At 46.0% G+C, this 1,153,433-nt stretch overlaps 4 protein-coding genes across 17 annotated transcripts; 3 read left to right on the top strand and 1 right to left on the bottom strand.

Annotated features, from left to right (window-relative positions):
• Positions 1 to 167,115: 167,115 nt before the first annotated feature.
• Positions 167,116 to 200,588, top strand: AKAP14 (A-kinase anchoring protein 14). The gene is made up of 5 exons (XM_086918539.1): positions 167,116 to 167,272; positions 167,364 to 167,455; positions 169,296 to 169,475; positions 191,813 to 191,865; positions 198,162 to 200,588. Exons 1-5 carry the CDS (start codon positions 167,122 to 167,124, stop codon positions 198,244 to 198,246), a joined length of 561 nt encoding a protein of 186 aa, XP_086774665.1. The 5' UTR covers positions 167,116 to 167,121; the 3' UTR covers positions 198,247 to 200,588.
• A 258,843-nt stretch (positions 200,589 to 459,431) lies between these two features.
• On the bottom strand, positions 459,432 to 696,867 carry NKAP (NFKB activating protein). Its single transcript, XM_086918538.1, has 9 exons — positions 696,369 to 696,867; positions 660,794 to 660,874; positions 627,247 to 627,320; positions 556,899 to 557,009; positions 539,480 to 539,525; positions 536,602 to 536,717; positions 504,663 to 504,741; positions 461,131 to 461,280; positions 459,432 to 460,257 (listed from the first exon to the last, which is right to left on the bottom strand). Exons 1-9 carry the CDS (start codon positions 696,668 to 696,670, stop codon positions 460,083 to 460,085), a joined length of 1,134 nt encoding a protein of 377 aa, XP_086774664.1. The 5' UTR covers positions 696,671 to 696,867; the 3' UTR covers positions 459,432 to 460,082.
• A 7-nt stretch (positions 696,868 to 696,874) lies between these two features.
• Positions 696,875 to 1,065,457, top strand: LOC147718587 (transcriptional regulator Kaiso-like). Of its 14 annotated transcripts, XM_086918534.1 has the most exons (4): positions 703,477 to 703,605; positions 966,587 to 966,678; positions 1,040,963 to 1,041,049; positions 1,063,042 to 1,065,457. In XM_086918534.1, exon 4 carries the CDS (start codon positions 1,063,044 to 1,063,046, stop codon positions 1,065,018 to 1,065,020), a length of 1,977 nt encoding a protein of 658 aa, XP_086774660.1. In that variant the 5' UTR covers positions 703,477 to 703,605; positions 966,587 to 966,678; positions 1,040,963 to 1,041,049; positions 1,063,042 to 1,063,043; the 3' UTR covers positions 1,065,021 to 1,065,457. The 14 variants fall into 14 exon arrangements, with proteins under 14 accessions (XP_086774655.1, XP_086774658.1, XP_086774656.1 ...); XM_086918529.1 differs by lacking the exons at positions 703,477 to 703,605; positions 966,587 to 966,678; positions 1,040,963 to 1,041,049; positions 1,063,042 to 1,065,457 and adding exons at positions 696,875 to 696,986; positions 778,208 to 778,281; positions 871,002 to 874,457; XM_086918530.1 differs by lacking the exons at positions 703,477 to 703,605; positions 966,587 to 966,678; positions 1,040,963 to 1,041,049; positions 1,063,042 to 1,065,457 and adding exons at positions 696,917 to 696,986; positions 778,176 to 778,281; positions 871,002 to 874,457.
• Positions 703,758 to 893,051, top strand: LOC147718588 (transcriptional regulator Kaiso-like). The gene is made up of 2 exons (XM_086918537.1): positions 703,758 to 703,875; positions 889,377 to 893,051. Exon 2 carries the CDS (start codon positions 889,379 to 889,381, stop codon positions 891,971 to 891,973), a length of 2,595 nt encoding a protein of 864 aa, XP_086774663.1. The 5' UTR covers positions 703,758 to 703,875; positions 889,377 to 889,378; the 3' UTR covers positions 891,974 to 893,051.
• Positions 1,065,458 to 1,153,433: the final 87,976 nt, after the last annotated feature.

Raw genomic sequence — 1,153,433 nt, 5'->3', positions numbered from 1 at the left:
GAGAAATCCATTCACTCACCAATACACTCATGCACACAGTCAACCGCCCATACAGCTGTTTCCACATGCACTTTTGAACCCATACATCTAGTGAATCAACTGCTCACACATCTATGCACAGAGTCACACACCTCACAGCCACCCACACACACACTCAGTCTCCCATACAAATACTTGGGCAACCAATCAGTAACCCAAATAGTTACTTATATAGCTACTGATCAACACAAGCAGCAGTTTACAGAACAACAGACACAATGATGCACAAATTAAGAGAGTTTAGTCACTAACCCATGCACTCAGTGAGACACATTTAATCACTCACTCATACAGTCAGTCATGCACCTACTGAATCCTTCATCCAGACACTTATCCATCCACTCATTCTTCAATATGTAAGACATATTTTACCTTTACAGAAACATACATCATGGTGTTTCATGAGAGTTGATCATCAAAAGTGATGCCCAGATTACGAGCTGTTTTTGATGGAACGGGGAGCTTACCCATTTGTGTGGGCCAATGTTGGGGGCCCCACAGAGTAGTGTTCTTGCCAAATAAGAGAAGCTCTGTTTCCCCCCCATTCAGCTTAAGTTTGTTTTCGTGCATCCACTTGGCGATGTTACTAAGGCCGACACAGAGGGAAGAAGGGGTGGACTGGGAACCGGTTGAGAAAGAGTAGATGATCTGTGTATCATCGGCGTATGAGTAGATGGTTAACCCTGCTTGTTCCGCAATGTAGGCCAGAGAGCTGACATACAGATTGAAAAGTAAGGGGCTTAGGATGGAGCCCTGGGGAACACCATGGGCCGATTTATAGGTTTGAGAAAAAGAGGAGGGGGAGAAGACTTGGAAAGTACGGTCTGAAAGAAAACTAATGAGCCAGTTGAGGGCTGGGCCGGTGATGAAAGATGATCTGTGTCATCAGTGATGTCATTTGAGATGTCATCAGTGATGTCATCAGTGATGTCACTGACCATGTCATGAATGATGTAATATGTGACATATGTGACATCATCTGCAGTGGATTGCGGGTGTGCGATATATAGTTAGTGCAACTAACTATATATGCGAATTTCAATGGTTTTGTGTGAGTAAAATAAGGTTTTGTAAATGCTAATTCCTAACTATATATGGTCTATAACCCATGGTTTTTTCAGTGAATTTTCAAGGTTTTGTAAATGCTAATTCCTAACTATATATGGTCTATAACCTATGGTTTTTTCAGTGAATATATATATATATATATATTACCTACTGGCGGTCGCCAGTAGGTATATATAGTTAGGATTTTTTCCCTATGGGATTTTTGAAAATTCTATGTCTAATAACTTTGGCGTTTGTGGACGGAATTGGCTGAAATTTTCTGGAAAATGGCACATTTTGTTTCTGAGCAGCCCCTGAAAATTTGGGGGGGGGTTCGTCAAGGGGGGGCCGAGAAAAAAGGGGGGTCCCAAAACACGTTTTTCCCATGTTAATTTCCATGGGGCGGTTGGCCTCACTTTTAGCTCGAACGGCTGAATGGATTTGCACGAAACTTGGCAAAATTGTAGGGACTGTTAGCCCGATGTGCCTTTGCTAGGTCTCAATATATGTGCTCCAGTGGATTTTGAGAAATTACCGTTCAAAAAAAGATATATATCTGTAACAGCTCTCCGGGCAGCGCTCCGGTTCGCGTACTTTTCGCGTAACGGAGCTTTGCGAAGCTAAGCTGATTGGCTCTCTGGTGTCTGTCAACATTCTAAACAGTCCGGAGCGGCCGCCATCTTGTCTCTCGGTAGGATCGAGAGACAAGAGGAGGCCAAAACAAAGGGGGAAATTACCATAAGGGGGCATAGTAGATCCTAGTTGACCCCCTAGGTTTTATGTGGAGGTTTTAAAAGGGCCCAGCAGGGCAAAAAAAATTTAAAAAATTTTTTTTTTGCGTGGGGAGCGCCCGGTTCGCGAACCGGAAAGCGTTCTGGGCAGCGTACTATAAGGAAAAAAGAATGATAGACTTTTCAAATACTGTATGTTAATTGATTGTTGGTTTTGTTGATTATTTTTTAATTTCTTTATTTTTTAATCAATTTTTTATTATTGTGATTGTGTTTCATAATTTAATAAACTTTCTAACATTTCACTGTCAGAAATGTCATTATTTTCATTGAACATAGTTTGTAGTCTCTGAGGGTGTAAAATGTCAATTGAGCTAACGGAAAGCTTCCCGGTTCACGAACCAGGAGCGAACCAAAAAAATATTTTTTAATAAATTAATCATAAACATATAAAATATAATTTGGGATATAAAGAAAAAGAAATTTTACAGCTACAGATATTAGCTTTTAAAAAACCATTGAAATTCACTGACAAAACCATAGGTTATAGACCTTATATAGTTAGGAATTAGCATTTACAAAACCATATTTTACTCACGCAAAACCATTGAAATGTCATATATAGTTAGTTGCCCTAACTATATATCGCGCACCCGCAATCCACTGCTGATGATGTCACATATTACATCATTCATGACATGGTCTGTGACATCACTGATGACATCACTGATGACATCTTAAATGACATCACTGATGACATCTCATTTGACATTACTGATCACATCACTGATAACATCATTCATGTGATAATACGATGAACCTCTTCAGACTCTAATATAACCTTAGATACACTCAGTGTAAACAGACACTCACAGACTGTCACTCATCCATGGAGTTATTCACACGCCTAGTCAATCATGCAAAGAATCAATCACACCTCCATTTCCTCAACTATACAGTTATACAGACCTTACTTATTCAAACATATACTAACACATATTTACTCTCTTATACAATCCCTGATACAAGCTCACAATGATATATACATTATGCACAGTTATTTATATATGTCAACTCTCACATGTACTGTGTTTTACATATGTACTTACTTTGACATGTAGCACTGAGATATCCATTCACTCACCAATACAGTCATGCACACAGTCAACCGCCCATACAGCTGTTTCCACATGCACTTTTGAACCCATACATCTAGTGAATCAACTGCTCACACATCTATGCACAGAGTCATACACCTCCCAGCCACCCACACACACACTCAGTCTCCCATACAAATACTTGGGCAACCAATCAATAACCCATTTAGTTACTCATATAGCTACTGATCAACACATGCAGCAGTTTACAGAACAACAGACATAATGATGCACAAATTAAGACAGTTTAGTCACTAACCTATGCACTCAGTGAGACACATTTAATCACTCACTCATACAGTCAGTCATGCACCTACTAAATCCTTCATCCAGACACTTATACATCCACTCATTCTTCAATATGTAAGACATATTTTAACTTTACAGAAACATACAGTCAATGGGTGTTGTCATCAGTGATGTCATTTGAGATGTCATCAGTGATGTCATCAGTGATGTCACTGACCATGTCATGAATGATGTAATATGTGACATCATCAGCAGTGGATTGCGGGTGCCCGATATATAGTTAGGGCAACTAACTATATATGAAATTTCAATGGTTTTGTGTGAGTAAAATATGGTTTTGTAAATGCTAATTCCTAACTACATATGGTCTATAACCTATGGTTTTTTCAGTGAATATATATATATATATATATATATATATATATATATATATATATATATATATATATATATATATATATATATATATATGCTCCAAATCTCCCGATCCTGAAAGAAATTACCTCACTCAGGGGGACCTCTGCAAAACTTTATTCGGCAGCAAAGGAAAAAAAACATTTCGCCATAGAGCCTTCTTCAGTGTTTCAAAAAAATTCAACTGAAACAAAGGGAACGGGGAAATGTTATGTTTCTGGCAGAGGGTGGTCGGAGGGTGGAAGCTGCTACGGACCTAACGCAACAAGGAGTCCCTAAACATAATATACCAACAGCTGCAGCGCAAAGAAACTATAGTTGGTCGGTGCTGCTTCTGATAAAAGCAGTAGGGAGGCCGGAAATCGTAAATAAGCCAATTGCAAGCAGCAGGCAAGCAGCAGGCGGGATTACCCTCACTATAAGGATTACTAGATGTCTCTGCGAGACAGCGCATGCATGCTGCCTACGCGAGACCTAAAAAGGGCACAACTATCCCAGAATAATAACTAGAGAGTAGACACAGACATGACAAAAAAGGCAATAACGTTCAGATACAGAACTTTCATTCACACCACCCAAAAGGAATTATAAACCTTGAAAGAACAGTGGATAATGAGGGTTGGTACCCCAAGGAGGTAGCGCTGAGACCACGATTCCACATTCTACAACTTCAAATCTTTCGAACTACATATCACAGATATGAGACCAGGGTCCACATGTATAGGTTTGGCTGGAGCTGCCCCTTCATCAAGACATTCTGTGAACGAGTTTTAGCAAACATTTACAGGGTTTGGGGAGTGATCATAGAAACCCAGCTATGTTTTGCTAGGAATATGAGGAGAACAACATATAAATGAATATCAGAAATGATTTACTAACCCAGGCCTAGTGGTTGCAAAAAGAAACATAAACCAAACAATGAGGCAGTGGAGTTTGTCCAACAACCACAAAATGGAAACGGGTCATGGGTTGAAATATGGCCATAGAGAGGGTGAGCAGAGAAGCTTTAAGGCATGGGCAAAGTAGATGCTGGCCCAGGGGCCCAACCCTTCAAGGGCCCCATTAATAGAGCAAGCTCTCTCCTGCAGAGAGTCTTGCCCTGATGACCATGACTAATTATTCAACACTTTCCTTTAATTTATTTTCCATGTGGGTAGTCTGTGAGAGTCTATTACAGACATTTTTCATAAAAATATTGTGTTGATGGTTCCGAACACGGCCCCCAAAATATGTTTGGGCAAGGGTCTCCAAAATTCTTAAGATGCCCCTGGTTGGGAGAGCATATCCAATAAAGTTTGAAAAAATATGGGCGCTCGAATGAAAAGTCAAGAGTGGATATAAAGAACTGGTTTGAACAGAACGTGGAGTTGGAACTATTCAAAAAATGTTGTTGATCCAAATCAGGAGAAGATCTATTGGACTGACGAACATCAGAGGTCTATTATTATTATTATTATTATTATATTTAAGCTTATAAAGCTCACAGCTACCCGGAGGTTTCCCGGCGCTAGAGACCAAAAGTGAGGGGGAAAGCAGATTGAAAGCTGAAGCAGCATTATTGGTTGAATAACCAGGTCTTGACTTCTCTACGAAATTTAAGATAACAGGGTTCCTTGCAAAGAGATGATGGAAGAGAGTTCCAGAGGGATGGGGCCAGGACGGAGAAGGAGCGACCACCCATCCTGGCTCTCTTAACTCTAGGAACTTGAAACCTGTGCTGATTAGAAGATCGAAGGGTGCGGGCAGGGCTTTATCGATGCACTAAAGTACTAAGGTATGGTGGGGCCTGGCCCGTGTTTATCCTTTGCATGTAGCAGAGGGCCTTAAATTTCGTGCGGCTTTCAATGCGTAACCAGTGCAATTTACGAAGTGAGTTAGAAGTGGGGGATGTATTAGGTAGTTTGCAGAGCAGCCGAGCCACCATGTTTTGGACAGTCTGTAGTTTACGGGTTACCTCTTTGCACGCCCCCAGGAGAAGAATATTGCCGTAGTCCAGTCTAGAAGTGATTAAGGCCTGGACTACGGTTTTCTGGGTTTCCTGAGGGAGCATCCCGATGATCTTACGAAGCCACTTGATGATGGTGATGCATGTGGAGGAGATTTTTACTACATGGTGTTTCATGGAGAGTTGATCATCAAAAGTGATGCCCAGATTACGAGCTGTTTTTGATGGAACGGGGAGCTTACCCATTTGTGTGGGCCAATGTTGGGGGCCCCACAGAGTAGTGTTCTTGCCAAATAAGAGAAGCTCTGTTTCCCCCCCATTCAGCTTAAGTTTGTTTTCGTGCATCCACTTGGCGATGTTACTAAGGCCGACACAGAGGGAAGAAGGGGTGGACTGGGAACCGGTTGAGAGAGAGTAGATGATCTGTGTATCATGGGCGTATGAGTAGATGGTTAACCCTGCTTGTTCCGCAATGTAGGCCAGAGAGCTGACATACAGATTGAAAAGTAAGGGGCTTAGGACGGAGCCCTGGGGAACACCATGCGCCGATTTATAGGTTTGAGAAACAGAGGAGGGGAAGAAGACTTGGAAAGTACGGTCTGAAAGAAAACTAATGAGCCAGTTGAGGGCTGGGCTGGTGATGAAAGATGATCTAAGGGCATTAATGGGGATGGGGTGGGAGACCGTGTCAAAAGCGGCACTCAAGTCGAGTAAAATGAGTGCCACGGTCACCCCCTCATCCACTCGGCAACGAATAGTTTCTGAGACCCCCAACAGGGTGGATTCTGTTGAGAAGCCGGATTTGAAGCCAGACTGAGATGGATGGAGGATCTTATTGGATTCAACATGCCGGGTGAGTTGTGTGATAATGTGTTTTTCTAGTATTTTTGAGAGAACAGGGAGGAGAGAAATGGGGCGGAAATTGGATTGGTTGTTGAAGTCAGCATTAGCCTTTTTTAATAGTGGCTTGATCATGGCATGTTTCCAAGCGGAGGGGACCTTGGCTTCTCTGAGGGAGGAATTAAGTAGATCCAGAATAATATTAAGAGAGGGGGTGTCCAGAATTTTTAACATTTGAGGGGGAAGTGGATCCAGTAGAGAGCCAGATTTGATGTTATTGATAATGTTGATGAGTGTAGAGCTGTTGAGAAGGTTCCAAGTACTAATTTGCTGGGCGGGTGGAATATGAATTTCCTCAAGTGTTCAGGTTCAGGAGAGATCACAGAAACAGGCCTGTTAGGGGGGCTATTCAGTTGCAGGGATGTAGAGAGTTTGTCCGCAGAAGCCTCAGGGACACATAGGGTGGCCGGATCAAGTAATTTTGGGGAAGGGGAGGGGGAAATCGGCTTATCAAAATCAACATAAATGGCGTCAATTTTGGAGATAAAAAATTCAGCCAGGGAATTGCATTGTGAGGCGCCTAGGCAGGGTGCTTTTGGCTGACATGCTGCTCCTGATAATTCTTGTACAGCCTTAAAGAGTGCCTTGGGGCGATTTTGTGCCTCAAGTATGGTAGTATTGACATATTCTCTTTTGGCAGTTCTGCAGAGTATATGGTAGTTATTTAAGGCGGTCTTGTATATTTGCTTAGAGCCTGTATCGCAGTGTATGCGCCTCTTGCGTTTTTACATAAGGTTTTTTCTTTTTTCAATGCATCTGTGAACCAGGGCCGGGGGGGTGATGCTGGTTGTGCTTTTTCTTTTGCTGGGGTAGACATACATTAACAGCTTCAGTTAGCCAGGTGTTAGCTAGGGACTCCGCTTTAATGTTGGTGACTTCAGTAAGGGGTATGGTATTCTCAAGATAAGCGTTAAGTTTTGTAGGGTCCAGATTATTCCATTTTCTGAAAGGCCTAAGTTCAGTGAGGGTCGAGGGAAGGTTGGACAGACAGCTAATAGTGACAGAAAAAGTCACCAAGTAGTGGTCTGACCATAGGATGGGTAGAGATGGGCTGCACACAATGGATTCAAGATTGGAGAGGATGGCATCAAGAAGATTCCCAGCTTGGTGGGTGGGGCCAGAATTGTGTAAAATGATATTAAGAGCTGCTAGGTCCTGAAAAAGATTGGAGGTAATCGAGCAAGATGGGTCATTAAAGTGCAAATTTAGGTTACCGATGATCGTGAAATTCGTGGAGTCCTGAAGTAGAGAAGCAATAAGCTCGGGAAGGACAGTGGCCCACGAGCTGGCAGAGCCAGGCGAGCGATAGATGAGCATCCCAGAAAAGGTAAAATTAGGGGATAGCAGAAGTTTAAAATAACCTGCTTCACTGTTCGGTATGTCAAAGTCCTCCCATTTACAAGAATATAGTCTGTTGAAAATTATGGCGATGCCGCCACCCTCTTTCCCCACTCTGTTTTTTCCTATATACGTGTAGTTGTCGGGGAGGGCGGATGCAATGTCAGGGCCAGAGTGATCTTTAAGCCATGTTTCACTAAGAAATAGAGCCGTTGGTTGGATAGAGATAAGAAGATCAAAGATGTCTCTCTTGTGTTTCCCGAGAGACCTACAATTTAGGCTAATAAACGAAAAAACTTGTGGGGGCTTTGTGTGTGTAGGCCGAAGTTGAGAGGGAGGGAAATTACAGGTCGCTATATTTGTTAAAGAGGGAAGGAAGGAAAGGGAAAGGTTGCAATTAGAGCAGGTGATGGGGGCCAGATGACAATTCAGGGGCAGACTGTGTGAACAGTGTGCTGGTCTGAAGCTAAGGAGGACATCTCTAGATTAGGTGATGGAAGAATCAAGAGATGAAATATCAGGGGTCATGGCCCCTGGTCCCGGCCCATCGCGGACGGGCGCAGACAGGCTTGCCTTAGGCGCGCCTTTGGTGCGCAAACGGCGTGCCCGCTGCGCGTCCTGAAGATACACATTTTTATATGTGCAGGAGGACGGCTAGGTGGGGCGTGGCCGTGAAGAGGGGCGTGGCCTGCAGGCTCGCCAGTGATGGCGGCGGGGTGTTTGGCTTGGATAGTAATCCTGTGCCAGCGCTAAATCCGCTGCACGGTGCAAGACAGGGGCGTGGTATGGCCCCGAACAAGGTACAGAGAGGAGATCAGGTAGGTTATAAAACAACACACTCAATTTTTAAAAAATCACTAAATGAACGTACTCACAGCTTTCCGCCTCAGGAGAATGGTATCTGAGCGGTGCTATTAGTCAGCGTCGTTTAAATAGTATGGGCGGCGGGCGTGGCCTCGAAGAGGGGCGTGGCCTGCGGGCTCGCCGGTGATGGCGGCGGGTTGTTTGGCTTGGATAGTAATCCCGTGTCAGCGCTAAATTCGCTGCACGGTGCAAGACAGGAGCGTGGTATGGCCCCGAACGAGGTACAGAGAGGCGATCAGGTAGGTTATATAACAACACTAGCAGGAAGAAAACATTATTCAAAATAATTCATTTTGAATTTAGGCTCCTTTTTGATGTTCTACTACCTCGCACATATTACAGACTGTACTATTACAATACAATGCTGTAACTTAAACAACGGAATCTGAATGGGAGTTCTAACCTTAATCATAAAAGTATTAGAATAGGTTTTAACAAAAAAAAACATTTAAACGCAGAACGACATCAACAAGCCTCACAAGTAAAGAGTACTTTCCAATTGGAATTAGAAATCGTCTGGTTTGACTGTTGAGTTCATTAAAATCCAATATCTGGAAGGGCATTTCCCTCCTTTCTCAGTCAAATGCAATAGTATCCACCCCCTTCCCCGCCCCCGCGACACATTCCTTGGAGTGGTGAATGGTTGGTCATCATCCACTGGAAAGGTCACAGTAGAACGAAACTGGTAGTAGTCGCACCTCCCTTGAGAATGTTTACAGCGGAGAGAGCACATCTTTCAATTTTCTGTCAATATTGCACATAAGCGTTTTATGGCTCATCTATATTGTGCATGTATGTTTTGTGGCTGATGCTCATCAAACCCACAGTACGTGCTCCAGCAAGGGGACCACATGGACGGGGTGAGGGTGCTGGCCCGTAGTCAAGTCACTGGTGTCTTAGCCGATGATGGAAGATTGGGCTTGGTACCCGGCCCTCCTATGGATTACACAACTTCAACTGCTCAACCCCTTTCCATCTCCAAGGGTGTCCCCTTGGAATCCCCAATCCGGTGTCCAGGAAGTGCTTACCTTCTGAGGTAGAAACAGTCCCTCCAGCCATCTCCACCTGTCTTCACCGCTCCCCAGCTCGCATGGTCTCCACCCAGACTCACGAATCCAAGAGTTTCCGTAAAGTGGCCACCTGCCCATCAGCAGGTTGTTGATGGGGGAGGGAAAATGCTTCTACCAGGCATACGCAATGCCAATAGTAGCCCAGAGTCTATCGGTACACATGGAAGTAAGCCAGCACTTCAAGGCGGCTCCAGCTGCCATCCATACCCATGACTGCTGGAACCAGTTCCCCCAGGGCCGGTAAGGGAATTCCAGGAGACGCTCTTCTTGGAAAGACCCAATTCATGGGTAGACCTCAGAAAGAAATGCACAAATGACAGGACTGGTATATAACCATGTCTAACAGTCTTTTATTTTGTGACCTGCCGACATTGAATGGGAGGGCGCCTTCAATGTTAAGGTACTGAAAGAGTCCTAAGCATGATGCTAACCAGCCCTCCCCACCCCTCCCCCTGCATGCCAGGAAGAAAGGCAATCCGATTCCTTGTGTCCCTGTGCCCAGCTTTGTTGGTGAAAATGCTGCCAGCCGAGAAGGTCAGTGGCCGGTTTTTCAACTGAATGTTCTTCCTGTTGACTTCTGTGATGGTGGATTCATACACTTTGGCTGAGAATCATCCGCCTCCCTTTGTTTTGGATGTGGCACATTTCTCTCTATCAACTTGGTCGAAGAGTAAAATCTGCCATAAAGGTGGAGGGAATTTCTGTCTGCCAAGCACTGTTTCAGGTCCTTAGTCCTCTCACGCCATAACACCTCCATTAAAGATGGTGCAGTGATGGCTCTTGTCACTTTCCAGATCACAGAAGCATGGATGTCAATTCACCAAAATGCCTGGGGTAGCGGAAGTGACATTGCATGCCATTTGACAATTACTTTCCCTCACACACACATGCTTACACAACTATATAAACATTCACACATACATTGTCTCTCACACAAACAAACTCTCACCCACAAGCACACACGCAACATACATTGACTAGCATTTTTGCTTACATCAGCTGACAGGGAGAGTCATATTACAGTTAATTGTACTTCGGTTTTTTATTACAATAATAGTGAATAATACGATATGATTCTCTATTAGTGTAATAATAAATTGAGAGAAAGCAAGGAAAGTGGATCCTCTTCTTGCGTCCAGAAGGACAACTGCCCCTGTGTTCATGTCACTGATTTTGCCACCTATGAGGCTAAGGGTTGCAAAGGGAGTGCCAGGGGTGGCGTCCATGCACAGAAGCGTGCCTTCCATCCGGCCATTACACTTGGACACTACCACTCAATTATAGAATGTCTGTGCATGGCACATGGCTGCATTCAAGATGACTGGCTCTGACATCAGTGGCAGTAAACATGAGACCATGCTCTTTGCTACAGCCTGGACGGGAACCACCCATTTGCCCGGCAGAACGAACTGGGTCAGTCGCAGCGCAAGTGACCAAGTCATTTATGGCTTGATTTAGTGTTTGGCGGTGGGTACTCTGTCACAAATGTGACGTATATCCGGTCCACCTCATTACAAGTCCTTCAGTATATAATGCACTCGTAATAAGATGGCAGGATGTACCTGTCTGACAAACTCTAAATCAATCCCTTAATCCGTAGATTATGTCCAAAAAGTATCTTTATTTTAATGAACAGGTAAACAGACTGGTAATAACACAAATGTCAATCGTGGTAGCAAGCAGGAGCACATGCTGCCCTGGCTTGTCCTTTCATACCCCTGTTACTACCCTGGCTATCCTTGGTAACATGGGACATGATTGAAGTGGGAGGAACGAAAGTATATTTGGCTTTAGGGGTACTGGTATATTAGTTTCAACTTCATGCCCATCCCTTACAGAAGAGAGAGAAGGCCGTCAATACTCAGTAGTCATCATTTCCGCTACCATTGGCATTTTGGTCAATCGCCATCCAGGCGTAAGGCACCAACCTTTCCTTCAAAATAAGCTCTTTGGTATTCTTCTATTTTGGCATTCATGGGCTCAGATGCCCTGATGCGGGCTCTAGCTCTTTCCTATATTAATTACACCACAGAAGTCTATACATCCCTTCCAGACAAGACCATTGAAGCGAGTACAACATGTCCAGGGCAGGCTCTCCGCACTGGGTCGGTTCAAAACACATGATCAAGTCTCTGTCACATGAGGACAGTGGACTTTGGTGCCAAGTTCAGCAGCAGGGTTTAGGGTCACATGTTTGAAGCACAAGGCATTCTGGGCAAATGGCCCAAAATGTTTAATTAAACTGGCACTGGAATATATTACAAAGACTAAATTGCTTCCTATTGGCAGAGTTTACTGGAGCCATCACAGCAAAACTGGTTTGGTTGCTACAAACTTGCTGTAAGCAGACCAGAAGAGTAATCTCTCGGTAGAACTGCTATTCATCCACAAATGTACTAGTTCCTAAAGTGTCATTGAGTTGTACGAGGGTACAACGCAGGTAAAGGCATCGCCTGCCTTTTTTTTTTTTTTTTTTTTTTTTGGTGTTCAAACTGCTTTATTGATGAGAGTACATAAGGATACACAGCTTGAGGCGCCTACAACCCGGAGGCCGGCAGCAATAGTGGAGCAACATTACACAGCCTAGTAGCCGGCATCCCGGGGGCCCGGCGGCACATCACAGGGATAAAGCTTTTCACAACGCCGTCCGGCGGGGCAGGCCAAGGAAGGATGTGCTGCAGTCGAACAGGTTTTGTGTGAGCAAGAAGAGCATCTCACTCCTATTTTCCGTAACGAGTAGAACAAGAACCAAGAAATAAGGAGAAAGAAAAAAAAAAAAAGAAAAGAAAAAGAGAAAACCCCAACTTCTCAACGAGGTTACGTGTGTGCGGTGGTGCATTACCGTGCGACAACAATGTATGGTAGTGGTGTAGTGTGGTGGCTCTGCTAGGCGCCAGTGCGCGGGGCGGTGAATGTCCCAGGCTCAAGGATCTAAGTCAGTGGTAGTCCGTGGGGCGACAGTGCAGAGCTGCCAGTGGTATGCAGGACAGCACTCTCCGGATGGAGGGGGGGACATCCTGTAGCTCGTCTGAGGGGAAAGATAGTCGCAGGAAGGGGAGGCGAGGGGGGCAGTACCGTGGAGGCTAGTGCCACACATTCCATGAGGAGACTGCAGGGGCATAGGGGTCCCTCAAGTGGAGGAGAACAGCATGTGTCTTCCATAGCCAGGCATCAATAAGGTGATCAAAAGTGTTAATGTGATTGGGAAGCGATGAGCTCATCGCCCGACATTGTATCATCGTCCGAGCGTTTGAGCAGGTAGTGTACCAGCGGGTCCCAAACGTTCCTAGGTCTACTCGTGAGAGGCAATAATTCAGAAAAGGTGTTGTGCTGATCCTGGCAATATGTTAGGTCGGTTAGCCAATCTTTGAACTTGGGCGCTCTGCCTCTGCTCCAGCGGCAAGCGACACGTCGCTTGGCTAGGAGGAATGCTATATCGACGAATTTTCTGCATTCCTTAGATATGTGCTTTGTGTATCCAAGGATGGCCACCAGAGGGTCTGCAGGAATACCCTCATCCACCATCTGCACAACAGCCTCGATGACCTGTCGCCAGTAGTCAGCAACCTGGGGGCAGGACCATGCTAAGTGGAGAAAGTCAGCGTGTTCTGCGCGACATCGTTCACAGCGGTCACTATCGGCCAGCCCGAATCTGTATTTCCGGACCAGTGTGTAGTAGACCCTCTGCAGGTATTTATAATGTATTATTTTCAACCTGCAGCTGGCAGAGATGCGGGAAGTCAATGTACAGCAGTATTTCCATTGGTCGTCCGAGACCTCTGTGTCAAGTTCCGCTGACCAGTGCAGTCTGGCAGCAGAGACCGGTAGGGGAGCAGCTCCGCGACATTGGCGGTAGAGCCCAGAGACCAAATGGGCCCCATCTTGTGATTCTAGGAGGTGGTGTAGCGGTGGTAAGGTCACAGGTTCAGCAGGGTAATCCGGAAGGATGTCCCGCATCCCCGCGCGCAAACGAATATAGTAAAATAGCTCAAGGGGCGTGTGGGCTTGCGATTTGAAGAAAAGATCCGCTGTTTTGAAAAGTCCGTTGTGGAACAGGTCACCCCAAAAGGTGATATGAAGTCTGCTACAGAGCTGACGAAACCCTATTTCCGATAGCAAGGCAAGTTTTGGGTGATAGGCCAGAGGAAGTTTAGGAGAGTAGGGCAGCGCGCAGAGGAGCCGCCGGGCGATTCGTCGCCACGCGTCTAGGGTGCAGGAGATCGAGGTATTCGCTGTAGAGATGGAATTCTCGGGACAATGTATCAGACCGTTCAATGGGAGTGGGTGTGCTATCCAATCTTCCACTGCTATGTGAGGCATGAAGGGGGTAGGAGCCATCCAGTGGTAGGCAAAATGCGCCTGTGCGCACAGGTAGTACGCCTCGAAATCAGGGATGTCGAAGGCGCCTTGGTCGTAGGGAAGGGTCAACGTGGACCACTTTAGCCGGGGAGATTTGCCACCCCAAAAGAGTCTGCGCAGTTCGGCGCGGAGCGTCCTGAAGAAGAAAGCTCCTGGGTAATAGGGGATATTTAGGAAAAAGTACAGAAAGCGGGGCAATATCACCATCTTTATGAGGGAGGCTCTGCCAGCCATGGAGAGTGGCATCGTGATCCATCTGTCGACGGAGGCGGCCAATTTGGTTATGGCCACTCCATAATTGGAGCGAAGTGTCTCATCTTTATCCCGTGCCACACGGATCCCCAAGTAGCGAAGATCATCTTGGCACCACACCAGCGGGTAATCTAGTGGGAAAGCACTCACCGCATCAGTAAGGGGAAAAAATTGTGATTTGGACCAGTTAATATGAACACCTGATAGTCCACCGAAAAGGACGAATTCACGGAGTAGGGGGTTAAGGTGTAGCTCCGGGTACTTGACATATAGTGTGATGTCATCCGCATAAAGGGACACATCGATTTGCCGCTGCAAGCATTGAATCGCTCCCTCTCGGTGTAATTGGCGCAGGCGGCATCCTAGTGGTTCGACCGCAATAGCAAACAATAGGGGTGAGAGCGGGCACCCCTGGCGGGTGCCTCTTGTGAGACTGATAGGTGACGATAGCTTCCCATTGATCAGTACTCTCGCCGTGGGGTCCGTGTAGAGGAGGCGCACCCAGGCCAAGAACAGTTTAGGGAACCCCATGCGTCCCAGGTCCGAGAAGAGGTAGGGCCACTCGACAGAGTCAAACGCCTTGGTGGCGTCAAGGAAAACAGCCGCCACTGGGACATCAGGGTGAACCGAGCGAAGCAGAGAAAAAAGGGTGCGTAGATTATGGGAAGTGGATCTGCCTGCTACGAAGCCAGATTGGTCGGGCAGGACGATTCTAGTCATTAGCAGTGAGAGTCTCGTGGCGAGAACTTTGGCAAGGATCTTCACATCACAATTTAGAAGGGAGAGTGGACGGTAAGAGTCACATGAAGTAGGGTCCTTGCCAGGTTTCAGAAGGGAGGTGATAACCACTTCGCGCATAGATCGGGGTAACCTTCCATCAGCTAACGATTCAGTGAAGACTTCGTTAAGCACGGGTGCCATAATATCAATATAAGCTTTGTAGAATTCGGCTGGGATGCCATCGAGCCTTGGGGCCTTCCCATTCTGTAGGGACATAATGGCCTCGCGAACTTCCTCGAGTTCAAAAGGCGCCGCCAGGAACTCCCTATCGCCATCACTGAGCCAGCACAGTGCTACGTCGTTCATATAGTCAGCGTATGGAGCATCCGCTTCTGCCTTGGAGGTATATAGTGTTGAGTAGTGCGTCGTGAATGTAGTCAGTATCTCATCCGATTCTCTAGTGACAGTGCCAGTCTCATCAGTAAGCTCTAATATGGTGTTGTGTTCTCGTGGCGTGCGCGTGAGTGAGGCTAGCACCTTACCAGCCCTATCCCCCTCACAGTATTTCCGGGCCACCCAGTGTTTGCCCCGGTATTTCGCCTCCCTGGCAGCCTCCTCCTCATACTTGGATAGTGTGTCCCTAAAGGTCATCTGTAGGTGTGGGTCATCACTTGCCACCATTTGGAGCTCTAGTGTTCGCAGCTCACTTTCCAATGTGGTAATGGTACGTAGAATATCCCGCAGGACCCCGTGGCTCTTAGAAATGCAGAAGCCCCTAATAGTGACTTTGAAAGCCTCCCATATGTGTTCCACTGACTCTACTGAGCCCTTGTTTCTAGGGAAGAAATCCTTGATCTCCTCACCCAACTCCGTGCGAAAAAGCTCATCAAGGAGCGTATCTGGGCTCAGCCTCCACTGCGGTCTTGGATTATCCCACCCAGGAGTACGGAACTGTAGTCTAACAGGGCTGTGATCTGAATAGGTTCTAGGCAAATGGTCGACCTCCAACAGTTCCCTAGTGACGTCCCGGGTTACCAAAAAATAATCCAAGCGCGCCCAGGTCCCGGTGTGATGTGTAAAGTGCGTGCCCTCCCGCCCGTGGGGATGTAGCTGTCGCCAGGCGTCGAACAGCCCACCCTCTTCCACCACTCCCTCCGAAACCTCTCTAGCTCGGGGCTTGTAAGAGTTAACACCATCTGCCCTATTTAGTGAGGGCACCAGGGCCAGATTAAAATCACCTCCCCAAATGACATGTCTCGCCCCGATGGAAACAATTTTGCCCCACAGTGTGGAAAAAAAAACAGGTGAGTCAATATTCGGCGCATACATTGAGACAAATAGATAGGTGTCATGTCCCACTCTCCCCCACAACAAAACATATCTCCCCTCTTTGTCCGCCACCTCCCCCATGTGAAGGAAAGGTACACCACGGGCGACAAGAATCGCCACACCTCTGGCATAAGACGAATAGGAGGAAAAAGCGCGGGTACCCGCCCATTTCAGTCCAAACGGGGCGTTCCTGCGCACGGGCATGTGTGTCTCTTGTAGCAGAGCTACTTGTACATGATGTCTATTCAAGTAGGCGATAACATTCCTGCATTTCCGAGCATCGTTCAACCCCGAACATTCCATGAAAGACATGTTAATCGCGCAGTCGAGTTCACAACAGCCATGAGCACATCGATAGTAAAGAATAAGGCGCCCAATCGGGCCAAAGCATGGAGTCACATCCGCACCAGAAGCGCCAAGCCCCACACCACACCAGTATATGTATACACAGTTCATGCAATGGTAACCTCATGAAGTCCAATCCCCCCCCACCCACCCCAGCATCCCAAACATGCCAGCAGCCACGAAATCCCCAAAAACTTCCCCCCCTCATCCCCCTCCCCCCCAACTTCAGAGTGGCAAATAGCCAAACATACAATAGATCAGCGGGGAATACCCAACAAGGGATCATCTGAAGGTGCGCGCTGCCACTATACGGCCCGTAGCTCCAGTCTGTACCGCCCTTGGTGGAGGCTAGGGCCGAGAGAGCGGTCCTTGGTATACGTTACCACGGGGGTGCGATGTCCAGTAAGTCCGATTTTCGTGATTCTGCCCATCTCCCAAATGGTGAATCAGCGCCGACCAGCAAGTAAGTACATTGTTGTCTTAGGTCGAAGGTCATAAAGGCAATTAATCCTCTTGGCGTTCAGGAGGCAAGTCATCATTCTCTAGGTCGTTCTCAGGTGCCTGGTCGTCTCTGCGTGCTCTCCGGATAGATTTAAAGTAATCCTCGGCTTTCTGCGGGTTGGTGAAGAAGCGTTGTTTGCCCTGGTGAGTAATCCTCAGCTTTGCCGGATACAAAAGTGCATAGTCTATCTGGGCTTCCCGCAGTTTCTTTTTTATTGGAAGGAATTTGCGCCTCTCATCCTGAACCATCGGTGTAAAATCAGGATAGATGGAAAAGGTGATGCCTTCATACCTCAGCGATCTCTGTGTCAGGGCTGCTCGAAGGGCCGTGTCGCGGTCTCGGTAATTCAGAAGTCGAGCGATTATGGGTCTCGGTGGCAGGCCAGGCTGGGGCATAGGCGCCAGTGATCGATGAGCCCTCTCCACTATGAACTGGGATGAGAAGGCTTCCTCCCCGATAGAGCCCTTGAGCAATTTCTCCACATAGAGTTCCATTCTGCCTGTGGCAGTGGATTCCGGCACATTGGTAATGCGAATGTTGTTGCGGCGGCTTCGCGCTTCCAAGTCCTCATTCTTTGCCGCAATTATGCGGAGGAGGTTATCCATTCTCGCCAACTGCGTCGCGTGGGTCGCGGCGGCGTCGGTGTTGTCGGAGATTCTTTGTTCCGCAGTTGTAAGGCGTTCCTCATGGCGGTCCACTTTATGGACCAAGGCGTCCAGCCGGGCCGTGACGCCATCCACCTTCTCCACCACGGTAGCGAATCCCTGCCGCATTTCCTGTAGCAGGTTTGTAATGTCCGCAGCAGGGGCATCAGGTGGGGCAGGCTGCGGGGGTGTCTCGCTGGGACCCGGGCGCATCTGCGTCGATGTGTTGCCCTTGCGAGAGCTATCAAAGCTCAGTTTGGGCTGACGAGTGTCAGGACGCCCCATGGCGGTGCCTCCAAGCAGGTGAGGGTCCAGATAGTGTGGCAAAGGTAGTAGTAGCCAAGCGGGCGACCAGCAGCCAGTTGCACGCCAGGAGTGCCTCAGGACCGGAGCTCAGCAGCGACACATAGAACGTGCAGTGTCACCAGTAGCGCCACGCGGTCAGCAACCGTACGATGGTAGCAGCCGCCCGCCTCGCCCCCAGCAGCAGCCCCAGGTACCTGTCAGGTAACGTTTGCGTCGAAGCACCAGTCCTTGTGTCAAGCCTCCGGATCAACTCCAGGGAGCACGCCTCACCAGCCGTTATCAGGTGCGATGCAGCCCACCAGGTAGCACCGTGGAGGAAGGGCAGTCAGGCCTCTCGACTGCAGTCGTCTGCGCTGCCAATTCTGGAGGATTTGTGGCGCCCTTTGGGCAAGGAGCGCTGTCAGTGGCGAGGGGACTCCACGCAATCGTAGCAGCCCCGTCTCCTGGTCGCTGAAGCCGGCGGTCGAGGCTGGCGGGTAGCGTCACGCAGCCCCGGGTCCGTGGCGACACTGGGGACAGGCACGGCCGCCAGCAAGGCCGAGGCAGCAGACGTCCCGGTGGAAGCAGGTCGCACGCCGTGCCGGTAAAGCCGCGCCTGGGAGGAGACCAAACGTAGGATAGTAGGTGCCGCTCACCCTCTCGACCTACACAGTGTTCCGGCTCGGAGGGGTGAGGCAGGCAAGGGGATTGTGCGGCCTGGTTGCCTCGTGGCGGGCCCCGGGGTCGCGTAGCTGCAGTGGCCGGGCTCCCTCCCCAGTGAGCTCCAGGGCAGGTGTCGGGCAATCTTCGGGAGCTCGTATCTCCGGCTCCGAGCCTCGCAGCCGCCCCAAACTTTGACCGAGTGCAGGGAGCACTCTCGTGATGCAGGAACCGGGCTTCTGGGGGTAACACGGCACCCCGTGGCAGCGGATCAGTGTAGGATCAATGTCCAAGGAGCGGGAGCTGCAGGTCTAGGCAGCCATTCCGCAAGCGCGCCCTCTAGCCAGGCATCGCCTGCCTTTACCATGTATTTTATACTATGTATGTTTTTACCACGAACATGCTTTTACAAGGCATGTCATTACCACGCATTGTTTTTTTATATGAAAACAATGTATTTGTGGGGGAGGTCTCCCACACCCCACTACGTACCTTAAATGCGTGGTGAAGGCATGCGTTGTAAAGACATGAACTTGGTAAAAGTATGTGTTCTAAAAAATGCGTAGTAAAGGCACAACGAGGTAAAAACCTCATTGTAAAAGGTGTTTTCCGTATCATTGTACTGTCCCTTTTTTTTCCCGTAATTTTTTATTTTTTATTGAAAAAATATATATATTTACATGGAGCATTAAAGTTTGCAACTGTTTTTCTAGCAAACCTTTAAGACTGTTTTTTTTTTGAGTTGTGATTTAGCATGTTAAGGGCCTCATTTAGAGTTGGCCAGTAACTGATAATCCTCCTCTTCCTGTGGAAATGCACATTTAGAGATGACCAATAGAGAATCCTGCAGTTTTTGGAGAGGATGGAAACTTCAAAGCAGAATTTCAACCACCATGGAGACAGTATGGATATGGGTTTGGAATTCAGTGTTTTTTCATTTTCTTCGGGCATCTGTTGATTTCCCATTACCAATGAACGGCACCCGGCCAAATCTCTAAGAGGAATATTTAGCGTTTCTGGGTTTCAGTTATAGCTAACAAAAAACTGCTAAAGGGAATAAAAAGCTACTTTTTAGGAGGAACTGGGAAACACTAGCCTGTGCTTCCCAAACCTTTTAGACGCATGACTAACTTTTTAGAACAACAAACATTCGTGTCCGTCCAGCCTTAATGAGCATCAGGCGGGCGACTTTTTTATGAAACAAAAGTATCGTGTGGCAGTGTACTTATCATTTACAGGCCGCACAACTTCTGTTAAACGGTCACTAAATTTGCACAAACATACAGTATTACTGATAAACTTATATTTCACACAAATGATAATGTGTGGAAATCGGGTTTCAGTGATTATCTCTTGTGCATCACCAAGTAAAGTGCCATAATTTGTTTTAATCTTATTAAATCACACTTGTGAATTACTAACACATTGCTTAATTTTTTCTTTCCTAACTGTTGTATCTGTACAGCTAATTTATAGGTATTTGCATGTTGTTTTGTGCTACAGAAAATGATATCCTACAGCCTCTCCTTTCACTTTCCTTTCACACTCTCTGTATCACAAGAAGACTGTCACATAATTCTCTTTACGTTTCTTTCTCTGACTGCCAAGTGAGAGGAGTATATAAACTTAATTTCCCGTGTTAAAATATAGGCACCTTAATCATATGGCATAACCTGACATTTAAACTCTTTCTTTCATGCCCAGCAAATGTGACCAGATAAATTCAAAATCTGAAGCCATCTTTATTTACTGCTTGGACTTCCGTGACCCACAGTTTGGGTCACGAAACACTCTATATTACATTTTGTTACATAGTTACTGCTTTAGTGCCCTCTGGTGTCAAAGCAGTATATTTGCAGACTCATCATCATCATAAACTTTGTTCGACTGAAATTTCAGGCATGAAAGCACGGAGCCTAAGATACAGTAAACATATCTAAAATAGTCATACAAATACAGTATACAGAAATAAAGACAGAAAACTCCCCCACAAATTCAAAGAGCATATCTTCATAGTTAATAATCAATATAGCCACATCTCTTTCTTTTAGCTGTGGCACATTTGGTCAAACTAATCATGGCAAAACAAGTGTGTGGGGTGTCCCGTTTTTGCAGCAGGTTTAATGCTTTGCTATATTGTCCACAATTCCCTCCACTGAGAACAGGGACCAGGAAATGCATTCTATGAGAAGAGTACAGACTTCAGAAGAGCGTAAAGTGCAGAGCTGGCTTTGTTCGAGACTGGGGCACAGGAACAATGAGGGAGATTAGGAAACCAGGAACCCTGACAAGGGAATGCTGCAAGGAATTGAGTTACATTAAAGCGAAACCTAGTGAGATAAAACCTATACACTCCATTTTGGATTAGTGACAAATAAAACAACAACCCCAATGAGGATTTGGTGGGAAAATAGTTTAAAGCTGTCTGAGAATGATAACACGCTCTGCCGGCCAGCCTTTCCAGTTGTAATACCGCTTTTTCACCAGTACTTTGATACCACTCGTGATAGAGTCTGGATTTATATAGAACCCCTCAATCTTAAAAATGGATTTAACATATTCCAGCCACGGTCTGTCTAAACGGAGGTAATAAGAATAGCTTGTGAGAATCGTAGAGTCTACTTCGAAGCACTTTTCTATGATGATTGCTCCATCTATGATCCCTCGAGCCATGGTCAGCTAGTTAATATGTTCTTTTGACCACCCACTAAGTCTCTGGGCCCATTGGATTCCTCAGAGCTACTTCCACGCCTTCTCTGGGAGCATGACTCTTCATATGGCCTGCGTTTACTGTTCCCTGCACATTGCAATGCACTTGCTAGCAGGGTCAAAGCTGAACTATGAGCACTGTATCAGTCCAAGTCAAGAGGCACCAGCATCATGTCATCCTCCCATCTTGAGAGTGACAGGGCTTTGCTTTCTGAAAGCTTTGGTATCAAGATCACTGTGGCGACAATCACTCTTTTTTAATGTCCATGATTCGGCGGTGTGCCTAACACTCCTGTTCTTTGCTTTCACATTGTGATGGTCTGAAAAGCACATTTATAGGAGCTACATCCCCCTTGTATCCTAGAGACCACGTCTTCAGCATCAGCTGTTCTTTGCTTCTGCTCTTCAATCCTTGCAGCAGTAATCCCAACATCTTTCTGATTGATCAGGTAATTTCTGTGCATGAGCTCGGTCAATCTTAACCTCGGCATAGTGGCCTGGTCTCTCTTCCCGGTATGCTTGAATGAGTTGAAATGCCTCATAAAGCATGGGTACTCAAGTATTAATGTTAGTATTTGAAGTGCTGGAATCATCTCTTGCTATTGCCCATTCGCTTGCTCCAACATGCTGAACAGCAGGAGGCCCTGATGACTCAAAGATGCTGCATCACTTGAAGACAGCTCTGCTTGTTTGCTTGGATCCTGGTTATGATCTTTGGGGGTTTTGGGACCTCTAAATGCCACACTAGGCTCTATGATTCAGGCTCTTTGACTCTGACCTTCTTCTACTTGAAGGGATTTATTACACAGAGCAGGTTTTAGTTTGTTTAGGCACCACCTGTCTAGTACTCCAATTTTGCTCCTCGCCGCCTGGTTTCCTGTTGTGTAGTTGTAAAGGTTGCGCAGATGAAGTGGCACATAAAGTATCTTCGATAACCCAACTATTATTCGGGGTTTCTTCTGTGCCTCTGTATTATCACCCTGTATGGACGTTTTGGGTTCTCGATCAACAGCTTTGATGGATGTTGTCATTTGTTTGGCTTTTTGGCCAGGCAGGGAGGTTTCTGTTACAGGCTTAATTCATGGTACTCAGTGGATTTGCTGTACCAGATAGCAACTCCATGATGAAAAACACTAGTGTTATTTGCATTCTTATTGTTTGGTAAATGCACAGGTCCTATTTCTATTTCTATTTTAAACATTTATAGAGCGCGACCGCTGCCCCAGCCAAGGGGCGTCCCGGCGCTAGCAACAGAAAACAGCAGCAATGATACGGACAAAGGTCTACACAGTGGGAAAGAGAAAAGTTTTAACAGCTTTCCTAAAATCAGTGAGATTGTTAAGGCCACGAATATGGCGGGGCAGAGAGTTCCAAAGAATCGCCGCTCTATAACGGAAAGAACGGCCTCCAGCTTGAGTTTTCCTGACTCGAGGGACCCGCAGCATCTGTTGGCCCATGGAGCAAAGCTGGCGGGGAGGAACATAGAAGGAAAGCAGATCTGTCAGTGCGCTAGGGGATCCCAGCTTCAGAATTATAAAAGCTATACAGAGGGCTTTACACTCGATCCTTTGCACACGGGCAGCCAGTGGAGGCAGCGAATACTGTCAGACACTGAGCAGACTCCACGCAAGCCCAAAAGAGCTCTCACTGCGGCATTCTGAACTCTTTGTAACCTTGGTATTTCTGCCTTGTTTACCCCCAAGTACAGAGAGTTCACATAGTCAAGCCTAGAGATAATTAATGCTTGAATAATGAACTGTCTGGTCGGAGCATCAAAAAAGCCTAGAATAGGTCTCAGCCCACGCAGTAGGCCGAAACAGGTGCCCGCTACCTTCTTTGTTTGTGTCTGGAAACTGTGCAAGGAGTCCATCCAAACCCCCAAGTTCTTTACCACCTGTTTTGGAGGGGGGGGGGACCTAGATTCCTGGGCTACCAGTGCTCATTCCACAACCCATGATCCCTTCCCACAAGCAGCACCCTCGACTTACTAGCATTCAGCTGGAGGCAATTGGCTGTCATCCAGCCGGCAACTGCCGCAAACTCACCTTGGAACTTAGCGGCGTGGGCTCAAAGATGAACCCTGTGGTACTCTGTGCTTGATGGGAAAGGTCGATGAAACAAAAAGGGAGAGCAATCACCCGATAGGACCTATCTGAAAGAAATGACGCTAGCCACTACAAAGCGAAGCCACTGATGCCTGCCTCTTTCAGCCGGTGCAGCAAGATAACATGGGACACAGTATTAAACCCGGCACTGAGGTCTAAAAGGATCAGTGCCGACATCTGTCCTGCGTCCAATGCTGCCCAGAGATGTTCCTGTACCGCCAAAAGCGCTGACTCAGTACCATGACCAGCACGAAACCCGTTTTGCGAAGGGTTGAGTATATTACTACTGGTCAGGTGGTCAGAAAGAATGGAGTTAATAAATGTTTCCACAATGTTTGCTATCCAGGGGAGCAGGGAGATTGGCCTGAAATTCTCCGAATTTTTGACATCCAGGGAAGGTTTTTTAAGCAACGACAGTACCCTGGCTTGTTTCCATGCTGTAGGTACAATTGCCAGACTGAGTGGTGTGTTGATCACTTGACCAAAAAAGGGAGAGATGGTAGGTAAAATTCTCCTGAATTGGTCAGGTTTCAAAGGATCGCCCGGTGAACCTGATTTAATTTTTTGCGCAAGGAGCAAATAGCAAATAGCTGGTCCTGCTCAATCTGCGGAAAAACCTCTAAGGTGTTCAATGTCCCATTACTAGGTATTTCAGGGCAGTCCAGAACAGTTGTGAAAAACCCTTTATAGATGTCTTCTATCTTCTAAAAAGATAGAAGATATCTATAAAGGCTTTCCCACAACTGTTCTATGGGCCAGCAATGTTTCCATACTGATTGACTTCGACCGACTCAGTCAAAGGAGTTATTGCAGTTATAACACCTTTAGTGATAGGGTGCTGGTTGATAGGTACAGTACACTGCTAGCTGAATTATCAGGGATTAATGAGGGTATCAAGACCATGCAGCCGTCCTTTCGTTGAAATATGTGGCTACAATCTTCCGAGCGATTCTAAAGGTTCTCAGGGTTCTCAGACCCTGAGAGTGAACTACAGCTGACGGCAGCGTGAGAGGTACCGGAAGGCACATTGCTGCAGTTCATGGTGGCACTTGTGGCCATCTGTACGTGCCCTAGCTTTCAAATAAACACAAAATCCCATAGGCAAGGCACAACATTGTAAAATAAACTTCATTCACAGTGTGAACTGCACAGACAAATAACCCAAGGCTTCCTGCAGGTCATTACGTAGTTTGACTACCGCAGCTGGTTCTTTATACAGAAGTAGAGCTTGCCGTCACCAAAGGCTGCAGAGCAACCAGTAAGCACATCAAGCAGACTTCTCCTCTATGACCAAATCCATCATGAACGGAACAAGAATAGGCACTGACAGCACATTTGTTAGCACTGTCATTTTTCGGTATCTCACGACAAAGAATACAGTGGTGTGACACAGACTTGGAATGAGAAAGCAACAAGGAGCCATCTCATGCCCCAAGTAGAAAATCTTCATTCAGTCGATTTTGATATGTCTGTAGGATAGAGCAGCAGGAAGGTGTGTTAAAAGCTCAACATTAAACTTTTATGTGCCACATTCAAATCTTAATGAGAAGCAAACCCATCCCTTCCATGAACATCCAGCCTATGGTGCGGGACTGGAATGCTGAAAAGAGCAGCGTGACTACTGGAAAATGAGACACTGAAGGAGGTGAGGCAAATATTGAAAGTTACTTGTGAGACTAATCTCAAGGAGAATGCACAGAGAAGGGAATCAGGAGCATGAAAGAGGGGAGGAAGAATAAACAATCAATGAGAGGAGGGAAGAAAGAAAAGCCAAATTCATCTTCAGCACTGAAAAACAACATTCTCTTGATTTTTTACAAAGCAAGGAATAGTACATACTGATACCCACTGACTTACAATTTTGAAAAACATTTAAAAGAAACTCTGAAAAATATCACCAGAATTCACAACAAATAAAAAATAGAAAAAATGGAAGCTCAAAAATGTTCATGGTCCTGTTAGAAAGCCTATTAGAATGTTATGCGGTGTTCAGATGTTGCACGAAAGAGAACTCTGGTTTTCGCACAGTTACTTTCACATTTGAGTCGTAGCTTTTTGTTATTTGCAACTGTTCATCCCTATAAGGCATGCCACCTTAAATGGATGTACCATTTACCTGTTTATTTTATAGGTCTAGTGGAAATGGAGCCTTCATAGCTGAACTCGTAAAACATGGTGAAGATACCTCTGAAATCACAGAAAACACATGGCTGCACACTGGGAGTCTAGTGAGATGAGAAGTGGTTCAATGCAGGAGTCCTCCACAGAGTTCATCTGCACCTGGGGACAAGGGCTAACTCTGTCACCCATAAAGATGATATTGTTTACTAATGTGAGTGGTATTGGAGGTTTCCCCACATGAATCGCGGAGCGAGATGCAGCGTTACAGGTCCTCCCTGCCACTAAAGGCCATCACCATTGTCTTGTTGGTGGTCATTTCTAGCCCTTCTTATCCATGCTTCAACAATTGGTGTGTTGTCAGTGCCATGCACATGGGCTTAAGAGTGCTTGTTAAGAAAACAGTGCTGGACCTACAACGTTTGCCAAGAGGCCATTACCTACTGGCACTGTTGGCATCACCCACTCCCACCCTTGGTATAGGCGTTTTGCATGCTTTTTGTACTAGGCAACTGTTAAGATTGTAATCTGAGCCAAATAAGATTAAAAGTTGGTCTTTATTGTAGCACAACAGCAACAACCCTCATGGACCAGGATCCAACTCCAACTGTCCCGAGTGAGGTTCTATCCAGAACACCAAACATAAGAATCTAGAATGACACAGTGTCTCAAGGATGACATAAGCAAAAAGGCATAGTAACATTCATTGGAAGATTTGCCATAACACAACTCCCTTACTACATAAAAGAAAAATAATATCATGAATAATTAGAAAAAAGAAGAGTAAAAACATCAGAAACAAGATGAATAATACGAAATAAAGAAAAACATTGTATTGAAAATAGCAATCACACTATTAATCATTTTGTTAAAATACAATCAATGATAGATGGATCTCAGCGAGAATACATCACAAAATCTTTATGCCACACTGGTTCCCAAGCCAAATATTGAACGCTGGTACACCCTACTTTTTTACCAACAGATGGACCTTACCCCTCTTTCCTGATCGGCTCATGGGGCATTGACTCCTAGATATTCCAGTATGTATCCCATATATATCAATATGTACAGTTCTCTTTATTTATAGCTTACCATTAGAATGTACAGATCTTCACGACAGAGTGTGTGTTTTATGCTTTGTGTTTGTTGTGTGTTGTGGTGTGTTTTTCCCCCTTTTTTTCATACAGGTCACAGAACCTGAGTGTGCCTTACAGCATTAAGATACGCTTATCATGTATAGTCACCGTTAAGGTCAGCAAGCATTTTCCTTTTACAGGTGACAGATATACGCGCATTGGGAAGCGCGCTGAAAGTAATTACGTGCCCTCTCCTTTATCTTTCAGGCCCACGTACCAGTAATACTGTTAGGGCTTTAATCGTAATTTAATCTCATACCACATAGGTATTGATATTTTCATTTTTCACTTGTATATAAACAGAGCACATAGTGATGACAATATTAGTGAGTGACAGAGGGATCTGACCCCGTCCTGACGAAGAGGCATGAGTCTCGAAACATGGTGACACCATCAGGGGAATTAGCTCATTGCCAAGCTTTATATTCTCCGTTACACCTATTTTAACAGTACCAGCCTATGGCTAATAAATAATTTTTGTTCATCATAAGGCCAGGTATTTTTTAAACATCACTTTTTCTATCACTCCTGACCCTACTGACACTCACTCCAATACACTTCACATAGCACTTACAATATCTAAGTGCTACTGCGTAGTCGCTAGTCGAAGCACGCCCGTCCTGCAGCGGGGCGGGAAGACCCCGATGATGAAGCAAGGGACATTTTGGTGTTTGAGGGGTATTTTAACAAAGACTGTATGTGCCTATTACACTCTGGCTGACAGTAAAACTTCCTAGAGGTGGATCTTTTTGTTTGTATAAACCATTGACTAGAGGAGGGTGCATCCACCTTAGTGCAGTCTAAGCACTACCTCTTCACTCCCTCTTTTGATTTTCTAGTAACTCAATAGGTATTTCAACAGGGGAAATGGGTGTTGAGAAAGTTTTCTTAGACTTATCATTGTTAGCACACTCAAAGCAATCCTTCACAACACATTCAACCTGATGGTCCATGCCAGGCCACCAGTACCACTGACGAAGTCTAGTTTTAGTTTTATTTTGGCCCAAATGACCCTCATGTGGCAAATTTATCATTTTAGACCTTAAACTAGAAGGAGGAATCAAACTTTTCCTCTTAAAATCTTGTCTTCCACAATACACAATTCATTCTTCACACAGAAATAATCTTCCAAAGATGGAGCTAATTTGTTCCTTTCTGGCCACCCTTTCACATTGAAAGTTTCTAGAGCTAAATCATTCACACAAGAATCATTCCATTCTTTATTCTCCAAAGCAGACTCACAGACGCAATTTATGTTGAGAGAATTTGTAGCGACTTCATCTGAATGGATTGACAATCTAGACATACAATCTGCCATACAATTTTTTAAACCTTGTACATACTCAACAATGAAATTACAATCAGACAAACCATCTAACCAACGAGAAATTCTTGGAGAAAGATTGTCTAATTATCTGGAAGTAAAAATTCTTGAAAGCGGCTTATGGTCCGATCTTACAATGAACGGTATACCCCATAAAAAAAATTTGAAATGGAGTATGCCCCAAAATACAGCCAATGCCTCCCTCTCAACCACGGAGTACCTCTCTTCAGCCCCCGTGAAAGCACGTGATGCAAAAGCAATAACTTTAAATTCTCCACTAACCATTTGAGATAGTACAGCTCCCAATCCACACAAACTTCCATCAGTGGTCAAAATTGTTTTTTTATTTACATCAAAATTCTCCAAAGTTGGCATTTTTGCAATACTCTTTCTCACATTTTCAAATGCCATATCACAATCACCAGTCCAAACAAACAGTGAACCTTTCTTCAATAAGAACCTCAAAGGCTGAGAAATGGATGCGTAATTTTGTATAAATTTCGAACAAAATTCCGCGAGTCCGAGAAATGAGCGCACTTGATCCTTATTAGTAGGTTTAGGTGCCTCTATTATACTTTTTGCCAACTCAAACTTTGGACTTCCACCCTCTCCAGAAATTGTATGTCCGAGATATGTCACAGATGTTACTTTGAACTTACATTTTTCTTTCTTTATGACCAAGCCAGCAGACTTCAACCTTTCTAACACTTGCCACAAAATACCATCATGTTCCTCAAAATCCTTGCCATAAACCAAAATATCATCTTGGATAAACAAAACTTTAACTAGTCCATGTAACTCTTGCTTCATTATCCTCTGAAAGCATGCTGCAGCGGTAGCAAGTCCAAAAGGCATCCTTTTAAACTGAAATGCTCCAATGAGGGTGGCAAACGATGTTAAGTGTCTGGACTCTGGGTGTAACATAACCTGGTGGTAAGCGGAGGACAAATCCATGACACTAAAAATGTTTGCATCTTTAATAAGGGTAAGTGTTTCATTTATGTTCGGTAGAGGTTGACTATCCACCCAAATGAATTTGTTTAAGCCTCTCAAATCAGCACACAACCGAATCTCTTTCCCACCATCCGTAGGTGCCAAAACTACCGGAGCCAACCACTCTGAGCTCTCAATCTCTTCAATTACCCCTTTCCCCTTAAGTTTTTCAATCTCACATCTCAGTGGTTCCATCATCATGTTCAGAACCTTCCTCACTTTGGCTACAAAAGGCACCACACCTACTTTATAAATAATTTGATATTCATCTCCTCTATTATTGGCAAAACTTTGTTTACTGTGTATAACACCATGACTACTAGAGGTAGTAGGAGCAAAACAGCACAGCGTGCAGCACAGATCATTGGCCCAATTGATCATTATATCAATAGGGCAAATGAGGCAATTGACCAAGGCATAATCCTTTTAGAATGCAGGGTATCACAAGATTCAGCCCAGGCCAAACGGTCATCGCTGGGTTCCCTAGCCGCAGCTAGGACACCTACTCAATTACGGGAAACCGGCCCACTATTGGAAGTACATGTAGAAACCCACACTGTACCAAGTGTGGTCGATTTGTCGGCATCCCTGGAGTTCTCGGACTCGCAATTGTCCATGATGTTAGAAAAAACCCCTGTTCTCTTTGCGAGCCCGAGGCGGGAGGATCCCGACTGAGACCCAGACCGGGGAATGAGGGAGGGCGCCATTCCTAAACAAAAGAAACAAAAGAAACTGCTTAAAGCGAAACAAACTAAGAAACATCTTCACCATAAAGAAACATCCACCAACCAGGCAACTGGACAAGATAGTTCAATGCAGAGAGAGTTAACTACTATACCAACAGAAATAATAAATCTCTCCATGAAAACAGCGAATCTCAGTGTAACTAGTAACACGGGAGGAGGGTGCAAGGTTTGCGGGGTAAATAACCAATAACTAATTAGATTAGGTGAACTTGTCAAAACTTACATGCAACCCATTGAATTGAGCCTTATAAAGATCGAAAAGCAGATAGCTGCTTTGAACGCAACTTCTAATACTTCGAAGGGGCTGGGGCTGGGGCTGGCGCAAACAGGGGGGCAAACAGGGGGGCAAAAAGTGAACAGCAAAACCTCTAAGGTAGGGGTGCAAGCCACAAAAGACGTTACTGAAGCAACAATTGCAAAACTGAAGCCCCCTCCTGTAGCGGCGAAGAAGGTCCCTGAGACAATAAAAACTCCAGTCCCCCTAACACACTGAAGTCTGTCCCTGCTAAACCATCAGGGGCATAACATACTAACACTAGGAATAGGGGGAGGGGTGGGCACCCAATACACTTACCACCAGAAGCAAGCCCTTACGTGGTAATTATGACTGGGGTCCCCGAACTGAGTCCCAACGTGGAGGAACCAGGTTGGTCTTTAAAAAATAAGGTACTGTACTGGTTATCTACCAACAGACCGTTGCCACCGCACTTTGCTAGCAGAGTCTCAAAGGTCCGCAGGGTCCCCTGGATAGGTAAGGAGTCGAAAAGAATCCCGGGGGACTGCGTTATAGTCAATTTTGATGACCCACACACAGTTGAGCACATCTGTTCCTGGGGTGTGCCGGTAACGAATGATAGGATAGACACAAAAAGACTCTCCTTCTTCTATCCCCCAACACCCCGTTATAACGAAGGCCCAGAATGGAACTGGACCCTAGTAGGAAACTGGGATAGGAGAAGGGAATGGGTCGACTGGGCAGGAACCGGAGGTAGAGACATTGCTCCTCCTGTTGGTTGGAGAGGCATACCAGTCGCAAACAGATTTAACTGCTTAGAAATGGTGGATTGACCACCATCGTGTACTGGTCAGGGCAGCTTGAGCCCATTATTTCTTGGGTCCAAATCCCCACAACCACCTTTTAGCTCCCAGAGATCCTCCTCAAACATCGTAACCCCCGACAGGATGATGGAATCAAAATAATAACACCCAATTCCTCCATAGAAATAACAGAAGATTTATTAGACACTTTAGCTGCTAAAAATGAGACACCTGGTAGTGTGGGGGAGGTGGCCATCCCATGATCATCAGAAGCAGGTTTGGTCTATGATAGTTCTATAATCCCTGACGAACCCCCCAGAATACAACTAAATGTTCCGGTGCCAGAATTGTATCCCTTGATAGGTACAAAAGCTCCCAACGTTCCCCTAGAAATTAATGACTCGTCAAACTCCATTCTAACCCTCTCTGTTCTATTTTGGAACGTTGCCAGTCTCCGCTCCAAGATAGATCTCCAAGCATGGTTAGATATAGTTAGTGTACACCAGATAGTATGCCTGCAGGAAACTTGGGCCATCGAGCCTATACACCTCCTAGGTTTTAAAACATATCACGTCCCAGCTAGCTCTAGAACTCTTGGTAGACCTAAGGGAGGTCTCGCAGTATATACCGCAAACAATTTACCGCCTATGGATATAACTGTTCTTCTGTCTGGCGAGAATTATCAAATCTTAAGGGCTTCATTTAATAAATGCATGACGTACTTTCTGGTTAACTTTTATAACAACCTTCAGTCAACTGAATGTGTTAGAATTTTAATTGAAATTACATCTTTTTTAAATCAACAGCGGAATAAGTATATTTCCTCTACCTTCTATGTGATTTGGGGGGGGATTTTAATATTTCATTATGTAAAAATTATAAGAATGGCACCTGTGGTCTTCAGGATGAAAATGAATGTTCCCTGACACACTTTACGCATACGAAGTTAGGTAACTGCCTAAATGAGTGTCTATTTTCATTAGAGATGGACTTTGCGAACGATCTTGTAGATCCCCCCGCTGATTTTTTGCCAACGTTCCATGGTAGGGGTCTGTCAAGTGTCATCGATTACAGTCTATGTTCCCAGATTATAAAGGGTCAACTGGTAACTTTTAAAACAGGCTCAGATATTAGCAGCGACCATTTTCCTAACAGTGTTACCCTGTCAAATAAAAATGTTTCATCTCAACTAATTAGGCCAAGTTTACTGAACCAACAATCGTTGTCCATGGACAAAGTAAACGGCTTTTCTGAAAAATGGTCTAAAATAGACCCAGCAGCAATTACTAGCAAAGTGGTATCCAGAGCCCTTCCATGGATGAATAACTGCTTAGCATTAGACTCCCCACCCCAGCTCATTATAACAATTTTTTTGGAAATCATTAGAATCATACGGGAGGAGCTGTTTCGTAATCAAAAGCCCAGAAAGTCGGAAGCCAAAGGCTGGTTTAATTCAAACTGCTGTAAAGCCCTAACTGACCTAAAAACAGCTCTTCACGACCCAGTCAGAGACCGAGCTGAAATCACTAAACTAAGAAAGGTTTATAAACTGGCACAGCATAACCGTAGGAATGAAATCAAGAAGAACTTGTGAGCCCATATACATGAGAGATGTCTATGCAAAGACAGTTCTCTGTTCTGGCGTACGGTAAAATCACTCTTTCTGGTAGATGCTTCATCTGCACAACATCTCGATGTTGCAGTGATGGCTGATGAGTGGGTAGCCCACTTTTCAAAGATATTTGGCGGTCCCCCCGAGGATACTAACAACGAGGTTCACGTGGCAGGTGACCGTCCCGGGGACCAGATATTTCCTATCGACCTTCTCTTCGATCATAAGGAGGTCATTAACGCGTTGTCATCCTCCAAAACTGGCAAGGCCCCTGGCCCAGATGGAGTTCCACTAGATATCTTCGTACACAGCCTGGAACTCTGGTCACCTCTTGTCACTCAGGTTATGGCAGCAGTCACAAAAATAGGTCTAATAGATTCCTGGTCCACTTCCATCTTGCTCCCAATTTTCAAGAAGGGCAAACGTAACAATCCTGCGTGTTACAGGCCCATCTCCTTCCTGGATTCCCTGGGAAAAGTTGCTGGTCGGCTGATCTTGGAACGTCTCCAGGATTGGGCGTCTACGAATAACATCTTGACAGATCGCCAATATGGTTTCCAGGAGGGACTTGGTACTGTGGAGCAGGCATTGAACCTAGCCCTTTTGATCGGTAAATATGTGGGGGCTAAAAGTGGTAACCTGTATTTAGTCTATGTAGACCTCAGCGCAGCGTTTGACTGTGTCATTCACTCAAGGCTGTGGTCTATTCTCTGTAAATTGGGGGTAGATCCACCGCTTATACAATTCCTTCGTGAACTTTACTCAGACGCTACTGCATGCGTTAGATACGGGATTGGCGGTGAACTATCTCCATCATTTGCCGTTAATAAAGGCGTTAGATAGGGCTGTGTCCTGGCTTCCTTCTTATTTAATCTATATACTAACGGGCTGGAAGCGGCCATGCTCGAAGGGAGCCAGGATCTACCATCCATTAACCATCGCCCTATTCCCGCTTTATTATACGCGGATGACTCCGTAATTTTAGCCAGAACCCTAAATCAGCTACAAAAACAGCTAAAAAAATACTGTCAATTTATGCTCTCTTTAGGCCTAAAAGTGAATAAAAATAAAACCTATGATATGCAGATCGGTCCCAGGGCAAAGAAACCTAAACCAGTTTTTATCGATAAAGTTAGGTTGGAACGGGGGCGCTAGAGGGCGCCGGACAAGATGGCCGCACTTGCGTGAGGCTCTGTCAGGACCACGTAAAATTCGTTCATTTATCCTACATTCTCTGAAACCTGAACCCTGTAATCGGGCTGAGGGGGCCCCGCTGACATCGGGGGCCCGCTGCGTAGCTTTTGTCCGGATTCCGAGGCTGACCGGAGCGCACTTGGGAACAGAGTGCTGCGAGACGGGAGATTGCTGACTGCACTGCCCGCGCCTCGTGGAACGGGACTACCGCTGCTGGCCAACTTGGGCGCCCGCTAGATCCTGCGGCCTCCGCCCGGCGAAGGAGAGGGCTGATTCCAGCGGTATCGGGGCGGAGACGACGTTGTCCTGCGAAGTGTCCCCTGTGAGGCGCCGGAGATTAGAGCGGCCTGGACCCGGCCCCGCCGGAGCTGGTGAGTGGGGCGGGGTGCTAGGCAAGCCCGGGGCTGCGGTGGTGGCGCTGGGCCTGCCGGGGCCGCGCCGCGCGAGCCGACTCTGGTGGGGGCAGGGAGAGGGGCTCGGCGGGGAGACAAGGCGGGGAGACGGAGACACTGTTAGCAGCGCCTATGCCCTAGCTGATGACTGCGTGCTGATCTGCCTGCTGTTGCACTGCAACCACTGGAGGACATGTTGGCAGTCTAAACGTCAGCGGCATCCCGCCAAACTGCTAATTCACCCCGTGGCTTTGTGGCTGTCAGAACCCGAGTGGAATGCAGTGACTGAGAGCTGGAGGTGTCTGCTTGCTGGGGGGGCCTTGCCGAACACAGCCTTACCAACTGGCTTACCCCGTGGCATCGGGGGAGGGGAGCGTAGAGGCAGTCCGGGATCGATTAGGGGTGCTGCTTCTTGGCCTTGGCGGCGCTGCAGACAGGTGCACAGTAGAGCGCTGAGACTGCGAGGGACGCCCGGCTATTGCATCGGACCCACTGGGCTGGCCTAGACGGACGAGTCAGATCTGCTGAATTGTGTATTTGGCTGTGCTGGGTGAGCTGCCGTCATGGGCCGAACGGAGAGGAACCAGCCAAAGCTTACCTTTGAGGCAAAAAAGACTGCGCTTATGAACTCCCAGTCCCCGGATGACACTGATCGGGAGGGGGCTGTGGGGGGCGCCCCGAATCTAGAAGCCACGTTAGTAGCTATGCAGAAGACCCTACAATCCATCGAGGGCACCATGGAATCGGTCAATCACCGGCTCGACCAAATGGCGACGCAGTTTGACCGCCAAAACGAGAGAATGGGGGAAGTGGAGCAGAGGGTGTCTGCCACGGAGGACGGGTTGGCCACCGTATCGACTAAAGTGTTCAGCATGGAAAGGGTGCTGGCGGTCATACAGGCGAAGAACGAGGAGTTGGAAGGGAGGTCCAGAAGGAACAACGTAAGGGTCACGGGCCTGCCGGAATCCACGAACGTGGGACGCATGGAGGACTATATGGAGAGGATGCTCATTGACATATTTGGAGCCGAACAACTTTCTAAGGTCTTCATAGTTGAGCGCGCCCATCGCTCGCTGGCCAAACGGCCACCGCCTGGGGCGCCGCCGCGGCCGATAGTAGCCAGAATTCTGAACTACAGGGACAGGGACACAATTCTTCGACTTGCGAGGGAGAAGGGCACCATTGAATATCAAGGCAATAGGCTTGAGTTCTACCCAGACTTCACCATGGCGGTGCAAACAGCCCGTAAAGAATTTGCCCCGGTGAAACAACTGCTGAGAACTAATGAGGTTGTGTACGCCATGTTGTACCCTGCGCGTCTACGGATAGGGCCACCGGCGGATAACAAGATTTTTTCTTCCCCCAAGGCAGCAATGGACTACGCCAAAAAATTGAAAAAACGCGCCAAAGAGCCGGACGGGAGACATGTGGCGGAGGATGAGGGGCAGGACGAGGCCGCGTAGGCTGTTCTGACTGTTTACCTACGACGTGAGCGCTGCTGCGGTGCGCCCTGCGGACTACTCCCCATCGACCTCTCATTCGCTTTCTCTTTAACGAGCTGAGGAGTTCACTGAGGCTGCTGTTACTTGAGAGTGAGAACATGGATATTGTGGAGGGGGGGGGAAGACGGAGGGTGACATCCCTATATCTGCTGTCGACTTACGTTTGGCTGACTCTATGCCCAGCACACACGATTGAAAGGTGGTGAGCTCTGGGGGGCTCGTACTGGGACTGCCCTATGGATGCCAGGGCTCTCGGCTGAACCTCTGGCGCTCTTGGTCGTGGGCACATCCGGGGCTCTCTTAGAAATGTATTATAAAATGTTGGCACAATATTGAGTGCTTGATCACGAGATCAGGGTTGTGAGGTTGGAGATGTTCTGATTGAGAGTGGTCCACGCTCCCGTCACCTCTTGGCGGGAGAAGTGTGCCGCTACGCCCCCGATAAGGGAGATCCCCACACACTGTTGTTTGAAATGTTGGGGGTTGTGCAATGTTGGGTTTCGGGATGGCTTCGGCTAATTGGGTGCGCTGAAGTGGGTGGTGGGATGGGGGAAGGGGGTTTGAGGGCTGTTGGGGGATTGTTTACTGTCCTGGTCTGGGATGTGGGGTATGTGGTGCTGATACCATACGCTCGACTCCTCCGGTTGAGGGTCCGTTTATTCTACAAAGTTGCTCATGTCGCATATGGTTGGTGGGGTGCAGGGGTGAGCTGTCTGGGATGGGCAAGGTGGCGGTTTTATTGGCGCTTGGGAGGCTTACAAAATGTGAGTTATGGACAGGGGGGGTAGGGTCACATGCATAACGTGGAATGTGCGGGGTCTTAATAGGCCACAAAAGACGAGACAAATGCTTGCATTTTTGAATCGACATGGCGCTCAGGTGGTGTTTCTTCAGGAAACGCATCTTCAGGGCAGGGCGGCTGAAATGGTGGGCAGACAGTGGGCGGGGGTGCGACTGGCCACTAAGTACTCTTCCTATGCTCGGGGGGTGATGATTTTGATCAAGAGAAATTTACCCTTTGAAGTGGTGCACGAGGAAATTGACCAGGAGGGAAGGTTTATTATTGTGCAGGGCAAGTTGTGTGGTATGCTGGTTACTTTACTCAATGTGTACGGTCCAAATATTGACGATCCTGATTTCTATGTAATGCTCTGGAACAAACTTTACTTGCTTGCACCGTCAGCTATCCTATGCGGGGGAGATTGGAATGTCACGCTCGATTTAGTGCTGGACAAGAAACAAGACAGGCCTGTTGTGCGCAAGAGGGCGGCGGAAGCGGTGTGCGAGGGTATGAATGGGCTGCAACTGCTGGATGTGTGGAGACTACGTAATCCAACTGTGCGAGTGGGTACTTGCTACACTTCAGCGCACGATACATGGTCGAGACTGGACTTCTGGCTGGCGACTAGGGATGTGTGTGGTTGGGTGGTGGATGCTGCTCACTTACCTCGCACTATTTCGGATCACGCCCCTGCCACACTGGTATTGCAGATTCCAACACATGCCCCGGCCCCTTTCACTTGGAGACTCTCTCCGGGGATACTGACTGACCAAGTGCTTTCCGAGCGCCTGGGACAGATCGTGGAGGAGTTCTTTGTTAATAATGTGGGGTCTGTTGATGATATAAGCACGGTGTGGGAGGCCTTCAAGGTGACGGTGAGAGGTGCATGTATAGGCTTGAAATCAGGGGTGCTCACGTCTATCAGGGACTCCATGTCCAGGCTGGAAAGGGAGTTACTGTCCCTCGAGAGACAGTTGGAAGAGGGCGTACAGGGCACGACACTTGCAGACATCAGAGTGAAGGTCACTGAATACAATGAATTGGCGGAGCAAGAGGTGAAATTCTTGGCTAAGCATGCTACTGCTAGATACTATGGCGAAGGGGGACGGCCAGGAAAGGGACTGGCGGATCGCATCAGGGAGCCGTGGGCACGCCACTGCACGGTGCAAGAGATTGAGGATCAGGGGGAAGTGGTGACCACCACTGAGGGCATCTTAGCCTGCTTCTCGAAGCATTATGCGCAACTTTATGAGCGGAGGGGCACGGCTGATGAGGAGGAGGTGGACCGATATCTGGAGGGAGTTGCCTTGGTATGGCTTTCCAAAGGTCAGCAAGAATTCCTAATGCACCATATTACGGAAGCTGAATTCAGGGACGCCATTGCGGCACTTCCGAATGGGAAGGCGGCAGGCACGGATGGTCTGCCCTCCGAATTTTATAAAAAATATGCGGATATCCTGATTCCTCAGCTGGCGCAGGTCTTGGAAGAGGCGTTTGAGCGCGGACGGCTTCCGGCGTCCATGAGAGAGGCACTTTTAGTGGCGCTGCCTAAACCTGGAAAACCGCCAAATAAATGTGATTCATATCGCCCCCTCTCACTTATGAATACTGATGTCAAAATTATTGCCAAAGTGTTGGCTACGAGACTACGTCTACTCTTGCCAGTCATGGTCCTACCGGACCAATCAGGTTTCATTCCTCTCAGGTCCACGACGCATAATCTGCGGACACTTTTCGCTGTATTGCACCTACTCAAGCCAGATCTCCCTGCGGCTGCAGTCATGCTTGACGCGGCCAAGGCCTTTGATTCGGTGGCATGGAAATATATGCTGACTGTCTTACACCGAATGGGGGTGCCTTTTTTCTTCACTTCCCCAATCGCTCTATTGTACACCGCGCCGACTGCAAGAGTCAGGGTCAATGGGCATGTCTCCTCGTCATTCCCGATCCAGAGGGGAACAAGGCAAGGGTGTCCTCTATCCCCACTATTGTTTGCCATCATGATGGAACCTTTGGCCTGTATTCTGCGGCAGAGGTACTCGGAGGCAGCGTTGAAGTTCCCCCTCAGGTCTCTGGCTGTGTCGATGTATGCGGACGACATGGTCCTTTATGTCAGAGATCCGTCGCTTCATCTTGAAAATATACTTCGCGAATTTATTAGGTTTGGTCGACACTCCGGGTTGACTATAAACTGGGACAAATCGGTGATACTCCCACTCACGGATGCGACCAGCCGGGTTCCGCTGGAGTTCCCTCTGGAGTGGGCGACGGACTCGGTTCGCTATCTGGGCATTTGGGTACATAGGGACTGCCAGGAAGTTATAAGGGCTAACTATGGAGTAGCCATCTCTAAGCTGGAGGATCAGGTGGCGAGATGGACTCGGCTCCCTCTGACACTTGCTGATCGTACTTCTTTGATTAAAATGGTGGTGCTGCCGAAATTTCTTTATCTCTTTGTGAATGTCCCGGTCTCGCTGACATCGCACTTTTTCGCACGGCTGAAGTCCCTTTTGATCTCGCTCACCTGGGCTGGCAAGAAACCGCGTGTGACTTGGGATGTCATGATTAAACCGCATGCACTGGGTGGGTTCGCCCTACCGGACATGAAGCTTTATTACCTATGCGCGCAAGCTCAATTTGCTAGTTACTGGATCACTGCTCCGCCATACACCCCACATGTGGCGCTTGAGGCTAGTGCAGTCTTGCCGTATCCGCTAAGGGCGATGATAACCAACAAACATTCAGTATTCGAGAAGGGGGAGATCGATACGGTACGGCGCACGGCGTCCGCTTGGGAGGACCTTGGTAGGCGGGCTGCCAGATTGCCGTTATATGCTCCGGCTATGCCGCTACTATACCACTCGGATATATCAGTGTCCAGTGAAAACGGGGGCTTGCAGGTTTTGAGGCAGGCTGGAGTTCAGACCATGGGGGATCTTTTCCCGGGGACCTCCTTTCTCTCTTTACAGGCCATGACGGCAGGCTCCACTAATTCAGCTATGACTACTTTTGTGTACGCCCGCTTGAGGGCAGCAGTGCGAGATTTGTTTCCAACGTATCCGGCGGAGCCATTAACGCTTGGGGCATTACAGCTGCTCTACACAGCCAAAGATAGAACTAAACTGCTCTCCAGACTTTATAAGGCTGCGCAGGAGGATGAAGGAGGGGGGGCGGTCTTGGCCAGGGCGCGCTGGGATAAGAGCTTGCCAGAACCTCTGAGTGATGGAGAATGGGAGGAATGCTGTAACATGACTGGGGGATGTGTGATCAACGGCAACTTTCGCCTCCTGCACTTTAAATTTCTGCACCAATGGTATTACACGCCGGTCCAGCTGGTTAGATATGGGCTCCGGGCCAGTGCCCAATGTGTCCGTTGTGGAGCTGACGATGCTGATTTTATACACATGGCCTGGGGTTGTCCGCGAGTGTATGATTTTTGGAAGGAGGTGACTGAGAGACTGACTGACATGATCTCCAGCGAGGTTAAACTGGACGTGCGTCTCTGCCTGTTGGGCATTGCCTCTGGGGTAACTGCTCAATCGAGACGACTTGTGGTCCTGGCTCTGCAGTTGGCTAAGAGGAGGATCGCTATTGGATGGGGGGGAAGGAGGGCGCCTAATGTACAGATGTGGCTGAAGGACATGGCCTACTGCAGAGACCAACTGCAATGCTATTATGAGGGGCTGCCAGAGAAATCCCGTCCGCGGGATGTATGGGAGCCGTTTACGCTATACGTGCTGTCTCTGGATGATTCTGATAGCGAAAGGAGTGTGATAGTAAATTTGTCGGGGGGGGCCAGGAGACTGCGTGAATGCGGCCTCAATATGTGTGGGGCATCTTTACTAAGCGGGGTGTGTGACTACTGTTGCCCTCTGGGACACTTGCACCTGCTCTGGGAGGAGATGAGACTGTGCTACCCTTTGCTGTTCTGTACTACTGTGGGTGCTGTAAGAGACACTGAGGGGTGATGCCAAACTCGTTCATACACCTTCTATACCCTGCTGAACCGGCTGCCATACGGTTCATACACTTGCTAGATTTGAAGTCTTCATCAGGACCAGGATAGAGGGGGTTGGGAGGGAGTTGGGGCTAGTTGACGGTTGACTTTGGTTTTGTTAAAAATGGAAAAAGACCGAGATCACATAAGGGCACACGGCCGGAATTGATAGGGTACATTGGACATTGCTTCTGTAACATTTGTGGTGCCTACATGGGCATAGAGTACACTGCATATGGGTTTGAAATGGAGAGATGTATTGCTTGCCCTGCCTAATATGTGGTGCTCTGATTGTGGCCGGCCCTATAAGTGGGTTGTAGGCACACCGCTGTGTAAATGTGATAATGTGCAATAAAGGTCTACCAAAAAAAAAAAAAAAAAAAAAAGTTAGGTTGGAACGCACCAGGGAATATCCCTACCTAGGAATTTTTGTGGACGATAAATAAAGCTGGAAACAAGCCCTGGTCAGTAAAAAGTTACTTTTTCAGAGAGCGACCTCAGCTCTAGTTTCCTTCTCGAGGAAATTGGGTAAGCCTCCCCCAGTGGAGTTGCTAAAAATCTATCACGCAAAGTGTCATAGCGTAGCAACTACGGTGCAGGGGTTTGGGGTTACCCTGCAAACGGTTGAGAATGGGTTTCTAAAATACTTATTGGTAGTACCTCAAAGTGCTCCAACATACGGTTGCAACGTCGAGCTGGGTACAGATTATTTGTTAGATATTATTAGATGCCAGCCGATCTTGTTGTGGCACCGTATCTGGACCAAAACACAATGCCATCTAACCGGCTCACAGATAACCGATTGTTTGGCCTTGGCATACTGGTGTAAAATCCCATGGCTCCTGTACGTCTCCAAATTCCTTAAAGACTTGGACTGTACTTCCTATTTTTTAGAACCTTCCACGATGATAGACATCACCAGGAAAGACTTGAAAAAACTATGCTTAACCCATCTTAGGGAACTACGTCTTTCTCAAGAAATAAGCAAACCCTCAAACGTACAGATCCTATCAGTCCAGACTGCTTTGGGTATTCAACCATACCTAACATTCCATATAACTACTTATGAAAAATATGTATTGACTAGGTTCCGATTTAATTCTTTCTTTCGCCTAGTTACATTTCCAAAAGAGCAGGATTAGTCACTTAATCCAACGAAATGCCCTTGTGACGGCGGATCACTGAAATAATATCGAGGGACAAAATATCGACTTGCCAAAATATCGTGGACAAAATATCGACAGTCAAAATATCGAGTTTGTATCTACAAACAGGTAAGTACAAAAATATCGAGTACAAAATATCGTTAACAATAATATAGATGTAAAAAATATCGACTTTATTAAAAACAGTGTTAAATTAAATTAATATTAAATTTTAATTACTAAAATATACTTAAAACGACTTAAATTAAATTATAATAATTAAATAATAAATGAAAATAATAAAAATAATTTTTTACAATCTTATTTGTTGACCCTGAACCCTAAAAATACCCCTTTACCCAAAAACCCAAAACTGACCCTGAACCCTAAAAATACCCCTTTACCCAAAAACCCAAAACTGACCCTGAACCCTAAAAATACCCCTTTACCCAAAAACTGAAAACTGACCCTGAACCCTAAAAATGCCCCTTTACCCAAAAACTGAAAACTGACCCTGAACCCTAAAAAAAACCCTTTACCCATGAACTGAAAACTGACCCTGAACCCTAAAAATACCCCTTTACCCATGAACTGAAAACTGACCCTGAACCCTAAAAATACCCCTTTACCCATGAACTGAAAACTGACCCTGAACCCTAAAAATACCCCTTTACCCATGAACTGAAAACTGACCCTGAACCCTAAATATACCCCTTTACCCTAAAACTGAAAACTGACCCTGAACCCTAAAAATGCCCCTTTACCCCAAAAACTGAAAACTGACCCAGAACCCTAAAAATGCTCCTTTACCCAAAATTTATCAATATTATTTAATTACCAATTAATTATTAATTAACAATAACAATAAAGTAAATATATTAGAACATTAGCTGTAATTATTTTAATAATTAATATTATTTTTTCCAAATTAATTACTTAAAAATAACACAAAATTATATATATTAAAAATGTACTCTAATTAATGTAATTAAGTAATTACAAAGAATTAATTAACAATTATTTACTAATTTAAAATATGTTCAAAATTATATTAATTAATTAACTAATTAATATTAATTAATTATCAATTAATTATTAATTAAAAATATTAACAAACATATATTAATTAATTAATTATTATTAAATTACTTCCCACCCTATTCCCCTATAAACCCACAACCCGCTACAGAATTACATTACGCAATTATTATAAAAACAAAATTCATTTAATAAAATATTTTATAACATTAATACACACTATTCACACATATTATTACATAAAAATACACTATAAATTATTATATATTATTAAAAAATCGATATTTTTGCTATCTATATTTTATACAGTCGATATTACTTCACTTACCTGAAAAACGATATTTTTGTAGTCGATATTATGTCCAGTCGATATTTTGTCCAGTCTATATTTAAAACTCGATATTATGTCCAGTCGATATTTTGGAGTCGATATTTTGTCTCTATACCGTGACGGCATATCATCTCAGTCTACGATGCATGTAATATTGTTCTGTAGATACTATGAGCTCCCTCGCAAGTGCTGGATTATTCCCTTACTGCGAAAAATGGGCCTGAGAACATGTCGGCCCGCTTATCAGGCTCTGCAGTTTTTGGATTCTCAATATACTGCTAAGTGCGTAGCTTGTTTTCTAAAATCATGTTTAAAAATTCGCTGTAATTTCTGAGTGATCCAGCTTACTCCATTTCTTGTTTAGTATGCCAATGAACTATTGTTAGCAATGGATTTAAACGAGAATTGTTTTTAATGTATTTAGACACTGTGAATATTTTATATGTATTGTAGTGTTTTATCTTTGCACTTTTTATGGTTTCTCTAAGATGTAACCGAATAAAAGTTTTATGATGATGATGATGATGATATTCAAAATTCCATAACAACCCAAGAATTTTACTGAATACTGTGGGAAATTCAGTGGCAATGTCCAAAGGAAATTGTTCTTTACTCAACAACAAACCTTTCTGAGGAGAATTAGGATTAAGAGTTATTCCCATATCCCTCTGGTGTCTCCAACCAAGGAGATTATCAGCCCTCTTGGCTATGTAAACTTTGCCAACAGTCTCACAATCAAAAACACTGGATTTTCTTCACACAATAACCCAAAACTTCAATCCTTACACCTCCATAACCTACCGGATTGATATCTGATGGAAGCAATTCATTATTCTCACACCCAAATGTAGTGTCCCAATTCTTATCCCCAATCATAGTAAAAGGTGAGCCGGAGTCTACTAATACAATTACTTTTTTTCCACCAATAAGATCTCACATTCAGGCATGTCAATGGGATCTACATCTACACTTCCATCTTCACGTATACTTGACACAACTTTTGTATCATCTAGTAATTGATTTACATTTTTTTGTCTGTAGGCACGACACACTTGAGCATAATGACCCTTCTTGCCACAATTTTTACAAAATGCAAATCTGGCAAAACATCCTGGACTGTTAGTCTAATATCCTTCACTACCACATCTGAAACATTTAAGATTTGAAGATGTATTAGTAGTTGGAGTGTATTTTTTCGTTTCAAATCTTTTGTCTGTATCCTTATTTACTGAAGTGGAAACTTTCTCACTCGCTCTGCCATTCTGTTTTTCAATTTTATTAACAGTTTCTTCAGTAGACCCATTTCCATTAATTGTAGCATCTTTACTCTTTTCATCATGCATTTCTCGCACCCACATACTCGTGTTCTCCATGCCTTCAATGATAGCAACAGCATCCTTTAGGTTAGGGTTCTTACTTAACAATTTTTCCTGGACTTTAACATTGTTAGTACACCTAACAATCTGATCCCTGATTAAGGAATCAGTTAAATGTTCAAACTCACACATGCGTGATAAAGTTTTAAGGGAAGCTACATAACTAGAAATCTTTTCAGACTTTCCTTGGACCCTAGAGAAAAATTTGTGTCTTTCTAAAACTACATTTATGTGTGTTCCAAAATGTCTTTCCAACATCAACACTGACATATCATAAACGTTACCAGGTTCACCAGCATCATTTCCAATATCAATTTCATCTAGACTTTCATAAATACATCTTCCCTCAATACCCAAATTGTGTAATAAAATTGCTTGCTCACGAATGGACGAAAATTTCTCACCTCTAATAGCAATGAGGTAAGAGTCAAAAATCACTTTTCACCTTTTCCACGGTAGAACAGGCTCACCTTTTTCAGATAGAAAATGAGGAGGTTCAGACGAAGTTGACATGTCGGAGTGTTAGTCCTGTAAAAAGAATAACAAAATTGGAACCAAATATTCCTACAAAAGAAAATGCTTGGTAATGCTTAAAGAAAAGAAAACGAAGGTAACTAATGCTTAAACATAAGTTGAGAGTCCAAAGTTCGTAAAAGTATGCGAATCACTGTAAATGTAGTTTCAAAACTCAGTGTCCGCAATAAGTGTGCGAATCACTGAAAACACCCGCACTGTATATTTCTGTTGACATCAAAGTGTGTGCATCACTGCGTGCACCTTCTTGAAATAAGCATTGACAAGGGATTTGTAGATTAGCTCCACTCAATAAACAAAATGAATTATCACTGGCGTTTGTCACAATGATATGACTGAAAGTAAGAAGGTTCTTCAGAACTGTAACGTGAGGAGTATACCATCCGGACAACTGTAAATGTAATGAACTTGACGGATGATCAATATTGCTGCATAGGCAATGTAAGCGTTTTTTTTTTTAAAGCTGTAAGTCAATCACAGTCAGTTGTATTGGTAACAATGAGAGAAAAAAAAATATATATATATATGTATATCTTGCACCTGTTGCGATGATAATGTCAATTTCAGCAGAATCGGATTATCGCGTCCACAACAACATTTTCAGCCGATTGAATCAAAATGGCTAACAGCATAACACTTCATACGTTTTAGGCGTGCCCCGACTAGAATGATTGCTAAGATGGTGACAGTCTAGTGGCTCAACTCCCATGAATCATCGGGAGAAACCGTTGAGTCTACACCACATCATCGTTCTTCAGTCAGATGGGCAGCAAACACAATAACACTCTTGGAACCATGGTCATACGTCACGAAACAACTACAATCCACAAAAAAAATGAATGTACTTGCCAATGGACATTTCTTCTCATAAACGAAAAGTCTTCATAGTCTCAAAGATGAAAGCCAAGTGACGATAAGTAAATTTACCGAATATGCATAGGTTTGTTTCTAAATGTAAATATCGTGTAGGGTTGCTCTATTTTTCTTTTCAGGACCTCGTCGCCAATGTTAAGATTGTAATCTGAGCCAAATAAGATTAAAAATTGGTCTTTATTGTAGCACAACAGCAACAACCCTCACGGACCAGGATCCAACTCCAACTGTCCCGAGTGAGGTTCTATCCAGAACACTAAACATAAGAATCTAGAATGACACAGCGTCACAAGGATGACATAAGCAAAAAGGCATAGTAACATTCATTGGAAGATTAGCCATAACAGCAACGAGGGCTATCTACAGACACGCCTTACAACTCCTGCAGGCACCAAAACTGAGCTACGGTTGTTCTCCAACCTGGAGGGATGCATCTTATTCCACAAATCCAATATGGTCCTTTTTCCAGCCCTTTTTTATCTTTTCTTTTCACTTCCCCTTTTGCTGTCTATCATTTACTGTTTCCCATCTGTACTCCTGCATTCCTATATCACTCTATTCTACCCATCTATGTTGTTCTTGTCACTTATGTCTACAGCCTGATCTGTTGAGCTTTGCTAGGATCCCATCAATTCTATCTGTGATGTCACTTGGTGAGTATTTACGGGGATTTGGCATAAAGCTGCACCACACCAAAGTAAAAGGGCAGGAATGCACCGTAATTATACCTGCATTCCTGTCCTTTCTTCCTGTTCTGGCGCCAACACAGGCACCCTTGCACATGGTCACCAGGATTCATTTTTGTGCAGGAAGGGGCACCTTCCCACCAGAAACAATCCTGCATTAATACGGTGCTTTCCTGCCCTGGCACTTTGGCGTTGTTCAGCTCTACACCACAGCCCCGTTAATAAGGGCCATGGTGTAGTTCTTACCACAGAACTGGCCACAAGCTTAAAGAAGGACACCATGCCATGCAAAGGGGAGACCCGTTTCTTTATTCCGGTTACTTCGATTTTAGTCAAAAACCTTGACAGATGCAGCCCGTGCTGACAGGAGAACAGCCTGTGCCGAGAAGTTGCTGCATAGTACCGAAGCTTGGTACTGGCGGTGAGTTCAATCTTGGATTGGACCATGTTGTTTACGTCATCACTCGCACGCTTTGAGGCCACAGATATACAGTGCTCCGTCTTTTGCCTAATGAAAAGCATGTGCGTTCCAAATTGAGGGGCATATTATTAGCGTTAAAATTATCGCCGGTTTAGCGGCAGCCGCTAAAGCGGCGATAATGGACTTGATAATATGCCATTGAGAATTCCAATAGAAGCCAATGTTCACACCACAACATGGACTTCTATTGGAATTCTCAAGGGCATATTTTCAAGCCCATTATCTCTGCTTTAGCAGCAATTTTCTGCCGCTAAACCGGCGATCATTTTTAAGGTAGTTCTTGATAATATGGCCCTCAGTATTTAAAAAACACACAGCTACACTTCTGAGAGCTCTCAAACAGTGTTATCAAACAGCGCCACCTTGTGTAAAAAATGACTACCTGCCTCACAGAATGCTTCCAATTTAAATTAATTTGGTTGTGCCATAAAACAACTAGAATTTAGATACAGAAAGAAGATTTATGCAGTAATGGAACGCTAGAATATTTATTAACAAAAACAAGAAATTGGAGAGAGTGAAGTTGATTATGCTGCAGTTTTAAGAAGACTAGCAGCACCATGTCAATTAAAAAAAGAAACTATGACTAGATATTAAGAGATCAAGTTTTGATGAGGAAAATAATAAAACAAATCCAAGAAAGGTTATGGGCTACTTGGGCTACTTTGACCCTAATGCAATTTTGAGTGTAGGTGCAGAGGGAAAAAAAGTAAGCCTTCTCAAATCCAAAATTGTAGTTGGCAGGAAAAGGCTGGAGTATATGGTGGATTCTTGTGCCTGTTTCACTAGTGTGGGTCAGGTTGTGTTTAGCATTCTTGGGGAAAAAGGAAGTTGCTATTCACTGGCATATTGCCTGGAGGTTACACAAGGATCAAATTAAGCATTATTTGTTAATGTTGGTGTGATCTGTGACTGGGGGTGAATGTTTTGCCATTGTGCAACATTCCGTCCATCATCTTGTGTTATTTTGCTGTTCACCTTATGTGGAAAGTGTATGCCCAGACGTGGGTCCCGTGCTCACTACGCCACTGGAGTCAAGCTATCCTGGCTGAAGACGGCTGATAGTCAGAAACCGGTCCTAGGATGCTTGATTCCGGTCCAGGGAAGACATGGCTTGGCAGTTCGTTCTGGACTGTTCCCATGAGGCACAGGGTCAAGACTGATTTGCATATGCCCATGTCTGAACTGGGGTGGCTTGGTGAGCAAAATAACGATGGATTAAACCCAGATCTGTGACTGGGGTGAATGTTTTGCCATTGTGCAACATTCCGTCCATCATCTTGTGTGTTTTTGCATAAAAAATTGATTTACATTTCTTGCCCAGAGTTTCAATAATTTTAAAAAGATATAATTTTGGTAAGCGCAGACAAGCTGGTTATGAAACTGTGGGAAAATACGTTACTGAGTTAAGCAAGCTAGCAACAACATGTACATTTGGTCCTCTTGTTGACGAGAGGATCGGAGATCAATTTCTTATTAAGTTGCAGTATTGAGAAAGGTTGTGAGGAGTTATGGATTAAAGATGTATGTGAGTTAAATAAAGCTTTCATAGTAGCAAAATGGATTGTACATATGATGAAGTGTATCTTGGAGCTGAAACAGGGTGAGTCTAAGGATGCAGAAAAAGAGGCAGTAATGATAGTGAGGAAGATGAAGAAACAAAGGAATGATGTTAAAGGGAAAACTTTCAAAGGACAGTGTTTCAGATGAGGCCGGTTTGTTCACATGGCCAATTACAAAGACTGTCCTGCTAATAGCTCAAACTGTAATAAGTGTGAGAGGAAGGGACATTTTGCTAAGTGTTGTAGGAGTGTGAGTGTGGGAAAGAAAAACATGAAAGACGTGCAGGAGGTACATGATAAGATATGTGATGAAATTAATCTTCAGGTTGAGGGAAGGAGTGGAGGTAATCCAGTTGCGTACTATAATTTCAAAGAGCATTTATGCAAGGTTGTTTGATGGGAGTGTGAGTCTAGAACCCTTTGATGTTAGTCCTGGAGGGCATGGGGGCAAACCCATAGAAATTATTGGGTATTTTAACTGAAAAATGTATTTCTCATTGAGGGAAAGGTTTATGTGGCTATGGAGGGAGACTCAATTTTAAGTTGTCCACATCAAAAAGAGTTAGATGTTATGTTAGATCCTAATTCTCTGCCACAGGTACAAATTAAACGAATAGAAAGTGCCCAACTGGATTTTGATGGCATGCAGCCTTAAGTGTTTAAAGAACAGTAAGGTTGATTGAAAAGAATTGTCATGAAATAAGGAGCCACACCCTTTTCAGCAAAAGGGCTTAGATTGCCAATGGCTGTTCAAGATGAAGTGCGGAAGGAGCTGGATAAATTGTGCAATGCAGGAGTCATCCCGCATGTCGAAGCCACAGAGTGGTTGTCTTCTATTGTTGTGACTAGAAAACCAAATGGATAAGTTCATTTGTGTATTGATTTTCAAACATCAATCAAAGAGGTAGTGGTGGATAAGTTTCCATTGCCAAATATTACAGAAATGTTGACCACTCTAGAAAGAGCAAAATTATTTAGAACATTTGGTCTCGCATCGGTGTATCATCAATATCCTGAATATCAGAATTATACTGAATTCATCACTCCTATTGCAGCCTTTAGGTTTCTGAGAATGCCATTCGATTTGGTTCTACGGTTCTTCAGTGTTTCAGAGAGGAATGTATGACCTCCTGAATAGTATTCAGGTCATTTTGTTTTATTAGAATGATGTACTGATTTATAGGTCAGACTGGAAGGAAGAAAATGAAAGGGTTTGAAAAGTTTTGGATATTTTTAAGGATAATGGGTTAACTTTAAGTCTGAAGAAGTGTTGTTTTTGTTGATGGGAGATTTCATATTTGGATCATGAATTCAAGGTCCAATTGGTCTGCCCAAAAAAAAGGTCTGCTAAAAGTCAAAAGTTAGAAGCACCTATTTGTAAAGAAGAGGTTCTTTCCATTTTGGAAATGATTAAGTACTATGGCCTATTTGTGGAGAATATGGCAGAAAAACATTCTATCCGAGAATTGACCAGGAAAAGGACTTCATTTAATTGCTCCCAGGAATGTGAGTGAATTTAAATTTATAAAACATATTTCCAAAATGCTCCAAGTTTAAAGGCTTTCATACCATGGCAAGAATGTGTGTTGATCACTGACACAAGTAAGAAAGGTTTGGGAGCTGTGTTGGTGCAAACAATGAATGGTGAAGAAAAAACGATTGCATTTGCGTCTAGGTGTCTGAAGGGTGCTGAATTAAACTATTCAGTGATTGAGAAAGAAGCTTTGGCTGTCAAATGGGCCATTGGTAAATGTAAGTTGTTTCTTTGGGGAAGAAAGTTTGTTGTTAAAACTGAACACATGACTTTGGTAGCGATTCTTTCTACGAAAGCTTTGGTAATGTTTCTGTGCAAATTCATAAGTGGGTGATTTGCTTAAGGAATTTACTTTGCTTTACTTGCCTGGTTGTGATAACAAGACAGCAGACTGTTTGTCTTGTTTAATATCTCTAGACTGGGAAGTGTGTGAGGAAGAGCTTGATATGGATGAAGAATGGGTTGGAGTATGTGTAATTACAGTGGGTGATATTGAGTAGGAAGAGTTGTTCTGGACCGTTTGATGAGTTTGTTGACATCTGAAGGTAAAAGTGAAGATACATTCTCAGAGACTTGGAGGTCTTCCAAGTTAATAAGATGTTAGTTATCTGAAAAGTATAGTTTACTGTTCAGGAGATTCAGATTGGTGACTCCTTTGAATCTGAGGGAGAGACTAATTGGTTTGGCACATTTGGGTCATCCCGGTGTTGTGAAGAGTAAAGAGAGAATTAGATCAGATTTCTGGTGGCAAAGTTTACATTTGCAGTTTGAGCGAGTGACCAGGGAGTGTAGCAAGTGTACTTATGGTTTTAGGTAAACAGCCACCTATGCCATTGCAATATATTGCATCATATTTGGTGGTACCCCTAAAAAGGGTGACAGATACTCCTTATTTATTGGTTTTAACAGATTTGAACTCCAAATGGCCAGTAGTGCAAGCAGTTAGTGACATAACTACCAAGGGTATCATCAGGTTTTTGATTCTGTGTTTGAGAATGAGGGTCTACCAGGAACTCTACCAACTGATAATGGGCTTCAACTCTATTAACGTGAAATGGAAGAGTTTCTGAAAATGTCTGGAACTATACACATAAAAAGTTCACTTTATCACCCTGAGTCCAATAGTGCTGGAAAGAGGTTCAATAGAACCATTAAAGAGGCTATAGAACTGGCCAAAGCAGGCAGGAGGACTAGGTTGGAGGAAAGAGTTACATGATAATCCGTTTACAGGAAACTTTCCCTTTTAACTATTTAGAGGGAGAATACCAAATTGTAAGTTGGTTCCTTCTTGGGTGAGTTAGAGGAAGGGATTGAGTGATCGGTCTGATTAATCTTGGAAGGAAATATATCTGAAAAAGGTGAAAGGAGAAAGATGAGTTTTGATGAGAGGAAAAGAGTGTGTGAAACAAGGGTGGAAGTAGGTGATTGAGTTAAAGAGCGTGCTCAAACAGGAGTGATGCCATTTTTGATATGTTCAGCTCCACTCAAGGTAATTAAACTTTCTAGGAATGCTGTTAAAACAGCAGATGGGAACATGTGAAACTTAAACCATGTTGCTTTGCTAACAGGGAAGCATGATGTATTATGTAGAGATGATCCCAGAAAGGAAACAAGAAATTGTCTGATCTTGCTACTCAATAAGATGTGAGTATTCAAAAATCATCCAGAATCAAGAGGTTAACTAAGTACCTTGGAGATTTTATTTGTGATTGATCTCAGAATTCTACATTGTTATTCTTTGGTTTTATTTTGTGACATTGTTTTTTAGATTAAATGTTTTATTTTAGATAATAATTTTATATTTATTTTAATGTTATTTTTATCTAGAGGGAAGATTTGTGGTATCACATACTTTCTCTTGGCCAGTGATATAAAATGTAGAATGCGGTGGTGTTAACTAGCCAAGGGATTCAACGAGAGGCAGTTGAAGGTTGTGGATCAGGCGTTTAGAGCGCCAACCTACTGAGCAGTCATTACAGTATCTGCAACATCACATTTGTGTTCACACAGGGATTTGGAAAGTACAAAGTGTCTGAGCACAGGATAATACTTAATAAAGATGAGGTACCTGTTAGACATCAAGCGAGAAATGTTCCTCTGTCATATAGGGGAAAGTTGAAAGATTCTTGAAGGATTTGTGCTCAAATTATGTCATTAAGCCAAATGAATCATCTCCGTGGGTCACCCTAATATTAATTTTACTCAAAGGTTTAGGAGAGTTTAAGCTGTGTGTGGACCTTCACAGTCTAAACCATAGGCCTTCAAACTGTGGGGCAACATCCCTTCAGGGGGGGGGCGCGCACTTCACCCCACCACTTCACCTTCTATTGTGTCTTCCAGGGTCGAGTTGTGTATCTCAGCCCGGGTTGCTGAAGCTCCAGCTGCTGGGGGCTCGGCTGAGTGTCTGGAATCGCAGGTCTTTAAAGGTCAGTGGCGCAACAATTTCCAGGTGGGGGGGGGGGCTAACTCTTCCAGCAATAGGCAGAGTGGAGCTGCAGGGGCTCTAAGAAGGGGTAAAATAACAACAAAGCCTCGTTAACGCGTAAATTGTCTTTTAAAGACCTGTGAAGTACTCGGGTGCTGCTGGCAGCTCCAAAACTGTCTGTGTGCGCCCCCGCGAAGTTGTCTCAGCCCAGGCTGACACACACAAATGGGGGTAGTGGGGGGGGTGGGGGTTATAAATAACATAGAATGTCTTCATTTGTGATGTGATGTTTCAATCTTTGTTCCCTTTAATTATGTCACAGATTATTCAGGCAGCCTAAGAACACAATCAAAAATGCTTTCTGTTTATTTTTGCTGTTCCAAGTATGCACACATAAGTGCTGAAAATAGGCTTTAGGGGACTGCTTACTTTTGTACTGTCTGGGACATCAATATAATGAGCTGTCAACCCTAATCACAAGACTGGAAGTTTGTTGCAGGAGGAGTACAATATTTATTTCCTCCACCCTCGATCCCTGGACCCTGAATAATGGCATAAAAGCAATAGTTTAACTTCTATCTGAAATCCTATGCCAGGCCTCAATAACATGTTGAGTAACTTCAACTGTGTCAGGGAATGCACCCGGCATTCAAATAACTCACAGCTCATTCTTGCCCTTCACTTTCACACTCACCCTGCACTCACAAGGATCACAATGTTCTCACATTGATCACTATGCACTCAACCCACCCGCTCACCCTGCACTCACAGTGACCACACTACATTTATGCCACTGACCATGAACTTGCACCGTTCTCCCTCCACATACCCTGCGGTCACATGAGCACACCGCACACTCTGCACTCACAGTGATCACTCCGCACTCACAATGCTCTTGCGTTGTTTACCCTGTACCTCACCCTGCAGTCACACAAGCACACTACTAACCCTGCTCATGCAACACTTCACTCACCTGTCCTTCTCACGTGAGCAATCAGTGTTAGCCCCCCCCCGAAGTTCGGGTCTAGTTGCGCCCCATGTTGCTTCCCACGTCAGAAGTAAGTTTCACTGCAAGGAATTTACAATGGTTGTATCCTTCCTGAAGATTCCATTCTCTGGCAGATAAGAGTGAAGAGCTTTTTGTATTATTTTTTTAAAGCCTCGCTCCTTTCCCCTTCGTCCCACTACTAGTGGGAACGTTGGATGTTTCAAGGAGGAGCGGATTTGGCATTAATGCCATAGGTGCTGACTTTGGTTCTGGGGATAGGGTTCGAGTCCTGGTATCGGCTCAACATCTTGTGATCCTGGGCAAAATCCCTTAATTTACCAGTGACCTACGAAAAATGAATTTGACCTTGATTAAAGTTTCTGGTGCTTGTTTAACATGTTCCAATCCCTTGAGCTGAGTCCACATGCCTAATATAACAAATATTGTGAAGTATGCCTACCATCTGTCCTCACTTCTTTCGAAGACCAAATGTAAATGTTTTCTTGTGCAGCTATTTCTGAAGCTTTGGAAGGTGATCTCCTTTATAAGCCATCTATGCTAACAAATTGACTCTTGATGCTGCTAGAGAATAAAGATGTATATATCCTCTTGAATCACTTGTATCACATGTGTATGATGTGAATGTCCCCTAGGCCTTCTTGGAAAACTGTGGCTGGCCTCCTACTGACATGGCAACATCTGGCCATACTCCACATAATCATGGATTTTTCAATTGTGTCAGAAAGCATGTTTTGTGGAACTTCTTTCTCTGATATCTTGTTTAGTGGCAAGGATGTGCCACAACAGCCAGAGCTGATGACTGTGAGCCTGGAAACCAGGTTCAATTCTTGATGTCTGCGCAACATACTGTGATTCTGGGCAAATCACTTAATCTCCCTGTGCTTACAAAAAATGAATGTGTGGTTGTGTAATGTAAAAGATGCTCCTGTAAAGCGCTCCAATTCCTTTGGGTCATGTTCACGCTATATAAAACTGCAAAACATATATTACAAAATTTTGTGAACACTCCCGTTTCCAGGCACTGCTCAAGACTGGAAGTGGGGCACAACCTAAGGATACAGAAGTAAGAACCCACCCACACATTGTCTCTGTGGAGAAAAACATGCAGTCCCACACCTGTGTTTTGGGAGTGTTTTTGCTAATCTATCCTAAATGTTATGTTTTATGTGAAATATAAAGCACCAATGTAATTTTTTGTGATAAATTTTTTCTTGGAGACTTTTCATTTGAACTTTAGAATAAGCACATGCACTACAAAAACTTCAGTTTACTAAACACTCTTACTTTACTTAATATTATTTGCCCCATACGACCTGGGCTCTGCAGGAGGGAATGGCCATCAATGATGCAGAGTACCAGCTTCCAGAACTCTTTTGTCAGGTGATGGTGGCGGTGGTGGAGGGGTGGGGTGAGGCTCGATGTGTAAAAAGGTTTAGATTGGGGGCTCGGCCGACAAAAGTTTGAAGACTTCTGGTCTAAACTATACCATTTGGATAGATCGTCATCCCTTACCAAACCTATATGAACTTATTTCTACTCTAGATTGAGCAGTGATAACTTTGGATCTTGACAGTGCTACTCACCTGGTGATGTTGGAAAACAATTGTGCTATCGCATTTCATGATGGCATCCTGGTATTTGATAATGATTTAGGTCAATATGGCTTCAGATTAAGGAATATTCTACAAGCTTTGTAAGATAACAGATTGTTTGTGAAGCTGAAGTAGTGTTGTTTCAGGAGTGACAAGGTGAAATATTTAGGGCACACAATGTCTAATCAGGAAATCAGACTGAAAGACTAACAAATTAAGGCCATTTTAGAAGCTCAGGATCCAGTGACAAAAGAACAGTTGGTGTCTATTTATGGTCTTGCTGAGTTTTACACAAAATTTGTGGACAACTATTTCTCAAAAGTTGAACTGATAAGGTAATTATTGAAAAAAGGTAAATAATTTGTCTTGGGCAATCCCCAAAGGAAAGCATTTGCTTTACAAAAACATGACAATGTTCAAGCTCCACTTCTGAAACAATTTGTAGCGGGAAAATTTACTGTAGTTGCAGTTGATACAAGTGATAAAGTTCTGGGAGTGGTGATACAGCAAACAAATGGATGTTGTTAGAAATTGGGTTACTGGCTGACTGGAGTATGAGCCAAGCAGCAACTACAATCCTATCCAAAGTAAGGCACAAGCACGCCCTATATTAACCTGAGCTCACCCTCTGGTAGCTTGGCACTGAGCAACCAGGCTTATCTTTAGAGGCAATGTGTAAGGTATTTGATAAACACTTCAAACAGTAAAACAGTGGAAACACCCCACACCAGATTAGAAACATAAAGCTTAGTTTAATTAACAAAATATGACTAAAACTATTTTTTGCAAATCTTGAAAGATGTGGGATTCAACACAAAGAAATTGTTGCGGGGCTTCCTGAAGCTAATGGGCAAGTAGAATGTTTTGATTGCATAATAATTAAATAATCTATCCAATTTGCAGTCAGTGGAGGAACGATTTGGAGGAAAGCTTTACAAGCAACCTTGCTTGCATATAGAATAACTCCAAATTTTGTAACAGGGCTTTCCCCATTTGAGCTGCTAGGGGGTCACAACCCAGGATCGATATTAGTCCTCTGGCGGCTAAAGAAGAAAAGTTTAATTTCTAAATACAGGGAATCTATACACAAGATGGTCTATAGTGGGTTCAGCAAGTACAAGGGGAAATGTTGTATAGTCTTAGGCTCGAAAGAGGTAAACTCTCAACTAGAGTACCATGGGTTGACAATATGTGCATGTGAAACCTCCAGGACAACGAGTAGGATTGACTGGACCATGGTCAAAGCCTGTTGTGAAAATTATTGAGAAACTCTGTGGCACGATGAGAGTAGAGGGTGGAGCAGTTTTGAATTTGAAAAGAGTTTCAACATGTGGAGCCCTTGGGTTTGATTTACCCCTAGAAGGACATATAGGATAGATTCACATGCTGAATTTATTGTATGTGGGATTGTCTAAGCAATCTGATGATAGTCAAGACTGTGATAAATGAATCTATGGGTGAATCTTCCCACCCTGCCGATGGTTCAAGACTCCAAATATTGGTAGATGGAACTACAGTAAGACGGAGTCTTAGGAATACAGTTGTTCCTAAAATGTTTATTGACTTTATATTGCATTAATTCTGTATATTTTTCCACATGTTTATTGTTTATTTATACTATAATCACATATGTTGTGTTGCATAGTATTCGTTCTTCAGTTTTGTACTTTTTTTTGTGTTATCTATGTGTTATGGTTTTGTTTAAAAGGGGGAAGGTGTGTAGTGCTGGTGGCATAGAATGTAATGCTTGATCTATGGAATGTTAGAGAGTGAAAGTTATAGAACATTAGGGGCAGGTAGAGAAAGAAAGATGTGACCAGCAGGGTTTTGCTAACCAGCATAGTAGTATTCAGTAACCTGCATTTTTGGAATTAATCTATTTGGACAAATGACGTGGTGTAGTTCTTACCTACAACAGTATTCTTAATGTTTCTATTGATTTGGGATTTAGAATACTTTCTGATTATGTACTCTGCATTTATGTCATCATGGAATTTGACAATTATCATGTAGTGTCTGATTTTTGAGATTTGAAATAAAACCCTTTCCTTTTTTTCTCATCTGTACTTCGATTATTGAGTGGTCCCAGTTACTTATTTATTAATTTGCTAATTTCTGTTTGACCTGATGTTGAGGCGGGTGTTATTTAACACCAGATCAAGGGTGCTAGAGTGGAACCACCAGAGGTAAACTTTGGGTCAATCTAAAACTTTAAGGTGCATTAAAATATGGGGTCAAGGTTTCTGCTCCCACAAATTTGATAGCAGAGGATGGTTGCATAAGGGCATTCATCTTTTTGGGGGGACCGTTAGAGTTGTTTCCAAACTTTTCCTGGTTCTTAATGCCCAGTCTAAGGGAAAAATAAGTGGTTTTGGAACTTTGCCAAGTGTTACGATGCTGGAGACTCCCAAGAACTGACTTGTTGAGCATTCCTGAATGATATGGAGTGTAAACGTGAATAGGGTGAATTAATTTGTGAGTGTGCATTGGAATATGTGTTTGTGAAGTGGATGTTTGTTGTTTGTGTGAGTTGTTTGGTTGTTCAAGGTTTATTGTGGGTTCATTTGGTGGATTGCTTACTGTTTTGCTAATGTATTATTCTTGTTTGTAAATGCATTTGAATATTCTATTGGTTTTTGTTTGGTTAATGGATTTGTTGAAATCCAAGATCTATAGATAAATTGGTCTAACTTGTTTCATAAGGTGGTGTACATAGATAGGAAATCTAAACTAACAAGTCCTTTCTTTTCAGGTTGAGTGTTTAACCTGGGTTAGTGTAGATTTTACTTGAGGGCATGGGAGTTCGTTTACCAACTAGAGTGGACTGCCACTTGATGGACATTTATCTAGTGTGTAGTGTGGTTTTACAAGGCTTTCAGCTTCCTGTTTACAACTAGACATTTTTGTTTCTTATATCCGATTTTTACAGTTTGTGATTAAATTGTTTTACATTATTACTGGTTTCCTTTCTAGTATCAACAGACTAGGGTTTATTGATTTATTTGGTTTAAAAGTGTTTTTCCAATTGTTTTCCTGTTCACGAAAACCGAACATTGATTGGTTGCTTATCCAGGGAGCCACATTAGGATTGGTGAAACATCACCACAACGCTGTGCTCAGACTTGCTGGTTGCTGAAAAAGCTGTGCTGTGATAGATTGAACTTTGATTGAACTGCTCTTTGATAGGTTCTTTCTCGCTATTGTGTGGTGATTAATTTATTTGATGTTTGTAACTTATTTTAAGTCTGGCTTGTTTGAAAATAATGAGAAATTTGTCAGTAAAACCAAAGTTTACAGTGGTACCTAGAGATGGTTAGAAATTATCAGCAGAAGGAATGCCAGCCTACGAGATGATGAAGGAAATTGGGTACTATACATGCAATTTCAGAATGGCATAAATATACTGCTCATGGTGAACTTTTACAATTATCATTAGAAGGCAATTTTAACACTAGCAGTCTAAATTTCTTTAGACAAACAATGTATGATACGAAATGAAATCGATGCCCAGACCTACAGTTTGAGGCACTTATTAAATGGGATGGCATGGAGACAGAAAAAGTGGGAAAGAGGGTGATCAAGCAGGTGTAAAATTCACTTAAACATCGGCTGGAAAGCAAAATAGACCAGCAAGAAAAAAGTTGGAGCGAGGATATGATTGAATATGTAAAAACATTCAATACTATAATTTATGAGAATGATGAAAAAGATAACACAAATAAAAGAGTGAAGCAGACAGATGATTCGGATGAGAAGAATCATATTATAAATTAACTTTTGAATTCCAGATCTCCTCCGCACACAGCCAGGGCAACAGGGACTAATGATATTGGACCACGAGTAGAGCAGGCACTGGGAGAGATAGCATTATTCAGCAAGCCCTAAAGGAATGGGGCCAAGTACACCTACAGAGACCACCATAACACCAGTTCCTGGTACAAGTAGAGATGCTCCACCTGATGTGCAGGTTCAGTCTGGAACACATACTAACCAATCTGTCGTAAATATTTAATTTACCATCTTAATTTCTATGCAGGTAAGTACTTAATCAATAATAACTCAATCGGAAAGAAAGAAAACAGAGTCCGTGGTGTTAGAGTTCTTAGGGGTTTTATTCCTTAAAAAGGAATCGTTCCGGAACTGGATATCATGTTCCTGCAACCACACAGGGTTCAGGAAGGGATAGAGCAATGTTTTATTGACAGTACATAGCTTATATACTTAATTTACATCATAGAAAGCAATATAGTAGGCGTAACAGCTGAGAGAAGACAAGATAACAGCATCCACGTGTTACTAGTACGTAATCAGAAGGCGTGGACTAGGCGTAACTGGAGGTGTGCTCTAGAAACGTCACAGGTAGGTGTCACATGTGGGTGGCACTTAAACAGAAATGTTGCAATGTCAGCAGAAATCGGAGGCTTGGATGCGCGCGCAGCTGCATGACGTGTGATTGGCGTGAAACTGGAGGGTGCAGGGGGCTTGACATTTACACTGACGGAAAGAGACAGAAGTCTGGCATGTCAGATCAACTTGTGCTTCTATCATATCTGATATCTGATGTTTTAGGGACTGAGCTATCTGGGCGGAAAGGTCTTTGGGGCAGAAGCTATTCTATACTGACTGTGAGTGCGTGTATAAGCGCCTGAGTGTCTGCATGAGAAGCGTGGGGGCATGGGCCTTCCATGGGAGCATGGTAACAGAGGCTATGAATTACTTGCACGGAGACAGGCCGGCCCTTCGGCTCTGCAGCTGGGGAATGTTTACTGAAACTAGTAGGCAGGAATGTATTTTCGGGGAGCGGAACAGATAACTCGAAGGTTGTAGTCAGTCTTGGCAGGCAGCAGGCTAAGCTAAGCGTGGTGGGCCGCGCTGGAAGTAAGGCAGAGTTCACAGGTACGGGGGCAGCCTGGGCAGCCTGGGCTGAGGCTTTCAGAGTCAGAAGGAAGAAAGAGGCTCGATGGCAGAAATTCAGGGCCTACTTTGCCAGAGCTGAAAAACATGTAAGGTACACTACAAAAAGACGTTGGCACAGCATACTTGGGAACGGACTATTCAACCCATTGAGGGTGGGTCTGAAAGAGGACATGTTGACGTTGGACGCAAATGTATTTGCGTCTTCATAGCTGGCACAGGAGGGAAGTTACATGCACTTTAACTCGTACATGGGGACGGTGGGGTACACGGTAGGGAACATAACTTGACCAAAAATTTATATTTCCTCATTCCCTCCTTGTTCCCTACGGACCCTTCATGATATATCGATCATCATGAATTGATCAGTCTGTTCTTGTAACATAATTTGTTCGTCTCTCTTCCGTTGTCTGTTTGAGAGAAAACTGGAATGTTCAATGCACGATGTGGCACACAGTCCACATATCACCGGCCCACACTGTAGGCACAGGCAGCAACTGAATACTATGACAAGGCCAACTCCTAGGAAGGATAGGATCTTCCATCCCCAAGCGGACAATGTTGTCCAGAACCAACCGGACCAAGTCCAGGTGCCTGGATTCTGATGTATTAAACTTGCAATTTTGTGAAGACGTGTAATAGCTTTGTATACAGATGGCGCGTTTTCTGGAATGAAAACACAGCAACTTGACCCGATGACCTTACAAGCTCCACCTCTATCTGCCAAGATGACGTCAATAACAAGACGATTCTGAAGGACAACAACCCGCATGGCAGATTGCTCCTCTGTTAGGTTACCTAAGGCGGAGGCAGTTTCATGTACTACAGCTTCAAGGGTTCTAGTTAATCTACGTATTAATTTACTGTTTTGGACGGGGCCTAAAAAGAAAAAGAATCCTTTATTAAAATCGGTGTATTGTTCCCATGCCGTTTCTGTATAGTCGACAAGCGGGAGATCTCTTCGGAGTCTATTCTTTACTAGAGTTGTGTTTCTGTGATAATCAGGAGGGGCTAGAAAAACAGGTGGCAGAAGGAATGCAATATAACAGGTACCATCCCAATCTGGAGGTAAACGTATGTATGCGGTATGACCACAAACAAAATAAGAATGACGGGTAGCTTTAAAGGATGATTTACCATGATCACTGAATTCGACCACAGTAGTACATTTACTATGACCTAAGTGTACTGAACCTTTCTTCCTGACACATAATTCACCAGTGACTGGTAATCCTGACATAGCGGGCAGAACTGGTGCAGCTTCGGATTCAACAGTAAGAATCATAAGGTTAATTGTGTAATTACTTAATCCATATACTTCATTTTCTAGATCAGTTCCTATTCTAATGGGGAGTCCCTCCTTATCAGGGTAACAGACGTCGAGCAGGACTAAGTTCAGGTTTCCCCAAACCCAGCTCCCGTCGAAAACAGCAATATCAGGATTTAAGGAATTAATTATTTTAAACCATGCACCACAGGAGCCGTTGTGAGTGAACGGGTACGGAAAGAGGGGCAGAGCTCCCTTGTAATTCTGGTAGGGAGGGAGTCGGCCACATATCCAGCAGTTTGTAGCGTTATTAGTCTGATGGGAGTGATGTAGCATACTAATGAATGTGTTGTTGCGCAGCGCAAGTCTGTAAGAAAATTCATGTGGAGGTAACTCACTAAAGGAATGTTCAGCAGAAACATTGTAAGCAGATTGTTCACGCTTGAAAATAGGGCAATAGATTGGAAGAAGTATACTTGCAACAATAATCAGAATACTTAGAAAAAACATAATTAATAATGTCACTATACAGTGACTACGCAGTGCTTTGCAGTATGTACGTTTCTTGAATTTTCTCTCTCTCTCTCTATCTCGATCTAGGGGATACATGTCAGAAACTATTTAACCGATTCACCTAGGGGAGGACTTAAACAATTAAACTGTCTGACTTGCTAGATCGAAGCTTTAGTCGATACTCCTCTTGGGGAGTTCTCTCTCGTTTGGGTATTTTAAAGTCACTAGGTTTAATACAGTCTTTGGTGGGGGTGGGCGAGTCAGGATCTGGTTTCAGTTCATTGCATAGTTTAATATGACTCGTATGGACCCACCCCTTTCTGCCCTCCAACTTCACTGCGGTCCTCGTAGTAAGAAGGACGGTCTTCGGCGCTTTCCAGCGGGGCTCCAGCGGGCTTTTCCTGTCAAAATTCCTCACTAGGACCATGTCGCCAGGACGGACATCATGCGGCTTTACATCAGTGTTGTCAGGAAAGGCTGCGGCAACCTGTGAACGACATGATTGGAGTGCAGACATCAAGGAGGCAAGGTAATCTGTCAACATGTTACAATCAACATCGGTAATTTTCTTAGGAATGGGCGTCCCCCACATATTCGGTGGTCTGCCAAAGACCACTTCGTACGGGGATAGTCCTGATCTCGAATGTGCAACCATTCTCATATAGAACAGTGCAACTGGCAGGGCGACTATCCAGTCGACCCCTTTCTCCTGGCATATTTTGGCAAGGCGGATCTTAAGTGTCTGGTTATGCCTCTCTACAAGGCCTGCGGCTTCGGGATGTCGGACACAATGGAATTTCCACTGATATCCTAGCAAAAGGGAGACATGCTTCATGAGTTCGGATGAGAACGGCTGTCCGTTATCTGAGTACACGACACGAGGCAGGCCGTATCGTGGGAAGAATTCTCGAACCAGCTGCTTGGCAGTGGTCGGGGCAGTGTAATCTGAGACTGGGTATGCTTCGGTCCAACGAGAAAGTGCACAAACAACTACGAGGACATATTTGAATCCTCGACAACGGTCCATCTGGATATAATCCATCTGGAGGACTTCAAAAGGGTGATCGGGGGGATGAAATCCACCTTGCTCTACAGGGATGCTTTTACCTGGATTGAACTGACAACAGATCATGCAAGTACGCACTTTCTGTTTTGCTGCTGCTCGTAAGTGTTTGTTGTACCAGAGATTCTGTAAACTGTCTAACATGGCTTTTTCTCCTAGATGTGCAGGACTATGTGCTGTATTTATCATGATTTGAACCATTGAGTCGGGGAGGAACCATGTAGGTTTTCCCTTTGTGACCCATCCTTGATCTGTCTGGATCCCTCCTAGTTCAGTCCATTTCTTTATTTCATCTGAAGTGGCATGTGTCTGAATATCGATTACGTCTAGGGTGGGATCCCTGACTGACATACACTGAGTTGGTACTATTGTCTTTGTCACATCAGTAGTCTGGGTGTGAGTCAATGCTGTATGTTTTGCTGTCTGGTCTGCCAGGTCGTTACCCTGGGAAACAGAATCTGTAACCTTAGTATGTGCTTTACACTTCATGACTGATATGCCCGAGGGCAAATGTATTGCCTCTAATAGTGCTTGAATGAGGGGACCGTGTTGGATCTTGGCACCATGAGAGGTCAAAAAACCTCTTTCTTGCCATAGCATGCCGAAGTCGTGTACGACTCCGAACGCATAGCGGGAATCAGTGTATATGTTAACATTTCTGTTCTTGGCTAGAATACAAGCTCGGGTCAGAGCGATGAGCTCCGCCGCTTGAGCAGACAATGTGTCAATACGGTGTGTTTCTTTAACTTCAGTTTCAGTGGTCACTGCATACGCGGCCACTAATTCTCCTGTACTTGTTCTCATGCATGAACCGTCCACATAAAGTGTCAGGTCTGGATTTGTCAGTGGAACATCTGTTAGGTCTCGTCGAGGTTTTGTTACTGTATTAATGATCTCTATGCAATCATGCGGTGTTGGATCTGTCATAATTGCAGGTAACAATGTTGCGGGGTTCAGAATGCTACAGCGTCGGATTTCTATGTGTGGCTGGAATAGTGTCAATTCATAACCTGTCAGTCGTGCTATAGTCAAGTGTTGAGTCTGGGTTCTGTTTAAAAGAACCTCTACAGAATGTGGAACTTGAACTGTTAATGGATGTCCTAAAACAATTGAATCGCTCTGTCTGATTGCTAATGCTGTTGCTGCTACTGACTTCAAGCACGCAGGGAGTGCCTGGGCTACTGAATCCAATGTGCTTGAAAAATAAGCGCAAGGCTTATGTGAACCTGCTTGGTCTTGAGTGAGGACAGACAGTGCTGTACCCTCACGTTCTGTAACAAAAAGTGTAAAAGGTTTGCTGTAACATGGTGTCGCTAGAACTGGTGCTTGGCATAATGCTTTCTTTAATTCCTCAAAGGCTTGTGTATGTTCCTGAGTCCAGGGAAGGACAGTCGAAGTCGCTGCCTCCTGTGTTGTTAACTGAATGAGTGGTTTGGCTAGAAATGCATACTGAGGAATCCATTGTCTGCAGTACGAGGTGAGGCCTATGAAGGCCCGCACTTCCTTTTGTGTCTGGGGTTGTGGCATATTTACAATTAACTGAATGCGATCGGGAGTGAGCTGTCTCCCCACTTTGGACAGCAAGTGACCCAAGTACACAACTTGCTGAACACAGAATTGTAGCTTCGAAGGAGACACCTTGTGTCCCTTGTCGGCCAGAAAGTGTAAAACTGTCAGTGATGCTTGTTCACATTCGGGCTCACTTCGTGCGGTGATCAGCAGATCATCGACGTATTGCAGTAAAGCGGTGTTAACTGGCATTGTGATACAATCAAGTTGTCTTTTCAGTGCTTGGCTATAGATGCTGGGGCTTTCTGTGAATCCTTAAGGTGCGCGTGAAAATTTGAAACTTCGTCCATTTAAACTGAATCCGAAGAGATATTGGCTCTCTGGATCAATAGGTACGCTGAAGAAGGCGTTCTTGAGGTCAATTACAGTAAAGAACGTCGCTTCTGAATCAATAGCAGTCAATAAGGATGAGATGTCGGGAACCACAGGGTACTGTGGAATAATGCATTTATTCAGTTCTCTTAGATCAATCACCAGCCGATATACTGGCGGTGCATTGGGATCAGTACGTTTAAGAATCGGAATGATGGGTGAATTACAGATATTGGAGTCGGTCTCTACGACCACTCCCTGGGTAATGAGCTCTTCAATGATTTCCAGTAAAGCCACTACAGCATCGGGTGGTAACTTGTATTGTCTGATTCTGGGTAAAACTACACCTTGTTTGAGTGTAACACGGTATGGGGTAATGTGCATACAACCTACATCAGTTGGGCCTTTTGCCCACAGGTGATCTGGTACATTTTTCAATCTGACATCAAACTCACGTAACATATAATGACCCTTGAAATCCCGCAGAAAAAGTCTGACTCCCTCCGGGGAACAGCATATTATAGCTCCTAGAGCCTTCAATGTCTTAATTCCTAACAGATTTTCTGGACATGATTTCGTAAGTAACAAGTCTGTAACACGTGATAATGGACCCACAGCCAGGGGAACTGGTTCTGATACCTCATTTACAATGGGCTGTCCTGAAAAACCAAGGGAAACATTCTGTGAGCCTGAGAGGGGTGCCCCTGGAACTTCATCATGACTGATTGTGGTGCGACTTGCCCCTGTGTCAATTAAAAACTTTCTGTCTTTTCCCAATACTTGACTATGTACATAAGGACCCTCTTGATCTACAGGAATCTCAATAAGAGGCAAGCCACCCTCCCTCTCTAGGCTGTTTCATGTATATCGTGGATAATCGGGGTAAGCGGACTGGGCATACTGGTACATCTGTTGTGAAACTTGCTGAGTTGCGGCAATGGGCTGCGGCTGTGATACCGCTACTGTCTGTGCTGCAGGTGATGAAGCATGCATAGGCTGTGTATTCTGCATGGGCTGTATATTCTGTGAAGACTGATGCTGGTTATGGTCTTGTCTAGGCGGATGCGGTCTTTCTTTAGTTTTACCTGTTGCTATGTTATGTTTCAGAACTGGGCATTCGTGTACATAGTGACCTGGCTGCTTGCAATAATTGCATGTCCCTTTAACGGGAGCTGCGGTGTGACCTGTCTGGGTCGTACCCTTTCTGTGGCCGTCGGTTGGGACCGATTGGGCTACTAGCATTTTCATTTTCGTGTCTTTCATACGTTTCTGTTCCTGATCCTGCTCTTCTCTAATTCTGTTTTGATGGTATTGTAACATTTGTAACATCTGTGATGGCGTATTGGCTTGCCATGTACTCTCGACCTTGTATACACGGTTTTTAACTGCTAACAGGGAATTCTCGACTAACTTTGATACAAAAAGATGCGGGTACGACTCACTACTTGGTTTAAGACCACTATTAATAATGAAACATTTCTCGAATCTTGAATAGAAGTCACTAGTATCTTCGTCGGGTTTCTGTTTACAGGCTGAGATTGCATCCCAGTCTTCCTTTCTAGTTGTCAATAATCTTGGCAGAACCTGTACTATCAGACCTGGTAATGCTTTAGTTTTCTCCCCAAGGCCTACCCCTGGGACACGTTTGTTCTCTTCGTCTTCTATTTCTGCCCATACAATCTTTTTCTCTCCCACCTCCCATTCTTTTTCTTTTAGTTTCTCGTAGATGCCCGTGGGCAGCAGTACCTTTAACATTTTCGTGATATCTTCGTACGTATAATCCCCCATCAGTAACATGTCTTTAAGCTCTCTATGAAAACCTGCAGGGTCTTTATCATGGCACGGTACTAGTTTCTTCATTTCTAGCAGTTCTAACTTAGTCAGAGGCGTGTGTACATACACTCGTTTCAAGTTATGATCGTCACCCATAACTGGATGCACTTCTCGTAAGGGGTTCTGACTTTCAATGCCATGCCGACGTTCTATATGATACATTTTTCTTTCTGGGGGCGGGGCGGGAACATATTCGGAGCTTATGAAAGTGTCATATCTATGGCGTTGTTCTAGAATTATTTGAATTAATTTGGTACTTAAACCTCTCCATCTGTCCATGAGTAGTTCTTCTAATGTTTCGTGTAGGGGACCTGGATCAGAATGTTGATTTCTGTATTTCGTAAGGAGGTGCTGAATCATGTATGAACCTGCTAATTTCTGCTCGTCTGGGGGAAAGGTTCAGGAATGTCTGTGCTACGGTGTCATCATTATATATATCCGGATTGTCAGTCCATAATATGGCTGACCGGGCTAGTTCTTGTTCATCCATAGAATTGAGTACATGGTACCCTACTCGGTCTCGAAGCCTTTTATCAGTCTCCTGGAACTGATGTTCAGCAGAATTCGGGTTTGTTAAGGCAGAGAGAAAAACTCTCTTGCTTTCTGGACGAATGCCTTTCCTAAGGTAAGTTCCCTTACCTACATACGCTATAGTGTCTGTAGTCTTTTCTGGTTCTTCAGGTTCTTCTTCCCCCTCGGAGGAAGCCTTTTCTTTCTCTTCTTTGTGTAGGTCTATCACTGCTTTCCTTATTTTCCTATACATACTGGCTATGCAAGTCCCCTTGTCGTGTTTTCCTTCAGATATATTTTGACCCCACTTGCTGAGGGCATCTAATTCACTCTGATCTGTCTCGGGCCTGTCTCGTTCTCTTATTAGGCAATTTATGAAAAAACGTAGTATCTGTCCTTGAACGTCAACTTTCTGATGCTCCATGGCATCCTTAATACTGTCGGGGTCTTTCCCAGTCTGAATAAACTGATATATTCTATCTAAGTACTCTTTCATTCCTGAAAACATCAGCAGGAAATCAGTAGCAGATCGTAACCGTAGTGATGCCATTATCATTCTATCGTCTTTGCCGGGTACTGGATCATATCTGCAAACTGTAAGTTGTCCTTTGAGTATGTCGAGACGGGGTGATTTGAACGTGAAGGGACTCTGCAAGTCCCCGAGCTGTAACCTGCATGTTAATGGCGGGGTCCGGAGACCCCCCATCGCACCTCCTGAGGCGGAAGCTTGGACATTATCTCTCTGTGGAGTCTGTATCTGTACTTGAATTTGTCCTTTAGTAGGGTCAGGTAGACGTGGCTTCAGTATATTAACTTTAGGTGTGGGAAGTGGTGGAGGTGGGGGAACAGGGGGGATCTGTTGTGGTACTGGCGGAATATGATCTTGGGGCGGGTTACCACCCCCGTCCCTGTCGTTAGGCAGGGTGCGGACAGGCAGATTGGTGTAAGCGGGTGCTACATCCTCTAGATAGGAATTCAAGAATATGTCTTTAGTTGTCCTGTGAGTTACTTTAGTTGGAACCAATGGTGACGGCAGATTTTTCGGTATTTCTGAAATGGCCTCAGGCGAACCCTCGGCCGCGAGATACATACCGTTTACGAGGTTATTTCGTGCACGGTCTATTTGCTCTGATTTTACTCGGATCCCCTCAGTAATTAATTCGTTTTCTTGGGCTTTATCTGATTCTTTAAGTCTGTCCTCTCTACGTAGTTCCTTTTCAGTACGCTTATGTGATTCCTTACGCCAAAACTCTATGGCGTCTTTCTGAGATTGTCTGGCTTTCTTTTTCCATAATGCTTCTTCTACCTTCATGATGCACTCGGCATCCCATGTTCCAGTAACTGGCCATCTGTGTCTCTCGTCTAGATGCTTAGTATAATCGGCCCATAAATCTAGATACACTATGGCATCTATGCCATGCTTGTGGTACATAAAATTTCCAGGAGTGTCCCTAGGGGGGATAGGAATTTCTTCCTCTAGTATCCCTTTCCTAGTTCCTATCTGCTTTAACTTGTTGAAAAACGGCATCCTGTTTACTTAGTACTGAACGCTCAATCCTTGCTACTTAATACTGGATACAGCTAGTTATACAAGAACACAATAATGCACATTAAAAACAGTCACACTCATACCACGACATTAATCACATAAAAAAAGACATTTGCGACATATATGACTACCCCCTATATCGGATGTACTGCTAAACAGTACAGATACACTGCTGAGAACAGTGCAAGAACTTGAATCATCGGATATACTGCTAAACAGTACAGATACACTGTCTAAAACAGTGCAGACCGGACTTGTGTACCCAAACCCGTCTAGATACGTCCCAGCAATGGTACTCACCGGGAAGCACGGAAAACAGAAGGCCTCGGAAAACTCGACTGGACTGGACTGGACCGGACTCGACTCGACTCGACACGTGGATACTTCGGAAAACTGGTGGGCCTCTTGACACCTCGGACCTTGCTTCTTTCGGCTAGGCTCTGGTCGGGATCCTCCGCACTCCTCACCGCCTCGTCTGGGTACTGATCGCAATCTTCGTCACCTCCGTGGGCCAGAGGGAGATACAGGAAATCCTGCCGGTACGCGTAGTTTCCTTCTAACTGATGGCAGGGGACAGAGCTTGCAACGCACCAACCGGCGCGTGAGGTGGGGGAGGGGTCCCTGTTCGGGCGCCAAAATGTCGTAAATATTTAATTTACCATCTTAATTTCTATGCAGGTAAGTACTTAATCAATAATAACTCAATCGGAAAGAAAGAAAACAGAGTCCGTGGTGTTAGAGTTCTTAGGGGTTTTATTCCTTAAAAAGGAATCGTTCCGGAACTGGATATCATGTTCCTGCAACCACACAGGGTTCAGGAAGGGATAGAGCAATGTTTTATTGACAGTACATAGCTTATATACTTAATTTACATCATAGAAAGCAATATAGTAGGCGTAACAGCTGAGAGAAGACAAGATAACAGCATCCACGTGTTACTAGTACGTAATCAGAAGGCGTGGACTAGGCGTAACTGGAGGTGTGCTCTAGAAACGTCACAGGTAGGTGTCACATGTGGGTGGCACTTAAACAGAAATGTTGCAATGTCAGCAGAAATCGGAGGCTTGGATGCGCGCGCAGCTGCATGACGTGTGATTGGCGTGAAACTGGAGGGTGCAGGGGGCTTGACATTTACACTGACGGAAAGAGACAGAAGTCTGGCATGTCAGATCAACTTGTGCTTCTATCATATCTGATATCTGATGTTTTAGGGACTGAGCTATCTGGGCGGAAAGGTCTTTGGGGCAGAAGCTATTCTATACTGACTGTGAGTGCGTGTATAAGCGCCTGAGTGTCTGCATGAGAAGCGTGGGGGCATGGGCCTTCCATGGGAGCATGGTAACAGAGGCTATGAATTACTTGCACGGAGACAGGCCGGCCCTTCGGCTCTGCAGCTGGGGAATGTTTACTGAAACTAGTAGGCAGGAATGTATTTTCGGGGAGCGGAACAGATAACTTGAAGGTTGTAGTCAGTCTTGGCAGGCAGCAGGCTAAGCTAAGCGTGGTGGGCCGCGCTGGAAGTAAGGCAGAGTTCACAGGTACGGGGGCAGCCTGGGCAGCCTGGGCTGAGGCTTTCAGAGTCAGAAGGAAGAAAGAGGCTCGATGGCAGAAATTCAGGGCCTACTTTGCCAGAGCTGAAAAACATGTAAGGTACACTACAAAAAGACGTTGGCACAGCATACTTGGGAACGGACTATTCAACCCATTCAGGGTGGGTCTGAAAGAGGACATGTTAACGTTGGACGCAAATGTATTTGCGTCTTCATAGCTGGCACAGGAGGGAAGTTACATGCACTTTAACTCGTACATGGGGACGGGGGGGTACACGGTAGGGAACATAACTTGACCAAAAATTTATATTTCCTCAAATCAATCAGGGCTTTGTAGAGCGCACTACTCTCCCGTGAGGGTCTCAAGGTGCCGGTGGTGGGGTGTGTGCAGCTCTATAGATATCATTCGAAGAGCCCGGTCTTGAGGTCCTTCCTGAATTGGTGCAGTGTCATGCTCCATCAGAGGTGAAGGGGGAGTTTGTTCCAGATTTTGGTTGTGAGGTAGGAGAAGGATCTTCCACCTGCTGTGGTCCTGTAAAAATAAGGGACGGTGGCTAGGACAAGGTCGGCTGAGCAGAGGTTTCTTGTGGGGTCGTGGAAGGAGATTCCGTCATTGAGTTATTGGGTTCAGGTGTTGTGGAGGGCTTTGTAGGAATGTGCGAGCAGCTTGAAAGTTATCCTTTTTTTGATGGGGAGCCAGTGGAGATCGCAGAGGTGTTGGGTGATTTGGATGTGCCATGAGATGTTGAGGATGAGTCTGGCTGCAGCGTTCTGGACTGTCTGAAGTTTGCGGAGGAGTTTTTTGTTTTCCAGCTTGGAGGGCGTTTCCATGGTCCCGTCTGATGGTGATGAGTGCGTGAAAGATGGTTTTCATGGAGTCGGGGGATCGACTTGAACGTCTTGCGAAGTGTGCATAGGGTGTTAAAGCATGCGGAAGATACGACGTTCATCTGGCGATTCATGGTGAGTGAAGAGTCGAGTATGATGCCGAGTGTGCATGTCTGGTTCGTTGGGGTGGGTGGGTTTCTGAGGGCGAGGGCCACCAGGTGTTGTCCCATGCAGAGGGGTTAGAGCCGAGGATGAGGACTTCTGTTTTCTCCGAGTTGAGCTTCAGGCAGCTGTTCTTCATCCAGGTCGCAACAGCTTTCATCCCTTCTTGGAAGTTGCACCTAGTGATGGCGGGTTCCTTGGTGAGGGAGAGTATGAGCTGAGTGTCATCGGCATAGGAGACGATGTTGAGTCCATGGTTTCTGACGATGCTTGCGAGGGGGGCCATGTAGACAGTGAAGAGTTTGGGGCTGAGGGAGGAGCCTTGTGGTACTCTGCATTTGATCTCTGTCGGTTCTGAGAGGAAGGGCTGGAGTCTTATTCCCTGTGTTCTTCCTGAGAGGAAAGATCGTATCCAGTATAAGGCTTTTCCTTGGATGCCAGCGTCATGGAGCCTGGTGACTAGTGTTCGGTGGGATACGTTGTCAAAGGCTGCTGATAGGCACAGGAGGATGAGGGCTGCCATATGGCCTTGGTTGGGGAGGGCACGGATGTCGTCAGTGGCGGTGGGGAGGGCGGTCTTGGTGCTTTGGCTGCTGCAGAATCCAGATTGAGAGGTGTCTAGGATGTTGTTGGTTGCTATGAAGTGTGCTAGCTAGGTGTTGACAGCCTTTTCAATGGCTTTGGCAGCAAAAGGAAGCAGCGAGATGGGCCTGAAGTTCTTGAGGTCCGTAGGGTCTGCAGAGGGCTTCTTTAGGAGGGGGTTGACTTTGGCACGCTTCCAGTTGTCGGGGAAAGAAGCTGTGTTGAGAGAGCAGTTGATAGTTTGATGTAGTTCGGGTGCGATGTGGAAGATATGTGGTGGGTAGGGGTCAGAAGGTGCTCTAGAGTGGATGTTCTTCATAGTCTTTAAGGTGTCTTCTGTGGTGGATGGGATCCAGGTGAGAAGGGTCTGTTGGGTGGCATCATTGGAGTGGGAGTTGTGGCAGTGCAGTGATCTTGGTTGTCAAAGTTGTCGTAGAGCATCAAAGACAGTGGTGGTTGAAGAAGCTCCTAAAGAAATTAACACTAGTATTCTTAAAATGTAATTTGATAAAATGTTACATGGCAATATTTATCTGAATAGATTATTCACCTATAATTACGATGAAATTAGATATTTGATTATAGAAGCAGCCTGATGTGAGAGCAAAGAACATGGTACATTAGAATAGCTAGCTGATGAATTAGATATTGACATCAGCAGAATGAAAAATGTAAAACAAACTTATAAAATGGATTTGACACAGGATGAAATTTGAGAAATTAGATTAGTAACTTTGAGAGCTCACATTAAAGATTTGATTGAGAAAACCAGAGATTTGAGTGATTTGAAGCAATATCGAGAGAGATGGAAAAAAGGGATGATAAGTAGAAAGAACTCAAAAGGAACAGAAGGTAAATTTAGAAGTGAGTGATTCAGAAGCTAGAACAGTTTTGGAGTTTCCTTTGAGAGACGTTCATGGAGGGAATTTAGTGCATGGGCCTGGGTCAATAGCTGATTTATGTATTTTTATAGATAATTTCCTAAATTTGTGTGGAGAACCTGCAAAGTGGTATTTGGTAGTACATATGTTGACAAACATTTCTCAGGTGTTGTGGACTGATTTAAATTCACTTTTTAAGATTGCGGTTCCCAGAGATCAATGGGCAGAGTGTTAAGCTGTGGTATGGTGGCTAACACAGGAACCTGCTAGAATGCCACCAAATAATGTTCCAGGTGTAGTGATAGCTGATAAATATAAGGCAGTGATTGAACATTTTAAGACATGAGTTCCGGAAAAGAATATACATTGGGTAAAGATTTAGAGAATTTTACAAGATCCAAAAGAATCAGTGAGTGTTCAAAAAGCATAGCTGAATTAATAACCCCGAGAAATATCCTGTGAGCAGATTAGTGTCAGCTTAATGACACGAGTAAGGTCGGATATCTGTAATCCCATTCAACAGAGTAAATTGTGTTGGCAGACGAAAGGCAAAGATGATATCTTGAAACTGGTGACACATAGTAGTGACTATTTTGATGCGAAACAGAAAAGACTCAAGGAGAAGTTGATGATTGCTTTGACAAAACAATATGAGAAAGGGTCCATAAATCAAATGAATACTAATACGGATTTTCAACATTGAAGAAATGGAATTAATCAAATACAAGTGCGAATGTGAAATGGAGTGATAAAGTGAGGTGGTGGGAGAGGAATGATTAACATGAACGTTAAAATACTGAAAAAAGAACAAAGATTGTCACTTCATTTCAAAGATCGAGCATTGGAAGAGGGATTGCCGGCAGAATCCTAATAGGATTCATAGGTAAGGTGTTTCCACCAAATGCAGAGAAATGTGAGGATCCCAGATAGGCAGAATTTAAAGCAACACGTGAAAGTCAGAAATAATTTTTAGTATCAATGCCCTCTGCTCCGGTGATGTAGGAAAGCAGAATGTCTTATAATATAGGGTATAAATAGAACCTATTGATTCTGAAAGATTAGTTGGCAGGGAGTAGTTCACAATGGCGTCTCCTGGGGGTGAAGGAGGATTGCATGCTTGGATCAGACCTAGAGGTACATCATAGAATTAGATATTGACATCAGCAAACATAAAAGAGATACCGATTGAATTGCCTGATCAGACTTTATTTGATGATGGTTCTTTTCTGAGAGATGAATATGGTGCATTGAAATATGCCTATGCAGTACGCACTGGTTTTGAAACTTTAGAAGCAGCTTCTATGCTGAATGCAGCTTCCACACACGTTGCGGAGTTGTTTGCCTTGATAAGAGCTTGTTACTTGTAAGAAAATTTAGATGTGATGATTTACACAGACAGCCAATATTGATTTGGGTGTGTGCATGATTTTGGGCACTCTTATTACTAAGAGGCTTTGTGACATCTACAGGGGCATCAATAATAATAGTGCTTACATTATGGATTTATTGAAATCCATGTTAAAAGCAAGAGAAACTGTTGAACATAAGGCTAGAAAGGTTAAGTCACACTTGGCAATAAATATGCTGATCAGATGGCAAAATAGTGTGCATTACAAGATGAGACAGTTATTCAAGAAAATGAGACTGATGAAAATTCAAGAGTAAATATAATTCATAATGCAGAAGAAAATGTAGCCTGTTTTTTATGAGCTCTGTTCAGACTTTGTTGAATGAACTGAGAGATATTCAGGCAGATGTTCCAGATGATGAAACAGAGAGATGGGAGTGATTGGTTATAAAACAACATGACCGAGATGTGTATGTGAATGCAGAAAGCAAATGTATTTTACCGGACTCCATGCTGTTTCTCATGTGTAGTTACTTGCACTGAAAATCACACATCGGTATGGACAGTTTAGTAATTATATTTAAAAAGTACTGCAAAAATATATAATCCGGGAGCGTTGCTGAAGATATTTGTATGAAATGTCTGAATTGTAGTTAAAGACACTAGAGCTATAATGAATCCCACTGGAAAATTGGAGGGCCCATTTATGAGACTTCAAGCAGGCTTCATTGAGATGCCTCATTGGTGGGAAGTGGGTTATTAGTAGTGGCAAAGTATAACTGCCACTCGCAATAAGGCCACTAATACAATATTGGGCTCAGTACAAATCTTATAAAATAATTCCCATGCCCACCCCTTGGTAGCTTGGCTGCGAGCAGGCAGGTTTAACTTCAAAGACAGATATGTAAAGCATTTAAAAACACCAATTCAGTAAATAATTAAGGCACAACACACAATAACAATCCGACATCAATTTATAAAAATAGAACATATTTCTATCTTTTAAATGACACCACTATGAAAATAATCCAATGTGGGGAATTTTAGATATGATTTTTTAAAGATTTAGCACTATATAGCTTATATAAACCTATAGCTCCTATTGGGCCATCTGGTTGCTCTAGACTGAGACAAAGTCAAAGTTTCAGGCCGACCGTGATGGAGCCCTGTGCGGCTACCCTTTACGGTAGATCTCGGTCAAAGTTTGTACCTTCTGACTTAGAAACTTTTCTGGAGCTTGTCTTCCCAGGGTCCCTTGAAGCCAGTCCGGATTCAGTGAGGGTTCGTCCAACTTGCCTTGCAAAGTGCTCCCGGTCAAACTTGTGGAAGTCCGACCTCCAGAGCTTTCCAGCAGGATGAACCAAGGATCCAGGCCGGCTCTCGGTTAAAGGTGGGCGGATCCTATGTTCAGACTTAGAAACTTTTACGGAGCTTTTTCTTGCAAGGTCCCTTACTGCCCTTCACAAGGACGAATTTGGTGAGGGTTCGCCGGCTTGGGTTTCAGCCTACTCCCAGTCAAACTCTGGAGGTTGGACCTCTGGAGCTTTTCAGCTGGATGAACCTGGACGGCAGGCTGGCTCACTATTGAGGGTCACAGGCTTGGCTTACCAAGTCAAGTTGGAACACTTATGGAGCTTTTTTCCAAAGTTGCTCCAAACTTCTCCAAACTTCTGAAACCTCTTACTGAACTTCCCCAAAAGGGTTCTAAGGTATCCAAAACTTACTCCGAGGGTCTGGAATCTCCAAGATGGTCCTTGAAAGTTTTGGACATCAGTTCCCACAATCCACTTGGACAAAACCCTTACAAATTCACTAGTAGTCAAAGTCAAAAAGGCTTTATTTCGATAAAAAAATGATCATAAAAGCAACACATAAATCACAATAAAACAATTTATAAAATCAGAAAAGCATATGTAAGACGTTTTTACAAATTTACAAAGCAGTTCATTAAGCAATCAATTTTTAAAAAAGAATTAAACAGTCAATTTTAGCCTTTTGGTTCGGATGGACCAAGCCCATGATAACAATTTGGCTAGGACACAAGCATAAGTGGCACGGCTATCAGACATTAATATCCTAATTGCAGTCACATGACTCTTGGTACCCAACTGCCGGCATAAATTTTTGAGCCAAACCCTCCTTGGTATCGCATACTCTCTGCACTCAAACATAAAATGTGCCAATGACTCTGGTTTAGCTAAACACGCTGGGCAAAGCTCTGTCGTTTGTGCACGGGATTTCCAACTCGAAGTAAAGGAATAAAGGGGAAGGGTTCCTGCTCTAAATTTAAAGTATAAAGCCCTATCAAAGGGTTTTTCAATAGTGTCAAGGTACACTTCCCGTTTAGGTTGATCTTTAAACTTCAAGAAATCCTCCGTAAGTCTGCCCATAGAGGTACTAGTATTTCTTTGTGTGGAGATCCAGTCCCAATAAAGTTTCTTGAGGGTTGACTTCGGAGGTGAAGTTCTATTTGTCCACGCTTCATTTAGGCCCAGATTAACTAACAGCGACTTCATGTCTCTCAGCCATTTAATTTTATGCCACCCTGGTAGTGACATGATTTCTGCAAGGCCTTGGGCATATTTGCTGAGTTCCTCCACCCGCCACAGACACGCCCATAGCAAAAGTGGACGAAATTTTGCGAGGTCATCAATTGGGCAACAGCCTAAGTCGAGCATTAGCGGGACCGTGGGAGTGCCCTGCGGTAGAGACATAATCGCTCTACAAAATTTCATCTCAGATCTTGCTAGAGCATCGGAAATGGATGACTCCCAGAGTTCGGCCCCATAGAGAGCAGAACTGACACCCTTGGCCGAATAGATCTCTAGGACTGTAGCTATTGGTCTTATTATACAGGAGCGTTGTTCTTTCAAAAGAGCTCCTGTTATTCTCTTATGGGTTAGGAGCATTTTGTCCAAGTGTGGTGTCCATTCCATTTTATGTGAAAGGCGTATCCCAAGATAGTCAAAAACTTCAACCCTCTCCAGGAGTTCAGCATTCAGGATAGGAGAGCGGACTGGTTTTTTGGGAGGATTCAGTACAAGATATTTTGTTTTACTTGTGTTGATTACCAGGCCTCGGTTTGCGCAGAAGGATTGAAAGTTATTTAGGAGCCTTTGGAGGCCTATTGGGGTTTTAGATATTAAAAGCGTATCATCCGCGAAGAGGAGGGTTGGTATACGTTCACCAACCAGGGATGGTTCATCTGAGGGATGTTTCCGGAGATGCTCAACCACCCCATTGATGTAAAGGGAGAAAAGGGTGGGAGCTAACACACATCCCTGGCGGACCCCTCTCTCAACCGGGATACTATTAGTTTTTCCCCCCCCTGGGCCCCACCTAATCTGGGCAAAACTATTTTCGTGCAACCTAACAAGTGATACAAGCAAGTAGTGCGGCAACCCCATATCGGCCAATACGCTCCATAAGGTCTCCCTAGGTACAAGGTCAAAGGCAGTCTTTAAATCGATGAACGCGAGATAAAGACTGCCCTTGCCTATGACCACAACTTTCCAATAGACCATCATGAGCCTAAAGGCTTGCTCGATTGTCCCAGTTCCCACTCTAAAGCCCGCCTGGTAGTCAGTAAGGATTTTGTTTTCTTCCACCCAGTTTAGAATTCTTACCAGTAGGACCTTGCCGACTACTTTTTGGCTGATGTCTAACAGGCTAATGGGCCTATAATTTGACGGGTCTTCTCTGGGGCCTTTTTTATAAATAGGGACCACCTCCGCCCCTTTCCACGAGGAGGGGACAGGGGCGCCCCTACAGATAGCAACGAGTAGGGAATGGATCAGTTCTCCCCACTTTGAAGTATCTGATCTTAAGAGGTCACCAGGGATACCGTCCGGGCCAGCCGCTTTTTAGGGAATAATAGTGCCTATTGCATATTCGACCTCCTTAATGGTAAAGTTGAAGTCGCTAGGCTGGATGTTCCAGATTGGAGGGAACAATGATGGGACCACAACCCCCCCTTGAGGGTCGCTCATCAGCGGTTGATCAGCTTGGCGGGTGTAGAGTTTTGAGAAATGTTTAACCCACGCCAGGCTTGGGATATTACAGGTTATTAAATCGCTATCAGGCCTATTACGAGCTCTAAAGGTATCCCAAAAACATTTTGAATCTTTCTTAGAGCTAGCTTCTTTAAGGATAGACCAGTAGGCCTCTTCCCAATCCTTTTTTGCTAGCCCCAATATTCTCTTATGTTCTTTCCTGGCTAGCTGTATTAGGGGTTGAGATTTGCCCTTAACGGCCTCAATTAGCCGAGACTTAGCTTTCCTACATGCTACTGTATACCAGTCATGCATTCCCTTGGTTTTATTCTGGGACATAATCTTCCCTGCATTACCCTTTACCCAAAAGACTTCCCCAATAGCCTTGACAGCAGCTTCAAAAATGGGTGTTGCCCTGTCCGCTGCCGTGGCTAAATCGATGGTATCAAATTCTGTTTGTGAGGCCACAAGTACCACCTCTATACTAGAAAGTTTGTCAGGGTTACTAGCAACTTTGTTCCACTTTAGGCGCCTTCCACAGGAGGAGACAATGACATTGTGCAAGCATTTGGAAGGTGCTGACAAAGCTTCATTAGACCAGGGATTCGTGATAGTTAGGGAAAGCGAGTTATGGTCGCTCTCAACAGTCGGTATGACTGTCATATCTTCGACCCTGCTCCAAAGCCCCAGGTCCAACAGGATGTAGTCAATCCTCGAGGTGTGACCAACCCTGTTGAACGTCGGGGTGCCCATCCGGTCGGAAGATGTACGGCCATTGGTGGCTCTTAGCCCAAACTCTAGAGTCAGTGCATTTAACTGCACTGCACTGCGGGTCCAGCGCTTAATCGGAGGAATGGAAAGTGAAGGGATACCCCATCTGCTGTCTTCTTCACCCAGGTCAGGGATGCCATCCAGGGGAAGTGGCTCATAGGTGCAATTAAAATCACCTGCTACTAGGGTATAGTCAGCTTCTTTACAATCCCTAAGTTGCACCTCAAGATCAGATATTACAGGTGAGATGCACCCATTTTTTGTACCTCTAGCATAAACAGAGCTAGAGTCGAACCTCTACAGGGATTGCATAGTAAAATGCCTAAGATGTCTGGATTATTTATCTGCTTAGATGTTATTCGGCAGTTCAGGGAGATGCTTACCCAAGTAATAAGGCCCCCCGAGGGACGCCCCTTCCCATGGGTGGGTTTCTCTGCTGGGACAAAAAAGGTGACAAACCCAACCCGGTGAAGTGGTTCTGTACTCCAGGTCTCTTGAAACATACAGATCTTATGTGCTTCAACCAGGTCACTCCACTCAGGCAGACCCAATTTGATGCCCGCAAGGTTCCAACTAAGGATTTTTATTTTATCCTTAGTGGTTGCTCCTCTAGTACCGTCGGTGTCTCTAAAGCTAAGGGGTTCTATACATTCCCTCTCTAGAACATAAGATGGTGACTTAATCAGGCTAGTGGCTGCCACAGTTGGAGAATTACGGCATAACGGATAAGATGTGCCTGGAGAGCCCTCCTCCTCGCCCCTATTGGTGGCAAAATGCATGGGGAAAGCTTCATCAGAATTAAGTCAGTCTACCTCTTCCAACGCACTGAATCTATTCCAGTGGGCAAACTGAGATACAAAGGGGTCAAAAGGAGGAGGTGGACCTTGCCATGGTTGCTGCCACTGATGGATAGTATGTTGTGGAGCATGTGAATACCCTCTATTTATTGGGAAGCTGAATCGAGGGGGGTATTGTCTTGGGGGCATGGGTAGAAAGTGGGACAAGGGAAGTGGGTGAATTTGAGTAGCCGGCCCACTACTAGGTGTATTGCATATATAATTCACTACCCCTGTATCCCTAAAGTTGATAGTTATAACATCTCCTGCTATGGTCTTAGTATTTCTACCCACCCAATCTCCTCTTCTAACTGCGTGTATTTCGCCACACATGTTAATGGGTAGTGGTTTGTGCAGGTGGAGCCACTGGGCACATTTGTTTTTTAATTCAACAAGGGTTTCTCTTCTACCCTCCTTCAGTGGTGGCACACCCGTCAGTACAACCACAAAGGGTGAGACTTCCGGCGGTAAGTTAATTTACTTAAAACGAGCCGGCCTTGTTTTTGGATCTTGAGTCTTATTTGGGGAAGTAGTTACTGTCAAATTGGTGGCTGAACTTTTAGAACCCTTTGCAGATTGATTGGGCACTTTTTTAGAACCTGAAGGTGTTTGGGGCTTTGTAATAAGGTCTACACCACTAGGAGTTGGTAAAGGCGCAGCAGCTTTTTCCCCCCTTTGAGGCAAATGTTGCGTTGCTACTCCTGGTTTATCGGGTAAAGTTTTAGCTTTTGCGGTAACATCTTTTGGTAGGTTGCTATTGATGTTATTTACCAGGGGCGCTTCTTTTGTTTTCCCTTGTATCTGTGTGGACACATTTCCACTTGCCTTATTAGTCCATTTAGTGTTGATTAAAGATGTTAGTCTATCAATGTTGGACATTAAGGGCTTGATTTGAGCCGATATTGTAGCTTCAAGATCCGATTTTAGATCTGCTACCATATTTTCAACCCAACAAGGTATGCCTGATGCTGAATTTGGGGCTGGTGACACAAGATTATGATTCCTGGTGTTAGTTTTAGGTTTTTTCTTGGTCTTAGGTAGATTCCTTGGTTCTGGCAATACAGGAATTCCTCCTTCCCCTGATCCTCGAGGACGTTTATCTGTGGTAGACTCTGGCCTTACGAGTGTTTGGCAAGCTTCAAGGTCTGGAGTGGCCTCTAGGTCAACAAATGATGAATCAGACTCTAGTTGGGACACTGATAAGTCTACTGAGTTTGGTACTGTGAGTGTCCCAGCAACAGACTGAGGTAAAGGAAGGGAACGATTAGTTAAAGTTTGCTGGGCAGGTGAGATTGCAGTTGTTAAAGGGCCCAAGGACGAGCGTTTAGCGTTCATAAGGTCCAAAGATACTCTTCGTTCCAGTAAAGAGATACTGTGATCAATTGTCTCGTTAACCCGGGAAATACCAGCAGCGAGGCCGCAGAGGAGGTGAGAGTGGCGTTTAAACTTCTACTAAGCCATGCTAACATAACAATGTGTGCAACCCAGGCCTCAGCCCACACTACACTACCAACCCTGGTGTGGTCTCTGATCTGCTGTAGGCAGCCTGCCACCACCAGACATGTTTCTGGACCTCTGGGTAGAGAGCCCCTGCTCTCTGGGACCAGAAATAATGCACATCCTTGGCAGAGGTGTCACACCTCATACCTCAGCATAGGCCTGGGATTGAAGAGGGAAGCTTCTAAGGCCTGCCGCCTTTGTAATGCAACCTCCAGCCTCTGCTGCTGGCAGCAGATGGCAGCCCTTGGTTTACACACCTACTTTGGGTGGGAAAACCAGCGGGAAAAAATCAAAAGAATAGCAGGTATGCCCATCTCTGCCAACACCACCACTAAAGTGGTGGAGGTGAGCTTAAGCACAACTTTCCATCCCCACTATATTGAAGATGGGGAGACCCGTCTAACCAGGGCTAGGTCTATGCCCCCCTCCCTTAGGAGGGTAGCAAAATAGAGGGTGTAGTCACCCCAAGTAAGGTGCCAATTGGCCCTACCTGCTACTCCCCTAAAACGCCTCCTAAATTTAGTAATTAGGTGGCTCTCCAAGACCAAGAAACTAGATCTGTGATGACCCAAGAAGAAAGAAGACGACCCTGCAGAGAAGACTGAAGACCAGGACTGCCTTGACCCCAGCCCTACTACCTGTCTCCAGCTTCTGCGAATCTGCAACCTGTCTTGCAGCCAGTGACCTCAAAAACCCCTGGGAGGACTGCTGCCTTCGAAAAAGGGTCTAATCTTCCATGGACAGCGGACCTGTCCAAGAAGAAACAAGCTCCAAGGACCCCTGGATCGAGGCAGATCTGTGTCTCCTGCCCACTCTGCACCTGACGCCCATGGCCCGAGAAGGAGTAGCTAAATTGTGAAGTAAAGTCTCTCTGGCTTTCCTGACCTCGTTTCCAGCGTTAGCCGACCTCTCCTGTCCTCCATGTTGGCTCTGACGTCCAAAGGCTCCCCTGCACCCAAAGCCCCCGGGTCTTGGTGAGCTGAACCAACAGTGCCCCTTTACCCTCCTACATCTCTATTTACCTCTGATGTCATTGGTCTTCCTCCTACAAACTCCGGTGTCACGCCTGCAGCCTCTTTGCCGAAAACCGAACCCCTATTGAAAAGCATTGGACGCCCGAAGTTGAAATTACATCCTGCACCCGGCCTCCCCTGTGCCGCTGGTGGTGTATGTTTGGTGCTGCTTTGTGGCCCCCATGCTCAACCTAGCCCCAAAAGCCTGGCCCCTGCAACCAATCTACTTACCTACAAGCAGTGGGGCACAGGGGACCCCCGTCTCTATTGGAAAGCATTGGGTTAAACTCCGAATTTGACCTCTGCACTCGGCTGCCCCTGTGCTGCTGGTGTTGCAGTTCTGGTACTTACCTGCCCCCTGACCCTTGCGGACGTTTGGCTCCAAAGACTGGGATTGTAAGTGTTGTACTTACGGTTTAACTGTGATATTGTTTTACTCATAGGATAACATCAGACTGAGTTGAAAAGTTTCGATTTTTCAAAATGAAAAGTATTTTTCATTATAAACTTACTTATCTTATTATGAAGATCTTGGTCTTAAAATAAAATACAAAGTATATATTTTTTTAATTGTTCTAGATTTCCTTCTTGAGTCGTGTGTCCATTATTGATCACTGCTGTGCAATAAATGTCTTACACTCCTCTGCGTTAGGCCTAAGGCTGCTCACCCACACTACCATTAACTTTGGGTTTTACGTTAAGCCCTGTACACTTCTGGGGAACCCCTGGACTCTGTGCATGGTATTACCCCATACCCCATAGTGGCAATATCACATACAGAGCTAGCTTCCTATACTGGGCATTTGGAGACTACCCTAAAGCATTACACAGCACCAACACATTTTTGGGATGGGACTTTAAGATTACCTGAGTACCAACAGAACCTTTAGCCACATCCTCTTCTGGCTCAGCAGGTGGACTTATACTGTAAACAGTGTTAGATAACTCAATTAGGATGCTGGCCAGAACAGCCGGAAGAGACAATGATGAAGCCAGCTCAGGACTATCCATAGCTGACACACTCTCAAATCTCAGTTTTTCACCTTTCGTTTCAGGATACATCCCCATTCCTTTTCATGTTACCTGGAGGCCCTTTTGGATTACACTCTACACATTGCTCATCCTTCAATAGATCGAGAGCATCCATTGATATAGCTGAAGGTGTTACAAAATCAGTTGATTTTAGCCCTTTCTTAAAAATTGGAAAACCCTTGACTACCACGGGCTTTGATGATACCTCTCACTTGGGCTCCTCAAATAATGATTTTAGGCAGTATACCTGCTCATTCATTGACTTGTGGTTGCTGAAGACTGACATACTTGAGGAACCTTCTACCATACCGGGTTTACTCACTTGAATAGCAACGTCTCTGAACTCACATTTGGGGGCCGATTATGATGTTGGTTGCATTGGCCTCTGACCGACATCATAGTGGAATTTATACAGACCAATCTCTAGTCAGCCGTTATGACCGCCTAATCACAATGCGACCACACATGGTGCGGTCACATACTCACATTTCCCTATGGAAGCTTGTGCTACGGCCGGCAAAGGGCCATAGCACAAGCTTCCATAGGGAAATGGGAGGCTGTGCTCATCCCTGCACCGCGTGGCAGGCATCTCAGGGAGCCTACGACATGGTGCAAAGATTAACAGGGGGCCCCATAGGTGCCGCCTTGACCCCAACCAAAGACCGCAAGGAGAAAGGGGCACTGCTAGGGGCCCCCTAACCTGCTTTCCGACAGCATTTCCATGTCGGAAAGCCTGTGGGAAACCAAGCATTGTAATTCAAACTGCGTTTAAGGTCAAAAGGAGAGCCAGTAAAGAGTTTTTACTACCCACCGGGTCTTCAGCTGCTGACCCTCAACTACCAGACTAGATGAGTGCCAAAGTACCGCGGTGCTAAGCGGAGGTGAAAGAGGAGGCCACTGAGCAATGTTGCCTTCCCCCAACTATAAGTCCCAGCCCCCGGGCATTTGCTCACAACCAAGCCAGCCCCAAAAGACTAGGGGGTGCCACTGCATCAAAAGTCACCAAAGTCACCAGAAGACACCAGAAATCTCCAAATCTCCACGCAGATTCAGCTACAGAAGAGACTTACCACTCCTCCACACCTAACGGAGTCTACCTAGCACCTGCATCTGCAGGCATCCGGCATCTGAAAGCTGATTCACGGCTGCCACTGCCTCTGCGGCTCCAGGCACAGTGAACCAGGCAATCAGGAATCCTTTGGGCATGACCTTGATTTCCTCCTGGCTGCCCATCCTCTCTTGAAGAGATGAAGTCTCCTTCTTCGCCACTTTTCCCTCGCTTGTCTGCTCATCTCAGAGCTCAGCTCAGCAAACAGCAGTACCTGGCTACAGCCTTTGACTCTGCCAGCAGGAAATCACGTTCTAATATAACTTCACAACTCCTGTGAACTGCTGTCAATATGAGTACAGTTACAGGCCTTAATCTGAAGGTGGGATATAAACTGTAGAAGAATCACCTTAAATGAGAAAAAGAGCTTGCTTAACAGTAGAAAAAAACTAGAATGAATGGCAAAGGCTTACGAACACATTAAAAAATTGCTCCACAAAGACTGATGAACCTTAGAATATTTTTATTTATTGAATGTATCCTTCGAATTGCAAAGATTAACTTTTGATTTTTGTTTTGAATATTGTTTTAACAAAATAAGAAAAGAAGAAAAATCTTATCGTTTTAAAGAAAAATATGTGTTTATTTTGTTTCCCTTTTGAATAGTAGAATCTTTCTTTATTCATTTAGAAGATGGAGTACAGCACATGTCAAATTATAAGGATAATGTTAATATTGATGATACTATTAGCTTAGTTGGGCTGATGATATGCTTAGGCTTTCTGATGGAATGTGTTTCAAAGACAATGGATTAATAAATAATGAAAATATAATAGATCATAATAGTTTAAAATGTTACTCTGAAGTGATAGATGAATTCATAGACATAACAAAGATTGAAAATTGTTATATACGTACTTTGCTTCCTACTTTTGTTGACAAAGTAGACCTATTCGCAACTTCATTTATCAACTGCTCTTTTTTGTAGTGTGTTTATAACTCTATTCAATAAGGATAACTCGCTTTTCTCCCATTTGACTAATTTTAATGTCTCACATGAATATCTTCCGATAAAGCAGGACAAATCTAACATTAAGTATCCTAAGTATTTGAGAGTTGGTGCACAACCAAAGTTTGAAACTAAAATTACTAATGGTAAATATGCATATATGTAATCTCAATAAAGAGGAAGGAGGAAGAATTGTAAATGAATAGTTAAAGGAGGGAGCAGTAAGATTTTAAAAGGCCAAATCTGCATCCTAAATTGAGAATGGAACAAGGAAGAAATGGTGAATTTAGTTTGGCCTGAAGAAGAACTTTAGGTGGAGATAAAGTAGAAAAGGTAGGAGAGAGCGAGAGTGAAAAGTAATATGAATTTATTTTTGATATTCTATTGGGAGAATAATCAGTCTTGAGAGGGAGGAATGAAATTGGTGGGAAGAATGTTTATTTGTCTAGAAATTGGGTTGTATCATGTTACTTGGCTTTAGTGTTTCCTAGAATCTATCATGTTAGTGAGATTGATGATACAATAGGCTTAAAAAGACCTAAGAGGCATGTTGGTTCAGTAGTTCTAGTTATATTAGGTGATATTACTTCTTCAGTAGAAAATGCACTGAATGATGTGAGGATTAGCCGTGTTTCAACTTTGGTAGATAGGATGGCAGTAGATATATCCAGAGCATTTACAAAGGTTAATGAAGAGATGTTTGCAATTAGAGCTATGGTTACCCGGAATGCATTCTTGTAGCAGAGGAAGGAGTCTGCAAGGTAATTAAACGCATGTGCCAGATAATAGGAGAATAATAGAGTATTATGTCACTAACATACCAAATAATGTAATTAACTCACTTGCAGAAACTGGATTAAGGGAAAATGTAGGTAACTGGTTTAGTAATCTAGGAAAGGGTTAGTGAATGGTTGGGTGAAGTGAGAGGTGACACGTTTCAGATTATTTTGAGACTCATAATAATGATAATGGATTGTGTTATGATTCTATTTCTTTTGATAAATGTTAGTAAGTGTTTATTTTTTTTTTAAACCGTTACTTATCAGTTTCCTGTTAACCACCTTTGCAGCGTTATTAACAGTAATCACATTATACAGTAAGCAAACAAAGGAATTGTATCATACAGAGTTAAAAGCGTACCCATTTCCCATTAGTCTTGTATATAGTGCTGTACAGCAGGGCAGATTGGGCATATCGCTGCTACCACTCTAGAAACCCTGCACAGCAGAGGTCTATTCGTCTGAGTCAGTACTAACATACTAACGGCCACATGCATCATCCCGGCCTTTTGCGAATTCCAAATTGCGAAAAATAGGGAATCGCAATTTGGAATTCGCAAAATGGGATGCATGTATATTTTCGCAAAATATATGCGATTCTGTAAAAATCGCAATTTTTACCGAATCGCAAATATTATGCGAATTCCAAAGTGCGAATTCGCAATTCCCATTGATTCCTATGGGCCAAAAGGCCCATAGGGATCAATGGGAAGGCTTTAACAAATTGCGATTTTCTTTTTGAAAATCGCAATTTGTTAATGCATTCCAAGGGTGCAGAGGGGGGTCCAAAGGACCCCCACCCTGCACCCCAGAAATGTAATTTGAAGTGCATGTTTCACACACACATGTCCTAAGGACATGTGTGTCTGAAACATGAAAGTTTAAAAAATGCATTTTTGAGCATTTTCAAAACTTTTCGCAAATTACCACGAGGTTCAACCTCGTGGTAATTTGCACCTCCTAATTGCTAATTTGCAATTAGAAAAACAATCATGCATTGCTTTTAAGGAATCGCAAATTTGCGATTCCTTAAAAGCAATCGCATTATTGGAAATCGCTAAAAATAGCGAATTTCACAAAAATGCTTGATGCATCCCAAAAACTTATTTAGGAAGTGCAAACGCCCAAATTTACCGATTCGCACCGTTTGCACTTCCTAAATAGGTTGATGCATGTGGGGGTAAGTATATAATTATAATGCTCTCCCTGCCCAGTCTTTCCTCCGGTTCCCCTCGCTGCCCCCGTGTCTCAGCCCGGTTTTCCCTTCTATTCCCCTCGCTGTCGCCGTGTCTCTGCCCGGTTTTCCCTTCTGCCTCTGTTCTTAGCTGCCCCTGTATTTCTGTGTTCTGTATTTTGCCTCTGTGCCACTCATTTTTCCTGTATTTCTGTGCCCTTTTGACTTCTGTGCTACTAGTTTTCCCTCGTTTTTATACCCCTTTTGCCTTCTGTTCCACTTGTTTTTTGTGCCCGTCTGCCTTCTGTGGCACTCGTTTTTTTCCCTCGTTTTTGTTGCTCTTTTGCCTTCTGTTCCACTCGTTTTTTGTGCCCTTCTGCCCTCTGTTCCCTTCTTTTGCTTGTGCCCTTCTGCCCTCTGTGCCACTCGTTTTTCCCTCGTTTTTGTGCCCCTTTTGCCTTCTGTTCCACTCGTTTTTTGGTCCCTTTCGCCCTCTGTTCCATTCGTTTTTTGTACCCTTCTGACCTCTGTGCCACTCGTTTTTCCCTTGTTTTGTGCCCCTTTTGCCTTCTGTTCCACTCGTTTTTATGCCCTTCTGCCCTCTGTTCCACTCGTTTTTTTGTGCCCTTCTGCCCTCTATGCCACTTGTTTTTCACTCGTTTCTGTGCCACTTTTGCCTTCTGTTCCACTCGTTTTTTGTGCCCTTTTGCCTTTTTGTCCAACTCCTTTTTTCCCTCGATTTTGTGCCCCTTTTTCCTTCTGTTACCTTTGTTGTCCCTCACCGCCCTCGCCGCTGCGTCCTCACCACCCCTAACGGCCCACTGCCCATTCGCTGTCCCCGCATCCCGCCTCTCAGCTGCTCCTTCCTCCCACCTCCCCATATATGATGGCCGCTGCGCAGCCGCACCGCTGGCACGCCAAAGGCGTGCCTAAGTCAAGCCCGTCTGCGCCCGTTCGTGCCAGGACCTCGCCCAGCGCCAGAACCCCTGGCACACTCTCAACTCTGGAAGGAGTCACACCTGCTTCAAGGCCGCCCCGAAACTCGCACATGGTCCCTTCACCTTCTGGAACTGCAGCTACACCAGCCTCAGAGACGACGAACCACCCACCAAGAAAGGCCCCAACCACCTCCGATGCATACTACTGAACACCCGATCCGCATGCAAGCATGTCATCGAGATCTGGGACCTGCTCGACACAACATCCCCGGACGTCGCCTTCCTGACAGAGACTTGGTTTAACGACTCCTCCGCACCCGACATCGCCATAGCCATCCTAAACGGCTACAATATCACCCGCAGAGATCGCACCAACGGAGTAGGAGGAGTAATCGCCATCATCCACAAGAACAGCATCAGGGTCTCGAATTGCACTGACGACGCGCTCAGCACTGCCAAACACATGCATTTGCAGATCCACACAGACCCTAACTCCACCCTCAGAGGCACCCTCGTCTACCGACCCCCGGACCCTGCCGCCAGTTCAGCGACTCCATCGCTGTCTTGATCAGCATGCACGCCGTGACCTCCACCGACTACATCCTCCTCGGAGACCTGAACTTTCACCTTGAGAACAACAACGGCAACAACGCCACAACCCTGATAGATAACCTCGCCAACCTCAGACTGAAGCAACTCGTCACAATGCCCAACCACTCCGCCGGCCACACGCTCAATACCGTCTTCTCCTCAAGCCTGCACGTCTTCATCAGCCACACCACCGAACTCCTCTGGACCCACCACCGCTGCATTCACTTCGCCTTCCAGAAGCCCACCACACACCACCACACCCAAGAGATCCCCCGCAGCGGCTGGAGCAAAATTACTGAAGACCAACTACATGCAAACCTCGCTCTCAGCCCACCCACTAAACCCTCCAACACCGACTACACTGCCCACAGCCTCAGACGCTGGATCGAGGACTGTGCCAACACCCTCACCCCGCTGAAGAAACCCCCCACAGAGACACCAGCAAGAGGGCCACGCCAGAACTCCAAGCCTCCAAGCAAGCCTGCCGGAAACTAGAAAAGAAATGGCACAGTGAGCAAACTTCGGGCAGCCACGTAGCACACTAGGACACCATCCACAAGGGAAACAACACTTACAACGCAACTTTTACAACGCACTACCTTTACAACGAAACTTTTAGAATGCAACATCCATTACAACGCATGCCATTACAACGCAACCATTACAACGCATGTCACTGCAACGCATACCACTACAACGCATGTCATTAAAGCGCAGTCATTACAACGCATACCATTACAATGCATACCTACACTATCCAACACTTACCCTACTGTTGCACCCCCTGGAGTTAGAATAGTAATTTTTACCCTTACACTATCCAATACTTACCCTACTGTTGCACCCCCTGGAGTTAGAATAGTAATTTTTACCCCTACACTATCCAACACTTACCCTACATTTGCACCCCCTTGAGTTAGAATAGTAATTTTTACCCCTACACTATCCAATACTTACCCTACTGTTGCACCCCCTGGAGTTAGAATAGTAATTTCTACCCGTACACTATCCAACACTTACCCTACTGTTGCACCCCCTGGAATTAGAATGGTAATTTTTACCCCTACACAATCCAATACTTACCATACATGCAATGTAATGGTATGCGTTGTAATGGTATGCGTGGTAAATGTAGTATGCGTTGTAGTGGAATGCGTTGTAAAGGTAGTTTCAAAGAATTCGTTGTAATGGAATGCGTTGTAATGGAATGTGTTGTAATGGAATGCGTTGTAATGGATGTTGCGGTGTAAAAAATGCATTGTAAAGGTATGCCTTGTAACGACATACATCCCATCCACAACCACCACCACCTCATCAGGGCGGCCAAGAGGACCTCCTTCAAAGACCACCTCAACAACAATGCACACAATAGCAACGAGCTCTTCAACATTGTGAAGGAACTCTCCAACACCAACGACATCCCGCCATCACAAGCCCTGTGCGACTCCCTCGCCACCTTCTTCCACCACAAGATAGCAAACATCCTCAACAGCTTCAACACCCAGACAGGCCTAACAGACAGCAACACAACAGACCCTCCGCACACCATCGACCACGACCCCCTGCTAGCCTGGGCCAGTGTGAGCATTGATGACACCGTCAAGACCATGCGCACAATCCGCTCTGGCTCTCCGTCAGATCCATTCCCGCACCACATCTTCAACAGGGCAAGCAGCTCCATCGCACCTCACATGCGCAATGTCATCAATCTCTCCCTGGAGACCGCAACCTTCCCAGAGATCTGAAAACACGCTGAGATCAACGCCCTACTCAAAAAACCTAAGGCAGATCCAAGAGACCTCAAAAACTTCCGGCCCATCTCTCTGCTCCCCTTCCAGGCCAAGGTCATCGAGAAAATCGTCAACAGACAGCTAACCCGATACCTCAAAGAAAACAGAATCCTGGATCTTTCCCAGTCAGGGTTCCGCAGCAACCACAGCACCGAGACTGCCCTCATCGCCGTAACCAATGACATCAGGACCCTGCTGGACAACGGCGAGACCACAGCACTCATCCTCCTAGACCTCTCTGCCGCCTTCGACACCATCTGCCATCGCACACTACGCGCACGTCTCCACGCCGCTGGGATCCGAGACCACCTCCTTCCTCTCCGGCAGAACCCAGAGCGTCCGCCTCACCCCATTCCGTTCCAAAGCCTCCGAGATCATCTGCAGCGTACCTCATGGATCCTCCCTCAGCCCGACGCTGTTCAACTTTCACATGTCCCCGCTGGCACATGTAGCCAGACAGCACGACCTCAACATAATCTCCTATGCTGATGAGACTCAGCTGATCCTCTCCCTCACCAAGGACCCCATCACCTCCAAAGCCAACCTCCATGAATAAATGAAGGCAGTCGCCGACTGGATGAAGACCAGCCGTCTGAAGTTGAACTCGGACAAGACGGAGATCCTCATCCTCGGCTCCAACCCTTCAGCCTGGGACGACTTCTGGTGGCCGACAGCACTGGGGGCAGCCCCGACACCCACCGACCACGCACGCAACCTGGGAATCATTCTCAACTCAACGCTCTCAATGACCAAGCAAGTCAACGCCATCTCCTCCTCCTGCTTCAACACCCTCTGCATGCTCTGCAAGATCTACAGATGGATCCCGACAGATACAAGGAAGACAGTCACCCAGGCCCTCGTCAGCAGCAGACTCGACTATGGAAACGCTCTCTACGCAGGAGCCCCAACCAATCTCATCAAACGACTACAACGCATACAAAACGCCTCAGCATGACTGATCCTCGACGTACCTCGCCACGACCACATCACCCCCCACCTGAGAAACCTGCACTTGCTCCTTGTCAACAAGTGGATATCCTTCAAGCTCCTCACCCACGCACACAAGGCACTCCACAAGACCGGCCCAGCCTACCTCAACAGACAGCTCTCCTTCTACATCCCCATCCGCCAGCTACGCTCCGCCGACCTCTCACTCGCCACCGTCCCACGCATCCAAAGAACAACCACCGGTGGGAGGTCCGTCTCCCACCTTGCCGCCAAGACATGGAACACCCTCCCACTGAGCCTACGACAGACCCAAGACCTGCTGACCTTCAGGAGGATACTCAAGACCTGGCTGTTCGATCAGTAGCGCCACCCTCCCTCCCCTAGCGCCTTGAGACCCTCGCGGGTATGTAGCGCGCTTTACAAATGATTGAATGATTGAGTGTCAGGATTCCTGCCACAACTCACCCATCTTGACTATCACAATATTCCAGCATGACTCATATCATTCCTCCCCACACTTATGAATGAACAAACGTCTTGTACCCTGACTTTTGACTGTATTACATGCTGTTGGTAATAGCTAGCTGCAGCTGGTATTCCCCAGTTTGTTTAAAAAAGCTTAATAGCTTTTACAAATATTTTACCATGCTGTCAGGTCCCAGCGGGTGGTGGAGAGTTCGGCACCTAGAGTTCGCCTTAAGATTAAAATAGGTTCCAATTACACCCTTTCTGTCGGTCTTTGGAGACAACTTGTAGCGCAATCCAGATGTACAGAGACATTTCCTGATTGTGCCACTGACTAGTTGCTTTAACGCTCTAGTCTTCCGTGGCGGCCATTTTGTGCGCTCGAGCCTTTCGCTCTGCGCACTTCAACGGTCTAATTCCTGTGTGTAAGACGCTTCTGTGATAGCGCGTCTTTTCGAAGTATTTTCAGTCAGTTGTTCTAAGGCTAGAACTTCCTCGTCCCTCAGCATTCACTAGCGCTAGTCCATCAAGACTGTGTAGCGCGTTTTCGTTCCTGTTCCTGATTTGTTCCCTCAGCAGTTGCGCTGTTTCTGGCCTCCGCTCCTGGTAGGACTTCTCCTCGTTCTGTCAAAGTCTACTAGAGTGAGGTAAGAGGCCAGCGCTTTTCACGTTTTGAAGCCAATTTGTTCCTATGAACCTTCATAGCGAGTGTTCCTTACACTTCGCCTCAGCAGTTGAAGTCTATTCCGTTGCACCTATAAACTCTTGTATTTAAATGGCAAACTACCTGTGAAAGACTTTGAACTACAGTAGAGAAAGACGTTGTTCTACCTGAGAGAAAGACTTATCCTTCGTGAGCTAGAGATTCATTGTGGAGTATTCCAGCGGCTTAGACCTTCATCCTTCCTGCACCTTTGATGACAGCAAGTATAGTAGTGTATAGTCTGATATGCATATTGATATACAGTATTATACCAACTGAGAATTAGCAGCAGTGGTTATACTCCAAAATCTGTAGAATTCAACTCCGGGACTGGATTAATATACTACTCGTCTGAACTTCCAAGTCCCAGACCAACATAAAAATCTACATAGAGAGAGGCTCATGTCCACACTCATTCAGGTACTTGAAAGTAGAGAACTAGAGTGAGAGTTAGGAGAAGGTGCCAGCATTAGTGGGGAACTGTAGTAATGTTTTGCTTACTTTTACAGGAGACGATCTTCCTGAACGAAGAGTAGGAGATATATGTGTGGCAGTCTCTCTGTTTGTTATCCACTTCCCCTTTCCCTTTCATTCCTGGGCTCAGAGTTCTCTGGGTGCAGGGGTGTAGGGGAGTTGGGAATTTATCATCATTAGCAAGAACCTTCTGGTCATCTGCTTCCACGGAGTCAAAAGGAACTCAGGTACGCTCTCTGACAGATTGAAGTGCCTTTTACAACTCTCTCCGTCTGGGCAGCATGGCTGAAGGTTTAGATGTGAAGGCGTTGGCAACTATTCTAGAGGATTTGCAAAAGCAGCTTAGTGAAACCAGGGAAGAGGTTAGGAAGTCCAATCAGGAGGCTAGTTACCTCAGGCAGCGGGTAGAAGAACTTTCTGTGAGTCCCAGTCCAAATTTCGGAGGGCTTAAGGCTCCAACCTTTGCTCCTACCTCTTCGACATCATCTGCGTTAACTACGCAAGTTGTCCATGCTATGTCCCCTACCATTCCTTTGGCCCCACCCGAAAGATTTCAAGGGGATCCGCATAAGGCTCAAATTTTTTTGACCCAGTGTTCCCTGCATTTCCTCAGCAACCCCATTTTATTTAAAGAGGATCAGTCCAAAGTGGCGTTTGTGCTGTCCTATCTTAGTGGAGATGCTGCAGCGTGGTCATTGCCTCTGGTCTCCTCTAATGATCCAGTGTTGTATAAATTTGAAGACTTCAAGGCCGAGTTTCTTCGAATCTTTGATCGTCGTACAATTTCTCAGACCACAGATAACGAGCTTTTGGATCTGAAACAGGGAAACAGAGAACTAGTTGATTATTTGGCACAATACAACAAGCTAATTGTGGAAACGAATTGGCCTGCAGAAAAAAGAGCGGCAATTTTCTATAGAAGCCTTCGAGATGAGTTAAAGGATGGGTTGTCCCAAATTCCTAGAAGACCTACTGATGTCTCAGAGTTAATCGACTTGGTCCTCCAAATAGATCAAAGGCAAGCGGAACGTCGGAGTGAGAAACGAAGAGATGTCAAGCCCTTTCCACCACGTTTTGATCGAGTTCGTTCTGAGCCTGTTAAGAATAGTGAAGTTCATTCCAGTGAGGAACCCATGCAGATTGGAGCGGTTCGTGGCCCTTTGTCTCAGGAGGAGAGAGAAAAGCGGCGCCTAGGAAAATTATGCATGTATTGTGGTCAGCCAGGTCACTTTGTCAAAGACTGCCCGAAGAAACCAAAGACCAATTCATGGGTAAAAGACAAGCTCCACCAGTAGACGGAGTTGCACTGGTGGGAGCAGCCCCTGAGACAACTCCCAAGACTCAGCTACTAGCAAATGAAGGTCAGGCGGTGGCTCCACATTTGCTCTTGTCTTGTACAGTATGGTTCGGTAAGGGTCGGAAGGAAAAGGTGTCTATAATGTTGGATTCCGGAGCCACTGGAAACTTTTGTGATCTTCAATTTGCCAAAATGGTGGGAATCCAGTTTGAGAAGAAACTTAAGCCAGAACCAGTGCGAGCAGTGGATGGAACTGAGTTATCGTCAGGCCCAATAGTTTTTGACACTGAGGTTATTACCGTCATTGGTCCAGAGGAACATCGGAGTTTTATTAGTTTTAACCTCATTGATGCCCCACAGTTTCAAATGATTTTGGGGCTTCCCTGGCTCTCTGAGCATAACCCAAGGATAGATTGGGCAAAACGTACAGTTGAAATGACCTCTGAATATTGTACAGAACATTGTTTTCATGCATCAACAGAGGTTTCACCGACGACTATGTCTGCTCATCTGGCAAATCAAATGCCCATGGTTTGTGTGGTGGAAGCTCCAGAAATTCCTGAAGTCTAGCTTGACCTGAAGGAGGTCTTCAACGAAAAAGAAGCCAAAAAATTACCGCCCCATCGGGAATATGATTGTCGTATCGAATTGGAGCCTGGTGCCACGTTACCTTGTAGCCGCATTTATGCACTTTCGGAACCTGAAAACCAGCATCTTAAAGAATATATTGAACAAAATTTAGAGAGTGGTTTCATCCGACCCTCTCAGTCGCCAGTTTCTTCCCCCCTCTTTTTTATTCCTAAGAAGGATGGGACCCTGAGAACCTGCATAGACTATCGTGCGTTAAACTTGGTCACCAAAAAGAACCGATATCCTCTGCCTCTCATTTCGGAACTCCTAGATCAAGTTAAGAGTGCGAGAATCTACACCAAACTGGATTTGAGAGGAGCGTATCATTTGGTGCGAATGGCAGAGGGGGAGGAATGGAAGACAGCCTTTCGCACACGATTGGGTCTGTTTGAGTATCAGGTCATGCCTTTTGGGTTATGCAACGCTCCAGCAGCCTTCCAGCATTTTGTAAATGACTTTTTAAGAGAGTTTTTGGATCGTTTTGCCGTTGTCTATATAGATGACATCCTCATTTTTTCAAACAACATGGAAGAACATGTTCAACACGTTCGTGTCATTTTAGAACGCCTGCTTAAGAATCAGCTGTATGTGAAATTGGAGAAATGTGTATTTCATTCGGCCAAGGTGGAATTTTTAGGTTTTATACTTTCTCCCGAAGGTGTCAACATGGATCATTCAAAACTGGAAGCCATCAGGTCCTGGCCTGCTCCCCGCTCCATCAAGGAAATACAGAGTTTTTTGGGATTCGCCAATTTTTATCGGCGATTTATTCAGAACTTCTCTGAAAAAGTCAGACCAATTACTCGGCTTCTAAAGAAAGAAGAGCGTTTTGTCTGGGGAAAAGAACCTGAAGAGGCCTTTCAACAGTTAAAGGAAGCCTTTGTATCTGCACCCATTTTGCAACACCCTGATTTGAAAGAACCTTTTTTTTGTGGAAGCTGACGCTTCCAATTTTGCAATTGGAGGCATTCTATCTCAACGACAGAAAAAGACAGGACAATTACATCCTGTAGCCTATCATTCTAGGAAGCTTACAGCTGCAGAAATAAATTATCCCATTTCTGACAAAGAACTTTTGGCTGTCAAAGAAGCTTTTAAGGTTTGGAGGCATTATCTGCTCGGAGCTCAACATGTCATCACAGTGTTCACAGATCATCGCAATTTGCAGTTCTTAAAGTCAGTCAGAACACTCTCCCCTCGTCAGTTGAGATGGTCCCTTTTCTTCGCAGACTATGACTTTGTTTTGACTTACAAACCTGGATCGGCTAATGGAAAAGCTGACGCCCTTTCTCGGCTGAGTCTGGGAGATGTGACGGACAAGAAGGAAGAAGGCTACATCATTCCTCAGAATAAGATTGTAGCAGCTATTGTAGAGGATGAGCTGGAAAAGCGGGTTCGGGAAGCCTTCCAAGGAAAATAATTCACTGATTGGGTTTCCGAAGGTCCAGAAAGAGAACTAAGGGATGGGAAACCATACTTTCAAGGGAAACTGTTTGTTCCAGTTGAAGAATTACAGTCATTAATCATTCAGCAGTTTCATGATCATCCATTGGCTGGTCATAAAGGAGCAGTCAAGACATTGGAACTGGTGAAGAGGATGTATTTTTGGCCAGGCATGGAAGCACAGGTTAGGCAGCACATCGCCACTTGTGAACAGTGTATAAAAGGGAAGAGTTCTAGACAGCCACCCCAAGGGTTACTTAGGCCTTTGCCCGTAGCACCCTCTCCTTGGCATACCATTTCCATGGATTTTATTGTAGATCTACCCTCTAGTCAGGGCTATTCAGTAATTTGGGTGGTGGTTGACCAGTTCACAAAAATGAGTCACTTTGTTCCCTTAAAGAGTCTTCCGACCGCTTCTCAATTAGCAGACCTGTTGGTTCAACATATTGTGCGGCTGCACGGAATCCCTAAGATTGTGATCTCTGATCGAGGATCCCAGTTTGTCTCTCGATTTTGGAGATCTTTCTTGAGAGGTTTGGGGGTGGATTCTCGTTTCCATCCAGAGACGGATGGACAGACGGAGAGGGTGAACCAAGATTTGGAGCAGTACCTTTGCTTGTATTTGATGGATCAAGAGGGAGAATGGCCCTCTCTATTGAGTACTGCGGAGTTTGCTTACAATAATTCAGTCCATTCTGCCACGGGTTACTCCCCATTTTTCCTTAATTCAGGTAGACATCCGAATATGTTAGTGGGTAGAGTGGAAGTAGACGTCCCTGCAGCAGAAGAGGTAATCCAAGATTTACATAAGGCCTTTCAGTCAGCATCGGAAAATCTTGTTAAGGCAAAACAGAACTATAAGAAGCAAGCAGACAAGAAGCAAAGGGAGAGTCCAGAATTTGAGGCAGGGGATTTGGTTTGGGTTTCCACTCGCTATATGCGGTTGAAGGGGAACAGAAAATTTCAGCCTCGGTATGTGGGTCCCTATCCAGTGGTGGACATGGTCAATCCTGTTAGTTTTAGGTTGGCTCTTCCCAAATCTATGAAAATTCATCCCACTTTCCATGTTTCCTTGATCAAACGTAATCCTCCAAAATTTCAACGTTCACATCCCCCTGCTCCAGTGCAAGTCCAATCTGCAGAGGAGTTTGAGGTTAAGAGAATTTTGGACTCCAAATTGAGAAGAAACACTTTGTTCTATCTGGTAGATTGGAAGGGTTTCGGTCCTGAAGATCGATCATGGGAACCAAGCAAGAATGTTCACGCCCCGCGGCTGGTAGCTGAGTTTCACAAGACATATCCTCAAAAGCCTAGAGAGGGGGCTTTAGTGGGGGGTACTGTCAGGTCCCAGTGGGTGGTGGAGAGTTCGGCACCTAGAGTTCGCCTTAAGATTAAAATAGGTTCCAATTACACCCTTTCTGTCGGTCTTTGGAGACAACTTGTAGCGCAATCCAGATGTACAGAGACATTTCCTGATTGTGCCACTGACTAGTTGCTTTAACGCTCTAGTCTTCCGTGGCGGCCATTTTGTGCGCTCGAGCCTTTCGCTCTGCGCACTTCAACGGTCTAATTCCTGTGTGTAAGACGCTTCTGTGATAGCGCGTCTTTTCGAAGTATTTTCAGTCAGTTGTTCTAAGGCTAGAACTTCCTCGTCCCTCAGCATTCACTAGCGCTAGTCCATCAAGACTGTGTAGCGCGTTTTCGTTCCTGTTCCTGATTTGTTCCCTCAGCAGTTGCGCTGTTTCTGGCCTCCGCTCCTGGTAGGACTTCTCCTCGTTCTGTCAAAGTCTACTAGAGTGAGGTAAGAGGCCAGCGCTTTTCACGTTTTGAAGCCAATTTGTTCCTATGAACCTTCATAGCGAGTGTTCCTTACACTTCGCCTCAGCAGTTGAAGTCTATTCCGTTGCACCTATAAACTCTTGTATTTAAATGGCAAACTACCTGTGAAAGACTTTGAACTACAGTAGAGAAAGACGTTGTTCTACCTGAGAGAAAGACTTATCCTTCGTGAGCTAGAGATTCATTGTGGAGTATTCCAGTGGCTTAGACCTTCATCCTTCCTGCACCTTTGATGACAGCAAGTATAGTAGTGTATAGTCTGATATGCATATTGATATACAGTATTATACCAACTGAGAATTAGCAGCAGTGGTTATACTCCAAAATCTGTAGAATTCAACTCCGGGACTGGATTAATATACTACTCATCTGAACTTCCAAGTCCCAGACCAACATAAAAATCTACATAGAGAGAGGCTCATGTCCACACTCATTCAGGTACTTGAAAGTAGAGAACTAGAGTGAGAGTTAGGAGAAGGTGCCAGCATTAGTGGGGAACTGTAGTAATGTTTTGCTTACTTTTACAGGAGACGATCTTCCTGAACGAAGAGTAGGAGATATATGTGTGGCAGTCTCTCTGTTTGTTATCCACTTCCCCTTTCCCTTTCATTCCTGGGCTCAGAGTTCTCTGGGTGCAGGGGTGTAGGGGAGTTGGGAATTTATCATCATTAGCAAGAACCTTCTGGTCATCTGCTTCCACTGAGTCAAAAGGAACTCAGGTACGCTCTCTGACACATGCATATGAAAGGTCAGGTTTCAGGCACCACGGAAACATATAGAAAATCCACTAGAATAAGCATCAAGCAATCGGCATAGACGACCTCAACGTGAATCTTCCAGAAGACAGCCTTCGTCACATTAATCCCCTGTACCTGTTCCTTGCTAAAAGCAATTAGAATGCAAGCTTTGTGAACATTGTAAAACACCTTCTAGAAGACAGCCTCATCAAATTAATCATCTGCACCTGTTCCTTACTATAAGCAATTAGAGTGTGACCTTTATGAACATTCTAAAGCACCTTCTAAAAGGCAGCCACATCTAGTTAATTATCTGCACCTGCTCCTTGTTACAAACAATTAGAAAATGACCTTCATGATTTAAAGGCCGCCAACACTCCTTGCCCCTACTTGGTCTCTTTACCTGCCACTTACCTGTTTCCCAGATTCCAGGACTCGGTCTTGTCAGCTCCTTTGATACTCCCACTTTGACCTCATTGCAAATAACATCCCGCATTTGTACTGCACCTGGATAGAAAAAAGAATGAGAAGAAAAGGAGAGATGCATTAACAGACTTGATTTTACTACGCGCTGAGCTCAGTCGCAACATTAGCTGCAAGCCAAGGTTGTTTGTTCAACTTGTACATACTGTTGTCAGGGCTCTTCCAGAAAGGACTTGGGTGAAGCTAACCTGTCTGAATTTGCTTGTGGGTTGTACCCTAAAATCATACTTACTACAGTTTCGAGAACTGATGAAGTTGCCGCTACAGACAATCTAAATGAAAATAAAACTACAACTACAACTAAAGGTTGGTTGAGGTTTGAAAACCTTTTGTGAGGTGATACCTTAAGGGATAGAGTTAATATTAGACTAAATCCTTATTATTTGTTTGTTTAGAGGTAACATATTTGTTGGTATGATTCATCAGACTGGTATGAATGCATGCTGCAATGTTGCTGTTGAGTAGACAAGCCACAGCATATTTGACTCTACACGCTTTCTCCCTCCCTACCCACATCCCCTTGGGATTTGCCACCAAAGCAGTGTCTCCTCCAGTAAACCGAGGTAACGTCTCTGGAGGACGCAGGAACTCGCATCCCCACCCCATTGGAATCATCTTGGATCCATCTAGGTGATTTATGACAAGGAGAAAGGGATCTATGGAAATTGAGCTGGAATGTTTAATGGAAAATATTTATAAACCGATGAAGATGGCAGAGGAGAATTCTAGGAAGCAACTAAAGGCAATGTCAATGTCAACTAACTAACTGATTTTCAATTTATAAACATTTCTTAATTTAGGTTTAGCGATTGTAGAATACTCAGTGGGAAGTTTGCAAAAGTTTCTTAAATACACAATTTTGGATGGCAAATATTATTATTAATGATTTTAATGATTAATTCCAGTTGTGAACGCTCAATTAATGACCTAGCACTTAAAACGAGAGTGAATAGGCATTTAGAAGTGTGTTTAATAATGAGATATAGTTATGCAAAATTTTCAAGGAACCTCCTTTTTAATTAATTTTGTTGCTGTTCTGATGTGTGCTTATCCTGCTCCTGCTCATTCTCCCTCTCAAAGTTCCTTGAATGTCATCTCTCCTCACAGTCTCTGCAGTCTTTGAGAAACATCAGACATTCTAACGTAAATGATTAATTTTCTAAATGTTAATATATTATGAAAGGACTTTTCTTCATATTCCCACTGCAGTAGCTGCTGGGGTCCTACGTAGAAAGGGGGTTAGCAGCAGTACCTTAGAATTTGTGACGTGTTAATTTGTAATTGATTAATGTTGTACTATCTGCAATCATGCCATCCTGAAAAAGGCATTTTATCATTTAGCATGCTTTGATTATGTATAAAAAACCCTGGATTTGCAGGGGAGCCAGAGACTTTTCCACTTCTACTAGAGATACTGACCATTTTTGCTTGTAGTTCTGACAATAATATAACAGAGATTCTGTCCGTATTCGTATTGATTTTGCTGTTAATTTGGGATTTAGAATAATTTTGATTCCTGATTAGGTACTCCGCATTTATGTTTTCATGGCATTTGACAATTTGTGCGAACTTACATTTTTTGGAGTGTTTCCTCTGTGTTTTTGCTTTCTGACCTCCCGGTTTTGATTCCATTTTTGCTGGTTTAGTGTCTCTGCGCACTTTCTGACTGCTGTTCAAATTTAAAGTGCAAGTGCTCCTATTGTAAATTGTATTATGGATTGGTGTTTCCATGCTGGGCATATTTGATTTACTGTTAAGTCCCTAGTAAAGTGCACTGATAGTGCCAGGGCCTGTAAATCAAATGCTGCTTGTGGGCCTGCAGCACTGATTTTGCAACCCACATAAGCAGACTTTCAAAGGGTTCTCAGACCAGCCACTGCAGTGCCTGCACACAGTTTTTACTGCCATGTCGACTTGGCAAGTGCACCCACATGCAAGCCCTAACCTTCCCTTTTATAACATGTGGGTCACCCATAAGGTAAGCCCAAGGTACCCCTATGGCAGTGGTTCCCAAACGTATTCAACCTGTGGCTCCCTTGACCCGATTGGCAGTTGGCCGTGGCTACCCATCATGTCACTTTTGTTTTTTACCGGTGGGAGGATCTAAGCCAGACCTCGGGAGTAATTTCCAATTTTCGCCCTGAGGTTAATTGGGATGAAGGCGATGGTGTAACTTTTAGTTACCTGTATTTCTTTCATCCCTCTGTCACATTCCTCGTCCCAGAAATAAAACACATGTGGCCCAGTCTGGGGTGATAGAACAGCGTGCAATCCTTGAATTCCAGTTACATCTCGGTTTATATTTCCCACTTGCTTACAGCAAGTGAAAATGTGAGCAGAAACACAATTTGTTTCATTGTTTTTTACTCAACAATCAGTAAAAATGGTAATTGTGCAGAGGTAATTAATCCAAAAATAAAATAGAAATAACCACGCCAGACCACTCAGAATAAGCTCCAAAATCATTATCCCAAGTTCAAGGGGAGCTTTTCAGAATCAGACAAAAGTGGAGAAAATGTAAGCACGTCCAGTGGTTTCATGACACTACATTTTCTCTAGGTGAAATAGAACTTCAGCTTTAAGAAATGGCTTCAGAGCAGTGGAAGAACCAGTTCCAGATAAATAAGTGGTGCATGTCTTATCTCACATTTCAACAGCCAGGCCAACAATATATTCTACATATATTATTTTTTCCTGTAATTGGGGCCCATCTAGATATTTGTTGTTGCCAAATAATACTCGTCCTGACATCGCCTCAGTGTGTGATTTGTAGATAAGGTTTGAAAATACTCATTTTATTTAGAAGGCTTAACTCTTGTTACTAACTATGACACAAAAAGCTGCACCAAAGATAAAGAAAACGTTTTTTAAAAAAACATCTGAGAAGTTTTTTTTTAGTTCATGCTTGCATTGCAAAGCAATGGATGAGCGATGGACGCCTGATGACCCCTTTTATATACGCAGCTGAGAACTTTAACAATGACACTTGTCGGGGCGTGGCCAACAGCATGGCCAGCTAAGACGTGTTCCCTCGTAGCTCCGGACGATCTGCAATGAATCCGACTTCAAACTGATGCCCCAAAGCCCCATATCGACACTAAAAGGAGCATTAGCCCGCTGTACTTCCTTGTGGACTGGAACCATCCAGCTGCGTGACAAAAATCGGCTGAAAACGGCGGACCGAAGACAGAAATGAACCTGGCCGCAAGAACAAAGATTGCGGCGGCGCACTGATCGGACAGAATTTGCCCGGAGAAGGGAGAGCTGATCGGGCCGCTACAGGGGCGAGGGGACAGCCGCTGAGTACCTGGGATCATCACCCTCCGCCTGGGACGACTCCTGGTGGCCCCCGACCCTGGGCACCGCCCCCAAACCTACAGACCACACACGCAACCTGGGCTTCATCCTGGACTCCTCCCTGTCAATGACCAGACAAGTCAACGCCGTTTCTTCCTCGTGCTTCAACACCCTGCGCATACTCCGTAAGATCTTCAGATGGATCCCCACTGAAACCAGGAAGACCGTCACCCAGGCACTCGTCACCAGCCGACTGGACTACGGAAACCACAGCCAAACTCCAGAGAAGACTCCAACGAATCCAGAACGCCTACACACGACTCATCCTGGACATCCCCCGACACAGCCACATCACCGGACACCGGAGAGAACTGCACTGGCTCCCCGTCAACAAAAGAATCACGTTCAGACTCCTCACCCACGCACACAAGGCTCTACACGACCTGGGACCCAAGTACCTCAACAACCGAATGACTTTCTACACGCCCACGCGCCAGCTGCGATCTACCAGCCACGCACTCGCCACCGTACCTCGCATCCGCAGAACCACCGCCGGAGGAAGATCCTTCTCCTACCTGGCAGCCAAGACCTGGAACTCCCTCCCCACTCACCTTCGACACACCCAAGACCATCTCTCCTTCAGGAAGCAACTCAAGACCTGGCTGTTCGAGTAGTAACACACCCCTTCCCACAGCGCCTTGAGACCCTCCCGGGTGAGTAGCGCGCTTTATAAATGCCGTGATTGATTGATTGATACCTGAAGCCACCTACAAGACCCTCGCTGCAGTGTGGAAGTGGCCCGTGCCTCTAAGTGTGACGCTCCTGGGACCAGAGGCATTCCGCAGCGGACTCCGACCGGGACCCCTACACCCCCTCCTGGAGGGCGACGTGGATGCCGGATTGTACCCGGCCGCACTGCGGAAGCAGGACAAGTGGAGAAAGCACCCGCTGGGAGGAGAGGACCTCGCCCGCAACGTCCGGTGCGGCGCTCCCCAGACGCTAAGGTATCGCCGGCAACCGGGAGGCGGGAGGAGTGTTCGAGCCCATACGCAACGGGCGTCTGGCCTGCAAACGCTCACTCGGTGACTGTGGGGCCCTGCAGGGAGGCCCCGAGGAGCTTATGAATATTGGCGGCCTGAGTAGGCCTGTTGCCCGGCCTCTGCACTGCTGTGTTGGCTCCCCACCCCCTCCCAATTCGGACATCGGAACTGGAGCCTGGAGGTGGGGCAGAGAGGGTTGCGGGGACCTGGGCCTCGCTGTGGCCTGCTGCTTAGGACTTAAGTCTCAATGAGGGCCACTCTCTAAGGGCCGGAGGTGGAGGCCTGGCCTGCAAGAACTCAGAGGTGGCGGCGACTGAGAGGCGCCCTACCAAACAGGCTCTTAAGCCACATCTGCCGCTTTGCACTGCAGGACCGGTAAGAAGGGGCCAGACGAGGTGAAGAAGAGGCACGCTCTAGCGAGAATTTACACGTCCCCACGGCGCTCCACCTGAATGTACCGAGGTGAGGATATATGCCATATTGTTCAGACTCTGTAGAAGACAGAAAGACGAGCCGTGGACTACGAGCTGAGACCGGGCTACAGGGCGAGGCACAGAACGAGACCAAGGGCACGAGATACAAAATACAAGACCCAAGACCGCGGACTTACAGCGCAGGTAGAGGGAGGTGTCGGTTCCACGAGGGAGTCGCTGCCTGGCATCGCCAGCCATGGGGAAGAAAGATACGCTCTCCAAAACTGCCAAACAGGGCCCCATGGATAACTTCGCTGCGCCACGGCCGACCACTGAGGCCGCGCCCACGACAACCGGCGTGCGTTCAGACACTGACCTGTTGATGGCGGCCAATCAAGCGTCCAGGGCTGACATTCAGGAATCCCGGGCAGCATTGGAGGTTAAAATTGGCGAAGTTGGGTCGGAGGTGACGCTGCTGAGGCAAGATTTCCGGAAGTTGACGGACCGGGTGACTACGGCGGAGACGCGAATAGGGGAGCCGGAAGACTCGATCTCCACACTGAGGAAGGATATGGCGGAGCTCCAGGCCTCACATCGTCAGTTGCTGTGGAAGGTTGACGATGCAGAAAACAGGGCGAGACGCAACAACCTGCGCTTTGTTGGCTTTAGAGAGGGAATTGAAGGGACGGACATGGTGGCCTTTCTCCACTCTTGGTTGACGACAACCTTCCCGGCGGCGCAGTTCTCGACCTGCTTCATCATCGAAAGGGCCCATAGGGCCCTATTGGCAAGACCACCAGAGGGGGCGAGACCCAGACCCGTCATTACACGCTTCCTCAACTTCGCAGACCGAGACCTGATACTGCGAGAATCCAGAAAGCTGGGGGAAATCCGCATGGAAAACACGACTATTATGAACTTCCCTGACTACAGCCAGGAAGAACAAAAGCAACGCCGTTCCTTCGACGCAGTCAAAGCAAAGCTGAGAGACATGAACATTACATATATGCTTCTTTTTCCGGCGAAGCTGAAGGTGATCTATAAAGACAAAGCGCACTTCTTCAACCATCCGGAAGATGCCTGGCAATAGCTGGAGGAACGACCCATATTCCACAGACAGGAGAACAATAGAGGGGGCGGGTCGGACAGGCCGACTCCTCACAGACCACAATGGGAACGGCCGAAGGCCCAGCGACAAAGGCACAAAGAAATAGGAGACAGACGCAGACTACGCGCCCAGGTGAGCAGACGAAAAGGACAATCGGCATCACCCTGAGGGAGAGGCGCAACGGGATCTAGATTCAGTGGTCTAGAAAGAACAGCCCGCTCGGATGGAGAAGAGAGAGAAGACTCGGAAGCCCGCTCATCGGGAGAAGAAGAGGGAGGAGCACACTACGTCCATCCACTGGAAAAGGCGATCCGGGATTTAGAGCGAGACGCTTCGGGACATACGACGGACCCCCGTCAGGACACGCAGGACTCGCATTCTTGAACAAGGGCAGCTTGGGCAGCCGAGATTGCAGCTCGTCGTTAAGAGGACACGCAAGTTGTTACACCCTCCTTATACCTATTGGTTTCTATTAGTTACAGACTCTTTTTGTACGCATTTTTTGCCTTTGACTCTTAAGACTGTTTAATGGGGAATGTACTACATGTTCTGCATTGAGTTGGATAGAGTAGGTTAAAAGGGAGGGGGACCTCTGGGAGGGCGACAGACCCTCTCCTACTGACAGTTCTGCCTTGCAGAGGGATGGGACTGAAAGGGGAGGGAGGTGGGGTGGAGGGAAGAGGAGGAGTTCAGTTATGTTGAATCAACAGGTTGGGAACAGCACAAGGAGGGAGGGCGAGGGAGTTGGGGGGAGTTGGGAGGGAGGGTGGAGAGAGGCACTCAAAATGAGTGACACACTCATCTGTCGGGCAGACACACGTGCGAGGCAACACATTCCATCACAAATAGTCAGAGGCTACCAAACACTACATAGCCCATCACGTCGACCGTTGCCTTCTGTCCCACACCGAACACCTTCACAGGAGATCCAGGTCTTCCACTTACTCACCATCAATATGACTATGGGGAATCATGAGAGAGAAGCTGACCATGAGAGGGGCATTAAGGTGATGACCTGGAATGTTAATGGCCTGGGCTGCAAGATAAAAAGAGGCTTGGTAAACAACTACATCAGGAGGTCTGGGGCGGCTGTGGTACTCCTTCAGGAAACACACCTACAGGGCGCCTTCCTGGCAAGAGGACAGTACTAAGTTTCGGCACACGCTGGGTTTTCCTCGGGTTCTAGAGGGGCGGCAATACTCATAAAAAAAAATCCACCAATGAGAGTGACACAAGTCTGGACTGATAGACAGGGCACCTATGTAGGTGTGCGAGGGACATGGAGAAGAAGGGAATACACACTCATATCAGCCTATGCCCTGCCTAAACTGCAGGCAGACACTATGAAAGTGGTATCAGACATCATTCTCAATACATCGGACACGATCCAAATCCTTGGGGGGGGCTTTAATGATGTAATGAGTCCTACTGCAGACCGGACAGGGGAGCGAGGTAGACCCCAAACTATGACCCCACTAGCTAAATCCATTGAGACACTGGGCCTTCTGGATGTGTGGCGGTGGCTGAACCCAGACACACAGGCGTTTTCCTTCTTCTCTGGAGCACACGCTTGGGTCTGCAATGTTATGTTATGTTATGTTATGTTATTTATATTTTTATAGCGCGCAGCTGCCCCAGCAAAGGGGCGTCCTGGCGCTTTGACAGACGCTATAACATAACACACAATAAAAGAAAAGGAAATTAACCCGACACAGGAAACAGGAAAGTTTTAATCGCCTGCCTGAAGGCGAGCAAATCTTCAAGAGCTCGGATGTGTACCGGGAGCGAATTCCATAAACCTGCCGCTAGCACCCTAAAGGAGCGGCCACCCATTCTGCTCAGCTTAAAGCGTGGACAGACAGCCAGATGAAGCCCCTCCGATCTCAAGGATCTCGAAGGAGTATAGGGCGTGAGTAGGTTGGCAAGTGCCGGCGGCGAAGAAGATTTCAAAATTTTAAAGGCCAGACACAGCGCCTTGAACTTGATTCGCTGTCTGACCGGGAGCCAATGTAAGGCCGTGATGGTACCAGACACTGAGCAATGTCTGGGGAGGCCCGCAATGGCCCGTGCCGCGGCGTTTTGTACCCTTTGGAGCCTAGAGGCCTCCGCTTGATTCACCCCTAACAACAGTGAGCTGCCGTAGTCCAGCCGAGATAGTATTGAGGCCTGGACCACAAGCTGTCTGGTAGGGGGATCAAAGTACTTTAAAACCGGCCTTGTACCCCGCAGAATGCCATAGCACGTGGCAGCCACCTTCTTGGTGTGGTCCCTGAAGGTGAGCGCAGAGTCCAACCCGATTCCTAAATTTCTCACTCCAGCAGCTGGAATAGGAGTGACACCTAACTCTAATGGCCACCACTGGTTACCCCATAGCTCAGCGTGCTTCCCTAGTACCAACACCTCCGTTTTGGTGGCATTCAACTGAAGGCAGTTGGTGCGAAGCCAGCTTGCTACTGCCACGAGACCCGCACGGAATCTGGGGGCCTCCACCTCAGGGTCTCCACTAAGTGTCACCGCTAGCTGTGTGTCGTCCGCATATGAGGCCATCGTAAGACCCCACTGTTTGACGACACCAGCCAACGGTTTCACATAGAGGTTGAACATTGTAGGGCTCAACGAGGATCCCTGTGGTACCCCCAGCTCCAGGGGATAGGTGGCGGATTGGCCAGGTGGTATAGCCACTTTAAAGGAACGATCCGCCAGAAAAGACCGAAACCACTGGAGAGCGACATCCGTCACTCCCGCCTCCTGTAAGCGTTGGATCAGTATATGGTGGGACACAGTATCGAAGGCAGCGCTTAGATCTAATAGTAAAAGCGCTGCAGTATGACCTGAGTCCAATACCTGGCGAAGATGTTCCGTGATGTAGAGTAATGCCGTCTCGGTACTGTGTCCCGACCGGAAGCCGTTCTGACTGGGATCCAAAATCTGGTTGCGAGCCAGATGCTCAGACAGAACAGAGTTGACGTGGGCTTCTGTTACTTTAGCAATCCAAGGCAACAGGGAAATAGGTCGATAATTTTCTGGCAACCAGGGGTCAGAGTTGGCTATTTTTAGTATAGGAGTGACCACTGCCTGTTTCCATGCCGTGGGTACCGTTCCACAAGACAATGACATATTGATGAGATTCAATATGGGGTCACGGCACAGCGGGGAAAGTGTGTTGATGAAGGCTGGCTTTAACGGGTCCGCAGGAGAACCTGACTTGACCCTGAGGCTGAACCTGTCAAAGGCCTCAATCGACAATTCAGGTAACATAGCCAGGGACTCATAACCCATCGTATCAGGGACAGTAACCTCTCGATCCTGGTGGAGTGTGTCAAACCCTTGGTAGATTTTTTCCACTTTCTCCACAAAAAAGGAGGCCAATTTATCACAGTGGGAATCTGTGCAAATCACCTCTGAGGAGGATCTATTTTTCATAAGGTCCTTCAGTACCTTGAAGATCAGTTTTGATGGATTGGGGCTGGTAGCAAATTCGTGAGCATAAAATGCGGCTCGTGTTCTGCAAATAGCTCTATGGTAGAGCTTCAGCTCAGTAAAATACCGAGTTTTCAGAGCAGGGTCATAGGATCTTCTCCATTCCCTCTCTGTTTTTCGGCAAGATTTTTTCAATTTTGCGAGAGACTCATTATACCAAGGACTGGGTGTTTTTGTCCGGCCTTTCGACCACCGCAGAGGTATAAGAGAATCCAGGGCATCGGTGATCCAAGCGCAGAACTGTTGGTAACCTTGTTCCACATTAATAATAGTGCTCAGAGGTTTCTGCTCCAGTATACTGTAGAACTCTTCAAGCGTAAGCTTGTGCCAAAGCCTTTTAAGGATAGGCCTGTCCATAGATATAAAAGGCTTATCATGGACCGGACAGAAGGCTTCTACTAGCAGATGATCAGTCCACCCCATCAGCCTCGGATCTGACAACCTTAACCCGTCAAGTGTGGAAAAGAAGGGGTCAAGAATATGGCCCCCTGAATGATGATAAGATAGCTGACGCGTTTGCCGACTGCTATGAAAATCTATACAAGGCCCGCGAAGAGGAAGTCCGAGTGGCTCTGACCAAACTTCGCACAGGGAAGGCCGCGGGTCCCAACAGCTTTCCTGCGGAACTCTTTAAGAACATGGCCGACCTCCTGACTCGACATTTACTGGGCTTGTTCCAGGATGCTGAAGAAGAGGGACAGTTCCCTCCGGATATCAGACAGGCCACGATTGTCCCGATTCACAAACCAGGGAAACCGACAGAGGACTGTGCCTCATACCGTCCCATTTCCCTACTGAATGTAGAGGCCAAGATCTATGCCACCATACTGGCTCTACGCATGAGAAGGGTCATCCCAGGCCTGATACATATGGATCAGACAGGGTTCATTCCCGAAAGGGCTACCAAATATAATCTAAGGAGGACACATAATTGGCTGCAGGTGATAAAAGACAGAACAGAGCCACATTGGTTCATGTCCCTGGAAGCAGAAAAAGCGTTCGATGCTGTTCATTGGCCCTTCTTAGAGGGAGTACTAGAACAAATGGGTTTTGGACCAAAATACAGAAGAAAAATTAGTCTCCTCTATGCAGGCCCTGGTGCCCGGGTAAGGGGCAATGGGGTGATGTCGAGGACTTTTCCCATACAGCGGGGAACCCGACAGGGATGCCCCTTGTCACTCCTGCTAATCGCCCTGACGATTGAGCTGATGGCCTCCGCGGTCAGACAAAACGAGAGGATCACGGGGTTCCGCATAAGCCAAGCAGACACACAAGATGAAAAATTGTCCCTCTACACCGATGACGTCCTTCTCTATGTCACGCAGCCGGAAAACACAATACCGGCGCTGTTTGATGAACTGGCAAGGTATAGCGTGAGGTCAGGATACCAGATTAACTGGCACAAATCGATGTTCTATGACCCCCAAGGGCGTAAGGACTGGCCTCAATTGCCGCAAAATCTACAGATGACCGAAGAAGGCTTTCAATACCTGGGGATATTTGTCACTACTGACAGACGCCTCATATGATCGTAATATTGCTCGTGTCATACGTGGCCTCAAAACCGACGCTAATAGGTGGCAGTCGCTCCCTTTGACAATACTTGGTAGGGCAGCGATGTTCAAAATGATCTCCCTCCCAAAATTTCTCTACGCCTTCCAAAACGAATACTTCCCAGTACCACCCAAGACCTTTCGGGACATACACGCGGAGCTCGGTCATTCCTATGGTTGGGGAAGCACCCTAGAGTCGCACTGGCAATGCTGCAGAGACACCAATATGACGGGGGGATCTCACTCCCTGACCTAGAGACCTACTATTGGGCAGAGCACATGGCCCCCATTAATGATTGGCTCCACGCACCTGCCACTCACCCCACATATGCCCCTGAAAGGCACCAAATGGGTACACACTCAAGCCTACACTACATATATGGTGGGAAGGGTCAGGCTAGATTACTGACAGCCACAAAAAATACACTGGGGGCATGGAACAGAGCCACGAATGTCACCGGGTGGGCTCGCAGGGCTACGAAGCAAACACCACTATGGGAGTGCTCCTGGCTCAAAGAACTTGGCAAATTGAGAGGGTTCCAGGGATGGGACGACATAGGCATCTATACCCTAGGGGATGTCATCAAAAGTGGAGCACTAAAACCCTTTGCCTCACTACAGATCGAATTTGGGCTACACCGCTCTCAGTTCTTTAAATACATACAACTAAGACATGCTTACCAGGCGGAGGGGGCACTGCGGGAGCCGCTCCCCGAGTACGCACCGCTGGAAGGCCGTCTACTGCAGGAAAAGATCGCGGGGAAAGCGGTCTCCCTGACCTACAAAACTATTATGAATAATAGACTGAATACACTAGCGGGCCTTCGAAACAAATGGGAGCAAGAAGTGGGGGAGATGGATGAGGTAGATTGGGGGGGGTACTGATGCACCCCAGAGAAGTAGCAATCAAGTCACGCCTACGCCTAATCCAGTTTAAGATCTTACACAGAGTATATTATGACAGAGTAAGGCTCTGTAAAATGGGAAGGGTGTCGGACCCCAGCTGCTTACGATGCAGACATGAGAACGGGACTTTCTTACACATAATATGGTCATGCCCAAACATACAGGCCTATTGGAGTGTGATCACCACGGAAATGAGTAAAATATTGGAGATAGACATACCACTTGATCCGAAGCTTGTCCTGCTGGGAATGACCAATGACATAGATCTGGCCCGCCCACTGCTAATCTTTCTGGTGCTGGCCTTGGTAGTAGCTAAGAGAGACATAGCTAGGAAGTGGGGAGCGCCTGACACGCCATAGCTTGGGGAATGGAGGAGGAGACTGGACGTCTACATGGCGGCGGAGAGGGTCACATATAAAGCGAGAGGTTGTCCGAGGAAATTTCGTAAAGTATGGAGTAAATGGAGACGTTATCATGGTCTGGACGGGGGTCTTTGAAGGGACCAAAGCAAACACGAGCTGGCCAGAAGGGGTGGGGAAAGTTACACAAATCAAGAAGGTGGGTCGGAACTACAGGGAGAATTGTTATGGGTGAACATTCGGACTAAGATGATGGGACTTTGCACTTTGACGAAAGAGGAAGGGATGTGGGGTTGGGGACACGGGGTTACTGCCTGACGATGACATGCATGTTCTATGTACTACCTTGTGATAAAACAATAAAAACGTTTTTTAAAAATAAAAATAAAACAATGCCACTTGTCGCACAGCCTCCATCACCTATCCGCTCTCTTTGGCACAACACCACATAGGCCGCCTGGTGTGCACCTGTTCATGTGCAACGGCTAACTTTTGCCAAGTGTGGAAACTTCCTCAGCGCAAGCTATCGTCCCACATCGTGCGCAGTGCCACTAGCGACTCATAACGGTGCTCCGGGGTGCCGCGGCACACAGTTTGGGAGCCACTGCCCTATGGGCAGGGTGTGGTGTATTTGAAAGGTAGGACATGTACTGGTGTGTGTGACATGTCTTGATAGTGAAATACAGTATATTTTGTTTTTCACTATTGAAAGGCTGTTTGTCCCTTAGGATAGAATGAGAAGTACTGGGTAACACTTTGAGAGTATATCTTCCCATTGAGAAATGGAGTTTAGTATGCCTGAACTCAGAATGTAGAAATGCATCTTTTAGTAAATATGATTTTTATGTTCTGTGTTTGAAAATACCACTTTTAGAAAGTAGGTATTTTCTTGCTCAGCCATCCTGTGTGCCTCTGCTGGGCTGTGGATTGCCTGTCTGGCTTTGGAGTAACAGGGGCACCACACTCCTCACCGCCTCGCGACACTCTGCATCCCTGATCTCACCGACCACATCGCTGCATGCTGACCTCGACACCCTTGACTGCAATGTGGATTGGGTGCACTGCTCATAAGTCGCACAACATGCCGCCCCGTCCCACATCACAGTTTGGCCAACCGAAGCCAGCTCCCATCAACCGGCAGTGGCGCTTCCATCGTGACCTGTCAGCACGTCAATGAGCACTGCCCAGCTTTGCACCGTAGCCCTAGTCTCCCCGATGCCGCTAGATAAATGTCACCAAGCCGCAACCTGAGGGAACCGCACTCCACACCGCCTTGCTTCACTCCGTCGCCCTGGCCTCATCGACAACGACTCTGCATGCTGACATCGACACCCTTGGCTGAACTGTGGATTGAGGCACTGCTCGTAAGTCACACGCCAACCAACGCCAGCTCTCATCAACCAGCACTGCCACTTGCACTGTGACCTGTCAGCACCAAAAAGTGCACCAAGCCACTTCGCATTGCAACCCTGGTCTCACCAATGCTGCCAGATGACTATTATCAAGCCGCTACCCGCACCACTACGCTGCACATTGCAACCACGACGGTTGCCGCCACCGGCTTGCACCAACGTGATCGGCCGCAACCTAAGATACGGTTTACAAGTCTGCTGACACTGATGCCGAACTGTTGGATTCCATTGCTTTCAGCACAGCAGTAGCCCCGGACAGAGCTGCCAGCTTTAAGGCACTGCATTTGAAAGTAATTCTTGAAAGTGAAGATTTTTGCCTGACTGCTCGTGCGAAGCTACTAAGGGTATGAGCAGGAGTTGTTTTAGAAGTGTATCCCCCTTATCCTGACTAGAAGGAAGGGTCCCTATTTGGACAAAGGTACCTACCTCTGCCAACTAGAGAATCCCATTTCTAGAACTTAGATGCTGAGTGTTCCCGGTTACTTATTTATCACTCTGTTAATTTGTTTGACCTGATGTTGAAGTTGGTGTTTTCAAATCAAGAACAAGCGTGATGGAGTGGAACTGCCAGCAAAAACAGTTTAGCGAATGAAGAGGACTAAAGCGGGAGGGGTTTTGGAAGGAAGTTCCATGGAAAAAGCAGAACAATAAATAAGGCTCCTACAGGTTTCTTCCTTCTGCAAATCGGTACTAATGAGCTAGGCCCACACCAGTTGAGGTTCAGGGGGAGGGTGGGGTGGGAGGGCAGGGAGACCTATTATTGATGCAAGGGGAATCTGACCTTCGAGGGCTGCGTGAGTTGATGTTTGAGTTGTGTAATTGATCTTCTTTTCCCCAAATAGGATGAGGAAAAGCGAATTTTGCTCCCAAAGGGCGCTTACTCCAGAGGACGAGATGGTTAGCGAGGGGAAATCAAGTAATAATAGCGGTACATGTTAGTGTTTCCTGTTTGAGCTTACGGACAGGTTGTTTGTTGAGACCAGGGGATGGGGAAATAAAGAAAAAGCAGATGCTAGATCTTCTGGCCGAGCAGAGATCATTGCTTCCTTTTGCTATTACCAGGTTTGAGCACTTTCTAGCAAGCGCCGCCCGGCCTCCGGGATGTGGGCTCATCGGTTGTGTGATGATTGCTTAACGGTATATATGTGGCATTTGTGAGTGGCGGGAATGTCAGAACAAACAACTGTATGTTTTCTAACCCAGCAATAAAAACACCGTTTAAAAAAAAAATGGAGTGGAGCTGCCAGAGGTAAACTTTGGGTAATCTTAAATTTTGGGGTGCATTCAAATTTGGGGTTGAGGGTTCTTCTCTCAGAGTGGTCTACCCTGGTTTGCCTGCATGGATGGTTTGCCCCTCTCAGTCAGTGCATTTTCAACTTTTAACAATCTGCAAGTACACCGTTTTGTAATCTCAAAAAATATGGGTTTATTGTGACTACCTTCTCTGGCCATTAACTTAAGGGTTAATTAAAAAAGTAATAGGAGCTAAACATGTATATTGAATGTTAAGGGCAAGCACAGTTGCCAGTTCGTGGCTCAGCCTCCCAATAAAAGTATTATGATGATAGATGCTGTTTCCTGAGTGTGGGTGCCAACCAGAGGCGCAACTAGAGCAAACCTTCGGGGGGGGGGGGGGGGGGGGGGGGGGGGTCGGGCGGAGGGGCAGGCTACTAAAAATTTCGAGGGGGCTGATTTTCCAGCATTATGCAGGGTGAACATGCAGGGGCTCTAAGAAGGGGTGATGGAAACACAACAGAACCTGGTTAGCAAGTAAATGGCCTTCTAAAGACCTGTGAAGTACCCGGGTGCGGCTGTGTATGTGCCCGATGAGCTGCCTCAGCCGGGCTGACACACACGACGGGGGGGGGGGGGGTAGTATGGGGGGGGGGTCGCGGGGGGAGCTGTGTAAATGTCTATTATACCACCTCTCCAATTCTGCCTCAGCACTGGGGCGCAATAGGTTTGCCACAATTTCGGAGGATATTATATTTTTGTTTCATTTTGTTGTTTTGCAAATGTACTCAGCCGTGAAATCATGCAAGATTAAATCACCATATTTTGGCAAATACGTTTTCGTGAATGGACAGCCCGGTAAAAACGAGCAAATAGATGAGAAAAGTGAACATGCACCTTACAAGAAGGAGACAGCGCCGAAGCACCCCCCCCCCCCCTCCCCCCCCACGTGTTACATGAAGTGTTCAAGTGCTCACTGGCCCGCCCACAGCCAGCCCAGCTCCCACGTCTCGTCAGTCAGGTTGCCATAGCAGCGTTACTGCTGTGCATTATATCAGTCGCTGCGAAGTTAGCGTTATTATACAAAACAAGCAGCAGCCTAATGTTGCTAATTCTTTCATTTGTGCTTTTTGCACATTGTTTCCTCCGGCAGAAATAATTGCCTTTCCCTCTCAGAGCCAGAGCTCGATATGACATTGACCTCTCTCAAGGCTATCTTCCCGGGGCTTACACTGCCCTGCTCAGCCCGGTCATTGGCTTTCCCCGGATCACCGAGTCCAAACCGCAGCGCTTCTTATTGGTGGAGACGCATGTCGTCTTAGTTACGAGTGTGTTCAAACATTCTTCTTAGCACTTCTGAAGAGAAAGTAAGTGACAGACAACTGAAGAGAGGGACCCAAAACCAGAAAATATTGAAACCAGGTAGGTATTTTGCATGTTTTTGCATTTTAAATATTCTCTCGTGTTCCCTGGTTTGCTGTGGGCATGCAGTCAAAGAAGTAATACACTGCGAGAAGTTCAATTAAATAATTTAAAAGAAGGAAATGTAAGAAATAATTTAACTGAAGGCTAAAAAATGTTATCGTCACGAAAACGATTTTTCGGTGAAGGACATAACAGACATAAAACGTGTTTTTTATATGACTATTGATAATGCAGTGCTGTTGAAAGTGAGCCCACAATTCTATCGATGCCCAGGCTGCTGGCGCAAACCGCCTCTTAGTTCCCATTCTGAATAGTTACCAAAATAAAGAGACGGGCGCTGGGAGCAGGAATCAAGAACAGAGTTTATTTCTCATGAGGAGAGCATGTCATTTCGGACACGAAACACAGTGTCTTTCGGGAGGTGCTCTAACAAGTGAGCGTGAGACTCCGGCTTTTATACATTTGCAGAACATTTGATGATACAATCAGGTCAATGTGTCGCAAAAGGGAAACATTCCTATAATCCTCGTGATGATCCTATTCCACATACATTCACAATGGGGACCCTTGACCTGCTGATAAGAGGGGAGGGCAATCATGCAGCTGAGTGTGCCGTGGGATGTGTGCGCCTGATCATGGCCCAGGGGGTGGGGTGGCTAGGCATACAATAAGGGCAGTAAATGGTATCTCCTGGCTTAGGCGATGGCCTCGGACATGTGTGGTCAGCCGGACTCGGGGGAAGGGGTCATCAAAGGAGTGGTATTCAGGCCTGCGTGGACAATCGAGCGTGGAGGGAGGGCTCGTCAATAGAGGGGCATTCATGGAAGGGAAGGAGGTGCTGGTCAGGCGCGGCCGTGACTCGCAAGGACAGGGCTTTGCGGGAGAAGAGGGTTTATGACTTGTTCATGTGAGGAGAAGGAGGGGGGACGGGGTGCGTGCAGGACCAGAGCCGCGCAGAGAGGGAGAGAGAGAGAGAGAGATCTTACGACCTGTACATGGGGGAACAGGGGCAGCCAGATACAACTGGGGGGGGCCATGTCAGCTGAGGCGAAGGATGCTTCTTCGAGAGGGGAATGGAGAAGACCTGGGTCAAGCAGGAGGGTTACCTTTCACATCAGGGTCGCGCAAAGGGAGCGGGTTTCATGGCCTATACATGAGAGAGGGGGGTGCAAGATACGCGCAGGAGGGAAGCTGGGGAGTCTAATGGGTAAAAAGGGCCATGGTGCCTAGAATGGCCGTGCATATACACAGGGGTACGGGTTCTTACTGGCAGGGTGATATAGTCAATAATTTACAGTATCCATGGTGCCCACAGGGAGAGGAGTGGGAGAAGAAGTGAAATGAATGCTGTCTATGTACATCGAATTTGTCAGATTTCACAGTCGCCCCTTTTTACATAGCAGCAATCATTTTTACAGCTGATGACATTACGGGCAGGCAAACATCGATGACGAATTAGCACTTTGTCGATACTAACATGTGGCGTACAATCATAGACAGTTAAGGTGAAGGGAAGAATGCAGTACATACGAAATTACATTTTCGGTGTGTTCCTAACAGTTAAACGCATTACATAGCACAAGGCCTTCTGACTTAAAAAATGTGACCAATGAACAGTTTTGACCAGGCAGTTGAGAGCGGAATTCAGTTCAATGCACAGTATTTCTTCGTCACAGTGTCTTTTTATCAGCGAGCCATCACTGGTAGGCTCTAATCCGGGTACTTTCGGTGGCGCTGTTGAGCACCGGCGATGGAGCTACGGGTCCAGCTCGGTTCCATCCTCACGCGTTGCAGGGTGCGGTCAGTCCTCTGCTGTTAGACCACAGTCCTGTTCCCTAAACAGTCCGTTTGGTGGCGCCTTATGCTCGGCACCTATAGTTCTATGGCAACACCCTATTCCCATATGAATGCAGTTCTTTCCTTTGGCAAAAGGTGACGTGGGAAGGTGGGTGAATGTTGTTCAAACAGTCAATGGGAGAAAGAGTGAGCGGAGTTGGGTCAGAGTTCCTGGGACACACAAAAGGGACCAAGGGAGCAAAGGATGACAAGCAGGCAGGCCCATCAATCGGGCCCAAAGAAGGGGGACGGAGACTCCAGGCACACGTGGGTTAGCAGACGGAGGGCTTCAGGGCAGCCCGTCATTTTTCATTTTCCACGTCGAAAGTGCTGTCTCGTCCGTATCTTGTCGCTCTGCAGCTCCACCTTCGGTCGAGGTCACACGTGTCCCAAGATCTGTAGCCAGGCTGTATGTCACATCCGACCCATCTCCTCCGGTGATCGTGAATCTTTGAATGGGTACAAGACAATGTTTTAGAGAAATGGCAGAAGAAGATATCTACGCATGTGAATTCCTCCCTCAATTTTTCGCATTTGAGTCCTTATGGTCATTGGTCACAGTCAGAGGTCTATTACCAAGCAGTGCATGTGTCAGCATTCCTACTGAATTTATGGCAGGTATATTCATTGGCCCATTTATGATTCAAGTAAGGACAAGATAATATTTCCATCAACTGTGCATTACATCATTTTCAACATTAGCGCAGCATTTCCCTTCAGAACTGGCTAACATTTTCAGACAGGGCGGGGGTGCTATCGTCAAGTATCGGGCAAAACAAGATATCCTCAAGGGTCAGCAGCTACCCATGGTCATTATGTTTATACCGGGGACAACGGAAGCGGTTCTATCAAAAATGGGGCGGGGATGCTTCAGGCGCTTGCGCTTGGGTGCAAAGGGGTGGGGCAATCTGGGTATTGGGTGTCAATCTAGACGTTGGCGTTCGTCTCTGAAGAACAGACATAGGATGCCATTGACATACAGTTCCCCTAGAAATGGCCTGATTTGGGGGACTTTAGTCGTCTTACCTGTCCTTTCCTTATTAGCCAATTCAAGTTCATTCATTTTGCAGAAAGGAGAGGCAGTAACATGGCAAGATACAGTCATTTTAGTTTTGGTCAATTTCGCTGAACACCTTCGTGTTCAAATACGTATCAAATCGGAGTGGTGCCGGTGGGGCACAATTTTACCAAATGAGCGAGGAAAAAATAGGGAGACTCTCATAGAGAGTGAGAGTCGTCCGCAATCTAAACGAGCCATTCGGTACACGTATGACATGTAAGGAGAGACAGAGAGAGATAGAGAAAGAGACAAAAAGGAGCGGAGTGAGAGAGACGTGTACGAAAATAGGTCATTTAGTGCGCTCACAACACAGAACGGCAAAGGTCAGGTGACCTATAGATACAGACAGAGGGGAGACACAAATTCGTACGTTACATACACACAGACTCAGACAGGGAAGACGGCACATATATTACGCATATACAAGACATCCACGACGAGACAGGAAACAATTGTTAGTCTACAAGATCTGTTTTATATTTTCTACATATCGTTACTATCCTATTTATCTACGTGCTTAGCTCGTCCTGCCCTTCCCCCCTTTCCTTCTTGTTTGTCACGCCTGTGAGCGTTCCCAATTACCAATACTCACACCTCCGTTGGCTGATCGGAAATTAACCTGGTCATGCTAGTTACCCATGGTTGGATCTTAAACCATTTTTCTGTTCCCTCCTTTGGTGGGAAGTTCTCCAGGCTGAGGCAACGGCAAGTATTGATCGGGAAAACAGTCGGACAGCTTGGCTATATCTGTAAGAGTGTGAGAAAGGGAGTAGTGCATTTTGAACATCGGCGACATTTCTAACTTCCTAGACGGGTGGCGCCGTGGCAACCCTTACTCGTACGATTTTCTTTGTCCTTTCCCTACCTATTCAAACGTCCGGTTACATTATTTAATACGTCCTTTCTAGTCAAAATTTTGTTCGTCATTCAGTACCTGTCCAGTTTCTATGTCAGTCCATCCTCTCAGTCGCTATGTCCTAAGGAAGAACAGTCATGTTAAGTCTACGTCTTTTCTTTTAAGAACCTATCGTTATAACGACTTCACACATATTCCCTCTTTTCCTTTTTCGTCGGTGGTCTGACCGTCGCTCTTCCACACTTCAGCCGACGTTCCGACGTGACCTGCAGAAGGGAGGGAAAAGAAGGGGTGGGGGTGGCAGCATTCAAAGTACATCAGCATGTAGTAGCCCGAAAATGTTTTTACTTACCACATACTCGACCCATCTTCACGTACCGCCTTTCTTTACCATCTCGGCGTTTAAGCCCAGATGGTCCAGAGAGGTCAGACAGATAATCGTTGACGATCTGTGCGACATGAGCTACTTGGTCGTAACCTCTTTTGATCGGGTACAAGGGTGGCGGCCAGGTGGCATTTCTGTGGTGTCGTTTCAGGGCTTCTAAAGCACCTTTCCGGCTGCCTGTCACACATAGTGTGGCTGCTAAATATCGGGTCCTTTTTAACCTTTAGCCTTCATCATACTTTCTCGTTGCTCATAGTAGTAATTCATTCAAAACTCATTAATGCAATCCGCTACAATGATGCTTTCGTTTCCAAAATACCTTTAATAAAAGAGGGTTGACACATAAATACAGGCCTACAACCCGGTGGGCTAGCCACGGAGCAGATTGGAACTGTGCATGGGAAGAACGAAGCTGGTGGCAGTTCATTGTACAAAAGTGCGGCAGTGCAATAAAATCATATTAAACTCTCCTACAGAGCAAGCATGATGCATGTCAGTAATTCATCTTAAATACGTTCATAAATACATCGTCCAATGATCATTCATTTATACCAATTCATTTCCCAACTCATAAACAGTACCCACCCTTAAGTCAATTCATTGTTCAAGCACATACTCAATACCCTTCATATTTACTTCCATTATCCAAACGTTATATATATCTTGGTGCAAAAAGCTTGCGCGATCAGGGTGCAACAAAGTTCATTAAAAACGTCACATTTTGCGTCGGCGCCATTTTGGGTGGGGTCAGGCGAGTTCTAGCATAGTCAGAGTGTCTCTAGTCTCGCAAGGTTGGCCCAGAACTTTCCATTGGCAGTTCAGAAAGTCTCGTGCAATGTGGTTAACAGTCTAACAATATGGACCATGAGTCAAAGAGTGGGAAGGGCGGCAACAATTTTCCTACCGGGTCATTCTGGTGTTCCTCCGGAACTGAACAAGCCTGTGCCGTGGCGGTATCTTAGCCATTTCTGATCCAAGTCTGGTGCCGGCAGGAGCAGCACCGATGTCGAGGTTCCCAGTGAAGGGGGCGGGGGCACCCATGCAGAGGGTCGGGGGCCCCCCGGCTCTTATAGAATCTTCAAGGTCGAGGAGAGGCGATATGGAGCGTGTGCCCGTCCTGGGCAGAGGACCTCTTTTTGATGTTGACCCTTAAGCGAAGAGCGTTGGGGTGTCGCTGGAAGTCTCCACCTGGAGGGAGGTGGGGGAGGGCCGTTCGCGGCACCTCCCCCTTCCAGCGACCCTGCGCCGTTCCCCGGCTCCATAGTTTTCGACATCGGCCATGCCAGCCATTGATGATGGGGGGGGGGGTGGTCGGCGGCTGAGGCAAGACAGCCCCCCCCCTTCCCTCGGCGACATGTGGCGGGACTACCTTCGACTCTCCAGGGAGCGTGGAATGTGGCAGGACTGCCTATACCTATGAAGGCAGGCGGTGAATTTGGCATGTGGCGGGACTATCTGATTTGCCGCCGTTCTTGCCTTGGCTTCGGCTCTGGACCAGCAGACGATGGCATGCGGCGAATTTGAAATGTGGCGGGACTACTTGATTCGCTGTCGTTTCGCCTTGGCTCCGGCCCTCAACAGGAGCCGGATCGGGTGAGAGAGAGGGGTGGTCGGCGGCCGAGGCAAGACAGCCCCCTCTCTCCCCGCGGCCTGCAGGGCGGCAGAAGGGAGAAGACGGAGAGGTCCTTGTCATCCTTTTTGGACCGCCTGCCCAACATCGTCTCCTTCTGACCGTGGGCAGGCGAGTCCCTCGTGCCTTCAGGCCTCGCCTTCCGGATGGGCGTAACCGCGGGCCTGTTGCACTTCGGGAGCTTCCGGAATGGGGGTAGGTACCTATTGAGTTGTTTCTATTTCATGTGACCGTTATTTGGGCGTGGTGGGCAATGAGGCAGACATGTTGGGAACAGGAACAGGCAGTGAAGCCTAGCTACCTCGTGGCTATGTTCTGATGTCGAATCCTTTCGCCTTTTTACATTTCTTATTACGAACTACTTCTAATGTTTCTTATTTTTGGTGAAGTCAAAAGCTCATCAGGGGGTTACTGACTTAGCCTGATTTCTTTTTATTTTTCTTTCTCTTCCTTAGCGTGTTTCGAGCTAAAGCTTTTTGTTAGTAGGGAACGGTGATCACTTCATATTTTTATGTGTCCTTTTCACTAGGGGGGTACATCTGGACGGACCAGACGAGTCCCCTCCAATAAATGGTCCGGGGTGGAACGAGATTATCGATCAAAAGGGGAACATATATTCCTTCATTAGGGTATCATCCTGGACAGACCGAGCGATGTACTTCCACTTACTAGGGTAGCCTCCTGGACGGACCAGTCGGTCTATTTCTACTAAATGGCCCATGAGTAGAGAGCATATGTCCTCCATAAGAGTAGTCTCCTGGGCGGACCATGCGAGCTACCCCACAATAACCAACCAGTGGGGAGTGGGTAGGACTGACGAATTCACAAAGGGGCATAACCTACCCTTTTCTACTTGCAAAGACTAGACAGAGTGTTTCTATTTTACGTTGTTTGCAAATAGAAAATACCTCAAACGAAACAATTCCTGGAACAACAATGTCCAGGCAACCAACCAATCAGTGGGGAGAAAAACAGGCATGACGGATTACAACGGGGACAAATGTCTGCATTACCTGCCCTTCGCTATCCATAAAGGGAACAGAATATTCCTATTCATCTCTGTTTGTGGACAGGGAAGATCTCAAAGAGCAACAATCGATTATTAATCGACTTCAAACAATTCAGTGGGGAGAAAAGTAGGCATGACGAATTACAATGGGGACAAAAAAGTCTGCATTACCTACCCTTCTCTATCTGCAAAGAGGGACGACGTTCCTATTCGCCGCTGTTTGTAAACAGAGAATGTCTCGTTCTCAACAAGAGAACCAATATGTCAAGTAGCCTTCAAGGCTAAATGAACCGATACCAATAATGCCAGTATACAAATACCGACTTTCAACAAAAATGCCAGTATACAAATACCGACTTTCAATACAAACAATCAATCAATCAGGTGGATAGAGCCACCTTACCAATCAGATGTAAAAACACCCTACTTAATCTTACCCGGACCGGACCATACGGACAGCTCTTCGACTCCCTCCTCCAGCGCCCGATCGTTCTCTTACTCCATGTAGCATTCCTGTGGGATTCCAGTCAGGACAATAGGTCACTCAAGAGAGGTCCGTTCAGAATTGGTGAAGTTCTGTCGATCGGCAGCCGGGCGAGGGCCCTCTCAAGGCAGGCATACCCCGATCATTTTAGACGTTCACTTTTTCGTCTGGATCTCTCTTACCGAACCCTATGTCACTGATGGACCCCGCGTTGGGACGCCAATTGTTGAAAGTGAGCCCACAATTCTATCGATGCCCAGGCTGCTGGCGCAAACCGCCTCTTAGTTCCCATTCTGAATAGTTACCAAAATAAAGAGACGGGCGCTGGGAGCAGGAATCAAGAACAGAGTTTATTTCTCATGAGGAGAGCATGTCATTTCGGACACGAAACACAGTGTCTTTCGGGAGGTGCTCTAACAAGTGAGCGTGAGACTCCGGCTTTTATACATTTGCAGAACATTTGATGATACAATCAGGTCAATGTGTCGCAAAAGGGAAACATTCCTATAATCCTCGTGATGATCCTATTCCACATACATTCACAATGGGGACCCTTGACCTGCTGATAAGAGGGGAGGGCAATCATGCAGCTGAGTGTGCCGTGGGATGTGTGCGCCTGATCATGGCCCAGGGGGTGGGGTGGCTAGGCATACAATAAGGGCAGTAAATGGTATCTCCTGGCTTAGGCGATGGCCTCGGACATGTGTGGTCAGCCGGACTCGGGGGAAGGGGTCATCAAAGGAGTGGTATTCAGGCCTGCGTGGACAATCGAGCGTGGAGGGAGGGCTCGTCAATAGAGGGGCATTCATGGAAGGGAAGGAGGTGCTGGTCAGGCGCGGCCGTGACTCGCAAGGACAGGGCTTTGCGGGAGAAGAGGGTTTATGACTTGTTCATGTGAGGAGAAGGAGGGGGGACGGGGTGCGTGCAGGACCAGAGCCGCGCAGAGAGGGAGAGAGAGAGAGAGAGATCTTACGACCTGTACATGGGGGAACAGGGGCAGCCAGATACAACTGGGGGGGGCCATGTCAGCTGAGGCGAAGGATGCTTCTTCGAGAGGGGAATGGAGAAGACCTGGGTCAAGCAGGAGGGTTACCTTTCACATCAGGGTCGCGCAAAGGGAGCGGGTTTCATGGCCTATACATGAGAGAGGGGGGTGCAAGATACGCGCAGGAGGGAAGCTGGGGAGTCTAATGGGTAAAAAGGGCCATGGTGCCTAGAATGGCCGTGCATATACACAGGGGTACGGGTTCTTACTGGCAGGGTGATATAGTCAATAATTTACAGTATCCATGGTGCCCACAGGGAGAGGAGTGGGAGAAGAAGTGAAATGAATGCTGTCTATGTACATCGAATTTGTCAGATTTCACAGTGCTGCTCTTTCTAATTGCTATAAATAACGTGGCTTTATCACCCGATGTATTGGTAGCCAGTTTGCCATCCTCAGAAGAGTGGCCTGCTAAGCCTGGATAGGAAATCATATCTGCAGATCAGAGTATGTTTCAGCTGCAAGTTTTGAATTCACTGAGTGGAGCCATCATGTTGACTACATGGTGAAGCAGACCATGGCTGGTACTGTCACAACACCTTGCTAGGCAGCTGCTTAGGGAGTCCACCACCTATGAAGGTATACAACCCCAGGGCCGCCAATAACCATGAAATATGGCAACTTTGATGACACTTGGCAGCAAATCATCACTTTGTCTTGGGTACACAAAGTTCATGCACCGGTTCTGACGGAGACTCTGCAGCACTTGGTGCATTAGTGCAGGTTTAAGTGCTACATAAATATACAACACAACTCTAATATCACTAATAACAAGAGTTCCAATTGACTAGTTACAATATGTTACTCCTATATTCTGCTGCTGACCTCCTACAGAGGACATACCAGGGAATCCACAAGGAGCCCATAAGTACATACAACAGAAGCGAGCTCCCAGCAGCGTCAGGGCAAAGTCATTCACCAAAACAAATACCATCCAACACCGCTTCATAACCTATATGAGTTAAGGAAAGGAAAAAACAAGAATCGGGAATAAAAAACATGTTACAACTTTCATTACTGCTTTCAAAAACTAGTATGGAAAAAAGCTTTGCAATTCACTGACATATGCAAACCTTAAATAGACAATGCAGTTGATAAAAAATAAGAATAGACATGCATGACAAACACTGATCATATAACAAAAGACCTGTAACAAAGTGAATTTAAAGCCAATATAAATATAAATATTCACAAAAACTTCATGAAATAGTCATAAAGAGTTGACGTTTCGGTTCTCTCTTTCGTGTCATCAGGACCCTCATCAGGACATGTGTGAGCTCCTAATCATTTATTCCTCAAAGCTCATTGAAACGGTTGATTTTCATCAAGGAAAAGTAAATCATATCTACACATGAATCCAAACAGTTCTAATCACCATAGACTTTACCCAGCCGAATTATCAAGGCATGCAAGCTTGCTTATACAGGCGCCCTCGATTAGCATTGCTGATGAGAGGAACGCTACCTCATCATGAGGTAAACACTCTAGTTATTTTTCCAAGATTGACAGCTCACTTTTGTCCAAGTGGTATTTTGCCCTAGGCAAATCCTACAGTTACATGGTGGAGTTTGTTTGTGAATGGGAGACTCTCTCAAAGTGCTCTAACTCCTCTATGAGTGGGGTTTCATTTGTATTGTATTTGATAGTATGAGAAGAGATGCTTGTGGACACTGATACCTGAAAAAGACTCACAGTCAATCCCTGACCGTAAAAGGTTGCTTTATTTGAGGTAGAAAAGGACCTTACAGAACATAATATGCATCTGTGTCTCATTTAGCCAATTGAGTTTGCTCCTAAATCAATATATCCAAATTGTAACTACCTCCTACTCCCTGATCATCTTCCCATTAAGACTGCACAGGTCCCCTCAAACTCTGGCTATTGAATCTACTAAATGCTGCTCCTGTTTTCTTTGACTATTATTTTCGTCTTGTAGCGCACCATTCTTTAGATCCTGGAATGGCTTGGAGGAAGACTGCATTTCCACTTGCTGCAGTTTTTTTCTGAAGAGTGTACCATCCAATCGGACAATGGGTACAAGGCTCATCCCCTGGCCATCCCCAAAAGCTCAGGACGCCTAGGTATGGCTGTGCCTCATCCCACCATTGCTCCATTAGCTCCCCCTCCCTCTCCCTGGCCAGTTCACAGCCGGAACCCATCTCTTCTTCCACATCACACTTCCCAACCTCTTGGCTTTCTGGTCTTCCTGTCTTCCGTTTTCTACTTCCTACCAATGCTATCCATCTTACCACCCTCCTTATGGTTCGAAGCCCCTTCTATATGCCACCTACACTCTATTGACTTTTGCTCCCTCACCAATCAGATATGGATTATGGATATGGAATGAATAACCCAACCCTCATCAAACTGGCTGTACTAGTGGGAGGCATACAGGGGCTCAAAGACCAGTCGTCTATATGTATGATTATCAGTACACACAATAGCCTCACATACTTAATTGATACATATCTTCTCAGGCAAGCAGTTTCTCAGGAGGCAAATTACTAATCTGCACTTGAGGAAGCACAGAGGGATTTCTGAGTATAAATCTGCTTAGGACCACCAATCTATACACTAATGTATTCATTCAGCAAAACAAAGACTGACCGCAGTGGGTATAACACACTAAAAGACCCAGCCTGCTGACACTGAAAACATTGCGAAAGAGCTAATTCTGGGGAGAGAGGTGATGCTTCCTCGGTGACAACCCCTGATATTTTATCCCTCCTCTCCTACCTTTCCCAGTCCCCCCCTGGTATCTTCCCTTCCTCGCCATCTATCTCCTTCTTCTGCTCTATCACTGTTATGTCCCACTGTTCGACCTAATCGGCCTATGGATTTAGGTAAGAGTATTTGTTCCTGGATAAATAAATAAAAAGATCTGAACCATAAAACATCAATGGGTCAGCAAAATATTTAAATTCTAACATTTTTAATATAATATTCCATCAACATAAGGTTTCTCAGATTTGTGGTCTTAGATTTTCGCTGTTACTCTCAAACACTGTAAACTTATTTCACTCTCCTTTGGTCTGCAGAACTCTCCGATAACCCTCTTCACCTCAAGACACCTCTTAAAATAACGTGTTTCTCTGTTCTGTATTTCTAAAGTCTCAAAGGCAAATTTACCAACCTCAAAAAGATGAAACTATGACTTCGCCTAGTTGAGATTCAAGTTCATGAACAGATCACAAAACGTCTTGTCTTTTGATCTCACTGTATCTTCTCTCTCCCTTTCTCTCTCTCTCTCAAAGTCTACTTCTTCTCTTCTTAGTTCTCTCATTCTTCATCTCAATTTCTCTCTGCCTCACTTACTCTCATTCTTTCCATTTATCTCCTTCACATTAGCTTGCTCCCCCCCCCTTGTCCGTGCCTTCTCCCTTTTCTCCACCCTCCCATTGTCTGTGTGTTCTCCCCCCTCCCTCTTGTTGTCCGTGCCTTCTCGCCCCGCCCTCCCTCCCTTTGTCTGTGATGCCTACCATTTGCAATGCAATAGGTCTTGCGTAAATGCAAGACCTATTGCATTGCAAATGCTTGTTTAAGCAGGGCGTCAGATTGGCAATTGCCCCGGTTCTTTCCCTTCCTCCCCCATCGGCGGTGGCACTATGGCTTTCATTAGAAAAGCTTTCCAGCGTAAACTGCATGTTGTGTACTTGCGACTGATACCACGTCGCTGACCTTATGATCTTCTGCTCCACCACACAAGAAATAAAACAATCTTGAAGGAGCGAGAGGGACACTTCACCCCCACCCTGGTGCAAGGCTTCAGCTGCGACTCGTGGTGGCCAGAAAGCGTTTGTCGAATCTCCCCTGCTCTTCTCCTTTAAGGTTCATCAACTAGAAACGTAGCCAGGGGAGGGGGTTACACTCTTCACACAAAAGGAATCACATGTTGTGTAAAACATTTGCACAGTGTCACAGGGTTAATACAAGTGGCATGGTGTTGGGCATGCAACGCTAATAGACATCGACCCATCGAGAGGGCACAGGACATTGAAGGAGACGAGCACGAGAAACTGGCTGATGCAGTACATATGACAAGCAGGTCGCTACTACACGCTATACATGCCAATGTGGAACTCTTTGAGCACGGAACATACAACACGCTAGGAGACGTGGATATGCCAAGGTGAAATCCTTCAAACACAGAGCTCACTTAGACAGTGGAGACATGCGTGCCAATGTGAAGCTATTTGGGCAGTCCTTCACATACCAGAAGACAAGTGCACATCAATGTGAAACAATCTGGGCACAGGACGTACTGCACACACAAGGCGACATACATATTAACAAGAAACATATTGCAGGGGATGTGCATTACAATGAAAAACTATTTGGGCACAGAAGAATTAGAAGAAACGTGTGCATGTCATTGTGAAGTTATCTAGGCACAGTTCATTTTACACCTGCTAGAAGACATGTACATGGCAATAAGAAATGTTCTGGGAAAAGTACACCTTTCACATCTTTTTTTAAAAAAAATATTTTTTTATTTAATGCGATTTTATATAGCGCGAACATTACCCGAAGGTGTCAGAGCGCTTTACATAAGAACCAGTACCGATACATAAGGACTTAGGATTACATGCATTACATAAAAGATACAAACAGAAAAAATTGCAAATGTACAAGTTATGAAGTCACACAAGGAAGAGATATTCAAGGAAGGGATACAAATGGATATACTCTAAGAGACATATAGGAATGGTAGATAGTACAAAGGTCTACTTTATATACTAGTGATTAGAGTTATCTCTATATACATAGGGAAAGGATATGAATGGATATACTCTAAGAGTCACATAGGAATGGTAGATAGTACACAGGTCTACTGCATATACTAGTGATTAGAGTTATCTCTATATACATATATATACAAATAGTAGATTTTCTCAGGTCAAGACCCAAAAAACCAGGAGAGCAGAGTTCCATTAAGCAGGGTCGGAGGGGGGACACAGTCACAACATCAAAGGGAGGTTGGGAGGGATACAAGGGTATGGAGAAAAGGCAAATCAGAAAAAGGAAGAAACATTTAAGGATCGTCAAGGGGGAGACGAGGGAAAAGGGGAAAGGACGAGGAATGGACAAGATGGCGGGTCAGGGTCCAGAGAAAGCGGCCGAGAACAGCAGCAAAATGGCGGGCAGGGCAATAGAAAAAATTTAAAGAAGTCCATGCGAGTGAACCAGTGAGTATGAATTAGAGTGCCAGGAGAACTCCGGGGGGAAGGGGGTGGGGGGCGGTGGGGTACATAGTTCAGAGCTCAAAGTCAGGAAGGGAGAGGAGGCGTGTAGTCTCGGTCCACTGGAGTAACTTCGAAGACAATCAGCCGGTCATGCCTCATACAAGTGCATGTAAATGAGAAACTATCTGGGTACAGAACATACAGAGTTTACCTATGTGTATGTAAATGAAAAATGATGATGTTGCAATACTTACAACACTCAATAGAAGACAGCGTCTTGTCAACATGGTACTTTCTGGGCACAGTACACATTATCTCAGTAGGAAAGATGTGTATGCCCATGTAAATCTATATGCGCACAGCATACTCAGTGCCTTGTGTGTCAATGTAAAACTATCTGGGTACAACACACAGTGCCTTGTGTGTGAATACAGTGCTGTGTGTGTGAAAGTAAAACTATCTGGGCACAATACACAGTGCCTTGACTGTGAATACAGTGCCTTGTGTGTGTGAATACAGTGCCCTGTGTGTGAAAATAAAACTATCTGGGCACAACACACAGTGCCTTGTGTGTGAATACAGTGCCTTGTATGTGAAATTAAAACTATCTGGGCACAACACACACAGTGCCTTGTGTGTGAATGTAAAACATTCTGCTCGCGGTACGCAGAGCACTCACTAGGAAAGCTGTGTGTGTCAACATAACATTTTCTTGTCACAGATCATACAGATTTCTCCAGAGAAGACATGTGAATGTAAAACTGTCTAGACACAGAGCATACCGAGGTCTCTAGGAAAGACGTGCATGGCAATGTAAACATATCTGAGTGCAGTGCATATAGGGCTGTGTGAGTTAATGTAAACCTATCCGGACTCTGTACACACAGGGATCACTGGGAAAGGTGTGTGTGCCAATGTAAAACTATTTGTGTACAGTGAGTGAGTACATGGTTCACTAGGGATGACATGTGCCCGCCATGCATACAGTGTTGTGTGTGTCAATACAAAAATATCCAGGGGTAGTACATGCAGTGCTCGCTAGTAAGCAAGCATGGAAATGACAAATATTTGTGCAAAGTACAACACAAACTAGAAAAAGCATTTGCAATGCAATAGGTCTCATGTTTTCGAAACTTTGACCTATTGGTATTGTAAATGACAATGCCTTTTATTTATCTGTTGTTTTTAAACAAAGAAATAAAAGGCATTGTCATTTACAATGCCAATAGCTAAAAATCTAACAATTACTAGACCTATTGCATTGCAAATGCTTGTTTTTCTACTTGTCCCTCCAGTTTCTTTCTCTCCAGCGAGTGGAAACAGAGAGGTGGGTGCAGGGTAGATAAGAGGAAAAACACTGATCTGAGGAGCTTGAGGTTCCGTGACAATTGTAAGTGGTGCTTTCGACTCGCACGAATATGGTCGAGTCTGGTATCTATGAACCGCAAATGACGAGTTTAGTAAGTGTGCGCAGTTTCGCTGTGCTAACTAACTCTGTTCGTTTGTTACGTGGGTTTTTCATCTGTACCCACGGGTTCCATCTTAGATACGGCATCCATTTTGTCTCTTGCCCTCAAGTAGCCAGCGAACGGACGCTGTCCGCTTCGCGACCCTGGGACTCCCAAGATATTTGCGGAAGACACATGTTCTTTGTAAGTGTCTTTATGACGAGGGGGATGCTACTGTAAGGCAGATGGCGCCGCTCGAGGCTCATCTTGCCGCACGGGCTTATTGTCTCAGCCGTGCATCTCATTAGGCACGTCCCTTTGATGCCTGTATCTCGTGTTTCCCGTTACCTCCTTTTTTTACACCCTTTCCAATCTCCCCACTGTCTCCGTCTTCCTCTGCACCTGCCTTCATTCCTATTTCGATCTACTTTACTGCCGATTGGAATTTGCTAATGGTGGGAATATGGTTTTTACAGTTGGGAACCGCCAAATGTTTCCGCACTCATGTTCCGGACCTCATGTGTTTTAAAGTGACCAAAGCGACCCCTCTGGGGGTTAATTGTGGGAACTGGGTTATAAACTTTTGTGTTCAATGTTACCCTATGGGTAAAAACTGTATAAAAGGAGCGATTCCACAGAACCAATTTGAAGCAGTCTCCCCAAGTTGCACGCTGTGTACTTGTCGTGATCTCTGTGTTCCCTGCAGCAAATAAACCTTGAATCTTTGACGTCAGAGGAAGTGTCCCGTGTCTCTGTGACTTGTACGCCGGAGCAGGTTACCCACGAAGGTTTTAGGTGTTGTGCCCTGGCACCGCTGGGTCCAAAAGAACCCAGTCCTTCAAGCTAACAAATAAAATAAATGCAGTCATCATAGGCAAGATGCCCCCCCCTCGCTCCTGAACCCCCTGTGCCACTGCACTGGCTGCACCACTGATACGCCCCTGATTGTGTACCTTCCAATGAGTCTGATCAGAGTCTGTTCCTGGAGGAAGCTGCAAACCTTCTGCTTCCCTAGTCAGCTCATCCCTTCTCAGAGGCTGTACCCTGTGGGGAATGCTCTCTCAGGGGACCCCAACCCCATACTTTTTCCGAGCCTGGCTCTGACTGAAGAGAAACAATGTAACTTGTTACTTTTTATCTCTTCAGCCCTCGGTCACGGGAAGAACTCAGAGCAAGCTGCATACTGCAGCTGCGTTAGAGCAAACCTCTCGGAGATGTTTAAAGAAGAGCTGAGGGGGCCCCCTTTCATGTACTGAAGACTGGGTCCCCCACACTGCTGGGCTGCTGGGGTGTTTGTTACACCCCTGTGTCTAGAATCATATGATGCTGAACTGAATTGCCGCCAGCGCCGGGGATCGAACCGCGAGCCCTGTGCTCTGGAATCAGCAACTCTGCCTTGTCCCTTTCAGAGATGGAACTGGAAAAGGGGCATGCTAATAGACTCTATTTGCAAATCCCAGAGCTTTATGTCTCAAGAGGTGATTCTGTGCTTTTTCTAACCAGAAGTACTGTGGCTAAATACCAATGTACCATGACAGGTTCTTCATTTGCCCTTCGTCAAGTGCCCAAGCTTACTACGTAGCCCAATAGACTCAAGTCAGGTCAAGTCAAGTGATTTATATAGAGCGCTACATACCCAGAGGGTCTCAAGGCGCTTGAGGAAGGGTGGGGAATTACTTGTCGAATATCCAGGTTTTAAGTTGCTTTCTGAATGTTAGGTGGTTCTGAGTGAGGCGAAGGTGAGTGGGAAGTGAGTTCCAGGTTTTAGCAGCCAGGTAGGAGAAGGATCTGCCTCCCATGGTGGTTTTGTTGATGCGAGGTACAGTTGCAAGGGCTTGGTTGGAGGATCGTAGCTGGCGGAAGGGAGTGTAGAAGGAAAGTCGTGAGTTGAGGCATTCGGGTCCAAGTTCGTAGAGTGCTTTGTGTGCATGGGTTAGGAGGCGGAAAGTAATCCTCTTGTTAACGGGGAGCCAGTGGAGGTTTTTCAGGTGTCCAGAGATGTGGTCTTTACGCGGGATGTCTAGTATGAGTCTGGCTGAGGCGTTCTGGATGCGTTGGAGTTTTTTCTGGAGTTTTGCGGTGGTACCGGCGTATAGGGTGTTTCCGTAGTCTAGGCGGCTCGTGACCAGTGAGTGGGTGACCGTTTTTCTAGTTTCGGTGGGGATCCAGCGAAATGTTTTTTTGAGCATGCGAAGAATATTGAAGCAAGATGATGAGACGGCGTTGACTTGTCTGTTCATAGAGAGTGAGGAGTCCAGGATGACACCTAAGTTCCGTGCGTGGTCTGTCGGGATGGGTGCTTTTCCAAGGGCCTCTGGCCACCAAGAGTCATCCCAGGCGGAGGGGGAGGTACCTAGGATAAGGACTTCAGTTTTGTCTGAGTTCAGTTTTAGACGGCTGTGCTTCATCCACTCGGCTACTTCTTTCATTCCTTCATGTAAGTTGGTTTTGGCTGTGTTAGGGTCTTTGGTGAGTGATAATATCAGTTGAGTGTCATCAGCGTAGGAGATGATGTTGAGGTTGTATTGGCGTGCGATGGCCGCGAGGGGGCTCATGTATACGTTGAAGAGGGTGGGGCTGAGTGAAGATCCTTGTGGCACGCCGCAGATGACTTCGGTAGCTTCTGATTTGAATGGTGGGAGGCGGACTCTCTGAGTTCTTACGGCAAGGAACGAGGTGATCCATTCCAGTGCTTTTCCTTGGATTCCGATGTTTCTGAGGCGTTGTATTAAGGTGCTATGACAAACTGTGTCAAAGGCTGCGGAGAGGTCGAGGAGGATGAGGGCGACTGTGTCTCCATTGTCAAGCAGAGTTCGAATGTCGTCTGTAGCTGCGATGAGTGCGGTCTCAGTGCTGTGTTTGGCATGGAAGCCGGACTGTGAGGAGTCGAGGGATTTGTTGGTTTCGAGGAAGGCGGCGAGCTGGTTGTTGACAGCTTTCTCGATGACTTTGGCCGGGAATGGAAGAGCGAGATGGGGCGGTAGTTTTTGAGTTCGGTGGGGTCAGCTGTGGGTTTCTTCAGAAGGGCGCTGAGTTCGGCATGTTTCCAACTTTCCGGGAAGGTGGCGGAGTTGAGGGAGCAGTTGATGACGTCTCGGAGGTGCGGTGCTATAATGGAGTCTGCTTTGTTGAAGATGTGGTGAGGGCATGGGTCAGTGGGGGATCCTGAGTGGATAGAGTTCATCAGGCGGATGGTGTCCTCAGTGGAGATTGGGTTCCAGTCATTGAGGATGTTCAAGGGGGGTGGGGGTCCTGCAGAGGGTTGGGCCTCTTCTTAAATCTGGCCTCTTCTTAAATCTGTTGATTTCATATTCTGCAAGCCTACAGAAGGCTACATATGTACTCGTGGATTGCTGGCAATCGCCCAGACTCCTGATGCCTTTTCTTAATCTCCTCCTGGGGTGTTTCATTGAAATTCAGATTTTCACTAGTTTGATGGTTTTGCATACTCTTCTTCCCATCTCTATGGTCCCTCCTGAGAACTTACACAGATGGTTAAATCATCAAATGTCTAACCACCTTAATAAGCCGTAGCCATAAGTCAGACCAAATTCAAGACAAACTTTATCCAATCTGACCAACACCCGTCTATAGCTAAAGTGAAAAACATTGACATGATCCAAACCAAAATTGAAATGATATTTTATTGCTTGTACAGTCTCATCTTTTAAAATAGTAATTGCAATCTCCTAACTAATTTCTTATAAACATTATAACTCAAAGTCTGAGAAGTTATGAACACTTTATGAGGTGAACTATCAGGTATAGACCTCCTAATCGTGCACTCCTGTTAGAGGCATGCAGCTGACAGAAAGGAACAGAGACGCATGATCCTGAGAAGAAAATTCATGTAAGGGAGGCTAGTGACATGCATTGACATGCCACCCCAAGATCTGTGGAGACCACAGAAGAAGCCTGAGAGGTTCAGGCGCATGACATGGCTACCTGCTTCTTCTGGCTTCCATGAGGGTCTTGACGCATCATCAATGGAGGACCCAAAGATGGAAATTTGTGGGTGTTTTGAAAACTGACTGTGGGGCATCATCGAGGACAGTGAACTGATGGACCCACCAGTGCAGACGTTATTTTCTTTTATGTCTGCATATACTTGCCCTCCATAGGCGCGTCTGACTCTTTAGACATCAGACCTTGTGGCCATTCTCAGTTTTGCTTTAATGAACGCTATTGACAACAAGTGTTCTTGGCTGGAGTATTGGAGGTGGAATTTTGTAGGAATCATTTGCAAAGTAAAAGAGGCGGAGACTGGGTATAAGGAAGTGCTGCAGCTGGTCTCAGTCAATAAAATAAGAAGAAGCTTACGTTTGCGGTAAAGGGATTATTTTATGGAGATAACATCCCAACCTTTTGTAAAAAGAATCATCAGTTTCTTAAACTAGAAGCAGCAATTTCCATATTATGTTTTTATTTTATTTTTGTTTTATTTTTTGGAAGTTTGAAGTACGTTTCTTCCCCTTCCCTGTTCTAGTTGTTCAATGGGAAGGCAGCTGGTGCTTCAAACCTGCAGCAACAGGACCCACCCTTGTCTTATTTTTCCCCACATGACGGTAGGCAACGTTGCAAAGATATTGGCAGCTTAAGGCATACGGATTTTCATGTTAAAATCAGGATTTTCGCTCCAAAATTCTGTTATTTCGAAAGCAAAAGCTTAAGAACTAGCAATAAAAGCAGTTTTCATGTTAAAAGTGTGTAAAACAAATCACAACACACAGGATAGTCGATAAAGTGTTAAATGCAAAATATCCAGCGAGCAATCAAAATGAGTGCTTGGTAATTGCCATTTCAAGAGATCAGAGCTTCACCCTTGATCGGTTGCAGCATGTAATGTTAAAATACATGCATTAAAAAAAGTTTATACATTTGGTCTCCATGCAAGTGAATAGGAGCAAGACTGCATAATAAAATAGAAAGTCAGAGATAAAGATTAATGAGCAGGGGTCAGGATCTTCTTGTGGGAAGGAAGTTTATAAGTCCTTAACAGTGTGTTACAAGCAGCACTCACTGGAGCTGACTGCACTGTTTTCCAAAATCCTCTTTTTTGTGCCAACCTCAGAACGAGGCTGCACTCTACTAACGCAGTTCACTAATGTGCAGTGTGCAGTATAGAGTCACATAGCCGCAGTACATTTAAATTGCATGTAAATGAGCAAGAATACTAAGATTTGAGTGGTATTCAAGCTGATACAAAAACATCATAGCAAGTGATTAGTAAAATGTAGTAGTGCATGTCAAGGCACACAGGAATGTTAGCATTCCCATTTTAAAGTAATACTGTTTCTATTTTATAACTTATCCATGATAGTTCCTCACCGTGTTATTACTAGAGAAGTAAGTATATCTCGTACAGTATTTTGATAATAATCAGGTAATAATAGTACCAGTATGCATTCACCCAATATGACCTCACATGAATTCGTTTAACACAAACAATCTCACCTATCTGATCACTTGTTGGTTCACAATAATGAAAGTTAGAATTTGATTGATATTAGACTTTCCACATTATAAACAAACTCATGGGGCAGACTACTCGTCTGGTTCCATGGAATTGAACATGTTCCAGCTAACAGCAGAAATGGAGACAGAGAGCTCACCCAAAGGCAAAAAAAAGCTACGTGGATTTGTAGATTACAAGCTATTTAACATGGACACAACACCGATAGCGAATTCCACTATTTCCTGAACTGATTAGACAGCATTACGAACTACATTAGGACAGTTAAAACATCTTTAGCTATACTTGAAATTATAACTTAACTTAAGTTATATTCTATGTCAGCATCCTGAAAGGCCTGCTACTGTCAGTTTGGCATGTGCTGTTTCTATTGAGCCTTTTGTTTTTCAGGTATTGAAAAGTAGTTGTTTTTGGAACAGCCCAACCACAGCCAAAGTAACTATGCTGTAGACAGATACACAGATGCCAGCCTCTTCTGAAACGTTTTGAATGTGCAACATTATGCGCTGCTCAGCCTCGGTGTTGCACCTATTCAAGATGTTGAGGGCCGCCCTCTCCTGAACATTATGGACTACTGCCACCTTCTGGAGCCTTTAGGAACATGCACGCTCTGTAACCTACTGTCTGTTCTCCTTGGGAAGGATCCACAAACTTAGAACGTTAAGGATGGCGAATTGATCAATTTATCTATAAAGCTTGATGTAAAAATATAGTCCTAAAAAAACAGACAGCCATATTGAAAAGGAAAATAATGTAGACTGCAACAATATTATCATTACAATTTGGAACCCTTTGGGTGCACTAAAACAGTCACTTAGATAACAGTACCTAAACTAATAATAAATGTAAAATTCCAAAATCTCAGCCCAAAACACTTCTACGGGATTGCGGGAGTAATTAGACATAAGTGTCTGATAGGTAGTTTATTTGCATGTCAAAAGGTTGATTAGAAGATTTTATAGTATGTCAGAAAATTTGCATTTACATTTTTTTACTACTAACTGCATAGCACGGCACTCCGGTGCTCATGGCGAGCTCCGCTCGTCATGAGCCGTGGAACGCTCGCATGCGGGGATAATTCCCCTGCTGGGATGAGCGTTCCACGGGAACGGGTGCAGCTGTGACAAGCTCGGCTCGTCATGAGCACCGGAGCGTCGTGCCTGAGCACCGGGGCGCTGTACGCGCCACCCCCCAGCACAGCGGGGGATTACCCCCTGCAGCGAAGGGGTTAAGAGGTCTACTTAATGCTTTCTAATGGAATTACATAAAAGCATATCACTTTTATAAAGTTACATAGCTTTATACAAGAGAAGAACACTTTAGATTTAGCTAAGAGACACTATCAGGCCTTTATATAAAATAGTAACTTGTTTTTACGCAGCATTGTCGAGATTCTGCCACTTTTTAATGCCGTAAATAACTGGTGTAACTAAATCGCTGCATACATAGTTCTCAGCTTACCAACCTAGGAAGGATAACATGTTAAGTTACCCTTGCATTCTACTCCTGACCTGCAGATCACACAGATGTCAAAAGAAAGTGTTCACCTCAAAAGTGTGCCCTTTATATTTTCTCTGCTACCTGTGTGTTGTATTGTCATTGCTAAGGCACTCTTTCATTGTATGTGCTCCTGGGTTGTGTTGTGGTTACTGGTGCTTGCACTGTGTTAAACATAACGTTTCCCAGGGCTTAATGTTTTCTCTCTAATTATCGCCATGATTGGAAAGGTGCACAATGGGAGACTTGCTGAAGTACTTCCTGGGTAATTGAGTGCTGGTAGTATGGGTAATAATAACGCCAGTTAGATACAGTGCTTAGAAACAGTGTAGACATAAACAAACATGTTTTAATGATAGGTCACGGCTGTTCTCCGCAGAAAGTAAAACAATGTCAACAACAAAAAATATGAGGCCTCCAGAGACACCTTTGGTTGCGGAGCTGTGTTACATTAACAAACGTCAGAGAATTGTAAAGGTAGCACGCTCTTCAGGCAGCCATAGAGCTGCACTCAGTTTACACCAATAGGAAGGATGGAAGGCTGAGTTGCCTCTATCATATTCGAACCCAATAACTAGACACTGATGCATGAATCAAAGGTTCAACTCACTGAGCCATGTATTGGTTTCTGATATTTTCTACTGGCACAAGTTAACAAGTGCACACAATATACAACATTAGAATTTGATGTCGCGATTGTGCCTCGTGCCGACAGGTACAGAACAGGTAAACAATATTAGGACTGGGAAGTGAACTCCACTCCTTTCGCGGAGTGTACGGAGTTCTGAAAAACACATAGAGCTACGGGGCATATTTACAAGGAAATTGGTGGAGAGAGGAACTAGCCTTCCTGGCTTAACGCCTCACTCCGCCACTTCAAAAATGCAGGGCTGCCCCATATTTACACGATTACGATGCAACCCTGCATTTCCCACTGTGCTGGCACTACACTTAGCAGGCTGGCACCAATGCAGGCACTCTTGCACCAAGTAGTGTGGCTCACTGGTTAGAGGCGGCAGACCCGAGAGCAGAGGACGGCCCGGGACCAGGGTTCGATTCCCGGCGCGGCAAGTTTCTGGACCAGGGTCAGCGGACTCGATAATTCTCTCACCTCGGTGCCCACTCTGATCAGCGATCACACTCGGCAACTCGGGGCATTAGCTTGCCTCATCTTCACTAACGGCCCCACCAGACCGCCGGGGATGCCTGGTCTCACACTGGAGATACCCATTAAGGGACCATCTCTCAGGGAAGCCAGGAAGGGTTTCGCAGCAGTCGAAGCGCCTTGGGACCCTACGGGTAAGTAGTGCGCTATATAAATGCCTATACATTTACATTTACATTTACATCGTGCAAGGGTGTCTGCATGCAGAGGAAGATTGTTTATGTACAGGAAGGTCCCCCGTCCTGCACATAATCAATCTTGAAATGCTGTTTTGTAACTTCTACGTGTGCTGGTTTGTACCTTCTTCGTGTGCTGCATAATGCAGCACACATAGAAGTTGCAAAGCGTCAGTTTTAAGAAATGATGGTTTGTGTACAGGAAGGGGGACCTTTCTGTCCATAAACAATCATTGGCCTTTTGCTGTTTTCATGTGTGCTACATACGCAGCACACATGAAAACAGCAAAAACGAGGAGAAATGAAGCAGAGTAAGACCAGGTTTTCCCTGGTGTTAATTTTGGAGCGGCACCATATTCACGCCACCCTTGTACATAGGGGCAGCATCAGAATCAATGGATGTTGCATTGGAACACCCACAGCAATACCCAATTGCCCTCCCCTTTCACGCTAAGCATAGTGTGAAACGGGGCCTTATTTACAAGGCAGTGTTAAGCCACGTTAAGTGGCTTAACGCTGCCTTGTAAATAAGGCGAATCCCCTGTCACCACTGGAACTACATATTGTGTATATATATATATTTATTTATTTTACCTAGTGAGGGTCGCCAGTAGGTGGTTATAGTTAAGACCATGTTTCCATTTAAGAAGCATTTTTGACTTGCCTATATCTTGACGAATCTTCACTACATTTTACAAAAAAGTGTCATAGTGAGTCTTGTGCATGGAAAGTTTTGGGGTGATCCATCAAGCGGGGGCTGAGAAAAAGGGAGGGGTCAAAAACAGTATTTTTCCATTGATAATTTCCATAGGGATTTTGAACATGACTACTGCCCAAACCGCTGGATGGAATGACTCCATACTTGGCAGAAAGCTAGCTCTTGGTCCAGAAAGAGTAAACCCATTCAGTAGTTTTGGAGAATAAAAAAAAATGCAGATCTAGGGACGCGGATCCTCTGAGGATCCAACAGCTCCCATGCTAAAATCTGATTGGCTGCCAACACTTCAAGCGGAAAGTGTTGGCAGCCATCTTAGGACTCAGCTTTAGTCAAGTCCCAATAAAAAAGTTGAAAAAAGAGAAGTGAGCAGGGTAGGAATACATGACCTTAGGTCTCTTGGAGGGGTCCCGCAGGGACCCCGCCTTGGGCAAAAAGCATTTGTTTTTGGACGCGAGTCGCGCTGCTTCTCCCTGCTTCCACAGAAAAATCAAATAAAAGAAAGAAACATGGGCTCTCACGCTTCTCTCCTAATTAACCCCCGAGTGAGCCAGGTCCCAGGGGCATACGGCCTAACACAAAATTAAAGGAGGGGAGCACACAGAGCCACCCTTCTTGGGCATTTGTATGCCACGGGGACCACCACCTCCCGGGGCTGATGGTAAATAAATCGTGGGGCCTCGCGTACCTCACCGTGCCCGAGGAACGCAACCTCCCTAGGTCTATTTTCTTCATAATGGATGGCCTCAAGAGACGGGCCCTGGGAAACACCTGCCTAGGACTAAATTCTATTCTTAAAATAGGAAGGGGACCGTGTGGTCCCCCTTCTCGGCCGTTCTTGGTCCCCGGGACCACCACCTCCTTGGGGGAAGCCCTACTAATCAACCGAGAGGGGCCGCGTGCCCCCCTCATGGAGCCAAAAATTGTCCTGGAGACTGCCACCACCCAGGGCCGGTTCCTGCTATATGCTGGGGTACCCACCCCCAAGACATAGCTGTTACCTGTGACTTGGCGGAAGCTCTAACCGCCCCCACCAAGGCACAGCAAACAAGAGCAGTTAAATGCTCTCAAGCGAGCAGGGAAACAGATGAAAGGATTGCTTTCACACGCATGGGGCTGCATATTTAGAAGCTGCCTGTGTGTGAAAGCAATGCTGGCACCTATGGGTGATAAGGAGCTGGAAGGGACCGTGGGGGCCTTTAAGGCTCCCAGTGGTCCCATAGCACACTGGGTACCCTGGGGACACCCAGTACAAATGGCCAGGTTCCCTGTTTAATGAAGGCTGCGCTTCATTCTCTCTCTCTCATGTATGTATATATATATATATATATATATATATATATATATATATATATATATATATATATATATATATATATATATATATATATATATATCACCAAAACCATCTTCCATGAAGAAGAAATCAGCCGCACACCAGCAACGTAGCTTGCATTTATATTTATTTAAACCGGCGGTAGTCCTGACATGTTTCGCTCTGTCGTGAGCTTTCTCAAAGGTACGCCGTTTGACTTCTGTTGTTGTGGCACCACACTGCTTTTTGCTTCAAATGTAGATTTGTCCCCGCCTTCCATTGGCGCGCTGTGTCTTATGGTCTTTGTGGTCCACATGTTAATTTTTTTGCAACCCTCCATTGGGTAATGTTTAGAAGTCTGTTGTCCCGGTTATAACAAATGCAAAGTTCGTTGCGCCCTAAGCAGCCCATTTTCGAGGCTGACTCGAGGTCCATACCAAAGAAAGTCTTTGGCGCTCACCAGCCTTCCCTTACTCGCTCCCACGAAAACAACACCTTGGTTCACAGGCGGGAAGGCAACGGCGCTCTGTCTGGAGGTGCGTCGCTGCGGCGGAACCACACCGATTATATCACCAAAACCATCTTCCATGAAGAAGAAATCAGCCGCACACCAGCAACGTAGCTTGCATTTATATTTATTTAAACCGGCGGTAGTCCTGACATGTTTCGCTCTGTCGTGAGCTTTCTCAAAGGTACGCCGTTTGACTTCTGTTGTTGTGGCACCACACTGCTTTTTGCTTCAAATGTAGATGTATATATAGGAATTCACAATCCTGAGGTGCCAGTAACAGCGCACGGACACAGACCAGGTACAGACCACAAGACGAGGAGTTAAAGGTGAATGAAGTGCTTTATTCCATCGATGGGGACGGCAACATGACGCGTTTCGTCCGGGAAACCCGGACTTGATCACATCGAATATATATAATCAGCGTGCTTGCCTGCCGGTCCCCTTTCTGCTCGAAGAAGGCAATTGCAGACCCAAATCTTTTCAAGTGATGTTTATTTTGCTATCACCTTGTCGCCATGACGCGTTTTGGCCAGAACAAATGTCCTTGATCACATGACATATATATATCAACAACAACTTTATTCTTCACTTAAGAAACCAGACACTGACACTGCAAGGAAAGTCCACTGCACATTTTATTTTCTGCTATAACGCTTTTCAGCAGTTCCTACTGGCTTGGTCATACACTGGGTGCCATTACTTTCACCATATAACGGAACATATGATTTGTGAGTATCATAGACATGGTAAAAACACTCTATGCACAAAATTATTACAACACAGTCTTTTTTCTTTTTTCAAACTTAATCTTCTTAATCTTAATCTTCTCTTACTATTGATTTCTTTCACCATTTAATTCTAAATATAATGTGCTTGTGCTGTGCAATACCTCAATTTACTACAACTATAAATTAAAATGACCTAATCAAATGGGTGTAAAGTGCTGTGCAATAGTGATAACTTTGATATATATATATATATATATATATATATATATATATATATTGTCGCTCCAAGGTTGTCCACCTTTGAGTAGCACACGAGCAGCAGCTTGATTTATGTGTAGGTGAGGACGGGGATCCGCTTGTAGATTCCGCTTGTAGATGCCGCTCCGTAATGGATCTGCCTGACGCGTTTCGATGCTCCATATGCTTCTCTTCAGGGGCTTTAACGGAAGCGGTGTGCGCAACCGCTAACCCACTTCTCCATTTTCCATATGACACACCCACCAATGGGAGGCTCAAATGAGACTGTGTATTATGGGAAGTGTGTTGCGGAAAGCACACAATCAATTTGAGAAGCCTCGGCTGAAAGTTACCGCTTTTATTCAGAGGAGGAGCAGTAAAGCAAACAAACAAATGTCTCTTTTAAAATAAAATCCCAAAGCGTTTCGAACAACAAAGTGTTTGCTTTACTGCTCCTCACCTGAATAAAAGCGGTAACTTTCAGCCGAGGCCCCTCAAATTGGTGCTCCTATTGGTGGATATTTCGCGGCCGTGCCGGTCGTGAGGAAGCCCGCCGCCTACCTTTGGCGGATCCAGCGCTTGGGAAATCCCGAGCATTACAGGAGCTGAAAGGCAATGCAGGAGAGGCTGAACGACGCAGTTTGGCGCACATACCGATGGATTCTTTACCCACTGGGGTTGGTTAATGTGGACAATCTGACTAAATATGGCGTCACCCACAAGGGAAAACTATGGGGAACTCCAGGCTCCAGCATGCAAATGGGCACTCACGTACGGAGGCGGAGCACTGCATACGTATCAAGGTGTTCCTCATTAACGGGCTGCCATTCTCAGTTTCCAAATACCCGTGAGAAAGAACACTTCGTTGTTCGAAACGTGTTGGGATTTTATTTTAAAAGAGACATTTGTTTGTTTGCTTTACTGCTCCTCACCTGAATAAAAGCGGTAACTTTCAGCCTAGGCTCCTCAAATTGGTGCTCCTATTGATGGATATTTTGCAGCCGTGCCGGTCGCGAGGAAGCCCGCCGCCTACCTTTGGCGGATCACCGCTTGGAAAATCCCGAGCATTACAGGAGCTGGAAGGCAATGCACAAAAGGCTGAACGACGCAGTTTGTTTCCTACAGGAGAAGATGGATGGTATAATGATCAATCTGTGCAGCTTAAGACTATCAGTCAACAAGATTCATATTCAAAACTTATTACCTGTTCACCCACATTTACAGTTTTGTAATAAATATTGTTCTCTATACAGTATAAGGTAGTCTTTTCAACTTTATTAACACCCACAAACTCTTGCCATATTTTCTGACTTTTTGTTACTACAACATTAACTAGAATGACTACTGCCTAATTTCCCTCTTCCACTCCAGCAATAGTTTCAATATTTTTCTTAAAATCCAAAGGTAAGAACACCACTCTTCCTTCAAACCTCTTTGCAAGTCTGTTGGTGGCAGTTTCCCTGTTTTAGGCTCCATCCGAATTATGGTTTGAAAAGAATAAACAAATTGAATTAGAACAGACTCATATGTATTCAATTCTTCCAGTTCCTCAGGAATAGCTACTAATTCTAAGTTATTATTTACTGTTCTAAAAGGCATTTTGTTCTCTTCTAATTTGTTGTAACAATATACGTTGATCACTACCTAACTCAAATTGACCTTTCACCAACAAGTAAAGTGCAAATTCTACCCACTTACCATTGTTCTCCTTTTCACTTTTCAAATACACACCAACATTCCTACTTTGACTTTTATGAGTACGTCGACAACAAACACAAACATATTTTTGAATTTCAGACCACACTACATTAAACTTTCCAATTTCGTGTTCAAACTGATCAGTGCTAATCACTTTCCCATCTTCTACAACATCTTTATTTGTCAAACTTTCACTTTCTATGAACTGTTCCTCTGAACCAAAATTTCGCATTTCAATATCATCACACTTTTTTTAAACAACTAATAAAGAAGCATATAAAACACTTGTTCTAAGTTAACTAAAAATAATGCAGGACTTTTTACATAGTACACTTTCCTCACAAACGTCCGCATTTCTGAATGATGTACTGCTAACATCCTCAACTAATGAAAAACATTTTTACAAACTTTTCTTCAAAGACAAGCCAGATAATGCCCATACTTCTCAGTATATTTTCTTACATTACATGGATCTAGTCCTTGTAACAGCTTAACCTTCTGCTTAATACTTTCTCTTCAAAATCACAATGAATAACTTCTGTTTTAAATTGAAAACACTATCCACTATTCTTTCAATACGCTGCTTCTCTATGAATTGAAACAATTTACTTTTATATTTGCAGCATGCTTTCATTAAATTCTGAATCACTCTAGATCGAAAAAGTCTCTGACGAATTTCATAAAACACCTTTTGGCTCCGAAAAACATATACTATTTCTTTATAATGTTTCCTTTTCCTGATATTTGAAATTGAACTCTGCTTCACCTTACTTGAAAAATTCTCCTTTTTCCTCTTGTGTGATCTTTTTTTCATTAAATGTTTGTATTTTTTTTTCACAAACTATCTTGTACTTATAGTAGAACAAACTGTTTCTGTATTACTTCCATTTTTTTTCTAATTGAAGATTTTGCATTTTGCTGAAATATATATTGTTCTTTTCTTTTCTTTTTTTTTCACTTCTTGGCATTTCCCAATTTTAATCCAAACGAAATAATTTTCTGAAAAACAAAAAATATATCCAATTGTTTTTCACATTTGTTCACTATGTTAAATAATAACATAGAATTACAAAACTTCCACACCCAGTGCTGCAATGTGATGGAGCACGACAGAGGAGCACTAGGATGAAAAGTAGTGCCATAGAACATACAGCAAGTTTGTATTCAATTATTTACATACACCTTTACAATTTATATGTAACTGCACTACCTCATACTTTTCACCTCTCCGCGGCACGCGGCATCCCACCACCCCACAGCACACTCTCTGCGACCCACCGCAGACACTTTTAAAATAGTATTTAAAAATGTTTTAATCTATGTACTTAGGATGATATTATCAACCAAACAGCACACACATAAATTACCATTTTTACCTACAGTTTTATCTACAACTTCCCAAACATAACACTGCACCCTGGGCTTTAAGTGGGGGTGGGGTGTCTGTGGGGGTCTGAGCACCAGCACTTTATTTTTGGGGGCCTCGAAACAGGTCTTTTTGGGGGTCTATTTTCAGGCCTCGCAAACCTCATCCGTTTTTTTTTCTTTATTGCACTGCAGTGAGACTGTGAGAGCATGCACAATACTCACTACTTAGCAGTGCAAACATCATGCCAGGTGACCCGCATTGTAGGAGAAGGGAAATCCTTTAAAAAGACGCTTTTCCTCTCAGAATTTCCCTTCTCTTTTTGCAAAGCAGGAGCAACATCATCGTGGGGTAATTACCAAACAGACCACCATGCGCGCAACGCCCATTGCACCGGACTCTCTCGGACAGCTTCCCGGGCGCACACACAGAGCCGAACCAGAGTACTTCACAGGTCTTCAAAACATAATTTTTTTGTAAAGAAGAGTGTTCTTTTTCACCCTTTTTTACAGCCCCTACATCCCCACTCTGCCTATTACTGAAAGAATTAGGCTCCCTCGAAATTTTGCTCTGGTTGCGCCTCTGGAAACGACTACAAGCAGGCAACTCCAGCACGAACCTACTCTAACCTTACACACTCTCTTGTTTTAGTGCTACGAAAACACACGCTTTGCCTGGCTCACTTAGTTCTCACACCCCCTCTTTAATATGAACATAAAAGCTTTCCAATTACTTTTATATTCCTATACTGTGCTTCACATGGAAATATAGAACTCAAGGTTCTCACCACCCCAAATTAGCTCTCTAGTATACTTTCTCAAATGTAAGCAGTACAGGTATTCAGTATCTGTCAGTCACGGCCACTTTAAAACAATGTACCTATATACAACTCGACAAAACGTTATATTTCTAAATGAACCTCTTACACTTAAAAGCTCCTTTACATTTCTTTCGGTAGATGCACCCTATCTGGGTGTTAGATTATAACATACATACACTGAGTACCTCTCTGAGCATCAGTGACATGCTCCCTATTCTGGTCACATCCTTGAACACTTTCAAGTATTATCACTAGTTTTCTAAAATTGAACGCGTTCTTTTGCGCCACACGCAGCACTTAAGTGGTGCGCAATTAAACACAGGATGATTTTTCCATCCTTTTAATCCTACAAAACTTTTGCAATTTACAGTTGAGTCCACCCTAAACATCGGGTACTCTACGTCTAAATTAACAAGTGGGCGGTGGTTTGCTGTTTAAGAATTAATCCCGCTTCTGAGCACTAGTTACATGCCCCATCATGATTCTTGGGCAGATTTATCTATGAGCACGTCCGAGTATGACTACTGGTATTTACGAACTGAACGTGTCTCTTTTGCGCCACATGTACAATCAATACTGTGGGCATTTATAGATAGGGTAACTCTTTCCTGCCTCTACTCTTTTTACGTCTTTATGCTTTATAAAGTTGTGAGCATTCAAAGCACTGGGAACTCCACCCAGTGTTCTAGTCTTTCCTAAGCTTCACGTAATGACGTCAGACGCTACTGCAGCTTTCCGCGTCTCATGTGACCCGGAGCAGGATTCTTCTAGGGATCCTACACCGACTTCCACAACATTCGGACCAAGACGAGACCCATTAGGTATACGGCGGGACGTTGCCGTACTTGGTAGTAAGTGGCCAGCGCGTAGCGAGGAACAAACACTTTACTCCCAGCCGGCTAAATATTTACTGGCGAACGTGCGGCTTGAGGTTTTACTATCCTTATTTTCCTTTAGGAGTTTCCAGGCATGTCCCACGTCTTGTGATCATGATGCAAGTAGCATCATCACTCTAAGTAAGCCGTTTTTCTCCCTTTTGCCACTTTTTTAAAAGCTGTTTGTAAACCCATATATCGGTGTGCTGTGCCTGTCCAGCAGCGCACCGTTCATCGGGCTAGGGCCACTAGGCTCAACCAACACTGTAGATTTTACATCACACCCCGTACCAAGGCACTACTAGTGATCGGAACTTGAATCTCTAGTTGCTTGGGGCACTAACTAAGGTTGCCAGAGAATTTTGAGGCCGCCTTTTCATGCGTGAATGTTTATTTTGAACTATTCACCCCACAATCAGAAAGCATGGTGTGGTTGTGTGGGATCAACTCACTCCACAGGCAGAATGCATGGTGTGGTTTTGTTGAATCACCTGAGCACTAATGGTTTTCAGGTCAGTTAAATCACCTCTCTCAGGGAACACACTATGATGATCATTAAGCCACCAATTGGAAAAACACAGACATTTTGAACTGTCTAAAGTATATATGTGTTGTGTTGTTATTTCTTTTCCAGGCTACAACTGATCTCGGAAAAGCCGCGTGATCGATGTGGTGAAATCGTGAGTTTTACCACCCCATTGGACCATAGGTTAGGCTTAGTGAGCATATACCGCCATGGCCCTAGTTTAGGTCCTCATGAAAGCTTTGCAGAATTTGCACATGAAAGCAGAAACATGTTGACCAGTATACACGTTTTTATTTGAATCGGATCCATCTGGCTACATTTATCAGCTAGGTATAGATCCGTCACCAGCTTTTAATAGTAACCAAATCACCTTGAATAAAGTGGTTTATAGGTAGCATTTGGCGACTTTTTAATCTTGCACTGACCCCTCACACAAACAACCCGCTCCGCTGCAGTTGAAGGCATCGTAGCACACCAGGGAGGTACTCGGCCTCCTAGGTGGGGACCCTATGATGAAGCATGTCACTGACTAGGTCGGTGAGTGAGGTTCCTTAAAACAAGCATATGTGTGTCCCACTTAGGATTTTTTTCAGATAACCACTCTTTCGTTGGTTTTGTGCCTTTGTTTAAAACACCACCAGAGAAGGGTGGTGAAGTATGCTCCACAAAGATCAACTCAAAGCTTTGTAATTCTTAATAAAAAAAATCTGCCTGTCAATGCTTTTCGCAAGCCTTTTTGACCCCTTAAGAGGATGGGTGTATGAGTGTAATACCTAGTATTTAGGTTTGGGGCAGACGATGCACGGAAATAAGAACGTATAGTTGAATAAAGGGCGAATGGATGCATGGCCAAATGCATCAATGCATAAATACATAGATGGATGTATCATTGTATGGATGAATGGAAGAATGAATGAATCGGGGATCAGTACTTACGATAGACGGGTGTGCTGATAGATGCTTAGGATTGGTTCTGGGACAGATGTATCTCTGGATATATAGGTGTATGACAGCATGAATGGCAAAGTGCTTACAATAGGCAAGTGTGCTCATAGATGCTAAAGATAAGAGCAGGAACACACGTATTTATGTATATAAGTAGGAATGTATGCATCAATTAAAGGATGGTTGGATGGCGCAGTGCTTAGGATGGATGGGTGCTGCCCTTTAATTGGGCCGGGTCTGAGGACCGGCACTTATTTTCAGGGAGCCTCCAAACGGGTCTCTAACGGGCTCTATTTTCGGCCCTCGCCAAGATAATCAAATTTGTTTTTTATTGCACTGCAGTGAGAGCATGCACATCGATGTAGGCATGCTTATTACGCTCACTACTGAGAACTGGAGACATCACGCTAGGTTACCCACGTTGTAGAAGGAAGGGAAATCCTTTAAAGAATGTTTTTTTTCAGAATGTAGGATGATTGGAGAGGATTTTCTAAAGCACACAATGATACTTATCTTGATTTAGACCACGGCCCAACTTGCATAGCCCACACCCCTTTAGGAGCTTTACCCCCCTTTTAGAGCACACCCACTTTTTTCTCCCACTTAGAACCCTAACCACAACATAGTAACAAAGAAACAGTGTAAGCTTCCATTGAAATCTACAATGGCACCAGGTTTAATAATTTTCCATCAACGCTATCAGCCTTCTACCACAGTGCAAGAGTGTCTATCAGCACGAAGATTCCTTATCCACAGAAATGTTGTGTAATTTGTGTAGCTGTCTGCTGGAACACTCCTCACCAAAAGGTATTAAAACATTGTAATTTGCCATAAAAACATATACCATACCATAAAGCGATTCATAAATGGGCATTGCACCACCCTCTTCCCCATCCTTTCTTAACCTTACAAAATCAAAGAAAGAGCCACACCAAACCTATTAGGCACACTATAGCAATACAGGAACTTAATTTCAATAAAGGTCTTCCGGAACGCTCATGAGCAAAGCGTATTAAAACATGCAAATTTGCGGGTAAAACATATACCATGCCATAGTGCACTTTATAAGTGCTCCCAGTGGTACTACATCACCTTCAGTAGCTTAATATCTATATGTTGCTAAATTCTGTGTTTCAATCAGCAACATAACCACCTCCTCCACACCCACATCCGCCCTTACTTAACCGTACGAAATCAAACAGAAACCCCCACCATTCCCAGTCGCACCACTATACCCATACACAGGCTTAATTTTAACAGGTGTGTGCCAGAACACTCATCGACAAAAAGTATTCAAACATGCAAATTTGCTGGAAAAACATAAACCATCCCATAGCACGGTTAATAAATGGACCCAGTGGCACTACATTACATTTACTAGCTACACATCTCCACGTTACAAATATCCGTGTTATAATCAGCAACATACCCACCCCCTACACCCCCCTTGCTTAACCTTATGAAATCAAACAACGAGCCACTGCACTCCTGTTAGCGCCACTATAGCCATACATAGACTTAATGTCAACAGGTGTTTGCTGATGAGGAACGCTCATCAGCAAAATCTATTAAAACCTGCAATTTTGCAGCTCGGACAAACACCATATCACAAGACGATTTATAAATAGTCACAGTACCATTACACCACAGCCGCACCCGCCCTTACTTATCATTACGCAATAAAAGAAAAATCCCCACCATACGTAGAAACGCCACTTTAGCCATACAGAGGCTTAATTTCAATAGATATCTCCCGAAACGCTCATCAGCAAAACGTATTAAAACATGCATGTGAGAGCGAGGGCTTGATAAACAGGCGTGGAGGCTGCAAAATAGGTTTGAAAGTAGGTTTATTGATATTGGAGGGATGAGGAAGGGGATGGGGATTGAGAATTTCTTCTTCTTCAGAGTCCTACCGAGATAAGTCAGAGGATCCAGAGGTCTGTGATGTTGTTCTCTTGCCTTCTAGGTCATCTGGACCGGGTTGGTTATTCCGGAGGCTCATAGAAGAAGGGAAAATAGACAGAGGGGAGTCGTCAGAATAGAGTTCTTTTAAATCAAAATGAATACCGTCACCACACCCTTGTTTGTCAGGATATGTCAGTGGCAAGTGGTCTTACAAAAGAGCATGAGACGGGTCGTGCAATTTAAAGTGCCTATGAGGGAATATTGGTGTATATCTTCGAACAGTGAATGCCCAATGAACATAGATAGAATAAAGTGCCAACACTAGTATACTTCGCAAAACAGCGTGGTACAAAACAGCCTTTCCAATTTAGCTTAACCCGGTGTGCTTTCCACCCACTATACTCTCACCCGCCCTACCCTTAGTGTCCCCGAGTCAGTTAACTCACCGACCCCGCCGTAACTCTCTTCCGAGTTACGGACGCCTTCCAGCCTCCTCCGGACACCACCAGTCCTCCGACCAGTTCTCCTCTTCAGGGTTGTCAGGGCCGCAGTTCCAGTTATCGGGTCCCGCGTCTTCTCTATCGGGTCCCGCGTCTTCTCTATCGGGTCCCGCGTCTTCTCTCTCGGGTCCCGCGTCTTCTCTCTCGGGTCCCGCGTCTTCTCTCTCGGGTCCAGCGTCTTCTCTCTCGGGTCCCGCGTCTTCTCTCGTCCTCGCCGTATTCACGTCTCTCCTCCTCTCTCTCCAGACCTGCCCTTGCGCGCAGGTTATTGGTTCTCGCCTCTCACTTCCGGGGCATGGAGGTTGGACTTCCGGGGTATGCGAGCAAACGCCAGTCCCCTGTGAAGATACATGAGAGTCATGCAGGGGTAATAGTCTTCGTGATATGTCGTGACACCATGAACGTCCCTGCAAGTTTCGGGTAAGTGCGGGATCCTCCTCACAATGCAAATTTGCGGTAAACACATACCATGCCATAGGGCGCATTATAGGTGCTCCCAGTGGTACTACATCACCTTTAGTAGCTCTACATCTGCACCTTACTATATTCTGTGTTTCAATCAGCAACATAACCACCTCCCCCACAGCCACCCCCTGCCCTTGGCTAACCGTACAAAATCAAACAGAAACCCTCACCATTGCTAGTAGCGCCACTATACCCATACACAGTGTACATTTTAAAAGGTGTCTGCCGGAACCCTTATGAGCAAAAACTATTCAAACATGCAAATTGGCGGGTAATACATAAACCATCCCATAGCACGGTCTATAAATGGGCCCAGTGAAACTACATTACCTTTGCTAACTACACATGCCCACGTTACAAATGTCAGTCTTATAATCAGCAACATACGCACCTCGAACACACCCACCCATGCCCTTGCTTAACCTTACGAAATCAAACAACAAGCCCCAGCACTCCTGCTACCGCCACTATAACCATACCTAGACTAAATGTCAACAGGTGTCCGCCGGAACGCTCATTAACAAAAGCTATTAAACCTTCAATTTTGCAACTCAAACATACACCATACCATAACACAGTTTATAAATAGTCACAGTACCACTACACCACCTCAACACCCGCCCTTGCTTAACTTTACGCAATAAAACAAAGAGCCCAAGCAAAAGTAGAAGCAAAACTATAGCTATACAGAGGCTTAATTTCAACAGGTGTCTCCCAAAACGCTCATCAGCAAAACATATTAAAACATGCAAATTTGCGACTAAAACATATCCCATGCCATAGGGCGCTTTATAAGTGCTCCCAGTGGCACTATATTTAGTAGCTCAACATATGCACGGAACTATATTCTGTGTTTCAATCAGCAACATAACCACCTCCCCAAAACACACACCCCTGCCCTTGGTTAACCGTACGAAATCAAACAGAAACCCCCACCATTCCCAGTAGCGCCACTATACCCACATACGACGTTAATTTAATACGTTTCTGCCGGAACACTTATCAGCAAAAAGTATTCAAACATGCAAATTGGAGGGGAAAACATAAACCATCCCATAGCACTGTTTATAAATGGGCCCAGTCAAACTACACCACCTTTACTAGCTAGACATCTATATGTTACGAAAGTAGTTTAAAAACTCTGTAGAGTGTATAGCACAGGACGGGAAGAGTAAACAAAGTTCTAATTCCCAAACTTTTGCTATACTGTCACTTTACTGTATCTATATTAAAGACATTAAATGGAATGAATAAATTGACGAGTGTCTCAAAAGGAATAGTGAAACTCAGCATCTGTAAAATCCGGACCACTTCAACACCTACATATATACAGCACAGGACACAGCCTAATAAATAGTATCACTTAAATTCACATATATTTCTCTAATGTAAACAAAGTCATACAGAAAATATACCGCACATTTTCATTTCTTTCTGATTTCTCACACATGTATAAAACTTCTCTTCTAAAGAAGCACTGCCCAACCACTACTATTCCATAAGAACAGGCAGTTCATTTTGAATTTTCCATACGAAAAGCTACTTAGTATTCCGCCCCACATACAGGTCACAAGTTCAACCTATTTTATCACCACACTTTCTGGAACATTCTACGACACCTGCGGTTAAAAAATCATCATTTTTTTTTCTAACCTTACGATATACTTTTGCAACATTTTTTCGAACATTTAACGGCACATGCAGATTAAAAGTTCACAAAAGGGGTCAGTAGTTCATCAGCTTTATCCCCAACTCCAGCAGCACCTCAGCTTACACCCCCAGCGCCATCAGACCCATAGGAGTCAGTGCTTTTCACTTTTCAAATACCAAATTCATTTCATACACACAATTTTACCTTCGCACTCCCAATATAACACCTCCTAAGCACCATACACAAGTTACAATGTTCGAAACAAAAGTTCCTCCGAGTAGGTATAACTACATGCTGACACTACTTGGACAGATGTGGCACAGCAGCCAGAGCACATGACCACATCATATGATACACAGTTTGGGATCGCTCTTTCATCCCCGAGTCCTACAGCACCTCACCTTAGCAGCATACGACTCTAGACACTACCTCACATATTGTCCGTACCCCAAGACTTTCAGACCAGTACGAGTCAGTAGTTTGTCCTAGTAGTTATAAACACATGCTGACACTACTTCCACAGTTGTAGTGCAGCGGCCACAGCACATGACTTCACAGCATAAGACACACAATTTGGGCTCACCCTTTAAACCCCGAGTCCCACACCAGCTCACCTTAGCAGCATCAGACTCTAGGCAATACCTCATTTAATTTTCGTAGCCTAGCACGTTCACACCAGTAGGTATGAGTAGTTTGCTTCACACCCCCTGTATAGCACACCCTAATCACCCCACAGAGGTTACAATGCTCCTACCCTCCTCTTTCCTACTTTTTTCACCTTTTTTCCCCTTACTCGCTTCAACGGAATCACAAAATGGCAGCCAACACTTCCTAGTTCCGTGAGACTCTAGACAATACCTCACATATTTTCCGTACCCAGGACTTTCACACCGGTACGGGTCAGTAGTTGATCTTAGTACGTATAAACATATGATGACACTACTTCCACAAGTGTAGTGCAGCGGCCATGGCGCATGACTTTACAGCATAAGATACAGAGTTTGGGCTCACGCTTTAATCCCCGAATCCCAAACCACCTCAACTTACCAGCATCAGACTCTACGCAATACCTCACTTAATTTCCGTAGCCCACCACTTTCACACTGCTAGGGGTGAATAGTTTGCTTCGCACCCCCTCTATAGCACACCCTAAACACCCCACAGTGTTTACAGTGCTCCTACCCTCCTCTTTCCCACATTTCTTGCCCTTTTTTCCCCTTACTTGCTTCAACGGAATCACAAAATGGCAGCCAACACTTCCTAGTTGCAACCGCTCGCAGCCAATCAGCAGCAAGCTCGTGATCGTAACGTCTCAGCCAATCAGATGGCAGAATTCCCAAATATCAATTTCTGTAAATTTCGATATTTCTCAAACACTACTGAACGGATTTACACCAAATAAACAAAAGCGTGCTTTCTAGACTAAGACCCTTCTCCCTGCCAAATTTGGGCTAATTCCATTCACCTGTTCGACCTGTGGCCTTGTCTAAAGTTTCCTATGGAAATTAACATGGAGAAACGCGTTGTGGAACCCCCCTTTTTTCTTGGCCCCCCCTTGATAAATCACCCCTTAATTTTCAACATAGGAGCTGATATCAACAAAGAATTTGTTTTGAAAATTTTCCGAAGATTCGTTAATCAACGCCAAACTTATTGGGAATAGAATGTTGCGATTTTCCTATGGTAACTAGGTCCTAACCATAACTACCTACTGGCGACCGCCGGTAGGTAAAATATATATCTAGATAGATAGATAGATAGATAGATAGATAGATAGATAGATAGATACAGATGACTCAAATTGTGTAAATGTCATTTTGATATGCACCCTATGCACTAATACGTTGGTTGAAAAAAATCACCAATTGCAGGGGTTCGCAGAATGAGCTTCATAATGGTTATTACTTAGGCAAGTCCCTATTTATGACCCTCTGAGGTTGGCTACCAATACAGGGACATGGTCTTGCAAGGAACAGCAGGCCTCAATCACTGCTTTCACATTTCCAAACAGAAAACATATTATTAAGGCAGCTTTTGTTCCTTTAAGGCAGTGCTTTCCAAACTGTGCATCGCGACACAGTAGTGTGTCGCCTTCCATTTGTGGGTGTGTCGCGCAAATGCTCTTTTGGGCTGAAAGTATTCAGTGACGCAGACACAGTACAGCTGAATAGCCGGAGGAGGAAGGAGAAGTGAAAAGCGAGCGTGTGGCCTTGTTTATTTTGCTACACAGTGACGAGGAACTGCCTCTGCACCCCATCCCAGGCGCTCAGTTAGGGAAATTTCCGAAATTGATAAAACACTGTTGGCATCCCCCTCTACTTTTCTCCTCTTTCGCTTCATCCGCTCGCTCTCTCCCATCGTTTCTTTTTCCCTCTTCTCATTCTGTTGTCTAAACATATGACCAAGTTCATGGAGTGATCGCCGCTGGCCGGAGGCAGTCATTACAGGGGCCATTTGGGCAGTGTGTGGTCAGGGTGGCTCAGAACACCAGCCCTCAGTGGGGGGCAAGATTCAGTGTGTGAAGCAGGGCATACGGACATTAAAGGCAGCCCCCCTGTGTGCTGCGATAGCTCTACACAGGACATCAGGCCTGGCTGTGCCGGGGGTTGGGGGGACATGCCTTGAAAGACCAGTGGTGTTTTCTACTTCATGAACCCTCAGGGGGGCTTTTTACCTCACGAAAGGACGGCCCACTGCTAAAGATATCCCATTGTCACGTTAAGCGAGAGGGCGGCGGACCCCAAGGGGCCCCGGGCCGTCTTGGAAACTGAAATCAAGATAGCAGGTTACAGGGAGGCCGACCTTCGCCCTCTACTTACCCACTCTCAGCTTTAGGCCTGGAAAGGGATGTGAAAGGCGCTATATTAATAACAATAGATGCGTTTCAGCTTTTAATGCAAAATGCCCCCCCCAACGCCCAGGGGTATTTAGCTGCTAATTGGCAAATGTCATGTGTGGCATCTTCCAGGAAAATCTGCCTTAGTTACCAAGAGAACTTTGCACGCTGGTATTTCCAAGCCCTTGCCACTGCAATGCATTTACTTTGAGGCTTTTGTAAAGCGCTGCAGATCATAGCTTTGGAGCCTCAGAGCGCTAATAGAACAATAGAAACTAGAAATTCTACAATTCAAAGTCCCATGTTAAAAAACTTCAACCATATTTATGATGGTTTTGCATCGCCCTTGCTTCACGCAAGGTAGCACAAGGGTGACGCAATACCTAAAATGACATTTACCAAACAACACAAAGCCAACTTGCATGGCCCTGTGTGGCTTTGGAATTGTGGAGTAACCCAAGCCAGCGCAGGTCGCTGCTTTGCGTTACCCTGCCCTAGGGAGGTATTCCATGGGTGGATGTGTGGGTGTTCCTGCGCACCCATGGATTTTGGCGCATTTCCAGATTTACCTTTAGTGGTGGACCTGGGAATTTGTCAAAATGCTGCACCTCCCAGCGGAGGTGTAACCAGGAGAAATATGTTTATTTCTCCTTCTTTTTTCCTCTTTCTACGTAGAACCGCCTGCCCTGTATGGAAATAGGGAGATGTAGCTGCTGGAGTCCCTTCTGCGACGTTAGAGAGTTGACAGCAAGTCTTTCAAGTCGGGTCATGTCTGCTACCCTCATAATTCCTGATCCATAATTTCAGATTTAAATAGTTTTGAAAGCAAAATATCTGATTTTCTACATCTATCGATCCTTTAATTTTGAGGACATGAGTATAATATGTCTAGATGTGGAGTACGATACAGGGATAATCAAGAAAAACTGAAATATAATAAGTACTGAGAACTCCCTAATTAGCAGGATAACTCCTCTTAGGTGGTTCGGGCTCGCGCGCTGAGCGGGCTCGCATTACTGTGTCCCTAAAAGAAGATTACCAAAAAAGGTGTGTCACCAACATGAAAAGTTTGGAAAGCTGTGCTTTAAGGAATCAGCACTGCTTAAAAAATCAAAATCCATTTAAGAAGAAATGGGGGGGGGGCTCTGCCTGAGGACACCCAGCAGAAATAGAATTTCAAAAGGAGAAGCATATAGCTTTCCCTTTGCAAGTGAGTTAGCACCCTCTTTGAGGAATTTGCTAACTTTTGCTTTCTTTTTTTTAGACCACATGTGCGGCCTCAAACTATTGATACATTTCATTGCCTGTCTGAAATAGGAGGGGCCCTGCTTTCATGTGCCCGTCCAAATATGCAATTCAGAAAAGAGTTTCTGAACCCATTTTCTGTTTTGCAAAAAGGGGTTAGTACATTGAGAAATATAATTTTGCAGTCACAAGGCCTTTTATTTTCTGTAATTGTAGAGTTTGCGACTGAAAAATGCTTTCCTAAATCTGGCCCTAGGTGTGTTAATCCACTTGCTACAAATAAATAAATCAAGTCCCAAAGTTCACAGATTTGCTTGGCGGAGGTCCAGCCTAGGAAAGTAAGAGGGATATTTACAACAAAATATCAGAGTGCGGTGTTACCCCAAAATTGGTAATGCAGACATTTTTAACATGCTGGGATGCGCCGTATTTATAAAAATACGGTGCACCCTGTGTTTAACCTAGCACTGGCGCTAATAAAGATGCCTTGCGCCATATTGCACAGGTGCCTGTGCTGCAAGGTCAATTGTCTAAGTGCAGGAAGGGACACCTTCCTGCACATGAACAATCTTGAAAGGCGATTTGCGCTGTCTATGTGTGCTGTAGAATGCAGCGCACATGGAAAGAGCAAAAAACAAGGAGAAATTAATTAATTCTCCTCGTATCACCAGCCTAAAAAAAGGTATTCCCTGGTCTTAGTTTTTGCCGCTGCCCCAGCCTTGTAAATATGGCGCAGCATCAAAAAGCAATGGGTGTTGCAATGGAACGCCCACCACAACACCCATAGCACACTCCTTTCACACTAAGTGAAGAGTGAAAAGGGACCTTATTTACAAGGCGGCGTAAATCCATGTTAAGAGGCTTAATGCAGCTATGTAAATAAAAAGAAGGAGATATCGCCACCAGAACATCACTTCTAGTGATGTTCTGGTGGCGATATCCCCTAGTAAATATGCCCCCAAGTGTTCCCCTGACCTGGAATCATCTGGTATCTCAAAGGCTGTCTAAAGAGATCCGTCCCCCTTAAGAGAAGACATTTACTAAAGCTGTTTAACCCATTTAGAAAACACTGTTGCTTTATGCCCACAATCTTCTCTTCAATATAGTGTGTAACTGAATTTTTAAAATTATTTCCTCAACCGTTTATGTTTCACTATTTTTTTTTTTTTATGGCAGGCTTTTACAGATTTAAAATAGTGTGAAATAATTGGCTTGTCGTGAGTGCGCCCTTGGTTTTGCCTGGGCTGCTGCTTTCAGTGCTCACACAAACATGGCGCCCGTGCAGCGGGGCAGCATTGTGATCTCACCGGGCCTGGCTGCCTCAGGGGCTGGCGCGAGGACGGTGCTGCATTTAACAATATCTGTTCCCGCGCCTCCTTTGCTTGTCAGGAGCAGTGCGCTAAGCGTTTTCATTGGGTTATTGGGAACAGACTTCAGAGCTGGGAAGCGCAGGCCTTCAGAATGTGAGTATTCCCTTGCCCGGACTTTTCAAGGTTAAGCTTTTCTATCCATTATCTAATTGCCCTTGCTAACTTAAAGGCCACTGTACATATAGTTGAACCTTTGAGATTGTCTGGTGAGGTTCACAATGACTGCCACATAAACTGCGTTAAGGATCGTTGTTATGCCGCACATTTCCCAGGTACTAGCTTCAAAACAGAATCCAGCAGGTTTTTCATCCACAATTTTCAGCAGAAATTATCTGGAACAATTTGTGCAAGGGTCAGTGAGAAATATGTACACATCTTGAAATTCCGATTCAGGTGCAAAACACCACTTGCACCCGTGTCTACCTAAAGGGCCATGCGTTGTGGTCTTTGGCGAGTTCCTTTACTAACCTACACCTTAATTAAAAACGTCTCGGGGCATTTCCGTGAGACAGGTGGGCTCAGCTATATATTTCAATGGGTTTCATGTTTGGCTCACAGCAGAGGCGCAACTAGAGTCAAATTGGGGGGGGGGGGGGGGGAGGGGGATGGGGGGTTCGCTAAGAAAAAATGTGGGGGGGGGGCTGAATCTTTAGGCAATCGGCAGAGTGGAACTGCAGGGGCTCTTGGAAGGGGTAAAACAACAACAAAGCCCGATTAACATGCACAAGGTCTTTTAAAAGACCTTTTAAGTGCTCGGGTGCGGCTATGAGTGGGCCCGGGAAGTATCTTAAGCTGCCACAAACAACGGGGAGGGTGGGGTGAAGCCCTTTGAGGCCAATGGGTGTTGCGCGCCTGGCTCACAGCACCCATTGTGATGGGGATGGCGTGGGGGGGGAAACCTGACACCGTGACATCCTTTCGCACACTGTTCTTATTTGTACCGAACCATCCATTGGCATTTAAAGCAATGGTAGCAGCCACTGATATGGGAACCAAAGCTCACCTAGATGAATGCGCAAGATTTGTTGATTGGGACAAGAAGTTTTATTTTCTCTCCCCTTTGCTTTTTGTTTTTTGGATAGACAAGTTTATGTTATATTATGTTGGTTTGCAGAAAACATTGTCTAGGTCTGTAATCAAAACTCTTTGAAGCGTGGAGAATGTATTTGTCAGTGTTCACTAACAGAAATGATTGTATACATACTAGCATTATGTTGTTATACTCTGCATTATGATACCGTGGGTGGCTTTACAAATATGGATACGATCTGTTATGTTATTAACATATTGTACAATTAGTGCTAACGCTGTATGTACCATAAATGTGCTTACCGATATTTGAAAATAATAAAACAGGTTTAAACAAAAAAGATGCATCATTTACAGGTATTCATGTATTTATTTATGCTCTTCACGTCTTGTTGATCAGGAAATGTTGAGCTACATCAAAAAAGTAGCCCAAAAACATTTGGTATTTAATACTTTACTGGAATAATGTGGATGGAATAGGCCTTTCTCTTTTTGTATAAGGTGATCATGTCTCAACCTACAATGGGCTTCAAATGAGAATTATGGAGAACTAAATGAATACTGAATTAGACAATGCTCGGAGAGAGAAAGTGTGTACTCAGGTCAAAAGAACTTTGGCTAATGCTACATTTTGTTACAATACAGTTTCTTTCATAGAACACACATGACTCCTGTTTGCTATTTCGAATTTAGGACCCAGTCGTGGAATGTCAGACGCATCTGATCGAAAGATACAAGAAAAATATATGTGGCACTATTCCAGAACCACAAAAGTATAACAATTGCTTGGGCGGCATGTATTTGTAATTTTCAATGTATATTGAATTTGTAAACAATTGCTGTTGTGCTCACTCTAAATCAGACAAACAGCGCCACAAAGTGGCAGACTGTAATAAGTGCAGGTTTTGACAATAAGTGCTGGCGCCAGCTTTGAAACCACTGTCTCAAATTAAGCGCTGCTTATTGATGCTCCTGCAGAAAAACACCCCTAATCATGTAATATGTTGCTTCATGCTGTGCTGTTCTGATACCTGCACAGTGAAGGTTTGTAATAACATATTTATGATGCCTAATGCTGGTGTACTCTTTTCAGTTCGGAGAGTGGTAGTATAGAGAGAGGAAAAGGTCAGGTACTGTTATTTGGCAATGTACATTATTATAATTATGAACTATAAAGATACATAGGGGTGTTAGACAGTGGTGCATATTAGCTCCCCTGCTGTTCATTCTATATATTATTAATTTGAGTCCGGTTTTATGCGCAGCCAGTAAAGGTATTCCCTGGGCAGGTCCTAAATTCATTCCTGCACTCCTTTATTGAGATGATGCAGTGTTACTAGCGAGGACGGCAATAGGGCTACAGTGTCCACTTAACTCTTTTGTAGACTTTATGGCACCATTAGACTTAAATAACAACCTTGTTACGTTACACACAATGATCATGGGCCCAGAAACAAGAAACTGATAACTCAATATGGGGAGGGTCAAGAAACTACAAGGGTTATCTCTTTTTAATGAAAAGGGCACCTGTTCCCCACAAAGAGAAATGCTAAGTCAAGAGCTACTGTTGCAGTTCTTGACTTTGCTAAAAAGTTGGGACCCAAACCAATTCAAGCCATGTTAAACGTTTACACTGCAAAGTGTATCGCCATCACCTGTTATGGGTCGGATACAAGGATTCAAGGGACCCCCAAATAGTGGAGAATACATTTAAGAGAAATCTGTTTTCTGTCCCTCAATCCTACATTGTCATTCAAGAACTGGGGGTAGGATATGTCTCTGACCTGGTGGCATTGGCTCCATTATTGCATGGAGATCGATGTGGACTAATCCAGAAGTTGAATTTTTATCATAAAATGGCCCAAAAATGCCTGTTCTTGGAGAGGGCGAATAGTATTCCTTGGCTCTGCTATATTAATACTCTAGCAGAGAAACAGGGGCACCCTGATCTGTTTGAATCCCCAAAAGAGTTAGTAAAACGAGATTTGATCTGTGCCAAAAAACAATATTTGTCTATCGTGAATGCTGAAAGATAAGCACAGGAGCTTCTTAAACTTACTGTAGGGACCCATATCTTATTAACAACATCACCACTACTAGTGCCATACCTATCTGTAATTATGATTCCCTACCATCACTTCCTTCTAACGAGGTTCCAATTACATCTCTTACTTTATTTGCTTGTTGAACCCTAAGAATCGGTACAAAAGGGGGTGGTGATGGACGGAGCATCTGAATCAATCAAACACTCACACCCAGTCAAAAGATCTGGGTTTAATCCATCACCGTTCTTTAGCCCACTCTGCCACCCCAGTTCAGACATGGCTATATGCAAATCAGTCTGACCCTGTGCCTCATGGGAACAGTCCAGCCCGAACTGCCAAGCCATGTCTTCCCTGGACCGGAAACAAGCTTCAGAGGACCGTTTTCTGGCATTCCAGCCATCTTCAGCCTGGCTTGCTTGAATCCAGTGGCAAAGTGAGCAAGGGACTCACGTCTGAGCATACCCTGCCACACTTATGGTGGCCAAAAGCGGTACAAAAGGGGGTGGTTATGGACGGAGCATCTGAATCAATCAAACACTCACACCCAGTCAAAAGATCTAGGTTTAATCCATCACTGTTCTTTAGCCCACTCTGCCACCCCAGTTCAGACATGGCTATATGGGGAACCCTAAGAATGGCAAAAGGTTGATAAATTGCGCCCTTGCCCCTGTGATAATTTCTCTACCCAGGACACATTGCATTTTATGATGTTCTGTGATCACTACTGCTCTTTCCGCCAACGTTTTATGTTACCATTATTAAAAGATAAAGGCTCCCTTTAAGTAAGACCGGCGTTAATTTATCTCCAGATGTTAACCAGTCCTCTTGGAAAGTTTTAGTATTGAAAATGTTTAGTTGCAGCTATTAGGAAGAAGGAGAGATGGGCTGTATACCATTCAGAAAAATAGGTTTTATGTTTTCTTATGTGTTTTTTATGATGTATATCTACCAATGAGATTTTAAGAATGATTATTTGTGTAGGATGATTTTATGTCTAGCCTTGATTTTATTTTATGTACTTTTGTGGTTTTAACTAACCGAATAAAGTATTTTGACTGACTGATTGACCAATTATGAGCCTCTATCAAGACTTTGAAAAGAAAAAAATATAACTTCTGGAAGTACGTTCTGAAGAAAATATATTTTGTAAGATTCCATCTGATCACTTCTTAACAAAGTAACATCATTTCACCTCTTATCAATAGGTTCCCACATCCACCCCCTTTTCTCTGTAACTCCTTTACTTACCAGGCAATTGTAGACATTCATTCATATTATTCTCAAGTAAAAGTATGAATCAATCGTAGTTTGGAAATCTTTAATTTTGCACACATCTACCCCTCCTCCTTACATTCTCCTTCTCCTCTGCTGTCATCTGGTTCATTTTATACATGTGTAAAATTGTGGGAATTCGCTTTTGTGAATTCAACGTGATTTTGTGAAAACATTGAAACTTAATGACATTTCCAAACGTTTTCAATGAATCATATAAGAGAAAGAATGGACAAAAACAGGCTTCTCGAGAAAAAGAATGCAAACAGACTTTGGAGTCAGTAATCTACAGCAAACATCTTAAAAATAATATTTGACTTGTTTTGTTCAGAAAATGCAAATCAACATTTTAGTGTCAATTTGAGTTTTTGTAGGATAATTTCATTAGTGGAATAATTGGACAAAAAACTATAATTTCACAATTGCATGAATGATACAATTATTATTTTGCCAGTTCCATAGATATTGGGCCCAATTCACAGAACTAACTTAAGACAAAATCCTAAACTTACTACCATTTTGGTATTCACAGAAGGAACTTACTCATTTCGGTATTCACAGAAGGCACTTACTCATTTCGGTATTCACAGAAGTTAGGAGTCTCAACTTTAGGACTCCTAAATGCCTTCTGTGAATACTGAAAGTCTTAAAGTTAGGATTTTTCTCAGTTTAGGAGTCCTAAAGTTAGGAGTCCTAACTTTAGGACTACTAAATACTTTCTGTGAATACCGAAAGTCTTAAAGTTAGCATTTTTCTTAGTTTAGGAGTCCTAAAGTTAGCAGTTACTACTCCTAAACTGAGAAAAATCCTAACTTTAAGACTTTCAATATTCACAGAAGGCATTTAGGAGTTCTAAAGTTAGGACTCCTAACTTTACTACTCCTAAACTGAAAAAAATCCTAACTTTAAGACTTTTGGTATTCACAGAAGGCATTTAGGTGTCCTAACGTTAGGACTCCTAACTTCTGTGAATACCGAAATGAGTAAGTGCCTTCTGTGAATACCAAAATGGTAGTAAGTTTAGGATTTTGTCTTAAGTTAGTTCTGTGAATCGGGCCCGAAATTCCTAATTGCTCAATTGCAGAAAGCACACATTTAGTAATTTTGACAAATTCACTGGCAAAATTAGTTTTGTGCATCTTTACTAGAATGCATCTCCTTGTGTGTAGTTTTACTTCTAAAATGCATTTTTCCAACTTTTAGAGTGTTAACAAAATTAAAAGAGGGCAAATGGAGCATATTTTTGCTTAATAACATGGCATTCAATGTCCAGTCGAACACTGTGATTGCATGGAGAGAGTCCAAATATTACTCTCCAGTACCAGTTCAACCTTTAGCTTACAAGAGTGGGCTCCAACTCCACACTAAATCTTCTTCCACTTGTGATAGATCTTTGCCACCATGTTTGAATAGAAGCTACATCAAATCAGGTTAATAAACATCATAATTAACAGTTTCAGTTTTGTGAATGAGAGTTTTAAATTGGTTTGAAAACCTTTAATCTCTGTAAGCAATTCGTTTTTTTGGTCTTTTTATGCAATTAGTAAGTCAGTTAAATCTGTTTACAGAAATTTTCAAAGAAAAATATGGTTAGAATTATCAATATTACAATTTAACAAGCGTGTTTTATAAAGGAACTAGTCCATATTCTTACTAGATAGAATCAAACAGGGACGGTTACTCCACTTTGGCGGAGGAGATTCGCCTCACTGATTTCACCGGTGTGAGAAGCAGAAACAAAATGGTAATAATGTTCCTTTATTACCACTTTATGTTTGGTTGCAGGCGGGGCTGCTCCGCGAGCAGCCAGGGCGGGGGGGAGGAGTGGTGTGCCCACTCTTGAGGGCGGAATGACTGTTTCGTTGGCCCTCTTTGTGGTAGTGAGCCTCAGCAAGGCCTACCAGTGCTAGAAGTATTCCCTTCTCTGCACAGAGTCCTCAGACCAATAGGAAGAAGTTGGCACAGAAACTGAAATAGAAAAGACAGAGTTTATTAAACGTCACGAGGTGGAACTACATTCACACAGCACCCTTCGGCAATGTATGAAGTAGCACACTGACTGGAAGGAGCTTGGTCCTTTTATACCCACACAGGGGCTCAAATGAAGGCCGTACAAGTACAAAATGCCGATTTTAAATACATGCAAGGTCATAAAGTGAGTGTGCTGGCAACAAGTGGGAGGGGCTGACAGTTAGCTAATTCTGGTGGACACATCCTGACAGTTACAAGTTGGGGACAGCTTTAAGCTCAGCTGAGCATGTGCGAAGCAGAAGAGGCTAAATATATCTCGTCTCTAGGCAGATTTCAAGAGCAGTTAACAGGAAGGTAGGACAGAGCACATGGTGAGCACATGGCAAACAAAATGGCTGCCAGAAATACAAAGTGGATTCCACACAACAGACAAGATAGTCTCTAAATACAAGATATCTTCTGTTAATGATTAACCTAATCGCTGCTAAATTACAACATCTTGGGCCACCCAAACCAGTCACGTGCACTCTGCCCTTTCTCCATGCAGGCTGCAATGCAGCCTGAATGGAGAACATGGCCTCGCCTTAATCCCCTGGCTGGGCGGCGTCCCCAACAATCACAAAGCTGCCATTTCAGTGTTGTGATTGGCTATGGGGAGGGAGCCTAACTGCCCGCTTCCTGTTCCTGCCGGAGGCAGGAGGGCAGGAGCCGAGAAGTCATGAGATCTAGCTGGCAGAATGGTAAGCCATTTTTTTTTTAATTATTAAATTAACCCCCCTCCTCATGTGACACCCCTCCGCTCCCCCACCCACCCACGAGACATGCCGGCTGCTACTTTAATCAAAAGCTAATTGAACTCATAAAGAGTTCAGGAAAAGAGTGAGATCAAAGGAGCATCAAGTTAGAAATCATTTTAAGTAGTAGAATTCCTCATAAAGACCAGTTTATGAAACTCAGCCATATCTCAATCGCCAAAAAGCATCAGTAACAGTTGCAGTAGAAAACTGTACAGGAATAACCCTCAACGAGGAAATAGGGAAAACAGATGAAGCAGTAACTACACGCGTCAGGATAGAAACATAAAGTTAGCTTCACCTCCAAATTGACAGGCAACAGTACTAGCTGTCAGATGTAGCTTGCGGCAAAACACGGATCTTATCAAGGAAAAGCTCTATGTGCAGGGGAAAGGGAGAGCCTCTCTCTGAATCTAACTAGAACCATGCACTAAAATAAAAAGGCAAGAAAATATGCAGGCAACAATGTGGTGCATCAGGTCACTCCAGTCCAACGAGAAGACATCTTTCGATGGTGAGGTGGTTCATTCTTCCTATCCCACGGAAAACATACGGAGTCACCAGTCTACTATCAAATGTGTAACAGACATCACTAAACATTTGTATAGCTGGAAACGTCTGACCTTGGTTCCCAGGTAAGTTTATTGCAATGTCAGTTCTACCATTTATTCAGTATTTCACTGAGTAAGAAAGAGCTTCACTAGACGCAGAAACATCTACTTGCAGATTTCTAGTTAAGTAATGGCTTTCGTATTTCTTATAAGTAAGCATCTTTGTTAAAATGTATGATTCTCTATTCAGTATTATGTAAACAACAGGTAGATACCAAGCTTGGTATATCTAAAATATGAAGTTTAAGAAAGGAATGCTTGGAACATTCTGCAGCTATGACCAAATCTAAGCAAGTCATATTAAGGTCAAGCTGTCAAATATATTTGAGCATAGTTCAGCAATTACTAAAGCCTCTGTGCGTTAAAGGAAAATCTAACAACAGTCTACCAGTCTACCAGTGAGTATGGGTGCCTTGTGCAATTTTCACATTTCGACTACATGCCATTTTAAAGTGGATTTTCATGTTAACCGCATCGCTGCTGCGGTGATTTTTGCGCTGTGCGAATGTTTTCCCTTTTCCGCGTTACATGACGAGCTCAGCTCGTCATCAGCACACGCCACCCGTGGCTGATGACGAGCTGAGCTCTTCATCAGCGTCGAAGGGGTTAATACCCAGGCAAATTATCATTTTTGTTAATACATTTTTATACAAATGTTCTAGCTCTATCAACTGTAACGTAGACAGAATTGATCAATGTAATCAAAGTTCATCCTTTATTAAAATATTCATACATTGTTCTCGACAGCTAAAAAAAATGGAAGAGGACGATGCGATGATGTTGGCAATCAATGAAAAGGCAGGCATGATAGTCGAAACTGCCATACGAAATGCACTAGAATACCTACACAATTTGGAATTGCAACAGAAAATGGCATTGGAAGTACCGCCACTTTGTCGAGCAAAAGGTATTGAGATAGTTGTCATGTTGGATGAGTGCATATTCAAAATCTTTGTCCTAATTTCTGCTGCAAAGATGTATTTGTGTATTCTTTTCAGAACAGAGCTATGTGATCAGGAACATTAAGTGGACCTCTTGTGAAGACTTCACAGTTAATAAAGGAATTAAGCAAATTGAAGACTACATCAGTGTAAGCTAAGAGACCAACTATTTACCGTCGTCTCCAATAAAGTTTACGTTGCTAACCAACCAGGATGTGCAGACATCATTGTAGTTCTTGTAGTTATAAAAGAATCTAACTAACAGACCACACAACAAGGGAGGTATTTTCTGAATTATAAATTCAATTAAATTTGTAATCTCGTCCTATGGGCAACAAATGGATGAAAACAAGGTCAATAAGAGCACATTTAATGAATGAGAAAAATATTTATGATTTATATATTACAAATCTCACTTTGTGTATTGCACAACAAGGGGCTTATTCACAAGTCCCTTGCAACACTGGTGCGTATCTTTTTATATGGGAAAAAGTAATGCACCAGTGGCACAAGGGGCTTGTAAATAAGCCCCTAAGGGCCAGATGTTGGAGGCCATTTACCGGCCGGTAACGGCCGATTTCGGCTGTTACCGACCGGTAAATGGGTTTTTGGGATGTAGGGGGCCAATTTTACCGATTCGGTAAATTTACCGAATCGGTAAATTTACCGAATCGGTAAGATACCGAATCGGTATTTTTACCTATTCGGTAACTCCTAGATGTAGGTGGGACTCTTCTGAGTCCCAAAGGCCTTTCAGAATCGGTATTTTACCACCCAATCCAATTGGGTGGTAAAATACCGAATCCAGGTGTGCATGCACATGTGTGCATGCACACCTATGCCATGTGACAGACAGACATGCCCTTAGGGCATGTCTGTGTGCCACATGGCACACATGCCTGTATTTGGGGTGCTAGAGGGTGTCAAAGTGACACCCTGTGCACCCTTGCTGGAATCGGTATTTACCGAATCGGTAAATACAGATTCGGTAATGCCCATTGATTCCTATGGGCTTCAATGCCCATAGGAATCAATGGGCATTACCAAATCGGTATTTACAGAATCGGTAAATACCGAATCTTAACGATTCGGTATTTACCGATTCTGTAATACCTGCATCCCCCTCCTCTATTTTACCACTTCTTAAATACCGAATCGGTAAAATTCGGTATTTAAGAAGTGGTAAAATAAAATTATCTACATCTAACCCCTAAGTGTTTTAAAGACCTATATGTTGCAGGGTTGATGTCATAGCCATAAACTATTTGCCGTATTGTTCAGATATGACAGCATTATACTGCAATGTGGTTTCCATCCAGTGAGATGACTAGACTCAGTGGGATTTCTTTGACGTTAGCTTATCCTTTAATCACATCTTTGTTTAATCAACCTTCTCTTCAGCGCCTAGATACCCTTTCAGGTTATTAGCCGCGCTCTATAAATCCTGTTTTCATTCACTGTTTCAAAAGTAACCGACACTTAAACTTTCCAGTTGCAATCAGGGCTCACTGTTAGCTGAGGTTGAATACAGCAGCTTCAAAAACCTTTCACCTCTAAAAATAGAATATGTTTTTAACAAAACAACACATTTGTACTAAACCACCTGTTGAATTACATACATTTCGCTCCTTTAATTAAAGTCAGCCAAACAATATCACTAGATCATTTACGGTTGTCAATTTCCCTGTCTGAAAGAAAACACGTTTCCCATGCTAACTGAACTAGAAGAAACATGTAACATAAAAGTACATAACTGGGATTCTGGTGAAATTTACAATGCAATTGGTCTTAGATCTTGTGTAATATGTCACCAGACCATCTCATGGTACTGTTGGACCACAGTAGCCAGAGAGTCAGTATCACACAGTATTGCTTCTGATGTCCCCAAGATGTACCATACAGTTTGAAAATGTGAGAGTCTTCAACGAAGAAATAAAGGTAGGACCGCGTCTCGGGTCATTGTTATTACTCTCTCTTTGTGTTGAGCAGACCTGGGAGGTCCATGAAAGTTGGCTTCACTGCACCGACTTTTTGCGAGAGGAGGAGCTGGAGTTCTGCAAGAGGTACCATTACAAAACGAGGTGGAGTTTGCCAACCTGTCGGAAACCCATTCCCCGAGCAATAGCGTGTGTCTATTTCCTCATCGAGATCTCCAAAATAAAACCATGTGTGAGTAGTTCAGAATACTTTTCTATTTTCTACGGGGTATAGCACAGTCTTCATCGATGGGATTAGATGAATGCAAGAGAGCTGTAAATGGGAATTATGGTAAATGATTAAATCCAAGGTGTGTATTTGCATAATTTCTGCAAAAATAATGTTCCTTTGTGCCTCCGACGTCTCCCCAATACTAGTAATTTTAACAGGATGGGCATAATTTACTTCATTAGAGCGTATCATTGATTCTATTTATTCTTTCTTTACTAGGACGGTGGTAAAATTGGGAAGCGTGTAGTCCATAAATTCAAAAATTTAGCAGAAGGGGGAAATATAAGTAGGTGATATGGGATGTGTATGTGTGTGTGTCTTTGTCTTCCTGCATGTAAATTTGATTCAGACTTTAATCTTAGCTTGACCAGGGCATAACCTATTGTTCAGATATGGGCAATTCTGTGATCAAGCAAGCCTTGTGAAATGGTTAAAAAGGCCTTTCTTTGTGACTAAATGGGCTGGTTTAGAGAGCCTTTTATCACAAGTCTGTGAGGCGCAATCTTCTTGTGGTAGATCTTCAGTCGGAGGGAGTCTACATGTTGTATCTAGATTCACTGACGGGCCTTGTGTGACTTGGGATGGCCACAAGGTTAGTGGAATTGCTCTGCAGTCCTGCCTTACATGTATAAGCAAGGAGAACGCCTGTGCATATTATGTCCTCGTGCTCCAAGATAGTGGATCAAGTTGGTGGAAGATCAAGCCTAGATTGCAATTACAGTCAGTGCAATTAGGGCCAAGAAACCACTGGTGAACGTTCGCTTCATTAAGCATTTTTAACATAACATTGGTTTCAGTGACCGAATAATTTGCCTAGTTATACAGATGTTTGTGACTCAGAACCTTTCATCAGTCTCTGTACTAGATGATGAGCGGTCTCATTTGCCAAGCTATCCTGGTTCCTCTGCAAGTGACTCAAAAGCTTAAAATTGCCACCTAATGCTAGTAGCTGTTCAGCAACTTCCAGGGCTTACAGACGTTTTCCTGATGAGTTGGCTCATGTTATGTTTTTTAGGTCGAGGACCGAAGGCTGGCTTGCCAGCCGGAAGTCGGAGAATTAATGATCTTCAGTACGGCAGTTTAACCCACCTCTCTCCTCTGTCTCTCCTCCATTGGCTGGCGCCCTAAACCGGAGGCCAGCCATTGGAGGAGAGAGGCGTCCCTCGAAAGAAGCTCCGTCTCTTTCGGATTCGGGGGCGTGTTGGCTATGTTCTTCCAACTTTTAAGCCCCGCCCCTTTTGGGGACGGCCAAACACGCCCCCGAATCCGAAATTTGCGGAGCTTTGAGGCAGCCATTTCTGCCCGACCACCGCTGCCGCTGGAAGTAGTCCCGGCGTGGGGATCCCCCCCCATCGGGTGCTCACCCCGCTGTATATTTAAATTAAAGAGGGAGCCTACCCCTCATCAGCCCCGCATTACCGCCGCAGCCCAGGACACCCGAAAATCACTGCTGCCAGCCCGGGGATCCTCTGAGAGGCGCTGTGCCCGCCTCCAAACTCCAGGGCCACGCTGCAATTGGTTACCGTAGCCGTGACCCGGAGGTACAGTGGGCAGGCAGGAAGTGGACGGGAGGTCTCCCCGTGCTCCTGCCCAGCAAGGAGAAGAAGCCCGTCCCCAGCCGCCGCCGACCGGAGAAGCCCAGCAGCCCTGCCCGCGGCAGAGAGGAGCCACCACCTCCCCAAAACAGCCCGTGAGTGCCTTTTTTCTTGTTTCTATCGTCCTGTGTAAAACCACCCCAGCCAAACCGGTGCCCCTGTCAAGCGTCCCGTGTGTGCAGAAATATTGAAGGAGAATGTTGTATGACTGACCCTGTTTAAAAAAATCAGGAGGGGCGTATGTAGGAAAGGAAGTTGTGTGGAAGCAAGTCTCTAAACAACGTGGCATCGTTTAAGATCAGAAATACACTGGTGCAGTTTGCTTTTGCTTCCGCGGCTGGGATGCCTCCGTGCATTCCTGCCGGCTTGGGAAGCCTCTGTGTTGTGGTCTGTGATGTCCACGCGTTGCTGCTTGTTTACTGCCGGAGTCTGATGCCTGCATATGATTCCTGTGTGCTCTCTCCGCATGTTGTGTGCACTAATGCCTGTGGCTCTGTGCTAAGCTCCTAGGGCTGCCTGCACACCGTTGCCCCTGCTTTTAATGTCACTGTGTGGGGGCAGCCTAGTTGATGCTTCTTTGCTATTGCATGCGATATCTTGGTTGTCTTGTTTCCCTACTAGTGATTGATGTGTGTTCGTGCCTGCCTGCACGGATCTACTTTTCGGCATTTTTCATGACGGGAGTCCATATCTAGGCAACAAAGTACCCTGTGCTGACGAGAGAAACGCACGGTGCGCACAGGGTGCATAGTTCTACTTTTTGGCTCATCTGCCACAGACCCAGCCCCACACACCCTTTACTGGCCCTCCGTTTTTGTGCGCATCCTACCCTCAGATTATGCTATGCTTCTTTGAACAGTGTTATATCCATTCCCAGCAGCAGGCGTCCACATGAATCTGTGGCTCAGTTAAGCATTGCTCTCGAATTTCCTTGTGGCTTTGCAAATGGAAACACAAACACTCTACAGTTTTTTTGTGATGTGCTTTTCATGCATAAAAATCCTTATCACTGGTCACGTTTTACTGTACTACGTCTAGGACAAGTTTGCTTGACAAGCCCTGTAAACCTGACCATTTACACCCACGTTGTGTCGCGCAAGAGGACGTTGTTTTGCTCCTTGGTGATTTCAAAAACCACAATTTGATAGTTGTGTTAATCAGTAAATTTGTCAAATTCGATCATTTTTTGCACTTTTTTAAAACGACATTGCAACACTGGAACTGTTCAACCAATAGAGTGATGGCAAGAATTTCAGATTACAAATCTGTCCACGCCTGCTGTTCACCTAGGCCAAATTTTAGTAAAGAAACGCCATCTTTAGTGTGGGGAGTCTAAGGGGAATGTCTTGTCTTGTCATCACAAGCCTCTTTTTGACTCATGTGCGTCTCCTAAACAAGTGGGTTGTTATTACCCGTGTTTATATTACACTAATGTGACATCATTTAGGCTTTACTTTAATCTGTTGCTTTTTAATTATTCTGTGCGTTATCGTGTTAGTGATACACTTTTTACGAAAAGATAAAAGTTCATGTGGGAATACATGTTCTCTGCTTTTCAAGACAGTGTCCTACGATAGTTTAGGTATCTTTAAATCCCAAAAATCCACATGTAAGATAAGTATTCCAAATGTATTGTTTATTTGCATTCCATATTGTAGTTACTTCACAACGTGGAAAATTCTTTTCAACATAAGTTATTCCATATGCTCCCTTTAACCACTGTCTGCACCCTTTAACCACTGTCTGCACCCTTTAACCACTGTCTGCTTCCCTTCACCAGTGTCTGTTGCCCTTTAACCAGTGTCTGTTCCCCTTTAACCAGTGTCTGTTCCTCTTCACCAGTGTCTGTTCCCCTTCACTGTCGCATAGTGTCCACCCCTCCACAATATCTGTCCTAACAGCAGTTCTCTTTCCCTCATACCAGTCTCTATCCCCCTACATGTCCCTCCCTGTACATCTGTCGTCACCTACTGAAGTGTCTGTTTGTGTCTGTTCCCCTTCACCAGTGTCTGCTGCTTAGTGTCTACCCCTCCCCCAATATCTGCCCTAACACCAGTATCTGTCCCTCATACCAGTACTATCCCCATACATGTCCCTCCCCATACATCCGTCGCTACCTACACTTGTGTCTGGCTCCTGTCGCCAGTGTCTGTTCCACTTCACCAGTGTCTGTCACTTAGTGTCCACCCCTCTCCCAGTATCTGTCCCTTATACCAGTGTCTATCTCCATACATGCCCCTCCCTTACATCCGTCGCCACCTACACTTGTTTATGTCTTGCACCACCAGTGCCCATCCTCACCACTGAGGTCTGCCCCAACACCATGTCCGTCCTTACACCAGTAAGAGTCTGCCCGTCTCCCTACGCTGGCACCAGTCCCTCAGCAACAGTGTTTGTCCTCAAATGTTGCAGTTTCTTTCTCAGCAAGGAGGGAGCACATATTTGCAGACTGTAGACATGTTAATAAGTCAGCAACTGTCTGGGAACCACTAGGAATCCATTTCAGAAAGGGGCCAATGCCACCAGGAAGGCAACATTTTCCCTCTACATCCCTCCACCAGGCATGCCCTCCACAAACATTTAGGAGCAGTTAGAAGTGTGAGTGCATGGAAAGGAATGTGGGATCTGCCCCTTACGGACAACAACTGCTGGAGTCGGTATCAAAGGGTCGCCTCTTCCCCGCTTTCCAAGAAGCAGACTCAGTTATAGGTGAGACTCTATGTGTGTGTGTGGCTCTGTGTGTGTGGGTGGCTTTGTGTGAGTGTGTGTGTGTGTAGCTCTGTGTGGATAGCTTTTTTTGTAGGTGGCTCTATGTGTAGGTGGCTCTGTGTTTGTGTGTGTGTGTGGCTTTGTGTGTGTGGCTCTGTGTGGGTGTAAATGCAATAGGTCATGCATTTTCAAGCGATGAAGCTATTGGCATTGTAAATGACAATGCCATTTATTTAACGATTAAGGTATTGGCAATGTAAATGACAATGCCATTTATTTATGATAAAAAAAACATGAGCAATGCCAATAGCTCTACCTTTAATAATGCCGAGACCATTGCATTGTAAATGCTTGTTTCTAGATGTATTTGTCCTTCTAGTGAGCGCAGCACACACTCAATGGAATCTGCATGTCATTCTGGACACGTTTGCTAATATTTCATATAATTTCCTGGCTGTGTATTGTTTTCGGATTGTCCTTGATAAATTTTGCTTCTTAGTGGTCTGACCTTATGCTTTAGAACGTAGTGTATTCTGAGAAAGTGGCTTTTTGTAGTCATTCAAAGCAAAAACAAAATTGATGAAAGGAACTGATGATAGCCTGCAGAGTTGCCAGGGAGCAGGTTAGATGTTCCACATCGAGGGATGAGCAGTAGGCTAGGCATTGAAAGTCAGGAATTGACACATTTGTCTTGTGGCTTGAAGCAGCAGATACATGAAATGGGGGAAATATGCAGACAGTAGTGGCTCGAGAATCAAGCCTAAATTTAGGACCGGGACAGCGCCTCAGAGGAAACTGCTCGCTTTACAAACGCATTGTTTTGTAAGAGGACGGGAAGCTGGAGGAAAAAGAATAGACGCTGGATGTAGAAGTGACTCATGGGGGGAAGGGACTGAGGAATAGGAGATAGTGCCATTAACTGAGTACTTATGAAAGAGGCTTGAGGAATGCATTTGCGAACCCTCAGCAGAGAAATGACAGGAGAGATCAAAGGAGGGGGTGAAATAATCCATAATTTTAAGAAGATTTGCTCACAGAGAAATTCTATGTGAGTAAATCAATATACAAGTGCTGAATTGTATTTTTTTAAATTAAAAATGCAGATTTGTCCTTATAAATGAAAGTATTGGAACACTTAAGTGAGCCCACAGAGAAACATAGTTTCTTTGGAGAGAGCACAGTGAAAACCAGGCTGTTTTGGGCAGAGAGAACTGGAGTGGAGATAGGGGACTGGGTAGTTAGATAGCTAGTTAAAGAGGTCAGTGAGTTAGATGCAAAGAATAAAGAGAAGACTTCTCTCTTGGACAAGAGGAGGGGGAAATCTTAAAAACTACAGACAAAGCAGATGGAAGGAATTAAAAAGAGTATTGCTTTGGCAGGCATCATGATTAACTTATTCAAGGAAAAAGCAAAGAGATCAGGAGTAGAGAAGGGAGTTAAAAAGAGGACAAGGCTAAGGCAGGGAGGAATACTGATATAGGTGCCAGAGAGGAATGGGAGACAGTATAATACCGTTTGTCATTTGTGGAAGTTAACAAGAAGAGACTGTCAACGCAGTCAAGGAGAAACATGAAACAGGACTCAGAGGATTGAGAGAAAGGAGCCAGTTGAAAAGGGAAGAGAGAATGTGAGTCCTGACATTGTTCTGGGAGTACAAAAATGGGATATCTATACAGCATTATTATACCGATTCAGGAGGACACCGGGCAATAGAGGCTACGAGGCCTCAACCATGGCGGGTGAGGTCTTTTGCCTCTGAAGTCGCAGGATATGGCTCTGCAGACTTGGTCTAGTACAAGTCCTTCAATACTTGACTCAAAGTGGCTGCTATGGTGAGCAGCCACTGGTTTCTCAGGGAGGGAGTGTGCTGGGTGCTCAAGCTCAGCACTCAACAAGCATACATCAGTGTATTAATTGCCCAACCCAGTGCTTGACTGTCAGTGAGAAAAGTGCTTTAATGCTAACTAGAACTACATACAACACACAAACATTTATATGATGCAGTTTAGTGTCCTGGCACTAGAGTATGCTGGCGCCTCTCTGCAGTATGGATCCGCTCCCCCGTTATGGAATTGGTGTTTTTTTCCCTTGGGTAATAATTAGTAATAGTCGGCTCAGGTGCTGATTACTCCCAATACTCTTACAATGTCAATCTGTCTTTGCTTTAGTCACAGTTTCTCATCCATAAAAGTCCTTAAGTCCATGGATCAGCTCTGATCCTCTTTGACTCAACCAAAGCTCTACATCTGAGGTCTGGTACAAGCCACTGGCTTGTCTCGGCCTGCTCTGGTCATGAAGGTAAGGATGAGGCTGCTCTGGGCTCTTGATGACTGCTCAAGAAGCGCTGGTTCACTGCTGGTCCGGTGGTGCGCAATGCTACCCCGCGCTGGCTAGTTAGGTCTAGGTCAGTGCGGGCGGATTTATAACGCTTGGATTAAGTCTCACCATTTGACTGGGAGACCACATCAGGTCATGGCATGGTCTCAGGTTGGAACATTAAAGTACAGTGGGGTAACCATGTATTCCTCAGAACCTGGGTATTGTTTAGCATATAAGAACAGTTGGTTCTGTAGGAGCAAAGAGCACATTCTTTTATAAACATTCGCTTTAGTTGCTGTATACGTAAGGTACAAATCTCTTTTCAAAAGGAACTTTTCTTGGTATATTCAAACACTTTTGAAGGCTATTTTTTGAGTTCAAAGTGAAAGTGATTTATGAGTTCCGAGTGTATATGGTAGAAGATTGGATATCCTCTGCTGTCCACCGGACTTTGGATTCAGTAAAGGCTATATATCAATCGTCCACGTTTCAACCCTTGCAAAACGTGTTTACTACAGAACATCAATATGGGCCTTCATCAGGACTAGGTGAAAAGCCGCCTGTCTAATAAAATATATAATTTAATATTAGACCTCATGTGCTGGTAAAATGAAAGACATATAGATTCATGCGAGGCTCACCTGGAGTCGCATGGTGCCTTGAATAAGGTGTTTGCCAAATCAAAATTACTGTAGGCCCGGAAACCTCCTGTGTCAAAGATACATGGCTAAGGCGAACTTTTCAAGGTAGTCCTCAGTAGACAGTGACTCCTGTAAAAAATCCATATTCCATCCACACAAATATATGTATATGTATGTATATATATATATATATATACATACATACATATACATATATATATACATATATATATATATATATATATATATATATATATATATATATATATATATATATATATATATATATATATATATATATATATATATATATATATATATATATATATATATATATATATATATATATATAGTACCTCCTCTATTCAGAAGTAAACCAGGACGCCCGGAGTTTGTTTGCGAAATTTGTTCAGCAGAGTGAAAAAGTGCGACGCGTTTCGCCGATAAGGCAAGCCTTATAGGCGAAACGCGGCGTACTTTTTCACTCTGCTGAATACATTTCGCAAACAAACTCCGGGCGTCCTGGTTTACTTCTGAATAGAGGAGGTAATTGGGGTCGAAAATTCAAGGCCAGTCGGTGGCCTATCTGGGACCGTTCCGTGACAGCCCAAGGTGCGCAAACCGGCACAGGAGCAAACCTGGCTACCAATCGAAGCACGCTGCCGCTTCAAAACTACTTGTCTCACACACAAAGCTCTACACACTGGCAAACCAGACTACCTTGCATCAAAACTCACAAAAGCAGGGCAAAAAAGAAATCTAAGAAGGTACAACACATTTCTTCTCATTGTCCCTTGGAACACGGCGACCGGGAACACACAGAGGAGGGATACCGATTGACAGTTCGAGAATCTACTGAGGAATCGAACTACGAACCAGGCTTAACTATTTATTTTGGATCCCCTCCCGGTACAGTCAGACACGTACACGTGTCAAGTCTGATTTTGGTACTGACGAGCCACACTGGGCTTGAGAATTTATCTAAGAAGACCCACTTTCTCTCCAAACCCGGAGTAAGGGTTTTTTCTTCAATTAACTTTATTGAACACTCGGCAACGCATACACAGGATACTTCCTTCAGTATCATTCACTTTTCGCATCGACCCACAGATGTTTGGGTCTCCCCACCAGCCCCGAAGAGTCGTGTTGACTCCACTTTTTGAACACGACGAAACACGTGTCAGCTGAATGTGGATCCAATAAACATCTTTTGAAAAGGAATTGAAACACAAAGATCTGCTTTTGTTCGCTACCTACTTGTTATTACTGTTTACAATTTAAATTGTTTGTTTTACACTGTTATGTGGTTGCGAGAGCATTGCTTCTTATAATCTAGGCTCAGGTATTTGCCAAGTCACAATTACTGTGTTGTCCAGAGAGCTCCTGGGTCACCGATAAACTGCTATGCACTTGTTTTAAGGCAGTTCTCAGTGGATAGTGACTCCTGTAAAATACGAAATATATATATATCAATAGCCATTTGCAAGAATTGGTGGGCAATCTGCTTATAGCCTAACTAGTTATTAAAACTCATCTTCCACTGGTTAAAGCACAATTAAAATGCCCAACTCGTTCAGACAACAAAACAGCCATTGACTCTTGCTTTCTGAATAACTACTGTGTGCACAGCACAAGAATCCCCGTAGAGAAAAAAGAAGCAGGGTGTGACTGTGGGCTTGCCTTCCACTGTCTACCTCTGATTGGAGTCTGGGTATGATCTTTGACTCTTTTCCCACTGTACTCCTCTTCGTGTTTCAGATCTTTGCTCTTTCTTGCCCCTGCCAGCTATGAAATATCTGAAAATGTTTTCAAACCCCCCGATTTTCCGTGCTGCTAAGATCCTCATGTCTTCCTATGTCACCTCTGACCTACATTCCATTTTCCTCAAGGTAGGACGTATCATCAACATTTTGGCACCTGCATAGCCTGCTTTTAACCCGTTGATCGCGGCGCGAATTCTGCCGCGGTGCTGGTGAAATAATGGGTGGGCAGGGTTCGGACGGCCCCCAGCCGTCCTCCGCACACTCCCACTGTGACATCAGACCGCCGGGGTCCGTCCGAGGCATGGAAGGGGTTAATTCTTCTCTTCATCTTCACTTTTATTTATTTATTTAATTAGAGAGTTTTATATAGCGCTGGGTATCAGAGTACTTTACAGCATTGTAATACATACAGTACGATTGTAATGTCAAGAGTGCAATCATTATCTATTGATAAGAGTATATTACCATTGTAGTGATGTGTGTCGAATAAATTCAAAGACCTCGGGATAGATATGCATATACCGTGGTAGTTTTACAGTGTACGTTAGAAGTTATTTCTCAGAGGGTTAAGGTGCTGATTTAGGGGGAATTATTTTAATTGTCTTGTGAGGCTCACGAAGGAGGGGTATCTTCTGATATGTACTGGGAGCGTGTTCCATATTTTGGGTGCATTGCCAGAGAAAGAGCAAGAGAGGGCTTCTTGTTTATGTTTTTAAGGGACAATGAGAAGAAATGTGTTGTACCTTCTTAGATTTCTTTTTTGCCCTGCTTTTGTAAGTTTTGATGCAAGGTAGTCTGGTTTGCCAGTGTGTAGAGCTTTGTGTGTGAGACAAGTAGTTTTGATTGGTAGCCACTTTAGATTTTTCAGTGAAGGATACATGTGATCATATCTATTTGCTCCAATGACCATCCATGCCGCTGCATTTAGAGTAACTCTTCAGGGGGCTAAGTAGGCTTTTGGCGCGCCTGTGAGGGTTGCTTTCCGGTAGTCCTGTCTGGATAGAACCAGTGTTTGCGTGATGACTTTTAGGTCATTTGGTGGGAGAAAGGTCTTAATTTTGTTGAGGAGTTTTAAGTTATAGAAGGTGCCCATCACTGTAGACCTTATGTGTGTGTTCATGTTCAAATTTGAGTCCAGGAAGATCTCCAAAGATTTGGCAGAGTCCGGCAGAGTCACTTTGCAGTCTAGAGCATTCAGGTTATTTAGCCATTCTTGGGTCTGCGAAAATTTGCCGTGGTTGGACAAAGCTAGAACTTCTATATTTTCTTGGTTGAGTTTTAGGTGGTGGTGCGAAAGCCAGTTTTGGACTATTATGAGCGTGGCATTAAGCCGGTGTATGTCGCGCAAAGAGGATATTTCCAGCTATAGCTGGGTGTTTGTCCCTGCTTGTGGCAGTCAGGCACAATTACAATCCTGTAGCACAGGGAGCTGTTTATTATTTTGGTCCATAAAAACTACTTCTGTATCTTTATTTCTGGATGTCTAGTGAGTATTGCTTTCTTAGTAAATGTTGTATACTGTTCTGAAGCAAATTGAGGCCATAATTCCCAGTCTCCACAGGTTCAAACGAGGGTCACTTATAAGCCATTTGTATGATAGAAGGTCCTAAATGCACACAAACCCAGAAACTCAGAAGGAGTATTTTCCCTCATGTTCCCAATAATATGCAAGTTACAGAGTCTGCTTTGGAACAATGACTACAACCCTGAATCATCCCGCATATTGATGCACTATAGTTTGTACATTGTTTTGCCTTCAGTTGCTGCTAGTGTGTGAGTGTGGGCTTTCTGTATCCTGCAGCATCATTGTGCAGGAATTGTCTGAGGGGGGCACAGACTTAGGTGAGCAGCACCGGATTTGAATAGGTGAATGTGTTTGATGACTGTTACCTTGGACTGGTGGCTGTGGACTGCAAAGACTACAAGAGCTTCCCTTCGATCTTGTGACATACTCTGGGGCTTGATTGGTTAGTCGAGTCAGCCCAGGGATCTTGTTTTGCACTGGAGAAATATGGTGAGAGCCACGCCTCCCATTGTGAATACCATGTCCAATGTGCCACGGGGCAAGGGTCTATGCGCACCCACCCCCAGACTTATGTTGTACCCAGAGAGGGCCTCTCCTCTGCTACTCTTGTCCTGGATGAATAAGGTACCATCTGACTGTACATGTTCTTACCTGCTGACAGGTAACACTGAGCTAGGTTCACTTCATGTCCACTAGAGTGTAAAATTCTTCAAAGTCAATGAAAATCAAACAGTTTATTGTCAGCAGGAAATTCCTACAAGAGGAAATAATTTTGTTTTGATCATAATAAAACTGTAGTCAATAGAATTTGTCTTAAGATTAATAATCTTCTTCATCAACAAACCAACATTTTCATTGAGTGTCCACCATGTTACTTTTTACAATGCATTTGATGCATGCAGCTCTTCACAAGGAGCAAATTCAGAATGATTCCTCCAGATCAAACACAACATCCAAATGAGAATAAGCAAACATTGCATTTGCCAAAGCAAAAGAGTAAGAATGTGTAACATGTTTATATCATAGTACAGAAATAAGAACTTCTTGTTTAACCAATGTTCTAGCATCTGTTTGCTTTGTTCCTAACCATTAGCTGGTCTCAATGTGTCTCAAACAACTGAGATTACCACCACATCCTCTCCATGGAAGTCAAATGGCACCACAATTGAAACAGTAGCCTTTATAATGCTTCAGTTGTTCGCATTGTGTTTTTTTAAAAGTCTTTTATCACTAAAAACAGGGATGTAATCATGTCATTCATTCAACCCCTTTGGCAACCAAATGCTATATTATTTTTCTATCCAGAAAGCCTCCCCTTAAATAACTTGTTTGTATGGTCAGCCCAATGTGTATTGCATGAAAAGACTTCTAGAGCATTCTGTTGCATCTTGAGGAATTGTGTGCATGTATGAAACAGGGATTTTGTGGCAGTAAACACACACTTTCTGCCTGGTTTTAATCCAACTTGGACTGAATTGTGCTGGGTTCCTGCTAACTAGGTTCCCAGTACCAGTGTTCTCAACCTTAGTCCCTATGAGCACCTTAGGGTACCCCAACTCAAGGAACTCTGTAAGGCATGGAAACTTGCCATGGGACCTAAACCCACAAACTCTCATCTGCAGCAGTTGCTGGCAGAAAACGACAAGGCCCTGGTGATTAAAAGTTCCCCCACTGGGGAAAATGATGAAGACCTAGAGGTGTGTGATGTTTACACCGACTCCACCCATACTCCATCAGAAAGGTGGTACTCCCAGTAGTGTCCCAGAAGAGAATGACACTGAAGATGTGGATCTTCAGAAACTGGACAAGAGTATAGCAATAGAGGCTAAACTCCTGGCCATAGAAAAGGAAAGAACTGAGCTTGGCCTAGGACCCATCTCTGGTAGCAGCTAAATAATAAATAGGAAAGAAGGGTTTGACCATAAAATCCCCAAAGGAATTGTCTCAAAATATTCAGATGTTGATGACATCACCAAAGGTCTACAGCCTTTGAGAGGGCCTGTAAAAAGAGACAGCTGAGCAAGAAGTATTGCATCTCTCTTCTTTGGGAGCTGTTCTCAGGAAAGTGTAGGGATAGGCTCCTGACACTGTAAGAGACATATGCTGAGTCTTATGACCTCATGAAGGTTACCCTGATTGAGGGCTTTGGACTCACCACTGAGGAATACCGGATCAGGTTCAGGTAAACCACTGAGGAATACCGGATCAGGTTCAGGTAAACCCTGTGTCAGTTCTGGGCAGATTTTGTAGACTTTTCTGTAAAAACACTACGTGGTTGGTTAAAAGGTAGCAATGTGCATGATTATGATGAGTTTGATAATTTAATGAATAAAGAACATTTGTTAAGTAATTGTGTTCATGAGAAGTTGCATCAATACCTGGTGGACCTGGGGCCACCCTCTCCCCAAGAGATGGGGAAGAAGGCTGATCATTGGGTAAACATCTATCCATGGAGGGGGTGGCCAAAAGAAAGGGGTTGCTAAGCCATCCCTTCCCACCCAAGACAAAAGGTGGACAAACTAAAGATAAAGAACAGGAGTCCTTTGTAGCCCCCCCAAAAACCTCGCAAAACAAAAGTGGGTACCAGGGTAAGACCTGGGACCCGAAGAAGGCTTGGTGCCCTAACTGTAAACAGCCAAGGACCCTTCTTGTCCTAAAAACAAACCCACTAGTGTACCTCCAGAGATTGCAAGTGTAGATTTTCAGAGTGATTCCTCAGAAATGGAAGTCTGTCTAGCTTTCAACTGGAAAGTAGGAACAAATGGTGAGTTGGGGATTCCAGAGGAAAGGAAACACTTCCACCACCTGTGTCGGTCACACTGTTGTGCATGCCAGGTTGGTACTCTGAAACCAGTAAATCCCAGGTGAGACTAAAAGAGCACTTTGAGATTGCATAGCAAGCGCCTGCCCACTCATAAGGGAACCCCTGGACTCTTTACCCAGTATATTAGGTTCTTGATATAGCACCTAAAAAAAATCACAAAATATGGACGGAGAGTTGAAACTTTTAAAACACTCACCCCTAGTCACAGATCTGGGTTTAATCCATCATTATTGTGCTCACTACTTCACCCCAGTCATATGCAAATTAGTCTCAAACCTGGCTTAGCAGTTCGGGCTGAACTGTTCCCATGGGCAGCAGGGTCAAAACTGATTTGCATATGGCTGGATCTAAACTGGGGTGACATGATGAGCAAAAGAATGATGGATTTAACTCATATCTTTTGACGAATGTTTGGTTTGTACAGCATTCCGTCTACTATTTGTTTACATGTATATCGCATAAAGAGCCAGCTTCCTACAGTGGGATTTCAAAAAAATATTTTGTCAAGAAAGAGTTGATGTTACAGTTAACAGTCTATCTAAGCGGCTGCACAATATCTCTAGGGATCTGGTCAGCAGCACATCCAAAGAAACAATGGTATCCTCGGACAGTTCAATACATTTCTCTGAAAGAAATAATTACATTCTTCCTCACGAGAGTTTTACCAAAAACAAGATTACAAAAATAGTCATAAAACATGAAGGGCTCAGGTCAACTGTTAGGGCAGTAAAAGATCTATGTTCCATACATGAGTTCATATGAATTACACGTATGTCATATATGTCAAAACCAGAAGAAAGGTATTTGTACATACAATCAGTTTTGTACAAAAAGCAAATAGGTGCTCCAGAAGTGATGAGCGCCTATATAGCCTATACCTAAGAACAATTATGGCTGCTTGCCATTTGTCTTGCTATTGATTGGAAGGCTTCCTGCAGCACCTATTTACACTGCCTTGTGGTCCAGGCAGTAATTGACTACAGTCTTTCATGGTTACATTCGGCTGCTAAGGATTGTAGGGCACGTCTCTCGCCACCTTCCGCATTGTGTATGCGGTGTCTCTGTAACACCGTGTACAACCAAGTAATCTCTAAGGTAATACTGAAATGCTACGGAGATTACGATCTGTAACAATTTTTTTATTACTCTATTCTTTAGTCAGAATTCTGAAATACATATATTTTATTATAATCTATGGATTTTTTCCAAATGGAATATGTAAGAAATCTTTTTTAGCATTTGCAGACTGTTTGCATCAAGGTAGTGTGGGCTGAGGAACAGCCTAATGTTGGTTAAGATATTATGGAGAAAGCATATAAGCCTAGTGGACCTTCAGTACTAGAGCTTCAAATGTACTATTTAATAGTGCAGTGCCATACAATTTGGATAGCAGTATGGACTGGCATCTCCCCTAGGCATGGTAAGTGTCATAATAGGGGAGGTGTGTGTACTCAATACTAAAGAAAACAATAGTTGGATCATGGTTGGGTGGGCACGGAAGAAATATGGGCAAGTAAATTGGATTCTTCTCCATTCGCCTGGTGAATTCTCTTCCATATTCACCCGTAGACAGTGTTCCTGGGTACCATTTGCTTTAAACTGCTAGAAGTATTCAAACAAGTCAATAGTTTGAGAATGGACTTTTCCTGTACCTTGAGGAAATGAAGATTAGTGTTGAAATGGTCTTGTGGACCTAGTTCAAGCATAAACATGAGTTGAACTTGATTCAGTTGTAATTTCCAAGAAAGGTTTTACCATTTTAAATTTTAGATAAGGCACTTAGTATAAAAGGTGAGATGAATGTACTGTCAGCCCTGAACATTCTACAATAGGAGCCAGGAAAGAGCTGCCACTGTGAAGAGCTGTTCATGATGGGGGAAGTAGCTACCACAACCCTAATGGTTGATTAATTGCCAAGCTCCTCATGAATCTAAAAAGAAAGAGAAATGCTTACTACTGAAATATAAAGCGCACTAAAGCAGACGTCTTCAGTCACCAACTTGACCAAGCAAGAAATCGACCAAAAAAACTCTTTGAATTAATCAAAACCTCAACATCCACAAGACCTAACTCATCCACAACCCACATGTGAAGAATTCTCTACCTTCTTTAATCTAAAGACTGAGAACATCTCCTCAATGATCTAATTGTGCATCACAAGTGCAGCACAACAAATCCCTAAAAGTTTGTTTTAAAAAACGACGTGGTATGGTCATCCTTTTACACCTACTCTGAAGACGCTATAGGCAAGTTTCTCCGTGCCCTGAAGCCTGCTAATCACCTCACCGACACTCTCCCTGCAAATGTGGGTAAAGAACTTACCCCATTGCTTCTTCCTCTCTGGATCAAAATCATCAACAGTTCACTCCTACAAGGTTGCATCCCTGACTCCCTTAAGGTGGGGCAGGTCTCTTCCATCCTTAAGAAACCCACAACTGACCCCACGGACCTAAACAACTACCGCCCTATCTCCAATACTCCCACCCTGGCCAAATTTCTGGAAAAATGTGTTCACCACCAACTGACAAAACATATTAATCGCTTCAACCTTCTCAACAAACACCAGTCCAGCTTCTGAGCAGATCACAGCACGGAAAACAGCCATGACACACATCATTGAGGATGCTCTACAAATACTTGACCAAAATGGAACATATCTTCTTATCCTACTAGACCTCTCATCCTCCTTCGATACGGTCAAACACAAGAAATGAAATGAAATGAAAAAGGGTTTTATTGAGCGCTACAGCTGCCCTGAGGCGTCCAGGCGCTAGGACTAGAACAGTGCCTTCAAGAGAGACAGACCAAGAAGGTCTGATTAGTTAAAAACAAAGGTCTTGAGCTGTTTACGAAAGCTCAACAGGTTGGAATTGGTTGGAAGTGCGTTCCATAGTTTAGAGGCATTATAGGCAAAAGATTGACCTCCTGCTCTAGCTCTCTGAATCCTGGGGACTTTAGCCAGAAAGGCACTTGAGGAACGAAGTGTTTTGTTGGGCTGGTAGGGTGAAATGAGGGAGTGACTGATTTCTGGGCCAGATTTCCAATATGCTTGGTGAGCAATACACATAGATTTAAACTTAACTCTCTCCCTAATGGGAAGCCAGTGCAAAGCTCTTAAACCAGGCTTTATTGAGGTTCTACGAGAAATTCCAAGCAGTGTGCGAGCTGCACAGTTTTGAGTCCGTTGGAGTTTTTGCAGACTATACTCTGGCGCCCCAAGGTACAAGGCATTACTGAAATCAAGGCGAGATTGAATTAAGCCTTGTGTCACTATCTGCTTGGCCTCAAAGGGAAGAAGTGGAAGAATTCTTTTTATCATCCTAAGGAGGCCAAAGCAGGTCGCTGACACCTTAGTAGCCTGTGTGTTGAAGGTCAATGATTTGTCCAACCACACCCCCAGACTTTTGATGTTATCTCTGGGAGTGGGAGCTGCGCCCATGCTCAAAGGCCATAACAGCTCCAGGGTGGAAGGGGCTGATGGGCCCAGGAGCATAAGCTCAGTTATATCGTCATTGAGCTTCAAACAGGACTTTGTCATCCAGCGCTTAACCTGTTCCAGGCATGTTGTTAAATTGGACTGTGGTTGGAGGCCATTCTTTTGCACAAGGGAGACCACTAGCTGGGTGTCGTCCCCATAGGTAATGATGTTAATACCATGCGGACGAACTATACCAGCCAGCGGTCTCATATATGCATTAAAGAGCGTGGGGCTCAATGAAGAGCCCTGCGGCACTCCACAGCCCAGAGGCTTGCTTGACGAGACAGATATGCCATCAAAGACCTGGAAGGTTCAATCACTTAAAAAGGACTTGAACCAAGCCCGGGCTTCTCCTGATATTCCTAGGTCAAAGAGGCGGTTTAGAAGGATTTTATGGTTTACCGTGTCAAAGGCGGCGCTCAGATCAAGGAGGATCACTGCCACTGATCCTCCCTGATCCAAGATCCGCCTCGCTTCCTCTGTCACAGCCAGCAAGGCAGTCTCCGTCCCATGTTTGGGGCGGAAGCCTGTCTGGGAAACATCAAGCAGATGGTTACGCTCGAGAAACTGAGTTAAAATTTTTTTAATGTGTTTCTCGAGGATCTTGGTTACCCAGGGAAGCAGTGAGATCCGACGGTAGTTGTTAGAATTGCCCGGGTCGAGAGCGGGTTTCTTCAACAATGCCCGTACCATGGCATGCTTCCAGGCCGGTGGCACCCTCCCATTTGTTATGGAGGAGTTCAACAACTCCATAAGTGTGGGAAGGATGGCTTTATTGGCCAGAACCAACGTGCCTGGGGGAGCAGGATCGCATGGGGAACCAGATTTTATTTAATGTATTGGGGGCTCGAGTATTTGAGGGTTCAGCAGAGGGAAATGATCTAAATTGTTTTGAGGGGAGACTTCTGTTTCTATGGGTCAGGTCTTTGAATGGTTAGTTCTATAGCTGGATCCGGAAAGGATAGATAGATTGTATTTACTTTATGAAAGAAAAAGTTAGCCAATTCATTACATCGGGTGAGTGGATTGTAATTGCCCGCCGAGGGGGGTGGAAGCCTGGTCAGAGTTTTTACTATCTGGTATATCTCTTTAGGCTTGGACTTGGCCAGCATTATCTTTTCATTGTAGTACGCCGATTGTGTGGTTTTTATTTCGGATTTGTAACTCCTAATGGCTTCTCTATAAATGACTTTATCCGTGGTGTCGTAAGTCATGTGCCACTTTCTCTCTAATCTCTTACATAGACATTTTTTGTCCCCGAGCTCTTCTGAATACCAGGGCGGTGTTTTTTGCTGCCTTTTTGAACCAGAAGTACGGAAGGGAAGTGTGGAGTCCAAGGAGTTAGTGATCCAGTTATTATATAAGTTATTGTTAGCGATGGGGTCACAGGAAAGTGAAGGTCTGGTAGTATTTATTTATTTATTTATTTATTTATTTATTTATTTATTTATTTATTTATATCATTTATAGAGTGCGCTGCAACCCTACGGGCATTCTGGCGCTTTGGAGAAGGTGCGACTAAGAAGTGAGCAGCAAGGGGCAGGATGGGGGAATGGCATATTGCTCCTAGGGTGGTTATACTTTAGGGAAGAGCCAGGTCTTGACCTTTTTTGCGGAAAGGCAGCAGTTCACTGGTTTTCCTAATCGCAATTGGAAGGCTATTCCAGAGGTGGGCTGCTGCTATGCTAAAGGCTCTGCCACCCAGGGTTGCTTTAGTAGTGAGGATATTAGTCCAGTTATCTACACGAAGTTTAGACTAATTTCGTGTTTTACATGGGATAGGAATGAGCGATGGAGATTTATAAGTGGTCCAGGTAAAAGGGATCAAGAAGTGATCTGTCCAGGGGAGAGGACTAATAGTGCTAGAGTGTTAGATCTGTTGAACCACAGAATGGGCCTATCTGGATTAGTGCTTAACTGGTTTACCTCCTTTCTACAAAACCGCCCCAAAAATTCAAGGTCAACAACACCCTATCTAAACCCGTTCCAGTTACGGTACGAGTACCACAAAGGTCCTCGCTTTCCCCAACACTTTTTAACTTTTTCATGGAACCACTCACCGATCTGCTACAAGCGTCCAACGCGCAATTCCACATGTACGCTGACGATACCAAACTCTACCTTAAGATCAACACTCTTGAAGACATTAATTTGCTTAACACTACCCTTAAGACCACCCAAACATGGCTGGCAGAGAATCACCTCAAATTGAATGCTTCAAAAACTGAATTCCTCCTAATTGCCCCACCTGCCAAAGTCCCCATAATGCATGATTGGATCAAACACCTTACAGCACTCAACGTTCAACCAACCATTGTGGACTCAGTGAAATCATTGGGTAGAACACTTGATTGCAACCTCAATATGCAGAAACACATTAGTAACGCAACAAAGGGAGCAAACTTTCAGATGAATACACTGATGAAGCTGAAACCCTTCCTACCTGCCAATGACTTCAAGATGGCGGTTCAAGCTCTAGTTCTACCTCGCTATGCGGTCTTCCCAAAGCTACTACGGCTCCCCTAAGAGCCTCTACTAATGCAGCAGCGAGGCTCATCACTGGCTCAAAAAGAAGGGCCCACATCTCCCCGGACCTTAAATCTCTAAACTGGCTGCCATTTGAGGCCAGAATTCACCTGAAAATAGCATGCATGATGCATAAGGCCATACATCACAATGCACCCAGCTATCTCACACAGAAACTCACAATATCCGGTGGGATAAGATCCACAAGAAGTGCGGAAACCCTCCTACTGAAGCCACAAAGATTTGTAAAGAAAAAAACATACAAACGATCCTTCTCAGGAATGACGCCCAGGATATGGAATGCCCTTCCCCCGGAAACAAGACTGAAACCCCTCCACTGCATTTTTCAAATTGGGAGTAAAGGGCATTCTTATGGCAAAATTCACTTAAACACAGACCTATGATTCCATGAGATACATGGTATCAAACTAGTCAACCTAATCAATCTATTTGCCGTTACCTTGTCTCTTCAGTTCGCTCTTGTTTTGCACCTTATTGCTCTGCTTTTTGTTGGCTCAATGATGTTATTCTTATTTGACTTACTTATCTTTACTGTATTACCATCACTCACCAGGTCGCTCCTGTTCTGCTTCTTACTGCCTTGCTCTATGTTTGCCCTATTGAGTTATGTATACTTCACTGACCTATCTTGTATGTATGTTATTAATATCCCCATGTACTGTAAAGCGCTCTGTTACCCGCAAGGGTCTTGTCTGCGCTCTATAAATCTCTAAAATAAATAAATATAACCCTCCTCTAAGTGCAGGCGTACACCAGTATACTTCAAATATCTGTATCAGGTGTACCACACGCCCAGGTCATTGCAGATCTTGTTTCAGAGTAATCTGATAGATGTGGGGTAGAAGAGACAAATTTCATCACCTTGCTTAATTTTGCCCTTCCATGGGAGTTTATGGAGAAAGTGATGCAGAGGAATCCAATGGCAAGTGTGACTATTTCTTAACTAAGAGCAGGATTGCTCCGTGTAGTCAGCCCCGGCTCCTCAGCTAAGGTGGAGGAGCATTGCCCCACTTTTATAAGAGCTATGAAGAGGAAAAATAAAATGATAATAACAGAACGTTATTATCATTTTGTTTTTAGTATTGCACCAGCAGTTGCAGGTTAGGTTGGTGGGGCGGGGCTCCCATTACCCAGAGTGAGGAGGAGTGGTTGCTGCTCCACCTATAGTATGCATGACGGTTTGGCCGTCTGGGGCCGGCCAAACCGTCATGCACACTTTGCATGTTCTCCATCGGCTGTATTGTACAGCCTGGGTGGAGAACATACCCAGTTTCCCAATACTGATCTGAGCGCTCTGATTGGCTGTGGGAGTCTGGATGCCTGGGCGCTTCCTGTTCCTGCGTTGGAGAAGACCGGCGATCAGCAGGTAAAAAAAAAAATTCTGACTCCCCAACTGCCACCATTCCCTACCAGACGCCACGGTGTGTAAATGAAGAAATTCGATTCTCGGGCAAAGAACTGGTTGTTCAACTTAAGTGCACTGAATTTAAAGAAAATACATTTCATCTCACATACCCAGTGCATTTGTTTCCTAACTATTATTTCCTTCTTATTGTTACTTACCTATTGTTTACTACCTTTTGTTTCCTACCTATTGTTACCTAACTATTATTTCCTAACTATTGTTTCCTACCCATTGTTTTTCACCTATTCTCTCCTAATTATTGTTCCCTATCCGTTGTTTCTTAACTATTGTTTCTTACCTATTGCTTCCTAACTACTGTTTTCTAACTATTATTTCCTAACTATTTTTTCCTACCCATTGTTTCCTAAAAAATATTTTCTAACTATTGTTTCCTACCTATTGTTTCCTACCCATGGTTTCCTACCTGTTAAAAAAAGTCTCATTTAGTGTAGTGGATGGTGGAAATGATTGTGCTGTAGCGGAGCTTACCTAGGTGGTCCTGGTCAGTGCTTTTAAGGGGTAGGTGGGAGTCAGAGGTGCGGATGGTTAATTTAGGAAATGAAAAAAAGGTACCAACAATACATCCTTAATAATACTTAACTGTATTCGTTTATAAAAATACAACTAAAAAAAAAGAAATCAAAAGAAATTGTTGGATTTATTGGTGCAATTTTTACATAAAGGGCTACATGCTTCAAGCTAAATATTGGTTGCAAACGGGCCGATTCACAGAATTGGGCCCCTTTGCGACAGGTATTTTGCCATTTTGGATGCATCAATCCAAAAGCAAATTGCAAAATAGGTAATCACAAATTTTGCGATTACCTATTTTGCGAACGCAGTTAGGGAAGGTCAAATTGCGATTCCCTCAATGTGATGCATTATGCATCCACAAAATGTGTTTTTGCAATTTAGAATTGCAAATTACCATCAACTTCAAGTTGATGGTAATTTGCAATTCCTTTGAAAAATGCAAAAACAAATGCATTTTTCAAAGTGCATTGTGGTGCATACACATGCCCTTAGGGCATGTGTGTGCACCACATGTGCATACATTACTTTTCTGGGTTGCATCAGGGTGGCCCTTTGGCCCCCTTGCTCCCTTGAAATTGCATGCACAATTTGCGAGTACCTATTTGGTACTCGCAAATTGTAAATGGAATCCCATTCATTCCTATGGATCTCTAGGCCCATAGGAGTAAAGGGGAAGCCTTAATAGCGAATTGCAATTTGCGATTTCGCTATTAAGAAATATGTATGAATCAGGTTTTTTTTACGAAACCAACATGCATAGGTAATTGCGACTCCTTAATAGCAATTCCTTCATAATCGCTATTAGGACTCTCAATCCCTACCTTTGATGCATGTGCCCCAAAATTAATTTAAAAAAAAAGAAAAATGTTCAGGAGTTCCCCTCCATTTCAACACAATGTAATGTTACTTTTACTTTAATTGTCTCAAATTTAAACTCTTTCATTTTGATCTTTTTCAGGCATTCCCAGTCGAGGTTTTCTTCTTCCTGGAATCAAATAGACTGGAACACAGGTACTTTTGAGCCCACTTTATCATGCTAAGAATTTGTTACTACTACGATCCAAGATGTAACCCCAAAAACATAACTTCCTTTGCAGGTCAAATACAATAGTTTTCCATAATACTAATGCTGTAATACTATGGCTGGACTGGGAGCAGTCTGGGTGCAGCTGAGACCAGGGTGTGAGAAAAGACTTGGACAGTCAGAAATGGGATTTGATCCAAACTGGCAGAGGAAGCACAGTTTGCCCAGTAGTTGGCAGAATGAGAGGGCACAGTGGAAGTGGATGCACTAAATAAGAAGAAAGGAGAGAGGGGGGCATATGCTGGGTCTAGGGGGGAATTTTATGGTAGGGTTTTTAACAACTCTAGCTTATCTTCTCACCTACTGCTTCCGGTACTGCTTTGACGGGTATTTACAAAAGCTCAGACAGTTTCTTTGCATCCAATGACATCATAATCACAAATATTGTTTAATGATGACCAAACACTTCAGCCGTGATTGGAAAAAAGCGGTCAATTCTGAATACCTTCAATCTGTTCTCAAAGTGGAACCTCCACCTGTCCATTAGATCTCCACTGAAGGATCTTTGAAGACGTACATTGTCTCTGAATGTAGTCAACTCTCAGACATGCCATGTGCCCCTGGCATGAAATAGAAAAAGCCTTACTGAAAATGTGGTCTACTGTAGATGATCGAGACCAACTCAACCAGGCACGGATACTGATACGTCATTAGTAGCATCATTGTCCTTGGGTTCGAAAAGAAGGTAATTTTCAGTAGTATATGAGATCATGCTGGAAGACTCTTGAATGCCCCATTTGGCTTGAGGTACACGTGGTCTGTCATAGTGGGGACAGAATTGAATACGAGTAATTGGACACAGTCTGTTGTATGTATTGTAAGTCAAGAAATGTGCCCATTGGAATTCATTCAATTTAATTGCCTCCATCAAAGAAAAAAGGGGGCCATTTAGATGGAGTGAAACATTTGGCTTACATTCGAGCATAGATGCTCATTGTCATACAGCGAAGGCAGACTTTATACATATGGTCAGGAGGTGCGCTGATCTAATCATTTTGGGACGCGTTTATATCAGGTATATGACTACAAATGCCTCCAAAGTGCCAAAATCACTTGAAGACAACTTGCTAGGACTGGTGAAAACCCCAAATCAACAAATCAAAAGTGCTTTTTTGCTAATCTAGCTTTGTTGTTAGCAGAACTCAGAGTAGCATTTGCATGATTGTGGCCTAGGAGGCTCCTGTGTTGGACTTTGATAACCAATCAGACTTGAAGCCTCCATGAATAGGTGAGCGACATGCATACAGAGGACGATGTATGAAGCATGACAACACTAGTGGTCCACTCATCATCATCATCATTAAACTTTATTTTATTTTTTATAAAATCGTAAAGGTGTACATCTTATCAAACAGCAGCAGTATATCAAAAAGGCATACATCAGTTAAAAATGCATCAAATAGAAATTTTGAAAAAAGCTTATATCAGTACATAATAACAGATAATTAAAAATAGGAAAAAAACTATAATTACCTTCATTTTCGTAGGAGAATTGGTTCCTCAAATTCTAGTAATTAATAGCTTACAGACAACACCAGAAAGAAAGCATTATATAAAAAAGCACAATTCAGGGTTTGCTAGCAACTGTAAGAAGAGGTATGCAGGTCTAATTTGTCTGAAGTGTTCAGAAATCCGAAAATCCCTGATATACGTATGTCAAAGATTGGAAAATGTATGGCAAACAAGAAATACATACATAGTTTTTTCAATCGCGATGTTTATGCCAGACACCCTTCAGAAACACAAGCTGGTGAAAAATGTACAACCTAGAGAATTTCAGAAGGCAACATTGCCTATTCTGCATGTTCAAAAGTAGGCAGGGCTCTATCCCATTGACCGATTTAACCAGGACATACATGCACATGGCCTGCTTTGTTAAAGCATAATTCTCCCATTCAGCAGCCACCCTTTGGGAGAAAGCCCAAAGCAACATCACTTTTCACTATGTCCCTGGGGTTGGTAAATAGACTTGGTCACCCTAATTCATAAAAGGATTTTTTAACGTATTGTTGCCATGGGATTTGGTCTACATTATCTAAAAGCAAACAGTCCTGGAGCATGACCCTATATTAAAATGTAAATCATCCTTATGCCATTCAGAACACCACAGTAAAAGCAAACGAGCTGCAATAAAGGACCTGCCCAATTCTTCATGAAAAATGCCAGGGGGAGTTCCTTGACCAATGGCCAGTAAGTTTCTCAAAAACGTATTTTCTATCACCTGTACATGGTCAATATTAGCATACCCCCAGATTTCACCGCCAAAGGTGGCCATCAGGATGTATTTAGCCTTGTTTACAGCTAATAGAAGTTTGGGGGGCTTATGCCCAATGCGTCTACCATAATCGTTTAGCCCTGAGATGGCTCTTTGTAAAATCCCTCCATTTTTCGTGAGTAAAGGTTTCCAGCTGAGACCTGAATTGAGTTACAGACCCAGATAAGAAATGTTTTCCAACCTGACCCTGTGCTGAGCCATTACAAGATTGTGTGTTCTTAGGGCCTGCCGCCGTAAAATGTGATTTCTTAAAATGTGTGGATAAGTCCAAGCTATTCATAAAATTGATAAATGTATCTAAAAGTCATTGGAGGCTTCTAGTTGTACAAGCAATTACAACTGCATCGTTGGCATATAAAAGTACTGGAATAACCCTTTAACCAACCTGTAGGACATCGGAACCAATATCAATGAGCACCTCCTCTAGCCAATTTATGTACGTGATAAATAAAAAAGGGGATTGTTCCCTGTTACAAGGTGTGAAGCTCGTAATGAATATATGATGCTACACCTGATGATATTGCTATTTACTGGGTGTGGTATTACTTTCCCAAATACAGGCGTAATCATAATGATGCCCTCAGTGGTCCACTCATTTATAATGCATACAATCGCACACCACCTTCACTGAAGACTGGAGTGGTTGCAGTGGAAAAGTGGTGAACTTAGCAGATGGATAAAGGGTTTCCTATTGCAGGAAGTTAACTGGAGAAGATGATGTTGAATAACAACCCAAGTTGCTCCAGGGGAAGAGGATAGGGGCACAAGGTAATCTCTGAGGTACAAATGATGGCTTGGAGGCAGGGTGTGCAGTACACATAATGCATTAGTTTTCAATGTTACTATACATGAATTAAGAATGTGCTGGGAAATACTTGCTGTTGAGCACCCATAACTCCAAACACATAATCATGTTTATTGTGCAGATAGGATCCATCCAATCTTTGAACAGGAGATGACCCCCACCCCTCCTATTTTTGATACTGAATCTATTCTTCCTAGCTTTCAGCTTCCTAGTCAATAGGCCCATGGACATATTCCCTTTTAAAGACCTGTCGATAAGTAAAATACTAACTTGTCCTTTCATTCCCATCATTTCCCTGAACAATACATAAGTCTGAGGCCCTACATGTCTATTTTCCTCCAAAACCATTTGGACCAGTGGCCATCCCCTCTCAGCTGTCGACACAATGGAGACGAGCCTTACCCTGCGAACCACCTTCATCCCATCCAATACTTTTGTCATCATATTCTCCAGAGTGCTTTTGAGCTTGTTTGTTTCTTTATTTAGCAGCGATAGTATTTCAATCAAAAACATTTTACCCACCCAACGTTGATGATACATAGAGCTAAAGGAGAGAGGCGGCTGACATAAAATGCACATGGCAGTTAGGTAAAGATACATTTCAACACTATTTGGGTGAAGACAAACAAATAAGGCTTCTTGCATTTCAACAATTACTTAGGCATACAGGAGTGAGATATACATATTTAAATTATGGTGGGGTTAGAAGTCACTTGCAGACTTTGAGTTGCAAGAAGATGACCTTTCTTTGTCATATGGAACTCTGGGGGAGAATTGGTAGTAGAGAGTCAAGCCGACCCAGGCGGTGGAAACAGGGTACTTTGTCAGTGACTGGAAGGTTCTAGTAAATGGGTTCTGTTAGGTGTGTAGCAAGACAGAATGTTGGAGAGGTATTTAGAAGTATGGAATTTATTGGCTGAAAATGTGTCTATATAAAGTTCTGTTTTAGAGATAGAGCCAGCCAATCTGGTGGTGCTTTGATGATGTGTAAGTATGGCTAAATAGACTGAACAAGGTTCTGTGGCAAAGTTTATGACCAGGTAGAGTGATGCAAAGGGTTATTTGATTAGGCCCACGAGTAAACTGTTACAGTAGTGAAGCTCGCAGATTACTATTGAGTTAGAGGGTTTTTTCTGGGTTGAAAGGGATGCAAGGGCAGAGCTGGATGTCTTTCTCGCTGTGGTTCTTTGTTGTGTATATAGGATTACATTTCCATGTTGTGACTGAAGAGAACCACAAGGTTTCTGAAAGATGAACTACATGTCAGATTATCAGGGATAAAGTAATATTACCACATTCAAGGAGGTGGGTGCTGATGAGGCCGTACTATAATGGACCTCGATTTTTTAGGAGTTTAGCGTGAGTGATTGTAGAACCACCTAGAGGCTGATAGCAGTGAGAGAGTCCAAAAGACGAAAGGCGTTGGAATGAAAGTAGGAAAGGTGACAAAGATGTGTGTGATGTGTTAGTAGAGTTGAGGTATAGTGGGATGTGGGAGGGTAGAGATAGAGCAAAGCGTGGTGTGGATCGGATGTCTCCAATAGTGGGGCTTTCAATGATGCATATTTGGCAAAGTCATTAGCTGACAGGGCAAAGAGAAAATTACTGATTGTGTGTGTAGGTCAATGGTGAGGATGGGTTTTTGAAAAGGATGAAAGAAGCAGATTTGGCATGGTTGAGTCCTTGTTTGCACACTTCCAGGTTTATGATGGATTTGTTCTTGCCCCGTTCCTTTGTGAATTATGCCTTCATTTTGGTCTTAAGCACATAGATGTTACATGATTTGGAATCTGTGGGAGTGGAATAGAACTTGCATATTGGATACTGTCTTTTACAGACTTGCTGCAGTGTTATTGAATAGCTCAGGTGGTGCATTGTTCTATTAGCTGGAGGAGGTTGTGCTGGGAGAAAGGTAACTAACGTGTATAATGTCGGGATCAGATGTGAAGAGAGTGATCGTGGGTTTAAAGTAATGACATGTGTGGGTTATTTGTATGTTCATCACCACCTCCTTTTCTGAATCGTTTTTGGCCACTATAGGTGTGGCAGGGTATACTCAGACATGAGTCCCTTGCTCACTGCACCATCAGGATTCAAGCAAGCCGGGCCGACGACGGCTGAAATGCCAGAAACCGGTCCCCGGAAGCTTGTCTCCTTTCTGGTGAAGAATTGGTTTGATAGTTTAGTCTGCCCTGTTCCCATGATGCACTGGGCCAGGGACAGACTGATTTGCATATAGCCAGGTTCTGAGCTGGGATGGTGCAGTGAGCGAAATAACGGTGATGGATCAAGCCCTGATCTTTGGACTGGGTAAGAGTGGTCTGCTTAATTCAGACACTCTGTTCATCACCACCCCCTTTTCTGAATCGTTATTAGTATAAGGTCATTTGCCCTCCCTGTGCGATGCGCTGATCTAAGGTGTTTATTGATTAACTAAGAATCAGAATGAAATTGTGAAAAGAGGGTATGTTGCAGGTAATTTTAGCAAGTTGAAGCCTTAGAGAAAGCTGACTGGAGCTTGGAGTGGGAGCGTGTGCCTAAAAACAGTCAAGTTTATTCTTTTGAGAGCCAAATATCTTTTAATTACTATCCTACTCTCTGCCCTCTTAGATACAGCCTACAGGATGATTTGCCGTGTCTTCGTCTAACCCTAGGCGTGGTAACCCTGAGATCAAACATTGTCACCACGGGGCATGCTCAGAAATTAACTTAGGACCCCATCTAAGCCTTCTTAACCCAACCTGCCAAATTAATTAATACCAATGTATTGTCAATTCTTGGAAAGAATTGACAAATGTGCGAAAAGAAGCTATAGTCACGTTCACATTCCATGCATCTACCGGTTCCAGGTCAGTAATGCCATCCCTACGATCCAGAGACAGGACCTTTGAGGTAGCCCCTAAAACAATTCAATGCTTCACTTTCCCTATAGAAAAACACATGATACTGTAGAAATACATCATGCCTCTGATTCCAGCTGTTACTCCACCAACCATTTCATTCAATCCAAGTTTATCTTCTTATGATCACAAATATTAATCTCCTTATTTGATTCATGATAACAATAGCTCGTTGAAGTTACAGACTTTATTTAAAATCCATATGTTTTCCCACTTAACTGTATCATTATTGTTCTTTCACAGACCCGGAAAAACTCGATTCAGAGAAAAATGGCTCAAAGACATTATAGAAAGCAAAAACATCTTGATGGAAAGTATTTTTTTCTAGGTCGCTGTCCATTGCAAAGAATGAGGCGTGGAGAGGCAGGCATTGGAAACGCATGAATACTCAGTGTGAGCACAGCACCAGGAGAAAATTTGTACCACTGACCATGATGTTTGATACATGTCTCTTACAGGACTGTTTTCCAGTATCTCCATTGATATTGCAACATTGGCTCATTGACACCTACTTTCAGCAGTTCTTGCATTTCTCCAAAGTTAGCATCAAACAGGAGAGGGTGGTGTGTCTAAAACAAAGTCAGTGTTTTAGCAAATAAGTTTCTGAGAAATTGTTGATAGAGACCATCTGACTAGTGTAGCATTACTTGAAAATGTATGTTGGCGCTCAATGCAAAATGTGTTTTTAACACCTATGTTCCACTTCAACTTCACAGAGTTATGATCAATGAACATTTGTACTGGTAAATACAACGTGTAGGTTTGTGGGTAGTGTTAGAAGGATGCCCTAAAGATGGGCAGACATGACAAAGGTGGTGAACACCCACTAAGTCCTAACTTTGTAGACATTCACAAACTAAAAAGATATTAGCACTCAAAACCTATGCTTAGGCCCTCATTCTAATTGGGCAGGAATTTGTGAGTTTGTGACCGAAGGGATTATTATATGTGCAGTTTCACTACTCCCTTTTCAAACAACAAGTTTTCTAGGTGAAACCTACAACATTTGTGCAGGGAGCGTTACCAGCTTTTGAGTTTTGCAGTGTGGAATGTGAAAAACGTAATATGTTGGGGTTATCCCCCATTACGAGGTGTTAATCTCAAAATGAAGAGATGATGCTAACCCAGTGGTATTGGTATTACTGGGAGTATTAGCTTCCTTAATACAGGCGTAATCATAATGATGCCCACAGTGTCATAAGTACTGGTGTATGTGTGGGAGTTTGCTGTGAAAACATCCAAGCATCTATTTATCTGAATGGAGTGGAAAAGAAACAAAAAAAATGGCATGCTAATGCACAGTCAACAGTACATACTGCTGCACATAGCACTCCTTCAGGTAATGTGCCTTCAGGTAATGTGCCAGAGTGAGTGTACAGCCGTAGGAGGTGGCCTGGAAGTCTAGAGCATGCATCAATCTCTATATGTAGTCCGCTCCTTGAGTGATGGGGCCTGGTTGTGAATCCCATAAAGGTCTTTAATCTTCACATTTACACACATTATACAAGGAATCCTATGATATGTATATTTACTTTTTCTTATTACGATTCTTCAATAAAAAGACATTTAGTTTTCTCTCAAATAAGTTTTGTAGACTTATAGGATGTCCTACCCTACAGAATACCAAAGAGCTCAATCAAAGCAGGGGGTTTTCTTCCACCTGCTATTCCACTGACGAGTGCCAATAATGATTCTTGATATTGCTTTGAGAGTTTCCTAAATAACTTTTACAACAGCTGGAAACATGTATCCATGAGATACAACACTGGTTGCTTGTGGTTGCATCCATCACCTCCTTGTATTGAATTAGTACCATAGTTCTATTATTTTTGTAAATATTTTTAAAGCATAAGACCAAAGAGAGTCATTTAGAGTCTAATTTTCCTCATCCCTACTACATCATCTCGTAAAATGCTTCTGGTCAGGTCTTCGTTCAAGTCATATTTATCAAAGCTGAGGCCTCAAACTGATCAGAATAGGTAGAGAAATAGGCATTTTGGACTCAACTCCCTCTTAAGATGGTGCTTTCATCTGCTATGAAGGCTCATCTCTTCCCTGATGCGAAATACAAGGAAGTTCCTTCCATGGTAAGAAGATTCCTCCAGGAGCAGTCCAGATCAATTTATTGGAAGTGTTGAGAACATGGTCCTCTTAAGATAGTCATCAATTAATCCAAGCTCTCATGCAGCTTCTGAAGAGTGTAATCTTACTACTTCTACCTTTAATTCCAGATGTCTTCTATCTTTATATCTAAATAACTTCCAAATGTGTATTTTAACCACTTTGCTTTTCCTTCAATATTAATGTTTTTATTCTTATGTAAGTTGTTTCACTTTGCCAATTATATTTTTTGTTTACATCTAACAACTATGTTAATTTAATTCATAAGAGTATCCATTTTGTTGAAAATCATGTTATAACCCTGAGTAAAAAATCAATTTTCAGTGGGAAAACAGAATTGTCAATTGAATAAAGTTTCCTTTTTGTTCTGAAATGTTTGTTACACCATTTCTCAGTGTTGCAATCAGAGGAGGCACTGTGTGCGCATCCACCTTGTAGAAGTAGTCCTTCTCTACTGAGCCGTCCTGTATGTAAATATGCCATGCCATCTGCGATCCTCTTGCCTCTGGATTTTGTTGTGCAATAAATCGTGATTCAGTGCCTTCCTTCATACAGTTGTTTTCTTGACTGAACGGTGTTCACATTGCTTCCACCATCATGAATTAATCCTTCTATATGCAGTAGCGTCATACATGTGGTTTTACTGGCAAATGACATCTACCTCATGTAATAATTATTTTGCATCCATTCATATTTCCATTGAAAATTAAATTCCGCAATGAATAAGAATTTCTTGCCTCTATTTTCATTGCATTTAGTTTGAGTCATCTCATGTGACCGGATGTATGTCGTTACAACGCATACTTTTATAACGCATACCTTTACAACACATTTTTACACCGCAACATCCATTACAACGCATGCCATTACAACACATGCCATTACAACAAATTCTTTGAAACTACCTTTACAACGCATTCCACTACAACACATCCTACATTTATAACGTATAACATTACATTGCATGTATGGTAAGTATTGCATAGTGTAGGGGTAAAAATTACTATTCTAACTCCAGGGGGTGCAGCAGTAGGGTAAGTGTTGGATAGTGTTGGGGTAAAAATTACTATTCTAACTCCAGAGGTTGCAACCGTAGGGTAAGTATTGGATAGTGTAGGGGTAAAAATTACTATTCTAACTCCAGGGAGTGCAACAGTAGGGTAAGTGTTGGATAGTGTAGGAATGCGTTGTAATGGTATGCGTTGTAATGACTGCGTTGTAATGACATGCATTGTAGTGGTATGCGTTGTAGTGACATGCGTTGTGATGGTTGCGTTGTAATGGTATGCGTTGTAATGGATGTTGCGTTGTAAAAGTTTAGTTGTAAAGGTAGTGCGTTGTAAAAGTTGTGTTGTAAGTGTTGTTTCCCCATGTGACCTATTGGAAAAGGAAGGTCATATATATGGTACTCCAGGAGCACCTTGGTGTCAGTCAGGGGTATATGGCTCATATGTCACACATTTAGTTTAAATAATTATGCTCTGCAATGTGCTAATCAAGCTCGCATGAATGTATTTGCAGTATTTTGTCTGAAACGATGACTGTTTCATTTTACATTAGCTCTTTCTTGATTTGAAGGAGTTTGTAGGTGGTTGAAAATTATGTGTCTCGTTTATTGTTTAAAAGACTCCAATCTCTTAGAACAAAAATAATTGAAAGGGCATCAGGCCACTTTCTGTTAATTGTCTTTGTTAAGAGTTTTTAACAGAATGAGATTATGTTATAAAAGTCAAGCACAGAAGGTGAAGGGCAGGGAGGATACTTCACCCCATGCGACATTGAGACAGGCCATGCAGATTCAGATCTCTGGTTCATATTGGAGGAAGCTGGGATGAGAGGCACTTAGCCCTTGTTCACTAAGTTATCAATGTAGTCGGCCTCATGATACAAGAACAGTAGGTCTTGCTATTCTATTAAACATATAACTTCATTGTTCAGCCAGGTGTTTTCCATCTGTTGTGAATATTGTGTTTTTTTTATCTTGGGCATTTCCCTGCTTGAGGGATATGTGCTAAGCAGTTAATCAAAATGCTGAACACACATGATTCATGTGACAGACATTTGGTTTATATTATCATGTTTAACAGTGTAATATAAGGGATAAAGTACCCCCTGATGTACATAATAAGGATATTGCAAGTCACAGAGGAACGAGGCTTAAGGTTGAGTTCCTTTATAAGGTTATGGAACTCCGAGGTTACTTGCAATATCCTTTGCATGTAGGACAGGGAGTACCTTATCTCATATAATACATGGTCACACCATCACCTTTCTTACGTACCACTTAAACTGGGTGCATAGCTGGTTCAAATTAAGAATAAAAATAAAACCTCTAGTGCATAATTAACCACATCAACAAACTGGAACGTCCTCCCGAGGCACATTCGCACTGAACCATCCCTCCTCAAATTTCGAAAGCTTCTCAAATTTTTCTCTTCCCTAAAATTCTTTAAAAACTTCTGTTCTGTTTAGAGCTTCTGTTATTTGTCAGGCAGCGCTGGGACGCTTACGGGCAGCCATGCGCTTTAGAAATCCAATTTCATTTTCATTCATTTTTTCATTAATTCAACAACCTGCTAGTTTTTTCGTTGCAAACATATATTAAAAACTGTATAATACAAGTCAGTTTTATTTAAAAAGGTGCACTAGCTCGAATGTGTAGAAACATGCAGAAAGATTCTAGCTTTTCTTTATCTAAGGAGTGCAAAAAAAAAATAAACATGTTCTCTCTGCTTGTCAGTGTAAGCTAAAAACAGAGCAGAAGAAAGAAAAACAATGTTTATTTTCTTTTAAACTTCTGCTTCAGTTGTGCTCCATGACCTGGCCGGCCTTTCACCTTGGCTCTGGAATCGGACATTGTGATGTCAGAACTCAACTGTAAAAATGACAATACTCGAGTTCTGACATTTTTTCTTAATAATCGGCGACTGAGTGCGTCACAAGTCACTGATTATAAATAAATTAGAGACTGACATTTATACAGGGATGACAGAATCCCATGTATCATAATAAAATCTAAAGTGAATACATTTGCAATGTTTTTATCAAAATGCTGACTGCTTCCTTTTCACATTAGCTTGCTATTGATTTCAGAGAGTTTCTATTAGGTTGCCAACTACATGGCTTGCTTTTGTTGATATTCAAAAGCACACTATATAGAATTAAATATATTAAAAAGGTATCGGCCCACTTTCTGTCAGTTGTTTCCACAGAGAGATATTGAAAACAATGAGAATATGTTATAAAAGTTGACCACATAAAGTGAAGGGCATATGGAAGTCTTTACGCCAGACGACACTGGTACAAGTTGTACATCATATCTCCAATTCCTGTTTAAGGCTACCAGAATGGAGGAATTTAGCCTTTGTACCCTGATTTCTCAGTGCAGCCAGACTCAATAAAAAGAGTATATCCTTTTCATCTAGTTGTCCCAGCAGAATACCTGGATGTACATTATGATGGCAACATTGTACCATAAAGGTATCCATTTAGGTCAGTACCAGCTTTCCTACTTCCATGTAGAAGTGCTTTGCAAATTGTTTCCTTCAGTGCAGTATTAAGGATTTTTGGGCCCTTCTACAAGGCACGTTTTGAGTCTTCCTGTTTGTAATAACCTTACATTTAAAACCAATTTACAGCCAACTCAAGTTCTCATGATGCTAAACAATGCTGAAATATAAATTACATGTTTAGAAACAGCATAGAAAAACGACAAAAGCTTTTTTAAATGTATAAGTAACAAAAAAAGTCAAGTGTAAAACATATCAGAAAATATGAAATACAGAAAACACAGACCGCAATTTAGTTACTAACTTCATCAATGTAGCTTTTCAGATCAGCCAGCCACTCTGCAAGTCATCGCTGTATAGCAAGCTAAGCTGTAATCACCAAGAGGAGTCTCCCAAACCAGTGGCGAAACGAAAGTTGATGGGGCCCCCTGCAGGGTACAAGGAGGGGGCCCCGCTCCAGATTTAATCTGGAACTCTCAGGTCAAAGTACTGTGCAGAGGGGGTCCCCTGCTGCCCAGGTGCCCCCCTGCACCACAGGGGCTGCAGGTTCCTGTGTTACCCCACTGCAATGGTGTAGTATGTAGAGCAGTGGTGAAATTATAGCATGGTTATTGGTTTGAGTCACTGAGTGGAGGCCTCATCTACTTGTGTAAAGCTCTGCTTTTATACGCCCAGTCCTTTGCGCTAATATCCCGCGTGGTGTGTCAGTGAGCCAGAGTAATGAAGGCCAGTTTGATCCGTTTTGGGTGTCCTTGGCCAGGCCCTTCACAAAATGAAAGAGAGGACTCTGTTCCTAGACAGTGAATGTGTATTTCTCACCATCCTGTAGGTAGAGAGTGGAGCCCTAGATATTGAACGTCGCGGGGAGAAGACAGGGCTCCTTTTGGAGTTCTATTAGGCCTTTTGGTTGGCAAGGAGCTACAAGGAGTAGTCTTTCTGAATATTTCCATTTGGTGAATGATAGTGGTGAGGCGTGCAACTGCAGACTCTATTGTCAAGGAGAGAAACCTTTAAGTAAGGCCTGTCTGTTGGACCAAGTCACATAGGGTAGCCTGGCCTAGGGTAAGACAGTCAGATCCTAGAAGCAAAAGTGTAAAGTTTGCGCTCCACCCCGTAGTAACTCAGTGTTCATCCATGCAAAAACGACACCACACCAGATTTAGAAAAATACGGTCTGCTTTATAAAAAGTCTTTGTTAGATTTACGGCTTCTTAGCAGATTTCAGTACATTAAATATCTTCACATTACATTATTAGTTTGTGCCAAGTTCTGTATGTTATTAACAATACTTTCTCCCAAATGAAAGAAGCTGGTCGATAAACTCTGTAATTTAAGCAAGCATTCCACAACTCTACAATTCTAGATCAAGTATCAGCATTTGACAAGCTCCTTTACAATAAGGCAAAGCCGTACATTACCCCTGTAGCTTCATGGACATGTCACACAATATGCACAGGATTACAGCTCAATTTCAATAATGTCACCCACTGTCTCGATGCAAACAGCTGGGGCCTAAGTGAAAACAAACAGGTAATTATTTTAACTGAATAAGGCTTTCTTAACTTGCCCCAGACCCCACATTAGGCTATGAGGGTCTCCTTGACGAGCACTGAACGTTCTGGGTCAGGTGCAGCCCCCACACCCTTACTTATACCCAGTTCGGCCCCTTTTTGTGGTTTCTGGTACTGTGCAATTAAACTGCATTTAGCCTCGTTTGAACAGGAGAACCCGATCTCATGGGGTAATGTTATTGCCTCCACCCATCACGCGGATACCGTTCTGCAACTTAGGGAGTAGTTCACAGTCAACAACCGTTGCTCCGTCACAATCCCAGAGACGCTCCTCACCTCCCTCCAGTTATGAGGCCCCGGCTTACTTGTATGGAGTTAGTTGACTGGGCAAGCTCAGACTGTCGCCGGTACTCGGGGACACAACAGCGCCTTCTGCCACTCCTTTTCTTGGTGCGCCTCTGTCCCTGGCTGAGCCGATTCACCCTCAGAATCTGCGCCGAAAGCAGACACTGCCACCCAGTGCACTCCTCGGAGACCCGCACCTCTGGGCCTGCGCAGTAATCGACGCCGCTGCACTACTCCCAGCTCTCTCACACAGGCTGCTGGGCCTGCGCAGTAATCGACGCCGCTGCACTTCTCCTGGCGTTCTCACACAGGCTGCTCCTTCCTCGCTGTCTCCTTATGCCGGCGGTTCCGCCTCCCATGTCCAGCCTCCTCCGACGCTGCTCCGCTTCCTCCGACGCCACTCAAACCTCTGTCAACACACAGAGGGAATCTGCGCCGGATAGGGCGCCTTCACCCCAGGGATGACAGCTGGCCTCACCAGATCCACGCGCGGTGAGTCCTTGATGAAGGGAACGGCTAGCTTCTCATAGGCAATATGGGGGGTGAGCTAAGCTCCACAGTTTCTAGGAGAGACCCTTCAGAGTTAGGTTTCTTCACCCTTTCAATAGCGACTCATCACAGAGGACCCAGGGCCTTTGGAATATCTCGGGGGTCGTTTAAGAAGTTTAGGTGTGGATTACCATGGCAGGGTTTGGTCAACACCAGTGGGGACAGGTCAGTACAGGAGATCAGCCGGCCCACAGGTCAATCCCTCTCCTAGTAAAGCGCTGTCGTCCTCCTCAGAGTCGCCTCCCTCCTCACCAGTTCCACTCTGTGCACTCACTGGTCACCTCTAAAATGGCTGCCTCGCATTCCGCCTTATATAGGCTCCCTTCCAAAGGTCCAGCAGGGTCCAGAAGGTTCTGGAAGGTCCCTATTCTAACATATGGTTCTTTCTCCTAAGGTGGCAGTTATGGCAGTTACTGTCCACCATTTTGTGGTTCTTGTAGGTTTTTAGTCAGAAAAGGCACCTAGGCCTCAGGAAAAAGGACTATGAGGGTAAAAGAGCATCTAACCCCTAGGTCAATACCACAAAAATCCAGTGGACATAAAAAGATAACAAGGTTTGAGGGGCAAAAAGGGGACAAAATAAATAATTAATTAGGAGGGACTACCCAAAGGGCAGACAGGTCTAACACTGTCCATTAGTCGTTCCCTGATTTCTTCTTGATTTGGACTGATGATGAAAGCCAGGTGCAGAAACCTCACACCTCTTTGTGCGTCAATTGTTGGTGATCCGCGTTGGAGAGTACCCTGCTGTAAGAGGCCTCACTCTACACAAAGGCTGCATATGGAGAACAGCCTGGAAAGGACAATTGAAAGGAAAACCATCCTAACTGCTTCTATTGTCAGCAGTAGATTTACGACCCATGACTGCTAGTTGTTTATAAAAAAATGTGGGGCCTCACTTGTTCCAGTTCAAAGTTCCCTATGACCAAGGAAGGGAATGGTTTTCAGAGTATGCAGACAGGTGCTGTGCAACTAGTGCTGGTGTCTGCCTGACAGCTACTCTCCCAGAGATGATGGGACATCATCTTGTCAGGATCTCTTGCTGGAGTAGCTGTGCACTCGTCCTAAAATACCTGTAAGCCTGCCTGCCAGCTCAGAGAGGAACGGAGCCTTCTTACCTTGCAGGAAGGGAGACTGTCAAGAAAGGAGGAGGTGCATTGCATCCCCCAATAGCTTTGTGCATCCAGAAAAACAGCCTGCTGGAGAGTGCTTCTGGAGGAACCAGGCATCCAAGGGCCTGAAAGACTCTCCAGACAGATCCAAGCGTGAACCGCAACTCTGAGACAACACAACCTGCCAAGTTATTTGCCAAGTTAGTTTGAAACTGCAGAAGTTGTGTACTGCCAAATTTCTGATCAACCCATGTGACGGCTGTAACCCCTGACTGTCAGAAGGCCCTACTGCGCTGAACGTTTGAGGTCACCCGTTAGTGATGTGGGCCAATCTGCAGTACCCAAGGCTCAAGACGCTTGCTATCACTCTAGTTGGGACCAAGCTAAACCAGGACTGCTCAAGGCAGAGAAGGCCTGAGTTTAGCCTCCCGGTGTGCTGTCACTCTTTGGAGCTCGCAGACCTGCCCGAGGTGCTGAGATGGTCCAGCAAGCCCTTAACACAACAAACTGAGAAACTCCAGTGAGCCGGTAAGACCTGAAAGACTTAATACACATACTGTTTGGGGTTTGTAATCTGCACCTGTGCCTGATTCACACCTCTCCTGTTTTTTCACTTAGAACTAGAGGGGTGAGCCTTGCAGAATGTAATAAACAGAGAGCTCTGGTGAAAGAGGACATGCAGGTTATTCCCTCCACATGGAAAATTTACAAATAAAAAAGAACTTTAAAAAATGTCAGTTATGAAATCAGTTTTAGTCCTAAAAGTTGGTGATATTGACTGGTGCTTATTTAAAAAATTTCTCAATTAGATATTTTTCAACCAGTGAGTTTATATTTCATTATTTTTTCAATGCTATGTTCGAGTTGTGTTAAAGATGCATTAAATTGCAGGGGCGTGGCAAGCCAGACTGCGAGATGGCCGCCATTTGAGCGAGCTCCGCCGGCCATGGGAGAAAATCCTTTTATAATCCTGTAAGCCGGAAGCTTTGGAGTCCAAAAGTCAGCGCCCGTGCATCCTGCTCACCTGGTGCGTGGGGCGAGGGGGTTCCGGATTCCCAGCGTTGCCCTCCTAGGGACATTGAGACCGGTCCTGCTTCACTCTGGCCATCCCCCCTGCTGGCGGCCGGAACTGGGAGCACTCTTCCACCGCGGGGTCGTGAAATAAAGCCCGCGGTCGAGCGGGCCATCGGTTGATCCAGGAGCGAGACCCCGGAGAAGTGCCCCGTCGAGCTGCCGTGACACAAAAAAAAGGACTGAGCTGCCCTCCAGGAGAGTGATCGGGGAGGCGCTCGCGGTCCCGCTGCAGGTGCGGCTTGGAAGGGACAGCGGACCGCGGATGTGAACAAAGACCAGAGGCGCCATACCAGACACTGTGGTGCGACTCAGACGCAGGGTCCGGCATGCGGGGGACCGCGGACGGCTTCTGAGGCACACTGAGCTCCGGTAAGGAGATACGACATTTTACTCCTGGCTGGGCGGCAAGAATCACCCCCACATTCAAGGTCGCGGGCGGGGGCTGGAGGTTCCACGAGGTGCATGCAATATATAGTCACGGTGGGCAGCACGGGTCAGTGACGCTAATACAAGACTGCACCCAGAGGACTCACTTTTGCCCTCGGAGGTTACTCGGAGTGCGGGAGTGAAGTTTCACAGCGCACAAGCCCGCCTTGAGTGTCCCTACATAAGCGTGATACCAGTACAGCCGCCATCTTGCCAGCCAGATCTCATTAGCCGCTCCGGCCGCCATTTCCACGCTACTTCCACAGTCGGAGAGCTGATCCCGGCGGTAGGGGGGCGGGCAGGATATCGAAAACTGAATTTGCAACGCTTGGGCCCCCCTTGTTTTTCTTGGATTTGCCTGCGGGCAGCAGTGTTATTCCATTTATAATACCGCCTATACACTGGTGGAGTTGTGTTGTGAGAGAACGCGCAGGTCTCTGAAGCACGCAAAACTTAGTGGAGCCATTTTTTTGTATTCTGTCGAAGGCCTTGGTGTGTGATCGGCCTGCGGTGAGCCACGGCCTGGAAGCCGCCCCGATCATATAAGAAGATACAACTGCCAATCCCCAACTGTGGCACTGCCAGGTGTGCTGGTACTCCTCTTTCCTAGAGGCCGGTGTTCTCGGAGTGGGTCGCCCTGATACCCTGCCCGCTTGAACTAGTGGCCCTGGTCTCAGAGCCGAGAAGCGCTACCTAAAGCTCGGGGGGGGGCTTGGCCTGGAGGCGCCCGACCCAGAGTACACCATGGGGAAAAACGACACTAGACAGGCGAAAATAACATTTGACAACGCTCGCCCTGCGAAGCCCAAGGGCTCATCTACGGTAGAGGTTGGAGCTGCTGGGGGAGAGGAGGTTACGGCTGATCGGGAGGAGGACCCACGTTAATGCTGAATGTGCGCTCCAGTTTACGAAATATTGATGCGAAACTAAACACACTGACCACCCAACTCAATCAGGTTAAAACACAGGTCTCTACACATGAAACCAGACTTGATGGGCCAGAAAATAGACACACTGAATGCATAGAATTTCAGCGAGACACGAAGGAACAACTCCTTCACATGGACAAGCTGCTAATGGTCATCAAGGCAAAGAATGATGATTTGGAGGCACGTTCTCGAAGGAACAAACTCCGGATTACAGGTATTCCGGAGACGACAAACATAGGAAAGATGGAGACTTATGTGACCGACCTGCTGCATGAACTTTTGACCCGAATTTATCTCCAGTGTTCGTGGTGGAACGAGCACACAGGGCTCTGGGCCCGAAGCCGCTGGTGAGCGGCACGCCGCGGCCAATCCTTGCTAAATTACTCAATTATCAAGACAGGGATCTAATTCTGAAACTAGCGCGTGAAAAAGGTCAAATAACTCACAAGGGTAACAGTATCTCTTTCTACCCAGACTTCACGCCGATGGTACAGGCCGCAGGGAGGGAGTTTCTGCCCGCTAAGAGGCTGTTACTGCAAGCACAAGTTCCATACGCGCTCTTATACCCAGCCAAACTTAAGGTGACACACGATGGGTCAGCAAATTTCTTCACAGGCGCCCAATCGGCCCTTAAGTTTGCTAAACACATTTGCGGTAAACAAAAGAAGACTCCACGCGTTCAGCAGGGTCAAGAAGAAGATCGTCTCAGTGATCATGACTAAACTGTCATTTTGATAATACTTGTTTCTGGGGGGATTGTTCAACTGTCATCCGGGGGGGAAGAGGAGGGGGTGTCTATGTCTGCCACACGACAATTCTGTGTTCCTGGGTGAGGATGACTGGGTGCCCTGTGGGATGCTGGGCTGAGACCGGGCGTATCGGGGTAAACATGATTTTACAACATCTTAAGAGTATAATGGGCGCTGGCCGAGACTACCAGAGCTGCATTCGACTTCCCCATGGCCACCCTGTGCGAACAGGGGTGTTTGTCTGGGGATCCTCGCCCACAAAGAGTGTTTTTCCCAATGTTTAACTGGTCTCACGCTGTGCGTGGTTACCGGGGGATATCACACAACCTGATTGGGGAGTTGGAGTGGGAGGGGGGAGGGAGGGATTTGTTGGGGGTTTGTTATGGCATAGGTCGCTACACTCTATGGTCTCGACAGGTCCACTCCACGAGCCGTCTGGCCCTCCCTACGGAAGGCTAATAGCGCTGCTAAAGGAGTATCCATGGGTGCGAATAAAGATGTGATTAAGATCCTAACGTGGAACATAAGGGGTGTGAATCTGATCTTATCTTATCTTAAAGGGGTTTTATATAGCGCTCTGTCACCATAAGTTTCCTGGCGCTGATTGGGTGCTGAGAGGTGTGGAGGAGGGGAACTAGCCAGACTGTGTGAAAAGACTGGTCTTCAGGAGTTTTCTGAATTCCAGAAGGGAGTTGGAAGATTTGAGTGAAAGGGACAGCGGGTTCCAGAGTTTGGGAGCCAAATGCGCAAATCTGCAGCCACCAAATTTTTTGAGCTTGATTGGGGGTGCAGCTAAGAGTTGGCGATGAAAGGACCGTAAGTTGCGTACTGGACAGTAGGGAGTGATTAAAGATTTAAGGAAGGCAGGAGAAGTTCCAAACACAGCTTTGAATGTCAGGCAGCCGATCTTAAACGCAGCCCTCTGCTCAACCGGCAGCCAATGGAGTTTGCAGGAGTAGTGGTTTCGCAGACTGCCATTTCGAGGTTTTATAGGCCAGTCTCGCCGCCTGGTTCTGCACAATTTGGAGCCTGTGGAGAAGATATTTGGGTAGGCCATGATACATAGAGTTAGAAAAATCCAGGCGGGAGAGCACCAGGGCAATCAGAACTTGTATCAGGGCCTCAGGAGTGAGGAGATGGGAGACTTTCCTGATTTTTCTTAGCTGAAACATGCAAGATGACACAACAGCACCCACCTGAGGCTTGAGGGAGAGCTCAGAATCAATGATGACCCCGAGACTCTTTGCTGACTTTTCCGGAACAGGCGGGGAGTCAAGCTCCACCAGCCAGAACTGTGGGCCCCAAAGAATGGGGCTGTTACCCGGGAGGATTAGCTCTGTTTTCCCCGGGTTCAGCTTGAGCTGGTTAAGGTTCATCAATTGCTGGATGTGTAACATAGCCGCTTGACAGTCGAGTGCTGCATTAGGAGTGTTGAGGGGAAAAATAATTTGCAAGTCATCTGCATAGTTGAAGACGGTGATGTCCCACCTCTTCAAAGAATGGATGAGCGGTTGGAGATAAAGATTGAAGAGCAGGGGGGACAAAGATGATCCATGGGGCACTCCGCAGGTGAATGATGGCAGAAAGGCAAGGTTGATGCATGCTTATTTACAGAGACATAAGATAGATATCTGCCTACTACAGGAAACCCATCTCAACTTGAAACCGTCAGCAAAACTGAAGCATAGCAGGTGGAGTGAAGTCTACTCCGCAATTTACTCAAACTACGCGAGAGGGGTGGCAATTCCCTATACGCCTTGGGCTGGACTGGAGGGAATGTCTAACATATGCTGATCCAGAAGGGAGGTATATCATGGCTCATGGGAAGTTGTGTGACAAACCAGTAGTACTAGTCAATGTATATGGCCCGAATACAGATGCACCAGAATTCTTCAGGGACGTTTGGGCTTGTGTGGATGCGACAAGCTGTTCTACAATCATTTGAGGGGGGATTTTAATGTGGTACTGAGTGCTAGATCACAAAGGGACATCTAGACAGTTGCACCCCCACGCCTGCCAAGCTCTCCGGGATGTTATGCTAGAAGGGAACCTGATTGATATCTGGAGAGTGCGCCACCCAGGTACCGAGAGGACACATGCATTTCCAGTCAACACGCGGACTGGTCTAGGCTAGAGTTCTGGCTGACATCCTCTGATATTGCCACTTGGACTACAGAGGTTAGGCACCTTGCCAGGTCACTGTCGGATCATGCACCATGCCTCCTTGAGTTGGCTCCCCGAGCGCAATCACGCGGGCATTTAGCGGGAGACTCCCTCCACAACCCTGATGGACGAAGCATTTAAAGAGGAGATTAGAAATGACATAATAGAATACTTCGCTATAAACACAGGCTCGGTATCCACAGACTCAGCGCTCTGGGAGGCATTTAAGGTAGTAATCCGAGGGCAATGTATAGCGCGACAGGCGGGCGTATTGAAGGCCATTAGAGGCACGTTAAACGCACTAGAGGGGCAAATAAAAGAACTCAAACGCACGTTCTGCACTGCTCCTGGCCCCGGGACTGCAGTGGCAATTAAAGAGAAGTTGTTGGAATTTGCGGAGGAGGCACAGAGCAAGTTAAATTTTTTGGGTAAACAGACAGAAGCTAGAAGATACGGTGAAGGGGATAGGCCGGGTCATACACTGGCAGGCCTCATTAGGAAAGCAAGAACCACTCCCTTTATACACATGATCAACAACGCTGCCGGCGTTGCCATTACAGGGCAAGAGGCGATACTAAACAAATTTACGGCATTTTATTCGAATCTCTACACTAACACACAACCAGAGACTACAGAGCATTTAGAAGATTTCCTAGACTCCATAGCACATGTGTGGTTTAATGACACACATCGCAAATATATGGAAATCCCAGTGACGGTAGAAGATATCCGAAAAGTGATAAATGGCCTGCCTCTAAACAAAGCCCCCTGGCCCGACGGCCTCATGACAGCGTACTACAAAGGCTACTCTGAGGAACTGGTGCTGCGACTGCACGCAGTATATGCGGAATCGCTGGAGACAGGTGTCCTACCGGCGTCAATGAGAGAAGCATTGATAATGACATTGCTTAAGCCGGACAAAGATGAACGTTCTCTTGATCCCAATAGGCCACTGTCCTTAATAAATGTTGACGTCAAAATTTACGCTAAACTCGCAGCTGAACGTCTTCAGCCCCTCCTACCGATAGTGGCCCTTCTGGACCAATCGGGGTTCATACCAGGCCGTTCTACATTTCACAACCTTAGAACGCTGTTTTCAGTGTTGCACTATCTCCATTCATCGGTGCACGCGGCTGCCATCCTCTTGGATGCCACAAAGGCGTTTGATTCCCTCGAGTGGCCATATATGTTCCGAATATTGGAACGCATGGGCTTTAGCCAGTTATTTATTGCCCAGATACAGCTGCTCTACATCAGCCCCACGGCGTGAGTGCGGGTGAACGGCATGCTATCTGAACCGTTCGGGGTAACACGAGGCACGAGGCAAGGTTGCCCCTTATCTCCCCTACTCTTTGCTATTGCGATGGAGCCTCTTGCAGCAAGAGTACAGCAACACCACACTGCCAGAGGGATTGGGTTCAGCTCCCGCAGCTTGCTGATATCTATATACGCAGACGACGTCACTCTCTACATCTTGAACCCCTCAGATAATTTAGACCCCTTGCTGAGAGAATTTGTTAAATTTGGCGGGCTGTCGGGTATATCGATCAATTGGTCCAAATCTGTGATTTTCCCCCTGACGGACGGCACCCCAGAGGTACGGTCAGAGTTTCCTTTGCGATGGACGGCTGACGAGGTCAAATACCTTGGGATCTGGCTCAGCCGAAATCTTCAAGATACTTGGACTTCAAATTTTGGTCGAGCGGTGGATTGGCTGGAAAGTAAAGTGGCCATTTGGTCCAAACTACCACTATCCATCACAGGGAAGGTGGCCCTGTCCAAAATGGTGATCCTGCCAAAATGTTTATATTTATTTGTGAACATCCCAATTCCGCTAACCAAACAATTTTTCCATTGCTTCCGCTCCCATTTACTCTCTCTGGTGTGGGCGGGGGGGCAGGCTCGAGTTTCTTGGGCCCTGTTGACCTTGCCCTTGCGGCAGGGCGGGTTGGGAGCTCCAGATATGCACCTGTATGCCTTATGTGCACAAGCTCAATTTCTGCACTTCTGGACATATCCCACAATATCTTAACCGCATGTTGCAGTAGAGCAGGACTCGTTTGCACCCTTGCCCATGACGGTAGCTCTCGATCAGAAGAACACTAGACCTACTACTGATGTTGACTCTGCTAACAATCTGCGTTGGGCATGGCGTGAACTGCAAAAGCGTGCTAAACTCCCTCTCCTTTATGAGCCTGCCATACCCTTAAAAAACAACCCGATGCTGGCCTGCTTGGAAAATCGTGGAGGCCAGGTCACGCTGGGAGACACCCAACTCTGCACATTCGCTGATCTATACCCAGATGGTATATTCCGGGGCCCACAGGCGGAAGTGGAAGAGCAGGTGATCCCATTTAAGGAGATATTTGCATATCATCAGCTGAAGGCAGCATGTAGATCTCTATGGGAGGGATTCCGGACGCACCTCCCACGCTGAATGCTCTACAAAATATACTTGCCCGTGCCTCCCCAAAGAAATTGGTGACAAGACTTTACAATGAAATGCAAGACCAATCTCCGATAGTGAGGCCAAAGTCTATGCTACTATGGAATGTTATCTCTATCAGGGTTTCGTAGTGCCGCCTTTAATTTAGAGAGAGCTTTACGACATTGCGAGTTAAACCAGCCCTTTCTAGGGGATTTTTTGCACTTTAGATTGCGAAGCAGCTCCTCTATAATAATTGTGGTGATTTCAGTAAAACTAGTTAAGATCAATTGTGGGGGGCTCTCTATTGCTAAACAATTGTTTACCCATGGTAGTGCTCTCTTTATCACTTTGCTGGTAAGTACTACCGGGTCTATTTTAGCCCATTTCACAGAAAAACCATTTAACTTATCCATACTCAAAAATTGTTGTTTAAGTAGGGTTGGTAAGTTGGGTTTAGGCGGAACATTCTTAACTTGCACTGCCACACTATTAGGAAAGTGGTCACTGCTCGTATCAGAACCTGTTTGAAAATCTACCAATATCCCTTCATGTTCTGGGAAGACAAGATATAATCAATAACACTAGACAGGCCCCTACCATGGAACGTTGGCACAAAATCGACAGGGGGTCGGTCAGGTCGTTTGCAAAATCCAACTCTAAAGAGAAAAGACAATCGTTCAAGCAGTTGCCACTATACATGTGTGAGAAGTAGGACATAGAGAACCCATTTTCATCAGTAAGACCACAATTACCATTTTTATAGTTATTGCACAATGTAATGTTAAAATCCCCTCCCCATAGAACCCTCAGGGGGGAGGAAGGGTGTTGGTTCCGCTGTTCAGTTAAAAAATAGGATATTTCATTTAGAGTTTTAACACAGTCGAGTGAAGATAGGTTATTATAAAAATTTACCAGGAAAAACATCATACAATTATTCACTGTTATTTTTAGAATTTGATAGTTCTCCTCAGTCTTTAATTCAACTAGGTCCATACTTGGTAAAATATTTGATACATAAACTACTAAGCCTCCCTTAGATTTACCAGACGTGCTAGGGCTTGCAGGAACAAAAAGGGTTTTGTATCCTAGATGATGGATAGGCGTGGTCAGCCAAGTTTCCTGCAGGCAGACTATCTAGTGTACATTAATTGTTTCTAACCACGAATGCTGATTAGTTTTAGTGCGTAAGCCCGCTACATTCCAGAATAAAATAGAGAAACTTAAGCATATGGTTGGTAAGCTTAGTGTTTCATGAGGTGCCAACATATCTGTTTGGGTGGGTACTTCAGGTGGCAAAGGGTTGCAGGCTGTTCTGCTGGGGCCAACAGAATTATGGGGGTTAACTTGGTTCAAACCTTATGTTGGAAAATCGGCTACTGAGTTGGGTGTGCATACTTGGTTGGTGCGGACTGTAGGGAATTCCATGGTCTTATTTATCGTGTTAGGAGTTGGAGCATCTGAACTGGGATTTGAATCAGTTAGTCATTCAATATCATCTAACCCCGACAAAATACTATATCTATTCAAAGTGGGAATCAAAGGGGGATGAGTAGTTGGTCTTTGAATGAATCTACGTTCGTAAGAATTTGAGTTATGCCATTGTGGAGGGTAGAAGAAACCCAGGGGCAGAATATTGATCCCATGATAATCTAGGAAATCATTTGCTCCTGCTCTCAGTATTTCCCTAACCAGGAGGGGAGAGGCAAAGGAGAGAATAATATTGTCCCCGCCAAGTGCGGTGTCTCTACACCCTAGGCGTTTTACGTGCCTCACCATTTTGAATTCCTGGAAGAGGAACTTAGTTAATCCTACTCTGGATGCTAACCAATGTAGGGATTTATTTTTTAACGAGATCTGATTTTCCCCTTCAGGATTTGACAGTTGAGGAACGTTTGCCAGTACTATCGTGAATGTCGTAGCTTCTGGGGGTAGATGTAAGTGGTCGTTGCTAGGAGCGGAATAACACACTCCAGTGGGGCCAGCTGCCATATCTGGTTTATGAACAGTGAATTGGTTACTGACAGGAATTTTAGGGCGCACAGTTTGTTCGGACCAGACTGGTTCAAAGGAATGAGGGGGAGCGGGGATGATTAGAGGTAGACCAGCGGGAGGTGCCCCACTAGTCGGATTTGACCTAGCACATGGGTTAGCAGCAGGGACGGTGGAATTGGAAAAAGTTGTTGAAACCGAGTTGCTACTTAAAGCTGTGCTATCCCTTGAGTGTTTGGTATTATTGTCTTTTATAGGGGCTTCGATTTGGGTTAGTCTGCTAGTTAATTGATCAAATCTAACCCTTACAAAAAGATCCAATCGTTCTACGCAGGCAACCAATACCTGCAACTCCTTCTGGAGGTTTGAGGAGGAATTTATTTGTGGTTTACGCTGTACACCAGAGGGTTTAAGTTTAGGTTTGGGGGATTAATTTACAGCTCGTGTGGATTTTAAATGGGGACGGACACGAACTGGAGTGGCATCTGGAGCTATAGTGGTGGCTGGGTGTGGGGTTTTTGATCTTTTGGTGGGGGGTTGAGAGTCAGAATCATTTTCCAAACTTATTATTTTACCAGAATCGTGAGAGACACATCCATTCACTAGAGAAGCTGAGGGTAATCCTAAATTGACATCGTTCTTATCGTTTGGGATTAGGGATTAGTTATAACTTAGTCTAGTGTTTGTGCCCTCTATTGATTCTTCAACCGAAAAAATTTGTTTGTCTATCGCCCCAACTGCCCCTGTCAGGTATGTGAGGAGGGACTGTTGGGATGAAGTAGTAGTTGCCTCCTGGCCTTTTACGTATTTTGGGCTCAAATGTTTCCTTTTCCCCATATCTAAAGATCAACCAAAATGGGTGGTTGGTTCAACGCTAAAGAATAACAGTAGCAGATAGTCTCAGGCTCGCTCCCAGCAGGAACCATGCACGGCAGATTTAAACGGTACCACAATACAAATAGCCAAAAATATCTGGTTTATAAGGGAATTAGGTGGGCACTATGTCACTAGTTGACAAAATTTTACCAGCGTCCCTGGCCCAGTCCAGTCTCTTCAGGCCTCTGAGGGCCACAGAGGGCCCGCCCTTTGCCCAGGCTTCGCCCGGCGTCCCGCGACGCTGAAGAGGCGCGCTTTATGTAGCGCCTCCGGGACCGGAAGATGGCGGTGGCGGCTCCTGCCGCAATGCCCCACGGGATTTGTAGTTCTCCACTCGGCGGCCGCTGGTGGTTAGAGCGGCGGTGGTAGAGATGCAAGCTGGAGTGTGGCATGGCCAGAAAGCAGGTGATGCAGGAATCAGGTAGGGCTCGGATCTCGTTTCCCCAGCAGTTTAGTATTGGAACACACCGGCTCCACCGGAGAGGCGCGCTTTATGTTGCGCCTCTGGGACCGGAAGATGGCGGTGGCGGCTCCTGCCGCAATGCCCCACAGGATTTGTAGTTCTCCACTCGGCGGCCGCTGGTGGTTAGAGCGGCGGTGGGAGAGATGCAAGCTGGAGTGTGGGCTGGCCAGAAAGCGGGTGATGCAGGAATCAGGTAGGGCTCGGATCTCGTTTCCCCAGCAGTTTAGTATTGGAACACACCGGCTCCACCGGAGAGGCGCGCTTTATGTAGCGCCTCCGGGACCGGAAGATGGCGGTGGCGGCTCCTGCCGCAATGCCCCATGGGATTTGTAGTTCTCCACTCGGCGGCCGCTGGTGGTTAGAGCGGCGGTGGGAGAGATGCAAGCTGGAGTGTGGGCTGGCCAGAAAGCGGGTGATGCAGGAATCAGGTAGGGTTCGGATCTCGTTTCCCCAGCAGTTTAGTATTGGAACACACCGGCTCCACCGGAGAGGCACGCTTTATGTAGCGCCTCCGGGACCGGAAGACGGCGGTGGCGGCTCCTGCCGCAATGCCCCACGGGATTTGTGGTTCTCCACTCAGCGGCCGCTGGTGGTTAGAGCGGCGGCGGGAGAGATGCAAGCTGGAGTGTGGGCTGGCCAGAAAGCGGGTGATGCAGGAATCAGGTGGGGCTTGGATCTAGTTTCCCCAGCAGTTTAGTATTGGAACACCTCTTTGGAAACTATCCATTGTAGTTTGATTTTTACTTTGTTTCCTAAGTCACTGTTTGGTGATTGTCCTGAGCTGATTTCTTTGGCTGCGGTTTATTTTATGTTACTCCTACTTACTGCTCACTACCTGTCCTGATGTAAGAATCCAGTTGTGTTGGAAGATACATTTTGTTCCTTTTTTAAATATTTTTAAGAAGAAAACTTACTTTGATTTGTTATTTGTAGTTGATCAATCAATCAGTGGTTTATAGAGCGCACTACTCACCCATGAGGGTCTCAAGGCACTAGGGGATGGGAGCAGATCCGGGTCAGTCAAAGAGCCAGGTCTTAGGGTCTTTCCTGAACGTGTGGAGGGTGTATGTTTTTTTTTTTTTTTTAATTTTTGAAAACCTTTATTTAGCACTGTTCATAAGACAATTACGGGCCTACAACCATCCGGCCGGCCTCGACACTTCTTAAGCTTGGTAGCAAAGTATACGTCCACTCGGTAGCACGTCAGTACGTAGAAGCATACAACATGTGTTACATTAAATCCACGTGCACCAAGTGTCAGGAGATAGTAAGGTTAATTTTAAAATAATTTTTTATATAAGGAGATACAGAAGCTAGAACGGATCAGTGTACAGAACATGCATCCAAGTGATAAATGGGCAACGTCAATCAGGAGATTCCACTAACAGTAAACATATCTAAAATGGCGGCACAAAACTAGAATCACAGGATGATGAAACGTAGCGAGGTGTGTCCCCCAGCCGCTACCCTCCTAACACCAGTCCCACCCACTGACCCAGGAAAAAGCACGTAAGAAAGAAGAACAGAAAAAGAGAAAAAGAAGGCCCATAGAAACAAAAAACGAACCGAGGAAGACCCCCCACCCTACACGCATGCCGAGGCTATGGCCTACCCCCCCTAGCAGTGTGTCTGTCGCCCCAAAAAGAGAACCCGAAATGTAGAAACAAGTAAAGAAAGAAAGAAAAAGTCCATAAAATCACGTTTGAACGTAGGGAGAGAGAGAAGAATACACTACCCTTCTACTCCCAGGAAAAGGAAAAGCGGGGAGGAGCCCACCCAACAACCGAACTCCCGGTCTCCCTCGCCGTCAGTGTAACCTGCGCCATGCACAACACAGTGTCGAAAAACTGTAAACCCGGTAGTCCAGAATCAGTAACACCCAGTACCTCAGCCCAGCCCAAGTTCTCCCCCCAGCAGCAGAAACAGACATCAGGAGTAATCGACAGTGACATGCAGCAGAAAAACAGGACATTAAAGACAACTCAGCCAGCGTTATAAAATGCGTTTCAGTCCAGGTCCCCGCCAGCCGATCCAACCAAAGCGACAACAGGCAATCCATCAACCCTGTCCGGACCGGCAGAATTTCTCCAGGCCTGTCCATTGTTGCGAGCCACCTTCAACCAGGACAAAGAAGCAAGATGGCCGCTTACGAGGAAAGGGAACAATGAAGACCCCTTGTGCCGCAGGGTCTCCAACACAGTAGTAACATAACACAGGGGTTCCAGTGCTAGATGCAGCGAGGGGGGCTTTTGACAAGGAAAGTGAACAGCCGGGCCACGACAGATAGCTTGTAGGCAAAGTCATAGCATCCGAAGGAGAGGGTGCCTCTGCAACTGTAGCATCATCGAAGGGTAAACACACTACATTGTAGCCAGGAGAACACCTCACCACCGTCTCTTCATTCAGCAACATTGTATCCCCTCCAGGATGAAACAGGGGCGGCGGGGGATCATCCAGCCGGGATCGCCCCGTGTCAGACATTGCCTCGTCGATTTTCCGGATCAGTGCCCGGGCAGAGCTCCGCATCACCGCTTTCAAGTCCACGAGGGCGGCCAGGATATCGCCGCAGGTCGGGTCACTCCGTTGCAAAAGCCGATCCGCACTATCCCGCAGCTCCCTCGATACAGCCATCGGCACAGGGACATATGGGCCTACAGGCACTGTAGACCCGGGATCAGCCAGCGTCTCGGCAAGAAGAACAGGCGCCATGTCCATCTCTGCAGCAAGCAATTAGTGGCGAAACGGGGGTGACCACGGTAGCCTCAGAAGCAATGGTGCAGCCGCCGGGGAAACGCCGTTTACAACTCGGAGGCGGCACAGGGTGAGAGCACTCCTCGTATCCTGTGAACACCGGCCGTCCACAGCAGGAAAGACGCACCAAAATGGAGTCCGCTTGTTTCTCTTCGGAGTGGCAGAGGAGAGCTACTCGTGGGGGGCTGCAGCGTCGTCCACGCCACCATCAGCGCGAGAGGGAGTCCGACCCGAATGGAAGGGTCCGACTCCGGTCGACCGGGCAGCGCTCTACCCCTCTGTGGCCGTCAGCGTCACCCCAGCTCGTCTCCCCGTCCACGACCCTCGGCGTCCAGCGGCGGCCATCAACGCAGGGTCCAGGGGAAGCACCGGAGGTCGGAGAAAACACAGAGTCTGCCGCCAAATCAGCCGTTAAAGGTACCAGGAGAACGCCAGTCACTTCAGCGCCAGTATTTCACGGTGGTAGGACGGCGCAGGTCAGGATAAATGATCAGGATTGCTAAAAGAAGCCAGACGGCTTACGGAGCCGGGAGCTCAACGTCTGTCCCCGTCCGCCATCTTGGCTCCTCAACTGGAGGGTGTATGTTGATGGATGTCTGTATGTTCCTTGATGTGTTCAATGAATTTCTTTTTATAGATGTTTTTCTGAAATTTAAAATGAATATATTCATATATATATGATCAAGTCCGGGTTTCCCGGACGAAACGCGTCATGTTGCCGTCCCCATTGATGGAATAAAGCACACCATTCATCTCTAATTCCTTGCTTTGTGGTCTGTACCTGGTTTGTGTCCGTTCGTTGTTCTCGGCACTTCAGGGCTGTGAATTCTTATATATATATATATATATATATATATATATATATATATATATATATATATATATATATATATATATATATATATATATATATATATATATATATATATATATATATATATTCACTGAATAAAACCCTAGGTTTCACACCAGTTATAGTTAGGTGGAAATTTTCCTCGCATAAAACCATTGAAATTCCCACGTTATAGTTAGTTGGACTCACTATAACTTGCGCGTGCAATGCACTACTGATGATGTCACATATTACATCACTCATGACATGGTCAGTGACATCACACATGACATCACTGATGACATCTAAAATGACATTACTGATGACAACATCCTTGTGACAAAGTGGCAGACCTCCTATCAGCATAAAATAACCTTTGACACACACATTCAAAAATAGAAACTAACATTTTCTTAAAAAAGGAGAAACCAATACCAATTACAACAACTTATTAGGTAATTCCAACATCTACATACACATCCACTCATTCACCAACAGTTCTATATAGTCACTCATGCATGTACTTACTCATCATATGTACTCATACACCTATACATCCTGTTACACACTAATACTCATCCATATAGTTACTCACGCACAAATTCACACATGCAAATAAACTATCAAAAAACCATTTACTTGATTATACTTCTATATACACACCACTACACATACTTCTACTGAAATGGAAACATATTTACTCTCTTAAACAATCAATTATAAAAACACATACTCACTAACCCACCCATACACACAATCATCCACCCATACAGTCTTGCACACATGCTGTCTTCAAAATACATACAAATAGCGAGTCACTCGTTCATTCATCTGTGCTCTAAGTAATATCCCCCACCGAACCATACAGAAACTGATACTGATACTGAAATAAACAACTAATAACCCATATACACACTCATGTAGCTACTCACCAACCGATGCAGCCACTTATACACAAAGTGAGACACAGATACAGATATTTAAATATTTAAACATTACTCACTAATATATGTATTCACTAAGATACATTTAATAAGTCAGTTAACCAATCAATTTTACACAAAAAATCAACCTTTAGATATACATATATTAAAAATATTGATTTTTCAGAAAGATACACATTCACTGGATGATGTCATCAGTGATGTCATTTGAGAAGTCATCAGTGATGTCATGAGTGATGTCACTGACCATGTCATGAGTGATGTAATATGTGACGTCATCAGCAGTGCATTGTTATTGTTATAGTGAGTCCAACTAACTAGAACGTGGGAATTTCAATGGTTTTATGCGAGTAAAATTTCCACCTAACTATAACTGGCGTAAAACCTATGGTTTTTTCAGTGAATTTAATAGGTTTTTTAAATGCTAATTCCTAACTATAACTGGTGTGAAACCTATGGTTTTTTCAGTGAATATATATATATATATATATATATATATATATATATATATATATATATATATATATATATATATATATATATATATATATAAATATACAATTTCTATGGCAAAATGAAACCCCTCATTTTGTTCCTTTTCAAATTAAATGTATTAAGTGTTACCACTTTATTCCAATCAAGATGACTTCAGGTGTGCCATACTTTTGTCATAAGTAAGACTGTTAGCGTTCTAGTTGTTCTTTGGGCTACATCTGGCTGATATTTGGGCTACATTTGGGCTCTTTTGTCTCTGGTGGCCATCTTGGGAGACTGCATATCAGAATTTTTTTAATGAAATATAAGAGGATTTGAGAAGTCACTCAAAATGTGCCCTAATTTTTCTTTCTTCCGCACTGATCATAATTTCTATGGCAAAATGAACCCCCTCATTTTGTTCCTTTGCAAATCAAATGTTTTAAGTGTTAACACTTTATTCCAATCAAGATGCCTTCAGGTGTGCCATACTTTTGTCATAAGTAAGACTGTTAGCGCTCTAGTTGTTCTTTAGAACACTCTGGGACATTCATTGGGCTATAGTTGGGCTACATCTGGCTGATATTTGGGCTACATTTGTTTTTTTTGTCTCTGGTGGCCATCTTTGGACTACATTGGGCTACATTTGGGCTCTAACATATATATAGCCCAATGTAGCCCAATATATATTTTTTCAAAGTTAATTTTCGTAACAACCACTGGAGCACATATCTTGAGACATAGCAAAGGCACATCGGGCTACCAGTCCCTACAATTTTGCCAAGTTTGGTGGAAATCCATTCAGCCGTTCGGGCTAAAAGTGAGGTCGACCGCCCTTTGGAAATTAACATGGGAAAACACGTTTTTGGGACCCCCTTTTATCTCGGCCCCCGCTTGACGAATCCCCCCGAAACTTTCAGGGAAGGACCGGAGCTCCGCAAGGCAAATTTGAGGACATTTGCAGGCAGATTCGTCAACCGGCGCCAAAGTTATTCACAATAGAATTTTGAGATTTTGCATTGAAAAAAATCCTAACTATAACTACCTACTGGTGACTGCCAGTGTGTAATATATATACGGCAGGTGCACGGACCAATTTAGATCTAGACGGGCAGTCAGACAAGGCTGTATCCTGGCTCCCCTACTCTTCACGATCTACATAAATGGCCTGGAAAAATCGTTGGTCAGGGTCGGTGCGGACATCCCTAGTGCAGGAGGAACGGGTATCCCGGTCCTCTTGTACGCGGATGATGCCGTACTCATCGCCCGTACAGGTCTGGGTCTACAGAGGCTGCTGGACAGCTTTGGAAAATTTATGGATGCCCTTGTCACAGGGTTTCCGTTCTCTCACAGAACTGTGCACAGAGACCTAGAACCTGGGTGAGTCAGGGTGACCCACAACTCACCTATGTTTCAGAAATCCCCTTACCAGGCTAGCTACAGTATCTCATCGGAAGTGAATACTCCCCGATGTCTTAGACAATCCAGAACATGAACTTAGAATACCTCAGGTATCGTGGAACACATGAACACTCTTTCGTTATATTATCATTCCAAACCGAAACTGGGAGGCAATGAGAACACGTGCAAGTTTGAAATGTTTATTTTTTCAATGCAACATTCTCAAACGCAGTATCTTGTATAATATCAACATACATATTATAAAAATCAGAGTCAGCAGCATAGTCACTAATCCATAGTAAGCAAATTGTGATAACATATTATGATGCAAAAATCTATAGAATTCTGTATCACCTATATTTCGCGCACCCTAATTAGCATATTATATTATATCTAAGAAGGTCTCATCTGGGCTTTAGCTGGGCGAACCCATACCTCAAATTCTCAGTAGGAGGAGATCACATCAACAGCTACCAGCTCTCAGCATGTCCAGCATCAAGTCTTTTTCTCATTCCCTGTAACTGTATCTTGAACTCACGTAAAGCCCAGAGTTGGCACAAACATTATTTGTGTTATGACTAACGTAGTGCGAGGATCAGGCCTACAGTAACCTTGTGTTAGAGTGTGCAGTTCTCAGTGTGCAGACAGTTGTACCAAGTGTTCCAGGCACGACTGATACCAGTACAATAATATATTATTCTGAAATAAATCACATCTTTCGTCTAGGTTAAAAGCTGAAATAACAATTAGGTGTCGTGTGCAAACCGAAGCAGAAAGAAAATATGGCATTTAAACATTTAATAAGCACATGCTAACTTAACACAATCTATGGAAACGTAATAACCATATGACACCCCCCCCAATGATCCGAGGACGGTCCAAAGACAAATATATAAGCCAATACTCTATGAGAGGCAAGACTTGAAAGCAGAGTTCAATGATATTGAGCCAAGCTAAATGTATGTAATGTATGTAAAATTTAAAAAATACAAAAAAATGTATGAATGCCTATAGTGGCCACACAAAATATAAAAAGTCGAACTTGAGGCCTAACTATAATTAATAGGCCTAGAACATATGAAAAAATCGAATGTTCGTATTGAAACTGGCACCATTCAGAATTACTAAAAAGTCACGTGCCATAATGATGGAAGTATTCAGAGTCATTCCTCGTTGAATGAATATGCAAAATATGTAGCAACAGCTTCCAACATGAAATCACTGTCATCATCCGAAAACAGTTCAGCCATCCAATTAAGCAATGGGAAAGAACATACGTGCTCTTCCAGCACCGAATCCTCTAGCAACATCAGAGGACAACTCAGTGGGTTCTCGAGAACGCTCTGTGCCAGAAAGTCATGCGCCACTGCGAATATGTCCCACTGACCCATTAGTCCATGCATCGCTGCCACAGCCATAACCCTTTCGCCAGAACAGACCAACTCATGAGCCACTACGGGGGACATCAGCTGATCAAAGTCGACGTCAGGAGAAGTCGGTAAACAGAGACACAAATCAATGGCCCAGTCGAAATCACAGCTCAGGCAATGAAACACAGGCTGGACACAGGTGAAATAGGAAAATCTGAAAGATAATCCAATAATAATCAAGCATCCGGTTGCGAAACTGCATCAGTAGGTGCTGTGCGTTTCCTTGCGCAGGATGGGCATCCATGTTTTATGAAATAAAATATCACCAGAACGCCTGCAGCCAAAGCCAGCAAAACAGGAAATCCGCCAAACAGACTAGCGAATATAGAATGAAAGAACGCAGGGATAATACCAAATACTTTTTCAAATGTAGTCACGAGACCACTGCTAACCATTTTAAAAAAATGAGCGAGGCTGGATGTGGAGGAGGCATTAAAGATTTGATGAACCAGCTCGCAAAAATGAAACGGCAAATCAGTACTTAAAAGCGCTTGTACTTCTGTGCGTGTGTTTGCTATGTGAAGGACATAAGTTTCGCGGGCAGAGCTCAGGGCCACCTGTTTTTGAGACAAAAGGGCTCTAATTCAGCTCTCAAGGTTGGTATTCTTGGCCAAATTAAAACTTCTGAATTACCATGCGTGGGTGGATACAACACATTCTTGCAGCAAACGACCCTTTCAGACACGGTAACCACATATGCGATACCAGGCTCTAACCCACAACAAAACTCGTTATTTAAAAGTAAATAACTACCGTTGGACAACAACGTGAACGTGGGAACTATTGCAGGAACTGGTGTCCCTTTCAAAACACAGGCCAAATTAGGTTTGTCCTGATTACAAGAACCATGCAACTGGATGTGTCTGCAAATAAGTGAGCGGTCAGGCGACTGTGTACATTCTTCACCATTCAGATTCACTTCATTCCCCTCCTTAAGGCATCTGTAAGTGTATGGTAAAGACCATGTTTCATGGAGGAAAGCGCTGCCTAATGGTTCATAACGTCCAATGGCTATATATTTCATACAATTTGTAAATTTATACAACGCAAAAGGTAATGTTATAACACCATGAATCAGCCATGTTGCTGCAGTCACCTCAGCCACCGAAAATGGCAGGGATTCTAATTTTTCAATATGTAACATAGAAAATGTAGCATCTCTCATTGACAACATGCGCTGTTTTTCAGTCAAATTAAACGGGGCAAATAATGATGATACGTTCAAAAAAGTCCATGGCACTCGACCAGACTTAAGAGTCTGTAGTGTCCACGCAAACTGCATCACAGAACGCAATTGATTTTGACCATGATATAACACGGACACTTCATCATGTACAATGTCGACAACAGAAGACACAATATTATTTAAAGTGTAAATTCGGGAAGAAAGCGTGTTAATGCTGTTATCAACCACTGCAAGCACTTTTTCCAAATTAGCTTGATCAATAGCCCTTAGGCGTTTAGCAGCCTCAACCTGGTTAACTTTCCAAATTTCATTGTAAATTGCATACAGGAATCGTTTAGATCTACCTTTAGCAGGGCCTTTTATAAAATCGTTTAAATCCACATTATCATGTAATTGAGACAAATGTAGTTTAACTGCAGCTAAAGTAGAATGCTGTAACCAATTTTGACACAGCTTCCCCACAGAATAAGTCGTGACAGAATAGTCTCCTTCAAAACGTGGATCGGGCCTGAGTTTTGTGAATCCCTCAACCAAACCCATAAAACGGCGCTGGCAAGAATCAGCACTCTTTTGCCATACCAGCCAACCCTTGGAATCCAAACTGGAAATGTTAAAGGACGAATTGTGTAAGAGAGTTTGCAACCCTTGAATGGAGGAATCAGTGAAATTACCCGAACCTGTATATTCATTTAAATCTGGGATGGATGGTGTATTTAATTTTTTAGAAGTAGCCAATCCAAAGCATGTTGTCTGGAAAATGGTAGAATTTAAAAACAACATGTGATTTGGGACGAGACATGCACGGTGCAAAGCCTCAGTGCCTTGTACCTGCCAATCTTTGGTACCCCAAACCGATTTAAGGTCAATTGTTCCTTTCCAGAACTCGTAGCCATCTACAGCCAACCTGTCTAAAAAGGACTTCGAATACAGTAATTTTGTATCGGTAAGTCTAACTTTGGAAATGGGCTTTTGTGTCATTTTAAAATAAAATGACTCGGGATTAGACTGATCAAAGTCTGTAAAATAGGTATATTTTTTCAGAAATGTATTGGAACTGCCACTGAATGGAGCAGGACAATGTTCCCATTGTGTATAATTTACAGCAACCCTCCTGGAATTTGTCTTATGTAAAAAATGATTACCATAGTGTTGAAAACAAAACAAATCACCATAATTAACAGAATCTGTATACAGATCCTCAGTATCGAAGGCAGCATAATACTTCAAATCCGAGAATAATGCTTCTACGGCCTGAATATCCAAATCATCAGAACGTATATTTTGTTTAATCACATCTCCCATGTTTACTCTAAGCACATTTGGAACATTAATCACTTCAGTAGGCCCGTGTATCTGAAACCTAACCGCATCTCACACAATCCCATCAAGGACAGGCCAAGCAGTAATGTTAACTGTATTTAAGTTTCGTTTCAGTCTGTGCGCAGAATGTGAAGAAGAAACAGGGGCCAATGTTCCATTAAGGTACCGAATTCCTGTTCTTTCTTTAACGTAGTGACCATCAATCAGGCGGAAAAAATAAAACACAAAACCAATTGACATAAAAAGATAGAATGAAAATAGGATCAACCAAATGTATGTCCAAGGCGGAATTAAAAAATGTTTTTTAAACAACGTGGCATATCTTGCAATGTTTGTGGGTTTCTTTGATGTTTCCGAAACAGAGTCAAAAGAGAATCTGGACTGGCCTGCCAAACGGGTCTGTAAATCAGGCATCGATAAATCAGCAGGATAAGTGTAGTTTAGCTCATCAATGTTAGTATCAGGAATAGTATTTAATAAAGGACTGGATATGGCAGGCATCTCGAGGGACACCTCCTGTTCTGCACCAGATGTAATAGCCAGCACAGAGTGCCTCACCATGGAAGGACAGGATACAGCCGGTGTCATGCTATGAAGAATCGGCCACCCTGTGTGTCTTGACATTGTCAATAGAAATAAATCTGTTTTCCTTACGACCTGGAAGTGGTGGTAAAATGACTGTTCTTGTGCCCTTCACTCCAAGGACTCGAACTGGTGCTCGATATGAGGGACCAAACTCTTTCTTGCTATCGATCTTCTCTCGAACCAGTTCTCCAACTTGGGGTAGCCAGCCAACTACCGGGATCTGCAACGCATCATCCGATGTGGAGGGCAAATGTTCCTTTGCAAGACTGTCTCTGGTCTTTTGTAGATTCTGTAAAACATTGCAATGTTCATCTACGTCAAAGGCCCCGGACTGGGCCTTGTAGTCCGGCCCATCAAGGTCAGGTACATACATCTTGATACCAAAGAGCATTTCGTATGGGGTCCGCCCACCCAGAGACCTTCTAGGGAGATTATTAAGCGCACGCTGCACGCCTATGAGGTGGGCTAGCCAGTTTCTACCAGTACCTATAACTCGGGCTGTCAAAGATTGCTTTAAGTCGCGGTTCATTCGTTCTACTACACTATTGCCCTCAGGCCTGTAGGGACTTGAAAACTTGACTTGGACTCCCAACGAAACCATAGCAGCCTTGTATGCCTTAGAGGCGAAAGCCGGACCCTGGTCCGAATGGAAAGTACCACAGGCAAAAATTCCCACAAAGACACGCAAATCCTTAATGACAGTCCGCGAATCAGCGCTTCGATGCGGCCATACCCATACAAAGCGTGTGCATGAATCAACTGCTACTAAGATGTATTTAAACGCAGTATCAGAAGAAAAAGGACCGCAGTGATCCAAATAAACGCAACCAAGCGGTTTATTAGAGATGTACAACTGTGTCTGAGGCGGACGCGCAGCAGTAGAAGGCTTAATCTGCTGGCAAATGTTACATTGAAGAACATATTCACGCGTCTGTTTGTACAGACCCCGCCACCAGAATCTCTGTTGTAGCTGAGTTACAGTGGCCGAGACGCCCGCATGCGCAGACGCCACACCTTCATGTGCCGCTGTAATCAAAGCAGCTCTGCGATCCGAGTTGGGAACTAAACGCTCGCCAACTTCAGGGATTTTCACATAAGGAACCTTATCGGGACTTAAGTGGTATGTGTATTTAGAAGGGAATCCCGCAGGATATTTACCTCCCTTCTCCGTTGCAGCTACAGCTGCCAAGATGTCATCATCGATTTTGCTTTTGGACCTCGTGACTGCTGCAACTAAGTATTTTGATACCGCTGACTTTGCTGCTTCATCAGCAAGCGAGTTGCCAACAGCGTGGACCCCCACGCGCTGATGACCGAGAGTATGAATCACAAACACGAGTGGCAGCTTCTCTTTAAGTTCCGCCACTCGGACCCAGATAGTTTTATGTTTTATTGTGCTACCTTTGGAGTCACGAAAATCATTCTGAATCCAAAAGAACAAGTTTTCATTGTAAGACTGGACACAGTAGTAAGAATCACTTAAGATTAAAGTCGTCACACTAGGATCTGCGTACTCCAATGCAAGCATCAGAGCACGAAGCTCTGCCAATTGTGCGGTGCAGTCTCCAAGCGTCTGCGTGTGCACGACACTGGACTTGAACTCATCGTTCACCATGGCACCGACCACAATGGCGCAAGCGGAAACGTAGGCATGTTTAGAGCCATGCGCAACCTGCGCCGAACCATCAGTGTAAATGATGCAATGGAAATCCTCCAACGGCCGCATTGCTAATGGAGCAGGATGAACAAACTCATACTGTAAATACTCCTGGGACCGTAAGGTGGCGTCAAAAATAAACGTGACATCCTGGGACGTCAAGGACGCAGCCCATTGAATCCACCGAGGGTGCAAAGCTTTGGAATTAGGTACACTGGCTTTCGTAACCGCCTCTAAGGCAGGGCACGGGGTAACAACCAACATGCGCTTTCCTTGTGACAGGGCACGTTCCTTAAGAATTGCCATCTGCACAGCCGTTAAAACTTTCTCCACAGTGGAAAAACGCAATTCAGCCGAAGTGTACAAGTGTGACTTGTAAGCAATAGGTACTGTATCTCCTTCATTAAAAGCCAGGTACGTGAAACCCACCGCCCCAGGGATAATTCTTATCACCAGGTTGGTCTGGTTATCACGAGTCTGTAAGTATTCAGAAGCGAGCAAATCAGCCTGCAAAGACTGCAGAATGGCCGAATGCTCAGGCAGCCAGCATGATTTGGAAAAAGATGGTTGTATCAAAGCATACAACAGCTTGATACGCTGGGCATATTCCGGAATGTAAGTCCTCCCGAAATTCAGAAAACCCAGAAGAGATTGTAATTTTTTCAGTGATGTCGGAGAGCACAACTGTGCGCATTTCTCCAGGAAATGGGGTGCTAAACCCTTCCCTTCATGGTTAAGCTCGTAACCTAGAAACAACACTGTGTACTCTGCAATGTGCGACTTTGCAAAGTTAAACTTGTAACCCATGTCAGCAAAGTTACAAATTATGCTATTTACTCGACACAGATGCTCCCAAAGATCATCGTCTGTGAGATAAATGTCATCCACATACGAACAAGCAACTGGGTCGAAGCTCTCCAAAAGAGAGACTATGCGCGCGGAAAAAACTCCCGGACTGTTCTTGTAGCCCATTGGGAGTCGTTTAAACATATTTTGCACTCCGGCGCATGTAAAACTGGTCCATTGGGAACTTAGACCATCTAATCTATGTGCATAAAAACCATTGGAAATGTCAAGCGTGGTTTTGAACCGTTTACGCTCAAGACTATTCACTAATGCAGAGCCGTGCGTATTCTGTACTGCACAGTTACGGCAATGCGAGTTCAAATGCCTATAATCCAAAACCAAACGATATGAGCCGTCCGGCTTGTTCACAGTAAAAAGGGGGTTATTCATCGGTAACACACACGTTTCAATTACACCTTGATATTCCAATTGTTCAAGGATAGCTGCGACTGAAGCTTTCGCTTCACGCCGAATGGGATATTGTGGTTGAGGCTGTGGCTGTGACCGTAAAGGAATCTCATGGCTTGGTGACAATTTATCCCAGCCACATTGATTGCGGTACACAGCCGGCGCAAGCGCCAGAGCCCACTCTTCTGCAAAATGCAGCGCCTCCACCCTCGGCACTGTGTGCGCGAAGCTGGGTAGGATTACCTCCTCCCCTCGCGGAGCTGCGAGAACAAAAGGTGGGGGCCAGTCAGCCTCCGAAAGCAAAATGTCATACGTAGACGAGAGATTTTCCCAAAATACCCCTTTTACAGTTCGCTGCATGTCACCTTCAATTAACAGGACAATTTCAAAAAGTCGTTCAGGGGGAGCAACATGCGTATCTGCTGTTTCAATCACAACATAAATGTCAGTCGCTGTCACCTTCAACAGTGGACGGAGGGCCTCTCTCACTATGGTAATCTCTGCTGCGCTGTCTAGCAATGTCAGAGCCCACGTCAGATTCCGAAGCCGCGTTCTCACTATCTTCGGCATAACGATGCGCGGTCAAGGCAGCGACTTTCTTCGTGGCAAACTGAGGTCTCTTGGGCGTAGAGCCTTCCTGCTGATCTCCACTGGAACGCGGGCGGGGCTGACCACGTCCTTGCTGGCCACCCCGGCCCTTGCCGCCCCCTCCACCACCGGTTGACGGAGCCGATGAGTCCTGAAAGGAACGAGGAGAGCGTTGTTCAGAAGCCTGAAACCTCTCAGGCGATTTAATCATCGCGCGGTCGCGCAAATCATAAACACGATCCGACTGCGCAGGCAATGGAGACGCAGGAGCAGAAACCTGTATTTGTTGTTGTTGTTGCTTACCCTGATTCTGCTTTTTAGGCCAATTTTGTTTCTTGGTCTTTTGTTGACCACTAGTTTCCGAAGTCTGACTCTGGGGCTGTTTCTTCTCCTTATCAGGAAAAGTTTTAACCCCTTTGCATTGCGGCCCACCATTTTGTAAGCATTCACAATAATCTTTGCTAACTGTCGGGGTCGGTCGGGCTCGGGAACCAACGCTAACGCGTTAGCAACTTGAAAGTTCACTGCATCCCCCTTGACATTGGCAAGGATCACACCGCAAACCACTTCAAAGGAGCCGCATAGGCGCATGCCTAATTCAACAGCCGCCTCCGGTCCGTGTTCGTCCTGAACACGTTTAAGGACCCCACCTAGATTGGTCACAGACGGGGAGCCATAGTACCTCGAATAAACCGCTGCAAACGTTTTTCCCCAGGTCTCACAGTCAGCAAGGTCAGGAGCCAGATCTTTCGGCAAACTCAGTGTAAGAATCCGGTGCTTATCACCCGGACTCGTATTAGGAAACACAGCCTCCAGCTGGCCGAATTTCTCAGCAAGCCAGAACGGAAAATCGTCCTTTTCTAAGGGCTTTTTACCCATCACGGAATTAACCATGACCGGGTTGATTTTCAGACCAGCATGTTCTGCTCGAAGCTGTGCGCCTCTAGGGGCCGCGTCCTGAACATTACGGCCAATGTAATGAACAAGCGCTCTAATCACTCCCACCGCGACTTCATGAAGTTGCCGCAGTTCAGCTACGTTACAAGCGTTACGTCGAGGGTGTGGAGTAAATCTACCCAAAGCAGGCCAATTAGTGCCCGGAATGGACAAAGGACCTAACCTCGGAGCGGTCAAAGCGTGCGGTAGGGCGCCACCAAACCAAACTCCATGCTGCCAAGCGTCTATAGGTACCTCCAGTGCTCTGTACGGAGCGTACGCCGCCGGTACAACCATAGCAGTGTATGTGTGGAACACACCAGTATTTGCGTCCACCTCTGGAAATGTCACCCACGAATAAAACAGTTCGTACGGGTAAGCATGTTCCGCGCTCACCACCAGAACCACAGCCAAGCCTTCCACAGGAACATCATACAACCGCAAATGGTCACGCACCGCAATGCGACTATGCTGCGGGATGTCCACGGCTTGAGCCATGTTAGCACAGGAATTAGAAAAAACTAATTATACTTTGTAGCACAACTGGGTAGTAATTCAAGGAAACCGTTTTAGATAGATTCAAGCTTGAAAATTACCTATTTCAAAAATAGGTAGGTTTCTCCGACACTGCCGTTTTCCGGAAACGGGAATGTAGGCGTTAAGGTTTGAATGATATACTACTCGAGTGTCATGTTATAAGGCCAACCAACGTATGGGCGCCATGTCGCAGGGTTTCCGTTCTCTCACAGAACTGTGCACAGAGACCTAGAACCTGGGTGAGTCAGGGTGACCCACAACTCACCTATGTTTCAGAAATCCCCTTACCAGGCTAGCTACAGTATCTCATCGGAAGTGAATACTCCCCGATGTCTTAGACAATCCAGAACATGAACTTAGAATACCTCAGGTATCGTGGAACACATGAACACTCTTTCGTTATATTATCATTCCAAACCGAAACTGGGAGGCAATGAGAACACGTGCAAGTTTGAAATGTTTATTTTTTCAATGCAACATTCTCAAACGCAGTATCTTGTATAATATCAACATACATATTATAAAAATCAGAGTCAGCAGCATAGTCACTAATCCATAGTAAGCAAATTGTGATAACATATTATGATGCAAAAATCTATAGAATTCTGTATCACCTATATTTCGCGCACCCTAATTAGCATATTATATTATATCTAAGAAGGTCTCATCTGGGCTTTAGCTGGGCGAACCCATACCTCAAATTCTCAGTAGGAGGAGATCACATCAACAGCTACCAGCTCTCAGCATGTCCAGCATCAAGTCTTTTTCTCATTCCCTGTAACTGTATCTTGAACTCACGTAAAGCCCAGAGTTGGCACAAACATTATTTGTGTTATGACTAACGTAGTGCGAGGATCAGGCCTACAGTAACCTTGTGTTAGAGTGTGCAGTTCTCAGTGTGCAGACAGTTGTACCAAGTGTTCCAGGCACGACTGATACCAGTACAATAATATATTATTCTGAAATAAATCACATCTTTCGTCTAGGTTAAAAGCTGAAATAACAATTAGGTGTCGTGTGCAAACCGAAGCAGAAAGAAAATATGGCGTTTAAACATTTAATAAGCACATGCTAACTTAACACAATCTATGGAAACGTAATAACCATATGACACCCTAGACCTCAAAATTAACAGTAAAAAATCGCATGTTATGATTGCAGGGGCCGGTAGGAAGCCCATGAACGTCAACACTTTTAGATGCCTGGGTGCGGAAGTTTCAAGGGTTCCAGTCTTCACGTACTTGGGGGTCTTATTTGACGAGAAAGGTAATTGGGGTCCCCAGCAGAAGCAGAAAAGCAACATAGTGGCTAGATCCACCACAGGGCTTCTTAATTTTGCTAAAAGACTGGGAGTGAAACCCTTGGAACCCATGCTCAAAATCTATAAGGCTAAGTGCTGTGCAATTGCTTCCTATGGGGCATCGATTTGGGGTTATGCTCATGTGGAAAAAATTCAACTGGTAGAAAATAAGTTTTTTAGATCACTGCTGGCGGTACCTCAGTCATCGTCAACCATGGCAGTACATTATGAACTAGGCATGGGATATATCACAGACCATCTTAAGGCAGCGCCATTGATTTGCTGGGCAAAGACATGGCTGAATGAGGACATTACTCTTAATCATCTCATCCTCAAAGACTGTCTGGCCCTCGACAAGGCACATAGCATCCCATGGCTGGCATACGTTAGAGCGGCGTGTGTCAGGCTGGGACGCCCGGACCTGTTTACCACCCCAGAGGGAATCAAGAAAGAGGATCTGGGATGGATCAAACAGAATTTCCGAATCATGGCTGAGGCAGATAGGGAGGAGACAGAACTCAAAAAATCAGGAGTAAGAAGCATTTATGCTCAGCAGTCCTCGCCCCATATAGAACCCTACCTTAGGATTGTAACAAAGCCATACCATCGCTTCTTGCTGACAAGGCTCAGATTTAACCTGATTCACCTTGTGTTGGGTGATCAACAACATTGGGGTAAGCCATCTGATTCTCCACCATGTTCTTGCGACAACTTCTCGACACAAGACACTCTTCACTTAATTATGTTTTGTGACAAATTTGCGGAGGCACGAAATAAATTCTTGTTGCCCATACTACGAGAAGCGGGTTTCTCGCAGGTGAGGCCTGCACTACTGTATTTGCAATTATTGAACAGTGTGCGGGTCATCTTTAGCGTAGCTAGTTTTCTGGTGGCTGCAGCAAGAGTGAAAAATAAAAGAACTTTACATATGAATTGAATTGAACCACATCCCCATAATCGTGGAACAGAAACTTTTATGCATTTTAAACTGTATTAATAGTGGTTTTTAATTACATCTGGAGATATTTTTGTATTAATTGTTCCCCCATGAACTATGTATTTTGTATATAAATGAATGTATGTACATAGATGCTTGTTTTTGAATGTATACATATATTTTTTATTCTGTATGTATGTATTGTTGCTTCTTTTATGATTTTAATTAATCGAATAAAGAGTTTTTGACTGACTGACTGATATATGTATATATATATGAAAAAAATGCACGCCCCTCCAGTAGGAAAGGAGAAGAGGCCACTCAGGGTAACTTCAGGAGCCGTTTATTGAGGACAGCGAGGCAAGATGCATTTCGGCATTGTAGCCTTCCTCAGTTGCCGCTGCTATCACGTGCTGACTCCACCCACGTTTTGAAAGTGTCCTGAACCACCCTCATTGGAAGGTGAGTAGTTCCGCCCCAAAGTCACATGTTGATTCATCCATAGTGGCTCAGATGAGACTTCAACTCCCAGAAGCCATCACTCCAGGGGAGTAAAACTCGGGGAAGGAACACAATGTACAGGGTCAAAGCGCAGAAATGAAAATGGAGTTTTCACGCTATATATAAAGTCCAACAAACTCCCTCGGGTCCCCTTTACAATCCAAACCCTTATGCAGTGCAGCCGGGTCTTGAGCCGAAAATGCAGTGATTTCGACTCCTCATCACGTCACGAGCTGCCGATGGCAGTAACACCATGACTGACCTTGCATCAGGGGCGGGCAGAAGTAGTTCCGAACTCACGGAGAAACAGACAAAAGCCTTGACAGCTGGTGCCAGCATCACTCCTGCCAATTATTGAATCGGGGCCTCCAGCGCACCTCTGGCTAGTGCGCAAATTGTATGAAAAAACCGCACGCTCCTCCAGTAGGAAAGGAGAAGAGGCCACTCAGGGGAACTTCAGGAGCCGTTTATTGAGGACAGCGGGGCAAGATGCATTTCGGCATTGTAGCCTTCCTCAGTTGCCGCTGCTATCACGTGCTGACTCCACCCACGTTTTGAAAGTGTCCTGAACCACCCTCATTGGAAGGTGAGTAGTTCCGCCCCAAAGTCACATGTTGATTCATCCATAGTGGCTCAGATGAGACTTCAACTCCCAGAAGCCATCACTCCAGGGGAGTAAAACTCGGGGAAGGAACACAATGTACAGGGTCAAAGCGCAGAAATGAAAATGGAGTTTTCACGCTATGAATAAAGTCCAACAAACTCCCTCGGGTCCCCTTTACAATCCAAACCCCTTATGCAGTGCAGCCGGGTATTGAGCCAAAAATGCAGGGATTTCGACTCCTCATCACGTCACGAGCTGCCGCTGGCAGTAACACCATGACTGACCTTGCATCAGGGGCGGGCAGAAGTAGTTCCGAACTCACGGAGAAACAGACGAAAGCCTTGACAGCTGGTGCCAACATCACTCCTGCCAATTATTGAATCGGGGCCTCCAGCGCACCTCTGGCTAGTGCGCAAATTGTATGAAAAAACCGCACGCCCCTCCAGTAGGAAAGGAGAAGAGGCCACTCAGGGGAACTTCAGGAGCCGTTTATTGAGGACAGCGAGGCAAGATGCATTTCGGCATTGTAGCCTTCCTCAGTTGCCGCTGCTATCACGTGCTGACTCCACCCACGTTTTGAAAGTGTCCTGAACCACCCTCATTGGAAGGTGAGTAGTTCCGCCCCAAAGTCACATGTTGATTCATCCATAGTGGCTCAGATGAGACTTCAACTCCCAGAATCCATCACTCCAGGGGAGGAAAACTCGGGGAAGGAACACAATGTACAGGGTCAAAGCGCAGAAATGAAAATGGAGTTTTCACGCTATGAATAAAGTCCAACAAACTCCCTCGGGTCCCCTTTACAATCCAAACCCCTTATGCAGTGCAGCCGCGTCTTGAGCCGAAAATGCAGTGATTTCGACTCCTCATCACGTCACGAGCTGCCGCTGGCAGTAACACCATGACTGACCTTGCATCAGGGGCGGGCAGAAGTAGTTCTGAACTCACGGAGAAACACACGAAAGCCTTGACAGCTGGTGCCAGTATCACTCCTGCCGCTTATTGAAACAGGGCCTCCAGCGCACCTCTGGCTAGTGCGCAAATAGTATGAAAAAAACGCACGCCCCTCCAGTAGGAAAGGAGAAGAGGCCACTCAGGGGAACTTCAGGAGCCGTTTATTGAGGACAGCGGGGCAAGATGCATTTCGGCATTGTAGCCTTCCTCAGTTGCCGCTGCTATCACGTGCTGACTCCACCCACGTTTTGAAAGTGTCCTGAACCACCCTCATTGGAAGGTGAGTAGTTCCGCCCCAAAGTCACATGTTGATTCATCCATAGTGGCTCAGATGAGACTTCAACTCCCAGAAGCCATCACTCCAGGGGAGTAAAACTCGGGGAAGGAACACAATGTACAGGGTCAAAGCGCAGAAATGAAAATGGAGTTTTCACGCTATGAATAAAGTCCAACAAACTCCCTCGGGTCCCCTTTACAATCCAAACCCCTTATGCAGTGCAGCCGGGTATTGATCCAAAAATGCAGGGATTTCGACTCCTCATCACGTCACGAGCTGCCGCTGGCAGTAACACCATGACTGACCTTGCATCAGGGGTGGGCAGAAGTAGTTCCGAACTCACGGAGAAACAGACGAAAGCCTTGACAGCTGGTGCCAGCATCACTCCTGCCAATTATTGAATCGGGGCCTCCAGCGCACCTCTGGCTAGTGCGCAAATTGTATGAAAAAACCGCACGCCCCTCCAGTAGGAAAGGAGAAGAGGCCACTCAGGGGAACTTCAGGAGCCGTTTATTGAGGACAGCGAGGCAAGATGCATTTCGGCATTGTAGCCTTCCTCAGTTGCCGCTGCTATCACGTGCTGACTCCACCCACGTTTTGAAAGTGTCCTGAACCACCCTCATTGGAAGGTGAGTAGTTCCGCCCCAAAGTCACATGTTGATTCATCCATAGTGGCTCAGATGAGACTTCAACTCCCAGAATCCATCACTCCAGGGGAGTAAAACTCGGGGAAGGAACACAATGTACAGGGTCAAAGCGCAGAAATGAAAATGGAGTTTTCACGCTATGAATAAAGTCCAACAAACTCCCTCGGGTCCCCTTTACAATCCAAACCCCTTATGCAGTGCAGCCGCGTCTTGAGCCGAAAATGCAGTGATTTCGACTCCTCATCACGTCACGAGCTGCCGCTGGCAGTAACACCATGACTGACCTTGCATCAGGGGCGGGCAGAAGTAGTTCTGAACTCACGGAGAAACACACGAAAGCCTTGACAGCTGGTGCCAGCATCACTCCTGCCGCTTATTGAATCGGGGCCTCCAGCGCACCTCTGGCTAGTGCGCAAATAGTATGAAAAAAACGCACGCCCCTCCAGTAGGAAAGGAGAAGAGGCCACTCAGGAGAACTTCATATATTCATATATATTCATATATATATATATATATATATATATATATATATATATATATATATATATGAATGAACAAAGCTCTCAGTCACTCCCTCCAATTTCCTCGGACTGGCTAAGTGAAAATAAAGACAGACCACAGGTAAGGTGACAGTATCTTTTTACTGCAGTTTGTAGATGAAAGTCCAAACAGCCATTACGCGTTTCGGGCAAGATTGCCCTTGTTCACATGCAGTTATTCAACAGAACACATCACTTTTTTATGATGCCAAACAGTCCACAAAAGGTCTGCCCACAGTCAAATCATGTGACCTATAAACATAGAAAAAATACTACTATGTATTTAAACAACTTGGAAGTTGAAACCATGCATTAGTATTTTTTTCTTTTTCTTATTATTTTCACAACCCTCCAAGTGTAGCAAAATATTGAATGCAAGTGTTTAAATATTGTAGTCTGCATAAATGCAATTTAAAAAAACATTCTGTTCTGGTTAAATCCATAAACTGATTATCTTAGATCTGTTACAAATTATGATCAAATCTAAAGGTCACTAGTTCTTCTCCGAACTATTAAAGTTAGAAATTCATAGGCGGTAAAGTGCAAAGATTTAGTGCAAGAGAAATTAATTAAGTTACGTGCCTGAACTAAACTGCCCAGTGTGCAAAAAAGCTTTCAATAACAGTGCAAACATTCACGTCTAAAAAAGTGATAAACCCGTTATATAAATATGAATATGAGTATTAAAAAATGCACTAGAGTACTGTCCCCATTAAAATTGGCTTCAGCCATATTCTATTAATAAAAGGCGTATCTAAAACATTTATAAAAACACTCATAATTTCATTATATATAGAAAAAGATTGTGAATAGAAACCTCATCAAATTACAGTTCATGAGATAAAAGTAAAACATTAAATACAAGAGGAGAAGTGGAGGTGATGCATATAAATAATTAAACTATGCAAAAAAAAACGAATAAATACAATTGTTCGTTTGGTTCTAGCGTGGATAACAGGAAACCTGACTATCCAACACTTATATACAAAAAGATATATTGTAAAATACGAGAGATCCATGAAGCAGAAATTCCAGGTGGACAACAGGGAACCTGACTGCCCACCTGGGATAGTCAATGGCAAGGGCAATGTATCTCAATACAAATTACAAATTACCACTTTTTCAAAGAACTAGCAGGGTATGATAAGAATGAACCACACTGGACTCAACAGATAGGTTATTATTCATAATAGAAGCTTTTACAGGAAATTATGAATGTCCTCTGTATTGTTGAGGCCATTCCGCCATTTGCTGTCGAATTATTATTATTATTATTATTATTATTATTGGGACATTTGTAGAGCGCTGCGATTACGCACACCGGCGTGTCCACGCGCTGAAAGTGGGAATAGGCAGATGACAGGGAGCACGGGAAACGACGCGGGCCATTTTTTAGTGTAGAGATAAGTTTTTAATTTTGCACGGAATCTAGCCTCCTCTGGTTCCAAACGCAGGTCCGTTGGCAGTTTGTTCCAGTTGGTTGCCGCTAAGTATCTGAAAGACCTGCCTCCCATGCGGGCCTTCTTAATTCTTGGAATCCTCAGTAGGCCGCCCCCTGTAGATCTAAGCGCACGTGTTGGTATGTACGTCTTGATCAAATTCGTCAGAGGGGCGGGTGCCCTGCCATTCAAAATGCGATGACAGGTGCAGAGGGCTTTATACTCCACTCTTCTCCTCACCGGGAGCCAGTGTAGCTGCTGGAGGGCCGCCTTAGAAGGCTCCCTTTTAGGCAGTCTGAGAATCAGACGTGCTGCCGCATTCTGCAGCACTTGCAGGCGGGCCATGCTTTTTTTGGAGCCCCCAGGTACAGCAGGTTCCCATAGTCCGACCTAGCTGTCACCAGGGCATGAACCAGGGTTTGACGTGCTTCAAGCGGGAGTAAGTCCAGGACCTTTCTCAGCTTCTTCAGAATCCCGAAACAGACTCCCACCACCCGATTAATCTGGGGGCCAAAAGTGAGCCCTACGTCAAACCACACCCCCAAATTGCGCGCCTCTAGGCACGGGGTTGGGGTAGGTCCAAGGCAGGAAGGCCACCATGCCGGCGACCAGGCAGACTGGGCTCTCCCCACCACAAGCACCTCTGTCTTGCTGCCGTTCAGCTTCAAGCAATTGTTGGCCATCCATTCGGCTAGATCTTTCATGCACGAACGGAAGCCATCGGCAGCAAGACAGGGCGCCTGCGATAGGGAGATCACCAGCTGCGTGTCGTCGGCGTAGGAGACCAGTTGGAGGCCATGGCTCTCCACAATCGAGGCAACAGGCGCGACATACATATTAAAGAGGGTTGGGCTCAATGACGAGCCCTGCGATAAACCGAGTTTCCAGCTGTCTCAACAACAAATCCCTATTACCCCCTCTACGGGGTTGGGGGACTGAGGAAATTACAAAGTAAAATAGGCAATTCAAATCCTTGTTGTGTTTAAGAGCAAAATGCCTCGCTACTGGATAGGTCGGGTCATTGTGTAATATGGCTCTTAAATGCTGGAGAATCCTGATGAGCACAGGCGATTTTGTACTGCCTATTTAATTTAGATTACATGTGCACGTCAGGACATATACCGCAAATTCTGTCTTGCAGGTATAATTACCTTTAATTGGAATATCTACAGAATCAAATGGAATATTATAGTGTGTTTTGTTAATTCCGAAATTGGCCCTGCAGTGGGAACATTTTTTGAACCCCGATTTCGGTTGGAGCCAGGAGATTTGTTGTTTAAGTTCGGGGCTACTGGTGTCTAACTCAGCTCCCATATTTTTGGCTCTCCGAAATGTGACCAATGGTTGCCTTGTTTTCTTCATTACTGTAACTTGTAATGAATCTGGGGCATTCATTTGTCATTGCTTCAGTAGAAGCTGCCATCTCACTTTTTTCTTGAATGGCCGTTTCCTTGGACAACAGACACTCTCTAGATTTTAAACTAGCCTTAGCCAAGGCGTCATTAAAGATCTTGTCTGTGTATCCACGTTTTTTCAAACGGACCCTTAATTCTTTAATACATTTTTCAAATTCACTATAAGAACTACAGATTATTTTTAATCTTATTATTTCCCCATAGGGGATGCTGGAGATGGTGTGTCTGGGGTGTAGGCTGGAGGCGTGCAGGGTGGTATTCCCAGCCATGGGTTTTCTAAAAAGTGTGGATTCCAAGCGATTAGCATTGACATACACTTTGACATCCAGAAATTCTATGGATTGTTTGTTGATGTGTGAGGTGAATCTAAGGTTTAAGTTATTTCGGTTTATTTCTTCAATAAAAGAAAGAGCTTCTCTTTCGTCACCTTGCCATAGAATAAAAATGTCATCAATGTATCGAAGATATCGAACAATTTTTTCGAGAACCCAAACCGTAAAGGTAGAATTTAAAACCTTCTCCTCCCACCAGCCCACGTGTAAACACGCGTAGCTGGGGGAGAAGCAGGATCACATGGCTACACCTCTTTGTTGCTTCCACACATCTTTTCCAAACTTAAAGTAATTATTATTGAGGCACCAATCAATTAAATTCAAAATAACTTTGTTGTGTTCATACATTTCTGCCGGTCTTTTATCTAGAAAATATTTAGCAGCTCTTAATCCATCCAAATGCCCTATCTATACTACTATTATAAAGAGAGAACACAAACCTTTGAGCCAGGTAAACTACAAAAGTAATGCACCAATCACTACACACAATACACCATTTGAAAGGGGAGATGTAGCAGAAGGACATAGGCTATAGATGAAAAACAATATACATTTAAAAAAGCAAAAACGCTAAAAGTGGAAAAGTAGTCCCTTGGGGGCATGGTCGAGTGTAAGAATGTGGCCGTGGGCGTCTCAAAGAACAAATGTGGCAGTTTACAAAGCAATGCCAAATGCTAATAACAAACAGCGTCCAAGGTAAAGAACAACACAGATACATATGCCCAGATATAGCGGAAATGCGCTTAATATGCAGACATAGAGCGGAAATGTAATTTAGGACGCACAATAAAAAATAAAAAAAAAGCGGAAATAGAATTTAGGACGCACATTTCTAAACAAAAAAAACATACAGAGGAAATGGCCTTAAAACTCACGAGGTGCGCGAAAACTCACGACGTGCGCGCTATAACAATAAGAAATATACACAAATTGCAAGGAGTTACCCAGACAACATTCAACAGCGGGCGTGACTTGCATCTACGATGACTGTCTTCCATTGACACGCAAAAGACTTCACACAAGGGGCAGGGTTAAACGACAGAACACCAATGGCAACGCTAATAAAGAAATAAACACACGACTTCTGCAAAAACACATCACAAGTCTTCAACCATTAGACAACAACGTCACAGGGGGTAAACAGGAACAAACTAAGGCGCATTTTATTCACGGACAAACGCGAACTGGGGCGAAATCTGCAGACTATCCTCAACGAAGAAAATTATACTTACGAAATAAATATAAACATACAACTGGGAAAATTCACACGAGCAGGGCCAGGACTTGCACACAGAAGAGAGGAAACGATTCGGAAACTAAAACGCGATCGGGTGAAAAATAACCTGACGAACCACCACGCTGAAAAGAATACTTAGCAAGTAAAATAAAAACACAACTAGGCATATTCACAAGAGCAGGGCCAAGACTTACACACAGAATAAAAAAAAAAGGATTAGGAAAGTTTAGACAACACATAGGGCTTGCACACAATTCACAAAAAAAACACAGACAGTTTATTAAAACGAAGACCAAGGAAACAGCCTTACAGAACCAGAACAAAATTAATTCAACAGTGCAAGGGCTTGCAGAGACAATTAACAAAATGAAACAGACAATTTCTTGAAGGCATACCAAACATACAACAAGGAAAAACCCTTCAAGAGCCTCAAATTAATCAATTTAACAGTGCTAGGGATTGGCCAGAAAATTGAAAAAAATAAACAGACACATTATTAAAACGAGGAAACACACTTCAAGAGCCTTCAAAAAATAAATAAATTTATTAAATTGGTCACATTTTTCTATTTGGAACCTCTGCCACTACCAGCCATCTATCTATATCTATATCTATATCTATACTACTATTATAAAGAGAGAACACAAACCTTTGAGCCAGGTAAATTCGGGAACCACAGTGCCAATCCACACACCCGATACATAGTTGAAAATGTCAGGGTGTGCAGATGGACATAGGCTATATAAAATAAAAATTGAATGTAAATTAAAAAATGTAACTTGAAAAAAAAAGTAGTCCCCTGGAAGTAGCGCCAGCCGCGACGTAGCGCTGGCTGCGACGTACCGCTGGCCGCGACGTGCGTGATGACGAGGAGGAGCGGCAGACATGAGCACGGGGAGGAGCGGCAGACAGGCGGGAGGAGCGGAGAGGAGCGGCGGAAATGCGGGGAGGAGCGGTGATGAGCGGCGAGGAGCGGCGGTGAAGTCAGGAGCGCGGGGAGGAGCGGCGGCTCAGGTAAGGCAAAGGGACACGTAAAATGTCGGGCGGCAGGGGGCCGCGGCGGGAGGTGGCTCCGGGACACAGACAATGTCGGGGCGGGCGGGGGCCGGGGCGGGCGGGGGCCTAGGCGGGCGGTTGGCCCTGAAGACTCATTGCCCCCGGACAACGTCGGGGCGGGCTGCTAGTATATATATATATATATATATATATATATATATTGGGATTCACAACTCTGCCACAGAGAAACGGAGACGCACTCTCCTTCCAAGCACATTTTAATTCTGTCAAGCAGCAATCCGGGTAAGAAATAGTCAATGTAGGCCCAAGGCGTTTCAAACATCATTGTCCTTGATCACGGGCCATTTTAAAACACTCTGTGCATGCCGCGCTTTATAGTCCCTCATTAGCATATCTTGCTCATGTGAGCGTCGTGATGCCTTCTGGGACCACGAGTCTGCAGCAGAAATATCACTTTCACAATCATTCTGAAATAGAAAAATATAGTGCTTTAGTCCATAGGCATGTTACGCAGATTGTCTCTGCACTGACAGAATTGCTGAGGATACATCCAGAGGCTCCTTTCCATGCCTCGTGCAGTCGCTACAATCTGCGATGGTGCTGTCTCCCGGCTGGCGACCGAACAAATTGGGATTCACAACTCTGCCACAGAGAAACGGAGACGCACTCTCCTTCCAAGCACATTTTAATTCTGTCAAGCAGCAATCCGGGTAAGAAATAGTCAATGCAGGCCCAACGCGTTTCAAACATCATTGTCCTTGATCACGGGCCATTTTAAAACACTGTGTGCATGCCGCGCTTTATTGTCCCTCATTAGCATATCTTGCTCATGTGAGCGTTGTGATGCCTTCTGGGACCACGAGTCTGCGGCAGAAATATCACTTTCACAATCATTCTGAAATAGAAAAATATAGTGCTTTAGTCCATAGGTATGTTACACAGATTGTCTCTGCACTGACAGAATTGCTGAGGATACATCCAGAGGCTCCTTTCCATGCCTCGTGCAGTCGCTACAATCTGCGATGGTGCTGTCTCCCGGCTGGCGACCGAACAAATTGGGATTCACAACTCTGCCACAGAGAAACGGAGACGCACTCTCCTTCCAAGCACATTTTAATTCTGTCAAGCAGCAATCCGGGTAAGAAATAATCAATGCAGGCCCAACGCGTTTCAAACATCATTGTCCTTGATCACGGGCCATTTTAAAACACTGTGTGTTGACAGAATAAAAATGTGCTTGGAAGGAGAGTGCGTCTCCGTTTCTCTGTGGCAGAGTTGTGAATCCCAATATATATATATCCATCCAAAGACTTTCACCGTACAACTTCCAATTTCAGGAAAAGACAAAAACCTCTCTGTGGCAGAGTTGTGAATCCCAACATATATATATATATATATATATGTGTATATATATATATATATATATATATATATATATATATATATATATATATATATATATATATACATATATATATATATATATATATATATATATATATATATATATATATATATATATATCCATCCAAAGACTTTCACCGTACAACTTCCAATTTCAGGAAAAGACAAAAACCGACCCCGAACTCTGTGCACAAGTTTTTATTACATGCCGTGCACCTCGGCCACGATGCGTTTTGACCTACAAGAGGTCTTGTTCACATAACATGCATGCGGAGTGCCTTCTCATATAAAAAGTGCTAGTGCATTAACTCATGACGTGTCACCTGGTGAATAGACATAGAAGAATGATTTCAAGGTCTGTAACATTGGCATCAGCAAACCAATAAATACATCGACAATGGCATAAATGATTAGATCCTTAAAAACATATAAATATGTTAAAAAGTGAAACGCCAAAAAATTATTCCTTAAAAGACTACAAGGTTATGTGAAATTTTTAGGAAAGGCACAAAATCAGTCTAAAACATATACTAAAAGACACGTTAATACAGCTTGTCAGCTGTAAACATTTTTGTACTCAATCTAATAATGAAAATTGAGCCAGATGTCCTGAAAATATGCCATTGCACAATAGTTTCTCATATGTATATATACAGTACTGATGCACATCAATTTAGCCCTAAGTGGGCACAAATTCTATTCTTCTATTATTACGATGTAGTGTATTGCTAAAAAGTGCCAACCGTTAAAGCCCCCCATGGTTCATTAAGTGCTAAGTGCTACTGATAGAGGACTAAAAAGTATGGAGGCATAAAAGCAAATGTAAAATATTAATCAGTTGATCTTACATAAATATAAAAATAGAGCTGACGACAGATTAAAAAAATCAATCAATTAAAGGCACATAGAAAAATCCTCGCTGGAATTCAGACCAGATGGTGTCTTTGTGTCTAATTCCAGGATATACCTAGTTTCTAATTGCTGTAGACGGGACTCACGTTGCCTGCCCTTCTTAATGGAGGAATCGTATCTACCACATAATATTTGAGATACTCTGGATTTTTACAATGTGTCTCCTTAAAATACCGCACAATGGGGTACGATGTGTCACAGTTGGTGATTGCCCTGATGTGCTGGTGTATCCTCTTGTGGACCTGAAGCTTGGTACTGCCCACATACCGCAGGCCACAGGGACACTCCAGCACATAACCTGCGTATTCCGTAATGCATGTTAACAGCTTAGTTATGGGTACTGTTTCTGTTTTAAAAGGGCTAGCATAATATGTTCCACTGCTGGCAAACCTACATGCTTTGCACCAGGAACATTTCACAAATGCTTTATGGGAGGACAACCAAGTTTTACCTGTTGTGGTCTCTGGACTGCTTTTAACCAACATATTGTTCATGGAGCGTGCTTTTCTGAATAGTAAGTCTGGGTTATTATCCACTCCCTCGATACTGGATCATTCCGCACCAATCCCCAGTTCTTATTAAATATTCTTGGGATACGTTGGTGTTGCCGATTGTATGTCAGAATCATATATGTTACTGAGAATAGTTGGATTAGAGCTATTCTCACATGAATTGGACCTGGGAGACAGTGTGCTTGCCCTCTCAATTTTGGTTGTCTTGTCAATAGCATAGTCTATAGTCTTGATGGAATAGCCCCTAGCAAGAAACCTACCCCAAACTATGTTGTTGGGCCAAATTGCACTCATGCGGGGTGCTGCAGATACGTTTGATACGAAGCATTTCACCATATGGTATGCTTTGGATAAGTTGTCTAGGGTGATGGCTGGTAGCGTGTAATAATGTATTCTCTGCTGTTGGTTTTCTATGCATCCTGAATTCTACTTTACCCTCACATATGAAGACTTCAACATCAAGAAAACATACTCTTTCTTTGCTCAAGTGTGCCGAGAAATGCAGGTTAAGATTGTTACATTTAATCTGTTCTATTAAATGGAGCGCCAGATCTTCAGGGCCCCTCGAAATTAAGAACAGGTCATCACTATAGCTGCACCAATGGAGCATATCACAATATCAGCATGCTTGTTTTTGAGGACTTGCTCCTCCCATAGGCCCATATGTAGACAGGCATAACTAGGGAAGAAGCAAGCCCCAATCGCCACACCTCTGGTCTGCTGATAAACCTGATTCTGAAAGAGGAAGAAAAGTTATTTTCCAAGTAGGTCTCTATCATGTTAACCAACATCTTGCTATGCATATATAAACCCATCGGTCTCTCATTCAAATAATGTTCATTAGCTTTAATTCGGTCTTGGTGTCGTATGCTTGTATACAGTGACGTGACGTCTGAAGTGATCAGAATGCAATTTGAATCCCAAGTCACATCACTCATCTTTCTCAGAAAGTCACTTGTGCCTTATAGGTACGATGGTAAGTCTCTGACATGGTTCTGTAAAAAATAATCAAACATATCTGGAAGTATTTTCCATGAGACTATTACATGCAGTAATGATCGGTCTACCCGGGGGGTTTATCGTGCTTTTATGAATCTTTGGAATGAAGTATATAGCTGGAATTACAGGGTAATCAGTTTTAAGGAATTTGAACTTATCTGAGCTCAAAAGACCCTGCACTTTTCCATGCTAAAGGTTTGGCATAGTAACTATTCTGTGCTTGCCTAACACAATGGATATTACTCCTTTTGTAGCAGTCGTTATCATTTAGTTGGGACAGGGCTTCCTGCATGTACTTTTCCCTTGGCCACAAAACCACATTGCCTCCTTTGTCAGATTGCCGTATGACATTGTCATTGCTTTGCAGCTTCTTTATTAGTTGTCTGTAAGAAGTATTTTTCCGGCAGATGTTGTGCTTGGCCAGTGCAGTAGTTTTATATAATTTTTCCAGTTCAGCTGTAACTTGGTCATGGAAAATGTCCGAATTGTCATGTAACAGTACAGGTTGAAAGGTCAATTTGGGTTTGAAAGGTGTACGTATGGAGTCCCTTCTAATGTCTGGAACCCTCAAAGGTTCACCTCTGTTCTGGTCTTTTTGCTGCTGGTGGAAGTCTAGCAATAAACCAAAGTCTCCTGCAACCAGCCCAGTTGGACTTTGAGTATTTACCCTTGAATGTTCTGCAGGTTCTTTGCTGTGTTTGGACTGTAATAGATGGAATTTGCGCAATTTTAATTTGCGGATGAATTAAAAAACATCCATTCTTGTTTCAGCAGAATTGAAATTGCTTTCGGGACTGTAGGAAAGGCCAAGTGCCAGGATTTGTTTTTCAGCCATGTTCAGGTTAATGTTGGACTGATTGATCACAGGGTTGGATTCTGTGGTGTCACCATGTCCAATTAGTTGCGTTTCCATCTCGCGTTCATTGGTTTTTTGTTTTGCTGTCTTCCGCCTATTGCTGCACCGCAGTCTTTCTCGGCGCTTTTGGTTGTTTCTCTGGTGTTTTGCTTCTTTTGGGCACGTGGACCCAGCGTTTATCGCCGATCTTGGCTCATGCAATCCACTTCTTGGGCCAGAGAAAGTTTGATAAACCCCAAATCCGAACTGGTTCTTGCTTGTTCATTCTCTGATTCACTTTCCGGGGCCGAACTTAATTCAGATGCTGAAGTCAAGGCCGGTGTCATATTGTTTGCATTGGTCTCTTTCATAGGTGGATTACCTTCTTTGTTTTCCCTTTAACAGCATCATATTTTCGTGCAAATGTAACAACTTGGCCAATTTGATAGTCTTCTTTGTCCCTTTAAAATTTGTAAGCGTTTCTCTTTTTAATCATCTCCTTATCCCTGTGTAGGCGTGCCAACATATCATTGCAATACTTTTTTAAAATATCCAATGCGCTGATCTCATTGTTAACCTCATCGATTTGAATTTGTAGTTTGACACAATCACTTTCTGGATATCTGGCAAGTATTTCCACAAGCTTCCGCAAAGATTCTAAATTACAATTGGCCCATTAGGCAAGCATGTTTGGATCTGGGTGCTCATAACTGGGAGCGAGCATTCTCTGTAATCTCCTAGAGATTCTACCAACTTCCAAATAGTGCGATAGGATTTATGGGCCAGATGCAGCAAGCATCCATTTTGCGATTCCTGATTAGCGAAAAATAAGGAATCGCTAATAAGGAATAGCAAAATGGAATGCATCAAGCAATCACTATTAAAATAGCGATTCCTTAGAATTCCTTAATTGCGACTCGCAAATTGCGAGTCGCAATTAATGAATACCTCCCCATTCATTCCTATGGGCCTAGAGGCCCATAGGAATGAATGGGAAGACAATCTCAATTTGCGAATCGCAATTAGCGATTCGCAAATTGAGATTGCGAGTTCAAGGGTGCAGGGGTGTCCAAAGGACACCCTGTTACACCCCTGAATGTGATCTGTGCACATATGTTGCGCACACATATGCTCTTAGGGCATGTGTGTGCGCAACATGAAACTTTGAAAATTGCACAAAAGTGCATTTTTCACAGTTTTCGCAAATTACCATGAAGTTGTACTTCATGGTAATTTGCGTGCCCTATTAGCGAATTCGCTATTTTTGATACTTTCATGCATTGCATTTAAGGAATCTCAATTAGAGATTCCTTAAATGCAAACAATCGCAATTTAGCGAATTCTCTATTTGCGATTTTTGCTTTTGGGATGATGCATCCCAAATGCAAAAATTGCGCTCGCAAAGGGCCAGATTCTGAGAATCTGGCCCTTTTGCGAGCGCATTTCGCTTGATGCATCTGGCCCTATGTTCCCACCACTTAGACTGCTCAGCATGCATCAGTTTTTCTAGTTTCTTAAAGAGCTCCTTTGCATTCGGATGAACTGTTTGAACCACATGTGTTTGCTCTATTGCTGCCGATTCCCCAGCCGGGGAATCAACAAACATATAATTTGCTGCCTCCTCATGACGCCGCAGCACGTCGATAGACATGGCATGTGATTTACGGGCTATATTAGTTCACACAACAATAACCACTTATCAGTGGCAATGTTGAACACACTCCTCGACCGGACTCTCAGAAGGGTCCCTTCCTTACAAATAGTCAATCATTGCTGCGGTCCTCCGACACAGGCTCCACTCTCCTCATAACTTCAGGTAGGGAAATTGACACTGTCCAAGGCTTCCCCAGCTTGCTCCTCGCTGGAGTATCTGTTTCCTTTTCCGACAGACGCCAAAAATGCACTGCTTCCTGCTGCTCGGCCCAAAGATAGAGGAGGGGTCATAATGTTACCGAAGAAGCAACTCTGTATAGTTGATATCTGTAGTGTGTGGGGACTGGGCCTCACACGTGGACACTCGGCACATACAGAAGGACAGCAAACACACTCAGTGCAGGTGAGCCGGAAAGACCCCGAGCGGTCTTCCGCTTGTTTATTATATACCCCGGAGCGAGCCCGCCCCGGGGGTGTGGGGAATGCGTGTCTGAGTTGTTACAAAGTATGTGTGAGGCCGGGTGGCTCTCTACATCCCTCCTTCAATTTAGTTAGTCCTTAGGGTTACTCTCTCGCTATGGTGAGGTTCAGGCAAAGTCTCTTAGTCTCTGGCTCGGACCTGGATTGGGCCTCAGATGGTATCGGAGGCTTCTGCATGCAGGGGAGCCGGCAACCCCAGCCGGGGTCACCTCGCCACTCCGCGCTGGAGACGGGGGGCCTGCCAGGGTGTTCTGGGATGTGTCAGCTTGGCTGGCTCCTTCGTCAGGCCCTCCTCGGCTCGATCGCGGGGCTGAGGCCTCCGCCATGGCCCTTCTTCGTCCTGATTGTCAGCCTCTTCAGATGATCCTTCGATGATGTTTGCGGTAGCGCCATCCGGCTCCCCCGCCTTATTAAAACAGGATATGTTCCGGGTGACTGTCTGACTGCCTTGGCGTGCCGTCACCATGGTTCCTTGAATTCTCTTCACTGTCCATCTCTCCGGTTCATAAGGGGTCCTGAATTTCCACCCCGGATGACGGTCTTGGACCACCACGGTGTCTCCTTCTCTTATTCCCGGTTGTTGGGCATGCCGAGCCGCACTCGCCTTCCGGTTGGTTGTTAGCCTCCGGGACTGAATGGCTTCACTGTCTCTTGTCTCGGGTGTCCAGGTAGGTGCAGTCGGTATATTGCCTCGGGGTGCCTTTTTGAATAGCACGTGCGCTGGAGCACATTTAGTGGTGCTATATGGGGTTTGTCTGTAAGCACTTACAAATTGATCCAGCGTAGCTTCCAGATCATTTCCGCTGTCTACGGCAATCCTGAGGGCTCTGTTGAGGGTTCTCATGAGTCTCTCTACTTCCCCGTTGGCTTGGGGCCATAGCGGTGTGATCTTTCTATGTCGTATTCGGAGGTTTTCCAGGTAAGTTTGAAATTCTCTTCCTTGAAATGGTGGCCCGTTGTCAGATTTTATCTCTTCAGGGAGTCCCATCGTTGCGAAAATATGATCGAGGGCTTTTCTGACTTGAGGGAATGCCACTGACGGGATGACCTCCACCACGGGAAATTTTGAAAACGAGTCTACCACCACGAGCGTGTGTCTGCCATCAGGGATGCTTCCAAAGTCGATGCTCAGGTGAGTCCAAGGGGTTTGAGGTGCGTCTTCCGTGATGATCGGAGCTGGCGCCGGGTCTCCTCCTGTTATGGTGCAGGCGTGGCAGGATCGTACCATTTCATCCACCATGCTGTCTATGGCCGGGAACCAGACCTTGTTTCTTCGCCAGGCTTTGGTCTTGGCCATTCCTTGGTGACCCACGTGGGCGATGGTTAGCATGTGTCGCTGGAGGCTCTCGGGCACTACAATGAGATGACCTCTGAGCACAACCCCCTCATCACCTACGCTCAATTCATTTCGGATTTGCCAGATTTGCTGTTGGGCATGGCTCACTTCCGGTCTTAGGCTCTGGATTCCGTCGAGGAATTGCGTCCAGCGATTTTCTTCGAGGGCATGCTTTACTCGAATTAGTGTCTCATCGGTGGCGGTGGCCTCTCCTATCTCCTGTAGCGTGTCCGGGCAAGCGGCTTGGGACACCATATGGACAAACTCTTCCACCTCTTGTCCATCAGCGAACAGGAGTGCCTTCCTCGTCACATCTGGATGCCGGGACTGATAGTCAGACGGGTTGTGTGCCCCCGGTCGGAATACTAAGTTGAAGTTGTAGCCTTGCAGTTGGACGGCCCAACGCTCAATTCGGGGAGGTGCAAGCCTAGATGATCCTGTGAAGAGGGGCAATAGTGGTTTATGATCCGTCACTATGGTAAACTCCTGCCCGCACAGATACAAATGAAAGTGTTGGCACGCCCACTTTATGGCAAGGGCCTCCCGCTCGATCTGAGCATATCGAGTTTCAGTGTCAGTTAGAGCCTTGCTCGCATATGCAATGGGTTTCCACTCGTCTCCGCCGTACTCTTGCAGCAGCACGGCTCCAAGGCCTCCATGGCTGGCGTCCACAATCAATTCTGTCATTCGGCGTGGATGAAAATATGCCATTACTGCCTTGTCAAGAAGGCTCGCTTTGATGTCCTGGAAGGCCTGATTTCCTAAGCACGTCCATTCCCATTCCTGGTCTTGGCGTGTGAGCGCCCTCAATGGTTCTGCCAGGGCTGCAAGATTGGGGATGAATCGGCCACAGTAGGTGGCCATTCCAAGGAAACTTCGCACCTCAGAGGGATTCCGCGGGGTGCTCGCAGTCCGAATTGCTTCCGCCTTCTTCGGGTCCACTTTTAGCCCTTCTCTTGTGAATGTGTATCCAAAGAAGTCGACAGCTTCTTGGTAGAATGAGCATTTCGACCTGTGCAGGGTCAGTCCGTGTATATCGTCGCTCAGGTTGATTACCCCACTCAACCCCGACAATACCTCCCTTTTCGCGTTCTGGAACACTTCTGCGGCGGACGATATGCCGAAGCTCAGCCTCTTGTATCGTCGGAGCCCGACGTGAGTCAAAAAAGTTGTTATATATCGACTTTCGGGTTCTAGCTCCAGTTGGTGGTACCCCGCGTTGAGGTCCAGCTTGGAGAACCACTTCGCTCCGTTGAGGTCAGCGACGATATCGTCCATCGTCGGGGTGATATGGTGCTCTATCTTCACGGCGGCGTTTGGAAAGTCTCATGTCGACGCACAGTCTGATGGCGCCAGGCTGTTTGGGTTTGGGTGCCACGACAAGCGGCGACACCCAGGGAGTCTGTCCTGACACCTTCTCAATGACTCCGAGATCTTCCAGTCTTTTGAGTTCGGCCTCCACTTGTGGTCGGAGGTTGAACGGCACTCTCCGGTGCCTGAGGGCGACCGGGCGCACGGAGGTGCCGTTGTGTAGCCGCACTTTCTTTCCTTTGAGCTTCCCAAGGCCGCTGAATAGTGCTGGGATCTCCTGTAGCATGCTGTCCGCATGTGATTGATGGACTTTGTTTGCGAAGAACACTAGCCCCAGGTCTTCGGCTGTGTGACAGCTTAGGAGTGTGCCCTTCTTTCCTTCTGTAATGTGGAATCGAGCTTCTGTCGAGTAGTCGCCATTTACGATGGTGGTGCTTATGACCCCTCGCAGTGGCAGTGGGTCAGTGCCTCCATACGTGTAGATACGTGCCTTCGATGGTGCTACGGTAGCCTTGGGTGACATTTGCTCATATTGTGCAGAGTCCATAGCGTTCACCGACGCTCCGGTATCTATGAGTGCTCGCATTTCGGTGCCTTCGACGGAGACAGTGCACATGGGTGGCGGTCTTCTCTTTGTGGACACCCTGCTGACGTATGATATCACGTACACTTCGTTATCATCGTCGTCTTCATAGCGCGGCCTTCTTTCTTGGGCTTGACTATCCGGGGGCAGGTGTTCAGGCTCCATCGACAGTTGTCTGACTCGTTGAGTTAACAATTTGGGTCCATACCCTCCACGTGGTCTTGGGGCGTTTGGCCTGTATCTCCCTCCTTGACATACTGCTGCAAAGTGGTTCAGCCTGCCACACTTTAAGCAGGTTTTTACTTTTGCACTGCATGTTGCTGTCGTCGGGTGGTCTTCACCGCAGTAGGCGCACTGGGTGCCTCGGGATTGCCATTGTCGCGGGCGGTTGGCCTGTGGTCTTCTTTGCAACGCGTCCACCCTTTCTTCCTTGATCGGCGCCATTTTGGATGGTGCCGGCAGTGCCATTGGTGAGCGCTTTGCCATCTCCATTTCATCGGCCCGCGCGTCCGACAGTTCGTGGGACCGGGCGAGGACGAGTATTTCATCTAGGGTGATCCCAGGCTAGCTGAGAATGAGTTTTCTTAACAACTTTGAACGACACCCCAAGATTATTTGGTCTCTTATCTCTTCTCGCGGATTGGCGAATGGGCAGCTACTGGCCAATCGGCGTAGTCTGGCGTAATACATGTCCATTGATTCCGCTTCCGTTTGCCATGCCCTCTTGAACTTAAACTTCTCAAATTAATTGTTCAGTTGGGGGTCGAAATGAGCGTTGAGGGCGTCAACCGCCGCATCATAGTCGTCTTCTCCTCCAGTGTCGGGAAGAGTCTCAAAAAGGTCATTTATTTCAGGGCCTCCATATAGGATGAGGAGGGACCTCTTGACTGTCCCGTCCGTTTCGCGGGTTTCTTTAAAGTATAGGTTGAGTCGACCGAGCCACGCATTCCACCGCGGCGCTGCCGTCGCGGGGTCCGTTGCTTCGCTGAATGGGGGAAGAGGTGTGACTCCTGTGTGCGCGTGGCTGATCATCTGGGGTCTTGTGGCAAGGTTCTGTGCAGGCCCTGCGGGGCCGGGTGGAGCTGGTCCTGTCGCTGCTGCTCCTTGCGCAGCGTCCATCATCGTGTTCCCCTAGGTGAGAGGTGCTGCGGCTCCCCGGGAAGTTATAGGCCAGGTACTGTTTCCACCCACTGTTGGGTCCACCCAAACTCCTCTGAGTGGTGGTCTGCGGGCGTGTGTGGCACCAGATAGGAAGAGCAAGCGTTGGTGTGCGGCTATTCGCATCCAAAATGCGGCAACTGCGCTGCCCTGGAGACACTAGCGCGTGCAGTTCAATAACTGATTGCTGTGGCCAATGCTTTTTGGATTGTGTCCCATGCACGCGATACTCGTGAGGTTTGCCAGTGCTTGATTGCACAGTTGGGTGAGGCAGGCGGGGCTGCAACGGGTCGTCCCACGCCGAGCGAGGAACCGCCGGGCTCGCAGGATGGAGGGCAGAGCCGACGTGCAGCATCGCTCTTCTTCACCCCTCCCCCTTCAGGGGCTGCGCGCTCGTGTTATGCGTGCCGGGGGGGGGTCGCTGGTCCCGAGGGAGGATTGCCGTGGGACGGGCCATGCAGCCCGAATGTGCGCAGTGCGGGCTGGGCCGCTGGCAGATCACTCACCCTCCAGTAGCTCGCACGCGGAGAGTCCCGCCTGCTGAAGGCGCTCCTGCGAAGGAGGAGCGTGGGCGGGTCTCGAGCCGTCGCACGGGCAGGTCGTCGGCCAAAGCGGGTGGGCTCCGCGTAGCTCCCCGGCAGGCGCAGGCAGCGCGCTGACAAGCAGGCCGACACACGAGGCGGGTGGCAGGGCACACGCGGGGTCGGAACCGGCCTCGTCGCCAATGTAGTGTGTGGGGACTGGGACTCACACGTGGACACTCGGCACATACAGAAGGACAGCAAACACACTCAGTGCAGGTGAGCCAGAAAGACCCCGAGCGGTCTTCCGCTTGTTTATTATATACCCCGGAGCGAGCCCGCCCCGGGGATGTGGGGAATGCGTGTCTGAGTTGTTACAAAGTATGTGTGAGGTCGGGTGGCTCTCTACAATATCCAAAGACTTTCGCCACACAACTTCCAATTTCAGGAAAAGACAGAAACGGACCCAGAACTTCATGCACAGGTTTTTATTACAATCCCTGCACGTCCGCCCTGACACATTTCGACCTACAAGAGGTCTTGTAGCGATATCCGACCAGGTTCTCCTGAGTAATCTCCATTTGTCCAGAGTGCACGGTGGACGAGGACGCGCTGAGCACGACCGAACATGGAGCACGAGGGTGTACTGTGTACGAGGGTGCACGGTGAATGAGGGTGCACGGTGAAAGAGGGTGCACTGTGCACGAGGGTGCACGGTGAATGAGGGTACACGGTGAAAGAGGGTGCACTGTGCACGAGGGGACATGGTGAATGGGGTGCACTGAGGTCAAGGGTGCACGGTGAATGGGGTGCACTGAGGTTGTGGGTGCACGGTTCATAAGGGAGGGTGCACTGCGCATGCCGGTGAATGAGTGGACAGTACAAGGAGAGATCTGTGTCTCCTATTCGGGGGGATACCGCCGTCATTCAGCCTACAGACTGCGCCATAGAGGGGACTTCTGCTGTCCGATACCCCAGAGCATGTCTGGCTCGAGTTTCAGGGCAAGTGGAGCAGTGGTGACTGTAACGGAGGGCGATATCTGTGGGGTAAATGGTCAAAATATCGATTCCAAAATATAGACTAACCTAAATATAGACTCCAAAATATAGAATGGACAAAATATCGAATGGACAGAATATAGACATCAAAAATATCGTTTTGAAGGTAAGTAATGTAATATCGATTTTAAAAATATAGACAGTCAAAATATCGAAGTACATAATATAGTTTATTAAAAATATCGAATTTTTAATATCGAATTTTTTAAAGTGTTTTGTATGTTAGTATATGTGTGAAAAGTGTATATATTTTTGTAATTTATTTTAACTAATTAATTTTATGTGTTTTAATTTTTGCGTAATTTAATTCTGTAGCAGGTTGTGTTTTTATAGGGGAATAGGGTGGGAAGTAATTTAATTATAATTAATTAAATATGTTAATTAATTTATTGGTATTTATTTTTAATAAATTGTTAATTAATTTTTATTGATAATAATTAATTTTTAATTGATAATTAATTTTTATTAATTGATTAATTGATAATTATGTGAATTATATTAATTTATTTTCACTAGAGTGGGAATAGTAAAATTTACCCCTATGCTATCCAACGCTTTCCCTACTGTTGCACTCTCTGGAGTTGGAATAGTAATTTTTACCCCTACACTAAGCATGGGCGAATTTTGCAAATCTCGCGTTCGTGAATTTTGCGGATTTGCGAACTCGCAATCCGCAAAATCCGCGAATTCTCGCGAATTTGCGGATTTTTTTTTTTTTGTGTTTGCCACTCTCTGTCACCACTGCCACTCTCTGACTACTCATGCCACCCTCTGGCCCACCCATGCCACCCTCTGTTTCATCACAGCACCCTCTGGTTGTCCAGTTTTACATTATTGTGGCAAAGCAAAGCACACCTTCCCTGCCTCAAGTGACCTGAATTAATTTGGGGCTGATTAATGTGTCACAGAATATTTTTTTAGCTGGCACCTGCTTCCTTAGTGCTTCCTGATTAGTGATCTTTTGCACTTGCTAAGTGCTTTCATTGTTGCAAAATTAGTTACAACACCTGCCCTGCCCCAACTGACAATAATGAATTAGGGGCTGATTAATGGATTTGAACTTCCAGCCTGGCTCCTGCTTGTCTCCTTTAGCTGTAATTCAGGACCTTTGTGGCATATGTGTAACTATTCTGAGGTTCAGAGCAGGGTCACATAATAGTTGCAACTGGCAACTGAACTCTGGAGGGGCCCCTCAGGAAGCACTACAGGAAATGGCTAATAATGATGAGCCTGAACTTTTGAACCTGGTAAGTAGTTTCAGTTTTGCTAAGATCGTATTTCTGCAATTTAGCACTTATTCGCGGGGCGCGAAGTTGTACTGGGAAGCCGCGAACTCACGCGAACAGTGCGAGCAAGCCATAAAATCCGCTGCTCGCGGATTTGCGGATTTTGCGGGAGATTCGCGAATCTCGCGGATTGCGAATTTACCGAAAATCCGCAAAATCCGCGAGCGAAACGGATTTTCCGCCCATGCTTACCCTACACTATCCAATGCTTTCCCTACTGTTGCACTCACTGGAGTGGGAATAGTAATTTTTACCCCTATGCTATCCAACGTTTTCCCTACTGTTGCACTCTCTGGAGTGGGAATAGTAATTTTAACCCCTACGCTATCCAACGCTTTCCCTACTGTTGCACTCTCTGGAGTGGGAATAGTCATTTTTACCCCCACGCTATCCAATGCTTTCCCTACTGTTGCACTCTCTGGAGTGGGAATAGTAATTTTTACCCCTACGCTTTCCAACGCTTTCCCTACTGTTGCCCCGTCTGGAGTGGGAAAAGTAATTTTTACCCCAACGCTATCCAATGTTTTCCCCACTGTTGCACTTACTGGAGTGGGAATAGTAATTTTCACCCCTATGCTATCCAACGTTTTCCCTACTGTTGCACTCTCTGGAGTGGAAATAGTAATTTTTACCCCTACGCTATCCAACGCTTTCCGTACTGTTGCACTCTCTGGAGTGGGAATAGTAATTTTTACCCCTACGCTATCCAACGCATTCCCTACTGTTGCACTCTCTGGAGTGGGAATTGTAATTGTTACCCCTACGCTATCCAACGCTTTCCCTACTGTTGCACTCTCTGGAGTGGGAATAGTCATTTTTACCCCCACGCTATCCAATGCTTTCCCTACTGTTGCACTCTCTGGAGTGTGAATAGTAATTTTTACCCCTACGCTTTCCAACGCTTTCTCTACTGTTGCCCCGTCTGGAGTGGGAAAAGTAATTTTTACCCCTACGCTATCCAATGTTTTCCCTACTTTTGCACTTACTGGAGTGGGAATAGTAATTTTCACCCCTACGCTATCCAACGTTTTCCCTACTGTTGCACTCTCTGGAGTGGAAATAGTAATTTTTACCCCTACGCTATCCAACGCTTTCCCTACTGTTGCACTCTCTGGAGTGGGAATAGTAATTTTTACCCCTACGCTATCCAACGCATTCCCTACTGTTGCACTCTCTGGAGTGGGAATTGTAATTTTTACCCCTACACTATCCAACGCTTTCCCTACTGTTGCACTCTCTGGAGTGGGAATAGTAATTTTTACCCCTACGCTATCCAACGCTTTCCCTACTGTTGCACTCTTTGGACTGGGAATAGTTATTTTTACCCCTACGCTATCCAACACTTTCCCTACTGTTTCACTCTCTGGAGTGGGAATAGTAATTTTTACCCCTACGCTATCCTACGGTAATAATATTGTGTATTTTTTATTAATATTATGTTAATATATATATATGTTTTAACAGATATGATTGTATTTTTTTTTATAAGTTAAATTAGTTATTTATTAATTTTAAGGTAATTTAAGTATTTTTAAGTATATTTTAGCTATTTACTTTTAATATTTTTTTAATTTTACATTATTTTTAAGAAATTCGATATTTTTACAAAGTATATATATAAACGATATTTTGGGTTCGATATTTTGGTACTTACCTGTTTGTAGATAGGAATTCGATATTTTGTCTGTCGATATTTTGGAATCTATATTTTGGGTAGTCTATATTTTGTCCCTCGATATTTAGTCAGTGATCCATCTGTGGACGCTGTGGACAGAGACCGCCATCTTGGCAGCGACGGCAGGGAATTGCCGCAACGGACCGCTCCTGAGGTAATTAGCGTAACAAGCAGCCCTCGCCATAAAATAACCGGAGCACCAGAGGGACCCTGACCTGTGAGGGTCGTCAGGAGGGCATAATCAGCGGAGCGGTGTGTGTCCCGACTTGCGTGCAATTGGGAGCGCACCGGCGGGCCGCGGCGATCCTCTGCGGAGGCGATCTGGGAAGAGAACGCCCATCGGCTGCTGGAACGGAGCGCACACCAGCTGTAGCGGTGAGCCAGACTTGGAGGGCAGTTGCGGGGCGGACCGGGGAACCGGAGTAGTGCCCCCACACAGTGCCTGACTTTAAGATGGCGGGCGGCGGCTGACATCGCAACAAAGGCACCCTTGAGCTGAATACGGATTGAAGCGGAGGCCACACACAGCACAGAGCATCTAGGGAGCCCGCTCCGGTGGTCACCCTGAGGATTGACATAGCACTGCAAGGGGGGACACTGGAGGCTCAAAGGCAGATGACACGAGGTCTGCCTGCTTCCAAGATGGCCGAGACCACACATGATTGTCGCGTTCTAATCTAGGACCCTGATCAATACTGTGACCTTATGCCCCTATATGGCTATAATCCCTTTGTACCCCTATATTGGCATAACCGATCAAATGCAATATTCTGGGGTTGTTGGGGTTCTGTTTCGCTTGCTATTTGGGTTCCATTTTGGGAAGGGCATTGACGCTTTTGCAGCGCCATATTGAGCGTCCTGGTGGGGCGGTTTGCTCCTCACCTGGAGGCCCTATTTAAACCAGTCCTCCTAGCGCAGCGGGATCACGCAGCGGGTCGGCCTTCGCTTTGCCTGAGTCTTGCCAGAGTCCTGCCCGTCTGCGCCCGTCAGCGTCCCGGAGGCGGCGGAGTGGCGGATAGGTTGGCGCTATAGGGCTTTCTGTCACTGATGGGAGGATGGTACACTATTTGTCGCGGGAACTTTGCTCCTTGCAAAAGGTATCCTGCGCCTGTCGGGCAGTTTTTCCCAGACGGTACAGGGGTAAGAGGCAATGCCCGGGATGTGGTTGGACACCCGGGTACGCCCCTGTTGCTTCGTTGCAGAGTGGAGAGGCTAGAGCGAAACATCTCTGCCTGCTTCTAAATACCAGATCTGTGTGCAGGAGATCTTTGACCTCCTTGTTACAGAAAAACCATCATGTCTGATGTTGACAGAAACATGGCTGGGGGAATCGTCCAATCCTGATATTACGACGGCCATTCCACCGGATTATAATATCTTTCGGCAAGATAGACTGAAGGGGAGGGGAGGAGGGGTGGCTCTTGTGGTGAATAAGCGTGTTGCTTGTTCAATCATCCCGATGGAAACTATGGCAGGTTTTGAGTCCCTGGCCTTCTCTATTACCCTGGCTCCCCATCAAGCTCTTAAAGGGTTGCTGGTCTATAGACCCCCTGGACCGACAGGATCCTTCTTTGATGAACTTCAGGCAGCCATGGCAGGGCTAGCTTTGAGAGCTATGCATTGTGTGCTGGCGGGAGATTTCAACTTCCACATGGATGAGGGTGAGGATCCAGATGTGAACAAGTTACTCGACATCACGGCCCCCTCGGTCTTGTGCCTTTTCTCTCTGGCCCCACACACGACAAGGGTCACACTCTGCAACAGGTTTTTTCCACAGCCCCTTTAGAGGATACAGAGCTTGTTCCGGTCCTTTGGTCCGACCACAGGCTGGCCAGGTTCTGTGTACCGGGCAGGGAGAAACTGTCTAGCAATGCGCCTAGACAGCTTGGACCTGCTTCTAGGGCATTCCATCGTGTGACCCCTGAGATGCTAGCTCGGGCTTCTCTTGACCATCCGTGTCCGCTCTCAGGTGACCTTGAGCAGGATGTGGACTCTTTGCAGCTGTGGTTGACGGACAGGCTGAATGATTTAGCCCCTGTGTTGGCGCCCCGGGTTACATCTAAGCGGGTTTCTGCTCCGTGGTTTGCGGAAGCATTGTTTACCTCTCATCGCCAGTGCAAGGTGGCTGAGAGGGCCTGGCGCTCTCAGTGCGACCCGATGGCCAGACTTGCTTATAAGACTGCAATCAAAGCCTATCACTGTGATATCCTTCGCGAGAAAAAGGACTACTTGGCGAGGAGGATAGAGGCAGCCACCAATTCATGCAAGGAGATCTTTACCGTGGTGAGGGAGTTTATAACCCCTAGATCTAATCTCTCTCAAACCGCCCCCTCTGAGTCGTGGGCCTGTGATCTTGCAAAGTTTTTCACGGACAAGATTAAACTGATCCAGGACTCCTTCCCTGGGAGGTCGACTGAAGTACTTCCCAGCAGTGGGGTTGGGTCAGATCCAGAGCCCACCCTGGATTCTGTCTTGTCTGTTTTTCCGCCTATCTCTCCTTCTGCATCACTGGCACTTCTGGCCAACCTTAAATCGGGGTCGCCGTTAGACCCTTGCCCGGCCAAATTTCTGGCGAAGATGGCGAACGTGGTAAACCCATTGGTAATCCACTCTTGAACCTCTCTCTGAGGGAGGGGATGGTCCAGCAGGCTTGGAAGCAGGCAATGGTGATCCCCCTCTTCAAAAAGGTGGCCTTAGACCCCGAGGTGTTGGCCAATTATAGGCCTATCTCGCTCCTTCCAGCGCTGGCTAAGATTACGGAAAAGCACGTGCATAGCGTGCTTTCTGTTTTTTTGGAAACCAACGACCTGCTGCACTCTACTCAATCCGGCTTCCGCCCTAATTTAAGTACCGAGACGGTGCTTTTGGAAGTGTCTGAAGCCATTAAGGAGGCTCTGGATTCTGGAGGCAAGGCCATGCTTGTCATGCTTGATCTGTCGGCGGCCTTTGACACCGTCCCCCATGAGGGGCTCCTCGCCAGACTTTATAACATCGGTCTGAGGGGGACGATGCTCAACTGGTTTACATCTTTCTTAGCCGGCCGTCAACAAACGGTCTGGGTTCCTCCTAGCTCCGCTGAGATGCCGCCATTGGGAGTCGGAGTTCCGCAGGGTTCTGTGTTGAGCCCGACTCTTTTTAACATCTTTATGACCCCTCTGGCAGCACTGGTGGAGTCCTTTGGGGCCCAGATCGTTTCTTACGCTGATGACACCCAGCTCCTCTTCAAGTGTAGGAAAGGTGAGGATTTCGATGGAGAGAGCATTCGGGAATGTCTTGGGGCGGTTTGTGATTGGTTTCAGCAGAACAGCCTTAAATGTAACTCTGACAAGTCGGAGGTGCTGTTCTTTGGCTGTACCATGGACCCTGATTGGCAAGCATGGTGGCCGATTGATATGTTCCCCCCAGCTCGGGCATCCCAGCTGGCAAAAAACCTGGGAGTTAAGATCGATACTGGTCTGACGTTGAGATCTCAGATCCTCGGTCTTATGGGCACATGTTTCGGCATTCTTAAGATGCTCCGGAAGTTTCTCCCTCTGCTCACAGAAGAGCACAGGAAGATTATGGTGCAAGCCTTGATTGGCTCCATATTGGACTACGCCAACGTCCTTTATCTGGGTCTCCCGGATTATCTTGTGCAGCGACTGCAGGTCGTGCAGAATTCGGCTGCACGTGCCATATTTGGCCTTCGCAGGCGAGCCAGAGTGTCCGGCCTTCTGCAGTAGCTCCATTGGCTGCCTATCTGGAAGCAGATAGTTTTTAAGGCACTGATCCTGGCCCATAAGGCGCTCTTTTGCTCGGGAGCAAAATATCTTCAGCGCAGGCTTGTTTTCTATCGCCCGGCCCGAGCTTTGCGTTCTGAATCTTTGTCTGTTGCAGTGGTTCCCCGAGTAAAGAAGGCCCGCATTGGGGGGCGCTCCTTTAGTCTGAGGGCACCACAGCTTTGGAACACTCTGCCACTGGCCTTACGCAGTACTTCGAATCTGCTGTCTTTTAGGAAGGGCCTGAAAACTTGGCTTTTCACCCTCTAGTTATGTTATTCTGCTGTTACTGAATGTTTTCATCTGTTATGTTTTCCTTCTATGAGCTGCCAATATAAAGCGCTGGGACACTCCATTGGAGTAGCCGTGCGCTATAAAAATGAAATTTAACATAACATAACATAACATATTCAGAAAACTCGTCTCTGGCCTCACACGATCAGAGCCACATTTCAGAATCGCTTCCTCTGCAGCTTCCTCTGCAGCTCATTAGAGCAAATGACACAGCAGAAGCCACTATCTAAGATTCCTAGATTACACTCCGAGTTCTTCAACAAGATAAAAACTCAGCAACCTGGGAAAGCCCCGCTTGCTATGTTTTGATTAGTAATAGAACTCTAATGAGCACTAAGAGACGATCACTTCCTAGTGACATCTTTATTGACGTCTTATGTCCAAAAACTTACGTCAAACAAGGCACCTTTCAGGTATAAATATTACCAACGTTGCCTTAAGCAAACGCTGCCATGCTGATACTGATGCTATCGCTGCCTCAATGACATCAGCGAACGATGGTGTGGTGAACATAGGAGCAGAACAGCTGTCCCCTTGCAAAGCCCAGTGTTAGGAAACGGCAGTTAGTCCTGTTTCTGTGACCATGGGCCACCATCACATGACCTGGGCTATGGATATATATTTGTGTCCTACCTCTTTTTCATTGCTCGATATCGCCATTGTTGTGGCCTTCGTATCCGGCTCCTTCGTTTTCTGTGCTTTGCTGAGGAGTTTCCATTGCCCTTTTGCTCCTTTTGCTCCTTTTTGTCTCCAACGGGCTCGTGGGGGATTTCTGTTCGTTTGGTTGCCTTGTCCTTCCCCGCTGTGTTAGAGAGTGAGTTTAGTTCCCCTTCCCTTATTTTTGTGCCATTCCCTTTTTTTCTGTCCCCTCCCTTGTAGTTGCCAGCATTTGTGTAACTTATTTATGGTGTGAGCGGGGGCTCCCGTTCTCACCTTTTGTCTTTTGTCGGCAGCGCGGTGTCTAACGCGCTGTTTGTTTACATCTGGCATTTTTCCCGTAAGCGCCTGTCTACATCGTTCGGCGCGCGGAAGTGACGTTTCTGGTCATTCCGCTACTATTATTGTTTATACAAACGCTGGCGTGTTGGAAGGAGAGTCGCTAGTCTCTTTCTTATCCCTTGCCCTATTTTTCTTATTTAAGGTTTTTTTTTTATTGTAGCTGGTGTTAGCGGAATCCATTTCCAGCTTTTCTTTTTTCCCCTTTTACGGTGCTTAGCTTTGCACCTTCAGTGAATTCAGGACCCTGTGTTCTTTGTGCCCCTGACTGGGTTTTATCTCCTTGGAGTGCCATTATTCTTATTTTTGGAGATACCAGTCCCTACACGAAGCCAAGCCTGCGCTTACCACTGGTAAGGAGGGGGTGTATGTTTTGGTGTTTTGATGGTACATGGTCATGGATATAGAGGTTATATAGTGTTATGTATATTGAGAGATTGTTTTTTCCCTTGTTGACTCCAGGTGCAGAGGCGTGAAGGAGGAAGCCGTGTCCTGACGTTTTACAGGGTGGGAGACTTGGTGTCTCGTGTTATACCACCCTCTTTTCGGGTTCACTGGAATACTCACAGTATAATCCATTTGTGGGTTTTCGGTGGACAAGAGAAGGGGACTGGTGCATGCTACGCTCCTGCAGTGCTTGGGCTGAGCAGGGTCCAACAGAATATCGAGCCCACGTATTTAGCACTGCCTGAGCGAGCATGGACGTGGATGGGAACGCAGTGGGGGATGGCTCAGGAGGTCCTTCAATGCAGGATATCATGGGGGCATTACAGACATTGCAGACACAGGTTCAGGAGTTACAGCAAGAGAACGCTGGGTTGAAACAGGAATTGGTGGCTGTCAGGGCCAGAGAACAGTCACATCAAAGGGGGGCCACTCCCGTTATTCACCCTGCGACCTTCCAGTACAGTGGGGGGGTTGGTCAAGGTACAATGGGAGGTAGTAACTCCAGTAACCCTATTAATGTTACAGTGTCTTCTCCGGTAGCGGTGCCGTTAGCCCCACCTGAGAGATTCACGGGAGATAGTGAGAAATTCGGGATGTTTATGACCCAGTGTCAGTTACATTTCATGTGTAGACCGAGTGCCTTCCCTGACGATTCCGCAAAAGTGGCCTTTACAATATCCTACCTGGCTGGCAATGCGGCTCAATGGGCTATACCTTTGGTGGATAACGATGATCGGGTGTTGTACAATTATAGCGCATTTAAGGAACTGATGCGGGGACTGTTTGCCAAGCATGCATTCATGCAGGCTAGTGACGCTGAACTAATGAAGCTCCGGCAGGGCAGACAGGATTTGTTGTCCTATATTGCTTCTTTTAACAGACTGGTATCCGAGACCCATTGGCCCACTGAAAAGAGAACTTCGATATTTTATCAGGGTCTCTGTGAAGAGCTAAAGGACATCGTATCCCAGGTGGTAGATCCACCAGAAGATTGTGCGGCATTTATAGATCTGGTGGTTAAACTGAACCACAGGGTGTCCGAGAGGCGAGGTGAGCGTAGCAGGTTTCAGGCATCCCGAGGTAGTTACGTAAAGGCGGAGATAAAGGCTGCAGGGGATAACAAGGTGGCACCCGAGCCTATGGAACTGGGCGGGGTACGGGGTCCTTTGGCGCCAGAGGAGAAGAAGAGAAGGAGGGAGAACAATTTGTGCTTATATTGTGGTCAGGGGGGTCATTTTGCTAGGGAATGTCATGTGAAGCCCTCTGGTGCGGGATTCAGCAAAAAGGTGGCTTGTGTTCAGGTAGATCGTAGGGTAAGTGGAGGACATGGTCAACAGTATGAGGTTGTCGGATCTATAGACCAAGCACCGAGACATTTCGTTATCAACGCCCAGTTATTGCTACGGACTCAGGATTGTGTTTCTGTTTCAGTATTGTTGGATTCAGGTGCCACTGGCAATTTTATGGATATCACTATGGCGGAGAAGCTGGGGGTTCCTTGGCAGCTGAAGGAATGACCTGAGCCAGTAAGGGCTATTGATGGTACTGAGCTGACATCGGGGTGTATCACCCGTCGGACTGCACCTTTGGGTCTATCATGTGAGAATGGGCATTCCGAGATGGTGGTCTTCGATTTAATCGATGCCCCTTCATTTGGATTAGTGTTGGGGGTACCATGGCTGCAGAAGCATAATCCTAGGATTGATTGGGTGCAGAGGTTGGTGACGTTAGATTCAGCGCATTGTTTGAAGCATTGTTACGCCGTTGCAGGGGCACAGATCGATCCCTTGGTTTGCGCTGTGATGGATGTGGGATCTGTTCCTCCTCAGTACTTGGCGTTTAAGGACGTCTTTGATAAGACGAATGCTCAGGAACTTCCCCCCAACAGGGCTTATGATTGTAAGATCGACCTGGTACCGGGGGTCTCCTTGCCTCGTAGCCGGGTGTATGCATTGTCAGAACCAGAAAAGAACACTTGAAGGAGTACATCGATGAGATGTTGAGACTTGGGTTCATTCGTCCATCTTCCTCCCCTGTGTCATCTGCTATTTTCTTCATTCCTAAGAAGGAAGGGACCCTCAGGGCATGTGTGGACTATAGGATTTTGAATGCGGCCACAGTGAAGAATAGGTACCCTCTTCCACTCATCTCCGTGTTGTTAGATCAGCTCCGCAGGGCTACCGTATTTACAAAATTGGATTTGCGGGGAGCCTACCACCTAATAAGGATGAGACCCGGGGATGAGTGGAAGACGGCTTTTAGGACCAAGTGTGGTCTGTATGAGTATACTGTAATGCCGTTCGGCTTATGTAATGCGCCGGCGGCATTCCAGTTCTTCATTAATGAGGTGCTTAGTGAATATCTGGACCGCACAGTTATTGTCTATCTAGACGATATTCTTGTGTTTTCTGAAATAAGGACAGAGCATACAGATCATGTACTTCAGATATTGCGGACACTCCAGGAGCACCATCTTTATGCCAAACTAGAGAAATGCCAGTTTGACACCCAAGAGGTAGAGTTTCTTGGTTTCATTATTTCAGCAGAGGGGATACGAATGGATCCAGGGAAGATTCAGGCCATTGTGACCTGGCCTGTGCCTACCTCTGTGAAACAGATCCAGGTGCTCCTGGGTTTCGCCAACTTCTATCGGCGATTCATTACGCATTTTTCTGAGGTAGTGTCACCAATGACTCGTCTGTTGAGGAAGGGTGTTCCTTTTGAGTGGACCAGTGAGACTCAGAAAGCTTTTCGGTCTTTATTGGAGCACTTCACTTCAGCCCCTGTATTGGTGCACCCTGATCCTGCCCTGCCGTTCTTCGTAGAAACCGATGCATCCATGTGTGCTGTGGGTGGGGTGTTATCCCAGCGTGACGAATCTACCGGTCATATGCATCCAATCGCCTTTTTCTCAAAGACATTGTTGCCCGCCGAACGGAATTATACAGTGGCCGAACGAGAATTGTTAGCTGTAAAATTGGCATTCGAGGAATGGCGACACTATTTGTGGGGTGCCAGACACGTTATCACCATCTATACAGACCACAAAAACCTTGAATTCTTCCGTTCCGCTAGGGCATTGACACCTCGTCAGATGCGGTGGGTGTTATTCTTTAATGAATACGATTTTGTCATCACCTACAGGCCAGCGGCCCAACAGGTTAAATCCGATGCCCTTTCTCGGATACATGGTGAACCCAAAGGAGAAGAACCTGTGACGGAGGACAGGGCCATGATAGAGAGTAAGCGGATAGTGGGGGCCATAGGTATGGATGATTTCCCTGGTTTGGTAAAAGAGCGATTGAAGCTTTTTGATCCAGCTCCTTTGTTATCTGTGCCCCAGGTTAGAGTGAAGGAAGGGTTGTTGTATCATGGGGACAGGATGGTAATCCCTCCTTCTTTAAGGGATGAGGTGTTGGAGTGGTGCCATTCATCTGCACTGGTGGCACATCCTGGGATGAAAAAGACAAGAGAACTGTGTGAGCGGTGGTTTTGGTGGGACTCCATGATAAATGACATTCAGGGATATGTTAAGTCATGCCCTGTATGTGCCATCAACAAGCCATCGCACTGTAAGCCCTCAGGGCTTCTGTGCCCTTTGGAGGTACCGCCATCCCCGTGGCATACCATAAGTATGGATTTTGTAACTGAATTGCCATTAGTCCCTGGATATACGGCTATATTGGTGGTGGTGGATTTATTCACTAAAATGGCACATTTCATACCACTCCGCAAAATCCCTACAGCAAAAGAAATGTCGGTGGTCTTTATGTCTTCAGTAGTACGTTTACATGGGTTGCCAGAGGTGATTATATCTGATCGGGGAGCACAATTTGTGTCCCATTTTTGGTCCGAACTATGTCTGGTCCTGAAGACAGAGATACGTTTGTCCTCGGCATACCATCCTCAGTCTGATGGACAGACTGAGCGAACTAATCAGACAATGGAACAGTACCTGAGATGTCTGATTACCTCCTTGTCATGTGATTGGGTGACGGCTCTGCCCATTGCTGAGTTTGCATATAACAACAGCTTACACTCTGCTTTGGGCATGACCCCATTCTATTGTTCACTTGGGTACCACCCTAGGGCGGTAGGCATTCAGCCCACGGGACGCATGCCAGCCATTGATGGGATTTGTAGGCAATTGAGTGATATCTGGGGCTTGGCCCGGGAGAGTCTGGTGGAGGCCAAGGCTGCTATGAAGGCACAAGCGGATAAACATCGGGCCTCAGCTCCCCCATATAAGGTGGGCGATTTGGTGTGGTTGGCATCTCGTAACCTGAGGTTGCAAGGGTCCCGTAAATTGCAACCTAGGTACGTAGGTCCCTTTCCAATAGTCCAGGTCATTAACCCGGTTGCAATGAAGCTTGAGTTGCCACAGGACTATGGGGTACACCCTGTGTTTCATGCCTCATTGCTGAAACCTTACATACCTTCTGCACAGGAGTTGCCCCCACCACCTCCATTGACAATTGATGGTCAGGAGGAATTTGAGGTGTATGCCATCTGCGACTCTAAACGGATTAGGGGTCGTCTCTTTTACTTGATTGACTGGAAGGGATATAAACAGGAGGACAGGACTTGGGAGCCAGCTGGTGGGGTTCATGCCCCTCGACTGGTCCGATTGTTCCATAGGCAGCATCCCTTGAAGCCCCGTCCCGTGGGGAGGGTCGTAGGGGGGGGGGGTACTGTTAGGAAACGGCAGTTAGTCCTGTTTCTGTGACCATGGGCCACCATCACATGACCTGGGCTATGGATATATATTTGTGTCCTACCTCTTTTTCATTGCTCGATATCGCCATTGTTGTGGCCTTCGTATCCGGCTCCTTCGTTTCCTGTGCTTTGCTGAGGAGTTTCCATTGCCCTTTTGCTCCTTTTGCTCCTTTTTGTCTCCCACGGGCTCGTGGGGGATTTCTGTTCGTTTGGTTGCCTTGTCCTTCCCCGCTGTGTTAGAGAGTGAGTTTAGTTCCCCTTCCCTTATTTTTGTGCCATTCCCTTTTTTTCTGTCCCCTCCCTTGTAGTTGCCAGCATTTGTGTAACTTATTTTTGGTGTGAGCGGGGGCTCCAGTTCTCACCTTTTGTCTTTTGTCGGCAGCGCAGTGTCTAACGCGCTGTTTGTTTACTTCTGGCATTTTTCCCGTAAGCGCCTGTCTACATCGTTCGGCGCGCGGAAGTGACGTTTCTGGTCATTTCGCTACTATTATTGTTTATACAAACGCTGGCGTGTTGGAAGGAGAGTCGCTAGTCTCTTTCTTATCCCTTGCCCTATTTTTCTTATTTAAGGGTTTTTTTTTTATTGTAGCTGGTGTTAGCGGAATCCATTTCCAGCTTTTCTTTTTTCCCCTTTTACGGTGCTTAGCTTTGCACCTTCAGTGAATTCAGGACACTGTGTTCTTTGTGCCCCTGACTGGGTTTTATCTCCTTGGAGTGCCATTATTCTTATTTTTGGAGATACCAGTCCCTACACGAAGCCAAGCCTGCGCTTACCACTGGTAAGGAGGGGGTGTATGTTTTGGTGTTTTGATGGTACATGGTCATGGATATAGAGGTTATATAGTGTTATGTATATTGAGAGATTGTTTTTTCCCTTGTTGACTCCAGGTGCAGAGGCGTGAAGGAGGGAGCCGTGTCCTGACGTTTTACAGGGTGGGAGACTTGGTGTCTCGTGTTATACCACCCTCTTTTCGGGTTCACTGGAATACTCACAGTATCATCCATTTGTGGGTTTTCGGTGGACAAGAGAAGGGGACTGGTGCATGCTACGCTCCTGCAGTGCTTGGGCTGAGCAGGGTCCAACACCCAGCAGATACAAGCTGCCCACGGACGCTGCCCCTCCTCCTCTTCCTCGACGCGCTGAGAGAGACGCTGTCTTTTCTCCTGCAGAGAAAATCCAGCTCTGGCGTTTCCAGCCTACTCTTGCGAGTGACTGGGATATCGAGTCCTGGAAGGAGATACAAGACCTCCAACATTCTATTCCAGAGGTATGGTGTTGACTAAACCCTTAGAGAGAATTCTTGAAGCAAACCTTGGCAAAACCAACTTAACTAAAACTGCTACTTACTTACTCCCTCCCAAGTATTAGGCTTAGGTCAGGTACACTGGGGTAGGCGTAGTTAGAAGCACCAGTTGAGTACGTTAGCCTAATGTATATATGAATGTATATATGTTTTATTCATTTTAAACCATTGTACGGCTAAGAAACCATATCAATGCTTTTACAGTATTATTTCGCAATCCTCATTTTACTGTACGCACTTTTTATAATAACTAGTCTTGCAATTGTGGCAATTCATTTCTCTTGCACGAGAAGAAAGACTGTTCAATAAATAATACCTTTTTATTGAAAACGCCCGTCTCTCTATTCTCTGCATATTGGTGAAAGTAATCTGCACAAAACTGACTGAGTAAAATAACTGTCTATTGTTTCACACAACTCTAGAGATTGACTCTTATTCTAAGGAGCAAAGTTGTCATGTTTATGCGGTTGTTGGAAAACTGAATCCCTTCTTGTCTGTACCAGGGAAGCTGATCACTTCCTATTCAGTCAAGAAAGTTTCCAGTGACCTCTGAGCTAGTTGGTAACAAACCCAATTAAGTTTAGGATAGTCAGTGGAGACCTGGAAGATCCGCACTTCTACGTCCATACTACTGTTTATGTTATTCCAATGCGCAGGGCCTATTGGGAAAATAGGAACTACACTACATGGCGCCCAACGTTTGGTAAGGCGATAAAACTAACGCAAGACGTTAGAGTAACTCAGTCGTGCGTTTTTCACACAGACCCCTTTCTCCCGTAAATACTCGAATAGACGTCTGGAGTGGGTGAAAGGTTAAAATCCGCCCGACCTTAGTAGGAAGAGATTCCTATGTAAAGCTCTGGTTTATTCAAAGTTGAAGGATACAGTGTTCCAAAATATTGTGCACCTAATCTTTGTCTCCTTGGAGACCTGCTCTGCAAACCTTGCATTTATACAATGCCAGGAGAAAACAGAACCGCTGCAGCCGCAGTAGATGCGACCCAGCAGGGTCCCGACGGTACTACTGAACCGGGTGCAATAATCATCCTGGCACATTTAAGAAAATCTATAACGTTAAAACTTATAGACAATGGACTGACCACACAAGGTGTCACAGTCGTCTTCGTGATAGAGGCACACGAATATCGGCAGACAGAGGTATTCTATTCATGGATAAAATTTCCAGCGGCAAACGCCGCAACACACGAGTTCCACTACTATATAGTAGGGGATCCACCGGAAGAGTACGCTCCTTTCGAGGAGATTGAAATCCCATTAAAATACCAAGAGCACCTGCTCTGGTTTAAAGGTGCCCTAAAACATAATGATCATATAACCAAGCTCGGTCCACTAGGTAGACCAGGAGCAACGTGGCCGGTTCTAGCCAGCTACACACCACATCCAGACATTGATAAAATGTCAAAAGAAGAACTTTTAGCACAGCTAAAAACATTAATCAAAATACATAGGCAATTAATCCAATATGTAATGCGGACTGCTACAGTCCAAACAGCTGTTAATACACCACAGCTGACCCCTCATCAGGGGAACACTAATAAAATTACATCACAGAACATACAGTCATGTCTTGGTAAAACACCCATAAAACGGGAACAAATTCCTTTCTGGTTAGCGCACAGGATCTTGACCATCTGCCTTCCAATGGGGGTCGCACCACACGTGGAGGACTGTGACACTTGGGGTACAGTCTTTGCTTCCATTTACACAAAAACACATGGTGTTCCGTCAATGGCGGTAATACCAGAAGTGCTAAAACAGATTCAAAATGAACACGGACCGGAACCTGCTTTAACTCTTGGTATGAAATTACTGAAAGACTTCAAGCAGGTCTCGGCTATATTACTAGCCAATATAAAAGGAGAAGCAGCATCTGTGGCGATCCGCCAGAAGTTGAAGGAAACAGATATAACAGATCAACCAATTGAGCTTGCCAGAATCATAGAAAAATGCTATGAAGAATTAGGTAGAGACAGCTTGGGTGGAAAACCAGTAAAGCCCCAACTGCTCGAAAAATCCTGAAAAATTATTTATTAAAAATAATTCAAACACTCCTAAAAAGAGCTGGGATGGAAATAAACAATCCACTCCCAAGGAAAAAGTTTTCCAGTCCAGAGGAAGGTCTCCTCGACGGAGGGAAAGAACTCCGACTCGAGAACACCAGTCTCCCCAGGGGGAGCCCTCTGAGAAAAGATATAACCTTAGAAATAGGGATAATTTGAAGAAGCCTGATAGATATCAAAGTATTGATACACGTCCCTCTCGATCTTTTTCACAGAAATCGGAAAGAAGAGGACGGTCAGACCCAGGAGAGCACACCAAGTCTAAAGACAAGGAACCTGCTCAAAGTAAAAAATCTCAATTTCCAATAAAGAAGGTAGCCAGTATTAGAGTAATCGAACATGCCGAGAATACTGAGGACACAGTTGAAAAACGGGGAGTGGGCACAGACAATGCTAGACAGTGCAGCAGAAATCAGTATAGCCCGCAAGATCCTGATGAGTCATCTGGAGACAGTGGACACAAATGAATATATTCAGGTTGAAACTGCCGACACCAGAGTTAGCGAGCCCCATAAGATATACGAAATAGCATTGCGTATCTAGGGTGATAAGACTAGGAAAATAAGGGGTCTATTTCGGGATAAACTCTCAAAAGGCTATGACATTCTGTTAGCTGAAAAAGATTGGCCCCCAGAGTTTGTCAGGGAGTGCCCCCGTGGCGAAGAAATGATTATGCCTGCCTTCTCGAATCATATTCCGATTCACAAAAAATATACTTATGCAAGGAAATGGGCAGTAGCCCAGGCACCAGCATTATATAAAAATCATGTAGGATAGGATGAGGACTCTCCTCCTCACAAAATCCAGGTAAAAAGTCAACCGACTGCACAAAGGCAGTATCCCATTAAGCAGGAAGCTAAAAAACAAGTCAGGGAGATTTTAGATCAACTTGAATACCAGGGGGTGATTGAAATATGCACCTCTCAAATGAACAATCCTTTGTTTCCTGTCTCCAAACCAGACAATTCATATCGTCTAGTTTTGGACTACAGACACCTTAATGCATGTTGCAAAACATTTGCAGTACAAAATTCGCATAGTGCTGCACTAATGAATAACATAGTTAGGAAAAAATATAAAACGACATTAGACATATCTAATGGTTTCTTTTGTCAAAACATTGCACCAGAAAGCAGATACTTGACTGCTTTCTCAGTAATGGGGGTCTCAGAAAAATTTCTGTAGGCTCCCACAGGGATTCAAGAACAGCCCAGGACTATTCTCAGCCAGAGTAACAGTTACTACAAATATATGATGATGAGGCATTATCTTACATAGATGATATCTATCTCACAGACGACGACTTGGATACTCACTTGAAAAGAGTGAACACCATTATACTTGGGTTCGCAGCAGAGGGTTACAAATTCAACTTTAAAAAGTCTCGAATTGCCCATCTGACAGTATTTTTTTAGGATACGAATTATCAAGTGAAGGGAAAAGCCTAGCGGACAACTTATTAGAGAAGTGCGCTGTACTCCAAGCACCAAAAACGCTGAAGAACTTACAATCGATTCTAGGCTTTCTGAATTTCGGTAGAACTTACATTCTAAATTATGCGGAGAGGGTTAAACCTCTCTACTAAACTAATTAAACCTGATTTTAAACCAATCACTTGGACTCAAAAACACACAGAAATTTTGAGATCACTGCAAACAGACATGTTAGCAAAAACAAAATTAGATACACGTGACAACACACGCAATCTTGCAATCCGAGTCATCCCAGGAAGATGCGGATTCACGTACCTGACCTCTAATGAGGGAGAAAAGGTACCAATTTCAATTAAATCTCACTTGTACACACAAGCGGTAAAAACATTCAGTCCAACAGAAAATACTGTGAAAGCAGTAGAAACTGCATTAGCGAATGAACGAGAACTAGCACATGGCAAAAGGATCAATATCCTCACCGCGGAATCCGCCTTCGAGGCGCTAATCAGCCCAGTAAACCTGCCTACAGTGTCACTGGATCCGAAATGGATACAGTGTGTAAATTCTCTTGGAGCGGAAGATGTGAAATACTATTTCGCCCCGCAATTCGAAAAACTGAATGATTTAGAATATGAAGAAGAATATCCTCTGCCAATCGAACTTCTGCCTCTACCACAGTACGCCTGTATAATCTATACAGATAGATTTGTACAGCATTTTAACGTAGAGAACAAATCCTACGATGCAGCATGCGCGATTGTTAAAGGTCGCTGGCTGTGCGGTAAATTCAGACCGAAAATAACAAAAACTGAATCAGTTAGATACTGTTCGGCTCAGAGAGCTGAAATCAGATCTTTAAAGATGGCGCTTGAAAATGCAGAACGTGAATTCCCGACACTAATCGTGTGCGATTCTCATTTTTGCGTCAACTCTTACAAAAATAAGTTGCAGAGCTGGATTGAAAATGATTACAAAGATGACACAGGTGCCACAATAAAGCATAAAATGCTTTGGAAACAGGTAGCTCTTTTACAGAAAGAACTACAAAAGACTCACGTGATACACACTCTGAGTCATCAACGTGATGGCGTTCACGTTGCAGGGAATTCATTGGCTAATACAGCCACAGCGGAAGCAACTAAACCGGCTTCCGTAGCCACAAAAAAGCGTTCAGAAAAATACCTAGACGAGGAAACCATGCTGGCAGTAAAAGCGTCCGTAAAAGGCGACTGTGCAGCACTATCCATGAACTATCCACTCAATTATGCATACGTAATTGATGCAAACTCCGTTCCTTTTGCTCGAATCCCTGGAGTGGGAGATAGGGTAATTCCAAACATGAACCGGAAAAAGTTATTAATAGCAGACGCACACATGGGTGAAGGTCCTAGGCACAAAAAGATCAAGGAATCTCTGAATGAATAAAAATCAGTATACTGGTGGCCGGGAATGAGCGTGCAACATCAAATATATGTAAAGAACTGTCCCGACTGTGACAGGGATCGCAGTAGTGAACTGGTCCAGTCTGTTGCCCGGCTACCAATTAGAAACAGCGTAATGCTGTCTACATGCCATCCAGCGTCCTATTAATTATTAAAGCTAAACCCACTTAAAAAATGTGGCCCCAGTGCTCGGCTGACGCCAGAACGGTTATAAAATATCTGCGAGTCTTTATCGGCACATACGCAATTGCCATGTTCCATTCTGACCAGGGTCCTGCTTTCAGCTCTCGAGCTTATAAGGAGGCCATGGCCAGCATGGGCGTTGGATTGTGGTATTCTTGTCCGTCACACCCCGAAGGGAACAGTGTGGTAGAAAGAAAAAAACGGGACATAAAGCAATCTATAACAGCGAAGGTATTAGGTTCGGGTGATGGGTGGGTCAAACATTTAATAAGTGTCCAGTTAAGCCTAAACAACTTCCCAAGAAATTCTCTAAAAGGTTTCAGCCCATACAAACTATTGTTCGGAACTAGAATGCGAATTCAGGACTTAGATAGTCAGGTATCAGTGGTAAAAGATAAGAAAACAGACTTTGACATCAAAGATCGTTTGGCTGTTTTACAGGACTTGAATGAAACAAGAAAATCCTTAAGCAACATAAAGTTAAAGCAACAGCCAGCTACCACTGACGAGGCACCACCAGCCCCAGCAAGGCCTGTCTGGATTCCAAAGATTGGGGATCTAGTCAGAGAAAAAATAGCGGTGAAGAAGGAATTTGGGCCTTCTTACAGAAAAGCAGTACCTGTCTTAGCAATCAACGGAACAAGATCAGTAGTACTACTGCCCCTTGCTGGTAAAAAGGAGAACAGAGTTGTATCAATCGACCTGGTAAAACCACAAGCATGTGGCCTATAATCAACAGTAGGCCCAGTGGACTCCCGAGAAACAACAGAATACCCAAACTTGCAACAATCCAAGAGGTTCAAACTGAAAGACTAATCACATTCGATCAGCCTGCAGTGCACAGAGAGGGACTATGCAATAATGCCATGGAACTCGTGCCTCTTGAGACACAGATTGAAACAGTTCGTCAAGAAATACCAGTCTACAATGATGTGGCATCAGAATGTGCTACTGAAAGACAAATTGAAAGAACAATTCCAACAATTGACAGAACTGCCTTTGGCTACTTCATCAACTTCGATAACTTTTCTGAGGATCAAAGCAACCCCGAAGAGATGCCAGAAACAAAAAAGACTTTTAAAGAAAAAGCAACAGAACTCTTTCATCAAATCAAATAAGTATATCTGGATGCACCATTGATTGAGCATTGGATTATTTCAGGGGTATTCATACTCCTACTATGCCTAATCTTAGTTTTAATTTTAGGAAGGTTTATTACAATACAATGGACACAGCAAGTCAGAACATCAACTTAGTCCTCAAACCACACAGATCATCCCACGTGAAGAAAAGAGAACTGTCAACAGTAAATGTCACAAACATTCCAATACCCGGTGGGGTAGTATGGGAGAAAACTGACTATGGAATATATGGTCTGGTCGAAATCCTGAAGTATCCTCATCAATTCAAGGTTTCCTTAAGTGACTTTGTAAAACCTAGTGCATTCTCTGATGATTGGGATTTTGACAGTATTAATAATATGATGTCTGATTTAGTAATGTCAGCTAGATTCACAGATCATGATTATTTACAAGGTTCGTCTAGTTATGAACAGATGTTCTGCTACACACACTATGGTGATCATTACTTGCATAAATCTGCACAACCTAGAAATGTTCTTAAGTATAACCAATGGGAACATTGTGCTACACCACCTAAAAGCAGTTCTAAAACATTCTATGAGAAATTCAAGTACTTCTCAGGGTTTAACACCAGTGATGCAGAAACGTTTTATTACAAACTGTTAGATAAAATAGGATTGAAAACAATGCTGACAAATACTAAATTGATATATTCAGAAGCATTTTATGAAAAAATGATGACATTTGGTTTTGATTATTGGAAAAATAACATTGAAACAAAAACAATCTGGGGTGCAAAAGAGTGGCAGGTACAAGGCCTAGAAGCACTATTTTGAGCCTGCATGATCCCAGAGCAAATCATGTTTTTAAATGAAACTATTCAACAAACAACCTGTCTTGGCCTAGCTAAGATCAAGGACCTTAACAAACCGTCTATTCCAAAGCCAATGACTGATAATGCAACAACAGATATTGAGATAGACGTATCTAAAATTTTACATCTAAACAGAACACATCCTGATTGGAAAAAGTGGTTAATCTGGCCTACTGACACAAACAACTGTCAAGATAGATTCCTGAATAAAACACAGGGGTTAACAATGTCCAGACCAGACCCTAGATACTCCCAGAGACAACATCCAGGGATAGTAACAACATACAGTGTAGGGAAGCTGTGCCTTGAATGGCTAGAATCATCCACACTGGCTGAAATTAAGCAACTCTTGTCTTTACTTAAAGATGGTGCTGATTTGCGCGATTTCATTCTGGGACCTCGCAAACAGCGTCAAAAGCGTTTCATAGCGACCAGCATCTATGCGGTATACAACGAGGCTTGGAAAGTCACACAAATTGAAACAGCTGAAAAAATACGAGAAATTGATCGTATTCATTTGGAAAAATCACTTTCTGTAGTGGACAATGGGTTAATGACTCTGTCCTCCAGAATATATTCGTTGGACAATATTGTATCATCTGCAATAGATATAATAGACAAAGACTTGCTAATGTTACAGCATGGCCAGTCACAATTGCGTTCTATTGTACAGTTAGGCTGGACGCTGCAAAATCTTCGTTCAGGCTATGTGCCTTGGCGTTTAATCAACACAACGTCATTGTTTTCCATCTTTAACCTTACTGATAAACAAATCATCTTGGCACAGAAAGGAGCAGACTATACAATCCTGAGCATCGAAAAACTTGAGAGATTACCTTTGACAATGTCAGAAAGTCCTGTCATTGAATGGATAATACACGGGATTATTACAATTCTGATAACAACTTTCCAATTTAAAAAATGCCTTGAATACATACCTACTGGCCAGTATGAACGATTGGGTAAAGGAACAACATGGAAATTACCATATACTCACTCATGCTATAGTGACAGCAACAAAAATGTATTTCTTAGTGGTGAAAACTGTAAACATTCACTAAGCGGTATACTTTTGTGCCAGGGTATTAATTTACACGGAGCCTGTGAAGGAAATTCTAACAACCTTTCATGCCACCAACATGTCACACCTGCAACGCAGATAGAGCCTTTCTTTATGCAACTCGCAAATGGGAGTTACATTCTAATAACGGATCACAGCTGTTGTGGCCTTTTGCCAGGAAAAGCCTATCTCGTAAGCGTAACATCCATGGTCAAATGCTGTATGCAAGCATTGTTTCCAAACGGCCCTGGAGACACTGAGACTCCCATTTGGCCTCGTTTGAATTTCTCTTCTATACGAATTGATACTTTAAGCAGAATGAAGTCTGACAGACAACAGTGCCCATCACGTCATCAAAAGAGACGTATGACGGCTACGGAGATACATGACCTTTTATCAACAAATTGCCCCGTGCATTTCGCAGAAATGCTTAGCCAACTCCTTAACATGTCTAGTGCCATAGGCATCCCAGGCATATTTAAGACGATTTTTACGGGACTGCTAACACCATTCAAAGCAATTCTAGGAATCATTCCTAATTTTGTCCATTCAGTCTTTGGCGGCATACCCCTTATTTTGGGACTTGTAGCAGGGATTTTATTTTTGACCCTCCTGCTCCGATATGGCAAGCCAAAGCTCAGACATGACTCCGACAGGGATGGAAGAAACGATCCTAGCAGTACGCTACCGGGACCGCATAACTAGAGTCCTTGGATTGGCCAGGCTGAGAGATCTAAACATGATCTGGTTTCTTTCATTCAGACCTATATGGCAAACCTGCATCTTACCTGTGCTTCGATGTATGCTATGCGGAGATGAGTGCGTGTTGGACATCTGTCTTGCACTTCCATCAGCAGTACCAATGGATATCGATACTTTGCTAAGTCCGATAACGGCTCACGCATTGTGTTGTCCCCAGCGGCTACCAATTCTGATGACGGCATTCGTTGAGACTCCTGTGCTACGACTAGGTGGTGACAGTGGAGCGAGAAATAAAAGCGACATCACCCAGGTACGTCCATCTGTGAGCATTGCCGATGCAGACTTTGATGACAGCAATCATTCTCACACCTGCCAAGTTACAGCACTATCGAACTTGGTCGAACTGTCACCTGATTTTGTAGACCAATTTTTTGAGAGCCTGTCTGATATGATGTTCTCCCCTGAACAGAAACAATAATTTTAGAAAAGCATTCCGACACACAGCGTTCCCATGAACTCTGAATTCGGCCTTCAGTTTTGATCAACAAAAACTGCTGAAAAACTTGGAACTCTATTCCCCCGTTCAACAAGAATTTTTTTTTTTTTAATTGAACACTTTTTGAAAATATTTACCTTTTCTGGCATGAAAATTCTTTGCTTAAAGTTGACCTATTCATAAAGAACATAAGCTTCTATTTTTAGGTAAATCTAGAGACATAATAACTTTACATCAGCCTCTAGCACATTTTATAACAAATGCATTTATATGTGATGAAATTATCTCGCCCTTCTTTTCTGTATTAAGAGATATTTCATGTGTAATTTTGTTCGCAAAATCGTTCATTGGTTGCATATGCTATAATTTTGAATGATTTCTATGCTTAAAGACGTACAGTACCGAAATTACCACGTATTTCAGATACGCCATTTCAAATGCATATATGTATTTTGGGGTGGGTAATGTTACACATGTATCTTTTGCTATATAGTTTTAGTAAATTGATGGACATAAATTCGTGGAGTGGGTGTCGCGTTCTAATCTAGGACCCGGATCAATACTGTGACCTTGTGCCCCTATACGGCTATAATCCCTTTGTACCCCTATATTGGCATAACAGATCAAATGCAATATTCAGAAAACTCGTCTCTGGCCTCACACGATCAGAGCCACATTTCAGAATCGCTTCCTCTGCAGCTTCCTCTGCAGCTCATTAGAGCAAATGACACAGCAGAAGCCACTATCTAAGATTCCTAGATTACACTCCGAGTTCTTCAACAAGATAAAAACTCAGCAACCTGGGAAAGCCCCGCTTGCTATGTTTTGATTAGTAATAGAACTCTAATGAGCACTAAGAGACGATCACTTCCTAGTGACATCTTTATTGACGTCTTATGTCCAAAAACTTACGTCAAACAAGGCACCTTTCAGGTATAAATATTACCAACGTTGCCTTAAGCAAACGTTGCCACGCTGATACTGATGCTATCGCTGCCTCAACGACATCAGCGAATGATGGTGTGGTGAACATAGGAGCAGAACAGCTGTCCCCCTGCAAAGTCCAGCAGATACAAGCTGCCCACGGACGCTGCCCCTCCTCCTCTTCCTCGACGCGCTGAGAGAGACGCTGTCTTTTCTCCTGCCGAGAAAATCCAGCTCCGGCGTTTCCAGCCTACTCTTGCGAGTGACTGGGATATCGAGTCCTAGAAGGAGATACAAGGCCTCCAACATTCTATTCCAGAGGTATGGTGTTGACTAAACCCTTCGAAAGAGTTCTTGAAGCAAACCTTGGCAAAACCAACTTAACTAAAACTACTACTTACTTACTCCCTCCCAAGTATTAGGCTTAGGTCAGGTACACTGGGGTAGGCGTAGTTAGAAGCACCAGTTGAGTATGTTAGCCTAATGTATATATGAATGTATATATGTTTTATTCATTTTAAACCATTGTATGGCTAAGAAACCATATCAATGCTTTTACAGTATTATTTCGCAATCCTCATTTTACTGTACGCACTTTTTATAATAACTAGTCTTGCAATTGTGGCAATTCATTTCTCTTGCACGAGAAGAAAGACTGTTCAATAAATAATACCTTTTTATTGAAAACGCCCGTCTCTCTATTCTCTGCATATTGGTGAAAGTAATCTGCACAAAACTGACTGAGTAAAATAACTGTCTATTGTTTCACACGACTCTAGAGATTGACTCTTATTCTAAGGAGCAAAGTTGTCATGTTTATGCGGTTGTTGGAAAACTGAATCCCTTCTTGTCTGTACCAGGGAAGCTGATCACTTCCTATTCAGTCAAGAAAGTTTCCAGTGACCTCTGAGCTAGTTGGTAACAAACCCAATTAAGTTTAGCATAGTCAGTGGAGACCTGGAAGATCCGCATTTCTACGTCCATACTACTGTTTATGTTATTCCAATGTGCAGGGCCTATTGGGAAAATAGGAACTACACTACATGATGAGCTCGATTCCATGTAGCACCAGAGTGCACCTTTACAAGCAGGCATCAGGCCGGACAGGGCACCTTATTTTGACTAGGGGCACTCCTATAAGACACTTTGGAGAATCGTATGACCATAACTACAGCTCCCGGTACGGGAAACACCGAAGGCACTGCAATTGTGGACCACAGTCTCTCATGAACTTCTTTACTTTTCCCTTTGTCCTGCCCGCCATTTTGCTGCTGTTCTCGGCCGTTTTTTTCTCTGGTCCCCGACCCGTCATCTTGTCCATTCCCTCGTCTTTTACCCTTTTCCCTCTTTTCCCCCTTGAGGATCCTCAAATGTTTCTTTCCCTCTCTGTTTTGCCTTTTCTCCATACCCTCGAATCCCTCCCACCCTCCCTTGGTGTTGTGACCACGTCCCCCCTCCGACCCCCCTTAATGGAACTCTGCCTGAGGAAATCTACTATGTATGTATATATGTATATACGGATAACTCTAATCATTAGTATAGGCAGTAGACCTTTGTACCATCTACCATTCCTATGTGACTCTTAGAGTATATCCAGTCATATCCCTTCCCTATGTATATAGAGATAACTCTAATCACTAGTATATGCAGTAGACTGCTGTGCTCTCTACCATTCCTATGTGACTGTTAGAGTATATCCAGTCATATCCCTTCCCTATGTATATAGAGATAACTCTAATCACTAGAATATGCAGTAGACCGTTGTGCTCTCTACCATTCCTATGTGACTCTTAGAGTATATTCATTTGTATCCCTTCCCTATGTATATAGCGATACCTCTAATCACTAGTATATGCAGTAGACCTTTGCACTATCAACCATTCCTATGTGACTCTTAGAGTATATCCAGTCATATCCCTTCCCTATGTATATAGAGATAACTCTAATCACTAATATATGCAGTAGACCGTTGTGCTCTCTACCATTCCTATGTGACTCTTAGAGTATATCCATTTGTATCTCTTCCCTATGTATATAGAGATAACTCTAATCACTAGTATATGCAGTAGACCTTTGTACTATCTGCCATTTCTATGTGACTCTTAGACTATATCCATTTGTATCTCCTCCATGTGTGATTTTACATCTTGTACATTTGCAATTTTTTTCTGGTTGTATCCTTTATGTAACGCATGTAATCCTAAGTCCTTATGTTTTTCAACTGGTTCTTATGTAAAGCGCTCTGACACCTTCGGGTAAAGTTCGCACTATATAAAATTGCATAAATAAATAAATAACGCGCATGCAGAGTGCCTTCTAATATATAAACAGTGCTAGTGCATTAACTCATGACGTGTCACATGGTGAATAGACATAGAAGAATGATTTCAAGATCTGTAACAATGGCATCAGCAAACCAAAAAATGCATCGAAAATGGCATAAATAATTAGATCCTTCAAAACATATAAATATGTTAAAAACTAAAACGCCATAAAATCACACCTTAAAAGACCACAATGTTATGTGAAATTTTATATATCGCCAAACTATTATTTCACAGCACTCCAGAAGTCATGTGGTTTCCAAATAGCTTTTATTAAAGCATAGTTACCACCACCATTACCACCACCAAACGTTTCGACGAAGACATGGTCTTTGTCACGGTTACTTGAGTCCCTCTTCGCTTTCACCCTTTACAGAGTTAGTTTATGTGCCCAGTTCTGATGCATTTTGGGGCTTGTAGTGCACAGTAAGTCACAATTGATAAATTTAGTCCTCATGTTGGTGTTGGCACTATACCCATATTTTCATTAAATAATATAATAAACTAAGTGGTATTAGCGAGCCTTTCATTCTTTTTTTGTTTTTCAATTCCGATTGTAAAAGATTTGTTTTAGCCATTTGTTCACATTTTTGTTTTGTCCATTTCCTCTTGGTTCATTGTGGGTTTAGTACCATTGTAGGAATTGACTCGCATATTGTGTTTATGAACAGTTTATTTGTGGGTCTAGTCCCCTAACGTTTTGGTGCCAATTCAGATCTTCAAACAATTCTAGGTGTACATGTAATTCTTCATCTCCTTTTAGTCCAAAAGGTGTCTTAGGGGTCTATCATGAGCGCACGCTGTTGGTAATTCTATGGCTGATGAAGTGGCCAAATCTGCAGTAGCCCCAGTTACAGTAGCAGCTATTATGAGGGGTTGCATGATTAAACCACTACCATCAAAATCATGAGTGCCTGATTCACGAAGGCTAAAGAACAACAAAAGCCAAAACACTTAGGGGGTTATTATGATAGTGGGCAGGCATCAGTCTGCCTGCCATCAAAACGGTGCTGGGACCAGATGTGCAGCGGTCCCACCAGTGCAATAACGGATGCGGCCGAATCCTGGCCTTTTAACATTGTGGACGGTGCTGCCGGCTGCAGCACCGTCCGCATTGTTAAAAGGCCATGCTAAGCATTTCCCTGCACTTCGTGGCAGGCACCACGTGGTGCCTGCCACCACGCGGTGCCTGCTATGCAGTGCAGGGAAATGCAGGTGGGTACAATGGGAAAAGGACCGCTTTGGGGAACCGTGCCCGACGGATTTTCCATCCGCCGCGGACACACCGGGATTCCCACCACCATCCTAATTTGGCGGTGGGATTTTCCTGTGTGATGGCGGAAGGACCGCCACCACCGGCCCGGCATCCTAATGAGCCCCTAAGTATTTTACCACAACTTACTGAACCACGAAAAATATTCAATTAACATATGAAATGAATCAAGCACTACATTCCAATCACCGCATGATTTAACCACGAAAAAAATTCTAATAATGTAATTAATTTAAAGAACAATTCAAACGAAACTATTATTAGTCTACAATTTTGAAATACGACATCTAATGAACATTTTAAAAAATACCGAAGAACTTACAGAGAAACAGTAAACGACAATAGAGAAACACCGAAATAGAAGTCCATCATAAATTTTTACAATAATGATACTCTAGAATGCTAACTAAAATGGCGAAATATGAAACAAAAAATTAATACAAAGTGCATTATTTAAAGCGTTTATAAAAAAAAAACACCTTCTCACAATAAATAACAATAAAAAATATCGGATCCCAAAACATATTTTCTTTTTTAAAAACAATAAGCTCAATTGAAACATAAACAAGCATTTACAATGCAATGGTCTCGGCATTTTTAAAGGTAGAGCTATTGGCATTGCTCATGACTTTTTTTTAATCATAAATGAATGGCATTGTCATTTACATTGCCAATAGCTTAATCGTTAAATAAATGGCATTGTCATTTACAATGCCAATAGCTTAATCGCTCGCAAATGCATGACCTATTGCATTTACACCCACACATAGCCACACACACAAAGCCACCCACACAGACAGACAGAGCCACCCACACATAGAGCCTCCTACAAAACAAGATTCAGGCACACAAACACACTTATATGGCACAACGGAAAGGAAAGGCGTCCCCTGCAGTGGCCTGGTAAGCAATGACTTGGGCCCGGCACTTTTTTATTTACAAATTAAGCACTGAATTACTAATAGGTTGTGGGTGAAGTGGGATCGGAGAGGAATAAAAACAGTAACTGTAGTGCCTTTTTTAATAGAACACTTAGGAGCATTTTTCTGCATATGAAATATCTGATGTTAGTTAAGCTTAGTAGCTATAATGGCGCTCAATGTACTGACCCCTGTAAACATAGAAGGCTGAACTGATTTTGAGGAGATGTGAACCCGTAACTTTCTTCCTGCCTCTTTTATGACATTATGACCCTGCCTGCCTGCGTCACGAAGTCACGTTGTTCTTGTGTGGTCAGTGTGTCCACGACTGTCTGATGTTGCTTACCTCTGACTGTTGCTGTGAGTCTGCCTTTCCATCTTCCTGTCTTTTCTCTGACTGTGTGACCCTGTCAGCCTCTCACTGAGTCAGATTGTTGTTTTGTCAGCCTGCGTGTCCCATGACTGCCTGAAGTTTCCTGCCTCTGACTGTTGCGGTGTGTCTGATGTTCAAGCTTTCTGTCTCTTTTATGACTGCGCGTGCCTGGCTGGCGCTGAGGCAGATTGTTGTTTTGTGTCTGCCTTTCTGTTTCCCTCCCCTCCTCTTCTATGACACTGTGATCCTGCCTGCCTGTGCCAGAAGTGCAGCGGCAACGTAAAGCGCTACATAAACAACAGGTTAGTTATCTTCCCAGATTGCATCTCCATCATTCCACTAAACTCCGGGGAAATGCTTTCATCCTGGATGGCAGGATGGCTCAGTGAGTTGAACACGTGTCCCCGGCACGTGAGGTGGTCTGTGGATTCCGGCAAGGCTGACTGAGCCTTCCGTCCATCGGGCATTGGGAAATTGAGACATTTTGCATTTACAGTGTTTAAAAACACAGACCCGTTGGTTTAAGCGCTACACAACAAAAGTTGTTATATTAAAAAAGGAAAAATACCCTGGCAGAGCTGAAGAGAGTGTTATAAATTTGACTCACTCCTTATGGTTAATTACAGTTGATGGAGTTAGAGTGACTTCCTATTGCGAGCACTGTTGACACACATCAGTCCCTTTTGGCATCTTCTCTGGAGACTGGGCTGTGGGAGACCCGGGGTGTGAAATGAGGACAAAGTGACCCATAGAGCGCCCAGAATGAGCGCCGGAGGCGCTGTACTGAGCTGCTATATCTTAAACACTCCTGCGCGCGCGGCGCAAACAATGTAGGGTTAAAGAAAAGGAGGAATTCTTTCCTTTTCCTAAAGATATTCAAAGGCCAAGGCTAGGAAAGCTGACTTAAGACCTCATTCTTTTCCAGGCTAATACACACTCTACTCAGAGGAGTGTGTGTCCCCCAGAAGGAACTAAAACACAATCTGTTCAGGGCAATGTGTGTCACAGACTACAGTGTGCCCCACACAAGATACCAGACCTGGGCCCATCCTGTCCAGATCAGTGTTTCTCCAGCAGGCACAAAAATACAGTCTTGCTCAGAGCTATGTGTGTCCCTCAGTAGGTGCAGATACACAGTCAACTCAGAGGAGTGTGTGTCCCCCAGCAGGCACTGAAAAACAGTAGGCAATGAGCTGTCTGTGTCACCAGGAGTCCCTGAGAGACATCTGTGTGTCTCCTCCGGCCCCAGTAGACACAAACGCCCTCTTTATTGTACTTTATAAAAGTAGACTTTACGTTTTTGGTTAAAATAAGACCAAATAAAACCATACATATTCATAAACAACACACGTTTGTAGCTGTTCACTCAGGTAAAACACACCACTTGCACTTTCAACTTATAATAAGCATTTGTAGGAGAGGGTGTGGAGAAGAAGGGCTCGTAGGGTGAGTTTGGTGTGAGACTGCTGAAATGTTTGTGGCTGAGGGGGAGCTCGCTGCAGACCCTCTCCCAGGCCCTAGGCAGTCTTTCCACCTGTGCCCCATTGATGGTGGGTGCCAGTGTTGGGGTGGGGAGGGAGTGTGAGGTGGGAAGGTGTGGGGATAAAGAGCTGGTAAGTTGAGTGACACAGAGTGTGGGGCTGGGGGGATGAGAAACAGAGCAGAACCTCATGACAGAGGGAGAGTTCGGTACAGACTCTCTCACAGGTCAAAGTCTTTCTATCTCTGCCCCATTGAGGGTGATGGGTGCTTGTCTTGGGGCAGGGAAGGGAGGGGAGGATGGAGGGTGTAGGGATGAAGAACTCGTAGGGTGAGTTTGGGGATGAGACTGAGGAGAATCTTGTGGCTGAGGTGGAGCTCGCTGCAGACCCTCTCCAAGGCCTGAGGAATTCTTTCCGTCTGTGCCCCATTGAAGGCGGGTGTTTGCTTTGGGGCTGGGGTCGTGACCGTGTGTCTGCAGAGGGGCTCTTTTGTAAATGTTGTTTCAGGTGGCGGCGCTTGTGGGGGAGATGGGGTTTAATGAGCTCGATCATGCAGCAGACATTGGCATTAACTTTCTTTATTTAAGACGCCGGAGTTGTTTTAAAAAACTGTAATGGGTAAACACATCTCGATCCCTCTCGTCGCCCCCTCCCTGTTACAGCCCCCCTCTCAGGATCTTTTCGGCCGCTTTCATCTTGGGAATTTCAGTGTTTGTATTAAAAGTAGAATGTGCAGATATAGCAAATTTCGCTGAAGCGCGAGTGCTGCCGGGCGAGGGAGCAGGCACTGCGTTAACACAGGCGGCGCTGCACCGGTAGGCGGGCACTACACAGGCAGTGCATGCAGTGCGATGTGAGAGTAGGCACGGTACTGTGCTCCTACGGTGGGTGCTGTACCTAGTGGGCCAGTGCTGCGGTCCGCAATCAGTACAGCACCCTTAGGGTAGGTGCTGTGTTACCACGATACTGCACTCAGATGTTCAACTCAGTGAGTACATACTGTTCTGGCTGAGCAGGCACTGTGCTTATTGCACATGTACTGCCACTCCCCCCCCAGTAGGCACTGTGCTCACTAAACAGTTGTTGCTCTGAGCAAACACAGCACCCATATACACGGGCATTGCATTTGTTGAACACACTCTGCACTGAACTCATAGAGCAAGTCTTTCAGCCGCCATGGTTTTATTCACTGAGAATGTACAAACGCACGTGAATCAAACACAGAGCCACCCCTAATAAACTCAGTATCAAACAACGAAAAGCATACATTTGCAAATGTAAAGAATGCAGTGAGCTTTTTTTCAAGGTGCGTGTTCTAATATTTAGTGGCTATGTCAGAGACCGCATTACACACAACAAGGGCTGTGGGTACCTCGGAAAGAGGAGGGAGGCGTGGGGGGCAGACTCTGAGCTCCGAGAGAAACACGGGGCATGAGAGTGCGCTGGGATCCAGCCCTGGGCAAAACTGTGGCGAAATGAGGGAGAACATCGCCTTAAACATGATGGAGCCGGCCAGCACCGCTGGGACCCGGCATCTGGTTAAGAACTTAGACGAAAGCCTGAATCAGCCACCCCTTTTTGCATTCAAAAAGGAAAACAGCATTGCCAACTATGTAGTGAGAGCGACAACCGTGAGAGAAACTCAACCGTCGATATGACAAATGATGGGTTTAACCCCCATCATAGGGCACCACAAATGTGGTACGTGCCTTTGTTGTGACACCACGATAGAAGGCGCCTTATTCCAACACAAAGGCATTTCGTGGAAACACGATACATTCAGTACCTGTAAGTCTAAGTATGTGATCTATGGGATCCTTTGCCCATGTGGACTCCTATATATTGGGAAGACTAACCAAGAGATCCACCAGAGAATCTCCCAACATAAGTCAAGGATAAAAAACAAAGTAGAGATAGCACCATTGGTCAACCACTGGACTAGACTGTCACTGAAACATCAGATCAGTGATTTGAAATGGACCATCATCTCAAAAGTTGAACGAGATCCACGCGGTGGAGATTGGGACTCTAAATTATCTAAAAGGGAGGCACTCCTCATCGTCAAGTTTGATACAGCCGTTACAGGTCTGAATGAATTATCTGAAATTTACAAACTATAATCGCCCCGCTTTATTTTTCATCAGCCTTCATATTTTCATCCTTCAATTATTAGTTGCATGCCAGCACTTTTCTTAAATTCCTTCATTCTGGATAAACTCAGTAAAGTATGAATGTACACTCCTCTTTACACTTATGGACCGAACGTTCGATTTTGCACACGCCGAGGCACTTTGTATTTCGTCCGATCACCTGGTAAACCCACGCTCCAGTCGCCTTTGGACCAGGTTCTGTTACGCGCCTCCCAGGGGCATGTTTCTTTTGATCTCAGCTTGTTAAACTTGTAGGACCCCGTTGTCCGTGAGCAGACACCGACTGCCCATGCTCAAAGGATTAGTGCTTTCCGAACGCCGACCGGCTACGACGAGGGACTCCGTCCTACCCCGGTAAGCCTCTGTACATGTCGATGTTTCCACGTGTACCCGAGAGGTCCTAGCTGCCCTTTAATAACATTATCCCTCTGATTTTAGCGTGGCTAAAGGCCAATTTCTTCGCCTTCCATTCTTGGGACTTGATACGGCACACCTCCAGCCTTCCCCTCAGACTTGGACACCGGGAACCACTGGTAAGATAATCTGAAATCCTACAATGCCTTGCGCTTTTTCAATACCCCCACAAACGGTCCGAGCACTGAACGTTATGTTCTGCTTCCAGGTTTTCTGCCTCTTCCCTGACATCTTCCGTGTACCTGCCTTGGACACTTTGCCATCGTCGATAGGTAAATCCATCCCCATTTGACGATAATATACATTGCTTAGACAGACCAACGTTCTACTGTTTTCTTTCTCCTACCTTTATAGGAGTCTCCAACACTGCACCAGTTTTTCTTCCTACAACATATGAGGGTAAGCTGTGTGTACTTTTGGTGGATTAGTGTTCGCTAGTGTTCTTGTCCTTTTAAACAGCCCACACATAGGTTTCTGTTTTCTTTCTGTTTTTCAGAACACTTTTGGCCCTCAGGAGAATCCCCCTTGACCCACAGGGATTCGAAATGCGTAGGCCTCTTTCTTTTGGTCTGCCCTTGACATTCAAGTGGTGATTTGTACTGCACCTGTGTTGATTTCCTGTACACAACCCTTATAAAATATATGTCCTTGATAGAAATTACTGTCATGAATCAATCGGAGTGTACTGTTTTATAGAAATTATTGTTGTGATTTTTTTGTTGGATATAGAGCAGACCCCCTTACTTCTCACACTGGTACACTGAACCTTCCAGATTGTGCGGAGTATCTTGTATGAATGTGTGAATGTGAGAGGAATGACTGTGATATGTCTGATTAGTGAAGGTGTGTTTGTGATTTTATCGTGCTGTGTCCGATTCTTCTACATGCATTTGCAATACTTTAATTGAAATGATGTACTAAGCACCATATGTTGCATTTTTTATATATACATGGTTGAATAAACAGCTATTTATTAGCATCACCCAGCTTTGAATTGACTTTCTTCCTTGGATGCTACTTAGTGTATGAAATCACCATATCAGTATTGGCATACTCTGTTGTTATGTTGTCTTATAGGCTCAGCCTTACTGATTATAGCCAGCTCATTTTTGTTACTAGCAGGGATCCAGCCCTGGGCAAAACTGTGGCCAAATGAGGGAGAACATCGCCTTAAACATGATGGAGCCGGCCAGCACCGCTGGGACCCGAGTGCCGACCTGAGAGCGCGAGGCAGAAGTATTCATGCTAATGCATCCATGAGTGGCCATGTGCGCCGTTTAGTTCCGGAGTTCACCACTGGCAGCTTCTGGACTTCCTCGGCAGCGGTCGTCACAAAAGCGGCACCATTTTTGCGATTCGGGGGCGTGTTTTAGCAGTTGAGTGACGGATGACGTCACGGCTTAAAAACTGCAAAAACACACCCCCGAATTGCAAAAAGACGGGGTTTGAACAGAGAGACACCCCTCTCCTCCAATGGCTGGCCTCCGTTTAGGAAGCCAGCCAATGGAGAAGAGGGGCGGGTTCCATCCCCCCTGTAGCCAAACATAAAATCTCGGACTCTGCCCACTGCTTACGCAGTGTGACGCAGGCCGAGACCTAAAAATGGCCAACCACCATTTTGTGACCAGTTCAACTGTGAATAGCACACTTTTATTTTTTTTTATTTCAGTAATTTTTTATTGAAAATAAAAAGCATATTTACATGGTGCAGAGTGAAACACATGGGAGATGAGAAAAAAACTGGAAAAGACGCCCCGGCGGGTGGGAGGGGGGACAAGCATTGTCTCGATTGGCTTGCGGCAGTTTGTCCATGTTCTCATGCTTGCTTCTTCTTCTTCTCTTCAATCCTTCAGGCTTCCCCCATACCACTTACAGACTGACCGATTGTCTTTTCGCTCCCCTGGTGGCGTGGAGAGAGAGGTGTAGAGATATAGAGAGTAAAGAGAGAGAGGAGGCACATTGTGTCGCAGAGTAGGTGATGCGTGTGGTTTATGCAGTGTTGCCTAGTCTGGATGTTCAGGGTGGCTTATGTGAGGACAGGTAGTTGTCTAGCGATAGCCACATTTCGCTTTTCTTCTCTGAGTTTGGTAGGCTGTTGGTTGTTATGGTGTCGGCTCCTCGTAGGAATATGACCCAGTTGAACCAGACTTTAAAAGTGGCCTTCGCTGTGTCTTTCCAGTTGTTCAACACCGTCTTGACCGCCGCTGTGAGCAGGAGGTCAATCAGGTCCCTGTCATTTTCGGATGTTATGGAGGGGTCGGTGTACCCCAGTGCCAGATAGTGATAGTGAAAGTCCAGTGTTAGTGTGGCGCCTGTTACGTCATTGATTAGAGTGTTAATTGAGTCCCAGAATTTCCTGATCTTGGTGCAGTGGAAGAGGAGGTGTGCTAGATCCCCTTTCTGCTTATTGCAGTTCCAGCAGGAGTCGTTCTCTCTGATACCCATGGAGGCTAGGCGGGCTGGGGTCCAGTAGGCCTTGTGTATCAGCCAGAATTTTGTCTGATCTAGTGTTGTTGTCACCTTCCTTCTCGATGTGGAAGACCAGAGGTCAGCCCTTTCCTTCTCACTGAGCTCCCTCCCTGCCACTGCTTCCCAGTGGGTTATAATTTTGTTATTTAGTTTAGAGGTTTTGGGGCACAGGCCTCTGTATATGTGCGCTACTTGGTGTCCTATTATGTTTAGGCTGGTGGCGTATTGTAGTATTGATGGAGTGAGCTTGTTTATGCCCGCTTTGGCGATTGCCACCCTTATTTTAAGGAAGTTATAGAGCTCTGCGCTGTCAAACTTGTGTTGCTCTTTGAGTGTGTCGAAGGCTGTTTGATTTCCTTTATTCTGTAGCTGGCCCACCGTTGTTATGCCGTGTCGGTACCATGTGTGCATGTCTAGTGTGTTGTTCCTGTACTTTATTCTAGGGTTGTGCCAGAGGGACTCTAGTTGGGTTTGTCTGATGCTGGTGTCTAGTAGCTTATCTATTCTTAGTAGGGCCAGTCTTGTGTTCCTTAGGATTGCGTTTTGTTTGATTGCAGGGTGTTTCGTCGCCATGAGCAGTGCTACGGGTTCCATTCCCCCTAGCAATCTCTGCTCTAAAGAGAGCCAGGCCGGGGTGTAGTCACTCTTTGGAGTTAGCCAGTACAAGCCTTGTTTTGCCATGCAGGCTGTTTGAAAGGTTTTGAAATTTGTTATGTTAAGACCTCCTAGTGCCTTGGGGAGTCTGAGTTTCTGAAGGCTGATTCTGGGTTTCTTTCCTCTCCATAGGACACACTGAACAGTCACATTGAGCACTGGTCAGCATCTCATCAGTCAAAAACAATCTAACAGTGCCGTCTACTGGCCTCACAAGGTAAATTTCAACAAAGTACAGTACTACGACAGCATATTTAATCCCTTCGCCGTGGCACGAATTTCGCCGCGGCGCGAGGGGATTGGGGGTGAGCGTGGTGCTACTGTACTCACGGGCAGCGTGTGCTCATGACAGCCACTGTAGCCGACTGAGCATACTCCTTCTTGGTGAGTGTTGCTAGCGTACGTTCTGTGTCACCGAGTGTGTGTTCAAGCGTGCGGTGGCCCCGTTATCTGTTTAATACAACCGCCCGGTGCTACTACTTTGAATGCGTCCCATTCCACGAGTCTGGAGGCGGCGGTCCCGGTGTTGTAAGTAAAATATTTTGGATCGTCTGCGCATGATCGTGTCTAAATACCTGGTCTGTGAGACAGTCTTTCGGGAGGTGCCAAGTGGGTACCGGAGGGTGGGGTGGTCTCCAACGGATACTTAGGATGTGTGTGTCGTGGTCTAAGATCACGCGGCCTAAGTAGTCAGTGTGTTGGACCGTAGGTATTAGTGACGGGGTGCATAAAAACCTGTTGAGCCTGGTCCGCAGATTATGTGGGATGGAGTGGAACGAAAACAACCGACTATGGGGATAGTGCGCTCTCCAAGCGTCTACTAGTGACCAGTGTGTGACCAGTGACGGAATCTTCCGGATCGTGTGTGGGCTGGGGAATGTGGAGGTGGTGGATGGGATCTGTCGAGTGTAACTTCGAGAACAAAGTTGTAGTCTCCCCCCAGTATCCATGGGAGCGTGGCGAATTGGGCGAGCATGCCCGAGAGGGAGTCCCAGTACCTATCCTGCTCAGTATTGGGTGCGTAGATGCTACCTACTAGGACTGGCTGCCCGTCCAGTAGACCCTCCAACAGGACATACCTTCCCTCCTTATCCATTACCCTACATGTCTCCTGAAAGGGGGTGCCGGGGCGAACCCAGATGAGCACGCCGTGCGCAAATGCCGAGTATGATGTGGCGCATATGAGTCCGCGCCAGCGGGATCTTAGTTGGTCTGTCTCTGCTGCTGTAAGATGTGTTTTTTGTAGGAATGCGATTTGGGCTTGTTGCCGCTTAATGTATGCAAAGGCCGTATATCGCTTATGTGGCGTGCGTAAGCCGTGCACGTTCAGGGTGAGTATATTAATGTCTGCGTGCTACATGGGATGGTATGAGAAGGGTGGCCTGCTTGAATACGGGATATATGGGCATGTTTGTGAGCGTGATGGCGCTGCGTGTGGAGATAGCCCCCGTTTGCCTTCCTCCATGTGTGTCATCTGCCCTTATGCTCATGTCTTCTGTGGGGTGTAGGGGATGTGAGAACAGGGTAAACGAAACCAACAACTGAATGGGAAAACTGTCCCAAAACGTGGGGCGCATCGGCAACCTTGATGCGTCCAAACTAGCTCTCCTAGAACCAAGGAGCGAACAGTCAAATCTTGGGGGTGGCAGGCCGGGCCTGCGAGGCAAGTTCCTTCGGGCGTTTGCAGGAGAAGTGGTCATCCATTCGGGGTGTACTGTGTCCATCATGTCGTGACAGGCGTTGTGGGTGGACCCCAGATGGGGTGCCCACCCGCATTGATCCTCCAGCTGATCATGTTGTCAGTTTGCAGTCAGTGATATCGCTATTCGGCAGAGTCAGCGATCAAGGGTGTGACCGGGGGCAGGGTGATGGAATCAGCTGTGAGGTGGGGTGAATTACTGTCCTCATCACTACTTGATGAAAAAAGGTGTGGGATCCCCTCGACGTCTTCCTCCGATTGGGGAGCCCCAAGGTCCGCTCTGGCTTGAAGGGCTCCGCGACGCTCAGGCATAAGCTGCTCTAGGTCCGGGGATTCAACTTCTTGGTGTTTGGTTGGATCTCTCCAGTTCTGTTGTCCCTGCTGTTGCGTTTGCTGTGTGGCTCCCTTCCTATTGCGGGGTGTCTCGTGGTTGCGTTTCTGTGGCTGGGTCGCAGCCGATCCACGCGTGCAGTGGAGATCAGCCCAGTCGCACGCCTCCTCGGCCGTGGAGAAAAAGTGTTTGGAGCCTGCGTGGATTACTCTCAAGCGGGCAGGGAAGAGCAGAGAGTACTGTACGTCATTCTCCCGTAGGCATCGTTTCACCTCCAGGAAGGACGCCCTAAGTTTTTGCACCGCCTTGGCGTAGTCCGGGAAGACCATGACGTGTTGGTTTTCGACCTGCAGAGGGCCCGCACGTCTGGCCGCCCGTAACACTGCGTCACGGTCCTGGAAATGGAGGAATTTTGCTAGTAGGGGGCCAGGGGCGCTGCCGGTTATCCATCTCCCGGTTGGGACCCGGTGGGCCCGTTCCAATGAGAAGAAGGTGGTGCGGTCCTTTGTCGGAGTAAAGGATTTTACCCAAGCCTCAACATATTCGATGGGGTGTGTTCCCTCGACCCCCTCCGGCAATCCTGTTACACTTATGTTGCAGCGCGGAGAGCGTCCTTCCAAATCGCCCACCCGGTCCTCTACCGTGGCCATACGGTCCATGCTACAAAAGGTCCATGGCCGAACGGAGTGTCGATTGCCGGGTCTTCAAAGTGGGTTGTACATCTGCCAGGGTTTTCACTCCCTCTCTGACTTTATCCCCCAGCTTCCACTGGTCGTCGCGGATTAGGTTGATGTCAGTGGTAAGAGAGCCCAGGCGTTCCTCCATAGAGGCCCTGGAGAGTTCAATGGCCGCCAGGACTTTGTCTAGTTTGTCCGATATGGTAGGGTCCGGTAACGGCGAGGGCGTCTTGGTGAGGGTGCTAGTGCGAGGTTGATTTCCGGCGCAGTTTCAGAGTTTCAGGGACCGCCGTCTGTTGTGTGGCTCTTGGCTTCCCATTGGCGATGATCCGGGGTGCAGCGTCCGTGTTCGTCTTCTGCAGGTGCGGAAGTGTGGTCGGGATGTCGCTCCCCTGCGCGGCAGTCGTATGGCTCACTGCCTTTTTGTGGTAGGGGGTGTAGTGCACCCTGAGATCAGCCGCGCCCCAAAGGGGGCCACCCCGCCATGTCGGCAAGTCGTGCTCATCCGGCGGGGCCCACCACACACAGTATATCCTGCGTCAGTCCTCACAGCACACCTGCGCAGGCAAATAGGGCGGGGGATCATCCCTCGAGAGCAGTCTGATGCCAGCCCAACAGGGATATTCAAGTGTGCCTCCGGGAGCACGGCCTGCTGTGGAGTATCCAGGAATGGGGCCGGGTCCTTGCCCAGATCAGTCGACCCTGGCCGCCATCTTAGGTTCAGGCAGAGGCAATTTTGGCGGTCGGTTTGCCAGCAGGTTGCCCGGGCTGTCAAGGGTAACCTGCGGCAAGGGGGTGGAGGGGGGCCCGCGGAAACGACTGCTGGGCACAGCACTCACCCCCAAATGTCTGCTTTCAGGGTCGGGAGTGTTCTTCGCTCCGACGGTGTCCCGGCGTGGGCGCCATGTTGGGGTCAGGCAGGCTCTGATTCCAGCGGCTCCTGTCTATTATCTGTGCCCCCCGGGGGTGGAAACTGATCCACTGGCTCTTCCATGGGGACACGGTGTGTGTCGGGAGGGCTAGGGTCTCCCCTGCCTTCCGCAGCAGCCCGTAGCAGAGTGGTGGTGTACAACGCTCGTCGGCCACTCCGGTTCTCGTGGACGTTACCGGCGGTCCGCCAGCATCAGGTGATATTGCCAAGCGCGATACTCGATGGCAGGGGAGGTCACTGTGTCGCTGAAACCGGCCCCTCACATCCACCGAGCAGCGCAAGTCCGGGCAGGTCGCGGCCGTTCTCCCCCGTCCCTGTCAGTGATGAGTCGCCGCCATCTTGGCCTCGGGTCCGCGGAGCCGGGGCAGTGCTGATTTCTCGCTCCTCTGGCGTGAGGGACCCGGGTTTCTCTGGCGCTCCCGGTGCCGCTGGTGATCTGGTGTCTGGTATGGGGTGTTCTGACCCCAAAAGGACGAAGATGAACGGACTAATGGGCCACCCATATCAGGAGCCTCAGCAAGCAGCAGCCGCCATCGTGGCTCGCTAAGCCACGCCCCTCATAGCTCTCTCTCCTATAGTGTAGTTTTGTTCTGCCGGTAACAAAGTCTTCGAAAAATAGGCGACAGGATGTAACTGACCAGTGTTCTTGTCCCTCTGAGACAGGACTCCCTCTACTGCGTATTGTGAGGCGTCAGCTTCCATAAAATATGGTAGTGCGTTATCAGCATGTTTGATAACTGGTGCAGTGGTGAATTTCTCCTTTATTTTTTGAAAGGCTATTTCTGCTTCTTCTGTCCAAATAAATTGGGCCCCTTTTTTGAGAAGACGAGTTATTGGGGAGATGAGTTCTGAGAAATGATCTATAAACCTTCTATAAAAGTTTGCAAATCCTAGGAAGGATTGTATTTCTTTCACCAAGCTAGGACTAGACCAAATAACTATGGATTTGATCTTTTGTGGATCCATCTTTATACCTTCTGGTGATATCACAAAACCCAAGAAGTCCACTTGGGTGGTGTGAAAGGTACTTTTATCTAACCTGGCATACAAATGATTCTCTTGTAGTTTGTGTAAGATCTTTTTCACATGACTAACATGTTCTTGTTCAGTCTGAGAGTAGATTAATATATCATTGATATATATGACTACAAAGATGTCAAGATACTCTCTAAAGATGTTGTTCACAAAATATTGAAAGGCCGCTGGGGCATTGCAAGGCCCAAACGGCATTACGGATTGCCGTCTTCCACTCATCCCCCTCTTTTATTCAGATAAGATGATAGGCTCCCCGCAAATCGATCTTGGTAAATTTTTTAGCCCCTCGTATTTGATCTAGCAACACCGGTATGAGTGGTAGGGGGTACTTGTTCTTTATCGTACTTTTATTTAATGAGTGATAATCCAAGCATGCCCGTAAACCTCCTTCTCTTTTTGGTATAAAAAAGGAGGGGAGGATACCGGGGATGTGGAAGAACGTATGAACCCTTTCATAGTCATCTCATCCAGATACTGTTTGAGATATTCGGTTTCAGGGGCTGTGAGAGCATACACTCGACTGACCAGTAACTCCGCACCAGGAATGAGATCTATTCGGCAGTCATAGCTACGATGTGGTGGTAGCTTGGTGGCTTCTGTCTGATCAAACACCGCCTAATATTCCTCATAAATGTCAGGTAAACAAGAGGTCGCCGCCACAGAATGGACTGCACAACATAAAGGTGGGATATTTTCACTAGCCTCCTGATAACAGTGTAACAAACAATACTGAGATCTTAAAGTCACTGTTCTAGCTATCCAATCTATCTGTGGATTGTGTATCTGCAGCCACGGAACCCCAAGGATGGTCCCAAAATTGGGAGCATCAATGAGATCGAAAATGATGGACTCAGAATGTCCATTACCACAAACCATAATCATAGCCGGTGTTTGATCAGTGATTAACCCAGACGATAATTCTGTGCCGTCCACTGCTCTTACTGGTTCAGGATGAGCTTTTGGCATGAAAGGGATACCGAGGTTCTTGGCGAGTTGTATGTCCATAATGTTTCCAGTAGTTCCGGAATCTAGGAGGATATCAAGGTTCTTTCTATTTTGTAAAGACACTATGAGAGTGATGGACAACGTGAAATGTTTCGGAATCAAAGGCACACATTTTCGTGCTGTTGAGACCTTACAGGCAACCGTACTTGAAGAAACGGTCTCCTCATTCTTCAAGTGTTCTAGTTTTCCTCTACGTAGGAAATACTTTGACTGCTGGCCACATTCTTTGGAGAAACGTGAGGTCTTACTGGGCATTCTTTGGCATAATGACCCCCTTTACCACAATAAAGACAAAGATTGTTTTTTCGCCGCTTGTCTTTTTCTTCTGTAGATAGGGGTCCTCTTAGTCCTCCAATTTGCATGGGTTCAGACGTATCTTTGGGTTCTTTCTTTTCAGTACGTATCATAAGGTATCGAGGAGAGCTGAGGCGATTTCTTTCTCCCTTGCGTTCATGTATCCAGGGGTCTCCAAACCGGTCCTGGAGGGCCGGATCCATGCCAGATTTTTGGGATATCCCCATTGAGATACATGTAGTAATTTTAAAAATCTGGCTCCAGGACCGGTTTGTAGACCCCTGATGTATCCTATGATCCAATTTACCCGTTAAGTCTATGAATGCCGCACAATATTCTGGCGGATTCACTACTTGAGATAGTAGATCTTTTAATTCATCATTCAGACCCCGGTAAAATAACGAAGTCCTCTTATCCTCAGGCCAATGCGTTTCTGTAATTAACCGATTGAAGGTGGTAATATAGGTTGAAAGATCCTTAGATCCTTGCTTGAGACTTAACAAAGCATTATCACTGGCCTGCATAAACGTATGTTTGGAAAAAATACTTTTCATCTTTTCCTGAAATTCCTGGAAGTTATATAGAAGGGGTCCTTGTTTTCAACCAAGGCCACTGGCCACTCGGCAGCATTGCGGGCTAGATACGAGATCACGAAGGCTACTTTAGCAGCATCATCTGGAAAAGCAGCCGCTTTACATAGATATGTAGTTGACATTGATTCATAAAAATATTGAACTTAGAGCTATCCCCATGAAACCTTTCAGGTAAGCATGGGCGAATTTTGCGAATTTGCAATCCGCGAATTTGCGAATTCGCAATCTGCAAAATTCACGAATTCGCGCGAATTTGCAGATTTTTTATTTATGCCTGTTCGTGGGTGTTCGCAGGTGTTTGCGGGGAACTTTGCGTATTCGCGGGATGCTTTGCGTGTTCGCGGGTTTTTTTTTGCCTGGTTCATCACTGCCACCCTCTCATTTTTTTATGCCCTTCTGCCCTCTGTACCACTTGTTTTTGTGCCTTTCTGCCCTCTGCCCCGCTCTTGTTTGTGCCCTTTTGCCCTCTGCCCCACTGGTTTCTGTGCCCTTCTGCTCTCTGCCTAACTCATGCCCTCTGTCCCACTTTGTGCCCTTCTGCCCTCAGCCATAAGTCAGCTTCAACAGGAAGCACTAATAGATAAAGTATAGCAGGTGCTTGAGTTGAAGGTCAAATTAAGTTACACAGTCATTAAAGACCCCAAGTTTGGGGTGATTAATGATTGTGTAACTGAATTTGAGATTCAACTCTAGCACCTGCTTTACTTTATCTATTAGTGCTTCCTGTTGAAGCTTACTTTTGTAACTATTTTAGAGGCTCTGGCAGCTTGCCAGCGCCATTCTAAAATAGTTACAAAAAGTCAGCTTGAACTTTTGACCCAATCCGTTCCGCTCACGGATTTTGCGGGAAAATCGCGACTCTCGCGGATTGCGAATTTACCAAAAATCCGCAAAATCCGCAAGCAGATCGTATTTTCCGCCCATGCTTACTTTCAGGCATAGCTAAGGGAACAGGGCTAGGGGTATGAACGGTGACCTGGACTGCAGGTAGGTTTTCTCCTCGTGAAGAGGCGGCAGGAGTGTGAGAGGGGACTGTGAAATGGGCTGGTTGAATGTAACTCTTCCTACTCTTAGGGATGATGCTTTTACCTTCTACTGTTTCTAAGGTCTTAAGGGGCACTACTTCTGCTTGTAATCTCTGATTCTCTGCTCTTAATCTTCCTACTTCTGATTGGAGATCTACTAGGGCCATGGCTAATTCTTCTAATGAAGGACTCTGCAGAGTAATGTGTAAGACTGGATCTAAGGGGGCACAGGCACCATCGGGATTCATGTTTGCTCAGGTGGAATGTATTCGTGGGCTTGGTTTTCTGACGAGGATCCAGCAATTCCACCGGAGCGAAGATGAATGCTCGACACACTTCCAGAAAACAACACTTGGAGAACAGTGAATCGTGCTCACAAGTAATTATTCATGAAAAGTGTGGGGAATAGACCATAGAGTGACCACCACTCTTTCCCAGATGATGTTGTAGAGGTATTCTGCAATGAGCTGGTCAAGGATGGCTTGTACTGTAGGGAAAAAAGGAAGTACCACAACATCTATCATACACCCTGTATAGAGACCATCATAAACATTGATATATACCAAAAATCGGGTCTCACTCACCCCAAAGTCCTTGCTGTATCCCCAAAAGAACAACCTCCTCTTGAAGAAGCACAGCAAAAGATGCACCAATGTCCTCAGATGTAGCAACCAGGAGGGAAGGCAGGAGGTGCGGGTAAAGCAGGACCACACTCACTCCGAATAGTAAATGGTGGGAATTCCAGGAGTAAAATGATACACTTCAAAATATAGGAATTAGCTGCTTAACTCTGATTATATAATGGAGGAACCACCAGAGCTAAGAGTAACAGAATTTAAACTGATCATGAAGTGCAGACCAAGTTGTGCCCAGGAGGAATAGTTGGGAAGAAGTAGGACCGTCCGGCTCCAGGGAGAGGGAGTGGAAGGATTAGTTACTTACCTGTAATCCTAGTTCTCTTCCAGGGGTATCCTCATCAAAGTCATAAGCATTAGCATTAGAATATTCCCGCCTACGTGCGGGACCCCGGAAACACTATATTATATGTGCCCCACATATAAATACACATATATATATAAACCATATATATATAAAAACAAGCAATAGCAGCCAAATCACATTAGAGCTGAAATATGCTGTGAAGAATTTCCACCATACATGAATAATAAGCATTAGAAACAGGAGAAAACAACACTAAGTTTGTTTAGGAATTGTTTTAATACTCAGAAAGCAGTAGAAATTCACAGAACTCACTGGAAGCATAGGAAGCTCCCAGGCTGCATTGCAAACACACAGTCTAACCAGACTGAAAAGCTAACCTGTAGCTAAATAACAAAAAACAGACACTGTGCCTTTAAGGCACTCATGACCCCCTGAATCCCATCATGCCTCAGGAGTGGCAGTTAGGCAGTTGTTCTTTTCGTAGACTGAAAACCAAACCCAATAACACTTAGGTCAACAATATCTCCTTACGAACGAGTATCCTTTGCCCGGGGAGGCGGGAGGGTTGCTTATGACTTTGATGAGGATACCCCTGGAAGAGAACTAGGATTACAGGTAAGTAACTAATCCTTCTCTTCCAGGGGATCCTTATCAATAGTCATAAGCATTAGAATAGAATAGCGAGCCTCTCCTCATCTCTGCGGGCAAAGGAAAGAGAAGACAGAAATCTCATCAATAAGCTCGAGTAGACAGAATAGACTACCCAAACAGATTCCTCAAGGAGGCTTGCCCTACTTGAGTGTCAGTCCTGGAATCAGAGTCAAGGCAGTAATGCCTCGTAAAAGTATGCACTGATTTCCAGGTCGCGGCCTTGCATATTTCTGACATGGGAACGTCATGCAAGAAAGCCACCGTAGCCGCCTTCCCTCTAGTGGAATGCGCTTTAGGAGACATCAACAAAGGTTTTCCTGCCAGTTGATAGGCCAGCTTAATGCAAGAAACAATCCACCTGGAGATGGACCTCTTTGCCGCTGGAAAACCAGTTCTCATAGCACCATAGTTCACAAACAGTTGGTCTGTTTTCCTAATCCCTTTAGTCATTTCCAAATAAAACTTCAGCACTCTTTTAAGATCTAATGAGTGAAGTGACCTCTCAGCCGGGGTCGCCGGATTTGGAAAAAAGGAAGGGAGGGAGATAGCCTGATTGATATGAAAATCAGATATTACTTTAGGCAAGAAGGAAGGATGAGCCCTCAGAACCACTCTGTTATGGTGGAATACCGTATAAGGTTCCTTTGCACAGAGTGCCTGTATCTCACTGACCCTGCGTGCAGAGGTAATTGCCACCAAAAAAGCTGCCTTTCAAGATAGATGTTGTAAGGAAGCTTTGTGGATTGGCTCGAAAGGCGGAGACATCAACCTTGATAGAACCAGGTTTAATTCCCACGGAGGAGAAGGATTTCGTACAGGGGGATACACTTTCTTCAATCCCTGGAGGAAATCCTTGACCACTGTAACCTGAAAGAAAGACACCTGGTCAGGCGACTTCCTGTAAGCCACAATAGCTGACAAATGCACCCTAATGGAAGCGTACTTTAAACCAGCTGTTGCGAGTGAAAGGAGGTATGGTAATATGACGTCCTCCTGCCCCTTAATCGGATCCAAATGCTGATCCCTACACCACAAGTAAAACCGTTTCCACTTGAAGGCATAGGATGCTCTCGTGGACGGTCTCTTAGCCTCCTTCAAAATGCTCATACATTCAGGAGGCAGGTTCAAATGTCCGTATTGCAGGACCTCAGGAGCCATGCTGTTAGGTTCAATGATGGGAGGTTGGGATGCATTATCCTCCCGTTCATTTTGCTCAACAGGTCTGGCCTGCAAGGGAGTCGTTTGTGTGGACACACAGACAGATGTAGAAGGTCCGGATACCACCACTGCCGAGGCCAGTCTGGAGCAATTAGGATCATCTCCATGTTCGTCCTGAGGAGCTTGGACACCACTCTCGGGATCAGAGCCAGGGGAGGAAACGCGTACGCGAACATCCCTGTCCAATCCAACAGGAGAGCATTCCCCAGCGTCCCTGGTCTGTGGAACCTGGACGCGAAGGCGTGGCACTTGGTGTTTTCGTCGTCTGCGAACAAGTCTATGGACGGACGCCCCCAGCAACGAAAAAGTTCTTCCACGACCTCTTCGTTTAGCACCCAGTCTGGCTGATCTTCGAAGTGCCTGCTGAGTGCGTCTGCCTTGACGTTCAACTCGCCCGGAAGATGCACCGCCACCACTGTGAGACCTCGAGCGAGGAGCCAATGCCATATTGTTTGAGCCTCTCGAGACAGTGGGCGAGATTTTGTGCCTCCTTGCTTGTTCAGATAGAACATGGTTGTCGTATTGTCTGTCTGAACCAGGACTGAGTTGGATGTGATCGCTGGCAGGAAAGCTTTGAGAGCCAGGAATACCGCTCTGAGTTCCAGCATGTTGATGTGGTATGTCTGCTCCTGTGCAGACCACCGGCCCTGAATCTGAAGCGGGCCCATGTGTGCTCCCCAGCCGTGCAGGGAGGCATCTGTCACGATAGACAGGGATGGGATGGGTTGAAGAAACGGCACTCCCACCATCACATTGTGTCTCCGAGTCCACCATCTGACGGACTCTTTTGTCGCCTGGGAAAGATGGATATGGTCCTCCCAACGACCGTGGCCTGGTCCCACTGATCCTCCAGGGCCTGTTGCAGAGGACGCATTCTCAGCCTGGCGTGTGGGATGAGAAAAATGCAGGACGCCATGGAACCCAGCAGAGACGCCACCTGTCGTGCTGTTGGAGGACGAGACTCCAGTAGAATCCCGCACTTCAGGTTCATGGAAGAAAGTCTCTCCTCCGAAGGAAACGCTCTTCCCACGCTTGTGTCCAGAACGGAGCCTAGGTAGTGGATGGATTGCGTAGGCAGCAGGACTGACTTCTCCAGGTTCACATGGAGGCCGAGTCTGTGAAGCTGTTGCAGGCACAGATGCAGATCTTGTGTTACCCGTCCCGGAGATGGACCCTTCAGGAGCCAGTCGTCCAGATATGGGTAAACGAAGAGACCCTTCTTGTGAAGAAAAGCCGCCACCACCGCCATGCATTTGGTGAAGACTCGTGGTGCGGACTTGAGACCGAAGGGTAACACCTTGTACTGGTAGTGTTTGTGTCCCACGACAAACCTCAGGTACTTTCGATGTTGCTTCGCTTTGAATCTCTCCATCGAGTCCCATAAGGCCCTGTCATACCGACCCAGGAGCGCAGCTGCACTGGAGACTTTAAGAGTGGAAGCAGCAGAGTTGCAGACCTTCCTACCCCAGGAGTCTTGGGTCTTGCTGTCCTTATCTGGCGGGACTGAAGACGAACCAGCAACCGCATGTGTCTTCCTTGCCGCAGCCACGATGACCGAGTCCGCCGGAGGGTCAGACCTCACAAACACCGGGTCAGAAGCCGCAGGTTTGTACTTCTTCGTAATGCGTGCTGGCACTGCTCTGATTGAAGCCGGGGTCAGGAAAACGTCCTTGACCGGATCCAAAATCCCTGGGACCAGTGGCAGTAGAGGTCTGGAGATGGCCTTTTTGTGTAATGTTTCGAAAACGACTGTCGTCGTGACTTGAGGAACAGACATTTCAATGTTTAGTTTAAGCGCACCTCTCTGCAGAACGTCCAGGTACGTGCCAATATCATCCACCGGGGAGGACCTGGACGTTGGACGGTCTGTTAAAGTCGGAGAGTAGTCCCTCTTCGACGACCTGGTAGATGAAGTGGAAGAGGTAGACGGGGTACGTCTATGCCGATGGTGAGAACTGCGTCCCCGCTCCCTCGACTTCCTGGGACGCTCCTCCCGTCTAGGAGAGCGCGACCTGACCCGATCCCTTGGACGATGGTCTCTTCTAGGCGATCGGGACGCCCTGGGCGATCTGGACGGAGACCGCACAGGAGATCTGCCCCGAGGGACAGGGGCCTTCCGGCCGTCCAGTCTAGGGTCTTTTGCAGGCGATCTAGATCTTCCCTGACCGTCCCGTCTGGCTTCCCTTGTAGGCGAGCGGGACCTCCTTGGCGCTCTGGAGGGCAGATCCACAGGCGTTGAGCGCCTGGGAGGGCTACCTTTGTCCATCTCCTCCACCAGGTCCTGGAGAGCTGACCTGTGGCGCGGGCTGGCATATTCCTGCATACGCCTGGTAGCCCCATCGTCTCTCCAATGGTCCAGGGACCGGTACCATCTTGGCGACAGCCTGACGCGTCCCGCAGAAGGGTCCGGCCGACGTTCAGGAGTCCTGTGCACCGGGCTTCTAGATCTGGAATGTGCAGTAGAGGAGCCCGAGGACCGATGAGAAGAATGGTGAGAAGCAGATTCTGTCACCATGATCGTGTCCGAGCGCCTCGACGTCGAACGCTCACTTTTCGCAGCCGACCGCTTCCGAGGGGTCGGGGGATCAAACAACCTCGACCCCGAATGGCCCTGCAAATGTTTATAGTCTCTCGACGTCGAGCGGCGACGAGCAACCGCCGACGGAGTCTTCTGCCTCGACGACGAGCGATGGTGTCTGGTCGTCGACGGGGACCTCAGCCTCGACGCCGAACGTCGCTGATCTGTCGCCGATGGAGGCTTCTCTCTTGAAGCCGAATGGCCTGTCGTCGACGGAGCTATCTGCCTCGACGCCGAACGGCGATGGTCAGTCGCCGACGTAGAGCCATGCCTCGACGTCGGATGCTTGTGCGACGACGGCGGAGGGGTATTGGGCACCCTCGACGCCGAACGCCGCTGCCGCACCGACGGGGACCGCGTCCTCGACGCCGATCGACGAGCACCCGTCGACGGCGGAGGAGTCACCTTCCTCAACGCCGATCGTCGCCTGGTTGACGACGGCGAGGTGACGTCCCTCGACGCCGATCGTCGCCTGGTTGACGACGGCGGAGGGGTAATGGATCTCGACGCCGACCGTCGCCCGGTTGACGGTGGCGGAGTAGCCTTCCTCGACGCCGATCGCCGCCCGGTTGACGACGGCGGAGGCGATTTCGAAGATGCCGCCTTCGATGACGTACCTGGCCTCCCTCTCGACGGCGAGCCCGCCGTCGACGGCAGCTTCCCAGAGGAAAATCCTTCCTGTGGATCTGTTCTCAGCGCCGAGCCCGACGCTGAGGTAGAAGGACGTGAAGACTTCTTCTTTGAAGACGAATGGGCCTTCTTGGAGCCCTTCTTCACTGGAGATCTCCCTCTTGAAGCTCTGTGGGCCAGGCCATAAATCCGAATTCTCTCCCTGTCCTTGAGAGTCCTGCCTGATAGGTTCTCACAATGTGGACAGGTTTCAGGATCATGGTCATCAGGCAGGCAAACAATACAGACCTCGTGGCTGTCTGTCTTGGCCTTCTTGCTGTTGCAAGAGGGACATTTGTCAAAAAGAGATGGCATTTTCGAAGTAAAATGCCCTCCAAAACTGCTCAAAAAAAGCAGTATCTTACTTGACTAGGTGGTAGACGTCGAAGTAAGAGCAAAAAGCTTGAAAAAAGAAGCAATTTTTCTGTAGAAAATCAGAAAATCAGTGGAGCTGTGTAAACCAGGGTCCTTCACTGAAGGAGCCGGAAAGAACAACTGCCTAACTGCCACTCCTGAGGCATGATGGGATTCAGGGGGTCATGAGTGCCTTAAAGGCACAGTGTCAGTTTTTTGTTATTTAGCTACAGGTTAGCTTTTCAGTCTGGTTAGACTGTGTGTTTGCAATGCAGCCTGGGAGCTTCCTATGCTTCCAGTGAGTTCTGTGAATTTCTACTGCTTTCTGAGCATTAAAACAATTCCTAAACAAACTTAGTGTTGTTTTCTCCTGTTTCTAATGCTTATTATTCATGTATGGTGGAAATTCTTCACAGCATATTTCAGCTCTAATGTGATTTGGCTGCTATTGCTTGTTTTTATATATATATGGTTTATATATATATGTGTATTTATATGTGGGGCACATATAATATAGTGTTTCCGGGGTCCCGCACGTAGGCGGGAATATACTAATGCTAATGCTTATGACTATTGATGAGGATCCCCTGGAAGAGAACAGTGCACTACTTCAAGGAGTGAAACGTGTTGTCCGGCCACATGGGGAAGAGCGGAACAACAACGTCCTCACAATGGAAAATGCACGAACCAAAAACTAGCGAGGCGTGTTGTCCGGCTCCGGGGGGAAAGAGCGGAACAACAGTGCCCTCGCGGGAAGAGCCAAAACTCCAAAAAGGCTCTAAAAGAATCAAGGGAAGTGCACTTTAAGACTGCCGAGAGCAGTCCGAAAAAAAAAAATGCCTACAAATCAGCTTGTCGCTTGGCTCCCGGCAGAAGCGACAATAGATGTAGGTCAAACGTACCGTTTTTTTAGAAGGGTCAAGAATGGCAAACGGGAACACACCCGTTACAGTAACGCTAACAAGACAGGAATGAGAGACGCCAGAAGAGGAACCGGGCGCGTAGGGAAAGGGGCGTGGTCAAACCAGGAAACAGTAAATCAAGCAAGGCGTCAGGGTGGATGCAGGCTTTCAGGAGTGTCAGGGAGCATCTTCAATTTACTGCATAGGAAAAGGGCTCTGAGGGGTATTAGGAAACGTCTCTAAATTACAGTTTAGGAAAGGGAAGGGAAACACGATCTCGCAAATATCAAGGATGGTCTCTATGCCACTAAGTCCGTTTCCTAACAATATCAAGTACACAATTATAATCCCCACCCAAGATCATGGGGGTGTTGTGCCATGTGGACAGTTTCTGTAACATCTGATCTAAAAAGGCAACCTGCTCAGTGTTGGGTGCATAAAGTGATGCCAATACTCTCGGCTTACCAACTAGTATCCCCTTAACTAGAACATACCTGCCCTCCTCATCTATTATTGTGTCCACCACTTGGAATGGGGTACCCGGTCTTACCCACTCTAAGACCCCCTGTGCATATGTAGAATATCCTGTTGCATATAATTGCCCCTTCCGGCGCCTGTGGAGGCGTGTAATTTCTGCTTTAGCCAAATGCGTCTCTTGAAGGGCGCTATTTGTATGGGATGACGTTTAAGGTAGGAGTATATAGGATAGTGGCGCGCTGGGCTATGTATACCTCGCACGTTCCATGTGCCTATCCTAATGGGAGCCAGGAGCAGTATGTGTCAGGGGTACAAATGGTTCCGCCCGATCAGAGGTCAGGAGGGGGGACCAGCAGGCTTATAATGATCATCCTAGAGCGCACGCCTTTGTATAGATCCATTCTCCAACATCATACCCTTGTTGATAAAAGATGGCATAATAAACAATTAAACAACACACAATCAAAAATTTCATAAGAGCAAATCTGCAACAGGCAATCGCCCAAGCTTATAATGCAATGGCACACAACTAATGTCCGGGGGAGACTATTGTGCACAGCAATCTAAAAATTAAGTAAAGAAAACTAGGTGACCGCCAAATGTGGCGAAACCCGGCTCTGGCCAGTCACCTGTGAACTGGGGTCGCTGCTTGTTTGCTATATATGATATTCCCATACATTGAAAAGCTAAAAAGAGAAACATGACATTGATTATAAGCCCAGCCCTGCACAATCCCAACTTTGACATGACCACTAAGTACAATTGATGCAATACATTAACAGCATTTAGAGTCATTTATACTTGCATGTCCGGTGGGGCGCACAGCTTTCTGTCTACAAGTGGATGGAGGATTGAATACAGTACAGGAAAATGTTCAAGCAACATTAACGGAGGTCTGCGGAGTAACATGTGGTAGCCCGCAGGAGTCCTGGGAGCCAGGGAGATTGTCTGAGAGTTCCTCATCACTTTGCAGACCTTGCAGATGAGAGTCCGAATCAGATTCCCTTCCCGGTAATCCGCTGATGATTGCCACGGCTTGCACCCCTTCAAGTTGACCGCTCAACATCAACTCTGGTGTGGGGCCAGAGGTTTGAGACGCCGAAGATTGGGATTTCCTTCTCCTTCCCCTACGCCACCACGGTGCAGCCTCGGATTTTGACATTCAAGCACAAAAAATGAGACAGAAATTTCTCAATAGGGGATATCCTCATAGATTAATACGAGACTCGTATAAACGTGCGAGATTTTATGACCGTGACCACCTCCTAAAAAGTAAGATTCCTACAGCCAATGACCAATTGGTATGTATTACCAAACATTCCACTCTTGACAAAACAGTCAGACACATTGTCAATTCTAATTGGCATATCCTCAACTCCAATCCCACCAGTGCCAAACTAGAGAAGCCTATTTTTGCGCATAAGAGAAATAAAAACCTGAAGGATCTCATAGTACATTCGCGTTTTACAAGTATTAATACGCAGTCAGAATTCCCACAGAGATCAATCAGTAATAATTTCCCAGTTAGAGGTACTGTCAAATGCTCATCCTGTAAATCCTGCAGTAACATCATTGAAGGTGAGTCTTTTGAACATAATGGGTGTCGGACTTCTGCTCAAGACATGTGGAATTGTAGGACGATGAACTGTATATATTTCATTTTGTGCCCATGCCAACTTGGCTATGTGGGCGAAACCTCAAGGTCGGTCCAAACCAGGCTCACTGAACACAGGTCTGCTATCCGCACAAATAAACAGCTAGCTCCCTTGGTAAAGCATTTCAACGAAAACCACCATGCTCCAGATGAGTTTAAATGGCGCATTTTGGAGAAAATTAGACTCCCAAACAACAAAGGTGGAGATCTAGTGAGAAAGAAAAGAGAGGTGTTCTGGATTTTCTCCCTGGGAACGTTTAAAAAGGGCCTTAATGCCGAGATTCCCTGGGAGAACGCCATCCTTTAGTACCTGTTAGTAATCTAGTTTCAGTCACCCTAAGAATCCCTATTATCAATGTGATGTGTTTAGAACTGCTACCATGTAAACACGTTATAACTACATTCATCCGGGAAATCTATATCGCTATCGGTAATTGATTTCGTGGTTACCTGTATGTCCTGTACATATCTATTACGTGCGATAACTTTTTTCGATCTGTGTATACTTTGGGGATTGGTAACCTCAAAACATAAATGAATATATATAAGATTTAGTTCAATATTCTCTATATACCATCCTTAGATTAGAAGACATTCCCCTTCAATTCCTAAATGGGTACATAACAATACTCTTCTTAAACGAACCCGAGTTAAAAATTCTTCGTCATTATGTCGGGTTAAGAGATATATATGTATCTTATTATGTCTCCTATATAATATCTCCGATTGACACTAAGTAGGAACATGTCTAATTTACATGGTTATGTAAATATTTCACCGTTATCTTTCTTAAAGATGGACAAGTTTAAAAGATACAAAGAATGTTTCTAATAATATTCTATAGTGCCTTAAAATACCAGGATTAATATTAATCCCTTCATCGATTTATTATTAGACACGTTATTACCGTGAAATAAAGAGCAGACAATCTAGAATAACCAGACGAACCCGAGAATGTTCGGGCGCCATTTTGGATAGGGATAAGTATAACGAACTTCTAAAGTAGTCCTTCGTTAATATCTATGAAGGTTAACGACCACGCTCGCATTTTCGCGCCATAATCTTGGTTTAAATGGGACCTTTACTATCCGGCAGCTATCGGTTTTTTTTCGTGGAGGCGTGGTCCCCACAACACGAGCGTCGGAGCAGCACCATCCTGCTGTCCGCCTGTCGTCTACTTTTCTAAGGTAAGAAACTCCGGTGAACAGGGTGCTTCTCACTATCTCTGTAACTCAGCTTGAGTACAGACTAAGTAGCTAACGTTATTGACCTCCCACCGTCATTCCTTTCTTTAGAGACGGCTGATTCATATTTTACGTGGAGGTCGAATTTATATAACACGAGCGTTGGAACAGCACCACGCTGCTGCCCGCGTATTGTTTTCTAACTTAAGGTAAGAACTCTAGACACTCGCAACTATCATCACCCCAGATTGACTATGTGCACTCGAATTTAATAAATTAACGCGACTGACCCCCTACCGTTACTCTTTTTCATAGAAACGGCTGTCCCATTTTCTATGTGGAGGTCGGACATATATAAAACGAGCGTTGGAACAGCACCACCCTGCTGCTCACGCAGTATTTTTATATTTAAGGTAAGAACCTTGGGTACCTATAGTTATCATCAGTTTAGCTTAATCATGGACCAATATGCCACCTTTATTGATCTCCTATCATGTCGCTTGTTACAGATACTGGTAATTAACCTTATATCCGGAAATCAGACCTATTAAATACGTGAACTGGAGCAGCACCTCCCTGCTGTCCATTCGCTTTTTAATCACCAAAGGTAAGATTGTAGATATCCAATGCACCTTAAATACTCGTCCAACTAATGTAACCCCATGTAGACTGTGGTTTAAACTGATAATGACGCGCATTTATGTGTCTATCCACAGAGACTATCTTTTGATCTCACCCTCCTAGTGCATCTAAGTAGCGAACAAAACCCATTGGATCACTATTCCGGTGCATTTTAATATTCAAGGTAATTCAAATACGGTTTAAATAAGACACTTAGGAGTCCGCGCTGTCACGCAAAATCATGTAACAGAAAAAGTACTTTATATCTAGGCAGGTCACAGTAATTATATAGCTCTTTTAGTAATGTCGACAATAGAGGTTTGTCACACCTGTTTATGCTCTTCTTGTTATTACTGGAGCTATCGACTGTTTTATGTAATAGACATGCGTTACATATTTCATCGTGTCTATTAATTGAAGTAGTGGTTATGATGCCATTCATATGGAAATCAGGTACTTGTATAGCCTGAAAACTCTATAAAGAGAGTTAACGTCCTACTATGTGAGTAATCAAAGATGCTGGCATCTCAAATAATTTCTTTTATCTTGTCACAGATATACCAGACTCTCCATTAATAGTATAGGATTATCCACATGTCTTGTGCGGTTACCTTGACCCATTTAGGTACATCCTGAAGAAACTTTCTTTAGTTTCTTTAATAATCTATTTTTTGTTTTTTTCTCTTATCATTAGAATATTTGTCTACCGGAAAGTAATTGAAACTATAGGGGTTACCACCTTCCATCACTGTTACTGTATGGATAGAGCATCCAATGTTTGTAAGTAATCCTCTATGTACTATAACATGTTTCTATGTCAGTAATCTGTAAGTAATAAGAAAAGATGGTTCAACCTACTGCATATTCTCAACAACTATCAATGGGACGTGAAGATACAATATAACATTTGAAATTCAGCCATTGTATAGCAGTACATCACAATAATAGGCTATCAGCTATATGTGTTTTATGATAAAGGTTGAAACCGGTGATGAAAGATCAATCTAGGAATTGCTATAGTCAGTCAGGTACTATACAATCGACAGAGATATCTTTATGAATCATTGCCACTGCTTAGACAAATCGAGAAGGATGGTTAATGTGATAGTAGGAAATGTCATGTTTAGATATATCGATATATGGAATATATTTTAATAGATATTTTTTCTTTCATATATGCATTTTCAGGATTTATTCTTTGTCTCCTGAAGAAGGCGGTTCGCTGCCGAAACGCGCGTCGAGTTCTTATGTTCTCCTTTTTAATATTTGATGTATTACATGCCTTTTTTATATATTGTTCTCGAATTTTATGTTGTTTTGATTAATTGAACTGTTTGCAATTGAATTATTTTTTACCTTAAGCATATGGGTTGACCTTGTTGTCATACACTATATGTTGTTGTTTTTAAACCAAAATTCATTAAAGATATATATTTTATATAGATAGATTTACATGTTTGATTTTTCCTGCTTGATTGTTGACCCATCCCGATTGTTTACAGTGTACATTAGACGTCCTGGGATTTTTCTCACACTAGTTGTTACCCTGCCCTAGGAGTCTATATACTACCCAGGGGGTCCTTGTTATCTTCACCTGCAGCCTCCGGGAGCGTCTTTCTTCATCCTATTGGCATTGAAGTATAGGATTCTAACCATTCTTCAGCACTGTCCGTGGTATTGAAGAAGTGGGTCTTACCATTCGCAACGACTCTCAACTTCGCCAGAAACAATAGCGAGTATTTGAGATCACATTGTCGCAAGCGCCTCTTCACCGCTAGATATGCTTCTGGACTTGGAATGTGTAGTCTCGGAAGATCATGACTTTATGATTGTCAACTTGGAGGTACTGCAGTTTCTAAGTCTCTTGGAGAATGGTATCCCGATATCTGTAGTTCAATAAACGTATTAGAAACGGCCTCGGGTTTGAAACTGGAGGTCGAGGTTTGGCAGGCACCCTGTGTGCTCTTTCAACAACAAATTGTGGTGATAGGGCCTCCGGCGGAATCAACGTTTGGATCCAGTCCTCGGCATACATCACTGCATTTCTTCCCTCCACTCCATCCGGCAGACCTACGACGTGTACGTTGTTGCTGCGGGCCCTACCTTCGGCATCTTCAACTCTGTCTTCCAAGAATTCCACCCGATTCCATAAGTCACAGATGTTCTTTTCAGCCGGGGCTACTCATGGCGAAACCTCTGCAACATCCCCTTCCGTGGCGGCTGTGCAATCTACGAGTTTTAGATGGTCTGCATGTAATAACGTGAGATCTAGTGCCACCTTGTCTATCTTGCCTTCTAAGGAGGTACAAATTTGATTCATTGTCAGCTGCCAACCCCGCATCGAGCTTGTGCGCCATGGCGTCCTGTGTCTCCGCTCCTGCCATCTTGTCTGCTTGCGCCCGGGTCTGTGTGTGAGAGGCCATCGCCCCCCAGTGCCAACATTCGTTTAGCCCCCTCGTGACATGGAATGGCGGTTAGTGAGCATCAGTCGCCTCTGTAGGATGCCTTGGAGTTCACACTCACCATCCGTGGTAATCGAGTTAATGAATTAACTGGGCTGGGCAGCAGGGGTCTCTACCAGTGCCACCCTCCACTGCACAGCAACAATTGTCATGTGAGTTGTGTCAGATGGGTCCTTTCGGCTCTGAATTCGGTGTCACAGCCTCACCAAAACGAGAGGTGCAGTGCTTAACAGACCCTTATGGACAGCCAGCCTTAAGTATGCAGCAGTGGGGGAATGAACGTGTGTTGCAGCAATTCACACCCAGACAAGAAGTGTATCAGCGAGGTGCAGCCAGTATGGCAGGCCTCAAATAGCTGCGTAGTCTCCCCCAGTTCCTGCTACTACCAACAGACTGTACCTGGTGAACCGCCCCAGCGGAGCCAATCCCTGATGTGTAAGTAGCGTTCGGGCAGTAGTGAGTCTCGCAGTGCCCGAGGCGACGTTCACCAGCTGCAACAAGCTGCGCGCAGACTGCCCCTATGTGTGCAGAGATGCCTCTCCACAGCCTTATTCCGGACAGCACGGCCTGGACGGATGGTCTTGGTCTCTCAATTACAGTGAGGGAGGAGAGGGGGGCAGGCCTAGCGCTGTACCTCACTCTGTGGCAGGGGGGGGGGGGGGGCGGGTCAGCTTTTGGACATAGACGCACTTCGCCTTCACCACAAGGACCCACCGGTGACCTTGAGGCCTTAACCGTGGGTAGCAGTTGCCACACTCCTCCGGCCTCGCCCCTTCCAGTCAGGCCCAATGGGCGGGCCTCATCCTCAGCCTTACTTGAAATCTCACATCGGGTGTCGCCATCTCACACCCGGCAGCCTCGTGTGTGGAGGGGTACTTCATCTGACCCCTGCCTCGCGTTGTCAACTGGGCTGGTTGTGGGCTTTTATCAGCTGCAGGCAATGCACAAGGCAAGAAGGTCCAAAGCTTCCGTTAGCTCCTAGGGGGAGGAGTCAATCCCTGGCCTCGCACAGACTTCTGTGCCCGGCCCCCAAATGTTGTTTCCAGGAAGGTTGGGAGCAGTGGGAATCACCTCTACAGCCCGGGGCAGCAGCTCACCTGCTTCCACCATCAAAGCGCCTCAGGTGAATCATCGACCGCAGCATCACTTCCCACCCCGCAACGGGGGATCAGGTCGGCTGCTAACTACAGGTTCCCCACATCTTCACCGCTTAGTCCTTCAGATGGGCCCAGGGATTTTGTAGCCGATCACAGCCCCCACAGCTCGTCAGCTTGGCGCAGTAATGCCCAGCAGGCGGGTCCGATCCCCGGCCTTGTGTGGAGGCCCGCTGCTGGCGCCTACGTCTCTCTTCTTGTAGCTCTACGGGGAATGAAGTTAGCCACCAGCCCTCTCCGCTGGATATGGTCTGTGCCAATGTTGAGTCAGTGGCGATTATGGGCAGTAGGCAGGGCCAGTCAAATCTGTTACATCCAGCAGGGTCTAGGGTGTGGAGCCAATCCCCTGCCATGCGTGCCTCGCTGCATTCAGCACGTCGAGGTGCGCTAGGTGAGACAGTAGGCCGGGGGGTTCAACACAGTGCTGCACAGTAGCCATCCACTTGCTTTTGTCACCGAGGCATCAGGGCTGTCATAGGAACAGTCTCGTCTGGCAGCGGCCCTCTTAAGCCGGTTGTTGACAGTGTATTTCGGCCAGAGCGGTGAGCCGATGGCAGAGCTCTACAGTGACGGGTCTGGCTCGATTGCTGGGTAAGCCACGCTCCCATCATATAACCCCTCCTAATAGCTGCTACTGTAACTGTGGCTACTGCAGATTTGGACACTTCATCAGCCATAGAATAACCAACTGCGTGCGCTCATGCTCTACTGATGTCCTAGTTTATGATAGACCCCTAAGATTCCTTTTGGACTAAACGGAGATGAAGAATTACATATACACCTATAATTGTTTGAAGATCTGAATTGGCACCAAAACTTTAGGGCACTAGACCCACAAATAAACTGTTCGAAAACACAATATGCGAGTCAAATCCTACAATGGTACTAAACCCACAATGAACCTAGAGGAAATGGACAAAACAAAAATGTGAACAAATGGCTAAAACAAAGTTGCTCAATCAGAATTGAAAAACAAAAAAGAATGAAAGACTCGCTAATACCACTTAGTTTATTATATTATTGAATGAAAATATGGTTATAGTGCTATAACATGTGCAATGGCAAACGGTCTTTAAAAGCGGCCACCTTGACCCAAAGCATTTTATGCTAATTGCGCTACCTTTAGAATCTTGAAAATCATTTAGAATTCAAAAGAACAAATTGTCATTAAAAGACTGTACACAATAAAATGAGTCGCATACAACAAGAATAGTCAACTCAGGATCAGCAAATTCCAGAGTTAAAAGTAAGGCTCGCAGCTGGGCCAATATTGTCGTGCAATTTCCCTGGGTCTGAGTATGAACCACTTAAGACTGAAATTGAGCAGTAGCGGCACCCCCCTCCCCCCAGCGCCTTGAGACCCTACGGGTAAGTAGTGCGCTCTATAAATGTCTTTGATTGATTGATTGATTGAAATTCACCATTCACAATTGTACCTTCTACATTTGCACAGGCCACAGAATAAGCTTGTTTAGAACCAATGGCCAGCTGTGCAGAACCATCAGTGTAAATGGTACATTTATACTGATCAAGAGGAATAACCGAGGAAGAAAGAGGATGAATATGTTCATATTGAATACATTCTTGTGTTTGTAAAGATGGATCAAAAACAAAATTGACATCAGCTGATGTCAAGGAACCCCATTGTATCCATCATGGATGCAGAGCTTTAGAATTAGGTACACTTGCCTTCGTGACTGCCTCTAAGGCAAGCACCGGTGAATAAACAAAAATGCGTTTACCTTGAGTCAGAAGACGTTCCTTCAGAATTGCAATCTGCAAACCCTTTAATATTTTTTCAGTGGAAGAAAAATGCAACTCTTCCATTGTATATTGATGCGATTTATATGCAATGGGAACTGTGTCCCCCTCATTAAAAGTAATGTAAGTGAACCTGATTGCTCCTGGTTCAGTCCGTATGACCAAATTGGTAGTATTCACTCTGGTTTATAAGTATTGAGTTGCAAGCAAATCAGTCTGCAAAGTACAGAGGTGTGCTCCATGAGCCAACTGAAAGATGAAAAGGAAGGATGTATCAAAGCGTGTAGTGGCTTGATACACTGAGAATAATCTGGAATGGAGGTCCTGCCAAAATTCAAGAAACCCAGCATGATTGTATTTTTTTTAGGGTTGATGGAGGTTGCAATTGAGCATACTTCTCCAAGAAGTATGGTGCTAACTCTGTACCCTCAGTCGTCAATCCATAACCAAGAAGAACGGCAAAAAAATGCAATATGAGATTTTGCCTTCCTTTAATTTGTACCCCAAAGCAGCGTAACGCTCGACAATGTGATCCACAAGTGCAAGATGAGGATTTAATTAATCCTCTGCCAGGTAAAGGTCATCGACATATGAAAATTAATCAGGGTCAATTTCATTTAAAATCGACATGATACGTGCCACTAATACCCCAGGGCTATTCTTATACCCCGCAATCTTGCATAGCGCCTTAAATTGGCGAGAGCCCCAAATGCGGTCATTTCACGGCTCTCCGGAACTAATGTGTGACTGAAAAAAACATTTGTGATATCTAAAGTAGTTTTACATTTTTTACGTACAATATTATTAACGAATGCCATACTATGTGTGTTCTGTACCGCAAAGGTACGGACATGACTATTCAAATGTCTGTAATCCAAAACAATGCGATATGAAAAGGTCCAGTTTCAATATCGGAAAAAGAGGGTTATTCATTGACAAGAGACAGGGCTCAATAACCCTGATATTCCAATTGAGTGCGAATGTCACTAACTAGCATCACATTTAATGAGAAATTGCGGTTGGGGCTGCGGGGTAGACCGTAATGGAATAACATGCATAGGAGAATCCTTATGCCAACCCGCATGATTGCAATATAAAGCTGGAGCTAAGGCTAGAGCCCACTTCATAAGCTTGCTTAGTCTCATCAGGAATATACTGTAAAAAAGAATGAAGTTTTACCTCCTCGCCTCGAGGAGAAGCGTGTATAAAAGGGGGAGGCCACTAAACCTCCGGCAGAAACATATAATAGGAAGACGTCAAGGTGTCCCCAAAAAGCTGCATTTATAGTGCGTTTAATATCACCTTCAATCAGAAGGTTTACATGATAAAGTCTGTCTCGGGGAGATACGCAGGTGTCCGCGGTTTCAACAGTTATAAAAGAGTCAGTTGCTTTTGCTTCCACGCCACGCTGTTGAGGAGAGTTATCATACAACGCTTGTCCAGGAGGAGGGTTCTTACCATCTGGGTCATATTTCGCTGTCAAGGCGGCAACTTTTTCATCTGAAAAGGGGCTCGATATGGAGGTGGTTCATCCCGTTTGACTTTCACGTCATACTGGTGCTGCGGGTCTCACCTTTGTTGCGTGGACTCGCCTTGTCTACGATCCTCTTGTCCGACCATGCCAAATTGTTGATTCAACGATTCCTGAAAGGTGTCTTAATTTTAGAGCGATCCCGTAAATCACATATACGTTCAGAAACATCAGGTGGTGGCGAACCAGCACTGTACTTAGGCTTCTGTTGCTGCTTATTTCTGTCCCATGTCTTCTTTGGGAAGACATGCACGACTCAGTTAGGAGGGGGTCTACCCTGAGATTGGGTATATGGTTTGACACCCAAATTATTGCGTCGCAGTGATGTATAAACATCGGCAATAAAAATTGCCAACTGACGCTCCCGATCAACATCTCCGACCGCCGCTAGGCATTGACAAACTTGTAAGCAAAACTGCTTCCTCTTTAATGTTAGAAAGAATCATGTCAGAGACTATGGGAAAAATGCCCCCTAATTTCATCCCCAAATCCAGGGTGGGACCTTCTCCATGTTCATCCTGTGTTAGGACCCTAATTAAATATTCCCAATTTATGCCCTTATGTGGTTATAGCAAATCATATAGGCATAATGGCATAAGAATCATATCAATATTTAGTAATAGCCAATGCAGTCCAAATACGGCAAGGCTACTTCCTTAGACTCCTAGAAAGTACAACGAGTTCTTTAAACAAACTAAACCTCCAGCAACCCGGAAATTCCCCCTGCTTTTGTTTTGATTTGTCCTAGAACTCCTGCGAGTCCTGAAAGAACTGTTAGTACTTAGTCACAGTTCTTAGTGACGTCTAATGTCCAACCTTACGTCAAACACAGCACCTTCCAGGTATAAATATACCAGCATTTGCCTTAAGCAACACACAGTGGTTTGGAGCAGAGCGGCTATCTACTTACCCGAAGCCCAGCTGATGCGAGTGCCGATGGAAGCCGTCCCTCCCATTTGACGCACTGAGAAAGAGGCTGTCTTTTCTCCTGCTGAGAAAATCCAGCTCCAGTGTTTCCAGTCACCCTTGCGGGTTACTGGGAGATCGAGTCCTGAGAACGCGATACAAGACCTCCTTCATTCTAAAACCAAGGTACAGAGCTGATTAGACCCCTAGAGAATTCTTGATTCAGATTCTTGGCAAAACTAACTTAACTTAAACTGCAACTCCCTTACTCCTTCCCACGTACTAGGCTTAGGTTAGGTACACTGGGGTAGGCGTATCTTAGAAGCACCAGTTGAGTATGATTAGTCAACTTTTATCATTGTATATAATTGTATATATTTTATCCGTTTTAAGTATCATATGGCTCAGAAACCATATCAATGCTTTTACAGTAATATTTCATAATACTCCTTTTACTGTACGCACTTTACTTTATGACAAGTATTGCAATTGTGGCAATTCACTTCTCTTGCATGAGAAAGAAGACTGCTCAATAAATAACACCTTTTATTGAAAACGCCTGTCTCTCTATTTCTCTGTACTCTGGTGAAACTAAGCATGCACGATTGACTGAGTGAAATAGCTATCTATTGTTTTCACATGACTCTGGAGATATACTGCTTATTCTGGAGGGAGCAACGTTGTCATGTTTATGCGGTTGTCAGAAGCTAATCCCTTCTTGTCTGATCAGGGAAGTTAACTCCTCCCTGTTCATTCGAGAAAGTTTCTAGTGGCCTCTGAGCTAGCTGGCATACCTAATTAAGTCTAACATATTCAGTAGAGACCTAGTTGACCGGAGTCCTACGTCTAAACTGCCATTTATGTTATTCCAATGCGCAGAGCCTATTGGGAATATAGGAACTACACTACATGGCGCCCAGGGTTTGGTGAGGTGATAATCTAACGCAAGATACTAGAGTAACTCAGTCGTGCTTTTCACACAGACCCCTTTTTCCCGTAAAAACTCCAATAGACGTCTGGAGATGGTGAAAGGTTAATATCCGCCGAAACTCAGTAGGAAGAGATTCCTATGTATTAGTTTTTCGTTTAGTCAACGTTGAAGCATACAGTGTTCCAAAATATTGTGCACCTAATCTTTGTTTCCTCAAAACTTGCTCTGCAAAACTTTCATTAAACAATGTCAAATCACGGCGACAACAACGAAACCGGTGGAGCCGCAGTAGATGCGAATCAACCGGGTGCAGACGTTACAGGGTTTAATGAAGATAATGACCCGGATGCAATAATCATCCCGGTCAATATAAGAAAAACCATAACTATAAAACTTATAGAGAATGGAGTAACATAAAGAGGTGGTACAGTCGTATTTGTGGCAGAGGCACATGAATATCGGCAGACAGAGGTATTCTATTCCTGGATAAATTTCCCGGCAGCACATGTTGTAACACATGAGTTCCACTACTACAAAATAGCGGAATCTCCAGAGGAATACTCTCCTTTCGAGGAAGTTGAAATTCCACTAACATACCAAGAGCACCTGCTCTGGTTTAATGGTGCCCTAAAACATCAAAATCACATTACCAGGCTCGGTCCACTAGGTAGACCAGGAGCCACATGGCCGGTTCTAGCCAGCTACACACCACATCCAGACATTGAAACAATGTCAGACAGAGAACTTTTAGTTCAGTTAAAACAACTAATTTAAATACATAGACAATTGGTCCAATATGTCATGCGGACTTCAACAGTCCAACCTGCAATTAAAATTCCACAAAACACCCCTCAACAGGGGAACACAAATAACATTACACCACAGAATATACAATCATGTCTTGGTAAAACACCCGCAAAACGGGAACAAATTCCATTCTGGTTAGCTCAAAAAATCACTCAAATAGAGGCAGTATTTCCAGATACTTCCCCTCACGAAAAACACAGAATTCTGACTATCAATCAATCAATCAATCAATCAAGCATTTATATAGCGCACTACTCACCCAGAGGGTCTCAAGGCGCTAGGGGAGGGGGGGTCCGCTACTGCTCGAAGAGCCAGGTCTTGAGCTGTTTCCTGCAGGCAAGGTGGTCCTGGGTCAGGCGGAGGTGGGTCGGGAGGGAGTTCCAAGTCTTGGCGGCCAGGTAGGAGAAGGACCTTCCTCCTGTGGTGGCTCTTCGGATGCGGGGGACGGCGGCGAGGGCATGGCCGGTCGATCGAAGCTGGCGTGTGGGAGCGTAGAAGTTGAGGCGGCTGTTGAGGTATCCTGGGCCTTGGTTCTGCAGGGCTTTGTGTGCGTGGGTGAGGAGACGGAAGGTGATTCTCTTGTTGACCGGGAGCCAGTGCAGATCTCTCAGGTGTCCGGAGATGTGGCTGCGACGGGGGATGTCCAGGATGAGTCGTGCTGAGGTGTTCTGAATTCGCTGGAGTCTCTTCTGGAGTTTGGTGGTGGTTCCGGCGTAGAGGGAGTTGCCGTAGTCCAGACGGCTGGTGACGAGGGCCTGGGTGACCGTCTTCCTGGTCTCGGTGGGGATCCACCGGAAGATCTTACGTAGCATGCGCAGGATGTTGAAGCACGACGAGGAGACGGCGTTGACTTGTCTGGTCATGGAGAGGGATGAGTCCAGGATGAAGCCCAGGTTGCGTGCGTGGTCTGTTGGTTTGGGTGCGCTGCCCAGGGCGGGGGCCACCAGGAGTCGTCCCATGCGGAGGGTGAGGATCCCAGGATGAGGACTTCTGTCTTGTCCGAGTTCAATTTCAGGCGGCTTTTCATCATCTACTTGGCTACGTCTGTCATCCCTTCGTGTAGGTTGGCTCTGGCGGTGGCGGGGTCGTTGGTGAGGGAGAGGATAAGCTGGGTGTCATCGGCATAGGAGATGATGTTGAGGTTGTGTTGGCGTGCGATGGCTGGGAGGGGGTTCATGTAGATGTTGAAGAGGGTTGGGCTGAGCGAGGAGCCTTGAGGAACGCCGCAGATGACTTCGGTGGCTTCTGATCTGAACGGGGGGAGGCGGACTCTCTGTGTCCTTCCGCCGAGGAACAAGATGATCCATTCCAGTGCCTTCTCCTGGATTCCGACGTTGCTGAGGTGCTGCACTAGGGTGCGGTGGCAGACAGTGTCGAAGGCTGCGGAGAGGTCTAGGAGGATGAGGGCCGCTGTTTCTCCGTTGTCTAGCAGGGCTCGGATGTCATCGGTGGCTGCGATCAGGGCGGTCTCGGTGCTGTGGTTGGCCCGGAAGCCAGACTGCGAGAGGTCGAGGGATCCGTTCGACTCGAGGAAGGCGGCCAGCTGCTTGTTGACGGTCTTCTCGATGACTTTTGCAGGATACGGGAGCAGCGAGATGGGGCGGTAGTTCTTGAGGTCGGTGGGGTCGGCTGATGGCTTCTTTAGTAGAGCGCTGAGTTCAGCGTGCTTCCAGCTCTCCGGGAAGGTAGCGGTGTCGAAGGAGGTGTTGATGATGTCCCGCAGGTGGGGTGCGATGACAGCGTCGGCCTTGTTGAAGACGTGGTGGGGGCAGGGGTCGGTCGGAGATCCGGAGTGGATGGAGTTCATCGTGCGGACGGTCTCTTCAGTGCTGATCGGGGTCCAGGCGCGGAGGGTGGTGGTGGAAAGCGGTGGTTCAGTCGTGGCGTGCGTCGGTTGAGTGCTGAAGCTGTTGTGTATGTTCGCGATCTTGTTGTGGAAGTAGGAGGCGAGTGAGTTGCAGAGGTCTTGTGAAGGGGTGATGAAGTTGTTTCCGGCGTTGGGGTTGGAGAGCTCTTTAACGATGTTGAAGAGTTCCTTGCTGTTGTGGGCGTTGTTGTCCAGTCGTTCCTTGAAAGCAGTTTTCTTGGTGGCGTGGATCAGTTGGTGGTGTTTTCGGGGGGCGAGTTTGAGGGCAGTCATGTTGTTCGGTGTTGGGTCTCTGCGCCAGGCTTTCTCGAGGGCTCGGCAGTTCTTCTTGGAGCTCTTGAGTTCGTCGGAGAACCATGGGGCTTTCCTGCTGGCGGGTCTGCTAGGCGGGGTCTTCAGAGGGGCGAGGTCGTCTGCGCAGTTGCTGATCCACTTCGCGAGGTTGGTGGCCGCCTGGCTTGGGTTTGTTGCGCTGGTGGGAGGGTTCATGTTCAAGGAAGTCGCAAGCTGGTCGGCTGTGATCTTGTTCCAGCTTCTGCGTGCAACCTGTTGCTGGTGGTGGTGGATCGTGGTCCTTTTGAAGCTGAAGTGGACGAAGCTGTGGTCCTTTCAGTGGAGTCCGGTGGCATGGCTGAAGGAGATGTCCTTGCTGGAGAAGACAGGGTCAAGCATGTGGCCGGCGTAGTAGGTGGGGGTGGTCACCAGTTGCTTGAGTCCGAGGTTGGCGAGGTTGTCCAGCAGGGTGGTGGTGTTGCGGTCGTTGTTGTTCTCCAAGTGGAAGTTGAGGTCCCCGAGGAGGATGTAGTCAGCGGAGAGGAGGGCGTGCGGACTGATGAAGTCGGCGATGTCTTCGCTGAATTGTTTGTGTGGTCCCGGGAGTCTGTAGATGAGGGTGCCTCTGAGGGTGGTCTTGGGGTTGATGTGCATCTGGAAGTGCAGGTGTTCGGCGGGTGCGAGGGTGTCGTCGGTGTTGGTCGTGATGCGGATGGAGTTCCTGTGGATGATGGCGATGCCTCCTCCTGTCTGGTTGACGCGGTCCCTCCGGATGATCTTGTAGCCGTCTGGGATGGCGATTGCGATGTCGGGCGCTGAGGAGGCGTTCATCCAGGTTTCCGCGATGAAGGCGACGTCTGGGGCTGTGGTGTCGAGCAGGTTCCAGATCTCGACGGCGTGTCTGTGGATGGAGAGGGCGTTGATCAGGATGCACTTGAGGTGGTTGCTGCTGGTGCTCGGCTTGGTCGGTGCTGGTGTAGTGCAAGTCCGGATGCAGGTGAACTTGCAGGAGTGGCAGCAGAAGGGTCCGTGGGTGCGTCTCTGTCTCCCAATGGGGATCGCATCACATGTGGAGGACTGTGACACTTGGGGCACAGTCTTTGCTTCTATCTACACTAAAACACATGGTGTTCCGTCTATGGTGGTTATACGAGACGTACTAAGACAGATTCAAAATGAATACGGTCCAGAGCCTGCTTTAACTCTAGGTATGAAATTACTGAAAGACTTTAAGCAGGTCTCGGCTATATTATTAGCCAACATAAAAGGAGAAGCAGCATCTGTGGCGATCCGCCAAAAATTGAAAGAGACGGATATAGCTGAACAACCTTTTGAACTTGCTAGAATAATTGAAAAATCCTATGAAGAATTAGGTAGAGATAGCTTGGGGGGTAAACCAGTAAAACCCCAACTAATTGAAAATCCTGAAAAAACTTAAATTAAAAATAATTTAGTTACTCAAAAGAAGAAGTGGGAGGGTAATAAACAAACCACTCCCAGAGAAAAACAATTTCAGTCCAGAGGAAGGTCTACCCAACGAAGTAATAGATCTCAAGAAGGGGGGGGCAAGTCTCCACAACGGGAGTCCTCTGAAAAAATATACAACCTTAGAAATAGGGACAATTTGAAAAAACCTGAGAGATATCAAGATATTGATACACGTCCCTCTCAATCTTTTCAGACTTCCTCAAAGAAATTGGAAAGAAGAGGACGGTCAGAACATAAAGAAGAGCACGTCAAGTCCAAAGACAAGGAACCTGCTCATCAAAGTTAAAAAAAACTATTTCCCAGAAATAAGGTAGCCAGTATTCAAATAAAACATGCCGAGAATTCTGAGGACACAACTGAAAAACTGAGAGTGGGCCCAGACAATGCTAGACAGCGTAGCAGAAGTGACCATAGTTCGCAAGATCCTGATGAATCTTCTGGAGACAGTGGACACGAATGAATACATTCAAGTGGAAACTGCAGACACCCGAGTTAGCGTGCCCCATAAACTATATGAAATAACATTACATATAGAGGGAGATAAAACTAGGAAAATAAAAGGTCTCTTCTGGGAAAACCTATCTAAAGGTTATGATATCCTTCTAGCAGAAAAGAACTGACCACCAGAGTTTGTCAGGGAGTGCCCACATGGCGAAGAAATGATTATGCCTGCCTTCTCAAATCACATTCCAATTCATAAAAAAATACACATTTGCTAGAAAATGGGCAGTGGCCCAAGCCCCTGCATTATATAAAAATCATGTAGGATGGGATGAGGATTCTCCTCACCATAAAATCCAGTTAAAAAATCAACCTACTGCACAGAGGCAGTATCCTGTTAAGCAAGAAGCTAAAAAACAAGTAAGAGAAATTTTAGATCAACTTGAATATCAGGGGGTGATTGAAACATGCACCTCGCAAATGAACAATCCTTTGTTTCCTGTCTCTAAGCCAGACGATTCATATCGTCTAGTTTTGGACTACAGACACTTAAACTCCTGCTGTAAAACATTTGCAGTACAAAACTCACACAGTGCAGCACTAATGAATAACATCGTGCACAAGAAATATAAAACGACATTAGATATTTCAAATGGTTTCTTCTGTCAAAACATAGCACCTGAAAGCAGATATTTGACCGCTTTCTCCAGCAAGGGGACCCAAAAACAATTTTGTTGTCTCCCACAGGGAGTCAAGAATAGCCCAGGATTATTTTCAGCCAGGGTAACAGAGTTACTACAAATATATGATGATGAGGCATTATCTTATGTCGATGACATCTATCTTACAGATGATGAACTGGAGACTCACTTGAAAAGAGTGAACACCATAATACTTGGGTTCGCATCTGAAGGGTACAAATTTAACTTTAAAAAATCACGAATTGCCCATCTAACTGTCCTATTTTTAGGATATGAATTATAAGGTGAAGGGAAAAGCCTAGCAGACAACTTCTTAGAGAAGTGTGCAGTACTCCAAGCTCCAAAAACACTGAAAAACTTACAATCAATACTAGATTTCCTGAATTTCGGAAGAACATACATTCTAAATTATGCAGCGAGGGTTAAACCTCTCTACGAATTAATAAAACCTGATTTCAAACCAATTAATTGGACTCAAAAACACACAGAAATTTTAAAATCATTACAGGCAGACATGTTAACTAAAACAAAACTGCAAACACACGCAAACGAACGCAACCTTGTAATCCGAGTCATCCCAGGAAGATGCGGATTCACATACGTGACCTATAATGAGGGAGAAACTGTACCAATAGCTTACAAAACGAACTTGTACACACAAGCTGAAATGACATTCAGTTCTACTGAAAAAATTCTAACTGCGGTTCAAACTGCTGTAGCAAAGGAAAGAGTCCTAGCCCAAGGGAAAAGGATATCTGTTTTAACATCAGTATCAGCCCTTGAGGCAGTAACAAGACAAGGCATTCCAAATGCTATAGCTCTAGATCCAAAATGGATACAATGGGAAAATTCTCTTGCTACAGAAGACGTGAAACACGCTTTTGATCCGAAAATGAAAAAACTGGAAAATCTGGAATACGAACATGAATGCCCTCTGTCAATCGAAATTCGAACAGTACACCTGAGATTTGCACAACACTTCGTTGTGGAAAAACAAATTTACAATGCAGCGTGCGCTATTGTTAAAGGTCGCTGGCGCTTAGGTAAATTCAGACCGATGGTCACTAAAACTGAATCACTCAGAAACTGTACAGCTCAGCGAGCTGAAATAAGGTCTTTAAAGATGGCGCTTGAAAATACCGATCGCGAATTCCCGACACTAATAGTGTGCGATTCGCATTACTGCGTCCGGTCTTGCAATATTTCCATGCAGACCTGGATAAAAAACGGTTACAAAGATGAGACAGGTGCCACAATAAAGCATAAAAAGCTATGGGAACAAGTAGTTCTTGTACAGAAAGAACTACAAAAGACTCACATGATACATACGCAGAGTCTTCAACGTGATGGCGTTCACGTTGCAGGGAATTCATTTGCTGACAGAGCCACAGCGGCAGCTGCTCACTCGGCTTCCGTAGCTACAAAAAAGGGTATGAAAAAACAAATAGATGGAGAAATGCTGCTCGCAGTAAAAGCCTCAATGGAAGGCAATTATGCGGCGTTACCTCTAAATTATCCACTCGGAAATACATACATAATTGATGCGAACTCCGTTCCGTTTGCTCAAATCCCTGGAGTGGGGGATAGACTAATTCCAAACACGACCTGGAGAGTCTTATTGATTGAAGAAGCACACATGGGATTGGGTCTGAGGCACCAAGAGATCCTGAAATCTCTAATAGAATTACAATCAAAATACTGGTGGCATGCAAATTTATAACTTTGCAATGAATTGTCAGGACTCCAACAGAGATCGCAGTTGTGAACCGGACCAGAAACCTGCCCACACACCACTATTAGACAGCATCAGGCTATCCATGCGCAGACATCCAGACGGAAAAATGCGATCCCATAATTATTAAGACAAGATTCATTTGGATGTGGCCCCAGCGCTCGGCTGACGCCAAAACTGTTATAAAAGATTTGCGAGTCTTTATCAGCACATACGCAATTTGCGTTCTACATTCTGACCAGGGTCCTGCATTTAGCTCTCGGGCTTACAAGGAGGCCATGGCCAGCATGGGCATTGCATTGCGATATTCTAGTCCATTCCATCCCGAGGGAAATGCGGTAGTGGAGAGAAAAAACCGTGACATAAAGCAATCTATGTCTAAACAAAAATTGTAAAAACAAAAATTGTCGTGTTGTTCCTAAGGAAGAAAAGAAAATGATACAGTCTATGATGCAGATGATTTATGGCAGGGTAACCAGACGGTAGCCCTGGGAATCCATTTTGTTGGATTTAATGCCCTCACACACCCTTTCAGGTGTCATGCTTCATCATTTGGGCCCGCACCTCGTTGGGTCGGCGGTGCAATACCCAACGGGCAACACCTCATAGAGGGGCTCTTTGGCGGAGATCTTTTTCCAACAGCCGTATGGATGAAGTGCGGGTGTGGTGCCAGAACTAAAGGGTAGACGTGATGTGGTGAATTAAAATAAAGCTAGTGGTACCGGGAATACTTTATTCATAAGGGCCACTGCTTTAGTTAAAAACGATTATTCTAGAGGAGAGTGGTGGAAAATAATGTTTCCAGCCATATCAGAGATCCTCCATGGAATGTTAGTGTAGAGGGCCTCAACGTCTAGGGTTATGAGGAAGTCAATAGATTGGGCCTCGTCGTAGTCTTGCAACAGACGTAGCAGATCTGTTGTGTCTTGGATGTAGGAAGGGATTTGCTTCACCAGGGGCTGTAGGAAATGGTCGCAAAATTTGGATAAATGTTCTAGCACAGAGTCAATGCCTGAAACAATGGGTCGACCAGGGACCGGAGTTACCCCTTTATGTATTTCCTTCACTAGGAAATCTGCTTCCTTTTTGCTTAGCCAGCCGTCACATTCCGCTGACTCAACCATACTCACAATGGACATTGTGAGGCGTTCTGTCGGATTCTGTGTGATAGCCTTATAGTATCTTGTGTCGTCAAGTTGTCTTTGACACTATATTTACTATACACTCATAGTCCACAGTATTCATTAGTACAGTTGCACCCCCTTTGTCAGCTTGTTTGATCGTCACAGAGGGGTTATTGGATAATGTGTCTAGAATGTTTCTTTCTTCCCTAGACAGATTGTTATGTGTAGAGAAGTTAGATAAGTTGTTAATATCTCTCAGAACTGCTTGCTCAAAAGTGAGCACCTCACTCGGTACCAGGCCACTGTGGGGTGTAAAGGTGGAAGCGTTATGTAACCCAGAGTCATTGGTAGGTTCTTGTGGTTTGCCATCAAAGAAGGCAATTCAACGGTTTGAAGAAAATTGTCGGTTCTGGGAGTTGGGACAAATCCGAGCCCTTTTAGTAAGACCCTCTCTTGTTCTTTGGTTAACTGTTGTGAGGAGAGGTTGACTACAAGGCTCATTTTTTGTTTGTTTTGCTCCGTGTGTCCATCCCTTGGGGTGTCGTGTCCTCCCATTGCACCCGTTTGTCGGTTGCGGTCCCTCTCTTTCGCCCTCGCCCTCTGCCCCAACCTCTGTCTAAAAAAAGGCCGGTTTCCATGGGGGGCAAATTGAGGGGGTACTGTGGTCCAAATTGTGGTATGGCATGGGGGAATTTAGGATACTGCCACATTGGGTGCCCCGGGAAAGGTATTTGGGGATGGGGTAATGGGTATTGTCCCCGTCTCCCGCCTCTTCCGCCACGTCATTGGCGTGGTTGCCATTCGTCCCCACTAGAACTGCTTTCACTATTGGACCCTCTTCTCGAGGAGTTGTTGCTGGAGTCAGAGAGGTACCCTGTGCCTGACGGAGTGTAGTCATTTTTAAGGTATGGGTACACTTTCTCTTTGTCAAAGCGGTCAATGTCCTTTTGTAATTTGTTGATTTTTTGTTTCATCAGATAATCCTTGTGTTCACTGATCTCCTTATTGATTTCTGCCAGTTTCGTTTTGAAACCTGGGTTAGTGACAGTGTTTTTTTGTGTTGCTTCTAATGCCTGGATCTTTTCTAACAGGGCATCAGCCAGACGCTTGGAGGTGTTTACGGTCAAAATCAATAAATCATGTGTGCACTTCCAGGATATCTGGGACCATTCAACCTTAAATTGACCATCTTCCCAGAATATCCTAGGGAAAATCTTGACAATCAACCCGTTTGGGGCAATTTTAGCTTTGAAATATTCTGCCTTTAACGCACCGTGCAGACTGACTCTTATCCATTCTCTTTTGAGATCGGAGAGTGTTTTCCAGTCAGCTGTGTTGCTACCCGTTGCAGTGTCGTTATCCAAGTTTAAAATAGAGGGAGTTCTGAGAATAGCTCCGGCTTCAGCCTCACCAAAACTTAGTCCCTGCCCTTCCATGTTGAGTGGTGGGGGACCGGTTGGAGGATGTGTTTTAGGAAACCACGCCTGGCTTTATTTGAGCTAGGCAGAGGGAAAGAGTGGGGGACAGAACTAAACTTACCCACCGGTAGAGAAACTCCTATGGGTGTTAGCCGTGCAAAGGATTTGGTAGATAACAAGCATGCCCTCATTTGGGGATCACAGAAGGGGTATGTGTTAACCAGCAAACCTATAGTGTACGAAAAATGTCTATACCGCCGATCACTTCTCTAGCATAACCTCACATTTCTGGACAGTTTTAGAATAACAGGAACCAAATGTGAGCTTAGAGCCACAATCATGTTGTCTAACACTTGTGTATAGGGACACACTATGTTTTAGTAATGCCTTAAAGACACAGCTTTTAGATTAGATTATAATCACCACCAAGTCAATTTGTATATATATACAGGTCACAAGGCACTAAGATTTTTCCTTTACATAGCCTTGTGGTGGAAGAATTCCCTGGAGCTTTACCCGCTGGACACTGTCGTTGTCTGATTGTTTTTAACTTTAGGTGAGTTTTGGAGTAACTGCGAGTTATGAATACCGAATCGGTATTCCAATTGTATTCTAATGTTTTTATATATTTTCACATGCCACTCTCACCGAATTCTCACACGTGAGAGGGCTTGATACTCTTGTGCAATGGTGTTGTGACACGCCTGACTCTCACTGGCATGCAAAATGCACAAGTACTACAGTCACTGATGCACCTGTTACCAATCTGTTTGTGATATGTTCTCCCTCTTCCTCCAACAGGTACTGACAATCACAACTAGAAGAAGGGTAATATAATATTGCTTTTCCCTTCACCCACTAATGTGGTAGCCATATGAGCATATAGACACCACATTCTAGGGTATCAGCGTAGACAGTCTTACAACATTAGATACTTGCTAATAGTCAACTGGGTTCTGAAGAATCGCTAGTCAAATTTTACAGTACCGAGAAACATGTTGACCGGACTATAAAAATTCTAGATGATAGCTGGAAACATTATTTTCCACCACTCTCCTCTAGAATAATCGTTTTTAACTAAAGCAGTGGCCCGTATGAGTAAAGTATTCCCGGTACCACTAGCTTTATTTTAATTCACCACATCACGTCTACCCTTTAGTTCTGGCCCCACACCCGCACTTCATCCATACGGCTGTTGGAAAAAGATCTCCGCCAAAGAGCCCCTCTATGAGGTGTTGCCCGTTGGGTATTGCACCGCCGACCCAACGAGGAGCAGGCCCAAATGATGAAGCATGACACCTGAAAGGGTGTGTGAGGGCATTAAATCCAACAAAATGGATTCCCAGGGCTACTGTCTGGTTACCCTGCCATAAATCAACTGCATCATAGACAGTATCATTTTCTTTTCTTCCTTAGGAACAACACGACAATTTTATTTAGACATATTACTTGGGCACGTCGTGTCTGGACCTTCTACTCTGTTAGAGCAGTAATAGCCCATCACTCCTCTCTCTGATACCATAAAGCAATCTATACCAGTGAGGGTATTAGGTTCGGGTGACGGGTGGGTCAAACATCTAATACGTGTCCAACGTAGTCTTAATAACATGCCAAGAAATTCTCTAGGAGGTATCAGTCCGTACAAACTTTTATTTGGTACTAGAATGATCATCCAGGATTTGGATTGTCAAATTTCAGTGGTGAAACAAAAAAACTTTGATATCAAAGATTGTTTGGCTGTTTTACAGGACTTAGATGAAACAAGAAAAAGTCTGAGTAACAAAAAGCTAAAGCCAACGACCACTGAAGAAAAACCATCTGTCCCAGCAAGACCTGTCTGGATTCCAAAGATTGGGGATCTGGTCAGAGAAAAGCTCGCGGTTAAGAAGGAATTTGGGCCTTCTTACAGAAAAGCAGTACCTGTCTTAGCTGTCAGCGGAACAAGATCAGTTGTACTACTGCCCCTTGCTGGAAAAAAGGAGAACCGAGTTGTATCAATCGACCTGGTGAAACCACAACCATGTGGCCAATAATAAGTAGTAGGCCCAGCGGACTCCCAAGAAATAGCAGAAGACCAAGGGGCATATTATCAAGCCTGTGCGCTAAAATTATCGCCGCTTTATTGGCCGAAAACGGCCGATAAAGCGGCGATAATGGGCTTGATAATATGCTCTGTGGAATTCCAATCGAAGCCCATGTTAGATGTCTTCACGGCGTTCGGGAAAATGGAGGTCTTCGTCACCGATCTACTGCATGAACTATTTGACCCTAACCTGTCGCCTGTGTTCACTGTGGAAAGGGCACACAGGGCTTTGGGTAAGAAACCGCCAGTTGGAGGAACACCAAGACCCATTCTCGAGAAGCTGCTGAACTACCAGGACAGGGATAACATACTCAGACTGGCGAGAGAGAAAGGTAAAATAACCCACAATGGCAATAATCTCTCCTTCTACCCTGATTTCACGCCCCTGGTGCAGGCGGCCAGGAAAGAATTTGTACCGGCGAAACGCCTGCTGCTACAGGCGGGCTTTCCATATTCCCTCCTATACCCCGCAAAACTACGAGTTGTTCATGAGGGGACAGCTAACTATTTTACAGACGCTCGCTCTGCCCTTAAATTTGCAAAGCACATCTGTGGCTCCAAATCAAGAAGTAAGACTATGCCAGATGGGGACACGGAGGCAAGATTGAGTGACAATGACTAAGTGCAAATAGCCCTTCGCGGATGTGAACCTGGTGGAGGAATGATGAATCCGACCCGCATAGATGTCTCCCACTACTGCTAAGAGTATAATGAGAATTGGGAGTAACTTCACACTATGCCCCTACTAGGTGAATCTCCGGTTCCGCAACGGCGAACCTTAAAACTTCCTACATCTTGTGCCTCAGACCTTACCTAAATAGACACAGTCACCCTGTGAAAACGGGGCTGTATGCTCGAGATGCCTTGCCCCCAAGGGGTGTCTCCCACTGTTTACTGGTTTGGATGGTTTTATACCTGTTATTTCATCACAACCTGATTGGGGGGTTGGTGTGGGAGGAGGGAGGATTTGGTGAAAGGGGTGTTTGGCTGAAGGTAGATGCTTCGATACTATGTATTCTATTGCTCCTATCGATGGTCAAAACTTGGTTGGGCTGGATGATGATCACTGTGACTCTTTGATGGGCAAATGGGAGGTATTAGGGTGTTAACTTGGAACATCCGAGGACTACAGGATAATAGAAAGGCAAGACTACTTCATGGATACCTGCAGAGGCATAACATTGACATATGTTTCCTACAGGAGACACATCTGAATGCCTCGCCGTCGCCCAGGCTCAGACAGGCCAGATGGGGCCATGTGCACTCTGCCATCTTTTCAAATTATGCACGAGGTGTGGCGATACTTATTAGGAAAGGCCTTGACTGGAGGGAGCACTCGATGATTTGTGATGAGGAGGGACGCTATGTAGTGTTGCACGGGACCCTCTTTGGGAAGCAGGTGGTGCTTGTGGCAGTATACGGCCCGAATGTAGATGATCCAGAGTTTTTCAGGAAGGTATGGGCCCAGATCACACTAATGCATTGCCCAACGATTACCTGGGGTGGAGATTTTAACGTAGTACTTAATGATGCACTGGATCGCAAAGGCGCCACTAGGCCACCACACCCACATGCAAGCGATGCCCTAAACGATATACTCATAGAGGGTTCACTGATAGACATTTGGAGGGTTCGACATCCCATGAGCAGGGAAGGCACATGCATCTCCAGTCATCACGGAGCCTGGTCTAGACTAGACTTTTGGTTGGTCACCTCAGATATTGCCGCATGGACTGTTAGCGAGGAAGGGATGGCCCGTTCGCTGTCCGACCACTCCCCATGCCTGTTGATATTAAAAATCCCAGATGTACCCACCCGTGCCTTCTCCTGGCGCCTGCCACCACACGCTTTGCTAGATGCTGCCTTCACGGAAGAGATAAGGGCGGATATCGTTAGCTACTTTGACAACAATGTGGGGTCAGTGTCTACGGAGTCGGTACTGTGGGATGCGTTCAAGGCGGTGATCAGAGGGTAATGCATAGCGCGTCAAGCAGGTGTTCTCAAAGCTATTAGGGGTACCCTCAGCGCGTTAGAGAAAGATCTAAAGGACCTTGACAAATCATTTTGTGACAACCCCACACCTGAGCTCGCGACACAGATAAAGGCTATGCTGCTGGAATATACTGAGGAAGCGCAGTGCGAGCTTAAATTCTTGGGGAAGCGTAGATATGGTGAGGGGGATAGGCCCAGCAAGACATTAGCCAGGCTCATATCTGCTACGGCTGCGCCCGCCCACGTGCATACTATCATTAATCCTGAGGGGGAGGTGATTGTAGGCCAAGAGGAGATTCTGTCGACATTCACCACGTTTTACTCAACACTGTATGAATCCACACAGGCGCAAACGCGAGACATGCTAGAATCTTACTTAGACTCCATTGCACTAGTCTGGTTTAACGATGCCCATCGCAAATATATGGACCTTCCGGTGACTGTCCAGGACATCGCTAAGGTTATTAAAGAACTGCCCTTGAATAAAGCCCCAGGCCCTGACGGGCTCACTACAGCCTTTTACAAGGCTTATGTAGAAGAACTAGCACCGAGACTGCATGCCGTCTTTACAGAAATACTGGTTGAGGGGAAGCTGCCAGAGTCCATGAGAGAAGCCCTTATAGTTACTCTTTTAAAGCCAGACAAAGACAGCAAACCCCTAGACTCATACAGGCCCTTGTCTCTCATAAATGTTGATGTAAAGATATATGCGAAAATCATAGCGGATCGCCTTTTGCCACTGCTGCCGATGGTAGCCCTCCCCGACCAGTCGGGATTTATACCGGGCCGCGCAACCTCGCATAACCTACGGACTGTCTTCTCAGTACTACACTACCTCCATCCGAATGTACAGGCAGCAGTGGTATTTTTAGACGCCACTAAGGCTTTTGATTCTCTTAAATGGCCCTATCCCTATTCAGAGTGTTGGAGCGCATGGGGTTCAGCCCAATGTTTATAGCGCTAATTCGCCCACTATACACGGCGACTATGGCGAGGGTGAGAGTGAACGGCCTCATATCTGCCCCGTTTTCTGTTTCCCGAGGCACGAGACAGGGTTGCCCCTTATCCCCGCTCTTGTTTGCCATTGTAATGGAACCATTGGCGGCCAGAATTCGGCAGCACCATGCTGCGCGGGGGATAGGATTTAGCACCCGCAGCCTATTGATTTCATTATACGCTGATGACGTGACACTGTATGTCTCAAAACCGGCTGAAAACTTGAACCCATTGCTTCGCGAATTTGTTAAGTTTGCTGGATTATCAGGCATCTCTATAAATTGGGCCAAATCGGTCATATTTCCACTAACTGATAACACTCTAGAGGTGCAGTCCGAATTTCCTCTGCGGTGGGAGGCGGATGAAGTTAAATATTTAGGGGTGTGGATCAGCCGCAAACTCCAAGACATCTGGACCCTACATTTTGGCAAAGCAATGGCTTGGCTTGAAGGAAAGGTTGCCATATGGACAAAACTGTCGCTATCCCTTACAGGCAGAATTGCCCTAGTGAAGAAGGGGGTTTTGCCGAAGTTCCTCTATCTCTTTGTTAACATTCCGACCCCCTTGACGAAGCACTTTTTCACTTGTCTGCGATCTCATCTACTATCCTTGGTGTGGGCGGGGAGACAGGCAAGGCTATCCTGGGCACTCCTAATGCTGCCATTACGGCAGAGAGGCTTGGGTGCGCCTGACATGCACCAATACGCCTTGTGTTCGCAGGCACAATTTGTGAACTTTTGGGCTTACCCCACTCCCTATCAACCACATGTGGCAGTGGAAATGGACACGGTGGCTCCGCTCCCACTCAGTGTAGCCCTCTATCACAATGCTCCAAGACCGTCACTTGATGTAGATACTGCTAATATGCTACGTTGGGCTTGGCAGGAATTGCGCAAACGGGCGGGTCTTTCTATTCTATACGTGCCAGCGATCCCGCTCGGGCAGAACCCAATGGTGCCGTGCCTAGCCGAGGGTGGAGGAGATATATCCCTGGCGGGTCAGAAATTGCACACATTCGCTGATCTTTACCCTAATGGCAAATTTCACGATATGCAACCGGTGGAGGACGGTCCAGCCCTAACCTTTGCGGACAGGTTCAGGTATCACAAACTGAAATCTTCCTGTAGAGCCTTTGGTGACCGCTTCCCTGAGGTGCCTCCTCCGCTTCAGGCTCTCCAGAGCGTACTAGCCAGGGCCTCCCCGAAAAAGCTGATATCACGCTTGTATAATGCAATTTGCTGATTTGCATATAGCCAGTGTCTAACCCAGGGTGGTGTGGAGTGCAAAAAAAACGATGGATTTAGGCCCAGATCCTTGTACTGGGATGAATGTATGACATTGTTCTACATTCTGTCCATCAACTGTGTTTTTTGCAATTTTCACCCCGAGTGTGCTGGGTATACTCAGACGTGAGTCCCAGGCTCTCCACCCCACTGGAGTCAAGCTATCCAGGCTGATGAAGGCTGATAGCCAGAAACCGGTCCTTGGATGCTTGATTCCGGTCTGGGAAAGACATGGCTTGGTAGTTCCGACTGGACTGTTCCCATGAGGCACAGGGTCAGAGCTGATTTGCATATAGCCAGTGTCTAACCCAGGGTGGTGTGGAGTGCAAAAAAACGATGGATTTAGGCCCAGATCCTTGTACTGGGATGAATGTATGACATTGTTCTACATTCTGTCCATCTACTGTGTTTTTTGCAATCCTTCCTCCATATGGCATGGAGCTGCCCATCCCTCCATAATTATTGGACGGCAATCTTCGATGCCATTAATCAGATCCTTAAGAGCCAACTCCACTGTTGGGACTACTGGGGGGTGGGGGGGTGACAGAGACGGAATCCAAGTGTCGCAAGCTGCATGCCCTCTTGCTGTTATACGCCAAGCGCCAGGTAGCGATCCGCTGGGGGCGCAAAACCCTTCCTAAATTCGCGGATTGGCTATCTGACGTGACTTATGGTCACACCCAACTGGGAGTTGTAGTTCCGTAGTTCGAGGGTCCGTGGTTCGTAGATTCTGAACCCGTGCAATAAAGGTCCTCGGATATAGACGATTTTGGTATCAGCGGACCGCAAATCACGAGTGCGGTGTGTACGAGTGTTTTCGTCATAATCGATCAATGAGAACACTACGTATTCAGGGATTTCGTTTGAACCCTTGGGTTCCATTTTGTGTGCGGCAGCCATTTTGTGTGGTTGCCCTCACATAGGCCGATGACTATGGCCGAACGAGTCCTTGGGACACGTACACCTTAGCTGACTCTTGTGTGACCTGGCCGAACTGATTCCCTTGCCCGAGGCTGACCTCGCGGAGCCAGTTCCTTGTTAAGCAGCTGGTCAGATAAAGATCAAAGAGCAGGACATTGCTGAGTTTATGGTACACGCACACACCCTTCTATCTTGCTTCTGATCTGTTTCTGTTCCTTCCTTTGTGGCTTAATTATTGATTTGGGTTGAGGTCTTTATGATGGGTTTGTCTGGCCTGATCGAACAGGAAAGCTGGAAATTGCTTGGTCATTTCTGGTGGGCTGGACAACGGAAAGTGGGATTGTCGTCATGCGCTACTTTTGAAATGTCATGTTTCCATTGGTCAGTTTGTATGTAATCGATGATAGCCAGGAATGTGATTTTTGGCATAAAAGACCATGCTCCGCTCCTTGAATTTGTGCAGTCTCTAGCGAACCACCCGTGTTGTGCTTCGAAGACCTCTGTTCCTGGTTGCAGCCAATAAACTTTGGTCTTTGACATCATCAAGAAGTGTCCCGTGTCTCTGTTTGCCGAGGCAGGGGAATCCGAAGACATCAGGCATTTTCCCTGGCGCCGCTGGGTTCTAAAACCCGGTTCTTCAGAGTCCATGCCGACTGCCTCTCGCCCTCGAGACATCTGGGAACCGTTCCTCCAGTGGATGCGAGATAGAGTTGTGTCGATGTCTCCTGGGCCTGCTGGCACATCATGAACTGACATGTCTGTTTAAGGGCGGAGCGGTGGGCTGGGCACAAAGATGAGGTTACTACCTATAATGAGCTGCAAATCTTCAAGGTTCTCACATTGACTATAATGCCCATGCTTACATCGCATTTTCTGTCTTGCACATTAGTGACACACCCCCTTGGCCTCTGACAAGCCTACTTGTTTATGTCATGATAACTTGTCATCACGCCGGCCAACTGACCGCTGATAATACGGCCTTCTATGCCCTGTTTCTATTATTCAAATATGTTGTACAGAGTTAATTGTTGGGGCACTGCCGACAGCCTACGATGTTATACTGTTTAAAGAAAAATGCATCCTTGATCTTGTAATTGCAATTGTAAGAACTTAGCTAACTGTGCTGCATGTGTTATATATGTATAATGCAATCTGCTTTGTGTACTTCCATTCTTCAAACAATAAAAAAAAAAAATCTCTGAATTCGGCCTTCAGTTTTTGATAAACAGCACTGCTGAAAACGTTTGGAACTATTTTTTCGCATGAAAGCAAAATTATTTTTTTTCTTCCCCAATTTCCAAAAAATTTACCTTTTTTTTGGCACATGGTACTCCGCTTAAAGTAGAACTATTCTTAAAGAACAGAACTTCTATTTTTAGAGACTCTAGAGACAATATTTTGAAATCAGCCTCTAGTACATTTACAATCTTGTATGAATATGTGATGAAAGGGTCTCGACCTTTTCTTCTGTATTAAGAGCCATTTCATGAATGTAAAATTTCGTGATTCATTCAGTCAACATTGTAAATGAACAAAATTTTATCTGAATGATACCACTGCTTTAAAGCGTACAGTATAATACTCAGTTTCGTGTATCTATACCATTTGAAATGCATTTGATGTATTTTGGGGTGGGCTGGAAAACACATGCATACTTATATGTTTATATATTGCTTAGTATTTAGTAAAGATGGAAATTATACGTGGCGTGGGTGTTGTGAGTGTATCTAGGACCCTAATTAAATATTCCCGATTTATGCCCTTATGTGGTTATAACAAATCATATCCTTATAAAGGCATAAGAATCATATCCATATTTAGTAATAGCCAATGCAGTCCAAATACGGCACGGCTACTTCCTTAGACTCCTAGAAAGTACAACGAGTTCTTTAAACAAACCAAACCTCCAGCAACCCGGAATTCCCCCTGCTTTTGTTTTGATTTGTCCTAGAACTCCTGCGAGTCCTGAAAGAACTGCCAGTTCTTAGTGACAGTTCTTATTGACGTCTTATGTCCAACCTTACGTCAAACACAGCACCTTCCAGGTATAAATATACCAGCATTTGCCTTAAGCAACACACGGTGGTTTGGAGCAGAGCGGCTATCTACTTACCCGAATCCCAGCTGATGCGAGTGCCGAAGGAAGCCGTCCCTCCCATTTGACGCACTGAGAAAGACGCTGTCTTTTCTCCTGCCGAGAAAATCCAGCTCCAGTATTTCCAGTCACCCTTGCGGGTGACTGGGAGATCGAGTCCTGAGAACGAGATAAAAGACCTCCTTCATTCTAAAACCAAGGTACGGAGCTGATTAGACCCTTAAAGAATTCTTGATTCAGATTCTTGGCAAAACTAACTTAACTTAAACTGCAACTCCCTTACTCCTTCCTACGTACTAGGCTTAGGATAGGTACACTGGGGTAGGCGTATCTTAGAAGCACCAGTTGAGTACGTTTAGTCAACTTTTATCATTGTATATAATTGTATATATTATATCCGTTTTAAGTATCATATGGCTCAGAAACCATATCAATGCTTTTACAGTATTATTTCATAATACTCCTTTTACTATACGCATTTTACTTTAAGACAAGTATTGCAATTGTGGCAATTCACTTCTCTTGCATGAGAATGAAGACTGCTCAATAAATAACACCTTTTATTGAAAACGCCCGTCTCTCTATTTCTCTGCACTCTGGTGAAACTAAGCATGCATGATTGACTGAGTGAAATAGCTATCTATTGTTTTCACACAACTCTGCAGATATACTCCTTATTCTGGAGGGAGCAAAGTTGTCATGTTTATGCAGTTGTCAGAAGCTAATCCATTCTTGTGTAATCAGGGAAGTTAACTCCTCCCTGTTCATTCGAGAAAGTTACTAGTGACCTCTGAGCTAGCTGGCATACCTAATTAAGTCTAACATATTCAGTAGAGACCTAGTCGACCTCAGTCCTACGTCTAAACTGCCGTTTATGTTATTCCAATGCGCAGAGCCTATTGGGAATATAGGAACTACACTACACCTGTAGACATTTCAGAACACTCAGTAGAACGTTCATGGAGGGGGGCGGGTGCCAAAACAAAGTGTAAACACTGAGGCAAACACTGTCCCCCAGGTATTGCAGTCCACTAAAGGGGGAATCAGACCACTAGATAAACACATAGGGGCTGATTAGGATGGCGGACGGAAAGCGTCCTGACCGCCAGTGTCACGTGAAATGACCGTCCGACCGCACTGTGGGGAAACCGGCGGTGCAATTAAGATTCCCCTCCAGCAAAACCCGACCGCTGTGGACGGATGCCACCAAAGACCGCCGACCGTGGACGGAACCATAGAAAACCCGTCCGCGGCGGAGGGATGTCACCAAAGACCGCGGACGGAACCATAGAAAAAACCATCCGCCACAGACGGAGTGGCCGCGGTAACAGGCCCAACCACCGACAGTGCAGCGGAGTGACTGGCCGCACAATTAGGATAACACCGCCAGGGCAACGTAAAGAATCACCCTCCAAGACCGTTGAGGAAAATAACATCGACAAATGTAAGTATCAGCGGAAGGGCCAAAGCTAATCCCCCGCGGCGGTCAGACCGCAAAAAAAAATGGCGGCTGCAAGGTACCATGCAATCCAGCAAATCAGGACCCAAACCTACCATGAACACACCCCTCCCCCAATAACCCACATCAAAAACACACCCCCATGGTGGAACACCTGACAGGCAAGGGTCCACACCCACAATATACCTGACTGCAAGATATCATTGGGACACAGCCACAAAGAAGAAAATAAAAGGAGCCCCTCCCATCCCCACAATCCTTTGCATCACAGCAGAACTGAGAGGAAGAGGCACACAGCAGAGCACAGCACCACATACACCAATAGCCACACAACAACCTGCAGATCAACGCACACACCTCACCATCCACCACAACACCATCCCAACAAACCACACACCTGCACCCCCAACACCCTGCACAGCACACACCATGGCCCACAAGAAACAGCCTAAATTCACAGAGAGTTATGTTATGTTATGTTATGTTTTGTTATATTGATTTATTATGCGCACAGATACCCCAGCCAAGGGGCGTCCCGGCGCAGAGACAAGGTAGAACATAACACAACAGGAAACTAAAAACATGAAAGCAGCTAAAACAGGAAGAGTGAGCTGAAAGTCATGGTGGATGAGATTATACATGTAGAACCCAACCTGTTTGGAACCCTTGTACAACAGACCACAATGGCCAACAAAACCAGAATGTGGGAAAGGATAGTCATCAGAGGGAACGCATCAGGGAGCGTGCCACGCACCAAAAGAGACATCCAGAGGCGGTGGCATGACCTTAAGGCAAAGGTGAAGTCAATCAGAGCCAAGAACTGCAAGCGGGCCGAGCGTACTGGCGCCGGGAGTCCCATCCAGCCAATACCATACAGTGAATGGGAGGAGAAGGTGCTTGGAATACTGCACCCGGAGAGCCTTAAAGGAATAGCTATGGGAATGGAGGCTGGTAAGTACAACCTAATGACCACAACCACAATGCACAACGGCTAAGATACTCCACCTAGGCCCCACACCATGCATGTGGAACACACATCCATCCAAACATGTGAATGCCAGGGCCAAAATGCATCCACCATGACCACCCACACACGGAGCAACCACCATTTCCTGGGTCACAAGCAGCCAGCACTACAACTCCCAACAGGCTCCCTTCACCCACAGCTCAGCAAGATGGAGTCCCTCCACCATGTGCTAGCAATGCAACCCCTCTCACCAAACTAACAGGTAGGTAGCCATCTTCACAGGGAGGGGTGTACCTGGTTGAGGGGCCAGCACTACAACTCCAAACAAGGCCCCTTCACCCACAGCTCAGCAAGATGGAGTCCCTCCACCATGTGCTAGCAATGCAACCCCTCTCACCAAACTAACAGGTAGGTAGCCATCTTCACAGGGAGGGGTGTACCTGGTGGAGGGGCCAGCACTACAACTCCCAACAGGCCCCCTTCACCCACAGCTCAGCAAGATGGAGTCCCTCCACCATGTGCTAGCAATGCAACCCCTCTCACCAAACTAACAGGTAGGTAGCCATCTTCCCAGGGAGGGGTGTACCTGGTTGAGGGGCCAGCACTACAACTCCGAACAGGCCCCCTTCACCCACAGCTCAGCAAGATGGAGTCCCTCCACCATGTGCTAGCAATGCAACCCCCTCACCAAACTAACATGTAGGTAGCCATCTTCACGGGAGGGGTGTACATGGTTGAGGGGCCACCACAGTATGATACCTAGCCAAGTGGCGTATGCCACCCTAACCCGTTATGATGCCCTGTACTGTGTACCACAACAATGTGATGAGTCCGTCAATCTTGTGCTGCATGACATGACATCCCAATTGTCACAACAACCAACATGTGCAGTACACATCAATGACTCTCTATCCTTTGTACAAGAGGTGATCGTGAACTGGCAGGAAATGTCAGCAACCGGCAACACCAGGCACCCCTCTCAGACCATGGACTCTCCGGTGCAGATGACCTTGATGCCTCAGATGCTGTGGATGAATCCAGTACACCAGAGTCGCCAGTGCCTTCACGGTCCCAGGACATTGCTGTCACCACCACCTTGACCACAACAACAACAGTGGCCCCTGCCGCCGGGACCTGTACTGCCACTACCACCACCACCACCACTGCAACAAGTCTTCCCTGTGCCACTCTCCCAGACCCATTGGACAATGAAACACCCTCCACATCCCAGGAGAGCAGGGAGAGTTTCCGGGCTAGGACCCAGGTGAGGCAACAGGTCCCGGACAGGAGGGCAGGTGCAAGGGCAGGTGGCCAGCAACACCCACCCAATTGTGGTGCCGAGGCCCTAGATGCCATCAACAGGGTCATGGACGTATATGAGCATGCACAGGCACATGCACGCCAAGACACACTGGAGCACCGGCAGATCTTGAGGTCCATCGACAACAGGATGGCAGAACTGGTGGACATCATGGGGCAGCAAGCAGCGGCTCGGAGGGAGCAGCCTGTAGGCCATATACCACCTCCGCCTCCCCCCAGTGGCCTGCAGGATGTCATTCCACAAACATCCCCTGAAGCCACAGAGAGGGATGTCTCCCCCGAGCAAGCTGCCCCCACAGCAGCCCACCCTCCGGCCAAAATACAGAGGAAACGTCAGAGGAAACAGCCAGGTGAAACCAGTGGCAAAGCACCAGCCAGCCACCAGACGAGGAGCCAGCGTTGACTTCACCATACCCTGAGCCTGTGATTCATTCTGCTGACTATCCTCCCCCACACCGCCAGGCCATCGCATATATCTGTTGTACTTGGTTCCCACAACAATGTGGGTTCTACACGATGTTCTCATCCTTTATGACTTTCAACTTGCTGATCTCCACCCCCCATCTTGTAAATATGCACTCCACCAACACTACTGCCACCATTGTAAATAAACACCCTTGAAATACTCATGTCTGTGTGTGCTCCATGTTTTAATCACAGGGTGTACAATGATGTAAACGTTACCAAGAAGCAATGGGTGTCTGGACTCATAGTGAAAATGAAGCGACCTAGGGAGAACAAGAGAACAACATACACTTGTCAGGAGACTGCATCACAGCCTTCACACCACACCGCACTTCAAGGCTGTGCAATCTATCCACTCCACAATTTCCACCAGTCACAACATACCCATTCTTTTTTTTATTGTTTTTTTTATTTTGAAACAAGACAGCAATTAGGACAAGTCTGTATAGGATTATTACAACAGATATAGAAACATTATGGCGGGTCTCTCGCAATTACATTCAATTCGAAGTCACAGGTGTAAAGCATGACATTATGAACACAGGACTTCATCAATTACACTTCCAAGTAGATACCTTTAGTCTAGTTCCTCATCGTCCCCAGCAGTGCTCGGTGGTTCGCAGATATTCCGCCTGTACGTGTTCCACTCACCCCATATCCTACCCAATTTGCTTGGGCAGCCACGATGGATATATACTGCCTTCTCCCCTACCATTGCCCCATCCATATCTTTACACCACTGATGGAGTGTCGGTGACACTTCAGAGCCCCACAGCCTGACGATATTACGTTTTGCCATCAGCATGCCCAACATCACCCAGTCCTGCTGTCGGTGGTTCAAGTCATTTGGTTCCCACACATTTAGCAAGCATCGCCAAGGCTCTGGCAGCAGGGAGATGCCTATTGTTTGAGAAATCGTACGCATCACTGCCGTCCCAACATACCCATTCTTGAGCCGTGCATGACTACCATGTCCCACACACATTTGCATCCAGCACGGAGCCAACCACAGGCACCAGTCACAACCCACATCCAGACATCATCACCAACCACCCCTCCCGCATACCATGTCAACACTGTACGTTGACACCCACCTTCAAGGGAAGTAGCGCTCAATGAGCTGACGTCTCTGGTCCACACCTTCCTCCTCTCCACTATCATCATCACTGGACATGTGCGGGATAGCATGCGGAGCCACTTGTTGGTCTGCAGGGTCCAGGATCAGGGGGATCCCCTTGCGCAGGGCCAGGTTGAGGAGCACGCAGCAGGCGACCACAATTTTGCAGACCTTTGCGGGTGAGTAAGGCAGGGCCCCTCCGTTTTTTTCCAGGCAGCGGAACCTTGACTTCAGCTGCCCGAATGTGCACTCCACTACCCAACGTGTCTTGCCATGTGCCACATTATATCGCTGTTCGCCTGGGGTAGTGGGATTCCGTACTGGGCTCAACAACCATGGGCGGTTTGGATACGCAGAGTCACCATTGGGAGAGGTGGACAGGCACATCCAACATTACCACTGTGGTGGGGGTCAGCAGGGCACACATACAACACAGTGGTTGACACTTACAACTCACCAACAAGCCACCACGTTCCGGATGCATATTCGCCATCAGTTGGGGCACAATGCTGCTTCGCAGGATGTGGGAGTCATGTGCAGAGCCTGGCACACCACTTGGATGTTGGTGGAGTGGTAATGCTTCCGATTACGATAAATGTGTTCACATGCCTGTGGTGGAACCAGACCAATATGTGTGCCATCAATGGCACCCACCACATGTGGAATCCAACCCAGAGCATAGAAATCAGCCTTCACAGCTGGCAATTCCGCTGCCCCTGGAAAATGGATATATTCATCCTTAAACAGCATCATGGCTACCAGGACATCACGCAGTACCACACTAAACATGGGTTGGGACATCCCCCCTGCTGTACCAATCGTGTGCTGAAAAGTGCCAGTAGCGAAGAAGTGAAGTGCCGCCATCACCTTGGCCGTTGGTGTTATTGCACCGGGATATTCCCTGCGTGGCTGCAGGTGGAGCTCCTGTTGGGCAACCAGGATCTGCAATGTGTGATGGTCCAAGCGGAATCTGTGTATCACCTCATCGGCCACAATGTCCTCCAGCACAGTGTATGGACGGTGCACATTCGGAGCCCTCCTAGGATGGGAGCACATGTCAATTGTAAACACAACACAGCTGTACCAGATTTGTGATCATGACAGACACAGCAACAACAATGACTGACATCACCAGTGATGGTACCACAGACTACATGTGGGTTGGCCCTGGCACACAACAATGGCACACCTGCAGACTTGCCACACATTGACATCCCCACAATGACGTCACAGCCATGTGTATGCACAAAGGCACGTTTCCACATGTAGCACAGACACCCTTGATTGTGCAACATACACCTCATGTGTGGATCTGCATCCCCACAGGCCCCAATCTTTGTGCTGCACCATGCCAATACATAAATACACAGTCCATGAGGTCATGCACCTCTGAATAGACTTGCATAGACTGGACATGGACACATGAGAGGGCAATCCATCAAGCATACATCACACAGCAACAAAATCATAGTGCATCCATCACATCATCACATGTCGTTGCACAGACTCACATGGAACACAATCTGCAGGTCCATGGTAACACTGAACTGTGTAAATGTTAACCAACAACCCATGTCACATGTGAGCCACCACATCACTACATTGTCACAGATGTGCACTGGCCTGGCATGTGCACTCAGCACTGGTCTGGGTGGGTAACTTGCAATGTTTGCACTGCCCTGTTGCATGATCATGGTGGCCAATGGATACCCTTGAACAGCGCCCTCGCCACAGCATGATGTGTTGGCAGGTACCATGTACCTGCTCTGCCACCCATATCCCCTTGCCGACACGGAATGTGTGCCTGACCATGCAGTTATTGGCCTCGCGCTGGCAGTGCACGCCTGCCGCAAATACAAAACTTGCATTCAGCCTCCACAAAGGCGTTTCCCATTGGCTGTTGAATAGGGTGCCATGGCGGGGACACACCGGTGCGGTCATGCGTGCGCTGCCGCTAGGGTGCATCTTTCAAATGCATCCAGTTTCCGGCACCGCGATGGAGGTTCACGCATACAGCGGGGGCGGGGCAGGCTTTCCGCAACATTTAAATCTACATTGTGAAATGGCAATTGGTAGGTTCCTCCGTGCAGATAGCGGTACCCACCACTGTTCCTGGGCGGTGAGTCACCGCCCATGCCCATTCAGTCTAGGGGCCCGCCATGCAGATAGCGGTACCCACCGCCGGTCCCCAGCAGTGAGTCACTGCCCATGCCCATTCAGTCTAGGGGCCCGCCATGCAGATAGCAGTACCCACCGCCGTTCCCCAGCGGTGGGAATGGCGGTGGGTACCGCTGTCTGCATGGCGAGCCCCTAGACTGAATGGGCATGGGCGGAGACTCACTGCTGGGGAACAGCGGTGGGTAGCGCTATCTACATGGAGGGACCTACCAACTGCCATTTCACAATGTAGATTTAAATGTTGCGGAAAGCCTGGCCTGCCCATGCGGTATGCGTGAGCCTCCATCGTGGTGCCAAAAACTGGATGCATTTGAAAGATGCACCCTAGCGGCAGCGCACGCATGACCGCGCCGGTGTGTCCCTGCCATGGCACCCTATTCAACAGCCAATGGGAACCGCCATCGCGGTTGCAAAATGCAAGTTTGAAAATCGCGGAAGGCGTGCACTGGCACCGTGGGGTCAGTCATTGGAGAGTTTTAAATAAGGCAGACCTGAGACACCAATTGCAGCTTCCCTGTACCAATGAAATTACCTCTTGGCCCTATATATGTATGGGAGTGTGCACCACATCTCCACTGCTTCCAGCCACTGCTGCCTGCACCCATCACCTCTACCTGCTGCTGCCTGCTCCCTACAACACCAACTGTTGTTGCTGCAGATCCAGTCTCCAGCCAGTGCTGCCTGCACCCATCACCTCTACCTGCTGCTGCCTGCTCCCTACAACACCCACTGCTGTTGCTGCAGATCCACTGTCCAGCCAGTGCTGCCTGCCCCCATCACCTTTACCTGCTGCTGCCTGCTCCCTACAGAATCATGTGCTACTGTGCCAGTGTCCTGGACACCGTGATGTCAAGGGTTGTGCAGATCCGGTCCCGTCCCTTCACCACTGAGGAGCTAGATGTCCTCGTGGACGAGGTGCTCAACCAGTATGGGAGGCTATACGGGGCCCCTGGAGTGCTGGTAAGTGCAGTGTGATGTAAATGAGGGGGCATGGTGTGCACCACTTACTCTGTGCATCTGCTGTCTGGGCATGCTGGTGGCTGTGTGGTACACAGTTGGGCATGCTGTGTGCATGGTGATGTGATGTGTACCCAGTTCCTCATGATTCGCGGTCCGCACTTTGAGATGGGTGTGGCACACAGTGTCGCAGAGCACATGCCATATGAAGGCTAGTAATTAGTGGGCTGACTCAGGTCTATTGTGTGCATGTGACAATCCGTGGGGGTGGTGTGGGTATTGCATGTCCATGTCCCTCCATGTTGGGGCCATGGCACAGATCCCTTTCCACCAGGGCCATGTCGGTCAGTGGTGTGCATTTTAGGGCAATGTGGGTGTGCTCCAGCCCTGCCTGGACATTGTGGGGTTTGTCTGGTTCACTCACAGGCTGATTTGCTACTATGATATGACATCTGATTCACCCATGGATACCAAGAAGATATGTGTATGCTGGTACATGTGCTGTTCCAAACTCCATATCGGCTATCTAGTCTGTGTGTGTCTCCCATGCCTTTTATGTAAGTCTCATGGCATATTTGCCTACCAGCCATATCTGCTGTTCCACTGCTACGTTTATGTGATTCACATGTACAGTGTGCCTGTGCTGACTGACTAATGTACACTGACATTTCTTCCTCATACCTCCCAAATCCGTAGCTCAAACTTCACAAGCGTAAGGCCATATGGAGAGCCATAGCACACGATGTGCATGCCGTGGGGGTGTGCAACAGGCGACATACACACTGCCACAAGCCGTGGGACGACAACTCCAGGCTCAGCAGGAACATGGCGGAGATGACGCTGGGGGTGATTCCACATGCTGGCTGGTTGGCACACCGTACCATGACCCCACTGATGGCACGCTTCCTAGCAGTGACACATCCTGATCTGGCTGCACGTTGGAGTGAGGAACAGCAGGAATCTGGGGGTGAGTCTACAGTATGGGCTCATTTTCTTAATGTGTGCCCACATAGGTTGCATGTCAGAGCCAGTACTTGACTCTGTGATGTTGGCAGTGTGCCTAATTGCTTGTGAGTGGACGCTGTGTTGTGTGCAGTTGTCATGGTTTTTCTGCAGCATGACATACATTGTGCATTCCTGTGTCTGGCCCTGTACTGGACAATCAGATCTGTGGCCTCATTGCATCACCTGCATATTTGTCCGCATGGATGTGCCATGGATCTTTGACGCACATGTTTCACATGTACAGGTAATTTGTGCTAATGGGGATAGGTGAAGGAGGTTGTGAATGCACAGGCTGGGTACGACATGTTGTTTTGACTTCCAGGTCTGTCCGCCACTTGCCTATGAAGTTTGTGACTCTGGCACTTACATGTGCCCACATCTCTCTCTCTTTAAGCATTGGATGAGGGCAGTGTTAGACAGACAACAGAGGCAGTTGGTGACAATGCATCGTGCTCTGATGTGACACAGGATACGACCGAGACAGATGTGAGCAGCATCGTTGAGGGTGGCAGTGGTGACCATGAGGACTCATGTGTTGAGACACCAACATCCTCGTCATCCGACAGCGGGGGTAAGTCTTCATTGTTAGGTGACACAGGGAGTGGGAAATCAACCCCCTCAACCAGCACACAGCGTACAGGGCCCACACTCCCGCAAACTGCAACAAGTACTGCCCGTGCTCGCCAGAGTCGGAGACACAGAGTGTCCTTTGGTCCAGGCACCGCTGCACCTGACCCTGTGTGCCAAACTGCCCTCAGTGCTGAGGCAGTTGACCTGCTGCGCCAGCTGTGTGTGGGTCAGACTAACATGCTAAATGCATTCCTGGACCACGACAGGAAGTTGGGCCAGGTGGTAGCTTTCATGGAGGGGATGCATGGGGATGTGGCTAGTATACACAGAACTGTCCAGTCCTTGTCCTCGAAAGTGACGGCAGCCATTCAGCTGTCACATGCCCAAAGTTCAGCTTCTGTCCCTGCGTCCACACCACAGGCTGTAACAGAGGAGAGTGACCTCTCCGATCCTGCCTCACACTCTGGATATGGCACACGGAGCCAACACAAGCAGCAGGCAAAGCAACACAGGCCACAGACACCATCCCCTGGGAAAGCTAGAGGGAGCGCAGGGCACGACATAAGCTGCCTCTCATATGAGACACAGAGCATTCAGGCATCCCCATCCATGTCCACTCCCAGGGACAAGGCATCTCCCAAGGACAAGGCACATCCAAAGGACAAGGCATCACCCAGGGGAAAAGTCAACTCCAGGGAAAAGTCGACTCCCAGGGAAAAGGCATCAACCAAGGAAAAGGCATCTTCCAGGGAAAAGGCATCTTCCAGGGAAAAGGCATCTCCCAGGGAGAAGGCATCTCCCAGGGACAAGGCATTTCCCAGGGACAAGGCATCTCCCAGGGAGAAGACATCTCCCAGGGACAAGGCACCTCCCAAGGACAAGGCACTTCTGAAGGAAAAGGCACCTCCCAGGGACAAGGCACCTCACAAGGACAAGGCACATACCAAGGACAAGGCATCCCCCAAGGAAGAGGCACATAGCAAGGACAAGGCCATTCCCAGGGACGAGGCACCTCCCAAGGAAGAGGCACATAGCAAGGATAAGGCACCTCCCAGGGACAAGGCACCTCCCATGGACAAGACATCCCCCAAGGACATACAGCCATCAGCCATGCCTCCCCTGAAGCTGGTGTTGGTGAGGGATCGTAAGGTACATGTCTCAGATGTCGATTCTCCCCATACCTCGACTCCCAACACCACCCCTGTGAATTAGAGAAAGGAGTACAGTGTTGTGGGGTCCCCTGTTACACAGGTGTTTGAGGGCAGAAGGTAGGGCCAGAGCAAGCATTCAGCAGGGTCCAGCACGTCCCCAGAGAGCATACCACCACCAGCACATGATCCACCTTTGATGGGAAGTGTGTCTGTGGAGCCAGCACCACTTCCCAATCCTAGCAAGTCCACACCGACCTCACAGATCCCCAAAAAGCATAGACATACACCGCAAATAACTGAGCCTCATACTGTCTCTCCTGGACAGCTCTCTCCAGCTCCCAGAGCCACCCAGCCTCCTGGACCATACAGCCCAGTGGGTCATCAGTACAGTGATGTCACAACCTCAGCTGTTGCAGTTCACGCTCATTTGTCAGATACTGGCACTGTGTCTGTTGTCCACTCTCAGGTGTCAGATACTAGCACTGTGTCTGTTGTTCGGTCTCCTGTATCAGGTACTGCCACTGTGTCTGTTGTTCACTCACATGTATTAGATACTAGCACTGTGTCTGTAGTTCGCTCCCCTGCATCGGGTACTGACACTGTATCTGTGGTTCACTCTCATGTAGAAGATACTAGCATGGTGTCTGTTGTTCACTCTCCTGTATCAGGTACTGCCACTGTGTATGGAGCTATCTCTCATGTATCAGATGCTAGCGCTGTGTCTGTTGTTCAGTCTCCTATGTCAGGTGCTGCCAGTGTGTCTGCACCTCCGATGGTACACAGTCCACCTGATTCTCTGGTGTGAGTTTCAGTTCACCTCACACACATCTCTTTTACATTGCTGGCTGGACTGTCCATTGTAGGCACCCTGGCGGTGTTGTTGTCCATGGCAGTGTCTATGCACCACATATCCCTGTGCTGCCTCAGATGTACCTGCTCTGTTCTGGCCACTGGCCCTGTTTGAGTTATGATGCAATGTGTCCCTCACTTGTGCTGCCTCAGATGTACCTGCTCTGTTCTGGCCACTGGCCCTGTTTGAGTATAATGCAATGTGCCCCTCACTTGTGCTGCCTCAGATGTACCTGCTCTGTTCTGGCCACTGGCTCTGTGGTAACTGTGCTGCTTCTTGCCCCTTGGTTGTGCAGCTTCTCATGGACATGCTCTGCACTTTCTCATTGCCCTGCCTGGAACTGTGCTGCTTCTTGCCCCTTGGTTGTGCAGCTTCTCATGGACATGCTCTGCACTCTCTCATTGCCCTATCTGGAACTGTGCTGCTTCTTGCCCCTTGGTTGTGCAGCTTCTCATGGACATGCTCTGCAATGTGTACTGGCCACTGGGCTGGCTCCTGGGTACATCAGAGTGCTATCTTTGTGATGTTTAATAAAGGCAGTTACTCATGTTGTGTACTTTGTCAGGGTCCGTGCTTGTTGTGTAATTGCATTGTGGATTTCTTGTGATTTACAACAAGCCCCGTCTACCACGGATTAGTTCACACTGGTGACGCACCTGACAACAAGTGAGGCGAGTTCTGATCATGCCCCCTGCACTGCTCAATATACATATATTACTGGGCCGGCCCAGAAAGAGTAAGGGAGTGACACCTCTGCCATTGATGGGAGGGTGGCAATGAACGCCCATTTACTTGCAGAAAGGACTCTCAGGCACCCACTGGGCCACTGGCGGTCATTTACAAATGCAGAGACCGCCCAAATCGGTCCACCACGGCTGGCCAGAAAAGCAGCCCTCAGCTGGAACTGGACACCGGCTCCTCTGGCATTGTCCTAGTGCCCTCGTTGCCAATCCGACGCTGCTGGTGTGAACAGGTAACAGTGTTCATGCATGCTGTGGCGTGGTATGTGTGTATTGCATGCTTGCGAACCTGCGGCGGCGTCCACGACGGTGCATGACTTGCTGGTAGTGAAGTACGAACAGGGCTGGGAAGGCGTGTAGGGCTGGGTCCATGGCGTCGGGTCTGTGCTGACGTAAATAATTAATTTACTCTCTTAATTTCTATGCAGGTAAGTACTTAATCAATAATAACTCAGATCGGGTGAAAAAAGACAGAGTCCGTGGTGTTAGAGTTCTAAGGGTTTTATTCCTTAAAAAGGAATTGTCATGGCCAAGATATCATGTTCTGACCACCACACAGGGTGTCAGAAGGGATAGATGAGCGCGCTAACATTTTATTAACAGTACATAGCTTATATACTTATTGTACACCATTTAAAACAGTATAGAAGGCGTAACAGCTGAGAGAAGACAAGATAACAATATACACGTGGTACATGTGCGTAATCAAGAGGCGTGAACTAGAGGTGTGTTCTGGAAACGTCACTGATAGGTGTCACAAAGGGGTGGCACTAACCGAAAATGTGGCAATGTCAGCAGAAATCGGAAGCTTGGATGCGCACGCAGCTGCATGACGTGTAATTGGAGGGGTGCAGGGGACTTGACATTTACACTGACGGAAAGAGACAAAAGTCTGGCATGTCAGATCAACTTGTGCTTCTATCATATCTGATATCTGATGTTTAGGAACTAAGCTATCTGGGCAGAAAGGTCTCTAGAGCAGAAGCTATTCTATACTTGCTGCGAGTGCGTGTATAAGCGCCTGAGTGTCTGTATGAGAAGCGTGGGGGCATGGGGCCTTCCATGGAAGCATGGCAACGAAGCTATGAATTACTTGCACAGAGACAGGTCGGCCCTTTAGCCCTGTAGCTGAGGAAGGATGTTTACTGAAGCTAGCAGGCTGGAATGTATTTTCGGGGAGGGAAACAGATAACTCGAAGGTTATAGTCAATCTTGGCAGGCAGCAGGCTGAGCCGAGCGCGAGGGGCCGCGCTGAAAGTAAGTCAGAGTTCACGAGTACAGGGGCTGCCTGAGCAGAGATTTCTCGGAGTCAGAAGCCAGAAAAGAGGCTCGGTGGCAGAGATTCAGGGCCTACTTCAGCCAGAGCTGAAAAACGTAGGAGTACACTACAAAGAGACGTTGGCATAGCATACTTAGGAACGGACCATTCGACCCATTCATGGTGGGTCTGAAAGAGGACATGTTAACGTTGGACGCAAATGTATTTGCGTCTTCATAGCTGACACAGGAGGGAAGTTACATGCACTTTAACTCGTACATGGAGACGGTGGGGTACTCGCTAGGGAACACAACTTGACCATAAAATTTAGATTACCTCATTCCCTCCTTGTTCCCTACGGACCCTTCATGATATATCGATCCTCATAAATCGATCGGTTTGTTCTTGTAACATTATATGTTCATCCTTCTTTCTTTGACTGTTTGAGAGACAACTGGAATGTTTAATGCACGAGGTGGCACACAGTCCACATATCGCTGGCCCACACTGTAGGCACAGGCAGCAGCTGAATACTATAACAAGGCCAATGCCTAGGAAGGATAAGATCTTCCATCCCCAAGCTGTCAACGTTGTCCAGAACCAACCGGACCAAGTCCAGGTGCCTGGATTCTGATGTATCTGATTCGCAATTTTATGCAGACGGGTAATAGCTTCATAAACAGATGGTGCATTTTGTGGGATGAAAACGCAGCAACTTGACCCGATGACCTTACAGGCTCCACCTCTATCTGCCAAGATGACGTCAATAACAAGACGATTTTGAAGGACAACAACCCGCATAGCAGATTGCTCCTCTGTTAAGTTACCTAAGGCGGAGGCAGTTTCATGTACTACTGCTTCAAGTGTTCTAGTTAATCTACGTATTAATTTACTATTTTGGACAGGTCCTAGAAAGAAAAAGAATCCTTTATTGAAATCAGTGTACTGTTCCCATGCCGTTTCTGTGTAGTCGACAAGTGGAATATCTCTTTTGGGTCTATTCGGTACTAGATTCGTATTTCTATGGTAATCTGGGGGTGCTAGAAAAATAGGTGGCAGAAGGAATGCAATGTAACAGGTACCATCCCAATCAGGAGGCAAACGTATGTATGCGGTATGACCACAAACAAAATAGGAGTGACTGATAGCTTTGAAAGACGATTTACCATGATCACTGAATTCGACCACAGTAGTGCATTTACTATGACCTACATGTACTGAACCTTTCTTGCTAACACATAATTCACCTGTGACTGGTAATACTAACATATGGGGCAGAACTGGAGCATCCTCGGATTCTACAGTAAGGATCATAAGGCTAATTGTGTAATTACCTAATCCATATACTTCATTTTCTAGATCAGTTCCTATTCGAGTGGGAAGTCCCTCTTTATCAGGATAACAGACGTTGAGCAGGACTAAGTTCACGTTTCCCCAAACCCAGCCCCCATCGAAAACAGCAATATCAGGATCTAAGGAATTAATTATTTTAAACCATGCCCCACAGGAGCCATTGTGAGTGAACGGGTACGGAAAGAGGGGCAGAGCTCCCTTGTAATTCTGGTAGGGAGGGAGTCGGCCACATATCCAGCAGTCGGTAGCATTATTTGTCTGATGGGAGTGGTGTAACATACTAATGAATGTATTGTTGCGCAGCGCAAGTCTGTAAGAGAGTTCATGTGCAGGAAGTTCACTAAAAGTGTGTTCAGCAGAGACATTGTAAACAGATTGTTCACGCCTGAAAATAGGCCAATATATAGGTAGCAGAATGCTGGCAATAATAATTAGAATACTTAGAAAAAACATTATTAACAACGTCACTATACAGTGACTACGCAGTGATTTACAGTATGTACGTTTCTTTGCTTCTCTCTCTCTCTCTCTATCTCGATCTAGGGGATACATGTCAGAAACTATTTAACCGATTCACCTAGGGGAGGACTTAAACAATTAAACTGTCTGACTTGCTAGATCGGAGTTTCATACGATATAGTTCTTGGGGAGTCTTTTCTCGTTCAGACACTGTAACGTCTTTTCTTTCAACACAGTCTTTGGTGGGGGTGGACGAGTCAGAGTCCTGTTTTAGTCCGTTTTTTAGTTCATTGCAAAGTTTGATGTGACTCGTGTGGACCCACCCCTTTCTCCCCTCTATCTTCACGGCGGTCCTGGTTGTAAGGAGGACGGTCTTCGGAGACTTCCAGCGGGGCTCCAGCGGACTTTTCCGGTCGAAATTCCGGACGAGTACCAGGTCCCCAGGACGGACCTCATGCGCCTTTACATCGGTGTTGTCAGGGAAGGCTGCGGCAACCTGTGAACGACATGATTGGAGTGCAGACATCAAGGAGGCAAGGTAATCTGTCAACATATTGCAATCAACATCAGTTATTTTCTTCGGAATGGGCGTCCCCCACATATTCGGTGGTCTGCCAAAGACCACTTCGTACGGGGATAGCCCTGATCTTGAATGGGCGACCATTCTCATGTAGAATAGTGCCACGGGTAGGGCGACTATCCAGTCGACCCCCTTTTCCTGACAGATCTTTGCAAGGCGGATTTTTAGTGTCTGATTATGCCTTTCTACAAGGCCTGCTGCTTCGGGATGTCGGACACAATGAAACCTCCACTGATATCCTAGCAAAAGGGAAACCTGTTTCATCAACTCGGACGAGAATGGCTGTCCGTTATCTGAATACACGACACGGGGCAAACCGTACCGTGGGAAGAATTCACGAACCAACTGTCGGGCAGTGGTCGGAGCAGTGTAGTCTGGAACTGGGTATGCTTCGGTCCAGCGGGACAGAGCACAAACAACTACAAGGACATATTTAAAACCTCGACAACTGTTCATCTGGATATAATCCATCTGGAGGACTTCAAAAGGGTGATCGGGAGGATGAAAACCACCTTGTTCTACAGGGACGCTTTTACCTGGATTGAACTGACAACAGATCATGCAAGTACGCACTTTCTGTTTTGCTGCTGCTCGTAAGTGTTTGTTGTACCAGAGATTCTGTAAACTGTCTAACATCGCCTTCTCTCCTAGATGTGCCGGGCTATGTGCTGTGTTTATCATGACTTGAACCATTGAGTCAGGGAGAAACCATATAGATTTTTCCTTCGTCATCCAACCTTGATCTGTCTGAATCCCTCCTAGTTCAGTCCATTTCTTTATTTCATCTGGCGTAGCATGTGTCTGAATGTCAATTACGTCTAGGGCGGGATCTCTAACTGCCATACATTTTATCGGTACTATTGTCTTTGTCACATCAGTAATCTGGATGTGAGTCAGTGCTGTATGTTTTGCTGTCTGGTCTGCCAGGTCGTTACCCTGGGAAACGGAATCTGTAACTTTAGTATGTGCCTTACACTTCATGACTGATATGCCCGAGGGCAAATGTATTGCTTCTAACAGCGCTTGAATGAGGGGACCGTGTTGAATCTTGGCCCCATGAGAGGTCAGGAAACCTCGTTCTTGCCAGAGGACTCCGAAGTCGTGTACAACTCCGAATGCATAACGTGAATCAGTGTATATGTTAACATTTCTGTTCTTGGCTAGTATACAAGCTCGGGTCAGAGCGATGAGTTCTGCTGCTTGAGCAGACAGGGTGTCAATACGATGTGTTTCTTTAACTTCAGTTTCAGTGGTCACGGCATATGCGGCCACTAATTCTCCTGTACTTGTTCTCATGCATGAACCGTCCACATAAAGTGTCAGGTCTGGATTTGTCAATGGAACATCTGTTAAATCTCGTCTAGGCTTTGTTACTGCATTAATGATTTCTATACAATCATGTGGGGCTGGATCTGTCACGACTGTTGGTAATAGTGTTGCGGGGTTCAGGATACTGCAGCGTCTGATTTCTATGTGTGGCTGAAATAACGTTAATTCATAACCTGTCAGTCGTGCTATAGTCAAGTGTTGAGTCTGGGTTCTGTTTAACAAAACCTCTACAGAATGTGGTACTTGAACTGTTAACTGATGACCTAAAACAATTGAGTCACTTTGTCTTATTGCTAACGCTGTTGCTGCTACTGACTTTAAGCACGCAGGGAGTGCTTGGGCTACTGAATCCAATGTACTAGAAAAATAAGCACAAGGCTTATGTGAACCTGCTTGATCTTGGGTGAGGACAGACAACGCTGTACCATCACGTTCTGTAACAAAAAGTGTAAACGGTTTGCTGTAACATGGTGTCGCTAAAACTGGTGCTTGACATAAGGCTTTCTTTAAGTCTTCAAAAGCTTGTGTATGTTCCTGAGTCCAAGGGAGGGCAGTCGAAGTCGCTGCCTCCTGTATCGTTAACTGGATGAGTGGCTTGGCTAGAAATGCATACTGGGGAATCCATTGTCTGCAATACGAGGTGAGGCCTATGAAGGCCCGCACTTCCTTTTGTGTCTGGGGTTGTGGCATATTTGCAATTAACTGAATGCGATCGGGAGTGAGCTGTCTCCCCACTTTGGACAGCAAGTGACCCAAGTACACAACTTGCTGAACACAGAATTATAGCTTCGAAGGGGACACCTTGTGTCCCTTGTCGGCCAGGAAGTGTAAAACTGTCAGTGATGCTTTTTCACATTCGGGCTCACTTCGTGCGGTGATCAGCAGATCATCGACGTATTGCAGTAAAGCGGTGTTAACTGGCATTTGAATACAATCTAGTTGTCTTTTCAGTGCTTGACTATAGATGCTGGGGCTTTCTGTGAATCCTTGAGGTGCGCGCGAAAATTTGAAACTGCGTCCATTTAAACTGAATCCGAAGAGATATTGGCTCTCTGGATCAATAGGCACGCTGAAGAAGGCGTTCTTGAGATCAATTACAGTAAAGAACGTTGCTTCTGAATCAATAGCGGTCAATAGAGAGGAGATATCGGGGACCACAGGATACTGTGGAATAATGCATTTATTCAATTCTCGAAGATCAATCACCAGCCGATATACTGGCGGTGCATTGGGATCAGTACGTTTAAGAATCGGAATGATGGGTGAATTACAGATATTGGAGTCGGTCTCGACGACCACTCCTTGGGCAATGAGCTCTTCAATGATTTTCAGTAAAGCCACTACAGCATCGGGTGGTAACTTATATTGTCTGATTCTGGGTAATACAACACCTGCCTTGAGTGTAACGCGGTATGGTGTAATGTGCATACAGCCTACATCAGTTGGGCCTTTTGCCCACAAGTAATCTGGTACATTTTTCAATCTGACATCAAATTCACGCAGAACATAATGACCCTTGAAATCCCGCAGAAAGAGTCTAACTCCCTCCGGGGAACAGCATATTATAGCTCCTAGAGCCTTCAATGTTTTAATTCCTAACAGATTTTCTGGACATGATTTCGTGAGTAACAGGTCTGTAACACGTGATAATGGACCCACAGCCAGGGGAACTGGTTCTGTTACCTCATTTACAATAGGCTGTCCTGAAAAACCCAGGGAAACATTCTGTGAGCCTGAGAGGGGTGCCCCTGGAACTTCATCATGACTTATTGTAGTGCGACTTGCCCCTGTGTCAATTAAAAACTTTCTGTCTTTTCCCAATACTTGACTGTGTACATAAGGACCTTCTTGATCTACAGGAATCTCAATAAGAGGCAAGCCACCTTCCCTCTCTAGGCTGTTTCATGTATATCGGGAATATTCGGGGTACGCGGACTGGGCATACTGGTACATCTGCTGTGAAACTTGCTGAGTTGCGGCAATGGGCTGTGGCTGTGGTACTGCTACGGTCTGTGCTGGTGTCGAGGAAACATGCATAGGCTGTGTACCCTGTGTATTCTGTGAAGACTGATGTTGGTTATGGTCTTGTCTAGGCGGATGCGGTCTTTCTTTAGTTTTACCTGTCGCTATGTTATGTTTCAGAACTGGGCATTCATGTACGTAGTGACCTGGCTGCTTGCAATAATTGCATGTCCCTTTAACGGGAGCTGCAGTGTGACTTGTCTGGGTCGCACCCTTTCTGTGACCATCGGATGGGACCGTCTGAGCTACTAACATTTTCATCTTCGTGTCTTTCATGCGTTTTTGTTCCTGATCTTGTTCTTCTCTGATTCTGTTCTGATGATATTGTAACATTTGTAACATCTGTGATGGCGTATTTGCTTGCCATGTACTCTCGACCTTGTACACTCTATTTTTGACTAACGGTAAGGAATTCTCGACTAACTTTGATACAAAAAGATGCGGGTACGACTCGCTACTTGGCTGGAGGCCACTATTAATAATAAAACATTTCTCGAATCTGGAATAGAAGTCACTAGTATCTTCATCATGTTTCTGTTTACAGGACGATATTGCATCCCAATCCTCCTTTCTTGTTGTCAATAATCTGGGCAGGACCTGTACTATCAAACCTGGTAATGCTTTAGTTTTGTCCCCAAGGCCTAACCCTGGGACCCGTTTCTTTTCTTCTTCCTCTATTTCTGCCCAGGCAATCTTTGTGTCTCCCACCTCCCATTCCTTTTCCTTTAATTTCTCGAATATACCCGTAGGCAATAATACTTTCAACATTTTCATGATATCATCATACGTGTAATCCCCCATTAATAACATGTCTTTAAGCTCTCTATGAAAACCTGCAGGGTCTTTATCATGGCATGGTACTAGTTTCTTCATTTCTAACAGTTCTAATTTAGTCAGAGGCGTGTGTACATACACGCGTTTCAAGGTTTTATCCTCACCCATAACAGGGTGCACTTCTCGTAAGGGGTTCTGACTTTCAATACCACCCCCGCATTGCATGTGGTACATTTTCCTTTCTGGAGGTGGGGCGGGAACATATTCAGAGCTTACAAAGGTATCATATCTGTGTCGTTGTTCTAGAATTATTTGAATTAATTTAGTGCTTAGACCTCTCCATCTATCCATCAGTAGTGCTTCTAGTGTCTCGTGTAAGGGACCTGGATCGGAATAATGTTTTCTGTATTTGATGAGAAGGTGCTGAATCATGTATACACCTGCTAATTTCTGTTCGTCGGGGGAGAGGTTCAGAAATGTCTGCGCTACTGTGCCATCATTGTATATGTCTGCATTTTCGGCCCATGATACAGCTGATCGGGCTAGTTCTTGTTCATCCATAGAATTGAGTACATGGTACCCAACTCGATCTCGAAGCCTTTTATCAGTTTCCTGGAACTGATGCTCAGCAGAATTCGGATTTGTTAAGGCAGAGAAGAAAACTCTCTTGCTCTCCGGACGGATACCCTTCCTAAGGTAAGTTCCCTTACCTACATATGCTATTGTTCCTACATTTCTTTCGGGTTCTTCCTGTTCTTCTTCCTCCTCGGAGGAAGCCTTTTCTTTCTCTTTCTGGTGTACTGCTATCACTGCTTTCCTAATTTTCTTGTACATAGAGTCTATGCAATTCTGTCTGTCATGTCTTCCATCAGCTATATTTTGACCCCACTTGTTCAATGTGTCTAATTCACTCTGATCTGTTCCGGGCCTGTCTCGTTCTCTTATTAGACAATTTATGAAGAATCGTAGTATCAGCGCTTGCATGCCAACTTTCTGTTTCTCCATGGCATCCTTAATACTGTCAGGGTCCTTTCCTGTCTGAACAAACTCATATATTCTGTCTAGACGCTCCTTCATTCCTGCATAGCATAACAAGCTATCAGTAGCAGATCTTAACCGTAATGATGCCAATATCATTAAATCGTCCTTTCCGGGTACTGGATCATATCTGCAAACTGACATGTTTTCCTTTAATGCGTCAAGGCGGGATGAATTAGAGGAGTGGGGAGACCTGTACGTGAGAGGACTCTGCATATCTCTGAGATTGAATCTGTGAGTTGGTGGCGGGGTCTGAGGACCCGCGGTCGTACCTCCTGAAGCGGACGCTTGTGCATTACCTCCCTGTGGAGTCTGTATCTGAACTTGAACTTGTCGTTTAGGTGGATCAGGCAAACGTGGTTTCGGTAGGTCAGTTTTGAGTGCGGGAAGTGGCGGGGCTGGTGGAACAGGGGAAGTCTGTTGCGGTACCGGCGGAACGTGACCTGGGGGTGGAGTGCCACCCCCGTCCCTGTCAGTAGGCAGGGCACGAACAGGCAGATTGGTGTAAGCTGGTGCTACATCTTCTAAGTATGAATTTAGGAATATGTCTTTAGTAGTCTTGTGCATTACTTTAGTTGGAACTAATGGTGACGGCAAATTTTTCGGTATTTCTGAAATGGCGTCAGGTGTACCTTCGGCCAAAAGATACATGTTGTTCACTTGGCTATTTCGGATGCGATCTATTTGTTCTGATTTTACTCGAATTCCTTCAATAACTAATTCGTTTTCTTGGGCCTTTTCTGATTCTTTAAGTCTGTCTTCTCTACGAAGTGCTCTTTCAGCACGTTTATGTGATTCCTTACGCCAAAATTCTATGGCGTCTTTCTGAGATTGTCTAGCTTTCTTTTTCCGTAATGCTTCTTCTACCTTTATGATGCACTCGGCATCCCATGTTCCGTTAACTGGCCATCGGTATCTTTCCTCTAGGTGCTTGGTATAATCGGTCCATAACTCTAGATACAATATGGCGTCTATGCCATGTTTGTTATACATGAAATTACCTGGAGTGTCCCTAGGGGGGATCGGAATTTCTTCCTCTAACATCCCTTTCCTAGTTCCTATCTGTTTTAACTTGTTGAAAAACGGCATTGTGCCTACTTGATACTGAAATGCTCGATCCTTGATACTTAATTCTGAATGTAACTATTTATACAAAAAACACAATAATGCACAAGAAAACAATCACATTCATACCACGACATTAATAACAAAAAACATTTAAAACTTAGACGACTACCCCACTATACTAGATGTACTGCTCAACAGTACAGATACACTGCTGTAACAGTGCAAAAATTCAGAAATTCGGAATACTAGATATACTGCTAAACAGTACAGATACACTGCCTAAAAACAGTGCAGACCGGACTTGCGTACCCAAACCCGTCTAGATACGACCCAGCAATGGTACTCACCGGGAAGCACGGAAACAGAAGGCCTCGGAAAACTCGACTGGACTCGACTCGATACTTCGGAAAACTTCGGAAAACTTCGGGAATTTTCGGAAAACTTCGGAAACCTGGTGGGCCTCTTGACACCTCGGACCTTGCTTCTTTCGGCTAGGCTCTGGTCGGGATCCTCCGCACTCCTCACCGCCTCGTCTGGGCACTGATCGCAGTCTTCGTCACCTCCGTGGGTCAGAGGGAGATGCAGGAAATCCTGCCGGTACGCGTATGTTCCTTCTAACTGATGGCAGGGGACAGAGCTTGCAATGCGCCAACCGGCGCGTGAGGTGGGGGAGGGGTCCCTATTCGGGCGCCAAAATGACGTAAATAATTAATTTACTCTCTTAATTTCTATGCAGGTAAGTACTTAATCAATAATAACTCAGATCGGGTGAAAAAAGACAGAGTCCGTGGTGTTAGAGTTCTAAGGGTTTTATTCCTTAAAAAGGAATTGTCATGGCCAAGATATCATGTTCTGACCACCACACAGGGTGTCAGAAGGGATAGATGAGCGCGCTAACATTTTATTAACAGTACATAGCTTATATACTTATTGTACACCATTTAAAACAGTATAGAAGGCGTAACAGCTGAGAGAAGACAAGATAACAATATACACGTGGTACATGTGCGTAATCAAGAGGCGTGAACTAGAGGTGTGTTCTGGAAACGTCACTGATAGGTGTCACAAAGGGGTGGCACTAACCGAAAATGTGGCAATGTCAGCAGAAATCGGAAGCTTGGATGCGCACGCAGCTGCATGACGTGTAATTGGAGGGGTGCAGGGGACTTGACATTTACACTGACGGAAAGAGACAAAAGTCTGGCATGTCAGATCAACTTGTGCTTCTATCATATCTGATATCTGATGTTTAGGAACTAAGCTATCTGGGCAGAAAGGTCTCTAGAGCAGAAGCTATTCTATACTTGCTGCGAGTGCGTGTATAAGCGCCTGAGTGTCTGTATGAGAAGCGTGGGGGCATGGGGCCTTCCATGGAAGCATGGCAACGAAGCTATGAATTACTTGCACAGAGACAGGTCGGCCCTTTAGCCCTGTAGCTGAGGAAGGATGTTTACTGAAGCTAGCAGGCTGGAATGTATTTTCGGGGAGGGAAACAGATAACTCGAAGGTTATAGTCAATCTTGGCAGGCAGCAGGCTGAGCCGAGCGCGAGGGGCCGCGCTGAAAGTAAGTCAGAGTTCACGAGTACAGGGGCTGCCTGAGCAGAGATTTCTCGGAGTCAGAAGCCAGAAAAGAGGCTCGGTGGCAGAGATTCAGGGCCTACTTCAGCCAGAGCTGAAAAACGTAGGAGTACACTACAAAGAGACGTTGGCATAGCATACTTAGGAACGGACCATTCGACCCATTCATGGTGGGTCTGAAAGAGGACATGTTAACGTTGGACGCAAATGTATTTGCGTCTTCATAGCTGACACAGGAGGGAAGTTACATGCACTTTAACTCGTACATGGAGACGGTGGGGTACTCGCTAGGGAACACAACTTGACCATAAAATTTAGATTACCTCAGTGCGGTGGGTCTCGTGGCACTGCTTTCCCTCTCCGTTGTGGTGCTTCCGCCGTCTATGAGATGGAGGTGTTTCCGCTGCGGTGTTCTGGTTTGTTTCCGACTACGTAATATTGCGGACGGTCGGGACGTCATTCCGCACGGCGGTGAGCCTGGATTGGCTCCGTCCGCCGTGGTGTCTAGTGTGTTCCCACGGCGGTTCACGTTTTTCCGCGGCGGACACTAAATATACCCGGTTCCCCTTCCTAATATGGTGGATGGAAGGCCCGCTGCTGGCGGAAGATGAGGTGCATTTTCCGCCGCCTTCAGCACAGCGGTCATGCATCTGTCCGCCATCCTAATGGACCACATTGTTAGTATGCAGTGTTTCTCCACAAGGCTAGTTTGTGGGAAAACAGCATCAAGCTGTTCAATCTGAGCTATCCAAAATGGAAGGTCCTCACGATTCTGAGGACATTTGCCCATCATTGAATTAATCATAACAGGCTCATCACAAGGCCTCCACCCTGTATCAGTTCTGGGGGCGCAGCTCCAGGCAGAGCTACCAAAAAAGCTTGAGAAATAAATTGGATCACCCGTCTGTACACATGAAAAAATTGATATATAGTAAACATATTTCCACCACATTAGCATTGAGATAATATGATGTGGCGTAAAACTAGCTAACAATGGCCATGTGGCCCCATCAAAGCTTAAGGGTCCCATACAAACAAATGAGATAGGGTGGGGAAGGGCACCATTAAACCAAATCTGGGGCTCCCAGGACGTAAGAGGAACTTCAATTACCGCATAAGGACGAATCACTATTGGAGCCGCAGCAACTGTATAACAATCAAAGAAATTATCATTCGCATACACTGCTGAAATTGTTACCCAGGAATAAAAGGCCTCAAAATAGTAAGCAGGATCCACCTTGACGAAAAAACAATCGGAGTCCCCGCATTGGGGACCCGATGGTTTGTGAAATGCTGTGTAACCACCGCACGGCAAAGCGCCGGAATTGCGATCGGTTGTGCCATTGTATAAAGCAAAAATTAGACAAAACAGTAGCACAAAATGGGTCAAATAACTTTTAGAAGTTGAGCTTTAAAAACCTACAGCAATAGGTGAACCCTACAAACTGAGAAGGCAAATCCCTTCCACCATGGACGTCTCCGAAAACCGGTGAGAGGGTATCATGGACAAGCACAAGCGCTACTCAGGGGTCCTGTGAATAAGAACCAGACCAAACGTTGGCAGCGCCATGTTGCAGGGATTCTGCGAAATCACAGAATTATGCATGGGATTAGGAATGCTTAGTAGACAGGGACTGAGTTACCTTACCACCTTAGTAGCCACAAGCCCGGGAGTAACTAGTTATAGTGTCTCACTTGCCTTCCTACTCACTCACAGAGGAACAATAAATTAGACACCCAAGAACACAACACTCCAAACTCTCTCTGGAATTGCGGTTGCAAGACACACCCTTTCACTCAGGCTCTTGTACTCGTCCACTATAAGATCAGACAGAGACACAAACAAATTTAAAATATTTATTTTAACTAAAGTGTTCTAGTATGCAGTGTGCATGCTACAATCAGTAGGAAAAAACGCCTAACACAAATATTATCAGCATAGAAAGTAGTTTGTAAGTCATAAAAGGAGCTGTCATAATGAATGACCAAATAGCCTAACCTCCCTCCCCTTTTATAGAAGCAAGATGGTTATATATGAGAAGATCTCTGAGTGTAATCAGCAGACCCCGTACCTCAATCTATAGATGGTAGATCTACATCACAGATGCGGTCATGCTCTTCTCCCTGGAAAAGTCCCTCTCCAAGTGTATGCCACCTATCCGTGTACACTCATATGACCAAAGTACATGTTCACAAACAATAGCTGCATCTGCATGTTTTTCTAGGTGCTTGGGCCTGACCAGAACAAAATAACAAGGGGCATTGTTGTTCGGCCTTGTTCACAATGTTAAAAAGTAAATCCCGGGTACGAGCAAAGTGTAAAAAACAACAGTAAGTTCTTATGTGAAAGTTGCAATGTGGCACAAGCAAAAATAAACATTTGCAGAAAATGTGCGCAAAGCAGCAGACAGTCAGCAACGGGCTCATGATAACATAGGGAAGACGACAATGGTCATGTGGGCCACATGACAGTTTCAGGAAGGGCATTAAGGGAGAAATATTCAATGATGCCATTTCAGATGTTGGACACATCTACTGGGTCTTGCAGGAGGTGTGGGGCCAAGCGCCAGGGCAGTAGGTTCCTTGACGGAATGGCTACTACCCTACCATGTCGGCTCTAAGTGTGCATGGTCAGAGATAGAGATGTCCGACAGCTCTATGGTGTCTCTTCCTGCAACCTGACCCCAGAGGAGCTGGAAGAAAGGAGGGAGGAGAGACATTGGAGGCTAGAGATGGCCAAGCTCAGGATGGAGGAGAAGAGACTGGCCATAGGAAAAGAGACTGGCCATGGAGGACAAACTAGCTTTAGAGCATTTGGCTCATAAAAGGAGCTTTAGAGACCTGGAACTGAAGGAAAGACAGGCAGATTCCAGCAACATTGGTGGCAGAATACCTGCACTGTCTGAAGGAGTTGAAATCTGCATTCCCAAGGATCTGGTGCCAAGTTATGTGGTGGGAGATGCCATTCACAAATGGTTTTCTGCCTATGAGATTGCCCTGAGGGTTCACAAGATCCCACACACTTCTTAATTTTGTGGTTGGGGACCAGAAGGACCACCAGTGGTTCAGGGACAGCCAGAAGCTTTCCAACCAATCCTGAGTGGATTTTGTGGACTACTCCAGCAAGGCACTGAATGGTTGGGTGCGGAGCTGTAAGTTGATGACTACAGTGGGTTGTACAGTCTACTTATGACAGAGCTCATGCTGAGTATTTGTTCTACTGAGCTGCGCCGGAACCTATTAGACAGTATGCTAATTGACCCCAGGAAACTTGCTGAGGAGGCGGACCTTTGGACAGGACCAGAGTGTCCAAAAAGGTTATCGGGGGGAGACTCCCACAAGGGTTGTCATGGGTCTCACCTTAGAAAGAGGGGGAGAAAAACTTCAAAATAAGGAGTTCTCAAAGAGCCCCCAAAATAATTCCCAAGGGAGCAGTGGTAACCAGTCCCAGTCTAAGCCTAAAAGGAAGGGGTTCTTTAATAAGAAGACTGGAAGGTTTGCGCCCCATTGCACAGAGTGGTACAAGTATGGGCGCTCAAAGGGTGACTTCAAATGTCCCAAGAGGTCACAGCCCCCACTGGGGCAGGCTTGTGGATTAGTGCTCTGTAGGAGGTAATGCCAGTTAGCTTTGGGGAGCAGACAAAGGTGATTCTATATTCCCTGAGGAATAAGGAAATGGGACCAAAAGCCCATATGACTGCAAATACTTCTAAGTACAGTCATTGGGTCACCATGAATGGGCAACGGGTGGAGGCTCTGAGGGACATCACTACTGTGGCATATCAACTGGTGTCTTCAGCTCAGGTGCTCCCTAACACATTCCAGCAAGTCATTTTCGCTGACAACCATAAGAGTCATCTAGTGGTGGCTCTGGTTCCCTTTGAGTGTGGGGTTCTCAGGTTCTCTAAAAGTAGCTGTGAGCCGTGCTATGCCTGTAGATTGTCTGTTGGGCAACTACCTAGAGCACACTATCTGGAGAAATGCAGAACTCAGGTCACACTTGGAGATGTTGGAATTGCTTGAATGGGTCTGTATGACTGTGAAGGGAGCCACTGGCACCTGGAGCCTGGATCAATGGTGGGGTATGAGAGAGGGGTAAAGGGTGCCAGCCCCTGAAGATATAACCGTAGAGGTTGACAGGGCACTTGAGGAGGATGTGACTAAGTTACCGGGAGAGGACACTGCCACCCTGCGTGATCTGCTTAAGTTTGCTGGTTGGCAAGTTGAGGGTGGGCCTAACCAGAGAGGAATTCTGCAAAGAGAAGATAGAGTGCCTCACTCTAGAGGGTCTAAGGAGTCAAGCTGAGGCCCAGGCATCAGGTGTCATCTCTACAGATCACCTGATCTATTGTGAGAATGACCTCGTATATAGTGAAACTAAGGCTCCTGGATTCGGGCAGCCCATGTGCTAGTGATGCCCTGAGTGTAATAGGACTTCCTACTGGGTTTGGCTCATGACATAGCCCTGGCAGGACACCTTGGGCAAGACACAACATTTGCCTGGCTTGCTGCCCAATTTTATTGGCCTGGATTAAGATAGCCTCAGATGCATTCTGTAGGTCCTGTCCCACCTGCCAGGAGAGTGAGTAGTCAGGGGAAAAGCTGAAGACTCCTTTGACCCCATTACTTAACGCTGACACTCCATTTGAGAGGGTGGGCATTGACTTTGTTGGAACCTTGGACCCCATGAGCGCTTTAGGCAACAGGTTAATTCTGATCTCGAAGGACCACACCACTCGCACTCTGAAAGGATGGGGCATCTGGGTAAGAGCGAAGGCTAAGAGGGAGTTTATTCCAGTGATAAGGGGCTGTTGAGAAAAAGATCTGCCCCATATCTTGAGGTACAGATACAAGGGATCACCAAAAGCGCCTTCCTTGAAGATCTGTTATCTTGAAGGAAGGTAGAGATTTAGTCGAGAAGACAAATAGGCTGGCCAAGACTTGTGAAGTGCTTTGTGTGTCAAGCAAAGATAAAGATGGCACACTTCTTAATAGGCAGTCAATGATGCTTTCTAAGGAGCGGGGAGGACGGTGAGCGAGAGGGAAGATTACAAATTAGCCGAGAGGCAGTGTTCTGGACCACCTGCAGTTTGAACAGCAGGGTGTCATTTACTAAGGACAGCATGGTTTTTCCATAGCCCAGGCAACTGTTGATGAGAGCCTGGATAAGAGTTTTCCTAGCAGTATCTGGAAACCACAGAAGGGCTTCTTTTTAAAGCCTTATGGTAGCGAAGCAGAAGCCACGGGTGGCGCAAACTTGATCTCTCATGGAAAGAGATTGATGCAACCTAACACCAAGCTTTTTACTACCTGCTTAGGTGCAGGAGGCAAGCTGAGTTGAGTGGGCCACCAATCAGCTGAACATATCTCAGCCGCTTTCCTAAAGAGCATGATCTCGATTGTGACGCTGTTTAATTGGAGACAGTGGTTACTCATCCAAACAGCGACTTTTATCAGGCAGTTTGCAAATGTACTCTTCACCTTGTCAGCCTGCATATTTATTTATTTGCGGGTTTGTATATCGCTAGGATAAACTCCCGAAGGAGTATCTCCGCGCTCAGAGACAGCAAACAAGCATAAATAAGGACAATGACAATGGTACCGTACCAGAACGTATAGAACAATTGAGCTTTAAAGTCGTAACTCAGCTAGTTTTGCTTAAACAGAAAGGTTTTCAGCTGCTTTCTAAAGGAGAGATGGTCGGAACACTGTCTCAGTTGGAGGGGAAGACCGTTCCATAAGATAGGACCCACCACCGATAGAGCTTTACCACTCAGTCTAGTCCTGCTGATCTTAGGTACCCTCAGCAGCAACTGTTCGCTTGACCGGAGTGTGCGTGTGGGAACGTATGGAACAAATTTATTAGCCAAATAGGCAGGTCCCAAATCATCTAAACCTTTTATGTATAATGCAGCAGGTCTTGAAATTCACTCTCTGGCGTATGGATAGCCAATGAAGTTTATCCAACAGAGGTTTAGAAGGAGATCTGGGGGGGCCATTGAGGACTAGCCTGGCTGCTGTGTTTTGCACCACTTGCAGTCGGTCTAGTACCTCTTCATTTGCCGATACCAGAAGACCATTACAATAATCAAGTCGGCTGATCACTAGAGCCTGAACCAAAGTTCTTCTAATGGAGTCCGGAAGGAACAGGAATATCTTACGGAGGAGGCCTATCACGTGAAAGCAGGATCCCACCGTGGTGTTTCCATGTTGTTTCATAGTCTGGCTCCAACCGTACCCCAAGGTTCTTGATTATTTGTTTTGGTTCGGGAACTGGACCAAGGTCCAGTGGCCACCAATCAGGGGACCATTGAACCTTAGCCTCACCGAAAAGCATCACCTCAGTCTTACCAAAATTGCACTGAAGAAAGTTGCATAGACACGAACTCCATACAGCAGGCTCCATCAATTCCAGCTTATAGCACCACATAGATGTTAAACAAAGTAGGACTCAGGCACGATCCCTCGGATACTCCCTGGCGTACATGAAGTCCATGTGGGATGAGTTCGGAGTTAAGTTCTCCACACCGATCACCCCCAAACCAATGGTCCTGTAGAAAGGTTCAACAAGACCATGAAAGGCATGATAATGGGCCTACCTGAGTCCATGAGGCATAAGTAGGACGTCCTATTGCCACGCCTTATCTTTGCCTACTGGGAGAAACCACAGAAGGGGGTTTGATTTAACCCCATTGAACTTCTCTATGGCCACCCGGCTAGGGGACCTCTTTGCCTTGTGAGAGAGGGGTGCGGGCAAGCTCCTAGGAAGCCCCCTTGGGATGTGGTCAGCTACATGCTGGCCCTCTGCAACCAGATTCACCGTTTCTTGAAAAAGACAAAAAGTAATCTTGTGGAAGTTATGAAACTCAGATATGACCAGAAGACCACTTTTGTAGAGTTTCAACCTGGCCAGAAAGTGTAGGTTATGGAGCCCAAGCTCACCAAGATCAGTAGGCAGACTCATATGAGGTGAAGAAGTGGAAGGGGGAGTCCACTTATTTAGTGCATTTGGTGGATGTCAAAACCTCTAAAAAATCCTTAAGGGTGCAGCACGTAAACCATTTCAAACCACACTGCGAGAGGTCCAAAATGAGCAAGCTCCTGTTGACAGATGTAGTGGATGATGAGAGACCTTGTCTGCCCAAGAATGGGCAGTGGAGGGTGTCAACCTCTCCCCTACTCTGACCCCAGAATAGCAGGATGTATGTCGCCAGTTACTGAGGAATTTCGCCTTCCTGTTATCCCTCATCCTGGAGTCACACACCTGTGCATTCATGACAAACACTGGAGACAGTCCACCAGTTAAATATAAGACAAGGTGAGGGCTGGTATCATGGAGGAGGCCTTCATAAATCTGGTGTTAGGGGTGATTGAGCCATCCAACAGTCCCTGGTCGAGCCCCGTGATGTTAGTGCCCAAGGCTGCCCCAGCCGGTGCCACTCCAGGTTCTGCATGGACCATAGGTGGCAGCCAAATTTCTCAGTACTTAAGTCACTTTTGTCTATAGTGACTATTTTCACAAAGGGATTGGCATTGGTGCGTTGGCGGAGCGGTTGTCTGGACTCCACTTGTGTCGTTTCCAGGTGCGGCGGCTCTGCGGATTCGTTCAGCACCCTCTGCCTTACTGTGAGAACGTGCCGTGGAGGAGGGGGGGGCTTACGGGTCCAGTCTGGCGGCTGGGGAAGATTCTGGGGTGAGGGATTTGCGGCTGGATCCAGTCTCTACCAAATACATCATTACCGAAGGTATGTAACTTGTTCATTTGAATGATCAGCGGGCTGATTGCATTGAACATTGATCAAGATCCTGTTTTAATATGGGCAACATACCAGTGGGGTAACTGTTTTTTCTGGGTAAAACAGATGTTCTGGCATGTGTGGCGCTCGTAGAATAGCGTTCTGATCCCTATAATTCAAGAGATGTGCTATAATTGGTCATGGTCTAGGTTTTAGCTGAATGCATAAAGGTAGGCACCCTTCGTGCCCATTCTATAACGTAGTGGGTGGAAAGATCCGCAGGTTTCACACTAGTAAGCATGAAGTTCTCAATTAAGTAGTCCATATTGGAGCCTTCTACTTTTCAGAGCAGTCTACCACTCTTCTATTGCTACATTTGGATCTGCCATCTGCGTCTTCTGCCCTGCCATGCACTCGTGTTGTAACTTTCAATCGTCTGACCTCTGACTGCGGCACTTTTATTGCCATGTTATGTTCTTTCACCATAGTTTCGGCATGGTTACTGTAGAAAGCTGGCTCTGTATTTACTATACCAAGGTAAGGTATTGTGTGCACAGAGTCCAGTGAATCCCCAAAGGCTTTCAGAGGCTCAAGTAGATAATACTAAAAGTTTTATTTGGGGTAGTATGGTAGTGTGATCGAGAAATTAGGCTTATCAGAGGGTGGTGCAAGAAATGATAGCACCCACTCAAAGACTGAATCCAGATCAGTTGTTCTGTACAAAAAAGTATTTGGTTATTTTATTTCTAGAACCAAGAAATACTCAGTTGCAGGTAAGTAAGAGTTTTCAAAGCAGTAATACTTTAAAACATGCAGTATGGTATGTTTTGCAAGGCAGGATAAATACTTTACAGTCTTAAAAATGCTTTAGTATTAGTCAGTCAGAAACAGTAGCACTTGGCAATGTGAAAAATAAACAGTTGTATGCAATAGGTAAAACACAATGCAATACTATGGGAGGAAAACAGTGTTGCGTATTCGCAGGTAAGTACTTGACTTAAAATTCCAGTCTTATGGGGTTTTGGCCAACACTGGGCAAGGTTAATTTCATGTAGGTACTGCACCACCAGCAGCACTGGGGCGGCTTGGTGCAGAAGTCACTGGGTCCAATGTAAAGCAATTGAGATTGGGGGCACATCGAAGAGGCACAGTTTGCAGATAAGTACTCGTGGTTTCAGGGCACAGGCCCAGGGGTTTAGGATCAGCACAGGAGGGGGGGCACAAAGCTGCACCACCAGCGACACAGGGGCAGCCGGGTGTCGGGAACAAAAGCAGCTTCAGGCGCCCAATGCAATCTTGGTCTCACAAAGAGGCTACAGGCTCGGACCAGGAGGCTAGCTAAAGGTGACCACCCTGAGAAGGTAACTTTGAGGGCTGGGAGAGGTTGCGGCACCTTTACTCAAGCTCACAAAGGCCGGAGGGCTGAGGATGCAGGAGTACCTTCTGGTGTCGGACCTTCGTGATCGGAGCCGGTCGCGGTCAGGAGGGACCCTTCATGTAGAGGCTGCAGGCAACTTTGTGTGGCCCTGGAGAGGTCAGCCACCAAAGACAAGTTCAGGATCACTGTGGAGACATCGCAGGACAGATGAGCAACTCGAACTTGGGCTGTGGGTGTAGAGTGGGCAGACGTCGCAGATCCACCTTTATTGAGGAGTGGCATCTGGTGTTCTTGGAAGTCGCTAGCCATGGGATAGGAGTCATCTTCTTCGCAGGTTTTAGTAGCGGGAGACAGGCCGGTAGGGCTGGGGTCAAGGCAGTGGGTGTTTTCTTGCTTTGCGGCACTCCGTCCTCTTCATCTGTCTTCTTCTTAGGTAGCAGGACTCTGAGAATCAAGGTTCAGGGGTGCCCCTAAATACTGGATTTATGGGTGTTACGGGTGCTGGCAGCTGGTAGCCAATGGGCTACTTGCCTTTTAGGGTAATTACACCCTTTGTATGTCACGTCCCTTTGGGGAGGCGGCATCCCCTAACCTGATTGGGTAGAATACTTCCCTCCATGATGGGGGATTTCCTAAGGAGGGGTTCACCTTGGTCCAGGTCACCTTAACAATGGTCCTGGCAGAGAGGGGACACACCTCTCCTGACTACTGATTTTCCTGCTGACCTTGCTGCCAAAAGTGGGGCTTGGTCAGGAGAACAGGCCTCTCCACTATCTCGAGAGGCCCCGGTTAGCATATGAAAGGGTAGGGAGACTTTGCGGCTCACCGACCTGAATGCTGTTCCTGCTTGGGGGTAGGTGAGAATTATTCCTGACTCACAAGAGCACCCATCTCAGAGGGTCAGAAACATGTTTGTGTGTGGCAGGCTGGTGCAGACCAGCCAGCTACACACACTAGAGAGTTGGTTGTTTTTCAGGAGGCATCTCTAAGATGCCCTGTGAGTGCATTTTGCAATAAATCTAACACTGGCATGAGTGTTGGTTTATTATGCTGAGGAGTCTGATACCAAACTCCTTAGTAGTCAGTGAAGCCATAATGGAGCTATGGAGTTTGTAATGACAAACTCCCAGCCCATGTACTCGATGTGGCTCCATCGCACTTACAATGGCTGCGAATGGGCACTGCCACTGTAGGGGCACATTGTTTGTGCAGCTATGCACTCACCTGTGGTATAGTGCACCCTGCTGTAGGACTGTGAGGCCTAAAGAGGGGTGACTTTCCTATGCCACAGGAAGTAGTATGTGGGCACGGCGCACAGGGATGTGTGCCATGTCGACTCTTCAGTTTGGTCTTCACTAAAACACACAGTCTGCAATGGCAGTGGGTATGTGTTAGGTGAGAGGTCTCTGAGGGTGACAAAATACGTGCTGCAGCTGTTGGAGACCCTCTCTGGTCACAAGACCTTTGATACCAGTGGTATCTTGTACAAGGGACTTGTATGTGGGCCAATGGTGTGCCAATTGAGGAAACAAAGGTACAGTTTGGGGAAGGGGCACAGGCCCTGGGAACCTGTTTGGCAGGGACGCAGGACACAGTCAGTCAAAGTGCATCAGAAATCTGGCAAAAAGTGGAGGCGTAGTTACTGTAACAGAAACCCATTTTCCTACATTTATCCTAGTTGAGATTGTCTGAATGTCAGCTTGAATAAAGGTGCTGTTCACTGCTGAGTAACTATTTTATGCTCTAGAGCTGAACTCAAAGCGACGCAGCTGAAACCACCTTACATGGATCCACCTATAGACCGTGGAACAAACTCAATTTTGGACACTTAGAAACACAACTAACATCCAGTACAGCTCTAGACACAATACATTTTGTTCAAAAACAATATGAGTGGCTACAGGAAGCTTTTGATATCCTGACACCACTAAAATCCACACAAAAGAATTTTGGAGCACCTTGGAGAAATACATAGATAAAACATCAGATTAGAAAGCTGCAACGTGCCTGGCTCACAACAAAGACCAGTCAAGATAATCTTCGCCTGCAAAAGTTAACAGATTATACAAGTCAGCTATCAAAAAAGGTAAGAAATGATACTATTCAGACAGAATTCAAAATGCTAAACATGCAAATAAAGAATTCTATAAAATTGAATTTCGGAAACCAAATTGCCTAGAAGGAGCTCATCCTGTTACTCAAGATTTCCCAGACAAACTGGTAAATCATTACATAGCCAAAGCAGACACGTTGAACTCCTACTTAAAACAAAGACAAGCACCAGCCCTGACTTTTTTCCAAAACAACAATCCAAGAATACTGTAACCCAGCCTCTTCGTTCCTTCCAACACATTTCACATGATGAATTTATGGACCGGGTCAAAGCAAGAAGGCCTGCCGGCAGCCCTTCTGAGCTGGGTCGACCGCAAACCTTCTAGACAATTCTTCTAACATCTGCTGGCACTCCAGTAAGAAGAATCATAAACAATTCCTTAACTACCAGAATATTTCCAGAACAACTCAAAAAGTCCTACTTATGCTCATTACTGAAGAAAACAAACTTGGACCCGCTGAACCCTGACAACTATAGACCGATTATAAATAGACATTTCCTGGGCAAACTGATAGAAAGAGCAGCATTCGCCCAGATGTCGAAATTAATTGAAGAGAACGCCATACTTTCAGAATTCAAAACAGGATTCTGTCCAGGAAGAGAAACAGAATCTGCCGCCCTTGCCCCCTGGGATGACCTAAAGAACACAGTTGAATGCAACAGGGTTGCTGCCCTACTTCTCTTAGACCTCTCGGCTGCCTTTGACATGGTTGAACATGAAACTCTGATACAAAGACTCTGCAAAACCAGCATAGAGGGGACTGCTCTAGACTGGATCACATCCTACCTTTGCAACAGAACTAATGACATCCATACCCCCCTTCTCATCCATACCGTACTTCACAAAAGCAGGGGTCCCTAAAGGCTCTATCATCTCGCCCATACTTTTCAACATCTACATGAAGTCATTAACAGCAATGGTCAATCATTTTCTCCTCACATGCTATAACTATGCAGATGACAAGCAAATACTCCTTCAACTGGAACGCCCCAAAGACATTGGAAATTCACCAATATTCTGTTGTCTCAAAGCCCTGGATCAATGGATAACGTGGAGCAAACTCAAATTGAATGCTTTCAAAACAAAAATCATCATGTGTGGTGATTGGAAACATTATGACCCGCTCACCACGTGGCCTGATGATCTGGGATTACCGCCTAAATTATCAAGGGAAGTAAGAAATCTCAGAATGACCATGAACTCCAAGCTACCAATGAATGCCCAAGTGACCAAACTAGCAAGATTAACCTTTGTTACTATAAAAACTCTGCAACAGATCTTCCCCATTTGAGATTTCAACACAAGATCCAGGCTACCATCTCCCTTGTTCTGTCCATACTCGATCACGCCACTAGCCTCTACAACGGATCACCTTTAACGACCATGAAAAGACTACATTGGATTCAGAACTCGGCTGCCCCACTACTCTTATATATAAAACTGCAAGACCACATCTCCCCTGCTTTGAAAGCCCTGCATTGTTTACTGGCTGCCAGAAGATCCAAGTTCAAGCTGCTTTGTATCACCCACAAAGCCATACATGGAACAGGAGGGCTCTTCATCAGGAATAAAATCACCAAACACATTCAAAAAATGAACCTCCGCTCCAGAGTGGCACCTTGTCTCAAAATCCCAAAGTACAAGAAGAAAAGCATGGGTGACACATTGTTCTCTGTTCAAGCAGCCAAACTATGGTACTCTTTACCACCCCCCCCCCCAACATAAGATCCACAGATAACCACCTTATGTTCAGAAAACTACTCAAGAATTCCGCACAAAACCACCGTACACAAACAGAAATATACAGCTTATCTCTCTGTATATAAGCATTTATTTGTATTATAGACATGTGCCTATATATGTGTATTGCCTGGTATACACATGTAGAAGAATTGTTTTAAAAAATATAGATATTCACTAGTTCTGCTTAACAAATGTGCATATTACTGATAGTTATATTATTCTGTTTTTAACATGTATATCAGTGACTGCATAAATAAGTAAATCTTTTATCATAACTATTTATCTACAATTGCTTCACTATTGAATTACAAATATACATATAAATAAATATTATTAATTTAAAGTACAACACTTGGAAGCCAGAGTTTATTAAATGCACCTTTGATCTACATATACCACCTTCCTTTATGCATCTATACACCTTCCATGTACTTCTGGATCTATACATTTATTACTTTTCTTCTAATTCAGCATATCCATTACACTACCCTATTTCTCACCCTACATCACTCTCAATATATCCTCTACCTCAACTCTGATTCATCTCAAACCACTTTCTACTACTCTTTCCAATGCACTACCCTATTTCTCACCCTATAACTCTATCGATATATCTTCTACCTCCACTCTCTCATGTCAGACCTGTCAGCCTTAGGGTGGTCTTCCCCCCAAACCTTTTGCCTTCCTCCTCGATTTTAGTGCTGATCTCATCTTTGCAGGCATTAGAGCTCTGTACACCTTACAACTGCAAACCAGTGCTAAAATGCTTGTCTTCTCTCCTCTAAACATGGTAACGGTGGCTTAAACCTAATTGGCGTATTTATTTTACTTGTACATCCTTAGTAAAGCTGCACTACATGTGCACAGGTCCTATATATTAAATGCTACTAGTAGGGCACCAGCACAGATTGTGCAACCCACTTACATAGCCCTTTAAGCAGGTTTGAAGCCTGCCATGGCAGAGCCTGTGTGTTCAGTTTTAAACTGCCATTTCGACCAGGCAAAATAAATCTTTTGCAGGGCGCAAACCTTCCTTTTTGATACGTATGTCATTCCTAGGTTAGGCTCTGGTCATCCCAGAGGGTTTGGTGCAATGTATTTAAAAACTAGGACATGTATTTTTAAGTTTTACGTGCCCTGGTAGTGAAAAACTCTTAATTTCGTTTTCACTACTGCAAGGCCTATCACTCCCATTACAATGGAGTTGCCTTTTTGGATTTTATAAGTGTAATTTCCAAATGGGAAGAGCTAACCAGATCAAGTTTGGTGTCTCTGGAATCACAATTCATAATCCAAACTTATGGTGAAATCATCTTTAAATTGCAATTCTGAAAATGCCACTTTTAGAAAGTTAAAGGAACAAATGCCGGATGGAATGCTAAACGAATCAAACGTTCAACCCAGTCACAGATCTGGGTGTAATCCATTGTTCAGGGTCAAGGCTGAATTAAATATGGCTGGGGTGGCATGGCAAGCAAAAAAATGATGTCTTAAACCCATATCTGTGACTGCAGGTGAATGTTTGATTTGTTCAGGATTCAGTCCATCATTTGTTCTTTTTGCTTTTGTCACCCTAAGTGAAAAGGGTATGGGCAGACGTGGGTCCCATGCTCACTGTGCCACAGAATTAAAACTTGCCTGGCTGATATCGGGTGATACCCCAAAGCCGGCACTGGGATCCTTCTTGCCGGTCCAACAAGAAGACCTGGCTTAGCAGTTCAAGCTGGACTGTTCCTATTGGGAGTAGGATCAATACTGATTTTCATATGACTGGGTCCAAACTGGGTTGGTGTGGTGAGCCAAAAAAAAACAATGGATTAAACCCAGATCTGTGACTGGGTGTAAATGTTTGATTTCAACATTCTGTCCATCATTTGTTCTGCTTACTTTTAGAAAGATGGCATTTTCTTGCCACATCTATTTGGTGCCTGCAGCCTGACTTTGGTCACATGACTGGGCGTAATTGACAGTTGAGCTTTGTGTATTCCTCCTTGACAGCCACATAAAATACAGAGCTTAGGTGTGCCTGGAAGGTCCCTCACTGGCAGGATGGGAGGGAGCAGCTGGGCACAGCCCTGATTACATCTGAATAGGCTGCGTCTTGCCTCCACACAAAGGGTTCAATACCCCCTGTAGCTAGTCTGTAGCCACGGCAGAGAAGCAAGGATGGGATGCATGGGGACCTCAAAAGGAAATCTCCAGAAGCTCCTCTCCTGCTTCAAAGCACCAACTGACCTCAGACATCACCACTTCAGTACAGTTCTGGACCTGGGGATACTCTGCCAGGAAGAAGGACTGCTGTGCTGTTACGAGAACTGCCTCTCTGCCGGACTGCTGTTCTAAAAGAACTCCTGAATCCTGTCCTGCTGTTCAGACCTTCTGCCTGCTACCCTCTTGCCTAGGTGAGGACTGGACCTGCATCTCTTGAACCCAGAACCCAGAGTGATTCCAAGGGCTAGTTGGCTTAACAGACTTCCAACAACCTGCACATGGACTAAGCCATGTGTGAGTCTACCCTGCCAAGTTGTGCCACCCTATTCCTGGACCCTGGAAGTGGGCTTTTACTTCTGAGACTCTCTGATTATTTTGCGATTTTTTTCCCATCTTAGGATGTTGTCAGGAGTTTGACAATTAGAATCTTTTTGATTTACTTGCCTTAACATAGATTTTTTGTTATGCTTTTGTGACTTATTTTCTGAATCTGAGACTTCATAGCAGACTTATGCAATCTTTTGTATAATTCCTATTAATAATTCTGTAATAAATCTATGTTCCACTTTCAAAAAAAGGCCTTAAAAGTCAGGAGTCAAAACAGTTTTGAATTCTCCTCTAAAAAGGAATCTATTAAATATCTTAAGTGCTAAGTAAATGCAAAAACTGGAAAAGAAGAGGTACAATGATTGGGAAAAAAGGGTAAAGATTCACATGACCATTACATCTAAAGACTCAGACAAGTTTTGAACATATCTGAGTCCCTAACTCAGAGACCAAGCCATATCCAAGGTAATATTTCAGCCTCAGAAAAGGTGAAACACAGAATGCCTTTACGTGGGCAAGTCCTCAAGTAATGGTAGGGACCCAATTATTGGCGAGCATCCCAATCAGTCCTTGAACTGTTTAAAGCCATTGAACAATGAACGGGTGCAAATGGCGATTCTTTCAATAAAAAGGTCCAGTCCCCCTGGCCACAACTGCCTGCCAGCAGCCATTTTTATATTACACACCACCAAATGGGAAGCCATTTTAACTACCTTAATCAATCAATGCCTCTCCAGTAAGATTATCCTAGATATCTGGAGAGGGTCCCTGTTGGTGCACAACAAGCATTTGCAATGCATTAGGTCTAGCATTAATTAAGTTTGAGCTATTGGCATTGCTAAATATTGCAACACCAATTGAAACAAAAGTCTATAAATTGTAAGCCAAAAAAATGTGTATTTATTTTTGTAGCAATGGTGGCATGCTGCGCTTTAGATGAATATGTTTAAAAGTAAAGTGCACCATACTGCGATTGCTACAATAGTTCATTGTGGATGCGTTAACAATTGATGTGTGCACTGATGGCTGGTGGTGTGTGTGCCTGTAGAAATTTTGCACTGATGGCTAACGGTGTGTGTGCCTCGTGGAGGTGTGCACTGCCGACTGGTTGTGTGTGTGCCTGGTGGAAGCGTGCACTGACGGCTGGTGGTTGTGTGCCTGGTGAAAGCGTGCACTGACGGCTGGTGGTGTGTGCCTGGTGAAAGCGTGCATTGACGGCTGGTGGTGTGTGTGTGCCTGGTGGAAGCGTGCACTGACGGCTGGTGGTGTGTGTGCCTGGTAAAAGCGTGCACGATGGCTGGTGGTGTGTGTGCCTGGTGAAAGCGTACATTGACGGCTGGTGGTGTGTGTGTGCCTGGTGAAAGCATGCACTGACGGCTGATGGTGTGTCTGTGCCTGGTGAAAGCGTGCACTGATGGCTGGTGGTGTGTGTGCCTGGTGAAAGTGTGCACTGACGTCTGGTGGTGTGTGCCTGGTGAAAGTATGCACTGACGGCTGGTGGAGTTTGTGCCTGGTGAAAGCATGCACTGACGGCTGGTGGTGTTTGTGCCCGGTGAAAGCGTGCACTGATGACTGATTGTGTCTGGTGAAAGAGTGCACTGACGGTGTGGTTGTTTGTGCGGTTGTCTGTGTGGTTGTGTGTGTTGTTGTATGTGTGGTTGTGTGTGTGTGTGTGTGATTGTGTGTGGTTGTGTATGAGTGTGGTTGTATGTGTGGTTGTGTGTGTGGTTGTGTTTGTGGTTGTGTGTTTGTGGTTGTGTGTGTGTGGTTGTGGTTGTGTGTGTGTGGTTGTATGTGTGGTTGTGGTTGTGTGTGTTGTGTTGTGTTTGTGGTTGTGTGTGTGGTTGTGTGTGGTTGTGTGTGTGCCTGTGTAGTTGTGTGTGTGGTTGTGTGTGTGGTTATGTGTGTGTGGTTGTGTGTGTGCTTGTGGTTGTGTGTGGTTGGGTATAGTTGTGTGTGTGTGGTTGTGTGTGTGGTTGTGTGTATGGTTGTGTATGTTGTGGTGGTGTGTGGGTGTGGTTGTGTGTGTGGTTGTGTGTGCTTGTGGATCTGTTTGTTGGGTATGGTTGTGTGCGTTGTTGTGGTTGCGTTTGGTTGTGTGTGTGTGGTTGTGTGTGTGTGGTTGAGTGTGTGTGGTTATGTGTGTGTGTGGTTGTGTGTGTGTGGTTGTGTGTATGTGTGGTTGGATGTGCTTGTGTTTGTGTGTGATTGTGTATGTGATGGTTGTGTGTGTGGTTGGGTATGTTTGTGTGTGTGTGGTTGGGTGTGTTTGTGTGTGTGATTGGGTGTGGTTGGGTGGTTTGTGTGTGGTTGTGTGTGTGGTTGTGTGTGTGGTTGTGTGTGTGTGGCTGTGTGTGTGTAGTTGTGTGTGTTGTGTTTGTGGTTATGTCAATCAATCAATCAATCAGTGACATTTATAGAGCGCGCTACATACCCGTAGGGTCTCAAGGCGCTGGGGGTGGGGGGGGGTGCCGCTACTGCTCGAACAGCCAGGTCTTCAGCTTCTTCCTGAAGGAGAGGTGGTCTTGGGTCAGGCGCAGGTCGGTCGGGAGGGAGTTCCAGGTCTTGGCGGCAAGGTAGGAGAAGGACCTTCCTCCTGTAGTCGCTCTTCGGATGCGGGGGACGGCGGCGAGGGCGTGGTTGGCTGATCGGAGGTGGCGTTTGGGAGCGTAGAAGTTGACTCGGCTGTTGAGGTAGCTCGGGCCTTGGTCGTGTAGGGCTTTGTGTGCGTGGGTGAGGAGGCGGAAGGTGATTCTTTTGTTGACGGGGAGCCAGTGAAGGTCTCTCAGATGTCCGGAGATGTGGCTGGTTCGTGGGATGTCGAGGATGAGTCTGGCTGAGGCGTTCTGGATCCGCTGGAGTCTCTTCTGGAGCTTGGCGGTGGTACCGGCGTAGAGGGCGTTGCCGTAGTCCAGTCGGCTGGTGACGAGGGCCTGGGTGACGGTCTTCCTGGTCTCGGTGGGGATCCACCAGAAGATCTTCCGTAGCATGCGTAGGATGTTGAAGCACGCCGAGGAGACGTTGTTGACTTGCCTGGTCATGGAGAGGGAGGAGTCCAGGATGAAGCCCAGGTTGAGTGCATGGTCTGTTGGTTTGGGTGCGGTGCCCAGGGCGGGAGGCCACCAGGAGTCGTCCCAGGCGGAGGGTGAGGAGCCCAGGATGAGGACCTCCGTCTTGTCCGCGTTCAGTTTCAGGCGGCTGGTCGTCATCCACTCGGCTACCTCTTTCATCCCTTCGTGCAGGTTGGCTCTGGCGGCGGCGGGGTCGTTGGTCAGGGAGAGGATCAGCTGGGTGTCGTCGGCGTAGGAGATTATGTTGAGGTTGTGTTGGCGTGCGATGGCCGCGAGGGGGCTCATGTAGACGTTGAAGAGAGTCGGGCTCAGTGAGGATCCTTGAGGGACGCCGCAGATGACTTTGGTGGCCTCTGACTTGTACGGTGGTAGGCGGACTCTCTGTGTTCTTCCGTCGAGGAAGGAGATGATCCATTCCAGCGCCTTGTCCTGGATTCCGACGTTGCTGAAGCGCTGTACTAGGGTGCTGTGGCAGACAGTGTCGAAAGCCGCGGAGAGGTCTAGGAGGATGAGGGCCGCTGTTTCTCCGCTGTCCATCAGGGCTCTGATGTCATCGGTGGCGGCAATGAGGGCGGTCTCGGTGCTGTGATTGGCTCGGAAGCCGGACTGTGAGGGGTCGAGGGATCCATTCGTCTCGAGGAAGGCGGCCATCTGCTTGTTGACGGTCTTCTCGATGACTTTGGCTGGAAACGGGAGGAGCGAGATGGGGCGGTAATTCTTGAGTTCGGTGGGGTTCGCTGTGGGTTTCTTGAGAAGAGCGCTGAGTTCGGCGTGCTTCCAGCTCTCAGGGAAGGTGGCGGTGTCGAAGGATGTGTTGATGATGTCTCGCAGGTGGGGTAGGATGACAGCGTCAGCCTTGTTGAAGACGTGGTGAGGGCAGGGGTCAGTCGGTGATCCGGAGTGGATGGAGTTCATCGTGCGGATGGTTTCTTCGGTGCTGATTGGGGTCCAGGCGTGGAGGGTGGTGGTGGGGGGTGGTTGTTCGGTCTTGGTGTGCGTTGGTTGGTTGTTGAAGCTGTTGTGTATGTCCGCGATCTTGTTGTGGAAGTATGAAGCGAGGGAGTTGCAGAGGTCTTGCGATGGGGTGATGTCGTTGTTTCCTGCGTTGGGGTTGGATAGCTCTTTCACGATGTTGAAGAGTTCCTTGCAGTTGTGTGCGTTGTTGTCCAGCCGGTCCTTGAAAGCAGTTTTCTTGGCGGCGCGGATCAGCTGGTGGTGCTTCCGGGTGGCCAGCTTGAAGGTGGTCCTGTTGTCCGGTGTAGGTTCCCTTCTCCAGACTTTCTCGAGGGCTCGGCAGTTCTTCTTGGAGCTCTTGAGTTCGTCGGTGAACCACGGGGCTTTCTTGCTGCCGGATCTGCTGGGCGGGGTCCTCAGCGGGGCGAGTTCGTCCGCGCAGTTGCTGATCCACTTTGTGAGGTTGTCGGCAGCCTGGCTAGGGTTCGCTGAGCTGGCGGGAGGGTGCTGGCTCAGGGAAGCGGCGAGCTGGTCTGCTGTGATCTTGTTCCAGCTTCTGCGGGCGGCCTGATGCTGGTGGTGGTGGGTCGTCGTTCTCTTGAAGGTGAAGTGGACGCAGCTGTGGTCCGTCCATTGAAGCTCTGTGGCGTGGCTGAAGTCGATGTCTGTGCTGGAGGAGAAGACTGCGTTGAGTGTGTGTCCGGCGAGGTGGGTGGGGGTGGACACCAGCTGCTTGAGTCCAAGATTGGCGAGGTTGTCGAGCAGGGTGCTGGTGTTGCGGTCGTTGTTGTTCTCCATGTGTGTGTGTGGTTGTATGTGTGGTTGTGTGTGTGTGGTTGTAGTTGTGTTTGTGTGTGGGGTTGGGTGTGTGTGGTTGTGTGTGTTAGAGTGTGTGTTGTGTGTGGGGTTGTGTGTGGTTGTGTGTGGTTGTGTGTGTGGTTGTGTGTTTGTGGTTGTGTTGTTGTAATTTGGCAGCGATTGGATTAGCATTAGCAGAAGCCATCCTGTATTTAGAGGTTATCTTATCTGTTTTGTGGAATCCATTTTGTATTTGTGGCAGCCATCTTGTTTGCCATGTGCTACCACGTGCATGCCATGTGCCTTGTCCTACCTTGCTGTTGTCTGCTCTTGGAATCTGCCTAGAGATAGGTTATATATAGTTTCTTCTGCTTCCCACATGCTCAGTTGAGCTTGCAGCTGTCCATGCAGCTGCTGTTAGTCTGTAACTGTCAAGATGTGTTCACCAGAATTAGCAACTGTTAGCTCCTCCCACTTGTTGACTGTGCATTTTCTGTAAATGTAAATGTAATCTGTAATGTAAATGTAAATGTGTGTGTCTTGTAAAGCGCACTGCTACCCGGAGGCGTCCTGGCGCTATAGACCGCTGGGGAACCCGTCCTGGCTTTCCCTGGGAGATGTTCCCTCCTGGGTATCTCCAAGGTGAAACTAGACATCCCCGGCGTTTGTGGGGGGCCGTTGTGGAGATGAGGCAAGCTAATGCCCAGAGTTGCCGAGTGTGATCCCTGGTTAGAGTAGGCACCGAGGCAAGAATTATCGAGTCCACTGACCCTGGTTCACGACCCTGCCGCGTCGGGAATCGAACCCTGGTCCCAGGCCATCCTCTGCTTCCGGGTCTGCCGCCTCTAACCAGTGAGCCACACCACTCCACTGTATGACCTTACATGCACCTAAAACCTTTTTCTTGTACTTTTACAGCCTTCTTTTTAGCCCCTGTGTGGGTATAAAAGGACCAAGCTCCTTCCATTCAGTGTGCTACTTCATACATTACCAAAGGGTGTTGTGTTAATGTAGTTCCACCTCATGAGGTTTAATAAATCTTGTATTTTCTATTCCAGTTTCTGTGCCAGCTTCTATTCTATGGTCTGAGGACTCTGTGCAGAGAAGGGTGAACCCCTAGCACTGTTAGGCCTTGCTGAGGCCCACCACTACAGTGTGTGGTTGGGTGTGTGTGGTTGTGTGTGTGGGGTTGTGGTTGTATGTGTGGTTGTGGTTGTGTGTGTGGTTGTGTGCATTTGGTTGTGTGCATGTGGTTGTGTGTGTGTGTGGTTGTGTATGTGTGTGGTTCTGGTTGTGTGTGGGTTGTGTGTGGGTGTGTGTGGTTGTGGGTGGGTGTGGTTGTGGGGGGTGTGGTTGTGGTTGTGTTTGTGTGTGTAGGTGTTTGTGTGTGTGTGTGTATGTGTGTGTGGTTGTGTGAGTGGTTGTGTGTGTGGTTGTGTGTGGTTTGTGTGTAGTGTGTTTGTGTGGTTGTGTGTGTGTGTGGTTGTGTGTGTGTTTGTGTGTGTGTGTGTGTGTGTGTGTGTGTGTGTGTGTGTGTGTGTGTGAAGTTGTGTGTGTGAAGTTGTGTGTGTGTATGAAGTTGTGTGCTTGCCTCCAATTCAGCCTGTCACAGGGGAGTTGCAGAGGTTGATGGAGAATACCCCCATATCTGTTTCTCCCCATGTCAGATTCTGCACGTTTTAGGTATTCAGTTTTGTAGGATTGTACATATTTGTTGATGTATTGTGTTTGCTTTTAGCACATTGAGCGTGGCATAATTGATATACGTAGTATTTTTTCCCAACCAGATTTTCAGAACAATTCTCCTGTTTGTGTATTCAGCAGGTTTTACATTGCCTTTGCCTATTTTATGGCAGATTATTTTAGGTGGTCCAAAACACAATACTTTTGTTGGGCTTGCTTTGCTTTAGGTTGTATAAGATAGCTATGTTCCTTAGCATTCATATAGGATAGCTAACTTGTCGTTGTGACAAAGAATTCCTGGGAAGCACACTTTTCGATACCGCCAGTACCTTATTTTTAAAGTGCCGTTCATGATAATAAGTATTACGTGCGGCACTGGAACGATATTAAGTGGGATGAACATTATCGGGGCTCATCTTGGTAAAGATTTTGACTGGAGGCTAAAGGCACAGATCTATTTGGGGTGCGGGGGGGGACTTTCACAGATTAACAGTGCCAGCGGGATATCAACAGGGGAAATAATTATCGAGATTCAGGTAAAGCCCTCAAACCTGGTGAAGTTAAAATGAAAACTCCCCATACAGAGCCTACACTGAAGCGAACTTCCCACCCTTAAAACACACTGGTAAAGGAGGATAGGTTGTGGAAAACTTTGGCAGGCTTGGACGGCTCCGAATGAAAGCCACTTCGAAAGTACATTTTCATATGCTGTGATAGATGGAATGCAAGGCCATTTTGTCATTTTTTTACCCCATAGCACTTAAAGCGCTGGATGGGAGCCTTGGCGTCTATATATTAGCTGGACAAGCAATGGCCGCCTGGCGCGAGAGTCAAATGGCAGCTGTGCACGTGACAGCAAGCTGGTGACCGGCATGTCTGAGAGACATGCCTACTGGCTTTGCTGCAATCCTCTATGTGGCCTGCCCCTTAAAACGCGTGCTCAAGTAGCCCTAGACTCCAGCAGGGCCGTGCACGAGGCAGTGTACCTTGCGGCCAGAGCGCTGGACTGGATCGGTTTCCCCAGACTGGTGGTGGAGGGAGGCAGCTGTGATTCACGGGCGGGTTATCTGCGCCAAACTGCACATGCTGTGCACCTGTTGACTCTGCCTGCGTGTGCACTGAGGTAGAGGGGTTCTCGGCTGTGTGAAGGGTCTGTGTGAATCGACGGAACACCTAATAGGAAGCGGAAGAAATACTGTATATTGATAAATGCTGCCTTTCTCTCGAGATACTGCGTGAAGACATTATCAGGCCTCGGAATTTTTCATTTTCAGCAGTATCGGGAATAATGCACTAGGTGCGTGTCTGGATAAATGACTGCATTTACCTTGCGTCGAAATACTGCTGCAAGTCTTGTTTTGTTGCATTCACACAAGAACCCGCTACGTGATGTGGTGATGTAGTTGTAGCCTCTTGGGTAATAGAGAAGAATCTGAGCGAATCCAAAGAAATGTTATTTCTCTTCTATTTTATGCAATATCTTTGACGCAGGTTTAATGCAATGATCTTGAACATGCAGACATGAGATGGATGAGGGGCTGGAAGAGGTGTGGAAAAACTAGAAAAGGGGGACGAAAGGAATGGGAGAAGTTTGGTGGCAAAGGTGAAAGTAACAAGAAGTGAGACTGCAAGAGGTGGGAGAAAGGAGTTGTGATCACTTTTGCGGCCGCTTTGATGTTCTCAGTGGCCGCGCGGCTCACTGAGAACATCAAAGCGGCGGCGAAAGTGCTCCCAAAGGCTGCAGGCTGACAAATGGTGCGCGCGCCTGGCGCACATGCACTGTACCCAATCCGCCTGCAGCCTTTGGGAGCACTATTAACCCCTTCGCTGCGGGGGTAATTCCCCCGCTGTGCTGGGGGGGAGGGGGGCGCGCACAGTGCCCGCATGCTCATGACGAGCTGAGCTCGTCATGGGCTACAGTGCTCCTGTGCTCATGACGAGCTCAGCTCGTCACAGGTGCATTGGCTCCCGTGGAACGCTCAGCACAGCAGGGGAATTCTCCCCGCACCTGAGCGTTCCACGGCCCATGGCGAGCTGAGCTCGTCATGAGCACCAGAGCACCGTGCCTCAGGACGAGCTCAGCTCATCATGAGCATGCAAGGTGTTAAAAGCCCTTCTAAATATCTTGCATAGCATCGCTTACGCGATAGCTAGGCAAGACCTAAAAAGGGTAACCACAATCTCCCAGCAAATTTTAGGCTCTTGCCACTATTGGATGTAGAAGGGAAATGTTTTGCTAAAATTCTCAATTGAGAGGGGGAAGTTGCGCCAGGCAAGAGCAACTAATTATATTTTTGCAGACAGGATTTCAAAAGGCAGCAGCATTGAGGATAATCTATCTTGCCTCACGACAATGATTGGCGGATCAATGGAAAAAATGCGAAGCTACTATATGCAGCATTCATTGACTTTGCCACTGCCTTCGACAGTGTGGCATGAAACGTCCTGTGGAAGAAATTATAGAAATGGGCATTCATCCAGACCTCTCTAGGGAAATAATTGCTCTTTACACTGACATGTGGATGAAGGTTAGAGCTTCACTAACATGTGCAACTTCAAATAAGATTGTTACTAACAAAGACTTGGAACAAAGTTGTATCCTGGGCCCACTACTGTTCAATCTTTACCTAGCAGACCTGCCTACCACCTTGTCCTCAGTCTCTGCTTTTCCACCTAAATTTGCAGGTCAGAAAGCACTGCAATATGCTGATGACACTGTTCTTTTAGGCCAAACGCAAGTGGGGATGCAAAGATTATTGGATGCACTTGGGCAGTTTTGGCAAGAAAATAGAAGTGAAATAAACATTGCTAAAACCAAGTTGATGATCTAAGGTCGAAAGCTAATTAAAAAGAATTCTGTGGTCTTGAACACTGTGAAGGGTGAGAGATCACAAGGATACAAATACTTTGGGGTATAGGTGAATGAAGGAGGGTGCAAGCTCATCCACCTAAATGCCGTAAAAGCATCTCCTGATCACTAACTGGAGTTTTTCAAAAACTATATAAGAATCTGGCCTGCCCAATTATAAGTACAGTAAGGAGAGTGATCATAAGCAAACTAACGCCCACATTATCTATGGCGCCATTGCACAGCCAAACAAACCTGTCGCTTGTTTGGACAGGGCAAATTTTCCTTTTGCCTTCAAACCCCGGTTTAGTTGAAATTTGAATAGAAATCAATCTCTGAGACAAAATCATATGCTTATAGCTAGATTTCCATCTTACTGGAGCCCACAATGGATCCCTCATATGGCAAGAAATAATGTGAAGGTTCAGTTTGGAACATTCACCTTCAGCAGGTATTACACAATCTGTTGGCGATACATCTGTATAATGCCGCCACCAACCCCCCCCCCCCCCCCCCCTGCCCCCAAATTACTTTCAAGGGCACTTAGCAAGGAGGTGAAAATAAATTCTGCCTTGGCTGATTTAGATGAACTGCGAAAATGCTCACATTGTAGCTGGGTGCGCAAACTTTATGAAACTACATACTTAACTTCATCTCTTTCAAAGAAACACCAGTTGATGCAACTACGATTTGGCCTCTTTCTGTTAAAAGGCTATAGATATGGTAGGCTGAAGAGACTTACTGACTCTGCATGTCATTTATGTAATTTCATACAAGATCATTAATCTACATTGTGTGTATCTGTGGAAAGCTTTCTCTGCGCAGAAAATGTTGGTTAAGGCCAATGTTTAGAATCCTTAACATGCATTCTTGTAATGAAGCTTGGATACCTTCTTAAAGGGAGAATCCATGTTGTAGCGGGAATTCCGTTCTCCTACAGAACTGTGCATAGAGACCTGGAACCTCGGTGAATTAGGATGGCCCAAAACTCACCTCAGTACCCAAAATCCCCTTACCGAGCTAGCTACAGTGTCTCATTGGTCATAACAAACTCCCAATGCTTAGACAGACCAGAACATGAACTTAGAATACCTCGGGTATCGTGGAACACATGAACACTCTTTCGTTATATAATCATCACAAACCAGAACGTGGAGTCAAAGAGGACACGTGCATGTTTGAAATATTTATTTACTAATGCAAGGTTCTCAAACGCAGTATCTTGTATAATACTAGCAAACATATTATAACAAAGTTATCAGCATAGTTATTAGTCCATAAAAGGCGAATGGAGACAGCATACTAAGATGCTGGAATGAATAGAAATTAATAACGTCTAATTCACACCCTCCCTATTTAGCATAGTATTTTATATCTATGAAGGTCTCATTTGGGTTTTAGCAGGGAGGGCCCATACCTCAAAATCTCAGTGGCAGGAGGATCACATCATCTTCCACCAGCTCTCTGCATGCGAAGCATATCAAGTGTGTTTTTGTGCGTTCAGCACAACAATATAAAACTCGCCTAGAGCCAGATTTTGGCAGTAGCATGTGTGTTATGTCTATAGGGGTGCGAAGATCAGACCTTACAACAACACTGGGTTAAGTTATCCGTGTAGCCTTCAGCACTCACTGTGCAGACAGAGTGCAGAACAAAACTGATATCAGAGCAATAACATATTATTTCTCTAGTAAATCACGAAGCTCTTCTGGGTTGAAAGCTAAAACAACAATTATGGGTTGTGTGCAAAAGTGAAGCAAGAATGAAAACGACGTGCAAACATTTAATAAACTCATGCTAACTTAACACAGTATGTAGAAAAGAAGTAGCTAAATGATACCCCCCCAATGATCAGAGCACTGTCAGAAATCATGTAAAGTCAGAACCAGGAAGGGGTTTAACCTGAAAACAGAGTTCAATAATAATGAGCTAATCTATTTTTCAAATGTATATATGAAGGCCTATAGGGGCCAAGCGTAATTGTTCCAACCTTTGAAAATATAAGTCAATAGGTCTGGGACGTATAAAAAATTCTCACACATGAAAAACAAAAGGCACTGTCCAAAAATATAAAAATGCACGTGCCGAAATAAGTAAAAAACTCCAGGGCATCTCACGGTAGAACTGAATATGCAAAATATGCAGCCACAGCCTCCAACATGAAATCACTGTCATCATCCGAAAACAGTTCAGCCATCCAATTAAGTAGTGGGAAGGAACATACGTGCTGCTCCGTCACTGGATCCTATATTAACATCAGAGGACAACTCGGTGGGTTCTCAAGAAAGCTCCTTGCCAAGAACTCATGCGCTGCTGCGATTACATCCCAATGACCCATTAGTCCATGCATCGCTGCCAAGGCCATAATCCTTTTGCCAGAACAAACCAACTCGTGAGCAACTACGGGGCTCATCAGATGATTAAAATCAACGTCAGAAGACACCGTCAAGCAGAGACACAAATCAAGGGTCCAGTGGAAATCGCAGCTCAGGCAATGAAACACAGGCTGGACACATGTGAAATAGGAAAATCGAAACGATAATCCAAACGCCGTGCTTAAAGTCGCAAGCGGCAGGGTGCCATAGTAATCAAGCATCCGGTTGCGCAACAGTGACAGGAGGGGCTCTTCTGCTCCTAATGCAGGATGGGCATCCATTTGTAATAAAACTAAATATCACCAATACGCCCGCAGCTAAAGCCAGCAAGACAGGGAAACCTCCAAACAAACTCGAAAAAATAGAATGAAAGAAAGCAGGGATGACCCCAAATATTTTTTCCAATGAAGTCACGAGACCGCTGCTAACTAATTTAAAAAAGTGAGCAAGGCCGGAAGTGGAGGAGGCATTAAAAAGTTTGATGAACTAGCTCGCTGAAATGTAAAGGTAAATCAGTATTTAAAAGCGCCTGCACTTCTGTGCGTGTGTTAGCTATGTGAAGGATGAATGTTTCTCGGGCCGAACCTCTTTTTGAGACAAAAGGGCTCTTATTCTAGTCATACCATTGAACTCTGCCTTCAAGGTTGGGATGTGCGGCCAGATGGAAACATGCGTAGGGGGGATACAGAACGTTTTTGCAGCACACAACACGTTCCGATACAGTTACCACATAAGCGATACCAACAATTAAACCACAACACTCCTCGTTATTCAACAGCAAATAACTACCATTTGCCAGAAGTGTAAACGTGAGAACAATTGCAGGAACAGGAGTCCCTTTTAACACACAGGCCAGATTAGGCTGTTCCTGGTTACAGGAACCATGTAACTGGATGTGTCTGCATATTAAGGAATGGTCAGGGGACTCAGTGCATTCCTCCCCATTAAGATAAACTTCTTTACCGTCTTTCAGGAAAGGAAGGAAGAGACCATGCCTCATGGAGGAAGGCACCACCTAACGGTTCATAACCTCCTATTGCAACATATCGCATACAACTAGAGAATTTGTACAAGGCGAATGGTAGCGTAATTAATCCGTGGATAAGCCATGTCACATCAGTGGCCTCAGCAACAGAGAACGGTAAAGATTCCAACCTCTCAATGTGTAACATGGAAAATTATGCATCTCGCATTGAAAGCATGTGCTGTTTGTCAGTCAAATTAAACGGGGTAAAGAGGGAGGACACGTTCATGTAATTCCAGGGCACACGGCCAGCCTTAAGAGTCTGCAGAGTCCACGCAAACTGTATTACAGAACGCAATTGATTTTGGCCATGGTATAAAACAGACACCTCATCATTTACAATATCAACCACTGAAGAAACAATGTTATTCAACGTGTATATGCAGGAAAAAAGCATGTTAATACTGTTATCGACAACTGCAAGCACCTTTTCTAAATTAGCTTGATCAATAGCCCTCAGGCGCTTAGCAGCCTCAATTTGTGAAAGCTTCCAGATTTCATTGTAAACAGCATAAATCCAACGTTTAGATCTACCGCTAGCCGGACCTTAATAAAATCATTTAGATCCACATCATCAGTCAGCTTAGATAGATGTAATTTAACAGCAGCTAATGTAGAATGTTGTAACCAATTCTGACATAATTTGCCAACTGAGTATGTTGTAACAGTGTGGTCAGGATCAAAACGTGGATCAGGCCTGACTTGTGTAAAACCTTCAGTTAAACCCATAAAGCGACGCTGGCAATAGTCAGAGCTCCTGTGCCACAGCAGCCAACCCTTCGGATCAAAACTGGATACATTAAAGGATGCATTATGTTGTAATGTTTGCAACTCTCGAATGGAAAACTTAGTGAAATTATCCCAACCGGAATATTCTTCCAAATCAGGGACAGCAGGGGTGTTTAACTTTTTTGAAGTAGCCAATCCAAAGCACGTAGTCTGAGAAATAGTAGAATTCAAAAACAACATGTGATTCGGGATGAGACATGCACGGTGCAAAGCCTCAGTGCCTTGTACCTGCCAACTTTTAGAACCCCAAAATGATTTAAGGTCAATGGTTTCCTTCCATAGCTCGTAGCCTTCTACAGCCAACTTTTCTAGAAAGGACTTCGAATATAATAATTTAGTATCGGTAAGTCGAACTTTGTACATGGGCTTCTGTGTCATCTTAAAATAAAAGAACTCAGGACTCGATTGATTAAAGTTGGTAAAGTAAGTGTACTTCTTCAAAAATGTACTGGAGCTGCCTTGTAATGGTGCAGGGCAATGTTCCCACTGTGTGTAATTTACAGTACCCCTTCTGGAACTTGTTTTATGCAGAAAATGGTTAACAAAATGTTGAAAGCAAAAGAAATCACCATAATTAGCAGACTCTAAATATAAATCTTCAGCATCAAAGGCAGCATAATATTTTAAATCAGAGAATAATGATTCTACGGCCTGAACATTCCAATCATCAGAACGTATGTTTTGTTTTACCACATCCCCCATGTTTACTCTTAGTACATTTGGGACATTAACCACCTCAGTGGGGCCATGAATTTGAAATTTAACTGCATCCCACACAATCCCATCAAGAACTGGCCAAGCTGTGATGTTAACAAAGTTCAAGTCTCTTTTCAGTCTGCTTCAGAATGTGAAGAGGAAAAGGGGGCCAAAGTTCCATTAAGATGCCGAATGCATGTTCTCTCCTCGACATAGTGTCCATTCATGAGACGGAAAAAATAAAACACAAAACCAAATGACATAAAAAGGTATACTGAAAAAAGCATTAGCCAAATATATGTCCAAGGGGGAACCAAAAAATGTTTCTTGAATAAAGAGGCATAAATTGCACAACGTGAGGATTTTTACGAAGTCACTGAAGCAGAGTCAAATGAGAACCTTGAGTCTGTGGCCAAAAGTGTTTCTAAGTCATGCATCGATAAATCAGCAGGATAGGCATAATCGAGGTCATCAATGTTATTAACGGGGAAAGTGTTCACTAAAGGATTGGAAATGACAGGCATCTCGAGGGCCACTTCTGGCTCAGCAGCTGCAGTAATGGCCAAAACAGAATTTCTCACCATCGAAGGACAGGAGACTGCCGGTGTCATGCTATGAAGAATCGGCCACCCTGTGTATCTTGACATTGTCAATTGAGATAAACCTGTTTTCCTTACGACCTGGAAGTGGTGGTAATATGACTGTTCTTGTGCCCTTCACTCCAAGAACTGGGACCGGTGCTCGATAGGAAGGACCAAATTCTTTCTTGTTATCGATCTTCTCTCGAACCAGTTCTCCAACTTTGGGTAGCCAGCCAACTACCGGGATCTGCAACGCATCATCCGACGTGGAGGGCAAATGTTCCTTTGCAAGACTGTCTCTGGTCTTTTGTAGATCCTGTAAAACATTGCAATGTTCATCTACGTCAAAGGCCGTGGCTTGAGCCACGCATGCTAGACCGTCTAGGTCAGGGACATACATCTTGATACCAAAGAGCATTTCGTATGGGGTCCGCCCACCCAGAGACCTTCTAGGGAGATTATTAAGAGCACGCTGCACGCCATTGAGATGGGCCAGCCAGTTTCTGCCAGTGCCTATAACTCGAGCTGTAAAAGATTGCTTTAAGTCACGGTTCATTCGTTCAACTACACTATTACCCTCAGGTCTGTATGGAGACGAAAACTTGACTTGGACCCCCAACGAAACCATAGCATCCTTATACGCCTTAGAGGCGAAAGCCGGACCCTGATCCGAATGGAAGGTACCACAGGCAAAAATCCCTACAAAGACACGCAAATCTCTTATGACAGTCCGTGAATCAGCGCTGCGATGGGGCCATACCCACACAAAGCGTGTGCATGAATCAACTGCTACTAAGATGTACTTATACGCAGTATCAAAAGAAAAAGGACCGCAGTGATCTAAATAAACGCATCCTAGTGGTTTATTAGAAATGTACAACTGTGTCTGAGGCGGACGCGCAGCAGTTGAAGGCTTGATCTGCTGGCAAATGTCACATTGAAGGACATAATCACGCGTCTGTTTGTACAGTCCCCGCCACCAGAACCTTTGTTGTAGCTGAGTTACAGTGGCTGAGACGCCCGCATGCGCAGACGCCACACCTTCATGAGCCGCTGTAATCAAGGTAGCTCTGCGATCCGAGTTGGGAATCAAACGTTCACCAACATCAGGAATTTTCACGTAAGGAACCTTATCGGGACTTAAGTGGTATGTGTTTTTCGAAGGGAACCCTGCAGGATATTTACCTCCCTTCTCAGTGGCAGCAACAGCCGCCAAGATGTCATCATCTATTTTACTTTTGGACCGTGTAACTGCTGCAACTAAATATTTAGATACTGCTGACTTTGCTGCTTCATCAGCAAGCGAATTACTGACAGCGTGGACTCCCACACGCTGATGGCAGAGAGTATGAATCACAAACACAAGTGGCAACTGCTCCTTAAGCTCAGCCACTCGGACCCAGATCATTTTATGTTTTATTGTGCTACCCTTGGAATCACGAAATTCATTCTGAATCCAAAAGAACAAGTTCTCATTGTAAGACTGGACACAGTAGTAAGAATCACTTACCACAAGAGTCGTCACACTAGGATCTGCGTACTCCAATGCAAGCATCAGAGCACGAAGCTCTGCTAATTGTGCAGTGCCGTCTCCAAGTGTCTGCGTGTGCACGACACTGGACTTGAACTCATCGTCCACCATGGCACCGACCACAATGGCGCATGCGAAAACGTAGGCATGTTTAGAGCCATGCGCAACCTGCGCCGAACCATCGGTGTAAATGATGCAATGGAAATCCTCCAGGGGTCGCATTGCTAAAGGAGCTGGATGAACGATTTCATACTCTAAGTACTCCTGCGACCTTAATGTGGCGGCTTATAAAACCGTGGGTCGCAATTGTAAGGGTGTTAAGCCTTTTTCTGTTAAAGATAAAAAGCAGCCCCAGGGACAAACTTCAGAGATGGAAGTTCAGCCCAAGTCCAAAAAACAAAATTGGCCTAAAAAACAGAAACAGGGAAAGCAACCTCAACAACAACAAACACAGGTTTCTCGTCTTGCGTCACCGTTACCTACGCAGTCGGAACGTGTTTATGACTTGCGCGACCGCGCGACGATTAAGACTCCTGATCGATTTCAGGCTTCTGACCAACGCTCTCCTCGTTCCTTTCAGGACTCATCGGCTCTGACGACCGGTGGTGGAGGGGGCGGCAGAGGTCGGGGTGGCCAGCAAGGACGTGACCAGCCCCGCCCGAGGAACGGTGCAGAAAAGCAGGAAGGCTCTACGCCTAGGAGACCACAGTTTGCCAAGAAGAAAGTCGCAGCCTTGACAGTGCATCGATATGCCCCAGATAGTGAGAACGCGGCTTCGGAATCTGACGTGGGCTCTGACCTTGCTGGACAGCGCGGCGGGGATTACCATAGTGAGAGAGGCGCTCCGTCCACTACTGAAGGTGACAGCGACTGAAACTTATGTTGTCATTGAAACAGCTGACACCAGGGTTGCTCCCCCTGATAGACTTTTTGAAATTGTCCTGTTGATAGAAGGTGACATACAACGAACCATAAAAGGGGTATTTTGGGAAAATCTTTCGTCTACATATGACATTTTGCTTTTGGAGGCTAACTGGCCCCCACCTTTAGTGCTCACCGCTCCGCGAGGGGAGGAGGTGATCCTCCCCTGTTTCGCGAACACAGTCTCGAAAGAGGATGCGCTGCATTTTGCAGAAGAGTGGGCTCTAGCTCTGGCGCCGGTTGTGTACCGCAATCAGTGTGGTTGGGATAAATTGTCCCCGAGCCACGAGATTCCTTTGCGGTCTCAGCCGCAGCCTCAACCTCAATATCCTATACGACGTGAAGCGAAAGCTTCCGGCGCGGCAATCCTTGAACAATTGGAATATCAAGGTGTGATTGAAACGTGTGTGTCACCAATGAATAACCCTCTTTTTACTGTAAACAAGCCTGACGGCTCATATCATTTGGTTTTGGATTACCGGCATTTAAACTCGCATTGCCGTAACTGTGCAGTACAGAATACTCACGGCTCTGCCCTAGTGAATAGTCTTGTGCGTAAGAGTTTTAAAACCACGCTTGACATTTCCAATGGTTTTTATGCCCATAGATTGGACGGTCTAAGTTCCCAATGGACCTCCTTTACATGCAGCGGTGTGCATAAAAAGTTTCGGCGTCTCCCTATGGGCTATAAGAATAGTCCTGGGGTTTTTTCCGCCCGCATTGTCTCGCTTTTGGAGAGAATCGACCCAGATGCTTGTTCGTATGTGGATGACATATATCGCACAGACGACGAACTTTGGGAGCATCTGTGTCGAGCCAACAGTATAATTTGTAACTTTGCAGATCTAGATTACAAGTTTAACTTTGCAAAATCACACATTGCAGAGTACACAGTGTTGTTTCTGGGCTACGAGCTCAACAATGAGGGTAAAGGTTTAGCTCCTCACTTTCTGGAGAAATGCGCGCAGTTGCGCTCTCCGACAACGCTGAAGAAATTACAATCTTTACTGGGTTTCTTAAATTTCGGGAGAACATACATTCCGGAATACGCCCAGCGTATCAAGCCACTGTATGCTTTGATACAACCATCTTTTTCCAAATCATGCTTGCTGCCTGAGCATTCAGCTATTCTGCAGTCTTTGCAAGCTGATCTGCTCACTTCTGAATATTTACAGACTCGTGATAACCAGACCAACCTGGTGATAAGAATTATCCCTGGGACGGTAGGTTTCACGTACCTAACTTTTAATGAAGGAGATACAGTACCTATTGCTTACAAGTCACACTTGTACACTTCGGCTGAAATGCGATTTTCCACTGTGGAGAAAGTTTTGACGGCTGTGCAGATGGCTATTCTTAAGGAACGTGCCCTGTCACAGGGAAAGCGCATGTTGGTTGTTACCCCGTGTCCTGCCTTGGAGGCAGTCACAAAAGCTAGTGTACCTAATTCTAAAGCTTTGCACCCTCGGTGGATTCAATGGGCTGCGTCCTTGACATCTCAGGATGTCACGTTTATCTTTGACTCCACGTTCTGGTTTGTGATGATTATATAACAAAAGAGTGTTCATGTGTTCCACGATACCTGAGGTATTCTAAGTTCATGTTCTGGTCTGTCTAAGCATTGGGAGTTTGTTATGACCAATGAGACACTGTAGCTAGCTCGGTAAGGGGATTTTGGGTACTGAGGTGAGTTTTGGGCACAAGTCATAAACATGTTCTGACTGCGTAGGTAACGGAGACGCAGGACGAGAAACCTGTGTTTGTTGTTGTTGAGGTTGCTTTCCCTGTTTCTGTTTTTTAGGCCAATTTTGATTGTTGGACTTGGGCTGAACTTCCGTCTCCGAAGTTTGTCCCTGGGGCTGCTTTTTATCTTTAACAGAAAAGGGCTTAACACCCTTACAATTGTGACCCACGGTTTTATAAGCCGCCACAATAATCTTCGCTAACTGTCGGGGTTTCTCGGCCTCGGGAAGCACCGCCAATGCCTTAGCTACCTGAAAGTTCACTGCATCCCCCTTGACATTAGCAAGGATCAGATCGCAAACTACATCAAAGGTGCCACACAGGCGCATGTTCAACTCGACCGCAGATTCCGGTCCGTGATCATCTTGAACACGTTTAAAGACCGAAGACAGCACGGACATAGACGGGGTGCCGTAGCACCGAGCATAGACCGCCGCAAAAGTCTTACCCCAGGTCTCACAGTCAACAAGCTCAGGGGCCAAATCCTTCGGCAAACTAAGCGTAAGAATCCGGTGTTTTTCACCAGGAGTCATATTAGGAAATACAGCTTCCAGCTGGTCAAATTTCTCGGCAAGCCAGAAAGGAAAATCATCCTTCTCCTGGGGCTTCTTGCCCATAACGGCATTGACCATGACAGGACTGATTTTCAAACCACCCTGCCCTGCCGGAAGCGCCGCACCCCCCGGGGCTCCACCCGGAAGATTACGGCCCATGTAATGCACTAAGGCTCTAATCACGGCAATCGCGACTACATGTAGTCGACGCAGTTCAGCTAGGTTACAATTGCCGTGTAGAGGATGAGGAGTAAATCCAGCCAAAACAGGCCACCTAGCGCCTGGAATGGACAAAGGACCTAACCTCGGAGCGGTTAAAGAATGGGGTAGGGTGCCACCAAACCAAACTCCATGCTGCCAAACATCAATAGGTACCTCCTGTGCTCTGTACGGAGTACACTCATTAGGTACAACCGTGGGAGTGTACGTGTGGAAGACGCTTGAATTCGCATCCACCGCCGGAAACGTCACCCACGAATAAAAGAGTTCGTAAGGGTAAGCATGTTCTGCACTCACCACCATAATCACAGCCAAGCCTTCCAAAGGTACATTGTAAGCCCGCAAATGATCTCGCACCGCAATGCGACTATGCTGCGGAATGTCCACGGCTTGGGCCATGACAGCAGAGGAATTAGAAAAAACAAAGTAAACTTTGTAGCACAACTGGGTAGTAATTCAAGGAAACCGTTTTAGAAAGAATCAAGCTTGAAAAGACCTATTTCAAAAATAGGTAGGTTTTTCAACACCACCGTTTACCAGAAACGTCAGTGAAGGGGTTAAGGATTGAATGATATACTACTCGAGTGTCATGATATAAGGCCAACAACGTATGGGCGCCATGTAGCGGGAATTCCGTTCTCCTACAGAACTGTGCATAGAGACCTGGAACCTCGGTGAATTAGGAAGGCCCAAAACTCACCTCAGTACCCAAAATCCCCTTACCGAGCTAGCTACAGTGTCTCATTGGTCATAACAAACTCCCAATGCTTAGACAGACCAGAACATGAACTTAGAATACCTCAGGTATCGTGGAACACATGAACACTCTTTCATTATATAATCATCACAAACCAGAACGTGGAGTCAAAGAGGACACGTGCATGTTTGAAATATTTATTTACTAATGCAAGGTTCTCAAATGCAGTATCTTGTATAATACTAGCAACCATATTATAAGCAACAAAGTTATCAGCATAGTTATTAGTCCATAAAAGGCGAATGGAGACAGCATACTAAGATGCCGGAATGAATAGAAATTATCTATCTATGAAGGTCTCATTTGAGTTTTAGCAGGGCGGGCGGGCCCATACCTCAAAATCTCAGTGGCAGGAGGATCACATCATCTTCCACCAGATCTCTGCATGCGAATCATATCAAATGTGTTTTTGTGCGTTCAGCACAACAATATAAAACTCGCCTAGAGCCAGATTTTGGCAGCAGCATGTGTGTTATGTCTATAGGGGTGCGAAGATCAGACCTTACAACAACACTGGGTTAAGTTATCCGTGTAGCCTTCAGCACTCACTGTGCAGACAGAGTGCAGAACAAAACTGATATCAGAGCAATAACATAATATTTCTCTAGTAAATCACGAAGCTCTTCTGGGTTGAAAGCTAAAACAACAATTATATGTCGTGTGCAAAAGTGAAGCAAGAATGAAAACGGCGTGCAAACATTTAATAAACTCATGCTAACTTAACACAGTATGTAGAAAAGAAGTAGCTATATGACAATGTAACCAACGTCACGATTTTTGACATTTTTTATGACTGTAACAAGTATTTGGGGCTTTGGGGATCATAATTAACGTATGAATGATTCAGTTAGGATTTGAATTACTGAGTTATTGGTTTTAAAACCTTGATTATTAGTACCCGAGTACCTTCATTCACTTAACTGGTGGATTGGGTTATAATTTTATTATTACAAATTCTGAAGTTAATGACAAAGTAGAAGTGAAAGGTTCAAGCTTACAGTATTCTATAATTAGTTGTTAATGTGTTACTCTGCTTTCAGGTTTACTGCAGAAAAGGTAGACCTAAGTAAGAAAGCGGACTTTATGCACATTACTTAAGGCCTTGAAATGTCCTTTGGGGATTTTTATGGTTGACGTTTCGCACCGATTAGTGTTGAACTTTCATATGTTATCATTTGTAGGCAGATATATGCATGATAATGTTTTAAGTCGATTATATTAATTTTAAAAGTTTTATATAGTGCGAACATGACCCCTGGGGTGTTAAAGTGCTTAATAACTGATCAGGAAAAAGTATGTAGATGGCAGTGATTTTTATTAATTTTGCCCAAAAAAAATCTATCTACCTAGGTTCCCCTATTCTGATCTACAACTGAGTTATTTCAAAATCAAAGTTTTATTTTGACTGTAATTCTGTTAAATTAGTGTTTAATGGCTGGGGAGTATAGTCTTCTATAAGAGAACTGGAGCACTGGAGCCAAATCGCCTAAGGTAAAGACTGGGTCACAAGAATTATTAGGTTTCGGCTCCCATAACTCCATGCCATTTTACTCAACGCACTTCACCTCCACTCTATGCCACTCCACGCTACTCTCCTCTAAATAACATTACTAACTTTTAGCGATGCTAAACAGCAGCCACACTGCTACACAACATGGTTAAAAGACATTAGCAAAGCCAATAAATAGCTCTTGCATCGGCGAGATCTATTGGCTTTGCCAATACTTGTTAATCGCTCTATTGGACCGTGATAATGCCAACTCTGTGGGAAACAGAAGTCTTTAAACTGCTGTTAAAAAAGCCCAAATCTAATTCTGAGAGTCAAACTCATGTTTAATCAACTGCAAAGTCATACAGTCATTAAATCCTTGACATTTGTATTTTTGGTTCACAATTAGGCTTTGCAGTTACCCCCTACAGTATTGCAATGTCTTGGTGAACGGGCACACTATAACTATTTATCCATATACCACACACCATTTTCAAGCTATCATCCACAATTTGAACTAAATATTGTCTTCCTTTTTAAATTTGAAATTTCCAGTATTTACATACCCCATGAGGGAGAGTGGAAGAGCATTCCAAAATTGAATCGAGGAGGAGGCCTTCAACAATACTGAGGATATTGTATTGTAAGCGCTACTGCGCAGTGTGTGCAACCATCCCCACACCCAAGTAGCAAAATCAGTCTCCCATCAAAGAGGGAGGACCGGTATTGTCACAGGATCTTGCGACATTAGTGCCCCCAGTGAGAAAAGTAGGGATTTCTGATAGTTGATCCGAAGGCCAGACACCTCCCCAAACCTGTTTAAGAGATCCAGCAGCAGGGGGAGCGAGTGTCTTGGTGGAGACCAGTAAAGAGTATTATCCGCATTAAGGGACTGAGAGAGATTGGTATCCCCAAGGGCAATTCCCCAGGGCGTCATCTCTCGCCAAATCCAAATGGCCATTGGTTCCAGGACAAGGGCAAAAAGAAGCGGGTCAGGGGCAGCCGTGCTCTGATCCCCCACCAATGGGCCAGCTCCCAAAACATAATTTACCCACTCTCACCCTGGTAACAGAACTTGTATTCAATAACTGCATCTAGGAGCGAAATCAGGGTCCAATCCCCAATAGTGCTTAGCACCTGCATGAGGTACTGCCATTCCACTGTATCAAAGGCTTTGGTCAGATCTATTGAAACAATGGTGAGTTTGTCCTCCCTAACATCTACCTCAGGCAAGAAGTACCTCAGCCTCTGGAGGTTCATTGTGGTGTTACGGCTAGGTATTAACCCGCATTGATTATTGTGGACTAATTGCTGAATGACCAGGCAGAGCCTGAGAGGGAGGACTTAGCAAAGGATTTTCATATTTGTATTAATCATGTGCAGGTTTATAGGATGAGGGATCAGAGCTGGCTGATCCTGGTTTGAGCTTCATGGAGATGTAACACTCCTGCATAGATTCTGGTAGGACCGGAAAGTTAATAGCTTCCATATACACTTCCAGCAGCTGCTGTCTAAGGGAAGGGGAGATAGCCTGATAGAACTCTGCAGGGAGGCCATCGCCGCCAGGCACCTTAACACGGGGAAGCTGCCCGAGTGCCACTCGGATTTCCTCTACAGTGAGATCCGCCACCAAGCCCATGACCGCCTCTTCATCCAACTGAGGCATGGGTCTGAGGTTCAGGAAAGCACTATATGGTCCAGAGCAGGAGGATGAGGACTATGGTAGACACGTTCTAAGTGGGCCTTGAATGCATCAACTATACCACATTGTGTGCCCACATCCCATCTCAAAGAGTCCTTTAGGTTGAGTACAGGGAAGCAGGGAGTCTCCGATCTGAGGAGCCAGGTTAACAAGCACCTGGAAGTGTTGCCGTCCCTGTAGAGGAGCTGGCAGTACGATTTTAGGGTATATTTCTCCAGCCTAACCCTCACCTCTTCCACACGTTTCTGTGCGGCCAGTTCCTCATGCACCGATGTGCCAATCTGCGGCAATTGCTCCACACATGCCAATTTAGCTTCACCTTGCAACAGCTCGATCTGGAGGGTACGCCTCACCCCATATAAGATACCACCGCAACGATCACCTCCTTTATGGCCTCCCATTCAGTCGTGCGCTGCTGGGTGGAGAACCAGTTTACCTCAAAATAATCCACACAATAGGGGACTTAAGCAGATAATGCTGGTCCGGGAGACAGACTGAATGCAGACAATGCAGCCAAATACCCTTTTACAGTGGTCACTGCACACCCACTCTGAGCTAGAGAGAGAAAACTGGAGGACCCCTGATAGTTGGGCTTTTAAAGGGTCCACATTGTTGTCAGCACACCATGAAACAAAATTGTTCAGTCTCCCAGAATACACATTTTGCAGGGGCACGAGCTGACCGAATGATGCCCACCACATCTCAATCGCTGGGCATGAAGGTCTAGGAATTCGAGAGTGGGGAGCAGCACAAACCCCAATGGCTGGGAGTGAAGGTCTGCCCCTCCTCGGCAGTCAGAGCAGTGGAAACAGGGAGAAGTGCAGAAAGTCACCATACCACACTCTGATTGGCCAATCCATGGCAATTAGAAAGACTTGGGTCCGGACTCGGCAAATCTTCAGAACTAGAGGAATAAATGGTATTGGGGGAATAGTGCAGCTGAAAATTCCACCTTCACTGAATCCCATTCCCCAAGGCCCACTCAATGGATACTAGAGGACCTACAAAGGCGGGCACTGAGTATTATCGTACGAGTTACTTACCTTCGGTAACGATGTATCTGGTAGAGACGATTCTAGCCGCAGATTCCTTCACTTAGAATTATACCGTCGTGAGACTGGATCCGGAAACTTTTAGCCACAGCATCCCTGCACGCCGGGGGTGGGACGGCATCACACGACTCTGCCCAGGCATTGTCAGCGTACAGGACATCAGCGAAGTCACAGAAGACTAACCCCGGCGCGCCTACGTCAGTTTTCTTCTGAGAACTTTTCCTCACCACAACGCGGAGCCACCAGATAAAAAACTGTGGGAGCCTGGGAACAGTGTGCGAAGAGCAGAAAAATTGGAAAAGAAATGGTGACGAACAACACCACCAGGAGCAGTGTCAATACTGCAGAACCCAAAGGCAGGGAAAGGAGAAAGAACAGTGCAGAGCCCTGAGCAGCCACCCTGCCAGTACATAGACAGCCTCCCCCCATGCCCCAGAAGCAAAGAACATGCGTAAAAATCATGACACATGTAGCAGGCTGACCACCCCCGTCCCAAACAAGGAAGGGGAGCCAGTCCCAAGACAGACTGGGACAACAAATCTCCCAGCCACCCCAGCATAGAGCGCGACCACCCCCCAAGGAACAAGGACGAGGCATGACCAGATGACCAGAGGGTAGCAGAGAGAAGGGAAGGGAGGAGTGATTGAAGACAATCCCTCCCAACTTGGGAGTAGCCAGGGCAGCGGGGAACCAGAGCACCGGAACCCCATCCTCCAAAGAACCAAGAGGAGGAATGAACCGCAACCAGATGGAGCCACCCGTCAAGAGCAAAGAAGGCACTCACAGGATACACAGCCCCCCCCCCCCGGGGAGGCGAGTACCAAAGACCAACCCAAGGGTCCTCACAGAAAGGGGAGGAAGGGCGGGCCATGAAGGAATCTGCGGCTAGAATCGTCTCTACCAGATACATCGTTACCGAAGGTAAGTAACTCGTACATCTGACAGAGACTACTAGCAGCAGATTCATTCACGTAGAATAGATACCATAGCCATACCCACAGGGAAGGAGGGTCTGCAAAAGGAACCCACCAACCTGAACAGAACAGAGGGTCCCACAGAAGACCAGATCTGCGGACCACGTAGAACCTCGTCCCAACCAGGCAAGGGTAATCCCACGAGCAGAATATCTCCTACCCCCAGGAGATGTAGGAGAGAGAAGGGGCTGAAGAGGGCCGTACACACACAGTAGAGGAACAAAGGGCAAGGCTAGGGAGGCCGAAGCCCCCCATGCCTCTACAAGGCAATATAGCTTCCATCCAATGCCAAGACAGGAAGAGGAGAAGAAGGAGAAGAAGAGGAAGAAGCCTAGAGGGCCCAAGGAAACGAGGGAAAAAAAGGCGAACCCACTCCAAATGGAGGGCAACATGCGAGCTAGAAAGGCGCAGACAGTTATAAGCCACCAGAAGCAAGAACAGCCCAGGGCCCCAGGAAAGCCGGGCAGCCGGCCCCTGACAAGGGAGAACACAAAATCACTCCAGCCCTCAGAACAGGAGCAGGGGAAGGAGGGAATGCCCAGCACACCACTACGAGGACCCGCGCACAGGACCTCAAGAAGCAAAAGCAACATACTCAAACGCCAAGGAGAACAGACACCCGAAGGTGACCAGAACCACTACCCCACATAGGGTACGTTATGTCCCAAGATATGGGAACCCTCTTTGGAAGAACTTCCGCAGCAGAGGAAAAAACTAAAAGAACCACAGGGAAAAAAACGCCCCGTGGAAGGCGTGACAAGCAGCCCAAGCAAAGTAGAAGGCCTAATCTAAGGGCGAAGTCTGTGCAACAACTCCAGCGAAACACACACACATAGGCAACAAAGGGCCATCCAGCAGCCAACAATGCCAAAGTCCCAAGGGAGGACTCAAATGGCCAGAAAACACACTCCACAGCCAGACCGACCGGTCAAAGAAGGCCCAGAACCAGCCCAACTCAGCAGTCACTGAGGAGGAGAAGGCAGAGGAGGGGGACAAGGCAGAGGAGGGGGACAAGGCGGAGGAGGGGGACAAGGCGGAGGAGGAGGACGGAGTCCTGCCAAGAACCTTTGGATGGCGGAGTCAGCCGGGGCATGAAACAACAGGCTGTCATCAAACGGAAGGTCCACCTGAACATTCTCCTGGGACGCTAAGGATCCCAGAGACTCAGCCGAGTCCTACAAACAGGAGGAGGTCCTAGCCAGAACACAAAAGGTGTTAAGGGCCCGCAGGGCAGCGCTGGTCGAGGCGAACATGTTGCGCCCCCAAGAGTCCAGCCAATGGGCCTCCCGGGACTGCGGAGTCAACAGTGGCAGCAGGGAGGGAAATGCAGTCCGCAAAAGCGGACTGGCGGCAGAGGGGTGAAGGGAAAGACACACCGGGTCACAGGGCGCCAGAAGAGAAGATGCTGAGTCACCGCATAGCCTGAGGCAGGACGTCTCCAAGCCCCCGTCAAGGAAGAAAGGAGCAAACCTTCGAAGGGAAGCAAGACTGCCCTTCAACCAAAGCCCTGGTCACCCATGCACAGGATGCCCACAGCCTTGGTCACTGCATGAGCAAAGGCCGCACCCGCCTCCGTAGGGGCCCCGTGGTGGAGAAAGCAGCTCCTCCGTGGGCGACGGCTGCAAACTAAGGCGGCCGTCCTCGAAGCCAAGTGGGACGGGCAAGAGCCAGACCTGGTAGACAGAAGGAGCCGAAGAATGAGGGTCCTGCCACTCTTCCGATGAACACCTTTGCCTCAGGAAAGGCGGGGAGCCGCCCTTCGATGAGGCCGGTGAAAAAGATACCACGTGGCAACCAGTCTCCGGGGAGGACGACACCAAATACAGCCTGCCTCCGCAGCACGACCCCTGCCCGGAACTGTAGAGTCCGCAGCCTGAGGCAGAACGTCGGCACCATCCGATGTCGCCGGACAGGGTTCCTCCAAGTCACACTACATCGTGGACCAGAGTGGAGCCGGAGCCGAACTGGCCCCGGGGTGGCGCCGGAGCGACGCCGACTCGACCCCCGCCGAAGCAGCCGCCTGTGCAGAGGAACGAGAAGGGCCTGGGGACAGACACGAAGCCTTGCGACAGCCGCGGGCCAGAATGTGGTGGAGATCGTCCGGCAACCCATGTGACGACGCCAGGGACAATTCAACCTGCGACTCACCCTCTGAGGCAGCCTCCCGTGGAAACAAGCATTTGCAATGCAATAGGTCTTGCATTAGGAAAGTTTGAGCTATTGGTATTGTAAATGACACATTTTTTATTCATGTGTTGGTTTTGAAAATAAAAATTAATGCCTTTGTCATTTACAATGCCAATAGTTATAACTGTTGCAAATGTGACACCTATAGCATTTGTAATGCAATATGTGTTGTATTTACGTGACTTAGATGTATTGATATTACAAATAACAATGGCTTTTAATTTTTGTTTAATAATTAGTACTTAAATAAAAGTTATTGTAATTTAAAATGGCAATAGCTTAAACTTTTGTAAGTAACATTTGTGAAGATTATGTTCAGTGTATTTTATTGTGACGAAAATCCAAGAACAGAAGTGAAATATTAACATCTTTTTGTGACATTTGTAATAAAGCTTGAAACACTGAGAGAACATATTTGAACTAGTTGTTGTTGAATGATTACACAGATTGATGCTGTGGTGGTGCTGAGTGATGTTGTGGTGGTGACGAGTGATGCTGTAACGTTTAGTGATGCTGTGGTAGCGCATGGTGATGTTGTGGTGCCCCTGAGTGATGCTGTGGTGGTGCTGAGTGATGCTGTGGTGATGCGATAGATAGAGTGCGATAGATAGATAGAGTGAGTGCAATAGAGTGAGGGCGATAGATGGATAGAGGTAGGGTGATAGATAGAGGGAGGGTGATAGATAGAGGGAGGGTGATAGATAGAGGGAGGGAGATAGATAGACAGAGTGAGGGCGATAGATAGATAGAGTGAGGCTGATAGATAGATAGATAGATAGATAGATAGATAGATAGATAGATAGATAGATAGATAGATAGATAGATAGATAGATAGATAGATAGATAGATAGATAGAGCGAGGACAATAAATAGATCGATAGATAGAGTGATGGCGATAGAGTGAGTGAGATAGATAGGCAGATAGAGTAAGGGAGATAGATAGAGTGAGGGCAATAGATATAGTGAGGGCGATATATAGATAGATAGATAGATAGATAGATAGATAGATAGATAGATAGATAGATAGATAGATAGATAGATAGATAGATAAAGTGAGAGCGATAGATAGAGTGAGGGCGATAGAGTGAGGGCGATAGATAGAATGAGGACGATAGATGGATAGATAGATAGATAGTGAGGACAATAGAGTGAGGGCGATAGATAGATTGATAGAGTGAGGGGCGAGAGTTAGATAGATAGTGTAATTATGTGGCGTGTAATTATGTGGCACTGAGTGGTATTTGGAGCGTATGTTGCATGGAGTGCAGTGTATTAATGTGCCATGTAACTGTGGTACTGAGTGGTATTTGGAGTGTATGTTGTATGGAGTGCAGTGTGATTATGTGGCACTGAGTGGTATTTGGAGTGTATGTTGCATTGAGTGCAGTGTTATTATGTGGCGTGTAATTATGTGCCACTGAGTGGTATTTGGAGTGATGTTGCGATGGGCGCAGTGTAATTATGTGGCGTGTAATTATGTGGCCCTGAGTGGTATTTGGAGTATAGTTTGCATTGAGTGCAGTGTAATGATGTGGCGTGTAATTATGTGGCACTGAGTGGTATTTGGAGTGTATGTTGCATTGAGTGCAGTGTAATTATGTAGCATATAATTATGTGGCGCTGAGTGGTATTTGGAGTGTAAGTTGCATTGAGTGCAGTGTAATTATGTGACGTGTAATTATATGGCACTGAGTGGTATTTGGAGTGTATGTTGCGTTGAGTGCAGTGTAATTTTGTAGCATATTATTATGTGGCACTGAGTGGTATTATGAGGAGTGTATGTTGTATTCAGTAGAGTGTAATTGTGTGGCATGTAATTATGTGGCACTGAGTGGTATTGTTTGGAGTGTATGTTACATTGTAATTATGTAGCATATAATTATGTGGCACTGATTGGTATTGTGTTGCATTCAGTAGAGTGTAATTATGTTGTGTGTAATTATGTGAAACTGAGTGGTATTTGAAGTGTATGTTACGTTGAGCGCAGTGTAATTATGTAGCATATAATTATGTGGCACTGAGTGGTATAGTATGGAGTGTATGTTGTATTCGGTAGTGTAATTGTGTGGTGTGTAATTATGTGGTACTGAGTGGTATTGTTTAGAGTGTATGTTGCATTGAGTGCAGTGGAATTATGTAGCATATTATTATGTGGCACCAAGTGGTAGTGTGTGTTGCATTCAGTAGAGTTATGTGGCGTGTAATTATGTGGCACTAAGTGATATTAGGAGTGTATATTGCATTTAGTGCAGTGTAATTATGTGGCACTGAGTGGTATTTGGAGTGTATGTTTCATTGAGTGCAGTGTACTTATGTGGCGTGTAACTATGTGGCACTGAGTGGTATTTGGAGTGTATTTTGCATTGAGTGCAGTGTAATTATGTGGCATTTAATTATGTGGCACTGAGTGGTATTTGGAGTGTATGTTGCATTGAGTGAAGTGTAATTATGTGGCATTTAATTATCTGCACTGAGTGGTATTTGGAGTGTATGTTGCATTGAAAGCAGTGTAATTATGCGGAGTGTAATTATGTGGCTCGTAATGGTATTTGGAGTGTATGTTGCATGGAGTGCAGTGTAATTATGTGGCATGTAATTATGTGGCACTGAGTGATATTTGGAGTGTATATTGTATTGAGTGCAGTGTAATTATGTGGCTTGTAATTATGTGGCCCTGAGTGGTATTTGGAGTGTATGTTGCTTTTAGTGCAGTGTAATTTTGTAGCATATAATTATGTGGCGCTGAGTGGTATTTGGAGTGTAAGTTGCATTGAGTGCAGTGTAATTATGTGACGTGTAATTATATGGCACTGAGTGGTATTTGGAGTGTATGTTGCGTTGAGTGCAGTGTAATTTTGTAGCATATTATTATGTGGCACTGAGTGGTATTATGAGGAGTGTATGTTGTATTCAGTAGAGTGTAATTGTGTGGTGTGTAATTATGTGGCACTGAGTGGTACTGTTTGGAGTTTATGTTACATTGTAATTATGTAGCATATAATTATGTGGCACTGATTGGTATTGTGTTGCATTCAGTAGAGTGTAATTATGTTGTGTGTAATTATGTGGAACTGAGTGGTATTGTTTAGAGTGTATGTTGCATTGAGTGCAGTGTAATTATGTAGCATATTATTATGTGGCACCAAGTGGTATTGTGTGGAGTGTGTGTTGCATTCAGTAGTTATGTGGCGTGTAATTATGTGGCACTGAGTGATATTTGGAGTGTATGTTACGTTGAGCGCAGTGTAATTATGTAGCATATAATTATGTGGCACTGAGGGGAATTGTATGGAGTGTATGTTGTATTCAGTAGTGTAATTGTGTGGTGTGTAATTATGTGGTACTGAGTGGTATTGTTTAGAGTGTATGTTGCATTGAGTGCAGTGTAATTATGTAGCATATTATTATGTGGCACCAAGTGGTATTGTGTGGAGTGTGTGTTGCATTCAGTAGAGTTATGTGGCGTGTAATTATGTGGCACTGAGTGATATTTGGAGTGTATATTGCATTTAGTGCAGTGTAATTATGTGGCACTGAGTGGTATTTGGAGTGTATGTTTCATTGAGTGCAGTGTACTTATGTGGCAGGTAATTATGTGGCACTGAGTGGTATTTGGAGTGTATGTTGCATTGAGTGCAGTGTAATTATGTGGCGTGTAATTTTGTGGCACTGAGTGGTATTTGGAGTGTATGTTGCATTGAGTGGAGTGCAGTTATGTGGCGTGTAACTATGTGGCCCTGAGTGGTATTTGGAGTGTATGTTGCATTGAAAGCAGTGTAATTATGCGGAGTGTAATTATGTGGCTCTTAATGGTATTTGGAGTGTATGTTGCGTTTAGTGCAGTGTAATTTTGTAGCATATAATTATGTTGCACTGAGTGGTATTATGAGGAGTGTATGTTGTATTCAGTAGAGTGTAATTGAGTGGCATGTAATTATGTGGCAATGAGTGGTATTGTTTGGAGTGTATGTTGCATTGTAATTATGTAGCATATAATTATGTGGCATGGAGTGGTATTGTGTAGAGTGTGTGTTGCATTCAGTAGAGTGTAATTATGTTGTGTGTAATTATTTGACACTGAGTGGTATTTGGAGTGTATATTGTGTTGAGCGCAGTGTAATTATGTAGCATATAATTATGTGGCACTGAGTGGTATTGTGTGGAGTGTATGTTGTATTCAGTAGTGTAATTGTGTGGCGTGTAATTATGTAGCACTGAGTGGTATTGTTTGGAGTGTATGTTGCATTGAGTGCAGTGTAATTATGTAGCATACTATGATGTGGCACCAAGTGGTATTGTGTGGAGTGTGTTTTGCATTCAGTAGAGTGTAATTATGTGGCACAGAGTGGTATTTGGAGTGTATGTTGCATTGAGTGCAGTGTAATTATGTGGCGGGTAATTATGTGGCAATAGTGGTATTTGGAGTGTATGCTGCATTGAGTGCAGTGTAATTATGTGGAGTGTAATCATGTGACAATAAATGGTATTTGGAGTGTATGTTGCATTAAGTGCAGTTTAATTATGTGGTGTGTAATTTTGTGGCACTGAGTGGTATTTAGAGTGTATGTTGCATTGAGTGCAGTGTAATTATGAGGCATTTAATTATGTGGCACTGAGTGGTATTTGGAGTGTATGTTGCATTGAGTGAAGTGTAATTATGTGGCTTGTAATTATCTGGCATGGAGTGGTATTTGGAGTGTATGTTGCATTGAAAGCAGTGTAATTATGTGGAGTGTAATTATGTGACAATGAGTGGTATTTGGAGTGTATGTTGCATTGAGTGTAGTTTAATTATGTGGTGTGTAATTATGTGGCACTGAGTGGTTTTTGGAGTGTATGTTGCAATGAGTGCAGTGTAATTATGTGGCTTGTAATTATGTGGCACTGAGTGGTATTACGAGGAGTGTATGTTGCATTCAGTAGAGTGTAAATATGTGCCTTGTAATTATGTGGCACTGAGTGGTATTTGGAGTGTATGTTGCATGGAGTGCAGTGTAATCATCTAGCATGTAATTATGTGGCACTGAGTGATATTTGGAGTGTATATTGTATTTTGTGCAGTGTAATCATGTGGCGTGTAATTATGAGTGATATTTGGAGTGTATATTGCATTGAGGGCAGTGTAATTTTGTGGTGTGTAATTATGTCGCACTGAGTGGTACCTGGAGTGTATGTTGCATTGAGTGCAGTGTAATTAAATGGAGTGTAAATATGTGGCAATGAGTGGTATTTGCAGTTTATGTTGCATTGAGTGCATTGTAATTATGTGCAATTAGTGCACTGAGTGGTATGAGGAGTGTATGTTGTATTCAGTAGAGTGTAATTGTGTGGCATGTAATTATGTGGCACTGAGCTGTATTGTTTGGAGTGTATGTTGCATTGTAATTATGTAGAATATAATTATGTGGTACTTAGTGGTATTGTGTGGAGTGTATGTTGTATTCACTAGTGCAATTGCGTGGCGTGTAATTATGTGGCACTGAGCTGTATTGTTTGGAGTGTATGTTGCATTGTAATTATGTAGAATATAATTATGTGGCACTGAGTGATATTGTGAGGAGTGTGTGTTGCATTCAGTGGAGTGTAATTATGTTGTGTGTAATTATGTGGCACTGAGTGGTATTTGGAGTGTATATTGCGTTGAGCGCAGTGTAAATATGTAGCATATAATTATGTGGCACTGAGTGGTATTGTGTGGAGTGTGTGTTGCATTCAGTAGAGTGGAATCATGTGGCGTGTAATTATGTGGCACTGAGTGGTATTGGAGTGTATGTTGCATGGAGTGTAGTGTAATTATGTGGCGTGTAATTATGTGGCACGGAGTAATATTTGGAGTGTTAATTGCATTTAGTGCTGTGTAATTATGTGGCGTGTAATTATGTGGCACTGAGTGGTATTTGGAGTGTATGTTGCATTGAGTGCAGTGTAATTATGTGGCAATGAGTGGTATTTGGAGTGTATGTTGCATTAAGTGCAGTTTATTTATGTGGTGTGTAATTATGTGGCACTGAGTGGTATTTGGAGTGTATGTTGCATTGAGTGCAGTGTAATTATGCGGCGTGTAATTATGTGGCACTGAGTGGTATTTGGAGTGTATGTTGCATTTAGCGCAATGTCATTTTGGACCATATAATTATGTGGCACTGAGTGCTATTATGAGGAGGGTATGTTGTATTCAGTAGAGTGTAGTTGTGTGGCATGTAATTATGTGGCACTGAGTGGTATTGTTTGGAGTGTATGTTGCATTGTAATTATGTAGCATATAATTATGTGGCACTGAGTGGTATTGTGTGGAGTGTGTTGCATTCCTTAGAGTGTAATTATGTTGTGTGTAATTATGTGGCACTGAGTGGTATTTGGAGTGTAAATTGAGTTGAGCGCAGTGTAATTATGTAGCATATAATTATGTTGCACTGTGAGGTATTTTGTGGAGTGTGTGTTGCATTCAGTAGAGTGTAATTATGTGGCATGTAATTATGTGGCACTGAGTGGTAATTGGAGTGTATCTTGCATGGAGTGCAGTATAATTATGTGGCATGTAATTAAGTGCCTTTGAGTGATATTTGGATGTGTATATTGCATTGAGTGCAGTGTAATTATGTGGCGTGTAATTATGTGGCACTGAGTGGTACCTGGAGTGTATGCTGCGTTGAGCGCAGTGTAATTATGTGGCACTTAGTGGTATTTGCAGTTTATGTTGCATTGAGTGCAATGTAATTATGTGCAATTAGTGCACTGAGTGGTAGTATGAGGAGTGCATGTTGTATTCAGTAGAGTGTAATTGTGTGGCTCATAATTATGTGGCACTGAGTGGTATTGTTTGGAGTGTATGTTGCATTGTAATTATGTAGCATATAATTATGTGGCACTGAGTGGTATGGTGTGGAGGGTATGTTGTTTTAAGTAGTGCAATTGTGTGGCGGGTAATTATGTGGCACTGAGTAGTATTGTTTGGAGTGTTTGTTGCATTGAGTGCAGTGTAATTATGTAGCATATTAGTATGTGGCACTGAGTGGTATTGTGTGGAGTGTGGGTTGGATTCAGTAGAGTGTATTTATGTGGAGTGTAATTATGTGGCACTGAGTGGTATTTGAAGTGTATGTTGTATGGAGTGTAGTGTAATTATGTGGCGTGTAATTATGTGGCACTGAGTGGTATTTGGAGTGTATGTTGCATTGAGTGCAGTGTAATGATGTGGCAATGAGTGGTATTTGGAGTGTATGTTGCTTGAGTGCAGTTTAACTATGTGGCGTGTAATTATGTGGCACTGAGTGGTATTGTTTGGAGTGTATGTTGTATTGTAATTATGTAGCATATAATTATGTGGCACTGAGTGATATTGTGTGGAGTGTGTGTTGCATTCAGTAGAGTGTAATTATGTTGTGTGTAATTATGTGGCACTGAGTGGTATTTGGAGTGTATATTGCGTTGAGCGCAGTGTAAATATGTAGCATATAATTATGTGGCACTGAGTGGTATTGTGTGGAGTGTGTGTTGCATTCAGTAGAGTGTAATTATGTGGCGTGTTATTATGTGGCACTGAGTGGTAATTGGAGTGTATGTTGCATGGAGGGCAGAGTAATTATGTGGCATGTAATTACGTGGCATTGAGGGATATTTGGAGTCTATATTACATTGAGTGCAGTGTAATTATGTGCCATGTTATTATGTGGCACTGAGTGGTACCTGGAGTGTATGTTGCGTTGAGCGCAGTGTAATTATGTGGCGTGTAATTATGTGGCACTTAGTGGTATTTGCAGTTTATGTTGCATTGAGTGCGATGTACTTATGTGCAATTAGTGCACTGAGTGGTATTATGAGGAGTGTATGTTGTATTCAGTAGAGTGTAATTGTGTGGCGTGTAATTATGTGGAACTGATTGGTATTGTTTGGAGTGTATGTTGCATTGTAATTATGTAAAAAACACAGTTGATGGACAGAATGCAGAACAATGTCTTACATTCACCCCAGTACAAAGATCTAGGCCTAAATCCATCGTTTTTTTGCACTCCACACCACCCTAGGTCAGACAATGGATATATGCAAATCAGCCTTGACCCTGTGCCTCATGGGAACAGTCCAGCCCGAACTTCCAAGCCATGTCTTTCCTAGACCGGAATCAAGCATCCAAGACCGGTTTCTGGCTATCAGCCTTCTTCATCCTGGATAGCTTGACTCCAGTGATGTGGAGAGCCTGGGACTCACGTCTGAGCATACCCAGCCCACTCGTGGTGAAAATTGCAAAAAACACAGTTGATGGACAGAATGCAGAACAAGGTCTTACATTCACCCCAGTACAAAGATCTGGGCCTAAATCCATCGTTTTGTTTTGCACTCCACACCACCCTAGGTCAGACAATGGCTATATGCAAATCAGCCTTGACCCTGTGCCTCATGGGAACAGTCCAGCCCGAACTACCAAGCCATGTCTTTCCTAGACCGGAATCAAGCATCCAAGGACCGGCTTCTGGCTATCAGCCTTCTTCAGCCTGGATAGCTTGACTCCAGTGATGTGGAGAGCCTGGGACCCACGTCTGAGCATACCCAGCCCACTCTGGGTGAAAATTGCAAAAAACACAGTTGATGGACAGAATGCAGAACAATGTCTTACATTCATCCCAGTGCAAATATCTGGGCCTAAATCCATCGCTTTTTTGCACTCCACACCACCCTAGGTCAGACAATGGCTATATGCAAATCAGCCTTGACCCTGTGCCTCATGGGAACAGTCCAGCCCGAACTACCAAGCCATGTCTTTCCTAGACCGGAATCAAGCATCCAAGGACTGGTTTCTGGCTATCAGCCTTATTCAGCCTGGATAGCTTGACTCCAGTGATGTGGAGAACCTGGGACTTACGTCTGAGCATACCCAGCCCACTCGGGGTGAAAATTGCAAAAAACACAGTTGATGGACAGATTGCAGAACAATGTCTTACATTCACCCCAGTACAAAGATCTGGGCCTAAATCCATCGTTTTTTTGCACTCCACACCACCCTAGGTCAGACAATGGCTATATGCAAATCAGCCTTGACCCTGTGCCTCATGGGAACAGTACAGCCCAAACTACCAAGCCATGTCTTTCCTAGAACGGAATCAAGCATCCAAGGACCGGTTTCTGGCTATCAGCCTTCTTCAGCCTGGATAGCTTGACTCCAGTGATGTGGAGAGCCTGGGACTCACGTCTGAGCATACCCAGCCCACTGGCACTGAGTGGTATTGTGTGGAGTGTATGTTGTATTCAGTAGTGTAATTGTGTGGCGTGTAATTATGTGGCACTGAGTGGTATTGTTTGGAGTGTATGTTTCATTGAGTGCAGTGTAATTATGTAGCATATTATTATGTGGCACCGAGTGGTATTGTGTGGAGCGTGTGTTGCATTCAGTAGAGTGTAATTATGTGGCATGTAATTATGTGGCACTGAGTGGTATTTGGAGTGTAAGTTGCATGGAGTGCAGTGTAATTATGTGCCGTGTAATTATGTGGCACTGAGTGATATTTGGAGTGTATATTGCATTTAGTGCAGTGTAATTATGTGGCACTGAGTGGTATTTGGAGTGTATGTTGCATTGAGTGCAGTGTAATTATGTGGAGTGTAATTATGTGACAATGAGTGGTATTTGGAGTGTATGTTGCATTGAGTGCAGTTTAATTATGTGGTGTGTAATTATGTGGCACTGAGTGATATTTGAAGTGTATGTTGCGTAGAGCGCAGTGTAAATATGTAGCATATAATTATGTGGCACTGAGTGGTATTTGAAGTGTATGTTGCATTTAGTGCAGTGTAATTATGTGGCCTGTAATTATGTGGCACTGAGTGGTATTTGGAGTGTATGTTGTGTTGTGCGCAGTGTAATTATGTTGCATATAATTATGTGGTGAGTAATTATGTGGCACTGAGTGATATTTGGAATGTATGTTGCTTTGAGCGCAGTGTAAATATGTATCATATAATTATGTGACACTGAGTGGTATTGTGTGGAGTGTATGTTGTATTCAGTAGAGTGTAATTGTGTGTGAGGGTGCAGAGTTGTGAGGGTGCAGTGTGTGAGGTTGCAGAGTGTGTGAGGGTGCAGAGTGTGTGAGGGTGCAGTGTGTGAGGGTGCAGTGCAGCATTAAAAAGTATACTGCTTCTGTGTTTGCGCTCAGACATCACTGTGCATGTCATAATAGTTGTGGTATTTAATATCATAGTGCTGCTATATCAATAAATGCACATCTCTTGCGGTATACTCTATGCACCAATATAGATAGTAAAATTAAAGACCTATAGGTTGCAATGCGTAGTGCGATCTGCACTGTTCGAAGTAAGTACATATAATAATGAGAAAAGATAGTTTTTGAATAAAGTGACCTTGAAGCGCTGATGAAGGATGTACAAAGAGTGTCTACTAATAAATTTGTTACCACGAAGAAACAATAAGGAGCCAGTAAGAAAAAAGGGTAAAATACCGGCAACTAGCAAACACAAGTAAAGCCTTAATAAATTAATGAAGCGCAATAAATAAAAGCGTCTGTAACCGAAAAAAGTACAGGCTCCATTGATTAATACAGTGCAGTCAAGTGATGTCCTCACCCAAAACACGCATAAACATGCACTTCACGAGATAACAGACTCGCCAATAGGAACAAACGGTCTGCCCTAGGCAAGGTGGTGTGACAGGAAACAAGGACTGGGTGAGAAGGGAGGGGGGAATGTCAGCAGGAAGGGAGGGGGTGGCAAAGCACCTGGGGTGTTGCTTGTAAACAACAAGCTCTGGCATTGCGCGGAGGGGGGGAGCGGATTCCTTTGAAGTGTAAACCAGCATGAGTGCGGAGAGAGGCTGACAAATAGTGTGCGATGTGCACACGCTCGCACACATGCACTGTAGGCAATCCGCCTAGAAAAGCCTTTGGGTGCATTTTTTAAAGCCCCTACATAATATCTTGTCAACAAGCATTGCTAAAGCAATGCCTTAAGCGAGACCTAAAAACTGAGCTAGGCGCGCCGGGGCGGGTCTTATGTGACTTTGCTGACGTCATGTACACGGACGACGCCTGGGCGGAGTCGCATGATGCCGCCACGGCGCACAGGGATGCTGTGCCGAAAAGTTTCCGGATCCAGTCTCACGCCTGGGGATAATTCAATGTGAAGGAATCTGGAGCTCGTAGTCTCTATCAGATTGAAGAGGCAAATAAATTTGCCAAGGGGGAAAATGGCCAGACCTACCTCGAGCATAAGACACAACTGGTTAACAGCAGGATAAAGCCAGCTCAAGCTGTCGACTTGGGCATTCAAACACCTTGCCACACAACTGATTAATAACCAAATCCCTTGAAGGTGTGCTCAAGTCCACAGTCTACATGCTTCTCTCTATACACAGGAGTTGAGACCCTACTCTTCCTCGTTTGTTCATGTACCACATTGCAGACTTATTTTCCGTCAAGATGTGGACATACCAACCTTGAATGGATTGGAGGAAGGCCTACCGTGCCAGCTGAATCACCGTTCTAGCAGGTTGATATGAAGCACCGCCTCTTCCAGATACACATACTCTCCATACGTACTCCTCACCCTAGGGCAGATGTCTTCAATCTGTGGGGCATGACCCCCCAAGGGGCCATGGAGTCCTGGGAAAGAGTTTAGCATTTCCAGGCCTCCCTTCTGCCTGGAATCCAAAACATGTGCTTTTCCTTTTGGAAAAGACAAACGCCTGGGACGCTTCCGCTGAAGTTAATTGAGCCTCTTGTGACAGGTCAAACAATCCTTTGTGCCAGTGTGCCTGAATTAAATGCAAATGTGCATTGTGAGTTAATCTCCAAATGTAAAGGGTGCTTGTGAGAGGTTCTGGCTTTAATTGCTGGAATCACTCCAAGCATTATGATGGCAAAGTTTTTTAGTGGTAGTATGACGAGTTAACTGGGCTGTGAAGTGCATGCTTGTAGTTGTATTTCCACAGCGCTTAGTACTCCTGAGGAGGTTATGCAAAAAAAGAATTGTGTTATTTATGGTCTGGTATTACTAAAATCCACATTAGTAGCATGCCCTTCACGACCGGCGTTCTGTGGAGACACGTACCGGATAGAATTCGCTCAACGATTAACCGTACAGATTCCCAACATCGACGTCACATAGGCATTGTCTATTCCCTGATGAAGGGCATGCTACTAATGCCCGAAATGCATTGGACACGTTTATGATAATGCTTGACTACGTAGGCATATAATCATGATGAAAAGTGAATCAAATGGTTAAAAAATAACATCAAGAAAATCAATGAAATAAAAATAAAAATGATCAATGAACTTTGATTGGAAGCTGTTTTCTTCAAATAAGGGAACGCAATACAAGTGAGTGCCATATTAGGGATGGGACCAGAGTTTCTCTGGCCTCACATCACAATCATTTAAATCGACGTCGTTGGACCCTCGACGCCTCCTTATTTGAGCACCACAAAATTGACAAACTAACCAAACAACAATTAAACCAAATCAAATCCGAACTAGCGGTGCATCAACCCAAACATTATTGCATTCTTGCTCTTTCACATTGGCGTTGGGCAGCACAGCAACAAGACTTGCAGCACTGCACTAGGCCAATTCCTCATTAATGGGGCCCTTTCTGTTTAGCCACACCTTTGACCACGTCCCAATACTCACCGACCTTTGGTTTGCTACACAGTTTAATATTACTTTCCCAATGTAAAAATAATTTTCTGTGGTAATTGGGGGCGTTTATGGTTGTCGATAGCTATCAATGATGATGAGTACCAAGTTCTAGAATTTTTTGTCAGGAAGGGGTCCTTATTCCTTACAAAAGGTTTGACGACCTCTGCCCTGGGGTGAATGTGTCTGTTGCTACTGTGGCCAGGGTTGGAGGGGGACTGAAGGGGATCCTTTGGGAAAGGTCCCCCTCATTCCCCTATTAAACCACATAAACAGCAGGTCGAAGACTACAATTGTGTCCAATAGATCTCTTCCATGTTTGAACCAGTGCCTGGGAGTCACAACTTCACAGCCCTCATATACCAACACACATACGCGATCAGGTGAGTACAGGAGGCCAGCAGACCTGGCAGGCATAACACCATCTGGACTGCAACTCTCTCACCTTGCAGGAACGATGGAACCATCTTCCGGATGCCATGAATCCTCTAACAGGAAAGGCACCAAGAAGGGTAGTGTCCAGAAAGAACCTAATGAACAAGAGATGTTGGGAGGTTCCCGGTGAGATTTGGGTCTGTTGGGTCTGGGATTTGGGTCTGTTGACTGAAAAGCCCAAGTCAAACATCAGAGATGCTGCTGACTGCAGATGGAGCATCACCAAATCCAGTGACTGCCTTGAAATCCAGTCATCTAGGCATGGGAAGATTGGACTCACTACTTGACTGTGTTTGTCCTGACCTTGCCCTGACCTGGTTAGGTGGGACTACGACCCCCAGCAGGCTTTGCTTCATCCAGGAGGAGGGGCTTTAAAATCACTCTTCATTCTTGAGACGGTTTGCCCTGACATGCTGGGATGAGACCACATCCCCCAGCAGACTTTGCTTCACCCAGGGGGAGGAAGCCTGCGCTTTAATAGCACTCTTCATTTACTGCAGAATGCGCCTGGGTGGGAGATCGAACTAGAGGAGAGGTGACTCTCAGTACTTTTGAGTTGCCCCAGGTTGCTGGTCAGTATCATCCGGCAGGTCAATCTGTAGGTCTTACCACCACAATTACATCAAGCTCTTCGGGTCCATCTATGAGTCAGGTAGTCAATGAATCTTTTTTGTAATTCTGACACCACACACCAAAGTGACAGTGTACCTCATGCTACAGGAAAGCGCAAAGCGAAACAAGGGGTAATGCCAAACCACAAAGCAGATACAGGCGAAGTATTGGACATAAAGAGCCTGTAGATCCTCTCCCTCTGCAGACTGAGTTGGGCTTGACTAAATCCATTGCTGAGAATGGTGTACCCTCACCTACTGACTGGGATGGTATCTTGAATAGATTCCCGTCATTGGTGCATGCATGTATGTATTTATGTATGTCTCCCTTGATGGATAAGATTTGTTACCTGGAACTTACCAGTAGCCAGTTTATTTAATTGGTAAATGATCTTCCAGGTCAGCAGGTGCCTGTACAACCGAATACTGAGTGTAGCAACATCCCTCCAGTAGTTTTCGCAAGGCTACTGGGTAGTGAAGGGCCCTATCTGGCACCTCGAGCTCCAGGTGATTTGTGTCCTTCAATCTGGTAGTAGGTGGGGCAGGAGGCCCTAGGGGGCAGACTTCAAGCCCAAGGGCTGTGAATAGGTTCACCATGAGGTGGCCTCAGTCTCTCCTACACTTCCCCCTGACTGCTGACCTTATGTAGCGGTTTTAACAGGTCCCCCATCCCCGAGAACTAGTGAAGAATTGTAGGTGCACCTCAAAAATAAAGTTTGTCTGTGGCGGTCCCATCACACAAACTTTACATTCTGCTAGTAAGGAGGGTGGGGTGGGTTGGCCCTTTGCACAAAAACAGCAGAAGGGGCTGTGTGGTAATTCATTGTAGGAGCCCTGGCCTAGCCCAGCAGCTGGTCAAGAGTGGGGTTAGGGCCGGTACAATGAGAGATGACATTAATCGTGTTCTCCTGGGTTTCTTCTACAAACATTTGCAACCAAGGTTTAGGGTGCGTTTCGGGTCCATGATCTCTAGGGTTGTTGTTGGTGATGGGTTCTCAGTCTTGACCTCTAAAAGATTTCTTCCCCTATCACAACTGATGGTATAAACTGATGTCCAATATTGTCTACTAGTAACAGCGATCCTAAGGTCACTGGGCCAGTAGAGGTGTGGAGTGACGCTTGTCCCAAACTACCTCTCAACAAGGCGGTGCTTTTCTCTATTAACCCCCTGTTTTGATATTACCTCTCCTGAAGTGTGTACCCTTTCCCTCAGTTGTGATGGGCCACCCACTCTATCCTATTCAGTCTTTGAGCAGCGAGACTTGGGTGATGCCTCCTCCTTCCTACCTGACCATAACAAGTTTGCTTCTTGGAATGTAGCTGGCTTAGAATCTAAGCTTTCATGCCCCAACTGGGGCTTGTTCATAAACTCATTTGATATTGGTTAGTTCCAAGAGACTTGGTCACTTGTCCCACAACATCATGCAGGGTTTATCAACTTCTCCTTGGATGCTACCATCTTGAGAAAGGGTAGACCCTCTGGGGGAGGGGGACTTGTCAATTTCGATCATGTCCACCCTATTTCGCACGACTAAGGAGATTGAATGTCTGAACTTCCCATATCAGTGTTCCTCTTTCTTTTTCATCTGGTGGGGCACACTACCTATACCATGAGTACTGTAGGCTTGGGGGTAAAGCATGCCGAGATACAAGTAATCTACTCAATTGGTACTCATGTCAGACCTGCCTGTGGATTCTTTTAAAATAGAGGCAGGTGATTTTAATTGTAAAGCAGAGCAATTGTCCATACTTCATGAGGACCCCATTGGTGATGAGGACCAAGCCTGCGCCATCCCTGGTCTTACACTACCTCCTGTTGAGAGATGGTCTGCTGTTGTGTTATAGCTAAATGCGTTTACACTCAGCATTGACCTCTGGGTGTGCAATGGGCAAACTAAATACGACAGGGAGGGGATAGATATGTACCATTGTCTGCAGTGCGCCAGCCTTATTGATGATATACTGTTGGATATTAGTCTATGGTCTATCTTGGTAGATATGGCTGTAATTCCCAGGACAAGATAGTGACCATAACACTCTTGGTTTAACATTGGGAGACCTGCACAACACTCTCCAGAACATCTTACACGAGCACTAGACAAAAGTTTGGTCCCTACCAACAATCAGCGTAGGCTCAAGTGTAGTACTGTGGTTGAATCAGACATAGCCTAGGGAAAAGTGTTTGAGGTTTTGTCCACTGGAATTGTTGCTGAGAATGTGTACCCTGACCATATAGACTCCATGATGAGTCTGTGTGCAATTCACAACTCCATGTTTGCCTGCCTTAGGAACTTATTCCTGGTATAATCTAAGGGTATTCCAAAGAGAAGGAAGCCTTCTGGTACACCAAATCTTGAGGAGAAGATAGATGTGTCCTTTCTGGATCCATTAAAGCTGGCACCGGAGATGCTGTCCAGGCAGCCAGGTCACTCTTCAAAGATACAATTCTCAATGCAAAAAGAATCTGGGAATGCACAAAATGGGACTCGATATTGAGTTCCATTGACAGTAAGGATTACTGTTCCTTTTGGAACATTGTAGTCAATGGTGATTCAGACATGCCTGCCCCATTGGACTGTAATATTTCTGTTGCTGCCTGGGTTGCGCATTTCTCCCAGTTATACTCTGGAGATGTCATCCAAGAACTGTTCCAGGCTACGCCTATCGGCCAGGAGACCTAAGTGGGGAGTAGTAAATCCACTGGTGATGTTAAAGTTGAGTATCCCATTGAAACAGCAACACAATGGGTCCACCATATATCTAGCACAGAGGTCTATAAGGCTTTAGATTGGATCATACCAAACAAAGCTTGGTTGGACAACGTGCTTGGAAATCTTTTCAAGTCTTATAGAGACATTTATGGCACCCCTACTTTTCCCTGTTAAACGCTATATTGAAGGGTGCACCTATGCCCCCACTTGGGCTGGGGCTGACCATCTCAATATTCCAGAAGGGCTGTAAGTCCTTACACTCCATCTACAGACCAATCAGCCTTATTGACCACACGCAAAAGCGGTTCAGTCGTATAATCTTGAATAGGTGGAGTGAGTGGATGACCGACATGAGTGTACTGATGTCATACAAGGTTGTTTCAGGGATCTAATTGGAGCAATCAACCATGTTTTTCGCCTGCAGTTGCTGTACTGGAAATATGTCAATCTGTGGGGAGGCAGACTTTTTGTGGAGGTTTGGTCCACCATTGATCTCGTTCACAGAGAATCCTTGTGTAAAGTGCTGGTGGTGATGGGGTTTCCATCTTTTAAAAGTTATAATTAAATTACATTCTAATAATTATGCCCAGGTTAGATGCAGGCCCCAGGGCGAGTTAACAGATCCTATTCCAGTAAATCTGGGAGTGAAGGAGGTGTGTGTGTTGGCCACAACCCTCTTCCTTATTTACATTAACGTTTTGCGGTCTCACCTCGAGGAAATGTAAGGGTGATGGCCTGTGTCTGCTGGGGTTAAGATCATGGCGCTACTGTTTGCAGAGGATAGCCTTTTTCTATCCAAATCCCATAGGGGGCTCCAGAAACGTCTGGATCATTTTGGGTCCTTCTGCAGGCAGCGGGTGCTGGTGATTAACCATGGCAAGACCAAATACATGGTTTTTAAACCCTGTCCAATATCCCGTTCTTTTTTGAAAATCTTTTTTATTAGCAGGATAAGCAAGAACAAATACAAAAATTCTGTTACAAGTATCAGTTCCGTAGACTGCAGTTCACAGTCGTCAGTGATAATAAAACACATTAAATATTTTCATGGTTTTTTTTTGGCATAGTCCCTACTATTCTCGCGTAAACTCCCCCACCCATCCGTTCCCTCCCCCGGCACTCACACTTAGACATTATAGTTAACCACAGTACGTGGTCCAACCTAGCATATCTAGTTTGCAAACAGTAATCCGCCACAAACCTCCAGAGGACTATATACAATATAAAACATATATGGTCTTCGTACTTTGCACCTGGAACTATTCTTGCCCACCGGTGCGTGGGGTGTCGCTAAGTATAGGGGAAGCTCCACACATTCCGAGCACACCATCCCCCACCCTAACAATCAATAGTTGATGAAGAAGATGCAGTGTCGCCATCACCAGCATCATAGGCCCCCACCATAGCATTCCAATCTAAGAACATTGGAGTCTTCCTGACGCCCCTACGCTCTTCCCGCTGCAGTGTCATATCTTCTGCTGTCCCCCAACGCACTACTTCTGCCCACCACACCTCTGGGTCAGGCGGTCTAGTCGACTTCCATCTCATTGTTATGGTTCGCTTGGCAAGCAGTAAGGCCAGATCAGCAAAACGTGTGGCCTTTTTTTTTCCGTTCAGTGGGTCCCAACCCCAGTAAGCTATACTCCAAGGAAGCGTACGGTCTGGAAGGAGCCAGCCTAAGTAAAGCATCATGGACCGTCTTCCAATAGTACCCCAATTTTGGGCAATACCATAACATATGCAGTAGTCGCGTGTTAGGGAACATTGCGTGCAAACGATGAGGTTTTGGGTACGCCGTGTGCAGAACCATAAGTTGAATGAATTTAAATTTCGGGTTCGTCGACACTTTCTTCAGGAGTTTGAGGATTCGTTCCCATTCCTTGTCCCTGACTGCTCTCCCTATGTCACCTTCCCACTTGTCTCGCAAAGGTTGTAACGAGGTTGCCCTCCCCGTCCTTATACCACTCGTTATCCATCACGTCAGGTGACTGCCTGATCCCATGAGGTACTGCATTGTGAGCAGTGGGTTCGTGGGTGGTTCGTCTCCATTCGGGGCCCATGTCATCGCAATATAGCGTCGCACCCTGGCATGCAAGAGGAACAGTCCTCCCGGGGTATGATGCAAGCCGCGAAAATCCTCGAAAGACATAACACGGCCGTCCGCAAACAGGTCCCCCACGTGCATCACTCCTACATCGTGCCACGCAATGAGTATCTGACAGCGGGCCTGTCCCTATCGGAAGTCCCAAGAGTGGTATCGTGGGAGCACAAGAGGACGCAGGGATCGTGTATCTCACCGCCCTCCCTCAGCAGGTAATCGCGAGTCTAAGCAGGGGTGGCGTCAACCTAGGGATCTCCACCCTCGGCAGCAACAGGGTGTGGATGACCCCCTCGCCCTTTCCGCATCGCCGATTTCGTGCAAATTGCGGCCCGCCAACCAGTAGGCCAGCTACTGCAGTTGACATGCATAGCTATATGCCAGCAAATCTGGGAACCCCATACCGCCCGCCGCAGTAGGAAGCTGTAGTTTAGCCAGACTAATGCATTGCCGTCCCAACCCCCACACTAGTTCCGTAAGCATAGTATTCAACGTCCTAAACATAGATGCAGGGGCCATGAAGGGCAGGTTCGTGGAGTAATAAATAAGACGGGGTAGTACTACCATCTTAGAGATGGCCATCCGGCCCGCCACCGATAATGGCAATGCGGTTCAGAATTGCACCTGCGATTTCAGCGCTGCTATCGCCCTTCCCAGGTTTCCGTCGATCATATCTTTCGCCCCTCTATATACTTGTATCCCCAGGTACCGGAAGGTCGTCTCCGCCATCTGAAAAGTGTGTGGAGGGAAGGTTAACTGGGTAGTCTCCCCGGAGGCGTTGAAGCAGAACCCGTAAGACTTAGGCTTACTAATTGTGAGGCCCGACAATGCCCGGAAGTCCTCAAAGATTCCGGGGATAGGGTCGAGCCCGCCCCTCAGGTAGCGCAGATACAGGATAATGTCGTCCGCATATGCTGACACCACGTGAACTGTCTCAGCTCTCCGTATGCCCCTATGATGTGCCGAAGTCCCAAGCTTACACAACAATGGCTCTAGTGCCAATATAAACAATAGTGGGGATAGCGGGCATCCCTGTCTGGTTCCTTTCGCTATTTCTAGTTGTGTCGAGATGTAACTATTCGTGCGAACCAGAGCTGGTGGGCGGGTGTATAACAGCTGGACCCAGGCGGCATACTCGGGCGGTATCCCAAACTTTGCGAACGTTGCAAACATAAAATCCCACCTAAGGGAATCAAATGCCTGCTTTAGGTCCAGAGAAATACAGCCCTCCGTCTCCACAGGCGCTTGCTCGTGAAGCATGAGTTGGCTGAGCCTCCGCAAGTTCATGGCCGTACTCCTGCCAGGTACGAAACCGCATTGGTCAGGGGGTATTAGTTGCGGGATGTACTGGGCCAGCCTCGTCACAAGGACCTTACACAGTGTTAGAACCGGCTGTCTCTAGTTGGCAGAGGTATACACTTCTGACAAATAGGGACACTCCTTTTCTAGTCAGGGCAAGGGGATCACACCCTTCGATAACCCCTGCTCACCCCCTCGGTAGCTTGGCAGAGCAGTACAGGCTTATCTCAGAGGCTGTGTGTTAAGCAATTATGACCACATACAGTAATAAAGTGAATACACTACAAATGGACACGACACCGTAGTATTATAAAAATAAGTATTTTTATATAAGACTTAGCACAAGACCAAATAACGGCAAAACTGTACACAATCGGAATAAATACGTTCGGGAAGGAAAAAGGATAGTTCAAAGGTAGTTTCTTCTTTAGCACAAATAGTCTTTTAGTAACAAGCAAATCTTCTTCTTGGAAACACAGTTCTTTAGCAACAGGGTAACCCACACGGGGGCTACACGACGTCAAGGCAAAGTTAATCCAAAGGTTCGGCGTCGACCGCGAGGAGCGCTGCGTCAAGCCTGGAGTCACACGGACCCCCAACAACACAGTACCTTTAGGAAAATGAAGCACACGATGATCAGCGGCGTCGAGCAATCCGGCGTCGCGTCTTCGGTGTTCATCAGGCCTCAGCAGGCGTCGTCGATGATGCGGTTGCACAGAGTGAGCAGCGCTCACGGCGTCGAAGGGCACACGGGTGATGCGATCAGCAGCGGTGCAGACACGAGGTCCTCTGGAGCTAGAGCCGTACTCCCACTCACTGGCGTTGCTGCTGGCGTCGGTCGGGCCCACCGTCCGGTCGTCGTGATTGCTGTTCCTTTCAGAGGTGCTGGATTCACACTTCCAGCGAGATAGCACTTTTAGCAGATGAAGTCCTTTAGCCCTGTGACTTCAGCAGGAGACTGGCACTCTTCCAGTCCTTGGAGATTTTCTTAGCAAGCGTGAGAGTACACACACAGTTCCTCTCTCCTGGTTCCTTGGCAAAAATAAAGAAGCACTGCAGGATTCCCCCAACAACAGCACACTGGCAGAAGGGGTAGGCAGTCCTTTAGATCAGCAGGCTTCTTGTCCTTGGTTACAGGGTTCCTTGTCAGAAGTGATCTGATTTCCTAGTTCAGGGGTCCTTCTCTTATACCCCTTTTCGTCTTTGATCCCTTTGTCTATGCCGGGGGTTTCCCAACATCCTGGGTCTGTGGTGGGTGGAGCTAGGCAGTAGCACCTGGCCTATTCATTGAGCCGGGCCGGGTCCTCAGACGCCCCGCAGGAGGTGGAGCCAGCATTGATACCGGCCGGAGCAGAGCTATCGCCCTCCTGGCAGGAGGTGGGGCTAGGATCGTCCATGGCAGGCACAGAGCCATCAGTCGCTTAGCAGGAGGTGGAGCCAGCATTGTATCAGGCAAGGCAGGCTATCAACAACTACTCTCCCCCTACTCTCAACGTAAATGTCCCACTCATCCCACACTGACTCATCCCGACCTCTTGGAGCCACCCAGCTCCCGTCACACACACGCAAGACCAGCAGAGACCAGATATGGTTAGACAAGAAAATAGACACTTTCTAAAAGTGCTATTTTCGAACCCAGAGTCCAAAAACCATCCACACCAACGGATGCGTAATTAAACCCCGAGTTCAGGGATACCAAACTCGACATTGCACCGTGCTCTCCGAGCCAGCTAGGATCATAGCATTAATAATCCCGGCGGCCCATTCTAAGCAATGGAGAGCAGGCTACCTCGCAATAGTGAAGCACGAAGATGGCGGCACTTCACTATCAGGACATGCCAACTTGGTCAGGCTTGTCCTACCTTACGCTTACAACGCACCCTGCCCACGGCCTACCATAGGGGTGACTAACATGAAGGTAAGGGAAGGTTGGGGGCTGGCAAGTAGGTATACCTGCGCAGCCTGCGTGGCAGTACAAGACTGCACGTGGGTCTCGCAATGACCGACCCGTAGACATTCTTTTGCGAGGCCGCTCCTGTGGGTGGCACAACACGTGCTGCAAGCCCACGAGCGGCATTTGCATTTACAAGCCCCGGCACTCCTGGTGCACTAGACTAGGGACTGACAGTAAACCAAATAAGCCAAACATGGATACAATAGACACATCAATTTAACATCGGGAGCACTTGCGCTATGGCACTGATCAGCAGTGACACGGCGCCCAAAGCATATACCAGCAAAACATCGTAAAACAGTAGAGGCAAACAGAAAAAATGGAGGAGAGACTCAAGCCAATGATGTCAGGTCTAACACGTGTCCCCTCCAGCTGAAATGTGGGGAGAACTACCCTTAACCTAGGGAGTCCTCATCACTAAGGCGGAAAAATCTGGACAGACCATCAGCATTGGCGTGATCTGTACCAGGGCGGTGTTCCACCGTAAAGTCCATCCCCTGTAGAGAAATGGACCACCTCAACAGTTTCGGATTTTCACCCCTCATGTGCATCAACCATCTGAGGGGCCTGTGGTCTGTCTGAACCCGGAAGTGAGTCCCAAACAGGTAGGGTCTTAGCTTCTTCAGCGCCCAGACCACAGCAAATGCTTCTCTCTCTATCGCACTCCACCTCGTTTCCCTGGGAAGTAACCTCCTACTGATGAAGGCTACAGGCAAGTCTCGGCCCTCTTCATTTACCTGAGCTAGAACAGCCCCCACGCCATGCTCTGAAGCGTCCGTCTGAACAATGAATTCTTTCGAAAAGTCGGGTGCCTGGAGTATAGGTGCTGTGCACATTGCAGTTTTCAGGGTGTCAAAGGCCGTTTGACAGGCATCAGTCCAGATCACGTTTCGTGGCTGCTTCCTGGAAGTCAGCGAAGTCAAGGGGTGCACAATGTTACCGTAATCCTTGACAAACCTCCTGTAATAACCCATGAGTCCTAAAAAGGCTCTCACCTGCGTTTGGGTTTTGGGCGGCGCCCAAGCCAGGATGGTATCAATCTTGGGTTGCAGGGGGGCAACCTTGCCGCTCCCTACTTGGTGCCCCAAGTACACCACAGAACCCTGCCCAATCTGGCACTTACTGGCTTTGATTGTGAGGCCTGCTCCGCGCAGGGCCAACAACACTTCCTGGAGGTGGCGCAAGTGTTCCTCCCAGCTGGCGCTGAACACTGCGATGTCGTCCAGGTAGGCGGCACTGAAGCCCTCCAGTCCAGCCAAGACCTGGTTGACCAACCTCTGGAAGGTGGCGGGGGCATTCTTCATCCCAAAGGGCATCACCCGGAACTGGTATAGCCCATCTGGTGTGGAGAATGCTGACCTCTCTTTTGCCCCATCAGTCAAGGCGATCTGCCAGTACCCAGACGTTAAATCGAACGTACTAAGGTACCGGGCAGCCCCCAACCGATCGATGAGCTCATCAGCTCTGGGGATGGGGTGCGCGTCAGTCTTCGTGACCGAATTGAGCCCTCGGTAGTCCACGCAGAACCGGAGTTCTGGTGAAGCACCAGGCGCCGCAGCCTTCGGGACCAAGACCACTGGGCTGGCCCAAGGACTGCTAGAGGACTCAATCACCCCTAACGCGAACATTTTGGAGACCTCCTCCTTAATGTACGCTCGGACCTTGTCAGTCACCCTGTAAGCCTTGTGCTTCACAGGAGGGCTGTCTCCGGTGTCAACGTCATGGACACACCAATGCGTGACACCCGGAACCAAGGAAAACAGATCCGGGAATTGTCCCAACAGTTGGCGACAATCCTGTTTCTGTTCAAGGGTCAGTGTGTCAGAGAGGACCACACCATCCACCGACCCGTCTTGCTCTTTAGCGCACAGGAGGTCAGGAAGAGGCTCACTCTCCTCCTCCATTCCATCATCTGTAGCTAGGAGCATGCCCACTTCGGACCTTTCTAAGTGGGGCTTCAAACGGTTGATATGCAGGACCCGCAAGGGGTTCCTGGGAGATTTCAAGTCCACCAAGTAGGTGACATCGCTCTTCTTCTCCACAACCTTAAACGGACCAGTCCACCTGTCCTTGAGCGCACAAGGTTCCACAGGGGACATGACCCACACTTCCTGACCAGGCTGAAGCTCTACCAGAGTGGCATTCCGGTCGTACCAACGCTTCATCTCCTCCTGGCTGGCCTCCAGATTTGCCTGAGCAAGTTCTCTGAAGCGCCGAGTCTGGTTCCGAAAGGCCAGCATGTAGCTGTATACATCCTGGGGAGGTTTCCTGGGAGATTGCTCCCAGCCTTCCTTGACCAGACTCAGAGGTCCTCTTACCGGGTGACCGTATAAGAGCTCAAAGGGGCTGAACCCTAGAGACTTCTGCGGCACCTCACGGTAAGCAAACAACAGGCATGGCAAGAGGACGTCCCATTTCCGCCTCATTGGTTCTTCAAGACCCATAATCATGCCTTTCAGGGTCCGGTTGAATCTCTCAACCAGCCCATTTCCTTGAGGGTGGTAAGGAGTGGTGAACCTGTAGGTTACCCCACACTCCTTCCACAGAGACTTCATATAGTTCGAAATGAAGTTGGTGCCTCGGTCGGACACCACCTCTCTGGGGAACCCCATTCGGGAGAAAACACCCATCAGTGCCCGTCCCACCACGGGGGCCGTCACTGTTCTGAGAGGGATGGCTTCCGGGTACCTTGTGGCATGGTCCACCAAGACCAGGATGAACCTGTTGCCCAGGGCTGTCTTGGGGTCCAGGGGCCCAACAATGTCAATACCCACCCGGTCAAAGGGGGTGCTGACCACTGGAAAAGGTTGGAGGGGAGCCTTCTGCTTCCTTCCGCTTTTCCCACTTGCCTGGCAAGTGCGACAAGTCTTGCAATGGATGTCTACATCCCTACGCATCTGAGGCCAATAAAAATGGGTGACAAGCCTGTCATAGGTCTTGTCCTGCCCCAGATGTCCAGCTAACGGTACGTCATGAGCCAAACCCAGTAGGAAGGCTCTGAAGCGTTGGGGTACCACCAGCACACGGGCTGACCCAGGCTCAGCAGCCTTAGGCTCGCTATACAGGAGGTCGTTCTCCCAGTACACAAAATGTGATCCTGACTGATCACCTGAGGATTGGGCCGAGGCCTGCTGCCTCATGCCCACAAGAGAAGGGCACTCTTTCTGTTCCGCACAGAATTCCTCCCGGGAGGGGCCACCGTCCTGCTGCCAATGGGTCAGCTCGGGCAGATCTCCCAGTTCGGCAATTTGTTCCCCTGTGGGCTCCAGGGCATCCCCCTCAGGGTCTACCTCCTCCTGGACCACAAGAACTACGGGGGCCGGTTTCCCGCGCCTCCTGCCTCTTCCCTTTACAGCTGGGTCCTGGGCCGTACTTTCAGGCTCCGGGACCCCATCAACACCCTTACTCGCTGTCATCGAACGAGTGGTTGCACACACCCACTCTGGCACACCCAACATCTTCAAGTGCGCTGCTCTCTCTACCTTAGCCCAAGGTGAGTCTTCTAAATCATTGCCCAGGAGACAGTCGACAGGCATGGCGGGCCTCACAGCAACCTGAAGAGTACCTGAAACTCCCCCCCATTCAAAGGAAACCTGAGCCACCTCACACTCTTTCTGGGAGTTGTCGGCAGCTATCACGGGGTAGAATGCGTGGGGAACCACCTGCTCTCTGGACACCAAGTGACACTTGACAGCTGTCACACTCGCTCCGGTGTCTCTGAGGGCTTCCACTCTATGGCCATTAATGGTCACCCACTGCCTATATTTACTAGTGTTACTAGGCAGGGGGGGTGGAGGGACCATTTGCATGTCTCCTAGCGAGACCAGGGACATTTCTGCGGGACCCCTCCCACCATGGACAACCATCTCTTCCCCTCCCAAGGCTACACTTGCCAACTGACGAGGGGGTGCACGCGGCGGTGCATTCGAATCCTTTTTGGGACACTGGGGGTCATAAAACCGGTGTCCCACCTGCCCACAACCGTAGCAGGTTAGGGGGCCCCCTATGAACAGGTTTACCCGTCGGGCCCCTGACTTCTTCTCAGGGGGAGGCTGGGAACTTTTCCCTTGGTTCCCTTGGGGATTACTTTGGGGCCCTTTCTGAGACTCCTTCTGTTTTCCCTTGTCCCCCCCACTCTTCTGCTGGGGACCCTGCCCACCTTTGGCTGAGTCTCCCACTGGACCCTTGTGGACCCTGGTACTGACCCAGCGGTCCGCCTCCTCAGCAAGTTTTCTAGGGTTAGATATCTTGCTATCAATCAGGTGCTGGCGCAGCTCTGGAAAACAGTTATTAGACAAGTGCTCCCACGCAAACAGATCATAGAGAGCTTCATAACTTTCCACTTTGCTGCCCTTTACCCAACCATCCATGGCTCTGCAAAAATAAGACACATATTCAACCCATGTCGTACCAGGCAACTTCTTACATTCTCTAAAAGCTTGTCTGTACTGCTCGGGGGTTAAGCCATATCGCAACATTAAAGCATCTTTCATATGAGCATACGACATCCTATCCGCTACAGGCATGTCTAACAGGGTATCTCTTCCCTCATTCACAAAGCGACCCCACAACCCCGCTCCCCAATTCTTCTCAGGGACCTGGTGGGCCAACAATGCTAACTCATATGCTTTAAACCATTGACCAATATCTTCATTCTTATTGTAATCTTTGATCACATCTTTCGGGAAGTAAAACTTACTTTCTGCAGGCTCGGATGGAATGCTGCCACCAGAGGGATTCAACTCTAACTTTTTAGCTTGGATATCCAGCTCCCTCAACCTGGCTTCACGCTCCAAAGCTAACTTCTCTCGTTCAAACTCCAACTTTTTGATCTCTAAATCAGCTTCCCTTCTACCTCTTGCATTCTCTAACTCCAACTGCCCATTTATCTTTAGCCTTGCCATCTCCATGTTGTAAGCTCGCTCCTTCGCCCTTTCTTCTCTTTCTTCAGGGGAAAGACCTTTGGAGGAAACACTGCTTCCGGGAGAGGGCACAGGTCCATTCACTGGCACCTCCTCATCCCCTTCCTCTGTGGGTACCACCACCACATCAGAGGGATTTCTGGACTCCCACCAGGCCTGTAATGCTTTATAAAAATCATCTTTTCTCGAGAGGCCGGTGGTAGGAACTTCAAACTGGTTGCAAAAGTGTTTCAGCTCATCTTTCTTGTATTTCTTTAGCTTACTCCTCTCGAACTCTTCCACAACAACGATAGCAGGGGCAGTGACTCCGTTGTCACTCATGGTTAAAACTGGCAGTGTTCAGAAAATCAAGTTTCAGGAAAGCGGAGAACAAAAATAGAATCCTTCCAAATCAGATTGTGACTGCGTTATGGTCTGCTTTCACTATGTAGCGCACACTAATCACTGTACATGGGTCATAAATGCAAAGTCCAAATCCTCACCGCTGACCCACCAATGTTAGAACCGGCTGTCTCTAGTTGGCAGAGGTATACACTTCTGACAAATAGGGACACTCCTTTTCTAGTCAGGGCAAGGGGATCACACCCTTCGATAACCCCTGCTCACCCCCTCGGTAGCTTGGCAGAGCAGTACAGGCTTATCTCAGAGGCTGTGTGTTAAGCAATTATGACCACATACAGTAATAAAGTGAATACACTACAAAAGGACACGACACCGTAGTATTATAAAAATAAGTATTTTTATATAAGACTTAGCACAAGACCAAATAACGGCAAAACTGTACACAATCGGAATAAATACGTTCGGGAAGGAAAAAGGATAGTTCAAAGGTAGTTTCTTCTTTAGCACAAATAGTCTTTTAGTAACAAGCAAATCTTCTTCTTGGAAACACAGTTCTTTAGCAACAGGGTAACCCACACGGGGGCTACACGACGTCAAGGCAAAGTTAATCCAAAGGTTCGGCGTCGACCGCGAGGAGCGCTGCGTCAAGCCTGGAGTCACACGGACCCCCAACAACACAGTACCTTTAGGAAAATGAAGCACACGATGATCAGCGGCGTCGAGCAATCCGGCGTCGCGTCTTCGGTGTCGATCAGGCCTCAGCAGGCGTCGTCGATGATGCGGTTGCACAGAGTGAGCAGCGCTCACGGCGTCGAAGGGCACACGGGTGATACGATCAGCAGCGGTGCAGACACGAGGTCCTCTGGAGCTAGAGCCGTACTCCCACTCACTGGCGTTGCTGCTGGCGTCGGTCGGGCCCACCGTCCGGTCGTCGTGATTGCTGTTCCTTTCAGAGGTGCTGGATTCACACTTCCAGCGAGATAGCACTTTTAGCAGATGAAGTCCTTTAGCCCTATGACTTCAGCAGGAGACTGGCACTCTTCCAGTCCTTGGAGATTTTCTTAGCAAGCGTGAGAGTACACACACAGTTCCTCTCTCCTGGTTCCTTGGCAAAAATAAAGAAGCACTGCAGGATTCCCCCAACAACAGCACACTGGCAGAAGGGGTAGGCAGTCCTTTAGATCAGCAGGCTTCTTGTCCTTGGTTACAGGGTTCCTTGTCAGAAGTGATCTGATTTCCTAGTTCAGGGGTCCTTCTCTTATACCCCTTTTCGTCTTTGATCCCTTTGTCTATGCCGGGGGTTTCCCAACATCCTGGGTCTGTGGTGGGTGGAGCTAGGCAGTAGCACCTGGCCTATTCATTGAGCCGGGCCGGGTCCTCAGACGCCCCGCAGGAGGTGGAGCCAGCATTGATACCGGCCGGAGCAGAGCTATCGCCCTCCTGGCAGGAGGTGGGGCTAGGATCGTCCATGGCAGGCACAGAGCCATCAGTCGCTTAGCAGGAGGTGGAGCCAGCATTGTATCAGGCAAGGCAGGCTATCAACAACTACTCTCCCCCTACTCTCAACGTAAATGTCCCACTCATCCCACACTGACTCATCCCGACCTCTTGGAGCCACCCAGCTCCCGTCACACACACGCAAGACCAGCAGAGACCAGATATGGTTAGACAAGAAAATAGACACTTTCTAAAAGTGCTATTTTCGAACCAAAAACCATCCACACCAACGGATGCGTAATTAAACCCCGAGTTCAGGGATACCAAACTCGACATTGCACCGTGCTCTCCGAGCCAGCTAGGATCATAGCATTAATAATCCCGGCGGTCCATTCTAAGCAATGGAGAGCAGGCTACCTCGCAATAGTGAAGCACGAAGATGGCGGCACTTCACTATCAGGACATGCCAACTTGGTCAGGCTTGTCCTACCTTACGCTTACAACGCACCCTGCCCACGGCCTACCATAGGGGTGACTAACATGAAGGTAAGGGAAGGTTGGGGGCTGGCAAGTAGGTATACCTGCGCAGCCTGCGTGGCAGTACAAGACTGCACGTGGGTCTCGCAATGACCGACCCGTAGACATTCTTTTGCGAGGCCGCTCCTGTGGGTGGCACAACACGTGCTGCAAGCCCACGAGCGGCATTTGCATTTACAAGCCCCGGCACTCCTGGTGCACTAGACTAGGGACTGACAGTAAACCAAATAAGCCAAACATGGATACAATAGACACATCAATTTAACATCGGGAGCACTTGCGCTATGGCACTGATCAGCAGTGACACAGCGCCCAAAGCATATACCAGCAAAACATCGTAAAACAGTAGAGGCAAACAGAAAAAATGGAGGAGAGACTCAAGCCAATGATGTCAGGTCTAACACACAGTATTTTGTAATCTGTGTTCAGTAAGGACAGAGGCCTATAATTAGCCAGTTGTAAGCCGTCCCTGCCCGGTTTCGGAAGCGATACAATCAACGCCTGTAGGGACGACTGCGGCAGTCCCTGTGACTTCAGCGCTTCTTGGTACACTACATGTAGGTGTGGGGCAAGCAGGTCGATGTAGGCCCCATAGAACTCGTCCGGGAGGCCGTCCGTCCCTAGGGTTTTATTCTGTGGAAGCGCGCGTATGGCCTGACGTATCTCCGCGACTGTGATAGGGCGTGCCAGGTCCTCCCCCTGATGGACCTCTAGCCGTGGTAAGTGGAGCTCCGCCATAAACTCCTCAAACGCCTCTTCTGACAGCTGTCGGTGTGGGCCGTACAGCGTCCCATAATAGTCCCTGAAGGCATTATTGATGTCTATTTGTGTCGTGACTGGCGTCCCTCCCTGGTCAGTGACCTCTAGTATGGGCATATGTACAGGATCATCCCGCACCGGACGAGCCAGTAAAGGCCCGACCTTTCTGCTTGTGCGTGCTGTCTGCATGTGTACTCCCTATAATCCAGCACACGCAGTTCCTCCAGCAGCTCAGCGTGTTGTATGTGCGCCTCTTGTAGCGGCGTGAAGGGTAAATTCGTACCTGCAGCCTCACTTTCCAGCATAACCAGGCGGCCCTCCACCTCCCGGAGCCTCTCTAGAACAGTGTGTCTCATGCCCACCCGCGTGCTCATCGCCTCCCCTCTTAAGAACACCTTAAAGGCGTCCCATTCTATCTGCCGGGAACTAGCCGTACCAGCGTTTATGTTAAAGTAACCAATTCCCACCCTTCCGCCCACTGCGCAAGAGCGTCCGCCTGTCTCCTACTATCAGTGGCCTGTAGTGGCCTGTAGTGGTGGGTGTGACCTGTCTAGTGAAATGTCCAAGACTGCATTGAAATCCCCACCTATGAGCCAATGATAGTTCTACCAGTCTGCCAACACTCCATTAAGGGTAGTTAAAAAGTCAGACTGGCCCGAGTTCGGCGCATAAACACTGCCGATCACAACAGGGGAGCCATCCAACATCCCACGAATGAACACGTATCCACCCTCTGAGTCCAGTCTCTTTTCCACCAGCTTAAAGGGAACAGAGTTTCTGAGCCAAATAGCTGCCCCTCTCGAAAACACAGAAGTAGTAGCATACAACTGCCCCTTCCACTTCTTAAGCAGCTTTACGCTCTCTGCACTGTTCAGATGGGTTTCCTGAAGGCATGCCACCATGACGTGCCTCCGATTAAGTTGTGCCAAAAGTGTATGTCTCTTGTGGATTGACCCCATGCCTCGCACGTTCCAGGTGCATATTTTGTATGTGTTAAGAGTCCCCATTGCGGTCCGTGTCCGGTATTTCCAACAGGCCCCGTACTAGGAAGGTAGTATGCAGTAAATGTAGTGTCCCAAGTGCCATTAAAACGTGTAACCCCCTAACTTCGAGGTCCCCAAGTGAAAAAACCTGAGGCCCAAACATCATCGCCCAACGTGGGCAGCAGTTAAACCGGAACATGACTATGCTTTTGGGGGGGGGTTTGGGGGGGGGGGGGTGGTACCCACTTACACTCGCCCGGGACCTGTTGGTGTTACTACAGTGTGCCCTAAGCCAGTGTGTGTCCCCATTCCCTGTCAGCCCACTCTCGTCCCTGTGCAAATCTCATACATTACCAACCGGAGACTTCTATGGCTACAATCAAAAGTCATTCGCCACTTGGGCAGTCATTTTGGGGAAGAGCTGCAAGCTGGTAGCAGAGCCCAACACCTCTGTGCGGGAGTCCGAGTTGCTGCCCATGTCCGATTTGTCCCTTCCGTCGTGGGCAGCCAGTGCAGCCTCAGTCAGCAGAGCTATCTCCGGTGTCTTCCGTGCTCGATCCGGCGTTTTCCCTCCGCTCGCTGCAGACCCCTTCGCATGCGCGTCCCTCGTGTCAGGCCGCTGCTCCCCTTGGCGCGAAGGTCCTCCACCCTGGCCCTCCTCAAGCGGGTCCTGCGTGTTCAACGGTGTCAGGGCCACCTCTCCATCCATTCTGCCGCCTCTTCAGGCGTGTCAAAGAAATACGATTTGTTGCCATGTATTATTTTGAGGCGGGCCGGGAACAGCAGTGTATACTTCAGGTTTCTGTCCCACAGTTTGCGCTTCACCCCCAGAAATGTCGACCTGGCCTTCTGCACCGCCGGGGTGAAGTCTGGATATATGGAGATGGTTTTATCCTCGTATCTCAGTGGTGCCTTTTCTCTCGCCACTCTCAGCACTGAGTCTCTGTCTTTGTAGTGCAGAAGGCGCGCTATCAACGGTCGCGGTGATGCACCCGGCCTAGGTGGCTTTGCTGGCATTCTGTGCGCCCTCTCCATGTTGTATAACGGGGTAAGATCATGCGGCCCCACGACCTTCTTCAGCCAATCCTCGACAAACTGCGTGGGTTTCCTCCCTTCGCTGCGCTCCGGAATCCCCAAAATTCGCACATTGTTGCGGAGGGCCCGCCCTTCCGCATCGTCCATCCTGTCCCAGAGCAGTTTAAGCTGTTTCTCCATATGCTATATTTTCGTGGAGTGGCCAGTCTGCTGCGGGATCAGGTCGTCCAGTGCGATCTTATGCTCCGTGACCTTTTCGGCTAGCTTGTTGTGGTCTGCCCTAAGGAGCGACAAGGCAGTCGCCATGTTGTCCATACGTGTCTCAAGCGCCTCTCTGGATGCCTTTATTTCGGCCAGTATGAGGTCCAGCTTAGCGTCCTGCGTGCCCTTGCCCGTCGGCGGCACGATCTTAATGTTTGAGGAAGCCAGTGGGTCGTCCGAGCCAGTGGACTGAAGGTCCGCATTTGCGCCCTGGTCTTGCATCTTGGCCCTGTTCCTCCCCATAGCTCGCGTCGTCAGGATGGCGGTGGTGAGGCCCCACTTGCGCTCCCAATACCAGCGCTCACAGTGCGTGTCCTAGAGTGTCACTCACCCACCAATTGCAGTCCCTCCCAATGCTACTTGTACGTGAAAGAGGACAGGTATAGCACAACTCGACAGATCGTGTCTGGTCTAATCGCCTGACCCTGCTAGTGCCACAGTCCAGCGCCTGTTAAGTGTTCCGCGGGCCCCCTAAGCGTGCGACGCTGGGGGTGCAGTGCACAATGGCGGATCTTCCCACCGAAGTCTGTCGTGCCACAATAGCCGGGGAATTGGGTGTTCGCGCCTCTCAGCACTCCAGGGACTGGCGCCACCTTCAAGCAGCAGGCCGATGATCAGCTCTCCACCGCTGGCGTAAACTCCTGCGTCTCCCCAGCCACTCGTCCAGACAGGGCACCGCAGGGAAAGCTCTCAGAGGGCCAAAGTGGATCGCACCTGTTCTTGTTGCACTCCTTATGGCACTACAGCAGTACTCCTCACCGCGTCGGCGCTCTGATATGCCCACTCCTGTCCATGTATCACTCTCGTTACTGGCCGCAGGGAGGGCTGTTCCGATCGCAGCAGGGTAATGGCGGCCGATTTCGTCGAGCCCAAGATGGCACCTCCAGGCACAGGCCCGTCTGCAGCGGCGCATACTCCTCCCGGCCTGACCATACAGCACACTCTCGGGGCCCGCACATACCAGATAGTGTCCCTCGGGGCTCCCGGAACCACTCTCAGCGTCTCCGTAGCTCCCCGGCCAGGCCGCTATCTCCTCGGGCGCCGGTGCGCCGAATATCACGCTCTCACACTCCAATGATATCTCCGGGGCCGGTCTAATGCACCGTGTCGGCGCTTCACACGCCCAGTCCGTGCAGCAAGTTGTGGTACCGGGTGTAGCTTCTGCTAAGTACACCGCCGCGGCAGGATACCGCACAGCTCCGCCGACCTCCGCTCACTCCGTCTCCGGCAGATCTTGCCGAGCCCGGCTCCCCCTCCAACTTTAGGCCGCGGCTCGTGTCTTGGGAGTAGGCCTCTCCGGCGCCGTCCGCTTCACTCGCCCCCGGGGGAAATCCGGCACGCACAGCTCAAGTCTTTCCGCTCGCCTCACCCTCAGTTGTCTCGGGGCTTGAGTGGGTGACCCGTGGGATACGGGGAAGTCAGGATAAATAGCCAATGTTTTCGGGCAGAGGACGGAGCTATCTCAGAACGCGTCCGCCATGCTCGGCTCGTGGCCACGCCCCTCCAATATCCCGTTCTGACCCCACTCTTAACGGAGAAGCTCTGGAGAGAGTTCAGGTGCTTGATTATCTGGAGTTAACACGGACTGAACTTTTTGATTGGTCATCTCATGTTCAGAAGCACAGGCTCAAATCAGAGCAATATTGTGGGGGCCAAACTCAGCTCATTTTGCGTCCAATATCTCCAGCTTTTGAAATCTATAAATGTTAGGCCGCAGGGGCTATTTTGTATGGTTGAGAACTCTGGGGTTTTTTTTTTGTTTTTTTTTATTGAACAAAAGGTGTAATTCCATTAAGATCCAATACATATTCACTTCATACATCATAAAAAAAGATATAAAATTCATAATATGCACTAATTTAGTCAACATTATTCGAGAACGATATAAATACAATCATGGCTCATGGAAAATTCATACTTCTATTATAAAAGCATAGATCAGCTTTAAAAAACTCCTAAATAATGTGATCATAAATCTTAACTTTTTATTAATTCCTCCATTCCTTCAGTGGCGCCCAGATGTTCCTACCAAATTCTTGCACCTTCCTCCCCTTAAATTCATATAAACATGCCTCTAGATTATGCATACCTAACAACCTGGAGAGCCACATATGAAACGTGGGAGCGATGGTATCCTTCCACCCAGCAGAGATAAGGATTCGTAATACCGCTACTGCAATGAACAATAGCGCTTGGGTGTCTCTCCCAACCTTAAGTTTATCATCTGTCCCTGTGAGAACCAAGGTAGGGGATAGGTCGATGTTAATACCTAGCAGCCCCCCCCAAAACAGGGTTATCTCACTGCGTATTAAGGCCAAATTGGGACAATGATAAAACATATGCAATAGGTCTGCCAGACCGGTGTTGCATTTAGGGCATTTATCGTCTTCTCTTAGCCCCCCCATACAATTTTGCCGGGGTATAATAGAGGTTAAACAGAGTCTTATAATGTTGGGCCCTCAAATTTGACGCTCAAAAATACTTTCTTACTTCGAAGTAGGGTTAGGTCTATGTCAACATCAGGGTCCCCCAATTTTTGCACCCATGTGGCCTCTGTTTTCTCCAGATCATCTGGGAGGCCCGGCAGCAAAAGATTGTAAGCTGTACCTATCTTCTTTCCCCCTCTTTTTAAATATTCAACCAATTGACTGTCTGGGGGCAGCAGAATCTTTGGTCTATATGCCAATAGGGTTTGAACAATTTGTCCATATAAAAACCAGTGGCTATCTGGAATCCCATATTTCTGCTGTATTTCACCAAAGCTGAGGATGACATCGCCTGTCATAATATCGCCCAGGCATCTTATCCCATGCTCCCTCCATACAGTACAATACGCGCTTTGGTCCAAATGAGTAAATAGAGTAGATTTCCACAGGTTAGTATTGGTATTTATTTTAGGGATCTTCAAAATTTTGCTAATAGCCTTCCAGGTTCCCCAGACCCCTTCAATGATCTTATACCTTGTCTTCCTATAATACCTTCGATCCACCTCACACTGCAGTAATCCATAGGCCTTCCTCCCTAATAGTAACTCAAAAATAGAGGGAGGGTCTGACTCTCAGTTTGGCCTTCAGATGGTAGGGCATCAGATTGAATCAGTATATTCATTTGCGTGAGGAGGCATACCAGATGATATAATCTGAGGTTCGGCATAGCCAGGCCTCCCCTATCCCACGGTAATGACATGTGGTTGAGCGTCTAATCTTGCCGTACTGCCAAACAAACCTGACAAATGTGGCTTCGATTTTCCTCATCACACCTTCCTCTAACAACAGTGGAATAGCCCTAAACAGGTATAGTAATTTGGGGAACATGGTCATTTTTAAAACATTCACTCTGCCAATCAAAGATAGGTGTAACACGTCTATTCTTTTCAGATCTGTTTCGATTGAATTAATGAGGGGAAGATAGTTCTCTCCAACCATCTTCTCAACTGATGCATTAATTCTAACCCCAAGATATACAGCTGAATCTACAAATCTATAATCAGTCTTCACAATATTTTTAGTACATATAATCTGGGTTTTCCCCTCATTTAACCGATAGCCAGATCGAAGCCCAAATTGATTAGCCAGTTGTACCAGTGCAGGCATTGCTTGGTATGGGTCCGAGGTAGTTATCGCCAGGTCGTCGGCGTAAGCAAGCAGTTTTGTAGTAAAGCCATTAAACACCACGGGGCTAATTTGACGGGAAGCTAACATTTTCTGTTTAAAAGGATCTATATATAAGGAAAACAAGATCGGGGAGCAGGGGCAACCCTGGCGCGTCCCCCTTTTGATCACTATTTTATCCGACCGTTGCCCCATAACCATGACCCGAGCCACCGGGTCAAGGTACATAGCTTTAATTGCCCTCAGGAAGTTGCTACCAAAGCCTCTGCCGGCCAGGATGCCCCAGAGAAAGTCCCAGACAACTTGGTCGAAGGCTTTCTCTGCGTCGAGGAGGATCATGGCCATCTCCCCCCGTGGCACCATGGGCATCAAATAGCGCTATTGCTCTTCTAGTATGTTCTGTAGTGCCTCTCCCAGGTATAAACCCATGCTGCCACGGGGAAACGAGACGGCCAATAATCCCCCCCAACCTGCCAGTACAGACCTTAGAGTATAGTTTTGTATCGGCATTAATTAGCGATATGGGGCGATAAGACCCCAGCAATTCCTTAGGTTTCCCCTTCTTGTGAAAGATAACGATGTTAGTCTCCTTCCAGGACTCCGGTATAATACCTGAGCACAGGATTCCATTAAATAAATCGAGTAGAATTGGGGCGATCTCCTTTTCTAAGCATTTGTAGACTTTGAGGGGGATTCAGTCAGGGCCTGCAGCCTTGCCTGCAGCTAACTCCTGTAGGGCCTTGGTTAATTCCAACATATTTAGGTCTCTATCAAGTTCTTCTCTGCACTGTGCATCTATACCCGGACCACCATCCACATAGCCAGGGCCCTGCTCACCAGTACCACCCTCCTCGTCATACAGCTTTTGATAAAAGTTCTGAAAGACCCTTAAAATATCTTTGGGCTCCGTATACTCCTGTATACGGGAAATTAAGTTCGTAGTCCTCTCTTGCCTTATCTGCGGAGCCAGTGCCCTATTAACCTGTTCCCCTGTTTCATAGCGTCTTGCCTTAGAAACCTGGTACTCGCAGGTTTCCTTCTGTATAACTATTTTCTGAAGATCAGCTTTAATAATTGTTATTCTTTTTAAACTCTCCTGTCCCTCCCGTCCCTGGCCTACATCCTTAATATGCTGTTCTTCAGCTACCACTAACATGTCCATAAGCTTCTCAATCTCTCTCTTATCATCTCTCCTGAACCTAGCAGAGCAGCTTATCGTCTCTCCCCTTAAATAGGCCTTGAAGGTATCCCACACGCCATTCCGAGACGTGCTATATCGGTTAGCATCATAAAACTCACCAGCCCATTTTCTAAGATGTTCCACGAATCTGGTATCTAATAATAATTTTCTCTCAAAAGACCAGCTAGTTTGTTTTCTCTCAATTTTAGGCATTTCACAAAACAACACCAGAGGATTATGGTCCGAGATTGACTTTGGGAGTTTCTTAATGCGAACCTTATTCAACTCTGTGGAGGAGATCAAGAAGTAGTCTAACTTAGTATATCTCAAATTAGGACTAGAAAAATAGGTGTAGCCTGGATCTAAGGGTTCCTTTACTCCCCACACATCCTTGAGGCCATGTGACTTCATAAGAGAATCAAGGGCTAAGGACACTTTAGGTTTCCGCCCAGAATAGTCAGCTGATTTATTCCAATCTACTGATATATTTAAATCCCCAAAAACTATTATGGGCGTTGGCCAATTGGCTAGCTCCCCTCCCAAGACGTCAAAGATTTCAGGATCATCCTGATTTGAGCCGTATATCACACATATGGTATAACCTAAATTGAGTTCTACTATCACCCATCTCCCTGTGCTATCGGCCTTGTGACGCTTGGCTCCCCCTAGAAAGGGTTTAGCTAAGATGGCCACCCCTCTGACTGTTGATGTTTGAGATGAGCAAGCCAAGATTTCAAACCCCCTAAAATTCATCATATTTCTTTTTGCCCAAGGGAGGTGGGTCTCCGGTACACAAAAAATATCAAAGGTATTATATTTAGAAAAATGTCCCACCCTTTGACGCTTTCTCGCATCATTCAGGCCACCTACGTTGGCTGTACAGATTTTAATGCTTGACATGTCTTTGTGTTAAATTTCCCTGACAAGCTTGAATTATTGTTATAATCTTCAAAGAGCCCCCCATTACCCCCTTACCCTCCACCCCCCCTCCCTTTCCCAGCACCCCTGCACCCTTGCTAGTGAGGCGCTCAGACCAGGTCTGTGCGTGTGATGGTCACAGTGAGAGCAGTGAAGCCCTTAATACGATAATCCGAGTCAACATCCTGTTACCCCTTACCATCTTTTGAAAAAACCCATACTCCGAATTCACCTGACCCCACACCAATGCTTCAACAATGCTACAAAAACCAACATATATACGTCCAGTATTGAATGATTCTACTTCCCATAAGAGTCCAAATATTCTCTGGCTTTAATCTCTGAGGCAAAGTACATAGTTCTCCCCTCATTAATGATTTTCAACTGAGCTGGGTTTCCGCTGAAATGGGTCGATCAGAGACTGCAGCGCCTCTCCACTGTTATATGGCAGAAATCCGGGCGGACAAAGAAAGAGATCCCCTCCACGTGCCTCTTAGCATCCGGTCTTGCCTTCTCCGCAATTGCCTGCCTCAGCACAAAGTTGCCCACAAAAATTAGAATAGCTCTAGGTTTGTCACCTTCCTTGGTACCTTTTTTGATTTTAAACTGGGTGCGATGCGCTCTCTGGATCTCTGCTGCCCAGACCCAGCTTGAAAGCTCCAGAAATGCCTGCTCAAATAGTTTAATGATGTAGGCTCTGACATCGGACCCTTCTACTCCTTCGGGTACCCCAAGAATCCGGAGCTTATTCCGTCTGAGCCTGTTCTCAATGTCCTCCAGTTTCCACTGGATGTCTATTACTTGTGCGTTTTGGGCTTCGACCTTATTGACTGCGGCTGTTGCCTCCGCCTTCATAGATACCACTCTATCCTCCGGATTAGTTACCTGATCTCCCAGATTAATACAGGCCTTGGACAACTTTATTAACAGCCCCCTGTATTTTCCTAACACCGGCTTGGGACTTCCGACTGTCCTGCTGGGCTTCCTCCCTGTGGGCCAGAATCTCACTATGAATGATTTCCAAGAGTGACATCTGGGCAGCAACCCCCCCCCTCGGCTCCCCTGCAGAGGCATTGCTGAAGAATGGTCCCAACTAAGCTCGCTTTGGGGGAGCTCGCGCCTTTTTGGTGGTTTAACTGCTGTTACCGGGGAGCCAGGCTCGAAATCGCTTTCTGCGTCAGGGTCTGAAACGATATTGGAGCAAAGATCTTCATCATCATCATCCTCTGACCACTCACCCCCCTACGACACTGGAAAAAAACATTCGCTCTGGACCTTTTCATTCTCTTTTCCCTTATCCGCTTCCACGCGGGCTACCGCGTTCTCCTTTGTAATCTCGCCAGGTTTCTGCCCATCTTGATCTTCTGCCTTATTCACGACTTCGTCCAAACCAACTGGACTCCTTTGAGTGATACAGGCATCTGGTCCAGCATTAATATCCCCTGGCTTACACTTGCCCAGTTTGATATTGCTGATAGTCCTATTCTCCATAGCCTTATTATCCAAGTTGCCTGGGGTGTCAGGCTCAACCATATCAGCTCCTTTCACCATACTTTGTCCTATGGTACTCAGAGGCAAAGGGGGATCAGTCAAATCAGGGAGAATTGAGGTTACATCACCTAGCTCTAGTTCAGCCTCGCCTCCCTCCCCCACTGGTGTTGTAGTTTTTAGCCCCTTCTCTCTGCCAGCCGTAGTGAAGATATCCGCAATTGGGGCTGTGGCTGTAGCCTGCCTCGTTCTAACCGCCATCTGCTTTCTTACCGGGGGGTCTGTACTTTGCCATCAGTGTCTCCCGGCACTGTCTCCACTCCAGCCTTCTTTTTCTTTTCCTTTTCCGCGGCAGATTTTCCTCCTGTATTGACTTTAGGAGCCATTGCACTTCGTCTTTTTTCTGCCCAAAGCCTCCTTGTACTGTACTCTCCTTCGCGTCTTGCTGACTTTGGCCGCCCTGTCTCCGGCGCCGCTCTGCTCCGCAAAGCCCGCGGAGCTTCACCCGCGCCCCGCCCCTTCGCTCTCCGACGGGTGCGGGAACACACAGAGAGAGCAGAGCGGGTCAGCTCCTGAAGCAGCCGTAACGCCGAGTTGCGGCAGGTGTAATTACTCGAGCTTCACTGCTCTGCTGTGTTCGGCCACAACTAGGCGGCCGCCATCTTGCCTCTCCCGCAGAGGAGAAGTTCTAAAATGCACCCCTCGAGAACTCTGGGGTTTTCAAGATACTACAGCTCTTGAGCTAAAAGAAACCAGATTTATGAGACACTAAGTTATCTACCAGCCAGTACCCCACTTTTCCCTCTACGGTTAAAGTATGGTCTTAGAAACATTAATGACATAACTGGGTTAAAACCGTTGTTGTATTGGCAGAAAATATGGGTAGTCCCAGAGGTCATGTCATTTCGTAAGGCCTTAGACGGTGTTTTGGGGCAGCCTGGGGCCTGTAAAATCACCTGGCTTTGGACTAACAAAGATTGACAGGGTCAGAATGTGTATGAGAATCTCTGGCTTTCCCCTGCAGACGCCATCTCAGTCTCAAAACCAGAGTTAAAAGGTGCCTATTAGCGCTATATAGACAACTTAATTCTACATCCTCTTAGGGCTAGATCCCTCATTGCCTCCTTTATGGAGTTCAAATTGATTATTATCTGGAGGAGTTTGTGGATGACATTGAACCCCCCTCCCCCTTGAGAGACTTTATGCATCAAATTTTGCATAGGAACTTTGCCTACCTGCTCCTTCACAACTAAACGGAAACATGACGCTTATAATTCTGACAGGTTCTACCCTTTCTGTCCCCAAGTGGCGAAAGGGCTGTGCATGTTGTACTTTTCTGTTTAACTTACAAGGTATTAGAAGGAAGTAGATTTAACAGTCTGCCGTAACTTGGGTTTTAGAACCTTTAGGACCACGTATTGAATACTAGGGAGGAACACTAGGCAATGTATCTTATTTGCTGTCCCTCAGTTCTTGATGAAGATGTGGAGGCTTAGGCAGAAAAGTATGCCTAGCAGATGCATTGGATTTTATCTTCTGCTGTTATTTTAACATTTTAAATTGCGAGTTTAGTCTGGCATTGTTTTAAATTGTCCTAAATTGGATTTTTATGCTAAGCAATGTGCTAGATTTGTATGAAAGTCTTTATGAATTGAAAAATTAGTATTCAGGATTTTATTGTTTTATTCATTTCTATGCACTGTTTTAACATGTTCTTTTATGGCCATTGTGTTCAAAGAAAAACTATGATGTTGGACTACCCTACCATCTGAGATGAGCTGCAACCACAGCCATCGCCTTGGGTGAAGACTCAAGGTGCCGATGTCAAACCAAATGGAGGAGCTGCAAATTGGTAATGGGTGGAACCCACTACAAAATGCAGGTACATCTGTTGCAACTGCAGGGCTCAGATGTGTAATATGCATCGTACAAGTCGAGAGACACCAAGACACCATCCAGTGCCTTGCTTCCAACACCAACAGGACCTGAGCGAGGGTCAGCATCTTTAATTTCTTCTTCCTGAGGTAGAAGTTCAGGAACCAGAGGATTAGGATAAGATGCAGACTGCATTCTTCGTATGAACAAGGTAGTATTGTGAATAACATCCTTGCCCTATCTCCGACACTGGTACTAACTCGACTGCTCCTTTCAGAGATCACAGATACGTCTTGCTACAAAATCGAAAGATGACCTTCAGACAGGGGGAGCCTGTGGCAAAGGTAGAGTATACCCCATTTCTATTACTTGAATGTGACACTGTTCTCAAGTTATTGTATTCCAGGCTCGTACAAAGGAGCATACCCGACCTCCTACAAGCCTCTGGTGTGCTGTAGAAGCAAACTAGGCCTGCTTTCCATGGAGTGCAGGGGAGGAGACTGAAGACAGGGATCTATGGCTGTATATCAGGCCTTCTTCTGTATTGTTTAAACAGATGTTTTTTTTAAGACTGTTGCACCTGTGTCCGGGTGGACTGGTGTTGGCGGATGCTTAACCCTCTAGAGAAGACTCAAAACGATCTAGCACGTTGCAGAGTTCGCATTATCGCAAAATTAATGGGCACCTTCATAAGGTAAGTTTGTGAGTGTGCCTTGCACATTTGTGGAAAACCCTGATGCGTGAAGCCAAGAATGATGGTGGACTGTACTGGGGACTCCATAGTACAGGTCACAGAGTCTGCAGTGTTGAGATCAAACTGATGAGGCGCAAAGCCGACTTGCCATCTTAGATGACTTCTGAAAAGTGGGATTTAATATCGTTGGTGATCTGGGGATGGACTACGGGATATAGCCCAGCCAAAGTACGAGTATATCTCGCTTCCAGGCAAGTGACATTCGAAGATTTTAATGCCATACTTCAGGCGAAGAAACTCTTATCCGAAGTCTCCAGATGGTTGGATTCCCTGTTTGATGGTGTCATAGAAAAAAGTCCCCGACACTTGCCCTGAACAACAAGAGATCTGGATAATGCAAATGCTACTTACCAGTATGCATCTGTTCTTGGCATGTAGGGCTGCTGACATTCATATCTGTGCATAGATCGCCGCCTAGTGTTGGGTCCGGATGATTGCACATTGTTGTCCTGGAAGAGTCTTCGAAGTATCACGAGATAGGTGGCTCCTCCCCTGGACTACAGTGCGCATGGGCATCGACTCCATCCCCAGATTGTTTTTAGCCATTGCGGCCGAGATGGAGTGAACTTTGTGAGTGATGACCATGGCATGAAATGCATGTAAACACTGCAGCTGCTACAGGCGCCGGGGAGGAGGGCGGGCGATATGAATGTCAGCAGCCCTACATGCCAAGAACAGATGCATACTGGTAAGTAGCATTTTCAGTTCGAGGCATGTGGGCTGCTGAATTCATATCTGTGCATAGAATACATAGCAGTCCCTCCATTAGCGGCGGCCGCCCGTGCCAGCTGCAGCAGTTTGGAAAAGTGTCTTGAGAACAGCTTGCCCTACAGCTGCCTGCTGTTTAGAGTGCACGTCTACACAGTAATGTTTCGTAAATGTATGTGTGGTAGACCATGTGGCTGCTCTACATATGTCCTCTAAGGGAATGTTTCCAAGGAAGGCCATAGAGGCCCCCAACTTTCTGGTGGAGTGGGCTCTTGGTGGAATTGTAAGAGTTCGTTTTGCTTTAGCATAACAGATTTGAATACATTTCACGATCCACCTAGCAATACCAGCCTTGGAAATAGCGTTACCTTTGTGGTGTGACGCAAAGGCAACGAAAAGCTGCTTAGTTTTTCTAAAGTCCTTGGTCCTGTCAATGTAATACATTAGGGTCCTCTTGACGTCAAGGGTGTGGAGCATCCGCTCCGCCAGTGACTCAGGATTTTGAAAAAACACTGGCAACTCAATTGTTTGGTTTATGTGGAATTGAGACACAACCTTGGGTAGAAATTTAGGGTTAGTGCGGAGCACTACCCTGTTAGCATGAACCTGGAAGAATGGCTCTTGGATTGTGAGGGCCTGCAGCTCACTAACTCTCCGTAGCGATGTAATTGCTACTAAGCAAGCCACTTTCCAAGTCAGGAATTGAAGCTCGCAGGAATGTAGTGGCTCAAAGGGAGGACCCATTAGTCTTGTAAGAACCACATTGAGGTTCCATTCTGGAGCTGGAGGGGTCCGTGGTGGAATGACCCTTTTAAGTCCTTCCAGAAAAGCTTTGATAGCAGGCACCTTGAAAAGTGAAAGGTGCTGTCTATTTTGGAGGTATGCGGCCATCGCAGACAGGTGAATGCGGATGGAAGTATATGCCAAATTACACTGGTACAGATGAAACAGGTAACAGATGATGTTCTGAATGGAAGCATCTAGTGGATAGATGTTGTGGTTCGCACAATAAATGACAAACCGCTTCCATTTGGCCGCATAACAGGCTCTAGTAGTGGGCTTCCTTGCCTCCCGAATGATGTCCATGCAATTTGGAGGAAGGTTGAGGTAGCCAAACTCTGGAACCTCAGGAGCCAGATCGCCAGGTTGAGCTGTTGCGGATCTGGGTGCTGAATGTCGCCATGGCTCTGCGTCAGAAGGCTGGGTGTGAGACGAAGCCTTTGATGCGGTACCACGGACAGTTCCAGAAACGTGGTGTACCATGGTTGGCGAGCCCACGTTGGAGCAACCAGGATGAGAGTCATCGAGTGCTGCCTGAGCTTGCGTGCCACCAGCGGTATCAGGGGTGCTGGGGAAAAAGCGTACGCAAATTTGCCTAAAAAGTTCATCCATATCGCATTGCCCTGCGATTGCGGGTGTGGGAACCTGGCGGCGAAGCTTTGGCATTTTGCGTTCTCCCTTGTGGCGAACAGGTCTATCTCTGGATGACCCCAAGCTTGAAAGTACGGCTGGAGTACTGATGGATGTATCTCCCACTCATGCATCTGGTGGCTGTGCCTGCTGAGCAGGTCCGCCATCTGGTTGTCCTTGCCTGGGAGGTGTTCTGCCATGAGGAAGATGTTCCTCTGAATGGCCCACTTCCACATGCTCTGAGCCAGATGAGACAGCTGCGGAGAGTGTGTTCCTCCCTGTTTCTGAATGTAGTACATGGCTGTTATGTTGTCCGTCCGGATCAACACGACCTTGTTGCACAGATGTACTTTGAACGCCTTTAAGGCCATGAAGAGTGCCATCAGTTCCAACACATTGATGTGCATCTTCTTCTGCTGTAGTGTCCATAGTCCCTGCACTGTGTAATGGAGTACATGCGCTCCCCAACCCTGGAGAGAAGCGTCCGTCGTCAGGATAATCTGTGGCACAGGCTCTTGGAACGGTCGTCCCTTGCAAAGGTTTTGTGGATTCCACCAATGCAGAGAGTTGTATGCCCGACTGCTCACCAACACTAGGTCTTTCAACCGCCCATGAGCCTGAGTCCACTGACGTGCCAAGCACTCCTGAAGCGGACGCATATGTAGTCTCGCGTGCGGGACAATGGAGATGCAGGAGGCCATCATGCCTATCAACTGCATGAACACTCTTGCTGGAAGCGAGTGTTGAGGTCTGAATTTTTGGATCAGCGATTGAATGCTGCTGACTCTCACTGAACTTGGCTGTGCTGTGGCCGCCAGAGTGTCTATGGTCGCACCCAGATACTGCCGTATGTGGGCGGGCTGGAGATGGGATTTTGGGTAATTCAGTGAGAATCCCAGATCGTGCAGGAGGTGAATGGTGTGGGACACGTGGTTGGCGCACTGCTGGGCCGACTTCGCCTGAATGAGCCAGTCGTCCAGATAGGGGTAGACGTGGATGTTCTGATGTCTTAGATGCGCCGCCACTGTCGCCAGGCACTTTGTGAAGACCCTGGGCGCCGTGGTGACCGCAAAAGGCAGAACCTTGAGCTGGTAGTGCTGGTTTTGAATGGTGAACCTTAGATATTTTCTGTGTGAAGGATGCAGGGGAATGTGAAAGTATGCATCCTTGAGGTCCAGAGTTGCCAGGAAGTCCCCTTGCTGAAGCAGTGGGAGAACCTGCTGCAGAGTAAGCATATGGAAATGTTCTGACAGAATGTACGAGTTGAGAGGTCTGAGGTCTAGGATGGGCCTGAGGGATCCGTCCTTTTTTGGGATTAGAAAGTACAGGGAGTAAACCCCTGTTCCCCTTTCTTGCAGTGGAACGAGCTCTATTGCCCCTTTTTGCAGCATGACTTGTACTTCCTGCTGCAACAAGTGCAAGTGCTCGCCGGACATAGGACGGTTCTTTGGAGGTATGTTTGGTGGAGTGGAAGTGAGTTCCAGACAATAACCGTATTGGATAAGAGATTTGACCCACCTGTCCGTGGTGATGGACCTCCACACGGGCAGGAACTGCTGGAGTCTCCCCCCGACCGGTGTTGTGTGGTCGGGGGGCAGTGACAAGGCGTCACTGTTTGCTGGCGGTGGAGGACCTGGAGCTGTTATTTCCACGTCCTCTGCCCTTGACGTTGTTGCCACGGTAACCACCTCTACCCTTGTTGGTATATGAGGATTGGGTGTTACTTTTATAGAATTGTGTGGATTGTGACGCCTGACCTCTTGAGGTGCCGCTGTTATTGGAGCGGCGAAAGGAACCACCCTGAAACTGCTGGGACTGTAGGGCACCCATAGATTTAGCAGTGTCAGTGTCCTTTTTCATTTTTTCAAGGGTGGCATCCACTTCTGGCCCAAACAGGTGGTCTGGATTTACTGTTTGGTTTAGGATGGTAGTCTGAATGTCTGGTTTAAAGCCTGATATTCTGAGCCATGCATGCCGGCGCAGCAGAACGCTAGTGTTTATTGCTCGTGAGGCGGTATCAGCCACATCTAGAGCACATTTAATTGAGGCATTGGTGATAAGTTTCCCCTCCTGAATCAACATTTCAGCAGCCTCCTTATACTGATCTGGTAAGTGCTGTAGAAGGGTTTCTAGGGTGTCATAGTGTGCCCTGTCGTAGCGTGCAAGTAGCGCCTGCGTGTTGGATATGCGCCACATATTGGCTTCCTGCGCAGCAATACGTTTCCCTGAAGCCTCAAACACCTTTGATTCCTTGTTTGGGGGAGGAGCATCACCCGTGGTTTGTGAGTTGGCTCGTTTACGTGCTTTGGAGACAACCAAAGAGTCTAGTGGCAACTGTCCCTTGATATACGTTGGATCAGTGGATGCTGCCTTGTATTTCTTGTCAATACGAGGATTGATGACTCTCGCCCGGGTGGGCTCCTTGAAAACCTCTGGCGCATGTTTTAGCACTCCTTTGAGCATTGGCAATGTCTTGACAGTTTTTTCAGCCACTGAAAAAGTGTCAAAAAGAAAATCGACATCCACTGGGTCTGCATGGAGGTCGACGTCATGATTGGCCGCAGCTCTTTCAATTAGAGCGTTGAAGGCTGCAGAGTCTTCTGTTGGGGAAGTTTTTGCAGCAAAAAGCTGCGGCTCGTGTCCCGAATGAGGGTCCTCAGGATCGCCCCCGGCAGACCATGGCTCATTGACCTCTTCTGGGTCTGAGTAAACTGGATAAGCATACTCATCCTCTTCGTCCCCGTCACCCTCTCCAGCGTTTGAATGAGTGGGTGAGAGCTCCAGACCTTGTGGAGATGCAGGCTCCATAGGGGCAGATGCACCCGCAGAGTCCAACTTCTTCTTAAGGGGAATGTGGAAATGCTCCAACACTGGCTCCGGAGTGATCTTCCGTTTAAGGAGAGAGAGCTTGCCTGTGTTGGTGTCGATGATGACCTCTCGACGCTCCTCCGCTGCTAGTGGTTGGTGCCGTGGGTTTGGAACCACCAATGATGCCTTCGGCGTAGAAACCAGCTTCAAGGGCACTCCGGCCCCAGGTTTCGCAGTGAAAGCCTTCGGCGCCGTCCTCGGCGGCAGCGTGAAGTGAATCGGCGCCTGCGCCTTCGCCGGTTTCTGTGGAGGCTTGGGCGGCACAGTGTCCCCTGGCTCGAGCGCCGCGGCCTCTTCCCGAATACGCTGAAGGGACTCCGTGACCTTCTTGGTGAGTGAGGCGGAGGGACGGACCGGCTCGAGCGAGTCCTCCGAGGCCGGATTTGGGTCGGCAACCAAAGCCGCAGTCTTCGGAGCTGACACAGTACCCCCTTTGGCCTTGTCGACTGGGAGCGGTGCAGCCAGAGACTTGGGGTCGTCCTGACGCTTCTTTGGGGCCTTCTGATGGTCACCGACCTTTTTGGCGTCGACGCGACTGTTCAGAGCATCGAGCAACTTCGGCGCCGACGCAGCCGCGTCGGGCGTCTTCGCCTTTGGCTTCGACACCGGAATCTTCGGATCGGCCATCTTGGCGTGGCTCTTGAGCTCGACGGGCATCTTGGATTTCTTCGGCGCCGAGGCCTCCGAAGCCTTCGATCCAACCAGTGCGACTTGCACTTTCGGTTTCGATACGGATGGCGTCGACCCCGATGGTTTCACTTTCGGTTTCTGGACCGGGAGTGGTGCCGCACCAATGTCCGTGGCCGGGCCAGAAGGCGGAGCCGTGGGACGAGTTTTGAGGTCTTGGGTAAGGCCCGAAGGCGATCCCTCGACCTGGGCCTTATAATGTTGGGTGGCCCCGGAGTCAGTGTGAGGAAGCTCCTCCTCTGAGCTATCCTCTACGGTGGCAATGGCCCCGTCGTCGTCCCCTACCTCCTCGACGACTTCCTCGAACTCTTCGTCTTCCGCGTCGTAGTCTTCCTCGCCTTCCGACGCCGGGTTAGAGTCCGAGACATTTTGGATGGTGTCGTCGTCAACATCCCCCTCAAAGATGTTTGCCGGTGGGGGTGCCGAACTCTGGGCCTGCAGTCTTGCGGCCCGACGTAGCTTGAGAGTTTTCTTCGACCGGAACTTGGAGCAGGCCATACACTTGGCCTCGTCGTGGTCCGGCGACAAGCACTTGTTGCACACAGGGTGCACATCGATGTGCGGGTACTTTGAGGCACACACTGGGCACCTCTTAAATGGACTTCGTTCCATGATGAAGTAGTCTGGAGCGTCGTGTAGGCCCGTCCGCGCCGACAGCACGCGGAAGGGCAGCAGTTGATCGGAGCCGATGAATAAACCAACCCGACCGATAGACAATACCGGCGCGAGTCCTAAAGACCTTTTGGTCTCAAGTAAAGAAAGTTAAACAACTATCGATTTCGACAGAGGGAACCGAAACACATCCGAACCCAATGGCGGAAAAAAACAATCTGGGGATGGAGTCGATGCCCATGCGCACTGTAGTCCAGGGGAGGAGCCACCTATCTCGTGATACTTCGAAGACTCTTCCAGGACAACAATGTGCAATCATCCGGACCCAACACTAGGCGGCGATCTATGCACAGATATGAATTCAGCAGCCCACATGCCTCGAACCTAGGCTCTCTGGGGATGGCTGGGAGGACAAAAAGGGTGGGTTTCCAGGTGCAGGACAATAGGTCACCACTAGTCTATTCACTGCCAGTGCTGAAGTAGGCTTCTACCAAGTCGCCAGGACTGGTTCCAATAAGGCATCATGGTAAGGGAGAAAGGGCTCCAGAGCGCTGGGTAAGAGCGGGACCTCTGTAAGGACATCTACAGAGGAAAGTGGCAAGTCTAGCACCTCTTCAGCATCCATCATCACCGTGTAGAAGGCCGTGAATTCTGAGGTGGACGCCCCAATGGGAACTCAGTTTCCACTTCTGGGGAGGTATCCAGGCTGCTGGCTGATAAAATGCCTGCAAATTCATTCATCCGATCAGAGGCTTCCCCCATCCTATACAAGTTGAGGGGATCAAAATCAGAGCCGAAGAGCTTATTACCTTTTTGGCCATAGGATATTGCTTTATTACGTTATACCTCTTCCGCTGTCGTTAGTCATCTCTAATGTATTTGTGCTATGGCATTGGTTCAGCGATATGGGGTAGAGGACAGGGGCCCGAAGCAGCATAGGTGGCACCAAGTCCAGGGTCAGTGATGCCGATGATGGTGGGGGAGGCAGAGTTGTGGCCTCCAAGGCGAAGCGGGCCACAGTGGCAGAGAATCTCTGTGCTGCTGTCAAGAAAGGTTCCTAAAAGATGGTGGGCACCAGAGATGTGGCTCCGAAAGGCATCAGTGGAAGAAGCATGGACATGGGCATGCCATGTGGTCCAAAGGCGTGCCAGAGGGGGCATTGCCCGAAGAAAGATACCGAATATAGAGTTCAGAGACGCTGCTGGATCAGACCCCGGTGCCTGAAAATTCCAGTAACTCAGTATAACCGACAGGGTAGGAGGTGGGATGGATAATCAGACATCACCATTACTAACTGTGGCTCTGGGGATAAAAATCCTGTGGAGTCGAAACGTGCCTAGGAAACTTACCCCTGGAAGGTTTATAGAGCTTCTTAGAATTCTTCGTTTTACTGGAGGACTGGGCGGGAGGTGACCTCAACAGAACCATTAACAATGTCTTCCTCTATTTGTTGCAGGACAGAGCCATGGAGAGTTTTACTTTCTGTTACTTGATTGCTTTGAGGTTCATGCTGAGGCAGGACTTGAGAGTTATGAATCGATCCCAAGCACCAAGAAAAACAGAGTGGGGGTTGGTGATGAACTTTGTCCTTGGCAGACCCAACAACCTGTGAAGCCCGATCCATTCAGGGGAGACATAACTTTACTACTTTGACATTTTTTCCTTGTACCCCAAAAAATTTAATCAGTCTCAGAGAATGAGCTCCGGATCCACGTTGATGGTGTGAAAAAAGAGAATGGATGTTCTTGCACAGGGCCGTGCACTATAAGGCTTTGATGACTTCTCCTGAGATCATTTCCAGCATACATACAAAGCCAGGGCACCCTACCAGCATCATAGAGTTTTAAAGCTTCCTGGATCTAGTCTGACACCTGGGATTAATCAACAGGCGAGTAATCTGTAGGTAGACGTACCCATCTGGAAAAAGAAACCCACTAGACTAAAAAAAATAAATAGCAAATTCTGTAGTAAGCGTCATACTAATGATATGGTACATGCGGTTAGCACAAAATCTCAAGTTAGCCATGCTCCTGGATGGCAAATGACTACCCTCAGTTAAGTCAGATCTTTGCATATCTAAATTCCCATAAAGACAATGATTGAATTTTGGAGCTTCATTGATTTACTTTACTGTGGTCTATGCTTCCATATTTTCCGCTCAGCTCACATAAGTATAATTTTGCTTTACATTTTCTTTCTTTTTATGGTGACAGGAAAAAAAGCTTTAAATAAATAATTTCTTAAAATGTGAACATTTTATCATTTTTCATTTCTCAACAGCTCAGTTACAAATAAAACTAAACGGTGACTGTGGAAAATGTCATATGTCAGGGAGCCAAATCACTATTTCAGATGCTTTATGATATTTTCCTTTCAAAATGTCAGACATGCCAATCTCCTTGCGTATGATTTGCTTACAATATAAAAATTTATCAAGTCCAGCCTTTGCTCTATGTCAAGCAACACGGCTGTTGCTACCACATAAAAATAAAATGGGACTTTCCACATGAAGTTAACAAGTTGGAAAATAGTCGATCCGCAACCGGCAATGGAAAATAACACTTGTTCGGACAAGTTCCCACAACTGAACACTGTACAACAAACACAACCCTTATTTTTCATCTTTTCCCTTTGTCTTCCTGTAAACCATCTCCCTAAAGCTGGAAAGGATTTTGTTTTCTCTCTTCCGCCGCTCTTCCTGGTTGAAGGATGCCAATGCTCTCTTCTCATCTGCACTGTAAATCTGGTTCTCTTTACGCAGACGTACGGCCTCCATTCGTCGATGTCTAAATAGAAATAAGATTTTTTTTCAAGCAATTACTTAATGATATTCAAATTCTTGAAACATTTACGGAGAACACAGGGTAGTCTTTCGTTGAATGGATTGTTTTAGGCACTTTACACTAAGCTCAATGAAGGAATAGGCTTACTTGCCTACAAGATGTAATCACTCACTACCTCTTTCTTAAGACAGCTACATAACCATAAAGGTATAAAGGTATAATAAACATGTAAGTGATTACCATTTCTGTGTCATACATTTTAAGGTGAAATTGTATATTTTCAACAGAAGGCTCGGCAAAGAAAATTAAATCGGATTTGAGCAAATTTTAAAGATGCACAAGGGCTACGGTTTATATGCTTTGTTTTATTGATGATGGATGGTAATGTAAAAGGAAAACCATGAACTCTAAAGGGGCTTGAAAAAGGCCACATGTACTTGCCTTCTCAAAGATTGTATCTTTCCTTTCCTACCTAGAAAAACTGATGTGCATAAGTTTAGGGAACCACACAAAATTCTGACTGTAGCTCTTTTCAGAGTGTAACTTGCATCATGTAAGCTTCTGTATGCTTTATTGTTAGTATCTATTCTAACTAGCCATCTCTTCTTGTGACATACAACACACAGACCTAAGAATTATCAACTATCCTGTCAAATATTGTAAACTAAATCAGTAAACAATGTGGTTTGTTGTTTTGGATGCTTCTTTTTATGCACATTGAGAATTGCAATCCTGTGTGCTAACAATGATGCAGTATCTACAGATATGGAAATGGATAGGATCATGGTACACTTTTTTTACGGCAAGATACAAGCAACAAAGAATCTGTTCACCACACATCCAGCAATGATGAACAGTTTATCCACAATTACCCACCTGCTACCACTCATTACATAGCCAGAGCACTCAAAAGATGCTATCTCTTCACTGGTTAATCCAATTTCTCCTCTGCGAGGGATACGCTTTCCAGCCTTAACATACTCAGCCATAGCTGCACCTTCACCCGGCAACAAGGCATGGCCATAGCTACAAAAAAAGAAAAAGAAAGTTAAAATACATACATTTAGATTTAAACACTTTTATGGATGAGGAAGCTTCTAATTAGAGGCCCCCAAACATGGCAGAGTAAAATCCCAGGATTGCTGGAATGAAAAATTCAAAAGTAGCTGCTAGGGAAATAACATGTTCGTCATTTCATGGAGTTGCTTGATCCCTAGGCTATGCACTATTTTTAGATAGCTACATTCCAAGTGAGTAGCTGTTACTCTCATAGTAGCTCACTGTTTAAAGACAAAAGGTTCCTTTCTGCGCTAACTACAGGGACCCTTGAGTTACACTGTTAGGGGTCTGGTAGGGACAGTTATTAGGCTTAAGACTAGTGTAGATTCACTTACTGTACATTATTTCACTCTGTGTGATTGTGTTTAGAGAAGCCTCACAATTAAAAAATATTTAGGCCTCGATAATTCGGGGAATCTGCATGACTCATGATGTAAACAATGTTGAGGCCACAATCCCCACAACATAACTACTGTCTTCAGATCCTATTTTCTCTGATAGTTCAGCACACCTAGCGACAGGGAATCATCAGATTGGAAATGAAGGGCCCCAAAAAAAAAAAGAAAATGTGAAAAAACCTTCTCCACCTAAGCACCTGCTATCCAGAAGAATCCCCCATATTCATCAGAACTTCCCCCACATTCACCATCAATGCCTCAACCCTCCTCCAATTTAGTAAACAGCTGAATATACACCTCTTTGTGAATACTCCATCACAATGCAAGGACAGTCCACTTTTACTCTTAAAAATGAGCTCTCCCCATCATACATTGATAGCATCTTTCACTTTGACCCTACAATGTGCATTGTTGGCTTCCAGCTAGGCTTGCACTGTACTATATTTTTTCTTTAAATCAATGCTCTTCGCTAGTAATGTTTGGTTAGTAAAGAGTAGCATAACTGCATAGCATAACCAATACATCTAACAAGGGATTCCTTGGCAATTTAGTAAGCTGCGCATTTTTCACCCTCTTGAGGCGGAAGCCGGGAGGTCCTCCATTACTTGTCTTAGAAATTTCTAGTCTCCTGAGCTTTGCCACTGTCTATTTCGCTTGATGTAATAAGCGTTTTTTAGCATTTTACTTTGTGTTGTCACTGCGCTCGATTAAAAAACGTTTTACTCGCCAGATATTTTAGCTCCATCTCACCGCTGCCTGGGCCCACTCTGAGCTGAGCATTGACGCTGAGAGTGTGGTCCCGGGGAGCCGAATCCTCCACAGCGGCCATCTTGGGTGTTGCGAAGCGCTCTGGTGCGCTCTAGCTGCAGATAAAAAGGGCTTCCTCGCTCTCGGCGCCTTAGTAAGCTGCTCATTTTTCACCCTCTTGAGGCGGAAGCCGGGAGGTCCTCCATTACTTGTCTTAGAAATTTCTAGTCTCCTAAGCTTTGCCACTGTCTATTTCGCTGGATGTAATAAGCGTTTTTTAGTATTTTACTTTGTGTTGTCACTGCGCTTGATTAAAAAGCGTTTTACTCGCCAGATATTTTAGCTTCATCTCACCGCTGCCTGGGCCCACTCTCAGCTGAGCATTGACGCTGAGAGTGTGGTCCCGGGGAGCCGAAGCCTCCACAGCGGCCATCTTGGGTGTGACGAAGCGCTCTGGTGCGCTCTAGCTGCAGATAAAAAGGGACGGTCTCCTTCTGCGTAGCGGACGCGCCGGACTCACGCCGGAGTCATGCCAGAGTCCTGCCCGTCTGTGCCAGGACGGGCCCAGGGACCAATTCCCTTGCTATCTCCACGCTTGTCCCACTCACATATTCGCGCTCCACCCTCCTACAATTACGAGACCCTACTATCTCTCCGAACACCTTGTGTAAACACACGTTAAACCCCTCACACAATCAATATCAATGCCGACACTGTCTCTTCCAATTGATTAAGCCGGCGGAGATCAAACAGAAACCGGAGAAGAAGCTCAATATGGAATTACTGAATTGCCATTCCCTGCCTAAACATGCTTTAGAGATCTCACTCCTATTACAGGACTCGGCACTGGATGTATTGTTTCTTACTGAAATTTGGTTAAGGCCCAGCTCAGGCCCACACATTGTCCAGGCTCTGCCTCCGGGCTATTTAATCCAGCACATTGACCGAATAGGGAGTGTAGGAGGAGGGATCGCTATCCTCTATAAGGAACATCTAGTCTGTCGTCTGTTAGGCAGCCCATTACTTGATAGTGAAAATGCCCACTTCTCGATCACCCTGTCTCCTTCAGTCTCCTTTACAGGGCTTTTAGTATACCGCCCACCAGGATCCTTAGGACAATTCCATAGGACACTGTTAGAAACTGTTGTAAACCTTGCCAGTTCTGCCTCTAACTTCACTATATTGGGAGATCTGAACCTCCATTTCGACGATCCGCAAGACACGATAGCTATGGATCTGGCTCAAGATCTTGAGACCTGTGAAATGGTTCAAAAAATTCAAAAAGCCACCCATATAAAAAGACACCTGCTTGACCCTATTTGTTCAAATATTATAGACTTAATCATCACCGATCCAAGCCCCATTCCGTGGTCAGACCATTTTACCATACCTTTCACTTGGAGTGTCCCTCCCCCAGCTCCGACCAATACTTTCTGCAAAGCGCAGACAAGACATTGGTCTAAACTCAATATAAATGAATGGTCAGAAGTATTAAGGACCACTTCACCTCCCACTAACCCTGATATCAATACAGCAAACCCAGAGTTTAACCAGTGGATAGAGGACTCACTGGACATCAGTCTCCCTAGGAAATCTGTAAACCAAAAAAAGAGGATCAATCAATCATCCCTGGTTTAGCCCAGAGCTCCGAAAACTCAAACAGGGATGTAAAAAAGAGGAGAGACAATGGAGAAAAGACTTTGATCCAGAGATAAAAACTAAATACAGGGCCTCCATCAAAGCCTATAAATCTGCTTTAAAGGCAGCCAAAATAGCTTTCTACGCAGAGAAAATCATTGCATCTCCTAATTCATCGAAAGAAATTTTCAGAATTGTCAAGACTCTGCTGAAACCCCCTGACCCCCCCTCTCGCCCCAAACACATCAGGGTCCCGTTGTGAAGAACTTGCACTCTTCTTCCACACTAAAATTCAAAAAATTCTTCCAGGCCTCCCACCCATTACCATCCCCAAATCACTATCGTTAACTAAACCTCCCTTTCAAGTTGCCACTCCTGAACTCTCCTCCTGAACTCTCCTCCTTCACTCCGCTCACCGAGGAATTGCTACCCCCCTCATCAATTCAGTAAAAAGTGGCTCGCCGCTTGACCCTTTTCCAATTAACATCCGGAAATCAGTCCTGCCTATTATCGCTACTTCAGTCACCAATCTGATCAACTCCTCGATTGAAGCAGGCACAGTCCCATGGGACTGGAAAATGGCCGTGGTCAAACCATTGTTAAAAAAAGCTAACCTGGACCCTGGAAACCTATCCAACTATCGTCCCATCTCCCTTGTCCCGGGTATCAGTAAACTGGCAGAAAAATTTGTAAACCGCCAACTGTCTTCATTTTTGGAAGCCTCTAACCTACTTCATCCTTCTCAAACAGGCTTTCGCCCTGGACAAGGGACGGAGACGGCACTTCTTAAGGTGGTTGAAGAGTCGAGGAGGATCCTGGACACAGGCGGCAATGTGGCCATCATCCTCCTGGACCTCAGCGCCGCCTTCGATACGGAAAAACCACTGTATCCTTTTAGCCCGTCTAAAGAAAATCGGAGTCTCGGGAAAAGCCCTTTCATGGCTTGAGTCTTTCCTCCTTGAAAGGTATTTTAAAGTATTTGAAGGGGATTGCCATTCATCACCGATACTCTTCCAGTGTGGGGTACCACAGGGCTCCTCCCTGAGCCCCACACTTTTTAATGTGTATATGTCCCCCTTAGCCTAGATACTGGCTGTAGGAGAGTAGGGTCTGCAATCCTATGATCACCCAGATTTTTTGCTTTTGTTTCACTGGTTTACGACTTTCTCTGGCTGTGGGCCTGCTAATCAGACCCACAGCCTGGCTGTTCTCTTTCTAAATTACGATATGTACCCTAGGTGCATTTACCAATTGGTACTGGGCCACCTTATCAGACCCCGTAACGCAGGGCATAGGTGTACCCAGGGCCGCCAGGGGCTGAAGCATGTATTATGCCACCCCTGGCTGGCCTCCTAAATTTGACACAACTGGCTGCACGACAGCTGGGGCGAAGACGTGTAACCACCCTTCGCTTTAGGTATAGTAGCTCTATATCTAACCATACAATGGACACCCGAGTTCCTATCAGTCACTCCTATGGCAGGCCTTAACAATCCTGAAGGCAGAGTGCGTGGGCTCGTGTGAGCTAGGTTCAGGCCCGAGCCGAGCCCGGTTGCAGCTTGCGGAATCAAGACCCAATGGCTGTTCCATGATAACGCGTACCACATCGGTAACTTCGGTGTCGCGTTATCAAGACATGTCGAGTAAGGTGTCATACGAATCGGGATGCTGCCCTCTCACCAACCCTGGCGACGAGGTTAACATTCCACCCTTCTAGAGGGACACGACATGTACGTAACTGTGAACCCCGGTTAGAGTTAACGAAAGCCTCAGCTCCACAAAATGGATGCTGCCACCACAGACACGAGTCTGACCTCCTGCTGCTGTGAGTCCTTCCAGCGAGGAGCGCTTGGACAAAGGGTTTCCTGTCGAGGGCGCTGTTCGCACCGTCCCAGACAGGGTTTGTGTATTCTGGGTAGGTAGGGCTTTGGCAAGAAGGTGACTGCGGAGTGGCACCCCGGTGCTCACTACGCATCTGCCGGTTAGAACCAGTTCCAGGGGCGACAGCCCTGGCCTGGGGAAAGCCCGGCAGGGGAGAGGGGCGTAACTACCCCCCTTCCTGGTCCCACCCTTAGGGCAGGACCTAGTCATGTACCCACCCCTTTCTTTAGGATAAAGACCGGAGCGGGGACCCTTCCAAATTAGATCATCTTTGAATCAAGAACTACTTTCTACGAAAGGACACTCAAGACTCTTCTCAAGATTTCTCCCTTGTGACTAAGGAGTAGTCACCCTGCATCAGCAGGCACCATCTAAGAACTCTGCGGTTTGCTGCAAGTCCTTCCTCAAGGATCCGACGGCCCAGCTCGACGAGAACCGGCTTCCCTGGCACCTCTGACCTCTACCCACGTCATCAGCTCAGCTGTGATCTGTGGGTGCGACGAGACCTCGAGGGACCGGCCATCATCAGAACCTGCACGCTCTTAAAAACCAGCACGACCATCGAGGTAACTCTCTGGTGAGTGCTCTGGGGTCCGAGAAACCCCGACCCTGAGCCGCTCTAGCACCGAAGTGCAGTCTCCCAGCATCTCCACGATCTGCGTGGGGCCCTTCTGCTCGCTGCTCAGCACGTTGTCTGGTCACTCGCCGCTGGCTTGTGCCCTTCTGTGACGACATCCGAGAATCATCACTGCTGGTCTGGTTGCTCCAGACTGGCCCTTGCTTCCATCTTTGCGAGAAGCACCCCGAACCCTCCTGGTCCACTCAAGACGCCATCTTAGGCCCACCCCGTGGCCCTGAGATCTGCCAAGGCTTGTTGCCCCATCCTGGGCCCAGCGACGCCGACAGCATCATCCTTCGTGGGACAGCTCGCACCTCCACCGTGGTCGCCGACAACGCCTCCTGGTCCGCGAGACTGCAGAGCCTAGCGTCGCCCACTCACCTGGTCGAGGTGACGGCCAACCGGTGCCTTCCTGGTACCCTCTGACTACTGGCTAGTAGTACGAACTTGGTCCCCTCTGCTTTCAGGTTTCATCAAACTCCGATCCAGGCTTGGATCTCTACGAACTATTCAGCACTGGTCGCCGGCCAGCAACTCCTTTCTTCCGGCTCCTGGCTCGTCAGCGAAGACCCCGACGCCTGTAAGACTTGTGCAGCCGCAGCCCTCGTGGCTAGGTAACTCGGCATTTCGGTGCCTGCTTAGCCTCCTTACTCTAGGGTCCCGAGTCCCTCGCTTCCGACTTGCCTGATCGGGTCCGCCCGAGACCTTAACCTTTCCGTGTCCTCGGACACTTGTTTTAAACTGTGCACTTGAAGTATTTGCTAAAGAGATTTGGTTTGTGCTTAGTACCCTGTCCTCATAAAGAGTACAGGGCTGTTGTGATTCTTAATAAATATCCTGTTTATTTTCATAACACTTGTGTGGTGTCCTCTCACTGGGTATTCAAGGGGTACATGTGTGGTAAACAGCTGGCTTAACACGCCCTCTCGAGTCTTTAGCCTTAGACTGCTCGTATCCACGCTACTAGGATAGCTGGTCTATAGGTTGACTTACAACCAAACACCATACGGGTCGTTGGAACGATACATAGCGGTCGCTAGAATAGCGAACGTTGCATATCGGGCCAACTTCTCACATTGGTGAGCAGCGGTTGGGATTTGAGCTTGCTGTTGTTTTGCCACACGTATCCTAAGAATATCTTGTTGAAAGATCGCACAAGTACTGTTAGTACAAATAACCAAAGCTTAGAATACTCTGAGTTCTACTGAACCAGCTGTTGTAGCTCCTCAAGGCTTAGCACACCTTGGCTACAACTCTTAGCAAGGGTACAGTAGGTAAACACGTAGTGTAGGTAAGTGCACCACTTACACCACACTAGAAACAGTATGTCGGACAAAGGAGGAAACTCTGGGTCTCCCCTTGTGTCAGTTGACCCTCCACAGGTCATCCCTTCAGGATATACTGTGCTGAGCTTCAAGGAGTTAAGACGACTGTGTCACTCCAGGAAGATTCAGCAGGGGTCTAACCCCACAACGTCCTTTCTGATTGGTCTCTTGGAGACTTATGATGCCAGAAGAGCTGAGAAACTTTGTAGCTCTTCTAATCCAGAAGGAGACATGCCTCCCCTCGAGGGAACCCGAGACGATCCTGACCTCATCCACCTCGCAACTGAGAACGAAGATGGGGAGGAAGATGAGGATGAGGATCTCTCTGGGGATGAGGCAGATAAGGGACAGGTAGAAGTCGTCAGACTAAGCAGGTCCAACTTAAGCAAACATGATAGCGGTACTGGGGGACCCCTGGGGCCACTATCAGGTCAGCTTAACATTGGGAATGGACGAGCCAGATCTCTGTCAAGAGGCTCTGGCAGATCCCTTCAAACCAATGGCTCTCACAACTCGTCTCAGAGAGGGATGACGTCCCCCCAGAGGAGAGTGTACGAAGCTAAGGAAAGGGCAGCTAATCTAAGGATCGAAAGGGAAGAACTTGCCCTGGCCAAAGAGAGGCTTGCCTTTGCAAGAGAGCAACAGTTAAGTGGGGTAGTCCCCACTGGTGGCAGCAATGTACCTAGTAATAGGGAAAAGAGTTTCGATACGAAACACCTTGGTAAGATAGTGCCCCCCTTTAAACAAGGGGACGACATCCACAAATGGATTACTGCTTTGGAGAGGGCCTGCACTGTGCAGGGTGTTCCCCAGAGTCAGTGGGCAGCTATCTTGTGGCTCTCCTTTGAAGGAAAAGGAAGAGACAAGCTCCTTACCACAAGGGTGGAGGATGCTAACAATTACCAAATCTTGAAAAATACACTCGTTGAAGGGTTCGGCCTAACCACTGAGCAGTACAGGGTGCTGTTCAGGGATACCCAGAAAACGCAGTCTCAAGATTGGTCTGATTTTGTCGATTGTGCCACTAAGGCTTTTGAGGGCTGGTTGCTGGGCAGTAAGGTTACTGATTACGAAGGATTGTATAATTTGATGATGAGAGAACAAATTTTAAACAATTGTCAGAACCAGTTGTTGCATCAGCATCTTGTCGACTCGGATCTGACCTCTCCCCAAGAATTGGGAAAGAAGGCAGACAGATGGGTTCGTACAAGAGTTAAACAGAACCAGGGCCAGAATCAAGGTGGTCAGAAGAAAGCAGACCAGAAGGGTAAAGATTCTAAAGGGGAACAAAGTGACCAGAAGTCTTCGACAGGTCCCCAACAACCCAAAGAGGGTGGGGGTCAGGCTCCCCAAAAGAAGAAAGAAGGCCAATCCAAAAGATGGTGCCAGTACTGTAAAAGTACATCTCACTGGTTTAGTGAGTGCACCAAGAAAGGAGGAGGGCAGACTCCTGCCACTGCAGCCCCTAAGGCACCTGTGCCCCCTAGTACAGTCAGCAGTGGTAGTGCGCCTCCCAAGGGTTTAGTAGGGTTAACCCTGGGTTCTGAGGGGCGTGACAACTTAGTTGGCACACTCACTCAGGCTGTCCTTGTCAGTACAGGGGACGTGGACGTGTCCCCTGACGTAAGCCCCAATTCTTTGGGCAAATACCGACAGACGCCTTTCATAAATGGAAAGATGGCTCAGGCCTATAGGGACACTTGTGCCAGCGTCACCATGGTGACGCCTAACTTTGTGGACCCTGGACAGATCATGCCAGGTACAGAATTCCTGGTGACCAATGCAAGCAATGTCACTACCAATCACAGTATGGCAATTGTAGCTTTCTCCTGGGGAGGGGTAACTGGCCAAAAGAAGGTTGTAGTTAGTCCAGACCTCCCAGTGGATTGTTTGTTGGGCAATGATTTGGAGTCGTCACAATGGTCAGAAGTGGAGCACCGGACTCACATGGAAATGTTAGGTTTGCCAGCACATGTGTTCGCTGTGACTAGGTCACAGGTCAGAAAGTGCCCCACTGAACAGGTGCTGGATCCTGGAACAACGGACCAGACACCTCCCAAGAAAAAGAGCAGTAGGGTTAAGGCTGCGCCTTCCCCCTTGCCCCAGGTCGAGGATCAAGTCTCAGAGGAGGCTGACCTACAGGAATTGCGGGAAACTGAGCCTAGGGAATTCGAACTTGATCAAGTTGAATTCTTGGGTTCAGGGGGACCCTCAAGGGAAGACCTGGGGAAGGACCAGTTAGACTGCCCTTCTCTTGAACCCCTCAGACAGCAGGCTGCTGCTGAGGCTGCTGGGAACGCCACAGGTACCCACAAGGTATACTGGGAAGATGGACTCCTGTACACTGAGTCAAGAGACCCCAAGCCTGGCATGACCAGGAGGCTGGTTGTACCCTTGTCTCAGCGTGGTTTCCTACTTACCTTGGCCCACGAGATTCCCTTAGCAGGTCACTTGGGCCAGACGAAAACGTGGGACAGGCTTGTCTCACACTTTCACTGGCCACACATGAACGAAGATACCAAGGAGTTTTGCCGCTCCTGTGTCACCTGCCAAGCCAGTGGTAAGTCAGGTGGCACGACAAAGGCCCCCCTTATACCAATGCCTGTGGTGGGGGTACCCTTTGAACGGGTGGGGATCGACATCGTCGGTCCCATGGAACCACCTACAGCATCAGGGCACAAGTTTATACTGGTGGTAGTGGATCATGCCACCAGGTATCCTGAAGCTATTCCCCTTAGGACCACTACAGCACCTGTTGTGGCAAGAGCCCTAGTTGGAGTGTTCTCCAGAGTGGGCTTCCCTAAGGAGGTCGTCTCCGACAGAGGTGCAAACTTTATGTCGAGCTACTTAACTGCTATGTGGAAGGAATGTGGTGTTAACTACAAGTTCACTACACCCTATCACCCACAATGCAATGGGCTTGTTGAGAGATTCAACAGGACCCTAAAAGGGATGATTCATGGACTACCGGAAAAGCTTCGGCGTAGATGGGACGTCCTGATCCCCTGCCTCTTGTTCGCCTACAGAGAAGTCCCACAGAAGGGGGTTGGCTACAGCCCTTTTGAACTTTTGTACGGGCATCCTGTAAGGGGACCCCTGTGTTTGGTGAAGGAAGGATGGGAGAGACCTCTCAAAAAGCCTGCAACCAACATAGTGGACTATGTGCTTGGCCTCCGCTCGCGGATGGCTGAATACATGGAAAAGGCATCTGAAAACCTTAAGGCCAGCCAAGAACTCCAAAAAGCTTGGCATGACCAAAAGGCTGTCTTGACTGTTTACCAGCCCGGACAGAAGGTGTGGGTGTTGGAGCCAGTGGCCCCAGCAGCACTCAAGGACAAATGGTCCGGGCCCTACACCATCCTGGAGAAAAAGGGAGAGGTCACCTACCTGGTCGACCTGGGAACTCCCCGGAGCCCCCACAGGGTGCTTCATGTCAACAGGCTTAAAGCATATGTCGACAGGAAGGACATGAGTTTGCTCATGGCCCTAGATGAGGGACAGGAGGAGGAGAGTGACCCTCTCCCCGACCTGCTCACTCAGAATCCTGACGATGGATCGGTAGATGGTGTTGTCTTTTGTGGTAGCCTCTCCGAACATCAACAGAGCGACTGTAAACAGGTTCTTCAGTCGTTCAGACATATGTTTTCTCTGACACCCAGCCAGACCGATTGGTGCACCCATGAGGTTGACACTGGCGACAGCTTGCCCGTTAAGAGTAAAATCTACCGGCAGCCTGATCACGTTAGAGACTGCATCAAGAGTGAAGTGCAGAAAATGTTGGAGCTGGGAGTCATTGAACCCTCGGATAGCCCTTGGGCTAGTCCCGTAGTTCTAGTGCCGAAACCTCACACCCAGGGTGGTAAGAGAGAGATGAGGTTTTGCGTAGACTACAGGGGTCTCAATGCAGTCACTAAGACTGACGCCCACCCAATACCGAGGGCAGACGAGCTTATCGATAGATTGGCCTCGGCCAACTACTTAAGTACGTTTGACCTAACAGCTGGGTATTGGCAAATCAGGTTAGCTGAGGACGCCAAGCCTAAAACCGCATTTTCAACCCCTGGTGGGCATTATCAGTTCGTGGTGATGCCCTTTGGTCTGAAGAATGCACCTGCCACCTTCCAAAGGTTGGTGAATCAAGTCCTTACTGGGCTGGATGACTTCTGTGCGGCGTATCTTGACGATATTGCTGTCTTTAGCTCCACCTGGGAGGATCACCTGGTCCACCTGCGGAAAGCGTTAGAGGCCCTGCAAGCAGCAGGCCTCACTATCAAGGCCACCAAGTGCCAGATAGGGCAGACACAGGTTGTATACCTGGGCCACCTTGTAGGTGGAGGCCAGGTTCAGCCACTGGAGAGCAAGATACAGTCAATCAGGGACTGGGCTCCTCCAACCACCCAGACTCAGGTTCGAGCTTTCTTGGGCCTGACTGGATACTACCGGAAGTTTGTCAGGAACTATGGTTCCATTGTGACACCATTAAACGAACTGACAAGTAAGAAAATGCCAAAAAAGGTTCAGTGGACAGCGAGCTGTCAAAAAGCATTCGATGACCTAAAGCAGGCCATGTGCACGGCGCCTATCCTCAAGAGTCCGGACTACTCCAAACCATTCATTGTCCAAACAGATGCTTCTGAGTTGGGTGTGGGAGCTGTTCTTTCTCAACTGAATTTTGATGGTCAAGACCAGCCCATTGCTTTTATAAGCAGAAGGCTGACCCCTAGAGAGAAGAATTGGTCAGCTATTGAGAGGGAGGCCTTTGCTGTGGTTTGGGCCCTGAAGAAGCTGAGGCCATACTTGTTTGGCACTCACTTCAAGATTCAGACCGACCATAAGCCCCTCTTGTGGCTAAATCAGATGAAGGGTGAAAACCCCAAACTGCTTAGGTGGTCCATTTCCCTACAGGGGATGGACTTTACAGTGGAACATAGACCTGGTACTGATCATGGCAATGCCGATGGGCTCTCCAGATATTTCCACTTAGAACAAGAAGACTCACCTGGTCAAGGTTAGCTTATTGTTCCGACGTTTGGGGGGGGGTCATGTAGGAGAGTAGGGTCTGCAATCCTATGATCACCCAGATTTTTTGCTTTTGTTTCACTGGTTTACGACTTTCTCTGGCTGTGGGCCTGCTAATCAGACCCACAGCCTGGCTGTTCTCTTTCTAAATTACGATATGTACCCTAGGTGCATTTACCAATTGGTACTGGGCCACCTTATCAGACCCCGTAACGCAGGGCATAGGTGTACCCAGGGCCGCCAGGGGCTGAAGCATGTATTATGCCACCCCTGGCTGGCCTCCTAAATTTGACACAACTGGCTGCACGACAGCTGGGGCGAAGACGTGTAACCACCCTTCGCTTTAGGTATAGTAGCTCTATATCTAACCATACAATGGACACCCGAGTTCCTATCAGTCACTCCTATGGCAGGCCTTAACAATCCTGAAGGCAGAGTGCGTGGGCTCGTGTGAGCTAGGTTCAGGCCCGAGCCGAGCCCGGTTGCAGCTTGCGGAATCAAGACCCAATGGCTGTTCCATGATAACGCGTACCACATCGGTAACTTCGGTGTCGCGTTATCAAGACATGTCGAGTAAGGTGTCATACGAATCGGGATGCTGCCCTCTCACCAACCCTGGCGACGAGGTTAACATTCCACCCTTCTAGAGGGACACGACATGTACGTAACTGTGAACCCCGGTTAGAGTTAACGAAAGCCTCAGCTCCACAAAATGGATGCTGCCACCACAGACACGAGTCTGACCTCCTGCTGCTGGGAGTCCTTCCAGCGAGGAGCGCTTGGACAAAGGGTTTCCTGTCGAGGGCGCTGTTCGCACCGTCCCAGACAGGGTTTGTGTATTCTGGGTAGGTAGGGCTTTGGCGAGAAGGTGACTGCGGAGTGGCACCCCGGTGCTCACTACGCATTTGCCGGTTAGAACCAGTTCCAGGGGCGACAGCCCTGGCCTGGGGAAAGCCCGGCAGGGGAGAGGGGCGTAACTACCCCCCTTCCTGGTCCCACCCTTAGGGCAGGACCTAGTCATGTACCCACCCCTTTCTTTAGGATAAAGACCGGAGCGGGGACCCTTCCAAATTAGATCATCTTTGAATCAAGAACTACTTTCTACGAAAGGACACTCAAGACTCTTCTCAAGATTTCTCCCTTGTGACTAAGGAGTAGTCACCCTGCATCAGCAGGCACCATCTAAGAACTCTGCGGTTTGCTGCAAGTCCTTCCTCAAGGATCCGACGGCCCAGCTCGACGAGAACCGGCTTCCCTGGCACCTCTGACCTCTACCCACGTCATCAGCTCAGCTGTGATCTGTGGGTGCGACGAGACCTCGAGGGACCGGCCATCATCAGAACCTGCACGCTCTTAAAAACCAGCACGACCATCGAGGTAACTCTCTGGTGAGTGCTCTGGGGTCCGAGAAACCCCGACCCTGAGCCGCTCTAGCACCGAAGTGCAGTCTCCCAGCATCTCCACGATCTGCGTGGGGCCCTTCTGCTCGCTGCTCAGCACGTTGTCTGGTCACTCGCCGCTGGCTTGTGCCCTTCTGTGACGACATCCGAGAATCATCACTGCTGGTCTGGTTGCTCCAGACTGGCCCTTGCTTCCATCTTTGCGAGAAGCACCCCGGACCCTCCTGGTCCACTCAAGACGCCATCTTAGGCCCACCCCGTGGCCCTGAGATCTGCCAAGGCTTGTTGCCCCATCCTGGGCCCAGCGACGCCGACAGCATCATCCTTCGTGGGACAGCTCGCACCTCCACCGTGGTCGCCGACAACGCCTCCTGGTCCGCGAGACTGCAGAGCCTAGCGTCGCCCACTCACCTGGTCGAGGTGACGGCCAACCGGTGCCTTCCTGGTACCCTCTGACTACTGGCTAGTAGTACGAACTTGGTCCCCTCTGCTTTCAGGTTTCATCAAACTCCGATCCAGGCTTGGATCTCTACGAACTATTCAGCACTGGTCGCCGGCCAGCAACTCCTTTCTTCCGGCTCCTGGCTCGTCAGCGAAGACCCCGACGCCTGTAAGACTTGTGCAGCCGCAGCCCTCGTGGCTAGGTAACTTGGCATTTCGGTGCCTGCTTAGCCTCCTTACTCTAGGGTCCAGAGTCCCTCGCTTCCGACTTGCCTGATCGGGTCCGCCCGAGACCTTAACCTTTCCGTGTCCTCGGACACTTGTTTTAAACTGTGCACTTGAAGTATTTGCTAAAGAGATTTGGTTTGTGCTTAGTACCCTGTCCTCATAAAGAGTACAGGGCTGTTGTGATTCTTAATAAATATCCTGTTTATTTTCATAACACTTGTGTGGTGTCCTCTCACTGGGTATTCAAGGGGTACATGTGTGGTAAACAGCTGGCTTAACACGCCCTCTCGAGTCTTTAGCCTTAGACTGCTCGTATCCACGCTACTAGGATAGCTGGTCTATAGGTTGACTTACAACCAAACACCATAAAGGTCGTTGGAACGATACATAGCGGTCGCTAGAATAGCGAACGTTGCATATCGGGCCAACTTCTCACACTGGCTCCCTATGGAATAGAATTAATCAGCTATGCTGATGACACACATCTCGTGGTCTCTCTGAATCAGGCAGATCTGTCCCACACGAGTTTGAGTGATTGTCTTGAGGAGGTAGCAAAGTGGATGGGCCAGTCCCAGCTCAAACTCAACAACGAGAAGACTGAACTGATGTTACTGGGCAGGAAGGCATCATTCAATTACCCTACGTTATGGCCCCATTCTATGGGCGCTGTCCCAACCCCAAGAAGTTTGATCAAGAGTTTAGTATTCCGGTTAGACGAGGACCTTTCATTCAAAGCACAGGCCAGGAAAACTGCGGCCACCTGCTTCGGCTTGTTAAAATCTATACTCAAAATCCTGCCTCAACTGCCTGACAGAGCCAAAAAGATCCTAGTCCAAGCCATGATTTTATCCAGACTGGACTACGGTAATGCGCTCTATCTGGGAGCCCGGGCCTCTGTGATCTGAAAACTCCAGGTAGTCCAAAACTCAGCAGCTAGACTCCTGACGAGCACCAACCATCACTCCTCAGCCAAGCCAGCGTTAAGATCACTTCATTGGCTACCGATAAAAGAACGGGTACACTTTAAGGCCCTCTGTATTGCCCATAAAAATCTGCAAGGCAAAGGCCCCCCCTATCCTTACTAACCTGATCAAACCATACAAAATGCCCAGAAATCTCCGCTCCAATGATCTTAATCTGGCAGAAGTCAACAGAATCAATAAGGCTTGCTCTGGGGGACGCCTTTTTTCCCATAACACCTCAAAGTTATGGAACTCTATGCCCCTCTCTCTTCGTCAGGAATCCAATCATCTTTCATTCCGCAAGAAAATAAAAACATGGCTTTTCCCCGGAAACTAACTACTAACTGGTTTCCATCTTTCACTTTCAGACCCTGTGTCGTAGCTTAAGCGCTGGGATGCCTCCTGGTAGCCATGCGCTATAAAAAAATCATTTCATTTCATTTCATTGGCTTCATTACCAAGTGGGCAAACTGGAGGAACAAATCGTTGGTGTCTTACGTATTCTTGTCTGACATTTTAAGTCTAAAAATATTTTTCTGCTGCAGACTGCAGGCTAAGAAAAAGCACTGCAAGTCAATAATTTGTTAATGTGAATGGATGAAATAACTTTTGAGACAAAAGTTAGACGAGTATGAAGAAAGACCTTATTGCACTGTACCTATAGGTAAGATTGCTCTATGGCCACTTTAATTGCTCTTGGCTGTGAAGTGTGGTAACTAATGTGCTCTTTAGTGTCAAACATGTAAGGGAAGAGGTATTCATAGGTTCAAAGGGAGGTTGTATTAACCATCTTAGGACTGAATTTAACATTCTAGTAGCAGGTTGAGTGCACAGTGGTGGATCACGTTGTTTTACATTTACCCAAATAGATGCAGACCCTAAATGCACATCTAATAGATGTTGCAAGTAATGAAGGATGTTAGAAGCAAATGGTAGGGAAAGCTAAACTTGATGCCCTTGAGGACGAGGCCCTCATAATGAATGCCCACAATCCCAAATCAGATGGTAACCCGAGCTGATTTGGGATTACAACTGTGTACTAACTGTAGGAAGCTTTAATAAAGTGGCCTAAAAGAAGGTACACTGTGTAAAGAGTACAAGCAACCCTTATTGGTTCACAGAGTTTGTGGTAGTGTGGTCGAGGAGATTAGGCTTATCAGAGGGCAGCTCTAAGCATTTGTTGTACTCAAAGAGGAAACAAATGAGCCACACACAAGAATAAATTAGACCAATTTGGAAAAATAAGTCATATTTTTATATACATTTTGATACCAATAACTTTGCTATCAAGTACTTTTTTTAAATCAGAATTTTTGCAGGTAAGTAAATAGTTCGCTTAAATGCCTCTTCACGCAGCAATGCTTCCCTATGGGAGAAAAGGCATATGTTGCATACAATTATTTGCGCTTGGGTTCTGGGGTCTGCTTCATGACTTAGGGTCATAGGGGGCTAGGGTCCAAAGAACCGGTAATTACTCGTTACCTGTCCTGGGATCTGGGTGCTGTTTAGGTTGGTAGTTGTGAGCGCAATGCCGGAGGAAAGAATAGGAGGCACCTAGAAACAAGCAGCATAGGGGGACTTGGGGATATGTCCGGGAGCTTCCAACTGGGACCTCGAGTCCCAAGGGTCCTGGGAACAACAGGACACAGGTGGTTAGTCGGTATCAGAGCTGGGGCGCTCAGTTGCACTGTGGAAAGGATGACTGGGCTCTGTGCGTCCGAGGGCCTTGTGATTGTCGGTCTTCACCAGTTGAGGGTGCCAAACCAGGACCACTGGGCCACTCTGGAATAAAGTCTCTGTGGTGCTCACGTCCCACAATGGCTTCTCATAAGAGGATACAAGAGGGAAGAGTCTAGAATATTTTTTTTTTTAGTTCATAGCAGTAGGAGGAGGTTTGGAATGAGCACAAGGGAGGTGGAGGGGAAAGAGTCAGAGGTAAGAGTTTAGAAAGGCTTGTTTGGGAGATCCGAATAGAGGTATAAGAATATGCAAGGACGGGTAGAAGAGGGAAGACCCTAGAAAGGGTTATTTTGGCGATCATAGTAGTGGTATGAGGTTTAGGATGAATTAGAGAGGAGGCAGAAGATATAGTGATAAAGGTATAGGGGGAGAAATAGGGTAGTGCATTGGAAAGAGTAGTCAAATGAGGTTTGAGAGGAGTCAGAGTTGAGGGAGAGGCTATATTGAGAGAGTTATAAGGTGAGAAATAGGGTAGTGTATTGGATATGCTGAATTAAAAGAAAAGTATTAAATACATAGATACATTAATACATGGAAGACAAATATATGCATAGAGAAGGTAGTATATGCAGGTTAAATGTGCATTTAATAAACTCCGGCTTTCAAGTATTGTTGTACTTTAAATTAATTTAGATTTTTTTGTAATTCAATAGTCAAGCAATTGTAGATAGTTATGATAAAAGATTTGCTATTTATGAAATCACTTATATACAAGCTAAAAACATAGAATAATGTAACTATCAGTAATATTTACATTTGTTTTGCAGAACTAACAAATATCTATATTTTTATAAATGTTAATATAAACCATAACACATATATGTACATATCTATAGTCCAAATAACTGCTTATATACAGAGGGATATGCTGTAGGTTCTGTTTGCGTATGGTCGTTATGTGGGTAAGAGCCAATTCTTGAGTCGTTTTCTGAAGAGAAGATGGTTATCCGTGGATCTAATGTTGGAGGGTAGAGAGTGGCATAGATTGGCTACTTGAATAGAGAAGGATGTGCCAACCATGGTTATTTTCCTTGTACATCAGGATTTTGAGGCGAGGTGTCACTCTAGAGCAGACGTTCCTTTGTTGGATGTGTTTGATGATTTTATTCCCGATGAAGAGCGGTCCTGTTCCACTTATCGCTTTGTGGGTGATACAAAGCAGCTTGAACGTGGATCTTCTGGCAACGGGAAAAATGCAGGGCTTTCAAGGCAGGGGAGATGTGGTCATGTGGCTTTATATGTAAGAGTAGTCTGGCAGACAAGTTCTGAATCCGTTGTAGTCTTATCATAGTCGTTAAAGGTGATCCGTAGTAGAGGCTATAGGCGTAATCCAGTTTGAACAGAACAAGAGAGATGGTAGCCTGGACCTTGTGAGAAAACCCCAGATGGGGTAAGATTTGTCACAGAGTTTTTATAGTAACAAAGCTTGATCTTGCTAGCTTGTCCACTTGGGCATTCATTGATAGCTTGGAGTCCATGGTCATTCCGAGGTTTCTTACTTCCTTCTATACTTTTTTTTTTTAACTTCTTTTATTGTTTTTTTCTATTACACAATCATTTTGTTCTGCATAAATTACTGTACACATTGTAATAGTATTCGAACAAAACAATCAAAATATCCCTCCCACCCAACCACCCCCCTCTTCCACTGGCTTGAACTAACATTTGTTTACATTATAACAGTTCGCCAATCTTGCAGAGACTACAATGCACATCATGTGGATCATTTACAGAATATTAACATGACAGGAACCAGTTAACAGTGTTGTATCCCTTATGGCGCCTATATCATATAATCACAGTTACAATCTCGTGTTATACAGTCCCCTTTTGTTCCTGAGGATCCTGAGCCACAAATTCCTCTATTATTGCATTCCCTTCTAGCGATATTGGAACCTTTCTCCCCCCTTTCTGCTCTTCTCTCTGCAGTTCAGCTCCTTCTGCCTTCCCCCACCTAACCACCTTATTGTACCAGTCTAGTGATTCGAGCGGTCTGGCTGCCTTCCACCTCATAGTGCTAGTCCTCTTTGCTAATATCATTGCAAGGTTCACAAATCTGCGTGTAGGAGTCCCCCCTCTTTCCTTGAGGACCTAACCCTAGTATGCAACAATCCAATGACCTGATGTTCCCTGTTGGTGCTACTCTATTCACTAGTTCCTGTACGGTCGACCAGTAGTGCAGTAGTCTCAGGCAGTCCTATTGCATGTGTAATAAGCCCGCATTTGGTAAGCTGCAGCAAGGGCAATCCCCTGAAGCTTCTGGAAACATTTTGCTTAGTTTGTGAGGGGTTAGATATGCCCGGTGCACTATCATGAGCTGAATAAATTTAAACTTTGGGTTTCCAGAGATCTTGCATGGGTATTCCACCAGTAACCCCCACTCTTTATCCGTTAATGTGCGCCCAATATCCGTGTCCCATTTATCTTGAGTCGATTGTATTGATACAGGCGTGTGTGTGCGAATAAGCTGATATAACCACTTTGTCAGGTGTCCCCCATTCCCCATCAAATATTACATATGTGTGAACGCTTGGGTCTGAGGTCCTTCTCAACCCTCCCCCCTCCCCCCCCCCCCATGAGCCCACACCATCTTAATGTATCGGGAAATGTGTGCATGCAGTAAAAACAACCTATCTGAAACTCCCGATTCCCGCACTAAGGCAACATGACCCATGAGCATGCCGTCGTGGAAGAGATCACCCACTGTGGAAACTCCTGTCTCTGCCCATATCCCTATATGTCTGATTGTCATCCGTCCTGAGGGAAGTGGAATGCCCAATAGAGGTATATTAGGGGCATACGGCGTCGAGATCTTGGAGTAGCGCGTGGCCCTCTTCCAGTAACTTAGAGCTGTGCATAATACCGGTGATGTCGGCATCAAGACCCTACTGCCTGGTAACAGTAGTATATGTAAGTCCCCACGCTCCCATGCCAAGTGGTCATGGGTATTTCTCTCAGATTGCGGCCTTTTATCCAATATGCTTACCACTGCAACTGGCCTGCATAGCAATAGGCTCTCATGTCCGGGACTCCCATACCTCCCTGTTTTGTGGGAAATTATAGCTTAGCAAGCCCTATCCGCCTACGCCCCGATCCCAATATCAATTCAATCAGCTTCCTGTGATACTTTTGGTGGTGTTCCCAGATCATCAGGCCAGGTGGCGAGGGGATCATCATTTTCCCAATCTCCACACATGAGTATTTCTGTTTTGGGAGCATTCAATTTGTAATGGCTCCACGTCCTCCATCGATTCACGACTCTGAGACAACTTAAAATGGGCTATTTACCAATGTCTTTGGGGCATTCCAGTTGAAGGAGTATTTGCAGGTCATCTGCATAGTTATAGCATGTGAGGTGAAAATGATTGAACAGTGCTGGTAATTAGGTCATGTAGATGTTGAAAAGCATGGGTCAGATGATAGAGCCTTGAGGGACCCCTGCTTTCATAAAGTACGGTTTGGACGTGAAAGGGGGGGCATAGATGACATTGGATCACATCCTACCTTCGCAACAGAACTAGTCTAGAGCAGTCCCCACTATGCTGGCTTCGTAGAGTCTTTGTATCAGAGTGTCATGGGCAACCATGTGAAAGGCAGCCAAGAGTTCCAAGAAAAGTAGCGCAGCAACCCCGTTCCAGTCAACTGTGTTCTTCAGGTCATCCCGTATGGCAACAAGAGCAGATTCGGTGCCTCTTCCTGGATGGAATCCAGTTTGGAAGTCAGAAAATATGGCATTATCTTCAATGAATCGTGACATCTGGGTGAATGCTGCTCTTTCTATCAGTTTGCCCAGGAAAGTTCCATTTGTAATTAGTCTGTAGTAGTAAGGGTTCAGTGGTCCAAATTTGTTTTCTTCATTAATGGGCGTATGTATGACCTTTTGAGTTCTTCTGGAAATATTCCAGTAGTTAAGGAATTGTTGATGATTCTTCTTACTGGTGTGGCAGCAGAGGTTGTTCGAAGAATTCTTTTGAAGGTATGCAGTGGACACGGATCAAAAGGGCAGCCGGCAGGCCTGCTAGCTTTGACCATGTCCATAAATTCATTGCTTCAAATGTGTTGGAAGAAACAAAGAGGCTGGTTTAGAGTATTCTTGGATTGTTGTTTGGGAAAATGGTCGGTGCTGGTGCTTTGCCTTGGTTTTAAATATGAGTCCAACAAGTCTGCTTTGGCCATGTAATGAATTGCCAGTTTGTTGGTGAAATTTGGAGTTATAGTATATGCTCTTTCTAGACAATTTGGTTTACGAAATTTATTGAGAATTTGATAGAATTATTTATTTGTACATTTAGCATTTTTAATTCTGTCAGGATAGTACCTTTTCTGATAGAGGACCTGTATAATAGGTAACGTTTTTGTAGGAGAAGTTTGTCTTGATTGGGGTTTGTTTTGAGCCAGGCACGTTGCAGCTTTCTAATTTGTTGATTTATCTCTTATTTGTGTATTTCTCCAAGGGGCTTGTTTTCTTTTGTTCGGTTGTGTCCTTTTTCAGTGGTACTAGGATATACAAAGCTTCCTGTAGCCACTCAGTTTTTTAAATGGAATGTATTGTGTCTAGAGCTGTACTGGATGTTAGTTATGTTTCTAGATGCTCCAAATTGAGTTTGTTCCATGTCGATAGGTGGATGGACGTAAGGTGGTTTTAGGTGCATCGCTTTGTGTTGTTTTATGTTGGAAAGGAAGCAAATGGTAGTCTAACCATGTGACTGAAGTCATTGTTTGAAAGGTAACTAGTTATGTATTTGCAAAAATGGCATATAGGATGTGTCCAGCGATGTGTGTGGGTTTGTGGACTATCTGATGCAGGTTCGGTGCCTCTAGGCCAGCAATTATTGTTTTCAGATAGAGTATACTGGGTTTGTCAAACCAAATGTTGAGGTCACCCAGAACGAATAGGTCGGAGTGCAGTGCTATCAGGTTTGAAACTGTGTCTAGAGGTGTGTCTGGGAATGTTGCAGTGCTAGTTGGAGGTCTGTAAAGGAGCAGGAAGATACAGGAGGAAGATGGTGTGGGATTGCATCTGGTGAAAAGGGCCCGACAATCTTTTATGCAGACATTGTCTAAATTAGTGATCTGTAATGTTTGTCTGAACACAACAGCAAGGACACCTCCTCTTTTGCCTACACGATTTTGGGTGATAGTTTGATAGCCTAGAGGAACGGCTTCATGCAGGACTGGAGTCATATCATCTCCCAACCATGATTCAGTTAGTCAGTGAGAAGTTTGTAGATGTGATGAACAAGTTACTTACCTTCGGTAACAACGTATCTGGTAGAGACATAGTCTAGCTGCAGATTCCTTAACATTGAATATCCCCAGGCGTCAGGTTGGTCTGGAAAATTTTGCGCAGCAGCACCTCTGTGCTCCGGGGGGCGGCGCCGCACGGCTCTGCCCGGACGTCGTCCATGGACGTGATGTCAGCGGAGGCATATATGCCCCGCCTGGAGCGCCAACATCAGTTTTCGTCATTAGACTTTTCTGCATCAGAACGTGAAGCTATCACAAAAACTGAAAATATGGAAACAGTGTGCAGAAAAAGAAAAAACAAGGTATGGTGAATAAACATCACCATAGAAAGACAGTGCAAAGCACTGTATATTGTAAACCAAGGGAGGGAAAGAACAGAGCAGCACTCTGAGAGGAACCCCCGCAAGTGTAAAGTCCCAACCTCCCATGGAGGCAGAAGAAGATGCAAAGCATCGGCAGGATTGAACCCCTGGTCTGTGTGAGCCTGTGCCACCAGAGGCACAAGACACACCGCACAAGTTACAAGTTGTGTAACGATAGATCTGTAAGAGACATTAGTTAGTGATAGATTTCTTACTTTAGAATATCCCCAGGCATCAGACTGGATCCAGAAAGTTTTGCTTAGCAGTACCCTTGCGCGTCAGTAGGTGGCATCCTGCGGCTCTGCGTCCGTCACTGGCGTAAACAGCGCCGAGATGACGTCACGGAGAGTACCTAGGCGCCACCCATGCGTGCTGACGTCCGTTCTGTACACGACTTTCAGCGCCAGGAACGCAGAGCCATGCAAGATACTGACCATTGGTGCATAAAACTAGGGCCCTGAAACGGATGACCTTAACCCTAGTAATCATTTCGCAGAACGGGGAGGATGGGTGGGGCAGTAAGGAATCTATCACTAACTGATGTCTCTTACAGATAGATCGTTACACAAGTAGTACCCTTGTGCATCTGAAAGAGACATGTTAGTGATAGATTCCTTAATTTAGAATCCATACCCCAGCAATACCAACCCCGGTTGTGGGTCTACGAACAAAATTACACCAGGAAGTCATGGAGAACAGAACGGCAAAAGAAGCAGTCTCTCCCGACCGGACTGTCAAGGCAGTAGTGCTTTGTAAACATGTGCAGCGAGGCCCACGTAGCTGCCTGACAAATGTCCTGCAAGAGAACGCCGCGTCCCAAGGCAGTAGTGGCTGCAGTTACCCTGGTGGTATGGGCACGCAGCCCCACAGGAGGCTCCTTCTTGGCCAAGGAGTAACATGCTTTGATGCACACAACGACCCACCGGGAAATGTTCCAACCTTTCTTGGCGCCCACGTAGCCAACAAATAGCTGATCATCCACCCGGAACTGTTGTGTACGCTGCAGATAGAAAGCAAAACAACAGTTGATGGACAAAATGCAGAACAATGTCATACATTCAGTATAGAGATCTGGGCCTAAATCCATCGTTTTTTTCAACTCCACACCACCCCAGTTCAGACATGGCCATATGCAAATCAGCCTTGACCCTGTGCCTCATGGGAACAGTCCATCCTGAACTGCCAAGCCATGTCTTTCCTGGACCGGAATCAAGCATCCTAAGACCGGTTTCTGGCTATCAACCGTCTTCAGCCAGGATAGCTTGACTCCAGTGGTGTGGAGAGCATGGGACTCACGTCTGAGCATACCCATCCCACTTGGGGTGACAAATGCAAAACAGTTGATGGACAGAATGCAGAATAATTTCATACATTCACCCCAGTACAGAGATCTGGGCCTAAATCCATGGTTTTTTTGCACTCCACACCACCCCAGTTCAGACATGGCCATATGCAAATCAGCATTGACCCTGTGCCTCATGGGAACAGTCCAGTCCGAACTGCCAAGCCATGTCTTTCCTGGACCGGAATTAAGCATCCTAGGACCGGTTTCTGGCTATAAGCTCGATCCCAGGCCGGAACAAAATGATCTGGGAACCGGGTCAAGGGTGGGATAAACAATTCCCAGTGCGGCGCCGGGGCCGGCAACGCCGCACCTTGTGGCGCTGGAGCCAGAGTCAGCGGTGCAGGTTCCTGTGGCGCAGGGGCTGGACCCGATAGTGGAGCCACCAGTGCCAGCAGGATCTGAACGGGTCCGCGGGGCCTGAAGGCATCTGTTCGGGAGTTGCCGATGGACCCGGGTATGGCGGGCAGGCCGGAGGACTCTCCGACTCCAGAGGAGCCGCAGGGGCGAGGCCCCTGTCCCCCCCGTCCGCCTCCGAGGAGCGACGGGGGGATGTTGGAGAACGAACGCGCTTCTTCAACTTCTTTTTATGGCGACGCTTATCGGAATCCGAAGACTTGGAGACCGAGGAGTGATGTCTCCGGTCCCGGGAACGGCCCCTAGAACAGAAGCGGCGACGTGAGGAATGCAGGAACTTCAGCAACTTCCGCCACCGGCCCCGGAAGTCCTTGGGGGCCATGGCACGGGAGTCCCGGGAGTCATGGTCAGCCTCCATGCAGTAGAGGCAAACATCATAGGGGTCCGCTACCGACATGTTACAGCGACAGGTCCCACAGGACTTAAAGCCGGGCATCCCTACATGCACCAAGAGAAAAGTGGGGAGACAAAAGTCTCAAAATAGTGGTCAAAAAGAGACAAAGGTACGTGCTCAATCCGGATCTGCGCTTACTGGCGCGGAAAAAGAAAGAACTGACGTAGGCGTGCATGGGTGGGGCCTAAGTACTCTCTCTGACGTCATCTCGGTGCTGACGACACCAGTCACGGACGCGGAGTCGCAGGACGCCACCTACTGACGCGCAAGGGTACTGCTAAGCAAAACTTTCCAGATCCAGTCTGACGCCTGGGGATATTCTAAAGTAAGGAATCTATCACTAACGTATCTCTTTCAGATATAGAGCTATAGCTACTCGGTGAACCATTACAGCAGCTGGCAGAAAGGCTGCAACCACAAGAAATGTCAGTGAAGGACAACCAGTCCAAAATCCAGGAGCAAGGACAAACTGCCGAAGGCAGCTCTGTCAGAGACTGTAACCCCTAGAGTGCAGGGGAGGCAAGAGACCTCAAGTGGTTGAAGAAGATAGAAGGGAGAATAGACTCACATCGGACAACCCAGGGTGGGGGTTGTAAAGGACACTTCATATGAAAATACCGTCCAATCACAAGAATGGGCAGAGCAAAGCTATGATACCAATTGTAGCCTTGTGAGTCGGAGTGAAGAGGAAACGTCACCCGGCATAGGAATAAAGCCACCCAAAGGAAGGCGAAGGCAAGAAGCCCAACCTAAAAAGTTTGTCGCAGGACAGGGCGGACAGGCAGGCGTTACGGAATATGCGGCTAGACTATGTCTCTACCAGATACATCGTTACTGAATGTAAGTAACTTGTTCATCTGATAGAGACGTTTAGCCGCAGGTTCCTTAACTTAGAATAAGTACCAAAGCCATACCCATAGAGGAGGCGGGACTGCGACTAAACCCCACCAAGGTCCAGAAAGAACCTAGTGGTCAAATAACATGACCAAAGGAGTGTCGTCTACCAAAGAACGAAATACAGTGGGGACAAAATGCGCAGCCAACCACCAGACCCCTGTGCCCTGAGGAGAGCAGGAATCAAGGGAAGGCTAGGGCACCACAGCCATCCAGAATAACACGAAAACCCCCACATGTAGAGGGGATGAGAGAAGAAAAACTCCAAGCCAGAACGCTTGCACCAGAGTGAAAAAAAGCTGAACCTCGAAAGAGGCACGACTGATCCACAGGATCCACGGTGTCGACAAGAAGCCAGGGCTAGCCCAGTTAATTCACTCAAATAGTGTAAAACATTATTGAACCTGCTCCCGTAAAGATACGAAGGCAGCAGGACACTAGCCCCTGACCAGCAAGGGGCGCCATGGAAGAAAAACACACCTAGTAAGAAACTGACATGAAAAGAAAGCGCAGCACATCGTAGGGAGTAGAACTAAACCTTATGACGTGAAAGAACCGCAGGATGTGGCAGTCGACAAAGCCAACCCAAAGGACCAGATAAGTGGTATAGTGGAGAGAACGCGTAGCGCCCCCACGTGTACCACAGAGGAAGAGTACTGCGGAGACCCTTACCAGACAGGTGGAGAGCATTGAAAGAATGCCCATACACAGCCCAAAAGATACTCATACGTGGACAGATTTAACACCAGGGAGCAAGAAAGCAGGAACAGCAGAGATGCGCCCAATAGCAAGAAGCAACAGGCCACACAAACCATGAGGAATAACATGGCACATAACAACCTCAAGAAGATGCTGAAACCCATCCAAACCCAGGCACTCTGGTTCGCTTAAAAGTACCTGCATCTTATACAGAAAGTGGAACTAGTCCACGCTCTAAGCAGCGTCTGCCGTCAGTCCGGAAGAGGGAGCAGTCCTCTCGCAGGACAATTTAGAAGAAAAGACGAGCCTAACAAAGGAGTACTTAGGACCAACTCACTGGTCCTAGACGCCAGGAAGAGCGGAGTACAAGGAGAACCAACTGCACAAGTCCACCACATTCAGAATGCTAGTGGAACGTAGAATTCCCAGCGCGAATGCAGCAGGGATGTGGAGAAAACTGCTGGGAAACAAGCCAAGGGCCAAAACAACCCACAACTGATAAAAAACTCGCCGTAAAGGAAGACCGCAACCAAGAAGAAAAGTCAGCCAGTCAGCAGCGCAGCATAATTACAGAAGCCCTGACAGAAGCCTGAAGATCGCAGAGTCAGTGTTGGACCCAAAAAGGTCTATTCCGTCAAATGGCATGTCCTGGAGGCCCCCAGCATATTATAAGGGAAGCGGCTGTCGCGCAACCAGGCATGATAGCGCAAAGCCATTGACCGTGCAAGACCACGGCCCACAGAGTCTGTGAAATAAAATGAGCCAGTTCCTTGCCATGAAGGACAAGACGGAGCAACTCCGGGCGCAAGTCATCCAGAAGAGAAGAAAGAAAGTTAGCCACGGAATCCCAGAGTGCGGAGGATGCACGTGCAAACACGCATGTAGTGTTTAAAGCACGGATGGCTGCGCTAGAAGAAGCAAAAAGCTGTCTTCCACATGCATCCAGCCACCAGGATTCCCGGGTGGGAGGAAACATAAGCAAAGGGGAGGAGTCCCGTAAACCGAAACACGCCTGAATTACCAGGCCCTGAGCACCAGGATGGAGGGACAGACAGAGTGGATCCCCCGGGGCATGGAGGTGCCTACCGGCAATGGCCCGATCAACCGGTGCTCCGGAAGAGAGCTGTGCCCATGTGCAACGCAGGACTTCAAATAAAGCACCCCAAGGGGTAGCAAGGGTTCCACTGTAATGGGCTCGAGAATGGGGTCTCAAAGATTTTCTTGGATTCTAAGTCCCTGCAGAAGGCACTTAAGGACTACACTAAGGAGCAGCAACGCGCAACATCAGCGAAACAATCGCAGGGAGCAGCAGAGGGTGTCATGGACGAGAATGACTAGAACTATACCACGAGAAAACTTCAGAGTGGAATATCAGGCCGCGGAGGGGTCAGGGGAGGGGGCAGATCAGAGCCCTCCCTTCATTTCTTTATTAGTTTATTCCTGTCGATGTACAGGGTGTGACATTGGCTGGTTGACGCTTAAGGTGCTGCTCTGGACAGCGGCTTGTTCTGGTATGGAATGCTCGCCATACAATTGTATTTTTTAAGCCTGCCCATTATTGGTGGGACATTAAGTTAGCACAATACTGCACACATGCATACATGTATACATGCAATATGGCACTGTGAACAATGCGATTGCTCACTTAATAGTTTGCACTTAAATATATTTAAATCACTAGATGGGTATGCGTTAGCCCCAAGTGGGCCAACTTGTTATCTACCAGCTCAAATGTGATAAGTCCAGCACTGAATCAAGAGGACGCTGGGGACACGGAATCGTAAATGCAGGCTATAAGGCAAATGACTCACTGAACGAATGGCCTAGTCCGACTGCCTGAGAGTGAATTTATATAATAAAGCCTAGGCAGGATCTGTCATAATAGTATTGAAATGGCTGTTGGTTACCATAGTGGGTTACTGGTAGCGTGATGGCGGAGTGGTAACATCTGCCCCTGTGTGTATACCACCAGATGGCATATTGCCATAAGTGTTTGATTTTTGAGGGGGTAGGTGAAACAGTTTGTGCCCAGTTGGGGTTGGTGCAACGTTGGTGGGGGAGGGGGAATGTTGGGAGTTTATGTTTGAGCCGCAGTATAGTAACGCACATAGGAAATTCTCGGACTACTCATATTGGCTGGCATCGGTGGACGTGTCACACCTAGTATCCCTATATCATGGCACAGCAGTACGGACAATCTATTAGATTCTTAACATGGAACGTACGTGGCCTGAATAATCATCGCAAGGTCCACAATGTAATTGCTTATCTTAAACAACACTCAATAGACATAGCTCTGCTGCATGAAACTCACCTGCCCACGGACAGTACAATGTAAACCAATAGGGTGCTCCAGGGACAGGTCCACGCCTCAGGGTTTACTTCACATGCCAGAGGGGTGTTTGCATGGGTTTACCAGAAGACAGGATTCACACTTGATCCGGCAGCAACGGACACAGAAGGGAGGTTTACCATCTCCAGATGTGAGGGGAAGGTACTAGACTTACTGGTAATTAACGTGGATGGTCCTAATTACGACACTCCACACTTCTATCAATCAATGTTCACATCCCCAAGTATCAATGCTATGCTCCCTCTGTTTGTTGGAGGTGATTTTAACACTGGACCGCTCTGGCGGCCCCGAACATCGCACTTCAGCTTCAGCTGCACTTATTGCGGATACCGCAATACGGTTGAACATGGTAGATGTCTGGAGGGCCACTACCCGGAACAAGGGGGGTACATGCATTATTCTGCGCCATATGGTCTCCATACACGGATCAACTATTGGTTTTGTCAACAACACTGTATTCTGAAGTTACTGACTGTAGAGTACACCCAGGCACTCGGTCATATCATGCTCCAGTTCAATTGGTTTTGCGCAGCCCACAAAGGCGACCTGCCCTGTTCACGTGGAGGTTCCCACAATACTCGCTGCTAGATACGGCCTTTAAATCTGATATGGCAGATGTGGGATCTGTAGGGCAGTTCTCCACAGTCTGGGAAACTTTCAAGGTGTATATCAGAGGCATAGCTATATCTAAACATTCTGGGGTGCTGCGCTCAATTAGGACTAGGTTGGATCAGCTGGAGCAATGCCTAACTGAGGTGGAGGAGGCCTGATGTAGTGGTGAGGTAATGGAGGGAGATGGCTAGTTTCAAAAATTGCTGGTGGGATATTAGGAGGCTACTGATAGCGAAGTCCGACACATGGGGAAATATGCGGTAGCCAGAAGCTATGGGGAGAGAGAGCGACCGGGAGCCACGCTAGCAGCGCTGATGAGAAATAGGAGAGAGGTATCCACGATCAAGGCAATACGATTAGATGCTGGTTGATCCCGAAGGCATCGCTAATCAATTCCAACAGTACTACACAAACCTATACAGCTCCCGTTCGCAAGCAGATGACAATGCTAATCGGGACAACCTAGAGCATACCAAATTACCCCGGCTCTCTAATGAACACCATGAGTATTTGAGGCAACCCCTGGAGGCTTGGGAATTGCAAGAGGCACTACGCCATATGGGGTCCGGCAGCGCCCCGGGCCAGGACGGCTCGACAGTAGCTTTCTATAAAGAATTTAAGAATACCCTTATCCCGCATTAAGTAATGCTTTTCGAAGAGCTCTGTGAGTCAGGGGAATTACCTCCTTCCATGAGGGAGGCTATGACAGTTACTATACTTAAACTTGGCAAGTCTCCGGAGGAATGTTTCTCCTTCCGACCGCTATCACTGTTAAACGTTGACACTAAAATATACACCAAGGTACTGGCTAACCGTCTTGCCCACTTTGTACCGAGTCTGGCCAGCACAGAGCAAGTTGGGTTTGTTCCCGGGCGCAACCTGACGTTCAATCTGTGTGGGAAAGTGGCTCTGTATATACTGTTCCCAAATAGGTACAGTGTGCACAGAGTCCACAGACCCCAGAGGTTTGGCAGAGGCTAAAGTTAGATATAAACTTACTCTTTAAAGTGGTAGCTTGGTAGAGCAGTAAGGCAGTATAAGAGAACAGTTTAAAGCATTTGTTGTACACTCTCAGTCAGCAAATGGTCTCACACACAAGAACTGAACTCTAGGCCAATGGTTTTATATCAAAATATATAGTTGTTTTATTTTAGAACCAACAAGGTATCAAAATATACTTTTCTCAATATGAGTTACTTTAGTTAAATACTTTGCAAATAAGCAATAGACTTTTGGAAAGCAATAGTTACAGTTTGTTGCAATAAGTAACACAATTTCAAACCCAATAACACATTGAGCTCAATTGGAATTTCTAAAAGGAGTCAATAGATTACTACCAGGATTACTTTTCTAACTGCAGGACTGGATCCTAGATTCAGTCCTGAGACAGGTACTGTAAACAGTTTAGCAAAATCGGTTAAGTCACAGTAGTGATTTTTAAGTAATATTTTGGTATTTTAAAAGTTGACAGAAGAAATTTCACAAAAAAACAGTCAATGATTTCCTATGGAAGAAATTCACTTAGCAGGTAAGTGGGGTTATGGGTACCCTTTCTAACTAAGGAATGGATCCTACATCCAGGACTGGTACACCACCTGTAAACAGTTGAAGGATTGTGTTTTTGTTATAAAGGCAATTTTTAACAAAGTTTGCAAAAATGATACTTTGCAAATAAGCAATAGACTTTTGGAAGGCAATAGTTATAGTTTGTTGCAATAGGTAACACAATTTCAAACCCAATAACACATTGAGCTCAATGGGAATTTCTAAAAGGAGTCAAATGATTACTTCCAGGATTACTTTTCTAACTGCAGGACTGGATCCTAGATTCAGTCCTGAGACAGGTACTGTAAACAGTTGAGCAAAATCGGTTAAGTCACAGTAGTGATTTTTAAGTAATATTCTAGTATTTTAAAAGTTGACACAGAAGAAATTTCACAAAAAAACAGTCAATGATTTCCTATGGAAGAAATTCACTTAGCAGGTAAGTGAGGTTATGGGTACTCTTTCTAACTCAGGGATGGATCCTAGATCCAGGACTGGTACACCACCTGTAAACAGTTGGAGGATTGTGTTTTTGTTATAAAGGCGATTTTTAACAAAGTTTGCAAAAATGACACTTAGAAAATTTTTCAACAAAAACCAGGCAATGTTATTCTATGGAAGGAATTTCAGACTGCAGGTAAAGTAGGTTTGCGTTACTTTAGTAATCCAGTGCTGGGCTCCTAGGTCCAGCACTGGAACATCTATCTTAAACAGGTAAGTAATTACGTTTTTTTAGTTCGGACGATTTTGAAGGAATATTTGTACTTTGCAAAAATCGACACTTTAAAGAAATTTCACAGAAAAGAAAATTGAGTTAGCGGTAAGTATGGTTGTAATTACTTTTCAAAGTCAGTGCTGGGCACCAAGGGTCAGTGCTGGGCACCAAGATCCAGCTCTGGGGTGTCTCCGGATAGCAGGTGAGTAAGTCGGAATTAGTTGTTCGGTTGATTTTCAACTAATATTTTAAAGTTTCAAAACTCCACACTTAAAAGAATTTTCAAGTGAAACCAGTCCATGTTACCCTTTGGAAGAAAAGTGAGTTATCAGCTTTTGGGTATGTACTCGACTGGCAGAGTTAAGGTTCTGGGCATAGACTCAGGGGTCTCCTAGGGCCAGGTAAGTACAGTTGTTACACCCTCAGCGGCACAGGGGCAGCCGGGTGCAGAGGTAGTTAGGCCCAATGTTATCCTATGTAAGGCAGGGGACCTTGGTTGGTGACTGCTGGCTAGCAGGCCACACGGCTGTGGGAGCTTGGCTTCTAGTCACTTACTCAGGGCAAGTGTGGAAGTGATGTAGGATAGAGGTTGCACTCCCAGGGGCACTCGGGCGGCTGGGTTCAGGGTGCTTTTGAGCCGCCAGGCGCTCAATGTTATTCAACGGAGATCTTGGAAAGTGAACAAAGGCTGCAGGCTCGGGGACGGAGATTCTTCAGGTGCGACCACCACTTTGAGAGGTAAGTTGGGAAGCTGGAGGAGGTGTGGACACAGAGGAGTTGGGCACAGGAGGCCGAGGGGCACCGGGTGCAGGGGTGTCTTTTGGCGTCAGGAAATCTTACTCTCAGCTGGTCGGGTGGGGGGGGGGCTGGTTCTGAGGCTGCAGGCGTCGTCTGGTTCATTGAGGGGGGTCTTTGGGCACTGGACTTTGGGCCCCAGTCGCCGGGGGGACGACCTCGTGGTCTTGATTCACTCCAGCACAGGCCAGGCTTGGCGGGTGCAGATTGTGCAGGGTTCGCAGTTCCAGGCTGATGCCAGGGCTTGTTACTTGCTGCGAGCAGTAACACTGCTCGTGGGAGACCCAGGTAGTCAGAGTCACAAGGCAGTCAGGTCATCCAGGGTTTTTGAGGTTGCTGACCACTGGAGTTGCTGGGGTTTAGCAGGAGCAGGTTCGAGGGTTGACAGACCGGTAGGACTGGGGGCAAATCAGTTGGTGTCTTCCTCTTTTTAGCAGCTGCACAATAGGTCTTCCTGTTCCTTGTTCTTTTTAGTTTTGGAATCTGGATCCAAGGAAGGAAGGTTCAGGGTGCCCTTAAATACTATATTTAGGGGCATTACAGGTAGGGTGAGGGCAGGGACCAATAGGTCCCTGTCCTGGAGTGGGTACACCCCCTAACCTGCTCCTCTCCTATGGGAGGGGGGCAGAAGCCTAGCTGTGAGTGGGTAGGGCTCCCCATCCTCAAGATGGCGGTAGCCCGGAGTCGTGATTTACCTCGCCTCTCCCACCTAAGGGGTGGAGTTGGCACAGGCTGGCATACCCCCTTTCCTGACGTAGGTTTTCCCGCCAGTCTTCCCGCCAGAGTGGGGGTCAGAACTGGTGGGGGCCAGTTGCTGAGTACAGCAAGTGGTCTGGAGAAGCTCACAAAGGTGAAATGCCTTTGGAGCTACCCCTGCCCATCCTGCGGGAGGAGGCTTGGCTCCTCGTCCCAGGATTTGCATTGCTGCAGGCCCAGGAAAGCGGGGGCTCTCCACCCAGGGGTCCAGCAACATATCTGCTGTGTGGCAGCTTAGGCAGCCTCTCAGACAAGACGTGGATTGTAGGTTAGGTGCTCTCTGTACTGCATTTTACATTAAATTCCACACTGGCATCAGCGTGGGTTTAATGTGCTGAGAAGTTTGATATCAAACTTTTCAGTGTAGCCATTATGGTGCTGTGGGGTTCGTAATGACAACCTCCCAGCACCATATACTCTTAATGGCATCACTGCACTTACAGTGCCCAGGAATGGCACTGGGTACTGTAGGGGCACAGGGCTCATGCACCAGTGCCCTCACCTCTGGCATAGGGCACCCAGCTAGAGGGGTGGCTGATGTATGCCAGGGCAGTGGGTTTGTGGGCATGGCACACAGGGGTGTGTGCTATGTCAACTCTTAGTTTAGTTCTGGACTAGGACACTCAACCTGCAAAGGCAGTGTGTGTGTTTCAAGGTACAGGGCCCCTAAGGGTGGCACAATAAGTGCTGCAGCCCTTAGGGGTCTTCTCTGGTCACAATGGCTGGGAAACCTAGGGTACCATTTACCAGGGGCTGACATGTGGCCAGAGATGCTCCGTTCTGAATTGTGATCTATATATTTTGGCCCTTCGTTGCTCCGTTTACTTTGGATTTCACAAATTAATTTCATTTTGTCGAACACAGGAACTTGACACTGATTCTGTGTCATGATGGGTTTTTGACTTGAATAATAGTGACTCAACCGTGAGTGTGTCTTAAATTTACTTTTTTCCACTCTGGGTGTTCATAGTTCGGTAACCACCGACCTTTATTTTGATGGAGCTCTGTCTTTTTTGTACATATATCCAGATAGACGTATCTGTCCTCCATAGACCCCATATCGGCCTGATTTTGCTCACTGATTATCTGTCAGGTGGGTAGTAGAGTGGTGGTAGTGGCTGTCCCCTTTCTCCCAGTAATATTTGCCGCAAGCTGGCTTCACAATATTTTTTTTCTTTCTCTTCAATTTTCCCACACAGTGTTACAATTCCACGGTTGAATTCAGATTGACAAACACAGTCATCTTTACGTTTCTTGCCATTGGACTTGTAATTATCAGTGCGTTTCATCAGGTATTGCCTACTACTAATTTTGGTATGCCCCACCTGTCTTTAATTTGGACTACATTTTTAATAGTCTTCCCTTCCTCCCCTTTATAGTTGAGTACCTCGCATCTTTTTCGTATTTGCGATTATTTCTTCGCCTTCCCAGACCTAGACCGGGTTGGAATTATCACCGGTTTAGGGGTAAGTCCGCGGAGCGGGATTAACCAATCGCAGTGTTTTTTGCTCCGGTTATTTAGAATTTTATCACTAATTAATCTCTACTTTCATTTTACTTCTTCTTTTTTTTATAGATTACCCTTTCCATCTATTACGACTTGGGTATGTGCTTTGCATGCCACTTTCCCAGTATTTAATATTGGTCACTTTTTACTTTTTTTTCATTATGGTAGCACTTGTGTGTGTGGGTGTAATAGTATCTTGATGTCCTTTACACTCTCTTTATACACAAGGGCTCTTCTAGACTGTATTTGTTTTCAGCAATACTCATGGAATTCTTGTTTTGCTTTTAATTCTGATCCCTTGTGTGCTCCTTGTGTACGAATCACCCATTAATGTTGTCATTCACTTGAGCACTGGTGTCGCACCATTCCTATCTGGGGATACAGCATCTCCAAATGTAGGCTTAGCAGTTCCCATTGCATGAACTACCTTTCATGTTTTTCCCTGATGCTGAATCTTGCTTTTTTGCAGCCGTTTATTATGTTATGTTGCGGCATCAATATTGTGTACGTGTGGTTTAGTGAGTGAGCTTCTTTTATTCCTATTCCAGCCCTGAAGGGTCAGAGTTGACTGTACTCTGACAAAACACGCCTCGGCTGGTCTATATGCAAACAAGCATTAAAAGCAACAAGAAAAGACGTGGCGATTTCCTTCTATTTTGTACATAATATGAACATTCCCTGTTTTTGATCTTATTTGTGCATTGGTCCTCGGCTAATATTGTATGGGTTTGGAGTTCAAAACACTAGTTTAGGGGTTATTAGGGTCACCCCTTTCCTGTTCGCACCATTATACCTAGTTTTATGTCGACTTGACAACCGTTCATCTTACTGAGCGCAATTGTTCCCTTTATACTACTTTTGTGGATACTGCATTAATTTAATTAATCCTAATGACATTTACTCTACGCCACCCCCACCCCACACAGTTGGGGTTGTGTCCGTGGCCAGGGGATCTTGTTTGGTATAGCCCCCAGAGGTTTTTGAGCTGACTTCGTGGTGGGACAGGGGGTGGGGGTAGTAGCTCGCTATACAGTTCAGTCTGAGTGTTGCAGTACAACATGTCTTGTAACCACTCCTGTATGGTGGGCGGTGGACTTCGTGCCAAGCGCATTGCTAATCTGCGCTTTGCGATTAAGATACCCATTTCGATCAATCTTCGAATCCCTTTCTTTAATTTTTGGGTACAACCCAACAATGCTATTAGCGGATCAGGAAGGAGAGTGGTCTCAGTGACTGAGACCACTCTGCCGGGCTCGCACTCAGCCATGTCGCGCACCCCATATCGAAATAAGCGCTCTGGAGTGTAAGAAACTCTCTGCAAATGTTTAAAATTAAGTAGTCCGTGTCGACCATTTGGGGACACCTTACGGGTCATCTCACAGCTATACCTTCAAATGTCATCATCTATATTCAGGCCTTGGTCCCTTTGCCACTCTAGTCTGGAATGTGTATAAAAATTGGCGCAATGGTCTTGGGCAGTGCTATAAAAATTAGACACCAACTCAGAGGGGGGTTTCGGCTTTTAGCACAAATGTGAATGGGGTGATCTCAAGGGGTTCAGCCATGCCCTCTCCCACTATCTCACGCAGAGCATGCCTCACTCTATGATAATGAAACTGGACTAATGGGGTGACCGTCGCGCCCCTGTTACTATCTCATCCCACGTACGAGCTTTCCCCGCAGTGAAAAGATCGCCTGCCACAGAGACACCCAGTGACGGCAAATCCTTAAGTGCAGCGTGATCTTTGTGCATAGGGAGCCAAACTCACCATTCCAGAGGGGCCAATGGAGTGTATAAAATATTTCAATCTTGCCTTTTAATCAGATCACGCCATGCATGAACTGTCAAATTTATGGACTCTCGGATGCCTGTGCGTCGATCAAGAGAACCGAATATAGTAGTGGGAAGAGCAAGAAGGGCGACCGCCACCCTCTCGATGTGTAAATGTGGAGGGTCAAACGCATGCGAGCACTGCACAACTCGGTAGTACAAGTCTATTTCGGGGTCTCCCAAGGCCCCCCAAATATTAGGGTAGTGTAAGGACTTTCCACTGCACTCTCTGCTGCTTCCCGGCCCACGACAAATTGATCAAAATAGAAGTAATGTTTTTTTTAAAAAATGCGATGGAAGAACCAAAGGAATATTTTAAAAATAGAAACCGCTGCAATATTACCATTTTTATCATCGAAATCCGCCCGAGGAGTGAGATAGGCAGACGCTTCCATCTTACGACGTCCTCTTCAAGTTTAGTGATTGCCCTACCATAATTTTCTTTAAAATGTATGTCTGGGTCAGTGTGTTTTTGTACACTCAAGTAGCGAACCGGCCCGTGGTACGGGTTAAAGGAATATCTAGCTCAACAGGAGAAGTGGATGGTGTTAACGGGAAAATCATAGACCTAGTCCAGTTGATTTGTAGACCAGAAAGTACCCCAAAACGAACCACTTAACTGAGCACTGGGGACAAGTTAACCTCTAGATTCCAGACATAGAGTAACGTGTCATCCGCATATGTCAACACAATTAAGTGGTAGTCTGTAAATCAGAGACTATAGAATCCGTGATATTACCGGAGAGCACAGGCGAGGGGCTCTGCAACTATGGCAGAGATTTTTACTGGGGCAGCGACCATATCCCCTACACGTATTTGTGCTGTTGGAGAGTTACACAGCACTTCTAATAATTTCAGGAAAACCTCACCAACTCCCATTCTCTTCAGCACTCCCCGCATAAACGGCCATTCCACCGAGTCAGATGCTTTATCAGCGTCTAGAAAATACTGCAGCAGCTTTAACCTCGGGGTTAAGATGCTGTAATACTCCAAAAAAAGTGCACAGATTGTAAGGAAGTGGGTTTCTGTTGCAGTAACCCCCCCCCCCCACTTTTTGCCTGATACCCGATGCACTTTTCCTTGGTGTGTCCTGGGTCCCTGCCAATGAGGTACCCAGGGCCTGTGTCCCTTCTCTAAAAACTGTAGTAAAGCCTAAACCAAATTGGCATCTCTGGCCACACATGTCAGCCCCTGGTAAATGGTACCCTAGGTTTCCCAGCCATTGTGACCAGAGAAGACCCCTAAGGGCTGCAGCACTTATTGTGCCACCCTTAGGGGCCCTGTACCTTGAAACACACACACTGCCTTTGCAGGCTGAGTGTCCTGGTGCAGAACTAAACTAAGAGTCGACATGGCACACATCCCTGTGTGCCATGCCCACAAACCCACTGCCCTGGCATACATCAGCCACCCCTCTAGCTGGGTGCCCTATGCCAGAGGTGTGGGCACAGGCGCATGAGCCCTGTGCCCCTACAGTACCCAGTGCCATTCCTGGGCACTGTAAGTGCAGTGATGCCATTAAGAGTATATGGTGCTGGGAGGTTGTCATTACGAACCCCACAGCACCATAATGGCTACACTGAAAAGTTTGATATCAAACTAACGCCTCGGCTGGTCTATATGCAAACAAGCATTAAAAGCAATAAGAAAAGACGTGGCGATATAATTCTATTTTGTACATAATATGAACATACCCTGTTTTTGATCTTATGTGTGCACAGGTCCTTGGCTATAATTAAATGAATGAAGACGTTTTTCGTCAAGCTGAGTAGTAAGTCTATTGTTTGCACTGTAACATAGAGGTAAGGGAATGTCCCTGTTGTGATCACCTAACATTACCACTACGGCTATTGTTTGGGTAGTCTTTGATTACATATATATGCATGTTGAGGCTCCAAGATCACCTATTGTGTAATAAGACAAGCGTGTATCATAACCTGCAGAAGTGTAACGTGGTTTCTACTTGCTGTATACCCTAATACGTTTTTTTACATTTTTTTTTTAAAACACAAAATTTCTGACCCCCAAGGGCGAGGGCCTTTGCGCTCAGGATGTCAGAAAGAAAGCCTGCTCAGGAAGAGGGTGTTCACATCCCTTTCCATAGGATGACCTGCTAATTAGCATTACAAGGCAGGGGAGCCTCAAAGAAGCCACTCCTTTGAAATAGGAGTCTGGCTTCCCTCACCGGAAAGGAAGCCCACCACCTTTGTCCAGAACGCTTTGACACCTGGACAGGCAGGAAAATTAGCTAGTCAGGAAGGTGTGCCCACCCCCCAGGCTAGTACCACCCCTAAGGTGGGTTACCTGAAGTGGACACAACTTTTCAGAGTTTCCCATCTTGATTATGGCAAACTTAGGGATTCTGGGACAGTGTTATGCCCACTTCCCACAGGAAGTGATCATATACGAGGGGTGTAGCCCATTGGCTATGACTCCTCACTCCCCTTAAAGCCCCTGAATTGAGTATTTGGGGTGGAGGGGCTGATATCAGATATTTAGATTTCATTGGACACAAAAGAAGGAATGGAAGCAGAAGACTGCTGAATAGAGAACCAAGGAGCATTGCTGACTTGGCGCCAACCCCGCCCGCCTGTCTGCTTTGCTCGACCTTCATGTAGCAACTGATTCGTCCTCCTACTGTGCAGACCTCAGGAAACCCAGAGGGCTGCCACTGCTTCACAAATTGCCAAAGGAACTCCCTTGGCGTAGAGGAGCCACTCGCTTGCAGCCACAGGCACCAAAAAAAGCAAGACCCCGTACACAGACCTGCCGTCTAAGGAGTCTGACGCAGCAGCTGCCCAGGAAGAGGTAGCAGTGCTCCTACAGGTCAGATCAGTCTAAGTGTGGAGATGCGAGGACCGATCGTAGCCGCACAGTACCAATCCATGGGGTACTGAACCCCTTACGGCAGCCAAGGCTTATTGTGCCCAGACTGGACACCGACACCAAGGAAGACCAACCTGCACATCAGGGGACTTCAGGGACAGCAGGACCCACTTTGTGAGTGGCCCAGTTGTCTTGCTTGCCCATCCCACAAAAAAAGACAAAAAAGTGAGTCTGACTGCTGCCACCCAACATCTCAAAGCATCTATGCATGCCCCGTGCTCCAGAGCCAGAGTCCAAAGGAGGTGATGGTGACAACAGGGTCCAAATTGGGACTGTATTGTTATCCTATAGAAGGAAGAACAAGTTCTGCAAACAGGTACAATACATGGACTTACAGGACAAATATCCCGGAGGTAAGAGAAGTGTTGGGCAAGGTCCAAGGCAGCACATGCAGTACACCACCAGCGGCATGCAAGCAGCTGGGTGCAAATCAGTGTCGGGAGCCCAATAGGTTTCAATGGGGATCGGTCTCTGTAAAAAGAGGGTGCAGGTTCTGCCTAGGAAGCCAGTCAGGTTGAACCAAGAGGGGGGTTCAAGGCTTGCAATGCTCGGGGACATAGGGACAAATTGGGTTCTCTTCTCCACGGCCGGGAGCGATGGACGCAGCAGTGTCTTTAGGCATCAGATTTCTCTTACAGGGAGCAGTCACTGTTGAGGAGGCCTATGTGCAAAAGTTGCAGACGACATCAGCAGTCTGCGAGGGGCGTGACCACAATGGACTCTAGCTCTGGAGGGCTGGGGAACCTTGTAGGCACCGGTGGTCCACTTCAACTTGGACTGGAGGCAACGGGTGCAGTTGTGGCTTCTGGTGTCGGGCTTAGGCGTTACGGAGGCCTCTGAATCTTCTCCTTTGGAGTTCTTTGGAACAGGTCTGCTATTCACAGGAGGTCTTTTTTCTAAGGCAGGCAGTGCTCCCAAGTTTCCAGGGTCCCAAATGCAGAACAAGTCGATTTTGGCACAATTTTCGACAAGGGATGCAGACAGGCCGGCAGGATCGGTACCAGGTCAGCTGCTTCTTCTCTTCTCTGCTTGTGCAGCTCTTCAATGTCCTCTCTCTACTTAGGTCATCAGGATCTGCTTCTCTGGTAGTAGAGACTCCCAAAAATACAGAATTTAAGGGTTTTAGGGTCGTGTAGGGTAGTAGCGAATGAGCTACTGACCCTTGGGATCACTACGCCCCCTATATGACCACTTAGGAATTCTGGAACAGGGCTATACCCACTTCCCAAGTAGGCCATCTCAAAGATGATTACTTCTAAAAAATCGTTTCCACCTCACAGTAACCCACCTTAGGGGTGTTACTAGTCTGGAGGTGGCACGCCTACCCGACTAGCGAATTTTCCCACCTGTCCAGGTGCCACGAGAGCTCTGGACAGAGGGTGCAGCTTAATCTCCTCTGAGTGGAGCCAGATTTGCATTCCAAAAGCAGCAGCTTCTTTGATCCTTGGCAGCCCAAGGATGATAATGAGCAGGTCACCCTGTGGGAGGGGTGTAACACCCCCTTCAAGTCAAGTAAAGTTGGTGTCAGGAAAAGTCCTAAAATGGTTCACCAACTAACTATCTGACTGCACAACAGCTGTCCAAATTGGTAAAAACATAGCAAATACACAGCCTGTCAAGATGGGTGTCCTGCAGGGCTCCATTTTAAGCCCCACGCTTTTTAATGTCTATATGACACCTTTGGCCAGAGTGATTAGAGCCTTCGGCTTTGAGGTTTTATTCTACGTGCAGACGATAACCAAATCCGAATCACTCGAGGGCCGACCCTAATGAGACAAAACTGTGTTTCAAAAACTGCATGATCGAGGTTGAGAATTGGATGGGTACCAACCATCTGCAGCTCAATGGCAGTAAAACCGAGATCATGCTTTTTGGCAAAGCTGCCGAACATTGGACTCAAGACTGGTGGCCAGCAGATCTTGGTAACGGTCCAACCCCCAAGGAATCAGTGTGGAACCTGGGTTTTCACATGGACAACAAACTATCCATGAAGAAACAAACAAACCATATTGTAGGCACCGGCTTTGGACTTAGGCGCAGCCTGCGCAAAGTGTTTAAGTGGATTCCCGCAGAGGCACGTAAACCTTTAGTCCAGGGTCTAATTATAAAAAGACTAGACTACGGGAATGCGCTCTTACTAGCTATAAATGAGCACCACTTGAAAAGACTACAGGTTCTCCAGAACACTGTAGCGCGGTTGGTTTTGAACCTTCCCCGTAGGTCTCCTTCTGCCCCATGCCTGAAGAGCCTTCATTGGCTCCCTGTTAAAAAGCGAATCCTGTTTAAAACATTATGTCTAGTCCATAAACCTATGTATGGAAATGACCTAAAATATTGTTCCCATAAGCTTACATGGTATGCACCCAGAGGACAACTCAGATCCAGTGCCGAGTCTCTGCTCACTCCTCTTAGAATACAAACCTCCAGAAATGGTGGTCGGGCTTTTTCCATCCTTGCCCCCACCTTCTGTAATAAAATGCCTCTTAATCTGCGCGCTACTTCAGAGCACAGTTGCTTCCGTAAGAAGCTGAAGACATGGCTTTTTGCAAACTAAGCTGTCTACTTCTCGTCAGAGCTGTCTGCAAGCGCCATGAGACTCTTTGGATGTGATATGTGCGCGTTACAAATGCCTTTGACTTGACTAATAAATGCTTAGCACTACCCTCTGATGTGGCTAACTGCTCGCCCACACTACCACAAAAGAGAGCATTTGGGGTGTCATTTCTGCCTCTGTAATTCTTTCGGGGTTTGTCTAGACCCTTTGCACTATATTCCTCTTGTTGAAGCCAGCGTCCAACAAATACCTTAAGCAATTAGAACGTTACCTTCAGTTTCAAATTGTTTATGTGGGGGGCTCTGTCTTACAAAAAACAGAAGTAATTTGCTGAGCAAAAAGTAGCCCTCTTTATCCACATTAACCTTCCCCCCAGGCACTCAGAAGACTTGCATGTCATGGACACATCGGGTGAAGAAAAGGGAACAGTACACACTATTTGTCAAAAACACAAACCGGTTGATTCTCAAATCGAAGAGAAAACAGCACCATGGCCTTCAAGAATCCCTCTCTTAGTCATAACATAAGGCTAGATAAAACTGGGTGGGATGTATGTGACAGCATAAGGTTAAGTGAGACAGTCTTTAGTGTCTGTAGTGGTGGAGGCAAGAGCTGAAATGCTGATCTATGTATTGCAAACATACATACACTATCGGGAAGGTTTTCTATCTTTAATATTATATTCTTTGGGTGCCCTTTTCAGTGCATGCTCGGACATAGCCCTAAAGCAAATTCCTGGGAAATGAATAGATGACCAAAGTTGAGGATCTAGGTTGCCTAACTCTTTGCATATTCGATTGGGAGTCAGTAGGAAGCGGATGATGGCAAAGCACAAACCCATCAAAGGAAATTTTCTTGTGTCATGTGTGTTATATCCTGACAATACCATTACGATATTGAAAGGAAGGCTAGAGGATTAGACCAAGAGCCTTTGGCCATTAAATAACAGATCTTCCATATCAGTAGTAGTATTAGTCAGAAAGGAAAAGATCAGCCTAGGGTACTTGTGCAAATCAAACACAGCCATGCCCCTTAAACCAGTATCTTACCAATTGCACTGCTTCAGTACTATCTCTGGTCATCCTGATACCAGCATGGAACTGCTGGGCGATTACGCAAGAAAATCTTTCATTAGCATATTTGGCAGCTTGAAAGAAAAGAATATGCATTGGCCTACAGAAAGGAACAGGCCACTTCTACATTGAGGTTGTCAAGCAAACTGTATTATTTCAATTCCTTTTTTAAGTCATGGCCGCTGCTGAACAGGAACAGGCCATGCAAAATAAGTCAAACAAATAGACTGACAAATGGGACAGAAGGATTGTTGCCAACTGTATTACCCCTTTTCAATGGAGAAGCAGGGATTGTCTCAAAATTGCCTAGCCAAATTGGAGGAATTTTGCATGCACATGCTAGGGATAACAGTGACTCTATATGCTTTCTGCTTCGGGGAGCACACAGAATTTTTGAGTCTGAGATAGACCAGAATCATCCACCTGCAATGGTAACATGTACTCTGTGTATTAGGTTTCCCACTTAAGCACTCTTTAGCTCTATTTTGGGGGCAAGGAGATGGAGAGGAAGTAAAGCATGTGTGGAAGGGTTTGAGAGCAGGGAGAACAGGTAGCAGTGGGTACGCACCGCATGAGACAATGGCTGAAGCAATATTTCTGGACCAACTGCAGTGTGCTAAGCCTTCCCAGCACCGTACACAGCACCCAACACTAGACCGTGGATGAATATCAGCACAGAGCCCCATGTTGGGCCTTGACAAAACCTCACTAGTGACAACAATAGAGTAGCCAGCAAGGCAGCTGTTGATTGTCCAAGCCTTGGAGAAGATATGTCCACAAAGAACTGATAACAAAAATTAGATCCTGTGAAAAGCATATCTACTTACCTGATGTTTTCTTTGGGCGGAGTAGTTAGAAGCAAAGGAAGGTGCCACTGATTCAGAAACAAAAATACTAAAAATACAATCTGTCGTGAAAGTAAAAGGTTATGACTTAAATTACTTGGATTAAATTATAAATGCTACTTACTCCAAAGGCTTATCCTCTTGAGACTGGTGTATGATTGGTGCTTCCGGTCCAACAACGTCTTCTACTTCCGTATTAATTCCTGCAGCAAAAAAAAATACTATACCAATCATATCTTGAACATTCGAAATGCACTTTTTTGCAACATTAAACTGCGGTGTGGGATCACAAGCTAAGTGATTAGATAGTCGTGGATATCCTCCTGGTGTCTAAAATTCCCATGGGCCTACAAAAACTTCTAAATTGTTTTAAGACTTTTTGTGATGAGAGGGGTTTGGTCATCAACACCACTAAAGCAAAGTTGATGATGTTAAATCCCCACAAATCCTTTAAAGGTAACTTAGTCCTTGATAATGTTCCGCTTGAATGAGTGAGTTCCTTTGATTACCTGGGAATCAAGCTGTCCAAGAGAAGGGTATGGAAGAAACAACTAGAGGGCGTCCTTGAAATTTTCCCAGTTAACTGGGGCCTTGCGACGGGAGCACTGCCTTTCCTACACCAGGCCTGTAGCCCCGTACTTAAGTTGTATAGCTGCAAGGTAGTGAGTAGTGTGCTCTATGGGACAGAATTATGTGGCACTACAAATGTCAACATCCTCTCAATAGAAAACAAGTTCCTTAGGAACCTGGTATCACTTCCACAGAGCACTCCCCTCCTTCCTTTGAAACTTGATATGAGTATCAATGACCAGGCGAGCTTGCGTCCATTGCTCTTCTGGCATAGATTGGTTACAACCCCCGAACTGAAGTCCTATGCTGCCGCTTATACAGAAGTTTCAGCCTTGGACATAAATCATAAAATCGGGTGGTTTAAATACATAAACGCCATCCGGGCAGACATAGGTGTGCCTAAGGAGCTAGAAGGTCATCCGCCCATATACTCCAGGGACACACTAAAATCTCAGTTTTGGGCATGGGTAGAACAGACAAATTTCTTGAAAATACGCCATGGCTCCTTAACTGATGTGTTCACTGATATTAAATCTGTCCGCCGGCTAGAAAAATATCTTGATTTCATAAAAGTGCAGGCAGACAGAAAATTGTATACTCAGTTTAGATACGGCTGCTTACCTATTAATGCCTTTACTAATACTTGGCTGACAAATACATCACAGCATAAGAGCTGTCCCTCCGGTTTACGCCCTAATGAAACAACAGGTCATGTATTCTTTGCCTGTGCTGCCTATGCCAGACCTAGAAGGAATTGGCTAACTCCGGTATGTCGACAACTCGGGACACATGGCCATAAAGATGCCCTATGCATTTTAAAGTATGATGTGAGACCACTTTATGCTTGTGCAACAGCAACATTTCTGGGTCAGTTTTGGGAGATAAGAAGGAGGGCTCTATCTACTCATCCGTTTGGTGCAAATTAAATATATCGAGATCTAAACGATCAGACCAATCGGGCATGTGTTTTGCACTAGCACTTTGGATTTGTAAATAATTGGTTTTCAAACTATTTTAAACTTATTCTTCTACCAGTAGTTTGGGGCATGGGTTTTAAAATGGAAGTTGTTGTGTAGTTGGGTTGTATATTTGTAAAATTGATGTAAAAACAAAGTTACATTGGCACTAGCACTTTAGCTTTGCTTTTGATAGGACAAAGCACTCAAATACTGAAATGTATCTAGCTTGCATCTTTTATGTATTCGTATTTTTGTTCTAAGTTAATTGTGGATGTACATCCGTTTTAAAATTCCAAGAGTCTGTATAGGGAGTATTTTATAGTACATTTTTATCCTGTTTATTGTCATATAAGATTAATGTGCTTACTTCTTTTATGGTACTGTAAAACCGAAATAAAAGACTTTTGATGATTAGATCAAAGAAGAGCTGGAGCTTAGCTCACACTCATCCCTCACAGATGGTCAAACAGAGCTTAAATAGCAACAATAATTAATACGTTTTTGTCTGCAACATATCACCTGGTGAAACTATGGATTAAGATAGGCACTGATTTACTTTACAAAACCATTTTGCTATTACTTTAAGGACATAAGGCCATGAAAGAAATAACAAAACTGTTCTTCTGACTGTGAGCAGTACAAAAAGATAAACCACCTGCCATCCACCATTATCAGAGTTTGGTAATCAAATGCTATTAAGAAAAAGCTGCACTCTAGGATCCTGTACAGCAGACACTCACAATGATGGTTCATGTTTTCTCATTTATTGGCATTATTAGATCAACCGGAAGCATTTTTTGAAAGATTCTAGAATAGAAAAACTCATTACCTCATAGTTCAATATTCAGCTCAAAAAACACTAAACAAGTGAATCACAGCACAGAAACCCAAGGGAGGAAGCATGGCCTTCCAAAGAAAAAAACTGAATATAAGCTTCTTTGTATCAAACCAATAAAAGAAAGCTGTATTGATAGCTTAGGAAATGTATTGGGGCAATATAACCGAGGAAGCAAAACATTTTCTCTTCCTCAATAAACATATGCCAGAACTGGCCCTTTTTGAACATGCTAATTCTTTTTACATTGATAAAAATGCATAACTTAACAAGGCATCTCTACAATGGGGAGACAAATCCCTACAAAAAAGCACCACATGATTCCTATACTTTTTTAAAACATTAATTCAAGATAATTTAACAATGAACTTCACTGTGCTTGACAGCTACAAAGAAGGGATTCCTCTATGCAAGAACACTCATGCAACTGTGTTATTAGGTTCTGATGGAGCAGTCCTCTTAAGTGAGGGTAATTCTCTACCTAACTATTAGGAATTGAATTTGAATTGAATTTGAATTTAAAATTATTTATAAAGCGCACGTTCACCAGCGGTTTCATGGCGCTGCAACTAACAGATATCTGGGCGAGGGAAGCCGAAGCTGAGTTAAAGGAAACAAAACTGCTAATGAACTAATTAAAAGATTTAGTGAACAAATGAGCTTTGAGCGGTTTCCGGAATTGCGGATAAAGAGTTAAGGATCTAAGCTCAAGAGGCAGGGAGTTCCAGAAGAGTGGAGCAAGGGTCGCAAATTTCGATCCTCCCCATTTCTTCCTCCGGAACCGCGGGACTGTTAGAAGGGATTGAGTGGATGAACGCAGTTCCCTGGAGGGAACGTAGGGGATGATCTCAGATGAGATAAAAGCCGGTGCCATGCCCAGTCGTGCTTGGAAGGTGATGGAAGCAAGCTTAAACTGGACACGCGCACAGACAGGGAGCCAATGTAGGGACTTGAGGAGGGGAGTGATGTGGTGAGACTTTGGTAGTTTAGACACCAGGCGCGCCGCCTGGTTTTGGATCTGCTGCAAACGCCTTAAGCTATATGCAGGTATACTTGCATATAAGGCGTTGCGGTAATCCAGGCGGGAGATGACCATTGCCAGGGTGATCAATTTCAGAGCGTAAAAAGAAAAAAAACGGGACACCTTGCGTATAGTGCGCAGTGAAAGAAAGGAAGAAGAAACCACAGAACTAACCTGGGAGTGAAGGGTGAGTTGAGAATTGAGATTAATACCTAATGTTTTTACTGAGGTAGAGGGGACAGGTGGGGAGCCTAGGGAAGGGGGCCAAAACAAGGAAGACCAGGGGATGGATGAACCACCCGTCAACACCAGCTCAGTCTTGTCTGGGTTGAGTTTCAGATGGTTGTGGTTCATCCAGTCCTGGATATGAATCATGATAGATTGGAAGTTAAGAACAGAGGCAGGGGAAGAAGACAGATTAAAGACAAGTTGGAGGTCATCCGCATAATTAAATACGGTGACCTCCATTTGCTGCAGTGAGAAAATAAGAGGGGCGATGTAAAGATTAAACAAAAGAGGTGAAAGGGAGGAGCCTTGGGGGACCCCGCACTGAACTTTCCGAAAGTCCGCAGAAAAATCACCCAGGCGAACTGCCTGGGTGCGGTCCCTCAGGAAGGAGGATAACCATACCAGCGCGGTGCCCCCGATCCCCGCCGCCCTGACACGGGAAAGCAAGATGGTATGATCAACCGTGTCAAAGGCGGCTGAGAGATCGAGGAGAACCAAGGCCTGATGCTGGTTAGTGTCCATTCCCTCCCTGAGGTTGTCGAGGACCGAGAGGACTACGGACTCCGTAGAGTGTGCGGGGCGGAACCCGGCCTGGCGGGGGGCAAGAACCCCGTACTTCTCCACAAAAGAGCTCAGAGCGCAGGTGACATGGCGCTCGAGCACTTTCGCCAGGAAAGGCAGTTGAGAGATGGGGCGAAAATTGGCGGGGACTGAGGGGTCTGCGCCCGGCTTCTTCAGGATGGGAACAATGACTGCTGTTTTGAGTGGATTAGGTACCACGCCCTGGGAGAGAGAACTATTGAGGAGGTGAAGGGGGGGTCTGGACAAGTAGTAAAGATGTGACGGAGAATGTGGGCAGGGCAGGGATTTAACGGGGAGCCGGATTTGACAAGGGGAATTATTGAAGTCAGGGATTCCTTGGTCAAGGAAGGGAGGGTAGTGAGTTGTCCCTTGGGGGGAGGACACTGAGGATCCACAAAAGTAGGAGAGGGGAGAGGGATATTGGCTTTAATGGTGACTATTTTCTGAATGAAGAAATTGTTTAGGGAGTGACAAAGTTCCTGGGAAGGGGTGGGCTTCAGAGTGGTTCTGTCGTAGAATGCCAGGTTGTGTACAATCGAGAAGATTTCCCTCGATTGGTTCTCAGCTGCGAGGATTTTTGAAGAAAAATAGGTTGGTTTAGCCGCCAAGATAACCTTTTTATATTGAGTCAGGATGTTAATGAACTCCAATCGCAGTGAGGGGCAGTAGTTTCTCCTCCAGGCCCGCTCCGCTCGACGTACCGCTAGTTTGGTAGCCTTAAGATCTTCATTAAACCACAGGTTGGCATCCTTCTCCCGCTTTGAGGTGACCCGTTTCAGAGGGGCAATAGAGTCGCAGCCTGAGGAGAGCCACTGTTCAATGGCCGTGACCTGGGAAAGGGTGGATAGACCTTGTAGGGAGGTGGTGAGTAGGGTGGATACATTTTCAGGGTCTACTCGCCCCCAAGCGCGGACCCAGATATTCTTAGGAAGTGGGGGCTTGACCGGAGGGTGTGTGGGAAGGGCAAATGAAATCAAATGATGGTCTGACCACGTACAAGGTGAGATGGATAGGGATTCTACGGGACAGTTCAAGGACCAAATCTGGTCTAGGATATGACCCTTGACATGGGTAGGAGAGTGAATATGAGATATAAAGTTAAGAGATTGAAGGGTGTCTGAAAATTCTTTTGAGGATGGGCATTCTGCGGGGTCTGAGGGCCAAAAATTAAAATCACTCAAGAGCAAAATGGAGGAGTTGTTAACTGTGATTGTGGCCAAAACTTCCAGAAAATCGGGGAGAAACAATAAAGGGGATTGAGGGGGACGATAGGTAAGTATGCAAGTGAGGGGGGGTGTAATAGAAGTGGTACGGATAGCCAGGTACTCCGTAGTGGCAATATCTGGCAAAGAAAGAGTTTGAAAGGGGAGGTCAGTTCGAGCGATGACCGCAACGCCACCCCCAGCTCTACCATTATGGCGATCCGCGCGTAAAGCGTAATATGGGGCTGGGAGAGTGGCCAATAGAACGGGGAGGGAGTCGTCGCCAAACCATGTTTCTGTTAAAAAAAGAAGATCTGGTGCATGAAGGTCCAGCAGCACCGATAGTTCATGCGAGTGGGCTACTGCAGACCGGGTGTTTAAATAGTATACTGAGAGGGTTTTAGAGGTTCCAGGGTTAACATCACCTCCGGAGGGGTGAGGGGGAATGTGTTGAAGGGGAGGGATAGCGGGAGAAGGAGCAGGAGACAGGCCGAGAGAAGAAATGCGGGAACAGGTAGTGGCTGGTAAAGGCCATGGGCCCTGGAGGAAGCGGAGTTGGGCGGGGGAATAGGTAATAAAATGGGCAGAGTGACGTGCCCCTAGCCCCGGACAGCCGCGGACGGGCGCAGATGGGCATGCCTTAGGCGCGCCTTCGACGCGCAATCGTCGCGCCCGCTGCGCCCGTCCGCTGCGCTTCCGGCCCATACACATCGTTTTATAGGGGCGTTTAGAGGGAGAGGAGAAAAGAAAGGGGGCGTGGCCGGCGAAGTGGGCGGAGCTAGCTCGCTCGCTGTTGATGGCGGCAGCGAGGGAGGATTCCCCGTGACAGCGTCAAGATCGGCTGTCTGGGGGTCAAGAGTCAGGCTGGAATCCAAGCTTTAGTGCAGGTAGGTAAAATCACAAAAATACAAATTTTAAAAATACAATTAGCAGCGCTCCCGGCTTTCCGCCTCAGGAGAATGTTAGAGTGGACGCGCTAGTGATCAGCGCGCCCTTTTATCCTGGGAGAAGGGGGCGTGGCCGGCGAAGTGGGCGGAGCTAGCTCGCTTGCTGTTGATGGCGGCAGCGAGGGAGGATTCCCCGTGACAGCGTCAAGATCGGCTGTCTGGGGGTCAAGAGTCAGGCTGGAATCCAAGCTTTAGTGCAGGTAGGTAAAATCACAAAAATACACAAATTTTAAAAATACAATTAGCAGCGCTCCCGGCTTTCCGCCTCAGGAGAATGTTAGAGTGGACGCGCTAGTGATCAGCGCGCCCTTTTAGCCAGGGAGAAGGGGGCGTGGCAGGCGAAGTGGGCGGAGCTAGCTCGCTCGCTGTTGATGGCGGCAGCGAGGGAGGATTCCCCGTGACAGCGTCAAGATCGGCTGTCTGGGGGTCAAGTGTCAGGCTGGAATCCAAGCTTTAGTGCAGGTAGGTAAAATCACAAAAATACACAAATTTTAAAAATACAATTAGCAGCGCTCCCGGCTTTCCGCCTCAGGAGAATGTTAGAGTGTTAAATCTACTGGCTTGCAGCTGGTGCTCATGCCAGGTGTTTGCTGCTACTGGGGTGGTCAAAGCACTAGTGGGTTCATAACAATTCATCCACAGGGAAGTACATGTCAATTTCATATTCATTCACTGCACAGAAGCACTGTATTGACTAACTACCAACTGCTAAGCAATCATATGCAGACACTTTTTTTGCTATAACATTAGCTTTGTCAGACAGCCATAATTGTCTGTAGCAGACTTAAAAAGTACATCCCCTTTGTCATCGAGGAGACATCACAATACATTACAACAAGTAGAGGAGGGAGAAAATTTGCTATACTCGGATTATTAAGTGCAGGATATCAGTTAGGTTTATAACTGAAGAGAAAATCAAATAGAACTACAGTACTGAAGTAATAAGGAAGTACTCTGATGTAGCAAGCAGGTATGCCTGGAAGGATACAGCGTGCTGTCAAATATTTATATAGCGGTTGGAACAGTCGCAGTATGTTATGTTCCTTACCATCATCCATTTCAAGACCATTCTGAAGGCGTATTTTAGATTTTACTAAAGCAGACAAATCAAGAAGGTGAATGTGTCATCCTTTATAGGGTTCTGTGCATCGTTTGAGTAAACCTTCATAATAGCACCCAATGACTGATTGTTGCTACTTTAAAGTGGTCCATTTGAAGACATTCACTTGAGTAATCAGCAAAAAATACTCCGTAATGACAGTAATGAAGTAGTAAGGAATACAAAGAAAAGAGCAGCAAATGGATGTAGGACTAAACTTGCCATAAGGTGCAAATCTCAGTTATAGGCCCTGCATACCATCTAGAGCCCGATTCTTCCTGAGACTGGGAATTGTTTCTTGATCTGAACATAAAAATATGTGGCGAATATGATGTATTAGACAGCTATGTTTTTTAAAGATATTTGGGTATGCTGGTGAGTCCATACGTGGATTACAGGAAGAGATAGACAAAGGGCTAAAATTCCGTCTGTATACGCATGTACCACTGTATGAATTGGTAGTGCATGCCCTGACTGGGCGCAACAGTGCGAGACATATCAACGGAGGGTTTGAGAGAGGATACAGGATTGAGTATATCAAGTCGGGATCTACAAATTAAAATGACACAATCAAATTTCAGATATTTACAATTGTATTACACTTCACACAATTGTAATTTAAGGAACAGAGATTAAAGGACCAAAGTCGGCAGCTCAGCTTCTAGACCATGTGCCTACTCAGTGGACCACATTCCCATCTCTGATAGCAAGAGATATTCCTGTATTAAATTATCTTTCAAGGCTTTGCCGTGAGGTGATCTACAGTGTAAAGAGAACAGGGATTCCCTGTTGAGAGGAGAGGACAGGGGCTTACTATCTAATCCCAAAGTGTTCTATTAGGGTATAGTGTGGTCGAGCATCTTAGGCTTAACGCAGAGGAGTGCAAGGCATTTGCAAATACACACAATAAAAAATAAATGACTTTACAACTCAAGAAGGAGAGGCACACCAATTTATAAAAATAGCAAGTATCTATATATATATATATGTGTTAGCATCAGCGAAAAATCATTCAGGTAAGTATGTTTTCGAAGATAAATTATTTTCACTTTAAAAAATGGACACTGCAATTTATGATTCTGTATTGTTATCCTATGGAAGGAAGAACAAGTTCTGCAAACAGGTACAGTACATGGACTTACAGGACAAATATACCGGAGGTAAGGGGTGTGTTGGGCAAGGTCCAAGGCAGCACATGCAGTACACCACCAGCGGCATGCAAGCAGCTGGGTGCAAATCAGTGTCGGGATGGGGATCGGTCTCTGTAAAAAGAAGGTGCAGGTTCTGCCTAGGAAGCCAGTCAGGTTGAACCAAGATGGGGGTTCATGACTTGCAATGGGACACATTGGGTTCTCTTCTCCACCACCAGGAACAGTCCCTGTTGAGGAGGCCTGTGTGCAAAAGTTGCAGACGACATGAGCAGTCTGCGAGGGGCGTGACCACAATGGACTCTAGCTCTGGAGGGCTGGGGAACCTTGTAGGCGCCGGTGGTCCTCTTCAACTTGGACTAGAGGCAACGGGTGCAGTTGTGGCTTCTGGTGTCGGGCTTAAGCGGTTACAGAGGCCTCTGAATCTTCTCCTTTGGAGTTCTTTGGAACAGGTCCGCTATTCACAGGAGGTCTTTTTTCTAAGGCAGGCAGTGCTCCCAAGTTTCCAGAGTCCCAAATGCAGGACAAGTCGATTTTGGCACAATTTTCGACAAGGGATGCAGACAGGCCGGCAGGATCGGTACCAGGTCAGCTGCTTCTTCTCTTCTCTGCTTGTGCAGCTCTTCAATGTCCTCTCTCTTCTTAGGTCATCAGGATCTGCTTCTCTGGTGGCAGCGACTCCCAAAAATACTGAATTTAAGGGGTTTAGGGTAGTGTAGGGTAGTAGCGAATGAGCTACTGACCCTTGGGGTCACTACGCCCCTATATGACCACTTGGGAAGTGGGTATAGCCTTGTTCCAGAATTCCTAAGTAGGCCATCTCAAAGATGGTTACTTCTGAAAAATCGTTTCCACCTCACAGTAACCCACCTTAGGGGTGTTACTAGTCTGGAGGTGGCACGCCTACCCGACTAGCGAATTTTGCCACCTGTCCAGGTGCCACGAGAGCTCTGGACAGAGGGTGCGGCGTAATCTCCTCTGAGTGGAGCCAGATTTGCATTCCAAAAGCAGCAGCTTCTTTGAAGCTTGGCAGCCCAAGGAGGATAATGAGCAGGTTACCCTGTGGGAGGGGTGTTACACCCCTTTCCCGTACAGGCTTTTTTTCTGTTCTCCTGAAAGCAAAAGGCTCTTCCCCTAGGAGGTCAGAGCAGCATCTCAGGTGGCAGGCTGGCAGAAACCAGTCAGCTAGGACACCAGAGACTGGTAGGTTTTCAGGGGGCACCTCTAAGGTGCCCTCTGGGTGCATGTATTGGCAAATCTGAAACTGGCATCAGTGTGGGTTTGCCAATACGAGATGTTTGATACCAAATACCCCTATTTTCAATGAAGACATCCTGTATCTAGGGAACTCATTTTCACTTGGGTCCAGCACATGTTCTAAAATGGCTTTACTGGTCACTTGTACTAGCACTAATGGAGCTGACCTGCACATGGGCATATCTGCTCATGCATATATGCCATCACATGTATTTCTAAGCAACTTGCTTTAGGGCTGTCAGGCCTGCTGTAGGTGTGGATTACAAGTATCACATGCAGTGGTGGGAGTCTTGGCACACAGGGATGTGGGACATGTCGTGTTGTCACTTTTGTCTGCACCAAGACGCACAGCCTGCAATGGCAGTCTTGTATGTGCTTGGTCAGGGGTCCCTTAGGGTTGCACATTTCGGGAGGAGGTTTTGGTGTAGAGTCCTGCCCTATTGGGAAAACTGGTACTCCAAAAGAAGTGAAGGATCGTGGGGGTAGGTGCTCAGATACAACAGGTCAGAATACCAGACCCTCAGAACCCAATCCAGGGATATCCGGATGATTTGAGCCGGATCCCTCCTGACTTTCTTTAGGACACCGGATAGCAGTCACAGATGGTGAGTCTCTTAAAGGAGAGCTGAATCCAGCAGCAGGCGAAATGCCTGTTGAAGAGAACCAGGAGTCAGAGACTTTAAAGTGTAAAACGCTCAACAGTGAGTGTTCTGAGAAGTGGCGAAAAGAGTTCTTCAAAACTAGCCCCACTGGGTGAGTACATTTTGAGCCACCTCTGGGCCAGATGTCAAGACAGGCTAGATGGCCTCTGCTGAGCATGACCACCTTGGCATTAGGGGACCTTACCAGAAGGTGGACAGTCAAAGAAATTCCCTGAAGGGCAGTGAATCAATTTCCACCACATTTAATACAGCACACGTGAACTCACACACCCTGTTTGCTGTAGTACTACATACCATTTGTGTTGTTTGTCAGAATTTACACTGAGCTCTCAAACTCATACATCCACTTACACTAGAAAAATGGGAGGAGGTCCTAGGATTTTAAATTTCTGATGAAAGAGGACAGAAGGTATGAGCAAGGGCAGCCAAGTCTTCCATATGCTCCCAGCACCCAGCAAACTCAAACGCTACTAACAAGGTCTTATCGAACACCTGCTAGACTGAAGTCAATGGTGGGCAGTTTGGTATCATGATGGAGAGGATGCTAGGAGAAAGGTTCCTATATAATTATGTGGTGGTTATGTTTTATCACAATAGCTTATTCGAAAGAGGTGCTTACGTGGATAACAAATAGGACTAATATCACCCTACTGTTCAATTCAAAGGTACTTCTTCTGGGGGATTGAACAGAAAACAGAATTTACCCACATATATCATCAAAAAGATAACGTCTGAAGCACCTCCTTCTAGCAGCAATAATTACCACTGCACACCTGTGGAAGACCACAGAGCTCCCACAATAATAGTATGGTGGACAAAGTTCTGGAATGTGCATGCCATGAAAAGACCAACAGCCTTAGTAGATGGCACTATAAACACGTGCAAAGAGACATGGTTGCTCTTAAGATTTGTCAAACAAGATAGAAGCAATGGGAGAGGGTTATAGGAGAAGCCAGAGGATACGGTATCAGTCATGGCTGTATGGACTTTCAACCACAACGGACAACCTTGAAAAGTGAGACCTCATGTAGAATGATGATATGAGGAGGTGCAAGAGAAGGAGGGGTACAGGAGGGTACTCATAAGGAATTGGAGACCTGCTGTATAAGAATGATTACCAAGGTACAAATCTGTAATACTGTTTTAATATGTTGAGACGTCTGATGTAAAAATTGTGATGCTGTGAACTTGTGCAAAAGAAACAATTGATGGGCAGAATGCTGGCCAATGCAAACATTCACCCCCAGTTACAAGGATCTGGGTTAAATTAATCATTGTTTTGCTCATCACACCACCCCGGTTTGGACCCGTCCAGCCCGAATTGCCAAGCCACGTCCTCCCTGGACCGGAAACAAGCATCCTGGGACCGGCTTCAGGGTATCACCCTTCATCAGACAGGCTAGCTTAAATCCAGTGGTGGGTATAACAATTGGTCCACATTGACGGTGCTCTACCTGCCATTGTAAATGAAATGAAAATAAAGTTATAAAAAACAATACCTGAAGAGGGATGTCTTTGATGGAAAGGTAGAAAGGCCTTGAGAAGCAGCCGTAGGTCAGTCAGCTCCAAAAGATTGTTGTGGGGCCTCTGCTTCAACGGAGACCAGGAGCCTTGTCCAGGTGGCCTCTCTAGCATAGAATGGACACATTAGTCATTACTGTGAGCTTTGGATGGCGCTGGAAGAAAGGCGTTCCCTAAGTCCGGTTAGAATCTTTCATCTACCATTAAAAGGTCCCAAGCCGCCTCATACGACAAACAGACAAAGTCAGAGATATCCCCACTACTGAACCCACTGAGAGCTGAGGTTCCACTGCAGAGCCTACACATGACAAGAGTGCATAGAGCATCAGAATGCATGAGGCCAACATACCAGAAAGCCTCAGCACCATCTGGCTGGACCACAAGCCTGAGCCTGAAACATCAGGCATATCCTGAATGTCCAGGGACTCACTGATGCGGTGCCAAGGCTTTGAACACCACCATGTCCACAATGGCCCCTATAAAGTGAATGTTCTGCAATGACAAAAGGTGGAATTTCTGCTTGTTGATGGAGAACCCCAGGGGATACAGGAACAAGACAGTCTTCTGCAGGTGGTCCACGACAGACTATGATGAGCTGGTATTCAACAGCCAGTCTTTAAAGTATGGGTATATTTTCACTCAAAATCTAGGAAGATGGGCTGCAACCACCACAATCGCCTTCATAAATACCCAGGAGGCTGAGGTGAGGCTGAAGGGTAGCACAGTGAACATGAAGTGTTCCTTTCCCTCAACGAGGCAGAGGAACCGCCTGCGGGACTATAGAATGGCTAAATGAATGTATTCATCTGCAAGTCCAAGGACTCCATCAAACTTCCAGGATCTGGGCCAGTCAGCGTATTGATCTCTTTCTTTAGAAGGAATGAGTTAAAAAAACGAAGGTCGAAAAATCAGTCTTATCCCACCATCCTTTCTGGGCCCCAAGAAGCACCCTTCCTCCCCCACTCCAGAACTGTCCTTATTGCCCCTTTGTCCAGCAATGTCTGAAGCTCTTTGGAAAGGGGGGCATGTTCTGCTGAGGTTTAAGTGAAAAACAGAAAGAACAACAGGGACGTGGAAGATTTAATCAAAAGGGAAGAGCTTAATTACAATGGAAAACATTCAGAACTCATTGGTACAAAGTACCTGCATGCCAGATGGGCAGGTAAAAGCATATTCTCTCCCCCGTCCGCCCACCTATACATGCTCAATGGCCATGGATGACTGTACGAGAAACAATTTGAGTAGCTTGCCTGTGGATTCCACCATGTCCAAGAAAAAACCTGTGGCACACATCCAGGCGTGATGACCAGTCGCCACACTAGTGCCTACCTACCCAGTCTGTGGTGTTCAGTATGGCACATATAATGTATTTGGATACATCCTAAACATTAAGGACTATTTGTGAGAAGGATTTTCGAAACTTCTTAGGGAGGGCAGGCAAGAGTTCGCTCTCCACATCCCAGAGGGCGAGTTTGCTGCTCAACAGGCATACCGCATTTAGATATTGCATTGCCAAAATGGTGTAGAGGAATACATTGCCAAGCACATCCATGTGCTTCAACACTATTAGGCGGGGCAGTACAGAAGGCATTCAGGTTAACTTTGCTTGCTAAAGTCTGCGCTATAAGATGTTCCAGTGGTCGGTGATTAGTCAAGAAGGTTGGGTCATTCAAAGCGGGCTGTGGTCACTTACCATTGCCATGGACGCAAGCTTTGACCATGCTGCAGTCAAAGTGTCTGTGAGGGCCTCACAGAAAGGTAGCAAATGCTCTGAAGTTAAAGTGCCAAGCTACAATATTTCAGCAACCATATTACCCTTAGTTCCCACAGCATGCAACTCTACACCTCTGCTGCCCAATATACTACCACAGCAAAGGAGGCGCTTTCCTCAGTGTGGCACACCAATAAAGAGTCCAATTCCATCTCTGGTGAGGTGACGCACAAGTTACTTACCTTCGGTAACGATATATCTGTAAGAAACAGTAGTTAGTATTAGGTTCCTTACCTTAGAATACCCAGAGGCGTCAGACTGGATCTGGAAACTTTGCGTAGCAGTACCCATGCGCGTCATTAGGCGTTGTCTCCGGCTCCGCGTCAGTCGTCGGGGGCGCCGGGATGACGTCACCGGAGTACTTAGACGCTGCCCACGCGCGCTGATGTCAGTTCTTATACATAGCTTTTTCCGCACCAGAAACGCAGAGCCATGATAAAAACCAACACTGGTGCCATGGAACTAGGGCCATGAAAGGGGATGACCTTAACCCTAGATATCGGTTCGCAGAACGGGTAGGATGGGTGGGGCGGTAAGGAATCTAATACTAACTACTGTTTCTTACAGATATATCGTTACCGAAGGTAAGTAACTTATGCATCTGAAAGAAACAGGTTAGTATTAGATTCCGTACCTTAGAATAGATACCCCAGCAATATCAACCCTGGTGGTGGGTCTGCGAACCAATGATCACACCAGAAAGTCCTGGAGAACGGAACGGCCGTAAAAGCCATCTTTCCAGACTTGACTGTCCAGGCAGTAGTGTCTTGCGAATGTGTGCAGCGAGGCCCACGTAGCCGCCTGACATGTCTTGCAAGGGGACTCCCCGGCTCAGGGCAGTATTAGCCGCCGTGGCCTGTGTGGAATGAGAATGTAGTCAGAAAGGGAATCCAGGAGAAGAACGCGGCAGAGGTGCAGCTAAACATATGAACAGAACATATCCAGTTCGCGGGTCAAGAAATCGACACTGACATATGCCCGTTCAGAAGAGCGTTTTAGGTACATGGAGATATTCTGCTATTGTTGAATTGACAACAACCCCAAAAAGAGAGGAAAATTTCAGTCTACTTGTATATACAACAAGAGAAAGATCCTTCCACCATGAGAAAGTCCATTTCCCTAAAGGCACAATACAAAACCCAAAGAGGTCAAATACAAGAGGCACCTTGATGACTGTGTCCCCAGGGAACCTTCCAAGACCTAAAGGAAATTCATTAATATAAGTGTAGAAGCCGGTGACCCCAAAGAGACGGCATGTTCTGATGAAGGTGTTACAAGACCAAGTACAATAACACCGAAACGCGTCAACGCATTTTCTGTGGCTAGAATCCACACAAAGTCAAGGAGGTAGCAGATATCCATAAATTATTGATACTGTCTACTGTACCACCAGAATTACAGAAAAGACTAGTGGATCTATATGAGTAGTGGCAAAAAATATCAAGGCCACAACAAGGGGTTTGTGAAAAGGATCCAATTGTTGTTTTGTGTGGAATTACGTTGGTTAACTTCTCCTTTGTCTTATAATTCTGATAACTGTGATACTATGTTTTTTATGTACAATGAATTGTTTTTAATTGTCTTGTGATAAATTTTGCTGTACTTGTCCAAAGGGATGCACTTTGGATTTTTAATTTACTTTTCTGTGATAAGAGATCTTATTTTTACAAAACATTAAAGAGACTGTGAACGTTTACTTCTAGTGTGGAACTACTTATCTAATGTTTTAATTTTACTATAAACTTTCCCGTTAACACCCCTAGTAGGAATGTCTGTAGGAGTGGCTAGAACCCATGCAGTAAACTAAACACATCGATCTCAGTGTACACCCAGGGATTCCCTTTCTGACTACATTGTCATTGTACCCTGTTCCCTGTGGATAGTGGGGTACTCTCTCTTGTGTTTACTGTGTGGAATGAGAACAAAGCCCCACAGGAGGCTCCTTTCGAGGCAAAGAGTAACAAGCCTTGATGCACAAGACGACCCATCGAGAAATGGTTCGTTTGTGCACCGCCCGTCCCTTCTTAGCGCCCACGTAACCAACAAACAGTTGGTCATCCACCGGAACAGGCGTGTGCGATCCAGATAGGAGAGCGCACGTTTTGGGTCCAGATGGTGGAGCCTCTCTTCCTCTTTCGAGGGATCCGGAGGCGGAAAGAAGGTGGGCAAAGTGATGGACTGCCAGATGTGGAAGGCTGTGACTACCTTGGGCAGGAAAGAGGGTTGCGTCCGCAACACAACTTTGTCCGGATGGACTGAAAGGAAAGGAGGCTTAGAAGAAAGGGTCTGGAGCTCACTCACTCTCCTGGCAGAGGTGATGGCAGCCAGGAAAGCAGTCTTCAGAGTAAGGAGGCGAAGAGGACAGTTATGAAGTGGCTCAAAGGGAGCACACATCAGAAAAGTTAGAACAAGGTTCAAGTCCCACTGAGGCATGACAAAAGGAACTGGAGGAAACATATGAGTGATGCCCTTCAAAAACCTATTTACAACTGGGGACTTGAACAAAGAGTGCTGATCAGGGAGCCTCAAGAAGGCGGAAATGGCGGAAAGGTAGCCCTTTAGAGTGCCCAGAGCAGAGCCCTGCTGGGCAAGAGAAAGAAGAAAGAGTAGAACCTCTGAAAGAGGGGAAGAAAGGGGATCCCCAACCTTTGCTGTGCACCATGCCACAGATTTGTTCCACCTGCAGGAGTATACTGATTTTGTGGAGGGACGCCTGGCTGCCAGAATGACATTGCAGACTTCAGGAGGCAAGTCAAATGGCCTCAACTGCTGCCGCTCAATCTCCACCCATGTAAGTGGAGACTGGACAGGTTAGGGTGGAGGACCGTCCCCTGCTGCTGCGACAGAAGGTCCTCCCGAAGGGGCAGACGAATCGGGGGATCGACAGACATGCTGAGTAGCTCGGGATACTAGAACCTCCATGCCCAGTCCGAAGCCACAAGGATGACTTGGGCCCAGTCGCGCCTGATCTTCTTCAGCACTCTGGGCAGAAGTGGTATAGGCGGAAAGGCGTACAACAGACCGCAACTCCACTCTAGATGAAAAGCGTCTCCGAGCGAGTGCCGCCTTGGAAATTCCAACACGCAGAACTGATGACATTGCGCGTTCTCTTCTGTGGCGAATAGATCTAACCAAGGCTCTCCCCACTGCTGAAAGAGGCCTTGCGCCACGTCAGAGTTCAAACTCCATTCGTGATCCATCATGCACCGACGGCTGAGTTTGTCCGCCCTGGCGTTCAGGGAACCTGCCAGGTGTTGAACCACCAGGGTCACGCCCTGATGTTCCAGCCACTGCCAGAGGCGCAGAGCCTCCTGGCATGGGGTCCACGACCCCACCCCGCCCTGTTTGTTGCAGTACCACATGGCGGTGGTGTTGTCCGTGAACACCTGCACTACACTTCCCTGGACAGAGGGGAGGAATGCCTTCAGTGCAAGCCGGATCGCCCGCAGCTCCAGAAGGTTGATATGGAGCCGGGACTCCGCCCTAGACCAGAGGCCTCTGATCTCCGCCTCTCCCATGTGGCCTCCCCAGCCCGCTTCCGTCACAAGTACGTGCTCCGGTTGGGGTCGGGAGAGGAATCTGCCGCTGAGCCAATCGTGGTCTGTGAGCCACCACTGCAACTGTCTTGCAGTGCCCTTCGAGATCAAGATCTGGTCGGACAAGTTGCCCTGATGCTGGGCCCACTGAAACTTCAGGTCCCACTGCAGAGCCCGCATCCGCCACCTGGCATGATGCACCAGAAGGATGCAGAAGGCCATCAGCCCCAAAAGCCGCAGTGCCAAGCTGACCGAGACTCGGGATAACGGCTGAAAGATCGGAATCAGAGCCTGAATATCCCGAACCCGCTGTTCGGGAGGATAAACCCGAAACTGCGCCGAGTCTAGAACCGCTCCGATGAAGAGGAGCTTCTGAGAGGGACACTGGTGTGTCTTCGGCACATTGATGGAGAACCCCAGCAGGTGCAGGAGGTTGGCCGTAGTCTGGAGATGGCCGACCACTGTCTGGGGCGAGCCCGCCTTCAACAACCAGTCGTCGAGGTAGGGGAAGACTGAAACCCCTAACCTGCGCAGATGAGCTGCGACCACCACCTTCACTTTCGTGAACACCCGTGGGGCGCTGGTAAGGCCGAAGGGAAGCACGGTAAACTGAAAGTGCTTGTGGCCTACCATGAACCGCATGTAGCGCAGGTGGGCCGGCAGGACGGGGATGTGGAAATAAGCGTCCTGCAAGTAAAGGCTACCATCCAGTCTCCCGGGTCCAGGGCAGCTAAGACCTGAGCCAGTGTCAGCATCTTGAACCTCTCTTTCCGGAGGAAGCCGTTGACGTTCCGCAGGTCCAAGATAGGGCATAGGCCCCCTTTGCCCTTCTTGGGAACCAGAAAGTAGTGGGAGTAACAACCACACCCTTCTTCTGGCCCAGGAACGCGCTCGATGGCCCCCTTGGCCAAGAGGGCCGTAACTTCCTCTCACATTAGATTCAAGTGATCCCCCGACACGCGGTGGTACTGCGGTGGCATGGCTGGAGGGGTCGCCTCGAAGGGGAGGGAGTAGCCCCTTCGAACGATTTGCAGCACCCACCTGTCCGATGTGATGTTGCGCCAGTGGAGGAAGTGATGGCGAACCCTGCCCCCCACTGGTGTCACGTGGGCCTGAAAGCTCCGACTAGGAGGGCTTTGAGGCGGATGCTGCAGGGGTGGATGTGGACTGGCCTCGCCGCTGTCCCCTTGCACTGCCACGGCGGTTACCAAGTCCGCCACCGCGCTGGATGTTAGTCAGCGGCCCATGGCTGGCAGGACGTGTGGGGGCACCCCTTCCTTGGCCACGAAAGGAGCGAAAGGCAGCAGGTTGCTGGCGCGGGGCCGATAGGCCCAAGGACTTGGCCGTAGCACTTTAGTCCTTAAAGCGCTCAAGCGCACTGTCTGCCTTGTCACCAAAAAGGCAACGGCCATCAAACGGCATGTCCATAAGGGTGCTTTGGACATCAGCGGAAAAGTTGGCAGACCTCAGCCAGGCGGAGCGACGAATCACCACCGTCGTTGCCATTGCTCTACCTAGCGAGTCCGTTGTATCCAGCTCACATCGGATGGAGTACCGTGCCGCATCTCGACCCTCCGCAAGGGCTTGGGCGGGTTTAGTCCGGGCCTCCTCCGGACATTGTGGCAGCACGTCCGCAACCGTGTCCCACAGAGAGTGGGTATAACGGCCCAAGAGGAACGCGGTGTTAACGGACCGCAACCCCAAACTCAGTGAGGAGAACATTTGTTTGCCATACTGTTCGTACCTCTTGGATTCCCGATTGGGGGGAGCCGTCCGGAATGCGGTCTGGGAGTTGGAAGACTGTATGACCAGGATCTTGGGGGTGGGGTGGGTGGACAGGAAGCAAGGGTCGCCCAGAGCCGGGCAGTGCCGTCTGGCCACGTTCCTATCTACAGGGGGACCTGTAGCGGGCCTGGACCAGGTGCCCAAAAGAACGTCAGATAAGGCCTCATTAAACGGCAACAGAGGCTCTGAAGAGCTTGCTTGCGGTTTAAGGACCTCAGTGAGTAGGTTAGTCCTCACGGCCGCGACAGGGAGTTCAAGGGATAAGGCCTTGGCCGCCCGCTTCAACACCACACTATAGGCAGCCCCCTCCTCCGAAGCCACGGTAGGAGGGGAGACAAAACCAGTGTCTGACGAGGTATCCAGACCACTGGCGTCCCCTAGCTCGCCTGCCCAGTCCTGATAAGGCTGGCACTCACATGCCAGATGGTCCTCAGACCCCTCCCAATCTGCCTTGCCACCCATCTCCTGGTACTCAGGGTCAAAAGATGGGGCCGGGTCATAGAAGTAGAAATCTCCCATCGGCGTCGGGAGCGGCGTCGAGCGGCGCCGGACCCAGATCGAGGGGGGGGACCGGGGACGATGTCGTCCTGGGACGGCGCCGGGGGCCAGCGCCGGCGAGGTCGACAGGCGACGACCCGGATCCGGCGGGGCCCTGCGGCGTCGGGACCGAAGTCGCCGAGGGCGCCGGGGGCGAAGTACCCGACAGCGTCGGGGGCGAAGCACCCTGCCGCTTGGGCTCCCAGTCGGGGCCGCTTGGCCTGAAGGCGCCACGGACCTCATGGCCGTGAGGAACGCCTCGATCTCCTCCGGCGTCACGTGCTGCCTAAGGACCGGTGGGTATGGAGCAGGCCGTGACGCCTGGGGGGAGTTGAAAGAGCGATGTTGCCTCTTCGACGTCTTGTGCCTCTTACCTGAGGACTTGGAGCTCGAGGAGTGGTGTCGATCCTCCGAGCCGTGATAACTCCGACCCCAAGACAGGTCCCTCGACCTCCTTCCGGACCGGGACCTCGAACGGCACGGGCCGACTGCTGGAGCTCGAGGCGCTTGCGGGACCGCTCTCGCCTAGCCTTCGAAGTCAAGGCACGACTTGCCATTGTGGTCGGCCCGAGGAAATGAAGACACTGGCGATGGGGGTTGGTAACCGACATCAGTCGGCTGCAGTCGACGCAGGGTTTAAACCCGGGCATCCCTACCGGCACAGTCGGAGTCGTTCGACTTCGAAAAATTATCAAAAACGATCCAAAAAGTTTAGTCAGTCATATTAGCTTTATTCGATTTTGATTTAAAATCATAAAAGCAACAACAATACATAAATGAATACCTTAACATTTCATTACAAAGTTAATATCAGCTATTAAAACAGGATTAAATAAGTATGACGGATCAGCTAATCAATATGAGACATTTCATTATCAAGTGGAACAACTCAAGAAACAAAAAGGGTCATGCATACAGTACCACAAAATAGCTTACGGTTCAGGGGAAGAACATCAGGCAAACCTGTGTCAGCAGTTTACTTATTAATTGCATGCTACCGTGTCAATTAAGCGAGTACTCATAAGTGGCCTCTTTATAGTTGGTTCTCAGAAAATACAGTTTTTAAACAGTGGTTCAAATCTATTAGAGGCTAGGAGGTTAGTGGCGCTAGGTGCACAAGATCCCCTTCCCCAGGAGTAGTATTTCTTTGTCGTTGATCTTAGTAACAGGATGTGTAGGAAGCTCGGGTAGAAGTCGTGCAAGTCCCAAATGCAAATGGGGCCATCTCCTTCTTTGGGCTGGCAAAATCGTAAGTAGGGGACGATGTTCCTATTCTTAAATTTAATTAACACCAGGTCTCCAGAGGTGTCTTTGGGCAGCGTACCTAACCACCCCACCCTCCTGACGCTCAGGATTCCACCATCTAGATCAGGTGGCAAAGGTCTGTTGTTCTGTAGCCAGAAAATAACCTTATTTAGCAGGTCCTGATGTGTTTCGTGTGTTCCCTGGCTAAGTGCAGGGACTCCAGAGAGGACAGTCACATAAGGGGCGGCTTCAGGAGGTAAGTTAATACGTGGCATTCTTTCTGGAACGGCTCTGGACACTGTATGATTTATTAACGCGGGTTTTGATGCTACTTTAGGGCCTGTTGCGGTAGGTGTATTAAGAGGTGGTAATTGAGTTTGGGCATTCTTACGCATAGGTGATTTAAACTTTCCGGGGGTAATGGGAAGATTCGGGCAAATGGGTATTGCCATCTTATTGGTTGGTGGAGAATTCCTTTTAATTATTTTCTCGATGCTGGTCAGCCTGTCCCCCAGGTCGTTAATTTTTATAACCAAAGGTGATATGACAGATAGTAACAGTTGCTCGAACTGAGCCAGTAAAGTCAGTTGGGAGGACATTACAGGGTCATCTATTTTATCCACAGCCATATCCACCATTGATGTGATTGAGATAGAAGGGGATGATATAGGGCTAGTGCACAGTTTTTGGATTTTAGGTTGGTTCTCATTGACATTTTCCCCGTCATGCTTCCTTTTAATATTGGGACCCCGAGGCAGTGCATTGGCTTGAGTTTTGTCGTTATTTAAAGGTAGAGGTAGGTCCCGCGGAGTGCCGTTTAAATTGTCGGAATTACTGCCCATAATAGGAGGAGGGGGGGGGGGTGGATTTGGGGGTGATGCATCCGGGACATACTTGGTGCCACACAGGGCATTGAGCTCCTCCCAGATGGACATGTTTAGTATACAATACGCCAAAAAGCGGCAAGCAGCAGTACAGTGCAAGTCAATAAGGAAAGTGCGTCTCTGTACCTTCTCCTAATGAAAAGTCAGGTGGGGTGGGTCGGCCCGTCCTCTTCTGGCCTCTGAGGGCCGTAAAGGGCCCGCCCTTTGCCCGGGCTTAGCCCCGCGCTTTGACCCGTGCGCGTCCCGCGGGACAGGAACAAGTTCTGTGTAAATAGGACAAGGAGGCGGGACCGGCCGGGGAAGAGTACCAGCTGCAGGTATTGAGAGGGAATGCTGGTACTCGCAGTCCCTGGCCGCCGCACCCGCCGATTCCCCACAACAAAGAAAAGGCAGCAAATATTCTCAAAGTGGGCAGAGTAATCCTCCGGTCCTCCCTCAGGTCCCACGCACGGCAAACCTCGTGCCGAGAGTCAAAAAGTGACTAAGGGTACCATTGTTCCCGGATCGGCGCTTGCTGGCGCGGAAAAATAGGAACTGACGTCAGCGACCGAGGGCGGCGTCTAAGTATTCCGGTGACGTCAACCCGGCGCCCACGACGCCGCCGACAGATGCGGAGCAGCAGGCGACGCCTACCGACGCGCAAGGGTACTGCTACGCAGAAGTTTCCGGATCCAGTCTGACGCCTGGGGGTATTCTAAGGTAAGGAATCTAATACTAACGTGTTTCTTTCATATAAGACCACTAGCATTTTGGAGATTTTAAATGCAGGCCATAATCAATATAGTGAATGCCAACACATTTTCAAACAGTTGCTCATCTGCATCGCCAGCCGAACATTCTGCAAGTATTGCATGCCATATGAATCCGAAGGGAAGGCTCAAATCAAAAATATTGTCGAATTGTCCTGCCAAAACCACTAACTGCGACTTGGTAATCAAGGAACGAAACACTGGCCAAGATCTAGTTGAACTCTTCTCCGGACCAGATATCAGCGAATGGGTCAGATATGGACCTGGCACCTCTCTGGCCAAGGCCGGCCCAGCTGGTACCAGTGTGGCATTCGACAAAGGAGTGGAGGTGTGGCCCTTCCCAGGTGAGGTGTCAATCTGTGCTGCTGAAGGTCCTACCAATTGAAGTAAAAAATGGGGCCTGTACAGATCCATGCGACCTGAAACTGCTCCAGGGGAACACAAAATTGCCTGCAAAAGCTGCAGCACTGCCTTCTTGAAGGAATCTACCTACTGTGGAGTCAAGGATGGCCTGGGAAATCTAGGGCCGGGTCAAGTCATGGAATAGGGTTCAAGACTAGTGGTGTAGTCGGGCTTTTGAGCGCAAAATACACAATTTGTCTCTGGAGTGGGAGAAAGGACTACCTTCTAGACTTCCCGTGTTAGCTCCAAGATTTGTATGTGGACTTCTTCTTAGACATCCCAGATGACGGAGACCTGGTTTGGGACTTGGACCGTGATCAGCCTATTTTCTTGTGCTTGGCAAAATAAAACTTCGCCTCCCACTCCCCGATGACCAGAAGGCCTGTACAGAGCATCCTGATCCAAGACAGAAAGTGACTGCACAACACCAGCCCATCCAGAATAACAGACAGTCGAAGGATTTGATACATCCAAAGTCATGACCACTCTTGGTTCTGTGACAGTCTGTGTGTATTCCAGACTACCATTACGCAGTCTAAGGTCGAGTCTAGTACTCCCTTGTGGCAAGAACCCAGATTGACCTGCATGTATCAACTGGGTCACAGCGAGATGGCTAACGTTTTTGCAAAGGCCCTTATTTAGAAAAACCAACAAAGTTATGGGTCTTCAAGTATCACACCTATGTTTGGGCTTCTCGGCAATATGCATTAATGCTACTGGGCCACAGGAAAGTCATATGGGAGATACTCCTTTCCTGGCATCCTTACTTAAACATCTGTTACAAAGGTGTTGCCACTTTCCCAGAGATTATTTTGGGAGATGGCTTCAGAAACTTCTTTTACTATTAACTTCACCTTCCAAACTATCCCTGCATGTTACTGACAGCAAAGGGGTCAGCAGTTTCTTTACAAACCCTGCAGCTCATGTACATACATCTGAGTCCCTGCTGAGTACAATTTTCCATGTGAACTAAGGACTTCAAACAGACCCTTTTCAATATATGAGAATTAGTGTCCTTAAAAATACATCCAGGGCACATCCTTCAAAACATCTACATGACAATACTCCACCTCATTTTGACCCCAAGCTGTTACCAGAGTATTATAAGTGTTCCCCCTTTTGTGTTCCCCATAAGGGTGCCAACCAGAAGTCATATCAGCATCCTCAACATGAACAAAGATGACAATTCACCCATTGCCAGCAGCTGAGTATATATGCCAAGAACCAACACTTCTAATACCTTCCAGCCCCACACACATGTATTGTAGGCCCTACTGTTGATCGCTTCATTGCACACGGATATGCCTAATAACACTAGAAGCGCCTACTCAATCTAGAGCACCACCTAAGAGAGTATGTTGAAACAGTACACCCAGCCCTCTCTCTCAGTGGCTAGTTATTCTGTGACCCAATAAATGAGTAAACTTTAAAAGTGCAGTAACCGCCCTCCTTCAATTAAGTGACAGCCACATTCAGTATTCTACACCTGACATACAAGATATATATACTATCTAGAATGCATTGTGCACCCCTGTACCACCCAACTCATAACTCACACCCTCAAACCCCAGAGAAGATGCTATCAATTAAGGAAAAGATGTAGAACACCCTGAACACAAAAGGTTCTCGATTTATCTGTTTGGTACTTCACCCTAACAAAGTGTGAGGGGCCAGAGACAGCAGATGCCATCGCTTACCTCAGCAGTGATCTATTCACCTGCTGGGCCATCTCTGTCACCGTCACTGGAAGTAGACATTCTCCCAGTGCTCCAAATACAATTATAATCACTATACAAGCGTCCCTATTCCAAGCAGATCCAGGTTTTCCTGATGTGTGTGAGGCCGCCTCAGGCGAGATAGCTGCGCGCTGTACAAATGTATTTGATTGATTACTTGACATTGTCACACAAGGAAAACTGCCATGCGTTCCCTTGTAGTAGAAAAAACAGAACACAGTGCAGGGGTGTCTTTTGGTGTCTGTTTTTTTCTACCGGCACTGGCCGCGTTCGGGGATCCTCCAGAAAGGGACTGCAGGCATTGGTTGGTGACATCATGTAGGTCATGGATTACCAGATCCCAGGTCAGGATCGCAGGAGAGACCTCCTTGTGGTGTTGGGTCACTCGAACTCGGGCCATGGAAGTCGGGTGCAGACTTGTGGAATTGGCCTGAGCCAGAGTCTGTTGGTGCACAAATCCGGTGCTCACGGAAGACAAAGTCTTTTTTACGGAAGGCAGGGCAGGTCCTCCGGGTTCTGGGGGACTGCTGGCTGCAGGACACACTGGGATTATGCTGGTGCAGGTGGGGGTGGGGTCAGGCCGGTAGAGCTGGGGTCAAGTCAGTTGATGTCCTCCTCTTCTTTCTTTAGCACGGCTATTCGTTCCTTCATCATCTTCTTTCTTGTCTGAGGAGGCAATGATCGGGGTTGCCCCTGAATACTTTTAGGGGCGTTTCAGGTAGGTACAGATTGGGACCAATGGGACCCTTCCTTGGGGTGGATACAACACATATTATGCCACTCTCCAGGGCATAAGCATCACTCTGGTTGGCTCGGTCCCTCCGTCTTTAAGATGGTGGGGACTGAGAGTTGTGCTTCGCCTAAATATCCTACCTATTATCTTGTGTCTTGACGACCGACAAGTTGCTCGGAAATTTTAGACGGCTAACAGAGTTGCAGAGTAAGAGGGAAGATTGCCTCCTGATGAGTGCCTGGAGAAACCAATTTCTCCAAGCACCACTGGGCACTATTCACTGCCGACCACGGGTCGTGGCTGGGCCGCAGCCTTGAGGCCTGCAGCCGTGCTCGGAGGGCGTGGAGGACTTACAGCTGATCCAGTGGTATAGGTGGCTGCTGAGTAGAGTGGTGTGGGCCTTTTGGGTCGCACTGAGGTGGGGTCTGGGGAGGCCCCATCGTGAAGGAGGATACTCAACTTGGAACGGAGCAGCTACCTGGCCCTGAGGTGTTGAGATGGGACACTCCATCTCTGAGGTGAGGCGGCAGCAGACGAGCTGACTGGGGAGAGGCCGTGGACAATACTACGGCATCTCCCATCTGTACTAAGCCATACTTAGTCCCTCACAACCCACTGATTTCATTCGTAGCCAGAAGGCATATTGCCTCATTAAGACCGAGCAATTGAGTCTTTTGGGCCCTACTATAAATAAAGACGACTGAGTTGGCCAAAACAGGGTTATTGGAGAGATGCCTTGCTCCAAGCAGTCTATTTTAACCAGCTACGGAGTGAGTCGATGGCCTGTATTCCTCAACATTGGCACTCTAAGTTCCAACAGTAGCCCGACGCCCCTATCTACGCAGTCTTGGCTCAAGATAGAACACATCAAGGATACTGTCACAATAAATTGCTGCCTCCACAAAGTCTTGTTGAATTAGAGTGCAGGGGAAAGACGGAATCTGTGACTCCCATCATTCTAGTCCTCAGCATATACTGAAACGTTTCGGAACCTGCACAGAATCCACCACCACCCTCCCTACCCCCTCTCCTCCGGCAATAGGAGCCTCTGAATCCGGCTCAGAGAGCAATGACCCTCTCGTGGGCTTGGACCTAAAACAGATACTTGCGGAAAAGCAGCGCAGTTTGACAAATAGTTTGGCGCGGGGGCGGAATGATGCCCTCTCCTTCAGAATTGACAGAATGACGCAGAGGTGTATAAAAACATGGTACGGTTTGATACGGTTGGGAAGAGGGTGTCTGAGGCAGAGAACACATCAAATGCTGTGTCAGTCCCGCACTCCAAAATGGATAAATTGCTCGATACGCTACAAGCCAAAGCAGAAGATTTGGAGGCACGTTCAAGGCGGAACAACGTAAGAATTGTGAGAGTTGCAGAGTCAATCAACATCGACAATATGAAACAATATGTAGAGGAACTCCTAATCGCGCTGCTGGTCAGAGATTTTCATAGTGGAGCGCTCTCATTGCTCTCTTGCCCCTATGCCAGTCCCTGGTGCTCCCCTCCCCCGTCCAGGAACTGCGAGACTCCTGAACTAGAGAGATTGTGACACTGTTCTCTGCAAGGCTAGAGAGTTAAACACACTAAAGATATGAGAGAATGGAGCTGTCCCTTTACCCTGACTTCACGCAGCAAGTACAAAAGGCACTCCATCAATGTATACCTGTAAAAAGGAAGCTCTGATCTCCAACTGGAATACAGCATGATGTATCCTGCCAAGTTACGAATTCTTGTTGTGAGAAGTCACATGTTTTTACCAACTCAAAACAAGTTCTACAGTTCCTTAGAGAAACAGACGGTATTGGTTCTCGGAAGGGCTCCCCTAAATCTGCCTTCAACATGGATGACGAAACATTGGACGCAGAGGATCATTGGAATGTACTTTGTGGCATCCTCTAACCTGGAGACCATCTGATCCTAAGATGGGGATCATGTGACGTCCTAAAACTGTACCCGAATGGTGGGAACAATGCCAGCTGACTCTCCCGATCAGAAAATGGACTGTATTAGTTAATTCGACTGAGGCCTGGCTGAGGTTGTAGACTCTGGTGTCAGGCCTTGGGAGATTGGTAAGATGGTTCCTGCATTATGTTGCACTACACCTCTGCTATTGGATATTGTATCTCAGAGAGGGGAGGTGGGATCTGTTACTCCATAGGACATATAGATCACCACCTGCTGGCATTCAGTTCTACTTTGCGGCTGTGGGGAACAGGAGATGAGGGGAATGCTCGTCTTGGCTCTTAAAGCAACAATAAGCGCATAAATGAAGTACCTTATTGCATTGGAGTCGCTGGGCCAATGGCGGAGATGCTTGCCAGTAACATCCATCCCGTGGGTGCTCCAAAGTGTGTAACACATTTTGTTGTGTGCCTTTTTCCCTTTAGGGGTTCGTTGGGAGGGACAAAGGTGGGGCAAAACCTTGCTATGCTAAGTTTGAGTTTGCACAGCGTGGGGGGCATTCTATTGGAGTTTTTGCACTCAAGTACTTATTGAAAAATTAAAAGTTTGGCTGGCTATTATCGACAATCAAAAATACACAGAGTAGTATGGGTGATATGGAACAAACAGATAGACCGACCTGTCCGCCATAGGGTCAGGCTCCTGACACGGAATGTGAGAGGCCTAGATAATCATAAAAAGGTTTGTTAAGTAGTGGCATACCTTAAGAAACATCATGTAGATCTTGCACTACAATAAATCTGGTAAAAATCTGCAAGAAGTATGCACTGACTGGGATGGTAGGTTCAGAATTGCTCAGTGCTACAAAGAGGGGCTGGAAGTAAGGCGTGTTAGCGTTATTGGTCCCAATTATGATGATCAGCAATTTTACCACACGCTTGGTGCTGGCCTGCTTCAGTGGGTCGACTTACCACAAATCTGGGGGTGGTAGGGTGACTATAATTGTATTTAAGATCTTGCTCGAAATCGTTCTAGGGTGCCTCTCATGCCATCCCTCGGGCTTCCGCGGGGCGGATTGCAAGTACAGATGACCAGTTGGGCCTGCTCGATATATGGAGGCATCGTTTCCCTGATGGTTAAGGGTTTACGCATTATTCTGCTGCCCATGATATTCATACTCGGATTAATTTTTGGTTGGTGTCTAAAAGTTTGGCTTCCTGCGTTAACTGCGATCCGCTCCTAAGAACTACTCAGATCATTCTCCGGTACTGTTAGACCTGGAGCTTCACAACCGGAAGTTCAAATCATTTACTTGGAGATTTCTTCCATATTTCTTACTAGACGCTTCCTTTAAGGCAGACTTAGCACAAGATATAGAGGTTTTTTTTACTAATATTATTGGCATGGTCAATAGCTTTGCAATGGTGTGGGAAGCCTTCAAGGTATTTATAAGAGGTGTAACAATCTCCAAGCATGCAGGAGTACTCCGATCCTTGAGAGATAAGTTGTTGACACTGGAAAGGGAAATAGCACAGCGAGAAATTCAAAACTCAGGTAATACCCAAATACTAAAAGATATCAAGGTGTAACTTGAAAAATACTATGAAAGGCGGACAGTGAAGTTAAAGACTTTGGCAAATATTCAACTGCTAGAGTGTTTGGGCAGGGAGAACGTCCAGGAGCTACCCTGGCAGTCTTAATGCACCCTAAAAGAGAAGGAGTAGTAATTGTGGAAATTCAGGATGAGAAAGGACAACCATTGCCGGACACAGAACACATAGCTGATAGTTCCGTAGCTACTTTGCTCGTCTATTTAGCTCATGTAAACCTCGGGATGAGGAAGCCCTTTCTGACTACCTGGAGCACATAAACATGGCATGACTAACCAAAGAACAAAGAAAACCTTAAGGCCTTCGTTGACCCCGCAGAGATTAGTACAGCTCTTAAGTATATGCGAGTTAGTGGGGCTCCTGGCACCAATGGCCTCTCGGTGACCTTTTGGAAGGCCTACCAATGATTACTTATATCCCATCCGGTCACACTCTATGAGGAAATGGTTGACGTGGACATGATGACTCCTATGAGAAAAGCTCAGATTGTGACCTGGGCAAACAACCAAATAACTGCTCATCTTACAGACCATTGTCACTGTTAAATGTGGACACCAAATTGTTTGCCAAGGTCTTGGCGAATCGACTGGTTACAATTGTGCTGCTGGTGCTTCGCCCGGAACAAGCGGGATTCGTGCCAGGTCGTAGTATAACATATAACCTTAGATACGTTTTTGTTGCTATTCAATGCTTGGACCCAGATGTTAGAGCTGCAGCACTTTTTCTAGACACCGAAAAGGCGTTTGACTCCATAGAGTTGACATTCAAGAGGGCAATGCTTCACCGAACTGGAGTGGGCAAAGTGTTCCTGTGTTTGGTTACGGTGTTAAATACAGCCTCTCTGGCTAAGTTTTGTGTGAGCAACATTGTCGCCTCTCCAATTATGATCACAAGGGGGACCCGACAGAGATGCCCATTGTAACCCTTATCATATGTGTTAGTGGTCTAGCTTTTAGCATGCAACTTGAGAGAGTACCATGGACACAGGGAGTTGCACTTCCCGGACTATGTTTATTTATCTCAGCATATGCAAACGACACGCTGTTGTATGTTTGCTACCCAGAGAGACATCTTACGCCTATACCCAGGGAGGTGGTTTGTTTCGGAGGACTATCATGACTCAGAGGGAAAATGTCAGACTTGTCCCAGTTCTCTCTGACTCCCTCCAGTGGAAGACCGATTCTGTGCGATATCTAGGTATACAAATTCACATAGGACCCAGGTATAGTAATGCTAGAAAACTTTTGGAAAGTGGTCCACAAACTAGAGGAAGATGTGGCTCGCTGGATTAAATTTCCATTATCCTTAGTGTGACAAAAAGACGTTGGCATAGCATACTTAGGAACGGACCACTCAACCCATTCATGGTGGGTCTGAAAGAGGACATGTTGACGTTGGACGCAAATGTATTTGCGTCTTCATAGCTGGTGCAGGAGGGAAGTTACATGCACTTTAACTCGTACATGGAGACGGTGGGGTACTCGCTAGGGAACACAACTTGACCATAAAATTTATATTTCCTCAACAAGATTCTATAGATTTGCACATGAGTCTAGGAGGCCTCACTTGATGAAGACATGCCTGGAATGGCAGCGAGCGTGACAGAGCCATTGATTACAAATATTGGCAATATTGATGCAATAGGATTATGCAGGTTTCCTTGAACTGTACACACCGACTAATTCACTTTAAATATGTAAACAGAGTGTATTATACACTAGAGAGACTTCATCGCTAGGGGTTACACGACAAAGCAGAATGTCAGGCCTGTCATAAGCAAGAAGCAGGTTTCATACACATCGCATGGCACGTCCCAGAGATACTAGATTTTTGGAAATTGGTTTTCTGTGACTTAGGTGCTATAACAGATTTTTCCCTTGAACCTGGCCCGCTGCTTGCCTTATTGGGCTATGATAAAGAGGTTGATAAAAGTGTTAGAAAACTTGTTGCGGTGGGGTTATTGCTTGCCCAGTGCCATGTTGTGATGCGCTGGGCCAGAGGCCCAATACAGACTATGAGGGACTGGCATACAGATATGATGGATTGTAACACAAAGTCTGACACAGAGAGTGAACTGCTCCCGCCCCAGGCTTGGCCTAAGGGTTTTTGGGGCCCAGGCCAAAAGTATTTAGTGTGAAAGGAGGCAGGGAAGTAGAAGGAGAGAACAAAGCTGCTCTGCAACCTTTCAGTAACCTATACCAAATATGTATTGGAAGACGGATTTGTATGCACAAGATACTATTATTAAGTCACTAGAAATGCCAATTATGTATATTTAGTCAATCGACTGTAGTCTCAAACAACCCCTTAGAATTGTATTATTATAAATAACTGTTGTGTTGCTTTTGTGTCACTTCCAACAAAAATTCTGTATCATATTATACCTAGCCAGAATACATGACTGTACTGTTTATTGTTAATAAATAAAATAATAAAAACAATGTAAAAAAAGATTGCCTACCTCCACTGACACAACCTTTCCCAGTCTATGCATCTGCAAACACACATTAAAAATAAAGCATGCATATGTGGATCTTTGTGAATGTGTATTTATATGTGTATGCTACCCATTTATGTGCACCTATGTGGTCTTAGTACTTTTCTGGTGGCGTGTGTATGAGGGGTTAATTTGCATGCCTCATACAGAGTTGGCAGGTGTGAATGATTTCGGTCAATGTTTGTTTTGTGCATGCAGATCTGTGCGAGTGCATGTTGGAATTTGTAAGAATGATAGGTGCTAATTTGTATGTGCCAGATTTAAAGGGAATTACCAAAGTGAATGGTAATAATGTGCGTGTCTGCACATTACCATGATTGAGAGTTGTATAATACTGTGTTTGAACAAAAGGAATAAGATAATAGATATGTTGTCATTGTATGTAGGATGACTGTGTGGCAACTGCTGTTAAGGTGAGCAATAAAATCATTAAGACTACCAGATTTCAGATGTGCTGTGTGTGTCTGAATTAGAATGCCAGGGCTTTAAGTATGGTGCGTGGATATGTTTGAGAGGGAGAGAGGGAGGGAGAGAGGGAGAGAAGAAGAGAGGAAGAGAGGAAGAGAAGAAGAGAGGGACCTATACTTGATTAAATGTCTGACTTTTGCCAATCAGGCCCTGTAAATTTACACCAGCAAACCTACTTGATTTCTCAACCCAGAGGTCTCCACCATGTAGTTCATCATCATCAGACTCTTCACTGCTGGAGTCACTGGACTCTTTCTTAGTCTTCTTGTTTTTCCTTTTCTTTGACTTCTTTCTATGAAGTTAGAAGAAAAGAAATGCGTATTTCTTTACCCATTCATTTTTTTTTAAAAAGCAACAATGGTCACAGAGTAAACTCAAAACAGAAATAGAAACTAAACTTTCACCTACTTGTAATTGTGGTTGCCCATAATGAAAACTGTTTTAATAAGAAGACACAAGCAAGACGAAGCCTGTAAACTAGTACCCTTTATACACTAGTTAAGAAATAGGGCACTGCCAGTTTAAAGGTCTCACTCAAGGAGCCACAATAATTGTCTGCTCAAGGTACAATTCTAAGTTAATTTTAATGTTCTTTGAGACAACTATGACTTTTGATGTATTGGCTGCAGTGCGGATTGTTCATCAGTGAGAATTTCTAAGGCAAAGAGCAACAATTAAAGGCCAAGTCTAAGAATATTACCATTTAGCTAAAAAATAAAATCCAACGTATTACTATTTACAAAAGTAGAAGAATACATCAAATTATCAAACTAAACACAAAGTATATCCTGAAAGACGGGTGGGCCTTTGCATACAGAATCTAAATAGTCTCCGTTAGATACCACAGTCATTGCAGCGATCAAGAATTCAAAATAAGGACTCTACAAATTTTACAATTAGAGTATAGTCCTGGTTCAAAAGTCCAAGAAGGGTAAAACATATGCAATTCAACCGTACAACTAGAATGTGTGCTGAACATATTCTTTAGAAATGTCTATCTTACAGCCAGTAGACTTGGTCAAATACATAAAAAAGTGCTTCAAAAACTCTTCACCCATTGCAAAAATACGAAGGCATCAAACTACAGGCCCCTGCTACTTTTCTATGTGTGTAGTGAAGATGGTGGTGTAACTACTGATAACGCATTTTTTGTGACATAGCCAATGATCGATTCCTCTGGGGGATTAAACTAGAATATGTGGGAGCAAGAACAAGTCTTAGCTTGGCCCTCAGGGACAAGCCATAACCGTTGCTAAAAGTGTGCATTTATTATATATTTTATGCTCTTAAACTAGTCTGTGAACATATTTCTTGGATCCAACGATTATTAAGCCCACAGTCACAAAGTAGTTTTAATAAAATGAAGCCAATCTATCTCAATTATTTGGAAATATCTAATCTCACATTAAAGAATGTATCAACAATTTTAGAAGAGTCTCCCCTTTACCACTGGATATGGGATTTTGACTAAAAGGAGAGTATAAACATAGCTTTAATGTATTTTTTTAAATTATAAAATGGCAAATACACAAAAAGAGTGTATGGTTAATCACTAAACTGAATATGTAAAAAAATACAAGGAAACATTTTTAATTATCTAGATATACAACATACCCTCTTTAAAAGATTTAAGCATCTTCATGAGTTTGAGAAGAGCCATTGAACCTTTTGTGATAGAATAGGACGCATCACATTTAGCAAGTTAAATTCGGAAAAACAACATATCTTGGCATTTACATGGATCTAGTATTAGCCATATTTACTTTTAATGTGTTTTATAACTTAATCTAACTATACATTTTTCAATTCAATATAATACACATTATAATAAATAAATTGTAACCTGATTCAATATAATTAATTGCACTTTTTAAGGTTAGCATTAGGGTTATAGATAAGTAGAATTGAATTACATTTGAATATAAATCATTTTAATTATAGGCAATGGGTGTCACGGTTGCGGGGTTTTGAAGGAATGTGGTTGAAGCAGTGGTCACTTAATAAACATATATAAATTCCAAGTGATGGTGGCTCCAAGTTAGTTTATAGAAGAAATAGTAGGTCTTGGTGATGGAGATCAAAATAGGGCAACCAGAGTACTTTTTGAACCTTCATGTTAACGACCTAACCGCAGCGGTTTTTCCGCCACAATGCGGGTGTTCTAAAGAGTGGGCGGGGCACAGTCAGCCGTTGGCCGACTGCAGCACTAGGGAGGTAGTGCTGCCATCGGCCAATGGCCGACGGCAGCACGCAAGGGGTTAAGCAGAAATAGACTGAGGGTTTGTGTCAAAGCCATGACATTGTGGTTGCTGGAGAGCTATCAGCCTTTAACAGGTAGACTGCATGTGGATTTTCATGCTATGTCGCTATTAGTTTACATAAAACGCAAATGCTTAGAATTTGTTTACCTCTGTTTGTAAGCAAAGTGGAGTGTTTAAATCACTCTTAAATCACAATTTAAAAGTTCCCAAAAGACCTGGAATTATAAGGTCCAGACCAGGATTTAACCTAGCAGTCAGGCGCATTTTTCACTCCCAAAGAGTATATAGTTTTAAAGGTGAAAATGGAGGTCATGTCACCCACAGTCAGGATACTAAGACACTGGCTCACATTTGAAGAGATTAAAGGAGAAAATAAATTGATACTACATTAGGAAAAGAACTTTAAACACACCTATGAATGGGACAAAATAGCTCTTCTGACATTGTACAAAGTTGTTTTAGGAAAAAAAAACGTTGTCAAATATAAAATAACTGAACTGGTATACTGCATTCTCAGCAGAACTCCTTAAGGGACAGGGCTCTGATAGTCCAAAGATTTCAAAACTTATTCTGCGGTTCTTACTAATAGAAAAGAATATTTCTGCAAATGTAATAAAGGACACATGCTCTTTACCTACACCCATCAATACTTTATCCCTCAAGTATTTTACACACAACATAGTTCAACCTGTTTGCATCTACATTCACTGCGACGATTTGGCGCTCTAACTATTCTCATAGTCGTATCCTCTTTACAGGGGAAACAATGAAAGTGTTTTCAGCATAATCTTACTTTCTGTGTTTTTTCTTCTTCTTTGATTTCTTTTTGTCTTCCTCATCTGTAAAAACATGAATAGTCATAAATGCAAGTACTCTGACTGCCTTCTTCAAATATAAACACCACTCATTCCTGCTTGTAACTTCAGTGTTTTTGTTTTCTTTAAACATAAAAAAGCATAAAAGGGATTTGAGTTGGCACACTTCGTTTACTGGTCTGCTTTAGTATCATTCACAGTTTTATTGTGCCTACTGCAGCATATAGCATGAAGGAATGAGTTAGCCCATTTCAGCTATTTGGACTCTTTCACTGTGAGAGATGGCATTTTGCCTGATCACAGGCGCACTCGCATCTTGCCGAAAAAGAACTGAACTTTAGAGCTAATGAGTCAATACTTTAGTTTGCTAATTGTATTATATTGTAAATGCATTTATATAGCGCTTACTAACCCTGATGAGTCAAAGCACTTTTTCGGCGAGTAGCATGCTACTCCGGAGCTCATAAAGGATTAGTGGTGAATTAGTAAAGTGAAATATGAAAGTAATTAGAGTGGTGAATATGTTAGTGTAGTGAAGGCAGGGCCTTACTTGTGCACATTGCTATGTTAGCATAGGCTTATTAGAAGTTTAGAAACCATTTTACCTTTTTGCTGATTTGGCACACAACACTATATGTAACTATTGTTGTAAGTTAGGCTGAGCGAATGGCTTCACTTGAGAATGGCTTGTTTTCAACGTCCCTAGACTTACAGCTCGACCTTAGACTTCACAGTGAGTGCTGAAGCCTCCAAGGTTATCAAAACAATGTTCGGTGTTGTTCGGGCTGATCGACTCATGCACTAGACAGAACATGCAAGCAGCTGCAGCTAGCTGAAATTCTGGCGTCTTTAATATCACACTGCATGCATGATTTAGACACTCTGAAATGAAATGAAAAGTAGTTTTCTATAGCGCAAACTGCCACTCCTAACGGAGTCTCCTGGCGCTGTAAGTAGCAACGGATCAGATATGTAAAATAAACTTAGATAAGCTTTAGGCTGCAAGCATCCGCTATTCCGAATATCCAAGTTTTGAACAATTTCCTAAACTGCCCCTCCTGTTCAACAACTCTGAGTTCCTTAGACATACTATTCCAGGCTTTTGCTCCCAAAACGGTAGCTGATCTTCCGCCTCTAGTGGCTAATTTAAATGCTGGAACCCCGAGCAGATATGCAGTAGTAGATCTCCGTGTTCTTACAGTGGTATGAGGACTGAATCTTGCAGAGAGATATCTTGGGCCCAGGTGACGGTGGGCTCTAAAAGTTGTCAGTAAGAGTTTGAACAGGATTCTCTGAAGGAATCCCTTTTCCAGAGAGACAGAGAGCTATTGCAGATCCTGATGTGATTCACTTCTGCTGATCTTGGAGGTATGGGGTTCGCCTTTCAAGCCTAAGAAACCTTCTATATTTTATAAAACATAGTTCCTAGCTAGGGAGGGTGGCATACTAGGTGCTATATAACTTGTTCCCAACATCATTATAATTGGATTTCTCCTGATCGTATTATTTTTAATCATATTCCTACTTATGTTCTCAAAACTACTGCATCGTAGAGCACGGCGTTAAAATAAATATTTTGAACTTTATCGTGTCTCTTTCTTTATCCATGTTTTGGACTGGTATGAGAATATAACGAAAGAGAGTTCTTAATTCCCACCATTCCTGAGAGTAACCTAAGTAGCATGTTCTGGGTTGTCTAATCATTGGGACCTTTGCTACAGGACGAAGAGCTAATGTGACACTGATGCTAGTTGGTTAGGGGTTCTAGGTAAGGAGGTGAGTTTTTTGGTCCACCACAATTCACTGATGTCCTGGGTCTCTGTGCACAGTTCTGTGTATGAGCAGAATCCCTGCAACATGGCGCACCTAACATAGTGGTCTTATTTTTGGGACACTCGAGTAGTGCTTATAACAGTCCATGACACCCTCACTATTGTTTCCGGTTGACAGTGGTGACGATTTAACCTACCTATAGTTCCATGGGTTCTTTCAAGCTTGATCATTTAAAAAGGTTTTTACTTCAGTTACTACCATTTTTTGCTAGAGTATTTTGCATTGTACTTTTTATCTGCTGTGTCGCTATGGGTGATGTCAGGATTCCTCAACATAGTAGGATGGCCGTCTGCACTCCCTTGCAGACGTACGGCGTCACTGTGGATGGCATGGGGATAGTTTTCGAAGTGAGTGCTGAAGCGGCATACCCGTTTTGAGTTATTCTACTCATGGGTTACCTTTCCCTCAGTAAATGCTGATTCTGGCCTGTTTCACACTTATACTCCCACGGCTGTGCCTCTAAACTACATCCCATATAGGACACTGGAGATTCCAATTTCTGCATGGCAGCATCGAGTTTGGTTTAATGGCGCCCTTTCCCAATCAGTGACAGTGGTTTGGTTGGGCCCCTTGTCCATTCCCGGGGCCACGTGGCCAGTCTTAGCCGGTTACAAGCCGCATCCGCGTCACAACCAAGTCACTACAGATGAGTTGCGTGTGCTTTATACCTCTTTGGTCGTAGTGCACCGGGCTCTAGTGCAATACGTTTCCCGCCACGTCAAGGCAGGGCCGCCTGGCGCTGCGGGGCAACCAGCTGAACCGGCCGGGATGAAAATTAATCCGGTCATGGTTAATTCGGTTATGGGCAAGCGGCCCCAAGATAAGGATGATTTACCTTTTTGGCTTGCTGAGAAATTTGACCAGCTGGAAGCATTATTTCCTAATACAACTCCTGTTGAGAAACACAGGATTCAAACTATTAATTTGCAGAAAGACTTAATACCAGAGGTTGCTGATTGTGAGACCTGAGGTAAGATATTTGGAACGGTCTTTACTAAGTGCTTCGGCACTCCGTCCATGGCTGTCTTACCCTCTGTCATTAAGCATGTCCAGGATGAACACGGGCGGAGGTTGAATTGGGAATGAGATTCGTTGGAGCGTTTGAGGTTGTTTCCGATCTCATCCTTGCTAATGTTAAGGGAGATGCAGTGAACTTCCAAGTGTCTAATGCTTTGCGTGCAGTCCCTTATGCCGATAAACCCCAGCAGTTAAAGAAAATCATTGCGGAGGCTTATAAAACCATTGGCCGCAATAGTTTGGGTGTGAAGCCTTTTGCTAAAATAGCAGAGCAGAAGCAACCTAAGTGGCATCGTCTGATAAAGAGGAGCGCCCCTCTTTTCCAAAGCAGAATTGGAATAAGAATAAAAAACAGGGAAAAAGCAACAGAAACAGGGGTCACGTCCTGCTTCGCCAATACTCGAGTCTACTGAGCGCACATATGATTTGATCAACAGCGCTAGTATTAAGTCACCTGATCGTTTTCAGGTTCCTGATCAACGTTCTCCTCGCTCTTTGTAGGATATATTGGTCTCACCCACCAGTGGAGGAGACCGTGGCAAAGGTCGGGGTTCCCAGCAGAGCATAGAGCAGCCCGCAAGACCGACGGTAAATGCAAGCGAGACGACTCACTGTGTCAAAGACCCCAGTTTCAGAAGAAGAAAGCTGCCGCTTTAACAGCGAGGTATGCCACGGATAGTGAGAACACAGCTTCGGAACCTGACATGGGGGCTGACGCTGTTAGACAGCGCGGCGGAAATTACAGTAGTGCGGGAAGCATGGCGTCCATTTCTGAAGGTGACAGCAACTGACACGTTCGTTACTGTTGAGACAGCTGACACTAGAGTGGCTCTCCACGAAAGACTTTATGAAATAGTCCTTTTAATTGAAGGTGACATACAACGTACTATAAAAGGGGTATTTTGGGAAAATCGAACTACTACCTATGACATTTTGTCAGCAGAGGCTGATTGGCCCCCACCCTTCGTTCTGTCCGCTCCGCAAGGAGAGGAGGTAATCCTCCCTGCTTTCACACACACAGTGCCGAAGGAGCTGGCGCTGAATTATGCAGAAGAGTGGGCTAAGGTGATGGCACCGGCGTTGTACCGTACTCAACGTGGATGTGACAAATTTTACCGCAGACGTGAGATACCATTGCGGTCTATGCCACATCCTCAACCCCAATATCCCATGCGACGTGAAGCGAAAGCTCCAGTGGCAGAAATCCTTGAACAATTGGGATATCAAGGTGTGATTGAACATGGCGGGGGGCTGAGAGCCGGTCGCGGCAGCTCCAGGAGAAACCCGATGGCTGACACTATGGGACGTCCTAGCGGGACCGCGAGAGGCTGAATGCCCTGTACTGCAAGGGTAAGGTTCAGATCTATGCAGCGAAGTGGTAGCGCTTTTTAAAATACTAAACGCTCCCCTTTCCCTTGTTCGAGATAACCGGCATTTAATCGGCATTGACGGCGGCGGCGGCGCTAGGACCTGCGCATCAAGTCGCATGACGCGTGAGGAGGTGTGTTTACAGCGGAATCCAGGAAACCCGGGAGAACGCCGGCGGAGCCTCTGGGTCAAGACACGCTTCGCGCTAGCACAGCAGAGATTTAGAGGGCCAGTCTGCGAGGGATTTTGCTGCACCTCACTTAAAGAGCAGGATGAGTCAGCACAAGCGGTAAGGTGTGGAGTAGGGGGGTTAACATCAACGCCATCTCCAAAGTCAACCCCAAAGTGGGGGTTTATGGAGCTAGTATTGGTAGAGGCCCCGTCAAAGTTGTTAGCGAGGGGGGGGCTTCAAAACTCGAGGACAACCCGAGCACTACAAAACAAAGGCAAACTGTGCTCTCTAAACTTTCGGTGGAACTTCCTCCAGGTGGTTCAGGTCTGAAAACAGAACCCCTTAAAGCCAAACTTTCTCCCCATTATGGAGACGAAAAAATAGATATCAGCGGAGATCTCGGCAGGAGTTGAAAGCAGGAGGAGTTTTAGACTCTGAAGAGAGAGAGCGGCCTATGCCGTTAACCCCATGTAAGGGAAAGAAAAAGGCGACTAGTGTAAAAAAGCTGAAGGGGTCTAACACTGCTCAGCAGTCAGTAAAGAATACTCCTTCCCTTAAAACTTATTTTAAAATCATGGAGCAGTCAACAAGTCCAGCTACACAGTTAGAGCATAGCAGCACTATGTTCCCCTTAAAAAATCGATTTGGTCCCCTGGAGAGTCTGTCTAACGCGGAGGGGGATAAACAGTCAGAACAGTCAGGTGCGTTGGTAGGAGGTGAAGAGGTTGGGGCAATTGTGGCCTTGAATTCAAGACAGGATATGGAGCCACAGCAGGTTCAGTTAAAACATACAAAGCAAATAAGCTCCAGCATACACTCCTCCTCCTTCCCCCCTGCCCCCCTCCCCTCCCATAGTATCCAGGCTCATGATAGTGTGCCAGGCCTACAAGATACCAGACCTAAGATACCCTTTGCGATAGTGGAGCCTCCCTCAAATAGCCTGATAGTTATTCAAGAAGAGAACGCAATTCGAGGCCAGCGCCAAGATCAAGATCCGGACCAAGGCCAGAATCTTACTGTGGTTTCAAGATCAAGATCAGGATCAGGATCAGAAGAACTGTGCGAGTTGGACGGAGATAGGTTGGGGTATCTTTTTCAGTCTTTAAGGGGAGACTTAATGACCAAATTCGAGATCTCAGAAGGTAATCAAAAGGCGATACATGATAGGTTTGACCTACTGGAGTCTAAGTTAGATGATGTTATCTGCCGCACAGGGAAGCTGGAAACAGAAGTAGTGGCCTTAAATAAATCCATACGAGGAAACTCAAAGGACATTGATATTTTGAGCAAAAAATAGATCCCTGGCTACTGATGTGGAGAGACTGGAAACCCAAGCTCGAAGAAATAACCTGAGAATTTTAAAGATCCCATAGGGCGAGGAACTGGATGACATCAAGGGATTTGTTTGCAGGCTTCTAAGGGAGGGGGTCCTAAAAGATTGCCCAGATATAGACCTGGAGGCGGAGATACAAAGGGTACACAGAGACCCTTTCAAGTTGCATGCAGATAGGAAAGCGCCAAGAAAAATATTGGTAAACTTTCAGACCTTCAGTGTCAAAGAGCTGATCCTGGGGAGATGTCTATCTAAGTCAGATCTCCACTATCGGGCAAACCCCTATCTCATTAGATCTGATCTAGGAGCAAGAACAGCACAGCGACAATGGGAGCTAGGCACTAGAATGCCAGAATTGAGATCGCTTGGAGGCCAAGTACAGATGAGATTCCCTGCCCTGTTAAAGATCGTGTGGAGAAATAAAATGTACAGCTTTACACAGTCCGAAGATGTAGATAACTTTTTAGCTCTGATGAGAGAGAATCAAGAGAATTAAGAGAAGCTAGGGTTGTTGAGGTTTGGGCTGCCTTAGTAAAAAAAAAAAGGGGGTGTATATTGAGCACTTAATATAGAAGTTGTTTGAAGCACAGAGTGGTATATAGTGGTATTTGGAGAAAAACCCGAATTTGAGTTATGTGTAGTAAGAACTTACCCTTAAGTGAGTTATGATCAATAACCCGCAGTTAAGGTCATTTGAAATTTGCAATCAGCCAGAGGCATCTCTCCTGGGGCTCCCAACGGCGGTTTCATCGTCAGGTATGTTGGGAGGGTTCCTCTGGGGGGAGGGGGGTTTGGGGCACTGGGTGGAGGGCTTGGGGGGGGGGGGGGGGGAGAGATAAAAAATCCTCATATATGGAAAAAGTTGTCTTACACAAGGTTCTGGATGGGAGGAAAATGAGAGCAGGGTCATGAGTAGGTTAAACAATATTAAAACCCTTTCATGGAATGTCAATGGAATGGGGGAAAGAAGGAAGCAGTCCCGGGTCTGAGTTTTTAAGAAATTCAGAAGCCCACCTTATGCTCCTTCAGGAAACGCATCTCGAGGCAAATGCCTGTAGTGCACTTTTTGGAAAATTGAGATGGGTGCAGGAAATTGTATGTTCTAGACAGATGGGAACAACTAGGGGGGTCACAATAATTATTCGGGCGAATAGAGGGATAAGCTTGAAAAAATTTGAAACCGATCAGACAGGAAGATGGTTGGTGGCAGCTTTATCCATTTACAATATCCCTTATACGTTTGCAGTCTAGTACGGTCCCAATGATGATAACCCTGGTCCTCTATTTAAGTTAGCGGCAGTTCTACTTGGGACCCCGGGCCCGGTGATTTTGGGGGGTGACTTCAACCTGGTTTTCGACCATATTCTAGATAGAACCTCCAAAGCCAAGTATCATGCTCCCACCAAGTCACTCTCTACTTTAGGTTGTATGATGAAAGACTTTAACTTGATTGATGTATGGAGGACTAAATATGGTTCCACCAGGGGATTCACATTCTACACCAAAAAGTACAAACATTACTCAAGGATAGACCACTTTCTAGTGGATCAACACCTTCTTTCAGACATCAGTTCTGTCTCATTTACACCCGCGGGGATTTCAGACCACGCTGTTGTGGAATTGGTCCTCCTATTAAGTTTGAGCCCCTTAAACACCAGATGGACATTGGAAAGGACATTGTTACTTGATGACCAGGTCAAAAGAGAAGTGAGAGAAAAGACCAATTAATTTTTTATAATCAATATCGGCTCCTCTACCCCTCAGGGTGTCTGGGAAACTTACAAGGCTTTCTTGAGAGGAGTTTTGAGTTCTTTAATGGCTCATAAAAGGAAGACTGTAAAAAACAAAAGGCGGGAAGAATTAGAGGCTATAACTAGAAAAGACTGAGTTACAAGGAGCAATTTCTTCAAATAGAGAGAGGATCCCGGTGTTAGAGAAGGAGCTTTCGGACCTACAGCTTCAACTTAAAATTAGAGATGAAAAAATTATAAAAGAAAAATGGGAGACCAGCAAACTAAAGAATTTTGAATATTGAGAAAAATGCGGGGCTCTTTTAGCGTGGAAATCCAGAGAAGAAAGAAATAGGAACAACATTAAAGTCCTAATTCAGAGAGAGACAGGGGTTTTAAATGCGGAAGATGGAGAGATCAGAGAGGAAGCCAGGAGGTTTATGCAAAGCCTTCACACAGAGGATAAGAATCCAGAGTTAGAGGAGGTCCAGACCTGGCTGACCCGGAGAAATCTACCCCAAATTTCTGACATAGATAGGAGGTATTTAGAAAGTGAGATTATGGAAGGGGAAGTAATAAATCAATTGAAGAAAATGAAACGAGGTAAAGCAGCTGGTTCGGAGGGGCTACCGACCGAGGTTTACTTAGATCACACAGAACTGGTACCGGTCCTCACTACACTTTTCAACTTTCTATTGATCCGGAGTTATAGTATTCCCCCCTCATGGGCTAAAGCCACAATAACTCTTATTGCAAAACCCAACAAAGACGTAAAGAAAATTGAATCATATAGGCCAATTTCCCTTCTCAATTCAGACATGAAGCTATACTCCGGGATTTTAGCCACAAGACTTGCCAAAATAATAAAATCCATAATTCACTCAGATTAAAGGGGTTTTATCCCGGGAAGGCAATTGAACGAATTAACCTTTCAGGTGATTGGAGCTATGGACTATGCTGAGGATAAAGGCCTTCCGTTAGCCTTGGTCGCGATAGACGCGGCTAAGGCTTTCGATCAGGTAAAATGGAAATATTTATGGGCCACTATGGTTGGGTTTGGGTTCCCTCCAATTTTTATAGAGGGTATTAAATCATTATACCAAAACCCACGAGCAAAAGTCTTGGTCAACGGGGCGTTATCTGATTGTTTTAACATTTCCTGTGGAACTCGGCAGGGTTGCCCCCCGTCCTTTTTTATTTGACATTTATATGGAACCTTTTGTTTCTGGTATCAGAGAGGACAATGTAATTCAACCCTTCAGAATAGCAAATATGGAGCTAAAAACTGCCCTATACGCAGATGACCTTTTATATACCTCCTACCATATAGAAGCTATACCTAGGCTATTCTTTTTAGCTGAGGAATTTGGAAGGATATCCGGTTATCAGATCAATAGGGAGAAGACAGAGATCATGGGGTGGAACAATATTACTCCTATTCAGGGTGTGAAACTAAAAATGAGATATTTGGAAATTTATTTAACTCAAGAATTAAAGAATATCCCAAAAATTAGTTGGCAGACTGTAGAGAAAGACATCACTAAAACACTAACGAGATGACGTAACCTGCCACTAAACATATATGGACAAGTTAACCTTATTAAAATGTCCATACTTCCTAAGTTGACTTTTTTATATAATTCCATCCCTTTATCTTTTCCGTTGAAAGAAATTGCGAATCTCCAGGGCAAGTTTGGTTCTTTTATCTGGGTCTGTAGATCACCCAGGATAGCCTGGAAAAAACTAAGGAGGGGTTTAAATATCGGGGGCTTGGCCCTACCAGACTTATTATTGTACTGCCACGCCTTCCATTTTAAAAACTTCAGATTACTTGTTAACTTATTAGACTCATCTTCACAGGGCCGTTTATTTCAGGCTTTTTTACATGATTTGCCACTGGGCCAAGAGTTTTTCTTATTTAAGTTTGGCGACCAGAAATTTTTTAAGAAAGTCCGTCTTAAGATTTTGCAGACTGCACTGAGAAATTGGGGGTTTATCCGGAAAGCCTTGGGAATTCCATACTACCACTCTTATACTCCGATCTGGGATTCTCCGGGCACAACAGTATGTCTTCAGGACCAGTTATCCCTGCCTCTGAAAACAGCTGGAGTCCAGAAATGGGGTGATCTATGGGTGGATTCAGGTCTTATGGATTGGAACTCTCTAGTGTCACTCACAAATGGGTCATTGACAAGATTTAAATTCTATCAATTATCTGCATGGTGGTCAAGCCAGGCATTACAGCGGGAAAAAGACACTGGAATCCTTGACTCAATTTGCAGGGGGAGAGGTTGGAACCGAGAAGTATCACTTTGGTATAAACTGCTAACAGAGACAAAAGGAATGCTAGATCATGAGTTGGTAAGCCTCTGGGGTAACATTATAGCTGATTACCCTGAAGAAATTAGTAAGATATGGACTGATTCCTTCACCTTGTCCCAGAGATTAATAAAACCGGCCAACTTAAGGAGGAATCATCTGTTTACGACCTATCGGGTGTATTGGACTCCGGCCAAATTGTACAAGATAACACAGGAGAACTATTGTTGTCCCCGCTGCAAACTCCTAGCAGCAAACGACATGCATATATTCCTAGAGTGCCCTGAGATCCAGGAGTATTGGAAGGCGATAATTGGCTTTCTGGGTGAGGTCTTATCAACTACTATCTCTTGTTCTCCTAGGCTAGTATTCTTTGGCCTACCATGTGGGTATAATATTAATAATTTTTCCTCACAATTCATATTTTACGTGGTAGTTATAGCTAGGAGGGAGATATGTAAAGAGTGGAAGTGAGCAGCCCCCCCCGATTTGCTGACTGTTTAAAAAACATTATGGAAGTTTGTAAGATGGACATGGCTGGTCGAGCTGAAAGCTCTGAGAACGTATGGTCTAAACTAGAGGCCTGGTCAAAAAAGTAAACTGTCCGATGATTATGCCAGAGGTTTGTGTCGGTCCTGTCCTCCCCTAGCCTGAGGCATTCCATCAAGAGGCAGGGGAATTGGATAAGGAAACAACCCACCTCAGGGAGATCTCTGGTCGCTGTATATTGATTCCAGGGCGGTATCATGAATGTCAATATAGAAGGCATCAGAGAGACCCATCTAGAGCATATAACATCTGGTGGCATATATGAGGACAAAAAAAACCAAAAAAAAACAAAAGGTGTGATTGAAACGTGTGTGTCTCCGATGAATAATCCTTTTTTTACTGTGACTAAGCCTGATGGCTCGTATCGTTTGGTATCGGATTACCAACACTTGAACTCTCATTGTCGGACCTGCGCAGTACAGAATACTCACAGTTCTGCCCTTGTGGATAGTCTTGTGAGTAAGCGTTTTATAACCACACTTGACATATCCAATGGCTTTTTTAGCCATAACCTGTCCTCTCTTAGTAGTCAATGGACAGCTTTCACCTGTGGCGGTAAACAAAAACAGTTCAGAAGGTTAGCTATGGGCAATAAGAACAGTCCAGGCGCCTTTGCCGCCGCCCGCATAGTCTCTCTTTTACAATTGCAGAGTACACAGTGTTGTTCCTGGGCTATGAGCTAAACAATGAAGGTCGAGGTTTAGCATCCCACTTCTTGGAGAAAAGCACTCTGGCAACTCTGAAAAAACTACAATCTCTGCTGGGTTTTTTGAACTTCGGGCGTACCTACATACCCGAATATGCCCAGCGTATCAAACGGCATTATGACTTGGTACAACCTACTTTTACCAAACCTCGCTGTCTGCCTTAACATTCTGCAATTTGGCGATCTTTGCAGTCTGATCTTCTTGAATCTAAATTCTTACTGACTCGTGACAACCATACAAACCTGGTGATAAGAATCGTGCCAGGCGCAGTTGGTATCACGTACCTGACTTTTAATGAGGGTGACACAGTCCCTATGGCTTACAAGTCACACTTGTACACCTCGGCTGAAATGCGGTTTTCCACTGTGGAAAAAGTTTTGACTGCAGTGCAGATGGCGATTCTGAAAGAACGGGCACTGTCGCAGGGGAAATGCATGTTGGTTGTTATACCGTATCTTGCCTTGGAGGCAGTGATGAAAGCCAGTGTACCGAATTCAAAAGCTTTGCACCCGAGGTGAATACAATGGGCCACGTCTTTGACATCTCCGGATGTCACGTTCATCTTTGACTCCTCTTTGCAGACACAAGAGTATTTGCAGTATGAATTCGTTCATCCTGCTCCTCTGACCATGCGCCCGCTGGAGGACTTCCATTGTATCATATACACTGACTGATCGGCGCATCCGGCTAGGGATTCAAAACATGCTTATTCTGCAGCCTGCAATAGTGATTGGTACTATGGTGAATGGAGAGTTCAAGTCCGATGTCGTGCATACACAGACATTAGGGGACTGTACTGCCCAATTGGCAGAGCTATGTGCTCTGGTGCTTGCACTGGAGAACACAGTCCCTTGTGTGACTACTCTTATTGTGAGTGACTCTTACTACTGTGTTCAGTCTTACAATGACAATCTGTTCTTTTGGACTCAGAATGACTATCGCAATTCCAAAGGTAGCACGATGAAGCACAAAATGCTTTGGGTTCGAGTGGCTGAGCTTAAATAACGGCTCCCACGATGTTGGTAACTGTCTTCCTGATGAAACAGCGAAGGCCGCAGCTGCGGCATACTTAGTAGCAGCAGTTACATGTTCCAAAAGTAAGATTGATGATGACTGACATCTTGGCAGCTATAGCTGTTAACAGAGAAGGGAGGTAATTACCCTAGAGGTTTCCCTTCTAAATACTTTTATCTTTTAAGTACTGATAAAGTTCCCTATGTGAGAATTAACGACGTTGATGACAGGTTGATTCCCAGCGTGGACCGCAGGCGAGCAGCTCATGAGGGTATGGCCTCGGCTCACGCCGGCGTGTCAGCTACTATATCTCTCTTACAACAGCGTCCCTGGTGGTGTGGATTGTACAGACGAACACATGATTATGTCCTTCATTGTGACATATGCCAGCAGATTAAAACTTCAACTGCTGAGCGTCCGCCCCAGACACAGTTGTACATATCTAACCACTTGGGTGTGTCTATTTAGATTACTGCGGTCCTTTCTCCTCAGATACGGCGTATAAATACATCTTAGTTGCAGTTGATTCGTGCACACGCTTTGTTTGGGTGTGGCCACAAAGGAGTACTAATGCTCGAACTGCCATCAGGGATTTGCGGGAATTTTCGCATGCGGTATCTTTCACTCGGACCAGGGTCCAGCGTTTGCCTCGAAGGCGTACATAATGCCATGGGTTCATTGGGGTCCAAGTCAAATTTTCGTCTCCATACCGGCCTGAGGGCAATTCAGTTGTGGGCTCAAGGATTTCTATACCCTTTCTAATTGAACCTGCCTTTTAGAAAGCATCAATTACATACTGTAGGAAGCTGGCTCTGCATATACTATACCAAAGTAAGGTATAGTGAGCACAGAGTCGAGCGGATACTCAGAGGCTTTACAGAGGCTAAATAGATAATACGAATGATCTCTTTTGTGGTAGTGTGGGCATAGTTCGGTTTATCAGAGTGATGTGTTAAGCATTTGTTGTACACACTCAGGCAAGATATGAGGCCCACACTGAATGACTAAATCCGGGACTAAATGTTTTGTAAAAATATTACTTTTTGTATGCTTATTACTTAGAACTAAAGATACTTTGTTGCAGTAAAATGTGTTTTACAATATCACAGTTTTTCAAGCAGTTCCATGTTAACCTACGGAAGGAAAACAATGTTGTAATTGCACAGGAAAGTACACAACTTACAATTCCAGTCTTTGGGTTTTAGGACCAATACTGGGCAAGGGCCAAACAAATTTAGAGACTGCACCACCAGCGACACTGAGGCGGCCGGGTGCATAGGTCAAATTCGGTAACTAGGGCCCAATGTTAGTTAATGGAAACTGGGGGCACGTAAAGAGGTGCCGGTTGCAGGTAGGTAAAATCGGAGTTGGGGGTCAATCGCCAAGGCTTAGAATCAGCACTGGGGCACAAGAGAGCACTAAACACAAACCCTCAGTGGCACAGAGGCGGCCGGGTGCAGAGTTCCAACACAGCGTTGGGCGCTAATGCAAAGGAATGGAGCCTGAAGATTTCGAACACAGGCTGCAGACTCTGACTAGGAAGCTGGGCAAAGGGAACCAGTGGCTCTGGAGGCATGTTTGAATGTTGAGGGACACCTGGGGGCACCATCGGTCGAGCTCCTAAATGCCTGAGGGCTGCGGGTGCAGGGGGGTCATTTGAGGTAGGAATATCCTTACCAGAGCCGGTCACGGTTAGGGGACCTTTCGTGCTGAGGCTGCAGGCGTCGTCCTGGAGTCCAGGAGAGGTTACTCTGTTGTGGACTCTAGCTCAGGACCGCTGGGTAACCTTTTTGAGACTGGTGGGCCACTTCGACTTGGGCCGGAGGCGTCGGGTGCAGAAGTGAACCCGGAGGTCGGGTTGTGCGGTTCAGCAGGACACTAGAGCTCTTCTTGTTAGTTTCTTTGTGGACAGGGCCGCTGTCCTCGGGATTTTTTGGTTTTTAGGGAAGACAAGCAGTCCTCCCAGGGTTGTGAAGGTCGCTGGGCGATGGGCCAGCAGGACGAGTCGCTTTTCGGGGAGGTTTCTTTGAGGGCTGCAGACAGGCCAGTAGGGCTGGGGCCAAGTAAGTTGCTGTCTGGAGTTTTCACTACTGGTATGGCTCTTCGGTCCTTCTTTAGGTTGCGAGGAATCTGAATTTCTCGATTCAGGGGTGCACCTAAAGTACTAAACTTTAGGGGCGTTACAGGTAGTAGTTAATGGACCGCTTACCTTTAGGGTGACTACACCCTCTAGGTGCTGCATTTATCAATTAATCCAACACTAGCATCAGTATGGGCTCATTAATCTGAGATGTTTGGTACCAAACATCTTGGTATTTGGTGAAGCCATCATGGAGCTGTGGAACTCGTAATGACAAGCTCCTAGCCCATACACTCGGTATGGCTTGCCTCTGCACTTATAAATTTTAAGAATGGACTTAGACACTATAGGGGCATATCTGCTCATGCGGTTTCACCCTCACCAGACGTATAGTGCACTCGGCCTCAGGGCTATAAGACCTGCTGTAGAGATGATTTGCCCATGCCTCTGGCAGTGCTGGTAGACCTGGCTCTCAGGGATGTGTGCCAGGCCGACTCTTCACTTTTAGTGGCACCAAAAATGCAGGCTGTAGTAGCAGTGTTCATGTGTTTGGGGAGGGGTCCCTTAGGGTGGCATAATGCATGCTACAGCCCTTAGAGACCCTCTCCGGTCACAATGACCTTGGTACCACTGGTACCTTTTACACTGGACTTATATGTGGGCCAAAGGTGTACCAATTGTGTAATCAATGGTACAGTTTAGAGAAAAGAACACAGGTACTGGGGCCTGGTTAGCAGGGACGCAGTACACAGTCAAAGATGCATCAGATACCAGGCAGAAATTGTGTTTGGGAGGCGTACTGCAACAAGACCCAATTTTCCACATACTATTAAAATTATATATGTGATGGCTACTTTTTTAAAAATGTAAAACTGCATTGCAAGTGTAAGCGTGCTACTTTTATGCATTTCGTTTTTCTTCTCTTTTTGTGGCATATGCTTGCAAAACTAACATACATCAGGCCACAATGTTTGGATTTGCTAACGCTTTTTTTATAAGTGAACAATGAGACAGTATAGAGGTATGAATCCTCTAGGACACTAGATTTATTCATACACCCAATGACTATTCAGAGATCTGATTCAAAGTCCAAGGCATTGGTGATGTGTGGCTCTTAAGATGGAAACACAAAGTTACTAATCAGGCACAAACAGTCATGATCTAACTTTACAGATAGAAATAATTAACATGTTCATTGCCTTCTTCTCCATGATAAAATAATTACTTTTATATTTTTCCGGGTAAAATCTTCCAAATATAACTTAATTTATTTGCACTCATGGCTAAAGAAAGACACTTCTTACTGGTTTCAACAAGACACAGTCCAACTTTTAACTAATGGATAGATCATAAACAATATTTGTGAACATCCAACAGTAGGACAACCGTAGTCAACTGAAACCTTACAAGAAGGTGACTAATATTTACAAATGTATTACCCCAAACTTGGCAAAACAAAGGGACTTAGCAATGCCACGAAACTCTTGAAAAGCGTTAGACATAGTTTTACAAATATCTGTTTGTAAGACTAGAGTTGCACTGATATTACTGAACACTAAAAGGCAGATATAGGAGTGTAATGCCCTGCTTTAAATATCAAATTTTCTCACAAAATTATCTGACGCTTTTGTTTAACTGTGCAAAGCAAATTAAAAGTTATTATTTCAGCCAGGCTTCATACAAGAACAAAGAACAAACATAACTTTAGTGTGTGTTGCAACCAAAATGCCATGCTCTTGCCAGTTAACAGAAAAGAAATATCATATACCCCATTGCACAGACCAGCCAAACTAGATTTGTTCACCCACTCGAGTTGGTAGGAGGACTAATAAAAAAAGCATTGCAAAGGGTTTCGGAGGCTACATGCAAAATCATACTATTTAAGCCTTTCCACACATCTCAGTATTCCTTGTAATCTAAGAAGACTACTAAATTCTGAATGCATTCACAAAATATACACAGGACAATCTCAGAATCTCACCAGATCGTATTTAGAGAGACATGTCTGTCTTAAGCAAGGAACTGTTTGAGCTTTACACAAGCTAAAACAAACATTGCTAGCATCATTTACCAATTAAGCAGCAGTTCCAGGCATGGGAGGCACGGCTTAACTATTCAGATACTGGATACCAGATGCTTATAATTGACTTGGGCAACACAAAGCCAATAGTAATTTGGGTTAATGACATTTTGTAGACTGAACGGCCCTCAAACATGACCAACTGATACATATGTGTCCAAGTACACACATGCCCTACTTGCAGACATGCTGCTCAAGGTTTTCTTTTTTCTGGTAGTCTACTACTTATGTGCATACCAACATCATCACTACGGAGCCCTAAAGGCAAGGACTACTTCATTGACAATTTGTCCCAGGTATGTGGAACTCTATAATTTAATGATATAAGATTTTTGCTGAGTTTCATCGCATCTTTGTGCCTACTGTCCAACGTTAAGTAACTTGTACAAGTTAACAGAAACAGGAAATGCTAATGCTGGGAATTCATTTTTTTTTAAATCACAGGTTAGAATAAAAATGAAGAAAAGTTGTTGATCGAGAGCCATAATTTACAGTACTTGTGGAATTATGGTGTTAAAAAAAGCATTCTTAGATAAGGCATACTTTTAGTAGATTACAGGTTTTGAAAACACGATTTACTTGCAGACTATCGGACATTTTGCACAAAGATATATAAATACCAAACATCCATGCTACTTACCAGGGCAAATGGAATTATGTGGCAGGGTTGAGTAAAATATGCTGCAAGGATAGACAAATTATGGGGTACAATGTGGCATATTTTGTAATCTTATTACTTTATTATTTCGACCTTTTGTAAACATGCTAACACGGTCTGTGCATTTGTTACACCTCATTAGTACCAGTTTAACATCCAAATCTAGCAATAAGCAACAGAAAGGTGGCGAGTTGAGTTTTGCAGAGGGCCGTTCACAGCGCGGCAACACGAGTTGCTGTATTTTTAGTAACTTTTGAACCATTTGAGCTAGAAACCTTTTTATGTTAAAATCAGAAGATTATGCAGCAGATGATGGATTATGTGGCAAATGCGGCAAAGGTATATTGCGGCCAAGGTATATTTATGCAAAAATCAAAGCTGATGCACAATCTCTAAATTGCAGTGGCCCAGGTACTTAAACACCCAAATACGTTTTGCATTTGGATACAAGTGAGACTATATTGTTGCAAATCCTTCTCACTGAAACAATGGCAAAATAGTAAAATATGCATGATTTCAAATTTGTAGTTTTCGTACCGCTAGAGTCGTTTTCAGATTCACTGTCACTATTTTCAGAATTCTTTTTACGCTTCTTTTTTGAGCCTTTTCTCTTCTTTTTCTTTTTCTTCTTTTTCTTCTTTCGCTCTTCTAAAGAGACATTAAAAATGATCATGTTACTAACAAACAAATCTGACATTATCTAGTATTATTTACTTTATTTTGGCCGATGGCCATAAAAGTAATACAATTAAAATATTAACACTTTTACAAAGGAAGCACAACACAATGTCAGCTAAAAATAATATAGAAATACCATGCCTAAAATATTCTTCGAAGTATCCACTCTTGGCCTAAGGACGCAAACCAGATGTACACACACACTTGACCATAGAAAAGAGTCTAGTGTGGTAAGTCATGCCTAAAAGTACAGTGTATACATGTCACGTTGAAATGAATGAGTTTGTAAGAGCATCAGACCAGAATAATAACCTTTAACAAGCAGGTACTGTAATAAAGTGCATTACTGGACACGTACATACTATATTTAAAATCTAAAACATACAGATGTATCCATTATAAAAACCAAGGTAGCATAGATACAAAATTACAACTGAGGTTTCAGGGTTTTACCCTGTCTCACAGGATAGCCTCGCTAAATAAAGTGCATGTTCTCCGGCTTACGTTATCATTAAAAAATACACGTTCTAAAGGTAGTAATACCATGATACACAACAAGGGGGATGGGGGATTTGCATTAGGCAGAGGAGTCGTAATTAGGAATCCTATGAAATAATCAGTCATTTGACCCATGACCATATGTTAGGGACATTTGTCCTCCCAAAGCTCCCAATAGATGGCATTCCGTTTCTTATTTGTGGAGGATGGAATACTTACAGGAGACAACCAATACTCCTGCAGATTCATAGAGTATAAGGAGTGTTTTACATAGTCAAAGCAGCGTAACAAAACTGTTTTCCAGTATTTTTTGGAGACATCTCTTAGGCCCTCCCTATATTCTGCCAGCTCAGTCGCTGACCAAATCTGTAGCCAATACAAGATGGGTTTCAAATGCACTAGGGGTGCAATGGAACGTAAACCTAAATCATGTTTAAGAATATGTGGCATACTTTGGGGCAATTTAAGGGCTGTTCTTAGAAATAAAAATTCTGCCACGTCCAAGGCTTTTAGACTAACATATCACCAAAGTTCTGCTCCATATGTTGCAGCAGCTTCTGCTTTAGCCCTCCAAACCTAAAGAATAGGGGAAAATGGATGAAACATTTATTGTATTGTAATTGCATTTATATAGCGCTTTCTACAACGGAGGAGGCGTCAAAGCTCTTTTTCGTTGAGCAGCACGCTTCTCCGGAACCCAAAAAGATTAGTGGTGAATTACTAAGGTGAAATATGAAAATAATTTGAGTGGTGGATATGTTAGTCTGTTATTTGGATTGAGAAGGATAGAGGAGGTATAGAAGAGGGAATGGTTTGCATTATACAGAGCTTGCTACCCCATATGAGGTGTTGAAGCTTTTTTGGGTGAATAGCACGCGACTCCAGAACCAAACAAGCATTTACAATGCAACAGGTCTCGCATTATTAATGTTTGAGCTATTAACATTGTAAATGACAATGCCTTTTATTCATTTGTTTTTAAAACCTGCAATCGGTGCATAAACACGCACTTTGAACTTATAGTCCTTGCTTACGATGAGCAAGGCTGGCAGTAAAAGAAACTACCAGCCTTGCTTCTCATAAGCATGGGCTATAAGTACAAAGTGCTTGTTTACGCACCAATGCAAATGAATAAAAGGCATTGTCATTTACAATGCCAATAGCTCAAACTTTATTAATGCGAGACCTACTGCATTGCAAATGCTTGTTGCCCTTTGCCCAGGAATCCTTTGTACTGGAAAGTAAAACACCCTTTGCAGACTTTGCGAGGGTTTGCATGACTTTGCAGCGGTGCAACGCCTTAGTAAGTCTAGACTCAAATGGCAAGTGAAGCGCATGCAAACAAGGGTGCACGCGGGGTTTCGAATGCGTAACCTACGAGTGGTCTAAGCTTTATGTGAAAATACAGTGCTGTGCAGCACAGCTTACTCTCCTGGGATTGTTTTTACACAGAGGTTTGGAATGGGCACACATGCCAACTCATACGGTGCCACCATGTGACACACGGTATAGGCTCCTTTCACACGGTCACCGAGTGAGGAGCCGATTTCACATGAGGGACACACAATTAGCTGGACCCCCCGGCAGAGAGCAGGTTTCCAGGTAATTGTTTGGAGGTTTAGCAGTGCAGATGTACATGAGAGGTGTGAGACTCCCATCCCCCATATGGCTGGGCGTACGGGCCAGTACTGAGAGGGGTCTTTGGACAGAAAGAGGCCACAGCCAATGGAGCACAAGGGGGCAGGCGCACAGGTGGGGAGTGCTCAGGCCAAAGCTGTGGGGGTGGGGCTGATACACCTGGGGTGGTGGCACAGGCCAGGACTGTGGGAGGGGCTTAGTACAGATATGTGGCGTAAGTCACTACTGTGCCAGGAGGCGGACATGCATCGAGTAGGGTAACAGATCAGTACTTTGTGGGTGGTCTGTGGGACAGACAAGGCAGTACTGTGGGTGGGAGTGGGTGAAAGCCCATGGGATGGCGCACAGACAAGTACTGTGTGGGAAGTCTTTCAACAGATGTAGCACAGGTCAGTGCTGTGAGAGTGGAACTGGAACACACTCGAATTGGGGGGTCCAGGCCAGTACTGCGGCAGGGGGCTTTGAACATCATTGAAGGAACATGCCAACCCTGTGGGAGCTGTACTCTCGAACCCACATATAGTGTGGGCGCTGGTACTTATTGTAGGTGGGGCTGGACACACAAGGGCGGGAGCATAGGCCAGTACTGTGGGGCGGTGCTCGAACGCACATAAAGTGGGGGTACCAGTACTTATTGTAGGTGGGGCTGGACACACAGGGGGAGCGGCACAGGCCTGTGGGAGGCTGCTCCTTGGATACACATGGTGTTGGATTGAGCCGTCCCCCCTCCCTCCTCAGGCTCTGCCCCCCCCCTCTTGCAGCCTCACCAGTGCCAGCCTCACCCCTCTCTCAGAGCCGGCTGGTGCCCTAGCGCCCAGAAGCCATGAGCCGGGGGTGGGCTGTACCGGGGGCAGCCTGCTTCTTCCAGGCCCTTTGGAGGAGGGAGAACAGCAGGATCGAGTACGGGGCAGAGCAGGCCCGCCCGCCCCCAGCAGCTCCCGGGAGAGTCGGGGGGGGAGCTCCGGACCATGGTGTGCGCTCTGCGCTGTAAGTACAGGGGGGTGGAGCGACGCGGCCGGGGGAGAGGGGGAACACTGTGAGTACAGGGGGGGGAGCGAGGCAGCAGGGGGGAGGGGTGAACACTGCGAGAGAGCGTGTTTAAGTGTCTTTTGCATGCCATTCTTGATTTACATGTAACAGTTTAATTAACAGGACACATCTTTTATCTATACCAAAAAGTATTAACTAATGCCTGTGCACTTGGGATAGTGACCACGTGATCTGTACTTTAGCTTGTTCATATTTCTAGGTTAATTTAAGTGATTTTGCTACGTGAACTAATACCATTTGTCCAGCCTCTCCGTTCTTGGGTAGCAAAGATCGAATACAAGGTGTAGAAAAAGGCCGACAACTAAATCAGAAATAGCTATCTGGACTAAGCTTGGCTCGGGGCTTCTCTAGCTCGCCTATATGTAGGAGGGGTGCTTTGTTGACAGATGTGAGTCAATATTATATTTCATACTTCCATGTGCATTATGCAAGGCCATTGGAATTATGTGATTCTGAGGATTTGCCACATTTCCCAATTAATCCATCATCAGCTGCACAATCTTCAGATTTTAACAAAAAAATGTGTTTCGAGCTCAATCGGATCTAAAGTTATTAAAATATGGCAACAAGTGTTGCTGCACAGCGGAATCCCTTTGAAAAGGTTGACTGGTCATCTTTCAATTGTATATTACTACATTTGGTCTTTAAACTGGTATTAATGAGATAAAATGTTTGCCCAAACCAGGTGTTAAAAAACATAAAAACACGAAAATGTGCTGCACTATGCTGCATAATTTTCATTTTCTTCAAGCATAATTTAGCCAACCCGGTCACATAATTTGGTCCACCTCTCGCGCATAATTCAAGTGTCCCTGGAAACTACGATGGGGCCGGATTTTTCTGGAGAAAAAAAAAACTAGAAATAGGCTTGGTCCATTACCAGCAGGTGCTGCTGTTACTCAACTGTCTTTCTTTTTTTGGAGCTCTAAATGATGACGAGCTGGTCCTTTTGGAAGCCGACGTTCTCACCTGCTAATTACATACATATCTTTGCAGCAGAAACATGAACTTTCTAAGGTGTGCTAGTACTACTTCTTGGGTTTGCTGCTGGGGCTCAGATCGGCCCTGACCTCACTGCTTACATTTAGGTTTAAAGCATTTTATTAGAACACAAAGAAACATGGGGAAGGGAAATAGGAGGGCAAGTTTACATACAGTACAAAAAGCGGTATGTTGCATCAGTTCTGGAGGAAAATAGGGAGGCCGGTAGTCCCGGAGGGGAACAAGGCATATGTAATAAGGCAATAAGGCAGTGCGAATAACCCTCCAATAGTCCCCAACCCCCCCAATCAAAGCTAAGCCTGAGTAGCGTCCCGCAACACAGTGAAAACAGCCCAGTCCCTCCAAGCCCCCCGTCCCTAAAAAAATGAAAAGGAAGAAAACAATACCCCAACATCCCCGTCCATTAGCCCGCGATAAAAGCATTCACCCCAGCCACCTACCCCTAACCCCAAATCCCCTCTGATCCCACCCCTCTCAATCCGCTGGAGCCGCCGGCGGCGTCAGCCGAAGAAGGCGTAGGTACCGCGGACATGTAAGCTCGCGGAATTCCGTGGACAGCAGTGCCAAGAAAGGGTGCCAGAGCTCCTCGAACTGATCTACATTTCCAGCCACTGTAAGCGACATCTTCTCCATACCCAGTACCTGCCAGAGTCTATGTAACCAGCCAGTGATAGAGGGGGCAGTGGGTGTGCGCCAGTGTACAAGAATATTTTGAACCGCTGAGCCTAGCGCAATAGCAATCTGCCTACCCCTGCGGGACTTCAGCGGGTACATCAAATCATTGGGAAGGCCTAGCAAGACATATGCCGGGAAGCGCGGGAGTTCTACCTCGAAGTGCTTGTCCACCTCATCTAAGACCTCCTTCCAATAAGCAGACAGTATCGGGCACGCCCAGAGGATGTGCGATAGAGTGCCCTCCTGTCCGCAGCCTCGCCAGCAACCCTTGTCGGTGAGTTTGTGCATTTCGTAGAGCCTCTCCGGGGTGTAGTACCAGTAGGTAGACACCTTAGTAAAGGTCTCCGTCAGCCCAGTGTGGTACACAGAGTGCCTCGCCCGATATGCGATCCTGTCCCACTCCTTGTGGCTCAGGGTTCTGCCCAACTCCCTGTGCCAGCGCTCTCTCCCCGGGTTGTGATAATGAAACGGCGGGGGTTGGAGAAATTTATATAGATCGGTGATAAGCTTGGCGTCCGAAGTCCGGGTCACCAGCCACCGCTCGTAGGGCGTGATTTGACGGGCAGCGACGTCGCGCACTGGGGGTTGGAGAGCCCAATGGCGGACCTGCATATACCGCAGTCTGTCCCCCTCCGTCAGACCAAACTCCTGTCGGAGCTGTTGGAAAGGGAGCACGCCCTCCGGACCATAAATCTGAAAAAGCGCCCTGCAGCCCGCACTCACCCAGTGGGAAAAAGCTCCCAATTCTAGGCCCGGAGTAAAGTCCGGGTTGCCGACAATGGGTGTAAACGGTGATGGGAAAGTAGTCAGCTCGCGGAGCTCACAAACCGCATCCCACACTCGTAGTGGGACCCGGGTGACGAAGGAGGCGTAGAGATTGGCCGGGCGGTGTGCGCGCCGCAGGAATGGAACCTCTTGAAGGGTGCGACCCGCAACTGCCTGATCTTGAAAGAGCCAGTGCTTGTCCGATTCCCACCTGCTCCATTCCACCAAATACCGGAGTTGCGCCGCCTGAAAATACTTCCGGAGGTCCGGAACACCGAGACCCCCCGCCTCCGGGGCAAGCGTGGAGAGAACCCTCTTCATCCGAGGTTTACGGCCCTGCCACACGAAACGGGAGATGTCAGCCTGCGCTTGCTGTATCCAACCTACAGGGGGCTGGAGAGGTAGAGCGCGAAAAAGATACAAGATCTGAGGCAGTACCGTCATCTTCACCGCTGCGATACGGCCCAGCCACGAGAGCAGGCCCTTGCCCCATCGGCCGAGTTCCTCCTTGATCTTCCTGCTAAGGGAAGAATAGTTGGCCGTGACCATTTCCGGCAGCGTAGGCGCAAGCAGGATCCCCAGGTACGGCACCGTGGAGGAGGACCACTGCATAGGAAAGAGGCGCTGGAGGTCCCGCCTGGTGTCCGCGGAGAGTGACACATCCAGGGCAGCCGATTTAGACATGTTCATTTTGAAGCCGGCCACACGAGCAAAGGCGTCCAGTTCCTGGACGCAGGCTGGGAGCGACCGCCTGGGGTCATCCAGGGTCAGCAGGACATCGTCCGCATATAGGCTGACAATAGGAGTATACTGACCCATCTTAACCCCAATAGCGTCCGGATTGTCGCGAATCCTCTGGGCGAATGGCTCCATATAGAGGGCGAACAAGAGCGGTGAGAGGGGGCATCCCGGTCTCGTGCCACGCTCAATGGCAAAGCTACTAGAGCTGTGTCTGTTGACGCGCACTGATGCCGACGGTCTCTTATAACAATTGAAGACCATGGTGCGGAACTTCTTGCCGATCCCCAGTTTCCCGAGAACCAGCTCAAGGTACGGCCAATGAACCCTATCAAAGGCCTTCTCCGCATCGACCGACAGCAACATCCGCTCCCCCGGGACGCGTGAGGCCTTTTCTAACACGTGCGTCACCCTCTTGGTATTGTCGACTGTCTGCCTACCGGGCACAAAACCAGCCTGGTCCGCCTCCACCAGGCCCGGCAGGTGCAGTCCAAGTCTGGCCGCCAAGATCCCTGTGTAGAGTTTGAGGTCCACATTCAGAAGCGAAATGGGCCGGTATGAACCACACAGGGTCCGATCCTTCCCAGGTTTCGGGATAACCGACACCGTCGCCGAGAGAAGGTCCGGCGGGATGGCCCCCGGCTCAGAGAAGGAGTTGAACAAGCGAGCCAGGATAGGCGCCACAGTGGAGCAGAAGGTCTTGTAAAACAAGGCCGTGTAGCCATCCGGGCCCGGGGCCTTGCCGTGCTTCAACCGTGCGATAGCGGAGATGACCTCCTCCACATGGATGTCTCTCTCCAGGTGGTCCGCCTGGGCGGGCTCCAGAGACGGGAGGGTCACGGACTCCAGATAGGCCTCAGCTTCTCCCGGTGGGGAGGGTTCCGCGGCGTAGAGCGCCTCGTAAAAGCTACGGAAAGAATCCGCCACATCCGCGTCACCGGAAACCGGGACCCCATCTGCGCCCACCAGCTCCTTCACCACGTTGCGTTGCTGCGCAGCCCTGAGCCGATGGGCCAAGAGCCTGCCGCATCTGTCACCGCCTGTATAGAAGGCATGTTTCAAGCGCAACGCCGCGTATTCCGCCCGGTCCAGATCCAGTGCAGAGAGGAGTTTCCTCGCCGCTTTCAGCTGCCTCCAGACTCGAGGAGCCCCCGTTCGGCGGTGAACCTGCTCAAGTTCCCTGACTTGCGCCGTCAGTTCATCCCTCTTACATTGCCGCTCTCTGTTCTCCGCCGAGGAAATGGAAATAAATTCCCCCCTGAGGACCGCCTTCAAGGCTGCCCACTGCGTCGCTAGAGACGTGTCGGAGTTACTATTGTGGACCAGGTATTCCTGAATGACTTCCCCCACTCGCTTCACCACCGACTTCTTATGGAGGAGCGTATCCCGAAGCCGCCACATCCCTCTGGAGGGGGGGGGGCTGCCGGCCAAGTAAAAACCCCGGAAACCGGTGCGTGATCGGACAGGGACAAGACCCCGATGTCTGCCGCCGTGGCGGCCGAGCAAAGCGGCCCGCTCACCAAGAGATAGTCTAGCCGCGAATAAGTGCGGTGCGCGTGAGAGAAATATGAATAGTCCCTATCGGTGGGGTGCAACGTGCGCCAGAGGTCATGCAGATCCATCTCTGCAATCCGGTCTTGCACCGCTCGAGAAAGCTCCCCCGTCTGCGGGAAGCGTTGGGCAGACCTATCCAAGGTTGAGTCGAAGACCATATTTAGGTCTCCCCCCAAGACAACATGGCGATCGGGCGAGGCAGTGACGTCCACTAACACAGATTCCAGGAAACGATCCTGGTGGTCATTCGGGCTGTAAACGGAGCCAACCGTGAAGGCGATGCCTCCAAGCCGCATGCGATACACTAGGAGCCTCCCCTTCTGCTCGGCATACTTGTACAACACCTCGCCCCGGAAGGAGCTGGCTAAAAGAATGGCTACACCCGCAGTCTTGGTCGCCGCCGATGAGAAGAATTGGGTGGGGAACTTGGCAGAGCGCAGCCTATGCCAATCCTTGGAAAGTAAATGAGTTTCCTGCAAAAGGCAAATGTCCGCCTGCGTCCCCTCTAGTAGGGAAAGGATCGCCCTGCGCTTCACAGGGTTATTCAGACCCTTAACATTAAGGGTCACCACTTTCAAGGACGGCATCGCTCCAAGGGGGTCGAGGTGCTGTGCAGAAAGCGAGGGATCAGCGGGGGGCGCGCGGGGCAGGGGCGCAGGGAAGGCCAAAGCCGGCCTCGCATGTGTATGAACAATATCGGACGGGACCCCACCAACAATAACCCAACTCCTAAGCCCTCCCAGAACCAACCCATGGCAACTAGCCAAAACCATAAACAAAGAAAAACACCCCATTGTCTCAGTCCAGCCCGAGCGGGCGAGTCTGCAGAAAACAATCAAGTGGACGTTCAGCGCCTCACCTCCAACCGCTCCCCCCCAGCCCCAACCCAGCATCGTAGAGGCTAAGAATCTCTCCCCCCGGAGTGAAGTTAGGCCGTCATGGCCACGCCGTTGGTTTCAGGCAAGTTCCTGGCCGCCGTTCTCAGGGCCTCCGCCATATCCGCCCTGATGGTAGGGGAATCAGGGCGACTCGCAGTCGCCGGTGATTGGCGTCTCCTCGATCGTCGCCGACTCCGTCGCTCGGGGCGCCTCCACGCGGGTGTCGCGCCTTCTTCTTCCGTGGCTGTGAGTCCCAGCACCCCGCAGACGTCCTGGAGGGAGCGCAGCTGATGTAACACCCCATTCCATCGGAAGATGAGACGGAAGGGGTGACCCCAAGAGTAGGCCGTCTCATGTTCCCGCAGAAAGTCCGTAGCGATACGGAAGGACCTACGCTTCTGCAGCGTGATGGCGGACAGGTCCTGGTAGAGCGCCACGGGCCGCTCTCTGAAAGTCAAAGGCTGCTTCCTGCGGGCCTCCGTCATAATGCGCTCCTTCAGGGGGAAGTCCGGCAGGAACGCCAGAATATCAGGTGGGGGTGCCGACGACTGGCGCTGACGACCCACTCTGTGCGCCCTGTCTATGCGGATCGGAAAATCCGTGTCTTCTCCCAAAATGTCTCGAAACAGGTCCTGCAGATAGGCCACCAGGTCTGCTCCCTCATCTGCGGATGGGACGCCCCGCACCCGGATATTGTTCCGCCTGGACCTGTTCTCGAGGTCCTCAGAGTGGGCCTGGAGCTCGACACATTGCTCCCGTAGGCGTAGGACGTCCTGCTGTAGATGGACGATCTCCTCATCGCGGCGCTGGGCCGCCGTTTCCACCGTGTCAACACGTTCGCCCAGGCCCTCGACCTCTCTGCGCACTTCACGGACCTCGCTGGCCACCTCGGTTTTGAGCGTCTGGAATTCCTCTTTGAGGGAGCTGAATAAGTCCTCCATGAAGGACCTCTTGACCGGTGGCTCGCCTCCAGTGGCGTCTGCCGAGGCCCGAGAGGACCCCGGGGACGATTGTGTCCTGTCCCGCAGTTGCTGGGCCCTGCTCAGCATGTCCGGCAGAGTGCGGTCTCCTCTTCTCGCGCCTCCTCTCCCAGTCATCTTGGCCACCGCCGTGGGCAAAGCTCAGAGCGGGCCGCCGTAGATGTGCCCAGCCGCTCGTGGGTACCAGATGTGAAGGCCCCGCCGGAGACAAGGGTGATGCGTCACAGGCAACAAAATGGCGGCACAGGCCAGGGCGAGACGATCCTCGTGCCAACCAGGGCGGCGAATAGGGCCAAAGCCAGGGTCCTTCAGTAGTTCACTTGTGGGGAGGGTGGTGCCGGAGTCAGGGCGAAAGGAGGCACCCGTTCGACAAGGGCGCGGGCCAGGGTCGTCCGTTCCGGCTCCTCAGTGACAAGATGGCGGAAGGGCGGATCCCGGAAAGTCGGCCCAGGCCGACATGACCGTAGGGGACCCTCGGGCTGCAATGGGCCAGGAAAGTTCCAAACCAGTATCCCACAGTTGTACCGGCGGGAGCATCCAGGTCGGCCGCCGCTCAAACACCTCCGTCTCCTGCCTCCAGGTTCGGGATCCACATGGCATCATACACCGACATCCGTGGCAAGGGGGCAGAGCGCCAGCGCGGGTCCAGGGTCCGCTGTCCAGCGATGACTCTGGTCACGCAGGCTCCGGCCGGGAAGCCCCTATATTCCGAGGAGCGCACCGGGCCCGTTCTCTCGAGAAGACCAGCTTTCAGCACTCGGCCCAGCCGAGGCGCTCGGACAGCGCCGCAATACGCTCCGCCTCCAGGCTCCTCTCCGTGGTCCGATCCAGGCCCTTCCCGGTGGTCCGATCTTTGAATAAACTTTTCGGGCACTTCCACCAGGGCGATAGATGTCAAAATGATATCAAAATGTGCCCCAGGAACTCCGGCACAGTACTCTCGCCCGCAGAGCAGCCGCGGGGGGAGAGAGGCGCAGGAATCGGGGCTCGAGCTGAGCTGGGCCGGAGGAGCTACGGGAGGAAGCGTCCGCTCACCCCGCCATCTTGGCCACGCCCCCACTGCTTACATTTAATTTAAAATACGTAGCCAGGCGAACTTTCATCCTCGAGTCGCCATGCCTCCGTGCCTGGGAAAAGTTGAGCTAATCGAATCGGTTACCTCCTCTCGCAGTTCTTTGACTAACCTTTGGCCCGCGTCCCGGAAGGCGCCTTTCCCGGAAAGCCTTCCTTGCTGTCAACGGGAGCCTGGGGCGGAGTCTGACTCTTGTCAAGCCTGTGTCTCTGAACAGCCAGTTGGACTGGCGCAGAAACCGCCACACATCTGTTCCGTCTGTGCTTGGGTGTAAAGACAACATTCACCATACAACTCCGACACAATGACACCACCATCGGCTGTGGAGACATCTGCGTCACGAACACTTCAGGCAAAGAAAGCATCAAAGGGCTTTCCTAGAGCCCCGTAAAATTATTATTTACCATGTAGGCGTTCTGTTTCCTCTAACAAAAAGGCCAGTTTGATGGCCGCTTGAGCAGGATGGGGAGACGGATTAATGCAACAACATTAATGTACCACATGCCCCGATGACGCACATAAACACTAATTAACCCAGTGTAGAGAACACCCCAGAGCCATTTAAGCATGCCTCATATACACTAAAACCAATTCAGACTACCTCTTGCAGACACCTTGATGACCATTATGTAGGGCTAAACGAAAAGGAAAACTTTCAAAAGCGTTTCACTCTGGTTTGAATCACCGTATTTTCCTGCTTGTTAACCATAATTTTAAAATCAGCAAAATAAATACCAAACTGTAAAGCAACTTCTTAAGTGTAACTCAAACAACAAGTGGAGAAAGGACAATGGAGAAGGTAGACAATCAAAACGTGCACAATTTCAGCCTAAAAAATTACAAAGGCCCGCTGAAGTGAAAAAACAAACAAGGAAGATAGCTGCAGATTGAAATCGTACTTTCGAAGCTGCAAAGCCACAATAAATAAGCAAACAAATCCCCGGCCCTCACTTACCACATGCCGTCTACCTCCTTGGACACAGAAACGCTGGAGCACGTACACGCAAAGCAAGTCGGCCTGGAGTGCGCCTCGGAAGAGACGCCGGAGGGCAGGAGCGTGACGCCGTGAGCGTGCACGTTGGCGTTCACAGTGCTGAATCGGCTCGTGCACAGGCCAGTAGCCGCTCGTTCACAGCTCTATCTCCCTTGGCAGTTAGCACAATGACTATAGAAGTCGCGCTGGCGGGAGCGCTTCGCGCTCCAACGCCAGCTCGACCTAAAAAGGACTAATGGTAAATTAGTCTAAGGAACTATGAAATTAAATTGAGCGTGTGGACATGTTAGTCTGTTATTTGGATTGAAAAGGATAGTTGAGGGATGGAAGAGGGAATGGTTTGCATTATGCAGTGCTTGCTAACCCTGATGAGGTGTTGAAGTACTTTATATATGGGGGGTGCAGTCACCCCAGGGGCAAGTAGCTCATTGACTACTACCTACACTCCCCTAAATTCTGTATTTAGGGGTCCCCCTGACCCTAGGGATTCACATTGGTCTACCTGGCCTGGAAACAGAGGGACGACAAAGAAGAGCTGAAGACGTGAGAACAAAGATCCTGTACCGAAACTGGCACCAAATTCTGCCTGTCTGTTTGCACCGCAACAATCACAAAGACAGACTCTTCTAGAAGCTGAACAACCTCCCCAAACCCTTGGCGGACTGTCCAGGGCTTCAACACCATGCAGCATCGCCTTCGAGGTAGAGGAGCCACTCCCCTGCATCTGCAGGCACCGGCCACACTTATCCGGTACTCCGTTTTGCTGGCCACTGTCCACCCACAGAGCATCTTGCCAAGATGAGGTCACTGTGGTTCTAGAAGGTCAGCCTAGTCTCTCCAGCGAGTTTCGAGACACTAAACCCTCCGGGAGCCTTTAAGTACCAATAACCTGGGTACTAGAACATTTGCCGCAACCAAGGCTTGTTGGGTATATAGGCCGGAAACCATCAAAGCCAAAGTCAACCTGCAGACGAGGGATTCCAGGAGCAATGAGGTCTACTCTAAGAGTGGCCCTTCTGTTCTGTTTTCTTCCCCTCTCCAGGTCACCCAAGTAAAATGAGAGCCTCCAACACAAGCAACCCACCAGACAAAACACCTCTGCATCCGAGCCCCACAGCCTGAGTTCACGTAAACTGACTGTGCCCCCTTGCCCCAGAGCCCCTCAAGAGCTGTGCCGCCCGCACCCCCCACCCCACCGGGTTCTGATGGACTTGTACCCAAGTGCCCACTTATAGCCTTTCTTTTACATCTTTCCTGCCTGAGACTTTATGCGTAGCGCTCAAAAAGTTACCAACGCAAGCAGCACCTCTGCACCGGGACTCACCAGGGCAGGTAAACTCAAACTGCTGGTGGGATTTTGGACCTTGGCCCCTAAGCACCTTAAGCCCCAAAAGGCACCCTCAAAATACGCTTGCAAGTATATGTATGCAGTGTATGTTTCTCCCATAGGATAACATTATTGCATCCGAGCTCATGCCTCAAATACCAATATTTTAGGATTTTTCTATCTTACTGTAAAAATCATATCCCTGAAAGTATCTCTCTCCTAATAATCACACCCTGCATGGCCTCCAGGCATACTTATGGTTTGCTGATCATGTGATGTATACCTCGGACCTGTATTGTTGAATTGTTCACTTGAGTTCTTTCTTCTACTCTACTGTGGGCATGTGTCACAACCACACCCTACAAAACCTTTCTCGTGGAGTGATCCATCACTGCAAGGAACCAGCTGTTTTATGTTCAATGAAACTATTTGATGCTCATCACTGTGAGACTTCACGATACAGTACTGTGCTAGACGGCTTTCTTTATTATTTGTGCCCCGATTTGTGTATTCTTGTGATTAGCAAACAAAAATTTCAATAAAAAGATTTATAACAAAAAAAACTAGGAAGCCATTTCCACGGACAAGTAGATTGTAACTATTGTCTGCCACAATCACTGTATTGACTAAATACAAAAGTTGTTATTTACTCTTAACCCTTTACTTTTCCCCCTCTACCATCTTTGCTCCTTGAACGTGTTTTCTATGTTATTCTTGTGCTCTAGTAATGGATGTCTTTTTGTAATAATGTCTTTCTCCATGATATGTTTTTGCTCTAGAAAATTATGTAACTATGTAACACTATTTTGTTGTAACCACTTCCTTATGTAATGCGCTCTGACACCTTCGGGTCTAGCCAGCGCTATATAAAACTCTTCAAATTAAATAAATAATAAAATCATATAAAATTTGGTGTAATTATTCTTAATTTGTCTCAGATTTCTTTTTGAGTGTGTGTCTCATTTATTGACTTTGTGTGTACAACAAATGCTCAACACTCTCCTCTGATAAGCCTAAGCTGCTCGACCAAACTACCACAAATAGAGCCCTTGGATTATTAAAGCAAGCCACTGTAAACCAATAAGGGCCATCTGGATTTTTTGAATTGTGTACCCCTGCAGAGGTACACTACAAAGAAACCCAGCTTCCTTACAGAGCTCAAAAAGATGTTTGCAGTCGAACGGGAGGGCTAACAAGATCTGCTGAACTTGAGGTTTAAAACCGGATACCTTTAACCAGGCAGATCGCCTGAGAAGCAGGCTTGAACTGATGCCTCTAGCTGCTGTATCAGCTGCATCAAGTGCACAACATACAGTTGTGTTCAATATTAGTTTGTCCTCTGAGGCATTTTGGTATGCCTTTCTTTATACTCCTCTGGGAGATGCTGGAGAAAGTCTTCCATCTCATCTCAGCAGGCCCTATTGTAGTGTGACAAGAGACCAATGGAGTTTGCAATACTCCAATGGTTGGCTGATTGGACTGCCACTCTCTTTTTCCACAGCGTTTATCCTTTTGCGTTCTCCAATCGGTGGGGGCACCTCACCAGATGTTTGAGAGTTTGCCCATTTATGGGCTGTGGCCACCACTAGGAAGTCAGGTAAAAGCTGGCCCTTGGTATATGTAGGGTCGCCTGGAAAAGGTGTATACTTTTATCCACCTTGGTGGTAATAACCCTAGATATAACGGAGTCATTGAAAATTTCCTGTGTATGTCTGAGCAAGCCCTTGAGCACTGAAAAGAATTGGGTTGCGCATTGGGTGGATGAGAGGGTCTCAAACAGGAAGTCGTCTTCTAGCGACTCAGAGTGTGAAGTGGCACATTGTGAAAAGTGGCTGCCCTACTTATAAGGTCATGATAAGTAGTGGTGTCGTCAGGAGGGGAAGGTTTTGATGAGTAAAGAGCTGGATCTGTTTTTTCATGTGGGTCTGTATCATATGACCCTAATCATCTTGAGGTTGTATTGAAAATTGATCCCAATCACCATGATGTGCGACTCCATACGAGATCCAGAGCTATCTGGAAAGAAGTTGCCTTCATCTGCAACAGATTGGTGTGCTTTACCGCGAATTCGGGATCCTCCAAACCAAAGCGGTCCAGTGGATCATCAACATTTACACTCTTCTAGCCCTTTGATCTCTCAGTTTGTGTGTTTAGATCGACATGACGTTATATTGATATTAAATTGTCTTAGGTAACTAAATATTTTATGGTATTTTTCTCTGGCATCAGCACAGATGGGAGTAGGGCAGTCATTAACCTACCTTGATGTTTAGGTCTGGCTTGACAGTATGGTCTTGCTTGCAAATTTTAAGACGGTTGTTGCCCTATGCTTAAGTATAAAAGTACTTTTGGTAACCTGGGGACCCTACATATTGGCACTAGAGAGGCAAATGCCAAGATAATCAAAATCTAGCACTTTCTCGAACTCTCCCCTTCCAACATTGATATTCTGAAGCCTCTATGAGGGTGGACTGCCATAAATGTTGTCTTAAACACGTTAACTGCCAATCCGTGATCTAGGCAGAATATATTAAACTTAATCAAATGTGTCTCTAGGCCCTTGGGGGGTTTTGATACTAAAAGTATCATCCGCAAATTGTAGGGTGGGTATTTTGGTTACCACTAGGTACCAGGAAATCCTTATCACAGCCCAAGAGGTAATCGATGCAGTCATTTATAAACAGGAACAAAATGAGGGAAACAACGAATCCTAGCCAGACTCCTTTTTCAACCTTGATGGGGCTGGTATCTTCCACATTAGTACCCCAACTTACTTGTGCAAAAGTATCACGGTGGAGCCAAACACGCACTTTGAGTAGTGGGCGGGGAAGCCCTAGGTAACCTGAGATGCACCGACTGATCTCTAGGGACCATGCTGAATGCCAGCTTGAGGTCAACAAAAGTGGCGTGGAAGCTACCTCTTTTTATGTCTACTTCTTTCCACCTTATTAACTGAAATCTAAAAACTTGACTGAATGCTAATTTTAAGACAAAATCCAGCCTGAAACCGTGTTAACATTTTATTTTTATTGGTCCAGGTGCTGAGTTGATCTAATAAAAACGCATTATCTATTAAAAACGTAATAATGTTTTTTTGCCTAGAGTCAATAAGACTAATTAGGTAGTAGTTGGCTGGGTCGGACTTTGGACCTTTTCTTAAGTATAGGAATAAGCTCAGCTCATTTCCAAGAAGCTGGGATCTCACCTCCTGATAAGATGGCATTAAAAACACGTGTGAGGTAAGGTGCCCAAATTACTAGTTCGAACTTGGAGAGATCCGCCGGTATTCAATCTAGCCCAGGTGACTTTCCTGCCTTCTGAAATCTAATGGTTGTAGTGACTTCTGCAACTGAGAATGACTATCCATCTTTATCAATAGCTGGTTTAAAAGGAGTCTTGCAGCATACAGGGTGCAGCATGAACCCAGTAAAAATAAGGGTTCGTACTAGGCAGAGGGAAACTACTAGAAAAGGATTTAAAATGGTTCACCCAATCTAGAAAAGAATGTACGAGTCTGGCTTCATCCTATTTGTCTTGGTGCCATGTGCTATTATATGCCAGAAAGCTGCCTGGTTCCCAGAGAGGTTTGCAGACAGAACATCACTCCAAATTACTGTGTCCAAAGTTGATTTAGCTCGTTTTAATGCTGGTTTGTAGTCTACTCTAGCTTGATTTGATTTGGAAATGTATATACCACTCGAATGCCCAAGGGCGTCTAAGCGCTGCAACAGCGGAATCGGCCAATACTAAGTGAAGGAAGGATTTTGTTTAAGAAAAGCCAAGTTTTCAGCGCTTTTCTAAAGGAAAGCAGAGTTGGACAGTTTTTAATGGCTAGAGGGAGCAAGTTCCACATTTTTGCAGTGTTCAAGATAAAACTGCTTCCTCCCTAGCAAGCTTTCCTAAATTTGGGTATCTGAAGAAGTTTACTGTGTGCTGAGAATAGTGTTCTACAAGGATGGTACCATCAAAAATGTTGTTTCAGGAACTCGGGCCCTGTTCCGTGAACAGCTTTATATGCCAAGCATAGAGATTTAAACTCTGTTCTTCTTTGAACCGGGAGCCAATGAAGAGCTTTCCGGCCATGAGAAACAGACTGGTACTTAGGAATGTTCAATAGCAGTCTAGCAGCAGCAATTTGTACTCGCTGAAGTTTCAGCAAGTGCGGTTTCTGAATGCCCAAATAAAGGGCATTTTCATAGTCCCAGTCTGGACATTGCTAAGCTTGTCACTAGTATTTTTACTGCATCTGGGGAAATAAATGGTCTTACTTTCCAGATTAATTTCAGTGTTAAATGAACCTGAGAGGCGATTTTATTAATTTGGAGGTGAAAGGTGAGTCTGTCATCAAAAATCAATCAAGAGTATTTGTAAAGCGCGCTACTCACCCGCTAGGGTCTCAAGCGCTGTGGGTGGGTGGGGGGGGGGCTGCTACTGCTCGAAAAGCCAGGTCTTGAGTTGCTTCCTGAAGGAGAGATGGTCCTGGGTGAGTCGTAGGTGGGTGGGGAGGGTGTTCCAGGTCTTGGCCGCCAGGTAGGTGAAGGATCTTCCTCTGGTGGTGGTTCTGCGGATCCGAGGGACGGTGGCGATGGCGAGGCTGGCGGAGCGGAGCTGGCGGGTTGGCGTGTAGAACGTGAGGCGGTTGTTGAGGTATTCGGGGCACAAGTCGTGGAGAGCCTTGTGTGCGTCGGTGAGGGGTCTGAACGTGATCCTTTTGCTGACTGGGTGCCAGTGCAGGTCCCTCAGGTGGGCGGGCATGTGGCTGTGTCAGGGGATGTCCAAGACGAGTCGTGCTGAGGCGTTCTGGATGTGCTGGAGTCTTTTCTGTAGTTTGGCGGTGGTCCCAGCGTAGAGGGCGTTCCTGTAGTCCAGACGGCTGGTGACGAGGGTCTGGGTGACCGTTTTCCTGGCTCCAGTGGGGATCCAGCGGAAGATCTTATGGAGCATGCGGAGAGTGTTGAGTCAGGAGGAGGTAACGGCGTTAACTTGCTTGGCCATCGTGAGGGAGGAGTCAAGGATGAAGCCCAGGTTGCGTGCGTGGTCCGTGGGCTTGGGTGGGGGGCCACCAGGAGTCGTCCCAGACGGAGATGGATGGGTCGAGGATGAGGAATTCCGTCTTGTCTGAGTTCAGTTTCAGGCGGCTGAGCTTCATCCAGTCTGCGATGTCTTTCATTCCGTCCTGGAAGATGGCTCTGGCGGAGGTGGGGTCGTTAGTGAGGGAGAGGATCAGTTGGGTATCGTCGGCGTAGGAGATGATGTTGAGGTTGTGCTTGCATGCGATGGCTGCAAGGGGGCTCATGTAGACGTTGAAGAGGGTGGGGCTGAGCGAGGAGCCTTGAGGTACGCCGCAGATTATCTTGGTGGCTTCTGCGAGGAAGAGTGGGAGACGGACTCTTTGGGTTCTGTCGGAGAGGAAGGAGGTGATCCATTCCAGGGCCTTTCCTTGGATCCCGGCGTGGCGGAGTGGGTTGTCAGGGTGCGGTGGCAGACCGTGTTGAACGCAGCTGGAAGGTCGAGCAAGATGAGGGCGGCGGTTTCTCCGTTGTCCAGCAGGGCCCGGATGTCGTCGGTGGCCGCGATGAGGGTGGTCTCGGTGCTGTGGTTCGCTCGGAATCCGGACTGCGATGGGTCGAGGGAGCCGTTCATCTCCAGGAAGGCTGTCAGCTGTTTGTTGATGTTTTTCTCGATGACAATTGCAGGGAAGGGGAGGAGCGAGATGGGGCAGACGTTCTTGAGGTCTGAGGGGTCTGCGTTGGATTTCTTCAGGAGGGCGCTGATCTCTGCGTGCTTCCAGCTCTCCGGGAAGGTGGCGGATATGAAGGAGTTGTTGATGATGTCCCGAAGTTTGGGTGCGATGATGGAGTCGGCTTTGTTGAAGATGTGGTGTGAGCAGGGATCGGCTGGGGAGCCCGAGTGGATGGTGTTCATCGTGTGAGTGGTATCTTCCGTGCTGATCTGAGTCCAGGCGCACATGGTGGTGGTGGGGGGTGTAGGTTCGGTGGTGGGGGTACGTGTTCTGAGTGCCGAAGCTGTCTTGTATGTCAAAGATCTTACGGTGAAAAAAGGTAGCCAGAGAGTTGCAGAGGTCTTGAGAAGGCGTGATGTCGTTGTTGCTGGTGTTGGGGTTGGAGAGCTCTTTCACGACGTTGAAGAGTTCCTTGCTGTTGTGGGTGTTGTCCAGTCATTCTCTGAAGGATGACCTTTTGGTGGTGCGGATCAGCTGGTGGTGTTTGCGGGTGGTGTTCTTGAGGGCTGTCATGTCCGTTGACTGGTTGTGGCGCCAGGCTTTCTCGAGGTCATGGCAGGATTTCTTGGAGTCTTTGAGATCGTTGGTGAACCACGCGGCTTTCTTGCTGTTGAGGTTGCTGGGAGGGTTTTGCAGTGGAGCAAGGGTGTCGGCGCAGTCGCGTGGTGTTGGTGGGAGGGTTAAGGCGCAAGGAGGTGGTGAGTTGGTCTGTGGTGATCTTGCTCCAGCATCTTCGGGGGGTTTGTTGAGGGGGGTGGTGGGTCGTTGTTTTCCTGAAGTTGAAGTGTACGCAGCTGTGGTCGGTCCAGTGGAGCTCGGTGGTGTGGCTGAAGGAGATGTGGTTGCTGGAGGAGAAGACAGGGTCGAGCGTGTGGCCAGCGTAATGGGTGGAGGTGTTGACCAGTTGCTTGAATCCGAGGTTGGCGAGGTTGTCTAGTAGGGCTGTGGTCTTGTTGTCCTGGTCGTTTTCCAGGTGGAAATTGAGGTCTCCTAGGAGGATGTAGTTGGGGGAGGCGAGGGCGAGTGGGCTGATGAAGTCTGCGATGGCCTCGCTGAAGTGGGAGCGTGGTTCCGGGGGTCTGTAGATGAGGGTTCCACTGAGGGTGGTCTTGGGGTCGGTGTGAACCTGGAAGTGCAGGTGCTCTGCAGTGGCGAGGGTGTCGTCGGTGTTGGTCGTGATGCGGATAGTGTTTCTGTGGGCGATGGCGATGCCTGCTCCAGTCTGGTTGACGCGGTCCCTCCGGATGATCTTGTAGCCGTCCGGGATGGCAATGGTGATGTCGGGGGCTGAGGAGGCGTTCATCCAGGTTTCCGTGAAGAAGGCGACGTCTAGTGCCGTTTTGTCCAGGAGGTCCCATAGTTCGACGGCGTGCCTGTGGATGGAGCTGGTGTTGAGCAGGATGCACTTGAGGTGGTTGTTGTTGGCGGCTGTTTTGGCTGGCGCGGTGCCGGACAGAGAGTAGGTGAAGTAGCAGGCGTGGCAGGTGAAGGCTCCGTGGGTGCGTTTCGGGGTGGCTTGGTAGCAGGCTGGATGTCGGCCGGTGTTGAGTGCGTGGAGGGTGGCGGCGTCGTAGCTCAGTCGGGTTGGCTGGCTCTGGCGGGGTCCAGGGGTTCTGGCGCTGGGCGTGGTCCAGGCGTAGACGGGCTTGCCTTTGGCGCACCTTCGGCGCGCAATCGGCGTGGCCGCTGCGCGTATTCGCGGTCCCCGCCATTTATGGCGAAGTGGAAGGGAGGAGCAGCTGGGAGCGGGGCGGCAAATGGGGAGACAGGAGAATGGGGCGGGGCCACAGGAGAGCAGCGGCGGGGAGCAGAGGGGGGGGGGTTGGAAAGAGCGGGAAAGCGGAGCTGGGGAGAGCGAGGGTAAGCCTGAGCAGGCCTGGAGAGCGAGGGCAAGCCTGGGGAGCGAGGGCAAGCCTGGAGAGGAGGGGCCCTAAGGAGAGGTGGCAGCAAGAGGGCCAAGCAGCCCGCGGCAGCAGACTCCGGGCACACGGGGGCCGTGCGGTAGTAGAGTGACTGGGTCAAGGGTCACAGCTCACTGCCGCGCGGTCCCCGCCATTTATGGCCAAGTGGGAGGGAGGAGCAGCTGAGAGGCGGGAGCGGGGCGGCGAATGGGGAGCGGGAGACAGGAGAAGGGGGCGGGCCGCAGGAGAGCAGCGGCAGGGAGCAGAGGGGGAGGGTTGGAAAGAGCGGGAAAGCGGCGCAGGGGAGAGCGAGGGCAAGCCTGGAGAGCGAGGGCAAGCCTGGGTAGCGAGGGCAAGCCTGGGGAGCAGGGGCCCTAAGGAGAGGCGGCAGCAAGAGGGCCAAGCAGGCAGCGGCAGCAGAATCCGGGCACACGGGGGCCGTGCGGTAGTAGAGTGACCGGGTCAAGGGTCACCAAAATGATGCCCAGGTTCTTAACCTTGTGCACTGGAGTAGGAAGAATTCCTAAATCCAGAGACCACCAGTTCTGTGACCAGAAAGAGGTATTCGATCCCATCAGCAGAACCTCTGTTTTACTTCTATTGAGCTTTAGGCAGATGGAGCTCATTCACTGGTCTACGTGGACATACATTGGTTAAAGCGAGCAGCAGTATCCTCCAGATTGCTCGAGATGGACACCACAATCTGGGTATCGTCTGCGCAAGAGACCAATGAAAAGCCAAACTGCCTGATGACATCAGCTAAGGGGGTCACATACATATTGAACAAAGTAAGACTCAACGATGAGCCCTGTGTTCTGAGCAGAAGTCTCAAATTTGAACAAATTGTAGCCTGTTATTTAAGTAGGATTTAATCAGGCTCACGGCTGACTTCTTAACTCCCAGTTTTTGTAACCTTTTAATAAGAATACCGTGGTTCGCGGTGTCATAGGCCATCAATAGATCCAATAGGATCAAAGCAGCCCCTGAATCCAACGTGGTACGGAGTTCCTCTGCTGCCATTACCAGGGCAGTCTCCGTACCGTGTCCTTGACAGAAACCGTATTGTGTAGGATACAGAAGGTCTTCGGAGGACACATATGCAGCGAGTTGGGAATTTATGATCCTCTCCAGAACCTTAGCTGGAAAAGAAAGCCGTGCCATAGGTCTAGAATTGTTAAGTAGCTAGGATCCAGATTCAGTTTTTTTAATAGGGGAAGAATCAAGGCCTTTTTCCATGGCTCTGTAAAGATACTAGCACTGATGATCTTTTTAAACAGTAGGCTAAGTTGCTCACTAATATCATCAGTTGCCAGTTGTTATACTTTTGGGGGGTATGGATCTAATGGTGATCCGGATTTAACTGTTCTTTGAGAGAAATCTGTTCTGCATTGGGTGGCACAAAGGAGTCCGGACCGTGACCAGGACGTATAGGGGAGATAGTGTGGGGGGGGGGGGGGGGGTAGGATCTACTAAAGGGTACCAACCCTTTCCTGAAAAGGAATCGAAGATAGCCTGTACTTTTTCCCTAAAGAAACCTGCAAGTGAGTTGCAGACGCTACACTGGTATCCTCTATTAATGGAGCAGGGAGGGTAACTAATTCCTTTAGGGTTGAGAAAAGTATTTTACTTGAGTTTCTTGATTTTCTCAGTGAAGTAGAGGCTTTTCTTATCTAGGATAATTTTTTTGTATATCCTCAGAGATTGTGTATCTAAACATTTTTTAGCCTCCGTTTAGTTTTTTCTCCAGCATCTCTCTGCTTGTCTGCAGAGTTGCTTTTGGTTGCGTAGCGTGTCGCAGAACCCAGGTTTCCGACTTTTTCATACGTCTACTGATAATATTTTTTTCTGGAGCTAAAGTGTTTACTGCTGCTTTCACCCAAGTTGTCAAGTTATTAGTTGCAGAATTTATTTCAAACTTTAAATTCGGAGGAGGCTAATGCTAGATGCATTTGCTGAGGGCAAATGTTTTTCCAATTTCTTCCTTTGAATGTCCTGCGGGTGGAGTGAGGGTGTGGTACAAGGTGGTAAGAGGTAAGTGTGAATAAAACTGCCTTATGATCGGACCATGAGATTGGCAGAAATTCCTGTACTTCCAGTTGAGGATTGAACGTGAAGCTGACTTTATGGCGTGCGGAAACCCTCTTTCAAGAGCACTAAGGGGATTGCTCTTTGCTGACCTACAATCCCTTTCATACCATCTAGGGTCTGCCTTTTGGAGGAGGATCTTATGTGGGGGAGGTTTAGTAAAGAAACTCATTTTCAGTTTCTTGAACCATTTGAGAGGCGCATCCATAATGAAGTCAGGTGCTACCTTAAAGATAGTCATGTAGGACAATACGGGAACCAGATCTTAATCTAGTAAGGCATACTTGGACTCATTGTCCGTGATGTTCTTCTACTTAATTCTCCTGATATTATTACCGACCGGAAGGACATTTCGAGGCAGTTGAGGATTCCTACGCCCCCCTTCGCCATTTCCACAGAGGGAGAGGCGCAGAGGAAGTGGACACTCTCATATCTAGACAGGACTTCCAGATCAATGAGATTTCCCCAAAATTGGACTTCTAGTAAAAAGTAATCAATATGGTTGTGATTGATATTCCTTTTAAAGGTAGTTCTACTGTTACAAGCCCTCAAACAGCAGCTGATCCAAAGATCCAGCATTTGCAAGGCAACCCGTGGGAGCAAGGTTAATATTGGGCTTGAAATTTGAGAGGTACCCCAGTATTTATCATCCTCTCCTGCTACTTCGTTATAGAGTGCGAATGGTTCAGAGCAAACATTAGAATTCACTGCCACAATCACAATTGCTACTTTTCGTGAAAAGGTGGAAATGTAATCAAACGAAGGAGGACATGGGAATCAGCTGATTTAGAAACACTTCTACAGTAAACATTAAAAAGACAGATTTTTGATTTGTTAGGGAGGTGGAGATCTTGAAGCCAAGCAGATCTGAACAAATGATATTTAATTGTCTAGCATGGTACCCCAAAAAATCTTAACCCACGTTAGCAACCCACCAGATGGTCTACCTGATTTAGAATTACATGCTCCCAAGTTTCTTGTAACTTGATAATGTCAGCTGTTTCTATGTATTCCCCCCAGTCCTCTTGAAAAAGCTTAATAGTCAGCCCTGAAATATTCACAGAAATCATGGTCAGGTTATTGGTATGTGTGGGGAGGATTTCTGCGGGGACCCTGTGTGCTGGTCTCGGCCGGCAGCTACACCCCTGTAGGAAGCTGGCTGTGTATATACTATACCAAAGTAAAGTATAGTGTGCAGAATCCAGTGGATCCCCAAAGGGAGACAGAAGTAAAAGTAGACAATACCAACCTTACTCTCTATTTGTGGTAGTGTGGGCGAGCAGTAAAGCTTGGGTAGTATTTATTGTACACACTCAGCCAAGAAATGGTTTCACACACAAAGACTGAACTCAGACCAATTTGTTTTGTGTAAAAATATTATTTATTTGTATTTAATTTCTAGAATCAAGCCAGGCCTGGTACAGGTAAGTCTAATAGTACTTTGTAAGAATAATGCAGTGGAATACAGTTTGAATGCAGTTTGCAATTGGATTGGTTACAGTTAAGCCACTTGTTCATAACCAGTTGAAATTACTTTTTAAGTTACTATTAAAATTACTTTTTAAGTTACTTTACAGATTACTTTTCTTACTCAGTGTGTTATACCTAGATGATGAAGACCATTGATGTCGCTCGGTGCAAACCACCTCTAATTCACCTTAAGATTAGCTATTAAATAACGAGGCAGGCGCTGGGAAGCGGACAACAGGTTTATTACTCCGGAGGAGAACACGTCACTTCAGACATCGGGACATCGTCAGGAGGTGCTCCAACTGCATCTCTGTGGCTCGGTCTTTTATACACATTTTGCGTCAGTTTATTGAATGGTCAAACATCCTTGGAATCCCCGCCTCAGGCTAGTTCCCACACAAACCCAGCAGCAATCATCCCCCCCCTCCCCACCCAGATCTAACGAATAGTTTCTTACCTGTCGGTGTAGTTTTGCAGCTTGAAGATCTTTCTGGATTCACTATGCTGTGCATTATTCCGCGATCTGGTGGTTGGGTCCGGATTCGTAGTCTTTTTTCTCTTTTTTTTGTAGCCCAGGTGGGCGTCGACGTCCCACCATTTGGTGCACCTTCGTGACGTCGGCACGCTTCCTGCGGAAGCTCCCACCCTTGGGCGCCATCTTCGGATTCTTTTTTCTTTTCTCCTTTGTGGTGAATCCATGGCTATGTGTATTAAACTTTCCTTCAACGTAAACTTCTTCACGTATATATGTCTTTGTTAAACGTTCCTATCTTGCTCCATGTCCTTCCACCTTCTCCAGCCTCATCTTTCTGGCGGAGGTGGGTGGGTTCGCTAGTGAATCCAGAAAGATCTTCAAGCTGCAAAACTACACCGACAGGTAAGAAACTATTCGTTTTGCAGCGTGAATCTTTCTGGATTCACTATGCTGTGCATAGATTTCGTAGCGGTTTTGTCACTCATGTGGCGGCTGGGTGGAAGATGAGCGTTGGTTGTTAAAGATATGTTGAAGCACCACTCTTTGGCCCACTTGTGCTTCCTTGTTCATCTGCACATCTACGCAATAGTGTTTAGTGAAAGTGCGCACTGGAGCCCATGTTGCCGCCAGGCATATGTCTTGGATGGGCGTGTTTGCCAGGAAGGCGATCGTAGCCCCTTTCTTTCTGGTTGAGTGGGCTCGTGGCCCCTCCGTGAGCTCTTCACCAGCTTGCATGTGGCAGAGCTGTATTGTTTTGGCAATCCATCTTGCTATGGTGTTCTTAGTCACTGGTCTACCCATGAGACTCCTTGCAAAGGACACAAAGAATTGTTTTGTCTTCCTGTGTTCTTTCTATATAGTGCATTACTGCCCGCCTTGCATCCAGAGTGTGGAGCGCCCTCTCCGCGTTTGACGTGGGCTTCTGGAAGAAGCTAGGGATCTGGATACTTTGGTTCATGTGGAATTTAGATACTACCTTGGGCATGAAATGCGGGTCTGTCCTCATCACGACCCTGTCACTGTGTATTTGTATGTACGGTTCTTGCAGCGTCAAAGCTTGTAGCTCGCTCACTCTGCGTAGCGATGTTATTGCTACTAGAAAGGCTGTCTTCATTGTCAGCATTTGTAGTGACGCTTTATGGATGGGTTCGAACGGTGGCTTCATGAGTTCCGTCAGTACCACGTTCAAGTTCCATGCCGGCGGCGGCATCCTCTTGGGTGGCGCTATTCTCTTCGCTCCTTCCAAGAACCTTTTCACTACTCTGGAAGTGAAGAAACTTCTCCCTATATCTCCACTTGTGTATGCCACAATCGCTGCCAGGTGAACCCTCAGCGAGGACGAGCTTAGTTTGGCTTTGATCAGGTGCGTGAGGTATCGGAGTACTGTAGACTCTCTAGTCAGTTTTCTCTCCAGGTTGTTCCTATGGCACCACTGCGTGAACCTCTTCCATTTCTCCCCATAGCACTTCCGCGTGCTGGGTCTCCTTGCTTCTCTCAGCACCCGAAATGTGCTCTCTGGTAGTTTTAGATGTGCGAACTCTAAGTCCTCAGGAGCCACGCTGACAGGCAGAGGCTTTCTGGTTCTGGGTGTAGAACTTGTCCCCCTTCCATGGAGAGAAGGTCTCTTCTTTTTGGGAACTTGTGTGCTCTGCCTTGCGACATCTCCATAATCTGAGAGTACCAAGTCTGCCTCGCCCATTGGGGAGCCACTAGGATGAGAGTCATGTTGCTCGACCTGCACTTGTTCAGGACTCTGGGGATCAGTGGCGTCGGTGGAAAAGCGTAGGCAAATTTCTTTGACCAGCTTATCCATAGGGCATTCCCATGGGACATTGGTTCCTGTTCCCTCGATGCAAAGTGTTGGCATTTTGCATTCTGGCGTGTTGCAAACAGGTCTATTGTTGGTGTGCCCCACCTCCTGAACAGGTTCTCTGTCTCTTGGTTGTTCAGTTCCCATTCGTGGGACACCGATGCTTGCCTGCTGAGCCAATCCGCTTCCACATTGTCCTTCCCTGGCAGGTGTATGGCAAGCAGGATTGTATCCTGAGTGGGATCGCCCATCTCCATATTTCTTGAGCTAAGCTCGACAGAGGGAATGACTGAGTCCCCCCTTGCTTGTTGATGTAAAACATCGTTGTGGTGTTGTCTGTCTGTATCATCACCCTTTTGTTGTAAAGGTGCTTCTGGAAGGCCTTGAGGGCTAGCAACACTGTTTTCAGTTCCAGGTAGTTGATGTGCTTGACCGCATCTCCTGGGTTCCACAGACCCCTCACTCTGAGCCTGTTCATATGTGCGCCCCATCCTTTCTGGGATGCGTCTGTGGTGATGGTCACAGTTGGGTCCGGTGGCGTTAGAGGCTTCCCCATCGTTATATTCTCCTTCGTCCACCATTTCATCTCCTCCTGCACATTGTGCGTAACAACCACTAGATCTTCCCAACTTCCTTCTGCTTGTGACCATTGCTGTTGCAGCCACTCCTGTAGTGGTCTCATTTTTAGCCGAACATTGGGGACCAGGTGGATGCATGACGCCATCATCCCCAAGATCTTGCTCACCGTCCTCACTGTCAGAACTTGCCCCTTCTGGTAGTGACGTTTCTCCCTCAGCAGGCTGAGTGTTCTCTTCTCGCTGGGTGTCACTCTGCATTCAACCGTGTTGATCAGGGCTCCCAGGAAGATTTTCACTTGTTCTGGGTCCATGGAGCACTTCCTCCAGTGGATGGAGAAGCCCAGGTTCGTTGTGTGCGTTCTTGTGACCTGTTCTGCGTGGGCTTTACATCTTGTGTAAGAGCCTGCTTTCACGAGCCAGTCGTCCAGGTAGGGGTACACGTGTATACCCTCCCTTCGTAGGTGTGCGGCCACCGCCGCGAGGCATTTGGTAAAGACCCTTGGCGCTGACTTGAGCCCGAAAGCCAGGGTTGTGAACTGGTAGTGGTCTTTGTTCACCTTGAATCTTAACATGTATTTGTGTTTCCTGTTCATGGGGATGTGCAGGTATGCGTCTTTTAGGTCTATCGTGGACAAGTAGTCCCCGGGCCTTATTTGTGGGATGACCTCTTGCAGGGAAGTCATCTTGAACTTTTGAGTTTTTACGTAGGTGTTCAGGAAGCGTAGGTCCAAGATGGGTCTTAGGCTTTCGTCCGCCTTTGGTACTAGGAAGTAGTTTGAGTACACCCCCTTGTTCTGTTCTCTGTGAGGGACTTGTTCTATGGCCTCTTTGAGGAGCAGTTCTTGAGCTTCCTCTTGGAGCAACTGCAGTTCTTTGCCCTTGTGACCCCTTCTCTTTGGCTTTCTGCTTGGTGGATATTTTTCCAACTCTATGCAGTATCCGTGCTGTATAATGTTTAGTATCCAATTGTCTGTGGTTATTTTTCTCCATTCGTGTAGAAAAAATCTCAACCTTCCCCCTACTGGTGTTGTGTGTTCTCTTGAGCCGTGTCCGTGTGAGCCTCCCCTTGGCTGTTGGTGCTCTCCACCCTGAGGCTTTGGGTGGGTGAGCGCCTCCTTCTTCACGGAGTCACTTCTGGGGGGGTTGATCACCACCTCTCCGTCTCTGGCCCCGTCCGTTTCCTCTCCCTCGAAAGGACTGGCCCCTATTCTGGGAGTTCCAATTCTGCCTCTGTTGACCCTGGTGCCATTGGTTGTCACTCTGTTGACCATGGTGGTGCGACTGTTGCGAATGTGATTGCTGGTTACCCCCTCTACCATTTGGTCTCCTTGTGGGGGTGCCTCTCCACATCCCCCTGAATTGTAGGGCTCCCATCGATTTGGCTGTCTCATTGTCCTTCTTCAGCTGAGCCAGTTTGTCATCTACTGATGCCCCGAACAACGTCTCCCCGTTGAAGGGGGTGTTCAGGATGTTATTTTGCACTTCTGCCTTGAAGCCTGATATTCTGAGCCAGGCTTGTCTTCTCTCAGTGATGCCTATGGCCATCAGCCTGCTAGATGTTTCTGCCCCATCTAGGGCTGTCTTCAGGCATGCGTTTGCTATGTCCTTTCCCCCCTCCACGAGGTGGGCTGCCCTCTGCCTGTACTCCTCAGGCATGTGTTTCAGCAACTGGCTCATCTCATCCCAGTGCTGATATTGGTGTCTATTTAGGAGTGCATTGGAGTTTGCCATCCTCCAATGCATAGCGGCATTTCTTTCAATTTTCTTTCCAGTGAGGTCCATCCTCCTGCTTTCCTTATCAGGTGGTGGCCCCGATGTGGTTGGCACGTTGGCCCTTCTTCTGGCTGTTGCCGCGATTATGGAGTCAGCTGCCACGGTGCCCTGGATATAAGGGGGGTCCTCGGAGGAGAACTTGTATTTCTTCTCCGTCCTCGGGGTCACTGACCTGCATGTGGCCGGTTCCTTGAAGGGTTCAGTCCCTTGGGCCGTGACGCTCTTCAGCATGGGCAGGAAGCTGCTTTTCGTCTGTGAGGGGAGCAAAGTCTCTAGCAGGAAGTCAGCTTTTGTCTGTTCCTCCTCCAACTTCACATTGTAGACTGCTGCAGCCTTCTTAACGACCTCATAGTAAGCCCCAATGTCGTCTGGCGGCGAAGGCCTCGAAGGGTATGTCTCCACAGGTTCCTCGGGGTCATCGGCCTCGAGATCCTGCCATTCTTCCTCTAGCGACGCCGAGGATTCTGAGTAGTAGCTCTCGCGGAGGTAATCTCCTTCCGAGCGGTAGAAATCCTCCTCTTCTCCCTCATCTGCGGGGTTTGGAGTTTTCGGCGGCTCCTCGGCTTCGAAGTCCTCCTGCACCTCTACCTCTTCGGCGGTCGCAGCGGTCTTCGAGGGAGTCGAGTGGGTCTTCGAGGGAATCGTATAGTTCTTCATTGTTTCCTCGAAGGCTCTCTTCCTCTGGAGCATACTCTCCATTTCGGCCTCGAGCCTTCTTCTCTTTTTCTCCATCTCTGCCGCTTGCTCGGCGTCGAGCTTTTCGGCAGGTCTCTTCGACGGTACCTTCGACGTCGAGGCCGTTCTGAGCGTCTTCTCGCTCGAGGGTCCCTTCTCGAGGGCCTGCTTCGACGACCTTTGCTTTTCGCTGTTCTTTGCCATCTGGGAGTCCTTTTTGAAGGATCCGCTGGGCCTTTCGGAGGATGCGGCTTCGGACGTCGAAACTTTCGTCGCTGGCGCTCCTTTTGAGGACTTAGCCTCTGCTTTTCGGGGTTCTCCCTCAGGCTTTTTCGGCCCTGTCTGGGTTTTCGGGGTCGTAGACTCTCCTACCTTTTTTGAAGGTCTCACATCGGTCTCTACGACCGTGAAGTCATCTGGTCCCTCGGCGATGTTCTCCTCTTCGTCGGAGGAGGCACCCAGCTGGTAGAGGCTCGGCGCGGTCTCTTTCCCTTGCATCGTGTGGTGGGCCACCCTCTGTCTCTCTCGAACTCTCAGAGTCTTCGGCGTGAAGACTGAACAGGCGTTGCAATCCTCGCTGGAGTGGTCGATCGGCAGGCAGAGGTTGCAGACCGGATGCTGGTCCTTCTGCGCGTACTTGTGGTGGCAATTACGGCAGAACTTGATGGGGTGTTGTCCATGTGCTCGCTCAGGGGGCCCCCTGCGCGCGCTTTCTCCTTGGCCGTCGAGTACCACGAGGATTTTTCCTCTTCCTTCGTTCTGGCTCTAGGAGGTCTTCTCCGACTTCCCTTGGTCCTTTTTCCTCAAAAACTTGGTGTATTTCCTTCTCTTCTCCTGAAACTTCTCCGGAGCTTCATGCGACGATCCAGACCCAACGGCGGAAAAAAGAATCTGAAGATGGCGCCCAAGGGTGGGAGCTTCCGCAGGAAGCGTGCCGACGTCATGAAGGTGCACCAAATGGTGGGACGTCAACGCCCACCTGGGCTATAAAAAAAAAAAAAAAAAAAAAAAAACCACAAAAAGAAAAAAAAGACTACGAATCCGGACCCAACCACCAGATCGCGGAATAATGCACAGCATAGTGAATCCAGAAAGATTCACGCTGCAAAACAGATGATCGCTATCTCGCAGCTGGACATTCCAACAGGATCTAAAAGTATGTGGGATCGGTCTGATCTAAGGGATCGTGCCTTTGATTAAAACAAGCCCCTTTGTTGGTGAAACAAGCCCTGCCGTGTGTGGGTAATAAACAATGTCCACAGGGGTCGGTTAGTGCCTGGGACCGGATTTAGTGGCCAGGTGAAGGGAAGGAGGTTATAAAAGGGGCTTGCCCGTGCGTGGAGGATGAAAGGACTAGCGGGTTGGGTGCGGGAAGTGACTCCGGGGCATTGTCATGCTGACAAGGTTTTACGACCCCAGTACATGTGTTCAGGCTTAGTCAGAGCACAGGGGAATGATCGCGAGGTCGGGTGACACACAGGTGACCAGCAGTGTACGAAATGGCCGTGATATCTAAGATGGTTGCCGCTTACGCACACGCAGAGGCCCTCAAAGCAAGATGGCGCCGGCAATGTTCATCGTTTTTACTTCTACAGTCGCCCCTTTGAACATATCCTAGCCAGCTTGTCAGTTCACTTCAATGTCCATAATGTCCTGTATCTCTGTCATACATGAGTTTCATTTTTTCGAATCGAGTGTCCACAGTCTTAGGGAAGCAAAGAGTTCAGACAAAGAGAACACAAGGGCGGTATACAGTGTATCCCCAAACAGCAGCCACATATTGCAAAGATTGGAACCAAGAGGATCATCATTATTTTCCAACCCCATTCTTTCAAAATGCATCAAAACCAGCTTCCAAGTGTCCAAGTCTCTGTTTCCTGATGGATTTCTGATGCCAGCCTGTGGAGGTGTTCAATTGCCTTGTAAACAGAAGGTGAGTTGTCAGGGACATACGTACAGCAACTGGCTCCGATGATGCAGCATGCTCCTCCTCGATCCGCTAGTACCACATCTAGAACAATGCGGTTCTGTAAAGCCACCAGGTGGACCGCCTGAAGCTCAGCTGCGTTGTTGGTGAGGATGCCAGCAGTGACGTTCAGGGCGGTTTCAACTGCTTGAGTTAGGTGCCGGATGGCTCGGCTGTTTGCCATCGGACCCCATAGTGGGATGAGTCCTTTCGCTGCATCGAGGAACTGTGATGCGGCAGAGTCTGCTTGTTCAGTGTCTTTGGAGCAGCTTTCTCTGTGGTGGTCTGCAGGTGCTGTGTAGGTTGGAGGCAGAACAAAGGCGATGTAGCATGTGCCCTCCCAGCCTTTTGGGAGCCAGGTGTAAGCTTTGGTACCACAGATGAAGTACATGTTGGGTGATGTCACAAACGTGGGGGGGCCGGCAGTGTTCAGAGTCCTCGTGATTTGACAAGTGCTTTGACCCACGATCTTAGTCCCGTGGCCTTCGATGCAGACAAGGCCTGAGACGTTCACCACAGATAGGGCCACTGTCAGAGTTGCAGCAGTTCTTTTCTTTAGGTAGGAAAAGGTAGGTATGGCTGGGTTGTTGAACACTTGCATTTCAACTCGTTCTTTGGCGGGGATGTTCATTGAAAAAGTTGCATTTGAAGTGAGGGGGCAAAAAGGAGCGGCCGTTCTTCCTGTTTCGTTCAGCCAGAACTCGTTGTAGAATTGCTTAATTGTCCCATCGGATGAGGCATTGTCTTTGTAGCTCTCTTGCAGGAGTATTAACCAGGCGAGGTAAGATCCATGAACAGAAAAGGGTGAAGGGATGAAAGGAATGGAATGTTCAGTGGCATGAGGTAGCAACCCGCAGATCCAACAGCTTGTGGCATTTTCGGCAAGATTGTGCTGGTGCAATAACTGTACGAAAGAATTATTCCAGAATTCTTTGCGTCGTTCTCGGAGGCGTGTTGACAGTGATACCATATAGTGTTCTTTCTTGGTGGTGGGTTGCATGGTGGGTGACATTGTCCTGTAAGCGGGAGCACTCTCTTCAACGATCCAAACTGTGACCATTAGCAAGAGGAAGGTGAGAGATGCTGCCACAAGTGTGATTGCCTTTGTGCTGTGCAACTTGGCAATTTTGGAGTCTTTGCTGTGGTTCTTCGGTCGTCCGGGTTCTTCCATCATCTTCAAGAGGCTCGCCGACTGGCAGGTCCACATACTTTCGTCGAACGTTTCTCCTGGTAGCATTTATAGTGTTAGGTACCGATCTGAGACTTTTGACTCAGTTAGTGGCCTGCTTGTCGGAGCACCCTCCTTTCGTCAATTTCAAGTTGTACCCTTTCTTGGATGGTACCGAGGGGTCGGGAAACTCTGCCAGTTCAAGTGTCTCTGTCTGTGGGTAGCAACTCAGGGCTGGTCGATCTTTCGTCAGGAGCTCTTCTTGGACGTTTACTTCTTCACAGGTTGTCAGTGTCGGGGAGATTTTCTTACAGTGGTGTGCATGAAGCCAGTTTCTTTTTCCTTCCACTCGAAGTGCAGTTCGAGAGGTGATCAAGAGTTGCCAGGGGCCCGTCCACCTGGGTTCCAGACTCTTCGTCCTCTGAAAATTTTGCGTCAGCATGAAGTCTCCAGGCTTGATATCATGTCCTGGGCCCCTGGATACGTCTGGTACAGCTTGCTGCACCTGTTGGTGGATAAGTGTTAGTTCGTTCGTCAATTTGTACAAATAGTCAGACATTAGTATGTCTGGGACATCAATAATGGATGTTGGTTTCGATGCCGCCCAAATGTTCATAGGCCTGCCGAAGACTACTTCGTAAGGGGTCAGTCGGTGTTTGGTTGGGGTGGAGCGCATTGATAGCAATGCCAGTGGGAGGGCGTCGGGCCATTTCAACCCAGTTGTGGCGACTATTTTTGCTAGCTTCAGTTTTAGCGTGGCATTGTGTCTTTCTACCAGGCCCGCTGACTGGGGTGGAAAACGGCGTGGAACTTTTGCTTTACCCCCAACCCTTTCAGTATATTTTGTATTACTTCTGCTACGAAGTGGGGGCCATTGTCGCTCCATAAAATTCTACAAAGCCCATATCGGGGGAAGAACTCCTTCAGTAATACCTTCGCAGTAGCTAAGGCGGTGTTGTAACGGGTGGGGTAGGCCTCCACCCATTTGCTAAAGGCGCACACGATCACTAGAACGTATTTTAGACCATGGCACCTCTCTAGCTGGATGTAATCCATCTGGAGGACTTCGAAGGGGTGATCAGGGACTCCAAACCCTCCCTGTGGTACTACGGTCCCTGTCCCTGGGTTGTGTTGCAGGCATACTATGCATTGCTGTACTAGGCGCTTTGCCGATTACTGTTATCTTGCTGTTATGCCATACTCTGGTGATCAGTTCGGTCATGGGGGAAGATCCTATGTGTGCTGGTAAATGTGCCATGGTCAATATGGAGGATCAGATAGACATTAGGTAGCAGCCATTTGTTTCTGTCTTTTGTCCTCCAGCAGCCTTCCTCGTCTCTTAGTCCCACCCAAGCCCATTCAGTCAGGCTGTGGCTCGGGCAGTAATGTTGGCTAGTGCATTTCCCTGCCCAATGAGATCTGTCACTTTATGTGCTTGGCATTTAATTACTGCTAGCGGCTTGGGGAGAAGGACTGCTTCTGTCAATGCGGAGACTAGATCTCCATGTAGGATGGGTGTGCCGTGTGAAGTCAGGAACCCTCTTTCTCTCCACAGGAGTCCAAAATGGTTAACCACCCCGAAGGCGTACTAGCTATTGGTGTATATGTTTACTGTCGTACCAGCTATTAAAATACATGCTCGTGTGAGGGCAATGAGCTCTGCTGCTTGGGCGGATAGTTGGGCAATGCGGGCTGTCTCTAGGATGGTTCGGGCTTTGGTGTCAGCATATGCGGCTGAGGTGGTGCCATCGGGGATTTTGATGCACGAGCCGTCTACCCATAGTTCCCCATCTGGTTCTGAAAAGGCAGTGTCTCTGAGATCCACTCTACTCTTTGTTTGTTCGTCAGTGAGGGGCACACAATAGTGCAGTGGAGTCACACTAGGGTAATTTTCGGGTAGGGGTAGCAATGTGGCTGGATTGAGAGTGGTGCATCGCTTCAAAGTGATGTGTGGCGCCAGCAGGGTCAACTCGTATCCTGTCAGCCGTGCGCTAGTCAAGTGTTGGGTTTTGGTCTGGTTCAGTAGTGTGTCGATTGCATGGGGCACAAACACAGTGATTGGTTTGGAGAGCACTATTCCTTCGCTCTGGCGTATGGATACTGCTGCAGCTTCCACAGCGCGCAAGCACGCTGGCAACGCTCTAGCTACTGGGTCGCAGAGAAATATGCACAAGGGCGATGTTTGTGACCAATTGATTGTGCTAAGACGAAAGGGAAGGATGTGCATTGAAGGGGCGTGGCCACGGCGGCAAGCGAAATGGCCGCCTTGCCATGAAGCTCCTCCAGGCGGGCTTCCAGCGGCAGCGAGCGGGATGTGATCCGCTACCTATTCCACCCCCAGCTACACCGGGCCGTCTCCTGATGCCCACCGGACCACCTGGGCGCCGTTTCCACGCCGCGGTAGCAGCCTAAAGCGGAGTACTCGGCGGATGGGATTCGAGGCCTCTGGACCTCGGCGCCATCTTCCCTTCTGCGCTGGTGCGCCGCGTGAGTGCGGCTCGGCCCTTGGCGGCTGTGCTTCCTTTCCCCGCTGGGCTCACGTAGACATTGCCCTGACTGCGCAGCTTCCGTTTTTCTGGGGCGCTTGGCTCCCGGCGTGCGGCAGCGGTCTTTGGCCCGGGAGTGGGACCTGGGACCTGGGACCTGGGACCTGGGACCTGGATTGCGGGCCCGTACGGGTGGTGGCTGTGGGGCTTGGCTGGGGGCGGTGGGGGTGGGGCACGAGGCTGCTGGGGACTTGGCGGCGATCTCCGGCGATACGCAGCAGCCCCGCCTCCTGCTATCTGGCTCAGAGCCTGTGCCTCTCCGCTTCCCTCCGGCGCTGACGCCGTGAGAGGGTTGCTCCCTGCCAGACAACTCTGGGTGTGACGCGGACCCCATAACACTGAAGGGCCCGTTTCAGGATTACTGTGCTGGTTGTTCCCGACCGCCATTTCAAGACCTCGCTCACACTGTTTGGGTCCTGCCTTCAGCGCTCACTCACCGCCGGGTCTGCCCACACTCTGGTGGCCTCGGTGGTGTGGCTACCATCTAGCTCACTGATTCCTGCCCTCTGACTTCGCTATGGTTGCTGCGACTGCGGAATTTCCACGAGACCTTGGAGATGGGGAAAAGGGATCCTTCCCAAAGGAAGCTCAGCTTCGACGAAACACCCCTCCTCACGCTGACCCCCCCGCCTGGTGTGGCTTCTGGTTCTCACGGGACTACCGGACGGTGGTGACGCAGCGTCAATGATAGCCGCCATGATGGGGGAAATGCGCGCTGGCTTCAAGGCGCTTGATACTCACTTTGACAGCCTGGAGAAGAAGCTGTCGGACATTGGATCCACGGTGCAGGCCCATGACCGCCGCCTCGACTCAGCTGAGTCCAGAATATCGGATGTGGAGGACGGGTCCTCTAAAACGTTGAATCGGCTGGAACGTGTTGAGAAAATTCTTAAAGATGTGGCCATTAAGAATGAGGACTTGGAAGCGCATAGCCGGAGGAATATTATTCGTATCCTTGGTGTGGTGGAGACGACTGCCACTGGCCGGTTCGATACTTTTGTAGAATGCCTCCTCATTGAACTGTTCGGGAAAGACACATTCACGGCTGGCTTTGTAGTGGCAACAAGGGGTGGTGAGGGACAGAGTCTCTGAATTAAGCAGAAAGCTCTCACCCAGTCAAGAGATCCGGGCTAGATCCAACACCGTTTTTTAGCTCACTGCACCATCCCAGTTTCAGAACCTGGCTGTATGCAAATTAGTCTGTTCCTGTCCCAGTGCATGATGGGAACAGGGCAAACCCAACTACAAAAGCCAATTCTTACACTGGGAAGGAAACAAGCTCCCGGGGACCGGTTTCTGGCATTACAGCCGTCTTCGGCCCGGTTTGCTTGAATCCTGATGGTGCAATGAGCAAGGGACTTTGGACTGGGTAAGAGTGGTCTGCTTAATTCAGACAATCTGTTCATCACCACCCCCTTTTCTGAATCATTTTTGTCCACCATAAGCGTGGAAGGGTATACTCAGATGTGAGTCCCTTGCTCATTGCACCATCAGGATTCAAGCAAGCCGGGCCGAAGACGGCTGAAATGCCAGAAACCGGTCCCCGGAAGCTTGTTTCCTTCCCAGTATAAGAATTGGCTTGGTAGTTTGGTCTGCCCTGTTCCCATGATGCACTGGGCCAGGGTCAGACTAATTTGCATATAGCAAAGTTCTGAGCTGGGATGGTGCAGTGAGCTAAAAAACGGTGATGGATCAAGCCCTGATCTTTGGACTGGGTAAGAGTGGTCTGCTTAATTCAGACACTCTGTTCATCACCACCCCCTTTTCTGAATCATTTTTGTCCACCATAAGCGTGGAAGGGTATACTCAGATGTGAGTCCCTTGCTCATTGCACCATCAGGATTCAAGCAAGCCGGGCCGAAGACGGCTGAAATGCCAGAAACCGGTCCCCGGAAGCTTGTTTCCTTCCCAGTATAAGAATTGGCTTGGTAATTTGGTCTGCCCTGTTCCCATGATGCACTGGGCCAGGGTCAGACTAATTTGCATATAGCCAAGTTCTGAGCTGGGATGGTGCAGTGAGCTAAAAAACGGTGATGGATCAAGCCCTGATCTTTGGACTGGGTAAGAGTGGTCTGCTTAATTCAGACACTCTGTTCATCACCACCCCCTTTTCTGAATCATTGGCTTTGTAGTGGAGCGGGCGCATAGATCGTTAGGGCCCAGGCCTCGTACGGGGCAACTGCCCCGTCCCATTATTGCCAGGATTATGAATTTTCGTGACCGTGACGCCGCGCTCCAAGCTGCACGCGAAATGGGTGAGGTGCTGTGGCAGGGGAGCAAGCTATCCTTCTTTCCGGACTACACGCTCATGGTGCAAGAGGTGCGACGGAAATTCACCAGTGTCAAAGCCGCTCTTCGCAATCTTGGCCTGAAATACAGCATGCTCTACCCGGCACGACTGAAAGTTGACGTGAACGGCCAGTTCCGCATCTTTGACTCTCCAGCTGAGGCCCAGGATTTCTGTCATGACTACAAAAAGCGACCGGGCTCGGCTCCCGGCCTAACTCTCCACCTCACTCCGACACGCAGGCTAGTGCGGACTTGTTCACTGAAACAGGCCAGGGCTGATCTTCTGATGATACTATGTGCATGATCCTTATCTGTGGTGGATGACGGTTTGACTTTGCTGGGTTTAACTATAAGCCAGACTCTCGTATGTTGCGCTGCTGGGTTGCCCGCATGGGGGTGGCGTTGCTTCCCCCTATGGCGAATGCCTGTTTGTTCCGAATTTCTTGGGGTTTGTTACCTTTAAGTTTGCAGCTATGTTAGACTACTATGTATGATTGGCTGTTGGTGTTCTGCACTGCTGTTCAGAATTTGCTTGGGTTCTGCCTCTCTGGGGATGTTGGGAGGCTGAGTGGTGGGTGGGGGACGGGTTGTATGTTTTCTTTGTGGTACATTTTATTCTTTTTGTTTGATTGCGAGACTTATGGTATTGGCTTGCTTGACGACCACTCATTGCTTACCGTCCTTGATCTGACACTATGGCCAGGTTAGGTCTGCAGACTGGTCCTTCCAGGCTAAAATTGATGTCATGGAATGTCCGAGGTTTGAACACCACTCGTAAACGTAAAAAGGTTCTGCACTATGCTGACCGCCATAACGTAGACGTTCTCTTCCTGCAGGAAACTCACATGGTGCAGGCGGACACCAATTCACTGGCCAGGGGGTGGGGCACCCATAGAGTGTTTTCATCCTATAGTAGGTATGCACGGGGAGTTGCAATTCTGGTCCACAAACGGATACCCTTTGTATTCACAAACAGTAAGGTGGATGGAGAAGGCAGATATGCGATACTTTCTGGTGTGTTGTATGGTTACAAGATTGCCTTGGTGGGGGTCTATGGTCCTAATACTGACTCCCCGGCCTGTTTCCGCGATCTTTACCTATCTTTGCTCCACTCACACATAGAGCTGCTGGCGTTGGGGTGCGACTTCAACCTATTAATGGACCCTTGCAGGGACAGCACGTCTTCGTCCCCGGATCGCAAGCCACTTGCCCGTGCGGCTGTAGCTGCTATCTGTTCGCATTTCTCACTGATAGACAGAGGCCAAACTACACACTAATGCCCCAGCTTTTACTCACCACTCCAACTACCACAACACAAGCACCAGACTTGACTATTGGCTCCTCTCTCCGGGCTTGGCGGGATGGGTGGCTGATCTTTGCACACTTCCACGCACACTTTCTGATCACCCTCCAGTGGTGTTGACTCTAATGGTTCCTAGGTTGGGCGGGTATGAGCGGCAGTGGCGTTTTCCGGGGAGAGCCCTAGCAGACCCGATCTTTACTGAAAAGATCCGCACTGCCATTGAGGACTATTTTGACATCAACCCTGGCTCTGTGACCACTTGGGCCACGTTGTGGGAGGGGTTCAAGGCCACCATTAGGGGGGTTTGCATCACCAAACATGTTGGGGCATTACGTGAGATCCGTGCTGCTCTGAGCCGACTAGAGACCGAGCTATTAACGGTGGAAAGTGAGATCCTCGCTGCCCCGTCGCAGAGGCACGAAGCTCGGCGTCTCAAGCTACTTCTAGAATTCAGGGAAACCGCGGACAGAGAGTTGCGGTTTCTGGGAAAATACCACACAGCATGCCGGTACGGTGAAGGGGATCGGCCGGGCAGATTATTGGCTCAGCTGCTCCGCCCGCCACGGCAGGCTGCATACATCACTGACATAAGGGACGCACAAGACAAGCACCATTTTACCACTCCCGCTATTTGCGATACCTTTTTAGCTTACTACCGCCACCTTTATACGTCTGCCCTTCCAGAGGATCACCGAGACCCGGGGTCGTATATTAACGAAATTGCCATGGTATACTTGGAGAAATACATGCAAGAATTTCTGGCCCATCCCATCACACCGGACTTGATCATTGAGGCCATCGACTCCTTGAGAAGTTCCTCCGCGCCTGGTCTTGATGGCTTCACGGCCGAATTTTACAAGGAATACAAGGAGGAACAGGTGCCCAGACTTGTTGAGGTGTATGCGGAGGCTCTGGAGGCTGGTGTCCTTCCCCCAACGCTCCGGGAGGCGGTCATTGTTTTGCTGCCTAAACCGGGTCGCTACCCCACGGTAAGTAGCTCATATCGCCCGCTGTCGCTTCTTAATCTCGATTACAAGATTTTGGCTAAAGTCCTGGCGATGCGGCTAGCACTGCTGGTGGATACCATTGTTTCACCGGCACAGTCCGGCTTTGTCCCTCACAGGTCTACCTCCCTGAATCTTCGTACACTTTTCTCGGTCCTACACAGGATCGACCCCTCCACGCCAGCGGGCGCTGTCTTTTTAGACACCGAAAAAGCGTTCGACACTCTGGAGTGGCCCTTTTTTTTGGAAGTGATGCGGAGGATGGGCATGCCCACAATGTTTGTAGCGACGGTGGAATTGCTGTATACGGCACCCACGGCTCGCATTCGCTTAAATGATACCATTACTGAGAGGTTCACACTTTCCAGAGGCACCCGACAGGGATGCCCCCTATCCCCACTCCTTTTCATCCTTGCGATGGACCCCCTGGTGCGACACTTCCAGGAGACACATCTCCACAGGGGGCTTCAATTCCGCACCGGCCCTCTCTTGGTCTCGCTCTATGCGGACGATATGGTCCTATATGTCCGTACCCCGGAGACCAACCTGCAACCCTTGTTGTCGGAGATTGCTCGATTTGGCGAATACTCGGGCCTCAAGGTCAACTGGCACAAATCACAACTGTTCCCGCTCACCCCCGCCACTACGCAGTGGCCTTGCTCCCTCCCACTGGAGTGGTGCGAGGACTCTATCAAATACCTTGGGATCCATATACACCTTGACACGGTGTCCATTATTTGCCTGAACTACGGACAAGCCCTGGATTTTTTGGAGGATAATACTGACAAATGGCTCCGTCTCCCACTGTCTATGGCGGGCCGGATCGCCATCGTCAAGATGGTAGTTCTTCCCTGATTTTTGTACCTCTTCAACAACATCCCGATCCCTCTAACTAAGGTCTTTTTCACACAACTCCGCACTGCCCTGTTGCGGCTGGTGTGGGGCGGTAAAACCCCACGCGTAGCCTGGCGCACACTGACACTACCATATGAGAAGGGCGGCTTGGGGGTCCCGGATTTTTATCTCTACTACCTGGTTGCCCAATGTTCGTACGCCCATCCTTGGTATCATCCGGATGCCAGGATTCCACATTTGAGACCGGAGGCTGATGCGGCGCTCCCTGTGTCACTTAACGCCGTCCTCCCCAAGGGTCTCCCTCGGGACCCGCATGACATACACCCGCTAACCACGACAGCCTGGGCATGGGACAAGGTTAGGCGCTTATTGCACACAGACATACTGTACTCCTCTGCCCTTCCTTTGCCCAACTCGCACTGGCTCCCCATCACGGGCGAATCGGTGGTCCGTCGTTCACTGTCCAAATTCCAACTACTCATGATTGGTGACCGGTTCCCCGATGGTCATGCTTTCTCTATGACAGAAGACCCCCGCTTCACTGACCGCACATTCATGGATGCTTTCAATCTCACGAGACTTTGTGCGATGTTGCGAGCTGTATTTCCCACATTCCCCCTTCCACCTGAAGCCAATCCCGAACTTACATTCATTATACAAAACACCTCTGGAGCACACGTGGTGTTCAAACTCTATAAGCTGTGCTTGTCCTCTCTTCCTGCGTCAGACGGGGTGGTAAGCGCTACATGGGAGCATGATCTGGGCACACAGATTTTGGACGACCAGTGGGAGGCATGTTGTGCTATGACCAGGGAGGTTTCCATGAATAGTCGACACAAGCTCATACACTTTAAATTCCTGCGAAGGATGTATCACACACCGGCGCTTGCTCACAGAATCGATGCCAATAGACCCCACGTCTGCCCCAAATGTAATGCATCGCAGGCGGACTTGGCGCACCGGTCTTGGACTTGCCCAAGGCTACACACTTACTGGGTAGAGGTCCACAGGATTTTGGGTGAAGTGTTGGGTTTGCAGTTAACTGTTACTCATGAAATTGCGCTGCTGGGCTTTGTTGCGAATTTCCCCCGCAAGCTTCGTAAATTAGCGTCCATTTGCTTCCTCCTGGCCAAAAGAGAGGTGGCGCTGCTCTGGTGCGCAAGACGTGCCCCGACGATCACCTCGTGGCTTGGGAGTGTGGCATACTGCAATGTGAATAGTGTGGAATATTCGGAACAACTCCCAACTTCTTCCCGCCCAACAGACATCTGGGGTCCATATCGCCAATACATTGCGAAACTGGCTCAGGACATGCCATCTCAGTCACTTCATCCCCACACACCAACTGGGGTGGGCTAGAGCAAGAGTGGCTCCTTCGCTGCACTTGACAACACATGGATACCCGTGCGGCTCACATTTGCCCCTCGGTCCACGGAGCCAGGTACTGGTCGTCTGGTGGTACTTCATACATCGTAACACCTAATGCTACTTGCCTGACATTAAGGGGGGGCTTTATTTTGCTTGTTCTGTCCACCGGCCCTGATTGTTAACACTCAGCTGCATGGGTTGTATCGAGCCGCCCGTGCCCGGGTAATGGGGTGCGTGGTGTTGACTGCTGAGCCTGGGCTACAGATATTGTTCGAAATGGTGGTTAACACATCGCGAGCTGACTTGCTGTATTGATCTTGCAATCTCGTAGATATGATTTTAGTTTCTTTATTTGGCTTTCAATTTCTGTGATGTTCATTATGGTTTTGTGCTTTTCTGTTGCCTTATCAAAAAATCTGTTCCTTGTATCATTCTCCATGTTCAAACACGCAATCCTACTGAGTACACCAGAGTTTTATGTGCAATGTTCGGTAAGACATCTGATGTTTTTTTTTTCTTTGTACTTGATATGTAACTGGTCTTTCCAACTGTGGATTGCTTCATTCGCTTCAATAAAGTGTTTTTTTTAAAAAAGGATGTGCATTGAAAAATGCACATCCTTCCCTTTCATGTGTGTAGAGGAAGAATGGTTTGGAGTAGTCTGGGGTTCCTAGAACAGGTGCCGAACGACCTTTCGGTAAGGTTGAGTCATGTCGTATTGTCAAGTGTACTGGGTCAATCATCATTCGTCCTACGTCTGAATTCTTTGAATGCTGACTGGCATTCAGGTGTCCAGGGGAAAGGTGAGGGGATGTCTTTGGCTAGGAGGGAGAGAAGGGTTTGACAATGAGGCTAAAGTTCGGCAACCACTGTCGGCAGAATGAGGTGAGGAATATCAAAGGGCGGACTTGCTTCTGATTCTTGGGAACGGGAGTGTCTAGAATTACTTGGATCCTGTCGGGTGTGAGTTTCCTCCCTTTTTTCGATAAGAGGTAACCTAAATAGGTTACCTGTGATCTGCAGGACTGCAATTTCTTTCGGGAAACTTTGTGGCCATTTTCTGCAAGGAAGTGTAGGAGTTGGATGGTGGCTCTAACGGCTAGTGGAGTGGTGTCTGCTGCTAGAAGGATATCGTCTACATACTGTGTCAACACCACCCAGTCTAGTAACTGTACGGCATCTAACTGTCTTTTGAGCGCCTGGCTATAGATGCTCAGGCTCTAGGTGTACCCCTAGGGTGCTCGGCAAAATCTATATGAGCGGGATCTTAGGGTAAATACGAAAAGATAGCGACTGTCTTGGTGAATAGGCATGGAGAAGAAGGCATTTTTTAGATCGATAATGGTAAAGGTGGTAGCAGTGGACGGAATTAGGGTCAGGATGGTGGTGATGTCAGAAACTACTGGGTACTGTGGTACTACTATTTTGTTTATCTCCCGCAGGTCGATGATAAAGCGGTAGGCTTTTCCATCTCCCTTACCTGTCTCTTTATGATCGGTAATATAGGACTCACTAACTCTGCTACCACACCTTCCTCTACTAGTGAGTGTATGATTTCGATCAGTGCTTTCTCACAGTCTGGAGATATCTTGTATTGCGGTACTTTCGGTAAGGTTGAGTCTTGTCGTATTGTCAAGTGTTCTTGGTCAATCATCATTCGTCCTACGTCTGAATCAGCCCTATCCCACAGATGCAATGGTAAAGTGTCTATTAGATATGCATCTATCTCAGAAATGGGATACATGTGTTGGGAAGGATTATCTCTCTGGTGTTGGTGGTTGTCATGACCCGTACCCCGTCCGGTGAACATCTGATAGTTGCACGAAAATGCTTCAACAGATCGAGACCCATAATGGCGTCTGGGGTGTTGGAGGAGAGAAGGAATGTCGTGTTGATAACGTTGTTTTCAAGTTTGAAAGGGATCCTATTGAAGTTATATCTGCGCCAGACAAGGGTGCCCGTGGAATCAGTCACTTGGATAGTGCACTACGTGTTTCTCCTGTGTCCACCAAAAATGGCGACTACGTCTCCAGGACCTTTGCGGTAACATAAGGGCCTTGCTGATCAACATAGAGCTCGACTGGATCCCTCCCTTGCCCTTGGCTGTCCTACGCAAAGTTGTACGTGTCGTCGTAATCTGACTGCTGGTACTGATTCTGTCTTGGATGATCAAATGTGTTTGCTCTACCTGACCTTTCCTCGTTAACTTCATTCGCGTACCCTCTCCCACGTCCTCTTCCTTTCAGTCCGCTTACTATTTCCCTCGCTCCTCTGCCCCTACCGATTCCTAGCAGAATCGGGCATAGGGATTTCCAGTGTCCGTACTCCTTACAAAATGCGCATTGATCCTGTCCCAAGTCTTGTCGTCCAGTATATGGAGTTGATGAATTACTTCTAGGCGGTTGTGCCCTAGGGGTATTCTGTTGGTATGCTCCCTTATATTGCTCTCTTCCTGTATTCACCCCTTGGAGCTGTGCTATCATTACCCTTTCTTTCAAATCTTTCTTCTTCTTTTCTGTAGCCCTATCAATTTAATTTTTCTGGTGTTCATAGTACTGGGCCACCTGGAGGATGGCCGCTGGTTTAGAGGCTGCCCAGCTGCTTTCGCTGGTCTGCAGTTTCTGCGATACCTCCGGTAGCAGTCACATAACATAATTCTGGACAAACAAGTGGTGTCCGGTTGCGGCGGACATGTCTTGTCCGCTGTAATTGGAGAACATTGTTTCGAATCTGAAGAAATACTCAGAGACATCCTCGTGTGGCTTCTGGCGGCATGCGGTTACAATGGGCCAATCAATCTTTTTCTCCAGGATCATAGTTTTTACTTTCTGTATTATCTTGTCAGGGAGATCTAATACGGCTTTTACTGGTTTCTGTCTGGGGTTTCGTTGTTTATCTAAAACACCGAGTTGTTCCCAGGTATGGCCGAGCAGCTCTGGGAGGTCTAATTTTTGCCTTTTTGTTCCTGCGGCGCCTCTACTTCAGGCTTCAATTTTGTGTTGGTGCTCTCTGCTGAGTGCACTCTTTCTACCTCCTTTCACAGGTTTACGGAGTTGTCAATGTTCCTTTCCAGTGCTGTTCTCAATGGTATGATTCTGATGCTGTAATATCTGCTGTTCTGATGCCATAGTATCTGCCCTTGAAGGCCCATCCTCCGTTATCTCCTGGTCAGCCTTTTCCTGCATGCCTGTTTGTCTAGTAGTCTGTTGTGGCGGAGATTGGGGGGTTGAATACTGCATCGTGCTGGCCTGTAGGAGCTGGAGGGCTTTGTCTTTGCGCTTAATTCGCCACATAATGGACAACGGAGGAAAGGCTGCAGGGCCAATTGATGAAAAGCAGCGAGACTCTCAAGACCATCGATGCCGCTCGGTGCAAACCACCTCTAATTCACCTTAAGATTAGCTATTAAATAACGAGGCAGGCGCTGGTAACTGGAAGGCGGAGAACAGGTTTATTACTCCGGAGGGAATATATGACGTAATTCCGCAAACATTTATATCGCATACCATGACTCCGCATTAAATACAACGCATGAGTCATTAGTCCGCAGTACCATCACTCCACAATATTATACCCCGCATATAACTTCACCACGCATGCCTTTACAACGCAAAAGCATGTGTGGGGAAGTTATAAACTTATTAAATTAACTTACCATATATATATATATACATACATATACACACACTAAATAATGCATATGTATATAAATATATATTTTTTTTAATTTTTACTTTTTATACATATCTTTAATGTATATATATATATTTTTTAAGATATCTTTTTTCACCCTAAAAACTACCCTAAAATACCCCAGCACCCCAAAATACTAAGCCACCCTTACGCCTTAAAATACCCCAGCACCCTTAAAGACTAACCCATCCTGACCCTAGAAATACCCCTATACCCCAAACCTATCCCTGAACCCTAAAAATACCCCTGTAAACCAAAACCTATCCCTGAACCCTAAAAATACCCCTGTACCCCAAAACCTAAACCTACCCCTGAACCCTAAAATACCCCAAAACCCACACCTACCCCTGAACCCTAAAATATCCCTGTACCCCAAAACCCAAACTTACCCCTCAACCCTAAAAATACCCCTGTACTCCAAAACCCAAACCTATACCTCAACCCTAAAAAAAAAACCTGCACCCCAAAACCCAAACCTACCCCTGAACCCTAAAATACCCCAGTACCCCAAAACCCAAACCTACCCCTGAACCCTAATACCCTGTACCCCAAAACCCAAACCTACCCCTGAACCCTAAAATACCCCTGTACCCCAAAACCCAAACCTACCGCTGAACCCTAAAATATCCCTGTACCCCAAAACCCAAACCTACCCCTCAACCCTAAAAATACCCCTGTACCCCAAAACACAAACCTATCCCTCAACCCTAAAAAGACCCCTGGACCCCAAAACCCAAACCTACCCTGGAACCCTAAAATATCCCTGTACCCCAAAACCCAAACCTATCCCTCAACCCTAAAAATACCCCTGTACCTCAAAACCCAAACCTACCCCTGAATCCAAGAAATACCCCTGTACCCCAAAACCCAAACCTACCCCTGAACCCTAATACCCTGTACCCCAAAACCCAAACCTACCCCTGAACCCTAAAATACCCCTGTACCCCAAAACCCAAACCTACCGCTGAACCCTAAAATATCCCTGTACCCCAAAACCCAAACCTACCCCTCAACCCTAAAAATACCCCTGTACCCCAAAACACAAACCTATCCCTCAACCCTAAAAAGACCCCTGGACCCCAAAACCCAAACCTACCCTGGAACCCTAAAATATCCCTGTACCCCAAAACCCAAACCTATCCCTCAAACCTAAAAATACCCCTGTACCCCAAAACCCAAACCTACCCCTGAACCCTAAAATACCCCTGTACCCCAAAACCCAAACCTACCGCTGAACCCTAAAATATCCCTGTACCCCAAAACCCAAACCTACCCCTCAACCCTAAAAATACCCCTGTACCCCAAAACACAAACCTATCCCTCAACCCTAAAAAGACCCCTGGACCCCAAAACCCAAACCTACCCTGGAACCCTAAAATATCCCTGTACCCCAAAACCCAAACCTATCCCTCAAACCTAAAAATACCCCTGTACCTCAAAACCCAAACCTACCCCTGAATCCAAGAAATACCCCTGTACCCCAAAACCCAAACCTACCCCTGAACCCTAAAATACCCCTGTACCCCAAAACCCAAACCTATCCCTCAACCCTAAAAATACCCCTGTACCTCAAAACCCAAACCTACCCATAAACCCTAAATTACCCCTGTACCCCAAACCCAAACCTACCCCTGAACCCTAAAAATACCCCTGTTTCCCAAAACCCACCCTGAACCCTAATAAAAACCCCTACACCCCAAAACCTAAACCTACCCCCTTAACCCTAAAAATACAGAAAGCACCCCAAAAACCAACCCCACCTTAAAATACCACTGAACCCCTAAAACATATACCCCAACACCCCCAAACTAAAACCATATACTTACCTTAAACTTAAATTTAAAAAACATATACTTTTACCATTCATGCTTTTACAACGAATTTCGTTGTAAAAGCATGCGTGATAAAAGCATATAAGATGAAATGGTTTTAAAAGTATTGCGGAGTAATGGTACTATCGTTATGATGGTATGCGGAGTAAAGGTATGCGGAAAGAAAATTTCGTTGTAATTGTGTTTTACCCTCCGGAGGAGAACACATCACTTCAGACATCGGGACATCGTCAGGGGATGCTCTAACTGAATATCTGTGGTTCGGTCTTTTATACACATTTTGCATCAGTTTATTGCATGGTCAAACATCCTTGGAATCCCAGCCTCAGGCTAGTTTCCACACGAACCCAGCAGCAATCACCCCCCCCCCCCACCCCCCACGCAGATCTAACAGATGATTGCTATCTCGCAGCTGGACATTCCAACAGGATCTAAAAGTACGTGGGATCGGTCAGATCTAAGGGTTCATGTCTTTGATTAAATCAGGCCCCTTTGTTGGTGAAACAAACCCTACCGTGTGTGGGTAATAAACTATGTCCACAGGGGTCACTTAGTGCCTGGGACCGGATTTAGTGGCCAGGTGAAGGGAAGGAGGTTATAAAAGGGGCTTGCCCGTGCGTGGAGGATGAAAGGACTAGCGGGTTGGGTGCGGGAAGTGACTCCGGGGCATTGTCATGCTGACAAGGTTTTACGACCCCAGTACATGTGTTCAGGCTTAGTCAGAGCGCAGGGAGATGATAGCGAGGTCGGGGTGACACACAGGTGACCAGCAGTGTACTAAATGGCCGGGATATCAAAGATGGTTGCCGCTTACGCGCACGCAGAGGCCCTCGAAACAAGATGGCGCCGGCAATGTTCATGTTTATCGTTTTTACTTCTACATAGATACCACACTGGGACATTCCCTGGATAAAGGTAAGTAATGCAATTTGTTATTAAAACACACTTGTATGACTTTTCATAGAATTTCCAACGCCACCCAACTTTTTTCACAGAAAAGCAGTCAATGCAATCCTATGGGTGGAAATTCAGTTACCGGTTTTCAGATAAGTACTTGGTTTTGGGAGTTGGGTTTCTGGGGTAAGAACAGGGTTTCCCCCAGGGTCAAGGATGCACTCTCAAAGCATCCCCAGAGGCACTAGGGCGGCCGGGAGCGGTACAAAAGGGGGTGGTGATGGACGGAGCATCTGAATCAATCAAACACTCACACTCCGTCAAAAGATCTGGGTTTAATCCATCACCGTTCTTTAGCCCACTCTGCCACCCCAGTTCAGACATGGCTATTTGCAAATCAGTCTGACCCTGTGCCTCATGGGAACAGTCTAGCCCGAACTGCCAAGCCATGTCTTCCCTGGACCGGAAACAAGCTTCCGAGGACCGGTTTCTGGCATTCCAGCCGTCTTCAGCCCGGCTTGCTTGAATCCAGTGGCAAAGTGGGCAAGGGACTCACATCTGAGCATACCCTGCCACACTTAAGGCGGCCAAAAGCGGTACAAAAGGGGGTGGTGATGGACAGAGCTTCTGAATCAATCAAACACTCACACCCAGTCAAAAGATCTGGGTTTAATCCATCACCGTTCTTTAGCCCACTCTGCCACCCCAGTTCAGACATGGCTATATGCAAATCAGTCTGACCCTGTGCCTCATGGGAACAGTCCAGCCCGAACTGCCGAACCAGGTCTTCCCTGGACCGGAAACAAGCTTCCGAGGACCGGTTTCTGGCATTCCAGCCGTCTTCAGCCCGGCTTGTTGGAATCCCGTGGCAAAGTGGGCAAGGGACTCACGTCTGAGCATACCCTGCCACACTTATGGCGGCCAAAAGCGGTACAAAAGGGGGTGGTGATGGACGCAGCATCTGAATCGAACACTCACACCCAGTCAAAAGATCTGGGTTTAATCCATCACCGATCTTTAGCCCACTCTGCCACCCCAGTTGCGGCCGGGTGCAGAGTGTGGAGGCCCAATGTTAACCAAAGGAGGATGAGTGGCCTCCGGTTGGTGGCTGCTCACCAGCTAGCCACACGGCTGAGGAAGCAAAGCACTTGGAGTTAAGTACAGTACAAAGGAGGGTACAAGTTAGCACCCAAGGTGCACCCACAGCGGCATGGGGCATTGGGTGCAGGGGTGTCTTTTGCCGTTGGGTTTATCTCACCAGCTCCGGTTGCGGTCGGGGGGATTCTCCAGAAAGGGGTTATAGGCGGCGTTGGAAGACTTGAGGTACATCAGGTATCACCAGATTCCAGGTCAGATCACTGGGGAGACCTCCTCCTGGTGTTGGGCCACTGCAGCCCTTAAAGGCCTTCCCTGGTGACAGTGCCCTTGGTACCTATGGTACCTTTTACAAAGGACTTACATGTGGCCAGAGAGTTGCCAATTGGGTTTTGCAACAGTACTGGAACCCAGGGCACACTCAGTCAAAGTGCATCAACAGTAGGCAAAAGGTGGGGGGGGCAATCATGCAAAAAGGGGCACTTTCCCACAGAATGTGGAAGTAAGTTTCCATGCAATATACAGTTGCTAGGTAGTCCCCTCTGTCAAGAAATGGTATAACACCTTGCAGTTTTGTCATTTGAAATGTGTATGTCTTTAATGTACCTGTTTACAAAGTGTATCTCTAGAATAGGCAGCATGGCCATGTCTTGTTTTGGCACTAGAAAGTAAACTGCATATGCACCAGAGACTCTCTCCTCCAGTGGCACCTTCTCAATAGCATCCTGTCAACATCTCTTGAACCTCTATTTGCAGGATTTGCAATTGGACTTGCCTGTACTGCTGATGTTTTGGTGACCTTGTAGGTGACTTATTTATTTCAAGAGTTTTATATAGCCCTGGCTAGACCCGGAGGTATCAGAGCGCTTTACATAAGGGTTACAACAGAATAGTGTTACATAGTTACATAATTTTCTAGAGCAAAAACATAGCATGGAGAAACGCATTATTACAAAAGACATCCGTTACTAGAGCATAAGAATAACATAGAAAACAAGTCCAAGGAGCAAAGATGGTAGAGGGGGGAAAGTAAAGGGCTAAGAGTAAATAACGACATTTGTATTTAGTCAATACAGTGACTCTGGCAGACAACAGTTACAGTCTACTTGTCCGTGGAAAAGGCTTTCTAGTTTTTTTTGTTATAAATCTATTTACTGAAATTGTTTTTTTAGGAAACACGAATACACAAATCAGGGCACAAATAATAAAGACAGTCGTCTACCCCAGTACTATATCTTGAAGTCTTACAGTGATGAGCATCAAATAGTTTAATTGAACATAAAACAGCTGGTTCCTTACAGTGATGGATCACTCAATGAGAAAGGTTTTGTAGGGTGTGGTTGTGACACATGCCCACAGTAGAATAGAAGAAAGAACTCAAGTGAACAATTAACAATACAGGTCAGGGGTATCCAGCTAAACAATACAGGTCAGGGGTATACATCTGAACAATACAGGCCAGAGGTATACATATCACATGATCAGCAAACCATAAGGATGCCTGGAGGCCATGCAGGGGGCGATTATGAGGAGAGCGGGAAAAAGGGAAGGGATTACAGTGTAGCAGGCCAGTAATCATCGCCACTGTGCCTGCTTGACTGCACCAAAGGGAAAGTTGGAGCGCTGTAAGTCTGGGTGGCGTGAAACAGGAGTGTTCAAGGCGGGTAAATTAGTCTATCAATGGTTGCCAGATACAGGTACATTTAGAATCCGTGTGTGCTATCTTATGGGACAGGAGCTTCATGGCCATAAAATACCAGAGGCACATGAAACACTGTGAAATGGGAGGGGAAGAGGCTTTCTTCCAGTGTAGTGCTAGGAGTTATTTGGCATTGCCTAGCATGTGGTTTATGAGGCCCCAATCGGCATGAGTAATCACTTCCAGTTCCATGCAGCAGATACCCAAAACTGCTGTGTTATAATATTGGGGGAGAGGGAAACCCACTGTGTCTTTGATATGGCCCAGGATTTCCTCCTAGTAAATTGTGATTTGCGAGCATGACCACCATATGTGGTGGGAGGTCCCAGGTTGCCTCATCTCCAACATAGATCAGAGGTAGCTGGGCATATAGTGTGGAGGCGGGTTGGTGTATAGTACCATTATGTCATCAGTTTGTATTCTGTCTCCTGTTATGGAATGCTTCTATAGATCTCAGGGATGTTTTGCCAGTGTGTCCCATTGATTTTGGGAGATGCCCTCTGTAGTGGCACCTTGCCATTTTGATAGATATGTGTGAGGCTGCGCTGGCGTAGAGTGTTGGGGTACCCAATAGGTGCACAATATCGGGCCTCTAGTGCCATCATATGCCATGACCAGTGCCTCAAAGGAAGGGGGTTAAAGTCAACAAGGGGCCCCAAGCGAGTCAGCATAGGACCTCGGGGAGCATACTTTTTCTGATTGTATCGGAGTACAGGCTTGTGCCCCACACTGGTGATTTGTTGAAGGTATCTTCTGTCTGCATAACTTTCAATTGAGTAAAAAAATTGAAGACCTCTGTCCGGCTGGACATGTCGCTTCAAATATAGAATTGATTTAGTCTATATTTATTGCTTCGTACATATTTTTGTGCATGGGACCGTTATTGTTTTGTCAAAGGAAGGGGGGGTATTGTTGCATTGCCCCATGGGTGTTCAAGGGGTGAAGCGCCCAGTGGCGCAATTGATAATATTGCAGCAGTACTGTCTCGGTAACGTGGAATTCTGTTTTGCACTGTTCAAAAGTCTTAATAGTTGCACCCTCAAACAAGTCGCGGTAATCTCCTGCCTTCCATCTGAGTAAGGAAGGGGCCTCAAGGACCAGCGCGAAGTCTGGATTACGAGCAAGTGGAGTCTTTGGAGAGTGGAATTTGGTGAGCCCCATTTTAAGCGCAATCCTATCCCACATCTTCAGGACTGTTTTAGAAGGGGTGGCTATGTAGGCAATTCACAGCCTAGGGGAGCCAAGCTAGGTCCCAAAGGGGGCAATAGGCCACTGCCCGTTCCATATGGAACCAGTGATTTACTCTCTCCCTGGCTACCCACTGAGAAATGTAGCAACGGTAAGCTGCCCAACAGTATTCCAGAAGATTACGGCAAGGGGAGCATTAACACAGTGTTAGAAAGTCTGGGTCATCGGGGAGGGGTCTAAATGAGGTAAAGAATCTTTTTGGAGAATAGTCATTTTGATGGCATTAAGTCTTCCCAACAATTACACGTCATGGTTTCCACCGGCAGATTCTTCAAGGATTGATTTGCAGTACCTCTGCCAGTAAGCCTACCTCCAGGTTGTCAAGGAGGGGGCGCAGGTTAAGACTCAAATAGCGTATGGTTTTGGGGGCCCATTGGAAAGGTGTTAGGGATTGTCGAAACAGAAGGTCCGACCTAGGTATTGTAATGTTCAAGGCATTTGACTTATTTATGTTGACCTTGAACCGGGAGACCTTCTCGAAAGCTGTAAGAGTTTGCACCACAGCAGGTAGAAAAGCAGCAGGTTGAATGAGAGTCAACAAAGGGTCATCTGCAAAGAGGCTACCTTTATGGGAGCATCTGCAAAGGGAATGCCCCTTTGAACTCAGTCTATCGAATGGTGAAGCCAAGGGTTCAACCGCCATGGCAAACAGGGGGAGAGGAAGAGCAGGCATCCCTTCCAAGGGCTTCTCGCAAGATGGATCAACCTTGTATATGGACTGGAATGATAGCCGTTGGGGCGACATAGGAGCCCATAATTCTAGTAACCATGGCCGGGTCTAGACCAATCTTCTGAAAGACCAACCTTAGGAATGGCCTGCTAACCCGGTCGAAAGGCCTTCTCCGCATCAAGCGAGAGAAAGAATAGGAGTGAATTTTATGGCCGTAAGACTTATCCACAAGATGGGCAATTCAATAGATATTGTCCACGCCCTATTGATTGCAGATAAAGCCCACCTGGTCAAGGTCAATTAGGCCAGGAAGGTATTACTCCAACCGGTTCACCAGAATCTTTGTGAAGATGTTCTCATCAGTGTTCAAGAGAGCAGTCGGGCGGTAAGAGGCACAAAGGGCAATCTCGGCTGGAGCCATCGTAGGAGTGAGTCCCATGTAGGATTTGAGCACGTTGAATAAAGTCAACGTGCTTGCAGAAGGGTGAAGACTGTTCTGTAGAAAGTGGCCAGGATTCCATCTGGGTCCTGCGTCTTTCCAATGGGGAGCTCCTTCAGAGCTCGATGAAGTTCAGCAAGGGTGACAGGGCTCTCCAAGACTTCAGTATGTTGCAGGTCTAGAGGTTCCCAGTCGCATGAGTCAAAGTAGAAGTCTAGGAGTGCCTTAGCAGCGTCCTCCCTTGAACAGAGGGCTTAGTAGAAGCTGTGGAATGGCTGTTTTGCTTGTTCAGTAGTAGCCCAGTCCATGTCCTCTACCCTGATCTTATCTATGTAGGTTTGAGCTTGCTGCTGCCTCAGTTTGCAAGCGAGAAGTGCATCAGCTTGGTTCCCCTCACCCTCTCCTTAGAACAGTTGTTTCAGTGCTAGGAGAGACCTTTCAGTACAGTTGGTCCTGTGGATTCTCAGCTGTCTCCGCAACAGGGCAGTCTCTTGTGGCGTCGGGTGGGGGAGGACTGATCAAGGTGCTTCAGGGTCTTGTTCTCAGTAGTGAAACCCGTCTCCACTAATCGGAACTCCCTCGCACGTGTGACAGTGGACATGACTCCCCTCATGGTGGCCTTGAAGCCGTCCCCACTACAAGATCACCCTTCTCGTGGGCTAGCTGTTCCCGCAGGAGGTCTCTAAGATAGACATTGAGGAGGGTGAGGGTCGGGCACCCCGTTTGGAGTGTTAGCTTCACATAATGGCCATTTACGTCCCGGACCGTCTTTAGCATCTTGGGACAAAAGCCTGCCTTGCACATGATGGTCACCCCTACTGTCTTTGTAGAAGCATGAGCACAGAGGTGGGTAGGGTATCTCAGATGTGACATGTGTTGCAAAAACCTCCCGCAGAAGGAGATTGTTTTAAAGAAGATGATATCTGGGTCCTGCAAGAGCAGATAGTGCCATAGCTGCCGTCATTTTTTGGGGGAGTTTAAGCTCCGGGCAATAAGAGAGAGTAGTTTAGTGTGTTATGTAGGAGTCACAGCCTGGTGGAATGGGCGTGAGAGCTGTGTCACTAATTGCGCATATGAAGGTGTGTACTGTAGCAGTCTCTAGGCAACATAGCTGGGTAGTATCTCCAGTGCTCTTCAGGGTAGTTGACTGGAAAGGGAGTGTAGACTTGGCGTGCCCAGGAGGATAGGCAGGTTGAGAGATCTGGAGCTTAGCTCCTGGGTAGTAAGTGGTAGGTAGGGTGTCAAGATCCACTGGAAGGGAGCAAGGGGGTTATATCCTCTCCCCCTCACAAAACATCTGACCTAAAGAAAGGGGAAACAAGAACTTTAAAAAGCCAACAGGGCTGATCAACTCCATTCAAGCCCTGAGATGGCCAGTGTCTGACGCATAGTTCTCATTGTAGGAGTCACTCTCTGGAGGAATGAATTGAGGGCGGGAGGCATGTCTCCCAACAGGTCATACTGGCCTGAAAGTTGTCAAAGTCATCCAAGTGTCCCTTAGGCTCTTGGCCAGCAAAGGTTGGAGCCTGGACCTATGTGGGGGTAGATATATAGTTGGAATCTTGAGAGTGTTTATACTTGGAGGAGTGGAAGTTGGATTGAGAAGGGCTGAGCAGCAGTATGCTGCTCCTGGTAGGGGCCTACCTTATTTGCCTGTAACCTGATCTAAACCTAATAAACCTACATCTTTTGTAACCTACAAAACTACATCTTTAATTGTAACAGCTTCCTCTCTTCAGTGCAGGCCTAGAGACCTGAAGGACGCATCGCGGTCGGGAGTGTTTGAACTTTGTCCAGCGATCCTATCATAGATCGATTGTGGCATTGTTCAATTACTTTTTCTTTAGTCTCTTAGACATATTGGATCATTCAATTACAATTGATTCGAGGAGGATTTCTCTTAAATAGTAGCGGATAGAAATCTATCTGGACACATCTGAAAGTATATTTTGAACTCGTATATAAGGAGACAATCTCATGCCATCAACGGGTCATACCTTTCATCTTGGTGTTCTCATCAGTTTTTGAAATTAACATCACTTGCAAAAGCCCTGAAGAAGTCCCCTTGCTGGGACGAAACGCTTCAGCTGTATGGTGCTTCAACCGTGTTTTTTCAAAATAAAGAATATCAAATTGAGGAATGTCATTTTTCATGAATCTTTGAACATTTTAGACAATGCTAAATGTGGTGGCGCACCCTTGCTGTTGTAGTTAATGTATTGAGTTCCTGAAGGAACAAGCACTGTTGCAGTGGGTGATATTCGGTGTTCACACGACGACCCATTGATTAATTAGGGCTTTTTTACTTATATGCGGGGTTACTAATTGTTAGGTGCTGCTCAGAAAAAGGTTCCACTGTTAGGTCTCTGCTCCCTGGCTCCCATAGCCTTTTTAGTCTCATTTGCCTTCTTGAGCTCCACCAACGCTTGATTCACCCCAGGACCAAAAAATTGGTTTCCTGCAAGAGGCTCATCAATGATACTGGCTTGAACCTGGATTGCACAGCCATGCAGGTCTCCTCATGAATGTCTGTGTTAAGCTGTTTACTCGCTGTGTCTGCTGCATCATATGGAGGACTTCAGGCAGGAGTTAGTGATGTGCTTTTCTCCCTCAATAAGGCTTTAAACCAGTTTGTGTTTCTCGTTAGGGAGGTACAACTTAGGATTTCCCCTATCCTCCCAATATTGGTAGATATACCAGTATAATAGGGTGTTCGGGTTAGCAATCCATTACGGAGTGGTCATCGATCTCAACGTTAGGCACCTTAGCTTCCACACAGACGTTTTCCTTCAAGGGTGCTTCCCCTCCTTCCCTCTCTGCACTCTATCGTCATCCCGGTAGGATAGAAAGTTCCCTGAGCTCCTTTAACTGGGTGTTTCTTCTGCATTGAGGACCTAGCCTTTTGTGACTCTGAGTCGTCTTGCGAAGTACCGTGGCATCTTGAGCGTGTGTCGGAGGGTCTTTTCATTCTAAAAATCAGTCGTCATTTTACAGGCACAAGGCACTATGGATTTAGGGACTTTAAGGTGTTGCTTTTCGACAATGTACGTCTCAAGTTCAACACCTTGGTGTTTCCCCCTTAGCCTCTACTTCATCAGAGAAACCCATCTCCTCAATCAATTGAGCACCCCTCTTATGCTTTTCAATTTCAGACAAGCCCGCCATGTCTGGATGTGCTCGAAGAATCTGGTCTTTGGTGTAAAATAGGAGCATGGGGTGCAGTCCTCAGACTTTGAGGGAGACAAAACATACAGACTGGATGTTCATTGTGGAGGACAAGCTTTCAATGGCCGTTGGGCCAAACTTCAAGAGTGTGCTAATACTCTAAAATGGCATCAAGAACCCCCCAGATCTCACCTCCACCAATAAACATTCCCAGATTGTCAATCCCCCTGACAAACCACTCTCCAGCATCTATCTTGGTTCTCCTCTCATCTGCTTTCCAGTGTTCTTTGAGGACTTCTAGACAACAGTTGTTGAAAAGAAAAAAAACATTGGCAGCTCTCCGATGCACCTCCATACCCAATAGTCTCTGGATGACCCCTGCCTGCACTAGGTCTAATATCTCTCCTGCCTCTACAGAAATCCAGAAAAAGAGTAGAAATCTGCAGAGGTACTGCCTCTGCTAAAGAAACCTTCAGCTGACCCAAAGTTTATTTCCATCTATAGAGCGATATCATTGCTGCCTTTCCTTACAAAATTATCAGAAAAGCTAGTCAATATGTAACTTAAGGGTTTTTTTAGGTCTCGTAGAGAGACCTAATGCCGTCCATCCACTAAGCTGACTTTTTACGATCCGGATTTTCAACAGTTCACGAGAAGCGAATCACGTGACAAGCTCCCGTGCACGAGCTTGCATTTCCCCACAGGCTTCCCCCTGCCAGCAGCATTTGCCACATCAAAGGCTTCAGCTGCCCCGCCCCCGCCGTCACTTATTCACGGCCGCGCCTCGCATTTCCCCACAGGCTAACCGCTTCTTTCAGCGATGTCAGCAGCCTGTCCAGAAACCACTCGAGTCCCCCAGGGGGCAGACAGGCTATTCCAAAGACTCCATACACACTCACACTACGGGCAGCGTACTTATTTATTTATGGATGCATTTTTATACAGCGTGAACTTTAATCAGAGGTGTCAAAGCGCTTTACAATAGAGTAAATTACATAAGGAATTAGATTAGCATGTAAGTTGCTGAAGCTACGTACAAGTACAACATTTACTCGTGGTGAGGTCTTGTTTCACAATGCCGCTCTTGGTTCTTTGTCTGAGTTTGCACCGTCCCTTCCCTTTGCTTCTTCTTCTCTGTCCTCTTTCCCTTCCCCGATAGTTGCTTACCATATATTTTGCACGCTTCTCAGCGCTCCACTTCCTTTCATTGTATTCTTTGATTGTTCCTTCCCCACTTTGTTTCCTCTGTTAGCCCTTGCTTTTCACTCGTCCCCAGCGATTCTGCACCCCCAACTCCTGGCCTCGGACTCTCCCCTTTCATAGTTCCGCTTGGGTGCACATCCTCCTCATTGCAGACGGCTCACGTCTCGGAGGTTATAAATACCCTCCTCCCCCACCCCTTCTCTGTCGTTGTGCTCGGTGCAGGGCTGGCACAGTTACTGTCTCTGTCCCGCTGTACAGCCACTGGGCCGTGACCACCCATAAAGCGGTGGCCAAGAGCCGAATTAAGTTTACTTAAAAGCACCAGTAGGGGAATGGTGCGTGTCAAGGCGGGAGTGCCCCCCTATCAGATCTAAACACTTGTGCAGGAAATCTGAAGGCTGCATAAACAGACCCCTCTGTGGTGCACGGAGTTCAGCGTGCAGAAGGCTCTCCGTTCACAGAGCTGCTCTCTTCAGTTGCAGTGCCCGTCTTTTTTTCTTCCATTAGTTTCCTGCTCCTGTCAGCGCCCGTCACTGCTCACAATTTACTTAATCTACCCATGCAGTGCCGCCCCCCACCCCATCCAGTCCATCGCTTCTTGTTGTGTTAGAGGTTATTGCCGTATTATTTGTAATGTGGATGTGTTTCTTGTGCAAGGAAAGCATGTCTCCTGTGCGAGACGAAATTGCACTACTGTTCCCTGTGTGAGGAAGGCTATTCCTAACGTTTCTGGTGCGCATGTATGTTTCTTGTGCAAGGGCAGGCCAGCATGTTTCGTGTGTCAGGGAAGCTTGCAGTACTATTCCTTGTGTGGGGGGTGCTTGCCCTAATATCTCCGACAAGCATGTGTTTCCTGTGCTAGGTCGGCACCCCCAGTTTATGTTGGAAATTTGCCCCACTGTGCCCAGTGTGAGAGACACTTGCCTTTATATTTCAATGGACGCACTTTTCCTATGCGAGGTAAGCTCACCCTTGCATTTATTGTGACATTCAACCCCTCTGTGTGAGAGGGTTTTGCCCTTGCTGTTATGTTGTAAGGGATGCTTCTCTTTTTATTTCCGATGGACATTCATATTTTTTTCCTTTGTGCGTTAAGCTCACCATTGCATTTTCAGTGCTATTCACGTTCCTTGCGGCAGTGAAGCTTGTGTTACTGTTCCCAGTGTGAGGGAAGCTTGCCTTTATTTTTCTGGTGCGCATACATATTTCCTATGCGAGGTAAGCGCACCCTTGTATTTTCTGTGGTATCCACGTCAGACACGCCCTTTACGTGAATGAAGCTTGCATTACTGTTCCCATCGTAAGGGACGCTCGCATTTATGTTTCCGGTGCAGTGCACATACGTTTCCCAAGTGGCATACGCACTTCCTTGAATTTTCCGCGCTTTTCACGCCGCCGTGTGATTGAAGCCTCCATTACTGTTCCCATTATAATGGAAGCTTGCCTTTATATATCGGGTGCACATACATGTTTACCAAGCAGTAGACGCACTTTTTTCTGTGCTGCTCACGCCGCCGTGTGACTGAAGCCTCCATTACTGTTGCCTTTATAAGGGTCGCTTGCCTTTATGTTTCCGGTGCACGTACTTGTATCCCAAGCCGCACGCGCGCTTCCTTGTATTTTCTGTGCTGTTCACACCGCCGCGTGACTGAAGCTTGCATTACTGTTCCCATTGTAACGGGCGCTTCCCTTTAGGTTTCTCGTACAGTCGTGCACATACATGTTTCCAAAGCGAGGGAAGCACTTGAATTGAATTTTCTGTGCTAATCACATCACCTGTGCGAGTAAAGCTTGCCCTACTGTTTCCTGTGTGAGGGATGTTGCCCTAATGTTTCGATGTGCATCTATGTCCATGAACGCGCTTCTATCCACCCGAGCCGCCTGCCTCCACATCAAAGGCATCTGTTGCTTTACGCTCGGCCTCAGGCCGACATTTCTCCTCCCCTAATTATTCACTGCATGGCCGGCCGGCCGGCACATCAAAGGCTGCTGCTCCCCATGCGTCTCGTCACCCTTCCTCCCTTGCTTCCAGTTGGAGCCTTGGTTTCCTGTTGCTTGTTGAGTAAGCGGTCAACTTAAAAAAAAAATTTGCACGAGATACCAGCAGAAGACTGATGCGCACTAAAAGCAGGTTGCTGAGAGACATGTTTTCTCAATTGCGAGGTGTGCCTTTGCATAAAAAAAGCTACAGAAGGTACCAGCAAACCACCTTTTACTCCGTCATGGAATGTCACAAACCTTCATGAAAAAAGCTGCGATTTTTCACACCCGTTTCCACCCGTTGTGCTTTCTTTGTTCACATTCGTGTACTTTCTTTATTCCCTTCTTTTACCCATGCCCTCTTGAGGCCTTTTCTGTTCTTCCCATTGTGTTGGCGCTCCTCTTTTCCGGTTTCTACTCCTCGATTCCCCCATTTAACCATCTTTCTAGCCTCTCTGCTCGCCCTATTCTTTCCCATCTGCCTATCCCACCCTAACCACTTTTCCTCCTCCCTCTCCCCATAACTAATCTTCTTCCCCTTTACCCAAACTCTCCCCTCCCCCGTCTCGCTCTCACCCCTCGCTATCAGTCACCCTAGGCCACGGATCAACAATTCAAATTGGAGGAAAGGTTTGCCTGCCCGGTAGCCTTTGCGACGGCTCTTAACATTATTAGAGCAGATGCCACGCACCCACCGAGACAGATAATAATACAAATAAGTATTGATCTGACTACCACCTTCCGTTTCCCCTTCCAGTATATTTGACTCTTTCCATCCGTCTATCCCCCGTTGCTGGACCCCGCCCCTGCTTCTCCACTGTGAGCAGGGGCGTAGCTACCATTGGTGCAGCAGGTGCAGTGACACCGGGACCTATTGCACCTTGATAAATGTTGCATTTTACTGCCACATCAGCATAGGGAGCATGTTGCTTCCATGCACCAAGGCCAATGGCATCCTTCTACATCACCGCTTCGGAGAGAGGGATTTTACTCTGAGTCTATTCTGAGTCTTTCTTCTTGTGTCATTGTCCTACTCGTGGGTCTCTCCATCTCTGGATTGCATGATCTCTTTTTAACCCTTACGGTTTTTCATTTAGTGGTATTTATTGCTATTCTAGACGAGATTGGTGTTTTATCACACAGCTGAATGGTGCAAAGTTTACCGACCTCACAAGGATGAGAGGCTGGGAGGGGCACTCGGGCTCGAACCTATGACCTTCAGACTGCACGTGCATGCCTGCTATTAATTTTGGTGCGTTGGTGTAAAGAGCTATCATTTGCGCCTTGTCTCTCTTTTACCGCCTCTCGCTATTGCCCTTCGCCGCCGCTCTTTTCTCTTCATCGCTCCCGCTGTCGTCCTCTCTCTCCCTCTCTAGCTGTCTCTGTTGCATTGTATTCTCACTGCCGAGATCAATCTCGCTCATGCCTTTTTGCCTCTCTCCTGATGTCTCTGTTTTTGCCCTCTCGCTCCCTCGGCCTGTTGAAAATCCTAGCAGTCCCATATTATCTATCTGCACTGTCTCTCCCTGTTCTGCTCTGTCTGCGTCGCTCTGTCACTCTCTGCTCAAGTCACTCGTTGGTATTCCTCTACACCCTCTCACCCTCTCTCTGTCCCACAGTCTCTCTTCCTCCCTTTATCTCGCTATTGTCTCTAGCTCTCCGCTTCTCGCCCAAACCGTTATCGCCCGACTTTGTCCTGCTAACTTCCTGGGTAGCCCCCCCCGCCTCTATTCTATTGCCCCTTCATTCCTAAATCTCTGCCTTCCTCTAATTCGTTCTCCGTGTCTCGCAACCCCATCTCGCCCCGTGCTTTTCAACCATTCTCTACTGTTCTTTACCCCTTTCTTGCTCTCCCTCTCTTCTCCAGCCCCCCCCCCTCTCCCTCCCCCGCAGACTCTCTGTTCGGGCAGTCTCTAACTCTCTCTCATCTCTTCATCATCCTCTCTTTTTTGCTGTTTCTAGCTCAACCCCTCAGCGCTGCGGCCTGACTGGTATGTTATCAGATGTTTGGGTAGCACCCATTCCACCTTCAGGCTGTCAAGGCGCTGGGGCTCGCTTTTAGCACTCATGTATGGGAGTGAGATAACTACTTTTTTTTAGGGCTCGCCCTATTAATTCCACAAGGAATAATAGGTTCACATCCATCCCCCCACTCCATCCATCCATCCATCCCTGCACCCCATCCATCCCTGCACCCCATACATCCATCCCTGCACCCCATACATCCATCCCCGCATTCCATCCATCCATCCCCCTGACTACATCCATCCCTCCCCCGCCCCACACTCCATCCCTCCCCCGCCCCACACTCCATCCCTCCCCACACTCCATCCCTCCCCACACTCCATCCCTCCCCCGCCCCACACTCCATCCCTCACCCGCCCCACACTCCATCCCTCGCCCTCTTGCCCTGCCTCTATCTCTCACCCTCCCTCTATCTATCTTTCGCCCTCCCTCTATCTATCGCCCTCACTATCCATCGCATCACCACAGCATCACTCAGGGGCACCACAACATCACTATGCGCTACCAGAGCATCACTGAACACCAAGCATCACTCATCGCCGCCACAACATCATTCAGAGCCACCACAGCATCAATCTGTGCAACCATTCAACAACAACTGATTCAAATATGTTCTCTCAATGTTTCAAACTTTATTACAAATATCACAAAAAGATGTTAATATTTCACTTCTGTTCTTGTATTTTCATCACAATAAAATACACTAAACATAATCTTCCAAAAAGTTATTTGCAAAAGTTTAAGCTATTGCCATTATAAATTACAATAACTTTTATTTAAGTATTAAATATTGAAAAAAATACAACCCATTGTTATTTTTAATATTAATACATCTAAGTCATGTAAATACAACACATATTGCATTACAAATGCTATAGGTGTCACGTTTGCAAAGTTAACACTATTGGCATTGTAAATGAAAAAGTTATTAATTTTGCTATTTTCAAAACAAAAACATAAATAAAAAATTTGTCATTTACAATACTAATACCTCTAACTTTATTAATGCGAGCCCTATTGCATAACAAAACATAGCAAAACAAACCATAGCATACATAACAAAACATAGCATAACAAAACACAACAAAGCGTAGCATAGCATAACACAACATAGCATAACAAAACAAAGCTTAACATAGCATAACTTAACATAGCATAACAAAACATAGCATAACAAAACAAAGCATAGCATAACAAAGCATAGCATAACAAAGCATAGCATAACAAAGCATAGCATAACAAAGCATAGCATAACAAAGCATAGCCTAGCAAAACACAACAAAATATAGCATAGCATAACAAAACACAACAAAACATAGCATGGCTTAACAAAACATAACAAAACATACAATAGCATAGCAAAACACAGCAGAGCATACCAAACACAGCAAAACATAGCATAACAAAACATAGCATAGCAAAACAAAGCATAGCATAATAAAACACAACAAAACATAGCATAGCAAAACACAGCATAGCATACCAAACACAGCAAAACATAGCATAGCATAACAAAACATAGCATAGCATAAAAAAGCATAGCCTAGCAAAACACAACAAAACATAGCATAGCGTAACAAAACAAAGCACAGGATAGCAAAACTAAACATAGCATAACAAAACAAAGCTTCGGATGGCAAAACAAAACATAGCATAGCATAACAAAACATAATAGCATAGCAAAACACAGCATAGCATACCAACACAAGAAAACATAGCATAACAAAACATAGCATTAAATATTGAAAAAAATACAACCCATTGTTATTTTTAATATTAATACATCTAAGTCATGTAAATACAACACATATTGCATTACAAATGCTATAGGTGTCACGTTTGCAAAGTTAACACTATTGGCATTGTAAATGAAAAAGTTATTAATTTTGCTATTTTCAAAACAAAAACATAAATAAAAAATTTGTCATTTACAATACTAATACCTCTAACTTTATTAATGCGAGCCCTATTGCATAACAAAACATAGCAAAACAAACCATAGCATACATAACAAAACATAGCATAACAAAACACAACAAAGCGTAGCATAGCATAACAAAACACAACAAAGCGTAGCATAGCATAACACAACATAGCATAACAAAACAAAGCTTAACATAGCATAACAAAACATAGCATAACAAAACAAAGCATAGCATAACAAAGCATAGCATAACAAAGCATAGCATAACAAAGCATAGCATAACAAAGCATAGCATAACAAAGCATAGCATAACAAAGCATAGCATAACAAAGCATAGCATAACAAAGCATAGCATAACAAAGCATAGCATAACAAAGCATAGCATAACAAAGCATAGCATAACAAAGCATAGCCTAGCAAAACACAACAAAATATAGCATAGCATAACAAAACACAACAAAACATAGCATGGCTTAACAAAACATAACAAAACATACAATAGCATAGCAAAACACAGCAGAGCATACCAAACACAGCAAAACATAGCATAACAAAACATAGCATAGCAAAACAAAGCATAGCATAATAAAACACAACAAAACATAGCATAGCAAAACACAGCATAGCATACCAAACACAGCAAAACATAGCATAGCATAACAAAACATAGCATAGCATAAAAAAGCATAGCCTAGCAAAACACAACAAAACATAGCATAGCGTAACAAAACAAAGCACAGGATAGCAAAACTAAACATAGCATAACAAAACAAAGCTTCGGATGGCAAAACAAAACATAGCATAGCATAACAAAACATAATAGCATAGCAAAACACAGCATAGCATACCAACACAAGAAAACATAGCATAACAAAACATAGCATAGCAAAACAAAGCATAGCATAATAAAACACAACAAAACATAGCATAGCATAACAAAGCATAGCAGAGCAAAACATAGCATAGCATAACAAAGCATAGCAGAGCAAAACATAGCATAGCATAACAAAGCATAGCATAACAAAACATAGCATAGCATAACAAAACATAGCATAGCATAACATAGCATAGCAAAACATAGCATAGCATAACAAAACATAGCATAGCATAACAAAACAGCATAGCATAGCATAACAAAACAAAACATAGGATAGCCAAATAAAACATAGCATAGCATACAGCATCACTCAGCACCACCACAGCATCACTCTGTGGCACCACAACATCACTGAGCTCCACCACTGCATCAATCTGTGCAACCATTCAACAACAACTGGTTCAAATATGTTCTCTCAATGTTTCAAGCTTTATTACAAATGTAACGAAAAGATGTTAATATTTGACATATGTTCTTTGATTTTCGTCACAATAAAATACACTGAACATAATCTTCACAAATGTTATTTACAAAAAAGTTTAAGCTATTGCCATTATAAATTACAATAACTTTTATTAAGTATTAATTATTTAAAAAAATTAAAAACCATTGTTATTTGTAATATCAATACATGTAAGTCACGTAAATACAACACATATTGCATTACAAATGCTATAGGTGTCACATTTGCGAAAGTTATAACTATTGGCATGGTAAATGACAAAGCTATTAATTTCGCTATTTTCAAAAACAAAACCTAAATAAAAAATTTGTCATTTACAATACCAATAGCTCAAACTTTCCTAATACGAGACCTATTGCATTGCAAATGCTTGTTTTTGTTTGTCTTTTTACGCTAACAACCTCTTGGATCCCTCCCAATCAGCGTTTAAGTCTGCCAACAGCGTAAAAACTTCGAGACAGCATTCACCTCATTTAGGATCATGGTGCTTCTGCCGCACTGATTTCTTCTGGACCTTTCTGCTGCATTTCTGCGGCATCTGATATCTTTTTTCGTTCTGCCTTGTTCAAGTGCCTAGATAACTTTGACATCTGTCTGGACACTTTAAAGTGGTTAAAATATTTTCTTGTGAGAGATCTCAAACCATTCTGCTCTCTACTTCCAATTGTAATACCATTCAGATACTATGTGGGGTCCCTCACCGAGTTAAGCTCTCTTTAACATTAATATGTTCCTTACTTGTTGAAATCAATCATCTCATGGATCTGAAAAGGTTTCCTATAGAGGTAACACCAAACTGATAGTAGTCTTAAAGTTCAAGCTAATTTCAACTCTTGTATGTTTCAGTTCCCTAAACCAACTCTGATAAAACCGAAGAGATTATATTTTAAAAATATGCAGACTATTCGTCAGATGGCTGGTGGCCCACCCGTTTGTCTCTTGCCCCTCAGTGCCAGACAATCTCCCTGCATGAAAGTAGTTAATAAATAGAACATGGTGGGTACTGAAAATTGTTTAATCTGCTGGTTTAGAAGATAGTGGAATAGTAGAGCTCCAGTTGTGCGTTGCCATAAGTCATGTCTTCTATCTATTTCTTTACTGTAGGGGGCCTTATCTCTGCCCAAGACAGTGGCTACCTGCCTCAGCAGCATAGCGACAGATACAAATCTCCGTACACTGCTTTGCATGTTGACTGTAACTTGGGGGATGGTGGTAGCTATAGCCGCTCATTGCCGAGAGGGCAATAAATACTTTGCTCTAGAATATATTGATTGGGGGACAGTACCCGGTGAGGTAAATAAAATCTGAATCCGGAGCATTACATCCAAGCCAGTTAAATATGTTTAAGTTCTGCTTCTGACCCTGCCAATGGGGCACTGATGCACAACTTAAGCAGTAGGTTGTCAAAAACACATTATTTCTAATACATTAAAATATACACAAAGTGGCCTTAATTTGCTAAACTACTTTTTTTAGGTCTCGGCTGGCGAAAGCTGCGCGCATGCGTTGCTCTTGTCATATGAGAGCTTCTTGGAATCATTACAGATTCCAAAGCTCTCGGAGGCGGAGTTGAAGCCCCGCCCATCTTCCTCATTCGCTGGTGTCATCTTCCATGCAAAATGCAGGCTTCTGATTGTAAAGGAGGCTCTGTAGTCCCTCCTTGTTGCCGCCTAGTCTCCTTTTGGCACCGCCCACCAGAATTGGATCGTTTACTGGTGGCGTGTTACTATCTCCTTTAATTACAGGGTGAGGACTTTTTTTGTCATTCCGGCTGGAGCGATTTTTAACTTTGAAACGGAGCGCGGCGCCGCTTCACGAACACCGTGCTCGGATTATTTATATATTTCTTAACTTTAGCACTGAGCACAGCACCCGCTTCAAGGACACCGTGCTCAGTGTTAAAGTTAGGGAATATATAAAGTTTTAAACGTAAGCATTTGCAATGCAATCAGACCGATTACATTGCAAATGCTTGTTTTTTTTCCTTCCAGCGCCTAAAGGAATCCAAGTCCATTACGTTCTACTAGCGGACATGTCTCGCATCAGCCATGCGCCTGTCGCTACCCTCCGGTGAATAGCACAAGAGAGCTAAGCTGAGGGCGCTCCTATGTTGCAGACCGCGCCGGAGCCGTCCCAGGAAAATGTGACCACTAAAAACCAGAGCATGGCGCTGAAGTTTGTCTGAACTTCCGGCGCACTTCAAGGGATGTGTCTGTCACTGGCGCTCGCGCCACGGCAGCTCTGGCGAGACTGTGGGGAATGCAGGGTGTAACCCCCGCAACACGAGCATCCACTCATTCATCCGGACTGTTAACAGGGGTAGGGTGATCTGTGATCTGTCGCCGCATTGTGCTGTGAGCAGGATATCTATGTGGGAGCGACCTCAGGAAGGCGTGAGTAGATACAAGATGAAGGGCAGGGAGCCCGGTAAACACACAAGTAGATTATAAAAACGCAGGTCACAAGAGAGTTCAAGTCATGGACACAGGAACAGAGAGGAAACACGAGTGGGAACCGGAAACCGGGAGCAAGAGAGGACTGGGGAAGGACAGGAGTGAGGAAGAAGCGGGGAAAGGGCGAGGGGGGTCTTACAGGGAAAGATAATGGGTAAATCTAACAACAGAAGGAACAAAAATGAAGAGTAAGCAACAGTTCAAAAAAAGAGAAGGAAAAAAGCAGGGGAAAAGTGGGAAAGAAAAAAACGAATGGAAAATCATGAGAAAAACATGGGGTGCAAAACACGGAAAGAGTGATCAAGGGTAAGAGAGGAAATAAAGTGGTAAAAGAGAATAAGGGAAAAAGAGAGACAGCAAGGTGTAAGCGGAGCAGGAATGAGCCCTTACCTGCTGCTCAGGCTCGGACGCCATGTCTGTGAGAGCATCAGCGGGTCCATGTGGAGAAGTGTAGCTCAATGATTAGAGCGGCAGACCCTGATGCAGAGGTCTAGCCCGGGACCAGGGTTCAATTCCCCACCTCGGCGTGTCTTGGGCTCAAAATTCCACGGACCTGATAATTCTCGCCTCGGTGCCTATTCAAATCATGGAGCCCCACTCTGCAACTCTGGGCAATAGCTTGCTTAATCTCCACAACGGCCCCCACAACGCTAAGGATGCCTGGCCTCCACCTTGGGGGTGCCCAGGAGTGGACGCCTCACAGGGAAACCAGGATGGGTTCCACAGCGGTATTCGTACAACCGCCTTGAGACCCTTGCGGGTGAGTAGTGCGCTATACAAGTATCAATTTTACATGTGAGGGTTGAAAAGAGGCAGCCGGCACTGGTACAGATCTCCAGCGGGCAGTGGTACTGCCTCAGAGGGCCCCACCAAGAGCACATCGGACAAGGATACGGCATCCAACGAGCAGAGAGACGAAGATGGCAGTGCAGCCTTTGGGAGAAAAGATGTAAGGATAAAGGCGTACGCGTGTTGTGCTGAAACGCCGGAGGGAGGGACAGAAAGCGAAAGCACGCCATGCGCGCGTTGAGGGAGCTGAGCCGATGCGTGCACATCTCCTGTGAAGAGATTTCCAGTGGGCAGTGATGATGCCTCAGTGGGCCCCACCAAAAGCACATCAGACATGGATACGGCATCCAACGAGCAGAGAGATGAAGATGACCGTGCAGCCTTTGGGAGAAAAGATGTAAGGAGAAAGGGGTACGCGCGTTGTGCTGAAACGCCAGAGGGAGGGAAAGCAAAAGCACACCATACACACTTTGAGGGAGCCGAGACGTACGGGTGCAGATCTCCTGTCCTCCGTACACGCACATCTCCTGTCTCTTATGCTAACGCCGTCAGCCCTACGCGTGCTGCCCATCTCCTGTCTTCCGTACGCGCACACATGTCCTGTACCCCTTCGGCACAGAAAGCGACAACAATAGATGTCGCCAGAGCGAGCAGCACATGCGCTGCGTCGCTAGGCGAGACCTAAAAATGACTTAATTAATGATTTGTGGTTCGAAAAAACAGGAAATTAAGTATCTTCACACTGGCGATTTAACTGTGGGTCTTAAGTCAGTTCAGTCGCCTGTAAAGAAAATGGGCTTCTTTATTACATCGATAATTTAGTGGTCAGTTATTTCTTATCACCATCCCAAAGAAATGTTAAAATGCCATCACCGTGGTTTATAAGGGCTATTGCTATATCACTCAATCAATCAAGATCTATAATATAAAGCATGGCTAATCACCCGATAGGGCATCCAGGCGCTTGCAGGCCCTGAAGGCTTATTCAAACAGCTAAGTCTTGAGGGCCATTCAGCATTCCGGAAGGGAGGTGAACAAAGATGACAGAAGGTCTACATTAAGTCAACGGTATTGAGATGAGGCCTTCAAAAAAAGAAAAATTCTTCAGCCTTAACTTTGTGCCGTGAACTATTTGGGCAGGTTGGCTTTGCTTTGTCTGTTTTTCCTGTAATCGATACTTCGAAACAGGTCCATGACAGGCTCTTAAGTAAACAGTTTCTCTCTTGGAAACAAAGATGGATCAGACTGTAAGCGGACAATAGGACTGGATTACAACAAGGTAGATCTAGACCAACAGTAAGAAGATTGAGAATCTTGCATCAACTCATGCCTGAGTTGTACTTGGCAGTTGCACTGCTGCTCACGTCAATGGACCTGGAGGAGGAACAACACAAAAAACTCTACACAATTCGCTATTTGGACACTGAACCCGGAAGGATGAAAGCATCAAGTATCTGCATCTAGATTTGATCCTGGAATTCTTAAACATACTTCTGCAGCCGGTGTGCTAGCTGAGCCACCTAACTGAAATGGAAAAACGCATAATTTCAAAAAAAGGAAAGAAAATTGTATAGCTACCTTCTGTGCTAGAATCCGAGCTACTGCTTTTCTTGGATTTCTCTTCATCCTCTACTGGAGTATGTTCATCAGAGCTTGAAAAAAAAATGTATAATAAAAAATTTGTAATTTAATAATGAACCAAAAAAGAAGCATAACCTTCATAGATGACCCTTTTATTGTCCAGGACGAAATGAAAGCTACTCTACATGGCAAAATGCTTTCGCATTTAAAAGAAGGATATTAAAGCATAAATGCACTACTGACTACAGAAACACACCGAAAACTGGTGAATTATGGTTGGGAATCCCTTGCAATGTACAGGGAAAAAGGAGAAGATAAGGTAAAAATAGATTTCCTGCCACAGATCAAGTCTTTGATTAGTCAATTAGGTTTCCTGTTTGTGAAAGGGGGAGTACACCTTCCCAATACGTTCTAAAAGCTAAAAACAGTACTGATCCACCAACATAGGATAACATGGTCTCTATAAATTAGTGTGCACCTAGCATGTGAAAACTGCTTGGGATTGTAGCTCAGCTTCAAGAGGTGCTAGGGCTGTATGGCTTTTTGGTCATGCCGTTGTTTATTTTCCACAATTCTCTAGTGGAAATAAAAAGCAGGACAATTATTGCGATTACAGATTTGGTTCTCAGAATCCAAACCATTAGAACTTCCTGAAGTAAAGTGTTTTTTAAAAATATTTTTATTTGCATTTTATCTAGTAGTAACAATACAATCACGTCATCTTCGGTCAACATCTCCCGCCCTCTAGTCCTCCACCCCCCCCTCCATATGCTTAAAAATAATACTTCAATCTGCTTTTTAGCCCAGCTCGTAGGCGCGGTCCATATTATTGTCCGTATCGCCATGTCTTTATTCCTTCTGAGCCTTCTTTTCCCTGTATGTGCCCTTCCTCTACTCACCCCTTTACAGTCCCCCAGCAAGGCTGTGATATTTTCTCCATTTATTCCACACTCTACCAAATTTCTTGGGGCAGCCTCTAGCCTTATATGTGACCCTCTCTGCTTCCATGTATAGGTCCATACCTCTCCTCCATTCCTCAATCTGTGGTGTCGTGGCCACCCCCCAGTGTTTCGCAACATCTCTCTTTGCCACCACCAGGGCCAGGACTAAAAAGATTAGCAGTAGGCGTTCGATATCAATATCATTAGTCATACCCAGCAGGTCTAGCTTGGGGTCCACGGGCAAAGGGGCTTCCTGTACGCTCCCAGTTCCTTCAGTATCTCCCCCCAGTATACTTGGATCATTGGACAGGACCAGAGTATGTGGCCGCATCGGAGGCAATTCGTAAAACCCTATCTGCCCCATTTTGTGTAAGCGTACCCTATCAAAATAGGTTCTGTGAAGGACATTAAATTGTATAAGTCGTAGCCGAGACTTAATGGCTACCTCTCTCGGGTGCATGAGAACTGTGTCCCACTCCACCAAGTCCATTTCTTCTACATCCCTCTCCCATTTGGTTTTAAGGGCAGTCAAACCGTCCGGCATATTATTCATGAGGGTCCTATACGTGAGTGATACTGCCCTTTCGGGTATTTGTTCCTGTAATAACCTACCTTCTAAGGGGGCATATTCAGGTAGGGTGTCTTCTGTCATCTTCTCCGCTCTCCATGCATGACGCAGTTGAGCATATTTAAAGTATTGCGTGGGGAGCAGTCCGTATTCTGTCCTCAAGGCTGGGAATGATTTCAAAACTCCCCTCACCGTCACGTCCCCTATCGTTGATATCCCTATATCGTCCCATTTCTTGAACCCCCTCAGTGTATTCAGTTCTCGTAGCCAGGTGCAGAGCCACAGTGGCGTTTGTCTTGTAAGCTTTTTCTCCCACCCTAAGGTCAGCATCAGTCTGGTGGCCGGCAGTAATCGTCCCTTCTCTTTACCCCCATACAAATAGTAGGTATATGGGCGGGGGCCCATAGTACTTCTTTCCAAGGCGTATGTGGGGTGGATAGCCGAGGCGTCGACCAAGTCGTTAATCACTATCAGGTGCTCTGCCCAGTAGTAAGCCTCGACATTGGGAAGGGAGATCCCCCCCCGCTGTATTGGTGTCTCTGCAGGGTCGACAGTGCTACTCTAGGCTGCTTACCTAACCACAGATAGGTCCCGACTTCCAAGTTTATTTCCTGGAACACTCTCCGTGGGAGGGGGTAATATTCATTTTGGAACGCATATAGGAGTTTAGGTAGTGTTACCATTTTGAACATGGCCGCACGACCCAGCAGAGTTAGAGGCAGTGGCTTCCACCTGGCCGCGTCCTCTATAAAGTTGCACACTATCAGTCTTACATTTTTATCGTATGAACTTTTCCTATCCATTGTCAGGAACACTCCAAGATAGACGATCCCCTCCACTGTCTTTTGTAGCCTTTCTGGGAGGTTTGTCCATTGTTGTCTGCCGCTAGGGTCATATATGACCGATTTATGCTAGTTAATTTTTTATCCTGATTGCGCTCCGTAACGTTCTAGCTCTGAGAAGAGCACCGGTACCGTCGTCTTCGGTTGCGTCACATATAGAAGGACATCGTCCGCGTATAGTGATATTTTTTCCTGTGTCCTCTAGGGGCCCTGCCCTAAAGCCTCTGGGTATTGTCTAACTGCCGATGCAAGCACTACTATTGTCAACGTGAAGAGCAATGGGGACAGGGGGCACCCCTGTCTTGTTCCACGCCGCACCGGGAAATCCCATGACAGGACCCCGTTCACCTTGACCCTTGCCCTGGGATCTGTGTATAAGAGTCGTATCCACTGCTGGAATTTTGGACCAAAACCTAGCCGGACCAGGACCCCCTCTAGGAACGGCAAGTGCACCGCATCGAATGCTTTCTCCGCGTCAAGCGAAAGGAACCAGTGCGGGTCCTGTCTGTCGCCCACCTCCTGCAGCCAGTTGTGAGTCCGTCTTAGGTTAAACCTAGTGGCCCTACCCGGTAGGAACCCAGTCTGGTCCAGGTGGACCAAGTCCGGGATCACCCTTCGTAGCCTGAGTGCTAGTACAGTTGCCAGTAACTTTACCTCAATATTCAAAAGAGATATCGGGCGGTAGGAGGAGCAATCATCCGGCGGCTTGCCTTCCTTAAATATCGGGATGATCGTAGCCATGCGCAGATCTGGAGGGAGTTCACCTTCTTGGGCCGCCCCTTCAAACAGACCTAGCAGGTGAGGAGCCAGGAGGTCCTTCGTTTTCTTGAAGAACTCTGCTGGAAACCCATTCGGGCCAGGGGATTTTCCCGCTTGTAGCTTAGCTATGGCCTCCCTAACTTCCTCGAGTGTAATTGGGGCCTCTAAATCTTCATGGTCTGTGTCCACCAGTCTCAGGAGCTCTAAGTGTTCCATATAGCGCATAGCAGCTTCTTGCGGTCCCAGGTCTCTCGCCTCATAAAATTGTCAGTAATGTGTGGCAAATGCCTCCGCAATCTGGCCATCCGACACTGAGGTTTCCTTGTACATCCCTAACTCTGTCTATCCACCTGGCGTCTCTCTTTCCTGCTTAACCACGCCAATAATTTGCCTGACTTGTCTCCCACAGACTATGTGATGTCGCCATCGCATTATTTCTTAGCCTCTCCCGTCACCATATCCCTATATTGACTTTGTATGTCCGTCAATCTACGGAGTGCTGTCAGGTCTCTGGTACCCTGGTGTTCCCTTTCCACTTCCAGTATTCGGGCGTCCAGCATCTCAAGCTCTCTCTGGGCCTCCCTATTCCTTTCCGCCAGCCTATTTTGGGCTCTATCTCTCATGACCGCCTTAAAGGCTTTCCAGAAGACTACCTTGGACGATACCAAGCCTAAATTTTCAGCTATGTATACCTTAACATCCACCCTCAGGCCCTTCAATACTGCCGGGTCTTACAGGTCCCATGCCCCCAGTCTCCAGAGCCCCTTTCTCTGGTGTGTCCTTCGTCCTATCTTCACTAGTAGCGGGGAGTGGTCTGATATCCCCCTGGCCTTGTATTTCGCTGTATCATCTCTTGAGACTACATGTCGGGCCATAAAGATATAGTCTAGTCTGGAATAGACCCTATGAGCTCCAGAAAAGAAGGAATATGACCTATCCTCCGGGTGTAGCCACCTCCACACGTCTGTCAGCCCCACCGTATTGATCATATTAGAGATGGGGGTCTGGGCTTGATCTCTCGGCCTATCTCCTGTTCTATCTAGGGGTGGGAACATCACATCATTAAAGTCTCCCCCTAATATCTGTATAGTATCCAATGTGCTAAGAAGGACGTCCGTGACCCCTCGTAATGTGGCTGCCTGTAATTTAGGAGGGGCATAGGCCGATATTATTGTGTAGTCCTTTCTTCTCCATGTACCTCGGACCCCTACGTATGTCCCCTGTGGGTTTGCCCAAATTTGTGCCATCCGGAATGGTTGACTCTTCCGTATCAGTATGGCCACCCCTCTTGAGCCCTTTTTGAAGCCCGCGTGTGCCAAAACTTTATAGTGTCCCCTCGCCAGAAAGCCGCACTTTGTGCCCATGAGGTGAGTTTCCTGTAACAGAATAAAGTTTGGACCCACCGTTTTCACATATGCATTCACTAGGCCCCTCTTGAGTTTGCTACCCAGGCCATTCACATTCAAAGTTAATGCTGAGAATTCCTCTAGATTTTGTTGTGTGTCTATATGCCTACCAGACATCTTGCCATGGACTGAAAATGTTAGCGAGCTGGTGTTTTGCCGGTGGAGTGACCTGTAGTTTGGTATATGTGATCGTGATGGCGTGCCCGATCCCCACCTCCCCCGGCTTCCACCCACTCTCCTCTCAACCCCTTCCCTACCCCTACCCTCAACATCCCAAAACTTCGAACTTTTGCAACTTCCCCCTCCCTCCCCCACCCTACCTCTTCCTCCCTTCAATCCCATCTTCCAGTGGAATAGGAGCATCGGCAGAGAAGGTCTGTCGCCCTCCCTCGTAACCTGAATTAAAGTGTTGACCCAAACGAAGTGAGAAGCAAATGACAGAAACCACTTACAACCTAAAAAAAATTAAAACCACAACTATTCAACATCACGCTGGTCCTTTGAGAACTCTATTGGTGGCACACAATTCTCTGTACTCCCACCCACGCTGGAAGGGGATTTAACAGAACGCATCTTCAGCCTTTGATCCTGAACTACAATTCAAATATCAGTTTAGATACAGCAATACACATCTACTCATCAAGAACAGATTGAACTGAAAAGTCCCATGATATGAAGTCAGTTCTAGGGCGCTTTCTACACAAATTTTGGGAGTCAATCTTCTCTGGCAACATTCAATAAACATCTGTAAACACATCCTTCCTAATCATCCATTAAAACATCAGACTAACCACCCTTTACTATGGGGACAAAACTCTGAATTGCATTACTCCACTGAGACACCAGGATTGTGCATTGATCAATAGATGAATAAATGCAGAGGTATGTTGATGTATGTATGCATGGGGTGATAAATTAAATAATGTACAGGATAGATAGAAAGATATATTGTCTACACACTAATTTAAAGACCAAGGAGAATTAACTTAAAAGAAGGAAGTCATTAAAATGACAAAAGAATTAAACTAATCAAAATATATAAAAAAATGTTATAGCAAAACCACAAAAATGCTAGATTAAAAGCAATGGTAAAGTTAATACTAATATCCTCAAATGTGCAGTAGACCACGGCCTAGACACGCCTTGAGGCAGACTCGGGACTGGATAAAAGTTGGGAGTTCATCCAACTCAAAGATGTTTCTTTCAGTTATACAGACTTTAATGTGGCAAGATTAGTTAGTGTAACAGAGAATGGCTCCAATGTCCCTGCCGTAGGGTCAAGTTCTGAATACAGAAAATGTTAGGAAACCCCAGATGGTCTGTCGGTTTTAAGATAATAATGTCCCTTGCTCTTGTCGTCCACAATTATTTTTCTAAGCCTGAACTTCACAAAAAAAAGTCTGTAACTTCACTTTCCCAATGTCACAAGTCTTTAACACTAAGTAGAGTTTCATGTGGCACCAGTCTAAGGGTTCAAGCTAACTACAGATTAAAGACAAGAAACTTAGCAAAAATTAAACGGGACGAAAGAGACTACAACCAGGGGAGGGTGTTTACATTTGCGAAAGGTTATGATGATTTAATCAAACCCAAGGCTACTGGGGGCACAAAAGCTCAGGAGGAACTTAGTTTGGTGAATTATAGTAGTTCGAGCCTTTCATCCACTGATGGGACTCTATACTAGGAGCGGAAGGCAGGGTTCCTCCAAAGACAGTCTTTTTTAGACTAAATATCCAGAATAAAGAAGGGAAGGAGAAAAAGCCCCGTAGTGTCAGAAGGGGCAGGCCACACAGGAAGTACCAGGATTGGAACCAGAAGTCAGGACAAGATCAGGAGGTAGATGGGAGGTCTTCTGACACACTGGAAGTAATCAACCTCTCAGATAGAATCTTGAACGAAAATGAATTGAGCGTGTTGAAAAAGGGTTTATCTTTTTGTCCTATGCTTATATGTGATTTTACGGAATTGGAAATAGATCTATTTACATTATCCAGAAAAATTAAGTTAAAAAGTTTCTTTTCAACGATGCCAGAAAGGATTAATGTAAGCACTGGAATAAAAAGTTAGGAAACTATGCAATGTGCATTTATTAATGTCTTTAACGGAGGGGGAGGGCTTTGATGTAGATGATTTTGCTAGTTTTTTGTATATTCCTACGAATTATGGTTGTTCTAGCGGTCTTAGACCCAAATCTAAATTTACTCTTCAAGGTCCTCAGTTTGCATCTATTGACCTGTATTTCACTAAGACTCTAGCTGAATTTCACAAGCTAGAAGATAAAGGATCAAACAATCCTATTAGGTTAAAGGGTAATCTCTCACAGGATGAACAAATTGCAGTAAAGGACTTGAAATCAGATCACACTGTAGTGATTCGAGAGGCCGACAAGGGCGGTAATATTGTGATCTTAAATAGACAAGATTACTGCAGTGAAATTTCCAAACAATTATAGGACAATACATGTTACACTAAGATGACAGGAAACCCGATTAATGATGCATCTAAAGGTATATCTGAAAGATTGTATAGTTGGCAAGAAGAGGGTCTACTTGATGAGGCAGAATTTAAATATCTTAATGTAACTAATCCTACTTATCCTTTCATATACATCCTACCCAAAGTTCACAAATCCAGAACTAACCCGCCTGGACGACCGATTATATCGGGTATTGGGAGCATGACTGAGCATTTGTCCGAATTTGTCGATTTGTTTTTGAAACCGTTAGTGATAAATTTGCCGTCCTATATCAGGGACACAAAAGATGTCCTAAATAAACTCCAAGATATCAAATGGGAGGATTGTTTAATTTTGGCCACTCTGGATGTAGTGGGTTTATATACCTGCATACAGAAAGAACAAGGTGTACGAGCTTTAAATCACTTTTTGGGAAGTCGTAGTGCCAGCCTGAGGGACCATTCGAATATGTTGGTGGAGAGGAGTTTGCTGATATTGGATAATAACTTTTTTTTGTACAACAACGAATGGTACCACCAGATCAGGGGCACAGTAATGGGCTCCAGATTTGCTCCCTCTGATGCCAACCTTTTCATGGGTTGGTATGAGAGGAAGCATGCCTGGAGCCGAGGTGCCAGTCAATGGACGGATCATATCATATTTTGGACTCTATTTACTGACGATATTTTAATTATTTGGAGGGGCACAGAAACAGATTTATTACAATATTTTCATTACTTGAATGAGAATAATTTTAAAGTTGCCTTACTTTAAATCACAGCACGAACAGAATTAGTTTTCTGGATGTAGAATTGTATGTTGAAGGTGACAGTATCATGAGTAAACTGTACAGGAAAGATACTGCTACCAATTCAATACTTCGAGCAGACAGTGCCCATCCGACCTCAGTAACCAAGGGTATTCCCTATGGTGAAATGACTAGAATACGAAGGAACTGCAGTAAAGATGAGGACTTCCACAACGAATTGCAGTATAGACTACAACAGAGAGGCTACAGACACCGGGACCTTTTAAAAGCTAGGTCAAGAATTATGCGATTGGAAAGGAAATCAACTTTAGAGCAAAAGAAAAGGGACAATACCAGAGAAGAATTGGCTTTGGTTACTACCTTTTGTGCTCAAAAAGTTCAAATATATAAAGCTCTTGGAAAAAAATTAGGACCTGCTCAAGGGAGTGCCAGGTTTACTACCACTAATTAGTGACAAACCAAAGGTAGTTTACAAAAGAAGTCCAACTATTAAACAGCTAGCTGGTGACCTGCAATTACCTTGAACCAGTAGCAATAAGAAGTCATACGTGGCTACTGCAACCTCCTAAAGGTTTTTATACTTGTGGGTTGTGTAATGTTTGTGACATTGGTGTAAACAAAACAAAGGACTTTTCATTCAATACAACACGGAGACATACTATTAATGAGTTTACCAACTTTAATACTACTGGAGTTGTATATGCCATTACATGTCATTGCAACAAAGTTTATATTGGCAGTACGAAGCGTATGCTAAAATTAAGGATTCAGGAGCATAGACGTGCTATCGCCAATATGGACGACAGATCTCCCTTGTATCAGCACATAAGGGATAATCACCCCATGCATAGCTAGCAACATATACTTTCACGGTATTCAAAAAATTTGCCCCAGTAAAAGAGGAGGAGACTGGGTTTTGATATTAAGGAAACAGGAAGCTAAATGGATCAGTAGGTGCAGGTCTGCCATGGTCAGATTGAACTGTGAAACAGAGCTTCCTTACTTTCTATGATTTAATAAACCATACTCATTACAGGCTTCCAATACAGTATTTGGTATCTGACTGGATACAAATAAATGTTGTTATACCATTAGGAGTCTCACAGCTAGTGCACATAATTTTTCATTTCTAATTAAGATACATTTTCTTTCTTTATGCTGTACTTTAATACAAAATGGAAGGGATTTCTTGTAATATTTATCATTACTTTTTCTATTAGAACGTAGAAACTAAACTTATCCAGGTCAATCAGGATTGTTGCCTTTCTTGATACAATGATAGGATGCAGATTCGACAATCGAGGTAGTGTAGATAGGTCAACCTGTTAATGATAATTTACCATTACTATGATCGTGAATCGGTTAAGCGGGGCACAGGACAATAGGTGATTGTTATTCGGATTATATATTGATCTTCCTTGTCGATAATAATTGCTTTTTGCACTTGTTGCCGAATCATGATCGTGAATCAGTTAAGCGGGGCACAGGACAACAGATAACTGGAATTCGGATCATTTATTGATCTCCCTTGTCTATAATAAAGTACAACTAGGGTACTGGTTGACAGGTGATTGTAATTGAATACATTGTTCAGCCGATTTATTATTATCGGCATTATATGTTGCCGTCTTTCTTCCGTTAAATTTAACGGGATTTAGGTTAAGAGGGTACTAGTATCCCATTGGCCAATATATTATTTCCGGCGGGAACTGTGGCCGACACTTTCTTTTAGGCAATGCAAGCAGGGCTCAGATAGATGGTTTTTTGGGACTATGGAGACAAAGGACTCCGATTGGCCTAGGTATCATTTCCAGTATGAGATAGGATGGCTTTTTAGAACTATGAAGACCAAGGACTCTGATTGGCTAAGATATTATTTCCGGTAGAAGACAGGTTGGCGGACCTGATGGGGAACTTTCGTTCTCAGTAAATATCACCACCTTTTGTACACGGAGCCTGCGCACCGTATTGAATACGATTGCCCATTATTAAGCGGACCGAATAGGAGACCATGTCTCTATTACCTTATGGTGACGCAGTGTGTTTTGATTGGAGGATACAGGGTTTATTAACAGACACCCAGGACACAGCAAGTTGTGCCGCAGGTTTATCATGACCCTCTGACGCCGTAGCAGCTGATTCCACTGCTTCTACAAACAACAATTTTGAGGTGAGACTCTGGATGGGAGGGACACATCTTAGGGAATTAGCTTGGATGTTCTCCTTGGCTGAAACTAGGTTGTTAATAGCTGGTGTTATTATTTTTTCTTTTAGATAGTTTGTGATTTGTTGTTCCAAAAGAAGTAACAATATATCCATTGGACTTTCTTATGTTGAGTGATAGAAGGTGACTTTACTGACTTCACACCTAAAGGTGAGATTTTAGAAGGGTCTTGTTAAATTAGCCTAGATGCCCTTGTATAATTATTTAAATGGATATACTAATAGCTGGTCATTTAATCATTTTCAGATCGATAAAAAATATTTGTTACAAAAGATATGAGAAGCAAGTTTCCTTAATTAGGTGAGACTTTGTAATAGTTTGGCGTTTTCAGCTCTGACATCTGGTCACAATAGATGTTTGTATATTAGTCAATGTAGATATTGTCTCTCTAGCGCACAACCATTTCACTAAGAGATATATTAAGCATATCTCTCTCATGGAGCTTAGGAATTAACCCTTTACGCAAGATGAAGTATACGCAGGACAATAATGGCATTTTATGGCTTTAATGCTGGCGCTAATTAGTGTGACAGAGAAGAAGGTTTCAATATTTACAGTATTCAGGACACTTTGCCTAGGGTTTATTGGCACAGCCTAAAAGTATGTATTATTTCCTTTTAGAATTATCAAGGTACAGAAAGTGGGACACAGCTTTCAAGACGATTACATCATTGATCAACACTTAGAAGGTAGGTCTCGTACTCTAACATCCTAAGCCATATAGAGGGGTCATGTGAAAAAATAGCATATATTAGAAATGTCCTGTTCTAGTTATCATGCACAGGTGTGCAGGGATGTGTTATCAATTAAGGACTGAATAACATAAAATGTTATTAGCATAATTCTTATATATATATATATTTTTTTCTCACGAATTTGAATATGCTTTAATGAAAATGTTTTATGTTGGTGGTTCTCATAGATGTAGTGTTTACAGTACATGTTTTTGTGAACTAGAGATGTGATTAATTTTGAGATAACAATGCACGAAATAAGGATAATAAAAGAGATGTTGAGTTTAACAGTTGTTTTTGGACCATTAGGATTGTAATAATGATAATATTGATATATTCTTTTGTTATTTTTACAGCCCTGATGTCCCCTTAGGGACGAAACGCGTAGGCTGTTTTTTTCATTTCTACAATAAGAAATATCAGTGCATTATATCCTCAGATCGGACTATGAATATTGGATTGAATTATTTGTTTATAACAAAATTAACACTTCTGTTGGAATATGAACGTTTTTAAACAAATACAAATGGATTTCAACATTGACTGTTGACCGTTACTTCCTTAATTTGGGTGCTCCTTTCATCGATAGTTTATTTGTGGTGTATTGTTTTGGTCTGGACGGTGGACCCAAGGAAGAAGTGCATCCGACCAATTCAACAGAAGATTATCAAAATTAGAATACATTTTGTGTACTACTCCCTGGTGCATGCGGGGACCTGCCCTCACCGTTTTTCTTGCTTTTGATTGGGTTCAAGCTCTACTTCAGCACAATAGAGAAACATTTGAAGCAAACTTTATCCTACTGTCCATTTAACCACGAAAACAAAAAAAGTGGGGTGACTCTTGCTCCTCAACTCCTTCCTAAACCACTCCCAAACCCTCCCTCCCATTAGCTCCCTTCTAAGAAGCAAAGAACATTTCTACCTCCAAGTTCCATCTGTGCTAGCTTGTGCTCTGCCTATTGTTGACAAGGTCTAGCCCAAAAGAAAGGTTTACTGAAGGGGTAATTGTAGATTATTATTAGCCCAGGTACTCGCCAATAACCAAGCCACAGAGAGAGAGTAATTTTACACAACTTTATTCCGCTATGTATAAGTCACAACTCAACATTCTAAGCCTGCCTTCAACTCATCTCTTCAACGCCAACGTCACAGGCCTATGGTGTACAGTGGGAACCAAAAGTGTTCGAGCATTCTTTTATTTACAAGACACTATCTCCCACTGTGTTAAATAAAAAGATACAACTTTTTCAAAATAAATAAGTAAATAAATACACAGCTAAATACATGAATAAATACACAGATGATCATAGATATACAGGCAAATAAAATTCTTCAATTAAGCGTTGTGGCTCCTGAATCACATGTCCTGATTGGGTCACTGTAAACCGGGAACTGGCAGTTAAAGTGATCTGCACAGGTAAGGTGCAATCAGCAAACACAGAGTCATCAACTGTCTCCCGGGACCCAATCTCTACATTGGCATCGATGTTTGGTGAGTGATAGGCCACATCTCGAAAATGAGAGGAACCTCTTGTAAGGGACTTCCCAAGATGCTCGGCAGTCCCCAAATGTCCTTTGGTGTTAGTGATGGTAAAGGGTTCAGCCTCAAAATGAGAATCAACATTTTTATTTCCGTGTAGTCGGACAAGCACTATCCCTCTTGTAAAGGTGACATCTTTTACACGATGGTCTGTCAGCATATATTTTCAGCTTCTGTATGTGACCAAAGTCCATAGCATGAATGTCTTCTCCTTATTCTTGGATCGGAGTTTGGTCCATTTGGACAGCTTGGTCGTCATGGCTCTTCCAAACATGAGAGTTGTAGGGCTTTCACCGGTCGTTGAATGAGAGGTTGAATGGTAAGCTCGAAGAGTAGTGTTCAAAATGCTATGAATGTGAGATTCTCCAATGCAGCAAGCTGAACAGCTTTCATTTGAGTACTCTTGAACCGTTTCTCTGGACCATTGGTCTGGGGCTAAAGAGGAGTGCTTTTTTGGTGCTTTATATTGAAGGGATTTAAAACGTCTTTCAATTCTCGACTATTGAAAGGTGGCTCGTTGTCGGATTTTAAGATTGCAGGTCCGCCGCATGTCGCAAAGATGCCATCTAATTTTTGAAGAACCTTTTCATGTGTAGTGGATGAAAGGTCCTCTACGAATGGAATATGGGAGAATTCATCAGCAATAATTAAAAAAAGGATGCCCATTTTCAAGAGGACCAAAGAAATCAATACCAATTTTTTGGCTCTGGGATTGTCAAATATCGTCAACAGTGCTGAATGATGGGTCACTACTGTGAAAAGCTATCCAGAATGCATGAAAATATTCACAAGCCCAGACCACTGAAAAACTTTCTTTCTCAGGTTGCAAGTAAGCATGTTCTGTTTGTGACTGGCTTTTACTGGAGTATGCCACGATATGTCTCCAGGCTTTTGGCTGTCCGTTGTGCTGTGCTAGGATTGCGCCTAACCCGACAGGCTTAGCATCAACTACAATCTCTGTATGTAGTTTGGGATCAAAGTAGGCCATTTCAGTAGCACTTTCTATGGCTTGTTTGATTTTTAGGCCTCGCCTGGCGTTGCAGCATGAAGCGCTGTCGCCAGCAAGACTTATTGTGATTGTGTTTCCTCCCAAGTGGTACAGACCGGTGCACGAGCAGATTGTGGTCTGTGAACACGCTTGTAAGACGCGCTTGCCACAAAGTTTGTACAGCTGCTGCGCGTTACTTAGGTAGGCTGCAGTCAAAAGTGTGAAAGCGCTCTGGAAGGCGTGCTTTCAGCAGCGTGTGGAGCGCCTGGCGGCATGCCGAGAGAATTGCCTTTTTCTCTTCCGCCTTTGTTGTGAGAGCATGAGGAGCCGCCTCACTGGCGCCATGTTCTGTAAGCTTCTTTTGCCATTGAATCTTAGCTTATATTACAAACGCGTTAATAATTAGGCTGCAGTCAAAAGTGTGAATGCGTGTGAACGTGCTCTGGAAGGCGTGCTTTTAGCAGCGTGTGTAGATAATTGCCTTTTTCCCTTCGCCCTGCATCTTACAAAGCTTCCTGTTGCTACAAATACTCAGCTAATATTACGCCATGTTGTAAAAGCTATTAAGACGTGCTGCTGCTCTTACATACGTCGTTACACTATTTGATCTTCATTATTGCCGTGTTTAACAAATGTGTTGTGGCAAAAATTACGGGCCCCCTTTAAGAAAACTCTGGTACTGCTCGTACGTACATACGTCCTTACACCATTCCAAACGTCATTTCCTCCGTGTTTAACCAATGTGTTGCGGCAAATAATTACAACTTTTGTACATTTTATGCAATATCTATTTTGCTACTATGTGTCTTTTGCCCGCAAACAACCTCTTATAGCACCGTACCTCATTACTATATATTTTACTACTATACGTCCTTTCTCACACCTAACCGTCAGTACCACTGTGCTTTACCGCTATGTTGTGCGATCAAAGTAAAGGTGCCGTTAATTAAGGGCACCCGTAACTTTTGTACATCTTGTGCGATCGCGATTGGAGTCTTCGCAAGCCTCATGCTGCATTACTTTTACTCCTCCCCTCCCACCTTCTCCCCCCATCAGTAGCAGTACTTGTGGGGGTTCTAACCTTCAAGTCTTCTTTAAACCTGCGACATGGGTGGGAACTGAAGCTTTGTATTCTCCATATCCCCGAGCCTAGCTGGTGCGCAGGGTGGAAGAAAGGCATCTGGGTTCGGTGGTTATGATGGTGATACAGGTGACGGCTCCTTGTGATCCAATGCAAGAGCAGCTAGCAACTCAGCTGCCATGTGTTTTTTTGCTTTGGGTGCTTTGGCAGCCCCCTTCCTGGGCCGCAGGAGCTGCGCAGCACCCATCCGAGTACGGCGAAGTCTGCAGGCGCCGCCACTGGGCACGAGCCGCAGGCCACGCCAATGTGCACACTCACGGCATGCCTACAATGCGCGCATGGCGCTCTTTCACTTTCCCTTGCTTTTGTTGCAGTTTTATTCAGTACAATCTCGACCTGTAGGTATTGGAGTGCTTTACATAAGCACTGGTTCATTACACATGGTAAAATTCATTTTTATTTACAGTTTTTACACAGCGCGATCTTAAGGTATAAGTATTGGAGTGCTTTACATAAGCACTGGTTTCATGACAGACGGTAACATTCATTTTTTGGTAGCAACTGCACTAATCTGATCTGTCTCACTGAAAGCGCACAACTTCAGCTGCATTTTTTGACTCCGCATCGCTAATCATCCTTTCTCAGTTTCCACTCCCGAACCTTTATCTATCAACATTTAGCGCCGCACCCTGCCATTCAGCTTGTTTCTCGGAGTGATTGACCGGGAGTCAAAAGAATACACCGGATGTTGGCGGGGGCCCGTGAGCTGGGGGTCTCTGGAAGAAGTTTCGGGCCCAGGTCTGATCTGCCTGGAGATTGGTTTGGAGGCAGACCTGGCGCACAGAAACCGGCGGAGCTTTACCCTTCGGCCTCCGAGGGCGATTGTCGAGTTTCATCTGGGCCCTTCTGGTCCTCATTGTATGTTGTGCAAAGGCGCTGGAGCTGAGCCTGTGCGAGAGGAACATGTGCAAATTAGCAGGGTAGGTCAATATAAACGTCCTGTGCGTGCAGAGGGTATGTTGCATTTAATGTTTTGAACTTGCAAACCGCGTCTTGTGTACTGGGCATTCAGGGTGACTCTATACTTACTTAATTGGGCTTGCATGTATAGGGAGATTAGTTTGTATTCTTTGCTTCCCGTTGAATGCACTAGGTGTCAAATGGCTCAGTGTGCACAACTAGTGCCCCTGATCTTAAAACACCATATGCAGGGGCTCCGTATCCTGAATGTGTGGCAGGGTCGGTCTACTGAGTGTGCACGAGGGAGGTATACTGAGTGCACCAGGAGTCTACAGACTAAAAACGTGTTCCAATAGCTGTGCGCTGCCTTGTTATGCAGGCTGCTATATCTGCAGTTGGTAGGAGAGAGATTCGACACCTTTCAATGGGATAGTACCGGCACTTCTCAGTGGAACCCCTATACCTTCACACTGAGCTTGCGCGCTCCGCCCTGCAGCTCAGCTGTGGAGTTTAATGTCAGCGAGAGCGGGCTACCTAGCTCCTGCGGCCGCCATGCTAGAACCTAGCAAGATAACTCGGCGGGTTGAGTCCCCACTGCTGAAAAGTTTCCGGACCCGGCGAATCCGCCCTTCTACCTTCTGTGGTCGATAACGTGATTACCATTAAGGAGGACAATAGTACAGTTGTACTTAATGCTTTTTGGGTCATATCTAAGGTAACAAATATGCTTCTGACACTTGTTTTTATAATGTACCCTAAATGATTCCAGAGAAGGAAGTGACTTCATTGATGACGTAATAGCATTCCACAGTTCGGTGCCTCTAGCACTAAGCAATCCATTACCAGGTCTCTGGGATCCTGTTTTTCTTGGTATCAGATGCAGGAGCATGTTTCAATCAGAGGTGTTTTCTGGTTTTTGTCGCAGTTATGATATAGCGGAACTCAACCCATAGGTATTGGAGTGCTTCACATGAGCACGATGTTGAGCCTATGCTCGAAGTCGCCAGCTCCAAGGTCGGCAGCTCTGCTCATTACTGCCATTTTCACTTAATTTACAGAGCCTTGGAGCAGCAGCGCTGACCAACGTTTTACAAGCACTTTCACTTTTAATTTTGCAGCCTGCACGGCTGTCCGGGCATACTAAAGTCTGTTTCAATAGTGCAATGCAAGAAATAATAAAAAGATGTTTTTAAAAACACGAAAGTAAAAGGGAACTGAGTGTTAATAAAAAACAGATTCTGACATCTAAAGGACTGGTTTTTAGGTTTCGACTGCAAAGCTGCGCAAGCAGCTTTTGCGCAGGAGAAATCTGATGATTACAGTATGTGGCTCGGGAATCCCGCCCTCTGTTTCATTGGCTAGCTCCATAAATGGAGGCTAGCCATTGGAACAGAGAAGCGTCCGTCATGGCAGGACCAGATTCGGGGGCGTTTCTGAGAATTTTTGGCTTTTGGCTACGTCATGCTACGTCAGCCAAAAGCCGGGAACGCGCCCGAATCTGGTCCGGCCAGGCCGTGCTTGCTGCTGTCCTGCCTTCCTCCGTGTCCCTCCTCCCGCCGTCCCCCCTCCCCTCGCTGTAAACCCTGTTTACGCAATGCATGTTAAAGGAAGCATTTAGAACTGGACGACTGGAATTGACATCGGGATTTACTAGTTTATTACTGCCCTTTATTCTTGTACCGTTAAATCAGCCAATAGTAACACCTGCTGTATACAACGCTTAGCAACGACTTCGAAGCGCTATATTTGGCTCAGATGTAGACGGTTCCCGCCTCAGCCACTTCCTAGGAAGGGACGAACCAGTGAACAGAGAAAGTACACCGATGCTTGGCCGTCTTGTGATACCAGAGTGAACACACCTTAATGCGTACAAGCCCTTTATGCACAGTTTTCTTATTTGCGCACGCCGTATATTATTTCTAACATCAAATTGAACAGAGGCGCTACTGTTGCCCGTAGTGTCTGCAGGCGCTGCGTTTGTTCATGGAATCCAAGCAGGACCCCGTAGGTGCGGGCTCCAGCCGTCCTGCTGCAGGTAGGGGCTTCTCCCTGGGGGAGACAAATAATAATAGTGATACATTTTATATAGCGCTTGTTTATGCAGGGGGCTGTGTCCAAGCGCTGTGATGAGCATATTTCGAGGAGGTTTGCCAACCTCGCACAGATGATAGACGGGGTTGGATTTGCTGGCGATCTCGGCGTCTAGCGCCTACGTGCAGTGCTGGTGCCCGCCAAGGCGCGATCATCAATGTAACTGCCCAGGGACAGTGCGCCTCTCTTGGACGCTCACCCCTTGTATCCAGAGTCTGCGCTTCCACAATAGCGCCTAAATATTTCACCAAGAGGAACCTGGCTCCAGAAGGCGAGCGGGGCCGGGGCGGCAAAGGCTGCCGTTTCCAGTTCACTATTGAACACGCCTCATTCGTGCTTTATAAAGATTTCGAAATGCGTGTTATATCCGAGGAGGGTTGAAAGGTTTGCCCGAGGTTGTCACGGACGCCACTAGCGCGGCTTACGTGCTGATCCCGGAGCCGCCGACGGGCGGACAGTACCGGAAGCCGCGAGCATAAACTATCTGAGAACCGGGGTAACGCTGCACCTTGAAAAATGTCCTACATTTTTTCATGACGCGAAAAAATGTAGGACATTTTTCAAGGTGAGCCTAGATGCCGGACACTGGAGCGCTTTTCCCCTGGTCTAGGAGCTAGAAGTGTCCTTCCCCCATGACCGCCCTCAAAGACTGCGCAGTCATACAACCAACCCGTTGTCATAGTTAACATATATATAAGTGAGTGTGTTACCTATGACAACGGGTCTGGTTGCATGTGTATACATATACATACACACACACACACTTGATTGTAGTCAGGCAAACCCTGAAAAATGACCCACACCTCATAGCGGCTTTTAAAGCAGGCCGTTCAGGTCTCACCCCTACGCCCACATTTTCAACATTGCTAATCCTGGAGAGAAAACAATTGACGTAATATTTCCCAGTTAGTGTTCTGATGCACCAGTAGCGCTTAGAAACGTGCTGTGCTCCGGCGTAACGAGCCCTTTATACATCGTTACAATTCAGGACGGAGTTCGCGCTCGTAGCGGCTAGAGGCGCGATGGTGGTTCTGAGTGCTGTGCAGGCTGATCCTTCCCCGACATCACTGACTTGCAACAAACACAATATCTCGTTTGCGTTATAGATTTTTTGTTTAGTTATTTAGCGCCTTGTTCTCACACGGGCGTCTTGCCGCTACAAGCCACTTAAGCCCAAACCAAGTTCCGTAGAAAATATTCATTTTACTTCCTGAAAAACTAGTGACCCCTGAGGGAGTATTTGATGGTGCATCGATTGTAATGATGGGGCCTAGAGAAGGCATAGTTGAATTAAAACTTATTGAACAGGACACTTCAAAGAGAGAGTGCTTGGGAGGGAATGGATATTGCAAACAGAGAAGGCCAGATGAACTAACCCCATTGCGGCAGTCGCTGAAGGCGATCCCGATAAACCCGACGCCCTCAGGAGATATCCCATAGTGGAGTACCCTCAAAGGGAATCCTTGGAGAAGTATGGCCCTGTTAACCTAAATGCTCAATCACCCAATGGGGAAGGATGGCTATTAATGTTTTGGAACATAGCGTGTTTACAAATTAAATTATCAAACAGCACATTGATTAGTACCACAAATAAATACGATATTATATGCCTCCAAGAAACCTGGACAACAGAGCCCTGCCATCTATCCGGATTTAAAACACAAATTACCCCAGCAATAGTCTCAACACATGGTAGGGCAAAAGGGGGTTTGTGTACTTATGTGTCAAACCAGATCAAGTGTGAGAGAGTTTATCTACTGTCCAATAACACACATATGGGTAAGATACGTATAAATAAATCACTGTCTCTGATAATTGTTAATTTCTATAATAATATCACCTGGGAGGCAATTGAAGCAACACTAAAAAACTGGGTGCTGATGTAAAACACGAGATGGAAGGAAACATTAAAGAAGTAATTGTCATATGGGATGGGGACTTCAATTGCACCATCTGTAAAAGGGGTCAGCAAGGCACTTGTGGTATTATGCTGGATCAGAATACCAGTCTAACCCACTTTGAACATAGTATATTTGGGGAACTGTTAAATGAAAATCGCTTTTTCCTGTGACTTGGGTTATGCAAATAAAATCTGCCAAATGGAATCTTCCTTTGCGCCGACATTTATCGGTAGGGGTGCTTCCACGACAATTGATTTTATTTTGTTTCCTGTTAGATATGGATGGCAAAACCTGCAAGACCCTCAACATTGTACTTAGTGATCACTACCCTCTAACTATGGAGATTTTGAACCCATATTCTGACTTTGTGGGAGATAACACTAGGAGGCTGACCATCTCTGATGTAACTATGGGTGGACAAAACGGATACTCCCTCAAATGGAGCAAGGTGGTTCCGGAAGATTTTATTCACAAGTTGATTTCTAAATGCTTGATTAGTATTATGGCTTGTCTGGATGAAAATTCAGATAGCCAGAGTATTATTAAACATTTTTTAATCATTGCATCACACATCAAGGATAGTTTATGGGTGGAATTGAAAAACCATAAAGAAAAGTCTGTGAGCTGGTTCGATTCTGCATGCACAAAGGCCCACTCTAGACTTAAGCATGCATTAAATGTTGTGCCCCGTGACCCTTCACTGGTTAGGGAGCTGTGGAAAGCTTATAATGAGACGGTAAAGAAAAGGAAAGCTGACATTCAAAGCAATGCCTCTGATTCGCTATGTGAGGCCGCTCAGAGCAAGGTCACAGACGCTTTTTGGAAAGCGGTCAATGCCCCATTTTTTTGTGATAACACCAAGGCACGAATTGAAATTGCGATCTCAGAAGAGGAATGGGTAAATCACTATGTTCAACTGTACAGTGTACCATGTGGAGCTCAGCAAACACAACCTATAACGACAGTGGCACAAAGGGTACAGGGCAAGACTCTGACTTCCATATTGGATATCACCGTGGAAGAGGTAAACTTAAGCCTAAAAGCAAGCCAAGGTGGGAAAGCTGCGGGCCAGATGGTGTACCAGCTGACCTGTTCAAAAATAATATGGATTTGTGGGGGCCTATTTGAACGCAGTTATTTAACGCAACCACAGAGAGAGGCTTAGGCCCATAATGGTTTCCATCTATCATTGTTCCCATTTTAAAAAAGGGAGATTCATCCATAAAAATCTTTGGTCGAGTAATTTTAAGTAGGTTACAAAGCTGGGCGGATGAAAATTCTATTATTAGCGACCTTCAATATGGGTTCAGGAATGGCGTAGGGACAGTAGACCAGGGCCGTAACCTATTCATTTAACAAGAAAAATATACCAGGGCTAGGAGTGAACGCATTTTTTTCGCCTTTGTTGACTTGACGTCAGCATTTGACTGCATTACACATAGTAAATTGTGGCTATTAGAAAATATGGGGGTGGATGAAAAAATAATTCACTTCCTTAAGGACCTCTATTCAGGTGCTACGGCATCAGTGCGTTATGGAAGAAACTGGGAATGCACAAGATCGTTTGGCATAGGGAGAGGGGTGCTCCAGGGGTGTGTCCTTGCTCCTTTTTTATTTTTAGTTTACATTAATGACCTATAGAAAATCTTGCTTCAGGAGTGCAGGGATATGCCTAAGGTAGCAAAAAGAGCAATCCCAGCACTCCTGTACGCTGACGATGCGGTCATAATGGCTCGGACGCCCCTTGTGCTGCAAAGGATGATAACCTCTTTTAATACCTATATGTCCAATTTGGATTTGAAATGAATTGCACAAAAACGTTCTGTATGAACTGCGGCCCAGGGTCTAATAAACGGAAAAAAAACATGTACATCTATTCTAGTCCCCTGGATTTCACCCACACTTTTCCCTACTTCGGCATATTGTTCCACGAACATGGTCTGTGGACAAGTGCAGTAAGAGCAAGAAGACTCATGTTCTGTAAAGCCATAATGGCCTTAAAAAAGGTCACCAAAAAAATGGGGAAAAAGCAAATTAGGGAACTTTTAAAAATCTATAATGCCACTTGCATAGCAATTGCTGTCTATGGCGCAGATATATGGGGATATGCCAACGTAAAATGCATCCAGTTAGCGGAAAACATGTTCTTGAGATATCTCCTAGCAGTACCCGAGTGTTTCAACCTACATTTGTCACACGGAACTCGGCCAACCGTATATAGAAGACACTATCAAGGTCCAACCGATACTTCTGTGGGATAGGGTGTGGACCACCGAGGAGTGTGCTCTGAACCGCACTATTTTAAAGGATGCAACAAGTTTAGATCATGCAAGCAAGATATGATGGCTGGCATATGTAAAAAACGTTTTCATAAAATTGGGCTGTCGAAAATACTATGATGATCCACTCTTAATGTGTCATATCCCCAGGAAAGAGCTGAAAAATCAATGTATGAGGTACCTGAAAGAGACAAGAACTATTGAGGAACTGAAAACAAAGTCAGTAATAGCTCAGCAATTAATAATGACCTCTAGCAAATTCCAACCATACATAACTTTACGTATGAGTGATCGCGAAAAGTTCTTATTAACACGTTTTAGGTTAAACATCCTTTTTAGAGTTTTCAGTTTCCCTGAGATGAATACCTGGTCACGACATATGATTAAATGCCCCTGTGTGATTTATCGTAACAATCAGACATTCACATTTTCTTTTTCTTTAAATTTTACACATTTCCACGGAAGAGATTGATTGTTCCTATATTGAAGGAGATGGAAGTAAATCGGTGCCGCCCAGCTTTTTTAGCAATATAGAAATTAGACACTATATTAACAGTTGCCTCCCTTTCTGAATTTTTTAGAAATGTTTTTAGATTGCGGAAATCAATTTGTATATGAGAATCTCTCTTTGAGCAATGATTGGCTGATGTCCTACTTTTATTTTGTAATCTTTGACTGTAGTTTTTATTCATTGTAATTTTTACTGTACTTTTATGGTTGTTTTTACTGATAATAACCGAATAAAGCTTCTAATGAAATGAAATGAATGAATTAAAAATATCATTAAAACACTGTACAGAATATTTTAGCCAGGGGATCTTAAACCAGTTATCCAACTGGAGACAGTCTTGCATAATTAATCTATTAAATGCGGTCTCCTCCTTACACCATATTAGTCTCCAGGTCAGTAGAGGCTTAAGCACTATTTTATCCGACAAGTAGCTAATGCCTACTTCCCTGTGGATAAGTTCGGTTGATGCCGAGGTTGGTAAGCGGAGTAGATTTAAAAAAATAGTTTTCCACTATTTGTAGTTTTTTATTGCAGCCGTGACCCCATACCCCTGCACCATATAGTGCAATGGATGTGCTTCTGGACAAATAGATGTGTAACATGTCCTTTATTCGTCAGTCACCCAATTTTGCTGCAAATCTAAACACACCATGTGAGCTTTTAGACATTTTAGCTTGAACGTTTAACTTTTCTTGTGTCCATGAGCCATTCCCAGCAAATGTTATCCCTAGATAACAGAATTTTTCAACCCTCTCAAACTTCTGACCTTCTATAACAAGCATTTGCAATGCAATAGGTCTCGCATTAGGAAAGTTTGAGCTATTGGTCTTGTAAATTACAATTTTTTTATTTTTTATTTATGTGTTGTTTTTGAAAATAGCTACATTAATAGCTTTGTCATTTACAATGCCAATAGTTATAACTTTCGCAAATGTGACACCTATAGCATTTGTAATGCAACATGTTTTGTATTTACGTGACTTGATGTATTGATATTACAAATAACAATGGCTTTTAATTTTTTTTAAATAATTAATACTTAAATAAAAGTGATTGTAATTTATAATGGCAATAGCTTAAACTTTTGTGAAGAACTTTTGTGAAGAATCTGTTCAGTGTATTTTATTGTGATGAAAATCCAAGAACAGAAGTGAAATATTAACATCTTTTTGTGACATTTGTAATAAAGCTTGAAACATTGAGAGAACATATTTGAACCAGTGATGCTGTGGTGGTGCTGAGTGATGCTGTGGTTGCGCTGAGTGATGCTGTAGTTGCGCTGAGTGATGCTGTAGTTGCGCTGAGTGATGCTGTAGTTGCGCTGAGTGATGCTGTAGTTGCGCTGAGTGATGCTGTAGTTGCGCTGAGTGATGCTGTGGTTGCGCTGAGTGATGCTGTGGTTGCCCTGAGTGATGCTGTGGTAGTGCTGTGGTAGTGCTGAGTGGTGCTGAGGTGGTGCTGTGGTGGTGCTGTGGTGGTGCTGTGGTGGTGCTGTGGTGGTGCTTCGCAGTTTGGATGGGTGAGGGAGGTGGGGGGTAGCATGGCTCGGGAGGAGGCGGAAAGGGGATGGGTACAGGAGGGGCGCTGGTGGGGGGTGATGGTCTGGAAACGATTAAAAAGTAAGAAGTTATTTTGATTATTAGGACAATACAACTGTGGTGATATTATATCACTGGTTGGGTGGAATTCCTGATTAGGCCCTCTAATTAAGCCTCCTGGTCTAAGATGGTTATAGAAGAAGGCCAGGGGTAATAGTGAAATGCCTTGATTCAGCTCTTGACCCTGCATCACTATCCAGTGTGATTCTTGCGTAATGCCTGTTTTTAAAATTAATAATCACACAGTCTCCCTTTATTGTCTTTTTCATGGGGCCTATCCACTTAGCTCTTCTTGTGGTAAGGATCTGGTCCGCATACTTTATTGGGAAACCACTATTTCGGATCAGCCAGTCAGTTGCTTTGTTCTTAAGTGAGGTGTGAGATTCTGCATGTGACAGACTGAGGTACATTCACTAAAACCACTACATAGGGGGCGCAATCTGGGGGCAAATTAACAGAATGGCACCGCCCACTCGCTGTGACCCCTTCCTCGGCTCTAATTTTGTCCTCAGTGGTGTCTTTAATACCTTCTCGGCTAAAATTAACTGGGTTCTGTTTCTGCACGCCTGCAACTAGGGGCTTAGTAATAGCAGGGAGAACAGCAGCGTCTCTCAAGCTCGCAGCCTTGATTGTAGAGTCTAAGGGCGTAGTCATAGACTTAGGTTTTCCTGGTTCACTTCGGGAGCGGGAGCTTTCGCTACGTTCGAAAGAAGCAGCTTGAACTATTTTTGTACCACCTTGCGGTGGCTCATTCTGGATTATTAGTTAGCTGTCCATCATTTAAGCGTCTTATTCTGTGTGGTCAAATCTCCCCTCATCCTAGTTACTTCTATTTTATCATATAGGGGTTTAAGCCATACTTCAATCTTCCCTGTTAATGCTTTAATAATCTGGGTTACCAGCATATCGTTTGAAGTCCCCATACTAGCTGTTTGTGTTCCCAGGGGAATATTGGGGGTGGTCGCCTTCCTGCCTTTTCTTGTAGCCCCCTGACTGGGCTGTGGTTTCCTACACCCCCATCTTTTCCGTGGCGATGGCAAGTTATTAGTGGCTATCGAGTTCTGGGTGATAGTGGATTCTGGGCTCTTGGTTTCTGGATCCAAGTCAGCATGCTCTACAGTGTCACTAATGGGTATACGAACAGCGTCACTCAGTTTACAGGGAGTTCAGTGATAATGAGTGGGCAGGGTAAGCTGCTAGTGCCCAGATAAATTCGGCACTAACTGCCTTCACCAGGTATGAGTCTATGGTGGAGCCCACAGGAGCAGGGTTATTTTTGGTACATTTACGTCTAGACATGGTTGGTGTATATAGTGAAAACCCTTAAATTATTATTAAATTGGCGATCTCAGGTGACTTAAATTTTAACAGGCATAAAAAGCACTTAAAAACTCCTTATACTACAAACAATCCTGTGTGCCCAAGACTCGAAACCTGGTATCAGAAGCTTATTGAAAGTAAATAACCCGCTAAATTACTACTGTATAAGCGAGTGTGCTAAAATAACAGTAATCAATTACCATTTAAGCTGTCCAATAACTGTTACAGTACTCACAGAGTTTCTAAGAGTCCAATGGATTTACAATGGAACCAATATTCCAAATAACATGGCCCAGCCCTGCCTCAGTCTGCCACAGACGGCCCACCCTTTGCCTGGGTTCAGCCCGGCGACACCCGCGCGCGTCCCGCGACGCGGGGGCTCTCCTCGTCCTTTAAGCGCCTCCGGGCACGTAATGTCGTGGGCGGCTTCCTGTTCCTGCCGCGAATGCTGTGGGCAATGTAGACCCCCCTCACTGCGGCCGTGCCAGATGCCAGGAGGGTGTGGCAGCGGGGGAGACCGAGACCGGGAACAAGATCAGGGGTCCTGCGGCGGTGATAAAGGCAGACCCCCCAGGATATAGCGGCATGGATTCGCAAATTTAGCGGCACATAAATGGAAATTTAGCGGCACAAATATGGAAATTTAGCAGCAATTTTGCGGAATTTTATTTGGCCATTTTTCCTACAACAAACACAGATATCTTAGCTTTTTTAGTTATTTAACAACATGAAGCTATATCGCTATATTGAGGTGTTAAACTGGCACTAATGAGGAGCATCCAATGCCCATAGAGTATTACCAAGTTGAAAAGTACTGAAATAATGACATAATCCAATGACAAATTTGCTACATTATACCGCATAATTTGCCTTTTATCCCCAACAAAATTACTCAACCCTACTGCATAATTTAGCCTTCTACTGCCACATTATTCCAGTAACCCCGATTATAAACTTCCTTTTAAAAGCTTGGTTAGCCTGAAACGTATTGTGATTCTTTCTCTAAGATAAACATGGACCATTCTAAGATGGCAGTCAAATTGACTTGTTGGAAGAAGCAAATTCTGACATCCTACCACCTGGATTGTGGCTTCTAGCTGTCGAGTGTCAATATCCTAATTCATCCATCGAAATTACAGCATCATGTGGCAGCACAAAGGCATCCATTATTACAGTAAATGTACTTTCACCTCTCTTATGCAGTAAGCACATGAATAGTTAAAACATTGATAATTCTAGTTTTACAGTGATGGCTCAAATAAAGGAAATATTAAACTATCTTCACTTTTGTTTAGGCGTTTTAATTTAATTTCTGGTGTGACCTACATACTGATGACATTGCAGCTGAGGCCGCCAATGTGTTGTCCTGCCTTGTTGCCTCCAGTACTGAGGGAGTACCACAGGACACATAACCAATTCAAAAATAATAATTTAGGGCTCCCAATAGCTAGATGCTCAGGGTATCTCTACCCTTCCCCAGTACATACTTTTTGAAGGATATTTTTCAGGACATGGAACAGAGTATAGAATATCTCTAGTCACGCTGCAGCCAGCAAATCAGAGCACTCGCTCCCAAAAAATCTTCAGCCAATCAGAAGGCTTGATTTTATATCAATGTTAGCCTCAACAACAAATACATTCAGTCACGTGCAAGGGAGACCCTATGCCTTTTTTAAGTATATACAATTTAGTATAAACAATAGGTGTTCAACAGACAGATACTGCTATCCAGTGCAAGATCTAAAAACTGTTCTTAATTGATCTCATACGTTAGCTACTTGTTAAAAAATTCTGTTACAGACAGTCTATAGTAGCGTGCTTCCGTTTCCAGTTCTCACGGATTGTTGTTTATTTTATATTAGTGCTAGTGACACAATTTTCTCATGACACTTTTTTTTCCTTTTCAGATCTTGGCCTACTATATGATTTTGTTCAGGAAGCATGTTTCTCTTTTTCACAGAGAGTAGCTTCACGGCTGACAGGGACGACTACACTGCACATGCCCGGGGGCTCGGGCTGCCCCTTGCAAAAATATATCAAATTGCAAGATACAAAGTGTTGCTGTACACATGCACATGTCTTCCTATCCCACTTGTTTCCGCGGATTAAAAGATGCACTGCTAATGTGGTGGACTATCTTCTGCGTTATTACCAACTTCTTCAGAGCATATGCGGTCAGCCCGGAATAGGAGCAGGAATTAAATATTAGCGAAGTGGTGACATAACTAGAATTGAAGCATCCAGTTGGTCTGGCTTTGATAGTTGTTCTCCCAGAGCTAGCATCTTAATCTTAATTTTGGTTGTGTATGCATGCGCTCTGACAATATAGTGTTTCTCTAATTTTGTTTGTATATTGGAAAGGTTTGAGCTCCAGCCAGCCTTGGTGGGCAATGATCTACTTTTTTTTTAGTCCTCAATTGAGGTTAGTTTGACGGACAACATCAACACTTTACCTCAGTTATATGCCCCTAGCTTCGAATCATTGGGCTTTATGGTATGATAATGTGTGTACAGTACAGTGTTGGTAGTTCCAGATAAGAGGCTTTTGGGGATAAGGCTGTGAGGGTACGTGTATGACCCATCATGAGAGGTGGATGAGCAACATTTTGAATCTGCAAGCTTTTCTATACAAAGATCTTGCATGCAGGTGAGTAACTTGCTATCTATCCAAGGCTGAAGGAGATTATTCTCCCAGTGTTGATTATAGTTTGTGTAAATGGCTACATGGAGTGAAAGGAGAGCTAAAGTCTTAAATTACAAATGTTTTCAGAGTGCTTCGGCTTTCATGGCAATCATGTAATTCATACCCTTTTTAAAAAAATCCATGGAAATGGTGTGGTTGCGTAAGGGGTTGAGAATGTAATGATTTATGGTGAACACAGGCATAGGCTGTTTAGTTTAAAACTTCTTAAACCCATAATGGGTGTGAATTCTCGAAGACCTTGGCGGCAGATTGCATTTGTGTGTGGCTCGGGTATGACTTAGCCTTGGTACACATAAGCATAACTTCCAGCACAGCTGATATTGCAGGCGCTTAAGTGTGGGTGTATGGTCCTTCATTAGACTGGGTCAAATCTAACTGCTTTTCTGTTGAACGATCAGCTTGCTGTTGATTCACGCCATCTCCGTACTGTTGATACACAGCCTCGACATTGCATCCACCGTGAATGGATGCCTTGCTGACATTACCTTGTTGATCTGCTTAAATTGATATTTTCTTTGATTTGGCAGCCCTTTCAGTTTCACGGATCCTGCTGGTAAGTATATTTTTCGTGCACTTGTCTTAACTTTGGCCGTGCAAAGTCTTTCATGTTCTGAGAGCAACATGAACTGCCTCATACACGTTTGCTGTCTGAAGTATGCAAGTTGTTCCTTTGCCACTATATCTTTGCATAAAAGCTGCTTCAACCGAAAAGGTGTTCTCTGCAAAGTTTCTGTTGTGTAGGGTAAGAATGCAGCGACCACAAACTTCCCCCTTGAATTTAACTGTGATATTTGTCTGCAGTTTACGATCCTAATAGCACGTGTAGGATTTGTAACTGTCACTTGTTTACCAAGAGTTTGTTGTTGATACTGTTAGTGATAATGAAGGATGACCATGATCGACCTTTTTGTCCTTTAATGAAACTTTAATGTTTTATAATGCATGTTTTTCTCAATTATACTAAAAGTATTAACCTGGAAAAAAAAAAAAAAGTGTTGCTTCCACAGGAGCCAGCATGGGCTGCAGCGTGACACACAGATCAAAGGCACAGCTGAGGCCAGAGCTCCGAGCAGGATTAAAAGCCGAGCAGCGCTGGGCCCGCACCTGCATGCCTCCCACCTCCGAGGATCTGGAGGGACATCTTCCGACCCACTTTTTCAGACCCCCCAGGATATAGTGGCATGCTTTTGTAAAAATACCGCGATTTCTACAAAAGTGCCGATTTCGCGGGCACTTTTGTAAAAATCGCGGCGTTTTTTCAAAAGGGCCGATTTCGCGGCAAATCGCGAAATCGCGATATCCTGGAGGGTCTGTAAAGGGTAGCTGGGCAAGACCCTGTAGTCTGGAGAGAGCATTGTCATTTACAGTGCCATTAGCTCAAACTCTCGCAAATGCAAGACCTATTGCATTGCAAATGCTTGTTTTAAAAGGTCTTCTCAAGTTCACATGACCAGTAAAGACACATTCTTTTTTGTTAATTCTTGTATCAGTGCAGTGACCCTAGCAAAGTCTTGTATGTATCCTGAACAGTAAAAGACCATTTCAAGAAACAATCATAACATAAAAAGGTTTTGTGGAGGATTTGCAGTGTACAACACCTGTACTTTAGCTGGATCAGTTTTCATTGTAGAAAAGACATGGCCAAAGAAGGTCAAGCTTTTTTTGTGGAATTCACATTTCTCAGTATTTGGAGGGAAGCCTGCATCATTCAGAAAACATCATACTTGCATGAGAGCTTTATCATGCTCTTTCAGTGTAGCTACAATAACCAATATGTCATCAGTACAGTTAAATACATTTACTACAGGCTGTAGGATACATTGAATGACGGCTTGGAAAAGTTCTGCGGCAGATGATATACCATTACTCAATTGCTTGTTGAAAAACAAGCCAATATGCGTATAAAAGGTTGCATGGTACCTGGATTTTTCTTCAAATTCCAATTGGTCATTTATGTTGAGTCGAGAGAAGAACTTCGCCCCATTGAATTGAGTTATCAGATCAGCAAAAGGTCGACTGGAATGTCTCTCGCGCTCAATTGCTTAGTTAGCCTAGTGTATGTCAACACATATGCATACAGCTCTTTCACCGTCTCTTTTAGGCACTATATTTATGGGAGAAACATGTGTCGGGCCAGAGGAGCGTTCAATGAGGTCATGTTTAAGCAACAAATTAGGGGACGTGGCGACATGACTGACAAGACGTGAGCTCCCACCCAGCCGGGGGACCTTCTCCCCTATATCCTGAAAAATGCTGCCCAAAGTGGCATCATTTGTAGAGGCTGCATCTATCACCCAAGCTGTTCCCGGAACCAGTTCCTGGAGAATTATGGCAAATCCAGGATTTATTTGACTGTGGCCTAGTTGGGCCTGTGATCTCCCAGAGGTGCAGAGTGGAGGCTGCCTGCATGGGTCTGGAGACGGGGCTCTAGGAGGGTTCAGACACTGATCGGACCTGTGTGGCTGGAGGAGACCGTTACAGAGGTGCCCGACCCTCCCACCTTTGGGGTAGCAGTGAGGACCAACTGGCTCAGTAGCGCAGCCAGAAGGAGTGTTGCGTCCAACCTTTTGATGACCGAAGCTGGGCCCTCACTGCGGCGGCTGAGGGGAATTGAATTGAGTGACGGAACGCCCGAACAGCACTGAGACCGGAAGCAAAGTGAAGGCGGCTATCCCACGGGACTAACACTTGGGACTGGCGGCCTTGACGACCAGGGGCAGTGCTTGCGGGGAACCGGGTCCTTCTTTGAAGGTCCCCCCAGCAGTGACATTACCCTTGGACCAGTGAATGTGCCTGTCCCGAGGGGGGGGGTGCCCGAGTGCCTCACAGTCCCCTAGACTTCTTAGGGGGGCTGCGAGAGCCTGGAGGTAAACGTCAGAGCTCGGGAAACATAAATCGGAAATTAGATGGCCTCTTCGGCGGGCCAAGGTGTCCCCCGCCTCGGACCTACTTTTCCTGTGATCCCGGTGGTCCTCGGATCTTTCCTCCATACTGTGGGGCCGTGAATTTGATAGGCAATGTGAAAGTCCCTTTGACAATCCTCCCCCTGCAGTGTGGTGTAGCTGGTCTGCGGGGCTTTGTAATGGTGCTGGCTGTGTGATATTACTTACACAGGTGGTTGCTGTCCTGTGCATTGCAACTTGGGAACCTGCAGTGTTTGGGATCCCCAGGCCCTCTCGATCCTTCTGGGGACCTGCATCTTGGGGGCTGCGATAACCACCCAACCTCTTTGAGGTTCATTATTACTTGGGTCCTGTGGTCTAGTGGGGCAACAAAAAGAACTGCGGCACTCCATTGGCCGCTAGGAGACACAGATGATATGGCAAAGAGACTTTGCGGTGTCTGGGCTAGCGCTTCAGACCCTACTGGCTTCTGAGCATTCTCTAGCACAAAACATCAGTAGTGCATTTAGCGGAGTAAACACCATTAAGACGGCCATTATGGGTTAAGGCAAATCTACATGCTCACAAGCGACGAACACTATTACGCAGTATACCGCCCGTGACAGTCTACCCACAGGTTAACAAGGCAGTCTGGTGCTACAGACACAAAGGAACTGGGGGAAGAGTGCCTCGGTGCCCTCAAGAGCAGATCTTCTAGCGGCTATCCAGGGATCACGTACGACACTGGAGCATCAGATAGAGACCGTATCGATAGACGTCATCCTGCTGAGAGCCTATTTACAAGAAGTCTCCGATGAGGTAACCAATTTATTAAACAAACAGAGACCGAGCAGTGGGAGGTGGCACCCTTAAAGCAACAGATGGCCACAACGACTACAACGGTTGCAGAATTGGGTATGAGAGCGAAGGGCGCAGATGGTTGCTCCTGCCGTATCAATTTATGGTGTTGGGTTTTCCCAAGAAAGCGGAGGGATCGTCTACTGAGCATTTTTTGGAGGGCTGGATTAGATCATCCCTGAAGCCAGATGCAATTCTGACATCTTTGTCATTGAGCATGCCCTCAGAGCCATGGTGCCGCCATGGCCATCTCTCCCTCAACTCGATTTGAAAAATGTAACATAGCTATCTTTTCGGACTACACAAACCTGGTTCAGGAACAACTAGTCTTTTCATAGCTGCCAAACAGAAACTGAAAGCAATGGGCTTGAGATAGAAGTTATTTGAATGCAGCTACATTGATAGTCCAACCTACACAATTATAAAGCTCACTTTTTGACAGACCCAAGAATGTTTAGGAATGGCTTTAAATTAGGGATGCTGCTACTACTTCAACTGGAGGTACTAACTGTCGCCGGAACTTGGGGACATACCCCCATGACACCCTGTCAAAGACTCGCACCGGCAGCTAACATTCAAACCTGTCTCCCTTGGGCTCCGACAGGATACGTGTATGTTTTAGTTATGTTTTTATTAAAAGTGACAGTTTTAAAACACGATTTGAGAAACATTCCTCCCCCACACTGATGAAAATGCAGTTAATGACCTGAGGCAAGTCAGTGGTCATGCATATCCTATATGTGGCTAGATTTGTATTATAAGATTTAAAAGAGTTTTCGGTACAGCAGACATGCTGATCTCGAGTATTTGAAGGTGCTCGCATAAGTGATAAAGAAGAAAATGGAATGTCGGTGAATTAAAATACTTGCCCAGGATCACATAATTTGAAACCAGTTTATGGGTCAAGAGCAGTAAAATTCAGTTGAGTAGATTATTTAAGTCGCTAGACTTTCAGATCAAGTCACATTTTTGGAGCCATTACAGGACAAAAAAATCAAAGGTTATGACAGGACTCCGAGTTTTCCCCTATCTAAATCCTGTGGACTCCAACAGCCTTGCCTACTCAATCACATTCTCTACGAGCTATTGAAGATTTACCCCACCAACCCCTACCATTTGGGGCAAAGTTAGTTCTATGTAGTTAAGTTTGCTGTAAAGCAGCCTGGGCAGGATCTACTGATCCCAGTGTTCAATGAACTGTACAAGAGATAGATTTTAGTGGGCACTAGCACTATCTGCCCACCTTGCACACTGTGGACTACTCATTCTCAATCAACGATTATCGAAAAAGGAAGTGAAGAGTTCATCACTAAACTGTTAGCAAAAATTCTTTATGAGCAGGGCATGGATGAGGACCATGCTGCTGTTTGAGTCTATCCCTGTAATATGCACATTTGGTTCACCATGGAATGCCATGACCACGTGCCACATTGAATGCAGGCGTACACTCCTTAGTTTAAAAAAAAAAAAACACTCCCATCGCCAACACGCAACAAATGCTTAAAACTAAATGATAATCTTAGGCAGGAGGCCACAGACTTTGGAAACTGTTTTAAAGCAAAATATCAATTAATGAGTCATAACTTGGTAAAAGGAATATCCCTAGAAACTGCATCCATGACAATATACCCGGAGAGACAACACAAATCTTCTTAAGGAAATGACAGGGTTGATGTGAGCGAATGAAAAACAAAAAGCTAGCTAGACAAGCAAAACAGTACTACTTATACTATGTTCAAATGCATCAATTCAATACTTCATAACAGGAAACTAAAATCTCAGATTAGCATTACAAATCCTACACCACCATATAGCTGTAGTGGGATCAATATTAATAACTCATGGCGTAATGTTGCAATCCAAAGGCATAACCATGACTCCTTAACCAGTAATATATTTTTTTTCTTTCACCTTACATTGTAGGAGCGGAGGGGATGGAAGACGCTCTTTACCACCCCCTTCCCTTTATTTTATTGTTCAACAATGCTCTCCTTTCTGTTTGGTCCCAACATTATTTACAACCTTTTCAGCCCTCATCCCTTCATAGATGTTAATTGTTAAAAACAAAAGTTGTTTTAGGTCTTAAAAACAAGTAAAGGTGAGATTTCTTTAACAAGTATATAAGTCTTACTCAAGGTCAGGAACCTTTGGTGAAAGTCCCCAGACTTCAGGAGCTCCAAGTTCACCTATCCGCTCTCTTTCATGTAATCTCCTGTAACAAATGCACAACACACAATTCAGGAGAAATGCATTTTATAAAATAATCTATGAACCTATACAGTCTATTTTCACATACTTTCCATTGGTCATGGAAAATGCATACATGGATTTTAAAATGTTCTGTACTTAGTATACAGTCATGTTTGTCCATCTGGATTGGTGAAATATCCAAGCAAGAAGGGCAATGGAACTTTAGCATCAATGGTAAGTCATCATGAATGTATTTTGGGCTACAATGTTGAGTGATAGAAACAGTGCTACAACTGGGCATCTTCAAGAGCAATTCAAAAACATTTGTCTCAGTGGTGCTGGTGTTCAATCTTCTATCTATGTTTAAAAAAAAAATCTTTTTATTGAAAGAATCAACATAAAACCAATACAAACCAAAGCAAGTGCAGTGTGGTGTAGTCATCAACACTTTCCGGTAATCGCAATATATTAGTACAGTAAAAGACAAATCGTCCCACAGGGTCTACAATGTAATCACATTTTTCATAGTTCCCATTATATTCAAAACATTTCATATCATCATTATCAATTGCCAATGCGGAAGGATCGCTGAAAGGGGTACATAGCAAACCTCTACTCTCATTCCAGGGCCCCAGATTTCTGTCCATTTACACGGGCATCCGTTGCATTCGTAGATAACCTTCTCCGCTTGCATAAACAAGTCCATGTATGACTCCCAGTCAATGTATCTTGGTTTGACCACTCCCTTCCAAGTTCTGGCTATATTGTGCTTCGCACCATGCATCCCAAAGAGACCCACTACCTCTCAGTTCTTGACAAATCTGTAGCTCCCAGATATTTAGAAGATGTAGGAGAGTAGGGTCTGCTATCCTATGGTCACCCCAAATTTTTGCTTTTTGCTTCACTGGTTTCTGACTTAATGTGGCTGTGGGCCTGCTAATCAGACCCACAGCCTGCTGTTCTCTCTCTAAATTACTGCCAATGCACTCTAGGTGCATTACGAATTGGAACTGGTTCACCTTATGAGCCCCTGTATAAGTGCACCCTAGGTGCCCAGGGCATAGGTGTATCCAAGGCCTACCAGGGGCTGCAGCATGTATTATGCCACCCCTGGCCTGGCCTCCATATTTGACACAACTGGCTGATCACTCAGCTGGGGTAAGTCGGTGTAACCACCTCTTACTTAGGTACAGTATGTCTGTGCCTAACCCTAAACTGGACACATATGTTCCTATCAGCCACTCCTAGGGAAGGCCTCATCAATCCTGGAGGCAGAGTGCTAGGAAATATGTGAGATAGTGCTCTGGCATGAGCTGAGCCTGTCTGCAGCTGTCGGGAACCACTCCCTAAGCTGTTCCGGGATATTGCCATACCATATACTCTTAAGTGCATTATAATCCTCGCGGTTAAATGCTATCTTTGGTTTGGGTTTATCAAAACATGTCGAGTAAGGTGTCATACGAATTGGAATACTATCCCCTCGCCAATTCTGGCGACGGGGATAGCATTCCACCCTTCTAGAGGGACACGACATGTATGTAGCCTTAACCCCGGTTAAAGTTAAACAGAGCCTCAGCTTCACAAAATGGACGCTGCCACCACAGACACAAGTCTGGCCTCCTGCTGCTGACCGAAACTCGGCAGATGGTGGCCTGGACAAAGGGTTTCCTGCCTTGGGAGGTGCGAGCACCACCCCAGACAGGATTTTGTGTATTGGGTAGGACAGGGCTGAATAGAATCAGACATGCCCGGGGCACACAAGGTGTCCCCGTGCATAGGCCAGCCCAAACCGGTTCTGGGGCCTTCCAGCCCCAGTCCTGGCGCGGAGCTGGACAAAGGAAAGGGGGTGTAACCGCCCCCCTTCCTGGTTCCTCCCAGAGGAGGGACCTAGTAGGTGATCCACCCCCTAGATTGGGAATAAGAGGGGGAGCAGTGCCATTGCACAGCAGATCATCCCGAAATCAACTTTAAACTAAGAAGACGACTGGACTTCGACATTCTGCTGCACAGAAGACTGAAGAAGAATCTCCCTTGTGGCCAAGGAGTGACCACCCTGTGAACACAGGTACCAACCAGCAACTCGACGTCTGCTTTGCCGCCGCCTCCCGCCGGAGCCCGAGCCCAGAGCCCGACAAGAACCAGATTCCCAGACCTCTCAGAGCCCGATCCACAGTCCCTGCGAAGAAGGGACCCGTGGAGGCACCGAGTGACGTGGGACCGGACCTCTTGGAAGACACCCGAAAAGCTGACTGCGCAGCTTCTGAGGCATCCTCGACGTTGTGCTTTGGGGATTGAGAACCCCCACCACCGAGCAGCCCTTGCACCGAAGATCAGCCCTCCAGCATCTCCACGATCTGCGTGGGGCCCTTTTGCATTGTGCCACTCGACGCGCCATCCCGGCCACTAGCCACGTGGTCAGCGGCCATCTTGGCGACGAACCCGAAGATTTAAACAGCAGGTCTGGTTGCTCCAGACCTACCCAAGCTCCTGTGAAAAGGAGCACCCGCTCTGACCTTGCTGGTCCGAGTGAACAGCATCTTTCAACTTCTGCGTGGCTTGCATTTGCCAAGGCCTGTTTGCTCCGATCAGGTCGCCGACACCGCCAACAGCGAGAAGCCTACGTGGGACAGCTCGTGACCGACTCCTGGACGTCCTCGACCCCGGGTATCCACGTGGCTGCAGAAAGAAGCTACCCGACAACGCCTGTTTGCACCCGACATCGCCTGGTTCCAATCTGGTTCCAGGGTAGTCACTGGCTAGTGACTTTGAACACTGTCCCCTCTGCTTTCAGGTCTTCACATCTTCAGATCCACCCTTGGATCCACCGGAACTCTTCTCATCGAGCCGCCTGCAGCATCTTCAGCTCCAAGCACCATCGACCAGCGTGACGAAACCCGACACAACTTCGACCCTGTGCACCCGCTTCCTGTGGGTGAGGTAACTCAGCTCCGCCGGTGCTCCTGCACTGGTACACATCCCAAGGGCCTGTGTTTTAAGTTTCAGCTCCGTAGGTCACTCGGAAGGTTCCTAACTTTGTACTTTTTACGCACCATAGACTTTGTATTGGAAAGTGCGTGCACTTTGAACACTGCACCCGAGTCCCGTGGGCCTCTCCCGACTTAGTTAACTCCAGTCTCGAATAGCTCCAGCGATTCCCAAGGCCCTAGGCCTCTTCACTTTCCTCCTGGTATCTCTTATACCATTTTCTTAGTATATGGTTTAGGTGGCCCCTAGGGCTCATCCATATTGTGCAACTTTTGTGTATTTTAAACTGTCTTGTGATTTAACGCTTGTGCTTCTGTGCTCATAAAGAGTCCAGGGGATTTTAATAGTTAATAAATCAATATATATTTTCAATATATATCTGTGTGGTGTCCCTTTCATTTGGGATTCAAGGGGGTTGTGTATGGTATAACAGCTGGCTTCACATGCCTTTCAGAGTTTAGCCTAAGACTGCTTTGTCCACGTTACCACTAGGATAACTGGTCTACAAGGTTGAATTACAACCATCATCATAAGGGTTGCTTGGCATGGTACAAAGTGATCACTAGAACTAGTGAGCATTATATACCAGGCCAACTTCTCACATTGGTGAGCAGCGGATTGGGATCTGAGCTTGCTGTTGTTTTACCATTACAATCTTTGAGATTATCATCTGAAAGATCACACAGGTACCTGCTAGGTACATATAAAACAAGACTAGTATACTTAAGTTCTACTGAACTTAGTTGTTGTAGAGCAAAGGGAGTAGCACACCCTAGCTACAACTACTAGATAGGTTTAGTAGGTAAACACCAGTGTAGGTAGATTGCAACACATCCACCCACACTAGAGCAATGTCTGGAACAGAGGGGTCCAGTGGACTTACTCCTGTTGAGAGTGACCCTCCAAGGGCACCATCCCAGTTTGCTATTTTTCCTTTTAAGGAATTAAGACAGCTTTGTGTCTTAAGGGGTCTGAAGACAGGGCCTTCCCCTACTACAGACCACCTAAGAGAGCTCTTGGATCAGTCTGAGGCTCTAAAGACCTCTAAAGCAAACCCCACAGGGAATGCTGAAGGAGGCCATCCTTCAGAGGATGACACTGTAGACACCCCTGCCCCTATCATCCTAGTAGATGAGGAAGCCTCCACCATTGGAGCTCCTCAAGTAGATGTAGAGGAAGAGGAGGAGGAGGTGGAAAGCAATGAGTCAGATGATGACAGAGATAGTCAGGTGCTGGTCAGTAGACTGAACCAGGCTAACTTAAGTCAACTTGGGAATGAATCAGGTAACAACCCATTCAGACCCTCAGGTGGACTTAACCAGGGCCATAGGAGGAGGAGGCATCACTCAGGTGAATCCAATACCTCCCATGTCTCTAGAGGCTCTCATGGTCACTCCAGAAAGGAGATGACTAGCCCTCAGAGAAGGGAACATGAGGCCAAAATGAGAGAGGCTGAGCTTAGGATCCAGAGGCAAGAGTTAGAGGTTGCCCTGGCTAAGGAGAAACTTGCTAGAGCAAGACAGCCTAGAGAGAGTGGGGTAATAGAACCCACTGGTGGCAGCAATATCCACAAGGATAAAGACAGGTCTTTTGATAATAGAAACCTGAGTAAGATTGTGCCCCCCTACAAAGCTGGGGATGATATCCATAAATGGATTACTGCAATGGAGAGAGCCTGCAGAGTACAGCAGATCCCTCAGGAGCAGTGGGCAGCAATCTTGTGGCTCTCCTTTGAAGGTAGAGGCCGAGACAGACTCCTCACAGTTAGTGATGGGGATTCTAGAAACTACCTGGTCCTGAAGAGTGCTCTGATTGATGGGTTAGGCTTAACCACTGAACAGTACAGGTTAATGTTCAGAGATACCCAGAAGACACAGACTCAGGACTGGTCTGAATTTGTTGAGTGTGCCACTAAGGCTCTGGAGGGATGGTTGCTGGGAAGCAAGGTTACAGACTATGAAGGATTGTATAATTTGCTGATGAGAGAACAAATTTTAAATAATTGTCAGAACCAGCAGTTGCATCAACATTTGGTTGACTCAGATTTGACCTCTCCCCAAGAATTGGGAAAGAGGGCAGATAAATGGGTAAGAACCAGAGTTAAGCAAAAGAACCAGAACCAGAACCAGGGTGGTGACCAGAAGAAAACAGACCAGAAGGGTGGGGAGCAGAAAGCTAAAGACCAGAAGTCTTCAACAGGGCCCCAAACTGAGACAGAGGGTGGGTCCCAAACTTCCAAGAAGAAGAAGAAAGAAGGTCAGAAGAAACCCTGGTGTAAAACTTGTAAGAACACCTCTCACTGGACAAGTGAGTGTAAAAAGGGTGGAGCCCCCAGCACTGCTGCCCCTAAGGCATCTGCACCCACTAGTACAGTTAGCAGTGCTGGTCCTCAGGCCAAGGGTTTAGTGGGAATCACTTTGGGAACTGAAGGAGATTCTGACCTAGTCAGAACTCTTACACAGGCTGTTCTGGTTTGTGAAGGGGACATAGATTTGACCCCTGACATAAGTCCCAGTAACCTGGGCAAATACAGACAGACACCTTTGATTAACAACAAAGTGGCTCAAGCTTACAGGGACACATGTGCCAGTGTCACTATGGTGACACCTAACTTTGTGGACCCTGGACAATACATGCCAGGCGATGATTACCTGGTGACCAATGCCAGCAATGTCACTACTACACATAGTGTGGCACTTGTTAACTTTTCCTGGGGAGGGGTAACTGGCCTAAAGAAAGTTGTGGTTAGTGCTGATCTCCCAGTAGAATGTTTGTTGGGCAATGACCTGGAGAACTCTCTATGGTCAGAAGTCGAGTACAGGACTCATGCAGAGATGTTAGGGATATCATCACATGTCCTTGCTGTGACCAGGTCACAGGCCAAAAAGTGCCTCTCTGAACCTCAGGTCTTGGATCCTGGAACAATGGACCAAGTACCTCCCAAGAAGAAGAACAGGAGGGTTAAGGCTGCGCCTTCCCAACTGCCTACAAGTGAGGATCAGGCTTCACAAGAAACTGATCTTGAGACCCCTGAAGGAACTGTCCCTGAAGAACTTGAACCTGATCAGGTTGAGTTTCTGGGGACAGGGGGACCTTCTAGGGCAGACTTGGGGCAGGCTCAGTTAACCTGTCCTTCTCTTGAACCCCTCAGACAGCAGGCTGCTGCTGAGGCTGCTGGGAATGCTCAAGGTGCCCATAAAGTATATTGGGACGATGGACTCCTTTATTCAGAGGCTAGAGACCCCAAGCCTGGTGCTACCAGGAGGTTGGTTATACCTCTGCAATTTAGGGGCTTCCTACTCACCTTGGCCCATGATATTCCTTTAGCAGGACACCTAGGCCAGAACAAGACTTGGGACAGGCTTGTCCCTCACTTTCACTGGCCTCACATGTCTGAAGACACCAAGGAGTTTTGTCGCTCCTGTGAAACCTGCCAAGCCAGTGGTAAAGCAGGTGGAACAACAAAGGCCCCCCTGATACCACTACCTGTGGTGGGGGTTCCCTTTGAGAGAGTGGGGATTGATATTGTTGGTCCAATGGATCCCCCTACAGCATCTGGGCACAGATTCATACTGGTGGTAGTGGATCATGCCACCAGGTACCCAGAGGCAATTCCCCTTAGGACCACAACAGCTCCTGTTGTGGCCAGGGCCTTACTTGGAGTTTTCTCCAGAGTGGGGTTTCCTAAGGAGGTAATATCAGATAGAGGTACCAACTTCATGTCTGGATATTTGACAGCTATGTGGAAGGAATGTGGTGTCAACTACAAGTTCACCACCCCTTATCACCCACAATGCAATGGGCTTGTTGAGAGATTTAACAAGACCCTAAAGGGCATGATTAAAGGATTACCTGAAAAGCTCAGGCGAAGATGGGACATCCTTCTGCCCTGCCTTTTGTTCGCTTACAGAGAGGTCCCTCAAAAGGGGGTTGGCTTCAGCCCCTTTGAATTGTTGTTTGGGCACCCTGTAAGAGGACCCCTGTGTCTTGTGAAGGAAGGATGGGAGTTACCTCTCAAAAAGCCTAAACAGGACATAGTGGACTATGTACTTGGTCTCCGCTCCAGGATGGCAGAGTACATGGAAAAGGCATCTAAAAACCTTGAGGCTAGCCAAGAATTACAAAAAGCTTGGCATGACCAAAAGGCTGTCCTTGTTGAATTTCAGCCTGGACAGAAGGTATGGGTGTTGGAGCCAGTGGCCCCAGCAGCACTCCAAGACAAGTGGTCTGGACCCCATACAATTCTGGAAAAGAAGGGAGAGGTTACCTACTTGGTGGACCTAGGAACTCCCAGGAGCCCCCACAGGGTGCTCCATGTGAACAGATTGAAGGCATATGTCAGCAGGGCAGACATGGGCTTGCTCATGGCTACAGATGAGGGACAGGAGGAAGAGAGTGACCCTCTCCCAGACCTGCTCACTCAGAACCCTGAGGATGGCTCAGTTGATGGTGTGGCCTTAGGTGGCAGCCTCACTGAACATCAGCAACATGACTGCAGACAAGTTCTACAGGCATACAGGCATATGTTCTCATTGACACCCAGTCAGACTAACTGGTGTACACATGTGGTGGACACTGGTGACAGTCTTCCTGTAAAAAGCAAAATTTACAGGCAACCTGACCACGTCAGGGACTGTATAAAGACTGAGGTGCAAAAGATGCTGGAATTAGGTGTCATTGAGCCTTCAGAGAGCCCCTGGGCTAGCCCAGTGGTTCTGGTCCCCAAACCTCACACCAAAGATGGCAAGAGAGAGATGAGGTTCTGTGTGGATTACAGAGGACTCAATGCTGTCACCAGGACAGATGCACACCCTATTCCAAGGGCAGATGAGCTCATTGACAAGTTGGCTTCTGCCAAATATTTGAGCACATTTGACTTGACAGCTGGCTACTGGCAAATCAGGTTAGCTGAGGAGTCTAAAGCCAAAACAGCATTTTCTACCCCTAGTGGGCATTATCAGTTTGTGGTGATGCCCTTTGGTTTGAAAAATGCACCTGCCACCTTCCAAAGGTTGGTGAACCAAGTCCTCACTGGGTTGGATGACTTTTGTGCAGCTTATCTGGACGATATTGCTGTCTTTAGCTCCACCTGGGAGGATCACCTGATGGAAGTGCTTGAGGCTCTGCAGAAGGCAGGCCTCACTATCAAGGCAACAAAGTGCCAGATAGGGCAGAGCAAGGTTGTATACCTGGGCCACCTTGTAGGTGGAGGCCAAGTTCAACCACTGGAGAGTAAGATCCAGACCATCAAGGACTGGTCCCCTCCAACTACCCAGACTCAGGTCAGAGCTTTCTTGGGCCTGACTGGGTACTACAGGAAGTTTGTTAAGAACTATGGGTCCATTGTGACTCCTCTTAATGATCTGACATCCAAGAAGATGCCCAAAAAGGTTCAGTGGACAGAAATCTGTCAAAAGGCATTTGATGACCTGAAGAAGGCCATGTGCTCTGCACCTATCCTGAAGAGTCCTGACTACTCGAGAGAGTTCATTGTCCAAACAGATGCTTCTGAGTTGGGAGTGGGAGCAGTGCTTTCACAGCTTAATGTAGATGGCCAGGACCAGCCCATTGCTTTCATTAGCAGAAGGCTGACCCCCAGAGAGAAACGTTGGTCAGCTATAGAGAGGGAGGCCTTTGCTGTGGTGTGGGCCCTGAAGAAGTTGAGGCCATACTTATTTGGTACTCACTTCAAGATTCAGACCGACCATAAGCCCCTCCTATGGCTTAATCAGATGAAGGGTGAAAACCCCAAACTACTCAGGTGGTCCATTTCCCTACAGGGGATGGACTTTACAGTGGAGCACCGCCCAGGGACTGACCATGGCAACGCAGATGGTCTCTCCAGGTACTTCCACTTAGAACATGAAGACACAACTGGTCAAGGTTAGTCTAATGTCCCTGCGTTTGGGGGGGGGTTATGTAGGAGAGTAGGGTCTGCTATCCTATGGTCACCCCAAATTTTTGCTTTTTGCTTCACTGGTTTCTGACTTAATGTGGCTGTGGGCCTGCTAATCAGACCCACAGCCTGCTGTTCTCTCTCTAAATTACTGCCAATGCACTCTAGGTGCATTACGAATTGGAACTGGTTCACCTTATGAGCCCCTGTATAAGTGCACCCTAGGTGCCCAGGGCATAGGTGTATCCAAGGCCTACCAGGGGCTGCAGCATGTATTATGCCACCCCTGGCCTGGCCTCCATATTTGACACAACTGGCTGATCACTCAGCTGGGGTAAGTCGGTGTAACCACCTCTTACTTAGGTACAGTATGTCTGTGCCTAACCCTAAACTGGACACATATGTTCCTATCAGCCACTCCTAGGGAAGGCCTCATCAATCCTGGAGGCAGAGTGCTTGGAAATATGTGAGATAGTGCTCTGGCATGAGCTGAGCCTGTCTGCAGCTGTCGGGAACCACTCCCTAAGCTGTTCCGGGATATTGCCATACCATATACTCTTAAGTGCATTATAATCCTCGCGGTTAAATGCTATCTTTGGTTTGGCTTTATCAAAACATGTCGAGTAAGGTGTCATACGAATTGGAATACTATCCCCTCGCCAATTCTGGCGACGGGGATAGCATTCCACCCTTCTAGAGGGACACGACATGTATGTAGCCTTAACCCCGGTTAAAGTTAAACAGAGCCTCAGCTTCACAAAATGGACGCTGCCACCACAGACACAAGTCTGGCCTCCTGCTGCTGACCGAAACTCGGCAGATGGTGGCCTGGACAAAGGGTTTCCTGCCTTGGGAGGTGCGAGCACCACCCCAGACAGGATTTTGTGTATTGGGTAGGACAGGGCTGAATAGAATCAGACATGCCCGGGGCACACAAGGTGTCCCCGTGCATAGGCCAGCCCAAACCGGTTCTGGGGCCTTCCAGCCCCAGTCCTGGCGCGGAGCTGGACAAAGGAAAGGGGGTGTAACCGCCCCCCTTCCTGGTTCCTCCCAGAGGAGGGACCTAGTAGGTGATCCACCCCCTAGATTGGGAATAAGAGGGGGAGCAGTGCCATTGCACAGCAGATCATCCCGAAATCAACTTTAAACTAGGAAGACGACTGGACTTCGACATTCTGCTGCACAGAAGACTGAAGAAGAATCTCCCTTGTGGCCAAGGAGTGACCACCCTGTGAACACAGGTACCAACCAGCAACTCGACGTCTGCTTTGCCGCCGCCTCCCGCCGGAGCCCGAGCCCAGAGCCCGACAAGAACCAGATTCCCAGACCTCTCAGAGCCCGATCCACAGTACCTGCGAAGAAGGGACCCGTGGAGGCACCGAGTGACGTGGGACCGGACCTCTTGGAAGACACCCGAAAAGCTGACTGCGCAGCTTCTGAGGCATCCTCGACGTTGTGCTTTGGGGATTGAGAACCCCCACCACCGAGCAGCCCTTGCACCGAAGATCAGCCCTCCAGCATCTCCACGATCTGCGTGGGGCCCTTTTGCATTGTGCCACTCGACGCGCCATCCCGGCCACTAGCCACGTGGTCAGCGGCCATCTTGGCGACGAACCCGAAGATTTAAACAGCAGGTCTGGTTGCTCCAGACCTACCCAAGCTCCTGTGAAAAGGAGCACCCGCTCTGACCTTGCTGGTCCGAGTGAACAGCATCTTTCAACTTCTGCGTGGCTTGCATTTGCCAAGGCCTGTTTGCTCCGATCAGGTCGCCGACACCGCCAACAGCGAGAAGCCTACGTGGGACAGCTCGTGACCGACTCCTGGACGTCCTCGACCCCGGGTATCCACGTGGCTGCAGAAAGAAGCTACCCGACAACGCCTGTTTGCACCCGACATCGCCTGGTTGCAATCTGGTTCCAGGGTAGTCACTGGCTAGTGACTTTGAACACTGTCCCCTCTGCTTTCAGGTCTTCACATCTTCAGATCCACCCTTGGATCCACCGGAACTCTTCTCATCGAGCCGCCTGCAGCATCTTCAGCTCCAAGCACCATCGACCAGCGTGACGAAACCCGACACAACTTCGACCCTGTGCACCCGCTTCCTGTGGGTGAGGTAACTCAGCTCCGCCGGTGCTCCTGCACTGGTACACATCCCAAGGGCCTGTGTTTTAAGTTTCAGCTCCGTAGGTCACTCGGAAGGTTCCTAACTTTGTACTTTTTACGCACCATAGACTTTGTATTGGAAAGTGCGTGCACTTTGAACACTGCACCCGAGTCCCGTGGGCCTCTCCCGACTTAGTTAACTCCAGTCTCGAATAGCTCCAGCGATTCCCAAGGCCCTAGGCCTCTTCACTTTCCTCCTGGTATCTCTTATACCATTTTCTTAGTATATGGTTTAGGTGGCCCCTAGGGCTCATCCATATTGTGCAACTTTTGTGTATTTTAAACTGTCTTGTGATTTAACGCTTGTGCTTCTGTGCTCATAAAGAGTCCAGGGGATTTTAATAGTTAATAAATCAATATATATTTTCAATATATATCTGTGTGGTGTCCCTTTCATTTGGGATTCAAGGGGGTTGTGTATGGTATAACAGCTGGCTTCCCATGCCTTTCAGAGTTTAGCCTAAGACTGCTTTGTCCACGTTACCACTAGGATAACTGGTCTACAAGGTTGAATTACAACCATCATCATAAGGGTTGCTTGGCATGGTACAAAGTGATCACTAGAACTAGTGAGCATTATATACCAGGCCAACTTCTCACAGAAGACAAAGCCGGGGTGAGTATCAATGTGTGTATTACATATCTGGGACAAAGCAGATATAACCTTTCCCCAGTAATGGGCCGATAGGAGGCACAAACATCTGCTGGTTTCCCCGGTTTCAAGATAGCCACAATGGTGGCCGTCCGCTGATCTGGTGGGAGTTCTCCCGCCTGCAGACTGTCATTGAACATATTTAGTAAATGGGGCGCAACGGTATCCGATAACTTTTTTATATAATTAGATCGGTACACTATTCGGCCCCCCGCTTTGCCCGATTGCAGGGCCCGAATTGCCACCTGTATCTCCTCTATGGTCAATTCTGCCACTAGCGTCCACTCCTCTTCCAGGGACAGCTTGCGCATAGCAAGGTCTTGAATGTATGTATGTATGTCATCGCCTCATCTACGGAGATGTTGGAGCTTGAGGCATATATGGTCTGGAAATGTTGCGCCAGTCTCTGCACTATTGCGTGCGGATCTGTTGAGGGTCCAGCCCCCCCCACCCCCGTATCAAGCCTCGCTATCCACCGGTCGCTCTTGTCCCGTTTATCCAACCACGCCAATAGTTTCCCTGTGTTCAGTAATCGTTGCTTGGTCAGTTCTGTCAAGTACTCTTTATGTCGTTGCTGAGCAAGGTGTAAAGAATGTGATGTGTCGGTCCTTACTATGCTGTACATCTGCTGCGGTCAGGTCTGACTCCAGAGCCTGAAACTCCCTCTGTCCCTCCCGCCTGTGGGCTGTGATGGATGCCAGAGCGTGTCCCCTGATGACCGTTTTAAATGCTTCCCATAAGACATTGGGGGAAGTAACCAATCCTTCATTTTCCTGAAAATAATGTTTCGCCTCTTTCTTAAGTCTCTTACTGATCTTAAGGATGCAGATAGCCAGGGCGTATCGGGTAAATTTGCTGTCACTGTTGCTGGTGAGTGGTATATGTAAGTAGTAATGGGGAATGGTCAGAAATGCCTCTCGGTCGAATGTCCACCTGTGGCAGGCTACCCACTAAACCCAGAAAATAATCTGTTCTTGTGAGGCTATTATGAACATTGGAGTAATAGGTGTATTGGCGCTCTGTGGGGTGGTATTTCCTCCATACATCTATCAATCCTAGCGCTTCCATGAAGCTCCTAAGCCGTGAGTTACCAGTCGGAACCACTCGTGGGGGAAATCTGTCCAGGGAGTCGTTTGCTACCATGTTAAAGTCCCCACCCAAAAGCAATTCCCCTGTCGGCAATCCCAACAAAAAGGCACTTAGATCAGGGAAGGCCACTGCGTGAAGTGCGGGGGGGAGCAAACTGACACAATATTGAGCGGTCTGCCTTCCCACTGCGCGTGTATTGCAGCAAATCTCCCAGCATTATCAGTCTGGACTTCTGTTAGTATTAGGGGAAACAGTTTTTTAACTAAGATGCCTACCCCTCTGGAGTTGGACGTAAATTCTGAGTGTACCATCATTCTATAGCCCCACCTATCCATTGCTTTCGTGGACATGCCCATCAAGTGTGTCTCTTGCAGTAATATAACCGCTGGGCCTTCTTTTTTAATATATAACACTAAACCTCGCTTAATTTTGTCACCCAAACCACGCACATTTCATGTGAGCACTGTAAGGGATGGTATCATTGTGGTGGCCCCTCTCTCTGTGTCATTCGCTATTTCGTCTCCCATTATAGTGGTCAATAGTTCATGTATTCCCAGTGATTCGGGACATAATGTAGCACCAGCGTGTCCCTGTGATTGCAAGTACTTCATAATCGTCATATATTCCGAAAACATAACAAAAATACAACAAACTAGAAAACAACCCCATCCCCACCACCACCCTCCCTGCCTCGCGGACCCAGAACTGTCTGCAACCCCAACTCAGCAGAGTGCTCAAATCCCCTTTCCCCAAACTTTACTTAAATGTGCTGGGGTGGGAGTCCAAGGAAGACCTTTCAATCCCCAGGTCCCAGAGTCTGCATGTATCAGCCTTTTCTTCGTGGTCATTAAAGCAAGGTGAAGTTGCCACTGACGGTATGTATAACTGGGTTAAAAATCGCCAACCATGTAAGAGTATTCCCAACGGAGGTCCCGTCACTGACAAGTGTGCATTCTCCTGGTTCTGTCTGCGAGTGTTCCGCTGCCTCTCCCTCCTGCTCTGAAGTTTCCGAGTCTCTCTCTCATACCAGTCGCCTGTGGTCCCTCTGTGGCCTCCCCGGCCTTCCCGCTGTTCACCATCCCTCCAACCAGTCAGCCGCTTTCTCCGGTGTATTGAAGAACCAGGTTTTACCCTCCGCCGCCACTTGGAGCCTTGCAGGGAACAGCATAGAGTAAGAGAGCTCGCGGGCTCTCAGTGCCTTTTTGACTTTGAATAAGCTCCTGTGGCGCGCCGAGACAGCCGCCGTATAATCCGGGAAGAATGAGATCACAGAATTATGCACGCGGATGGGCGGTGCCACCCTGGCCGTCTGAAGAATGGAGTCTCTGTAACGAAAATTGAAAATGCGGGCCAACACAGGACGTGGGGGGTGGTGGTGGGGGGTGGTAGGGCAGGCTTTGGTCTACCGCCCGGCACCCTGTGTACTCTCTCCACTGAAAAGAATGACGAGAGTCCCTTAGGCTGCAGGCGTGTTTTTATGAGTTGTTCTATATAGAGGTCCATAGCAGGGTTCCCTTCCGACTCTGGAATTCCCGTTATTCGAACATTGTTGTGACGAGAATGACCTTCCTGATCATCCAGCTTCTCCGCCCTGCGTTTGTTCTCCGCCTCTAAGCGTGCTACTTTCTTTATTAAGAGGGCAGAGTCTTTGGAAAGAGTGGTTGTCGCCTGCTCCACCTCTGTCACCCTAGCTGACATTTTCTGAAAATCTGCTCTCAAAAACGTGACGTCAGGTGAGATGGAACCCACCGTTGTTTGTACTTTGTGGAGGGCCTCCATGATATCGTAGAGTGTTACCTTGGGACCTCCATCGCCCTCCTTTTGCTTCCCCGCCTGACCCTTAGCTTCAGGTAGGGTGGAAAGTCTTTAGTGTAGGCGAATTTGTCCAGTTTGCCTTGCTGATTTGCGCGGGAGCCCCTGACGCTCATTATGCAGTCTATTAGAGTGCCGGTCCCCTAGGGCAGGTCACAACAGTCCGTTCCGCGCACAACCCCCAGGTGGGCCTATTCGTTGGTCGCTGCGGGTCTTGTCGTGGTACTAATCCATTGTACGGAATAGAGCCGTTGGGCCTGTAGGTATGTTTACACCACCTACCGGTAGGCAGATGTCCCGGCTAACATGGGCAGCTTTTTAAGGTCGCTAGCACGTGGGGAAAGGGGGGGCCCACACTGCCACCCTACCTCAATCCCGCTGTCCAGTGCTTGTGCCCGGCTTGCAAGCGTAGGCGTGCCCCATGCTGATGTAGTCCTCAAATATAAATCTGTCCCGCCCGTCAGCTCTCTGTTCAGGCTCTCCAGGAGTTCAAATGCGCATTTATCGGTCCCTCAAGAGCGCTTCACAGTCACTATAGCATCTTTTAATCCAATCATGGTATAGTATTTAGTCACAAAACCGGCCTTGTGTGAGGAGCAGTACACATTAAGTTAGCTATATAGTCTTTTTCGTTGAGCTGACTAAACTGTAGTGATGAGTGATCATTTGTCTCACATGCTTTGATAGTGTTTTTTATCACTCTTCAGTTAGTCAAAAAAACATCTTTTTTAAGTATCTATATTGCTGCCATGAAACACGACAAAGTACAAACAAAGTTTGAGCAAAGTATGACGCGCACCACTTCATGGCTCAAATGTCACAAGCAAGAATATTTCAAACAAAACCCTCTCAGAAATGCTTTGAAGATAGAATAAGAAAAGTCCTCCCTCTCCGTGGGGACTCTCGACGTCAAAGGAGGAATACTTCACGCATACTGGCTGGAATCTCCTGGGGTTGCCAGGGCACACTAGGCATGGAACCAAATAATTTCTAGAATCAGCGACTGTGAAAAAATTGAAAATTTGTGTGTAACGTAAACCACTCCAATTGCGGATGATATCATCCATAAAAAGTACTCAATCCGAGCATAAGGCAAGGGTGATGAATCTCACCCAGACCACTCCGCTATTTCCAGCCTCTCAGACTGCTACTGTCATGCATTCCACATAGGGCTCCTCTGCCTCCACTTAGATGACTACAAACATTTTACCATTCACCAAAATGTGCAACCAAGCAGAGAACAAAACCAAGGCCTGAGCCCCTCACTTCACTTCTATCTTTTGCAACTTCTGCATCCTATATCTATCTCCTGTCAATAGTCATTGAGCTGTATTATCCTATGCAGTCTATGTGAAAAGTTGGCCTAGCATGTGCTGTCCACTATTCTAGTGGCCATCTTGCACCAGTCCAAACGACCCTTATTGATGGTAGGTTAAAGACAACCTTTATAGAAAGCTATCCTAGTGGTAGCTGTGGAGAGCAGCCTTCAGGCCAAGTCTTGAAGGAATGTAAAGCAGCTTGTTTTACCAGTTTATAATCTTGTGAATGATCAAATGAAAGGAGAACCACACCAGGTGTATATATATATATATATATATATATATATATATATATATATATATATATATATATATAATATATGTATTTATTCTAAACACATCCCTCTAGTCTCCTTGAGAGGCTAGAGGCAAAAGTACATTCAGTAAACTTAATTAGCACACAGTAAATTAGCAGTATATATGTTGAACCCTAGGGGTGTACCAAACCATATATTAAGAAAGTGGTATAAGAACCACGACTGACATAGAGGCAAGGCCTAGAGCCTGTAGAACCGCTGGGGCCACCAGGAACCACCCAAGGTAGTGACACAGGGGACCCATGGGGGAAGCGTGCAGTGTCTAAACACAGCCGTGAATCACCATTAACTTCTATGGGAAAGTCACTGTTGGAATTTTTAAGGATAAAGGCCACTTAGAAGAGGAGTTGGAGCAAACCCTTTTCGAACTAGGAGGTTCTAGAGTCAATACCCACGGGAGCACCTGAGTACTCGAGTTACCTCACCCAGGGAAGCAGGGTGTATGGGTGTCTTCTGATGGCGGGTTTTGTCGTCATTGTCAGTGGCAATCTGCTGCAAAGTGCTGCTGGCGTGCAAGTGGAAAGTGTCCGGAGTGATCCAAGCCTGGATCAAGGATGAGAAGAACCTGAAAGCAGAGGGAATAGAGTCTAGGTCACTTGCCAGTGACCAGGAAGGCGATAGGCGGATGCCCACTGATGTCTGGTGCTTGCAGATGAAGGTGAAGCTTGACTCTACAGCCACAAGGACCAGGAAGCGTCGAAGACGACCAGGTTCTGGATTCGAGCGGTCCTACGACAGATGTCGAGTGCTGCGGTGTCTGTTTCCGGATTGGACCTAACAAGCCTTGGCAACAGCAACCCACGCAGAAAGCAGAGATTGGCTTTGGTGCAGACCAGCAAGGTCTGAGGGACTCACCACACGGTGGGAAGTCAGGGCACGTCTGGAGCAACCAGGGAAGGCAAAGGAAAAGTAGAGTTACCTTCGAGGGGACCCACCAGTCGACGGACCAGGGATCGCGAAGGGGCCTCGAGCTGAAATGCAAGAAGCGGGCTCACAGAACTCTCATGGAGTGTAGGCCCACAATCTTCGGTGCATGGTGCATATGGTGCTCGGGGCTATGGCTACAAGTAACCCAATGAACAACTTCGGGAAAACTCGAGAAGTCGATGCACTAGCAAATGTGCTCGGTGTCCAGGAGTTCGGGTCCCACGTCACTCGTGAGGGCTGCGGGTCTCAGCTTTGCTGGGATCTCGCATCCGCCTCTGAGAAGTCTGCAAGTCCGTGTCCTGTGTCGCAAATACTTTGGAGTCCGGCGGGAGCTTTGGAAATGCAGACCGGAAAGATGCTTTGTTGGTTCCTCCTTGACCCCAAGGGAGATTCTTTCATCCTCTAGTCTTGAGTAGAGCATCGAAGTTCCAGGATTCAGTGTCAGAGTTTCGTCCAGGTGTAATCTAAAGTCCTATTGCCAGGGGTCCCTTACTTATACTAAGAAAAGGGGTTGGACATACTCTGGGGACCCACCTATGGGAGAGTCACGAAAGAAGGGTGGTTACACCCCCTTCCTTTGTCCAGTTTCGCGCCAGAGCAGGGACAGAGTACCCCTACAACTGGTTTGAACTGGGCTATGCACAGGGACACCAAATGTGCCCCCAGTGCGGTCTGAAAAGCACTCCCTGTGACAGAAAACCTATTGTCCAGGTCTCCCCTGCCGGAGTTTCGTTCAGCAGCAGGAGGTAAGACCCGTGTATGTGGCTGCAGCATCCATTTTGTGATGCTAGGGTTCTTTTAAAGTATTACTGGTTAGGCCAGTGTGTACATGTCTCTCCCTCTAGAAGGGTGGAATTCTACCCCCGCCTCAAGGACTGGCGGGTGGGTGGGTGGGTGGGGGGGGGTGGGGGGGGTGGGGTTTGTAGGATTCCAAAGTGTTTGACACGATATACGACGTTTCCAAGCAGCCATTCCAAAGTTAGCATTTACAGCGAGGTTATAATGCACTTAAGAGTATATGGTCTGGCTGCATCACAGAACAGCCTCAGAGGATAGGCTCCGAAAGCTGCAGAGGGGCCCAGCTCATGCATGGGCACCCTCTCACACAAAACTAAGCACTCTGCCTTCAGATTGATAAGGCCTGCCATAGGAGAGACTGATAAGCTTATATGTGTCAGTGAATAAAGGTAGATATAGGTATCCTAGATCTTAGTAAGGGGTGCATTCACCACTTTACAAAGGCTGCAGTAGCAGTCCTGTAGTGTCATTTTGGAAGGCTTCCCAGGGGTGGCATAATACATGCTGCAGCCCCTGGTAGGCCTCTGGGGTACCTATGCTCTTAGTACTTAGTGTACATATATACTGAGAACTCACAAGGGTACCCCAGTAACCACACTGGAGTTTACCTAAAGTACACGCAATCATTTTAGAGAGGAAGCAGCTAGGCTAGGGTCCTGGATAGCAGGGCCCCATCCAGACTAAAGTCAAAAAACTGTGAAACACCAGCAAAAAGTGGGGGTAACCATAGTAAGCAGATCCTACTCTTCTACAGTCTATACTTTAGATCCCTCAGAGTTGCTGACCTTTAAATTAGTTCTTCAGTGTCATCGCCTCCATTGGGCACCAAGATTGGTCCATCTTCCTCTCCATTCTGGACAATGCTTCCGGTTTGTACTCTGGCAGTTCTCTGAACCGCTATGCAATCTCCCTTCACATCAAGTAGGACTACTTGATGTGAAGGAATCTCCCTTAAAGTGTTCTCAGGTTTGAATCCTCTTCCTCAGGTGCCCACCCCAAAACCCAGACAAGATTAGCACTCCTTAAATTCTTGTGATTTCAAGGCAGCGTAAGAAGGTAAAGTCACACAACTAGGACACTGTGCTTTTCACCAAGTACATCTGCATTCACTTCTAGGACTGCTCCATCCTGTTTAACCATTTTATTGACTCCCAATCATTTATCCACCAAGCCAGCTTCTCTTCATAACCTTTCCTTCTTTGGTCGAACAGAACCCATTGGCTATGGAGTGGATCAACCAATTCCGGGGTGATAAGGACAGAGTCAGCACAAGCGCGACCAGGAGCTCAACAAGAGCGAGATTCCTTAACAACTCCGTAGGAACTAAACTGTTCTCCTTCAAAAGAGTGATAGACTAAACCAGCAACTATTACTCTATAACGAAGACAAGCGAATGAGCTCAACGAAGATCGGTGAGTAACATACTTACCTACCATAAGCTATTTTTTATAACAGCAAACTACGATCTGGTTCTGAAGAAGTCCCATAAACATGAGAGGGCTACCATTGACTGAAACATGTCGACCTTCCATGAACTATCACCAGGAGCAGTGAAACAGTAACACTTCCATCAGAGCACCACCCTACACATTTTAATCCTGCCCCATCCTCAGTAATTAAAGATTCAAGCTGAGGATAGGAGGCATTTTTAACTCACACTACGCTAGAACACTTTCACACTTTTTATCACAACTGTCATAAAACCAGACGGTCCACCTCTGGGTGAAAAGGAGATCATTTAGAGAACCCAGTGTTTTAGTGATAAAAGACCCAATTGTGTGGCTACTCACATACAGACAGGGCGGAGATCTAGGATATACCGCACAACTTGTTGCATGTGAATGAGGGTCTTCGACATACCTGAACTCTAGACCCTGGTAATTACAGAATTTGTGATTCATTCTCCACTGATCTCTTCTATACCTAATGGAAGCTGAATGAATCTCTGCTTCTCCCTCCCTCCTTTGATTAAAAAAAAGTGGATCTGGAGACAGCATGGGTCTTTTCGCTCAGCAAGTTACCCAAACTAGATCCTCTGCCTTTTCCTCTGGCTACTCATTTACTTTGGTACCTCTTCCTCAGAATAAAATTTGTTTTCGGCTATCAGCGTTCCTAGCATATGTTATTGAGCCCTCGCTTTGGTGCTCAGGTGGTACCCCCTTTTGCAAAGTCCCCATGGTAGTTCAAAATGTTAGGTAAATTTGATGACCATGCCTTTGATTTGGGAAATGTAACAATGTGACGGATTAACTGGAAGCAAAGTCGAATCAAATAGAATCTGTCCTGGTTATTTGTCATGCTTACCAGGTAACCAGAATATGTCCCAGTTATTTGTCACGCCTACCAGGTAACCTTGTAACCCTGGTTGTATTGGACCCTTACAGTAACTCTCCACTGTTACTTTAGTTCTTTCACTTAATTCTCTGCAAGCCGCCCTTTTGAGATCCTTTTTAAACGTGGCACTGCTAGAGGTTTTGAGAATAGCTGGTGGGAGGGATCTTCAGATCCTTCTTCCGCTGCCTGAGAGGACTCATTTTATAAAGCATTCTTGCCTGAATTTTGGAGGTCCAGCAGGAGGGCTTCAGCATTTCTCGATCCCCGCTGAGTGTCAGATATTTTTAGTTTTCCAGCCTAGTAGGTAGGCATTTAGAGGTAGAGGACTTTGTGGGTGATGCATGAAGTTTAAAGTTGGGTTGCCAAAAGAAACATGCCTGCTGTGTGTTGTTTAAAGAGCCTGCAGAGACCTGCTCTTGACACTAAACAGAGTTATAAATAGACAAGTATGTATTAATTAGTTATGTGACTTTTCTGTCTTTGTTCTCTTTAATTATCAGTCATGGATCATTGAGGCATCCCTAGAACACAATTAACCCCTTCACTGCGGCGGCTATTCCGCCGCAGTGCTAAGGGGGTCGGGGGGGCCGCGCGGCGGTCCCGTGTACGTGACGGAACCGCTCCGTCACGGCACGCGGGTGAGCTGTGCTTGTGACGGAACGGTTCCTTCACGGCCCCGCCCGCGCTACAGAACGTTAGCGCAGGCGCGGAATTCGCGCCGCGCAGGCGCGGCGAGAGGGCCATGACGGAACCATTCCGTCACCAGCACAGCCCACCTGAGGCTCGTGACGGAACAATTCCGTCACGAGCATGGGAGGGGTTAAAAGTGCTTTCTATTTATATTTGCTGTTCTAAGTATTCACAGATAAGTGCTAAAAATACAGCTTTAGGTGACTGCTTATTTCAGGGCCATCAAAATAATGAGCTGGTAACCCTAATCATAACACTGGAAGTTTGTTGCAGGATCAGCACATTATTTATTTCCTCCACCCTCAATCTGGGATTAATGCCATTAATGTTAATGTTAATGTTAAGCCGTACTTTTTGAGCGCACGGCTACCCCGAGAGGGTGTCCCGGCGCTTTAGCAAAGAGGCCTGAAAGAAACCATGAAACCAAAGGCAGACACGCTACAGTCACGATGATTACTTAGTGAAGAGCAAAGTCTTCAGCTCCTTCCTAAAAGCCAGAAGGTTATTCGCTTTCCGGAGAGAAAGTGGGAGCTCGTTCCACAAGCAAGCTGCCACATGTTGGAAGGATCGGCCGCCCATCCGGGCACGTTTGACCGCAGGCACCTCCATTTTGGCCAAGTCAGCTGACCGCAGCATCCTCCGTGGCACATAGAAAGCAATACGCTTCCTAAGATAGTTGGGACCAACAGAATGAAGGGCTTTAAACGCCAATGTAAGGAGTTTAAATCTGATTCTGCCAGAAATCGGTAGCCAGTGCAGCCTAGCTAGTAGCGATGAGGCACTGGCTCTCCTAGGCAGGCCAAAGATGGCTCTGGCCGCCGAATTCTGGACGATTTGCAGTCTGGATAAAAGATACTTTGGTAGGCCTGCAAAAAGCGCATTTGCATAATCCAGACGAGATCCCACAAGCGCCTGGACTACATTCTTACGATACTGCAGGGAGAGCAGTGGGAGGAATTTCCTGAGCATCTTGAGGATGCCGAAACATTTCCCTGATAATCCCAGAATGTGTGGACGGAACGAGAGATCATCGTCGAACACAATTCCAAGATTTTTAGGTCTCGCCTGTCGATGCGCATGCGCATCGAGCTTGCGAGACTATGGGGGCTTATCCACTCTTTAACCAACTTGCAAGGAATCGTGGCGATTCCTTGCAGTGCACGAGAAATTTAAGCTCAATGCGCATGGAGCTTAAAAGCGCGTGCACATGCCCCCAGCCTTGCCTACTCTCTCTCTCACTGCCTCCCCCAGCTCCGCCCCCTCACTTCTTGATTGCACGGCAGCTAGGCCGTGCCTCCCCTACTCTCCTCCCCCCTCCTCCTCCTACTGTCCTCCCCTGCCAGCCGTGTCGCACCTCTCCCCTCTCCCCGCTCCGCCCCCTCCCCTGTCCGCCGTGTTACGGTCTTTGCAACTCCCCAGCCATATGTTAAAACCGTCAGGTCAGGCCGCCAGTGTTGCTATACTTCCATTTACCCCGCCTACAAAAAGCCCAGCATGAGGCCTTCCTCCTTACCCTTCATTACCTATGCCGCCCATAGCATAAATATCCATTGGTTGACCACCTCCCACTCATCAAAGCCATCCCTGCCATACCGCCGTCTTTGTGAGGAGCATCAAGATATCATTTATTTATTATTAGGCGTGTTATTGAGTTGTAGTTCCCGTTCCCAAGCTATAAAGCTGTGGTACGAGAGCACACCAGAGATCAATGAAACACGTACTTTAAAGATGAAAGTTACAATCCTTGTCCGTTTTCTATCTTCACTGCTGCCTCCTCCTCGGTTGGTCTGCGTCATCAGTGAGCCGGGCGCAGAGGCCTCCACCTCCCACTCCGAGATCCGGGCGCTTATGTGACGGGCGTCACTTGCAGGGTGAGTGTTGAGGCTTTATTTGTAAACCTGACCCGTTCCTCCGATGTCCCTTTGTTGCCCTTTTCTTTTAGTTGCAGTGCAAACGATTACGACAAAAGTAACCAAAAGGAATGCGAGGCAGCCCACACTGGCAGGCTGCAAACATCGCGCTGTAATTGTGTTTACATGTTTAAAATGGTGGGGTGTTTGCGCCCTTGAGAGTGAACTGTTTCTTCTTTCACGCATCCCATTTCTTATTCGGCAGACTGTGCCCCCCCTCTACCCCAAAGAGCGTTCCTAATGTAGCCACTGTGACATACTTCGCAGTCAATTCCAGTTTTCCTGCAGAAGGATAAATACTGCAGTAAAATCAGCAGCAAAGTATACAATGTTAAATTTGCCAGTAACTCTCCCTCAAAACCTGTGGCCTTTGGTCCATACAGGATACATTTAAGAGAACAACAAGCCAATATAATTGGTACCTTTGTAATGTAATGTTAAATTCTAATGTGTGATACATATGAGCATCATTTTGACACACCTTCCTCTCCCCATAATTTCTCGACCTTCTCAAACCTTGATCTGTTTTGCTCACTTTCAGCATTTTACACTACATATATGCAGTATAAGGATTTAAACCTACACGTCTTGTAAAGAATGTCGCCCAGCCCCATTACAATGTGTTGCCTAACGATGAATTTTGACAATTTTAGCTTTTCACAGAAAATTATTTTTATTATTATTATTTTTATTATTATTATTGTCTTTGTGATCCCAGCCTGGTTATTTTACTTAATGGGGTGCGCTGCATAATAGGTTAGTAAACCCTACTCAAGAGGGATGCGGATGGCAGTGCTTTCCAAACTGTGGGTCGGGACCCACTGATATGTCGCAAAAGTCCTAGTCTTTATAGTAGAACTATTTAAAATCATTTGCCTTGTTTATGCACCAGCGCAAAATTGCTTTAGGTTACGTCAAGTTTTAAAACCCTTTTAAGTAAGTTGTTTACATTTTTTTTATAAAGAGATGTGTCTTCAGCTCTTTCTTAAATTAGAGTAGAGTTCTGACATTTCTGGTGCATACAGGGATGTTGTTCCAGATCCCAGGTGCGTAGATGGAGGAAGCTTGTTGCCTTTTTCCCCCACAATTATGATATAGGGCATGATTAAGTACAATTTAATCTGGTCTCCGTTTATTTGGTGCCAATTCATACACATTGAGTTATGTTCACTTTGAAGGATGATGCCTACCTGTGCTGAAAGCTTTTTTTCCCTTGCTTTCATAACCAAGTACTGTGATTGTCCAGCCACCCATTAGGTTATTTATCTTTGAGTTTCACTTTTACTGTCACCAATGTTTGCATTGCATAAATTTTGGGCAGCTCTTGGTCATTGAGGTACTGGTACTGTAGGGAAGTTTGACTCCATTCGGTGGTTTAGTGTACTTTTATTGAATATTGCAGTGGTTGCAGGCCAAAGATGTATTTTTGTGTCAAACTTTTGTCACAATTACACTTGAGTTAGGCAGTTGCATTCAGCAGTACACCGTCTTCATTTCTGTGGTAGTTGCTTGGCTAACGTTTTTATTATAATTAACTTGTGTTTTTAAGTGGATAGCTTAGCTAAATAACAAATCTGAAACTGCAAACTATGCATGATAAAAGTAAACCAAAGCATATGCTACTTGATTTCTAGTATGCATTTTTTAAATTTGGATAGCTGCTTTAAATAATGGTATTTTTGTTGGGGCAACTCTGCAGTCATACATTCCTAAAATAGCAAGCATAGACAACACCACAACACCACTAGGTCTGGATTTACTACATGTAAACACAAGCTTGTGCAAGTGCAAACTTAGACATGCTTCTGTTTGACTTAACGCCATACCTGTTGAATTTACCTATGCTTTTTTTATAAAGTTCATGTGGTGTATATGGCTCGTCCAAGCTCTTTACGATAAAAACAAGTCGGAAATGTATAAGTTGTTTGAAGTGCAATAGTTGCAAAGTCTACTAATAATAGTATTTATACATGCAGCAAACCTGTTACATTGTTACTAAACTTCTTTACATCCTAATTTGATGTGATGTTCTGGAGCAGGTTTGTGAAGGTCTGTCCCTCATGGGCGGATCTGTGTAGATTTTCACTATATCAACATAAAGTATCCATACATTGAATCTATATATTGCTGTGCTTCTCTCCCCTGCTGCACTCTCCTGCTCTCTAGAGATGTGGCCTAACGACCAGAGCTGCCATCTATGTCACGTAAATACAAAACATGTTGCATTCCAAATGCTATAGGTGTCACATTCGCAAAAGTTATAACTATTGGCATTGTAAATGACAAAGCTATCAATTTAGCTATTTTAAAAACCAACAAATAAATAAAATATTTGTCATTTACAAGACCAATAGCTCCAACTTTTCTAATGCGAGACCTATTGCATTTCCAATGCTTGTTCACTTGAGAAGATGGTTTCTCGGGGGGGGGGAACATGTCCTGGGGCCACCACGTCTTCCAACCAGGATCAGGGGCACAGCCGAAAAAGAGCAGCTCAGACTTGTCTGAGTTGCATTTAAGGCTGTGCCGCTGAAACCACGCAAAGACTGCGCTCAAGCAGTCTTTGATTCTGCCGCCATCGAAGACCTCTCCCTTCCTGCAGGTGAATAGGAGCTGGGTGTCATCAGCGTATGAGATGACCCGGGCCCCAAACGCCTCCGCTACCTCCGCCAGAGGGGCCATGTATATGTTAAAGATGGTGGGGCTCAGAATGGACCCTTGAGGCACCCCCACCTCCAGCGAAGGCATTTCAGCAGAGAACGGCGGAGCCCAGATCACCTGTCGGCGGTCGGCAAGAAAGGATTGGAACCAATCCAACACCATCCCCCGCAGACCTATCTCCCTGAGTCTTAAAAGGAGACCTGCGTGTGGGACGGTGTCGAAAGCCGCCGACAGGTCCAGCATGACTAACATAGCCTTTCCCCCCTGATCGAGCGTCTCCCTGATGGCGTCGGTTACCTCTACCAGAGCTGTCTCCGTGCTGTAATTCGCACGAAAACCAGACTGGGAGTCATGCAGCAGTTTGTTATTCTCAATAAAGGTGGTAAGAGTATGCTGAACATGTTTCTCCATCACATTCGCCAGAGCAGGGAGGAGGGAGATTATAGCAATAGTTTAACTTATATCTGAAACCCTGCGCTTCAAGTTTCTGGGAATGCACCCTGCTTTCAGACAACTCACTTCTCATTCTCGCCTTCACTTTCACACTCACCCTGCACTCCCAGAGAGCACAATGCACTCACAGCGATCACAATGCACTCACAGCGATCACCATGCACTCACAGCGATCACCATGCACTCACAGCGATCACCATGCACTCACACTATTCACCCGCTCACCATGAACTCACACCAATCACCATGCACTCGCACCAATCGCCATGCACTCGCACCAATCGCCATGCACTCGCACCAATCGCCATGCACTCGCACCAATCGCCATGCACTCGCACCAATCGCCATGCACTCGCACCAATCTCCATGCACTCGCACCAATCGCCATGCACTCGCACCAATCGCCATGCACTCGCACCAATCGCCATGCACTCGCACCAATCACCATGCACTTGCACCAATCACCATGCACTCGCACCAATCACCATGCACTCACACCGATCACCATGCACTCACACTGATCACCATTCACTCACACTGATCACCATGCACTCACATCATTCACCCGCTCACCCGACACTCACACTGATCACCATGGGATGTATGACGTTACAATGCATACTTTTACCACACATGCCTTTACAACGCGGTTTTAACATCGCAAACCTAGAGGTGCTGGATAGTGAAAAGTTTAATTTTCTATTCCAACTCCAGTCCCCGTGGACACTAGGGAAGGTGTGGGATAGAAAATTAAACGTATTCCCTATCCTAGAGCGCCCCCCAGCTCAATGCGTTGTAATGGTTTGCGTTGTAATGCCTGCGTTGTAAAAGTTTTGTTGTAAAGGTTGTTCACCATCACCATGCACTCACACTGATCACCATGCACTCACACTGATCACCATGCACTCACATCATTCACCCGCTCACCATGCACTCACACTGATCACCATGCACTCACAACGATCACCATGCACTCACAACGATCACCATGCACTCACAACGATCACCCGCTCACCCTGCACTCAGTGATCATAATGCACTCACACTGATCACCATGCACTCACAACATTCACCCCCTCACCATGCACTCACAGTGATCCTAATGCACTCAGACTGATAACCATGCACTCAAAGTGATCACAATAAACTCACACTGATCACCATGCACTCACAACATTCACCCGCTCACTCTGCTCTCACAGTTATCACTCTGCACTAAAAATGCGCTTGCATTGTTCACTCTGTACCTCACCCTGCAGTCACACGAGCACACTTCTCACCCTGCACTCATGTGACACTTCACTCACCTGTCCCCCCCTCACTGCTCAATCTGTAGCTCACTCAAACAAGGCCATCATTAACCATGCACTAATTTGTCCCACTCTGCACTTACAGTCGAACCCAAATTCATATGGTCACCTCACTCACCATGTAGGTCACTCCTTTTACCCTACTCTCACACTGTTGCATTGCTCACCGTGCAGTCACATGTCACCCACATAGTGCAGAAGGTTAAAGTCCTGGTACAAAGAAGATGTACCATGTACACCACAGAACTGAGTGTGAGTGAACTAGGAGTAGCGCTATAAAAAATGAATAGGTTCTATAGAGAGATGAGGTGTATTGTTGGAGAGTGGTAGTGAGGGAATTCATGGAGAAGGTGGAAAGACTGTTGCACCGTGTGCGACCAGTGCTAAGGCCATCCCTGGCTGGGGGTGTTAAACCCCCCCCCCCTTGGGTCTTGTGGATCCCCTGCTTCTGCCTATTATTATTTACATTTGTAGTGCGCTACTGTTACCAAACGGTGTCCTGGGGCTAATAACCATCTACCTGCAATGTGAGAGTGGGATCCGGGGCTGGGAGAGGAGAGTAGAGAGGGATGGAAGGAAGGGAGTGAGAGGAAAGGGCATGGGTAAACTGCTTAACTCTGCACAAGACCGCCAACGTTTGAAGGGACACTTGCTGCTCCCGGCCATGGCCAGGTGAGCTTCTAATGTGGCAGCACGTATTCCTGTGGAGTGGGAGCCCTTCACAATGGTTTAGACATCTTTCTGATGTTAATTTCTGTATTTTGGTTATAAACTGGTACTGATGGGGTGAAATCTTTCCTCAGTGTTACTGTGTTTAAAACATTTCAAAATAATAAAGCAATGCTATCCCAAAATACTCAGCATCACAGAACATTATTTACATTCTCTACTCACACAATTTAGTCAGGCCTGTCGCATAATTTGGTCCTCACCTGCCTCATAATTCCAGTAGCCCTGCCTAGAGGTTTAGAAATTTGTCAGGAGGGGGTCCTTACACCTGAAAATGTTGACAGGGGGTCTCGGTATCCAAAAGTTTGAAGACCTCTGCCCTATGTACATCCTAGGAGATGTAATGTGGAAAATCTTAGGTGTTGTATGACTTGGGTTCTCCGTTAATATTGTTCGCCTCCACTTATAAAAATTTAGCAAATTTAAGGTAGACTTAACAATTTGTGGATTGTGCTTGTTATGTGCTTCCTCTTTTTTTTTTATAACTTGTATGTATTTTCCACCCCTCCCCCCAGCACCTTGAGACCCTTAGCGGGAGTAGTCAAGCTTAACAAACACATGATTGATTGATTGATTGCGGGACCTTTTGATTGGAGTAAGTTAGCTGACATGATGTGCAACATGGTGATATATGCCAAAGTTCTAGGTTCAGCTCTGGCCATAGTTTTAGAACGGGCCAAAAGAGTAATTGTCTGATGAAGAACATGAATGGTGTAATAGTAACAAAAGATGATCCCTTTGGTTAGTGATCTCTGACATATAATAAAATAAAAATACCACTTACCTCATCCGCATCTCTCCCCCACTTCTCCGGAACCAGGAAGTATCCAGGATCCACAATGCTCCGTTGTGATTAGCTCCCCTACGGCAATCACAACTCAGCAATGCCTGGGGGGCTGGGCATGCTCCCAAGCAGGCTGTGTAATGCAGCCTGGTGGGAAACATGCAAAGTATGCATGACTGTTGGACGGGCCAGGACAGCCGGCCAAGAAGTCGTGCCCATTTGGAGTGGGCAAACCCCCCCCCCTCCCCTCCCCTCCTCCTCCCCCTCCTCCTCCAGCCCCAAACCTGCAAAAAATAAAACATGCTATTATAATTTTATTAGGTCTCGTAGAGAGACCTTTTGCCGTCCATCCACAAAGCTGACTTTTACGATGAGGATTTTCAACAGTTCACGTGAATCCCAATCACGTGACCTGCTCTCATGCACGAGCCTTCCCCCTGCCAGCAGCCTTTCTCCCTTCACAGCCATCTGTTCCTCTCTCCCCACCCCCCACCGTCACCTATTCACGGCTGCAGGCCGTCCTAATTGCTTTTTTTTTTTCAGCCTGGCTACTTCAAAGGGTTCAGGTTCGGCTGCCCCGCCCCCTGCAATGCCGAGAGCTTCTTTTGCGTTTCTGAGTGCTCTCTCTCCCTGCTTCGGTCTGGGCCAGTAGATAATCACTTGTGCACGGATCTAGCTCTCTGACTCCCCCCCCACTCTTTCCCTGGCTCCCTCACCCCTCCTTAACTCCCCGGACCCCCCTCCCCCCCCCTCTCTTCTTGCTGGCAGTGCCTGGCGTCTCTCTGTTCCTTTGCCCTTGCGCTCTCACCGTCTCCTTTCCTAACCCTCCATGCTGCCCACCCCCGGTCAAGCCTCTTCCTCCATCCGCCTGTCCTGTCTGCACTTCAGCCTCCCGCCTCGCTGCTGCTCCGGCTCTCACATACATACATACATAAATAAATATTAAATAAATAACTAACTATGTGAAGTACAAGAGGAACTAAGCGTGAAAAGCGAAGGTGCACAAGCGACTGTGTGTGCCATGGGTTATCCCGCACAAGAGGCAGTGTGTGATGTTTGTTGCACCAGGGGCGTTATGCGGTGTCTGGCATTGTGCGGTGTTGACTATTGACTACAGGTGTGGTTGTGCGGCGTTTGGTGTCCGGTCGTTGTGACGCCAGCGTTGGCACATCTGGGGCATGCACCCCTGCCTTGGACAGCGGGGCCAGAGACAGAAGGGTCGGGGTGACCCCTGCTAATTACATCTAGCGCTAATGGACCCGCCGTGGATGGGGGAAGGGGAGAGGCCGCGGCAGTGCACGGCTGACAGGGGCCCGGGGTACCCGTTCTGGCCGGAACACAAGCCTACAAATGTGCACTTCTTGGGAGCTCGCACGCCCGTGCATGCAGTTAACCATTGTCAACAAGTTTACAAATTAGCATTCAATTTTTTTTTATTTGAGTCTAAGATTGAGTTTGAAGTGGCCCGTGCTATGGGAGGAGGGTGCAATATTAATTGGGACTGGAAGAAACCTTCACTACCGCCTTCCATGCGATCATCAGTGCAGGCTGGAGGCGGCCTCCTCCCTCTGGACAGGGATGAAAGGACAGTGCCAGGCAGAGCTGGAAGTGTGAGTGCTTCGCCCAGGAGAGAAGAGGCTGCAGGGGTCACTCCAGTCCCGAACAGATAGCGCCTAGACTCTCTGGGGCATATGTACAAGCCCCTAGCCATTGGTCCTGTTGCTTTAAAGTTCCTCCCCTTTTCATGCTCCGTCTGCTCCGAAGCATAGCACCGCGAGGGGAAGCAGTGTGCTCTATTTCAGTGTATACAGTACACTCACTCTTTCCCTCTTTCCCTGGCTCCCTCACCCGTCCTCAACTCCCCGGACCCCCCTCCCCTCTCTTCATAACCCCCCCCCCCTCCCGCTCTGCTGTAATTACTGCTCTGATGAGCTCCGTGCCCCTCCAGAACACACAGCGAGAGCCGCCTCCGGCTCTCGTTAACACCCCTCGGTGAGACAGACAGGAGCCGAGGCTGCAGCACAGACTCAAGGGCAGGGACAGGGGAGAGTGCACGCAGCTGGAGTCAGACGAGCTGCACCACCCCACAGCAGGGGGCTCCTGTATCAGCATCCACAGACCGCCCAGCCATCACCATCCACAGACCCTCCCAGCTATCACCATCCACAGACCCTCCCAGCTATCACCATCCACAGACCCTCCCAGCTATCACCATCCACAGACCCTCCCAGCTATCACCATCCACAGACCGCCCAGCCATCACCATCCACAGACCGCCCAGCCATCACCATCCACAGACCTCCCAGCAATCACCATCTACAGACCGCCCCAGCCATCACCATCCACAGACCCTCCCAGCCATCACCATCCACAGACCCTCCCAGCCATCACCATCCACAGACCTCCCAGCCATCACCATCCACAGACCTCCCAGCCATCACCATCCACAGACCTCCCAGCAATCACCATCCACAGACCTCCCAGCAATCACCATCCACAGACCGCCCTAGCCATCACCATCCACAGACCCTCCCAGCCATCACCATCCACAGACCTCCCAGCCATCACCATCCACAGACCTCCCAGCAATCACCATCCACAGACCGCCCCAGCCATCACCATCCACAGACCCTCCCAGCCATCAACATCCACAGACCGCCCCAGCCATCACCATCCACAGACCCTCCCAGCCATCACCATCCACAGACCTACCAGCAATCACCATCCACAGACCTAGCAGCAATCACCATCCACAGACCTCCCAGCCATCACCAGCCACAGACCCCCCAGCCATCACCAGCCACAGACCGCCCAGCCATCACCATCCACAGACCTCCCAACAATCACCATCCACTGACCCTCCCAACTATCAGCATCCACAGACCGCCCAGCCATCACCATCAATAACCATCCACAGACCCTCCCAGCTATCACCATCCACAGACCACCCAGCCATCGCCATCCACAGACCACCCAGCCATCGCCATCCACTGACCCTCCCAGATATCACCATCCACAGACCGCCCCAGCCATCACCATCCACAGACCCTCCCAGCCATCACCATCCACAGACCCTCCCAGCCATCACCATCCACAGACCCTCCCAGCCATCACCATCCACAGACCGCCCCAGCCATCACCATCCACAGACCCTCCCAGCCATCACCATCCACAGACCTCCCAGCAATCACCATCCACAGACCTCCCAGCAATCACCATCCACAGACCTCCCAGCAATCACCATCCACAGACCTCCCAGCAATCACCATCCACAGACCTCCCAGCAATCACCATCCACAGACCCCCGAGCCATCACCATCCACAGACCGCCCAGCCATCACCATCCACAAACCTCTCAGCAATCACCATCCACTGACCCTCCCAGCTATCAGCATCCACAGACCGCCCAGCCATCACCATCCACAGACCTCCCATCAATCACCATCCACAGACCCTCCCAGCCATCACCATCCACAGACCACCCAGCCATCACCATCCACTGACCCTCCCAGCTATCACCATCCACAGACTGCCCAGCCATCACCATCCACAGACCTCCCATCAATCACCATCCACAGACCCTCCCAGCTATCACCATCCACAGACCACCCAGCCATCACCATCCAAAGACCTCCGAGCAATCACCATACACAGACCTCCCAGCAATCACCATCCATAGACCTCCCAGCAATCACCATCCACAGACCGCCCCAGCCATCACCATCCACAGACCCTCCCAGCCATCACAATCCACAGACCGCCCCAGCCATCACCATCCACAGACCTCCCAGCAATCACCATCCACAGACCTCCCAGCAATCACCATCCACAGACCTCCCAGCAATCACCATCCACAGACCTCCCAGTAATCACCATCCACAGACCTCCCAGCAATCACCATCCACAGACCTCCCAGCAATCACCATCCACAGACCTCCCAGCAATCACCATCCACAGACCGCTCCAGCCATCACCATCCACAGACCCTCCCAGCCATCACCATCCACAGGCCTCCCAGCGATCACCATTCACAGACCGCCCCAGCCATCACCATCCACAGACCTCCCAGCCATCACCATCCACAGACCTCCCAGCAATCACCATCCACAGACCCTCCCAGCCAGGTCTGCTGCACCGCCATCCACAGACCTATAGACCAACAGCCCCTACAATACCATCCACAGACCCACTCACAGCAAGGAAGACTGGACCACCATCCACATGCCCCCCCTTTATTTTTAGTAGTGGACCTGGGGAACGGGGCCCCACGGCCTAAGAAGTCTCAGGAAGTGGGCCTCCAACCCCACCCCCTTTAATTAGGAAAACGACCCAGTGGGATTGGATCCACAGGGGATAATAAGGCTCGGGGGATGGCCACATGGCCCCCGTCCCCTCTAAAAACATAGGGCCCGTTCTAGCTACAGGAAGCATCATCGGGCCTACTGGCCTCTACATTTTTGTTAGGTCTCGCAGAGAGACCTATTGCCGCCCATCCACAAATCTGACTTTTACGATCCGGATTTGTAGAAGTGCACGTGCTCGTGACCGCGCTTCTATCCCCCTGCCTTGCTCTTCAAAGGCTCCCCTTACCGCGACTCGCATTTCTGCCCAGCCATCTGTTCCACAGCCTTACTCCGATTTCTCTTCCCCCTCCCCTGCCAGCTTCCACCATGCCGTGTTGCCTCCCACTTTTCCTCCGCAGTCAAACACGCAAACAAGTCCATCTGTTCCACAGCCTTACTCGGATTTCTCCTCCCCCTCCCCAGCCAGCTTCCCCCAGGCCGTGTTCCCTCCCACTTTTCCTCCGCAGTCAAACACGCAAACACGTCTCGGCAGGGACACTCACCATCCTGTGATTCTTGGCAAATCACGCAATCTCTGCCTTTCACTTGCGGAAACACGCACACCAAACTCAAACAGCCCACAGACTCTCTCTCCCACCCCCCCCCACACTCCCAGTCTCTCTGTCATTCACGCACAGCAACACGCACATCATTGCTTCTCTCTCATTCATCTGCACGTTCTCCCCCCCCCTCCCAGACTCTCTCCCATTCACGCACAGCAACACGCCCACCATAGCTTCTCTCTCATTCATCTGCTCAAACACGTCTTGGCAGGGACACTCACCATCCTATGATTCTTGGCATATCACGCAATCTCCCTGTGCCTAGAAATGAATGTGTCCCTCTGTAATACAACTGCCTGGTGCTTATGAAAAGTGCTCTGATATATTCGGGTCGAGCTTTTCCTGCCTTTCACTCGCGGAAACACGCACACCAAACAAAACAGCCCACAGACTCTCTCTCCCACCCCCCCACACTCCCAGTCTCTCTTCCATTAACGCGCGGCAACACGCACACCATAGCTTCTCTCTCATTCATCTGCACGTTCTCCCCCCCTCCCAGACTCTCAACGCCACAGCACCACACCACCAATCAACTCCATAGCTCCACTCAACGCCATAGCTCCACTCAACGCCATAGCTCCACTCAACGCCATAGCTCCACTCAACGCCACTGCATCACTCAATGAATCACTCAACGCCACTCAACGCCATAGCTCCACTCAACGCCATAGCTCCACTCAACGCCACTGCATCACTCAATGAATCACTCAACGCCACCACATCACTCAACAAAACAGCAACACTCAACAAAACAGCAACACTCAACAAAACAGCAACACTCAACAAAACAGCAACACTCAACAAAACAGCAACACTTAATGCCACAGCATCACTCCGCAACACTGAAGGCCACATCATCATTCAGCACCACTGAAGGCCACAGCATCACTCAGCACCACTGAAGGCCACAGCATCACTCAGCTTTCACAGCATCACTCAGCACCACTGAAGGCCACATCATCACTCAGCACCACTGAAGGCCACATCATCACTCAACACCACAGCATCACTCAGCAACACAGAAGGCCACAGCATCACTGGACGCCACAGCATCACTCTTTGCAACCAATCAACAACAACTGGTTCTAAGATGTTCTCTCAATGTTTTAAGCTTTATTAGAAATGTTACAAAATAATGGTAATATTTCACTTATGTTCTTGGATTTTCCTCACAGTTAAATACACTGAACATAATCTTCCCATAAGTTATTTACAAAACTTTAAGCTATTGCCACTATACATTACAATAACTTTTATTTAAGTATTAATTATTAATAAAAATAAAAGCCATTGTTATTTATAATATTGATACTTCAAAGTCATGTTAATACAAAACATATTGCATTAGAATGCTATAGGTGTCACGTTTGCAAAAGTTAAAAATATTGGCATTGTAAATAACAAAGCTAATAATTTCGCTACTTTCAATACAGACACATAAATAAAATATTTGTCATTTGCAATACCAATACCTCAAACTTTCCTAATGCGAGACCTATTGCATTGCAAATGCTTGTTTCTGCTGTAGGGCAACGCTCCCTCACCTTAACAGAGGAGTCGCCCCTGCTTAACAGTCCTTTCAGATAGTGATTTAAAGATATAGAAAAGACACAGAGCCCACCTACTGTACCAGCTGGGAAGGTCCTTGAATGTCGTAGCAACCGTCTAAAGCAGGACACGGATTTACACGCCAGGACACACGCTGTGTTCAGGTCTACACCATTAAAGTGAAATGCAAATTAAGGATTAAAAGAACAATAAATGGTGCATGCTACACTTACCTTGCTATGAAAGCCTGGTGGCGTTGTCGCAGTATCTCCTCTTCATCTTTGTCGTAGTATTCTGCCCAGTGACCGTGCTGGGGTCGCTCACTGCGGGCGGCTTTGGGCTGGGGCTGAGTCCTTACTGCGCTCCTCTCCCTGGAGTGGGATCGCCGTGGCTTCTTGAACGCATATTGGTGGTGTGCCCCGACCCTTGTCTGGGGGCTGTGCGCGGCTCGAGCCTCAGAACTGCCGCTGCGGCGCCTCTTCCTACTACTGCTTCCCGCCGGGCTGGGACTCCGGGATCGCTGTACTGGTGCCATGCCCGCAGCAAGGTACTAGGAAGCCCTTCTATCTATGGAGCCTCTAAGGTCCGCTGCTGTGTTTACTATTTACAGGAAGAAGACGAGTTTGACGTCATAGACACAAAGGAAAGACTCAAAAGCTGACGGGCAACGTTGTCTAATTATGTCGTCACGACAACCGACGCCCGTGTACTTACAACATCAGCATCTCGTGTACACCGCCCCCAAGAGAGACGCAAAAGAGACGGCCATCTTGAAACTTGCTCGTTTTACTGCTGCTGGATTGCAATATCACAAACCGTAGCTGCCGAATGGTGTTTTCAAAGTGATAAAGGTAAGGTGCACTTAAAAAAATATATGAGAAGTGCGATCCTGAGTGCAATAGGGCGGGGCTAAGGACGCAGCCAAAAATAATGTATTCAGTATATATTTTGCTTATGTTTCTCCCTCGGGTAACAGCATATAAAAAAATCTGGGCCACTGGAATAATGCGATTGTGGTGCTGCGGCGTTTTTCGCCTAATTATGGAATTGCCGTATTTGACACATAATCCACCATCTTCTAGTAATTTGCTGCTTTTAACAAAAAAATAGTTTTTACCGCAAACGGCTCAAAGTTACTAAACCATAGTGAAACATGTTGCTGTACAGTTTATTTTTTTATTTAATGCATTTTTATATAGCGCAGACTTTACCCGAAGGTGTCAGAGCGCTGTACAATAGAACCAGTTTCGTTACATGAGAGAAATGTTACAAAATAGAACGTTACAAAAATAAACAGGAGACTAGAAGAGGTAAGATAAAACAATAGAAGGCAAGAACACAATATCAAACACATCGAGCAAGGGTGAGGAATGTACAAGAAAATATTACAAATTTAGAATAATGAACAAACTTCCTAGAGGGGTCTGAGAATGAAGGTATTAGTTCTGAAAGTAGAAGAGAAGAGATTTGAGGGCAGCTTTGAAGATCCGGATAGAGGTGGTGGCACAGAGCAATGGAGGAAGTGAGTTCCAGATTCTCACCACCTTACCTGAGAACGATTGAGCCATCAACCTTTTCCTTTTGAAGGAGGAGGCTCAAGCAGAAACTTTTCCGCATTCTGAGAAGGTCTCGATCCTCTAGACATTTTCAGTTTATTCGCCAGGTAACGAGGGGAGGAAGTGTGCAAGGCTTTGTGGGTGATGCAGGCAGTTTTGTAAATAGATCTTGGCTCAATGGAAAGCCATTGAAGAGAAGAAAGGATAGGAGCGATGTGGTCACTTCGTTTGAACCCTGAAATAAAGCGAGCTGCTGAATGGAGGACGGATTTGAGGGGGGAAGGTGAGATTTGGGTAGGCCAGTCAGAAAAAAATTGCAGTAATCCAGTCTAAAAGGGAACCAGCGATTGGACCAAGGTTTTTAGGTCTTTCTCCGGGAAAAACCAACAAATCACCCACAGAAGGCGCAGCTGGTAACGTGCGTTCTTAGCAATGGAGTTGATGTGGGAGATTAGGTTGAGTCTTTTGTCAAGCATGACACTTTATTGATTTAGCGCGGACTACAATAAAGGGTTTATTGTTGAATAAATTCAGCTGATCCATCCAGGATTGAACAGGAGGAAAGGAGAGAGAGGTAGATAGGAATAGGAATTCAGTATTGGAGGGATTGAGAATGAGTTGGTGAACTAACATACAGTTGTGGATAGAGTTGAGAGTAGAGTTGAGTAGTGAGAGATTGTGTGCGGAAGACACCTTGAGGTAGATTTGAGTGTCATCTGCATAGAGATGGTAGTGGATACCAGCTTTACAGTGGCACGCCCTTTGAAAGGTTGACTGGTCACCTTTCTGTTGCTTATTACTAAATTGCGGTGTTAATCTGGTACTAATGAGGTGCTATCTGTGCCCAGACATTTTTAACAAGTGTAAAAATTATAAAATAATATAGTAAAACTATCACAAAATGTGCCACATTCTGCTGCATAATTTGCCTTTTCTTGCCACATAGCCACCTCTGCCTCATAATATGGCCCTCACGTGCTGCATAATTCCAGTGTAACTGATAATGCACAACTTAAATGAAAAATAAATGTAAGTTAAACCAATCAGTCAGAAATGCACTATTGTACAATATGGAACCTCTATGGTACATGCAATCACGGCAGATGTCTGAGTGTGTAACCAGAGACCCACAGAATTTAATTCTGGTTGGAACAGTTGGTAATAGTGGAGTGTATTGTTAGTGCTGTGACTATGTAAGTCATTATTTTAAATTTCCATTGCTCACAGTATGACAGGCTGCACTAAATGTGGGAAAAGATTTAGGTTTAAGAGAAAAAAGTGTTTCCAACTGACTGTACCTACTGCAAACATTTTAGTAACTGTCCTTTAAATTACCCACTCCACAGCTCAGCAGGAAAGACCCTTACAATCGCACACAAAAAAAATACATCTTTGACATCAGGAAGTTTCAAGTGACTCCATCAATTAAATCCAATACCAGCTTCAATGCAGCTTTTACGTTTGCCTATTATCCAATTGCACACATTTAGAAGTCTTTCAGACTGCAGGCACTCTGACATGTATGCTTGTTTGTAGTTAAGCTCCCTGTTCCTCTTTGGCGCAAGAGACTCCCTCCTTTCCACTTCAGCTGAGGACCCTCAGCTGTCACAATTTACTATCCTAGGAAGGTTGTCTTTGTAAAAAAAAAAAGTAGGGGAACTGTTTTTCTAAAATTAAAAAAGTATGGGCACGTCATGCCCCACAGATCCCACCCACTCCGACCTCTGGTGATAGAGCTATTATACCTTTCTTGTATCGGTGAAGACTCTACTCTGGCCTCTTCTTTAAATATCACTCTTTCCGAAGAGTGGCTTTATGGTGTAACTTTTCCCAGCTCCTGGCATTCTGTGGTGGACAATTGTGAATTTACCTATAGTGTGCCTGTAAGTGCATTTTTTTGTATGTTCTTATATAGCGCTCGAATCACCGGGGAGGCATCTCGGCGCTTGCCTTGGGAACCCCTCCTGGCTTTTCCCTGTGAGATAGCCCCTACAGGGCATCCCCAGGTGAAAGCCAGGCATCCCGCCGCGGGCGGGGCGTTGTGGAGATTAAGCAAGCTTAATGCCCAGAGTTGCAGAGTGTGAACCCATGATTAGGACAGGCACCGAAGCGAGAATTATCTAGTCCGTGGACATTTGAGCTCAAGACCCTGCCGCGTCGGGAATTGAACCCTGGTCCCGGGTCTGACCTCTGCTTCAGGGTCTGCCTGCTCTAACCAGTGAGCCACACTTCTCCACATTTTAGGTAAGGCTTCAATAATTCTGACAATCCCAGTTTCCTAATTTTAAACTTTATGGATTCATAGGAATCAAAATTGTAAATCAGCTGGAGATTTTGGTCCTGAATTGATTGTATTTGCATGAATCTATGCACTTTTACCATATTAAAAATTAAAAACTCATCAGTGCTTTGAGTGGATGGGCGCTGCCTAATCTCACACTAGGCCCTAGATGTATCCCCTTAACTTTCACGTAAAAACATTGGTTGGTATCTTTAAAAAAATCAGTATCTGCGAGGTAGTCCCTTTTAAATTTCACACATTTGTTTCCTCATCATGATCTCTTTAAGATTAATTTTTTCAAATGTGTTTCTGTAGTGTTTTTCATGCAACATATGATTCTTGTATAGTGCACTGCGAACTGAGTCGCCTAGGTGTGTGGTGAATTCAGGTTATGAGTGAGAGTTTATAACAGGCATGATTGAATGATCTGCAGATGAGCTGAATGTAATGCAAATTTCTAACAGTCATAATGGTGTTCACACTACACGCTCTTTCAGTTTTTTGGTCTGTCTGAAGAATGCATGGAGTAACAATCAACAAGTTGCAATTACCATTTTATGTGATAGCGGTCTATATCTCAGTTAAAATATTAACAGTGCTAATGGAATCGAAATGTTATGTTCTGAGGTGAGCCTGAAAGTGGTTAATGGGTGGGCATAGATGGATATTTGAGCACATCATTCAGGGATGGATGGTTGAATGTTTGCAAGAGTAGATGAGGTGTGTGAGTACATGAATAAATAAAAGGGTGGCTGAGTGCTTGGAAAAGTGGGTAAATGTAAATGAGTGTTACTTGGGTAGGTTAGTGGATGAATTAAAGAATATATAGATAATGGAAAGGGTGAATGTATGGAGTGACTTCTAAGTACATGAGCAGATGAATGGATGAATAAGATGATGAGAGAGCATGGACTGGACAAATGAGCAAGCAAGTAGATGAGACATTTCATGCTTATATATGAGGTAGTGAGTGCAAAGAGAGATAGGTAGGTGCTTGGATTAATGAGTGGGTGAGCGAATGAATGAACTGATGACTGGGTGCATAATGTCTTTCTAAGCTGTTACATTTTGTGGTACAGGAAGCTGAAATGTTGGTAGGCAGGGCCGGACTGAGACCAGCAACCAGCCCTGGCAGGTTGCTTCTCCACCGGCCCTGGTAACGGGAGGGGAGGGGTTTGTTACCCGCAAAGCACTGCTACCGCTTTTCTTACAGAGGGCCGATTTTGCCACGCTGCTACAAAACCGGCCATCTTTAAGAAAAGCGCCCCCCTGCGGCCACAAAACCGGCCCCCACCCCTCCAGCCCACCGGGGAAATGCCCGGTGCCCGCAAATGTCAGTCCGGCCCTGTTGGTAGGACATGTAAAAAGGGGCAATGCAGCCTAAAAAAAGACACATAGGTTAAGTAAAAGAACATAGCAGGCTATTGGACCTATCTTCAATCCTCTGTTATATGAACGATTGCCCTATTAACTACCACTAATCAGAGGTCAGGTTCATGCATTTTAGTGCTGCTGTCCACATAACTGCACTAAAATGCTAATGTTAAAATATAATCTTATTATTTAATCATACCATCTCTATGTGCAACCAGGAACTATAGCTCAGTGGGGTTACGTAAACTCAGCTGCCAGACCTTGAATTGTTGCTCCAAGCAGTTGTTAAATGACCGGCCAAGTTTGAGGAGAGGTGTCTCATTGCTAAGGAAAATGGCCTGAGCCCAGCTAAGTAGTTTACTTTACTTTCTCTAAAATCAGTTAGAATTTCTCGTATTGCCTATCACTGGGCCATAAAATAATTCAACTACATGTTCATTCGAACTGTAGCCTCTTGGCAGAGCGCACAGAACAATTGTCTCTCATTTGCAATTGTAATTACCATACACCAGTTGTCTAAATTCTAATAGCACCAAATTCAAGAAAAGGAAATGTGTATTTACAAGACTGTAAGGATAAAGAGAGAGAACAGGGAAGGGGTCATGCAAGAAATTGCATGCAGAAAAAGAGATTGAAATGAGTGTTGAAGAGGAAGGGCGCATTGGATTTGCATACATAGGATTCCAGAAAGATGTTGGGATACAAGTGTCAGAGAGAGACTACAGGTGAAAGAGGTTTTAAGAGGAGAACACAAGTATCTGAGGCACTCCGAAGGCAATTACTGCTTCCACTGATTTATTAATATTTTATATTGACAGAATTGAAACATTATCAATTCTAGTTAGTCAGAACAAAATCATTGTTTTTCCCTCTGACGGCTGGTGTGCTGGGGTGAGAGGTAGACAACGACGGGGTTAGGAGGGGTTTCAAAATATATATTTTTTTAATCTCCACCAGCCACATCGGTCCTCCTCTTCTCTGCTCTTCCTGACTCCAGTCCGGAAGAAGCTGCAGAAGATCCCAGGCAATCAAGCTCCCCTGATCCAATCACAACACTGCAATGCAGCGTTGTGATTGGTCTGAGCGCCATGGATCGGCGCTCAGATCAAGATAGGGAACCTGTGCATAGTCCTTACAAAGGCTGTACATTACAGCCTGGTAGAGAATATCCAAAGTGCTCATGAAACAGCTGGCCAAGCAGTCATGTGCACTTAGTGTGCATAGTCCACTCCTCCGCCCACCCTGAGCCACAAGCCCCACCCTTACCCAGCCCGCTGCAATAACAAATTATCCTTATCGTTTTATTTTACCCCTTTTCACTGCTCTAAAAGCAGTGGGGCGACACTCATCTGCCTTAGTGAAGGAATCGCCACTGGTTTTTAGTTATGGCTCTGATGCTGCTAAGAACCATTAAAAATGTGAGTAAGTCTGGCTTGTTTTCACCATATGTTCATCCTGTAAAATGTCTGGATGCAGTAACATAATTCACAGAGAGGGACTCAAATACTCGTCATTGTTTTCATTTATTTGTGAAAAAGTGTCACACATTTGACTCTGGAATGGCACTCATACTAGAAATATCACACATAATTAGTCTGAAACTATGGCAGCTATTGGATCAGAACATGATGAAGCTTGTCAAACTAACTCTAAGAAATGTAAAAAATCTTCCCATATGAGACATATTATTGGAATAACCCACTGAAAAGTACTGGTCTTTGTTTACAATATTTTTTTCATACAGCTCATGTAATTTCGTAATGCTTGTTCTTTGTAAGGAAAACAATACACTTTTCTAAAATTAAAAAAAACCACTGTTGTAACAACGTCATATATGTAGGTTAAAAGAATAGATACACCAATGTTATAAGTTGGTTTATAGGTGGAAGTAGAGTTGTTAAATCTTTCCTGAAAATCGCTGCTGGTAGTAGAATCATGTGCATAGCAGCATCACTTGTGCGCAGTTAGCGCAAGCGCGTCTAAATGACCACGTGCATGTTGTTCTCTGCGTTGCATGAATATCTAAATAAAGATATTTGAACCAAAAAAAAGTTAACTGTAACGCAAAAGCCGAACACAGCCGATGTTTGCCGAAGCTGGTGTGCGGTGCGGGAGAGCGTCTCGCGCCCCCTGCAGGCTATGGCCGTGCGTTGACGTACCAACGGCAGCTGCAGCAGCAACGGGAGAAGGCGGTGCTAGGTGGCAGGCGAAAGGGCCTCTTGAGTGCTTCTAACCGAGGAACAACGGCTCAGAGCACAGGTAACGACCCCGGTGAGGGTGGCGTGCGTGGTTCCTTCCTGCAGCGGCGAAAAAGGCGCGCGCCGGTGCAGGCAGCGCGCGGGCGACAGCACCTCTTTGTGTGCGCGAGGCTTCTCGCGGGCATCACGCCCCCTCCTCCACGCTTGTGTGAACCTGCCTCAGTTCGCCGGCGTGGAAGAGGATGCGCTGCCCGGAACAGGCCTCTGAACAGGCCGCTTAAGACCCCGGTCCAGCCCTCCTAGTTCATACGAGCGCGCTGCCTGCTTCCGGGTGAGTACGGGACGCCCGATATGAGTTGTAAACCTGTCACCCTTTGGGGTGCTCTGGAGCCTGAGAGTGGTGCTAATCCCAAAGCAATAGATCCCGAGGCGCAAAACGGCAGGCACCGTGTGCTTTTGTGTTGACAATGGTCCCCCCGCCCTTCTTTCCGCCATGTGTTCCAAGATGTCGGGAGTGCAGGTCGCGGCCTGCCATTGCGGCGGCGGCGGCGGCCGCCAGGGCTCCACCTGCTGATCAGTTGTACCCCAGCCCGCCCTCGGTGTGCACAGAGCCTCCATAACCACGGGCCGGCGGGGGGCGTAGATCATTGTTCACCCAAGACCCGCACAGCCTGCTCACCAGGCCGTCCAACCACGGGATGGCCAGATGAAATCTCAGCCTTGTGCTTTATTAGTAAATAAGTAGTGCAATTGTCACGATCAGATATTGCATGCGGCGTTAGAAGGCAAACCCATTAACCCCGCCCCTTGAAAACGGCCTTGCTCGACATTGAGTGAGCTCATTCGGTTTCAGTGGTGCGCTTTTTAAATTTGTTTGTGTTAGGGTTACCAGATGACACCCTGCTATCCTAGCTACCACCGCATTGAAGTCCGGGATTTTCTTTTTCAGGTCAAGGTTTTCAAGTTTGTTAATGTCAGTGTAATTGTTTTAAAAGGCCTGAACCGGTAATTTAATCGTAGAAGATGTTGCTAAGGAAAGCCTAGGATGTAGTGATCGGTTAACCTGGGTTTGTGTTATTTCGTTGTAAACACGATTATTGTACCATAGCGACATCAGATTTTACCCCCTTTGAAGGGAGTTATTTTAGTTTGAAACCAGGGCGATGATAGTCTTTTTACTTTTCAATTTCTTGTAACTGGAAATGAGTACTGGTTTAGGATTGTAACATAACGTTTGTGTTGTGTGAAACACACGGAATGTTTGTGTGTGAAGCTTGTATCCGGCTCCAGCAAAGACAACGTGAAGGCCGAACCAACGCAATTCATCTGCTCACCAATATCCTAAACAATTGTAAATAACATTAAGCATTGAGAGATGCATACACATTTCAGAGAAAAATCACAAGTATTTAAAATTAATAAAGCAGCATACCCATCGCTTTTTGAGCTTGCAAAGTGAACGTTATCTTTGATTTAAGAAACCAATGTCTCGCATTAAAGCGTTTCTTATCTGAGTCATTGTTAAACATATGGTGTAATTGGGTGATTTTAAGTGTGGTTCAAATGTAAAGGTCAAATGCCCTCTTTTAAAACGGCACGGACGGGTTAATATCTATTATTGTGGCATGGCTGGCTCACATTGTTTATCCACTGTGTATTGTTTTCTTCCACTACACGCTATTTGCGCCCCAGAGCATCTCTGTGTAGTTAGCCGACAGTATGAATATTGATTAGCATAGTTTTCTCTAGATGCACGCATAATACTCCTGTGATACAGCTGCACACCTCCTGAGCCTCCAACATAACTCTGTATTCTGGTTAAGTGACATCGAGAGTGCTACATCTGTTTTACACACACTGTGTGTGCCCTACAGACATTGGGTACTGCGTTATCTGTCCACTAATAAAAATTTCGTTTATTTCGGTTTTCCTATAAAGTGGACCTCATACCAAAGAATAGAAGAAAACTCAAGAGATTGTAGAAGGTGACATTTATTCTCAGTAATTAAAATGGGTGTTAAATAATATGTACGTTGTTATGCGTTAGTTGTATAAATGTACACATTTGGGTCAGGGTTATATCACAAAGTTAGAACAGGGAGCTAGAATGTGATAGTCAGTGGCTATAATCTAAAATGTAAAGGTTGAGTGGAATTGACAGTGGAGGAAAAGGTTTTAAAAACATGTTATCACATATAGCAGAATGACGTAGGGTATGTAGAGGCAAGTAATACTCGTAAGCAGTAGTTGGTAATATCAATTTGTATTGTAATTAATCCATACATGACTAACAACCCTTTCTTTCTTATTGCAAACTTGGTTTGCACAGCATAAATCATGTTGCACTGCTCTTGTGTAAGTTCTTACCAAGTGTCACTTGTAGCGTGATGTGCACAGTATTGGACAATGTTTTGTGAATTATTTTAGATTTCCTTATGTTATCAAGCTGCTCCCAAAAATTGTGAGATTTGGGGACAAATTACTACTATGGAATTGCACTTTTCATGAAAAGAAAATACTATTGGATTCAGTAATTTTAGTGTTTGTGTAGAAACGCATACAGAATTGAAAACCTAAGTCAACTAGTGTTAGGTTATGTTCTTGGTTGAATTTACCAAAGTGATCTTGGGAATACTCTGTCGTGAGAAATAGCGGCTGAGGTTTTAAGAAAACAACTCACAAGGGAGATGTCATGGTGATGCTGCAGTGAAAAGATGATGCCACGAAAACGCATGGGTACCTACTAAATGAAGCCATTCTCCATAAATTATGAGTTTGTTAATAAACTTGATTGTTTTTGACTAACTGGCTTCTGTGCTTTTTAGAGTAAGGTAAATGAGGAGAACCACACTGAAGCTTCTTACGCCCTTCAGGTAGCCTACCAACCCTTTGGCTACTTTATTGATATATACCACAAAAGGTTTGCAGGACTCTTATGGTTGGTGTGTAATACAGGAAGGCTATGAAAGAAAATGTTATCTTATACTTAAGGTACATAGATTATCTCTTTTTGATTTGGAGAGGATCCAAGAATAGTGCAGAAAACTTTGTGAAGGAGCTAAATACCAATGATTTAAATTTACATTTTATTTCTGAAATCAATAAGGACAGCATTTGTTTTTTGGATGTCGAGATATTTATTGAAAAGAGCAGCCTAGCTACCAGGTTGCATAGGAAAGCAACTGCTGGAAATACTATCTTACATGCAGCAAGTCAACATCCATGCCACCTCATTCGCAGCATCCCTTATGGGGAGATGTTGCGACAGAGACGGATATGCAGCTTAGAAGTAGACTGTGATAAAGCCCAAGAAAAAAGCAAAAAACGTTTTTTGGAAAGGGGTTACTCAAGGGAAATAATTGATAAAGGTATTGCTCGTACTAAGTCAATTACGAGACAACAGGCATTAATCCCTAAGACAGTGTGGACGTTATTGAGGAAAAGACACAGTTTCAACCCAGAGTCATTACTATGTACAATAGGCAACATGCTGAAATCGGAAAAATCTTCAGCAAATATTGGAATTTGGTGAAGGGAGACCCTGTAATAGGCAGTTTGGTGGCTAATAAGCCCGAACTGACATTCAGGGAATCCCCATCAATGGCCAATGCCCTAGTAAGTAACACACTTGACCCTATCATTTCTGGTACCTGGATGGCCTTAATCAAAGGGTTGAAGAAATGTATGACATGTAAGGCCTGTCAATTTGGCAGTAATACTACACAATACTCTAGTCCCTTCAGACACAAGCCAGTACTCATCAACAAAAGGTTAATATGCAAAATGGAGTATGTGGTCTATGTTCTCCAATGCCCATGTGGGCTAAGATATGTGGGCAGCACTCGTCTGCCCGCCCACAAACGGATTTTGCAGCACACTAGGGCCATTTCGGGCAAAGATCAGGCTTATCCTGTGGCTCGTCACTTCGAGGTAAAACACGAAAGTGACCCGAAGTATCATCAGTATTATTTAATAGATGCCATCTTAACGTTGAAACGTGGAGGAGACAGGGAAGGGAAACTAAACTTCGTCACCTAGAGACACGTTACATATTGGAGCTAAACAGTAAGAGCCCAGGAGGATTAAATGCTAGTGAAGACTTGTACACCTGTCTTTTAGCACTGATCTGTCATGAATTAATTAATTATGTAATATCAGGCCATCCCCTTGTCAAAGTGTCTGGAAGGCAGGGTAGAGGTAGACCATAAGTATGATTGGGATATAATCATGATATGTATAGTCCCCATGAAATTAAATGAGAATATGGATGGTAGATCATAATCTACGCTGCTATTCTTCTTTTGTTTTTCTAAAAGAAACTGTCAATGTATTTTAATGCGCTTGCACTTATCACGAAAATGATGATTAACTACAGCACCCAGGGAGGGCAGATATATGAAGAATTATGAGAATAATAAGGCTCAATACAGATGTTACATGCATTTTTTTAGGCTCACTGGAGCCCAATATGACCTAAAGACGCAAGTAATTATTCATGCGGTGGTTTAGATTATTCATTGGTTGGGCTCATTTGAAATTAAGAAATGAGAAACCAGGATTTTAATTATAATTCGGATAAAGGGTATATGACATATTTACATGGTTATTTATTGGTTATATAAATAGGCTTGTATATATTGTGTATATATATGAATTTAACAATTTTTACAGAACGTCATATTTTGATTGTATTTATATATATATATATATATATTCATTTTGGTACCTCCATCCTAATTTAAGGATTATAAAATCAAATTTTAGACACCATGTCTTTAATATCAGTAATACACATGCCGCAAAATACGGAAGTATGTCTTCACTTTTCATGCCTTAAAAACACCATGTGTAGCCTATTTGTGTACCTTTTTACTATATATGCCCTCGTCTGTTGATTACATGTCATGTGTATGTGCGTGTGTGTGTATATGTGTATATATATATATATATATATATATCTATCCAACGGGTTAAACAAGCTAGAGGGCCTTAAAACTATCAGCGCATGGGCTGTCTTGCAAGACATATAGTTTTCTAACGGGGGGCTTAGAGGCCACCCATTGCTTACCTTTTTTTGGCTACGTTATCACTCATTTGCTTGTGTCTTATTGGTCTGCTGCTGTAGGAGTCCACCCATCCTCTTCATCCCTCTCTTGGAGCATGGCTGCATTACTCGTCATTCCACTGCTCATATTTTTAGGTGTTAAGTTTTTCTTTGTGTTTAAGCACTCTGAGTGTGTCTTTTCAGCTGTGAACCCTGTGTTCTTCCCCATCCTTCTTCTTCCTCTCGTTTGCTACCCTCTGATGTATGTTGTTTTGCCCTATCCGTTGTTCCTGTTGCTTTATCCTACACTTACCGAGTTGCTTTTCCACCTGTCCTCCCGCCATTGTCTCTTGTCCTTGCCACCCGGCATCCCTCCATTGTCAGTGTTGCCCACGCCACTCTCCATAAGAAATTAAAGCACTGTGATTGCGGGCATTGTCTATGTTGGGCTTCACACATGCCTTCCCTCAGTGTTACCTTCTGTCCTTCCTCCTGCCAGCAATTTAAACCCAGCATTTTCAATGCAATAGGTCTCGCGTTTGCATGAGTTATAAGCTATTTGTATTGTAAATGACAATGCCTTTTTATTTGTGTTTTTTAACCCAAGACCCATATAAAAGCATTGTTATTTAGAATTCCAAAAGCTCAAACTCTCGTGAATGTAAGACTACTTTAATGGTTGCTGCGCCCCTTTCTGTAAACGCTGCACGTCCATACCTAAATACAGCATGCCTCAGAGAGCAGCGAAAGCGATGTCCAGGCTCAACCTAAAAAGGATAACCTGGGGAAATTTAAGCAGGGGAAAAAAGTTACTATTCTGACTTCAACAGCTTGAAGTGGTGGAAAAGGTATTTTTTTACAGCATTGTACCCCATTGCAATTTGCAGAAAGGGGAAGGTAATACCCAAGTGAGAGAAATTAAACGCGGCTGTACCAGTATCATCAGTATGTATCAGGGTGGGATTACACTTCAGTATTTCCCTAGTCTGAGAATGAAGGCCAAGTTGTTCCACAGAGATTCACTTCACTTTTTCAAGACTATTCACGCACAGACATACTGAGAAACTATCAGGCTACTAAAAGGGTGGCTTAGCAAGCAGGGGCTTGAAATGCTCAATTTCACAACTTCCAATTTCTAGCCAGCCATTTTATTCTACTGCTTAGTAATAAAAACAACCATATATTCACCTTAAACTCTGTCACCACAGACCAGTAAGAACTATAAACAATCATTGGCTAAGCCTACAGGTTGGGGGTTGTCAGGCACGCTTTAGATTTTTCAGTGCTTATTTAGTTTATCAAGATTTTGCAAAAAGTTATTGTTGAAGAAGCACCTGCGCCTTCAAAAATATTTTTGAAATGGTTAAAACGGGTTGACCCACTTTGATCCATGTTGTATACGGTAGTGTGCGGGGAAAAAATGTGAATGACAAAATAACAGCCAATGTGTGAAGGGAGCAGGTTGAAAGCCCTTATAAAAAGTATATATATAATTTTAGTCAAAATGGAAAGGCCTCGGTTAACACCAAAACTAAAAGCAGGTGTAGCATTATAATCACTCGAAACATATTTTACTTTTCCATATATGTGCAATAGTCCCCTATCAAATATGTTACTTTAAGGTTGTCCACGGTTCTTTAGGCAAGATCACTTTACTTTATTTTGCAGACTGGCAATTTTTTTACTTAGAAGTATTGGCCTACGAATCCCAGCATGCAACTTGCTATTGTCTATAAAGCAAGCTGAAGTCGCTACATTTGACAGTGACCGGTGCAATACTGCTTTGAAAAGTATGCAAGACTATGCACCCTTATCCCTTGCCATACCTCTTCCCACAAATCGGCTCAGACTCTAACCGATGAACAGATGTTGCAAGCAGAAGACTGTAACATTAACCCACAGAGCTATCTTAGTGGTCTATAAACTCGCCAATCTAAATGCTGGTTTGATGTTTTAGTATTTGTAGTGCGCTCACCTGGCAACACTAGCAATACACTGTACACCCATAGGTTTTGGGAAGGCGGACAGTTAATGTCATAGTGTATGTAGAAAGGTGATGTTCATGTAATTAGATACATGTATAATCAGGGCCACTGGAATTATGCGGCAATGGAGGGCTAAATTTTGAAGCCGGGTTGACTAAATTATGCTGCAACAAAAGGCAAATTACGGGTCATTATGTGGCACATTTTGAAATAGTATTATTTTGTCATCTGAATACGCGCTCACACTGTCTGGGCAAACGTTTCATCTCATTAGTGCCAGTTCAACACCCAAATTCAGCAATAAGCAACAGAAAGGTAACCCAGCAACATTTGCCAAGAGTCTTCCACATTGTGTCAAGTGTAGTCCGATATTTAGCAACATTTGATGTGGAAACAAATGTTTTTAGTTAATGATGGCAGACGTGGCAAACCCATAATTATATGGCAAATGCTGCATCTGCAAAATCGCATAATTACAGTGACCAAGAACAAAGTGAAGGATAAGATTAGAAAGCCAATTGGGAAAAGTAGATAAAATGAAGAGAAAAAAAACACCAAAAATATATAACAAAACAAAAACGATAACCGTATCTTACGCTTTGCCTTGCAGTAATGGTGACATGCTCATGTGATGCAAGACGTAAAACTGTTCAATACACAAAAATATATGGGATCCAGCGTAATTTGTGAACAATAGTGTGTTGAATAATACACCTGCAGGTGTGCAACAACATCTCATTAGCCCTGACAAATGACTGCACCTCTTTCACTTCTGGCCAACGTGAGCGCGTAACACGGGAGCTGGAAAAGGGACATCTGGTAACACGCCCACGCATACTAACAGACCCAACTCCGCCCGAGAGATTCCCAATTTTTAATACCAATCATTTTATTTCTGCTATCTGTCTAACCTACAATTGCCTTTTCTTTAACCCCTTCGAGGCTAATGACGAGCTGGCCTCGTCATGGCGCTTACCTGCCGTGCGCGGATGACAAGGCCAGCTCGTCATGAAATAAAGGAAAACAATAAAACTCAGCGCAGGACGGGAAAACGCCTAGCAGCCAAGTGGTTAATGTATGTCAATGGGGAGAATGACGTTTTTTTCCCCCCCGACAATCTGTTTTCCTAGTTTTGTCGACATGTATGTTGGAGAACCACACACCAGAAAGGCAGACCAATTTTGGTCGACACAAGGGCCAGACACATCTAAACACGTTTCCCGAGTCCCGACATCGCTGCATACTACATGCCTGCATGTTTGAGAGGTTAATTTAGGGTTTGCACTGAAACCCTTTCTGGCTTTCTTGGGGCCAGCCATCTGAGATTATGTACACCAGGGTACTGATTATAAAACAATACTGCAGTGGAAAGCGATGCACCCTTTCTTCAGGTGCCTCTGCAAATAAACAGGGTGTTGGTTTCACGCTGACCTTGAGTCCTCTATGCCCTGCTGTTAGTTACAAAGCAGCCCATTTACTGTCAGTCCGGCTGGGAGGCCAGAATACTGTCTGCAAATAAGAGTATCGTAGACGTGACTCATGAGGTCAATGAGTTAGACCTACGGGACATAAATAGATTCAGACCTACGGGACGTAAATAAATTAAGGGATGTTTAACAGTGTCAATATACACAAGGCAGAAGAGACCGGGATTAGTGACTTGCCCAGAATCAAAGAACGGTGAGCCGACTCCGAGACTGCTGACGCGTTCAGGGTTACCGGGAGCTTCCGAGATGATCTGGAGCAGACAGAGAGAGGGAGGGAGGGAAAGTGAAAGCGCGCCATGCTGAAACGCCAAGGGATGGAGGGAAAGTGAAAGCGCGCCCTGTGCTGAAAAGCCGGGAGCCCTACGCATGCACATCTCCTGGCCATACGCGTGCACATCTTCTGTCTACCATCGCAAGCAAAATCGGCGACAATAGATCTCGCTTGCGAGCAGCGTATGCGTTGCGCCACTAGGTGAGACCTAAAAAAGGCACTGACTGACATGGCTAGTGCTGGCTGCATCGATGTGTGTTTAACATTTTTTTCATTTATCTTTTAGCCATACTGCACAGCAGTCTCACTGCTGAAAAAACATGGCTAAAATGTTGTTTGTTCCTCTTTTAGCTCCCTCAACCCCGCCCCCCAGTAGGGACATTCTCCTCTACATTGTTGGGGTGGTGGGAGATAGTTTAGCCAGTTAACAATCACTTCTGGGTACCAGCAAACTCCTGCCGCTGCTCATTTTCTGGCTGCCTCGTTGATATGCTTGTGATGTAAATGTTGCTTTAGTTAAAAACCCTTAGGAAAAAAAAGAAGACGAGGCATTTGGCAAAATAGGAACAGTTTAATTGAACAATTACCAGCACGTGGTCTGAGGACTGTCTCAATTTATAGTCCGTTTTCGTCTTTCCTATATACAAAACACGACGGTTATAAAAGTTTACAGCATACCATATATGGTAAGGAATGGTGGTTGCCTTAAGAGTCATAAATAAATGGTCAAATGGTTACTACAGGTGGGTCTCAAACTCGCGTGTACACTGTATGGCCAGTGGTGCATGTGTCCAGATGTCCGGCGTGTGATCACTGTGTGCTAGGTCCATATTGGCTATGTGTTTCTAACTCGTGGCATCTGATTTATTGTTTTTAAGAGCACATGTACTCCCTCCGGCCATGTGTGCTTTGAGGCAACCTCCCCCCCCCCATGACCATTGTAATGTAGCTGTGCCTATCTGTGGGACTGATCAAGAGTTTGCTGCCCGAGCGTTTGCCTGCCAGCCATACGCCTTCCCTCCTGTACCCCATCAATCAGGAATCCTGTGCCAAGGTCTCAGAGTCTGCTTGACTACATATTTGAGAGTCAGCGTAGACGTGGAGTTCAGAATGGGTGATTCTATCACTCGGGACGGGATTTCCTTTTTTGATCAATAACTCATTGATTTCCATATTAACACCCCCCTGCCCCTCCCCTTGACTCCTGCATTAGTACAGTTACTTTATTTGGGGCCTGTGTCTTATGCTCACTTTTTACTAAACTTACTTTCCTAATTACTTGCATTCTACCCAGTTTGAGTTACAGCAGGTGATTCCCAATTGTTTTACCCTGCATACCATTAGAAACACAATGAAACTCGCAACAGTAATGTACATAAACAGGATATCCATTGTGGGAGCCAGCAGAACCAATTCGAAAATCACTCCTGCGCAAGGAGTGTCTCCCTCCACGCATGTTTATTTGTAGATTATGCAGTGCTTTAATGGCAAGCATTGTGGAATCGGCCAACCGGGTTCTACCCTGCTGTCAATTATATCACTCACAGTTATCATTGGTGCCCATCGGAAACATTCCTTTTCCCATGAAACATAAGCAATGCAGTGTAAGTTTTTGTACACTTAAGTCGTTTTCCAAAGTCTCTTGGACATTTTCTGATGAGGACCCTCAGCCACACTGTCAGGACAGCAGTATATCTTGGTTCTCCGCGTATTTGATTAAGTGAGATGAATCATCAGAGGGGCTTAGGACCTGAGTGTCTCGGTCTCCAGGAGGGAAACTGTCTGATGTGTGACAGTCGTGAGTGGGAAGTGTGTTGGAATAATACATTCTTAAAAATATCTTCTCTCCTGTGTAGTTGTTTGTATTTTCACAGGGGAGGAAAAAAGTGGGCAGTGCTTAATATGATTATTATAAGTCCAGAGCAACTGGTGAATGGTCGGTCGACATGTTTCAGCTTGTGTTGCTCAAAAGAGTCGGATGGCTTTCTTCAGGACCAAAAGATCCAGCCATCCTAAATGTTGAGGGGCTGTTTATGTCCTCCGTAAGGGGAGTGCATTCGCTCACCCTATAAGGGCAACAGGCTGTATTTAATACCTGTTATGGACATGTGGTAATAGGCCTTAATTTGGTCTATTGTTGTAGAGGACTAAGAAAAAGTAAGGAAGGAGTTAAAGGCTTACTTATTATGGAAAGACAAAAATATACAGAGGCTTACACGTTATTGAACCAAATGTTAAAACGTTTTATTTCTTGCTTAATGTAATTTAGATGTTGTAATGTGTTTCGCAGTGCGGGCTTCCTGTTGACGGTAGACGTAAAGTATCACAAGCCAGAGTGAACTTCCAGGTTTTAAAAGAAGAGAAAAAGTGCAGAAAAGTTGACATACTGCGGTTTTCTGGAAAACTACCAAAGTGCAAATGTGTGCCTCCTATAAGGAAAAAAGTGAAAAGTGAGAGAGCTTTAGGAAAAATAGATTTGGTTACTTTTACCTGGAATCTATGCAGCGTTTCAGTTCCATGAGGCCGGCTCTGTGGCTTGTAATTCTGCATTGTGGGATTCTTAAGACGTGCTGTCGCTCTCTTATTTGCCCTGGAACAGGAAGTAGATTCGGAGGGCTGGACTTTGGTTTTTGCCCTCTTGCATGTGGTCTGATTGGTCGGAATTTCCTATGGCTAATAGTGCTCAACAATAAACGTCCTTGATATCTGTGCAAGGATCAAGAGAACTCTTAATGCTAATATAGGAAGTATTAAAGTGCGGATATTTTTTGTGGCAGTTTTTAGAGCCACTTGGAGGAGGATAATACTGCCTTATGGGTAATGTAGTTTGGTTGTGAACTAGTAATGCCCCGGTAACTTACCGGTAATGTTCATTACTCCGAGTATAGTCTTCCTCGCCACATGACTAACATTGTGCCTCAGCTCCACGACAGAACCCTCCAAAGTAAAAAAAAGCCTCCCATCCCCTCCCAACATGGCCGACCAGTCACCCCTGACCTCTATAAGAGGCGGGCCGGCCCAACCAACAGCCTGAACCACCAAGCAAACAATGAAGCTGATAGCCAGACAGGGAGGGGGGGAGGGAACTCATGTGGCGAGGGAGACTATACTCGGAGTAATGAAGATTACCGGTAAGTAACCAGGGCATTACCTCCTCGTTAGTCTTCCTCGCCACATGACTAACATAGTGAGCAAATACCCAAGCCAAAAGGCATCATTGACCACCAGAAGAACAACACCACACGGTGAAGTAGAAAACCAACACAAGGTTTATTCAGTACAAAAGAAAGAAAACAGGAATAACAGCAAACCTGAATCAAGAAACAAAAGGGCCATCAAGGAGCCACCGCTCCAGCACTCAGAACGGCCCCAGCAAAATCCCCAGGAACAGAACCACCCAGGACAACACGATAATGTTCCATGAACATGTGGGGGGACGATCACGTCGCCGCCCGACAAATCTCCTCAGTGGAGGCGCCCTTGAAAGAGGCCCAGGAGACAGACACACTCCTAGTGGAACAACCCTGGACCCCCACCGGAACAACCGAACCCAGTGAAGCATAGGAAAGGAGGATAGCCTGCTTAAACCAGCGACTCAAGGTGGAAAGAGAAGGCTTGTGGCCAGAATGAACGGGACCAAACGTCACGAACAGGCTATCACACCGGGAAAGGGAAGACGTGCGCACAAGGTAAACCAAAACAGCACGCCGGACATCCAGCAAGGACAGGGAAGGATCAGTGTTGGGAGGGAAAGAAGGCAACGACACCTCCCGAGACCGGTTCACCAAGGAAGGAACCTTGGGAAGAAAACGGGGGTTGTGACGGAGAACCAGCCGGTCAGGCAAAACCCGTAAGAAGGGAGGAGAGCGGAGAAACAAACCCAGCTCGCCCATCCGACCGGCAGACACTATGGCAACCAGGAAAATCACTTTAAAAGTGAGAAACCGCAGAGCCACCGAGGCCAGGGGCTCAAAGGGGGGACCCTGAAGGGTCCGCAGAACGAGGGGGAGATCCCAAGGGGGAGACAGGCAGAGCGTCTGAGGGCGACGGAGAAAACCACTCCGGAGCAAACGAGCCACCAGAGAATCCAGCCCGTCGAAATCCGAACTGCGGAAGGCCCGTAAGGCCGCCCAATGGGCCCTCAGGGACGAAGGGGCCAAACCCAAGGAAAACCCCTCAGCAAGAAAATCCAAGACCCGCAAGGGATCCACGGAAGCGGGCTCCGCACCCTGTAGACCGCACCAACGCGAGAAAGAAGACCAGTGTTGGGCATAGGAGGACAAGGTGGAAGACCTGCGAGAGCCCTGCAGTAAATCCACCACCCCAGAAGAGCAACCACGGGAAAGCAACGTCACCCGCTCAAGAGCCAGGCCTGCAGATGGAGCCGGCGCAACACCGACCCCGGGAGCGGGGGGCCCCTCAAAGGAAAAGGAAGATCCGGGATCGGCCAGCAGGCCTGAACCGCCAGCTCACAAAGGAGAGGGTACCAGGGGCGGCGAACCCAGCCGGGAACCACCAGAAGCACTTTGGCCCTGTCCAAGTGAATTTTGCAGAGGACCCGAGGGATCAGGGGGATGGGGGGAAATGCGTACAGGAGACCGGAGGGCCAAGGGAATGACAGGGCATCCACACGCCACACCCCCGGAACCGGAAGGAGAGAACAGAACCTGGGCAGGAGGGCCGACTCCTCGTCCGCGAACAGATCCACCAGAGGCAGACCGAAGCGAGACACCAGGCGGCGAAACACCACCGGAGACGGGGAGAGACAGGACAAAGACGGAAAGATCCGACTCAGACGATCCGCCTCCACATTGTCGGACCCCGGGAGATAGACAGACCGAAGAGACAGGACCACGGTACTGGCTCGGGAAGCTGATTTCATCTCTTCTTCTCTTCACTCTTCCTATTTTTTGGAATAAGTTTCTGTACAATCAAGGGTGGCCTTTTCCTTATAGCCAATTATATCTACCCATCTTGGAGTCTCAGATGTCTTGACATGGTGTAGTCATACTTCATTCAAACCTCCCCACGTGACCCATTCCCCTGTCTATCCCAGAGTTGAACCGCCCTACATAAGAATTCCATGTTGGTTGACAACTTGTTTAAAAAGACTGCCCGAATACACAAAGAGCCACTCTCGGTCATCAGATGGATGCTGTAGCGGACGTGTTTGCACACTGAGTTGGGGTTGTTGCTACTTCCAAAAATCTCTTTCCTGGCAAATCTCGGGGCCAAGTGATGTCTTCCCCTATTGTACCCTTCCTACCCGTCCTCTCTAGCTTGGTTTGAATATCAGTAAGGATGTATAGCGCTGTTGGGATGGTGTCGTATCGGGGCAGGTTTACAACTACCCTGTGTGGTTCTTGCATGTTGGGTTGGATCTTGGCCCTTATCCTACATAGGCAGAGGTGAATAAGGCATTTTGCTTTCTAGGTGGGTGGAGGGCTATCTCTTGGGACAAGTAAAGCCTATCTGCGCTTACGCGTTTTGGATCAATGTACAGACATACAGAGTCTCCAGGATTTCACGGTATGCCGCAAAATTGGCACTTTTGTAAAAATGCCGAGATTTTTACAAAAGTGCAGCGAAATAGGCACTTAAATGTCTTCGCTTTCTCTAGGAAAAGCGTTTTCCTCATTTTGGAAATGCACAAAAAATTAGTTCCACAACAATATGGCAGTTAGGCTGGCTGGTGTACTTCATTTAGAATTTTCTCTGAAAGGAGCCACAGCATCCATTCACTGTAAATCTGAGCAATTACTTGTCCAGCAGCAAAGATGCAAAGTTTGTAGAGTTGGTAAAAAACGACCTACTTTCCTTTGTTTTCTCTTTTAAAAGTAAAAACAGTTAAGAACACCTGTAACACTACAGGTGGTCAGAGGCGCGCGCAAAATCAAACACGCAGGCGCACCTGCAGGGCACAACATGGAGAGGCCCATGCTATGGACCCATTCAGAAGCTGTGTCAGGCAAGGGCCCCCTGCACAGAGCTGGGGTAAAGAGGGGGGGGGGCTGGACCTCGCAATCGTCCCCGCGCACCACTGGGGCAGCAGGGAGCTACTCCTGTGCCACTGACATGCATCCTCAGCACACAACGAATAAAAAGTCACGCTGAAATAGCGGGCTCGTTTCGATCTCTTTCCTCTAGCGGGTACTTACAGATGACACTCCCTGCACCTGCTATTCTTAAACCCATGTACTCTTCCCCCTCAGAAGCCCCATCCCCACTGTTTGTTAGCACATGTGTGAGCCTCACTTGGGTTCAAGTGCTTTATGCATAGCGCCAACATGCAGCACCAGGTGTGTCCATCGGCCGTCTCAATCCACTTGTTCTTTACCTGTATTTTCTTGCATTTAAAAGGTGTTTTAAGAGTGGAATGTGCACTGAGGCGGCCTGGCTCTGCAGTACAACACATACACACAATGGGTGAAGCGCTTGTCTCCACAAAGCGCCTACGTCTGCTCCAAAAGGTTGGATTGCTGATGTTTTATGCAGCCACCCCTTGTTCCCATGCTCCTATTTTAAACCAAAGACCCTGGATCACAGAGACCAGATTCTTCAAGCATATTGGGCAAATACAGACATGACAGGCTTGTCGGAAATTGAAAAGCAGAAGAGGGGTGCTCAATTGATTGAGGAGATGGGTTTCTCTGAAGAAGTAGAGGCTAAGGGGGAAACACCACGGTGTTGAACTTGAGACGTATATTGTCAAAGCAACACCTTAAAGTCCCTAAATCCATAGTGATTCATGCCTGTAACATGCCTGATTTTTAGAAGGAAAAGACACTGACGCATGCTCAAGATGCCAAAGCACGGTACTTCGCACGACAATCCAGAGTCACAAAAGGCTAGGTCCTCATTGCATAAAAAATACCCAGGAAACTTTCTATCCTACCGGGAAAGAAAAACGCATAAAGGCAGTGACTTTTGATGACGATAGAGTGCAGAGAGGGAAGGCACCCTTGAAGGAAAACGTCTGTGTGGAAGCTAAGGTGCCTAACGTTGAGATTGGCGACCACTCCGTGATGGATTGCTAACCATAACAACCTATTATACTGGTATATCTACCAATAGTGTGAGGATATGGGTAAATCTTATGTTGCACCTCCCTAAGGAGTAAAACAAGCTGGTTAAAAGCCTTAGTGAAGGAGAAAAGAAAATCGCTAACTCCTGCTTGAAGTCCTCCTTATGATGCAGCAGACGCAGCGAGTAAACCGCTGAACACAAAGACAGTCGCAAGAAGACCTGCCTGGCTGTGCAATCCAGGTTCAAGCCAGTATCATTGATGTGCCTCTTACAGGAAACGAACTATTTGGCCCTGGGGTGGATCAAGCGTTGGTGTAGATCAAGAAGGCAAATGAGACTGCAAAGGCTATGGGAGCCCTTCAGGTCTCTAAGCCTGCACTGAAGAGAGGAAGCGGTTACAATCAAAGATGTAGGTTTACAAAAGATGAAGGTTTATTAGGTTTAGATCAGGTTACAGGTAAATAAGGTAACCAGGAGCACATCCTGCTGCTCAGCCCTTCTCAATCCAACTGCCACTCATTCAAGTACAAACACTCAACATTCCAACCATATATCTACCCCCACATAAGTCCCGGCTCCAACCTTTGCTGGCCAAGAGGCTCCGGGACACTTGGATGACTTTGACAACATTCAGGCCAGTATGACCTGTTGGGAGACATGCCACCCGCCATCGATTCATTCCTCCAGAGAGTGACTCTTCCAATGAGACCTACGCGTCAGACTCTGGCCATCTCAGGACTTGAATGGAGTTGTTCAGCCCTGTTGGCTTTTTAAAGTTCTTGTTTCCCCTTTCTTTAGGTCAGACGTTTTCTGAGGGGGAGGGGATATAACCCACTTGCTCCCTTCCAGTGGATCTTGACACCCTACCTACCACTTATTACCCAATAGCTAAGCCCCAGATCTCGCAACCTGCCTATCCTCCTAGGCACACCAAGTCTACACTCCCTTTCCAGTCAACGACCCTGAAGCACACTGAAGATGCTTCCCAGCTATGTTGCCTGGAGACTGCTACAGTACACACATTCATATGCTTAATTAGCGACACAGCCCATTCCACCAGGCTGTGACTCCTACACAACACACTAAACTACTCTCTCTTAATGCTCGGGGCTTGAACTTGCCTAACAAATGACGGCAGCTATGGCACTATCTTCTCTTGCAGGACCCAGACATCATCTTCTTCAAGACACACTCCTCCTGCGGGAGGTTTTTGCACCACATGTCACATCTGAAATACCCCACCCACCTCTGGGCTCATGCTTCTACAAAGACGGCAGGGGTGGCCATCGTGTGCAAGGCATGCTTTTGTACCAAGATACTAAAGAAGATCCGGGACATAAATGGCCATTATGTGAAGCTAACACTCCAAACGGAGTGCCCGACACCTCACCCTCCTCAAGGTCTATCCTAGAGACCACCTGCGGGAACAGCTGGCCCACGAGAAGGTTGATCTTGTAGTGGGGACGGCTTCAAGGCCACTATGAGGAGTCCTGTCCACTGTCGCAAGTGCGAGGGAGTCCCGATTAGTGTAGACAGGTTTCACTACTGAGATCAAGACCCTGAAGCGCTTTAATCAGTCCTCCCCAGCCACAAGAGGCAGCCCTGTTGCAGGGACAGAGGAGAATCAGCAGGACAAACTGTACTGAAAGGTCTCTCCTAGCACTGAAACAACTGTTCTACGAAGGGGGTGAGGGGAACAAGGCTGGTGCACTTCTCGCTCCCAGAGGCAGCAGCAAGCTCAAACCTACATAGATATGATCAGGGTAGGGAACACACGGACTGGACTACTACTGAACAAGCAAAACAGCCATTCCACAGCTTCTACCAAGCCCTCTGTTCCAGGGAGGACGCTGATCAGGAACTCCTAGACTTTTACTTTGACTCCTGCGACTGGGAACCTCTAGACCTGCAACATCCTTTAAGTCTTGGAGGGCCCTGTCACCCTTGGTGAACTTCATTGAGCTCTGAAAGAGATCCCTATTGGAAAGACGCCTGGCCCAAATGGAATCCTGGTCACTTTCTACAGAACAGTCTTCCCCCTTCTGCAGGCATGCTGACATTATTCAACGTGAAGAGTCTCTTGACGTCTTCTCACATTGGCTTAATGATCAAGACCCTAATTTAAGATTCACTGGTGAATCTAGTAATAGGAATGTTTCCTATCTAGATTTAAGACTTTATCCTAAGAATAGTAAAATTCAAACTGAGTTATATCAGAAACTGATGGCAAGGAATTCCTTACTTAGCTACTACAGTTTTCACCCTGAGCCTTATTGAATAATCTTCCGATTGGTCAATTTTTAAGGCTACGGATAAATTGTAGTGAATTTCAGAGATACAAAATTCATGCACTTCATTTAAGTGAAGAACTCCTTGCAAGGAATTATCCCTCTAACTTGGTATATGGTGCTCAAAAGAGAGTCCGTAATAATAATAGAGAGGCACTCCTAGAAACTTATGAGAAAGCTGAAAACAAGAGGTTGGTCTGCGTGACAACTTTCAGTAGTTTGACTGAGAATATTAAGAGAGCAGTCAACAAGTCATGGCACATCTTGAACACAGGGTCTTTGTCTTTGGACAAATCACTTTTTGCACTGAAATGTAGTAGCAATCTTCGAGATATGTTGGTACATACTAGACCTAAGCTACAACAACAAGGGAGTAGGCAAAGTACGTTATGGGGAGCCTCACCAGTTGTAGGACATTTCCCATGTGGGACTTGCTCTGTTTACCCGTTTACCAAACAAGTGACCGAATTGGATTTGGGCTTAAGAACACCATGGTTGTTAAATTCGCATACAAATTGTAACACGAGTGGTGTAGTGTACATGATCTTGAGCCCACGCTCACTTATTTACATAGGAATGACTACAAGGAAGGTGAGACAGAGGATGGTGGAACATCGAAGTGCTTTCGATGTAAAAAGAGTAACACCCGTATGACAAGACATTTTGTTGACATGACACACACTGATGATGATTTCGTTTGGTTTATCATTCGCAAACCAAAATATGACGTGAATATGGGGCCCCTAGATAAGGTACTCTTACGTAGAGAACAAAGATGGGTGTTCCGATTAAAGAGTCATATTATAGGATTAAATGATGATATCCCATGGAATTTGCTTTATATATTCCAGGGGAATTGTCTGATATTGATTTACAATTTAGAGGTGTTACTGTGATACAACTATTATACTCCTATTTTGGACATGGTTGGTTCTTGGATAAATATCATGAATAAATATTAGTTGTTGTTTTATCTATGATCTACATACACCTATAATGCAAAGAAATAGTGTGTTTATCCGACAAATATATACTGTTTTGGGACGTTGCAATATGGTTCTGACATCAACCCTCCTTTTATTATGATAAGTATCGGTACGAGTTCTTGATAGTATTCATTAGAACTACGTATCCCAGAATGCTTTTCTATACATACATCCTTCTCATGATTTTCATATTTCACTCTAATTCATTTGATTTATTTAGAGTATGATGTGCTGGTAAAACATGATTTAATTTAGGACATTATTAACAAGAGTTTAAGAAAATGTCCGTTGCTCCGGCAAATACCTTGGGTGCGCCTACGAACTCGGAAGTCGTACAGTTTGGTTCGAGTTCGGCAGATGCGCGGAAGGACAAATGCGGCTAATGGAAGCACTCTGTTTCCCCTCCTGGCCTCTTTTTCTGTGGACATACATTAGGAAAGTTGGTGAGTGTTGCTTTCTTTCCTGCAGGGAGACAGCAGGTTTTATAGTCCCGGCTTTAGGCGAGAGTCGGAACGGGCATATTTAATTAACCGACAGGGGCGATTATATGATATAATTGAGGACCTCTAGGCCAAAGGTGTATGTTCCTTTTAGCACTATCCCTCGATTAGTTGTTAGTTTTTAATGAGGAGGTTGTTAATGATATATACAGCCAATAATATCGATATGTAAAGACTGTGGACTTGAGGGAATAACGTGATTGTTAAAGAGATATGGACACAGTTAAGTCAAATAGAGTGCTGATCAAGTATATTGTGAAGGAGTATGATTTAAATGATTTTGATCTGTTTCTTAAGATTCCCAGTGTTAGATAAGAGGACCTAATTGAAGGTAGAAGCAGAGAATTGTTCTACAAATGGTGAGATTATTAATTTAATCTATGTTGTAGTGGGTGTCATGTCACGCGTTTTTGGCGCTTTTTCACTTGCACTTGAGCACCATTGTAGTGAATTGATTGTAAACTTGAGATTATGATTTTTGTGTTGCCGAGGGTGGACCATATTGAAGCTGGTCTTGAAAACATCCATACCAACAAATAAGTATGGTGTTTTAGAATAACTTACACAAACTTTTGCAGAGTGACAAGACATTGGTCCTGAAGAAGCTAGGAATTCACATCATTTAGCAGAAACATGTTGACCTAGTCAGATAGGGAACATTTATATCCATATTGTTACACTGTTTTTAATTCCATCCATTGGGGATATTGAATAAAGTTATTTTCCTCATATTAGGTGGTTTTAACACACACATTATTTTGCACTCTGCCCCTCGCTCACACATCACATTGAAGTAGAAAACACCTCACGCTCCTCTTCTAAGGGAGAGTTGTAGCCCACACTGCACCTTGCGGGCACTGTGTGCAAGAGGGGACCCAACGATGAAGCATGTCACCCTATGGGTGAGTGAGGGTTCTCGTCTTTAAAAAGCAAATGCCCCCCTAGTTTGTGTTTTTGTTTGTTTACCTGGTGCACATTTTTCCTTTGAATAACCATCCGGTTACCTTTTGTGAGAAATATTATTCAACGTGCTCTCATTCTACATGGGACTCACTCCGAAGATGGCTGCAGCCGAGATTGCCCTCTGTGCCTCTTTCCGCCCGACTGCTCTCTTGAACACTGATGAGAAGATCTTCACAAAGATTCTGGTGAACCGGTTGGAGCAATACCTTCCTGGCCTAATTGACCTTGACCAGGTGGGCTTTATCTGCAATCAACAGGGCGTGGACACTATCCGTTGAATTGCCCATCTTGGTCAGAAGTCTCACCACAATAAAATTCACTCCTCTTCTCTCGCTTGATGTGGAGAAGGCCTTTGACGGGGTTAGCAGGCGATTCCTAAGGTTGGTCTTTCAAAAGATTGGTCTAGACCAGGCTATGGTTACCATAATTATGGGCTCCTATGTCTCCCCAACGGCTATCATTCCAGTCAATTTTACAAGGTTGATCGAGAGACACTTGGAAGGGATGCCTGCTCTTTCGCCCCCCCCCCCCCCCCCCCCTGTTTGCCTTGGCTGTGGAACCCTTGGCCATCACCATTCAATCGACTGAGTCCATAGGGGCATTCCCTTTGGCAGATGGTCTCATAAAGTTAGCCTCTTTGCAGATGACCCCTTGTGAAGACTCACTCAACCTACCACTTTTCTCCCTGCTGTCGTGCAAGCTCTTACAGCTTTCGAGAGGTCTCCTGGTTCAAGGTCAACATGAGTACGTCAAATGCCTTGAACATTACAATACCTAGGTCGGACCTCCTGATTCGACAATCTCGAACACCTTTCCAATGTGCCCTCAAAACCATACGCTGTTTGGGTCTTAACCTGACCCCCCTCCTTGACAACCTGGAGGTAGGCTTACTGGGTGAGGTACTGCAAATCCATCCTGTAAAAATATGCTGGTGGAAACCATGACATGTGATGATTGGGACGACTTAATGCCATCAAAATAACTATTCTTAAAAAGATTCTTTACCTCATTTAGACCCCTCCCCGATAACCCAGACTCCCCTTGCCGTAATCTTCTGGAATACTGTTGGGCAGCTTACCGTTGCTACATTTCTCAGTGGGTAGCCAGGGAGAGCGAAAATCACTGGTTCCATATTGAACGGGCAGTGGCCTGTTGCCCCCTTTGGGACCTAGAGTGGCTCCCCAAACATGCCAGGCCGCGACGCGCCTATATAGCCACCCCTTCTAAAACAGTCCTGAAGATGTGGGATAGGAATGCTCTTAAAATGAGGCTCACCAACTTTCACTCTCCAAAGATTCCACTTGCTCGTAACCCAGACTTCACACTGGTCCTCGAGGCCCCTTCCTTTCTCAGATGGGAGGCAGGAGATTACAGCAACTTGTTAGAGGGTGCAACTATCAAGACGTTTGAACAGTGCAAAACAGAATTCCACGTCACTGAGACAGTACTGCTGCAATATTGTCAGTTGTGCCACCGGGCACTTCACCCCTCGAACGCCCATGGGGCAATGCAACAATACCCCCCTTCCTTTGAGGCACTGGTCATGGCATATGATGCCACTAGAGGCCCAATATTGTGCACCTATTGGGTACTCCAACACTCTACTCCAGCGCGGCCTCACACATATCAATCAAACTGAGGGCATCTCCCAAAAGCAATGGGACACACTGGCAAAACATCCCTGAAATCTATAGAAGCATTCCATAACACAAGACCGAATACAAACTGACACAATGGTACTTCACACAAACCCGCCTCCATACTTTATGCCTAGCTACCTCTGATCTATGTTTGAGATGAGGCACAGGCACTGGGACCTTCCACCACATATGGTGGAAGGTCCCCTCCCATTGCACAGTGTTGCATGTGCCTCTGGCATGCTATGGCCATGGAGCTCCTTTCCCATAAAATAGCACACACGGATTCTAAATTTACCTGTTTCTGGCAACCATTGATTGACTAATTTACCCACCTTGAACACTGTTTCACGCCACTCAGACTTGCAGCGCCCCAACTTTCACTTTGGTGTAGTCAAGCAGGCACAGTGGCGATGGATTACTGGCCTGCTACACTGTAATCACTTCCCTTTTTCCCCTCTCTCCTAATAATCGCCCCCCGCATGGCCTCCAGGCATCCTTATGGTTTGCTGATCATGTGATGTATACCTCTGACCTGTATTGTTTAAGTGTTCACTTGAGTTCTTTCTTCTATTGTACTGTGGGCGTGTGTGTCACAACCACACTCTACAAAACCGTGATCCATCACTGCAACGATTTAGATACTTTATGTTCAATTTATTTGATACTCATCACTAAAAGACTTCAAGACATAGTACTGTGGTAGACGGCTGTCTTTATTATTTGAGCACTGATATGTGTATTCTTGTTTCGCAAGCAAAAATTTAAGTAAACCGATTTATTACAAAAAAAACTAGGAAGCCATCTCCATGGACAAGTAGAATGTAACTATTGTCTGCCACAGTCACTGTATTGACTGAATACAAAGGGGCCGTTTCCGGTCGGAAGGGATCCGAACGATGGTCGGAGCCCTTCCGACCAGAATGTGTCGCCCGGATTCCTTTCCGACCGAGCCATTCTGATGAGCTCGATCGGAAAAGAATCCGACTCGGATTTCTGGATTGCGGACGACAGGCTCGTAGAGCCCGCCCGCAGTTCCGACATCTCAGAACTCCCCCGGCCGCCTCTTGGCGACCAAGGGAGTACAATGGCAGTTTTTCACTGCCTTTTCGTGCCTTTTGTGTCTTTTGGGGTCCCCAGTAGTTCCCCCGTGGGTGCCAGGCTGCCGAATGTTCAGTCGCATTGTACTAGCAGGGCCGTAACAGAAGACAGCAGGTCGGTCTGTTAAGGCTCCTGACCGATGTCGGACGGACCTGAGTCCATCCGACATTGGAATGGGCCCCAAAGTCGTTATTCACTATTAACCCTTTACTTTTTCACTACTAACCCTTTACTTTTTCCCGTATACCATCTTTGCTCCTTGGACTAGTTATGTTATTCTTATGCTCTAGTAATGGACGTCTTTTTGTAATAATGGCTTTCTCCATGCTATGTTTTTGCTCTAGAAAATTATGTAACACTATTCTGTTGTAACCACTTCCTTATGTAACGCACTCTGATACCTCCCAGTCTAGCCAGCGCTATTTAAATCTCTTCAAATAAATAAATAATATTTGGCAAAACGGGTACCCAAAAGTCAGGTTCCATTTTGATTTTTGTCACGTGTAGGTAAGTACCAGGCTGCCTTGTTCCTTTATCTCTTGATCAGCCCCTCTCCTTTATGGACTAAACAATGTGGCTCTGAGCGGTGTTAATTGTTGAGAGTGGTGGATATGGAGTTGAGCTTTTGGGGATCTTCCTGAGCCACTTGGGCTTCGCTAGAGGTGTTTTGGCTCGCTTGCTTTTGATTTTCTCGGGCTTAGACCTAACTGACCTTATTCCTGTGGGGGACTAGTCTGCTTCTAAAACTGTTGGGTTTGAATATCTTAATGCAGGGGGTGTTGGTGTGAGAACATTCATCCCTGCATATGCTGAGGGAGTTGCCAACGCCTTGCTCGCTATCGACAGTGTGGTTATTGGTTTGAACTTTTTCAAAGATTACCCATAATTAGGCTGTCCTGTTTTCAGTTTCTATTTTTGGTAAATTCTGGTGGGGTTTTTTCAGTATCTTAAAAAACAGTTGTTATCAGTGGTTACACATTTTCGCGCCACTAAAAACAACAGAAAATGTTTTTTCCGGTGTTTATGGAACGTTTTGCTTTTATTATTGCTTGCTTTCTGCACTGAAAGAACATGGTATATAGACAGTGTACTTATAGTGCATATGAGTTCCAAATAGATTTTTGCAAATTAATCTTATTGTAGTACACCCTACAATACTTCAGTGAATCTTTGGGACATGTGCGCTCGCTCTTTCCTACCCATGTAATCTTCTGTGAAAAGCCCCTCTCAGCATTCATAGCCCCTTGGGCTGAGAACCATCAGCTAAGGGACACAGTTAGGATGACTCTTTCTTTGATGCCACATAAAGCACGAAATGATAAATATTTGCGTTTTAGTTCCTGTGCATAAGAAAACAGTGCACTAGAATGGACTAAAAAGTCAATAGCATCCCTCATTAACTCTGAAGATGGTAAATATGCTTTCAGCATACCATCTAACAACTGGCAAGGATCTCCTACAGGAAATCACTTCAGCTCGGGTATCAATTTTGACAGGTCATCAAACAACTTTTTTTATATACGTAGCTGAATCACTGCAAATACAAACAATATCACTCCAATCTTTGTTGAACTTGGAAAGAACCTTTTTTGCAGAGCCTTACAAGTGACACTGAGTTCAATGCTTTCCAAAAGTCTGGTGTCATGTTTTCACCACCACCCCAGATGCTTGGTGATATATATACTCGTCACTATAACTTGCATTGAATGTTTAAAGCCTGAGGTGTTGGCAATTCACCTACTATCAATATTGACTCACTAGAAACTATGGTCTGATGTATTAAGGGGTTTTACCCATTCTCTGTGGGTAAATGTGATGACACATATTAGGAAAGATTTTTATGAAACCAGCCATTTTACCTATCAGTGAAAGAATAAAATGCAGCCAAAATATCAAATATGAGTTTGATATTTTCTTATTCTATACAGTTTATACAATAATTAAACTAGACCTACAACATGAAACTAAACTCTGCATCTTTAGACCAAAGGCCACAAAACTGAAAAAAGTAAAAGGAAGAAGAAACAACATTTTAGCTGCATCCCTAAAGAACAAAACTCCAGCAGAATAATGTTAGCCAGTCTTCCTTACTGCTAGCTTGTATAAGAAAGTTACATTGTTTTGACATCAGGAAAAAAAAATGTCTCTTTCACTCTCTTTTTCCTTTCTTTGAATGGCATTTAGTTTTTGGTTGTGCAGGTGTTTTTTCAGTGTTTATATGTTGCCACCGGAGAGGGCTATTTATCTTTCAGTGGGGTTTTATCAGTTATTATAGGTTTAAACCTAAAACCCCACAGCCTACCCATAATTCAAACACGGACTCTTTTTTTGGTCTCTCTTCTGTTCTGCATACTTCGTCTTTATGTGTTTCAGTGTGCTCAATTATATTTGCGCCAAATGTTACCTCCTTAGGCCAGGGAAATGAGTGTGCCTGCGTGTTTAAATGCTTTCAGATACTATGGGTGTTAAGGAAATCTCTTTAGCACTCGGTAAAAATTGAGCTAAAAAACTGAGACCGAGTTGTCAACGTGGCCCAATCAGGATAACTATGCCACCAAAAACATCATCATGGGAGTCCTCAAAGGCTATATTCACGTTAGCTAGCAGTCCGCTATCAAACAAAGGTGACTTACGCAGAAACGCCTCCTAAGCTGCTTTACGACTGATACTGTTAGGACATATAAAATAGGTAATATGCCAGACCCTGTCAGTGGCAGGGTGCTCATGTTAGCTTTTTACACTTCTCGTTAGTTTCCTCTAAGCAAATGCTTTCGATTGTTTTAGGTTTGGATGTATTCCCTTATCCTCTGTGGTGGCTGCTTAAAGAAGGAACTCTGCCCTGGGGATTCATCAGAACTTCTAATCAGTTGCAGTGTCTGCAACCCTCTCTTGTTGCACAAATGGGAATATGTCTGGCCGTGGTCTCCCTCCTCCAGCGGCAGTCCAGTACAAGATCCCAATCCTCCTGGCCGCCTCGCCAAAATGTTGCTTGAGTTAGAAATCCTTAGGGAAAGAACACAGTAGACGAGGAGTTTGGCAAAACAGAAACAGTTCGTTTAGTTGAACATTGCAGCCGGGAGAACAGTTACAGGCACTTAGTCTGCGCAGTGTCTCAATTTACAATTGGTTTGTATCCTTACATACAAAACACAGTAGGTTAGAAACGTTATTGACGTACCATATATGGTGGTGAATGTTGGTTGCTGCCTTTGGAGTCGTAAATTAATGATCAAATGGTAACTACAGGTGGGTCTCGACTTTGCATGTACGCCATGAGGCCAGTGGTGCATGCGTCCAAATATCCGGAATAGGGAGGCTATATGTTCTGAACTTATGGGCCATCTGACTTATGGTGTTTTAAGGAGCGCTCGTACCCCGTCCACCCATGTGTACTTTATTTGGGCAATCTCCCCCGACCATTGTAATGTCGCTGTGCCTATCTGCGTGATCAAGAATTTCCTGTCTGAGTGTTTGCCTGTTCCCACCTGTGACCCATCAATCCGTAATCCCAGACCTTGCACTCTGGGCCTGCTTGACAGTATATTTGCAATTCAAGGTAGATGTGGAGTTCAGAATGAGCGATTTATATTAATAGGGACGATATTTAATTTTTATTGATGGCATCTATTTTCATATTAACATAGCACAAATATTGGCTGTACCTTTGAAAGATTCTGTATCTCCTCTCAGGTCCATCAAAGGACCAAATGTGACGGGCTAACATCGGCTATTACGGCCTCTAACTCCTTCCTAGCCATATCCACTTCTTGATCTACTTCTTTTCTGTTGGAGGGAGCAGGTAGGAGAGAGGGCAGCCAGCTCCTTGTGCCACCTATCCCACTCCAATAACAGAAGAAATTAACCAGGAGGAAGGATAGAAATCAAATGGAATAGGATTATTCCTAGTTCCTTCTCCGTATTGGCCATACTCCAACCCTCTATAGTAACCCTAGCTGCAGGGAGTAGTCTGTGGGTCACTCCCCCACCCCCATATAAACAGTGTGTGAATATTTTAAGGGTAAGTGTTTCCCTTACCAGTCTGTAAGTGGGCTGGTCCCCGGGAGTGTGTATCCAGTCATTTATGGGTGTATGGTTGGCTGCGAAGTAGTGAGCTTCTATGTCAGGAAGCACGAGTACCCCATTGTATGTGTTACGTTGTAGAGACTTTAGTGCAATTCTGGGATGGCCCTTCCACCAGAGGAGTGCGCAGAGTTCGGAATGGACTTCCCTGAATATTGGAGGGAGAGGGTGGTATGTGTTCTGTAGCACATATAAAAATTGGGGTAATGAGATAATTTTGTACATTGCTGCATGGCCCATTATGGTGGCAATTCTCTCCATCTATACGCATCTTGCTTCAACTTTGAGAGAACCCGAAGTATATTGTGCTTGTGACATGGTATCAGTGGCCAGTCTGTCTTGCATTGGGCTGTATAATATGGACTTGTGATTAATTAGTTGTATATCCTGAGAACCGGACCTATTCCTCGAGGATAGAAAACACGGTGGGGATCGTGGTTGCTATGTTCATAGTAAACAAAAGGATGTCATCCGCATATAGAGAAATTCTTTCTTCATCCCGGTCGTCCGGTGTGATCTGGAAACCCGCTACTTTCGGGTGTAGTCTGATTATGAATGCTAGGGGTTCTATTACTAGTCCAAATAACTGCGGGGACAAGGGGCATCCCCGTCTGGTCCCACAAGAGATTGGGAACGCAGATGAAAGCCTACTGTTGGCCCTTACTTTTGCCCTTGGTTCCAAGAACAATAACGCCGTCCATTTCAGAAAGTTTGAACCGGAGCCGAGTTTGACAAGGACGGCCTCAAGGAAAGGCCAGTGCACATCGTCAACTGGCTTCTCAGCGTCTAATGCCAGAAAGGCATGTGGAGTAGTACGGTACCTGACAGATATCTCCCATTTGTGGGCTCTTCAGAGGTTCCACTGGGTCGCCCTACCTGGCATAAAACCTGACTGATCAGTGTCTAAGGGTCATTACAACTTTCAATAGCTGCGTGGCCAGAATTTTCGAGAGGGTTTTAACCTCCATATTCAGGAGGGTGATTGGTCGGTATGATTCTCATTTGTCCCTGGGTTTGGCGTTCTTATGGATGACCACATTTGTGGCAGTGCAGAGTTCTACTGGGAGAATCCCCTCTGTGTAGACATCCCTATATAGAGCCAGGAGTTGGGGGCTCATTGAAGAGATTATTGCATTTTTTTAAATATTCGCCTGGGGGTCCATTTGGTCCAGGAGTTTTACCAGATCTTAACACCTTGGCTGCGGCTGGAATTCTGCGCCGGTGCTGAACATTTCGATTGCGGGCGTGGTCACGACGGCTCCCAGCTGTCATCAGCACACGCCCACCGTGACTCATGGCGGCTGGGAGCCGTCATGAGCACCGAAGGGGTTAAACATTGCAATCCTCAGCACATGTTGAGGATGTCTCAAGTATTTTTCAAAAGTGCAGTGTAACCACAAAAAATATACACGTAGGCGAGTCCTTTTGTTGTTTCTTTAATCTCAGGGTCTTCGAACAGCCGACACGTGTTTCGTCACATACATGGGAATTCGTCACGTGACTTTATCAAGGCTAGGTCTTCTGTGAAAGAATCTTTTCTTTGTGTTGATAATTCTGACCCACAAGGGGTTCCGTATCTTACAACATCTAAACGCGTGTATACCGTAGGGATTCATATATATCTTTGACGTCTCCAGCGTGATTCAAAGTGTAAAGTGCCTCAACGTCGTTACTTGTTGTCCTCTGAGTACGGGGCACACTTTTTACCAGATCTTAGCCGATTTATTGAGTCCCCAACCTCTGTCAGTCTTATATCTTCCTCTAGCATCTGGACATAGTCGTCTTCTAACCCATGGGTAGTAGCATCTATGAAGTAATTGTTGATCTCTTCAGTGATAGTAAGTGTTTTCTGGTCATAAAAGTCTGCATAGTGTTGAGCAAATGCGGACCGTATCTGTTTGTCCGATTTGTGAGTCCTCTCCCAGTCAACTACAATGGAGTCAACCCATCTGGCATTGGTTTCCTTTTTGCTAAGCCTAGCCAGTAATTTCCTGGCCATGTCCCCTACCTTATATAGGCAATGTAGTGTCGCTAGCCTCTGCTTTCTTGCTTCTTGTTGAGCCAGTTCGCGGTACTCAACCCATAGGGCTTCTATTTGTCGGGCAGTCAGTGGGTCAGGCCTATCTCAGACTTTCTTCTCTAGGGTTAATAGTTGACCCTCTATCCGTTCTGTGTGTTCCCGTTCTTTCGTTTTCTCCCATGCTATCTGGTTTTGTGCCCTGTCCTGCAACACCGTTTTGTATGCCTCCCAAGTGTGACGCTGAGTCAACTGTGTCCAGATTTTCTTGAAAGAAGATATCGGTGTCGGGCCGAAGCCCCTTTAGGATTTTTTCCTTTTGTAGGTCCCACGCATCAAGCCTCCAGGTGGGCCTAGAGGTACGGGTCTGCTGCCCCAGCGAAGCCAACAGTGGCGAATGGTCCTACAAGCGCCTAGCCAGATATTCTGCCCAACTAACCACCCCCATCTGCCCCCTGGGAACAAATGCGTAGTCCAAATCTGTAGTGTACTTCATGAGCCCCAGAGAAGTAAAAGTATTGTCAGGCAGTCGGATGTTGGGATCTCCATACATCAGTAAGCCCCAGGGAGTCGGTGAAGTCGTACAAGGGGGTAGTCTGGGTGTTTCCCTCTGACCTACCTTACCGGTCTATCCCCATACTGATGACGTAAAGTCCCCCTCCACCCCCCCCATGACATGAAAGGACAATAGTCTCCAGGAGGATCTAGTCTATTTTAAGGAGTACAGGGATTGCAGTCGAGACGGTGAGTATATACAGATAAGTTATATTGCGTCTGCCACAGGTTCCCCTTACCCAGCGAACCTGCCGTCTGGGTCTATCCATTTGCGTGTTATTTCGAAAGGGGGAGATTTCTTAATCAAAATAGCGACGCTTCTTGATCCAGATGTAAAGCTGCCATGTGCCAGAACTGTAAATTGTGCCCTCCAGAGAAACTTTCATTGTGTACCCATTAATTGTGTTTCTTGTAATAAGACTACATCTGGGCGTAGGCGCTATATATATTGGGTGACCAGCCCGCGTTTGATCCTGTCAATCAGGCCATTAACATTCCAGGTTAGGACGGAGACAGTTTGGTCTTCTATGTGTGGTAACATGGGTGTTGTGATATCGGAGATGTGCATCCTCCTCCAGTTATGGGCCCCCCAGGGTATGCAAGTGTCAGTGCTAAGTCCAGTACAAACAACATAAAGAAATAGATTAACATTCACTTTCTCACCCCCCCCCCCCCCCCCCCCCCCCCCCCCCCCCCGGACAGGCAGTGTGGGCAACAGGGTCACAACGCAGTACTGTTGGGGCTTGTTGGCTCCCGACAGGGGAACAGTGCCAGGTTTGCACGTTTAGGCGAATAAAGTCTGGAGAGTCCTTTATCTCTTGTTGGCGAGGGTCGGACACTCTCCGCTCCACCCTTCATGGCCACGATCTCCGCCACCAGAGGGTAGGTACTCTCGTCCCCAGAGGAGTCTCCCAGGCCTTCCAAGGCCTTCCAAGGCCACCTGTGTGTCTCGCTGACTGAACTTGTCTGATTCGTCGCCACCGGCAACCTCGATGTGCATTGACTCATCCACTTGCTCTCCTGTTTTTTTGTTGGGTCTCCTGAGTTCATAGGGCGTCGCCGGGCCTGCTCTCTTTGATCCGCTCCGACTGCTCCTAGTCCTGTGCTGTTTGTCTGTTGATCTGGCATTCCACATTTTGCCCTCTCCCCTGGTCTGCCCCTCCGGGGGATGAAGGATCGGCTTCTCCTCAATCCATGACCACACTCTTCCGGTGTCAGGAAAAACTGCGCCCTGCCGTTGTATATAACCTTCAGCTTTGCAGGGAATAAAGGCATGGATTGAATTTGTAGTGACCTTAGTTTAGCTTTGGCAGAATCAAAGGTCTTTCTCTGCTTCTGCACAGTCTCTGCTGTAGTCTGGGAAAATAATGTTCATGCCTCGCGCAGGATCATGTAATGGTCCATGATATTTAGGATTTTTGCAATGATGGTCCTTGTGGGAGCGCCAGGGGGAGGTTTAGCATTCCGCGCCCTGTGTGCCCGCTGAAGAACGAAACGGGTAGAGAAATGTTTAGGTAGGATAATGTTTTTCAGCCGGTAGGTCAAGAAAGCAGGCAGGTCCGTTCCCTCCACTCCCTCCAGAAATCCCAGAAAGCGGAGATTGTTTCTGCATCCTCCACGCGCCACTGCAGGTTACCATTTGTGCTACTGAGCTCCGCCACAGCTTTTTATAAGTCCTTGACCGCGTCCCCCACCTCCGAGACAAGGGACTCTGCTTCCGTGACTCGCTCTGAGACATTCCAAAGATCCTGCCTCAGCAACGTGACTTCAGATCGCACCTCACTGATTTTTATATTCAAGTGCTTCCTAGGATGACTGTATGGCCTGGAGTATAGTAGCCGCCTCCGATATGGGCTGAGTAGCTTCGTGTGGGGTGACACCCTTAGTATATTTGTCAATTTTCCCCTGTCTAGGTGGCTTCGAGTCTTTCTCTTTGGTCAACGTGGGTGAGGTTGGGGAACCCCAGCACCACTCACCGCTTCAGAAAAAGTCTGGTGAAGAATGCGGCTCTCGCCGCCCCCCCCCCCCCCCCCCCCGGGTGCACTCAGGCCCAGTCCTCCGGACCATACACCAGAGCAAAAGGAGGGGCGGGGAGGAGGAGGGGGAAGAAACATACACGCAATGTCCCTTGGGGGGCCTATTCAATCTCGGGTCCTCAACATATGGGATCAGCCGCTCGGAGCGTGCGCTCTGCACCCCACACACATACTCCTCCAGCTAGGCATGGGGTCCTGTTCAAGGAATCCTCCAGCGAGCAAAGGTTCAGCTATTCAGGGCCGTGGGCCCCCTCCATCCCGATCAGGGCTCAGCAGAAATACAATTGAGGGGCATGGGGTAGGGAAGACAGATGCAGGACGAGGCCTCCCACACCGTCAGAGCTGTTAACACACCAGTGCACATGCCCTCAGAGGGCCGAGAGTCGGCCACAACCCGCAGCGGGTAAGCATAGCCGCTCTGCTCTCCACTGGACACCACTCTGGGAGGCCGGCACTCACCGTAGTGTCTATCTTGCCCAGTTCTCTCTTCAGCTAAGCTCCGCAGGCCGGAAGATGACACCACAGGGCCAGCTTACCCCCCACCTGCCAACCGCTCAAGGCCCGATGAGCCGCGTCGGCTCCTTGTTTCGGGCCCAGTCGCCTGCGGATCTGCATGCCCGGTGGGGGTGGAAGGGACAAGAACAACACACCAGCCTCCGCCTCCGCCCCACAAGGCACGTCAGTGATTTCACCTCCTCCGAGCCTCCCCCCCCCCCCCCCCCCCCCACCCCCACCCCCCACCACCACCTCCGTGGAACAGAGGGAGGCCCGTCCGTCAGCAGAGCTCCGAAACCAGCAAACAGCCGGGGGATGGACCACAGATCTCCGGCCCCCACACCCGACGCAGCAGCTCACTGGGTAGCAGGCAGGGTGTTTTGGCAGTTCACTCAGTCCGCCCGGCTCTTCTGGCCTTTAGCGACTTCCGTCCGCCATTTTCCGCCTCTGGTCGGAGAACGCGCAGCGTGTGTAAAGTGCTGCTGGCGAGCCAGTCACTGTGGCCCAGGTCTTCTCTGCCGCTGCACTGCAGTGTCGCAGGATAGTCCGCATCTAAATCAGGCTTTAGAACTGGCAGGATGCTTTAGGATTAAGGCTCCGGTCGGGAGCTCCGGGAACGAGTGTCGTACTCAGCGATGTTCTTGGCCATGCCCCGTGGAGATTGTTAATTAATGTGCTAGTGCAGTTGAGCTGGTAAGTGCAGCATATTATGAATATAATGTACGTGCACAAGTTGGTCCTTTACTATTTTGAAACTGAAAAAATTGGAGATTAGCGTTCTGTCGGTTGTAAAATGGCAGTGAAGTGAGGAACCTGCTTTCCCAAGTCTTGCTGTGGGTTAGGGTTATTTACAACTGTTTTGACATGGGCAGGTTCACGATTCATATTTTATGTAAACCGTACTCCACTATGATTGTCATGTCAGCAATTATATTCTTTTATCAGCTTTATTCCATCCTTGAATTGTCCGTCTTTCACCACCTGATGATAACTCTTCCAACTATTTGTGGTATTGTAAACCATAAAATTATTAAAACTGCCCTACAGACCTTCCTAGCACCCTGATGTTTTATTTTTTATCAGAGTGGCGTACTTTAGTGCGGCACTGTAAATTACATTCCAGTAAAACATGGGCTGTAGATAGGACGGACCTCATAATCTGGAAATTTTTGCCGTCTTTGCAGGTCGAGTGACGTAAATTGTAAACTCAACCTGAAAGTAATGATTTTGACTCATGAACTGGACACCAGTATTTTATTGGTTTTGAAGTTGCAATAAAATAAGGGTCACTGTTGTCGTTGGCCACATGTGGAACTCTGCCTCACTTAGGTCCACAGATGCACCACTTCAGAGTGAATAAAAAATATTACTACTAATTTACCTTCAGAAGGATGGACTGATGAGTCAGGCCTGCTGCTTTTCAAGCATGTGATCAGACGCTCACTACATGTTTCACCGTTCAGTTCCTTGAATTATGCCAGCAAGGAGTACAATTTGGAGCTGACAGAGCGCTATGTGGCCTTGGTGCGGTTAGTGCACAAGGGCCAAAGTTGGAGATTTTGAACATAAGTTTTTGTACCACTTTGAAGCACAGTTTAATTGGAGCGGTACACGGGCGGATAAATAGCAACCATTAGAGTCCATTTAAAAAAAAAAAAAGTGAACCCAACAATTTCGTCACGAAATTCACCATCACTTGCATCATTTAGCTGTGAGTTCATTTAGTGCTTCCCATTCTGTCTCCCTAGTCACTGAACCTCCTTGCAAGACTGCAGTAGGCAGCAAAAATTGCATGAACTGGAATAACCACAATTTGAAATTGATCGGTAATCCAAAAACAACAAATGAGCTGTTATTTCAGCTACAAAGTCATTATAGTTTATATAACAAGTTTTCATGTTAAATTTGCCCTTGGGACAGGTAGGCTCAGCCCCCCGCAGCACTAACCTTTTGGCTACCAGGTTACAGTACCACATTATTGATCGGGGAAGGGCATTGTCTATAGTTAAGGTGATTTTTGTGTCCATTTGTTATTGATGTTCAAAATTGTATTCATGATTTATTAATTGTGTTCCAGTATACAAATGTGTATTCACTTTTTAAAAGTTTAACAATATGAGGCTACATATAATGCTTCCTGGATGCTTTCTGATTAGATGCAAATATATGCTAAAGCTTGAAAGCAAGATGGATGATTCTTTGCTTTCAAAATAAAATGTACATAAAAATGCAACTAGGAAAAACATGTTTTGCTAAACTACTGTGACGTTTTGGTACCATTTCTTTGAAGCATCATTTCATAAACTGTGATGATGCATGCTAGCATTTCGAAAAAATATTTATAATTGAAAACCAGTGTAACCAGTTTCAACAAAATGATAGGAAACATGAAAATAAACAAGCAGTGGCAAAGTCAATAGGTATGACATTAGAGGTCAGACTTTTGGTTTCGTCACTGCATTTCTTGTTTTGACATGTTTTTGCATAACTTCATTTTGTAGGAGCTGCCGGGTCCTCATCATTATAGCAAACATTGGCCGAGCAAATACATTGTTGGTCTCAAACTACACATTGCCACAGTAGTTCTGGGCACCGAACAAAACTACTTTGCGTGTCGATCTGCTCCTTGTGGAAGAGTAGAATGCTGTCATTCACAATAAAGCCAGCCAGTAGATAGTGAGACAGAGACAGAATTTGAATAAAGACAAAAGGTCTTGGTTACTGCCAGACCTAAATAGGGGTCCCGTTCTTAAAGTCACAAACGTGCACCCATGGTGTCTGTCCTTACATTAATGAAGATTTATGGCTTTCATGAATTCACAAGAATTTACAGAAGTAGGTCAGGAAATCGTGCTTCTAGAAAATATTTGTGAACTGCATTTTAGCAATAGGAAATATGCATGTGTAGATTTGCTCATGCCAAAATCTGTTGAGCTGTAACAAGTTCACTTTTCCACCAACCACTTTTTTCCCCAACCCTAGAAGAAGTATAACTTCTGCCCTTGTCTGGAGTAAATTTCCAGCCTTTCTCTGTGTTGGAAAATATTAGGAGCAATCTGATGAAAACCCATATAAAATTCATATAAAATTCAAGTTAGTAGGTTTGCACAGACCCAAAAGGGCATTCCAATCACTGGGAATTATTGCTTACTGATGCCTTCAGCCCCAGTATGTAGATCTGTGGAAAGGTGACAAAATAAGGCACTGTTAGTATCCAAACCCTAATATGGTATTGGCTCTGGCATTATCAGAGGCTATTATCTGAGATCCTATATAATGAGATTGCAGCCCTAATTTGTCACCACACTACATGCTATCAAAGGGACAAGTGGATTTTGTTACAGTACAAGTACATTTATAAAGCAACCTGTCCCATGGACAAGTAGATATTTGATTAAATTCAACACCCCTGCTTTAAGGTTGTTGTCTTTATCAATTGTTAACCTTCCCTGATATCGGCATGTTATTAGTTTGAAAGCACAATCAGAATCTGCAAGATATAAACAAGAAGGTGGTATGAAAAGAAAATGTGATAAAGAAAAATCTCCAATTATTATATCTATCTTAGTTAGGGGAGGATAACAAAATAGTACAAATATTTCAAATCGCACAAGTTTCTAATTTTTGTTTAAACCTTGAAATAACAATAACCAACAAGTTCCTGAATTATAAATGGCATTTGATCACCAGAAATCATGTTGAGGACGAGTAAAATCATTCCATTGTCGAGCAATAACTATACAATAAAATATTTAGTAAATATGTTGATGTGCAGAGTGCAATATATACTTTTATTACCATTGTTCGGAGTGGGGGTAGCGAGACCGAACTGTAGTGATGAAGCAACTTTATATGTAATAGTATATATGTTCAGTAATAAATCTGCACATACATTGAATGGACTGGTTGTTTGATCCCACTAGACACCTCTAAGAAGGCTTGTATAAATGCTATATATTACAATTTCAAGTTGATTCCCCTGTTGAACCAGTCTCTTTAGTTGCATTTGAAAATGAGGTGACAAGACCCCTTTAAGGCCACTGAGTCTGTTGTGTGTTTTCCCAATCAAAGCGAACTTCCATGCACACTGCAATGGTTTGACCTGCAGTCTCCCTCATAACCTAGTAGGAGAAATGAAAATTGTAATATATAGAGCGCATTAAACTCGAGGATAACTAAGCGCTAAATCAAAAAGGCAGAACACACTGATTGCTCAGATTTACCTGGCTATTATCATCCTTGTTTTTCAGCGATTTTTCTAAACCAGCAAAGGAGTGGAGCTTGAAGATGTGGGCAGGCAAAGTGTTCGATAATCTGGTAGTAGCCACGGAAATAGAACGGCTTCCCCATCATAGTTTATGGACCCTGGAAATGATAACCTGCCTACTTGGAGAGTATCTGAGCGTCCCACCTGGGACATACCAGTAGCAGGGAGATGTTTCGATTCTTTATGATAAAGAGCTAGGAACACCAAGCAAACAGCCTCAAAGGAGATGCTCTTCCTAATAAGGAGCAAGTACAGTAAGCCAATGCCCTCTTAAGCTGACCGCTGTGTGAGGGTGTTGTGAATGAGGTGAGCAGCCGCATTCTGCACCACTTGCAGCTTATTCAAGAGGATGTGTTACTGTTCAGGTGTAGGGCCTTGCAGTAGTAGAGTCAAGAGGAGATTAAGGCAATGACCATGGAGTGACACATTTCTGCTAGAATAAATAGAAAGATTTTTCTAAGAATCCTGATTATGTAAAAGCATGCACTTGTAGTAGGATTGATCTGCATCTCAAAATTGATTTGTCAAAAATGACCCCAAGGTTTTCAGCAGCTTTCAAAGGGGTAAGTGGAGAGCCACATTACTCTGGCAACCAAGTTATGGTCCAAATAGGATTTTGTGCCTCAAACACCAACACCTCAGTTTTGTCCGTATTCGGTTTTAGACATTTTCTTTAATCCAGGTTTTTATCCTGGGTTATGCAGTGATTAACCTTATTTTCTACATAGGACCGATTGTCCAAGATGGATACAATTATCTGTGTATCATCAGCATATGAAAGGGCTTGGAAGCTGAAATATTGTGTCAGTTTGGCAAGAGGGGCGACCTACAGGTTAAAAGCAGTCGGGCTAAGCGATGACTCCTGAGTGACACCACAAGGAAAACTAAATGCCTTCACTGTAAAGCCTCCACAGCTAAGAGTATCCACCCTTTTGGTAAGAAAGGAATGGCAAAGACTTTATAACATTATCACTTTTACCAAACGTCTGTTCTGCAATTTTCACTGAGAGAAAATTACTTTAATTATGTTTGTGTCTTAACACACCTTCTTTGGGATCCTAATATTTTTTTTTAGGTTTTGCCTGCACAGAGCTTGGGCGGTGTTTGTGAAATCTATTGTATTTAATATAAATCTTGAAAGGTGCTTACATCCCGCCCTTGCTTTTCATTGGTTCATGTTCTTGGCACTTCGTTTTCCTGCTGTTTCCTGTTGTTCCTTGTGTGTTTCTGTTATCAGTATCCCGTGGCCCAAGTACTCATACTCTTCCGCTTTGGTGGATGGAACTTTTTATTTGGTTTCGTCTGCATGCTTTCATTGCTTACTTTACCTAACTGGCAATTTGCCTAATCTGCACGCATTTAAACTTTTTGTGTTGGCACACATTTTAAGTGCGCGTGTACAGATTGTTGAGCCAACCCGAGACTTCAACTGGCTCTCCAGCTCCAAGTCAGCAGTTCTGACCATTATGCCACACCCTGCAAAAAAGTGGTCCGTCTTAACAACATTGTAGCCTTATTTGGCTAACAAAAAATAACCTTAGCAGTACAAGCCTTTAAGGTATTTCATTTTAAAGCTCTTTATCTGTGACCTCTGGGGGGACTGCAGTGCTGGATGAAATGTACCTCCTACTTTTTTTTCTTCATTTCTTGATCTAGTTTTGCTTTGCTCTGTACTGCTTGAAAACCACCTTTGTATGGGTTGCAAATTCGTATGAGTACCAGCGTGTGTACAGAAATGTACGCGAGCCTCCAAGGTTGCCTCCGCATTAACACGTCTTGATGTATCACATATTTCAGTGACGTGCTATTCTTTTCTCTAATTTGAATTCAGTCTGCAAGCTTTTTGAGCTATGTTGCATCAATGCCTAGCTTAACTCAAAAGTAACACAAATCTACTACAGATTTCCATATTTTACCACAAAGCATTGAATTCTTTTGATCTCGTGTGAACATCCCATCTGGTGAAAGAGACCGTGTCAGACTCAAATCCTTCTGAGACAAATCGATAGTGCCCTTCTGATGAATCGCTACAAATGATGTATCCTTGTATGATCCAGCTGGGTTTAAATGGCAACATGGCAAAAGTAAGAGGTAAAGAAAAGGCTGCCTCTTCAGTTGCCCTAGTAAAGTAACATGGTTCCCCTCACAGTGGGGCCCCCGTACACTGCTTGTTATAAGTGCCATTAATACTTCTACTATGTCACGGAGCCCTCGTAAGCCAACTGAACAGTTAAAACGGTATCATAAATAAAGACAAAGCATTTCCCCACTTCTTGTTACTTCTATGTTCCCGTTTAGATGTTCTCGCTTTTCTTCCACGGGTCTCTGTAATGCGTGGTGGCAAGAAGAGGCGCTTGACTGCCCTCCCCCTACTATACCCGATTTTATTTCACAGAGCCCTATGTTGCACATTCTGCCCTGTTCCTGCCCATTCTACTTTTTTTCTGCTCCACATTTCACCCCATTGAAGACATCTTGCCTTTATTTCACCCACTGCACCCTCCCCTCTGTACCAGTTTCCACCCCACCCTTTTTCCACATTCTACCTTTCTTGAGGTCTGTGCCTGGGTAGATCAAATAGTTCACTTTTCTGTTGCATTCTGGTACGTGTCGTTCTGAATTTGTTATTGACAAAGAGGACTACAAGTAACTGAATGCAAACAAGAAATCCTCCAGGATCGAACAAGCTTTTCTCCATTTGTTTACCCACATAATTACTGTTTGTGTCCCTTTTACCTATTCAAACCATTTACATTGTTACTGCGTGCCCATTCCTTCACCATCTCCATATCACAGCTCAACTCATTATTCTACTTCCTTTAATTCTTCTCCCACCAAGCAATTCACCCTTTGTCCTTTTGCCTAGGGCCAAACTGAAATACTCGGGTGGCTGGGTCAGGATGCTTGTATTAACCATCCTCCTCTCCTGATATTGCTTCCTGTTGCTGTTGTCCTTAATTTCCCTTATTTAGAAAATGTTATGACCCTTTGGAAAGCAGGCAGTCTAGAACAGAAAAGCACTGCTTTAAAAATATCACAATAGTCGTCACGAAAGACTTTGAATAGTTTAATTTAAAATAGGTAAGAGACATCTGCAGCAGCACAATAATTACCACGCTTCATTTTGGGAGAGATGACAAATGAAATTAGACATGAGACAAGGGGACGCCTCTATAAGATGCTTAAATGTTAACCAAAATTGATATAACTGCACATTATTTTGCTTTTCTCAATAAACAAGTCAATAAACAAGTCATAACACTTTTACGAAGTTTCAGTAACTTACATTGCACAACTGCTCACCAAGCTACAACTTAAAACAAAAAAAGTATTCTTAATCGCATAGGTGAAACCTATCGCATTTACCAATGCTTGTTTTAAAAATTTCTTCACTTAAACAATCCTTTCCTCCTATGGCATAGTGAAAAGCCACCTAAATCAAACTGTGGTTTGTGTTGGCATTCCCATTATCGGATAGATAGAAGTGGATATTGGACACCATAGCTTTATCTTCCCTTTCAAATACTTGTTTCCCCTATTTAGTATTCCATACATGACAACGTTTTAGAAGAGTAAAGTGAGAGATTTAAAAAAAATTAAAATAATAGAGAGAATGTATTTACCTCATTGACTTCTATTGAAGCAGAAGCAATTTCAAGCACAAGACAGTCAAAAGTAAGTCATTTTTGGCTTAAGGAGTCTCGCACCTGAATCTCGTCTATTGACATGTATGATGTTCTATTCAGTGGTAATGGTGTATCCAAGTATGATGTTCTATTCAGTGGTAATGGTGTATCCAAAACTCTCGTTCTCCTGAAATACTGTTGACATCAGGCTCTACCACTCTTCAGTATTAGGTCTCTCTTTAAAGACTGCTGTCATTAAGTTGAGGATCATGAGTGGGTATGCACTCTAGCAGACAGGGGTCTTCTGAGCGACTTTGCTTTATTATGGCTGCCACTAGAGCTGTGAGCAGCTTTGAGATAAAACTATTCTAGTCACTTGTCAGCAGATCTATCCCAGTCAAAAGAGACTGATTTGTTATCCTAATGTTGGCTAATACATCAAATAAATGCTATTGGTTGTGCTGGTGCTGTACAGAAAATTTATGGTACAGAGGGTAACCTTGATGTGTGCCCCTCTTTAAAGGAAAAAGGGTGGTATTCACTAATTGAAGAAGTGGTTGAAGATAAGGACAGGATCAAACGTAGACCATTACATAGTTTGGAAATGCATCTTTAAGTGTGATTTAAGATGGTTAGTCCACTGGGACCTCTCTTTCCTAATAACTGAATCGCAGCTTTGCATGCTGTAAAACTTATTAGCAAATAGTCTGTCTAAAAGAAAACTAACATAGTCCTGGTATAATGGATGTATCTTGGAAGTAAGCAATTATTCTTGAAATTTCTGTTTGTAGCTTGCAGACCATTTGATTAGGAAACACAGACAGCTATTGTTATCCCTTTTGTGCAGGTCACACACTGGCTCAGACTCCCAACGGTAATATGCGTCTAACTGAATTTTTACGTTGACAACTTATGCCAATGTTTTCATGCACATTGACTTATTATTTTTGATGGCTGTGGTTTCACTCCATATCTTCTGTTCATATTTGCAGAATGATTACCGTAGGAGGCATTCTCTTGCCTAAATTGGTAAGCAGTATGCTAAATTTTTTCATTATTATGTATGAATGTCAGTGGTTCATTAAGGAATAGTTTGATCGTATAAGCTCTTAGATCTATGACTAAAAAAATGTTTACTTTTTGAACAAATTGAGAATTGGACAGGTTTTGTCATTGACGACCACTGTAAATAAGTGTATACAGTTGCAAATTAATTTTTGAAGAACATGAGCTGAATCTGTGTTCCATACTGCAGAAAAGCACAGTCTGATTATTTGTTATCTCAGTGAAGTATTAAACGACATTCTAATCAAGTGTATTATTTTAAAACTAGCTTTTATAAGAAATGGTTTTTGTTTCCTTAAATTTCACCTATCTTCTCCTTAAATAGTTGTGTTGAGACTATTGCAACGTTTTTTAATTCACAAATGAACAAATATATTCCCTGAATTTATGAAAAATCTATTTTTGGTAGCTTGCATACCTGTGGAATTCCTATAGCCCGACGCCCAGGACATATTGTTTGGGGCCAAGGGCAACAAGTTTTAATGTGTGTTTTGTCCTTGGGACAAGTAGGCCCAATCCCCTGCAGCACAAACCCTTTGGCTGCCAGTTTGCAGTACCAAATTAAGGATCAGGGAAGCGTACTGCCTGTAGTTTAGTTAATATTTTTGTGCATGTGTTAATGCTGTTCAAACTTGTATTTATGGTTCATTAATTGAAAGCCTTTATTATTAGGGAGAGCGCTCTAATTAAATCTACGCTCTGACTGCTCTACTGACGGTGGTTCCAGTAAGAAAATGTGTACACACGGTTTCAAAGTTTAGCAACATGAGGCTATGCATGATACTCACAGAATGCTTTCTGATAAGATGCAAATATTTGCAGAAGCTTGAAAGCAAGATTAATGTTTATTTGCTTTCAATATAAAAAGTTCCTAAAAAATGAAAGTAGGGAAATAACATTTTGCTAAAGTACTGTAAAATTTCAGGTACCATTTCTTTGCAGCATTATTTAGTAAAATGTGTTGATGCATGCTAGTATTAACCAAAAATATTCATATTGGAAAATTCGTGTAACCAGTTTCAATAAGATTATGGGAAACAAAAATAAACAATCCTTGGCAAAGCCAGTAGGTCTGACATTGGTGGTCAGCTTTTTAGTTTTGGCAATGCGCGACTTGTTTTGGCATGGCTTTTGTAAAACCTTATTGATGTGAGAGCTGCCGGGCCCTCGCCATTATAACAAACATTGGCAAACGCAAACATTGTTTTTGGTCTCAAAGAGCACACACTGCCACTGAACAAAACTACTTTGTTTAACCATATGCTCCTTGTGAAAGAGCAGAATGCGGTCACTCACAGTGAAGCCAGCCGATTCAGAGAGAGAATTTTAATGAACACAAAAGGTCATGGTTAACGCCAGACCAAATTTGGTGCCCAATTATTAAAGAAAGTCTCAAAGTGCACCTTTTGGTATATGGCTTTCGTGAATTCACAAGAATTTACATTAGTAGAACAAGAAATCGTACTTGTACAAAATATTTGTGAACCGCATTTTAGCATGAGCAAATATGCATGTGTAGATTTGCTCATGTGAAAACCTGGATGTTTGAAAGTTCATTTTCCCTCCAGCTACTTTTTCCCCAATTTTCTTGATGCCAAAGGAGAGGGTTCTTAGTGCGAGGGAGTGATTGCGCTCTGCTGGATAATTGGCAAATTTACAAAAAAAAATACAATGGTGTGGTGCTGCCAGGAAAGGGGTGACCCTAACAACCCCCTAAAAAAGATATTGTCCAATACATACATCTACTTTAGATACAGAGAACCTGTGCACACACATAGAAATCAAACATATATGTCGGTTTGTAAATCTGAAAGAAAAAAGCAGTTGACGCCTGTCTATCTCGTTGCTTTAATACTCTTACTGGTCAGCGCCAGCCGACACGTGTTTCGTCTGAGTACAATACACTCTGACTCTTCAGGGCTGGAGATAAAACAAAATACACACACAACTGACTATTCTAGCCAGAATTTCAGTTACACACAACATCCCTAGGGATGTATTTATCCAAAAAATCACATTTCTCTAATTAGTGCAATATATACATTCTTAAAAGCATTTACGAAGGCTTAAGAGGTGAAAAGTGAACATGCAAGAATGAAGGAGCATGTGTTATAGAGTTTTTCAAAATATTGAATAATACCTGAAAAGTGTTCAAAACGTCTCAATGGCGTGATAACATACTATACAGAGAATTTAATTTATGATGAATTAATTCCATGTCCATAGTTTGAACACATCTCCACATATGTACTGATATTTTATTTACACAATGATCATTTATGGCTAATATTCTTTGCCGCATGAAATTTAAATTAACGCACCCTGTGCAAGATTTAGTGCCACCACTGTGACTGGAAGGGGATGACAGAAAAGACACAAACATTACTCTCAAACAACTCCACACCGCTGTGTTAATATGTGACAGTGTAAAGTGGAGTTTAAGTAACTCAATCTATAAAAAATATATTGGCATTCTAATACATTCCTAGCTCCTAATAGAAGCAAGAAAATCAATCCCTGAATAAGGTTAAGGTAGCGGCAACAGCCCACCACAAGCTAAGGCTGATCAGAAAAATTCTCCCATTTTTACCGGATTCTGCCGCCAAAACCCTGGTTACCACCCTAGTGCTATCGTCCCTAGACTACTGCAATGGATTGTTTTTAAATGCTCAGGTAAGGGTTGTCACCAAGCTCCAGACTATCCAGAATGCAGCTGCACGTCTGCTCTCGGGGACACCCAAGTTCACTTCCATAGCAAACACCATCAGGAAATATCACTGACTGACCATCTGCAACCGAATTAAATTCAAATCTCTGTGCATCGTATATAAAACATTGAACGATTCAGGACCTCGGTATTTTAAGGACCAGTTCAGATCTTATAAACCAGCCAGACCGCTCCGATCGACCAATCTAAACTTATTAGCCACCCCACGATCAAAAACAGTCACTTGGGGGGGGGGGGGGGGGGCCGTCGCTTTTCGGCTGCTGCATCTAAGCTATGGAATTCTTTACCCCAGCACATTAGGATGTGCCTTCCTTGTTACAGTTTCGTAAGGGACTGAAGACGTGGCTGTTTGATCAATAACCGGTTAGCACTTGGTGAGCCCTCGGGAGGATCTAGGGAACAATCTAGCGCCAAGCTGCCTATGGGTAATCGTGCGCTTAATAAATGGCAAAAATAAATAATAGAAGATAGGGAGAGCTCTATTTTACTATCATGAAAAGGTAAGAGCGGTCGCAAATTTGTGATCCAATAAGAATAGTACGTTGAAAAACAAACCCACTCACCCCGCAACCTGTGATAATTTCAACCCAGTTAGGGTGTCTGCAGATTGTCGGGTCGTAAAGGAACAAGAATCAATTAATCCGCTGTAGGAGAGGAACCGGTCCAATGCGAAAAATAAGATAGGAAGAAAGAAAACCCCTGTTAATGCTGTCCTGTTGAACAGATAGTGTACTCTGTTAAACTACGTTGACTATGATTCTGGTGTGACTCATTATGCCCCAGCACCTCCCCACGATCTCATTGAGGAATAAAGAACGCCTGCACTCACACATAGGTTTCAAAACCGGCACTCTTATCGATAATCCTATTCACAAATTTTTAGACTGTTAAGGGTCAAAAGACACCCCGACAGTGTGCCTGCCCCCCTTTATTTTGGGGATTTAAGGGGCGAATGCCCAGTCCCGTTGTTTATAAACAAGATAGATTCTCTCGCTGAGCGTTTGAATGCTTATCAATAACGCTCTATTCGAGGTTAGAAAAATCCCCGGAAAAGTATGTCACCTAGTGACGTCACAATGGGGTTCATTTGAATGTGCTTGAAAAAGAGCTCACCTGCAGCATGGTGCTCTATGAAATATTGCCGTTATCAAAGTCCGGACAGACGTAAAACGTTTATCAGACGCAGACTATGGGTAAAATTAGGAATTGTAACACAATTTTTAGCCTCTAATGCACCTTTGTGGAAATCAGGTGAAATGAACAACGAAATCCAAAGAAAACTTACATATGCCAGAGTATCTTTACTGCAAGTTTTCCAATATTGATGGCTCCTCGGTACAAAGCCTGTATTAAAAAATGATTGTATTCAGAAGACTGCCTTGAATTAAACAGGGCATTATATACTATGAATAATGTCCAACGCACATACCTGCCGGTCTGCCCGACATCAGTTCCGGCGTCTTCCTTCTTGGCGAAAGTGTGATTGCGCGAGAAAAATAAGTGCAAGCATGCGTTATAACAGGGCAAGTTCCCTTCAATTATTAAGAGGCTTAAGCGCTGACCCCTTTCTCCCTGGTGCACTTATTAACATACCGGACGTGGGCTTACGTGTGGAATATTTCTTGTAGTGACCGTAAAACTGTGCATACGTCGAGAATGGTGCCTGCACTTATTTTATCCACATGTGCGGACTAAATGTCTGGTATACAAAGATCTCCCTCATCTTCTCTTGTTACCACGGAGAACTTCCCAACTCTGAAAGAAGGTTTACGTATGCCACTCTCGGGAGTAATATTCCAACATTTCTAAGTATGGGAAGGATTAGAGAAGATTTGTTGAAAACCCTAAAACATGCAGACTCAATAGGGCAATCCAATCCTGGAACTACTGCTTACCACCATCTTCAGTCCCAGTATGTGGAGCTGCCGAAACGTGGCAACATAAAATGATTACTAGTATTCAAACACTACTAGGGGATATGCCCTGGCATAATCAGAGAGGCTATATAAGAGCTATTATAAAATGAGATTGCTGCCATAATTTGTGGCAGCACTACATGGCACCAAAGGGACAAGTATATTTTGTTACAGGACAAGTAGATTTATGAAGCAACCTGCCCCATGGACAAGTAGATATTTTAATAAATTCCACACCCTTGTGTCAGTGTACACTTGTTGATATATAGTGTTTCTGTTTGCACAGATCAGTGTACATTTAGTTGTAATGGAAACACACAACCTGTCTCAACTTTGTTAGAAGTCCTTTGAAGGTAAGTTATGATTGATGCACATCATTTGTAACTCATTTATAATAGTTTCTCAGACAAATGAATTTGCTTCTGTAGGAAGTTAGTAATTGCATGTGAACCCTTCTGAATAATCTAGGGGGACAGTAATAATATAGTGAGACCCGAGTCGTGGTGAAGGCTTTCTGTAAGGTTTGGGAAACATTGGTGTTGCCAACCTATATTTATTCCTGATATCTGAATCCTTTCCAGTGTGTTGATAAAATGCATATGTGGATGTCAAATGTTAAGATTTTGTAACAATCTTCCTAGGTTCAGCACATTATGATATATATTTGTCCTTTGTTATAACTCCTTTATTTAAGTTAGTTTTTATGTTTCAATACTTATAAAAATAAATGGATAAAATAAGAGAGAAACAATATCTTTGCCTCGCTGCATGCTTCGGTAGCAGTTGAGTTTATTTTGTCCTGCAAAATTGCAAACAGCACAATTTTATAAAATTTTTTTAAACAAATATTTATTGAATATCATTGTGATAACATATACAGTACCAATCATTGCTCACATCCATTTTCCGTTATATCATACAATATCTAGGAGTAGAATACTATCATTACATCTTATTACAATCTCGGTAACCACCTCTTCGCATTTCCAGTTCCACCGATGGGGCTACACACAGATTTCCTCGATATTCATTCCATTTGCTCCATTTCTTGTAACACTTCTTTGGACACCCACGTATCGTAAACACTTCCTTCTCCGCTATCATACACTTGTCTAATTCTTTTGCCCACATAAGTCTAGGTGTTAACTCTGCCGCCCCCCCACCCCCAGTTTCGTGCTATTTCACGCTTGACTAGCATAAATCCTAGTGTGCCCATTTGCTGCTCGATTTTCCATATATTAAGCATGCCTCGTTGTGGTGAGAGCTAGTTCCTTGCCAAGAGCTGCCTGAATGTAATTTGTGGCCCCCTCCCACAAGCGCTGTCTCTCAGGGCAACCCCAGATCATATGTTAAAAGGTGGGCGCTTGTCTGCACCCTTTAAGGCAAAGCTCATCTGATCTGGCTCTAATTTTTGCCAGAATTACCCATGTCAAATGTGACCTATGTAGAATCCGGAGTTGTATCAACCTGAAACGGAGGGTGATTGCTGCCTCTTTAGGGGATATTAAGGCTGATTGCCAGTCTTCATCATCTATAGGACCCAGGTCTCTCTGCCATTTGTTTCTTAGTGTCTGAAAGGGGTCAGGTAGCCTCTTCGCCGCTAATGACAAGGGTAACTCGTCATGGAGTTTCCATTGATTTCAATGGAAATTACATTGAAGTTCCAGCAGAAGCATAGCATCCAAGTGGGTAGATTAATACATATATTTTTGTAGGTTAATGATATAGCTTTCGAGTGTAGCAGCCCATCTAGCAGTCTATCCTCAAGCGGCGATGACTCTGGTATATCTTTGGGTTGCGAAAAAGCTGTAACAAGGGCATGTCTGATTTGTAAGTATCGAAAGAATTCTCCCTGGGCCGTTTGAAAGTGGCCCGAAGTTCCTCAAAGCTGAGGATAGATCCCTTTTTAGGGCTCGTCCTTTCCTATTCCGCAGGAATAGGAAACGAGCCCTAATGCAGTCAAACCATTTCTTAAGGCCAAGGGCTCTCAGAGGATTTTGGGAAGTGCACGCCGCCTCGTGCACGAGCTTGCCTGAGCCTTCTGCCTATCAGCCTGCCAGTTCTCCTCCCCTAATTATTCACTTCACTTGTGACTCCCCACATCAAAGCCTCAGCCTCCCTCCCTTGCCATTTGCTTCCTAACCAGCCTGCCTCGCATAATTGCATCCGACCCGACACTTCAAAGGAATGCGCCCCGAGAGCCACTTTACGGCCGTGCATTTCTCTCTCCCCCTCCCCCCCCCCCCCCCCCCCCTCCCCACAGCAATGCCAGGAGCTTGTTCTTCACTTTTTCTTGTTTGTGAAATCTTGCGTTGTTCATAAATACATAAACAACATGCTTTTAACACTAACACATAAGTTACCCTGGTGCCTCGCCCATGTCCAATTGCTCTTTTTCTGGTAACACCACGCGCACAAAATTGAGTTAGGCTGGCGCCCATTGCTACAAAAGAAGTGCTTCTAAGGAAGGCCTTCTCCTCTGCATCCGTAATGGCATTTTGTATATAAAGTTGCCTTTAACCTTTCTGCTCTATATGTTGTTAGGAGCATATTGTGCTAAATTGCAAGCACAGCATGTGTGTGGTCTTAAAAAACACATGTGCATAATGTGCACGCAGTTAATTTGCCGTTATCACAGCATATTAAAAAACACGTGCGTAATGTGCACGCAGTTCACTTGCCGTACCAGTGCATTATAAAACTATTTACAAAAATGCCGTACTGCTTATTTGCATAACCAATATGATGCAACGATATACTAATCCAGTCCTGACGCTCAGCCACCTTTCAAATTAAACGCGCAATTTTTCAGTTGTACATTTTCGATGCTTAAAATTGCATTAGCTAAAGTTGCGATCTAGCTTACGGTTCTCAATGTTAATAGCATTTTGCCCTTAAAGTTACCTCACCCTTCAGCTTTAGCTGTTTTAAAATACATCAAGGCAGTCAAAGTTGTGCGTCCAGCTAGCACCATATAGGTGATTTGTTTCTCTTTCTTAGCGCCTCAAAACATAGCACTTAAATTGCTATGGCCCGACACATTTCTAATATTTGCCCTTCTTGATAACAACTCATGCAGAATGCTTATGTTAGCCTGACGCCCATTGCTACACAAAAACTGCTTCTGTGCCAGGCCTTGTGCTTTGGCTTTCATGCGTTATTAAGCATTTTTACAAATTTTGGTTGAAAATATATGGACGCAGACAATGTTGCACATCAATCTGTGAACGCGCACTTTTTCAGCTGTACATTTTCGATGATTAAAATTGCATTAGCTAAAGTTGCATTTTACCTATGTAAGCTAGCTGCCGTATTTGCACTTTTCGGCTTTAACAGGTTTAAAATACATTGACTAAATTTACGATCTAGCTATGTATGCAGCTTTGCTAGCGCGTTTGCAGTCTTTAGCTTTAGTTATTTGAAATACATCAACGCAGACAATGTGGCGCGTACAACTAGCGCCATATTGGTCATTTATTTCCTTCATGCTAGCACCTCAACACTAACAGTTAAGTTACCCTGGCGCCTCGCCACATGTCCCATTTGTTCCTATCCTTGTAACACCTAGCGCACAATAATTGAGTTAGGCTGGCTTCCATTGCTACAAAAGAAGTGCTTCTATAGAACGTCTTCTTCTCTGCATCGGTAATGGCATTTTGCATATAAAGTTGCCTTTAAGCCTTATGCTTTATATGTTGTTAAAAGCATTTTGTGCTAAATTACTAGCGCACCATGCATGTGATATTAAAAAGCACATGTGCGTAATATACACGCAGTTCGTTTGCCGTTATTTGTGCATTATCAACCATAAAATTAATGCTGTAATGCTTATTTGTATGCCCATTATGCTGCAATAATCTACTAGTTATCTGTTTCTTAGCATTTTATATGTAGCTTTTCTGTGGTGAGCCCTATAGTTTGCATTGTTAATAGCATTTTGTCTATAAAGTTGCCTCACCCTTCAGCTTTCGCTCTTTTTAAATACATCGAGACAGTCAATGTGGCGCGTCCAGCTAGCGCCATATTGGTGATTTATTTCCCTTTACTAGCGCTTCAGTAACATTTGTATATAAATTTGCCTTTAACCCTTTTGCTCTATATGTTAGGAGCATGTTGTGCTAAATTGCTAGCATAGCATGCATGTGGTATTAAAAAACACATGTGCGTAATGTGCACGCAGTTCATTTGCCGTTATCACACCATATTAAAAAACACATGTGCGTAATGTGCACGCAGTTCATTTGCTGTTATCACACCATATTAAAAAACACGTGTGTAATGTGCACACAGTTCATTCGCCGTTACTAGTGCATTATAAAACTATGAAAATAAATGCCGTACTGCTTATTTGTATACCCAATATGACGCAATGATATACTAATCCAGCTCTGACGCTGAGCCACATTTCAAATTTGTTACCTTTGTGGTAACATGTCACGCACAATAATAGTTAGCCTGCGCCTATTGCTATAGAAGAAGTGCTTTTATGGCTCACCACCGCTCAACTCCACACCACCGCTCAACTCCACACCACCGCTCAACTCCACACCACCGCTCAACTCCACACCACCGCTCCATCCATCCCTCCCCCGCCCCACACTCCATCCCTCCCCCGCCCCACACTCCATCCCTCCCCCGCCCCACACTCCATCCCTCCCCCGCCCCACACTCCATCCCTTGCCCTCTTGCCCTGCCTCTATCTATCTTTCGCCCTCCCTCTATCTTTCGCCCTCCCTCTATCTATCTTTCGCCCTCCCTCTATCTATCTTTCGCCCTCCCTCTATCTATCTTTCGCCCTCCCTCTATCTCACTATCCATCGCATCACCACAGCATCACTCAGGGGCACCACAATATCACTATGCGCTACCAGAGTATCACTGAACGCCACAGCATCACTCAGAGCCACCACAGCATCAATCTGTGCTACCATTCAACAACAACTGATTCAAATATGTTCTCTCAATGTTTCAAACTTGATTACAAATGTCACAAACAATTTTTAATATTTCACTTCTGTTCTTGTATTTTCCTCACAATAAAATAAACTAAACATAATCTTCCAAAAAGTTATTTGCAAAAGTTTAAGCTATTGCCATTATAAATTACAATAACTTTTATTTAAGTATTAAATATTGAAAAAAATACAACCCATTGTTATTTTTAATATTAGTACATCTAAGTCCTGTAAATACAACACATAGTGCATTACAAATGCTATAGGTGTCACGTTTGCAAAAGTTAACACTATTGGCATTGTAAATGACAGTTATTAATTTAGCTATTTTCAAAACAAAAACATAAATAAAAAATGTGTCATTTACAATACTAATACCTCTAACTTTACTAATGCGAGCCCTATTGCATTGCAAATGCTTGTTGATCAGGTCTCCAACTACTGAGATCCCGATCATATCCCATCTGTCGAAACCTGGTTGGTCATTACATGTAATGGGGTAACCCTGTAACCCTCAGAACCTGGGTGGGTAATAGACAAAATAATAATGGTTCTGTCGGACAAAAATACACACTGCTTTAGTATTTCAATGTTTCCTTTTGCAGGTCTCGTTCCTAACCAGGATATCAAGACAGGTGTACTAATACATTCACAAACGAACACACTGACCAACAAAGAAAAATGAAAGCACATTTTTACTCAAATACTTTCACATGTGAAGACAGATTACTTCAATCACTGTCCCAAAACGAATATTTAAAACCTATATGGCACAAAAACTTTGTGCTAAAGCATAATACACACTAAAAACAACAAGTAAAATGTGTTACTTCATATACTTTTTGGAATCAACAACTATATATATACAATAATCCTGTAGGTACATCAATTCAATCTTGGATCCTACAGGGTTTTGAATAGTTTGTTCACGCCAAAAGCGGGGATTGCGTCGACGTTTCGACCCTGGGGGGCGATGCGGTGTTTTCACGCAGCAGGGGCGGGTCTTCATCAGGACTGTATATATATGTGGGACAGCCTCTTGCAGACCTAGCTCCGCATGGAGTCCTGGTCTCTTTCTGAATCCTATTGTCGGTCCGTCTTAGTCAGGCCGGCTAGATGTGCAATGAACCTCTGTAATGATTTAGTCTATACAGATGGTTGAAAGGTTGCTCCTTTGTATTTCTAACTCTCCTGGATCACGTCCTTCACCTTCCGTTCGTGTCAATATCCGATCGATATTGACACGAACGGAAGGTGAAGGACGTGGACTCCATGCGGAGCTAGGTCTGCAAGAGGCTGTCCCACATATATATACAGTCCTGATGAAGACCCGCCCCTGATGCGTGAAAACACCGCATCGCCCCCCAGGGTCGAAACGTCGACGCAATCCCCGCTTTTGGCGTGAACAAACTATTCAAAACCCTGTAGGATCCAATATTGAATTGATGTACCTACAGGATTATTGTATATATATAGTTGTTGATTCCAAAAAGTATATGAAGTAACACATTTTACTTGTTGTTTTTAGTGTGTATTATGCTTTAGCACAAAGTTTTTGTGCCATATATGTTTTAAATATTCGTTTTGGGACAGTGATTGAAGTAATCTGTCTTCACATGTGAAAGTATTTGAGTAAAAATTTGCTTTCATTTTTCTTTGTTGGTCAGTGTGTTCGTTTGTGAATGTATTAGTACACCTGTCTTGATATCCTGGTTAGGAACGAGACCTGCAAAAGGAAACATTGAAATACTAAAGCAGTGTGTATTTTTGTCCGACGAAACCTGGTTGGTGGCATAATAAACCTAAACCCTGGGCATACCTCAACAGAGTTGCTTTTGAAAGGGTTTTAGCCCAGCCCAGGCGTGAATTCGTCTAATGCCAGATCCCTATATTGTGCGCGGTTGGACCAAAATATCTATTTTTCCTAGCTTTTGAATACAATGCTCCCTATCCCGCACGTCCAGTTTGGTATTTATCCAATAGATTTGCAGCAGGGCGGTATAGCCAGTGGTTTACCACTACCAGTTGCGAGGCCCAATAATAGGTTTTAAGGTCTGGGAGGGCTTTGCCTCCACCGTACCACCCTTTTGTTAACTTCTTCGTCGCAACACGGGAAGCCTTTCCATCCCACAGCAACGTTCAGACTTAGCTTTGCACTGCTGGGTAATGGGTATCTGTGACGCGTGTGGGCAATTCTGAAGGATGTATAAGAATCGCGGGAGCGGCAACATTTTTAAAAGGGCAGCACGGCCCACCAGGGAGAGAGGCAAAGACCGCCAGTGTTTCACGTCTGCTCGTAGCTGAGCTAATGGGGGGGTTTAAGTTGTGATTGTGGAAGAGGGTCGCGTTAGACGTCACAAATATTCCCAGATAGCAGAAGCCATCCTTTGCCACTTTGATCAAACAATTAACTGGGAATCGAGGGACCGGTCCCCTACAGACTAACAACACCGACTTGCTCCAGTTGATCGCATATCCTGAATACTTTCCAAAATTCCTGAAGATGTTTAAAACATCATGTATGGATTTATATGGGGAGGCGAGATATAACAATATATCATCAGCGTATAAGGATATTTGATCTTCTTGATCCTCCGCCCATTTCAAGCCCCTCACCATGACATCCTGGCGTATCCAAGCAGCCAGTGGTTCTAGAATAAGGGAAAATATCAATGGAGATGAAGGACAACCCTGTTGTGTGCCTCTCCTCAATGTAAATGTATGAGACGTGTAGTTGTTGACTCTTATTTGCCCCTGTATGTCCGTGTAGAGTAGTTTCACCCGCCTCAAAATTTTTTAGACCAAATCCCATCCTCGCCAATACTTCGAATAGATATGGCCACTCTATAGAGTCGAATGCCATAGAAGCATCCAACGATAGAACCACTGCGTCGTCCTCCAGGAATTCCCTACTGCAAGTACATTATGAAGCCGATGGATATTGAGTGCTGTATTCCTCCCCGGCATTAAGCCAGATTGGTCCGTGTGGACCAAAAAGGATATAACAGTGAATAGTCTAGTGGCGAGAACTTTCGCGAGGATCTTAGCTTCCACGTTACAAAATTGGTCTATACGAACCACAGCGGTCCGCGGCCTTCCATGGTTTGCGTATAACAACTATGCTGGCGAGACGCTGATCTAAGGGCAAGTATACAGTTTCATAGCTTTCGTTATACATAGCATGTAGATGTGGGGCTACATGAGAGGCTGTTACTTTTAAGAACTCTGAGAGTCCCGTTGGGCCCCATTGCTTTCCCAGAGTGAATCTGACTAAAGGCCTTCTGAATCTCCTCAGACGTTAAATCCCCATCTAGATTGTCTGTCTGATTCAGAGCGCACTGGCAGGTGGCTATCGGTTAGGAGTTGGCAGGAATTCTCTGCGGTATAAGTAGTAGATGGGGAATAAATTGTCTCCAAGTAGTCCTCGAATGCTTCCGCAAAATCCTGGGAATGGGTAAGCGAGCTACAGTGTCAAACGCCGCACTGAGGTCTAACATCACCAGCGCCATGGTGTGTCCGGCATCCGCCCCTCGTCTTAGGGTCTCAGTGGCTCTCAGGAGAGCCGTCTCCTTCGAGAAACCTGACCGGAAGCCCGATTGAGGAGGGTGCAAGATGTTAGCCTTCTCTAAATGTTCCATCAGTTGGGAATTTGCCACTTTCTTAGCCACCTTAGCTAATTATGGTAGCAGCGAGATTGGCCTAAGGATCTCAAGTACTTCATGACTCACATTAGGTTTCTTCTTTATAGGAAGAACTATTGCTTTCTTCCAGTCTCCCGGAAGCGTTTGGGAAACAAACGAAGTCTGAAATACATGCCTGATGTAAGGTTCCAGAATTGGCAGGCTCTCACCCAGCACCTTAGGGGGTGCCGGGTCCCGAGGGGAACCAGACTTAACACCTAGACAGATGTTACGTAACTCCTCCAGGGGTGGAACCATAAAGTGTTCCAGGCAGCTTTCAGTCTTGCTTGCCCCGACCACTTACTCGAAACATAACCCACTTTCTGGTTGTTTTGAAAAGGAGGCATAAACATCTCTGGCCTTCCCTGCAAAGAATTCTGCTACTCTGTTGCACTCCTCCCCTGAGTCATTATCTGGGACATTCGAGCTCGCCACCAAAGAAATTTCTTTAAAGATCTTAAAGTTCTTTCAAGGAATTCTCTGCCTCCCCAATGCGATTGTGTTTTTTTTTTTTTTTTAATGGGTGGCTTTAGCTCTTCGTACCATGGCTTGGTACTTCTTCTGTGCTTCCCTATAGTTTCTCTTCATATGTGGGCAAAAATCAACTCTCCATCTACGCTCAATTCTTTTGCATTCAGATTTTACAGTCTGCAGATCGGGTGTATACCAAGGAGCGGACCTATTGCCTCTGCTACCGGCCTTAGCTAAACACATCGGGGGCACTTCGTTGAAGGCACTCGGAATGCGTTCCTCTAGGTTTTTATTTGCGTCTTCACTATCAGCGCCCCCCGGCGGGCCCCCTACCTGCAGTAGTTTGTTAAAGGTGATTTGTGAAAAGTGTTTCCATTTACGACGGGGTCGCTCTTATTTTCCCCTCTTTGTGTGTCTATCGCTTGGATGTTTATATTAAAGGGCACTAGATAGTGGTCCGACCAAGGCACAGGAAGGGGGGTGTCCGTCACGACTCCGTCCCAACTTGCAAACACCAGATCTAGCAGATGGCCATGTTTATGGGTGGGGGTAGTATTTTTCAATTCTAATTGTAATGCCTGCAGTTCTTGCCTTAACCCCTTCGCTGCTGGCCCGTTTCCGCCGCTGTGCGGTAAACAAATGAACAGGGGCGGGCCATGACGAACCCCAGCCGTCATCAGCACACGAGCACCGTAGTGCATGACGGCTGGGGTTCGTCATCGGCATACAAGGGGTTAAATCGATGGCCTCCTTGAGCCGTTCTTCCTCAAGATGTATATTAAGGTCTCCTAACACCAGAAGCCTGCTTCTCCTAATCGCTAAGTGAGCTATACCTTCCATCAGACTAGCTCTAAAATCTCTAAGCCCTCCCAGGGGGTCTATAGACAAGGATCCCAGAAATCGAATACTGAGGGGCGAATTTCAAAATAAAATGTCCTGCCTCACAGCTATCTATTCGTAGGGGCTCTAAATTACATTCAAACGGAGCCTTAGTAACTATGGCAATCCCTCCACCCCTCCCCCTGTGCCTATCTAGTCTGGCTATAGTATAGCCTGGCGGGATAGCTTCTATGATGTCCGGGTCTGAGTTTTCTCCCAACCAAGTCTCCGTTAGGAAGAGGACATCCATTTTTTCGTCCAAAAGGAGATCCCAAATCTGGTTACTGTGCTTGCTGAGCGATCTACAGTTCAGCAAGCCTCCTTGGAATTTCTTAGCGCCAATCCCACTAGCCGGCTCCCTCCTGCTCTTAAAGGAGCAATGTAAGCAATCTCGGAGTGTTAATACCTCCATGGAGTGCCAACATGGCTCTATCATGGGTGGACGTAATTCTAGCAGTTCCTGTCTCCCATAGTGAATAGAAACCCGCTTGTCAAAGACAGGGGTCGTGGCCCCAGGCCGCGGCCGGGCGCAGACGGGCTTAACTTTGGCGCAACTTCGGCACGCCCGCTGCACGCGGACGCTGCCCCACACACACAAATAGGAAGTAGGGCGGGGAAAGGGGCAACTAGAACGCTGACCTGATTGCAATGTGCCCGGAAGTGCTGGGCTCCTCCTCACCCTCCGCATCAAACGCCCACAATGGGCGCGGCGGACCGGGGCGGGAGAGCAGTAGGTGAGTGACCTCCGCCCCCCCCCGAACTCTCAATCAGCCCAGAAGTAGAGTGCTCGTTATTTTTAAAAACAAATGTCTGCTCAAATGCAATCACACTATGTATTTAAAAAAAGCATTACAATCGCTATTAAATTAAAAACGCTCTAAATCAGCACCCACAGTGCAATGCTTACACAAGCGGATAGAGTCTGCCTCTGCCACCGGCTTTCTCGTTCTCTAATTGAACTAGTAGGTGACGTTTATTATTAACCCCTCCCATGACCCACGGTTGCGCTGTGCTCCTGATGAGCTGAGCTCGACTTGACTGACGTGGCGCTCACACGCGGGGATAATTCCCCTGCTGTGCTGAACGTTCCATGAAAACAGGTGTGGTCATGACTCGCTCAGCTCGTCATGAGCACAGCGCCACCGTGCTGCATGACGAGCCGAGCTCTTCATGAGCACCGGGGGCTGCGCGTGCCTCCCCTCCCCCCAGCACAGCGGGGGAATAACCCCTGCTGTGAAGGGGTTAATGTATCCCATCTTTAAAGATGAGGCCTGACCCGTGGACTACTTTATAGGCCTCCCATAGTGTCAGTGCCGAGCTGACCAACACCAGGTTTTCTTTGAAGTAGTTACTTGTTTGCGTACATAGTTCCTCTTTAATGTCTGGAATTTTCAGCAACCATGGGTTCATGACTAAAGTGGTGCGTGGTTGCTGTTCCCAGTGCGTGAGCTCAACCCTAACTGGGGAGTGCCCCGAGATGCCCCTAGGCAAGGCTTGGGGGCGCCGAAAGTTGCTTATGGAGGCAGTATGGGTCGGGGAAACAATCGATACGGGATGAGCTGTTATGTGCATTGGAGAAGTAGGTGTATTGGGTCCCATTCGGTTTCAATATACGCCATATATCTGTTAGACCCATGGCTGTGGTGAATTCTTCCATTATCACATTTTGTCTCGCCCATGGTTGTCTTGGGTGTCTGTCGATATTGTCATTCATGGTCCTATTGTTATCCCCTCCCATAAGTAATGTGCCTACCGGAAGGTCCATCATTATTTGCCTAGTTCTGCCTGTGCTTCCTTGCCCAGTGCTGGCGGAAGATATACTGAAATCACATTAAGTGCTCTTTCCTCCCATTGTGCCTCCAGAACAGCAAATCTCCCCCTGGGGTCTGCCCATGTACGGAGCACAATAAGAGCCAGGTTCTTTCTGACCAGGAGACCCGTTCCTCGGGATCCCGTGGTGTAATCAGCGTGTACTAGGAGCTTGTACCCCCATCGTGTAACAGCTCTACTTTTGTTCCTTACCAAGTGTGTCTCTTGCAATAGTACAATGTCTGGAGCCTATCTTTCCAAGTACTGCTGAACGACACCACACTTTATTTTATCCCCCATCCCATTGACATTCCAGGTGAGGACAGATAATGACAGATCTCCCTTACCCCCAGTCATCTTGTATATTAAGAGTCAGATTGTAGTAGGTCAATTGAGACCGGCATTTCGGGTTTCCAACTACCAGAGCCGGTGAAACTCTATCCTGGTCTTCTCCCCTAAGTCTGATGTCAGTAAATATACCGGTACTTGACAATATACAGTTTCTGCTTTGTAAACCAAACACTTCTTGAAGATGCGAACACCCATCCCTCTTCCCCCAACCACCCCCCCTCCCTGCCCCTTTGCCCGTGGATTCAAAACTACCCACTCCCCAACTAGGCAGAGTACCTCTCTCCCTCCCACAAATACTTATAGGAGCTGGCTGGCTATACCCCCATCCCCGCTAACCGCAACCTATGTTATGCCTTTCTTAGTCTGCCTTCCGCCCCATATGCATTCTAGTTAGAAGCGCATCCCTTAAATCTGTCCGTTTGGGGCTGATAGTCCAAAAAGTTGCCCACAGGCATTCCACACTCTGATTAAGTCATAGGAGGTATTCCACCCCTGCTACCGTACTTGCGATTGTGTAGATCTCAGGCAGTCCCAGCCTCCGGTACAAGTTCCATCTGCACTCCGTCTCCTCATTCACTGCAGCGGAAGTAATTACAGACTGGGTCTCTAAGGTCCCTTTTTGTGGCTTAGGTCCTCCATTTCGATCTTGTCGCTGGCCTCCCACTCTGCGCCATCCCTCTAACCAGGGTTCTTCTGGTGATGTGAAGAACCACGTCTTGCCGCCTGACTCCACTCCAAGCTTCACTGGAAAGAGCATGGCGTATTTGACATCCCTGTCCCTGAGCTTGGAAGCTCCGTCTTTGGTCCTGGACCTTGGCAGTGAAGTCCGGAAAGAATGTGACTTCGTTGTTGTCAATTTTAAGAGGCGGACTGTTTGCAATATGGTGTTCCGATCCCTATAGGTGAACACACAGTCTCTTGGGCTGCAGGTGAGTCGTTATTAAATCTTCCACATAGAGGTCAGCGGCTGGCCCTTCAGCCCGTTCCGGAACCCCCAATCTGCGAATATGGTTTCGTTGGGCCCACCCTTCATATTCATCGAGTTGCTGTGCCATCCGCTCCTGTCGACTCTGAAGCTCGGTTACCTGCATTTGGAGCAGAGACGTGTCAGCCTGCATAGCTGCCGTGACAATTTTAAGGTCTTTCACTCTGTCGGCCATTTTACGAAAATCTGCCCTCATGAGGGACACTTCTATATTGACTGAGTCCAGGGACGTGCACACTCCGCTTATAGCCTCCATGATGTCGTGCAGTATCGGCTCCGATATTTGTTTGGGAGTTTTCCGCAACTCTGTTACCTCCATCTGCAGTGCGTCTGTTTGCTCCGGATTTATTCTGTGCAAACTTGACCAGCTTGTTGTGTGCATTAACCTTTGGACCTCTGCCCGTTGCCATATTTGAGCCTTAGGTCGTATGGGAGGGCACTGATGTCAGAGCTGCCCTTGGTAGTCCCCACCGCCTACTCAGCGAGAGTGGTTGTCTCGCTGCTGGGCTGCCTGGTTTCCCTGGGGTCTCTTTGTTTGCCCCCGATTCCTGCACCAACCGAAAATCCAATAGCGTCAGCACGCTTCTCGTTCCTCCCAAGCACAGCCAACCCTGCATCAATCTGTAAGTCCCAGTAGTGCAGTCGGAGTTGCCAGTATCAGGACCCCCCCTCCAAGGCGCCAGCTTATTGAGGCTACATCAGTTCCTCAGGAGCCTGGGACTGCCTTCAGGGATCAGCGGGAGCTCTGTGTGGATGGCAGGAACCCCCAGCGTCAACTCCCTCAAGCGTACCTCTGTGATTGTGATTCCTCGTAGTGTTGAGTATCTATGCCATATTTCTAGTTGCTTGCCCCTCCTCTCGTGGTACAGTGCCCTGGATCACTTTTTCCGTTTCAGGGGCACACCCAGTCACAAGCTGGCAATATAGTTTATCTTCCTTGGGCTATGCCAACCCTTACAGCCTCCCAGTCCGGTGCTAGCACGACGCTGTGGGGGGTGGGGGTGGGGTGGGGTGGGGTAGCGCCCAACAGAATCCGCGTCCCTGCACTGAATTTGTCTCAGACTCTCCAGGCGTCGGATCGTTTTTTAACAGGGGGGTCTCAAAATGGACAAGTTCCTTGCCTCCACTCCTCAGTACTTAGTTCTCCCACAGGCCGTCACGCGCAGCCTCACCTCTAATCCCCCGATATTGGATGAGATCCTTGCAGCCATATCAGGGCCCAGTCAACCAACTAAGACGGGACCTCGGGTGGCAGTCTCCCCGCTTAGACATACGCTCTGCCGCTTACAGCCAGCCGCAATTTGCTCACCAAAACCTCTCTTCTTCGGCGCACACTCGATCAGTGGACCCCTATTGATTAGAGGTTCCACGCCCGCCGATCCACCAGTGAGAAGGCGGTAGACCAACCAAGTTGCTGCAGTCATAGGCTGCTGTGCTACAATCATCGTTTCTATACCACAAGCCGCTGGAGTTTTCCGATCTCCTCGCCAGTCACGTAGGAGTCATTCTAACTCCTTCACTACGGCGGTAGGATGCAGGGGTGATGTTTCACTTGTTTTTGCGGTTTACGATCGATCGTTTAAGGCTCAGGATTATGCAGGATCGACGGCGAGTGTGTATGAGCCGTTCTAACTAGCCGCCATTCTCTCCAGCACAATAATTTAACGACAATCGTTGCTGGCAAAGGCTCTACCTCAAAATGTCTGTTTGTGTTAAACGCTAAAATACATAAAATTGAGGACCTTTTATACAGGTGTCCGATCAAATGTCTCTGGAACCTACTCGCATACCAGAAACGTGTTATTTTAAGCAAAAGAAATCTAATGAGCCGGAGACAGGATCTTCTCTTTAGAGAAGTGTGAGGTAATTATGACTACAGTTCTGAGCTCATTGGTGTACTAAAATCCTGCTTCCAGTTGCTAGGATTGAAAGTAAGGTTATGCTTTGCAGAATGAGCAAATGTGCAAGCTTAAATAACATGGCTTCTGGTGCTACTAGACCCAAGAAATTAAGCAAACTAATGAATACCTAAAACAAGTAAGAAACGACATCCAAGTGTAGATGCCCACTTAGTCATATGTGTAAATCAGCGTTACTGTAATACATAGCCTGCACAGTGAATATAATTGATTTGAGAGTGTGTCAATAAATCATTGTCCAGTAAGACCCCCAGAGATTTTACCTTTGTAGAAGGGAGAGCACTTAAACTATTATTCCGATTGTCACAATGCTCTGTATTCTGGACTAAAAAAGAATTTGTCTCGATTGCTTTCAGCTTTAAAATGTTTTGCACCTTCTGCATTCGATCAGCTGGACAGTAGTTATGCAACTTGCTGGTCGAGACGGAAGGTAAGCAGAGTGTCATCGGCATAGGCAGAAGCCATGCAGCCAAACGATATCCGCTTCTAAAAGTGAAAACGTCAGATAAAAAGTATTGAAGCTAGTAAAGAGCCTTGTGAGACACACTGAATGGGAGTAGCCTCCTGTGACACAAAGCTATGTAGATTGACCTCCTGGGAAGCATTTGAACAGAGCAAAACCTTAATTGCCAAGTGTCCAGAATATTATTTATTTCAAGAAAATAGGAGCTTTTTCCTTCATTTTTCTCAAAGACTTTGCCAGTACTAGGATGATAGTAACGTCCTCTGGATCAAAGTTGTGTTTCTTTTAAAAGGTGGTTTATAGTGCTCTTTCCCCCCCAACATTGAACAGCTGTGCTTATTGTCAAGGATCTCGCCATACATTGTGAATCACTTTGGCTGCAGCAGGCGCAATCAGTTATGGTGACTTTGTTTCTCCCAGGTCTAACATCTATGCACCATAAACCCTGACTGAGAACACTTCCAAAGGTACTGTAGTGTGTTTAGTTCTACAATGTTACATTATGTAATTGGCATTTGTATTGCACACATTCTGCCATTGGTATTCCAGCGATTTTCCAATTGTTTCGTAGAATAATATATAGAAACTTCATACAGAAGAGTACAGAGGACATTTTTACAGTGTTACTGTATGTAGGTACATAGCATATACTAGTGCAGTCAGGTCTGCATTGATGCCAGCACCGAGCTGTGGGTTTTTCCCTTTGATGGGTTCATCCCATTGATAAAGGTGTCTGTTTCTTGCAGCGTCTGCTTATTTCATTGTATCCACCTAGCCGACTTTGAAAATCTCTGCTGAATGCAATGTCAGGCTGGTGCTCGCTGTATGCTGGCAGTTTATTGCCCTTCTCTGGGTTCTCAGAATTTGGCATGCCGTGTTGTGAGTAGTGCTTATTTTTCAGTTTTCTCATATGTTTAATTGTGCTTGTCTGTTGAAAAGATTACTGATCCTTAATCTGTATATTGCCTACATTGTTGGGGACCATCTTATTTTCGGGTGTAATGTGTGGCCTAAAACTGCTGGCCTCAATACAAAAAGCATTTGCAATGCAATAGATCCCACATTAATAAAGTTTGAGCTTATTGGTGTTGCATTTTTTATTTACATTATTTTCAGTATCGTCGCTGTACAGTTTGGCTAAATATTATTGCCAAATCCAGTGCATCTCATAATCGTGTTCCTATTGGCGTTACCAATGCTTGTTTTTTTTTTTGGTGGAGCTGCTTTCCCTCCCAATAGCATGTTTTCTATTTGCAATTTCGGTCTTTCAATCAGATTTAAAGTATTCCACTCCTTTCTCCTTGGCTATAATCCCCTGTGGGTGGGAGTGGGGCAGTAATCTGCTTTTAGAGCTGGTTCTCTTTATGGCTGTGAAACGGGTGCGGGTGCTGGAAAATGACAGCCAAGTAATTTACCTGCAGTAAGCCCTGTGAGGCCAACACAAAATGCAGGGACTGGAGGCTGGTGCCCTGGGGGTCCTTTGAGTCGCATAATGAGGCCTATCGACCTGCTGTTCTGTGTTTGTGGTTTTTAAGGGGTTCCTCCGGGAGCGCTGCTGTTTCACCTTCACGTCGATGGAAGCCGCGAGGATCCAGGTGTTGGGCACCCGGCACATGGTATAGGCCTGTGCTGCTTTTCCATGACTGGCATAGTCGCCATCCGCTCTCGCAGGGCCATGGCTCCTTGCCTTTGAGTCCGGCTGGACTCGTGACTGTGAAACCGGAGCGGGCTCTCTTCCTTTATCGCTTGCCAGAGCCGGGGCATTCCTCATGCACCCGAGCATGCAAGGACGAGTGACAAAACCAACAGGAACCAGCAAACCGAGTGTGACATAACTGCCTGCGAGCACAATTGCCAGGACTCACCTCACACTCACCCTTGAGGGGGACAGGGCCTCGGGGCACTCACAGGCCAATCAGAGGCCTCTGGTAGTTCATGGCCCCCAAATACCAGCCACAGATGGGCCACTATGAAGCAGCCCCAGGGCTCCGACAGAATAACTCCGTGCCCACTGAGCCTCTGGGCACCCGCCCCCGTACGAACTATCAGGGCTCACACAGACCTCCACGGGGCTACTGAGACGTGGGGTCTCTACAGCCACACCAGAGGTGCAGGGAGCACCATGGTCCCCACAGACTAACCAGAGGCCTGTGGAGCTTCGAGGCGCACACAGATCAATCACAGGCCTAGGGAGCCTTGGGCCATCAATCAGGGGTTTGTAAAGCGCGCTACTCACCCGTGAGGGTCTCAAGTCAACCAAGATGCGAACAGAGCCTTGCGGTCCCAGACCAACAAAGACCTCACTGGCCACTGACTCCCATGTACACAGGGTACTTTTATTTTCAAAGCACGCGCCCCACCCCTTTAAAAAAAACTGGCCACTTACCTTCAATCACTTCCCACAAGAACACAATGGCGGCTCATCCTATCGGTCCTTGTGTCCGTCCCTTATCTCCTTGGCAGGCCCGCCAATTATTTTGAGGACAACACTCTGGTAAACTGTCCCGCTGAGGTAGGAAAACGCAGGCGCTATATCAATCAATCAATCACTAAAATTTGTATAGCGCACTACTCACCCGTAAGGGTCTCAAGGCGCTTGAGGGGGGGAGGGGTCGCTACTGCTCGAACAACCAGGTCTTGAATGGTTTCCTGAAGGCGAGGTGGTTAGGGGTCAGCCGTAGGTGAGTGGGGAGGGATTTCCATGTCTTGGCTGCCAGGTAGGAGAAGGATATTCCTCCGAAGGTGGATTTCCGAAATCGTGGGATGGAGGCGAGGGCGAGGCTGGCGGATCGGTGCTGGCGGGTGGGTGTGTAGAAAGTGAGGCGGCTGTTGTATTTCGGGCCCGCGTCGTGGAGAGCCTTGTGTGCGTGGGTGAGGAGTCTGAACGTGATCCTCTTGCTAATGGGGAGCCAGTGCAGGTCTTTCAGGTGGGCAGAGATGTGGCTGTGGCGAGGGATGTCCAGGATGAGTCGTGCTGAGGCGTTCTGAATGCGCTGGAGTCTTTTCTTGAGTTTGGCTGTGGTTCCAGCGTAGAGGGTGTTCCCGTAGTCCAGACGGCTGGTGACGAGGGCCTGGGTGACAGTCTTACTGGTTTCGGTGGGGATCCATCGGATGATCTTTCGGAGCATGTGCAGGGTGTTGAAGCAGGTGGACGAGACGGCGTTGACTTGCTTGGTCATCGTGAGGGAGGAGTCCAGGATGAAGCCCAGGTTGCGTGCGTGGTCCGTTGGCTTGGGTGCGGTGCCCAGGGCAGGGGGCCACCAGGAGTCGTCCCAGGCAAAAGGAGATGGTCCGAGGATGAGGACTTCCGTCTTGTCTGAGTTCAGTTTCAGACGGCTGATCTTCATCCATTCTGCAACGTCTTTCATTCCTTCGTGTAGGCTGGCTTTGGCGGGGTCGTTTGGTGAGGGAGAGGATCAGCTGGGTGTCGTCGGCGTAGGAGATGATGTTGAGGTTGTGTTGGCGGGCGATGGCTGCGAGAGGGCTCATGTAGACGTTGAAGAGGGTGGGGCTGAGTGAGGATCCTTGCGGAACGCCGCAGATGACTTCGGTGCCCGCGGATCGGAACGGGGGGAGGCGGACTCTCTGGGTTCTTCCGGCGAGGAACGAGATGATCCACTCCAGTGCCTCTCCTTGGATTCCGGTGTTGCTGAGGCGTTGTATCAGGGTGCGGTGGCATACGGTGTCGAAGGCTGCTGAGAGGTCCAGGAGGATGAGGGCAGCAGTTTTCCTGTTGTCGAGCAGAGACCTGATGTCGTCGGTGGCTGTGATGAGGGCGGTCTCGGTGCTGTGGTTTGCTTGGAACCGGACTGTGAGGGGTCGAGGGATCCGTTGGTCTCGAGGAAAGCGGAGAGTTGTCTGACGGTCTTCTTGATGACTTTGGCTGGAAAGGGGAGGAGCGAGATGGGGCGGAATTTCTTGAGGTTCGTGGGGTCCACGGTGGGTTTCTTCAGGAGGGCGCTCAGCTCGGCATGTTTCCAGCTCTCCGGGAAGGTGGCGGATGCGAAGGAGCTGTTGATGATGTCCCGGAGTTGGGGTGCGATGATGGAGTCGGCTTTGTTGAAGATGTGGTGAGGGCAGGGGTCGGCAGGGGATCCGGAGTGGATGTTGTTCATCAGGCGGGTGGTGTCTTCGGTGCTGACAGGGGTCCAGGTGCAGATGGTGGTGGTAGGGGGCGCTGGTTCGATGGTTGGGTGTGTGGTTTGTGCGCCGAAGCTGTTGTGTATGTCGGCGATCTTTCGGTGGAAGAACGAGGCGAGTGAGTCGCAGAGGTCTTGCGAGGGTGTGATGTCGTTGTTGCAGGCGCTGGGGTTGGAGAGCTCCTTAACGATGCTGAAAAGTTCCTTGCTGTTGTGGGTGTTGTTGTCCAGTCGTTCTTTGAATGCTGTCTTCTTGGTGGTGCGGATCAGCTGGTGGTGTTTGCGGGTGGCGTTCTTGAGGGCTGTCATGTGTTCTGCTGTCTGGTCGCGGCGCCAGGCTTTCTCGAGGGTGCGGCAGGTTTTCTTGGAGTCGTTGCTGAACCAGGAGGCTTTCTTGCTGCCGGGTCTGCTGGGAGGGTTCTTCAGTGGTGCGAGTTCGCCGGCGCAGTTGGTGAGCCTCTGTATGAGGTTGCGGGCTGCTTCGCTGGGGTCCGTCGTGTTGGTGGGCGGGTTCTGGCTGAGGGTGGTGGTGAGCTGGTCGGCGGTGATCTTGCTCCAGCTTCTGCGGGGAACCTGTTGCGGGTGGTGGTGGGTCGTGGTTCTTCTGAAGTTGAAGTGGACGCAGCTGTGGTCTGTCCAGTGTAGTCCGGTGGAGTGGCTGAAGGAGATGTGTTTGCTGGAGGAGAAGATAGGGTCGAGCGTTTGGCCGACGTAGTGGGTGGGGGTATTAAGGGACGAGGCCCTTAGCAGGTCGGGCAGCAGCTGCTCCGGGAAGAAGGCGGTGCCCGGTTTTATGCAGACCCCCGGCGCATAAAGTTCTCTGTTCTGTGGCCTAGGAGAGGCATGCTGGCTCTGTGCCCCCAGGGAGGCATGCTGGCTCTGTGCCCCCAGGGAGGCATGCTGGCTCTGTGCCCCCAGGGAGGCATGCTGGCTCTGTGCCCCCAGGGAGGCATGCTGGCTCTGTGCCCCCAGGGAGGCATGCTGGCTCTGTGCCCCCAGGGAGGCATACTGGCTCTGTGCCCCCAGGGAGGCATACTGGCTCTGTGCCCCCAGGGAGGCATACTGGCTCTGTGCCCCCAGGGAGGCATACTGGCTCTGTGCCCCCAGGGAGGCATACTGGCTCTGTGCCCCCATGGAGGCATAGTGGCTCTGTGCCCCCAGGGAGGCATAGTGGCTCTGTGCCCCCAGGGAGGCATACTGGCTCTGTGCCCCCAGGGAGGCATACTGGCTCTGTGCCCCCAAGGAGGCATACTGGCTCTGTGCCCCCAAGGAGGCATACTGGCTCTGTGCCCCCAAGGAGGCATACTGGCTCTGTGCCCCCAGGGAGGCATACTGGCTCCGTACCCATTGGAGGCAAGCTGGCCCCTGTGTGAGCCCCTCCATAGCATTAGCAGTCCCCTGTTCAATGGAGTAGAGTGGGGCTGCGGGGCAAGATACAGATCTTTGGCAGTGTACCCTCGTGCAATGGAGTAGTGTGAGGTTACATGAGAATTGTCTTTTAAAGGTTTACTTGCCAATGGGGCACGGGAGCAATGTGAGCTTGTAGGACATGGTAAAGAACATGGCAGTACCCCTTAGTGCACTGGAACACCGCAAGGCCCTGTGAGTTCCTCTTGCACAGGCCTGTGCGGTGCAGAGATGTAGCCGTGCCCTTGTATCACAGAAGGAGAGTGAGTATGTATGACATGGTACAGAGCGTTGGCAAAGTGCACTGGGCCAAAGTGGGACTACCGGGGGTTTTGCCTCACACAGGGTTATATGGTGCAGAGGGAGTACTAGGCTGGAGTAGGAGCCACTGGAATTATGCGATTCTACTGTCATGGTGTTTTCTACATAATTGTGGATTTGCCACATACCCATTATCGGCTGCCTAATCTGCTCATTTTAACCCCAGAAAATTTCTAGCTCAAAAATACAAAAAACGTTGACTAAAAACTCTGCGGCACATGTTCCTGAGCAGTGGAAGGCCCCTCATAAAGTTTGCTTGGTCCTCTTTTAGTTGCTTATCAATGTACATGGTTGTTAAACTGGTACTGGCGAGGTTAAATATTTGCCCAAACGGTTTTACCATGTGCACTAATGAAGTAATACTATCCCAAAATGCGCTGTTACGCTGCATAATTTAGCCTTTATTCCCACATGATTAAGCCAAACCTGCTGCATAATTTGGTCCTTCCCTCCCGCATAGCTCCCGGGGCCCTGGCTGTAGTATCTGATTGTGTTGCTATGCCCGTGAAGTAGTGCGAGGCTGTATGCGTTCCGCTTAGTACAGCAATTCAATAGATATTAAAGTTTTGTAGCGTCCCTATAGCCGCAAGACAGAGGGAGGTCACTGCGTTACCCCACCCAGGGTCACGCCACCACGCAAGTTTAGCTTTATCACTGGTCTACTGCAGCAGTGTAAATTGTGGATGATCTTATAACACACCCATGGTGTAGAGATTTGGTACGCAGTATTCAGAGATGGCATCGGGGTGATTTACACTGAACAATACGCAATAACCTACGTAGCCCCAGAAAATATAGGTACAATTTTCACACTGCACCGCTGTTTGCAAGATCGCGTGGTAACACGGTATAACACACAGGCAGGCTCCTTCTAAAACGGTGGGTTTATTTTGAGCACTGAAGCATCTGCGCTGCATGCACTCCTCACTTGGGCCAGGTACAGCCATATCCGGCCTTGCCCAGACCAACCGCGTCTTCAGCGTTGGGCTGATCCAAGGATGTCCTAGGGGTGGAGACCGCTCCTTGAGCAGCGAGGGGCTCTTCTTAGAGTCTCTTATAATAATGTGGTTTGGGCTTAGAAATCCGTTAGGGGTACTTGGGAACTCCTAGCGTCTCTCAAGTAGGCTACTGCTGGGTGTAGGTCTCCTTCAAGGTGAACTCTGATTGGTGCGCTCCCAGGAGCGGGCGCGACTACTTTGAGTAGTCACGCGCACCGTGAGCACGAGTTGTGTACAAGTGCCGGTCAGGGGCAGCATTTCTGTAAATAGGACACCAGAAGGCACAAAAGATGGGCAGCACACAGCAGCTTAGGAGAAATGTTTGTCCCTGACCACGCTAACAAGCGGAATATGTGATCCCATTCCGCAAAAAAAAATCCCGCATACCATCACTCCGCATTTTTTAGGACGCAAATACCATCACTCCGCAAGCCATAATTCCTCAAATTTTGATACCGCATATGACTTCACTCCGCATGCAATTACTTCACAAATGCATGTGTGGTGAAGTCATAGCTTTGTAAAGTACTTTATTTTTAAAAATATATATATATAAATAAATATATATATATATATATATATATATATATATATATATATATATATATAATTAAAATGAAACATTATTTCTTTTAAATTACAATATATTTAGAACTATTTTAATATATATATATATATATGTTTAATTTTTTAAAATTAATAATTACCCTATACACCCTAAAAACTAATCCCACCCTAGTTCCTTTAAATACCCCTGCACCCTTAAACACTAACCCATCCTGACCCTAAAAATACCCCTGTACCCCAAAACCCAAACATACCCCTGAACCCTAAAAATACCCCTGTACCCCAAAACCCAAACCTACCCCTGAACCCTAAAAATACCCCTGTACCCCAAAACCCAAAACAACCCCTGGACCCTAAAAAACCCTGTACCCCAAAACTACCCCTGAACCCTAAAAATACCCCTGTACCCCAAAACCCAAACCTACCCCTGAACCCCAAAACCCAAACATACCCTTGAACCCTAAAAATACCCCTGTACCCCAAAACCCAAACCTACCCCTGAACCCTAAAAATACCCCTGTACCCCAAAACCCAAACATACCCCTGAACCCTAAAAATACCCCTGTACCCCAAAACCCAAACCTACCCCTGAACCCCAAAACCCAAACATACCCCTGAACCCTAAAAATACCCCTGTACCCCAAAACCCAAACCTACCCCTGAACCCTAAAAATACCCCTGTACCCCAAAACCCAAACATACCCCTGAACCCTAAAAATACCCATGTACTCCAAAACCCAAAACTACCCCTGTACCCCAAAACCCAAAACAACCCCTGAACCCTAAAAATACCCCTGTACCTCAAAACCCAAAACAACCCCTGAACCCTAAAAATACCCCTGTATCCCAAAACCCAAACCTACCCCTGAACCCTAAAAATACCCCTGTACCCCAAAACCCCTGGACCCTAAAAAACCCTGTACCCCAACACCCAAACCTACCCCTGAACCCTAAAAATACCCCTGTACCCCAAAACCCAAACCTACCCCTGAACCCCAAAACCCAAACATACCCCTGAACCCTAAAAATACCCCTGTACCCCAAAACCCAAACATACCCCTGAACCCTAAAAATACCCCTGTACTCCAAAACCCCAAACTACCCCTGTACCCCAAAACCCAAAACAACCCCTGAACCCTAAAAATACCCCTGTACCTCAAAACCCAAAACCCCTGAACCCTAAAAATACCCCTGTACCCCAAAACCCAAAACAACCTCTGAACCCTAAAAATACCCCTGTACTCCAAAACCCAAAACAACCCCTGAACCCTAAAAATACCCCTGTACCCCAAAACCCAAAACAACCCCTGAACCCTAAAAATACCCCTGTACCCCCAAACCCAAAACAACCCCTGAACCCTAAAACTACCCCTGTACCCCAAAACGCAAACCTACCCCATAACCCTAAAAATACCCCTGTACCCAAAACGCAAAACAACCCCTGAACCCTAAAAATACCCCTGTACCCCTTAACCCTTAAATACCCCTGCACCCCATAACTTAAACCCATATACTTACCTTACAACTTACCTTAAAACATATACTTTTACCAATCATGCTTTTAAAATGATTTTAGTCATAAAAGCATGCGAGATAAAACCATATAATATATGAAGGAATGCGGAATGAAAAAATGCGGAGTAAAAGTACCTGCGGACTAATGGTATGAGGAGTGAAAGTATGCGGAATAAAAAATGCGGAGTGAAGGTATTTTACCTAACAAGCGGCATGGAAAGTGATCGCGAAAGCGATCGCTATTGTAAAAAAAAAACAACCTCTGCCGCAGTGGTGCGCGCGCACCACTGCGAGTCATATGTTTTTAATGATCGCGCCCGTGTCTGGGCACAGTAATTGAAAACATTTGGGCTTTGGTGCACGTAAAAGACACCAATAGGCCATGGACGGAACAATGCGCCCTCATTTGGTCTATTGCTTGCTCTGTTTAAAAAAAACACACAAACAAAGCCCAATAGTGGAACCGAAAAGGAAAAGCACAAGCGTGTGCGATTCCAGGGTCCGATTTCAAACCCCGGACATAAGGGCTCTAGCCTGCGCGACAGTGCTGCGCAGTGCAACGCTGGGCGCAACCCTAAAAACAGCCATCAGTCATTTGCATTAATTTATTATCAAGGTTTTTCCGTGCAAAACCTGTGCACAAAGTGGGGTTGCCTAATGTTCCAAAAGGATTGCTGGCACAGGGAACAAGTGGAGTCTGCTCATTAATTCCTATTCGCATTTACTGTTGAACTACATGGCCTGCTTCTTTGAGTTGGTTTTCTGTATTTCACAATCTGTTATGAACACATTTTCAAATTTCCAGTGAGCTACTGTTTCTGGAGTGCAGAAGTTTTGTGCTGTATACAGTAAGAAGCCATTTGCTTTCCTCCACGCTACTGCCTATCATTTGTTGGCTGCCTGACAACCTGGTTCTAAATTATGTGTCTGCTGGTTGCAGTCATATTTCAGTTTCCAGAGCTGTTACGGCAGTGCCTTGGCAATCCATTGGGATCCTTCAGAAATACATGTTTAATACCAACCATTTCAATTATAACTTGCCCGACATTGGTTGGTTGTATAATGTAAAGTACTTAACAAACTAATGTAACTAGCAGAACATTTATAATTGTTTCAGTTGCTACATCTTTATCAGTGTGTTAACTGTTACCTATAACTTCGAAATTGCTAACTCTTGTTGAAGGTGGTACAGGAAGTGCTCCTAATCAACTGTGTCTCTGGTTTCGTCTTTAAAATTTGAGTATGTTTTGGGTTCTCTGTTGCTGGATGTTGAATATCCATCAGATAAAGCCCCCCAGAACATGGATAATCTTGAGATGCTTTCTGGTGTTCATGGCCTTCCCAAAAGGTGTCTCGACTTGTTGCAATTAGAAAAAAAAGTAATATCGCTATACCTTTTTGATTTTTTTTCTTCAGATGTCAAGTTAGTTTTCATTATTTAACTGACTTTCTTAACTATCTCAGATTTCTAAACTGTGCCTTCGATCGCGTCACATCCACTTTTACTTGTCTGTCTATTGGCTAGAGATACAGAGGACCTAAAAACATATTGTCTCTTCATGGTTGATCCTTTTACGAGTAAACTCTGCTCTTTGATGTTGGCATTGTTTGTTCCATAACCATTTAACATAAGTGGGCAAGTCTGTCCAGACACACGGGGATAGCCCAAGAGGTACATAATAACCTAATATGTAAGGTGCAAGAGCGGAGTCAAATTATTGTGGTTATGTCGAGTCTTTGTTCTGTGCTGAATTCCTTCTTCAGGTGCTTCCACCTTACAGTGGCAAGACAAGCTGTAGGACTGTTTAGGTAGTATGGGATCTAGTAAATACAGGAATGTTGCCTCTGCTGGAAAGGTTGCACACATGCCTCCTTTGAGATTTCAGTTTTTATTAGCATTCAGTCATTCAGCTGCACAGTTGAGGGGCAATTTGACAATTCTGTAATACAAAGGAACCCTCTTCTTTATGAAGTCTCATGACTAACAGAGGCCATGAGAGGTTCCTTTTCTGCTTTCGGAGTTCCATTGTTTTTTCTGCATCTTCTTTGTGGCTTATTCAGACATATCAGAAAGGCGAAATTCAAGCCATACATTTGAAACTTCTAATGTAAGACGTATAACATTTTGATGGTTGCACCATGCGTGACAGAAACATGATATGATCGGTGACAAGAACACTATGGATCTGCGAGCTGTTTCCATTGGTGCTGTAATTCTGCTCTTTCAAGAATATTTGACTTTGCAGCTGGGCTATGGCATCATTCCTGTGCGTTAGACTTTGTGTTAGTGTGACAAAAACACAATCTTTTCAATGAATGACATGGTGGTTACGTGGATGCATTATTCAATTGGATTCCATCAACAATCATCCATGCATGTTTGATGCAAGACTTGAGAAGACTAGAAAAGTGTATTGTCTGCCTGGTACATCTTCAACCAAGTGAAGTTGTTGTGAACTGCCTTAAGTTTAAAAACCAAGTGAAGTTGTTGTGAACTGCCTTAAGTTTAAACTTAACTTGATGAGCATATTCAGTTAGCTGTGAAAGGATTTAAATTACATTCTTATGATTTGTGTAATAAAACAGTGGGTAATTGGGATGGCCAAATATGTAACAAGACCCATCATCAGGTATATCCCCTCCCTTTCTCCACAGAATTCTCAGAAATCAGTTGGAATAATAGTTGTTAAAATAGTTTTTGTTCTATGCGCTTAGAAAATGATTTTGTAAAGATGCTGCATATTGCTTTCCCAATTGTCGCTCGTTGGCCCAATTTGTTAGAAAGCTGACCTAAGTGTTTTGAAACTGCAAAAATATTGTCAATATATTTGGTGTTCAAATTACTTTTCCCCATTCATGTAGATAATTAAAGGGAACGTTTGTGGCGTGCTGCTGTTTCAGTAAACAAGTCATATAATTAATTACGCTTGTGCACCCTGACAATTGGATTATTTTGTTACTTGATCACCAGAGGTCAATTTATTTCTGCTATGGTTAAGTTGTGTGCTTATGCTTCCTGTCTGTATTGACATTTTACTTTTTAATGAGCAAAACTCATTTTGGAAGAACCTCCAAAACTTAACAGTTGCCACTTCAATTGAACGTGCGACCAATGAATTGGGTGAGAAGTGCTTTCTAAATGCCATTGTTGTGCTTTGCAAAAATCATTTGACTTACAAACGTGTACCTTTTTAAATTTATGTTCACCCTTACTTAGGGGTTGTCATCAAAGTGTACATGGTAATCTAACAATTGGAAATAAATTAAATATGAAACTTCAGAACCGTTTGACATCCAGTGGGACAAGGGCAAATGCTCGGGCAATTCCTGACATCCAAGTATTCTTCCAGTTCATCCTCCCAAGACTTCACTTTCAATGAAAAATTTTAAATAACATGAAAATGATTTTTGGAGCGTGCCTTGCATCATGAGTTGCACAATTTGTCATGGATGACTTGAAGGTAACTCCTGAAACAACAACAATGTATGTTATATAATTCAAATACCTCGGTGGATGCAAACTAGAAGAGTTTCTAAATTGAAATAAATGTCACCACCAAATCAGCCGTCCAATAATTATCATATTCACCTTACTGGACAAAACTATTAAGAAAAAAATAAAATGGAATAAAAAGCCTATAGTCTGATATAACTAGTTACATAGCAGATTTCAGTACACCTGCATAACAATGCGATCGAGATACAGAATTGGAGTGTGCCGTCTGAAGCGATGAATGAAGATCAAAACCACCACAGCACACTGAATTGGGCGTATTGGGAAAATATAATTCAGTGTCTTCAAAAGGGTGAATGAACATTGCAAGTTGGAAGAATCCACATAGCGAAGCTGGGCAACAGATCCGCGATATCTGGCAAACTTGTGTGTATTGAATTAACAGTGCCAATACTAACAGCATAAAGTGGCATCCTACACTGGTATGATCTATGCAAGGCTTGCATCTTGGGTGCTCTGCCTATCCAGATATTTAATCAGGAACTGTAATAATTTTGACGTTATGACTGTTCTGGACAATTGATGTTTATTGCATACAAATGCAGTCACATTATTTTTCTACGTGAATTCTTTTCCGAATCCTAGCCCGAATGCGTCAGCTTGCTCTTATCTCTCAGACAGCCGTTCGATGCCTGTGGAACTGATCATCGCATTCAGCCTTGCTCTCCAGGACACTTTTGCAGTTTCATAGGTGAGCAGAAAGGCCTTTTGCTATTTATACATATGTTGAATACATTGTATATCTGTCTGAATATGTGCATGCAACTACCTAAAGTCCTCCCCTCCCCTTTATTCCCAAATCTCCCCCATCCCCTTGTAGTTCTAGTAGTTACTTGTTTATCAAGCTGTGTTTTTAGCACAAAAAATTTCCTTCTATGGTTTTGAAATTGGTTTTTCTTAAATTATTGTACAGTGATTTAAAAAAATATTAAATCAGTTATTTTTCTGTAAATAGGTTTTGAAAGATTTTTTGGGTGGGAGAGAAAAAGTAACAATTACAAAACGAAAAACATAAATACGGATTTTCGAAGGCGTCTTATGGTTTAAGTTAATGACACTTAAAGCTCGTGTCTTGGGTATTTTGGTTTATACCACCAGAACACAACTCTGATATGATATATTTAAGGATGATAAGAAGTACCCACCAGTTACATTTCTTATGCTTTGGGCAAATAAAAGGTATCCCACCCCCATTTGATGTATTTTCTCAGTCAGATATGTTTAATTGTTCTTGAAGATGTAGCCACTTTTCCTTCTCAAATTACATTTATAGCTAGACAGCCTTGCCTTTACGATTGGAAAGCGAATCTTAACGTGTGGTTTAGGGACACTGACTTTACTGGGATAGTTTTGTTGTCCTCTTTTGTCAACTTAACTAGATACAGAACCAATTGTTGCAGGGATGTGAAGAAAGTCCTCTCCGCAGTCATGTTCTGCTCCGGCTTTATCTTTCCCATCAGTCAGCCAGGAAGCCTTGATGTCAAATAGATGTGTCCTTAATAGTCCAAATAGCATCACGTTTTCAGGATAGATGTGACCTTGTAAAGGATTCCCTTTTAGATTAATTATATGTATACTTTTCTGATGTTGCTAATGCGAAAGTCTGCTGTTGCTCTTTGCCTCCAAAACCTGGGTAAAACAGTTAAAGAGCAATCTTCACCTCTCAGCCATGCCTAAGTAATTTAGTCCTCATTCGTTAACATGTCGGCCATGGTTCAAACTTTTTTTTAATTATCTTTTAATGTTTTCATCCTCCCCATGTCACAAGAGCTACCATTCAATTTCTTTCCTGTGTATTTGCAATCTGTAGTTTCTTGAAATTAAGCTTTAGACTGTTTCCCTCTCGCCACCTACTTATTCCACATTTTGCTGTTTGTGTTTCTGTGGTTTGTGCACAGATCTTCGTGATATTCAGATACTTTTAAGCAAAAATACGTTTTAATGCCCATTTAATTTTCAATAATTATAGGTTTTTTCTATAGGCATTTTTTAAAGAGTCACATACTGTGCATATTACTGCTGTCTTTTGCTCTGGTTGGTTGTTTTTGTTTGCTTTTCGAAAAATGTGTTTAGGCGAAGGTGAGAAGTGACCATGGAGTTTCGGGAGTCATTAGTGGGGCTTGTGTGAACTGTAAGAACTTCACCTTTATATTGCCTCTTTTTGGCCAAATCTTCTGATTTGTTTTTCAGTCATCTGTATGGAATGGTCGATACATCTAGAGTATACAAATTAAAGAAAAGAACATGGGTTTTTTGGTGCAAAATACAGACTGATACACTTAAAGAAATACATTTTTTTCAGCAAATGTGAAAACTCAGGTCATTCTGAAAATGTCTACCTGTATTGTTGATCATGGATCTCCATAGTTGGGATTGCTTCTGTGCTAAGGAAAAAAGCATAGTTTACGTTTTATACCTGTAGCCAAAAGCTTACTTGGAGTACCACAAAGTTGGTCATCACTGACAACCATGGGATTATCAAGAGTACAAGAGCAAACCTTGCAGCAAGTTGTGGCTTCAAAACCTAAAGCAGTTATGAGTACTGTGCCTTGTACACTATTTTCTTGGATGGTGAAGTGGGTCCTGCGAATGCAGGAACTGTTGAGACTGATTCTTTGAGTAGATGATTACCTTGTAGGACCAAAGTTACACAGGTCTGAAAACATTTAGGAGTGGAAAATGTCACTAGGAAACCATAAAGTGATAACCTCAGCGTTTAATCACACCTATAAAATGTATTACTATTACACCCCCCTTTATAAACACAAGGACATACATAAAACAAATCTGTAGAATATGGTGGACACCTGCCTCCCTAAGAAGACAGTGCTGTTCAGCCTAAAAACCAACCCAGAGAATTAAAAGCATGAAGATCTCCGCTTAGGATAAACAAACTTCAGAATTGAAATGTCTAAAATATATCACGCCAAAATAGTTAATGAATTCAGTTGAACGAAGTAAAGCTGGTTTGCGCAACTTAGACCCTATGAACTACTTTTGAAAAAAATGGTACTCGACACCCAAACGTTATATCAAATCAGAATTTGTTGATTCATTTTCGTTGTCTAATTGTACATGGGGTGAGGAAAATTTATTTAAAAAAAAAGTATCTTTTGAGGAGGCCCTCAAAGATCCACAGAAGATTTGAACCAAACCTAACCAGTGCAATAAAACAATGGCTGGTATCTAATATTTAGCAGACATCAGACTGCACACATTGCGAAAGGTTCTTCGAAGTGAGCTAATTACAAGACGGTCCACTGTTGTACTATACCCTACAATGACACCGCCTCGCAGGCACAGATAGTTCTAGGACTTAACTAAAGGAATTGGGTGGAAAAGCACAGACCGCTGGTGTAAAAGAAAGGTCGCCAATATGGTGGATGATGAATAGGAAGCTCTTAACTAATAGCTTACTATTCCAGTATCTACCATTGCTAACCTACTAAACTTTAGCTTGATTCTTTAAGGATGCCAGAAGGTTTCAAATGGAAGTAGAGAAAACAGAATCTGACCGCACTCCTCGCCACTACAGACTACATCCACACTCTCCTCGACTAAGGCGAAACTGCAGCCCTTTTCCTCATGGGCTTCTTGGTCGCCTTCGACACCGTCTCCCACCGCACCCTCTGCGTAAGACTCCATGACGCCGGCATCCACGACAAATCCCTGGAATGGATCCACTCCTTCCTCGCTGGCTGAACACAGCCAGCCCTCCACCGTTCTACTCAAAGTCCACAGAGATCAGCTGCAGAGTGCCTCAGGCCTCCTTCATGAGCCCCACCCTCTTCAACATCTACATGGCCCTGCCTGCAGCCATCGTCATAAGCCACGGACTGAACATTGTATCCTACACCGACGACACCCAGTTGATTCTTTTCCTCGCAGACTAACTCACAGCTGCCAAGAGCAACTTCCACAACAGGATGAAGGCAGTATGAAAGATCGCTGCCTCGAGTTCGACTCAGACAAGACTGAAGTCCTCATCCTGGACTCTAACACCCTTCTCCTGGGACGACTCCTGATGGGCCGTAGTGCTCGGAACCCCACCAACCCCCCCATGGGCCATGCATGAAACCTCTGCATCATTCTGGGCTCCTCGCTGTCAATGAACTGTCAAATCAGCGCTATTTCGTCGTCCTGCTTTCACAAGCTATGCCCGTTTTGGAAGATTTTCAAGTGGATGCCCACCAAGTCCAGGTAGATGATCACACATGTGCTCGGCAGCAGCAGACTCGACTACGGCAACACACTATACACCAGCACGACCCAAAAACCCCCAATAGGAACTGCAGAACATACAGAATGCCTCAGCCAGACTCATCCTGAACATCTCCTGCAGCAGCCACATCACCGATCCCCTGAGCGACCTCAACTGGCTCTCGATTAACAAACGAAAGCATTACCTTCTAGATACTCGAACAAACCCTCCTCAACACCAGACCTTCAAATCTCAACCACCCCCTCTCCTTCTACACACCCGTCAGACATATTCACTCCTCCCATCTTACCCTGGCCACGTTCCCACGAATCCACAAGACCTCGGCTGGAGGAAGATTCTTCTACCTCGTGGCGAACACCTGGAACTCCCTGCCCCTACATCTTACGCAGTAACAGATACTGCCTCCATTCAGGAAGGACCTCCGAATCTGGCTCTTTGACTGAACACCTCACTCCAGGCCCCCACCCCGCCGCCCCCTCTCATCCCCCCCCCCCCCCCCCCCCCCCCCCCACACACACACAACCTTGAGACCCTAACTGGTGAGTAGTCTCACTTTACAAGAAGGCTGATTGATTGATTGTCAGACATTAGAGCCACATATTCTCATGAAACCAATACATACCGGTGTTGGATAAATGTGGTCAACCTTGAAAAGGACACTTCCATCAAGCTGGATCACCCAGGGTGGGGAACCCCAAGGATGGAGGTCAGGGGGTCCTAATCACCACGTCAGCATCCAACAGTTAAATTAGTTTTCTTAAGCAGATGCCGTAATTGATACTGCAGACATAATGAGATCTGGAGGGCTATGAGTTGGTTCGGGGTTGCCTTCTGGAAAGGAAAGCAAACAAATTAATTGTATGGGCTAGGAGAGTCACCACATATATAGCTTGCTTCGTGTGCATCACCAGTACAACACTAGTAGTATAGTAAAGGCATCTGTGGTAGTACACAAACATCAGAAACCAATTGCCGCTGCTTGCAAGGGAGTGAGAAGCAGGCACGCAAGCCAACAGATTATTGGTGAACTTAGCATGTCGCCTGAGGTCATACAGTTTGAATGCATTATACTTCCACACACACATATGTAAAAATAGTCTGGGAAGCTACTAAACCAGTCACCAGAAAGTGCTACTCACAACTGAGAATGGATTGTAGTATGTCTGAGCAACATTATCTCCTCTACACTGTCTTGGGCATTTCACAAATAAGGAACCATCTCATGCTTAGATTTAGACTCTCATTCAAGCCATAGCAATGCTTTCGTAAGGGCTTAAACTTGCTTGGCTACCTGAGATCTCTTTAACAGCAAATGGGATTTGAATATGCTAAGCATGGAGCTAAAAGTCCAACCATGCGATTCTTTATCCACGTTCTTCAGAAATCCGCAACATTGTGTTCTGTGGACTTTGAGTGTGAGAAAGCTATGCTCACTGGGTGGGTGGAGAGCCATCATTTGCTACCTGGAAAAGATGACGGGGAATCGAATATATGAAACCACTATATCACTTATGGATCCACGTAACTGAGGCCACCCATTTCCTTGTCTGGTATAGCAAGATAGTTTGTAATTTGTATATGGGTATGTAACTAGCAGGCAAATATCTAATATGAAAACTAAGAGTTTGTTCTACCAGAGCACATGGGTCTATTTCGCCTTTCTGACCAACATTCCATTCCGTTTGAAATTTAGATGACTGCCACATGATGATGTGCACACAATTGTATGTCATATTGTTATATTTACATGAATAAAAGGAGGGAGAGACTTGCTGAGTTGGATGTTATCAGGGCACGCATTCATGTGCTACCCATCTAACCCCTGGGATGGTTAGGAAAGTGCACACAATGTGCGCATTCTCGATTTACAGTGCAACAATGAATCTGAAGATAATCCTGAGGCAAGGCAGCACTACATCTCCACGTCACACAGAAGTCTTGTTGCAGACACTTCTCCAGTATTGACTTTTTCATAGATTCACATGCTTGTATCTTCCCCGTCGTCATGGGGGGAGTCTCACAGTAAAGGAAATAGATAGCAGTAAAAGAAAAAAACTGCATAGATACCATAAAGACCTATAGACTTTGGTATCCCAGTATCGTCATTATGTGGACCAAATGTCAGTCAATGAGAATCCAGCGCTGAGATCGCACTCTCCAGCAGAGCCATCATACCTCAGATTTCCAACCGCCGCCATGTGAGGAGTCTCCCTGAGCTTTGCCCGGGTTGATCCCTTGGTTGAACTTGTGACTTGTATTTACAGCATTTCCTTCTGCAACTGAGGTATTGTCTTTAATTCATCTTTACTTCAGAATGTCTGAAAGCACTAAGAAGAGGCTGTTCAGACCCTGTAGGTCTTGTTGGAAGGCCAGGTTGTTCTGAGGATCCCCACAAGGATTGTTTAAACTGCCTCTACTCAAAGCACGTCCCTAAGGAGAGCAAACATTGTAGGACATTTTCAGCAAAGACACTTAAGGATAGGGGCACGTTTGTTGCTGTGGCTCTAAAAAAAAAAAAGGCTACTTCAGAATCTGACTCGGAGGATGATTCTAAAGCTCATTTCTCTTCAGAACGCAAAGGGGGAGCTTCTGAGGCGAAATCTGATTTGAAAAAACAAAAAATCAGTAAATCAAAGGAAAAGGAGTCATCTGCCTCCTCTCTGCTTCATACTAATGTCAAAAAGTCTTCGGAGACGAGAGCTCTGTCGTCGGATCCGTCGACGAAGAAAAGAGTTTCTATGACCAAGCTCCGACTACAACGTCGACAACAGTTACGACTACCTCGTCGACGGCTATTACGAAGACGCCGTCGACGATTGGCTCATCGACGACTACTTTTTTGAGACCGTTGTCGATCGCCCCGTCGACGACAACTTTTAAGTCTCCAATGAAAAGATCACAGTCAACGATTTCCATTAGAAGGTCGCCACCGTCGACGGGCTTGTCTACTGAGAGATCTGGCAATGTCGAAAATTACTTCTTGGATGAAAATGTCTCCGCTGCCTCAGTCAAACCTTCTTGAGATGCTGACGTCTGAAGAGGAAAGTTCATATTGGGTGGCTTACAGTCCTTCTCAGCTGAAAATAAATTAAAAGTCAGGATACTGATGAGAAGGAATACCTAGAAGTGCAGGATGACTTCTCGCTTAAAGAACGACCTTTAACTAGTTCCAAAAGATGAGACTTTTCAACAATCCTATGATTACGAGGAGGAGGAGGAGGAGGACACACCTAGTGTCAGAGGGATCTGAGTCCATGCCTCTATCACTGGTATCGGATCTCAGGAGCACGATCAACAATACAATTGTCGCTTCCCTGAAGCCAATGCCTCTTCGTTGGATGTTACAAATATGCAGCAACCGGTAGCGCAGGCTCCGGGTTAAGCAGCTTCTGCCCCCGGTGCAGAATGTGTTCATTCCAAGAGTCATCACCATTAGAGATGACTTGGCTGACAGCGAGGTTGAAGACCAACCTGAGGAAGGAGAACTTAGCCAAGACGATCCTGTCTGAGATGAATGGGATCAATGCATTATTCCTTCTTCCCCTTCGCCGTCGCCCTCCCCGGCGATATGTCCACCAGAAGACATCCTGAGATTCCATGAACTCATGGAGAAGGTCTCTAAGGTCTCTAAGAGGTTTGATCTTCCTCTTTCAGTTAAGGAAACAGAATGTTTCCTATATGATTTCAAAGAGTCCTCTAGGAAATCAATCCGAATAATTCCCACAGTCAAACATATTTGGGAGGAGGGATTGAAAATTATGAAGCATCCAGCTTCTGTTGCAGCCTCGGTACCTAGAATAGAGAAGAAGTACCGGGCTCCAGAATCCTCCCTGGTATGTCTTATTGGTCATCCCCGACCAGAATCTGTGGTGATGCAAGCTGCACAAAGACGATCAAAGAATCCATCAGCTACATGTTCAGTTCCTCCTGACAAGGAAGGAAGCTTGATGGTACAGGCAAACGCTTTACAGTTATGGCAGCAGCTTCTATAAAATCATCAAATCTTCGCAGACTGGGATGGCTTAAGGCTACCTCATTCAGGCCGGAAGTGCAGACTAAGATAGTAGACATGCCCTTCGCTTGTTAAAAAGTATTTGGCAACCAGGTGAATGATGCCCTGCAGGGTATTAAGGAGGATATGGGGAGGGCATTGGGCTCACTGCAGCAAGGCAGGTTTCACTCCTTTCGTGGCAGATGATCCAGAGAACACTTTCAACAAAGATCGTCCAAACAGTCCAATAGGTACCAGTTGTACCTTCAACAAGGGTACCGTCAGTATGCAAATACACAGCAATTTCGATCCTCAAATTCATTTTACCAGCAACAATCTGGATGAAAGCCATCGGCAAGAGGAAAATTACAGGACACCAATCGAAGACGTGACAATTCCAAGGCGCCAACCTCCTCGTCATTCCACAGCCTCTATCAGACAAATTACCTTTCTGCCTATTTCCACCAATGGCTGTCTATAACATCGGACAGATGGGTGCTAGACCTAATTTGTCAGGGGCACACCCTGGAGTTCCTTTACAAACCACCAGATCATCGTCCTATTCACAGAAAACCGCAACATGTCTCAACCCTCAAAGCGGAAATTCTGTCCCTTCTGGTAAAAGGAGCAATAGAGGAGGTCCCTCTTCAAAAGAAAGGGAAAGGATTCTACTCAGATTTTTTTCTCATACGGAAAAAGCAATCAACAAACAGACAGGTAATGGATCTCAAATTCCTAAACAAGTTCTTCAGGAAACAATCTTTCCGTATGCTATCTCTTCAAGAAATTATGGTGATTCTAAGAAGAGGGGAATTTATGACCTCATTAGAGCTATTAGATGCATACTTCCATATTCCAACCCACGTAAGTCACAGACGGTATCTCAGATTCACGGTGGCGGGGCACCACTACCAATTCAAAGTGTTACCCTCCGGTCTTCGATTCGCGCCACGAAATGCATGGCGCTGGTGGCAGCGTATCTAAGACTGCAATATCATCAGATATATCCATATCTGGACGATTGGTTGATAAAGGGCGCATCGTACAGACACTTGGCACTCCATAGAGTGTTGCATGAGACTCTTCCAGTTTCTGCGGTTACGGATAAACATGGTAATATCCTCTCTAACTCCATCTCAGTTTCTAGGAGCGTTATTACATACCAGAGAAGCAAGCGCATACCCTTCAAAGGAACGCATCTGAAAGATTCTGGAGCTAACATCACAACTAAAGAAAAGAAAGTCCACTTCAGTAAGGATGATCAAATCCTTGTTGGGGATGATGTCATCCTGCATCCCCTTAGTGCCAAATTGTCGACTTCACATGCGGCCTCTACAAGAACTTCTAGACCTTCAATGGCTGCAACATCATGGCTCAATCGAGGATTGGATCATCATCAATCCTCAAATAAAGGAGGCACTGTCATGGTGGGGAATAAGACAAAACTTATCAGAAGGGCTGCTCTTCGAACCACAATCCCCCAGTTATATAACGACGACAGATCCCTTCAGCCCTTAAGCTTAATGGGACAAAAACCGAGGTCCTTATACTTGGCCCGAAAGGAACCTCACTTCCCCTAGACAGCTGGCCAGCTTGTCTGGGTCCGCCCCCTGACCCAAAAACAGAGGTGAAAAGTCTGGGTGTGTGGATCGATTCCGATCTATCTTTCACTTCACAAGCTAAGAAGGTGGCAGGGACCTGCTTTGGTCTCTTAAAATCTCTGAGGAAAGTCCTGCCCCTTCTCCCCCCCAAATCCCAAAAACTATTAGTCCAAGGTCTCATAATATCGAGGCTGGACTATAGTAATGTGATTTACCTGGGCGCTCCCGAAGCGACCCTTACCAAACTGCAGACAATTCAGAACACAGCCGCCCGGATCATTACTAACACCCCGGCCAGATCATCTGCTAAACCCGCCCTCAAACTCCTCCATTGGCTCCCCATAAGGGAGAGAGTCAAATTTAAGGCCCTATGTCTCGTCCACAAAACGCTGCACAACCAAGGGCCTCCGGTCCTCAATAATTTTGTTACCCCCTACAGAAACTCTAGATTCCTCCGTTCCAATGCAGAAAACTTTATCAACACCCCTAGATTCAGGAAAACCCGAACAGGAGGAAGACGTTTCTCGGTACAAGCCTCCCGCCTTTGGAATTCACTTCCTCGTAGTCTACGACTTGAACCTCAATACCTGCGCTTTAGGAAGCTGTTAAAAACCCATCTTTTTCCCTAAACCTATGTACCCCCCTGACTCTGTTCCTCCACCCTCCCTTTTCTCCCTATCTCAGCTTCTTGCTCCGCTGATTTGGTGAATTCAGGGTTCCTCAGCGCTGGGATACCTCCGGGTGACTATCGCGCTTTATAAAAATAAATAATAATAATAATAATAATAATAAGATCCATCATTTCAAGGATGGGGAGCTCATCGTCCAGACCTAGAAATCCAAGGACATTGTCGCAAACAAGAGACTCAATTACACATCAACTTATTGGAGCTAAAAGCAGTGTTCATGGGCCTTCGAGCCTTTCTCCCCAGGATTCACAATTCTCCAGTTCTAGTAAGAACAGACACTACGAAACAATGTTTTATTTAATAAAACAGGGGGGTAACAAGATCAAAGCCTCTATCAACGCAAGCTCAAGAAATCTGGAATTGGCGTTTAGCACACAATATCTCTCTGCAAGCTCAACATGTGCCCGGAATACAAAACATAAGAGCACGAGTCACGAGTGGGAACTGAATCAGGATCAGTTCTCTCGAATTTTTCGCTTATGGTGCACTCCAGCTCTGGACCGGTTTGCCCATCAAAGAAACCAAAAGTGCAAACAGTTTGCAAACAGATTCCCTCAGCCAGGATCTTGGGGGAATGCTCTTCAGCTCCTTTGGACAGGGATGTTCGCATATGCATTTCCCCCATTTCCACTGATCCTGAAGGTGCTCAGAAAAATGAGATGGGAACAGTGTCACTTAATTCTCATGGCCCCTGCATGGCAGAGACAGTTCTGGTTCTCAGAGCTTCTCCACTTGTCAGTTTCCTTTGATCCAGGATTTTATTTCCATGAACAGGGGTCAAATTCTTCATCCCCAGTTGGCCTCGCTGAACTTATCGGCATGGAACCTCATGAGCACCACTTTCAGTCCTTAAACATTAATGAAGAATGCTGGGATATCCTCTCTCACTCTCGTGCAATCTCAACAGATAAAACCTATGTGGCGAAGTGGAAAAGGTTTTGCCAATGGTGTTTGACCCAATCCTTGCACTCTTCTCCGGAGCATGTACTCCCTTATCAATTATATCTGGCCAAGGCAGGCCTTTCTCCTACATTAGTCAAAGTGCATCTGGCTGCCATTTCAAGGTATCGCACAAAGCCAAATCATCCGTCTCTTTGGTCACAGAGTGATAAAGGAGTTTTTGAAAAGATTGTTCAGAGTTTTCCCTCCAATTAGTCATCCTTCAGTACCATGGCAGTTGAACACAGTCTTGGCACAACTAATGAAACCACCTTTCGAAGTGATTCACAAAGCTGAGCTGCAGTTTGTGTCTTGGAAAGTAGCTCTACTCTTGGATCTGACCTCCGCTAGAAGAGTCAGTGAGATTCAGGCGTTTTCCTTCACAGAGCCTTTCCTTCAATTCATGACAGACAAGGTGATTTTATGAACAAAGCATAAATTCATTCCGAAAGTCCCTTCGGATTTTCACCTCAACGAACCTATTGTTCTACCTACATATTTCTAAGACCCATCGTCTGCAGCAGAAAAATCTTTCCACTGATTAGATGTCAAGAGGTGCTTTGAAATTTTATATTGATACGGCAAAGTCCTTTAGAAAAACAAATCAGTTGTTAATAGTGTTTGCTGGTCCTAGGAAAGGTCTGGCTAGGTCAAGGACTAGCATATCTAGATGGATAACCTCAGCCATTACTTTGTGCCACAAGAATTCCGGATGGCCTTTACGCTAGACTGTTCGAGCTCACTCACCCAGAAAAATGGCAACTTCAACTGCATTTTTTGCAGCAGTATCACTTCCGGATATTTGCAGCTCGTCAACGTGGAACAATGTCCACACGTTTACCACGCACTACTGTCTGGACACAGCTTGGAAAGCAGATTCAGCAGTGGGGCAAGCCGTGCTAAGTCACCTGTTTCAATAACCCGTTGCATGCTCGTGACGGAACCGTTCCGTCACGAGCCTCGGGTGGGCTGTACTGGTGATGGAACGGTTCAGTCACGGCCCGCTCGCCGCGCCTGCGCGGCACGTTCTATTAAGCGGGCGGGCCGTGACGAAACATGTTCCGTCACAAGCACAGCCCACCTGAGGCTCGTGACTGAGCGGTTCCGTCACGAGTATGGGAGCGCCGCGCGGCCTCCCCTCCCCCATAGCGCTGCGGCGGAATAGCCGCCGCAGCTAAGGGGTTAAGGTATTTACCTAGCAATTTTCAAAAAAAAATGCTCTTTTTTCATGTACATGTCGTTTCTTTAAAGGTTACATTGAATGGTTCTTACTATATGTCATTGAATGTGGTGTAATATATTGCATTAGGATACATGTTGAAACATACAATCTGTTTTATCTTCTAGAGGATTTATTAACCTCACAAACAGGAAGCAGAGCCTGAGAAAAAAAGGTGCTACCCTGGAAACGCTTCCTTGTAAGAGTACTGATTTCTATTCTGATACAAGCATGTGAATCTATGAAAGTTTCAATACCGAAGAAGTTACTTACCTGTACACTATGGTTCTCCAGTATTGATATCTTTCATAGATTGACATGCGACCCCGCCTGCCTCCCCGTTTCTCAGGTAGACCACTTTTTATCTCCGATTACTTCCTTGGCTCCCTCTATGGGCTGGAAATCTGCTGGGAAGTGTAATCTCCAGGCTGGCGTCTCATTGGCTGACATTTGGTCCACATGATGATGATACTGGGATACCAAAGTCTATAGTTCACTATATTATCTATGCAGTTTTTTCTTTTACTGCTATCTATTTTACCGTGAGACTCCCACCATGATGACTGGGAAGATACAAGCATGTGAATGTATGAAAGATATCAATACTGGAGAACCATAGTGTACAGGTAAGTAACTTGTTTCTTCCTTCCTGTCGATGTCAACCTTTGCCTGAACTCCTTTTCAAGAAAAAAGCCTCTAAAATGTACAGCTCAAAACAAGATGGCAAGAATGCCCACATCATCTATAGCTATATGGTCTGAAGATACAAATGTATTATTAAAGGTAAGTTACTCATTTCATTTTGTTTTTCATGTTATTCTAAAGAGTAGAAAGAATTGAGGAAATTGAGAGATTGAAATTATTTAAATTAGTTACTTGATGTTTGTCTGCGAAGAACTTGTCTGGGTATACTTTTTTCACATACGGTGTTTAATTGATATAAAAGGTACTGCAATAATGCTTGAGTAAACTTAAGCCGCTTGCGCCATCTTACTGTTGAAGCTCTATAAGGTTCAGATTGGTCTGAGCTCCTGTTCAGTGGTGAAATGGTTTAGCAGTTTGTGCTTAAGGTTCCTTATGTGGTTGATCCCTCTTTAATGTTGCAGCAAATAAAAACAAACATTGGCAACACCAATTGGTCTGGCTTTAAATGAATGTTGTATGGTAATGTGAAGCATTACAAGTAGATAACATGGGAATAGGTATGTGTTTGTGTGGAATCAGAGTTGTAGAATAATATAGGTGTAGGTTAGATAATCAGGTGACAGTTCTCATGTCAAGCAAGACATAAAAATCTGTGTAGGGTAATGACTTCCCTCCCATCTACGCTTCTGTCAGAGATGAACAACATAAGTGATGTAGTTATCTAGGACATGTTTATTGCTTTACAATGTCATGTGTGTTGAAGCTCAGGCAGCTGGCTAAATAAAATGATCCCAGCTGCGTGGAGGGCAGGCACATTTTTATGGAAGCACACCACAACCGCCCAATGAAAACCTACTCCTGGCTCCCAACATGGGGCGTACCCAAAGCCCCTCTTTAGTGATGCTCACACGATTGTCTTGGAAAGCACGTAGGGCGAGAAAGCAAAAGACACACAATTGATGTACGGAATGCAGAACAAATCAATACATTCACCCCCAGTCAAGAGATCAGGGTTAAATCTGTCATTCTTTTGCTCCCCATGCCACCCCAGTTTAGACCTGGCCATATCCACATCAGTCTTGACCCTGTGCCTCATGGGAACAGACCAGCTAGAACTGCCAAGCCAGGTTCTCCCTGGACCAGAAACAAGCATCCTAAGACCGGACACGATTGTCTAGAACAGTGTGTGCTGTAATGCCAGACCATAAAGACAGATTGTAATGTGGGCAGCATATTACGTGTGGCTTGATTATTCTTCCATTCCATCCATCACCATTCTGTGATTTTTCTCTGGACTTGGGAAAGGGATACTTTTGAATCGTACTGAAATCCTTTTCTACCTGGGATGCATGCGGTGGCTCCAACTGTGTTGGAATATAATTCTGATGCCTAAGTACATTCTAGACTCTGTAATTCATTACTCTATCCATATGGCTTAATATTCGATTTATTGATTCATCCTTTTTGCTAATACATGTCTGAGCCAATATCTCGGACTAAAGCGCTTCAGATTGGCAAGCAATAAAGTTTGTGATTGGCTAACTGGTTACCTACTTGCACATACCCCTGGTAGTAGATAAAATATTTCTTGCTTATTCCAGGGACTGAAATTGAGCTTTATTACCGTTTTCTTTTGTGCTTTTTGTTGTAATGCACATTGTCTCTATGGTGCAGTTAGCAACTAGGGATCTGAAGCTACAGCAGTTGTCTGTTAGGAAATGATGGCCTGTAATGTACATACTCTCAGGCCGTGTAGATTACGATCTTCATCAATGTGGTGGGTCTACTTTGTATGCTGGTGCGCTCTAAATGCAGATTCTGCTTCTGTGATGGAAGCCTTAAGCTCTACAGCTTGTGCGACGGCCCATTTGAAGGTTTCTATGGTAGATCTATAGTACCAGTTGCCCAGTGTTGAGATTTAGATTCTATTGATTGCTGTAGGCCTATGGTACCACTTGCCCAGTGCTGAGATTTAGATTCTGTTTGCATTCATTATGTTTAATGTGTTTGAAGCAATGTAAAGGACTAGGTTTCTCACAAGCTTTTGTGTCCCTAGCCTAGATTAGCCAGGGTGCAATAGCAATAGTGAAGAGTTGCTGAAGCAGCTGCTGCTTGTTGGCTGGGTAAATCCGTTATTTGGATTGATAAAGTAAAAAAAAAAAATAGTAGACCTATTCTACACCTCTGGTCCTTTCACCAGAGATATTTACTCTGGAATGGTAGAATGTTCTGACCATTCTAGTGGAACACCAGACAACCTAATACAATTGAAATATGTCACTTCTCTTACTTTATTAAAAACGGAGGTAGTGCAGACCAAGTTACTTCACTCAGTTTTTTTCCATACATTTTCAGAGACTTTGTCTACCCTTTTACCACGAGTGTTCCTGAGAAGTATTTTTGTCAATTGTCCATTTATCTACTGTTTCAGACCTTTTTATATGTGCAGTTTTCGCTCCCTTTTGTTTAGAAAAAAAAAAGTTTCTGGTCCCTGATATTTTCATGTCATTTGATATTACTTTTTCATCTATCATGAGTATTGTACAGAATGTGGTGGCAAGCTGGTAAAAGGGTGTGTGCGTTCTAAATGCCAATTCTGCGCCTCAGATCCTCACAACATGGATGTGTGCAAGCACTGCAGGGCAATTGCCGTTCATTGAATGGAAAGGGGACTCTGACAATAAAATAGCATTGTTAAACCAAAGACCCACACAAGGTAGCTTCTCCTCCAGTGTAGTCTTTTGTCGACGCACATCCGAATCTTTTAAGAGATAGGGCGTAAGGATCTCTGACCTTTGGGTATACTGAGCTTCTCAGACGATCACATAGTCCATCAGAACTGGATGCCACGTGCCCTACTTTAGAGCCTATGTTGTTTTTCCCATTTGCCGTACAGGTTTTGTTTGACTGCTTTATTTAGATAGTGTTCAGAGTAAAGAAAGTTTTGTTCTAGTCTTTGAAGCTAAAATATTAGTTGCCACCAAGAAGGACCTCATCCTCGAGATGAAGGGATTTTTTCGCCGTTCATCTTCGCTTCCTGCTGTCTTGTGGCAAACTGTAGCTAGACAGTTTTTTTGATTTGGTCGTATTATACAATGAATATGCTTATCATCCTCAATGCGTAATAATGCCAAGCGTAAAGCTAGTTCTGTGGCTTTGCTGTGAAATGTCTGTTTTAGAAAAAGTATCTTACCACATGGAGTCAGTACATACGTTTTATAACTGTAATATTCTTTGATAAAGGTTCATACATGTATGGGTTAAATGGGTATTTGCTTGTATGACCTATATGTAGGGCCGAGTGTGTCTGGGTGATTACAAGAGAGGTTCTCCAGTTGTGTTGCAAAAAGATGCAAATAGCCTAGCCCTGCAGATGCATGTGACTGAAATGATGTAGAGAAGTGCTGGGTAAGGCACTTTAACTGTAGCAGTGTGGAGGCTTATATTGTGTAGCAGTGTGGAGGCTTATATTGTGTGATTGTGGTTTGGGACTATAGATACATTTATGACATAAAAAAGGTGGGCTGCTACAGTGGTAAAGCAGCAGGTGCTCCGCTAAGCAGAGCGGAGGTTAGTCAGTGTTTGACTGGCGTATTGTCTTGCATGAGGGCCAGAGATGTGTTCTGTTTGTGGTGCAGAAAACAATACACACAGCTGACCTGAGGGGGTGGTCATGGATTCAGATTTTCGCCAATTGTTCTTCGTACTGACCCACTGTCAGAGGTGACACTTGACTATCCATACCTTATAATGACTGGGTAGTGAGAAGCTAATATCGAGTGGCCAGATAAATCACAGGTGGTAGCTAAGAGCAAGAAAGGAGCTAGCCACAAATCGTATTTAGAAGATACAATTGTATGGGAGAGGCCAGATGCACCCAGGTGCAGGAATAGACAAGCAAGTGTGGCTTGGAACAAACAAACATGCAAACAGGTAGTCATTCACAAAGCTGTAAGTCAACTTTAGCTAGTTGATGAATGATATTGGTCACAAGGCACCGATATTTAAGTAATCCACACATCCTGATATCAAAACAGCGTGATATATAATTTGAACCCTAGTAATAAAATGTAGCAGGGGTAATTGCTGTTCTTCTAGGAAGGGGGTGATTGTGGAAAGTGGAGGCAATCCACATGGCAAAGTCATATAGGCAAGAAGGTGCTTGGATCCCCAAGCTTGGTATGGCTAAAATGTAGGACCATGAGCAGATCATAGGAGACCTAACCTTAGTCTTTAAAGGACGATTTCTGAAGGAAAAAGGCAGGTTGAGGTTCACCTGCTTCCAGGTGCATTTAGCGGCATCACCCTGGTGTTTTCACATTTGCTAGGCTGAGGCAAATCAAGAAGAAAATAGGTTCTATATTGTCTCGTTGTGTGAAAGTTTTTATATAGCATTAGCAAGAGCCCACATAATTTTACAATGAAATCCTGATTCGACAAAATAATTGCCAATACCTTCAGAATGCTTGCAGAAACGTTTACTTGAAAATTGGTCCAGGACAAGCCACTCTCCTCCCATTTAATGGAGGGTGCTTCTTCCAATTATGTACCAGCATTAAGAAAAATGAAGATCCCAGATATTGAATGACAAGTTACTTTCTTATAATTGTAGCTCTCCACTGTGGATAATTTTTCATCATATTCATAACCAACTCACCTTTCAGGAAGGGCTGGTTCTTTTTATTATTTATTGAATCTTTTTTTCTAACTGCTGCATTTAATTAATGAATGTAGGGCATTCTTTATATTGCTAGAGTGCGCTGGGAGCATGTAAGTAGTGTATCAGAGTGCCCTATGAAACCTCTACCTGTGTTTATAAATAATAAAAAAGCATCACTGTTTTTATTTCTTAATTTAATAGAATTTTAAAATACGTTCCGAGATTCCAAGTACTTAAGGGGGGAAATGCTAACAATTATGAAGACTGAGATAATGATGGTGAACTATTATTATTACAAGTATTTAGCTTTTCCACCTTACTTCTGTTTTGATTCTACATAAACTCGGCCCTTTATTCAAAAGCCTAATGCCTTTACCTCCCTTTCGATTAAAGGTTTCTGATACTGTACTGATACCTGCCTTGAAATGTGGTACTAAAGCTACACGAAGAAGAACTTTGTGATGCCGAGAAGAAAGCACAATTTACTTGTTAATGTGTTCTACAGTGCAGAAATTACTCCTTGTCTTTCGAAGAGTACTTTACACACGGTTTTGTTTTTGTCATGTGTATGCTTTTATATAAAAATGTTGCTACGACGGCTTTACTAAACTGCAGTGCTCTTGTCGCATTGTTAAAGATGTAGCTGGCAGAGATCTTCTAAATACGTTCTTTTGTCACGTCCTCTGTGACGTAGAGGGCTCTGGTATGCATATATATTGTAGTATTGTATTGTATGGCATATTTGTATAGCGCTAAACTGTCACCCATAGGGTATCCTGGCGCTTGACTTGGTCAGCCATACTCAACTTTATGCTGCCTTATCACTTTACACCAACCTGGGGGAAAGGTGTGTTTTTAGACCTTTTTTGAAGGAGGAGAGGTCCTCTTTACTTCTCAAGGACAAGGGTAGAGCAGCTTGGCTGCAGTGAACCTGAAGGAGTGCCCGCCCATCCGCGTCCTTAGGATTTTAGAGATTACCACCAGGCATGCAGAGGAGGAACGGAGAGATCTAGTAGGGACATACCAGGAGAACATCATCTGCAAAGCAGAAGGTCCCTGGCCATGAAGGGCCCTGAAGACCTAGACATAGTGCTTTAAAATCAAAAAAAGTCCATGAGCGCCAGAGAGGATGAATCAAGACGTCGTCTGGAGAGAGCCAGCTTAGCCGCCATGTTCTGCACTCGCTGCAGTTTACCCACTAGGGCAGCAGGCGCTCCCAGAAGTAGCTCGTTGCAGTTATCAAGCCTGCTTAAGATGATACTACGCACTACCTCTGGGCGGGCATGAGCTGGAAGGAAAGATAGAATCTTCCGCAATGTTCGGAGCAGCAGCATGCACGTTGCCACGGTTTTGTTGACAAACGGGTCAAGCTGTAGATTAGATTCAAACAGCACCCCCAGGTTTCGGGTGGAGACTGCTGTTGCCCCCGTACCCTGGAAGGAAGGAGGCCAAAATTCTGGTGGCAAGGGGCGAGGAATACGATCCGAGGAGCAGTGCAATACCTCGGTTTTTGAACTATTAAATTGCAGTGAATTCAGACTCAGCCATTCTGCAGTAGCTGACATGCAGCGGTGATAGGTCTCCTGAGACACGGCATCCCTACCCTCAAACGAGAAGATAAGTTGCCTGTCGTCCGCATAGTTGATGACCGCAATGCCAAAGGACTTAAATAAACTGACCAGGGGACGGAGATATAGGTTGAATAAAATAGGGCTAATGGCCGACCCTTGCGGTACGCCCTGCCCCACCCGCCTGATGTCCGAACGGTAGGGCGGCAAGGCTACCACCTGGTGTCTGTTACCAAGGTAAGAGACCAACCAGTCAAGGGCCAGGCCAGATACCCCAATCTCCTCTAGTCTCCTGATCAGAATGGCATGGTTGACCGTATCGAACGCGGCCGACGGTCGAGCAGCACGAGAAAGGCTGCTCGACCAAGGTCGACACGCGAACGAAGGTCATCCAAAGCGGTCACCAGTGCAGACTCAGTGCCGTGGGCTGGTCTGAAGCCAAACTGAGCCTCGTCCAAGCAGGTGTTGGTCTCTAAGAAGCTGGACAGATGTTTTGTCACCAGTTTTTCCAAGATCTTGATTGGCAGAGGAAGCAATGAAATAGGCCTGTAATTTGCTGAGCAAGTCGGGTCCAGTGTGTCCTTTTTCAGAAGTGGCAATACCACAGCCAACTTCCAACAATCCGGGACTTGAGCCGTACTGAAAGACTGGCAGCAGATGGCGTGAAGAGGGGGAAAAGCTCTTCTTGAAACAGTTTCCAGTATTTGTATGGCAGTGGGTCAAGGGGGGAACCGACGAGATCCCGTTCACCACGGTGCAAAAATCCTCAAAGGACGGGAGGGGCAAACTGTTCAGCCGAGCCTTCCTAGCATCCGACTCCATCAGGATCTCAGGGGCGGTCCTTCTTGCCAGGTTAGACGTAGCATGAGGGGTCACCGAGGACGGAGACCCTAAATTGCTAATATAAGGGTGATCTTGTCCTCAAAGGCCTTTGCCAAAGAGTGACAGAGCAGTTGGGAGGCCGGTATGTCCTTGGAAAGCATTATTCACATTTATTTAAACCAACAATAATAAAAAGAAATTAGAGCAACCACAATGTAAATTAATCACAATGGGCAAGGTCTACAATATAATAACAGTGCCCCAAGGAAAAAGGAAGGGTGAAGTAGCGTGATGCTGTGAAGAAGAGAAAGAATAGAAAAGGAATAATAATAGTTGTGACAAGCAAATATATCAAATTCCTTAATTGTTTCACACACTGGATTGGCTTCAGATCCCTGAGCCAAAGAGAGGAAACACGAATTTTCCAACAATTTATCCAAAGAACATCTATTTGACGCTGGTATGTTATATCCAAGGAAATAGGGGTGTCGTCAACTGAGAAGGAAAAAGGTAGCCGTCGACGTTTCGACCCCACGCTACAGCAGTAGTTGTGCTTGCGGCCTTACATCGGGGTATTCATCAGGACAAGAGTGTAACAAGGGGTGCACTACAAATTCTGTAAGAATATAAATAATGCGACATAAGTAAAAATTCCCCATAATATTAGGAGGAATTGAAATGGTGTCATCCACAACACAAGGAATCAGAAAAATTACCATGGTACGTGGAGATAGTAAATTAGTTTCACACGGTGATCACTTGGGGTGTTCCTTTCTTTACACAGTTCGTCAATATCTGAAAAGATAGAACGGCCATATCATGCCACTATATTATAAAACAGATTGCAATTAATGGCAAGAGTCGAAGTATAGATAAATACCAAAGGGGCGCTACTTAGCCTCTCGAAGAATCATAAAACCACTACTAAAATGGACCAAAACAGACCAAACTCTACCCATACAGGTGGTATTGGCAGGTTTTCACTAATTTAATATACTAGTCCGGCAAGGATCAGTAAAATAAGGTAATCTGTATATACTAACACACTGTGAGATCAGAGATAATTACAACATAGCCCATCAGCATAGTGCGATATATTACGGGTCGGAACCACTCTAATATCGTGTATCAGATGTAGGGATTGTTGTGTTTGCAAAGTCATACCTTGGTGGTAGATCGTAAAGTCGTTTAATTCTTTGAATCTGTAATTTGACACGAAAGACAAGACCTAGGAAAACAGAAGGGCGGAAGGTGTTAATCATTTGCTCTAAAGTGGAAATGGCCATCACCAACATTCGGCACCCGATGTTAAAAACCATACCTAATCAGGGCGGGTAGCCGCGTCGCAACGAATCCCAATTCTATTTTATTTTCGGGTTTCCTGTATTAAAGAAATTGCCATGAGTCAAAGGAAACTACGTGCCTGTTTTCGCAAATTGTCACAAAGTTAATCGTTTCTTACCGGCTCGCGGCGTCTTGTGTGTTCGAAAATCCTCTTGATCGCGGGAAAAGAAACTCTACGTACTCGCGCTATACCAAAGCGCAGACACCATGGATATAGACAAGGGACTACGGATGAGGTAGTACCGGGTCGTTTCTGGGGGCAGTTCCGGGTCGTTTCTCGGGGCAACGATAGGACAAATCTTTGCCACAATACAAAACGGACTCGTTTGAGCCTTAAATGATAAATAGTGGCTATATTTTTGGCGGACCAATAATCATATCGGTTAATCTAGAATTTAACCTGATGTTATGCACGTCATTATTGTAATGAAGGGACAAATATTAACACAATTAAAGCCGGACTCGTGTGAGCCTTAACTGGTGAATAGTGGCTATATTTTGACGGACCAATATTCACCTGGTGTTACACATGTCATTATTCTCATGAAGGAAATGAGGAGGAATCATATTAATGTTACTCCGCAATTATTATCCCATTAGTCAGGGCCAATTCATAACATTATGAATATGCTCAAGAGAGAGTGAGCTCTTAATGATTATACAATTAATATTCCCAATGTCAGTGGTCAAAGTCATTTAGAATAGTAATCACGGTATAACACAGTATTAGTTCAACATCAATGTAATGTCATTACAAAAATTATTAGAGGGAGCTACGCACCTCTCGCACAGGAGGGTGAAGTAGCATGCATATGCATTAATTCGATAGTCACTGAGAGAAAGGATATTAGAATACCAAGTCCTCAATACAGATATATCAAGTGTCTACAATGTTGGCACTTCTTGTCTACACCCGGAAGAAGGATAATCTATTCATATAGTGAAAGTTGCATACCTTAAAGTTATAGTCTTAACAGTTATCCAGTTAATGTTGGACAAACTCATAGATCCAATGCAGTATCTCTGTGTCACAGTAAGGGAGATGTACATCTCAGACATGAGGGTAGAACTCTTATATTACATATTTAACGACCAAATCTTGCCAGCTGTGCATAGCTACTCTCAGCCTCATTTAGTCCATTCCGGATAGTGTCTAAAGTAGTCATCCATTTTGATTCTCTCAGGGTGAGAATGTGTGTAATATCACCACCCCTGGGGCCTAAGGTAATCTTCTCTAGAACTAGCCATTGCAAGGTGTCTGGAGTATGGCCATGTCTCACACAGTGTTCTACCAAAGGAGCTCCATGTACGTTGCGTCTAATTCGACTACCATGCTGTAGGATGTGGGCCTTAACTTTCTGTTGGGTCTGGCCCACATATGCTAGATCACATGGGCATTGAATTAGGTAAATTATGTTGGTCGTATTGCAGTTTGTGTGGGACTTGAGTGTTAAGGTCCTGCCTTTTATAGCTCAATTCTTTTGTCTGAATTGTTGTCACATGCTGCGCAGGAGCCACATCTAGTGTGACCTACAATTGGTGGGAGATTCCACAACAATGGAATTGTTGGTTTCCGTGGTATCGGTAGGAACGATTGTACCACCTCATCTTTGATATTGCGTGCCCTTTTGAAGGAGTGTAGGGGGAGGGCCTTCTGTCCAAGGTCGTCTGCCACCAGACTCCAGTGGTGGTTGATGATTTTCTTGACATCGTTACTGCGAGTTGAGAAACTAGTTACACAAATTATGCGTTCCAGGGCTGTGTTTTCTTTTGGCTCAGGTGTTAGTAGGCTTTCTCGAGGACTATACCATGCCCTCTTGCGTGCACGTTTCACCAAGCGTGTTGGGTAGCCGCGTGCCAAAAGGCGACTCAAGAGGTCTTGTGACTCAGTCATATAGTTCTCTTTGCTGGAACAGTTCCGACGGATCCTGAAAAATTGACCAACAGGAAGGTTGTCGCGCAATCCCCTCGGGTGATGGCTATTGTACTCAAATAGAGAATTACGTTCCGATGGTTTTCGAAAAAGTGTTGTTTGCAGAAGACTAGTATCGGAGTCTACATAAATCATGATGTCCAAAAAGGGGATCTTCTCGCTACTAGCTTCTAAGGTGAACTGAATGTCTGTGCTCTTGCTATTCAGCCAAGTGTGGAATGATGTAAGATCTTCTTTCGTGCCATTCCAAATGCACAGCACGTCATCTATATAACGGACCCACATGGCCATGTGGTGTCCGAACGGGTTGGTATCGTCAAAGATGAATCGATTCTCAAAATCATCCATATACAGGACTGCCAGATTTGGGGCAAATGTAGCCCCCATGACTACTCCTTTCGTTTACAGGTAGAAATCATTCTGGAACATAAAGAAGTTTTTCATCATAGCGATTTGTAGAAGTTCCAAGATGAAATCGGTCGGAACTGGAACAGGTGCAGTCCTAGTATCAAGGGCCTTCTTCATCACAGTAATTGCATCCATTTGTGGGATACTCGTATAGAATGACACAATGTCACACGTTACTAGTAACTGAGTGTTTGGATTGAAGTGTCTTTGATCAATCATATTGATTACTTGAGTTGTATCACGGAGATAAGCCCTGGTCTTGTGTAGCAAGAGGTTTCAAGAAGAAATCAATGTATTGACAGAGTGGTTCCAGCATGGACCCGCAGCCGGACACAATCGGTCGTCCGGGTGGATTTTGGAGGTGTAAATTGTTGCAAGGCGGGGGTGACTTTGGTTAAGAAATTTAAAAAATGTTTTCTTTTTGTGGATGACACTATTTCAATTCCTCCTAATATTATGGGGAATTTTTACTTATGTCGCAGTATTTATTTTCTTACAGAATTTGTAGTGCACCCCTGGTTACACTCTTGTCCTGATGAAGACCCCGATGTAAGGCCGCAAGCACGCCTACTGCTGTAGCGTGGGGTCAAAACGTCGACGGCTACCTTTTTCCTTCTCAGTTGACGCCACCCCTATTTCCTTGGATATAACATACCAACGTCAAATAGATGTTCTTTGGATAAATTGTTGGAAAATTCGTGTTTCCTCTCTTTGGCTCAGGGATCTGAAGCCAATCCAGTGTGTGAAACAATTAAGGAATTTGATATATTTGCTTGTCACAACTATTATTATTCCTTTTCTATTCTTTCTCTTCTTCACAGCATCACGCTACCTCACCCTTCCTTTTTCCATGGGGCACTGATGTTATTATATTGTAGACCTTGCCCATTGTGATTAATTTACATTGTGGTTGCTCTAATTTCTTTTTTATTATTGTTGGTTTAAATAAATGTGAATAATGCTTGTACAGTTCACTGGGACCCTCATTTTATATACCATTTAGCACCCAGGTCCGAGTGACCTATTTGGGTAAAACCCCCCCTCTCCCTCCCGGTATGTCCTTGGAGGCACATGCGGGGCGGGATAAGTCCCTAACAATCTTAAACAGGGCCTGAGATTTATTTGTCGCTGTCAGTAGAGTTTCCTCCAGGAAAATGGCTTTGGCGCATTTAATCTGGATTTTATAGTTCAGTAGTCCCTGCTTAAAGAGAACCTTATCAGATTCAAGATACTGTCTCCTCCAGGCACGTTCCGCGCGTCTGCACTGGAGTTTCAACTGAAGAAGCTCTTTAGTAAACCAAGGCATAGCCGGTCTAGCCCTATCTCTAATTTTCCGCAGCAGAATCAGTTCATCCAATGATTTGGAAATGTTCCGACTGAGGATTGCATAGCTCTCCTCCGTGCTGTTACCCAGGGAAAAACCATCAGCTAACAGGGTTGGCAGTCTGAAGAATGATATTTTTTCATGGCAAGTGGTGGCAGTGGTGCAGGTATTTCAGTCTCCTTCTTATTTGGAGTACTTCTTTAGACTGTGAATTCGAAATGTTTAATCATGGGCCTCAAAACATTAAAACTGAAACAAACGGGCATTGTGAGCGGAAATGGAATACTACTCTTCTCACCATTGAAATGTGTTGGTCAAACATTCAGGACTTACTACATAATCAACCATTTTCATTTGGAAATCCCAAGCACAGTTACTCCTATCTCAGTACCGGCTGTGTGTCTCTCTATTGTGTTCCTTCTTGCTTTAGTTGTTGGGTAATAGAGTATTCTATATTAGAATGTGAGGACAGTTGGAGCACTGTATTAGAGGTGTAAGGACATGTTTACTGTTGTTCCAGACAATAAAGGTTTGTTCATACAACCAAGTTGTCCTATGTACTTAACGAACTTGGCGACAAGTGTCTGGAGCTGACCCACGCATTTATGTGTAGTATCCTGCATTTGTAATGAAATGTATTTTACACCTCCTGCTCAGCCAGTGCCTCTGCCCAATAGAATGTTGGAGTCATGATGTGCCTCGGAATGTTGGGACACCGAGAGGTGAAGTGACAGTTGGTCATGGGCTCAGCAGCTGACAGGCTGCTCCTGGTGGGGCTCTCCTTCAGAACTTAACTACTTGTTATACTACTTGTTAACTTCTTGAAAAAATCTTAATTAACTACCAGATCATGCGTGAATCTCCTTACTACATTTATTTGGCGACGAGTTGGTGTTGAACCTACGTGATACAAGAGGATCACAGGAACCTGGCTAACAAAAAAGGACCTCGAGATGGTGCAACCTGCAGTAACTACAGTGGCAACAACCTCAATTTTCAGAAGTTGAGGTATCCACAAGAAAGGAAAATCAGCAAACAGGATTCAAGGCTGTTCTACACAGATGAACGAGGTCAACAAATAAGAAACAATTCTTACACAGAAAAGAAGACTACAAGAAACTAGTAAGGATGAAGCACTACGCCTTTCAGCCCCACCAGTGTCCACACCACTGGACAGCTCCAGCCCAGGCATGCTGTGCTCATCTGATCTACATACTTCGGACTTTGAAAATTACACGCAGTGAATTGGTAACGCAAGGTAATCCAGATGAGGCTACAACCAGAATAAAGTGAGATTATGGTTCTCACGTTTTCGTGTAGCAGCAAGCCCATCGAAGTTTGAGGCTACATGTCGGAAAAAAGTTGGAGATGTCTGCTCATCTTCTACACTCATGTCTTCCCACCTAAGTCAACTTTGGGTTACGCTTTTGTCTGGAATCATCACCTCGTTATGAGAACAGCATATACTTTATAGTTTAGGTGACGCTTTTACCCATTCAAATTACCCCTGTGTGGCATGTTCTTATTTGCCGCCTACATTGTGTGATCCTGAGCACATCCTGCTTAAAATTCCTATGGAGTGGTTCTGATTGTGGCAGCAGTGTTTCTTCACGTCGTGGTTCTGAGGTGAGGACGGATTTCACACGACAGGAGGTTCACGTTCTTCCCTTCCATCATCTTAATGACTTTTCGTCTGTGCTTGTAACCAATGTTCCCTCTAATTTTTTTCCTCTGTGCGCTCCAGTGGAGGGTCTCTGTGCTCTGCAACCATGGCTATGTGCGCCAGGAACCGAACCTCGCGTGTCTGCGGCGTCTAATGCCACTCGTTTTTGGTGCCCTCCTGCCCTCTGTCCCATCGTTTTTGGTGCCCTTCTGACCTCTGCCCACTCGTTTTTGGTGCCCTTCTGCCCTCTGTCCCACATGTTGTGCCTTTATGCCCTCTGTCCCACTCGTTGTTGTGCCTTTATGCCCTCTTGCCCTCTGTCCCATCGTTTTTAGTGCCCTTCTGCCCTCTGCCCCACTCGTTTGGTGCCCTTTTGCCCTCTGTCCCATCGTTTTTGGTGCCCTCCTGCCCCACTCGATTTTGGTGCCCTCCTGCCCTCTGTCCCACTCCTTCTGCCCTCTGTCCCACTCGTTTTTGGTGCCCTCCTGCCCTCTGTCCCACTCGTTTTTGGTGCCCTCTGCCCCACTCGTTTTTGGTGCCCTTCTGCCCTCTGTCCCATCGTTTTTGGAGCCCTTCTGCCCCACTCGTTTTTGGTGCCCTCATGCCCTCTGTCCCACTCGTTTTATGTGCTTTTTGTGCCTTTCTGCCCTCTGCCCCACTCGTTTTTGGTGCCTCCCTGCCTTCTGTCCCACTCGTTTTTGGTGCCCTCCTGTCCTCTGCCCCACTCGTTTTTGGTGCCCTTCTGCCCTCTGTCCCATCGTGTTTGGTGCCCTTCTGCCCTCTGTCCCACTCGTTTCTTGTGCTTTTTGTGCCCTCCTGGCCTCTATCCCACTCGTTTTTTGTGCCCTCCTACCCCCTAGCCCACTCGTTTTTTGTGCCCTCCTGCCCCCTGCCCCACTCATTTTTGGTGCCCTTCTGCCCTCTGTCCCATCGTTTTTGGTGCCCTTCTGCCCCACTCGTTTTTTGTGCTTTTTGTGCCCTCCTGCCCTCTGTCCCACTCGTTTTTGGTGCCCTTCTCGTTTTTGGTGCCCTTCTGCCCTCTGTCCCACTCGTTTTTGGTGCCCTTCTGCCCTCTGCCCCACTCGTTTTTGGTGCACTTTTGCCCTCTGTCCCACTCGTTTTTGGTGCCCTTCTTGTTGGTGCCCTTCTGCCCTCTGTCCCACTCGTTTTTGGTGCCCCTCTGCCCCACCCGTTTTTGGTGCCCTCCTGCCCTCTGTACCACTCGTTTGGTGCCCTTCTGCCCCATCGTTTTTGGTGCCCTCCTGCCCTTTGTCCCACTCCTTCTGCCCTCTGTCCCACTTGTTTTTGGTGCCCTCCTGCCCTCTGCCCCACTCGTTTTTGGTGCCTCCCTGCCTTCTGGCCCACTCGTTTTGGTGCCCTTCTGCCCTCTGTCCCATCGTTTTTGGTGCCCTTCTGCCCTCTGTCCCACTCGTTTTTTGTGCTTTTTTTGCCCTCATGCCCTCTGTCCCACTCACTCGTTTTTGGTGCCCTCTGCCCCACTCGTTTTTGGTGCCCTTCTGCCCTCTGTCCCATCGTTTTTGGTGCTTTTTGTGTCCTCCTGCCCTCTGTCCCACTCGTTTTTGGTGCCCTCCTGCCCCACTCATTTGGTGCCCTTCTGCCCTCTGTCCCATCGTTTTTCGCGCCCTCCTGCCCCACTCGTTTTTGGTGCCCTCTGTCCCACTCCTTCTGCCCTCTGTCCCACTCGTTTTTGGTGCCCTTCTGCCCTCTGTCCCACTCGTTTTTTGTGCCCTCCTGCCCACTCGTTTTTGGTGCCCTTCTGCCCTCTGCCCCATCCTTTTTTGTGCCCTCCTGCCCTCTGCCCCACTCGTTTTTGGTGCCCTCTGTCCCATCGTTTTTGGTGCCCTCTGCCCCACTCGTTTTTGGTGCCCTCCTGCCCTCTGTCCCACTCGTTTTTGGTGCCCTCCTGCCCTCTGCCCCACTCGTTTTTGGTGCCCTTCTGCCCCACTCGTTTTTGGTGCCCTTCTGCCCCACTCGTTTTGGTGCCCTTCTGCCCTCTGGCCATCTTGCCGTTGGTTCCGCTTGTTTCCCCAGCCGCTGTAGCACCTCGTATAAGTATTGCTGATAATCAGAGCCCCTTCACGGGCTCCGATTAACAGCAATACTTAAAGAAAAGGCCACAGTCTGCCCCGTGCTTTAATAACAAAAGCGTAGACACTTTCCAAACACAGCGTGTGTAGCACACGCTGTGTTTGGAAAGTGTCTACGCTTTTGTTATTAAAGCGCGGGGCAGACTGTGGCCTTTTCTTTAAGTATTGCTGTTAATCGGAACCCGTGAAGGGGCTCTGATTATCAGCAATACTTAAACGAAAGGCCACAGTCTGCCACGCCCCCACACAGCAGTAAGCGCCACAATCGCCACCAGCCCCCCTCCTACTTACCTGAACTCACGCCCGCTCCGCCGCCACACGGAAAAGTGCCTCATGATCGCGCCGCTCGCATTTTAAAAGCGGCGGGCGGCGCAACTCTCTAGGGACGTCCTGTGTGCGCGCTCCACGCTAGGTGGTGCGCGCTGACGTCGGGGGAGGTGCGCGCGCGCAGCCTAGAGGGAACACTGCTTGTAACGTTGTTTTGGTGACAAAGAGCACTGTATGCTGTGGGTTTCCCTCACACTGAGGTGAGTCTAATTTTTTCCCCTCATCTATCTTTGCGTACTGCCGGCGCAACAGCAGTTTTCAACTGTCATTTTTATTTTTTGGACAGATTGCGCGCATCCTACCTCATCTTTATGCGCCCGTGTCTTCATGAGGAACCTTCTTTGACGACACGCTGTTTCATCCTTGGTCTCGTGTGCCCTCGCTGTCACCAGTTGCTAGGTAGTTATTTGTTGCTGCTCTTGGACGCTTTAGCACAACAACGCACTGTTGGCTACCTGGGTCAGCACAATGTACGCATTGCTTCCTTTCTTTTGTTTTGTTCTGGTGCTAATTATCAGCGCAGAGGAATTCTACGATTCTTCCCATTGTGTGCCAACAGAGGACGTTGCGAGATCCTGGTGCTCCGCTCCACACTATTTCATTTCCGAGGCAACAATATTTGGTTCCTGTTCAAAAAGTAAGAATTTTACTTTGTTTCTCTGTGTGAATTGGACAACGAACTTGAGCTACTGAATTTCGGTACCCAGGTATATCATCAAGCTTGTTCTTCCTGATGCGTGGTGTACTTTGCATGTACATTTTATGATTGTAGTGCATGGTACTCTCCTCTGGCTCTCCACCGATTTATTTTATCCATGTGCCTCCGCCACATGTTAATCAACTTGAGTCTTCTCCTATCAACTTACAGTCCATGTGGGAGATTCTAGCCACATCCTTAACTCTGGCAATCACAAAAAAGAAAAAATATTTGAACGTGTTTTGTAATTTAAGCCTTTCATAAGCGCTACGTGCACATCATTAACTATTTCTGTTTTCAAAGGTTAATGTGCTGTAAAGCTACCATATGCATAAATGCTTTGTATTGTGGTACGTTACATTATGGAATTGTCTATCTCCTGTTTATTCTGTTTGGGATTGTTTCGGTAGGATTTTGTGTTCCATATTCTCACATTCATGGACTTTTGGGTACATGTTCAGGAAATCAGTTCACTTTACATGTGTTCTTTTGACACTTTACGCTCCCCTACATAGAGATGGCAAAGTGCACCTGTCCCTTCTGCTCACATTACACTTGCCTATATGGGCTACATATGTTCTTATCACTTTAACAGCGCACCTCCTCTTGGGTCACAGTCCCAGTCACATTTACAATGTCATCCTCCCATAGGGCGCCTTATGGGTTATAGTCCTATCTTTACAGGGCAGTACCGTTTTCCTCAACATGGGGGTTTACTTTACACTGCCTGCTTTGGCATGGGTTTTGTCCCATTCTCAGTGCTCCTCATACTGCTGCCTAAGGGTAGAGGACGGTCATGGCTTTTAGTACTATCGGCTGATATCGTCTTTCTACAACGCTATGTTTTTCTCATATCTGATTTATATTGTCTTTTTGAAAATTGGAAGAGGATTAGTTACACTGATTGTATTTCTTTTCTTCTTCTGTTTTCTCTTATGTTCAGCTTTCCTCGTTATGTTATACATAATTTTCATCCTTGGCTTCTGGATTTACATTGCTTGTTGTCGCCCTTGGTCTCCAGCCTTCCCTTGTTCGTATTTTCATTCTTTTTCTTCCCTGTTCAGGAGGAGATCCGTTATACTCTCTTCTTTGTGTCGGTGTGTAGGCTGGTGTCCGGTCTGGGCCGTGCCCTGTACTTCCTTCCTTTCTTGCCTGTCTGGCCAGTGGGTATGTTTGGGGGTAGTCTTTGGTGCTCCTGTCTCTCTGTTCTCTGGTTGTTTACTTTGCTTTATCTCTGCTTCCTTCTCCTTTCTACTCCTTTCTGGAGGGTATTCGTCCTTTCCTTTCGTGCACATTCACTCCTTTCATCTATCTGTTCGCTCTGCCTTGCTTACTCTTTTCCTTTGTTTATTCTGTCACACTGTTGTTCCTCCCTTGCGATCTGTTCTTGGTGTACTCTCGTTATATCTTATTCATATATTGCATTCGTGTTTCTGTTGGAAGGAAATGGGATATATAGTATACTGCATTTGTAATTAAATGCATTTTACACCTCCTGCTCAGCCAGTGCCTGTGCCCAATAGAATGTTGGAGTCCTGGTGTGCCTCGGAATGTTGGGACACAGAGAGGTGAAGTGACAGTCATGGGCTGAGCAGCTGACAGGCTGCTCCTGGTGGGCTCTCCTTCAGAACTTAACTACTTGGAACATACCGATTATGTTGAGGGCGTAAGTAACAAATGAACTGAACCAGTTAGTTTCTGCGGGTGTCATTGAGCCTGTTGAGGGCTCGGAATGGGTTTCTCCCCTGGTTGTTGCTCGGCGCAGCAATGACCAGATTCGCTTGTGTGTGGATCTTCGCCATTTAAACAACATTGTGATAGATCAAGAATAAACAAAATGGTTAGTAGTTTAATGGGGGAAAGGGTTTTCTTAACAATAGACTTGCCGGCAGCCTAACATCAGATCTCACTTACACCTGAGTCCATGAAATTCAGAGCATTCATTATTCCAATATGTTGATACTAATTTAAAAGGAAACCATTAAGGCTTGCATCCGCTGCAACTGTTTTTCATACATTAATGTTTAATATGTTCAACAAGGAAGCTGGTTTTAAGTCCTTTAGGATGGTATCCTAGTTTGGGGTGTTAACAGAGACACGCATGATGCAAGATTGAGAAAGGTGTTGGCTATTTTGTGCAAGAACGGGTTAACTGTGGAACTAACCAAGTGTAAATTTGCTGAGGAAAAGGTATCCTATTTAGGACATGAGATGGAGTCAAACCCAAGGCATCTTTAGTTAATGCAATTAAGGAAGCCCCTGCTCCCACCTGTAAGGAGGAGCTGAGATCTTTTTTAGGATTGGTGGAATATTGGTCTAACTTTATTCCACGTTTTGCAGCCAGAAGTTTCCACATGAGACAGCTATTAATAAATAAAGTAACGTTTGAACGCTCTGATGCTTGTCAAGTAGAATTTTGAGAACTCACATCCACCATTGATAAAGTTCAGGCCTTGGAGTGTTTTCGCCCTAATTTGGACAATTGTGTGACTACTGATACCAGTGGATAGGGAATTGGTGCCGTGCTATCTCAAACCGACTAAGAAGGAAAAGAACTAATTATCTAATTTGCTACGCGTGCTCTTAACTCCTACAGAAGAAAGATAACCCTCCTATCGAGCAAAAAACCTTGGTTTGTGCATGAGCGTTGGACCATTTTAGTGACTTTGTGCTGGGCAAACCGGTTACAATTTTGTGTGATCATAAACACTTTGTTAAATTGCTTACCACTGAGGGCACTGTAGGGGCATCTGCAAGAATTTCAAGGTTATCTATGTGTGTGCAAGGCTATATTCATATTGTTGTATATTTCCCTGGTAAGGATAATGTTCTTGCGGATAGTATATCCAGGTTACCTACTAAACTGGAGGAATGCGAAGCCGATACTTGGAATTACTTTCAAGTGGAATTTGTGCATGGTAGTGGAAAGCATGCAGTGAACAAGGAAGAGTGGTTAGTTGAGTGAGAAAGATGATGTACTCAAACAAGTCAAGGGATGTATCCAAGGTGGTTCAGCTGATAAGATAAAGGGTGATCGTAGGTTTAGGCCTTCTTAGGAAGTCTGGTCACAATTGAGTTTGGATAACGACAGTGTTGAGAGGGGAGAAAATCATACCTCCTGTGAGTTTACGCAGAGTGATCATTTAATTATGTCATGAGGGACAATTTGGAATCCTAAGAATGAAGAGTGTGGTAAGAGATTTATTTTGGGGGCCGTATGTGGATTTGGAGGTAGAAATGTTTGTGAGAAGTTGTGCGAATTGTGTTGTTGCAGACAAAACTCTAGATATTGCTCCCACCCATGTTAGAAAATTACCTCCAAAATTTCCATGGGGTTCTGTTGCCATTGATTTGTTTGGTCCAGTTGGCATTGATCAGAAATATGTTGTTACTTATGGATTTATATTCAAGGTGGCCAATTGAGAAGGTTGTTGAAGAAATTAACACGTCACTGAAGTAGAATTTCTGGATGAGGTCTTCGTATCGGAAGGGTTACCCAATTTTATTCTAAGTGATGATGGAGTACAATTCACATCAAATGCGGCCAAGGATTATTTTGAGAAGGCAGGACCACGGCATTGTACAATCCCAGCGGAAATTAAGTTGTTGAAAGGTTTAACAGAGTGTCATTCAATTAGCCTGTAACAAGCTTGATTGAGAAGTACAGTTACACAAGGCCATCTGGCATACAGAGTGACAAGGAATGAGTGTACTGTGTTGTCCCCTTTTGTGATGATGTGAGGGAGGAAACCTAGTTTCAAATGTAATCCTGTTTGATTATATGCTTCTGGAGTTCCAACACTGTTCCTTGGAGTCTGTTAAGAGTAAACTGATGGATCGACAGGTGAAGTAAAAGAATATTATGATGCAAGGCACTGTGTGAGGCCAGTCAGTGCTGCTGTGGGAGATTGGGTTTGTGTTCAGAAGCTTTGCAAAGTAAAAAAAAAAAGGCGAGAGGCAATTTTATGAGCTTGAGGAGGTGGTGGAAATACTTCACAATGCTGTACGAGTGAGGAGTGGGAAGGTCTGGAATATGCAGTTTGTAGCTGTGGGCTCTAAGGAATTGTGGGAAGGAAAATCAAGTTTTGATGAAGATTGGCAAAGTTAGGTGGAGAGATGGTTGCTGATGGAGGTGAAGGGGTGATGGACAACCAAGTGGATGATAATGTGCCAGAAATGAGTGGTGAGTTGGAAGGTGAGAAGGTTGTGGATAATATTAGTGGTAAGAGTGTTGTTGAGGAAGCACAGGAGGAATTACCTGGAAATGGTATGGAGGGCGAAATGGTAAGGACGAGGAGACCTCCGAAATGGCTGGAGGATTATATACTTGGTGTATGTGCTCGAAGCTCTAAATAAGAAAATAGGTTGGGCATACTGAATTGTTAACTTGGTTTCTTTTATTTTTTTGGTTTTGTTCATTTTGTTCCATAGTTTCTTTTGTTTTGTGTGCAAGTAAGGTGTGTTCCTTCCTGCATTAACTGCTAGATAATAGAGTATTCTGTATTAGAATGTGAGGATGGTTGGAGCACTGTACTTGGAGGTCTAAGGACGTGTTCACTGTGGCTCCAGACAATAAAGCTTTGTGCATACAATCAAGTTGCTCTTTGTACTTAACAGTCAAGTTTTTCAAGTTCAAGTTTCAAAGCTTTATTCGATTAATAAAAACAATCATAAAAGCATACAATACATATACATTCATATTATAAAACTCGAATGGGGGTGCCCCATAAAAATTATTCATGGGATAAATCATTAGGAATTAAAAAAGACCAATTTGGTACAACACAGTGATACATAAAACAGAATAATTAAACCATACTGTTCCTTGAGGCCACAGATTTCAGAATAAACATGGCTTTGCGAAAACAAATATCTGGATCATCTAAGGAAAACAGTAACCTCATTGCCAAATTAACAGTTGTAGTTGCCCGTTCTTTAAATAATGGTTTTAGATAGGCAACGCGAAGGTGTTTATAAAGGTCACAGAAAAACAGGAAATGCACAGTACTCTGTTTGGTGACCCCGTGGCATGGACAACGTATAGATGGCTACTTTTTCATAACTGGGAACGCGACCAAGTGGTGGACAATTCCAAGTCTTAATCTGATAAGGACAAAACGGTGGATTGGTCTGGTGACAAACTTTAAATATTTGGAAAAGCCAGATGAGTCCCTATTGGAGTAGTAATACTGAGAGTTAACAACTTAGTAGAGTCTCTACGCACTTGAGCTTTCTTGTGCAAATAAGAAGACTTAAGCTCTTTCTTAGGGATATCAGTGAAGCTCTCCTGATCATCCAGGAGATTGAGGTTAAATAAATCCCTTGCAGTTGTCACAACATAATTAACATTCTCCTGCGGTGAACCTACGCCTGCCTCCTGGTTCTAGTGCGGGCACATTGTTTGAAGGTCCCCACTTGCATATAGCCTTATAGCCCGCCGTAGCGGGCTATAACGGCTATTAAAGGCCCGCTGAATCGTTAAAGGCCCGAGCCGAAGCGGGACTGGGCTATAAGGCTATTGGAACATTCTGCCACTAGAGGGCAGAATGTTCTAACAAATGAAACAAAGGGTTCTCGAAGCTCGAGGGGATATAAATCCCCTCGAGCTTCGAGAAGCCTTTGTAGAACATTGGAATGTTGCTCTGCGGGCCTTTACCGGCCCATAGAAGCAGGGAGCACTCCATTGTCTGTATCGAGTTCCCAACATTCCAATGTTCTAATTCTGCTTACAGCGTTCTGGCCGTTTCCTTTTCAAGAGTCTATTATTCTTTGTGAACATTTGGGACCGACCTGCTACTTGTTCACTGATGAACCGTCTCACGTCATCTAATGAGAACCATACATAATGTGGATTTTACTTTGTCCTTGACAAATTAAATACCAACTCCTGATTGTGATCAATTCAGTCTGGATTGAAACCCTTTCAACTCCGTGTGTACATCTGTTAAAATAATATCTGAACAATAGAGGCGGCACATACTTTTTTTGTGAACCATTTATTGTACATTTGTCACACACTGAGCACGTTTTTCTGCACCTCACTTTCACGTATGTACAAAAACAGTTTTGTAATATTCTGAGCATTAAAAAGATTTTTTTATGCAATTTATTTTGCAGTTTGATCAATTATAGTTTTACCTTGGTGACCTTTGTTCCTTTGAAATTGCTTCTTCAGGGCTTGATCGCAGAAATTGGAAAAAAAATAAAACAAACCATAACCTGTATACTGAAGGGATGGGACGACTTTCCCGACTAGCCTAATCGAAGCAGTCTTTGTTTTTTTAGTGTTCGTTCCAAATAGAAGCTTAAGTAATTCAACTTTTTTTTCAGTATAAAGTAGAGGTATCCTAAGCACACCAATGAGAATATTTCTCTTACAAACTAATCACTGTTGGGCAGCATTACTAATCAAGAGACAATGTGCCAATTTGCAGTGCTTTTTACACTATCGCGCATCTGCCATATAGCCAATGACTCCAAAAGCACAAGTAAATTTCTGGGGAGTATTTGGAAATCTGCACTAGTGCCTTTGGGGACAGGTCAAGTTAGCCCTTCAATTAAATAACACTGCCCAAATATTTTAGAGCTACAATCCTTTTTGCATAGAAAGCCTTCCTTCCTCACACAGGTCTCTCCTCAGAGAATTCTGATTAGTTGGCCTGGTATTTTTCCAGTGGGTGCTATGAAACAACTACTTTATTCTGCCCAGTGGATGATATTTCTTTGTTGCATCACTTGGCCGAGACCTTAGTTCTAGTTCAGGGTGAAATCTGTTAGACATTCCTATATGCTACTCCGGCCTACTGAAGCAAGATTAGAAAGGAATTCCTTATGCCATATGATAGTGTAAGTAGACAGGCCTTACAAATCTCTTTCCTGTAGGTAAGTACCCAATTTTCTCTTGGGACATGTGATATATTTGTCCACAGCTCAGACCAGACTCCATGCCTGTTTCTGCCAGAGAGTTACGCCAGGTGTCTTGATGAGCCACCACTTAGGCATTTTGCCACCACAATGCTCTCTAAGTGTCTTCTAAGAACCAGGCAATATTTGGCCAGGATGTTTTTCTTGAATAGTTTACCCTTAACCAACCTGTGTTCCACAATTCCCAGTTGTTCTGAAATCTACCTAGGCTTGAATTTAGGCACAGTAAGATAAAGGAGGATGAAGTTACCTTTATAGTGACTCTGACTGTTAGCCAGCAGTCTCCTTCTCATGAGCAGTGCCCTCCTGCTGGCCAAAATATATACATCTTGTCTCCTTTTTTCAAGAACAGATATCAAGGGTGTGCATATTGGCTGAGAATGGGGCAATACCACATGTTTGTGGCTTCTTCCAAATAATGTGTACAAATCTTCAAATTTCCAGCCATTGAATCAGTCACCAGTTTTGCCACCACCTGTCAAGGTACCCACAAATTTATAGTAACATTTGGACTAAAAGTAAAAGCATCACTATAAAGGTAACTTTGTCCATTCTGATTTGTACATGTGCTAAAAGTCACCGACTGGGAAAGATCATCACCTAAGGCACCTAAATCGTTCTAGGTCAACATTAACCCCTTATATGTAAGGATTCACTCACATTTGATGTCAATGGACTGAACTTTTGAGGCAGACAGATGGATCAGTGTCGAACAGGCACATGCTGCCAGGACTTTCAATAAATACTTTCTGAATGACAATGGAAATTTTCTTGAGTCAACGAATGGCAGATATTTAAATTAAGATGCTGCCTTTCTTAGTAGGTTGGATCTGAAACCAGACTCTGTCATTGTGTCCGCACTGAGAAAGCGATGTTCACCTTCAACCACATCCTTAGTGTCTCCTGACAAGGAACACTATAGGATAGATATTGTTGGCCGGTAGATCTGTCGCACAACTGCCACAAGCATCATGGCAGCAAGCTCCATTTCTCTCATTTAAAATGTATGGTGGTTCTGTGCGGGAAGCAAAGCTTGTTAGATGGCCATCCCTGGGGATAGACTGCAAACTTTACAAAGTTGGTTTATGAGGACACACTGGTTTGGAATACGATTCAGTGGCACAATAGACGTAGTAGACCAATCATCCTATCTGAAGCTACATTGTTTTACAGCGGATGCGTAGCAGATAAGGAATCTTCGTTTTAGAGGAAGAGTTCTGTTCAATTGGCTTTTGATTCAGGTAAACCGGTTAAAAGTTAAGGCAAATACCCTGAAAACTGTCTTCTAGAGAAGGTGTACTCCAGAAGCCATAACAAGCCGTTGGAAATGGGTGTTCTCTTTTGTGGAGGCAGGCTATGATCTGATAAGATCTCTGCCTCCAAATAAATGGCCACAAGTTCCAAGCAATTGACCTCATGACCAGAAGCTGGAGAATGGTCAAGTGTCTGGGCCTCACAAGAAAGAAGGTTGCCAAAGTTTCTCCTGATGCACAGGTTCTGCTCGAAAAACAAAATTGTATTGAACCTCACAGCGTCAAAGAAATGGGTGAAAAACGATTCTGTATTTTAGCACTTCTCCATACTTCCAAAGGACTCTATGCAAAGGGATTGCATGTATCATAACACAGCAAAATGCATTTCCCATGTACCAGTTTCCCAGAAGCATAGGAAATTTCGAATGTTTGTGGAAAAGAGTGAGCACTCAGTCACGTCCTACCATGATGCCCCAAATCTGTTTGAGAAATTTCTACGACATTGATACTCTTGGTTTGTCTCAGATGTTACTACTTCATCTACCCTTCTCAAGAGGAACAGTGGTAAAATTCTATTAACCTAAGGCATCCCAAGATAGTCATTTTCCTACCTCATGTACATTTTCACTTTGTAGATTTATTCCCTAAAGCTTTACCTTACGTCTGTAGCTACTTATAGAAGGAGCTCATCTCAGATCTCCTTAATTCACCCTTGTTAATTATTTTGGAGCGTCCTGGAAAAGTATTTCCTCTTTTCAGAAGTCTTCCTCTTTTTAGAAGTCTGCTTATTTTCAGAAGTCCGCCTCCCACTTGAGTCATTAAAACAGCTTATGAAAGATAAGCCCACCCTTTAATCCATATAAAATGCATAATTTCTGCATTTTTCCTGGAAGTTTGCTTTCATGGGCTCCTTGACGTCTGTTCGCATGGTTAATGAGCTCCTGATCATGTTTTATAATGATGCTTACACAATGTTCCATGGGAACGCAGTTCATCTAAGAATCTGCACATCTTGCTTTGTCAGGTACTCCTGGTGAGGAGATTTGCAGAGCAGCTATTTAAGGAGCAGTTCACTCCTTTACAAGGCACTGTTGCCTAGATTCTTGCTTCAAAACAGACCCTCAAGCGTACCAATGTTCTTTTCTGATTCTTTTGTTAGTTGACATATACTGAATGGCTGATCACCTTTATACCTTGTGCACAGTTTCGCATTTCTTGTCTGGGGGAGGTGGACTTGCTATTCTATGTGTTTTTTTTGCATACTGTAAATAAGAATCACTCTTCTGACTGTACATTCCTGTGTAAGAAGTGGGATCTAGTAACCACCAGGCACCATCTTTATAAGGTAACTGTGGTGCAGAGGAGAAGGAGTCAAGAAGACGGGAACTGAGTTGTAACAACCAGGGGTTTTATTTTTTTCACGTTCCCTCCGTACGCAGACCATAGTTGACAATAAAAGTTTGCAGAGTCTCTAGACGCCATCTTCACCCTCTTGCCTCAGAGAGTAAGGTACACTTGAAAGATCTTTATGGTTTCTCCTCCAGCAACAAGAGGAAGGTCATCTGGTAGTGCCCAACAGTCCATGGCTCAATAAAATAAAAAAATTAAAAAAAACAAAAGAACTTGTGAGCGGAACGGTGGTTTCTGACACGTAACAAAACCAGGAAGGGGGAGTGGAGGAGTAAACACCAGACCGCCACCAGTGACGCTCAACGCTTCCAGTGTTTTAGTCTCTCGTGAAACATGGCCCCGGTTATAGCGGCTTAACAGGTGTCCTGCCCTTCTCTCCCCCCTTCCCTTTTACCCACACGGCCCCCAGTTGGCCCCCTTCTCTCCCCCCTTCCCTTTTACCCACACGGCCCCCAGTTGGCCCCGTACCTTTGTTAGCCATGACCCTCCGTGGCGGGTTTCAGCATTTTGCCAGATATGGTTCGGCTCCCTCTTTCCTTGGTCCTCTTTGTGTGGTCCTTCCATCAGCTGGGCTGCTGCTTCTGGCTCCATGTCGTTCTCCGCAATACACAGCAGTCCTCCTAACACACAAGGGAGCTCTATACCTCCGTCTCCCGGCTCCTCCCAACGTAGGAAAAGTAGTCTACCCAGAATACACCTGTTCCTTTGTTTCTTCCTCTTTGAAGCCAGACTCGTCAGCTGACCAGATCACGTGAGCGGGTGGGACGGCTGGGGAAAGCGAGGCCTTATAGGGATAGCATCCCCCTGGCGTAGGAGTCTGAAAAGGATGTATGTTGTTACTACGCATGCTTTTACAACGCATGCCTTTACCACACAGGGTTTACAACGCAAGTCGTTACACCGACTTGCGTTGGGGGGTGCTGGATAGTGAATAGTTTAATTTACTATTCCAACTCCAATCCCCGTGGATAGTAGGGAAGGTTTTGGATAGTAAATTAAACTATTCCCTATCCTACAGCGCCCCCCAGCGCAAGTCGTTGTAACGACTTGCGTTGTAAAAGTTGCGTGGTAAAAGTTGTGTTGTAAACGCTGTTCCCCGTCTGAAAATAGAGGAGGGGACACAGTGACAGGTAGGGCGGCATCTGTTCAGTGACTGGGGCAAGGGAGTACGGGTCAGCAGGCAGCCCTTCGCCACAGTAACTTAGACGGGTGAGCAAATTAAATTGTATGTTTATGAGCATATTAGTTGAAATTGCAAGCCTTTATTCTAAGTTTGCGGACATCCCGTGGTTTAACATGCGTCTTTTGAAAATATACTATCACTGTATATTAAATGACATATTGAAATAATGTAATGCAAAATTGCTGTTAATGATGACTGTTCGTTCTTGACCAGATTGCTTACCCTGTAACAACTTAGTTTTCGATCAATGCTATGACTATGTGCCAATCAATGCTCTTTAAAACAGTTATTGGAAGCAAACCATATTCAACTCTTTTTCTAAGATTCATGGATATTTGACACATCTTTATTTTTGCGTGTTACAACTACAAGAGACTAGTTCCTTTTTTACACATTTGAGGAGCTTAATGTTTATTCTTTAAGATCTCTATGTAAACGTTTCGTCATTATAACTGGGGCAATAAAATGTGCACTCTAATACTTGACACATACTGCTATTGTTTACATATGTAGTAATCATATTTTTACTCAGATTTTCTTGTTAAATAATACCAACAAAACAAAAAAAAGTGCTGGTGAACATTTTTGTTCCCATGTTCCCAAATCACACAGGGAATACACTAGTCTTAAGTCTTTAAGGAGTAAACCATCCAACATTATGAACAACCCATGTGGGCCACACTTTTTTGATTTAAAAAAAAAAAACTTAATCCCCTAGTTAAATTCAACCACTAGAGGTTTCCCATGAGTAGCTTCTGTTTCCTCCTCCCTGACACACTCTACATATTTCTTTCTCATTGCATCTCACTCTTTCTCCGTATCGTTCCCTGATGGAGGGTGCTGAGTTTCTCTTAAGGGATGCTGGGCTCTGCTCAAGAAGAACATTTACTATGCCTCTGGGGAACCAAGGCAAATATCATGCAGAAAACAGTTTTGTGTTAGTGAAAGAAAACAGAGTGGCAGTGAGCCACTCTATAATGGGCCTTGAGTAATATTTTTCTCACTTGCGTCATATAGGTATTAAAGGGTGTGGACAGGACAAAGATTGAAGTAATCCCAAAGGGATAATTAAAAATAACTACAGTGTTTGAAATTTTAAATCTGCTCAGAGTTGCTGAGTTTATAGAATGATAGTAACAAATGATTGTCATTCTGGGTGGTGAGGGCCTAAAAATTATTTCACAATTTTTTCCCGAAAATGTTTAAGAACATTTGTCTAGTGCAATGGGATTTTAGCATCATGACAGATACAAGTATTGTCAATCTCCTTTGTAGGGGTCATACAAATGGTCATGACTCGAATCTTTTATGTACAGAGGACAACTAGGTTCTGCCCCTGTTTTACAGTGCTTATACAGCTATAACTACTGAGTGTCGGAACTGTTTGATGGCGGTTGACTTTTGGGCATTGTTCAATTGTGCAGTTCCTCTTGCCCCTACGCCCAGGTCATAATAATTGATATCAAGCACACATTTTAATGTTTATTTTGTCCACTGGACAAGCAAGCCCAACTCTACTGCACACACCCTTTAGCTGCTACTTTATAGTACCACAATATGAACTTTTAAATAAAGATTGCCTAACACTAAAAGCAAGATCTATATGCCAATGGAATTGTGCAGCAGAGCAGCACATTTTGTGATTGTATTACTTCAATCTGAAAGAGACACGTTAGTGATAGATTCCTTACCTTAGAATATCCCCAGGCGTCAGACTGGATCCGGAAACTTTTGCGTAGCAGTACCCTTGCGCGTCGGTAGGCGTCGTCTGCGGCTCCGCGTTCGGTGTCGTGGGTGCCGTGATGACGTCGTCGGAGTACTTAGACGCCGCCTCCGCGTGCTGACGTCAGTTCTTCTTTTTTCCGCGCCAGCCATCGCAGATCTGGAAAAAGCAGTTCCCTGGTCATTTTTTGACTAACTTTTTGATCTTTTTGATCTATTTCGAAGTCTTCACGACTCCGACGGTGCCATTAGGGATGCCCGGTTTCAAGCACTGCGACGGGTGCGAACGCCTCATGCCGATTACGGATCCGCACCGCCTGTGCCTGACGTGTTTGGGCGTCGACCATGACGACAAGGCCTGCTCCGACTGTCGGGCCCTCTCGAGGAAGGCTAGGCGAACGCGACGCCGGAGGAGATAGAGCGCTTCCTCATGGCCATGAGGTCCCTGTCTTCTCCGACGGGTTCCGCGGCGCCTTCGGGCCCAGTGAACCCGTCTGGGGTCCCTAGTGGGTCGGGGGATGCGACCCCGACGCCATCGGGTGCTTCGGCCCCGACGCCGCCTGCGTCTTCGGCGCCGCAGGGCTCCACGATCCCGACGCCGCCGCTGCCCTCGGGCTCGGCGCCGCAGGGTTCAGCGGTCCCGGCGTCGTCGGTGCCTTCGGGCCCGACGCCGCAGGGTGCCGTTCGGCCCTCGTCGGGCACTGGAACGTCCCCGGTGGACCTTACGACCCCCCCGGGGTCGGTCCGTGTGGTGTCCCCTCCGGCGTCGGCCTCGGCCGACGCCGTCCCCAATGCCTCCTCTGTATGGGTTCCGGCGTCGGGACGGGGCCTGTCGGCGCCGATCTCGACGCCGGTCGGGGATTTTCTTCCCTATGATCCATCCTCATTCACTTACGACCCTGAATCTCAGGAGATGGGGGAAGAGGAGGATTGGGAGGGGTCTGAGGACCCTCTGACACGGGAATGTCAGTCTAACATGGACTGGACAGGAGACCTTGGGGAGGCCAGTGGCCTGGACACCTCTCCAGACCCTGGATTCGTCTCTCCTCCTTCCGTGGCTTCGGAGGAGGGCGCGACATATGGTGTGGTGTTGATGAGGGCTGCTAAGGCTTTGGACCTTGAGCTCCCCGTCGCGGCCGTGAGGACTAACCTCCTCACTGAGGTCCTTAAGCCGCAGTCATGCTCCATGTAGCCTATGCTGCCGTTTAATGAGGCCTTGTCGGACGTTCTTTTGGGCACTTGGTCCAGGCCCGCTACAGGTTCGCCTGTAGATAGGAACGTGGCCAGACGCCACCGCCCGGCTCCGGGCGACCCATGTTTCCTGTCCACCCACCCCACCCCCGAGAGACTGGTTATCCAGGCCTCTAACTCCCAGACAGCCTTCCCGTCAGCTCCCCGTGACCGGGAATCCAAGAGGTACGAGGCCTTTGGGAAAAAGGTATTCTCGTCCCTTAGCTTAGGACTGCGGTCTTAAAACACCGCATGCCTCTTGGGCCGTTAAACCCATTCTATATGGGAAACGGTGGCGGAATTGCTGCCAGAGTGTCCGTTGGAGGTACGGGCCAAACTCGGCCAAGCCCTAGTGGAGGGCCGGGACGCAGCGAAATACTCGATCAGGTGCGGACTGGATACAACTGACTCGCTGGGCAGAGCGATGGCTACGACGGTGGCGATTCGACGCCACGCCTGGCTCAGATCCGCCAACTTCTCGGCTGATGTCCAGAATACCCTCATGGACATGCCGTTCGATGGCCGTCGCCTCTTTGGCGACAAGGCAGACCACGCGCTCGAGCGCTTTAAGGACTCCAGGGCTACGGCCAGGTCCTTGGGCCTCTCGGCCCGCGCCAGCAAGTGGGTGCCTTTCGCTCCTTTCGTGGCCACGGAAGGGGCGTCCCCACACGTGCTGCCAGCCACTCGCCGCAAACTGTCGTCCAGCGCATCGGCGGCCGTGGAAACCGCCGTGGAGGCGGTCGGGGAGGCAAGCGGAACCAGTCCACACCTGCCCCCGCAGCATCCGCCTCTAAACCCTCCTAGTCCGTGCTTTTTGGCCCATGTGACGCCAGTGGGGGGCAGGGTTCGCCATCACCACTCTCACTGGCGCACAGTCACTTCGGACAGGTGGGTGCTGCAGATCGTCCGAAGGGGCTACTCCCTCCCCTTCGAGACGACCCCTCAAGCCATGCCACCGCAACACCACCGCGTATCGGGGGATCATTTGCGGCTCCTGCAGGAGGAAGTATCGGCCCTCTTGGCCAAGTGGGCCATCGAGCGCGTTCCTGGGCCAGAAGTAGGTTGTGGTTGCTACTCCCACTACTTCCTGGTACCCAAGAAGGGCAAAGGGGGCCTACGCCCTATCTTGGATCTGAGGAACGTCAACGGCTTCCTCCGGAAGGAGAAGTTCAAAATGCTGACACTGGCTCAGGTCTTGGCTGCCCTAGACCCAGGAGACTGGATGGTAGCGTTGGACTTGCAGGATGCGTATTTCCACATCCCCGTCCTGCCGGCCCACCGGCGTTACCTGCGGTTCACGGTAGGCCTCGAGCACTTTCAGTTTACCGTGCTCCCCTTCGGCCTTACCAGCGCCCCACAGGTGTTCACGAAGGTGATGGCGGTGGTCGCAGCTCACCTGCGCAGGTTAGGGGTTTCAGTCTTCCCCTACCTCGACGACTGGTTGTTGAAGGCGGGCTCGCCCCAGGCAGTCGTCAACCACCTCCAGACTACGGCGGATCTCCTGCACAGGCTGGGATTTTCCATCAATGTGCCGAAGTCACACCTGTGCCCCTCTCAGAAGCTCCTTTCCATCGGAGCGGTTCTAGACTCAGCGCAGTTTCGGGTTTGCCCGCCCGAACAGCGAGTCCGGGATATTCAGGCCCTGATTCCGATCTTCAGGCCGTTATCCCGGGTTTCGGTCAGGCTGACGCTGCGGCTTCTGGAGCTGATGGCCTCCTGCATCCTTCTGGTGCATCACGCACGATGGTGGATGCGGGCTCTGCAGTGGGACCTGAAGTTTCAGTGGGCCCAGCACCGGGGCAACCTTTCCGACCATGTCCTGATCTCGGAGGGCGCTGAGAGACAGCTGCAGTGGTGGCTCACGGACCGCGATTGGGTCAATGGCAGATCCCTCTCCCTTCCCCAACTGGAGCACGTAGTTGTGACGGACGCGTCCCTCCAGGGCTGGGGTGGCCACTTGGGAGAGGCGGAGATCAGAGGACTCTGGTCTCCGGCGGAGTCCCGGCTCCATATCAATCTGTTGGAGCTGCAGGCGATTCGTCTGGCACTGAAAGCATTCCTCCCGTCTGTCCGAGGGAGTGCAGTGCAGGTGTTCACGGACAACACCACCGCCATGTGGTACTGCAACAAACAGGGCGGTGTGGGGTCGTGGACCCTATGCCAGGAGGCTCTGCTCCTTTGGCAATGGCTGGAACATCAGGGCGTGACTCTGGTGGTTCAACACCTGGCAGGTTCTCTGAACGCCAGGGCGGACGAACTCAGCCGTCGGTGCTCGATGGATCACGAATGGCGTCTGAACTCGGACGTGGCGCAAGGCCTCTTTCTGCGTTGGGGAGAGCCTTGGTTAGATCTATTCGCCACCAAAGAGAACGCGCAATGTCATCAGTTCTGCGCGTTGGAATTTACAAGGCGGCACTCGCTCGGAGACGTTTTTCGTCGCGAGTGGAGCTGCGGTCTGTTGTACGCCTTTCCGCCTATACCTCTTCTGCCCAGAGTGCTGAAGAAGATCAAGCGCGACCGGGCACAAGTCATCCTTGTGGCTCCGGACTGGGCACGAAGGTAATGGTATCCCGAGCTACTCAGTATGTCAGTCGATCCCCCGGTTCGTCTGCCTCTTCAGGAGGACCTTCTGTCGCAGCAGCAGGGGACGGTCCTCCACCCAAACCTGTCCAGTCTCCACCTCCATCCATGGAGATTGAGCGGCGACAGTTGAGGCCATTTGACTTGCCTCCTGAAGTTTGCAACATCATTCTGGCAGCCAGGCGTCCCTCCACTAAAACGGTATACGCCTGCAGGTGGAACAGATTTGTGGCATGGTGCACAGCAAAGGCTGTGGATCCTCTCAATGCCCCTCTCTCTGAGATTCTTCTCTTCCTTCTTTCTCTTGCCCAGCAGGGCTCTGCTCTGGGCACTTTCAAGGGCTATCTTTCGGCTCTTTCAGCCTTTCTGAGGCTGCCTGACCAACCTTCTTTGTTCAAGTCCCCTATAGTAAACAGATTTCTGAAAGGCATCACTCATACCTTTCCTCCTGTTCCTTTCGTGATGCCTCAGTGGGACTTGAACCTGGTTCTAACATTTCTGAGGTGCGCTCCCTTTGAGCCGCTTCATAACTGTCCGCTTCGCCTTCTTTCTTTGAAGACTGCCTTCCTGGTAGCCATCACCTCTGCCAGGAGAGTGAGTGAGCTCCAGGCCCTCTCTTGTAAGCCTCCTTTCAGTCCATCCGGACAAGGTTGTTTTGAGGACTAGGCCCTCCTTCTTGCCTAAGGTGGTCACGGCCTTCCACATGGGGCAGTCCATCACATTGCCCATCTTCTTTCCGCCTCCGCACCCCTCGAGAGAGGAGGAGAGGCTCCACCGTCTGGACCCAAAACGTGCGCTCTTGTTCTATCTGGATCGCACACGCCAGTTCCGGGTGGATGATCAACTCTTTGTTGGGTACGTGGGCGCTAAGAAAGGGAAAGCGGTGCACAAGAGGACCATTTCTCGATGGATTTTCATGTGCATCCAGGCGTGTTACTCCTTGGCTAAGAAGGAACCACCTGTTGGGCTGCGGGCTCATTCCACTCGAGCCACGGCCACTACAACTGCCTTGGGCCGAGGTGTGCCCTTGCAAGACATTTGCCAGGCTGCTACGTGGGCTTCGTTGCACACGTTTGCGAGGCACTACTGCCTGGACAGTCAAGTCCGGAGGGATGGCTACTTTGGCCGTTCCGTTCTCCAGGACTTTCTGGTGTGAATATTGGTTCGCAGACCCACCACCACGGGGATGGTATTGCTGGGGTATCTATTCTAAGGTAAGGAATCTATCACTAACGTGTCTCTTTCAGATGCACAAGTTACTACTTGTGTAACGATATATCTGTAAGAGACATTAGTTAGTGATAGATTCCTTACCGACCCACCCATCCTCCCCGTTCTGCGAACCGATATCTAGGGTTAAGGTCATCCCCTTTCAGGGCCCTAGTTTCTTTGCACCAGTGTCGGTTTTTGTCATGGCTCTGCGCTTCTGGCGCGGAAAAGCTGTGGCTAAGAACTGACGTCAGCACGCGGAGGCGGCGTCTAAGTACTCCGACGACGTCATCACGGCGCCCACGACGGACGCGGAGCCGCAGACGACGCCTACCGACGCGCAAGGGTACTGCTACGCAAAAGTTTCCGGATCCAGTCTGACGCCTGGGGATATTCTAAGGTAAGGAATCTATCACTAACTAATGTCTCTTACAGATATATCGTTACACAAGTAGTAACTTGTGCTTTTGTCATTGTGCACTTTTTAACACTAGCTGGCCTTCGGTTGTACCTCATTACTACCAGTTTAATACCCAAATATTGCAATAAGTAATAGAAAGATGAGCAGTCACCTTTGCAAAGAGTCGTCCATTGTACAATAACACATGCAGCATCTTTTTTTAGTAACTCTTTAACCATTTGAGATGGATTGTTTTTTTTTATTAAAAGCTGCAGATTATTCTGCTGATAATGAATTATGTGGCAAACGCGACAAATCTATAATTATGCATGTACGCTGCAGCTTCAGAATTACAGTGCCCGCACATATATATATAATACCCTCCAAAGAAATTAAAGGAGTAGGCCTCATTGGGGAACAAACGGAGCAAGCTTTATTTCAGTCCATCACTTCAGGTGAAGGCATTTCGGCTTTATGTGCCTTCGTCAGCGCCCAGTGGAAGCGAGGAAAGGGGTAAGTCTCCACACCTGTGGTTTGTCCTGCTGCTGGTCATATGGCTACTCCTCCCAAAGTTGCCCCTCCTCTTGTAGGGCGCACAGTAGGTCAACCAACTACGAGACCCAGAATGCAGTAATCCATCTCTGGGTCTCGAGGCGACGCTGTGATGTGGAATGTCGGTAAGCAGGACGGTGTGCGCTGCTTTTACTTTTCCCCACATGTTGAAATAAAGCGTCTCCTTCCGTCCCCATTACCGCATAACCTTTTGGCCCAAGTGTCATTTCTGTGGGGGCCGGCAGCAATGCCGCTAGCCCAGCTCGAGGAGCCATGTCCTCATCACCACTTCTCTCCGACCTGGGCTTCGTGGTGGGCGAAGACAAAGTCAATACCTTAACTGTGTGTGTGTGTGTGTATGTGTGTGTGTAAATATATATATATATATATATATATATATATATATATATATATATATCTATATATCGAAAGAACCTCCTTCACCTTGAAAAGAGTAGAAGCCACAACAGGGGACAGTGTGGAAGCCTTTATTCACACCAGCAAGGCGAATGTATTTCGGCAATATTTAGCCTTCTTCAGCGCCACAAGAGTCCCGGGGAAACTTCCATTCACGCCCCAATGGTGTCCTGCTGCCTTTAGTAGCCGTGCGACTTTGGCCCCGCCTCCGATGTTAAAGGCCCACCTATTGCAGTTCCGGGCATCTTCAGGAACTGCAACTCCCAGAATGCACCAGTTAGCCTCCAGGTAGGTAGTGCGCTGGAATGACACCCAAGTGGTGAGGCGGGAAGCAGGGTGGCATGAGTGGCACCCCAGGTCTTGTTTGTGGTGAGAGCCAAAGACTATATATGTGTGTATATATATATATATATAGATATAGATATAGATATACATAGAGGTAGATAGATATAGATATAGATAGAGGTAGATAGATATAGATATAGATATAGATAGAGGTAGAGATAGATACATATATATACATGCATATGTGTATATGCATGTGTTTAAATTATGTGTGCAACATCCTAGGCATTTAGGAGATATAAAAAAACAATGACGGGGAACTCGGGGAAAAACACTCAAGAATCAAAAAGTTAATTTAAAAACACAGGTTTTTTAATGTATTCATCATATACAGTAGGTAATTTGTTAAAAAGACATAAAATCCAACAAAAATAAATATAAAACCGTTGTTAAAGAAACAACCACAAGGCAAAATTTATATAATAGAAACTAATCAATTGGTGGCATGCATATGTGTATGCATGTGTATGCATGTGTGTATGCACGTATGCATATGTGTATATGCGTGTATGCATATGTATGTATGCATGTGTGTATGTCGTATGCATATGTGTATATGCGTGTATGCATATGTGTATATGCGTGTATGCATATGTATATATGCGTGTATGCATATGTGTATATGCGTGTATGCATATGTGTATATGCGTGTATGCATATGTGTATGCATACGTGTATATGCGTATATGCATATGTGTATATGCGTGTATGCATATGTGTATATGCGTGTATGCATATGTGTATATGCGTGTATGCATATGCGTATATGCATGTATGCATATGCGTATATACATGTATGTATGCATATGTGTGTATATATGTGTATGCATGTATGCATGTGTGTATGCATATGTGTGTATATATGTGTATGCATGTATGCATATGTGTGTATGCATATGTGTGTATATATGTGTATGCATGTATGCATATATGTGTGTATGTATATGTGTATATGTGTGTATGAATGTATGTGTGTATATATATGTGTATGCATATGTGTGTATGTATGCGTGTATGTATGCGTGTATGTATGCGTGTATGCATATGCGTGTATGCATATGCGTGTATGCATATGCGTGTATGCATATGTGTATGCATATGCGTATATGCGTGTATGCATATGCGTGTATGCATATGCATATATGCATGTGTGTATGCATGTGTGTATGCATGTGTGTGTATGCATATGAGTGTATGCGCGTGCATATGAGTGTGCATGTGAATGCGCGTGCGTATGCATGTGTATGCATGCGTATGCATATGAGTGTATGCGTGTATGTGTACATGTATGCATGTGTGTATGCATGTGTATGTATGTATGTATGCATGTGTATGTATGCGTGTGTGTATGTATGTGTGTATGTATGTGTGCATGTATGTGTGCATGTATGTATGTATGTGTATGTATGTGTGTGTGTGTGTGTATGTATGTATGCATGTGTGTATGTATGTATGCATGTGTGTATGTATGTATGCATGTGTGTATGTATGTATGCATGTGTGTGTATGCGTGTGTGTGTATGTATGTGTGTATGTATGTGTGTATGTATGCAGGTGTGCGTGTATGTATGCAGGTGTGCGTGTATGTATGCATGTGTGCGTGTATGTATGCATGTGTGCGTGTATGTATGCATGTGTGCGTGTATGTATGCATGTGTGTGTATGTATGCATGTGTGCGTGTATGTATGCATGCATGTGTGCGTGTATGTATGCATGTGTGTGTATGCATGCATGTGTATGCGTGTATGCATGTGTATGCGTGTATGCATATGCATGTGTGTATGCGCGTATGCATGTGTGCGTATGCATGTGTGCGTATGCATGTGTGCGTATGCATGTGTGTATGCATATACATGTGTGTATGCGCATATGCATGTGTGTGTATGCATGTGTGTGCGTATGCAAATACGTATGCATGTGTGTATGCATATGCGTATGCATGTGTGTATGCATAGGCAAATGCATATGTGTGTATGCATAGGCAAATGCATATGTGTATCTGTGTATGCATTTGTTTATGGGTATGCATATGCATGTGTATGTTGCCGTTCAGCGTTACCTCCGAAGGCAGCTTGAACGCCGGCGGTGCACGTTGGCAGCACTTTGCCTTGTGCTGCAATTGATTCCGTTAAATATGGCTCGCTCGTAGTCTGAACAGAACCACGGCAGTACCGATTCTTCAATCCATTTTAATTCAGTATGCAAAAAATAACACTTTTTGGTGTAGCACACCTTTGTCAAGACGTTGATCGCAAAACATGTAAGGTTATTTAAACACCTGTGTGTGTGCCTCCGGCATTAACATAAACATAGGACTGTTCACATTTTGTATAACATCTCCATCATGAAGTATGTTTTCCACTGTGGATTTGCATTTAAAAATTATACAGAATCAATTTCCTCATTATGTTTTTAAATCTCCTTGTACATCATTTTCATTTCAAATATGTTAATTGTGTTAATTTCCTTTTCACATAAAAAATAGTTTTGACCAAGTGGGCTACATTCTTTATGTTCCTAGTGGTTTACCTTCCAATAATCTTATTCGATACATTACATTCATTTTAAATTCAGTCTGTATACTGGAGTTAAATTTTTCAAATATGCCATTACTTCGTAAACGCATTTATCACTAGCTTGCTTGTTGCAGTGTTTTACTGCCCAAAGCACTCTTCCTTTCTTGCATTCCTTTAAGATGAATATAATATAAGTTAAAGTTAAAACCTAATTTAAAATAAGATTTCTGTGATCTTCAGAAGCTAGCTGCAGGGAATATAAAATGGTGGTAAACAGGTGTACAAAGAGTTCTTTGTCAATATTTAATCCCATTGGTTCTTTGCTGTCCATTTCCAGAATGTATCTTGATTCTAATAGTCTCGGTTCTCTTTCCTGTTACCTCCTCTTGATTTCCTCGGGACATTATCTTTCACACTGACAGTTAATAGTGACTGTTAGCTGACAGGTTAACTGTGTATGGTCACCCTGGTGTAAGTTTTGAAAGTGTCTTGCTACTGGATACATACTGTCTGCATTCTTTACTGCACGGAGGTGTTAGAGAATGCATTCTTTACTGCATGGAGGTGTTAGAGAATCCTTTTATGTGCTTGCAATTTGGTACTGCCTACGTACCATTTTTCGCATGGACATTTTACTGCATATTTTGCATGATCGGTCTTGCATGTAAGGTTTTTCTTGATCTTAATTTGTTTCTCTAAAGGTGTGACTAGCTCAGTTCTATGTATTCCATTTAATTACGCTTTGCAGTTCGTGTATCTTCTGAAACCTAGATCTGGTCTCTGCCATAGTTGACAAGTTATCACACTACTAACTAGCGCATCTCTCATTGATCTAGCCCTCCTGAATGTAATTTAAGGTTTTAGTGCCACTTCCTTCCCTATTATCGGGTCATTCTTACTAGACGCCAATGCTTGTTTAAAGTTTTTCTTAGTTGTAACTGTTTTGTGTGGAAAATCTTACTGTCTGATTCTCCTTTGTTTTTTCCAAACATTTATAAAAAATTATTGAACAGTAAGTCCTCTCTTTTAAATGTTTTTACTTTGGTTTGAGCTTTCTCTAGTGTATTCTCTGTGTATATCCCCTTTCCTTTAATCTGGATAGCATATTTCTTTGTTTTTTCAAAAGAAAATTCCCCACTGCAGATACGTTGCTCCCATGATAGTTCTCCAAATGGTATGTTTTTGAGTACCTGTGGATGAAAACTATCTGCGTATAAGATACTGTGTCCTGCCGTCTATTTTCTAAAAACTGCAGTGGTGAGTTTACTGTTCTTGATTTCAAATCTTACATTTGTTTGTTGATTGTGCTTGTGAAGTTGAGAGTGAGACTGTTTTAATTCGTCAAGGAAGCGTAGCGCATCACTTTGTGCCCGCTAAAAGTCTTTCCTCTATAATAGGAGACCCCATGGCTTTACAAAGCCCCAAAAAGTGGAAAAGGTACGACCCAAAACGAGGAACCGGGATGAACCGGAGAACAAAGATGTTCTGGCGCGGCCCACGCTACGTAAATTGGAGCGTGAGGAGGGCCACGCACGGACCGCAACTAATTATACGTTTTTAGGTCAGGAAAGAAAGTGAAACGGAAATCCAGACGGGAGAGTGGTATCTCTCTCTCCTGAAAGGGTGTAGAAAGCTCGGTGGAGGCGAAGGGAGCGCCGAGGTATGTTGGGAGCATCAGAAGCCCAAAATATTATTAAAAAAGCAAAGTAAATAGGTTAAACCGAAAACAATGTTTTTTTTTTTTTTTGAAACATCGTGTAATTGATTTTTAGTTTTCTTAACAGCATACAGAAATACATGCATATCCTTATAACGTTTATCCTATAATATTACATTCGACATGTCAAGAGCATACAGTCACATATTACAGGCAGTAACATCATCTTCCAATTGCTCTACTATTCAATCCCGGTTGAGTCAGGTACAGGATAACAGGGTGCTGTTCCCATCTGCCCTCTCACTGCACATCTTTGCTTATTCCTCTAATGCTGATTTGTCAGAACATAAAATACTTAACCCCCTCCCCCCCAAAACTCTCTATTACCCACCCCCCACCCGCTGATCCTGCATAGATACATACTGTACCCTCCAAGTACAGTAAATATGCAATTGCCGGCACTGTCGGAGTCATTAGCCATACATTTGTCTTCCATCTGCTAATGTCCGGGGCCATGTCACTCTAATCGGTAGATTTATTCAGCACCTTGGGTATGACTGGCGTTCGCGACCAAGGGCACGTCCAAAGATCTACAGGACTCTAACATGATGTCCCAGTCCATTGCAATCGGGGTCTTACGTAGTCCTCTGCCTCTTCTCGTCTCAATGCAGCGGTCTCTGCTACACCCGATTGACTCACTTTGCCGTGCCATGCATGAATATCGGATGGCGTCTTGGACTGCCACTGCCTGGTGATTGCTCGCACTGCCTGTAGGAGCGCTAGGTTCTCACATTTATGTTGCACTTTGCACTTCGAGGCCCCCTTTCGTAGTTCTAGGATACAACCCCCCCATTTTTCCATCTTTCTCTCTGTGATTTCCGTCGTATGTCCCCTGATCAAGGCCCAATAACCACGAGTCGCGGGCAGGACCAGATCATATGTGCTAGATCCGCTCCCTCTAGCTGCCATCTGGGGCAGTGGTGTCTCGGTACATCCTGTCGAGTTTACGTGGTGTAAGGTGCGCCCTGTGTAGGATCATAGTTTGAATATATTTAACGCGCGCATTCCGTAGTATTCATTTTTGGGTGCACTAGTACTCTTTTCCCACTCCTTATCCGCAAGTGCCCTATCCATGTCCCCCTCCCAGGAGGTACGGAGCTGTCAAATTAACCTGCGTATGTGAGCGCAGGCCTACATATAACCACTTAATAAGATGACGTCCCCTACCTATGTAATACAGGGTTTTGACTAGGTCGTTGCTGGGGGGTTCCTGTCTCTGCGGGGCCCAATACTTCCGCACATATTGTAACAATGCGGCATGTAAGAGGTACAAATGATCTGGTGCTTCCGTTCCCCGAACAAAATTTTCATGATCTAACAACGTCCGCTCCCCAAAGAGGTCTGCAACTGTAGTGACCGCCACATCCGTCCAGGGCGTAAGCCTGCGCGTCGTTAGGCATCCGCCCTGTAGGGGGATGCCAAGGAAAGGTAAATTCCCAGCATTGGCTGGGGATGCCCCTGCGTACTGCAACACCGCCCTTCAGCATCGTAGCACCGTATATAGAAGAGGGCGAAGATCCCGCTGTATCTTGTTATGCGGCAATAAAAGGGTGTGTGGTGCCCCCGCATCGATATCTCGCGCGGACATACCGATCTCCTGTAGGTTACACACTGCAGTCCAATAGGACAACCATTGCAATTGACAGGCATAAAAATACGCCCTAAGGTCCGGTACTCCCAGGCCCCCTCTAGCCGTGCCACGCTGCAACTTCTTCAGGCTAATCCTCCGCCTACCCGGGCCCCAGATGAGTTCAACTAGCAAGGTATTCATCTGTTTAAAAGAAGTGCTTGGGAGCAGCAGTGGTAAGTTCGTGAAATAATAGAGTAAGCGCGGAAGGACCACCATTTTGACGATCGCTGCCCTTCCTGCCACCGACAACGGCAGGGATATCCAGAAGTTGACACTGGACCGTATAGCTCTCAACGCTCTGTTCAGGTTGCCCTCTAGCATATTTGCCTGAGCTCTGTATACATGGATGCCTAAGTATTTGAACGTATGGGGGGCAATCTTAAAGCTCAGCGTTCCAAATTGAAAATCCTGCAGAGGCGCATGTTCTCTAAAGAAAAAAACAGTCTATTTTGCCGGGTTAATAGCGAGACCTGACAGTCGTTCAAAGGAGGCAAAAACATGGCCATAGCGTCCACAGCGGCGCGGAGTTCGCGAAGGTATAAAATTATATCATCGGCGTACGCCGACAACAAATGCGTAGTAGTACCCACTGTGATACCCATGTCAAACAGTTCCGCCCTAATCTTTAATGCCAAGGGCTAATAGAAAAATAAGCGGGGAGAGTGAGCACCCCTGTTCCGTGCCCCTACATATCTTATATTCTGACGAGAAATGCCCTCCCATCCTTGCTCTAGCCGTGGGAGCTTGATATAAAAGCCGGATCCAGGCAATGTACTCATCCGGCAGTCCAAAACTCGCTAGGGCCCTAAATAAATAGTCCCACCTAATCGAGTCAAACGCTTGGCGCATATCTAACAAGATACAGCCCGCGAAGTCCACTCCATTTGAGGCCTCAGCAAGAAGGTGGTGTGTGTAGCTTTCTGGTGTTCAGGGACGTACTGCATGCTGGTAAAAGGCCTGTCTGGTCCATATGAATCAATTTGTGTAGTGTGGGCTGGAGTCTGTTGGCCAGGACTTTTTATTTATTTGTTTATTTGTGTATTTTATAAAGCGCACAGCTACCCCGACGGGGCGTCCCTGCGCTGCTAAGTATCTTGTACTCTGTCGCCAACAATGATAGGGGCCGGTAGCTAGCCATATCTGTGGGGTCCCTGCCCGGCTTCGGGAGTGACACCACCAGCGCCTGCACTGTAGTGAGGGGCAATGATCCCTTCTTCAGTGCTTCTTTATATAGAATATAAGGAGATCCGCGTAAGAGGTATAAAACTCAGCTGGTAAGCCGTCTAACCCAGGGGTTTTGTTGCTGAGAGCCCTTAATGGCAACCCTAATTTCGCGGTGCGTGATTGGGCCCGACAGGTCTTTCCGGGCATCCATCGTAAGTTGGGGGCATTGAACGATGGATAAAAACTCCTCCCCTCCGTACCTACCTCCACCTCTGGCGCACCGTTGAGGCTAGCATAATATTGCCCGAAGACCTCATTAATTTCTCCCTGAGTGATCGCCAAGCCTCCCGTGATATCCTCAACCTCATTAATCACCACATTGGGGGAGTTGTTCCTCAGTATTTTTGCCAATAACGTCTTTGGTGGTCTACAGCTCGGAGGTACTCCAAATGTTCGGCAGGTCTAATCCTAGCTTCCTGCAAGGGGGCTCGCTTGTCCTCGTTCATCACAGCTTCCTGCTCCAACCTATTCAGCTTCTCCTCTTCGTCTATCAATGATCTATGGAGTTCTTGTCTAGCCCCTACCGTCGCCCGATGGCTTTACCACGTATTACTGTTTTAAAAGCGTCCCATTCTATCAGCCTGGTAGACGCTGACTTACTGTTGTCTGCAAAATACTGCTGAATGGTGTCTGACACGAAAGTGTGGAATACGGAGTCCTCCAGCATCTGAGGCCATAACCGCCATGTTGGCACCGGGGTGGGCACCCTGGCCCACCCCATTACCACTTCTAAGGGACCATGGTCAGAGAAGGTCTTCGCTAGATATGTGGTGGTAAGCGCCTGCATTGCAATGGTGTTGGAGTCAAGTCAAGTTTGAATTTGTATAGTGCACTACTCACCCAGAGGGTCTCAAGGCGCTTGAGGGAGGGGGGGGGGGGGGGGGGGGGGAGCTTTACTTATCAAATATCCAAGTTTTTAGCTGTTTCCTGAAGGAGAGGTGGTTCTGTGTGAGGCGGAGGTGGGTGGGGAGGGAATTCCAGGTCTTGGGCCGCTAAGTAGGAGAAGGATCTTCCTCCCATGGTGGATCTTTGGATGCGTGGAATTGCGGCGAGGGCTTGATTGTACGATCGAAGTTGGCGGGTGAGGGTGTAGAAGGACAGGCGCGTGTTGAGGTATTCGGGTCCTAGGTCGTAGAGGGCTTTGTGTGCGTGGGTGAGGAGGCGGAACGTTATTCTCTTGTTGACGGGGAGCCAGTGGAGGTCTCTCAGGTGACCGGAAATGTGAGCTTGGCGGGGGATGTCTAGGATGAGTCTGGCTTAGGTGTTTTGGATGCGTTGGAGTTTTTTCTGTAGTTTGGCTGTGGTTCCGGCGTAAAGGGTGTTTCCGTAGTCTAGTCGGCTTGTGACCATTGCATGGGTGACCGTCTTTCTTGTTTCGGTGGGGATCCAACTGAAGATTTTGTTGAGCATACGTAGGATGTTGAAGCATGATGATGAGACGGCGTTGACTTGCCTGGTCATCGAGAGGGATGAGTCCAGGATGAAGCCCAGGTTACGTGCGAGGTCTGTTGGTATGGGTGCGGTTCCCAGGGCCGGTGGCCACCATGAGTCGTCCCAGGCGGAGGGGGATGATCCTAAGATGAGGACTTCCGTTTTGTCTGAGTTAAGTTTTAAACGGCAGTTCTTCATCCACTCGGCTACTTCTTTCATCCCTTCGTGTAGGTTGGTTTTGGCGGTGTTTGGGTCTTTGGTGGGGGATAGGATCAGCTGAGTGTCGTCTTCGTAGGCGATAATGTTGAGGTTGTGTTGGCGCGCAATGGATGCGAGGGGACTCATGTATACGTTGAAGAGGGTGGGACTGAGTGAGGATCCTTGGGGTACGCCGCAGATGACTTCGGTGGCCTCTAATCTAAAAGGGGGGAGGCGGACTCTCTGGGTTCTTCCGGCGAGGAACGAGATTATCCAGTCCAATGCTTTTCCTTGTATTCTGACGTTGCTGAGGCATTGTATGAGGGTGGTTAGACAGACCGTGTCGAAGGCTGCGGAGAGGTCAAGTAGGATGAGGGCAGCAGTTTCTCCGTTGTCCATTAGAGTTCGAATGTCGTCTGTTGCTGCGATGAGGGCGGTCTCGGTGCTCTGTTTGGCTCGGAAGCCAGACTGTGAAGGGTCGAGGGATTTGTTGGATTCGAGGAAGGCGGCGAGTTGACTGACGGCTTTCTCAATGACTTTGGCAGGGAAAGGGAGGAGCGAAATGGGGCGGTAGTTCTTAAGTTCAGTGTGGTCCGCTGTAGGTTTCTTCAAGAGGCCGCTTAGTTCGGTGTGTTTCCTGCTTTCCGGGAAGGTGGCGGAGTTAAGGGAGCAGTTGATGACATCTCGGAGATGGGGTGCGATAATGGAGTCTGCTTTGTTGAAAATGTGGTGGGGACATGGGTCGGTTGGCGATCCTGAGTGAATGGTGTTCATCAGGCGGATGGTGTCTTCAGTGGTGATTGGGTTCCAGGCGTAAAGGTTGTTGGAGGGGGGTTTTAGTTCGGAGGTAGGTGGGGTGGGCTGGTCTCCAAAGCTGTTATGTATGTCGGCGATTTTGTTGTGGAAGAACGAGGCTAGAGAGTCGCAGAGGTCTTGGGATGGAGTGATGTCGTTGGTGCCGGCGGTGGGGTTGGTAAACTCTTTGACGATGTTGAATAGTTCTTTGCTGTTGTGGGCGTTGTTGTCGAGTCGATCCTTGAATGCTGATTTCTTGGTGGATCGGATCAGTTAATGGTGTTTGCGGGTGGCGTTCTTGAAGGTGGTCAGGTTGTCAGTGGTTGGGTTTTTTCGCCAGGCTTTCTCGAGGGTGCGACAGTTCTTGGATTTCTTAAGGTCATCATTAAACCAGGGGGCTTTTTTGCTGCCTTGTTTGATTTGATGGTTTTTCAGGGGTGCTAATTCGTCAGCGCTGTGGGTGATCCATTGTGTGAGGTTGGTGGCTGCTTGGTTTGGGTTTGATGATTTTGCAGGAGGGTTTTGGTGAAGTGATGTGAAGAGCTGTTCGGTGGTAATTTCATTCCAGTTTCTCCGGAGAATAGGTTGTGGGTCGTGGTCTTTTTGTAGTTGAAGTGAACGCAGCTGTGGTCCGTCCAATGGAGAGCTGTGGTGTGATTAAAGGAGATGTGCTTGCTGGAGGTGAAGATTGGGTCGAGCATGTGCCCGGCAGAGTGGGTGGGGGTGTCGACAAGTTGTTTGAGTCCGAGATTGGCGAGGTTGTCCAGAAGGGTGGTGGTGTTGCTGTCGTTGTTCTTTTCCAGGTGGAAGTTGAGGTCTCCCAGTAAGATGTAGTCCTCGGAGGGGAGGGCGTGAGGGCTGATGAAGTCAGTGATGTCTTCGCTGAATTGTGTGCGAGGTCCGGGTGGTCTATATATGAGGGTGCCTCTGAGTGTGGTCTTAGGGTCGGTGTGAATCTGGAAGTGAAGGTGTTCAGCGGTTGTAAGGTTGTCATCGGAACTGGTTGTGATGCAGATGGTGTTCTTAAGGACGATGGCGATTCCTCCTCCTGTTTGGTTGATGTGGTCCTTTCGGATGATCTTGTAGCCGTCTGGGATGGCTATGGCGATGTCGGGTGTGCAACATGTGTACTGCGAGTAGAAAGAGTATTCCCTGTGTGTCGGGTTCCTCATCCTCCTTATGTCCCATAACCGCCAGCCCTCCGCCCATTCACTCAATGCCTTCGCCTGTTTGCATAAGCCTGTCCCATGCAGTGGAGGGTGGGATCTATCCAGCAGTACATCCATCACAGCATTACAATCCCCACCTATAATCCAAGGGTAATTCTCCCATCCCACCAGTGCAGTCTACAATTTCCTTAGGAACATGTCTTGCTCCAAGTTGAGCGCATATATTGAGCCCACTACTACCATTTGGCCATCCTCGGGTGCCCCTGACCATGACCTACCTTCCCTGTTGGTCTACTCTCTGTTCCGTCAACAGCACCCCATGTCTGATCTATATTGGGGCGCGCTGGCGCAAACCCCGAATACTTAGTGGAGAACACCTGACTCCCTCCATTTTTTACACAGCTTCCCTACTTCCGACTCAATCAAGTGGGACTCTTGCAGGTACACTGTCTGCGCCTTGCGTCTCAAGAACCGCGCATGTATTCTGTGCCGCTTCAGAGCAGACCCCGGGCCCCTAACATTCCATGTTATTATGGTAAATGTATTCTGTATGTGCAACATCTGACTGGATGCGGCCGCCATGTAAGCAGCGAGTCTAACTTAATGCCGTGCCAGCCCAAGGAAGTGCACCCGGCAGGACCATTACCCTCCCCAACAATTCCCAATGCTCGGTCTGGTCGTAGAACTATACCGGACCACCCAACAAAACAGGAAACAAAGGAACCTGTGTAACATTTATGCAAAGCGTTCGCATACTGAGGTACGTGGCCAAACCTACCCATGCAGCGCAACCCTCTACCCGGAGTTACTTTGGTTTTCAACCAGCCCCCAGACTGTAATTACAATTGGTACAATGCCTGAATAGCAAATATGATGGCGTGAATAGCGCAGCAGTATACGTTACTGTTCAGTTGTGTGTCCATAGTACTTTCCTTTTTTTTTTTTTTTTTTTTTTTCAAAGTTCAGTGTATTCTTTATTTAAAGCAAAACCATAAACCTCATTGGAACTTAAAGAAACATTTTACGTCTGTGTCTTAACTGTGTGTTTGAGTGAAATACATACTCAAAGGAACATTTGGAGAGAATCATATGCTATTTAGAGCGCTAGGAAGCCAGTACCAGAGACTGCTACACAAGACACGCCAGTTTGTCGCAGTCAGACCTTGTGGTAGGAGGTTTAAGGCAGACCCAACATAAAATTCAAAATGTTGCCGCAAGCCAGAAAAATGTGTTCTTTAAAGGAGGGTGAAATGATTTAAGTGCTCTTGTGGTCAAAGTGCTTCTGTGGCTGTCGAAGATGGACTAGTCCAGTCTGTCCGCAGTCTGGGGAATCACCTAGGGGAACAGGGCCACACTTCCCTCGGAGTCCGATTTCTGGGTGTCTGCTTCAGATGTAGTCTGGTCACCGATCTGTGTTGTGGTACGGAAGGAGGAGACCGCTAGAATCACCGTCTCCCTGTCGCATCGCACCTGTTGGGTCGTTGAACAAAGTTGTGTATTCCTTTAGCATGGTGCCCCGCTGCACGGCCCCCTTGCCTCGTGGATATCTAGGACTGAGTTAGCCACTGATTGTCTCCCCAGCTCCGTCACGTCCAATCATTCCTCCTAGTCTTCTGGGCTTTCGAAGAAATACGTTTTCTGTTCATGAATAACCCTCAACCGCACAGGGAAGAGGAGAGCGTATTGCAAGTTCAGGTCTCGTAGTTTCTTCTTGACCGATAAGAATGAGGAGCGTTGTTTCTGTACTAGAAGCGTGTAATCCGGGTACAACAAGACTTTGGTGTTTTCAAAGTTAATTTGCGGTATTTCCCTTGACTTCTGAGCAGCATTTCCCGGTCCCTGTAGTTCAGCAGCTTAATTAGGAGTGGCCTCGGTGGGGCTCCCGGCTTCGGACGGCCCATGGGTATCCTGTGCACCCGTTAAATGCAGAATTGATCAGAAAGGCCCACTGAAAGCACATGGTCCCTGAGCCAATCCTCCATGTATCGAGCCGCGTCTGCCCCTTCACTTCTCTCCGGCAGACCTATCACACGAATGTTATTCCTCCGTGCTCTCCCTTCCGCATCCTCAACTCTGTCAATGAGGGTGGCTACCTGGGATTGGAGTTGTTTAATATCAGCAGTGTTTTGGTTTTGGTAAGGGGATAAGGCTTTGAGTTCCACTGCATTCTCCTTTACCTTGTCTGCAAGCTTGGTATGATCCGCCGGAGCAGCGATAGACCAGATGTAAGCGCGCCTATTTGAGCTTCTATGGATTTCCTAGAGTCACGCACTTCTTGTAAAATCAGGTCTAGCATGTCCGTCGCCCCCGCTACTCTAGTAGACGAAGCGCCTCCGGCCTGCTGGGAGCCATGTGACATCATTGCAGTGTTGGGGACGCACCACTCCAGCCTCGGTGTCATGTTGTTTGCCCTTCACTCGCCCCATCTCAGCGTGTGCAGTCGCCCTGTTCCGGACAATAGGGGCGACCTGACCGGGTAGCACTCCCCGCCGTCGCCAAGGCAAGCTCGCACAAGACCTGGCCACTTCCTCTGTTCAGTGCTCCCCTCCGTCAGCAAACCGCGTGTACCGTGGTAGAACTTCATCCCGCTCTGGACCGTAGGCCTCCGGTCCGCACCTCCCTGCTCCGTGGCATGAACACCAGTCTCCTATCAGCACGGGTCCGACCAGGCACACAAACAAGGAGGGGGGGGGTCACATACCCCATGCACCACAGCAGCGCTATAAAAACGTCCCTCCAGCAGGGCGCACCAGTGCTGATGCTCCGTCTGTCCTCACCTCCTTTCTTTGGCAGTTTCACCCCGCTGATCGTGGCGTCAGTCACAAGCCCGTCTCCATGCGCTGACACCTGCGCCCATGCGGTCCTCCGGCGGCAGCACTTTCTCAGGGGGTGGGGGAGGGAAGGGTCCCCACCACACCGCTGGGCCTCTGTCACCAGATCGCTCTACCTCTAGATTTCAATCTTATCTCTAGATTGCGCCCCACCACGCACTGCTGATGACCTCACATACGACATGTTCTATAACATCACTGATGGCATCTCATATTAAATCATTGATGACATCATCCAAGCTTCAGGTTCCTGCATATTGGGCTAAAAACATACTATGGCATTAGAGGCCTGACAGTAATGACAAAATAGTTCGGTAGAATATCAGCTATCATTACTGCCATCACAGATACAAGTTCCTTAGGTGTAGAAAGCATACTTTATGTCTAGGCTGTCCTGTTTTCAGTTTCTATTTTTGGTAAATTCTGGTGGGGTTTTTTCAGTATCTTAAAAAACAGTTGTTATCAGTGGTTACACATTTTCGCGCCACTAAAAACAACAGAAAATGTTTTTTCCGGTGTTTATGGAACGTTTTGCTTTTATTATTGCTTGCTTTCTGCACTGAAAGAACATGGTATATAGACAGTGTACTTATAGTGCATATGAGTTCCAAATAGATTTTTGCAAATTAATCTTATTGTAGTACACCCTACAATACTTCAGTGAATCTTTGGGACATGTGCGCTCGCTCTTTCCTACCCATGTAATCTTCTGTGAAAAGCCCCTCTCAGCATTCATAGCCCCTTGGGCTGAGAACCATCAGCTAAGGGACACAGTTAGGATGACTCTTTCTTTGATGCCACATAAAGCACGAAATGATAAATATTTGCGTTTTAGTTCCTGTGCATAAGAAAACAGTGCACTAGAATGGACTAAAAAGTCAATAGCATCCCTCATTAACTCTGAAGATGGTAAATATGCTTTCAGCATACCATCTAACAAGTGGCAAGGATCTCCTACAGGAAATCACTTCAGCTCGGGTATCAATTTTGACAGGTCATCACACAACTTTTTTTATATACGTAGCTGAATCACTGCAAATACAAACAATATCACTCCAATCTTTGTTGAACTTGGAAAGAACCTTTTTTGCAGAGCCTTACAAGTGACACTGAGTTCAATGCTTTCCAAAAGTCTGGTGTCATGTTTTCACCACCACCCCAGATGCTTGGTGATATATATACTTGTCACTATAACTTGCATTGAATGTTTAAAGCCTGAGGTGTTGGCAATTCACCTACTATCAATATTGACTCACTAGAAACTATGGTCTGATGTATTAAGGGGTTTTACCCATTCTCTGTGGGTAAATGTGATGACACATATTAGGAAAGATTTTTATGAAACCAGCCATTTTACCTATCAGTGAAAGAATAAAATGCAGCCAAAATATCAAATATGAGTTTGATATTTTCTTATTCTATACAGTTTATACAATAATTAAACTAGACCTACAACATGAAACTAAACTCTGCATCTTTAGACCAAAGGCCACAAAACTGAAAAAAGTAAAAGGAAGAAGAAACAACATTTTAGCTGCATCCCTAAAGAACAAAACTCCAGCAGAATAATGTTAGCCAGTCTTCCTTACTGCTAGCTTGTATAAGAAAGTTACATTGTTTTGACATCAGGAAAAAAAAATGTCTCTTTCACTCTCTTTTTCCTTTCTTTGAATGGCATTTAGTTTTTGGTTGTGCAGGTGTTTTTTCAGTGTTTATATGTTGCCACCGGAGAGGGCTATTTATCTTTCAGTGGGGTTTTATCAGTTATTATAGGTTTAAACCTAAAACCCCACAGCCTATTTATGTCCAATATTTGCCCTATACCCTAGGCTTTACAGCTATCATAGTTCACATTCTCAATCAACCACAGATATGATCTCTCTTGGAGTACGGTGGTCAATCTGTATACAGCAGTTCAGAAAAAGCCAAGTTCCTAAAAAAATAGTGAATGCTCGCTCAAAAACAAATGACCTACTACAGACTGCTTTTATCTGTATCAAACACCTGAAACTCACTGAATATTCTTTGAGTAATGAAGTTGATAGCAGTAGAGCACAGTGCTTACTCTATAGAGTTTACTTTATACCACACAGTGAGACTTTCATAAGAAACACACCAACGAATATTAAAGTATCTACTAAGAACAGTGTACGCTCTATGCAACAATTGTCAAAAAAGACATCATTTGCTAAAAAGATCTGAAAGTGCTAAACATCCTACTACCTGCCCTCTTTATACTGTTGTGAAACTTTACAATCGCCCATCTTGTCGAGCAAAACAAGCCCTTGTATATAGTTTAGTACCTGGAGCACATAGTCTTCTAAGTTATGTAGTATTTGTCATGCTGACACTATTCTGTCTAATAACTCAAGGCTGCTTACAAAACTGTGTACCTACTACGTACAATCTTACTCCTGTTGAAAAAAAATTCTGCAGAACCAAAAAACTTGTGCGGAACATAATGAACCCAAGTCAACCGTCGCCTGCACACTGAGTTATTTTGGAATATAAAGATTTATAACTTGTTCAATACCTTTACACACCTATGGTGCAATAGAAGCAGATGTGTTTTGTAAACACTTTTACCCATTGGCCTGACCCATGCTGTACGGAAATAGGTGGACAAGTAATATGGTCCCTACCCGCCGCTATGTAAACTTTCAAACAAACTAGTACACTCATTGGACGATGTCATCAGTGATGTCAGAAATTATGGCAGAAAATGCCATGAGTGATATCACCAGGCAATGCATGGTGGAGGCGCAAGTTATAGTTAGCGCTGTTAACTATAGCTGGTGTATTTGTGTGTGTTTTTTAAGTTCAAAACGTTTGTGTTATCACTGACATATTCACCTAACTATGATGTTACTTTTACCCCTGTTTTCTTCAGTGAATTTCTTACAAAGACATGCTGTATATGTTTTTTGCATGGTATGGAAGATTGCATGGATTTCAGCTTGATGCAAGCAATGCTAGTTTTAATATTGGGAAATCAACCGTAAAATCTGGCCCTGCAGACTGTAAATCAGGCCCACAAACAGTCCATCACTGATCTGAAGGAGGATCTGTGAGGAAGGTAGGCAAGCGGTGAGCAGGCTGGCAAAGAAGCTGGTCTGCGGGCAGCGAAGAGGGGAGCATACTGGCCCAATCAACAAGAGGCCTCCTGCTGCAGTCCTCAGTGGTAGTGGAGAGTTCTGACGAGATCAGGCTGCGGGCGTGGTAGAAAAGAGCAGGCTGCGGACAGCGACATAGCAAAGGCAGCAAGAAGCTCTCTGGAAGGCCCTGTAAAATACTGCTGTGAATGCTTAACAGCTGACTTTTAACAGGCCTTTGCTTCCAGTTGAGTGTGTGACATCACTGAGGCTATGAGTAAAACACAAAAGAGAGCTGCTGGAGCATGCGCAGTGAAGCTAATACGCTTGCTCCAGCGGTCCTCTGTTGTGTTTATTGAAAGCATTGTGGAGCTCGTGAGAAACGGAGCAGTTGTGCTTTGGTTTCATTCAAACAGTCGGGTCCCCAGTCCGCCATGGAAGGTCTGCCGGGCCGCTGGCGGGACGTGGGCCATCCGCTGAGTGCCATGGCTGTAAAGTATGGAAAATACCAGGCAGGTTTTTGGAGGTCCGTGCGAGTGGGAGGGAGGATGACGTTTTGATAATTAAACAATTTTATTCAAGCCAAGAATATCTATCCATTCTTTGAGATATACGTGTTAAAAGAAGAGTCAAAAAAATGTCAGTGGATTTGAACACATCCCACAAAGCATCAACTCCAAGTTGCAAGCTTTAATGGTTACAATGCCTGTAAAATTGCTTTGCTGGATAATGCACCTACTGCAAAACTTTTAGTAGAAGGTCACAATTGTTAAATATGTGGTCCACGTGAATTTAACTGCTGCAAATGTTGTGACATTGTGTATCTGCTAGTCTGAGTGTCCAGCTATCTTCATAAAAAAGTAGAAACTTCTTCCCATGTGGGAGAAAAGTGGTGAAGCACCTTTTTCCACGTGAAAAGCTTCTATGCAAGAGAGCTATCAGGTATTCGTAAATCTTAATTATTCTCTTAGTATTGCACTGTCATTTGAAGACAATGGTGAATTCTGATCTTTTATAATATTGGATATGTATTGACACACAGACCTGATGGTTCTCATGCATAGAAGCATTTTACTTTTTCAAAAAGTATGTTTCACAACTTTCCTGCCACAAGTGAAAAATGTGCCCTTCATTTATATGACTGGCTGCGATGTAGCGATAATCAAACATGCCCTCTTGGGTGAGACACATATTGCTAAAATGTATAAAGTTTTCTGAGAAGCCTCCATACAATCTAATTAGAGAACACATACCTTTTCTCTTGGAAAAAAATGTGAAAAATACCATTTGCACTTCCAGCTCTCCCTAATATGAAAAAACAAATGTGCATAAATACTGAAAATAAATAGTAATAAATACAGATGAAAATGGTAAAAAAAATAAACTTTAAAAAAAAAACTGGGATCCTTATTTATATTGCAAAACTTTAAAATTCACTGATAAAGCCTACGGTTAAAGTTATATAAAAGATTGAAATGTCAGTGAGAACATAATTTTTTTAATTAAAAACACTGAAATTGACCAGTTATTGGTTAACTGAAGTTCCTACCTGGTATCATGAAGTAACTATGACTCACATCCTTGTCATGCACTGCTTATACCCTCAAATATTACATCACTCTTGACCTGTTTAATGACCTCATTAATATCACTGATGAAATCTGGAATTACATAATTTATGACAAGATTGTGCATGGCGAAATTGCACGTTATAGTTACTTCAGTTAACTGGTGAATTTCAGTGTTTACTTTTTAAAATGTTCTGTTCTAAATTATATTTTTACCTAACTAACGTTACTTTAACATTCCGGTTTTTTCAACAAATAAAAACATTTAGCACCTTCCACCCTTCATGATTAGCTTGCTGCCCGAGCCTCTCCCAGACAGCTATCGTTATTAACTTGCTGTCAACACACCCTCCCACCCACCATTTGTCAGCTTTCTGCTCCAGCCGCTCTCACCCATCCTCTGTTGGCAGCTTTCTGCTCCAGCCTCTCCTACCCATCTTCTGTTGTCCGCTTACAGCCCCAGACCATCCTGCACCCCCTTCATTGTGAGTTTGCTCCCTCAACCACTTCCGCCCACCCTCCCATGCCTATTTGCTTTTAGAGACCCTAACACCCACCATTCTTATTCAGCAAAGTCTCTCACCAACCCCCTGTTGTCATCTTGATTTTCCAGTGCTTTCCGCCCACCCTCCATTTTCAGCTAGCTTCCGCTACCGCCCACCCTTTGTTCTCATTGTGCTTCTCCATTGCCTTTTGTCCTCTCCTCCACCCGTGGCCTCCTCTCGCCCTCTCTCCCTCCATGTTGCCCCCCCAACCCATTCCCCTGTTTATACATTTTTTTAAATGCTTCAGCACTGGCCATCTCTTTGCATTTTATTTGCAATTGTTTTTAGCCATGCGCACAGAAGCTGCGCTGTTGTACAACACGGCAGTAAAACATTACCTAAGCGAATTGTCTCATAGGCGAGACCTGTTGACTTTGCCAATGCTTGATTCATAAATACTGAAGACTTTACTGTTAGGCCAGGCGCTCCTCGGAAAGTCTGTGAGCTCAGCTTGCATCATTGACTAGTTTCAGTATCAAAACGTGTACACCTGGTTGCAGAATTTAAAGTTTTCCGCTTTTTAGGTCTCGCCTAGCGTTGCAGCGCGCATGAGCTGCTCTCTCTGCGGGACATATTGTGGTAGAGGAGATTTCAGAAGAGGACTTGATGCCCCGTCCATTATTTTCACTGCCTGGCGTCATCGTTTATGCTAAACGGTGACCTCCGATTAAATATGAGGCTTCTTTGTTGCCGCTCTGTCTCCTTTTGGGACGGCCCATCCCGACTGGATTGTTTGCTTGACGGTTGGTGTGAGGGTATTTCTTATCTAAAGGAGGCGTGTAGTGAGGCATCATGTTTCCGAAGTCTTGTTTTTAAAGGCTGCCATGTTTGCTTTTCCAGTTCACTGGAGCCTTGCATGTATGGGCTGGTTTCTGACAGAGACGGAGAGTGTGAGGGAGAGTAGGAGGCAGAAACGGGCTCTTGCAAAGTTTTGCAAGCTCAGTTTTCAGCAGCGGCGCACAGAGCTCGCTTCTCCCTGGCTCGGACTGCCCCTGTGACTTGTTCTTTCACTGCGTTTTATTCGGCCACAAAGCCTTCCTTAGTCCGTGCGTTTACCTCCGGTGCTTTGTCCCAGACCGGTCCTTTACTTCTGAAGCTGAAATGACATTTTGTTGACATCGCAGAAAGTACGCAGCTCTGTGCGTCCAACGAGCCAATGCTAAAATCTATCGAATTGCAGTGGTGTTTCTAAATAAGTAGGACATTCACTGAAGGCACTGGCTTCTTAATAGTTTATGTAAGCAACCATGCGGCAATTGCACAGTGACTATAACCCACGCAGTTTACAAGCGGCTTCCAAATGTAAACGTTGTAGAGGGAATCTGTCTGCCGATAATGAAACAAGCTGCAGCTGTTTGCTCTCCAACATATTTAAATGACATATTCTGCACCAAACAAGACTAATCGCTAAGGCTACAGGCTCCTTGTTTACCATTTAGGGGCGTCCCTACGCGGGGGTGGAGTTGGGAAAGGGGGAGGGTCTATAGTAGACACAGGAGGGAGATCTGCCGGACACAAGGAAGGCAGGAGCTGGTCTGGGGTTTGAGAGACGAGGATCTGTAAGGACACAGTCACCGTCCCTACCAGTACGAGTGTGGCGCCCGATAGGGACACCGCGTTCACTTTATTTATAATTAACTCAGCCCTTTATTTTTGCGGGTTTGACAAAGAGTACTGCATACTTAATGCTGTTTACAGTTCTATGTATAATTCCCACCCCTCCCCCTCTCACAGAGTTGCCGTTCACTTATTTGTGTGCTCACACACGGTGCACCACCCAGCCCCTTGTCCCCCAGTCTGTGCCCCCGCCTCTCTGTGCCCTATTTGGACAGTCCACTGTTGTCTCCGCACCAAACTCTGGGGCTATGGGGGTGAGCAGTGTTCTGCTTCCTAGCGCTGTGTAGCGGTTGGTGCCGAGGCACACCCAGAGGTTATTGCATTCTTCCAGGGAAAGAGGAGCAGAGCGTGCCTCGCTGTTGCACTGTTTACCCTAGGCAAATGGTGCGTGCTGCTCTTCGGATCTGGTAACTCTCACCACGAGGGGGAACAGTGCTATAGCTGCAGCACTGGGCAACGTGAGTAACAGCGATGGGAGGTCTGGCGCTGGGGTGTATCCTGTAGGAACAGGCGGCAGTGCCACTATCACTGCTGTGTATACCAAGTGCGTGTCTCTGCTGCTCTTTTGTGTGCACATAGTGGGGGTTGGTGTTTCTGTGCTACTATTCTATGTGCGCCTAGTGTGTGGTGTGTGTGTGCGCTGCTGCTGTTCTGTGTGCACCAAGTGTGTGTGTGTGTGTGTGCTGCTGATCTGTGTGCACCTAGTGTGAGGTGGTGTTTCTGTGCCGTTCGGGTGTACCTAGTGCGGGTTTGTGTGTCTGTGCTGTTGCTTGTCCTGTGTTTAACTAGTGTTGGTGTGTGTGTGTGTGTGTTTGTGTGGGTGCTGCTTGTTCTGTGTGTAACCAGTATGTGTGCGTGCTGCTTCTTGTCCTGAAGCGAGGGTTACAATCCATAAAACTGGAGTATGCGAAAGGAGAAAAATCATGTGCTTAAATAGGAGGTTTAAGGAGAGCAATGCAATAGAATAGGTCTCTTTCATTTATAGCGAGACGGTCGGGATATCATCCATTCTGACTCCTGACTGGCGTAAGGAAGCAGAGGGTGCAATTTATCAATCGTATCACAGCTAAGTTAATTAAGAATAGAACCTCTGAAATAAAGTACAAAATCTTTACGTACCAAGATGCTGTTCAGAAAGAGACAGCAGTGTCGAGAATAGAGACTGTTAACCCTTTGTTTATTATATTCTTGGGATCTCCTCGGGTCTCAAGTCTGATAGTTCTTTTTGCTTGGAAGATTGAGGACAAAGCCGTGTTTCTTAAGGGATGTGCTGAATTAATTAATTCGCCAATCACGTGGGCCAGGACTTATAGAAATAGACTCCTACCATCGTCCTGCCCCTCGAGATGCTGCAAGTTATGAATATTTCTAAGGCTGCTTTTTTGGGGGCTGTGTGGTTACAACATCAGTGGCGAGGGCTTGCAAACATGGCGGTGCGCAGGAGCCTCTCACTGCTTCAGGCACGGGTCCACACTTACCACACTGTATACAGCATGCTGTTGGCTGCCCACACTGCCCCTTCCGCCCGCCCGCACTGTAAGTTGCCATACCACTAGTGCTGATATAACACAGTCTTTTATTGATGTATTGGTGTTGCATAGGAAAAGTCAGCTGAGGCAACCCGGTGCAGAAAGAGACACACACTTCCACTTACACACACAACTACACAACCTAACACACAGTTACATTCACACACACACTAGTACACAATTAAGCTTACGCAGATATTACACACAGAAACACTGGCTCATACACAGGCACACACACTCACATATACAAAAACAAATACTCTCCAATATACCAAAATCACCCCCTCCAAGAACACAAATACACATACGCATGTAGCCAGACACACACACACACTAATACATACACCTACCATCTACTACACGCAGATACACACAAACGTCCTCACACTAACACACACATACAGTACAAGTAGAATGTACATTCATCTGACAGGGCCATATGAGCCGGGGTCTGAGCGGGGCAGATACATTGAGGGTCGAGGTTGCTCTGCGTTTCTGACAGAGATTGAAGAAATGATCAAGACTTTGAGCTATTGACATTGTAAGTGATGATGCCTTTTATTAATTAAGTGTTAATTATGAAAACAGATAGATAAATGGCTTTGTCATTTACAATGCCAATAGCTTAAACTATCGCTAATGCTATTGGCATTGTAAATGACAACGCGTTTTATTTTTGTTTCAAAAAGAAAAGCGTCATTTACAATGCCAATATCTCAAAATCGCGCAATTTGAAGACCTATTGCATTGAAAATGCTTGTTTATAATGTTTCCAGATTATCCCGAGATTATATGCAAATACATGCAGAAGCATGAAATTGATTGCTTTTCAAACGCAATGCACGCAAAAAAAATTCCCAACTATGAAAACAATTTTGCTCCATTATTGTGCAACTTTAGAAACCATTTCTCTGAAGCATCATGTAGGTAAACATGGAAAAATGTTGAATGACCACCATAGGCAGCATGAAAATACATTAGGAGCACCATTTAACTAAGTAAGTCATAAAAGTGCACCTTTAAGTGTATGTCATTGCACTCGTCCAGATTCACATACTTCAAAAATTCACAAATTTATAGAATTAAGCTAGAAAACTACTCATAGCAAACTTTTGTGATTTCCACTTTTACCTGAGCCAATGAACACATGGACTTGCTAATGCACGATTCTGCTAAGCAATTGAAAATTCACTTTCCCTATGCACCTTTTCCCACTATGAAAAACGTTTTACTCCTGGTCAGTAGTAATTCCTCCCTTTTTCAGAGTGCCACCCTGTCCACTTGCAGACCCCCTCTGTAAATTTGTGAAAAGGGAGCAAAATCACAGTTTTTCTCGAATCCAAACTTGGCAAAACAGAGAAGCTGTTATCAGAGCTATGATAAGAGAAGATGGCTATAATGTGTCACACCTGCATGTCACAAAAGGGAAAAGTGCATTTCTTTTATAGAACTTCGGAAACCATCTCACCCTTCGACAGAATAGGTATTTTATAAATTCCACACTATTGTAACAGCATTTTTCAAGTAAACCTCTCTTATCTGCGATGTTTCTCATTTTTTAGGTTTTGCCTGGCAAAAGCTGCGCACTGCGCAGCTTTTTCGCGCAGGCGAAAACCTAATGAGAACAGTAGAGTGGCTTGGGAATCCGCCCTCTGTTCCATTGACTAGCTCCATAAATGGAGGCTAGCCATTGGAACAGAGATCTGTCCGTCATGGCTGGACCAGATTCGTGGGCGTTCCCGCGATTTCTTCCCTCTCCGCCCCTCTGTGCGCGTCATCTCGGCAGTGGGCGGGTTGTTTTTTTTGTTGTTTTTTTTAGGTTTGTTTTGTTCATTCCAGGCCGACCGCCGCCGGAAGAAGTCCAGGTGAGTGCCCGTTCCTGCCCCCCCTCCCGCTGACCGTGTGCCGTTCCCGCCCCCCCACCCCCCCCCCCGCCACTTATTCTGTCTCACCGGTGCTCGGGGATGTGGGAGACTCTGTTCACGGCGACTGCTACTTCGTGGGTTGGCATTGCACACGCTGGGTTCCACTGCCGCTGAATGGCTCGAATGTGGATAACCAGAAAACCAATCCAGGAACCACTGTGCGCTACATAAATGACTAAATATTTAAGCCGCGTAAACAGCACTCCTCTCTCCTGACCCCTTCACAACTCGGGGACTGCGGGCCACGCCGTGTTGCCCGCAGCTAACCGTTCTGCTTCGGGCTCCAATCCGCCTGCGGTTCCTGATCCCTTTGCACGATACCAAATTGGCAAATCCAACGGCGGACTGACGGTGCCTTAGCTTTTTCTCTCTGCCTTTAAAGGGCTATAAAGTCAGCAATGGTGTTCTCTATGAGGCTGGACACCTATTTTGAGCGTTTGTCATCTCCCTTTCAGCGTGGAGTGGATCCCTGTTTTATCCCTGCGCAGCCAGGCCAGACACGCATTTAGACATCGGGTGATGCTCAGGCGCTTGAAAGATGTGTGGAACCACTTGCTTATTGGCTGTAATCACCACTAGTTGAAAACAATAACAGTCCATTATAAAATAGAACTCCTTCTGCATTGCCATCGTCTTAAACATAATCCCGGCCCAGGCATTTTTTAATGGCTGCTCACCGCCTTTTGGTGATTATTGCTGAATCGTCCTGTTAGTTTTCAGCGATAAAATGTGGCTCTGTGCAATCAGATCACATGGAATGAGATAGCTGTCTAGCTCATTTCCTTCCCTACTGCATCTATTTTGCTGCTAGTGCACTGTGACTTCACACACTATAATGGCATGGTGTTAGCATTTATATAGTGTTTATTACCCCTGGTGCATCTCTCTCCCCAGTATGTCACCTTTGAAGTCCTTTTTACACCTGTTGGTTACCTATGTGGTCGGTTCATCTCTAGCAACAGTGTATAACTTGCACAGGGGGCTCGCAGTGTGTGAAGGGCTCTGTGTGAGTGTGTGGAGGGCTCTGTGTGGGTGTGTGGAGGGCTCTGTGTGGGGGGCTCTGTGTGGGTGTGTGGAGGGCTCTGTGTGGGTGTGTGGAGGGCTCTGTGTGGGTGTGTGGAGGGCTCTGTGGGGGTGTGTGGAGGGCTCTGTGGGGGTGTGTGGAGGGCTCTGTGGGGGTGTGTGGAGGGCTCTGTGGGGGTGTGTGGAGGGCTCTGTGGGGGTGTGTGGAGGGCTCTGTGTGGGTGTGTGGAGGGCTCTGTGTGGGGGTGTGGAGGGCTCTGTGTGGGTGTGTGGAGGGCTCTGTGTGGGGGGTGTGTGGGGGGTGTGTGGGGGGCTCTGTGGGGGTGTGTGGAGGGGCTCTGGGGGTGTGTGGAGGGGCTCTGTGTGGGTGTGTGGGGGGCTCTGTGTGGGTGTGTGGAGGGCTCTGTGGGGGTGTGTGTGTGTGGGGGGCTCTCTGTGGGTGTGTGTGGCATTTGCGAGAGATTAAGCTATTGGCATTGTAAATGACAATGCCATTTATTTATCGGTTTTCAAACCGAACACATAAATACAAAAATTGTCATTTACAATGCCAATAGCTCTAACTTTTCCAAAGGCAAAACCGTTGCATTGTCAATGCTTGTTCTATCTTCTCACTCTTTGCTTCTCTCTCGTCCATCTTGTTTTATGCTTCCCTTCTCATCTGGTATGGGCAAGTGGACCTGGAAGGAGTGCACAATGACCCCTGATTCCCCTTCTTGCCCTCTAGTAATGGAGAATTGGCTTTGGTTTGTGAAAAAACAAGAGTTCGACCTCCTGCAAGTATACATCTGCCCATGGTTTGTGTTTAAGCTTCAAAACATTCATTGTAGAAGTAGCTTTTTTTGCTGCAGGTTAATATAAAAGTGAGCTGAACGCTTGGTGCATGGTGTTTATCACAGACGTGCGTGTTCCATTTGCCTGTGAAGCTGTGATGGATATTTGCCACATTTCCTAGATTGGTTTCTTTGGACCATTGCACTTTGCTACTTTCTCTACTTTGATGATTAAATGATTTTTGGGAGCATTACATTAGGATGATAAATTCTTCAATATGGAACTTTATCTGTTTTTCTTTTCTTGTTTGAGTCCAGTAGATGTAAACACTGTTCCGTTTTTCTGTCAACGCGCTTGGCCACTACACTATCTAACTCAAGGGCCTCCTTCTATCTTGTAACAACCTACTGAGAAGACACGATTTCTTACATCATTAAAGCTCTCTGAAGCTCCCTAAATGAAAATGCATAGCATGTGGAGGATGAAGGAGCACCTTGTGTGTATATTGATAGAATATGGGATAGATCTCTAACCGCAGATTCTTGAAGTTGTGAATTTCCACAGGCGCCAGACTGGATTCAGAAGATTGTCATAGCAGCTGTCTTACACTGATCTGAAGGTCGCCTCCTTCCTCTGTCAGTGTTTTTTCCCCTTCAAATTCTTCCAGTGTGGTAGGGACATGTCCTCTCCTAAAAAGACATGGTTCAAACCATATAAGGACTGCCATAATCAGATGCCAGTGATTGACCCCCCCTGGAGGTCTGGCTCAGATGTCTCGTCTCCAAACACAACTCCAAGCCCTGTTATCAAAGAGTGAAGAAGAAACAAAGTCACCTACGACCCCAGAGCCAAGCCTTACCTTGCGGAACACCGAGAAAACTAAAAAACTGGATGGTGTTGTTGAAGTTAATGGCACAGAGCATTGCCGACGCCGCTCTCTTGACCAGTCTTTGTTGAAGTCCTAGTTGCTCTGAGTCCAATAGTTGCAAATAATCCAAACTCTGCTCCATTTTGTCACACCACTCTTCTCCCCCTCCTCCCCCTTCGAAGTCTCACATTGTGCCAGTTACCTCTAGGTTGCAAACTCCGTCTTGGACTCAAACGGATTCCAGCCCTGATTACATTGCTCCTTGACTTCCCTGGTTCTGCAGCAACTCTCAACAAATTTGGGAGTTCCGAGAGGCCACGAGTCAGATATTTTTCTACTCTACGAAATCCCTACAGATCGCCTCTGGGCCCTAAGGATCCGAGGTGGCTGCCATTAGGTCTTCTGTCAATAGATCCACCCCAGATGCTGATCGTGCCACTGAACCTCACTCCGAGTTCAGTTTCGTCTTTGAGCTCAATGCTTCACCCAGAACCAGGCAAGAACGTCTACTGACCTTCAACGAGGCATTAACACACTGTTGCCAAAACTAGGATCTTGCCCGTCAGTAACCAGGCAGTTTGCATTGTAGCACAGACCTATTCCTTGCTAACCTGCCTTGCTTCTTTAACACCCTCTGTTGACTGCCTAGTGGTGCAATCCTCCACCAGCTGAATAAACCCCAATGCGTTTCTGACCACCCTGCCAGATAGAATTGCGACCTTTGCAAAAATAATATTTTCATCTCTCAGCGTTGGCTATCTCCTAGGGAGGTAGTTGCATGCGCTGCATGCAGACATCTTGCCAGCCATCCCACACGTTGTTCGGTGGAACCGTGAGCCTTTATTTCAAGATGGCCAAGACCCAATCGCCTGGTGGGAGGTCGTATTGCCTTTCTTCCCGTGGAGCATCACATCTGACCAGTGGAACACAGTTATTCCCTACTCTTCATGTCACATCCCTTGGATTTGCCACCCGCACCACATCACCTCTTGGAGGACTACTTGTCCATACTGTGTGGAGAAGTTTTAGCTCTCTTAGTCAAGGGGGCGGTAGCAGAGATTGGGACTGGCTGTTACTCCCATTCCTAGTGCTGATGGAGGCCTGTATATCATCCTTGATCTTCACCCTATGAACCCTTTTCCTCCAAAAGGGCAAGTTCACAATGCTCCTCCTAGCCCAAGTTCTGAGTGCCCTGATCCAAGTGACTGGATGGTGGCCTTGGATTTGCAGGGCGCCTATTTTCACATCACTGTCCCCATCCTGCAATCTCTCAGATGTTACTTTCAGTTTCATGTAGTCCAAAATCTCTTTCCGTTCTCGGTGCTCTCCTTTGGCCTTACAAGTGCACGTCAGGTGTTTATTAAGGTGATGGTGGTAGATGCATCCCATCTGCGGAGGTTAGGAATACCAGACTTCCCACTCATCGATAACTGGTTGCTGTAAGTAGGTTCACCTCAAACAGTCTTAAACCACCTCCATACGACATGTTGACATAGTTGCGCTTTTCCATCGACGTGCCGAAGACCTGCCGGACTCCTTCACAGCAGCTCCCCTTTAACAGTCATTCTGGGAGCGGTGCGCATCCAAGCATTCCCTCCCCCATCGAGTAAAGGACATTCTGGCTATGGGCTCAATATTTCAACCTTTGACCTGTATCTCGGTGAGAGTGGCTGTTAGGCTTCTTGGCATCCTATTTGTGGACCACGCCAGAAGGCAATGCAGGCTCTGTAGTGGCATCTCAAATATTAGAGAGCTCAGCACAAAGGTATCCTTTCAGGCTCCACCCAGGTTTCAGAGGAGATCGTTAAAAATCTGCAGTGGTGGCTGAATAAAAAACAAAATTGGACCAGCGGCAGACCCCTCCCCTACCCCACTCATAACGAACTGTTTGTGGCAGATACGTTGTGACTCTGCTGATGTGGTCATCTGGGATTGTAGGCGATCAGAGGACTCCGGTCTACAAATCAACTTGTTGAAGTTGCAGGAGATTTGCTTGGCATTGAAGGCGTTCCTTCTGACCATCTGGGAGAACATGTATAGATTCTCATAAACAACATGACCGCCGTGTGGCACAGCAAGAAACCGGGTGACATGGGGTCATGGGTCCTCTGCCAGGACCTCTTCTCTGGAAGTGGGTGGCTGAATGCTCAGGACATCTCTGATCACCCAACATCTGGCAGGATCTTTAAAAACAAGCATGTTGAAGTCATGTGGGCGAGTCATGTGGGCTGCTGAATTCATATCTGCATAGATCGCCGCCTAGTGTTGGGTCCGGATGATTGCACATTGTTGTCCTGGAAGAGTCTTAGAAATATCACGAGATAGGTGGCTCCTCCCCCGAACTACAGTGCGCATGGGCATTCTCTCCATCCTCAGATTGTTTTTTTCCACCATTGGGTTCGGATGTATTTTCTTTACTCAAGTTCGGAAACTTTTCTAAAGGCCTTTGAGGCGTCGGTATTGTTTCGATCGGTGCCGAAATCTTGTTCCAGTTATTCTTAAGCAGGACGTCGAAGAGAGCCGCGTGGCCTTTTCAACGCCGGTGACGATCGTCGATGGAACAGAGACCGTTCAAACGATGCCCCCTTCGTAACTCTAAATACCCGCACATCGATGTACACCCAGTGTGCAACACGTGCTTATCACCGGAGCACAATGAAGACAGCTGTCTAGCTTGTGCTCGATTCAGGTCAAAGAAGACGCTTAGACTCCGACGTGCAGCGAGGCAAACTATGTCGCAGCCGGTGCCCGACCCGGTGAATATCTTCGACGCAGAAGACGATTAAATCGTCGACACTGAGGATCCAGAACAGCTGTCGGATCCCGGCTCGGAGCATGACTCCAAATATTATGAAGACGACGAGGCGAACGTCTAGGATGAAAACGTCGTCGAGGTAAGGGACGACGTATCCCCCATCGGAGCCGTTGACGACTCAAGCGATGAACCAGGCCCAGCGGTGGGCACAGGGCCCGACACAGACACTCAAAGACTTCCAAGGGCTCAAGTCGAGTCATCGCCAGAAGGCCTTAGCCAAGATCTTCCCAGACCATTCTATAGCCCCGCGTCAAGGCCCCGCTAAGAATCTATCACATGAGCCCTCGGTCCAGTTCCTAAAAACGAAACCGAAAGCCCTCGAGTCAAAACCGAAACTGCTAAAATCAGTCTTCGGATCGAAGAGCTCCAACACATCTGAGTCGACGAACAAAAGAGGTGTCGACGACCCTACGGGGTCGAAGTTGAAGAGTGTCGAGCCGAGGATCGGTGCGCTAAAGTCCACCATCAAATCCAAGCACGTCGAGCCGACGAAATCAATGTCTACAAAATCAAGCGACACAAAGGACTCTAGTCTCGGAAGCTTCTCGATCCGAAGCATCTAGTCAACAGGCCCCAGCTCGTCAAAGGCCTCGAGTCGAAATCCAAAAGCGCCTCGAAAGACAACATCGAGCCGAAACAAAAGAGCGCGCCTCCGACGCCACAAGCGCCGAAGTCGACTCAAGGACATCAACTTACTGGCGAAAAGGAAAAATCAGTCGGGCCTCCATCGACGCCGGCCCCGAAGAAGGTCGGTCTGTCTAAAGACACTGTGCCGCCAATAAAATTCGGTCTGCCCCCGACTGCGCGCCCTAAAGCGCTCGATCCGAAGCCTGGGGTCGAAACAACCAAGAAGGTGTCGTTGGGAAAAAGGACTCATCCTCTAGAAGAGGATGTTTTGTATCAGGAGCCCTCGTATAATGACCAGTCAAAGCTCCATATCGACTCCGAATCTGGTAGACTTACTATCTATCAAAGGAAGATAAGGTCAGAACATCCTCTGGAATCATACAAAATCCCACTCAAGAAGAAGAGGGATTCTTCAACGTCGCCTGTCCTTTTTGAGACTGTAAGGTACCATGGCTAGGACACTTCTGCATATTCTCCAACACCCACTGCTGAAGATATGGGGTATGACGATAATGAACAATATCATTACCCTGTGGACACGGATCTGGATGACCAGACTCCGGCCTGGACGACCCTGCTGACCAGGGGGAGTCACAGACTATTCCAGATACTCCTTCTTATCCTGTTAAGACTTCCCCAATGGAAGATACAGCTGCGCTCAACGCTTTGATTGAAAAGGCAGCGTTAAATCATGATGTGGACATGCACGCTGACCCAGTTGAGGAGGACTTCCTGTTCGACACTTTCTCCACTTCAGAGAAATCTGTTAAAACTTTGCCAATGCTAAAAGGTGTCCTTAAACATGCTGGGGACATTTTCAAAGAAACCACTAGAGCAAGGGTTATCAACCCCAGGATTGAAAGAAAATACAGACCGGCGCCTGTGGACCCTACATATATTAAGGGACAGTTGCCATTGGACTCTCTGGTTGTCTCAAATGCTCGTAAGCGAGCCAACTCGCAAACTACGGGTGATGCTCCTCCTCCAGACAAGGAATCGAAAGTATTGGAAGCTTCAGGGAAAAGGGTGGCTGCTCAAGCAGCTAATATCTGGAGAATTTCCAATACACAGGCCCTATTACCCAGATACGGTAGGGCGCATTATGACACTTTAGAGCAACTGCTTCAACATTTGCCAGAGGCCTATAAAGAAGGTGCAGAAATGCTTATCCAAGAGGGGAAGCTCATAACAAACGCATCCATCAAATACGCGCTAGACGCAGCAGACACTGCAGCCAGGGCCATTAACACTAGTGTCTTGCTCAGGAGACATGCTTGGTTGCGAATCTCTGGATTCAAACCTGAAATTCAGACCACATTACTAAATCAGCCTGTAAACCCTGATTTTTTTATTTGGGCCTGATGTAGACACAATCTTAGAAAAGATTAAAAAAAAGACACAAACAGCCAAGTCTATGGGTGCCTTGCAGTCCCAACAGTTCAGGGGAGGTTCCTTTCGTCGCTCCAGTAAAAGAGGAGCCACGCGAGGCCAGGCATCACAACAAAGTCCATACAATAAATGAGGTACGCAGACCACCTATACTAAAAACAATAGAGGTGGATACCGTGGAAACAGCTGCAAAGGCAGAGGACGAGGGAACAACAACACCAGATCCTCTGCCAATAATAAACAGTGACGTCTTGTCACTGCCCCCGACCATGTAACACCAGTCGGGGGGAGATTACAACAGTTCCTGCCAGTCTGGGAGAGCATTACTACAGACAGGTGGGTGAGACAACTTATTCGGTACAGCTATTGTCTAGAGTTCACTTCCACTCCACCCAATATACCCCAAGACACCGTCCTATGTCCGCAGAGCACATAGACTTATTGCAGCAAGAAGTTATCAGCATGCTGCAAAAGGGGGCCATAGAACTCGTCCCCATTCAAGAACAAGGCACAGGGGTATACTCGCTGTACTTCTTAATACCCAAAAAGGACGGGTCTCTCAGGCCCATACTGGACCTCAGGCCCCTAAATAAATACATCTTGTCAGAACATTTTCATATGCTCACCTTACAACAGGTTCTGCCGTTGCTCACTCAGGGAGACTTCCTAGCAACGCTAGACCTAAAGGACGCATACTTCCACATACCAATACATCCTGCTCACAGGAAGTATCTCAGGTTTACCATACAAAATCAACATTACCAGTTCAAGGTACTACCTTTCGGGGTGACAACTGCCCCCAGGGTGTTTACCAAGTGCCTAGCGACGGTAGCAGCGCACTAAAGAAGAAACCATGTCCACGTCTACCCATATCTGGACGACTGGCTCATCCAAGCAAAGTCAATCCAGCAATGTGCCAGCCACATCTCTCGCACTATTCACCTCCTCCACAGCCTCGGATTCTCATTGAACTACCCAAAGTCCGATCTTCAACCTGCCCACATACAACAATACCTGGGGGCAACGATAGACACTCTGGTAGCAAGGGCACAGCCAAACTCAGCAAGAATCAACAGCATTCAATTACTAATTGAGAAATTCAGACCCCAACACTCGCTCACAGCAAGGGTGTTTATGCAGTTGATAGGCATGATGGCCTCCTGCATCTTCATAGTCCCACACGCGAGACTACACATGCGTCCGCTTCAGGAGTGCTTAGCACGGCAGTGGAACCAGGATCAGGGACAATTAAAAGACCTAGTGTTGGTGACCGGTCGCGCATATCACTCTCTGCATTGGTGGAACCCACAAAACCTTTGCAGGGGACGACCGTTCCAAGAGCCTGTGCCGCAAATAGTGCTGACGACGGATGCATCTCTCCTGGGCTGGGGAGCGCATGTCCTCCATTACACAGTGCAGGGAATATGGACGACACAGCAAAGGAAGATGCATATCAACCTATTGGAACTGATGGCAATCTTCATGGCAATGAAGGCGTTCAAGGTGCATTTGTGCAACAAAGTCGTGTTGATCCGGACGGACAACATGACTGCCATGTACTACATACAGAAGCAGGGAGGGACACACTCTCCACAGTTGTCACACCTAGCGCAAAGCATGTGGAAGTGGGCCATTCAAAGGAACATATTCCTCATGGCGGAACACCTCCCTGGCAAAGACAACCAGATGGCGTATCTGCTCATCAGACACAGCCACCAGATGCAAGAGTGGGAGATACATCCCTCAGTGCTGCAACCGTACTTCCAACAGTGGGGTCACCCAGAGATAGACCTGTTCGCCACAAGGGAAAACGCAAAATGCCAAAACTTCGCCGCCAGGTTTCCAGATCCGCAGTCTCAGGGCAATGCGATATGGATGAGCTGGTCAGGCAGGTTTGCGTATACGCTTTTTCCCCAGCCCGGCTCATACCACTAGTGGCAAGCAAACTGCGACAACACTCCATGACACTCATCCTAGTTGCTCCAACGTGGGCGAGGCAACCATGGTACACCACGTTCCTAGAACTTTCCGTGGTGCCTCATCAAAGGCTGCGCCGAACACCCAGTCTTTTAACGCAGAGCCATGGAGACATTCAGCACCCAGATCCGCAACAGTTGAACCTTGCGATCTGGCTCCTGAGGTTATAGAGTTTGGTTACCTGAACTTGCCTCCTGACTGTATGGACATTATCAAAGAGGCAAGAAGACCTACAACCAGAGCATGCTATGCGGCGAAGTGGAAACGATTTGTCATCTATTGTACCAATAACAACATAAATCCGCTAGATGCATCCACTCAAAACATCATATGTTACCTGTTACATTTACATAGATGCAATCTAGCCTACAGTTCCATACGCATACATTTGGCTGCGGTGGCAGCTTATCTTCAGAACAGGCAACACCTTTCACTCTTCAGAGTACCTGCTATTAAAGCTTTTATGGAAGGACTCGAACAAGTGAATCCTCCAAGACACCCACCTTCGCCTGTCTGGAACCTTAACGTGGTTCTAACCAGACTAATGGGCCCTCCTTTCGAACCTCTACACTCGTGTGAGATTCAATTCCTAACGTGGAAAGTGGCTTTCTTAGTGGCGATTACCTCACTTAGGAGAGTTAGTGAGCTACAAGCCCTAACTATTCAGGAACCATTCATACAAATTAATGCAAATAGGGTAGTGCTGCGTACAAACCCTAACTTTATGCCGAAGGTGGTCTCCCTGTTTCACATCAATCGAACTGCCAGTGTTCTTCCCAAATCCAGATTCAGTGGCAGAAAGAGCTCTACATACCCTGGATGTTAACAGAGCTCTCCTGTACTATATAGACAGAACGAAACCTTTCAGGAAAACTAAACAACTGTTTGTTGCCTTTTCACCACAGCACAAAGGCAACCCCATTTCAAAATTTGGTATAGGCAGATGGATTGTTAAGTGCATTCAAATTTGTTATCAGAAAGCTAAACGCACATCAACAGTTCCCCCAGCCACACACACCCAAGTTAGGGGCATCCATGGCTTTCCTGGGAAACATTCCTCTAGAAGACCTATGTAGAGCAGCCACATGGACTACCATATATACATTTACCAAACACTACTGCGTAGATGTACACTCCAAGCAGCTGTAGGACAGGCTGTGCTCAAGACTCTTTTTCAGGCTGCTGCAGCTGGCACGGGCAACCACCGCTAAGAGTGAGACTGCTATACATTCTATGCACAGATATGAATTCAGCAGCCCACATGCCTCGAACGGAATATGCTACTTACCAGTATGCATCTGTTCTTGGCATGTAGGGCTGCTGACATTCATATCGCCCTCCCTCCTCCCCGGTGCCTGTTGCAGCTGTAGCACTCAGAATTATTCTATCGCATGGACATCACTTACTGTATCATACTCCATCCCTGCCACAATGGCGAAAAACATGAGGATGGAGAGGATGCCCATGCGCACTGTAGTCCAGGGGAAGAGCCACCTATCTCGTGATACTTCGAAGACTCTTCCAGGACAACAATGTGCAATTATCTGGACCCAACACTAGGCGGTGATCTATGCACAGATATGTGTGTCAGCAGCCCTACATGCCAAGAACAGATGCATACTAGTAAGTAGCATATTCCTTACAATGCAATGGTTTCGCCTTTGGAAAAGTTAGAGCTATTGTCATTGTAAAGGACAAAATTTGTATTTGTGTTGGTTTTGAAAACAGATAAATAAAATGGCATTGTCATTTACATTCCCATTAGCTTAATCTCTCGCAAATGTGAGACCTATTGTACCCTACGGACGAGCTCAGCAGACAGCAATTACTACCACACACACACACCCAGAGCCAAACACACACACACCCAGAGCCACACACACCCAGAGCCACACACACACACACACCCAGAGCCACACACACACACCCACCCAGAGCCACACACACACACACACCCAGAGCCACACACACACACACACACACCCAGAGCCACACACACACACACACACCCAGAGCCACACACACACACACACACCCAGAGCCACACACACACACCCAGAGCCACACACACACACACACCCAGAGCCACACACACACACCCAGAGCCACACACACACACCCAGAGCCAGCCACACACACCCCCCCCAGAGCCAGCCACACACACCCCCCCAGAGCCAGCCACACACACACCCCCAGAGCCAGCCACACACACACCCCCAGAGCCAGCCACACACACACCCCCAGAGCCAGCCACACACACCCCCAGAGCCAGCCACACACACCCCCAGAGCCAGCCACACACACACCCCCAGAGCCAGCCACACACACACCCCCAGAGCCAGCCACACACACACCCCCAGAGCCAGCCACACACACCCCCAGAGCCAGCCACACACACACCCCCAGAGCCAGCCACACACACACCCCCAGAGCCAGCCACACACACACCCCCAGAGCCAGCCAAACACACACCCCCAGAGCCAGCCACACACACACACCCCCAGAGCCAGCCGCACACACCCACCCAGAGCCAGCCGCACACACCCACCCAGAGCCAGCCGCACACACCCACCCAGAGCCAGCCGCACACACCCACCCAGAGCCAGCCGCACACACCCACCCAGAGCCAGCCGCACACACCCACCCAGAGCCAGCCGCACACACCCACCCAGAGCCAGCCGCACACACCCACCCAGAGCCAGCCACACACCCACCCAGAGCCAGCCACACACCCACCCAGAGCCAGCCACACACACACCCAGAGCCAGCCACACACAAACACACACACAGAGCCACACACTCTCTCACCCAGAGCCAGCCACACCCACACACACCCAGAGCCAGACACACACCCAGAGCCAGACACACACCCAGAGCCAGACACACACCCAGAGCCAGACACACACCCAGAGCCAGACACACACCCAGAGCCAGCCACACACCCAGAGCCAGCCACACACCCAGAGCCAGCCACACCCACAGAGCCAGCCACACCCACACACACCCAGAGCCACACACACACCCAGAGCCACACACCCAGAGCCAGCCACACCCACACACACACACCCAGAGCCAGCCACACCCACACACACACCCAGAGCCACACACACACACCCAGAGCCACACACACACACCCAGAGCCACACACACACACCCCCAGAGCCACACACACACACACACACACACACACACACACACACACACACACCCAGAGCCACACACACACACACACACCCAGAGCCACACACACACACACACACACCCACACCCACACCCAGGGCCACACACACACACACCCAGGGCCACGCACATACACACACACACACACACACACACACACCCAGGGCCACGCACACACACACACACACACACACCCACACCCAGGGCCACAGACACACACACACACACACACACACACACACCCATGGCCACACACACACACACATACCCATGGCCACACACACCCACCCACCCACACACCCAGAGACACACACACACACCCACACCCAGAGCCACACACACACACCCAGAGCCACACACACACACACACACCCAGAGCGACACACACACACACACACACACACACACCCAGAGCCACACACACACACACACCCAGAGCCACACACACACACACACACACCCAGAGCCACACACACACACACCCCCCCAGAGCCACACACACACACACACACACACACACACACACACACCCAGAGCCACACACACACACACAGGGCCACACACACACACACCCAGGGCCACACACACACACACACACACACACACACACCCAGAGCCACACACACACCCCCCACACACCCAGAGCGCCACACACACACACCCACACACCCAGAGCCACACACACACACCCACACACCCCCAGAGCCACACACACACACACACACACACACACACACAGCCACACACACCCACACACACCCAGAGCCACGCACACACACACACCCAGAGCCACACACACATTTAAATCTGCGAGCTGCATGATACTTTGTGCTTTGCATTGGGAACATTAACCCTATTTTATCACGAGTCAGATCTGTGAGTCACTGATTTCTCCATCAAGTTCATTAATCACCAGAGTTATCACTCCTTTCTTATTATCCCCTGATGTGTGTACACAAAGATCCTGCAGGCTGCTCCTATCTCGCATCAGCCTGTCATGCGACGTGTGCCCCCTCGGAACCAGTCGCACCACCCTAAAGCTGGCACGAATGGGCCTCACTGAGGCAGAGCACCCTCTCCATCCTCCTTAGTCTCCCGACCGGAAGTTAACAGTGGCCACTTTAACAAGCTCCGCCCAGACTAACACTGTGGCTGGAGACGGGCATGGGTTGCGGGCAGAGGTATGCCCAGCAACTGCCCCGTCTCTGCGGCGCCACGGGACGAGCAGATACTTCTCCCCTAGCGTCTTTTCTGCCCTTCCAGGCCCTTGCTCACCCCTCCAAAACTGCCCCTGACCCACAAATCAAAGCAGCTGGTAAATGTCAGCGGAAATGACCGGTTATGATAATGTGGCTCAGAAATGGCGGACTACTCATTTCGAAGCCCTATAACTGCAGATATAACATGTGGCAAAGCAGACGAGCGGGAGAATACTTTCATGGTCGCCTTATCCCTCTCACCAAACAGGGCCCTTAAGAATGTGGAACGGAACATTAAAAAAAGCAACGGAGGGGGGGTGGGAATGGAGACACGGACACTGGGAGGGGGGGCGGGGAAAGCAGGACAGCAAGCACGCATAGGGGGGGGGGGGCAGGACAGCAGCAAGCACTTACCCCTCTCACCAAACAGGGCCCTTATCACTCCTTTGATTGTTCTTGAAGGTAGTTCAAGATGGCTGCTTCTTTTGCTACTGATGGTTGGTCCTGGAGGATAGTCCTTTATCACTTTCTGCACTTTCAGTTAATGTGTTGGGTAAGGCTGTTGTCCTCTTTCAATTGCTGTTGACTGGTCCTATTTTCGTTATCTCTATGATAGTTTTAAAGGGGGGGGGGGAAGTCCAAAGTCTCTTTTTGGATAAAGCCTCCAAAAAGATTAATAATAGTTCTTCCTATTTAGCCATAAGTCATGTTCGGTACAGATCCATGAGGAGAGCGAAACTGTCACACCGCTGAGTAGTGTGGCAATTAGTTTAATACACAGAAAGGGAGCAATGAGGTAGGGCAATGGGCAGGAATTAATCCCGTTAAGAGAGCTTCTTGTCCGAGTTTATCCAGCTTCTTAAGAGCAGGAAACAAACAGAGCACTCTCTTACTTGTGAGTTCAGGCTTTCATATTAATGTGGAGAGTTGATGAATGGGCCCAAATCTTTTGCATGCCTATTTCTTGTAACTGGGCTTGTGCTTCGGTAATTAGGCAGCAACCCGTAACGGGCAGGTAGGAGGGGTGCTATAAGTTCATGGTAAGATCCGGAGAGGTCCGGCATCTCGATATCACCATGCAGCCTGATAAAGGGGGTGGGGGTAGGAGTGCCAAGGACCCAGACGTTTGCAGGGCTGGGCTCGTAGGTCACCAACACCACTCCCCTGCAAGGCTCAGATGGACAACCCCTGAAGCGATCAGGCAAATGTATTACAAAGCGACCGGAGGGCAGGAGAGCAGCAGGGGACTCTGCTCAGTGTTCGTTTTCGCATATGAAGCATAGCTCCCAGTGAAGGCGAATGCTGGCTGAGTGCGCTGCCTGGGCATAAACATGTGACGCTCGTTGACTGTGTACCTCGGGTCCTGGAGAAACTCCACGCATTTCTCATCCTGGATGGGACAAGGGGCTTATGGCAGCATTGTGCGCACCACTCACAGCCGTCGATGGAAGTCGTTCACACCGTTCAGCAGGACGAAGGAGCCCAGTTAACGTTCGTGCCCCTGAGCTGACATCCCGTTCATCGGGGGTGGGGGGGGTGGAACGTGTCCTGTAGCTTGAAGCTCTCCGTGATAATAAATCAGTGTCCAGTTGACTACATGAGGGCCACAAGATACCAACAGCTGCAGACTTCCAGCCAAATTCAATGGTAGATCCTGGTCCATCTCACAGTGACCCTAGGAATCGGCGTGACGGAGACTTTGCTTCCCTCAACCTGTCCGGTGCACAGGATGGGAAGTCTGGGCCGTTTTGTCAAGGACTTAAGCTCCGCTTCAAAGTTGCAGGCGTATGCATCTAGCGCTCAGTCATCTGATAGATATAACATGTTATATCTGCAGATATAACATGTGGCAAAGCAGACGAGCGGGAGAATACTTTCGGACAGCGGGAGAGGGGGCGGGGGAAGGCAGGACAGCAAGCACGAACAGAGGGGGTGGGGGGCAGGACAGCACAGCAGCAAGCACTCACCAGAGGACGACTTCCGGCGGCGGTCGGGGCAAATGACTAAATAAAAGGCTGCAAAAAAAACAAAAAGTAAACGCCCACCGCCGCAATGACGTTCACAAAGGGGCAGAGAGCGAGAAAAAACACAGGAACGCCCACGAATCTGCTTGGGAATGAGTGACGCATCTCTGTTCCAATGGCTAGCCTGATACTGTTGAAACATAAGATTTTGCCTGCGCGAACGCTGCTGCGCAGCGGACGCCAGACGAAACCTAACCAGGGTGGACGAACTCAGTCAACACTGCTTAGTGCCACAGTACTCGGAGTAAGGTCCGTAGGGCTACAGCGAGTCGGCAGACCTTACAAGGCGGACCTCTGACCTTTTGCATAAAACCGGGGCATTTGTAGCGTGCTAACCGAGACTCTCAATAAACACAAAAGAGGGCCGCTGGAGTTAGCGCGATAGCAGCTTTATTGTGCATGTTCCAGAGGCTCATTTGTGTTTACTCATAGCCTCAGTGATGTCACAAAGCCGGCAGGAAGAACGGCACTTAAGTCAGCTGTTCAGCATTCACAGCTGACTTTTACGGGGCCTTTCAGAGAGCTTCTTGCTCCCTTTGCAGACAGTTGCGTTGCCGCAGTCTGCTTTTTCCCCACGCTGCCCGCATACTGATCTCGTCAGTCTGAACTCTCTCTGCCACCATTGAGGACGGCAGCAGGGGGCCTCTTGTGGATCGTGCCTGCATGCTCCCCTCTTTGCCGCCCGCAGACCAGCTTCTTTGCCAGCCTATTGGGTGCCAGTCTGCCTTCTTTGCAGATCCTCCTTCAGGTTAGTTATGGACTATTTTTTGGTTGTTTGTGGGCCTGATTCACAGTCTGCTGGGAAAGATTTAACTATTGATTTCCCTGATATTAACACTAGCATTGCTTGCATCAAATTAAAATCCATGGAGGCTTCCATACCATGCAAAAAACGTAGACAGCCTGTCTTTGTAAGATAAAAACCGTCCCAATTTGCTGACATGAGTCACTTTTTTTTAGTTTTCGAATTTACTAAAAGGCCCCACTTTATTTGGGTATTGGGGCCTATTTTGTATCCCAGTTTTACCCTGTCACTCACTCCCCCATTCACGGCACGTCTTTTTATAGACCTTTTAGAGGACTCCCTGTATAAGTATATATAAACTATCCTACATTGACTTGTAGTTGTTTTTCTCCAAATCTTTGTTTTGATAGGACTGTCTGTTCTGTCACCATCCATGTTGCAATGCTTGCATAGATTCTCCTAAATGGCATTTTCCTGCCATATTGCCTGCAAGTGAAGCTCTGTGCTCCAGTGGAATACAAAGGAAATTTTCATTTCTCCACATTTCAGATGTGTGGTGCTGGTAAGTGTTCTTATTTGAGTAGCAGCCCACGCATGCTGGACTTGTATGAAAATAGCGCTGTAGAAGAGGAGAATTTAAGCAGAGGACTATGGGCTCGTCTGCTGACAGCTTTCTCTCTCTGTTTAAGACCTATTGTCTATAGTAGAATGGACTGTGTGCTAGCCCCTTGCTCATGATCAGATGACTTTCTTTTCTACCCGAGTTACCTGTCCATTTTCAGGCTTTGATCCCAATTCTTCTTTTTTGTCCCGTCACTAGAGCAAGCTTTTTTTTTACTGGTGTGATGATTTGTACTACTGTTGATGTGCGAGATTTTTGTTTTATTTAGCACTTGATTGGGTATATTCTGTCCTTATCTCTCCCCAAATCACTTTATTTTTATAGGTTTGGATGACCCAGCAGATTCAGTGTACAGTGTTCCTTTACTATCAACATTCCAATCCTCCCCTTTGAACATTTTACAAAAATAATTGTGTGGGTACAGCATTGGCACAATATTGCCGGGCCACTTGATTATCCCCATTTGCAGGGCATTCAGCACATAGACTTTTTTAAATTAACTGTTCTGAAATGGCTACCCGCCATCTTGGAATGGTAAATCAAGAATTCTTTAAAAAATATATATTCATCTTTATATTCTCTCTTCCACGCATGTACTGTACTGCATACCTGTATATGGCAGCCATCTGGGGATAAAAGCAAGCATTGGCAAAGCCCAATAATGGTTACGTGAGACCTACTGGGTTTGCCAAAGCTGGTTAGGTCTGTTTTGACAGAACAACTATCTTCGTAGACCTTTTACATACACTATACTTTATTTTTCACCCCTTTCCTCTGATAATTTCTTTGGACCAGCCTCTTTCATCTCCTGGAGTATTTCACTCTCTTCTGAGGGTTTGTGGCTACTGGGGTGTATCTTCTTATGCAGTGTTTGCATTTAACTGCATGAGTGACTACTTTACAACTAATGCTCTCTGTCTGCCTTCCTCCCCTGTTTAGCATGCTTGGTGCTGAGCGTCCCAACCACCCCCTTCTCATTCCTCCCTCTTCCCACATGCCAGATGTTCTTTTTCCTCTTCCCCTGAAAACTCATTCACCCTGCCTGCCACCCACTCTCGACGCTCCCCCATGTATATTCCTTGTTCCTCTTGCTCTGATGTATCTCCCTTCTGCCTTTCCATCTTTCCTCTGAGTGCTCCTTGTTCCCACAAAACCCGTCATTCCCTCTTGTTGCCTTGCAGGTTGCTTCAAATAAGTGCTGCTAGGATGGGTAATAACTAATGTACTACAGACTCCCTTGCCTTTACTATGGTCTTTTTGTTTGTCTCATATGGTCCGGATGGGATCCTTCCTTATTGTCCTCCTTTTCTTTCTTTGTCTCAAACTAAATAAGCACTGTAACAAAGATACCTTTGCAATCTAACCTACATTTGACATAGAAACAAAAACGCAAATTTCTCAGTGCCAAGGTAGCTCTTTAATACATTCTCTCAAAAGGATGAATGTGTTAGAGCTTTCTTAGATTTGCCCATGGTACAGCGCCTGCATAGGACTCAAGTGCCACCCCTGAACGTATTCCATCATATTGTGCAATCAGACTTCAAACAGGTACCATGACCTCCAACAACTACCAACATAGCCAGCATAGCCACTTTGTTTGAGAAAAAAGTCATTATTCAATTCAACTTCTTCTCTTCAGACCCCAAGAAAAACATTTGATTACTGAACCTGTCAAAGCACTTTGCAGTTCAGTACAAAAAAGCAATATGAACTACGGGCCAGCAATCGAGCACCTTCCTCTGATACGGCCCAAAATTAAGTGAGATGAGTTCACTGGTGTAATTTCGCCATCTTTTCATTCATCTGTAGACATTGGATTGTTCTTTCTTTTTTAAATTTTTTATTTGTTTGATAAACATGAATCGCGATTAACATAATTGTCTACTGTGACACTAAGGAATTGAAAAATAATTCTGAATTGTTAAATGTTAGTGATGGTACCTTGCTTGAAGAATTAGGCAGCTTCACTTTTGCAGAAGATTGCACGTGGATGGCCTATGTCCATACTAGAACTATTACTTAACTTACATGTCCATTTACATGTATCCAGTAGAACGTGTAGCTTTGTTGTAGAAATTGCTAATAAAATTGGGATAGCATCAGCATGGAATACTCCAAGAATTGTAAAAGATCTAGGAACATTTAATCTGTTGTGACAGAAGCAATGATATTTAAGCTGACAAAATATGAAGATGTGCACAACATAGCATAGGTTTGTAAAATAGAAATGCAGAAAGAGTTGTAGGTACCATTAGGTTTGTGGAGTGCTTTTTAAACGGTCAGTGTTAGTATAAAGTGAGTGAATTATAATTCTACTGAGAACGACCTTGGTGTAATAGTGTGAAGTGCGATTTACCAGCAAAAATAGACTGCTGCTACAATTGCAGACAAAGTCGTTACCTACGTCAGTTTTTTGTTTAATCATCCTAAGTGTTCTGCAAGTATGTCTGTGCATTATACAGCAGTGAGAAAATTGAACGACAGGCCATCCAAACAGATACAGGGCTGTAGTCTGGTGTTATAAATTAATAATTAATACCACTTGGTTTGAATTAGGTAGAAGTGGTCAGAAAGAAAGACCCAAATAAGATAATGAATTCTAATGAGAGTTGGTTTAAAAGAAAAACATTACTATTTTGTGTTCATGAAAATATCTAATCAGGAATATCATTACTGTAGGTGCCTCCAAAGTGAGGTGATTACAAGTTTGCCCTTTCAAGTCTCCATGAGAAAGTTAGGAGTATGCCTATAGTTGTTAGAAGAGTTGGACGTAATAATGCGTGCGAACCCATCCTGCTGTAGAGCTCAATGATTCTGTAGCTTGTAAGATATTGTGTATATGTGTATATATATATATATATATATATATATATATATATATATATATATATATATATATATATATATATATATATATATATATTATTATGTAAATAATGTAACATTTATTGAATCCAAATCGGTAATGTTCACTTTTTTTTCCTCCGCTTTATAGGCATGGAGAGACGAAAGCTGATTTCAGTCACAGATACCCAGTACTCTGGTGCACTTTTGACGTCTTTAAATGAGCAACGTATGGAAGGAATCTTTTGTGATGTCACTGTAGTCGTGGAGGACAAAAAATTTAGAGCCCACAGAAATATTCTTTCAGCATCAAGCACATACTTTCACCATCTGTTTTCTGTTCCAAGTCAAGTTGTGGAACTGAATATTGTTAGAGCTGAGATTTTTGAAGAAATACTCAACTACATTTACAGTTCCAAACTTGTCCGCGTCCGCTCCGATCTCCTGGAAGAGTTGATAAATTCCGGAAAAATATTGGGAGTTAAGTTTATTGCAGATCTTGGAATTCCTTTGTCCCAGGTAAAAAACATGGGAGGTTGTGCCAAGAATAACTGTGTGGAAGCCTCATCTTCTAATTTGAACAAAAATGTCCTTGATGTTGATAAGAGTGCCATAGAGGCCCCTGCGAAAGATGTACTCACTAAAGAGAATTATATAAGTACAGAACCTATTGTACCCAAGGCAGTTGTCACTTCCAATGAAGATGTCAAAGGACCAGATAAACACAGTGAATGTGAGGATAAAGGAAAAGACACTGATGATGATGATGTCATTTTTTGTTCCGAACTTGTACCACCCAAGTTAACTGGATTAAACAGTATGGAAATAACACCAAAAAGTACCAGCCCAGATGTAGTTGAAGTGCCCACCCAACAGCTGACCAACAGTAGCGCTTCTGCTGAGTCTCCTTCAAAGTCTTCGAGCAACTTACCTTCAGAGGGTACTATACCAGCACAACCAAATTCATCTGTCAATTTATCAAGCCCTATTCAAAAGCCAGCTAGTGTTGCAACATTTGGCCCGTTTCAAAATCATGTGATGCCTAGCACACTGCTGCTAAGCCAAAATCCGTTTAATTCATCTGGAACGAACTACTTATCCTGGCAAAACCTTGTTCCTACAACTAGTATGGTTGTAAAGCAGTTACCAATTAATAGTAACTTTTCAATTAAACCTATATTTATTCCTAATAGTTGTGCCAGTAGCTCTGATGTGTCATTGACCCCTTTTATTAATCGCACAAACATAGAGAAAATGACAGGTTTCAATGGGCTAGGACTTCAGAGCCCACAAATGGCAACGTTTACTGAGAAAAACATCTCCAAACCAGGAGAGTTAAAAATAAAAATAAAAAATATTCATCCTGAAAATAGCAAAGACTGCTTAGTTGATTCAGGAACAGTGTCTCAGCACATCATGGATGGCAAGAAAATCATAACGTTAGATACTCCAACTGATATTGGAGGACTATCAACTGGTTGCAAGGTTTACGCCAACATTGGGGAAGATACATATGACATTGTCATTCCAATTAAGGAGGACCCTGATGAAGACGATGGTGCGGTTGAGCTGCCCAGATCGATTGATGGTTCTCCAGACAGCAAACGTGTGAAAATAAAACATGAAGACCATTATGAGCTCAGTGTAGATGGAAAGGTTTACTATATTTGCATTGTGTGTAAGCGATCCTATGAGGGTCTAACGAGCTTGAAAAGACATTATAATTGTCATTCTTGGGAAAAGAAATATCCTTGTCATTACTGTGAGAAAGTCTTTCCTATGGCAGAATACCGTACAAAGCATGAAATTCTCCACACAGGGGAGAAAAGGTATCAGTGCTTGACATGTGGTAAAATGTTTATCAACTATCAAGCTATGACTGCGCATATCAGGTCAGTCCATAATCTAGACCCTACCAGAGACCCTAAGATTTATCATCTTCACCCATGCAAGAGCTTGCCAATTAGACCATATAATTATGCTCACAATGCGAATCCAGATCCTTCAAGCAGCGCTCCTGAGAGGAATGATGCAGGAGTTGTTTATAACGTTGACAAAGTAAAAGAAGAGGCTACTTCAGAGGAAAAAAAGTCCAGCTCTCCTCCAAAGCCTATGAACTGGGAAGATGCTTTCGAACCACATGGAGGGCAACACATTCCTAAATCAAGCACATCTGACTGCAGTACAGAATTCGAATTTGTTATACCAGAATCATACTGAACTGCTTAAGAGCTGAAACAAAGCCAACATTTAGATTCATTTTACTTATTCAACATGGATTGCGAAATGATCTTTTTATTATTATTTTTTTTAAGGGAAATAAAGATTTTGTGCCCTCCACGTCCTCAAACCTAGCTTTTAAATAAGGACATTTTGTTTGTTTGGAAATACTGCAACGTTTACAGAGATTCAGAAGATCCTTTCTGAATGAGAAATGGGCTTGTTTTTTCATTAATTCGACTGATACTGAAACACGTGTTGAAATAGTACAAATTCAATGAAAACAAAAATGGGAGGAAGAGTTAAATTATTGTTTAGATAAAAACTTATGCAACTATTGATTTCGGAACACTTGTGTTTCAGACATACTCCCCCATCTTATTAGCACTTTAATGCTGAACCATTGTATCCTAGTAAGACAAAAATATTTTTTATTGGTATCTGTATTTGGCACTTGTTTTTAATGCTTGTATGAAACGGCTACTCACTCTAACCAAAGTATCAAAACAAATGTTGCAATGGATACATAAGGGCTAGTACGATCAACTTTTTATTTTCGTTCATGAAAAAAAAAAACGACTCCAGGTTTTAATAGAAAATAAATTAGCTTGCTCATTGATTGAACAACCTCTGTGCATTCACGTGATGGGACATTTGGGCTGCTCTGATTTTTGAGTGTGCGAACATAATTTGGCACTGAAACGTCTAGGCGTAAAAAACATATCTTGAAGCATTGTTTCTAGCACCAGGGGTGTGTTAGGACTCCCGCTCAGTGTCTTGTATTAGAAATGCGGTCTGTAGAATGCTTAGGTTTGTATGGTGCTTTGGTTTCATATTTATACCATTTTAAGGGGAGGCTTCTTGCTGCTGACTGAAAATTGTTAATTTAATAATTTATGTATATGTGAGCAATTTGATCAGCAAAACTGATACTTTGTCTTCTACCATGTGTAAAGGCGGTTTAGGCAACCTTTACCCAGAGTCTTAAAACAGAGGCTTTTTTCATTGGAAAGTCATATAAAGGACAGTGATCTGGTTGTTTTTTTTTTTTTTACTGAAGAGTAAAAAAATAACACTTTAGTGTATTTTATGAAGTGTGGACACGACTTATTTAAGACATCAATATTGCAAATGTTCATTACATTTTGGTACCTGTAAAATATAAAATGAGGAAACTCCCATTTGTAAAAAGTAATGCATCTTTGTTTTAGAATGTTCATACTGTCATGTAGACAGACTATCATTCCTTCTCTAGTACATTTCTTAAGCTTTTCTAATCGGAATGAAAATGCATAAATATTGTTAGACTGATGGTGGGTTGTTGGTTTGCTTAGTAATAGTCACATAGAATGTTGGGTAAATAAACCAATAAAACGATGTAAAATCAGTTTAGGCATTCAGATTTGTCATGTGTTGAGAAGAATACCTGTTCTGTCTCTGTAAAGATTTCATGCAATCCTCATATTTTTAATTTAATAATATTAATAGAAGATTTTTTTGTTGTTGCCTTTTATAACATTTTTTTTGCAATACTGTTTAGGCTTACACATTTTTAAATGTAATTGTAAAGCGCTCTCCATCATATCCAACCAGTGAAAGCAACTACTGCATTTGTCAATGATGGGACAGTATTTTTAGTCTATCCTCTTCTTTTTTTTTTTTTTGTATGGTTTTTAAGTTTATTTTGCAAAGTAGTTTCTTTACAGTTGAAACATATACTTGTACTCCCTTACAGGTGTGTAAAATATTTCACAACATCCTTCCCGACCTTAGTGTGCATCTACAAAGCCTGTTTTTCAGTGGTGTAGAGATGTGTGCGCATGTCTTCTTAATAAAAGGGGTTTAGCAATATGTTTTTAGAGATCTTGATCCCCTACTGTGTCAGTACTGCCCCTCCGTTGGTCCTAACAGTGTTGATGGATAGCTCTCTGATGGCGGGTATGCCTGTTTTTTCTAGATAGGTTTCGGACCTCTGTCGCCCCCCACCCCCCTCTATTTGGGACCCTCAACATAGAGTAGCATAAGCCTTTCCTTATGATATCATGTCGGACATAGCTCTGGATTAGAAGAGCGAACAGTGCTGCCATGCTCTTTCACGAGAAAATACAGCAATGGGGTTTCTTTCAGGACAATGGGGTGCTGGGAGAAAATTAAAAAAGAATTAAATTTTTCTCAAAGCTCTCACGTCTTTTTCTCTCAGTCTCTATTATATTTCCCTGAATGGGTCCCTCAGACCTTTGTAAAACATTAGCAATCATTGTTTGGTTGTGGTGCCAGTGGAATTCACACATCAATGGAAGAATTGCACATTTGGTATCCCTATGCTCCAAGAACCCAATGAAATACTTGTTTGGACCCTAACTGCACCCTGAGGTATTCCTGGATAGCAGAAGCGCAATTTGTTTCATCATTTGGTAGACTTCATGAAAAAGCCCAGGCAATTTTCAGGGTGGTCTTGCAAGAAGATGGCCCATCTGTCATGTTCTGATGGAATCTTTTCTCAGCTGGTTTGACAGTGATTCCTTAATGTATTGAATCTACAATTTTTCATTCTTTAGACAGCACACAAATCTAGGGGGTCTGTGTGGCTTCGATCTTGTACACAAACCTACATGAGAGGACGAGATTTTTGGGGAAATGTATCCAAAGGAGAAGTTTGCTTATTGAAATAAATCTTGACTTGCTAATTGGGAAGGACGTTTCCCTATCACTGATACATTTTCTGTTGTGCATAATCAGCAAATACATATTGTTGCTTTTTTCTGCTGTAGTTGACATGAGTAACCAAAAGAAAAGCGTACCATATCCAGTGATTGGCCTATCGTTTATTAATGTGTTAAACGTGGCTGTTGTCTTTAGAAATTGTAACCCCTTTGAAGATATACTCAGGTTTGGTGTTACAAGAATTGGAAATTTCTTGATGTTATATTGTTTTTTTCTTTAATACTTTTTGAGTGGGAAGAAGATTGTACTGGTTGTCACAAAACCTATTACAAAACCTAGGCTCCGTTGTACTGATATTATTATTAAACAGTGTTTTTCTTCAGAAACGATAACCACACACACCACAGACATCACAGTGCTCTGCAGTATGCGTGTTTATATTGTTAACTGGAATTGTAAATGATTAAAGAAATTCATACGTTTTTTGTATGTGGGATTGTTAAAAGCCACCCTTGTTGATACTGTGTGGATTCCAGTCAATTTGTAGGGTGTTGAGGCATTTTTAAGAGCATCATATTTCAGTTTGCATGGTGCCTTTTAGTTGCATCCATATTGTTGTCCATGTACCTGGTATTTTACCATTCTTTTACACATCTCTGTGAATTTGTCTCTCTCTCTCTCCTTTATCTGCCACTACTCTCTCGGTTTCCCCTCTCAGTTCCTTCCTCTTCCTACATTTCCCTCTATATTTTTAGAATCTTCTTCACCTCTTTCCTTTTTTCAATTTTACTGGGTCACTTTGCTCTTCTTAGTTTCCTCTTCCTCTGTTGTTTTGCTCCTTCATTTTTCTTTCCTATACTTTCTCTGCTTATATTTAGCTCTTCTCCCTATGTACCACAATCTGGTCCCATTTCACATGTAAGTATGTTTTTCGTGTCTTACCTTCTCTCTTCTATCCTACCCCACATCTCCACTCCTGCATCTTTCCTCATTTTTTTCCCCTTGCACTATAATGCTAATTGTTAATTTGAAAAGTGGTTTCTGTCCCCATGAAGGCTAAAGAGGAGGGTAAAGTAAGGTCGAAAGAATTAATATTCCTAGCTGAATTGTTAATCTCAACGTCAAATAAACATTTTAATAAGTGACTGGAAGTGGAAGATTCCTCCATGTGCTTCCACCTTCTAAAACGTATCCCTCTATTCTCTTAGCCCTGGATTTACTGTTCGTTAGGTCCAGTCATCTTTGAAACTCAATCGTTACTAATTAGTGTAGTCGGGCACTTTGCAACTGTATCTCGTTGCTCTGGGGTGATGCACTTGTTTGTTTGGAGAAAGGGAGTTAGTATTTGTCGTACTCTGAAGAAAATGACTTGCTGGTCTGGCATTGTTGCAGGCCTTTTTTTTTTTTACACCGTAGGGAAATTGGTATTACCTCTAGTAAGTAGTAATCCTAGTTACAGCACTCTGTAACTCCTACTCATAACAGTATAATGTATATTTTCACAATGGAGTGAAGAGAGGGGTTTCTTGGATTACACAGATCTTTGTTTATTGTGACCCCCACATTTGTGTACCTCCGTATTCTAGCTTGGGCCCAAATCTCACCACTCAAAGGATTTTATCAGCCTAAGTGTATTTGTTGCAGCGTCAGTCTTTTTTTAGCATTCGCCTAGACTGCGCTTGCGCTGTCACGGAGAGACATGTTGCTTACTGTTAGTGGGCTTTGAGGCCTCCCATTACTTGCCCTTGGTGGATTTCAAAGCCACCCTGGATTGCTTGCTTCCTGCTGGTCCGCTTTGCGGTCCGCACTTCCCTCTTCTTGCATGTAACTGTCCCCTGAAGCATGGCCCAAAATGTTGTCCTCCCTCTCCTCGCGTTTATAGGAGCTATTTGTTGTTTATTTTGTTGAGCCACCCTACACAGTGCATCTTTTGTAGCTGGTTCTGTCTGCTTCTCCCGTTCTCTATGTCCGCTTGTTACATTATTGTTACATTACACAAGGACACATTCATTTTATGTAGGCAGGGGAAGATTAAGTGACCCTTTTCATTTTTTTCACCATTTTTATTTAGCGCAAACTCGAGCCGTAGGTATTCAAGCGCTTTTACAAGAGCATCAGTTACATTGCACAAGCATACAGTCTCCCTGGGTGTTTATCACTTCAGCTGAGGTTTCTTTCAGCTCCATACCCTTGTATCTTGCTTTTACATGTTATCGTCCATTAGGGATGCAGTTACCGCTTGAAGCTTCTAATGGCGATATGGTTGAAAGTAGGCGCAATCTGCAAAATATGTGATGTGCAGTCTTGCAGTCAGGACTATCTGAATTGCAAAGGAGTTGTGTTGACAGTATGTTGTCCATTTCACTGAGCCCTGAAGCTTTGATTGGTGCCTTGAGTGCTAGACAGAGGGAACTGTTGGTTTCCAGATTGCAGTTAACAATCTTGCTTTTGCAAGCCTCACTTTAAAACTTGTCCTAACCTCACTGTTCTCACGCTGAACAGCACCGCTTGGCACAGTAGAAGTCCTCAAAAATACACAGATTACAATGATCGGCAGGAAAGCAAATTTCTGCGCTCAGAGTGTGTGGGGGCAGCCAACGTGCGTGTTGTAGAAGGCGTTCTTGGCCAGCAGAGCATCATTCTCTGCTAGTCGCTTACTTGACGGTAAAGCACACAACTCATTGTGAATAAGAAAGTATATTACTTTGGATACTGGACTCACTGTGCTCCGTGTTTTTTTCCATATCACAGGGTGTTATGAAGAGCTTAGTTGTGAAGGAGGCAGGGCCTTGAAGCAATAGTGCCCACTAAATCTGTAATTCTGTCAAAATGGTGGGGAAACAATGTGATTGGGATTTGGGGCAGTAGGCATGCTATTTACATAATAAAACGTCCGTTTTGGATTTAGACTACATTGTGCTTTAACATCTAACTTCGGCTAAAGGCTTTGTATTGTTCATTTGGTTGTAAAGTCGAATTGGTAAACCATGCGCCCTTTGTGCGGTTTAGTTTTTAACATTGGATTACTATGGAAATGTAAAGACTAATCTAATTATATGTTGTTCAAAATAGGAGCAACACTGGTCTGATTTTTACTCTTTCAAACCCTCTTTTTTTCTACCCAATTCTATTTCTTCCTCACACTTTCTCTTCATTACTGTTTACCCCCAACTAACAGTGGTCCTTCTAGCCTGATATTGTCCCTGGATGCCAACTTTTGAGAATATTTCAGAAGACCGCGGTGGACAATCATTTCTAAATATTTACATGAATTAGTCATTTTCCAAACATTTTCGGTAGCTTACCTTTTTAACTCGCTATTGATTTTATTGGGCAGTATTACCGGTTAAGGCCAAGTGAAGCGTAAGTGCTGGATGTTTACATAGGGTAGATCGTACAGTGATAATCTATCTCTTGAAAAGAACACTGAAGTGATACTAACCTCATCGTACTAATTAAATCAGTCGCACTCCAATCAGTATGTTTATGGGTAATAAAACAGGGCTCTAAGGTTAATGGTACAAAATATAGGCTTCCAGTGGAAAGTTATTACAGAATGTCACAAGGAAGGTGGTCTTTAAGAGATTTTCAGATAGCCTGAATACGCTTAATCCAACTTTCACCAGGTTGTACATAAGGATTTTGCACAATCCGATTTTAGCTGTTGGCCTGTTTGGTGACTTCTTTTGTGGAGCAATTTCAGGTCTGGCTGCAACCAAGATGCACAGTGAGCTTTTTTTTTATATACTAAAGCAGTATGAAAATCACTGCCACTTGTGCATTGCTAACAGCAATCACATCTGGCGGTACAACAGTATGATTAGAATCAAAATCAGAGTAACTAAGCCTAGAATCTGAACTTTCAAATAACTCAGCCTTTGAAACAAAACCTCAATCCAGTGCAGAATTTCTCCAAAGTAATTAATTCCAAAGCAGGAGCTGTAAACAGTCTTCTTATTCTTTATGTACTACAAGGTCTTGAAGTCCTTAAAATATATATGAAAAAAATAACCTGTCAGGATTTCTTTACAAATGTTCTTCAACTTAACATGCAAGGTAATTTTTCATTACGGTATTGTGTATCGAGAATATTGTACGCATTTGAAACAAAATGGCCTATGAGTTTCATAACCTAAGTTTCAAACAGTTTTACTCTGTGTATTTCCCTGCTTAATTATTGGGGGTGTGATGTAGCTATGGATTTGAGGTCAGGAGAAATTGATTGCAGCATTTTCAGTTCACTTGCGAGCTCTACCACCTAGAGCAGTGGTTCCCAAACTTTTGACTCCGGAGGACCCCCCTTTAGTCAGCCATGGAAGCTGGGGACCCCCAAGCAATTGTAGGATTTAATTTTCAAACATTATAACAGTAATTCGAGAAAAAAAAAACACATCGGTGCACACAAAACAAATACTCAAATTACTAAGGATTTTAAGGGCATATGTACAAGCCCATATCACCATGGGAACGTCAATTTTTGTGATGTTCCCATGGCAATAGAGGCTTCGCCATATTTACACTGCAGCTTTAAGCCACTTAATGTGGCTTAGTGCTACCTTGTAATTAGGGCGTGGCCGTGGGAGTTGCGGTGGTTGTTCACCCCAACACCCATTGATTTTGATACTGCCTTCTATTTACAAGGGCAGCGTAAATAGGAGGCAGCACCAAGATTAAGAGCATGAAAAACCTGGTCTTAACTTGGTGAAACAAAATGAGGAGAAACGCGTTATGTGCTGGCCCTTCTAGCACATAAACAATCTTTAAAAAAATACATTTTGTAACTCCGATGTGTGCTGCATTAGGCAGCACACATAGAAGTGACAAAACGGCATTTCAGAATTGTTCATGTGCAGGAAGTGGGAACTTCCTGCACATAAACAATCTTCCCCTGCACGCAGACACCCTTGCACTATGGTGCAAGGGTGCCTGCATTGGCACTACACTGCTAAGTGTAGCACCAGTGAAGGGGGAAACACAAGGCTGCACCATATTCTTGTAAATATGGTGCAGCCCTGCGTTTCTGAGGTGGCAAAGCATGTCGCTAAGCCAAGGAGGCTAACATGCTCCGACAATTCTATTGTAAATATCCCCTTAGTATTTTATATTGAAAGAAATTGCAACAAAAAAAACATTTTAATGCGAAGGTTGGTGCTGCATCTCCAAGACTAACTTTTGAATGGTTGCTTGTATTTCGCAGTACGAGGCTCCCGCCAGGGGCAAACTGGAAACCTAAAGAAGCCCTGGCAAATGTTCTCAGACCAGTCCTTATGTGGTGAACACCAAGTGCAGTGACTAAGCCCGACCACTACAAAAGGGACTTTGGGAGACTCGCCTTCCAAAAAATTTAGGAAACATTGGTGCAGTCTAAAAAACATTTATCATTATATAATGGATTGTATTAGCGTTTAAAGAATAGTAAATGAAGACCTACCTATGCACCAGGATACGACAATCTTTGTATGGGTTCTTCAATGATTCCCTTATTATCACCCTCAAACAAGGCCTCTCATCTCTCCGTAGCCCCTCTGTCAAATGTATTTCATTTGATTTATAGCATCTCTCTCATACCATTGTAGGAAGTCAAAGCACTTTACATCACACACATATAGAGACAATGAATCATACGTGAAAATCAGTGTATAGAAAATGGTACATAAGGCAAAGGGGACTACAAGGTGTAGGATTCACATGTCATTCATACTGGTAGGCATTTTTATAGAGTGCTTGGTCTGGTGAAGAACAAACTCAGGATTCAGAACACAACACAGTGGTTAGCATTGACTTTAACATTAAAAATGTATTTCCACCCAAATGAACCTTTTTAACAGCATCCGGATAATTATAGACTGGGAAAAAACATAAGTCACTAACTTGTACCATGCAGTTTGCAAGCAGCTCTTTGATGAGAGTTACTGTGCTAGATTACGATTGCCCCTTGTGAATTGCACAGTAACAAAAGAATCTCTGTGACAAAAGCAGAAATCCACTGACCTGTGCACATAAAATACAGTTTTTTAAAATGCATGGTACACGTTCTTTGCAGTAGGCATATTAACCCTCTGTGCTACATTAGATAAGTCAAAGCTGCCACTGGACAAAACTCTCACCTCTCTCCAGCAGGTACATTAATCATTGGGGTTATCTTGACACTTTTATTGTTGTTCTAAAACTGCTAATCCTACAAGTGCAGTGCTTTTTAAACTGCTGCCTGCGGACCCCCTTGGGAAAGTGTCAGGGACCCCTGGGGGTCCGCGGACCACAGTTTGGGAAACACTGATCTAGAGTGCTGCACACTCCTTGCACTCTAGATGGTAAAGAAAACTCACCCCTTCTTCCTGTAAACAAATATGTAAGCACATAGGCCCACAATATTGATACGTTTTGTCCCTCGGACATAGTCTGGTTTTTAATACCGTTGGAACGAACGATTACCCTCACTTTTTTTTCTTTAATACGTATTTTTAAGGCCCATAATTCTGCATTGATAGTCCCTTTGGATCCGGCTCGGTTGAATTTATGCCTTTGCGCAATGACTGAGTATGGCTCCTAATGCTTGCGCTTCTCTTGCACACACCAGTCTTGTACTGACATTAGTGATGGTGACACTGCTGACAATTCCAGCTTTCATTTTATTTTTCTCAAAGTTTTTTTTAGCTCTGGAAGACTGATGCCCAGCAGTTCCAATTTTGTGAGCTTTAATTCATTAATATGTATGCAGCATTGTCATCCCACAATGTGTTTACAACTTGCATCCTGACCTACATTACTTCTCCCCTAAGTGAGCGTTGTGGTCTGTTACTCATCTGTTTCACTTGCACATAAATAACCCTGTGTTAGAGAAAGTAATTTAGGCAATTTTTGTAATCTTTCCTAGTATTTCAGGTTTTCTCCAGACCCTTTTTTACATTATTTCTGGAGGTCTTCTGACCACATTTGTTATTTTGACATTTGATGCAATATTTCAGTTTTTTTTGTTTTGCAGAATCTCATTAGGTATATTTTATGAAATTCATGTTCTGATGATGACCCTCTAAATATCCAAAACTGTCGAAATTCCATAGACACCATTGCACTTAGACCAGGGAGAGATTACTTAAATATTTTGGTTGTGACTTAGCAATTCAGTTCTCCTACGGTGATTTGCAAACCTTGTAAATTCACACTTTGTTTATAGCCATTTGATCACCAAGACCGTCAAACACTGTTGTTTCTGCCACTAACACAAGCTTCATTGATTATAGCATTATTTTTCATATTTTTCTCTGTGCCTTATCAACATAAATTGTGCATGGATGGATTGGACACTGAATACAAAAAATATATTTTTCATAATACCAAAGTGAATCATTGTTTTATGTTGTAGTCGGTGTAGCAGCTTCCTCCTTGGGTAGGTTTGTTGTGCAGCCTGTGTTTCATACCAGTTTTTTAGACCAGGTGTCACAAATTTTAACATGCATTATGCAGATTGTGTGGAATCCAGTGACAATACTGGCAATTTACAAAGTGATGTTAATACCAGAGCTCCCATTCTCTGGTAATCTTGCATTCACCCTAGTGAATAGTTCTTGCTCCCTATAGAGTTCTTTAGGATAATTGTCTTGCTTTTGCATCCTTCTGTGAAAGGATGGGTATTGACAGAAACTGTCTTTTGTTTTAAGATGTGTTAGTTAAGATAATAAGGGTTGCCTAGGGTTCCTGGAATCACTGAAATAACACTAAGTTAATGTAGTAGTGACATCTGTAATGTAGAAATGAAATTCAAGTAGTTTTAAGGTAAATTGATAAATAGCTGTGTTCTACAGTGAAGGTCTTCCTCAACTAAGGAGTCAAATTGTTAGACATAGATCAAGGCGAGCTGTTAAGTAGACCAATTGGGCAAGAGCATACAAAGTGCCTTGTAACCGATTTAACCAGTCCACTACCAGCATAAAATTAATTCACCAAGGGCAGTAACTGGCCTACGGTGTGTCGGAAGTAAGCATACTTTTGTTGTATTTGGTACAGGTCCTGAGATTGCAGACTTTGTAGGAAGGCCATAAAATAACATGTTGGATTTCTTGACTGGAAGCGGTCAGCTTCTCTTTGATTATGCTTATTAACCCTCATGTTATGCAAGAAAAAAATTAATAGTTAAAAATGTTTGAGTGCTAGGTTTAATGTCGGCAAAATGTAGGCCTGACAATCAAGAATCGACCCGGCTGGTGATGGATATTCAGAAATTGTCCAAAGTGGGTTTGGACAGTAGTCAATCAATGTAGATCACCAATAAAGAGATTAGCAGTAAATATTTTTCTACAGACACTTAAGACCGCAAAACAAAAAGGGTTATTAATTTGTGCAGTCATCCATGAAAGTAAGTTCGAAGTCAAAACTGGCAAGAACTCAGCAATGAGTGGCAAATGTTCTCACTAGACTGACTGCACGTTTTCGACTATTTTCATTTATTTTAACAAGCATACAAGAATGAAGGTGCTCAGGGACTCTAGTTCCAGTCCTTATGATTGTCCTTTAATTTATACCATATGGGGCACAATGTTACTTTACCACTAGTGCATTAACAAGATTTTTGGGATCTTACTTGTGATTCTCACAAATGTTTGTTTGGACCAGCCTTTTGGGAATACTCCTCGCGCCAGTTGTTGTCCGAAAGAAGATTTACATTATATTTGGTGGGAATTTTGTGCTTAGTTAGCAAGATAAAGACAGGTTTGGAATGATCTTCTATTCTTCCCCGGAAGCTGGAACCATTAGAAGCTCGTTTCGAAAGCCCAGGCTCTCTGCTGGGTCCTATGTCAATTTCCCCAGCTTCTCAAGGATAATTGTAGAAGTGGGGGTGGAGGATGTCTGTGGCAGGGGGGCGGGGGTTTGGGACGAGCGAGGAAGGAATGGAGAGAGACAGCGATGTATGACAAAGGGAGAAGAGAAGGAGCGAGAATTAATGGATCGATGGAAAGAAATAGGGGAGAGGAAGGTTAGCATGTTTTTTCCAGGGCTGCATTTGGTTCCAGGGTCCAACCCTGGAACCAAATTTCTAGTGGTCTCTAAACACTTAATCAGAATTGTGTGCTTCTATGCTGTTACACTCCAGCAAAAAGTGGATTTGTTATGCATTTAGTGGTTGAGAATAATATTAATTCAAGTCGATTAAGCTAATACTGCAACAAGGTACAAAAGGAAATTTGTGAGGTCCTATAAACTGTGAGGTTGATAGTTGGAACTTCAAAACCAATAGTGGATGGAACCAAAGAACAGTGAAATTGAGACAAACTAACAAACACAAGTCACAAAATGATCTTTAAAACAGGACTTCAAATTGCTTTGCAGATCATGACCTAAATTAAAATATCACAAACTTATTTGCTGAGTTTGTTTCAGGATGATTACTCCGGTGTGAGTATAAATTTGCATACAATTTCTTTTAAGTTTTCCAAACATATATATTATCAGTTGGGAGTTACTATGAGACATGGATCTTTGATTTAGGAGACAAGACCTGTTGAAAAACTCAAAATTAATTTCTAAATGAACACTTCTTATTTGACAGTCATTGCTGTTAAATTTTGTGAGGATTAAATATAGAAAAAAGCAGGAAAGTTTGACCAAAGTGACCACTTTTATTTCCAGCGTGCATACTCTGTTATTAACACCAATGTAACTTCCCTTAGTGAAGTGAAATCAAAGCACCTCATAAAACGTTTAGAAAAAATCTGAAGTATAAGAGTAGTAAATACAATAAGAAGTATTGACTTTCACATGTAAAACATATCATGTTATCTAGTAAAACCGCTGTTCTGGAGAACGGATCTAATTTGCTCATAGCTGGCCTTTTCAACAATTATTTAGTTAAAAAATATAATTTATATACTCTTAAGTGCTCAGAACAAATGTCTAAATGCTTGCACTTCATGGTACTTAAAGCACTAACTGACCTTTCATGTCCTGACATTCCTTCAAGACCTGCCTAAGTAGAAATGAGAGTGTAGTAAATATCTTCATGGAAGTTTTAATTTGCATACTTATTTAACAAAGGTACAACATGTTCGCTAAATTGAACGTTTCAAAACTGATGTTTTACTTCTGAATTAACAACAGCAACTGCCATCAGACCTCAGTCCATTTAAAAAGTGTACCATAGATAGTAACTGTTAAGTCTGTCTTTTAAGGGGACCAGTGTCAAACAAATCTGTTGTCTCCAATTGACTTAGAGTGGGCTTTAGTTCTGCCCCTTTCAACTGTTGACTTTTTAGGTCTCGCTAGCGAACGCAACGCATGTGCTGCTTCACCTTGTTAGGTCTTGCTAGCGAACTCTGCGCATGCGCTGCTTCACCTTGCAAGACTCTATTGTTGTCTGTTTGTTGCCAAAGGGAGACAATCCTTGTGTGCGCACGGACAGGGGGTGTGCACGCGCATGGCGTCTCCGCATGGCGTTTCAGGACAGGAGATGGAGCAGGCTCCTCCTTTCGCTTTTTTCTCTCCTTGCAGCCTGGGTAGATGCATGTCCAAGCGCTGCTCAAACCTGAGTATCTGTGTGATGGGCAATCTTCTACAGGAGCTGCACAAGCTGCAGCCTTACCATTGCACCGACATCAGCACCGAAACTCCAGGCAAGAAGCAGAACGTGCCCAGCTAGCCGTAGTCCGAGCAATACGCACAGTACAACAACCCCCTGTGCGAGCAGAGTTGAGAAGCAGGTTTATGCACAGAGGGAAATACACCTATGGGGTGGGGCATAAAATGTTTGTTGCCAGCTGTTTTTGCCTATTTCCAATGTCAGGGTATTTGGAAAATAATTCCAATGTGTCTTCCCTGTGAATATGCTAATGCACTAATAATTATGTCACCAGTCATTTGTGCAGCTTAACCTCGGGGGAATGACTTTGAAGCTGGGGAGCAAGGTTTAAGTCTGACGGGAGGCACAAACATTCTGTGATTCTGGCCAAATCACTTAATCTCCCTGTGCCTAAAAATGAGTGTGTCCATCTGTAATGCAACTGGTTTTGATGTAAAGTGCTCTGATAACTTCAGGTTGTGTTTGGCTACATAAAACTGCAAACAAAACACCAAGGCTGACAAATGAACTATGAAGTAATCTCTGCATAACCGCTCAAGCCATTGTTTTCACTCGGTGGTTTGCATTTCTTCATTCATTTAGCATCAACATAACCCACTTCACCCTCTGCCATGAATGAAAGTCACATATTAAGCCAAATGGGAAATGAAGGGCGGTCAGTGATTTGAGTCATTCTCTGGCGCATTACCAACACTCACCAGCAGATATTTTTGAATAAATTACTCTTTTTATAGGCGCATCGTATTTAAACAATTATTATGACTAATCATGTTAAACAGTTCTTTTTAAAACTACTTTTCTTTCACTCGATATTCCCGTCTGTGTGTCTCCCTTCCTCCCTTCCACTAGTCTCTCTCACTGACCCCACTCGCAGTGTCACTTTCCATCCTTCCTATTCCATCTCCTTATTTACCTGCCCCCAGTGGCTCTATTAGCATCTCCCAAGCAAAGCTCCTACAATGTATCTCACAATAGGACAAGAAAAATGGGAACCTCCTCACTTGGTCATAGATAGCACTCCTCTTAAACACTGTGTGGGGCACATCATGGGGGGGACTAGCATAATTTACATGGCCTTCATGGCCATGCACTATAATTAAAGATTTTCTGCAGTTGTTTTAAGTCAATTTGGATCTTGTCCAAATCACACATTACCCGCAGCCTTAATTAAAATCAAAACAACATGTAAAAATATATATCTTAAGGAACTCTTTAAACAACGTTTTTTGCACCAAAAGAGCAGTTGAGTCACTGATTCTGTGGTACTTACTGAACTGTGTATGAGGTCGCTGTTTTCTCAACTAAACTAAGGCCATGAGCAGATCTTCACAGCTGGTAATTAGCTCAGTGAACCTTCACAGAAGTGTTAATTGGGCTAAGCTAATTTAGATGTATGTGGCTCTGCATCATTTGATCGCCATGTGAGCTTTCTAAACCAAACTCACAGCACATAAGCTACCAAAGTACTTTCGGTTACGTTACTCTTTTCTACCCAGAGATAGTAAATCACGTCTCGCAGTCTGGCGTGACTTTATGATGAGGCAGAGCTTCACAATGTTGAGCAAAAAAATAGCAGCGTCTAAGGTAGGCTATGTAAGCTCTAAAATAATTCCCAAGATTAGTGCAAAAAATAATAACTGGGCATTTTTCAAATCGGATGCAAAGCATTGTAAAATTAGTGTGAACAGTTTTGTAATTCTAGTGACAGATTAATTTGCAAGTTAGTTTGTGTTTCTTTTTCAAAATGCATACGCTTTAATTTGCAGTCTGATGCACCGTGCCTCTTAGTGCGAATCAGTGTTTTCACTTCTAGGAGAGCTGGTTTACACTCCTAATAAAGATTATTGCTCTTGTTCTAAAACAATGCGGTTTGTCTGATTGATTGTTTTGGATGGCAGCTCCTCGCAGTAAAAGAGGCAAAGGAACTGCCAGCCTTGCTTCTCATAAGCAACCACCATAAGTACAAAGTGCATGTTTGTGCACAGCTTGGAGGTTTTCAAAACACTTACATCAAAGGCATTGTCATTTACAATGCTAATTGCTCAAACTCTCTCAAATGCGAGACCTATTGCATTCCAAATGCTTGTTTTCTTAGCAAGACTCTTTTAACTCGTTGGCTTGATTTTGACAATAAAAGTTCGTCTTGGCTCAGCCTAGAGAGCTACTGGCTGTTCGCGTATCTTTCCATCTCCAATAGAGTTATTGCATTTAAGTAGATGAAGGAGTGTTGCACAACTACAGGCCTTTGTAGGGTCCTCAAAGCTTGTTCCTTCCACTTTCCCTTCTAGTCTTGGCCGATGGTTGCTTACACTCACCCATCTCTCTCACCTGTTTATCATGTCACTTTCCCCTTCGTCTCATTCCTTCTTCTTGACCCTCACGCTTTTCCCTGTGTTGAAACTAGTTCTTCCTACCAACACCTCCTTTCCCTTCTTTATTTCCCTGTGTATTGTTATCTTCCTCCCTCTCAGTTCTTTCTTATGGTATTTCCGTTTTTCTGCTGTGCTTATCGTTTTCAATGTTGTTCGTTCCTCCATTCCCTCGTTCCTCTCTTTCCCTCGTTAGTTCATTCCTCCTATCTGCCAGTTCTTCCGCAGCTTCTCATAAGAGCCGCCTAAACGAAAGCTGGTCTGCAGTGAAGGCTCCCTTGCCTTCATTAAAGTCCTGTTTTCTTTCTGTGTGAAGTTAATTTGGGGTGGCAATGGAGCCTACAACATAAAATCAAAGGACAATATCCTTGCCATCTGACCTTCTTTTCACATAGAAACAAACATGCCTCTAATATAGAAACAAAAAGGCCTCCAATAAAGGCAAGCAAGCATTCAATATCGTCCTGTTTTCGTTTGTCTGGCTTTAAAGTGCAAAAGCTGCATTTCCATATGTTCACACATCAAACACAGGCTTGTTAATTTTCCAGTGCTTGTTATCGATTGGAAAAGTTGTTTCATGTTTGCAAGGATTATAGCCTGTAAAACATACGAAATCCCAGGGCCAGTACATAGTGTAACAATGTGCATTTCATCTATTGGATCCAAATCTTTTAATATTCACTTCTTTTCCTCCACTTCATAGGCATGGAGCACCGAAAACTGATTACAGCCACTGATCCCAAGTACTGTGGTACACTATTGTCGTCTTTAAATGAGCAGCGTGTCCAAGGAATCTTTTGCGATGTCACTGTTATCGTGGAGGACAAAAAGTTTAGAGCCCACAAAAATATTCTTTCAGCAGCCAGCACATACTTTCACCAGCAGTTTTCTGTGGCCTGTCAAGTGGTTGAACTGAGTTTTGTTAGAGCAGAAATATTTGCAGAAATTCTGAGCTATATTTACAGTTCAAAAATTGTTCGGATCCGCTCTGATATGCTGCAAGAAGTGGTTAGAGCTGGCAAGTTGCTAGGAGTTCAATTTCTTGCTGATCTGGGTGCGCCTCTATCGCAGGTGAAAAGCATGGCAAGTTTTATCAAGGACCACAGTGTGGAATTCTCTCCCTATGAGGCTGATGAAAAGGATAATGGTAATGAAAAGCCTATCACAACAAACAGTGTACCTGACAAAGACATTCATATTAATGCATTGCCTGTTGTACCTGGGGTTGTTTTGTCTAATAAAGAGCTCAAGGAAACCAAGCAACTTGCAGATTCCAAGGACGAGGGAAAAGACTCTGAAGAGGATATCATTTTTTGTTCTGAGATTGTAGCACCAAAACCACCCGTTTTAAATCCTGAGATGGCACAACAAACTACTAGATTGCATCCAGTTGCATTGCCCGAGCAGAAGACGAGTGCCTACAGTAATGCTTCAGCTCCTGCTCAAACTGAACTTACTTCAAAGGGGAAAACTCCAAGCTACATTATTTGTTCTCAGCTAGTTCCTCCAAAACCATGTGTTTTAAATAATACTGCAGTTGCGACAGAAACCGCAATTTCAAATGCAATTCAGTTGCCAAAGACAAGCCCCAGCACTAGTACTAATCCCCAAACTCCATTTAACCCAAAACCAACTCCTCTTCCCATTGCACCTTCCGAAGGAGATGGACCATCTCAATCTAATTTATCTGTTGACCTGTCAAGCCAAAGACCGCCGCAAGCTAGTATTGAAAAACTAGGGTCAATTCAAAGTATTTGTACAGATTCTGCAATACCAATAAAGACTATTTCAGATACAGTTACGTTTCTGAAACAAAATGCGAGTGCCAGTAGTAGCACTTCTGCTCAAACAACGTTTATTTCAAAGCTCACATCTCCATTCATTTCGCCCTCAAAAGGTGATAAACCAACTTCACCTAATGTATCTGTTACCTTCAGCCCAAGAGAAGCACAAGGGAGTGTTGCAACATTTGGCTCCTCTCAGAATCCTATTATTCCTAACACTGTGTTACTAAATCAACCTCTCCTTAATTGTCCTAGCATCACCACCTTCCCTCAGCAATTAATCTCCCCAACAATAAATGTAGTTGTACAGCAGGTCTCATCTGTAAATATCCTTGATAATAGCCCTGTGTCAATTAATAACACCTGTTGGCCAACAAGCCCATATGCAGTGACCAGTGCATTTAAAAATCCAGTAAAAGAAGCATCAGATAATGGACCAAATGTTCAAGGACCACGTGTGGCAACATATGGTCTAAGTGGCCCCATGAGCCCTACAAACAGCAATTGGCCTTCTAGCTTGTATCCATTAGTAAGCTCGTTTAATCAGCAGGGAAATAGAGTAAAAGAATCATCCAGTGATAGGCAAACAGTTCAGAAGCCACAGTTGGCTATCTTTACTCAAGAAAATATTTCTAAACCAGGAGAGCTAAAAATTAAAGTTGCAGCTAGTAATTCTGGAAGCAACAAAGACTTCGGAAGTACAGAAGGAGGATTGCAGCACATTATGGATGGAAAGAAAATAATCACTCTAGATACGCCATCTGATCTTGAAGGGCTGTCAAATGACTGCAAGGTTTATGCAAACATTGGTGAAGACACCTATGACATAGTTATTCCAATTAAGGAGGAACTTGATGAAGATGAAGCAGTCGATCTGCTAAGATCTATTGACGGTCCCCCAGACAGCAAACACATGAAGGTGAAGCATGAAGACCATTACGAGCTCACTATTGAAGGAAAGGTCTACTATATTTGCATTGTGTGCAAAAGATCTTATGTGTGTTTAAGAGGTTTAAAAAGACATTTCAATTGTCATTCTTGGGAAAAGAAATATCATTGTCATTACTGTGAGAAAGTGTTTCCTTTGGCAGAGTACCGTACAAAGCATGAACTCCGTCACACAAAAATGAAAAGGTATCAGTGCTTGACATGTGGCAATTATTTCATTGACTATAAAGTAATTACTACACACATGAGATCAGCCCATAATCAAGACCCGTCCAAGGACACGAGGCTTTATCTTCTCCACCCAGCCAAGCCCTCACAAATTAAACAGGAACCAGATACTATTAATGAACATCTTTCGACCAGCGTTTCTGTTGTGAATGATGACATTGTTTGTAATACTGAGATTGTGAAACAAAGGTCTGTATGTCAAGCAGCGGAGTCTGGATCCCCATCGAAGCCTATGAGCTGGCATGATGTGTTCACGCCCCAGGCAGAACTAGATGGTTTCAAACAAAATACTTCTGATATCAGTAAAGACTTTGAGTTCATAGTACCAGAGTCTTATTGAATTCATCAAATCTAGAAGCAAATTTAGTTTGATAGTTCACCTATTTAAGATGAAGTCCTGGTAAATGTTAAGACTCAAATTGAAAACACATTGACTAGTACTTCATTATCATTAAATATGGATTATATTTGGGTGGATTTTTCTTGTTCCAGTTGGTTTGTAGGAAATACTTCTGAATGTGTACTTAAATGTCTAAATAATTCTTAGGTCATCATTCCGTTACTTGTAATATATAAAACTTCAAATGGCATATTATGAAAATAACCATCTTTTAAATAAAAATTGGAAATGGGCTGAAATGTCTACCCCTCCCCATGAAGTCTGGATAATTTCTTCTTCAATAAGAAGACATTTCTGTCCTGTAATGGCTTTCCTCTGATGGTAGCACTTTAATGCGTTATTTGCTATAAAGTAGCTAAATGTGCTTAAATAGGTCTAGTTTGAGACTACGATCATATTAAGGATTCTTTACTTCGTTTGTGACCATATTTTTAGTTTTTGTTTTGCTTGCATTCCTGCCTGTGTGTGCAGTTTTATACCCTGGTCTCACATTCGACGAGTGCTTCCTTTTATAGAATGCTTAGCTTTTCTTTGAGGAGTCTGACTGTGCCTTCTGTGCCCCCCTACTACTTCCTTTTCTTGCATACATGTATCAATAAGTAGCCTCGCTTAATAGACGTTTCATTCTACATCGCTTTGGTAACCTATATCTGGAATGTATGTAGAGAAGTTTCCTCCAGGACAATGATGCACATAGTAATAACACATCACCTTTCCTGCTTGAGCCTCTCCCACTGTTATCGAAAAGACAATTCAGACATATAATTTCAGTGTCATTGACTTGTACTGCCCTGCATTACTCCTTGTGAGTGTGTGTGCATAATTTTAAACTTTACAGAAGTAAACTAAAACTGTCCCTTCTTAGACAAGAGTTTTGAGTGCACTCTATATTTTCCATTCTGCCTGGGTATTCCATAGGCTAGTTTGTCTTATAGGGGATCCTCATCACTCTGTTGTAAATGTCATAGAGAAAACTGGTTCTGTTGTTCAACTCTTGACATCTCCCTTTGTCAGAATAGACCCACTGCCTAGAATGTTGCTTCCTGTTGCTTACCCAGTGCCTCTGTTAGTTTACAAGTCTCACCTGAAGCTTAAGTCATGACACCATGTTTGAATATCGCACGCAATATTTAGATCTCGTCCATTCCTCCGCCTAGTTATATTTCCTTAGTCTCCAAGTCATATACTTCAGATTTGTCTTTCATGACTAATTGTATGTCCATGCTGGAGTATATTATGTACCTGACCATTTCTGGTATTTATCCCTTGTTTTCTTCTCAAGTATTCTCCATTAATGTCCTCATCACTAATCTAATCAGTCTCTAGGTGCATCATTGATCCTGTTTTGCTTAATAATCCTTTTCAAATATTTCAACTTTGTTGTTATTGAGGATGGCACCACCTCTCTCTAGGGTCCTATTATTCTATCATAGAACTCATTTGGACCTCTGTCATTGTAACTGGGCTTATGTGTATCTGCCCTTCATTGTTGTTCATTTAATCTGGAACCCCGCATAGCTCATAACTGTGAATCCTAAATTATGTTTGCATTGTCTTGCAGTTTTAATTTTTCCTCCAGCCTCACGTTCATGTTCCTTTGTTTCCCTGTTTGCTGACCTACTAAGAATTCTGCTGGTGTTTTTTTTAAGTCTGGCATTAGCCTTGATCTTTTGATTGTACTAAAATTATAAGCATGTTATACAAAATTTTAGGGACTTTAATCCAGCCCTTTTCATCCAGTATTAAGCCATTCACATGTTATTCCGCCTACATCAGCCTACTTTAGCAACTGACTGACTGACTTCTCTGTGAAAGACAGCATTCTGCCTTTTCACAAGGAGCACAAGCACACAAGTTCCCTTAAGTGACAGGGTTTACTATGGCAACATGTACTTTTTGACACCAAAAACGTTTTTCTGCTTTTACGCATTTTATGTAGATTAATGGTGGTCCATCAGCTTCCCCATCAATAGTTTTGAAAAAATCATGACAAAACTAAAGCAAATTTTGACAAAATCAAATGTCTACAGCCATCGCCAAGTCTATTGGATTTACTAATGCTTGTTCTATTTTGTGTGCCGTAGCTCCGTGGAGTGCCTTTCCTATTTCTCAGATTTTTCTTGGTAGTTTTCTTATTTCGTTTGCTGCTTTCATAGTACCTTGCAATGTTGAACATACTGTTAGACCTAGTACAATGCATGCATATACTTAACACTATTCTGAATCTCTCTGATAAACTGTTTGAATTATGTGCGGAGAACATATTGACACCCCTCACACAAGAGAAAAAAAACCTGTTTTATCATATCTAAATGCACTTTTCTTCAATGATTTGGCAAGCTGATTGTGTGCTACTTTATTTAAAGAACTAAGTTACCAAACTAAAAGGAAAAAACATGTAGGAAGATTTTAAATGCCAATGTTATCTGGTTGGGAATTTCGTCCTATAGTTGAAAAGCAGTTGCTAATATGCATGTATATGTATAAATTGTTTTGACTGCATACATGGAACATTTTGATGCACGTGAAAGTGAGATCATAAAACGGGCCTAATTGCTAGAATGAAGGCAACTCCTATGTAAAAGATGTGGTTGAAATACAGCAAAAGCTTCGTTTTCCAGCATTTGTTGTGAAATGGGGATACCTTTTAACGAAGTATGGCAGTTAATTGAATAAAAAATAAGGGTATCAGCGCTCTTTTAAAGAAGAAAAATGTAACGTTAATGAAGCACATTAACATATGGAGAAGATCAACCATGAGATATTTAAGTGGCGCTTAGGTGTTTCTAGAGTCCCCCTCTCCTGCAGTGGTGTCTATAGAAGAGACATTTTCCCTCTGTAATTTGTGATAGAGCCCTTAGTGTTAGTATAGTGGTGCAAACAGTAGAGCTCTCCAAACTGCATCAACCTGATAGCAGTTTGTTTTGTACTTGGTCACTGGAAATTAAGGCAAAGCTTATGCTTTAATGGTGATTTTTTAATTTAAAGTTTGTGGAATTAATAGTGCATTTTACAGTAGATGTACACTCCATTGTATTTCCAGTTTACACATTGTTCGTTTCCATAGCGTTTTATTCTGGGTAGGCTTTTGGGAACTCAAAGACGTGGTAGAAAACCAAATTACGAAATCCAAAATTGTAAAAAGATACAATAACATTTAAACGGATGTCCGCATTGCTCTCTAGTCTACGATTCTTATTGAGCACTATTGTAAACTTAAACAGTTTTGTAAATGACTTATGCAAAAATAAAGGTTGCTTTTTTCATGATGGTTTTGCATATTTGTTGGGCGATTTACTGATAAAGAAACTTAAATATATTTACGGATTACGATATTTCAGGTGCTTGAAAGCAGGAGCCCATTCCCACAAACCTCTTTAATACCAACCACTCCTTTTTAGTTCTAGCGTTGCCAAAACTTTGATTTTACTAAATGTGTGTGTGTGTATATATATATATATCTATCCAAATACAAAGTTGCTCCAAAGGGTTGCGGGAGGCCCCGTGGGAAGTGGCGTGAATGCCGGCAGAGCACGCCGGTAGCCTTAATAACTTCACTTCGTCTCAAAAGTTTCCATATCACGCTCTCAGAATTCCAAAAAACGCCAGAGATCAGCAGAGTCCAAGGGTGTTTATTGACACCTTACTACACTTGGAAGCCGAAACATGTAGTAAGGTGTCAATAAACACCCTTGGACTCTGCTGATCTCTGGCGTTTTTGGGAATTCGGAGAGCGTGATATGGAAACTTTTGAGACGAAGTGAAGTTATATATATATATATATATATATATATATATATATATATATATATATATATATATATATATATTACTTCTAGCAGGGGTGCTAAGGAGGCCCCGTGGGTAAGTTCCTGCTTTTGGAGGGTGCCCGCATCAGCCATGCCATTGCATACCTGCAGAATACGGGCAATGGCTTGGAATATGAAATAGCTGAACGCGCAGAAAAGCCACTCAACTTTCCCGAGCAGAAACTTATATAAAAATCGCTGGCAGATAGGCCCAGCGAAGGTGCGTAAGGCAGGGGGCGTCCTCAACCCCTTATGGGGCCCTTAACCCTTTGGGCCTTTCTACCCTCATTTAGTCCATGATCAAGAACTACCTGTCCTTCTGGGAGACTCTAGAGCCCCACGTTACATTCTGCAGAGAGGCCCTGTCATTTTGTATTATGCCACGGACTTACAGTCATCCTTTTTCATCCATTGTCCTGCGGTCATTCACGTTTTTCTCCAGCCAACATCAACCATTGGCTAATATTGTGAGCGAATCATTTCTGCTCTTAATGAGCATACCTGCATAAGTAATACCTTTCAGTGCCAAGGACTCCTATGATAATGTGTGAGTTTTTAGACCCAAAAAGGATTTTTGCTTTGTCATGTTTTGTTTGTGTTGGTTTTACAATGGTAAGGGCCTGTTCGCATCTGCAACAATAACGTTTTACCAGAACCATGACCACGCCAAAAGGCTGGCACCCAACACCAGATGTATAGGCCTTGCCAATGTTTGTGTCAGTAATGCCTTTTACCCTTCGATAAGATGACCTGTTTAGGACCTTTTAATGCTGCTACTGTTTAATTCTAATAAAACAATGTTCTGTTGATATAATTGGTTCACAATACTAAGTTTTAATTAAACATGCTTTACTACCTTATGGCTACCAAACAGGGCCCATTGGTTTTCGGCTTTAGTAGAAAAGTTGAGTTTTTAATAGATTTTTTTCTGATGGACTATAAGTTGTCACAAAGTTAGATCTCGATCAGAAGATTATTGCATATTGTAGCCGCCCAGTGAGGGAACTTTCCCATCTACATAAGAACCATCTATCATAGTTTGAGCAGGTATCTTTTTATCTTTGGACAGCTATTCTCTTGCTGGTTTTTAGGTCTCGCGACCTGCATTGCACTGCGCAGCAGTGCTCACGCAAGTCACGTGAGCTTTAGTAGGTAAAAACGGGGAATGTGAGCTGGCCTAGGAATCGCACACGCTCGTGCGTGTGTTTTTCCTTTTCAGCTCCCCCATTTGCCTTTGCGTGCGTCTTATTGTAAAAGACTGCATGCAATTGGCTCGAAGCACGTGCATAGCTCCTCCCATGGCCTATTGGTGTATATTACACGCACCAAGCGCGTAATAAACACCAATAGGCCGTGGGAGGAGCTATGATTGTGCCCGCGCAGGCGTGACGTGCGCGCCACTTGTTCACAAATGAATGTGTTCTTGTTTTATTTACAGTGACGTCCGCTTCAATTGCAGGCACGCACACATGTTTTATGTATGGGGCGCCACTCTTTGTTTCAGCATGACGCCCGCTTTCGTATACATATGTAATGCTTGGCAGCAGGGGCTCTCCGCGGCGCACAAGAGAATGGGAGAATCCTTTAGCTGCATTTGATTTTACGTTGCAGGGCACGACTCGCCCACCTCCAATTTTTTATCAAAAAACTTTAAACAAACGCAGTGCTTCCTGCTTCACAGCTCCATCTCCCCGGGTGCTCTCCCTCCCACCACCACAAACAGTCTGCCTGTTTAATTCTCCGCCCACCCCAGCCGCTGGTAAAGCCTAGGGTTCATCATCGGTGTCTGACGTCATGTCTCCCTACACCAGAGGTCTTCAAACTTTTTTACTCTGAGCCCCCCCTAAGCAAAATGTTTTGAGGTCGGGCCCCCCTCCAAAACTTTATGGGAAGGATTGGGGGAGCGAGAGGGACATGGCTGCGTGCAGGAAGCTGGGCTTATGAGATGATTTCAGGAATACTTTTTCTATAGCTTATGAACCGCACCGAATATGAGACTTATAAAACAGCAAATGCATTAAAAAAAAGATATCCTTAACAAATTACTCCCCATAATTGGGGTGTTGTGAGCCCCTCATACTCTTTGACCCCAATGCGACAATACCTTCTGCACTAATGATAACTGCAGTCCTGAGTAGCAGGCTATCTCCTCTGCCTCTTTTACCTCGTCCCCAACATGATGGATCATCACCTCTGTCCTAATGCTTGAAAGAACAATCGGCCCCCCAAATACCTGGCATCCCAGTCCTGCGGCATCTGCTCCTTTATGATAACCAGCAGTGGCCACTTACACACTTGGCAGCAGTATCAGCTTCACTAATGAATGACCCTTTAAAAAATAAAAAACACTTATATTGTCACCTTCTTTGGGTTATCTCTCTAAAGAAGCGGTCTCTGGCCATTTGTAAACATAACAAGCATTTACAATGCAACGGTCTCGCCTTTGCAAAAGTTAAAGCTATTGGAATTGTAAATGACAACATTTTTATTTATGCGTTGGTTTTGAAAACAGACAAATAAATGGCATTGTCATTTACAATGCCAATAGCTTAATCTCTTGCAAATGCGAGACCTATTGCATTTGCACACACACACACAGAGCCAAACAAACACACACACACAGCCCATGCGCACAGAACCACACACACACAGAGCCACACACACACACACACACACACAGAGCCACACACACATACACAGAGGCACACAGAGCCACGCACACAGAGCCACACACAAACCACAACACGCTGCTTTTAGGACCTAAATCAGGGCGCAAAATAGATTGTGGGATAGATAAGACTAAGAAATTAGCCTATATATGTTTACAATAGTTTTGAATCTAGTTACGACGTTTGCTCACTGCCCAGTGATTCTGTGTAAATTAGTTAATTTCCCCGCGCCATAGGCAATATGGCAGTAGGCAACCTCCTTAACGCAGCAGAATGTGGCGGAATGAGCAGTGCTGCTGAGCAAGAAGCAGTTAGAGTCACGGCGTTTGCTCCCCGCTGGGTGATACTGCACTGGAGATTCTGCGGAGAAGATGCATTTTGCCTGCAGAGGAACACAGGCCTTGTCTGCATTTCCATTGCTCCTTCTCCTGCCTCAAGTTATGAGCTTCTCAGATCAGTCAGGCTTTAACAGTAGAATATTACAATCAACTTGATTCATTTTTGTGAGGTGTCTTACTGTTTAATTAGTTGCATTGGAGCATTTTGTTTGTGTTTAACTTGTAATTCCAGTTTTTAATATTTTAAAATGTGCAGTTGTCAATAGGAAATTCTCAAATCTGTCCTCACATTGATGCACTCTTTTTAGTTGTGTGTTAGCATTGGTAAGATGGTAGTATGAATTGGGACGTATATTTGAAGGTTTGTATAGATGGTAGGATGCAGTTGGTGTGATTTTTTTTTTTGTCTCTGCTGTTATTTATTGCGCTGGGGGAATTTTATTCTCATTTGTTCCTGCTGAGACTTGAAAAATATGACATATCCTTGCTTTGATATTATTTGTGTTTTGAATCTTTGTATACATACCTCAAACTACTACATAAAAAATAAATAATGGTTGTTGAAATGTTAAAAAAAAAAAAAGGAAATTCTCAAATCTAATAATCACGGACCTGTGATCTGAGAGTCTCTCTTGTACCACATTAGAAAGCTGCGTGGGAGTGAGGTGAGTGATGGCTTGTGATGAGTATTAGCTGTGTGGCAGACATGTGAGTTTTGATTGCATGGCAGTGAGACGAGGGTGGCTGTGTGTAAGTGAGGTGCGTGGTGACTGCAATATAAAGTGTGGTGAGTGGTGTCGGCGAGCCAGTGAGATGAGCGATGTGTGTGTGCAGATGTGGTGAGTGAAGCCTCTTTGGTGGTAAGATGAGTAAGGACTCTGGGGCGGTAAGGTGAGTGAGGGCTGCATGGCAGGGATGCGAGTGGTAGCTCCGAATGAGTGAGCCTAGATAGCTGTGGGACAGTTGTTTTGATGTTGCAGTTTTATATTGCGCGAACTCAATATCACTCAATATCAGAGCGAGGGGAGATTGTGTTAAGTGATTTGCCCAGAGTCACAGGATGCTTGAGCCTCTGCCAGACTCGAACCATATTTCCCAGCTTCAAAGTCGGCCGCTCTAGCCGTTAAGCCACATCTGTAACCAGTGGCTACATGGCAGTGAGGAGAATAGTGACTGTGTCAGTGTGATGATTGGGGATTGAGTGGCTGTGATGTGAATGCAGCGGGGGTAGTGAGGTGAATGATGACAGTGTGTTAGTGAGAATTGATGGTTGCGAGGCTGTGAGGTGAATCTTGCGTCGGGGTAGTGAGGTGAATGGTGGCGGTATGTCAGATAGGTGAATGGTGGCTGTGTGTCAGTGAGGTGAGTGGTGATTGAGTGGCTTTGAGGTGAGTGCTGCGGGGGCGGTGAAGTGATTAGTGCTCGCGTAGCAGAGAAGCGGCTGTGTGACAGTTAGTGGCAGCCGGGCAGTGCTCACCTGTGCACGGAGCTCCGCATCTGCTTCGCAGTGGCTGCTGGGCCTTAGTATTCCGCATCAAGGGGTACAGCATGCCGTGGGAACACTGCGTGCCGGGGTCAGAGGAATAGCCAGAGGCCATGAAGTGGGAGGCCTCGAGCCCTGCTCTAGCTGTCAGCAATAGACTGCATCAAGACGCTGTTCTGACAATATAATTGCCATCCATTGGCCAAAGATATAAATGTAAGTGTAAATGTATAGGCATTTATATAGCGCACTACTTACCCGGAGGGTCCCAAGGCGCTTCGACCGCTGCGAAACCCTTCCTGGCTTCCCTGAGAGATGGTCCCTTAATGGGTATCTCCAGGGTGAGACCAGGCATCCCCGGCGGTCTGGTGGGGCCGTTAGTGAAGATGAGGCAAGCTAATGCCCAGAGTTGCCGAGTGTGATCGCTGATCAGAGTGGGCACCGAGGCGAGAGAATTATCGAGTCCGCTGACCCTGGTCCAGAAACCTGCCGCGCCGGGAATCGAACCTTGGTCCCGGGCCGTCCTCTGCTCTCGGGTCTGCCGCCTCTAACCAGTGAGCCACACTACTTCACTGATAGCAGTATTAGAGGGGCCTCTGCCAATACGATCATGAAAAATGCGAGGCATGGAGCTGGGAGCTGACACACATAGCACTGGGAACAAATCACCGGTTAGCCAGCGTCAGCACAGACTTTATATGCAGCGATATGATTACAAAAAGAGGGGGGGGTGAGGGGCGCCGACCGCAGGCTAAGTTTCACAGCGCTCGCAGCTCTTGACCAATAGAACAGCATCAGCTACGTCTGCATAATAGCAATGAGCTTTCGTGGCGGGGGCAGCGGACTACAGTTCAAAATACCCGCAATGGTTCTAGCATTAAACTAATACACATGAGCGCCTTGACATGCGGTAACGGGAAGCAAAGTCCCGTAGCAGTAGCGCTCCACCCACCAATCTCGGGGTAACCATACTCACTGTATCGTGGAGCTCCAACCACCGGGCAGGGTCTTTAAAAACATAGGCGCAGGCACGGAAGGGTGGCCGCATCCAGTGATATCAAACTGGCGCCGGTGCGGACATCCGTCTTTAAAGCATTACAGCATATCAGCCAGATTTACAGCATATCAAGTCCCCCTCCCAAATGCGCAAAGGACCCACTTTCCCTACAGCACGCGCCTGGAAAAGGTGACCTGAGGACGGCACGCGCCTGTTAAAGGTGACCCGTGGAAGAGGACGGCCGCACTCTTGCCTCGGCCCCCGCTCGCATGCGGCCGGTAATTGCGTGAATAAGTGAGCCATTGAGAAGCTCTTAATCCGGGACGGGCTCGATGTTCACTCGTGCTGCGCTAATGTTGCGTAACGCTGGGCCTTGCTGGGCATCGAGCAGGCAACTCATGCGGGGCTCCGGACAGCAGCCTTGCCAGGGTGCCATGGACCCCAGAGGAAGGCAACAACAATCTGGGCTAATTGGCCTCTGAGCCCCGGCGTCACTGCACCTGCTGCACTGATGAAAGCCACGCCGCACATACCTGCATGCCCTGAAAGGCGGCGATAAAGAGACCATGTGTGCCTGCAGCCCCAAGTCTGTTTGTTGCACAATGTGCTGTGTATTGTGAAGTAAGAAGTCAATCTCTAGTCACCTAAGTATATAATGCAAATGAGGGCCATTAACAAGGGACATCATGCCCGTCACTATTGCATAGCGTTCAGTGGCACTGGGGCTCACAGGAGCGCCACAAATATTGCCGCCTACCACCAAACCCGGGACTAGGACCATTTTTCCTCGATTACATTTTGGTCCATGGCCGCTGTAACGCCCGTTACTTAGAGCGTAGAAACGGGGCGCCATGAAAAAACAATCTACAATTGCCAAAAGTGCACACCGTGACGTATCCACAAGCTCAAAGCAGCAAAAAGCACAGCTGGCGGGATTCAACGCGGTTTGCTGCAGCCTTAGTGCGCGGCTTCTCAGCACCTGCATTTAATCAAGCTATAACGTGGCTAGCAAACCGGGGAAAGAATTTTGGAATAGACGCGTTCAGAGCACCGGGGGATATGGGTCGTTAGAAAAACATGTACATGCTGTCCCCTTCCCAAAAATAAACCCAATATCGACAAAGATGCGGGGATGGAAAGCTCGTCTTTCCAGGAACAATTCGTTTTACTTCAAAGTCCTACTGTCACACAATTGTTTTAGTTTAACGAGTGGGCTAAGCACGTCGTCTTTAGTAGCGCCAGTGGTTTATGACTTTAAATGAGCCCATGTCCAGGATACCTTACTCGCAGACTCCACCAGCACACTGGAATCTTTCCTACCATATTACTAAATGCGGCTCGAAGGACATTAGCCACCACCATGTTGCCTACGGTATCACAATCACATGAAACGCTATACCGTCAGTGCGCCTCGAGAGGGTCCAATTATAAAACACCTCGGTATGGCCACAGACTGCCCCGAGGTCATGTCGGGAGCTACGCCTCACGGAGTCCGCAGACTTCAGAGTGCGTAGAAGCTGAACAAGAAAAACTAGCACTCACCAACGCTCCCAATCGAACTCGCCCACCCCAGCTTCATGAAAAAATGGCGGCTGCAAACATAGTGACAAAAAAAAATAAGACAACACCCACAATGGCCCACCCCCGCAATGACGTTCACAAAGGGGCGGAGAGCGAAAAAATCGCCGGAACGCTCACGAATCTGCTCTGTGAATTACGGACAGATCTCTCTTCCAATGGCTAGCCTCCATTTATGGTGCTAGCCAATGGAAGAGAGAGGCGGGACAAAGCCCCGTACTGAAAAACATAAGATTTCGCCTGCGCGAACACTGCTGCGCAGTGGACGTCCGGCGAAACCTAAAAATGATTCTGCATACAGTGCTCCTTATTCTGGGCCTTCTCCTTGACAATATCTTTGAACCTTGCTCCTTTCCTAGACCATTTCTGTGAGGCCCCAAGGATTGAGAGGATTAGGGCTCTGCATCTGAATGCAACCCTGCTGGCCTTCTACCTGCCACCCCATGGACTCTGCTTTCACAAAAAAACTTCCCCTGAATGGTTAACTCTGACTTTCAGATGCCGGTGCCTGAAACTAAGTGTTTGGCAGTAGTGCAGAAAGTTAAAAAAGAAACCGGTCTTCTTACCGGCCATTAATTGATTGAGTCACTTAAAGCCAGGGCCACTGGAATTATGAGTTTCTGCAGCAGCAGCTTTTTCCACATAATTATCAGTTTAGTGCATTTGCTACATGTTCCGGAGCAGTGGAAGGCCCTTTGCAAAGATTGACGGGTAATCTTGTAGTTGCTTTCTGCTGTATTTGGGTGTTAAACGGGTACTAATGAGGTGAAATATTTCCCCTGACAGCGTTACCGTGAGTTAAAATGACAAAATAATGAAGTAATGCTAACCACACAATGTGGCACATTGTGCTACATAATTTACCTTTTCTTGCCGCATAATTTAGTCAAACCTGCCACATTATGTTGTCCTCTTCTGCTGAATAATTCCAGTGGATCTGCTTAAAGCTTTATGGTGGCAAAGATCTATTCTTTTAAAGATGTAATGTAAGGAGTTATCAGCATGGATCTGGAATAGTGGAGACACTTACAAAAATGTCTGCATTAGATAGTTTGATTACTTATTACTAAAAAGTATATTTTGTAAGAACTTGTTTTATCTCAATCACTGCATCATTTTGCAGCAGCCTAGCTTAGAGTATGTAAATACTGTTTTAAAATAATGACCTACATATTCACAGTGCTTTCTGCTACAGTCTAGGACCTCATAGCACTATAAACAGGGCCATTGGAATTATGCGGCAGGAGAAGGCCAAATTATGCAGCATGGTTGACAATTCTGCAGCAAGCAAAGGCGAATTATGCTGCATATTTTGTGATAGCATTACTGCACTATTTTGCTATTTTTACACTTGTTAACATTGTCCTGGCCTTTATTGCCCCTCATAAGTACCACATTAACACCCACATATAGCAATAAGCAACAGAAATGTGACCAGTCTACCTTTAGAAAGAGCCTTCCACTGTGAGGTAACATGTGTTGCTGCATTTTTAAATCTGCAAATTATGCTGCAGATGATGGATTATGTGGCAAATGAGGGAAAATCCTAACTATGTGCTGAGAGTGCAGGGTGAGTGTGATGGTGAAGGGTGAGAATGAGCAGTGAGTTGTCTGAATGCAGGGTGAATTCCCAGACACTTGAATTTAATCAGCATGTTATTGATGTGGTGTAGGGTTTCAGATATAAGTTAAGCTATTGCGATTATGGAATTAATCAGGGAATAGAGGGTGAAATAAATAATGTGCTGATCCCGCAACAAACTTCCAGTCTTCTGATTAGGGTTGCCAGCTCATTATTTTGATGTTGCAGACATTACAAAAATAAACATTCACCTAAAGCCCTATTTTCAGCACTTATCTGTGCGTACTTTTAAAGGCAAATATAAAGCACTTTTAAATGTGTTCTAGGGCTGCCTGAATGATTCATGACTGAAAATAAAAGGAACAGACAAAGTCACTTTACAAATAAATACATACCTTTTTTATTTAAGACCATATTTAGTGTCAAAGCAGAGTCTTTGCAGGCTCTTTAAACATACAAGCCAGGCATTTTTTCTATTGGCAACCCTTTTTTTGTACTCCTTTTTTGTATTCCTTTTCATGAAAGGTATTTTCTCACTACAGTAAATTTATAATACAATTTATTTATTTATTTATTTCAAAGTTTTATATAGCGCGAACAAGATCTTTGCAGATATCAGAGCGCTTTACAGAAAACAAGGTCTAGGGGAAACAAGAGGGTGATTAAACAAACTATTGGGTACAATATAGTAGTCGGTAGTAAGTGAATTGCCCAATAGGATAGCAATCAGATTAAATACATAATGCAAAAAGGATAGCAATCAGATAAAAACATAATACAAAGTAGGATAGCAGTCAGATAAAAACATAATACAAAAAGATAATCAGAATAACCAGTAATACAAAAAAAAAAAAACGGAGCAAGGTCTTCGGTCCAGTAAATGTAGCGTTCAGGTGAATTTAGCCATCAGGATGGCTTTTACCTCTTTCTTAAAAAATGCAGTGGAGGAGATATGTCTGGTTTCAGGAGGGAGTGCATTCCAGATCCTGGGTGCCATTCCTGAGAAGGAGCGTTTGTATGTTTTTTCCTTCCGGAATCTTCGAGGTTTCAGGAGGAGATTTTTTTGTCTGCTTCTGTTGGATCTAGAGCCTCCTGATATAGTCAGCTTTTGAGTGAGGTAGTCGGGTGACTTGTGGTGTACGGCCAAGTGTGTCATGCAGGCGATTTTCAGCTGTATTCTGGCTTCAAACGGCAGCCAGTTCAGTGATTTTAAGTCGGGGGATATATGCGAATGTTTCCTTGATCCGGTGATAAGTCTCGCTGCAGCGTTCAAGGAGGCTCTTAGGGGTGCAGTTGTAGATAGGGGAGTCCGCTGAAAGCCACTATTCCGTAGTCTATGCGTGGGATGACTAGGGCTTGTACAGCAGTTTGGAAGTCTTTAGCTGGGAGGAAGGGTTTAAGTTTCCTCAAAGTGTTGATTTGAAAATTAGCTCCTTTAGTTGCTTTGCTAATGTGCTGCTGCATGTTGATTAGCGTCAAGAGTGATGCCTAAGGATTTCGCGGAGTCCACGATGGTGGGTTGGAAATGGAGTGCAGGAAGGTGCTTGAGCCAGGTTTGGGAGATGGCGAGTTTCGCCGGAGGTGCGATCAGAAGGAACTCGGTTTTCAGGGCATTTAGTTTGAGGTGATTGTCAGCCAACCATGATTGGGCGTTTCTGAGCGTGGAGTTCAGAAGTTTGATGTCTTCCGGGGATTGGAGTTTGAGGTAGAGTTGAGTGTCATCGGCGTACATGTGAAAGTGTACATTAGATGCTTGAAGCCATGTGGTGAGTGGTTCCATGACCAGGTTGAACAAAGTGGGGGAGAGGGAAGATCCTTGTGGAACGCCTAATGTTACAGGCACAGATGAGGACAACACGCTGTTGATCTTGAACTTCTGAGACCGGTTATGTAGGAAGGAAGTGAACCATTTGAGAACAGTTCCGGATAAACCCATTCTGGTGTTTAACAGCTCCAGCAGATTCTCATGTGTGACAGTGTCAAATGCTGAAGAGAGATCAAGTAGGATAAGGAGGCAGGAATTGTTGTGATCAAGGATTTGGAGGGCGTCATCAATTACGTGCGCCATGGCCGTTTCCGTACTGTCTTGCTCTGAAGCCTGATTGAGGAGGTCAAACCGATCAATGTGTTTTGTCAGTTGGAGTTGTACGCATTTTTCCAGCAGTTTGGCCAGGGTGGGGATATTGGTGATAGGGCGTTAATTGTTTGGGTCAGCAGGGTCAGCTGTAGGTTTCTTGAGTATAGACGTGACTTGCCCCACCTTGAGGGAGTCCGGGATGAGCCCTTGTTGCAGGGAGCTGTTAATGATTTTTGTCCAGAGTGGGAGGAGCAGGGGGGTGAAGTCTTTTACAGCATTAGCAGGTAAGGGGTCTGTGAGGTGATTAGAGGGTTTCAGGGTGCCGAGCAGTTTGTTAATTTCTTCTTCAGAGTAGGTGTTGAGGGACGACCATGCCGCGTTGTTTTTAGGTTGAGTGTTAGTTATGCTGATGGGGCTGGAGTATCGGCTTATATCATTGAGGAGATCACTTCTTATATTGTCAGTCTTTAGCTTAAAGAAAGCAGATAAGTCTTCACAGGATGGTATAACGCTTGTTGTGCTGTTTGAATGTAGAGGTTGTTCCTTGGTTTGAGTTTTGACTAGTTCGAACAGTTTTCTTGGTCTGTTTTTTGCTTGATCGAGCTGGAGGCTGAAGAAGTCAGTTTTCGAGCGCTTGATTTTCCTAAAGTAGGCATTTCTCTTATTCTTAAGAGTTTTAAGGTGCAGTGCTGAGGGGTCTGACCTCCAGGTGCGCTCTGCCATTCGCATGGCACGCCTGTCTTCATTGAGTCATACCATGGGTTCGAGTTCTTGGTGGAGACTCTCTTCCGTTGCAGGTGGGTGGCTTCGTTGATTATTGAGGTCATAGAGTCGAGGTAGTGGTCGGTCAGAGATTGTACGTCAGAGGCGCCCGAGGGGGGAAGGAGGAGACTGCAGGTGTGGGAAGGCAAGGATTTGGGGTTGTTTCTTCAGGTCCCTTTTCCAGATCTTGAATTTGGTGGGTTGAGCCGGGTTAAGTTTAATTTTTTCGTTGATGAAGAATGTGATAATGTGGTGGTCTGACCAGTCACTGCGCTGGATTGCTCCCAGTTGGGTAGAGTCCTCTTTGGCGATGATGAGGTTGAGGATAGAGCCTTTGTCATGTTTTGGGCTGTTGCAGATTTGGGTGAGGTCAAGCGCATTAAGGAAATTGTAATGAATAGGCAGTGTCTAAGCTTTGGTAACCAGTTCCTGAAGGTATTTAATTGGTCTTTAAAGACCTGTGAAATACTCGGTTGTGCTGGAGTCTTAATAAGACTCCAGACACTGCCCGTGCCCCCACTGACCTCTAGCCCCAAGACAACTCTGATGGCTTTGGAGTAAATGAAGACAGCCTGGAAATACAGCAAATAAGCATTGCTGCACTTCCAGGCGTCTTCATTTACATGTGCTTGCAGAGGCCTTTGCGCCCCCCTGGGAACCCATCCACGCCCCCCAAGGGGGGCGCGCCCCACAGTTTGAAGAACTGTGCCGTACACACTCTGTGTCCCACCCAGTCATGTCTCCCTATTTTGTTTTGCAGGGTGCGGCTCCCCACCTCCATTTTTAAAAATAACTTTAAACTATTCAGTGTGCCGGCCGGGTCTGTCGTCATGTCTCGGTAAGTGTTGAATCTGAGTGTTATGATCGTGTAGGAATGTGTCAAATATCCCAAGTGATTCCGAATCCGGTTAAAAAATGCTAAAACAATTATAGATCGCGTCCTGTTAAAAGAATGTTTGTGCATCCATGTAACCCCGAACTGTGAAGTGCAACCAAGACAAATAACACCAGAGCCTGTAGCATGTTACATCTAACCGTATAATAAAGTAGACATGTAGATTTCATTTGAAACGGCAGCCCAACTACCAATTACATAGCCAAATACTTTCAAAACACTATATATATTGTATGATATCATTAGTGAAGAGTGCATTCGTGTGGTTTTCGACATTGATGTGTGCCGTGTGCTAAACAAACATTTTATCTTACTTGTCCTGGAGCCTGCTAGTTAGTCAAATTGCCATGCGCTTAAATGGCCATGTTGCTTAAAGACAAAGTCCATTTTGAACTGTGATAAACATGAGAAATGCATACAGAGATTGTCATATTCGATTGCAAACAAGTGTGTGTACCCAGTGGCTGAGTCTGAAAAGACGTGGACTCTTGCCGGGTTTAGCGCATGCTTTTCATCATGGTGTGGTGCAAAACATCAAACTAGCCATGTGGAAATGAAAAAGTGCTTTACAGTAGTTGAAGGGTACCCATTAAATCTAAGTTGTCAATAAAGCATACCTGGTGTGCCGAAAAATAAATTGTAATGTGGGTGGCGTGTTCTTACTGTGCCATATTGGATTCTGAACCATTTCAAGACTGTGTGACATGACATAAGCATTTGCAATGCAATAAGTCTCGCAGGTGCGAGATTTTGATCTATTGACATTTTGCTCAAATGTACAATCAGAGCTCCATAACAAGATAAGCTCCCGAGGGAAAAGCAACAATGCCTTGCTGCAATTGATTTCCTGTTTTTTTTCTCCCCAACTCAGGGGCAGATTTACAATAACTGGTGCATCCGCAAGGAACCATGAGGCAAAAACGGCCAGAAGCGTGATGCATCTGTGCCATAAAGGTGGCGCATTGCTGGAGTTGCGTCGAAAGTGCAAAGCAGCTCCAGCAAGGCTCTGGGGTGCCCTATCTTCACAATGCTGCGTCAATCCTTATGCCTGCTTGAAGCAGGCGAAGGGTTTTGACGCAGCATGGGCCCAAAAGTGACTGAGTGAAATCTTGTAGATTTCTCTCAGCCACTTTTAGGAGGCGTTCCTGCACCGGAACGCCTACTTCTGGCGCAGGGATTTACAACGTGACGCATCTCCCAGATGCGTCACGTAAATACCCTGCAGCATGGCGCTGGTTTTGCGATGCCAAGGCGTCACAAAAGTGACGCAACAGAGGCAGGTAAAAGAGGCAGAAGGGGCTTGTAAATCGGCCCCTCAATCTTTCGATGTTGTTGTTTAGAGGTGCCGACTGCATCCAGTGCTCAACGGGACCATCACACAAATTAAAGCTCTAGACACAAGCGTTTGCTTCGCCCACTATGAAAATCTGTCACCGCCCCTGATATGTACACAAAAGTCTGCTTGCACAACCGCGGTTAGCCTTGAACATTGGAGAACAATAAACTATTCTTATATGGCAACAGAGTTTCTGCATTGCTAATCAGCTGCAGCGTTCCTGGTTGTAATGCCAAGGTTTACTACTGATGGTGTGGGCGGATTTACATTACTGCCCCTTCTGGAAACCTCTGTGGCACCCCTGGTTCATCTCTGGGTGGACAGGTAAGCCCAATCTTTCAAAATCATCTGCAGGCATGTGAAGCAGTCTGGTAGTCTGAACCCTGATGAGTGACCTGGGAAAGTAGAATTGTAGGACGGGGTTTGTATATCCAACAGTGATAAGTGACCAACAGTGACAAGCGCTGAGTGCACAACCAACTCAGACATAGCACACCAGCACAGCCACGATAACTTGGTCAACATCACACTGCTGTTAGCAGGGTGACTTTTTGATAGTATTGGGTTCACAAACAGCTGTGGATTTGTTGGGAGCCGGAGTTTCACTTTTCCATTTAACACGTTAGCGTGCAGTCGCAGCTTGCTTAATCCAGTGGGCTGAACACTACGACTAGGTACCTAATCGGCACCAATGACCTAAACCCTGTGGACTTTTCACAGCCAGACAGCCATTGACTGACTCTCCACAAGCACTAACAGACCGAAACGCATGTCAGGCCAAACACTGAATGGATAAATATCAGCTTCACTAACAAGTGACAGCAGACCAAGATTGAACTCACTGGAACAAACCCCTAAGCAAAAGCTGATGCAACTCAATGCACGATAATCCAAAGACTACAACTCCCAGAGTGCACTGGGTTGTTAAATGCAAGCCCAGCACTGCGTGCATGGTGCGGAGTCACTTCTCCGCATGCTTTTCATGAGGCTGAAGTAGCTTTTGAGCACTCACAGGTAATGTCACTGACCTTGTGGATAATTGCCAAGAACTGAGCTGGAATGCTGCACAGAGGAGCGCAAAGTTCACCTGTACTAATGCAGTTTCACTGCTAACGAGGAACAAAGGTAATAAACAGAGCCAGACTGACAGAAACAACTGTGTATGAGGTGAGACGTGGATTGCTGGTTAGACCCCAGTGTCACCACATTATAAAAAGTATAGAGCCGTTTACAAATTACATTATGTATGTGGCCCAGGGAGTTCTCTTGCAGACTGATCGGAAAATCAATATTACTATTGGCAATGTTTGTGTCCACTGCCCCCGCTTGCTCCCCAGCCACTCCTTCGATTGACACTGGTTGCATGTTTTTTTACAATTGCCCGTTCTCTTATATTAATTCACTGCTGTTCACTGTTAAAAGAACCTAATTTTTTTAGTTTGCGGCTAGTCAACACAGCACTGTCTCGTTTAAACATGCGGTATAAGCTCTACGATCTTTGTACACACCTTTTTAGGTCGAGTATTTATACTCGAACCTATTACATCTGAACTAAAGTCTCTTGAACCAGCAGATTTGCTACAATGCATGTTGGGCACTCAAGCATGAAGCTTCCCCAGGCGCGCGCTTGGCCTCGCACGCCACCATCAAAGGCTTCTGCTCCCCCTCACTCACACCCCATCCCCATATGCTCCTTTCCTTCCTCCCACTCGCTGGCCACGTCAAACGCGAGAGCTTTTGTAATTCCGACAGTGCATGAGGTGCGCGACCCGCTGGCATTTGTCTAGCATTTGTCTTCAAAGGCTTGAAAGCTTGAAGGCAATCTGCTTCCCCGCACCCCTGGTGTTTCTGGCTTTTCTCTAATGCGTTTTTTCCCCCTCCCACCCTTCCTTTGATGTCCGCCGCGCGTGGCCTCTGCCTGTCGCCTCTCTGTGCAGCCGATAATTTCCACTTATAATGTTCCTCACCTGGACGTGAACATGTTGTGCCAGCACCTGGCCTGTACCAATCTTTTATGCAATCTCTTGTTTTGTAGGCTGACATTATCGAGCATTAATAATTTGCCTAACTTCGCAGCCGCGGAGGTCTCCTATGAAAGGGGCAGGTACTTGGGACTTCAGCATAATTTCATATGCAATTGTTTGCTTGAGATGTCAATATTGATGACATGCTCTTAGGTTTGGGATTTCTCCACCTATTTGGAGATGTCAATTTTAAATCCATACATTTGTGCATATGATTAAATAAAATCGGTACAAAGTGGATGTTTAATCAATATGAGCCACCAGTTTTCACAAATCTCGTAGTGGTCTCAGTAATCCTCGGCGTCTCCATTCTCTGTCGCTCCACAGCGTGTTTTATGGGTTTCATGTAGCGCTTCACACCTCATTTCTAAGTGGTGCATGACAAGTGTTACTGTTACACAAATTTGTTGAAGTTTAACTCAGCCATCCTGTAGCCTTCTCCCTGGCACCGCGTCCCGAGACACAGAAGGAAACAAACGCTTCTGCAACTTATGACTCCCTCCCCCACAGTCCCCTCCACCTATCGGCATACACACCATAGTGACATACACACCACATACATATACACATTGCACACTGCACACACCCCACACAAATCACACTGCGCGCACACATACATAAACAACACATTTGCACCGCACACATACTACACTCACACTACAGATATGCACCAGACAAACACACATACACACACAAACAATCCCCATGTGGTGAATATGAGGTCTCCTTTTAACACTTCACCCAAACGGCAGAAAGAGGATTTCTCTGGGTACATTACTGAACGCCACAGCATCACTCGTCACCACCACATCACTCAGCGCCACCCCAGCATCACTCAGCACCTCCCCAGCATCACTAAGCATCACCACATCATCACTCGGCGCTACCCCAGCATCACTCGGCACTACCCCAGCATCACTCGGCGCTACCCCAGCATCACTCGGCGCTACCCCAGCATCACTCGGCGCTACCCCAGCATCACTCGGCGCTACCCCAGCATCACTCGGCGCTACCCCAGCATCACTCGGCGCTACCCCAGCATCACTCGGCGCTACCCCAGCATCACTCGGCGCTACCCCAGCATCACTCGGCGCTACCCCTGCATCACTCGGCGCTACCCCTGCATCACTCGGCGCTACCCCTGCATCACTCAGCGCTACCCCAGCATCACTCGGCGCTACCCCAGCATCACTCAGCGCTACCCCAGCATCACTCAGCGCTACGCCAGCATCACTCAGCGCTAGGGTGACCAACCGTCCGTAAATTTCACGGACAGTCCGTAATTTCGGCCGTCTGTACGTTGTCCGTGAAGGAATCTTTAACGGACGCCATTTGTCCGTCATTTTAACAGGGCACCGGTTGCTCCACCCTAAAGCCGGCACAGCTTGCACCCACCTCTTTTCTTCACTCCGATGCTGCACCAAAGCTCCTCAGATGCCCCGCAGCATTGGAGAGGCACAGCGGGATGGCTACCCTCACACCTCCAGCCCTTGATGAACTGTTAAGAGGTGCTTCGAAGGTGACTGAGAGGGAGGGGCTGCCGGTTCAGGAGCAGCGACATCTATTCACATGCAAACAGCCCTGAATGTGTCATGTCTCTGCTATTTAGAGGGGGGCTCACACATTCAATTTCTACCCAGGGCCCCAAACATCCGAGACTCGGCCAGATTACACCCCTGATTACACCGAGGCAGCACGTGGTTCTCTTCACAGAGCTTAATTACTGTCACTAAATTGTAAGCAAACCACGGTTCTTCAAACATGCAGTCTATAATGTAAGAAAATAAAGAAATGGCACAATCGCACCCACACTGATTAACAAAGTATGGAGGACAATCAGTTCAATCAGTTCTCTTAGAGTATCTCCTGTAAGTACTGTACATCACAGTGGGGGATGGCATTTTGGACAGAGAGCCTGTCTTCTCGTTGTCTTGTGCAGGAGAGGAGCCCAAGATGATACTAGAATACTGCATGCCCACCCCTGTGTTCCCTCTCCTGTGATGGCTCCTGCCCTCCCCTCTTGTCCCCCCCTGGGTGGCTTCCGTCCCAGTCCTGGAACGGCCCCTGCAGCGAGGGTGAAGTTCTTGATGGGCCTCTTCTCAAAACGGCTCAGCTCAAAATTAATATGGAAAGGTCGGCGAGTAAGTAAGTGAAGGGATGGGTGAATAGCTGGATGAATTAGTGAAAGGGTGAATGGATGAATGAAAGATTGAATAAATGGCTAATGAGATAGGATGGATGGATTGATGAGTGAGGGGAAGGATGGAGAGAAAATGTAAATAGCTGGATGTATGGGTGGAAGGGGTAGCTGGATGATGGATGAGGGGAAAGATGGATGAGGGGAAGGATGGAGGGGATTAATGGATGGAGGGGATTGATGGATGGAGGGGATTGATGGATGGAGGGGATTGATGGATGGAGGGGAAGGATGGATGGAGGGGAAGGATGGATGGATGGATGAGGGGAAGGATGGATGGAGTGGATGGATGGAGGGGAAGGATGGATGGATCAGGAGATGGATGGATGGATAGATGGATGGATGAGGGGAATGATGGATGGATGGATGGATGGAAGAGGGGAAGGATGGATGGATGGATGAGGGGAAGGATGGATGGATGGGTGAGGGGAAGGATGGATGGATGGATGAGGGGAAGGATGGATGGGTGAGGGGAAGGATGGATGGGTGAGGGGAAGGATGGATGGGCGAGGGGGATGGATGGGTGAGGGGGATGGATGGATGGATGGGTGAGGGGATGGATGGATTGGTGAGGGGATGGATGGATGGTTGAGGGGATGGGTGAGGGGATGGATGGATGGATGGATGGATGGATGGATGAGGGGATGGATGGATGAGGGGATGGATGGATGAGGGGAAGGATGGATGGATGGATGGATCAGGAGATGGATGGATAGATGGATGGATGAGGGGATGGATGGATGGATGGATGAGGGGGAAGGATGGATGGATGGATGGATGAGGGGATGGATGGATGAGGGGAAGGATGGATGGATGGATGGGTGAGGGGATGGATGGGTGAGGGGAAGGATGGATGGATGGGTGAGGGGAAGGATGGATGGGCGAGGGGGATGGATGGGTGAGGGGGATGGATGGATGGATGGATGGGTGAGGGGATGGATGGATTGGTGAGGGGATGGATGGATGGTTGGGGGGATGGGTGAGGGGATGGATGGATGAGGGGATGGATGGATGGATGAGGGGATGGATAGAGGGGAAGGATGGATGGGTGGGTGAAAGGATGGATGGATGGATGATGAGGGGAAGGATAGATGATGAGGGGAAGGAAGGATGGATGGATGGATGATGAGGGGGTGGGTGAAAGGATGGATGATGAGGGGAAGGGTGGATGGATGGATGATGAGGGGAAGGGTGGATGGATGGATGATGAGGGGGTGCGTGAAAGGATGGATGGATGATTAGGGAATGGATGGATGATGAGGGGGTGGGTAAAAGGATGGATGGATGATGGGGGGGGATGGATGGATGGATGATGGGGGGAAGGATGGATGGATGATGGGGGGAAGGATGGATGGATGAGGGGAAGGATGGATGATGAGGGGAAGGATGGATGGATGGATGATGAGGGGGTGGGTAGAAGGATGGGTGGATGATGAGGGAAAAGGATGGATGGATGGATGGATGATGAGGGGAAGGACGGATGGATGGATGATGGGTGGGTGAAAGGATGGATGGATGGAGAGTCGGTGGGTGAAAGGATGGATGGATGGATGGATGATGAGTGGGTGGGTGAAAGGATGGATGGATGGATGATGGGTGGGTGGGTGGGTGGGTGGATGGTGGGTGGGTGGGTGGATGGTTGGGTGGATGATGGGTGGGTAGGTGGATGAGTGAAATGATGGATGGATTGATAAGTGCAAGGGTGAATGAATGGACGTATGAGTGAAAGGGTGGATGTAAGGATGGATGAGTGAGTGAAAGAGAGGGTAGATGGACAAAAGGATGAATAGATGTGTGAAGGAGTGAAATGATAGATGGATGAGTGATAGGATCAATGGATGGATTCATGAGTGGATGAGTAGATGGGTGGGTGGGTGGATGGATGGATGGAAGGATGGCTAAGTGAAAGGGTCGATGGAGAGAGAAAGGGAGGATGGATGGATGACTAAAATAGTGGATGGGTGGAAGGATTAGTAAGTGAAAGGATGGCTGGATTGGTGAAAGGGTAAATGGCTGAATGGATGAGTGGGATAAAGAGTGGATGGATAAGTGTACCGATGGATAGGGTGAAATGGTGGATGGATAATGGAGATGAGTGAAAGGATGGATGAGGGGATGGATGAAGGGATGGATGAGTGAAATGATAGATGGAAGGATATATGATGGATAGGTTTGCAAACGGTTGAATATGTTTGGAAATGGCTGGGCTTACTTATATACTATTGCGCGACCTCTGATGTGTCTGTAAAACGTACCTATTGTCCTGAAGTTTTGTCCTGAATTTTGACCTACTGTCCTGAATTTGTGTCCTGAATTTTGACCCTTTGTCCTGAATTTTTACACTCACCGTCCTGAATTTGCACCAATGCCAGTTGGTCACCCTACTCAGCGCTACCCCAGCATCACTCAGCGCTACCCCAGCATCACTCAGCGCTACCCCAGCATCACTCAGCGCTACCCCAGCATCACTCAGCGCTACCCCAGCATCACTCAGCGCTACCCCAGCATCACTCAGCGCTACCCCAGCATCACTCAGCGCTACCCCAGCATCACTCAGCGCTACCCCAGCATCACTCAGCGCTACCCCAGCATCACTCAGCGCTACAGTATCCCCAGCATCACTCAGCGCTACCCCAGCATCACTCAGCGCTACCCCTGCATCACTCAGCGCTACTCCAGCATCACTCAGCGCTACCCCAGCATCACTCAGCGCTACCCCAGCATCACTCAGCGCTACCCCAGCATCACTCAGCGCTACCCCAGCATCACTCAGCGCTACCCCAGCATCACTCAGCGCTACCCCAGCATCACTCAGCGCTACCCCAGCATCACTCAGCATCACCACATCATCACTCAGCACCACCACATTATCACTCATCATCACCACCACCACAGCACCACCCAGCATCACTCAGCGCCACCCCAGCATCACTCAGCACCACCCCAGCATCACTCAGCGCCACCCCAGCATCACTCAGCGCCACCCCAGCATCACTCAGCACCACCACAGTATCACTCAGCACCACCCCAGCATCACTCAGCGCCACCCCAGCATCGCTCAGCACCACCACAGCACCGCTCGGCGCCACCACAGCACCGCTCGGCGCCACCACAGCACCGCTCGGCGCCACCACAGCACCACTCGGCGCCACCACAGCACCACTCGGCGCCACGCCAGCATCACTCGGCGCCACGCCAGCATCACTCGGCGCCACGCCAGCATCACTCGGCGCCACGCCAGCATCACTCGGCGCCACGCCAGCATCACTCGGCGCCACGCCAGCATCACTCGGCGCCACGCCAGCATCACTCGGCGCCACGCCAGCATCACTCGGCGCCTCCACCACAGCATCACTCGGCGCCTCCACCACAGCATCACTCGGGGCCTCCACCACAGCATCACTCGGGGCCTCCACCACAGCATCACTCGGGCCTCCACCACAGCATCACTCGGGGCCTCCACCACAGCATCACTCGGGGCCTCCACCACAGCATCACTCGGGGCCTCCACCACAGCATCACTCGGGGCCTCCACCACAGCATCACTCGGGGCCTCCACCACAGCATCACTCGGGGCCTCCACCACAGCATCACTCGGGGCCTCCACCACAGCATCACTCGGGGCCTCCACCACAGCATCACTCGGGGCCTCCACCACAGCATCACTCGGGGCCTCCACCACAGCATCACTCGGGGCCTCCACCACAGCATCACTCGGGGCCTCCACCACAGCATCACTCTGGTCCTCCACCACAGCATCACTCTGGGCCTCCACCACAGCATCACTCTGGGCCTCCACCACAGCATCACTCTGGGCCTCCACCACAGCATCACTCTGGGCCTCCACCACAGCATCACTCTGGGCCTCCACCACAGCATCACTCTGGGCCTCCACCACAGCATCCCTCGGGGCCTCCACCACAGCATCCCTCGGGGCCTCCACCACAGCATCCCTCGGGGCCTCCACCACAGCATCCCTCGGGGCCTCCACCACAGCATCCCTCGGGGCCTCCACCACAGCATCCCTCGGGGCCTCCACCACAGCATCCCTCGGGGCCTCCACAGCATCACTCGGGGGCACCACAGCATCACTCGGGGGCACCACAGCATCACTCGTCGCCACCACATCAATCTGTGCAACCATTCAACAACTGGTTCAAATATGTTCTCTCAATGTTTCAAGCTTTATTACAAATGTCACAAAAAAGATGTTAATATTTCACTTCTGTTCTTGGATTTTCGTCACAATAAAATACACTGAACATAATCTTCACAAAAGTGATTTACAAAAGTTAAAGCTATTGCCATTATAAATTACAATCACTTTTATTTAAGTATTAATTATTTAAAAAAATTAAAAGCCATTGTTATTTGTAATATCAATACATCTAAGTCACGTAAATACAAAACATGTTGCATTACAAATGCTCTGGGTGTCACATTTGCGAAAGTTATAACTATTGGCATTGTAAATGAAAACGCTATTAATTTAGCTATTTTCAAAACCAACACATAAATAAAAAAATTGTCATTTACAAGGCCAATAGCTCAAACTTTCACACTGCGAGACCTATTGCATTGCAAATGCTTGTTAGATTGTTTCTATTTGTAAATGTAAATCCAGTACTTGTATAGCGCACTGGTCACCCCATTGGGGTATCCCTGCGCTGGGAGCCGTTGGGAAGATTAAGCGAGCTATTGCCAAGAGTCGCATGGGGCTGGGCAGACCCCTGCTGCCGGAGCCGGGATTGAACCGTGATCCCCCACCGTCCGGCTCCAACAGCCCTAGCCACGGGGCCATACCTCTTCCCATGCATGTCTTTTAGTGTGCCTTTTAAAATGTTGTAGTTGTGATTGGTTAATAATGTTCCATGTCCCTCCTTTCTGAGTGCCGGGCACGCCTGTGGATATTGGCGCCTTTACCTGTATTCGTTCGGCGCTGTTGGAGTATGCTGATTTGGTTCGGACTTTTTAATGTGCTTTGCTTTGTTTTCTGTCAGGGCTCAAAGGGCTTCAGCCATTTCGTTGTCTGTGTGAGCCCTGGTTGAAACAGCTGCTGTGGGGCTGCACCGAAGTTCTTTACAGGTCTTTAAAAGACCATTTACTGGTTATCGAGGCTTTGCAACTCCATTCCCCATTCTTAGACCTCTAGGCAGTGCTGCACCTCCATCTCTGTTTCCATTGGTAATTCCTCATTCTTAGTCTTCTAGGCAGTGCTGCACCTGCATTTCTGTTTCCAGGGGTAATTCCTCATTCTTAGTCTTCTAGGCAGTGCTGCAGCTGCGTTTCTGGTCCCAGTGGTAATTACTAATTCTTAGTCCTCTAGACATTTCTGCTAGCTGCTTCTCTAGTTCCAGTGGTAATTCCTCATTATTGGTCTTCTAGCCAGTGCTGCAGCTGCTTCTCTGGTCAAAGTGGTAATTTCTCATTGTGCGACCTCTAGACAGTGCTGCAGCTGTGTCTCTGTTCATACATCCAATACACGCCAAACCAAAGCACATAGGTAAAAGACATTATCATTTACAACGCCAATAGCACTAACTCTAATGCGAGACCTATTGCATTGCAAATGCTTGTTATATCTGCAGCCTATATTTTGATAATAGTGCAGCACCATAAACTGCTTCCAATACTAGCCTGGGCCATTTCAATAGAATTTTCTCATTTACAAAAGCCAGTGGACGCTCCTGATCATCTGGGGCCCTCTGTGTTGGGCTGGAATGTCCTGTACCACATTGGCGGCTGCTGTGTTCTCCAAGATATGCAATTGTTGAATATTGCTTAACATCCAGCGTAGATGGCATTACTGTAGTCTACTTTTGATCTCACTGTCGCTTTGTTTTTTAATAACCATATCTTCTGTAGTAGGGGATCTCTGTGTATAGTCATAATCTAGTGAATAGTCCCGCCCATGTGCGTGGACCCCGGCAATCAAAAATAATCTCTTAAATTGTCAAATCATTCAGAAACTGCAAAGACACTTAAGAGAGAATTTAAAGACAAATAATGCAGCCTATATCCACAGGCTACATTGTCCAGTACTTCAACTAGAAATTCCACCAAACAAAACCACACACAACACAGCCTGCCCAGTTTCTTCCAAAGAGAAACTTGCCTCTACCAGTAAAAAACACTTGAATGATAGAAAGGAAGGCATGGACAGACAAGCCCCATAGGCTTCCATTATGTGGCTTAAATAGGATACTGTGCCTTTAAGCGAACTTTCCAGAACTTTCTCCCAGTATCCCAGAATGCACAGAAGGTCCCTTTTACTTTCAGTTCTTTTTTCCGGCTCCTGCTAACAGGACCCTGGCATTAAGCTCTCCCTTTTTCAAGGGTTTATATTGGAATTAAGTTCACTTATTTGATAAAAGTGTTTGCAGTTTATATTCTTGGTGTTTCCCTTCTCTCCTGTGTGTTTGTCAGGCTTTTTAGGGCTCTAAAAGGCCTGCTCTTTTCGACAAATGCCCAGCATGTGGAAGGAAGAAAGCCAAGACTGATCCACACGACTTCTGCATTATTTGTCTCCCTGAAGCACATGTCCCTGAAGACTGTGACATCTGCCAGAACCTCTCTGCAAGAACCCTGAGGGAAAGGCTGAAGATTAGGCTTCAAGGCCTGGAAGAGAGACGACTGCAGGCTGCAGGTGGTGTGGGCGGGCTGGGAAGGTTCCCTCTGCCTCTACTGAGGCCTCTGGGGGGCTACCCAGAGGCAGAAAGACCAGCAAACGGTCCCGGTCTCCGTCGGCGTCGATTGCATCGACGACGACATCGAGAGGGATGACGACGGTGTTTTCCCCATCTCCCCGGCACTCCGGGTCGAGACGGCGTGAAGATTCGACGTTGAGGAGCCTGGTTAGGCCTCCGTTGAAAGCACTGTCTATGGCGTCTTCGTCATCGTCGAGCTACTGGCGTCGAAGAAGAAGCCACAGGCATCGGCGCTCGTCGTCGAGGCGATACCGCTGGTCGCCGTCGAGGACGGTCGGCGTCGAGGGGATCCTCGGCGTGGAGAAAGGAACGTCGACGTCGCGGAGGCGGCGTTCGTCGTCGAGAAAGGAGAATTCGACGTCGCGGAGGCGACGTTCGACGCCTGAGTCGCGGAGGCGACATCCGACACTGGAAAAATGACGTTCGGAGTCGAGGAGAAAGAGGTCCGCGTAGAGGACTCGTTCTCACTCACCGAAGCAGCGCAGAAGGAGTTCTGGCACCAGAAGTCACGCTGAGTCTGGTGGAGGGTGCTGGAGGCGACGATCACATACTGGAGGGGCTGGTTCACAGTCCCCTCCCCCGAAGAAGTCACCGGGCTCGGTGTACTCGGTGGTATATACACCACCTCGGCTGAAGACTCCTCCTCCCCCTATACCAAAGGAGAATCCTCCCGTCAACCCTCCTCTACCACCACTTCCTCCCTCAGGACAGCCACCACCACCGCTCCTGCCGCATGGGCCCGCCCCTCGGCCGGAGATACCCCCTGTACCTCTGCTGAGATCGGCGTCACTACCTCCTCTTCCTACTCCACCTAAGGGGACTCCAAAACCACGACCCCAGGATAAGCCACGGAAGACGCCTCCACAGAAACCTGCGGGAGCGCCCACGGACCGGGTGGTCACGCTCTCGCTCCCGGAGGAGGGAGCGATCGCGCAACAGGTCGTCCACGCGGTCGAGACGCCGCCATAGGAGGCACAGATCTCGCTCTAGCACGAGGTCCTCAGGGACCAGGGACTACTCTCCGACTTTGTCGGGATCGCCGGACACAAGGGTGTCGCTGGTTGATGACCTGGTGGCGTTCCATGATGTCCTATTGATAGGCGCTGCCAAATTGGGCATATCCTTGACGGTGCCCACGCCTAAGACATCAGTCATTTTCGAGACACTGCACCAGAAACACCTGTCTCGTCCACTACTACCTCTGGTGCTGGGCCTGGAGGAACCGGCCATGGACCTTTTCCTCACCCCTGCGGTGACTAAAGCGGCCCCATCGAGATTGCAGAAAAAATACTGGGCTCCCGATTTGGACCCGGCTTTTCTAAGGGTGGAACCTCCTCCGGATTCTGTGATTGTGACGGCGGCCCGCAAACAGCATGCCACCACCCCGTCATCCACAGTCCCCCCGGACGAGGAGTCTAGATGGTTCGAGTGCCACGGCTTTGTTGGGACGCTACGACCTTCAGTTCCTTCAAAGGACAATTGTAAGATGGCCTAGTCTACTCCGCGTAGGTCCTGTGGATTGGATAGTCTTAGGGCGTGCAGAACAATTCCTTTCATTTACCCGTCCTGCAGTTCCACAAATGAATTCTTACAGCCTCACTGACGCATCAGGTATTTATGAAGGTGATTGCAGTGCTTGTGGCCCATCTTCAAAGCTTAGAGTTGAACGTATAACCTTACCTTGACACTGGATGATGAAGGTTGGCTCATCATTCAGTTGTGTACCACCTGTGGTTGACCATCTCACTCCTGCATTCCCTGGGTTTCTTTATCAATGAGCAGGAATCCTACCTTAAGCCAGTGCAGTGGATTGATTTTCTGGACAGGACGACTTTCAAAGCTTTTCCACTTATGCCTCGGATCTGGGACATTCATGATGTGATCCTGATGTTTCAGGTTTGGTGTTCTGTTCCGGTTTTTTGGGTTCCATGCCTCTTGGTCTCCTAGCCTCGTGTATCTTTCTAGTGCCTCGATCTCATTGGCACATGCGGGCTCTGCAGAAGAATCTTTGCCTTTAATGGGTTAAGCATTTCTCTCGAGCAACATTTGATTGTCGGACGATGCGACCTACATTCTTAAATGGTGGATGAAGGATGCCACCGTGACTTGTGGCAGGCTTTCCTCTCTTTCTCATCCAGAGCACTCCTTGGTGACCAATGCCTCTTATGGGCTGGGGAGGCCATCTAAGTGTGGTGGAGAACATAAGCCTCTTGTCTCCGAGACAGCCAATGCACCTCATCAATCTTCTGGTGCTGCGTGCCATCCTGCTGACCCTCAATTCCTTTCTGCATTAGGTTCACCTCTGTTAAGACAATAAAACCACAGTGTTGGATTTTGTGAAATTATAATAGGCTGCATTACATGCATCTTTCACTTAAAAATAAACTGAGTGTGTGTCAACGGCATAGTTATAGAACATTATTCCACAAGAATGAAGTGCTTGAAACAAATGACATTTGTGGGTGTCCAAAACAATAGCAATAGCCTTTAACCCCACACCCATTGGACCAACTTATTGAAGAGCCATATAACAATCTGCATCCTTTTGTTAAAAAAAGGGTGAAGTCCACTTCAGTGCAAAATCCTAGTCCCAGTCCCTTAGCCAAAGAGATGTTGTAGATTGACAGTTTAACAAATATCATAGCCCTGAACTCGTCATCCATCCTGTGCTTTCATTCTGAAGTTGGTCAAGGCAGCCAGTCTTGGTGGAAGCACGAGAAGTCCAAATGGGAGTCCTCTCACTGCACAGTCAGCACTCAAAAGGCCTAAGCCCTCAACGACTGTGAGACTCAAACACCATTTCTCAGCTGGAGCCGATGTACCCCAAATTGCCCGAGCCAACATAGACTCTGCAACAGGTGGATGACTGCAAGAAGGTAATGCTGCAGCTTTTTCAAATGAATCTGGGTCCCTCTGAAGCACTTTTCATGCTCATTGGCTCCTTTTGGCTCCAAGTCAGACTTCCAACAGTGAGGCCTCCCGTGGCACAGGCTAAGTTGTGAATTACAACAGCCTTTATGGATGTGGTTAAGCCTGAATTCTGTAATATGTTGTACTCCAACTATGACAATTAAAACGGAGTCATCAACAATTTTTGAGGAATATGCTTAGGTGTTGCGGATTAGACATGACCAAGGTTTGACCAGTCGCAAGTGTGCAAGCATTTTAAGTGAAGTTGCTCCTTTGACCTTTATACTGTTACCCGGACAATAGGTAGTACTTAGTTCATCGGAGTTAATCTTTTGTGCTCACATCACAAGGTCTTTAATTATTCTGGTAAGGCAAATATTGTTTTGAGAACTTTAAGCTTAACTGAGTGCACCCGAATTGTTAGGTTCCTGCCCTTCTTCCTTTTACTTGCACTGTTTGAATGACAACTTTTTGTATGCTTCAATCCAGCATGCTTAGTCTCATTTTTACATAGATGTTCTACCTTTTACAATTAAAATGTGGTGCAGGAGCACTATGCAAGCATTTTGTGAGCTGAGCCTCAAGTAACTCTGGGAGGGAAAAAAAACTCCCACCAAGATTTTCTTACATTCTTTCAGAGGATTACGGTCTTTAGTTCTTTTGAAGGAGTGTGCTGCCATCTTTTGTATGTGTATGAAGGTTTTATGTTGCCATGTAGGGAAATTATCTTACTTTAACATAATATGTTTTGCCTTATTCCTGTTTGTTGGCTTGTGCCCGTGAGAGGGTGAACGTGTGTTTGAAGTCTTTCACTAGTGGACCTGTTTGGTCCACGCTTGATCCAACAGTTTCATAACAAACACATACTTTATTGCTAACGTACTACTGTATACTCAGATCATGAAGATATTACCTATCTGATTACTGGATTGCAGTACGGCAACAAATATGCAAACCACTGAGCAGAGACCTCATGAGGGGATATATCAAGTAAAACTTAGTTAACTTTGGGGAGGGGAGGGCACTGCATGCAGATACGGTACTGTATATGTTGAAATGTGATAAAAGAAGTTTAAATTAAAAAAAAATACTTTATTGCTGTCATCTTGCGGTACAGGACTGTCCAACCAAAAATGCAATAGTCTGTCGTCATCAAGGACATTTCATAATTAACCACTTAACTCGGGTCCCTTTGTGTGTTGTGCTGTAACGGACTATTCAGCATTAATCTAAATGAGCTATTGAATTGCCAACCCCCTTCTAGAGAATACCTACTAATGTAAGTGGAAACTGTCACTAGTTGATTGTATGATTATACGCAGGCCCTCTAAAGTAGTTTACAGGTTTTTTTGAAGAGGCCTTAACATTTTAACATTTAAACCTTCAAGTATTCTGTTTATTCTCAAATCCACAGTTAGATCAGCTGAAGCTCAGCAATGTTCTCATCTTCTGGAGATGAGCGGTTTATAAATAACCAGTAAAAGCGCTGTAAATTTTGCGGACCGTTTATATTGTAACGTGCTTTTTTACTTTGAAATCACTTTTCCAGTAGGAGTGTTTATCTACAGGGGTTCTTTGAACATTATTCCTGTTTCCCTCATCTGTTCTTACTATGTGGATCTTAAATGGACATTTGTATCCTAGTGGTACTAGTTACTGGCCTTCATGGCTGGGCGTACTGATTTGCTGTTTAGAATTCATATATATCCTTTAACGTTTAACTCGTTTTTTGTGTTGTTTCTACGTACTCTTTCAGAAACTTTTAATACTTCAAGTAACACTATCACGTTCTACAAAGAGACTTGACTATGAAAATGTAATTATTGTGTAAAAAAAATATTTTGAAATTGATATGGTAGTAATAAAATGTTGTAAATATATGTAAAACACAAAAGGAATGATTTGGGGGAAAAATAGTCTTTAGGTTTTGTCAAAGTTCCTGAGTTTGAAACCAGTTGACTTGCAGACACACTACTCGCATAACCAAGTCTCGTCATTTCGGTCTTACCTAGCCGTTTGGCACCAGTTTTGGTTTAATATGTTACAAGCTAAAATCTCACATTGACCAAGATCTTCCTTTGTTCTTCTAAAACCTTTTCTTTCATGTTTTCCCACATGATTTGTTTTAGTTTCAGATTTGTTTTATTGAATATATCAAGTTCACCGTTGGTTGTGAGAGCCATGTTTTTTTTAACCATTTCCACAATAACAAAACCATAAACAGAAAATAACATTGAGGGGTTGATTTAGTTTTGGAGTTAAGTTTGCCTAACTGACTTATTTTGAAGTTAAAGCTCTTCTTTTCCTTCTTTGAGTCTCCTAAGCCGAGACGTAATTGTAGAATTGTCTAGTGCCCCATCATTTCGGTTTCCCTAGTTTAACTTTATCACTTGCAGTTTCTGTTGCCTGTATCTTGGTGCATCAATGTCAGCATTTTGTCTATCACATCATGGTTGGCGAAATTCAGGATATCGTGAACCTGCCGTAGGTAACGTTTTTGTCCTAATCAACCTATTAGTTGCGTTCCTTTCTGAAATCAAATAAAATCTCTTAAGTGTGCAAATTGACTGGTGGTTCTTTTTGGCTGATGGAACGTGCCAGTCCTACTTTGTGTCTCACCATGCCGTCCATCTATCCAGCCATGAACCCTAAAGTGCAAATTAGTAGAAGAATCTTGGGGGAGGGGGCAGGAGACTGTTAAGGGTTCTGGCTCTTGCTTTCTGCCCAGGAACATCACTACAGGAGCGGGACACTGATTATTTTCTCATCTTTTGTATAGCATGATGTTGCGTCTCTGGAACCGTGATCAAACGTGCAACTTGTACCATCTGAGACCGCATACTTGAGTGTTAGACAGCCATTTTTCTTGGCTTCCTGGCCTTTTGCGTTACTTTGCAATGGATTTGGCATTTGTCAGAAACTAACACTAACACTTAGGGCACGGATACGCTGCAGCGCTGACTTTTCTTTTCCTTCCTTTCTTCTTGTCATATTTTTTCATTTTTCCAAGTACCACTCTGAATATTTCTTCATACCCCATAACCACCAAGTCTCTAAAATATGTTTTCAGTGTCTTCTTTTTGTCTCAATTCGTTTATTTTGTCCTTCACCTTCTAATTGTTTAGGGGAAACATGCATTGAAATGGATAGGGCTTTAAAGTCTCCTCTTTCTTTTTGGCCTTCCCACCCTGTTCTGGCTTTGAGATGCCATTATATAGGTTCCTGCAAGCTATGTGATCAAACCCATAATTTAGTTCCAATAATTGGGAATGACTGGACCAGGATAGATTTGGTTTGTGTTCTGGGGTGTTTCCTTTTCACTGGTGCATTTTCCCGTTGGTGGCTCCGCCCCCTATAAATGTCAGACCCTCCACTTCTCTCTGTGTATCTCCTGATGACATTTTCCCATTGCAGACCCCCTTCCTCTTGCTCTATAGCTCCCAACGTCCTTTGTCAATCAGCTGTCCTTGGTTCCTGAGGCAACTACAAATCTACCTGGGGGGCAGAAAGAACTGCTCAGTCGGCTGATACTAATCCCAGTGACTAAGCCCGCGAACAGTCCCAGCAAACAGACGCGTGGACTTGAATAACTGGAACGTGAGCTGGCAGACAAACTGGACCTCGAGCTAGCAACCAAACAGGAATGTCCACAAGAGGCACCTATGCCCCAGAGCCTCCAAGGGCACTCCTTCCTCATTCAGCCACGATGATCAAGGAACCCCCAGCCCTACAACTAAGACACTGAGGTTTCAGGGTAAGTCCTGTGTTGGAACACTAGAGACCAGTATTACAATATTACTAGTCTGCCAAGAAGCGGTCACACCTGCGTTTCTCTACTCGATTATTTGAGGAAGAGCCCTTTCACAATAAATACAGCATGATCTCATATAAAACTAAATGGAAAAAACTCTCCATGCCAGAAAGAATTACCAGGTCAGAAGACACTGCAGTTCCCTAAGACACTGATTACCTTTAAATATCACAAAGTGTCTTTGAACAATGGTAACGCAACATTTTTGATTATCATTTAGGTATGAGCAACAAAATCATGATAATTGACTCTAAGGATTTGCTTGGGGGAGACAGGCATTTGTGATGTCTATAGTGATCAGATCAGATGTAGGTACTGCTTTTTGAATATGTGGTTTTAAAAGCAAATCTATATCTCTACAGTTAGAATGGATAGTAGCACGACTAAGACCACTCTTTGTTTTCAAGGGCCGACACCGAACTCTTCCTGCATTTTGATGAACTGGTCCTACCAGTGGGTTTCATGCTTTATCCAACAATCGATGGGGAGCAGACTTAGCTATTATTTATGCCCAGATTTAGAAAAGATCTGATCTGTCTGGGATTCAGACCTCATACAAAAACTCATCTTATTTTAGCACTCAACTGGGAGAAGAAATTGTGCAGCCCGTGATCAATTGTATCAGTAATTGTAACAGTATAACAAGATTGGTACTACTCGTCAGTACTTCCGGCCATATTTGCATTTTTGCTTGAAACCACCTAACATCACTCCTTAAAAAGCTTCACATAGACACGTTATTTCTAAAGCTAAATGTATTTTTCCTTTTATCGAAGTATACTCTATTCCTGGTGAAAGACAGAACAGTTGGAATGAGGGCCCTAAAAGACCCTAGAGTGATCCACAAATACCCAAGAAAATAATAATAGCACTATAGAAATTGCTTCTACTCACCGAAGGGTGGACTATTGAAGTATGTATCATGTGCATTAATTCTCATTCCGTTCATCACAAGCCCCAGGAAAATTCATATAAACAGTATGGGATGAGCACCAAGAGAACAGAGTCCTCTACTTTGGTCCATCAGGTTGGGCATCAGTCATGAGCGTTGATTGTGACTGCCCTCAAAAGCACCCCATTTCAGATGACTGTGATACATGCATATCAACATTGTAAAGGCTGGTTACGTTTGTACTCTCCATTCATCACTCTACAACCGTATATGAACCAATCTGGAAACCTTTTATTCAGTAGAAGTCTTACATAACCAGCAAATCAACACTAATTGCTTCAATTTGAGTACAATTTCTAAGAGCTGAATGTTGACCCGTTATAAGATTTAGGGAAATCTATGGAAAATAAAGGATAATCCCAAGGTTTTATTTTCCATATCCCTTTTAAGATGTGATGTATTTCATAAACATTTCCCTATAATTTTTAAATCCCTCCTTGCTTGGAAGCTGAGACGACTTTGTATAACTGTATATCTACATAAAAGCAAATACCTAAATGGCATTTAATACCTTTCTTTGTAAAATCCTTTTATTGTTGCGATCCCTGCCGCTAAGGCCCGATTGATACTGCCATCTGACTTGTCAAGGCAGCACTAACAGTGCTATCAAATGAGTTATAAAGATCTGAAAATAGTTTTATTTTCAGCCTATGGCAAGTGCGCAGCAGTTAAAATGCACATTTTCTTGGAATGCTTTAAATCCTTGAACCATTTTTAGACGCTCCTAATTTTATAGATTCCAGTTCAAGCCTTTTAAAAAAAAAAAAATTCTTTTTATTAAACAATAAAGAACATAACACAATACAAAATCGACCTGAGCGCATTGAGTGACTGCCAATATTTACATTGGGAACATAGACCTCCACCAGAAATAACTTTGCAAAATATCAACACATATAGAACGGGCTTAGGTGTCCTCCGGTTCCACATTATCAGGATCTACATCTGGAGGTGTGCAGATGTCACCCCGAAAGGCATTCCACGCTCCCCAAACCTTGCCCCACTTGCGGGGTCGTCCCCTTGATACATACACGGATCTCTCCCGGAACATGCACCAGTCGAGATCCTCCATCCATTTCCCAACCTTAGGCGCTCGAGCAGCACCCCAGAGTTGTGCAATATTACGCTTGGCGATCGCACAAGCTAGTGTAACTCAAACTTTACCATGGATCGAGAGGTCAGAGGGCTCCCATACATTCAACAAGAAGCGACGCGCCTCCAACTCCACACGCACTCCCCAGACCTCACTCATCTTCAGATGTATCCTGGTCCAGAAATCACGGACCCTCTCACATTCCCACAGGATATGGAGGAATGTACCAGGCATTCCACATACTCTTCGACAATCCCCAGATATAGCCAGCCCCATTTTCAACAATCCCGGGCCTGTGGTGTAGGAGCGGTGTAGGATGCGTAATTGAACCAAGCGGAGCCTCATCGGAACAGCCACTACTCTAGGAGAGGAGAACGCCTCCCTCCAATCCTCCTCATCCAGAACCAAGCCATCCGCCACCCATTGTTCCCTTAATCTCACCAAGGGATCCCCAGAATGGTTAATACATTTCCTATAAGTCAGTGAAATTGCCTTAGTAGGCAAATGGCAGTCCAGCAACCTATCCTCAAGCGGGGAGTCCACTGGAGGGGTCACACCGCTGGGAACCACAGCATGTAGAGCGTGACTGACTTGAAGGTATCAGAACCTTTCCGTTTCATGCAGCTGATATTTGGCCTGCAACTCCTCGAACGTTAACACCCTATCTTTGCCCCACACATCGCGCACCTGTGTAATGCCAATCAAATCCCACCGGTCAAACCCCTTCGTTTTCCAAAGAGTGCCCAACTTCTCCGAGCTCCACAGAGGAGTAGCTAAAGTTATTTGTCCCTCCCATTTGATGGCCCTGTTGGCCTCGTGCCATACCCTCGTCGCTATCAATGGAGGACCCACCAAACGGAAACGACTGCACCTCGCATACAACACTCTGGTGTACTCCCCCGGGTACCTGGCCACGATCCATTGCATAGCCGGGATCAACCGGTGAGCCATATACGACCTGGTTGATAGGAGCTAGTTGTGACGCCCAATAGTATTTCCTGATATTGGGGAGACTGATGCCTCCATTGTACCAGGGCAACATCAATTTTGGTAAAGCAATATGCGGTCTCCCTTCCCACAATAGGCCGCTCTGCAAAGATTCTATCTCATTGAAATACGACGGAGACACAGGGTCAAAGGAATTCTGCAGAGCGTACAAAATCCGCGGGAGGGCCATCATCTTGAAGAGGACCACGCGTCCCAACATAGAGATCGGCAATCCCTTCCATCTAGTGACATCACCTCTCAATCTGGCCAGCGGGGGAAGTAGATTCAGGCTAAAACGTACCTTGGGGTCTTTCGAAATCTGGATCCCCAGATAACAAAAACTGGTCAATTCTAACTTTACCGGGCAATTCTCCGGCACTCTAGGTGGATCACCGCTTAGCACGAAAAGGACCGACTTTGCCCAGTTAATGGCAAAGCCGGAGTACCTCCCGAAAATAGCGAATATCCATTAAAACCACCAGAGAGCTATAGGGGGAGGTCAGATACAACATGACATCATCGGCATAAAGCGAGATCTTATCCTCCCACTCCGGCGTCCAACGCAACCCTTTAATCGATCGGTCCCATCGCACCCAAGCCGCCAGCGGTTCCTGTGCAAGGGCGAACAGCGGCGATGAGAGAGGGCAACCCTGACGGGTGCCCCTCCCAAGTTAAAAGTCGCGGGACCTGTGGTTGTTGACGACCACGCAAGACAGGGGAGCAGAACAGAGGAGGCGAACCCAACCAATGAATTCGGGGCCGAACCCCAACTTTTCCAAAACCACGAAGAGATACTGCCATTCCACTCGATCAAAGGCCATCGTGGCATCTAAAGATAACAACCTGTTAAAGCCTTTTTATACATCATGGTGGGGGCTTAATGCACAAGTGCCTCATGTGCTTAAAGAATAAAAAGAATTTCATGGATTTAAGTCCCATATATCTGGCTTTTGTAAAATGGCCAAATATCCAAACTGCAGAGTGAGAAATAAGTAAAACATGTTTGTTTCAAAGGACAGGGAATTCAAATCCAGCGGAATAATATTTATAGCGTATGATTCAATGTTAGAGAACTTTAGTTACAAGTAAGTCATATTTAATTATTGTGCCCAGAATTGATTTAAAATATTCTTTTTTTAACTTTCTCCTCCACTTGATGGAAGCTCAGTTTGAAAACTGACTACACTGTCTCACTTGTCGGCCTTATAAATCAACCCTGAATTTACTCCATTTACATAGGAATCCCAGTATTGGAGTTGACATTTGTGTCAAAAACGGAATGGCTCTAGAAAAAGCTGATTAGAAAAGCATTTGTGTTTTTCAATATATCCGTTAAATTCCTTTAAGTACGTTACAGCTGACGTCCTTCATGTTTACTTAAGTAGTCTTCTCCCTAAGTTCTTGATGCATTTTAGTTGTTTTTACTTGCATCCTCAGGTTGCCGGACAAATACACATTTAATATTTATTTTCTTAATAAACTCTGACAAAGTCCTGATATGAAGTTCTCTCACCTCACGAAAAACAATCTTGAAACACTTATTTTGACAATTTTTCTTCGACATAAATACATCCCTGGCCTACAAATAAGTGTATACTTTCATCACATTACTGGAACTGTGTGTTTTGAAGATGTTCAGCCAGGAAAAACAAGAGACTACTTGCCCCGGGACCGCCCCTGATATCTTAGTTCTGTTTTTCCTTTAGTCAATCCCTTTCTGAACAAACTTCTGGACACTTCACTGGAGTGTGCTGCTGTTCCGAGTGGAGTGGAAACAGGCCCTTCTGGTACCATTGTTAATATATTTAAAAAATAACTAATGCTGACTCTAAGACACTTGGCACTTTTAGACCAATCTCACTTCTTTCTGCAGCAGTCAAAATACTGGACTAAAACTGTGAATAGACAATTTGCTTGATTCTGGAACCGAACTCCCTTTTCCATAACACTCAATCTAGCTGCTGGGCATGTTGCACAGAGTCGGCCTTACTGGACTTCTCTCAATTTATCAAGTCTAATCTTGATCAGGGTGCTTTGGCAATACTCTTAGATTTGTCATCCGCATTTAATACACTTGCATCTTATATTGCTGAATAGACTGTTGAATATTGGAATGCAAGAGATAGCTCTGTCCTGGCTTAAATCATACCTTGAGGAAAGGTCTCCGGTTGTTTTTCTTGCTTCAGATCCAAAGCCTCTTGAATATAGGGTTCCCAGGCCTTCTCTTCAAGATTTATTTCGAGCCACTGGTTCATTTGGTCGCATAAAGGTGGTCTCTTATGCTGATGACACTCCCCTCCTTCTGTCTTTCCAGGATGAGGCATCTGACGGCTTCAATTCTTTCAAAAACTGCCTTATTTGGCAACTGGATAGGTGAGAGTTGCCTTAAACTACATTCCAATAAAACAGAAATAATTATTTATTATTATGGGGTTTTTTTGCACATGCAAGCTACTGTGTTTTCTCTCCGTTGTGGCCATCAGAGTTGGGGGTACCTCCTACTACCTTCCCTTGTGTGAGAAACCTGGGTGTTAAATTTGATTCCTCCTGTTTTTGTTTTTTTTTAACTGTAGTCAAAGCGGTCTCAGCTAGCTTCTTTACTACCAAGACATTCCTGAGCAGGATGTTGCATCTGGTTCGGGTGGCATCCCAGAAGACCACTAGTTACTTATAAATTGAACTATACAAACAGTCCATATCTGTAATAACAAGCTTACCTACTGCAACAATTGCAGATCATCCAAAATGAGGCTGCACCCCTTTTTCTTAAAGTACCCATGCATCCTTCTGTTTCTGCTCATTTTTACCAGTTGGACTTGTTACCGGTCATTAGCCATATCAATTCTAAGCCATTAATTTTCACCTACAGAGGTTTGAAGCAGAAGGGTCCGCAGTACTTGAGAAGGAGACAGTGCACTTTGGTCGGAACAGTGGTGGCCGGATAAACTTAAAACCAGCGCCACCGCCCAAAGAGGCAGTTAAGAATCTTGGTTTCTGGATAGATGGAGATATCTCTTTCGACACCCAATCTAAAGTTTTGGCTGTGGTTTGCTTTGGTCTCCTGAGGGGGTTAAAACCTCTACTCTGATATTTTGAACCAAAAATCCGCCAAACTATTCTACAGGCTACAATTTTAGCCAGGTTGGATTACGGCAATTCCTTTTATTTAGGCGCTAATAAATCTTGTATTTTTCGTCATCAAAGAATTCATAATGCCCGGGCCCATGCTTTGTTAGCACTGCCCAAGTTTTGTTCTGGATCTAATTCTTTACCTAAACTTCATTGTTTAATAATAGCCAAAAGGATCCAGTTCAAGTCCTTATGCGTAGCGCATAAAATTCTATCTCAGCAAGGCCCTCCGATATTAGCAGATCTGCTGGTTCAGTGCATCCCAAACCGTCCCCTTCGCTCCGCCAACTTGAGATTGGTGTGTATCCCCTGTTTTCAAAGAGCCAGGGCTGGCGGTCTATCTTTTAGAATCAAACATTTTATTATGCGGCAAATTCCATACACAGCCCAGTTGCCTACATCGATTCGCCGGCAGGGCGTAAACAGGCAGTAATTAAACACGGCATTCGGACCTACAACCCGGAGGGCGGTCCTGCGCAGTAAAATCCATGAACAATCCCCACCGGCATAGCAAAGCCCGCAGTTTTCACAGATAAGAACATCGGCCAGAACAAAGAAAGAAAAACAAGAACATCCCCCGCACCCACCTCCCTCCCTCCTCCCCTAGGCAATGCCCCTTATTTGCCCCTCCATCCCCCCTCCCTACTCCGCATCAACCATCAGCCCACAGCCGTGCTTCACACACATTCAGACCGATCCCCAGAAATTAGGACCCTGGGACAGCCCCTATTGGATCCAGAGGAATAAGCTGTAGGACCTGCAGATACTTTGGGCATGTAACCTCTCTGAATTATTTAGATAGAAGACTCAAGAAGGGGGCCCACAGGGCAGCATACTCAGACCCTCTGCCATCTATATTCAAGGTAAACCGTTCCATCGCCAAGATATGCCACAGACGCATCAACCAATCACGCACATCCGGGACGCCCAGGGATCCACAGCGCGCTAGCAGGACCTGGCGCGCAGTCAGCAATACCAGTGCTATTTGTCGCCCTAGTGGAGTGCGAGAGGGTAGCAAGCCAGGTGTGGGAGGCCTAGCAATGTATGCTCGGGTAGTCTGGGAAGTGTGATCTGGAACGCCGCATCAAGTTCATCAAGAACAATTTTCCAATATCGTTCCAGTTTAGGGCAGTGCCATAACAAGTGCAGAAGAGTGCCCGGCATACCGAACCCTCTCCAGCAAAGACTGGATTTAGCCTTATCCCAAGATGCAACGCGAGACGGTGTATAGTACCAGTAAGTCGTAAGCTTGTAGGCCGACTCCGTACCCGCTGTGTTGACTGTCGTGTGATGTGCGCGGTAAAATACCTGCTCCCACTCCTTCTGCGAAAGCGGTCGCCCCAATTCCACCTCCCAGCGCACTTGCACCTTTGTGCGGGGCCGCTGCGTATCACGCAGGATCATGGCATATAGTTCAGAGATGAGACTCCGGTCGTTCTTTTTACGCAGGAGCCATTGCTCGAAGGCCGTGAGGGAGCGCGACATCAAAGCCACATTGGCCGGGCTTGACACCCAGTGAGTTACTTGCGCATAGGTGAAGCCATCTGACACATCCGTTAGGGAATGTTCAGTCCGAAGCTCCGTGAAGGGGACAAGCCCCTTTAGATCAAAAAGCATATCCACCCTCTTACAATCCATCTCTCGCCAGCGATGAAAGACCGGGGAAGCAAGGCCAGGAGGGAAGGCGGGGTTGTCCACTATCGGTGTCATGGATGAGTGGAAGGTAGTCCACCCTTTACGGATTGCCAGTTGATCCCATGCTTTAAGTGTTGGTGCCGTCACTGGCGAGGAGTATAGTCCCCACGCCCTATCCTTGCGAGGCAACCAGAGCTCCCGCCAAATGTTGCAACCCACCACTGTCTGGTCCATGAATAACCAATGTTTACTCGATTCTGGTCTATTCCATTCGACCACGAAGCGTAGACAGGCAGCCTGAAAGTAGGCCCTAAGATGAGGGAAACTCAAACCGCCCTCGGCTTTAGGGAGTGTGGTCGTCGAGAAGGGCGCACGGGCCGTTTATTGTCCCAGAAGAATCTGTTCACCAAGCCCTGGAGTTTTTCCAGAATCCCCCTCGGCGGGGTAAGAGGCAGCATTTGAAAGACGTACAGTATCCTGGGCAAAAGATTCATTTTGATAGCCGCTAACCTGCCGAACCACGACAGGTTGAGGCGCGACCATGTGGTAATAGATTTGGTAGTTTGTTCCACCAGGTTAGCATAATTCAGGGAAAGCGTCCGGGGGATGGTCGACGCAAGGCGGATGCCCAGGTACGTGATATCTGATTGCGCCCAACGGAAGTCAAAATCCCGTTTCAGGTCAGCGACCTCCACCGGCGGGATCGAAATGTTGAAGAATTTCAGATTTCGTGAAGTTGACCTTAAAACCAGCCGCGGTCTGAAAAGCCCGAATCTCTGCCGAGAGGCAGCAGGGTTCCGTAGCGCTAGAATAACAACATCAGCGTACAGGCTTATTTTGTGTTCGTCTGCTCCTAATCAAATGCCCGCAATGTCAGGATGGGATCTGACACGCTGAGCAAAGGGCTCCATGTAAAACGCGAACAGGAGCGTCGAGAGGGGGTGCCCCTGCCGCGTCCCTCTGGTGATAGAGAATGGAGCCGATCTACAGCCATTGACCCTAACGACTGCCCGTGGAGATGCATACAGGGCCTGGATCCAGCGCAGGAAATTGCCCTTTAGTCCATAAGCCCGCAGTACTCGAAAAAGGAATCCCCATTCGACCCTGTCATAGGCCTTCTCCGCGTCGATGGATAGAAAGAGGGCCTGGGTCTTTGCGCGGCGGACTCTATCCAGCAAGTGCAACAACCTCTTGGAGTTGTCGCTGCCCTGTCGGGTGGGAACGAAGCCTGACTGGTCCGGTTCCACCACTCCATCCAAAAGGGGGCTAAGTCGCGACGCGAGGATGCCCGCGAAGAGCTTAGCATCAATGTTAAGGAGTGAGATTGGCCGGTAGGAACTACAATCCGCGGGATCCTTGCCAGGCTTAAGTATGACCGTTATGGCAGCATCCGACATAGAGGGTGTGACCGACCCCGTCTCAAGGAATGAATTAAAAAGGCGGGTCAGGAACGGGGCCAATTCCCGGCAAAAAGTTTTATAAAACAGCGCCGAGAAACCATCAGGCCCAGGGTATTTAGCTAACTTTAGTCGGGAAATGGCGGAGATGACCTCCTCCACTCGGATCTCCAAGTCTAGATCTTCGACCACACTCTCCAACAAGGGGGTAAGGCCAGCCGCCGCGATGTACCTGTCACACTCCGCGGGTGAGGAACCCTCCCCTGTGTACAAGGATTGGTAAAATTGACGGAAGGTAGCTGCGATCTCAGTGTCCGTGGTGCGTGACACCGATTGGCAGTCTCGGATGGCGGCAATGGCCCGCGACTGGACCTGGGCCCGCAGGCGGTGCGCGAGCATTTTACCCCCTTTGTCTCCACTCATGTAGAACTTATGGCGCAGGCGCAACAACGCATATTCTGCCCTGTCGAGATCCAGGTGCTTCAGCATGCGCCTCTTAGTTTCGAGCTCTCTCCAAACCCTGCGGGCCCCGGTGCGTTTGTGTATAGTCTTCAAACCCCGGACCTCCTTCTCCAACTCCTCCCTCTTATCTCTTCGAAGCTTGGAGTAGGTAGCCGCCAAAGCAATAAAATTGCCCCGAACCACTAGCTTCAACGCCTCCCAAACCGATGCAATCGCCGTTTCTCCGACGGGATTCTCGGCGAAGTAATTTGTGATAGTGTCCCTGACCTTATCTACAACAGTGTCCGCACGGAGCATGGAGTCACGTAACCGCCAGCCAGCAGATGGGGTGCGTGCACCGCCGAGAGTGAAAATGACTGACAGGGGCGCATGGTCGGAGAGGGAACGGGGAGCAATATCAGCGTCGTGAAGGTGGGGCAACAGGGCAGAAGAGGCTAGAAAGTGGTCATGGCGCGCATATGTCTGGTGTGCCGCAGAGTAATATGTGTAATCGTGCTCCCGGGGATGATGCAGCCGCCACACATAGTGTAATCCGCCGTCCGCCAACCATTGCTTCCCCTCTATCGACCAGGACCCTGAGCTGTGCAATCTATTCGCCGACCTATCACTAGAATCATCCATTACTAGGTTGAATTTCCCCCCCCCCCCCCCCCCCTCCCCCCGAGAGGAAAGCGTCAGGGGAAGCAAGGACCTGGGCCAACGCTGTGCACAGAAAGGACTCCTGTTGTGTGTTTGGTGCGTACATGGACCCTACAGTAAAAATAGTGTCCCCCCACTGCACCCGCACCGCCAGGAACCTCCCCCGGATATTTACCAGGTGAGCTAAGACCTTACATTGCAGCCAGGCGCTAAAGAGGAGGGCCACTCCATTTTTCTTGGCCGGGCTCGACGACCACAGTTGAAGGGGGAATCTCTTGTCTCGCATGCGGCGCTCATCCTTGAGCAGGAGGTGCGTCTCCTGTAGGAGGCAGACATCACCCCCAGACTGTTCAAGTAGGGATAGGACAGCAGAGCGTTTCACTGGGTTGTTTAGTCCCCGGACATTAAGGCTCACCACCTTCAACTCCCTAGCCATCTCAGTCGAACCTGATCTGCATCACAAGCGCCCCAGGGCAGATCCAGGGCCGCGTACGGCTCCCGCAAGCATCCAGAACACACACAGTGGCTTCTGGTATCTGTCTCTTGGGTAGCGCTGGGACACCCCGTTGCTGGGGTAGCTATGTGCTGTACAAATCTATAAATAAATAAATAATCAGGCCTACTTTCAGGGCAGATCCCGAGGTATAATTAATTGAAGCTTCCTCACACCCCTAGGGTTCATAGGGCTAAGCGGAGTAGGAGATCTTTTGCTTTTCTAACAGTGAAAATATGGAAGTCGCTTCCAGTTGCTCTCCGTTTTGCTTTTACAGAAATGATCTTTAGAAAAGGTTTGAAGAGATGCCAATGCCTGGGCTGGTGACCTAGGCTTGTTGGCCTCTTTTTTGGGTGGTCCTGCTGGTAGGGCTGGGATGCTCCCTCTGGAGCAGCCACATGTTATAATTGCCTATTGTATTGTTAAAAATGGTTCATGGAATAGATAAAATCTCAAATAGTCTCTCTTGAAAGCCTAGAATTGCTCAAACAATGTAATCTGAATACGAAGTTAAAAATGTTTTTATATATACTAATCCTTAGCCTAAAGAATGATGTTACAAGATGGAAATTTATTTTAAACACTAAAGCAAATTATTTTCCATTCAGGAAATCCACAGTTAAGATATTAAACCTGTATCAAAGATACTCTATCTTAAAATGAACAAAATAACTTAAATCAAAATAGATACAAAAAGATTCATGGCCAAAACTTAAAAGCCTGCACAGCTATCTCACAATGTAAATCTAGAACCAAAACGGAAAACAGCCCCAGTTTTTCAGGTTTTTCCTCATGACTCTTTAAAGTGTTCTTATTTTTGGAATGTCCATACATAGAGACTATGGGTGTTTTTGTGATTTGCCACTTAGCGGTGATTCAACAATGTGACATCTGGTGTACCTGACACGTTTTTCTGACCATTAATGTCATTATTAAGCTGTGACTAAAAAGACTTCCCAAGAAGCAAACTTGAATGTATGATTTAGGTGTAATAAGCATATATAAAAAATAGTGTACCAGTTTTAGGTTGCTTAAACTTTGATGTTTTCTGTATCACAGTTGTAGATGGAGGCCCCAGTTCTCATCCTCTGCCTCATTGAAATTCTCACCATATCCTGATATTTGAAGAGATTGAAATGTTCAGTTTGTTTTAGAGAATACACCAGTGTTACCTGATTTGGATAAATTATTATATTGGATAATCTAAAACGCCTTGTGTTTCCATTCTGATGTCCACCCAACAAAGGTATGCTACAGAACTAAGAATGCCAGCCTGACATGTTTTAGTTGTTTGTTTGTAGGAGAGAACACTTGTCCTACTCAAGGCTCTGTTAGATATAGATGTATTTTTTAGAGATCCATTAGTGACAGTATGGGTACTCCTTTTATATAAATAAACACTCTAGCACCTCATAGCCTTTGCTTTGGAAATCTCAAAGATAGGCAAGTATACATCATATAACAGCTTTAAATCTACTCTTATACTTAAAAAATGGCTTGATTTTCAAGTAATGTGCATGTTCCTTTCTTAGAGGGGGGCATGCCGTTAATGTTAGAGATATAGAAAACAGTTGGTTCTGTCGGGTAATGCAATTGCTATGGTTCATGTATTTAATAAGAAAGTAATGATGTATCTCAATTTGACATCAAATTGAGACACATCATTGCTTTCGTATTAAATACGTGAAAAAGGCAATTGTATTACCCAACAGAACCAACTGTTTTCTATATCACCAATACCCAGTTTCTGAGGGACACAGGGTCGCCCCATTAGCTCTAATGTTAATGCTAGAGAGGCATTGTTCTAGAGAAGCAAATAAATAAAAGTATAGTATGCAGGTGTGCATTATCAGATATGCCAATAAAGCTGCAGATTTTTGTTTCACATGTATCTTTTCTGGTTTTACTGGTCTTAACTTTTATTCTTTTCAATTTTCACAGTGACATTTAATTCAATTTTCTGATTTTTATTACCCATACCTGCTTACTTGACCATATTTATTAGATACTGTATGAGCTGGTGATTCAGTAGAGGGCAAATTAACCCACTAGAAGCCTTAAAGACATCCTCTACCAGCACCTTGATTTTATTAGAATCGATGTACTGTAGAGGATTCAAATTTCGCATAGGTAGTCTGCACACCTACAATAAATATTCAGTGTAGCCCCTTGGTGTGTCCTTTTAATGAAGGCTCTGAGGTGCACCCAAAAAGAAATACAGTGACTTGAAACTGAATTATTATTTTTGATTTGCATGAACATTTGTCTTTGAGTGTATTTGAGTACAGCATTCAAAGAGGACCCCCTGCTTATTAATACATTATTAGTTTATACGTTTTGTTGATTGCCTCCTGTTCTGGCCATAGTCTGAAAAATTGTTCTATGAACAGAAGTCTCCCTTTTTGGTAAATTAAGGAATCTTTCAACCTATCCCATAGCCAATGCTTAAAGGATAGTTTAATCAAATTGTGTGCATAAAGAAACATTAATTGAATCAAAATCTTTAATATTAACTTCTTTTCCCTCCACTTTGTAGGCATGGAGAGCCGAAAACTGATTACAGCCACTGATACCCAGTACTCGGGCACACTATTGTCATCTTTAAATGAGCAACGTCTCCATGGAATCTTTTGTGATGTCACAGTCATTGTGGAAGACAAAAAGTTTAGAGCCCACAAAAATATTCTCTCCGCATCAAGCACATACTTTCACAACTTGTTTTCTGTTTCGGGTCAAGTGGTTGAACTGAATTTTGTTAGAGCTGAGATCTTTGCGGAAATACTCAATTACATTTACAGCTCTAAAATTATTGGTGTCCGCACCAATTTACTAGAGGAATTGATTAAATCTGGACAGTTACTGGGAGTTAGGTTTATTGCAGACCTGGGCATTCCTTTATTTCAGATGAAGAGCATGACCAGTAGTGTCAAGGATAATCATGTAAAAGCTTCACCTTCTGATGCTGACCAAAAGAGTCTCAACACTGATAAGCCTGCTACCAAATGTCCTCTACCTAAAGACAGTGGTAGTAGTGCAACACCTATCATAACTGAGACAAGTACCATCTTCAGTGAAGAGCTCCACGAATCAACCAAAGCTGGTAATTGCCAGGATAAGAGTGAAGAATCAGATGATGATGTGGTTTTTTGTTCCATCACATTGCCCCCGAAACCACGTACTTTAAAGGACACTGAAAGAGCACAACAAAAAAACTGTCTGGAAACAGTTAAATTGCCCAACCAACAGATGAGTGTTAACGCAAGCATACCAGATCAAAAGCCCTTGATTCTGGGAGCTAAATGTCCCTCACCAACCAACTTTCCTCCAAAAACCGTCACAGCATCTCAGGCAAAGTCATTATCTACTAATATATCAACTCCAACAGAAACTGATGTTGTTTCCTGTTCTCAACTTGTGCTTCCAAAACCACAAGTGACAAGTCAGGATATGGAAAAATTGCCCAATCAGGCACATTCTTTATCTGTTAATATATCCAGTCCTACTCGGGCACAAGATTGTGTTGGTTCCAGTTCTGAACTTAAGGCTCCAAAACTTCAAATTACTAGTTCAGATGTGGCTAAATTGGCCAACTTTACAAATTCTTTACCTGTTGGCATACAGAGCCTTAGTCAAATCCAGGCTGATCTTAGTCTCTGTACTGAACGTGTGCCTCCGAAAGCACAAAAGATCAGTTCAGATATTGATAAATTACCCAACAAAGCAAATTCTTTATCTGCCAGTATTTCAAGCCCAAGTCAAACACAATCTGGTGTTTTCTCTTCTGAACTTGTACCTCCTAAATCTCAAAAGACCTGTCTGGATATGGTCAAACTTCCCACTCAAGAACTGAGCTTAAATAGTGTGTCCCCTTGTGCATCAAACAATTTGCAGTTCCAATATGTTTCGCCTCCTCAAATAAATACTACATCTGCTAAAATATCTAGCCCAAGCCCAACACAATCTAAAGATTTAATTTTCCCTTCTGGGCAAACACCTCCGAAACCATGCGTTTCACAACCTCCTGAAAGAGCTCAGCAAATGACAGAGCCAGAAAAAGTTAAAATAGCTGACCAGCAGATGAGCATGAGTAATACCATTTCAGCTCAGACTCCGTTAGTTTTAAATGCAGAATCTCCAAACAACTTACCTTTAAAAGAAATACCATCTCAGATAAATGCTCTACCTGTTACTGCATTTAGTCAAGATCAAGCCAGTAGTGTGAACCTTGGCTCCTCTCAATCCCCCGCTGTTTCCTGCACCAGGTTGCTAAATCCCCAACATCCTGACCGAGAACAGCTTAATCCTCCTCCTAACATAAGCACCTTTGCTCAGAATCATCTCTCTCAAACAATGAATTTTCTTTCACAGCAGCTCCCCTCTTTTAATACCTTTGTAAACAAGCCTTTGCCTCTAATTAATGCCAATTGGCCATCCTGCCCAAATTTGTTACCCAGCACTCTTAGTCAACTTACAAACACAGAAAAAGTGTCCACTTTTGAGGGACCAAAACCTCCGAAGCCACAAAAGGCCACTTTTCATAAAAAAAACACTTCCAAACCAGGTGAGCTAAAAATAAAAATTGCAGATGTTAATCCTGGCAGCAGTAAAGACTGTTCAGGTGGGGCTGGAATAGGCTCCCACCACATTATGGATGGTAAGAAAATTATTACCTTAGATACGCCATCAGATATTGGAGGGTTATCAACTGGTTGCAAGGTTTATGCAAACATTGGTGAGGACAAAGACACTTACGATATTGTTATACCAATTAAAAATGACCCGGATGAGGATGGAGAAGTCCAGCTGCCTAGATCAGTTGACGGATCTCCGGACAGCAAGCGTGTGAAAGTGAAGCACGATGATCACTATGAGCTGAATGTTGATGGAAAGGTCTATTACATTTGCCTTGTGTGCAAAAGATCTTATGTTTCTCGGACCAGTTTAAAAAGACACTATAACGTTCATTCTTGGGAAAGGAAGTATCCATGTCATTACTGTGAGAAAGTCTATGCTTTGGCAGAGTACCGTACAAAGCATGAGGTCATACACACCGGGGAGAAAAGGTATCAGTGTTTGACTTGTGGAGGGTCTTTCATTAACCATAGGATTATGTCTAACCATATGAAATCAGCTCATAATCAAGATCCTTCTGGAGACCCCACGCTTTATCTTCTACATCCCTTCAAGTCCCCACATAGCAAACCGTCCCCTGAAAGCAATGCACAACCTTCAACCAGTGCTGCGGAAGTCAACAATGCTGATGATCACAGTGTCGATGAAAAAAAGAGAACCGCGTCTGTGTCACCAAAGTCTAGTTCACCCGCCAAGCCTATGGACTGGAATGATGTGTTCATTCAACCTGGAGATCAGCCCATTTTTAAAGACAGTCCATCTCAAGGCGGCACTGAATTTGAGTTTGTGATACCGGAGTCGTATTGAACACCACATGAAGACCAACAATTTGAAAATCTTCAGCTGTTGCAAATGGATTGCTGACAGATGTTTTTAAAGGAAACCTTTAATCTGATGCAGATTATAAATTGTTTTTCTATGTTTCGCTATGTCATCAAACATAGTTTTAATGATGTGTTCCTTCTTGTTGCATCTTGTTTTTAGAAAAATGTCAGAATTGAATTTCTGGAGTTTTTGTTTGAGGCAATCGGTTTGCTCATTTTCTCATTCCATTGTTTTAACCATGACAAGGTGCTTTTTAGTAATAAGATTTGTTTCTTTCTTGTTAAAGTTTTAAAGCCTAATTTGCTTCAAAGCTTTGTAACTGTGACACAATTTTTTTTTCTCGTAGTCTGTATGGGACTGCCTTTTCTAAAATGTGTACACTACTCTCAAACTAAAGTTTATAGCGGGAAAATTGGCAGAAATGCCTCTTATGAACATCTGATCTGTAAACATTAATGTTCCACAATTTGTGTTACTTGTGACATTTGAAAAGAGCAGTGCTTTTAACCTCTAAATGCAGTTGTGCCGTTAATTTGAAAAGCCAATTGTGTTTATTAGCTAGACGCAGCGTGTTTTCATGTTCGCTGTAGGAAAACCTCAATGATTGTTACAGAAAGCTGAAAAGAAAGATAAACATTGATATACAGAATTCCTTGAAAAACCCAAGATATTGGGTGAAGCATTGTACTGTAATAACAAATATATAGTTCTGTAGCATGTTTATATTTTTCAGGTGCTAACATTTTATATTACTTTAGATTACTTGGAGACTGCTGAAGGTGTGTGTTAGTTTATGTACGTTTGGGAAGGTATGGATGAGCTGTGAAGCTAACGTTCATACTCAAAAATACTACCATGTGCAAGGGCTTTTCGGTAGACTCTACATGATGTATATGTACCAGGAACTTTTTTCCTCTGGAACTGTATACTGAAGGTCGCTTTTAAATCTGAGAGGCGTTGATTTTCTTTTTTTAATTGAACAGTTGATGTAAACGTGTTATAAGTGTTCATTGACACTTTTTTAAAATTTCCATTCTAAAGTCTTTACTTTGCTACATTTAGACACATCTAAATAAAATGTAGTAACATTTGAAAATAGTAAACCTTGGCTTGGGTTTAGGATGTTAGTGGTTTCAGATAACCAAGCATTTCCTTAACAGTACACTTGTCGAATTTTGTAAATGTTACACGAAATGAATAAAATACAGACATTTTCATAGACTGCAGAAGAATATTGTGTTTCTTACAAGCAACATCTTTTCCATATTTGGAAGCCACAATTTGTATTTTTCAATAGACATCGGCAAACCTCCTCTTTAAAAAGTATCTCTTAGTACCCATGTCCAAATATATTTTCAAATACAAGCACAGTTGTTTGGAAATGAAAAGTTTTAAATCTGTTCTCCTCCAAGGTGACACAAAAAATGAAGCTAGTGTGTCTCCTCATTATTGTTATATACCCAATATCGTTCTTGCAGCAAGTCCGTGCAAATCTACTTTTTAAAATGCAGTGGTTTGATTTTTGTCGAAGTATTTGTGTTTTACCATTATAAAAATACTTTTATTATATTTTTTTATGGAGACCAGTAGCACTTTCCATCACAAACAAAGTTACTCTCTATCATGCATCCACTATAGCGATGTGGCCTGCAGTGGTGATAAATAGCTAATAAAATAAGAAACTGAGATTCTTACGTGTCTCATCTTTGAGGCAATTTGGCAAGAACTAAACCTCTTTAACTCCGGAATATATCGCTCGTCCGTACGAGTGAGTAAATTAGGGGAGGAAGTTTCCCTAAGGTAAACTTGTCGGAGTCATCCCTTTGGCTCATTAGACCGCGGCAGCCATATTTTGCATTGCTTCAATTCGGAAAGAGTTGTCTACTCGCCTCTGTAAACGGCACTACATCACACTGCATTATTTTGCCCAGACCTTGGCTTCCTCTTCTATTACTGGGACACTCTAAGCTTGCCTTTGAACATGTATAGTGCTACGCTGCCTTTTGGATAGGTTTGTGCTATAAAAATAGCTCATACATACACTGTTTCGCAAAGTGCACCAGACTTAATGCTACTGCAGTAGTGTGCATGGGCAAACATGTATCAGGTGGGGTTCTAAGATGCAATTCATTCCTCTGAACTCGGTGACCTGCTGCCTAATGTGGCATTGTGTATGAATGGTACTGACTGCTGAGCAACAAGTCTATGGGTGATTTATGTTTTTCTCCATCGGCATGTTGCAGTTTTGCTTGCGCCCCTGTTGATAGTGTGCAAAATTAGCAAACCTTGATCATTGCTGTGCTATGTGTGATGATACATAATTGGTTCTAAAGTTCTGCTTGTGTGAATAATTTAACCATTAACACACATTTCTCCCTTCTTGTGTTGGTGTGGAGGAGTTGGCTTAGCAACGGTTTTATTTTTCTAAAAAGCATCCTCAGATATATAGTGAGCAATCTTGTATAGGCCAAAAAAACTTGCATTGGTTTGAGCTCACTCTGAGATTTTGTTCTCACATACCTGCTTCTTCTAACCTAATGTTTAACCACTTTCATGCAAAATACCGTTTGAGAATGATCTGTGAGTTGTCTTGAACTTTTAATGATCAATCTCTCACCTGCTCAGCCTCTAAATGGATTTTTTTTATAGATCAGAGTAACTTAATTTCTAAACTGAATTTCGTGGTTCATCGAAATCTGTTGGAATGCCTTCTAATTTTTTTTATGGTTTTCATGTTTTTTTGTGTGTCCAACATTCATACCATTGGCGTTACAACTTTAGAGTGCCTAGTGGAAGGATAGTGTTTTTTTGCATTGTTATAACATCTTTAATGCCATTACTCAGCAAAGTTATGATAACATGTTTCAAAGCGGATCTTAGTAAAAGAATACTCCCCAGGCACTTGACTGGATCCAGAAGGTTTTCACAGCAATACTCCTGTGTGCCGCTAGGTGGGACCATGCAACTCCGCACTAGCTTCAATGACCTGAGACATGACATGACAGATCAGAAAAACATATAAGCTCCACCCTTGCACTCTGTCAGTTCTTTCCTACTCTTTTGGATGCAGATCTGGAGCGCCACTCTACTTTTGTCGCATTTCAGATGACTCCAAACAAGATCCAGTTGTAAAAGGGAAGATGTCACCCCCTAAAACTGTAGGTTGCAAACCATGTTGCACATCTTCAGGAAACAGTTTTTGGTTATGAATCCGCACAAGGTGTGTCTTTGGTGTTTCGGTTTGAGGCATGACTAAGTTATGTGCGGAGTGTGGCCTCAGGCACCTGAAGGTGATTTAGGCCCCTGAAGCAAAGCTGCACCTCACTGAACAGAAGTCCCGGCCTTCAAGTAAGTTCTGTTTACGCTCCAAGTCATGGACCTACTACTGAGGGCATTACCACGAGTAGTCTTCTTCACGGTCAAAGCCTTATGGTAAGTCAAAGAAGACATAAGAAAGTGAAGGGAGGCTCTACCCCGGGTCGCCACTTTTCTGTTTCTAGATAAGACGTGAGGGTGTCATAGTGTTGATGTACCTTGAGTTTCTCAATCCATTGGTGATGCCACTGATAGTTGAGGTATTTAAGGAGGCCATGCTGCATATGTGGTACTCATCTGGCTCCCTCAGGCACACTTTTGGTCCTCACGGATCTGCAGGAGCCCTCAGTAGTACTACTACTGGGAGTGGGGTCCATCCTATGCTCTATCTGACCCCTCAGACCTAATATAAAACCTGTATGCACTCCACAACTGACTTTCACTCTGAAGCAGTTTCCTACATTTATCCCACTTTGGTCGCCGCCAGTGCCAGAGAAAAGAATCTGTGGTTGGCGCTGATATCAGACCCCTTACTGGCTTCAGCATGACCCCAATGGAGGCCATGAACTGTACTTCCTACAGCACAACCAGTCGCCATTCACTTTAAATGCAATCCTATACTGCCACAACCAAGAATATATTCAGAGGTTGTATTGTCTTTTTGGCTCTGATTCAGACCAAAGCTTGCCACCGTCCAGGGACGATGTTGGTGGTAATGGACATTATTTACCCTCTGATTAGGATATTGATGATTTCACATGCACTTAAAGGTGGCCAGTGGGCTTGATACTTCAACTGACACAGGTTTGAAATCCTCTTTTGGACCTCCAACAGAAAAAATGTGCTTTGTTTGCTGTGGTTCTAAACCTACAACTGTCCTCAGACGAAGTTATTAAAAATGTCCTTACACAATTCTTACAGTCTGGGCCAGCCACATTAGAGTTATTGCTTCCATTCAATGAAGCCCTTGCTGAGACCTTTATGGGCACCTTGTCAATACCTTGTTCTTTCCCACCAGTGAATAGTCGGTGCACATATGCCTCCTGCATCTTTGGACACTGCAATGTGCCTGGTGACAATTTTCTCACTAAGCATCCCACTCCAGAGAGTCCGGTTTTGCCGGGTTCCACTATCCAGGTTAACCCCAATTTCTTTCCCTATGCCACCCCGCCCCCCCCCCCCCCCCCCGGACAAGGAGTCTAAGGATTTCAGCATTGGGAAAATGCATGTTCTTTTTACCAAGCCTAGCATTGAGGTCAAATCCGTGTAGTTTGTTTATTGGACCAATATTTTTTTTTAATTATTTTTATATACCATATACAATCGTAAGTAATGTTACAGGGTTAGCCACGAGTGCCAGAGATCATTCTTACATTGTAGCTTATGTAGCTACCCCTTACTTTTATCTTTTGAGAGTGAAAGAAGTGTTAAAGAGGAAAGGATAGGAAAATTTAATGGTGAAGCCAAAGAGGGATAGGACAGGCATGTAGAAAGGTACATTTGTTTGGTATTCCATTGGTGGCAGCTATACATACTTCATTACGACTGTTCAGATATACGGTGTCTGTGAGTCCACATGCGAGCTCTGTTTCGGTCTGCCGCTCGTGGATCGGCCATCTAAGTGTGGAGGCCAGATGTTTATGGGGGTTTATAAGGGTCTAGGTACGTGTCTAGTGCTTCCCACAGCCCACTCGAGGACGCTTTACATGGTGAGTGCTGTAGCGCGATGTTGTCCGCTCCTCTGAGGTTTGTGATCCAGTTGTTCCATCCTTTGTAGTTTGTATTGGCTGTATCTTTCCTGTTGCTTAGTACCATTTTAACCGCTGCTTTCAGTTAAAGGTCTATTAGATCTTTATCCCTCTAGGAGCTTAGATTTGTACGTATAACCGCCGTTGAAAGGGTCGAGAATTCCATCGCTATATTACAGCTAAACACATTATTGATGTAGTCAAAAACCTTTCCCCAGAATACCTTGTGTGTTGGGCATAGAATGACAAGGTGCGCTGGATCCCCCTTCACTTTGTTACAGTTCCAGCAGAGGGGGTCCTCCCTGAGTCCTACTGTGTGTAGTCTGGCTATACATGCACTCTAGGACATGGGCAGCAAGATCTTGCTGGAGATCCTCAAAGACCTTAGGGCTGCATGGGTTCAGACTATTCAGGACGGTCAAAATGCGACAAACACATGATTAGGGCTGGCATTATGCTACAGATTTTTTGACAAGCGGTTGACTCCAATGTACTAGTGCTTTGCCAAATATGGATGCACTCTACAGGTTTCTCTGGATACGTGCAAGATTATTTTATGTATATGCCTTTTGGAGACTTATGCTTGTTCATCGAGAAAGCGGACTGTGTACAAATGTTTCACCCTCCTTGGTTCTTTGGCCCTTGGCAAGCCGTTTACTCACCAGTTTAGTAAATTGGCAAGACTATTCTATGTGGTTGATGTATAGGCAACACTAGTCTTCCCAGCCCTATTTGCAATTGCCCAGCACCTGTTTCAGGCATACTAGCCGTTATGAGGCCAGGGATGTGGATCTAGCAGGCAACACAAATGTCACTAAGGGTACCAGTCCTCCCAGCCCTCTTCCCCTACTGCAACAGCCTCCAAGCTGCTTTGGCTTGCCATAAGTACCACATTTCCAAGAATGGCAATACATCACATCCAATGGATGGGTTCTCCAACGGTTTTCCGAACTGTTCAGCATTGCTATGCCCTACCCTTTCTTTCTGCCCACCGCACCTATATACCACAGCAGAACAACTCCCGGATGAGGACCTGTCCATTCTTTTACAAGAGTTTCTCTACACAGGGGCCAACAAGGGGGGTTCCAGACTCCGAAATGTGGACAGGTAGTTGCTGTTGCTATTTCCTCATGCCAAAAAAGGATGGTGGACTTTGCCTAACTTAGATCTTCGCTTAATGAATCCCTTCTGGTGGAATGACAAATTCAAAATGCTCACGTTTTCAGATTCTGTCTGCCCTGGCACTTAGCGACTGAATGGTAGTATTGTTGGGCCTGCAGGACTTGTATCGTCATATACTTTTCCTGCTGTATCACAGACTTTACCTACAGTTTAAGGTAAGCCAGGATCATTTTCGGTTTGCAGTGCTCCCTCTCTGTCTCACCAGTGCCACTCACTGTTTATGAAAGTCATGGTGGTGGTAACCTGTAGACTGTGGTGAAGCTTCTCGATCTATGAGCGGAAGTTGCACCCAACTCATTAGGAGTGGCTTTCCCTTCATTGGGGCTGTCTTGGTTATGGTGCAGTTCAGGCTCTTTTCTCCAGTATAAGGAGTCCAGGGCGTTTGGGCTATGATCCAGGTGTTTCAGCCTCACTTCTGGATCTCTCTGTGAGAGTAACCCTGAGGCGGCTTAGCCTTCTAGCCTCCTGCATCTTTCTTCTCGACCATGCCGTATGTCATATGTGGGCACTGCAATGGAATCTCAAGTTAGAGTGGGCCCAGCACCAAGGAATCCTGACGGATGCCATTCAGCTCTGAGGAGATTGCATATGATCTGCAGTTCTGGATGTTTGACCACAATTTGATCAGTGGCAGGGCCGTCTCACACCTAGAGTTGATAGTGGTGACTGATGCTTCACTGCTGGGTTGAGAAGGCGATTTGAGGACGGTGGACATCAGAGTACTCTGTTGGTCAGCAGGAACCCCGCTCCACATCTGTTAGAGGTATGGGCTATTCATCTAATATTCAAGGCCTCCTGTCCCTTATAAAAGGTAAGCTGGTTCTAGTTCTCATGGACCGCACCACTGCCATGTGGTGCTGCGACAAGCAAGGCAGAGTGGCATGCTAGTACGGATGAGCGCAGCTGTCTGCATTTGGTGGATCACAATTGGTGTCTGCATCCCAGGGTGGCACGGAATATTAACTGGTCTCCTGTACAACTTAGCACGACTGTCTTTCCTGGCAAGTTCTGGAAAAAAATCAAGAATGACTGGTCCCAAGTCATCTTAGTGGCTCCAGATGGAGCCAGGAGGTTGTGGGATCAGAGCTTCTGGGCAGTAGCATCTGCCCTCCAATCAGTCTACCACTTTGAGAGGATCATTAATCACAAACTCCTTATCAAGCCTCTGTTCGAGTTAGGTGTCAGGGGCACTGCCTTTAAGCTGCTTAGATCCTTTCTCACTGACAGTTCAATTTGTGGTATCTGATGGCTACAGTTCAACATCCTTAACTCTACCCTGTGGTGTGCCACAAGGCTCGGCACTGAGCCCATCTCTTTTTAATCTATACGTTACAACTTAAGCTTCACTGATTAAAGGTTTTGGGTTCTCAGTTGTGTCATATACTGACAACACTCAGATCGTAGTGTCGATCACAGAAGATCTTGACAAAACTGCAAAATACTTTCACGGTTGCATGCAACAGATTGGGCGATGGATGTCCAAGAATTGTCTGAAATTAAACCCAGACAAAACTGTGGTGCTACTTTTGGTATTCGCCCATCATTTTGGTCTCCCAAATGGTGGCCTCAGGGAAATAGGAGTTCTCCCAATTCCTGTTCCTAAAGTAAAAAATCTGGGAGTACAATTTGATGAAAAGCTTTCCTTTGTGGTATGCACCAATGCTATCACCTTCTCATGTTTCTTTGTGTTTAAATCATTTGGGAAGGTTTGTCCCTTCATTCCTCTAGACCTTCGCAAGGCAGTGATCAATGTGTACTAGTCTTTTCAAAAATTGACTTTTGTAATTGGCTTTTCCTGACTGCCCACAAAAAAGCTCTGCATAAGATCCAAATGGTCCACAATGCAGCGGCCAGACTGTTTCTAGGGTTACCAAAACATCAGTCTGTCTCCCAATGTCTCCCATTACTTCACTGGCTCCCGGTGAGAACGCGGGTAATGTTCAAGTCCCTGTGCATAGCTTTTATGGCCCTTCATCATAATGGCCAGAATCCGTTGAACAGCTCCTTCAATGGTACACCCCTCCCAGGACTTTGAAATCTTCCTCCCAGGCCAATCTGTGTGTACCCAAGGTTGAGAAGGCTACTTGGGGATGCAAGAGGTTTGCAGTGGCCACTGCCAAACTTTGGAACTCGATGCCTCTCAAACTAAAAACTACAAAAAACCTGCTTATCCTTCATAAGGCTCTTAAAACATGGCACGGCTGTTTAATAACTAGTACAGATCTCAAATTGTTCTTCTGTATGATCTTCAAGAATGTTGGCTTTTACCTGCATCTCTTTCCGACTGACTGAGTCAGCACCTAGACACCTACGCGTAGTAGGGCACTTTAAAAATCTCATTTTCATTTTATTTCATTTTCATCCTCTGTTGCAGCAGCAGGGCAGGATTCTTCACTGAAACTGTACAATCTACACCTCTATACTGGAGACTGAGTGGCAGCAGTTGACTTGGTTTGATCTGCCAACTGAAGTTATGGAGGTCATCCTGTCTGCAAGGCAACCCTAGCGCTGCAACAGATTTGGGCCTTGTGTGGGGTCCGTAACACACAACAATTACAAGCTAAACTGTCAAATGCTGTTTGTTTTGTCTTTGGTCCAGCACTGGCCACTATTAAAGCTTATCAGCCCTTTTGGCCTTTTACTATTTACAGGATCAACCATCCTTGTTTTACTCGCCTATTGTGATGTGGTTTATCAACGCTTTGATGCACATGTTCCCTCACAAACCGTTTGTGATGCCACAGTGGGGCATTAACTTGGTCTTAATCTTCCTTATGTGTACACCCCTCAAGGCAGTGCATAACTGCTTGTTGCATCTTTTGACTCTAAAGACTTATCTTTCTTATTGCAGTAACTTCAACTTCTCCTGAGTGCACCCACAGTACACCACCTTCTATCCATACAAGCTGGTACTGAAAACTTGGTCAGCCTTCTTACCAAAAGTCATGACGCGTTTCTATTTCGGGCAATCTATCCCTCTTCAAGCATTCTTTGCCCCTCCTCACTCATCGAAAGAATGGGTGAGACCCCATTGGTTGCCCACCAAAACGGCTTCAGGCTTTTACATTGATCATACCAACAACCATCTGGTCGACGGATCATCTTTTTGTTAGGCTCTCCAGATTGAGAAAGGCTGCATAGAAGATGGCGCGGTCAAGGTGGATAGTCCTTTAGCTTGAGATCCAATACGCACTGACCAAAAGCAGCCTCCAGAATGCCCGAGAGCCTATTCCACCAGGGCTAAGATTGCTACCACTACAGTGGCATGCATAGTGCCTGTCCTTGAAATGAGGCAGCCTGCAACATCAATCCGCTGTGATGGGCATTTCGCCCTCTTAGCCATGCAAGACTTTTTGAACTGAGTCCACTTTACAGAACCTCCACCGTTGGAAAGTACTATTTTGTTATCTACTCTATAGGTGAGGGATCAGCAGTTTAAATCATCTATCAAAAGAGCAAGTTACTTTCGTTCACTAACCCTCTTTCTGGTCGATACTCTAAACTCCTCACGCTGCCCCTGCCCCCTCCCCCCTCGCTGTTGGGTGTAAAAAGGTACCACGTTAGAGAGCTGCATACTGATAATTGTTTTATACTCTGTCTGAAGGTGTGAAACAGGTCGAGCAAGAAACTGACATCATCGTGCAGGGGTGGAGCTTACATACAGCTGCACTCTGTCATTTCTGGGACAGTACAGTGGTAGCACGGAACCACGTGTTGCCATATAACGTGCAGAAGTATTGCTTTTAAGTTTCCAGATCCAGTTCGGCGCCTGAGGAATATTCTAAAGGTGAGAAAATTTGATGGGGGAACATGTCAATTTTATTTTTCAACCCAGTACTACAACGTGGCCATAAAAGTATAGCCCAGCGGCTACGTCTGGTCCTCCTGAAATGTACTTAACTTTAGCAACACCTTCATTTTTAAAGACCTCTGGCAGCAAACGTGTAAAATATGACAAAGTCTCTCCAAAATTCAAATTGTGTATGAACCTGCAAAATCTTTTCACCTTAGTACATCTGATTCTATCAGTGTATTGAGAAGAAATGTATTTAAAAGTGTTCGTTTTCAAACATGAATTTAGAAACATTATTACTTTCCCCACCCGGATAGTAAACTAAAGAGGCAGGTCAGTTATTTGCACTGTTTGGGTGGCTTGTACCCCCATCTTTAGAGTGCCTAGAGGGATGCGATCAATTTCCAATTGATAGCACTTCAGCATCTCCTATTATACATGAACATTATAGTTAATTAAATCAAACACAGGAGAAGGTTTTGTACAGCTTCTTTTATTTTGAGGCTCACTTATATGTGACATTGAAGAAAACTGAGGGAAAGTGAAATAAAACAATTGCCTTTGTTCACAGAATTTTATACGACGAGGAAGCTGGGATTACGACCATGTTTTCTGGTTTCTCATTGTTTAATCTAGCTACTAGGTGCATATGTTTCAAATACTCAACATTCACCAATCGCCCTCTCCCCACCCCTGCTGACTACCACCCCACTGGCATCCATGCAGACCTCGGTCACATAAAACTTTTTGGCCCAGGGAAAATGTTTGTGAGTACCTACATACTACAGCATGTTTCAAATTCAAACAATAGATCTCCAATATCCATTTACCTTGAGCGTGCCCCCGTTATCACATCTGTTTCCCATGATAATCATTGTGAATATTTCAGCTTCAATACATTCCATGTAATGCTATCAGTTACCACGTGTTCAACTTTCTATCATACCCCTGAAATATAGGGGCTTATCCTTAGATATCCTTCCATTTTAGAGTATTGGGGTCATGCCAGTTATACATCTGTTAGATTATATTCTGTTTTACCACAAACTACTTACTTCTGAGCAGCTACTCCATTTTACTTTCCCAGTCTGGAAGAGAGAGGCACGTCATTATACCTAGTTTGCAGTGTACTATTGATAACTTCCATTAGTTGCTCACATCTCAAATAAATATTTATTTTGATCTGTCTTTGTTATGCAGTCCTATAAAAGTCTAAATCATTACAGTGTAGTCAGCAAACATGCACGTTATTTGTAAATAAGGGACAACCTCAAACATGTGACCACCAGTACCATAAATTTGGGAGGGAGTTCACAAATGGCACTGAGGTACAGTCTGAACATTTGTGGTGTGAGCTCCTCATATCGATCTCTAGGTTATACTATGCACATCTACAAGTCTAGTAGGCAGTCTTCGAGGGTGGGGCGGGTGATAGTGTCTCTCTGTCAGAGTGGGTGCCATTATAATTGTAGAAGTTTCAGAATCCGATGAGGACCTCGTCTTACTCCTAAGCACAGCAGTATAGGTGGGAGATCCATGAGGTAAGAGTACTAGTAATTGTCCTCTTGTAACTCAGCTTGTAACACTCTTACCTAGACTGGAAGCCCAAAGGCGCACTTTCCTGAAACAAAGCAGGGCACTGCCAGTCAGACCAATCGGTGTCTATTTCACATGTTAAATATGAGTCTGATTCGAAACAACTAATGGAGAAAAATCCATATTGATTAGACCAATGATTGAATGTTTTTAGGACGAGCCTAGGCAGGGTGCATGCGCTGTCTACTTATGTGGGCTTTCACTGTGCCCATCACTTTCATTTGTTCCTTTGCCTGTCTTTCAAAATTCCTTCAATTTCTTTGGTAAATGATGTTTGTCCCGCCCTTTGGCTGTTTTATTCCCACCGTGGAAACTGACCCTGTTACCTGTATTCTTGCACGATTGACCATATCGTTGGTGTTGGTGCACTACTTTTTGTTTTGCCTCTGCTTGTTTTGTTAGTTTTATGCTCCTGTTCCGAGCTCTGCTCTGAATCTTCACAAGCTGCTGCGCATCCCGTTTTTCCTTTGCCCCTTGTTCGTGGTGTTGCCGTAGGTCTCACGCTCTCCTCCTGATGCAGAGCACATGCAAAGTCGGGGAGAAGAAGGTCGCGTTCACATGAGAACACGCGTTCACTTCACATTAACTGCGGCAAGAACACAGCCTTGTTCTGTGGGGGGCTCTTACAGCTGTATCCCTTGAGGCAAGAGCCAACGGTCGCTATGGCTTCTTTTGTTAAAACCCTCTGGTTACACATAGTCCAGCACTCTGCATACAACAACTTCGCAGAATGTGTTGACGGAGGTGGGACTATCATGGATGCCTCCCCAGATGTGAAATGTCATTTCTTACATCACAGCTTGATCCCAATTTCATTCTGTAATAGTCTCATTTGTCTGCCTGGTCCCCAAGCTCGCAGCTCCTTTGCGCTTTCCGAAGAGCTTGTTATTGTCCTTTTCTGTGACTATTAGTAGCATCTCTTTGCATTTCTCAGGTCCTGTTTCCAAGTTCGCAGGCTCTGGATCCAACTGAGATCCATCTTTTACCTGAGGCATTTAGCTTCCAATGGTTTAACCCTCACACTTGACAGATGGCAGCTCAGCTGATGTATCACACCACAAACTCCGCCTCTTTCATCAACATGGTCTGGCCACAGCCCCATTACTCTTCATGGGAGACAGCATGTCAGTCTAGAGCTGTTCAATGACTCCTCCACTCCTTCAAATCTAGAGTACGAAATGGGAACAGAATCACTTCTGGAGCCCACAGGTTACATAGGTAGGAGAGGAGTGAGGGAGTAAATTTGGGGGAGCCAAGCCACCATACAGACGACAATACAAAGGCATTGTTTTTATATTCACTCACACACATCGGAATTGATAGGTGAAAAGCGGATTACAGTTTAGAAGTGCTTCTGTATTTTATTGCTACACTAAACACAGATGCCCACATCTGGTGAAGTCTTGGGTTTCTGAAGCTCAGTTGTGCTTCTGGAATAGCAACATGAATAGGACCATAGTGGTACATTATACATGAGGGTATTGCGCAAGTCAAGTCTGATTTAAAGCACATGAAGAAAATCAGCATGTGAAGAGTTAGGGGGTTGGTGTTAGCACCATGTAATTATAACAAGCAGGTCCACTAGAATTACGCGGCAGGGTTGGGCCAAATTATGTGGCAGGTTTGAGTAATTTGTGCCAAATTATGTTTATAATGTGTCACATTTTTAGCTGTATTACTTATTTTGACAGTTTTACACTTGTTGAGACTGTTTGAGAATTGGTTGCACCACATTAGTACCAGCTTAGCACCCAAATACCTCAATAAGCAACAGGAAGGTGAGCAGTCAACCTTTGAAAGTGGCATTCCTCTCCAGTTCCAATGCCCCCTCTCAGCCCTCCCTCACACTTCCTGTCTCCTCTCTATAATGTTTGCTCACACATGCTACCTTTCTATACCTCCTTGTGCTTTCCACTAGTCTATCTCTCGTCTCCCCCCCCCCCCCCCCCCTCAGGGACCTCTTTCACCCGTCTCTCTCTCTCACACTTCTCTCTTGCTCTCTAACACACTCTTCCCTCCTCTCTCATATTGGTTCACTTGTCTTCAAGCACTGTTTTGTTCCCATGCCTTTTCAAAATCAGTCCCTCAAGCACATGCTCTCCTCCTCTTCTTGGGGTGTCTTCTACATACACAGGCACACTCTCTCTATGCATCTATGGCCTGCTCTCCCCATCTTTCTCTCACACTCTTACTGCTCCTCTGGAGTTCATTCACCACTTCGAACACAAACTACCTATTCCTCTCCAGCTTCCTTTCAGTCTATTCAGTGCAGCTCTCATCCCTATCTATTCACCATGCCACATAATTCCACTACACAAATACGCTACACACCACACAATTCCACGACTAACCATTCCAATTCAATTTACATAATTGCACTCTAATCCACATACATCCTCTCCACTCCATACCAAAACACATTTACAACGCCAATCGCTCTAACTGGCAAATGTGAGACCTATTGCATTGCAAATTGTGTTATTTATTGTTAAACTTTTTTTTATTCATTCGTTGTCATGATTGATTTAATGGCCACATAGCTTCCTTAAACAGTAACAAAACCATTGGTGTGTAAAGCAATTAAGTTTTCATCAGTTAGATTAAAGCCTACCACAAAGCTAAGCAGCTGGCCCCCGTCCTTTGAACTATCACTTGGTCTGCTGGCATGTGTTCAGATGGATCATTTGCTAGTATATTGATCCTAACGCCACCTTAGGTGATTTCGTTTCACCAGCATCCACGTTGTTTACAATAGACGAAGGCTTTTCTCAGTGAGTTTGTATTTTTAGAACCTATATCTCCCCATCCTTCTTAATGTGGGCAGACCAAAGCCTATCAAAGTATGTTTGTATTTTGCATTTCTTATGGCGATGACACCATTATGGGTGTTGGTAGTTTTCCTGCAACAAAAGAGTGGAGCAGTGAAAGAATGTTAGCAAGGAGCCTAGCAAAGGTTACTTAACAGGTAGGTCTTGTGCGCCTTTCTACTTTCTTTCTTTGTCTATAAACAATTTTATTTTTCCCCAAAATATGAGAATTGTCGCAGACTATATTAAAAAAATCTGTAAACTGAGAGCTACGCAAATTTGAGAATAATCATTGTATATCCACAGCAGAAGTAGCTTCTTTAGTATGGTGTATGGTAACAGTATTGTATCAATATTCTAGAGAGTTAGTTTTTCTAAAAAGCGCAAAACCTAGTAAGAGGCAGTCCTAGCCCGTGTAGGATTCATCGAGATGGAGCTCCTACAGGGAGAAGCTACACCATGAATTTGGAATTGTTCTAGAGTACATTTCAGCCCCTGTTTCCTTGCTGAGTCTCCTCAACAGTTTCCCCTACAGATGAGCGGCCTGCATGGAAAAGGAGCTGTGACAGATCTCATTCTAACACTGCGCCGGACACAAACACATGCTTTATTGTGGAGACCTTACCTCCTTGACACCTTCCAGGCCTCTCGTTCTGATCCAGGGCTCAGTGGCATAACGCTCAGCAGTGCTGCAAGTGTAGCGCCAACGGGCAGGGGAGACGGGGTCCTCTGCAGCCAAATTATTGTTCCGCTAATATCCAACTAGGAAGGATTGACCCTTTTCATTTCTTTCTTTCGAGCCCCTGGCTCCCTTGTTATGACTGATGGCAAAAGGGGTATTTGCCAGAAGCAATTTCCTGACTCCGGACTCTGATAGAAGCATCCATTATGGGCTGGGGCGAGCACTGGAATAATGGTTAAAGAAATGCTGGTCACAAATAACTGTGGAGTCAGTCATGGCGCAAATAGATAATAAAAACATTTGTACCATTTCAGGAAGAGGGAAAAATGAGCTCGATAGTGCTCTTGTCAGGCACTCAAACAATGTAGTAATCGCAGCTAATCTCAGGCCAATGGAAACCGTTTGGGCAGCTCTCTCAGAAAATACCCGATGGGCTCAAAGCCCCTGCAGACCTCTGTGTGCAGTAAAAGCTACAGATGTTCATATTTCTGGATCTTTTTTTGCCAAATGACAGCAGATTATGAATGTTGTAAACTAACACTACCTTTCCACAGCTGCCTTCTCTTTACTGGCGACTATAAACACGCAAACCATATAATGTATCGGACAGGAAGGAGATTCATGTACCTTGCCCTTGATAATGTACCTCTATAGGGATACACATCCAGAGTTTCTTCTGTAGTCTCTCCATCCAGTTAGCATGTCCCTCCTGCTAGAGTTTGCCCCTGTTGTTCCAATTGAAGCCCTCTCTAACGACTGGCAGCCAGTGGCACAAATGCTTCAAGACCCAGTTCGGCTCATTTGTGGAATGACTAATGCTAAGCATTAAGAATCGTTACCGGCTTCGATATAACTGGAATGGGCGTATAGCGTATGATGATGCGTTACGATGGAGGCCTTTCATTGAACAATAAACCGTATGTATGTACAGCATTATTTCATGGATACATAACCCTAAAAGTTGAATCCACAACTGTACTTTTTACAATGTATTTCCTTCTTTGGTATTCATTTGAGCTTCTGATATCGGGGTGAGGTTTTGAATTATCACATAACACTGTGTACCTCATGTATACATGTTTGCTGCTGTGACCCATTACATTTTCAAGGTGCCATATAAGCCTCATAAAGAATAGATTTGAGAGCCATCTAGAAAGCATGATCATTTTGTAAGCAAAATTTCCATTTGAATGTTTGTTTCCTTTCTCCCAGCTGCTTGTATGTATGTATGTGTTAGTTTATATAAGTATATTTATGTAGTGCAGACACAGCTATAAACTAACTGAGCGCTTCTATTGGTGGGCTGCAGCTCCTGATCCCTGGTGCTTACCAAGAGAAGAACGAACTGCCTTCTGGGATTTTCCCTCTTTCATCACTTAGTTTTAAGTTCTGGAAATGTCCTGGATATGTGTGTTGTGATCACGTGGTGTATTGTAAGCAAGAGCCTTAAATATAACACGTCAGGTCTTGGAGGTGAGTTGAGCTAGCAGGGTGAGCCAATCTAGTTTTCGGAGTGAGTTGGTTTTGCTCAGCCCCTCTGGGAGTCTTGCTGCTACAATTAGGACACTTTCCAATGGCCTGAGTTGAGTGTCTAGAATGGCGCAACGTGTTACCGCTCTCAAGGTGCGCAAGACGAGGGCCAGGTAATATATTTTGCTACTGAACCCCCAAGGATCAACAGAGACCTTTGCAAATACATGTGACAGTTACATAATGAAATAGTTATACTTTGTTGATAACTCAAGCAGTTGCAAAAGTAGGGGTCTTGTGCAAGAGTTGTTATAGGATGAAAAAGTAGGAGACTTGATTAGGATGAGGAGAAAAGGGTTTCCAGAGAAGCAGACTTTTTCAGTGTAGACTGTTATACAAGCCTGAAGTAAGCTAACTAGTAAAACAGATGAACATTTCTGTTACTTTAACATTTCTTCAACTGATAAAGCACCAGAAATAAGACTTACAATACAGACATGGCAGCTAGCTAAAACCTCCTATTTCTCGCCGCTCAAACTAACTGTATTTAAAGAATTAAAGGGCTGCCTCTGTTTCACAAACCTACCAGGATGCAGGCATATTTCCACAGAGAGCATGAATATTGGTGAAATGGCACCTCGAGCTATTTTTGAGGAGGCAAATCAGTAGCTAACGAAGTAAATTGGCCTGATACACAAAGCAGACATTCTGGTAAATTTAGAAGTGTCACTACTAATCCAAACATTACTAAACTCAAGCACACTGTTTGTTATTGATTACAAAAACTGCAATAAAGTAGAAATGCAGGAAGAACAATCCTAAAGACTTATCCGGATTCGCATATTTGCCATCAAAATAGGATGATGTGAACGGGAGTGGGACTAGGATACAGCCGTACCTCTGGGAAGACTCAATCTCTCCTTCAGGCCCAACACTAGGGCGGTCTCGAAGAAGGGCTTGCATGAGGAGAGTGGAGCATCCCATCTTGAGCTTTTTTTTGATGGAATGTATGAGTACATAAAAAGAAAAAAAATAGGTTGTTGTGACTGAAGAAAAATATCTCAGCACACACAAATGCGGTTGACTGTTAACAAATGCCCAAATCACCAACCCTAATTCTAGTCTCAGACAGCACTCAAAGTAATGTGTACTGAATGGAAGAAATGCAATCTTATTGTTTACTTCTATCACCAGCAGTGAAAATTAGTAAAAGCAGCAAAACACATCTTTAACTCCTCCTAACTTTGTTCCCTCCATGGATGTGGTTAAGTACTATTGTGTGAATCAGTTCAGTTCAAACGCAGTCTATTTAGACCATTTAGTCTTTAAACAACAGGTCATACATGTGAATCATAGCAGGAAGAGTATCAATAGGGATCACGGTTTCTTATGTCTTTTTTTTGTCAAACCTGTTTTTGAGTTTTTACAGCACATCAATCAACAAGCATGGTAATACATCTTATCTTTGCATTCGGATATCGCTATCAGCCGTCTGTTACCGTGTACAGATTCTGTTGGATGATCCAATTCATTTCTCATGCAGTTATTTCTTCAGGTATTACCTGCAAATCTACATTACTGGTTGGTACAACAAATGGAAAGAATAACAAAAACAGAAACATATCATCTGTAGTGTCAGTCCATTCCTCCTCCCCAATCCCTCCCCTCGGTTCCTTTCCTTGTGGATTGTAGATATGTTATTTCTCTCTTTTGAGAATCGGGTATAGGGAAGTGTGAAGCTGAGCTATAATGAGGAGAGAGGTAGAAAGTAAATCATAGTGGGGTAAAGTTAACAACTTGGGATGTACGGGGTCTCGGGGTTCCGGAGCAGCTAATCTAATCTTGAGGTGGTTTTGTACATTCGTGGTGGCTCAGTTTAAAACTGAAACAGGTGCAATGCTCTAATTCTCGTGAGGCAGGTGGTTAATGGGAGACTGCTGGATAGATATTTGGTGAAGGTACCCCAGGCATATTCAAAGTTTTTTTTTAATTTGTCTCTATATATGTCACTCATACGTTCCATGGGGAGTGCCTGCCATAGCCGAGCATGCCATTGTGTTATGGCTGGAGATTCTTTTTCCAGGCGGCAGCTATCGCTGTTTTAGCTGCTCCCAGGCAGAGCCATATATTGGCTTGGTTGGCTTTAGTTTGGTATTTCAAGGTTGGGTCCCTCAAGCCCAGTAACATGAACTCTCGGGAATCCGGGACGGGATAGCCTAATGTCTCTTTGATTTGAGCCAGGATTCCTGACCAAAAGTGGCGAATTTACGGGCAGTCCCACCATATATGGCGGAAGTTGCGGCCGCAGCCCCTCCAACAAAGGTCCAAAGAGATAGGATTTTTTTTTCCAGTTTCTCAGGGTACAGGTATCAGTCAAACATTATCTTGTAGTGGGCTTCGCGCTGACTGAGGGAGTGACAATGGTGTTTTATGTTCCTCCAGAGGGCTTGCCACTGAGAGTCTATGATATCTTGGCCTAGTGTGCGTTCCCAGAATTCCAGATCGCGTGGGCACCTAGACGTGTGCAGTAAAAGGGAGTATAAGAAGGAGAGGGTCCCTTTCACTGAGCTGGCCCCCTTTACAAAACGCTCCAAGGCCATGAGTTCTCTAATCTCTCCTTCTCTCAGCTTAGGTTGTAGGACCCAGTGGCGTAGTTGAAGATACCGATAGTGTTTGGTAGGTTGAATTCCCTTTGGCAGTGTGCGAATGTTAAAATGTCCCAGTTGTGGAATATGTCGGCCACAGTGATATAGCCACCCTTCGGCCATTCGTTGAAGGGCCCTGGCTGTAGTGTTGGTGGGATAGCAGGGTTGGAGTGAATGGAGAGGGGAACGTAGTCCATTCTGTCTGTCTCAGTATATTGTTCCATACTTTAAGCCATCCTAGTGGGCATGCTAATGTATGCATTTGCCGAGCGGTCCCCCTTTGGTTTCCAAAGGACTTCCCATATTACTCTACCTGCAATTGCTCAGTCCATATGTAGCCAGTGTTTATCTGACTCGCATCAGGACCATTAAATCGGGACTCAAAGTTGGCCCACTTTGTAATAGAGGTTCAGGTTGGGCATTGCCAGTCCTTCCTCATCTGTAGGCTTTCCGAGAAGGTGAAACAGCAGTCTCTTGTTCTGCCATATGAATTCCTTAAGAGTATGTGGACCTCGCGCAAGAAGTTGCTTTCGAGTTCTATGTGCAGACTTTAAAACAGGTGGAGACATTTTGGTAGGACTACCATCTTCATGGCATGTATTCTGCCTAACCAGGAAAGGTGAAGGGGAGCCCATCTCTTCCGGTCCGATCGTAGCTGATGTAGGAGTGGTGGGTAGTTAGCTGCAAATAACCATGACATTTTTGTGGTCAGTTTTATTCCCAGGTATGTTAAATCTTTCTTGGCCCACTGGAAGAGAGTTGACGCCACCAGATCACTCATCTTCCCCTCTGGTAGTGTTAAGTTGAAAAGAAAGGACTAAAGAAGGTTAATGCGCAATCCCGCTACTACCTCGAAGCTTCCCAGTTCTTGGCATATAGTCGTAATGTATTGGCGCGGGTCCGCTATTCTTAATAAGACATCGTGAGCGAACAGTGATATTTTGTGTTTGTCGCAGCCGAATGGGATTCCCCTAAGTCATCTATTGTCTCTAGGTCATGTGGCTAACGGTTCAATGCTAAGCGCAAAGAGGAGTGAGGATAAGGGGCAACCCTGCTCGTTCCAGAAGGATGGGTTCAGAAGCCATTCCGTTGACCAATACTCTTGCGCTGGGTGCTGCAGAGTTAGCCTTTTTCATATTGATAAATGCTTCGCAAAAGCCACATTTTTGAAGGATCTGAAAAAGAAAACTATTAGATGTATCACCGTGCACACGTCATGCATCTGTCGTCCCTTAATAAATCCCTATTGATCAGGGTGGATCAGTCCTGGCATAAAACTTTCTAGGCGGGTAGCCAAAAATGTGGAATACAAATTAGCGTCTAGATTAAGAAGTGCTATGGGACAATACAAACCACACTGCCATGGATCTTTTCCGGGATTTGGAATCGCAGTGTGAAGGGATTGACTCATAGTGTGTGTTTGTTTAGTAGTCGCTACATGATTAAAAAGGGCTGTCAGCTAGGGAATTAGTTTGGTACTAAAAGTTTTGTAAAATTGTGTTGTCAGGCCATCGGGCCCAGGAGATTTGTGTAATTTCAGACTCCTGATCGCTCTCTGTACTTCTTCCTCTGTGATAGCTTCCCCTAGTTGTTTATTCTGGTTCTGTGTAACCTGTGGGAGTTCCACAGTATCTATATAATCTGTTTGTGCCTGAAAATTGAGTGGGTCAGCTGTGTACAGTGTACTGTAAAATTCCCTGAATGCTCTTGCTTCCACGAATCATTGTGTGTCTGCGAGCCTGAGGGTGCCTGAATGTCCCAGATAAAGTCATTTTCCCTCTTTACCCATAATTGGCGTGCCAGATTTGGTTCTACTTTATTGCCCTGTGCATATGAGGTCTGCTTAAGTGTAAGCAGTGTTAATTCTGCTCTGTTAGAGTAGATCGTGTGGAGTTTCCCATTTGGGGCTGTTATCTTTCTTTGGGCTGTGAAGGTAGGGTTGGCTTTGTGTGTTAGTTCTAGTGTTTTCAATTCTCCCTCCAAGGTTATTCTTTTTGTTGTTCTTTCATTATTGAGCCCTTAGTGTTATGCATTGGCCCCTGATTACGACCTTGAATGCATCCCAGTTGTTTGTTGGAGACGTGTCTTGGGGATCATTTAGCTGAAAGTACTCCCTAATTGATGAGCGTAGGGCATCGCGGAGTGCTTTGTCTTGTGTTACCGTTTTGGGGAAGAACTATAGTTTAAACTACTGTTTAGGGCTGGGCCACTCAAGGGTGACAGCCACTGGAGCATGGTCGGAGATGATAATGGGGTCTTGGGTGGCATCCCAAACTAACATATTAAGGGTTTGGTTCATAAATATGTAGTCGAGTCTCGAGTAAGTATGGGGATGTGGGAGAAAAATGTGTAATGTTTATCTTCTGGGTGTGCTTCCCTCCAGCTGTCTGAGGCCTAAGTCGTGTATAGCTTGTTTCAAATTCTTTAGGAAGCTTCCTGTGTGGGCTCTATGTGGGTGGGTGCAGTCCGTCCCGGAATGCCATGTCAGATTAAAATCTCTCATCATCACTATGTCGCCCTCTGCAAAGCCATCCCGAAGGGTCATTGTGGATGAAGGTTTCTTTATTTGAATTCGGTACATATATACCCACAAACGTGCATATGCGTCCCCATATATGGCCCTTTACCAATACCACCCTCCCCTTCTTGTCGATTTTATAGTCTGTTGGAATTTGAGGGAAGAATGGAAGAAGAGGGCGACTCCATTGTGTTTGGTATTGGCAGAGGATTTAAAAACTTTGGGGTATGCTTTGGGTTTTATTCTGTGGTCTTCTTACCTTTTAAAGTGGGTCTCCTGGTGTGCCACTGCATCATAGTGTTGGTCTGTGAGGTATTTCTGTATCTTTTGACGCATAGATGGGGCATTCATCCCTCTCATGTTCCATGTCAGCGTGATCACCATCTTGGCTGTGTGTACTGTGTTGCTACGCCTTCCTCACCCTCCCTCACCTGCAATACCCTCTCTGCTGCCCCGCCCAAGGGCCATTTCCCATCTCCACTTCTTCAGATCTTTCCTATGTCTTTTTAATGATAACTAGTTTTATGTCAATTGTATCTTTCGATACTTAACCATGCAGTGGTTGTACTGAAGAAGAAATCCCAGTTTCTAGGCAAATACCAAGTTGGGAGTTAAATGATCAATTGCTAAAGAGGACATCCAGGACTAAGGCTCAATTTAAAGACTATAAATCACAGGAAAGAGTAGTGACCCCTCAAATGCCACTTGTAAAGAACAAAGCCTGGAGGATTCCACCTGAACCGATGGAAATCTGCCAAAAGATCTAAACAGGTTCAGTGACCCAGAATCCATGTGAGATCTTTGATAAAAAGGATCACTCGCTGTTCGCTATGCTGGACACAATAGAGGTCTATAACAGCACAAGCAAACGTGGCTTGCAATTCTTTCCAATTGTTTCCTATAGTTCCCGGCTTATTGTTGTCTTTCCCATGTACTCTGCCGCTGACACTGTTTAGTAGAAATCTATGTGAGAGGCTGAGTATGCGTATATACCCCAAAACTAAGTGTCCTGCTCCACTAAGCCTTCTTTTCTTGCTGTCATTCAAATGTATTGTCATATAAATTTGCAAGGGCCTTTATATATGACTCAACCATGGTTGTAGTCGATCATAGTCTTGTCTCTATGTGAAACATACATACTCTTTCATTGGCCTTTAATTCTAGTTGCATGAATCCTGGTGCAAGCTTTTTGTCAGGAATAGATTTACCCAGTCATGCTGTGACCTATTCTACTTTATTGGCAGCATGAGACGGATGTAGTCGCACCTGTAGGCAGAACACACTCTTGAAACAAGTACATAAGTAACATAGCAGTTTGTCTGGTTGAGTAGGCTGTAAAAGTGTTATATTGCTTTGAAACAGTTTTGTTTTTACCCAGGGCCCTGTGGATTTGGAGACTTACTGAGAGGAAGGATAACCAAGCTAACAGTTTGATGTGGACGGCCGCAGTGTGATTTAACTAAGAAAAAGGTAGGCATATTCCCTTCCATTTACGTAAATGCAGACGATGCAGTGAGTACTGCCATTTTCACTTTGTGTTCACTGCCTATTAGCTGAACTCTATCTGTGGGCTCCGTTCTCTGGGTTTATGCATGAAATCACACTGAGGCTTTTCTGCTAAATGTGCACCTTAAAAAGTCTCAAAGTAGCAATAAACTAAATAAAACGATTCCGTGCAAAGTTAGCTATGTCCGTGTTTTGTTGTAAGATAACTAGTTGATTACCATTCTTGGTCAACATCTTTGTTTGAACTGAATTTCACAGGTTCAAATCCTAGTGGCACTAATTTAGCATTTTGATTTTAGGACTAACTTTTTTAGTTGAATTTTGAAAAGATGGGCATACAGCCACCTACCTCACAGTGTCCTGCGGGGCCTATTAAAGAGTGAGAAAAGGATAATATCCGCATTACAAATTATAACAAGTATGAGCGCCCATTATCACTAAGAAAGCCATATTGGGTGTCTAGTAAGCAAGGTTATTGAAACCTCTATCACAATCTCCATTACTCCTATCTGACCAGATAACCACACCACATTCATTTTGTTACCAGACATACACGCCATAAAAGACCTAGTATATCAGTGATTCCTCAGTATTTGGAACGGTCTGTTCCCCAGCAAAATTATGCACAACTCTTAGAAATTTGGGACAAGTTATCTCCTTGAATTCGGCCGTTAACGCTTATAAACATGATATCCATATTGACTGAAAGCGGTCACCCCTGCTTGCCAATCCCAGTGAGATCTTTTCCATATCAAGTAAATCCCACACTCTGTATAACGTGATCTATAGGTAGGTGTTTCTTCCTTGCTAAAGAGACCAACCAATCCGTTTGAGTCAAACAGCTAATCAACATTGTCAAGTTCTAAAATGGCACAATCTTTCAGATTCGGTGAGGCCATAATCAAGCATACTTATTCAAATGACTTGATACCTTGAACCATTGATGAAATGCCCCACTTGCTTACCCTTGGCTGTCCGCCATGTTGAGTATTTTCCTTGAATAATTCCAAGTATGAAATCGGGATTTCCAAAAAAGGGCAAAAAAGGAGATGGGGACATGGCTAGCCCCTTATTCTACATGAGAGTATCCCAAGAGTCTAGTGTTTCCTTTGTAAGAGGAAAGAATATAAACCCCAGGAGCAGTATCGCCTAGGCAGCCAGGGTCCGATTTGTTGACAAGTGATAATGTGATCCATTGAACGCCAAGTCTTTTTGGTTACCTTCCTCCCACATTCAACTATATATCTCAAGTGGATAGCATGATAGTGCTATTGGGAACCCACAGTCCTCCGCTGGTTGGGACGTACATAGTACGACTGGGGAGCCTTGCTTTCTTACCTCCCCTAATGAAGTTAGGTAATGTCCTTTGAATATCTCTTAGAATCTCCTTCGATGGTTGCTATGGGCGAGATTGAGCCAAGTATAAGAATATACGAAGGGTTGTCATTTTAACTACAGAAATACTTCCCACCCAAGTAAAGCCCCCCCTTATGCCACCTCTGCAGTTGCAAACAAAGGGAACACAGAAGATCTTTGTAATTACACAGGATGCTTCCTTAAAAGAGGAGAATATCTTTACCCCAAAGTATGTAATGTGATTTTCGGTCCAGACTAGAGGAAGGGCTCGTTCGTATGGTGGCTACATGCTCACTGACGATTACTAATTCCAAAATCTGGAAATTTCTAGATTGTAAAACTCGCAACCATGCCAAATCCATTCAACTCCTCTAGAAGGGGTTGGAGTGAGTGCATTGGTTCAGTTAGCATCAATCTTTTCATGTATGCTCCTCTTTGCCTATAGTTATCCCCTTAATTTCTGGATTGGCCCTAACCATGTGGTTCCATACATAAAGCGATCTTGGGTGGGGGCATTGGGTAGCCCGTCCGCATAAAACTCTATTTGAAACAGGGCAGAGGCATCACCATTAGCATAAAACTCTACAACCAGGTCTACATAGCAGTTTATCCATTCTATGTATTTGGTCCAAACCTGTAAACCTCAAAAATTTTCCTCCGGAATGACTAGTGCTACCATTGAATGCTTTTTCAGCATTGACAGATAAGAATATATATATATATATATATAATATATATATATATATATATGTTTTTTGTTACGTTTGTGCAGGTTTCTGGAGCACAAAAAAGTGCCAGATTTAACCTTTTAATCCCGCTGTTGTATTTTATTAATCTCCATCATTTTATCATTCATTGGAAGTATAGAGAAGTATAATGAAAATCTAGCCAAACCTTAGAGCTTGACACGCCACACTTCCTCCTGCAGCGAACTCAGACAGCGAAGCATGCTGTAGTATTTGGCATCAATAGAAATTTACATCCAGAACAGTGCTTGCCAGCCGAATAATAGACAACCAATGGCAGTAAAGCACCCAACTTCTAATATAAAACAGCACACCAATGATCAATTTAAATAAAAAGATTACACATCTAATCATAGCTTTCCTATACTCCAGACTCCAACGATGGCTGGCCACCATGACCGATCATATATCTATATATATAAAAACGAAAATATGTCTGTCTGTCTGTTTGTCCTTTATGCATTACTACACCATTCATCCGATCGCCATGGAACTTTGGGAAGTTGTTGAGTACACTCCCGCGAAGGTTTCTTTCCAATTTTTTTTTTTTAGATCGGCTGTCCCGGGCCCTTATAATCTTTCGAATACTGAAATAGACAGCAAATTTGCGAGCATAGTCGACAGTTATGACCCCCAAACAGAAATCGATTGGTCAATCTACATCAGAAGCACGAAAGAAAAAAGCATTACGAGCTTCAGAAACAGACAAGCAACCTGAAGCAAGATTAGAAGCTGTTCGAATACAAACTGCTCAAGCCCGTAATGCAGTTCGAATACAAACTGCTCAAGCCCGTAATTCTCAAACGAACGAGCAAAGAGAATCAAGATTGGAAGCCAATCGAGTACGCACTGCTCAAGCACGTTCTTCTCAAACGAACAAGCAACTAGAATCAAGATTGGAAACAGATCGATTACGCACTGCTTAAGCCTGCTCGAATGAAACAGGAGAGCATGATAATCAAGATTGGAAAACGATCAATTACACACTGCTCAAACCCGCTCGAATGAAACAGGAGAGCAACCAGAATCAAGATTGGAAGCCAATCGAGGACGCACTGCTCAAGCCGCACTTAGAAATGTTTTCAAAAATAAAATGAATAAGTTTCAATAACAATGACACAATGTAAATTTAATGTTATCATAACGAGTTTCCTTGAATTTCCTTTCTTCTCAGATCGCAGCAACGCGCAACGGGTAAGCTAGTTACTAATATCGTCACCAAATATGTAGGGGCCTTTGTCAGGAAGACACGAGACTTTGAAAGCATTTCTCTGCTTCATTATAAAATGGTAAATTTCCTTTGCGTAGCACAGATTCCGAAGACTCGCATCACAACCTGAGGGATGTACCACCACCATCACCCAGAATCTAACCTGAGCTTTAGCAGGTTCTGTTACCTGCCCAATGAAAACGGCCATAAGACTGGATGCAACTGCCACTCATAAATGTATAGAACATCATCCTCGTCTACCATACAGTCTCGCCGCCTACTATTAGAAACTAGGAATAACCTATGAAGAATTGCCAGGTTCTGTAGCTCCTCATCAGGAATTAGTAATTAATCCGTCTTTATCTTGCTTTATGAGAAACCCGATAGTGGGAATAGTTACCTGGTTTACAGTCTTCAGTGCCAATTTTCATTCAGCTATATAGAGATCACATCTTGAGTTGATTGGCTTGGCAAATGTTTTTTTTCTGTGTACATGAAATTAAATCTCCCCATTTATATGCACTGCAGACACCTGGAAAAGTTGTTTATGACACATGGGTTCCCTGAAGTTTGTAAAGTCTCTCTATACTCCTGTGATGCTCTGGCAACACTGAGGCATTTGATATTGAAGAGAATCTCCATCTAGATGGTCATCATTACGACAATGCACAGGACTAGACTAAATGAATTAGACTTCTTCAATATATAATCACAGCTTATTATCCTTCCCTTATGCTATTGTTGTGGAGTGTTGTGGTGCAGTGGCCAGGGCAGCTGACTTCAGAGCACAGGGTTCGCGGTTCGATCCCTGGCTCCGGCGGCAGCTCAGCTCAGCACCATGTGACTCTGGGCAATAGCTCACTTAATTTCCACGACAGCGCCTTGAGACCCGTAAGGGTGAGTAGTTTGCGCTTTGCAAAATACGTATTTACAAATACGGATTGTTGTTTCAAATGTGTTTCATAGCTGGCTGTAGCCACAAGACAAATGCATTTAGCCGTAGGCCTTTGAAAGATAAATCTTCCAGCAGATTCATCACCTTTTGATTGCTCCTTTGAGGCTTCAGACTGGTCTGGAAAATGTATTATCTAGAAAGGACTGTGCAGCACCTCTGGCCTTAACATCGCTGGGGTTTATTTGATGCCAGATGGCATAAGTTCCTGGTTTTCCTTGCCATATCAATGCAATACAGAGCTCACTCGCGGTGTCTCATTGACGAATTCCTCTGCTAGTTGACAGCCACTAGGTTATCTATCGCCTCAGAGGACTTCAGACTTAAAACTTTGTGGATGATGCTATAAGATGTCCCTTTTGGACACCCATGGTGAGTCTGTGTGGTGTCTAGGGTTGGAACATGGTACTGCGTCTGTGACTCTTGCATCTCCATGCACCTGAAGGCCGTTGGGGAACGGAGGTCAAGTTCTTTTTCTCTAGGCCCCACAGGGAGACTTTAGAGTGGGCTCCCGCTCCCAGAGTCAAGTCACCTTTTAGGTAACGTTCTCGGAAGATATCTTCCTATTGAAAGTAACACAGGAAGAAATAGTTCCTGTTCGCAAGACCATTTTGACCCTTGATGCTGTTGCTTGAGTCTGGGCTCTGCTTTGATGTCAGGCAAATCTCCATCCGCTTAGTGCCTAAAAGGTAGAGACTGGAGTTCCCTGGTCCTTTACCGACCCCCATGATGATTGAGGCCTTTGCTAGCTTAATCATTGCAGGCCAGCTCTTTAACCCTCTGGGCAACTCCACAAAGTAGGGAGAGACCAGATTCTGATTGCTTAGTGACACTGGTGGGTTTGACCCCTGTGCTTCCTAATGCTGTGCCTCCATAAAGCAAGATAAAAAACAGCAAGGGTGCCAGCCCTTTTTATCCGAGGCCTTCTGCATTGCTTTCGAAGTCGATCATGATGATACCCACAGAGCCAACTTTTCTACCAGTCAAAGAATAGATGGGGCTTAGTATTATCATAGGTGAACATTAAGCCAAATATTAACGATGAGCCCAAGCCCTGGGTGGCACTTGCTAGTTCATCCAGAAATGAGGCGTGTTGAGTATATTGTATTGAACTGGGTGAGTATAATAATAGATACCTTTGGGATGCCTGAGAATGTGAGAGTCTTGTCTCTCTCACCCATGTCAGTTGTGTACAGTAAATGTAATCCAGTGAGAATCGGAAAACTTTAGCGCTCAACTCCCTAGCCCCAAAAAATCTTACACCTGTCTCAATGCTCCAGTTAGCGGCCAAAAGTCAAGAAGTGGCAGGAAGAGAGATTGAAATTCTGTTCTATGTTATGTCAATTTGTAGAGTGCGGCTATTCAGTCATGAGGGTATCCAGGCGGTGAGTTGGGATGACCTGAGGAAGTAAGAGTAGATCATGCCTGTTTTCGCTGTAAAAGCTATGTCTTTAGGTTCCTTCAGAATTCCATGAGGGAGAGGGAGGGTCTGAGGTGTTTTGGGAAGTCGTTCCAGGAGTGGGCTGTGAAGTATGAGAAGGGGCTTCCGTTACTTCTAGTCTTCTTGGTGCATGGGAGGTGTGCCTTTGCCTGGAACACAGATCAAAGGAAGGTGTCTGGTGGGTTGGCAGAAGGTGAGGCAGTGGTTTAGGTAAACTGGGCCGGTGTTGTGGAGAGCTCTGTAGGCATGAATGAGTAGCTTGAACTTATATCTTTCCTGGACTGGGAGCCAGTGGAGCTTTTTGAGGTGTGGATAGATGTGGTTATTTCACGTGATGAGTCTGGTGGCTTCCTGGGTGGTTTGTAGTCTGCGTAGAACATGGACTGGGATTCCGATGTAGAGAGCATTTCCATAATCAAGTCTACTTGAGATAAGAGCCTGGGTCACCGTTCATCTGGTGTTCCGTGATATCCACTTGAAAATCTTGCGTAGCATTTGCAGGACATGGAAGCATGATGAGAAGACAGTGTTGATCTGTCTGCTCAGAGATTGGTGTCCAGGATAATCCTGAGATTATTGGCATGGTCCGCAGGAGTAGGTGTAGGGGGGACAAGTCGGAGGGCCACCAAGAGGAGTCCCCGAGGGAGTGGTTGTTGCCAAAGATTGGGACTTCGGTTACGTCTGTGTTGAGCTGGAGATTGTTGTTTTTCACCCAGGCAGCTACATTGCTCATGCAGTTGTCAAAGTTTTCTTTAGCAGTGCCAGTTGAGTCGGTAAGGGGGATAAGCTACGTGCCATCACGGTAAAACTCTATATTCATGCCATGGGCTTTGACAATGTCCGTCAGAGGCATCGTATAGACTTTGAAGTGTGTTGAGTTGAGTGACTGTCCTTGAGGGACTCCGGAAATGGGTTTCTTGAGATCTAGGGTGTAGGGGAGAAGTCTAACTCGTTTAGTTCTCTCTGTGTGGAAGGAGGATATCCACTTGAGGGCCGGTCTGCAGATACCCACGTGCTGAAGCTTTTCTATGAGTGACTTGTGGGAGAACATACTAAAAGCTGCAGAGAGGTCCAGGAGGATGAGTGTGGCTGTTTGTCCAAGCTCAAGGATGCTTCTAATGTCGTTGGTGGCCGCAATGCGGGCTGTCTCTGTGCTGTGGTTGGTGCAAAAGTCTGATTGAGAGCTGTCTAAGGAGTTGATGGAGGTCTAGGTGGTCAGCAAGTTAGGTATTGATGGTTTGTTTTCTCAGTGATTTTAGCTGGAAAAGGCATGAGCGAGATGGGTCTGTAGCTGTTGTGGGTGGTGGGATCCTCTGTTGGTTCTTCAATAGGGAGTTGACTTCTGCATTTCTTTCAGCAAGGCGGGAAGGTGGCGGTGGGTATGGAGCCGGTAATGATCAAGGTGAGCCTGGGGAGATGATGGTTCTTCCAAGTTTGTATATGAAGTGGGACCATGGATCTGAGAGGGCTCCTGAGTGGATGGTAATCATCAGGTCAATGGTTTCTTCAATGGAAAAGGTGCTTCCAGTTGCTTAGCTGCTGTTTGCTGTTTGTAAGATCCCTCAGCCCCCCTCAATGTCCAACACCTCCCCGGACAGGAGCAAAAAACTCGCTACATTCTTTGACTCTAAAATTACCACTATCCTCGACTCACTTCCGCAGTCGAGTCAGCCAAAATGTCGGGACCCTGTCCCGTCTACTATCGGCCCCGAAAATACCCTTGGCCCGTCTCTGAAGGCTTTTAGAGCAGTCACACTGGATGACGTCGAAACAACTCTGGCCAAAATGAAAAGTGGCTCCCCCCTCGATCCCGCTCCTATGAGATTCCTCAAACAAGTTGCCCCGGTAATTGCTCCTCTTATCACAGACCTGATCAATACCTCACTGGCCCAAGGTACAGTTCCCCCTAGCTGGAAGGGAGCGGTAGTTAAAGCCCTTTTAAAGAAACCACAACTAGACCCATCAAACCTAGCGAATTATAGACCAATCTCGCTGCTCCCCGGCATTAGCAAAATTGCAGAGAAACTGGTCAATGCGCAGCTATCCCAGTTCCTAGAATCTAACCATCTGCTCCGCCAGTCCCAAACGGTGTTCCGCCCAGGCCAGGGCACAGACACCGCCCTCCTCGCTGTCATAGAGGAAGCAAGGTGCATTTTGGATTCGGGAGGATCAGTGGCAGTGATCCTCCTGGACCTCAGTGCTGCCTTTGACACGGTGGATCACCGTGTCTTGCTCCATAGGCTGGCTGAGGCGGGACTCGGGGGCACAGCGCTGGCCTGGCTGGAGTCTTTTCTTTCGGGCCGCTCCTTTCAGGTCTGGGATGGCTGTTCACGATCTGACCCTCTTCCTCTGGTAAACGGGGTTCCTCAGGGCTCCTCCTTGAGCCCTACCCTTTTTAATGCCTATATGGCCCCATTGGAAGAGGTAGTTGCCCCTTTTGATTTTAAGATCGTTAGCTACGCGGACGACACGCAATTGGTCGTCTCTTTATCGCACCTAGACCAACACCCAGACAGCCTTCTACACTGCCTCCAGAAGATCCATCACTGGATGTGCGAATCCTCGCTCAAGCTAAATGGGTCTAAGACAGAGGTCATGTTGATGGGGAAAAAATGGACATCCATTCCTCCATCTGTCTGGCCCGACTCCCTGGGCGAGGTTCCCACCCCAAAGAAAGAACTCAAGAGCCTAGGGGTCTGGCTTGAACCAGACCTCACCTTGAAAACACAGGCCACTAAAACCGCCGGCACCTGTTTTGGACTTATGCGGTCGGTCCGCAAGATTCTCCCCCTCCTTCCCCCCCTCTCCAGGAAGCTACTGATCCAGGGACTGGTTCTGGCCCGCCTGGACTATAGTAACGCTCTCTACCTGGGAGCCCCGGAATCTACCCTGGGAAAGTTGCAACGAACTCAAAACGCTGCCGCTCGTCTGCTGCTTGGGCTCCCCTCTAGGTCTTCTGCAAAACCTGCCCTTAAAACACTCCACTGGCTACCAGTGCGGGAGAGAATAGAGTTTAAGGCTATGTGTATCGCCCATAAGCTCATGAACGGACAAGGCCCAGCCATTCTTAAAGAAATGGTCACCCCGTATAAAGCTTTGAGATCCCTAAGGTCGGACAACGAACATCTGGCGAATGTCCCTAAGTTTAGGAGATCACGTACCGGAGGCCGTCGCTTCTCTGTTAAAGCTGCCACTCGGTGGAACCAGCTACCCCGCAGATTGCGAATGGAACCCTCATATTTGGCCTTCCGCAAACAACTTAAAACGCTGCTATTCCCCAATTAGTGAGTCCAACTCTACCCTCCCCCCTTCTGAGCCATCCTACAGTTCACAGCGCGGGGATGCCTTCGGGTCACCAGGCGCTCTACAAATCCTTAAATAAAATAAAATAAAATAATATGAGAGGGCTCCTGAGTGGATGGTAATCATCAGGTCAATGGTTTCTTCAATGGAAAAGGTGCTTCCAGTTGCTTAGCTGCTGTTTGGCAATGAAGGAGGTGTCCAGGTGGTCGGGGGAGTTCATATCTTTATGCTGTGGGTCGATGTGTTGTAGATCTTGGCAATCTTCACTCTAAGACATTTGAGAGGTTGTTGCAGAGTGCTTGAGATAGAATAATGTTGTTGACTGCTGCAGGATTCGAGATCTCCTTGACTATGGTGAAGAGTTGTGTGCTGTGGTTGGAGCTGGCATTCTTTGCATCTCGTAGTTGGTGGTGGTGTAGGCGGAGGGCAGCTTTGAATGTGCATCTTGCGGTATTGTTTTTGTTGAGTCCATTTTGTCTCCAGATTTGCAGTGGTGCTTGGACTCCCTGAGGTAGTTTGTGTATCAGCTGGGACATTTGTTGTTTTTGTAGGTCTGTTTTCTGGTGGGAGCGGTGTTGTCCGTGCAGATGGCGAGCCATTTATCAACCCCTCTAGTGAGCCATTGGCCGACGGCAGCGCCAGCGAGGTAGCACTTAAGGGGTTAAAGACTTTATCAATATGGAGGTTCCGGGTGTGGTTGGATGGCCGTTTCTGTAGGGTCTTGTCCAGTTTTCTTCAGATATTTTGCCCAGTGTCTTCATAGTGCTTTGGGTTTTTCTGGTGGGATGACTCGGCTGTGGAATTTAATAAAATATTCTACTTTGCCATGGGACAGGTTGCTTCATAAATCTACTTGTCCTTTAAAAAAATCCACATATCCCTTTGGTGCCATGTAGTGCGGTGACCAATTATGGCAGCAGTCTCATTATATAAGAGCTCTGATAACAGAATCTCTGATAATGCCAGGTGTCATACTATTGTAGGCTAGCAATTCCCTTATTTTGCGATCACTTCTACATATACCTACACACTAGCGCTGGAGGTATCGATAAGGAATAGTTTCCAGGATTGAAATGCCCTTTTGAGCCTACTAACTTGCAGGTTTTAGGGGATTTATTTATTTATTTATTTTTAAGGTTTTATATAGCGCGAACAAGATCCTTGCAGATATCAGAGCGCTTTACAGAAACAGGAGGTGGGGTAGACAAACTTTTGGAGACATTATAATATTCGGTAGTGAGAGGGTTGCAAGGTAGGATAGCAATCGCATAAGAGTATACACACTAATAACAATCAGGAAACAAAAAATAGGAGCCGTGCAGTGTCTTTGCTCCCGTGGCGATCGAATAAGATTTTAGCACCCTAGCGGGTGTTGGTAGAGCAATCAGGTCATAGTATAAACCCTAGTAAACAAACTGGAAACCAATAATATAGAGTCCGTGCAATGGCTTTGATCCAGTAGCAATCAAACAAGAGTATAACACAGATAAACACTCAGGTAGCCGATAATATAGGGGCCGTGTAATGTCAATGTTCCAGTAACAATAGTGTTCAGGTAAACTTAGCCATAAGGATGGCTTTTACCTCTTTCTTGAAGAGAACAGTGGAGGGGATAAGCCTAGTTTCTGGCGGGAGTGCATTCCAGATCCTAGGTGCCATTCCTGAGAAGGAGCGTTTGTATGTTTTTTCCTTCCGGAATCTACGAGGTTTCAGGAGGAGGTTTTTTGTGCTTCTGTTGGATCTTGAGCCTCCTGATACAGTCAGCTTGTTAGTGAGGTAGTTGGGTGACTTGTGGTGTACGGCAGAGTGTGTCATACAGGCAATTTTCAGCTGTACTCTGGCTTCAAAAGGCAGCCAGTTCAGGGCTTTTAAGTCAGGGGATATATGCGAGTGTTTTCTTGAGCCAGTGATGAGTCTCGCGGCTGCGTTCAGCGAGGCTCTTAGTGGTGCCGTTGTTGTTCGGGGCAGCCCGCTGAGAGCCACAATTCCATAGTCTATGCGAGGAATGACTAGGGCTTGTACAGCAGTTTGGAAGTCCTTGGGTGGTAGGAAGGGTTTGAGTTTTCTCAGAGTGTTGATTTGGAAGTTGGCTCCTTTAGTTGCTTTGCTAATATGCTGCTGCATGTTGAGCTTGGAGTCAAGTGTGATGCCAAGGGATTTCGCAGAGTCCACGATGGTGGGTTGGACATTGAGTGCGGTTAGATGAGTGAGCCAGGTTTGGGTGATGGCCTTTTTCGCCGGAGGTGAGATCAGAAGGAACTCAGTTTTCAGCGCATTTAGTTTGAGGTGATTATCGGCCAGCCATGCTTGGGTGTTTCTTAGTGTGGCATTCAAAAGCTTGATGTCTTCCGGTGATTGTAGCTTGAGGTAGAGTTGAGTGTCATCGGCGTACATATGGAAGTGTACATTTGATGCTTGAAGCAGGGTAGTGAGTGGCTCCATGACGAGGTTGAACAATGTGGGGGATAGGGAGGAACCTTGAGGGACGCCAAGTGTTACGGGCACAGGTGAGGACAGTGCGTTGTTGATCTTGAACTTCTGAGACCTGTTGTGTAGAAAGGACGTGAACCATTTGAGAACAGTCCCGGATATGCCCATTCTGGTATTTAAGAGCTCCAGTAGATTCTCGTGTTTGACCGTATCGAATGCTGAGGAGAGATCAAGAAGGATGAGGAGGCAGGACTCATTGTGATCAAGGATTTGGATGGCGTCATCAATTATGTGTGTCATAGCCGTTTCTGTGCTATGTTTTGCTCTGAATCCTGATTGGTGAGGGTTGAGGAGGTCAAACTGATCAATGTGTTTTGTCAATTGGAGTTGAACGCATTTTTCTAGCAATTTGGCTAGAGTGGGGATATTGGTGATAGGGCGGTAATTGTTTAGGTCGGCCGGGTCAGCCGTGGGTTTCTTGAGTATAGGCGTGACTTGCCCTATCTTGAGGGAGTCTGGGATGAGTCCTTGTTGAAGGGAACCGTTGATGATTTTAGTCCAGAGTGGGAGGAGCAGGGGGGTGAAGGCTTTAACAGCATTGGCAGGTAGTGGGTCTGTGAGGTGATTAGCGGGCTTCAAGGTGCCGAGCAATTTGTGAATTGATTCTTCAGAATAGGTGTCGAAGGACGTCCATGAAGCGTTGTTTTTAGGTTGAGTGTTGGTTATGCAGATGGAGCAGGAGTATAGACTTACATCCTTGAGGAGATCACCTCTTATATTGTCGGTCTTTTGCTTGAAGAAAGTAGAAAAGTCCTCACAGCTTGGAATATCATTTTCTGAGATGTTAGGTTGTGGAGGTTGAGTTTTGGTTTGGATTTTGACTAACTCGAACAGTTTTCTTGGTCGGTTTTTTGCTTGGTCCAGCTGTTGGCTAAAGAAGACTGATTTCGAGCGTTTGATTTTTCTGAAGTAGGCGTTTCTCTTATTCTTAAGCGTTTTAAGGTGCAGTGCTGAGGGGTCAGATCTCCACGTGCGCTCTGCCATGCGCATAGCACGTCTGTCTTCATTGAGTCTACCATCATACCATGGGTTCGAGTTTTTGGTGGAGACTCTTTTCAGTTGCAGGGGGGCGGCTTCATTGATTATGGAGGTCATAGTGTCTAGGTAGAGGTCGGTCAGAGAATGAACATCAGACACGCCAGCCGGGGGAAGCAGGAGACTGCCTGTGTGGGCAGGCAAGGAGTTTCGGTTAAGATTCTTCATGTCCCTCTTCCAGATCTTGATTTTGGTAGGTTGAGCCGGGTTCAGTTTGACCTTTTCGTTGATGAAGAAGGTGATAATGTGGTGGTCTGACCAGTCACAGGGTTGGATTGCCTCCAGCTGGGTAGAGTCTTCTTTGGCGATGATAAGGTCGAGGATAGAGCCTTTTTCATGTGTCGGACGGTTGCAGATTTGGGTGAGGTCAAGTGCGTTGAGGAAGGTTTTGAGGCTATTCACCACAGCGTCTTTCTGGTCGTTCCAGTGGAGGTTGAAATCTCCCAAGTAGATTTGAGTGATCTGTCGACCGGCGTTGGTGGTTATCGTGTCCATGAGTTGTTGGTAGAAGGTGAGGTTATCCCCAGGTGGGTGGTAGATGACATGTAGAGAGCATACAGGTTTGCCCTCGCTAGTAATATCGAGGCAGATGAGTTCGCAGGAGGTGAGGGAGGGGGAGGGACCTTTAGTAACAGCGAGGTTGCTCCTATAGATGCATGCAATTCCCCCGCCCGTCTTGCCATTTCTGTCCAGTCTAATAATGTGATAGTTGGGGGGGACTAGTATGTCCATTATAGGTGTGGAGGCTTCAGTTAGCCACGTTTCCGTCAGGATGGCTAGGTCAAGGTCCATTGATAAGATCAGATCCGCGATGTCGGAGGAGTGTCTCGGGGCCGATCTGCAGTTGAGCAGGATACACTTTAGTCTGGGGGTGAGGAGAGTGGACGAGTGTTCTAGGGAGAGGGGGACTTTTCTGAGGTTACTGGGGACGGAGCTTCTGTTGCTCAGTGTGGGAGGCCTGAGGGGATTTGTGAGGATCGTGGGTATGGGAAGGTGTGTGGTGGGTGGGTGTTTAGTGGGACCTGGGCCGTATGAACGGAGTAGAGTGTATAAGTCTCGCTCAGAAAGGGGGTTTAGGGTGCGCCGGGGGCGATCAGTGGCCTTGCGATCAGGGATAGAGGGCCAAGGCGGGGAGCGATGAGTGAAACGGTTTGAGGGGCGGGTGGTGTACTTGTTGGGTGCGGAAGTGGTGGGTAGGGGGTGTCTGGGGTGTGCGAAAAAAAGTTCTTTGATGGTGTGAAGATCTTCTTTGACTTGTAGGAGGGTGGATATGATCATGTCCAGGGATGTCACCACATCGTCTCTAAACTTCTCCCGTACTGAGAAAGGTTGGAAATTTACTCCTGACAAGAAGTACAATTTATACCAGGGTTGGGGAAGAAAGTGGTTTGAAGGAAAGTGAACTTGTAAACGGTCCACAAATTTTGCCATGAGTAAATCTACACATGCATATTAGCTTGTGCTAAAATGCAGTGCACATATATTTTCTAGGAGTACGACGTCCTGGCCTACTTCTGTAAATACTTGTGAATTCATGAAACACGTAAATCTACACTAATGCAAGGACATATACCATGGGTGCACTTATGGGACTTTTTTAAAGAATTGGGCCCCTAATTAAGTTTGGTGTTAACCAACAACTTTTATTTACATTTTTGTAAAATAAAATTCTAGCTCTTTCTTTATTGGTTGGCTTCTGAATAAAACAGGTTCTCATCTAAGGGCCATTACATCTCTGACAGTGTCTCCCTCTTCTGATTGGGGTATATGGGGAATAGACATTAATTGCGCCATTTGATTTTTCAGTCCAGATAGCCTGCCCATAATATTCAATTCAGCTATAACTTGCTCTGTCCCAATCTGCACAACCCCAAGAAATAGCATCTCACCTGCACCTAGATATCGGTTCCCAGACGTATTCCTTCCTGTGCGACAGTGCAGCATAACTCAGCATTGATCGTGGCCGGTAGTATGAGTTGTCCTTTGGATCTATTCGAGTCTTATGCAGGGTTACGACGAGGAACTCCCAGGTTGTACTCAGGAGGGACCCTTTTTGAAAAGATACTGAATAACTAGTCTGAACGTTTTAGCACCAAATTTTTCTTTTCCTTTGAATGCTGGTTCCACAGTTTTAGAATTGTCAAGAGCTCAGATGGCAGAATTGTCCAGTGTACTGACCTGCAATATTCAGGTAGGGATTATTGTAGTTACCCTCCTACATTTTAATGTCATCAGTAGTGCACCATAGATATTTGGTGTAGGACCCCCATGTGCACAGCCATGAGGTGCATAGAATTCTATTCAAGCAGAATAGTAGAATTAATATATTTTGGGTCTGTGGAATCCAAATTTCTTGATGCTTCGGGTCACAAAGGTTTTGCCTTCGCCAGCTTGGGTATCACATGGCTAATGCCAACTTTTAGGGAGCTGTCCAGGCAAGGCTCATTGACATGCTCTTTGATGGAGAACAACTATTTGAAGAGAAAGCCCACTCTGGCGTGTAACATTTCAAGATTAGCAGGGCTACAGCCCACGCCTTAGTACTGGCCTCTTCTACAATGCAATTTCACCAACACTATCAGAGGTCATATGGCTGTACTGACAATGTCAGACTTCTCAACATATTTAAATGCCATGGCAAATATATCAGTCCTTTCAAGGCAGGAATGGATCTGGGAGGCAGCAGATTCAGTCCTCATCCTCAACGGGCTCTACGCCCCCAAAACCCTTGATGCAGCCTAATAATCTCTAGCAAGGACTGGAATACGTAGCGCATGAAAAAAAACATTTTGGATTTGTGTAAATTGAATACATATATTAGATGAACAAAATAATTGTTTCTTGAACAAATACAAGATTAAGACTAATGACAAGTAGTAAATACATATGGTGTATCCTAAGATGAATACAAACCACTGCAAATTCTCTAGTGAGAGCTGCCCAAAATGACAGAAGTCACAGTTAAAACAACATTTGGTCCAAGAGAAACTATACAGATGCCACTTGACTTTTTTGTCCACAGGTGCTGAACCCTTTTTTGGATATTTGAGGCATGTACCGCTTAATTCTTCATAATTGCTTTCCCCCTAAATATCACTGGGCCAAATGTATGATCTTTTCCCCCCATTCTGGATGTTATAGAGGTATCCAGGGTATGGGCTTTCCCCGGAAGGAAACAAAGAAAATAGCCAGAACTGTGGGAAATATTTGTTTTTTTAAATTGGGGAAAAGTACTGTTCTAGAGAGAGTGGTTTTTTAAAGTAGTGATTGATCAAAATTTCATATTTCTGCAGTCTGTCTACTTGCAGGTCGGAAACCGTGAAAAGTATACATTCTTAAAAATAGACGCAATTCTAAAATCTGCGATGGGTCTTTGTTGTAGAGAACTCATTGTTCAAAAAATATTGAAAGTAAATAGGAAAAAATTGAAATGGGTCGTAGTGTTCATCTGTAATTTTTTGCCGCCATGGCCTTTGTCCAAAAGTAATATACCGTAATATCCATTAGACTCTTCCGGTTGCAGAGATTTATAGGGTTTGTCAGATGTCGAAAACACCTGGTACCCAGAGCAACCAACCAAACTGCAGCTTATAGTACTTTTTTTTATTGAGGTTTGACAATGCATCAATTTATAAGGTAAAATATAATGAATGAGAGAATGAGTTATGTTCGAGGCATATGTACTGTAAATTGTATACTGTAGCATAGATCACCATCTGGTGTTGTGCTTGGATGTTTGCACTTTATTATTGTAGAGGTTTTGTATTCACGAGATAGGTGACTCCTCCTTTGGGTTAGTAATGCGCATGGGCAACGACTCCATCTCCAGATTGGTTTTTTTCCGCCATCGGGTTTGGATGGGACTTGCTGTGCTCCGGCTCGGCACCGTGTTTTCGCAAAAATATTGGCGCAAAATCCGTCATCTTCTTCGGTATTGTCCATTCGCATTCTTTCAACGCGTTAACTTTTATTTCTCGACTCCGGTTGTTGACGCAGGCCGTTGGGCCTATCGACGCCATTGGGGCGTACAGCTAATGGAAAGAACTCCATTTAAAAAATGTCCCCAGTGTGGAGCTAAATTTCCACACAGTGATCATAACCAGGTCTGCACTCTTTGCCTATTGCCCGAACACGAGGAGAAGGATTGCCAAGCCTGTGTTTCTTTTACTTAGAAAAAGAATATCTGTGATCACCGGGCTCGACGACAAGTCATGGCTCAATAAGCTGCACCTTTGCCAGAAGACATCTTCGATCAAGGCCCGATGTTCCAGAGGCAGAGGATTCTGAGGAGCTTGAGATTGTCTCAGAAGAGGATAACTCTGGGTCCGATGACATCACGCCAGGGCAACAAGTGAATGCAAAAGCCCCTACTCCTGCCCCACCAGAGAAGCAGGGGGCTCTAGTAAAGACTTTTCCTGCAGGCCCTAGTCGAGACTGGAAGAAAACTTCAGAAGCCCCGCCTCCGGGCCCAGCTTCGAAGAAAAAAGAAAAGCCTTCCGGCAGCTCAGGACCGATCAAGCCACACATCACCATCCTTAAACCACCTTTGGTGCTGAAATCTGGGATACACCCCATTCCAGTCACCCCAAAAAGGCCTCAGTACCTCGCCCTTCGGCCCCAAAAGACCATAACGCCTCAGAACTGGACAAGCACCGGAAATCTTCGGTTCCGAAGAAAAGTTCCGACTCAAATCCGAAGAAAAGTTTTGCTTCAACGCCACCTTCGTAGCCTGCGGAGCATAAAACTCCTTCCAAGGCTCCAGAGACCAAATTAAAGCCATGCTCTGAACCGAAAAAATCGCCACAGAGAACAGACGACCATGAACTGTTTCGACCAGATCCTGTCGACCCAAGGCAAAAAACATTACAGGTGGACCCTAAAACAGGCCATATTTATCACTATTGCAGAAAAAAGAGAAAATCTGATACCTCACACACACCTGAGGTGCCTGCTAAGAAGAGACTTTGCATCATCACCCATAAGACCCTCTTCTCCTAGTCTTCCTGCTAAACCTGTATCACCTATAAACTCTCCTATACAATACCCTAGATTATCTCCATGCTCACCGTTATCACCACAGGATAAAGGGGGGTGGGGACGGACATGTAAATTATCCCTTAGATGACCCTAATGATGATAACACTACCCTTCCTCAGGGCACATGGGATGATTATGATGATCCTGCAGATCTTCCAGACATCCCTGATCCAAATGCTTACCTATCTAAGCCACCCCCCTCAGACAACAATATAAGTTATAGCCAACTTATTAATAGGGATGCTCAATACCATGGAGTGTCACTACATTCAGACCCCATGGAGGAAGATTTATTTAATGGACAGTTTTGCTCTGTCCCATAAAATCATACACACATTGCCCATGCTTAAAGGGGTAATTAAACACGCACCCAACATATTTAAAGACCCTGTCAGGGCCAGGATTCTCAATCCACGTATTTTGAAAAAAAATAGACCTGCCCCTAAAGTTCCCATGTACATAAAGGCACAATTCCCATTAGACTCCTTGGTAGTCTCTAATTCAAGACAACAGGCTAATTCCCCAAATTCTGGTGATGCACCACCCCCAGATAAAGAATCTTAACTGCTGGATGCATCAGGCAACGTGTTGCTTCCCAAGCAGCTAATCATTGGAGTATAGCCAGTGCACAAGCTCTACTCGCCAGATATGACCGGGCTCACTACGATGAGCTAGAAAACCTTATACAACACTTACCTGACAAATACAAAGCCAAGGCGAATGATCTGGTCCAGGAGGGCAAGTTAATTACAAATGCCTCCATCAAATGTGCCCTTGATGCAGCAGACAACTGCAGGTAGATCTGTTAACACCAGTGTCTTACTCCGTAGACATGCATGGTTATGCATTTCCAGTTTTGAGCAGGGAGTACAAACAACTATTTTAAATCAATCATTTGATGAAGAACACCTCTTTGGGCCAGCTGTAGACACACCTCTAGAAAAAATGGAGAATGACACTGCTAAATCTATGGGAGCTTTACAGTTTCAGACTACACAGGGTCCTTTTGTCGCTCCTTCTATAGGGCGGATCTAAAAACATTCCCACAGAGGCTACAACTTCCTCCTAACAACTCCTACACAAACATCCCCCAACAGGGGATATGTTAGGGGTGGGTACAGAGGAAATAATAACAAGGGGAGAGCTCGAGGTAACTACAACTGAACTTCCCCCACTACCAAACAGTGACTTCCCTCCTCTTCCTCTAGACCATTTCACTCACCAGTTCCTACCTGTCTGGAACAACATCACCACAGACAGGTGGGTACGACAAATTATTCAGTATAGTTACTGTCTGGAACTCACCTCTACCCTGCCTCACATACCACTCAGACAACGACCAATGTCCACAGAACATCTTAAGCTTCTCAAGCAGGATATTCTGTCTCTCTTGCAAAAACATGCAAGGGTTTATTCCCTTTACTTTCTCATTCCAAACCAGGACGGTACTCTCAGGCCAATACTAGACCCTTAAACCTGTACACCTGTGTACTTCCACATGGTCACCCTGCAACAAGTTCTTGCACTGCTCCAACAAGGCGATTTCCTTGCCACTTTAGCTCATAAAAGCCAAGTCACACATATTGTCTACAACAAACACACAAGACACATCCAGCTGCTGCACGGTTTAGGGTTTACAATAAACCTTACCAAGTCACATCTTCAACCGTCCCACACCCAACAGTATCTAGGTGCAACAATAGATACTTCCAAGGCACTAGCATTTCCCAGTCCTGCCAGAATAGCCACAATGCTAGCTCTAATAACAAAATTTCAACCACAAAAATCACTACCAGCTCGAGTTTTTATGCAGCTCATAGGGATGATGGCCTCTTGCATCTTAATTGTCCCCTACGCAAGACTTCAAATGCGTCCTTTACAGGAATGTTTGGCACATCAGTGGAACCAGGCCCAGGGTCAGCTTACAGATCTGGTGTTGGTGGACAGTCGCACACATTGCTCTCTGCAGTGGTGGAACACACAAAATCTTTCCAGAGGGCGGTCGTTCCTGGACCCCGTTCCACAGATAGTGCTAACAGCAGACACATCGGTAACCGGCTGGGGAGCTCATCTCTTAACCCATGCCATTCAGTGTATATAGACCCCTAAACAAAAACTCCTTCACATCAATCATCTGGAGTTACTGGCAATATTTCTCGCTCTCAAATCATTTCAGGTACACCTCATAGGCAAAGCTGTCCTCATCCGGACAGACAACATGACAGCAATGTACTACATACAAAAACAGTGGGGGGGACACTCCCTACAGCTTTCACAACTAGCACAAAGCATATGGAGGTGGGCCAATCCTCAAAACATATACCTCTTAGCAGAGCATCTACTTGGGAAACACAATCAGATAGCTGATCTGCTCAGTCGTCAGCTACAACAAATTCACGAGAGGAAACATCATCTCAAAGTTCTTCATCCCTTTTTTCAAATGTGGAGCCATCCAGACATATATATGTTTGCCACACACTTAAACACCAAATGCCCAAGCTTCGCCTCCAGGTATCCACACCCACTGTCCAAGGGCAATACGATATGGATGAACTGGTCATGCAGATTTGCGTACGCTTTTCCGCCTCTCCCACTCATTCCGCTACTGGTACGCAAGCTGCAACAACAGTCTCTCACAATGATCCTGATTGCTCCAACTTGGGCCCGCCAACCATGGTTCACAACACTGCTAGAACTCTCAGTAGTTTCACAACAAAAGTTACACTTTTCCCCAAAGCTTCTCACTCAGAACCATGGAGACATAAGGCATCCAGATCCAGCTCAACTGGACCTAACGATCTGGCTCCTGAAGTCTTAGAGTTTGGATATCTCAACCACCCACCATACTGAATGAATGTTATCGAGGAAGCCAGACGTCCTACTACTAGAGTTTGCTAAGCAGCTAAATGGAATAGATTTGTGATCTACTGTAATAACAACGTAATAAATCCATTAGATGCTTCCATTCAAAACATTATTTGTGATCTCCTGCATCTACAAGGTTGTAATCTAGCATACACATCCATAAGATTACATCTTGTTGCCATAGCAGCTTACCTGCAAAACAGGCAACAATTGTCATTGTTTAGGGTTTCTGCCATCAAAGCATTCATGGAGGGTCTTAAAAGGATAATTCCTCCCAGAATTCCACCCTCTCCAATCTGGAATCTAAACATTGCCTCATGGGTCCCCCATTTGAAACTTTACACAAAAGTGAGTTACAATTTCTTACATTGAAATGAGCCTTCCTTTGGACCATCACATTTTTCAGGAGAGTTAGTGAACTCCAGGCATTAACAATACAAGAGCCATTTTTGTAAATACATCACAACAAAGTGGTTCTTAGGACAAACCCTAAATTCCTACCTAAAGTAGTCTCTCCTTTTCACCTTAACCAGGCAGTTGAGCTCCCAGTATTTTTTCCTCAACCAGACTCAGTAGCAGAACGGGCTCTTCATACGCTTAACTTTAAGAGAGCTATTCATTACTACATTGAGAGGATAAAAAGTTTCAGGAAACCTAAGCAACTTTTCGTTGCTTTCTCACCACCACATAAGGGCAATCCCATATCAAAATCGGGAATAGCCAGGTAGATTGTTAAAACCATTCATATCTGCTATCAAAAAGCAAAATGTACATTTTATCAATTCCCCCTAGGGCGCATTCCATACGCAAAATACGGGCATCTATGGCATTCTCGGGGAATATCCCCATGGATGACATTCGTAAGGCAGCAACATGGTCTACACCACACACATTCACTAAACATCACTGTGCGGATGTGCAAGCAAAACAACAAGCTAGTGTGGGTCAAGCTGTACTAAGAACACTGTTTCAAACTGCTGCAACCAATACAGGTAGCCACCGCGAAGGCAAAACGGCTGAATAGTCTATGCTAGAGTATACAATCTACAGCTCATATGCCTCGAACGGAAAATGCTACTTACCAGTATGCATCTGTTCTTGGCATCTCGAGCTGTATATTCGTATACGCCCACCCGCCTCCCCGGATACCTGGGTATGTTGCTGTAAAATCTAACTTAAATACATTACACATGGACATATTTCTATTTCTAACTCCCATCATCACCCTTTATGGCGAAAACAATCTGGAGATAAAGTCCATGCCCATGCGGTCTACTAACCAAAGGAGGAGTCACCTATCTTGTGGCTACAAAACTTCTACAATAACAAAGTGCAAACAGCCAAGCCCAACACCAGATGGTGATCTATGCTACAGTATACAAATCTACAGCTCTACATGCCAAGAACAGATGCATACTGGTAAGTAGCATTTTCCCTGTTGCATGAAGAATTAAAGTTGCCTATTGTTTCAAGATTCAGTTGGTGTTTTATAAAATGTGTTATTTTTTGGAACTGACTTACATTTAGAATCCAAAAATGAAGACCAATTCAATTGTCAATAACGAACATTCTGTTGCTCTGCTTTCCCACACTTATTCGATGATAGGCATGTGTGAGCAGGCATGTTGCTTGGGACAGGGAAGGACTTAAAATACAGCATGGCGACATCATGATTATGTATCTGTGGCATGAGAATAGCTGTTGTATTTATTCCTGGGGTTCGCAGGCACCCAAGCTAACCGACCCTATCCAATATTTAAAACTAGTTATCTGGGGAGTCCTAGATGATGTAACATGCATCAATCCCACTACTCTGTCTTACCCAGAACGTCCTATGTAAGAAATTGGGTTGTATGCGAAGGATGTGACTCCTTCACAAGTAATACAGCTGCAATTGTTTTTTTTTACCGGGAAACAAGTACCCCATTGTGGCGCTTTACTCTCTCAGGGTTGCGAGTTAGAACAGTCCAAGGCCTATTCGCAGGAGGTGGTGTGGGCTACTACCCCCAGCTCGTTGGTCATCAACAGCATTCAATAAATTATTGTCCAGTTGGTGTTTAGTATTCAGAAAAGTGAAAACAATTATTACACACTACTAAACACACAGTTTTCCCCCAAGGGATATAGAAGATAATGCCATGAAGCACCTTGCGATTAGTTTTCTTCCTTGTCCCCAGGAGACCAGGCTGTACCTTGGGCCACTTAGGTCTAATTTGCCCAACTGTGGGCTTAGCTTGCTCCTAGTAGCCAGCCCTAGCTATCGGGAGCCTTTTCCTCAGGACTGCTGGGCTGTAAAGGGACACTTTTTGTGGGGAGCTAGGTTTTTTGGCTCCCTGTTCCAGACCTGTCCTGTCTGTGCTCTTGAGGCTCTCTTGTGCTTGTGGGGTGTCTTCCACAGCTAGCAAGCAGAACACCCTATCTGCCACACTCCCTAGCCCCATGGCCGCCTTGCAGGGCATCTGTGTGTCTGCAACGGTGTCTGCAAGGTAACCATTCAGGATCCCACAACTGGTCCATTCCCCAACCTATTCCTCAGGTGCCGTAAGGGTGCCAGCATCGCTGGCCTTGGAGAGAACATCCTAGTTTTGGGGGTCAGCTGGCGTTGGAGACCCAAACTCAACTCTTGTAGGGCATCAGAAGGCTTCTCCTTTCCGCTCGGCATTCTTTCACTGTCATTGCTCCCAGGTCCTGTCTTCTCATCTACATCTCACACATGCTGGGATTTTTAAGTGGGGTAGGACGTTCCAGAAGGATAAGTTACTTACCTGTAATCCTAGTTGTCTCCCAGGGGATACTCATCAAAGTCATAAGCACTGAATAGTCCCGCCCACGTGCAGGGACCCCGGAGCAATAACAAATTATATATATATATATATATTCACTCATGAATGATGTAATATGTGACATCATCAGCAGTGGATTGCGGGTGTGCGAAATATAGTTAGTACAACTAACTATATAGGAGCAATTTCAATGTTTTTTTTAAATGCTAATTCCTAACTATATAAGGCCTGAAACCTATGGTTTTTAAGTGAATTTGCAAGGTTTTTTAAAAGCTAATTCCTAACTATATAAGGCCTGAAACCTATGGTTTTTTAAGTGTATTTGCAAGGTTTTTTAAATGCTAATTCCTAACTATATAAGGCTTGAAACCTATGGTTTTTTCAGTGTATTTGCAAGGTTTTTTAAATGCTAATTCCTAACTATATCAGGCGTGAAACCTATATTTTTTTTCAATAAATTTGAAAGGTTTTGTAAATGCGAATTCCATTAGCGGATAACGTTTATATATGTTATTATCCTTCTGGGACCACCTGAGCAGCCATCTTGTTTCACAGGAGAAGTGAGGCACAAGAGAGCACAAAACAACAGTGGAAAACGCGAAAAGGGGGCAGGGTTGAGACCCCCTCACCCCCTAGCCCTTCTCACGCGTACGGTGCGCGTACCCCTAAATTTTTTCGAATTTGGGGGTTTTTTTTGCCCTTGGGGGTCCTTTTGGGACCCCCTGAGAAGGGCTAGAGGGTTGGGGGGTCTCTACCCTGCCCCCTTTTCGGGTTTTCCACTCTTGTTTTGGGCACTCTTGTGCCTCAGTTCTCCTGAAAAAACAAGATGGTGGCCAACACTTCCTGGTTTGGACAGTTTGGAATGTTGACAGTCGACTGCCAGCCAATCAGAAACTCGCTCGCACACGTAAGGGTAAGCGCGCGTACGGTACGCATACCGTACGCGTACGGTGAGCGCATATAGATATATAATTTGCTCAAATTCAATTTTCTCAACAACTACTGGAGGGATTTTCACCAAACATAGCAAAGGCACATCTGCATTCCAGACCCTACCATTTTGCCAAGTTTGGTGTAATTCCATTCAGCAGTTCGGGCTGTAGCCGTGTCTAAAGGTCCCAATAGAAATTAACATGGGGTAAACACGTTTTGGGACCCCCCCTTTCGGCCCCCGCTTGACGAATCCCCCCAAAACTTTCAGGGAAGGAGCGGAGCTGGCCAAAATTCTGGAAAATTACACACAGATTCCTGAATCGGCGCCAAAGTTATTCCCAATAGAATGTTGAGCGCATATAGATATATAATTTGCTCAAATTCAATTTTCTCAACACCTATTGGAGGGCTTTTCACCAAATATAAAAAAGGCACTACTGCATACCTGTCCCTACCATTTTGCCAAGTTTGGTGTAATTTCGTTCAGCCGTTCGGGCTGTAGCCGTGTCTAAAGGTCCCATAGAAAATGCTATTTGAAAAATTTCAAATTCAATTTTCTCAAGAACTACTGGAGGGATTTTCACCAAACGTAGCAAAGGCACATCTGCATACCAGGCCCTACCATTTTGCCAAATTTGGTGTAATTCCATTCAGCCGTTCGGGCTGTAGCCGTGTCTAAAGGTCCCTATAGAAATTAACATGGGGAAAACACGTTTTGGGACCCCCCTTTTTTCTCGGCCCCGCTTGACGAATCCCTCCGAAACTTTCAGGGAAGGAGCGGAGCGGAGCAAAGCAATTTTAAGGAAAATTACACGCAGATTCCTCAATCAGCGCCAAAGTTATTCCCAATAGAATGTTGGGGATTTCCTATGGTAACTAGGTCCTAACTATATATACCTACTGGCGACCCCCAGTAGGTAATATATATAACCTACTGGCGGTCTCCAGTAGGTAGTTATAGTTAGGATTTTTTTCAATGCAAAATCTCAAAATTCTATTTGGAATAACTTTGGCGCCTGTTGACGAATCTGCCTGAAAATCTCCTCAAAATGGCCTCGTCGAGCTCCGGTACTTCCCTGAAAGTTTGGGGAGGGATGCGTCAAGCGGGGGCCGAGATAAAAGGGGGGTCCCAAAACGCGTTTTCCCCATGTTAATTTCCATAGGGCAGTCAAACTCACTTTTAGCCCGAACGGCTGAATGGATTTACACCAAACTTGGCAAAATTGTAGGGACTGGTAGCCCGATGTGCCTTTGCTATGTCTCAAGATATGTGCTCCAGTGGATTTTGAGTAATATAGGTTCAAAAAAATATATATATCTATAGGCGCGCACCGGGGAGCGCACCGGGCGTGCAACGCTACTTGCGCATGGAAAGTTGATTGGGTCACGGGTGTCTGTAAACATTCGAAACAGTCCGGAGCGGCCGCCATCTTGTGTCTCGGTAGGATCGAGACACAAGAGGTGGCATAAAAAAAAGGGGGAAATTACTATAAGAGGGCAGGGTAGACCCCCCCTGACCACCTAGGTTTGATGTGGGGGCTATAATAGGGTCCCGCGGGGCATTTAAAAAAACATTTCGATTTGCGCGGGGGGAGCGCCCGGTACGCGCACCGGGGAGCGAAGCATGGGGAAAATCCAGGGCCTTATTTATGAAGTCCTTGCGACAGTTTTGTGCCGCCGGTGCGTCACTTTTTGTGACGCACCAGCGGTGTAAAAAATGCGCCTCGTTGCGCCATGTTTAAAAAGTGACGCATCTGGGTAGATGCGTCACTTTTTAAACTCCTGCACCACATTACACCTATGTCAGGTATAATGTATGCAGAGGGGGCGTTCCCCCCGCAAAAAGCCTTGTAATAGTGACGCAGTGAAATCTATGAGATTTCACTGCGTCACTTTTAGGACGCTGTTGCGTCAAAATCTTGCGCCTGCCTCACAGCAGGCGTAAGACTTACGCAAGCCCTTGCACATGGGGCTTTCCCCATGTGAAAGGGCGCATTACTGGAGTTGTGTCACTTTTGTGACACACTCCTGCAATGCGTCACTTTTGCGCTTACAGATACGTCAGAAATACCGACGTATCTGTAACTCCTTGCGACATGATGCGTCATACATTAAATATGACGCATCAATGAGTGAGTATATGTATGAGTGACTATATAGAACTGTTGGTGAATGAGTGGATGTGTATATAGATGGTGGAATTACTGAATTGTTTGTTGTAACTGTTATGGGTATCTCCATTTGTTTGAAAATGTTAATTTCTATTTTTGAATATGTGTTTCAAGGCTTACATTACACTGAAAGGAGGTCTGTCACTCTGTCACAAGGATGGTGTCATCAGTGATGTCATGAGTGATGTCACTGAACATGTCATGAGTGATGTAATATGTGACGTCATCAGCAGTGCATTGCAGGCGCACAAGTTATAGTGAGTCCAACTAACTATAATGTGGGAATTTCAATGGTTTTATGTCAATAAAATTTCCAGCTAACTATAACTGGTGTGAAACCTATGGTTTTTTCAGTGAATATATATATATATATATATATATATATATATATATATATATATATATATATATATATATATATATATATATATATATATATATATATATATATATATATATATATATATACAGCCTAAAACCATATTACTAGGCTCAAATATACCAATAATGCATTGTAATTTGTTCACATTTGAAATAATGAAGAAAACATACACCATGATATTTTCATGATACAGAGAAAAAACTGCTTTCAGTTTTTGAAAAGCCAGCCTTTATTTTCAAAGGTAAAAAGGCAAGATCATAGCAGATTAGCCTAGAGAGGCTTTTTACAGAACAGTTGGAAATAACTGGCACTGTGCCTTTAAGACCTCCAGGTACCTCCAGGCTCCCATCATGCCCCACATGTGACAGTTAGGGCAGTTCTTTTGGACAACGTATAACAGTGTAAGCACAGCCTGGGTAACAGATACATATTTATGGACATCGTATTCGTCCGGGGAGGAGGAAGGGTTGCTTATGACTTTAATGAGTATGTATACCCCTAGAAGAGAACTAGGATTACAGGTAAGTATCTTATCCTTCTCTTCCAGGGGATACTAATCAATAGCCATAAGAACTGAATAGAATAGAAAGCCAATTCCTCTGCCCTGCGGACGAATACCAGCATATCATAACCTGTAAACAAAACATGTATTACCCAAACAAGTTTCTCAAGGATGCTTGTCCAAACCGAGCATCTGCTTGAGTGTCAGAATCAAGGCAGTAATGGCGTGCGAAGGTGTGAACCGAACGCCATGTGGCTGCTTTACATATTTCCTGAATAGGTACATTTCTAAGCATCGCTATCGTAGTTATGTATGTATGTATGTATGTAATGTATAGGCATTTATATAGCGCACTACTTACCCGGAGGGCTTTGCCCCTTGTAGAATGAGCCCTCTGCTTTGCCCGGGAGCTGCTTAATGCTCCAGGATCCTCACAGAAGGAGCTGGAAAAAAGAACTGACCTAACTGTCACCTGTGGAGCATGACCGGAGCCTGGAGGTTCCTGAAGGTCTTAAAGGCGCAGCACCAGTTTTTTCCAACTGTTCTGTAGGCAGCCTCCCTAGGCTAATCTGCCTCCATGATCTTGCCTTCTTACCTTTGAAAATTAAGGCTGGGTTTTCAAAACCAACTGAAAGCAATTTTTTCTCTGTATCATGAAGATATGGTATGCTTTCTTTATTATTTCAAATGTGAAAAATTACAATGCAATATTGGCATATTTGAGCCTAGTAATATGCTTTTAGGCTGTATATATATATATATATATATATATATATCACGAAAATCCCGACCGCCTCTTGACGCGGTCATGAACGGGCGCAGACCTCCTCTCCGCAAATGAATCAAACATCAAATATAAACGCCATTACACCATTGTAGTGTCAGCAGTGCAGAAGTTTATTCTGGTGGTGTTAGAGCAAGTGCCCTCCCTGACGCGTTTCGCTCCGTGGTCGGAGCTTGTTCACACGCATGCATGCGTGACATGCATATATATATATATATATATATATATATATATATATATATATATATTCACAGAAAAAACCATAGGTTATAGACCATATATAGTTAGGAATTTGCATTTACAAAACCTTGAAAATTCACTGAAAAAACCATAGGTTATAGACCATATATAGTTAGGGATTAGCATTTAAAAAACCTTATTTTATTTGCACAAAACCATTGAAATTCCATATATAGTTAGTTGCACTAACTATATATCGCGGACCCGCAATCCACTGCTAATGATGTCACATATTACAATCATTCATGACATGGTCAGTGACATCACTGATGACATCACTGATGACATCTCAAATGACATCACTGATGACATCACTGATGACATCTCAAATGACATCACTGATGACATCACTGACATCTCATTTGACATTACTGATTACATCACTGATGATATCATTTATGTGATAATACATCTTCAGACTCTAATATAACCTTAGATACACTCAGTGTAAACAGGCATTCACAGACTGTCACACATCCATGGAGTTACTCACACACCTAGTCAGTCATGCAAAGAATCAATCACATCTCCATTTCCTTAACTATACAGTTATACACACCTTACTTATTCAAACATATACTAACACATATTTACTCTCGTATACAATCCTTGATACAAGTTCACAATGATTCATACAGCCACTCTCACATTCACTGGCTCTTATGTTCAGTTATTTATATATGTCAACTCTCACATGGAGTGTGTTTTACATATGTACTTACTTTGACATGTAGAACTGAGATATCCATTCACTCACCAATATACTCATGCACACAGTCAACTGTCCATACAGCTGTTTCTACATGCACTTTTGAACCCATACACCTAGGGAATCAACTGCTCACACATCTATGCACAGAGTTATACACCTCCCAGCCACCCACACACATACTCAGTCTCCCATACAAATACTTGGGCAACCATTCAATAACCCATATAGTTACTGATATAGCTACTGATTTAAACATGCAGCAGTTTACAGAAGAACATAAATAATGATTGCCAAATTAAGACACTTTAATCACTAACCCATGCACTCAGTGAGACACATTTAATCATTCTCTCATACAGTCAGTCATGCACCTACTAAATCCTTCATCCAGACACTTATACATCCACTCATTCTTCAATATGTAAGACATATTTTAACTTTACAGAAACATACAGTCACTGGGTGTTGTCATCAGTGATGTCATCAGTGATGTCATTTGAGATGTCATCAGTGATGTCATCAGTGATGTCACTGACCATGTCATGAATGATGTAATATGTGACATCATTAGCAGTGGATTGCGGGTCCGCGATATATAGTTAGTGCAACTAACTATATATGGAATTTCAATGGTTTTGTGCAAATAAAATAAGGTTTTTTAAATGCTAATCCCTAACTATATATGGTCTATAACCTATGGTTTTTTCAGTGAATTTTCAAGGTTTTGTAAATGCAAATTCCTAACTATATATGGTCTATAACCTATGGTTTTTTCTGTGAATTTCATTGGTTTTTTAAAAGCTAATATCTATAGCTGTAAAATATATTCTTTATTAAGTGACGTATCACGTAGCCCGTGAGACGCCTCATGATGAATCGCATAACCGTGACGTATCGTCTCTGCAGCGCAAACCAAACCCAAAACGTAAGCGCGCCAGAACACGCTTAAAGATATATATATTTTTTTTTAACCTTAATTAGACAAAATCCACACGTGCACATATCACAAACGTTCAAAAAACACAATATGTCGGACTCCCGTTACGCTGCCGGTTAGCTGCCTGGTTAACGTACCAGGAAGCACCTTTACCGCGAAAAATCGCAAATTTTTTTTTTTTCACCCCCCAGGGAACTTTAATAGCCCCCTCATCAATCCTAGGGGTTCAGGAGGGGTCTGCCTTACCCCTTTCATTCATTTACACCTTTTTTTTTCCACCTCTTGTCTCTCGATCCCACAGAGAGACAAGATGGCGGCCGCTCCAGACTGTTTACAATGATAACAGCCAATCAGCTTCTCCTCAGACTCCCGTTACACTGCCGGTTAGCTTCCCGGTTAGCTGCCCGGTTCGCGTACCAAGACGCGTCTCTACGGCGAAAAAAACGGAATTTTTTATTTTTTTGGGTTACACTGCCGGTTAGCTTCCCGGTTAGCTGCCCGGTTAGCTGCCTGGTTCGCGTACCAAGACGCGTCTCTACGGCGAAAAAAACGGAATTTTTTATTTTTTTTTGGGCCCGGCGTGGCTCTATAATATCCCCCTCATCAATCCTAGGGGGTCAGAAGGGGTCTACCTTGCCCTCTTTCCTTCATTTCCCCCTTTGTTTTGGCCTCCTCTTGTCTCTCGATCCTACCGAGAGACAAGATGGCGGCCGCTCCGGACTGTTTACAATATTGACAGCCAATCAGCTACTCCTCAGACTCCCGTTACACTGCCGGTTAGCTTCCCGGTTAGCTGCCCGGTTAGCTGCCCGGTTCGCGTACCAAGACGCGTCTCTACGGCGAAAAAAAATCGGATTTTTTTTTTTTTTTTTTGGGTTACACTGCCGGTTAGCTTCCCGGTTAGCTGCCCGGTTCGCGTACCAAGACGCGTCTCTACGGCGAAAAAATCGGAATTTTTGTTTTTTTTTGGGTTACACTGCCGGTTAGCTTCCCGGTTAGCTGCCCGGTTAGCTGCCCGGTTCGCGTACCAAGACGCGTCTCTACGGCGAAAAAAATCGGATTTTTTTTTTTTTTTTTTTTTGGGTTACACTGCCGGTTAGCTTCCTGGTTAGCTGCCCGGTTAGCTGCCCGGTTCGCGAACCAAGACGCGTCTCTACGGCGAAAAAAATCGGATTTTTTTTTTTTTTTGGGGGCCCGGCGTGGCTCTATAATATCCCCCTCATCAATCCTAGGGGGTCAGAAGGGGTCTACCTTGCCCCCTTTCCTTCATTTCCCCCTTTGTTTTGGCCTCCTCTTGTCTCTCGATCCTACCGAGAGACAAGATGGCGGCCGCTCCGGACTGTTTAGAATGTTGACAGACACCGGAGAGCCAATCAGCTTCGCTTCGCAAAGTTCCGATACGCGAAAAGTTCGCGAACCGGAGCGCTGCCCGGAGCGCTGTTACAGATATATATCTTGTTTTAAACGTTAATTTCTCAAAATCCACTGAAGCACATATATTGAGACCTAGCAAAGGCACATCGGGCTAACAGTCCCTACAATTTTGCCAAGTTTCGTGGAAATCCATTCAGCCGTTCGGGCTAAAAGTGAGGCCAACCGCCCTATGGAAATTAACATGGGAAAAACGTGTTTTGGGACCCCCCTTTTTTCTCAGCCCCCCCTTGACGAACCCCCCCCAAATTTCCAGGAGCTGCTCAGAAACAAAATGTGCCATTTTCCTGAAAATTTCAGCCAATTCCGTCCACAAACGCCAAAGTTATTAGGCATAGAATTTTCAAAAGTTCCATAGAGAAAAAATCCTAACTATATATACCTACTGGCTATCGCCAGTAGGTAATATATATATATATATATATATATATATATATATATATATATATATATATATGTTTATACAAACGCCTGAGCTTTCGAGGGTCACACTGCGGGGCTCTGCCCTACGGGCTCTTTAGTTCCAGCAAACGTCTTCACACTGCATTAGTTGTTGCCCAACGCGTTTCTGGGGGAACCTCCCCCCCCTCCTCAGGGGCTGCTTCCAACAGGCACTCGAAGATGCACCTTGTAATTTCGTGACCTATTTATTATGCGACGCCCCAAGGTAGGCGTGTGTTTTCATCCAGCGTCATACCTTGCTTTCTGGGACTCGTAGTCACTTTAAAGATGCAAGTGTCTTTCCACTTTGTAGTAAAGTCGAGGGTCTGGGACCAATTTTGCATGCGATTAAAACCTTTAAGTAGGCTGCCTGTGTGATTCTGTGCGCTGTAATGAGATGAAGAGTCCTGCGCTCATAATGCTTCCAATCCGTTTGGAAACCCGAGCTCATCCTGCTGCTCGTGTTCGTCCAGATTAGCAGGTGAAGGTGCTCCCTCCACGGCCAGGCAGCCGTGCCAAATGTGTTTATACAAACGCCTGAGCTTTCGAGGGTCACACTGCGGGGCTCTGCCCTACGGGCTCTTTAGTTCCAGCGAACGTCTTCACACTGCATTAGTTGTTGCCCAACGCGTTTCTGGGGGAACCTCCCCCCCCCCCTCAGGGGCTGCTTCCAACAGGCACTCGAAGATGCACCTTGTAATTTCGTGACCTATTTATTATGCGACGCCCCAAGGTAGGCGTGTGTTTTCATCCAGCGTCATACCTTGCTTTCTGGGACTCGTAGTCACTTTAAAGATGCAAGTGTCTTTCCACTTTGTAGTAAAGTCGAGGGTCTGGGACCAATTTTGCATGCGATTAAAACCTTTAAGTAGGCTGCCTGTGTGATTCTGTGCGCTGTAATGAGATGAAGAGTCCTGCGCTCATAATGCTTCCAATCCGTTTGGAAACCCGAGCTCATCCTGCTGCTCGTATTCGTCCAGATTAGCAGGTGAAGGTGCTCCCTCCACGGCCAGGCAGCCGTGCCAAATGTGTTTATAAAAACGCCTGAGCTTTCGAGGGTCACACTGCGGGGCTCTGCCCTACGGGCTCTTTAGTTCCAGCAAACGTCTTCACACTGCATTAGTTGTTGCCCAACGCGTTTCTGGGGGAACCTCCCCCCCTCCTCAGGGGCTGCTTCCAACAGGCACTCGAAGATGCACCTTGTAATTTCGTGACCTATTTATTATGCGACGGCCCAAGGTAGGCGTGTGTTTTCATCCAGCGTCATACCTTGCTTTCTGGGACTCGTAGTCACTTTAAAGATGCAAGTGTCTTTCCACTTTGTAGTAAAGTCGAGGGTCTGGGACCAATTTTGCATGCGATTAAAATCTTTAAGTAGGCTGCCTGTGTGATTCTGTGCGCTGTAATGAGATGAAGAGTCCTGCGCTCATAATGCTTCCAATCTGTTTGGAAACCCGAGCTCATCCTGCTGCTCGTGTTCGTCCAGATTAGCAGGTGAAGGTGCTCCCTCCACGGCCAGGCAGCCGTGCCAAATGTGTTTATACAAACGCCTGAGCTTTCGAGGGTCACACTGCGGGGCTCTGCCCTACGGGCTCTTTAGTTCCAGCGAGCATCTTTAAAGTGACTACGAGTCCCAGAAAGCAAGGTATGACGCTGGATGAAAAGACACGCCTACCTTGGGGCGTCGCATAATAAATAGGTCACGAAATTACAAGGTGCATCTTCGAGTGCCTGTTGGAAGCAGCCCCTGAGGAGGGGGGGAGGTTCCCCCAGAAACGCGTTGGGCAACAACTAATGCAGTGTGAAGACGTTCGCTGGAACTAAAGAGCCCGTAGGGCAGAGCCCCGCAGTGTGACCCTCGAAAGCTCAGGCGTTTGTATGAACACATTTGGCACGGCTGCCTGGCCGTGGAGGGAGCACCTTCACCTGCTAATCTGGACGAACACGAGCAGCAGGATGAGCTCGGGTTTCCAAACGGATTGGAAGCATTATGAGCGCAGGACTCTTCATCTCATTACAGCGCACAGAATCACACAGGCAGCCTACTTAAAGGTTTTAATCGCATGCAAAATTGGTCCCAGACCCTCGACTTTACTACAAAGTGGAAAGACACTTGCATCTTTAAAGTGACTACGAGTCCCAGAAAGCAAGGTATGACGCTGGATGAAAACACACGCCTACCTTGGGGCGTCGCATAATAAATAGGTCACGAAATTACAAGGTGCATCTTCGAGTGCCTGTTGGAAGCAGCCCCTGAGGAGGGGGGGAGGTTCCCCCAGAAACGCGTTGGGCAACAACTAATGCAGTGTGAAGACGTTCGCTGGAACTAAAGAGCCCGTAGGGCAGAGCCCCGCAGTGTGACCCTCGAAAGCTCAGGCGTTTGTATAAACACATTTGGCACGGCTGCCTGGCCGTGGAGGGAGCACCTTCACCTGCTAATCTGGACGAACACGAACAGCAGGATGAGCTCGGGTTTCCAAACGGATTGGAAGCATTATGAGCGCAGGACTCTTCATCTCATTACAGCGCACAGAATCACACAGGCAGCCTACTTAAAGGTTTTAATCGCATGCAAAATTGGTCCCAGACCCTCGACTTTACTACAAAGTGGAAAGACACTTGCATCTTTAAAGTGACTACGAGTCCCAGAAAGCAAGGTATGACGCTGGATGAAAACACACGCCTACCTTGGGGCGTCGCATAATAAATAGGTCACGAAATTACAAGGTGCATCTTCGAGTGCCTGTTGGAAGCAGCCCCTGAGGAGGGGGGGGGGGGGTTCCCCCAGAAACGCGTTGGGCAACAAGTAATGCAGTGTGAAGACGTTCGCTGGAACTAAAGAGCCCGTAGGGCAGAGCCCCGCAGTGTGACCCTCGAAAGCTCAGGCGTTTGTATATATATATATATATATATATATGCTGTGTGCCGCTTCCCCGAAGGTACAATAAAGAAAAAGATTGCTCACTGCACCTGAGGTCTCCTTCCTTCTTCCTGCGCAGCGGTCTCCTGCATTTGGGCTCCGGGCGAGAGGTAGCTGAGGATTATATATATATATATATATATATATATATATATATATATATATATATATATATATATATACACATATATACACACACACACATATACATGTCATTTTTTTATTGCTCCGGGGTCCCCGCACATGGGCAGGACTATTCAGTGCTTATGACTATTGATGAGTATCCCCTGGAAGAGAAGCTAGGCTCATCTGTCCAATCCTAGGGTGCCACATCATCCCTGCACCAGTGTCGTACCCCTCCTGCACAGCATTCTAGGACAATCCAATATGGCGACTTCAAGTTGTCTGTGGAAAGAGCTCCCCAGAGAGGCTCAGCTCTACCTGTAGCTGACAAGTTGCCTTAACCCTTCCCATCAAAACTTTAAAGCCGAGCTCCTCCCGACACCTCAAAAGGTCTGAGTCTCCTCCTTTGTTTCTGCAAGCCCGGACTGTCCCAGCCCAGGTGCAGTGTGACAATCTAAGTACCAGATTTCCTCGACACCCCTTCCTTTTCCAGGTACTGGGTAAAGCACTGTTGATTGATCTATTGTGTGGTGTGGGAAGGCCTTTATCTTTCCTACTTGGGAGCAAAGTAATTAACGTGACCCAGTAAATGGGGGGAGGGGATACCAGGAAACTGATTCTAAGCATAACCTGTGAAATATAACAAATTTTAAAGTATCATTATGGGAGTATGTATGATATTAGGGACTGTATATTTACACTTGGGATGCATGTTTACCCCTAACTTACTACCTAGCTGGATCAGGTAGACCTAGGTAGTGTGAAGCTGTACTTTAGTGCATAATTTGCCTATAATGTGTGATGTTGTGTAAGCAATACAGACCATCAGTTAGCAGTAAAGACCTACACCCAGCAAACCTCAGAGTTTGCCTGAACTCAAAGATTTTCCACACATTTATGTTCTGGATATTTTCAGGAATCTACTAGGATCAAAAGGAGAAAGTCAAAATATGTACCGTGTGAGGTCAAATTGGTGTTCACTGGATCCAGTTTTCAACAATTCCTAGAAAGTATGTTGGGACCTGCCATACAAGAGGAGCACTGTTTTTTTCTACCATGCTGGTTAAGTAAATGTGCTGGGATTCATACATGTCACACCGCCCTGGATTCCCCTGGGTGTCTACATTTCAGTAATACCATGTTAAGTATTAAGTCTAAGGTGTTGACTGTCCCAGTGTACTGCAGCAATCCTGCAATAGAAGTAAGTGTTCTTAGGTATAGTTTTTACATTCACAGGGAATTCTTTGATGGAATATGTACTGAGATCCATATAAACCACAACTCCCAATGTTTCCCAGTGTCTCCTGATCTTGAGGCTTGTAGGGTATTCTGTGTGTTGCCCTTCCTAGTTATCAAACTTGTCATTAAACCTCAAATCGAATTGCATCTTTCGTTAAAAACATATATGTTGCCCATCCCATTCTAGGTTTGACCAGTTCTTATCAACGGTAGTAGGCATATCTATTGCTGTAGGCACACCAACACACATCTTCTACCATTTTCATTAATACCAGTGTCAAATACAGTGATAAGATTCTTGGAAAGCCTCCCATCCAAAAAAAGAAACATAATGCAGCGCTGTTACAAAGTCTAACAAATTTGCTAAAAAGCTAAATAACTGATCAGGAGAAATTTCACTTAAATATTTTGGGCTATGTTTCTATTCAGTGGCCAGGCAAGATGGCTGATTGGACTTGCATGAGGAGAAGTTCCCCAGCATTCTGCTGAAATCCTGACGAATACTGCTGAACCCTGGGGAGTATTGCCCCCCAAAAACTTTCCCCTGATGATCCACCCTGTTGTACTGGAAAATGTTGTTGCTTCTAATATGCGGGAGCATGGGATCTGTGGCAGTTGCCAAAGACTCTGGTGGCCCCTGAACGTAGAGCAGCAGATTAGGTGTGGTCCGGGGGCTGCAAGGTGCCTGGCAAACTCAGGAGTCAGCCTGAGATGGGAGGCTGGAGACTGTCCCCCCTCCCCATGTGCATTGGAGCCAGAGGAGAGCGGTTGGAGTGCGTCCCGCAGGGCCAGGATTGCATACAGCAGAGCCTCCTGAGATTGGGCATGCTATGGTGAGTGAACGGACGCAGGCATGCAGAATTGGTATCTGCCGTCTCCTCCCAGGACTGTTGCAGGCCGGTGCCCCCCTCAGCTATTACTATGTGGCTGTTGGGGCCGATTGAGAGCTTGCAACCCTTTGCTGAACAGAATAAGAGGAGGATGGCCTGTTGTGTCATCCGGCGCACGGTTGGACCATAAGAAGCTGATTCCCACCTCCTCCTCCATATGGGGTGTGGTGCCTCATTGAGCCGGGCGAGGTGTGGGACAGATATGGTGGCCTGCTGGGGTCCGAGCGGAGTCCTGGAGGGCCCAAAGAACCTTTTGACAAAAGGAGGGGATGTGCCCTGAGCTTCGGCCCAGACTTGGAGTGCTGAAGGTGACCTGCGGAAGCCGTGGGCCCCAGGATTCCTGCAAGAGATGCCGTTGTGGCTTTCCCAGAGGCCCCTGAGAAGCCCATGGAAGGCCTGGATTTGAAGCACAGCTGCGGCAGAGGAGCATTGAGTGCCAGGTGAGAGACCTGGGTGACTGAGCCAGGGCCCGACTATGTAGGACTGGTGGCGGGGGCTCCCTTTCCTCCCCCTACACAGACTAGACCGTTGCCTGGCCTGAGGCACACTGGGAGCTGAGCCTTAGTACCTTGGGGAGTGTGACCCTCTAGGTGCGAATCTGGATATGGCAGAGACCTGAGGTTGGATGGAATCGTTTATAGAGGGAGCACCCTGTGGTATTGGGCCTTTGCTGGTCTCCCTGGTAAACACGATGTGTCTGGTAAGGGGGGTCTTCCGCTGCTATCTACAACAGTACTCTGGTGAGACATAGCCATTGGCTCCAGGACTAACCTCTCCTGCAGTTATACCCATCTCGTAGCTGACTGCAGCCCTCCATGATGGGGCATGCAAGGCACTATGAGAATCGCAGCAGTTGTGCATGGACCAATTTGCTGGTACGCGCAGGACTGGTATGCTGCAAATGGAGGAGTAATGCGCTTCTCCATCTCCGGGCAGTGAACCCTCAGGCTTGCACATCCTGGCAGCAATAGATCGCATCCATTTTGTGTCCCAGAACCTCTTTGGAGCTATCAACATTAACTTACACCGTGTAATCCTCAAAGGGGTGTCTGAGCACTCTAAAGAAACAAAGGGGAAAGTACAGGCATTCAAGCAGGAGGGTATGAATTTGAAAGACGCTGTACTCATATGATCAGAGTGAACCACCCACCTTGACAAGCGACTGGACGACACAGAAGGGAGATGCAGGCATTGTAATTTGCGTTTTCTGGGATTTCCGGAGCTGGTGGAGGGTGACACCATGGAACTGTTTCTTGAACAATGACTTCTGACTTGATGGGTAATGAGGGTCTCTCAAACTTCTTCACGGTTGAACAGGCACATTGGGCATTGGTCAGGTGCCTCCCGTCTGCCCCCTCCACCACCGCCCGAGGGCGGTTATTGCCAAAATATTTAATTACATAGACAATATCTTACAATGGGACGGAAAGAATGTAGACACCCAGATTCGAAGGCACTGCTATATGTATATTCACCAATCATATGTGTAGGGTTCAGGCCCATAAAAAATCCTATTTGCAGTCAAACAAAAACTCTGAGCACCTCCGCTGCACTACATGCTTCTCTACGCTGCAAAGTTAAAGGTGATTGGGGGGGTGTTCCCACTATGTCACCTCCCCTTGAAAATCCGGGAATGGTTGGAGCGGAGAGGTGCCCTGGATCTGGGAGAGCCCCAGGTGGGGGTTCTGAAGGACACGATCTAGGGGCAGACCAGTGGCGCAGGGAACAGGCAAGATGCATAGAAGTGCAGTCAGATGGCACACTGGAATTGGTCGAGGACTGTGTCCGATCATATGCCACTAAGCCTTGAATGTGTTTTGGCTCAGGGCCATCTAGCTATCCCAACCTGGTGACTATGGGATGAAGCGTTTAGCTCAGAAATTGGTGGCATACCTACTGGCTATTTTGCAAACTACTTGGGGTCAACCGCAACAAGGGTGTTAGAGTTGGAAACACTCAAGGTGCTCCTGAGGGGGGAATGCCTTACCAAGACCTGCAGTGTTAAGCACCAATTGCATGGTGACTTGGTGGAGCAAGAGTTAGCTCGTCTACAAAGAGAGACCAGTGACAGGCCGGCCGCAAAGACTAAGACAAAGGTAGATATTGGGGACATCTGGGACAGACTGGATACATTTACTTGTAGAAACTATAGAAAAAGATTTCACAGTGCAGTTGATAAGCCAGGTAGGCTGGTGACTTGGCTTTTGCTATGCAAAAGGTCTCCATCTGCGATTATGGCAGTGTGGGACATCCAAAGTAACCTGGGGCTCACACAGGCGGCGATAAATGACGAATTATGACACCATTTATCTGACTTTTGCAGAAGATGGAGAAAGCGATGAGCCGAAACTGGGAGGGACTGTGAGTTGGGTTTTGTGTTCGATTCTTAGCAGGGAACACATGACGACATTAGATGAGGGTCTCACTAAAGATGAATTGATGGAAGCAGTCGGGGTATGCCCCGCTGCAAGATACCTGGCACTGACGGTCCTCTGCCCATCAACCCTCCCACCCCTGGAGTTCTACCAGACTTACTCAGGTTCTTTGGTCAACCACCTCCTATAGGTGCTTCAGGAGGCCAAATAAATGGATAGCTTACTGTGGTCAATAAGGGAATCTACAGTAGTTTGGTTGCCCAAACCCGAGCATAACCTGTAACAGCTGTCTTTATACCACCCATTGTCTATGATTAACACAGACATTAAAGTGCTGGTGAAGGCCCTAGAAAACCTCCTGAACAGATGACAGCTCCACGTGCAAGGGAGGGGCGCAGGGTTCACTCATATGTTGTGTAGTTGTGGGGAACTCTCTCGTTATGGGCATAGTGTTGTGGGTCGCTTACAGAACGCCACCAGAATTTGCACTACACCTACAGCTAAGCATTGCCTGCAGGCCTAATCCCGTGCCCTGAGGAGTGTACAGCACGCTATTGTTTTGAGCAGTTGGGGGCTCCTTCTGGCCAAACAGAGTGGCCATCTGTTGACTCTGTACACGGGGGCCTTTGCTTCAGGCATGGATAAGGGACCCTAAGGAATGGACCTGGGTGGAATTGGGATGAATGAAAGAAGTCCATTATTTATTATAGTGACTGGAGGATGATTGTCGTAAGTGGTAAAGAATGCTACAAGATGTACTGAATATGTAGTGCCAGCCACTGCAACAGAGATGGATGGTGCTTCAGCTCAGTCTTCCTCACTGGGATCAGAGATGAAGTCCCCCGAGTGAGAAGAACCCCACATATTCAACACCGACAGGAATCCGGGTCCTGAGGTGGTGGCGTAGGGATAAGTAAGAGGGAAGTCCCCACTGGCAGGTGATGGCCGTGTATCTCTTACACCAGCTTAAATAGCCCCATGGAGGGGGAAGTGGCTGATGCCCCCTATTGAGGAAACCATGGACTTTGGAGGAGGTGTGGGGGCTCCACGTTCTAACATCTGGCACTTTGACTTCACTGCACAATGAATTTTATGTTGTAACTGATGCCATATATGTCACACCTGTTATTTGTCTCTGTTCTGTGGCAAACGTAAAAAAGATTTTTTAGCCATAGAGACACTTTGTACGTTACTGAAATGCACCAATGTACTTATACAAAACGAAACCAAACTAATACATACAATCATCCCTTTCATCAGAGAGGTTGGTTTGGCTCATGATCTGATTAATGTGAGCAGTAATGCTCCATCACTGCACCAACACACACACAACGCACTTACATGCGCTACAAACCAACTACCACATTTATCTCAGGAATGCAACCAGTTGCTCTACACTTTCTTACAACACACTACAAATCATCCACAACGCCCACTCAGTCACCTGACTCTACAACTTGCAATGCCAGAGCACCACTGGCCAATGAAGCATTACGCTACCTCTGGCCTCACAGTCACACTTATAGAATTCAAAAGACCACCATACCACTCACCCAGTCCACCCCTCAGCCATTTCTCTTTCCCAACAACCAACATCATCAAGATTGTTTATTTCTCAAATCTAGTGGTGCACTCAAAAGAACTGACAAAAGCCAAACAAATTGTCGGCTTCTCCAATTCTTCTTCATTTTATATTGCAAGAAGGTGATATATTTTCACTGCGCAAATTCAAAATTGTCACAGCCGCAACCAACCCGTTTCTTTCACCTCTGTGAACTTCTTCAGGGCATTCTTTAATTCAAATACCCATCTCTAACTGGTGATCTAGTACCCACCATAATATGGTCTCCTATTCTCTATATTCCACTTGTGTATCTTCTACCCGGATCCTCAATTTCAGGACTAAGCTCACTTCATTGAGGACACCCAATTCTGTGTCCAAACCGAATTTGCAGTGTAAACATGTATGGTTTTTGGAATTAAAATATGGATTAAATGGAGAAGCCGACAATCTAATCCATTTTTTTGGGTGCTCCACTATATTTGAGAATTATATTTTCTGCATAGCATTAACATTGAGGAGCGGCCGGTGCATGAATTATGCACCAGACATAATTTCATGGACAAGGAGGAGATACAAATTGTTTTCGCCTTCCGCTTTCTTTAGTAGTGGGTACTAAATCCTCAAGATTGTTTGTCACAGTTATGCATATTATGACTAGATTTGTGAAACAAACATACATGCATACTTATGTCACTGATATAGAACAAGATACTTATAAGGAATGTAGGAGAGTAGAATCTGCTTAGTAAGGTTACCCCCACATTTTGCTGGTGTTTCACTGTTTTTCGACTTTAGTCTGGCTAGGGCCCTGCAAACCAGGATCCCAGCCTATCTGCTTCCTCTATAAAATGATTGCATGTACATTAGGTATACTCCAGATTGGTTACTGGGTTACCCTTGTGAGTCCCTAGTATATGGTACCTTAGGTACTAAGGGCATAGGTACCCCAGAGGCCTACCAGGGGCTGTAACAGGTATTATACCACCTTCTAAAATGGCACCACAGGTCAGCTACTGCAGCCTGGGTAAGCTGGTGCATGCACCCCTTACTAAGATATAGGTTAACTATATCTACCTTTAATCACTGACACATATGTTATGTTACTTTAATTTTTGTATAGCGCAAATCACCACTGGTCTCTAAGCGCTTTTACAGAAAGGAACAAAACGGACAGCCACCGGTGATCCGCCAGCAACCAAGCTGGCAGTTTAAATTGAGGCTGTTGTCTTTTTAAACAAGTGGGTCTTCAGAGACTTCCTGAAGGATAATAGCACCGATTCTCCTTGTAAGATTTCTGGTAGCTCGTTCCAGATTTGAGGAAGGAGGACCGACAGAGCTCTACCACCCTTGGATTTGAGTTTAAATCTCGATGGGGCAAGCTTACAGGCCTTGGAGGAGCGCAAGGCTCTGGCTGGGGTGTACTTTACCAGTCGATCTTTAATGTATTTAGGAGCCTCTCCATAAATAGCTTTGTGGGCTATACAAAGGCACTTAAATTGCACTCCGTGTTCAATAGGTAACCAGTGCAATTTATGTAGAAGGGGGGTAGCTCGTGTTCTCCTCGATGGGGAGAAGATGAGCCTGGCTGCATCATTTTGAACTACCTGCAATTTCCTGAGGAGCTTCCTAGGGAGGCCTAGATAAAGAGAATTGCCATAGTCCAGCCGAGAAATAACTGTTGCGGACACAATGGATTGTAATGCCGGAACAGAGCGAATGGGAACAAGTTTCCGCAGTTGCCTAAGTAGGCCTATACAGGTGCCTACTACTGCGGAGACTTGGGGGGCCATGGACAGGTCTGAATCAAATTTCAGTCCTAGGGGGAGGAGCCAAGACGGCATCCAAAATGGCAGCTTAGAAGCCCGGCTCCGCAGCTCGCCCTCTCCCTCCCTGGCATACTGCAATTGATCCTGAGTCTACACCATACCCCCAAGCGGCTGAGGTAGCGCGATGTCCGACCGTGCAACTCCGAGCTCGCGATCTCCCCGGATGGCCGAGAAACATCGTTGCAAAGATTGCGGCCTGTGCCGGCTGTGAGCCGGGACCTCGAGCTGTGACCTGGCCGGGGTGGAATTGAATAACAGCGGCCGCGGCTGAGTAGAGAGAACCGGTGCCCCCCCCCCCCCCAGATGTCGCGGCTTGTGTGTTTTTGCTGGCAGGCGCGAACGGAGTGCGGTGCAAGTGCTCGGAACCTCGCGGCACGCATCTGACTGCTTTTCTATACGTCGGAGGTCCCGGACCAGCCAACAGTTTTGCCGCCCGCATTGGTCTTCTTCGGCGGGATGCCCGGGGTAATCTGGCCCTCAGAGAGACCGCCCGCCGGCCATGGCTGACGTCAGATTATGGATCTCCCCCGGGCGTGGCGGGTTAGAGGTTGCTGAAGCTGTATTTCTGATGGTCCTCAATAATTTTGCTCCAACCCCAACATAGACTACCTGGTGATACTGAGACCCCGGATGCTTGCTACGATGCGTAATATCTTGCCTGGGGGGCCCCCAGGGGCGGGGAAGATTGCAGCCGACGACGTCGGAGAAAGGGAGTACACACTGCGAGATGTCCTTTCGGCTATTCATGATTTTCATTCCTCCCTGGGCCGTATATTGTTGGCCCTCCATGACTCGCTGGTGTCTATTGTTCATGATATTGGACCTGGGGGCACAGATGAGAATATGGAAGGTCGGGCGCCTGTCGACGTTCAGTTATTTGTCACCATGGACTCCCCTGGGCATACAGTGCTGGATTTCAAGAACAGTGAGCCTGCCGACCGGATTTGCACGACCGACATTCTTTTTGTATTTCTAACAGATGTGTTCGCCACCAAACAGCAATGCCGGGCCCTTTCATTATTGGACAGTGGTTACTGGCGAAGCGATTTTGTCACTGATTGTCTGCCTCCGCTGGGCCCCTGGGTGGCTCCTAAGAAGAAGGTTTGGTCACCGAGATCGCCTGCCTGTGGAATTGCTGGGCTGGAGTGTTTGTTTACTCTTGCTCGGACTGGCCAGGGATGAGCATCGCATAATTGTTTTCCGGACCTGTTGACTCTGGTGATGACCTGAGACTTTGCTCATTATTGTGATTGTGGGGGTGTAAGACGGACACATAATGATAGCTGCTTCCTTTTCGGGGAGCTTACATTCTCTCCTGGGATGCGGTGAGATGGGGGGTGGGGGGGTGTTACAGGGGACGGGTGCAAGGGTCCTCCTCCCCCTTTTTTTTCGTAACTGGGGTTTTCGTGGGCGGGGCGACAGGCATGCCTATGGGGGGGGGGGTGGGCCGTAGCCTTCTGCTGGTATGCAGGGTGGGGGTTGGGGGATGGGGTCTGTTTCATTTCTCTTTTGTTCTATGGCCCTTATTCTTTCTTTATCTTCGTTTTTTCTTTCTTTGTTTTTTCTAACCTCACTTGGATGGGGGGTCCAGTCCTGTTGGGGCTGGGATTTTGCTATGTGCGCTTGCGTCCCTTTTATAATGCTTGTTGACCCTATGGGTAGACATCGAGTTAGCGCGCAGTGATCGTAAGCTGACATCTTCTGATTCGCATGTTCTTAATGGCAACCTTTAATTCACGCTTGTATAGAAGGCGAATATCCTATTCCGTGAACTGCTCTAAATATATTTTGCTTGATTGCATGCCCACGGATCCTTCTCCCTTAGTACAAAATGGAATCCTCTTATATCCTGATATTTAGTGGACACGCTTCCATGTCAATCCTGTTTTATCGATTTGCTGTGGCTCCGGCCCTGGAGATGCTGAACTGTATTACTTTGCTCTGTAATGGTTTTGACTCTATCTAGCGGCCGGCCTGAGAGGTTGTAGGCCCATGCCTGTATTGGTCTGAAGCGATATCTCTGAGGTTTTCCGAATACAAAAAAAGAAAAAATTTCAGTCCTAGGCTTTTTACTACTCTCCCTGGGGTTGGTACCTGCCCAATTCGGGGGGCAGAAAAGCTCACACCAGGGGCTGTTTTGTGTTGCGATGATAAGCACCTCGGTTTTATCCTGGTTAACCTTCAAGAAGTTATTTGCCATCCAGTTAACCGTAAACCTGAGAAGATTTTTTACTGAGTGTTGAGCCTGGCTGGTGATATCGAGTTGGACCAGCAGTTGAGTGTCGTCCGCGTAATTAAAGACTTGGCAGTTTCTTCATGTTAGCTCTTCCACTAAGGGCTGCAGATAGATATTAAATAAAAGGGAGGCCAATGCAGACCCCTGGGGCACACCATAAGTTACTGGGCTGGCAGATGATAGTTGATCTCCCATTTGCTCTCTCTGAGTCCGGCTGGTTAGAAAGGAGTTTAGCCATTTAAATGCTTGCCCCTTTATCCCCAGATTCGACACACGGTTCAGCAAGATGGAATGGCTGACTGTGTTGAATGCTGCTGAGAGATCTAAGAGAATCAGGGCGCATGGCTGTTTGTCGGCCCTGATTCTCAGATCGTCAACAACGGAGGCCATCACCAGCTCAGTGCTATGGTGTGATCTGAAACCTGACTGTCTGGGATGGAGTAGTTCATGATCTTCCAGATAGCTAGCCAGGTTATTCAGGACCTGTTTTTCCAGGATTTTCACCAAAAAAGGGAGCTGAGAGATGGGCCTATAGTTTTTTTAAACTTTTATATCCGCCCCTGCTTCTTTCAGCAGGGGGATAACCCTAGCTTCCTTCAAGTTCACTGGCAAATATCCTGAGTCTAGCGACTCATTGAGTAAATCCAGCAGCTGCTTTTCCAAACCCGGCAGGGCCATTTGAAATATCCTAGGAGGACAAGGGTCCATTCTAGAGCCGGATTTGATCTGGTTGGCTATTGCCGTCAGACTCACTGCGTCCAAGCAGGGAAAAGTATTCAGATTCCTACTCGAGCAGGAAGGGCTGGGTGGATCTAATACACTGAAATCAGTCGATATTGTAGTGATATCCAGGATGATATACCGGACTTTCTGAAGGAAAAACTCCTGGAAAATATCACAGTTCGGGAGGTCGATTGTTGGAGCTCTGTCCCCATCTGCGTAAGTTCCTTCAGAATAGCAAAGATCTCTTTTTGTTTGTTACCGGCCCGGCCGATTCTGCCCTCATAAAAGGCTGCCTTCCTGAGTAGGATATCCGATTTATATTTAGACAAAAGCGCATTATAAGTGTCAACGTCCACTAGCTTGTAGTTGAGTCTCCACCTTCTCTCTGCTTGACGGAGAAGTTGTTTTTCTCCCTTAGAGTGGCATCAAAACAAGGGGCTCCTTTTCCTTTCACTCTAACCCTCTCTATCAGTTCAGGGGCTAGTACATCAATTGCGACCTGAAGCCGAGATATTAATGCTACACTTTTTTGATCCAGGTTACCCTCACACATGACTGGGAGAGCAATTGAACGAAGCGTAGAGACTAAAGATTCAGCTTCCACTTTCTTCCAGGATGTAACCTTCCTCCACAAGGGTGCTGTCGGTAGAGGAGGACAGTCACACGGTACCCAGCATCTTATCGAGAAATGATCCGACCATACACAGGGACTGATATCTGTAATCTCCACCCGAGGTAAAGAAGACCAGATCAAATCCAAAGTATGGCTCTTAATATGAGTAGGGCAATTTTCCAATTGTAGCAGGTCCAAAGAGGTCAAATTTGTTTCGAACACAGCCTCTACAGAATCTCTGGGTAACTTATCCCAGTGATAATTAAAATCCCCTACCACAAAGAAATGTTTATATCTTGATCCGAGATCTGTTAGGAGCTCCAGAAAGACATTGTTAAAGTCTGGGGAGCATTTAGGTGGACGATACACTACCAGCATCACAATACAGGAGGATTTCAGGGAGATTTTTATTCCCAGAAGCTCTGCACTGTCACAGTTTTCTGCTACAATTTGGGTCACCATGAGAGTCCCCAGGTCGGTTATGCCATAGCGCATCAAATTCTATTGGCAGTGCTGCCAGAATATCTGGGGTGGATGTGTCCCCCAACCATGTTTACGTAAGAGCTAAAATATCAATATCCCCTTCGAGAAGAAGGGAGAACACTTCAAGATGATGTTTTTGCAGTGAACGCGTTTTGAGCACTGCTACCTTCAGGCCATTTATCTTATTCACAAGAGAATGTCTCTGAGCCAATGTAGTTACCTTCCTGAATAAAATCCCTCAATAATGACTCCTCTCGTAGCCTGGCTAGCGCAGTTCCCTCTAACACCTCATTGCCTGTCTTCAGTGCTATAAGTGTCTCAGCTGTATAAATATGTTGTTGAACAGGGGTCCTGGCCCCTGGATCTGGACGGGCGCAGAAGGGCTTGCCAGTGGCGCGCCCGCTTGCATCCCTGATCTTTAAATAGTGTTGGTGATGTATTCCCTGCAACACTAGTGCGCTAACCAAGATGGCGTCTTGGAAGCGTGCAGGAGTCCCTGGTCCCTCACCTAAAATGGCGGTCGGGAGCAGAGGGGACGCGAGGACTCACCAAAATGGTGAGTTGTGCAACTCAATTTTAAGTGCTGGCAATGCAGGCAGGAGCGGGCAAACAAGTGGAATGTAAGCTTTAGATGAGACTCTAAATTAGACAGCAATTAAAAAAAATTACCAGCTAAAATTAAAAATGTTAAAACGACCTAATTCATCAATAGAAAAAGTGCAAAGTGCAGAGCGTAGCGTTTCAGTGTGCAAGGCGCAGCTTTTCAAATGGTATCAGCGTGTTGCAATTCTAATGTCAGCGCGTTTTCAACCCTGGTCCCTAAATAGTGTTGGTGCTGTATTCCCTGCAACACTAGTCCGCTAACCAAGATGGCGTCTTGGAAGCGTGCAGGAGTCCTATAAACCTATAAGTCACTCCTATGGCAGGCCTTATCAATCCTGCAGGCAGAGTGCTTGGTTTTGTGTGAGAGGGTGCTCATGGATGAGCAGGACCCCTCTGCAGCTTTCGGAATCTATTCTCTGCGGCGATGCAGCCAGACCATATACTCTTAAGTGCATTATAACCTCACGGTAAATGCTAACTTTGGAATGGCTGTATGGAAACATGTTGTGTTTGGTGGCAAACACTTTGGAATCCGGGGGTAGAATTCCACCCTTCTAGAGGGAGAGACATGTACACACTGACCTAACCGGTAATAGTTTAAAAGAATAGATGCTGCAGCCACAGCCACGGGTCTGACCTGCCGCTGGACGAAACTCCGGCAGGGGAGGCCTAGACAATAGGTTTCCTTTCACAGGGAGGTGTAACCACCTCCCAGGCAGGCTTTAGTGCATTGGGGCTGGGTGGGTGCATTCAGAGAATGCTTTTCAGACAGTGCTGGGGGCACAATTGGTGTCCCTGTTCATATCCCAGTTCAAACTGGTTGCAGGGGCACTCAGCCCCTGCTCGGACGTGAAACTGGACAAAGGGAAAAGGGTGTAGCCACCCCCTCCCTGGATCCTCCCATAGGTGGGTCCCCAGAGTATGTCCAACCCCCTAACTTAGTATAAGTATGGGATCCCAGTCCTTAGGACTTTAGATTACACCTGGACGAAACTCTGCAACATATATCCTGGAACTTCGACATTCTACATCGACTAGAAGACGGAAGAATCTCCCTTGGGGTCAAGGAGTGACTCCCCTGTTCAAACAGGCACCAAAAAAGCATCATGCCGTTCTGCATTTACAAGGCTCCTGCCGGAATTGTGACTCAGGACACGGACTTCTAGACTTCTCAGAGATCGACACGAGATCCCAGGAAAGCTGAGACCCGCTACCCTCACGAGTGACGTGGGACTGGAACTCCTGGACACCGTGAATATTTGCAAGTGCATCGACTTCCCGAGCTTTCCCGAAGTTGTGCATTGGGCAACTTGTAGTCCAAGCCCCGAGCACCATCTGCACCAAAGATTGTGGGCCCAAGAGTGCTCCATGAGCCTGCTTCTAGCATTTCTGCTCAAGGCCCCTTTGCGATCAATGGTCCATCGACTGGTGGGTCCCCACGAAGGTAACTCTTCTGTTTCTTGGGCTTTCCTGGTTGCTCCAGGCGTTCCCTGACTCCCCTGGCTCCCCTCCAAAGGGTTAGTCCCTCAGACCTTGCTGGTCTGCACCGAAGCCAATCTCTGCTTTCTACGTGGGTTGCTCTTGCCAAGGCTTGTTGGGTCCAATCCGGAAACCAACACCGCAGCACTCAACATCCTTCATGGGACAGCGCGAATCCAGCTCCTGGTGATCCTCAACGCCTCCTGATCCGCGTGGCTGAAGAGTCAAGCTCCACCTTCTTCACCTGAAATCACCCAACATCGGTTGGTATCTTCTTATCACCTTCCTGGTCACTGGCAAGTGACCCAGACTCTGTCCCCTCTGCGTTCAGGTTCTTCAGATCTCCGATCTAACCCTGAATCCTCCCGGACACTTTCCACTTGGTCGCCTGCAGCACTTTTCAGCAGCTCGCCATTGAAATCGACGACGAAACCCGACACGAAAAGACACTTATGCACCCGGCCTCCCTGGGTGAGGTAACTCGAGTACTCCGGTGCTCCCGTGGGTGTTGACTCTAGAAACTTCCAGTTCTAAAGGGGTTTGCTCCAAGTCCTCTTCTGAGTGTCCTTAATCTGTAATTTTCCAACTGTGACTTTCCCCATAGAAGTTAATTGTGATTTGCGGCTGTGTTGAGACACTGCACACGTCCCCTGTGGGTCCCCTGTGTCACTTGCAAAAACAACAATTTATGGATGGAATGTTGCACAATGGCAAAACATTCACCCCAGTCACAGATCTGGGTTTAATCCATCGTTATTTGGCTCAAGCATCCTAGGACCGGTTTCTGGCTATCAAGCTTGTTCCCGGTCTAGTGAAGGCATGGCTTGGCAGACTGATTTGCATATGGCCATGTCTGAACTGGGGTGGCAGAGTGGGCTAAAGAACGGTGATGGATTAAACCCAGATCTGTTGACTGGGTGTGAGTGTTTGATTGGTTCAGATGCTCTGTCCATCACCACCCCCTTTTGTACCGCTTTGTTCGCCATAAGTTGGCAGGGTATGTTCAGACGCGAGTCCCTTGCTTACTTTGCCACTGGATTCAAGCAAGCCTGGCTGAAGACAGCTGTAATGCCAGAAACCGGTCCTAGGAAGCTTGTTTACGGTCCAGGGAAGGCATGGCTTGGCAGTTCAGGCTGCACTGTTTCCATGAGGCACAGGGTCAGACTGATTTGCCTTGTATCTGTCAGTCGTGGTTCAATGCCATGGCTTCGGAAACAAAACGAACACGAGAAAAAAGAAACCGAAGATGGCGCCCCAGAGTGGGAGCTTCCGCAGGAAGCGTGCCGACGTCACCGGAAATACACCAAAAGGTGGGACGTCGACGCCCACCTTGGCTACAAAAAAAAAAAGACTACGATTCTGGACCCAACCACCAGACCGCGGAATAATACACAGCATAGTGAATCCAGAAAGATCTTCAAGCTGCAAAACTACACCGACGGGTAAGAAACTATTCGTTTTTTTCAAAAGTAAACTTTTTATATCTGGCTCCACGTTCTTTTTCAGGGAGTGGGGTACATGTAAATGTACTACAAAGTCTAAAAGTACATTTAAACCCCTAAATTCCCTAATTTACTTCGTGAATAGGCCTGTAGTCTTCTTTCATTCGAACGGCCATTCGGACTCTGTTTCAATAAACATTAAAACACTTACAGTACCGTTCAAAATATGTGTTTTTTTCTTTTGGGCTGTACATTCATCACTTTAAGGGGTAAAATATTGATTTATGTGGTGTCACTAAATTTAAACATGCATTGGCATAGCCAATAGGTCTCGCTTCTGGGACCTTATAAGTATTTAGTTATGCTGTCGCTACCAGGTTGCGCCCCCTCCACGCCCTCGGGGTAATCTATAGGCCAGGCTACAGCCCTACATACCCAGACGCAGGTGCAGCTCCGAAGATAGTGAGACATCTCAGCCCCGTGCCCTACACAGAGTCAGGGGCCTGTCTGTCCAACAACAATATAAACATCAAGCCGATTCCACCCAGCCTGCTGCCAATGGGCATTTTACAACTACAAATATTGATTAACAGGGGTAAAGGTTATCACACCGCTAGACAGCATGGGCCAGGGGGCCTTATCTATGTGACCTCACAACCGTGACAGATTGTTGGATACGTCGGGAGACTGCCGATACCACAGACGACAAAAGAACTGCAATCCACTTAGGGCCGGACTCAGACCCTTTGTGCAACTACTCAAAACTTAAAATTTGGGGCGCAAAAAGCTCAATATAAGGCTGGAATTGCGGATGCCGAAGTTACAGTATCAGCATTTGCACACTCATACGGAGGTAAAGATGCATTTATAGAATGCTTGTATCCTATAATGAAAGAACCCCAAACGTCAAAACACTGGCTGCTCACAAACGTTTTGCGTGGTTTCCTTCACCACTTAAAAGAACGAAGAATGGACAAACTACACTACCAGATGTCTGGAGTTGTAACGAACAAAAGTTTTTCCACCGGGTGGGGAACAAAATAAACGTCATGGATGGGGGAACTGAGATAGTAAAATATGATAACTCGCACATTGCTCAAAGCCTATTTCACTCACTCCCATTGACGATTCTCAGGATTAAGTAAGGGCTTGAACGCATGCAGCTGCATATTTTAGTGAATCCGCTGACGTCACAGATTGACACCAATCAGAGGCAGAATGTACGGCGCCTATATTTCTGTCTTCACTGAGCTTGTGAATGGCGCTCTTGCAGTGGGACCTCCCCCTCCCGGGGTGTCAGCACTGTATATGTCAGTGCTCATTGGAGCACACTCCCAAACTAAAACATCACACACATGGGAAAATTACAGAATGCACATGTGCTAGTCACATGTGGCATTCCCAAATGTTTAACAAGTGTTCTGAAATTAAATCACTTTTCATTACACTTTTAAACCTTTTAAACCTCTGATCGGAGTGCTGAAATCTGCGCCAATTTCATGTCCACAGGAAGGACAACAGCTGTGGAGAGCCAGATGAGACGGTTCCCGCCGACCCCGAGAGACAGCGGCACCACAAATAGCCGAAGTGAACGCTGGGGGAACCAGCAGCAGGGGAGACATGATGGGAGCACATGCCACAGAAGTCGGTCTCAGCGGGATCCGGAGGTGCCACCACTCACAAATGAAAGTGAAAAGACGCACTCTGTGGTGAGGGAGGGGGGGGGGGAGTTTGCGCGAGCAAAACAGAGAGGCAGAGAGAGGCGCACTCGGGAGAGCGAGAGACAAGCTCATTAGCACGCACCCGTTTAACCTCAACCTCTAGGCCAGGCATGGTAGCATCTTCTGAAGCCCTTACTAAAAGTCTCGCCAGAACAGCGTATGCGCTGGCTCAGGCGAGACCTAAAAAAGGACAAAGTATTGCATGTCTACATGTATCACACAACTGAAACCAGGGCACTGGGACGTCCCCCCTCACAACCCTGAAATAGGGTGACCAACCCTCTGTAAATTTCCCGGACGGTCCGTTATTTTAGCATGATGTCTGTTTTCCTTTATTATTCCTTTCAGGGACACCATTTGTCCGTAATTTTGGGGATTGCTGCAATTTGTGCTGTTTCCCTAGAAAAGCCCTAATAAAAGTTTAAATGTTATTGCTATCGGGGCCAGCTCGCACTTCTCATACTGTAGAGGCTGAGGCAGCCCCTCCCCGACTTCACACAGACTGAGGACTGGCCCATTGTCATTTTGACTTCTGCTGATTGTCACAAACAGAATGACAATGGGCCCTTGGGTAGTTACAGCAGGGGGCGTGCCTTTTACCGCATGTGCCTAGGGCATGGCATTCGGATTTTGTCAAGCAGTCATGCTGGAAGCATCAGCAAAAATCCGAATGAATGTAGCCAATCTTGTCATGAATCGTGAGAGTTACAAGGTGAAAGGATTTGTTTAATCTCGATGTTTACGTTGCATTGATTTACTACCCAGTGCCATTTAAAACCCGTTTCATGTTATTAGTCCTCAATAGGAAAACCTGACTACTACTTGGTTCATTTTTAAAAATCCTTTCCCGATGTGCCTCGTACAGTGGACCCTTCCTTCCAGTCCTGAATTTTGTCCTTCGGTCCTGAATGTTTGCCCTGAATTTTGACCCTGTGTACTGAATGTTTTCACTCACTGTTCTAAATTGGCACCCATGCCAGTTGATTGCCCTACTCTAGAAACCAGCTGACCGCACATTCGCTATATTCACACATTAAAAACCTTCCACCAAATTCACAATACAAAGACCACGCGCTATGGCAGAGTATTACAATTCTGCACATTCGAACACCATAACATGTACATCCAGAGCATGGCCATAGAACATCGTGCTGAAGGGTACGGGGCTGTATTTCCCCATTCTACAAGCCGTAAACACAGTACTCACCAGTGCCATCACTTGGCCTCGATTACCAACCACCACAAGTATGCACACCAAACTGAAAATTGCTTCTGCTACCAACTGTTACCAAAGCCTAGCATAATAATTAGTCGGTACAGTACTTCATTACACCCAATCATGCTCAATGTGACCAAGCAGTCTACTTTTTAAAAAGCCTCTCACCAGTCACTCCTTTCCCATTAGGGCTCCAGTGCTACCTGCTCCCCCACTCCGTGCTATATCACGAGTGAATAACTCACTTTTATTCACCCTTGAATCTTGATATAAAAAGAAAATGGCGACTAGCAGCAGCCTAGGCCAGCTCTGCTACAATGTTTGATGTCTGGCACAGGCGCACAACGCCATCAGAGATTATCCCGGGATAGTAAACCCCCCTGCCCTCGGGCCTCTGGCACGCCTCACTGCCTCCCAATCAGTGACGCGGTGAAGTGTCACAGATAAAGTTAGCCTCGGGCATTGCAGGCTTAAGCAGTGCCGTGTCTGTGGCTACATGTCAATCTGCCAGTCACCCCGCCCTTTCCCAACTCGTCAGCGCCGGGAAAGGGCGGGGTTAATGAGCAAAGACTGAAAACTCAATCTGCATCTGTCCAGGTTTGAGGTTTCAGTTTTAAGTGTCCGAAGCCGAAAGAAGCAGCAGGATTCCAAACGTGACTTGCACAGACAGCAAGGCAAGTAAAAATGCTTTTAAATACGTGTGTGTGTTCGTGCGAGAGTCTTTGTATATGATGTCTATGTGTGAGTGAGGAGTGAGTCAAAGTGAGGGCAATGAGTGATAAGAGTGAGTACAGGTGAGAATGAATGAGTGAGGGCGAATGATAGGGAGTGTAGTTGAATGTTACTGTGAGATTTAGTGAGGCAAATCTAAGTGAGTCAGAATGATTGAGATAGAGTGGGGCATTGTGAGAGTGAGTAAGACGGAGTTAGAATGATTGTGCCTGAGTGAGTGTGAATAAGTGAGTCAAGGAATCAGAATGAGTATTATAGAGCGAATCAGTGCGAATGACTGAGACCGACTGTGAATGAGTAAGACTAAGTCAGAATGAATAGGACTGGGTGAATCACGGAGACCGGGTGAGTCTCAGTAAGATTGAGCCAGTGACACTGTGTGAGTGAGAATGAGTGGAACTGATTGAGTCACAGTGAAATTGAGTGAATCACAGAGAACGAGTGCGAAGAATACTCAGAGAAACTAGGTGATGATCAGTGAAACTGAGATAAGTGAGTCAGAATAAAATTGAGTAAAACTAAGGGAGAATGAGTCATCAGAATGACTTAGAATGTGTGGAATTAATTGAGAGTAACTGAAGAAGGGTGAGAATGAGTGGATCAGAGTGAGAGTACAGGAGTCGGTGAAACTGATTCAGAGTAAGTAAAAGTGGGTGCAAGTGCGAATGAGAGTAAATAACTAAGACAAAGTGAGAATAAGTGAGAGATCTCGACTGACTGCGAGTGTGAGTGAAACCCCCCAACTTTCCAAGTAAGTACGTTTGTCTTGCTCACTGGATGGAATTCAAGCTAATGATTACACTCCACCACTTCTAATGGTCACTAGCTACCACTCTGGCCCGCACCCATGCAAGGTGGCAATCTTTATCAGGTTACTCCTCACGAGAGATATGGATTTTATGTCTGACATGGGATTTCCTGAGCGGTTTTGGAAAAGGCACAATTCTGTGCAACACAACTGTTGCCAGTTCAAGAACGAAAGGAATTTGCACTGTCTTATTACTATCCTGGTACACAAGGTAGGCCACCAGGTAGAGAACACAATATGATTCACAGGCACAATAAATTCAAAGACTGATGACTTCAAAAGCATCTGAGAGCCACTGTTGCATCAGAGATGTACCACCGCCACCTAAAGGAGTGAGTAGAGTGTTCACCCTTTGATAACTAGTAAAACTAATGTGGAACAAGCACACATAAAACGCATAAATGTTCGATAAAATTATCAAAACATGCGTTTCCTAAGGAGCAAACCACCTCAAATCTGTGTACATCAACTCTTGCTAAGAGGATCGATAATCATGCTAAAAAAACACAAACACATTACACATGTTAATGTTTTATAGATAAAGAAAATCCATTGGAAAACAGCACAATAAAAAGTCCCTGGTGTCTAGTTGAAGGCACCAGGTGATCGTGTCCGACAAGGTGATCGTGTCCCACTGCAATCACCTGATGCTGTATCAAAGGGGAGAGGTACTTCTGCAAAGCTAGAGAACACAGCTTTTCCGCTATACCTCAACTGCCACACCATGCCTTATAAACATGGAGTATTAGGCTCCTTAGTTCCCATCTGGAAGGGGAATGAAAAAGAAGAGTCCTAAGCCACCGACCTGGATCCCAGATGATTCCAATGGAGTAGCAACGCTAGTTTCCAAATCCTCCCGAAACTTGCCCTCTGTTTACAGGAGGAGATACTGCTCCAGGGGCAAATCCCAGGGGGAAGGGAGTTGGGGTCAAGAGAGCATGTAGAGTCAAAGATGCTGCTGCTTGTTCACTTAACAGCAGCATGCATTCACACCAGTCTGATGAATGGTATTGGCAGATATGGTGCCTATAGCAAACAAATAATAAGGCTTTGGTCTAGCATTAACTCTATCTCTTAAGCTATCACCTCAGGAAAGCTTTTCAAATCTCAACCAACCTTTAGATTTGTTGTTGGTTTTTTTTAGTTAGATTGTCCGTAGAGGCTCCATTATCAAAATGTTCGAAACTGTAGTGAGTATGAATTCTATGTCAGGACCGGAGGCTCTGATTATGCTTTTCTTTCTACGCTTTATTCTATAACACAAATTACAGCAGTCAGAAAAGCACTGTAGTACGTTTTTTGTATTTCAACGTAATCAAAAAACATGAAGAGAAAACAATGGAGTCCTCAAAATACAACTCCCAACAATCCAACGGGGGGATGTGTTATCTTCGTCTTTTCACAGTGTCAGTGTTGTATAGTAAGGGCGTCCATCTTATGTAATCCCTCTCTTTCTTCGCTGCTTCGCAGCAAGTTCAGTTCATTTTGCTATCTCTCTTATGGTGAATGTTTGTCTGAGTTTCCTTTAAGGTTCGGGGTAAAGCAGGGAATTGCTGTCAAATGCTGAGGGGAACACGTGTGTTTCGCATTTTATTGCGGTTTTAAAATCCAGATTCTCCTCACGGCCGCAAGAGCGTTTCCTCGCTCCTTACGTGGCTGGCCCACTTGTGGCAGTGCTTGCCGCCCGCCAAGGGGAGCTCTCGCGTCTCGCTGGTCCCGCGGCGCCGTTCTTCAATCGAGGAGCCGCGCTGTGTGAGCCGCATCGCCGGAGCCTGTTCCCTTGCCGCCACACCACAAACGCCCTTCGGGGTCTGTATTGCCTCACAAAATGTATTCTATTGCCCTCTGGGGTCCGTATTTGCAGGGGTTTCTCCTCCGTGGAATCGCCTGCAGGCAAGTCTTGCATAAGTTCTTTTGCTGGCATTTTTTTTAGCACGCCGGGTGGTGTAGCCGCCTGGTCAGTCTCTCTGAAGGCTTGCACGCTCGGGCTGAATGCAGCCCCCGGCGGCCCTGTCCGCGACAAAGGACCTGGCAGTCCAGAGGTCTGCCGATATATAACCCAGGTGCAGCCTGCCTTAACATTGTGTGGGAACCTTGCATTCCCGGGCTTGTGGAGAGTCCACCTCCCCTGATTAGTTTCCTCGAGTGTTCTCCCTCAGTGTCAGAATGGAGAGTAATTATTATGAGGAGGAGGAGGCTACTCAATACCTCCCGCTAGAGGATGATTTTTTTGAGGCGGTTGACAGTTCCATCTTCAAGTGTGTCAATGAGGTGGTGGCCCCCATGGAGGAACGCCTTTCCAACCGCATTGTTGTAGAATGCGCAAAGTTGGCGCAGGCTCACCTCTGAACACTTACCCCCACTCCAACCCAGTTACCAGAAGGGGGTCCCCCACCGCCTAAGAATGTATGTGGCGAAGGTGGCTCGGAAGGGGCGCAGGGGTCGACAAGCAAGTCTTTGAGCTCTTTAAGAGCGCCTTCCTGGCCGCTTCCACCGCCGGAGACTTCAGTTTCCAAGGCACCTGGTTCCCCATCTAATGTTGGAGGTTCCCCGACAGATACTGATGTCGAGGTGTATTCGTGTTCTTGGCGTCCGGCCAGTTCCACGGTCACATTACCACCGGATGACACAGGTATGCTGGATCCGGATGAGATCGTTTATCCGCGTTCTGCAGCCTCGGCACCTGGGATAAGGTGGCCAAGTTTGTGGCGGGACGCCTCCACAAGCCACTTGAGAAGGAAGCAAGAGGGTGTCTCAGGGCAAAGTGTCCACGACCCACGTTAGAGGGTAAGGTAGACCTAACCCCAGAGCTAGATTCGAAAATGGCTACCTTCCTGGCCAGATATATGAAAGATCCCCGCAAGGGAATTGATCGTTCCTGGTGTTCCTGTCAGGATAAACTCCTGGACGCCATAGGCCCTATGACGAAAATCCTGGATATGGCGGAGGAGGCGAAAGTGACCGGTTCCACCATATCTCCCGAAATCCTGTTGAATTATGTGCAGAGAGCTATACTTTTTATGGGAAACGCCAACTGTGCCCTGTCGACAGAACACTGGCATTCTCTGCTCATAAAGCTTAACCTGAAATTGGGCGACTTGGCCTCTTTGGAGGTAGGCGTGGTGGCTCAAGGGGGCCTGTTCGGGGACCCCTTCGTAAATTCGTAGCCAATTTCAAGTCTTTGGACAAGGCCCAGTCCAACATCAAAAGGGTCTTCCAGACTCGTTTCTCCCAAGGGGCCGGTTACACCAACTTTTACCCCACCAGGGGACAACGCTTCTGAGGCTGCGGCTTCAAGAACAACACCGGTGGTGGCCAGTCGGGCGGTAAGTGTCATGCCTGCAGAGCAAGTGTGTATTGTGGGGGGAACATCCTTTACATCGCAACTTTTACCACACAGTGCCTTTACGACGTAACTTTTACAACGCAAACCATTACAACGCATTGCGCTGGGGGGCGCTCTAGGATAGGAAATAGGTTTAATTTACTATCCAACACCTTCCCTACTATCCACGGGGACTGGAGTTGGAATAGTAAATTAAACTATTCACTATCCAGCGCCCCAAAGCACTATGCGTTGTAAAGGCATGCGTGGTAAAAGTATGCTTTGTAACGTCATACATCCGTATTGGGGGACATCTGGCAGCCTTCCAGGATGCTTGGGCGAAGCTTACGTCAGATGCTTGGGTCCTACAGACCATCAGGTGTGCTCCTTCCGCACGATTGGATGGTCAGGTTGGACCTCAAAGACGCCTATCTGGTGGTTCCTATCCACCCTCCCCATCAACAGTTTCTCCAGTTTCTTTGGAAGGGTCAAGTTTACAAATACACCGCCCTTCAATTCGGGCTTTCATCTGCACCATGGTGCTTCACAAAGGTGCTTCACCCCTTGGTAGGGTTTTTGATGAGTCAAGGTGTTCGGATGATAGTGTACTTAGACGACGTCCTTCTCATGGCTCAGTGTCCCCAGAAGTTGACAACTCAGTTGCACCTTACGGTGTCCCTCTTGGAGGGTCTGGGGTCTGTCATCAACGGGACAAAGTCGGTACTTTCCACGACTCAGAGTCTGGTTTTTCTCGGTTTCGTCGTGGACTCTATCCATTCCTCTTTGTCTGCCTTCTCGCAAGATGGCCAAGATCCAGCACGTTTTGAGGCAGACCATCTCCAAAACCCATACCTCGCTCAGCTAGATTGCCCGGGTGGTAGGTCTCCTCTCCTCCATTCGGGCAATCTTTCCGGGGCCCCTTCTTATCGCGCCTTGCAGCGCCTCAAAGCGCACCACCTTAGGAGAGGTCTATCGTACGATCAAACAGTTCCCCTATCGGAGGAAGCAAAGGTGAAGATGTCATGGTGGTTGACGCACATGGAGGCCTGGAATTGTCGGGCGATCTTCGGGTGAGCTCCGGACCTGGTAATAGAGTCGGACGCCAGCAGGTCCAGATGGGGCGCCTGTTGCAGAGCATTCTCCACAGGCGGCAGTTGATCGTTAGAGGAGCAGAAGTTGCATATCAACTGCTTGGAGCTCCTGGCGGATTCATTCGCTGTCCGCTGTTGGACCAGGGACCAAGCGAGTTTGTGTGTGTTGCTAAAGATGGACAACGTCTCAGTGGTCCGTTACGTTAACTGCCTGGGGGGGCCTCGTTCCCGGGCCTTAGCAGACCTCGCAAAGGAGTTTTGGGAGTATTGCTTGGCTTAAAGAGTCTCCGTGACGGCGGAGTACCTCCCAGGTCAGGCCAATCAAGTGGCGGATTGGCACTCCCGGCATCTGAAGGATTCTAGCCTGTGGAAGCTGGATGTTCCAGTCTTCAGGTGGTTGAACGACCTCTGTGGTCTGTTCTCTGTGGACCTTTTTGTGTCCCATCTCGACCGTCAGCTCCAGCGTTTCTTCAGTTGGAGGCCCGACCCCCTAGCGGAGGCCACGGCCGCTTTCCTCCAGGACTGTATTCAGGAGAGGGGTTATGTGTTCCCACCTTTCTCGATGGTGGTGAGGACGGAAGCCTGGATCCGGCACCTGGGGGTGATGGTGGCGCCGTGTTGGAGGTCTCAAGTTTGGTTTCCAGTTCTTCAGGAACTTTCTTGGGATTATCCAAGGCTCTCTCTGCCTCATGTCATCGAGGTTTTCCGGAGACGTTGGTCTCTCCCAAGCCTTTCGGGATCGGCTCAGACACTCTTGTCAAAGGCCTGTGCAGATAGTACATCAAAACACTATCGGTCTGCATGGACTAAGTGGATGCGTTGGTGTCTTTGACAGGACTTGGAGCCTGTGGTCACTGGCTTCGTTCCCATTCTAAACTTTCTGTCAGAATTGTCAATGGACAGTTTAGCGTACCGATCTATTAATGCGATACGTTTCGCAATCTCTGCAGCTGATTGTCCTGTAGACGAGGCCCCAATTGGGGAGCATCCGTTCGTCTGTCAGCTTCTGCGGGGTATTCGCCTGTCACTACCCCCAGAGCCACGATATTCGGTTCTCTGGGATGTCAATTTGGTCTTGAACCTTTTCTTGTCTTGGCAACCCAATAAGTATCTTTCCTTGAAGGAGCTTTCGGCTAGGTTGGCCATGCTATTATGTCTGGTTTCCTGTTGCAGGGTTTCTCACGTCCGAGCTTTGGACATTACTGCAAGGGTCTTCTCCCCAGATGGGGTTACTTTTATGGTGGGTCGCTGTACTAAGTCGGCATCAAGAACAATTGCATACCCAGCTTTTACAGATGTTCCCAAACTGTGTGTGGTGGATTGCCTTAAAACATATGAGGACATGGCTCTTGAATTTCGCCCTCCGGCGAGCAGCAACTTCTTATTGCACTAAGAAAACTGCACAAAGCAGTCTCTTCTCCCACTATAGCCAGGTGGGTGCGATGGGTCATGCAGGAGGCGGGCATTGATACAAAACTGTTTGGAGCTCATTCGGCTAGGGGCGCGATGGCCTCTAAGGCTTTTTCTCTAGGAGCCCGGTTGGAGGACCTTATGCGTGCAGCGGATTGTTCTCCGCTTCCACCTTTAAGAGGTTCTACTTCAAACCTGTGGTGGAGGTAGCTCAGTTGGTGGTAAGTAAGCTTTGAACTAGCATAATCAGAGCCTCCGGTCCTGACATAGAATCGAATGTGTGGAATAACTGAAGTTAGTAACTGAGAGTAACTGAAGAAGGGTGAGAATGAGTGGATCAGAGTGAGAGTACAGGAGTCGGTGAAACTGATTCAGAGTAAGTAAAAGTGGGTGCAAGTGCGAATGAGAGTAAATAACTAAGACAAAGTGAGAGATCTCGACTGACTGCGAGTGTGAGTGAAACCCCCCAACTTTCCAAGTAAGTACGTTTGTCTTGCTCACTGGATGGAATTCAAGCTAATGATTACACCCCACCACTTCTAATGGTCACTAGCTACCACTCTGGCCCGCACCCATGCAAGGTGGCAATCTTTATCAGGTTACTCCTCACGAGCGATATGGATTTTATGTCTGATATGGGATTTCCTGAGCGGTTTTGGAAAAGGCACAATTCTGTGCAACACAACTGTTGCCAGTTCAAGAACGAAAGGAATTTGCACTGTCTTATTACTATCCTGGTACACAAGGTAGGCCACCAGGTAGAGAACACAATATGATTCACAGGCACAATAAATTCAAAGACTGATGACTTCAAAAGCATCTGAAAGCCACTGTTGCATCAGAGATGTACCACCACCACCTAAAGGAGTGAGTAGAGTGTTCACCCTTTGATAACTAGTAAAACTAATGTGGAACAAGCACACATAAAACGCATAAATGTTCGATAAAATTATCAAAACATGCGTTTCCTAAGGAGCAAACCACCTCAAATCTGTGTACATCAACTCTTGCTAAGAGGATCGATAATCATGCTAAAAAACACAAACACATTACACATGTTAATGTTTTATAGATAAAGAAAATCCATTGGAAAACAGCACAATAAAAAGTCCCTGGTGTCTAGTTGAAGGCACCAGGTGATCGTGTCCGACAAGGTGATCGTGTCCCACTGCAATCACCTGATGCTGTATCAAAGGGGAGAGGTACTTCTGCAAAGCTAGAGAACACAGCTTTTCCGCTATACCTCAACTGCCACACCATGCCTTATAAACATGGAGTATTAGGCTCCTTAGTTCCCATCTGGAAGGGGAATGAAAAAGAAGAGTCCTAAGCCACCGACCTGGATCCCAGATGATTCCAATGGAGTAGCAACGCTAGTTTCCAAATCCTCCCGAAACTTGCCCTCTGTTTACAGGAGGAGATACTGCTCCAGGGGCAAATCCCAGGGGGAAGGGAGTTGGGGTCAAGAGAGCATGTAGAGTCAAAGATGCTGCTGCTTGTTCACTTAACAGCAGCATGCATTCACACCAGTCTGATGAATGGTATTGGCAGATATGGTGCCTATAGCAAACAAATAATAAGGCTTTGGTCTAGCATTAACTCTATCTCTTAAGCTATCACCTCAGGAAAGCTTTTCAAATCTCAACCAACCTTTAGATTTGTTGTTGTTTTTTTTTAGTTAGATTGTCCGTAGAGGCTCCATTATCAAAATGTTCGAAACTGTAGTGAGTATGAATTCTATGTCAGGACCGGAGGCTCTGATTATGCTTTTCTTTCTACGCTTTATTCTATAACACAAATTACAGCAGTCAGAAAAGCACTGTAGTACGTTTTTTGTATTTCAACGTAATCAAAAAACATGAAGAGAAAACAATGGAGTCCTCAAAATACAACTCCCAACAATCCAACGGGGGGATGTGTTATCTTCGTCTTTTCACAGTGTCAGTGTTGTATAGTAAGGGCGTCCATCTTATGTAATCCCTCTCTTTCTTCGCTGCTTCGCAGCAAGTTCAGTTCATTTTGCTATCTCTCTTATGGTGAATGTTTGTCTGAGTTTCCTTTAAGGTTCGGGGTAAAGCAGGGAATTGCTGTCAAATGCTGAGGGGAACACGTGTGTTTCGCATTTTATTGCGGTTTTAAAATCCAGATTCTCCTCACGGCCGCAAGAGCGTTTCCTCGCTCCTTACGTGGCTGGCCCACTTGTGGCAGTGCTTGCCGCCCGCCAAGGGGAGCTCTCGCGTCTCGCTGGTCCCGCGGCGCCGTTCTTCAATCGAGGAGCCGCGCTGTGTGAGCCGCATCGCCGGAGCCTGTTCCCTTGCCGCCACACCACAAACGCCCTTCGGGGTCTGTATTGCCTCACAAAATGTATTCTATTGCCCTCTGGGGTCCGTATTTGCAGGGGTTTCTCCTCCGTGGAATCGCCTGCAGGCAAGTCTTGCATAAGTTCTTTTGCTGGCATTTTTTTTAGCACGCCGGGTGGTGTAGCCGCCTGGTCAGTCTCTCTGAAGGCTTGCACGCTCGGGCTGAATGCAGCCCCCGGCGGCCCTGTCCGCGACAAAGGACCTGGCAGTCCAGAGGTCTGCCGATATATAACCCAGGTGCAGCCTGCCTTAACATTGTGTGGGAACCTTGCATTCCCGGGCTTGTGGAGAGTCCACCTCCCCTGATTAGTTTCCTCGAGTGTTCTCCCTCAGTGTCAGAATGGAGAGTAATTATTATGAGGAGGAGGAGGCTACTCAATACCTCCCGCTAGAGGATGATTTTTTTGAGGCGGTTGACAGTTCCATCTTCAAGTGTGTCAATGAGGTGGTGGCCCCCATGGAGGAACGCCTTTCCAACCGCATTGTTGTAGAATGCGCAAAGTTGGCGCAGGCTCACCTCTGAACACTTACCCCCACTCCAACCCAGTTACCAGAAGGGGGTCCCCCACCGCCTAAGAATGTATGTGGCGAAGGTGGCTCGGAAGGGGCGCAGGGGTCGACAAGCAAGTCTTTGAGCTCTTTAAGAGCGCCTTCCTGGCCGCTTCCACCGCCGGAGACTTCAGTTTCCAAGGCACCTGGTTCCCCATCTAATGTTGGAGGTTCCCCGACAGATACTGATGTCGAGGTGTATTCGTGTTCTTGGCGTCCGGCCAGTTCCACGGTCACATTACCACCGGATGACACAGGTATGCTGGATCCGGATGAGATCGTTTATCCGCGTTCTGCAGCCTCGGCACCTGGGATAAGGTGGCCAAGTTTGTGGCGGGACGCCTCCACAAGCCACTTGAGAAGGAAGCAAGAGGGTGTCTCAGGGCAAAGTGTCCACGACCCACGTTAGAGGGTAAGGTAGACCTAACCCCAGAGCTAGATTCGAAAATGGCTACCTTCCTGGCCAGATATATGAAAGATCCCCGCAAGGGAATTGATCGTTCCTGGTGTTCCTGTCAGGATAAACTCCTGGACGCCATAGGCCCTATGACGAAAATCCTGGATATGGCGGAGGAGGCGAAAGTGACCGGTTCCACCATATCTCCCGAAATCCTGTTGAATTATGTGCAGAGGGCTATACTTTTTATGGGAAACGCCAACTGTGCCCTGTCGACAGAACACTGGCATTCTCTGCTCATAAAGCTTAACCTGAAATTGGGCGACTTGGCCTCTTTGGAGGTAGGCGTGGTGGCTCAAGGGGGCCTGTTCGGGGACCCCTTCGTAAATTCGTAGCCAATTTCAAGTCTTTGGACAAGGCCCAGTCCAACATCAAAAGGGTCTTCCAGACTCGTTTCTCCCAAGGGGCCGGTTACACCAACTTTTACCCCACCAGGGGACAACGCTTCTGAGGCTGCGGCTTCAAGAACAACACCGGTGGTGGCCAGTCGGGCGGTAAGTGTCATGCCTGCAGAGCAAGTGTGTATTGTGGGGGGAACATCCTTTACAACGCAACTTTTACCACGCAGTGCCTTTACGACGTAACTTTTACAACGCAAACCATTACAACGCATTGCGCGGGGGGGCGCTCTAGGATAGGAAATAGGTTTAATTTACTATCCAACACCTTCCCTACTATCCACGGGGACTGGAGTTGGAATAGTAAATTAAACTATTCACTATCCAGCGCCCCAAAGCACTATGCGTTGTAAAGGCATGCGTGGTAAAAGTATGCTTTGTAACGTCATACATCCGTATTGGGGGACATCTGGCAGCCTTCCAGGATGCTTGGGCGAAGCTTACGTCAGATGCTTGGGTCCTACAGACCATCAGGTGTGCTCCTTCCGCACGATTGGATGGTCAGGTTGGACCTCAAAGACGCCTATCTGGTGGTTCCTATCCACCCTCCCCATCAACAGTTTCTCCAGTTTCTTTGGAAGGGTCAAGTTTACAAATACACCGCCCTTCAATTCGGGCTTTCATCTGCACCATGGTGCTTCACAAAGGTGCTTCACCCCTTGGTAGGGTTTTTGATGAGTCAAGGTGTTCGGATGATAGTGTACTTAGACGACGTCCTTCTCATGGCTCAGTGTCCCCAGAAGTTGACAACTCAGTTGCACCTTACGGTGTCCCTCTTGGAGGGTCTGGGGTCTGTCATCAACGGGACAAAGTCGGTACTTTCCACGACTCAGAGTCTGGTTTTTCTCGGTTTCGTCGTGGACTCTATCCATTCCTCTTTGTCTGCCTTCTCGCAAGATGGCCAAGATCCAGCACGTTTTGAGGCAGACCATCTCCAAAACCCATACCTCGCTCAGCTAGATTGCCCGGGTGGTAGGTCTCCTCTCCTCCATTCGGGCAATCTTTCCGGGGCCCCTTCTTATCGCGCCTTGCAGCGCCTCAAAGCGCACCACCTTAGGAGAGGTCTATCGTACGATCAAACAGTTCCCCTATCGGAGGAAGCAAAGGTGAAGATGTCATGGTGGTTGACGCACATTGAGGCCTGGAATTGTCGGGCGATCTTCGGGTGAGCTCCGGACCTGGTAATAGAGTCGGACGCCAGCAGGTCCAGATGGGGCGCCTGTTGCAGAGCATTCTCCACAGGCGGCAGTTGATCGTTAGAGGAGCAGAAGTTGCATATCAACTGCTTGGAGCTCCTGGCGGATTCATTCGCTGTCCGCTGTTGGACCAGGGACCAAGCGAGTTTGTGTGTGTTGCTAAAGATGGACAACGTCTCAGCGGTCCGTTACGTTAACTGCCTGGGGGGGCCTCGTTCCCGGGCCTTAGCAGACCTCTCAAAGGAGTTTTGGGAGTATTGCTTGGCTTAAAGAGTCTCCGTGACGGCGGAGTACCTCCCAGGTCAGGCCAATCAAGTGGCGGATTGGCACTCCCGGCATCTGAAGGATTCTAGCCTGTGGAAGCTGGATGTTCCAGTCTTCAGGTGGTTGAACGACCTCTGTGGTCTGTTCTCTGTGGACCTTTTTGTGTCCCATCTCGACTGTCAGCTCCAGCGTTTCTTCAGTTGGAGGCCCGACCCCCTAGCGGAGGCCACGGCCGCTTTCCTCCAGGACTGTATTCAGGAGAGGGGTTATGTGTTCCCACCTTTCTCGATGGTGGTGAGGACGGAAGCCTGGATCCGGCACCTGGGGGTGATGGTGGCGCCGTGTTGGAGGTCTCAAGTTTGGTTTCCAGTTCTTCAGGAACTTTCTTGGGATTCCCCAAGGCTCTCTCTGCCTCATGTCATCGAGGTTTTCCGGAGACGTTGGTCTCTCCCAAGCCTTTCGGGATCGGCTCAGACACTCTTGTCAAAGGCCTGTGCAGATAGTACATCAAAACACTATCGGTCTGCATGGACTAAGTGGATGCGTTGGTGTCTTTGACAGGACTTGGAGCCTGTGGTCACTGGCTTCGTTCCCATTCTAAACTTTCTGTCAGAATTGTCAATGGACAGTTTAGCGTACCGATCTATTAATGCGATACGTTTCGCAATCTCTGCAGCTGATTGTCCTGTAGACGAGGCCCCAATTGGGGAGCATCCGTTCGTCTGTCAGCTTCTGCGGGGTATTCGCCTGTCACTACCCCCAGAGCCACGATATTCGGTTCTCTGGGATGTCAATTTGGTCTTGAACCTTTTCTTGTCTTGGCAACCCAATAAGTATCTTTCCTTGAAGGAGCTTTCGGCTAGGTTGGCCATGCTATTATGTCTGGTTTCCTGTTGCAGGGTTTCTCACGTCCGAGCTTTGGACATTACTGCAAGGGTCTTCTCCCCAGATGGGGTTACTTTTATGGTGGGTCGCTGTACTAAGTCGGCATCAAGAACAATTGCATACCCAGCTTTTACAGATGTTCCCAAACTGTGTGTGGTGGATTGCCTTAAAACATATGAGGACATGGCTCTTGAATTTCGCCCTCCGGCGAGCAGCAACTTCTTATTGCACTAAGAAAACTGCACAAAGCAGTCTCTTCTCCCACTATAGCCAGGTGGGTGCGATGGGTCATGCAGGAGGCGGGCATTGATACAAAACTGTTTGGAGCTCATTCGGCTAGGGGCGCGATGGCCTCTAAGGCTTTTTCTCTAGGAGCCCGGTTGGAGGACCTTATGCGTGCAGCGGATTGTTCTCCGCTTCCACCTTTAAGAGGTTCTACTTCAAACCTGTGGTGGAGGTAGCTCAGTTGGTGGTAAGTAAGCTTTGAACTAGCATAATCAGAGCCTCCGGTCCTGACATAGAATCGAAATTTGCCTAGCATAGTAACAGTAAGTTTCACTTCTATTAAGGACACAGAGGCGAGGATTATCCCACCGGGAGCACCTGCCTGGTGTGAACCCACCCGGACTTGAGTAAGTAATCTCTTTTTCGATAAGTTTATGACTTGCTAGGGTCGGATTTGGTTTTGCAGGTGTTCATAGATACATAATAACACTGGAGTTGGTCTTGTAGATTCTCAAGTGGTGGTTTTCTTTTTAGGGAATGACGGTTCAAAACAGGACCAGTAATCGAATGGCCTACTCGTGCGAAGAAGCCCTTTCTATACAACACTGACACTGTGAAAGGTCTAAGATAACACATCCCCTGTTACATTGTTGGGAGTTGTAGTTTGCGGACTCCATTGTTTTCTCTTCATGTTTTTTTATTATGTTGAAATACAAAAAACATACTTCAGTGCTTTTCTGGCTGCTGTAATTTGTTTTATAGAATAAAGAGTGGAAAGAAAAACATAATCCTCGCCTCCGTGTCCTTAATAGAATTGAAACTTACCGTTACTATGCTTGGCAAATTTCGATTCAGCAACAAACTCACAAGCAAGTTTGGACAGGGTTAGCTTCACCCAAGTCCTCTCTGGCAGATCCCTGCCAACTGTAGGAAGCTGGCTTTGTATATACTATACCAAAATGAGGTATTGTATGCACAGTGTCCAGTGGAACCCCTAAGGTAGGCAGAGGTGAAAGTAGATAGCACCTTACTCTCTATTTGTGGTAGTGTGGGCGAGCAGTAACGCTTTACCAGAGGGTAGTGTTGAGCATTTCTTTACACACTCAAAGACTAAACTCAGACCAATTTTGTTTGGATAAAAATAATGTTATTTTATTTCTAGAACCAAGCCGAGCCTGGCACAGGTAATTGGAATAAATGCTTTGCAAAATCTTGTGCGATGTTTACAATTGAATACCAGGTCAAATGCAGTGGATTTAAATACAGGTAAGTAAGAATGTAGAAATTACTTTTGAGTTACTTTTTCTACCCCGTGTGATATGCCTAGATATCACACTAGGACATCTAGAGAAAAGGTAAGTAAAATCAGTTTTGCACAGTTTTACCTTTTCTGGTTTTCATTCAAATCAACTCCACACAGAACAATTTTCAAGGTAAAACAGTTAATGTATTCTTATGGAGAGGAATGAAGTTATTGATTACCAGGTAAGTATTCCGTCTTTGGGGTTGAGTTTCTGGGGTCAGAACAAGGGTTCCCCCTCGGTCGAGGGTGCACTCTCAAAGCACCCTCAGCGGCACTAGGGCAGCTGTGTGCAGAGTCCTGAGGCCGAATGTTATCCAATTGGGGATAGGGGGCCTCCGGTTGGATACTGCTTACCAGCAGGCCACAAGTTTGTGGGAGCAAAGCGCTTGGTGTTAGGCTCAGGGCAAAGGGGAATCTGAGTTAGCACCCAAAGTACACCTGCAGCGGCACAGGGACGGCTGGGTGAAGGGTGCTGGTTTGGCGTTGGGTGCCCTGTTGATTTCAATGGGGATTCTCCAGTTTCAAATAAGACTGCAGGCTCGGGGCTGAGATCTTCTGGAGGTGACCACAGGTGGGAGAGGTAAGGTGTGATGCCTGGGGATGCTGGGACACCATTGGTTGGGCCACCCAAAACTGTAGGACTTCAGGTGCAGGGGTGTCGTTAGGCATCGGGTTTTCTTACCAGCTCTGGTCAGGTCGGGGGGATCCTCCAGATAGAGGCTGCAGGCTTTGCTGGGAGATTCGAGGCAAGTCCGAGATCACAAGATCTCTAGTCTGGATCGCCGAGGAGACCTCCTTGTGGTGTTGGGCCACTCAAACTCAGACTCAGGCAGTGGACGTCGGGTGGAGAGTGGTACAGACTCGCGGATTTTGCCAGAGCCAGAGTCTACGGGTGAGCAAATCTGGTGCTCGAGGGAGACAGTCTTTTCTGTGGAAGGCTGGGCTGGTCCTCTGGGTTCTTGAGGTTGCTGGCTGCAGGATACACCGGGATTTTGCTTCTGCAGGTTCGAGGTGGGGACAGGCCAGTAGGGTTGGGGGAAAGTCAGTGGGCGTCCTCCTCTTCTTAGCTTTGGCATGGCTCTTTGGTCCTTTTTTTCTTCTTGGTCGGTTCTTGTCTGAGGAGGCGAGGTTTGGGGTGGCCACATAATATTAGATTGACGGGCATTACAGGTAGGTAAGGGTTGGGACCAATGAGTCCTTTCCTTGGGGTGGGTGCAGCCCCTATTATGCCACTCCCGCGCCGCACGGCCACCAGCTGCTGCGTGTGCCCCATCGCCTTGCCCTCTGCCTCGCTGCCTGCCTCGCTGCCGGTTCTCTCGGCTGTTGTTTGTTTTGGATTTTTTTCTTGTTTTGTTCGACACTTGTGCCTGTTTTTCCTGTCAGTTTCTGCCCGTGTTAACGCTGTTTTTTTTTCGCTTCTGCGCCTGGCTTTTAATCTTTTTTCTTGCCCGTGGTAGTGTTTTCCTTCCTGTTTGCCCGCCTACCTCGCCGCCCTCCACCTTCCCTCCCCGCTCCCGCCACCACCGCTGACCCCGCCCCTTTTTTCTTTCTGTTCCCTCCCCGCTCCCGCCTCCCAGCTGCTCCGCGCACTTCGCCTTAAATGGCGACCGTGCGAACGCGCAGTGGTCACGCGCAGCGGGCGCGCCGATTGTGCGCCGAAGGCGCGCCAAAGTTAAGCCCGTCTACGCCCGTCCGTGCCTGGACCGCGCCCAGTGCCAGGACCCCTGGCCCTCGAGGACCCCGACCGACCCGCCTGACGTACACCGCCGCCGCCCTCATCGCACTCAACACCGGCCGAGTCCCGGGATGCTGCAGAGCCACCCCACGACGCATCCACGGACCCTTCAGCTGCAACACCTGCAAGTTCACCTGCATCAGGACCTGCCCGACACCAGCACCCGCCAAGCCGAGCACCAGCAGCAACCACCTCAAGTGCATCCTGCTCAACACCCGCTCCGTCCACAGACACGCCATCGAACTCCGGAACCTCCTCGACACCACAGCCCCCGACGTTGCCTTCATCACGGAGACCTGGATGAACGCCTCCTCAGCGCCCGACATCGCCATCGCAATCCCTGAAGGTTACAAGATCACCCGGAAGGACCGCAACACCAACCAGGTGGGAGGAGGCATCGCCATCATCCACAAGAACACCATCCGCATCACGACCAGCACCGACAACACCCCACCCTCCGCCGAACACCTGCACTTCCAGATCCACACCGACCCGAAGACCATCCTCAGAGGCACCCTGATCTACCGACCTCCGGGACCACGCACTCAATTCAGCGAGGACATCGCCGACTTCGTCAGCCCGCACGCCCTCCCCTCCGCTGACTACATCCTCCTGGAGGACTTCAATTTCCACCTGGAGAACAACAACGACTGCAACACCAGCACCCTGCTCGACAACCTCGCCAACCTTGGACTCAAGCAGCTGGTGTCCACCCCCACCCACCTCGCCGGACACACACTCGACGCCATCTTCTCATCCAGCAGAGACATCACCTTCAGCCACGCCACAGAACTCCACTGGACAGACCACAGATGCATCCACTTCACCTTCAGAAGAACGACGACCCACCACCACCAGCAACAGGTCGCCCGAAGAAGCTGGAACAAGATCACAGCCGACCAGCTCGCCGCCTCCCTGAGCCAGCACCCTCCGGCCAGCTCAGCGAACCCCAGCCAGGCCGCCGACAACCTCACGAAGTGGATTCGCAACTGCGCAGACGAACTCGCCCCACTGAGGACCCCGCCCAGCAGACCCGGCAGTAAGAGAGCCCCATGGTTCACCGACGAACTCAAGAGCTCCAAGAAGGACTGCCGAGCCCTCGAGAAAGCCTGGAGAAGGGAACCCACGCCGGACAACAGGACCACCCTCAAGCTCGCCACCCGGAAACACCACCAACTGATCCGCATCGCCAAGAAAACAGCTTTCAAAAACCGACTAGACAACAACGCACACAACTGCAAGGAACTCTTCAACATCATGAAAGAGCTCTCCAACCCCAACGCCGGAAACAACGACATCACCCCTTCGCAAGACCTCTGCAACTCCCTCGCTTCCTACTTCCACAACAAGATCGCGGACATACACGACAGCCTCAGCACTCAACCGACGCACTCCACGACCGCAGGACCTCCACCCACCACCACCCTCCGCGCCTGGACCCCGGTCAACACCGAAGACACCGTCCACACGATGAACTCCGTCCACTCCGGATCTCCGACCGACCCCTGCCCTCACCACGTCTTCAACAAAGCCGACGTTGTCATCGCACCCCACCTGCGGGACATCATCAACACCTCATTCGACACCGCCACCTTCCCCGAGAGCTGGAAGCACACCGAACTCAGCGCTCTACTGAAGAAACCTACAGCAGATCCCACCGAACTCAAGAATTACCGCCCCATCTCGCTCCTCCCGTTTCCAGCCAAAGTCATCGAGAAGACCATCAACAAACAGCTGGCCGCCTTCCTCGAGACGAATGGATCCCTCGACCCATCACAGTCCGGTTTCCGTGCCAACCACAGCACCGAGACCGCCCTCATCGCCGCCACCGACGACATCCGAGCCCTGATGGACAACGGGGAAACAGCGGCCCTCATCCTCCTAGACCTCTCCGCGGCTTTCGACACGGTCTGCCACCGCACCCTAGTGCAGCGCCTCAGCAACGTCGGAATCCAGGAGAAGGCGCTGGAATGGATCGTCTCCTTTCTCGACGGAAGAACACAAAGAGTCCGCCTACCACCGTACAAGTCAGAGGCCACCAAAGTCATCTGCGGCGTCCCTCAAGGATCCTCACTGAGCCCGACTCTCTTCAACGTCTACATGAGCCCCCTCGTGGCCATCGCACGCCAACACAACCTCAACATAATCTCCTACGCCGACGACACCCAGCTGATCCTCTCCCTGACCAACGACCCCGCCACCGCCAGAGCCAACCTGCACGAAGGGATGAGAGAGGTAGCCGAGTGGATGACGACGAGCCGCCTGAAACTGAACTCAGATAAGACGGAGGTCCTCGTCCTGGGCTCCTCGCCCTCCGCCTGGGACGACTCCTGGTGGCCCCCCGCCCTGGGCACCGCACCCAAACCGACGGACCACGCACGCAACCTGGGTTTCATCTTGGACTCCTCCCTCTCCATGACCAGGCAAGTCAACGCCGTCTCCTCGTCATGCTTCAACATCCTGCGCATGCTGCGGAAGATCTTCTGGTGGATCTCCACAGAGACCAGGAAGACCGTCACCCAGGCCCTCGTCACCAGCCGACTGGACTACGGCAACGCACTCTATGCCGGAACCACCGCCAAGATCCAGAAGAGGCTCCAGCGCATCCAGAACGCCTCAGCCAGACTCATCCTCGACATCCCACGACACAGCCACATCTCCGGACACCTAAGAGACCTGCACTGGCTCCCGGTCAACAAGAGAATCACCTTCCGCCTCCTTACCCACGCACACAAAGCTCTCCACGACCAAGGCCCGAGCTACCTCAACAACCGAATCAACTTCTACGCTCCCAAACGCCACCTCCGATCCGCCAGCCACGCCCTCGCCGCCGTCCCACGCATCCGCAGAGCCACCACAGGAGGAAGGTCCTTCTCCTACCTGGCCGCCAAGACCTGGAACTCCCTCCCGGCCGACCTGCGCCTGACCCAAGACCACCTCTCCTTCAGGAAGAAGCTCAAGACCTGGCTGTTCGAGCAGTAGCGGCACCCCCACCCCCCCCCCCACCCCCCCAAAGCACCTCGAGACCCTACGGGTAGGTAGCGCGCTCTATAAATGTCTTTGATTGATTGATTGATTGATCCTCTGGTGGTAGGGGGCACATGCCTCACTCTGTTTGGTTAGGGCCCCCAATCTGCAAGATGGCAGGGACTGAGAATTGTGCTTCACCTCGCCTCCCCCACCTGAGGGGTGGGGTTGGCAAAGGTGGGAACACCTCTCTTCCTCACTTGGTTTCCCCACCGATTCTCCCTCCCAAAGTGGGGGTCGGAACTGGTGGGGGGCCAGTTACTGAAAGCAGCAACAAGCCTGGGGAACCAGTTACTGAAAGCAGCAAAAAGCCAGGGAAGCTCACATAAGTGGCAAGCCTTTGAAGCTTTACTTGTGAATCCTGCCCATCCTGGGGGAGGAGGCTTGGCATCTCGTCCCAGGATGTGCATTGTTTCAGACTCCCCGAGAGCAGCAGGCTCTCGACCCAGGGGTTCAGAAACCTGTGGCAGGCTGCCACTCAGCCTGGGTACTAGTGTTAGGTCGTTTTTCAGGGGGCATCTCTAGGTTGCCCCCTATGTGCATTTTTCATTAAATTCCACACTGGCATCAGTGTGTATTTAATGTGCTGAGGAGTTTGATACTTAAACGTCCTAATTTTCAGTAAAGCCATTATGGTACTGTGGAGTACGTAATGACAGACGCCCAGCACCATATACTCTTAATGGCATTACTGCACTTACAATGTCTAAGACTTGACTTAGACACTGTAGGGGTACAGGGCTCATGCACCTGTACCCTTACCACTGGTATAGTGTACCCAACTAGAGGGGTGGCTGACCTATGCTAGGGCAGTGGGTTGTAGGCATGGCACACAGGGATGTGTGCCATGTCAACTCTTCACTTTTTCCTGTACCAAAACATGCATCCTGCAAAGGCAGTGTGTGTAAAGGTATAGGGCCTCTAAGGGTGGCACAATAAGTGCTGCAGTCCTTAGAGGCCTTCCCTGGCCACTGTGCCCTGAGTACCTGTGGTACCATTTACAAGGGACTGATCTGTGGCAAAAGAGTGGCAATTGGGTTTTGTTTTCAATGCAGTTTAGGGAAAGAACATAAGCCACGGGTACCTGTTTGGCAGGACCCCAGGGCACACTCGAAGTACATCAACAGTTCAGCAAAAAGTGGGGGCAATCTTGCATGAAGGTATGTAGAAGGTGAACAAAAACTCTTGTGACCTTTGTTTGCAGCACAATGTTTCAACTGAGCTCAGCGTGTAGTATAATCAAGTCTATTAATGCAACCTTTTTCTTTTTTCCATCCAGGTGCGAGACTAATATTGGACATTGTTTGCGGTGAGGTCAAAGTGAGAGGTTCAAGGGCACTGGCAAGACAGTCCTGGACGCCGGAAAGTAGGTTATTGGCAGACAAAGAAGTGAAGGGGAAGGGGTATGGATGGTCATTAAATAAGACTGCTTTAGAACATTCATAAAGTTCACATTTTAATTATTCGTAAAAAGGAACAAGTGCACATAATTAACTTGACAGGGCTGCCTTCTAGAAGGTGGTTTAGAATTTTCACAAAGGTTGCATTCTAATTGCTTATAGCAAGTAACAGGTGCATATGATTAATTTGATGAGGCTACCTTGTAGAAGGTTCACGTTGAACTTATCTATGTCGGTTGCTTTGATGCTTATTCTGGGGGATTTTCTTGATGTTTCCATGGCGCCTGAAATCTGATCTTGCATTTGCATGGTAAAACATTTGTAAGAGATATTAAGACTTTTTAAACAAAGCAATCAATCAATCAAAAGTATTTGTAAAGCGCGCTAATCACCCGCTAGGGTCTCAAGGCGCTGGGGGGGGGGCTGCTACTGCTCGAAAAGCCAGGTCTTGAGTTGCTTCCTGAAGGAGAGATGGTCCTGGGTGAGTCGTAGTTGGGTGGGGAGGGTGTTCCAGGTCTTGGCCGCCAGGTAGGTGAAGGATCTTCCGGTGGTGGTTCTGCGGATCCGTGGGACGGTGGCGAGGGCGAGGCTGACGGAGCAGAGCTGGCGGGTTGGCGTGTAGAACGTGAGGCGGTTGTTGAGGTATTGGGGGCCCAAGTCGTGGAGTACCTTGTGTGCGTGGGTGAGGAGTCTGAACGTGATCCTTTTGCTGACGGGGAGCCAGTGCAGGTCCCTCAGGTGGGCGGAGATGTGGCTGTGTCGGGGGATGTCCAAGACTAGTTGTGCTGAGGTGTTCTGGATGCGCTGGAGTCTTTTCTGTAGATTGACGGTGGTCCCAGCGTAGAGGGCGTTCCCGTCGTCCAGACAGCTGGAGCCAAGGGCCTGGGTGACCGTTTTCCTGGTTCCAGTGGGGATCCAGCAGAAGATCTTACGGAGCATGCGGAGAGTGTTGAAGCAGGAGGAGGTAACGGCGTTAACTTGCTTGGCCATCGTGAGGGAGGAGTCAAGGATGAAGCCCGGGTTGTGTGCGTGGTCCGTGGGCTTGGGTGGGGGCCCAGAGCAGGGGGCCACCAGGAGTCGTCCCAGGCAGAGATGGATGGGCCGAGGATGAGGACTTCCCTCGTGTCTGAGTTCAGTTTCAGGCGGCTGAGCATCATCCAGGGAACATTAGCTGCAGCTAGCTATTACCAACCGCATGTAATATGGTCAAAAGTCAGAGTGCAATATGTTTGTTCATTCATAAGTGATGGGAGGAATGATATGAGTCATGCTGTTATATTATGATAGTCAAGAGAAGTGGGCTGTGGCAGGAATCCTGACAAAGAACATTTACTTTTCTTCCAGATCCATGATCGGAAGGGCGTTCCTTATGGCTCGTGTAGAATGGCATGTCCTCTTCATGCTGTTTCTCATTGGTGGGGGGGCCATGTCATGTCCATCCTGAACAACCCTACCACGCCATCCTCATAATCCTTGGTGTCTAGTGAAAGCAGCAGGCAATTGTGTCCCACTATCGCATGGCGCTTTAGGCTTAGCAGAGAGGAGTGTTACTCATCTTCGGATACACATGGTGGTCAATAAAGGATGCACACGACTCAATTAGGGGATCCACAACCTATACCATGTATCTTTAAATATGTTTAGGCACCAGAATCAATATGATCAGGTCAGTACATTTTCCAAGAGAAATACTTTACGTTTTAAAAAGTCGACAGTGCATTTTTCAGAAGCTGCAACATTATCCAATGGGAAGAAAAACTAGTATGACATTCAGGTACAGTACAGCGACTTACAAGACCAATCTCTGGGACTTAAAATGAGTATAGGACAAGTACCAAGGCAGCTCCAGCAGGTCGAGTGCAGGGATGTAATACAGCTTCAATGGTGATTGGTTTGTGGGGAAAGAAGATGCAAGGTTGGCCTGGGAGGGCAGTCGGGTTGAACCACGTAAAAGGCTCATGTCTTACAAATGGTCCTCTTCTCGGCCGGTGCAGAGGGTTTTCGCTGTGTCGTGTTTCTTCGTCTGAGAGCCTTCACAGTTGAAAAGGCCAGCAAACAGGGGCTGCAGGTGGCGTTCGGGAGTTCAGAAGGGGTGAAACCAAAGTGGACTCTGCCTGTTTGGGGCTTGGGGTACACGCTGACACCGCTGGCCCAGTTCAACTCGGGCTGAGGGGCTCGTTTCAGTGGTGCTTGGCGACGTCGGGATTTGACAGATCCAGAGGTCCTCACGGTTCCTTTTTGGGCTGCCTGCAGGATGCAGGAGAGCAGTTAAACTGTTCCACAGGAGTTCTTGAGTCTTTATTGAAGGCAGGCCGTGCTCCCAGGTTTTAGAGGCACAGCAGCTGCAGGATGTGGCACAGGTTCGGTGGGGAACATCAGGCTGGCAGGGCTGTTGCCAAATCAGTTGCTGCTCTTCAGTCTTTGCTTACACAGCATTTCAGTGTCCTCCTTCGGTCATCAGGATCACTTTTCTGGTACCAAGTATTCCCCTAAATACTGAATTTAAGGGTTTTAGGGGAGTGTAGGGTAGTAGCCAATGGGAAGAATTTTCCTGAGGATCTTCAGTGTGAAAAAGCAAGCCGAAGTGACCTGGCTGATTTGTGCTGTGCAGGTGAGGTCCTTGTCCATTATAAAGCCTAGATTTCTGACCTTATTAGCTGGGGCTGGGCATCTGCCAGCCTCTGGAGGCCACCATAGGTAACTCCAGATGGACGATTTTTGGCCAAACTCAATCACCTCAGTCTTTTCGGTGTTGAGCTTAAGGAAGTGAATGTTCATCCGCTTCTTTACATCAGACAGACAGTTCCTAAAACTGGTGGCGGTGGCTTCCACCGTCTGCGCAAGTGACACAACCAGTTGGGTGTCATCAGCATATGACACTAGGTGCAGGCCGTGGGATTTTATCAGTGCAGCAAAGGGGGTGACATAAAGGTTAAAAAGAGTGGGTGAAAGGGCCGAATCCTGGGGGACGCCACATGGGAGATGGAACTCATCGGATTGAAGGCCGCCCTAGTGGATTTGGTGGATGCGGGCCTCTAGGAAGGGCTTAAGCAGGGCTAGGGCGGTATCCGTGATGCCCAGCATCCTCAATCTATTTATTAGGACCCCATGGTTAACGGTGTCAAACGCCGCTGTTAGATCCAAAAGGATCAAAGCGGCTCTTCCCCCTTCATCCATGGTACTTCGGATGTCTTCGGTAGCTATGATCAGAGCGGATTTGGTGGAATCATTTGCCCTAAAGCCGTGTTGTGTGGGGTCCAGGAGATGATTATTCTCTAGATGTTTAGTGAGCTCCTGATTCATAGCACTCTCCAGTATTTTGGCTGGGAGGGGCAGGCAGGATATTGGGCGGTAGTGTTTAGTTTCCTTGGGATCTAAAGTCTCCTTTTTGAGAATGGGCCTAATACATGCCTTTCTCCAGCTGCTGGGGAATAGTCCAGAACTTATGACAATGTTAAGGAGCGGGGTAAGGACCAAACTGATTGTTTCCGGGACCAGGTGTAATATGTAGGGGGGCAGGGATCCATTGGAGAGCCCGATTTAGTCTGTAAAAGCAGGGTGGCAACCTGGGTGTCACTCATCGGTGAGAATTGCAAAAGTTCAGGGACATAGGAAGGCTGGTCTGTTGTATGAGGGATGTGAGGTAACTCCCCGCTGACAGGTGAAGTACGGAGGTCGTCATAAACTGCCTGGAATTTATGCTGAAAGAATTGCGCTATATTTTCCAGAAAGACCTGATCAGGCGTAAAGATTGTATCCCTGGGGCTTTTGGCTAAGTGGGTAATCGTCTTGAACAGTTCTTTAGAAGAGTTTGTGGATTCTTGGAAGGTCACCTTTGCATGTTCTATCGTAAGCTTGTATTTATGTAAAACTGCTGTATACTCCTTTCTGGTCTGAGGACTATAGTCGGCGCGCCATAGTCTTTCATATAGCCGGCATTTCAATTTAATCAGTTTGACCTCCGGGGTATACCACTGTGCAGTGGCTGAGCGTATCCTAGGTTTTTTAATTTCTTCTGGAGCTAGCTCATCCATCGCCTGGGTAAGTCAGGTGTGATATTTATTAGCTACGCTATTGCCATCGCAGATTTCAAAAGATGGCATTTCTCTTTTGAGTGCGCTCGTCAGCGGAGCGGCTTCAAGTTTCTTCCACGGGCGGGTTTTATTAGGGAGTGAGAGATCTTTCCTCCTGATGTTCGTCAGAGTTATCTTGAGGTTGAAGTAGATAACAGCATCAACAATCCACTTAGGGTGAACAAAGTAAGCACAAGGCTGCCCTATCGGAGGAGGTAGCAGAATGAGGGTCTCTTTTTCTGGTTGGGAGCGACATTGGCAATGTTTAAAGGGAATAGATGTACAATGTGGCACCTACTGTAAGGGCTCTAAAAAATGTCTGGTGATTAGGGAGAACTTTCCCGTACTGTGAAACTTGGCAGTAGTTACAACCAGCATACATTGAAGATTGTGTGTAGTGTGCAGGTTATGTGTGTGGGAACTACGTGGGTGGGAGCAGGAGAGGGGAGTTTTTTGGGCAGTTATAGTTATTATGCAGAAGAAATGTTATGCCTATACAGATCTAAGATTGTATTACATCAGATAGTAATGCGAATAGATATCAAGCTTGCAGGATGGTACTTGAACCAAGATTATGTGACCCATATGGACATATGTTGACTACCTTGCGTGCCATTTTCCCCTCAGATGATCTGCTTTGTACATGAAATGCAAATAAATAAACAACGTTTTTAAAAATGTCTGAGGATATTTGGGCTGACTTATAGGCACATGACTTTGGGGATATTTGGGCTGATTCATCAGGATTTGGGAACAGTATTAGTACCGGACTCAACCCACAAGGCAGTGGTGCTTGGCTTACCCACTGGTTGAAGAGGACGGATCCTCTTCAGCCATCCCGCTCCCTTGAACGTCTCCACGATTCAGCCAAGCTTTGCGTTCCAGCTCTCCTGCGTATCTCAGACACTGCGGACATTTTCTCCCCTGCAAATCCAGCGGTGCAGCGAACATCGTCCCTGCAGCACCCTACCCAAAAGGAGAAAACATGGTTAAGTAGCATCCTTAAGGTTAGTGCAGTAATGGAAAGGGTATCTACCAAAGACTTGTTTTTTTTATACTGAAAATCAGAAAACAGGGCAACTCTTGAATATTGAGACATTGTGGGTATTATTTAACGGGCATACCGAGACCTTGGTATTCGCACCCAGTGACATTCTTAGGTGCCATCCTCTATTGTGCTGTAGTCTGTGAATCAATCTCTTGTGCACCGTGTGCCTAGTGTCCAGCACACAAGGTGTACCTAAGTGTGTGATGTGAAAACACAATATAGTTTCTGCCGGGAGTGCTGCAACTTCTAAGGCTAATAGTTGATATTTGTAAGTCTGTGCAGCAATAGATTCATTATTGTGCAAGTGACTATTAGTACACATGTGAAAGGCGGGAGGGAATATTTCATGACTATTCATTTGTTGAATAGCCTTTCTACTTGTATTTGTGGTACAGAACACAGTGCACTACATTACGCACAAGTCATCACGACGCTCTCCAAGACTGAGAGTTCGCCTTTTGCCTTGACAAAGTCTAAGGGAAGACGAAACTCGTGTTGGCAGTTTGTCTTTTGGGATGTATCAACAAGGAATAATAAAAAGAATCAAGTCTTTGAAGAAAATCCAGTGATGTGGACTCTGCTTTCTGAATAAATTTAAAGGAATTGGATAATTCATCAGTGTTACAGAAACAGTATATGATCATTGGAATACCACATATGAAGCCATTGTTTTTGTCCTATACATAATTATGGACTCTTGAGATAAATATAAGGGTGTGCTGTGTATTTCTTTCTATTGTTATATTTGTGTTCACCCAACCTTTTGGTTGAGTTGTTGGCACCTTTTGGTAGTGGGTGCAAGGGAGAACAAAAAAGCACCCCGAAAAGAATATAGATATGTGCTCAGAATTTCACACTGAAACTGCAACTATAAAATGATTCATGATTCTGCAGTTCCAATCCTTTGAAAGGACACACTAGTACCTAAATCTTGTTAATTAGTATCGAGGTTGGAGGGCGGCATTCAGGAGCGAGTGTTTTACAGACAGTAAATCATGCTTATCAGCAGTCTGGCTGTTCTACGCAACTTGGGGCGATCTCTGCAGGACTTGCTACATAAAATTTTATTTTTACCACAGTGCTGAGGGCATTGGTTTCAAATTGGTATGGGTTTGATGCCTGTTTTTGGTTTGTAAAGCTGATTAAAGTGGACTTGTGAGACCTCTGTTCAGGGGTGTTTGATTTTGCATATCAGCGCCTTCTGTAACCTACAACACATTTTAGAACAGGAAAGGGGTCTGTATTTCCTCCGGAATGGAGAAATCTTGGTCGCTTACTACTGTGCCACTTTGCCTGCTTGTAGTGGGGTTTTAGAGCATGTGGTAGTTGTGTGCCTACTAAACTTGAAAAACATCATGTTCAAGAAACTCCTGTCTTAAGCAGGTGAGTATGGTGTCCAGGCCTGGCTCCAGGAATTTTTATTTGGGTGGGCCAATGGTGTCTTCGGGTGGGCCACTACCGGCCCAATTTGTCACTTCTGGAGGTAGTCTACAAGCCAAAGATTACATCATATCTACTTGCAAACAGTCACCAAGATACAAGGATTGCTTCTGTGTGTATACAGAGCATGTGGAGTTATTTATTGGCGCCCCACCACTAACCTCTTTCTCTGTAGACACCTTTACTACCATCCTCCAACAGTGCACTCCATCCCTCTGTGGCCCCTCCCCCCCCATGACCTCCTCCTCACACTCCCTCACTACCACCCTCCACCAGTGCCCCTCATAGCTCCATAGCCTCTCCCCCTACTGACCTCCTCCTCAGATTTCCTAATTGCCACCCTCCACCAGTGCCCCTCATCGCTCCATAGCCTCTCCCCCTCATCACCTCCTCCTCAGACTTACTCACTACCACTCTCCAACAGTGACCTTCATCTTTCCGTTGCCCCTCATGACCTCCTCCACGGATTCCCTAATTGTCACCCTCCAACTGTGTCCTTCATCTCTCTGTAGCCCCTCTCTCATATTCGATTTCATTTGTTGTATAGCCCTACTCAGAGTTTAGGGTGTCACAGTACTTACATCATGCAGAGACAATGAATCATACAAGTATGTAAATCAGTCTATAGGGAATGTCACATAAGCCAATGAGGATTACAAAATGTAGGTATCACATGTCATCCATACTGGTGGGCAGCATGTTTTAAGAGGGTCTGGTCTGGAGAAGCACAAACACAGGACTTTGGCTTTACTGATTACTGATTAAAATGTATATCTGCCAAACAAACTCTTTATAGCAACGTTATAGTAATGAAAGAAAGGGTAAAGTCTAACTATATTGCAGCACGAAAAAAATAAGTTCTAATTATACCATTCAGGTTTGTTTGCAGCTCTTTGATGTCAGTTCATAGGTCACTGTCCTATTTAAGGATTGTAACTTCTGTACTGCAAGTAACCCACTGAGCTATCCACATCAATACAGTTTATCTGCATTTAACCCCTCCCCTGCTGATGACGGAACCGCTCCCTCATCAGCTACAGTTGGGCTGTGCTGATGACGGAGCGGTTCCGTCATGGCCCGGCCGCCGCGCCTGCGCGGCGCTGATTTCGCGCCTGCGCAGCAGTATTAATGAGCGGGGCGGGTCATGACGGAACCGCTCCGTCATCAGCATAGCTCAACCGCAGCTGGTGACGCAGCGGTTCTGTCACCAGCATGCGGCGGCCGCCCCGCCCCTTTAGCGCTGCGGCGGAATAGCCGCCGCAGCGAAAGGGTTAAAAATTAGAAACAGACAAAATATTGCTCTCCAGCAGGATCATTAATCACCAGAGTTATCTGGAAATTTTAGTAGTTGTGTCTTGCATCCGTTCTGATAACGATACAACGATATACAATATACACAGCATACACAAAGTATGTGTCATGCTGGGCCCGCATAGATTTTAAAAAAATTAACTAATATGCACACATTGTTGAAGCATACATCTATAGCTGGGCCTTTGCAGGTTTAAAAAAACGGAACAATTGCCACACATTCTCTTAACTGCTTCATTCAAACTCTGTGGCACAGCCCAATCTCATAAATAGCAGAAGGGGTCCGGAAAGGTGAATGTGGATCAACAAACTCCTTTTCTCCAGCGCTGAAAAGGATATATCCCTGCAGTAGGACAGTGCGCACACATTACCGGCGCCAAAGAGGATTTCTCCCCTTCGCCATGCCCCTGTACCTGCACAAGTGGGCGGGGACACAACCCACCTTTCTAAAAGGAGATGCGTGATTGGGGGTGCCTGTGAGAGAAAGCCCAGGCCCAATCACGCAACTCCTAGAAAAATAACGTTCAGATGAACGTTTTAATTCCTGTGGCCATTTGCTGTTGCCCCCCTGACGTCAGGGCCATGGTTCATGTTTGGGTGGGCCAGGCTCATGTTTGGGTTGGCCTGGTCCACCCTGCTAGAACTGGGCCAGATGGTGTCACTGCACGCACGGTATGTTATCCCACGATTGGTTTTGAATATTGGGGTCTGGTTGGGCTGCGAAAATGAAGCGCTGTGCTGTGCGATTCTGCTTCAATTTACCGTTCGCAGCATCATGGTGAAACACTGCTGTTTTTCAAAGACAAACGTGCCCGTTTTCGTTTTTTTTTTTACTTGTCTTACTCTTTTCTGGACACGCTTTCTTCTTTTTTTACCAATTCCTTGGTATTCCTAAATATTTTCAGCTTTTATTGATCATTTCTCAGATTGCATTTCCCGTTTCTTACATTTCTTCAGCATTTCCTTATCGTCCCCCCCCCATTCTGCTGTTATGCATTTAGGTATTTGTCAAGTCCGTGCCCAGCTGTGGATTGCGGCTCTCATACCCCATATTGTGGTGCAGATACTCTCCCTCGCACATATGTGTTCCCACAGCTTGTCTGGTCCTGACACCATGCCGTTGAGCACAAGACTGTTGAGCTATGCTTGCTGTGTTTGCATCCTGTGCAGTACAGCTGTGCGCACAGAGGATCCGTGCATGCCTTTTACACAGCATAATTGAGTGAGCACCCGCACGCATAGTTGGTCCCCCTTTCATCCTTTCTACAGGATAACTGTACTGCAAGAATGGTGAAGCGCTATGTTAACAAGTATCCCAATAAACATGTCAAGATAATGCCAGAGATTCATGTTTTTCCTGACTAGAGATGGAGTTTTGCCTAGTGTAAGTTTTGACTCATCTTAAGCTAACGTTGAGGGTTAAAATGCCTGCTGCAAAGAATGATAACCTTGCAGATCACAAAGTAACAGTGGGTAACTGCTTTTGTCTGAGAGATCCTTTTGTTACTTGCCGTTTATTGAAGTTAAAATTCTGATATAATAATAATAATAATAAAGAGCTTATAGAGCGCTCAGTAACGCCATCACGGCGTGTCCCCGCGCTGAAGCTATCATTGAAACAGCATATAAGCCCAGGATCTATGCAGTGTATAGATGTGTTTTAAGCATAGCCCTAAACCGCAATTCACTGCTCTCCAGTCTCAGAGCAGGGGGAAGTTTGTTCCATTGTTGAGCTGCTTGGAGCGCAAAGGAGCCTCCTGATATGGAACCGTAATCTAATATTTTGTTTAAAGAGCTGCAAGCTAATTGCAAGGCATAGATTAGAGCATTATGATTTTTTTATCCCAGTCTCATTATACTAATATTGCAAAAAGGATTCATTTGAGTAGAAATGAATTCTTATTAAAGTGGACCGCCAACCTTATTACATTTTGAATTCGGAGTTAGTGCTTCTCCAGACGAAGCCTTCTTAAACTAAACTGCCAGCCAGTATGGATGACATGTGACTCCTTCACCATGCAGTGCTTTCTTATGGATCATTTCCTTTACACTGATTTACACTCGTATCATTGATTCTGTTGAATGTGTGTGTAATGTAAGTGCGCTGACACCCCTCACTGGTATAAAACAAATTAAATGCATAAGAGAGACAGTGGTTATGGAGACTTACGGGGCACTATTTAAGGGTGGTAGTGCGGGAATCTGTGGTGGAGCTGGTAATTGAGGTGTTGTCAACAAACACTGTCACACCTGATGCACACAGCACTAAAGCCAGCCCTGATAATAAATGCAAATAAACGTAAGGGCTTGCAGTTTACTCTAGGGATGGAAAGATACTTTTGGCTGTTGAATTTTCAGGGATTTCCTTGGAGAAGTTTGCACTACCGGGATAAAGTAAGCAGCAAATTGTAAGAAAACATAAGCTGGCATGGTCTTCCGTCTTTGAACCCACAGCAAATGTGACAATATAAAAACAAGATTTAAATGCATCTTTATTGCTCATTCATGCTCTGAAGGAATAGAACACCTGGTTTTTGGCAGCTCGCCAGAACGGATCAGTAGGCCCTAAAAATAGCTCACCCAGATAAAATCTGGTTAGTCAAAACGAGTAGGGGAGCAGATGTTTGTAGAAATGTTCCTTTTTTGCTTTGTTGTAAATCAGTTGTATGGAGTGGCAAACGCCACTGATCTTGGTAGTTACGCACTGCACTCACATGAATGATCAGTTTCTTGGCGCACGTACCCTTGGCTGCATCACAGAGAGACCTAAGACTGCCGCACAGTGGAAACATTTTGCGGGAACATTGTGACTGTGTTATTTTGTCACAACCCACCTTCTCTTCTGGTACAGCAGTTGATTCACAGTTACAATTCTCCACATAGTTCCATCAAGAGAACAAGGGTCCATGCGAAAATATTTCCCGACCAACTACAGATTCAATCCCCAATTCCATACTAGTACAAATACAACAGGAATCTGGTGGTCATAAATTTATAGTGAGAAAATTACTGATCAAACAGCCCCCAAACCGTATGCGACACCATACACCTTCTCGTTAGTGTGATCTTCCTACAACATAGGAAAGGAGCTATAGGATTTCCATCAACTGCCCTTCTGGAACTCCTGCTTTCCTACCACAACACCTCATAGTTAAGGAAGGTGCCTCTATGGATGGGATGACCTACTAGTCGTTGGCAATTCCTCAAGAAAGGAAATCCCTTGGTAAAACAGTAGCCAACTTGGTCGCCAGTATAGACAATATACGCCTACGTTCCTATGTAAGAGCAGTCGATGAGAAGTGTGGGTGCAGTGCAAATAGTGTGAAAGTTTTAAAAAGGCTATGGAAGCAAACAAACACTTTTATTCCAGTATTGCTTTCAAACCTATTAAAAATAGTGCAGGAGTGGCTTGTACCAAATACGCCGCTGTTCTAATCGGTCTACTAGTTTCAGCCAAAAAAGGGCCTCTTGCCCTGGCTTTCTTCAGGACCTTATCTTTGTTGAGCTAATGCAATCATGAATAGACATATTTATACTAAATGTGATATATCAAATTAATACCTCCATACAGGCAGGGTGATCTTCACTCCTGTAAGAGATGGTGACACAAAAAATACATTGAACAGTAAAACCCGTAATTCGCTTTTAGATGATGTCATCTTGTACTCCTTCTATGGGGTACGACAACATCACGTATTCTAAACATGTGATGTGACGTCAACAATGGGACACGACGTGCATCGGCTGGCCGCCTCTTAAATGCAGACTCTCCAGTGCCTCGGTACCTCCCACGAACTCAGGTCAGGTCCGAGGCACCGACGGAGAGGTAAGTGTAACAGACCGCTTGGCTCTTGGTTATCGTTGCTAGAGCAGCTATATTTTGTTGTTATTGAGTATGGTATTTCTTACTAGTGCATGGTACAATAGACCTCTTAGCGCTTGGCTATCGCTGCGACAGCGGCGATCTTGATGTTGAGTATGTTATCTCCTGCAACTGGATCTGCCTTTTGTATGCGGCATACTTGTTGTTACGGAAGCTTAAGAAGTAATCGTGTGGCAAGATTGGACTTGCCAGGATATTGGACAAGTGGCGAATAAGGAGGTCATATATTACATGACACTGCTCGTGTCGTTGGAAAGTGACTTTAGAGTTAGCTCCGTTTTGGGGCTGGGAGCCATACCTTGATGTTGCTACGATAAGGAATTAAGGGCTCATGTTGAGCTTTTTCTACCTGACACACCTGAATAGCCAATGTAGTATCCCTTAGGCAACAGCTGGGCGGGGTTTGCATGACTCATGTAGCAGGTTATGCAGTGTTGAGATAATTCCTATTGAAGGCATACCCGTTTGAGATGTCTAATACCATATAACTAGTCAGAGAAATAGGGCCATTTTTTACCTTGAGAGGATTGCGCATTGTCAACATAAGGCACAGAAACAGCGTAATGTGCACATCTGAGCTCTGTCATTGAGGTCGCTAGGCCGGGTTATAAAGGCTTAGAGAGGACAGGAGTGTATCTGTCCCAGCATTTTTCAACGATATGAAGTAAGGGAAATGTAATTACAGGTTTTACTGTTCACTGTATTTTTTGTCACCATCTCTTACAGGAGTGAAGATCACCCTGTCTGTATGGAGGCATTAATTTGATAAATCACATTTAGTATAAATAGGTCTATTCATGATTGCAGTAGCTCAACAAAGATAGGGTCCTGAAGAACGGATTTGGCCTTAGGAAGGCAGAGCCACATTGTGCTCTCCTGAGCCCACCATGTCGACGTACTGCTCCTCTTGTGAGAAAGAGAATAGGCCCGGAGTGCTGCTAATTAACTGGGTTGTACCCATATCCAACAAACTGCACCAACTGCCCTGCCTGCGCTCCACACTGCACGCTTTGAGCAAAAGGCTTGTTATTCCTTCACACCCCTTGAGCCACTTTGCCTATGCCCGATGATCCTTGCATACCTTGCTCCAGCCCTCCTTGGTATATATCCTCAAAGGCTTGCTCAAATCCTCGCCCACCATTCATGCTTCTACTCCCTTTCTTCTTCGCCGTTGCTCCATTCCAACAATCCCACCACTAATGCTGAGACCGGGCCAAATTTGTTGTGGCGTTACCCAACTTCCTCTGTGCCTGCCTGCAGGTGCCCCCAAGCTGCTTTTCCTCCTTCCTCTGTGTCTTCCTGCTCCCACTGTGCCCTCACCCCTTCTGGCACCCTCTCCAACCACCCCCTTCTCTATAATGATATAGGAGTCCTGCAGCCTACCCTCCATCCTACCCCTTACCTTCCTTCTGTTCTTCCGCCACCTTGTGCCTCCTGCGGGCCCAGTGCCTCCTTGCTATAATTTGCCTTCTCCCCCACCTGCCTCCCAACTCATTACTGTTGTGCCAAGCAGCCTCCCCCCCACCAACTACTCTCTTCCTTGAGAAGACTCCCTTGCAGTCTGTCCTGACTACTCCCCCATTCCTCCACCCCTTCCCAGCTGCTGCTCGCGCATTATCGACGGCCTACCCTCAACCCCGGCACACAAGGCCTCATGTGGCCCCTAAACCCGCTATCTCTTCAGCAATTCTGCCCCGGCCTCCCCTCCTTCCCCTGGGGCCTCATATTGGCGTAATCTTTTTGCATTCCACCAGCGCAGATCGCATGGGCCCCGTCCCTGCCCTACGGCCCACTTCTCGCTCTTTTGGGGCTGATCGCCTCACTACCACAGACACTTTCTGGTGCTGCAGTGAGCATACGATCACCTCCCCTTGGTTACTTGCCCTGCAAGACCCCATTCAAAGTACTCCTGAAGAGTGCAACTGTTTTTGCCCCCTCATGACTGCAAGGAAACCATCAAGTGGGTTCCTAGGTGACTGTTCCGTAACTGACATCACTATGTCTGGATTGTGTCAGTTGCAGGATGCCACATCCTCTTAACCAATGTGTGAAACCTTCTACTCCAGTGAAGGAGAGTGTGAGATGAAGGAAGTAGTGGATCTGCAAAAATCAGCAGCTCTCCCAATGCTGGGAGCTTCGGCATGACCTAGCTGCCCATTCCGCTGCTGGCAGGGAAGTCCCATTCATAGCACCCTGGTTATGACTGGAGAAATCAGCTTAAACTTTGACAATAATGCTGGCTGGGAAATTGAGATAAATACCAAATAAAGTGAACTTAGAAAAACAAAACTTAAAATATTCTTTGTATTGGCAAAGGAAGTGGTATATTGGTTTTCAATTACTATAAACTGCAGACAGAATTTAAAAACACAAGGATGACTAGAAAAGTACGAGGCTAAAGAACGAAAAAAGTTGGCATTGCACCCCTTTTGGTAAGCTGCAGGATAGAGTCTCAGTCCCGGAAGTTGAGGAATCTGGCTATAAGGGCCCTGGGAGGTGCCTCTGGTCTCAGGGGAGTTGGGGGAGGGGGCTGGGACTAATGCTTTATGTGTCCTCTCCGCAGTGAAAAACGTGGAAAGTTTATTTGGGGCCAGAGCACCAGCCAGCCAGTCTTCAAGGAATAGCTCTGCAGATGGGCCCTCCGCTTTCTCAGGAAATCCCACAAAGCGAAGATTGTTCCTTCGCGATCTATCTTCAGCCTGATCGTTGAGGCGCACCACGTTTGGAGCGTGTCTACCGTCGCCTCTGTTTTAGTGACCCTATCTGAGATCTTTCATAGATCACACCGTAGTAGGTTCGCGTTTATGGCGACAGAGTACATTTTATGTTTAAGCTCATCTCTTGTGGCATGTATAGCAGCGAGCACATCCGTTATATAAGGCGGTCGATCCGAGTCTTGTACCTGCTCATCTGTATTGGTGTTGGGGCCAGTATTTCTGCCTTTTGATCCAGAGGGAGTGGCTGGGCATAGTTAAAGATTTTATTCATCTGTGGTGGTTTTCCACCCTTTTCTTTCCCCATATTGTGCAATAGGTTTTTGCCTTTTAAGCAGTGTAGAGCGAAGCCGGCCCAACGGGGCACAAGCATGGGTCCGTTTGTCGTGATCTCTTCCCAATCCGCCACCAAGTTTCAGCTAGGGAGGCCTCTCTCCCACCTCTTCAGGACGTCTAATATCGACTTTTATGTAGGAATATTACTTCACCCAACCGCCTCAGAAGGGTCTGTCAGTCACTCCACTGAGTCCATTAGCCACTCTCTGAGTTCCCTCCTCAACTATTATGGTTTTGCTTGCCGTCGATTTTTATGCTACAGTTTGGACACTGCACATTTAGGTGTCCTATGTGTACTTTCAGGACTCTGCAGCTTCAGCCCACGACCTTGGAGAAGCAGTTCCCCCTTGGGAGTTCATGGGTCTCCGAAGCCACCTTCAGTTTATTTTGACCAAGGGGGCTTTTCTGGTTGCTTGTCGTCGTACATGCAGCTTGCAATATGCCCCACCTGCTGTGCCCCGCACCGTCTAATATATATGCTCCTTTATCCTGCTTAGGAATTACAACAATGGAAGCTTCACCAACCATGCGGTCATGTACCCAGTAGTACAGCTAGTGGGCTCAATTTGTGGGTGGGCTCACATCAGCCCTCTGATGTATCGTGGTGGAATGTGAAGAAATGTCCATTCTGAAACAGTTTCCTGAAGCATAGTTTATTTGAGGCAATTAAAATGATAAATTGCACCTCCTTGCCATGTCCTCCGTGTTAGTATTTAACTCCATGGGGCTTCGTGACTGCAGCAGTGCCGACAGCCCTGTGTGTGGGCAGACCGGGCCTTTCCCTGCGGTGTATCTGTCGGTTGATTCGGCTCCTGTGCGCCCAATGCGTGGCTCGAGTCTTTGCTTTCCCCCCCATGTTTCAGGCCCCAGGAAGTCCGCGTCTCCTCTGCTCACAGCTGTAAGCGGTAACTGTTTATTGCCGCATCCTCAGCAGGCCTCGACGATCGCCCTTTAATTCTTTTCGACGGGGCCGGGCACTCCGCAAGCGGCTCAAAATGGCTGCTCGTCTCCGTCTCTTACCATTCATTTTCATAGTTTCTGCGTCGCATCAGAGCTCCGACATTCAGCTCCAGACAATCTGTTATTAGCCTTGCGAGAATCCTAGAAGGTAGACATCTAAGAAAGTGTAAAACCAACTTGATATTGGTCCAACCAGCTAAGTGGGAGTACTTTACTGATTTTCAGTAGTGGAGCACGAGTAAAGATTCCATCCAGTATGTGCCCTGCACTATGCGAAAGAGCATTGAGTAGTTGGGAGAGACTGAAACAAGACATTGTGTCAGTAAGTGAAATGGACTATCTACATGTACATCCTCTGAATGAAAAGTAAAGTCCCCTAGTATGGTGAAATTAGCTTTCTCTAGATTCAGTTGGCCGATTTGTAGTGTGAAGACCAATCTAGGGCCTGGCGGTCTGTGGACTAGAATGTCTAAGAAGGCTTTTGTATGCTGGATTTTTAATGTGAAGTGTAAAGCCTTACAGGAAATTGTATACCGTATAGATTCCTTACAACAGCGATACCTGTCTTTAAGAATAATTGCAATATGCTCAATTATGTCCAAGTATTGTGAATCATGCGGGAAGAGCATTCACCAAGTCTGGGCCAGAGGAGTCACTGGCCCATGTCTCCGTAACTAAGACACAATCAGTCTTGTGCCACAAAACATTTAGCAAATCCTGTTTTGTTTTTAATTCAAGACCTTGCATTAATCAGGAACACCCTAAATGTATCTTCTTTGAGATACTCACCTTCTTCAGCTTCTCACTCTCCAGTTTAGTACAAGGATTTTTAGGTGAGCCAGATAGCGGGAGAGCAGTCTTGTTTGCAAACCTGAATCACATGCTGGTCAATCCCCATTTCTGACAGAGCCCGCTGATGTTAAACAGAGAGCAGCTTAATGATTTACCATCATTCCTCAGGCTCCAAAGACTAGTCTGCGACTAGATTATCTGTGGAGCCTCTTCTGATGCTTAACGGCCAGAGTTTTTTAGCGCATGGTGTAGTTCGGCAGTGGACAGGTGCAGACAGCTTTGCCATTGTCGCTGCGGCTCAGACGCAGCACTGTGTCGTAAATAAAGGCCAGGCTAACGGGGGCATGGCTGTAGCAATGACACGACGCATCAGCCTCAACGAAGGCGAGAGACTTAAAATACCAAACTGGAAGCCAGCAACTAATTTTCTCCCAGATGCTCACCTCTGGGGCAAATGTATGTGGAAAGAAAAGTTAAAACTAACTAAGCAGATGGCAGCTAGACAGGAGCCAGGCAACTGTAAAACAACACACACTTTAGTGCTCTTGTCATCAATACAGCAAAACAATAGCCTTCACAGGGTTATTTTTTATAGTTTACCATATTGTAATGAATGTGACTTCTCACCAATAAGCCACACCCAAACCCTGCACTCCCTTTAGGCGAGGCAAGAAAACAAATCCAGGTGCATTTAAAATAACACACACAAGTTTATTAATGCAAAATTTAGAACGGTAGGCCAAATATATCAGTAAATGCAGATTCCCAAGTATCAAGTGACTAAAATGAACAATTAGAATAAAATTCAGTTTATACAAGTAGCAAAAGAGTAGAAAATATATACAAAATGGTTAGGAACACCTCACCGATCGATTAAGCAACATCCTGGCCAACTCAAGCTGGGGAAACCTTTCACCAGCCCAGGTAGGAGTTCAATCAGAACTCAAATTTCGTCACCTCCACAGCAATACGTCTATTCTGTGGCGAGCTTCCGCCTGGCCCTCGAAGGTTCCTAGCTTAAATACCATTACTAAACGTAAGGCAAAGCTTTTAGAAAACCTCGCCCCCTTCTCATTAGAAAACACCGAGCTGGCTGTACCAGTCTGCATCAAGGCCAAGACGGAGGCTGGCTAAGCTCCTGTATTTTGACTCTGAGGCAGAATTGTACATTCCACAGATAATATCCAGTATACTCTTGTCAGTGAAGAGCAAAAACAAGTGAGGAGCAGAAACATGCCCTGCCCACTTTGCAGCTACGTGCGAGCACAGGAAATGGTGTCAGTTCAGAAAATAGAGTCAGTATAAAGGATGCCATGAGGCCATGTCAAAGCCAATAGTAAGACCTTCATAATTCTCACCAATGTACAACACAATGCACATTTATGCACAACTGCTTATAGCATCACATGCTTTATCTTTCAATGTTCTATAGCATCAAATACTTTATCTCTCCATATACAACACCGAGCACATGTGTCCATCACCGCTCACAACACTGCCCTTCGAAACCAAAAAGCACATTCTACACATCTCTCACGCTTTCAAATGCACAACCCACACCTTCTATTCTTGGCAAGACTGTTCTACTCCATGACAGCTCCTACTGAAAGACAACAAAATTACAAGAAAGAAGAGAAGCAGGCATATGCAGGACTGTCTCATATATCCAGGCTAGGTTAAAATAACACACTAAAGTCAATTAAAATGATGGTAGTCGAAGGTCATCATAGGGTGCCAAACCACAAGAGTGCCTCTTTCACTACATATATCTGGTCCAACCATATCTACAATATTTACCTACTATTGGCACCAACTCTATTCTCACTGTACGTAAATGATATCCCCAAATATCTATTAAATTGCAACCATGATTCCCCTCAACTTGGGGGTGATGTTATCTCGGCTTTATTATTTGCCGATGACACAATTTTAATTTCACAAACCCCCAAGGGACTCCAATGCGTAGTGGACTCCTTTAATACCTATGGCACATTGAAGGGCCTCGAAATCAATTCTAGTAAAACCAAATACATTTCTCTAAACCCACATAAATCATTTAAAAATAATCTTGTTTTAAATACCCAAACATTGGAATATGTGGAAAGCTTTAATTATTTAGGAATCGCTCTGGACAGTAAAATGTCGTGGTAGGGACAATTAGAAAAGAGCAGGATAATGCTGCTCCAAAACTCACTACCTATATTTAAAAAAACACGAGGCTAGTTCATCTAAGGCTGTTTCCCCTGCACTGGAAGTATACAAAACTAAAGCACAATCTGCAGCACTTTATGGGGCTGAGATTTGGGAGTCACACTGTAAGAAGAATTTCGAACGAGAGGAAAATAAATTTTACAGGAAACTATTAAAACTTCCAACTAGGACACCCCTAATCCCAGTATGCATGGATCTTAATATAAAACGCACAGACCATCATGCTGTGTTGAGGCCATTATTATTTTGGATTAGGATTTGGTCAACTCCTGAACTGCTTCACTATAGAGAAGGCCTGGAGGAAATTATAAGAACTGACCGAAGTAAGGATATTCCCTGGCTCAAACATGTTATATTATGGATGAGAAAGCTAGGTTTATCCCATTATTGGGAGGATCCTCAACAGCTGACGGTACTTTGTAAGAAACACCTAAAGTTAACATATTGGGCCTACATGGCAAATATTGTATTACATAGTACGGCTGCCGGGTCCTTATCTGTGAAGTTTTTAGCTTTTAAAGATGTTGCTCGTCTGGAGCCTTTTCTGGACGAGATAGAACCTCCATTAGCAAAATTCCTATTCCTGCAGTTCAGATATGGAATTTTACAAACAAGTGCAAACGTATCCAGTTGGGGCAGAAACAAAGGGGGCAATAAAAGTGACCTGTGTCCCCTATGTACAGAAGAAGTAAAGGGAAATGATGCCCACATACTTTTCTTTTGCATAGCATAAAATTCTGCTAGGAAACGCTGGATTAGGCCTCTTTGTAGGTACTTGGGTGTCCGAAGTTGTGGTGATGCTGAACGCATCCTAAAAACTGATACCTTACGAATAATTGTCTTTTGTGTGAGCAGGTTTTTATTTAATGTATCTTTGACAAGAAAGAAAGCTGTGTTAAAGCTTTAGAACCAAATAACCTACTTGCCTTAGATCCGAATATTAAGATGAAGAAAAAAAGCACTAGCACTTTTTAATAGGGTCAAATCCCCATGATACTCTCCTCTCCTTCTGTGTTTTTCTTTTTATATAATGTAGAGATTTTAAAAATGTAACTATGGCTAGCTTTTAAAAGTCTTTTTAATGTGTATTTAAGAATTTAGATTTAGATTAGTTTTATGGCGTATAGTAACCGATCTAAAAATTGTATAGCAATATCTGCCACCTTCCTTTTTGGTACCCCAACTTCTGGATTAACTGTAAACTGGAAAATAAACATTTGTAAATTGTAAATGGATTGTTGTATTTTTAAATTTGTCTTTATGGTTGTAATTGACCGAAATAAAGATTAAATGAAGAAAAAAAAAGCAAATTCCACACATCTCTCACGCTTTCAAATGCACATCCCACACCTTCTATTCTTGGCAAGACTGTTCTACTCCATGACAGCTCCCACTGAAAGACAACAACATTACAAGAAAGAAGAGAAGCAGACATATGCAGGACTGTCTCATATATCCAGGCTAGGTTAAAATAACACTAAAGTCAATTAAAATGATGGTAGTCGAAGGTCATCATAGGGTGCCAAACCACAAGAGTGCCTCTTTCACTACATATATCTAGTCCAACCATATCTACCTACCATAACTTACCGGCCATACTTACCATATTTACCTACTATACGTAACCTAATCTATCTACCATGCCATACTTACCCACCTCACCAATCTACGAGACATAACCTACCACACCTGACTTTCCTCCACCTCTGCAGTGCATGTATCTTACACCTGGACTGTAGTGGCAGCTCCGTGTGAAAAGGAGCATCATATGACTTTGGGATTCCTAGTAGCAGCTTAAGCTTAAATACTGCAACCTGTCACAGAAAGCCTGTGTGTATAACTTGAGCGACCTCTGGCAATGATGTTGGGAACTGCTGTCTGCGTTGTTCGCGCTAATTGCAACTTTTGAAGAGCAATCGATGAGAATGTCATTGCTTCTTTCAAAACAGCAAGACCTATTGGCTTTGCCATTGTCTGTTTGGTTATGAATTCTTTGCATAACTTGAGGATGGCGAGACAGCTACAGCTGTGTCTAGGTTAGACATAAAAATAAAGAACTGTAAGATTTTAGCGGGAACAAGAAAAGAGGTCCTCTGTCATACAGAAGAAAATAGAAAATAGGCATTGTATAGAAGTCTTTTGAAGCCACACTTGATAATAAAGATCTAGCACTGTTTGATTTGAGTATATCTTGAAGTACTCCTGTGAAAAACTAATTTAAATAAACACTAATACAAAATATTTTAATATCTGTATGCCATGTTAGTTTTAATAAAATTATTTTTTCTTTTAAGTCTGTCCTACAAAATAATAAATGGCATTAAAACATGTTTTCTTGCTACTTTTGAATCTGTTGCTTGCAGAAAGGTGACAAGTGTAACTTTTTTTCAAAGTGCAACGTTGCAAGAATGTCAACTGCTTGAAAGTGCTCAAACGAATGACTATCTTTTGTCAACTATTGCTTCTTCTAGATTCAGGGCCTTATTCCAAGTTTGGCGGTCCTCCTGCAGCACCGCCACCACTGTGCTGAGAGGAGGACTGCCAAGCCCATGGTTCGCCCACCCACCGGATTCTGAGTTGAATCAAGGGCAGTCGGGTGGTGCTGCGGTGGTCTCACAGTGGCAACTGTGTTATGCTCATAGGAGAGCCCTAACAGCAGACTGCTGCCATGACATGGCCTGCAGCACATTGCCGCACAGTGTGGCATGCACCATGGTGTGCATGCCACACCGTGCAGGACGCGGGTGCAATCCTAGAGTGGCACAACATATGCCACCGGCATGCAGCCACCCATTAGTTGCATGCCCAACACGTTTTTTATGGCAGACTCCCGCCATGAAATGGGCGTTTGCTATGCAACTCTGAATATGCTTGGCGGTACCGCAGCGGCACCACAAGCATATTCCTGCCCCTTTCCGCTGCACTACTGCCTCACGATACTGGATTCCAGCAGAGGTGGTGATCCTGTGGCAACCAGACTGCCACACTTGCAATACAGTGGGCGGACCGCCACAGCGAGTAGGCTCTGAATAAGGCCCTCAGTCACCGACCTATGTACTTCTGATACAGCTTGCCTTTTACCACCTGAGTGATAGTCTAATAACTTAAGGAGTAGTTTATATCAAATGTACACATTTTTGTTACAGAAGCCACATCTTTAATGCACTTTTTGTTTCCATCCCCTTTATAGGTATGGACGGCCGAAAACTGATTTCAGCTACAGATACCCAGTTCTCTAGTGCACTATTAGCATCTTTAAATGAACAACGTATCCATGGACTATTTTGTGATGTCACTATTATCGTGGAAGGCAAAAGGTTTAGTGCCCACAAAAATATTCTGTCAGCATCAAGCACATACTTTCATCAACTATTTTCTGTTGCGAATCAAGTGGTTCAGCTGACTTGTGTAAGAGCAGATATCTTTGAAGAAATTCTTAACTACATCTACAGTTCCAAAATTGTTAGATTACACTGTTCTTTGCTTGAGGAGTTGATTAGATCAGGCAAACTACTGGGCATTAAGTTCATTGCAGAGCTAGGTATCCCTTTGTCAGAGATGAAAAGCATGACAAAGAGTGTAAATAATAACTTTGTGGCAATCTGTCAGCCTAACCTGGACCAGAGAGGATTTCAAAATAAAATTGCATCTACAGAGGAGCCCACCAAAAGGGTACTGAGCAAAGAAGATGGAATATGTGCCTTACCGTACAGTAATGAGGAAGACGCTGATGATGATGTCATTTTCTTTTCTGAACTTCTACCTCCAAAACCTGGTGTGTCAAATACCGTAGAAGTAGCACAACAGAGGGGCAGCCTAGATGTGGTTGCTTTGTCTAGTCAACAAATAAACATCGATGGTAGCAGTTCAGGTAACACTTCAATTGTTCCCATGGAAACGTCCGAAAGTAACTTACATTTCAAAGGTGTCTTGCCACCTGGAGAAGATTCTTCATGTGTTAACATTCAAAGTCAAATCAAAACACAAGCTAGTGAATCACCTTTAGCTGCTTCCACTCCCCATCACTCGATTCCTAGCAGCATGTTGCTACATCACCATCCTTCTAATTCATCAAGCGTCTACTCCTTTCCTCAGCAATGCGTATCCCCAACAACTGATAGGATTGTCCTGCAGCTCACATCCAATAATGTTGCTTCAGACAAGGTTGTGATTGATAGCAATGATAGTTCTCCTTCTAGCCCAGATTTGTTAACTGCCACTCATGGTAGTGCAGATGCTTGTGACAAGCAAGAATTTCAGAACCCAAAACACATAGCTGTTAACCCAGAAAGTAGCTCAAGGCAGGAGATGGAAAATACAGATGTTAATCCTGGATACACCAGCGATTGTTTCAAAGGGTCAGTTACAGGGTCCCAGAGCATCGTGGAGGGCAAGACGCTCTTCACCCTAGGGACCCCATCTGAAAATGGAGGGTTATCAATTGGTGACAAAGATTACACAAAGAATGAGAAAGATCCATGTAACATAGTTGTATCAATTAAGGATGACTCAGATGATGATGATGATGGTGAAATTAAGCTACCAAAATCAACTGATGGTTCTCCAAACAACAAGCGTTCGAAAGTAAAGCATGAGGACCACTATGAGCATGTTGATGAAGATGGAAAGGTATACTACATCTGCATCGTATGCAAGAGATCGTATGTATCGGTGAAGAATTTGAAAAGGCATTTTAATATCCATACATGGGAATATAAATATCCTTGTCGTTTCTGTGGGAAAGTTTTTGCATTGGGGGAGTACCGCACAAAGCATGAAATTGTGCACACTGGGGAGAAGAGGTACCAGTGCTTGACATGTGGAGAGGCTTTCACCTACTATAGTTCTATGTCTTCACATATGAAGACGACTCATAATCAAGACCCTTCTCGAGACCCCAAGCTTTATCGTCTGCACAAATGCAAATCATCAGTCAAAGAGAATACGTGTGACAATAAAACACAACTGTCCACTAGTGTTCCTGTAGTAAATGATGATGGATTTATTAGAAATAAAGGTACTGTTTCTGATGAAACAGCATCTAATTTATCCTCCCAAACAATTAGCTGGGATGATCTCTTTGGTGATCAAGGAAGGCAAAATATTTTTAAACCAAGCCCATCCAAGGGCAGTGCTGAAATTGAGTTTATAGTACCGGAGTCTTACTAAGCTGATCACAAACTAAAAAACTGGTATTATGTAAATAGATTGCTAACAGAATAAACACTAATTTTTAAGCTGGAAACAAAAGATTTCAATTTGACATGTCTTCAAATGTTGTAGGCAGTTCTTTGTTGCCTTTGCTTTTTACATAAATATTGCTGAACATGTGCTTTACACTCTGAGGATACATATTGAAATAGCAGCCAGTTTCTTACTGTAATTTCATAACTTTCAATAAAGCAGACTCGAAAGGACATTTTAAATACTGGAAAGTTTACAAATGATTATGAGAAGGGAAGAATATTTTCCCCAAAAATGCCAGTGTATTCTGTTGCTGGAAATATGGCCATTTGCTGTTTTGAAGCAGCGCATTCATGTCTCTTGTATATAAAGTTGTTTCTGTAAAGGCTATTAAATGGATTTTTGAACATCTGTCATCCAAATAATTATTATAACATTTCTTTTTATAGTTTTTTTTAAATTTTCAGCCAACATACCAGCAAGGAGAAGCTTACATCAATTCAAAGTTAGTGCCTCCTTGTTCTAAGACACCATATGTCAAACTATATCTTTGGTACATAGCCACTTGTCGATATATTCATATAAGTGTTCCTGACCATAGAGGTCTAGTGGATTCTATCATTTAACAGCATGTCCAATTCTCCGCAAAGCTCTATTTGATGCCTCCCTGAGGTCAAAACTGTGCTTGACGTTTGCCACATATCTTTACAGACTTTGGCATGCAACCTCTGTTCCAGTAAACCAGCTTTTCCAAGCTAATTCTTATCTTCCCTTAAGGCACAGAGATCACAGTATATCCTTTCCATTTAGTGCTCTCTTGGCTACCAGAGGGTTCGAGTTTGTTGAAGCCTATTTCTCTACATACAATAACACGAAGATAGCCTTCAGGTGTGTATGCACTGTCTGTTTTAGCACCTTTTGTAATGTTCCAGATATCCTACCAAGATATTCCCTACTTGTTGAAATGCTTAAAATCACATGATAGAATTCTACGTTCACATATCACTGAGTCTGTTCCTTCAAATCTTGTGTAACTGTAGCAGACCCAATAAAAATATTTAAGGCGGATCAGTCTAAGCCAGGCTTCTCCAACAAGTAGCTTGTGAGCTACTTGTAGCTCGCCTGCTAACGGTAAGTAGCTCTTCTGGGTGCAGCTTGGCCTACTAACTTAAAAGCTTTTAATTGGACGAATTAATATTTGTTTACCTACACTGAAAATGGAGTATTCAACACCAAAATGTGTATACTTAAAGAACTCATGAGCTGATGATTTGGGAAAATTGGCTGAATTTTCAAAATATATTTACAGCTGATATCTGAGTGATAGGTCATGCGGTGTTGGGGGAGACATTGTTAATATTAATACCTTTTTTACATTGCAGCTGGCAACTGTACCTTATGGTAATCTTTCATTTTGATGTGGTCACTGTTACAACATTCATAATATTGGTAGTTTGGGGTGATTTTTATTAAACATAAGTAGCCCTTATTACAGAAGAGGTTGGAGACTCTGCTTAGGGTTTTATAAGGCTTCCCTCTACCCTGATAGTTTAGGCGAGGGGTTCTATATATATAAGTGTTAAAAAGCAGGGGCGAAAGAGGGCAACCCTGCCGTGTCCCTCTAAGAATATCAAAGCTAGATGTTATAACGCCATTTACTAGAATCTTAGCAGAGGCCCCCTGATAGTAAATAACCAGGCTTTGAATAAAAATAGGCCCAAACCCCATAGCCCTCAGAATCTCCCAACAGACTATCGAACGCCTTGGCTGCATCCAACGCCACTACAGCCAAGGGTTCCCATCGAGCAGTGGCGAGACCAATATTACCTATTAACTGTTGTGTTAATTCTTGGATGTATCTTTTGGGGATAAAGTCTTTCTGATCACTATTAATCAACTGAGGGGCGATTTTAACTACCCTACCTTCTAGAATGCTCATAAAGATCTTACAATCAGCAGGGAGATTAAGTAATTAATTAATTGTGGGTTTGTAATGCGCTAGAATCGACTCCCGAAGGAGTATCTCTGCGCAGTAGACCGCTGGGGAACCCATCCTGGCTTTCCCTGTGAGATGGTCCCTACTGGGTATCTCCAAGGTGAAACCAGGCATCCCCGGCGTATGTGGGGGGCCGTTGTGGAGATGAGGCAAGCTAATGCCCAGAGTGTGATCCCTGGTTAGAGTAGGCACCGAGATGAGAATTATCGAGTCCGCTGACCCTGGTCCACGACCCTGCCGCGTCGGGAATTGAACTCTGGTCCCGGGCCGTCCTCTGCTCTCGGGTCTGCCGCCTCTAACCAGTGAGCCACACCACTCCACATGTTCAGTCTATATGAGTCTGCCCTTAGCGGGTCTTTTCCAGGCTTTAAGATAAGAACAATGGTCGCCTTCTTCCAAGAGCTAGGTACCTTACCATCTGATTGATAAACTGAATTAAACAGATCACCCAAAATAAGGGCCAGTTCTTCGAGCAGATGTTTGTATATCTCAATATGGATGGCATCTGTACCGGCTGCTTTATTATTTTTGCACTTTCCAATTTGTTCCCTGATCTCGACCTCTGTAAATGGGGCATCCAGTGCAACCTGGCTTTCCTCTGTTACACGCAAGGGTGTTTTATCCCTTAGCCAGGACCTAAATACCTCGAGGTTAGGTGTAGTTTCCTCTTCATAGAGTTCTGCAAATACAGAGATAAGACTTACTTGAAAATCGTCTAACCTGCTTGAGGTATCACCATTTTCATTGATGATTAATTCACTTATATGGTTTTTGCACGGTCCGCCCTGGCTTTCCATGCCAACAACGCACCTGCCTTCTCACCATATTTAAAATTCAGCATGTATTTAGAGAGTCACTGAGCCTTACATTTTGAATCAAGCATAACTCTAAACTCCTGGCGTGCGTTCTCAAGATCGCTCTGTCTTTGTAATATTCTATCAGTGTCCCCCTGATTGGTCCTAATCCTTTCTGCCTCTAACCGCAAGATTTTTTCCTCCAATAGCCGAAGATCCCGTGCTTCCTCCTTATTCTTTGCACTAATACGGCTGTGAAGGAAACCCCGCATGAATGCCTTATAGGCATCCCAGAGAATTCCATTGATGTGGAGTCCACGTTATATATAAAGTAATTACTATCTCGGTGTCAGATAAGACAGATCTTTTGAGTGTCCATCTAGGTCTTGTATTACTTTGACACCCTTTTATATTAAATGCAACAGGGGCGTGGTCAGATATGTGACTAGGCAGAAGGTCTATCGAAATTACACTCTCCACAATAGAGCGACTGATCAAGGCATAATCGTGTACTTGAGAAGTGTACATACTTTTTACTATGAAAAGTATACCCCTGTTTGTTGCCCCCCTTAGCCGTCCATAAATCTACAAGCTCTAAATCATGTAACATATTATTCAGGGCCTGACGTACCCGGGGGGCTGCAGTGTGATGGCTCTGAATTAAACCTATTCTTAAGGGGATCTAAAAGGACATTAAAATCTCCACCTATTACTACTGACGAAACCTCTTCCATCAAAACCCATGGTAACTTACAAACATAGGTAGGATCATCCATGTTAGGGCCATAGAAGGAGACACATATCAACTCTGACCCTCCAAAATCTAACCTAGCCATTACCCATCTCCCAGACTGATCTGTTTTTACCAATGTAATAGTGCAACCTGCACCATGCTTAATCAAAATGGCCACTCCCTTACAGTGGACCATCTGCTCAGACATGCAATAATGTTTTATCCATGAGTATTTAGAAAAAACAACCTGACTCTCTATTTGACTCAAGTGGCTCTCCTGGATTGGACAGATTTGAGCTGGACTTTGTTCTAAATACTTCATTACTATCCTCTATCTATGAGGGCAGCGTAATCCGTTTATGCTTTTTAACATATATATAGAACCCCTTGCCCAAGCTATCAGGGTAGATGAACAGATGACCCCATTCAAATCTCATCAATATAGTAGTAAGATCGCCCTATATGCGGACGACTTTGTAATATATACTGACAACCCAGGGGTAACAATACCGAGGGTCAAAGCTCTGCTGTTAGAATTCAGTGCTTATTCAGGGTATTTAGCTAATACTACTAAAACCGAGGTGATGCTCTGGAATATAGATAACTGGCCCTTGCCTTTCTGGAATCAGCACTTAATAAAGTACAAAGTAAGATTGCAAGTTTTATTTGGGCACAGAAGGGGGCTAGATTGGCCTGGAAGAAATTGAGACGCAGGCTGATCAAAGGGGAACTGGCTCTTCCAGATCCAAAGTGTTACTATTTCACTTTTCAATTTAAAAACATTCAGGTGATGCTCTCAAAACCAGATGACTCAACGTGGGGCAGACTTTTAGCAGAGATGATAAGGCAGGTATAAAATGCTGATAGAGGCAGAGGATAAGGAACTCCACCCATCAACCCAGAGTTTGGAACCAAACTCTAATTTGAGGCAACATTGAGGATCTTTATGAATCATCTCTGAGGCTGTTGTATAAATACATTAAGCCTGCTAATCTTAAAAAGAATCATTTTTTTGTTATCAACAGATTATATTATACCCCTGCTAGGATCGCAAAGATTGCCCCTCTTTCAAATCCAAAATGTCCAAGAAGCGACCTGCCTCAGGCCAATGATCTTTATATCTTCTTTGAGTGTCCGCAACTTGCTCCTTTTTGGAGCGGAATTGACGAAACCTTAAGTGGGATTTTTAAAGAAGAAATCAGTCTAAATATAACTACGGTGTTCTTTGGTGACGATGGTACGCTGAGTAAGAAATTGAGGCATATTCATAGAGGCCTATTGCTGTACCTGATTCTAAGTGCCCGAAGGGAGATATGTCTGAAATGGAGAGACCCTTTGTCCCCAAAGCCCCAGGACTGGGTTATAGCTGCTTCTTTAGTGGCCAGACTGGACCAGCATAGTAATAATGATGAAAGTCTTAATATCTGCAAGCCTCTACTGACGGGGGCAGCGGCCTGCGCTTTTTGTGAAACCCGTTGGTCCTATGATTACACCAAGCCACAAATAAAGGGGCTCGTCCGGCTTGGGACCGAAGTGAATGCAGAGGCTGTGGGGCGCACAGTTTGGTTAAGCGACTATTTAAGAATTGCACACACTTTTGGTGAGATGAGAACAAAATATATATATATATATATATATATATATATATATATATATATATATATATATATAATGCTTCCCTCTTTTCTTCCTCACCCAAGGTCCCCAGATTCTTTTCCTGACTATCATTGATTTTATATAAGGGTCTTATTGTCTATGCAGCAATTTCCTTGTATAAAGAGTTTTCGTCTCATTTGGGTATTACTTATTTGGCAAATAGTTGGCCACAATCTGTACATGATCCACAGAGGTTTATGAAAACTTGTATAGATTATATCTTTTCCCCTGAAAGTCTGCACATATCCTGAAAAGAATGTATCTACCCTTCCAAGATATAATTTCGAACATTTATTTCTGTCTCTTCTCTTTGAAATCTTTCAATCTGTTAGCCTCCTTAGAATGGGCTCCCAAGCATAAACTTGCATCCCCAACAGTACTGCATAAATACCTGTCCCAAGGCCAAAACTGCAACCATGCCAAGTAAAACCTTCCTAATCTTTCCAGATTCTGGAAGTTACATGCTTGGCCCTACACCTTGCGATTTGACCCATGGGAGCAGGATATCTAAATGACAGTTATTAGCCTCCACCAACTGTGCTGCTAGTAGTAGTATTTGTTAACATTGGCTGATTCTACTCCACCATCCTATACTAATCTGTACATGTAGGTCAGTGACATTCATACTGCTTCATCTTACAAAGTTTTTTTCAAACCTCTTTCCAGTTAGCTTTACTACATTTTAGCAGTCATGGAAGGCATATTCTGCAAAAAATGTATAGAACAGAGGAGTCATTTTATATAAAGTTACTCCTTCCAGTGAAGTCAAGAAGGAAAACTAACCCCTACCCAATGCCTTAGATCATACATACATGAAATGGTGCAATACTGGCTCAACATTAATGCTCCGAAACTCTTGCAAATCTAGTTGTGTGTAGTGCATATTTTTATTAAGTTCTGCTAATTTAGCCATAGGCAGCTGTAGTTTCCATTCTTCTTTATTATATCTATGATTCTATAACCGGACAGAAATTGGTTTCCAAGCAAAAAAATAGATATTTTTATTGTTTTTTATTCTATTGTTCTTTCACTACAGCCAGTGAATCGGGATAGCCCTGCCAGTGAGTGATGAGGCTATCCTCGTCCTCTCTGCCAGTGGCTTTCAAACTAAAGGGACATAGAGTAACCGGATTACCCATAATTCGCTTTTGGGCCGAGTGGTCGCTCCCCAGTGTCCCTGGCGACTTGTGGTATCGTTGTGCCGCGTTTGCAATCAAAACTGCCTCTTAATTGTTGCCTGCAGTCTGCCTTGCTTGCCGCTTTGCTTTATATGCACTTTTAATTAGCAATTGTAACTCTGACTGTTATTGCGCGTTTCTCCCCAAGCGCTCTGCTGTGCTCACCCCTCCGCTGCCATTTTGTTTGTTGTTGTCGTCCTCTGGAGCCCGCCCCGCCTCCCAGCTGAGCCGCCCTCCCACTGACTACAAACAGCGCTCCGTTACCTGAATGCGCTGTGACTCGCTTCGCTTTTGGGCTGAGTGGCCGCTCCCCAGTGTCCCTGGCGACTTGTGGTATCGTTGTGCCGCGTTTGCAATCAAAACTGCCTCTTAATTGTTGCCTGCAGTCTGCCTTGCTTGCCGCTTTGCTTTATATGCACTTTTAATTAGCAATTGTAACTTTGACTGTTATTGCGCGTTTCTCCCCAAGCGCTCTGCTGTGCTCACCCCTCCGCTGCCATTTTGTTTGTTGTTGTCGTCCTCTGGAGCCCGCCCCGCCTCCCAGCTGAGCCGCCCTCCCACTGACTACAAACAGCGCTCCGTTACCTGAATGCGCTGTGACTCGCTTCGCTTTTGGGCTGAGTGGTCGCTCCCCAGTGTCCCTGGCGACTTGTGGTATCGTTGTGCCGCGTTTGCAATCAAAACTGCCTCTTAATTGTTGCCTGCAGTCTGCCTTGCTTGCCGCTTTGCTTTATATGCACTTTTAATTCATTTCATTTCAAAGACCTTTATTTCGATCACAGATCATAAAAGATGCATAGTATTTGTACACAGTAGAAGAGATTAAACGTAATGTGATCCAATGATTAAGAACATTTTAAGAAAGAGGGAACATAGGTGCAATAAAAGTAATAAAATTTTCAGGGGTGCTGTTATATAAGTCTTTTGAGCGCTCGATTCCGGGTGAACCACATAGAAGTTAAAAATTTAGAGAGGGCGTAAACCACAATGGGAGAGAGGTCTGACTTTAAAATTCTATAGGCAGGTTGGAAATTTCTAAAGCCCATGTTCTTAAGTAGCGGGACTAGCCAGTATCTTCTGCTCTTCTCGTAGCCCTTACAGAAGAAGACGGCATGAACATCGTCTTCTTTCTGGTGAGCACACACTGGGCATAGTTCTGTGGTGGATCGTAATTGCCATGACGCTGTGAATGAAGCTAGAGGGAGGCATCCATACCTCCACTGTAGGAATAGTTTTCTCGTTAGTGTTGGAGAGATTGAGTCAAGGACACTTTCAAGATAGTAAGAGTCTTTCACTTTGAGGAACGAATGTGTCAAGGATCCTTCTCTCGTGACATCAATGACTTTTGTCAGCATCAGTTCATAATAGGCTCTCACAAGTACTTTCTTTGGAGTCTTTGCACAAGAGTTTAAGGGATCCATCCATAGTTCCGGGAACCCTAACTCCTCAAGCATTGTCCTGACATAGGTTAACCACGGAATTAGTTTGGCGTTCCTCAGCTCTAGAAATTCCTGTAATTCCTCTCTGTAGCTTATAAGGTCCGGGCTAGACCACAGGCGTCTCCAAAAGGTTAGCGGTTTGATTCCCAGCTCTTCTGTTATAGATCGAATTCCCAGGTCCAATCTGAGGGGGAGTAGGGGGGTGCTCTGGGGTAGAGCGACAACCTGTCTCAGGAATTTGTTTTCAATTGTCTGTAGTTTTGGGAGTTTGGAATGCCCTCACAATTCACCCCCATATATGACACCCGCCCGGGCCTGAGTTTTGTAGATATGGATAATTGGGGATAGTGGACGATACGAAGATTTGTTCGCCAGACGCATCGTGCCACCCGCCAACTGAGCCAGTTTGATGGTCACTTTGGTCTGGTGAGTCGTCCATGTTAGATGTTCATTTAAAGTTATCCCCAAGTATTCAATGTTATAGACACGTTCTAATTGGACAGTGCCGAGCCTGGGTGGGGCTCGGTTATGGGGGTTTGGATTTAATATCATAAATTTAGTTTTTTGTGGGTTGATCTCCAATCCACGTTTGGAGCAAAACTCCAGAAAGCCATCTAAGATGCGCTGGATTCCCATAGGGGATTTAGACAGTAGCAGGGTGTCATCTGCAAACATAATTGCTGGCACCCTGCTACCTGTCAACTTAGGAGCGTCGGTGTTGGCAATCCTGTTTAGGTGGGCAACAACCCCGTTCACAAAGAGGCAAAACAGGGTCGGTGCGAGGACACAGCCCTGTCTCACTCCTCTGCGAACGGGGAACCTTTCGGTTAGCTTGCCACCTTTGCCGCACCTTACTCGGGCATAGTTGTTGCAGTGGAGTCTCATCAGGATTGCCAAGATATCCCCCGGGACGTTTAGCTCCTCCATGACCCTCCACAGCCTCGCTCTGGGTACCAAATCGAAGGCGGCACGTAAGTCTACAAAGATGGTATATAGAGTGCCGCCCTCAATTACCGCTGTTCTCCAGTAGAGTAGGTTTAACCTGAAGATCTGATCTATGGTCGAGACACCCTGCCTGAAACCTGCCTGGTAGGGGGACAGGATGTCCATCTCTTCTATCCAGGCCTGTAAACGGTTCAAGATCAGTCTACCAAAGAGTTTCTGGGATATGTCGATGAGACTGATAGGTCGATAGTTCGAGGGAAGCAGAGGGGATCCCTTTTTATAAATTGGAACCACCTCAGCTCCCCTCCAAGTATCGGGCACCTCCATTCCCCCCAAGATGGCATTGAAAATCAGCATGAGGTAAGGTGCCCATATCCCCGGTTCTTGCTTGAACAAGTCCCCTGGCACCCCGTCTAATCCCGGGGCTTTTCCTGCAGCTAAACCTTTTATGGCGTCTCTCACTTCTTTTTCATTGAAGGGAGCTCCAGTGGCACTGGGTGTATGTGTTATTGTGTCAGTATTTTGATCCCCCCCTCCCTCCGCATACAGGGCTTCAAAGTGACTGTGCCACACCAGAGGGGATATATTGGGCTCTATTGCGGAGGATAGGTCCTCCGTACCATTCGCGACTATGCGCCAGAATTTACGGGAATCTCTTGTTGTTAGTGCTTTGGTGAGATTTTCCCAATAGTCGTGGTCCCATTCGGCCCGGGCATTCTCCAGGAGAGTTTTGTACGCTTTCCTCCTGGCACGGATTTCTTCTCTACTAAGGCGTTCTTTTATGGCATGTAGCAGGAGGGTTTTAGCTTCCCTACAGGTGGCGTTATACCAAGACGTCTTGGGCGTGGGACCTTTCCTTTTCCCAGAGGAGAAAAATAAGTCCTCCTCTAGGGAATTAATCATATTGGCATGTGTTAGTGCAAGCTTATCTCTGCTAGCATTGTCTTGAACCTCATTCCCAACCAGGAAGGCAGTCTCCAGGAAGGGGATGATCCGTTCATATAGGCGGGGTATCCTGTCTATACTGTTTGCCAATTTCTCCCACTTAACTTTCCTCCGATTGTTTTCTAGTAGGAGACCCTCCTTTTCTTTGCCTCCGTGGGGTGTGACCTCACCCCCGGGCAGGGAAAGAATCCGTTCCAGTGCATTATGGTCACTATCCATTCTTTCAGTGACTTGGAAGTCGACTATTGTTGGCCACATAAATAATTTAATCATTATGTAGTCCAGTCTAGATTCACTGCCAGTTTTGTTGTAAGTATGAAGGCTGGGTATATCTGATCTACAGCGGCCATTGCAGGCCCTTAGACCTAAATTGAGGGTAAGGGCAGTTATCTGCAGGGCCAGGGGAGTCCAAGCCCTCGGAGGTTGTGCCACCGTCTCTGGGATGAGCCAGCATGAGTCTTCCTCGTGGGAGGGACCATCACGCAGTCCAGGGAGGGGTTCATATTGGCAATTAAAATCCCCTCCTACCACGCATGCGAGTTCACCTGGGATGTCTTCTAGTAGCCCTGCTAACTCATCTACAGTACCTGATTCTTTGTGCATTGGTACTGGCCTTGAGTAGATATTAATAACTAGGAGCTTCGTGGAGTCAGGCCACTCAAGTAGAACAGCCAGTAGGTCGTCCGAGGCGGTTTCTAGATAAGAGGCCTGGCAACCTAAGTCCGTGGCTACCCATGTCGTGAGCCCCCCTGATGGCCTGCCCCTTCCCCCCCCATTTGGCAGCTTTATAGAAGGAGGCGAAACCCGGGAAGGATATTTCCTCACGCGCCCAAGTCTCTTGAAACAGGAGTATGTTTTTAGAGCCAATATAAGAGCCCCACTCTGGGCAGTCAATTTTAATTAGCAATTGTAACTTTGACTGTTATTGCGCGTTTCTCCCCAAGCGCTCTGCTGTGCTCACCCCTCCGCTGCCATTTTGTTTGTTGTTGTCGTCCTCTGGAGCCCGCCCCGCCTCCCAGCTGAGCCGCCCTCGCCCCTCGCCCCTCCACCATCCATATATGTCCGCTGCATTAACGAGCAGCGTCCACACGCAGCGACCGCGCCCCAGCCGCGCCGAAGGTGCGCCAAAGGTAAGACCGTCTACGCCCGTCCACGCCTGGACCGCGCCCAGCGCCAGTGCCCCTGGTCCTCGTACAGTCCACCCCGCCCGCATTACTTACGATGCCACCACCCTCCTAGCCCTCAACCCCGGCCGCTCCCTCAACTGTGCCCAAGCTGCTCCTGGACACACCCATGGACCCTTTTCCTGTTACTCCTGCAAGTTCGACGGCAACAAGACCAACTCCTCATCTACGATCACACAACAGATATCCGACCCCAACCACCTACAATGCATTCTGCTCAACACCCGTTCGGTCCACAGGCACGCCATTGACCTCTGGAATCTACTAGACACCATCTCTCCGGACGTCGCCTTCCTAACAGAAACCTGGATGAATGCCTCTTCAGCCCCGGACATCACCATTGCCATCCCGGAAGGCTATAAGATCATTCGCAAGGACCGTACCGGCCACACAGGAGGAGGCATCGCTATCGTCCACAAGAATTCCATCCGCATCTCAACCAGCTCAGACGTCAATCTCGCCAACTCTGAACACCTTCACTTCCAGATCCACATCGACCCCAAGACCACACTCAGAGGCACCCTCCTTTACAGACCACCAGGACCCCGCGCACAATTTAGTGAAGACATCACGGACTTCATCACTCCACACGCGCTCCCCTCCGAGGAATACATCCTTTTGGGAGACCTCAACTTTCACCTTGAAAAGATCAACGACCGCAACACCACCACCCTTTTGGACAACCTCGCAAACCTCGGACTTAAACAACTTGTCACTACCCCCACCCACATCGCAGGTAACACACTCGACCCTATCTTCACCTCCAACAAGCATGTTTCCTTCAGCCACACCACAGCTCTCCTTTGGACTGACCACAGCTGCGTTCACTTCACCTACAACAAGCCCACATCCAACAACCACCCCCAACCCACTCTGCAAAGAAACTGGAACAAAATCACCATCAACCAGATCTCCTCTTCGCTTCTTCAAAAGCCCCCCGCCCACTCCTCAAACCCTGACCAAGCAGCCACCAACCTCACCCAATGGCTATCCAACAGCGCCGACATCCTAGCACCACTGAAAAAACGACAAATCAAACTAGGCAGCAAGAAGGCCTCCTGGTTCAACGACGACCTTAAGAAATCCAAGAAACTCTGTCGCTCCCTCGAGAAGGCTTGGAAAAAAGACCCAACCACCAGCACCAAGGACGCCTTCAAAAACGCCACCCGCATACACCACCAACTAATCCGAAATGCCAAGAAAGCAGCCTTCAAGGACCGTCTAGATAACGCCCACAACAGCAAGGAATTATTCAACATCGTCAAGGAATTTACCAATCCCTCAGCCAACTCCAACGACATCACCCCCTCTCAAGCCCTTTGCAACTCCCTAGCCTCATTCTTCCACAAGAAAATTGCAGACATCCACAACAGCTTCGACAACCAACCCGGAGACCAACCCACCCAATCCCCTGCAGGACACCCACCCCCCCTGAACACCCTCAAGGACTGGAAGCCAATCTCAACTGAGGACACCATCCGTCTGATGAATTCTATCCATTCAGGATCCCCCACAGACCCCTGCCCTCACCACATCTTCAACAAAGCAGACTCCATTATTGCACCGCACCTCCGAGACGTCATCAACTGCTCCTTCAACTCCGCATCCTTCCCGGAAAGCTGGAAACATGCCGAACTCAGCGCCCTCCTGAAGAAACCCACAGCTGACCCCACCGAACTCAAAAACTATCGCCCCATCTCGCTCCTTCCATTCCCGGCCAAAGTCATCGAGAAAGCTGTCAACAACCAGCTCGCCGCATTCCTCGAAACCAACAAATCCCTCGACTCTTCACAGTCCGGCTTCCGAGCTAAGCACAGCACCGAAACCGCCCTCATCGCAGCAACAGACGACATTCGAACTCTACTGGACAATGGAGACACAGTCGCCCTCATCCTCCTCGACCTCTCCGCAGCATTCGACACAGTCTGCCATAGCACCCTTCTACAGCGCCTCAAAAACATCGGAATCCAAGGAAAAGCTCTGGAATGGATCACCTCGTTCCTCTCCGGAAGAACCCAGAGAGTCCGCCTTCCACCATTCAAGTCAGAGGCTACTGAAGTCATCTGCGGAGTACCTCAAGGATCCTCACTCAGTCCCACCCTCTTCAACGTTTACAGGAGCCCCCTCGCGGCCATCGCACGCCAACATAACCTCAACATCATCTCCTACGCCGACTACACTCAACTGATCCTATCACTCACCAGAGACCCTAACACGGCCAAAACCAACCTACACGAAGGAATGAAAGAAGTAGCCGAATGGATGAAGCACAGCCGTCTGAAACTGAACTCAGACAAAACAGAAGTCCTCATCCTAGGTACCTCCCCCTCCGCCTGGGACGACTCTTGGTGGCCAGAGGCCCTTGGAAAAGCACCCATCCCGACGGACCACGCACGGAACCTGGGCGTCATCCTGGATTCCTCACTCTCGATGAACAGACAAGTCAACGCCGTTTCTTCATCTTGCTTCAACATTCTTCGCATGCTCAAAAAAACATTTCGCTGGATCCCTACCGAAACCAGAAAAACAGTCACCCACGCTCTGGTCACGAGCCGACTGGACTACGGAAACACCCTCTACGCCGGCACCACCGCAAAACTCCAGAAGTAACTACAACGCATCCAGAACGCCTCAGCCAGGCTCATATTAGACATCCCGCGTAAAGAACACATCTCTGATCACCTGAAAAACCTCCAGTGACTCCCCGTCAATAAGAGGATCACTTTCCGGCTCCTAACCCACGCACACAAAGCACTCTACGAAATCGGACCCGAATGCCTCAACACACGACTATCCTTCTACACCCCCTCACGCCAGCTACGATCCTCCAACCAAGCCCTTGCCACTGTACCTCGCATCAACAAAACCACCATGGGAGGTAGATCCTTCTCCTACCTAGCAGCTAAAACTTGGAACTCACTTCCCACTCACCTTCGCCTTACTCAAAACCACCTAGCATTCAGAAAGCAACTCAAAACGTGGATTTTCGACAAATAACTCCCCACCCTTCTTCAAGCGCCTTGAGACCCTCCGGGTATGTAGCGCGCTATACAAATTTTTGACTTGACTTGATAATTAATAACCATTTACCCACACTCTGGGTCTCAGTGCCCAGTATGAGAGAATGAAGAGTTTCTTACCTGAAACTCCAGTTCTCTTGTAGGGATATTTCTGTGATAAGTCATAAGCATTTGAATAGTCCCGCCCATGTGCGGGCACCCCGGAGCACTTCGTTAGATATATCTTCTTAAGTTGTCATCTTTTGCCTTTCTTCGGGAAGGCCTGAATAGACACTTAAGAGATAGAAAGACAATAATGCAGCCTAACTAACTAGGCTAAACTGGCCATTACTTCATCTTTAAGTGGAAAAAGATAGCCATTGATGTAAAATGTTTGCAATTTAATACATATAGAAAACTCCACTTCACAAAACCGCTTTTTACATAATAGAGATGAAAGGGTTGGACATAGAAGCCCACATAGGCTGGCAATATATATGTCTGAAAATGGATACCGTGCCTTTAAGAGTCTCCAGAGACCACCAGAATCCCATGATACACAGCTAGTGGCAGTTACTTCGGTTCATTTTGAAGGTGCAGAGAAGTGAATGCCTTTGAAGGTGCAGAGAAGTGAATGCTAGATCCTGGATAAGTCAGCCTCTTCTGCCAGGGAGGAGGGAGAGTTGCTTATAACTTATCACCAAAATACCCCTACAAGAGAACTGGAGTTACAGGTAAGAATCTATTTCTTCTCTTGTAGGGGATTTCCGTGTATAGTCATAACCAATTGAATAGACTACCATGCCCATCCTATAACCCCCAAGTAGTGGAAGAAACAGAGAAGTGACATTTCCATTAGGCAAACAGATTCTGAAGGGAAGCCTGTCCAACCTGAAAATCTGCCTTGGTATCAGTGTCCAGACAGTTGTGTTTTATGAATGTGTGGACTGAATTCCAGGTGGCAGCTTTACAGATTTCTGAAACAGGTATATTATATAGAAAAGCCACAGTAGCAGCTTTGCCTCTGGTAGAGTGAGCCCTAGGTTTTCTTACAAGAGTTTGTTGGTTTTCTGATAGCAAAGCTGGATACAGGACACAATCCATCAGGAGATGAGCTGTTTGGAGGTAGCTAGACCTGTACGGATAGAGCCATCGTTTACAAATAACTAATCTGCTCTACGGATATCCTTGGTCTTGTCTAAATAAACATTCAAAACCCTCCTGACATCTAGGGAATGAAGAGAACTCTCGACTAGAGAAGAGGGGTGCTGAAAAAAGGTAGGTAATGAAATTGTTTGGTTTACGTGGCCATCCGAAATTGCTTTAGGAAAGAATCTCATATGTGGTCTCATAACCACCTTGGCGGAATGGAAAACTGTGTATGGTTCTTCATAACATAGTGCCTGGAGTTTGCTAACCCTGCGGGCAGAAGTAATAGCTTCAAGGAAAGCTGTCTTCAAAGACAGATGCTGGAGAGAAGCCCTATGAATGGGTTCAAAAGGCTCCTGCATCAGTCGAGAAAGAATCACATTAAGCTCCCAAGGAGGTGAAGGACGCCTGAAGGGAGGAAACCCTTTCCTCAAACACTCTAGAAAGTCTCTAATGCCTGGGATTGTGAAAAAGGAAGTTTGTGAAGGGCATTTCCTATAAGCAGAGCTGCTAGGTGCACTTTAATGGAAGGAAATTGAAGGCCCGATCGTGCTAAATGTAGCAAATATGGGAGAATAACCTCTTCTTGACAGGAAGTAGGATCTTCCTTCTTCGAGGCGCACCAGATGCAGAATCTTTTCTACTTATACGCATAAGAAGTTCGTGTGGATGGTCTCTTAGCTTTTTAAGTATCCCCATGCAGTCCTGAGGTAAATTCAAATGCCCAGGAGTCTGCTTGGAGCGTCGGCCTGAGCATTTTGAACACCTTAGAGGTGAGTTGCTGTGATGGTTAGATTTCTAGCTAAGACCCATTTCCAGAATGTTTGGGCTTCACAAGATAGCGGTCATGATCTTGAGCCCCCCTGCTTTTTGAGGTAGAACATTGTCGTATTATCCGTCTGGACAAACGGAACTGGAGTGGAATGATAGCTGAAAGGTTTTCAGAGCCAAATGGACTGCTCATAGCTCCAGTAGCTTGATGTGGTATGTGGATTCCTTCGTGGGCCTCTTGCCCTATATCTGAAGGTGGTCTGTGTTTGCACCCCAGCCGAGGAGAGAAGCATCTGTTACTACAGTTTGTTTCGGTATATTCTTGTGGAAAGGGGTCCCTCGCAGGAGATTAGGGGGAGAGCACCACCATCTGAGAGGCTGAAGAGCATGCTGTGAGAGCTAAATCCTGTCTTCCCAATCCCCTATTCTCTGGTTCCATTGATCCTCCAAACATTCCTGCAAGGGTCTCATGTGGTGTTCTGCATTTGGAGTGAGGAAGATACAGGATGCCATGGAGCCCAGAAGAGAGGAGACCTTCCTCACTGTTGAAAAGGGTATGGTCATGAGAGCTTGAGCCTTCTGAAGGATCCATAAGCATCTCTCCTCCTAAGGATACATTTTGCCGTGCGAGTATCGATGGCCCCTCCGAGATACTGAAGACACTGGACATGTGTTGAGACAGACTTAGTTTTGTTGATGTGAAGACCCAACTGAAGTAAAAGATCGGATGTCCAATTGAAGTGTAGTTGAGCTCCCTGAGACGTGGATGCCTTGATCAGCCAGTCGTCTAAGTAGTGGTAGACAAACAGCTTGTGCTTCCTCAGATGGGCAGTTACTACTGCCATGCATTTTGAGAATGTCCTGGTAGCTGATTTCAAGCCGAATGGAAGCACACAGTATTGATAGTGGTTGTTCCCCACTGTGAATCTCAGGAACTTGCAATGCTTCCTTACTATGGGGACGTGAAAGTATGCGTCTCGCAGATCTATCGGGCATACCCAATCCCCTGATGAATTTGAGGGTAGATTTGATGCAACGCTAACATTTGGAATTTCTCTCTCCGAAACCATTTGTTTTCATGTCGTAAATCAAAAATGGGTCTGAATTTGTTTGTGTCTTTCTTTTGGACCAGAAATAACCTGGAATATAGTCCTGTCCCCACTGTACAAGGAACGAGTTCTATTGCCCTTTTTTGTAAGAGAATGTTGGCCTCCAATTGTAACTGACATAGTTGATAACGTGAGTGTGTTGGAGGGATCGAAGGAGGAGGGCTGGTGAAATGTAGCGAGTATCCATTGCGAGCAATATTCAGGACCCAATTGTCCCAAGTTATTTTTTGCCACTCTGCCAGGAAAATTTGAATGCTTCCCCCTACCGGCGTGGGTAAAAGAAGAGGGGGAAGAAAGGCTTAGTCCTGTGTGCAGGTTGCTGGCCTCCCCGTCCTCTTGGTTGACGTTTCAGGAACGGTTGGAACGACCGCTAATATGAATGTTGCTGATTTGCCTGACGGCCCTGGTATCTCTGGAACCTCTGCGAAGAGTAACTCCGTTGGAATGGGTGGAAATATTTGCGCTATTCCTTCAGTTTCTCAAGACCTACTGCTTTCAAAGTCTCCATTTCCACCTTCATGCTAGCCATCGCTTCATCCTTATGAGAGCCAAAGAGGGTAGAGCCAGAAAAGGATAAATTCATGTTCCGCTGTTGAGCCTATCAATCAATCAATCAAGAGTATTTGTAAAGCACGCTACTCACCTGCTAGGGTCTCAAGGTGCTTGGGCGGGAGAGGGGGGGCTGCTACTGCTCGAAAAGCCAGGTCTTGAGTTGCTTCCTGAAGGAGAGATGGTCCTGGGTGAGTCGTAGGTGGGTGGGGAGGGTGTTCCAGGTCTTGGCCGCCAGGTAGGTGAAGGATCTTCCTCCGGTGGTGGTTCTGCGGATCCGTGGGACGGTGGCGAGGGCGAGGGTGGCGGAGCGGAGCTGGCGGGTTGGCGTGTAGAACTTGAGGCGATTGTTGAGGTATTCGGGGCCCAAGTCGTGGAGAGCCTTGTGTGCGTGGGTGAGGAGTCTGAACGTGATCCTTTTGCTGACGGGGAGCCAGTGCAGGTCCCTCAGGTGGGCAGTGATGTGGCTGTGTCGGGGGATGTCCAAGACGAGGCGTTCTGGATGTGCTGGAGTCTTTTCTGTAGTTTGGCGGTGGTCCCAGTGTAGAGGGCGTTCCCGTAGTCCTTGCTCCTGGCTGTTGTGGGTGTTGTTGTCCAGTCGTTCTCTGAAGGATGACCTTTTGGTGGTGCGGATCAGCTGGTGGTGTTTGCGGGTGGCGTTCTTGGGGGCTGTCATGTTGTCCGTTGACTGGTTGTGGCGCCAGGCTTTCTCGAGGTCACAGCAGGATTTCTTGGAGTCTTTGAGATAGTTGGTGAACCACGCAACTTTCTTGCTGTTGAGGTTGCTGGGAGGGTTTTTCAGTGGCGCAAGGGTGTCAGCGCAGTCTGTGATCCACTAAGTGAGGTTGCGTGCTCCTTCGTTGGGGTCCGTGGTGTTGGTGGGAGGGTTTAGGCGCTCAGCCTAGGTCTTCAGCGAGGTGAAGCGAAGCCATGAATGGCGGCAATGGACATTTTAAGGTGGGTATTGGTTTTTGTGTGGCAAGAGATTTTTAGGGTAGGTTTGGGTGGCATTGTTTTTTTAGGGTGGGTATTGGTTTTTGGTTCACAAGATATTTTAGGGTTTAGGGTGGGTTTGTGTTTTTGAGTAGCAAGGGAATTGTTAGGGTTTAAGGTGGAAAGGGAATTATTAGGGTTTAGGGTGGGTATGATATTTTGGGTGGCAAAGGGTTTTTTAGGGTTTAGGGTGGGTTTTAGTTTTTTGAGGGCAAGCTTATTTATAGGGTTTGGGGTGAATATGGGATTATGAGTGGCAAGGGAATGTTTAGGGTGGATTGAGTTTTTTTTGGTGGCAAGGGTATATCTGTATATATATGTATATGTATATATGTATATGTATATATATATATATATATATATATATCAGAAAGGATTCTTGTCGTGCAAAAGAACCGGAGAAACACAGCAGGAGTGACAGGTAAGAAATGTATTCCAGCCTGGCATGACACATTTCGGAAGTAATTTCCTTTTTCAAATGCCTGCTGCAACGAAAGTCATTTCAGCCAATCGGCAAAGAAATAGTTCACATCGTTTTGCCATTGGTGGAGGTCCAGGTGGGCAGAATCACAAGATCACAAGCACTGCCGCTGCATCGGCTACTACAATGACCAGCATGCACCTCTCCTTGCACACCGGGTGAATGTCTCGCAATGGCTCCACTTAATCCCTTCTTGAGACCTGGATTGAATTAAACGTGGAAAAAACTTGATGGGGACAAACTTGCTGGTGGAATGAACTTCTCCCCTGGGACCCGCCATACACCCTAACCGCAAAAATCAATTTTCAGAATGCCCTGGAGCCACGGATTAAGTAATCCTAGGTTCTCCCCGAAATCACGAACTGCTGTCTGCAGCGGTGCCTTGCTGTGCCTGGATGCGGTGGGCCAGAGTACTTCCAATACTTTGGATGCTGAGTTTGTGCCGAAGCTGCCCTTTGTAGCTCTGGCCTCTTGAAGGGCGGGTCTCCTCAAATGCACTCGGGGCTGTGCATGTAATAAATACCAGAAAGGATTCTTGTCGTGCAAAAGAACCGGAGGGACACAGCGGGAGTGAAAGGTAAGAAATGTATTCCAGCATGGCATGACGCGTTTCGAAAGTACTTTCCTTTTTCAAATGTCTGCTGCAATGAAAGTCATTTCAGCCAATCAGCAAAGAAATAGTTCACATTGTTTTGTTATTGTGGCGGTCCAGGTGGGCAGAATCACGAGACCACAAGCACTGTAGATGCATCGGCTACTACAATGACCAGCATGCACCTCTCCCTGCACACCGGGTTAATGTCTCGCATCGGCTCCACTTAATCCCTTCTTGAGTCCTGGATTGAATTAAACGTGGAAAAAGCTTGATGGCGACAAACTTGCAGGGCGAATGAACTTCTCCCCTGGGTCCCACCATACACCCCAACCGCAAAAATCCATTTTTCGAATGACCTGGAGCCAAGGGCGTAACGAAAATTGAAGGGGCCTCCCTGCAAGGTATGTAGAATGCCCCCCTCCGGGCTCAAGTAGAAGCTCTCCGGACAGAGTGCATTACCGAGGGGGCCCCTGGAGCTTCTGGCCCCCCGCACCGCATGGGCTGCAGGGGCCTGTGTTACGCCCCTGCCTGGAGCCACGGATGAAGTAAGCCTAGCTTCTCCGTGAAATCATGAACTGCTTTCTGCACTGGTCCCTTGCTGTGCCTGTTTGCGGTGGGCCAGAGTACTCCCAATACCTTGGATGCTGAGTTTGTGCCAAAGTTGCCCTTAGTAACTCTGGCCTCCTGAAGGGCGGGTCTCCTCAAACACGCTCGGGGCTGCGCGCGTAATAAATACCAGAAACGGATTCTTTGTCGTGCAAAAGAACCGGAGGGACACAGCGGGAGTGACAGGTAAGAAATGTATTCCAGCATGGCATGACGCGTTTCGGAAGTAATTTCCTTTTTCCAATGCCTGCTGCAAAGAGGGCAAGCTTATTTTTAGGGTTTGGGGTGAAGATGGGATTTTGGCTGGTAAGGGAATTTTTAGGGTTTAGGGTGGGTTGAGGTTTTTTGGTGGCAAGGGTATATGTGTATATAAAAATATATCGCCAGTCTATATACCTCAATCAGGCATGAAGATGGTCTATTGGCAATGAAAATTTTCCTAGACAAAAGGGCTCTCAAATTTTGTAGTCATAATAGGATGCTGTTAGAATTAACAAATTTCTGTCTGAGAAATAACATCTTTTTATTCTCAGAACAGCTCTATTTACAACTCCAGGGGACCGCAATGGGCACGTACTTCGCCCCCAGTTACGCGAATGTATTTGTGGGCTGGTGGGAGAAGCACGTGGCCTGGGCGGGGAGAAATGAGCGATGGATGAGTAACATCATGCTGTGGACCCGCTATATCGATGACTTGTTCTTGGTGTGGCGGGGCTCACAAAGTGAGGCTGAAGAACACATCAATGATCTAAACAATAACAGTCTAAATTACAGCCTCACCAGCAACATAAGTAAGAATGAAGTCTTCTACTTGGACCTTTGAGACTATGTTGAAGATGACATTATCCAAACTGCAGTCTACCGCAAACCCACAGCGGGTAACACAATCTTACACTCGGGAAGCTACCATCCGCGAAGTGTAATTAACAACATCCCACTGGGTGAGTTCTTGCGCATGAAACGCAACTGCTCAACAGACGAATTTGAGAAAGCGAGAGGAGAATCTAGGAAAAGATTTAGACAGAGGGGATATTGTAAAGGAATCCTGGATCAAGCTGAGACAAAGAGCAATGCAGTGGGGAGAAATGACCTACTGATAGACAAACCTAAATCAGGCAAGTCAGAAATTAGAATGATCACAGGCTATTCAGAGAAGTCACCAGAAGTCTTCAATATCATGAGAAGAAACTGAAAAATGTTGAAGACAGACTCTGTAATAGGGAAAATGTTACCTAATTATCCCCTCTTCTCCTACAGAAAAGGGAACTCATTCAAGGACCATCTAGTCGACAGCCATTATGAGTGCAGAAATAGGAAGAAATCTACGGTTTTGGGTTTCTTTCCCTGTATGAAATGCAAGGCCTGTTAGAATTCACATAAGGTCAAACAATATCAAGTACCGGGGAAAAAGAACAAAACCAAGATCTCTAAATTACTTAATTGTAATTCAGAATACACTGTATATTGCTTAATGTGCCCCTGTGGGAAAAAATATATAGGGAGCACAATCAAACAAACCAAACTCAGGGTCCTTGAGAACATGAGGGCCATCACCTCGAAAGACCAAAGCTACCCTGTGGCTCGACATTTCGAGGCGATGCATAACAGCAACAGCAATTTTCTCACCTATTTTGCACTGGACCAACTAGGCAGAACTGAATGAGGAGGGAACTGGGTGAAGAAATTACGAACCTTAGAATCTAGGTTCATTATCCAGCTCCAGACTAAGACCCCAGGAGGGATGAACAACGAAGAAGAAATGTGGACACATATCTGAAACGTTGTCATCTCTGATCTTTTGGTAAAAAAGAATAAACCATCTGAGGAGAAGAATTTATCCCCAAGACCTACGTATCTGCCCAACCCCAGAAAAAATGAAATAATGGAACTCTTATCTGGCAAATGTGGTAATAGAACATGACAAATCATGTGGAAAAAGCCCATTCAGGGCCTGATCGCAAAAACCACAATCAGTAAAATGATTCATTTGTCACAAATCCGTGAACCATTCGACAAGGTTCCCAACGGGACCGTTGGGAGCTTTGCGAATTAACGGAACCAGTAAGATAGGCGACCAGTAATATGTTTGATAATATTACTCATGCATATCATAGACACTGTATATAAATTGATTTTCATATTCTATAAAAATTGAGTACATGAATGTTCGACAAACATAATGAAATGCTTCAAAGTCATATTTTGTGATTGATTACTCATATCATTTAACCACTATAAGATGGCCGCCATGATTAATGCTGTAATTACATGAATTGTGCCGTTTTTTATGTTTATTTTTAAAGCACGTGACAGGAAGTCACAATGAATTTTATTTAAATCACCACAAAAAAAATGCTGGTTTACACTGACGAAGGCGGCAACGCTGAAACGCGTTTGTAACCTTGCCAAACTGCAAAAACTGAAATAAATCATGGCAAACCACGCTGGAGCGGCTCGGAGTGCTCTTTTTTGAAAACTAGCCCCGAGGATCGAGGGACTTCGTGTTGGGAGAATATATATATATATATATATATATATATATATATATATATATACAAATATCACATGTATTCATCATAGCGATGGCCTCTGAGGAAGAAAGCAGTAACTTTCGAAACGCGTAAGGCGAATCGCATGCTGGCTGTGTGATTGATACCACGAACTGAACTTGCTTGTATCCTGAATAAAAGGTTTGCCACCTTAGGTGCATTTGAGTGCTGCTCATTTGGTGGGACTGGCAAGAGAGAGTTGACTTATGGCAGCGACCTGGCCGTCGAGCTTGCACCACCCCATAAAGGGGGCTCCACGGCAGAGCATTGGCAATTCTGTAAAGTGGAGCGCACACTTGGAATCGAAGGCAAGCGCAGTTTGCGGTGGCCCATCCATGGGCTTGAAAAGTTTCACAGAAATTAATGCACCATCTGAGGTTGGATTTTCCGGGACTCCAACATCCACAATGCCGAGGGTTAATGAATCGGCCCATCTGGGGGCGTGATCTGGCAGTGATAAATGGAGACCGGAACATGTATTCATCATAGCGATGGCCTCTGAGGAAGAAAGCAGTAACTTTCAAAACGCGTAAGGTGAATCGCATGCTGGCTGTGTGATTGATACCACGAACTGAACTTGCTTGTATCCTGAATAAAAGGTTTGCCACCTTAGTGCACATTTGAGTGCTGCTCATTTGGTGGGACTGGCAAGAGAGCGTTGATTTATGGCGGCGAGCCGGCCGTCGAGCTTGCACCACCCCGTAAAGGGGGCTCCACGGCAGAGCATTGGCAATTCCGTAAAGTGGAGTGCACACTTGGAATCGAAGGCAAGCGCAGTGTGCGGTGGCCCATCCATGGGCTTGAAAAGTTTCACAGAAATTAATGCACCATCTGAGGTTGGATTTTCCGGGACTCCAACATCCACAATGCTGAGGGTTTATGAACCGGCCCATCTGGGGGCGTGACCTGGCAGTGATAAATGGAGACCGGAGCATGTATTCATCATAGCGATGTCCTCTGAGGAAGAAAGCAGTAACTTTCGAAAACGCGTAAGGCGAATCGCATGCTGGCTGTGTGATTGATACCATGAACTGAACTTGCTTGTATCCTGAATAAAAGGTTTGCCACCTTAGTGTGCATTCGAGTGCTGCTCATTTGGTGGGACTGGCAAGAGAGCGTTGATTTATGGCGGCGACCCGGCCGTTGAGCTTGCACCACCCCGTAAAGTGGGCTCCACGGCAGAGCATTGGCAATTCCGTAAAGTGGAGTGCACACTTGGAATCGAAGGCAAGCGCAGTTTGCGGTGGCCCATCCATGGGCTTGAAAAGTTTCACAGAAATTAATGCACCATCTGAGGTTGTATTTTCCGGGACTCCAACATCCACAATGCCGAGGGTTAATGAACCGGCCCATCTGGGGGCGTGATCTGGCAGTGATAAATGGAGACCGGAGCATGTATTCATCATAGCGATGGCCTCGGAGGAAGAAAGCAGAAACTTTCGAATCGCGTAAGGCGAATCGCATGCTGGCTGTGTGATTGATACCACAAACTGAACTTGCATGTATCCTGAATAAAAGGTTTGCCACCTTAGTGTGCATTCGAGTGCTGCTCATTTGGTGGGACTGGCAAGAGAGCGTTGGATTATGGCGGTGACCCGGCCGTCAAGCTTGCACCACCCCGTAAAGGGGAATCCACGGCAGAGCATTGGCAATTCCGTAAAGTGGAGTGCACACTTGGAATCGAAGGCAAGCGCAGTTTGCGGTGGCCCATCCATGGGCTTGAAAAGTTTCACTGAAATTAATGCACCATCTGAGGTTGTATTTTCCGGGACTCCAACATCCACAATGCCGAGGGTTAATGAACCGGCCCATCGGAGGCGTGATCTGGCAGTGATAAATGGAGACCGGAGCATGTATTCATCATAGCGATGGCCTCTGAGGAAGAAAGCAGTAACTTTCGAAACGCGTAAGGCGAATCGCATTATGGCTGTGTGATTGATACCACGAACTGAACTTGCTTGTATCCTGAATAAAAGGTTTGCCACCTTAGTGTGCATTCGAGTGCTGCTCATTTGGTAGGACTTGCAAGAGAGCGTTGATATATATATATATATATTTTGCTTTGGTTCTTCTTACCACGATTTACCACGGATGAAGTCACGGCACAGCAACAGGTCAGTTCACAGATTTTTATTTACACACCATGTGCAAAATAACGTGCATCAAATAACGGACGGCCTACGCCTTTCGGCTCCTAGCCTTCAACTGGACCAAATATATATTTATACAAATATAGAGATGGTACTTACCTGTACTTTTTTTTTTACCAAGCATATGCCTTTACCATGAGAATTTAGGTATTTTACAGGAAAATATAAACCCTTTACATATGCACAAAAAAGGGCTATACTTACCTGTAAAATATTACTAAATCTTTTACAACATATATGCCTTTCCCATTCATGCTTTTACAATGAAATTCGTTGTAAAGGGATACTTCGTAAAGTCATTATTGTGGTCAAAGTGCTGCATGACAACGGTACCTGCGTTGTAACGGCCGCGTTATAAAAGCATGCGTGCTAATCGCATGCATGGTTCTGTCATTTTTTTTAAACAAATTTTATTAGTTTTAAATGCACAAATTACACACTTTTTCAATCATTCACCGTCTGCGTACATCAAACCTTCCAGTGTTCCTTCCAAGCTTATCGTATATGGGCCATTCAATAGTAAGTCAATTCAACACATTAGTGCCCAAACTATCCCTATACAATTTTACAATGCATCCCGGCCCTGCGACACATAAATCATTTGCTAAAACTAACCCCAGTCCCAATCCACCCCTTCCCGCCTCCCCCCGGTGTGTGTTACTTTAAGCAACTTGCCAGGCTCATTTTGTGATGTAGCTACCATTCAAGATATTTCATATTATACCTGTAAGGGGCCTGCACCCTACTCAATGCCCTCCTCTTGGTCTTCCTCTGCGTGATGTTCAGATAGAGATTGTACTAATGCCTCCCATGCATGCGCAGTTTCTAGTGCTTTTTTCATTTTTCAGATGTCGCGCTTGCTGATATCTAAGAGTACTCTCACTACCCGCCCACTTCAGGAACACAGCCCTCTATCTCCTGCTATTAGGGCAGTCTTTCGATTTCCAATGCCTCGTTATTTTCCTCTTTGCTAGTAGCAACCCCATATCCACAAATTTGCTTTTCACCTTTGTCTTGGATGTGTGAGGGGACAAGTGCAGTATACATGTTGCTATGTCAAAAGTTAAATGTCGCTCCGTGATCTCATTCAACATGTCTCCCACGTCTTACCAGTAGTCCCCCAGCTCAGGGCACCCCCACAGCATATGCTGTAGCTCTACTCCTGTGCTCGCGCACCGAGGACATGCTGCATTCTCCACCTTAAAATACTTCCTAATCTTACCCGAAGTTAAGTATGCCCTATGTAGTATAAAGAAATGCCCCAACTGAAACCTTGCATTCCTCGTGCTTTTCCAAGCTCAACGCATAATCTGTTCCCATACTGTCTCCGGTATAGGTTTCCCGATGCCCGTTTCCCATTTTAGCTTCAATGCGTCCAGTGGTGCCAGCCTTTCCCTCTGCATTCTAGAGTACAGACACATGACTGCCTTAAAGGTCCTGGCCACCATCACCACGTATTGGCATGCCATCGTCGTCGTAGGTTCTGTGAGCCCCTCCCTCCAGTGTGCCCGTAGTGCAGAGACCAGCGCTGCATGTATTAATAACCCTCCCCTAGGCAGATCGTATCTCTCCTGTAATGCCTGGTAGGGTAGCAATTCCCTGTCCTCAAATAAATCCCCAAGTACTTGGATCCCCACCTGCTCCCAGTCTAGTAAAGACGTCCAGTCGCCCCCGTGGGGCAATGCTGTAATCATCCCCAGTGGTATTTCGGGCGCATAAGGATGTTACACTCCCACCCTACTTTGGGAGCGATTTCAACACAGTCTCAACGTCCTCTCTTCCATGGAAAGGACTCTAAGATCTAGGTTTTGCTGCATAACTATAAAGGATAGCACGTGCCGTGGAATCCCCCTGCCTCTCAGGTTCTCAGGGCCCCTAAATTCCTTTGCTATTGCCTGCGTCATTACCTGTAGCTGGGCCGCCAACTAGAGTACAGCTCAAAATCAGGGACCGCCAGCCCGCCCTCCGACTCTGGTCTTATCAATGTCGCTTGGGCCACTCTCTGTCTTCCAGATCCCCATAGAAACCCTACAATCAAAGATTTTAATCACTTGAAGATCGAGCACGGAATCCAGATAGGCAATGTTCTAAAGAAGTATAACAATCTAGGCAGTGCCACCATTTTTAATAACTCTATTTGACCCATCACGGACAACGTGAGAGTGATCCAAAAGGCCATGCTACCCTTCAATGCCCGTACACATCTTCCCACGTTCCCTTCCAACATATCACTTGCTCCATGATATATATGTACACCCAGATACGCCAAGCAGTTCGGCTCCCAGCGCACGTCCCTGGACGTGGTAGGTGGCAGCTCCCTGGACCTCACCGGAGACAGACACGTCTTAGTCCAATTCACCCTTAGGCCTGAGACTTCTCCAAACTCTGATAACAAGTTCGGTACTCCCTCCAGGGTGCCTCCCGCATCCTCTAGAAACATCAACAGGTCATCCGCATATAATGAAATATATTGCCGGTCTCCTCTGTATTCCAGGCCTCCATAGCTCACTCCTAACCTGGCTTTTGCCACTAAAGGTTCTTTCGCTAGGGCAAACAATAATGGGGAGAGCGAGCATCCCTGTCTCATTCCACGGGCCACTCGGTATTGGTGCGATATCAATGCCCCCACCTTAACTCTGGCCACCGTGGAAGTATATAGCACCCTGGTCCAGTCTACAAAATCCTCTCCTAATCCAAAGCGTCCTAGTGTCTTATACCATTCCAAACTATCAAAGGCCTTCTCTATGTCCACTGAGAGCACCGTAGGTTTCAGCCCGCCAGGCTGATCCTCTTCTAAAATCCTCACCAATCTCCGCACGTTAGTGGCTGTGTTCCTTGTCGGGATAAACCCGGCCTGATCCTCATGAATTAAATCAGTCATGTGCTGCTAGAGGCGCGTCGCTAAGATCCTGCTCAAAATGTTGTAATCAGCAGTCCGCATCGATAACGGTCGATAGGAGGCTGTGTCAGTCCCCTCATGCCTGGTTTTAAATAACGGTATTACATGTGCCTCCCTCATTGCACTGGGGAGTCTACCTAGTTCTTTCGCCTCTCTATAGACCTCAAGCAACCTCGGAGCGAATAAATCCACATACTGCTAGTAGAACTCTACGGGCAGCCCGTCTACTCCCGGTGTCTGATTACTGGCCATATGCTTGATAGCACTCCTAATTTTCTCCATTGTTATATCTCTGCCCAAGCATTTCGCTTGTTCCTCTTCTAGCTGCGGGAGGAGAAACCCATCTAAAAAGTAGTCAATGTCCAGGGTCACCTGCTTCTAATGAGCTACTATTCAATGCCTCATAATACACCGCAAAACGGTTTAGGATCTCATGTTGAGTAAACACCGCACTACCATCACTATCCTCTAGTGCTAAAATTGGCGAACCCCGCCTCACAGGGCTGGCCAGCCAGGCCAGTAATGTCCCGCCTTGTCATGCGCTTTTGTGACAGGTTTTATAATAAAAGCAAAGCAATCTCTCTATTTCCACCGCCACTGCTTCTTTGGCTTCAACTACCTCTGCCTGCACTTCAGGATGCCCCGGCCTTGCGAGCTTGGCTTTCCTCAATCTACTTTCAGCCCGGTCCACGTCCTGCAGTAACACCCTCCGCACTCCTACGTGTTTACCAATGCAGAGTCCCCGTACTACTACCTTAAAGGCGTCCCATTCCATTGCTCTGGTAGACGCCGAAAATCGGGTCATCCAATGTCTCAGGACGCAGTCTCCAGGTGGGAATGGCAGACTCTATCGTCATCCAGTGCATAGTAAACATCAATGGGTTGTGGTCAGACAATGTCCTGGTGAGGTATTCAGTGTGCACTATGGAAGGTACCATCAGTGTGCAGCATAAGACTGCGTCTAGCCGGACATGCAAGTCATGCATCGCAAAGAAATCGGAATAATCCCGGTCCCGTGGGTGGTGCATGCGCCATATGTCCACTAAATTCCAACTGTTTTGCCACTCCAGCCTATATTTAGCCAATCTATGGACAGGGGAATCCACCAAAGGGGGGTGGGATCTGGCTTGTGACTTATGGAATTAAAGTCCCCACCCAACACTGCCGAGCCTGTAAAGTAACGTGCCAATGTGCCAGATAAGCAATCGAGGAAGCGCGCTTGCTCAACATTTGGTGCGTAATTACTACAGAGCGCTAAGTCCCTACCGCGCAGTTTACCCTCCACTGCTACAAATCTGCCTTCAGGGTCAATAGTCTGTTTCGTCACCTGAAAAGGAACCCCTGATCTTATCCAGATCAATGCCTTCATGCAAACGCAGGATATGCGGTGCTAAATACCTGTTCTCTCCACCTCCGCTGCAAAGCCAGACCCTCCGCCCTGGTAAGGTGAGTTTCCTGAAGCAATGCTATCTGTATTCCTCTCCTGACTAAATATGCATGGATCTGTGGCACCTTGCCATAGTGTGGAGACCCCTCACATTCCAGGTGATACAGCGTAAGTCAGGTATTGCCCTCATCACTATAGTGTAATGTCATCATTTCAGTTCGTGCTTCAGTAAACACACTGGTGACCCCCCTAACCCAACTTCCCTGCCCCCCAAGAACAGGACCTAGAACCAAACTGCTAGTCCCCATCCAAACCACTGCAACAATCAACACACATTTAAGCCCACCAGCAGTTACTGAGGGCATGCCTTATGGGCAATGAGGGGTGCTCAGTGCCAACGGGTTACCGGTACTCTGTGGACTTACTCCCGCCTTGAAACCCAAAGGAACATGACATACGTTTTCTCCTTTGCCCACCCTTTTAAGGACCAATGAACACCGGCTAGCTGTTCGAGCTTATCACTGCATAATCAGAACAGAGGAAACCCCTCCCCACGCAGCATCAAACAGCATTTTTCCACCCTTGCAATAGTGTCCCCAATTTCCTTCATAGTCTTCAGCAGTCTCGTAATACTCTTTCAGGGTACGAGCCTTTATTCGTCCAGAAGCCGATCTGCTGTCGCCGGTGTGATTGGTGGCAACCGTATACTGTCTACTTCCGAGATCTGTGTCCAAATGCTCCTTATCTTTCTCCACTGTTACGAGGAGACTGTGAAGGGGAAAGGACCCTTGCTACTCACCAGCGCCGGACCATCTCTGTGCCACAACTGTCCAGGAGTCCCTGCGAGGCCAATTGCCGTCACCTGGCCCGCTCTCCCCGGAAGCCACGCCCACACAGCACAGGACTGTGAAAACCAGCCCTCCTCCTTCCATCAGGTGGGAAACTCCACTGTTACGAGGAGACTGTGAAGGGGAAAGGACCCTTGCTACTCACCAGCGCCGGACCATCTCTGTGCCACAACTGTTCGCCGGACCCGCTCCGCGGGTCCCGCTTCACCTTTAACTTTCAGGGGCTGCGGAGGCTCAAAGGGGCTGCGAGCGTGAGAGCAGGGACTCCAGTGTCCAGGAGTCCCTGCGAGGCCAATTGCCGTCACCTGGCCCGCTCTCCCCGGAAGCCAGGCACATACAGCATCAGCACTTAATCAGCCCACTACCCGCGCACGAAGGACGCGCGCGGACGATGCGCGGAGCGAAGCCCGGGCAAAGGGAGGGCCGTTTGAGGCCGTTAGAGACCGAGTAAGACCGGACCGGACCTCCCCCCCTTGCTCACAGTCCTGCCTCTCTGTCATTGATCTTTGTTGTTATTAGTCTGTGGTGGGTCCCTAGGAATAATGTGTACGCGAGAAAGCCGTAGCAGGGCAGCCAAAGGAGGGAAGCTCTTGAATGGGACTCTCGATGATTTTATAACTAGGACCAACACTGCCATAGATATGGAAATTACTAAAATACAACATAGAGTTTCTATAGAGTTAGATGCAGCTAGAAGATTGTCCCAGGATTTAGCTATGTCAAAAAATCATCCTTAGGGCATATTGAATCTGCTAAAACTCCCGAGCGTTTGACTGGCCCAGTACCAATTATCACACAGGCAGACATCCATCATACACTAGAGATAATTCCACCCACGCCACTTAGTATATCAGGGTTAATCCATCCACCAACTAACCAGAGCTTATCCTTAAATGTAATTGCTTTAGAACTAGGGGCACCTACTGAGATAACTCCTAAAATAAGTGGGGTGCCTGGGAGTAAATTGTGTGCTATCAATGAGGGCGCAGTCCTAAAACGGAAGCGCAATACTACATCTGCCTACTCTAGGAAGAAGGCCAAAGTTGCAAAGGCTCAGTATCTTAATGGCAGGAAGCCTGTTGTAGAAGGTGGGGTTGGTGTGCCAGCCCAGGCGCATCCAAGCGCCGGTAAAAACCACTTGAATGTGGATGAGGTCACCCCGGATGTCACAGGAGAGCATGACTCACAAACTGGTGCTGCGATGGGTGGGGTACCAGTATGTGAGGCAGAGGGAAGGGATGAGGAATTCTTGAAAATCGTATGGGAAACGCTAAAAAAGCTCTTAACCCCCCTAGAAATTAGATTATCGCGAATTGAAAACCACCTGCTTGAGGTAGAAAAGAGCATTTTAACCCTAGCAAGTCTCAGACTAGAAGAAAACAACCCAAATAGCCCATCCAGTGTTGATAATCTTGCATCAGCACTTATTGTTATTCCACCAACACTACCCTTAGCTAAAACGATACCTAAACCTCGTTCTAAGACTTACGCTCTTAAAGATACTAAACCTTTAGCGAAGGTACCTAAACAATTGACTGCACAACCGTTACCACCCCAAAAAGAAGTTGCTGCTCCGAGGGCGAAAGAAGCTAAGGCCCACCAACCCATCCTACAGGGGCCCCAAGTCATAGAGAAACGCAGCGAGGGTTTTATAGATCTTCCTCCTGATACAAGGCCATACGTAGTAGTGTTAGCAGGAGTACCTGAAACTGGCAATCACCACCAAGAAAACTTTTGGTCATTGAGAAATAAGGTTACCCACTGGCTGAATGAAAATAGGCCGTTACCCTATCACCTGAGAAGTAAAATCTTAATGGTGCGAAGGGTGCCATGGATAGGCCCTTCTTATAAATCCATCCCAGGCGATTGTATTGTTGTCTCCTTTGAAGACCCGAACACGGTACACCACATATGTTCATGGAACACCTATGGTGGGAACTCGACTATTGTAGTCAGACCACTCACTTTCTTTTACCCTCCACGGTCACGTCCCAATCATGGGGGAAATTGGTCAATGGCTAGACATGCCCGGGGAGGGGTTGTAGATGGCTGGCAAGGCAACCACAGTTGGTGGAATGGGGCACCAACTTTTAACAGGTTCGGTTGCCTTGAAGAAGTGGATTGACTTACCCCGAGGATAGCTTGTTTTACCAGCTCTGAAGGTACACCTCCTACATCTGGCACTGAACCCACGCTAACTCAGTGTATCGTAGGAATGAGTAACCTACCTATAACCTTATCTTTCTCCAAGTCTGTGCCCTCCGGGGAGTGTACCATCCTTTCTCCTGACATGGCAGACACCGCCTCCAGTACTCCCCGCCACTCTCCTGCAGTTTGCGATATTGAGGGCCTCCGCAGACCTCGTCGCCGGTGCCGAAGGCGCTGTGATTTGCATATTGGAAGTTCCTCCGAGAGTTCTTGGGCCCGTCGGTCTTTACCATCTTTTCCAGCCGGTTAAGATTCTAGCCACGTCCATGCTTCCTCTGGGGTTGCATGGAAGCAGGTCTTGCCATCCAGGATGATTCTTAGTTTAGCTGGAAATAACAAGGAATACTGAATTCCCTCTACCCTCAGTTCTTTTTTGACTGGCAGGAAGGACGAACTGCACCGTTGGATCTCAAAGGTGTAATCCGGGAACAGATTGACTTGCTATTCCCTACGTGAAAGGGGCCATCAGTGCACGCCTTTTGGAGGAGCAGGTCCCTATCCCGAAAGTGCAACAGGCGCGCCAGCACTGGTCGTGGAGGTCGCCTCTGCTGCGGCGGCTTAGCTGGCACTCTGCACTCGTTCCAGCGTATAAAAGGAAGGCAATCCCTCCGGGGCTACCACCGACTTCAACCAGTTCTCTAAGTATTGCACCATGTCCGACCATTCCGCTTTTTCCGGCAGGCCCACTACGCGGATGTTATTCCGCCGACTTCTACTTTCAGCGTCCTCAGCGCGCCTTACCAACACCACAAGACGGTCAAGGCATTCGTCACTGTTGCTTATAGTACAGTCTGTGTAGGCTCTACGTCCCGGAGTACACCCTCCATTTGTTTTACTCTATCTGCTAGCTTAGAGTGGACCGCCCTTAGAAGGCCAAGGCCCGTTGCAACTTGTGCTATATCCTGCTGCAAAGCAGCGCGGGAGTCTGCAATTGCTGCCAGGATTTTATCAAATTGTTGCTGCATTCCAGGGTCTCGAGGTGCCTCCTGCGCATCTGGTTCACCCTGGCCCGGGGGCTCACTGTCCGAGAGCGGCTGTGTCCCATCTTTCTTCACCTTAGGTTTCCCCCTGGCAGCGTCCCTTCAATCCACAGTAGGGGTTCAATCAGGTCTTACTCGACTAGTGAAAACCAGGTCTCACTTTCAGTTCTCGTAGCACCAGGAGTTCGACTGTGCAGATATTTCCCCTTACAGCTGTCGAATTGGTCGAGGGCAGGGGCATTGGGAACCTCTATATCCCAACTATGTCCACGCAAGCACTCCAATCAGATGGTCAGGGTCACCCCCATCTTGCCCAGCACACGGACACAGAAGCAGCGGCAAGTAACCATTATCAGCTTCAGTGGTTCAATATCAAGTCCTTCATCAGGGGCCTAATTGGGAAAGCACTATCACCCGCAGCTCTGATCGGGACCTGCTCCCACTATCGTTTTCAACGCAGGTCAAGATCCAACTACCTTGCCCGGTTTTGGTGGCGCAAGTGTGAAGGGTGTGCGGTCAACGTCTTCTACTCAGCCCATTCCGCAACACTCAGGTCTGCTGTGGTCCAGGGGGTTTGACTCATAGTGCCGTCCATCTCCGGGTCTTGCAGTGTTCCACCTCACTCCCAGGGTTCCGCTTCAATGATCCCCCCTGGGCGCCGGTATTCCAATTCCGAGCCCTGTTCCTGCTCATGGTGCCTGCCGGAGTTCAACTGCCATCCGCCTGCAAGCGCCCACCGCCACGCCCTAGCGCGCAGGCCACAGCGTCCCCACATCCACCTCCGCGGCCCGAAGGCTCCCTACAGCCCACTCACAAGTGCGAGGCCAGGTGTCGCCGCTCCGTCCACTGCTCCGGGGCCGTCGCCTGTAGCCGCACCGACTTCTCATTTTCACGGCCTAGTTCTAGGTGGCGCAGGGTCCTCCGCTCTTCCAGCTCCAACCGCTGCGATTCGCCGCTGCCGATTAATGTCTCACAAGTCTCGTTCAGCGCAGGTCGGCTCTGCCAGTTCGCTCCACTGCTGCAACTTCGGATCAGTTCTCAAGGGGTCCTCCACTGTCACCAAACCTCCGGTCAGCCGGGCAATCATCTCCCCGGCCTGCAAACGACAGCCTCCCTCAAAGCAAGCTCCGGATCTCTTGCTTCAGCGCCACCGCCATTTTGTGGGCGCCACCATCGGCCGTTTCGGGTCTGGAAACTGCCTATAGCTCCGTATTTCTGCCTCGCACAGCAACGGAGCCGCGTCCGTTTAGGTCCACCCCGTTCACAAATCGTCCGGTGGCAGCAGGGGGTCCAATACGTTATTTCAACAGGATTAATGTGGGCTTTTCAGCGGAGCTCAGCGCTCTCACAGCCTTCCGCATCGGCCTCCAAGCCACGCCCCCTTGCATGGTTCTGTCATATCTAAGTTCAAAGTACGTGGACACCTTGTTCAGCACTGACCACCTCCTTAGGCTTCCCAGGTAATCTGCCAGTTTACGTAATGATATAGGTGTGTACGAAGGACACCCCTGGGGTGGTATCCTTATAATAATACTATTGTAGGATGTGTCTGGTCCATATGCACATGCAGCACAGTCTCTGATCATGTCCAGCAGTTGTTTTTTTTCCTTTGACTCTATTTGTTCCTAATAATAAGCCATGGAAAGCAGGTAGAGTCCAGGTGTTACCCCTGCCTGAGGTTGTTCTGTTACTGCCTGAAGCCCTCTAGCTATCCTTGGACAGCATAAAGGCCCTAGCTATCCTTTGACAGCATGTTCCTATTTCCTGCGTCAGCTCCTTCACCGGGACATCTTTGCAGAATCTACTAAATTTCTCTGTGGGAAACAGTTTTCTGTAATACTAAGCCTCTATTAAGACTTTTCCCATACAGGACTTCCTTCCAGTCCTTCATGAGAGTCACATACATTGCTACTTCATAACTCTTGAAAAGCTACGCTAATAGTTTGACTACTTTATTCCTATAAACTTGGATTCTTGAGTCCCTTCTGATCCATCGCTAAGAATTAAAAAAATATATATATCTGCCTTAATTTGTTCCTGGTTCTCTTGTATTGCAGCTCTTTCAATTGCTTTCAATCCTTAATCCTAATAAATGGCATTAATTTATACGTTTCCATATCATTATCCTAAAGACCACCAAGGTCTCATTAAATGCAAAGCTATCTCGTTAGCTTTAATTATTAGGCCCATCCTGGGTCCAGCAGCTCTTAGGCATTGGGGCGCCTCTTTTGAAAAGGTTTGTGACTCAACTTCTTTTGAATACATTTAGTATTGGCAATATGTACATAAATGCAATGCAGGTGTTTTGCATTCTGTAAAAAAAATGTATAGTTTGATTTAAATGCTAGGGTCATTCCACTGTACATCCGTTCTAGGTCTAAAAGTTCAGGACAGCTTACATGATATTTACATAATCAACCCTTCAGCGATGAACAAAAAGAATAAACAACACAACTTTGTAAATACTGTGGATGGTGAACATCTTCAGGCCAAAGGCTCCCTCATGAACAGCTTGTGGTATCCAGTTCTACTGTTATGACTTTACAATCTGGGATTATCTGAATATCCAGTCATGTAAATCCAATGTGTAATAACAGTAAACGTCTTGGGGGCAGGGGCCCTATGGTGGAGGACGGGTGGTGGGGATGATGATCATGGAGGGAAACGGGGGAGCCACATGGGAAGCCAGGCCACAAGCTTATTATGTCTTGAGAACTTCAGCTCTCTACGAATGTGTGATAACTCGTAGGTCAATATTCCCAAAACCTAGTCTTCCCCAGCCCAACCCCTTCTAAGATAACTGTTTTCTGACCCTCTGGCACCACCCAACACAGTGACATTGGGAATAATCGTTTTATTATTGAATCTGTGCCCACTTCAATGCTCCTTACTTATTGCTTTGCGATTCGTACCCCCTTGTATAATTGGCGCATCTTTAAAAGAATAGCTGATGAACCTTTCTACAATGTTCCATGCTCTGCCTTCTTTGCTCTACTCCCTGTATTTCTCCACCATTGTGGTGATCCAGATTCAGCCATCTGTATGTGTTCCCTGCCTTTTTCAGACTCCTGTCCCTGGGATGTTTCTTTCCTCCAATCCTTACTAGTGAATGTGTGTCTCATTCCAATCTAGGTTTTCTGAAGGGGTCAGACAAAATCAGAACCTTTTTTTTGGCTGGGGAAATTGGAGAGTGTTTTATGTCCTCCGTGCTTTGGGTGGGCCAAAATTATGTTCGGCCTCTCTGATCTTACAATTGCACTCTGCAGGCACATGTGCTCCAGATCCAATTTTACATGAGCCTTGAGCTCAGAGTGGATGCAGTGTTTTCAAATCCTCAGAGTCTTAGAGCTGATTCTGCTCTTTTATGGTGCTAATTTTGTGATTTCTTATCTTACAACGGAGGACGGTTGTGTATTTTTTAATATATTTATCGGCCAATAGGGCGACACAGTGCTCAGACATTTTCCTCTTTGAGTTGTTTTTTTTAATGAGAATATAGTTTGATTTATCTATCAATGGAATAAAACATTTCAGGGATTCTTAAGATCCTTATACTCCTTTGGTTTAACCCATGTGTTTAAAGTGTCTTTTCCATTGTTTTAATATTTTTAGTGGTTCACAGTAAATGAGATATGAGATAAAAAAAATTAAATTAAGATAGATTGCGGTACTATAATTAAACAGAAGTCATTCTATTAGTAAGGTTATATTTTTAGATTAATCCTTTTGATACTGCATTTCCTAAATGTGTTTTTTGTTATATACTACTGAGCAATGTTGTATGCGAAATTGATGTTTATAATAAAAGCTATTCAACCCCTTGCATGCTCAGGACTGCCCCTGGCCGTCATGCGTCAAGGTGGGCGTGTGCGGAGGACGGCCCGGACGGGGGCGGTCCGAATCCCGCCCACTATTTACATCTCCTGCACAACGCGCACATTCACACCGCATGCAAGGGGTTAACAAGCTATTTAGATAGACCTTATATGAAGTATAAGTTCTGGGGACTATATAACTAGAAATGTCTGTAAAGGTTTAAATGTGAGTCTGATTATAGGCAGTTCTTTACTTAAAAGAATGATTTACCCATTATTATTTGTTATATTGAACGTGTCTGTTACTTTTCAGGTTTCTTCAAATTATGGCCTCTTTCGTTGCATTGTGGAACATTTAGGAACTTGTAGAAAATTATAGAAGGAAATTAAATTAATTGTGTGATTAAGAAGTCTGCAATGTCATTGTGCCAAGCATTCCAATTAAATGCACATCTTATAGTTTGGTGTGCGAAAAACATAAAAGTATTTGTATCGGGTGCACATGGGTGTTGTGCATAGCATTAAGTACATGGTTAGTTTTGTATTTCGATATAAAATAAAATCTTTTTGTTATCATTTTAGCAATGGCGCTGTTTTCTGTGGCTTGGAAGCTGAAAGGGTTGTTTAATAGCTTTCTTCAGACCTCATCTTTTGAATGGATTTATTGAATCTGTAACAAAGGTTCTAATTTAGGCTTCGACTCTTCAATAAAATCTTGCGATTCTGGGAGATCACATCATCTTCCTCTGCCTACAAGTGTAAAATATGTGCAGTGTAATGCAGTACAATTGTAAATGTGTGAAATGTAAATGTGTAATTCAAATATGTAAAATCCCCCCCTTAATGTCCACAATCGTATATTGTTTCCTAACATTCCCAGGTAATGTTTAGCACTCTGTTGCTTCCCAGCGAGGTTCACACAATATAAATATAACTATCAATATAATATAATACAATACAATAGCTTGTGAAAGAAAATTCACCACTAACTTTGTCATGGACAAAAACAGTGGCTTGCCTCCGCATCTCTTCCTCGTGATCCAATATCCTGTGAAGATGATTGTTATTTGCATAATTTACATCTCAATATTTCTTAAGCAAGAAGGTAATGCTTTTAGAGGAGAACCCCTATGTGAATGCCAAGTTCCTGAGGTTTGTAGTTAAAGATTTACTGTCAGTTAAAGATGCAGCTACATGGCTTCACAGTGCCAATGATGTTCAACAAATTTGCCAATCCCTGCCTTCCTGAACATGCATTCTTATGTAGATCTGTCAATGGGCCAAGAGTCATCATAGGTGGACTTTCTGCAGGTTATTAATCCGTTGGACCTATCCTGTAAGCCTCCTGAGAGATTTCCTTGCAGACAAAAGAATGCTCTGTTGGAAATGGGTCTCTCCAGTTGACAGAGGTATGCGCCCTGTTCTAGTAGAAACCCTTCCTTCTAGTCAGAGTAAGGGAGTTACACACTCAAGATAACACCTGCTCGCTCCCTTGGTAGCTTGGCACGAGCAGTCAGACTTAATTCGGAGGCATTGTGTAAAGCATTTGCACATAAAACAAACACTAGCAGTGAAAACACAACAAATGGACACCACACCAGTTTAGAAAAATAAGCAATCTAAACAAAACAAGAACAAAATGACTAAAATCTCAAAATTTCACTTTAAAAAAGTTTAATTAATTCTGTTCATAGAACTCCATGGGCGCTGTAATTTTAGCACAAAGTACCTTTGATGCGTCAAAATCCAAAACGAAAAACAGCTGCAACGGAGGAAAGTGACAAAAAACAAAGTGTTGCATAATTTTTGAGTCCTTGGTGAATGGATGCATGAGTTCTGCTGCATGCTGGTGAAGTGTTGCATCGATATTGGACTGCGAGGAGAAGCAATGCATCGATTTTCAGACGTTAGTCCTTACTGGGGGTGATGCATTGGAAGCTTAGGTGCACAGGTACGATGTGTGGAAATCCAGACACTCTGGAGGTTGGTGTCTCAGCAAAACAGGTGCTGCATCAATTCTTTCAGCCACCAACCAGAGATCATCAATTCTTTCAGCCGCACAGCAGGGCCTGCTCAAGAGCAGTGGTCCCGGGCTGCAGCGCTTCTTCGGGCCACGAACAGGTGCTTCATTGTTTCTTTTTTCCTATCAGCAGCAGCCATGCTTTGGTTTTTCAACTGCTTGGCAAGCCTGCGTTGGGAAAAACAGTGTGTCATATCTTTTAGGATAGTCCTGTCACGTATACCCCATTTTTACACATATTGTCCTATCCACACGACAATAACAATTCTAAACAGGTGACCTTTTACCTAGTAGCTTGCTCCTGTTTCTTCAACACAAGGCTCTTTTAAGTATTCTATCATAATCCCTGTACCTGACTTACATGAACATGTCTTCAGGCTCGGCAGAATTATTCTGTAAAAGGGTTACCACTTTTTGTTTCATCCTTGGCCAACAGCGCATGATCACTCTTGTTTAAAAAAACATTGGTGATTGTTTTCAAAACATTTATAATTGTTTTCAAAACATTGATTCTAGATAAAACCCTTGAGTGACCACTTTAGTATAAAAGACCCTCACTCCCCCCCTACAAATTAGAGAATTTCTTCCAAGCTGAGACAGGTTTCTGCATGTGGAATCTTCGACACCCCTTGTGGGGTGTCACCCTTGACGCAGAGATGGGGTCCTACTTTCTCAACCATCAGGTAAGGAGGCTGGTTTATCCCTTGGTTTTTTTTGGCTACAGATACACTGTGCTTTACGCATATACATACTACACTTAGAGATCTAGGCTAGGTATATTTAGAAAAATAACTTAGGGAGCGCATTTTAGTAATATGCAAATGGTATTGTTTTTATCTGAACTACTTATGTTCATCTTATTAGTACTATGATAGAAATGTATCTACTATTTACTATATTGGTACTAGCAATCTCTTTTGTATGCTTCTGTCTCCCAATTGTCGCAGCACATATGTTTTACACAAGGCTGTCGCTGGACCAATAAATACTTATTGAAACGTCCTAATTGCCATTCTGTGTATTTTGTTAGAGGAATCAAGCACGAGTGTCTGAGCGTAATGTACTGTCTTCCACGATCCCTGAGGATTCAGGTTTGTCATGTTCAGTGGTTGCCAGAAACTACCTACACTTCTGTAGAATACAAGGGGGCGGTAGTGGCACTGTAGAGCTAGCTGGTCTAACGGCTGACATATCCTGTGGGGGTGTCCAGAAGTGGTTGGGACACCAAGCTCCCATAGACGTCTAAAGTGGGAATGGTGATCCACCTCAGTTGCACAGATTTACTCTGTGTATTGACTGAAGGTTTAGCAAGTTTGTAAGGATAAAAGGTTCAACACATTGTGCAAAAACCCTACATTTCTAGAAACATGAATTCTTCTCAATTTAAGAATGACTGAGTCATCGAGTGGTGGCTCAGGGGAAGACTAATTGGCTAATGCTCTCAACATCACAGAGAACCGGAGGCATGCAGTTACTATGAAATTGTCAGAACACGGCATACCTTTAACAGGTGGCTGTATTACCTTGGTGATTGAGACACACAAGGTTTCCGGATCAGAGGTATTCTATTCTTGGATTTATGTATTTACCACCTGCAGATGCAGTGACTAAATATTTCCAGATATACATTGTAGTTGAACCACCGGAAGAATGCATTCCATACAAAGACATTGAAGTGCTGTTAACTACCAGAACACAGAAACTGGTTTAAAGGCACTTTCCCCCACACAACATCTGTTGTGAGACTCGGTCCACTCAGCAGAGAAGGAGCGACCTGGCCGGTCTTAGCGACATACACCCCACATCCCTAGATAGATACGCTACCAGTGGATGAAGTCTGTACAGTATACAAACATATAGTCAGGCTATGCAGACACATTGTCCAGTTCATCATGGGAACATTAACAGTCCTACCTGCGAGAAATACTCCAGCTGGTCCACATCAGACCACACCTACTATTAACCCAAAGACAGTGAAATCAGTAATAGGGACAATTCCTTCGAAACTGGAGCACATTCCGTTCTAGACTGCACAAGAAATAGCACAGATGGAAACAGTTTTTCCCCATGGGGGTCAGCAGACAAAAAAAAGTAGACTGTTAGCCATCTGCTTGCCAATGGTTCCCTCGATGAAAGATTGTACCACTTGGGGAACAATCTTTGCTGACGTTTTCATCACAGTACCCCTTCCTTAGCAGTCGTTCCTGATGTATTGAAACAGATACAGAACGATTATGGGGCAGGACCTACCCTGGACTTGGGAATGAAACTGATGGATGAGTTTGCCCAAGTCTCTGCAATCATACTGAGCAATATAAAGGGGAAGGCAGCAACAGTGGCCAAACACAGCGGCCTAAGGAAAACAGCTCCTATCGATAGGGAGCGAGAGTTAGCAAACATTATCGAAGAGATAATTTGGAAACCAAAGCTGGGAAGCCACAAATAGCAGATTGTCCCGACAAGGACAACTCGAAGCAAGCACCCGCTTCTTCTAAAAAGTATTGGGAAAACAAAAATTCTAAAAATAATAATTCAGAAAAGAATTCACGATCAAGGGATGTGTCTACTCAACGGGAATTCTCTGAAAAAAGGTACAACCTTAAAAATCGTTATACCATTAGGAAACCTGATAGGTATCAGGATATTGATACACGTTCCTTTGGTTCCTTTCAGGGTTCATCAAAACCCTCGTAGGGGACGGGCGATCAGAACAAAAGCAGGAAGATCAACCGCAAACAAAAAGGGAAACACTTCGCACTTCAGATTGTATTATCAAACACGAAGAGCAACCTAAAGGTAAACCTATATTCAAAAGAAGAAAGTAGCTGGCGTATAAAGAAGACATGCCCAGGTTACTGAGGATTCAGCTTCCGAACGGGGAATGCACTCTGACAGTGCTAGACAGCTCGGCAGAAGTAACAATAGCTCTCCAGAACCTGAAGGATTTTCTGGTGACTGCAGTATTGAATGAACACATTACGGTGGAAAGACCTGATACCAGAGTTAGTGTCCCCATAGACTGTATCAAATTACACTTCAAATGGAGGGGACATCTCAAGAAAGGTTAAAGGTCTCTTTTGAGAGAACTTAACATATCCATATGTCACACTGCTAACAGAGAATAATTGGCCGTCTGAGTTTGTGATGGATTGCCCAAAGGTGGAAATCTTCATTTTGCCTGCTTTCTCTGACCTTGTTCCAGAATCTTTAAAGCATTCATATGCGCAGGAGTAGGCGCAAGCTCCGGCATTATACCGCAACCATGTAAGATGGTATGTTGAATCTACACACTACGAAATACCATTAAAATCTACTCCAAATCCTCAGAGAGAGTACCCCATAAAAAAGATGCAAAAAGACAGGTCAAAGAATTCTAGACCAACTTAAAACCAGGGTGTAATTGAGACTTGCACCTCCCCATTGAATAATCCTTTGTTTCCCATAATGAAACCTGACAACACATATCATCTAGTTTTAGATTACCGACATTTAAACACACATGCATGAACATTTGCAGTTCAAAATGCACACAGTGCTGCATTAATGGATAACATTGTGCGTAAGAAATATAAACCGACATTAGATATCTCAAATGGATTCTTCTGCCAGAACATAGCTCCAGAAATCAGATATTTGACAGCATTCTCTGCCCTATGCACTCAGCGAAAGGTTTGTTGTTTGCCTTAAGGGTTTAAGAACAACCTGGGGGAAGGGGGGAGGAGCTACGCTAGCAAGCAAGATGGCCGCTTAAGCTCCCGGCTCCGCCAGCAGCTCGTATATCCTGCAAGTCATCCTGATTTCACACCGGACTCCCATATGTGTGAGGAGTAGCTGACTCTGAAGGCGCAATCCCGAACTTTTTATCATACCGGGTGACAGAGATATGCCGTGTTTCATTCTTGGCCTACCCCGGAGCTGAAGCCGGGGCCTCGATTTCCAACCCATCTGGGCTGAAGTTGAACAACATCGGCTGGAACCTTGGGCTTTGTCCGGTTTCCCGAACGGAGATATAATCTTCCCGGTTTTTGACGGCGACTTAGTATCCTACCTGCAACACACACGCTACGGCGTGTCACATCGTTTGCTGGCCCCGTATCCGACGCCTGGAGACACAGTAAGCTTGCCGTGGGGGTGCGGACGGGAGCCCTGATCAGTGGCGAAGGAGTAACATCGTGAGGTGAGAGCGCCTGTTAATGGTGTCCGCTCCAGATTTGCCTGCTACCCTGGAGAAGTCGGCCTCCGGGGGTCTGCATCCTGATCTGTTGCTTGCAAGAGGAGATGGAGGGGACAAAAGACACGCCACCGCTGCACGCCGTAATGGCGGCCATTAGAGCGCTCCACTCACAGATCATCGTCAACTACCGGGCACTTTCGGAAACGATGGAAGATCTTTGCCGGAGACCGGACAGTGGCTTTTTGCCATCATCGCAGCCAGCGGTGCTACCAACGGAACATCGTATATCCGACTTCAAGGTCCCTGTGCAGGAGCCGGACTTCTTTCGCGCTGCGGATTCCTATAATATAGATCGCGCGCCCGTGAACATTGTCAGCGTTCCCTGCTTGAGCCCTATCTCGCCGAACATCACTATGGATAACCTCGACTGCCTCAACAAGATCACCTGTGACTATTGGAGAGTTTTATCATCCTGCCACGCTTTTCCTCGCTTGCTTTGTGTAGACTGTGAACTTTTATCCTTTCATTGGCTTGCTCGTACTGATTTGAATTTCCATGATAGCTTTACCGCTCTTATTGCTGCTGTGGCCTGGGTTACAATTGCTCCAGTGAACACTCGTACTGGCCAGGGTTGATTGGTGGGGCTTTTCAGGACACAGGATAATAATGTAATCGGTTGCTGGGATTGTGACCTGTGAACTGCGGGAGTCGGATGGTATGTTTGGTACTTCCCCGGATTGTTTGTGTATTTTGCTGCCCTTTCTTTTGAATTTGATTCCCGGGGGTCGCATCTGGTGGGGGGGAGGGGAGTCCGGGAGCATGTGTTTGTGTTTCTCCTCCTCCGCTGCTTCCTTTTTTTAGGGATGCTTCCGGGCGACAGGCACGCTGCTAGTGGGTTAGGCCGTAGCCATTGCAGGGGTGCAGGGTGGGGGGTGTGAGGGGGGTTTGTTATTTTGCCTTTGTTTTGTTCTATGGCCCCTTTTTTCTTCTCATCTCTCTTTCGGGTATTCCTCTGGGCGACAGGCGCGCTGCTAGTGGGGTAGGCCGTAGCCATTGCGGGGCAGCAGGGTGGGGGGTGTGAGGGGGGTTTGTTATTTTGCCTTTGTTGTGTTCTATGGCCCCTTTTCCTTTTCTTTTTCTCGCAGGGTCCGGTCGCGATAACTTTCGGTTTCATCCTGATGTATATGAGTGTGCGGGGTATGGAGTGGGTGGCTGTGATAATAGATAGGTAGCTTAGTTCTTTACCCTTAGTGACCTTACTGGAGCTTGCGTTTCTACTGTTGGCCTATTTTGATCCATGACTGCTTTTACCACCTACCCGCATATTTTATACTTCTGAATGTGTAGCTCCGGCTATCCTGTATCTTCTTCTTTATCTCGTTCTGGGGGGGGGTTAAATATAAAATGAAACCGTACTCATATCCTTGATTCGAAATGTTTCCAATATATCGTCTGTCCTTTACCGCTGCCGGACCCATGGGTTGTCGGCTGAAGAGCTGTGTGATTGGCATTACTGATCCATGTTACATGCATGGGGTACCGGCCCTGCCGCTGCTGGGTTACTTTTGTATCTTGTGTTGAACGATATAATAAAGGTTTTCAACAAAAAAAAAAGGCCAACCTGGGGCTATCCTCGGCAAGAGTGTGAGAAATATTACAACCATGCAATGAGGAGACTGTGTCTGATGTAGATGATATTTATCTCATGGACGATTAATTATTTGAACACTTGAGCAGGGTAAACAACATATTTGTGGGATTCACTAACTTGGACTACAAATTTTACTTAAATTCTTTTTTAAATGACCATCTCAATGTCCTATTTTTGAGATATGAGCTATGAGACTTCACAGCCAACTTTTTGGAAAAGTGTGTGCTGCTCCAACCTCCAAAGAATCAAAAGGGTTTGCAATGCATTTTAGGATTTTAAAATTTTGGTAGAACATACATTCTAGATTACGCAGAAAGAGGAAAACCTTTCTAGGACTTAATCAGGCCTGATTTCACACCACATCAGTGGACCTAACAACACACAGATACTCTATGTTCAGTTCAGGTTGACATAATGGCATCTAAACAATTACACACACGTGTGAAGGCCACTAACTTGGTGATCGGGGTCGTCCCGGGTTTATTAGGGTGTACCTACATCACTTCCAATGAAGGTGAGGCAGTTCCAATTGTATAGAAACCACATTTGTACACAAATGCTGAAATTCATTTTGCAGAAATTGAAAAAATACTGACAGCAGTATAGACTGCTGTAGTGAGAGAAAGAGCACTGGCACAGGGAAAAAGCATAGTTGTAACCCTGGTGCCAACTTTAGAAGCTGTTACCAAAGCAAGCATTCCAAATGCAAAAGCACTGCATCCGCAATGGATACAATGGACTAATTCTCTCACTGCAACAGATGTAGATTACAAATACGATTCTACATCACACACACAAGCGTTCCTGCAGTACAAACAAGAATACTCTCTCCCGAATGAAACCTTGGCTCTAGAGAAATATGAATACATCATTTACCCTGATGGATTAGCTCGGCCTGCCATAGGAAGTAAACAGTAATATAGCATAGCATGTGCTATAGTAAAGGGATGTATGCAGGATGGTAAATTCCATCCCAGCAATATGACTACACAATCTATAGGAGATTGTACAGCGCAGTTGGCAGAGCTGAAAGCCCTGATATTGGCACTACAGTATATGGATCGGGAACTCCCCACACTAAGAGTCTCTGATTCATTTTACTGTATGCAGTCCTACAATGATTATCTTCATTACTGGGGCCGTAAGGGTTTAGAGAATCCGAGGGTTGCTCAATTAAACTTAAATTGTTATGGGAACAAGTTGCAAAGCTGAAAGCATGCCTGCCACGGTTCAAGGTATTCATACCTTGAGTCACCAGTGTGTTGGCATACATGTTGAAGGGAATTCACTGACTGATGAACCCCCCAAGGCGACAAAGCGAACTGTTGCAGTTGCTGCATTCACTCGTTCTAGCATGAGGATAAACTTAGACATACTGATAGCTGTCAACGCCTCAAATAACGGCTCTGTCGTCCCGAAAGGCTTCCCACTCAAATATTCCTATAAATTAGATGTACAAAACACATTGTATGCTCAAAACTCCAGGAGTGGGGAATAGAGTTATACCAAACACTGATCGAAGAATGCGTTTAATACTAGCTGCACACGATAGTCTTGGCTCTGCACAAGCTGCACTGCTACAGTTTTGTAACTGAAGTGGCGATTCTGGTGGCCAAGTTTGTCTAAACAAAGGCTTATGTCTTAAAGTGTGACATATGTCAACAGATGAAAGGTTCCACTGTAGCACGGCCACCACAGACACCATTATTCATTTCAGATGGACCTTTTGCATGTGTCTATATGGATCACTGCGTCCCTAAAAAAATCAGAAGGGGCTTACAAGTACATCTTGATGGCAGTAGGTTTATGCTCTAGATTTCTGTGGGTTTGGCCTCAGCGCTCGGCTAACGTTCAAACTGTTATAAAGGATTTGCAAGCCTTTATGAGGACATACGCAATTGGCTTGTAACATTCCGACTGTGGCCCTGCATTTAGCTCTCAGGCTTACAAGGAAGCCATGGAAAGTATGGGCGTGGCCTTGCGGTACTCCTCCTCTACCATCCAGAGGGAATTTTGGTGGTGGAGAGGAAAAACTGAGACCTAAAGCAATCTTTAACAGAAGGGGTATTAAGTGCGGGTGGTAGTTTGGTCAATCACCTATATGAGGTCGAGAGGGCTCCGAATAATATGCCAAGCAAATCCTTGGGAGGTCTTCTCATCCAGCAAGCACATCACCTTCAGCCACTCCACCGTACTTCACTGGACCGACCACAGTTGCGTCTACTTCAGCTTCAGAAAAACCACTACCCACCACCACCCGCAACAGGTTCCTCACAGAAGCTGGAGCAAGATCACCGCTGACCAGCTCACCGCCTCCCTTAGCCAGAACGTACCCACCAGCACACCGGACCCCAACGAAGCAGCCCGCAACTTCACGCAGTGGCTGACCGCCTGCGCCGACGACCTCGTACCACTGAAGAACCCTCCCAGCAAACCCAGAAGCAAGAAAGCCCTCTGGTTCACTGACAAACTCAAGGACTCCAAGATGACCTGCCGCACCCTTGAGAAAGCCTGGCTCCTCGACCGGACCACTGACAACATGACCGCCCTCAAATACGCGACCCGCAAGCACCACCAGCTCATCCGCACCACCAAGAAGAAATCTCTGAAGGATCGACTGGACAACAACGCCCACGACAGCAAGGAACTCTTCAGCATCGTCAAGGAGTTCTCCAACCCCAGCACCGGCAACAACGACATCACCCCTTCACAAGATCTCTGCGACTTCCTTGCCTCGTTCTTCCACCGCAAGATTGCCGACATTCACAACAGCTTCGGCACACCATCCTCGCACCCAACCGTCAAACCAACGCACCGCACCTGGACGGCAGTGACCACCGAAGACACAGCCTGCACGATGAACACCATCTACTCCGGATCTCCGACTGACCCCTGCCCCCACCACATCTTCAACAAGGCCGACTCCACCATCGCACCCCAACTCCGAGACGTCATCAACACCTCCTTTGACACCGCCACCTTCCCGGAGAGCTGGAAGCATGCCGAGCTCAGCACCCTACTGAAGAAACCAACATCGGACCCCACCGACCTCAAGAACTTCCGCCCCATCTCGCTCCTCCCTTTTCCTGCCAAAGTCATCGAGAAGATCGCCAACAGACAGCTTGCCGCCTTCCTCGAGACAAATGAATCCCTCGACCCCTCGCAGTCCGGTTTCAGATCCAACCACAGCACCGAGACCGCCCTCATCGCAGCCACCGACGACATCCGAGCCCTTCTCGACAACGAGGAAACAGCAGCACTCATCCTCCTGGACCTCTCCGCCGCGTTCGACACTGTTTGCGACCGCACCCTAGTCCAATGCCTCAACAACACCGGCATCCAAGAGAAGGCATTGAAGTGGATCATCTCGTTCCTCGCTGGAAGAACACAGAGAGTCCGCCTCCCCCCGTTTCGTTCCGAGGCCACCAAGGTCATCTGCGGCGTCCCGCAAGGATGATCACTCAGCCCCACCCTCTTCAACGTCTACAACTTCCCCCTAGCGACTTGAGACCCTTCCGGGTGAGTAGCGCGCTATACAAGTATTATGATTGATTGATTGATTGATTGATTGATACCCCTATGAAATCCTGTTTTGGACAGAAATGTGGGCATATGAACTTGATTGTGCCAGCACAGTGGCAGATGTAAAACCATCTGAATTAAATGATCGTTTGGCTGTTTTACAGAAACGTAATGATTTCCTGGCATTGAAAAGCAATGTCCAAGTCAAATGCCTTGCCAGTGGGGAAGTGAAACAGGTTTCTAGCAAGACGTGTCTGGGTCTCAAAAGTTGGGGACCTGGTCAGAGAAAAGATTGTGGAAAAAAAGGAGTTTGGGCCATCGTACAAAACACCTGCACCTGTCCTGGTGGTTGAAGGAACAAGAACAGTACTTCTTACACCTCTTGCTTGCCAAAAAGAAAGAAGAATAGTCTCCATAGATCTGATCAAACCACACCATGTAGCCGATCCTCAACAGTAGGCCACGTGGAATCCTGAGTAGCCGCAGATTTCCTCTCGCTACTATTCAGGAAGTTCAGATGGAAAGACTAATAATGTTTCAAGACTCCTCTGCACAAGATGCCGGAGTAGCCAACAACAAAGTACAAGTCGCACCTGTTGAATCAGAACAACCGCAAATGAAACTGAAAACCAAATAGCAATTCGGCTCAATAATGAACTTTACATTGAATTGCCTTCACTAGAAACAACTACCAGTTCAATAAACAATGCTGAGCTTCCAAAGATAGATCCAACGGTGTCTTGCTACTTCATCAACTTCGATGACTTTTCTTCAGATCCAAATGAACCTGAGCAAATGTCACTCATTTCCAAGAAAGAAAAACTTTGACAATTCTATCTCTGGCTGCAAAATACTTACTTTGTGCCCCCTTGGCTGCATCTTTTGTTCACATTAGGGTTCCTGTTTCTCTTAATTTGGATTGGCACAGTAACTGTCTTTTTCCTATTCCTAAATGGACATTATCTCCCACAATGCTCTGCAGAACAAGCTGTGAACTTGGTCCTGAAACAACATACTTCATCACACCGTGAAGAGACTTGTCCCTAGTGAACATTACAGCAGTTTCAGTACCGGATTGCATAGTTTGGGATAGAGTTTCATATGATGTATTTGGTCCTACTGAACATTTGGAAATTCCCGACATATTCAAAATTTCAATGAATGATTTCATTCCCCCGAGTACACTTCCTCAAGATTGGGACTTTGAAACTGTCAATACTATGCTCTCTGATTTAGAACAATCTGCTGCATTTTCCTATAGGGAATTGTATGAAGATATGTCAGGTTGCAATACGCGGAATCCCGTTGCAGCAAGAAGGGTCCACCTCCTGACCTCACCAACACCCTGATAATAATATAAAGAGAATTCAAGTGATCAGGCGAGGGAAGGATAGGGAAAGGAACAGCAGGGAAAGGAACCTGTAACAACAAGAAATACAGGTTATAACTAATTCACATGCGCAGGCTACTAATACATTCTCACTAGCTTCTTGTATGTACCATGATAACTACCATGAGTCTTCTGACTTCTAAAGCACAACAGGGTGTGTGTCTGGTCATTCACAATCTCTATAAGATAGAGCATACAGTGTTAGTGCAGGTAAACCCTTGAGGCCACACCACTCTATGTTCTGTTAATAGAAGCCAACATACCCAAGGTTTCTTCAAAGCAAAACAAAAATGTACTGGTAAACCTTTCCCAAAGGTTTATACATTAATATGCTGTTCCTAGAAACAAGGTTCAACAGAAATGCGGACACTTCCCCAGGTAATTGTTCAAAAGTACATGAGACACTGTAAGAAGTGGTTAACCCACCACTGTCATCCGCTCTCGTAAGCAACTGTCCTGAAAATTAGATGAAGAACAAAAATCACCCAAACACGGTAAAGCGTAGTTGTTAAGCACAGCTTTGCGCTTTGGTATTTGTAATCCAAATGGTGCCAAAACGAACAGAAGTCAGAGAAAACCCTCTTGATTTTCATAACGGTAATGTGTGTTGAACTACCACCGCATTCAACTCTCGCAAAAAGCAAAGAAACAAAAATAAAGGCGCCGCCTGAAACTACCAAATGTTTGTGTGGACGCGGAAAGCTTCTCCGCTGTGCACACAGCTCACCTCTGAGCGCAGCTTCACTGAATATCCTGCCACCGAACAGATCGGGAATCCTCCAAAGGTCCGTGAACTCCAGCCATACGGCAAGCCTGCTGCGAACTCTCCCACGACCAAGAAAGAGAAGCCGTAACTCTCAGAATCACCACTGACGTTCTGCGTGCACCACTTTCTTAATGTATCGTCCTCCCAGCCCACTGAATCATGGGAAGTGTAGTTTCAAAACATAATGCAGGCGCGGCTGGGCTTAAACCCTGACAAGATACACCTGACTTCGACAGTATGTATTGTTTCCAGCATTAGAGTCAACATTGCTTGCCCACAGCTAGTGTTCCACCAACTGTAAACACATTCCATCAATGGTAACATTGCCCCACACCACCAAAAGGTAGTTCTGCACAAAAATGTGCATACCTTTCAGGGTTCAATACATCAGACACAATGTCATACTACTATAAGTTAGTACAAACAAATGCAACTGCAAGGAAAATGATCCTGACAAATACCAAGCACATATATTGAGCTCCTTTTATCTCCCAACTGTCTAATCAAGGTTTCGACTATTGGATGGACACAATAGACACACAATCCATTTGGGGAGATTGGCAGGAGCAGGGAACAAAGTTTTTAGTTAGAGCTTTATAACAAATAAAGAAACTATATTCCCTTGGATCTAACTACCAATCAATACAATACAATCAACCACATACTTAATAAAGAGGAATGCACACACCGCAAATATAAAACACCGCAAATTAAAAAATACATAGATTTATTCCATATACATCATGGATAGTTATCCATACACATATTTAAAAAGACAGCCAAAACTGTCCCTGATTGATAACATTTTTTTTAATAAAGAACCAAAATAAACAGACAAAAAACAAGTGACAAATTAAAAATCATCAGTAAAACATTAATTCGACTGAATTTATATCGCAGTCATTTCATGTGAATTTGTTTTTGACGCAATAGTTCCTCGAATTTAAGATCACAAAGGCGTTGACGCATTTTGGTGTGCACGCTAATATAGCACCACCTTCATCAGGACTTCTAGTAATAGTTGTCTCTTTTCGAAGAGTAGCACATGAACATGTATGCCTTAGGAAGCGAATATATGGAAGCAGATAATGTTGTCCATCAAACAGTGTTTCTCCCGTTCAAGTTTTATTCGGTATACGGCTTCTGATAAGTCGGAGTGCAAATTTAGCAATAACTTCACCCCTCAAGAATGGAGGATCCTGTGTTCAACAACATCAAAAGCTCACATCAAATAGGTGAAGTGAGCAGGCTCCTTATTGAATCTTGATAAGTACGTATTGTTAATCCTCTGGTGCACTTCTTCCTTCAACTTGTTCACCAAACATACTATGGAGATTCGTTCCTAATGAAACAGGAGTACTCGAGTCTCCGTAAGGTACGGGTAACTCCTCGTAAATTGCGAACATCCGATTCCACTCCGCGATCAGAAACAAAAAATTTATTTAGAGCTTGCCTCAAACCTTTACAGAGAGTATTCCTGAACAGAACAGTGCAACAGTCTACCTGCTACAGGTTGGCAAAAATAAAAGACCTAAAAACAACACGCATCCCCTTACCCATACCTTTTGAAGGTATATCGAATGACACACTGGTTAGTGAGGATGTACTGGGAGCAATGATACAGAACGCTACATACTAATCTTGGAAGGGATGGTTGGTTTGGCCTATCCACACAAATAGGTGTCAAGCAAGATTCAAGGTTACCGCCAGAGCGTTTCGTATCCATAAGACCGGCCCACAGGTATAAGAAAGTCAGATCGGGGGCAGAGCCTTCTCCATTGCCGCTGCTAGGCTCTGGAATTCCCTCCCCTATTTCTGGACATGTGTTTCACTCTCTTTTCTGCAAGGTCCTGAAGACCTGGCTCTTTAACAGTCTATTAGCATGAGCCCAATGTATATCTCTGTCTGATGGCCCTGTTTGCAGCGCCTTGACACCTCTCGGCAAAGTCTGTGCTTTATCAGGCTAATATTAATTCATTCATTCATTCATTCACGCTATGTACACACAGACGACCCAGGGATATTGACTTCTGATAGTCTTGGGAAGTTGTGCCGGGAATGGCTACAACATGTGAAAAAACTCTTGTCCCTTCTAGCAGGCAACATGGATCTTAGGGATTTCTTGTTCGGTCCCAAGAAACCGCGTAAAAAACGGTTCTTGTATGCCATCTACAATGAACTGTGGAAAGTCTCTCAACAGGATGCTCTCTGAGAGATTACGAGAGATTGATAGGATTTACCTGGAAAAGGCCCTGGCTATGGTAGACAATGGTATGACCACACTTTCTTCACGTATTTATTCATTGAGCAACATTGTGTCCTCCGCAAAAGACATATGGAACATGATTTGTCTATTCTACAGCATGGGCAATCTCAATTTCGCTCCATTATGCTTTTGAGCTGGACGCTCCAGTCACTGCTTTCAGGCTTTGTGCCATGGCGATATATTAACAGCACAAACCTGTTCTCGGCTTACAATCTGACTGACAGACAGCTGACTATGGCACACAGAGATGCAACATACACCATGCTACTCATTAAAAAATTAGGGAAGCTACCTTTCACTGTAGCTGAGTCACCGTCTACAGAAGGGTTAATTCATGGCTATATCCCACTGCCAATCACAACATTTCAGTTCCGATACTGCCTTAGATACATCCAAGGAAAACAAGGAAGGCTTGGGTCTGTATACTATCTGGCCTAGACCACTCAAATTGAAACAACAAAAAATATTGGCCAGGTAGATTGATTATAACAGCAAAGTCTGGTACCACTTACCCAATTGATCAAAGCGGACACACTTTTAATTTAGTATTTTTTACTCATTTTTTCTTTTTTCACAGAATTCATTCATATATGTCTAGAGAACGATACTATTTCAGTAGCAAAAATTCACATAAAGTTACACTTTTCACAACATAAATTGGACAATCACTGTGAATGAAACATATTTAGATTTACACAATATATAAAAAAAAACACAGACAAAAATGCCTATTGTCAATCAATGTTTGAGGCACCAGTCCTGATATGCAACCTACAGACAAACAAGAGGCACTGAGTATTTTTGTTGGCCTGCTTGCTTGTTAATACTGGAACATTGGCAAGTACTAGGTTAAAAAACAGGTAGAATTTTATCCACAATTAAAGACCTGACATGCCCTTCCTGAATCTTGTTCCAGTAATGTGTCAACGCGTAATTAACCAGACCCTCCAGGATATCGCGATTTCGCGATTTGCAAAAAAAATCGCGAAATCAGCCAAACGCCGCAAATCCCGCGATATTTGCCCAAACGCCCGCGAAATCTGCCGTTTTGCCAGCCATTAGTACTTCAAAGTCTTTTTTAAGGTGTCCGAACGCTTTGAGACGGCGCTGTCACGCCGTGACGCACTCGACCTCAGCTCGAGGGCACTTGACCACCTCAGAGGCCCTGCTGCGTCGGCACCACGACACCAGGAAACACAGACACCTCTGATGCTTCCACTCTGGAGATTGTAAAGGCACAAGGAGGTGCCTCGCGCATCTTATCAGCACAACACTCCGTGAAAACACTCAGTGAAATGACCCCCCTCCGTCCCCTATTCATGTGTAAAATAACCCTGATTTTAGACTGCGGCCACATGCATTTATTTCTGGCATCACGGGGTGCACAGCGCCTCGCTGTCCGGGGTGATCACATCAAGAGCTGCAGGGAAACCGAGGCATATGTTTAGGAAATCCCGGTTATTTTGCTCAACCTTATTCTGAGATCGATAAAAAAAATAAAAAGGTTTCCGTTGGGTAGTAATACATTCCTATTAGTATAGTCAGCCCCAACCACCGTGTTTCGTTTTCGACTCTGAGTTTTTCCAGACCAAGCACTATGGAGTACCGCCCCCGTTCCACCGCAGTGTGTGTTCCTTTCTTCCTGCCCACTGTCTGTGTTCACTTTCTTCCTGCCCCGTCCCACTGTCTGTGTTCTCTTTCTTCCTGCTCCTCCCACCTTAGTATGCGTTGCCTTTCTCCCCCCTTGAGCAATGAGAACCTTTAAAAAGATGCAACTACGCAAAACACCTTAAATTTAGGACAATAACCTACGGGTCTGTCACATCCTATATTTTAGATGCACTCCAGTGCACCTACTTCCGGTACCGCAGACAGGCGGTCTCGGGTGTAACGTTTCCAGACCATGTTTGGCTACGGGCACCTTACCAGTACTAGCCTTATCATTAAATTCAAACCCTACGTGAAACCTTTCTTGCGCAGACCACATTAAACTGCCCCAAACAGGCTTCACTCTCTAGCAGTGTTTGACCCTTCTTGACTGGGCACTTTTTTTGCTTTTTTATACAGCATGAACCTGACATAAAAGTATTGGAGTGCTTGATATAAGCACCAGTTATACTACACAAGTATGCATTGTTTTTTTACATTTCAGGCAAGGGGAGATTAAGTGCTTTGCCCAGAGTCACAGGATGTTGAGCGTCGAGGCCGAGATTTGAGCCTGGCTCACTAGTTCTGAAGTTCGTCGCTCTGACCGATAGATAGGCCTATCCTCACTTACCACCAGGGAAACGCTGTAGGTCCGGTGTGGTGGTCTCTAAGTGCCTTGTTACATTGCTTGTTTAAGTGCTGATGCACTGAAATTGGTGCCACGCGGATAAGCAGGCGCTGATCCTCTTTTTTTTTTTACAGATTCAGGGGGCTCAGTGCAGTCTGAATCTGAACTGAGTGTCGCCGCCGCAGCTGCCAATCAAGGACAGTCGCAAGAACCTTTAAAGACAGTGACGCAGTGCCCACCTACATATCTGTGCATCTATTACCCCCAACACACCTGGCAGGAGGGCAGATAAAATGTTGCTTCCTTCCCAAGCCATATGGCACCTGCGATGTATTGCCTGTGGAGAGGGGGGCAGGCTGCTGCAGTATTGGGGCAGGAGATGGGCACTGCGGGGTTGCATGTGAACCGGAGGAGGTACCTCTATCATTTCAGCAGGCACAGCAAGGAACATTTCACCATCCCGCTGCTCGTGTATTCAGTAATATTGCGGCCGCTTCTTCTTCGGGACGCTGTGCTGATTTCTCGGCACGGGCGGGCACGCTGCGCGCTGCAGGCCTTGAACTTCGTGCCGCGTTTCACCCCTAAAACAAATAGACAAGCGTTGCAATGCTCCTTCTGGGACGCCCCGAAGATTTTACATGAACTTTCTGTAGAGTTCCGCATTTAAGTGCTTGAGGAGAACTGAGACAGAGACAGAGAGCGCTATCGCCAAGGTATGGAAAAGGAAAGAGGGTTTAACTGAGATTAGGATGATGATTGGCGGCCATGAGGCCGGCTGGATAGCTGCACACCTATCAGAGAGAAGGAGGGAGGGAGAGGGAGAGGGAGAGAGAGAGGGAGGGAGAGGGGGACAGAGAGAGGGACAAACACGGAGGGACAGAGAGAGGGACAGAGACTGAGGGACGGAGAGAGAGACAGAGACTGAGGGACGGAGAGAGAGACAGAGACTGAGGGACGGAGAGAGAGACAGAGACTGAGGGACGGAGAGAGAGACAGAGACTGAGGGACGGAGAGAGGGACAGAGAGCGAGAGGGACGGCGTGAGAGACGGTGAGAGAGAGGGACGGCGTGAGAGATGGTGAGAGAGAGATGGACGCGTGAGAGACGGTGAGAGAGATGGTTGAATGTTTGCATTTGGTTTGCTCTGCTTTTATGGATTTCTTGCTAAAATCAGAATAAAATTCCATTTGATTTGACTTTTACTGTCTGTCAATGCGAGCCATGCAAATGGCTTCAACAAGATGTTGTGCTAACATGGAATGGTTTTAAGATATAAGCTGTTGTGGTGCTGTTGAGTTAGGTTTTGCACTGATGGCCACCTTCAAATCCAGGAGCAATGATTTTTTTGCTCTCCTTGTGTTTTCTGTGTGGATGTTCACAATGTGCTTACTTTTTGAGTACATCTGTATGTTTCCATGACTAGAACGTAAGCTACTTGGAATATCTGAAATCCGAGGGTTCCCTAGTAAGGATATAAAATGGGCTAATACATGACCCCATGAAGTCTTGTTGCATAAAACAGTTTGAAGGCGCTGCCAGCCTCCGGGGACAGGAGATGTACATGCGTATGGTAAGCACATCTCCTGTCCGTACGCGTGCACATTTCCTGTACGCTCGTGCCTTCTCTTGTCTCCCTTCGGGACAGAAAGCAGCAGCAATAGAGTCTCATAGCTTCATGTTGCTAAATAACTCAAAAACAAAGATATCTGTGTTTGTTGTAGGAAAAATGGCCCAAAAAAATGCCGCAAAATTGCCGCTAAATTTCCATATTTGTGCCGCTAAATTTCCTTTTTTGTGCCGCTAAATTTGCTAATCCATGCCGCTATATCCTGGGGGGTCTGATTAACTCAATCCGATCTGCGGATACCTGAAATGTCGCTTTTGCAGGGCAACAATGTTCTTTTCCAAGGGCACTGTGATACTGTATATCTGCAGGTGTACAAAATAATATAATGTGTCAGGACCACCTACATTCGCTATAATGTTTTCAAGTGTTTGGCATTCCTACCTCAAGGTGGGATTCTTTACAAATGATTCCTTGCTTGTAATAGACGTGCCCGGCACTGTCTGCTGTGGGAGGAGTGAAACGTAATTTTGAGTTGTCTGTTTGCAGTGTCTGGCTCATGCACATTTTAACTTAGGACAACCTTTGCACGTACCTCGTAAACGGGGAGGGACGCGATTTTTCACACTTGGCAGCAAACGATTTTCTGCGAGGCTGTTGGTAAAAAATATAAGCCGCGCATTAATGCTAACTCGCTGTAAAGCATCTCGGATCCCCACTTTTTACTCGTATGCTTCTGGCACTCACATCCGCTTTGATTCCGGCACTCCGTCTCTCTCTCCACTCCTAACTTCGGCGTCTGACGTCAGCACTGGAGGCCGGGCTCGGCGGGGTTTAAAGCAACAACGTGGGTGGTTCTTGCAGCGTTTTTTTCTTTTTCCGGGGCACCTGGTTAGTGTAGTGTTCATTGTAGTCCGTGGGAAACACAGCTTCTTGTGCAATCCAACTTTCGGATGTGGGCACTGCTACTAGCTTAGATTACTCAGCTCGGACAGTTCATTTAGGCCAACATTGGTTGTGTTAAATTTCAGAATTAAAAATGCCTCCCTGCGTGATAGTTGAAGGTCTGAATCCCCTCCTAATCCACGGGCGATTTTAATGGATGACAGATCAGTCCATTTAAATTCATTGGGGCCATGCTTCTGTTCCAAAAAATGTGGTACAAGGGGGGCAGATAAAACCTTATTCTTTATCCTGGATCGATGTTGGATGATCCTTTGTCGCATTTCCTGCGTAGTTTTGCTGATGTAGATTAACTGGCACAGACATTTTATAACGTATACAACATATTTGGATTTGCAGTTTGTAAACACATTGTGTCGCCAAAACGTTTTGCCATTGCAGAACAATGTGCCCTCTTCGGTGGTATCACATATCGAACAGGTGCCACACATGTGATGTCCCTTTACTGGACTTGCCCCTGGGATTGTACTCTGGAGTTTCTTTTTTTACCAATGGGCGAGTTGATAGTATTTGTTGTCCAATGCTGCGATTTTTCTTCAGCGCAAAAAGCGGTTTTCCCACTTGGGGGATGGCATCCTCCACCAGGTGCCAGTGGTTCCGAATAATTTTCTGGACAGATTGTGTCGGACATGGACACGCAAACCATACGTTCTGTAGGCGGTTTATTTCTCTTTTGGAGTAGATGGTCCCTAGGTGTCCAACGGGCCCTTTTCATCGAGTGTTTGACCAATTTCCGTGGGTACCCTCTTTCTTGAGGTTTGTGGCACAATGATTCGCCATGTAATTCAAATTCTTCCACCCTAGAACAATTCCGTCTCACCCTAAGGAATTGTCCATAGGGGAGGTTGTTTTTCAGATTTCTTGGGTGGTAACTGCGAAAATGTAGAGCGTTGTTCTTGTATGTTTTTTTCAGGTAAAGGGAGGACATGAGTCCTTCTGGGGTGTACTTAATTTCAACAACCAGAAATGGTAAGGATTTACAGTCATAAGTGAGGCTGAATTTAATGTCAGGGCTTCGATCACTAAGCCACTGGTGAAAATTTTCCAATGACGTGGGTGTGCCTTCCCAGACACACCACACGTCGTCGATATATCGCAGACATTGTTTTATATGTTGCTGATAAGGGTTGTTGTTCTAATCAAACTTGTCCTCATATTGCGCCATATACAGAATCTCCATTTCCGGCGCGAAAGGGCACCCCATTGCAGATCCTTTGATCTGTAAAAACATATCGTCCTCAAATAGAAATAAATTTCTTTTTAGTGCCAAGGCAGCAAGGCGTAGAATCAAATCAGTGGGAACTCGGTGTGGGCGTGGCACTAAAAATAATTTTTTTTCAATTTTTCAATTTGAGGACGATATGTCATTGGAAAATTTTCACCAGATTTTATTTGAAAGATAAGGGATAACACTTGTGATGGAGAGAAGGAGGACAGAGTTCCGGGGTCCTAATCTTTGTTCAGTATTAACTCATTGGGAGAAGTAATGACAGGGTTTGGGGGATCTGTGGGAACACGCGAGGCTACTGCACCAGAGTCGGTGGGCTGAATTATTCTTGAAACCACGGAAGGATCCTGTTTAGTAGAAAAATGGTTGTAAACCGTGTTAACTTTATTAGAAAAGGCGGTCCCTAGAGAATTACAGAATTCCTGGCTGATGTGGTTGTTTTTATTGCCTGGGGTTTTGGATAACTTCTTAACTGTCGAATAAAGTTCTTTAAATGAGTTCTTTGCAGCATTAATCCTATTTGTGTAATATTTAGGTTTCTCCTTTATGGTCTGTTCTTTGTAGAGGGCAAATATATATGTTCCTAGCTCTCACTTTATTTCTTTTGATGTAGCATTTGTAAAGCGCACTGATACCCTCACCGGGTTTAGTTTGCGCTATATAAAACTTAATAAATAAAATAAAGACGTATAAAGTTACCTTTCTGAAGGGTCATCTTTGACCCTCTATTTCCTATCAACCCTGCAACAAGATTGTTTCTGACAGAGAAGAGTTTCCTGAGCTTCTGAGGCAGTTGGAACTGTGTAGGGTTTGGCTAAATGGAAAATTGTATGGAGAGGGTTTATAAAATGGGTGACAAATCTGCAAAGCTGTTGTACTGGAGCACGAACAAGACTCAAATAGTCTGGATAGTCCCTTTGTTCATATATCCAGTGAGCCAGCAGGGTTCCTCTGCTGAAGCTATAGGACCTGGTTTTGCGCCTATTATGAAACTTCATATACACAATCAATACACCTCTGCCAAATCAGAAATTGAAAACCCAATATGGAATGCTCTACCAGTATGCTCTTTGTCCGCAGTCAAACAGGTTGAGCTAGATGGCCCAATAATGGAAGAGATAATTTAACAGACTAATACATGCTGCCTGTCAAGATGCCAGTCCAAATTGGGATCTCTCTCAAATTGTTTAAGCGGTACTCTTCGCTCCTACTTCCACATATTCAAGATTTATTAGAATAGGCAAGCAACAATAAAAGGCGTCTGTACGACCTGCATTTCATTTCAGTCACATTGAAACCCAATAAGCCTCCTGAGGAAATTGGAACTTACCGCCCAATTCCCTTAATAATATTGGGAAAAAAGTCCTCAGCTGCCCAGATTAATCCGATCATTAGTACAGGAAGATCAAAATGGATTCTTTCCACTGAGGAGTACCAATCATTGTCTACGGCACCTTAATGTGATACTAGCTCATAAAGGCAACTTGATTGAGGATAGTGGCCACCTTCTATTACACATAGATAAGGCTTTTTGCACAGTCTACCGCCTCTTTATGTTCTATATTCATGATTGTATGAACATTGGCCCTAGATTATTGCACTGTGTTGAGACCTTGTACGGGGCCCCTTGGGCTAAGGTCAAGGTAGACATAGTGCTGTTTGACTCGTTTCCGATTGCTAATGGAACCAGACAGGATTGCCCATTGTTACCCCTTCTGTTCGCCTTGGTGCATGAGCCCCTGGCTTAATGGATACAAGTTGATACACAGATACAGGGTTTCTCTGGTCCAACGGTCAGGAGGATAGAGTATCATTGTCTTCGGTTGACATGCTCATCTTCGTGCTCTAAACGTCTATGTGGATGCATCAAGTCACAGGGTGAACTGGGCAAAAAAAAACACTTATGAGCATCTGTCAGGTAGTCTTCCTAGATCTTTACCAGATGAGGGTATGCAGAAGGCAGATTATTTAGTATACTTGGAGATATGAGATCGGTCTGAGGGGGACGGTGGGACGATGCTCAGCTGGTTTAGATCAGGGGCGGTGGGTGACATTTAAAAGTGGTGGGGCGCAAAGTGATTTGCATACAGCACCGTAGCGAGCGAGCGCAGCGAGCGTGCCCGAACCCCAAAAGGGGGGTTTGGGGGGATTATTCCCCCCCCCACCCCCCAAGAAAATTTTGAAAAAAAAGAAGAAAGATCGTGCATTTTCAAGCAAATTTGAGAAAGCAGGAAGGGTAATAAAGCAATTGTGAAAGTGCAGTTATTACATTAATAGATGGCATAACATAGGTAGCTGCTTATTCAGTATAACCACAGAGCTTCATACATTTCGTCCTATTACGCTCAGGTGCTGAATTCAGATTATAAGACTTTCATGAAAATCTCAGCTCTAAGAGTAGAAGAAGTTGCACAGCAGTTGGGAAACAGCCTTCACAAAGCATTGGGAACCACAGCCCGCACAGCTCTCACAGCCCGCACAGCTCTCACAGCCCACACAGCTCTCACAGCCCACACAGCCCACACAGCTCTCACAGCCCACACAGCTCTCACAGCTCTCACAGCCCACACAGCTCTCACAGCTCTCACAGCTCTCACAACCCACACAACCCACACAGCTCTCTCAGCCCACACAGCTCTCACAGCCCACACAGCTCTCACAGCCCACACAGCTCTCACAGCCCACACTGCTCTTACAGCCCACACAGCTCACACTGCTCTCACAGCCCACACTGCTCTCACAGCCCAGCCCACACTGCTCTCACAGCCCACACAGCTCTCACAGCTCACACAGCTCTCACAGCCCACACAGCTCTCTCAGCCCACATAGCTCTCTCAGCCCACATAGCTCTCTCAGCCCACACAGCTCTCTCAGCCCACACAGCTCTCTCAGCCCACACAGCTCTCTCAGCCCACACAGTTCTCACAGCCCACACTACTCTCACAGCCCACACAGCTCTCACAGCCCACGCAGCTCTCACAGCCCACACAGCTCTCACAGCCTACACTGCTCTCACAGCCCACACAGCTCTCACAGATCTCACAACTCTCACAGCCCACACAGCCCACACAGCTCTCTCATCCCACACAGCTCTCTCAGCCCACACAGCTCTCACAGCCCACACAGCTCTCACAGCCCACACTGCTCTCACAGCCCTCACAGCCCACACAGCTCACAGCCCACACAGCCCACACAGCTCTCACAGCCCACACAGCTCTCACAGCTCTCACAGCCCACACAGCTCTCACAGCCCACACAGCCCTCTCAGCCCACACAGCTCTCACAGCCCACACAGCTCTCACAGCCCACACAGCTCTCACAGCCCACACAGCTCTCACAGCCCAAACTGCTCTTACAGCCCACACTGCTCTCACAGCCCTCACAGCCCACACTGCTCTCACAGCCCACACAGCTCTCACAGCCCACACAGCTCTCACAGCCCAAACTGCTCTCACAGCCCACACTGCTCTCACAGCCCTCACAGCCCACACTGCTCTCACAGCCCACACTGCTCTCACAGCCCACACTGCTCTCACAGCCCACACTGCTCTCACAGCCCACACTGCTCTCACAGCCCACACAGCTCTCTCAGCCCACACAGCTCTCTCAGCCCACACAGCTCTCTCAGCCCACACAGCTCTCTCAGCCCACACAGCTCTCTCAGCCCACACAGCTCTCTCAGCCCACACAGCTCACACAGCTCTCACAGCCCACACAGCCCTCACAGCCCACACAGCTCTTTCAGCCCACACAGCTCTCTCAGCCCACACAGCTCTCTCAGCCCACACAGCTCTCTCAGCCCACACAGCTCTCTCAGCCCACACAGCTCTCTCAGCCCACACAGCTCTCTCAGCCTACACAGCTCTCACAGCCCACACTGCTCTCACAGCCCACACAGCCCACACAGCTCTCACAGCCCACACAGCTCTCACAGCCCACACAGCTCTGACAGCCCACACAGCCACACAGCCCTCACAGCCAACACAGCCCACACAGCTCTCTCAGCCCACACAGCTCTCTCAGCCCACACAGCTCTCTCAGCCCACACAGCTCTCAGCCCACACAGCTCTCTCAGCCCAGCCCACACAGCTCTCTCAGCCCAGCCCACACAGCTCTCTCAGCCCAGACAGCTCTCTCAGCCCACACTGCTCTCACAGCCCACACAGCTCTCACAGCCCACACAGCTCTCACAGCCCACACAGCTCTCACAGCCTACACAGCTCCCACAGCCCACACAGCTCCCACAGCCCACACAGCTCTCTCAGCCCACACAGCTCTCTCAGCCCACACAGCTCTCTCAGCCCACACAGCTCTCTCAGCCCACACAGCTCTCTCAGCCCACACAGCTCTCTCAGCCCACACAGCTCTCTCAGCCCACACAGCTCTCTCAGCCCACACAGCTCTCTCAGCCCACACAGCCCACACAGCTCTCACAGCCCACACAGCCCACACAGCCCTCACAGCCCACACAGCCCACACAGCCCTCACAGCCCACACAGCCCACACAGCCCTCACAGCTGTCTCGATTTTGAATAGAAGTTATTACAGATTACACAGAAAATCACAATGGGGTGCGTTTAAGAGGCGTCTTTTCTCTCATGCCTTTTATGACACCTAACTAAATTAAGGTATTTTAACATCATACATCTGGCATTGCTAACGTCAATGGAACCATGGTGCTGTGACCCCACTTCTGCCTTGTGCTTCCCGAGTTTCTGTGTTAATGCTATTAAACCTTTAAGTAAGGGTAGAGCCAGTGGGGATCTGAATATCTATCTAACAAAGGCCATGCAATATCACAGGCCTATTTGGGCATATCACAGGGAAAGCAGTCTATTCTCTCTAGACTCCTACCGATAAGTATTTATCTCCAGTCTGACAGTACTATTAAAGCACATACTACAGCGCGCCTTGAAACAACACTTCGCTCACTACTCAACAGGGAGAGAGATGACTGACCAGTCCTAACAGGGGTTTTTAACCTTAACTTGAAATACAATTTGATGGATCATCCATGTCTTACATGCACTGACAATTTCTGGGGTATTCCCAGGACAATAGTTGCACCTCAAAGGCATGAACCCAGGGGTCTTAGACTTCTCAAGACATTACCTTCATTAAATTTTCCTTCATTAAATTTTCCTTCTCTGAATGGAAGGTTCCCTGGCAACAGGCCGCTGAAACAGACACATTTCTTGGCACATTATCGAAATGCAGTGTTTGACTATACTTTTCTCCCAGCAGGGTTCTTTGACATTGTTGATTCATTTGAAATTACACATCTTCTAGAAGAGTGGCTTCCGCAAACAACTTGTGACACTGTTTGTCCTGATCTTACAAAGTTCATGTTAACACTAGGCCCCAACATAGCCTGAAATGTACCTATGCGTAGACCTCTTACCAGTAAAATATGGTACATGCAAAAATTGGAACAGCAGAAAATAGCGCTAAACAGGTTCTTGGGCCACACGAAGAAGTCACTATTGAATGCAAGTACGTCAAATTCAAATGTGTCGCCAGGGGTGCTCAAAGGCATTCTGGCAATTTATAAATAACCTTAATTGCCAGCATTAAAAGGAACCAGGTAACTCAATCTCTGGTATAAACTGGATTGCCCGCATCACCAGGAGATTGGGCTTCCCCACAGATGCTGAATTATCTTGTAGCCATGGTTCACATTATATTCTAAAAACTTCAAGACCAGACAGAGCACCAGGCCCCAATGGCCTCCTCACCGCCCTCTTCAAGTCTAATGTTGATTAATGGGTTCCTACCCTCTCACACTCTATAGCAGTGCATTTGAAACTCAAACAGTCCCTGTATTATGGCGATAATCAATTTTACATCCGATTTATTAAAAGAAAAGAAAAAGGTGATGTTGGATTGGTCCCAAACTATAGACTGTTTAACAAGAGCTTAAAAAAGAGAAAAACATATGAAAGTTTCCACGGCACAGATAAACAAAGCTGCAAGGTATTTCTCCACAACTGTCATTACGTTTTATTAAAGCTTTGCTAGTTGTCTGACGTTGAAGAAGACTGTAAAGATATGTTTTACAAAAAGTAGGTTCATGGGAAACAACTCCCACAAAGTCTCACATTTAGTGGAAAAAGTTGCTTGCAAAAAAGCTTTTGTGGGAAAATTGTTCTGCAAAGAATGCTTGATGCAATGCTTTGTAACGCTGACAAGCTTCAAAGTGTGCACTTTCTGTCGACCTCATAAAGGTGTGGGGAAACATTCAGTTTTACACTGCCATGATTTTAAAGGGGATATGTCCAACATAGTCCCAGGAATGCCAGATCCGTGCCAGATTTTCAGGATAACCGCAGACGATGTAAATGAGTTTGGTTTAGATTCACTGAATGTAAGCTATTTAAAAGCAATATATGGGAATCTGACATGGACCCAACCCTCCTTGAACTTCGTTTTACATGTGTGACTTTTCCTGTTTTGTATTGAAAATAAGTCTACTCTTTAAAGGTAGTTTTTTTTATTGAGGTATTTCTTTTTGGGAAATCATGCGTCTAACCTTCTAACCTTTGCACCAAACCGAAGTGACTTGCGACACAAGTCAAAATAACACCAACGTACTAATTAGCGGCTTTTAAAACATGCAGACGTATTATTATATGCAATGGCCAGCCTAAGGGTATATGCATTAGGTATGCGCTGTAGTGTCCCAGAGATCAGCACTTTCACAGATCCGGTGTAGCTGTGGGTTTTTAAATGAAACTTTCCATGCCAACACACCCTCGTCAACAATATTATGTCGGTCGCTCAGGAGCGCCGGCAGACGCAGTATATCTGAGCACTTACCCTCCGATGTAGTGCGGGTCTGGGGTCATCAGCGTGGGGCTGATCTTGGAGGCAAACTCGGTGGCCATGCTGCTCCTCTCCCCTCTCTCTGTAGAGTGCCTCCACTGGTTTGCTAGCCAATCCTGGCGCTGCATGCAGCGCCAGGATTGGCTGGTCCAGTGCAGGCCAATTAGTGATTGGCCTGCACTGGACCAGCCAATCCTGGCACTGCATGCAGCGCCAGGATTGGCTAGCAAGGCACATGGACTGCTCGCCCGGGGAAGCCTTTAGAACCCGCCCGGCTGAAGCCTCACCCCCGGCCTCTTCTCTATGCCTAAGGGCATCAGCGCATGCGCGGGCAAGTCGCCGCACTGTGATATCATGCGCACAGTGCTGGCCTGCTGCAGACTGTCACTCAAGCAGCTGCAGCAGGCCAGCAGCCCCGCCCCCCCCACCCCCTGCGCACTCCGAGTCCGACCGCATTGACAGACACTCAGTCGCGCTGCGTGCGCTGTTCTATTTAATGTATTTGCTTTAGTCGGAAACCACGGTGCGTCCAGGGCTTGCTTAGTGGGGCTACGCCCCTACGCCTCAATGGACGCACCGCTACTGGTTTAGATCCTTCTTAGCTGACCGCCGACAAACGGTCTGGGCCTCCTCAAACTCCGCCGAGATGCCGCCATTGGCAGTCGGAGTCCCTCCGGGCTCCGTGTTGAGCCCGACTCTCTTTAACATCTTTATGACCCCTCTGGCGACATTGGTGGAGTCTTTCAGGGCCCAGATTGTATCTTATGCCGACGATACCCAGCTCCTCTTTTCATGTCAGAAAGGAGAAGATTTTGACGGAGAGAGTATCCGTGAGTGCCTTGGGGCTGTTTTTAAATGGTTCCAGCTAAACAGCCTCAAGTGCAACTCAGATAAATCCGAGATACTCTTCTTCGGTTGCTTATCTGACCTAGAGTGGCATGAATGGTGGCCTGCTGACATGTTCCTTCCAGCACACTCGTCTCAGATAGCTAAGAATCTGGGAGTTAAGATCGACAATGGGCTGACATTAAAATCCCAGGTTCTGGCTCTCTCGGGAACCTGCTTTGGTCTCCTCAAATGCTCCGGAAGTTCTTCCCCCTGCTCCCGGAAGAGCACAGGAGGACTACGGTCCAGGCATTAATTGGCTCAAGATTGGATTATTCCAATATCCTTTATCTTGGCCTGCCTGAGTATCTCCTGCAACGCTTGCAGGTTGTGCAGAACACGGCCGCGCGGGCTATCTTTGGCCTCCACAGACGTGCCAGAGTATCCAGCCTATTGCAGTCGCTCCATTGGCTGCCCATCTGGAAGCGGATAGAGTTTAAGGCCTTGACACTGGCCCATAAGGCCCTGCATGCCACGGGAGCTCAGTATCTTCAAAGGAGACTTGCCTTTTACCATCCGGCTCGTTCTCTGAGGTCTGAGTCTCTGTTTTTAGCCGAGGTCCCTCGAGTAAAAAAGGCGCGCATTGGAGGCCGCTCTTTCAGGCTGCGAGCTCCGCAGCTCTGGAACTCTCTTCCACTGTCACTGCGCAGTACATCCAATCTACTGGCCTTCAGGAAGGGCCTTAAAACTTGGCTCTTTGCCCGATAGTGTTCTTTCTCTCCAGAGCTGGATCTTTCTACTCATTGTAGTAGTTCTGTCCTATGTTGTCGATGTCTGTCTTTTCTGGTCACTAATTAAAGCGCCGGGAAACTCCTTTGGAGTAGCCGAGCGCTATAAAAGACCAACCTAACATCTAACATCTAACATAGACATTTCACTCACACAGCAAAGAGGTTGGGACCTGAATATAGCCACCCTACTCAACAGACTCTTACAAGAAATAAAAACATCAATCCAATTCAAAGAGAGCACACTCCAAAGTTCGACAGCAACAAAGATTCACTTCTAAAAAAAATCTGTTTTATATATCATCCAATTTATCCATCCTGTGTTTTAATTGTCACAGTTATTTCTGGTGATTTGTCACAAGATAATGACATTGTATGATCTGAGTGATTACGATCAGAAATCAAACACAGAGAGAGCAGGATCTTTGGACATTTGAATCTTTGTTCTTCTTGAACTTTGGCGCACGCTCTTTTTAAACAGGATTGATGAAATGTATCCGCACATGGCTGCAGTGGTGGCCATGGCAGCTGAATACCGGGAGGATGACCACCCATGGATACATTACATTCTGAACTAATCAGGGTGTGATGGGTCATTTCTTTGGCACAGCTGGTCATTTTTTGTGTCCCAAGAATAAAAAACATGGGCCACATTACCTTAATCGGCGATAGAGGAGAATTCTTTCCCTCTGTCGCTTTTTGTATACCCTTCAGAGTGACCCCTTTGCACTGCAGCCTCGTTCTTTAGGAATGCCCTATCTGTGTTGAATAACAAAACTCCATGAGTTTAATTTGCTAAGCATAGGCTGAAGATGCATGACGCAGGTCTGGGCTGATATTAAAATCTATTATTGGGCTATGCAGCTAAGCCCCATTAACGATTGGTTACATGGGGACACAAAGGATTCAGCGCTCAGATTGAACCGTAACATTCTAGAGCACAATGATCCATTGACTTTACTATATAGCAAATCTATACCACTGGTCGTACCATTGGTTAATAAACTCCTGTTCCTTTGTTGGCGTGAAGCATTAAAATAGATTGTGGCACAGTATGTGGCTGCTCCATGTCACGTGCCTGGTCGGGATCCGTGCATGGGATCTGATTGGTATATCCCATTTGGGTGACATCTGACCTCATACCACATAGAGCTTTATGCTGAGCTGGCCAATGAAGTCCATGTGCATAAAATCTCAATTTCTACAGGACTTACAGGTGCGACTTGCTCTGGAACATTTCCGTAATATGTTGAAAAATATCTCAGTGTACAACTCATTGGAAGCTAAGCGAGTGTTGCAGGAACTGGGGTACAAGGGTGTTCATGGTTATACTGCTCTTTTTTGAGTTTATTGTAGCTTTATTGAAATATATAATAAACAGGGGGACTTTTACAACATAAGTTAACATCAGTTAAAGAAGCATAATAGAAATCTATGAAAATCGTAATATGAATGTGATATGTTACAATGGAAAAAGTTAACAATGGAGTAGAAGAGACTATATGCAGAATGTACCGTATGAACTTAGCATTTTTGATAAATATATGAAAGGGAGAAAGAAAAAAACAGCACAAAAGAAAAATGTAGCACTCTATATAGAAATAATCATATTTAACTCCAATCATTACATAGTCAATTAATAATAATACAAAGGTAATATTACATTTCCCAATATATACAGTGTAAGAAACTTAAGGCTGTAAAGCTCATGGCGGTTGAAAAACAAAAGTGGTACTATCCTTGATCTGAGAAGCATGGGAAGATAAATAATTAGTAAGTGGAGACCAGAAAGCCTCTTTTGGGAAGATTTGGTGAGAAGAGGTGAACAAGGTCCTGTCCAATCTGTGGTCATGACAGAGAAGGTTCAACCAGGTGAAGTAGGTTATATTGGAGGCGTCTTTCAAATTAGAAGTAATAACCTGGAAGGCAATCGCCAATAACAGATCCACAAATTGTCCAAGTTTACAGGCACCAAACCACACCGAGGAAGTACTTCCCAAAAATATGGAGCACAATTTAAAGGGACAACTAATAGAACATATAGAAGAAATAGTTTTACAAACGTTTAATCAAAAAGAGTTAACATGTGGACATAAAAAAGGAGTGTAAGAATGTACCAGGAGTAATTGAACAGGTCCAACAGGCAGGTGAGGAACCCTGAGTGTATTTAGAAATAGATGATGGGGTTAGGTACAGCCTATTGTAAAAGTAATATAAATTCTGAGTAGTGCCAACATTACAGGACGTGTGGTGTAAACGTGCCCAGATGAAGTTCTAGGTGTGAGTAGAGAAAGTTTGTTGTAAATCGAATTCCCATAACAGTTCAACCTTACTCTTGGATCGATTGGTAAGTGAGTAATGTAGATATTTGTAAATGTGAGAAGCCTTGAGGGAAGAGGAAATGGGTAGTGGGTCTAATGATGAATCCAGTGAAGTGGAGGAGAGTCGGGAAAGAAGGGAGTACTGATGAATCGAGCTCTATCTCAAAGAATCATATTTATGAAGAGAGGAGGCGGGTAGTCCATATTTAGATTGAAGTTTACTGAAGAAAAGAGGGAGTGTTCCATGAATAAATGCTTGGCTTGAATGATCCCCATGTTGGCCCAATCCTTCCAGAAAATGATATGATTAGCAAGTTTATTGGATTTGTTGTGCCATATAGAAGCATCAAGAAACTTCTGCCAAGGAGAGAGAGTTCTGGACCAAACCGGGTAAATGACCGATATGGAGTGTGAAATAATGGGAGATTTAAAAGAGCGAGGAGGATGCGGGAAATTAGGTAATAATGAGAAAAGGAAAGGTTCGATTAAAGAGTCTTCCAATTTATGCCAGACCGTTGAAGGAGGATCCTCGGGAGAAGAGAGATGAGATACAAGTTGACGTATCAAAAAAGAAGAGTGGTGCTGTCTGAAGTTGAGGAAATTAACACCACCCTTATCTTTGAGAGCAGATAACGAAGACAAGGAAATACGGACCCTTCTACCTGGGCGCCTGACTCACCAAGCTGCCCTCCTCGCACATGGAGTGCACCAAGGGATAGTGAAATCAAAGAACCGCCGCAGGAGCAAAGTCTGGTTTCCTGGCCTAGACCAACAAGTCGAGTCCATCATCCAGCACTGTCCAGTGTGTCTAGCGACCAGCCGACCAGCACCAGTAATCACTGAAGCGGGTCCCACCTCCCCATGGGAAAGAGCCAGTGCGGATTTCAGCAGCCTCCCTGGAGGGAAGTACATGTTGGTAGCCGTAGATGACTTTTCACGGTACCCAGAAGTTGAGATCCTCTCCTCCACAGCAGCTGGAGACGTCATCCCCAAACTAGAAAAGGTTATGGCAACTCACGGCCTGATTGGGGAACTCCAAACGGACAACGGCCCACCCTTCGCCAGCACCGTACTCTCAGAGTATCTTCCATCCCACTGAATCAAACATCGCCGGGTGACTCCCAGGTGAACGGAGAAGAGGAGCGGCTGATGCGGACACTAAACAAAACAATCCAAATAGCCATCGCCGACGGCCACATCCTGGAACAAGCCATATACCAGTCCCTTCCGGAATATTGCCTCACACCCCACTGCACCACCGGAATCTCCCCGAGCCGCCTCTGTTTTGGCAGAGTGGTGACCCACACCATCCTGCACCACCCGGTGTGGACCGAGTCCCCAAATCCTCCGAATCAGTCGATGGCACAGCGAACAAAGACCAACCAAGACGCATCCAGGAGGAGAAATGCCGAAGATAGCTCCAGCACAGTCGGCGACCAAGTACTTATGCGGGACCACCACCAAGGTGGAAAGTTCAGGATGCCGTTTGAGCTGGATCCATGGATTGTGACGGAAGTCAAGGGCACAATGCTAACGGCCTCTCGGGGTAGCCAAAGAGTAACCAGGAATGTGTCATTCTTCAAGAGGATCCCAGCCAACGAGTTTGAAGAGTTCACAATGCCCGAAGAGCCTAACACCCTGGAACCGGACTGCCTGCATGGGCCAGGAGGAGACAGTAACTACCACCCGGCTACCAGCAGAGAAGACGGACGAACTACCCCTGTTTCAGAAGGATCCCAAAGCCAAGAACGCTGAAGTAGCCAGGTGGCGCCAGAGGCTGAAAATTCAATGGATGTACCTCTGACCCCTCTAGCTAGAGGCAGTCAGAGTCGGTACAGCCTATGGCTCCACTCTCGGCCGTCCCAGAAGTACCAGGACTTTGTAGCCCGCTGTCGATCCCTGTAAGCTAGAAGCAGAAGAACCCCGGGGAACCAAGTAAGACTGTTCCACGAGTGTCTTATCTGTCAGAGACTGATGATTACTGTTAGAAGTTTAAAATGTTTACCCAGTGGTGTTTGTTTTGTTCTTTGGGTAAAGGAGGAATGTAATGTTTGTCTTTAGTGGACCAGCCCACCTCGCAACTGTTGTGAGGGGGTGGTCTCTGCAGACACTATAATAGGCTGGCCCAGCGTGTGCTCGACAAGCACGCAGAGTAAGAAATAAATTGCCCAGGGACCTTGGTGTGGGTCAATGTGTATCTGGCCACCAATCATACAACCTGTGAGCCCGTGTCTGTATTGGGCCAGGCCCTGAGTTGGAGACTCTACATGCAGCTGTGGTGCACCTCTTCACAAGCTCTTTTACATAAATAAACTGACAACTAGGCATCCATTTATCACAACCAGGATCTCCAGCGAGGTTAGTGCCCTTCCATTCCTGGTGTTTTGCAGCAGTTTTAAGATGATCCTATAGTTTCTCGTTTCTCAAATGGGTGTAAATTCTGATATTTACATGTTTCCCTCCTCTACATTGCTTGATTTTGCTCGCAAGAAAGTGTCACTCATGGTTACTAAATGTCACTCATAAGTACACTGAAACTATGAAAATGTCACACATAAGCAATCTGAAACCTTAGCAGCTATGGTGGTATAAAAAAAGAAAATACACACAACTGCTCTGAAAATATTAAACCATGACACAGTAGCATACAACAAGGTATCAGAATTTTATGTGAAGAGCAGAAGCTCTAATTATGTGCAGCACAATACCATTCCAACAGACCATCTGAGGTGATAACATTCAATGACTGCTTCAACACGGCCACCAAACATACAACCTGTGTGCCCGTGTCTGTATTGGGCCAGGCCCTGAGTCGAGGGGCCCGATTCACAGAATTAACTTAAGACTCAATCCTAAACTTACTACTATTTTGGTATTCACAGAATGCACTTACTCATTTCGTTATTCACAGAATGCACTTACTCATTTCGGTATTCACAGAAGGCACTTACTCATTTCGGTATTCACAGAAGTTAATAGTCCTAACTTTAGGACTCCTAAATGCCTTCTGTGAATACCAAAAGTCTTAAAATTAGGATTTTTCTCAGTTTAGTAGTAGTAAAGTTAGGACTCCTAACTTTAGGACTCCTAAATGCCTTCTGTGAATACCGAAAGTCTTAAAATTAGGATTTTTCTCAATTTAGTAGTAGTGAAGTTAGGACTCCTAACTTTAGGACTCCTAAACTGAGAAAAATCCTACACCGACAGTTCTTCCCTTACTTACGCTACCTTTTTGCGTGTCCCTGGTATGTACTCCACATCATACCTATATTTCAGCAGCTTCAGCGTCATCTTGGCTATGCGTGGGGTGGCTATTGCATGCCCACTCGAGGTGAGTACCTTGACCAGTGGTTTGTGGTCCGTTTGCAGGAGAAATCTTGTGCCCCACAGGAACTGCCTGAACTTCCCCATGGCCCATACTACTGCCAACATTTCCTTCTCAATTACACTGAACTTTTGTTCAGTGGTGGATAACGCCCTGGATGCAAAGCTGAGGGTTTCCACAGTCCCATCTTCTCTCTCCTGTGCCAGCACTGCCCCTAGCCCTTTTTCACTGGCGTCAGTGGTTAGTATGGTCTGTCCCAGGGGATCATGTCCGTGCAACGGCACCACTTGACTTAGGTCTTTTTGAAATACTTCAAATTCCCTCTGTGCTTCTTCATTCCAAAGGAACATCGTCTTGTTTCTTATGAGTTGTCTCAACTGGTGTGTTTTTGTTGCAAAGTGCTGAGCGAATTTACTATAGTATTCAGCCATGGCAAAGAAGGATCTCACCTCCTCCTTGCTGACAGGGGCTCTGGCATCGCAGATTGCCTTCACGTTCTCTCTTTTGGGGGTTATCCCATTTCCTCCAATTTCATGACCCAGGTAGGTGACGGATGTCATCCCTAGTCGACATTTGTTCCATTCAGCTGTGAGGCCCTTCTCCTGTAGTACACTCAGTACCTTGTTCAGCTTTCTGTCGTGGTCCTCTCGATCCATTCCCATCACCAAGATGTCATCCTGGAAGTATTGGATACCATTTACATCCTTAAACAGGCGGTGCATCAACTTTTGGAACACCGCTGCGGCCGATGCCAGTCCGAATGGCATTCTGCGAAATTGATAACATCCAAAGGGTGTTATGAAGGATGTGAATTTTCGACTCGATGGATGTAGGTCTATTTGATGATAGGCGAACGCCAAGTCAATGGTGGAGAACCATTTCACTCCTCTTGTTCTAGCCAGCATTTCCTCAATCCTGGGCAACGGAAATTTCTCCACTATCAAGCATTATTTAGCTCCCTCAGGTCCACACATAAACGCACCTTGCCGTTGGGTTTGCGTACCACGACTAAGGGAGATAGCCACTCTGAACTGTCTATGGGCTCAATTATCCCTTGCTCTTCCAATCTGCGTAGTTCTTGTTGCACCGCTTCCTTCACCGCTATGGGCACGTTCCGAACTTTGTGTGATACTGGGCGGGAGTTTTCTTTGAGCACAATTTTGTGCGGGAATTTCTCTAGCTTGCCGACCTTTCCTCCAAACACTTTAGGGAACTCTCTCTTCACTTTCTCCACATTTGGCCAGCACTCACCATCCGTCAGCAACACTTGTTCCTTGCCTCCCGGGTCCAGTTTGATCCCTAGGTCCCCTTGATCTCTCCATCCTAATACCGATGGGCCCTTCTCTGCTACATACAGTTTGCAATCAGCTGTCCTTCCCCTGAAGTCAAACTTCAGGATCCTGTAACCCACCATGGGGATTGGAGTGTCTGTGTATGATACCGGCCTAATATCTGGTGGTTCCAAGTCAGGGCCTAGGCTGGGTCTGAACTCTTCCTCCCATACAGATCTCTGAACTATGGTATAGGGTGATCCTGAATCTATCGTGATTCTTATCTTCACTCCTCCTATCAGCATGTCAGCCTTTGGTTTGCACGAGCGCTTGTTGTCGATTCCCAACACCTGTTTCTCGATGCACAACACCAGGTCTTCTTCTTCCAGCACTTCTTCTTCTTCTCCTGGACGGTCCTGTGCTACAAATTTTACAAATGTCTTCTTCCCTTTCCTTCGACATACTTTCTCGTAGTGACCAATCATACCACAAAACATGCATTTCGCTCGGAATGCCGGGCAACGTTTATCATGGGCAGCATGGTTAGCGTTTCCGCACCTGTAACACATGGCTTTGCTGTCCGAAGACGATCTTCCTGCTTGATTTGACTTTCCCGACCATCTGTTGATCCCTTTGTTATCTCCAGCCGTCATTCTGTTTCGTCCCAAACTCTCCTCATCATCCACCTTGTTTACCATTATTCTCTGGTTGTTTTCCCTTTTTGCTGCATCGGCACATCGCTTCGACAATTCTGCTTTCTTCACCATTGCTATTACTTCTTTTAGAGTTGCCTCTCCATGCGCCCACAACTTATCCTGCACCGTCTTGTTGGTGGTGTGCATCACAATTTGGTCCTTTATAAATTCATCTTGCATCACTCCATATCTACATGTAATTGCCAACCTTCTCAACGCCGCAACATATTCGTCAATAGATTCTCACACTTCTTGCTTCATCTGCAGGAAATTAAAGCGATCGATGGAGACACACACCGCAGGTCGGTAGTGATTATCTAAATCTTCCAATGCATGTTTGAAGACATCGTTATCAGCCGCTGGTCTAGGCGTGGGCACTAGATTCGTGAACACTCTTATCCCTTCCGGACCTAGATTATGTAATAGTATCCGTCTCCTCCTCGCACTTGGATAGGGTTCTCCGTTTTCATCTTCTAATGCTTCTAGATCATTCTTGAAATATTCCCTCCAGTCTTCCCATTTCATCTGGGGTTCGCCTGGTTTGGGTAGAAACGGAATTGGCGCTGTAAGGGAGGAGGCTTGCATACTCATTCTTGCTTGTTCCTCCGGTTTCCTTCCTTGATTTCTAGGGCTGTGGCGCGTTTGCGTTCCCACTTTGTGCTGTATTGGGCCGGGGTTCTCCTTCTTCCCCTTCTCTTCTTCCTTCTCGTCCCGCCAGGGCCTCAGTGGGGTGTGTCTACCCTCCTATTTTCCTCAATTTCTGGTCCTGGTGCACGTGGTGGGGACGCTCATATTCTTGCTCCTCTGCCGCGCTCCTCCTGTACTCTCCGTCACTGTGCTTCTCCCTTTTTGTTCTCTTGACTGGTGCACTGCTGTCCTTCTCCCCTGCCTGTCCTTCTCCACGTGTCTTCGGTCTCCTGTGAGCAGATTGGGGCTTCTTGTGGGGAATCCCACTCCTCGTCGCCACTGTTGTGTTGGTGCTTTATACCAAATAATTAGACAGACTCTGGAGAGTTAGTGTAGGGTTCTTATTTAATCGTAATTAGCCCATACAGAAAGGAGCACCGAGCGTCTTATAAATCGCGCTCCGGTCCGCTCACGAAAATGACCCCGCGGCTCTCGCGCATGCGCACTGGCTCGCGCGGTCCCGTTCTTTGGTGTCGAGTCATCGCGTACACATGAGAACTAGACCGCTACACTACAGGCTGTTAGCACTATTGTAGCGAGAGGTGAGATTTAGGCGCCTTCAGAGCGTGACGCTCGGGAATCAATGTATAGGCATTTATATAGCGCACTACTTACCCGGAGGGGTCCCAAGGCGCTTCGACCGCTGTGAAACCCTTCCTGGCTTCCCTGAGAGATGGTCCCTTAATGGGTATCTCCAGGGTGAGACCAGGCATCCCCGGCGGTCTGGTGGGGCCGTTAGTGAAGATGAGGCAAGCTAATGCCCAGAGTTGCCGAGTGTGATCGCTGATCAGAGTGGGCACCGAGGCGAGAGAATTATCGAGTCCGCTGACCCTGGTCCAGAAACCTGCCGCGCCGGGAATCGAACCCTGGTCCCAGGCCGTCCTCTGCTCTCGGGTCTGCCGCCTCTAACCAGTGAGCCACACTACTCCACCGCACTACTAATCAACCGCTCACGTCGGCGTCAGCGATAACAGTTGACAGTGGAAACAGACAAAGGAGTAAAATATTTTTTAGTTTGGCGCTTATTTAGGATAATACATAGTATTTCACTGTCAGATCAGCAATTTCGGGTTGTGTTAATGAGCAACTGTTTTTGTCTTTTCATGTTATTTTACTAAGAAGAATATTCAGGTGTTAGATAAGAATCTGTGTGAGAAAGGATATTTTGTGCTCCTTCAAATCTTTGCTGGCCATAGTGGATTGGTGCTTCCTCTTCCTCTTTTAGTAACTGAAGAGGTATGCACACATGATTCAATGCTGCTTCTACCCTGTACCTTTCTACCTGTTTTTAGCCTTGTCGGGTATCTACCTTTGGTCCTGTTTTGACCTCACTCCTATTGGTTTTATTCATGGCTTCCAGTTGAATGAAGTCTGGAATCAACTGCTTCAAAGTAATCTATCCCCCTCATATGTCCAAAGCAGTAGCTAAACGGTTCAAACATAACATCATTGAACAATATCCAGATTCCCTCTTTGTTGACCAATTCCATAATGGGCGCCTAGGGAAGATTAAAAATGACTTCCTTTTCTTCACTAATGACATCCCTTCCTGGTCCTCCAGCCTCTCCAATTCCCTCAACGTATCCTCCTTCTCTTCTTTCCCACATGGGAAGCGGTTAAAAATTTCTCCCTCCGCTCGCTTCAATGGCTTTCTCAACATTACACTTTATAACAATGGCACTGTCACGACCCAAGCTTCTGACTCCTGTCTCTCTCTCTCTTTGACCACATCTTCCACTCCCTTTGTCCCACCCCTGTGACTACTATCTCTCTAGATTCTTCCGCTTCTTCTTCCTCTAGCTTGTCTTTCTCCCTCTCTCCCCCCTTGACCCCCACACATTCCTTCAGACCACTCTCCCAGGAGTCACAGGTCGACCCTTTTCCCCCTTTTCTCGTTCCCTCCCCTCCCATTCTGCTACCTTCCCAAATGGACTTCCCCCTTACCTCCTCTGCTTTATACCCCACTTCACCTCTACATCCTGCATCTCCCCACTATTCCACTGCCTTCTCCCACCCCCTAACTCCCCTATTCCATCCCATTTCCCCCTTTTTAATCCACCTGTCTTACAATCTGAACTACCGCTCAACTCGCCTTACCCTCCCCCCCTCTGCACCCCTCCCCTCTCTGCTCTTCCCCTTTCCTCGTACCCTCAATTCTGTTCTTACATCCCCCATCTCTCTACTACCGTCTCTCCCCCCTCCCATGCCTCACATCCCTGCCTCCCCTATTGGTAATCCCATAATCTTCTCTCCCCTGATGCCTTTACCCCTACATTCACCTTTCATTACCCATGGTACCTGGCCTTCACCCTCTCTCTTCTCCCCACTCGTGTGGCCTCCCTTTGACCTCCCTCCCTCCTTTACCTGTTCAGCCCCTACTCCTCTCATCTCACCGTATCCATGGCCTTCACATAACCCCACTCCTTCCCCCCCTCCTCCATCCATTTCTACTTCTCAACTTTCTCCTCCTAGGTATGATCTCTATTCTTCATCTCTGCTCAACACCAGTAATAATATCTTAGTAACTCCATTCTACCACCTTCTTTCCCCCCCTCAGACCCTTACATAAAGTCTCTCCACAGTCCCCCACTGCCCTCCTTCGCCTACTTTACTTCCTCCCCCACCTTCGACCCTCGCACCCCAACACTCTCGCCGGTCCCCTCTTTCCTCCTGTCCTCCTTAGCCTAGGCCAATCTCTCCCTTAACCAATGAGCCACCCCTCACTCCGTGCTCAGCACACCTCTCTTTGGAAACTAAACTTGATTCTCTCATCTCGTCCATTTCCCAGCTTAAATCGTCCATTTCACTCCTATGTGCTAAGATATCCCCCTCCCCGAAAAACCTCCAGAGGAGTTCCTTGCTCCCGCGCCCCAATAGAGCCAATCACAATCTGTCCTCCACAGACATTACCAACTTATTGGCCACCTACAAGACCATCAATGTCGATTCCCCTACACTCGCCTCTCTTTACAACTCTACTCAATTTGCCATTCAGACCATCTCTTCCGTCAGAACTTACCAGCCTCCCCCTCAAGGGGCACCCTCATTCAAGACTCTAATCCCTATCCCCCTCATCAGTCCAGACACTCACATCATCAAAACAGCTGCGTCAGAGCTACACTGTATGCTCCATAACTGCAGATCTGCAACCAAACACAAACTGGAAATCTCTGACACTATCACTCACCACAATCTCGACATGCTCTTTCTCACTGAGACCTGGTTTAATGACTCCTCTCACACTTCATTTGATCTTTTGTTACCTACTGACTACTCTATCCTCAGAAACGACAGACCAGTCAAGATCGGGGGAGGTGTTGCGATTATCTACAGAAACGCCCTCCAAATCAAAGCCTTTCTCACCACCCTCTTTCGCACCTTTAAATGCCTTTCCCTGGAACTCCAAGTTCATCATGGCTCACCCTTCAGGTTCCATACCATCTACCACCCGCCTGGTAATTGCTCTTCCTTTATGGAGGAATTCACCAACTTCATTACTGACCAATTTTCACAAAGCGGCAAGCAGATCTTCCTTGGTGATTTCAATCTCCACTGGGGCTCCGTGGAAAACTCAGCTGCCAACAAGCTTGCACCCTTTCTCTCAGCTAACGATCTTGCCCAACACTGCTCGGAAATCACACACGCCAAGGGCTCAGTTCTGGACCTTGTGATATCCAAATCAGACCAGATTACCACTGCCTCACCCATACCTGTTGACTGGTCTGACCATTTCCTTATTCGCTTCTGTTTTCACTTCTATCACATTTTAACTCTAGGCCAACCTAAAAGAGCCTCTATGTGGTTCTGCAACACAAAAAACATTGATCTTGAGACTCTATGTGATTCTGCTATGAGTTCACTTCCTAGTCTAGACCCCAATACGGATGTCAACGATCTCACTCCCCTTTGCCTCTCAGCCCTTGCAGTCGAAATCAACAAGGTTGCTCCACTCCAAAGCAAAAGGAAAAGACCCACCCCATCAGCTCCTTGGTTCAACAAAGCTCTCTATGACGAAAGGAAAAACCTTAGAATCTTGGAGAAGCACTGGAGACAATCTCCATCCACCTCCAACCTCTCTCTATTACGTTCAGCAAGATCGAAATACCACAAGCACATCTTCCAGGAAAAAACATCACATTTCAGATCCCTCCTCGATTCAGCTAAAAACAGACCCAAAATTTTTTCGACCTCATCAAAAACCCAATTTGTTCTCCCCAAACCATCAAGCCTGAGGATGCTTCAAAGAAAGCAACTGAGTTGGCTATATTCTTCGATCAAAAGGTAAAATCTCTGGTAGAACAGGTCACACACCCCACCCCCATCGAGGAGCGAAAATCCTTAATCACTTGGCAGAACTTTGCTGCCATCTCGGAGGATGATCCCCTCAAATGCATCCGTGAAACCAAACCCTCCAGCCATTCTTCTGAACCCATACCCAGTGGCATCGCCATTGATTTCAATACTAACACTCTCTCCTACTGGACCAGGCTAGTCAATCTCTTCCCCAGTCAAGGATCCCTCCCAGTTGTCCTCAAAACAGGACAGGTAACCCCCTTCTAAAAAACCATCAGCAGATGTCAATGACCTCAATAACTTCCGCCCCATCAACAATCTCCCTTTTCTTTCAAAGATCAAGAAAAATGTGTTGTAAAACAACTGTCCCAATACATTATGGACAATAATCTCCCCGACATGTTCCAGTCGGGCTTTATTCAAAATTGGAGCACTGAAACAGCCCTGCTGCAAGTGATCGATGATGCGCTGCACATTCTCGATTCGGGGGAATCGTGACTTTTGATTCTTCTTGACCTCTCTGCAGCTTTTGACACTGTTAATCACAACACCCTCCTTAACATTCTTCAACAGAGAATGGGTCTGGAAGGCACAGTTCTCAAATGGTTTGCCTCTTTCCTCTCGGACAGATCCCAAATGATTAAGATTGCAAACAGTATCTCGTCTCCACTGATGGTTGGTCAAGGCGTCCCTCAAGGTTCTATCCTTGCTCCCACTCTGTTTAATCTCTACCTGGAACCTCCTAAGCAAATCTGGAATCCTCTACCATCTCTATGTGGATGACACCCAAATCTACCTCAAGGCGTCTTCCCCTCAGGATCTCGCACTACCCAGCTCTACTCTCACCGCTATTCACAACTGGATGTTAGTGCACCAACTCATTCTCAATCCCTCCAAAACAGAATTCCTCCTCGTATCTAGTTCTCTCTCCCCGCCTCCTGTTCAATCCTGGATGGATCAGTTGAATCTACTCTACAGTAAACCCATCATTGTGGACTGCTCTAAATCCTTAGGTGTCACACTTGACAAAAGACTCAACCTAATCTCACACATCAATTCCATGGCCAAGAGCGCACATCATCAGCTGCGCCTTTTATGGGGGATTCGTCGGTTCTTCCCGGAGAATGACCTAAAAACCTTGGTCCAATCACTAGTTCTCTCTAAACTGGATTATTGTAATTCTCTACTGACTGGCCTTCCCAAATCTCACCTCTCCCCCCTCAAATCCGTCCTCCACTCAGCAGCTTGTTTCTTTTCAGGGTCCAAACGAAGTGACCACATCACTACTATCCTGTCTTCTCTCTGATGACTTCCCATCGAAGCTAGAGCTATCTACAAAACAGCGTGCATCACCCTCAAAGCTTTGCACTCTTCCTCCCCTCGCTATCTGGCGAATAAACTGAAATTGTATGAAGGCTCAAGACCTTCTCGGAATGCAGAAAAGTTCCTACATGCCTCCTTCAAAAGGGAAAAATTGATGGCACAATCGTTCTCAGGTAATGCGGTGAGAATCTGGAACTCCCTTCCTCCTTCGCTCCATGCCATCACCTCCATCCAGATCTTCAAAGCGGACCTCAAATCTCTTTTATTCCAAAAACATTTTCAGAACTAATTCTCTCCTTCTCAGACCCCGCCAGGAAGTTCTTGAGTCATTGTTAATTTGTCACTTATATTTATATTTTTGTTTGTACATCCTGTGCTTGCTGCGTTTGATATTGTGTTCCTTTTGCCTGCGTTATTTTGAGTCTATGGCCTTCTATTTTTCGCCAGGAAGTGCTTAAGTCATTGTAAAATTTGTCATATATATTCATATTTTTGCTTGTACAGTCTGTGCATGCTGTGATTGAGAGCCTTATGCCTGCTTTGTTTTGATTCTTTTGCCTTCTATTTTGTGCCAAGAAGTGCTTGAGTCACTGTAAAATTTGTCATATATTTATATTTTTGCTTGTACAATCTGTGCTTGCTGTGCTTGAGATTGGTTGCCTTATGCCTGCTTCGCTTTGATTCTATGGCATGCTATTTTTGTTTGTTACATTCCTGTAACAGTTCTCTCATGTAACGTAACTGGTTCTATTGTACAGTGCTCTGACACCCGCGGGTAAAGTCCGCGCTTTATAAAAATGCATTAAATAAAAATATTTTGTGAAGTTTAGTGTAATGGAGCCCCCCCACCCTCTCCCGACCAGTGGGCTGTCTAGGGAAGAGACTAGGGGGCATGCAGGCACCCTCTGCGTTCAAGGGAAGATTGTGTATGTACAGGTCAGGTCATCCTTCTTTAAATGCTGCTTTGCAACTTCTATTTGTGCTGCTTAATGCAGAGGACACAGAAGTTGCAAAACAGCATTAAAAAAAAGATTGTTTACGTGCAGGAAGGGGGACATTCCTGTGCATAAACAATAGGGCTCCCAGTTTTATGGTATTTATATTTTTGGCATTTCCATCTGTATTTATCCATATTTATTTTGTGAAAATTTTACCTGTATTTATCCATATCTATTTTAAGTTTTGTGAAAAAAATGAAGCTGAAATGTGTATATTTCTGCATTTATTTAACCAGTTAATGTGCACTCGTCCCTGAACGTCTGACAGCTTTCAATGATATATACACACTCAATGGTAAAATATGTCCTTGTAAGAATATAGGTATATTTTAGTATCAAGGTCGTGCAAATCTACAGCTGTTTAAGGCTCTTTGCTAAAATCCCTATATTTGTTTGTGCACAGCTATTCGCCTGGCAGTCATGATTGACAACATTTAGAATCACTCAAAAACAACCCAATTTCCGTTTTTATCCACATTTTAAAATAAATACAGACAGGAAAATAAGTAATTTTCTATCTGTATTTATCTGTAAAAATCTGTAAAAACGTAAAACAGGGAGCCTTAATAAACAAACATGAAAACAGCAAAAACAAGGAGAAATGAATCATTTTTCCTCGGAGCGCGAAGGTAAGACCAGGTATTTCCTAGCCTTAATTCTGGCGCTGCCCCCTATTTACGCCTCCCTTGTTAATAGGGGGCAACGTCAGAATCAATGGTTGTTGTGGTGGTACGCCCACAGCAACACCCATTGCCCCCCCCTTTCACGCTAAGCATAGCGTGAAAGGGGGCCTTATATACAAGACAGTGTTAAGTCACGATAAGTGGCTTAACGCTGCCTTGTAAGTAAGGCACATGCCGCAAAAGGATCTCACCGCCTCTTTCTTAGAAGTGGCTGGTGAACCAACAATGGCATTGATCAATGAGGGCTTGCGTTTCACACCATCTTCACTTATAATATGTCCCAGGTAAGACAAGTTCCTCTGCACAAACTTGTCAAACCCACTCTTCGTAAAACTTTCAACACATCATTCAAAATCTGATCATGTTCTTCTTTACACCCAGCAGCAATTAAAATATTGTCTATAAAGAAACTCACGACCCTCATTTTGCCAAAAAAGTCTATGCATCAGCTGCTGAAAGACCGTAGCGGCAGAGGCAAGGCCGAAAGGCATGCGTCTGAATTGGTAACACCCAAACAGCGTGATGAAGGCAGTTAGTTTCCTCGACTCAGGCATGAGTATGACCTGGTGGTAAGCTGCTGATAAATCAATGGTGGAAAACCAAGTTGCCCCTTTAAGTGATGAAACCATTTCGTTGATCTTGGGCAGGGGAAACTTTTCAATCACAATATTATTTTCTAAATGGTGCAAATCAATGCGTAAGCTGATTTTTCCATTGCTTTTGCGCGCAATCACCACCTTGGAAATCAACTCCGAACTCTCCATCTCTTCTATCACACCTTTTGACCTTAAGTTCTCTAACTCTTTATCAACCTCGTCCCTTATCAACATAGAAACCAGTCTAGCTTTGTGAACTTTGGGTTCAGCATCCTTCTTGTGTACTATAGTGTGTTCGAACCCCTTAAGTGCTCCTAATTATTTACCGAAAACTCATGGATTTTTTTTTTTAACCATGACATTGCCCACCTTACTGGTTTCATCAACCACTAGCACTTTTTCTTCGCTATTAGGGTCAAGGATGCTATGTAATTTCTTCTGATCCATCCAAAACAGCACTGATGGACCAAGTTTTGCCACATACAATTTCCCTCTTGCTGACCTCTCTTTAAATAGAAACGTAAACCGTCTGAAACCCAACATATTGATCTTTTCACCAGTGAAGCTTACAGGGTTAACATCTGTGGGGTATAACTGGTGCCCTATTTTCTTCACAAATTTTTCTTTCCACACTACTTCCTTTACAATTGTATAGGCTGATACCGAATCAGCGAACATGTTGACTGCTACTCCTCCTATAGATATCTCACCCAGGGCTTTCCCTTGAGAGAATTGTCTGAAACATTTAAAACAAAATTCCCCAGCAAATTTTTCACACCACTCCACACGTTACTTTCGTTTTCTACCTCCACGTCTGTGCCATCCTCTTCATCTCACACATATTTAACAATATTTGTTCTTCTACGGCACATTTTGCTAAAATGGCCAATCAAACCACAAATGCAACATTTCTTTCTTGCTTCAGGGCAATATTTGCTATAAGCCAAGTGTTCCTTGCTATCACAGCGGTAATACCTCCTTTCCTCTGGTTTCCTTTCTCTCCAAGTATTTCTCTATGGTAGACTCTGACCATGACCCATGGTGTGTTGATGTTGATTCCTACTCGCATTTTGTACTGTGAAAACTCCCCCTGAATCCTTTTCTGATTCTTTAACCACATTGGCACATCTCCCAGACACTTCAGCTTTTCTCATAATAGCTAAAACATCGTCCAATGGTGCATCCCCATTGACCCATAAACGATCTTGGATAGGAGAGTTATTATTATGCATTACTAACTGGTTACGGATAAGGTCATCATGTTGATTTCCAAATTTAAAGTCAATGGCCAATTATTTTTTAATATCATCCACCCAGTCATCAACAAGTTCTTCTTTGTTTTGTTTCCTTTGGAAAAATCTGTGATGTACCACACAAATACATACTTTGGAGGCAAAGTATTTGTCTAATTCTTTTAAGGCTGATTCAAATATATTAATATCTTCCCTGCTTGTAGTTTTAGGCATGCAAGTATACGTCTTTAATCCTACTGGTCCAAGCGAATGGCGCAATAGTCTTTTTATATGATCAGGTTTCATTTTACCACCCTCATCCACAGCTTTAATATAATTTACAAAGTAATCCTTCAACTCCAACCATTTCATACTTGGTTGGGATCCTGTTGCCCAAAATGGGTGTGGAGGACTGTGAAGCGTTGTTGTGCCATCACTTGTTACACTTCCTGAACTTCTTGATCGCCTTGTTCCATGCACAGTACAAATAAATCAGTATATGGGTAATGTATCTTTAATCCCCTTCACTGTGTCTATACAGTGACTAATAAGCATACGAAATCGTAAAACTCCTAACTGTCTAAAAATTTAAATAGTAATCACTGTGGTACTGGTCAAAATGCAGAAATGGCAAAATTGTCAACAATAAAAAAAAACGTAATAGCCGTCTGTATGACACCCGAGATCTGTATGATTACCTCTTTGGAGGTGCTAAAAATTCTGATGATCTAGTTAAAGAGGTTTTATGGGATCCACAGTATAGATAGATGTTTAAGCCCCAGGAAGATCCTTTGCCCTAGATCCCGAGAGTGGTAGCCAATGGAACACTTGGCTTTACACGTCCATTCCAAATGATAGAACCCTTTAGAGGCAGCAGAAAAGAATATTTTGAAATTAGAGTGCTCCTGGCTAGTTGTTAAGGATAACATATGTAATATCACACTTCATTTGGGCATTTTACAACTAATTAGATTGGCGCTATTTAACCCTCAGCTCATACCAGTTGCGCAGCTTGATGTGTTGTCATATAAAATACAAACTATGTAATTCTTCTGATTTATATCTGAAAGTAGCCAAACGTGCTCAAATTGGGGAAACACCTCAAAGAAGAACTTAAGTCTGTTAAACTTTGTCTGGATAAATTGTTGAATATCAATGACCCAGTGGTATATATTCTTGACATGACAGAGAGGCAATATTTGAATGGGTCAATGTTGATATCTATTGCATTAGAGGGTGGATCCAACGCATTGCATGTTCGATTGGACATGCCAGTTAAGCAACTGCTGCACAGAGAAGCAAATCAATAATCATGAGAATTGATCCTAAATTATTTGACATGGCTGTAGTTGAAGACAGACCCAAAGCACAGAGGCTTTTATTCAGCAATAATTTCCTTAAGGATTGAGGGAAATATGCTTCAAAATAAATAGTATTTTGACAAGGGAAAAGAAATGCAATGGCCTTTTAAGATGCCACCAGGTTCTAAGCTCAACAAGGGAGAGGAGGCAGAGGACATAACAAAGACAATGTTTCAGGGGAGTAATGTAATGTTCATTAGTTTTATATAGCTTGCACATACCCGAGTGTGTCTTAGCGATGGTGGTTAAACATCAAATGAGAAGCAGCATGGCGCGAGCTGGGCTACTGCACTTAACTGAAGGATTCAGTAAAGAGCCAGGTCTTCAATTGCTTCCTGAATTGTGGCAGCGTAGAGTTAACGGTAGTGAATTCTAGAGTTTCCATGCACAAAAGGAACCATAAAGAGGTTTGGTTCCAAGGGTTATAAAATATTAATATTTCAGATGTTCTGTAGCTATGGTATTGTGCTGCTTGACGGGAACTGTATTAACCCCTTCCATGCTCATGACGGAATGGTTCCGTCATGAGCACAAGTGTATGTGTGCTTATGACGGAACCATTCTGTCATGAGCACACTTTCAAAAAAATCCCTCTGCTGTAAACAGCAGAGGGATTTCCCCCTTTTTTGCTGTGGGAGGTGAGGGTGAGGTAGCCCAACCTCCCAAAGCATGGTTAGGGTTTTCATTGTGATGACGATCGCAGGTATGGTGCGCTGTCGTCATTACAATGAAAACAAAACTGAAACTTAGTTTCAGTTTCACAGTTTCAGTGTTTTTGGGGCTATCTCAGGCCCGGAGCACCGCAAAACGCAAAACATGGGAAGGGTATCGTTGAAAAGAGGAGAATCTCCCCTTTCCAATGGTACCCTTCCCTAGGGGATCCCTGCTTGGGGATCGCCCCCCAGGAGGGTGATCCACAAGTAGGGATCCACCAAGTAGCCTCCAGGGAGGGGGGAGCGGCCCCTTGGGCAAGGGCCTTTGCCCCCCCATAAAATTTTGCAAGACAGCCTTTTAGCTGAAAAAAATCACCTTTTCAACACATTTGTATGTGGGATCACTGTGCCGGCACAAATGTCCTACAACCCAGCGTTTCCCTTGTTCTCCCAAGTAAAATTATACCTCACTTGTGTGACTGTCCAATGCAAGATCAGCTAAAAACATATTTTTTTTAAATGTAGCGCTTAGAACTCGAGGTGCTATACCTTTAATCCCTATGTTTTTGGCTCTTCCCAGCCACAGGCCTTTGGCCCACCCACACAAGTGAGGTATCATTTTACCTGGGAGAACAAGGGGAACGCAGGGTGGTAGGACATTTGTGCCGGCACGGTGATCCCATGCAAAATTGTATGGAATAAGTGATTTTTTTCAGCTAAATTTGAGGTTTGCAGGGGATTCTGAGTAGGGAAACGTTGGGGGATCCTCCAAGCCATACCACATTGGACTGCCCCAGGGTGTCGAGTTTTCAGAAATGTGTGGGTATGGTAGGTTTTTTTAGATGGCTGCGAGCCCAGGGCCAAAAAACAGGTGCCCCCCGCAGGTCGTTTTGTGATAGGTAATTTTGAAGTCTCCACAGTATGATTTGGGCCATTTCCTGTGGCAGCCACTATGCCTACCCACACAAGTGAGGTACCACTTTTATCGGGAGACCTGGGGGAACGCTAGGTGATAGGAAATTTGTCTCAGCCCGGTGATCCCACAACATTCCCACACAGAAAAGTGAGGAAAACTTGATATTTTGTCAGCAAAATTTGAGGTTTGCACGGGATTCTGGGTAAGGAAACGTTGTGGGGATCCACGCAAGCCATACCTCCCTGGACTTCTCAGGGTGTTTAGTTTTCAGAAATATGTGGGTTTGCTAGGTCTCCCTAGATGGATGCTGAGCCCGCTGCCAAAACCCCAGATGGCCCCCCTTGCAAAACCAGGTCATTTTGTGCTAGGTAATTTTGAAGTCTCCGAAATAAATTTAGGGCCCTTGCCTGTTGCGGGTACCAGACCAACCCACACAAGTAAGGTGCCATTTGTATTGGGAGACCTGGGGGAACGCTGGGTAATAGGAAATTTGTGTCAGCCCAGTGATCCTACAACTTTCCCACAGAAACATTTGATTTTTTCAGCAAAATTTGACGTTTGCAAGGGATTCTGGGCACTAGGCCTACCCACACAAGTGAAGTATCATTTTTCTCGGAAGACTTCGCGGGATGCGGGGAGGGTGGACTTGTGTGGATCCACAAAGATTCCAGAACTTTCCACCACAGAAATGTAAGGAAAATGTTTTTTATTTTACAAAGTTTGAGATTTGCAGGGGATTCAGGGTAACAGAACCTGGAGAGAGCCAGACAAGTCACCCCATCCTGTATTCCCCTGGGTGTCTAGTTTAAAAAAATGTATAGGTTTGATAGGTT

Source organism: Lissotriton vulgaris, chromosome 4_1 (assembly GCF_964263255.1).
Source record: "Lissotriton vulgaris chromosome 4_1, aLisVul1.2, whole genome shotgun sequence".
NCBI classification, from domain to species: Eukaryota; Metazoa; Chordata; class Amphibia; order Caudata; family Salamandridae; genus Lissotriton; species Lissotriton vulgaris.
The sequence above is the reverse complement of the archived record's forward strand: the minus strand, read 5'-3'. Positions and strand labels throughout refer to the sequence as shown.

Bases quoted from the DNA above. Each gene is read 5' to 3' on its own strand.
- AKAP14 (XM_086918539.1), top strand. From the start codon at position 167,122: ATGGAAGAGGACGATGCGATGATGTTGGCAATCAATGAAAAGGCAGGC. The intron at 169,476-191,812 runs GTGAGTAGTTCA...GATCTTTTTCAG, and splicing joins TCTCCAAAATAAAACCATGT to GCATTCCCAGTCGAGGTTTT. The intron at 191,866-198,161 runs GTACTTTTGAGC...GTTCTTTCACAG, and splicing joins TCAAATAGACTGGAACACAG to ACCCGGAAAAACTCGATTCA.
- NKAP (XM_086918538.1), bottom strand. From the start codon at position 696,670: ATGGCACCAGTACAGCGATCCCGGAGTCCCAGCCCGGCGGGAAGCAGT. The intron at 627,321-660,793 runs GTAAGACTTATA...TTTTTTTTCAAG, and splicing joins CCAAAGGTTCCTGACCTTGA to CTCTGATGAACATACTCCAG. The intron at 461,281-504,662 runs GTAAGTAGCATT...CTTTTTTTGTAG, and splicing joins CAAGAGGATAAGCCTTTGGA to CTATGGCCATGCCTTGTTGC.
- LOC147718588 (XM_086918537.1), top strand. From the start codon at position 889,379: ATGGAGCACCGAAAACTGATTACAGCCACTGATCCCAAGTACTGTGGT.
- LOC147718587 (XM_086918525.1), top strand. From the start codon at position 940,534: ATGGAGAGCCGAAAACTGATTACAGCCACTGATACCCAGTACTCGGGC.